Source organism: Homo sapiens, chromosome 15 (assembly GCF_000001405.40).
Source record: "Homo sapiens chromosome 15, GRCh38.p14 Primary Assembly".
NCBI lineage: Eukaryota > Metazoa > Chordata > Mammalia > Primates > Hominidae > Homo > Homo sapiens.
This window is the reverse complement of record NC_000015.10, coordinates 34,972,091-36,104,093: the sequence shown is the minus strand read 5'-3', so window position 1 is coordinate 36,104,093 and position 1,132,003 is coordinate 34,972,091. Positions and strand designations below refer to the sequence as shown.

At 37.4% G+C, this 1,132,003-nt stretch overlaps 3 protein-coding genes, 7 long non-coding RNA genes, 2 other non-coding genes and 6 pseudogenes across 28 annotated transcripts, besides 28 other annotated features; 9 read left to right on the top strand and 9 right to left on the bottom strand.

Moving 5' to 3' along the window:
• Nucleotides 1-54,564: 54,564 nt before the first annotated feature.
• On the bottom strand, nucleotides 54,565-58,065 carry LINC02853 (long intergenic non-protein coding RNA 2853). Its single transcript, NR_184053.1, has 2 exons — nucleotides 57,809-58,065; nucleotides 54,565-54,992 (listed from the first exon to the last, which is right to left on the bottom strand). It is a non-coding gene; the product is annotated as a long intergenic non-protein coding RNA 2853 (long non-coding RNA).
• A 69,858-nt stretch (nucleotides 58,066-127,923) lies between these two features.
• LOC105370766 (uncharacterized) lies at nucleotides 127,924-184,199 on the bottom strand. Of its 2 annotated transcripts, none has more exons than XR_001751478.1 (3): nucleotides 184,061-184,199; nucleotides 166,270-166,375; nucleotides 127,924-128,172 (listed from the first exon to the last, which is right to left on the bottom strand). It is a non-coding gene; the product is annotated as an uncharacterized LOC105370766 (long non-coding RNA). The 2 variants fall into 2 exon arrangements; XR_932104.3 differs by lacking the exon at nucleotides 127,924-128,172 and adding an exon at nucleotides 163,167-163,286.
• Nucleotides 173,715-173,774: an enhancer, noted in NCBI's record as "active region_9192". NCBI's record gives its function as "activates an Ori minimal core promoter by ATAC-STARR-seq in GM12878 lymphoblastoid cells {active_cell/tissue: GM12878}" and the evidence as "EXISTENCE:reporter gene assay evidence [ECO:0000049][PMID:35858748]".
• On the bottom strand, nucleotides 177,171-177,238 carry MIR4510 (microRNA 4510). The gene has a single exon (NR_039735.1). It is a non-coding gene; the product is annotated as a microRNA 4510 (primary transcript).
• Nucleotides 229,216-230,415: an enhancer, noted in NCBI's record as "MED14-independent group 3 enhancer chr15:36165880-36167079 (GRCh37/hg19 assembly coordinates)". NCBI's record gives its function as "activates an origin of replication core promoter dependent on BRD2, BRD4, P300/CBP and CDK7 cofactors, and independent of MED14, by STARR-seq in HCT116 cells {active_cell/tissue: HCT116}" and the evidence as "EXISTENCE:reporter gene assay evidence [ECO:0000049][PMID:35650434]".
• Nucleotides 245,093-557,899, bottom strand: DPH6-DT (DPH6 divergent transcript). The gene is made up of 3 exons (NR_038251.1): nucleotides 557,621-557,899; nucleotides 392,205-392,387; nucleotides 245,093-246,107 (listed from the first exon to the last, which is right to left on the bottom strand). It is a non-coding gene; the product is annotated as a DPH6 divergent transcript (long non-coding RNA).
• Nucleotides 500,484-500,633: an enhancer, noted in NCBI's record as "active region_9191". NCBI's record gives its function as "activates an Ori minimal core promoter by ATAC-STARR-seq in GM12878 lymphoblastoid cells {active_cell/tissue: GM12878}" and the evidence as "EXISTENCE:reporter gene assay evidence [ECO:0000049][PMID:35858748]".
• Nucleotides 555,187-555,943: an enhancer, noted in NCBI's record as "OCT4-NANOG-H3K27ac hESC enhancer chr15:35840352-35841108 (GRCh37/hg19 assembly coordinates)". NCBI's record gives its function as "activates a minimal SCP1, AML or CMV promoter by ChIP-STARR-seq in naive and primed H9 embryonic stem cells {active_cell/tissue: H9 hESC(naive and primed)}" and the evidence as "EXISTENCE:reporter gene assay evidence [ECO:0000049][PMID:30033119]".
• Nucleotides 555,187-556,006: a biological region, named in NCBI's record as "Sharpr-MPRA regulatory region 8232".
• Nucleotides 555,712-556,006: an enhancer, noted in NCBI's record as "tiled region #8232; HepG2 Activating non-DNase unmatched - State 24:Quies, and K562 Activating non-DNase unmatched - State 1:Tss". NCBI's record gives its function as "activates a minimal TATA promoter and a strong SV40 promoter by Sharpr-MPRA in HepG2 and K562 cells {active_cell/tissue: HepG2 | K562}" and the evidence as "EXISTENCE:reporter gene assay evidence [ECO:0000049][PMID:27701403]".
• Nucleotides 557,457-557,506: a silencer, noted in NCBI's record as "silent region_6293". NCBI's record gives its function as "represses an Ori minimal core promoter by ATAC-STARR-seq in GM12878 lymphoblastoid cells {active_cell/tissue: GM12878}" and the evidence as "EXISTENCE:reporter gene assay evidence [ECO:0000049][PMID:35858748]".
• Nucleotides 557,807-557,946: a silencer, noted in NCBI's record as "silent region_6292". NCBI's record gives its function as "represses an Ori minimal core promoter by ATAC-STARR-seq in GM12878 lymphoblastoid cells {active_cell/tissue: GM12878}" and the evidence as "EXISTENCE:reporter gene assay evidence [ECO:0000049][PMID:35858748]".
• Nucleotides 557,929-959,117, top strand: DPH6 (diphthamine biosynthesis 6). Of its 12 annotated transcripts, XR_007064493.1 has the most exons (11): nucleotides 557,929-557,975; nucleotides 561,587-561,681; nucleotides 565,627-565,820; nucleotides 649,274-649,347; nucleotides 653,291-653,409; nucleotides 693,198-693,259; nucleotides 722,178-722,272; nucleotides 730,486-730,573; nucleotides 799,152-799,201; nucleotides 846,633-846,708; nucleotides 847,312-848,268. XR_007064493.1 is itself a non-coding variant. In XM_047433263.1 (10 exons), exons 1-9 carry the CDS (start codon nucleotides 557,953-557,955, stop codon nucleotides 799,164-799,166), a joined length of 765 nt encoding a protein of 254 aa, XP_047289219.1. In that variant the 5' UTR covers nucleotides 557,929-557,952; the 3' UTR covers nucleotides 799,167-799,201; nucleotides 958,956-959,117. The 12 variants fall into 12 exon arrangements, 8 of the variants coding, with proteins under 8 accessions (XP_047289219.1, XP_047289220.1, XP_047289221.1 ...); XM_047433263.1 differs by lacking the exons at nucleotides 846,633-846,708; nucleotides 847,312-848,268 and adding an exon at nucleotides 958,956-959,117; XM_047433264.1 differs by having other exon boundaries at nucleotides 846,633-848,268.
• Nucleotides 557,994-558,928: an enhancer, noted in NCBI's record as "NANOG-H3K27ac-H3K4me1 hESC enhancer chr15:35837367-35838301 (GRCh37/hg19 assembly coordinates)". NCBI's record gives its function as "activates a minimal SCP1, AML or CMV promoter by ChIP-STARR-seq in naive H9 embryonic stem cells {active_cell/tissue: H9 hESC(naive)}" and the evidence as "EXISTENCE:reporter gene assay evidence [ECO:0000049][PMID:30033119]".
• LOC124903464 (uncharacterized) lies at nucleotides 667,844-687,339 on the top strand. The gene is made up of 2 exons (XR_007064580.1): nucleotides 667,844-673,773; nucleotides 674,127-687,339. It is a non-coding gene; the product is annotated as an uncharacterized LOC124903464 (long non-coding RNA).
• HNRNPA1P45 (heterogeneous nuclear ribonucleoprotein A1 pseudogene 45) lies at nucleotides 702,228-703,464 on the bottom strand (annotated as a pseudogene).
• Nucleotides 731,730-731,838, top strand: MIR3942 (microRNA 3942). The gene has a single exon (NR_037507.1). It is a non-coding gene; the product is annotated as a microRNA 3942 (primary transcript).
• Nucleotides 795,032-795,326: a silencer, noted in NCBI's record as "tiled region #14069; K562 Repressive non-DNase unmatched - State 7:EnhWF". NCBI's record gives its function as "represses a minimal TATA promoter and a strong SV40 promoter by Sharpr-MPRA in K562 cells {active_cell/tissue: K562}" and the evidence as "EXISTENCE:reporter gene assay evidence [ECO:0000049][PMID:27701403]".
• On the top strand, nucleotides 804,501-806,047 carry RBM17P4 (RNA binding motif protein 17 pseudogene 4; annotated as a pseudogene).
• Nucleotides 821,109-821,579, bottom strand: NUTF2P6 (nuclear transport factor 2 pseudogene 6; annotated as a pseudogene).
• Nucleotides 839,933-840,432: an enhancer, noted in NCBI's record as "H3K27ac hESC enhancer chr15:35555863-35556362 (GRCh37/hg19 assembly coordinates)". NCBI's record gives its function as "activates a minimal SCP1, AML or CMV promoter by ChIP-STARR-seq in primed H9 embryonic stem cells {active_cell/tissue: H9 hESC(primed)}" and the evidence as "EXISTENCE:reporter gene assay evidence [ECO:0000049][PMID:30033119]".
• Nucleotides 846,762-847,961: an enhancer, noted in NCBI's record as "MED14-independent group 3 enhancer chr15:35548334-35549533 (GRCh37/hg19 assembly coordinates)". NCBI's record gives its function as "activates an origin of replication core promoter dependent on BRD2, BRD4, P300/CBP and CDK7 cofactors, and independent of MED14, by STARR-seq in HCT116 cells {active_cell/tissue: HCT116}" and the evidence as "EXISTENCE:reporter gene assay evidence [ECO:0000049][PMID:35650434]".
• Nucleotides 849,305-849,824: an enhancer, noted in NCBI's record as "NANOG-H3K27ac hESC enhancer chr15:35546471-35546990 (GRCh37/hg19 assembly coordinates)". NCBI's record gives its function as "activates a minimal SCP1, AML or CMV promoter by ChIP-STARR-seq in primed H9 embryonic stem cells {active_cell/tissue: H9 hESC(primed)}" and the evidence as "EXISTENCE:reporter gene assay evidence [ECO:0000049][PMID:30033119]".
• Nucleotides 849,825-850,343: an enhancer, noted in NCBI's record as "NANOG-H3K27ac hESC enhancer chr15:35545952-35546470 (GRCh37/hg19 assembly coordinates)". NCBI's record gives its function as "activates a minimal SCP1, AML or CMV promoter by ChIP-STARR-seq in primed H9 embryonic stem cells {active_cell/tissue: H9 hESC(primed)}" and the evidence as "EXISTENCE:reporter gene assay evidence [ECO:0000049][PMID:30033119]".
• Nucleotides 851,553-852,052: an enhancer, noted in NCBI's record as "H3K27ac hESC enhancer chr15:35544243-35544742 (GRCh37/hg19 assembly coordinates)". NCBI's record gives its function as "activates a minimal SCP1, AML or CMV promoter by ChIP-STARR-seq in naive H9 embryonic stem cells {active_cell/tissue: H9 hESC(naive)}" and the evidence as "EXISTENCE:reporter gene assay evidence [ECO:0000049][PMID:30033119]".
• Nucleotides 858,626-859,179: an enhancer, noted in NCBI's record as "H3K4me1 hESC enhancer chr15:35537116-35537669 (GRCh37/hg19 assembly coordinates)". NCBI's record gives its function as "activates a minimal SCP1, AML or CMV promoter by ChIP-STARR-seq in naive H9 embryonic stem cells {active_cell/tissue: H9 hESC(naive)}" and the evidence as "EXISTENCE:reporter gene assay evidence [ECO:0000049][PMID:30033119]".
• ANP32AP1 (acidic nuclear phosphoprotein 32 family member A pseudogene 1) lies at nucleotides 865,897-866,944 on the bottom strand (annotated as a pseudogene). The gene has a single exon (NR_003144.2). The product of NR_003144.2 is annotated as an acidic nuclear phosphoprotein 32 family member A pseudogene 1 (transcript).
• Nucleotides 920,291-921,271: an enhancer, noted in NCBI's record as "OCT4-NANOG hESC enhancer chr15:35475024-35476004 (GRCh37/hg19 assembly coordinates)". NCBI's record gives its function as "activates a minimal SCP1, AML or CMV promoter by ChIP-STARR-seq in naive and primed H9 embryonic stem cells {active_cell/tissue: H9 hESC(naive and primed)}" and the evidence as "EXISTENCE:reporter gene assay evidence [ECO:0000049][PMID:30033119]".
• Nucleotides 967,117-967,216: an enhancer, noted in NCBI's record as "active region_9190". NCBI's record gives its function as "activates an Ori minimal core promoter by ATAC-STARR-seq in GM12878 lymphoblastoid cells {active_cell/tissue: GM12878}" and the evidence as "EXISTENCE:reporter gene assay evidence [ECO:0000049][PMID:35858748]".
• On the top strand, nucleotides 981,846-982,868 carry PRELID1P4 (PRELID1 pseudogene 4; annotated as a pseudogene).
• A 4,869-nt stretch (nucleotides 982,869-987,737) lies between these two features.
• LOC105370765 (uncharacterized) lies at nucleotides 987,738-1,024,283 on the top strand. Its single transcript, XR_932103.4, has 2 exons — nucleotides 987,738-1,007,568; nucleotides 1,022,899-1,024,283. It is a non-coding gene; the product is annotated as an uncharacterized LOC105370765 (long non-coding RNA).
• On the bottom strand, nucleotides 1,010,729-1,011,653 carry LOC441722 (U2 small nuclear RNA auxiliary factor 1-like 4 pseudogene; annotated as a pseudogene).
• Nucleotides 1,018,799-1,020,684, top strand: NANOGP8 (Nanog homeobox retrogene P8). The gene has a single exon (NM_001355281.2). It carries the CDS (start codon nucleotides 1,018,984-1,018,986, stop codon nucleotides 1,019,899-1,019,901), a length of 918 nt encoding a protein of 305 aa, NP_001342210.1. The 5' UTR covers nucleotides 1,018,799-1,018,983; the 3' UTR covers nucleotides 1,019,902-1,020,684.
• Nucleotides 1,050,795-1,051,027: a silencer, noted in NCBI's record as "fragment chr15:35345268-35345500 (GRCh37/hg19 assembly coordinates)". NCBI's record gives its function as "represses an EF-1alpha promoter that drives an FKBP-Casp9 reporter gene in an ReSE screen in K562 erythroleukemia cells {active_cell/tissue: K562}" and the evidence as "EXISTENCE:reporter gene assay evidence [ECO:0000049][PMID:32094911]".
• Nucleotides 1,083,272-1,083,964: an enhancer, noted in NCBI's record as "OCT4-NANOG-H3K27ac hESC enhancer chr15:35312331-35313023 (GRCh37/hg19 assembly coordinates)". NCBI's record gives its function as "activates a minimal SCP1, AML or CMV promoter by ChIP-STARR-seq in naive H9 embryonic stem cells {active_cell/tissue: H9 hESC(naive)}" and the evidence as "EXISTENCE:reporter gene assay evidence [ECO:0000049][PMID:30033119]".
• Nucleotides 1,087,304-1,100,743, top strand: LOC105370763 (uncharacterized). The gene is made up of 3 exons (XR_932098.3): nucleotides 1,087,304-1,088,883; nucleotides 1,093,552-1,093,636; nucleotides 1,099,863-1,100,743. It is a non-coding gene; the product is annotated as an uncharacterized LOC105370763 (long non-coding RNA).
• LOC105370764 (uncharacterized) lies at nucleotides 1,092,907-1,115,736 on the bottom strand. Of its 3 annotated transcripts, NR_188212.1 has the most exons (5): nucleotides 1,115,610-1,115,736; nucleotides 1,114,284-1,114,409; nucleotides 1,100,742-1,100,968; nucleotides 1,095,596-1,095,686; nucleotides 1,092,907-1,093,349 (listed from the first exon to the last, which is right to left on the bottom strand). It is a non-coding gene; the product is annotated as an uncharacterized LOC105370764 (long non-coding RNA). The 3 variants fall into 3 exon arrangements; NR_188213.1 differs by lacking the exons at nucleotides 1,114,284-1,114,409; nucleotides 1,115,610-1,115,736 and adding an exon at nucleotides 1,109,858-1,110,448; NR_188214.1 differs by lacking the exons at nucleotides 1,114,284-1,114,409; nucleotides 1,115,610-1,115,736 and adding an exon at nucleotides 1,101,748-1,101,979.
• Nucleotides 1,108,574-1,109,245: an enhancer, noted in NCBI's record as "OCT4-NANOG-H3K27ac-H3K4me1 hESC enhancer chr15:35287050-35287721 (GRCh37/hg19 assembly coordinates)". NCBI's record gives its function as "activates a minimal SCP1, AML or CMV promoter by ChIP-STARR-seq in naive H9 embryonic stem cells {active_cell/tissue: H9 hESC(naive)}" and the evidence as "EXISTENCE:reporter gene assay evidence [ECO:0000049][PMID:30033119]".
• Nucleotides 1,109,677-1,110,876: an enhancer, noted in NCBI's record as "P300/CBP strongly-dependent group 1 enhancer chr15:35285419-35286618 (GRCh37/hg19 assembly coordinates)". NCBI's record gives its function as "activates an origin of replication core promoter dependent on BRD2, BRD4, P300/CBP, MED14 and CDK7 cofactors, with strong dependence on P300/CBP, by STARR-seq in HCT116 cells {active_cell/tissue: HCT116}" and the evidence as "EXISTENCE:reporter gene assay evidence [ECO:0000049][PMID:35650434]".
• Nucleotides 1,109,699-1,109,748: an enhancer, noted in NCBI's record as "active region_9189". NCBI's record gives its function as "activates an Ori minimal core promoter by ATAC-STARR-seq in GM12878 lymphoblastoid cells {active_cell/tissue: GM12878}" and the evidence as "EXISTENCE:reporter gene assay evidence [ECO:0000049][PMID:35858748]".
• Nucleotides 1,110,353-1,110,402: an enhancer, noted in NCBI's record as "active region_9188". NCBI's record gives its function as "activates an Ori minimal core promoter by ATAC-STARR-seq in GM12878 lymphoblastoid cells {active_cell/tissue: GM12878}" and the evidence as "EXISTENCE:reporter gene assay evidence [ECO:0000049][PMID:35858748]".
• Nucleotides 1,115,623-1,115,712: an enhancer, noted in NCBI's record as "active region_9187". NCBI's record gives its function as "activates an Ori minimal core promoter by ATAC-STARR-seq in GM12878 lymphoblastoid cells {active_cell/tissue: GM12878}" and the evidence as "EXISTENCE:reporter gene assay evidence [ECO:0000049][PMID:35858748]".
• On the top strand, nucleotides 1,115,807-1,125,753 carry ZNF770 (zinc finger protein 770). 2 transcript variants are annotated; one of them, NM_014106.4, is made up of 3 exons: nucleotides 1,115,807-1,115,978; nucleotides 1,116,421-1,116,537; nucleotides 1,120,604-1,125,753. In NM_014106.4, exon 3 carries the CDS (start codon nucleotides 1,120,660-1,120,662, stop codon nucleotides 1,122,733-1,122,735), a length of 2,076 nt encoding a protein of 691 aa, NP_054825.2. In that variant the 5' UTR covers nucleotides 1,115,807-1,115,978; nucleotides 1,116,421-1,116,537; nucleotides 1,120,604-1,120,659; the 3' UTR covers nucleotides 1,122,736-1,125,753. The 2 variants fall into 2 exon arrangements, with proteins under 2 accessions (NP_054825.2, XP_011520046.1); XM_011521744.4 differs by lacking the exon at nucleotides 1,116,421-1,116,537.
• Nucleotides 1,117,119-1,117,168: an enhancer, noted in NCBI's record as "active region_9186". NCBI's record gives its function as "activates an Ori minimal core promoter by ATAC-STARR-seq in GM12878 lymphoblastoid cells {active_cell/tissue: GM12878}" and the evidence as "EXISTENCE:reporter gene assay evidence [ECO:0000049][PMID:35858748]".
• Nucleotides 1,117,249-1,117,308: an enhancer, noted in NCBI's record as "active region_9185". NCBI's record gives its function as "activates an Ori minimal core promoter by ATAC-STARR-seq in GM12878 lymphoblastoid cells {active_cell/tissue: GM12878}" and the evidence as "EXISTENCE:reporter gene assay evidence [ECO:0000049][PMID:35858748]".
• Nucleotides 1,118,292-1,118,944: an enhancer, noted in NCBI's record as "NANOG-H3K4me1 hESC enhancer chr15:35277351-35278003 (GRCh37/hg19 assembly coordinates)". NCBI's record gives its function as "activates a minimal SCP1, AML or CMV promoter by ChIP-STARR-seq in primed H9 embryonic stem cells {active_cell/tissue: H9 hESC(primed)}" and the evidence as "EXISTENCE:reporter gene assay evidence [ECO:0000049][PMID:30033119]".
• Nucleotides 1,125,754-1,132,003: the final 6,250 nt, after the last annotated feature.

The window sequence follows — 1,132,003 nt, the reverse complement described above, 5'->3', positions numbered from 1 at the left end:
CATTTTTTCTCAAAAGAATGAATTTTCTTCTTACTGCTTTATTGAAGCATTTCCCAAAGTATGTTCCATAGAATCCAAGTGCTTGGGATGCTACTGGGTATTATACATTCTCTTAAATCCATTACTAAATAAGTCTGGGAACAGTTCACTTAAGCGTGATGTTTTAAGACTGCTGTATTACTAGACCCTAGAAGCTTTACTATGACAAGTGGGCATTGGGATCTTCTAGAATGGGACCCAGTACCTGAACTTTTAACACACACCCTTACACCAGTGACCCAAATTGCCCTCCCTTCTCCAGATGATGATGGCCATCAAAAGTGGATCTTCTTTCTCTACGGAATAGTTTCCTCTTGGATGTTCCCCACATCGGAAGCACAGGAACATATTTAGAATCAAGAGCTTAATCAGTGCCAGGCCACAGAGTCTGTCCATCCCAGCAGCATTTTCTGCCCATCCCACTGTTCCTCAGGCCTCATTTTATCTGCCTGGAGCAACTGGTGACAAAGTACAACTAGAGAGTTAGCTTTTTATTTTCTCTTTTTAACTTTTCTTTGATAGGATTATATTATTTTTATAATAAAATTTCAAAGTATTTTTAAACTTAATCTTATTTTAGTATTAAGAACTGTCTGTCCAAATAAACCTCTACATAAAATTTCAAAAAAAAAAAAGAAATTCTAAGAGTCTAAAGGAGTCAACCTCATACTTAGTATTATTCAGCATCTCACCTAAAATGCCACTTCTTTGAGCACTATGGATATTTTACAAGTTTTACATAGTCATATAAACTGGCACATGTAACTGCTTTTTAATGCTTGATATAATGAATGTGTAATCAAGAGGTAAGTGGTAGATTTCAAGACAAATAGCTAGAAAAGAGGATTATTGAATTGCATTTACAAAGTGGAAAAGATATATCAAAGGAAAAAATAATGAAAATCATCCCAGGTGAGAAAAAGCAAGAAATTAAGAGTGAAAAATAAGCTATAAATATACTTAAAATAACATGTGGAAGAATAAGTTACACACAAACCATCCAAATGTCCCAAGTGGACAACGAAAGAAGTGGAAGTCATGAGGAAGTTCTATTAATGTGCTGTGGTCCACTTAGGCATCATAAGTGGACATTACATATACATACATACTATATATATATATCATATATACACATATACGTTATATATATATATGTATATAATGCCACTTAGGCATTATTTATCTATTCATGTTTTGGAACTCAGATCTTTAAGCCTCTCTAGTACGTCCTAGTGCTTTTGCGGGATTTAGTTATACATTTACTTAACTCTTCTGCTATGAGGAAAAGTTGGTAGGAGGTTGAGTTTGTGTTACATTTGTCTGTGTATTGCCAGCATGTGGCACAAAGCCCAGAACACCAACAGCAAGATTAAAAATACAGTTAAATAAATGAAGAAATAAGTGGATGAATAAATGAATGAATTAAAAAACATCTTGTCAAGAAATTGGAAAACTCGGAGTAGAGGTTAGTAGCTGATTACTAGCAATCTACTAGTTGGCCTTGAAATTTTCCTGTACATCTGTAAGTTGGTTGACCTTAACATACCATCCGTGACCTAAACTAATTTTAACTTGCCTCTTTGTTAACTAGCACACAATCTTTGCCCTCAATAAAGACAATTAGTAAGATATCAGGTCCAGAATTTAGGAGAAAAACATTTTTAAAAGCTATGTAAAGAGTAAGTCCTCTCTCTAAAACTGCTTTAAGTCTGCACAAGAGAACTCATAACAAATTAAAAATAGCATCTCAACAAAATTAAATATACACTATGATTTTAGTTACTATCCAACATAAAATTTACATGGATAGGAAAATAGAAGAGAATGCAATACATTAAACTAGTAACACTAATTGCTTTGAGGTGGTGAAATTATGGGCAATTTCTATAGTTTTTACAATAATCCACGTTTTTCTTGATCAGTTAAAAAGTTAATTTTAAGAATACTTTAAAAACGCAAAATTTCATTAAGCTCTAAATAGCAAAATACTAGTGACTATGTGAAGAGTGACTTCCAAAGTAAAAGGAATGATCAAAATGATATTAGGTGAATGAGAGACTTCATAGTGGAAGTCAGTTCATGCATTTGTGGGGAGGGCAAGCGGGGAGCTCAGGATGCACTCAGGGTTTCTGGATAGAGTCACTCCCCTGGCCTATGGTCATACAGACACATTTATTTGGACTGCACAACATGGATTAATTCGAGCAAAACTTGTTTCTTTGAATTTGGTCTGACATTTAAAGCTTGTGAAATGCCACACACAAAATAAGAACCATATTTCTGGTTTCTCTTGAAAATTGAATCTATGGCAATGCCTAATTCACATTTTTGCATGGCTGCAATGATCTAGAGCTCATAAGTACCAGAGTTGGTCACATTTTCTTCACTTTGGTTTCCCCCTTCACCTAGCGCACCACACCTGTTTATTTTCCCTGCCTGCATCTCAGGAGGCCTTTGATATCCTGACTCCATTTTAGTTCTTGTTTCTTCAAATCAGGAAACAGAAACTTGGGAGAAATAGAGATTCTTTTTTATTTTTCTCTCTTGTTGTATGTGCTCTTCTGAGTTTTGTGTGAAGAGCTGGGGTGAGAGCAGAAGGACTTGACCTGTAATATTTAACCAAAAGAAACGATGACCCAAATAGCCACCGGTGAGTGAATGGATACACACAATATGTGATATGGTTTGGCTGTGTCCCCACCCAAATCTCATGTTAAATTGTAGTTTCCATAATCCCCACATGTGGGAAGGACCCAGTGGAAGGTAATTTAATCATGCGGGTTGTGAACCTCATGCTGTTCTCATGATAGTGAGTTCCCACAAGATCTGATGGTTTTATAAGGGGTTTTCCCCCTTTTGCTCATTCTTCTCCTTCCTGCCGCCATGTGAAAAAGGACGTGTTTGCTTCTCCTTCTGCCATTATTGCAAATTTCCTGAGGCCTCCCCAGCCCTGTGGAACTGTGAGCCAATTAAACCCCTTTTCTTTATAAATTACCCAGTCTTGGGTATGTCTTTATTAGCAGTATGAGAACAGAGTGATACAATATGTTATAGACATACAGTGGAATATTATTCGACCTTAAGAAAGTAGGAAATGCAGACACATGCTACAACATGGATAAGTCTTTACGACATTATGCTTAGTGAAATAAGCCAGACATGAAAAGACAAATATTATATGACTCCACTTATATAAGGTACTTAGAGTAGTCAAAATCATAGAGACAGAGAGCCGAATGGTGGTTGCCAGGGGCTGGGGGGTGAGCGTAGTGGGGAGTTACTGTATAATGGGTAGAGAGTTTTAGTTTTATGAGGTGAAAAGAGTTATGGAGATAGATGGTGATGGTTGTACAACATTATGAACAGTACACTTAAAATGATGAAGATGGTAAGTTTTATATTATTTTGCCACAATAAAAAATTAATAACATTTAAGAACACAGTTTAGAACAGAAATGGTGAGATACATTATTGTTTCCTTTGAGTGGAATGTATACAAGAATTTAAGATTTCATGTCAGCCCAGAAGGGTAGGATATAGAATCTGTAGACTTTGCAAATGGCTGAAATTTTCATAAAGAGGTAATTTTTCTGAAACTAATCCACTTCTAGAGTTTTGAAAATTAATGTTTCTAAGGCAAAAGTGACAAATTTGAGAGATGATTTATGAAATGGCTATGAGTATTTAGAGGTTTGTTTTGACCAGGATGAATTAAATATAACTATTAAAGACATATATTTAAATTATGCCAGATTAGAAATTATAGAGCCCTTCCCAATGGCAAAGATGCATTTACCAGGGAGCAGTTTGAACCTTCCCTGGGCACTCTCAAGAATAACGCTCTTGCCTGGGGAGTGAAGGGACAGGAGAAGGAGACTGAGAAAGCAGGACAAAATTAATGACCTCTGGAACTTCCAGATGTGCATAACTTAATTTTCTGTAATATTTGGAGAAGGACAAATACAGGTGAGATCAAAATAGCCAACGTGTGTGTCTCTTCTATCTGGAGGTGTTCGTCCCTCATGACTCCCTGAAGGTGTTGGCTTTGTCACACATGCAGCTGAAGCTGCTGACTAAACTGCAGTGAGAATATAGCAATAACCTCATGAGGGGTGTTTCTTGTCAAAAGCAAGGTAGCCATGTTCTCACTGGCCTCTGTCCTCAAGTACAAGGAAGGAGAAAAGTAAAATCTCTTTATTTTTATCCTCTTGGTATGTTCAAAGGGTTTTTCTTATCATTTTCCAATTATAGTTAAATTGCATCTATTATTATTTTTCATCTCTTTAGTCTGTGTCATAATCACTAGGTCTCCTCCATGTATAAATCTGGCACATCAGACCACAATGTGCACTGTCAGCTCCTATGAGTGAAATCTATGGCACTTGCGGAGCTGTCCCACTTTTGCCTTTGTAGCAACTTTTAGACCACAATAATCATCATCAGTTTAAAGCAAGCAGATCCATTACATTTCCTCCGTTCCTACGGCCCCACATGAAGCTAATATTATCTATTTCCCAAGTGAAAAGAGTCCTTCCAGTCCTATCAATTATTAATTCCTTGCTTGCAGCTAATGTTTTCTTTGAATTATTTAAATGCATCTTCATTTATCAATAAACATAAAATGTTAAACAAAGAATACTGATGAAGGGCATTATTTAAGCTATAACATTTTATGAGGTTATTTCAAGCGCCTTTTCTGATTTATTAACACAATATATTCTATAATTATTTTTCCCTTTCTAAAAAAAGTTATTCTGGGTATCATGTAGAAGTTTGCAGATTTTGTGAGTGCTGTCTTCAACTTCTATTGTGATTTTGATCAGTTTCTTTTAACATATTCTTAAATTCTTATGAATACATCTGTATGTACCTCTCTCTCTCTCTCCCTCTCTCCCATTCTCTTTCTCTCTGTATATATGTATACACACACATACATTTACACACAAATGTGCATATATAAATGTACATGAGTGTTTTTATTTACTAATACACGAGTTCATTATCCCTCATCTGATTCTTAAGAAATTAAAGACACAATTAAGTTTAAATTTTCTACTGTGAATTCTACAATATTGTATTCATCAAAGCATATTTGTATGGATTTACAAACATGTATACAAACATGAATTAGGCAAGTAGACAAAGAATAGTACTTTTTATTGTTTAAAGATACAGTTTTAATACTGAGGCAAATAAACAACAAAACTGCCTACCATTTATTATAATTTTTTAAGACTTAGCAATAGCACCCACATGTGTACATGTGCACAAACACTTATACGAATAAATCCTACTTGCCTATATTCTCTTTCATTTTTCTGTTTTGTAACCCAAAATAAAATATGGCCTACTGAGAAGTCCAGGTACAACATGAGTACATTTTTATCCTATCACCTTCTAAAATAGAATGAAACTGAGTATTCTAAGTAAATATTCCATGTATACCAAATCAGAAAAATGAAATCTTTGTGCACACTGATAAAATAAAAACTTTAAGGTAATAATTAATGATCCAACTCATGCCCCTTTCACTGACATTTATTTTAGAGTGATGGTATTCTTTAAATGTTATACAATTAGTTCTAATCAGTTCTTTCTACAAATTTGAAAACTCTGAATTCTCTGCTGATACAAATTATCCAATAAAAATCTCTATACATGTACAATCATGGTGTTATGTTAAGACATACATACATGCTAACAATAGTTATATAATTATTTTAAATATTCAACAACATGCTTTGAAATATCAAAGATTGTTTACTTGATAGCACTCAAAAAATTCAAATAATTATATACTATTTCAGCAATACAATTTTGAAGCAGACAGTGATCTTGGAAGTCATGTGATCCAGACCTTACTGTATAAAAACTAAAAAACTTGTATCTAGGAATGTTATTGACTTGGCCATGGTCATAAAGCTAGTAACACTCACTACTAAAGTTCATAGATAAATGTAAGTTTTTGCTGCATTTGCTTTGAGGAAAGAAAACTGTACATTTCAAATGGCATATATGGTTTATCAATATTTGCTTTAGGTTGAAATTCATTAATTTTTAAAAAGTCAATGGAAACAGAGTTACCTCTCAATATAGTAAGGCTGTGATTGTATAAATGAAGTTTTGCAAACAAAAATGTAGCAAAATTCAGGCAATGGTAAGAAATCATAATGTCCATTGTGAGCATCTGTAAGATTTTAAATTGTATGACATAAGGTTCTATAAATTATTTTGTGACATCAAGTCAGGATAAGCCCTAAGCAAAATGTGAACTAAGGGAAATAGTTCTTTTATGTGCTACTCTCTTCCTTTTAGGTAGTGAATAATCTCTAAGGCAACAGCTAATAATTGCTTACCTCCAGTTTAAGGCATTTCATACACAAGGTGACAGGCACTATCCTAGCCACTTTAAATAAAATGTTTTATTGTTTCTAACAACAACTGTTTTGGCCAAACTTTATTGTCCCTGTTCGATGGAGGAATCCACACTTAACAGAGGTGAAGTGATTTTCCTGAAGTAATTAAGTGGATAGGAAAATCTTAAAGCCCATGCTTTTCCATTAAAAACATGCAACTTTATCACATGAAAGCTATGAAGAGCTATCAAGGGGGTTTTGTTTGTTTGTTTGTTTTTTAAACAGCTTTATTAAAGTAAAATTAACATACAAAAAAACTCACATATTTGAAGTATACAATTTGATAAATTTTGACATATGTGCATACTTATAAAATAAGCACCCTGGTAAAAATAGTGAATATAATCATCCTCCAAAAATCTATGGATCAATTTGGGGATAACTGACACCTCAATGTTGCTGAATCTTCCTATCCTTGAATAAGGTATATTTCTCTAATTATTTAGGTCATCTTTAATTTGTCTCTGCAGTGTTTTGTAATTTTCAAACTACAAGTCATACATGTCTTTTGTCAGTTATTCCGAAAATTCAGAAATATTTCATATTCTCAATGTTACTGTAAATAACATCAATATTTTTGAATTATGGTATTTTAAAAATTCAAACATTCAATTTTAGTTGCAAAGATGTGGAATACATGTGATTTTTGCATATTAATCTTGTAAATAGTAACTTCACTAAATCCATTTTTAGTTATAGCTTTTTAATAGATTTCATTGGATTGTCTACATAGTCATGTCATCTGTGAATAGAGACAATTTTACATCTAGCTTTCCACTCTTGATGCTTTTTATTTCTTTTTCTTGCCTAATGTTTAATAGAAGTGGTAGGGACATCCCTGTCTTGTTCTTGAACTTGGGAGGAAAGCATGTAGCTTCTCACCATTAAGTATGACATTAGCTGTAGGTTTTTGTAGATGTCCTTTATCAGTTTGAGAAAGATCCTTTCTCCTCCTAGTTTGATGAGAGTTTTTTTTTTTATTATTTATGAATGAGTGTTAGATTTTATCAAATGCTTTTTCTGTCTAATGAGGTTACCATCTTGTTTTTAATTTTTAGTCTGTGTTATGCTCTGAATGTTCATTTCCCCCACAAAACTTGTATGTTAAAAATCCTAATCCCCAAGATGATAGTACTAGGAAGTGGGCTCTGTGGGAGGTTATTACAAATGGAATTTATATCCTTATAAAATAGACCCCCAGAAAGCTAGCTAGTTATTTCCAACATGTGAAGACACAGCAAGAGGGGCTATTTATGAGTAGGCCCTCATGTGGCCAAAGCTGCTGTCACCCTGATCTGGAACTTTACAGCCTTCAGAACTGTGAGAAATCAATTTCTAGTTTATGGTGTTTTGTTATAGCATCGCAAATGGACTAAGACAGTCAATTTGCTAATATGGTGAATTATACTGATTTTTTAAATTTTGTTTTGTTTTTTGAGACAAGATCTTGCTCTGTCACCCAGGCCTGAACCTCCTGGGCTCAAGTGATCTTCCCACCTCAGCCTCTTGAGTAGCTGGGACGACAGGCATGTGCTACCCCACTCAACTAGTTTTTATTGTTATGATTATTATTATTTTGTAGAGGTGGGGTCTTGCTACATTGCCAAGGCCAATCTTGAACTCCTCGGCTGAAGCCATCCTCCTGCTTTGGCCTCCTAAAGTGCTGGGATTTTAGGTGTGAACCACTGCACTCAGTCTTGATTTTTTATTGTTAAATTACTCCTACATTCCTGAACTAAGTCATACTAGATATTTTGAATTATCTTCTTTATATACTGTTGGATTCAAGTTATTAAAAGAGTGTACAGAACATTTTAATATGTATGTATAGTTTAAATCTATGTGATTCTAAACACGTTCTATAAATGTGAAATATTGGTATCTGGAGTTTTTTTCGTATAATGTCTTTTTCTGGTTTTGATATTAGGGCAGTGCTGGAGTCATGGAATAAGTTGAAAAGTATTCAATGTCCTTCAATTTTCTGGAAGAGTTTGTATAAAAATGGTATTTTCTCTTTCTTAAATACTTGGTAGAATTCACCAGTGAAGCCATTTGGACACAGTGTTTTCTTGAGGGAAGGGTTCTCTTTAAGAGAAAATATAATTTCTTTACAGGTATATAGCTATTCAGGTTATCTATTTTTTCTTGTATGAGCTTTGATCATTTGTGTTTCTCAAAAAATTTGTCTATTTCCTTTAAGTTGTCAAATTTTTGGCATAGAATTGTTCATGATATCTTTTTATCCTTTTAATATCTGTCAAATCTGTAATGAAGACACCTCTCTCACACTTGATACTGGTAATTTTTTCTTCTCTTTTTTGTTCTTGATGTGTCTAACTCAAGGTTTATCAATTTTATTGATCCTACAGTTAGAGATTTTGGTTTTATTAATTTTCTCTATTGTTATTTTCTATTTGACTTCTTATTTAGCCTTTATGATTTCTTTTTTCTTCTTACTTCAGCTTAATTTTCTTTCTTTTTCCCTGTTTTCTTATAGTATATGTAGTCATTGACTTGAGCTCTTTCTTCTTTTAGAACGTAGGCATTTAGTGCTATACATTCCCCTTCCCAATGCTGCTTAAATGACACCTACAAATTTTGATAAAATCATGCTTTCATTTTTATTCCATTTAAAATACTTTCTAATTTGAAGCAATTCTTGTGCTACTTTTTTTTGTCCAGACTTAGCTAATAAGGTCTGGACCAGCAAGGAGTGAGGATATTCCGGGTGTGTTGGTTCATGTCCACAATCCCAGCATTTTGGGAGGCTAAGCAGGTGAATCACTTGAGGTCAGGAGTTCGAGACCAGCCTGGCCAACATGGTGATACACCATCTCTACGAAAACTACAAAAATTAGCTGGGCATGGTGGTGAGTGGTGAGTAATCCCAGTTACTTGGGAAGCTGAGGCAGGAGAATTGCTGGAACCCAGGAGGCAGAGATTGCAGTGAGCCGAGATCACACCACTGCACTCCAGACTGGGCAACAGAGCAAGACTCTGTCTCAAAAAAAAAAAAAAAAGAAAGAAAAAGAAAGAACACAGGACCCAGCATTAGTCTCTCTGCCTCAGCAAAGATCACGTTGACACAAACCGTAGAACCATCTGACCATGAGGGCATGTAGGTTGGATAATAGAAAAGTATAGGGTGAACATAGTGGAGTTAAAACCCAGGCCCTTACCCTGGTTGCCATTTTTTGAGCATCACATAAGTTTCCCAGATTTGAGATCTCCCAACATTAAATTTACCATCAGCTCAGTAGGATGGAAATTTGGAGTAATTTGCTTAAAAATTTGATTTAAAATGATGATGAGTAAAACGTGTATTTTACACCTGAATTTTCTAAGAAAGTATATACCTAATACCCTCATTCTAGAAATACATTAATTCAATCTCTTAACAAGTATGTTTAAAACTCCTATTATGTGCCAGAAATTATATAAAGTGCTGGGATTACAAATATGTGTAAAATACTCGCTTTGCCATTTGAAGGCTTCACAGTTTGGTAATTATGATTGCAATTAGATGCAATAAGCAATAGAGGCTAATGTGTGAAGCATTAAGACAGAAAAGGAGATAGAACAAATTTCATAGAAGAAATTGTATCAAATTTGGGCAACAAAAACCAAGCAGAAAAAATTACCAGGTGGAATAGATTAGAGGAGACAAGAGTGTTTCAGAAAGAAAAAAACTCCCCTTGAAAGAGCACATAGTGTGAATAAACAGCACTTTTGAGAAACACCATAAGATCTTTGAAGCAGATAGATCTCAGTTTGAATGCCTATTCTACCATTAGGCATGGAACACCTTTGGACCAAGCTTTACTGTTTTTGTTATTCTCTTTTTGAAACAGGGGTACTTACAACCTCCTCATGGAGTTCTTGTGAGGGTGAAAGGAGATGACATACATAAAATCCCAGCCTAACCATTGGCCTTTTACAGGTATTTTTCCCTACCTTCCCAGGCCATCATCAGTATAAATGTACTCTGTTCTAACCTTGTGTGTGACCAGAGGAAAGAGAACATGTTTCCAACACAGGAAATGAAGATGGAAGTGTCTTTAGGGGACAGATTAGAAAAGGCCTTATGTTCCAGCCTAAGAACTACAAACTTAGTCCTATAAAGAATAAAGTATCATTTAAGGCTGTTGAGCAGGGGGTTTATATGATTAAATACTTGTTTTAGAACAGGGAGGACAGGACATACTGGAGGGAGGAGAGCCTGGAAGGCAGGAGGCCAGTTGGAGCTTCCGCACAAGCTGAACACAAGATGATAAGGGCCTACGAGAGAGGCCCTAGAGGTGCGAAAGAAGGGGAATGCTGAAGAGGTATTTGGAGGTAGAAGTGACGGCACTAGGTGACTGACCAAATAAGGGACTGAAAGGAAGCCATCACTGATGACCACATGGTTTCTAGCCTTTAGCCACTGAGAGTGCTAGTATGATTGACTTACAAAGGGAAAGGGAGAAATATGTTTGAAGATTTCCAGTTTTGTTTAGACATATCAAATTTGAGGAGCTTGAAGAAGATCCATGAAAAATAAGTTGTGGTAAGTCAGATGCATATATACTTGGAAATTAGAAGAGCACTGACCCAGAGGAGAAACGTATTTTATCCCTATCTTCACTCCAAGGTATATCAAAATCTGTATGAGACATAAAAAATGAAGAGGCCTGACATTTATTAGCACAGCTTTATGAAAACATCTTCTACCTATCATGTCATTTCAAATCCCAAGATGTAGACCTAATTATTATTAGCTTTTCAGTTTTAGAGATGGAGAAATCATGGATTATGACAGTAAGCTACAACAGCAGAGTTTTTCTTTCAAATATATGCAAACATAATCAACAGAAGAAATACTTTTTTGGGAAAGATAAAATTAATGGTAGTATATCCTTAGACTGGGCAGCAGAGAATTGACTGAATCATAAAATGACAACATTGGTGATTAACAAGGAAAAAAAAGGATGAATACATTGTAAAACAGCCAAGAAATTATATAAGTATACTAAGAAAAATTAAGTAGGCACTACTGATAAGCTTACTAAAACCAAAGAGAATTTAAAATAAGGCCTACATTCAAATATGCTGCTAGGATATTTGTTCATGTGTTCGGTTTTTTATATATTTAACATTTTTTCATTCTCTAATATGTGGCTGGTATTCAACTAAGTGCTGAGGATACAAAGATGAAATAGAAATATTATTAAGTGCTGAGAAATTCATGGTTTGGTGGGAGAAAGACAAAATGGTCATTTGAACTGTGTGGGAACCATTTCAATAGATATGTGTCCAGAAACTTCAGAGCGTACAGAAATGAATGATAGGAAGGGCTTCCTGAAAGAAGTGATGCTTGACTTAAACTTTAAAGCACAAGAGGAAAGCTGGTCTAAGGGTGCAGAGGAAGGAGATGCTAGCAGAGAAGTTGACATAAACAAGGCAGGGAAATGGGAAACACAGTGGTTCTCAAGAGGAATTCTGAATTCTGAGCTGCTTGGTTTGACATGAACAGCAAGAGTTGAGTTGACAGTATACATGAAGGGAAAATCATGAGGAACTTGTTGGCTTCTGTAGCCTCAAGCACTTGCCAGATTACCCAGCTGTTGGGTTGTTGCAGCAAGATGGTGTCCTGAACTAGGGCCACAGCAGCAGGAATGGACACTGAGCACTTTTCCCTTGATAGTTGAAGCACTGGATCTGTTGAATTGAGATGGCTTTTGCCTCAAAGCCTTCAGAAGTGAGTCCTCATTACATTTGAAAAGATTAGATTAAGGCCATTTCAGAAAAATTCTCAAATTCAAGATCAGTAGTCAGGCTTTATGGATTGACTTGTTCGTCTATCTCCCTCAAATTTCTTTTAAGAAATGACAGACACCATTAGAGATTCCCTTCCCAGAAACCTCTGCCTCTGCTGCCACCCCTGTCCCAGCAGCCTCAGGGATACGTATTTCCTGGAAGAACACTTTGCCATCAGAAGTGCTGACTGTCTCTCAGACAACCCTTGGGCCAAACAGGAAATTTACAAGTAAGCCCTCAATATAATTCCCTTTGGTTCCATACCCACGTGTAAAGCATGTAAAATGTTCCCTTCTTCCCTTAAAATCTTTAATAAGCACTTGTTGGGTAACTAAGATAGAAAACAAAATCTATACCATGTTTCTATTCTAGAGTGAAATTCTTATTGAAGCCTACATTATAGTCACATTAATGTCACATTGGTCCTCATGATTAATAATAGTGCAGTGAATGAATTAATAATGATTGGCTACTTCACTAAGGTTTTCCCTCCCCCAACCTTGACATGAAGAGGATCCAGGGCATTGATTATCACAAATATAATGGATTGATTCATCATTTATGGGAAAAGAGTTTCTCTTCCCATAAAGCTTATTTTTCCTCCCCCTCTACTCCCGGAGATATATTATCTTTGGCAGCAACTCAAAACCATCCACAGATTATTCATTGCAGCCAACAATTATAATTAAGGATGGTGATTTGAATACTAGCCTTAAGTGAATGAGTATGTCTCACACAAACTATGTTTCATATAGAAGCTGTACCCAGAAGGATCTTTTCCTCTCTAGTCTCCCCTTGAATGATAACAATTGGATAACATGGTTGCCTTTTGAATAGGATGATCAGTTATGCTGCTGGCTTAAATTGTAGAGGACATATTATCTACTGTATTACCTACTGGAAACCTCAAAACCCATTTAGGAGGTGATATCTTTATACACTTCATCTTACCTTATGGCTACTCATCTTTTCAGCATGTGTGCATTAACTGAATTAACTGTCCAATTCATTCCTTGGGTTTCTTCTATGGCTTTATAGTAAACATCCCTGTTGAGAAGAGTTACACTTTTATCTTGCTAATTGAGAAACAGCCCTTCACCACAATCTATTGTAATTGAAAGCACAGCCCTCAGGATTGCCCTCACATTAGGCCCTATCCTTTGATAGGCTAATATTGGGCTGAAACTTTCACATTTATCTAGCATTAGCTTGCTGTAGCAATTTAACATAATTATGTTTTAATTGCATTTTTAAAAATATTGGCACATTTCCTGCCCATTGACATTTGATCCATATGCAATAAAAGGAATCCAGTGTTAACCTCAAAAATTCTACACTTAAGCTATGCATTAAGAAAATGATGTCTGTTTATTGCCACACTTCACATTGTGTTTTGTATTTTAAGTGTCCTTCATCTACTAACAAGCTCTTGTGGTTTCATAATGAAAAGGTCAATATTTCTTCTCTAGAAAATGTGCTTAAATGGGCTATAAAAGTGGCTATGTTTTACACATGCATACGTGTGATACAGCAAAAATTCAATGTGAGTTCCCACTAGTTCATTTCAACCAGCATTAATAGAGGGCCTACTATGTGCTAGGCTCTGCATTGTTCAAGGCATAGAGGTATATGAAGATGAAAGAAAATGCCTTTGTTTTTGAGGGAAAATAGTAGAAAAATCATTTCAATGGATACATACGATAATAAACATTTTTATAAATATTAATATAGTTCCAAGGTAGGCAAAATAAAGAAGAATTCACAGAGAAAACAAAGCTGGGGAAGGCTTAAACCAGGAGATACTCTGTGATGATTCTCTTTGTCTTTCCACTATGGAAATAAAGATACGGTGATAGAAATTAAACTGCTGCCAAGTACCAACAGGCTTTAGTTGTTTATTTGTTTATCTAGTGTTGTGTGCTTTGTGTAAAGGTTTTAGGTATTCATGGTTTATTAAAGTTCTTTTAGTTCATATGTAGCTTTAACCCCAAAATTCATGTGATATTATGACATCATAAATTTATCCATGAGCTGCCTGTGAGCTCTCCATAACCCTGAACTTGAAAAATTAAAATAGTAAATGACAAGAGAAAGTATTGTGAAAGACACCCTATCTATGTTGATTGTCTCCAAACTAAAGATGCCATGTGATGAGAATTGAAATAGAACACATCTTGTTTAGGATTTTTGTAATTCAAAGGTAACCTACTCATTACAAAATTAAAACCAATGGCAACAAAAGCCAAAATTGACAAATGGGATCTAATCAAACTAAAGAGCTTCTGCACAGCAAAAGAAACTATCATCAGAGTGGACAGACAACCTACAGAATGGGGAAAAATTTTTGCAATCTATCCATCTGTCAAAGGGCTAATATCCAGAATCTACAAGGAACTTAAACAAATTTACAAGAAAAAAACAAACAACCCCATCAAAAAGTGGATGAAGGATATGAACAGATGAACAGACGCTTCTCAAAAGAAGACATTTATGTGGCCAACAAACATGAAAAAAAGCTCATCATCACTGGTCGTTAGAGAAATGCAAATCAAAACCACAATGAGACACCATCTCATGCCAGTTAGAATGGTGATCATTAAAAAGTCAGGAAACAACAGATGCTGGAGAGGATGTGGAGAAATAGGAATGCTTTTATACTGTTGGTGGGAGTGTAAATTAGTTCAACCATTGTGGAAGACAGTGGCGATTTCTCAAGGATCTAGAACCAGAAATACCATTTGACCCAGCAATCACATTACTGGGTATATACCCAAAGGATTATAAATCATTCTATTATAAAGACACATGCACATGTATGTTTACTGTGGCACTGTTCACAATAGCAAAGACTTGGAACCAACCCAAATGTCCATCAATGATAGACTGGATAAAGAAAATGTGGCACATATACACCATGGAATACTACGTAGCCATAAAAAAGGATGAGTTCATGTCCTTTGCAGGGACATGGATGAAGCTGGAAACCATCATTCTCAGCAAACTAACACAGGAACCGAAAACCAAACACCGCATGTTCTCACTCATAAGTGGGAGTTGAACAGTGAGAACACATGGACACAGGGAGGGGAACATCACACACTGGGGCCTGTCATGGGGTGGGGGGCTAGTGGAGGGATAGGATTAGGAGAAATACCTAATGTAGATGATGAGTCAATGGGTGCAGCAAACCACCATGGCACGTGTATACCTATGTTACAAACCTGCACGACTGCACATGTATCCCAGAACTTTAAGTATAATTTTAAAAAAATTTAAACAAAGCATATAAATTTGCTTTGAAGAGCCAGCTTATGATCAAATCCAGGGAGAGTTTGTTTGTAATTACATGGTATGCTACCAGAGAATTACTACTTATGTCATCTGGCTTTTATAACCTGGGGTTGGTTACATAATTCTGATTTTTTTTTTTTACCAACTTATTTTTAGATTCACCCGTATATAATGATACATTGTTTCACATAATACTTTTAAAGAGCTGATGGAAAAATTTATCCCACAGTATTTGGAACATGCAAAACATGATGGCTATATATATACCACTTTTAATATAAAAACCCTCTGTTAATAAGAAATTAAAAAACTAATAAAAACATAAAAAGGTTATTTGGCAGAAATATTGAAAGTAAACAGAGTGATAGGGACTATTACTATCACTCCTGTACTAGAGAAAGAATGTTTCATTTCTGATGCAGAGCTAAACGTTTATCAAAATTAAAAGGAAGAGGGAAAGAAACAGAGACAGAAGAAGAGAGGAAGATGATTTGAAGGACAAGCATGTACATAAGTTTGCTGTTCTGTTGTTTGACTTGCTTGCTTGCTATTTATTTGAAGATTTAAAAATGCAGCTAATATATAACTGCTGTAAAATTTCTAGCTATATTTTATCTCTTAAATTTATCACCTTCTATTTACACCCTACAACTCCTTAGTTTATATCTTCTATTTTTTTTTTTGTAAAAATCTCTTTCCTTAGAACAGCCTCTTTCATTCTCCTGTCTGAATAATCCTTCTAAAACTTAGATCTAAATTTATAATTCCCTGCCTCAAAAACCTTTCAAGGATCCCAGGGAATTTCACCCCAAAATATGGCACAATTGTGTGTTTATTCTTTATTTTATCTTTTTAAAATTGATGCATAATAATTGTATGTATTTATGGAGTACATAGTGTTTCCATGCACAGTGATCACATCAGGGAAATTAGCAAATCCATCATCTCAAACATTTATCATTTCTTTGCCTTGGAAACATTCAATATCCTCCTTCTAGCTATTTGGAACTGTATAGTATATTAACTACAGCCATCCTACAGTACTTCAGAACCCTAGAACTTAGTCTTTCAATCTTAGTGTAACTTCATATCTTTCCACAATTCTCTTTCTATCCTTCCTTTCCCCATACCTTTCCCAGCTGCCAGTAGCCTCTGTTCATTTTAATACTACAAGATCAACTTATTTTTTTGCTTCCACATATGAATGACAACATGTAGTGTTCAGCTTTCTGTTCCTGGCTTATTCCACTTAACATAATGTCCTCCATTTCCATCCATGTTGCCATGAATAACAGGATTTCATTCCTCTTTATGGCTGAACGGTAATCCATTGTGTATAACACATTTTCTTTATCCATTTGTCTGTTGTTGGACACCTAGGTTGATTCCATATCTTGGCTATTGTGAATAGTGTTGCAATAAACCTGGGAGTGCAGATGTCTGTTCAATATACTGATTTTTCTTTCCTTTGGATAAATGCCCAGTGGTGGGATTGCTGGATCATACGGTAGTTCTATTTGTAATTTTTTGAGGGATTACCATGCAATTCTCCACAGTGGTTGTGCTAGTTTATATACCCATCAGTAGCATATAAAAATTCTCTTTTCTCTGCAGCCTAAACAGCATTTGTTATTGTTTTGTTACCAGAGGCAAATTTGTACAGGTCTGCAGCAACTCCATCCTTGCCTCCTCGGAGGAAAGAATTCCACTGAGGGGCAGAAGAAAGTTTAAGGCAGAAGGAGAGACCAAGGCAAGTTGTAGAGCCGGAGTGAAAGTATATTTAGAAGTTTTAGAGTAGGAAAGAAAGGAAGCAAAGTACACTTGGAAGAGGGCCAAACGTGCGACTTGAGAGATCCCAGTGCCCCTTCCAGCCCTTGACTTGGGGTTTTATACATTGGTATGGTTCCAGAGTTTGCATTTCATCTCCCTTGATTCTTCCCTTGGAGCAGGTTGTCTGTATGTGCGGTGGCCTGCCAGCACTTGGAAGGGGCTGCATGTGCAGTGTTTACTGAAGTGCATGTGCTCATTTGAGGCATTTTTCCCTTACCTGTCAAGCGTTCCTAGAGGAAAGTCTTATACTGGTTAAATGCCACCATTTTGCCTTTTAGTGTGTATGCTTGAGCCCTGTCACCCAAATCCTGAGATTTTATGGGGAAACTGTTTATCACCAGCTCCAGGTATTTTGTATCTATTGGGACACTGTCTTCTCTGGTGCTGGCTGTGACAAGTTGTCACTTTAGAGAGACAGTTTACAACCTGACCATCACCTGATGATCACCTGACATTCCTGGGTGGGTGGTGTGGCAGGTGTGGAGGAGGGGGTGTTTCTTCCTGCCCTGCTCAGGTCTGCCTAACTGCTTAGTCTAACAGTTTGTCTTTTTTATAGTAGCCATAATAACTGGGATGAGATACCTCATTGTACTTTGGTTTGCAATTCCCTGATGATTAGTGATGTTGAACACATTTTTTTCATATATTTGTTGGGTATTTGGATGTCTTCTTTTCAGGAATATCTGCTAAGATAATTGTCCATTTAAAAAAATTGAATCATTTCCTTTTTTGCTGTTATTTGAGTTCCTTGTAAATTCTAGATATTAATCCCCCATCAGGTGAACAGTTTGAAAATATTTTCTCCCATTCTTTAGGTCAGCTTTTCACTCTGCTGATTGTTTCCTTTGCTGTGCAGAAGCTTTATCATTTGATTCCATTAGTTTATTTTTGCTTTTGTTGCCTATGCTTTTCAGGTATTATTCATAAAATATTTTCCCAGGCCACTGTCCTGAAGTGTTTCCTCTATGTTTTCTTCTAGTAATTTTATAGTTTCAGGTCTTATATTTAGGTCTTTGATCCATTTTGAATTGATTTTTTAATAGGATAAGAGGTAGAAGTCTAGTTTAATTCTTCTGCATACAGATACCCAGTTTTCCCAGCACCATTTATTAAAAAGACTGTCCTTTATCCAAAGACTGTTCTTGGCATCTTTGTAACAATTTGTTGACTTTAGAAACATGGATAATTAAACTCTGTTTCATTGGTCTGTATGTCTGTTTTTATGCCAATATTATGCTGTTTTGGTTACTACCGCTTTGTAGTATATTTCAAAGTCTGATAGTGTGATGCCTCCAGCTTTGCTTCTTTTCCCCAGGACTGCCTTGGCTCTTTGGGATCTTTTGTGGTTCCAAATAAATTTTAGGACTTTTTTTTTTCTATTTCTGTGTAGAAAGTCCTTGGTATTTCGAAAGGGATTGCACTGAATCTGTAAATTATTTTGGGTACCATGGTCATTTTAATAACATCCATTCTTCCAATTCATTAGTGTGGGATGTCTTTCCTTTTGTTTGTATCCTCTTCAATATATTTCATCAGTGTTTTGTAATTTTCCTTGTAGAGGTCTTGCACCTACTTGGTTAAATTTATTCCTAGGAATTTTATTTTTGGTAGTTACTGTAAATGGAATTGCCTTCTTAATTTCTTTTTTAGCTAATTTGTTGTTCTTTATAAAAGTGCTACTGATTTTTATATATTGATTTTGTATCCTGCAAACTTGCTGAACTTATCAGTTCTAAGAGTTTTTTGGTAGACTCTTCAGGTTTTTCTATATGTGAGATTATGGCATCTGCAAACAGGAACAATTTGACTTCCTTCTTTCCAATTTTGATGCTCTTCATTTCTTTCTCTTGCCTAATTGCTCTGGCTAGGACTTCTAGTGCTATGCTTAGTAAGAGTGCAGAGGGTAAGCATCCTTGTCTTGTTCCAGTTCTTAAAACATTTTTGGCTTTTCCACATTTAGACCACTGTTAGCTGTGGGTTTGTCATATCTGTCCTTTATTATTTTATATACAGAAGAGAAGTATTGAGACTCTTCTATATATAATTTCTTGAGAATTTTTATCATGAAGGGATACTGAATTTTATCAAATGCTGCTTCTGTACCTCTTGAGATGATTATATGTTTTTTGTCCTTCATTCTATTGATATGACATATGTAATGTATTGATTTGCATATATTGAAACATTCTTGTATTTCTGTGATAAATCAGAGTTAATCATGGTGTGTTATCTTTTTGATGTATTGTTGAATTTGGTTTGCCAGTATTTTTTTTTTTTTTGAAGATTTGTACAACTGTTCATCAGGGACACTGGCCTATAGTTTTCTTGTGCGTGTTTGCGCATTCATGGGTGTGCCTGTGTGTGTGTGTGTGTGTGTCCTTGTTTGATTTGATATCAGGGTTCTACTGGTCTTACAGAATGAGTTAGGAAGAATTCCCTTTGTTCCTATTTTTTGAATAGTTTGAGAAGAATTTATATGAATTCATCTTTAAAGGTTCAGTAGAATTTGGAAGTGAAGCAATCTGGTCCTGTAATTTCTTTTCTGGGAGACGGTATTACTGATTCAATCTTATTACTACTTACTGGTTTGTTCAGGTTTTCTATTTCTTCTTGGTTCAATGTTGGTAAGTTGTACTTGTCCAGGCACTTACTGATTTCTTCTAGGTTTTTGAATTTATTGGTGTGCAGTTGTTTATAGTAGCCTCTAATAATCCTTTGTACTTTGTATTTTTGTGGTATACATTGTCACATTCTGGTTTTATTTAGTTAGGTCTTTCTTTATTTCTCAGTTAATCTACCTAATGGTGTGCCGATTTTATCTTCGTAAAAAATCCTTTTTGTTTCTTTTTTTTTTTTTCAGACAGTTGCACTTTGTTGCCCTGGCTGGAGTGCAGTGGCACAATCACAGCTCACTGCAACCTCGACATCCTTGGGTCAAGTGATCCTCCCACCTCAGCATCACAAGTAGGTGGGACTACAAGCACACACTGCCATGCCTAGCTAATTTTTTTATTTTGTAATTTTTTTGTAGAGACAAAGTCTCCCTATGTTGGCCACGCTGGTCTCAAACTCCTGGGCTCAAGCTATTCTCTTGCCTCGGCCTCCTAAAGTTTTGGAATTACAGGCATGACGCACTGCACCCAGCCTCATTTATCTTTTGTATTGGTATTTTAGTCGAAATGTTCTTTATTTCTGCTCAGTTTTTCATTAATTCCTTCCTCTTACTAATTTTGGGTTGTTTTGTTCTTGTTTTTCTGATTCCTTGAGATGCATCATTAGGTTATATGGAATCCTTCTAGTTTTCTAGTTTTCTGTTATAGGCTTTTGTTTGTATAAACTTGCCTCTTAATACTGCTTTTGCTGTGTTCTATAGGTTTTGGTATGTTGTGTTTCCATTTTCATTTGTTACAGGCATTTTCTAGATTTTATTATTAGTTTATTTCTTCAGTTGTTGGTCATTCAGGAACATGTTGTTTAATTACTATGTATTTGAATATTTTTGATTGTTTTTCTTGTTATTAATGTTTAGTTTTTTTTTCCTTATGGTCAGATGAGATACTTGATATAATTTCAAATTGTAAAAAAATTTTTGAGATTTGTTTTGTGTCCTAACATATGGTTAATACTGAAGAATGTTCCATTTGCTGATGAGAAGACTGTTTATTCTGTGGCTGTTGGGTAAAATGTTCTGTAAATGTATGTTAGGTCTATTTGGTTATAGTGCAGTTTAAATCTGATGTCTCTTGCTTGATTGTCTATCTAGATGATCTGCCCAATGCTGGGAATGGTATGTTGAAGTCTCCAAGTATTACTGTATTGAAGTCTATCTCTCCCAAACAACATTTGCTTTATATAACTGGATGCTCTTGTGCTGGGTGCATATATATTTACATTTGTGATATTATCTTGCTGAATTGGTTTTATTGTATAAGCCCTTCTTTGTCTCTTTTTACATAGTTTTAACTTGAAGTCTGTTTTGTCTGATACCTTTCTAGCTGATACTGTTCACTTTTGGTTTCTGTTTGCATAAAATATCTTTTTTCATCCCTTCACTTTCAGTATATGTGTATCTTTACTTGAAGTGAGTTCTTGTAGACAGCATATAGTTGGGTCTTGTTTTGTAATCCATTCAGCCAGTCTATATCTTTAAATGGAGAATGTTTACATTCAAGGTTATTATTGGTAGGTGAGGATTTACTCCTGTCATTTTATTGACAATTTTTTGTTTGTTTTATATATCCTTTATTCCTTACTTCCTCTCTTATTGTTTAATTTTATTGTTGGGTGGTTTTCTCTAGTGATGAGGTTTTATTCCTCTCTTTCTCCTTCAGGTCTCCTTCTTTCTCCATCAGGTCTACTGGTGAGTTTTATAGTTTTGAATGTTTTAAAGTTGGTGGTGATCATCATTTCACTTTTAGACATAAGAATCCCTTGAGCATTTCTTGTAAGGTGGTCTAGTAGTGACAAATTCCCTTAGTTTTTGCTGGTAAAAGATTTTATTTCTCTTTCATTTGCTGGGTAAAATACTCTTGGCTGCCAGTAGTTTTTCTTTCAGTACTTCAAATACATTAAACTGTTTACTTCTGGTCTATGAGGTTTCTGCTGATAAATCCTCTATTAGTCTAATGGGGATTCCCTTATATATGATTTGATGTTTTCTCTTGCTGCTTTTAGAATTCTTTGTCATTTACTTTTGACAATTTGACTATAGTTTACCTTGAGAGGACTTGTTTGGGTTGAATCTATTTGGAATTCTTTTAAATTCCTGGACTTGGATGTTCATCTCTCTCCCAAAATTTGTGAAGTTTTCAGCTGTTATTTCATTAAATATGTTTTGTACACCTTTTCTCTTCTCCTTCTAGACACTCATAATATGAATATTCATTCTTTTAATGGTGTCCCATAAATCCTGAGGGTTTTCTTCATTCTTATTCTTTCTTTTTCTTTTCTTTTATATTTATTATTTATTTATTGTCTGCCTGTGTTATTTCAAAAGACTTATCTTCAAGTTCTCAAATTCTTTCTTCTGCTTGGTCTAGTCTGTTGTGAAAACCCTCAATTGTATTTTTTATTTGATTCATTGAATTCTTCAGGCCTAGGATTTCTGTTTGGTTCTTTTTTATAATATCTATTTCTTTGTTCAATTTCTCACTCAAATCATGAATTATTTTCCTGATTTCATTGGATTGTCTATCTGGATTCTCTTGTATCTCACTGAGTTTCCTGAAGACTATTTTTTGTATCCTTTTTCTGACATTTCATATATATTGTGATTGGGGTCTGTTATGAGAAAATTATTGTTTTCCTTTGAAGGTGTCATGTTTCCTTCCTTTTCAATGTTTAATATGTCTCTACTTTAATTTCTATGCAACTGGTGGAAAGGCTACCTCTTTCAATTTCATAGAATAGGTTTCATAGGGAAAGCCTTATTCACATGAATGGGTCTTGGAATATCAATATGTTGGGATGTGTTGGCCTTTGTTCTACTTGGATGTAGTAGTATAGTTTCTTCAGCTGTAATTCACAATAGTGACATTTGCAAGTGTCTCAGTGGCCAAGCTGAGAATTTGCAGTGGTGGTAGCATAGCTTTGCTGGGCTGTTTCTCAAGTCAGGAGTGCATTCATGCACACAGTGGGTTGGCTGACTTGGTGTGTGGCTTGCTGGGGTTGGGCCCATGACACTGTTACTCTGGCCAAGTACACAAACACATAGTTGCTTGGATACCCTGGACGTGCCTGCCAGGAGTGGCCAACAGGGCTGTTTCTCAGGCCCAGGGAATGTGTACGAGCTGCTCGGCCAGTCTAGGGGCATGTTTGCCAGAGGTAGCCTATGAGGCTATTTCTCAGGTCCAGGATGCAGATACAATGCTGCTCCTCTGGCCTGGTGGCATGCCTAAAGAGTAGCCTATGGGGCTGCTTCTAAGCCCGGAGAAGCAGGTGGAGGTTGCTTGGCTGGCCTGGAGGTGAGTCTGCTGGGGATGGTCCATGGGGCATTTCCCAGGCCCAGTATATGGGCACAAGGCTGCTTGTTTGGCCTGAGCACTGGCCTGAGCCAGTGCTGAGCCATTATTCTTCTTCTGATTGTTTTAAATTAAAGGCCCTTGAGGTTCAGAAGGAACTGGAAGAGATTGTAGTCTGATATTCCCTTATCTATCTTAAGACTAGAAATGCCAAAAAGAACACAATTGCCTTTTATTCCCTCCTTGAAACTTCATTATCTAGAGAGGAAAAGAAGACTGAAGAATGCAGACAAATAGACTTTTTAACAGGACAATGTCTGCTTCTTGGACTCAATTAAACTCCAAAGAGAATCATTTACATGTTACTTTCTTTCATGTCCATTCATTTTCTCTAATAATCATATATTACTCCTCAAAAGAATTGCTTACAGTTTCCATCTCCCTGCTCCCCTATGAAGAAGGGTGTATAAGCATCTAAACCTTGTTGGGTTACTGGGATATCAGTCTTCTGTAATTCTCCCATGCTAATGCACTTTAATTAAATTGCATGCTTTTTTTCCCTGCTAATTTGTCTATTTTCAATTCATTTCAACAGACTTAGACTAAAACCTTCAGAGGGAAAATTTGAGTTTTTCTACACCTTCAATAATTCTCCATGGCTTACCAAATTAAACGCAGGTTCTTCATGCAGGCCTTCAGAATCCTCAGCTTTACATCCTCGACCAGACTAACTTCCCACTGTTTTTTTCAGCTCGTAACTGACATTCCTTCCTTACTGCATGATCCATTTTTCCACTGAACATGCTCTACAGTTTTGGTCCTGAACTTTGTGTTTATACTATTTTCTCCACATGGAATATCCTCCCCACCTTCCAGTTTCTCCTGGTTGAAAATCCACCCGTTTTCAAGCTTATCTTCACATGCCATTACAAATCATCTAACCGGTTTCTTAATAAACGTTTTTCTCTCTCTCATTTGAACTCTCAGGGTATGTAGCACCTCTGTTATGGCATTTGTTTTCATGCATGTGCTGATTTTTGTCTTTACAACAAGGACTTGTGTCCAACAATAAGGAAATAGAGGTAAGTCACAGATTCTGACTTAACTTGCTCATAACTTCCCAGTAGAAGTGGATAAGCACACAGGTGCCCATCACATAGTGTGATAAGTATTGTGGTAAGTCCAAATTCCTTGCGGGGGGTGGGGAATGAGAAAGGATGAACAGCAAATTCTCAGACTCAGTGATTTGAGAAAGACTTCCTGAAGCAAATGGCATAAGTTGGAGCTTAAAATCTGTGTAGAATTTAGCAGGGTCAGAAGAAAAATGTCGCTTTAAAATAGGTTAAATGCCAAGGCCATAGTGGTGGAACACTGGGCTGCTGAACTGGGTTGTGTTGCTTTACAGGAAAGGATCATGAAAGAAATATTCAAGAATTTTAAGATCCAGTTGTTAAGACTGTTGATAACTTGAAACCAACCATGCTGGGAGAATTTACACCACGGACATTGGCGAATACTATAAATCAGGGCTGTTTCGTTTATTTTCAGAGAGCCAGTGAACCAGGACATCACTGGCTGTAAAAGTGCATGAGAGGTTCAGAGAATTACAAGTGGCTTAATGTTCTACTCTAGTTAGCAAATTATATACCAAAGTTAACCCTTTGACTAGATTGTTAGCCTTCTAAAGGAAAGACTGATTCCTTATCCATTCTGAATTTCTCTGGCTACACCTCCAACAAAAGCAGGTAGGTACTTAACTTAGGCCATCAATTAATATAGATTAGAGAAGAATCACTTCAGACATAAAAATATGCTTCTTAAAATTTTGGTTAAATGTATTTGCATTTCAATGCTTGTGTTTACTTTATCTCTCATAATGAAAATAAACATATCTTGAAATAGTGTAGTTTAGAAACAGTTATCTACTCAGAAGGGGGCTAAGGGATTATTTTAAAGTGGTATTTATACAATAGGTTTAGTTTTTACTTAGAACTATTTATCATATTTTTCTAATAATTTTTCTTTTATTTCTACATTTTAGCTAAGATTGAGAAAAGATCAGTTGCCAAAATTAAGAAACGGTATGCCATTAAGAAGGAGGCTTTAGAAAAGATAATTTCAAGGAGAATCAAAAGTTCTCTTATACTTGACTCAAGTTCTCTGTTTATTCCACTGTGCACATCCTACTCCCAACCACTGGCCTGGTTGACTACAGAACCCATTTGTAATATTTGGTGAAAGGAGAAATAAATTATGAATAATAACCACCATTTATTAAGCATTTGCTTGGTGCTAGGTACTACTCTAAATCTTTGTATAACTACTTTATTTAATGTTCATAAGTACATTATAATCCTTTATTTACAAGAGGAAACTGAGACTAACAGGTTAGGCAACTCTCAAAGAGCTTTGTAATAAGAAATGGCCAAATGACTGATAGAAATAAATAAATAAAATCCCTTTCATACTTGTTTGAATATAAGCTAACTTCTTCATGATATATTTTATAAACAGACAATCAAGTTGATTAGAAATCAGGAAACGAAGTAGTTTACTGAATTTTCTGATTAACTGTTAAAAACAATTCTTAATTTAAATTTTGGTTTCAAATTTTCTAAAACAGAGCCATACTTAATTTCCTTTGCAAAAATAATAAGAGATTCAACATGTGATTTTTTTCATCTTTGGGGAATTTTTTTAGCACCTCTAGGTCACCATCTAGTTCAGTGTAGGTAGAAGAGATTTAGGTGAAACTATAGTAAACTAAGAAAATATGCCAGCCATTTCAACATATTTGTTTTATTATTTTTTTGTTTATTTTTTCCCTGAAATTTGGAGTAAAATGTAATGGTTTATTTGATGTATCAACTCAGATTCTAAGTAGTTAGGTTTTGATTATATATTTTAATATCTTAATATTATCCTAACCTACTGGGTAGAGTTTGTATCACTAGGCAGTATGACTAGATTAAGTCAGTAGCCTGGCTTGGTGACTGAAACTTACCTGATGTCTCTTCCATGCGTCTCCAGTTCCAGAGCCACCATTTGAATGGCATATTTTCAAGAGCAAGAACAATTTATTTGTTGATTCCTTAGGTGTTTTCTTTCTTTTACAACATGAAGAACAAAAGTTGTTCATGGTATCTTTATTGTTTTTTTACCCAACCCATATATACCCCCAACTAAAATACTTAGTAGATTATGTCCAATAAACAATTCTATTTATCTTTAGTGTATGTAAGAGTCATCTGTCTTAGAAGTTTCTCTGACTAATTGTTAAGAAAGTCAAGATTATCCTTTCTTGATCCCATCCAACATTTCCACCTCTGGTAGATTGCATTATTATCCCCAAACCTTCTCTATACTTCCTGTGAAAATAGTATCCATCTTGTTCATTTCCAAGTAATCCACAGTGCCTATTGCAGGGGATAGGGAGTTGGGTAGCGTATTTCTCACCAGATATCAGGATTGGCCATATGACTTACCTAGACAATGACGTGTCAGCAGAAACCTTAAGAGCCAATGCATGGTTCTGGTAGTCCTCTAGCAAAAGAAGGCATTTTGCAGAGAGAAGGTGCTCCTTCAGCAGGACTGGGAAAGAAAATAAACCTCTAAGCAGAACAGTTCAGCTGAAATAGTCAGCTGTCTTTCCAGCCAATATTCAACTTAAGCAATTGTTAAACTGTTGTTGTTGTAAGCCTCTGAGATTTGAAGATTTTTTTTACCTCAGTGTAACCTAGAAAGCTGACTTGTACACCATGTAACATGCCAAGAAAACCTACATAAAATTAATCAAAGAGAGTAGGTCCATCTCTTCTCTCTCATCATTGTTACCTTCCAGAGATATATGGCCACACTGAACTCTAATTAAAGTTTATTTTTCTTTTCCTATGTGAATGAATGGAAACTTAGGCATTAGAAGATGGTAATCTCATAAACATGGGGAATCAGCATTAAACATTGTATCTGTAACTCTTTTGTAAATTCTTTGCAAGTAGTTTCTCTTACAAGTTTTCCAATGACAGTAGAAACATTTTCCACATTCTTAGGAATACTTGGGATAGTTATAAAGTCCTGAGGACATAAGCTTCCTCAAGAGACCTTCACTTTCTCTTCTGGGAGACTTTATGCACACCACCCAGGAACACAGAGGTTCTTCATTTTGTTTCTCATCTTCAGAAGAGGGTCCTTTCGTAATATATTGGCTTTAATTTCATGAGTATAGACTTCTTGCTTCTACTGACTCTAGATCTAGTTACTGTATCTAGTTGCTGAGATGTTTGCCCCTTAAGACTATTCTCCTGCTTGGAAATTATAGCTATAAACTGATTAAGGAAGCCACCCTCTCTTCTCTTAAAGATAGGCTTAGTTATTACTTCAGAAACAATGTGATTACACAAGATTAGCTAGATTAATCAATGCTTTACAAGGTTAGTGAGCTCTCCTAAATTAGATAGTGCCTTAGCTACTTCCTCATTTTGAGCACTGCCAAACTAATTCAACTATTGTTGCTTTTTTTTTCCCTAAAAATCCAATTCTTATTACTAAATGTGACTCCCACCCCCACCAATCCACCTTCATTTGTGATTTGGGAAGGTTGATATTTTTTCTGCTCCGTCCTGAAAGAACTGACAATGTAGTTATTCTGTTAAAAGAATGGACCCTAGTCCTCAGACCTCTGGGCTTTCCTTTGGTCTTCCCCCACCCCGTACCCCGCCACCAGACTCTCAGTCACAGTCCACCCTATAGCATGTTAATGGTACTCCATCTGTTGAACCATAACAGGGCAAATGTTGATCACCCTTGAACTTTAAAAATATCAGACACTGCTAGTATAATAACAAACAAAATGAGATACAATTTCAGCTTTGGTTCTCAACTCCCCTCACCCTTAAACATTTGATCTAGGAATTACTTTTTCCTGAAAGAGTTTTCTGTCACGTTTTTCTTTGAATATAGGTTGTACTATCCCTATAATTGTGATCTCTTTCAAGGAGCCACTCGAAAACAATTGCTCTAACATGTTATATATACCAAGATATATATTTTTTTCATAAAGGATTGCTTAATTTTTAAGATGAGGTTTCTTTTTTTAAGTCACTTATCTTTGATTTTATTTATTCTAAAAACCTGGCAACTTATTTTGGGAAATACCAGCAAAGCTGGATTTTGGAATCATATTCCTTCACATATGGTACTAATATATCTCTGTCTTTGCCTTCATGCAACACAGCAACAGATGTCTAACATTTCTGGTTTTTAATAGGCCTCTGATCTCAGGAAGGTCCTTTTTTGGAATAGGCAATGGTATGTTTTTAAAGCTACAGCTCATTTGCAAGATTGTGTTTTACAAGATTTGTTTTTACTAATGATGTAAATTTCACCCTTATTCTGAGATTTTCTTAACACATAAGCTAGCAGTAAATTTGCCTGGTGTAGAGATAGGCACTTGCATCATTAAAAGGAAAGCCTTTTAACATTAATAGACTTAACAGGAAAGATCAGCTTTAACTCTACCTGTAAGTAAAATATTGTGACCTGTGGTCATGAGTTTTTAATTGATACAGCCTATTTTAACTTTTCACAGATGTCCTATTGGAACAGCACTTTAAGATACATTCTGACAACTTCAGTTAAGTAGTTTTGGTTCAGGATCTGTAAAGGAGAGAGTAAAGGGGTAAAGAGTTCTTGTTCAGTGAACTTATTTAGTGGAAAGTTGGATTTGATTTTCACCATGGGGAGTCACAATGAAAATTGCTACTGAAATAGTCCTTTATTATAGCATTTCAGACCTAGTTGAAAGGAGATGAATCACACAGGGAAACTTTAGTTCACATGTGGTCTGAAGGGATAGACTGCAAGGGACAATACCATGATTTGTATTAGTGGATGTTAAAAGGAGCTTTGATTATAGCCTGTTAATAATTTTATGGTGATCTACTATGCAGTCAAGATTTACATAATTATATCACATTAAAAATGATGATGAAAAATAACTGTATCAGAAAACTTTCTGCTTAACAAACACAATATTTAAAAATGAGATAATTCTCTAAATACATTCAAAAGGTTTAGGCTACAGAGACCAAAGGACTATGCCTACTTGAGCATCATCATAGTGGTTTATATGTTTAGCAGTATTGGTTATTGTGAAATAAGAATGGAATGGGAAAATTCTTTAAATAAAAAAATTAATAATTTAATCAAAAGCTTCATTTTGAAAATATTTTAGAGCAAACACAAGCTTTGTGGAAAGATGCTTTTCCAGACAATTATTTTGTGTTTCTTAGTTTTCCAGTTTTTAATTAAGTAAGATAAACACTTAAATCCAACTGTTTTGTGCTTAATATTTCAATGGCTACTTTAAACAATTCAAATGACTAGTTCAATAGGAATGATGACTTTTGGACATTGAGGAAAGAAGTCCATGTGGGTGTGCACCTGCAGGTGCACGTGTGTGTGTATTCATGTATGTGTGTGTCTGTGTATTGTGTAGCATTCATTTAAAAATAGAAACATTCTGGAGAAATCAATTTTTTTTTAGTGTGCAAAATCATGGGAGTGGGGAGTACAAGGTATTTGGAAATCTTTCAGGAAACAAACCTGTTTAATCAAAGATCAAGCAGCTTCGAGCTAAAAGAATAGCGACATTCAATCTGTTCTAATTTTCAGATCTCCCATCATCAACCGAGATTTTTTAAAATGAATTAAATAAGAATATAAGGGAGGTAATTATATCAGTCTACTTTACTTTGGTGCAAAAAGCAATAAAATAACCTCGTCAAGTTTATACGTTGGTTTGTAAAATTCTATTTGCCTTTATTAACCAGTGCTTAGGGCTAATTTCTCAGGCAAGATCATAATTTTATCCATTCCTCATGCTGTGCTTTCATCAGGGGCTACATTGAGAGGCTAAGAAATGTCATACTTAAGAAGGCTATGAGGAGGCTGCTGTTTTGATTGTTTTTGATGTGCCTTAATTGTCACCCCCAAAAAGTATATTTTAATAACCTTTGTCATTACTGAACAAAAGGGATTTAAATTCTACCATAAAGAGCTTTCTTCAATGTCAAACATCTGTTCTAAAACTTATCATAGCAATATACTCACTTAACTGCATGAACAAATTTGATTAGCATCAACTTCTGGGAATGGTTTCTAGCTGATTGACCTGGGGACCTTATCTTTAAATATTGGCATTGTATGGATTAGCCAAAATCCAGGAGAATGTCAGATATTAAGGCACATAATTGCAGGTTAATTGGAAGATAAGGATACTTTAATCTAATGTGAACAGGGGGAAATATTGATGGTATTAACTTATTAGCTTGGCTGAGGGAAATAATCTTATTATCGTAAAGAGGACTAAGGTAGTGCTGTCTTTTTGTAAATGATTCTTTCCTGAGAAGTTTCTGTAATAAACACTTTGAATCTCTGACTGTAAATTTTTTTTAGGTTGTTTCTTTTTTTTTTCTGGTGCTCCCAGCCACATAGTAATGACCTATATAAATTAAGGAGGTCTCAGAAAAATCAGAATTTCTTAGGTTTCAGGGAAATACAAATAGTGGTGCTTATGTAATGTAATAACCCCCTTTTTTGTCCATACTCAAGGAACATAGTACATATTACAATTTATAACAGTAATACTTTGGGCATATTCATGTATTTGTTGGCTTTCAAATGCCAAAAAGATTCTGGTTTAGGGAAATGGTAAGAGACATGGAGACAAAACAGAAACTTTTGAAATCTGGAGGAGATGTTCAGTATTTTAAATTTTATGCTAAGTTCTTGATGCTTTAGTTTTAGACACTCTTCAAAACACCACTCTTCAAAACTCACATTTACATAAAGTTACTGGAGTAGGGTAGTGGAAAGTAAAGAGAAAATTCACTTTTTTTCTAAGCACCTACTAAATGTTAGTCACTTTATGACTTCGAAGGGGGGAGATGGGTGTTATTAAACATCCTTTCAGACCATGGAAGTGGGCTTAAGGGAAGTCAAATAACTGCTCAAGGGCTCGCAACTATAAAGGGGAAAGTGGCCTGTTTCTCAGGGTTTCCCATATTATGAATTTATGTGTGAGATAAAAGTTATGTGCCCAAGACACAGTCATCTCCAAATTCCTTTCTCTATCAGCTCATTCTCATCTCCTTCTTCACCCTTGGTAGCTTTCTCTATTGGGATATGAGTGACAAAACAAAAGAAGAAGTGTTGTTAGCAGTGGTGACCTAGTAAGTCTCAGGGTAATAGCTTCAAGCGAGGGAAGCAATACTTTCTCACTTTCTGCAGATTTTCCTGATGATTATGGCTCTGACATGGATTAGTGATGTAAATTTAGACAGCTATAGTAACTTACTTAAATCTCATTTCCTATGAAATGTATATGTGCATGTGTGTAGGGGGAAGGTGGGCAATGAGAGTTGTTGCCATTAGTGAAGAATGCTAGGAATTTCAAGGATGGGATCTGTATGAAAACCAACCAACCAACCAACCAATTCCCCAGATTCTGAGGCATCAGTAATTTTGTATATGAGTTTGGAAGGATGGTTTCCTAGCTTATCTCCGCCAATGCTAAAATCATAATTCTGGTTTTCAAAATTTGGGTAATGAAACTATTTCTACTGGGTTAATCACATCAGTTCTTCTGCCAATCTCAGACCCATGGCAATACCCCACTGTTAAGAGGTGGAAGGAATTACAATGGGAATATTCTGGATTTATGATACTTCAAAATCTGAAATTTTTATAGCTAAACCATTTTTAAAATGCTGAAAACTTAATGCGTCTCAACTGTGACACATATATGCTTTTCTGATTTGTCTCCACCATTTTTGAGCACTTCCTTATTCTACAACACAAGATATTTCACACTCATTTTGTAATTGCTCAGCTTTGGAATCAGCCATTTTCCCAAGGAGAACCTCTTCCTTAAATGGAAGATGATACTTAGAAACCAAAATCTGGGCATGGAATATGCTTATTGGTACTGATTGCTGCTGTGTATGTCTCAGTGAACAGAGCTAGGAATATATGTATGTATACACATACACACATACATACACAAATATATATCCATCTATACACCTCTCTATATGTGTCCCACACATATCTATATCTATGTCTATATCAATCTACATGTGTAATAGATCAATTGATCAATAAACGGATAGAATATACATAGATTGATAGAGAAATACAGATGTGTGTTGGTGGATATATATGGACAAGTGTTTATACACGCATATATTGAATAGACATGTATATGTATATACATGTATATTAACACATACACATACATACATATATATACATATAAGTGTAATCATGAGTTCATTCTGATAACTCCAATTCCAATCCAGTTCCACAGGGCTTATTCTAGTCTTCCTGCTTTCCAAATCTGTAAATTTCTTTTGGACAATGGGAAATCTGTTTCTTATTATGCACAACATATATACTTATTTTACTAAATCCTAGATTACACAGAAAGTAATTTCAAAATTGCTTACTGTTACCTTTGTGGGGGAAAAGAAAACTACAATCAGAATTCAACATTTGTTTACAATTCTTTTTGTCTTTAGCTTGAGCATATTTAATCCAAATGCCATTGCAAAAATAACGTGTTAGTCCACTCCCTCCTGTTCACTGTAGTTATGCTATTCAAATGAAATCAAGTTTGTTTCATTTGGTTCTATTTATATTTTATTTTAGGGAATTTCCCCCATTCTTTTTGATGATTTTTAATGAGATATTTTTCATGTGGTTCCACAAGTTAGAACTATTTCATTAAGCATATTCAGAGAGGGGCCTGTCAACTTTCTCATTTTTTTCCATGCCAATACTGCTCATTTCCATCTGCCCATAGAAGTACACCATATCATTAATTTTTAACTTGCTGTTACTTTTGCGTATTATTTTATTTCACTTTTTTTCTTGCATTCCTTTTTGGTTGGTTTTTAAATTTGCTTATCATAATATAATAAGATAAAATAATATAGCTATTACTCATTCTTTGATACAGTTACATAGAGTATTCCATGGAAATGCTGCAATTATTTATTCAGCTACTATCCTATGTATAGCATTCACATTGTTTATAAATATTTTCAAACTACAAACAATATTCAATAAGTAGTCTGTGTATATGTGTTTATATATATGTAGAGGTATATCTTTTGGCTAAATTTCTAGAAGTGGCATTGCTGGATCAGATATAGTAAGTTTTGATAGCTATTGCCATATTCCTCTTCATAATGGATATTAATATCCCCACCAGAAAATTTTAAGAGTGTCTGTTTTCCCCATAGCCTGTCTAATGGAATGTGTTGTTATACTTTTTAATTTTTATTCCTCTGATAAATGGAAAATGGTGTCTCTATGATTTTAATTGCTTTCTCTTATGAGTGTGATTGACTATCTTTCAATATACTTAAAGGCTATTTAAATACATACTTTTAAAATTGTCTCTTTATATTTTTGCTTATTTGTCTATTAAGTTTTTTATCTTTTTCCTCAATTTTTAAAATTTATACTTCTAATAGCAGTATATAGAAATTTTCATTAACCACATTAGAGCCAACATTTTTATTGTTAAGCTAATTTTTGTCAGTCTAGAGAGTGTGCTTTTAACTTATATTTTTCTAGTTACTTATGAAGTGTGTTGGCTTTCTGTTTTCTTTGTTGTTGTTTAGGGAAGTGTCTATTCAGGTCTTTTGTACATTTTTTATTTGATTGTCTTTCTCATAATGATGCTAATGAATTTATAATGAATTAGAATTCTTTAAATATTCTGGATTCTATTCATTTGATTTTTACCATGCCGCAAATATTTTCTCCAAGTCTTTTTACTGGCATACACTGATGACCCAGAAGTTTCTGTTTTCATATGGTTGAAAATGTCATTTTCCCTTTTATTTAGCAGTTTTTACATCTTGCTTAAGAAATCTTTCTTTACCCTGAGGACAGAAATATATTCTCCCTTATTGTCCTCTAAAATTTTCATAGTTTTGCCTTCAAAATTTAACGTTTAATTCACCTGGTGTTGATTTTCAGCTATCTGATAATATGGAGATCAAATTTCTTTTTTTCAACATGGATAACCAGTTGTCTCAATGCCATTTACTGAAAAGTCTGTACGTCCCCCACTCTCCTGCAATACTAACTGGACCATAAATGAAATGATTACATCTCTATTTCATTTTAAGATTTTCTACTCTGTTAAATTGATATGTCCCTGCATAAGTAGTACATTGTTTAAAGAGTACAATATTAGTTTAAGGTTGGATATCTGCTAAGACTACTTCCTCTATCAAGTCTTTTTCTTCAGGAGGAATGTGCTATTTTTGTTCCTTTGTTCGTCCTCATAAACTTTAGATCAGTTTTTAAGTATCTCCAAGTCTCTTTCTCTTGCGTTCTCTCTCGGCATTCTCTCTTTCTCACGCACACGCGTGCGCACACACAAACACATACACATACACACACCCACAAACACACCCTGTTGGCGTTTTGACTGGGATTAAATTGAATCCATAGATCAATTTGGAGAGAATCGACATCTTCACAATATTGAGTGTTGTGATCTCAGAACATGATATCTCTCTTCATCTTACCTTCTTTCAATAAAGTTTATATTTTTCTCCATAGGGGGCTTACAAAGGCTTTGTATATTTATTCTTAAGTAATTTACATTGTTATGCTACTGTAAGTACTGTTTTGTCAATTTCATTTTTTTTTTAATTCTTTGCAACTTATGTACAGAAATGAAATTTATTTGGTATTTAGGAAATGTACTATAGACAAATTTAAATGCTAATAAATCCTACATTACTTTGAGACTTATATGCTAACAATCATTATCTGTGAATGCTGGCATTCAATCAGGCTGGTGGGAAAAATATTAGAGATAGTTATAGAAATAGACACAAATCTTGGAAGGCTGAGAAGTTTTCATAGCTTCAGTAATTAAATGTATAGGGCATATGATGAAGAAAATAATGTGCTAGAGACATTTTCTTCTTGCTAATCAGACTTTTAAAATGCACTTGCAATAATACTTAAGATAATTCTTAGAGCTTTTAGTTTATGAAAGCTAAAAATGCAAACATCACCTGTGAAAATAACGGCTAGGGACTCAAAACTAATTTTAGTTGCTAAAAATACAAGGGTCTTTTTTTTTTAGATTTATCCAAGTTTGAGTCCCAAATACAAATTTTCTAATAGAAAATATTTTATGAAAACCTTTTTCTTTTATTATATTCAGCCAGCCATAAAGAGGCTAGTGACGTTATTAAATATACCAGTTGAAAGGAGTATATTTGGTATCACAACTTTACATTACATAGCTATAGGAGAAACAGCAGCTGACACTGAAAAGATTACTGTTCTTGCAAAATTATGTCAAATTTATATAATTTGCCAAAATTTTTAAAAATATAATTGCTATTTTAAACAAATATTTTAAATAAATTTTATGTTTAATGTTGTATCCCAAAATTCATTCTGTGACAATTTTATCTGGCTTTGACTGAATACTTATCTTAATATTTGGCAACTTAGCATTAGGAGAAAATGAGCTTCGGAAAATGCACTCTCGGGTGCCCAGGAAGCCCTCTTGCCCCTGCAGGCTTGAAAGTGCCTGCTCCCGCTGCCTGGCCTCTCCCTACTCCCGGTGCCTGCTCCAGAGCAAAGCAAAGTTGTGGCCAAGCCTGGGTGCTGTCACAACCCAGCTGGGTATGTGCGTGCTCAGAGTAGCACTGACACGCCAGCCCCCTGCCTTCTTAACGCCCTCCAGACTTTGGGCGCAGATGAGCACGGGAGGAAGGCCAACGTGGGGCTGAGGGTGGCTCGGGGCGGGCCTGCAGTTGCCCCTTGGCACAAACAGCCTGGGTCCCATGGACAACATGTCGATGGCAGCAGGAGGCAGACAGGCTTCTGGGTGGAAAGGGGCAGGCCCGGGGTGAAGCCCCACTTTCAAGCCAGGGATGGTCTGAAGCCTGGGCCCAAGGCTGTCAGTTCTGGGTGGAGTCTGCAGCCTGCAGTGATGACTTACGTTACTTTTTCTGGGTGGGCCCATGGCCACCCATGGACCAATCAGCACGCACTTCGTCTCTGCTGAGCCATAACCCCCCCCCCGCCACCCCCCACGCCAGCCGACTCACACACAGATATGGGGACTATTAGCTGCTGAAAGGTGCTACTGCTCACTCCTGGTCTCCTCTTCACTGAGAGCTGAACACTCATCAGGATGACCTGCCTGCAGAAAGAAGCTACCCACTTCGGTCTCTGAGAGCTATTCTGTCACTCAGTAGAGCTCTTCTCTGCCTTGCTTTTGCTCCGGTTGTACCTCGTTCTTCCTGGATGTGAGACAAGAACTCGGTGCTGGCCAAACGGCAGGACTGAAGGAGTTGTAACACAAACAGGGCTAAACACCTCCTCACCCCTTACACCATTACAGGCAAAGAGAAGGAGAAAAGAGCTGTGGCCCTTCAGGGAGCCCAGACCTAGGGACTCCCTGAGCCAGGGCTTTGACACCCTCTTTGGGGCTCTGCAGTTAATGGCATCTCCAAGCTTCTGGGCACCACAGTGTTCCCCTCCTCTAGACAAGAGTATCCACAGCAGAAACTACTTGTGATGCATCTTATCCAGCCACAGGCTTGCATGGAGCCAGCACTTGTGCCGGCCCTTGGAGCTGCCTGACCCAGCGCAGCAGCCGGCATGCCTGGCTGTGCACAGTGGCTGGACCTTGTGCTTGCTTGCTCACACACCCCTTGCTGTTCTGAGCCTGGATCATGCTTGGCAGGCATGGGATCTGGGCAGATAGTGCAAGCTGAGCACATCCTGCCAGGTTGGGTGGATGTAATGAGCCCAGCAAGCCCAAACAAAACTCAGGCAAAGGCCTCACCAGCCACAAAGGGTTCCAGCTGGAAAAGCCACACCCTAAGGGTCCTGAGACAATAGTATCATTCAGTTCTAGATGTTTTTAACTTCCACTGTGATATCTTTTTAACCTGTGAAGTATTGAGAAATATGCTTCTTAATTTCCAAATGTTTGGTGTGGATTTGATTGGATTTTGTTTCATTAGTAACATTTTCTTATGTGTTTCAATTTTCTTGTGTATAGTCAAATAAATATGTTAAGCCTTTCTTTATGTCTGTATTTGTCATCAGTTTGTAAATGTTTTACATATGCTTGGAAGGAATATTTACTCACTACTGGAGTGACGAAAAATTCTTTATATATGTATTAAATCAAATTGGTTTGGTTTGTTCAAATCTTCTATATTTATATCTGATTTTTTTGTGATCTACTTTATCTACTAATTACTGAGAAATGTGTGTTAAAAAATATGTTACTCTGATGGTAGATTTATCAGATTCTCTCTATAGTTCTGACAAATTTTGCATTACATATTTTTCTTTTTGTTACCCCATTCATAAAGTTTAAATTGTTATATATTTCTGCTAAATTCAACTTTTATCATTTATACTGCTTTTGCCTTAAAAGCTGTGTTTTGTCTGACTAGCATAGTTACAAAAGCTTTCTCTGGATTATTACATGCCTTCCGTATTTTTTGATGCTTTCATATTAAACATTTATATCCTTATATTTTAGATTTACTTTTGGTAAATAATATATAGCTTTTTATTATTTTAGTCCAGTTTGAAAATCAATGAATTTAAATAAATTAAATGTTATCACATTTTATAGTAATTATAATAGTTTTCATTCATTTGGGTTTTCTATTGCATTTCTCTTTTTTTCTTTTTTTTCTTCGTGTCTTCTTTTGGATTGATTATTTTTTACTATTCCACTTTTCTTTTGGATTCTTTTTTTTATTATTCCACTTTTTTGACCCCCAATTTTAGGAAACTGATTTATGCAATCAATTTTCTACAATTTTAGAATGCATAAGTTAAAATTTACCCATTTCCCAGATAATGCAGGAACCTTAAAACACTTTATCTATATTTATCATTTCCCAGTTTATTATCAGCACTACAATTCTCTCTATATATTTTTTTAACTAAGGAAATTATTATTTTTAAAAAAATCAATGTTCATTTGGATTTACCCACGTATTTACCACGTATTTTTAGCCATTTATTTTTTTCTCACTTTAATGGCTGATGTGATTAATACTGATTATCAAGGGAAAATAGGTTGGTTGTAACAACAGGGGCATAATGAGTGTTTTTGCAACCCAGGGGATACCCTGTGGCCACTCACAATACTATCCCATCAAGTGACAAAAGTTATCAAAACGGCAATGGCCCAATACGGGCAAGACTACCAAGGGCTCTGACCCAAGAGAAATAAAAGTTTGTGTTACCTCAGTAGGTAAAGAATCATGTTCAACTACAATCCTTAAAGAGGAAAAATGAAACAGGAAATGAGCAATGGAAGAAGGTATCAAAAATTTTAGTCTCAAAATAATTGCAAGTCCGAATGCATTTTTCCTTGCTTTGCTAGATATATTTGTGAGCATGTGTGTTGTGAGCAAGCTAGTCAATTTTTTAAAATTCTCAACCTTTCATTCCCTTATGTTTTATAGAAGTGCTTTTAGAAACTAAATTATAAATTTGTCTGTAAGATAAAGGATAAAACGATGGAATAATTACTAAACTGGAAAAGGCAAACACATTCCCCAAGGTGGACCCAGCAACTTGGGACTTTTTTTTTGACATGGAGTCTTCCTCAATTGCCCAGCCTGGAGGGCAGTGACGCGATCTCGGCTCACTGCAAGCTCCGCCTCCCGGGTTCACGTCATTCTCCTGCCTCAGCCTCCCGAGTAGCTGGTACTACGGGCGCCCGCCACCACGCCGGGCTAATTTTTCTTTGTATTTTTAGTAGAGACGGGGTTTCACCATGTTAGCCAGGATGGTCTCGATCTTCTGACCTTGTGATCCACCTGCCTCGGCCGAACCTCTGCTTTTTTAGAATAGGGTTAAAGGGATTTCTATGATACAAGATCTAGTTTCATAACATAGATAGCATGTTGTTTTTCACTATCATTTGGAAGTTAAATAAAGGTAAAAGTTTGAGCATGGTTTCCGAGTAGCTAAAAGGTTAGCACTTAGCATCCATTCCCAACTTTTTAATGATTTGTCTCCACGTGGTGATGGGTTAAAGTAGTTTATTTCCTATTATCTTTTACATTGAAAATGTAGCCCTTCATGGTCTCAGATCTATATGTGTGGGATGTCTCCTATAATACTTTTCATCTGAGACAAGTTTTGTTTCCTATTTTTCAGGAACCAAAAGGACATTGGAAACTGAAGCTCATGATATCCCAGGGTTAATAATCCCTCAGAGTAAAGGTGGGCTCCTGGGCTTTGCCTACCTCTGTGAGTACATATTGTACTTACTTGTGGCCTCTAAGGATTCTCACCAGCTTCAGTGCATTTAAAAGACTAATACAATTATCAGTATGTTTAGATGAGTGAATATCAGGAGGAGAGTAAATCAGGGTGTTTGGCTTGACATGCTGCAGTGGGGATATTAGTCATGGCAACTTTCTTAGTCTCTATATTTTTCAAAGATCTTTTCATTTTTTTAGGGGACACAAATAATGGATTACATGTATGGCTTTAGCGGCTCTTTCCATTTCCCCTTGTGCTGCTTTGCAATGAGTTAACTTAGCAGAGCTGACACAACAGAGCAAGAAGACAGGGTCTGAATAAAATGCAAATGACCCTCTCTTACAAGGCTTTTCCCAAGAAGGAAGTGCCTATTTTTACAGAGTTGACTGGATATTTCTTGCCATACTTCCTATCTCCAACTTCCTAAGAAATGTGCAAAAGTTAAGAGACAGGACCTTGCTTCATGGTGCTTCTTAGGTCAGACAATTTATGGAATAATGGGCTTTGGGGAGAAAATATTTACTTACGACTCTTGGCTTATAAATATTTTCCTGTAAACTATGCCTATACCATTTCTGGTTAGTGTTTTGCACTCATGGACTTTGCAGGACTTTTATCTTTTACTGTCTTTAATGATACTTAGCACTCTCAGCATTTTGATATCTCTCCATTATCATCTGGCATCTATTATTTCTGATGAGAAGTTTGCTATCAGACCAAATACCTTTTTTTGTATGGGTTACTCATCCTTTCTATTAGCTTCTAAAATAATTTCTTTTACATAGTCTCATAGTTTAACTTAGCTGTATCTAAATTTATTTTTGTTTTTATTCCTATTTTCTTATTCGCTGTCCTTGATGCTTTGAGTCCACTTTTGATCTTAGGATACTTGGAAAGTTCAGATTTCTTCAAATATTTATTCTGCACCATTTCCTCTATTCTGTTCTTTAGGAACTATCACATGATAAAAGGTAGTTCTGCAGAGCCCACAGTCTATTTTCCATTGCTTCATTATATCCCCTTCTCTCACTTTTTTTTTTTTTAAATCTTGCATGCTATATTCCAGGTCAATCCCTCTTTTATGTCACTGACTTATTCTTCAACTTTGTCCACTACCAAGTAAACTACATTTTCTTGAGTGTTTGAATTTCAAAGACTGTGTATGTCCTTTCCAAGATTTCTAATTGGATTTGTTTCATATCTTCCTGGTCTTGCTTCATTTCTGCCTATTTTTGTTCCATTAGTCCTTGCTTTTCTTTAATAGAACTTATTCTTCATTTTTATTTGGGCACTAAATACATTTATATTAAAGATTTGTCAGACTGTTTCATCCCGTTAATTTCTCCCTGAGAAAATTTGTGTTCCATCTGCGGATTTTCTTGTCTGTCTTTCTCAGTATTACATTGGTCTCTTTATTAAGCAGATCCTGGGTAAAGAATCTGAGTTCAGGTAGTTTATTTGGAAGGCAACAAAAGCACCAGTAGGAGAATGGAGAGGGGAGACAAGGAAGGAAAGCGGCCAATAAAAGGTGGATCACCAGGCCAGTTACTCTTGTGTAAAACTAGAGGTGAAACTCACAAGGAAAACTCTGGGAGCCTGTGTAGAGCAGATCTCTCAGACTCATCCCACCCAAGGGTCAAGGGAATCTTTATGTACCAATTTCCTTTAGTCAGTTTGAGGCTGCTTCCAAAGGGCATTAATTCTCCATCACTTTTAGCATGCCAGACCAGTGGACAAAGCAGGCTTCAGTGGCCATAGGAAAACAAAGACAAAGAAAGCCAGTAGTTAGAAGTCAAACCAATGTCATGCACTGAAGTGCTGAGTGCAAGGAGATAAGGACAGTATTTGTTACAGCATTAGCTGCTTCCATGTTTTGGCTGGCTTGTAATAGGAATTTCACTTGTTTCTTTGTTATCTCGTTTTATGTATGATTTAGATGTTTTAGCATAGTGTTTATCCAGCCTTAAGGTCCCGAATCCCAAACCAAGAGCATACAATGACCTTCCCGGGCCGCTGTCCCTTGACAGTGCTGGGGGTAATATTGATCCAGTCAGTGCACTGCTAGGTTACTTTGACCACTTCTTTGTTGCAAGAATATGTCCATATTTGACTCCCAGCCTACAACTTGTTAAAAGCCATAGCCTTTGGCAATATTTAGCAACTTGTTTTCAGCGTTATTTTGTAATCTAGAAAGCATTGGTTTAAGCAGTCTTGTTTACCAGGTAGCAGAATGTTACTTGTGTTCACTGTCAACCTGCTTCTTAACTTGGAGGACAACAAAATTGTGAGTTAAGACTCTTTCACTACTTTGCATTTATTTTAATTTTCACTTTGAAAAGTTATTTCTTTTTTTTTTTTTTTTAAGCTTGGCTGTTTTTTGGTCTTCTATTTGTATATTTTACCTATCATTGATGTGTTTGGGCAGAGGGAATATTACAAATTGTGATTTTACCATGCCATGTTGTCTGGAAACTTTTTACCTTTCTATTTTAAATAGAAAAATATAATTAATTTTTTCCATATGTGACGGCAAGTTGGGCGGAGAGGAAGATCTGCCTTTTTGTAGCCGTTTACAAACACTAAGTTGCACTAAGAGCTTCTCAATGTGAATTTTTAAAATTTCATTTAGAGAAAACTGTATCTGTAACCTTTCTGTGGTCTAAATATGACATTTAAAAATAAATCAAAGGTCTTGATTCACTGTTAACTAAGATGTTCTAAAAATAACTTGTCCAATTTTTGAGATATAATAGATCACTTAGAAATTATCCCCAAAGAGTAAATGAGATTATTAAAAAGTTGAAAATGAAATATCCAAGGATAGAGAATTAAGAACTACAGAGAATAATTCTAAGGACTTTACCCTTTTCCACAAGTATGCCAACAGCTATAGTAAAAACAAAGGAAATCTACCCCATGTCCTCTTTCTAACCTTGCCCACACCCCTCTGCTTTCAATTCAAAACCATTCAAAGTTTGGGAAGCCCGCAGACTTATGTGGAATGAGAGTTCATCAGGACCTCTATGTCTAAAAGCTATAGATTAAGCACAAAGAGAGGCTGTACAGACTTCCCAGGATTGAATTTAATAGCTGTAAGAACAAAGGAGCAAAATATCCTGGACAAAGCCAATTCTGGTCATAAGGTAATCTCATAGTAGGACCTAAGTAAATATTAAAATATATTTCCTCCTACCTTCTCCATATGTTACTCACATGCAGCAAGGTCACTAGAATAAATAGATATTCTGATGCATAGTAAGCCTGTATCTCTTTATACATGTCAAGTAAGAGAAAATAAACACTGACTCATCTAACATAGAACAACTGTTTCTTTCATATCATGAATATTTTTACTTTGCATAGAATGAAACTTTATTTTATAAAATTAATTAAACACTATTAGAAGCCACTACAAGTGAGTAATTACCAAGTCCTCATCCTCAGAAAATTTTTGAAAAATAATATTGAGCCTCACAGTCTTACTGAAGACCAAGATGGAGCAACACTTTTAAACTCCCACCGTGCGGCAGACAATGTGTTAGGGTCTTATGTATATACACTCTAAGTATCATTTATAGCCTACCAGCCAAATACAGTGTTATCTTATAGGTAAAGACACTGGGAATCAGAAAATCAGAGTAGCTGAGCCAGGATTCAAACCATTTTTTTCTTTCTTTAAAATTTGTGCTTTTTGTACCATAGCATGGTGGTATGCTCTTTGTAGGATTGGTGTGAGGGCTGGAAATGATACATGTGTATCTCCTGGCACACAGGATGAAATCAGTGTTTATTCTGTATTGTGCAATTATTACTGTTACTTCACACTGTGTCCAGGTGGATTAGCATAGGTCCTATGCTACCTGTATAGAAGTTATTTTGTAGAATGTCTGCTTTCCAATTTCAGTTCACCTTGTGGCCACTTACTACCAGTAGCCAAAATAAAAATGAGACAAGCTAGCTTACTGGGGCTGTCACAGAAACTTACCTCTCTGTACAATCGAAAGCCCCTGGCTTATTTCTCAAACAGGTATGCAATGAGGCTTATCAGCTGTGGATGCGTTCCCAGATCTGACTTTTGATGTAGATCTTGACCATTCTGCTGTACAAGTTTATTGAACATTGGGGTAGCACCAGGGAGAAGTAAGGGTGGAAAGACTCATTTAGCTATTTCGGAGAATAAAATGCCAATAAATCACCATGGTATAGCCTAGTATTTGCTTAGAACCCCCTGAGATTTCCTGGGTAAATAGCCAAGAGAGGGCAGAAAAGTAAACTTGTTTTTTTCTCTGCCTCAAAGTGCTTAGAAAGGAGCCTGGAGGCATTGGGAGGACATAGGTAGCCTTTTTCTTCTCTGTTAGCATTCTCCATCCTGTGTCTTGGGCCACTCTGGCAGCCTATCACTCACTTCAGAGTATTTTGTCCCTTTCACTTTAACTTTGTAAGTTTTTATAGATCATTTTTATTATTTTACAGAAAACCAGAGGCCCTACTTGCATAGTAGACCCAATGAAATAGCTACATTTTAATTAAATTTACGCTGCTTTTATTACACTAGTGGGTAGCCTTCACTACTACCCGAAGAAACCCCAGAGCCATCAGATGTACTTCACATGTAATTAATCTCTAATGCTCGATTTTGTAAGATATGTAATAATGCTGCCTGGATAGAAATGAGAGCTTCAGAGAAGAGTCATATTAAAGATGAAGAGAGAAGCTTTAGGAAGAATTGGTTTTCAAGAGAGCAACTAAGTGTGAACTTTATTAAAAGGAAAAGAAATAATGGGAATAGCTTGCATTAAGTAAAAATGCTTCACATCTTCAATTTTTCAGTTTCTTTTATTTTGCCCCAGACAATTGTTTCAGGGTTTGTTTTTATAATGCATACCATGTGTAATGTTACATTTATAGCCTCATAGATTTAATATTTGGGCAAGGGCAAGATTTGTTGTGTTCAGGAATTGAAAAATAAAAAAGGAGAGATAAAGAAAACCCCCACTGTAACTAAACCTCTTAGAATTTAAATCCTTTCCTTGAATATATTTTAGGATATTATTTTCAAAGCAAGAATTTTTAATTATCAAACTAACCAATGACATATTAAAATGCTACCCAAATCACTCATGCTGCACTTTGCATTTTTCGCTATGCCTAAAAATGCATCATCTCACTTGACCCTCACACACATTGGGAGGAAGAGAAACACTGTTGCCCTGTGTTTTACAAAGTATGAAATGAAGAGCTAAACAGTCAAGTTGTTTATGGACAGTCAACCAGGTAGCTAATGTAACCTATGACTTCTGATTTATAATGTAATGGCTTTTTCACTCTACCATCCTGATCCTATTGCCACTTCTGGACCTTTTCAAAACTTCATGTATATCTCCATATACACCTCATCTGATATTAATAACATTCTAATGATTGCAGATTAAGTTTTGGAGAAAAATTTATCTAGAAGAGGTCATTCCATTACTCTCTAAAAAATTCTTGGTTATCACCATGTAGCTTTTGTGACACAAGATCGTTTTATGATACCCCTTTTCTGGCTTCACCCTTCTCTTGGATTCTCCACATTAGATAACAGTATCTCCATCTACTCCGCAGGACACGTTAGAAACTTTAGCACTATTCTTGACTCTTTTCCCCCATTCATCATATGCAATTACCAAGTTTCTTATTCTACCTTCAGAATGCCTTGGATAGTCAATATCGCCCATTCTGTTCATTCCCACTGTCACTGCTCAGATTTAAACCCCTATGTCTTTGCTGAAATCTACCCATAAACCATAAATCTAATTTCTCCTCACTCTATACTCAATGTGACAAATTATTGGAACTATTGTTGGAAAACTTTGATTCAATCATGATTCTTCTCCACTCAAAAAACTGTATTTCCTTCCCTCTGCTTGCAATAGAACATCCAAGCATGTGAACATGTTAACCATGTCTTTCCACACTTGAACCCAGTATTCTCTTCCTTTCGTTCTACCCTGTACTCACAGCAGACAACTCACCAACTCCTTGTGTGCGCTGTGTATGTCCAACCTCTGTGCCCTTGCTTGTGGGCAACTTCTTTCCATTTACATGGCCAGATCCATCTGCAAATGTCCTAATCATTCACTCCGTTGAAATGATATTTTCCCTGATTCCCCCTTGCCCTCCAAAGAATCTCTCGGCTTCTCTATTTTTCATCATATTAAATATAATTTTATTATAGCCCTTTCATATTGTGTCTTCTTCATTTTACATCTGATATGTGGAGAGCAGAGTCACATGAGCTGTGTGAGAAGGTTAGGTCCCTGCAAATTAACACTAAATTTTTTTATTAGATGTAACTGGGATGAAAGACTCACAGTCTGTCCAAGAACTAGTAACATTTAGACTTTTTTTTTCTATCTTTTAAAAAATATTTTCCAAGCCACCAGGAGAGAGAGTGAGAAACCATGATTTAAGTAAAAAGGGCAAGAGGAATAATACTACTTAGCACTAGTTCTAATTATGTTAAGCATAGCTTAGCTACTAGAGTCTCCTTTATATGGTCACTCAAGTGGACACAAGCAGAGAAACAAAAGGTTAACCTGCCTGGAAGAATCCATGTGGTTTGGTGGGCCTTTCCAAACTCCACCTGCTCTACAAGTATTTTAAGGACATGTGTGTGTGTGTGTTGGTATGTGTGTATTTGAGTATATGCATGTATTTTATGTTCTTGAGGTTAGTCCAGCTATACTACATTTTTTAATTAGCAGTCTGAAATATAAATATTCACTCCAACACTTAACAATACTTGCATGCACAGCCACTGCTGTGGTGACCAACTCTGAGGGGGATCCAACTGAGTTCCCTCCAGAAGCAATCCCAGATATTGTCCTGTGGTCGGAAAACATGCTCTGTATAATTCTGATTCTTTGAAATTATTGAAGACACCAGGCGCCGTGGCTCATGCCTGTAATCCCAACACTTTGGGAGGCCGCAGCTGTGGATCACCTGAGGTCAGGAGTTTGAGACCAGCCTGGCCAACATGGTAAAACCCTGTCTCTACTAAAAATACAAAAATTAGCCAGGCATGGTGGTGCAGGCCTGTAGTCTCAGCTACTTGTGAGGCTGAGGCAGGAGAATTGCTTGAACCCGGGAGGTGGAGGTCGCAGTGAGCTGAGATTGCGCCACTGCACTCCATCCTGGGAGACAAAGCAAGACTCCATCTCAAAAAAGAAAAAGAAAAGAAAAAGAAATTGTTGGAGACCTGTTTTATGGCCCAGTATATGGTCAGTTTTGCAGTTTTGGTAGATAATCCATGTGCACTTGAAAATAATATATATTTTGCCATTCTTCAGGACCATGTCCTATGTATATCAATAAGGTAAATTTTGTTTGTTTTGTTGTTTCATATGGATTCTTTGCTTATTTTATCAATTACTGATCATCTTCCAGTGTGACTGCAGGTTTTTCTATTTCTTCCTTTTAATTATATGTATTTTGAAACTATGTTATTAGATACATAAACATTCAGAATTGCTTTCTAGTCCTCATAGACTGACCTTTTAATTATTATGGAATATTCCTTTTTTAAATTTTAGTGATGTATCTTGTCTATGGTCTACTTAGCCTTCACCAGCTTCTTTTATTTAGTGTTTTCATGGTATTTCCGTTTTTAACTTTCTATTTTTATCCTTGTATTTAAGGTGTGTCTCTTGCATATATATATATGCTATATATTATTAGTTGTTTCTTTTAATCCACTTCAGCAATTATTGTCCAGTTACACTGAAAACAATTAGTGATATTTTATCTATCATATTAATTTTCTGTGTGCCTCACTTTATGTATAAATTTGTATTTTTTTGACAATTTTTTCAGGCAATGCCAGAGCTTTACAATACTTTAGCTTCTGTTCTTTTTGGTGTCAGTCCTTTAATTCTAAATAGATTTTAAATTCCATAAGGCATCATGATTGTTTTGTACAGCCATTATACCACATATTTACACTTTCTGATGGTTTTTATTTCTTCCTGCATTTTTGGATTTCAATTTAGGATCATTTTCTTTTGACCTAAATACTCTCTTTAGTATTTACTTAGAAGTGGCCATACTGGTATCAAAATATCTCTGTATTTCTTTTTTTTACCTAGAAATGTCTTTTTGCTTTATGTTTGGAGTTTATTATTATCTGATAGAAAATTCTAAATTTAAAGTTTTTATGTTTTCCAGTAATTTTTAGAAACCATTCTGTTGTCTTCTGGAAGTTTTCATCATGTCTGTTGAGAAATCGACTGTGTCTTAATATTGCTCTTTTGAAAGCAATGTGCTTCCCCCCAACCCCCCTTTAACTGCTTTTAAGTCTTTGTCTTTGCTTTTCACTAGTTCTACTAAGACATTGATAGGAATGTTTTCCTATGTATTTTATCCTTCTCGGGGTTATATCTCTTCTTGAATCTTTAGCTTAATGGAATTGTGCTTAATGGAATTAGCTTAATGTCTTTTGTTAATTTTGAAAAATACTTAGCCATTATCTCTTCAAAAAATTGCTTCTGCCCATTCCCTTTCTCCTACCATTCTAGGACTATAATTTCATATATGTTAGACCTTTTTTGAACATCCCAATAGTCTATATTGTTATTTTCTGCACCTTCTCTTTTTTATTATTTATGCTTCAATTAATAGTTTATCTCAACTCTTTTTCTTTGCCCAATCTGATATTAAACTCAAATACTAAGTTTTTAGTTTCAGTAATTGCATTTTTCACTTTCAAAATGTTCACTAAATTCTTTTTATATCTTTTATTTGTCTGGTGAAATTCATTATCATTTCATGCATTTTTTTGGATGTATTCATCAACGTTATTTTAAATTGGTGTCTTGGTCAGCTGTGGGCCTGTTTCTATTGTCTAGTTTTCCTTTGACTCATCTTCCTTTTATATTGAATAATATTTGTTAAATGCCAGACTTTCACAAATTAGAAATTATAGGCAATGGGAGGTTGTGATCTCTTTTCACCAAAGGTTCACCTTTTTTCCTGGTAAGCTACTAAAGGAGAAGTAGACACCTAAATCCAATGAGGAATCGATTTGATTTCATACTGGGTTTCACAGCTCATTACATTATTCCTAACCCTATTTCACCTCAGCTCCTAGGGTAGAGACTCCAGGGTATCCAAATGAGAGCCTAGGATGTTTACGTGGGCCTTTTTTTTTTTTCCCTAGGTCCTGAATTCACATTTTTGTCATTAAAGCGCACTCCATTAAGCTTTTCACCTGCCTCTTATATCATAAAGCTTAGGAACTGGCAAATTATTCAAAAGAAAAAGGAATGTGTAGTATCAGGCTTGCATCTCTGTAACTGTTCTTCTCTCCAGAACCTTGGTCTCTCAAATCCTAGTTATCTCAGAAGACCTAAACTCTAATTTTTGTCTCCTTAGTTCTATGAGATCACCAAAAGTTTGCTTATATTTCTTCTCCTAGCAGCTACTGTTTCCTGGCTTCTCAGCCCTTTGCCTGCCCTGCTTAAGAAACTGGCATATGTCTTAAGGAGAGAAATAGCAAGTAGAATGTTGGGATCACCTCCGAGAATTTCTCCCTCTGCAGGATTTTGGTCCCTCAAAGTTATGAACTTCTCAGAAACTCTCTGATGACTACAAGCAGATGTTTTTCATATTTTACCCAGACTTTGTAGTTACTAGCCAGAGTAGAACTACATTAACTTTAGCAATCACAGATTTTTGTGTTGTTTCTTTCTACTACAAAACGAGGCTTTCTCTAGTAAGAAAGCCTATGGTGTTGAAAGAAAAAATATAAGCATGTTGACTGATTTTGTAAAACAAGTTTACAGGGTACCACATTAGTGTCCCAGTGCAGTACTGAACACTAAATATGTAAAGAGTAACAGCACTATCTTTGTCCTTAAAGACTTCCCAGGCCATTTGAGTGGTAAGCAAATAAACATATGATGTGCACAGTGTATTAAATGCTATCATAGACATGTGAATAGGATTCTCCAACAAGCAGAGGAAAAGGAGATCTATTTAGTGAGGCAGTTGGGAAGGGAAACAAAACAAATCCTGTCATTACGGCACATTCTGATTTTCTCCATTTAAAAGGTCTCTACTGCTCTACAGGGTCAAAGGGCACATCTCCCCAGGTATCACAGAGATAGGTCAAAGTACTTTCAGCTCTTTATTGTCCACTACATATTAGTTACAAAAACACTGTAGAAAAGAATTGAATGTAACCTATATATCAGCTGGGACCTTCTTGCCCTTTGGATTTCAGGGTATAATTGGCCCAGACTCTAGACAATTCCACAGCCTATGATAGCTGCTAATTTTTGAAATTTACAATCTCAGCATCCCCAGGACTTCTGCCTCCTACAACCTTGTACTGCCTTTAGTTTTACTCCAAGTATGATGTGTCAGTTTGGAATCTTTATGCTTTAAGGAATAAAAATTCTGACTCAGACAATAAGGGGATTAAACATTAAAGGGGCTTTACTGACTTACCTAACTGGAAAATGAAATCGTAGGGTAAGGATTGGTTAATTCAAGTTTACATCATTGCTATCTCTGAGTTCTACTGTTCACACTGTAAGCTTCATCTAAGGTTGGCTCACTTGTGGCCACAGGATGCAACCAAGGCTGCATTTGTCTTCATTCAAGTCTATATGAGAGAAGGTTTTCCTTTCAAATTTCCAGCAAAATTTCTAAATTGGATCTTTATACAGGTAAAGTTATGCCCACCACTGAAACTATGGCTTTGGACAGGAAAACAACTTACTAGGTGGGTGGGGCTATCTTTCCTCAAGTGCAAGAACTGTGATTGAAGGCGCAGACTTCCACATGAAAATCTGGGTATCATTAAGAAAGGAGAACAAGACATAAATGCTTTGTACATAACCCAAAATATCCACTACATCCACCTAGACGTAAAAGTTGCTTCCCATTGGAGTTCCTTCCAAACAATTTATCCACACACAGAGCTCTAATGAAAATTGTAGGTGTTACCAAAGTTTATCTAAGCAACACAGAGGTATTGGTGTAATATGCATATTACAATGCATATTTTATAATAAAATTCCATCTCAGTTATGATTGCCTCCCTATCCCAATAATTTTATCAACCCTCCCTTATCTAGTATTATGTCACTCAAACTTCCTAAAGAAAATATCTAGGCCTTCTGACTCCTTTTACTTTGTGGGAAGCCTCAATACTAGGTAGCAAAGAACTTAAGGTGAGGGGTGGGGAGTGTGCAGAAACTTCTACCTTAACACTTATTTATACACCTCTCAAAGGTAATGGCGTCCTCAAAAGGAATTAGTGGAGAATAAATATGTCTCCATCTCATTACATTAGACGGTACCTCTTTTTAAAAAGTGAATATTTTCACACAATAACTTATGATATAGTTTGGATTTGTGTCCCCACACAAATCTCATGTCAAATTGGAGGAGGGGCCTTCTGGGAGGTGATTGGATCATGGGGGTGGATTTCCCCCTTGCTGTTCTCATGATAGTGAATTCTTTCTCATGAGATCTGATGGTTTCAAAGTGTATGGCACTTCTCCCTTTGCTGTCTCTCTCCTGCCACCACGTGGAGAAGCTTCTTGCTTCCCCTTTACCTTCTGCCATGATTGTAAGTTTCCTGAGGCCTCCCAGTCATGCTTCCTGTACAGCCTGTGGAACTGTGAGTCAATTAAACCTCTTTTCATCATAAATTAACCAGTCTCAGGTAGTTCTGTATAGCAAGTGAAAATGGACTAATACAACTTGTATGCAAATATATAGCATTCATCATAACTAAGAAGTGAAAACATTTCAAATGTTTATCTACTGGTGAAAGAAAAAACAAAATGTGATATATCAGTGCAATGGAATACTACTTAGCAATAAACAGAAACAACTACTGATATGTGCTGCAACGTGAATGAATCTCAAAGACATCAAGCTAAGTGAAAGAAGCCAGATGAAAAACTCCATATGCTTTATTATTCTATTTATCCTAAATGCCCAGAAAAAGCGAAGCAAACCTTATAGAGACAGAATGCAAATTACTGGTTGCCTTGGTCTGGGATGGGAAGTGGACATGCGGTATCTTTTGGGGGTGATAAAATGCTCTAAAATTGGGTTAAAATGATAGTTGCACAATTCTATAAACTTACTAAAATTATTCCATTCTTAAAATGTGTACATAATGATACATCAATAAGGGTTTTAGGAAAAAAATAGTAGATATGAACATGCTTTGATAACTGAAAAGTGTGTGAAGTGAACATGCGTCTCTTACAGGTGAAAACATTAATAGTCATGCTGTGAGTCATTTTCTCTTTTCCCTGACTCAGTGGTCATGGGAGTAAGTATAACATCAGTACTTCCATCAGTCTGGGTGTCTTTGTGACTACAACGAGCAGAACCACCACACGGACCTGCACTGAACACGTGACATGGTCATGAAACAAACTGTTGTTGGATAAAGCCATTGGAGAAAACAATATAAATGAAAAAAATACACATGTGCAATTCATGTGAGAGGTATTCATGAAATGACAGTGCTTTTCATTATAACCCAGATTTTTTTGTATCCCCAAACAGCCTAATATTGAACATGGACTGGCTTTAGATTACTCATCTTATGTCACCAAATAATTAAGGCTTTGGCAATTTTATGGATAGAAAAAAAAGAATATTTTGCCTCATAGATACCACACAACCATGATATGAGAGAGTACATTTCACCTGCTTCCTTGATTTTTCCAACCTCATAGTCTTGTCACAATGAGAGAAAAAAAGCCAAGAGATATTTCGAGCTTCTAAAAATAATTAAAAAGTCAAACGAGGTGCAAATCAAAGGTATCTGTGTTTTATTCTAAAGTCAAAATTATTGATGCGACTTATTATTTAATGACTAATGCTTTGACATCCTCATTGCATAGCTGCAACTGAAAGTATTAGCATATTGTGATATATTGGAGGCAAGCATTTTGGTTTTTATATTTTGCATTTAATTCATAAAACGTTCTTTTCACTTACTGCTCCCTCTCTCCCCTGGCAAGGATAAACTCATGCACTGAACTTAGATCAGCTGTCAGAATCTGTGAGCTCTGAAAGGACCCTAAATTTGGCAGAATACCTTCCCCCTCACAAGAAATATTCCAAATGAACAAGCTGGAGTCTGGGCTTTCCACCCCTCACAACCCAAATTTTTCAAATCTTTAAACTCCTTCCTTCTCCCTTCAGCTCTCAAGGGGAATTACACTGATAAGGTTTCTGTTCATCAAAAGAATGGAATGGCAGTGGCTCTGCTATTCCCAGGACACCTCCTGCTGGAAAAGGGCGGCTTCTCCCCTGAGAAGCTATTATAAAGAACAGTTCTCCAGCTCCCATCAGGAATATATCACTCCACTTCAGTTATTGTTCCTGTGGATTCCTTTTCCTCCTCTCTCTCCCCCACCCTCAAGCAGTTTTTAAAATCCATTACCTAGGGAGTTTCAAATTGTATCTGACCTATTGATTCCAAGAGATGGCCGTGCTCAATGGGCATGCAATACAATATACAACCTGGAGCCCAGAAAAAGGCAACTTGCTGATGAAGGGAGGAGGACAGAACAGTAAACAACAATCTGGAATTTTTAGGGAAATGAAAGAAATATTTATTAAGTGTTCTGACTTGGGGTGAGAAAAGGAGAAAATGAGAAAATGAGATGGGGTATATGAAGAACCTTTGTAAAGCATAAAGCATTATGCAGATATAAGATAGTGTTTTCATTAATAATTTCAAATGTAATCTCAATTAGTTCAGGGCTACATCTCATGCCTATATTTCATCCAAATATCTATTCTGGATTTTAAGATGCTCTGTTGCTGGCTTATATCTATAATCAGAGGATATTTGAAAAGGAAGAGGGTATTATACCAAAAGCTGTTAGGTCTCACACTTTTGCAGTGCCTGGAAAAGGCTTTGTGGAAGGTAGCAGGAACACCTCAGAAGCAAACACTACTTAAACCACCCTGTGATGCAGAGCATCTATCAAAGAGAAGTCTGCAGGAAAGCTGCATCTTTTGCACTTTACACTGGATATAAGTGTGTGGTCTAAAATAACTGCTATGCCATGGTCCAAAGTATTGGATAATATAATTCTGTGTAATTCAACCAAATCTTTATTTCATGCTAATCTGTGACCCAATCGCTATGTTAGTGTGTCTGGGGATATTAAAAATATGTAAGACATATTTCACAACCTCAAGGAGTTAAGCATATAATTGAAGGAACTTACAATTAATTGAATTGGTTAAAAGGTGGGGTGGGGAGTGTTACAAATTTACCAGATTTATTTTTCCTTTTATTTCCTTTAATGTATTAGCTTGGACAATCAACAATTGTCATAGTTTGGAGGAAATGTGAATATGTACAAATACAATGGAGACACCAGCTTTTATACTGTGCCTCAAGCAACAAAGCCTTTTTCTCTGTTCTGCAGAATAAGTGTCGAGACATACAGGATTAGACATATAATGTGTGGCCACTCTCCAGTAACCACTATTGAACTTCAAAATGAGTTTAGTCATTAGCTTTGACAAATGAGGGGCCTGTTATTGATTTTTACACATGTCTATCATGGGATCTATTTAAAAAGAACAGTCAATTCTAAGAAAGATTATGTTAATCTTATTGGTTTGATTTAATAATCGGAGGAAGCAGAGCAGGGAGTGAAAAAGAGAGGCCCAGCAATTGGCAATATCTGTATCATTTTCTTAAATCAATTCAAAAAACAATTTGGAAAAAATCAAGTCTATCTGTGTTTCCTAAGAAAGCTAAGAATATATTGATAAATCATTCCAGACAATGTTAACCAACACCTTGAGAAGTTCACGAAAAAGGACATTGACAGGAGGGATACAATTACTAATTTATTTGTCTTTTTATGGTTCAGTTAAGAGTATCTTAGGTAGTCTAGCACATGGCAGCCCGTCAAACTTCACAGGGTAGCTGTCAGAATTTTGACTGATGTACAAGAGCTCCTTGCTCATGTTTGCCCTTCCTTTCAGTGGAGTGCACACAGGTAAGACAGCTTGTTGGTAATTTTTATTTAATGCTCCCAGGATCTGTGGCTACACTTTTATTGAAAGTTCTGACAATAAAATTTCACTCCCTGAAATTTCCAAGGTTTCTGCTGTGAGCACATCCCCACTTAAGATCTTCCTCTGGGATTAGACAACTCTTGAGGGTCTTTTCTGATGCCTTCTGATCTTGGAGACAGCTGTTTAGTATTTTGGATATGGTTTTATTTTGTTTTGTTTTTTGTTAGCTTTACTGGAAAGGCATCTAAAAGAAAAACAAAACAGAAGGAATTAGCAGTGCAAAGGCACATCAGGGCTTCAGGGAGGCCTTCATAATTCCGAATTGGCAAATGCCAACTTGAACCCAGTTTAAGAATTTTTAACCTTTTCTCCACTCCCTCTCTGTTCCTCAGCTTCAATCCAATCCACTCATTAAATGAAACTGCTCATTCCATACTAGTCCTGGATGTCAGTTCTAGAAATTTACTTTATTTTTCTAAACATTGAAAAAGGTTTTAGACTAGAAGACTCAAACAGGCTTGAGTCCTGGACTATTCGGTGTTGGATCAGAAGCCTTTAAATTATACGGGAACTACAGACCAGTGTTCACACCATTTTAAATGCTTGAGCAGATGTTTGAAAAAAGTAAATTGCAATATGGCCATAAAACACCTTAATGTACTAAGGGCAGCTGCCTAGTATACTTCGTCTTTACTCCATCATACAATGCGATATTCAGAGATGTATTATTGTATTTCAAAGTTCATGATCAAAGCTATCACAATTTGGTTACCAATGTGAAACCCAAAACTTGACCTGTATTTTCACACAAAGTTGGAATTGCTAGGGAATAAGGCTTGATTGGTAAATCTTTTGAAGGCACATTTTAACAGTTATTAGAGATAATTATTTTCTCCTAAGGCGCTAGTCATGTGGTACACTCTCATTGTAATCATATAACCTCTTATATTTGTGTAATTCCAACATTTTGGAATACTATCCCCAACAGCGTAATTATTATTTCAAAATAGGATACTTTATCACAACATTAAAATGTAGGAAGTATATAAACTCAGAGTAAGTGTAGTCCTTTAAATTGAATGTTTAGCTTTATCAAATCACTAATTTCATTGTTGTATCGGTCAAGATAAACTTGATTATTCTACAGAAAAAAATACCCTAAAACCTCAGGGCTTATAAAACAACAAAATGCATTCTTTGTTCAAGCCACACGTATACTGACTTTTTTGGTTTTCCTGTTTGTTTTTTGAGGGATTGATATGTTCTCCCCCAAGGATGAGAAGCCTGAAAAAGTAAAAACAGTAAGGCAGCCCACACATTGTAACTTAACATTTCTCAATGGAAGGAACACATATTGGGTCCAGAATTGGTGGGTTCTTGGTCTCACTGACTTCAAGAATGAAGCCGCGGACCGTCGCGGTGAGTGTTACAGCTCTTAAGGTGGCACGTCTGGAGTTTGTCCCCTCTGCTGTTGAGATGTGTTCATTGTTTTGTCCTTCTGGTGGATTCATGGTCTCGCTAGCTCAGAAGTGAAACTGCAGAGCTTCCTGGTGAGTGTTACAGCTCTTAAGGCAACGCGTCTGGAGTTGTTTGTTTTTCCCGTTGGGCTCGTGGTCTTGGTGGCTTCAGGAGTGAAGCTACAGATCTTCCCAATGAGTGTTACAGCTCATAAAAGCAATGTTGACCCAAAGAGTGAGCAGTAGCAAGATTTTTTGCAAAGAGCGAAAGAACAAAGCTTCCACAGCCTGGAAAGAGACCCGAGCGGGTTGCTACTGCTGGCTGGGGGCAGCCTGCTTTTATTGTCTTGTCTGGCCCCACCCACATCCTGCTGATTGGTAGAGCGAAGTGGTCTGTTTTGACAGGGTGCTGATTGGTGCGTTTACAATCCCTGAGCTGGATATAAAGACTCTCCATGTCCCCACCAGACTCAGGAGCCCAGCTGGCTTCACCCAGTGGATCCCGCACCGGGGCTGCAGGTGGAGCTGCCTGCCAGTCCGTGCCATGCGCTCGTACTCCTCAGCTCTTGGGCAGTGGATGGGACTGGGGGCCGTGGAGCAGGGGGCGGCATTCGTCGGGGAGGCTCAGGCTGCACAGGAACCCATGGAGGCGGGGGAAGGCTCAGGCATGGCGGGCTGCAGTCCGGAGGCCTGCCCCGCGGGAAGGCAGCTAAGGCCCGGCGAGAAATCGAGCGCAGCACCGGTGGAATGGCACTGCTGGGGGACCCAGTACACCCTCCGCAGCGGCTGGCCCGGGTGCTAAGCCCCTCACTGCCCGGGGCCGTCAGGGCCGGCCGGCCGCTCCGAGTGCGGGGCCCGCCAAGCCCACGCCCACCCGGAACTCCAGCTGGCCCGCAAGGGACTGCACGCAGCCCCAGTTCCCGCTCGCGCCTCTCCCTCCACACCTCCCTGCAAGCTGAGGGAGTGGGCTCCAGCCTTGGCCAGCCCAGAAAGGGGCTCCCACAGTGCAGTGGTGGGCTGAAGGGCTCCTCAAATGCCGCCAAAGTGGGAGCCCAGGCAGAGGAGGTGCGGAGAGCAAGCGAGGGCTCTGAGGACTGCCAGCACACTGTCACCTCTCAATATCACCTCCACCCATGTTTATAGTCCAAAGCGAACCACATGACTCAGCTCTAGTTCCACAGGGCAGGAGTTTATAAAACTCTTGCATTGAGTGACTGGATATTAGTGGACATTACCTAGACACATTTTTCGTTGTAAAAATGAAGAAGCCCCAGTGATTTTTCCATCTCTGCCTCCTAAGTGGCTATTACACCAATGGGCCTATAGTAGAAGTTACTACTTGAATTAGGTTTCAAACCCACATTTTCTGACTTCCAATTCATGTTCCTTCCCATAGCAAAACCTATCTCCCTAGTGCTGTGATTCTTTTAAACGTGTACAAAGATAAAGATAAAAAGTATATTTATAAAGAAGTCAGAATGCAAGGAGTGCTCCTACATCTTTATCTTTTTGTTTCAGTACCATCCCCTAAGGTAATTATGTCAGGTGTTTTACCCTGACTTTGGATTTAAGGAAACTAAGTTTTAGCAAGAAAGTAGCTTACCTAAGATCCTATAATAATTGGTAGAGCAAGACTCCTGTCTGAATCCCTGAATCCTGTTGTGTTCGGAGTCCTGGTGTTTGCCAGCCATCTGGGTGGCAGCAGGCCCTGGAGTGAGCAACGCACCCTTAAGATCTACTACCCTGCATCTGTTTCAGGTTTGCTTGTGTTCAAACTTTTTTGTTGTGAACTTCTTTTCAATCCTTTGCCCTGACTTTTCTCGCACTGTAGTGGGGAGATACTAAAGCTCATATCAAACTAGAGATGCGCAACACGTTTTCCTTATGATGTGAGCTTGTGACGTCACTATAGGCCAAGGCAAAGCAAATTCAGAAGCTGCTTACAGAAGCAATGTCCCACATCGTTTGATTTCAAGCTTTTTGTGAAACTTACTAAAATTAGGGTCTAAAATATTATTTCTGACAATTACATTGACTTTTCATGTTTTTAAAATTCCTTGATTTTTTTTTTTTTTATCGGTGGAGTTTTTTTTACATTTCACTCTAAGTTCTGGGATACATGTGCTGAACGTGCAGGTTTGTTACATAGGTGCAGCAAACCACCATGGCACATGTATACCTATCAACCTGTCATCTAGGTTTTAAGCCCAGCAGGCATTATTCGTCCTAATGCTCTCCCTCCCTTTCCGCCCCCCAGCCCCCGATAGGCCTCGGTGTGTTTCCTTCCTTGTGTTGATTTTTTAATCATAATCATACAGGCTCCTCACCCTCCTTGTTTCTGTCTTACATTAATATGTTTATTGGCTGAGTAACATTCAAACTTATCCCACTTTTACTGAGAGGTACTAGGATACTGATTGTAAAGCATAGGCAAAAATAATTCAGTTCTCCTTTCTAAATTTCCACTGATATTCAGCTGTCTACATGATACCAAAATGTTGTCTCTTTTGTCAGCCCACCAAATGCTCCCTGAGATTCTGCTACAGCATAAAAACAAGTTTTTGGATCTTCAGAGAGAATGTTTGCCTGACCTTGCCCCAAAAGTATACAAAGATCAGATAGACATATTAGAAATAAGCCTACATATTTTTATATTTTAGTTGTAGATACAAAAGTATCTAACATTTTCTTAGAAATTAGAAATTTCTAAGTTATTTTACCCTGATAGGAATGTGGTTGTTTTAGGTCTTGAAGGATTATTGGTTACCCTGTGGTTTCTGTGAAGTCCAGATGTTTTCAAGATGGTGTTATGTGTGAAAATCATATATTTAGAAAGATTCGAGCTCTTAGACATTCCCTGGAGGTAAATAAGTTTAACACTTTGAGGTTCAAATGAGAATACAGATATTTACATAAGATTTTGCAAAATATATCATTTTAGTTATGTTTATAATCTCTATATAGTTATTTTAATATTTTAATAGTGCACAAATTAAAATGTAATTAAGTAATGTGATAATCAAAATGTTAATTTATTCAATGAAAATTGAAATGATTTCAGTCAAAGTTGATTTCATTTTTGAGAATATTTTGAAGTCATCAGTGTTTTGGAAAATAGAAAATTCACCTTAATGTGAGTTAAAATTACTGTTTCTTTCTTAACTGTAAAATGGTATGACAGTATCTCTCAAACCAACATGAAGATTAGGTACACTGTAGTTAACACAGTGGTAATTCTGCTGACATTAGTTTAGAAATTCTTATAGATTAATATTCAGCTGTCATTAATATTCAACAAATCCAGTAACACTTTCTCACTTATTGAACTTGACTTTTCTAGCATGTCTGACACAGTTTACCATCCATTTCTTCTTGAACGTTTCTCTTTCTTCTTTTATATATATATATATATATATATATATATATATATATATATATATATATATATATATTTTTTTTTTTTTTTTTTTTTTGAGACAGAGTCTTACTCTGTCACCCAGCCTGGAGTGCAGTGGCGCAATCTCGGCTCACTGCAACCTCCTTCTCCGGGGTTCAAGTGATTCTCCTGCCTCAGCCTCTTAAGTAGCTAGGACTACAGGCATATGCCACTATGCCTGGCTAATTTTTTTGTATTTTTAGTAGAGACAGGGTTTCACCATGTTGGCCAGACTGGTCTCGAACTCCTGACCTCAGGTGATCCGCCCGTCTCGGCCTCCCAAAGTGCTGGGATTACAGGCGTGAGCCACCAGGCATGGATGAACATTTCTCTTACACAAACTTCACGAAACTGAACTAGCCTACTTTTGCTCTTACAACTCGCATCCCTGATTGCTCTTTATTTTCTCCTCAGATTTCTCTTCCTCTCGTATAACATACACATAATGGATTTTTCAAGTCTTGATTTTCTTTCTACAATGTCTTTGTTTTTTCAAACTTTAAGTCCAGGGGTACATGTGCAGGATGTGCAAGTTTGTTACATAGGTAAATGTATGCCAGGGTGGGTTGCCTCACAGATCATCCTATTACCCAGGTATTAAACCCAGCATCTGGTAACTATTCTTCCTGATGTTCTTCCTTCTCCCACCCTCCCCCGACCTTCTGACAGGTTCCAGTGTGTGTTGTTCCCTCAATGTGTCCATGTGTTCTCATCATTCAGCTCCCAATTATATGTGAGAACACACAGCATTTGGTTTTCTGTTCCTGTGTTAGTTTGCTGAGGATGATGGCTTCCAGCTTCATCTATGTCCCTGCAAAGGACATGATCTATTCCTTTTTATGGCTGCATAGTATTCCATGGTGTATATGCACCACATTTTCTTTATCCAGTTTATCATTGATGGGCATTTGGGTTGGTTCCATGTCTTTGCTATTGTGAATAGTGCTGCAATAAACATATGTGTGCATGTATCTTTTTAATAGAATAATTTATCTTCTTTGGGTATATACCCAGCAATGGGATTGCTGGGTTGAATGGTATTTCAGCCTCTAGGTCTTTGAGGAATTGCCACACTGTCTTCCACAATGGCTAAACTAATTTACACTCCCACCAACAGTGTAAAAGCATTCCTTTTTCTCTACAACCTCACCAGCATCTGTTATTTTCTGACTTTTTAGTAATAGTCACTTTGACTGGTGTGAATGGAATCTAATTAAACTAAAGAGCTCCTGCACAGCCAAAGAAACTATCAATAGAGTAAACAGACAACCTACAGAATGGAAGAAAATTTTTGCAATCTATCCATCTGACAAAGGTCTAATATCCAGCATCTATAAGGAACTTAAACAAATTTACAAGAAAAAAAACAAACAATCCCACTAAAAAGTGGGCAAAGGACATCAACAGACACTTCTCAAAAGAAGACATACATGCTGCCAACAAACATATGGAAAAAAGCTCAACATCACTGATCATTAGAGAAATGCAAATCTTCAACATCTTAGTATTTAGTTACTCTATGGAAGTGATTATCTTCAGTTCCAAATTTGCTGTTTCTGCTGGACATTCTTGTAAAAGTTGTCTGAACTTTAAATGTGACATTCCAAATATAATTTTTATTGTCTCTCCCACTACCAAATTTAAAAGCAGAAGCTCTCACAGACATTCACGTTTCCGCCAATGCTATTGCTAGTCACCTAGTTATCTAGGCTGGAAGTCTTAGCCCTCAATTTTACAAACCTCTCACTATGAAAGTATTCTCACTCTAAGTTGTTAAATTTAGTGTTCTAACTCTAAACTATCACTTGAATTTATTTTCTTCTCCTACTTTTTCTGCAAATTCATTTTCTTCACCTTAACTTGGACTGCTGAATAGACCCCTAACCAATCTCCCTACTTCTAGTCTTTCACTTTGCTAGTCCATCCATCATACCACATCTACACCAACCATCTCATCATTCCATCCTTCTGCTTGGGAAAACCAAACAAGAAAAATATGCTCCCTACTACCTGGACAACAAAGCCCCAAATTCCTAACCTCATTTTATTGATCCACCTTTTCTCTCATCTTCACCTATTCCTTCTTTCTCTAACCTATTTTTTTAATCTATATCTGCTACTATTCTTATGCATATAATCTGTTTTTATCAATAAAAATTACCCCATATTTTCTGACTGTAACTTGCAATTCCCTACCTTACACCTTTGACAAGTTTTTGTGCCAGAAATAGCACAGAGTAGGGGCAGATTGGACCACTTTCTTATCCTTGCCTGCTGGCCAGTTTGCCCCCTAAATACATAAAACCCAGGTGAAAACGGGAGGACTGTTGGGAGGCTGAGGCGGGCAGATCACGAGGTCAGGAGATCGAGACCATCCTGGCTAACATGGTGAAACCCCATCTCTACTAAAAATAACAAAAATTAACCAGGTGTGGCGGCGGGCACCTGTAGTCCCAGCTACTCGGGAGGCTGAGGCAGGAGAATGGCGTGAACCCTGGAGGCGGAGCTTGCAGTGAGCCGAGATTGCACCACTGCACTCCAGCCTGGGTGACAGAGAGCCAGACTCCGTCTCAAAAAACAACCAACCAACCAAACCAACAAAAAACGGAGGACCAGTATTGAAAATACAACTTCAAGGAAAGGCTCTATCTTTGAAGCCCCTGACAGTAACATTGTCATAGGTAAGTCTGCCTCATATGGATATATTTAAAGCAACCACTCTTTTGATACCTTCCTGTGCTATTCAGTCTGAACTCAAATTCTAACACACCCATTTAACTTTCTTTTATTCTTTAAATTGAAAGAATTTCTCCAAGCACTTCTATTGCATTTTATTAACTTCTCTAAGGAGCTATTTTCCATTATAGTATTATATTGTTTTATGTACCGACCTTACCCTTCATTTCTAGTTTATAAACAAGGTGAAGAGAATCTTTATAACAATCATTTCTGTATATTCCATATAACCTAACAAAGGCATTCAAATATATGAACTATTTGCATCCGCTTAACTAAATTTTTTATAGTAGTAGGAGTCAAGCTAGATTCTCTCCATTTTTAATCTGGTCCATTTTATTTGGTTTTTGTCCTGACATTATAAACCAGTAATTATTTATATTTTCATTTCACAAAGACATTGCATTGTGTCTATTATTTGACCTCTTCTCTACTGATCAAATTTATTTTGTTTTAAAGTTATTATATACTTCCTTAATATGTACTGCATCTTTATGGAGAAATGTATATACATACATACATATCCATACACACACACTTAAATAAACATATGTATATCTCTATATATGTCTATGTTCTGACTACTAGGATTTTGTGAGATGAAACATTTCTTGGAATCCATGACAATGATTTGTGTGTTTAACTTTTTGTGTCCTGTCAGTACATTACTCAATGCTGGATGCATAGTCAGTGCTTTATGTTTAGTATCCATTTTCAGTAAATTATTATATTTTTTGAAAACTCAAAATGTGGAGCACTGATCAGTCTTGTATATGTGTACATGAATTACAGCAATTTTTAATATCTGTATGTGGGAACTAAAAGCGGGATTGCTTTCCACTTCTCAGTTACACATGATCTCCAAGTCACACATAAAGCAGGAAAAATATTTAAATAACATTTGGGGAAGGCAATTTCCCCCCCAAAATCACACTGAGGAATCTGCACAATGCCTTGCACAGCTATGAACTTAGAGTTATCCTAAAGCTGTCAAACATCTGCATCTTTCACATCTGGGGCAGCATCTGTTCTGTGTTGTTAGAAGAAAACAACAAAATTGGGGTAAATGCCACAGCACAATATGAAATTCTACAAATCTAACAAATGTATTTATTTATCGTCGATCAAGTGGCCAAAAAGCGGTGTGAGGCCCATACTAAGATGCTTGATAATTGCATTTCTCAATTCCCTTTAGAAAACGCTATACTCCAGGCCTGGGAATAACAAGCTTTTGCATAACAACACTGGGGCCTATAAATAAGAAACTCATTAAGCTACCTGTAGCAGGCCTCTACCCCAGCCCTGCACTGGCTTGGGGAGCTTAATGAGGTGATAATGAGGAGAAAATGGTTTAGCTCCTTTTTGGCCTGGTTTGTGATGGGTAGCGAAATCCCAGTCTTCAGTGAAACAGCCACCATAGAGCCCAATTCATCATTCAGGGTGGGTCTATACCAGAGAAATAATTTGCTTCTAGGCCCCGAAGTTATTTGGCTCTCCTGTCTATGGAAACAAAGCAAGCTATTCATTCACATTTGAAGGGACTGTCCGAATAACACCAATAACGGGTGTTAAACTAGCTGGTCATTAGCATTTGAAGGGAATGGTCAAATAACACCAACAAAGGGTGTTAAACCAATCCACATTATAGGTAGTGGGGTGGGAGCACTGTGCAATTCTAAGTGGATTAATGCCAGCATTATATTCTCACTATAAGCCTGGCCTCCTCACTAAGGTTTTATATTCATTGAAGGCTGGACCAAACCTTGGCCAAGCTCTCCCCTTCCTTTTCCCTACAAATACAAGACAAAACAAAACAAAACAAAAAAAACCCAAAAAACTAAAGCAGTGAGCTGGGGTTAAGATTATAATGTTTAGATTAGAGAACAGAAGAGATCAGATCACCAATCTGTTGGGCATCCAAGCCACAGTGCCAAATTCAGTAGGATGTTCTATGGCGGTCCCCAAGAGGGGGTCGGGAGAATAGATTGGTAACCAGTTTTATTTGAATTGAGGTTTCTCAGTTACACTAACTGACACTGCTGCTAACCCTCTCCAAGTGAAGGAAAAAACGAAAGGAAAAGGTGAAATCAGAATTTCAAGAGGAAAATGCTTCAATGATCACTCAGTCCAGTGTTTCAACCCAAATGGAAATCCTTCGATAATGACCGTCAGGGAAGGACCTTCATCCTCTAGCTGAAAGCCACCTAGGAAAGTCAGAAAAAGCATACTTCTGGGCTACAGTCAAGGATCCAGTCCCTACTGTGGGCATTAATACTATTCTACCAGGGGAGGAGAGCTACATGGTGCCCATGTGCAGCACAACCCAGAATTCTACTTTCTTTCTTTCTTGCTTTCTCTCTCTCTCTCTTTCTTTTGAGACAGGGTCTTGCTCTGTCACCCAGGCTTGAGTGCAGTGGCACAATCTTGGCTCACTGCAACCTCTGCCTCCTGGGTTCAAGCCATTCTCCTGCCTTAGCCTCCCGAGTAGCTGGGATTACAGGTGCCTGCCAACGCACCCGGCTAATTTTTGTAGTATTAGTAGAGATGGGGTTTCACCATGTTGGTCAGGCTGGTCTCCAACTCCTCCTGACCTCAAGTGATCTGCCCACCTTGGCCTCCGAAAGTGCTGGGATTACAGGTGTGAGCCACTGCCTGGTCTCTACTTAACATTATTTCATTCTTCAAACACTTTTGTGGGGTACACAATAAAAAGCCTCGTTTTGTAGATAGGAAAATGGCAGTGAAGAGATTCAATTGCTTATCCCACCCAATGCAGCTAGGAAGTGCTGGAGCCGAAATTCACACACAGAGAATACGGCTTTCTATAACACACAGATTGGGACTCAGGGAACCAATATATTCAGCTGAGAGGAGATGCTGAAAATTTAAAGGTAACTTTCTGGTAGACATTCCAAGTAAATCATGGTCTATTGGACATACGAATTTATCTTTACCCCACACCAAATCAACCACAGAGAATAAAAACCATCGCAAGCTCATAAGGACAAAGACAATGGGAGAGAGAAAGACAGCAGTTGAGAAAGGTGTACATTACACTTAGCAATCCAAATAAACTTACAAATTAAAGTTGAACTCTTACTATCCACAAGGGATGGGGGAAAGCAAGGCCAATAAAAAGCAAGTCAGTTTATCCCGCAGAAAGTGGCACAAGATAGGGGGTATGGAGTCGGGGGCACAGCTGTAATCTCTGAACCAGAAGGCAGGATGAAGACTGGTTCAACTTCTGTTCAGCTCCAGGAACCCCTCCACCAGTTCACCAGGCCAGGCAAATGTTTCCTCCCACACCCTTCATCACCGCAACCAATTTGCTGTTGGTTGGTCAGATTGATGCATATTCTGCCATAATCTTGAAGCTCAGCAGGTCTGAAAACTTCATTTCCCCTTTAAATGTAATCTTCCCGCTGAACTTACTCATTTTGGTGAATTTTACTGAATTATCCCAATCATCCAGGCATGAAGTCTTCTTCAGTTTTAAATGCTTTTATTATTCAATATGTTTAATACAGATATGAGAATACATGTATGTTTTGAGAGACAATAGTAATATGAATACCTTTAAATCCGCCACATTTATGATCTAGAGTATAAACCACAGGTTTGCATTTACTGCAACATTCCTTTCCTGCTCCATCTTTTGCTTCCTCCCAGAGGAAAACACTATTCTGAATTTTGTGTTTTTCATTTTCTCACCTTCAGATGTTTTGTCACATGTGTATGCATCCCTAAAGAAAATGCTGCTTATATTCACTTCCTTTTAAGCTGTGAAATATTATCATACTGTATGTAGTCGCTTTTCAAGTCAATGCCATGTTTCCAAAATTTATCCACGTCAGCCGGCGCAGTGGCTCATGCCTGTAATCCCAGCACTTTGGGAGGCTGACGGGGGGCGGATCACTCAAGGCCAGGAGTTTGAGATCAGCCTGGCCAACACAGTGAAACCCCATCTCTACTAAAAACGCAAAAATTAGCCAGGTGTAGTGGCAGGTGCCTGTAATCCCAGCTACTCGGGAGGCTGAGGCACGAGAATCACTTGAATCCGGGAGGAGGCAGAGGTTGCAGTGAGCTGAGATGCACTCCAGCCTGGGTGACAGAGCAAGACTCCATCTCAAAATAAATAAATAAATAAATAAAAATAAAAGTTAAAAACAAATTAATCCATGTTATAGTATTTGCAGTGTTGTTACTTTGTGATATTCTGTGTATGAATACACCTCAATTTATTGTCATTTTCTTCACTTATGGTCATAGTTCTAGTTTTTTGCATTTATAAATTATGCTGCTATGTACATTGTGTGCATACCTCTTGCATATGTATATGCAGTAGTTTGTTGTTGTTGTTCTTATTATTGTTTTTGTTTTTATTAAATACCTAGGAATAGAGTTGCTGGTCATAGGATGTAGGGTATTTAAATTTACAAAATAATGCCAAATTATTTTCTACAGTGATTGTATTAGTTTGCACTCTCAACAGTACAATATGAGTTTTCATTTGTCTCTCATCTCACTAGGTTATCCCTGATTACCAAAAAGATTGAGAGTTTTTCATATTTAGAGAATGTTTCCTATTCTCTAAAATGCATATATACATATGCATATATACGTATGTGTGTATATAGAATATACACACATACATATTAGATATACACATATTATATATGCATACATGCATATTATGTATGTATGCATACTATATATGTAATAATGTGTATATCTACATATTGTGTGTGTGTGTATACATATATGCATTTTTAAAATATACTGTATCTTTTTTTGAGACAGAATCTCACTCTGCTGCCCAGTACAGTGATGTGATCTTGGCTCACCACAACCTTGGCCTCCTAGGCTCAAACAATCCTCCCACCTCAGCCTCCCAAAGAGCTGGGATTACAGGCGTGCGCCATCACACTAATTTTTTTTGGTATTTCTTTTTGTAGAGATGGGGTTTCACCATGTTGCCCAGGTAGTCTCAAACTCCTGGGCTCAAGCAATCTGCCTACCTCAGCCTCCCAAAGTGCTAGGATTTACAGAAAAATTGAGAAGAGAGTGCAGAGATTTCCATATATCCTGCAGTTTCCCCTAGTTTAGCATCTTTTTTAAAATGTGGTACATTTGTTACAATTGGACCAATTTTGACACATTATTATTAAATAAAATCTCCATTTTGTTTAGATTTCCTTAGCATTAGTCTAATGTTCTTTTTTCATTCTAGGATCCCATCTAAGCTGCCATATTATGTATGGCCCTCATGTCTCCTTAGGGTCCTCTTGGCTGTGACATTTTCTCAAATTTCCTTGTTTTTGATGACCTTGGCACGTTTTGTTTTGGTTTTTTGAGACAGTCTTGCAGCAGTAAGCTGTGATCACACCACTGCACTCCAGCTTCGACTCTGCGGGCTCAAGTGATCCTCCCACCTCAGCCTCCCAAGTAGCTGGGATCAGAGGCATGTGCCACCACACCCAGCTATTTTTTTTTCTTCTGATTTTTAGTAGAGATAAGGTCTCACTATGTTGCCCAGGCTGGTCTCGAACTCCTGTGCTCAAGGAATATTTCTGCATCTGCCTCCCAAAGTGCTGGGATTACAGGTGTGAGCCACTATGGCTGGCCGACCTTGGCAGTTTTGTGTATTGGTCAGGTATTTTGTACTAAGCTCCTCTATTGTTCTTTGTCTAGGGTTTTTCTCATAATTTGACAGGGGTTATGGGTTTTAGCAATCTAAAACATAATATTTTCTATCAGGTTCTTTTTTTAATTTGTAGTAGCTGTTTTGATATTCTGTTATTAATGCTTGCTGATTACATATTCTTCAAGTTTGTTATCTTCTTTCGCCTCTTCATATAAAACAAATTTAAAATTACAAAATAATATTTCTCAACATTTATTCTTCTTTGATTAATGTATGTGCATGTGTGTGTCTTGCCAAAGAAAATCTTTCCAATTCTGAGTTCTTAAAGACATTCTCCTAAATTGTAATCTAAAAGTTTTAAAATCTTGACTTACACATTTAATTATAATCTATTTAAGTTTATTTTCTTGTATTGTATAATGTAAGGTTCTAAGTGATTTTTCTATATGGATTAACAATTGTTTCAGCAGCATTTAATCTGTATCATGATATTTTTCCACGGACTATACACCACCTTTGTCATATATCAAATTTCCAGAGATGCCTGTATCTGTTTATAGCTGTTCTTTTCCATTCCATTGAGCTCTGTGTCCATCCCTGCACCGGCACCATACTGTCTTAAACCACAGCTGCGTGATGAGTTTTGATATCTGGCAGAGTAAGCTCCCCATTTTATTATTCTTTAGGAGTGGCTTAATTTTTCTTATGCCTTATGTCTTTTCTATACATTTCAGAGTCTGTTTGTTAAGTTCCTTTAAAAGTTTCCATTGGGGTTTGGATCGAAATTGCGTTGAAACTTTTCAGTGATTCGGGGTGTTTTTTTAATCCATGAATATAGTATTGCTTTTTGAGATTTTCTTTATTGTTTTTCTGTGTGTATTTTTTATAAAAGTCTTGCATGTTTTTCTTAGATTTTTAGGAATCATCTATTTGTTGTTATTGTACATTGTTACTTTAATTTTTCAAATCATTTATTGCTATTGTTTACAAATATAACGGTTTGTATCATCTTATATGTCTAGTAACCTTACTTATCGATCTAATTTTCCAAATATTGTTCCATAACATTCTTTGTGATTGTCTATATTGAGAAATATTTTATCAACAAATACGAGTTACGTTTCTTCCTTTCCAAATCATGTAAATGTTTTGTTCCTTTTATTGTAGGGGCTAGAAACTTTAGAAGAATGTTGGCAACAATTAGTTTTAGTGTACCTCCTTCCTGATATTAATAGCTATGATTCTAATGTTTTACCATTAAGAATGTTGTTTGCTGTAGGTGTTTGGGCAGACACTTAAAAAAAACCTTTCATTTTAGGTTCAGAAGTACACGTGCAGGTTTGTTCTATAGGTAAATTCGTGTCACGGGGCTTTGTTTTACAGATTATTTTATCACCCAGGTACTAAGCCTAGTACCCATTAGTTATTTTTTTTCTGCTCTTCTCTCTCCTCCCATCCTCCACCCTCAGGTAGACCCCAGTGTGTGTTGTTCCCCTCTTTGTGTCTATGCCTTCTCATCATTTAGCTCCCACTTACAAGTGAGAATATGTGGTATTTGGTTTTCTGTTCCTGCATTAGTTTGTGAAGGATAATGGCCCTCAGTTCCATCCATGTTCCAGCAAAAGACGTAATCTAATTCTCTTTTATGGCTGCATAGTATTCCACGGTATATATTCACCACATTTTCTTTATCCAGTCTACCGCTGATGTGCATTTATGTTGATTCCATGTCATTGCTGTTGTGAATGGGGCTGCAAAGAACATAGGTGTTTATGTGTCTTCATGGCAGAATGATTTATATTTATTTGGGTATATATCCAGTAATGGGATTTCTGGGTCTAGTGGTAGTTTTGTTTTTAGCTCTTTGAGGAATTGCCACACTGTTTTCCAAAATGGTTGAACTAATTTGCATTCCTGCCAACAGCTTATAAATGTTCCCTTTTCTCTGCAACCTTGCCAGCATCTGTTATTTTTTTACCTTGATAATAGCTATTCTGACTGGTGTGAGATGGTATGTCACTGTGGCTTTGATCCGAATTTTTCTCTAATGATCAGTGATACTTTGTTTCACATGCTTGTTGGCTGCACGTACGTCTTCTTTTGAAATGTGTCTGTTCGTTTCCTTTGCCCACTTTTTAATGGGTTTTTTTTCTTATAAATTTGTTTAGGTTCCTTATAAATGGGGTTATTAGACCTTTGTCAGATGCATAGTTTGCAAATATTTCCTTCCATTCTTCAGGCTATTTGTTGATTCTCTTGATAGTTTCTTTTGCTGTGCAGAAGCTCTTTAGTTTAATTAGATCCCATTTGTCAGTTTTTGCTTTTGTTGCAATTGCCTTTGGTGTCTTCATCATGAACTCTTTGCCCATTCCTATGTCCAAAATGGTATTGCCTAGGTTGTCTCCCAGAGTTTTTATAGTTTTGAGTTTTGAATTTAAGTCTTTAATCCATCTTGAGTTGATTTTTGTATATGGCGTAAGGAAGGGGTCTAGTATCAATCTTCAGCGTATGGCTAGCCAGTTATCCCAGCACTACTTATTAAATAGAGAGTCCTTTCCTCCTTGTTTTTTGTGAGCTTTGTCCAACGTCAAATGGTTGTATATGTGTGGCCTTATTTCTGGGCTCTGTAGTCTGTTCCATTGGTCTATACCAGTGTTGGGTAGATTATCAGTTAAAGAATACTCCCTTCAAGACCTAGTATGCTATAAGAGATTTGTGTTTGTTTTATACAAATATATTAGTGGATATTCAGTTTTATCAAATGATTTTTCTGTATCTGTTGAGAAAATAATTTGAGTTTTCTTCTTTAATCTGCAGATTTGGTGAATCACAGTTATGTTTCCTGGCATTAAATCACCCTTGAATATTTCTATAATAAATGTAAGTTGATATTTGTTACTTTTTTTCTAAAATTGGATGTGTTTTGAGAAATTTTTGCATATAAAATCATGCATGAAATGGACTTGGAGTTTTCTTACCTTGTATACCCTTTTTCTGGTTTTGATTTCAGAGTTATACTAGTCTCATAGTATGACTTGTAGTGCCCCCTATTTTTATGTCCTCTGGCAGAATTTATGTAAGATTGAAATGGTGTGCTCCTTGAAAGGTTTTAGACTTCGCTGGTAAAACCATCTGGTCCTGGTTTTCAAATACTCTAATACCTATATAATATATACATTTTCAATGCCTTTTCAAGGCATTTATAAGAAGTTATATTTTTCCATAAATGTGGCTATTGCTTTAGGTTATCTACAATATTTAAGTATTCATTGTTCCTTTTATAATTTCTTATATTAGGTGCTTAAGTTATCATTTTAAAATTTTTTTCTAATATAGTTTGAGGCTGTAAATATCCCTTAAATGTGTCACTTTTGCAGCATTGTACAAAGTTTGTTTTACAGTATCTTAATTATCATTCAATTGTGTTTTTTCTCCAAATTCCATTGTTTTCTTATCTATACCATGTTACTTTAAACTGTATTTTTTAGTTTCCAAAGTATTTAAAACATTTTGTTATGAATTTCTCCACAACTTGGATTGCCATAACCAAAAAAAAAAAAAAAAAAAAAAAAAAAAAAAAAAAAAAAAAAAAAAAAAGCATGGGCCTAAGGCATAGTTTTCCTGTCCCAGGACTAGCATTCCCATTTACCCCAAGAGCAGCATTTTCTTTCCTATTTACTCACATCTTGCCACTCTTACTCTGCTTTCAGGTCACTGTTCCTTTTTATTTCTTTATGTATGTATTCGTTCTGAGAAAATTTCCCTTTTTTTCATGTGATTTCAGCAATGCATTAAATCGTATTTGTGCAAGCGTATCCAGGATCTAGATGTTTTCTAGTAGTGGTGCTCTTCGTAGTATCTGCTTGATATCTAGTGAATTCTAACAGGGTTCTCCAACTACATTTAGAAATTTATTCAAGTCAAATGAAAATACAGGGCATTCAAAAGTTTGAAATGCTGCACAATATTTTCACCTATTCAGGCTATTCTACTCTGTATTGTTCCCCAATTGCATACTAAGAAAGGATTGAATAATACATAGCATTAGTCTAAAAAAGTTTACTTTAGCTAAGTTTGCTTAATTTCAGACTCACACCATCTCTGGTGTAGATAATTATGTGTATTGATTTAAAGGATCTTCCTTTTCAGCTCTTACCTAAAGATAAATAAATAGATGGTGTTCTCAAATTTTCTTGATTATATAAAGAGGTGATTGGAATAGATGAGCTCTAAGATGCCTTTCAGTTCTAAGAAAATATACTCGTGTCTAAAAACAAGAAAATAGTGTTTCCCATGAATTACCTGCCAGAGAATAATTGAGACTTCAGTAAACATTGCATTTTTCCTGTTAGTGGAGTAGCAACTTCTAAAGTACTTTTTTTTTTACCCTTTAGTTCTTAATAACAACCTAATGCTGCCCACAAGTCACTAATAATTGTTGCTGTATCTACCTGCCGTTTATAGATTGAGATTTAGTGCAGTCTCTGTTAGTAAATGCAGATGGATACTCTATTCCTAAAATCAAAGTTCAAGAATGTACCCTTGGAACAGGACTCCTGGGATAGAAGAACAGCTCGTCTTGCAGCCCATAACCAGACAGTTCAGAAAGACCAGTTTATTGAATTGAAGCAAATTTGAACCAAGGATATTTATGAAGGCAGAATCCAGGAAAAGGAAACTAAGTTTGTAAGGTTAAGAAAATACAAAGAGTGGCCTTGAGAGTAATAGTCATGGTCTGTGAAAACAAGCACTGAAGTACTATTTATGAAAAATACAGGTGGTATTTGGGTGCAAGTTGCAGGAAAATTCTGAGCTTTATAATTTAGGACTTACAAAAGAATAGATTTCTTGAGCCATCGAAATGACTTGTGAAATATTTTATATATATTAATATATATAAATATAAATATATAATTTTTCACAAGCCATTTTGATGAGAATATAGAAAAATGAGAATATACATGTGCACTCTCTATATATACACACAGTATATGCACTCTATATAGAGAGACACCTACACACATACATATACACATGTATTATGTGTATGTATATAGGTGTGTGTCTCTCTAGATATATGTATAAAATGAACTTCAATAATATATCATTTTTTCATAAAAGTCTTGAAAAACTAGATTTTATTTTTGCTTGAAATAATTTAATTGAAGTAATGAAATACTAGAAAGTCCTTAATGATCTTTGCAGGGACTTAACTATACTTAAAGATCTACAAATACAACATTAGAAAATAAACTTGAATATCTTCATTTTTGAGATCAGATTCATAGGAAATCTGTACTTATAATCACAATTGGCTTTGTTATATAATAATATAAGATAAAAATAATAAATATTACTATGCAGAATTGAGATAATTATGTAGGCAATAATTCCACTCCATAAAAATTAGTAAAATGATTTGAGATTGAAGAACTTGTTTAAATCACATTACTGTAAGGTACAAAATTTAATACATATTTTTCAACTTGAAAGGTCGACAGGGGAAATATATGTAGAGGAGTGACTAAGCAGCATACAAATATTCTTTTAAAATTAGATAACAATAAATCAAAATCAATTTCTGTCACTAACTTTTTGGAAGCAAATGAAGTTACTGTCTTTACTTTTTCAGGCTTGAAATTTCTGCTCATTCTTTAGTTTTCAATTATAAATGAAAAATCTTATCGTAAAAGAGAGAAAAAATGTCTGGGTAATTTATCTTATAACATTAGTGGGTAAGACAGAGACCTCTATATAGTTCTTTGAAGAAGCAGCTCATTCAAAGATGGACTGGAATTGTCACATATCACTCTTACAAGTTTTTTCTTGTACATCAATTTTCTTCTGGGAAGTGAATCTACAGTAATAGCAGCATTGTTTGTCAATGTCCTCCTGTGATTGTTAGCAATGCATCCTTGCACGTATTGTTTCAGACAAAAAATTAGTATTTTGCATTACAAGAGGATAATTAGGCAATAAGATACAAAAGCGAGTGTGGTTATCATGAGATAAACACACACATGGGGTGTTATGAAGCACAGCCAAGTGTCTGTAATCCCTCTAGGGTACGATTATCTCATGATAACCACATACCCTGGAGTTGCCTTATTGCTATTATAAAATATCTTTATTATAGGAAGAAATGTGCATTTTTGTGCAGAAAGGCGACAGAGCTGGCAATTTAGAATGCCGAACAGCAGTTTCAGCTGAGCTATGTGGTTTACATAGATTAATCTATCCCATTGGAATGTTTCCCCAGCCAAAAAAATGTTCCCTAAATCCAAGCAGTCATAATCTGTAGTGATGTGCAGCTATTTGGAGCATTTGAGAAATTCCCTGCCTGCTTCTTAGGCTGCTGGTTTGATGGTTGCATGGGGTGAATGCTGAGATGCACAATGATGAAAGGATATATGTACACAGTGTTCTGGAAACTTGGTGTTCTGGGAACCCAAATTGTGATTCATGCAAATGTCAAATTTCTACGCTACAATTTTATCTTGATCAGAATACATGTGTTAAAAAGTAGTTAAAAAGACTACTAAGGTAGAAACATAAACATTGGGATGAAACTCAAAAAGGTAAGGGGAGAGTTCATGAATGTCCTATGTAAGAGATTACAAACTTACTGCCAATGGACTGAAGGGGACTGAGGGCTTTAAACCCGAAGAAATGAGAGCCAAAGGAAAGTATGAAAAACATCCATTAATATCTGAACTATAATCATGAGTGGATTTATTCTCTATGGCCCCAGAGAAAATTAATTTAAGTGGAAATCATGGGGAAGGGGATTTCATTTTATCATGAGAATTCACCTTTAAAGTTTGAGTGGTTATAAAATATAATGGTGTTTCCTGAAAAAGAAAAACAATGTTTAAGCAAAGACGAGTGATAAATTAGGAGAGATTTCTTCATTAGAGAAGTTTCCTCATATCTCTAAAACTGATTCTAGAATAAAAATTAAAGTTAAGGACACACAATATCTGAGAAGAAAATCAACATTACTAAATGTCTGAGGACTGAAAAGAGATTGTGAATCCAAAGCATATCCCAGATACTTTCTATTGGGAGTAGAAATCAGTAGTTCTTGTATGCATCATGAGTTTTTAAGTATTCTAAATGCACTAAAATAAAACTTCATTGTATTGGGACATCTTTGCTGGTTAAGTCTAAAGGATTGGTTATATGAATATTATTAGATTTAAAAATCACAGTTCTCTTTTCTATGAATCTGATATATTACTAGCCTGATATTCTAAAAGTGATGAAATCAGGGCACGGACTGTAGACATTTTAGCTCAGTAAGTTTCCACTGTTATTAAACAAATGTGGGGTAAACTCACCAACAGACCAGTCTATAAATTGTGTATAAAATGAAATCAATATTTATATTCATGTGTGGGCAGCCAAATCTTCAAGGGGAAAAAAAGTCCATAAATTTTAGCCAAGCTTTGGTACTTTTGTTAATGGTCATCAAAATGTGTCAAATCTAAAGTAAGACTGTAGTTTAATATGGAATATGAAATCAATGCAATCAATTTGATTGAATAAAAAAAACTTCTAAGAATATATGCCATGCCTTTTAAATGCAGAAAAGCCAGTAACTGGTTTAAATGTAAACATAAATTGCATCAACAGATCTCCTACCCAGCCATGGTGATGCTTCATTGGTTTCTGCATTTCACTAACTGATAAGCTTTCATGTAAAATCAGTACCTCAAAGTCTAATATATTTTGCATTGTTATGTTGTGGGTTCTGTAAGCCAAAATATATTTTTGATGTATAACTCTAGATCTTTACTTTACAATAAAACTTGCCATGGGGAAAATTTAAAGGGGCACCATTTGTTTTCTAAATATGCAACAGTATCTTTCACGTAATTGACAATTGTTTCAACGGAATGCTATCATTTCTAGTTTAAATCCCCATCTTTTAATTTAGCCCTAGGCCATACCTTTTAAAGAAAATGCCATCCATGAAATATCAGATGATTCAACAGGGCCAGACTTGTGTACCTCCCTAGTAGAGCTGTGTGAAAAATTTCACACCTACACTGAAACTGCCAAAATATGCTTCTTCACTCTTTTCAGTACCAAGGGGAAAACATATACTTTTTCCCTTTGGGCAGTTTTGACAGTTTTAATACAAGTGAAAAGCAGGTTTTGCCAGCAAAAAAAAAAAAAAAAAAAGGAAAGAGAAAGAAATCTTGAATTATAATGTGACAACCTCATAGTCAAGGGAGAGGTGGAAGGGAGAGTCTCATCCAGGGATGACCACATGATCAGCAGCATTCATTTGCTTGTGGAGAAGATCAGGGCAAGTGAAGGAGGCCAGATGTTTTAAAGGAAAAGCTAATACTAAATAAAAATAATAAAACATGGCAATAAAAATTTGAGCTTCCTACAGCGTTTTCCCTTAGAGTTAAATCATAAGTAAGGCCAATTACTTCTAACAATCTATCCCACATTGACAACATTACTCCCTCCCCTCCTACCCACCCCATGTTCTGTCAACATTTAGTAATCTTCCATGGCATGAAGAGAGAGATATAAAAATATAAAAGTCAACTAACATATCCCTGAGACATCTCATTGCCCTGAAGAAAATTACCCTTTCTTCACTTTCTTCTTCTTGAAATTTTTAAGGAATTCTCCACCTTTATGAGAGAGGAAAAAAAAAAAAACCTTATTTGCAGAAAGGTTTTTAAATAGAAAATTGTTATTTATGATGACCACTTTTCTCAAACACTGCAATTCCCAAACACTCGAAAGGTTTGGAAAAAAAAAAAATAGGTCCAGAAAATACAAATAGATGTAGCATAGGGAATTCAGCGGAGCAGAGAATTCTTCTGGACCCATGAATTTCTATAGTATTTTACACTCTTTAGTCATGCTTTAAAACAATTGAACACCCAACATAAACATCAAGTCAATGGAAAATCAAATGTGCTGAACTGTTCTGCATCCACCCAAACTCATCTGGTAGAATACTATACTTTCAGAACACGTGGAATGAATTTTAACTTGACTCTTATGTAAAGTCTGCACTACATGCAGTTCAAAGCATTTACACAAAGATGCTTCTTTTGTCACTTTGAAGATAGGGTTACTGTGTATTGAGAGACAAAAATCGATGGACCTTTTATACAAAGAGGGAAGTCGCTTTTATATTGTTTGGCTTTTCTAATGATCTTAGAAGAGGACAATTTTGAGTTCTATATTTGTTAATTTAGAGAAAAACTGCTGATGAATGTATTTTAGGATTTGCCGTTTGGATTATCTTATACTCGCTCATTAAATAATGTAAATAGTCATTTCAGTAAATGCTGTTTTATTTCAACTTTTCTGTACCTAATCACCGTAGACTACTGAATCTACAAAACTAATGTCTGGGCATAAGATAAGCAGACACTATGCCACATGTCAACATTTTTAGTGGGGAGAGAAACAGAAAGGGAAATTTGTTTTACTGTTTGTATAGTTTTCAAAAATGAACTTTTCCAATGACATCACATAACTTTGTAGTCTCATTTAGAGTTGAGGTCAACTTTCCCTCCTGAGGACCCCTTCCAAACAACCATCTTCTGACACTATGGCTCTGGGGATTGGGGCAGGGCTTACAGTGTCTTCTCACTGTCAATGCCTTTCATTATCTCCTACTCCTCTCATCCACTGAAGTTGGTCCTCCAGCCTGCTTGTGTGTCCTCACGTCTGCTAATGCCAGCTCTAACCCAATACTGGTCCTAATGCTATTTACACTGTCCTGGCACCATTCAGATAGTTACCATTGGAACTGCTTCCACAATACTGCCTCTTCTAGAGATGCTAAAAGGTTGTACTCACTACTCTGCATAGCTCTTTCCCCATCATATCCCAGAGCCTTTGGGTGAAAAAGTGTTTGTTGAAAAATGTCTCCTTTCTCTTTCCCAGTGACTCACATTCATGTGCATAGGGGCTGAGATAGAAAAGTGGCCAATTCCACGTTATCCTCACACTGTTCCTTCCCTTTGACTACGGAGTAAAGGCTACAAGAGTAAAGTTTTGCCCTTGGCTTCCTCTCAGGACAATTTCTTTTCGTCACCTCCTCCGCTCATCCCACTTCCCCATCATGGACCCATACACCCAGGATACAGATACGGTTTTGTCTAGTTGTGGCAGACACTGATGATTTTTTTCCATTGTGTGTTTGCTCCTTTACTTTAGTAACAGAAACTCTCCACCAATTTACCCCTAAATCTCGCAAGACATGGTAAATCAGCTAGATACTATATTCCCCAGCCTCCCTTCTGGTGAGAGGTGACTTGGTTACTAAATTCTTGTACGGTGATGAACAAGAAGTGACCATTTAAGGTTGACTTATATACAATCCACTCTCTCTCATTACCCCTTCAGGGAATGACAAGAGCTGGCTCAGCTGCCTTGGGCCCAGAGATGGGAGCCACATGTCGGGGATGGCAGAGAGGACCAGGGTCTGGGCTCTACCTTCCTTCCATGGAGGAAGCAGAGCCACCAGCTTTGGACTGCCCATCTCTGAATTGTTACCTGAGAGGAAAATAGGCTTCTAGTGTTTTTGCCCCACTCTATTTTTGAATATCTTTATGACAGCATTTTGACCTGTACTCCAAATAAAATACTACGGTTGAAAAGAGAGGAGACATTCAGTATGTATTTTATTATGTACCAGAAAAAGTAGTAATCAATGAACTCAATCAATTTTCTTCTATATTTTGGCAGGAGATGTTTGGAAGGAAATGCTTTCACAATTACATCACTGAAATAACAACAAAAGGTGACTGGACACCTTTAGCATTAGGGCTAATACAGCTTGCAAATAAACTGAACCAATATCTCAAGACAAAAAAAATGAGGTTGAATGTGGAAATAGCCTGTACATATAAGAATTTTGTGTACCACAGAGTGTTAGTTATATCATCATTTGACTGACATAATGTAATAATTATTGTTTTAGCCTGCTCAGAGACTTGAAATAACATGTCTGCTAATATTTTAAATATACTTTAATAATCAGACAACAGGATGTTTAAATGCTGCATTTATTCATTCAACATATATTTGTGATCAATATGCAGAAAGCTCTGGCAGAGGATGTATCGCAGGTCAATGTAACAGTGATCCTGCAAAAACTGATTCAAATTGTATTAATATATGTGTTCAAATTCAGATGAATATTCACACAAGGCACTGAAATGTACATATCACTAAAGGGAAAATTTCTCAGTTGCACATTTCTTGATCTGTGTTTGTATATAGAGAACATATGAATATAGAAAAATGTAGAGAACAAATGAGGACATAGCTTAGGAGAAGGCTAATGGGATGTGTTTTAGCAAAAAGGCCGTAAGAAAATAAGAAAAGGAATGACTGGTTTAAAGAGCAACTGAGTGACAGGAGAAAGGTAGTTCCACGGGGTTGCATTAGGTAGGAAACTCGCATTTTTTTCTGACTTGGAATCTGTGGGAAGCATTTTTAATGTTATGTACCTCTTTGTATGTGTGGCTACATTACTGCCTTGTCTTTTCATGAAGGTAACTGGCTCAGCCTGTGAAATGTTCATTGATCTAAGTGGATGGGTCTGAGGGGAAGGGCTTGTCAGCTGGGACAGCTTATCAGAAGGGAGTTGTTCTTCCCACCCACTTCTTTCTATTTCTTCCTAAACCAGGGAAAATTCCCCTGGGAGCATCGAGGCCTCAGAGGGAACATTGCAGAGACTCAGGAGATGAGAAACGGTTTGTAAATGAGCATTTAAAACATGAAAACACTCTTGTTTTTAAAGCCAATGAGTATAAAGTACCAGTAGGAGACGTGAGTTGACAGCTGGGACTCTTCATCCGTCTGGCCGAGGGATTCTGAGTCAATCGCTGACGGATGAGAAGTAGGACTGGGAGAGCTTGGGCCTGTCAGAATCTGCTCAAAATTCCTGGGCTTGACATTTCAAACCAAATTCAAACCTTCCAGAGCTTGAGATTAAAGAGAATGTTTACAGAAAAATAAAAGAGGCTTGAAAATGCTTATTAAGAGGCATCTTAGAAATCTTTATAAAGCGTCATCTGTGATTATTTATATGCAAATGAATCTGAATGTGCTTGGCATACATTATGGGGGGTTTTCAGATTTTATCAAATCATGCTGATCATGAAAAAAGAAATCCACACCCATAGAGCCACTAGAGAGTTTGAAGCAAGGGCAGCTTGTCCATTCCCGGTTTGAAGCAGAACCGGGTAATGAAGGATACATGAGTGCTTTTCATTCAGTCACTGCAGGACAGCTTTTGCTCCTAGGGCTACATTATGAGCCCACAGACAGCTCCAGAGGTTCCTGGGAGCATGAGATGTGCTCAGAGCTTCAGATTTGTATTAGAGAAGCCTTGAGCAGGAATTTACCCTTTGCCCAGAAGAAGATTCTAGGGCCCGTAATCTCATTCCAGTGTGTTTTGGAGTAATCTGTACTGCTTCCATCAGGAGTTTCTATACTTCCCAGATGGTCTGGGAAGTACAAGTGGCCTCTCTCAGTAGCAAGACTGGAACCAGTATCCTGAGCCTTTGCTAATCATAGTCTGAATTGCTGAATAGGTTTCTCAAGTGCAGAAAGTAGCCAGAGAGTGGGAAACATAGACAAGCATTAAATAAAGACAAAAAACTGCCACCAGGTCCTCAAGCTGTATGACTAGGAAAGCCATGACTAGGTTATACAACAAGCTGAAACAGGGCACTTTGGAAAATTTATAGAACTATTGAGTCCCTACCTAATGATAAGTTACTAATCGTCAGGACAAGAAAGATGCATCCCAGAAATCACAATGGTGTAAGGGAGTTGGGCTGTGTGCTGCGTTGTCAAATAGTCAGGATCTTCAGCTTTGTGAATAACCAAGCAATGCATCCCCAGAGAGACAGGTGGTCACGAGCCCATCACTCCAGCCACAGATGCCCAGGGCTGACAACCACAGGCTCATGGGTGTTTCTGCTTTTCCCTCTTACAGTCTCTTCTAAAATCAGCAGCACAAGCTCAGGGCCAAAGCTGGCACTGAAGGAAAATCTGAAATAGGCAAAAGTTTGCCTTGAATGCCTGCTCCTGCTCTTCCCCCCGGCCCTCCATGCTCTTGTCCAGATCTGTTCTTCTTGACAGCAGTCATGTTGGCCAACTCTCATTTTAGGTGTAAGGTATATCAGCCTCCTTCAGTCTCAGGTGCAGTCCTTATACCTAAAATTGAGGGCTGGCCAAGATGACTGCCTAAGGTGTTTGTCTTGAAAAAAATAGTATTGTTATGTTTAACAATAAATAAATAAGCATTTATTCGATGATAATTTGGTTTCTTTTCTAGAACTCTTTAGATTATCTGTCGCTGTTTCATTGTGTAAGTCTGATTCACAATACAAAACAGAATTTTCCATAGATCGTTCAAAAGGAAGAGACTTTTATGAAAGGATGTGTGGGCAGCATTTAAGGAACAATTAAAGAATGGTGAGGAGTTTAGAAACCAGCAACAGAAGAAACCATTAACACCCCTGAGGCTAAAGGAGAAAGTGAGAAAATGGGATCACTGAAGCTCAGAGAGAGAGCAGGAGACAGGGAAGAAGTTGGCTATCTCTAGAGGAGACAAAGCAGAGAGGGAGCAGAGAAGAAATACCCCAAACACAGTCTCCTCCCGCCAGTATCTCCCATGGGTTGAACCCAGACAGAAGAAGTCCAAGAGCAGTCTTTAGGCATCAGCCAACTGGTCACAGAGCGAGACAGAGGAGGATACACACTGGATTCATGAACGGGATGGGATGTAGAAGAAAAGTCAACACAGGAATCTAATTCTTATCTTTTTTCTCTAGCTTGATTAGAGTGTTCCTTTCTAACATGCTAAATGTCTACATTGTTCTTAAGTCACTCCAAGTTCTGGTTGTAAGAATTCAAAGAAGTTCAGTTTCAAATCCCTTATCCATAGCTATTCCAATAACTGCCTAATTGTGTTTTTTCCCCCTTTCCCTCCTATTTATCTTATACTTTACAATCTAATCTTAAAAAAAAAAACATAATTCAGTTATTCTTATTCCAATATTCAGCTCAGATGCCTCCATTCCATGCTTGTCCTAAAAAGTGAGTCCCAGGCAGAGATGGGGCCTCTGGTGTTTGAGTTCTTATTTTGTCTTAGCCAATTGTGCAGTACTTATCACATGCCTCCTAGTACCCCAGGAAATTACCTGTTTTCCTTCATTAGATAAAATCTTGAAAGTGGAATGGTTTCATGTACATGTTTACAATTCTCTCTAGTTACTGAATTCATTTACTTTCTACATTACAATCACCTTAAACATTTACTGAGGAATCAGCTTACGGATGAATATCCACTCCATTTCTCCCCTTCCTTGACAAATCCAATTTGATCTATTATGATCAGTTTCAATATCACAGCCTCCAGGAAACCTTTGACCCTGTCTCCTCCCAAGGATATGTTGGGTACTCTTCCTGGGTACCCTGTGCCTTGGTTGTCACAGCATTTATTACAGACATACAGTTTGTAAATGGTAGAGCTATGGTTCAAACTGAGTCATATATAATTCCAGAGATCATGTTTGTTATGACATATTTCTTCTCAAGAAGAACGTAGAAGGGAAAAATTACATTTAGGCAGTAAGAAAAAACTTCATGAGAAAGGTGGTAAATGAGATAAATTCCTGAAGTAGAATGGATTTTGGCAGATAGCTGTGACTAACACAGGCACTATATACAGAGAGAAAAGAACGTGTAGAGGCATAGAACTGGCATATCGTAGAGGACGTGTGGAGTTTGTGGGAAGTGAGGCTGCTTATGTTGGTGCCATATTGTGGACAGTCTTCATCTGAGGAGCCTGTTGCTGCAATCTGTGAACACACTGGGAAACACAGCAGAGTAGGGAAGGGAGGATGGGTCAATCTAGAAGTAAAAAGAATGTAACTGGCTAAGATATTTTTGGATGTGGAGAGATTAACTTGTTATTCTTGTTGCTTCTTAAGAAGGGCCTTCAGAAACAGTGCTTTAACTCACCAGTGAGTTAGTTTGATAGTGAATGTTTAAAGTACCCTGAGAGGAAAGGGATATTTGTTGGACCTTTGAAATCACATCCTGGATACAACCTTTACACACGTGGGTCCAGATATAGGTAGTGGTGAGCGTGGATTGCCATGGGTCACTCGAGCAGAAATGGCCTGAACAGTTCTCAAAAGCAGCAACGGACTTCAGGAAGGAAGTTCTGGCATGGGAAGGGATAATATCGTTTAGCAGTCCATAGAGAGTTAATCTCCTGCAGTGTGCTCTATTGCTTTGTTCACACATAGATACAGACCGATGTCAATGTTTATAAAAAATAATTATCAAAAAATAATTTTTTTTAATGTCTCAGCTATTATTTCTTCAAATATTGTTCACACCCTATTCTCTTATTTTTCTGGGGCTCCAATTTGTAGTGTATCATGTTATTTTTCACTGTGTCCTACAGGTCTCTCATGCTCTTTTATTATTTTTCATTATTGCTTCTCTTTGTGCTTCAGCTTGGATATTTCCTATTTATCTATCTACCAAGTCTCTAATGTCGACTTCTGCTGTGTTGAATCTGCTGTTAAATCCATCTATTTAGTACTTAGTTTCAGTTGTATTTTTCAATCCTTGAATTTCCATTTAATTCTATTCCATAGTTCAATTTTCTGGTGAAATCCTCCATTTTATATCTATTTCATCCATCTTTTTCTCTATTTTTTGAATATATCATTAATAGTTGATTTTAAAGTCTTTGCTAACTCAAATACCTGGATCACCTGGTTGTTTTGCCTTTTGCTGCTGTTGTTGTATGCCCCTCTTCTTTGGCATGACTAATTACTTTTGACTGAATGGTAGATATTGTATATCTAAAAAGTCCTAGGGACTCCAGCTGATAGTATCTTCTTTCAGAGAGGGTACTTTCTTCTACTAGGCAAACAGAGTAGAGTCTTTTCACCATAATCCCAATCAAATATTGAACTGAGCCAAGACAAGACTGCAGGTTTAGTAAAGCTCAGGCCACCCCTCTAGTTTTACTCGTTTTTAGGGTATAGATCTACATGTTTTTCATTTTAGAATGTGGTATGTTCATCAGAACACCCTCTGAGGGACTCCTATACTCAACACTGTCTCTTCGGTAAGGTGAGACTGAAAAAAACAAAACAAAACAAAACAAAACAAAAAACCCTAAAATCCCCCTCTGAGTTTTAAAAGTGTTCTGCTTAGTTTCATATGCTCCTTTCCCCTGTAGCTTCAGAATGCAGCAAATATCCTGAGGGGGAAACCAGCTGTATATCAGGCCCCATTTCTTATCTTTTTCCTCCCATTGTGATCTTCAACTCTCCAGTTTCCAATTTTGTCTCAGTTGAGCTTATTTCTCTGTGCCCCATCAATGGCTCTCAATCCACACAAAATCTAGATTCTCAACTTTTTACCCTGTGCCCTAGAATAAACAAATGCCCCCAAAGGAAAATGGTTACCGAAGGTAAGCTCATCTTTTCACAGTTCCTCTGCTCTGTAAAGATTTTTCCTTATTGCCCTTGTTGCTTCAGCAGCACTCTGATGCTTTTAAAGTGGTGTTTTTTTTTAATGTATGACTTTTCTAATGGTGCTCAATGAGAAGGTTGGTGTGCTACATGCTATTCTATCCTACTTCTAAGCAGTTGTCTTAAATATCATATTAAAAGGAAAGAAGCAGATATTAAATCATTGAAGTAGTGTGTTCAATTTGATAGGTGTTAACTGGGAACTAGGGCACCTGTGCTGTATCTCTGGCTCTGAAATTAACTGACTGTATAGCACTGGTCAAGTTACTTTGCCTTCCTGGATACTACTTTTCTTACCTGTAAAATAAAAAGATGAGGCTAGATGAGCTCTAAGATATTTTATTTGATTTCTATGAGATTGTATTATCATGATTTGAACAATTTGATTAGCTTATAAGTGTACTTCAGGACCGTCATAGAGCATGTTATGTAATCATAATAGTAACATCAACAAATAATAATAATAAGCAATTAGATCACAGAGATGCTTAGAAAAGGATTACACTTTAAGGCTCCATTTTCATTGCAGCTTAATCAGCACAACAAAAAAGTTTTTAAATAACCAAGCTAACACAAGTTTCTACAAAGATATTCTTATTGATCATTATAATACAGACGACCAAATGTCCTTGTTTGCCCGCAACATTCCCATTTTATGTTTATTATCCCCAAATAACTATTAATAATTTTTCACTCAAAAATATTTTAGTTTGGTTGACAAATAATGTGGTCATTCTAATTATAATGCAAAAAAAAAGGAAGCTCTAGGTTACTCATATGCATAATCATTTCTTGAGGCTGCTCTGAGAGAATATCGACATGCCAATAAGCAAAAATGACTAGTGGTAGAAACTGCATCACTTCAATTTCCATTCAGACATAATATTGATATGATCTAGAATATTCAGGCATTGTTTGAATCCCTAGACTACTTGACAGTTTTCCAAATGTGTTCTTGTTTCTCACAGAAGAGTGAGAATCAGCTGGACAAGGTGTTATTCACAACAGGCCAACAAAAGTGTCATCTGGTAAGGAGCAGAGCTTTTAACAGGCATAGATAACTGAAGAAAAAATATCATGAGCACAAAAGTCATTGATGGAGAATATTTGTAAGGGAACATCATACCTCTATACCTATGATCTCTACAATCCATCTAACCTAGTGTTTACAGAACGCATAGAACAGTTGTGAGGCTGAAATGACTTCAATTGAAACATTATTTCAGTCGGTCACTGGGTGATATATACATATACTTATTTTACTACTTGCCTGACTTGCAGGCAAAAATGTGTGAGTGATGTATTTTGAAAATATCCTGGAAAATATTTTTTAAAGTGTCTTTAAATAATTCATCATCGTATTATTACTGTTGATTGCCTTTCTCTTTGTCCATTATGGAGTATATTAAAGCTTCTTAATTAATGTTTTAAAAATTCTACATCAACAATGACAATTAGTTCTAAAATTGTATTAGAGTCTGAAGAAATGTGATGTATTTGACTATCCTATCTTTTTGTGCAAATTTTATTTTGGTAGTTGTCCCCAACTGTAATGCAGCAAATTAGTGCTTATTTTCTCTAATTCTACAGACAGAAGAAGGGCCTAGAAAAAATAATAGTGTATCACATATGACCACAATCCATTTATCCACTTATTCATTCATTTACTTAAGAAATATCTACAGAGACACTAGTTTTGATGCTGGTTTGTATTGTTATATATTTTAATATTACAAAATCATAGTATTTCCAATCTATTACCTAGTATTCAAACTCAGAGTAATGAATATATATCAAGTCCATATATACCAGCTTTTTAAATCATTTTCCTATTGTTGGCAATTGATGCTATTTCTAGAGTTTTTCACAGCCGTACATCTGTAATAAACATCGGCATGTAAATAAATTTGCATGTTGAAATTATTTTCTTAGAATGCTCAAGGATTGGTTCCATTAGAATTCCAGAGTCAAGGAGAATTAACATTGTTAAGGCCCGTGATATATTGCCAAATTGCTTTACCAACTACCCATATCAAAATACATTATTAACAGAAAGATAGCTTTATAAATAAAAATTTATAAATGAAAATTGCTACTTTCATTATTGACAGGACAAATAAAAGTGGAAAATACCAATAAAATCTGAGTACAGAGCATTATAGATGAACTTTTATTCTAGAAAATTTAAAACACATTCTTTTCAAGATAAAAATAATTATCCTCTTAGTCTTCCAGATGACAATTTTTTGTGTTTTATCTTGAATTTACAAAAGAAAAAGAAAAAAAATCAATCTAATAAATATGTAACAAAGAATTGAAATATCTGTCAAACAGAATACATGACTTTAGGCAAAGAATTGTAGCTATACGTTAAACTGTAGAAAATACGGGAAAAATAATATTTTATGTGATGCTCTCCTTCCTTAATAGCTTGTGCCCTAACGTTTCCAAATCTATTTTTGAGAATAGTAGAAGATTGACATTTGCCAGCTAATAAATTCAGAAGCATGTATCTGGGCTTGCCCTCATAATTATATAACTTATATTTAGGTACATATATCCACCCTTAATTCAACCTGACTAGAAATAAGTTTTATTTCAGCCTACGTTTAGACTATTTTCAATACTGAAGACAGTGATACTCATTAACTTTCCCATACTTGCTTTCATTGAAGTAGCAATTCCAGTTAATGTACTGTATTTTACAATGGGTGTTTATTTAGTAGGCTGAATAATAATCTGACATCTCCTGGTTTCCTGATAGGGTCTTTGATGTTCTCAAATGAAGTTTGAACCCATTTACAACTGTATTACTATTTATGGAACATACACATCAAAACCTTTAACACAAAACAACATTCTTTGAAAAAAGACTGGGAAAAGAATCTGAACTGTTTATTTTCAAGACCTTTTTGCCAATAAGAGAAATCCTAACATATTCCATTTTATGATCTAGCACACATATACTCACATCTCACTTTCACATACACAAATTGTAGTCAAAATTGCTTTAGCGAAAGCTGAAATATGAGGTATTCTAAATAATTACCACAGCAGAAAAAATTATCCAAGTTATATACCTCATATTTATAATAATTATATTAATAGTCCTCAGATTATAACATATCAAAATTGTTAATTCATTTAGAAAAAGCAAATGTATTAACTTAGCAGAATCCAAGATAATCTGATTACTGCTACAGGCTTTGCAATGTAAAATCCATATTGAATATTGTGATAACAGATTTATCAGCTAAGTAATTATTGGGTGGGCCTCTTTTATGTGTATGCAACATATTTAGTAAATATTATTATTGTATTTAGTTTAGGAAACAGAACAGAGTCTTCAGAAACGGAACTTACATTTATAGTCTGTTGTTTGGAAACCAACGATTTTTTCTTCTGGCCATTTGACATTGTATTCAACTCCTGACATCATTGATATATTATGCTCCTGACCTTAATTCTCGACTGCTATTCTCTGATTACTTTTTGCCATGAGAGTTGATAACTCCTCTAACATATTTATGGAATTGCTTCTCTTTTTTGCTTTAGGGAAATCATCTACTCAGAAGAAACATTTTACCAGTTTTATTTTGTCTTCTCTCAGCCTTAATATCCTCGCGTGGTTAGGAAGCTTCAGTTTTCTACTGAAAAGTTCACTTAGATTAACTATAAAAACCTAAAGGTGGACAGACAAATCAGAAACTAAAGTTGGCAATTTTTCTACTCTACAACTTGGTGCTTTTTTCTTAATTTTCCATTTTTTTTTTCAAGTCATTAGCAACTTTGTTCGCTCTGGGACCCATGCAGTTATTTTCTATTGTCTCATCCTTAACATCATCTGTGCACTACACATTACAAAAAGACCCACACCTTCTTTCCATCTCCAGACTGGCCACCATAAGTTAGGCCCCAACCATTACCATTATACTTCTGTGTCCGGAGTTGGTTCTCTCCGGCGGGTTTGTGGTCTCGCTGACTTCAGGAAAGGAGCCACGGACCTTCGCAGTGAGTGTTACAGCTCTTAAAGGTGGCACGGACACAAAGAGTAAGCAGCAGCAAAACTTACTCTGAAGAGTGAAAGAACAAACCTTCCATACGGTAGAAGGTGACCCAAGTGGGTTGCGGGGGGCTGGCTGGGGTGGCCAACTTTTATCCCTTTATTTGTCCCCGCCCATGTCCTGCTGATTGGCCCATTTTACAGAGTGCTGATTGGTCCATTTTACAGGGTGCTGATTGGTCCATTTTACAGAGCACTGATTGGTGCATTTTACAAACCTCTAGCTAGCTACAAAGCACTGATTGGTGCATTTTACAATGCTAGCTACAGAGTGCTGATTGGTGCATCTTACAATCCTCTTGTAAGACAGAAAAGTTCTCCAAGTCCTCACTTAACCCAGGAAGTCCAGCTGGCTTCACCTCTTGCTTCCAAACATAGAGAATCATACAGCTTTTAACTTTAGAAAAGCTTCCTTAAATGCCTTATTCCATGGACTTCTTGGTGGTTGTAATATCAAATATAAATTACTTAGTTTGGCCTTGCCAAATTGTTGTTTCACTCTCTTTCAGGTTAAGTTTTGTTGCCCAATTCATACAGTTTGTGTGCTTCTTTTGCAAATGAAATTCTCTTCTTTTTTTCCAAATATGTGCCTTCTATTCTCAAATCCAATCTACTTAACCCCGTTTCACACTTGCTTTGGACTTCTTTAAGTGACATTCAGCTTTATGTGACTTTGTAAACGGAAACTTCCTAACTGGACTGTTAACTCCCATAGATCTCTCTCACAAACATGGAATGGAGCTTTATGAATAAGATTCACCTGCTCTTTATTCAATCAAAACTATTGTTGACAAAATCATGCCGTGCCCTGTTATTTTAAAGGGAGAAAGGGAGGTTTTGAAAAATGCCACAGATAACATCAGAAAAATATTAAAAGCTACAGTGGGCTCCACTTCCCCCGTAAGAACATGGAGACCTGAGAGTGAAATGAGAAAAAATTCAAATGTTTATGGCAGCTCTCTGCAGACAATCACCTCAGAACTGTGATATGTGACTGAGAAACCTTAAGAATGCCCAAGCCTGATCGAGATAATGGAGAGTCCAATCTCAACTTTAGCTCAGAAATAGAATGACTTTGGAAACCAGTAAGGAGTCACTCAGGTAAAAATGTGTCTAAAGAAACACATTCTGTTAGCAGAAATGAGTTGGCTTGTACCAAGTCATAAAGGATGAGTTAGGCTAGGCATAGTGGCTCATCCCTGTAATCCCAGGAGTTTGGGAGGTCAAAGTGGGCGAATTGTTTGAGGCCAGGAGTTCAAGACCTGGCCTCAAGCCAAAGCAATACACCAAGACCCCATCTCTACAAAAAATAAAAAAAAAAAATAGTTGGGCATAGTAGCAGCATGTGCCTGTAGTCCTAGCTTACACAGGAGGCAGAGACAGAAGGATCCCTTGAGCCCAGGAGTTTGAGGCTGCAGCATGCTATAATTATGCCACTGCACTCTAACCTGGGTGAGAGAGTGAGACCCTATCTCAAATAATAACAATAAGAATAATAAATAAAAAGACGAGTTGGAGAATATGAACTTTTGTCAGCACTGTCAAAGGGAGAGGGATTCTGAATTTAGGAGGATAGGAGCCTTCTGAGGAAGGAATCATCTCTTCATTCTTCCATAGCATTGATAAAACATTGCTTAGGATTTCCACGGGCTCTGACTCTATGGGCTAAATAGTTTCTATTCGCCCGTCCAGAGCTACTCTCCACCCTTCTCTGCCTTGCTCTGTGCCCTAGGAGGCTGCCCTCCTCAGACTATATGTTAGCGCTCCCTTAACTAAAGCTTTTACTTGCTCTTGGCCAGTGTGGTAGAGGTTGGAATGCCTTAGCAGAAGGTTGGAGGGCAGAAGGAGAAGTCAGGCTGATTTCCTCTACCTACAACTGCAGCTGCTGTCAGGTGGCCTCTTTTCTAGGACTACAGCTCTCATCAGGTTCCAGTCAACAGTTCTCTCCCCTTGGCCTTTCAGGCCAAGCACTGGGAATACTTGCCTTTATGCTATTGTGCTGAAATTTCTTGGATGCTTCTTTATTCCATCATCATCCCTAAATCCTGATCCTAACTGTCTAAACAGACTTATAACCACCATGCTCTTTGATTTCTACTTTCTATGTGCCATCTCCCTCTTCCTGGGACCCTGACTGATACACACTGTAATCACTTATTGATTGTTTTTAGCTTCTTCTGATATATGATCCTGAAATGGGGGATAAAAAGAACATTCTGGTTAATAGTTGTGTGTGTGTGTGTGTGTGTGTGTGTGTGCATAATGTGCATGTGTATGTGTTTGTCTTCCTCATTATTAAAGGCTTTGGTGGGGCACAGTGGCTCACGCTTGTAATTCTAGTACTTCGGGAGGCAGAGGCAGGCGGATCATCTGAGGTCAGGGGTTCGAGACCAACCTGGCCAACATGGTGGCACCCTGTCTTTACCAAAAATACAAAAATTAGCCAGGTATGGTGGTGCACGCCTGTAGTCTCAACTACTTGGGAGGCTGAGGCAGGACAATCGTTTGAACCCAGGAGGCAGAGTTTGCAGTGAGCCAAGATCACGCCACTGCGCTCCAGCCTGGGCAACAGAGCGAGACTCTATCTCAAAAAAAAAAAAAAAAAGGCTTTAATTTTAACTTAAAAATCAGTCTGTAAATGGCTTGGCTTATGCAAATCATCTTTGATTGTATCTTACTTTAGGTGCACTGACAAACCTGAATATGAGTACAGTGGGCCTCATGGAGCCTCAGGCTAAGTCAGAACTAGGCACAGGAATCTTATGTAATTTAAGAATTTTCTAAGAAAATGTCTAAGTCTAAGCCTTGGAAGCCAGAAGCCAGTTTAGGTTTTAATCTAATAGTGGAAGTTTATGATGTATTGGATGAAATCTGGTCTCTATTCTGGAAAATAATTACTGGAATATTATATTGAAATATGATTTTTATTTCAGATTATCTCAGCATACTCTTAACACTATTGAATCACTTTTAGATCTGTTATGGGAATACTGTCCTTCAAATAATGGCCAAAAATGTGCATTTTGATGGCCTGTCTAGACCTGATAAAAACAATTCTCTAATCTGACTGATAATTCAGAAGATCTGATAACACCATACCCTCCATACCCTCAACACAGAAAGTAATAGTTATCCTGAGCTGGAGAATAGTTGTTTCCTCAAGATGATACATGCTCTCTCTAATTCACTACAGAACCTACTAGGTCTCCTCATGAATGTTACTATTAGGTCTCTAGGTTCTCAATCCCCATTTTAAGAGGTACTGTCATCAACTCTGATGAGTGGACGAACAGGTCTGGTGTGCTCTCACCAGAAAGTGAATTATTCATTCATGTATTCATTTAATCAGTCAGACCGCAATTTATAAATGTTTCCTCTATGTCAGACACTGCTCCATGTACTGAGGATATAGCACTAAACAAAACAGAGACGTTCATGAAGATTATGTACAGTGCAATGGAAAAGTAATACTTAATTCCAGCAATATATTGGTGCCATTTTCCAACAGCATGTACTCACTTCATGTTTGAGTCACATTTTGATAATTCTCACAATATTTCAAACTTTTTGATTATTATCATATCTGTTATGGTGGTATGTGATCAGTGATCATTGATATTACTATTGTAATTGTTTTGGGGTGTACAAAACATGCTCAAATAAAACAGCAAACTTAATAAATGTTGTGTATGTTCTGACTGCTCCACTGACTGGCCAATGTCCCCATCTCTCTCCCTCTCCTTAGGCATCCCTATTTGCTAAGACAGAACAGTATTAAAGTTAGGCTAATTAATAAGCCTACAATAGCCTCTCAGTATTCAAATGAAAAGAAGAGTCACATGTCTCTCACTTTAAATCAAAAACCTAGAAATGATTAGGCTTAGTGAGGAAAATATGTTGAAAGCTGAGATAGGCTTCTTGTGCCAAATAGTTAGCCAGGTTTTGAAGGCAAAGAAAAAGTTCTTGAAGGAAATTAAAAGTGTTAGTCTAGTAAATACACAAATAAGAAAGTACATAGCCTTATTGCTTGTATTGGAGAAAATTTTAGTATTCTGGATAGAAGATCAAACTAGCCACAATATTCCATTCAGCCAAAGCCTAATCCACAGCAAGGCCTCTTTTCAAGTCTATGGAGGCTGAGAGAGGGAAGTTTCAGAGGAAAAGTTTGAAGTTAGAAAAGGTTGGTTTATGAGGTTTAGGGCAAAAAGCCATCTCTGTAACACAGAAGTGCAAGATGGATGCAGCAAGTGCTGATGTAGAAGCTACAGCAAATTATCTGGAAGATCCAGCTAAGATAATTAATGAAAGTGGCTACATTAGACAACATATTTTCAGTGTAGGTGAAACAGCCTTCTATTGGAAGAAGACGTCATCTCAAGCTTTCATAGCTAGCAAGGGGAAGTCAATGCCTGGCTTCAAAGATTCAAAGGACAGGCTGACTCTCTTATTAGGGACTAATGCAGCTGGTGACTTTAAGTTAAAGCCAATGTTGTTTACCATTCTGAAAATCCTAGGGCCCTTAAGAATTATGCAAAATCTATGTTGCCTGTGCTCCCTAAATGAAACAACAAAGCATGGATGACAGCACATCTGTTTACAGCATGGTTTACTGAATATTATAAGCCCACTGCTGAGACCTACTGTTTAGAAAAAGAGATTCCTTTCAAAATATTACCGTTTACTGACAATGCACCTGGTCACCCAAGAGCTCTGATGGAGATGTACAAGAAGATTAATGTTGTTTTCATGCTGGCTAACACAATATCCATTCTGCAGCCCATGGATAAAGCAGTAATTTCTACTTTGAAGTCTTATTATTTAAGAAATACATTTAATAAGCCTGTAGCTGCCATTCATAGTGATTTTTCTGATGGAAATGGGCAAAGTAAACTGAAAACCTTCTGGAAAGGATTCACCATTCTAGATGTCATTAAGAAAGTTATAATTGGCTAGGCACAGAGGCTCATGCCTGTAGTCCCAGCGCTTTGAGAGGCCAAGGCAGGTAGATCACCTGAGGTCAGGAGTTCGAGACCAGCCTAGCCAATATGGTGAAACCCCATCTCTACTAAAAATACAAAAATTAGCTAGGTGTGGTGGCAGGCACCTGTAATTCCCAGCTACTCAGGAGGCTGAGGCAGGAGAATTGCTTGAACCTGGGAGGTGGAGGTTGCAGTGAGCCAAGATTGCACCATTGCACTCCAGCTTGGGTGACAAGAGTGAAACTCCATCTCAAAAAAAAAAAAATTATGATTTACAGGGGGAGGTCAAAATATCAACATTGACAGGAGTTTAGGAGAAGTTGATTACAACCTTCATGGATGACTTTGAGGACTTCAAGAATTCAGTGGAGGAAGTAATCGAAGATGATAGAAATAGCAGGAGAACTAGAATTAAAATAGAGCCTGAGGATTTAACAGAACTGCTACAATCTTATAATAAAAGTTGAATGGATCAGGAATTGCTTCTTATGGATGAACAAAGAAAGTAATTTCTTCAGTGGAATCTATTCCTAGTGAAGATGGTATGAATTCTTTGTTGTCATTATTGAAATGACAATGAAGTATTTACAACATTACATAAACTTAGTTGATAAAGCAGTGGCAGGGTTTGAGAGGATCGGCTCTGATTTTGAAAAAAGTTCTACTATGGCTAAAATGCTATCAAACAGCATCTCATGAAATCTTCCATGAAAGGAAGAGTCAACTGATGCAGCAACATCATTGTCTTATTTTAAGAAATTGCCACGGCCACCCCAACCTTCAGCAACCACCATCCTGGTTAGTGATTAGTCAGCAGCCATCAACATTGAGGCAAGACCCTCAACCAGCAAAAAATTATAACTAGCTGAAATCTCAGCTGATTGCTAGCATTTTTTAACAATAAAGTATTTTAAAATTAAGTATACATATTGTTTTGTAGATATACTTCTATTGTACACTTGATTGACTATAGTAGAGTGTAAGCATAATTTCACGTGCACCAGAAAACCAAAAAATTTGCGCAACTCACTTTATTATACTTGCTTCACTGCAGTGGTCTGAAACCAAACCTGCAGTATATTTGAGATATGCCTGTATAGAGAAACTTTACTCCAACATATCTGTGCTCTACCCTCATGTTGTTACCATAATAAATTACATTTTTACACACTATGAACCCATTAATGTAGCTTCATAATTATTGTTTTATTCATTTATCTTTTAAGTCACATAGAAATAAAAAGAGGTATTACAAATCCAAAATATAATAATAATGGCTTTTATATTTACCTATGTATACTTTTACTGTTGTTATTTACTTCTTCATATGATATTGGGCCACTGTCTAGTGTCCTTTCATTTCAGTCTGAGGAACTTCCTTTAGCATTTCTCATTAGCAAGGACTAATAGCAATGAACTCCTTCAGCTTTTGTTACCTGGGAATGTCTTAATCTCTTTCATTTTTGAGGGGTAATTTTCCTAGATATAGGAGTCTTGGTTTACATTTTAATATAGCCTCCCACTGCTTTCTAGCTTTCATATTTCCTGATGAGAAATTGGCTGTTAATCTTATTGTGGTGTCCTTGTACATGACAAATTGTTTTTTCCTGTTTCTGCTTTCAAGAGTTTTTTTTTTTTTTTTTGGCTTTTGAAAATTTGGCTCAATATGGATTTCCCTCAGTTTATCCCATATTGCACTTCCTGGTATCAGCAACCTATAGTAGCAATGCAATCTGCCATCTTCAAGGCAGAGCTAGGAAGTACAGGATGGTAGCAAGCCTAGTAAAATAAAACAGAGCTCTTTTACTGAAATCAAACTGTTATTTATTTATTAGGCATTTCTCTGGTTGTGGTAACTTTTTGATTGAATTCCAGAGACCTAAAAAAATTGATGTTGACAGTTTTTGCTAGCTTAGTCATTGCTTTGTGAAAGAAAATAGTTTGGAGTTCAATACCCCTATCATTTTTGCTAATCTCAAATATAAATTGATTCATATTTTCTATTTTCTATTTATATTTTCATATAATTGATTTATATTTTCTAAGTCCTGTAGAATTGGAAAGGCATAGCTAGAATTTTAACAGGAAAATGAGAAAAGAGTGATTAGAACATGTGCCAGGGATCCCCAAGACCACACCTAGGTTCCATGATTTACTAGGAGGATTCATAAGACTCAGCAAACAGTTGTGCTCACAGCTATGATTTTTTGTGGTTAATAGATACAAAGCAAAATCAGCAAAAAATAAAGGTGCATGGGGACAAGTCTGGAGGAAACCAGGTATAAGCTTTCAGGAGTTTTCTCTGAGTGGAGTCACATAGATTGCACTCAAGTCCTCCAGCAACAAATTGTGATAATATGTGCAATATGTTATTTACCAGGGAAGCTCATTCAGTGTCCAGGGATTTTACTGGTAGCTTGTTACATAGGCACCCTCTTCCTGGCACATAACAAAATTCTAGACTCCCAGAGGGAAAGCAGGTGTTCAATGTAAACCTCATGGTTTATGCAAACAGTTTAGGCACAGTTAGCAATTCTTATCAATTACGGTGGTGAGAACTCTGTTGAAATCCAAGGTTACAGATATCAGTCAACCTTGCATGCAGGCCTTTATAAGGATAGCAGTCTCAGGCCTGCTATGTTAACTCTTTTCTGGACAGGGCACTTGTCACACTATATTGAACTCTGGGACACAGGTGAATAAAATAGATTCTTATGAAGTTTTTTTGTACATTTTGTGATGCAATTTTCCTTTGTTTTCATTTCTTTATCAGGAAATTTCAATAAGACTTACAATATTTTTCTACACTTTGGATTGGTATTTTGCTTAGTTGCAACACTAAGCTAAGATGGATCTTCAGTTGGAAAATTCCAGTTTTATTCAGATTTTGGAAGCATACTTCAAGGGAAAGGTGGGGTATAATAAAAAAATACAAATAAAAACTGCTATCTTCAGAGTATCTCAAACAAATAAATTGAGAGCACTAGGAAGCCTCACTGTAGGCTGGTACAAAGTGTAGCCCACAAGTTAGAAGATTTTTTTTTTTTTCATATCAGCTGAGTGACCGCTAAAGAAACAGCCCAGGTCATCACAGTAGCCTCCAAAGTTTGGGATTCAAATAGACAATGTGGGGACACCAGAGGACAAGACAGGAGTAGTAGCTGCTATAAAATGTCCACACAAATGCATACTAGCCATACCTTGGGACTATGACAATAAAGAATCATGTATAGGCTAAAGGAGGAAAACATGGTCATTTGTGAGTGCATGGGAGTTATCCATGGGACCCCTCTTGTCCTAGCCTGCTAGAGTTGCCATTACAAATACCACAGACTGGGTGGCTTATATAACAGAAGTTTATTTTCTTACAGTTCTGATGCTAGAAGTCTAAGATGAAAGTATTGGCAGGTTTGGTTTCTCTTGAGGCCTCTCTTCTCGACTTGCAGATGGCCATCTTCTCACTGTGTGCTCTCATGGCCTTTCCTCTGTTTGCCTACATGCTGGGTATTTGTTTATCTTCTTCTAGGGACAACAGCACTACTGAATTGAGGCCCTGCTTTTATATCCTCATTTAATCTTAACTACCTCCTTAAAGGCCCTATCTTCAAATATAGTTACATTCTGGGTTAGGGATTCAACATATTAATGTGGGAGGTTGGAACAATTCAGCTCATAACATGACCCCACACCCAGAATTGTCATTTTGCACCCAGGCCAAATTCAAAGAACCAGGTTGAATAAAGTCAGCATTTTTAGAACCAAAATTATATATATGATCATAGCATTCGTTTCATTCACACCTCCGGGGTCCTCAGGAGGCTGGAATTCTAGTGGCTAGCCGGATTAACTGTATTGTTATTCTTCATCTTATCATATTACACTTTCTCCCTAATAGCTACTCCTTAAGCTGCTCTTATGATTAATTTAGATATTTGAAAGTGATCAAATGCACCACATAAACTTTTCAACATACTCAGAAAGGAAGCAATTCCATACAGAATCTTACTACATATTTTAATTAGAATTGTCATTTCCACCCAGGCCAAGTTCAAAGAACTAGGTTGAATAAAATCGCCATTTTTAGAACCAAAATTATATATATGATCATCCCATTATAATAGTATCACTAAACCACTTCAGGTTTAATGAATTATTTTATAAATAAATGCATAACTACATAATGTTTCTCTCTTCCTTACAATGAACCCTTAATGCAGCCATTCTCATGGGGGAAAATAAGAAAAGAGTGAGAAGTTTAAGTGAAATGTCTATCTCCAATGTAGCAATTAGCATTTTCAGGTAGTTTTAGGCAAAAGTCAGTGTGAGCTCTTAAGAGTCTCTGATGCCTTCCAGATGAGAGAAGACATTTTAGGCTGTACAGTGGTGTCAGGCCTCAGTGTCATGCCTGTGCTCTCTCAGGACATGCCCAGGCAGGTGCTATTTTCATTACAGAATAGTTAATTTAACACCCTAAACAATTTTAACTGGCTTTGTTCGCCTCATTTAATTTTCTCTCTGCGTTCAGCTCCACAAATATTTCAGAAGTGAAATAAACTGGGTTTCTGGGATTGCTCTGCTCAATAGGGCACCATTCATGTGGCAGCACATATGCATCTTAGCTTCTGGAGTTGAGCAGTGCACACTGCACAGCTGCACCCACAAGCCCTGGGTGTGAATGCCCTGACAGTCACTGGGACTTAGCCAGGCTAAGCATGTCCAGACTTCCTCTCCAGGAACTCTAGATTGAGACAGTTCTGTTTTTTCTCCAAACTTAATGAATACTGTAGGGAACCCAATATTATTCTACCCTCTGATATTATCTGTCTCTCCCAAAGCTGAGCAATACTTTGGTGATAGCATCGAGGGCAGTGAGTTTTGGCGTTATCCTGTCTAATTATCTGTGATTTGGAAATTTTTAGAGATAGCATTCTTAAACTGGATTGGCCTAGGCCCACTTAATTAACTATAGCTTCAGCCTAGGGGTAATAAATAAGATTAATATAGTATTTAAGGTAAGTGGCACTGGGAAGCCTCTCCATTGATTACAGAATGTGTTAAGATTTTGTCTTTCATGTCCACATGAGAGGAAAGAAAGGAAAGCTGGAAGGAAAGTGATTCATTAAATGTCCTTTGTCTAAAAACCTTGGGATGTTTGACATCCTATTTTTCCTGACCTCTGAGTGATCACTACCACAGCCAGGGATAATGTTTTTAATGTCACAGTTTGAACAGGGCCCAATATTTTAAATTAAATCCACAGATTAAGCCTTATAAATTTCCTGGTTCCGCTGCCTTACATTATTGGATATATTTCTGTTTCCTTTGCTTTCATAGACCTAAATAATGAAAACCCTTTATAGTCCATCCAAAGCTCACCGACTCTGACATGTGCTATTCACATTTTATGAGTAATTTCCAGGGTACTTCCTATTTTCTACTGAGCTGTATGCCAAGATAACTTCTGGACAGTATAACAGCATGGGTAATTGGCAGTTATCCAGGTTTGTTTTGGATATGTTATGGAGGTGTTTCTACAAATTAAGGACCCATGCAAACAGGTAAATTTTATTATCTAAGAATAATTCTCATTGGGGAATATCCCCTTACTTTAACTCCCTTTTCATATATTTATATAAAATTGCCTCAAATGCTGCTTTCTATTCCTTTGAAGGATACCATTAATAGATATCCAAAGGCAGCCATAATTAGGTAACCCGGCCAATTAAATAAGGAAACACAATATCTTGTTAGCAATTGGCATCAACTGCTGGGTGACATTTTGACAAACTGCTTCAATATAATGTATAGGATTTTGGTGACTTTTCACTTCTTAAAAGGTTATAGTCTCTGAAAAGTAACATTGAAAAAGCTGATATTTAAAGGGTATAGGAAAATTCAAATAAATAGCTTGTTCTACTTTTAGGTATCTCTTCTCTTCTCACAGTAAAATCCCTGATAGTCTACTTGGTCTTTTTATTCTACTCGTTGAAGTTTCTAGTATTGTAAGGGGAAGACGATATATCTTTTCCTTCCTAAACCAGATTTGCTATCACTCGAAGCCTCATTCTGCATTTTCAATAAGAAATTTAACAGTTGACTCATTGGGAAGATCTGTATGGCTTCTTTCCTAAGAGAGGTCTAGAGATTTCTATCCCAGTAGTTATAAATGAGCCTTTTAGGAGATTTCTTCAAACCACTAAGGAGTACACACCACATTGCTCATGGGTGGAAGTTAAGGTCTACTCCACCACAACTCTAGGATCATGTTTTTCACATGATTTGCAAACTACCTATCTTAAAACAGCAATTGACGTGCTTCTTAAAAAATGCAGATACCTGAGTCAAAGTCCACATCAACTGATTCAGAACCTTTGAAGATGGAGCCAAGAACTCCTCATTTTTACAGGCTCTCTGGGTAATTTTTGAGCATACCTTTGAAAACTACTGATCTAGGCCATGAAGAATTATTTTGATTATCTGGGGAACTTTGAGCCAGATCCTGCCTTGCTTCTTCCACACATATTAAACTTGCCATATTCTCTTTCAGCAGGAAAGTCACTTCTATTGCTTACACTTTAAGACAAAAAAAAAAAAGTTGCCTTCTTCCAAAATGACCCATCCTCAACTTTTTGTCCAGCCTGTTGCAAATGATCTGCTCTTGTACATTGTATCCTGCTCATGGACATTTTGGGGATGGGCATAATATCATCATTTCATTATGAGTGGATAATTATTTCTTTCAGTTGCCCTATGCAGCTTATGAAGTGCCACATAAACTTCTTTTACAGCCTCATTAGAGAAGCTGGAGAGCTGGAGAAAATGCATGGCTCTGTATGTGAGCAGAGCAAGAGCAGGGCATTTCTGAGCACTAATTGGTTGAACCAGCCAGTGGTCCCATTGTTCAGTCAGTGGCTACAATCACAGGAGTGCAGGTGACATAATTGTCCTTTCAAAGAAGGCTGTATCTATTTCATACTTTACCTGGTACATAATCAGTTTTATTGATTCTAAATAAATACCCGACATTTTGTTGCACAAATTTTGCAATAAAGGTTCCAGAAAGCAATCTCCCCACAACACAATAGCTGAAAATAGATTGTAGGTCAAGCAAATTGCAGAAGGTTAATGAGGCTGGAATATGTTCATATCAAGTCTCCTCATTTCCATGCACCTGCCTTGGAGGTTGATGGAGAGGCCAAGGCTCAAGCCAATAAGAACCTTGTACATGTAAGGCTCAAGTGGTGGTCACCTCACACATCTCATGCAAGAGCCCTTACCCAGCTTTGAGAAAGGCAGTGAGGCACATCTCTCTATCCTCAGATAACACTTAGCAGCCTGTATAATTTATTTAAAAGGAAGAAGTGTTTATTGAGCTTCAGCCATAACTTATGGTCCTACTGCTCAGAATCTATTTTTTGAAGGGTGCTACATTTGACTGCCCCTCCTTCCCCATTCTCCACTATCTCTGCAACACAGGATATCCTATCAACCTACATTGGGAGAACTTATCTTTTCTTTGACTGCTCCTTCAGGCCCTGGGTCTTATACCAACTTATTGGTTTGTACCAATTCATGTGTTTTGTTTTCCCTCATTTGCTTTGGAACCTGATGTGGCCTGTGCTTTCTGCTGGCCCATTTCAGTGCCACTGAAAGCTGGACTCAGTACTCAGCTGCAGCTACTGGCCCTGTCCACTCTTACATGTCCGTACTCCTTTTCTTCTTGAGTACCTGCCACAAGATAAACACCATTTGCGAGGTTCCCCTAATCAAACGACTTCTGTATCTGGTCATTCCAGATCTATCTGGCCAGTGCCTACCACAACTTAGTACTGACAGCAAAGATAAAGAATATTGATTGCATGTGACTATAAACTCTGTTCCCAACGCCCTTTAATGGTTCTTCATTGAATTCTGTAAAGCACATGAGGAGTGAAGAGATCAGTATTTTATATTACAGGTGGGGTGGTGAAAGTAATATGTATTGAGTACCTGCTGAGGAATAGACATTTTATCTTTCTTATAGCCAGAAAATGCTTCTTGGGGATGAGAGAAGAAAAATTGAGCATATACAACAGTAAAAACTAGATATGATAAAAATTACTTTAAGTACAAAGTATGAGAGCATATCATCATTTTAAGAAAGCACTGGGCACAAGAATGTGAAATATGAAAATAGTCAAGGGACGTATAAAGAGTAATTCAATATTAAAAAATAGTGCTGCAGAGGAAAGTTTAGAAATCTCAGATTCAGAGACTGGAAAGTTCACCCTTTAACACAATGAAGACAATGATCATGTCTATTGTGTTTATTGCTCTGTCCTCCGTTCGACTTGGTTTTTTAGGACATGGTAGAAACCCAAAATACTCTTTAAATGAATGCACAAATGAATGAATGAAATAATTTCTTGGATAGCAAACTAAACTGCATTATATAGCTGAAATACGTACAGTGACATTGGTGCATCAGCTAATTTTGTCCAAAAAAAAAAATACCTGTGTGCCTGCATCCAAAATAAATGCGGTTTTAGAAAGTAATACATTTTATTTTGCTACTTGATATTATCCCAATAAAGATTAAAGATCTTAGTCGTCTATCCACCTGTTTTCTTTTTAAAAATATAAGAAATGTTACCACTTCTGTAGTGCATTAATTTACCATACAATTTCTTAGCATGGTTATTTTTTACATTATTTAGAGAAAATGTGTCTTCCTGCTAGAAATATTTGCATCGTATGTATAGAGTTACTTATTGCTTGGATAATGCCCTATTAATTTCAATGGATTCCTTTTGACATAAAAATGGATTTGCACTGAAGGGCAAACAGTACGTCCATATGTATCCAGGCTGCATTACAATTGAATTCATCACATTATACATTTATAGGTGTCTACCCCTGTTAGACTGCTGAAATGGTCTGCCATAAAAAATGGCCATGTGAAAGCTGGTTTAAATTTCATGCATTTTTACTTGCAGAGTATCTGGTTAGATGAACAGAAGCCTCCAAGATGAAATCCTTTCCAACATGAATATGCTAACGTGACTCTCAGGAAGCAACACCTCAGCACTTCATCCAGTGCCTTTTCTTGAGATTCCAATGACAGATTTGTTTTAGGGTCAGCATGTTGGAAAGCGCGAAGAATTTATTTTTTCAAGCTCACAGTGGCACATCAAGAGAGGAAAATGTAATCTCTTTCTTGTTTGCTTTGGCACCATTGATGTTAGTAAGTGAAAGCCCCTATGTGATCTTCAAAAGCCCAATTTAGCATTTAGGACCTATTAGGTTATATCTTTAGAAATACTTGTTTCGTATATCTATTAAATTTTTTAGACAATTAAAATGTCTTTCTTTTCCTTAGCCTGAAAAAAAAAACGCCTATGAAGCTGACTTCAGGTTTGGAGGCCAAACATGTTCCTCAGGGACAAACATGGAAACCAGACTTAAGAATAATAGAAATCTTTCCGTTCAGGGTGCTTCTTTAGGAGAACACTAATTTTGTGTGATTTTTATCAAGTTTCCTTGTTTTTCTATGAGTTAGAAATCTCAAATGGAGGTAAGTGTGTTATGGAAAATAACAGTATACTAGTAGGAGAAAAAAAAAATCAGTAGATCTCTTCTATGACTTCGGCAAACTAAAGGGAAAAGTGTTAGTGCATTAGTGTAAGTGTTAGTATTTTGGGATTTTACTTCTGTCATAATAAAAACAAAATAGAACAGAAACTGATAAGATTAACACCAGATTTAAATCAAAACCTATAGGTTACGTTTCAGTTCTGTCCTTCCTAATTGCATGACCTCAAAAAAGCCATTGGCTTCCGCGGTGTCAGTTGTTTCACATGTATAATGGGGATAAAAGTACCACTTTGCATCTCTATACAGGGTGGATATTCCCTAATCTAAAAATCCCAAATCCAAAATGCTCCAGTGAGCATTTCCTTTGAGCATCATGTCATTGCTCAGAAAGTTTTGGATTTTGGAGCATTTCAGATTTCAAATTAGGAATGTTCAACCAATAAGTATACAATGCAAATATTCCAAATAAAAAAAATATGAAATCTAAAACACTTCTGGTCCCAAGAATTTTGGGACCGATTAAATAAGATATTGTATGTTATAAGCTTTGGAAATTTTAAATTAATGGTATTTGTTGTTATTTATTAAACTCACATTATACTTGCTTTTACTGGCTCATCTTGTCCCTTTTAATTCTCTTAGGTTTGGGGGTTTTTTTGTACTTTTGATTTCAGGAATTTAAATATTTCAGTATTTAATTTTTCATGCCTTAAAGACTACAGGTTTTTTAGGCATGGCCTATGAATTCTGAGTCATATCTTTTTATGGTTAAATTAATACAAGGTGGCTTTATTTATCATGATGTATTAATGGAATATGAATGAGGCACAGTGTATAAGGGTATCAGCTCCCTTATGTGAATACATGTGGGTCTGTTATATATAGGGGACATAGTGAATTGTGAGATGCTGAAGGTGTGGATGTTCCATTTCTTTTTCTCATTTCTTCCCTTCTATCAAAAAAATTTATTAAATACACAAGATATAGAAGTAATACGTATTAATGCGGATCAAACTGGCTTGTTGTAAATTTTAAAATATAGGGCCCATACTATTCTTTTGTCCTCCAATATGTTAAAAACACATATTTAGTAAAACTGTATTATAACACTCAAATTAGTCCTTTTTTTAAAAAAAAGCCTTTTCAGAGAAGTTAGTGGGTCAAAGATAAGGTGGAAAATTAACAGTACCTTGAGTTACAAAGGACTTGAATTCTTTCTGTAGCTGGGAGTTTGAAAACTATTAATCATGTTCTAACTTAAAAAGATATAAACGTGTACCAAGCAGAAAGAATTCTGTTCAGGTCTGCTGGCTCAAATACAATGGGCTGAATAGCAAAGTCCTGAGATTTCTTAGATGCGTAATGTTCTTACAAATGGTCCATGCTATGCTAATAAAACTATTGTGACTGGGAGCTTTTGCAGTAGAAACTGACAGATGAGGCAGAGTTAAGTACTTTTTCAGACAAGCTACTACAGTAAATCATCAAGGCACACAAACAATCATCCTTCATCAGTGTGCAATTTGTTTCATAGCAATTGCAAATCGAAAACAATGTAAACAAACAAATCGACAACTAATGAACATCCCCCACCGCTTACTGTAAATAGATCTACAACTTTGGAAGAACACTTTATCCAACACATTGTCAACTCATTGTAAACACATCTACAACTCATAAACAACTCATTACCCAGTATGTTGTCACCTCATTGCAATTAAAGTTGAATGCTAACTGTACTGTATGTTCCTGCTCTGAATCAGATTATACCCAAGGAAGAAAATGCTAAGGAGAGCCAGTTCAGGAATGAGAAGCCTTTTATTTTACTTCTTCCTCACATCAGTTTGACTTCTTAAATTATTCGCCAAGGTTTACATAGAAATTAAACTGCATTTTTACCCTTTCCTCAGGTAGCCCACATTTTCCATTTGCATAGAGAAGGCAGTGGTTTCTCAGCACAAGTTTCTTTCATAGAGGAAAAGTAAATGTGTAAAGTATTCCCCGAGCAGTAGTAAAACTCACAGCTTTTACTATAATTGCTTTGTGTGAACTGCATTTGGCATCCTTACCTGGTATACAATCTTTTGGTTAGGGCCAGTGTTTTTTACAGTCTACAGGATGATTATTTTTCGAAAGCAAACATGAACTTATGAATGTCACCACAATTTTCCCTCAATGTTAACTACCTAAGGATTTAAGTGGGCTTATTCACCATTCTGATTTACATAATCCTTACATCACATAGGAAGTATTGCCAGATTATATGGGTACGCCTATGTATAACATACGTGCAAATACATATACAACACATAAATAGATTTGCCAGCAATTTGACACATTAGAAGGGTAGATTTATGAGATGAGGGTATACTTTTATAGTTTTTTAGTTTAGTTTTTTTTTTTTTCCTTCTGATTCAGACCAAGCTTCAACTTACTTGGTTAATCTGTAAGAGAAAAGGATTTGAACTGGAATTCTATTAAATAAAAATGATTTACAAGCTCAATATGTAATCCTATGTAAACAATTATATATATGATTTAACATGTTTATAAGCATTACATTCATACCAGTCAACAGAAAAGGACTCTGAGGGAGTAGAACAACCTGTGATTCAGACATTTGAGTTCTCTGTCTGGCTTTGCTTCTAAGAAAGAAGATAGTTTTTAAAGTTATATTCTAAAATATCAGTCTTAGATTCCCCCCTGGAAGATTAGAAAGATTACCTCTAAAGTTTTGTCCAACTCTAAGTTTTATTCTGAGTATTTTTAAATATCTGTAGCAGAGGTCCCCAACTCCTGCGCCTCGGACTGGTACTGGTCCACAGCCTGTTAGGAACCGGGCTGCACAGCAGAAGGTGAGAGCCGGGAGAGCATTATCGCCTAAGCTCCGCCTCCTGTCAGATTAACTCGGCATTTAGATTCCCATAAGAGCACGAACCCTATTATGAACTGCACATGCGAGGGATCTAGGTTGCGTGTGTTTGAAATGCTTGTTCCCTAGTGCCGTAAAGAAATAGCACTTGAACATAAATTTAATTTTTTTAGCAAGGCTATTTTTAATTTTTTGTAGAAAGGGTATACTTGTCAACAGTTTTGTTATGAGAGTATACTGAACAAAGGAGACTATTTATTTATAACCTGACGTAGCTACCCTACTGCTGTGTCCAGTTTTTATTGGCTGGAACAAGACTTTATGTTTTCTATGTGTCTAGATTGGCTAGTAACTTAGAACTTTTTTAAGAGAGGCAAAGGCAGAGGAGAACAAAGGAAGGAGGAAGTAACTTGTGGAATGTTGAGAAAGGTAAAAATACCTCTAAATAAGGAAGGGGAACAGGCTATGACTTAATGTTTGTTTGGACTAGTATAAGTATGTTAGGGCAAATATTTAGGCTAAATTGTGGGAGTTAAGAACATAAAGTATATTAATTTTTTTATTATGGCTAGTAGATATTTAAGAATGTTGGCCAGGTGCGGTGGCTCACGCCTGTAATCCAGCACTTTGGGAGGCCGTGGTGGGCAGATCACCTGAGGTTAGGAGTTTGACACCAGTGTGGCCAACGTGGGGAAACCCTGCCTCTACTAAAAATATAAAAATTAGCCGGGTGTGGTGGTGGGTGCCTGTAGTACCAGCTACTTGGGAGGCTGAGGCAGGAGAATTGCTTCAACCCAGGAGGCAGAGGTTGCAGTGAGCTGAGATCACGCCATTGCACTCCAGCCTGGGTAACAAGAGCAAAACTCCGTCTTAGAACAAAAAAAAGAATGTTAGCACAGGTCTTTGAATAAATTTTGTTTTTAAGAGAAGTTACTATTTATTCCTAATTAGACAGGAAGGAAAGTCTCTTTGAAGAGGAACCTCTAATTTACTTTTCACAAGTGCTCTTTGTGAGAATCTAATGCCTGATGATCTGAGTTTGAGGTGGACCAGTTTCATCCCCCAACCATCGACCCCCTCCCCAATTCACGGAAAAATTGTCTTCCATGAAACTTGTCCCTGGTGCCCAAAAAGGTTGGGGACCGCTAATTTATAATATAGCTAGCACTGGGGTGCTTTGGAGAATATATAAGATGAAATGTTTTTTATCTTATGAAATCATGGGATGCATCAAGTCTTTAGAGCCAAATAATTAAATCTGAATACATTTCTGTCACTTGCTAGCTGTGTAACATGTCCTCTCTGACCCTTGGTTTCTGAGATTGTAGGATTATTGTGAGGATTAAAGATTAAAACACCTGTTAAGTATCTAGTGCAATGCCCAGTGATGAACAAGTATTCAAAAAATAGTAGTGATTATAATGATAATGATGATGACAGATGACAATGGTAATGATGGTGATAGCCAAACTAACTTACTGTCTTAGAGGGAAAACCTAGACCAATAATTCATTCATTCATTCAATCCTATATCCTCTTCCATATCCTCTTGGCCATTATAGACAGGTCATGATATTATACATCGTTTACATTAATGTTTTCTTAGGAAAATACTTTTTGGGTGAGCCATGGATTTTCTAGTTTATTCTTCTGTGACATTTTCTAGGATGAAAGTACTCTAAGTAGTGGTGCAATATTGAAGTAGGGCCTCCAAATTTAAACAATATTAAAAATAAAGATAGTATTTTTTACTGCAAAAGAGACTTTTGAAAATTTTCTTATATATACCACTCTCATAATAAGTCAATACACTAAATTATTAAAAAGAGTGACAGCTTATTATAGCATAAAGCTCAAAGAATACCGCTCTATTTCTTTTAAGGTATAGGGAAATTGTTTCTCTCTTCTACTCCAAAAAGGATCTCATTTACTTCCCCCTCTTGTCTTCATCTAATATCAGAAATGGAATCTTTGACATTTTTCAGAGATTTAGCCTTTTATTTCCATTGGCTGAAAAATCTAAATATTATTTATAAAAAGGACTATGTTAGAATTAAGACAATTAGGGCAGCCATTTGTGAGACAGAGTTGTAGGGAATGAGGTCAAGGACGTAGGGGAGTTGGGTCATGTAGGATCTTTCAGGTTAATGTCAAGACTTTGTGCTTTGACTGAGATGAGATTCTTCCAGTGCTCTGCGCTGAATAGACTGTAGTGGTGGTTGGGGTGGCAGGGGAGGACAGTTGGCGGCAGTGCTGGGGCAATAGTAGAAGCAGAGAGAGCAGCCAAAAGCTTCTTGTAATAATCCAAGCAAGAGATGGTGGGGGCTTAGACCAGTGTAGTGGTGGTGGGGTGGTGAAAGGTGGTTAGGTTTGTGATTTTTTAAGATCCAGGACTCCGAACATGATGATGGGTTGGATGGTGTGGGAAACGAAAGATGAAAACAGAAAATTCAGTGTCCTACTGAACCAGACTTACTTGACCAGTTAGGCAGTCAGTTCATCTCTCCCACCCTCAGTTAGTTCTCATAGAGTTTTTATGAAGATTAAATGAGATAGATGGCACATAATTACCCCTCAACAAATATTAGCTTTTATCTGTTCATCTGTCTTTTGCGGTATCAAACATTCTAGAAATAGTATTCTGTTCTCTGAGATTGTGACACAGATCATTTTATTTTATTATTGCTCTCAGTCAATGATAGACAAGATGCCACAAAATAAATTCTAGGACAGATAAAGAAAATGATCATATTATGTCATAAAAAACTGTAATGTATTAGATATTCCAAAGCAGATACATTTAAAATCCACTTTTCTTAATCAAAATTGGTGGACTGCTGGCAGTAACGGTTAGTCTTACAGGCCTGAGCCAGTAAAGAGGCTTCCCAGTGCAGCCAGTCATGTGCTCATGGCAGCAACTTCCCTGAGACCTGGAGCCATCTGGAAAAATTGGGCCTGGCTTCAAAATGGCTGCCAGCTTCCTCTGAAGCCATATGCAAGACAAATGTCTTACTTCCTTGGGACATTCTGACCTAATCAAGTGCTCAATTGTTTGTTTGTTTTCAAAGGTTCTATCCAATTTCAAATATTTCTATCCAACTACCTTTGGGTAATGCAAACTAGCTTGAGATATTTATTCTCAGGTTGTCTGGTGCTCAGCTCAATCATGAAGAGAAAGTGCTCACTGAAATGTGCTTTCTAGGAGGGTCAAACTCTTGTGATCACAGATTGCATTTCTAGCTCTCATGAATGATATGTTCATAAAAGTAAACAGGAGAGAGAATGGAAAACACAATAACATGATAATAGCCAGTGTTTACTGAGCATTCTCTATGTATCCTTCACTGTTCCAAGTATTTTACATTTAATAGCTCACGTGCACAATACCCTTGTTAAATATGTACTATCCTGATGATGTCCATTTTCGTAAGTTAAACTAAGGCATACACAGGCTAATTTTTTTTGTCCAAGCACAGCTAAGTGGTCAAGCCAGGATTTGAACCCAGGTGTCTAGCCCGAGGCTGTACTTTAAAGCATTACTCAATTCTGCTCCTATCATCATGTTCAGAAAAATAAATCAAGGAACATATCAACTCATACCGAGCCATTAAAAACATTTCTCTGCATTAGGAGTGGCATCTCATTAATACTAATATAAAGAGTGTAGGTGAGCTGAAAGGCAAATGAAGGTCTGAAAGCTTATTTACACTCCAGGCCTCTGGGTGGTAATCTCTACCATTTAAATGACCTAAATCCCTCATGCTGTAGTATAAACTATGTTGTTTTAGAGTTCTCTGAGACCATCTTTAAATCAGCTGTTCTCTCCATTGCCAGTCAGGTTAGAGCTTCTGGGTGGCCTTCCAAGAAAAATTCAACTAGAATAGACTGAAGAGTTTATGAAATAAAAAGACAAGATGACAAGATCTCAGCAGGAAAATAATATTATACCCTCCATGTGAAAATTCCTGGAAAAAAAATATGTTCATTCTTACCTCTCAACTCTTTCTCCCTTCCTCTATCCATTCTGTCTTTGTCTTATACACCTAGATTCCTCTTGAAGCCTATTGAATTTCCAGATGAAAATATGTGCTCCAAATGTGCTAATATCTTTCATGTGTGTAAAACAGATATAAGCACATTATGCTATAGGCAATAGGCATTTAAGACAAATAGTTGCTGAGATTTGAATCCTATGAACTTTATTCAACCAGGATGCTGTATAAAATGTTGCACAATGTCATATCTGCTCTAAAGTAAAGGAAGGATTATAATGATTTAGACCCTTAAAGGAAGCAAAACTCGTGATCCTCTATAATAATGAACATAAATGATTTTTAAAAAGGTTCTATTTTTTCTTTATTGTTTACTTTTTATTTTAAGATTGAAGCTTCTTAGTAATATGCATTCTTTCAGTGAATTACATTACTTATAAAAATCTACAGCTTACCTATGGTTTGAAGTTTACAACATTATTGGTATTTAATCTCATATTCATTTCTGGAATCAATAGAAAAGGAAACTTCATAAATGCAAGCAAACATTGCATTGGCAATATGGAGCTCACCAAAGCCAATGAAAGTTCAGGCTATACATTGTACTTAAAACAAATGAATTCTGCCAACCTCCACACCATCTGGTTATTTTTTTTCACTTTTCCATAACTCATCCTGTTCTCTCCTTCTGTACTTTTCTTATCCTTCTGCTTCTTTTAAGTCTCATCCTAATTTGCCCATTTTGTCACCCAGCTGAGACAATCTCAGACCTTTTCTCTAAGTCTTGGCTGACTTTATGTTAATTCCAGATAACTAGCTATGGCTGAAACATGAAGATAGATAAATTTTATATGAAAATCTGTTGAACAAATGGAGATGCTTTTAACAAGCACCTAATCTTTGCTTAAATAGATTCTGTTTTCTTTTGTCTTCCTACATAAATAAGATCATACCTATTGGCCTCCTTCTATCCCTTATCCCCCACGCTGAAAAATCCCTCAAATTACTAAGCAAAGAAACATTCATTGCTGGGCACTATGCTTTAATACCTACCCACAGTGTTTTGTCTGCTCTGCAGAAAATTTCAAAAATGCAAAAAATGGCTGGGCAAGTTTCGTCACATCTGTAATCCTAGCACTTTGGGAGGCTAAGGTGGGAAGATTTTAAGAGTTTGGGACCATCCTGGGCAACAGAGTGAGACCCTGTCTCTACAAAAATAGATATATAAAAATTTTAAAAATGCAAAAAACATAGAAGAAAAAAAGTCATTGATATGAAATTTCCATTGAAAACACAAAATGTTCCAATTGTTGGACATTTAGACTATTTTCTATAAACATTAATGAAAATTCTTAAACATAAGTAGTTGTTGATTGTGACTAAAACATATATTTTCAACTATTTCTCATCAAATTTCTGTAACCCAGGAATTTATCAGGAGGTAGCTTAACAAACGTTCAGATCTCTTAGACTTTATCTCTTCTCTTAGAGTCTTCCTACCTACAACATCTAAAGAAGCTACATTTTAAAACAACATATTACAGCAAGTTCTATATTATAAAATATGTTTATTAAAATAATGGTTTTATTAACTTTTCAAATCTATTTATTAAATTTACACAAAAGGGACTACTGATGGAGCATTTTGTAAATAAATGCCTTATGAACTTCGGTCTCAGATGTCTGCGAGATTTCTCATAGGAAAATGCTAGCAGTTATTATATTCTACTTTAGTTACCATAAATGTTGAAAATGCATATCCAACATGTATAACTTACCTTATAAAAATAAATACGTGTTAATTTGGTTTGTCCTTTTTAATACATCATTTCTCAAGTCAACATACAAAAGAAATTACACCTTAACAAAAATTTCTAAACCATGAAAGAATCAAAACTCTGAGTGAGATGTTTCAGCTGTCAGATTTGTGACCCATGTTTGCAAAGAGTGATGGATTACGAATGAAAGGGTTAAGCTGTGCATGCTGGTAGATGATAGTGAGGAAGTAGGTTCAGGACTCCAGGGTTCACGTAGGTCAAGGCCTAGTGGAGTCAAAGTTCAGGGATACCAAGAGTACAGAAAGCAGGGGACCTGGAGAAACATGCCCTGGAGAATTTCAAGGAAGTGAGGTCTAAGAACGCTGTTTGGAGCTAGGGGCTAGGCTATTGTACCAGCCCTCACCCAGAACAGAGACTAACATCATAACCCTGAATCAGCCTCTTGGATGGTGCTTACTATTATTGAAAAGGTTGAAACTGGCCATAAGATAAAAGGTGAAGGGCTGTTTCCTAGAACTTCCATGACCTAGTTAATCCGAGCCACCAGGGCACAAGATTCAGAAGGTTTTAATAGAACATTAAAGCAAATGGAACAATCCAGGACAGGCTTATCAGGAGGGCTTGGAAACAGATTAGACTAGAGGTAAGCGAGCTCACTAGGCCTTGGCCTGCCTGAACCTTGGCCTCCTGGTTGTGGCCCATTAGCACACACACACCATAAAACAATTAACAACAGAGTGTATCAGAATTGGGCCCTTAAACCAAATAAAGATGTGTGAGAGATGTGTGAGAGTCATAGAAAAACACAGACTCTGAGGCAGAGCAGCCAGACTCCAGTCTTACCCGTGCATGGATTAAATGTGGCATTCATTCATTGATCAACCTCTTTGAACCTGATTTTCTCTCATATAAAATAGTAATAATCAGTAAGAGTACTAATTCCTTATAGGTTCTATCATGTATGAGAGACAATCTAAAAAAAGGTAAGACATATCAAATATGAATAATAAGTAGAAGGCATTATTACATAATTATTATAACTATTACTTAAAATTCTAGGCTAGAAATAGAAAGTAAAGAGAAGAAGGCTTGAGTTTCTTAAATAAACACCAAAATCCAGTGATATTTCTCTCTCCACTACACTTCAGTGTGTCCATCCAACCAGCTGTCCCCAAAAGCCTGATACTTGTTATTCAATTCTGAAGCTCTTAAAACCCTGGTGATGTTAGGATTCTTTTTGTTGTCTAAGGTCAAAGTTATTAAAATTGCATAGGTGAAATCTAGTAGTAATCAAGATACCATTTACTGAGAACCTGCTTAATTACCATCATTGTGTTAGGTGAACCTCACATACTATTTCTCATTTTATCGTCACAAAACTCTATGAAGTAGATATTATTTATTTTTTACAAATAAGCAACTGAAGTTGAATATGATAATGGGAATTTTGTTCAATAATATGTCCCCCAGCATTAAAACAATGCCAGGCATATAATAAACATTCAACAAATACTGTTGGATAAATACATGAAGACCTTTATCCATGATCACCTAACTGGCAAGAGATGGCATAGGGAACTGACAGGCTATGGAATATGCATATTAAGTGTTCATTTGAGTGCTTGCTTAATCACAACTAAACATTTACATATATACTTTGCCTTTCTCTTTTTCAGATGTATGGATTCTCTTTTGATTCTGAGTTTTCAGAAAAAGCACTTGTTTCTGAAATTTCTGGGCAGATTCAGGAGAAATTCACTGATTTTTCACTAGTCAGTCATTGGTTCTTTATTCTGTGCCTACGTTTATCAAGAGCTCACCAACTTGAGGTGTCTGTGGGTCCTTCTTATGGTGTTATGAAATAGGCTGACTATGATATGAATATGGATTAGAGATCAGAAAAGAGGTCAGGAATAAAGTTGCATATATGGAGTTCATTAACACATACAGAATGTTCAGCAAATATATTTGTGGAATCAACTGGTTCACTAAGCCACTGAACTGGATCTGTTCATTGAAGAATGACTTGTAGAGTGAGAAGAGAAGAAGAAATAAACATGGATGGAGCAGCCTATAAAAGGCAAGCAGAGAAGTAGTTCACAAGACACATGGAGAAGTAGCTGGAAATGTGGGAGAAGAGCTGGGAAAAAGTGGCAACATGGCCACGAAAGCCAATGGAAGTACAGTCTTCAGGAAGAACTGAGTGATTAATTTTATCTAATTCAATTACAATCCGACGAGATACTTGAAAAGTCTCCATTGTATTTATCGGGTGGCAAGGCAGTGATTTTTTTTTTGATTACTGGTATGAGAAATCATAGTGTAATGTGTTTCAGGAAAAATTAGGTGGTAAGTTAGGAGCAGTGATAGACACCATTCTTTCAAATACGTTAACTGTGAAGATAGTGGAGTGGTTGTGCAGCAGGTAGATTTTTAAAGTTTGAAAGACATAAAGACATCAATATGGGGAAGAGGTTGAAGCTGAAGATAAATCCAATCTGGACTCTGATAGAAGTCTTTGAGGGAACTGAGGAGGAGGGTAGGGCTAGGCTTGGAATGTGCAGGGTAGTTAGCCATCTGTGCCTTGAGTAAGAGGATGCAGTCTTCTTACATCAAGTTAAAAGAGGTGAAAGGAACAGGATGTCTGTAAATTTGGCGGAATGTTTTCACATATTTTTTGCAAAGAGAGGTTGTGGAGTATAGGCTTGAAGAAAGTAGTGGAAACTTGAGATAGTTATAAAGAAAAAAGAAGATTGAGCTGGCAGGCAGTGTTGAGAACCTAATAAAGTTGATTTCCCAATTTTTTTTTAATTTCTTTTTCTATTTGGAAACAATTTCAAAATATTCCATCACAGATTAATTTCTTGTAGCTGTAAGATGACCAACCATAGCAGAAGATCAAATGTCCTATAATGGAGTGTTTTGTTGGAAGGAAGACTTAGCGTCTAGTTAATTTTTCAGCTAACTCCTGTACAACATTGGGTGAAATGCAGTTCTTTGATAAATGGGAGTGAAATATTTGTTTTGATCAGGGGCAATTGCAATAGTAGTGAAATTCCAGAATACCACAAGTAAAATGCTCACAATATTTTTCCAAATTGCAGCAAATATATTGGATAAGAATATTTTATAAACTGTATTTTAAATATATATACATGGATATTGTAAATACTCTCAAAACCTTTAGTCTCTTAGGAAAAAAAAAGTCAAAATCAGGTTATTTAACCCTGTTAAAGCTCTATATACCACTTCAAAAATCAGACCCCAAATTAGTGATTTTTTTTGGTGGGGGACCAGTTTTAATTAGAGATCAGCTGGAAGTTTTTGGCTATGGCAGATGTCATGAATAAACTATTAATTCGGGCTAGGGAAAACTTGATATATTTCAGACTTGATATATTCTAAACATTACTGATATAGTTTAGATTTCACAGCACCTATTCAACTTATCAAAGTTCTCTATTCAGCAGATCCTGGAGAGTTCTCACCTGGCCATTAACATTCCCAGGTGGGTCCCTATTTCACAGCAGAGATTTACTTTCAAGAGGATGAAATCTTTTCAGTTATTTAATAATGCCTTATGTGACGTATTTTTAAAAAAACATTAAAAATGTCACTCAGAATCCTTCCTTATTCTTAATTCCACTTGGAGGGAAAAAGAAACTTTTTAAAGAAGTGTTATTCAGAATTATTCCTAATGCCACTTGACGGGAAAGGGGAATTAAGTGAAGCCATAGTGGAAGAGCTGATAAGAAATGTCTTAACACAGTATTCTCACATTTAGTGTCAAGCATTCTGTTTAATATTGTTACCTATCAACCAGCCATTCATCACTCACCAAGTCATAAAACATTTATTTTGAGTAAGACACAGTACAGGGTTCTGTACTCAGATAGTTTCTAACCTCAAAGTGTTCACAGTTAAGAAGAGTAAAACAACAGCAGCAAAATGACGACTAACCATTAGTGCAAACATGGATGCATGCATCAAGCACAGAAATAGCACCAAGGAGGGAAAGATTTTCTCCACTGGAGGGTCAGAAAGGCATTTCAGAGAAGATAACATCTGAATTGGCACTGGAAGTGTGAATTTTAGTTCACTGTATAAAATTAAATGAGAGGCCTTCCTATTTTACAGACAATTACCATAGCAGAGAATGGAGATCACTAGGATATAATGCCTAAATAAAAAATCTCACATTCTCCAAGTTCCCCCAACTCACTCTTTTGATCATTCTTGTATTTTATGCTTCTATTGTACTCAAATATAGGGGCTTATTTGTACGTCCATTTTTAATTGTCCTCAAATTGCTTTCAGTTTTTCTTGCTAAAATAGAATTTCTTATTCTGACTCCATCTCAAACTAAGGCCTATTTTGTGCACAATGACCTTAAATGCTATTTGAATGAAATTCCATTCATAATAACCTGTATGTATCATTTTGTCACTGAAATGAAAAATGGCACATGGATGAGATTCAAACATGGTGGCTTAGTGGAGCCAAAATTCTGTTGTACATGTTTTCTACATGAAAAGATCCAGAACAAAAGGACTCATTATCAGATTACAGTCTCAAATAGAAACAGTTGGGAAATTTAAAGCACTAAAATAAGACAATAAAGAGGAAAGCCTACATGTTGGACTGCACAGATTTCTTGGAACAGATAATATGTTTAAAGTTATTTAATTGACTTATTTTGATATTTAAAATATTTACAGTACTTATTTATGCCTTTAAATAATCTCCTCTTTATCAAAAAAGATCTATTTTAGATGTTAGTCCATTTTCCGGCCCTAACCTTTGCTTTAACTATTTTTTTTTTTTTATTTAAAGCACGCATTGCTGTCTTAGTGCACAGTTATCCCAGACACTTTTTGAATAAAAATTCTTCAAGAGGAAATCCTGGCTTCATTACAATTCTCTTTTTAATCTGTTAAAATCCATCCAAATTTGCTTTCTCTAATTGCATAGGAGATTTAGAGAAACGTCCAAGAATCTCCAGGACTTGTAACCTTTTTTTTCCTTCACTTGTTTCCAAACTGTGTCTGTGTTGTCAGACAAAATATTGATATAGCTTGCTTAGCTAGATTTAGTAGAATCTAGGACAGTGATTTATAGAGTAGAGGCAAATCCATGCTAAACCTCAAGGTCTGGAAGTTTAAGGTTTATGTTGATATCTATTTGGAATGGTATTTCCTCTACTTGCTTATAAAAGTAAAATGATGTGTGAATAGGTAACCAAGAAACACAAAGCATAATGTTTAACATTACTATGCTTGCCACTTGCATATTAGAAGGTGTGTTAGTACTTTAAGGATTCTCAAAGTGAAAACATGTCAATGCAATAAAGAAGGGCAGAGTAGTGCTGAGAGTACACTGAAGATTGAACAACATCTTTTTAGACTGAGAGGGACAGAAAGCAGGCTGCAGGCAGATGAATTTCACATTAGACTAAAAAAGGAAGTTTATAGCACATCTGGAATCTGAGCACATGTATATGTATGTATACACACACACAGATGGAGCTGACAGCATATATGGCACAGACGTGTGTATATGTATATACATGCACACAACATAAGCACATGTGTAGAGTATGTGTGTTTCTAAATATAAACACATAGACTATTATCATTGTCCTCGGGGTATCAGCTTGTCAATCCAACTACTGAGAAACAGGCCAGATTGGCCTTTTGCCTCTAGCAGGATGTCCCGAGGTAGGCTTTTGCGTGTGGCAGGCAGCCAGTACAATACATCACCACAGCTGGATTAGGAGGATAACGCCAACAAGGCCAGACCAGGAATAGGAATAAATCCTGATGGTAGAATTATGTAGGGGATTTTAGAGATTGCTTATCTTTTTTTAAAATCCCAAACCACTATTTCCACAGCCAAAACGGAAGGAAACAGTTGTCATTCAGAAAAGGGTGAAGAAAAGGACAGTGGGGCGCTGGAACTAGGACATGACCTTCTATGAAGTTGAGAGTCCAGCCAGCAATTACAGACTTGGGAATATTGCAAGACAGAGTTCAAAGGTGTCCAAGAAAGGCCTTTAGTGTTTGGATCCTGGATTCAAGTTTCCTGGCCCTATTTACTGAGCTTTTCCCCAGGAAGTTAGGGATTTAAAAATAGCTCCACTGTGGGGTCCAGGTTTACACAGTGTGTTGATATCTTCACATATAAGCTAATAGCATCTACCTTAAATGAATAGAACTTGTTCCATCCTGTAGATCCTGACATTTAATCTTTGGGTTTTAAACTGATTCTCAAGAATCTGCTTAAATCAGATTATTTTCTTCAGGAAGAATTGGAGTTTAGTTTGCCAATATCTACTTTGGTTACTATTTTAACACTTTAAAAATCTCAGAATGATTTTTAAATAATAAGCTCATAACAATACAAGAACATTTTGCTTATTAGCATAACCTTTTACCAACCACATCTACTCCTCTTATAAAAATATAAGAATTCAGAATTTGCACTTGGTGGCCATCTGTTTTCTCTCTGAACATTACTTTTAAGTCCCTTTCTTTGGGTTGTTATTAAGATATTTTAAATCATGATGTTCTTGCATAGCATGTCAGATAGAAATAATGATAATAAAATAAGTGTGTAGAGCAATTTACTTAGAAACAGGAGAGAGCAAAAGAAAATTAGCGAATGTTTAATTCTAGGCAGAAGGCCAAACTATCCCAAACCCCCTCCTCCATCTGCCCTTGCCATATTTTTAAAAACCCACCTTCAAGAAGTATAAATTTCTTTGTCTACAGCAGCAAAGTTTCCACAGAGTAATGTGTAATGCGGGGGTTAAGTTCAAGGCCCTAGAACCAAACTGACTGAATTCAACCCCCAGCTCTGCCACTTCATGGCTGAGTGACTTTTGGAAGAGTACTTAACTCCTCTGTGCCTTGGATTCTCCATCTGCAAAATGGGGGTGATGTTAGTCTAATGGATGGGTTTGTTGTGAGGCTTACCTTAGTTAATGTGGGGAATGCATTCAGAACTGTGTTTGGAAAGCACTTAGACAGCACATTGTAAGCCTCAAACTGCTGGCTATGATGGCTTTTGAAGAATGCCAACAATCATAGTCATCTGGTTCATTAGTCTGCCTTTAGTCAAGGCTGCACATGAATGTAGTCTTTAAGACCTTCATAGGTGACCACTTCCAGGTGTATTTGTATTCACGAACATGCTATTTCCTAATACATCTGGAAAAAATGTAGCTGCTCATCCTTAACTCCTTATTCAACTCTTCTTAATAGGAGCAAAGGGGATTTCTGTGGAGTCAGCACAGTATCATGTCCCTGGTTCCCCCTGGTTAGTGTATATTTGGACTGTGGCCAAATCCCCACTAAATTGTATATTAATCATGTTCATTGGATTCTGCTGGAAAAGAATGATAAAAGAACGAGGGAGGGAAGCATTTTTATTAGAGCTCAATGTGTATTTTGTTTTCTAAACAATGAGCATTTGGGAACTGAGCTTCTGTGTTAGGAATATTTGTATCTTAATGTAAAATAATTGCATCAGGAAGCATTTTGGTTTTAGTCCAACTTCAGTGCCTTTTAGAATGTGCTAGTATATAGCTATCCAGGTGTATTTTTTTTGCACATTCTCATAGCAGGAGGTGCGTGGCAGATGCTTTTACAAGCACAGTTAGGTGCAGAGCTGACCAAAGCTAGAAAACCTCACTTATTGGACAGACGAAGATGATTCAAAGCTTCACAACTGTTTATTCCCCATTACAGTATTTAAATGTTCAACCTTTTTGTTCTCCTAATCCCTAAAATAATTATGAAAATCTACTTTTAAGTTAGATAAAATGTTCCTTAGTGAGTTAAATTATATAATTTCAGACTTGCTGTGACTATTGACATTTGAAAAACAGATTTTCTAAATATTATTGGGATTTCAATTTAGCACAATCTACTTGAAAAACACATAAAAGAGATTATCTTCAACAATTGAGACTGTTACAGCTTTCCCTTTTATCCTCAAATTGTATGTTTATTCCAATTTTTCTACTAAATTTTGTTTTAATACATATGTTAGTATCCTTAAAGGTCTTTTATTGATTACCATGTTACTTCTCTGTAGTAAAAATGTGTGTAAATTAAAATCTTATTTATTTTTATTTGGTATTAGGCTCTACAGTAAAAATATTTTGGATTTGGTTACCATTATTAATTTTATTGGTAAACAAATTATGAAAACAGCAGAAATAAGTTATTAACCTCAATAACAAAAATTATGTACAATAAATTTCATTATTTCATTGGACATGTATTTCTTAATGACATGGATGTGTCTGGCTTCATTTTTAATTAATTTGTGTGTTTACAGATGAACTTTATTGCCAGAATGAAACAGTTCCATATCAATTATATTTATTTTCTCATTTATTGTTATTAGAACTGAAAAAATTTGTTCACACAAATAGAGAGATGGAAATTAAGGTTTCCTAACAGCATGCCATCTCAATTCTTGGTAGTCCTGTGAGCTATATGCCAAAATATCACATCCTAATATATCATCAAAAATTATTTTTAGTGCTCTACATCTAACAACTTGAATAGATACTCCTTCAGTTTTACCGAAAGAAAAGAAATATATACAACCTCTCTTGCAAAAGTCTTTGTCACCCAGTCATTACAGTCATTCACTGCCTTGATTTCTGGGAAGTATACCAACTAGGCTTTACCAAGACCTATCAGATAGCCATTCATTGTTCTTGCTACTCATTCGTTTTGAAGCATTTTATTTAGCCCTGATTCACTCAAAAGAGGGTTGGAAAAATAAAAATATTGTTAGTTTCAATACACCTGTGAATATATTTTAAAATAAAAATCCTTTCATCTTATCACATACTTTGAACATATTTTGTCAAAACTTGGAGCTGAAAATTCAGTTCATTCCATTTTGGGAAAATATTCACCATTTAACATACATGGTAATGTCAGTTCTCATTGTCTAAAACCAATCAATCAAATCAAACTAAATTTTTGATATTAAAAAAAGTCTGATGTTATTTTTCAGTTCACAAATATGTTATTACATGCCCCTGTGACAGCATCTTACTTATGAGTTCTAGTTCTAAGATACATTATGTAGATAAGTCAGCAGTAAGTAGGTAGCTAGTTATAAAGATAGATCAGGCATGGAGATTTGCCTTAAATTTGTCACCTTGAAGAAATTAGGCTACCTGACCCTTCCTATTTCTGCAGGCTCTCTCTTTGCTTTGCTTTCAAGGGGCTCCCCAGTGGGAACCATTCACTGCTTGACAATATTTGGCAGAGGAAAAGGGCAAGATTCTTGTAAGAATCCCATTCTTCCTTCTTAACAGACATATGCTTAAGAAAGAGAATGACCTTAAAATTTATAGTGCTTTGATTACAAGTGGTTTAACAGATAACAATATTAAACATTATTCCTTCTTTTGGCATGCTGGAGCGTTTTATACCATAGGGCCAGATGAGTGAATGGGAAAACTTTCTTTTGAAAAGCAGGAGAAGAAGGACAATTATTAAAGAGGAGGCAGAAGAGGAGAACGAGCATTGTGTCTCAGCCACAGGCCTATTACCAGACAAAAGTTCACGTGGATGTTGGAAACCAGCAAATTGATTTCCTTACAACTATTGCTGCCACAAAGACCTTAGAATGGCATACAGCCCAAGTACATGTATCCCATGTGAAGACTGCTAGATTATAGGACTCTAAGTACCTCTGCATGTGATCTTAGCAATGGAACTAGTGCATATCTCATGCTTAGGTAGGAAAAGGGACTACCTACTTGATATGATTTTAAGGGCTTGAGGAGCTTCTCTGTAAACCCCACTGCCCCAGGTTTTGATGCCTGTAATTCCACTACTAAAGATTCATTTTACCTTTATCACCTATAAAAGTGCTTTTTCAATCCCTGGGGAAAAAGTCTTTGAATCATGTATCCTTATAACTTTGCACCTTACACTTGTACTTTACAAGTGTGAATGAGATTTTGATCCTTGTCTGAAAACATGAGAGTGGGACAAGTATAAAGATTGAAGGAGGTAGAAGGAGATAATGGCATAAAAAGGGATTACCGGACCCAGACTGCTTCATTTTGTTTAAGGATCATTATGTGCTGTGGCTTCTAGGTCCAAGGGACTCTTGACATCTATCTGTGAGTTTCTATGATCCATAAATGCAGATGAGCTTAACTGCATGAATAATCATATCCACAGTTTATTGTGGGCTAACATACAGCAACACACAGCAATTGTGTGTTACAGAGTCCCAACATCAGTCTAGGTTGTATAGATATTTTATTACTACGTTAAACCTTGAAAGGATTCCATGTGTTAGGTATTATCATCCTGTTTTAGGAAACAGAAGTGTTCTCTGTTACACAGCTAGTATGTTTGCCTGGTTTCAATGTCTGTAGTCTTTATACTATATACAAATTGTCTTAATCTGTAAGACTAGGCCATGTTACACAAATACCAGATATCTTTCCATTCTCATTGTTTTGCTTCCACACACAATTATTAGTGAGGACTATATTAAAGTGAAGATGATTTAGGGAGATGCAAGAGAGTTAGCATCACACATTCTACAGCTATCAACCTCAGGCATGGCTCTTGTTCTTAGTCTCTTTTTGGCCTGAGGTGGAACAGTCTCTTCTTCCCATGTGTTCTAGTTCTGTTGGCTCTTTTTCTTCTCTTCCTGGACATCATGATTTCCAACCTCAAATGCCTCTCTCCTCTAGTAAAGAAACTCATTAAGGTCAAAATTCTGTCCCCAAACTGCATACCTTTTATTCATTCAAATCAAAGCTATAACAAAGTCGGACCCTACTATTACTCTTCAAAACCATTTAGAAGCTACTTATTGTGTCTTTAGCATGCTCTTTAAGGGTCTCATGCTCATTTCAAGGAGCTCCTCATGGAAATGTTCCAACAAATGTGGGCTTCCCACTTCAAGGAATTGTTAGGCCTACTGCTAAGATGATCAAATATTATTTATGTTGTTTGCATTATAATTCCATGTTAAGTAGGTAATACGAGTAAGCAATGAGGCAGGAGATGGTCACTTTTTAGTACTCTTCATTGCTATATAGAATCAGAAGATGATAACTTCTCTGTATTTTTCCTTTGTGAGTATAACACCTTCCCTATCAAGTTCACAAAGTTGTTGTGAGGATCAAAATACATTACTTAATAAATTACTTATGTTTTCCTTGAAAACTATTTGTTCTGAAAGGTATGAAGTACTATGCAAATGGAAATGACATTTATCATCATTATTCTAACAAGTTCTTCTTTAAAGAAATTAGGATGTTAGGCAGATGAGTCATATGAAAATAAACTCTCTGGGTCTAGAAAAAGATCTGTGTGTAATCATTTACTGAACAAAGACAAGTAAGTCACATGTGCATCCAGGCTTACAACCTCTGGCTTATAGGAAAAAATTATAAATAAGATAAATCTAAACTTCTTATCAGCATAGAAGGACCTTCAGAGTTTGGCCTCTCCTTCCTTTTCAATCTCACCTTCTCTCTCTCTTCACACCCTATACTAACCCTCCTGAAAGCTTTATACCTTCTTACATCTATGTCTTTGTACATGCTGTCTCCCAAGCCTGGGATTTCCTTTCGGGTTTGTTGGATGAACTGCCACTCAACCTTTAAGACACAAATCTGACTTCCCTAGGCAAAGTGAATTGTATGGTTCTCTCTACTGCATACTCCTGCAGGGTTTGGCATGCAGGCCTACTGTACCTTTTTTTTGGAGATGGAGTCTCGCTCTGTCGCCCTGGCTGGAGTGCAGTGGTGCGATCTCAGCTCTCTGCAACCTCCACCTCCCGGGTTCAAGCAATTCTCCTGCCTCAGCCTCCCAAGTAGCTGGGAATACAGGCACATGCTGCCACCCCCGGCTAATTTTTTGTATTTTAGTAGAGATGGGTTTTCACCGTGTTCCCCAGGCTGGTCTTGAACTCCTGAGCTCAGGCAATCTGCCAGCCTCAGCCTCCCAAAGTTCCAGGATTACAGGCATGAGCCACCGCGCCTGGCTGCATGCCTACCGTTCTAATTATTCCTGCTAAAAATTATACGCCTTGGCTGTCTGCTTTTTGCTAAGCAATTTATTAAGCCCTTTACATTGAATATCTCAAATGTTAGTGATTAAGGTGTAATCATTTATTAATCTGTTCATTCAAGTTCATAACAGCTAGCTTTGTTGGCTGCATGAAAATAGAACCTTTCCAGGAAATGTCAAAAAATAATTTTGAACAAATTAACATACTGAAAACCCAGTTTGTGGCAAGCACAGTACTTGGCACTGGGATAAGGTAAATGGGAGAATTTCTGTCTTTAGGGAGGTCACAACCTAGTGGGGAAGCAGGCATTTAAACCAACAGTTGCAGTTTAAAAAGACTTAACATAGAACAGGAGAAACCTGACACTGCCTAAGAGTGGCCATGCATCCGCTACCAGATGATAAAGAGAAACAGGACAGGGGAAAAGCTTAATGAAGCAGGAAGTTATTCCCGGTGCTACAAGAAAGTGGAATACAAAGTTTTGCCTATACAGACAAAACTTTGGGGCACATTGTAAACTTGGGGTTGCTTTGTAAAGTGATAACAAATGTCATGAGGTCATAGGGTAGTTCACAAAATATTGATCAAAACCAATGATTTTTATCAGCAGCTTCTCTAAAGCCTAGAGCTCAACTAGGAAAAGTTGCCATCTTGCGCCGAGCATTCCATCTACCTTCAAAATGGAAAATATAAACATGAACAACACATTTGGGGTGACTGTGACCACCTGACCTCCCTCCTACCTTAGGAGACATTTTTCTCATTCCTCAGCTGGAACTCTTGCAGATTTTGACCTAGGGATTATCAATAGCAGAGACATTTCTCTCTTTCTCATTCTGTTTCCAACTACAGAAGAGGTCATTGATAAAAATGAACACTATTATGGTTTGTTTGTGTCCTCCACCACTTCATATTCCTATGTTAAAACCTAATCCCTAATACAACAATATTAAGAGGTGGAGAATTTGGGAGGTGATTAGGTCATGAAGGCATAGCCCTCATGACTGGAATTAGTGTCCTTATAAAAGGGGCCCTAAGAAGCTTGTTACCCTTCCACCACAACTCAGCTAGAAAGTGCCATTTATGAAGCAGAGACCGAACCCTCACCAAACATGGAATCTGCAAATGTTACAGGAAAGGGGTCCCAATCTAGACCCCAAGAGAAAGTTCTTGGATCTCACACAAGAAAGAATTCAGGACGAGTCCGCAGTGCAAAGCAAAAGCAAGTTTATTAAGAAAGTAAAGTGGTGAAAGCACAGCTACTCCACAGACAGAGCAGGGTAATCCTGAAAGTACGAGGAAGAATGTGTCCACCCTACGTACAATACTTGTTTATATTCTGGATAAAAAAAGATCATGAAGCGATGTGCTCTGCTCCAAGGGTTTGTAATAAAGGATTAATTTTCTTAGTTACTATATTTGGCAAGAATCATTATTATTACCTTTAAAGCAAAATTAGAAATGCCTTTGTTCTCAAGATATTGGGATATTAGGCCATTCCCAAGTCTGGGTCTGTTTAGTAAACATTATCAATCTGTTTCCTTAACTGTAAACATCTGGAGGCTAGGAATACCTTTCTGGGAGTGCAGCCTAGCAAGTCCCAGCCTCATTTTCCTAGCCCTCACTCAAGATGGAGTCACTCTGGTTTGAACGCCTCTAACACTGGTGCCTTGATCTTGGACTTCCTAGCCTGTAGAACTGTAAGAAATAAACTTATGTTGCTTATAAGTCATTCAGTTTATAGTATTTTGTTAGAGCAGCTCAAACAGACTAAGACAAACACTGAGAATGAAAAGTAGCCTCAACATAATCTCCAACCAAATCATAACCTACTACCATCCATAGACTCCGAATTAATGGACTTTTACAATAAGACATGTTAACATTGTTAGAAATGAAGAAATTATTTATTTATTTATTTTTTCGTGGAGACAGGGTCTTGCTATATTGCCCAGGCTGGATTCAAACTCCTAGACTCAAGCGATCCTCCTGCCTCGGTCTCCCAAGTTGCTGGGATTACAGGCATGAACCACCATGCCTGGCCTAGATATAAAGAAATTATATAAAAATGCATAATACAAAATATGGCAACATTTTAATTAGATTTAACAGAGCTTCACATAAATTAATACAGGACGCATCTGAAATATGAGAAAAACTGTAGTGTAGAAAGTTGTAACAGAGATTAAAAATATAAACATCTGTTTAGATGTTAAACTCATGGAGGCAAGTGTTTGTCTTAGCTATTTTGTTCTGCTTTCTTTTATTTTGTTCAACTGGCTCATGGGTAAGAGGAAGAGAAAAAAATAATGGCAAAAATATAAAAATCAATTTTAGTATATGCTGTATTTAATATATATTAAGATTTTAATACATGCTAAAGTTAAAAATGTAATACATATTGATTTGTTCAAAATTTGTGTTTGACATTTGTTGGAAAGTTTCTATTTTAATACAACTAACAAACTTAGTTGTTATTAATTTGAATTAACAAATTAGCAAGTGATTACACCTTAATAACAAGAATTTGAAATATTTAATGTAAAGGGCCTAATAAATTGCTAGAAAAAGCAGATAGCCAATGTATCTGGGTCTTAAAGGATGAGTGGCAGTTCATCCAACAGACCAGAAAGGAGATCCCAGGCTTGGGAGAAAGCATATGCAAAGACAAGGACATAAGAAAGTGTAAAATGCATAGCAGGTAGTTTAGGGTGTGGAGAGAAAGAGAAGGTGAGATTGAAAAGGGGGCAGAGGCCAAACTCTGAAGGTCCTTTTTTGCCATGATAAGGAGTTTAGAGTCTATGTCATTTATCATTTTTCCTACAATCAGTGGTTTCAACTCTAGATGTACACATGAGTTACCTGGGGAGATTTAGAAAATACTCATGATCATCTCCCTGCAACACGTACCAACACATAGACAGATTTTGCAAATGCAAATATAGGACACACAGTTAAATTTGAATTTTAGATAAACAATTATTTTAGTCAAGTATGCCCAGTGCAATATTTGGGACATACTTACAATACAAAGTATTTATCATTTCTTTGAAATCCAAATTTAACTGGATATCCTGTATTTTTTTCTGGCCACCCTATTCCATCAGAACAAGGGAATAGAATCTCTGAGGTGTGGCCTGGCCACCTGTGTTTTGGAAAGCTCTCCAGGTGTTTTTCATGGGCAGGCAGGGTTAAGAAGCCGTGGTCTAAGTCATGGACAATCATCCAAGTATTTCAAACAAGGGGGTGGCGTGTTTAGAAAGACCACTGTGTAGAGACTGGAAGAGGGAGAGGCTGGTGGCAGAAAGATCTGTGAAAAGATATTGCAGGCATCTCGCTTAGAGATGGAGTTGGCTTAAACCAAAGCAGTGGTAGTGAACATGGAGAACAAAGAAGATCCTTGACGACTGGCATGGTGACTAATAACTTGTGGGAAGAAAGGGGCACACTAGGAGCAGAGGATGGCCACTCACCATCCTTAGCTCTACTCCTTTCCTCCCTCCTATAGCTTGGGTTTGAGCACGGCTGCTAGGCAACCATGGACAGGATACTTATCCTGTATAAGACTCAATAATTCTTTTATAAAATGGGGAGGGGGTAATATTTACCTATTTTGGAAAACTGTTGTAAGGATTAACAGAAAAAGATACATTGAAAACCCTCATTATTTAATAAGGCATGCTAAGCACCCAATATATTCTGGCTGTTGTTACTATGTTGTTGGGATTATAAATTTAAGCAGATTCTAACACTTTCTCTTCGCCCTCACATCCTCTCTCCAGTTCTTTGCTGTTTCTGGTTTCTTAATCCTGTTTCTCTCCCCTTTTCTTCTCCCTCCCTCAAAAATGGCTTTTTGAATTCTACAGTGTCAGGAGATACCTGTTCAAGAACCTATTTGCTGAGGCCAGTTTAGACTCACTTCAGCAGCAGGAAGATAGAATCAGGCTGAATGCGATAGCCATTACTAATTCCAAGACTAAGTAACTGTAGAATGGCTTAGAAAATCACAGAACTATTCCACGATTCCATTCTTTAGATAGCTGAAGTAAAAGAATAACAGGCTCCAAGAATGTCACAATGAAAAGAGGTTTAGCATGTATAGACCTTCTACAGTGTTATGTAAATCAATATAATACCTTCACATAGGCGCAAGGTTTTTACTTAACTTTTTTAACCCGTGAAGATCTCCTTTTACATCCAGTATTCTGGAGAGGCTACAGGTAGAAGAGTCAAGTGGGCAGGCTCTTTCCTGGATGGATCCTGAATCAAAAATAAATTAATAAAACTTATGAACGTCATTTTGGGAGCCACCTGGGAAATTTGCATATGGACTGTATCTTAGATGACCACATGAATGAATGCTTATTTTTATAGTATGGTATGGCAATGGATTGTGGTTAAATGTGAGAATCCTCTTATTTTTAGGGGTATATCATTATAAAGGCTATAACTTACTTTTAGATGGCTTAGCGAAAATAATTTGAAAAATAAATACACATACAGACACACATAGGTGAATACATATCTCATATATGTATATATGAACATGTGTATGTGTATGTGTGTGTGTAGAGAAACAGAAAGGAAAACACAACAAAATTGATGAATCTAGCTGAAGGGTATATATGCGTTTGTTGCGCTACTTTTAAAAAGAAAATAAATTTAAATTTAGAATAAAGAAGAAGCAAGAAAAGTACGCTGAAAAATAATTAACACAGAATATTGTGGTAATGACTATTATTGTCAAAAAAAAGGTGGAGGAGCAGGTTCCAGAATCAGACAGAATTTGGTTCTAATCTAAGTTGGATCACCTGTTTATTAGCTAGGGAACATTGGGCAAATTAGAGAATCTCTCTAAGCCTCAGTTTTCTCATCTATAGAAACAGGGTAATAATAACAATAACAAGAATAGCTAGGTGTTATTTAACTGTCATTGTTGTAATGATTAAATAATAAAGGTAACATATTTAGCCCCAGTGACTGGCACATGCTAAGAGCCCGGAGCTCTCTTTGACCATTGTAATATCAGAGGACCTGAGAGTAAATTCAGGAAACAGCTAGCTGTATGTTCACTCTATGATTTCCGCTGGGTTACTTTTTTCTTTAGGATTTTTAAAATTTGTCTGCAAGAAACTGGGACATCAGTAAAAAGCTGGACCACGCTTTTGCAGGATAAATAAGAAGAAACAGAAAGCCTCTTTCTGTAGAGTAGGTAGCATAAAGGTGGCATTCCCTCTCAGTGTCATCTCTAAAGCCAGCAATAAACAAATCATAAAAAATGTGCTTGGAAATTTCAGCTCTACAGCAATAGCTGAAACAAAAGCAGAAAATTGTAGCTCTCTGTGTAATAACTAAGCCTCTCGTTATGTGCTGCTGTATTAAATATAAAACATTTTCATTTCCTTTGTATAGGAAATTCAATAGGGCCTGAAAAGGGGGTCAACCAAGTACTGCGACTTTCACAATAAAATGTGAGTAGTGCTAATATTCCTTTTCCAACTCTCGAGTGACTGCAAATAACCAAACAGATAAAATGTAGCTTTCATAAAACTGGAGGTTTGGTGGAGAATTAGCATGAGACTTGTGCTCTCCACTTGTTAGGGGAAGTTTGGCCAAGAGCTCAGATTTATGCCATGAAATTTAAATGGTTTTCTCCTGAGATTTTCTTGACAATATCATTGTATGTGGCTGAGTTAGTTTATTGGCACCTTTGTATGGGGATTGTTTTTGGAAGAGTGGGGAGAGTGTCGGGTAGGGGTGAGGGTAACCTATTGCTTTAAGAAACCCAGAACTTATGAGGCTCTAGGGAAGTTTAAACCCCAGAATTTGGAAGAGTAACACATGCAAGAGACTCCAAATGGTGAGGCAGAATCAACAACATTTACAAAACTACGTTGGGAAAAAAAAATAACATGATAAGATCACAGTTCTTTTGTTGGGGTGTTTATAACATAACACATGGCTTCATCTCGCCAGGCTTCTGAAATGAGAATCATATTGCTAGAAGATTTTTATGGATCAGGCTTTAAATTCACATGCAAGTTTGCAGGGAATTTTGTACAAAGATGAAACTCAAATAGAATTAAAACCCAGGTATTTTAGCATCCAGGAAAGGTTATTCATGGTGTGCATGATACAATTTTACTAACTTAGAAAGAGGAGATCACAGATTGAAGTTAAGGAGGGAGGTTAGGCCTATAAGCATTTCAAGCAGAATTTAATTACAAAAAGGGTGGCAGAATAATGGTGCACATAGCTAAAGGCAGCAATAGATGCAGGAATTGTAAATCAGCTCAAGCAAGCTGAGAGAAAAAGGAGATCAAAAGGAAAACAAATCAACTTTCTTAAAAATATCCTAGGGTTAACTGGAGCCAGCCTCAGTGGATCAGAGAGTCAAGGCTTTGTCCTTTCAACGTCCCTGTGCTTTGAAAAAGACACAGAAACAGCAGTTCACTGATTTCCACAAAGGCCGAAGACCTATGTCATCCACCCAATTGAATTATTTTGTGCTCTACATGTGCTCACCCTATATTGTCCGTCCCCTTACAATTTTATCTCCCCATGTATACATTTCTCACACCCTGGGTAGGACACAATTATTTCATTCTTGCCAACATTCACTATATAATCACCTTGGGAACTGACATTTCATTCTTGCCCTTGCAATACACAAGAGGAATTAAAGGTCCATGTCCTCTGTCTTTAATGTCCTATTCCTTCCATGCATTTCAAGGATAGTAGCTAAATATCAATGCAAGAAAGAATTCATCTCAAGCTGAAACTTAAAAAAAACACACACATCCAATAATAATTATACTGTTTTTTAAATAACTATATTTCTGGACAAGGAAATAAAAAGAAGCAAGGCCAACATAAAAATGCCAAAATAGCTGAGAATGCTTGGGAGATGGAGCTCACAATGGGACTGCCAGAAAGCTTGAGCTAACATTAGAAACATGTGAAAGCTGGCAACTCAGGCTCACGTGGAGCTAGAGAAACAGTGTTTTTGTATATTCCAGTTCCTGTTGGTTCTGATCCCTTGAATGTTGCTTGGGGTATTACACTCCCAATTCCAAACAAATTTCAGCTAAACCTCAAAATATTTTCAATGATAAGAAATCAAACATGATTTCTACTAAGCCTAAGTCAGCTCAAATTTCAATAAATCTTCAAGAGTCTATGTAGAATAGAGAGATGTTAACAAAACTCTCCTAGGAAAGCACTAACCATTCTTATATCTAATTTTCAATGGTTTTTAGTTTTGTCTTTTTTGGCTTTATATTCTTGGTGAATTCACTCCTTCTCCGTTGCACCTCTCAACCCAGCTTCTAATACTTCTGAATCAGGCTCTTTATTTTTTTAAAAGTAAACCAATTGACATTTATTGGGCAGGTGGTAGCCAGGCGTCTTCTCTGTAGGAAGAGAAAATTATTTTAGAAGTTTCCCCCACTCTCCTGCCTTTCCGACTAAGTGAATTTCAGCACCTGATCCAAATCACAAAGGTCATCCATTAGCAGAAAGCAGAAACTAATTTGTCTTTCCCTGGCACCTTTTATACTCCGCGATCATCTAATAGTTTGCATAGAGTTAAGTGGGAGCCTTAGACAAGAATGGTTTGTATCCAGGTGGCACATTAGAATGTCACCAAGTTCTTCCAGCCGATTTATAACATATTTTAGATATAAGGACCTACCGAGAGAGTGGCTGTTAATTTATTGACTAGTACACTTTGCATTTAATTGTCTTTTTTTGCTAGATCCCAAATAATAATTTCTGTTCTTAATTAATAAAATAGTAGCAACACAAATAGATTTATGTTAGATTTTTCTCTTTTGTCATGCTGTCTTCTCTCCTCTGCCATTCGTTCAACAGACTATTATTTCAAAAGAGTAGACCTAGAAAATACATTTGACAGGTTTAAACCAATATTTAATTGGCATCATGGTTACTGTGACATCCTAGATAGAGATGGAACGTATGGGTAGATTTACCCTCTGCCTCCCATTGGCTTCTTCTATAGAAAACAAGAGAACAGATTGATCAAGAAAACACAGAAGAATAAATAAAGGTGAAGAATCTGCTGAGGCAGCCCCACATGAAGAATTGCATTAGTTATTTTTAGATTTATGCTTAGAAGACAAAAAAATCTATATGAGCCCTTGCCTGCCTGTATCTTCCCACCAAGCTTTTAAATATATATATTTTTTTCTTCAATTTAATCACTTTGCCATTATTCCAGAGAAATACTTTTTCATTCTCTCCTATTGATTTATAACTTCTGACTTTTCTTACCCTTGTCAAAACTTCTCACATATGACCCAAGAGCTAGGGAACCAAAATCAGTACTGACCTGTTTTGAGTGTCATTATGTGGTGATCTTAAATGACCCCTAAACACTTTTGTCAATATTTATTGATGGGATCCACAGGCACTCTGAGTGATCCCACTCTGGAGAGGCATAAACCAATGGCAAGTTGAGCAGGGAGAGGAGGTGGTCCTGCTGTAGGCCAGGCTTGGTGAGGCAACATTGAGATGCTCAGGGGCCATCGATAAAATGTCAAACATTTCAAATTTCTGACTAGCTCTCTGGCTAATGCCATGATAAGCAGAACATGACTATTTCCTCCAAGGAACAAACGGACACACAAACATACAGAAATAAACACAGACTCTTTCTCTTTTCCCCCTCTGTCTCACACATGCACATACACACACACACACACACACACACACACACACACACACAAATAGTCTACAGGGAAATTAAGCAGCGCCAACAAAACACTGTACTGAGAAAGTTCTTGGATAAATTAACAATGCAATTACATTACATGACATGCCACAAGATGGATGAGGAAAACTTGGCTGGTATTATGTTCTGTTTTCAAATTGCAATTTATTTGAGGGTTTTAATGGATGCCTTATTAAAACATCTCGGCCCTGGTCAGGTTTCAGCATATGTCACAGTGGCCTGTGATTGATGACACCCACTGCTGCTTCTCTTGCACATTTGCAGGGAATTTAAGCAAAGAGGGAATGAGCTGAGGCCCAGCTTTGTATTGATCGTGAGGAGGTGTGCTGCCTGGGAGCACAGTCTAATAACATTCTCTTAGCTGAACTGCTTCACATGAAGGCATTTATTATGAGAACTAAAACGTTATACTGCTCAGAATAAAAGAATATTGTACAAACAAAAGAGTTAGCAGTGAGCGGGGAGAAAAAGAGAGGTTATGGCATGCTACGGACCATGCCTCGTTATCTTTCAGAAGCCACATTTCCAAGTGTTGATGGGAAAAATGAATAAAACTGTGCTTTTAAAAAAGGAAAAAGAAATAAAAGGAAAATGATGTGAGCTTTTTTTTTTCTGCTTACTTCGACCAGTTGTATGTAACAACTGAGTTTCGTGATGGACAGAATGCTAGAAGAGGATTGAGAAAAGAGCAGCCCAAAAGCCACCTGGAAAATAACCAAATATCAAAATTCACTGTAGGACATTCCTCATGGGGCCATCTGAAATCCTTCTTATTTTAATATATGTTGTAGTTACATTTTTTATAGTTCCCACCTATCAAATTTGTGAGAGCTATTCATACCTGAAGAGCATTTGTTCTTCGATCCACACTATCAAAATTTCATGGATTTCTGTCACATTTTAATTATAAAAAGGATTACTCTTGAAATCTTACTACTTGAATTGTTGTAAATCCTTATTTTCATTGTCAAGAAATTTGCATTTCATATTATTTATTCAGAAAAGCATGATTCCAGTTGTATAAATGTCATATACATGTATATATCTAGTCATTAAGAAAAAGACTGGAAGGATAGAAAACAAAAGGGTAGCAGTGTTATCACAAGGAAAATAAATAATGGATGAGAAAAAATTTTGTCTTATTTGGGCTTTTCTGTAGTTTCCTAATTTTCTACAATAAATATTTAATATTACTTTTAAAATCAGAAGAAAAAAGTATATCAAAGAAATTTGTGATGACTTGGTTTATAAAAGAGTAATCAGAAATGGATATATTTTTGAAAGTCTAGAATGAATATAATCTCAAAGACAAGGATTCATTTTGCAATAATATGTGAGTATTTCATAGTAAGCAGAATCTGTGCATTGAAAATTTTTAAAAATCAGCAACAGGTGAGACAGAATGCAAATATCCCCATGCAATACAGAAAAGCAAGCAAGAAAGCCAAAAACAAGAGAGAGAAAAAGAAAATGTGATGCATTTCCAAGCTCTGATAACGTTAGAGTTTGTCAATCCCAGTCCAAAGGATTTTTTTTTTTGCTTGACCTGCTATGATTGCCATTATTTGAACTGCCACATTTATTATTTTCTTAGCCTTTGAGGGCCTATAAACATCTCACCTAATTATATTGAATCACCTAACATCACAGCCAAAGCCAAAGAGGGTGAGAAAATGGCCACAGTCTTCCTTGAAATGGAAGGAAAAAATAGTTAAAGAATGAACAAACAGCAGAAACCAAGAACACTCGGGAAAGACAACTTTATGAGTCTCCCAGGAAATGGATACTGAAAACATTTTTTAAAAGTTGACAGAAATTGTTAAGTTGTAAAAATGGATTTCCTAGTATTGTCAGTTGAATGTACCTTCTAATGTACAAAATACCAAATTTACACTCTTGGAATAGATTGTGATAGCTTTGGTGGAGTGATGCTGGGGAAAAAAAGGGAAATGTTACTTAACCTCCAAGGCCCCTTTTTCTATTGGACTTTAGATTTCATATCCCACTTCTATGTCATCTCATGGCCCCTCATCTCTTGTGACTGAAAGTCTGTTTATCAAAAGGGAAATTCACTCTTTTTCTTTTACTACAGAAGTGGTTATATGCTATCACAAACTGTAGGTTTCTTTGCTCCAGAATGAAGAGCAATTCTCCAATCTTGGAGAATTACTTTAACTTCAAGTCAATGAACATTGACTGAACATCCCCTGTGTCATGATTACCTCTTTGTGGCAATAGATGTCTTTGAGAGCCATGATCTTCTCATTATGAAATACATACACCCACGCATGCCACAGGTTGGCAGCCCAGCAACACCAGGTTATAACTAAAGATTTGAAGCAGTGGCCAGGCGCGGTGGCTCACGCCTGTAATCCCAGCACTTTGGGAGGCCGAGGCGGGCGGATCACAAGGTCAGGAGATCGAGACCATCCTGGCTAACACGGTGAAACCCCGTCTCTACTAAAAATGCAAAAAATTAGCCGGGCGTGGTGGCGGGCGACTGTAGTCCCAGCTACTCGGGAGGCTGAGGCAGGAGAATGGCGTGAACCCGGGAGGCGGAGCTTGCAGTGAGCCGAGATTGCGCCACTGCACTCCAGCCTGGGCGACAAAGCAAGACTTTGTTTCAAAAAAAAAAAAAAAAAAAAAAAAATTGAAGAGTGCAGTGATAAGATATGGCCTCTGAACTTCAAGTGGTGAAAACAGAAACATTTACCAATAATTATTGTGCAGTTCAGCCTGTGAAAAGAGCTATGGCTGAAATAAAAAGCACAATATCTTTTAGGGTAATTCACACATTGTATCAGTGATGAGTTAATACTAATAAAAACGCTGTGACTCTGGGGTTGGGTACTTGGATAACCTCAAACTCTGAGTTTTGGTTTCATTTGGGTGATTCTTTAAATCTAAGTTACCAGAACTATTTTGAAGTGAAGGGTTGTCTCGCTAGTATTTTGCCTGAAAAGAAGCCCTTGCTCTTGCTGGAAGGAGAATAAACAGAGCCTTCACCAGGACAAATCCATCAGTAAAAAAAGTGGAGGGTATGTGGCACTTAGGGGAAATTTTCTTTTCTTTTTCTTCTTTGTCTTTTTTTTTTTTAGATGCAGTCTCGCTCTGTCACCCAGGCTGGAGTGCAGTAGCGTGATCTCGGCTCACTGCAACGTCTGCCTCCCGGGTTCAAGCGATTCTTCTGCCTCAGTCTCCCGAGTACCTGGGACTACAGGCACCCGCCACCACGCCCGGCTTTTTTGTATTATTAGTAGAGACAGGGTTTCACCATATTGGCCAGGCTGGTCTCGAACTCCTGACCTCATGGTCCACCTGCCTCGGCCTTCCAAAGTGCTGGCATTACAGGCATGAGCCACCGCGCTCGGCCTAGGGGAAATTTTCAATAGCGCAAAGCAGGTGATGAGCTCAGAGGTGTGAGAAGAAAGCAACAGCATTCAGAAACCTTAGAGACAACGTTGGGAGGCACTTGGGATGTTGCAATTTTCAGGAGCAGAATCTCATGACACTGTGGGGCACAGAAGGTAGAAACATGGGGGTGAGAGGAAAAAATGAACACAAAAAAAGGACAAGAGAACACAGAAGTAAAAGGAGAATGCTGCACAGTACACGAAGTCTTTAATTGAGGACACTGCTCTTTGCATAACTTCTAGATTGAGCTTCATGAAATACATATAAGTCGATGAGAGATAGAAACTCAGATCCCTACCCAGTGGTCGCTAAGTTGATATCACCCTCTGGCTCATAACGTTCCATCAATCACTCCATGGCAAAGGATATTTGATAACCAAACTAAATCAATCTTCATATAATCCACTCATGATTTGACTTCCCCCTTGTGTAAGCATGTTCATGGTGGTTTGTGTTATTCTTAAGTAATTCCTTTGCATTTTCAATTTAGGAATCTATATTATTTAGGGTTCTTGCTTGCATAAGAGACCAATTCTACCTAAATTAGTAAAAGGCTATTTCTTGAAAAACTGTCAAGAAGCTGGGAGAGTTGATGAGAGGTTAGATAACGGGAAATGGAGACCAGTAGATCAGCAGAGGACTGACTAGGGCTGGATGGCCTCATTCCCATGTCTGATGATTAGATATACAGGAAAGCCACTGGGTTATGGATCTCTCATCATGCCTCACGGCCTAGGTATTTTCACATGGTTAGCTGGGTTCTAAAAGCAGCCAGCAACAGAGGGCACCCCCAATGTGCAAGCTCTTTTCAAGCCTCTGCTCACATCATGTTTGCTTATGTCCCGTCAGCCAAAACAAGTCACACAGTCAAGCCCAGAGTCAATGTACAGGGGAGCCACAACAGCATGGTTACAGAAGCCATGATTCACTGGGGGTCATTATATTTAAACACTCAGCTTCTAGCTTCCATAACAAAGGGGAAGTGCCTGGAATTTTTCTCCCCTAAAACCTATTCAAAATGAATGAATGGAATAAAAGAGAATAAGGTGATATTTGGAAGAATAATGGATAATGGGTGGCCAAATAAATGACAAATAGCCACCATGGAACCGTAATTAGATTTCTGAAATGGGATTAACTGAAACCAGAGAGACCCTATTTTTATTCCTTGGAAAATTCTAGAGTGCAGACAGGTATCATCTGTAAGGGATTTGTGTCTTTCCTAAATGACCAGTGTCTCATTACAATGCATGTGAACTTTCCAAACAAGCCAAGAAAACTATGAATTATAATCTTGGTCTATTTTTTTAAAGCAGCCATAATAAATATTCCTCAACTGATTTAGGTTACATCTGTTCACATTTCAATTCTTATGTCTAAATGAAAAATAATAGAAGCCAAATATGAAATGTATATTTTAGAAGAATCTCACTGCTCTAGAAACTTGTTATGTGGACACACTGTTTCTTTCCCTTTGCTTTGTAAATAACAGTTACTGTACAAAACCACACTACTCAAAGTGCATAGATAAATGAAAATAAGTAGATATTTTCTGGCAGTGTAGTGCACAAATATAACCTCTCAACCTGCAGCATCCAAAGGTTAAATCGCAAAACCAAGTCCATTAACCTTTCTAAATGGTTGTGATATTAAAAACTGACTCTTAATAGCTAAGGGTCATCATCTAATGCAATAACCATCAGCAATAAAGAATTATGGATTAAGAACATTATCTATCTATAAAATGGTCATTTATGACACTTGTGCAGACACCATCTCTAAAATGCACAGATACCCATGGCCAAGAGTTCAGACCTAGTAATATACATTATGCTTTTATTAGTTGTAGTTATATTAGTGAGCTTTTAAGAGAAAATCATAACATTTTTAAAAGGTTCAGGGTGTTTACTTCAAACATGAAACTAACAGAAAATTTTCAGAATTCCCTTTCATTTAGCTATAATTCAGCCAGGTGGGGCTAATTAACTCAAAATGTCAAATACAAAAGAAAAGAAACATGCTTTTCCATTGTCTAGTTCCTGCGTTACAGAACAGATTTGGACTCATCTACGTAATTGAGGAACAGCCACTTACATAAAAGCTTATATTTCCTTTATCAAGTAGACAATTCTTTATTTGGATTGAGCTTTGTTTTTTTGTTTTTATTATGACTTAATTAATTCAATATACACGAATGAGATAATTACTATAGACCATCCGCAGGTATATCCTATGTTTGAATCCCATTCATTTCATATGAATGAAATATTGATTTCCTCATAAAGACTCATCTTCAATCAATATTCTTAAAGACCAGAAATTACCACAAAATACAATCTCCTTAAAAAGTAGAACTATAAAATAATTAACCAAAATCAGCTATATTTGCTAAACATACCGTATTAATCTATGTTTATAACCTACAAAAACAAGAGGAAATGTACTCAGGGTTTAAATCACACTGGACCTTGTTCTAAGGAAATGGAGAAAGGCAAAGAGAAAAAATAAAACAGAGACAGATTATTTGGAGGCGCTTTTTATTTTACTATTTTCTTTAAACTTTTGTTGATAACACTTTTGTGTTTTTCTGTGCGTTATTTGAAATTTGTTTACGTAGATTTCCCCCTTCTGAATATAGTTAATAATTTTTCTCATCACTAGAACTATACAATGTTCAGGGTTCAGAATTAATGCCCCATACCTATATCATTTGTATTTGATATTCCAAACTAATATTGAAGAAAATGCCATTGTTCAAAAACGCTGAATAGATGCATTACTAGGGATCTGCTATTTATGTCAGATTTTCTAACCTGTTTAAAAATGCATTTACAAGCAACTTGTGAATATGCATTCTCTCATCTCAAAGAGCTATAAAGAAGTCATCTTCAATAACTCTTTTAATTCTTTTTAAGGGTTGCTTGTTTTTTCCCTCTGCTTCTAGGAATCAAAGCTCTCATGAGTTCATAACCTGAGCCAAAGAAAAAGGTAGGTGATACCCTCCTGGACAATAGGATCCATAGCTACATGGTCTAATTCAGATCATCTGGGTGCACATTTTCACCCAAGAATCCTTCAAAATACCTATCACCAATATCTCATGATTCACTGGTTAGCATGACTAACATTCCTGATTTAGTACTAGTACCTAATGGATAAGGCTAAAAAAAAAATGTCAAATTGAATTGCTTAAAAAATATCCCTTAGGCCGCCTGTAATCCCAGCACTTTGGGAGGCCAACACAGGCGGGTCATGAAGCCAGGAGATCGAGACCATCCTGGCTAAGATGGTGAAACCCCGTCTCTACTAAAAATACAAAAAATTAGCTGGGTGCAGTGGCACATGCCTGTAGTCCCAGCTGCTCGGGAGGCTGAGGTAGGAGAATCACTTGAACCTGGGAGGCGGAGGTTGCAGTGAGCCGAGATTGTGCCACTGCACTCCAGCCTGGGTGACAGAGTGAGACTCCATCTCAAAAAAAAAAAAAAAAAAAATCGCTTTTGCATTGTGACTCTTTCCCATATCCACCCCCAACTTCTTGTTACCCCAGTCTTAGTTGAGACTATGTTATAACCAGTGCCAAAAAAACTCAAGAAATTCTATGGGCTTGAGTTAGTAAGTCATATTAGTAAATCACATATTGGTAAGTTATAAGCCGTAGTCAAAATTTTAAATTAAAAGAAGAATAATCTCCAAGACCCACTGACTATCTAATAATCATAGAAACATAGCTTTTGATTTTTTTCCCCTTTTATGGAAACCTAAATATTTATTTGACATACCAGAATATAAGATCCTTGGAAGTAGGTTTTATATCTTATTCATCTTTGCATTATTCAGTATATCTAACCTAGTAATCAGCTCCATAATGATATTTAAAATTAATAATAAGTATTAAGCATCATTTAGTTGAATGTTCAGTGCATTTCAACGATATTAACACATGATAAGCTCTTGAAGTGTTTCCACTCATGTTCTCAATAGGACCACTGTCATGGTCTGAATATTTGTACCCACCTAACACCCCCTACTAAATTTTATATGTTAGAATTCTATCCCCAAGGTGATGGTAGCAGGAGGTGGGGCCTTTGCAGGCAATTAGGCTGTGAGGATGGAGCCCTCATGAATGGACTAGTGCCTTCATAAAAGAAGCCTGAGACAGACCCCTGGTCTCTTCTGTTTGGTGACAGTACAGCGAGATACACCATTTATTAACCAGAATGTGGACTCTCACTAGACATTTACTGTGCTGGTGCCTGGATCTTAGACTTCTCAGCCTCTAGAACTGTGAGAAATGAATTTCTGGTGTTTATAAGCCATGCTGTTCATGGTATTCTGTTACAGCAGCCCAACCAGACTAAGACAGCCACCAGGTAGAAATGAGTAGAGAGTAGACAGCTTTCTTTCTTTTGGTAAATTTCCCTTAGGACCTGTCCTTTAGTGTGGCAACTTTGCCAGATTGATTTCACCACAGGATGTTAAAACAACATAATCATCAACCAAACTGTGTTAACCAGAATCCCCAAAGGCATATATTTTATGAAGTAAGTAGAAGCAATGCAATTTCCCAATGAGTACGATGTCATTCTAAATCCTATTGTCAGCAGTTCCAGTTCAAGGGTGCCTACTGCATTATCTATTCATATCGATATCTTATCTCTTCATACTGATATCTAGACTTTTCTTCTGTAGTTATCTTCATAACTTTTATAGTGACCTGTTGAGATTTCCAAAATAATATATGTTCCTTTTCATTTTTTTCTGCTTCTGCTTCTTCGTCTTCATCTCTTTTACTCCTCTCCCCATTTTTCTCCCGTTCTCTCTTCGCACTTTCCTTTTGATTTTTGTGAACTGCAAATGGCAGCAGGGTAGATTTTGTGTTTCTCCAGATTTCCTCAAATTGCTGAGCATCCAAGTTTTATTCTAACCACTGTCTACTGGATCATTAAGCAGGTACTGATATAGAGGGAAATGAATTCTTTTATATGAGATATCATTCTAACGTGTAAATCAAGTCAATCACTTTTTAAGTAATTATACAGAGGAGTATTTAAAATGATCCTGCAAGGAGGCATTCTTCTTATTCCAACAATACAGTTACTACTCAAAAAAAAAATTGGGAAATTCTCTGAAGTCTTCAGGGCCTCTGAAAATATTTTTTCAGTACTCATTTGGATATATAAATTTGGGTGTTTTATATTTTTAAATGGTTCAGAGAATTGATAGGATAAACAGTAGCTTTACTGGTCCTCATCAGAAGTCAGAAGTTTATTACATGGAAATATTTTTAACATTAAGTCTTTCAGATATAAATATGACTCTGCTCAGAAAATCTAGCAGGATTTGCCTTCCTTCCATGATTGAGTTTCCATATGACTGATAACAGTCGTAGGCACCTAAAAAGGGAACTGTCTCTGCAATCCTTTTATGGATTGAAGATCTTCTAAGAAAGGGTAGAAAGTAAAAATGATGGGGGCCTTTTCCCCCTAGGCAGCTCCTCCCTAATGACATTCAGTTATGGACCCTGGAATGTTAGCAGACAACATGAATCCCTTTCCTCTATTTCCAGTTGGATCTCCTAAAAAAAGTCATGTATATTAGTGCATTACAGTTCACTGATCTTGGGAGAGCCTTCCTGACTTGTCCAGGACAAAGACCTACAAGTTTATGTAGAATCTTATTCATTTTCATGACTTGTTTACTGCTATTCTTTCCTCACTCTCATTCCTACGCCCACCACAGCTCATGACATATGAAAGCACCTGATAAATATTTGCTAAGTAGATGAATGAAGGAATAGATGGCAGACCCTAGCTTATTGTCCACTCTTCCTATCTCCACAGATGCACTACAAGGGAATAAGAGTTGGGATACTCCTCAGGATATAGACTCTCAAAGGAAATACCCAGAATGCGATGATATTCCCTCTTTTCCTTTCTCCAATTTATTTTTCAAGCAATTTTTCTAGGGAAAATAATTCCTCCGCCCTTGCCTCATTTTCTCATCTAATATTCTTTTTTTCTAAATAAAAACTATCTAAATGTATCTAAATACCATAGTGGCTTGTAATCTATTTCTTCGAGTTCAAAAAATTGCTATTGCTCTCAGTACCCGCAACATAACATCTGAAATAAATTCTCTGGTTAAATTTTTGTATGTTAGGCTTTCTTTTCATAGAGCCTTCTTGGATGCTTATGTTGTCAGCATCTCAGAAGGTTCTTACTAAAGAGTTAGGATTTGACAGGCAAGCCAGCCGTGCCAATTATCAACTTATTGCCTTTCATCTCCGAAGCCAGCCTTCATTGCCTGCTTGTGATCCTGGAACATTCCTTCCTTGCCAGTGGGCATGAGGTTAATCTTTGTTAGTAGAGGATGCTGGAGGGACACTGGAAAAGGAAAGGAGCTCTGCTCCTGCCTCCCATGTGCTTTGTTTCTTCCTGTTTCTGCAGCACTGGGATGGTGTGTGGGACACCAAGTGGAGCTCATTCCCTGTGAGTACCGTGATAGCAGAGATGTGGTTTTGTTATGGGGCCTACCCAGCCAATCAGACTCTGGTAAATCATCATTAATGTGTCTAAGTTCATCATTATTTTTCAAGCAATTTTTCTAGGGAAAATAATGTCTCTGCCCTTGCCTCATTTTCCCATTCCCCTTACCAGTGGTTGGTCTCAGGATGAACATGTGATCAAGTTTGGGATGACAATATATGATATGTGAGGAGAAATATTCTAGAGACAATTACTTCTAGGAAAGATTTTTTTATTTAGCAAAAATACACAAGATAAAAGCAGTTGCAGTTTCTGTCTCTAGTGTTGGCATATGGAGATGTGATACCTGGAGCTGAGTGGCCTTTTCAAGACCAACAACAATAATAGTTGTCATGTTGAGAATGGCAGAACAGGAAAAGGAATAGAATTTAGACCTTAGGCGATGCAGTTGAAATACGGCATTATTCAACCCTGAGATACTGACCTTCAAACTTCTTATTATGTGACACACAAAAAAATTAAAACAACACATACTGTTTGAGATATTTGTAGTCTTCTAATTAATTGCAACCTAAAACATCCTAACATTTCTCAAAACAAATTTAACAAGCACTTCCTGCTCCACACCTGTGAACCCAGGAATCTGGTTTGATTCTGCAAAAGGCCGATACCAATCTTAGGCCCTGAAAAGGTACTCCTAGGACTGCTTGACAGGAAGGCTACTTTGTTACATCTACTATAACAAAGATGAGATCTAGAGATTTTTATTTTAAGACATGGAAACAAATCCCTCTCCTGACTTTAGTTCTCTTTATGCTTTCCATTTTGGTCACTTTAATTTCTTAAACCATGGAAATGGTTTTTCTTTGTAGCATATAAAAAGGCAAAATGGCAAAGTAGTTTAAAGCATAGGCTCTGAAGTCAAAAGGTTTTTGTTCAAATCATATCTCCTCTATATTGAACCCATTATATAACATACATAAAATAGGGCCTCTGTTTCTCAGCTTTAAATGGATATAATAGGATCTGCCTCATAAGATTGTGCTTGGAGCATAGCCATGATTGTGGTGACCTTATTTTGCATTCATAAAAACCTCAATTAATTTTACCTTGACAAGCAGACCACCAATAGACAGACTCTGGGAATGATCAGGACAATTCAGACGAAATCTTAGAGGCTTGGAAAGAATAATTGTACATGAAAATATACCTATTTATTTGGGGCCTCATCAAGAATTCTGAGCAGAATCTCACATCTTTTGAAGGAAAACTGGATTCTTAGGTTATAGGACAAACTTGCCCTCCATGCAAATTCAGGTACTGATGAAGGGCTTCTTCACTTTTGTAATAGAAAGGACAACACTGATGAACCTGAATAGCTGAGAGAGAGAGGAGCTGGTTGAATATCATCCAGCATCTCCACTACATGGTGTGTGTTTAATGTGATGTCTGCGAAGAAGAATGGAGATAGAACATTTCTCATGCTTTGAGAAGCAACAACAACAACAAAAAACATTGAAAGCTCTGCCTTTTCATCTGTTTCCCCTTACCTTTGATTTTTTTTTCCAGGTCAAATGGTAACAGCACTGAAAATCTGACTATAAAATAGGCAAACAAATCACAAAAGCCATTTTCTCTCAAAATATACACAGGCACCTCATATAGTGGTGGAGCTTACAAAAATTAAGTAAATAAATAATGGGTGAACACTGCCATACATTTCAATGCCTCACTCATATCTTGGGACATTTGCAAGTGTGTATTTGCAAATATGTGTTCCCGGGCTTTCACATATCCAAATTCCAATTCTGTGAAATTTAAATTGCAAATATTATATAGTTAATGTGAAGTTTACGCAGAGACTCCAAAAATGTATCTTTAGGGCACCGACACTAAACACAGTGATTTTTTTTCTTGGTAATAATATGAAAACTTGAATTTTTAAATTGTTTCCTTTAATAATAATTGCCAGATTTAGCACTGCAAATGGTTTGACAAGGCAATAAAGCTTTGTGACTTTATAGCCCTGTGCTTAAACTGTTACGCCATGACATTTGGTGACCATTAGGCACATTTAATCTGATAGATTCCCCCACACACCCCCACTCACATTCCACACCTATAAACAGCAAAAAGACTCTCAGAACGTTGGGACAAATTTTGAAAAACATCCCATGGTTCCCTGTGTCCTCATCTCATTATTAAGTATTCAATCGTGCATTCCTGGAAGAAGCAAAGGAAGCAATCATGTTTGAGGGTTAATTCCAGGAGTATTAGGCAATCATGACTGGAGAAGGAGCCACAGAAAAGCTAATAGCACCTTTTAACTCTCTTAGAGTAACTCTTGAGATTTATGCTGCACTAATAATTACTTGGCATACAAGATCATCTGCACTCTTGTTTTTTATTAAATTCTCTCTGTCACTGGAAAGGACACAGTTACATGGTTTGATATCTGCCTGTACTATAACGTAGCATTTGAGGAGTGCTGTGTTAAATACAAGCATGAATCAGGAGGAAATGTATTTTCTGACCTTATGGGAATTTGATATCTAACTAAGCATGGACATGCATTAAATCAAATTCTTGTCCAAATCTCTTGAACTAAGAAACTGCTTCAGGAAGTGTTTTTTTTTTTTTTTTTTTTTACACTTTGTCTACATGTGAAACAAACCTCAGACAAAACGCTGGGGTCTTGCTCAGGGGAAAATTGTTAAAATACAGCACAGCAGAAACACTAGGGAAACATAGTATTTGCCTAACAGATTTCACATGATAGTCTGCAATGCAGAACTGGTAGACCTGTCAACTTTGTACCTGAACACTTACCCTTCTCTATGATTTGATTTGGATATATGTGGGCTGTCTAGGATTTTTATGTGTCCCTTTATTTTTCTGATCATCTCTAAGCTGTGCCCTTAAAAATAATAGCCTTTTAGAATCACTAGAAAACTAAAATTTATCTTTCTTACCTTATGTTCATTTTTGTCCAAAACACACATATCTTGTTTTCAACATAAAACAAAATGTAATCAGCCACTTACAAAATAAATCCAGTTTACCCTAATAGAGTTATTTTTACAAAAAGAAGCTTATATGCAAGTATGTAGATGGCTAATAAAGGAATGTCTATGAGATATTTTCCCTGTCCAAGAATGCCAAGACCTCCAATATTTTTTTTCTAAATTCCCTGTTAAACTAATTCTGTGTGATAGGCAAATATGTCCTCCACATGCTGCTGAATTAAAATTCAGCTTTCAGTGAATAAGATTAATTGCCTCTTCAGACAAAGCTGGATTTGCGCTCCTATTAGAGAAAGGGGAGGGGGAGAAGCAAGGGGCAGGGTGCCAGCTAGACTGCAGTATTCAGTTACACGTGAAATGATTTGTAATTCTGAGTAATCACTTAGGACAAGCCCTTGCACCATTTTATCTATACATGACTCTAGGCCAAAGTCAATACTCATAGTAAAATAATGAGATGAAGCTAACTGAGCCCTTTTATTAATGCTCCAAGGAGCAAATCTGATGCTTGAGTCGCTCCCACTGAAAGTATCTACTTCTTCCTAAAAAAATGAACAAGTGGGTCAGGATGCCCAGTAGCAGCCAGGGTACCTGTTTCAACAAAATCATAAATAACAGACCCTTCCTGCCACCCCCTTTTCTGTTTGTGCACCAGGCTTTACCCAGCTGCAGGTGAAAGCACATGAATTTTGCATTACCTCTAGGCTCATTAAAGAAATCTGGCTGTCTCCTAATAGTTTCCCCCGACTTAGGGGACACACACACACACACACACACACACACACACACACACACACACACAGCATGATGAACCTTAAGAAAAACAATGCATAGTACTTCTGCTTTCTTTTCATCAGTCTTATGAAGAAAAGCGACTGTTCTAGCAAATGCACAGCTTGGTGACAGAGTCAGCATGCAACTGTTAGGGAAATGAGATGGATAACCAGCTGTCCCAGTTTCCTGGAAGTGGGGCATGGGAAAAGAGTGGGTAGTGGAAAGGAGGGGGAAGCAAGGGTTTAGGGAAATCCTTGCTTTTAACCCCCAGATTTTGTTTTCCCCTTGTATCACCATTGGTCAGGGGACCCATCTGACAAATAGATATTAGCATTAAATAACTCCCCCACTAAGTGGTAGGCGATGTATTACTCTTCTCTGTGCTATTGAAGGCCTAAAGGATCACTAGGAAGATTTAAAAACACATTTTCCTTAATGTTGTTTTCTAAAACTCGGATAGTGAGAGAAACAAACTAATTTATGCAGTGGGTAACATTGTCTTTTATTGGAAAAACGCAATAAAATGTTTCTACTCTTCACAGAAAAAGAAATGTCTGAAGTGACTTTTGCTTATAAAGACAAAAATCTCCATACATATGTACTCCAAAATCAGACAACATAGGTATAATAGATGAAAGGATATAAAGACACCTACATTGAAATTTCAGATTTGTCACCTATTAGCTGGATGACTTTCCCCAGTCTCTTGGGTATCTGTGAGTACAGTTCTCTTGTCTATAAAGGGAGGATTATTATAAATTTACAAACAAATTTGTTGTGAAGGGTAATGCTTAGTTCAACATCTAACATGTAGACGTGACTACGTGCATCTCTCCCTTCCCTACATAAAACAGACCATATAGAGACTTCAATTTAATTACTCCTTCTAACATTTATCTGATTAGAGCTTACAGTAGGTGACCAAAATAGCTTTTTGGAATGTCATTTCCATTGTGTGCTCATTGGTAGAGATGCCAGCAAATGTAAAATTGCCCACTGAAAGGCTTATATGAAGTGTTAACCAAATAATCACTCATGAGCCACAGAGACATTACTGAAGGGATTCTAGGACCTCCACACGAAATACATGCTAAGTTCACATTCATTACATTTTTCTCAGGCATCCCTTGGTTTTGCACACATCCTGAACTAGGAGTAGTATTTTTTTAATGGTGATATCCCATGACTATGTAGCTAGCACTGTCCTGGGAGAAATTTTCAGTTTACTGAGGACTCAAAGTATGCAACACACATATTCACATAAACAACTCAGCAACTTGCTAGATGATATAGAGTAAGGGCATCCAGGTAAAAGACGAAACACATGCAAAGTCTCCGACACTTAAGAAAGCTTGGTATTAGGGACATCTGCAAAAATTTGGTGTGATTGGAAAGCAGAGTGTAGTTGGGGGAGTGGAAAAAAGCGGGGAAGGAGGGAGATAAGCCAGAGCCAGTCAGATGGTGCTTATCAGCAATTCTGAAGTGTTTGCACTTAATCTGGAGACCAGAAGCTCTCAAATTTTAGTGTGAAAAAGAATCACATAGGGAGCTTGTTAACAATACAGAGTCTAGGTCCTGCTACCACTAATTCTAATTAAGAATTTCTGGTGTGGTTCCTTAGCATCTGCTAACAAGCTTTCTAGGTGATTTTGATGGGAGGTGCTACACAAAACTCACTTTGAGAAAGACTGCTGCAGGATATGGGAAGTCAGTCATTAGGGATTTATCAGAGGAGGGATATAATCAGATATATGGTATAAGAAGATGAATAGCTGCTGGAGGATAAATTGGAAGGTACCAAGATGAGAAGGAGATGCATAATCAAACTGAGAAGCTTTTTCAATGGGACAGGAGAGAAATTATGGGGCCACTGAACTAAGGAAATAGTCATGGGACAAGAATAAAAGGGAAGAGATATAACAAGCAGGACTTGGTGATTTACTGCTTAGAGAAGGGAAGAATCTTAGATGACTTCAAGTTTTTTGTTTTGGGTTTTGCTGTAGATAATTATATATTTGTTGAAACAGATTATATAGGAAGATGAATAATTTGGGGGATAGGAATTACATTTTGGACACGTAACGTTTAGTAAACTGGCTTAAAGCATGGCCTTTGGGTCAGATATGCTGAGTTTAAAGCCTAACTCTGCCACTTAATTTCTGTGTGACATAGGCAAGTTGCTTCCCCACTCAAATATAAAATAGGGGGAATCGGAAATTTTGGTGAGTAGAGAAGTTAAAAACTCAGCATAGTGCTTGAAAGGAGGTGCTTTAAAAATGTTAATAATATTCATGATTGCTATTAATTTTAACATCATCGTCATTAGCTAGCTGGAGGTATTCCAAAGACAGATGAAAATATCATGTAGATGAATGTTAAAACTTTATTACAGATAAGGTCATCCAGAGAGAGAGAGAAACATTTGAAGAAACCAGGACTGATAGAATCCAGGGAAATGCAAATGCTTCCACTGATAGATGAACTCAGTGAAGCTGAGGAGCGGTCAGAAAGAAAGAAAAGCCGAAGTACTGTAGGTCAAGTGTGTAGAATAGCTTAAGAATGGGAAAGTTGTTAACAGTGTCATATGCTTTAGAAAGGTGAGGTAAAATAAAAGCCAAAAAATGTCTATTGTGTTTGAAAAATGGAAAGACTGTGGTGACGTTAACCAGCATGGCTTCAACGATTTTGGAAGAAGACTCTTCTCAGGAGGTAAAAGTAAATGGGAACTTGGGGGATAACTAAAATAACTCTGTAATGGCAGAAACTATATGACAAGCAAGAAGAGTCAGCAGGTGGAAAAATATTGGGTTTTCTCTTTTAATAAGAAAGGGCCATAAGCACGTATTCAAACTTGAAGAAATGATCCAGTGGAGAAGAGAAAGACAAAAAGACAAAATCATTGATGCAGGACAATCTGAGAGGAGAAGGAAAAAATGTATTAGAAAATAATACCACGGGCCAGGCCGGTGGCTCAAGCCTGTAATCCCCACACTTTGGGAGGCTGAGGTAGGTGGATCACTTGAGGTCAGGAGTCTGAGACCAGCCTCACCAATGTGGCAAAACCCCATCTCTACTAAAAATAGAAAAAAGTAGCCAGGCGTACATCTGTAATCCCAGCTACCCAGAAGGCTGAGACAGGAGAATTGCTTGAACCTGGGAAGTGGAGGTTGCAGGGAGCCAAGATTGTGCCACTGCACTCCAGCCTGGGCAACAGAGCGAGACTCCATCTCAAAAGAGAAGAAAGAAAAGAATACCATGGATTGGTCCTGACCTGTCAGTGAAGGGAACTACTTCTTTGGCTCTGAAGGGAAAAACATCAAAGATTGGTCCAATTTCATTAGCCTGCCATGGTAGAACATAAAGCTGAGTGTATTCCTGCCAGAGAATATCAAGTTCCTCTCCAAAATTGGAGTAAAATCTCTGGTGAAGGTGAAGGGGATGTACTGGGAGGCGAGGCAGGTACTGGAGGAGAGAATTAAGAATTTGGAATAAGTAATAAGGGACAAGGGAGTTGGCCAACAACTTGTAAAAGTCACCAGGCAGCAATGAGACACATAATAGTCTGTATGCTTACTTGACTTTCCCTAGCTTTCTCTAAAGCTTGAGTGGTTGTAAGATCAGAGATGGATAATGGGTTTAATTTAGTTACATTTTCTAGAGCAGACGTGGTAGAAGGACAAGGCAATAAAAGACAGGATGATGTTAGAGAGAATGAAGTTAAAATAATAAACCAAGATTTAGAAGAGAAGAAAGTGAAGGTAGAGAAAAGCTGATAGACAGAAAATTCAGGGATCCAGGGAGTATGGAGCTCAATAAGGCAGAAGAACAAGAAGATTTAAAAAATAAGAAAAACAGTAGACAGAATTGAGGGATTAGAGTATAAATTAGGGGCATATAATTTCCAACATGAAGTGGTCTCACACGTCAATAAAATATTGTGTGTCAGTGGACAGGGCTGACATTAAAACATTTAATGGGTAGTGTAGATGGCTCAAACACTGCTGCCCCAGGACTGAAGCCATGCCTTGGTGCTCCTCTACACAGGACCGGGAGTCAACCCTATCGTTGCTGGAGTATGGAGAATGCTGGAGGGGTTCCCAGGGAGCAAAGGTTCATGCAGGGGGAGGGAGCACCCAGGTGTAAGTGTTTAGTAACCAGCACAAACATACTTTACTATTTGCACAGGCAGTATATACTGGTTGAACACCACTTCTAACCATAAACTGAGTGAATGAAGAGGAGGGAAGCTGAAGAGCATTGGAGTAGAAGAAGTTAAGGAGGGTGTTAGATGTGTTATCCACAAGAATGTGGAAAACATTCAGGATGATTAATATAATTAATATAAAAAATCTAGGAGATGTCTTAATTCTTCAGTGAGTGAAGGTCAGTGCCTTGGTGACTGAAGCAGCAACGATGAAGCAAAGAAAACAGTGTAATCTAATGGCATGGCAGTCACAGAAGGACAGGAATTTCCACATATATGGAGAAAAATCAGTGCTCAGGGAGTGACAACTTGAAATTAGGAAGTTGACTATTTAATTCTCTAGAATAGAACAAACTATTCTTTTTGGAAATGTAGGCATCAGGAGAGACTATTCAAGGTATTTGGTTTTGCTTTTATTTTCCTTTCTCCTCCAATGCATAGACCAAAATCTGAGGTTTACTTTCTGCCTCTCAGCCTGGAATACTTGGCTAATGTTCACGTCAGCTCCCATCTCATGTAACTCCTGGGTTCTGTCTATATAGATAGATACTGTCGTTCTTCGGTGACATGCAAGATAAACAGATTCTGAATGTGCTCATTTTATGGTCAGTAGGAGATGTTCTATTTGCCTTCCATCTAAAATGGGGCCATGTGAACAGGGGCCATGCTGGTTGTGGATGTGATGGTTAGAACCCTAGAAATTCCAACTCTGTACAGATTTTTCCCTTGTACTCTTCCTTCTTTTTTCTTCCCCCAACATACATTTCTCATGTCCTTTTGTCTTTCTCTTTTATTTCCTCTCTTGTTCCCTATTTAAACCTAACCTTTGTTTTAATATTCTGAAACCACACAGATGCCCCATTCCTTTATATCCAAACCTAGTATCTTCTCAAAAACAAAAACACATAAATAAAAATTGACTTATTTGGGCACTAGGGAACCCAAATCTGTATCATCAATTTTGTATATGTTCTCATTAATTTGTATCATTAATTTGCCTTTGTGTCTTATAAAACCAAATTTAGTTACTTACTTTGCAAGTTTTGTCAAGGGCCTCTGATTATTCAAACTGGCTCCCTCAGTTTCCATATGTGGGAAAATATCCATCACTTACCCCATCATTCTCCTGAGTCTGTTAACAGATTTAATAGTTTAAGCTACTATGTTACCAAGGAAATACATTTTTAAAGTCAAAATAAAGTTGGTATTACTATAATAGTGGCATTATTGAAAACATCTTATGCAAGTATCTACAATGTATGCTAAACCTAAGTGGTTAAAATGATTTAAAATGAGTTTTTATTGTAAATTATGAATAAGAACATATAAACATTTAAACCCTGCCTTTGAGTGAAAATTGACTCTTTGAGGAATTTTGTCATTTAGCAAATATCTTATTTTATACAACATAAAGGGTGAAAAGAAGTGTTTCTACTTAAGCTTGAATAAAACCAAAAATATATTGATTTAATGTATATAAATATGTGAAGTAAAAAGTGAGCCTTTTCTATATCAAATAAAATAAAATCACTAATAACTCTTGTTGTTCCATTTAAATTGTTATCAGAAAAAGAGTACTTCAAAACCCTGTGTGTTTTTTTTTTTTCTTCCTTCCTTTGAATACTTTGGATAGAAAATCTTAACATTTTATTTGATTATTTAAGAGTTCTCTTTGGAGTGGCAGTAGATAGAGCTTGATATCATTATGTATAAATAAATAATTGGAAGGTTTCCATGTCCAGATAAAATTCTAAAATCAGATAAGTGGTTTCATTTCATCTCTTATTATTTAGTGGTGGGAGGCCTAGTTTTCCCCTCCCCTCAATGGCCTGCAGTTCTCCCAAGATTTCTCCCCTGGGCTCCCCTGTGGCCTGAAGGATGTTTTCAGGATCTCATCAACCCTTTTAATCTGATTGCCATTCTGCATTTTAATCTCTGCTCCTAGGTCCCCTCATAAATTGGGAAGTACTACATTGCCTCCCCTTTCTCTCCAACTCCTAAGCCACATGCAATCCACAACAGTTCAGGAGTTACAAAAGCCAGATTATAGATCTACTTCATTATAAAAATGTGTTTGGTGGCACTTTTTTTCTGATAGCCAATAACGTAAGATTCAGTAAACAAACTTATAATTGCTTATGCCATTTAATAGCATGATGGTTGCTACTGATTGGTGCATGATTTATTAAAAGGTAAATAGAATTCATTCATTCCTATCTTAATTTTTTAAACAAATATTTGCTTAACACTTAAAATATGCCAGCAATTGGGCTGGCATTAAGAATACAAAGATGAACAAACATGTTCTCTGGCTTCAAAAAAACACAGTCAAGTAAAGAGACAGTCATGCAAATAATTATAATAGAGTAAAACAAAAAATAAAGTATACAATTTCATTTGGGCCCAGAGGATGGATGAACTGACAGGACTGAAAAGAAGGTCAGAAATGGTCAAGTTAGATATCACATAGAAGATGATGTTTGAACACTCTTTGAAGGAAGAATATGAGATAATATAAGAATGTTACATCAGTCACAGGTGTATACAAAGGCTCAGAAGGGAAAAAAAAAGCCCACAGGAGATAGTTACATACCCGTCAATACTTTTGGTATATAGAGAATGTAAGATGCCTGTTTATGTATCACTAAAATTGACATCGTAAATTCCTGTGAGGCAGTAAAGACTTTTTTTTCAGGATCAGGATTTCTTCAACTTAGTATGTCCTTGAAGCCCCATGGTAATGCAGAAGGGGGCAGGTAGGGCTGCCAGAATCGTAGAACACTACATTGGATTCTCAATGCCTTCCAAAATCAAGTAATGTGGCAACTCAAGCCCATTTAAAAGGGATACCATTGACAAACAGGAAAAAGGTAGAGGCACAAAATGCATGTTATCCCTTCATAGCCCTATCACACCATAGAATTGAATTTGTAGAAATTTAGAGAACTGAAATACCAGCAGAGTTCACCACCAAAAACTACACCACAAGCAAATTCATTCTTTCAAAGATCCTACTTTCTTATCACCTTTGCATCCTTCTGGAGCACTCTCACTGTAACAATCCTTTGACCTCACAGAGGAGTGCAATCTGTTATCCTTATCACTTCATTTCTATCTACCAAGCCCCTCAGGAATTCACTTCTCCTTTCAATAGATCATGTTCCACAGCCCCTATTTATAATGAATCTTTTGTATATGCCCTCAATTCCCTGGGCCCTTTCTTCTTCCATTACATTCACCTTGCAAATTCCAATGATGCATCCAACAAAAGCGTTGTCTCTGGGCCAGCGTTGGTGAAACTGAGATCTGCTGGACGAAAATTTCCTAACAGAGCAGATTGAGATCATAGGTAATTAATGGTCACCAGCCTCAAACAATTATTTAACACCTAGAGACCAAAGTGATCTCTCACTCACCATCACAGTGACTGTCTACTGCTTTCTTCCTGTACCTCCAACCATCCACCTCCTTTTTTTCCCAGCTGATAACCTGATCTTCTCTTTAGTGGATCATTACCATCAGCATTCATATATGCTCTAATATATCACACTTTTTTTTTTTTTTTTTGAGATGGAGTCTTGCTCTGTCACCCAGGCTGGAGTGAAGCGGCGCGATCTCGGCTCACTGCAAGCTCCGCCTCCTGGGTTCACCCCATTCTCCTGCCTCCCCTCCCAAGTACCTAGGACTACAGGCACCTGCCACCATGCCTGGCTAATTTTTTGTATTTTTAGTACAGACGGGATTTCACCTTGTTAGCCAGGATGGTCTCAATCTCCTGACCTTGTGATCCTTGTGTCATGGTGGTTTGCTGCACCCATCAACCCATCATCTACATTAGGTATTTCTCCAAATGCTATCCCTCCGCTAGCCCCCCACCCCCATGACAGGCCCCAGTGTGTGATGTTCCCCTTCCTGTGTCCATGCGTTCTCATTATTCAACTCCCACTTATGAGTGAGAACGTGCAGTGTTTGGTTTTCCATTACACTGTTGGTGGGAGTGTAAATTAGTTCGACTGTTGTGGAAGACAGTGTAGAGATTCCTCAAGGATCTAGAACCAGAAATACCATTTGACCCAGCAATCTCATTACTGGGTATATACCCAAAGGATTAAAAATCATTCTACTATAAAGACACATGCATACTTATGTTTATTGCGGCACTGTTCACAATAGCAAAGTCTTGGAACCAACCCAAATGACCATCAATGATAGACTGCATAAAGAAAATGTGGCACACATACACCATGGAATATTATGCAGCCATAACAAAGGATGAGTTCATGTCCTTTGCAGGGACATGGATGAAGCAGGAAACCATCATTCTCAGCAAACACACTCACTATTCTAATGGGTATTGCCAATGATTTCTACATCACCAAACCAGTTCTTGTCTTAACCTCTCAGCAGCATTCAAAAGTTTTTTTCCCACTCCTTCCTTCTGGACATAACCTCTTTACTTCTGCAATAACACACTCTCCTGGTCGTATTTCTATTCCCTTGTTTCTTCTCTCTCAGGCCCAAAGTAGAGCCTGAGATGAAGATTTGTGTGCAAGTAGTTGATGTAAGAGGTGACTCAAGGGGACAGGTGTTAGGGACTTCAGAGAGTGAGATAGGCAAGGAGGATGAAGGAATAAAAGTGTGTTATGAAGGTCAACATGTTAGTCAAGAGGAATAAAGAGATTAGTTCCTTTGTGGCCTTCTGAGAAGTATATAGAATTCTTCCCTATAATGGCCCAAAAGACTTTGCCGTTTCTTCCTTTTTAACCCATCAGTTAATTTTTGTGCTCCTTAAGACTCAGACCTGGGCCAACTTTTAAAAAATCACTTTAATATTCCTTCTCAGTAATTTCAGACATTTTCTTGATTTAAATGGCATATAAATGTTTACAACCTTTAAACTTTTATCAACCACAGAGATTGCTATTCAAGATGAAACTTAGCTTTCTTCATGACATCTCCATTTGGAAGCTTGTCAGGCATCTCATATTTAGGATCCCCAAACTAATCTCTTGGCCTTTCACCAATCCTGCCCCAAACCTGTTTCTTTAATTTTCCAAATATTAATAAATGGCATGTCCATTCAGGCAGTTCTACAAATAGAAACCTGGGAATCATTTTGAAAATCATTTCTTCTTCCTACCTCCATCCAATCCATCACCAAGTTCTAGCAATTCTACATCTAAACTGAATTTCAAATCTGCCTCTTTTTTTTGTTTTTCATCTTATTCCTCATCTAGACCCGGGCAAGCGTCTGTTTCCATTGTTGTTCTCTTATAAACCACTCTGCACACAGTACTTGGTGTAATATTTCAAAACCATTAATCGAATTTTATGACTCTCCTTATTCAAGGATTTAATTATCTTCAGATATGATTTAAGTAGGTAACAATTTGTACTGGTTTTCTTCGGGCAAGTCCTGGTTTACACCTATTGCTGCAGCTTAATTATCACCAACGTCCACTTTAGTTCTCCAAAGTGTCCTGTTTTTGACAATAAATTACATGGTCATGCTACCCTTAAAATAAAATACAAGATTTCTATAAGAACCACTCCCAACTCGTCTCACGTTATTACACTCTAGCCACTTTGAAAGTACCAACAATTTACAGGTTCAAGGTCTTTGTACTTTCTGCCCCCCCGAGTACAATACACCCTCTGTGAGCCCTCCTCCTGGCCAACTCCTATTCTTTCTTCAAAAATTTGCTTAAGGCCACCTTCTAAAATAGGCGTTTCTCAGTTCTGTTACATACATCATTTCCATTGGGACATTGTTTAGTATCGTCTTTTCATTCTTAATGCACTGATAAATATATTTGTGCGTTCATTTGTTAATACGCATTTTCCCCTCTATATAGTAGGCTCCATGAGGACAAAAAACGTATCCTCCATTTAGTAATATATATTACTGCTAAAACAGTGCTGAGTCACATTATGTGTGTTCTCTAGTATTCTTGAAACAGTAGAGAAGAGACGATAGAGAAATACAAGTCAAGGCCTTTTAATACGCTCATTTTATAAATCTGGATAAACAGAAAACCTCTTATTACTCTGACCTACTGAAGTGCAATGAAGATGTTCATAGAAAACGTGAACACAGAAGACATACATGAAATTTTCTAGAACTTTATGAAAATGAACAAAGTTATCTAAATTTAATGGAAAAAGAAACAAATCCCAGAGACAATATTTTTAAACGCTTTGGTAAAAAAGGAGGCTTTACTAGCGGTTTTAAAACAGTAAATTAAATAGATACAATACTTAATGAAAACAATAGCTTAGAACAAAAAAGCATATAGAAATATATATCAAATTATTCTCTGATTAAGGATGATAGATGGATAAAATTTTAGAGCCAGAAGGACCCTGGCTGTATGCTAGTTCAGTTCTATAATCTTACAGAGAAGGAGGCTGAGGCCCAGGGAGCTGAGGTAAAGTTATAAAGTCAACAGTAAGAAAAGATCTCCTGCTTTTGCATAATCAGACAGGTCTATGGCAAAAATATTTGTTACTTTACTAGTAACTCATACAAAATGTAGCAAACAGGTACAACTTTAGAAATAAAAATAAACACACAAGGTCTATAAGAAGTTAGCCTTTAAATAATCTCTTATACTAAGAACTGTCTCCTATACCCCATCAGTCTCATAACTGAAAGAGATTAAAATGTTGTGATTAAAAAATACACATTTATATCTATAGCATCCATTCGCAAAGGTAAATTATTCAATTATACTTCAAGAGTTTTGCTCTTGCTGCCCAGGCTGGAGTGCAGTAACACCATCTTGGCTCACTGCAACCTCCACCTCCTGGGTTCAAGTGATTCTTCTGCCTCAGGCTCTCGAGTAGCTGGAATTACAGGTGCCTGCCACCATGTCCAGCTAATTTTTTGTATTTTTAGTAGAGATGGGGTTTCATCATGTTGGCCAGGCTGGTCTTGAACTCCTGACCTCAGGTGATCCACCCTCCTTGGCCTCCCAAAGTTCAGGGATTACAGGTGTGAGCCACCATGCCCGGCCAAAATAAAGTAGCTTTTTCAATGAAATAAAATAACAACTATATTGTCATATAGTTAACAAAATACCTTATTTTCTTTAACAAAAATTGTTCTTTATTGGGTTTCTTCCTTTTAATGAATTTTATTTTTCACTTTATGACATGTCTTTATGTAAGTTATTCTAACAGTGAACTCACAGTCCCTTACTAAATTTTAAGTCTTCAAAAACACATATTTCACAGAGGGGTAGTTACTTTAAAGAGTTTAATTCTAGCATCATATACCGGATGCTTTCTTTGCATGTTAAAATCACATATTCCTTTATAGAAAGCTCACACCATTTGTTTTTCAAAACAAAACACGTCACCTATCCATCTCTCTACCCCAAATAGGAAAGTCATATTACAATAAGAAGAATGCCCCCCATGGAGGACCCATCACTGCCATACAGCAGCAAGAAAGGCGAGATGAGCACAATGGTGTATGTAACACTGCTCTACGCCGACAGATGTCCCATTGCAACTCCTGAGACTTGGAGGCCAAATGTTTTCTCTACCGACATTCTATGCCCTCAGGAATTCCTCCACAAATCCAGATCTTACACACAGCATATTATTTGTCTGACTCCAGAATGTGAATATGGTCTGCTAATTTTTATGCTGTACCCTGCTTTTAATAAATGTTTACATTACATATTTAAATATGAATATTAAAGAATGAAAGTGCTTTTAGTACATATTAAAGGGAACATAATTTCTTTACAATAAAAATACTAGTCAAAGAGCCTCGGTAATACAACAATTGACTAAAATGGAGAGATATATATGGAAGAAATTATTTCTCCATCAAGGCTCTCCAATGTAGGACGTTTTTTCAAACTGGAAAACTTGCCACGCAGAATATTCTCCACCCCAGAAATATAAGCCAGTATTTAGCAATTATAAGAAAAACAACTTTGAAGGCTGGTAAGATCTCTGTGTGAGGTTTTCACGGCAAAGACCTTATTTCAGATACGTCATGTCTAACTCGGAAATTGTAATTACTTTGATAGAAGTTCAGGGCTCGACTTCTTTTCTTGAGTATTTCAGCTTCCCTTCTTTGAGGTGGGAAAAGTGACTAATGATAGCCTGGAAATGATTAACTTAAAAAGAAACAGCTAAGAGTATTTGATCTTCTTTTGATGAAGTGTGAACACTTGATCCTTTCCCCCAAAGTGGAACTGGACTAAGCCAGCTCTGAGAGAATGAAAAGAGTGTGAGTAGAGGAGTGAGAGGAATGCATTTGTTCTTGTTCCTTTATCTCAGTGAAGCTACTTTAACTGGTGGAAACTGCTGATAGTCAATCTCATATTTTCACTTGGCGTTTGACATCAATGTTGTCAATAGAGACATAATTGTCTCTGTCAAAAGCATCATTCATTTCCAAATTGCAGAGTTATTTACAGTCGTGTCTTCACTCAATGTAACACTACCACTCAACACTCAGCTGTTCCTTCTCTGTTTTAACTAAACATTCGGGCAGACTTTTAAAGAAGCTCTATTTTAGATTAGGCTAACAACCCGAAAATGAACCCAAAGAGAAAAACTTCTCTTGTCCAAATACCATGTCGAAAATGGATAGAATTTTTCACAAAAACTGGCATTTCAAAATGAGCTCTGTTTGGTAAGGGACATGGTGCTGAAAAGCGACACTTATAATGACAGCAATGTGGATCCCCAATAAAGAAGACTGGGTTGTATTGTGCTCTAATTATAACCATTTTAAGTTTTAAGTGTGTGTGTGTGTGTGTGTGTGTGTGTGTTTAGTCTGGAAATCAATTATAATAATATTGCTTCCAGTTAAGCATCTACTATAAATCTCTGTTTATAGAAACATGGTTGATATGGGTCTTTGATTATAGTTAAATAGGAAATATTGTGAGGAAAACTTAGTCTTCTGTTTCTAAGGACCCAAATGAGTAACTACTTACTTCATAGTTTCTATGCACCCAGCATGGTGCTAGAAGCTGTCTAGCATATAAAAGAATGGTGGTGATATAAACGAAATAAAAACTCATGGAAATCACGCAATGTTTTTTTGAAAAAACTTGCTGTAATTTGGTTGTCTCACCATCTTCTCTTTCAGAGAACAAATTTACCGTATCAAAAAGAAAAAAAGGAAGGAAAAAAACCTCTGTATTTCCCAGAGGCAACTACTTATGTCTTGTTACTAGCAGAAGACATGATAATGGTAAAGAGGCAGTGCATGAAATTTGGAAAATTGGAGGCAGGTTTCAAGCTAATTTGATAGATTTTGATAAACAGAATTTTGATAGTGCTTTTCCTAAGAAAAGTATTACTATAAATCCACGTGGGATCCCTTACCCTTGATGAAAATGTACTGAGTAGATAAACTAAAATACACATACATATATATCAAGCACTCCAAATATGTTTTTGTCATCTGGACAAATTGGAACTTGGATTATTTTGAAACCAGTGCATTTTTAAGTAACAACAGCTACTACTTACTGTAAGCCTATTGTGTGCCAGGTATCTTGCATACATGATCTCATTCAAGCCTACACTCCAGACCATAAATGTATGATCATTACTTGCATTTCATAGATTAGGTAAGTAAGGTGTGCAGAGATTCAAGGATTTTCTTAAATCTTTGTAGTTAATATTAATAGTGGTGTAGCTAGCATTACCACCAATGTAAGTAATAGGATTTTTACATGGATTTTTCTCTTTTACATCTCACAACAACACCGAGGTAGGAACTATTAATATCCTCATTTTTACAGATAAAGAAACCAATAAAAATGTTAGCCTTTTAACAACTCATGTTGTAAAGGACCTTACTTAGCTCATATGTGATTGGGCTGGGATTTAAACATGGTTTTTTGGGGTGGTTTTTTTTTTCACTCCAAAACCAAAGCTTTTTTCAACTAGCCATACCAATCACTCCAAGATCAAAATTGAAGTTTGAATTCATATATTTTGTTCTCAGTAAGGTCACAAATTCCATCTTACCTTACTGTCCTGATAGAAGTTTAAGAATATCAAAAAGTTGCCATGATCTCTATCTTGTCATGTGGTTCCCTTTTCTCTCTGTCTTCCTCAGCCCATTCTTACCCAAGCCTACCCAAGACTCGTCAACACTCTATTTTATAAGAAGCCCTCATTTTTTGTTTTGTTTTTTTTTTTTTGAGTATCAGAAAGTTTTAGGGGACAATGCTAATGTTCGCTTTTCATTTTATTTTGTTCTCCCATCTTTGCCCAGCTTTTCCTATAGTACCTACAGCACTAGGAGACCAGGCTTCTAAGAATGTAGACCGTCCTTCCTGCTGATAAACTGCATTATAATTTTCTCCAGTTCATTCTGCATCTTGGTATATTGACTGGTGCCAAACCACAGTACTCCTATATTTTCTGCATCTGGTTATTTTGTAAGGGCCTTGGTTTTATATTCTCTTTCACTACCCAACTAGGTTGCATTAACTATAGCCCCTTCTCCTTTAATCTCAACCTCTTGCCTTCCCTGCCCCAACGCCACTATTTTCCATACATTTTTCCATATATTTCATTCACTATATTTCCCTATATTTCATTAACATTTCTATTTTCACATGTGCATTGCCCCATGGCAGTCCATTTTGCTCAATCCTCATCTTCAGATCTCCATATGCCCCCCCTCACTATTTTCTCACCCATAAGCACGAAAAAGACTTTGGATCCCACTTTTTGTTATATACACACAGTTAAGATAACCAGAAGCAATATCTCTAACCATAGGGAAATTCATGCATAATAATTGTGGGATGTTTTCAACGAATACATCTTTTACCATAATTGTTGTTGTCTTTGTACACATGTCTATAATTATATGTCTTAGGCTGGTTCACCTTCCTCCTCATGTTCTTGATTAAAATTAAAAAAACAAAAAGTCCAGTTTATAAGCATTAGTTATTGAATTGTCACCTTCTCACTCTGCTTATTGACAATAATTTGGAAATAGCAAACATTGTGTCTGATTTATTAGGCCATCCATTTACCATGGCCTGGGGCCACTTCTAAGTGATTAATGGTGTGTGAGGTTGTTGCAATATTAAAAAGATCAACCTGAACCTTAACTCTAGGCACAACAAACTCTTCAGAGGCTTACAATAATTTTGCTTATTTTTTTATTTCTAGATGTCAACGATGAAATAAACAAATCTTTATTACTCCTTAACCTTGAAATATTAATAACAGGCTTAAGTAATTTATCTAAAATTCAATACCTATAGTCATTGTGGAAATCTGTATGTCTTGTGAGATTTGTTAGCCAGTGATGAGCAGCCTGGGATACACACACACGCATGTGCTTGTATAATTCCAGCTGAGAATAAAAGAATCCTTTTTGGGGACATTTTATTTTCATGTATTATAATTCTGTGTTCTATGGGATATTTCAGAATCCTTCCTTAGTTGTATCTTTCAAATAGCAATTTATAGTCTACAACGTATTTTTAAAATTATTATATTTCACTTATTTTCTTCAAGGTAGCTAGGGCAAGTAATGTTAGAAATGGAATGAAACTGGGGAATATTAAATGATTTTCAAGGTCATCTACTGATTGGGGCCTTGAACCCAGATCCAATTCCTAGCTCATGGTTCTCTCTACCATGCTCACCTAAATATTAGACCAGACATGTAATACCTACAGTGAAAATTAAGCTTTAATCCTTTAAACAGAAACAAAATTTAATATATTCTATCATACTCTATTTGATCTGGCGTGAAGAGAGAAAGGAATATTCTGATTAATTTTACTTTCTGGTTTCCAATTTCTAAGAATTTAAAACTGGAAAAACTACATTCAACATCACGAGAGAATTTAAACTTTAATCCAAAGGGCACTTCAAAATCTTATAGTACTTTAGAGTTGTAATTTTTCCATTAATTTTTACTGTTTCACAGAGATAGTGTGAGCCAAGAGATTTGCAATGGAACAGTACATCAAAGCACCTTCTTTTCTACATGGCATGACCTCTGGCTGCATCCATGTGAATAAACCACAAAGTAGTAAGATAATTTTTTCAGAGCAGAAACGTTAGTTTTTAAAGCTTGAGACAAGATCTCCCTCTGTTGCCCAGGCTGGAGTACAGTGGTATAATCTCAGCTCACTACAGCCTCAACCACCCAGCCTCAAGTGATCCTCCCACCTCAGCCTCCTAAGTAGCTGGGACCACAAGCATACATCACCACACCTGGTTAAATTTTTTTAGTTTTGCTTTTTAATGTTTTTAAAACCATTTTTTTGTTTTGCTTTTTAATTTTTTTTGTTTGTTTTGTTTTGTTTTTTAGAGATGGGGTTTCACTGTGTTGCCCAGGCTGGTATGAAACTCGTGGCCTCAAGCAGTCCTCCTGTCTCAACCTCCCAAAGTGCTGGAATTACAAGTGTGAGCTTCCATGCCTGACCCAGAAACATTTTAAATGCTTGCACTTTTTGACGTAAAGAGTTTTTCATCGTATGAAAGGACTTCAGTTTTTCTAAGGGCTTCTCTCTCATTAAAGTAATGGTTGCAAATATTTTGAAAATACACTTTAATATACTTGAAGATGAAATGTTTATTTTAGATACCTGCAGTAATCTTCAGCTCCACTTTAAACACCAAGGCCATAAATATATTGTGCTTATCTTTGATTCTGAATGATCTTAGGTGTTCAGTGAGGAAGGTGAGAAAGATGAGGAAGATCGAAGCTAAAATGAATCATAAGAGGAATAAAGTTAACCCCCTAAAAAGTAGTTTTTATGGAGTACTGGTTTCTGATTGAGGCTGTACCTAATTACCACAGACTTGGCTTGAAACAGCATAAATATATTACCTTGCAACTTAGGAGGTCAAAGTCTGCAATGGGTCTTATGGAGGAGCTAAAATCAAGGTGTTGGAATAGCTGTGTTTCTTTGGAGGCTCTGAGGAAGAATCCCTGCCCCCACCTAGGCTAGCTTCTAGAGGCCACCTACATTCTTTGGTTCATGGCCAATCACTCCAGCCTTTTCTTCCACTATCGCATCCTTTTATCTGACTCTAAACCCCCCGACTATAATTTATAAGGACACTTGTGATTATAATGGGTCCATGCATAATCCAGGATAATCCTCCTTCCTCAAGATCCTTAACTAATTAAATCCACAAAGTCCCTTTTGCCATGTAGATCTTGGGGGTTAGAACGTGAACATCCTTGGGAGGTCATTCTGCCCACTACTGTATGCATAAAATATTGTAACTTTTAAATAAACATTGAGATAATGACATTTTTTAAAACAATAGTCTTATGTAGAATTGATTTCTTTATACGAATATTGTGATCTGTGTAGGAAGGGTATGACATGATAATACTACCTGGAAGTTGTTTTTAAAATATACTGTATATTTGATTAGTAAATCAAATATACAGTATATTTCAGCTGAAAGCAGCTCTCCAATGTGGGAGTGTGTGTTTTCCCTTACGGAGCAGCATACGGAAATTTAAATTGTGAAAAAGTGTTTTAGGCTGAATGTGCACTGCGGAATATGTTCGAAACAAAGTTTTCCATTAAAATTGGCATTTATGAGTCTCTTGCTAACAGTTACTACAATGATCAGCTGTGACCTCATTAGTAACATGAGCAGTAAGGAAGTAAACCAGTATTGTTAAACTGGTTTCCACTCTAATGGTGTTCCAGTGAATAAAGAGTTAAGGAAATGTCGTGCTATCCATATTAATTGAGATAAGGCACAGGATGATTTTGGCCTCTTGTTCCAGCACTGTCTCATACCATGTTTTTAAAGTTATTTTCTTTTTTTTTTAGATGGAGTCTCGCTCTGTCGCCCAAGCTGGAGTGCAGTGGCGCGATCTCGGCTCACTGCAAGCTCCGCCTCCCGGGTTCACGCCATTCTCCTGCCTCAGCCTCCCGAGTAGCTGGGACTACAGAGGCCCACCACCACGCCCGGCTAATTTTTTTGGATTTTTAGTAGAGACGGTGTTTCACTGTGTTAGCCAGGATGGTCTCGATCTCCTGACCTCGAGATCTACCCGCCTCGGCCTTCCAAAGTGCTGGGATTACAGGCGTGAGCCACCGCGCCCAGCCTTTAAAGTTATTTTCAATAACACCTAGCAATTAGGAAGCTTAAAATTACATGTTTTTAAGACTTGGAATCAAATAACTTCACTCTCTAAAGACTTAAGGCAATGAAAATTTTTTCGTTTTAAGTTTCACTTTCGTTCTTAATTATGACACTCTAGGAATTTCTGTATTTGTCTTTTAAGGTAATTCTACTCTTGGGTATTATAAAATGTTTGTCTTGTCTTTATGTTTGTTTCTCTTGGTTCTATAAATTGCATCCTCGAGTCCAGAAAATGCTGTGTATAAATATATATTATTTCAGTGGCGTGCTAGGGGCTGGCTTGTACCAGCTCCTGAGACTTCATTTTGTGTTCCTTTCCTCCTAGCTCTGAGTTCATTGACAATGTTGGTAGATTGAAATGGGCCGTGGTGGGAGTATTTACACCACAAAATTGGCAAGCACTCCAAATAAGGGCTTTTTCTTTCCCCGAGAGCTGATTATTAAACATTTACTAGCATTTTTCTGCATACACACGCACACACACGCGCACACACACACACACACACACACACACGAGTGCTAATTCAGTTAAGGATTTAGGCATATTCTAATTAATCATGGCTAGTCAGTAGCCAATGTGATTTCTACTAAATGATATAATATGACATATTTCGAACTGTTTAATCTTTCTCAGATCTTAATGCTGTATTATAGTTTGTTCATATCACACAATTAAAAGACAAAGATAATATAGGAAAATAAATTTCTGCTTTGCAATACATATCAATTAATATACCCAATATAATGATAGATGCATTAAGAAGGACACATCACTGATGAAATAGTCTTGCCAAACGTGTATAACTTTAGTCGAATCATGAGACGATATCAGACAAACCCAAACTGAACGTCATAGTTTAGAAAATGGGTGAAGTTTTAAGGACAAGTTACAAAACAAATCATCAGTACTCCTTAAAAAAAATCAAGGTATTGAAAGACAAGAAGGTTGAGGAAGTGTCACATACGAGGGGAGATTAAGGAAATGTGACACTAAATGCAATGTAAAAACCTGAATTAATGATCTAGAAAAGGGATATTAGTGTGAAAATGGGCAACATTTAAATAAGGCCTGTAGATTAATAAACAGTTTTGCATGAAGGTTACTTTTGTTTCAATAATTGTTCTATGTTTATGTGAAATAATAACTTTAGGAGAAGCTGGGAAAATGATGTACAAAATTTCTATACTCTTTGTAATTTTTCATCTGAAACCATCTAATACCATGACTGTGTATTGTTTAAAATGTTTTTTAAAAAGAATATGTTTTGGAAGTAGGAAACTCTGGCTTTGAATCCTGATTGTATAAAACTTGAGATTTCAAACAAAATGTTTACATTACTTTGTATTTAAATTTAAATTTACTTTTCTCATCTATGGAAGAGGTGATAATTGTGTTCATTTCACAAAACCGTAGCAATCAAATGAAATAATGTTTTCTAAACCTCCTAACACAATGCCTGACATATAGTATACGCTGAATAAATCATTGTTAAAGAAGCTTTATGATTTTGATGTTGGAGAAAACATAAAACAATTAAAATGTATTGACAGTTAGAAGGTTCTGAATGTCCTTACATTGATCGTCTGTGTCCTCAAACAGACGTGATTATGAAGAATCAAAACTAGTTTCCAAAAGAGGCAATTAAAAGCTTCCACGGGCATAAGGGCCACATTCTTGGGTCTAAAAGAAAGAGAAGAGTATGAGGAGTTATAGAGCTAGATTAAACTGGCCCAATGTAGTATAAGCTGTACTTTAGGATCTGATCCTGTAAACACAGTGTCATGGCCTGGCCATTAAACCCTGGAGGCATAGATTTCATGATTTCTGCATTGGATAATAACACAGTTGCCTGCCAACTCCTGTGCAATCTCCCAGCATTGTACAAGCATATCTTCCTGCATAAATGCCCAATATATGGCAGCTTAATTTTAATCATGTATATTTAGAAGTGTGTTGTGCTTCTAGATTTACCAGAAATTTTCCTTGGTGACAAATACATACTTCCTAATAAGTTTTGACCCTGTGGGCTAAAGGCAAAATGTTCAAAGTAATGCTACCCCAAGACCTGTGCTCCCACTTGCTTTATCTGTATGTATGTACATATATGTGTACATATGCACATAGAAAACATTTATACATACATGTATTTTATATAGAATACTTCTTAGTTTGGTTCAAACATAAGCAGCCAGAGTCACTTTAAATGCTAATGAACACCATCATCAATGCATATGTCAAAACTATGTCATAAGTAATAAAAATTAATTTAAATAATTAAGAAAGGTAACCTTTGCTTTGTTATGCTAAGCTCTCAGTATTCATTTTTCCTTATTTGGATTGATCACAACTTCCAAATATTACGACCAATGAACTTGAAGAGGTACATTGCTCTTGAAATGTGTGTAAATTATTTTAATAAAAATTTCACCTGCAGACAAAACCATCTACTTCCATTCTCTGCAACCTCATTCTTAAAGCAAAATTTATATCACTTAGATACTAATCTAATGACAGGACAATAACCAAATGGCCCAACAACATCAGTAATATGAAAATTTAAAATCATGAATAATCTTTTCATAATTGCCAGGAGGAACTCAATGAATTGTCTTAATTGTATCAGAAAGCCTCATGCATGTGGTTAGATCTAAAAACACAGGTTTCTGAATATCAGTTGAAAATATTTTTACCAGGCCATTTGCTACCCAGGCTTGTAGAAAGCATTCTGTAATGGGAGCAACCGCAGATTCTAAGAACAGTTTCCAGCTAGAGTCCAGTCGGCTATTCATCTTTGTGGCTAGGAAGGAAAGAAAATTCTCAAGTACCTTCAGGGGTTTTATAGATACTCTTGCTTCAACTCAGTATTTCTGGTCTTCATAAAACAAGAGTGCCAAGGATGACATAGTGAAGCAGTCAGTTTATTCCAAATGCTGAAGTGCTTACTCTACCTTGCATTTTACAAGTTTACAATTTTGGAGCCATTTGAACCACTCATTGGCTCAGTGGTGCAATATTTTTTTAAAGTTATTTCTGACCATAACAGACACTTTAGACCTGCAGTGATGAGCAAGCCCCAGAGGCAAAATACAATAAAGATTTAAGGGCTGTTCAGTGAAGCACTGTGGCTTCTTTGTGAAGGAGTTGAATGGAAGTGGGAGGGCTGGCCTGCTATGTGATTATTTCTGACAATGCTGTTTGTTTTATTTTCATTTTATTGCAGTACTTTGGGGCATTGGTAGGTATGATCCAAAAGAAAAATAAGCTTTCATCTAAGATGTTAAAGTTTTTTGGGGGAAGGACGGGTGGTGAGGGGGGGCGCTGTTCTTTTTTGATCTAATAAATGCTGTTTGAAGCAGATGAGATATTCAGAAATGAAACTCAAATTACCTCCACCATGCTTCATACCAGTCGCTTGTGATTGACTTTCTGTCCATATGAAAAAAGATGAGACACACTTAATTCTAGATTTTAATTATTTTAGCTAAATAAAGCCCAGTATATTCCATTCTTTATTTTATGTGATAAACTGTAATCTATTTCTTATCATAAAATCTGAATTTACTACAATGTTATTAGAGGTATGTTTGCTGTCTCTGAAGACGTCCATAATAGGAAGCTAGTGCTACCTGTGTTGGTATTACACTTCACTAAATATATAAACTGAATTATTAACAATTCAGATTAGCTTTCATTTGAGAACCATAGAGTTTTAGTGGGTCTCAGGCTTAGCCAGATATTATTTTATGGATATGTTTCACAGATCCCTTTCCTAGCGAAAACAATCAGTGTGAATGTTCTTATACTCTTCACTCAAGAGTAATAGTTGCGAAAAAGAAAATAAATAATATTTTTATATTATACATACATATGCTATAATATATAGCTTTTTGTAAACATAAATACATTATATATGCACACATACATACTGGATGATGTATTTATTCAAATGTGTATAGATACATATACATATACCCTTTCATCACATTTATTGACGAGCACATGGACCGTGACACCATGACAATTGTCTGTCCATATCAGAATCCTGAAGAATTTGCTAACGTGACAACTCACTGGCAAAGAACTGAAGGAGCTCTAAAATCACTCAGGAACCTTTGTCCATCACTTTCCTCTAATGCTTCAACCTTCCCTTATCTCCTAGCTTCTTCCTCTTGTTAGCCCAGAGGAATACTCAAGTCTAGCCTGCCTGTCTTTGAAAAAAGAAATGTATTTTCTTCTTGACACATTGGTGTCCTACTAATCTCAAGGATTTCTCAAATATTTTTATTTGCCTTATAATCAAGCTTCTGGAAAGAATAGTCTACATCTGCTAATTTCTTGCCACCTTTTCACTCAATTCCCTATAAACTGATTTCTGCTTCTACCAATCATTTGAAACTATCTAATTTTCAGGCTAATTTTCAAACTGGCTTCTGGCATCACTCATCTACTAATGACTCCCAAAGGACCTCACTTGATAAATCCACAGGTCAATAATTTTTCATCTTTCTTAACCTATCAGCATTTGACAAAGAACCACTTCCTCTTTCTTGGAATACTTCCCTCTGTTTTGGGAGGTTATACTCTCCTGGGTTTCCTCCCACTGCTTTAGTTGTTTCTTCTCAGCCTCCTTTCCAGGTCCTTTTTCACCTCCCAGCTTTCTTAACTGTTAAGCGTCTGAGGGCTCACTCAGTGAACTTTGTCTCTTTCATATCAACTCTACTTTTGGGGATCTCGTTCTATAACAATGATTAAGTATCACCTAAACACTGTTATCTGAACTCTAGACTCATATGCCAACTATTACAGATATTGGACTCCACTTGAGTCCAATATTGATCTCAGTCTCACATTTTCAAAACAAGTTTCTTTTCTGTTGTTGTTGACAATTTTTTTTTAAATTTCAACAGTTTTTTGGAAACAGGTGGTTTTTGGTTACATAGGTAAGTTCTTTAGTGGTGATTTCTGAGATTTTGGTGCACCTGTCACCCGAGCAGTGTAACCTGTACCCAATGTGTAGTCTTTTATCACTCACCCCCTCACACCCTTCTCCCTGAGTCCCCAAAGTCCATTATATCATTCCTATGCTTTGGGGCCCTCATAGCTTAGGTCCCATTTATGAGAACACATGATGTCAAAACCAAGTTTCTTATCTTCTTAAACCCCTCACTCCATCTCAGTTAGTAAAAACTCTAGCTTTCCATTTGCTCCATGCCAAAAACCTTGGAGTCATTGTCACCTCTTTCATTGTGGTCGCATGCCACATCTAATTCATTAGCAAATTTTGTCGGTTCTTCTTCAAATACATCTTGAATCTAATCGCTTCTTCCTTCTTCTACCTGTACTACCTTGTTCAACCACCATCATCTCTCTCCAGGATTATCAGGATGGCCTCCCCACTGATTTTTCTACTTCTGTCCTTTCCTCATTCAGTCTATTCCAACATGGCCTACAACATGATCCAGCAAAAATATAAGAGATCATATTATACCTCTGCTCAAAACTCTATAATGGTTTCCCATCTCAGTCAGAATCAAAGCCAAAGCATTCACAATAGCCAACAAGGCCCTGGATGATCTGGCTCACTCTTCACGTCCTGCTAATTTCTTCCTCATTCTGCTCTAACCTCACTGCTCTTCTTCCCTTTCTCAAACGTGCCAGGCATTTTCCAGCTTCAGGGCCTTTTCACATGCTGTTCATTCCTTCTACCACACTTTTCCTTAGATATTCACATGACTCACTTTATCTTCTTTATACAAGTGTCGTCTCATTAAGGCCTTTACAGGCCACCAATTCAAAACTGTAGTGCCACCATCCCTGTCATCTGCTTCAGTTTCTCAATAACACTGACAACCATTCATACTTTTAATATTTTAAATGATCACCTGTTTAATATATTCTACCCCGCCTTACACTATCACCACTGGAATACAAACTCCGTGAGCACAAGGATTTGGATCTGTGTTCTGTGTCTACTGATGCAACCTCTAGAACAGTTTGAGTGCCTGGAAAATAAATGAATAAGCAAATAAGGAATTAAATCTACATTTCTCAGACACATAATTTTAACTAGACATTTGATATCTCATATGGCTGCCCACTGCTGTCTGAGAGAGAGATCCACAGCCAAACTCACCATTTCACTCACAAGCTCAAACCCCAGTTCTACAAATTATCTGTTAAGAAAGTGCACTGGGTCCTTGCTATCTTTTCCTATGAAATAGGGATAAAATTCCCTACTCTCAACATTTGTTCTTTCCCTGACTTCAATCTCTGCTTTGCTTTTTATTCCACCTACATAAGTACTCATTTGCAGTCTCTTGCTGGATGGTATTCCTCTTCTGAATGTCCATTATATGACAATATTTCCTGCTTATCCTTGTAAGCTGTGTTCAGACCTCTCCTCCATAGTCCTTCACTGCTGACTCCCCTTACCCTACTGCTCCACTCCCACATATCTTGCTACAGACTGAATGTTTCTGTCTCCCCAAAATTCATGTTAAAACCTTAATTCCCAGTGTGATGGTATTTGGAAATGGAGCCTGTGGGAGGTAATTAGAATCAGATAAGGTCATGATGGTGGAGCCCCGGTGATGGAATTAGATCCCTGATAAGGCAGTGCGAGGAACAGAGCTCTTTCTCTCTGCTGTGTGTTGATTCAGAGAGCAGACAGCCATCTGTGAACCAGGAGGAGGGCCCTAACCAAGAACTCAATCATGCTGACATGCTCATCGCAGACTTCAGCCTCCAGAACTGTGAGAAATAAATGTCTCTTGTTCAAGCCATCCTGTCTATGGTATTCTGTTACAGTAACTCAAACTGACTAAGGCATATCCGCACACGCCAGCTCAGCACCCTGGCCAGGCACTAACATTGTACTTACCACATTGTATTAAGAACATCTTTTACTGCTCAATTTCCCCTATAGAATATAAAATGCCCAAGGACAGGAGGCACATCTTTTAATCTTAATCTTTGGAGTCCCAGGGTCCTGGCAGAGGAACAGACCCATGTTAGGTGCTCAACAAATTATTACTGAACGATGAATGAATGCATGAATGGATGAATGAATAAACGAAGTAATATCACAAAGAATATTGGAAGTAATGACAATGTTTTCTTACATACTTTGAGTTTTGCATATTTTTACTGGAGCACTTAATAATATAGCTTACAGATGAAAAGTCACAGATTTGTGATCACTTAAAACATGTCTCCACTACTAAGCTAGTGAGAAAGCAAATAAACTAACTTAGTTTGACCTGAAATTATCCAGTGAAACTCTTATGTCAATATTTTGCAACTTTTTGGATAAAGTGGCCTCATGACTGTCACAGAAAATTGATAGTGAATGTAAAAATATAATGCAGGAAAAATTGTCGTCTCTTGTGTTTCTGCTGTAAAGAGAGTTTAAGGAGGTCTTGGACCCTGGCCAATGGCTGTAGAATTATTTACTTTCCCCCATTTGCTTTTCTTCCCTCTATATTTCACTTGACAAAGCCCAATGTTTAATCACATTACCTTCATTAACTGTATTTTCATTAAAATGACAGAGTTGAAAAGAGATAATAGTCTTAGAAATATGCTGCTCTTCCATAATCCATATTGCCACCTGTGGAAATCTTACAGGAAAGCTATTAAGAATGGAGTCTGATGCTGTGGCAGTAAAACTCACGGTATGTACTTATTAGGTTTGTTCTTTATGTTGCCTTCGAAAACTATATTCTGTTCTTTGAATATTACCATTAACTTTCATAATGTGCAGCCTTCATGTATATATGGTTTTAAAGAGTAACATAAAAATATAGATGTATAAATCAAGGACAAAAAAGTTAATTGGAATTCCATTATTAAAAAAGAAGATAAAAAGATAGCTCCCCCATTATTTTATATAAATAGCATACCAATATGATTTAGGGAAAGCTTACATTTATTGACCATGCTTATCACTGTATTAATAAGTATACTGTGATTATACATTTCTCCCTCCATGGTGTTAGATGCAGAGGTTTTGCCTTGACTTCATTCATTGGCTTTGGGTTTTTTGTTTAGTTGAATTTAAGAGACTCCTTTGAGGAAGAACGCTTAAACAACAAATTTGATGTTTATGTATTGCTTTGAAATATTGAGATTAAGTTGCCTTAAGAATCTGAAGATGTCCTCTAACTTTTGTCTGTATCATGTAAAAAATGAGTTGGATGAAAAATAAAGAAACTATAATGTGCCATTTATATAATGATAAGAATTATTTCCAAAGATGATTCTTCTAATTTTTGAGTGGCATTAGCTGTCTAGGCAAGGCCAAGGGCATTAATTATAGAGAAGATGCTAGGGTGGAATACTTATGTACCTTTCATTGTTATAGAACTTCATTTGGGAGTTAATATCAGTGCTGTCTCCAATACCATTCATCTGACACTTGGTAAATGAGTTGTCAGTAAAGAAGAAAATATATTAATAGTTCAGATCAGTTGAAATGGGTGCTCTTATGTGTTTTACCAGAAAATTCCCCCTTCAGTTAACTCAATATCTTTTCTGACACATTTTTGTTGCACTAAAGTGTCTTTTATGGTGTGTCAGAGTTATGAATACTGATAGACCTTCTCTTAAAGTGCCCCTCAAGTTCACTGCCATTTGCTCATTAGGTTTGCTTTTTATTGCATGTCAGAATGTGCCTCCTTTTACGCACCTACTAATAAATGGGAATTGATGAGAACTGTGTCTCCAGAGCAGGCGGTAAATTCAAAGGTCTTAAATGAGGAAGTCTGTGAAGCATCCAAGACCGGGGCATGTGCCTGTGGATCTTGATCTGGCATATGGGGCATAGCTTATTTGATGTTAAGATTGAAGAGGCACACTTTCCTAAGCAGTACTTGAAGTTCAGAAATGGAAACAGTCCATTTCCCCATTGATCAAAGGACAGAAAAAGCTATCTTTTTAGAGATGTCTCCAGACTCATTTTCAATTGAAATTTATTTATGTAAGTCACACAAATAGTAGCTTTGCAGGAAGTGTTAGTATACTATTTAGAACTCTACCATAAAATTTGTAAGGTGAAGGGGTCAGAGGTAGATGAAGATGTAGCAACAAAGAAAACGATGGTGGTTACTACCTAGCAGTGGAGTCAGGGGACTGGTATGTATAATCACTGGGTCATTTGCAGAATGTGAAGATGAAACTATAGCTGAGGAGGCAAAGGGATGGGAGAAGAGAGCAATGCCTCTGTGTCAGGTAGAGTTCTCTGTTTGGCTGAGCACAGTCTGGAAACCCAACCCTGTGCTGCCAAGCTCTGGGAATCATCTGACCACCATCAGCATCTTCAGAAGGCAGCTCTTTAGTTCATGGAGATTTGCTGAAATGGCCTTGGTAAGCACCTATGATCATGGGAAAATATGTGAATTAGGTTTGCTGATGAAATGAGATATAGAAAGACACGTGTTATATGAGTTTCAACTGTGGCAAGGAATAGCTTGCTGACTCAAAAAGAAGGCAGAAAATCAATCAGCCAGAAAGTCGCAACTACCCAACAACGATCCACTAGAAAGAGAAGGGAACCCAGAACCCTTTCAGAAATTTCAAATTAGTGTTTCTCAATTATTTGTCTATTACTTTTATGGTTTGGTTCATATCCACAAAGTATTATTAATTTAACATTTTTATTTAAATTAGCCTTACCCTGTATAACAATATATGTGATATACTAGTTTTATATTTTCTAATATATACTAAAATAAACACATAACTATGAAAATTAAAAATTTAGTAACCCCTGGTCTACCTTAAATCTTCTCATGTTCTGCCACTGGGACAACTTCTGTGCTTTGGGGACGCTACGCTAAATGAAAAGAGCAAAATGTCTCTCACATATTTTGGAGAGGACCAGACCAGCAGGTTCTGGGGAAGGGATTTAATATTATTTGTTTGTAGTTTAGACCCTGCCTGCTTCCAAGAAGATTTAGAAATTATCACATGTATACAATAAGGCTGTTAAAGTAAAAAATGTATAAATATCAGAACCCTGCAGAAGAGGAAGCAAATATAATGTCCCTCCAGGCTGAAATAGTTACCAGGTTGAGTATTAAATTTAGCTCTGTGCTTTCTGGAAAGGTCAACATTATATCTAACTTGCTCTTGGGCTTTATGACCTCTGTTGAGCCTTGTTACCTAAGGGAGATACCCATATGGAAAAACACAGCATTCTTTTTCTATGTTAAGAAGTGTTGAAGTTTCCTAGAATTTCTGTTGAAAATTCCACATACCCAGACATCAGTTTCAAACCTGACAGGTTTTGCTAATAGGAAGAGTGGGAGAGCTGGATCTGTCAAGGTAAGCAGTACGTATGAGAGTCAGTGAGGCTTGAAGTAGAGGCTTGCTTGGCAGAGGTGAGAGTGCATCTGAGGCTCGATGTCATGAATCTGTGGGCAGTCACAACTGCTAACTCCTGTCTAGTGCTGTGTTCCAGTTGTCTACTGCTGTCTAACAAACCACCTTAAAACTTCAGGCAATTAAGACAAAACTTATTTAATATTTCTTAAGGCCAGGGGGTTGATTGTGCCCAACTGGTTGGTTTTCACCTGAGGTCTCTCAAGCACTTACAGGCAGCTGTCATCTAGGCCTGCAGTCACCCAAAAGCTCAGCTGGGCTAGAAGTTCAATATGGTACGCTTACATGTCTGGTAGTTGATACTAGCTGTCAGTTTTTGAAAGCTTAGCTAGGCTGGAGCAGCTAATCACGGCTTTGTTGTATGGTTCCTGCTTCTCACTGCAGAGACTGGGTTCTTGGAAGAAATGTCCTATGAGCAAATATTCCAAAATGTAGGGATCAGGAGTTGCTGGGCTACTTAAGGGCCATATGCAGAACCTCAGTTGTATATTATTGAATAGAGCAATCACATGGCCTACTCAGATTCAAAGTGGTTGGAAAAATAAACTTCTAATGGTGTAAGGACAAAATCACAATGAAGAAGAGTGTGTAAAGTAGCAAATTATATTGTGACCATCTTTGGAAAATATGATCTATCACATCCTCCAAGAGCTCTCTGTACTCTGGAATCAAAGCAGATATAAAGAATACAAATAAGTATTTTGGGAATATTATTTAAGGCATGGTATAAAGTTATGTAAGCACTGAACTGTAAGATGTAGTGACTTTGACATGTAAAGAAATTGATTATTTAATTGTGAGGACAGGAAAGAGCTCTAGACCAAAATTCTCCTTCTGGCTGTATATTTTATTAGCTATGTAGCCTTGGGATAGTAACTGGGCCTTCTAACTGTGTCTATATAACAAGAGGTCTGGATTGGATAATCTGTAAGAGACATTATCATTCTTAATAACTAGGAAACCATGGGCTTGATGCCTATTTGCTTACTGCGGGTCAGGGAGAATAATATGGTGAATGAATTGCTTATAAATCAAAATAACACATTTTGAACAGGGTTTGCTTTTCTGGGAATCAATAATTGACATTAAATACTGTAGAGAAAGTTATTGATGACATTGATTGTTAGATTAGTCCTTTGGCTCTAGAGTCAAAGGAAGGCATTTCCTAATGATCTTCTATAATATACAAACTTTAAGTTTCTTTTCTATGTATTTCACTCTAATGTGAACTCAAATAATCTCTGACCTGCTAACAGATGTGGAAGCTGACAAATTTATTTGTAAGCAGAATAATTACCTCTTAATATTGATTTGTAAATCCATGTTGCCATTCATTGAATTTCTCCAAGTAGAAACAAGATATATCCAGGTCTACGACTGTGGATGGCTACATGTGGATCCCTACTTAATATTGAATGAGACAATGCATATCTGTCACAAGGTAATATATGATAGCTGTATCTAATTGCATATAAAAGAGGACCAAGCCAATTGACATCTCTCTGCTCTCAAGAAAACAATGTGAGCAGGACATAGATGTGTCTTGTGTTCCACACAGGGGGATTTTGGAGTTGTGGTAAATGAGATGGATTCTCTCCAGCGAACAAACCAAGAAAGGGTTGGAAAACAATATAAAATGGTCAGACATCTTCTGGATAGAGATTGTAGCGGAGTTTAGCATAGGATATGAGCCTTGCTAGGTTTTTCTATAATGACAAGTTTAAACAGGACCAATTTGCATTTTTATAAACAGCAATCACTTCCTAGAATTCTAGGGTTTCCCAAATCAAACTCCTGAATGTCAGTCTCTCCCACTTCAGTCATGGGTAACTGCCCTCTCTCTGAGCATTACCCCTCATTTATCTTAAGGAAAATGATAGACCAGTTTGTAGCATATCCTAAATTCTCTACTTAAATTGTGCTGCAATAGACACACAATGAGACACCATCAACTAAGCAACCACTGAATGACTATTACATACAAGACACTGTATTGGAGGCTATCAAAGGGTATATTCATTCATTCATTCTTCTTCTTTTTTTTTTTTTTTGCTTATTCCATGAACATTTCTGAGTGCCTACTTAATGACAGGCTCTGTCTGTTGTGAGAAAAGATTGTAGTTGTCTATCTAACAACCATACATCCTACTCCCTCACATACACACTATTCCACAGAGGCAACCTGGTATTCATCTTAAAGGCAACAACTCTGGGGCCAGATCACCTGAGTTACAACCCTGCTGTCACTACTGAATAACAGTGTGACCTTAATTAATTAATTAATTAATTAATTAATTAATTTATTTATTTAATACAAGGTTATCTTGCTGTCTCACCAAGGGTGAAGTGCTTTGGCATGTCCATAGCTCACTGCACCCTCAAACTCTTGGGTTCGAAGGATCCTCCAGGTTCAGCCTCTTGAGTAGCTAGAACTACAGGTCCACACAATCACACCTGGTTAATTTTTAATTTTTTTTGTAGATATGGGGTTTCACTATGTTGCCCAGGATGGACTCAAACTCCTGGCCTCAACCCATCTTCCCACCACTGCCTCCCAAAGTACTGGGATTATAGGCATGAGCCGCTGTGCCTGGCCCTTAAGTTACTTAATATCTTGATAAGTTATAGATAATAACCACCTCATATAATTTTTGTATTAAATGATTTAATACACATTTCTATATCTCTTTATGTATGTTTAATAACTCTTAGAATAGTGCCTCCCTTGTTGTAAGTGCTGTGTAAGAGTTGATTTTGTTCAAGTCTTGGTAGGCCATATCCTTCAAAGGAGACTAAGTCCCTTCTCAGCTGAAGGTGCATATCAACTCTGGTTGAAATGACTCATGTAAATTCCATTCTCTTGTCCATGATGTAATGTCATTCTGTCCAGTAAAATGTGAGGGGAAGTCTGGGGTGGATTTCTAGTACAGTTTTTCTGACTTTTATGAAAGAACATAAGGAAGAGATGGTCTATCTTCTCACCTCTGGAAGTTATTGTTGAGGATATAAGGTTGGAGTAACTTGGGGATGTGAGGGGCCACGTAAGGACAAACACGAACATTCCAAAGATGGCAGAACAAAATGTGGAAATGAAATGGATCCCTGAGCCATTCATTGAGCCCTTGAAGTCAGTGATCTTGGAACATACAACAGGACTTGTCAGACAATAAAGATAACAAAGCCCTCATTGTATGAGTCATTTTGCTTGTTTTCTGTTACTTGCTGGTGAGGTCATCAGGTGAACTGACACATCGTTCTTCCCTGATCATGAGGATTCATGGTATCATTAAAATTTCTTTTTTATTTAAACAAATATGAGAAACGAAACACGCTCAGACTTTCTAGTAAGGAAAAACAAAAGCCCACCTCAGAGGACGAATAAGCAAGCCATTTACCCTAATTCAGGTGTGTGGTATTTATTTTAATATGTATAAAAATTACAATAGATACAAGTGTAAAATGGTGTGAGATTGATTTCATCAGTCTTGTCACATAAGAAGAATAAACCTCTGGGTCACTCTCCGCTGCACGATGGCATAATAAATAAGGAAAACATGGTCATGACTCCTTCTCTATGAGAGATGCGATAGTTGATTAAGTGCAATCTATTAGTAGCTGCCAGTAACAAGAAAGGTTAATTTAAACCAGATAGTCTCAGGTTTCAACCTCTTCTATGGCTGCAAATCTGGATAGGTGTCCTTTGCTTACTGGTTCAAGCTACTGACAGGCAGACCTGAAATGGTTTTGGCTTCTGTCTGTGGCCCCAGAGCCAGGCAATCCAATAACAGTCTTTTCCCTTTAACTCTCAAACATAGGGATGATAGTGGCTTTTTGCTACTGTAATGTCTGGGTTGCCTTATTATCATTTGTTTGGCTTCTCAGCACCTCCCTCTATTAAAATTCCTCCTATCTGGAGTGACTATTGTTGTCCTGATTGATACGCTATCCTTGGTTTTATTCTGAACTATGGAAATCATAGACATTAGTTGTAACATCCAAGACTCAACCTTGACTTCTCCCAGTGATCCTACCTTTCCAATCATTGGTGATCATACCATCTTCAGTTGTATTTCAGAGGGGACTTACATGCCCCTGATTGCATGTATTCCCCAGACAAGGTCAACCTGGTTGAAACACAGCCTCAGTCTAGTATATCAATGTGTAATTAGTTCATTGTTTCATTTGACCTATGAATAACTATGACCAAGAGGGTATCAGAATTTATACAAAGCCATGTTATTATGGAATTCTAATATAGTTTGCTTTGCTATATATGATGGTGTTTTCATGAGGAGACTTTCATATATAAATAATAGAGAAAACTTGTAACATGGACTGTCCCACATAAGCAAAGCCACAACAAAAAACACATGAAAAGAACTATTGAAGGGCGAATGGTGGGTAATAAAGTAATGGAAATTATGCAATAAGACACTAGAGAGCCAGATAAATCTAAATCTCTAACAAGTCATGCAGGGTCTTAAGGTTGCAGCCCATGGCAGTGGAGAATTTTTGGGTGGACCTCACTCTGCTGTGCCTGCAGAGGGGTTGCCCTGGCTTTCTATCTTCCTTACTGAGAAGAATTTTCAGCAGTTCAATAGAAAACATTTACTGGGGAAAGGTGATATTTTACATAATGATTTTCCTGCCTTTGATTCCGCACATGTTGTTTTGTCTTTGAAATGTGCTAAAAGATGTATGTAAGCTGTCTGGCACTTTGTGCTTTTACAACCTGTGTTGTTTCAAATCCACAGCAAGGCAATTTTAAGTATTTGGGGTAGCACTTTCTTATGTCTGTTCTTTCTTTCTCCAGGCAGATGAGCTCATCAGACACTATTAGCCCTAGCTATAGAAGTTTAGAGGTAAACCACTGTCTGAACTGAACTAGTAAAACTGCTCTAAGCTGCAGTTTCCCTGAAAGTAAAGTATTAACTATCTATCATGTACTATGATGGATGAAGCCCATTAGATAAAGAAAAAGTCTGTTTTATTGGTTGAAAAATAATTAATCTTTACGAAGGTGATAAGCCTCATTTTACTCTTCATATTTGGAAGGATCTCGTGTCTTGAGCTTTGGCATGAGCATGCTGAGATGGCTGAGTGCAAGAACCACAGATGCTTAAGAGGATATGATGGAAACTTCTAGGTTTGTTACTAAACCAATTCTCTAACTTTTAAAGTGACACAATAAGAATAACGGGGTTAAGATGTGTTCTGAATTTTCTGTAGGAACATGTACACAAAATCAGATTCTGCTCTACAATGTAACAATTTTAGCAACTTCTTGAAATACCTCTATTTGTACCATTATGGTTTGGTACCCAAGTTAAAAGTCTCTGCATATCAGAAGGATGTCACTTATGGGAAAGAAGAAAGAAAAGTTTACTTTCTAGAGTATATTATTTTGGAAACACAATGTATTGTTTACGTGTAATAAAAATATAATGGTAACATTCAAACATGTTCATATCACCTCGTTGTATTTTTAAACTATAATTTTTGGCAATCATCAAGGAAGAAGAGACAATAGGGTGCATTTTAATTACAAAACAAACAAAACAATTCTCCCAGGCATTTCTGATGCAAAAGAGTTTGAGGATGTATGTCTTGGCAGGTCCAAAAATCAAAATGCAATTATTCTTTATATTTGGTTTTGTATTTTACCAGTGATAATGTAACAATTTTACCCACATATAGAACATAAGTAAATTATGCTACAGGTCTTGCAAAGCAGTACATTATTTTGCATCCACAGAGCTAGGTTCACACAACTTCTGCTTACTAGTTGTGTGACTTCTAATAAATATTTAATCTCTATGACTACCTTTTCATCTGAACAATGGAGATAATACCTATCTCGTAAGATTGTTTGAGTAGTCAAATGAGATAATGTAAGGAAAATGATAACTCACAGTTAATGCTTACTTACAATTCTCATCTAGATGTAATTTCCCTTTTTTTATCTTAATACAGAAATCTGAACACTATGGTTTAAACAATGTTCTCTGAAACATATAATTGCAAAAAGTAAAATCAAGGGTACCACCAGCCTAGAAATTAAGGATTTGGTAATTATTCCTTCTCCTGCCCTAATCATTCAGTTATTGCATTACACAAAACTTCCCAAATGTCCTACATGTCCATGATTACAACTTCCTTAGGACTTTTATTAACAAAGGTAGTGCACAGAACAATGCTAATTTTAATGTTCAACCAAGGCAGTAACCAAAAAACAGAATTCCTATTCCTTTGTTTCCTGGACATTATGTCCTGTAGTAACATAAAATGTCATCATATAGGTAATTGCCTATCCAGCTCTGCATAAGACTGGCTTTGAACCTGTGTAAGTGTATACAACTAAATTTGTCTAATCCTTCCTGATCTTGCTCTGATAGGCTGAAACCAGGTTGACCGTGCATGTGTGAATGGCTATACCGTATTGTGCCTTAGGGCACTGTGGTGGAGGTTGCTTGTACATAAAGAAAGGAATTACCTGAAATAGTGCAAATGGATTGTGAAAAATATTGGAATCACAAGATTTCAAACCCTTACTCATTTATTTACACAGCCAAAATCATAGATATTTGTTATTTCTAAAATAAGTAATGAGCAGACAGATGAAGAGAGGGGACTTCTAGAATATTTCTATACTTTTCTGAGCTTACTAATACAAATATCCTGGCCTTCTCATCTATAAATACCATCTTGCAGAAGTTCCATCTCTCTCCTGAGCTATAACTAAAAATTATAAAAGTTGTCATTGAGGCTTCCAACTTTGCCTGTCACCCTTTGGTTTCGTTATTCTTTTTGCTGTCTTAAGTTTCACGGGTAAAATAGAAAGATGCATCTCTAGAGCTTTTGATCTTAAAATTCCAAGGAAATACTAGTAAATTGCTTTATCATTTTGGGGGAATAGTAATACCACTGATGTAGTAACCATGAATAGAATAATTTATGACAAATATTGTCGATAATAAGAAATTTTAAGTTTACTCCTCCACAATATCTCATCCTGATGTGGTATCTTCATGATGACAATATTAATAATACATAAACATTTTTACTTTGTTTTGCTGATATATTTATATATAAATGTATGTATGTATGTAGTTATGCTTTACTAAGGAGAGGGGCAGGGGATATATGAGAAGAGAATCTGCTAATCAAAGGGCTCTACGTGATACCAAGTTAACAGTCTACCTGGTCTTCCCTATCTACTCCCCATACTCCAACTTAACTAGTTGCCATGACATTGGTAGACAAAACTCAAGATAATCATAGGCTCCCTACTGGTCTGCCACTATGATGTGTTTAGAATTCAAGTCTTCCCAGATCCTGTTTAGCAGCCCAAATAAAACAGCAACAATAATAAAGGAAGTTCTACTGCTTTAAAAAAAAATACAGTGAAATGTAAATAAATTGTTAAAATAACTATTTTTCTAACAGAAACCTATAATAGAGAAGAGTCTGAGTCAGGGCAGCTGCATTAACATTAACACAATTAAGAGCCAAGCAATTACACACACATGGCCTACCAGCCTACCTGCTGTTTGCTGACCCTGCATAGGAGACACATATGTGTCACAACTGTAGCCAGATCAGAGTTGAAGGCAGAGCCCTGAAATTCACATTTTGTTAAAAAGGGGTGTTTTCTGAAGCATATTTACATCTCAGGCTTACATCATGTCTTTACATTTTATAAGGCATAATTTGAAATTTTCTGGCCCACTCAGATGGGAGCCAGAAGACAATGGAAGTATTCATTACTTTTGGCATGATTCTGTCTGTTCCTAGAAGAATCTTAAACTGTCATTGACCTCAATACATTTTTCAGCTTAAACCCCCATACATCTATGTAAGTCAATGTGTTCTTTTTGTATTTTTGCATTCTACTCCAAACTCAGCCACAAAAGTAAACTTTTGGCAAAAATGATTTAGGTTCAGTAAAATACCAAATAGGATTTGCCAAAAGTTAATGTCTCTTATATTTTAAGCCTCTGCCTATTCTGGGCAAAAGGCAACCCACATGTCTCTAATTCATTTATACTAAATGAGGTGAAATATTTTGTCAGTAGTCCGCTGTCTAAAGACGTTTTTGAGGTTATTGAATTAAGTTTCTTTTCCCCTTGTCTTCATGTCCCCATTGATCTGAATCCAAATACTTACTTTATAACTAGTGAAGCTCAAATAGTAAGTGATTCTTTTCAGCTTAAAGCCTAGTAACATGTGTACTCTTGTTTCTCACTCTTTATCAAAGTATTTATGACCTGATTATTTATTTGAATATAGTCTTCAAATACTTAACAAAATCTTACTAAATTATACAGTTTTCTTTGATGCTAAAACAGAAAAAAGAAACCTGAATATAAAAAAGCATGTCCCAGCTTGTATCAGAATAAAGATTAAATAATCATCTTCTTGTTCTTTTCACTATTTGACTCTACTTTAAATAAATTAATGTAGATTAACAGTCTCTTTTTCTGTTAGCAGCATCCAAAACCATGATGTGTCTTTTCCCATATTAAATATTAATACATAGATTTAATATGGAAAAGTTGGCTTTTTCTGACCACTCCTTCAACCACAATCATACATATCCAGTCCCTACTTACAATTTATGATTTTTCTTTGAAAATAATTGAACACTTCTGTTGCAATCCTGTTCCAGTATTGCAAAAAATAAAAATTTAAAAATGTAAATTCCACTGAAGGTCAGATATGCTGATAACAGTCTGCAGCCTGATACACTTGAAAATACTGCGCGACATGCAAAGGAAATTTCATGAAATGATAACCCATAAAAGAGTTATGTGAAGAACAGCCATGGACGTATAGAGTCAGGGCACTAAAGCATGGTGACAGAGACTGTTTTCCAAAGAAATAGTTTTCCTAACCTCAATCTTTATGTCAAATTGACTGAACCCATGTCAGAAAAAACTTTTCTCTAAACTGAATTGCTCATATTGTTGCTTAAATCTATTTTACCTCATCAAGTCATCTGTAAACATTCAGTCAGCTGGATCCCAAGCTCTCCTATAGTAACATGTTATGTTCCTGAAAATTATCAATGGGCTTGGGAAGGGTATGAAGAAATGAGACACTGATAACTGCGCTTCATGATGGAACTGACTAGAGAACGGAGCACAGTTTATTGGGCAGTTACATGGATATTGAAGCCAGGGGGCTGCGGTTTAAAACCTCACTCTGCTATCTACCCACATATTCTCTTTGGATACGTAACCTAACCTCTCTGTGCCTTCGTTTACTCAAATAAAAGAAAGGCTACAATGGAAGTTATTTTATATAACTATCATAGAATTAAATAAGCTAACACTCGTAAAGCAAATGTAGCCCACTCCCCCCCCCCCCCCACTGCCACCTTACAAATAGCTCATTCATTCCTTTTTTTTTTTTTTTTTTTTTTTTTGAGATGGAGTCTCGCTCTGTCGCCCAGGCTGGAGTGCAGTGGCGCCATCTTGGCTCACTGCAAGCTCCACCTCCCGGGTTCACACCATTTTCCTGCCTCAGCCTCCCCAGTAGCTGGGAATACAGGCGCCCGCCACCACGCCTGGCTAATTTTTTGTGTTTTTAATAGAGACGGGGTTTCACATTCATTTCTATCTCTTTGTCTTTCTAGAGCCCACTGCCTGTGTCTTTGTCAAAACCTGCCCAACTAAAGCATTAAAACCAGGCTACCTATCTACCTCCTCCTGGAAGAGCTCCAAGATTAATTCTATTTAATGCCAATTTCAATCTTACCTCAGGACTTGAGTAATGATTAAAGTATTTTTACAGAGATTTATTGTTTTGAAATCATATCATTTTATATATCTGATGTCTATCTCCCCAATTAGAAAACCAGCTCGAGAGCAGAAATATATTTCTCTTTTGTTTCTTGCCTACTCTATTTCCTTATCTTTACGACACACACACATACTTTAAAGTTCAAAACAATTTCCTTAGTTCATTCATTTAAGAAGTCAATGTCACTAAAAGAGACATTTAACCTAATATTTTTTAAAATTTTTATCAATACAAAATAGTTGTACAAATGTATATGTGATATTTTGATATAAGTATATAATGTATAATGATCCAATCTGAGTAAAACCTCTTTATTATTTGTGTTGAGAAAATTCCAAATCTTCTAGCTATTTCAAAATATACCATAAAACATTGTTAGCTATGGTCACATTAGTGTGCTATTAAACACTAGACCTTACTCCTTCTAACTGTATTTTTATACCTATTAACCATTCTCTCTTCATACCGTCTCCCCACTGCCCTCCCCAGCCTCCAATAACCACCATTCTATTCACTACCTCCATGAGATCAATTTTTTTTTAGCTCCCTCGTATGAGTGAGAGTATGTAACATTTCTCTTTCTGGATACAAATAACATAAAATTTACCATTTTAGCCATTTTTCAGTGTACAGTTCAGTAGTGTTAAGTATATTCACTTTGTTGTGCTACTATCTCCAGAACTCTTCTATTTTGCAAAACTGAAACTCCGTACCCATTAAAAGCTCCCCCTTCTTCCTTCCCCCAATCCCTGGTAATTCCTATTTTACTGTTTCCTTGAGCTTGACTACTGTAGATGCCTCATAAGTGGAATCATGCAGTATTTGTCATTTTGTGACTGGCTTATTTCACTTAGCATAATATCCTAAAGCTTTATCCATATTGTAGCATGTGTTGGAAAACCCTTCCTTTTCAAGACTGAATAATATTCCATTGTAGGATAAACATTTTGCTTATCCATTCGTCCATTGATAGACACTTAGGTTGCTTTCACCTTTCAGCTATTGTGAATAATGCTGCCATGAACATCAGCATTTGCCATGTGCTGTATATATCTGAGACCTTGCTTTCAATTTGAGGGGATATATACCTAGAAGTGAAATGGCTGCAAAAGAGTTTGATATCTAATAGTTATAGATATTTTCACACTATTAAAGAAATCACTGATGCTCTATTAATATTATAGTCAGTTATTGAATGTTCAGACCTGACACTAGACACTGGGAATGTAAAGATCAATAGGATGTGGTCCCTACTTTTAGAAAGCTCACTCACAAGATTTCAACTTCATGATGTATAAACATTCATTGAGTGCATGTGAGTCCTAAGAAAGAAGAGAAAGGCTTCATAGGGGAGGTTACTTTTGAGCTGATTCTCAAGTTATAAGTAGAAATTTACTAGGTAGAGGATCAAGGAAAGGCATCCTAAGGGAAAGAAATAACAGGTACAAAGACACAAGAGGTGGAATAGCACAGTAGACTGAGGGAATCATGAGGTCAGTGTGGCTGTAACGTAGGCTGCGAGGCAGGAACCGGAGAATGAAGAACTAGGGTGAGGCCAGATTGAAGTCTGATTGTGAAGGACACTGGATGACAAAGTAATAGTTAAATTTAACTTGTAGGCAAAGACATTTTCAGAAGGGTCCATCAGGAAAGTGCTGATGTGAATTGCTTCTGAGAATAAGAGAGGGTGGTAGGGAAGATTGGTGCCAGAGATAATAGATAAAAAGCCATTGAAAAAGCATAGGCAAAAGATAATGAGGGCCATCTTTTTGTTTGGTTATTTCTGGTAAAAGTGACTGCTGAAAAGGGTGTGGGGAGACAGAATACCAGAGACTAAACCTTGCTATTCCCTTATTAGCTGTCACTTAACCTCTCTGAGTTGTGGGATCCCATCGATAAAATATGAACAATAATACCCAGAGGATTATGAAGATTGAGCAAAGTGATGCTTATGAATGTGCTTTCTAAACTGCCACATTATGTGCAAATGTAAAGTGATCTCAATATTATTGTTATATACTCATCAATCTGATAATTTATTCAGAGAAGTGCATTATTTTAAATGTATTTTCCAGCTAACAAGTTATTCTATTTTCACTAATAACACAAGGTTGAATAAATCAAACCTCATTAAATAGAAGTCAATTCTTTCCAGTCCCTTGCATTTCAAATTAATGATGTAAAATGGTGTGGTAGGAAAGAAAATGGAGCTGACTAATCATTTCTGATCTACATGGATCCATTTTTGCCCATGTTTTCTCCAAGTTACATGACCTTTACTATCAGTGAGGACTACAACTTTTGGACATGCATAAAACCCAAAAAAGTTCTTCTTGTGTAACCCTTCAGTTTTTCTGAGCCATACACACACAGAAAAGATAGAAATATGGAATATTTGTCAAGATGATATCATATCCTGCAGATGGGCATTATATAAATGCAGATGCTGTTGGGTTATTTAAAGTGCTGTGGATGCAAAGGAGGACATTTTAGTTTTGAACTGACATAGACTCTAGACACAATGATGATAATAGGAGTTAGCAAGACTGTCCATTTATTCCATGCATTAGCAGCCCTGAGTTGTACATTTCCCAGCTACATCATGAGAGGAAGGCATGGCAGCCCTTGAAGGTGTGTGTGTTTTTTTTTCTCCCTGAGAAGAGACAGAACGAAAATAGCAATTATTTTTTTGAATCTAGAATAAATTGCTAAAAATTTGACTTGGAAAAGTAATCATGGAATTGTGAATACTTTTCCTTTCACGTGTGAGGAGTCAGAAGCATAATCGTTAAAATGATTTCGAGGGAAATTTTTAACTAAGCAAAAGAGTTAACATGTCAGTCAGAAAGTAATAGGTTGTTTGCATTGACTGGGCCATGTGTCAATGTTTTTGGCATATATAGTTTGAGTAGGATAGTAATCCTTGATATACAGGGTAAATTGCTTAGCATTTCAAATATCCCTTCAGTTTTGGGGAATAGGTGGTGATGAAGTTCAAAGTGTGGCATGTTGTACCCCGTCTTCAGATACGGCTGCAAGTGTGTACTTATCTGTCTAGCATTAGAATCCTGGGCGGATTTCTTTTACTGGCTCTGTCTCTGGTTTAGGAGAGCTGCCACCTAGGATGCCATCTACTTCCAAATCAAAAATTATCCTTCCTCTTGGTTTTTCTTGCCACAGCAGTATCATTTTTTCTTTCAAATACCGTTTGAATTGTTACTTTTTGCCTCCAAATAATAGTTGGTATTTTATTGACATTTTTTTGCCTTCATTGTTTCCAGAATGAACGTGAATCAGAATTACAGTAACATTTTAGTACATATCTTAGTAAATATTTTCACATATTCTGTCTGTTTGCTTTCTCTCCCAATATCTTTATCTATGAAGATTTTTTCTTTTTATCTCTTGTGGTCCAACCCTTTTGCCATGTCAAGTTGGTTCCCACAGTTAGAGAAATGATTTGGAGGGAAATTTTTAACTAAACAAAAGACTTAACATCAGTCAGAAAATAAGTAATAATACCGGATGTCTTTAACTCCCAATATGTCTAACTATCTATGAGGATATTTTCCTCTTATCTCCTATTGTGTAGACCTTTGGCCATGTCAGGTTGGTCTCCATAGTTAGAGGAAACTAACAACAGTGATGTGAATACCTTCTCTATCAAAGGACACTATTTGGTGAAATAAATCCCAGTGAGATAATTCGGACATTTCCCGCAAAATTACAAATTAAAAATTAAGTAGACCATTACAAGCCAGTAGAGGTAGGTTAGTCAAACTCATTCAAAACCTAGAACTTAGGCACAGCCAGTAGGTAAGAGGGTGATAACTAAGCGACTGCATAAAAGCTGCTGCTACAGTCAGCAGGACATCTTAAACAACAACTGTATCCTAAAACACACCAAAACAGATAGGTAGGTAGGGAGGTAGATAGCTAGCCAGATAGATAGACAGACAGACATATGATATCAGTCACTGAGAAGTCAATGTGTAGAAGAGAAAAAAAATATTCTTTAGGCCATGTCATATTCCTAACAATTTCAAATACCTTAATCGGTTTATCATTTTCCATAGCAGATAAAATAATTTAGATAATATATAAAAAGAGAGAAACAATCTTCATGGATATATTTTGCTTTCCTTTAAAAGGGCCTGTAATTCACCATAACAGTATTCCCCTATAAGCTTCTGTGAAGCAGGTTCCCTGTGCACTGGGTACTAACTTGTCTGAGTCCAGCAGGACAGATCACACATATATACAACAAACAGCACAAAGTGAGTTTATTACTTACAGATAGACATCAAGAGACAACAGAAGCTTAGGATTCAGGGTGAGTCGGTCACCCAAGACTCAGGAAAACACTATCCAGAACAGATTTCTTGTCTGCAGGTGCCCCACTTGCACAGCAGCTGAAGGACCACAGAATGCAGCCCACTCTGGGTTTTATACCCTGGGTCCATGTGATTCACTGGGCTAAAGTATTGTAAAGGACATTCTGTTTCTTAGAGGAGAGGGGACTAGAACAGAGTCCAGGCTATCTGGCCGGTCTCTTCCTATCTCATGACATTGCATTCTCACAACATTCTAGAGTTATTCTGAGAACTATAAGCAAAAAAGAGGAAAAATTGGATCAGTCCAAGGCTGCCCACAGAACTGCTCTTTAGCAACATGTTCCAAGCTGTCAGAAAAAAAAAATACCACATTATATTTATTTGGAGACCTTCTTAAGAATCTTCCAAGGTAATTCTGTTAACGGGTTGTACATCAACCTTGGAACTTGATCCCCTACTTAGGTGGCTCTGCTCTGGTAGCATCCACCATTTGGAGAGGCAGTGCAGTGTAAAGCAGGAGTTAAATGCTGTCATTCTGGAGCCAAATTGATTGGCTTCAATATTTTTGCCCGAGGATTCATTAACTGTGACTGGGTATGTTGCTTACCCCACCATGTCTCAGCTTTCGCATCTGCAAAATAATAGTTTCTCCTCTCTAAGGAGGGACTCCACATTACAGAGTGTTAAAACCACTTACAAAACTTGGTACAGATTAAATAAAAAAAAAAATGGACAGAATTACTTTCCTTCCCTTTTCTATTTTTCAAAGCCAAAGTCCTGCAATATCTAGGGTACCTGACTAATGTTGCTGCATCAAAATTCAAGCAATGCTGGAAAAAACATCAGCCTTCCCTTCACATTGGCTACCACTATGGTTGAAAGCAGTGCCACAGTTGCGAGATTTCACATGTGGGCTAAAGAATCCAGCCACGTCTTTGAGTTACCCAATTATCTTAATGGGAACAATGAGTTGTGTTAAAACTGAAAGCCCTTCCCTGACCACTAGTTGAAATTGGGTCCTCTAGTCACATACTCTCAAATCATCCTGTACTTCTCCTTCATCATACATACCACGATTTTATTTAAATAATTATGTAGTGTCCACCACCCCTCTGTTCCTGCCATTACCCAGCCCTCATGCCCCAGCATGTAAACTCAATGAGGATTGATCCAGTCTTCCAGTGTTTAACATAACACTTTGGGCGAAGCAGGTACTCAATAAATATTTACTGAATGAATAAATGGTAGATGGCAATTATATACGTGTATAGATTTAGATATTTTCTACTTTTAAGTGTAAGCTATGAGTCAGGAATGAGACCAACATCCATTTCTATATTGTCAGTTTCAAAGTCAGCTATATGCGTCACCATGTAAGTGTTCACTCAGTTCATCTGAATTTAACAAACACTTCTTGAGTACTACCATGTGCTACAGTACTCAGAATATAGAGATGCTTTCAACAAGTTCACCCTCCCCACATACCCTTTTCCCATCCAAACACACCAGTGGGGAAACTTTATATTATGATTTCATGAAACAAGCATTTGTTGAGTGATTACTGTGTACTCTGTTAAACATCTCTAGCCTGTGTTTCTTCCTTGGGTCTTCTTTTAATGGTACACACAGGAACACTTGCTCTCTTTGTTATGTATTGTGTGACTTTGCCTGTGAATAATCATTGCAGAGGAATAAATGGGTTCTTCTGGGTGAGCCACCTGTATTTGCAGCAATGCTATGTATTTGTTGTACATAGACCGGGAAGTGTTGCAGTTAAACATTTAACTTAGTTTTTCTTTTTTTTAAATTTTTTTTCATTATACTTTAAGTTCTAGGGTACATGTGCACAATGTGCAGGTTTGTTACATATGTATACATGTGCCATGTTGGTGTGCTGCACCCATTTTTACCCTCCTAAGTTCCTTGCAAATCTGATGGCTTGCCACAGCAGCATGCTTTCCAGTCAGGGAGTCTATCATTTCCATCTTAAGACTCTGCTGTCTCAACATTTAACTTGCAAGGTTGCTATGGCAGGGGACACAAACCATGGAAATCTCACTGTTCTTCTCTTTGGCCCAGACTGACATTACACTTATTGTCCATTGATCAGAGAGAGTCACACGACCCTACCTAACTGCAATGGATCCAGGAAGGAGCAGAGAACCAGACATGTCTAAGTGCTAAAAGTCTTTACCACACTGTTATATTATCCTTTTGTCAGGAGCAACTTGAATCAGTGGAGAGAACTGTGAGATAATCACAGACCACTAAAGCTGGACTTGATTAGAGAACATCTTCCATTCTCTGATTTTGCACCAGAAGGGACTGAGGCGAAAAGGTCACCCACAATTTCAGAACTAGTTAGAGGCAATACAGTAACTAGAAATTAGGTATCCAGAATCCCTAGCTGGTGAGAATAATGACGGCATGAACCATGCTTCTCATGGCACAGTCCCCTGTCTTTCCACATGGGCTCCTCATCAGTAGGAGGCAGCAGAATCAAATAAAAACAGAGCCTTTATGGAGTCACCCAGAGCCAAGCATTTCATATCAGTTGATTAAATGGAGTAGGAGCCTTCTATCTAATTTCAGTAGAAATTCCAGTTCCTTGAGCTTTCTATTTTCATGCAGTATATTATTTGCAATGAGAAATTCAGTAGGCAGGAACTGAATTTTGTTGAGCCCTGAGGCCTGGATTTTAAATTTTTATTAAGTATATATGTTGCCCTCCCACATCAAGCACAGATAGTTAAATTCTGGTTTGGAAAATTTGCTGGCATTTGTTGGGCACATATGAACTGCATTGTATCCTCTAGCACAGATAGCTTAGTTTGTATAGGTTATTCTCCCCTATTTATAATTTTTAGTGATGTTGAGAATAGATTTAGAATTTAGCAGTTTAATTTCCCACATTAGCTGAAAACACATTTGGTAGAAGAGAAGTTTTTAAAGAGAATATTCTTAAAATTGCCTTACTTGGGGTTCAGTTCATAGGATGCCAAAATACACTGAATTGTCTGTCTCTCTTCTTCCTTCACAGTCCCCTCTTTTCATGTATCTAGACCAAACATGCTTCTCTACTCAAGGGCCCTTTGTGCACTGACATGAGGGGTGACAAAAGAAGGTGGTAGTGGTAAACAACTTATTCGCAGGAGATGGAATCCCTCAGCCTTGACATCAGCTAAACCCCAAAGTGCCCTCTGATGCGTGTATACACTCAGATGATCTTACAGAGCCTTCTGGAGGCACAGCAGGCAGGAGCACAATTCAGTCCATTTCAAGTGCCACTGCACAACCACTTCTGGACTTTTCCCAGGAAACTTCCTTCCATCTTTAGAAGCTCCCTCAGCACAGCCTCTCCCACCCTGCCCAGCAGTCTGAATATTCTAATACCATTCCATTTTCTCAAAGTCACCCAATATTAAAAAAAAAGATGAAAAAAAATTAAGATTAGGTCTCAGCTTTCTCCTCCTTTTCAAATTCTGCTTCTTTAGCCCAGTACCCTCCAGCTGTGCATGGATATCAGTGACTTTTCAGATCCAATGCCAACTTCAGTCTGGAAATTGGCTGGCAAGCATTGCCAAGAGACCAGGCAATTGGCCAGTGCCCTCTGATAAATGTATACTTCCCCCTCCCTTCTCTGTAAACCAATTAGCTTCTTGTGCTGGCATGACTCTCCCCAGTCTGAGCCAATGCCCAAAATGGGAATTCTAGCATGCAACTCAATATGCTCCTCCTTAGCAAAAGGACAGCTAAAGAGAGACTTTAATCACAATGTTATACAAATTAATTGAGAATAGAACAGGTAAGATTTGTCAGAGTAACTAGATCACACTCAAGACAATACCCCTTTGCTTAGAGCCCACAGGTGCATGTGGCATTTGTCTGTGAGACACCATATATATCCTTGATAACCTTTATTTATTACCTTGCACTAAATTACTGGGACCTTGGTCAATTCATTGAACCTCCCTGGGCTCCACCCCTCTGAGCTGCAGAGTGGGGATCTCATATTCTTGTTGTTCTTTCTCACACTGTATAAAAGTGAGATGTGGTTATTAAAATGCTTTTAACAATTATAAAATAATATACAATAATTACAAAGTCATTTATTTTTTGCTGGGGTATTAAAAGGTATAACCATTTGAAAACTAATTTGTAGTATTACTGCATCAATTAGAATTACACCTGGCTGTCTGTGACAGAAAATCCAAAACAGGTGCTTCCATATAAAATATGTTCATATTTCTCCAATAAAGTGTCAAGAAATGAAGTTTGTTGCTGGTAAGGTAGCTCCAAGAAGGTACCCAAATTTCTTCTAGTCTGACATCCCCACATTGGCATCTCTATTCTCACAGTCCAAGATGGCCCCTAGACCTCCAGTCCTCATATCTATATTGCCGATACCAGTAAAGAAGAAAAGAACAAAGAGAAAGAAGGGACAATGGATATATGCAAGCTTGCATTTAAGAAAATATTCTGAAAACTGCCACGCATACACTTCCACTTAAATATCATTAGCCAGACTTTAGTTAAATAGTCACACTTAGAAGCAAGGGAGGATAAGAAATGTCTCTTCCAGATATCCATGTGTCCAATTTGAAAAATCAAGTGAGAATGGGTTTTAGGGTTGGCAACCAGCAGTTTCTGCTCCACCTAATAAAATTGAACATATATATACCCTATGACCCATCAAGGCCATATGTAATTATATGCTTTATAGAAACTGTCTCATATGGCTAGACAGAAAAACACACAGGGGTTTTCACTGTGGCAGTTTTTCAAAGAATAACATTGTCTGAAGGAAAGGAATGAGTAAATAAATTGGTTTATTCTTACTACAAATCATACATCAACATACATGAGTTAATTACTTTCATTTACATAAATCAACCTAGATATATCTCAAACAATTTTGAGTGGGAAATAGCAAGCTAAAAAACGTATATGAAGTATGACACTATTTATGCAAATTTTAAAAGTACATGGAACAATACTATTTATTCTTTATGAATACAATTATATAGAGAGAAAATGTTTAAAATATATCTGGATGATAGACCACATATACAACGGTGGTCCCATAAGATTAATATATGGTATTTTTTACTGTACCTTTTTATGTTTAGATATGTTTAGATACACAAATTCTTACCATTGTGTTACAATTGCTTACTGTATTCAGTACAGTAACCTGCTGTACAGGTTTATAGTCTAGGAACAATAGGCTACACCATATAGCCTAGGTGTGTCATAGGCTACACTATCTAGGTTTGTGTAAGTACACTCTATAATGTTGAAAATGCCTAATGACACATTTCTCAGAACATGTCTCCCTCACTAAGCGACACATGATTGTAATTATAGAATTCTAGGCAAAATACTTATTGGCTGTAGTTGCTATCTCTTATTGCATTACCTTTGGAGTCATAAGGTAGGTGCCAGCTAAATACGTAGAAAGTCAGTAGAGACCTATTCACCCCAAAGAATGGAATATGTGTACTGACTTCCAAAAATCGCCTAGTGGTTAACCAAAGGTTCTGCACATACCTCTATTTCAGGTGACAGGTTAGAGACTATTACCTATAAGCAAGGTACAGTTTATTTTATATCTTTTGTATTATCTTAAAAGTTTCTTATTCTACTGCTAGAGATTCTTTCCTTCGGCAATTCTGTGCCATGCCTTTCCATGCTTGAGAAAGGGAGGGGCATTCAGGGAAAAAATATAGTTAAAGTGAATTTTCACTAGGAGGACACACACTAAAGTTAGAACTAGTTCCTGTAGAAACTTCACCTACAACTAAAGAAAAGTCTACTGCTCATTTTTATTGGGTATTAGTGAAATACATACGTCATTTATTGACATAAAGGTCTATATGTAAAGAAACAAATTGATTTCTTTTAAAGTCTTAAAAATCAACTATCCTCTGACTAAACAGAAAAGTTTTGTTAAGCAGAAAACCTTTCCACTGATTATTAGCCTGCCTATAAATTTCAGCTTTCAAATGCCATAGGACTATATTCTTGGTCTTTGGAGAATTTCTCCCAACAGATTCCTATATGTACAAAAAGATTCATACAAATGTGGGGGTTCCATTACAGATTCCAAAAGAAGATCTCTTTCCCTTCTGCTTTTTTCTTGGTTTTATGTACAGCAAGGAAGAGATCGCAAAGGAAATTCCATTCCTACTCTAAAAATTGAAATGGCAGCTTATATTTTAGGTGGTCTTAGCATTAGTTATTTTCCAAGGAGAAAGAAACCAGTGTTATTTTTCTAAATGAAAAGAAGCTAGTGAAAAAAATTATAAATATTGCTTGGTTTCCAATTCTTAAGGGAGTGGTGTCCAGAGAGAAACAAAATGCCTTGTTTTGATGTCATTTGAATGTCCAAAGTTGATACCTTTCACAAATGGAGTAGATACCTCTGTGGCTTGCCTGGAGAACTTTCAGAATAGCCTCCAAACTAAAACTATTTTATTCACCAGCTTGCCTCCATACCTGAAATCCCTACTAGTTACATTCTTTTTCTGTGCCTCTGCATTCCTTATAAGAATTCTACTACTTCCTTAGGCCAGGTGCAGTGGCACACACCTGTAATCCCAGCACTTTGGGAGGCCGAGGCAGGCGGATCACCTGAAGTCAGGAGTTCGAGACCAGCCTGACCAACAGGGAGAAACCCTGTCTACTAAAAATGCAAAATTAGCTGGGTGTGGTGGCGAATGCCTGTAATCCCAGCTACTCAGGAGGCTGAGGCAGGAGAATGACTTGAACCCGGGAAGCAGAGGTTGCAGTGAGCCAAGATTGCACCACTGCACTCCAGTCTGGGCAACAAGAGCGAAACTCCATCTCAAAAAAATAAATAAATAAAAATTTTAAAAAAAGAATTCTACTACTTCCTGCTGCCAACAATGCAGCAAAGTTGACAACATAATATTTGGTAAAATAATATACGTGATTACTAATAGTTTGTTCTTTTATTTTTGAGTAGCTTCTCACTGTGTGTGTGTTCCAAATGTTATACATCCATTCACCACTTGATGACTATTTGGGTTTTTCCACTTTGTACTATTATGAATAAACCTGGTATGGACATTCACATTTAAGTCTTTTCACGAACACATGGACATTCACATTTAAGTCTTTTCACGAACACATGCTTTCATTTTTCCTGGATAAATGCCAAGAAATGACATTGCTGGGTCAAACGGTAAGTGTATGTTTGACTTTACAGGAAATATCCAAACTGTTTTCCAAAGTGAATTTATCATTGTACATTCCCACCAGTACTGTAGAGGGTTTTAGTTGGCCTATGTCCTCAAAGTAACTTCTGAAAGGAAGATAGAAAACAATAACAAGAGGAGACAGAGAGTTTAGTATAATATAAACCCCTTTACAGGATCTTCCAGTGTTGAAAACTACCTCCTAGTAGCTGCCCTTCTCTCTCATCTACCTCACTTGTTTCTGCCTACAGATGTTCAAAGATGGGTACTACCCTAAAAAGAGTAGCATCCATCTCCTTGGCTAAGGCAAAGGTCTGCCTTAGATTATCAAAGTGTTTGGAGGCTGTTTACCGGTTTTCTTTCTCCTGCTTTTTCAGATTTATCAGCTTTCCTGATTCCTGTTTGCCTACATTTAAGACCTTTTTACACCTCCTTTAATCTCTGAGTTGTGCCTTCCTTGCTTGTCATCTGCCTGATGAACTTGTTTTTATGTTTCTTTTTCATTAGTGCATGGACTCTGACTTCCCTACTTTGTTCATACTGAAGGTTTTATTTTGACTCTTCTTGAAAAGTGGCCTAAGCTGGCCGGGCACGGTGGCTCATGCCTGTAATCCCAGCACTTTGGGAGGCCGAGGCGGGTGGATCACGAGGTCAGGAGATCGAGACCATCCTGACTAACACGAAGAAACTCCGTCTCTACTAAAAATACAAAAATTATCCGGGCGTGGTGGTGGGTGCCTGTAGTCCCAGCTACTCGGGAGGCTGAGGCAGGAGAATTGCTTGAACCTGGGAGGCGGAGCTTGCAGTGAGCCAAGATCACGCCACCGCACTGCAGCTTGGGCGACAAGGCGAGACTCCGTCTCAAAAAAAAAGAGAGGAAAGAAAAATGACCTCAGCCAATTTGGTCACACCAATTATGACCTTTTTGGTAGATAATTATAGCCACTATATAGAATTACAGCCATAGCCTCTCCAACATGAGCAAGTTTCTACATTCTCCAAGATATGGTGACATTTATGAAACTCATTTTTAATAGCAAACAGGCACAGAACAGTTTATACAACTTGTTTTGTAAGTTCAATGAAACCCTAGTTCTCTGTCCTTTTAAAGATGCCTACCTTATCTTGCATAGGAGATTCACTAGAGGCAGATGAATCAATATCAGAAGCAGAATTTCATGTCCCTGATAACCTACACTGGCATGAATGGCTAGATACAGGATAGAGCCACAGGCACCATCCTTGAGGGTACAGGCTACAGAAGGTCTGCTAGATTCGTAATTTCTATTTACGAAAGGGTAGGGAATGTTTTTAAAATACTCTATCCATTCCATATACCACAAATACCACTCATTTCACCAGTAAAAGCCTACTTTTAAAGTTTATTATGCCAACTAATGAACTACAAATTTCACCAATGAAAACTCCTTTTTGGCTTTCACTCTAACGTCTGGTGCTAATCAAAGATAATATAACCAAAAGCACTTATAATAATAGGCACATTTAGGGCATGGACCTTCTGAAAACATCTTATCTGGCCACCTCTGAAAACCAAATTTCTGATTAGAACAGTATATAGCATGTTACTTAAACTAAGCAGTACCCACATATACACACACTACTTAATTTTTTTGAAAAAGTATTTTAAAGTATATTGTAGATACCATAACAACCCTGGAATCCTGCCTTGGAAATAACATTTATTGAACACCCACTATATGCCAGGCAGTCTGCTAGGTGTTTTATAATTATACTTAACATACCTCATCTAGAAAATTATAACTCGAGAAGTAGGTATCATTACGCACACTTATTTTAAAAAGAATTTTAATTTGCCCAAGGTCATTTGAGGCAGTAGAGCTGGTGTTAAAATCAAAGTCTACTGATCCTCACAGTGATATTTTAGCGAATTTTCAGTTTAAGTGATATAAACACATTTTTTTCTAGGATCTACTCAAAGATATAACTAAGTCACTGTTTTTAAATCTTTTGTTTGTTTTTTAATCCTTCTTACACTTTTTTGGTTAGTAAATAGCTTGAAGAATCTAATTAAAGTACTTGTCTTTCTTCCTATTGGAATGGACAAACATGCCCAATTTTGCCAATAACTTCAAAAGGGTTGTGAAAACTTCCTTTTTCCTCCCAAGTCCCTGAATGAATCTTAGATTAAGAATGCTTGCAACAGGGAATGTTAAATGTTTCTTTACTATAGGATTGTAATCTACACTATTTGCTCTGGCTTTTTTGTTTGCACTTCTGAATGTGTTACTTTTTTCTAAGATACAACAGCTGTTTACCTTCTCTCTAATTGTGCTTCTTCATTTTGTAATGTCTCCGGACATAATTGATTTGTGAAGACCAGCAGCAGGAACCCCTTTTTGGTGACTACACTTGCAAGGTGTGTGTTATACCATTTTCCCTGTATTCATATCTCAGAAACTGTATCTGATGACTGTCCAAAGCCACTATGGAAATACAGTCTCCAAACCAAAGGCCCATCCAAGATTCAACTGGCCATGAAGTGGCCTCACTTTGATCACCTGAGCACAACATCACACCTGTCTTTCTGTGTCCCTCCAGGTTCTTTAATGCTATTGACATTATATGAACTTTCCTAGACTTGGTATGGTGGCAGTTCTCTGTGTCATGTGACCAAAGTCCTTCTCTAAAGCCAGTCTGTAAGCCATTGTTAGCGTAATTTAAACATTAATTATGAAAACTGTCCCCCAAATGCCATGAAAATAAATAAACTACTGAGCCACTACTGAGCAAACTACCTTACTGCTGAGGCTTAGACAAACAGTAGAATGATTAGTAAAAATGCATTACTAGGCTCAGTTATATTTCACACAGTATTTGACAATCCATAGGGCCCACTTCTCTTTCCCCCATAAATAAGATATACAATTTAATGGTTCTCTTTTATCTCACACATCATAGAGAATCTGCAAGAATGTCACTTAACCTCTTCAATTCATCTTTCACTGGCTATATACTTACAGATATGAATGAACAGAAATAGTAGCAGTTTTTATTTTTTGCTATGAATATGTACTTTTATATTGCCTCTGATAAAGTGAAAATATATATTCCATTATGGAAAAATTGCCAATGCCATACATTAAGAATGATTCTGAAGCTTACTAAAATACAACTAGCTACGCAATTTGGCATTTTTGGTCCATGTTGAATCCATTCCAAAGTATTTCATTACATAAAAATTACTAAAAGAACCTCCTCTCAATTGAGTTTTTTCAATAATTCAATCTTCAGGCATATGTAGAAACATTAGCATGAAAATGAAACGATAATGCAAGGTAACCATATAGGAGTTTATTCTAGGCAGAAATTAATGAAAAATGATCTAGTATTAAAACTATGCTCTGCTAAAAAGGAACTTCTTTTTTGTTTGTTTGTTTGAGGCAGAGTCTTGCTCTGTCGCCCAGGCTGGAGTGCAGTGGCCCAATCTCGGCTCATCGCAAGCTCCCCCTCCCGGGTTCACGCCATTCTCCTGCCTCAGCCTCCCGAGTAGCTGGGACTACAGGCGCCCGCCACCACGCCCGGCTAATTTTTTGTATTTTTAGTAGAGACGGGGTTTCACTGTGTTAGCCAGGATGGTCTCAATCTCCTGACCTCATGATCTGCCCGCCTCGGCCTCCCAAAGTGCTGGGATTACAGGTGAGAGCCACCGTGCCGGCCAGGAACTTCTTTTTTAATCCATTCAATGATGATTCTTAAAAGAGGCCATCCACTATAAGGTGATGATCAAGCACGTTTTGGCAACACCAGATACAGGCAACATTTTGAGAAGTTGCATTTTCCTTAAAAATATCTTTGTTTTCCCTGTAACATTTCAAAGCACTTTGATCTTAGTTTTTATCTCATTCTTACTAAACCTTACTAAATTTAAGATTCGATGGGTCAATCAGTTTTTTTCTCATATATAAAATAGGGGCAGTAACAGTAACTACTTAATTTTCTTGTTATGCAAATTAAATCAAATAAAAAGCCTGGCATAGAAGACTTCTGGTTTCAGCTCCAACATAGAAAAAGCTTGTAAATTGTCAACCCTGCCCTTACAACAGAAAAGCCTGGGCAAACTACAACCAAAACACTTTTTTGGACCCATTATTAAAACTGAGGTCATAAGGCAAATAAGCACTCCACAATCTAGAGAAACAGACACAACTAGAGAGACACAGCCAAGATCTGCCTACCTGGAACATACACAGCTAGAAACGTAAGTGATAGGAACACTTATATGATAATTTTGGTGAACTGCTGAAGGCAAAGCATGGACAGCATGAGAGTGAGGAAATTCTGAGAGTTTCAATGTTAGGAGGGTCCCCATATTTTCATGGGTTTTACTTCCAGAAATCCCACAAGGTTCTTACGATAAAGATCAGAGAAAGATTTCCCTCTTACATCTCTGGCTCTGGCAAGGGATGGGGAAATGCAGTCATCAATATGAAACAAGCCTAGAGCTTAATTCTTTATAACAAAGACCTATTCTCCAAGAGAGAAAACTTTGCCAAAGAATACTCTGTTTACCTCAGTTCCTATCACTCAATACAACATAACTGGTTTCAGCAAAAATTACAAGGCTAATAGGAATGGAAAAGCTACGTAACTTTGGAAGAAAGCATGGCAGAGTCTTATCTCAGCTAGCTCCTCCCACACCACCAGCCCACATACCTCTAGCATCAGCCCTCTCCTCCTCTCTGCAGCCTTCCTGTCTCATCTAAGGTTAAAAAGTCAATAGAGTAAGTATTAATCCATTCTCATGCTGCTAATAAAGACATACCCTAGACTGGGTAATTTATAAAGGAAAGAGGATTAATTGACTCACAGATTCACATGGCTGGGGAGGCCTCACAATCATGGTGGAAGGCAAAGGAGGAGCAAAGTCACATCTTACATGGCAGGAGGCAAAGACAGCTTGTACAGGGGAACTCCCGTTTATAAAACCATCAAATCTCATGACACTTATTCACTACCATGAGAACAGTATGGGGGAAACTGTCCCTATGATTCAATTATCTCCACCTGGCTCCACCCTTGACACATGGGGATTATTATAATTCAAGGTGAAATTTGGGTGGAGACACAGCCAAACCATATCAGTAAGGGATTCAGAAAAATAGATTGGACATTCTGAAGTCATGGTGAGGGGTGAGGATAGGAGTGAGAAAGTTATGCCATGGAGAAATAAAAACTTGGGAAGGTCCAGAGACACAGGCCCATGGAAAGACAGAGATTTAATCATAAGACAATAGAATGTCTCCCTTCCCCATACCTGATCACAACACCAATGTAACTTCCACTGGTGTATGATGATAGCAGATTACAGCTAAAGAGCTGCAAGATGCAGACTTCCTCTGGGGAGTATCTTGGGAAGCCCAAAATTAAGAAAGGAGACAAAAGCTTTAACACTAGAGAAATTTGAAGTCTCTGGCACCTACAGCTACAGCATACATTAAACACAGTCCAACCACTAGACTGACTTAATCCTCACACTGAAGTCCCATTTATCTCCATTTCTACCACCCAATGCAACACAAAAGTGAACCTTCCTTAACATATAAATTTTTTAAAAATTATTTAGGAGCCTGGGGGTTTCCAGGATGTAATGGGGAATGTGACAAAATAATCTCACTGTATTATAAATATATAAAACAATCTCACTGGAGGAGGTGAGGGGAAACAGTGCTTACTAGTGCAACTTTGAAAATGAGAGGAGCTTGCAAAACTAAAGACAACAGAAACTGTACATAATACTGTGCTCAATTGATTAAGTTGTTTCCCGTGAGGGTATGAGTTAACAATTCTGCTACCACGATACGTGTATACTGGAATTTAAAAAATAAATAGATGGCTGATGTTGGGAGCCAGGTTTCTTACTTTGGAGGGGAAGTTACAAATAGGCAAGAGATTGAGGCTAGAATGATCCATGATACAGTGGATTAGAATAGGGGACATCAGTATTAATTTGTGTATACCCTAATAAAGATACTGATGGTTACATATAGAAATATGTATAAATACATTTATATACACAGGTTAGTATACACACTCATTTCCTTGCTTTGTCAACTGAAAGGACCAAAAGTTGTAGCACTTGGTTACAATGAGCATGCCCAGTATCCAGATCTTGGTTTCCAATCCTCCAATAAAGGGAATCAGGGATCTTAGAGAAGTGGTTGAGTCGTAGACTAGAGCAGAAGATGTACAAGATAAGCGTGAAGCATCTTACAGTATCAAATAGTATGTGGACAGCATGAGAGTGAATTCTCTCTCTCTCTCTCTCTCTCTCACACACACACACACACACACACACACACACACACACACCCTATAACAGGGCATGGTCAAGGGACATAGGAGCCAACTGAAACAGCTCCCAGTGGTCAAAGCTGGAATAATTTGAACCAGAAAGTAAAGTATTATTATATTGTAATGTAAATAAATAAATTAGGGAGAATAAACAAATGCCCCATGTAGGAGAATTCTAAGTAATTTATGTAGATATACCATCCTCAAGAGGGCAGAACATAACTCACTACTTCTTATAGTGGGGTATATATAGTGACTTCCTTCCAAAGAGTACAGTATAGAAAGGGAAGGGGGACTAGTAACTTTTATAGCTGAGAGAACTGACACACATCACCTTAGCCAGGATATCAAGGTTAACACATCAACAGTGATGTCATTTTGATAGTATGTACCCTTGATATGATGTGATGAGAATGACACTTTACCTCTGTTTTCTTCCTCCCCAAAAATCTATAATACCAGTCTAATCATGAGAAAAACATCAGAAGAATACCAATAGAGGAACATTCTGCAATATATACCAGACTCCGTAAGACTGTCAAGATCATCAAAAAACAAGAAAAGGCTGAGAAACTATCACAACCAAGAGAAGCCTAAGACAACATCATGACTAAATGTAATGTATTCAGGATAGGATCCTGGAATAGAAAAAGGACACTAGGTAAAACCTAAAAAAAAAAAAATCAATAAATTATGGATTTTAGTTAATAATGTATCAATATTAATTGTGCAAATGTACCATAATAATGTACCTATAATAAGTATTTCAGTCAGGGTCTCACTCTGTCACCCAGGCTAAAGTGCAGTGTTGCAATCAGGACTTACTGCAGCCTTGACCTCCTGGGCTCAAGCAATTCCCCAACTTCAGCCTCCCAAGTAGCTGGGACCACAGGCTTGCACCACCATGCCCAGCTAATTTTTGTATTTTTTTGTAGAGACAAGGTTTTGCCATGTTGCTCAGGCTGGTATTGAATTTCTGAGCTCAAACAAGCTGCCTGCTTCAGCCTCCCAAAGGGCTGGGATTACAGGTGTGAGCTACTGCGCCTGGCTTTAATTAAAAGTATTTGAAACTGAGTGCCAGGTATAGGGGAACCCTGTACTATCTTAATCTTTCTATATCAAACTGTTCTAAAATTAAAAGTCTACTTTTTAAAAAGTAGGTAGCATGATCTCTACCTCATGGAATGTACTTAATAAATGTCAACTGTTATTATCTTCTACCTGACAAATACTAAGTCACCAGGGATTTCTATGGTCAAAGAGAAGTCAGATAATTATTGGATGCTTAAATAGAATATTGACCTGTAATTAACCTGAATAATTCTAGATCTAAAAAGAAATGACTAAAGCATAGATTAGCCAGATTACCAGTCTCTCATTTTGCTTCAAGAGCCAACCATAGAATAATATGAGAGTCAGAATATAAGGTAGAAAAAATACAAATCCTAAGTGATTTTCTCTCTTAACCTATAAGCGAAAATGAACAATATTGCCTACTACCAAAAGCCTTGTATTGCTTTCAAGGTGATGTCATCTAGTCCACTTTTGAAAGCTTACTGCATAGTCCTCACAAGGTCATTTATATTTCAATAGTAAAGACCCTTAAGGTATAAAAGCATGCATGCAATATTACTAAGGCTCAGAGAGGCCGTTTAAAAATATTGGAGGAGATAAGAGATGTGAATAGAAATAATCGAATATTTCATTGGATAATTGTCTGCTTTTTAAAAATTACTAACATTCCTTGGCATTCATCCCTTTTCTCATCTTTCAAATATATCCTTTTGAGAAATTTTAAGTTGCTGAAATATTGCCAACTAACCATTCATTTACAATCAGGGCCATGCGGGATGTGGGGGGAAATGTTGCAAAGCTTTATTTCAAGACTATTTTTCACTTTACAAAATGAAGAAACTCCTATAATTTCCCATAGCTTTGGAAGAACCACATAAATATAATCTCACCTCTGAATTTACTATACCTCACCCAACCTTCCCATGTTTTGTCTTCTAGATAGGTTGCAGTTACCAAGATTTGCCTCCATCATTTCTGATTTCTTTGTACAAATAAATTCATAGACTCATGACAAGCCTTGGATTTAAAGGTTTCATTGTGCTGTTAATGGAAAAACTAGCACACAACCTTGCTTCTGCCATTGCCCACCAAGGTGCATCTTTTTAAAAAAATTTATGGCTTAATCAAAGCCATTGCCTATATTTATATTTTAATACTAAATTTTCCTATCAAAGATGATATGTAAAATATTGAATTATATACAGGATACAAAATAATCTAGTTTTTAATACTCCAAAAATATCTGCCCATCAAAAAGTCCCTCTGCATCCCCTTCTCATTAGGATGCATAAACAATAGTACGTATACAATGGCTACACTGGCCAGTTTAAGAGTTTTTCCCAGCATGAGTTATAAAGCTGGTCAAGTTAGTCATGAGAAGGCTTTGTTTTCTAGCACACAGTTTTTATTCTCAGAACCACCTGCTTTAAGCATGATGTCAACACATCCCTAAGTGTACATTTATACTAAAGTATATTCCTCCCCTTTCAGGAGTATTTCCATTTTAATAACAATGCCTAAAGACTTTCTAAAAATCCCATGAAGTTAAAAGGTGCAACTCTCTAATGGTGGAATTTTATACTCAGATAATGGAGGGAATGGAAAGTGGAAATGCTCAAAGCTGCTTGAATCACACCCAGACCGGCAGCCTCATATTCTACTGTTTTTCATTTATTTTTTGTACATAGCCTCTTGCTATGTGAAATCACTTCACTTTGTCTAAATTATATTTCTTTCATAAAAACAGAGTTTAAACAGCATTAAATGGCATTTCAATAAAATCCATATGTAATTCCATCTCAAGCACAGATTTTGCAAACATTTTTACATTGCTAGATTTTATTTTAATTGTTGCAAACCGTAAATTTAGTTTCTTTGCATTCCACTTCCTAATGTGTTCGTTCATTTAAAAAATACTTAAGTACCTACTATGTGCCAGGTACTGTTCTAAGTGTTGGAAATATATCTTTGAACAAACAGATAAAATTCCTGAGTTCATGGAGCTTACATTCTATTGAAGGGCAGAAATATGTACACAATAAATATAATACCTAAGAAAATGGTATATGCTATTTTTTAAAATAATAAAGCAGGGTAAGAGAGCTTAAGTGTGAAGACTGGGAAGAAAGATAAAATGTAAGATAATGTAGCTGGGGTAGCTATACTTGCATGGTGACATTTGAGCAAACACTTGCAAGAGATTAGTTAGACATGTGGGCATCTGGGAAAAGATACTTCTAGAAAGAGCAAATAGTCAGTGCAAGTTGCGAAGTATCTTCCATGTCTGAGAAGCAACAGAGTGGCCCGTATGGCTAGGGCAGAGGGAATAACAAAGAGGGTAGAAAAAGATGATGTCAGAGAGGTAATAAAGGCCAAAAAACGTAGGGCCTTGTAAGCCATTTTAAGGACTTTGGCTTAATTATTATGCAATTTTTCGGCAAGTGGTTAACCATTTTAAGGCTTACTTTATTTAATATGTAAAAAGAGGAGCAACCAACTAAAAAAGAGGTACTGCTAATAAACCAATATGAAGTTGAAATGAAATAATAAATATTAATTGATCCAAAATAAGATAAAAAACAAACACATAAAAAGAGGGAAAAAAAGGAACATAAAAGATGGAGATAGCAAATTAAACCCAACCAAAAGACAACAATCATTTCATTAAATGTAAATGGTCTAAATATAAAGAGCATATTGTCAAATAAATAAAAAACTAAAATCTAACTATATGCTGTCTATAGGAAACATGCCTTGAATATAAAGCACAGGAAGGTTAAAAGTAAAAGAATGGAAAAAGATATGTCATACTACATCTAATCAAAAATAAAGTTGGGGTAGCCATATTAGTATCAAACAAAGTAGATTTCAAAGTAAAAACTCTTATGAGGACAAACATCACAATAAAAAAGAAGACAATATACCAATAAAACATAACAAATCTAAATGTATCTGTACCTAATAACAGAATTTCAAAATATAACCAAAAGTTTATAGAACTGAAAAGAGAAATGGACAAATTCATAAGTATACTTGGAAATACCAAAATTCCCTTCTCTATAATTAACAGAATAAGTAGACTAGAAATAACTAAGAAGACTTGAACACCACCACATGCTAGACCTCACCAACATTTGTAGAACACTACACCCCAAAATGGCAAAACACACATTAGAAAATGGGCATTGAATATTTACCAAGCTAGCCCATGTAAAAAATATTAATAAATACAAAGAGACTGAAATTGTAAGATGCATATTCTCTGACCACAACACAATCATAGCAGAAAACAATAATTAAAAGATATCTGGAAAATCTCCAAAAATTTGGAAATTATGCAGAACATTTCTATATCATGGGTCAAAAAGAATCACAAGGGAAATTATAAAGTACTTTGTACTGAGTGAAAATGAAAATACAACATATGAAATGTGCAGAATGTAGTCAAACATGCCTTAGAGGGAGATATGCAGCATAAATTACTTGTAATCAAAAACACGAAAAATTTCAAATCAAGTCTCAACTTACACTTTAGGAAACTTGAAAAAGAAAAATTAAAACCAAGCCAAAGAACCAAAAAAGGAAGTAAAAATAAGAGTAAACATTAATAAATAAAAAGATATATCAATGAAAGCAATGAAAATAAAAGGAGAGATACATCAATGAAAGCAAAAGCTGTCCTTTGATAAAACTCTAGCAAATGTAAATTGGAAAAATGCAAAGAGAAAATAATTACCAAGCTCTAGAATGATAGGTGGTTCATGATTAAAGATACTACATGCAATAATATGATAAAATATTTTGAACAACTTTATGCTAATAAATTTAAGAGCTTAGGTAAAATAACAAAGTTGCTAAAGAACACAAACTTCCAAAGTTCACTCAAGAAGAAAAAGAAAACCTGAATAATCCTGTTTTAAATAAATTGAATTTATAGTTTAAAACCTTCTCACAAAGAATACTCAAAGCTCTAATAGCTTCACTAGTGAATTCTATCAGATGCTTAAGGAGTAAATACCAACTTTACACAAACTCTTCCAAAAAATAGAAGAGAACACATCAATTTTATTCTATAAGGCTAGAATTGACCTGATACCAAAACTAGACAAAGACATTAGGAAGTAAATGGAAGGGAAAAAAATGAGAAAAAAAAAAACTAGAGACCATTATCCCTCATGAACACAGGCACAGTAAGTGCTAATTTTTTAGCAGATTGAATCTGACAATACAGGCATATGTTGTTTTATTATACTTTAATGTGCTTCACATATACTGTGTTTTTTACATTGAAGATTTGCGGCAACCCTGCACCAAGAAAGTCTATAGTTACCATTTTTCTAACATGTGCTAACTTAATGTCTCTGTGTCACATTTTGGTAATTCTCACAATTTTTCAAATTTTTCCATTGTTATTACATTTGTTACAGTTATCAGTGAGCAATGATCTCTGATGTTACTGTTGTAATTGTTTTGGGGTACCATGACCTCCACCCATATGAAACTATGAACTCAACTGGTAAATGTTGTGTGTGTTCTGACTGTTCCACCACCTGGCCCCCATCTCTCTCCCTTTCCTAGGGCCTCCCTGTTCCCTGAGACACAATATTAAAAGTAAGCCAATTAATTACCCTACAATGGCTACTAAGTGTTGAAGTGAAAGGACGAGTCACATGTCTCTCAGTTTAAATCAAAATCTAGAAATGATTAGTCTTCATGAGGAAGGCATGGAGAAAGATGGCATATAGGCTCAAAGCTAGGGCTTTTGCACCAAACAGACAAGTTGTGAATCCAAGGAACAAGTTTTTGAAGAAAGTTATAAGTGCTACTCCAGTAAACTCCCAAATGGTAAGAAAGTGAAAGAGCCTTATTGCTGCACGAGGAAAGTTTTAGTGGTCTGCATAGAAAATCAAACCCACCACAACATTCCCTTAAGCCAGAACCTAATCCAGAGCAAGGCCCTAACTCTCTTTGATTTTATGATGCTGAAAGAGTTGAGGAAGAAAAGCTGGAAGCTAGCAGGGTTTGGTTTATGAGAGATAGGGAAAGAAGCCATCTCCATAACACAAAAGTGTGAGTGAAACACCAAGTGCTGATGTAAAAGCTGTAGAAAGTGACCCAGAAGACCTAGTTAAGATCATTGATGAAGGTGGCTACACTAACAGATTTTCAATATAGATGAAACAGCTTTCTATTGGAAAAGATGCCCTCTAGGACTTTCATAGCTACAGAGGGTAAGTCAATGCCTGATATCAAAGCTTCAAAGGACAGTCTGACTTTCTTGTTAGGGGTAATGCAGCTGATGACTTTAAGTTAAAGCCAATGTTCATTTGCCATTCTGAAAATCCCAGGGGCCTTAAGAATTATGCTAAATCTATTCTGCCAGTGCTCTCTAAATGAAACAGCAAAGCCTGGATGTCAGCACATCTGTTTACAGCATGGTTTGCTCAGTATTTTAAGCCCACTGTTAAGACTTACTGCTCAGAAAAAAAAGATTTCTTTCAAAATATTACTGCTTATTGACCATGCACCTAGTCACCTAGGAGCTCTGATGGAGGCTCTGATGGTGATGTACAAGAAGATGAATGTTGTTTTCATGTCTGCTAACACAACACCCATTCTGCAGCCCATGGATCAAGAGTAATTTCTACTTTCAAGTCTTATTATTTAAGAAATATATTTTGTGGCCAAGGGTGGTGGTTCACACCTATAATCTCAGCACTTTGGGAAATTGAGGCAGAAGGATAGCTTGAGGCCAGGAGTTCAAGACCAGTGTAGGCAACATAGTGAGACCCCTATCTCTAAAAAAATAAATAAATAATAAAATAAAAATAAAGTAATGCATTTTGTAAGGTTATAGCTGCCGTAGATTGTGATTCGTCTGATGGATCTGGGTAAAGTAAATTGAAAACCTGCAGAAAGGACTCACCATTTATGATGTCATTAATGAATTCATGATTCATGGAAAGAGGTCAAAATGTTAGCACTAACAGGAATTTGGAAGAAGCCAATTCCAAACCTTATGAGTGACTGATTTTCATGGGTTCAAGATGTCAATGGAGGAAGTAACTTCAGATATGGTGCAAGTTAGAAGAAAACTGGAATTCAAAGTGGAACCTGAAGATGGAACTGAATTGCTGCAATCTTACGATAAAACATAAGGATAAGGATAATGTTTTTTATGAATGAACAAAGAAAGTGATTTCTTGAGATGTAATTGATTTCTAGTAAAGATGCTGTGAACACTGTTGAAATGACAACAAAGGATTTAGAGTATTACATAAACATTGTAGATAAAGCAGTGACAAGGTTTAAGAGGATTGGCTCCAATTTTCACAGATGTTCTACTGTGGGTTAAATGCTGTCAAATAGCACTGCATGCTACAGAGAAATCCTTTGTGAAAGGAAGAGACAATCAACATCGCAAAATTTGTTGTCCTATTTTAAGAAATTGCCACAGACACCCCAACCTTCAGCAATCACTACCCTTATCAGTAAGCAGCTATCAATACTGATGCAAGACCTTCTACCAGCAAGAAGATTATCACTCGCTGAAGGCTCAGATGATCATTCACATTTTTTTAGCAATAAAGTATTTTTAACTAAGGAATCTACTTGATTTTTTTAACATAATACTATTGGACACTTAATAGATGACAATATAATGTAAATACAACTTTTGTATGCACTGGGAAATCAAAAAAATTATGTGACTGACTTTATTGCAATATTTGCTTTATTCCAGTTGTCTAGCACCAAGCCTGCGATATCTCTATCGCAGAACCTGTCTATAGAACCTGCCTATAAAAAGATAATGCATCATAATCAAATAGGGTTTATCCCAGCAGTACAATGTTGGTTAAACAATTGAAAAGCAATCAATGTAATTCACCCTATTAACATACTAAAACGAAAATTTTAGGACAATCTTAATAGATGCATTAATAAATGTGACAAAATACTAATTCTTGAGAAGAATGACTATGAAATTAAGAATAGAAAAGAACTTCCTCAATTTGCGAAAGGGCATATTTGAAAAACTTGCAGCTTGCATTTACTTATTGGTGAAAGACCTTGTATGATCAAGAACAAGGAAAGGATTCCCTCTTCCACCACTTCTATTCAACATTATACTGACTGTCCTTGCCAATAAGAAACAAAGTAAGAAATAAATGGCAGACAGGCTAGAAATAAATAAAACTTTATTTGCAAGCAACATGATCATCTGTGTAGAACATCCTAGTAAGTCTGTAAAAAAGATACTACAATTAATAAATGAATTTAGTAAGATCAGCCGTTAGAAGGTTAATATAAATAATTGTATTTACATATACTGACCATTAGAAATTTTAGCTTAAAACTATGATATCATAAAAATGTGAAATACTTATAGATAAATTTGATAAAAGATATATGAGACTTGTACACTGATAACTATAAAATATTGTTGAGAGAAATCAAAGATGATTAATACAGGTACAGATATGTCATCACCATTGATTGGAAAACTCACTAGTGTTAGTATGTTAATCACCTACTAAATTATGTATAGCTTCAACACAATTTAAATCAAAATTCCAATAGAAATTTTCATGTATTACTGGTAGAAATACAAAATAGTATAGCCTCTTTGGAAGTTTGTTACAATGTTAAATATAGATTCACTCTACGACTCAGCAATTGCAATCCTAGGTATTTACCCAACTGAACTGAAAAATTACATTTACACGAAATCCTAAAGCAGCTTTATTTATAATTGCCAAATGGTGGAAGTAGCCAACTCAATAAGACAAATAATTCAATAAAAAATAGGCACAAATATAAATAGAATTTGACTAAACAACACATAGGGATTCCAAATTAGCACATGCAAAAATACTCAATATTGTTAGTCATTAGGGAAATGCAAACTAAAGCCACAAGGAGATGCTACTACACACCTCAGTAGAAGAGCTAAAATTACAAATAATGACACCACTTAGTGTTGGCAACAAACTCATACACATGGCTGGTGGAAATGCAAAATGATTAAGCCACTGTGGAAAACAGTGGCATTTAGTATTTGTTACAACTATTTGTATAGACATGTATTTTCATTTCTCTTGCATAAATTCATAGGAGTGGAATGGACCAGGGGGCTTTCCTAAATAGTGGATGATGAATTACATGGTAACAATGTAAAGAAATAAGTACCTTCCCAGAGTTAGAAAATAAGGGAGCCAAACAATGAAAAGCAGGAAAGTGAACAGTGATGCCTGCAAAACAGGAATGGTGAGGGAATTGGTGTGGAATACTGGAAAAAGAACAGATCCAGTGTTGGGTAAAATAAATGATTCTATTTTCTAAGATAAACTAGAGGGGTATGGCCCTTGAAAGGGACTGAGGAGAAGAGCTGACGCTCAGTTAACTTGTAACTGCACAGCCTTTCCAAATTGGTCCTGAGCCAATAAGCAATCCCAGAAATATAATAAAAAATCAAACACCTGCAAAAGGCATGAGATGTTACCTTCCAGGAGGTCAGGATGTAGTCCACTCCTGATTCACAAAACCCGACGTGGTTTCAGGAGCTCTTGCTGCCACGAGGAAGTCTTTCTAGGCTGAGCCAGTCCTATGGGTCCACAGACACACAGCGTGGTGGGTTGTGGGATAGGACTGGGCACATGCAGGAATCAGTCATTTTATTGGCTGAAGCATAAGGTGTATAAAGGGGAAAATTAGACTGAATAGGTAAATTGAGGTCCAACTAAGAAGGACCCTGAGTGCCCTCTCTCTGATTTCTATTTTATATTTGGTGCTTAATACCAAGATTTCCCAGTTGGAAGAGTAGAGAGAGACATTATATTAATAAATGTGTAACTGCATGGCCAAAACATTCTATAGTGAAATGTAGCTGTGTCTAATTATTTTTGGGCTACACATTGCTGTTGGCATTCATTGCAAGCTACAAGTGCCATAACTAGGCTTTACTATAGGAATCTAAGTGTGTGGATCTATCTATCTAATGCAGGAGTATCTGTGTTACTGTGAAGGAATGACTTAGAAGACAGAACCCAGTCCCCTTCATGCCTTTGCTCACAGAATTTTTGTTTGTTTGTTTGTTATTTGTTTTTTGTTGTTGTTGTTGTTGTTGTTTTTCTTTTGAGATGAAGTTTGCTTCTTGTTGCCCAGGCTGGAGTGCAATGGCGCGATCTCGGCTCACTGCAACCTCTGCCTCCCAGGTTCAAGTAATTCCCCTGCCTCAGCCTTCCGAGTAGCTGGGATTACAGGCATGCGCCACCACACCCAGCTACATTTTTGTGTTTTTAGTAGTGATGGGGTTTCACCATGTTGGCCAGGCTGGTCTCGAACTCCTGATCTCAGGTGATCCACCAGCCTCAGCCACCCAAAGTGCAGGGATTACAGGTGTGAGCCACCAGGCCCGGCCATCATACAGTTTTCTTTGCCCAGAATATCCACTCCCTGAGTCCCTTCATACCTACATCTTATGGTTTAGTGGTTAAGCAAAGGGCCTGTGGAGTAGGGGAAGGTCTGTTCACATAAGAGCTCAATACATGTTAGCTATTGCTATTAATACTCATCCTTCCAGCTCAAATGCCAATCCCTTGATAATCTCCCTTTCATATTCCCCACATCTCTCCCTCCCAAGCTAAAAATCCATCTCTCCTTCCCTTCTAAGAATCCATATCAATTTGTCAATGTCTACTTTTAATTTGGCACTCCAATAATCTATGTAAGTTCATTATCCCCCTTGCTAGATGGTGAGCTTCTTGAAAGCAAGGTCCATATCTCCTCCTTCATGCCCCTCATTTTGGCTGAGATGCCTTACAGTAGGTGTCATAGTGAATGTTTGTGGATCATGAAGCCACAAAAAGGCACTACTTATCTTTTAACGATATTTCTTGCTCTTGGTACGGAAGCTGAGAATTGACAGTATGTGAAAGTTAATGACCATTATAAAAGTGTTTTCCAATGTACCAGGGTACTCATATTTGAAAGTAAGTTGCCCTCTCCATATTGCAAAATCAAAAAACAACAATACATAGAGAAATCTGCACATTCATACAATGTGTGATAGCTACCCTGATTTTGCAGAGATGTCAAGGAAAAGCCACCTCATTTTTTTTTGGCTGAGGAAACATATGCTATTCATCAGCGTAATTTTTATGAGAGATAACTTTAAGAACCCCACATTCTTAAAGAAAACCCTAGTAATTGTTTTTTATTTATTCTAAATTACAAGAGGCAAAATTTATTACTAATTCCTCAATTATTTCATTATGCAGCACTAATAAAAAAGTCTTGACATCTCAATTATGTTTAGCAAAGAATCATATAATTTAATAAATAATTTTTGACTGAAGCAGTTATTTACTTAAAACATAGAATATGCAGGAGGAAACTTAAATCATTTTTCCTGTGCCATATAATAAAATAATTGTGCAATTAGTAATAAACAGTGTGCAAGAATGACAAACGTTTTATTTAAAACTTGGGGAACAAAAGCACATCACTTGTGCTTTTTTCCAAGCGAAAAAAATCCTATGGTATATTAATCAAGGGGGCTTTTATATGCCTCTGGCAGCAGTGTTTTAAAGTAAACCTTTAATATCAGATCCCAATCCCCAGTTTCAATTTGCTTCCAATGGAAAGGACATTAGAGTTTATAAAATACTCCTTGATTACTTTTTTGAAGGCCTGAAATCTTGACATGTCCGTGACTTGCTCACACTGCATCAATATACAGTGGTTGAAAGAGCAATACCCATCGTGAACATTGCCACATTGACTTATAGAATCATGCCCTTGAGAAAAAGCCTGAGAGTAAAAAGGAGCACCAGGCAGTGACAAAAATGAAATAGAACTGTCATCTGGCAGTTCTTCATAGTCCGTCAAGGAAACTATTAAAGATGTACAAAGAGCCAGAGAGTGCTTGGGCAAAGGCTGTTAAACCACCACTTCAAGGGCAGGTCACTGCAGGCTGCTCAAGACTTAGTGAGGAGACCAGCCAGTGCTCACTAAGGACTGTGGCGCCTGCCGTTTGTGCCTGTCCCTTGCTGGCAGAGGAAATGGAGCTTTTTCTCATCCCCTGGTAATTCAAACTGAGGACTTTAAAATAAACTGTAAGTCAATTCTCAAGTAGATCCTTTTTTTTAGTAACAGAATGGAGATTAATTTTTGGACTGGTTCAGGAATTATATTAAAAACCTGTCTGGTGTTATTTAAGCCAAGTTCAAATATCGGTTTGGCCCATTGCCAATTTGTAGCACCTTAGCCAAATTATTTAGCTTCTCCAAGCCTCATTTTCTCCTTTTTCACACACAGGATGTATGAAATCTGAACTTTTTATTTTGTTTTTCTCTCATTTCCATCTGCTATGTTTTTCTTATGGAACTCTTCTGTTACCCCTTCTGTGTCCCCCTCATTTGAGAGTTTCCTAAATCCTAAATCCCTTAGGTCACATGTGCTTTGCTGTTCGACAGCTAGTTGTTCTGAAAGTAGCAGGACATTATGGAGATTGGGGAGCTTTTAAGTAAACTTCTCCCTTTAATCAGCACCCTACACACACACACACACACACACACACACACACACACACACACACACACACGAGGTGTTCATGTGTTTTTCCCTGGAATCATGCATACCTGTTTTCTAGAGAGACTATCATTATTCCTGAGGCCTCTGTTTATCCCTCAAATTATTCTAATAGCCAGAATTTCACCTAGGAAAGGAGGAGCAAATGCCACATCCAGGCATTTAAGAGAGCAAATACCGCATCCAGGCATTTATTTGGGAAAAGTAAAGCCTTTTCTTTCTGTTTATATCGCCCAGTATAGATCCTTATTACACAAAGTAGAATTGGGGAAATTATCTAAAAATAGAATGCATTTAAATGTCATGCTAATGGCACATGTATACATATGTAACAAACCTGCACGTTGTGCACATGTACCCTAGAACTTAAAGTATAATAAAACTATATAAATAAATAAATAAATAAATGTAATGCTAAGTAATATATAGCTGAGAAACACACGTTCACCCTACATTTCCTTATAATCTAGAATTCAAAATAAAAAAGGAAGTAAATTATAAAGAATTACTATCAATTGAAAGTAAATAAGACATCTTGAATATGGAAGACAATACAAAATTATAATTCAGTTTAAAGAAATTAAAAGATTGGATTCAGTCACATGTAGTAATTAAATCCCTAATGTGAGTATAGGAATATTGGAAGTTGAAATTGTATTGTGTTTTTTGCTGTAACAACAATCAAAATTCTTGTGGCCGTTTTAAGCTCAAATCCCTTTATTTTGGGTAAGGGAGCAATGCTGTTCACAGACCTCTCTAGAAGACATTTTGCTTCTAAATGCAATTTAGAGTGTTCATATAATCTGAGGCAAAGCAGGAAGTTTTTAAAGTCATTTTTGGGTAGGAGAAGAGTTTATTCCCATCTCCTTTTCTATCCATTTTAACCATTTCTAACTCTTAATTATAACCTGCTCTTAGTTATCCCAAAGACTTTTTTTTATATAAAGAGTACCATGTCTAGAATAACTGTTGACTTTCATTCTAATGGAGTTTTCAGCTTCTACTACACTAGCTATAGTTTAGGGAGTTATTTTAGAGGTATTTCTCTTATTATTCTCATATCAAAAAAGTATACTATAGACTTATATTAACGTAAGGATACTATAGATTTACAGCAATAAGCTTTCTTACAGTTTCACTAATTTCTCATGCAGACAGGCCTTTTTTTTTCTTGTTTTGAGATGGAGTCTTGCTCTATTGCCCAGGCTGGAGTGTAGTGGCATGATCTCAGGTCACTGCAACCTCCACCTCCCAGGTTCAAGTGATTCTCCTGCCTCAGCCTCCTGAGTATCTGGAATTACAGGCTTTCACCACCATGCCTGGCTAATTTTTGTATGTTCAGTTGAGATGGGTTTTCACCATGATGGCCAGGCTGGTCTTGAACTTCTTGACCTCAGGTGATCTGCCTGCCTTGGCCTCCAAAAGTGCTGGGATTATAGACGTGAGCCACTGTGCTTGGCCAGGATGACTTTTTTTCTTAATACTATGATTCCCCTATATTCTGGCAAGACCAAACTACACCATTTTAACCCAAAATGTTCTATTTCTCCTAACATTAGGAGATATATGATAGAATTCAATTTACAAACTTGGCTACATACATAACTACAACAAATAATATAATACCAAAAACATCAGTTACAAAAGCATAATATGAGTCATTTCCTGCTGAATGGAAGGTTTGGAAATCTGCCATATAATCTAATTTTTCTTGAACAGATCATCTGGGGGCTATCATCATGATTGTCACTAAATACTTTTACCAGAGACCCAAAGCTTATGCATTTAACAGAATGGTCTCTTCCAGAAGAACTGATTCTGCCTTTTATAAATTTACTTTCCAAAATGGATGAGAGAATAGGCACAAATACCATTTAATTCACAAATTATAATTTTGGGGTTTTTTTTCCAGAGCGTTGCTTTAAAAAATGTTTCTTTTTTTTTCATTTCCCAGTTTATATAATCAATAAGTTCTTTCTCTTTTAAAACAATACAATGTACATTGTTCCCGACTGCACATCATGACCAAAAAGAGAGTGAGATACATATAAAAATTTAGCAAAGCTATAGAAGCCATTGTTCATTTCAGTGATCACTTAATACTGAAGTTTCGTATTGGCTGATAGGCCGCCAAATTCTAGAAATTGTATGCAGGTAATGATGATAATAATGAGAAAGAGGAGAAGAAGGAGAATGAATGCACTTTGTATGAGTAGTTCACATATGTAATCATATTTAATATTTATACAAACTTTTTGAGGCAGATATTTTCTTCTTTTTACAAATGAGGAAACTGAGGCACAGCAAGTAACCTGTGTGAGGTCCCATAGTGAGTAGGTCCCATAGCCAGTCAGTAGCAGAACCAAGATCCTGAATCCTGGACTGTTTAATTCTAGACCTTTCATTCTCAATTTCTGCACTTATAAATTGAAGATATAAGAAATGCGCACATAGAAAAGTTCATGAACATGGCAGTAGAGTACTGTGGATCCATTAAAATACCAACTTCTAGAATAGAGAGATTACCCCAGGTCATGTTTTTTTTATGCCAATTGTGTAATGTGGGTATAACTGTAAAGGTGATTTATGAAAGATGAGAGTACAGTGAGCTGGCACTGTTACAACAGAATGTTTAAAGAAGGTGGAACTTGAGAATGAGCAAAATCTTTATCAGCTGAGATTGGAGTATAGGAGTTGGAGATGGTACACCAGAAATACACTGATTATGCACATGGGTAAAAATTGCACATATATATCTTTGGTGAAGGGATAGCTGTGAAACCATTTCAAATAGCATCCTAATCACTATTACATTATAATTTAATCCCAAATATTGCATGGGACATACTTGTATTAAGAAATATTTTTTATCGGAAATTGAAATTGGGGCATGTGCTACTTTTCTTTGCCAAATCTGGCAATCCTATATACACATTTACCTGATTTTTATTAACATCTAGCTGCTTCAGCCCTGCCCCCCACCCCACCACATACTGGAATATATATTCCATCAGCTCAGGAACCTCATCTATCTATCTTGTTCCCCCACCATATCCTCCATATGTAGAACAGTGCCTGGCCTTGGTATAATAGGTGCTCAATGGATGTTGTGAATGAAAAGGAAAAAGGTTTTGTATTAAGTATTTATTTGTTTAATTAAATTTCACAGTTACCATGTTTGATAGCAGAGGGACAGAAAAAGAAATTTAAGGTTGAATTGGATAATGAAGGATGGGGTGCAGGGAGGCAGTAGGTATGAAAATATAAACCTAGGTAAACTGGAAAGTAGAAAATGTAACAGCATAAACAGAGGGGCTTTTGAGAGATGGGTAAGGAAGAGGGGGCTAAGCCCTTACCTGGGAGGAGTGGGAGGGAAGAAAATAGAGTTTTATTAATGGAGATAGGAAAAAATGAGGGAAACAACACTGTTTTGTTGGTAATTTTAATGAAATAAGTAATGCAAACTCCTTAGAATTTTGGTTAAGGACTATAATTTTTAAAAGATATAGAGAGAGGCCCTTCTAACCTATTATGGATCTTGATGTGCATGAAAAATGACATGAGTAGCAACAGATGTTCTCCTTATAACTTTTTTTCCCCACAATACCAAGATGGATTAGAAATGTGCAAAACAAAAGATTCAAACTCACCCAAATTCTTCTAATTCTCTAACTGCAGTAACAGGGCTGTAACCAATTTTCCTTTTAAGTTTAAAAAGGGGGAAATAATTTTATCCAGATTAGTACTGCCATCTTTCAGCCCATGCAATATAATACTATAGAGTTACTCTTAAACTAAAAAGTCAAATTTAAGTTGCGGACACAATTAGGCTATTTAAACCATGGTTCTGATAGATGTATTTAGAAGTTTCACAACCAAGATAGAATAATGCAAATTTTCCCATATTCATTAATTTGAAAAGTCATATTTATTTAAACTATTGCTCTCGTGGTTTTTTCTTGTACATTTGGCATCTGCCACTCTTCGTCTATGGGAGAATCTAGCATAAGATGGCATCTGATTTAGCACAAAATGGTACATTACATAATTTTAAGCTTTATATGTCAACAATTTATGATGTTCGGTAAATGCCATCATGATTTCCAGATGCTTCACCACCTGAATCAGATTTAAATCATGGCAAAATCTTTGATACAGATGCTTGAGAAATAGAGAGGAGTACATATGTTCAAATATGTCATCTCAGCTCAAGCTCAAAGAATACCTTCTCTCCAGCCAGGCTGCCAGTTTGGAAATGCATTAGTTGTCACTTGTATGAGAGCTAAAAAAAAGTTGATCTCATGGAGGTAGAGAGTGAAGTGATAAGTTACCAGAGGCTGCGAAAGGTGTGTGGGTTGAAGGAGAGATGAAGAGAGGTTGGCCAATGGGTACAAACATACAGTTAAATAAAAGTTATAAGTTCTAATGTTCCATAGCAGAGTATGGTAACTATGGTTAGCCACAATATATTGTATATTTCAAAGTGTGTAGAAGAGAGAACTTGAAATGTTCCCAACACACAGAAATGATAAATACTTACACATTCTATGCATGTAACAAGATATCACATGTACTGCATGAGTATGTAAAAGATTATGTATCAATAAAAACATAGATCCTCCCCAGTGGGAACTGAATCCTACTCTCTGTGTTAGTGCAGCAACATTTACCTGTGTTAGTGCAGCAACATTTACCTGAGGGCCACCAAAGGGAATAGTTATCTTCATTGTCATAAGAAATACTAGTAGACAGAAATTAACAACTTAATCAAGTCAAATTACCAAAGAACTACCAAACAACTGGTTTGTGCAAGGTAAGGTGTCCTGAAGGTTACAAAGAAGTGAAAAATACAATGCCTGCCCCCAACGAGCCCAGAGCCCAGTTGGCAAAATGCCATGTAAAGATAACCAGGTTAACAGTACAATACTTAATGAGATATCAATTTAAGAGATGGTGAGAAGATACACATATATGCACTTTGACAATATATCACCACACAAATTTGAAATGAGAAAAGATAATGGTCAAAGGAGAAATGCAAGAAATGAAAAGAGAAGAGAAGAAAGATGAGAAATGGAGAAATATTTCCAGCTTCTGCCTACCCATGTGTTATAGAGTTCAGTGACTGCCCCATTACAAATTTCATTATCTTTACTATTTGATTTATAAATTTAAATTCATTTCTTGGTTTTATCATTGCTTGTGGTCAGTACTACCTACTAAGAACTAGTCTATCTACTAAAAATAAATTATAAAGAGTATCAAGACCATGTTGGATCTACCTCCTCAACCCAGCAGAGAGTTGGAAATACAGTAGGGGCTCAGTAAATGGTGAATTAGTTAGTTAACCAAATGGTGAAATACTATTTCTGGTCAGGCACAAAGCTGTGATCCACATATGTATACATTAGGTAGAATTTACCAGAGCACATTTTATAAAATATTCAGTTAGATGTACCATAGAGGGACAACTTCTGAGTTGAAATATATTTGGAAAACATACAATCTCCCTCATAGATATTCACCATGCATGTTAACATTAAGGGTTTAAATTGTGGTTTTATTCTAGTTCCAGAAAGGAAAAAGTTGCCAGGCAGCTAAGACACTTGAAATTAAAAAATATTTACTACCTTTGTTATGAATAAAATCGAGAAGGGAGAATTTCATAAAACATAAATCTGATTTACATATAATTATTTGGTACATATTTTATTGGTAATATGGTCATTCTATGGCATTCAAGGAATACATAAATCATAGAGTTTAGTAGCCTTTTTTGGCTTTAAAACATTCTATTTAATGCCTAAAATAAATTTCTGAGTTAGTAAAATCTTTAAAACAGTAATAAAATCTGGAAGGGAAATGTCAAAGGGGAGTTTCATGTACTATAGTTATATACACACTACACATATATGTGGGAGAGACCGAGTATGTGACAAGAGGTCAAGTCATCTTTGCACACCTGGATTAGTTGGGCAATCACATGAAATACAAATTCATCATCTAGCACAAATGTATGTGGGGCCATAATCAACATCATATAAACTTAAATAATTATGTTCTGCAAAGCAGGTACAGAATAGTCCCAATCATAGCGGTAAACATCAAGAAAGTCACTTCTTCTTCTCTCTTATAAATTTCATGAAGGAAGTCTTGCATTTAAGCTCTGTTGTTGCAATTAAGTGTGCTATCTGGATATCTTCAATTATCTTCTTTATTTCTGAAAACTGAATACATTGTTGACAATGACACAAGCATTTCCACAAATTACAAATTATTAGATAAATGTTCAATGGTGAGTGACTGAGGGTCTTGGGGCTAATACTTCAATGAATGAGATATAAAAGCAGACTCTTTCAGTTTCCTGACTAGCTGGTGAGAGATATTTTTATTTTTGAAATCCCTATTCCCCAGCTTAGTTCTTGTTATTAATTGTTTTGAGTGCTTTTTCAGAAAGTGTGACTCACTTAATTTTTAAAATAAACAAACCATGTCTGTTTTAGTTTTGTATTCCCAGTCCCTAGATCAAAGCTAGATATTATCCTAGGTGCTCAATATCTAGTCATATTCAACAATGAATGTCAATGGACCAAAGAGCAACTAACTTCTGGCTACCCATTCCATAATATTTGGGAGGAGTAGTAAAAGTTCTCTGTGATTGATAATATTCTCAGAAATGCACACAGCATCTTCCTGAGTTAATTAGGAAACTAGGGAGATCCTGTGTACAAGTTGCTTATCAGATATATTTTAGGGTTATGGTAAATGTTAGTGGAAGTTCCATAAAAACCATCTACAAATCTCTACTTCTGCTTAACTATTTAGATGGTGTAAAGCACGACAGGACATAGTACCCCAGTACCTCAAGACAGTGTTTACCACCATTATCACTAATGGAACATCATGATTGCTAAATCCCCAAAATCCTGGAGTATCTTATGACTGCACTTGCAGTCCATATGGCCTCAGTGGATTGCCATGGCACTGCCTGCTTTCACTTAACTTAAGCATGATTTTCCATTAAATGCATTGAGTTTGACAAAGTTTTATTTAATAAGTATTTTCTATGGGCCAAAATATCTGCTAGTTACTATACCTGACCAAGCATTTCTTCTTGAGAACTTATAATCTGGAATAGACAAAGTTTTAAAATGCATATATGTCATAAAGGAATATAACAGCTATATTTTTTCATAATAATGCAGCATAACAAAGCATGCCTGTACTGAGTGCCTTAAAAATATAAGCATTTATTTCCTCCATGAGTCTGTGGGTCATTTATTTAGGGCTTGGCTGTCCAGCTCTTCTGATCTCGGCTGAATTTGCTCATATAGCCAAAAGTCAGCTGGCTACTGCTGATCTAGGATGCATAGGCTGGGATGGCTGGGGTGATTTAGTCCTGCTCTGTGACTCTCATCCTCCAGCATATTTTCATGGAAATTGCAGAAGAGTAACAGTCAAACAAAAGTAAGCACAGGCTCTCAAGCCTGTGCATGTGTTGCATCTGCCAACATCCCATTGACCAACCAAGTTCACATGGCCGAGCTTGTCATGGGAGTCGGGAGATTACAAATCACATAGCATAGAGTGTGGGTACAGGATGGGATGACTAATCGGATCCATTACTTCAATCTACCACTGGGCATAACTACTATGGAGAAACACCAAGCAGGGGAAAGGGATAGAAAGTGAAGGCATCAGGTAGCATGATGCCTCCAGCTTTGTTCTTTTTGCTTAGGATTGTCTTGGCTATGCAGGCTCTTTTATGGTTCCACATTAAATTTAAAGTAGGTTTTTCTAATTCTGTGAAGAAAGTCAATGGTAGCTTGATGGGGATAGCATTGAATCTATAAATTACTTTAGGCAGTATGGTCATTTTCACAATATTGATTCTTCCTATCCATGAGCATGGAATATTTTTCCATTTGTTTGTGTCCTCTCTTATTTCCTTGAGCAGTGGTTTGTAGTTGTCCTTGAAGAGGTCCTTCACATCCCTTGTAAGTTGTATTCCTAGGTATTTTATTCTCTTTGTAGCAATTGTGAATGGGAGTTCACTCAAGATTTGGCTGTTTGTTATTGGTGTATAGGAATGCTTGTGATTTTTGCACATTGATTTTGTATCCTGAGGCTTTGCTGAAGTTGCTTATCAGCTTAAGGAGATTTTGGGCCGAGACGATGGGGTTTTCTAAATATACAATCATATCATCTGCAAACAGAGACAATTTGACTTCCTCTCTTCCTATTTGAATACTCTTTATTTCTTTCTCTTGCCTGATTGCCCTGGCCAGAACTTCCATTACTATGTTGAATAGGAGTGGTAAGAGAGGGCATCCTTGTCTTGTGCTGGTTTTCAAAGGGAATACTTCCAGTTTTTGCCCATTCGGCATTATATTGGCTGTGGGTTTATCATAAATGGCTATTATTTTGAGATACATTCCATCAATGCCTAGTTTATTGAGAGTTTTTAGCATGAAGGGGTGTTGAATTTTATTGAAGGCCTTTTCTGCATCTATTGAGATAATCATGTGATTTTTGTCATTGGTTCTGTTCGTGTGATGGATTACATTTATTGATTTGCATATATTGAACCAGCCTTGCATCCCAGGGATGAAGCCAACTTGATCATGGTAGATAAGCTTTTTGATGTGCTGCTGGATTCGGTTTGCCAGTATTTTATTGAGGATTTTCACATCGATGTTCATCAGGGATATTGGCCTGAAATTTTTTTTGTTGTTGTGTTTCTGCCAGGTATTGGTATCAGGATGATACTGGGCTACAGTAACCAAAATAGCATGGTACTGGTACCAAAATAGATATATAGATCAATGGAACAGAACAGAGCCCTCAGAAATAATGCCACACATCTACAGACATTTGATCTTCGACAAACCTGAGAAAAACAATGGGGAAAGGATTCCCTGTTTAATAAAAGGTTTTGGGAAAACTGGATAGCCATATGCAGAAAACTGAAACTGGACCCGTTCCTTAAATATAATACAAAAACTAACTCAAGATGGATTAGACTTAAACATAAGACCTAAAACCATAAAAACCCTAGAAGAAAACCTAGGCAGTATCATTCAGGACATAGGCATGGGCAAACACTTCATAACTAAAACAACAAAAGCAATGGCAACAGTAGCCAAAATTGACAAATAGGATATAATTAACTAAAGAGCTTCTGCCCAACAAAAGAAACCATCATCAGAGTGAACAGGCAACCTGCAGAATGGGAAAAATATTTTTGCAATCTACCTATCTGACAAAGGGTTAATATCCAGAATCTACAAACAACTTAAACAAATGTACAAGAAAAAAACAAACGACCCCATCAAAAAGTGGCCAAAGGATACGAACACACTTCTCAAAAGAGGAAATTTATGTGGCCAACAAACATATGAAAAAAAGCTCATCATCACTGGTAATTAGAGAAATGCAAATCAAAACCATAATGAGATACCATCTCATGCCAGTTAGAATGGCGATCGTTAAAAAGTCAGGAAACAACAGATGCTAGAGAGGATGTGGAGAAATAGGAATGCTTTTACATTGTTGGTGGGAGTGTCAATTAGTTCAACCATTGTGGAAGACAGTGTGGCGATTCCTTAAGGATCTAGAACCAGAAATACCATTTGACCCAGCAATCCGATTACTGGGTATATACCCAAAGGATTATGAATCATTCTACTCTAAGGACACATGCACACGTATGTTTGTTGCAGCACTGTTCACAATAGCAAAGACTTCGAACCAACGCACATGCTCATCAATAATAGACTGGATAAAGAAAATGTGGCACATATATACCATAGAATATTATGCAGCCATAAAAAAGGATGAGTTCATGTCCTTTGCAGGGACATGGATGAAGCTGAAAACCATCATTCTCAGCAAACTAACAAAGGAACAGAAAACAAAACACCACATGTTCTCACTCATAAGTGGGAGCTGAACAATGAGAACACATGGACACAGGGAAGGGAATATCACACACTGGGGCCAGTCAGGGGATGGGGGTCTAGGGGAGGGATAGCATTAGGAGAAATACCTAATGTAGATGATGGGTTGATGGGTGCAACAAACCACCATGGCACATGTATACCTGTGTAACAAACCTGCATATTCTGTACATGTATCCCATAAAATTTTTTAAAAAAGAAAGAAAGTGAAGGCATCAGGGAAGGAGCCAAATCAGGTGACATTTGAGCAGAGATTTGAATCAAGTGAGGTAGAGAGCTATGTGCATAGTTGGGAAAGAGAATTCCAGATGGGGGCAGTGAAGAAAAGTGACTCCAAATGCCATGAAGCCATCTTGTATTTGGTGTGATTAAGAGACAGTAAGGAAGGTAGAGCAGGGAGAGAGGAAGAGTGTGGCAGGAGATGAGAAAGGGAGCAGGAGGTCAAATGAACATCCAAGGAAAGACCAGGCAGGGCTTGTGGACCCTGGCAGGGACATTGGCTTTAATGATGAGTGAGACAGAACACCACTGGAGGGATCGTGAACAGAGGAATGACTCCATCTTAACTTTGTTTTTTAAACCTTCTCATTTCTGTAAGGAAGACCAATTTTAGGGAAGCAATGGTAGAAGCACAGAGGTCAGTTAGGAGACCATGTTCCTAATTTATCAGCAACATGATGGTTGATGAGTTACGAGTATAGTGTAAAGATGGTGAGTTGGTATGATATTTGGATACCTTTAAAGTAGTGATAAGAGGATTTACTAAAACTTGAGGCTGATGTGCTAGTTGAGATTACACATGAACATATACACATATTTTCAACTACTCATTAAGATATGTGCATAGTTAAAACAAAAAAATGATCATCCTTGTAGCACCTAAAATCATCCAGTTCCTCTAGAAGGTGGTACGTAAGGACTGCACCTTGGAAAATACTGTCTCTACACATTTAGATGGATCATCCAGGTTAAAACTCCAAAATGAATTAGATGGTCAACAATTCTTGGATTAAAAGTTCACAGACTATTAAATTCTATTGATGACTGAAAATATAAACTCAAATGACAAATTTGTTGTACTAGAACCTGGCAAATGGAAAATTTTCTTCCTTTGTTATTAAAAAAGCAAATGCTTTCTAAGTCTTTATGATTTCCCCATTATCACGGAAATTTGACATTGGTTTCTCACATCAGGGAATTTTTCTCAAAGTGTTTAATAACCTAGGCTTTATTTCCTTGATTTATTATGTTTATAACTTGGAAAGCTCCCAAGGTTTCTCCCTTGTAGGAACAGAAGTACACACAAATCTCAAAATAATAAGCACTTCCTACTGTAAGGAAAGGTGCTATGGAAATGTAAAGAGAACAGGGTACCACCACTTCCCAAGATTGTAAGACTCTCAATATATTTTATTCTTGCTGTCACTTTATTTTATGAAAATGAAAGGTACTTTTTACAGGTATTAAATTTTCATTTTGCCCCAGAAACAGTGAAATTCTCTATAAAAATTATAAGTTTCCACAGCAGCAACTTCATAAAAATGTATGATCTTGCCCCTCAGGGTGCCTCCTCACTTGTTTGAAATGAAAAGCTGTTTGTACTCATGGTTGGAAATACACACATCAGGAAAAATTAATCATGCAAATATTTGCAAAGCAGGAACAGTAATTGTTTGGAGCCTCAGCAGTGAGCTGCTGCACACCACCGCAGATAGGAATGTTGGAGGAGAACTCCAAACGACAACTCCTTTGGCCGAAGACAGCCAGGACAGAACGCCAATCTTACAGACTGGTAACTATCAAAAGCATCCTGGGTATGTTCCCTTAGGAATTGAGTTTTGACAGTCATATTGCCAAGTATTATTAGAGTTGAAATAATTTTTCTTAAACATCTGCAAGTGGCACTGTGGTAGACAGGATTTAAAAATTAGAACTGGCACTTTGGTATCAGGTGGCTATTTGCTCTGGCAATGTTCTTCCCTGCTGTATTTAAGGCATGCTTTTATGAGGCTTCTGATTTATTTTGTTTTATAGTTTAAGGAAGAAGAGGCACTATCCTTTATTTTTTGTAAGATATTTAACATACTAAAAGAAAGTCTAACTTAAAATGAGATGTAATTATTGTTACATTAAAGGATGAGGAAGTTGACTGGTCCTATTGGAAGAATTTTTTTTTTTTTAATTTTTTTTGAGACAGAGTCTCGCTCTGTCACACAGGCTGGAGTACAGTGGTGTGATCTCGGCTCAGTGCCACCTCCGCCCCCCAGGTTCAAGTGATTCTCCTGTCTCAGCCTCCCGAGTAGCTGGGATGACAGGGATGTGCCACGACATCCGGCTAATTTTTGTATTTTTAGTAGACATTGGTTTTACCACGTTGGTCTGGCTGGTCTTGACCTCCTGACCTCAGGTGATCCACGAGCCTTGGCCTTCCAGAGTGCAGGGATTACAGGCGTGAGCCACCATGCCCGGCTGGAAGATTCTTACCAACAGCATTGGGGAGGGCTTAATGGCCCTATGTAGGTGACTGGAATATGATGCTGTGTTTATCTGGGTGCTGGACATAAGACCGTGCCATGAGACATACCTAAGAGGCAAACAACTCCTCATCTATGTGTCCACCTACAAATCTCTACCATAAGAGACAGAAGTAGGAATAGAGAGAGTTAATGTGATAGCAAATCAGAGGTTCCTGACAGGACTGACTACACAGTGTGTGGGGCGCTTTACAAAATAAAAGTGTGGGACACTTTGCTCAGAAGTTTAAGAATTTCAAGGTGGCAGCAGCAGAGATTAAGCAAACACATGGCCCTGTGTGACTGTACAGGTGACATTTTATCAATGAAGCTGGCCCTGATTCTTGATATAAGGAGTGTAGGCCTCAAATAATTCTGTGGCATCTTTTTTGGTATTTGGGCAAAACAGCTACAGGACATCTTGTATCTGGAAAGAGGGGACTGAGAGACTACTCATTTTGGTGAATTCAAGAAATGTATCTAGCAGTGCTTTCTGAATTGAGTATTTTGAAAACTATAGAATCTTTGTGTATTATTATTCAGTTTCCTATTTAAAATAGTCACCTTGGAGTAGGATTAAAGATAGGCTTAAATTTATTTAAGTGTGAGAAGTCTCCTGTATCCTATTTCTTAGAACTTTGAAGGCCAGGAGCAACTGCTAAGTCATCCAACAGCTTCAACTGCACCTGTGGTCATAATAACAATAAATACCATGCCTAAGAGAATGGTACTAAGACCCCTCCCTTGCTTCCCCTGATCCCAGATTTTCTCAGCTTGAAAAATTCTATGTAAATATATATTACTCATTTATGGTAGACGTTCCAAAGAAAGCATGAGAAATTACCAGAAACAATATAATAAACAACTCTTCAAAATAAAATAACACGAGAAAAAAGAAACAGTATTTTTAGGTATGAACTTTTTGTTTTTACTAAGTAAAACCTTCATTTACTTTCTGGTTTTCTTTTAGTGATGATACATGATTATTTCTTGAACATTCAAACCACTGAACACTGTCATACAATATATTCCCATAATTATAGTGATCGCTGTTTACAATGATCAAACTTCCTTGATGTGACAATGTCTGCCAATTTTTGAAGACAGAAAGGTATTTTGCTCTTTCATGTTGAGTCAATAATAAAAAATAAAACACAATTTCTCAATCAGGCTCCCCTTCACAAATCCAATCAGCTCAGGAATACTCTCACCTAAAAAACCAAGATTAACCAGAAATCCTTGAGATGACCCCCTCATCTTCCTACTGGGTCACTCAGTGTGTCTTCAAGGCTGACCATGATGACCAAGTTGTGCTGTTTTCACCCACATAAAGTGTTCCTGAAGGAGGGGGAGGAGATAGTGAGATGTTGCCTTGGTACCCACCTCTGGCAACACTCTGATCATGGTGTCAAACAGATTTTGAACAGTCAGCTCTCCATTATCTGCACTGTCAATCTTCTGCTATAAATCTTGTTTTCAAGTTCTGCTGGGATAATTGAGCTTGATATATGTGGGTACAGCTAACTATCTTTTGTTTATTTTTGCCTTCCCATGCAGCCTGCCACCCAGCAGGAGGCCCTTCAAAACTCAGTCAACTACCTTCACCAACCCAGGAAATGTGTGACAACTAAATATAGTCAAATCAAGGCAGCAGCAGTGAGTTCTATTTTGGCTGATTCATCATGTGAACCTATTATCCTTGGGATAGAGTCAGGTGGAGGGAGTGACTCAGCATTTAAGGAGTACAGTAGAGAGGTTGCACAACTTTCAGCTTCTCTGACTGACATCAGTGCATCATCAAATGGCTTCCTGATGGAGTTTGTTGTTCAGGCTTGGCTCCTGCCAAGAACACACTGCTCACTTCAGAAGCAACAGAAAGCAAGAAGGAAGTCACAATATCTAAGATTCTACTAGTTTCACAAGCATTATTATCAGAAACTTCCAAGACACATATACAATTTTTTTGCACGTGATTTTCACTTGTATTAAGCTCGTAGATGACCTCTTTTTACTGAAGATCACTTATTTCAGCCATTGTAATTCTTCATAGGATACTGGTCTGAGTGGGAAAAGCTAAAGAGCTAAAGAGAATCAGAAGGAAAGAAGGAGTCTCAGCCAGAGGCCTCAATGTCCATTTCCCATATGTGGAAATACCAGGCAAGTAGCCCCTGCTGTTTAAACCACTGATGCCATAGGGTTTTGGCCCTTTCTGCAATGACCGCTTAGAAGTTAAGAACTTAACTTGCTAAAAGTGCTACAAATTCACAGAACATACATTGTGAAGCCACATGATACTGGATTATCCTTGGTGCTGCTCCCTTCCAATTAGCCAGGTAATCCAACAAAGACAAAAATACATGCTGCCTGGCAAAGGATCTCGTCCAGGAAGAAAACTAACACTAGCACCATAATAAAGACTTGACTTTATCCTGACTAATTCACCTGAAATCCATTTACATTTTGATATCTTATACTGAATTCATTTTGATATCTGAAGGCTTTTATGTCTCTAGGGAATGTCAAATTAGCCCTGAGGAAGGGAAGTTCAAATCACAGAAGACAGTGTCTTTAGTCCAAAATGTTATGTGCAATGTCTTGTGCCTCCCACTCACCATTATTTATGAGACAATACACTTTAAACTTGCTAAAAATGGGCCCGGCATGGTGGCTCATGCCTGTAATCTCAGCACTTTGGGAGATCAAGGCGGGTGGATCACGAGGTCAGGAGATTGAGACCATCCTGGCTAACACAGTGAAACCCCGTCTCTACTAAAAATACAAAAAATTAGCCCGCGCGGTGGCAGGCGCCTGTAGTCCCAGCTACTCGGGAGGCTGAGGCAGGAGAATGGCATGAACCCGGGAGGCGGAGCTTGCAGTGAGCCGAGATCAGGCCACTGAATTCCAGTCTGGGCGACAGAGCACGACTCCGTCTCAAAATAAATAAATAAATGAATAAACTTGCTAAAAATGAGGAGACAACGCTAATCATCCAAACTAGACCTTTCTACTGCAGAGCAGAACTTTCCTATAGGCAATGCTGCAGACTTCTGAAAAGTTCAGGGACCCCTCAAATTAATAACATCAAAGGAAAATAGAGGCTTTAATCCTTTATTTTGCCAATCCAAAAGCATCAGATGGTATAGCCATAACTCTTGGCATCAACAAGGACTGTACACTTACCTACTCTATCTTGTTAGGACTTTTTTGGTCTTTCATATGACAATGACTTGCAATAGGTAATCACTGTCTTCTGGCAGGGAGTGAGACAGAAAAAAGGGGAAACAAGCCCCAGCAATTACTGTGCAGTACTCAAATCTGCCTGCCAACAGGAGAATAGTGATTTGTGAGACATATCAAGAGGTGCTGGCAAGATCAATCTGTGGAGATCCCTCTGATAGAGGAATAATGAGTTGACAAAGACCAGTGTTCAGTTGGGTCCAAGCCCAATAAGATTACTGTTCAGCATCATCAATATTGTCTCTGTTTGGAACTGACACAATCAGACTGGAATCAACTGTATTTTCCACAACACTGTCACACATGATTTTAAACTTTGGCTCACAACTCTAGAGGAGCTTGTAGATGTTGGCAGATTTTTGCCAACTTAAGGGATGTCATTATTAAGTAGGAGTTTCACCCCACAGTAATTTGTGGTTCTGTGTTTCTCTGAGGTCTACGTACTGAAAAGAGAAGACAAGGAGGAAGAGATGGAGGAGATAAGGGATTAAGAGATTTTTTTTTTGCTTAACCCCTCCCCCTTTTTTGTTTTTTTTAGTGTAATGACCAAATACAACATGTAAATGTGTAGGCTATTTCTTAGCGTCAGCTTAATTTAAGTTGGGGATCAAAGATTTTTCCTGAAACATAGAATCATGAAAATTTTTCAGCTCTGAAGCAATATAACAATAAAATTGTTATGTTTCATCATCAAAAGGCAGAAGGGATAAGTAGATGGCTCTGTCTAGAAAATATTAGAAGTTGTTCAAGGAGTTGGAAAATCTAATAAGCAATTTGATTCTTAAACAATTCCTGCAGTCCCCTCCAATGTGTTTTATAAGCCATTACTCCCACTACAGAAAGCTATCAACTTCATGTTTCCTGAGATCCATTTATTCAGCCCTGCCCATATGGCCATCCCAGACCTCTGATACTAGCCGAGTGATATAGCCATCCAGAAGCACCATGCGATACATGGCCACAGAATTAAATCCTGTGTAATTTAATAAGAGACAGGGCATGGATTTCTCTTTTGCTACAGGCGTACAGAACAATGACTGCTGGATCTTTCCCACTCTCCATCTAAATGTAAACTCTGTGAGCAGCAAGTGCTATAGAAAGACAACCAAATTTGCAGTGCCAGACTCCCCAGATCAATAGGTTTACACTTTACTCAACAAACTCAGGTCTTCAGACCATATTAAAACTGTCAGTAGTCCTGTCCCACCAAACTAATCACAGTCACTATAGGGTCTCTCACCCCACTTCAGGATGACATCAGTATTCTGTGATTTCATGCAAAGCAGACATTTACAGCGGTCTTTCTGGTCTGTGATTACCACCACTGACTATCTTCAAGCCCATGTGGTCCCTGAGAGGCAGGCTTGTGTCTATCTTCTTCAGCAGTATATCTTTGTGGAATTTGGTACCTTGGTAGCTGTAGCCCAGCCTTCTTAGGTGAATCACACCTAAGTCATTTCCCTTTGAAATCCTGTCTTCCCACCCTTAGGCCCTGTGCAGAAGGGGAAGCACCCACCCCAAGGTACCCTAACCACTGCTGCTTTGCCTCATGGGGAAATCACCCTTTCCTTTTCCTCCAAGGCTCTCACTTCTCTCCATTTCCTTGGGATAATCCCCTCAAAGAGTTCAGGTTAGAAAACAAAGCAGAAAAGGAACCTGTCCTTGGGTTATTTTTATTTTAACTCCATCACAAAGGGTCCCAGAACAAAAAGGTGAGGTTACCACCTCAAGGTGGGGTTGGAAAAATGAGAACAAAACACAAGTTAAAATCTCAACAAAATATTCTGTCAACCTCCAGCTAGGTGGCCTTGGAAAAGTCCCAGTAAAAAAAAAAAAAAAGTGCCAGTACCTCTAAGCCTCATCAAAATTTTAGATCTAAAAAAAAAAAAAAAAAAAAAAGAAAAGAAAAAAATATTTCTGGGGATCAAAAGAGGGCAGGCATGTGAAAATTTTTTTTGATGCTAAATATTAGTGGTAGCAGTTATTCTTGATTTTGTAATTTTGTAATGCCCCTTGCATAGCAGATACCAATTTGCAGCTGGGAGATGAAAGAGAGTCCAGTCTTCCATACACTATTTCTTACGTAGTTTGGATCTGGTCTGAGCAGACTGCTATACTGAGTTCCATGCTAACTAAAATCCCTGGAGACTTTGTAAAGGCATCACTTTCAGCACTCCTCTGGCTGACTAAGAAATGCCAGTGGCTCCATTAGGCAAACTCCCATAGGAACATCTCCATTCTCTGGGGTTCTCCCGACATCAGCTTGGCCTTAAAGATTATGAGCATCTAGGGAAGGAGTGGGGAAATGTCAGTGCGTGTGTTTGATTTGAATCTGTGTGTGCAGTATTGAAGACTTGAGTGTCCCTAAATGGTATTTAAATAAATGCCAATGTTCAGGGCTGGCTTTATATATAAGTGGGTTAGGCCTCTACCTATTTGACTTAAACACACCAAAGCATCCTCGGCTGGAAATGGAACTCCTATCAGGTAGTACTCCAGCCCTAGAAGTACTTTCTTTAAAAATGTTGAATTTGACTTGGTTAAGATATTGCTTCATACTTTCTTAGATAGACAGCAGCAAGAGTTGGCTTATCAGACCATCACACACCAGGATTTGGGGTTTTAAGAGTCAAGGAAAGAGGAGTAGTACATTATCATATGAAGGGAAGAGAAAGTCAAAGCACAGATGGGGGAGGGTTTCTGGTAGGTGCTGAGTAAAACAGGTAGAATATCAAAGCAGAAGGCCTTGTGCATCTAGAAGACAGGTAGTGGTCCTGGGAACTAGGTAGGAGAGCAACAAAGAGAAAGTGCCAACCAAAGACAAAAAGGAAAAACACAAATTATTTGTCTGTGCCACAATTGCTTGGCAAGGTCTTTCCCCCATTCACATTTGATTCCACTGAAATTGATATCACAGACATTTATTTTTTACTCATAAAAATATGACAAACATGACCTGAAAGGCTCCTCTAACACTAGGAACCACCTACTTGGTTTGTAGACCTTGTTGGTAGTTCAGATCCACCATTTATTAGCTATAGGCTCACATCATTTACACTCTCTGAGCCTCAGTTTCTTCACCTGGAAACTGATGATAGTAGTATCTGTAGGGATAGGCAGAACAGATCTAAGTACAGATCTCAGAGGTCCAACCATTTACTTTTTAAATAGTATCATAGGAGAAGCAGCAACAGATCCCTTTCCACAATTTTCCGGCAATAACAGAAGATAAATTATGTTAACCTGTAAGTTAACTTGTGACAAAGGTGGCATCCATCCTAAAGCAGGCCAGGCTCATTATTCTAGGTCTGTCTCCTGCTTAGAGGATCCAAAGTGAAAACCACATTTTAGAGGTTCCAGTTGCCTGTCTAATGTGTTCCCATGGGCGTCACATGTTTTTTTCTACAAATTCAATTGATGGGCAATTGTGATGAGAACCCCAAGGAAGATACAACCCCTACAACATGAACTGACATTTACAAATGTTCCTTTACTTTCCACCCTTTTCTGCTTTTTCCGATTCTACTCAGAATTGATTCCACACTAAGAATTGAAATCAGGGCTATTCAGTGAATCACTCTGTTCTTTGCTAGAATGGTGGCCTGACCCTCTGTAGAGTCATTCTTAAATTACAAGGTTTATAGGAAGCAACTGGAGGAAAAACAATTTAACACAGATGATTCCTGAGGTCTTTCAATATGTCCAGTCATTTTTCCTGTGAGCTTTCCAGAAAATACTCTAGACTTAAAGATTAAGAACTACATATTTCCTCTTCATCCTTGTATGTTGCAATTCAATTTTATCATTTTCTACTCAATATGCCAAATCTCATGACCTGAATAGATAGGATTTGGTGTTGTTTTCTGAAGGTAAATGGCAAGATATCATTAAAGAAACTTTTTCAGAATTATTATATCCTTAATAATACTCTAGAACCTCAGTTTTACCAAATTGTGCAAGCATTATAATAAAACATGTCTATATGTTATATACAAGGAGTCAAAATTTTATGGAAAATGTGTATTATGAAAAAACTATGCATGGATTTCAAAATTTTTTACATCAAAATAAACTCATATTAACTTGTTAAAACATGTCTGAACAAGATCTAGCTTGAGGCATTGAGAAGGCTAAGACATCAGTTTGAAAAGAGTCCCTATCAGAAAAACATGAATTCTGCTAAAATCGAAGCAATGTTACCAGAAAGGGGTCCCCCCGATCCATACCCCAAGAGAGGGTTCTTAAATCTTCCCCAAGAAAGAATTCAGGGTGAGTCCACAGAGTAAAGTGAAAGCAAGTTTATTAAGAAAGCAAAGGAATAAATAACGGCTACTCCATAGATGGAGCAGCCTTGAGGGCTGCTGTTTGCCCATTTTTATGGTTATTTCTTGATTATATGCTAAACAAGGTTTGGATTATTTATGCCTCCCCTTTATAGACCATATAGGGTAACTTCCTGACATTGGCATGGCATCTTTAAACAGTCATGGTGCTGGTAGGAGTACATGTCTCACAGGAATTCTGTAGGACTAAGTGAATTAATGCATGTGAAGCACATGGAACAATGTTTGGGACATGGACGGCAACAATTAATGTTAGTTATTTTATGAGAAAATATAGATGCTGTGTTAAGAAATTAAATACTTTATATATGGTGAAACTTCATTATGGATATTAAATGTTATTATTTATTAAAACCCTAAATTAGGTTTTAAAATTAAAGCTGCTAACAAATTACATTTAAATAATTTAAAGCCTAATAATATGGAAAAAGATTTCTAGGAGGGGTGTATTCACAACTTTTGAAAGACTATTGAGTTATTTCAGTTAATTGGGACAGAACAAAAGACATTAGTAAGAGGATAAAGCAAACTAGGAACCACAAAATGAAGGGAATGAATTGCAGACTTTGAGACAATACACATCTGGTGAAGGGAAATTCAATAAATGAGCATTTAAACAGGCATTCAGGAGTCTTACATAACCTAATGCAGAATACAGGATGATGGTTCAAGACCTATAATCAACGAGATAAGACAATCTAGGTAATGGTGATGTATTTATCATCTTAGCTAGATAAGCACTGGGAGAGATCTATGAGCAGGTAATAGGGAAAAGGGGCCCAGCCTAGAGGTAAGATACAAAATCAAACTCCTGACATTGGAGAGAAAGTCTGAGGAGAACGAAGCGTATAAATATTTTTACAATATCACCACAGGAACTCAGGTCTAGGGAATAATGGAGATCTAGTCATAAGAAGTGGAGCATAAATTGGTGGCTAGTTCCTAAGCTAGTGGTATGCTCCAGGGGAAAGATCCGATTTTCAGGGTCTGTGAGTTTCCGCAGTATAAATGCTCTCAACGTGGCTGACTGTAAGCTACTTATGTGACATCATCTAGCTGGAATTCCTGAGAAATTAACAATTGGCTCTCATGAGCTGGTATAAGTCAACTCCGTTATACCTGGAAGCCTGGTTTTCAAAATGTAGTCAAAAGGTTCAGACAGGCAAGGAGTTAGAATTTCAATGCTGAATCCCCAAGTGCTAAGCTAGAGCTTCTTCATTCCTCCTGCCAAAAGTCAAGTTTGATCTTAAAAAACTAGACAAGGCTGAGCTTTTAAAATGGGCAATCAGGTAGTCCCACTAAAACTAAATGAGCAAGCCTGAGAAAATCTGGGCTGACTCCCCTACAGCTGCCCCCATACCTGCATAGTTTGGATCAGAAAAAGTGAATCCGTGTAATCCTTAGCCACCAACACTAGCTGACTAGCCAGTTCAGGCTCAACACAGAATATCTTGATTAGCAGCATGGACTACTGATTCCATGACAGAAACTGAATTGATAAATGCTTTTTTAGGAAAGAAAACGCTATTTCATTTTTACTCTGATAAATGATCCCACTCTTCCAGAATAAAGTTGAAGAACAACCAGTGACAATAACGTTAATAGTTAGCATTACTTGAGAAAATGCTGCACAACTGGCACAGTTCTAGGCTCTTTACTTTTATGGTCCACACTAACCCCTATTGAAGTGGCTTCAATCACTATTCCCTGGAGCCCAGAGCCTCTTAGAGATGCCTGGGGTGGGGTGGGGGGTCACTGAGGAGGGAAGAGAAAACCAAGGTGCTGGGGCTTTGCATTCTCACTTTCACTTAAGCAGAGTGGCTCCACTTTCATCTGTTTATGTACTGAAGTTTCATGGAAGATTTCTTTCCAAAAAGGACCTCTACTGATTTTTTTAAATTGAGAACACTAAAAACCTCAAAGTAATCCTATAATTTCACTATTTCTTGCTATAAAAAATTTTAAAAATCTAAGATAAAAGACACATAACATTTCCTATACACAGCTGTACCTCCCTAAGGTTATTTACCTTCCAGAAGCTTTGAGTTGTTTTTATTATGTCCACTTATTAAGGTAGATTTTACCTTCTATATTTAACATCTGAGGAAATTTATACTTGCCCAGAGTATAAACAGATGAGCAGGGATCCTAACTGAGGTTTTTCTCTTATGTTCGTATGGACAAAAATAGGCAGTTACCTCTTATTCCTTCATACAAAGACCATATAAATTGGTCCCTTTGTCTTTCTGTGAAATCCAGTGGTACAGCTAATGATGACATTCACCTCTGCCTAGTCTACCACTTATGTCTAAGTCAACTGTCCCCCAGAGGAGGAAGCCCCACACTAAATTCCATAATACACAATACATACTCATGGGAAGGGAATAGACCAGATAGGTGGTTGATGCTCTGGCCCCATGGGTTCATATAGTTCTTAAATGTTATCTCCTCCTTAGGCCAGGCTTTTATCATTAAGCATTAATACTACTTAAAAAGGATAAAAGATTGTCATAAACTTTGAAAGATTTCCAGAGCAAATAAATGCTAGCTTATCAATTTCAGAGTCAAAGAATATTAAAATTAAATTTAAAATATACAATTAACCTAATACATTTTGAATTTGGACTAATTGTTTGAAATTCAAAAGGACCCCAGGATATTTTTCACTTGAAACACAGAAATAAAAAATTTATACTAAACAGGCAGAGTTTGCCCTCAAGGTTGAAAACATTAATCATCATGCATCTAACTGTTAACTGTAAAAAATCATTTTTCTTCTGATTTAAAGGGAATTATTTAGTGAGTGTTTTTAACTTCTCTGCTTTCTCAAGCACAGGCAGTAACATGGGGTCAGGTTCCGGGCTCCTGTGCCCCTTCACGTCCCCTTTCTCTACAAGGAGCTGCCTTTGATATACAAGGGAGCTTCTGGCCGAAAGAATGCACAAAGCCCAGGAAGAAATGAGGCTGCTAGGAATGTAATTGAGATTTAGTTATTAAATTCAGGAAATAATTGGAGTTGAACAGTCTTTCTAAGAAGAAGGTATATTTTAGCCCCACATAAAAATGAACTTGAGGCAACAGTCAGTAGGGAAAGGTCTTCACAGGACTCTCTGAAGCTTTCCACAATATTCAGAAGACCATAAAGCTGGACACAGCTTTTTTTTTTTTTCCTTTAAAAAAAAAAAAGAAAAAGAAAAAAAAAAGTTTTCTTAGGTTGGGTGAGAATATTGAGTACCAGGAAGGAAATAGGATAAACCAATATACATTATAGTCTATTTATGTAGGTTTCCCATGGAGCCAAACCACCACAACTACCTGACTGGCCTGTAATGTTATTGTTGGGCTCTTCAGTATTGAAATTTCCTTAGGTGGGATCCAAGATAGCTTTCCTGATACAAAACTATATTCCACAAGTAATATTAAAATAAGACTCAAAAGGATTCATTATCTCTGATTCTTGGTTACAGATTTATTTCATCTGAGACAAGGAAATTTCAGATTATTTTTTAAACTCTCTGGTTCTGGACAACATACCTGCCCGATTTTGCTTTGGGAAACACCCTTTCCTTTTATAGATATGGATTTTAGAAAAATGTCCATTATTAATTGAGTTTTTGGTTGCTGTTTTTTTAACATTAGTCAAAACTTTGGGCAGGGGCTATCTACTAGAATTAATCCTCCTCATATCTTTGACTAGTGAAGCAGGTCATTTTTATACTTCTAAAATGGTTACTATTTGCAGTGTAGTGAATGCAGAGATTGTAGCAACATGTTCACTTTCTAGTCAAATTCTAGGATGTTTACTTTGGAAATATGGCTAGAACAGATATTAATTTGTAGCTAATTTCAGTGCTTTTTCATACATTTTTCAAAAATGAAATATATTGAGTAATTTACTACATGCTAAGCCCTGTGCTATTTAGGAACACATACTTTACAGGTACTGTAGTATTATGACTTTCATAATTTTGAAAAATGCTAAATTTCATTAGATGTCAGCAAAAACATATTTTTTTCTTCCCATTGAAGTTCCTGGATACCCTGAATTGTATCCATGAACGTTGATCAAGGCAGGGTCATATAGATTGTAACAGACACAGTCATTTGTCTGCCTATATCCCGTCGGGTTTCTCATGAAGTATACTAGTTCCCAGTGTGCTTGTATTGCAAATACCCAGCCTCTGCATCTACAAATGGATGGCAGGGAGTAGGGGGCTTTATGTTACTTTGGGGGCATCCCTTAAACAATGACTAGCCAGTACAGGGGTCTAAATAATCTTAACTTCTTTTGCCACTGATTGGAATACCTCTAAGTTGTGACCCACGTGGTCCTCAGAGCACCTTTGTGTGGCGGAGCCAAAGTTACCATTCTTAGATCTTGTATCCTTCTCTTCTAAGTCCCTACCAGTTTTTCCCAGGAACACTTCCTAAATAAATCACTTTCACAAGAATCCTCATCAGAGAATCTGCCTCTGAGGAACCCAACCTAAGACACAGGTCATGGTAAGACTTAGATCAACAAGATGTAAAATAACTTACATGCTCCAGCTTACTTTATATAAATAACTACTGTAATCAACAAAATACTCAAATTCATGTTAGACTGGGAAAGATTTAGGACAAATGTATGGAAAGTACTTTCACTTTTGATTATAGTTAATAATATGCATTACTAACTCTCCCCCGAGAATGTCTCCGATAGAAGACTAGAAATTTAAAAAAGAGTGAAAACCAACAAACTGTGTAAACATTAGAGTAAATATTAACCAATATTGACTGCACAAAAGTAATAATTGTTTTATGAATGTATGTGTATGTGTGTGTGCATGCATGTCTGTTCTAAAAGGAAGGTAGGGATAAATGAAATAAAATTATTGTAAGGTCTTTGCATTCTACAAGAGGATAAGAGTACTAATTAGTATTAAACATATGTAAGTCAAGAATGCATGCTGTTAGCTCTAGTATAATCAAAAGGACAGTAAATGAACATATAATTTCCAACCTAACAGAATAAGTAAAATTATGAAAAATAATTACTCTAATAGAAAACAAGCAAGGTTTAAAAAAAAGAACAAAGAGTAAATGGAAGAAACCAGGTGAACAGATAGTAGACTTAAGCCAAATGTATCAATCAATAAATTAAACATAAATAGAATGCTTCAATTAAAGACAAAAAGATTGCCAGACAATTATAAATAATAAAACCCAAGTAAATATTGCTTCAGATATCTATCTAAAATACAAGGATTCAAAAGTTTTAGAAATAAACAACAAAAGCTCATTTTAATATTATTCACAGTAGAATTTAAAGCTAAAAGGATTGCTAGAGGTAAAAGGAACACTTAATAATGATGAGATATAATTCACCAGGAAGATATAATTCTAAATGTATTGCATTTAACATACCCTCAAATATACATAAAGTAAAAATTGACAGAACTAAAGAATTAGACAAATGAACAATTTCAATAAAGAGTTAACACATCTTTTTTAGTAAGTGATAAAACATATAAAAACTTGGAAGCTACATAGAAAAATTTAATGATATGATCAAAAAGAAATGTAATTGAAATATATGAAACAAAGTGGCCACCAATTTCAGAATATACATTCTTAAGGATATATTACATTTTTTCCAAATTGACCATATATTGGGCAATAAAACAATTTCATAAAATTTCAAAATAATATATAATATGACTTCATATTATATGATTTTCAGTTCTCAATGGAAATAAGATAGAAATCAGTAAAACTATAACTGGTAAATCCCCATATTTTTGAAAATTAGGCAATATACTTTTAAATGCAAGGATCAAAGAAAAATTTAAATAGTTTTAGATAACATGTGAAACTAAATAATAATGGAAATATGACCTATTAAAACTTGTGGAATGCTGCTAAAATTATTTGTCAAGGGGGTTATAGCTTTAAATGTATGTATTCAACAAAGAAGGAAGACTAAAACTCAAAGCTTGCATCTTTAAAAATTAGAAAAAGAATAGATATTTAAGACAGAGGATAGATGGAAATACATAAAGAAATTTAAAAATAAGTATTCAATAGATAACATCAACAAAATCAAACTAATTTAAATTTATAAAGATTAACAAAGTTAAATTCCTGATAAAACTGACAAAATTTTTAAAAAATTCGTTAGTAACCAATATCAATGTGAAAAAGAAACATCACTCTAGATCCTGCAGATGTTAATGTTACACCAATAAATTTAAAAATCTAGATTAAAATTTCTAGAAAAATTCAACTTAAAACTAAGCAAACAATAAAATTTTGAATAAATCATCTGTTCATCACAATACACTGATAAGAGGGTTAAAATACAAACCACACAGTGGAATATCTGAAACATATGTAACTCATAAAGGACTCCTTCACATGGACATTTTAAAAATGTAAAACTTTGACAAATCAATAAGAAAAAGATAGCTACTTATTAAAGATAGGCAGTAAACATATGAAAGGGTGTTCAAGTCCATTAGTAATAAGGGAAAAGAAAATTAAAGCCACAGTGAAGAGTCAACTGATCTTTGATGCAGGGTCAAAGGCAATACTATGGAGAAAAGACAGTCTTTTCAATAAATGTTGCTGGAACTGAACATCTGTATGCAGATGCAAAAAAAAAAAAAGTGGGGGGTTACCAAAGAGATTACAGACCTAAATGTAAAATACAAATTTATAAAATTCCTAGTAAAAATTCCCAGAAAGTAACATAGGATAAAATCTAGATGACCTTGGGACTGGTGATGACTTTTTAGATATGATACCAAAGGTACAATCTATAAAATAATTGATAAACTGGACTTCATTAAAATTAAAAATTTTTGGACACTGTCAAAGAATAAAAACACAAGCCACAGACTAAGAGAAAATATTTGCAAAAGACCTATCTGATAAAGGACTATTAATCCAAATTATACAAAGGTTTCTTAAAACTCAACGACAAGAAAACAAACAGCCTGATTAACAAATGAGCCAAAGAATTTGACACCTCACCAGAGAAGACATCCAGATGGCAAATAAGCATATGAAAAGATGCTCCACATCGTATGTCATCATAGAAGTGTAAACTAAAACAATAAGATACCACTACACACCTATTAGAATGGCCAAAATCTGGAACACTGATAACACCAAATGCTAGTGAGGACGTGGAACAATACAGTTGCTGGTGGAAATGCAAAATGGTGTAGACACTTTGGAAGACAGTTTGGCAGTTTTTTGGAAAACTAAACACAATTTTACCATATGATCCAACAATAGTGCTCCTTGGTATTTACCCAGATGGTTGAAGATATAGGTCCACAAAAACCTGCACACAAACGTTGATAGCAACGTTATTCATAATCGCCCAAACTTGGAAGCAACCAACATGCCCTTCAGTAGGTGAATGGATGACCTGTGGTACATCTAGACAATGGAATATTATTCGGCACTAAAATATGAGCTATCAAGCCTTGAAAATACATGGAGAAACTTTAAATGCATATTACTGAGTAAAAGAAGCCAATCTGAAAAGCCCACATACTATATAATTCAAACTATATGATATTCTGGAAAAGGCAAATCTATGGAGCCAGGGGTGTCAAAGATCAGGAGATGTCAGGAATGAGGGAAGGAGGAGAGATATAGGCAGAGCACAGAGTATTTTTAAGGCAGTGAAAATACTCTGTATGATACTATAATGGTGGATACAAGTCAGTATACATTTGTCACACTCTTAGAATGCACGACACTGACAGTGAACCCTAATGTAAACTATGAACTCCAAGTGATAATAATGTGTCAATTTAGGTCCATCAACTGTAACAAATATACTATTCTGGTAGGAAATAATAGTAACTGGGGAGGCTATGCATGTGTGGGGCCAGGGGTAAATGGGAAATATCTGTACCGTCCTCTCAGGTTTACTGTGAAGCTAAAACTGCTCTAAAGTCTATTATGAGACACAACCATAATGATTACTGTAAAACATTAAAAATAACTAATGATGTTGAAAAGGTAGAGGCATGAAGACTAATACTCAGATACGAAAGAATGCACACTGCATGATTCTATCTATGTAAGTTGAAAAAGCAGATAAATGAAATTTCACGTTTAGGTTGTAAAACTATAAAGAAGAGCGAGAAAGCAAAGATGGTGGTTACTTTAGTGGAAAAGAAAGAGTGGGCCGTGACTGGAAAAAATATTCTAAGATGCTGGCAAGTGGTGGCCACTTGGGTGATTCTTTTTCATGGGAAGTTATTGAACTACACATTTTTGCTTCATGAATTATTCCATATATACGTTATGTTTTAAATTAAAATAATTATTTGATTTTAATCTTTTAAGAGCAAGGAAATAAAATTAATGTTTACCAATTTAGGGAATACTAATGTTATATAGTTTTGGTTTTGTTGCTTTATTGTTTGAATGATCATATTCCATTCCGTAAATTCAGAACATTATAATATTTTGGCAACTCACAAACAACTGGTAATTGGCATTTCTCAATACAAGTCTTCAAAAATTCTAATAAAATGCTGCTTAATTTAAATTTAGCCTGTTCTCTGCTAGATATGAAGTAGGGCATTTGAGTTAATCAACTACTCTGAATAATAGAGTTACTATCTATATCATACATACAATGGGTTACACATTTTTAAGATGTTAGAATCCATTTTTAAAATGTTAGAATCCATTTTTAAAAATCATTTTGTACAAACAATACTGAGCATAATTAAACTGTTAGTGATTCAACAAACACAAAATTACCTCATTTGAGTACCTTTAAATTCATAATGAGCATCAATTGTCAATGTACTATTAGTGTACAGAAGGGCTGGGGAAGCTAAGTTTTGGTGGACAGGATTTCACCTAAGAGCATTTCTAGTTAGTGTCCCAAAGGGCAAGGGTAGTGTCAGCTTACCTGGGAAATTGGAGTTTCATTTAAACAATGTTCAAAACACATTTTGTATTGAGTCTCAGTGATAAGAGGATTGCCTTTATTTTCACCTCTTTCCTCCTCCACGACAACCTATCCCAATCTAATTTGTAAAGCCTTATTAGTGTATGCACACATGCATGTACACAAAGAGTGTTTGGCTTATATTTATACAGATTTTTAGAGTCTACACCTGTTTTCTTTCTCTTCCAAGACCTTTCAAGCTTTTCTTTTTAGAAGTCATAGTAGCCATTCACAGAAATATCATGACTAGCATGGTATATAAAACACATTCTATATAATAGATATTATGGTACTGTGAATGCAAAGATAATGCTACTACGTGTTACTGTCCTGATATTAAAGCGGTAATATAAATTATTCTACAGATGAAACTGCCTATTATAACTTTTCACTGCTAGTTTTACACAAACTCTGAAAGCAATTTTTAATTTCTGTGCATAAGTTGAAATGCAAAAGTGTTTGTTTTTCATTACAGCTGATTTCAAAAGTAAGGGCCTTAAAAAGTTAATACAGTTAAATTTTAATTTAACCTAGAATTATGGAACTGTACTCTCAGCATATAACCCACCCCCCACCTTGCCATATACACGCCCCCACACATACTGTATCACAAAAGAGAGAAAGAAAAACACCTACGCTGAACTTAACTTACCACATTTTTATTATCATGGTTAAGGTTTACCCAGGACTTTCAACCATCTTGCAAATTCCAATGACAGTCAAAAGTAAGTAAAGTAGTTCAAAAGCAGAGCAAGCTGACTCATAAAGAGCCCTGCTTCCGAGAACAATAGCAAAGGGTGTCCTTCTAAGCTCAGAAATGAAGAAAAAGAAGTTTGAGCTAAATCCAGATGATTTAACTTTTGCTCATGAAAAGTGAATTTCCTCTACCTGTACTATATTCTGTTCTTATAAGTTTGACATGGATCTGGTTTAAATACAATAGAAACAAAGAGAGGAAGTTATGTTTGGTATCCTTTACATTTACATCTTCAAGGTTGTTTGGAAATCTTTTAGGCAGTCTTCCTTTCCCCAAATATTCCCTTCCGCTGTTTCTTTAACTGGAAGAGGTTTTTCATTTTATACACTGTACATTTCCAAAGTATATATGGTTCTAGGCATGGTATTTGCTTTCCTTAGAGATATGAATCGCTTTTGTTCATTTACCTTCTTTGAAATTCATTTCTAGTAGCTGCAGAGCTGCTGCTATGGAGTGTTAATAGGCTTCTAACATAGCTGTCATTTCAAGTAATAGGTGCCAAGCTTTCAGCAGCTTATTAACACATTATAACAGCAACCCCTATACTAAACAAACAAATTGCACAGAGGAGGACACAAGCAAAATTAGTGTGTACAAATATATATATTCATATGTATACATACATACAGTATATACTTAGGACTCATCAACATATTTGGTTCCATACATGATTAGACCAGAATTGGCACTTTGTTTTTTATGAATATTCACAGGGAGAAAGAGTGGATCGGATTTGTATTTGGTCCCAAATGTGAGACGAATACAAACTGGTATAATTACTGAAAGATTTCCATCCTCTCAGCCCAGCGACACTCTCAAGACCGAAAAATTGCAGACTTGTGGTATTTCACATCATGGAACTGTGCTATCGTGATCTTTCAGCGCCACTTCATGGGGGATGCTGCAGAGGAAGAAAAAGTGGAAATAAGCAAAGAAATACACCAACTGGCAAAACTACTGAGAAAGGAAGAGATACAAATATGAAAATATGCTTCTAAGAGTCAAAATTTGCATTTGGATATGAACACTGGACCAACTCTCTACAAACACAAATATATTCTTCCAGATGCAGGGGCAGACATATGTACAGATAAATATGAGAATGTATATTCACACATGCTTTATGTAAATATGAATACACACACATATACACATATATACATATGTATATATATATAGATACACTGTCCTTTACAAGTGTTTATATATTTAATGGTTGCATAAAACTTCCTCACAGCTTTCTGGAAGACATATTTCAATAAGGGCTCTAAATTTTACATTGTAGTACAAGCTGACCTTTTTTGAGTATAAAAAAATCCCAGAGCAGTTTATAATCATGTTGTAATATATTTGGAGGTTGTAAATATATTAAATCCAACTTGTAAATCAGCTGGATAATTTTATAAAATTTACTAAAATTTGTAGTATTAAGGAGGATGACTTGATGGCCTCTGGTTATCTTGCAAGATTTAATGTGTGCTACTTTTTATTGTTACTAATAGACAGGTGGCATTATTAATTGTTGAGTAAGTACCAGTGCTGAGCTAGTAACGTTATAAACTGCATATACTACTCTGAATATTTCTAGTATCTGTAAACAACTTTCAAATCTGGGAAAGTAAGAGAAATTCAAAACAAAAAGCCAAGTTTAGTGATAGAATTAGTTAATTGAATAATGACTGACTTGCGATGGAAATTATTTCTTCACAATACTACTCTTGCTGGACTAGATATAACTTGACATAGAAGAGCAATTATTTTGAAGCCTGTAATAAAAGATAATAATCTATTTTAAGAAACTCCATTACAAAAAAAAAAAATGCCCTGGTTATATATAGCTCAAACCCAAGAATGACTATAAGAAACTTTTAATTCTTACTTGCCATTAGGGCACACTTTACAGAAATAATTAATGACTTTTAATTCAGCAAACAGCATTTTCTTTTCAAGGTAGATACAGTAACATATAGGTAATTAAGTCCCAAATTTTGAGGTCTATTCTATGGTTCTCCCAACTATATCTCTTGAGTTGGCTCTCATCTTACCCTTGTCTAGCAAGGAGTTTGTAATACCATCTTCAATGTACTTCTCTTGTTTTTAATAATTCAAGTTGTTTTTCCTACCTAAAGAGCCTTTGGAAATTAAAGCATTCATTTTATTTTATACTCTGGAAACCACTTAGTGAATTATAACCTCACTACTGCCCTCATTTTTAGATGTCTCAGATCACACTATTATGCATGCATGCTACTCATAGCATTATATAATAAGCTATTTAAAAGACTATGTCTTCAGCCAGGCACGAAGACTCATGCCTATAATCCCAGCAATTTGGGAGGCCAAGGTGGGAGAATTACCTGAGCCCAGGAGTTCGAAACCAGCTTAGGCAACATAGGGAAACATCATCTCTACAAAAAAAGAATTTTTTTTTTTAATTAGCTAGGCATGGTGGGGTGTTCCCGTAGTCCCAGGTACTCAGGATGCTGAGGCAGGAGGAGCCCTAGAGCCCAGGAGTTTGAGGATGCAGTGAGCCATGATGGCACCACTGCTCTCCAGCCTGGGCAAGAGTGAGACCTCATCTTTTTTAATAAAAATAAAGCAAAGACCATGTCTTCTAGACTGCAAGCTCCTTGGGAGAGGCCTGTATCTTATTTATCTTTGTTTCCCTAATATCAAGTACAGTACCTGATGCATGGCAGCTGTTCCATAAATGTTGAATTGATGAACAAATTAATGAATAAAGATCAGGTCCTCTCTATATTTTCAAATCTGTCTTAGCTCTCACTGCTTAGTCAAATCCAATTTCATTTTCCCATAAATATCTACTTCTAGTTCTAACAATGATCTACACCTTAAGTTATAGCCAGAAAAAGAAAAGTGTCTGCAAGTCAGGACCTCATCCCTTTCTAAGAACTTCTCCTGTTTCTTTTCCTGAGTAAACTGATGCCTACAAAAAATAAATATGCAGTAGGGTCAGGACCGAGGGTCCTTTGGTGTGATTTTAGTAAAAACATTTTTTATAGAAAAGTATCTGCAATAGCCTCCCAAGAGTTTGGTCAACTCACCCCACAATTTGGTTTCCAGTGACAGTTATATGATATATGTGTGAAAATAATGGGTAGGGGTTTCAGGTTATGAATGTTATTTTGGTTGACATTCCCAGCAACTACCATGATTTTAAAAACAGAAAAACAAAAGTAAAAAAAAAATAAGTAAATAAGAGAAAGAAGAAGAAAACTAAAACAAAAGAACCAAAACTTCCAGCTACATATTTTATAGAAACTACTCAAGCCAGTTTGGAAAGGCTGAATGCCACATGACCCATAAAATATGAACTTTCAGTTTTCAATCAAATGAGGAGGGGAAGTGGCTCTGTGTTCTCACCAGAGTGTTTTAAATAATCTCCTCTATAAATATATATATGATTGGACTCTATAACACTATATATAATAAAGGTGGGTAGCAAAACCTGTTTTCTACCTCAACATTGTTTATGCTATTTTAATAAGTTGAATAAACTTGGGAAACTAAGAAAATGTCACTTTTCCAACTCTGCCAGGAAGGAATCTGACAACTGCTACATAATCACTGAAATGCTGCAATTTGTTAAAATGCTCCTAATAATTTTTTCTGACTTTTATCCAAAGGCTAAAGTACGACAGAGAGAGAGCAAGAGAATCGGGCTAATGATGATTAACATATTACAGAGAAGGAAGGCTACCATGATTAATTTCAAAGTCAAAGTGCTAGGGAGTTGGCACCTTCACAGAATCTCTGATCAGGGGAGAGAGCAGGAGTTTGAAAAGAGTGCAAAAAAAAACCACAGCCTTTAAAATAATGAACAGCTTTCCCAAGTCTTGCCATACTGCAAAAACACCCATACACCACGCATGCATACAATTCCCAGGGGCTCATAAATTAATTTAGTGACAAAAGATTGTACCCAAGTGATAAAGGTCCAGTACTACGATTATCTTTATGGATAATTGGGGCCATAAAATAGTTCCAAAGCACCTTTTATTTGTCATTTGTTGACAATTCAACCAATTCTCCTGTCTGCCATCCTCCATATTTAATAGGTCCCTATCGAAGTATGCAACACACTCGTTCGTATGGGAAGAATGTCTTCATATTGTTATGCCATTGCATATCCTTTACTTCCTTACGTTGTTCATCAGTCTACCTCCTGCTCTCTTTTTTTTTCTATGACACCTCTGAGATGGTACCCATAGCAACACCCCTGAGAAGAAGGTGAAAGTGAAGATGCTGCAGTCATCCCCAGCGCACAGTGCTGACAATGCCAGTCATTAATGCAGCAGCTTCTGCCTGCTCAGATCTCCCTCGCTCCTCTCTGGTCTTGTTTCCCTCCAGTAGCAGCCACAGAGCTCACTCACAGAGATCCAGAGACTTGCTGTTAATGATTTGTCACTTGTTTAGAACACCTCAGGATGGCAGGTCTGTATAATCTGCCCTCAATGGCACTGCCAGCTTGCATTAGGAAACAATTACTTAGTTTATGACTAGTAAAGTAGGCACCAGAATTTCCAATTAAACTCGCATGTTTCCAAAGGAGCCTGGGTGACCCTGTTTTTCAGGAAAGGAACAGATGCCCCCATTAGGAACAGTTCTACTCACTCCTGCTTCAGAGTAAGCCACGTGTAAATTAGTACCCTCTAGATTCATAAACTGGGGGCGACAGAATATGGAGAATGATTATGTGAATTCTTCAGTCATTGCCATTTAGGATCTCACTATTTGTTAAGATCTGGGTAAAATGAAACACTAGACACTTGCCTAAAGGCTTTTATAGTATAGAAGAAACAAAAGACACTAGCATGTAGCATTATTACTTTAATCACTACCCGCTTTCTTTGTGTGTCTGTGAGCACATGAATTGGAGAAGAAAAAAAAAACAATGATTATGGATTTATTCCTCTTCTTTTATGTTCTGAATAAATATTAGAATCCATAGATTATTTAATCAAAATTAAGAGGTTGCACTATAAAAAACATTATTAAATATTTAACATCAAATATAAACATAAGCTTGTATAAACTGGCTAATTTAAAATGTTTTACATTGAGTAGATCTTGACCTAAATATATTCCATGAATTTGAAATCACTATATTTATTGAAACACAAGTTTTTTTCATAGCTAAGAAAGGTGAAATGTTATTGAACCTCAACTCCAAAAAGTTACAGCCTGGAGTTTCCATGTAATAGCTCTCGTAATATCATATGATGATTATAATAATACAAACTTAGAATCTTATTCAAAATTCCAGGAAGAGTATATAGATATTTAACCAAAAGTCTGCATGCATGAATATCACATATTTCTAAATCCCTTTTCCGCTCCCTCCAAAAAGAGGAGGAAAACTATCCATTTATCAGTAGCAGTGTGAAAGGAGAAGATTTATCATTTTAAATTTTTCATTGCAGATGGTTTTCATTTTAAAAGGCGGGGAAGTGATTTTTTTGAAATCATTTTTTTTCTTAATGCAATTGAGCCAGACGTTTCTCGTAAATCTTGTTGCTTTAGTAGACAATACTCAATTCTCTAAACTTTATATGCAATATCCAGCTTTTTTTTTTTAAAGATGCTCCCGGGCATGAAAATGAAAGCCATCTGAGAGGTGGCATCATATTCAAAATATGCCATCCTGGCTACTCCCCTTCTCCTTAGCTCACACTTCATCTAAGATGTTCCTCTTTGCGCTCAAACAAAATGGGGAGTCTCAATGAGTTTTTAAAAGATTTCTTTCTTCCTTTTTTTTGGGGGGGGGGTAAATAAATGAGCCTGCCAGTCAATATATCTTTCAAGTTGGATAGCAAACTGTACCCAGTGATTCACTGAGGTCATTGAGTCAGAGAGACAAAATAAAAAGCAGACCACAGAGGAGAAAGCAGAGAGGGGATGCTTCCTTTGTAATTAAAAAAGAATTATTTGATACTTGATTTGAATTTCCTGCATGATGTCACTCTCTTTAAGGAAGAACAATTTAACATTTGTGGTACAGCATTGGATATTTCCATTGAGCAAACATGATGGTACTGTACTTTAGATTGTTATTATTAAAGTACATTCACTGTCCATTTTTGAGGCATCAGGATCCCTAAAATAAAGATGTACCTTAAAATGCCATCAATCAAAAATTGCCAAATTTACATGACAAGTTTGTTCTAAGGTGCATTGTATATGTCATAGATATCATAATTTTAAATATGTATCATATATAATATTTGTATATCATATATATCTTTCTTTTTATCTCTCTATGTATCTTCTAATGGGAGATTCCTTGTTATTTGACCAGATTAAAAGGATTGCTTTCTCAGATTCTGGGTTTGAGTCTCTTATGAACTTTTATGCCTAGCTTTAAAGATATAAGGAATTGCATAAAATGCAATCACTGGTTGGCATGTATTTTGTAAGCTCCAAGTAGGCAATTCTAATGATGGATTCCACTTAAGATTTTATTAAATCAATATGTATTCATATTTGCAAATACTTCAAAGAGATGCAACTGAAAATTCAATAAAGATTTACAGAAAGTTCTTTCTTTTGCAGACAACAAGGAAGTTCTGGCAGATGAATGGAAGCTAAGCTCTCCTGGATGGAGAGTGTTAGAAGAGACACTGGAAACTCAGTCCCAAGATGCTCAGTTTAGTGTTCCTATTGTTACAACCTGTGACTTCACACAGAATGAGTGAACAATGAACATCTCAGCAATTGATAAAATGATCCTTCACCAGCCAGGACCTTTTAAAAGAATTGTCTTATAACTTCATCTTAAAGAGCATCTTCTGACATTTGTTTGCTGAAACATACATTACACTTCTGCTATCTCATTCCTTTTCCACATATGCTTCCTAAGCCTGGCTTTATATTAAAATATGAAAGTTACTGGGAAAAATAATTCCACTTTCAAGCTGTAGGCCTTTTCCTACAGCTCAAAATTATCACATTTATTTGAAAGACGTTTCTTTAAAACATCTGGAAGATACACCAAAGTGATAAGCTGGAGAGAAGAAATCCTTTGCTCCAGGAATACATTCTTAAATATAATGCTGAAGAACATAATACAAACAGGAAAATGAAAATCACCCATAATCCCATCACTGTGAAACTGTATTTCCTGCATGATATATATTTATTTTTCTAAATCAAACCACATTTGGCATAGGACCCAACCCCCTAGGAAATCCAACTTAAGTCATTTTTTTATTTCCTCTCCTTTATGATCTTAAGTTCTATGGTTCCTTTAAGAACCATAGAACTTACACAATCCAAAAAACTTTGGAAGAAGGATCTTCCAAATTGTCCTTCAGTCAAGTGTAGTCTCCATTACAATGATCATGGTCAACTCAAACGCATGTTCCTGTTGTCCCTTCAGTCATGTAGACCCATTGCTGTTGCTCAAGGCCAGTTTAAATCATCTTTGAAAGCATACTTTTTATATGTGTATAATGTTCCATCCAATGGTTATGTCATAATTTCTTTATTCCTCTAATTTGACATTTAGATTCTTTCAAGAATTTTTGTTATTACTTGTAAGCTATAAAACACTACAGATACACACAAATCTTTGGCCACATCTCTATTTTATAAGGATAAGTTTTTAGCAATGAGATTCCTGTATTAAGTACAGATAGCTTTAAGGATCTTTATTCTAACTTAAAAATTACTTTTCAAAAATGTTAATGTATTAATAACTTAGTTTTTACAAATATTTGTTGCAGATTTTCTTGTCTGTTTCATGTTTATTGAAATGAATAGCTTTAATTTTTATGCAGTCAAATTTATGCATATTTTTCTTTGTAGTTTTTTTCCTCTGTTTTATGGTTAGAAGTCCCTTCTGTATCTGGAAATCTAATATTATTTTAATTTTTTAACACATTAATCAAACAAAAATGCATTTGCTACAAAGAATGAGCTTAGAACCTCTTTCCCCCCCCACCACCCCAAATAGTTAATCAATTCCCATCACCATTTCCTTTGCCCAGTAACGTATACTTTTTTATATGGTGGAGCCCAAATATCCCTATGTGAAGATGAGCATTTGGGTCAAATGAGTAAGGAACTTCCCTCTGGGAAAAATTTAAAGGGGGCACAAAAAAAACCTTCAGTAATCAACATAAATAATATTACAATACAATATTTGAAAAATCAAAACTAATGCAAAAATTTCAGATAAGCAATACATTAAAATTTTAAGAAAATTCAGAATCAAGTCCTGTAGCCTTCTGGTGTCATTCTTTAAAATCAAATCTGTACAAAGTAACATGAGTGCTAGCAGTCTCCCTAATATTTCCAGGGATACCTGTAGGACTTACGTTCCTCAGAGTACTTACATCTCATGCCAAACCCTTGCTCAACTGTCAAACACTTGTGACCATCACATCACCACTCTGAACAGCTTCATTCTTAGCAGGGACACAGTCCCTTTGTCTTTATTTCCCAAGGCACTGCTAACGCAAGGCTGTTAACACTTAAATTTTTACTGAAAGTTTGGAGGTAATTGAGGGAGAGTACAACACAGACAGGGAAACACCCCAAGATTCATTGTGAAACATCACTGCATCTAAGATTCTTCACTGGTCAACCCCCAGATCATGGTCACAGTGATTCCTCCTTAGATTGGCCAGATGCTAGGCTGATTTCTTCATACTGATTTGTCTTCCCCATCACGTCTTTCCTGAGCTCAACAATTGTCAGCCTTCCTTCCCCGTCCTTTCTTTTTTCAGTTCAGGTTATCACAGAAACACCAAAAATCCTTATTTCTTTACTGTGTAAAGTAAGCTCCTAGAGTATTGGCCTTTGTGTCAGATAGCGCTAGTTTTTTCTTCATCTCTTTCCCCTGGCCCTTAGCACTTCAGAGCTTGCCGGTCTGACTTCCAACTAACAGCACCTCCATTTACTTACCTGAGGCTTTATCTGGCCACCAAATTTTGTTTTATCTACAGGAGCAGCAGGTTTGAAGTGCTTAGAGAGTAACACCTATCCTTCTCCGCAATCCAGCACCCCTAGACCAGTAACTGAGAGAATGTGCTGTGTAAATACGCGAGTGGTCTCATCTTCGGTTAGAGTGGATGAGTCTAAGTGTGTGTTTTACACCAGTGCTCACATTTCCCCAGCAAGATCAGGCTCCACTTGCCTACAGTGGTAAGGTGCTTGCTAAAAACTATCTGGGCCGCCTTCCCTCCCTGTCTTACTTCTCTGCTCCCCTGCCAATATTTCCCGGGATCACCAATCAACTGCTTGTGGAAAAATATTTATCTCAGGGCCTGCTTTCTAAGATAGCATTCATGGCTAAAAGGGCAGTCTAGCCCTCTAAGTCTAACTTTACAAAGAACAGACAACTTTGGCATCACATTTTTTCCTGTATAATGTTTCAAATTTGGTGGATTAAGTCCCTTGGTTGAATTAATTCAGCCCTCTCCCCCATCAAAACAGCCTCTATAAGCAGGAAGGGATTAGATGTTTGGCAAGGTCTGAAAGAGATATAATAATATATCTTCGCTACCCATAGCAAACTCCAGAGGATGTAGCTTTTAAAAATCTTTCCATTTCATTTAAATTCTAGTACATATATGTTAGAGTCTTTTTTCCCCTAGCTTCCATTTTTATTTTCATTGATCCATATGTCAGTACCATAGATTTTATTATTATAGCTTTTACTATGTTTAAAATTCTACATCAATTTGTCTTCAGTTTCTGCTCCCCTCCCTTTTATTTTCTTATCTGGTCTTATCCTTTTTTTAAGATCAATTTTAAAACAGTTGTAAAATTTAAGAAAAAAAGTCTGTTAATTTGGAATAAAACTAAATTAAACCTAGAAATTAGGAAGAAGCTAGTTTTTGAAAAATTTTTTCTCCATATTGGAACATGATATCTCCCCATTAATATCAGTTTTCTTTTATACATCTCAGAAAAACAGGGGTTATTGTTTCAAATAATAAAACACATCTTTCTTATTGTTACAAATATGAAATTCATTTGGCTGCAAATATGAAGCACATATTTCTTAAAGTGAAATTAGAACAAAAGCTAAAAATAAAGGTTTTTTTTTTTCCCCCATGGTGAATTCAACCACAATGTGGTACAATGAAATGGATATTTGCTGCAAGTATAGTGGTCTGTTTTGGTTTATAGATAAAAATTCAAAAAGTTTTAATTAAGAAATGGCTTGCTTATAGCTCACAGGCAGACTTAATAGTATTAAAGATACAGAGCTTTTGTTTTCAGAGACAATCAACAGGGTAGACAATGTAACAAAGTTATGACTCCTATTTTTTATGTTTGAAATTTCACATTTGCTCATACTCCTTTCCAGAAATAATTTTAAATACCTTAAAATGAAAGATATGTATGATAAGGTTAATTAAGAACCAAGAAAATGAGAAAGAAGCATTTTTCCTTTCCCCAAATACGTTTATTTAAATCCAACTTTCTTTCATTTAGATACTTTTAAGTTCTGGGGCTAGTACCAAGTGATCTGACTCTTTTAAGCATAACACTACGTATTACCTGAGATATCGCAAATCTTAGAAAAAGTATAGACCCTAAGAGACAGGGTGCAATGCAATTAACTCAAGAGAACTTCAAGTAGCCAGTTTTGCTTTCAGGTACTTAGGAGAATGGACTTCAAAACCTGTCTTTGCCTTTAACTTACTATGAAATAATGGCCAAATCATTCAGCCTATCTGGGACTCTAGTTTTTGTGATTAGAAAAGTTATAGATTCTAGCTCTCAATCTTTGGTCTAAAATGACACTTACTCTGAATAGTTAAATCTGGGTGAATTTCCAAACCATTCATAGTTACTTAGGTAGCCGGCCGTTATTCAGGAAATGTACTTTTTTAAAAAACCACTTATTGAGATGTAATTTAAATACCATAAAATTCATCCATTTAGAGTACAATTCAATGATATTTTAGTCAAAATTCTCAATTTAGGTAAGTTGAAAGGGTTATTTAGACCATAAATTCTCCTTACTAAATGGTAAAAAAATTGATAAGGCCACTTAAGTCATATTTTCTCAATGTGTGTTGTTTTATTTGGAATACTTCAAATTCCCATGATATCAGACACCATGCTTAAATATAAGTCTAAAAAGATTTCAGAAGCAAAATTTATGTGAGGGATATTCAGGGTCCTGCTTCAGACATTAGAATAGGTAAACCAGTTTTAGGTAGTAGACTCACAATACAGATGGTATAGCTCAACATGCTAACAAGAGAAGAAAAGGACAGGTATCTAACCCTATATGCCCTCTGCTCTGCTATGTGAGCCTTGGCCAGTTCTCTCTACCTTCATTGTCTCATGTTGGATAAAAGCGTGATCAGTTATAACACAGCCTTTATTATTGTAAATATTATAGACATTTTTATTAGTTACATATCAATATGAAATTTATATTAACTGTTCTCCAAAATTAGATATTGGTCCTTAGATAACACAAAATGTATGTGTTTTGATGGGAACCAATGGAGAGACATATAGAAAAATATCTACCTGGTAAAATTGCAATCAAAAGATTCATATTATTAATTTGAGAGTAATACATGTACAAATGCTTCCAATTACTTCTGTGGAAATTTTTTACTGGGTTTATTTGAACTCCCCTGTGCAGAAGGTTCTGATATGACTCATTGTATTCAGCAGAAGTCAAATTCAATTTCATGGTTGATCTGTATAATCTGCTAAATTCAGTGTTTGAAGGCTTTCTACTTATGATACAAAATACTGACGTAACATGATTTTGGCTGGTGTGATTCCTGCTTTCCACACTGGATTCATTGGTCTGAATTGAGATGGATAGATATGTCAGAGGAGATGGGTGGCGGTGATCATGTGGACGCTGAGCTGCTCACTGAAAGAAGAAATTCACGTTTTCACTGCACATAGATGTGTTTCAAACCCACATGTTCTGAATAGTACATACCTCCTCACATTAATGATCAGTAAAATAAATACTTATTGAACACCTATTATAGGCAAAACCCTGTGCCAAGTGCTGTGGCAAGTGCAAAGATGTATGACAGGAATCTTTGACTTATAGTAGGGTGAGAAGTATGCATAAATAACCTTCATTGAAGGCTGACTAGAAAGGGCATTGCAAGAGAATGGGGGAAACTAACTGGATGAGGGTTCATGGAGACTTTTTGAAAGAGTGGAGATTTGAGCCAGGCTTTAAAGGTAGAGCTTAATTACTGACTTTAATCCGAATTAAGTCACCATGACTAAATAAATTTTAATTAAAGGCATTAATTATCAGTAAAAGATTTGCCAAATCCTCTATATGTATACAAAGTAAATATTAAGCCACATGCTGTGCACATTGTATTTGTGGAACGCTCTTTAATATGATTGTGACAAAAATTATAAATTATAGCACAACAGTGAAAATATTTAAAACCAGAAAAGTCACTGCCTCACGTATGTATAAGATAGAATCTTCAAGTTACAATATCTTAAGGCTTCCAGCAAATACAGTATGTAATATTTTTTTTTTAAACAATAGCTGTTTAATGAACTCCTCAAGTGAAAATCACAAGTGCAAAATCAAGATTAGGAAGTTATAACCTGGAATTTAACGCACTGGAAATAGTTGGGTCTCCATGTGCTATCATCTGCCCCTGAGTATTAAGCTTTCATGGCACCATCTCTGGTTCCAGGTCACTGAGCACACCACCCTCTAGACCACTGCCATACCGTCACTTTCCCAGGATGCTATTGACATATGACGCTAAATTATCACGTAATGAAGAACCAAATTCTCAGCCTTTTCTAATTTTCACAGAAAATGAACTTTAATTCAAAACTACCACTGGCTAGTTAAACTTTCCTGTGATCAATTTGCTCTAATTATTTCCTTAAATTGAGATGTAACAAGGGTTATATAAAATTATGCTAACAGAAGATCGGATTTTACTCTGAGTTTTAAGCTACAATGGGAGTTTCTAAATTGTTGCAGCCTGTTGCTGGATGTGGACACCAGTCTACAAAAATCAGAATTGGGCAAAATAAGCTTTTTCTTCCTCTTTGAAATCTTAAAGTTTTACTCTCTGAAAATACTAAAAACTGAGGTTATACTGAACAAACAATTTTGATATAGATCCAGTGGAAAACTCATCTAAATTCAATACATTGATCATAAAATACTAACTATAAGCCAAATTAGCTCTTCTTGAAGACTGTAAAATCCAATTATGTGCTGTATTAGAAAGTATTCAGATTCTCTGTCAAATTGTATTTTCATATCTCTGTGGCACTAGGATGGTAACTTTTTAAAAAATGTCCCATGTTTCTTTTTTGTAGGAGGGAAGGAAAGGAGAGAGCAACAACCTCTGGAAGAAATGGAAGTGGTTATCACTAATGCAAACATATTACATTGAATGAAAGAATCTTCTTTCACAGCTTTGCAGCAAACACACAGAAGACATGAAGAAAATAAGTCCACAGCCCAAATTATCACAACGAGTTTGGAACTTAGGATATCCTTCATTTTGGCTAATCAGATCCCTTCCTAGTTATGATGGGGCAAACTTCGTAATAACACACAGCCTGGACTCCACCAATGGGAATAATTACCATCTGTAGAAGTATTATGAAACTGCCTTATAAAAGTTTTTTTATTAAATATATAAAATTAAACTCATCTATATTTTTAATGTACCTCATTGTAGTTCATTATGTAACAGCCCCCATATGTTCTGTATCATTAGTGAAACATTCTCAGTGGTGTAATGATGTAGTACCTACACATGGGGTAAAGTAATGCATTTTTTCATTTCTTCTGCACATTTCATTACAAAGTAGAGATGCTGCAATTTTTCACTCAAGATTCCATTTTGGTGTGGGAAAGAAGAAACAGACCTAGAGCCAAAGCTGCATCCAATTTCTCTAATTTTATGATTCAGCAATTGATAATTTGCTGAGGATAACTTTTCTTAACAGTCTTCTTCCTTATCAGTGCTCAGGAAAGGAGAGAAGGACACTGTAGATCCTAGTACTTCTTTCTAAGCCAACCAGGCATGTATGATTTCTGAGGAATATGAATGATAATTGTACCAATGATAAATTGTGGCTCATGCCCCAGTTCCTTAAAGGGAAACTGCAGTTTGTGGCAGATAAGAAATGTAGGATCCCATGTTTTCCAAATTTAGTTCTCTTTAGTATTTGCTGTAGAGATGGATCCATTTTCTTTGGCTTGATTGGTATAACTAGAGCTTTCTAACGACTTCATCAAAAAGAAAGCTGTTCCAGAGTAGCCTCTGTCTTTGGGTGATAGGAAAGGCTGCTTCACAGCTCATAAGATACCTGTGCACTGTTCTCATGGAATTTTTTAATGAAAAGTTACAAACCACCACACAGAAATACAAAAGACATTTTAAGTATTTCCATGAGATGTTTCAGGGCCCCCACTGTTTATACAGTTGTTGCTTCTCCACTTTGCCTAGCTTTTTATTCTCTCCTTTGTTGTTTACTGACAGTAATAAAGGGCAGCTGGCTTCTTATAGTTTGACTACCACACTGGCTGTGAAATGTCCTTCCCCCGTCTCCCAGGCTCTTCTCAGCTTGGCTCAGTTAGGATATACATTTGCAACAGGAGTCCCGAGCTCTGCCCTCCTTACACCCCTGTCCCTAACCTGAAGATACGTCCTTTTCAAGAAGGAAGTCTCGTTATTACACATTATTTTACTACAGAACTACTGTTGGGTGGAGAGGACCAACTAGGCTCAATTAAGCATTTCTTGGGAGTATGTGTGGCTGTCTACTGTGGGTTGATAGCAGAAAACATGCTTTATTTTTCTGTGGGTCTACTCAGCAACATGTACTTTTCCCAGTTACCATTTGCAAATATCCGATCTCATTTTCTGTTCCTTCTCTTTAGGAGAACTGTAAAAATTACTATTTTTTTTTTCCTATGTTAGGATTAAAGAACTGGGTCGGGGAGGGAGGTAAAGGAAAAGGAAGGGGCAGAAGAGACCCCCATGAGTTATTGGGAAGAAAAGTTAAAACCAAGAAGCCAGCAAGTCCCAATTGTCTACTAAGTGTCTCTAAATAATAAGGCAGGGAGATAATAACATTGAGCAGTTGCTGTTTTCTGTTCAGCATCACCTCCTTGTTTGACATTAAGCTTGATGTCTACCAAGGCCACAGCAGACTGGTTCCTCCTGCACTCCTCAAGCTGGAATCTTTGCAGGACATCCAGCACACAGATGATGCCTCAGCAGTAGTACTTTGTTCCAACGAAAGCTAATGAAGAGCAATCTCCCTGATAAGCGAGTGAACTGGCTTCCCTCAAACCCAATCCACTATTCTGTTTCTCTACAGGAAATTTTATACTCTTCAGTGAGGCACAGCACTCATAGATAAATTATAATAAGGGCTGAGCTGGAACACAAGTGTATGTTTGCTGCTTTCCCTAACAGATTTCAATTCATCCGAAGGACGCTGCATCTAGCGATATTCTGTTCACAGACAAATAATGCCCTATACACAGCTGTGCACATTGTTACACAGATTTTGGAACGAGACTATAGTTGATACAGTTCATGTGCAGAAAGAAAAAGAACAGTCTATTGGTGCTAATTCTCTTCTTTCTTAAACAGGTTCACTATTTGACCCAGACCCTCCACTTGGTTTATCTGTAAAATATGCTAGATACAGTCTCTTCTTGATGTTCTCTTGATTCAGAAAGGAGTTAATAGAGCCAAAGGTTTTGGCCTTTAGCTGACACCTCCGATTCCAGACTTCAAACACGAATGCTCTCACTTTCCCCAGTCTCCGAAACTACATTCTCTGGGGACTGGGAAGTTAAAGCTGAAATTAGATAGCTACAAGTGCTAACACCTGCTACAAAAGTTCATGTATTTTTGCTGGCTTTACAGCTGTGTTGGCATTTCAGCAGTTTACTCAGTGAAAGATGGAGAAGGGCGCCATGGCCCTGTCGTGGTGTGCTATCCTTTTTCTCAGTGGCTTTTCTCATTTTGCTGCCTTACGAGCCTGCTGCTTCTCTACTGTGACCCAGAGCAGCTGCTCTCTGGCTTCTGCCTTATGACCTGCAGGAGTGAGACCAAGGGAGGTGGCCACAAATGCCTTACTCATCTGAGGGAGCCAGAGGCACTTGCAGGTGACTTCAGAGAGTTTTCTTTTTCATTAGCTGGGGGGTGGTGAGGGAGAAGGCCTACTATCCTAGTCTCAGGGAGATAAAAATCCCCAATTTGAGGTTTTAGGCTGATGCAGAAAATGAGAAACGTAAGAAGTGGCTTAAGAATCACTCCCCAAACAGAGAGAAAAGCAAGGGAATGGATCTCAGCTGGGAATCCCTATGCTTAAGAGGTTAGGAGAGGTGGGAGAAGAGAGAAAATTGGCAAGAATGAGAGGTTCTGAGCTCAAACCTATTGATGTTACCTCATAGTTTGCTTTTTCATTTTGAAATGCCATTGAGGAAGTGAGGTACCCAGCCCAAAATGTTCTACTGTCCCCCTACAGCTGCTCCTCCTGAACAGGGGCAAGCTCCACAGTCAGCACAGCAGTATGAGAGTATCGTCGTTGGAAGGTGGCATCCAGTTCCTGCTCTACTCACATCTAGTGGTACAGCTGGAATCAGGTTACGAAGCTCTACTTTTGCAAAAACTCTCAACATTAAATGGTTTCTTCTATGTGTTCTAAGCTGCTTCTCCTTTCATCTCTTTCCCTTCCTCCTACTTGCCAACTCTTCCTCTTCCACTCCACCATTTAGAAAACTGCTATCCTTTGGCCCTTCTGTTTTCTGGAAGCATAGGTCTTGTCCTACTCTGCTACTTAGTAGTCTGCCCTAAGTTGCTATTTATAACTCATTTCTTGAGCCACGTCTAGTGGTATGGGAGGGACCTGACCTAGTGAGTTCGTTTTTCCTCTCTCCTTTTTCACATCTAGAAAATTGCTTTCTCATCCCAGCAAGGTTTGACTCCATCTCTTTCTGTCTAGTTTTGCAGCACAAAAACAACTAATTCTCAATAAATTACTGGATGCCGGTGGGGAGGGTCTGTAATAAAAACTATTCCTAATACACATATGCATTCAAAGGTAATTTCTTTGTCCTCTCTATAAAAGTCCTATCGTCCCACTTAGAGCAACCAGAGATCTTAAAAAGGAATTTCTTTCAGCTTCATTTTTCTGGAATGAAATCTGAGATTCAGAAAGATATATTATGTCCAACTTCCTGCCTTTCTCTTAAAACATTTTTAAAAGATCTGCCTTAAAATGAAAATCTCTCAGCTCTAGGTTTCTGAGAAAAAGCATGTAGCTGGAGAAAACGAAGTAGCTCTTCCCCCCACCTTTTAAGTTCGTGCTAAATTGCCTTGAGACTGTCCTCACCTGGAGGCTGAAGCTCTGATGGGCAACTCCATCCATCTGTGCCAGAGGCTAGTTGAAAATACAATCTCATTTGCACCTGCCATGATTTTGGGAGCCCTGCATCATGGAGACAGAACACAGGGCTTTGTACATAGAGGGCTGACTTCAAAATGCAGCTGCAGATGGAAGCACAGCAAGGGCTTGTGGGCAGCCAGGATTTTCTCATCACCAGTGAGACAATGAGAACACCACAGGGTTGAGGATGACTTCCAAACAGATACCCTATTAGGGTGGTCTAGGAAACACAGTGGGTGATTAACGTTTCATCTCTGGGTTCTGAGCCTGACTTACTTCCACTAAAACGGCATTGAGTGGCAGCACGAGGCTTCCCCTTCCTCCTAATGCCCATCAGGTGTGATCAACGCCAACCCAGAGCAAGCTCAGTGGGAATGCAGCCCATGACGACAGAAGCATAAGGGAAGGTGCCTGACACTGCCCTGTCTGCCTTTTAAGCCACTAACATTAGCCTTTTCACATGCAGATAAAATTCACCCAAACTATTAAAGCAAAGAAAAAAAATTCTCATCACTATTACATGGATGTTCTGTCAACAGCAGTAACAGTAGCAGTTACAGAATAACTACAGATAATTACAATCATTTAATTCAAAGTACCAAGTCACTTCATGCAGAACATGACTCATTTATCATTATTGACCTTAGAAGAAGCAAATTTACCCAAATCAATAAAGGTTCCAAATATCCATTAGAGCAGACAGAGATTGGTTACAAGTGTTAGGAGCTTCTATATACCTGGATTAATAGGGGGAAGTAGATCTGGATGCTTTTGATAAATGAAGAGATTTTTTTCCTTTTGAGACAGTTATTTGAAACAGAATTGATCTTAATTTCTCCTTTAATTCATGTTATGGAAAGGCAGTTGTTTTTGTTAAGAAGTTTCATTCCCATTAGTTGCTGAAACATAGTGTAATTACGAAGAGAAGTAATCTATAAACAGGTAGAGTTCAACTTTGTTTTTAATGGACTCTTCAGGGCTCCCCTGAATATTCATGTGGCAGAGATCAGTCTGGTAGGAATGGACTAGACATCATTGTGTTTGTCTTTTAAACTACTGTTGTGAGCTTCTTCACACTCAGATAAAATTCACCCAAATTATGAAAGAGAAGAAGAAAAAAAATCCCATTACAATTAAGTGGATGTTCTGTCAACAGCACTAACAGAAGCAGTTTCAGAGTAACTACAGATAATTACAATCTCCCTGTTGCAGAAATGAGAAGGTTTAGGCTGCTTTTGAGAGTCTGGTATTCAAAAATAAGGCTGTGGATGGAAATTGAGATAATAAGTCAGTTCTGTCACCTGAGCATCAAATAGTTCCAGTTAATTCCCAGGTGTGTTACAAACATTACCTCATTTAATCCTAACGCTGAGGACTGAGAGGTTAGAGAGGGGGGAGGTGAGAATTGAAGGAGAAATTCTCTGATCTCCACTATATACACAGTTTAAAACATGCCCCACCCAGCAGCTCAGTCCAAGGTCCTAGGATAGAGAATTCGGACTCCTGTCAAAAATGAAATAGATCATGAACTGAGTTAGCATGAAATTAGTTGTGTGAAAACAAATTATAAGTCTGTTCTGCTGCTGTCAAAATCGCGAGACTTCATGACAGAAACTAAGAAGTATGAAAAACTACAAATGTCATCTCATAGGAAGACCCATCACAACAATGGCCAATTGTTCTCTCACCCCTTTTCCACCCATCTGGGGCCTGTATCCCCATCTACTGGGAGAGAAACTGAGGCAGGCTCTCCCAACTTCACACAGCCAGCAAAGATGGGGCTGGCATTTAAGTCCACATGTGTCTGGCTGCAAAGGCCATCCCCTTCCCACTGTATTGTGCTGTCTTCAAGGGTGTTTAGGGGATCCCTACTAGGCCAAGCATTCCACAAAGATCATCTGGAAGAACTAAATCAACATTCTGAAATGGGTTTTGAATGTTCCCTACCCCCAAGAAGAATAAATGATCTTTCCCCCTCCTGCGGGGGTTTCTCAGGATCAGGTGCAGCATAGCCCACACTTTACATTGATTAGTTCTTGTAAAGAAGCCAAATTCCACAGACCTCTCATTGAATATGGAGTTTAAAATCCCTACTTGAAGAACTGAGAAAATTTTCCCCAGCTAAAAGTCCAGCACCACAGGAAATCCAGGTACTGGCAGGGAGGGAATCAGCTGGAACCACTAAAGAAGCAATTGCTTCCTTAACACCATCTGGGGAAGAAAAACTAGAGAATGGAGGCTGAGAACATGGAAGGAAGCTCTAAAGGAAAAGGGAAAAATGCACAAGAAGCCTAAGTCCCTGGGACTGAAAATTTGTTCCATTTGCGTTTCTCTGCAGGAAGAAATAAAGAAATGCTGACAAGGCGTGCCAGGCTGAATCCCCTGAGCAGTTGGCCTGTTTGACTTTGTGTGATGGTGGGCCAACCTGTGTGCCTGCCGGCTCACACCACTGTAGCTCTTCAAACACATTCTATAGATCCCGCTAATAAATTCCGTTTGGCTGCAACCCTTTCCCAGTTCCAGGCAGTCGCCTCTGAAGTGTAAGTGCAGCCTGTCTTTAAGCCAGGCTACTGCCACTTACTGGTGATCTGTACCTCTTTGGAAAACTAATCTATGCTGCATTTAAAGGCAGGAAGCAGAGTTTGAATGAAAATGCAGTCCCATGGCTAGGGGACACAGCTCTCACACCTTCTGCAGCTCCAGAATAAGTGCTATGTTTTAAAAATATATATGTATGTGTTGGCAACATTGAAAAGGGGGCTAAAAAAACATCCCCCACAGAAGTGAGAGCAGCAGCAAAAGAAACGTTAGCGCCCTGCTGACGGGAACAATAGAGCATATGGACATCACACTGCACTTGCCAAGCAGACGAGGGCAGGATGATCAAAATGGAGTCAATCTGCTTCTCTAATAGCAGAAGAATCGCCTGTGTGAACACTGTCTCCAAGCGTGCAATGAAGCTCTTTAATTGCCTAAAAAAGGAGAGGGTTTGGTTCACATTTTAGCTAAACGTACTCCTTCCACTGGATGTCTTTATCTCAGAGCACTTCCTAGGGTGAGTCTCAGGCTAGTCTAAGTCCAACCATCTTGGACTTTAGTGCAAAGTCTTAGGTGGAGCCACACACCTAAGACTTTGCACTAAAGCAGAATATCACCTAGGAAGAGGTCTCACTCAGGAACCATTCTTGGCTGGCATGGAGGTGGAGCTGACTCAATCACTGCATAGACCAAGTCCTGCAAAGTTCAGCTCAGGCTTCCCACCAAGTGGCTTCCTGATTCCTACCTCCTTCCTTCAGTATCCAATCCCATTTCCCTTCTCATTATGGCTTCCCTTAGAGCAAAGAGCAGAGAGGAGGTTAAAAATGAGATTACGTGATCCAATCACTCTAAAGGTGCCTTTATGTCTACATTAGTAGAAATTGCTTTTGATAGTAGTGTTATTGGATATTGAGCAGACTTACTGAGGTCAGCAGATACAGGACATTGAGATGGCTAAAGACTGAGTTGAGTGAAGTGGGCCTGACACCTTCTCATAGAGGGAAGTTCTACAAGCATCAAAATCAGATGGTAGGATGGACCAGACAGGAGAAGTTCTGGACTAGTTGCCAGGTGGAGGACATAGGCCGCTGCACAAAAGCACAAAGGCATGGAAATGAGTCTAGCATTCTAAAATCATACCAGTTCAAGAAGAACAGAAAGGGGGGGTCGCAAACACATTGCCAGAAGGTAACTGGAGTCCAGGATTCAATCTGTCTCTTCAATGAGTGCAGGACAGGAGGTGATTAGACTACTAGGGAATGGATGGAGAAACCCCATATTCATTCATTCTACGAACACTAGAAGACCTGATATATGCCAAGACCTGTGCAGATAAAGTCTAGGAGGTCTGAAAGTAGATTTTAAACACTTACTTAGGACTAGACTTTAGGAGGGTGGAAATCCTGCTACTGGGGACCTAGGAGGTCACTTGAGCAATCTAGCCTCTGAAAAACTAGGGATAAAAATTCAGGAATCTGATTATGACTAATAGAGAGTGCCAGAAGGGTAGCAGTTTTTTTATTCTTGTACACTGATATATTCTAGTGCTTAGAATAAGGTCTGGCAAATAGTAGCTCTAGTAAATGTCTGTTGAAAGAAAGAGAAAGAAAAAACAAAACATGAGACTAAGATATAGAACTGAGAGAAGGTGGTTGCAATGTAAAATTCATTCATGTGGTCTGCAATATTAGTTACTTGGGTGTGTTCATTTGAGGAAAGTTCCTTGAACTGTATACTTGGGATTTGTGTACTTTTCTACGTAGATTTTTGTACTTTCAATGAAGACTTCAAAAACATAAAAATAAACTCAAAAAATCAGTCACTGACAAGCTGAGATATAAAGATAAACCAAAATGATTATCATAGAACAATCCTTAGTTCATATAGGTTTGTCCAAAAGTTAGTCTTAAAAACTTAACTCTCAGAATTACTTAAGTAATCTGGAGATTAAAATATTAAGGTTCCTGGGGTAGAGGAAGGAAAGCCAGGCAATCTACCAGCATGAATGTTTAAACCTCAAGGTCAACTCTTCTTTTGTAAAGTTTTTCATTTTTAGTTACAATGGCAATTGAAAGGGGAAAAAATGGCTTGATGGAGCCCATCTCCTTTTCTGAGAATCAGCTTGAAATATATTTCACATTGCTGTGGATTGATTAGTAAACTGTTCACCTTATAACCATGTTCGATTGGTACTCTAGCTCCCTGTTTCTTGCTCTAAGATTTTTTTTTCTCTTTAATTCAAAAGGCACAGTGAGACTAAGTAGAGGCCTTTGGTCTTTTACTCTGGTCCATGGCTTAAATACTATACACTGACACAACTTCCAAATATATATTTAAAGCACAGACTGCTCCTCTGAGCTTCAGACTTATGTATCTATTTAACTGCCAGTTCCACGTCTCAGCTTAGATGTCACACAGGCATTTAAAATTATCCCACAAATACATTCATGTTTCTTAATGCCCACTCCCTCCTCTCCAGTCCAAACTGCTATCATGTTGCACCTAAACAGATGTGAAACTCTCCTTCCTGATCATCCTTCCAACCCTGTGCTTCTACCATCTATTTTCCAGACAAAAGCTAGCATATTTTTAAAACATTAATTGAATGACTTTACTTTCCTATTTAAAATGTTACAATGACTTCTCATTGCACTTCCATTATAAGTGAAACTTTTTCTCATGAGATTGGAATCCCTGAACAACTGCATCTATCCTCTAATTTCATCTTTTATGTGCAGTTCTCTTCATCATCCATAGAGCTGTAGTCACAGTGGTCTCCTTCCAATTCTTCAAACCTGCAAAATAGTTTCCTGCCTCAGTGTTACTGCACAACCTGGAATGCTCTTCCCCTATCCTTTCCATGGTTGAGTTTTCTTCTTTTCTTGGTTCACAATGGAAACATCACCCTCTCACAACCTGCTATGATAAGATTTGTAAGAGGGGTTCTCTGTAGTCCATTGTTATTATTGTCCATTCCAGGACCCTATTCATTTCATTCCTAGTAGTCATCATGATCTCCTACTATAAATCTGTGTTTTTTTCCTTGCTGTTTTCTTGTTTATCATCTGTCTCCCACACCAGACCAAAACCTGAGAGGAGCTCAGAGCCAAGGCTGTTTCATTTACCACTATCAACTCAGTACCGAGCAAATGTCTGACATATAATAGGAACACAGCAAATACTACTTAAATGAGTTAATGTGTCAAATTTTAAAAGGGAGTAGAATGTGTTTTAAAAGGAGGAAACAAAGGAGGAAAGAATAAAAGGAGACAGCAAATGGGCATCAGTAGTAGCTTAGATGAGGTGAGGCAGAATCAGAAAATGTTGAGATATTATGAACCAGCTGTAGAAGAAAAAAAAAAAACCCAAATCAAAAACTGTAATTTCCCATCAGACATAATTTGACCTGCCATAATAGCATGTTGTTCTAATTAAAAAACATTTAGTGTAAACAATGGCTTTAAAGAAAATTAATGTAGTCATAATGGTATAGTTAAGGCAATGCTAACAATTTCAATAGTTAAACCTCCCTAGTTCAGTGGCTTAACATTGCAAAAGCTTTTTTCTTGTTCTCGTAACAGTCCAATATGGGAGTTTCTAGTTGGATAGATCTCCTTGAAGAGATTAATCAGATGCTCCACTATCTTGAACATGTGACTCCCACTATTCCCCTGCGAGTTGACTCCCTCCCAGGTAACTGGAAGGGGAAAATAACACGAAGGGTAATAAGTGGAGAAGATTTTATAGATGAAGCCCAGAAGTGGGCTATGTCATTTCTGATCACATTCCATTGGCTAGAACTCAGTTTCACAGCCTCATCTAGCTGCAAAGGAGGCTGGGAAATGGAGTTTGGCTTTGTGTCCAGGAAGTGGAGGAAATGGGTAGGAAATGAGAGGGTAGTCTGTGTTACAATATTCTTTGTCTTTGAAAAATGCCTTTCAAATGTTTTATTCAAGTTGTCAGTTAAGTGAAAAGAAATAATGTTTACAGCATGTGAATGGCAACTCTAAAAATAGAAGGGCCATTTAGTACATACTTTATGACAAAAATTTCCTCAGGTGCCCTAGGTCAGCTTCCTAGAGGTCCTAGTCAATCTCCCTCATTCATCAGTGAGCTGTAGGAGACAGTGAAACGTGCTCTCGGCTGGAGTCCCTAAAGTGTTAATGTGCAAGGTCTGTGTGCAGAAGGCAAGCTGCCATAGATCTCACTGACTTTGGCAGCAACTCAAGGGTTATATTTTTCTCAGGGATGAAATATTCTTGGATAATTGTTCCAACATGTGAGACCCAAAAATGTTTTTTGTAGAAAAGATCTCAGGAAATAGAGACAGACAAAAATACCTACTAAGTTATCTAGTCCACCTCTTGGGAATCCAAGCGGATTTATATACTTCAAGATATTTCACAGGATAATCCAGCTGCATGTGGAGCAGCTAGCTGTGGACCTCCCTGTCAGCCTGCCTTTATGGTGCATGATACAAACATGCACATGCACAATCATCATCCCTCTCAAACACAGGCTGAGTCGGCTTTATGGGTGTGCATAGACTGAACAGATGCCTATGTAATATGGCATGAGAGATGCTGGAAAAAAGACTCCATGTCAAAAATATCTCCCCACCTAGTGTGTAACACTTTCCTAAGATGCTGCTGTAAATGAATACCTTAATATGAACCTCTCACCTTTGTGTGAAATTAGGTTACCAGGTCCTTCTTCTCTAGCACAATTTGCCAAGATCAGGACATTAATATTTTAAAGACAAAATAGGATATAAAAAGATAATTATGGAATATATGACCCTGTCCAGGAAAAGGAAGACTGGGAAGCAGCTCTGGGCACCTGTGCATGAGAACTAACTGTGCAGGAAAGATATTTATGTCATTATAATATGCTTATGTAGATAATCAGTCTCTTTCACTTATATTAAATACAATTGTGGCAATCAGTTATGCAAGATCAGTGATAAACTATACTTGATTCCACTTTAACATCAGAATAGATTCCTGTAATCTATTCACGTATTCTATTTCAACTATATTTGTAGGTCAGGCCTACAACTATTTCTTGGGAGTCTCTTCCAGTTCCCCCATTACACAGATGACAAACTGAGGTCTGAAGATATGAGGATTTCACAATGACAGAGCCACAACTATAACTCAAGTCTCCAGATTTCTCATTTGTGGTTTTTTATAGTGTGTGATGGCATTTAGTATTTATTATTATACTAAGTGCTGAGTAAATTAGGTTATACAAAGAAAAAATACAGTAAGTGCCTGCTTTCAAACATCTTTCTATTAAGAGGGAGAAACTAGGCCTACACATATCATAAGAAAAATTAATTAATGGGAAATATTTGCCCCATTCTTCATGTTTCCTTTTTATGATAAAAATTCCAAAAACAAAGTAACCCCAGTCTTTACTCTGCCCCTGGGAAGGTAGAGTTTAGTTTGGAAAAAGTAACTGGGCATGTGTAGTTCTGTTCTGTTCTCCTTATGAGCACTCATAACTAAAGAAAGCTCAAGTTCTCTGCACCTACATGCCCTAAGTCTTACTGCTTAAGATAAAGTAAATAATCCTGTCTGATTTGGAGCACCAGTTACAAAGCACAATTTATTTTGATACTAAGCCAGTTCTTTCAACGTAGTCTTTCTTCTTTGTCTTATTCCTCAAATTCTTTAGTTCCACACTGGGAGAGAAAAGTGCTGTTTATTGGTGACCCCCCTTGGACAATATTCTCTAATGGTTTGGGACTCAAAATAAGGGTGAGTTCCTGTAGAATATAGGCCTTATGACATCACTTTAAAGGCACAGAATGGGAGAAGAGATGTCACAGGTCTGGAAAACTACAATAGATCTTAAGACACCAGACTGTGCAGATAGAGAGGAGAATTTGAGGAAGTGAAGTTTTAAGCCTTGCAATTAGATATTCCAAACCAGAGTTTGCAAATCAAAGGTCTTCAAAGTCCAGGCAGGTAAAAACATAAATATGTGCAGCAAATAATTATAGGACAATAAAATAATAAAACATAAATAAGCTTTTTCTTTAATTCTTGATGGTAATCAATGGGTCAATCAAACAAAAAAAATACCTCTATGAGAATATTTAACTGCTCCAATCTAAACTATTCCTGACAAGTATATGTCCAACCTATGCTTGAATACCCCAAGTGTCACTGCCTCTTGAGGTGAACCATGCCGCCTACGTACTACTTTGATGATCAGAAACTATTCTTCTATGAAAGCAAAATCTGCTTCCTTGAAGCTCACACATGTCCTTGCTAATTTCATCCTTGAAGCCATTTAGAACTAAGCTAATTCCACTCAGATCTTAGAAATTTCAAGGGAATCCGATTTTAGGCGTCATCAATAGGAGTCAATAAGATGTGTCGAATAACGGAGGGGATAGTCCTATGTTCCCCTGCACTGGTGTGAAAATACCTATAATATTGTATCCTATAAAATGTGCGAACCACATTTTAAAATAAAACCAGATGGAATGGAACATGTTTTCAAAGGTGAACTACAATACAAGGATAGTGAGGGAATTAAAAAAAAAAAAAAAAGCACATGTTTCAAGAGGACACTCAGAACGATATCATCAAACTCAGTGTTCTTGTCTACCTCTGAATGCCCTCCTAGGGCTTTCTTTTCTTTTTTTTTTTTTCTTTTTTTTTTTTTTTTTTTGAGATGGAGTCTCGCTCTGTTGCCCAGGCTGGAGTGCAGTGACGCGATCTCGGCTCACTGCAAGCTCTGCCTCCCGGGTTCACGCCATTCTCCTGCCTCAGCCTCCCAAGTAGCGGCGACTAGAGGCACTCTCCACGATTCCCGGCTAATTTTTTGTGTTTTTTTTTTAGTAGAGACAGGGTTTCACCGTAGCCAGGATGGTCTTGATCTCCTGACCTCGTGATCCACCCGCCTCGGCCTCCCAAAGTGCTGGGATTATAGGTGTGAGCCACCGCGCCCAGCCTCATAGGGCTTTCTTTTAAGGTTCTCTCACCATGCTTGTAGTTCAGCTCTGAAAAAAATGTAACGTTCCATTCTGTGTGGATTCCTTCTAAAATGCGGTTCTCAACATTTTATAGGATACAATATTGCAAGTATTTCCAAACTAGTGCAGAAGGACACAGAATTATCACATTCCATATGTTACATACCTTATTTGCTCCTATTTGTGCCACCTAAAATTATATTACTTCAGAGTGGTTACTTTGAACTAAACCATCCAGATCACCTTTATTTATATGGCTGGTAAGCTACATAGCCTACTCTATGCTTGAATCATTGAACACAAAATATTTTTTATGTTCAGTTTCACCTAGTTAGGGCTGGCCCCTTACTCCAATTAACAAAATGCAACAAACCTTGGAGTTAAGATGCACCCATTGGGTGCACCTCCTCCCTCTGGGTGCTAAGAATTTACAGATAAAGTACCCTGCCATCAGACAGCTCACACAAACTTCAAGGACACAAAGAAATAAAAGAAACCACAAAATGATATACACTCTGATGGAATGTTTATGAAAAAATGCCTTTGGAACAAAGAGGAAGACATATTTTTACACTGGTTGGAGGATCGGGGGCATTGAGGAACGCTACAGAGAGAATATGTCATTCAAGCTAGGCCTTGAAAGATGGGTAGTAATTTTTTTGGAATCAAGAAGACATGGAGGAGGAGGTTATTTCCAGGTGATGGAGCCCCTTGAGGAAAGTTTTAAGCTGTGAAAAGGCAGGACACATGAAGAAATTGTTGGACAGCACAGAGTGCATGGAACATAATGGCGAGAAACAAAGACTGCTGCTCCGGGCTGAGAAACATGGACTCTAGGCTGAAGGCAATGGAGAACCATCAACAGGTTACAAAGCAAGGGTATGGGGAGTCTGTGTTTTGTGGTTCCTGATTCTATCAAGCAAATTATTTATTACTCTTTTCAGACTTCTTTTCTCTAACTTCTATTTGATAGTGACTCTTACGTTTTGTCTAAGTTGTTGATTGAAATGTTGAAGAGGACACCTCAGCCAGCTCCCTCATGTTTACATCATTCCACTCATCTGGTGACAATGGAGATGGTGAGGATAAGATGAAGAAAGGAGCTTAAAGAAAAATGTGCCATGCTCTGCACATGAAAGCATGTTAGAACCCAGTGACACTCCAGTTATGTATGGAGTTTGATGTAAAGGCAGAATCAAAGATCATTTCAAGGTCTTTAGCCTGAGTTAATGCAGAAAATGTGATTCCAGAAACAGAGTGTGATTTTTGAAAAAAGGAGAGAGATGAGTGGAAATGTGTTGATTCTTGCTTGGGGGCTATTGAATATCAGGAGTTGGCAGGACCATAAGTTATAAAGGTCTCAAAGCCTATTGTAAATTCAAGATGAAAGTTTGGGTGAGAGATCAGAGCTGAAAATGGAGATTTGGAAGTCATCCACTTGGATGTGTATCTGAAACCCTGAGAGCGGACAAGGTTTTGGAAGTGATGAAAGATGAAGTTAAAAATAATTAACTCAACATGATTTGTTTTGCTTACATCTCTCATACTACTGGATCGTAGGTGGAGAATGCAAACATATTACTTTTTAAATTTCTCTTATCCATCTTAATGATCAGGAAACATTTAAGAATAATACCAGAGGAATTGAGGAGAAGTTGAAACATTCAGGGATTGCCACCCATAGGCTGATTCTTGCCTGCATAATGAGGAGTCAGAGAAACATAACTGAATCCAGATTATACCGTATGCTCTGAGTTTAAAACGATGTCTGCTAGAGTTTGGTTTGTTTGACCCTCCAAATCTCATGTTGAAATTGGATCATCGGTGTTAGAGGTGAAAGTGTTTTGGTCATGGATGCAGATCTCTCATGAATAGATTGATGCCTCCCTGGAGGAGGGAAGGTTGGTAAGTTCTTAATCTATTAGTTCCTGCAAGAGGTTGCCCTAGAGCTGGTTGTTATAAGGACCCTGGCGCCTCCCCTCTCTCTCTTGCTTCTTCTCTTGCCATATGATCTGTGCAGCTGCGGGCTCTGCTTCACTTTCCACCAAGAGTGGAAGCACCCTGAAGCCCTCGCCAGATACAGATGTTTGTGCCATGCTTCTTGTACAGTCTGCAAAACTGTAAGCCAAATAAATCTCTTTCTTTATAAATTACCCAACCTTGGGCATTCCTTTATAGCAAGAGTCAATAAACTAAGACAATGTCCATCGACAAAATGAATCACCTTCCTTCCCTTAAATATTTTCCCATCACAGATTTTTTTAAATGGTGGTAATAAAAACACAACCAGAAAAAACTTATGCCAGTGATGCCATTTTTATTTAATAAAATATGCTTTAACATTTACCCTTGAGCCACAGAAACACTAAGGTTCTATTTATTATTTTGTCATTGACTTTGATTAGTGTGTCTTGAACTCAGCTTTAACTCTGTGAGAGTGTGTATACACACAAACACACAGTGTACTTTGTTTTGTTTTACAAATAGCTTCTCTCCACCAAAAAAGTCTGATTTCAAAGGTTTGTTTATAGTAGGAAATAACTACCTGAAGCTCAATTTCTTCACTTTTTCCAACTCTCTGTTAGAAAACTCATCTCTAAGTCACTGTGAAGTACTAGGAAAAGCTGGATTTGGATATTGTTTTCTATCCATTTTTTTCTACAATTAAAATTCTGGTACAAAATCATTTTTCAATTTAATATTTCTTTGCTCCCAGCATCCTCCAACGTGTGCATAGATATTCACTGTCCCACTGCATTTGAGATTATTAATTTGACGGGGGAGGGCTCCCATTAATATTGTTCTTCTTTAGCAGAGGTCAACTCTCCTCAGAATCTCCTTCATCGTAGCTTGACCAGGGACGAAATTTATGAATTTTGAAAGTATTGTCAGTCAGCATTGAATGCATTTACCCATTTAAAATGAGTTTTGTTTCTACGCACTTTGCTGTCATCCATGGTAATTGGAAAGTCAGTTTGAGATATCTTCTAATGTGCTTTTTAAAATTGACCAAGGCTGCAGAAGCAGCTTCTTAAACTAAATATAATTAATTTCTAACTGTCCAACCTGATCACTGTAGGCTGACAGTCCCTCAGTATTCCTTATTTTTAATGTCTGTTTTTTTTTTCAATAGAGTACACTGTCCTTTCATCTCCCTCTCTCCTCCTGCAAATTGGCACTTTCTGTCTTCTAGGAGGCTCATTACCATCCAGTGATTTTTCTCCACTTCACAGTAAAAGGCACTAAACTGGGGCATCCACAGGAAAACACACCCACCTAACTATATAGCACATTCTCTTTTCTTTCCCCAAATCTTCCTCCATGTGATCTTTATGGTTTCGATAGCCCTCAAGTGTCAACAGAGACCTGAAACTCTTCAACCGTTGGCTGCCTACCTCATTCACCCTCCATTCCTCCCAGGCAGCAGCCTAAGTAGAATGGAATGTCGAAGCACCTGATTGGCTCAGGGATGGAGCATCCATTCTCCAGGAATGCCCTGTAGATACCAATTGAAACTGCATCATCCATAAAAGTAATCCATAGACCCATTTGCTTTTCATTTTTTGGCTTATGATAGCAATAATGACTATAACACAGGGCCCAGGAATTGATGACCAGCTGGGGTTAATGGCCCTTGGCTGCACTGTGGGCTATCAACTCCCCCAGCTGGTCATTAATCCCCAGGAAATGCCCCATACCTTGATCGTTATTACTTAATTAATGCCTCTTTCATTTTCAGCCTAAGTGGTCAGAGCACAGTAACCCTAACAGCAGCTTGCAGTTGGAACTGTGTATTTCCTCTCAAATACTGGAATTCCCTATGGCTGCATACATATTTTAAATTTTTCCTAGAATAGTTGAGTATGTTTGCCTCGGGCTTTTTTTTTTTTTCCTTATAAAAGGTTGGGGGTTGGTAGTTGTGAGGGTTTATTTTTCAAGTGACAATTTGCTACTTGCATATCAGAACTACAAGGTCAAAAGGAAACGAGAATGTGCTCATCTTGCCTTTTGTTTTTAGGTTGTCTGAATTGCTTTTTCTTCAAGAGATCTAAATGCAGAAATAAACAGGAAAAACGAAGGGGGGGCTCCCCTTCTGCTGTTACTTAGAACGGACTTCACAGTCCTTGAAATGGCATAATAACAGAATTTATTTGGCTGTTGTAAAACTTCAAGTGCTTTCATAACTAGTTAAATAACACCCAGGATAAATATTCTCATAGTATTAGCATTATTATGTATCATATTTTCAGAGATTACTATAAACTATCATCAAAGAATAAGTTACCACTCTGTCAAAGGAGATAGATTTTGTTCAGTTTAGTGGTGACTAGCAAATGTGAGTAAAGGAAAAATATGGGAAGTTTTGTCTTAACACACAATTACTACAAGGAACAAGCCATATGCTGCTTTGGGTCAGTTGGGTTTATACACAAAGAACTGCCTGTTTATGAGCCAGGTATCAACCCCAAGTGATCTTAACTTCTTCTGTCTCAAGGAAATGTCTACATTTTTTCTCAGCAGAAGCATAAAAGAAATGCAATCCTCTCCTCTTTGTATTCTGAGAGGAACTGATGTTATCTGGAGAAATATGTTTCTAAGAGATTAGCAGTGATTCATGACCATCAGAGGCTCAAGCGTGTAGAACAACTTAGAGGAGATCATTTGGGAAGATCCAAACTGTAATGCTTTATCTTAAAGTTTACTTTCAGAATCACACATCTCCAGGATGGATGTTTTAAGTAGGAATGGACTCTCACCAATGGAATCATTGAATCTTAGGGCTGGACAAAGCAGTTTGCAGCAGTCATTTAGCTCCCTGACTTAACTTCATACAGGATTAAGCATACGGATCTAACCCCAGTAGATAAAAATCTATCGTGAATTTAGTTGTATGACCACTTCCCTAAATGTATCCTAAAGATAAGCAGTTGTAACTGATGGATAATTTTTCCATGTAGACAAGCTTGAGTTCATTGTCTCTTCTGTTTTCAGGGCAGATGGAAATTCCTTGCCTAGCCTAGATTTTTATAAAATTGTCCTCTCCTCTAGACTTCTAAAGAAACAAAGTACCAACTTCTTTATCTTTTCTTCTGAAGTCTTTTATAAATTATAGATTCAAGGGAAGGGGTATATGTGCAGGTTTGTTACATGGGTATAATGCATAATGCTAGGGCTTGAGCTTCTAGAGAGCCCATCACCCACATAGTGAACATAGAACTCAGTAGGTAGTTTTCCCACCCTCTTGCCCTCCCCACTTCTGGAGTAGCCCTCCCCTACTGTCTGTTGTCTCCATCTTTATGTCCATGTATAGTCAGTGTTTGGCTCCCGCTTATAAGTAAGAATGTGCAGTATTTGATTTTCTGTTTCTGAGTTATTTCACTTAGGATAATGGCCTCCAGCTGTATCCATGTAGCTGCTAATGACATAATTTCATTCTTTTTATGGACATGTAGTATTCCGTGGTGTATGTAGATACACACACACACACACACACACACACACACCACATTCTCTTTATCCAACCCACTGTTGAGGAACACAGGCTGATTCCATGACTTTGCTATTGTGAACAGTGCTGTGATAAACATGTGAGTATATGAGTACGGGTGTCTTTTTGATAAAATGATTTCTTTTCCTTCGGGTAGATAGATACCAAGTAGTTGGAGTCCTGCATTGAATGGCAGTTCTATTTTTAATTCCTTGAGGAATCTCCATACAGTTTTCCTAAAGTCTTATTTTCCTACAATTTTTCATCTTTGTGTCACTAGTTTCTTACAGTTTCCTAAGATCTGCTTTTGGTTGTGTGTTTGCAGATTGTGTGTAGATCAAGCTTTAGGATCTGAATAATGCAAGATGTTAATTGAGAATTGCCTCATGGCCCATGGTGTCTGTACTGAATCAGAAAATATTAGAGTCTAGGTCCTTCTCTGTTGAAAACCTGTCATATGCTTGAATGGCTCCAAGATGGGTTCCCTGTGTCATTTTTTCCGGCCTCTCTATTCTACAAGCACAAAGAGTGTTTACTGTAACTGCACATTGTACCACACATGGAGCATACAGAGCTTCAAACAAAAAAAGGCGGAGTCTATGCCAGCAAGGAATTCACAAATTAGTTTAGAAGACACACAGATAAACAGACCCGAACAGATAGTTCAGATCAACAGAGCTGTTGCTCTAATAGATAGGAAGTTCAGAGGATCATAGAGAGGCATTGGAGGGGCACCTAGCTCAACTGGGAGATTTAGGAACCATTCCCCAAAGAGGTAATATCAGAACTGAATTGTAAAGAGAGAAAGAGAGTTCATGAAAAGGGAAAAGAAGTGTGTTCCAGGTAGAAGGAGCAGCATTTATAAGGGCACAGAAATATGAAAACAGGTAGTCCTGGAAAATGGTCCACAGGTTGACATTTCTATTGCTTCTATGTCGTCTGCTACTCACTTAAAAAACTTCTAAGTTATTTCTTGCTGAGTCTCCCCAACCCTGATCCTCTTCCTCTCTCTGGATACTATTTTCCACCTGCCACGCTATGCATCCTCCCACTTCTGCAAGTTCCTTGGGCAGGTCTGGTTTCCAGGGCCACCTCTGTACCTATCTGATCAGCATGATAAACTCTGCACTTCTGTTCAGAAACCTCTTCTCCCTCACCCTGGACATGTTAGGCGATGTTAGTTCAACAGTTACACATCCCACACTTGCAGCTTATTGTAAGCTATTTTGTATCGTTGATTTGAGGTCAAATTATTCTGTCCCGTATGCAGTCATACACAAAGGGTACTTTTTAAAAACATCTAATAAACTTTATCTTAGAATAATTTGGAACTACAGAAAAAAGCAAGCATGTTATAGAGCTTCCATATACTTCATACCCAAATTATTATAGAACTTTGGCACAACTAATATGAATAGTAATACATTATTAATAACTAAAGTCTATTCTTCATTTAGACATCCTTGCTTTTTCCAAATGTTCTCTTATGGCTCTAGAATCCCATCCAGGACACCACCTTACATTTAGTTATAAAGCCTTCTTAGGCTCCTCTAGATTGTCACAGTTTCCCCAACTTCTCTTGTGTTTTGATAACCTTGGCATTTTGAGGGGTGCAGGTCAAACATTCTGTACAATGTCCTTTAATTTAGGTTTGTCTGATGTTTTTCTCACAGCTAGACAAGGGTTTGGAGAGATTTGGGGAGGAAGAGCACAGAGGTAAATTGCTATTTTCATCACACGATATCAAGGATATAAGCTATAAATGTGATCACTGATGACTCATCAACAGGACTCATCACACTTGATCACCTGCCTGAAGTAGTATGTCTCAGTTTTCTCTACTGTATAGTTACTGTCGTATATCATAAAAACAATACACATAAGCCAATATAAATCTTCCTTTTTTAAGCTGTTTTTCCCTGGTCCCATAAGTAAAAATGTTTTATATTTTAAGACTTAAAAATAGATGGAGAGAGTAAATATATTTACTCATGAAACATAAAACTCTATACTACATTCAGGTGTAAGTGAGATGCTTTTCCATACTGTCCTCTTTAGAACAGAGTCCCTATGAGCAGCCCACACTTACAGTGGGGAGTTTATGTTCTACATTCTTGAGGAAGGAATATACACATAAATTAGTTGAAATTCTTCAACAAATACTTTTTTTAGTGTACAAAATTCATTTAGTAATAACGTAATATATAAAATCTGTGACTATATGTATTTCTGAAAAAAGATAGTGATAGATACAGATGTAAATGTAGATATATAAAAGTCTATGTTATGAATATGGAAGGGTGTATAAGAAACTAAGAACACTGGTTGTGGTTGCCTTTGGGAAGAAGAACTAAGGGTGGGAGGCACCTCATGTACAACTCAATACAATATACAATTTTATGTTTCTTGAATTATTTACTCTGTCCATCCATTTTTAAGTCTCTAAAATGTAAAACATTATTATTGACGGAACTAAGTAAAAACAATGAAGAAGACAAAGGAATGGTCACATTAGCTTATGAATATTGCTTTTATCATATAGGATAATGCCAGATCAGTGATCTCTATGACCACTCTTGGCACCTGAAAATAGATCGCAGAGTGTTTCAGAGTATACAGGGAAACATCAATGTTAGTGGCTAGTTTTGATAATAAATAGTATATGCCAGAGTTGTATGACTGTGTTTGGTGGTAGCAGCAATTGGGCAAGATAATCAATAGTCTGATTAAAAAAAGAAAGCCCAAGAGTCTTCTAAACCTAAAAAGTTGATTTGCTATTTTAGTACATGTAATTGAATGTACAAACTACCCTAGTCATCAGATTTACTAGGAGAATTACCCTCCATGTAGGCTTCAATGAAGATTAATATTGCCCATTGATAAGGAGAAATGCCTATGGTAGGTTATTCTCTTGAAAGGTGCTTTTCTCTATATTGTATAACCAGTGGTTCTCAAGGGATAAATAATTTGAATTGCGTCTCATAGAGGCATTACAGAATTAGTGTTTGTTTGTTTTGCTTTTGTATTGAAGTAAGATTTCACTATTCCACATAAGAGATAACTTAACTACTCTATATATGAGACGAGGGTTATGTTGCTCAACAGTTCATTAAAGAGAATAAACTAAAGCACTTAAATTGTTTAAAATAACCTTCTAAATTTGGGAGCAAAATATTGTGGCAAGAGTTAATACAGACGTAATAAGAAAAAAAATTGAAAAAGAAGGCTAAATGAAAGGATCCAAATGAAATAAAAGCAAGAAAAGTAGGGTACTTTAAAAATAAAGATCAAAATTGACCATTGATCTCTGGTTAGAAGGGAGAAATAGACAATGGGAAGTAAACAGAGGTGTTAGCTCCTTCAGAGCAGGGACTTCTTCAGATTTTACACGCCTTTCGACACAGAGCTTTGCATAGATTAAGGACTGATTTAATATTAATATTGATTGTTTTATTTTGATGCATAGTCAAAGATAAAAAGAAGAAATAAGGCTGACCAAAGAAAGTAGGTCAGAGAAACAAACAAACAGGTTTTCAGAAAACAGGGCCACTGAGAGCACTTTTTAGACTTTTCAGTTGTCTCAAGAAGTCATAGCTTCTCTTCAGCTTAATGCATATGATCCTAAACATCTTTTTAGAATTATATCCACCACTTTTATTTGGACAAAGCCACACTATACAAAATCGCATGCCAAGTTTCGACTAGTATCACATTAACTCTCTACTTTCTCTGCCATAACATACTATAATAAATGGAGAGTTTGTTAACTGGGAGGGGATTGTAACTTAGTGCTTATATCAGACCACTATAAAATTTTATCAGTGCTGCTCCAGTAGGGATAAATACAAAAGTAATATTATCTTCTCCTAATATGTTATTTCAAGTCAGTGTCAAATTTACAAATGGAAGTAAAAAGTCTGTTAAGATGAAACACTTACTCTACAAATTTACCAATAATTGCAACAAATTTAGAATTTATATCATGGTGAAGTCTAACAAATTAGACAACATTTGAATAAATGTATTATATATCCCTGAAATCTAAAGTGGATAACACATGTGGAGAGAGAATGACTTATCTGATTAAAAGAATGATGTCATTTTAATTTCTAATCAATGTGTTGGTTACTAGGATGTATAGTAACTAGTATATAAAGAATCTTAGTCATATTATAAAATACAAAATAAGTATTTTTATTGCAATTGTACTATCAAATGGTCATATGGACCTTGGTCTAAAAAGAGATTGTATTCTATCTAGTGTTTCACTATTTCTAGTAGATAAGGCTGTGTCATTAGGAACTACATATTGATTTTAATTAGAACAGGCACTACACCATTAATATGAGTTGTGATGCCACTAAGGCAGTTGTCAAGGGGGGATTAATTAATTAATTGTAAATTAATTAATTGAAAATGAATCAAATCAACCTAGGAAAATGAATATAGAACTTGGGAAGGGGAAATTAAACTCACAAAACAGATTGAAAACCCAAGGCAATCTAAATTGTTAATCAAGACGGGAGAAAATTAAGCAACTCATTAAAAGAGAGTACGTGTTGTTTTTCAGAAAGCAAGGTAATAACAATAAAAGCCATGAATTAAATTCAAACATTTTCCTTAAAATAGTATATAAAATTCCAAAAAAATGCTAAGATTTTGCCAGTTTATGCTACAGACCTGGAAAGATGATTTGTAGTATTTAACACTCTTAACACTCATCACAAATTAGTCACTTTATTTTCTGTTCATAGCTAAAGAGGAAACACTCTCAAATGCTTGAAAGGAAATGAATACATTAAATTGAAGTAAAGTTCTGTTATATAGAGAGAGTTGTGCCCTGCTTTTTTTATGGGTTTCTCTCTAGTTACTGGAATCCATTGTTTATGAAACTCAATGCTTCCAAACTGAGCAAAATGGATAGTTGACTAACAAGAAAAGGTTATGTTTGGAAAAAAAATTAAACTTTACAAATTCAACTATGAAAAATAAAGATATAGGTGGGAAAATCTGATAAAAACATATATTTCTGCTATGGGGTGATGTTTTTACTGAAAATATCTTTAATATTCCTATGTCTATAAAAAAGAGAAAATCATTAGGAGACAATGGACAAAGAAAGATGATGTGTCAATTATTAGGATTGAGATAAAATATCACAAAGTGAAAATTAAAGTCATATGTGCATGAGACTCTGCTTTCTAACAAATACATGTTCCAGATAGTCCTCACTTTTCACAATGCTTTTCCAGAAGCAAGGCATTGAAAATGAGTGCTAAAAAGAAAAGTCCTGTTTACCCTGGCCGTATTTTGTCTGTAAACAGACTGTTGCCTCTGCTAAAACGTAAGTTGAAACCAATTGTAATAAGCAGTGCTACACTTTATTAGGTCTTTGTTAGAGAATTAATTAACAGAGTGCCGAAATTTGAGGTGGTGAGAAGAGGGCATGCTTGTATGTGCACTTCACACTTTTAGGGACTATTTGGTCAAATGAGTATGGTGCATTACAGCACAGACTTCTCTGACTTAACCTTTAAGGCAGACTATGATATGGCCCTGCCTAGATAGAGTACCTGCCTCTACTCACACAAAGTCAGCTGCAATCTGTCCTATAACAGTTCACACTAAGCCTATAGTAGCCACAAAAAGACACTAGAAATTCTTACATTTGAATTAAGTTTCTTAATTTAACGACTACTTATTGTGCACATACTATGACTTGTGCGCTATTCTGGAAGCCTGGGATATGTTGATAAACAAAATAGACAAATATTTCTGACCTTGTAGAATTTATATTCTAGTTGGCTGACACAGAAAACAAAAAATAAAAGTAAAAATAATAAGTAATGTTTCATATTAGAAATAAATTCTGTGGAAATAAAAAGGAAAAGGAAATCAGACTATGGGGATTAGGAGAAAAGGTACAATATTAAATAGGGCAGTCAGGGTAGGCCTCATGGAGAATGTCACATTTAGAATGTTCTTATTCCAGAGAGAAGAGATGGAGAAAAGCCTTAAAATGGACACCCGACTTGCATATTCAAGGACCAGCAAAGAGGCTGAGGAAACGAACAGCCAGGATATGTGGAGCCTTGTAGACCACTGTCAAGACTGACTTTTCCTTGAGTGAAATTGAGAATGATTAAATGTTTTTGAATAGAAAATTGATGTGGTGTTATATTATTACATGATGTTACTTATGTCTCAAAAGGATTGCCATGGTTACTCTACTGATCATAAGGGAAAAGGGTAGAAGCAGAAAGACCAATTAGAAGGGTACTGTGATAATCCAAAAGAAAAATGATGGAGGCTCAAGCCTGGGTAGTAGCAAAGGCAATAATAATTCATCTAGTGATCCAATTCTAGTTATATTTATATGGTAGAGCCAACAGGATTTGCTAATATAGTGGATATTGAATATGAAAGAGGGAGGAAGAGAGAGAGACAACCAAGGATGATACCAAGGGTTTTGGCCTCAGTACTTGGGAGGATGGTATTGCCTTCAACTGATGGGGAAAACTGAGAGCAAGTTTAGGAAGAAAGATAATGCTATTAAGATTTAGATACTTAGAGTCTGAGATGCCTAATAGATATCCAAGTAGAAATATAGGGTAGACTCTTGATTTTATGTATCTGGAGGTTAGAAAAGAGATCTGGGCTAGATATAGAAATTTATAGTCTGGATGTAAAATTATTTTTGATGCCATGGCACTGGATGAGATCACCAAGGCAGGGAGCATTGAAAGAGAGTAAAGAGGACCAAGGTCTAAGCACTGGGACACACCTATATTCTACCCCTTGGGGGAAAGAGGAAGAATCAATAAAAGAGACAGAAGGATTGACCAGTGAGGTAGGAAGAAACCAAAGAGAAGGTGGGGTCCTGAAAGCCAAGTGAAGAAAGAAACTCAAGAAAAGCCAGGAACAGCGGCTTATGCCTGTAATCCCAGCACTTTGGGGGACTGAGGCAGAAGGATCGCTTGAGCCCAGGAGTTCGAGACCAGCCTGGACAACATGGTGAAACCCTGTCTCTACCAAAAAAAAAAATACATACATATATATATATATATATATATGTACAATATATATATATATATGTACAATATATATATATATATGTACAATATATATATATATGTACACACACACACACACACACATACACACACACACACACACACACACACACACACACAAATTAGCCAGGCATGGTGACACATGCCTATAGTTCCAGTTACTTGGGGGACTGAGGTGGGAGGATCATCTGAGCCTGGAGACATTGAGGCTGCAGTGAGTTATGATTGCACCACTGCACTCCAGCCTGGGAGACAGAGTGAGATCCTGCCACACACACACACACACACACAAAAATCTCAGGAAGATGTTATCCACTATGTTGACATGTTGCTGGAGGTTAATGGAGTAAATTTACAGAATGCAGAACCCACTCATTAGGATTATGGCAGTAATTAACTAAAGATTCTTTATCGACATAGTTTCATATGATCCTAATCTCTAGAGTTAGATAGGGACTCAAATCCCAACATCACCACTCATCATCTTCAGCTAGTTACTTCATGGTATCTGAACCTACTTTCCTAGATGTCACTCTCACAGATCTTCTGTGAAAATTCAGTGAAATGATTTATGTAGAATCACCTATGAAATGCTTGTGAAGGAATAGGTACTTATCACTTTAAATATACTAATACAAATAATATAAATATTAACATAAATGCAAATAATTTCACAATTATTAGATATTATATTAATTTTATATTATTCACCATATTATATATTATGACTTCTGCTAATTATATTACTCAAAATTCATTTGCTCATTTGTTCTGTCTTATTTCAATTATGTATCCAATATTCTTTAGCATTTACTGTTTGCCAGCCACTAGCACCCAAGAAAACAAAGAGAGACAAAACATAGAACTTATCATTCCTACAATTTAAAGCACACCAGACCCTGCAATAAATATTCTACAGAGTTTATTTTTCCACTTCCTGTGGGGAATTTGAGCAGTGGCTCAATCCCCTACCAGGTAGGTGACCTTAAATAAGTTACACAAACACTCTGATCTTCAGAAAAATGGGACATACTTTCTCTATTTGCAAGGTGGCAGTGAAGATTAGCAAACATATATTAAATCTTCTAGCATCTGTTACTAAGTAGACATTCACAGAAGTATAAGTCTTACTATTAGTGCTATGAATTCTTTACCTTCTCTCAAAGAGACTACAGACTAGCTAGAAATGAATCATTCATGGTTTCTACTTTTATTGGTAGTTGACAAGTTTGTATGCCAATATAACTGATACTTTGACAAACAATACTTTGTTTATAATTACTTATATCCTGTTTCTTTTCACAAAGGATTTGAGACAGCTTAAATGGAGATTTTATAAAGTGGTAGTAATAAACATAGAAAATCGAGAATGCATATATGTAGAACATATATGCTATCATAACCTATTTTTCTATTTGGTCATTTCGTATTTAATTCAGAGTGCCCTGGTATCCAAAACTAAAGAGAAATATAATCAGTAAAAAACAATTCTCATTATCAATAAAGAAGAAGATTCTGGTTGCTCACCAAAAGCAAAGTTTGTTTAACATTGAACTCTAAAAGATATATCTTAGTAGAGGCTTCATAGAATATATAGAGAGTGATGCAGACTATAACTTCAATATTTTTGCAAAAAATTTAGATATGAATATCATACAAATGTTTTCTTGCATGACCTTTCATGTGAAAATGGAATCCTAATGTAAAAACTAATTGAATAGTGATAATTCTATGGCAAACATAACTAACACAAATAGGTAATAATAATGTTGCTTGAAAATCCAAAAATGCTCACCAATTTTTGTGTGCATTTTTATATCTTTTATCCTTGTTTATTTATACATTATATATGTACATATATACACATATATGGTACTATATTTATACCATTTTAGAATTCCTAGAGCAATGAATGGGTTTTAAATCATCTACAGTAAGTATGGCTTCTCTTCTCAGATTTTCAATGGGAGCTGAATGGCAGACAAAGGCTAAGAAATGGTGTTCTGTACTGTTGGATGAGAGCAGAAGAATATTTTTTAGAAACCAAACTAATGAGGTTAGGGTGACATTCTATTAGAAAATGTGTGACCTCTCCAGGATTTTCACTTAGATGGACATCCAGGTAGGTACACTCACCAAGATGGCTTGCAGACCCAGAATTTTTCTCAGAATTTTTAAAATATTTGCATGGCACTTTATTTATTATTTTTATGTTTATAGATTTAGGGGATACAAGTGCAGATTTTCTACATGCATATACTGCATAGTGGTGAAGTCTGGGCTTTTAATGTTCACCTGAATAGTGAACATTAGACCCAGTAGTCAATTTTTCAACCCTCACTTCCCGTCCCACCCTCCCTGCCACCTTTTGTAATCTTCAGCAGGAAGTTTGGATCAACGATCACATAAACAAATGCTCCTTTGAAGTCCCAATGACAAATCCATTGGAAATGTGTCTTCAAGAGTATAACACTAGAATTTTCTTTACATAAACCCATATACTCACAAAGATCTCCGGGGCCTGGTTCACATGTGAAAGAGAACATCCAAATCTTGCTGTTCTCGATTTTCATATTAATTTCTAACATTCTGGCTTGCAAAGATTTTTTTTGTTGTGTCTTTTATTTGTGGTTGTTGCTGCTGTTATTAATTCCGCCTCCATTTTAAAAGTTACTGGCCAATCCTGATTTTCCTTTAAAAAGATACTCTAGATGTTATTGGGGAACTGTCAGAAATAATGAAGAAAAATCCTAATGTGCTGTCCAACTGAAGTCCATCTTTTGAGATGAAAAACACTCATAATGAAAATGAGTTGACAGCTTACTTGATGATATTTACAGCTGGATATGACGTCAATCGGAAGGATAGTACAGATCAATTTTAATGGCAAGCAGCTAAGCACGCTTATTGATCTGGCGGCTTGCTACTCTACAAATGGCAAAGACCATTAATATGCTAGCACCTGGGACATGGAAGAAGCATAAAACAACAAGTGACTTTGAGGCTTAAAGAAGATAATTTAAGAGTGCTGATTTGAGGATCACAAGGGAAAGTGTGAATTCATGATTTAACCTCCATTCACTACCTCTCAACTAAAAATTGATCGCCATCCTAGGAGTCATATTTCATTTGAGATAAATTTAATATATTTCATAATTTCCTCTCTAAGTCCTTTGCTTTAAGGGATGCCATTTGCTGTCCAGCTAATCCTAAAGTAGTTTTCTTTTTCTTCTGGAAGAACAGGATCACTTCTGCTAAAGAAGTGACCATGTAGATAAAAGATGAATCAAAAGCATATAAGAAAAGCATGTATCCCCCTTGTCTGCTTCCATATTTCCTTTCTACCCTATAAGGACAATAACATTAGTCCCTCCCCGGAATATAAAAATGGATAAGATCATGTCTATTACATGCTGCTAGAAGACATTTATTTTAGAAACCAGTAAAAGCTGTCAGTAGTACCCACATGGTAGTCAATATTACAAATATATATCACTTGAATGTGGCCGCTGCTATTGAAACTAAACTTTTCCTACTCTGGAGGACATGTGAATACCCCACGGCTCACCAAATACACTTTTCATTCAGACATCTTGCATTGTATTTTAATATACCTAATGGAGTCTTACCAAATGGATGTTAGGTGGGCTGTCTGTAATAATGAACTTCCTAACCTCCAGAGATGCAGTACATCTGCTCAGATCAAAATGTGTTGTTTATGAAGCTCCCACACTCTGGAGACATATGTACAGTACCAATGTGAAAATAACAAGTTTCAAACTCTTCAAATGGTTCCTAGTCAGCCAGGAAGGAAGCATTAACCCTCACAATGTGGAATAAATTCTTCTGCAAATTTACAAAAGGTTTACATTCTTATTAACAGTATCTGATGTACAAAGACATCTAATATACATGGTCATCATTGATAGGGAAAACTGATAAATTTCAGTCTCAAGAGCTTTGTACCTTCCTGTATAAATCCAAATAGCCAATTAAAGTGAGAATAGAGAACTAAGTCAGGAATTCATAACGATTTACAATCTCTTATAATCAATATTTTCCCTTCTTAATGCTGACTGTTAGATTGAATGTGATTCTGATTTGTTCTTTTAAGAAATAAATAAACAACCACTCACTTCACCAATATGCATATTCTCCATACCTGTTGGTTAGTACCCAGTGATGACCCTCATAAGACATTTGAAGCTACTGAGCCATTTATAAATCTCGGTATTAATCTCCAAATGTAAAAAGGAAGCTCCAGATACTATAATACTATCACTAATCTATTATTTTCTAAATGCCAATTCTACTTTGTCCTGAATATTTTTCCTATTACTTTATTTATTAGGATTGTTACTTTACTCTCTAGCAAAGTTTGGATAAATCAAAATAATTTCTTTTCTTGAAAGCACATATCTTATTAATAATTTTGAAGTCAATGGATATTGGGAAAGAATCCCTAAAATATTATAGATATGTACCTTATTTCTCGCATCCTTTTCTATAAGGTAACACAACATTAGAATGTATTAATACTCATATGGTGTAACAGCACTCCAAACTCCAACACTTATGAAAAATAGTTTATTGAATAAATGAGTTAGAGCTAACAAAGTATTAGAATATGAAATGTCATATTTCATACATTAAATGTGAAAGACTTTAAAATTATCAGAGATGTTAAAAATATTTGTTTAATTTTAAATTGAACATTTTAAATTTAGAATTAAAAAAAATTAGTTCCCCGTGTAGAGATCTTTCACTTCCCTAGTTAGCTATATTCCTAGGTATTTATTCTTTTTACGGCAGTTGTGAATGGGAGTTCATTCCTGATTTGGCTCTAGGCTTGATTGTTGTTGGTGTAGAGGAATGCTAGTGATTAAAGATGTTAACAGTGAAAAATCTCAAATAAGCTGAATGCCATTGGTGCCTTGACCACAGACTGGGTCGGTGTGAGTTGTCATGAATGTTGGAGGATTAACCTTGACATTCCCAGCCACCTTACCGGGAAAATCTTACATACACATGTGTGTGCGCACACACATACACACACACAAGACACAAGGTGGAATGAGCAGCTTACAGCCAATAACTGACTCAAATACTTAGGTAAGGCCAAGTACTTACCTAATTATAAGAGGCTCTATCTATGGTATTTGCTCCAGTATTCCCTGTGGAATCAGGTTGAAACCAGAAACATCCTTGTTTAGATCCTTTTCCTACCATATCCTAATTCCCCTCTACCTTTCTCTGATGACTATTCACTTAATAAACAATATACACCCAAATTCTTATCTCAGGCTCTGCTTCTAAAGAATCTGAACAAAATATCAAGCAAGTGCTGGAACTGTCAAACACAAGAAAAAGATATACTTCTCATGCTCTTTTGTAACAAAGAATATGTTAGCATTAATTTTATTTTGTTTTTGTTTTAGTAGGCAGTTTTCGAAAAATGTTAGTATAATAAAATGAAACCATGGCAATCAATGGAATAATTTCATACATAAGAATTCATATTTCCAGCTCTAGAAATTTTAACCTGCTGTGAGTTCTAGCCTTGATATCTGGCCTCTTGCCACCCGCTAAGGCCAAAGTTCCAGCAGTGGCTTTGCTGAAGTTTATTTCCAAACTCAGCCCATACTGATCACTCAACTTCCCCCTTCACTCAGCCTCTATCCTGCTCTATTCACTATTTTATATTATTATATCTATCACTTCCAGGGCAAGGACTTGAGCAGTACCTTAGACCATAGAACTTATTAAATATCTGTCCAATCTATTCATTTCACTACATGAGCTAATAACTGAGGTATAAAAGAGAAAGCAGGAAAAGAGATGTCCACTCAGTAACTACACAGCTAGAGAGAAAAGAATGGGAAGTCAGACATTTCCATATAAGTTCTACGGGAAGAGACAGAGACCTGTTCCTAATCATTGTCACTGGCTCCAGAGAGAGCTAGAGAGGAGGGGGGATGCCAATATTAAATTACTCATGACTCCTCTTGACCTCAAAAAAGAATATTTATTTCCCTTCGGTTCACATATGCTTCCCAGAACTGAGCTTCCTGGAATTTCTATTAAGAATCTAGATTACATAGCAATAATTTTCAGGTGCCACAATCTCTACTAATAGTAAGCTGCAAAAGAAGTGGTACCCTGTGGACAGCAGAAAGGAGACAAGTCATAGAACAGTCCAGAGCTGCAGAGATTTGGAGACAATTTGAATGGATATGAATGAAGGATAGAATTTACAACAGGTAGAAATCACAGTCCAAAAATTCCAGGTATAAGAAATAGACATTTTCTTATTTTTCCATAAGCCAACTTCATTTCTCTTTCAAGCTTTATCCTTGATTCTGCCTAGTTAGCAGAAGATTTAATCTTCCTATTTGGGGAGGCTTCCCCTCTTCTTCCTCAAGGTTAGTTAGTGTTCGAGGAGATCTGCATAGGGCGGGGTATTTTGAAAAGACCTTGTGAGTAGGAAGAGAGCCATGGCTGGTAGTCACAGTTTGTGGGTGACTCGTCTCTTGTTCCTGTCCACCCAGCTCCTTGGACCAGCAGCCTGCTTGCAAGGCCTTTCCTGTGCATTTCTATGGGGCTGCCTAGATGCATGTTTCAGCCATTCCCTCTCTGGGGTCATGCCAACTGTGCAGGCTGTAGCGCCCCTTTCTCAAGAGCTTACTGCCCTCTCCACTGTCATCACTAATCTGTATCTCTTCTCCTTCTCCTGGTCCAGGGGAATGTTTTCTAGTTTCAGGAAAAAATCTTTCCCTTTTTTCTTAATGCTTGCCACAAAAGCACTCCCTTTATCTTGTAGTTTCAGGTGTCTGTAGGGTCTCAAGCTTGTTGGGGGTCTCAAATTTTGTCTGCCATCCAGTGGCAGATTTTCATAGGGGAATAAGTGTATATTTTGCTCTTGGGCTCTATCTTTATTTCTTTTCTAAGAATCACGTGCTGTGGTCTGAATGTTAGTGTCTTCCCAAAATTCATATGTTGAAATCATAGCCCTTGATGTTATGGTATTAGGAGGCTGGGCCTTTGCAAGGTGATTAGGTCATGGCCAAGTCCTTATGAATGGGATGAGTGGCCTGTAAGTGAAACCTCAGAGAGACCCTCACTCCTTACTGTGACAGCACAGTAAGAAGGTGCATCTATAAGAAATGGGCCATCACAGAACATTTAATCTACTGACATCTTCTTCTTGAACTTCCCAGCCTCCAGGACTATGGTTAACAAATTTCTGTTGTATATAAGCCACCCAGTTTATGATATTTTATTATAGCAACCTGAATTTACTAAGACATAAGTAATATGTCTTCTAATATCTCCAATTAAAAAAGCTCTTACAAATCAGTATTTCTCAGAGGTGGTGAGTTCGTGTCATCTCCAATTTTAAAAAGTTGATGGTCCAGCTTGAAATTATAGAAGTGTGTTCCTATTTAACTGTTCTTACTCATAAGGTGATTGACTGTTCCCAGAAAGGCCCGCGAAATACTCCCTTTGAATGTTTACGATCATGATTCCTGTACATTGAAAAGTCTGTTAATAGTATATTTGTGTGTCTTTCTACCTTTCCCATTAGAAAGTGCCTGCCAAGTAAATCTTCAATATTTCCGACATAAAAAAATGAGAATGGAAGAGGACATTCCTGGCAAAGATAAGAGGCAAAGAACATGGGCAGCATTTTCAAGAGATGCTGGTTTAGCCTTCAGACAGAACCAACAAGGGCAAGTCTAGAGCCACCTTTAAAACAGTTTTAACAGTTACCCATGTCAGAAATTCCAAAAGCTGTGCATTATGAGAAAAGTTATTTTACTATGCAGGAAACGAGTTTTCATCCATGGAATTAAAGAGTTAAAATATTTTCTTTCTCTAACTCGCAACCAGTAAAATTTCTTAGAAATCCTAAGAGATGAAATGGAACCAAGTCAAAAGTCAGTCCCTTTTCTTTTTCATTTATTTCAATCTCTTTTCACAGAGACAACCATTGAGACAAGTATTTTTTTATGTCAACTCACTGAGGACTGACTGCAGTCGTCGGAAAGACACAATAATTGATTTCAATAATTAATTCTTGCTTGCTGAAGTAATGTTGCTTATGCACTTCTCCTCAGGCCCCAGTTAAAAGGAATTCAGAGGCAGGAGTGCATAAACAGCTACATTACTTTGGGGAGCTAAAGTCCCCTAACATACTGTAGATTTGGGAAGAGCTTTTAGGCCTGGGGCTATTTGAAGTTAATTCCTATAAGGTCTCCTGTTACCTCATGTTGTCCATGATTTCCTAACCACTTCAGAGAAGTAGAAAGCTGAGTGGAAAGCGAGACACTTTTGCAACAATTGATCTCACCTCACTCAGAAAATATATGTTTGGACTAGACCAAAAGCTCTCTCAAAAACAAGAGAGAGAAAGGGCTCTGGAAGGGAGGGCATCAGGGAGGAGGAGAGCTGGAAGAGGAAAAATAGTTGGAGATGAATGTCAAGAGAAAAAGTGGAGAATGCTATTTGGGAAACCAAATGACTGGCCTCTTTTCATTGAAAGGATTTCTAAAACCCAAACTACTTCCAACTGTAGTCAAAAATGTTAAAGTAGAGTCAGTTTATGGCCCTTTCCTAAAGGATTAAATAGTCTATGCTATCTTGCATGCCCAATCCAAACTAAAACTAAACTGACTCCATATGACAATATTTTATTATTTCCTCTAAGCTATTTCCATACATCTTTTAAAATAATGCTTTGTACACTTTCATACAACCATATAAAGGTAAAACTGAACTAAAATACTATGCTGTAGAATATTTATTATTAAAAAAAAAGGCTGTTAAATACCCAGATCTTTGCAAATTTAACAGTGAAAAATAACTTTAAACCTGCCCACAGATATACCCAGCTCCCCTTGTCCCAAAATGTGTCACAACATAGACTTTTCACTAATTGGGGAATTTACAACCCCAAGCTGATTGTGATGTCAATGCTTTATTGTAAATTAAGGCAGATAAAGGACTGGAAAGCATAAATGGAAAGCAGGCCCTTATTAGGCATTGGCCCACGCATAGTCATGCCCAGGTACAAGAACCAACCTCTTGTTACTACTGGTCCCAGGGCGATAAAGTTCCTGATGTAAAGAACAGATTAAAAGTAAAACTAGACCAGATGTTTTTCCTATTAGATGGATTAAGTCAGACCAAACCTAAAATTAGGAAAACAGGCAGGGCTGATTTACTGCTGTGCTGGGATGGGTGGCTGCGCTGGGAGCCGTAGCCGGTGGCTGCAGAGCAAGATCTCTGTTTATTAATGGGACTGTGGGAGCAGGAAGGCCTCGCCCCTGACTGCTCCAAAACTGCTGAATGAGAACTCCAGCCTGGTGATGAAAGCTGCTCTCTGAAGGTAGACCCTCAGTAAAAACATTAAAATCTACTTCAAACACAGCTGATGGTATAAGGGGTAGAGAAAAAGTCCAAGTTTACTATCTTCCTTAATAAAAATATCTCAGGAATAAAAGTACCAAATTAGCCCAGCTCAAAGGATTATTTTTCTTAAACTCTTGTTATGACTGAGAAAGTCAACTTCATTGAGACTTATGTAGGCCAGACTCAGACAATTCAACTCCAAAGTGTTTCTTTGCATGCTGAGCTCTGAGAGTATTCAGTGGAATATTGATACCTTAAGAGTGAGCCAATTTTACCTCACTGGATAGAAGCGGTGAGACCAGTTTCAAAAAAATAAAAAGTCCCGCTGTTGTTGTAACCACTAGTCCTTTGACGAATGCAGCAGCAGCTGAGTGTAGCTTCTTGCCCGGAACTTGACACAAGAAGAAAGAATTATTTGAATAGCAGCCTGTTATCTTGAAATACAGGAAAACCTAAAACATGCTTTCACAGACAGTGAAATAAGTGTAATATCAAACAGTCTTTTTGACAGGTGCATCTTTGGAATAGTCTTCCTCAAAAAGTACTAAATTGTTCATATCTTAGGCACTTTTCAGTATCTGTAAGTTAGTTTTGTTGTTATTGTTTGTTTTGTTTAAGCTTTTGTTGTGCATCCTCAGAACCAGCTTTAATGTAATGGAAAAGATATGTGGATACAAACCCAGACCTGGGTTGGAACTCATGAGCTGTCACTTAATAACTATGACTTTAGATATGTCACACAAACTCTATGAGCCTGTTTCCTTATTAGCAAGAATAACCTGAAATGTACGTCCCAGGATGGTTATATGGGTGAGATAAGATGATGCCTGTAAAGAGCACAGGGCCAGAGAATAGAAATATATTATCAGTAGGTTTGCACCAACTATATGCTTGCCCACCTCCTTTATATTTGCAATATCAGGCCAGTTGTCATGAGAAAAGTGTGCTGAAGATCACATCAACCACAAGGCTTGCAAGAAAGCAAACCTTCAGTGTTCTCCCAACCATACCCACAGTCATGGGGGCTCCTGGGAAGACTATGTTTTTCTTGCTTTTTCAGAGAGAGTATGCTAATGATTTTTCAAACTTTTACATTTTTTCATCCTTCAAAAGTCTTTATAGGATTAAATGACTGTCACCTTTTGCTGATCAGGACTGAGTTATGGTAGACTCCATGGATATATGGCTATGCCTAGAGTCAGAACTGTCCTCAGGCAATCAAGGAGGTCCAACTCACATGTTGGTAGGAGAGAAGGGGATATAGACAAGCCCCAATATAAGACCAATAACCAGCAAAGGTTGTGTACATGGCTGAAAGCTGAATGCCTAAGCTGGACGCAAGAGACAGGAAGGCAAGTGAAGGGAAGTCACGGCTTCCAGGGAGTTAAGAAGCAAGCCAGGGAAAAGAATTAAAGATAAATGGACACAAAAAAGAAGAAAACTAGTTCTCTCTGTCTCTTGTCCTCTCTGTCTCCCTCTCTCTCTCGCTCTCTCTCTAGCATATACACACACATACACACACACGCGCGCTGATAGGACGGTACCTCCAGTTTTGCCTTTCTTGCTGCAACAGGAAACTTCAGAGAACAATCTTTATAGGTGAGGTAAAATGACACAACAAATACTGTACTGAAATTTTTAAACAGGCATTTGGGAAATCTGTTGTTTGTATTCATAAGCTGTTTGTCAGCAGATGGAAAAATATTACTTTTTAAGGAACAAATGATTACCACCTAATTTATGGCATATATTAACTCAGAAATATAGCTTCCCTATTACTTGGGGTGGTGGACACACATCAGAAATTACCGTATAGCAATGTAAGTATTTGTTGTACCTGGACATGTTAGTTTGGACCTCATCTGTGTTGCACCAATGATCAGGCACACCACTTTGAAGTGTTGGACCTTATAAATTATTTTCACTTGTAGAATGCCAGAAATGTGACCTATATCTAATATGACAGACTTTATTCCAAAATAGACATAGTCAATGCATGGTTAGAATATGTAGTAAAACAGCTACATATTGTAAAATAGCTACAATAATGTGCTGGTGGTGGTGTCATTTAATGAAACTTGAAATTTGTCATTTCAGTTGGGTTCTTGATATTTAATAAGATTGCTCAGGCTTTGGAGAAGGATATTTAGTCTCCCCAAAAGAATCTGTCACTAGACATTCCATGTTAAAATAAACATATACTAAAAGCATCATTATTTGTGATCTTCCTTGTACTTAATATTTCCTTCTTAAGTCTAAAATTCTTGCAGCCTTTTCTAGCTAATCGAGTTAAGTGCAAATTTATGTCACTGTCACAATACTTAATCTAGCTTTGCACTATGGTATACACAAATGTACTTGTGAGTATGAGGAGGCAATGGAGTTAGAGGAGAGGGTCATGTATTTATGTGCTGGTGAAGGATCTCTGTAAGACTGTCATCACTCAAAAGCCACAGTCTCCTTCAGAACAAGTTACCCCATCGCTAACCACATTTTTTTTAGTGAAAAGTGCTGATTAGTTCATAACACCCACACTAGGTAACACAGACATCTCTCTAATTTTTTCACATAGTAATGAATATTCTAGATTTTAAAGAACTATTGTGGAAACTCAGCAGTTAATGGATCATATTCTGATTATACACTATTTTCATTAACACTTAGTGTAGTCCTATATTGACCTTTAAAAGTAAATCATTTAAGTAGATGAAACATGTTTGATATCCATCTTTATCAAAATTCCAAATTATATATCAAGGCTTATAAAAGGCATAGCTTCTGTGTTCTTTTTATAACTGTTGCTACAGTAATCACAAGGCTGAATATGATCTTGAGAACTACCTGCACATCCTCCTGTCTAGAGATAAGACTATACTTAACCCAGAAAGATAGCTGTTCATCCTGTTTTTTAAAACCTCAGAGGAAGCATATAGTCCTTAGATTATCATGGTAACTATGCAATATCTGTGAGTAATAATACAACTGCCTTTTTTATGGCTACTGCATTAAGAGTATTTCTGCTCATTCCATTTTAAATTCTGTTCATATGTAAGTGTGAATTCACTGTTAAACAGATGTATAACCTATGAAACTCAAAGAAGAATAGAATTTCAAAGAATGAAAATTGTTCTACATGAAAATCTTGTTCTATTACTTTGGCAGTATTAGACCGCTAAATTAATAAAGATGTTCGGGTGTAATTCTCCTTACACAGTGAAATACTGAAAATGCCTATAAAGTGAATCATATTGAAAGCTGTTTAAAGGATCCATGTAGGAAATACTTTAATAAAATAAATATTTTTATGAATTCAAGCATATATTTGCCTAAAGTGATACTCACCTGTATTCAAGTTTATTTTCATATTCAAATTAACTGTCACACCAAATTGTATCGATCCCTTTTCTACTGGGCCATGAGGAAGTCAAATTTGGACCTACAAAAGGGATACTAGAGATACCTGTGCACAGCACAAATTTTCAGCCTGATTTTTTTATTACAGGATTGTTTTTAAAGTTATTTACGGCCGGATGCGGTGGCTCACGCCTGTAATCCCAGCACTTTGGGAGGCTGAGGCGGGCGGATCATCTGAGGTCGTGAGTTTGAGACCAGCCTGACCAACATGGAGAAACCCTGTCTGTGATAAAAATACAAAAAAAAAAAAATTAGCCGGGCGTGTAATCCCAGCTATTTGGGAGGCTGAGGCAGGAGAATCGCTTGAACCTGGGAGGTGGAGGTTGTGGCAGCCGAGATCATGTCATTGCACTCCAGCCTAGGCAACAAGAGCGAAACTCTGTCTCAGAAAAATAAAAAATAACAAAATAAAGTTATTTATTTTTTACAAAGTAAACATTGTATAATACAAAATTCAAAAAGGACAAATGAGAATAGAGTGAAAATTAAGTCATTCTTTGTTACAGGCTGGATTTTGTCCCTTCCAAAATTTATATGTTGAAGGCCAAACCCCCAGTACCTCAGAACATGACTATTTGGAGGTAGTAAATTGAAATGAGGGCTTTAGGGTGGATCCTAATCCAATCTTACTGGTGTTCTTATAAAAAGAGGAAATTTGAACCTACAAAAGAGATACTAGAAACACCTGTGCACAGAGGAATGACCATGTGAAGACCCAGCGAGAAGGTGGCCATCTATAAGCCAAGGAGAGACCTCAGAAGAAACCAAACCTTGTTGACAACTTGATCTTGGACTTCCAGCATCCAGAACTTGTGAGAAAATAAATATATGTTGTTTAAGCCATATCTGTTGTACTTTGTTGTGGCAGCCCTGGAAAACTAATACATCATTTCACCACCATTCCTCAGCCACGTAATTGGCTGGAGGCAACAACTTTTATGACTTTAAGTATTATTCCAAGGAGATTTTATGCAATATACAGGCAAATATAAGACACATGCATATGTAATACTATACATTCTGTTCTGTGTCTCCCATTTTCACCTAGTAATCTATTTGTATGATCATTTCATATCAAAAGGTATTATTTCATGGATACATAATGTTCCTTTGTATTAATGTACTATCATTTATTTAACTACTTCTCTATTAACGGATATTTAGATTGATTCCAATATGTTGTTATTATAACACAGAGTACAGTGGATATTGCACATGTGGTCACATTTGTATGAATATATTTGTAGAAGATATTTCTAGAAGTAGAATTGCAGAGCAAAAGATATGTGTATTTAAAATTTATAACAAATTGCCAAATGCCTACCATAGAAATTACAGTAATTTAGACTCACACAAAAACAATATGTGAGAGTGGCTATTTCCTCACATTCTCATCAACACTGGGATGTATAAAACTTTATATATGGTATCTTATTATAAGTTTAAGAGTATTTCTATCATTATGAATAAGATTAAGCTTTTTAAAAATCTTTTAAGCACTATTTGGATTATCTTTTCCGTAAGCCATTTGTTCATATTCCATTCACTTTGTACTATTGGATTAATTTGATAAATTTCTTACATATTAAGGACATTAGCCTTTGTTCTATAATATATGTTTACCAATTATTTTTTCAGAGTTTATTTATTTTTTGTGTATGTTTATGATGCTTTTCTCATGTACACTTTATGGCAAATTTTTCAAGTTTTTTAGATTTCTAAGTTATCTCACATTTAAAAAGCCATTCCCCACTCTGAGATTTTTTAAGTCTCTATTTTCTTCTAGTAACTTAATGCCTTCAACTTTTTCATTTAAATGTTTGATCTATCTAAAATATATTTTGTTGAAAGAAAGGAGGTAAGTAGAGCATGGATAATTTTTAAAGATGTTTAATTTCATTGTCCCAATACCTCTTATTGAATAACCCACATTTTCCTCATGGATATGGAATTTCACATTTATTAAATATCTGTTTTATTTCTATCCATTCCTGAACATTGGTTCTGTTTCATTTCTCTGTGTGTATGCTCATTTCAATGCCTAAGAGTTTTAGTTATTGTAGCATTATAAGTTTCAATATCTAGGAAAGCACAAATCTCCTGATGACTTTTCTACTTTTGAATTTCCCTGACTTATTTATGTATATTTATTCTTCAAAAATGTCTTTTACATCAGCTTGTCTAGTTGCCAAGAAACCATTTGGATGCCATTAAATGTATCGATTATTTTAGTAACAATTGATACCTGCAGTACTGAGTCTATGTAATATTGAAAAATTCCTTTCTAGTTATAGCATCTTAGCATTTCCACTTAGTAACATGTCGTTTCCTTTATATCAATCTTACATATTTATTGTTTTATTTACTGCTAGGTATCTTACCATTTTGTTGCCTTTTTAAATTGAAAAGTTTTGAAATGTTCATTAAAAATACTGAAACTGACATATAAATACAGAAATCACATTTTGAGACAGAAAAGAGATTACAAATAAACAACACTTAATCACACAAACAAAAATCAGACTTCTCATTTGCAACGTCTGAAGTTACAAAATGCTAGAAGTCAAAAAGAGATTACTGATGGAAAAAAATAGTCATATATCAGGAAGGAAAATCATTTTAGACTAAAAAAAAACCAGAGAGGAATCACAGAGTCACTCTGTGTCAAAAATAAATAAATAAATAAGGACTAACCGAATATAAATGAGCCAAAAATCAGACTTCATAATGATGAACGATGAAGAGGAGAAGGGAGCATGACATACATGTCAAATGATAGATAGATAGACATAGACACTGAAAGATAACAGAAATATGTTATATGAATGTTTTTATGTCATTTAAAACTGAAAACAGAACAAAAAAATACAGTCCAGAACCAAAAAACCCACTAAAGTATCTAATTGAAACTTAGAAATTGGGTTAAGTAAGAAGTAAGAAGAAGACATAAATGTTCTAAAACTTGATTGGGGCTGCAGGTGTGGGGCTGTGGGGAGGATGACAGAAGTAAAATTATCCCAACAGTTTCACTATTTGGAGAGGTGAGAAATTAAAGGAAAATATGGTATCTTGCTGAATGAAATGGTATCTTGTTTTCAAACAACAGTAGAAGAATATGTGCCTGAACATGAGAGCTGGGAAGGTGACCATAAATTACACGGAAAATCAGAAGAATTTCAAAATTAACCATGATGAGCAAAGAGAATAAATAACAACTTAACTGAATCGATGAAAATAAGATAGAAGAAAATGAGGGGGAAAACAAGTTAAATTAATACATAAAGCAAAATGAAAGGCATAAAATAAATCAAATTGGTCATTACACTAAATAGACAAAATCACCAACTAAAAGATAAAAACTACCAAATTGGATCTACAAAACAAAATCGGTTCTACGTAGTTAATAAGAAATATACTTAAATTTAAAAAGAAAAATTGAAAAGAGACATGAGGCAAGTGCAAACCAAAAAATAAATAGTGCTGTAGTTTAAATATGTCCCCTCCAAAAGTCAAGTGTTGCCAATGTGATGGTATTAAGAGGCAGGACCTTTAGGAGGTAATTAGGCCATAAGGGCTCCTCCTTCATTAATGGGATTAAGGCTCTTATAAAACAGGCTCCATGCAGCGTTTGGCTAGCTTGTCCTTCCACCTTCTGCTATGTGAGGACACAGGATTCCTACCCTCTGGAGGATGCAACCCTCACTAGGCAACTGAACCTGCCAGCACTTTTATCTTGGACTTCCCAGCCTCCAGAATTGTAAGAAAATAGATTTCCTTCTTATAAATTACCCAGTCTCAGATATTCTATTATAGCAGCACAAATGAATTACAACAAGTAGTAATGGCAATATTATTATGAGATATGCTGGAATTTAAGTACTTGAATAGTTGTAATACACTTAGCTTTTGTTCACATTAGTATGGGAATGGGCTAACTAAAGTTAAGCATATTTTAGGTTCAAGATGTCTGTCTCGGAACCTAGCCAAAGTACCTGGTTTATATACCTGGGAATGTATAATTTAGCATTTCCCAAAATTATTTGATTACTTTTGTGGAGCAAAGGCAAGTGAACTGTGGAATTTCCTGATTTGGGGGATGAGGAGTGACAATTGCCCAATGCAGTCCTCTAAGTATGAAACTGCAATGTCCGTGGTAGTGCTCAGGTTGTTTTCTTTTGATCAATTTCTTGGATCTTTTAAGAATTTCTTCTTTTAAGAACTACCACAAGACCACTTTTGAGTTTTAAATTTTGTTGCTCTTTTTTAGGCCTGGTAAAAATGACCTGGAAAGGTATGGGAAGTGTTTAGTACTCCATATTTGATTTTTTTGCTGGGATGGTCTGAAAGGAAATATGGGAATAGGTGTGAGCAAACACACAATTTAAAAATCAATATGGGCTGGGTGTGGTGGCTCACGCCTGTAATCCCAACACTTTGGGAGACTGAGACGGGTAGAATACCAGAGGTCAGGAGTTTGAGACCAGCCTGGACAACACGGTGAAACCCCGTCTCTACTAAAAATACAACAAAAAAATCAGCCACGCATGGTGGCAGACACCTGTAATCCCAGCTACTCGGGAGGCTGAGGCAGGAAAATTGCTTGAACCCGGGAGGTGGAGATTGCAGTGAGCTGAGATCGCGCCATTGCACTTCAACCTGGGTGACAGAACAAGATTCTGTCTCCAAAAAAAAAGAGAAGAAGAAGAAGAAAGAAGAAGCGGAAGAAGAAGAAGAAGGAGAAGGAGAAGAAGGAAGAAGAAGAAGGAGAAGGAGAAGAAGGAAGAAGAAGAAGAAGAAGGAGAAGAAGAAGAAGAAGAAGAAGAAGAAGAAGAAGAAGAAGAAGAAGAAGAAGAAGAAGAAGAAGAAGAAGAAAAGAAAGAAGAGGAAGAGGAAGAAGAAGAAGGAGATCAATATGGACATGTACATTGAATAAAAGTGGAAGCAATTCAGCACCAAAAACAAGGAAATCCAAATCCCCATGCTACCTGCCACCAAGTAAAAATGGAGCTGTTTTAGTCTGGTATTTTCCCCCCAGTGCTTGGAACATTGGACAGAGTTATCTTAGAGCAGCATCTCTAAAAACTCTGGCTGGAAGAAGCACAAGAGCATGATCAACCAAGCAGCAAAGACTCAAGGATATACGTGAAGGTAGGGGGAGAAAAACAAATAAAAGACAAATGGCTCATATAAAATAGTAGATTATTTCTTAATAACCAGACAGTTTAAGGCAGGTCTATTTCTTCTTAGCTCGTGGCTCCCTACCACGTGATAATTCAGGAAAAATGGTGCCTTCCACTTTGCGGCTCCACAATCTTCTAAATCTTTCTGGTTATTTGCATTTAGCCAGCAGAAAGGGGAAGGAGGGCATGAAGAATACATGCCTGCTTCTCAAAAGCCTTGGCCCAAAAATGGCACAGATTATTTCAACTAACTTTTCACTTACTAGAACCCAGACAAATGGTTTCACCTAACTGCAAAGGAAGATACAAAATGTATTCTGCTTATGTGACTGAAAGAAGAAAAACACATCGATTTGGTAAGCAGCTAGCAGTCTTTGCCAAAAAAGGCAATGAATCTTCTATCAAGCAAGACATCAAAGTTCTGCACTGTAACTTGCAAGATGTAACTGAAATAGCACAAAATAGTGCCTGGAGAATGGTAAAATGGAGATCTAAAGAGAAACAACAAGTGTACTTTCTTTTGTTTTATTTTTCCTACAAATTAGTTCCCCAGACAAAAATCTCATTTGTTTCTTCTTTATTTATTTTAATTGACAAATTAAAATTGTATATATTTATGATGTATAACATGATGTTTTTGAAATATGTATACATTGTGGGTGACTAACTTAAGTCAATTAAATATGCATTACTTCACTATACTTACCATTTATTTGTCTTGAGAACACTTAAAATCTACTCTGTTATCAATTTTCAAGTATATAATACATTGTTATTAACTGTAGTGTTCATGTTGTACAGTAGATCTCTTGAACTTATACATCCTATCTAACTGAAATTTTGTATCTTTTAACCAACATCTCCTGACCCACCTCCGCAGCCCTGGTAAGTACCATTCTACCCTCTGCTGCTATGTGTTCAACTTTTCAGATCCACTTTCCATGACCAAATAAACCAATAGGAGCAACTCTACCATGAACAATAAGTAAACCATCCAGATTCCACTGTGCAGGTGAGGATAGTTACCACCAACACCTCCAAAGAAACCATAAATCAGCTCCAGAAGACACTTAAGCTCTAAAAAGAACTGCCTCTGTGTTGCATTGAGGTTCAAATTTTATATTAATAACATAATGAAAGACCCTGGTTACTGTCTATAAGATCAGTTAAGACAAGAGCCAAGGAAAAGGATATACACAGATGTTTAGTACCATTAGTTTTATGTCCACATTTTAAACAAATATATCAATGTGAGATATATTTCCTTAGCAACAGTTGATACAAAGAAGATCAAGGACAACTGAAGCAGTCATTGTCCAACTTTCTTAAAGGTTAAAAAAAAATTCACCCTTTCAAAAAGTTCCTGGTGAAACTTCTAAAGTTTAAGGAGAATTTGGATCTCAGAATCTGGCCCAAGGTCCAAAAATATGGGACCAATGGATCTGGAAAATATACTCATCTGGTATCACTGTAAAAATCAGGTATGGATAGGTTGTTCTCCTGACAGAAGAAACCATCAAGAACTACAGAAATGGATCAGCATGACTATGCACCCCATAACAGTCTATTTTCACCAGGATATGGTGGGGATCTCTGAAGAAAGCCCAGAACTTAAATAGAAACTTGGGGTTTTGCTGGCACTTTTAGGTGAAGAGGAACCCAAAAATCTTTGCAATATACCAAAGAAGGAGAGACAAAATATCTCGGTTTGTACTCACGGTCAAGACAGGGTGTTGCCTGCTCTTTTGACCAGTTCAACGCCCTCCAATCCTTTCCTAACAATGTGACCAATCCTTGATAATGCTGGTAGGCCTCTATCTCCACCAGATAAGCCAGGCAATGGTTCTTGTCTCCTTTACCAGCCTGCATCACTGACACTACCTTTTGGAATCTGTAGTAGGCTAGCTTGATTCCACCCAAACCCTCATGGTATTCTTCTCTACATTTTCTGCTCTCAATATTGTGTATAATAAAAAGAAGTGGGGTGAAGGCAAGAAGTTAAAAGAAGTAGGCAATTAAAAAGAGCTCATACAGCACCCAACTCATTGACTGTAGGGACTAAAGACTCTATCCATATATTGTATATTTGCCCCATACTCCAGTTCTGAGTAAATGCACAATATTGTTTGACTAACTGGATATGAACTACCAAATCAAAGAAAGAGTCTAGTCTATCAAAAAAACAGCTTGACTCTTTTGGATTGATTCAATCATTCAAAATCATTTGATGCATGTAAATAGCATTTCAAAAACACATAAGGCTTCCAGTTTTAAATCAGGGATGTAGAAAGCTGGAAAGAGAGTTATTTCCAACTTTACAACATGATAAAAGCTGGAAAAAAAAAAAAAGGCCAGGTGTGGTGGCTAACGCCTGTAATTCCAACACTTTGGGAGGCCAAGGAGGGCAGATCACCTGAGGTCAGGAGTTCAAGACCAGCCTGGCCAACATGGTGAAACCCTGTCTCTACTAAAATACAAAAATTAGCTGGGCATGGTGGCATGTGCCTGTAATCCCAACTACTCGGGAGGCTGAGGCAAAAGAATTGCTTGAACCTGGAAGGCGGAGGTGCAATGAGCCAAGTTCGTACCAGATCACCTGAGGTCAGGAGTTCAAGACCAGCCTGGCCAACATAGTGAAACCCTGTCTCTACTAAAATACAAAAATTAGCTGGGCATGGTGGCATGTGCCTGTAATCCCAGCTACTCGGAAGACTGAGGCAAGAGAATTGCTTGAACCTGGAAGGCGGAGGTGCAGTGAGCCAAGTTTGTACCACTGAACTCCAGCCTGGGCAACAAAGTAAGACTCTGTCTCAAAAAAGAAAAAAAAAAAAAAAAGAAGTGAAAAAAATGACTTTTATTGAACTCATCATAGCACTCAGGTTGACAGACAAAGGACTGACTACAAATCTAGAGAGAGATATGTGCTTACAGGAAGAAACAGGAACAGAGTCTTGTTTACCTGGGAAAGACATTCCCAAACACTATATAAGCTGGTAAACAGATTAGGCTAGAACATTTCTAACAAATGCTGAGGGCTTAGTGTGACCTAGTGTGTGAGTGCAAAATCCCAAAAATGATCACCAACATAAAGGAGCTTGTACCTTCTTGCAAATTTTTTCTCTAGCAAACTCATAAGGAAAGTTAAGAAAAGTTCTGAGAAATCTTGTCCTATGGTGCTGGTTGTGGGAGAAGAACAGAAACCATATTAAACCTTCCCCAAACCATCACCCCTAAGGAAGATAAGCCTCAATATGCAATAGGAAGGCCATCAAAATTGTAACATAAAGACAATGATAGAAATCTACTACAACTGAAGTAGAAGAAGGAGCAGAGGAAAAATTCTCTTCTTGAGGAATGTGTATGAAGATATGCTAGGCCTAGCATTACATCTAGGCCTCCCTAATACTGAAGTTTAATCGAAACATCAGAGAATATCCCTCCATACCACCCACCACCACATATTGAATAAAAATAACAATGAAATATAACTGAGAGAGCTGCAAGAAACAGACTGTCCCTGACAAGCAGCATACAGGGAAGTTCCAAAGCCAAAGGGATAAGCAAGAAATCACACAGGGAAATTTGATGCACTGAGGATAACCACAGCCATAACAAACTTCATATCCAATCTAAATCTTGACTAGATTAACACAAACACCCACACTAAAGTCCTAGCGAAAGGAAAGCCATGTTTATCTCTATATTAAAAAGATTACCTAAGTATTATTGCCCTATTCAACATGTTTAGTTTTCAACAAAAAATTATAAAACATAAAAAATTTAAAAGACAAGGAAAAACAAAAGAGACATTGCAATCATCAGAACCAGACTTAAATATGACCAAATATTGGACAAGGAATATAAAATATCGATAACTAATATGTTAACAGCTCTAATGGAAAAGATGGATGACATACAAAATTGGATAGGTAATTGCAGCACAAAGATGAAAACTATTAGAAAAATTCCAGTGCTAAAAACACTCTAGAAATCAAATACATGGTCATAGAAATGAAGAATTTCTTTGATGGCTTCATAAGTAGACTTGACACAGCCAATGAAAGAATGAGTGAGCTTGAAGATATGTCAGTAGAAATTACCCGAACAGAAACACAAACAGAAAAAAAGAACAGGGAACAAACAAAACTGTGAATCCAAGGTCTATTGGATAATTTCAAATGGTCTAACATATGCATATTTAGAATCCAGAAGGAAGAAGTAGCAAGGGCATTAATGGGACAATGAAAAAAATATAAAGATATAATGGCCAAGAATGGTCCAAATTTAACAAGTGATGTCAAACTCACCGGTTTAAAAAGCTCACAGGATATCGAGCAGGATAAAAAAAATTTAAATGAAAACATACCTGTCATGTCATATTTAATGAAAGACAAAGAGAAAATCTTAAGAGCAGTCATAGGGAGAAAGAACATTAGCCATAAAGTAACAAGATAATTATTACAATAAACATCAGAAAATAAGAAAGGAGACAATGAAGTTTTACACTTAAAATAACTGTCAAGCCATTATTTTATAGTCAGTAAAAATATCTTTTAAAAAACTAAGAGTAACTAAAGAATTTCTCAGAAAACAAAGCAAAACACTGAGGAAACCATTTGCATCAGACATTCTACAGAAATTATAAAGGAAATAGTTTAGGCAGAAAGAATACATCACTGCAGCATGATAAGGAAAGTTTTTAATAAAAAAGTTGTAAAAGAATATCATATAGGACAGAAACTTAGATATACACAAATAAATTTTTATTTTTAATTTAATTTAATTTTATTTTTTTTGAGACGGAGTCTCGTTCTTTCACCCAGGCTGTAGTGCAGTGGCGCGATCTCGGCTCACAGCAGGCTCCGCCCCCCGGTGTTCACGCCTTCTCCTGCCTCAGCCTCCTGCGTAGCTGGGACTACAGGCGCCCGCCACCTCGCCTGGCTAATTTTTTGTATTTTTAGTAGAGACGGGGTTTCACCGTGTTAGCCAGGATGGTCTTGATCTCCTGACCTCGTGATCTGCCCGCCTCGGCCTCCCAAAGTTGCTGGGATTACAGGCGTGAGCTACCGCTCTCGGCCATAAATAAATTTTTAAAACATCAGTAATAAAATAGTTTTTAAAATTTCTTCTAGTTGCTATAAAAGTTAAATAACTAATAGTGACAATGTTTATGTATTTGTATCATATGTAAGAGTAAAGTGTATGACAACAATGGCATAAGGGGTGGGAAGGAGGAATTGGGAAAACACTGGCATGAGGTTCTAGCAAAAAACATGAAGGAGTATAGTATTATTTGAAGATGGACTTATCTAAATTAAAACTTCATATTAGTCCATTCTCACGCTGCTATGAAGAAATACCTGAGACTGGGTAATTTATAAAGAAAAGAGGTATAATTGACTCACAGTTCCACATGGCTGAGGATGCCTTAGGAAACTTACAATCATGGTGGAAGACACCTCTTCACAGGGCAGTGGGAGAGAGAATGAATGCAAGCAGCGGAAATGCCAGACGCTTATAAAACCATCAGATCTAGTGAGACTCACTCATTATGACAAGAACAGCATGGGGGAAACTGCCCCCATGATTCAGTTACTTCCACCTGGTCCTGCCCTTGACACGTGGGGATTATGGAAATTACAATTCAAGGTGAGATTTAGGTGGGGACACAGAGCCAAACCATATCAAACTTACATTACAAACCCTATTAAAACAACTAAAAAGTTTTTGTTTGTTTGTTTGTTTGTTTGTTTGTTTGTTTTGAGACGGAGTCTTGCTCTGTTTGTTGCCCAGGCTGGATGGCACGATCTCGGCTCACTGCAAGCTCCGCCTCCCGGGTTCACGCCATTCTCCTGCCTCAGCCTCCCTAGTAGCTGGGACTACAGGCGTCCGCCACCACGCCTGGCTAATTTTTTTTTTTTTTTTTAGTAGAAACGGGGTTTCACCATGTTAGCCAGGATGGTCTCAATCTCCTGACCTCGTGATCTGCCCGCCTCGGCCTCCCAAAGTGCTGGGATTACAGGCGTGAGCCACCGCGCCAGGCCAAGTTTTTTAAAGAAGTATAAATAGTAAATAAACAGAGGACATAAAGTGAAATCATAAAAAAAAATTTAATTAAACCCTGGAATACAAAAAAGAGGAGAAGAAAGCAAAGAATTAATAAAACAAAATAGGAAAAAGCTAGCAAGTTGGTAGATTTTAATCCAGCTATATCAATAATCACTTTAAATCTGAATGATCTAAACACACCTATGGCTGTCAGAATGAACAAAAAATGCAACACAAAGCAATATGCTATCTCAAAGCAACATACTTTAAATGTAAAGACACAGATTAGATAAAGTAAAAGGATGGTAAAAATTATAGCATGCAACCACTAACTAAAAGTGACCCGGAATGACTATATTAATTTCAGATAAACTTCACAACAAGGGATATTATTAAGGATAAGGAGGGACACTGGATAATAATGAAATCAATTCTACAAGGGGCACAAATTGTAAATGTGTATTAACAATAGAACTTCAAAGTACATGAGGCAAGTACTAAGAAATGGGGAAAAAAGTAAATAGACAATAGATGAACTCACAACTAGAGTTAGGAACTTCAACATTTTTCTTTCAGTAATTAACAGAATAAGTAGGCAGAAAATCAGTAAGGAAATTGGAGACTTAACCAACACCATCAGCCAACTTAACCTAACAGATATTTATAAAATATGCCACCCAACAACAGCAGAATACACATTCTTCCCAAGTGCATGTGAAACAGTCACCAAGATAGATTTTGCTTTTTGTTTTTGGGTCGGGAGTGGGGGCATGAAACAAGAAAATAAACTTGAAGGAATAGAAACTGTACAAAATGTGGTCTCAGACTATAATTGATTAAACAAAAAATAAATAATGGAAAGATACCTGGAAATGACCAAATATTTGGAAATTAAACAGCATGCTTTAAAATAATCTGTGAGACACAGAAGGCTCAAAACAATTAAAAATATTGTGAACTAGGCCAAGCATGGTGGCTCACGCCTGTAATCCCAGCACTTTGGGAGGCCGAGGCAGGTGGATCACCTGAGGTCAAGAGTTCAAGACCAGCCTGGCCAACATGGTGAAACCTCATCTCTACTAAAAACACAAAATTTAGCCAGGCTTGGTGGCATGCACCTGTAATCTTAGCTTCTCGGGAGGCTGAGACACAAGAATTGCTTGAACCCAGGAGGCAGAGGTGCAGTGAGCTGAGACTGTGCCATTGCACTCCAGCCTGGGCAACAGAATGAGAGCCCATCTAAAAAAAAGTGTGTGAACTAAAAGAAAATAAAAATACAAGTCAAAGTTTGTGGATGCAGCTAACACAGCATTTAGAGGAAAATTTATAGAAATAAATGCTCATATAAGAAAAGATTTAAAGTGAGTAACTGATAATATTAATGCAAGCAGAAGGCAGAAAAATATAGAATTGCGCACCATTTTACTAAAATGCTTTTTAAAAACTCAACTAGGATGTTGAGGGATTCAGGATGGAATGCAGACTGTAAAAAATTAGTCTAATTGTATCACACATGTCTATGATATAAACTCACTAAGGTGCAGGGTTGGGGGATTGGGGCAGGAGGTGGGGAGCTGACCTAAGCAACTGTGGAAATGGTAATTTTACTTGATATGGCAAAGCTAAAGATAAAAAGAACTGAACACAGCCATTGTTCTCTAACCATTTTTCACACCGGGACTGGGTTAGCAATTCTAAAATTATACATATGTCATATACCTTGCTTATTTGAATTTATTCACTTATATGAACAAATAAATAATTTATAGATAATGGGAGCCAGGTTTCTCATTATAGCAGGAAGAGATTACAAATAAACAAAGCAGAGGGGGAGATCTGAGTGAACCATGTTATGCTGCATTAGAATTACAAATAGTATAAATTCATGTTTCTTTTAACGTATCACTAGAAAGATACACAAATGTAAATGTGTATGTTAGTATGCATAAAATATTCCCTAGCACTATTCACTGAGAGGGTCTAGACACAGTGAACCCCCGTTATAATGAGCATACCTAGCACCTAGATTTTGATTTCTAAATATAATTCTTCAATAAGAAAATCCAGGGCTCTGTAGAGAAACGGGTGATTTTACAATTGGAACAAGAAAAATACAGGATGAACCTGGAGCATCTTGTAGTGTCAAAAAGGAAGTAAGTATTCAAAAACCTAAAAATAAGAGAGGATAGAGACATGTCAAAAAAAGTATAGGAGCTAACGTACACCTGAACACTCCTCCTGAAGGCCTGAGGATGGGCCCACTCAACCTGCTGCTGCCATCACAGCTGGCACCCACCCCAACATGCCACCTGCAGGAGACTGGCTTACCCAGCTCATCACAGCCACTGCCAATACCAGCACAGGCAGCTTGTAATCTAAAAGGTTTTCCTGCCACTGCTACTGCCATAGCCCACGCCACACCCACTGCCCAGGGGTCCGAGGACCTGCTCATTTACCTGGCCCACTGCTGCCACTGCCAGCACTTGAGCAAGATGCCTGAAGACCTAACAATCAATCTGCCTGAATCCGCTAACATTGTCCTTATCATATGTCATCCTGTGACCCAAGAAAGACAGGCTCAGATCATTGCTACCACCACTGGAGCCCAAGGACTGGCCCACCTGGCATCCTTATCATCAGCAAAAATTCACCGTAGCCTCCACTAACAAACACACCGTAAGCCACTGAGAAAATTATAGACAACACTGACACTGTTTACAGCCAAAGATCATACAGAGAAAACACTACTGCACATACCCAGAGTCAAAGCCAAAGTACCCTACCCAACCAACACCATTGATACATCTTTAGAAAAAATCCTCCCCTATGAAAGCAAACTTAAAAAATTGGAAGAAGCAACTGTTACAACAGATGTGTGGATGTCAATGTAAGGACACAGGAAATATGAAAAAGCAGGGAAATATGACACTTCCAAAGGAAAAAAAATAATTTCCTATCAATAGATTCCAATGAAACAAAAATTTATAAAATCCCCCCAAAAGAATTCAAAATAATAATATTAAAGAATCTCAATGAGATGCAAGATAAAGCAGGTAAATAATACAAAAAAATCAGAAAACCAATTGAGGATATGAATGAGAAGTTACCAACGACATAGATGTCATTTAAAAAAAAGTAACCAAACAAAAATTCTGGAAACCAATAATTTATTGAATGAAATAAAAAATACATTTAAAAGCTTAAGCAATAGACTAGATCAAACAGAAAGAAGAATTTTAGAACTTGAAAACAACTCTTTTGAAATAATCCAGTCAGACAAAAGTTTTTTTTAAAAAAGAATGAATTTTAAAAGCCTATATGACATATGGAACATCATAAAGTAACCAAATATTTAAATCTCAGGTGTGTCAGAAGGCAAACAGAAAACAAAAAGAATAGAAAACTTACTTAACAAAATAATAACTGAAAACTTCTGAAGTCTAGCAAGAGATTTAGATATCCAGATAAAGGAAGCTCAGCAATCCCCAAATAAATGCAATTTGAAAAGATCTTCTCCATTTGCACATTATAGTGAAACTGCCAAAAGTCAAAGACAAAGAGAGAATTCTAAAAATAGCAAGAGAAAAGCATCTACTCATTTATAAGCAAACCACCTTCAGATTAATAGTGGGTTTCCTAGTAGAAACCTTACAGGCCAGATGTTATCCATGCTATCTAACTATATTTTTGTACCCATTAACCAACTCCACTCCCCCAACCCTACTATCCTTTCCAGCCTCTGTTACCCATTTTTCTACTCTAGCTCCATGAGTTCAATTGTTTTAATTTTTAGATCTCACAAATAAGTGAGAAAATGCAAAGTTTGTCTTCTTAGGCCTGGCTTATTTCACTTAACATAATGACTCCCAGCTCTATCTATGTTGTTTCAAATGACAGGATCTCATTCTTTTCCATGGCTGAATAGTACTCCATTGTGTATATGTATCATAATCAACAATAATTTGTTGTACATTTAAAAATAACTAAAAGTATAATTGGATTGTTTGTAACACAAAAAAGGATAAATGTTGAGGTAATAGTATCCCTTGATGTGATAATTATGCATTGTATGCCAGTATCAAAATATCAAATGGACCTTATAAATATATATATGTGCTATGTATGCACAAAAATTAAAAATTAAAAAGAAGAAACCTTAAAGACCAAAAGAAAATGGGATGATATATTCAAAGGGTTGGAAAAAAATTGCTAGCTAAGAACATTATATCCTGGAAGGTTATCCTTCATAAATGAAAGAGAAATAAAGTCTCTCCCAGACAAGCAAAAGCTGAGGAAATTCATCACCATTGGACTCATCCTATAAGAAATGTTTAAGGGAGTCTTAAACCTGGAAGCAAAGGGACAAAATCTATTATCATGAAAACCCATTAAAATATAAACCCACTGGTAGAGTAAACACACAAATAAAGAAAAGAAAGGACTCAAATGTTACCACTACAGAAAACCACCAAACCACAATGTTAACTGAACAGTAAGAGAGAAAGGAATAAAGGGTATACAAAATAACCAGAAATTAATTGAGAAAATAACACAAATAAGCCTTCAAATGTCAATAATAACCTTAAATATAAATGAATTAAACTTTTCTCTTAAAAGATATAGACTACCTGAATGGATCAAAAAACATGACCCAACCATATGCTCCCTCCAATAAATGCAATTTACCTGTAAAGACACATATTAACTGAAAGTAAAGGAATGGAAAGATATTCCATACAAACGGAAACCAAAAGTGAACAGGTATAGCTATACTCATATCAGATTAAACAAATTAAGTAAAAAAACAGCAAAAAAGATCATTACATAATGATAAAGGGCTCAATTTAGTAAAAGGATATAATACTTCTAAGCATATATGCACTCAACACCACAGCACCCAGATATATAAAGCAAATGTTAGATCTAAAGGGAGAGATAGGCTCCAATACTATAATACTTGGGGACTTCAATACTCCACCCTCAGAATTAAACACATCATCTAGGCAGAAAATTAACATAGAAACAGTGGATTAAGCTGCACTTTATACCAAATGGACCTTACAGACATTTACAGAACATTTCATTAAACAGCCACAGCATACACATTCTTCTCATCAGCACTTAGAACATTTTCCAGTTTAGACAATACGTTGGGACACAAAACATGTCTCAACAAATTTTTAAAAATCAAAATCATATCAAGTATTTTCTCAGGCCACAATGTAAAACTAGAAATCAATAACAAGAAGAACTTTGGAAACTGTATAAATGCATGAAAAATTAAACAGAATGTTCCTAAATGATCAATGGGCCAAGAAAGAAATTTAGAAAGAAATCAAAATATTTCTGAAACAAATAAAAATGGAAACACAACATATCAAAATCTATGCAATACAGCAAAAGCAGTGCTAAGAGGGAAGTTTATAGCAATAAATGCCTATGTCAAGAAAGTAGAAAGATTTCAAATAAACAATCTAACAATGCATCTCAAGGAACTAGAAAGGCAAAAACAAACCAAACCTGAAGTTAGTACATGGAAAGAAAGAAATAATAAAGACCTGAGCAGAACTAAATAAAAATAGAAACTAAAAAAAATACAAAGAATCAACTAAACAAAACAATTGGTTTTTTGAAAAGATAAACAAAATCAATAAGCTGCTAGCTAGACTAACCAAGGGAAAAGAAAGAGAACATCCAAATAAGCAATCAGAATTAATACCACAGGAATACAAGAGATTATTGGAGACTATTATAAACAACCATACACTAAAAAACTTGAAAACCTAGAGGAAATGGATAAAATTCTGGACACATATAACCTACCAAGATAGAATCAGAAAAAAATAGAAAATCTGAACAGACAAATAACAAGTAATGAAATTGAATCAGTAATACAAAGTCTCTCAACAAAGAAAATTCCAAGACCAGACGGCTTTACTGCTGAATTCTACCAAACTTACAAAGAAGAACTAACACCAATTCTCCTTAAGGTGTTTCAAAAAATTGAAGAGGAGATAATTCTTCCTAACTTATTCCACAATAACAGCATTACTCTGATTCCAGAGTAATTCCAACCAGACAAGGGTGGAACAAAAAAGAAAACTAAAGGCAAATATCCCTGATGAACACAGACACAAAAATCCTCAACAAAATATTAGCAAACTGAATCCAACAGTGCATTAAAAATATTATACACCATGATCAAATGGGATTTATCCCATGGATGTAAGGATCATTCCACATATGCAAATCAATGAACATGACATATCACGTAACAGAATAAAGGACAAAAATCAAATTATCATCTCAGTAGACACAGTAAAAGCATTTGAAAAACTTCAACATCCCTTCATGATAAAAACTCTCAACAAACTAGGCACAGAAAGAACATGCCGCAACGTAATAAAGGTCATATATATCACACACCCACAGCTAACATCATACCGAATGGGGAAAAGCAGAAAGCCTTTTCTTGAAAAACTGGTTGAAGACAAGGATGCACACTTTCACTACACCTATTCAATATAATACTGGAAGTCTTAGACAAAGAAATCAGGCAGGAGAGAGAAATAAATAGCATCCGAGGTGGAAAGAAGAAGTTAAATTGTCCCCCTTTGCAGATGACATGATCTTATATCTAGAAAGACCTAAAGACTGAGCCAAAAAATTTCATATATCTGACAAATTCAGTAAAATTGCAGGATACAAAATCAACATACAAAAATAGTGTTTCTATATACCAAAAAAGAACTAGCAGAGAAAGAAATCAATAAAGCAATCCCATTTACAATAGCTAAAAAAACTAAGAATAAATTTAACCAAGGAAGTGAAAGACTTTTATGAGGAAAACTACAAAATACTGAAAAGATAAATTGAGGAGGATACAAACACATAAAATGACATCTCATGCTTATGGATTGAGAGAATTAAAATCATTAAAATGACCATATTACTCAATGCAATTTACAGACTTCATGCAATCTCTATCAAATATCAATACCATTTTTCACAGAAATATTTTAAAAATCCTAAAATGTATATGGAACCAAATTAGTACCCAAATAGCCAAAGCAATCCTAAGCAAAAAGAATAAAGCTCAAGGCATCACATTACCTGACTTCCAAATATATTACAAGGCTATAGCAACCAAAAAAGCATAGTATTGGTATAAAAACAGACACATGAAACAATAAAGCAGAATAAAGAACCCAGGAAAATCCACGTATTTACAGGCAACTGATTTTCAACGAAGATGCCAAGAGCATACATTGGGGAAAGGATACCCTCTTCAATAAATGGTGCTAGGAAAATTGGATATCCATGTGCAGAAGAATGAAACTGGACCCCTATCCTTACCCCCACAAAACCCAACTCAATGTGGATTAAAGACTTAAACATAAGACCCAAAATTATAAAACAACTAGAAGAAAACATAGGGGAAAAGGACATAAGTCTATGCAAAGATTTTTATGGTTAAGACTTCAAAAGCACAGGCAACCAAAACAAAAAGAGACAAATGGGACTGTTTTAAACTAAAAATCTTCTACACAGCAAAGGAAACAATCAACAGAATAAAGATACAGCCTGTTAAATGGGAGAAAATATTTGCAAACTATTCATCTGGCAAGAAACTAATACCCAAAAAATATAATGAACTCTTGGCATGAATGTAAATTAGTACAGCCACTATGGAAAACAGCATGCAGATTTTTCAAAAAGCTAAAAAATAGAACCACCATACTATCAAGCAATCCCACCACTGGGTATTGATTCAAAGGAAAGGAAATCAGTATATCAAAGGGATACTTGCACCCTCATATTTATTATAGCACTATTCACAATAGCAAAGAAGTGGAATCAATCTTAGTGTCCATCAATGACAAATGAATGAAGCAGCTGTGGCATATATACACAATTGAGTACTATTTGGCCATAAAAAAGAAGGAAATCATGTTATGCGTGGCAACCATAAATGGAACTGGAGGTCATTGTGTTAAGTGAAATAAGCCAGGCACAGAAAGACAAATATTCCATGTTCTCCTTCATATGTGGAAGCTAAAAAAGTCGATCTCATGGAGGTGGAGGGGAGAATGAAAAATACCCGAGGCTGGAAAGGGTGAGTAGGTGGGCAGGGGAAATAAAAAGAGGTTGGTTAATGGGTACAAACACACAGATTAAAAAAAGGTAAGTCCTAATGTTCTATAGCAGAATAGAGTGACTAGTTAACAACAATGTATTATACATTTCAAAATAGCTAAAAGAGATGACTTGAAATGCTTCTAAAACATAGAAATGATAAACATTCGAGGTGATGGATCCCTAAATATCTTGACTTGATCATTACACATTCTATGCATGTAACAAATTTCACAGTACCCCATAAATATGTACAACTATTATGTATCACTAAATAAAGGATATAGGAGCCAACCTAAAAAAGCTCCCACTGGTCAAAGCTGTTGTTTGAGTATCAAAATTAACAAAAATAGTATTGTGTTATAACCAAAAGAGTGAAATAAATACTCTTGGGTCAATACTGATATAAAGACATGAACTAATCAATTAATTAAGAAATGACAAATCTTTACAGAAGAGATTCAAATAATATCTGTAGATATTCCTCCCTCCAAGAGACAGAGTTTAATTTCCTTCCCCTTGACAATAAATTGGACTCAGTGACTAATTGCCAATGATTAGTGTAGGAAAAAATATTAGTACTTTTACAATGGAGAAATTGAGCAGACATCACCTTAACTAAGTGATTAGGGTTAACATCAATATTGGTAAGTGATGTTGGTCTCATATACTTCCTTATGTGATAAGAAGGGTATTTCACCTCTGTGGTATTCTTCCAAAAACCCATAAACCCAGCCTAATCATGAGAAAATAATCAGACAAATCCAAATTGAAGAATATTCAAAAAAATTCCTGACCAGTACTCCCAATGACTGTCAATGTGGTTAAAAAAAAAAAAAAAGAGTAGGTGGGGAGGGAATTGCCATAGGGATTAAATAGACAAAGATTAAATATATTGTGGTACACTGGATTTGATGATAAGATAGGAAAAGGACATGCTGAATTCTGAAAAAAGTCTATTAATTATATTGTTCCTATGTAAATTTCTTAATTTTCACACATGTACCATGCTTATGTAAGGTGTCAGCACTAGGGGAAATTAAATGGAGAGTACACAGGAATTCTATGTACTATCTTTGCAATTTTCTATAAATCTAAAATTATTGCAAAATTAAAAGATTTTAAAAATATCTGCCAAGCATGACTCTATAATGTCTGAGTGGGATTTTATATAATAAAAATGCTAATACTTTATTAAATCATATGAACATATACACACACTGGAATTGCACAGAAAGAAATGTTATTTTTTGGAACAGGATGCTTATACTCTAAAGTTACTTTTACACTTATAGAAATGTTCAATGCAGTGTATTGTTTAAAACTAACATGTGTGTTTGTTGTTGCGCTGATATGCTCCTTAAAGTCTACATAATGAGATACAATTCTCGTGTTTTTTTTTAAACCTTGCTGGGATTGCATGCAGTGATAGAGATGCCTTTAAGAATGTTTCACAGATGCTTCAAATCATTCATTTCTCATAAACATATGGGGTCTATTCTTCCGTCACTGTGCATAATTCCTATTGACACTAATGGGAAGTGTGCATGCATTTCACTATAATTTGTCCCCAAACAAACTGAAAATCATCACTGTTGAGATGAGAAGCAAGGCAGCAACCAGAGGAACTGACTCCCTAAAACTCAGATTCTAGAATCTTTTCTCTCAAAATTCCAGTTACAGAAAGTTAATCTGTCATGATTTCACATAATAAACTATAATAAGTCAAAATATAATACTTATAGATATTTTATTTGTAGGGCATGGTATCTTCCTAAATTAATTACCTTTATTCAACTACAGTAGAAATAGCTCAATATTTTGGAGTACAACCGAAGAAAAATGTCAGTGCTACAAAAATAGCTATAAGGTACTAGTTGGTAAGAGTGTTATATATTTTGAAGACCTCTATTTATATCTCTATAAATTAACTGCTCATTTTTTCAAATGTCTTTTTACAAAATCGTGTCCCCATTTTTAAACACTAAATTAAATGTAGATTTTTTTTCTATTTAAAATTTAAGATTATAACATGTATCCACCAAGAAGGAGAATCTTAAATTAAGGAGATTTGTTCACTGTTCAACAGTCCCATTTCCACATCAGAAAACATAACAAAGTTCCTACTTGTGTATCTCAGCAGTGTCATTTTGGCCAGGTTCCAAGATGTAGGGGGTTGCTTCAGATCTCAGTGGGAGGCAGCCATTATGTGTTTGGGGGAAGCCATTTGAAGCTGGCAGGTGAGCCAATTCTATCACCGAGGAGAAAGTACTGCTAGTAAAGTCACCTTGTGACAAGTGTCTCCCTGCTGTGGGTTAACTTCCAGAAAGAAGGTTTAGAGAACACATAACAGTTCACAACAAGGAAATCAAACAAAATAAATTGGGCATAATTTGACACTGTTAAAATAAGAAGTGTCACTAGCGCTGCTATGAAGTGGGAGTTATGAAGAGCTTCTGCAGAGATTAAACATTTAGTTAGACAATAAAATAGCTTGCTGGTCAAGCCAAAGACATTATTCTTAATGCTTAAACTGATGGAAACTAGTGAATAAGTCTTTTTGACAAGCAGGGCTGCCAGAGAGTAATAACTGGGTCTTAAGAAGCATGCATGTGTTTATGTAATTGATAAGTCCCAAGCAGAGAGAAATGCAACATTATAAAAGATAAAAAAATAGAAGATGGTGTTTTAAAAAAATTTTCCAACAAATTGCAGAGAACTGGCCAGAAAAATTATTGTACAGAAACATGATTTTCTTTTCCAAATCCACCTGAATCTTGGTAGACTAAAGAGAAATATTTCCACATTATAGTTTTTCTCATACCAAAACACGGTCACTCAATTTTCAAACAAATACTTCCTCAGCATGTTCTGAAATGGTTTAAGCTGTATGTAAGGAATGCCTAGTGGAAAGAGGATGGAACTAATATGAAATAGTTCAAACAGAAATGTTGGCAGAAATTAGCAAAAAGTAATAGCCATAAAATATAGTGAAAGCATATTCAGTGGTTTTTTTTTTCCACCTCTGCCCATCCCTCTCCCATTTACTAACAAAAAATATTCCGTATATGCTTTTGTTTACAGGTGCCCAGTGTTCGCATTCAGGTTTTTACTCCACCAGTGCACACCTACTTGGGACAAAACCTTATACCTCACCTTTTAACTTTATTTATTAAATTCTAGTTTACCTGAAATTACTATTAGAAAAGAAGCCATTAAATTAAATGAATTCACACTAATATATGAATCACTACCCTTGTAAATTGTTTGCTATCTAAAACAGTGTTTCTCAAAGTATGGTCTCTGGATCCATGTACCATGCTAAACACTCACAATCTGGACCCACTGGATCAATCAGAAATGCTACCTATCAAACCATTTCCCCTAGGTGATTGCTATGGCACAAAATTTGGAAAATCAATGACATAAGGAATCATTGTCAAAGAAAACACTGATAACTCAAAAGGCTGGCCTCTAGAATTTCAAGAGTAATTGGGGGGAGGTATTTTGTGAAAGAGATCTTTGGCACTTCTCAGATCATACCAGAAGTCACTATCTTGAGTATGTATGGCCTTGGGTCTGGGTGAGATACACAATGTTATTAATAAACTATGGCTAGTATGACTCCTTCAGCACAGATTGTGAATGGTCCTTGAAATCAAGGAAGAAGAGTAAAACAAGATTTACATTTGTCCTGATCACTTAGCTTGTAGATTTGTAACACTGATTTTCAAACACATATTGAATAAATAAAATCATAGCCTTTGGCCACATAGTGATGACATAAGATATCATAAAAATTACTCATATTTGACTTTCTTTGACATGCAAAGGAAATGTGAACAAGAGTAAAGTATGCTCTATAAATATAACTTCAATGATCAAAATAAGAACTCTTAGATTATGATTTGGCCAGCTGAGATGATGTTTTCCCAAATGCATTTTTCCAGGCATTTGTCCATGCTTTCTCCTCTACCTCACTAAATCCTGCCTATCAAGAATCCAGCTTGAATGCCTTTTCCCTGTCTTGAACCTTCAGCTTAGATTCATCCTCCAAATTCTCATAGCATTTGATCATGACTATAAAGATATGTGGTACTTTCTAAGTTGTATTAACATTATATGTGTGTATGTATACATGAATATACACGTGTGTAATATACTTATGCACATATACACACACTACATATGTGTATTACTCCATTTTTATACTGTTATAAGGAAATACTCTGGACTGGGTAATTTATGAAGAAAAGAGGTTTAATTGACTCAGTTCTGCACAGCTGAGGAGGCCTCAGGAAACTTACAATCATATCAGAAGGGGAAGAAGCATGTCTTACACAGGAGCTGGCAAGAGAGAGCAAGCAAAAGCAGGTAAAAAAAAAAAACTGTCTTACAAAACCACCATATCTCTTGAGAACTCACTATCACGAGAACAGCATGGGGGAAACTACCCTCATGATCCAATCACCTCCCACCTGGTCCCTCCCTCGACATGTGGGGATTACGGAGATTACAATTCAAGATGAGATTTGGGTGGGGACACAGAGCCAAACCATATTAATATGTAAATACAAATATTAGTATAAATATATTTTTTAAAGCTTCCATACTTGAACATGAGCTGCTGAAGTGGAGGATTCTGCTATGCTAGATGAATTAGATACACTAAAATGAAGCACATCCAAACTATGCCTAAGGAAGGAAATGAGGGGAATAGGGATAGAGGGAGGAAAATAAGAAAGGAAGGAGAATTCTCACCAGAGAGGCTGCAAGGAATTCTGAAACTTTGTTAGTGCAACCTTTGCTTTTAAGCCAACTACCCATTAAATGAGGAAGGTGGGCTTCTATGCATTTCTTCCCTTCTCACTTTTTAGGAATTTGGCTATACTGCCTGTATTCATCTCTCTGAATGCAGTAACTTACTCTATGTAGAATACTTTTTTATTCCAAACTAGGTCTTTCTTTCTAATTTCCTGTTTCCATATACACAACTAAACATCTCTACCTGATTATCCCAAGAAAATGAGAAATGTATATTTAATTCATCCAACTTTTACTGGACACCTACTATATGCTAACTCGTCTTCTGAGCATTAGAGATACAGCAGTGAATAAAACAGAATGAGCTGTTGCATCACAGAGCTTACATATCTATATGATAAAAGTCACATAGTAAAATATGTAAAGAATTAATTCAGAAACAGAGTAGAGGCTGCTTGAGGAAGAGGGTTTACTAATTTTGCTAATGCAGGGAGGTGACTTTTCAGCTGAGACTTGAATAGAGGAAACAAGGCAAGTGGGCTAGAGGAGGAAAGTCCATTTCAGACAGAGAACAGTAAGTGCAAAGGTCCTAAGGTATAAGGAGACAGCTGTAAAGACAGTGTAGCTGGAGAGGATGAGTGAGGAGGAGAGTTAGAGAGGTATCCAGGGAGACCATGTGGAAGTTTAAAAGCCATGCTCAGGACTTTGGATTTTATTCCTTAATAGGAAGCCACTGGAGGGTGTGAGCCAGGGTGTGACATGATGTGGCTTATGATTCAAAAGAAGCATTCTGCCCGCTGCAGGTGCAGGGCATGTGGAGAAGCAGGGAGACTCTTTTGTCATCTCTTGCAATGATCCTGAGGAGAGATGACTTGGGCAGAGCAGTAGCAGCAAATAGTAAGAAGCAGCATATAATTTGAAGGTAAAGCCAATAAAATGTACTGATGGATTGGATATAGGGAGCAAGAGAGAAATCTAAGAGCTAGATAAATAGCAGTGCGATTTTATAACAGGGAACACTAGAAAAAGATCAAATTGGTGGGCAAGCACTTTTTAAAGTTTTCTGTTTTAAATATATAAAATGTGATATTAAATACCTAGTTGCAATATTAGATAGGCAGTTAGATATGATTCTAGAATTCAGGGGAAATGTCAGAGCTAAATAAATGTGGTAAGCACATTAATATAAATGGAATTGACAGCCATGTAACTATGGAAGAAGACTTAGGAAGTGAGAATACCTAGAAAAAAGAAAAGAACCAAAGAAGGAGCCAGAAACTCATAATTTTTACAGACAACCCTCTCCTTCTGTATTTCCCATTTATCCTTCAAGTCTCAAATAGCAGCTTTTCTAGGAAGACTTCTCTACTCTCTGTTCTCCCATAGCATCCTGTACAGACTTTTGCAATAGTGCAAATGACACATATGGGTGGCTTTTTTAGCATGTTAGCAGACTGGAAACTTCTTGACCTTAGGACTGTCTTAATTATTATTATATCCCCATTAAGTCCTTTGTTAGCCAAAATGAATGAATGAGCATTCGTTACCCCCATTAATTAAATATGTGTGTATATGTAATTTAAAGATTCACCAGTGTGAAGCAGAATCCTTAATTTTCTTTTAGCTTTGTTCAAAAACCAGTGAAGAATTTCTCGTAGTATAAACTCATAGATTAATAACATTCCAATGAGGTACATATAATTTTTTAAATAGAGCACAAAGCCCCTAAAGGAAGAATTAAAAATAAATCTACTGTAAAGATGTCCTAGTACCCAACAGTTATTTTTCCTGATCCTCTCCCTTCTCCCACCCTCCACCCTCAGGAAGGCCCCTGTGTCTGTTGATCCCCTGTATGTGTCCACGTGTTCTTATTATTTGGCTCCCACTTATAAGTGAGAACATGCAGTATTTGGTTTTCTGTTCCTATGTTAGCTTGCTTTAAAAAAAAGAAAGAAAGAAAGAAAGAAAGAAAGAAAGAAAGAAAGAAAGAAAGAAAGAAAGAAAGAAAAAGATGTCCCATCAGAAATCCAAAACAAATTTGGCTAAATTTTTTGGCAAGAATTCTAAGCACAATGAGTGGTTAAAGTTATAGGCAATGAGAGCAAAAAATCATATAGACCACACCTTGAAACACTTTAAAAAATTGATAACAATTTGATCTATATTTTCCCTTCTTTTTCTCTGATCAAAATAGTCTGCTTTACTTTTCCACTATTATGGAAACAAAGTAAGTGTATAGAATTGTCCATTTTTTAGGAGAAACTATAAATATAATAATTTACACAAAGCCTTCTCTAAAATCAATACATTTTATCCTAGGACTATTTTAAATCTAAAATTGATATTGTTAGGCACTGATTTATATAATGCTTGAAATCTGCTGTTAACAGACATATAAGAGAAGAAGTGAATATCCTGGCGTACAACAGCAGATTGAAGGAAAATGGCAGAATAGTGTCTTACTTCTCCCATGTTCGGTAGGAGATTGAAAGCCTTATTTGAAGTCTTGGGGAAGTTGTTAAGACTATAAGGACAAGTAATGAAATGTCTTTAGACAATGTGGTGATGAAATTTTAAGAGGCAAACATAAACAGATAGTGGTAACTTTCCAAATAAACATTAATCCATTAGGATAATTGTTACTCAATTATTGCCAAATATTACAAAAACAAAAATAGATGAACAGCTCTCTTGCCTTTTCTTCCACCACTGGCCTTCTTCTAGTCATCCTCTGACACATCAAAGCTACAGCCCTTCCCATTCCAAGCCCCACCGCCCACATTAAATTTGAATAACTTCAGAGTGGTGAGAGGAGCAAGTCATAAGCACCTGCCTTGGACTGTGTGATTCTCACAAGGTCAATGCTTCATAATCTGTTTATCTCAAAACACTAATATATTTTCAAATGTTTGTAGGTGTTCTTGAAAAGATAGTTCCATAGGCAAAGGGTAAAAAATACTGAAGTGAGCAAAGTTAAACAGGTTGGTTTATTTATTACATGATAAGATAATAATTCTTATTGTATCTAAGATATTTTGAGCATTTCCTGTGCACCTGGAACTATGCTAAATGCTTTACATAAAATATTTTCTTTAATCTTCATGACAACCTAGGGAAGTAGATACTACTATTCTCCCTATTTTATAGTTGAGGAAACCAAGGGTAGAACTGTCTTAATTATTAGTTTGATTGGTTAAGTAGCTTGCTTAGTTTTGGGCAGGGCTAGAGTTCAAACTAGGATTATTTAACTCCAAAGCCAAGCAATATATTTAACCAGTTTGATATATAGTCTTCCTGCAGGATCTTATCAGAGCATTTAATAGGCTAGTGTGATTGTGAATTTCCAAGAGGGGGATGCAATAAACAGCATTTCCCACTTATTGGATTCTAACCTGCCTTTTTTCTACAGAATCCTGAGCCACCTACAGAACACTGTTCCTATTCTACCCCTAAGGTGAGGATAGAATTTCCCTTTTCCTCTCTCACCCTTTTTTGTTGTTCTTTTTTCAAGAATAGTCCTATAGTTGTGCATTTTATACTCCTTTAGGAGCTAATTCCCAATTAAAGAAAGACTTCTCCCTGCCTCCAAAGCCAAAATATTCATATTTCTTAATATCTTTGTCTTGGGATAATATATCTTGTGCCTCTGACTCCTTCTTGGAGTAGTGGAAGCTTCTCATGAAGTTTTTATTATTTTTCCATGGCCCGAGGGCCCAAGAGAAGTCAGGAACTTCACCTTTTATCATTAGTTAACACTTCCTGTGTCTATGTCAAGTCTTCTGTGGGGACAGATACTGTCTTTTAGTACATTTCATAATGTTTACCAGTGCACTGCACACAGTAGGCATTCAAGGGTAATGAGGGATATGGCCTCTCAGGTCCTTTCCAGAACTAGGAAATCTAAGTTCATATTTGAAATATAATTTATTTTTCATGCATCCTATCTCAAATGCATTTCATTTTGAATGCACACCAAATACATCAGTATTTAGTTATGCTTTAATTGGCCAGCTTTCCAAATACCCAAAGAAAGCAGTAGAAAGCTCTCCAGTAGCTAACTGTGATCACATTAAACTCCAGAAGTAGAAGTTTTACTAAAATTTGCTATTTCATTTCCTCTTGTTTCCTACAGTTTATTGAAACTGACACATATGGGTATTCATGTTCTTCTTACACAAATTTTAGTGCAAATAAGTACAGTGTGTTTTCTACATTTGTCACCCCTTTAAACTCAATCTTCTGAAAATCCATTAATGAAAAGCTGGCTAGACAGAAACTTAACAGGGTTCCTTTTCTTATCCCACTACACACGTGCCTCTTAAAATAGATCTTTATGTCGGCCTAATTGGTAATGCACATGCAGATGCATAGTTAGTTGCCCAATTGCCCAAGCAACCAGGTCGCAATGGGTGTAGATGTATTTTTCTTAGGATATCTGCTGGCAAATAGCTTCAGTGATTTAGCCTGTGGAAAACGAGCTGTGTTTTGCTTAATGTTTTAGGTTAGGGAGTGGCTGGCAGCATTCTGTGAAAAAGTGACACTTTCAACACTGTAAGTGATTTACTGACTTTATTTAACAATATCTAAACCATTTTAACCAACAGTATCATATAGCTTGGCACATTATACCACTACAGATCTTCCGGAAAGGATGAAATGGCCAAATATTTACATGCATTCCGTTTTCTTTACATATTTGTATTTCTACCATTTTGAAAATTAGAATATAAACATTCTGTTTAAAAATCTGTTCTCCCCCACATACTGCATATTCAAAGAGCAAACACACTTTTTCCCTTTGATGTGTGTGTGTGTGTGTGTATACATATATATGTAGGTATATCTGGGTTTCCATACTTTAATATCTATGTCCACCTAACAGCTCCAACTCTTTGTTTTATGATGTGGAGCAAAATTATAAAATCTGCTGTCCCTGTAATTACATTGCCCTTTGTCGTCTCTTAAAAAAAAAAAGAAAGAAAAAAAAAGGTTGTGTTCAAATTTTCCCCCTGTTTTATTTGCACCCTATTAACAACTGTTACTGGAGCTTTAATTATGCCCCGGTGATTGCGGAGTTGTGGCTGACTTGTGTCATTTTCCTCCCAGGGGATGCTTTATAATTACCAGCATCCATCGTGGCTGCCTGTAAGCTGATGCTTTTTTATTACCAGTTCAATAATCACTGCATCCTTGCGAACATCTGCTCTGCAAGCCATGCATCGGGGGTCCCAGCGCCTGTCACTTGATGTTCCCTCACCACCGTGACCTTGGTGCCCTCGCCTTCGGTTTATATCTAATTTGTTTACCAGAGGCTCTGTCCAGAAAGTCTCCCAGGAATGCAATTAATACACTAGATTTGCAAACAAAAGAAAATTTTGCCCTTTCTCTCCTTTCTCTTTTTCCAGATTATTGTCTTACTCTTAGATTCCATAATTCCTATTCCTAGGAGAATGAATACGTTTAAGACTTGCCAAAACAGAGAGAATGAGACATGAGTTTATTTGGGAGCTATCCTCCTACTTGTATTGAAAGTAAGTAGACATTTTAATGGTAATTTTACCCCTGAAAATATAGGATGGTGACTAGTGAGTTACAACAGGAAATTTTATATTGTATATTTTATATTTATATTGAAGTATATTTTATACTTCGTTCATGTGAAGGAAAGGACAACTCGTTTGTCCCCATTCTGATTTTATTTTCTTCCTAACCCCTGTCTCATCATTTACTTTCTTATCTTAAACAAGCCTTGCTGCTCTTTGTTTTGTGGAATAATTCCTTTCTCTGCAACCATTCTCCTTCTTTTGGGCCTTTTGGGTTCCTTCTTCTGTCTTTTCCTTCTTGCTTGTCTCCTTACTTTATCAAAATAATATAAGTCAAAGATAAAAATGGGTAAAAACAACACATCTCAGGCATAGCTTCTGGTTGTCCTGATGGTGCTTCTCCCTTCTGACTCACTATTTATTGCTAATACAGCTAATCTGGGCACTGCTTACTAATCCTGGCTAGGTCTGATTTTTTTAAATAAAAACTAAAGTTTCAAAGTTTCAGTTATTTTCATAAGTATATCAAAAACTGTGCTGCTATATTTGGAGCAGACAACAGAACATTGACCAGATCTATGCAGTCATTTGACATGCACACATGGCCTTACCCTTTCATGTTTGTAGGTAAGTGACACTGCAGACCTGGTGAGACTGTTTCATGTATGTCCAATATAATGCATGTATTTGCTGAACCACCTAAACCATAGTAATTCCTAAAATCTCAAAAGTAGAAACAGCATAGGTTAAACCTGCAGCAAAGTCAGGGAGAAGGAAGGTTGTCTATGCTGCCGCTGCCACTGCCCTAGACGAGCATTGAAGAGAAGGCTCAACCTCATTCTCTGTACCCATAGGACCTAGTATTCTACTTAGTCCATAGTGTTCACTGACTAAATGTTCCTTCAGTGATTGGATTACTTACTTGTAGATGAAATTCTATTGTAGAGTCATTAACAAAATATACCACTTAATCCCAACCTGGGATGAAAAATATCCACATGTGCACGCACACGCGTGCACACACACACACACACATACACACACACACACAAAGACTATTACATAAGACCTTGAGACTACTGGTCAAGACCATCATTCAAATCCATGTTTGAGGCACCCCTCAGACACAGAGTTTAGTTTAACTTCTATAGAGAAACAGAAACTAATTGCATTCCCAGGAGATGAAAACAAGGCTGACTGCACAAGAACAAGTACTAAGTAGGACTCTCTTCTTCTCTTACCTCCCACATGGCCGAATCTCCACTCAAGAGTCTGAATAATGCTCCTATTGACTGCAACCAAGGGCTACATTTTACAGGGAGTGAGAGAGAGCAGACAGAGTCATGCTGCCTAAACCTGGCCCTACTCACCTACTAGCTTGGTGGCGAGATCTAATATCTAATCTAGCATCTAATGGAGCTGTGGAATATCTGCCCTGAGTTGCTAGTGTAAGACCTGGATTTGAACTTCAGGACCTAGGAGATAAAGTGGAGACAACCATAAGGCAAGTAAAAAAGAGAATGAGCATAGAGAAAGAAGAAAGGAATAAAGGGAGGAAGCAAGAGAAGGAAAGAGTAAGAAAGGAAGGAAGGCGGGTGGGCCAGACACAGCCAACAAAATTCATAGCTGGAAGATTAATTCACTACAGATAAAATGAAAATAGTAGCATAATCTACAAATTTCTTTTTCAAAAAAGATTATGGTTAGGACTCAAAGAATTTTTGAAAAACTAACCCCAATCCTAAATGTTTAAAAAGAAAAGATATCATAAAAGAAAACAGAAGTAAACAATGTTAAGTGGATGTGAAAAAGAAACAATTAGAAATCCAGAAAATGGAAAACTATAAAAAATAATTGAAATTTTAAATCTCACAAATTAAACTTAAACTTCATATTGTTAAATATAGAATGGGTAAGTTGGAGGGCAGGCTGCTCCCGGCGTGGGAGCCAGCCTGAGCTCGCTTCTCCAACACCACCTGGAGCTTGGCATAGATGGCATTCAGCTTCAGGCCACCCTTGCGATTGGCCACCATGGCGGGCTTGCCTGCAGGTGGGTCTGTGCGCCGGGTGCCCTCAGCTGCAGGGATGGAGGAGGGCATGGAGGTCAGAGGCATGCAAGCCCAAGCACAACCCACCCTCCTGAACAGCCCTGCATCCCCCAAGCTGCAGGCCTCCCCCATCAACTACAGTGCCATCAAACTGCCCTGAGACTGCCTGGCCCGTGTCTGACTGAGAAATTGCTCCAGAATGCAGCACCAAAAGATTAATAAATTAAATAATATGAAATAGTAGTTTAGACAACAAAATTAACTTATGAGGACCCAATGTACATTTAATATAAATTCCAGCAAAAGAAATTGGTGGAATGGCAGAGAAATGAAATTTAAAAAGGCAATGCTGGAGAATATTCCAGGTTTGAAGACAGACAGGTGCAGTACAGTTAAAAACATCAAGGGTTGGAAAACTAAACTGTGTATAGTACTATATTTTTCAAAATTAGCATTATTTTGAAGAGTTTTAAAATGTTCCAACTATAGAAAAGTCACGAATAATAAATGAGAAATTGCTTATGTAATCCTTCTAGCCCATCACTGAATATACTTTACATGTGTTCAATTTTATTTTTTCCTTTTTTAAAATTTTTTCTATTTAATTTGTTGAATTGTCTTTATGACCACCACTTTTTAAAGAGAACATGAAAGTCATTTGAAAGTAGAGACCCATTTTAGATACTTATCCCAATTTTCAATGTATTTAGCATAGAACTTTGTTGATGTTGCAAACTTTAAATCCCAGAGAGTCTATAACACACACTGACATTTAAGACAACAAAATACAAGGTAAAACTAATTTTCACAGCTACAGTCTATGAGGGAGATAGGATAGAAAATTGATCGCTCTTACTGCCAAATAATATTATTTGCTAAAGCTCTTAAGATGCTTCCAATGTTTGTGCAACATCCTCACAAAATTTTTATGGAGAGAAAACTAGCTAGCAGGGATTAATATTTGTATCTATTTTTTAATAAGTTCATAAAACTCAGTTAATACAAGTATAAACCATAAATCAACATACGTGGGTTGAGGGAATCCTAAATTATAGAAAGTGATTAGTTCCTCAGCAATTAGCAGTTTATTTCAGCGCAGTTGAGGGTCTAGGGATTTGACGTGATGTTGCTGCCTACCCATGAAGGCAGATGAGCAGCATAATTACCTTCTGCCCCAGGACATGGAGTAAGGGAAGATGGACAGGAAGAAGGACAGGACAAGCCAGCAGCATCTATTCTGGTGTCAGTATGTGAATGTGTAGCTGAAACAGGTGATGGACTTGTCCTGTACCTTAAAGTTAGGATATGAAGCCATATCAACAGCTGACATCACCATAAGTGGGATCCAATATTCCCTCACTTCAGCCCTTAATGGCTTCCCCCAGCCTTCCCTACTATACTACTGCTACTACTACTACTACTATAGATTATTGACTGCTTCTGATTGCCATAGCACTGTCTGCTTCCTTCCTTTGTTCTCCAATTTAGTGTTCTGCCTTCCTTTGCAGGACTGCTGGATGTACATCGCAGTCCTCAGGACCCCCTGCCTCTGAGTAAACCCATGAGGAGTGCTGCCATCTGGTTTGTCAAGCCCAATGCTGAAAGAGGGCTCAATTTTCTCAAGTGAAACTAAGGTCAGAGCAGAAAGGGACCACAAAATGCCTCAACTGCTGTGTGATAGAGAAAGCTATTCACAGGGAGGCGTACTGGGAAAGTTGTTGGACACTGGTTGCTGCTGACCACAGTACCCTGTTGGAAGCAGGTGCTGGAGAAGCAGCCCATGTCACAGAGCATGGCATTGGAGAAGCTGCCTTGAGATAAAGGCAGAACGGACTAGATAATTGCAGGGCCTAGTACAAGACAGCAACAGCAGAGCACTAAGCAATCATAGGGCCTTGAGTGACTGCACAGGCTGCATGCCCATGAAGGTGGTCCTGGGTGTAGAAACTGGGCACTGGAGAAGACACTTGTGCTATAGGAGCCAGATGCTTGAGATGCCATCTCTGCCATAGGGGTCTGCCAATAGAAGCGAACAGGAACCAGGAAGGAAAAGTCCTTCCTCCTGCAGTGTCTTCCCAGTGCCCTCAATAAACATAGCTTATCATGGTGCAAGCAAGAAAAGGAAAAATATTTAAAACGCTCACCTATATTTTGCAGATCAGTCAGTAATAAGTGAATTTGGAGCTGAGGGACAATTCATTGATAACTGGCACAAGTAGCTAAGGCCAGTGGCACCGAGATGTGGTAAAATCCTTGGCTCATATCAAACTCAAATCCACAAATCTGACCTCACAGACATTTCTCTATTTACTTTTTGCTGAGAAGGAAAAAAATACATTTAAAAATATTAGTTGGTTCATTCTGGTTTCCATCTAGGCTTAATCAAAATATTACTAAGGCTCTTAACACACAATTTTCTTGACCAGAACAAATACAGCCTTAGGCCCAATTGTCTAATCCTTCAATTAGTCTAAATAAGCATACCTAGACTATGAAGTTCTGCCAATTTAATGTCCTGCCCTTTATTCACCAGAGTGCATTTCTGTCTCTAATAGTTTTCTGTTTTTAAAATAAGAGAAAAAAGTTGAGTCACTCATTCTGTAGTTGTTAGTTGGCTCAAAACATTTCACTGAAACACAGGATTAGGATGCATTTGACAGACAAACCCATTAGGTCTTTGCCTGCGTTGGGCAGATTCTTGGCTTCTGGTTCTGTTAACCTGATTGGCAAGTGATTGAAACTGATTGACGGATGTGGCAGTGAAAACCCAGTGCGTTAAACCCAGAATGTGTGGTTTTACAAAATGCATCACTTAGACTAAGCGAAGGGATTCACCACAGGCTGACTGTGATCAGTCAGAAAGGGTGCTGCCCTCACTGCTAGCACAATGGTTCCCTGCATCATGACACTTGGAATGTACAGCCTGTAAAGGAGAGGCTGGCAGTAAAGCTGGTGAGGCCTTAGCCTGGTGTATGCTACCAAGGCACAGGGAGGGGGCCACAGCCATGCAGCTTCTGCCAGGGAACCTTCCTCATGCTGCATTATTTACAATGATGATGACGGTCTGGGGAGAACAGGGAGATGAACAAAGTTCTGGAAACTCTTTCCTCTTAATCTTCATCCCTGAGAGCGGTACATGGCAGGGGTGCCCTAAACCTGTTCCCTTTCTTCTTCCTCTCCTTTTATACTTCACAGTGCACTTTAAATTCCATAAAGGCAGAGGGCAGAGACGCACTATTTTGCTTTCTCGGTGTGTTTTCAGATGCTGAAACAGCATTTTGCACTGTGATACGGTGCTATACATAGCACTTTTTAAACCTTGGACCTTAAAATGCTACTTCCATGAGGACAGGAATTTTCATCTGTTTTGTTTGCTGCTATATTCCCAGCACCTAGGAGGACTGACACTCCTGTGAACTTTAGTAATCCCCTTTCCCTGTCCCCCTTTCTTAAGAACACTTTACTTTGGACGTGATAGTAGGGGATTGCCTGCCCGGTCCCCTCCCTTTTACTTCCCATTGGATCTACACTGGTACCTCTAATCCCTCAATATCTTTATGGTGAGCTCATGAGCCCATTCCATGACAATGGTGGTTTCGTTCAGGAGTAGCCAATCAGAGTCGTCCTCTGAGATATTTCAGTCTGTTACTGAAAGATAGATTTAATCCATTCTGGTGGTAGAAGCAATGAAGAGATAAAATTTAGGATTTGTCTGTAGCCATGTTGCCTCACAAGAAAAAAGTAGTACCACCTGGATTGAGAAAATAAAGTCTATACAGAAGAGGTGGAATAAAAAGATTGAGTGACAGAGTCCTCATAGTATCCAGGACTCTGGTTTACAGTTGTACCTGAAACCAGCCACATCTCTGGTCTTTCTGTGGGTTCAATCTTCAATTCTTTCTGGGTTTCCATTAATAAGTAGATCCTCTTTCACCCTAGCCAGCTCAAAGTTTAACTACAAGAGTCAGACACTCTTGCCCTCCAAGATCTATTTCCACATAGCAGGCAGGGTGGCATTTTTTAAACATCTCTCTGCTTTATTAGAATTCTCTGATGGTTTTCTACTGCATCTGAAATAAAATCCAAACTCCTTAAGATGGCTAACAAAGCCTCTGCCTTCTTCTTTAACCCCACCCTGCTCCACTCTCCCTTTTCCCCCTGTCCTCTTTAAATTCCTTAGTTATGGTCTTTGCACAAGCTGGCCTTTTTTCTGGGAATACCCTTTCCTCCCTCTTCATTTGCCTCGGTCTTTCTTTTCACTCAAAGCTCAGCTCAAGTGCTGCTCCCTCAGAAAGACCTTTCCCGATCACCTGACATAAATGGTCACTCAACCACCCAGTATTTCCACACATTCTTTCATTTTTGATAACAGAGAATTATCTTCCAGGTGGCATTTTTCTTATTTACTCATTCTTTATTATCTATCCTTTCCAACCCCAGTATCCACAAGAACAGGGTCTTCATGTGTCTTGTTCACCTGCATGTCCCCAATGCCTAGAACTGTGCCTAGCACATAGTTAGTGTTCAATAATTCTGTCCTGGATGAATACATTGATAACACACCTTGTCATCCCAATACCAGCTGTCCACCAGGCTTCAGATGAAGAGGAGTGTAGCTCCTCATAAATAACAAAAGGTTTGGGGACCTGTTCATGCTACTAAAGTGCCTTTCATAAAAATACTTCACCTTAAAACCACAGTACATAGGACACTCTATTTGGCATTTCATCCAGTAGAAGGATGCAGGGTAATTATATTATAACTACAAACATGACTGCATACCTTAGTTGGTTGGGAATTAGATATTAGAGATGTGGACATGAAAAAGACATCATCCTACTTATTCCAAAGGACTGCTCAATTAAGACTGACATGAAGAGGTATGTAAAATAAAATAGGTTATTTTTTCTAAGTCCTTACTACATGCCAGGCACAAGGGTTGACATGTGTTAACTTGTTTAAGCCTCATGAAACCCTATGACGTAGGTACTGGCCAAGGTCTCAGGCCCAGTTAGTAGGAGCTCCAGGCTACAAATACAGGCAGTCTACTCCATGCTCTTGACATTATTCCACACCATCTATATATGCTCTGAGTACACCAGAGCCATCAATGAATTTGGGCAACACGAAAAGAGCTATTATTTAATTATTTGATTTGGTAATTCCATGTAGCCCACAGCTGCATACGTAAGGGCTAGCTGAGATCTTAAATATGATCAATAAGTAGTGAAAGTCCTTGGAATAAGGGTACTTTTCTTTTCAAAAACTATAAATATTAATGATACCATGCAGCCAGACATGCGGCATTGGGGGAATAAGGGTACTTCTTCATTCCCATTCTCATTATTCCATTTCAGCTCATGAATAACTGGATGGAGTTTGTGGTCTTCTTTCCAAATCAATGAAGTGATTTTCAAGTTAGAAGAGTAATTCAAATTTACTGTCCATATATCCATGTCATTTCTACCCCTCCTCTAAACCTGATATATATGATTATTTAGGAATGCTTCAAGTTTAAAGCCAGTGTCTACATGATGAATATGCAGGTACTCAATCAAACACTCTGATTAATGATAATGTGATCATTTGTCAATGTTAAGTTATCAACATTCACAGAAGGCCAAGCATGCTGCTCTCCACCCACAACCCCAATCAAAGCTGGCTGGGTCTCCACCCACAAGAAAAACATCAGCCCTTTAACACAGCATGTCAAATCACCTGCTGATGAGTCAAAGGAGTAAGAAAAATAGTATGTGTGTTTGTGCTTAAGTGCTGCCTTATTAAAAGTGGTTTCCATCGTTTCTATGTATTGAGGGAACACTCACTTATGGAGAGCAGTTCAATGTATTGATAAGAAACTAATTTTTAAAAATCCTATTGTTGTTCATTTCTCCTTTAACAAACTGATATTTTTGTCCAATAATCTACTTTTGAGCTTCAGTAGCTCAATAAAAAGGAGTCCTTCCTTTTCCATCTATAGCAAGAATCTAGAGAAAAAGAAAAATACAGACCATAGTTTTTCTGTATGCACCAGTAATTAGGCCATTGTAAAGGCAAAGTTGGTCAAATATATCTCTTTGGTGGAGAATGTAATTTTACCATATCACCACTGACTATCCTAAGTAATTTTCTGAGAACAATTATAATTCATTTTACTTTACTTGACCTCAGTAAATACTGCTTTGAAATTAAAAACTACTGCCAGGCATGGTGGTTCACGCCTGTAATCCCAGCACTTTGGGAGGCTAAGGCGGGCAGACCACAAGGTCAGTAGATGGAGACCATCCTGGCCAACTTGGTGAAACCCCACCTCTACTAAAAATACAAAAATTAGCTGGGTATGGTGGTGTGCACCTGTAGTCTCAGCTACTTGGGAGGCTGAGGCAGGAGAATCGCTTGAACCTGGGAGGCAGAGGTTGCAGTGAGCCGAGATCACGCCATTGCACTCCAGCCTGGTGACAGAGCAAGACTCTGTCAAAAAAAAAAAAACAAAAACCTGCATATCACTATAATGACTTCATTACACATCTCTGAAATATCTGAGGACAATAAATTCAACAGTGTTGCTCAAGTACAAAGATGGAAGGCAAATGATACAGGTTTGATGCATAAATGGCCACTCAACCACCCTGTGTTTCCATACATTCTTTGGACAAGTTAGTTTCTTTATTGAGCCTCAGTTTCCTCACCTGTAAAATGATTTGGATACTTAACACATGTGGTCTTTGTAAGTTGTACATAAACATTTATGTAAATCACAGACCATAGTTAAGACTAGCAGATACCCCATAAACATTACAGTAACTATTATTCTTATCATTAATAATCATTCATACTATTATTCTATATTATAATAATTTATATTCCTTGTGAGAAACTGAAGGATTGTATCACAGGCAACAAAGATTATTTAAAGTTGAACTTCATTGTGGTCTTTGATAATTAGGCATTTTTCTCAGCAACAGTCTCATCTATTCTTATTCTTAAACATATTAAATATTCAAATTGCACTGCCCAGTTGTAAATATATTCTTACTACTGAAACACGTACGTAAATGTAAGCAGAATTAATGCTTAGTTGATGTATTATGGAAGAGAAGAGGGCTACTAAGTAAATATCACTTAAGCAAACTTACACAACTTTTATTGCTTTCCATGACTTTTCTATAGGAAAAAAGTCTCACAAGTAATTAAGTGGAAACACTGAGATGAGGAATGGTGTTTTCATACTTAGCAGTATCTTCTTGGCTACGGCACCCCCTCCTTATTTACTTGCCTTTCTCTCCTATCTTCCTTATCTTGATTTTTTCCAGGCCATAAGAATGTCTGCAATTAATAGTGACCTTCTAATATGTATCTAAAATGTCTAGAATTTACTTTTCTAACCTTCCCTTGGTCTAACTTTCTACAAATTAGCAGAATTGGGACGTGTTCATACCTGGTTTTGGTTACTCATGTCTTCTAATAATCTTAGCCTAATGGCTGGGAAACTGGGCTTCAAGGCTATACTGTCTGGGTTCAAATCCCAGCTCTGCCACTTACTGTTTATCCTTAGACAAGAGACTTCATACTGTAGGCCAAGGGTATCTCATCTCTAAGTGAAAATTATAACATTAATCCCTATCCAAAAATATTGTTATGAAGACTAAAGGAGTTAATCTGTCTGCTTAGTGACTGCCACATAAGAATTACTCAATGAGTGTTTGCCATTATTATAACAGTTCCTACATTTTTTAGCTTAAGATATTTTTCAGGCACAACAAAATGGTTTTATGACCTTAATTAGTGCTCCCCTTCTTTCCCAACTTAATGGCTGTAAATTTCTATAAAACATCTACTTAAAATATAGTCTTAAAAGTCTATGGTATTTGCTATGACCAATATTTTTCAACTAGTGAATATCCAACATCAACTTAGCAGACTAATTCTACTTTGGCAGTTTTTTTAAACGATGTTTTATTTAACTAATCAATATTATTTATTATGTTTTATTAGCCCATCAAATGCATGATTCTTAACCTTAGTAAGGAGAAAAATGATATGCTTATAATTTACTTTGTCCTACATAGTTAACTGTTAGCAGCAGAAATACCTTTAAGCTGACTTAATTGGAGAGAAGTAAGCCACAAATGAAAGAGAAATATTTACAATCTAGAATGTTGCCCTTGTCATTTCTTCAATTACTTCCACCTTTAGAAATGCATCATGGAAATAGAAATTTTAAATTACCTATGAGGGCCGTCAAAATAAGTTCTGTTAGTTTATCGAGTTTTAAAAAGTCTTTGTAACCATAAAAAAAGATTTGAAGCATTTTTATGAGGTCTGAGATGCAATGTTTAGAGCTAACAAACTAGACACTTGGGTAAAGTCTAACCATCCAAAACTTCTGCGAGACTTATGAAATCTGCATAACATAGGAAGACCATCTGCATTCCTGTCATGAAAGTTCCCACTGAGTGTCGTTCAAACACCAGTAAGAGTTTCTTACGATTCCCAAATGGTTTATAAAGTATCATCACATGCAGTTTCTTTCGTATCAGGAGACAAACTTTGCCTGTCTTACCTTTCATCCTAGCATAAACCAGGTCTCTTACAAATCATTATTTGAGAGGGTTATCTATCAGCCTTGAAGTCTTTCTTCCAGCTTGGGTGGCCACTCTAGTTAGGGTTTGTGCCTTTCATTGGCATGGTACTTTACTGACTACTTTCGTACATAAGAAGATATCTAGATTCTATTAAATTCTCATGGTTTACTAATTAACTTCTGCTCATTCCTGTTGCATTCTTTTTTTGGGTTGTATAAATAATTTCTATTATTTTTATTCATCACCACAAAATGACATGACCTGCTTCTTTCTACAGGCCTGCTGTGTTTCTCAAAATAGAAGATGAATCTATAAAGGAGATATGCTTCTCCCTATTAATGCCAGCTTTTTACTTAAGCACCAAATTCTCAGAGGAAACAGAACATGTGTTCCCCCAAACAAAACAAAACAAATCTCATTAATAAAGAATATTTTTATCTATGAAAAAGAAAGGCAGAGGTTTCAGAAGATCAGTAACTTCTGACATTAAAAATCACAGTATCACAAAGACAAAAGCAATGCCATCATTTTCATTTCAATAATGTGTTTCTTTCCCAAGTAAAAAGAGGCAATTGAAAATGCAACTTTTGTTTATTCGCAATGCATTAAGGAATGAAAGTTTACTCAAAATCGGTAATTTTATTTATTTTCATGAGCAGAGAGGAGCAGATTTTTCACCAATACACTTTTTTTATTATCAGGTTAAAAGCATACTTCCTTGAAATCTTAGTATCATTAACCCTTTACAACAAGTTGTCCATTTTTTAAAGTCTAGGGAGGATTTTGCTTTGTAGCAGGAATATTAGGTAAGTAAAAAAACATATTTGCTAATGAGAAAAAGTTATAATCAGCATTCCTGCTGCTCTCACATGCTTTCCCACTTGTTCTTTCTTCACTCAAAATCAATGTTATTTACAGTGGACTTTGGTTTGAAATTCATGCAAATAATGCCGTGTTTCCACTGTTTGTCAAAGGTAAATAGGCAAACTGCTCCTGAGTCACAAGACTGGTTTTTGCCAAATTTATTAAAATACTTTATGTTCAATTTTATAAGAGATTGTCAGTACTTCTTATTCACAGCAATTTCCTTTCCCAGAGACCAGTCTCGAAAATACTTTCAAACCAAGTCTGTACCTAACATCATTGGTGACTGATCTACGACAGACCCACAATGTGTTCTGTGCTTGAGGATCATCATGAAAGACAATTCAGACTAGGACTAATTTTGCCTTTACTCTGGTTCATAACTGAACCAGCAAGGAAGTACTATAAAGGATATATAAACTAAGAAGATGAGCAAATGTACACAGCTCCCCAGTGCCTCTCTAACTCCTCACAGAGATGTCCCTAAAGTTCAGTGATCAATAGGGACCACAGACAGTGAGAAACTGCCAAAAATGAGAAACCGATGCCCAGGGACTCAATTCCCTTTTGTACAAGTGGTCACGTCCACACATAGTAAAGTGACCACAGTCTACTTGACCTCTATGTAAGGACTTCTTGCCATAATTGCATCCTCCTTATTCTATTACACCTGGGTTGGCAGGCCTATTTTTTTTTCTATATCTGGCTTAATAAAGACAGATATACATCCACTTCTGCATTCAACCTATTATAAGTTGTTTTGGTTGCAGTACATGAAGAAAATCTAGCATCACACAGATATGTAAATGGAAAAGGAAAGAAAAATATAGTAATATTTTCAGATAATTATTCTTCTTTGACAATACATCAACAATTGGTAGTTTCTTAAAAGCTGGTGGTGTGGAATCTGAAACATATCAATAAGCTTTTCATATTCTGTTACATTAAAACCCACTGATCTATCTCACATTTACATGAATCTTTTATCCATGCATAATTTTGTAATATTACAAACTGGTCATTTAGAAAATATTGCTTTACCAAATAATACAGATCTTTAAAATGTTGATATATTTTTTGTACAATATCAAAAATCATATTTGACTATGTAACCACCAATCTCGTAAGACAGTATGTATGTATGTACATACTAGAAAGCAGTTAAGCTCATTGTGGAGAAAACGAATTTCCCCAAATCACACAAGAGGTTTTCCTCAAGATAGCCATTGTACTTTGATATACAGCAGTGTTTTATGCATATTTTCCATAAATTACTAAAAAAGTACTCAAGGATTAAGATTTAATAAAACTAATCATTTTTGCTTCACAAAAGACATTATTAAATGAAACTTATTTATTTTACTGTGAGTGCATGGTGGTGATAAATATAATGACCACTAGTACAATTTGGTGCCACATTCCTACAAGGCACTAGCAGTTTTATCCAACAATGTTTTGGTGCCATAACTGCAAATAACAAGAAAAGAAAATATTGACCAGGACAAACCATCAGATTCAAAACAATGATTCAATACTTGAGTAACTCCAATGCTTTGAATATTTCAACCACTTGTTTGTTTGACAAACATTCACAAAAAAAACAATTATCTTTGGGTGATTAGTTGGTGGTAAGACCTCCTGGTATCATAAGCAAAACATAAAGCAAACATAAGCAAAACAGCAAGTCCATCCATGGCTGTAGAGCCCCCCTTTTGAGAGACAAAAGTACAACACTGCCCATGAAATATTAACTCAGCCTTCCAGTTTATAGCTAAATCTTTAATAAAATGAGTCAGTTGGCACTGTCATTTTTTTCTTTTTTACTGATTTTTAATCCAGCAGGCATACAGCAATGTCTACTGTACAAGCTATTGTATGAGCTTCTCCAGCCAAGGCAGTGTAATAACTTACCCTGCAAAATGATTCATTTTTCATTTCTAGTTTGAAAAATTGTAATAAACTTTTTTGCTTTTTAATGAGCTTATCATGTCTACATGAATGTCTCAATGATGCTGCAACGTAGCTGATACCCTAATAATATTCAAAAATATTCTAGTGCATAAGATACAATGACATGATTTCTGGTATGTATAAAGCCAAGGATAAGATAGCTTTCATCATATTTTCCTCCCTCTTTTACATTTTTTTGCAATTTATTTAGTGTAAATTATTCTTCCATGAGATTTCATCTTTTTCAGAAATTTTAGACAAAACACACAACTACTTGGGAAGACAAGCCTTCTAATCTCCTTTCTGTAAACCAATAATCAAACTTTAAATGCAAAAATATATTACTTATTTTTTTAATTTCCAGGCTTTCTTGAGATATAACTAGCAAAAATCATATACGTTTAAAGTATACATGTTTTGATATATGTGTACATTGTGAAATCATTACCACTATCAAGGTAATTAACATAATTACCTTTTTTTAGGATAAGAACATGTAAGATTTTCTCTATCAGCAAATCTCAAGTATACAATACAATATTATTAACTATAGTCACCTTGCTGTATTTTAGATGTCCAGAACTTACTCATCGCACATAACTGAAACTCTACCCTTGGACTAATATCTCAAATTGATCAATTTTTTTTTAATTTTAGAAGAAATATCTCTAAATACTAAATACAGTTAAAATAAATTTTAACATTTATAAAATATTTAAAAATCTTTTTCTTAATATTATTGCAAGAGAAGACACAAACTATACCTCTTGTATCCCTGTATAGGTGCAGAGAAAGTTTCATCACTTAAAAATAAAAAATTTATTGAACAATAATGAGTTGCAGAGATTACAGATGGCATAATCACAAATAACTCATGTAAACACCATAGAAGTGATTGAAAACCAACAGTTCATATCTAAAATCACACATATATTTATACCCTCAAACCACTCTTTTAGAAAATGTCATTGAACACAAGAATTCACCACCTACAACAACAAAAAAATCTACTGGTTGTCAGATCACTAACACCAGCACAAGTTATGTGGCATCTGGAAAGCTTTACTGTACACTCATGACAGAATGGAGGAGAAAACGCAAATATTGAATTATTATTATGTATTATTATGAAAATAGCTTTCTTTTTGCAACATCCTAAAAGGATCTCAAAGAACCTTTGGAGGCCCTGAGCCACATCTTGAGAATCATTGCATATATATTATTACAGACAGAACTATTTTATCATTTGTTTATGAGTTACAAATTTTGAACAGTGAAGTAGCTTGAACTCTAGCTCAGCCAACTAAGTCCTGGCATGACGAAAAACAAGATTAGAGGTGAAAAACCTAATTAATTTCACCTGGAGGATGGGACTCTTACAAACATATTATACTGTCAATCATCTAGCAGTTTTGTAAGCTCATGAGATAAGTGAGCATGAATAAGATTGTGACTTCCCAAAGTTTTCAAGTCTGACACATTTTTTTGAAGATCAAAAATATTTGCAAATATCCCACATGATAGCAAATGTACTGTTTTTAAGTTTCCATTCATTGAAAAAGGAAAAGGCAATTGTACAGACTATACGGGATAATACATGTAAACTGCTTAGCATATGCCAGGCCTATAGTAAGAGCTAATTAACAATCTAGTCCTCCTCCCTCCAAGAATGTCTTTCCTCAACCTAATAAATAATAGAAAATTTACCAAAAATTCTAGGCAAGAATTCAAACTCTGAATCAGTGCAACAAAAGGTCTCCAGTGCAAAATTTAAAGAAATATATATTTATTGTAGCAAGAGATTGCAAACTGTTGAGAAAGATTCAAGCTGGTTCCAGATGAGGCAGAGACAACCTTGGATTGGCAGCAAACTTCAGGATTATGTGTATGTAGCTAAGTAAAGAACATCAAAAGTCCCATTTGTAAAAGCCATTGAGGTCTTAGTACTTCAGTATTTTCAGTATTATAGAACCTCTAAGTCTATGGGTAGTTATCTCTTCCATCCATGAAAACTCCAGTGTATAGACTATTTGCTTCTATAGATAGATGTCATTCTGGCATGTAAATGACACGAGTAAAGCAAGACATTCTTTCAGCTATTTTCCAAAGGGCAGTAACAAACCAAATACACTCTGAATTTATTAATTTTCTATTTGTATCTCTCAATGAACCCATCCCCACTGCCCTTAGGCAGACTTAAAAAAAAAGAAATTCTTAACACAATTAAATCAAAACATGCCACGAAAGTGATCAGCAAGACAAACAAACAATAAAACAAACATCAACTCATTCTCAAAACTAATGTCACCTTTTAAAACAAACTTCCCTGTTTCAGCATTGACTTCCCTGTAGCATATGTGCCAGCAAATTGATGGGTCTTGGCTATGAAATTAAAATGCCCAGAATCTGTTAAACAGGGGAAACTGGTTCTATAAAGAACTATCTTCTATTTCAAATGGAATGTGTATTCTACACTTCAGATTTTAAATCCATGACAAGCAAGACTTGTAGTCTAATGGATGGCTTCAGAGTCAGAAAACCTGGGTTTATGGTTTGGCCCTATCACTAGTAGTTGGTTCTTAATAAATATTTATTAAATGAATAAAAAGTCACTGTGATACACTCATAAAAGTCCATGAAATAGTTAAATGACAAGCAATTTAAACCAAAACAACAGCACAGGGGAAAAAGAAGGAAACTTATACTGTGGTAAATATGATCTAAAGGGCTTTTAACTAAAGAGTTCTTTCTGGAGAGTTTCTGCTTTCTGCAGGAGGCAGAAATATATATCAATCCCTTCCCATGAGAGCAGCACACAGAGAGGATAAAGTATTTAAGGACAATATTGGTAGGTATATTTACAGAAATTAGAGAATTTTAACAACTCTTGGAGTTGCAATATCTGCAAGAATTTGTGCGACAGCAAATTCAAACTTAAAGTAACTAACCTATGGAAATAAATGCAAACCCTGAAGTTATTTTGCTGTAAACTGTGAACTCCAAACAACTACAAAGATGGAGAATTCCATGCAATTGGTACACCACTGCAAGCACAAAAAAAAGTCATAGGTGTGACATGGAACAACACAGGTAGTGATGGAGAGTGGCTTAACAGGTAAGAGTCCACAAGCGATTTGGAGGTAGGAGACCACAGAGGAGCAGAACTCAGATCAGGAGCAAGACGTAGTCACCTCTTGCTACAACTACTAGTTAAGATTTTCACATGCATCTTCCAAGAGGATCAGCCTATTATATAAGAATATTACACACAGCCGGGTGCAGTGGCTCACACGTGTAATCCCAGAACTTTGGGAGGCCAAGGTGGGTGGATCGCCTGAGGTCAGGAGTTCGTGATCAGCCTGGCCAACATGGTGAAACCCTATCTCTACTAAAAATGCAAAAATTAGCCAGGTGTGGTGGTACACGCCTGTAGTACCAGCTACTTGGGAGGCTGAGGAAGGAGAATCGTTTGAACCTGGGAGGCAGAGGTTGCAGTGAGCCGAGATCACACCACTGCACTCCAGCCTGGACAACAGAGTGAGACTCTGTCTCAAAAATAAAAAACACAAAAGAATATTACACACCTTAGTTTTAATAAGCCTTAACAATAGAACTGTGATCTAACTATTCTGAGATCCAAAACACATCAGTATATCTTTGTGTGATATGTCCAGTTATTTCAGTTGAATTTATCTTTTTAGCATGTCCTGCTTTATGTGACATTTCTCTCCTTTGCAAACTTTATCCTCTTCAGGCAAAAAGATGATTCATAGAGATAACTCATATCAAAATCTTTATACATTTGAGTGCTATTACTTTGGAGAGTTTTTTGCTTACTTTGTTTTATTTTTTTGTCTTAAGCATTACACTTAAGTTTTCTTTTGTTCAGTAAATTTATAGATTCTTCAGATTGCTACTGTTTCTTGTTTTCTTGATTTCTAGCAATTTCACACTTTTTAAACTCGCCATGAAGAATTAAAGTAGGCAAAAGAGTATAAATCACAGACTTCTCTATATGGCTTGCTTATTGGCAGTTTGGTAAGTATATTAAAAGATTAAGATCATTAATTAACCCAGATTTTTGGTATTTTGTGTATTTTCATTATTAATCTTCTTTTTATTTTCTTTCCCTCCTACAACTAAAGGTTGGCCCTTTAAATAATTACCTTTGTCTCCTGTCTGCACAACCTTGATTAGCTGTGGATCTTTTTTCTGGTTTGTTGATGTCTTCTGCAAATGTTTCAGCTCTCACCAGTGAAAGCTGAAACTGAAGCAACTTAAGAGGTACTTTTTTCTTAACCTCTCCAGTGAATTTTCATCATGTCTTTTGACACACTTAAAAAACCCGATTACCAGTCCTGGGCTGCAACAGAACAGAAGGGTTTGCAACATTCTAGAAAACAACAGCTGGATCTTGGACTTCCATACTTTGTTTCCATTAAGACATTTGTCCTGCCTCTACACCAACAATTTTTGCGCAAGCAATCTTCATTTTTTGAAAGTCTGTGCTCCTGATTTTGAATTCAAGAAAAAAACTCCACTGGTCTTTTTAAACTAGAGCTCAGACTCCCAGACATTAGTCTACCCCTTCATGAAGTGGAACAAGGTGGGGAAGTGAGGTGGAAGGCAGGCAAGCTGAGAAAGTGTTAGACTTTCTAGGCCCTGGTGAGTAGAGACAGGGTGAGTGCTTTCAGTTCTCTCATGAGTACAATGCGCTTAAATCCAAATATAAATGAATATTAAAATGCCCTTCCAGAGACAAATACAAATGCTTAGGGGATTGTCTCCCTTCTATTAGTGCAGGTCTGGAGAAGTTTACAGTATCTTACTAGCCAGAGATATCTACTCTTGTACTCCTTACCCTCTCAGAAAATAGCTAGACCAGAAATGCCAGGCTCTGCTCTAAAAGCACTAAAGACTTCACTAAGCAAATAAAAGTCATTTCCTAAAATCACTGTCTTCGTGAGATTTCTAAATCTAAACAAAACAATGTATTAAGTTGGTGCAAAAGTAATTGTGGCTTTTACGGTTTTTGTTGTTGTTTGTTTTTCTACTCTTTGCAGATTGAAGCATTTCTGGGTTGTTGTTGTTTTTTTCTCCTCTCTAAACACAGATCTTCAACTAAGTCATAAAAACAAAGTATGTTCACCTTTTACAAGAGAGTTAGTCATTGGTCTCTTACAGAAAATGTCCCTATCTTCAGCTTCCTTCTACTCTTTTAAATATATTTTCTATGGAGACAGTGGCTACATTTAATCTGATTCAGAAACCTATCCCTAGTAACCAGCAAAGGAAAATGTTACAGCTGGGCCAGATGACATGGTGCTCACTTTGGGCATCGTGTATTTTTGTGTGTTTGTGTGTATGTGTATTTGTTCATTTATGTGTAATGAGCACCTGTGGAGAGACATCGTAAGTAAGTCAATATTTATTCTCCCATGTGCTTTTAAGAACATTTGGCAGGTTATTTGTTAAGGGGCAGGAGCAAAGGAGATGGAAGAGCATGCCCAAAGCTTTTTAGCATGTCCTGCCATTTTTATACAGAAAGCATTGAACAGATGGCTGTGGCTTCACAAAATTCTAGTTTCAAAGTTGATCGCTCTTAAAGGAGCTTGGATAACTCTTACAAACTCTGCTGATTTAAACCAAACTTTTTTTTTCTCCCCTGTACAGAGTAAATCCAGTTCCCAGTATGCTTTTGTCATTAACAAAAACTCTGAGGGTGGTTTCACAGGGATTTTTATGCATTGTTCTATGTTCTTTGTTTGATTTATAAACTGCTGAGGGGAAATGGGGTTGTAAACCTAATCCAGGTTTATGATATAAAAGGGCAGCACATTTTAGAAACACCTTGTGGTCTTACAAATAGAGTTAACTTTAAGCAATTTATTTAGTTAAGTAACTGACTCAACTATGTATTAAATTGCTGCCAGTTGGAAATAATGGAGCTTGGCAGTTTTACTGTCAAATATAGTGAGTACAGGAAAATAGGTGGAGACGGGAGACTTGCAAAAGAACGAGCTGTTGCAGCATTTAGTGATGGAAAAATCCAGTAATTCACCTTGACTACACTCAAAGGGAAAAAATTGAAAAGCAAGCTTCCACTATTAAACAGTTAATTATAGTGTGTTTATGTGTACAGGGCTTGATTGTTAATTGCTTAAACTAAGTTGCTCTATAAAGACAAGTGCTTGTTGCCTGGATTCCTATGGGCTTAGAGGTTGATCTGAGTGTTGAGCTGGTCTGTTTTCCAGGGTGTAAATTGATTGACATAAATTTAAAGTCTGGATGTTAGAAAAGAGGTTTTATAGAATGTCTTAAGCAAAAGATAAACTATAAGGGAAACCCACAACTTCAACAGCAAAAGTAAAAATCTACATGATCTGTTTTACTATGACTTTTGAAGGAGCATTTCTTCGTCTCTTTATTCAAACCAGTAAGAAAAGGAGAAGAAATAAAGTAAAATAAAATAATATTTGCATAACTTATTCTGGATTATAAGATTTTACATCTTCAGAGACTTTGTGACCAGTTATAGAAAATAAGATCCCTGGGAAAAGATCCAAGAACGTGTAATAATTTGGGCTGGAGCAAGGAAGGCTGAGGCATAATATAACAAGGTCTTCAGGCCTGTGAAAATTATTATGCAACAGAGACAACCGGCTCTTCTATTTGCACATGAACATGGAGCTTAAATTGGCAGAAGTTGCAACAGAAATAATTTGGGATGAAAATTGTAAGAATCAATAAGTTTCTGTTCTTAAGGTTTTTAAAAATTAGATGCTAGGATTCTACAAATGTCATAGCAGTATTTCATATGGAACATAGACACATACTTAAATTTTGTATTAACAATTTATGTAAACTTTGGCAATCAAGACTTTGAATTTGATCAGAAGTATAACCTTCAGGAAAACTATCACTATGAGCTATAATTGCTTAAATTGTGTTAACCACAGCATGTAGTTAGGTAAGCTGTTGGTTTATAAATAACCAGAAGATAAAAAAATAATGGCAAAAAGTAAATCCTGTGTCAAGTAAGGTCATTCTGTCCTTTACATTTAGCTAAAATTAGCTCAAGTTCCCTTCTCTGTGTTTTTTGGAAGGTCCATGACCTCCAATATTTCCAAGAATTTCCCAAGCTGAGGGCCCTGTGGCTTCAAGTTACTTTGAACTTGAAATTCTTTGTCTCACACTTGGGTCTCACATTGCAGTTTAAAAATAATAATAGTATTAATGAAATACAGTGTTACAAGGCATTGTATGAACAGTAGACTTTTACATCAAACCAAATTTTCATTCTTTTTAGAACAGCTTTGTAGGCACACTGGTGTTGTCAGACATAACGTTCTGTTAAGCCAGTGAGCCTTGACTATACTGAGTAGGGATGGTCTACAGAAAAGTGTAGCCAGTTTCTGTAATAAATCCTGGAAAAGTATATCAAGTCAATTCATAAAGCATGTCACCAACATAAAACCAAGAGCAAGTTTCCCCATGTCTTTCTTCTGTTGCAGACTGTCCAAATTGCAGAAAAAGGGACATCTGATAGAATTCAGAGGGAGAGTAATTAACTGAAGAACAGCATGCAGTTTTGAAGTAAATTGTGTCTGGTTCAAATCATAGTAGAGAACAGAGCTTTTTGTTCTTTCCTTCTGTGAACTTCAAGCTCAATGGTGTAAAAACTGTTCAAAAATGAAGTAGCTCAGTTGATGAATTAAGCTAAGAGATAAGTATGATCTTAAAATGATATACTACCTCAAGAAAGTCATTTTATCTTTCCCATTAGTAATGACAGTAAACAAAGAGCATTCCAACATTTCTTATTTGTAATAGTGTCTGTTTATTTTATTTTATCAAACGTAGGGCTTTTCTCCATTAGTCTTACTTAGCTTTCTTTGAGTTAAAAGTATAGCCCTATAAAAACGGATGAAATCATCTGCTCATTGACTTTCTACTCAGCAAACATTTTTTTATTTTCTTCAACTACAACTCTCATAATTTTCCTAGTCACCATTCTTCTCATCTATTTTTACATTCCTTAGTTAGCATGTCAGCCCAAAATGCCTCAACCCATCAGTTAAATTAGTTCTGTTTCTACAACAGCTCACAAAAGGGTTTACTGGTGAAACTCTTCCTCTAATCTAGCTTTTCTTGCTGCATGTACTATTCCTTTATTGACCTTAGTTTGGAGAGCTTTAAAATAATACGTATCAGCAAGGGTTGTATGCTTTCTAATCATATGTTTTCTCCTGCTAATCATTCAGTTACCTGATTAGAAACAGATGCAACCTATTTGAAATGTGAACTTCAGTGAACTGCTAGTAATGGTTGCATATTTTTTAGATACTCTATGTATACGTTATGAAATGCCCTAGAAGGTTTTCAATAATAAGCATTTGGATTATATTTTATAGCTGCAATGTTTTTCCTGCCAAATGAGCCATTCCAACCAAAACAAACTGACAAACAAAACAAAAAATAAGCAACAGCAACAAAGATTCAACCAGTATTGAAAGCCACAACACTTATAAGTAATCTGCAAACAAGAGTACTAGAACTGCAGTAATACAAATTTTAAAACAGACAAAGCCTCTGCTCTCGGTTTATGATATATTGAAAGAAGTAAACACATCAACCACTATTTATAACTTGAAGCAGAATATGATAATCACTTTCATTAAAGTACTTACAAAGTGTCATGTAAAAAAAGAAGAGAAAAAAATACTTTTGTCTAGGGAGAATCAGAGAGGGCTTGATGGGAAGTGTAGCGTTTGTGTTGGATCTTGAAGAAGGAGTAGGATTCCAATGGGCAGAGATGGAGAGAAATTCTAGGTTCCAGCCACAAGAGCATCAGCATCTACCTCTAAAAAATCCTCACGGTCCCTGCCAATTTGATCACCCCTAATTTTACCGACAAGAGGTTAAATTACTGATTTGAAAGAGGTTGATATTTTGTTGAAGTGATCCATATCAATCGCACAGTACAAATCAAAGGAACTTGAACTGAGCCATATTACAAACTACTTTTGTACAACTCCCAATATAAATATACTCAAATATTTGTTTAATCAGACTGCCAACGAACTAAAATTTTCTTAAAAGAAAAAAAAAATGTCCAGTGACCCTCTTCAAATCAGAACTGAATCTATGTGGGGTTTTTCTTTAACTTCTATAATTACAACAAAAAATCAAAGCAACCAGTATGTTCTCCAAATCAAATCTGAGCTAAACCAATATTGATTACATCTGGTTCATATCTGCGGTTATCAATAAAACACCAATTACATGACCAAAATTTGGAAACCAAATGCTAAATCTTACTAAACTGAGGTTTTTGCAACACCGATTTGACAATTTGGAGAGTTTTTAATTTAGAAAAATTCTCATCAAGGGCAAAACAAAGTACAAAGAGTTCCTGAGCTTAAATTCCTGATTCAATCTTTAAACTGTATTTTCCTTTGTTGCCAAATGATTCATTCGGACATTGCAAAGTAAATATGAAAACATCTGGGGGGATATTTTTGCTGGGGGTTACTTACTAATAAGAACAACCAGGTACCTCAAAATGTGCGGCTTCTTAATGAATAAATGCTTGTCAAGTGACTGCTGAGTTCATCTTAACACATGCTCTTTATACACACTGGCTCTCTCAGTACCATGAGAAGCAGAGAGGCAGGGATCTGATGACTAAATAGACCTTTTTATTCATTGCTTTGATCTACCACCAATTCTATTTAGTCATCTCTGCTCTGAAAACCAAATTCCTTTATAACTCTGAGGGCACATGATGGCTTGTTTTGGCACTAACTCTGCACAGCTAAAACTCTGGGCTACAGAAGCCAAAAGATTTAAGAGCCTCTCACCTCACAAACTTGAGTTTCAGGTCAGGGCAGTGACAACCTGTCAGAATCTCGTTTGTGGCACCCAAGCAAGCCAAGCGCATGGACAGCGGAAATGGCTAGAAAAATCCTCAGACCCTGTTCCTCTTGGCCATTAATTCCATTGATTATTTTGGTGTTTAAATACTGAGACAGGCCCTGGTGCCAGCCCAAATACAACTAGTCAACTTACATTTCCGTTGGCCTTTTAGAACATGCAGATGTACCAAAATCCTAAAACACAGCTGAGTTAAAAATTAAAAAAAAAAAAAAGAAGAAGAAGAAGAAAAAGAAGAAAGAAAAAAGAAAGCAGCAAGGGGGAAAAGTGTTCCAAACAAACGAAATGTTGATCTGCCTTTTATTAATTTCATTTTTTATCTTCTTGTGTACAGATTTTTGACAGCTGTGACATTCATGGGCAATGCATTTGAAAAAGAAGACATAAATATTCAGAGACATATTAGAATGCTGTTCAATGTAAGCACCTGTCTACTTAGTGTTGACAGAAAATCATTTACTTTGCTTTATGCATGTTCCCTCCAGAGACCACAGAGGTCCTATTTTATTTAAAGAGCTGGTCCTAACATCAGTGCTTGCTCTTGAAACTGCAGTATATGCAGCTAATTATATTTATTGAGGAAACAATTTTGTTTTATATTTTCAATAATACTTAAACAATTTTGTCAATCTTGACCTCAGAAATGATTTTCCCCAAGGATTCAGTTAACCAAAGACTTCATACAAGGCCTGAAACCAGTGTCCTTACACTACACTGTTGCCATTATCACCTAGGGAAGTTTTTGAAGCACAACTTTCAGAGAGAAGTGTGCGAGGTAAGACTGCAAGATCTCTGTGGGTCTAAGGAAAACATCACAGTCAATAAAATCCATGCTAGCATCCACATATATGCATTTATTATGTATTATAGTGATATAATCTGAGAAATTCATATTGCATAAAACAATACATCATTAAAAGCTACATGAATCATGAATTGTAAATTAAATGTATCAAATTTGGTGAAGTTTTTATTTCTTTTCTACTTGGTAAACCTTCGTTTCTTTTCCACCCTTGCCAAATCAGAAAGGTAATCTCAGGTCTTGAGTGAAAGGTGACCGCACATGGAGAAAAGGAAAGGAAAAGAGGGAGGGAGGGAGGGAGGGAAGGAAGGAAAGAAGGAAGGAAGGGAGGAAGGGAGGGAGGGAGAAGGAGAGGGAGAAAGGAAAGCAGAAAGGAAGAAAAAGAGGGAGCGAGGGAGGGAGAAAAGGAGGGAGGAAGAGAGGGAAGCCAACCTTTATAGGGACACTGAGATTACTGTGAGGTGACCTCGTTAGGTGATTTCTATATGGCCCCACGAAGCCGTCTAACTTGTTCCCAAGTGATTAAAATAGGCATGGCTAAGTTAAATAATTATTCCCCCAGAATAATTTCCTTTCTTTACTTGGTAAAACGCCTATCTTGAAAAAGTATGGTTTGCCATGGGTTGACGCCTGACTACTGAGAAAAATCCTTTAGCTGAATCTCAGGTCAGAATTAGAAATGTACCGTGTCATCAGAAATATAATGAAACACAAACGGGAGTGAACAAAGCCTAATTTTTTGACTACGACATTTCTCTCCATTTTAGTTTTACCTGACATGAGCGTATAGTGATGTTAGCTCCCCTGATGTGGCACGGGTGGATGAGGCTTGGGGGAAAGGCAAGCAGAGACCTGGGAGCTCACGACTTCCAAAACCTTACAATGCTGCCACCTACAGGCCGAAACTTCTAAAGCGGATTCCATCAATACTGTGTTTTCCTTCCCTTAACAATGAAAAAACACACAAGATTGTGGTAGAAGACCAAAGCCCCAAACCCAGAGTCCTGTAAAGAGTTAAGTCACCAGGTGATGTGAAAGAACAGGCCCTTTAGCTTAGCTAGTTCAGTGCCGTTACATAATTTAATTAGGATCATCACACGGCAACCGAAGCTGTCTAGAGGAATTATGAACCACAAGTTCAGATCACATGTGAATCCCTTTGCTCAATTAAAGCTAAGCAATTTTTAAGGTTTTTTTTCCCTCTTTGCAGTATATGCAAAGAGCAGTGAAGCGTGGCCTGCATATTTTTCACATTAAAATTATTACATAAAGCCTGTAGCATTTGAAATACTTATGGAAATCAAAACGTTACACTCTGACCTTGGGCATTTAAACTTCGTCATTTTTAAAGCTATTGTTGCCATGCTCTCCTTTGTTCTAAGAAAATTACTGTGGTTAGTTATAATAGCTGAATGAATAATTACTGGGGGAAGAAAAGAAATATGTAATAGTGTCGAAATGATTCTTGAGCCTACATTCTCCTAAACAGAGTTTTAATTCTGTTTTGAAGTCCCAGCATTGTGACTAAAGGCATTATCCTACTTCTCTCTTCTCTACTGTAACGGCCAGAAAAAGTGATCGCTTTCTTTCTCACTAGACTATTCAGTCTACTTACCTTTATGTCAGAAGAAACTCTGCTAAGAACTGGATGATGGAAAGAATTTCTGGAAGAGTCTGATTCTAGGTTGATCTATTTTTTACGCTGTAAGTACATGTAGCACCAAGCATATTAGGCAAATGTTCATTGTCAAGTTTTTTCTACACTTTTAAACTTCCCTTGGGCTTTTAGCTTTTTTTCTTATTAATTATATCAGAAAACAAGAAAAACGGCAATATTTTCTATTTTTAACTCTGTTTTTAAACTTATATAATCGGATACAGAATAATAATTTCAGTATTTTAAAATTATAGCATGGGATCATATTTGTTAATCATATGTATTAAAATTACATTTTCAAATCAAGCTACCAGAAATTTTTCAAACTAGTGGAAGCTTAGAGTTAATTTTTAAATGTTTAGTTGGAGGAATAAGTATTACCCTTAATAAAAGAGCATCCTAATAAAAATTGCAGTACAAAGATGCAAATAAATAAATGTCAGTGCTAGAAAATACATTACATTTAGTTGAGGATCTCTACAACTTGGAGTAGACTGATTGATTGATTATAAAATCCCCGGTATTTCCATATGTATTAAGACAATTGAAATTAGAATGGACAATGGAACTTCCAATAAATACTGTGGGAAATTCTTCACTAACTTATAGATGAAAGATAACAGGCAAAACTCATTTTACAGTATTATAGTCTACTTATTATTTGCAACAGAAAAAAAAATTCTGAATTTTAAGGGCACACACAAACATTATATTGGAGTCACATGTTACTTATTAGTTTCTTAGATGAGAGTTACACACAATGCAAAAATGATGCAATCTTTACTTTTTTAAAAATTTGAAAAAGTTAAATCTTCCTACTTTTGCAACCAGATATTTGCAGGATTAACAACTCCTTTAAACAATAGTTGGATTTAACCATAATCAGAATATAAATACAATAAGACATTCCTAAGGGGAATGCAATTTTTTTTAATTTCCATATTTGCTACAATAAATGTTATGCCTAGAAATTTTATAGCTAACAGAAACACAGAAAATACTATACCCAGAGCTAGAAAACTGTTCCAGTACAAAGCAAGTCTGATATATTACCTTCCAAATACACAGCATATCCCTGGTAAAGTTGTAAATTATGGTTGCAAATGAGGCCACAAACAAAATTTTGCTCAAGGCATGAATCATAAATTCAAACAATAATCATCTCCTACATGAGGCACAACTACTTTGTTTACTTCTTAGACACTGTTTCCTAAACATGAAGATGAAACTAGGTCAAGGAAATTTAGCATCTTTTTCTCATGAAGCATGCTATGATATTGGGTGGCACTGCCTTATTTAAAATCGCACAAACCTTTTAAATATTAAAAATCTATTTTAGAGTACTGAGTCCTTAAGCATTTTTACATTTTACCTCATGATGAGACGATATCATTAGAACTATAGCCATTAAATGAGGAAAAATAAATTATTTACATTAGTTACCACTGGAATTCTACTGTTTTTTATATCGAAAATAAAAGGATATTTAGCTAATGTTAAATGGTACTTTTAATCTATTCAGTTGATCTGATGGTTTGCTGTTGCTTGCACATATCTGGGGAGTCAAATGTTTTTCTCTTTCATATTTTTAGAATTTCTAAAAGCCTAATTCTACTAAGACTTTTTTAAGCGCTAAGCTTAAGAAGAATGGCCTTTAATTAAATCATTCAAATCATAGAAAGAATCATGATGTTAAATCACTGAAATGCAAGTTCTGAGAATTACCTCAGAAGAACATACAATTGTAAAATATTGTTTGGAATAAAAATTTGAACAATAACTTAGCAATTTTTATTTGTGGACAATAAGAATGAATAGCAGTATGTTCACTCATCTGTAAGGTCCTTTGGTGTCAAAAACATTCTGTTCTTTCAGCAATTAATATCAATAATAATAACAATCATGATGGTCACGTTGATTAAATGCTTACAATATACTAGGAACTGTGCTATGTATTTTATATGGATTAACGCATTTAATTTCACAATAACTCTTTAAAGCAGAGATCATATTTATATCAGTCTTACAGACTATGAAACTGAGGCTTGGAAAGAAAAGTGCCTTCTCAATGGTCACTCTGAGCCAGGCCCTGAGCAATCAGAGGTGGGCTGAAGGGCTATTTACTGAAGAAACCAATAATCTATTCATTAAAACTTTCTATCAGTATATAAACCAAGGGGGACAAATAAAATTTGATTTGTTACAAGCCTATTCAATTGAAATTAAACAATGTATGGGTACGCGTATGGAACTAATAAACTGGCACAGTGATCTACAAATGCAATCATTCAAAAAGTGTTTATTGATACTTAAGTACCACTCTCTGCTAGATGGTGTGAATTCAGTGCTTGGCAAAATGAAGGTATCTTTGCCCTCAATGAGCTTTTACAGTAGTGGGGAAAACCAAACAATTTTTAAAGTCTACAAATAAAATAATTAAAAAATCAAACTGAATAGAGAATAATGTAATTTGGGCAAGTGGTCTGAAGATGTTTCTGAATAGGTGACACTTAAACTAGGACCTTAAGGAATTGCCATCCTAGGACACAGTAATACCAGAGTTATTAAGAAATATTTTTAGGCAGCTAGATAGGGTAAAAGTTCTTGGCGGAAACCAACAGAAAGGCGGCTTAAAGAGCCAGGCTGGCAAGCTTTGATATGCAAATGCTGGCAATTAGAAACAGAGTCTACCCAATATGGCCATTCCCGCCTTCTCCTTGTCACCAGGTGTGCCAAGTGTCATGGCCACTTCCAGATAACACCATGTGCTCAGAACATCATGGCAACCTGCATTTGCATATTAAGGGGGTAAGGTAGGAGGGCCAGGTTTTTCACGGGCTACGTGAATGACACACCTGGTCAAACCAATCCCCTGGGCCCTGTGCACACATGGCATTCCTCTCTGTTCCAAGCCCTCCTCCCCCCTGCCTCTGTACAGAGGAGCTGTTTTCTTTTTTCTTTCTTCCTTCTTTCTTGCCCATTAAACTTTTCACTCCTTAAAACCACTTCATGTGTGTCCGTGTCATTAATCCCATCAGCGCGAGACCAAGGACCCTGGTGTTCCTCCAGTCATCGGAGTTGTATCAATAGGACGAGTATTCTAGTCTAAAGGAAACGCCATGTGCAAATGCCTTGAGGCTGGAGAAACCAAAGTGTAGCATTTACCAGAAACGTACATGGTAAGTTAATGGGTGCAAAATGCAGGCTCTTTGTTTTCACACCCACTCCCCATTTTTCCTTCACAGTCTATTACCTTCATCAATTTCTCTTGGCCTTCACACCAACATTCAGTCAATAACAGGTTTTAGTTCGGACATGTTATCCTGAATCTGTCCACTCGTTTCTATTCACCATCCTAGTCCAACTTATTACAATGTTTTGCCCGGACTACAGCTCTAGCTCCCTAACTGGACTGCCCGCTTCCAAATGGGCTTCTTCAATTCTCCTCACAGCAGCCAGAGTCATCTTTTGACAATGTGAAACAGTTCACAAAACTACCCTATATAAAGCCCTCTAATAGTTTATCTGTACTTCTTTCTGGTATCTGCAGGATGGGTTCCATCTTGTCTTTTGGATTTTCACTTAAATGCCACCTTCTAAATGAGTCCTTCCCTCATGGCTTAATCCCCAAGTGAAATCTACTCACTATAGCACATCATATACACTCCTTTTAACTCTCTGTGTATGGCATATCTGCATCTCCTGGACATAAGCTTTTTGAGGAGGAATCCACACTGTCTTAGTCACTGTGTCTCCATCACTTAGAACAGTGCCTAGCACATAGCAGACATTCAATTAAGCTGAAAGGATTGGAGTAGTACACAGAGGTCAAATCGTCTATGGATTTTTTGACCACTGTAAAAAGCTGGGAGCTTTATTCAAAATTTAATAGAAAACTTCTGGAAAATTCTGAGCAGGATCAGAAGATCATGCTGGTTATTGCTGTTTGAAGAGTGGATTGAAGAATAGCAAGAGCAGAAGCAAGACAGATTAGAAGACCAATTCAGAAATCCAAGTAAGAAACGGTTTTGGCTTGGAGTAGGGTGGCAGTATTGGCAATAGAGGAGAAACTGATGGACTTGTAATATAATTTCAATTTGCTGATGAATTAAATGTGAAAAGGAAGAAAAGTGAGAAATTAAGAATTATTTCTAGATTTTTTTTTTATTTATTTTTTTTTTGCCCGAGATGGTGGGGAGGGAGGAGTTAGTAGACCTGGAGGTAGGACAACAAATTCAAATTGGATGCATTTAATTACCCTGAGCCAGACCCTAAGTTTCTGGTAACACATTTAGGTCTGTTTCAGGTCTAGTATTTCTCCACTGAGGGGCAATTTAAATAAAGGTTGACCTGTGAACAGAAACAAATACCACTTTAGCAGATATCCTGCCTAGATTAGAAGGCACCACTATGAGATGCAAATAACAGCCCATGAATGAGGATGAACATTTAATTCTTCCTTTTCTTATTCTGGTTTTCTAAAGAAGCCAAAAACAATTTTGTTAGGAATTTCCAGCCCTAAATGTAAGAAAGAACTCATGGATTGATAAGGCTTTCACTGCATTTAATTAAAAGAAGATTATGCTGCAGCTTTTTACTCTTCCATTTCTACTTCACAGTTCCTGTGCACCAGGGGTATGTGGGACAGAGAGGAGGAGTAGAGCTCAGCTGATGTCACTAGCAGCTGTGTGTTAGTCACTGTTGCTGAGGAGGACCTGAGGGTATGAACCATGGTACTGGAGCTGGAGGAGGAAGCCTGTGTGGGAGTGGGAGAATGACAGTGATTGTGGAAAAACTGTGGTTAGAAGAACAAAGCAGGAGAATGGAAAGCACCTTGGGAGTCTCTTGGCTCTAAGATGAAATGAAATGATGCCACAGTTGACTTGAAGATTGATCCTCTACTAGATATCAAATTATTTGAAAATTAAAATCACTTTTCAGTGGTATTTTATCTTTATGACAAAGGTAGCCATTATATTCATCTTCATTCTTCTGCTAATATTGTTTACGAAACAAGAATCTATCAGCTCTAATTCTAAATTTGTTAATGTCTAGTAAGCAAAGATTTAGAATACCTAGCAAAGATTAAGAATGCAACTAAATGACAACAAAGACATTACTTTGGATGTAAATCGTTCTTAACATTCTTGCATAAAAAATAAAATAACCATTTGTTGATAATTTCTCAGGTAAAATAGAATACCATAGTCAATGTTATACTTGACATAGATGATTATGAGAATTGAATGATTAATGTTTCCAATTATAATATAATGTTGTAAAAAAAGGAGAGACCGCCAACATTAATGTAATTGTTGTGAACATAACTGAATTTCAATAGTAACTTTAATACATAGCCAAATGAAACACGGACAAAGGAAAAGCACACATTAATGTAAAAATCAACAAAATAAACTAGAAATTTCATTTACAACATTTCTATATTTTTTAATTAAGAAATGTGACCAAGGATGTCCACTTCCTGCTCACTCCAGATGGTTTAAAGTACCTGAGTCCAGGTGTAAAGCACAGGGACAGGAGCTTCTCTTCTTCCACACTACTGGGCCCACTGGGCCCATTAGGGATTCTAAGTCTCCTGGGACACAAACAAGTGTATTCCTCAAGGGTCCAAAGATATGGCAAGCATAGATTCAGCCCCTAAATGGTACTCATTCCCTCTTTGTAATGACTGTGCAGTAATGCTAGTAGGACAAATCCTCTCTGGCCTCCATTTTGGGGCAGATTCTGGTTCTCTGGTCTACACAGCTCCTGAGTACTTGAGTGTTTAGCCTCATATCAGTTCTTCTCCCAGGTTACTAGCCACAGTGCCTTTTGACCATAGGCTGCCTGGTGAATAATGTTCAGGAATGGAGGACTCATGTCCAAACCTCCTGCCCCCACTCTCCCTGTTCCTTCTCAAGTTTCCTCTCTTTATTTCCACCTTCTCTACCCTTTGTCTTTCATCCAGAAAAGCCTTCCTCCTACTTATTTTCTCCCCATGGAACTTAATATCCCATCTGTAAGAGACTGTCAGCAAGGACCCCAGCATTCAGCAACATGTAACGTATTTGCCCTCTCTGCAGTAGTGAGCCAAATCCCCAATCTGCGACCACCTTTCCCTGGAGAGAGAGGAAAGGTTTTTATTCCTACTGCTGTCTCAGTCATTTTTAGAATGAATGAAGATGGCTTGTGAAAAGATGACATTAAACAAGTAAACATATACACAGAGGGACATATGTTCTCATACCTGATTATGAACACTGGCATTTAAACAATTCCTTTTGGTCAAGTGACTTCTTAAATCTTTAGATCTTATTTCTTCTCTCTCCTGTAAAATGGCAAAGAGTGACTCCCTTGATAGCAATGCCTTCAAGCATCAGGAGATTCTCAGAAAAGTGTCTCATTAACCTGGAGAAAGGTGTGATTTTCACCCTAAACCAAAGAAAATAAAAAATAGGCTCTACCAATATTAACCTGACTCATTTTTCACATAGCAAAAATAGTATATAGAGTGTTCTAGGATTCCTAGTGTCCTTCAACCCCTTCAAGAAAGGAGACATGATTTCTAATGATGTATTCTCTCTTAAAACACAATAAAATGAAGTGGTTCCTGTTCTGCACCTCAGGTAAATATATGTGTTTATTTATAATGAAGCCATTTAGGCATAGATAAAGCTGAAGAATGGAGATATACCTGAATAACTGAATATAACTCCACATGGTTGTAAAGTCCACCAGACCCTCCTAATAGAAGAAATGCTATCTGCCACCTACCCATTTGAATATATTTGAAGAGATCTTGCCATAACTTGTTAATGTTAAAGCACGTTATGTTGAACTAGATTTTAATGTAATTTAGATATCATTTATATTAAATACAGCTCTCTCTTGCTTTTGAAAATGTATACTAAACTCATACTTCAAAACTGACTGAGACCTCATCTGCTGAGTTTCAGCCTGGATCAAATTTTTTATAAGCTAATTGTAAACCCCTAAATGTGGAGAGTAGTGATGAAAAGTGTCAGCCAAAAAAAAATGATAATAATATATTCAATAAATCTTTTTTCTAGTTTTACCCAAACTACACATGAAAAACGTAAGCATATAAATTCATACCATGTGTAAATATAATGGCAGAGTAAAATCCAGTAGGAAATACACATCAGAAGCTGTGGCCTGAAGTACACAGGTATGGTAAGCATATAAAGTGCTATTCCTCTGCCTCTCATAATTTCATTGATGTGTGCCATCCAGTCTTGCTAATATTTGGCACTCTTTTTTTAGTAGGCTATGAAACAGTCCTGTGAGCTGTGTTAGTACTATTCCTATTTTACAAAGGAGACACTGAGGGAAAGGATGGCCCCACAGCTAGTCAAAGTAAGTAAGAGAGTCCGTACTCTTGATTTCACTGCTCTGCACATCAAGAGTCAGAAAACCATGGAGTTCACAGTCACAAAGGAGCCAAAAGCCATCAAGCTACCCAAAAGATTGGCTTCTGGACTCAAGAGAAAATGCTGACATAGATAAAATATGATTCTAGCAGGCTCTTTTTTTTTTTTAGAAAAATCCATCAATAACAAGTTCATGTGGTTTTCCTCCCCTTATGTTTGTTCCCTTTCTCTCCTGCACTGTATTGAAGGACCATGGCCACAAGTATGAACTGGTTGGCAAGGCTACATATATATCTGAATTAGATGTGTGTATAACTTACAATGCCTATGAAAACAATCCTTTGTATCCTTAGGCCAGTTTCAAGATAACAGTCTCATGCACCAGAAGTCAATTGATTTGTGATTAAAAAATAAACAAAGAATGTGACAGTCATCGAATAAATGAGTACTGATTGACTAAAAAGAAAGAAGTAGTGAAGGAATGGAGGAAATAGAAGAGCTAGCACAGCCTCCTAAAAAGTTTGGCTAAACTCTTAGAGACAACATACCGTTTTTTATAAGTCAGACTTACAGGAAAGGTGGAACATATACACCATTAAATACCATGCAGCCATAAAAAGAATGAGATCATGTTCTTATAGAAAATGTGGAACATATACACCGTGGAATACTACGCAGCCATAAAAAAGAATGAGATCATGTTCTTGCAGAAAATATGGAACATATACACCACGGAATACTAGGCAGCCATAAAAAAGAATGAGATCATGTTCTTTGCAGGAACATGGATGGAGCTGCAGGCTATTATCCTTGTCAAACTAATGCAGGAACAGAAAACTAAATACCACATGTTCTCACTTACAAGTTGGAGCTAAATTATGAGAACACATGGACACATAGAGGGGAACAACAGACACTGGGACCTACTGGAGGGCAGAGGGCGAGTGGAGAGGATCAAGAAAAATAACTAATGGCTGCTAGGCTTAATACCTGGATAGCAAAATAATCTGTACAACAAACCCCCATGACACAAGTTTACCTATATAACAAACCTGCAAATGTATGCTGAACTTAAAATAGAAGTTAAAAAAAAAGAAGTATAAAGCATTACTCTTATTCAGAAGAGGCATACAATGACATCAACAGAAAAAAATACAAAAACCCCTGCTGTTGGTGACAAAATAAACTCAAAATGTTCCAAAGCAATAAAATCAAGAATGAAAGAAAAAAGGTAAATAGTGAATTCTCATAATGTGATAGCAAAATTGAAAAAGCAAGGATTTGGAGTCATATGATCAGGGCTAAATCACTCAGTGGCCAAATGAGCTCAAGAAAGTTCTAAAATTCATAAATTCTTACTTTTTTCATAGGCAAAATAACACACCAGCAATCTTTGCCACAGATGTCATTTATGTGGATTAAGTTAGTTATTATAATCCAAAATGAGGTCCAGTGGAAACCTCATCAGGAAAGCCTTGTGACTAAAGTGTTAAGTCTAAATGCTAATAGTTTATCTTAAAGATGTTTCCTTATCTATATCCTGTCACCACAGAACCCAGGAAATTTGAGATGGTGACTGGACAGAAAGATCTCAAGCCATGTTGAAATAGGATTGAGTAACTGAAATAATTTACAAAGTCAAGGAAATTAAAGAAGAAAACAACTAGTTACTTACCTAGACTTTTAAAATACCTCTAAATGTACAGAAGTATTGCAAGCAAGAATTCATTCTAATTCTTGTCAACCCACAGTAACAGCAAGGCCTTTATGTGGAGTAGTACTAAGGCAAAGCTTGACAGTTTATCTTGTCATTCCAACAATCAGCAATGTTCATTGAACATCTGTATGCCTTCCCAATGCCATGATACTACAAAGTGCTCTAAAATTTTTTCACTTAACACATATCACATTTTTTCTCCTTACCCTCCTCCAATTTAACTGATCTCTTTGCCCCCTAACAGTCTGAGGTGTGGAGGCCTGGCTCATATAAGAGCTCACAACTGCTGGTTCTGTAATCTCCAGGGTTGCTGCAGTAGCAACGTTTACATTTTCATTACTGACACTTCCCAATGAGATAATATCACTTCATACACTGTAGACCCTCTGAGTCTTCCAGATGCTTGGCATCTGATCCACATAGGCCTGTTATCATTATACAGTTTCCCTTCACTCTTCTTGCACTGAGTAGCTTGCCAGGCCAAAGATTCACCTTACTTTGACTTGTGACCCACTTCTTTAGCATTTCCCTTTGGCAGCAAGATTTCAGAGGGAGTCTCAATATTAGAACGCCTGGGTGCTTTCAGTTCCATCTGTTTTATTCTTTATGAAACCATTAGAATTTGGCTGAGAGGACTGACAGCAGGTAAGCACTGAGTTTCTACAAGAGTAGCTCAGCATGACACTTTTTCCTAAAGTGCAATGGAGTGCATCCTGTAACAGAAAACTTAGCCACCATCAACGATCTTTTAGTTTTATAATTTGGTGTTCCCACATTATCTCTTCTAGGATTTCTCCCTCTAGTCTTGACACTTCCTTCAGACAAACTCTAAAAATTGAATGGGAGGATCTTGGGTAGGAAGAGCTGGGGAGAAAGTGTCAAGAACCCTATACAAGGAAATGAAAATAAAAAAGCATCTGCAGTCTGTATTGGATACAGATGTATGCAATGCAGAGACTCTGTCCTGTAAAATTGCCAAGAATGCACCAGCTGCATATGGCTTCCTAGTAGGATGGAGAATAGAGATGAGATCATCTAATAAGCACTCTTTTACTATTGGAAACAGAGTTATAAATTGAGATATTGTCCTGGATCTATCTGACACCTCAAAAATTAATGAGCAACCACCATGGGAAGGGGATTGGGCTAGGGTTTGGGACCATGTTTCTTCTACCTGCCCCTCTTTTCCTACCCATGCTCACAATCATGGATCATTAATTCTCAGCTGGATTCTCAAGATAGTTTTCTAATAGATCTCTCCTCTTCCAAAGCAGCTTTTATACTACTGTGGGATTGATTTTTCTAAAATATAACTTTGATCATTTCATTCATCTGATCAAAAGCCTTCAGTGGTTCTCCGCTGTATACTCAATTCAGTCCAGTGGTCTCAGGCTAGCAGTTAAGACCCTTTACAAAATGGCCCTTTTCTACCTGTCTTTCCCCTCTGGGCACTCTGGTCTAGCCTCTGATTGTAGCCCACAAAGTCAGCAATTTTATGGAATCTTCAAGGTAAGCAAGGGCGAAGCAGCCAAGTGTGGTAAGGCATCCTGGGAGTTTCCTCCATGCTTGGGAACTGATGGGATACAGGAGTATCCCTGTTGGAAGGGAAGCTGGTGATAGCCAGTAAAGTATGCAAGAATTATGAAGCTAGGAAAGAGCTTCCAACCTACAGACAGTGGAAATATTACATATTTCATACACATCACTCAACCAGATAGTTCTCACAAGATGCTACTCTCAAAAGAATAGAGCTCACACCCATGTAAAGCTAGTGATCCCTCATGTTTGTATAGGAGGACCTTGTGGTAACAGCAATTGGGCCCAGCTTTTCTTCTCTCCCTCCCTTCCGCTGACCTATGGACTGACTGCTTGAGCCATCACTTTCTCCTCCCTAATTGGAAAGTATTCTTTTGTTTTTTAAATAACAGCTCCATGCTACATGAGAAGACAACCTACTGCTTTAAATATCATCACCCCACTCTGACTAGCTGATATGGTTTGGCTGTGTTCCCACCCAAATCTCATCTTGAATTGTAGCTCCCATAATTGCTTCATGTTGTGGGAGGGACCCAGTGGGAGATAATTGTATCATGGGGGTGGTTTCCTTCATGCTTTTCTAGTGGTAGTGAATAAGTCTCACAAGATCAGATGGTTTTATAAGGGGAAACCTCTTTCACTTGGCTCTCACTCTTGTCTACCACCATGTGAGAAGTGTCTTTTGCCTTCTGCCATGATTGCGAGGCCTTTCCAGCCACACGGTACTGTAAATCCATTCCATTAAACCTCTTTCTTTTGTAAATTGCCCAGTCTCAGGCATGTCTTTATCAGCACCATGAAAATTGACTAATACACTAGCATTCTGTGTGACTGTGTGCCTTAGAAGTGCATGAAAGGGGCCAGGCGCGGTGGCTCACGCCTGTAATACCAGCACTTTGGCAGGCCGAGGCTGGTGGATCACGAGGTCAGGAGATCGAGGGAGATCATCCTGGCTAACATGGTGAAACCCCGTCTCTATTAAAAATACAAAAAATTAGCCGGGCGTGGTGGCAGGCGCCTGTAGTCCCAGCTACTCGGGAGGCTGAGGCAGGATAATGGTGTGAACCCGGGAGGCAGAGCTTGCAGTGAGCCGAAATCGCGCCACTGCACTCCAGCCTGGGCAACAGAGCGAGACTCCGCCGCAAAAAAAAAAAAAAAAAAAAAAGAGAGAGAGAAAAAGAGAAAAAAGAAAAAGAAGAAAAAAAAAGTGCATGAAAGGGGAACACTGAGAGCACTCGGTCCCCACCTCCCTTGTTTAGACTTCCCCACTCCATTTCCCGTGAAATGCGGCACAAGGCAATTAGGTCTGCAACTCTCACTTCTAGTCAATACTATATTGGAGGTCTAAGACAGTGAAAACAGGAAAGAACAAACAACCAAAAAGTTTATAAAAATTGAAAGAAATAAAGCTCTTTATTTGTTGATGAAATGACTTTGGTTAAATAATCTACATACACTCCTAGAATTAAAATCTTAGCCAAGTCACAAGATACAAGGGCAATGTACAAAATTAATTATATATCAGCAAAAACAATTAAAAATAAAAATGTTTAAAACCATGTAAAATATCATCAGAAACATTTAATACCAAGGAATAAATGTAACAAAATGTTGTGTGAGCTGTCTACACAGAAAATTATAAAATAATACTGAGACCTCAACAATGGAGGAATATATAATGGTTGTGAATTGGAAGACTCAATGCTCTAAAGATCTTTTTTCTTTCTTTTTCTTACTTTTTTTTCGTTGTTGTTGTTGTTGAGACAGGGCCTTTTTTTGTCACCCAGGCTGGAATGCGGTAGCACAATCATGACTCATTGCAGCCTCAAACTCCCTGACTCAAGCAATCTTTCCACCTCCGCCTCCTGAGTAGCTGGGCCCACAGATGCACACCACCATGCCTGGCTAATTATTTTATTTTACTTTTGTAGAGATGGTGCCTCCTTACATTGCCCAAGCTGGTCTCAAGCAATCCTACTTCCTCAGCCTTCCAAAGTGCTGGGTTTTCAGGTGTGATCCACTGTGCCCAGCTCTCTAAAGATCTTAATTCTTCTCAAATTGATTTATAGGGTCAATCAGAATCACATCAGATGAGGTATTCTTGGTGGTGGTGGTGATGGTGGTGTTTTGCAGAGGAGAATGGTGTATGTGTGTTAACAAAATAACAAACTAATTCTAAAAATGTGTATGAACATGCAAGGGGTCAAAAATATCCAAGAAAGTCTTAAAGAACTAAGCTGAAGGATTTATACTATGAGATATGTAAATTTATCATAAAGCTATCGCATTAAGACAGTGTTATTGGCACAATAACCAAAAACACCAATGGACAAAAGCAACCAGAAACAGATCCATGCATATATAGACATCTGCTTTATGACAAAGGTGGCACTGAAGTGTGGTGAGAAAAAAAAGTGGTCTCAGAGTCTAATGGAAATCCATTCAGAAAAAAAAAAAAGCTAATCTTGATCTCATATTATACACTAAAATCAATTGAAGGTGGATTGTAGCTCTAAATCTAAAAGAAAAACCAATTAAGCCTCTAGAAGATAGCACAGGAAATAACATCATGAGATTGGAGGAGGATAAACATTTCTTAAACAGGACACAAAGAGCACTATCATAAAGGAAATGATTGATGACTTGGAAGACATTACAATTAGAAACTTCTTTTCATTAAAGACACCATTTAAGGAGAGAAAAGGCAAGCCACAGAGTGGGAGTAAATAATTCATAATATGCATACCCAATAAATGACTCATATCCAAAATATATAAAGAATTCCTATAAATCAATTTTTTAAAACCAAGATAACTCAGTAGTAAAAATAGAAAGAGATTTGAATAGGCTCTTCACAAGAGGATATCCAAAATACAAAATGACCATATGAAAAGGTGTTCATCCTCATTAGTAATCAGGGAGAGGCAAAGTCGAATCACAATATACCACGACATACCCACCCAAAATTGCTGAAATTAGAAACCCTGACAATGCCAAGAATTGACAAGGATATGGAGCAACTGGAGCTTTCCTATGCTTTTACTGGGATGTAAATTGGTACAATTGCTTCAGAAAACTAGCAGGATCTACTAAAGCTAGACATATACAAATCCTAAGACCTAGACATTCCACCTAAAAAACAATTATATATGTGTGTATCACAAGATATATACATGGCAGATCCTTAAAAATCTAAACATAGAATTACCGTACGACCTAGCAATTCCACTCCAAGAGAAATGAAAACATATATGTCCACATAGAAATTTGTTCGCAATGTTTATGTCAGCATTATACAAAAGGTAGGAACAGCCAAAAGGTGGAAAAAACCCAAATGCCCATAGATGAATGAAAGAACAAATTAAGGTATATCTATACAATAGTATATTATTCAGTCATTTAAAATAAATGAAATACACATACTACAACTTGGGGGAACCTTGAATCCATTATGCTCAGTGAAAGAAACCAGACACAAAGGTCACATATTGTATGATTCATTTTATACGCTGTGTTCAGAATAGGCAAATCCATACAGACAAAAAACAAATTGATGGTTACCATGGGGCAGGGGCAGGGGAAATGAGGAATGATTACTTCATGGGTATGGGGTACTTTTCTGGGGTTATGAAAAAGTTCTGAAAGTAGAGACAGGTGGTGGTTTCACAACATCGTGGATATAGTCAGTGCCACTGAATTGGTATACTTTAAAATAGTTAATTTAATGTTATATGAATTTCACTTCAAGTAATTAAAAAAGGAGAACTAAAAAATGGCCCTTTTCTCTCTTTAATTTCGTCTTCTCCAGAAAAGGTATCCCTGTTTTATATGGGGAGTCCTTACTGTGCATGATACTGGCACAAACTTCAGTTACCACAGTTAAGTCAGATTACACCAGTCCTCCCCAAAATGGCTCAATTTTAGTTATCACAGTGTATTAACTGTGAATAACTGTGTAAAGAACAAGCTTCACAACTAGTGCGTTAGTCCACAAATCACTATGTAAATAACAGATATGCATCGTAATCAGTGACCAATTGCATCACTTCTGAAAGTCTGCCAGTGACTGGTCACTGTACTTCTGTTATTCAGTTCCTGCCCAGACAGTGAATATAGGTGGGTTGCCTTACAGTCTCCCAGTGATAAATCTATATGATGTTTTATAAAACTGGAACACTGAAAGAAAGAATTGGCCAATAAAGATGAAAATAAGGAAATGAAAAGTGATAACATCAAAGTGAAATTCTGATCTAATGTAAATGGAGTTATGAAAGAAATAGTTGACCATGAGATTGTTAGCACAGTGTCTTAATCAGATGGGGCTACTATAACAGAATACCATAGACTGGATGGCTTCGAAACAACAGAAATTTATTTCTCACAGTTCTGGAGGCTGAAAGTCTTAGATCAGGGTGCAAGCATGGTCAGGTTCTGATGAGAGTCCTCTTCCAGGCTGCAGATGGCTGACTTCTCATGTCCTCATTGGCAGAAAGAGGGTGAGGGAGCTCTCTAGGGTGCCTTTCATACGGGAACTAATCCCATTCATGAGGACTACACCCTCAGGACCTAATTACTTTCCAGAGGCCCCACCTCTTAATACCATCACACTTGGGGCCAGGATGTCAAGATCTGAATTTGGGGGTTGCAGGTGACACAAACAATATGGCTCCCTTTTGAGAGACTCAGGATAAACCACCAGAAGAACTTAGTGAAGATGAAGTTATCAGCATAGATGAAGAAGCAGTTTTGATGAAAAAGGATGACGATATTCCAGAGGCAGTGATGCCAGCAAACAACTTCACATTAAAGAAACTCTCAGAGATATTTTATGACATTGAAAGCTCAAAGGATAAAATGTCGGAAGCTGATTAAAACTTAGAAAGCAGTATGACAATATGCCAATGCATAGAAAAAATGCTCACTTCCCCATGTAAATTATACAACAAACACTGTTAGAACTACTCTTGTAAGTTTTTACCAAAAAAAAAAAAAAATTGTTGTGCAGTTGACCCTTGAACATTTGTGGATTAAAAGTGGTAACCCCCTAAAATTCCCATATAACTTTTGACTCCCCCAAAACTTAATTGCTAATAGCCTACTGCTGACTAGAAGCCTAATTGATAATATAAACAGTCAATGAACACATATTTTGTATGTTATATATAATTATATACTATATTCTTACAATAAAGTAAGCTAGAGAAAAAATGTTATGAAGAAAATTGTAAGAAAGATATATAATATATATGCTGAGGAGGAGAAGGAAGAGGAAGGACTGGTTTTGCTGTCTCAAGCCTGGCAGAGGTAGGAAAAAATCCACATGTAAGTGGACTCACGCAGATCAAACCTATGTTGTTCAAGGGTCAGCTGTACTTTAATTCTTAATGTTTCTCATGTATACTAAATTATTTTTTTCATTTACTTATATATTTATAATTGACAGTAAGACAGTTGTTATCCTTCTGACAAAAGAATTTAAAGTCACCGGGCCGGGCGCGGTGGCTCACGCCTGTAATCCCAGCACTCTGGGAGGCCGAGACGGGCGGATCAGAGGTCAGGAGATGGAGACCATCCTGGCTAACACGGTGAAACCCCATCTCTACTAAAAATACAAAAAATTAGCCGGGCGTGGTGGCGGGCGCCTGTAGTTCCAGCTACTCAGGAGGCTGAGGCAGGAGAATGGCGTGAACCCGGGAGGCGGAGCTTGCAGTGAGCCGAGATCGCGCCACTGCACTCCAGCCTGGGCGACAGAGCGAGACTCCGTCTCAAAAAAGAAAGAAAGAAAGAAAGAAAGAAGTTTAAAGTCACCGAACAATTATGATTTTTCCCATTGATTATTAAGCCCACTTTGCATGGTTTCAATGCCAATTCTGTGATCCCACCTCTCTATCCAAAGCTACAACAGCCTGTACTCTATTTTCTATAGTCCATATTTCAGTCTAAATACTCACTATACCACCAATTTAAAATATTTGTATATCTCTTAGCAATATTTCTGACATATACTATTAGCTAACTTTTTTCCACCATTCCTTCCTGGCTTAGTGACTTTGATCATGATATTTTTATACTCCGTAACTTCTTCTCCTTACAATTTAAATGTACGCTCCTTCATTAAGACATTTCCTGATTTTCTGCTCACTAAATTAAAGTGATCGCTTTCTCCCTCCTTTGAAACCTCTCCCTACTATAGTAAAAAATACTATCTGATTAGCAACGATCACCTCTTACCATACTGCTAAACACATACATATAACAAAAAGGACAAAATGGACTAAGAGAGAAAAAACGAGAACTTCTCTTCTGTTTTTCATAAATATAAAAATCCTAAAGCAGAACTTATCTATTAAACAGATTAAAGCTTTTCATTTAGGTATTTATAGAACACTGAATACTTCTAAAACGTCTATGTTAAGAACAAAGTCCATATGAGTTTTATTCCTCAAGGATGTGAGAAAAAGACAACATTGTACATGTAAGTATTTTAGCAGTCACTCCGACAACCTCCCAATTGCTGTGTTCAATTGCACTTTTATACACTGCCCTTGAATAAATAGTTGCTTGGCTCTGAAATTTCTTGAACTGACAGCTCTTTGTTGAAGACCTCACAAGGCTTTAATAAAGATAGCTAAAAAGCAATTGATTTTCCCCTGGTTGAACTATGTATTCAAAAGATTCGTAAACAATATCTACCATGCTCTCCCTTAAGAATGCAACCTTTGATTTGTTCTTTGAAGAAAAAAAAAATACACATAAGTCAATATTTGTTTTCTTTTTATAATAACCATATACAGTGTTTCCTGGGACAGTAGTACAATATTGCTACTGTTGTTTGGGAGTAGGAAAAATAGTTTTCTGCTCACATTCTCCTTCTATGTGATTTACATGAAATTAGTTCTAGCTAATATCAACTTCTGTCCACCTCACATACAACATACTACGTTACATTGCCAGGTGCCCTACATCTAATGACACCCCATCTATGGTGGTGGACATTGCAGCAGCCACTGTATTTATAACCCCATACTCTTGGCCATAGTTGATAATTAGACCAGGAGTGTGCACCTTCCTCAATCTCAAACAAACAAAATCCCTTCTCTTGGAAATTGGATTTTGAACTGAAAGGTAGTCCTTTTTGGGGTGTCTGGATCTGTGAGATGTAGGCTTAGAAATATGGAAAGGAAATTTCCCTTTGTCATGCAGGGGAAAAAAATCAGTTTTCAGAGAGAGAGAAAAAAGTAGCTTTCCTGGTTTCAAATCCTTTCTAAGCCCAAGTTTCTTCATATTACTGGGTTCCTATTAGACATCCCTTTATTCTTATAATGAATTCCCCTTGCCTACTTAAGCTTATTAGAGTTGTGTTCTGTTACCTGCTACTATGACAGCAAAAACAAGGAATATTCTAATGCAGCTGTTTAGAGAGTTCATCTCTGAAATAAGAATAATGATGACATTATTATTACAAATCTCAACAGCAGACAAACAGAAAAATGAATACCCTTTTTTTTTTTTTTGAGATGGAGTCTCGCTGTATTGCCCAGGCGGGAGTGTAGTGGCGCGATCTTGGTTCACTGTAATCTCCGCCTCCCGGGTTCACGCCATTCTCCTGTCTCAGCCTCCCGAGTAGCTGGAACTACAGGCGCCCGCCACCGCGCCCGGCTAATTTTTTTGTATTTTTAGTAGAGACAGGGTTTCACTGTGTTAGCCAGGATGGTCTTGATCTCCTGACCTCGTGATCCGCCCGCCTCAGCCTCCCAGAGTGCTGGGATTACAGGCGTGAGCCACCACTCCCAGCCTGAGTACCTTTTTAAAGTTAGAATAAACTGTTAATTATTTGTACATAAAAAATGTGCAAGCTCTTCCCAAAAAGGCTTTGTCACCTGTCCTAAGCTTGCTATGTAGGTCTATACCGCTAATTTGCTACAGGCAAATTGATCTGCAACTCTCTAAAAGCGCATCAGCCTTTCATATAACAATCAAGCCTTTTAGACCTGCAAGTAACTATCTAAGGAGGGTATGTGGTCTCAAACACTCTAGTACATCTTTTATCTGAGACACTCTCGTAAATGCATAACAATTGCAACATCTTAACAGAGTCTGTATTGGTTTCCCTGGTGCCACAAAGTCCTTACTAGAGACTATGTCTCTAATCTGACCACTGACCATAATGGTGCTTGTTTGCTTCCTGTCTAATATTATTTACCTTTAGAAATGTTCTGTTATTGATGTTTTTGAAAGTTCAGATTTTCTAAAATGGACTTGGTATTCTCTCCCAGAGGATTTTTTTCTCCATTCAATTTCTTGTGGGTTTTTAACCTCATTCTCATCACTAAACAGCATACAGGAACAGAGCAACAAAACTAACTATAAATTTGAGGAGCTGGGTAAATGGAACCAAAATACAGGGATAGCAGGGAGCCAGTTTCCTAAGTTTAGCAGACAATCCAGCCAATTCTTAAATGTGCCCTCAGCCCATTCTTAATTTATTAAAAATAACATGATTATACAATCAAGACTCAGAATAAAGAGTAATTTCTCCTTTTCTAGAAACACACATAGTAAGGTTTTTTTTCCCAGTATTTGTACTTATTCCTGAAAAAATTTTTGGATATTATCAGATGTTGTAAGAGATATTTAGCCTACAAATTTTTACTGGTCCCAACAACATAGTTCAATCTAACACTTTAAATAATCAATCAATTAGCTAATCATTTCTTAATGGCCTAGAAAACAATTAGCAAAGTAATTAATTTACTATTCTACTGCCAAAGTTAATAATTGCTTGCTTTTAATTATGATGTATTCTGTTTTGTTCTAAAGGCTCTGTCTCTACTGTAGATTAAAATGTATTTGATTTTTATAAATATGTTTAAATGAAATAGAACATTTCACAGCAGGAATATGGGCTCAGGTAATCTTTTCAAAACTGACATTTGATTTCAAAAAAACAGTATTATTTAAATAAAAAATTACAAAACAAAGCAAAAAGAATGAGAATAAATGTTTTTAAAGTAATTTTCTTACTAATAGTTATTAATACACAATTTATAATGTTGACTGTCATTTCTAATTCTACTTATCAATTACCAGTGTAATTATATTTTGAGTTTAGCTTTGATACTAACTGCAACAGCATGGTAAAAATTTTGAATAAGAAAAAGTTGAATGAATACAAGCATGGGCACATAAGCTAAACTAAATTCAACTTCATCATCCCATATAGAAAATGTAGCTTTAATAAAAGAATATTTAGTATATAACACTTAAAGTTATAAGAAAACATGTTGAATATGAATTACTAATTAACAAGTTATAAAAACATATATTTTAGCTGCTGTGTAATGCAGCGTGAAAGCTCCTCAAAAAGTTAAACATAGAGTTACCACATGATTATACTTCTAGGTGTAATTAAACTTCAAGGTACATACCCAAGAGAATTGATAACTGGCATTCAAACAAACACTTGTACATGAATGTTCATAGCAGTATTATTCACAGTAGCCGAAAAGTGGGAAAAACCCAAATGTCCATCAACTGACGAATGAATAAATCCAGTGTGATGTACCCATACAATGGAATATTATTTAGCCATAAAAAGAATGAAATACTGATACATGCTACAGCATGGATGAACCTTTAAAATGTTATGTTAAACGAAAGAAGCTGGACACAAAAGGCCACATTTACTATGATTCCATTTACATGAATTGTCCAGAATAGGCAAATCCATAGAGACAGGAAATAGACTAGTGTTTGCCAGGGGCTGGGAAGAGGGGACAATAGGGATTGACTGTTAATGGGTATAGCGTTTTTTAGAGAGATAATGAATATGTTTTAGAATTCGGTAGTGATAATGGTTACATACCTGTGTGAATATCCTAAAAACAACTGAACTGTACACTTCTAAAGCGGGAATTTTATGGTCTGTGAATTATATCTCAACTTAAAAATCATATGAGAATAAAGTTTTTTCAGACAAGGAAAATTTGGATAGAACATCACCAATGCACATGATAATAGATAACTTGATTCTGTGCATCATATTTTATCAAAAAATGGCCTGAATGCAATGAATAATCTGTGCATATAGAAGCATCCCCTCACAGATATTCACCATGCATAAATAATACTTCCAGGGAAAAGTGGGAGCCACATTTTAAAGCACTGGGAGGAATCCAGAGAAAGAGAATGCCACACTGGGCTTCAAGTAGGCACAGAAAAAAATAGTATTTTACTTTGGAAACATTTTTGGGGCTTTGAATCTGTAATCACCAGAAGACAGCTAAAGTAGAAGTAGGAACTTAGAACAGCTTGTGGAAATGAACTGAAGTATCCATACAAATTTTGATACTAGTTTAGTGCTAACCACTCAGCTGAGTCCCAGTAGCCATGACATTTGTGTGACCTATTTGTGTCCCTTGTGTTAGTTCTAACGCCAGCCTTTCCCCAAAATTTTCTGTACCACAAAATATTCAAGAGAAAAAAGAAAATGAATTTTCAACCAATGATGCAAGTGAACGCTGTTGGGATTTTTCCAGTAGCTGCTAGAACATTGCACCTTTTCAGTACAGTGTCTTGATAATGCCAATACTCATTTTGTGCCTTCTCTAGTCAGAGCCTTCTATCTCCAAGACTGCCTCAGAGAATGAGATCCCAATTCCTTAGAGTAGGCGTGTGATTTGTTGAAATTTATCTGTAGTCCCAGGCAATGTCAGTATACCAAAATGGATGCATTTAGTGTTGAGTACCTTACTATCAATTTCCCTTTCGAGCACTGGAATGTGATAAAGCATTAGAGCTTTACTCTTTGGAGTGAAATGTAATGCTGCATGGGCTGCAAAAAATAGATTGGAGAGAGCTTCTTGCAGCCATTTGTCCCAGTAATTGACCAATAGAGAACAATAAAGCAGTATTCCTCAATACCAATATCCTATTGGAAGCATCTTGCCCTTCCTCTTACACATCTTATAAATTGGAATGCTAGTAGGACAAGCACACTTCTCCATTAAATGGATAAATTTGACCCCTTCGACATGAACAACAGCAGCACAGCACCTACAAACAACAATGAAGAGATCCATTTCCATTGCTTCCCAGAACTTGTGGGCCTCTTTAAGGGCAAAAGTAATCTTTTCACGTTCTATCTTGAGGCAGTGACCAGATTGGCTCTGAAGCTGGTGCCTACATTCGTCACATTCTGGCAGTAGACATCTCCAGCTAACTTTCTTTCCAAGTAACTCCTAAACTTTATAAAATTAAATAATCTGATGAAAAACGTCAGAAGGTATAACCACAGAAAGAATATCATGGCCAACAGAGAAGTGACAATTTCGCCAAAAATTGCTCCTTGCATGTTAAAAATGCATCACGCACATCTGCAATAAGAAGGGATCCTGTTCCCCTGAAAAGCGTAATCTCATAACACATCATTTAATGTGAAAGATCACCTAACAGCCTACTCATTTTTGACCTAACCTAGTGCTCTGTTGGAATAGTTATATGGAAGAAAAAAAGCATGCTTTTTCCAGGTAACAGTCTAGTAGGTTTTCCCGGCTCAATTCCTCTTTTTCTCTGCTATCTCTGGCCCCAGCATGTGATTTTTTTTTTTAAAGCATTGCAAAATGTCAATACACAAACAAAGGAGACCAGAAGCAACCCCCTGCTTATCACAGAATCTTGTTTTATAAACTGAGAAACACTGACATGTAATGAAACCTTATTCCTTTTTTTCCCCTCCTCTTTGTAAATGATTTGCTTCCCCCTCCTTCTTCATGTATAAATAAACAGAAAAGTGTCTGTATATTTGGTGTTTTTTCTCCTTTGGTCTTCATAATCAAGGGCTATTACAGCAATAGATCTTATCTGTGGAATGGCAGTCCCTCTGCACCTTCGGTTCAGGTTTTTGTTTATGCTTGGCTGCCATTGTGGCTGTTCCTGATAGTTTTAGGTCAGCCATGACAGACTATGGGTGACACTAAATAAACAAGCTGGGAGTCTGGGACCAGCCAGGAAGGAGTGGTACTAGGGCTCACAGTTTGATTTTCCTTGATTAATCACCCCTTTTATTTAGAAGAACTTATTGTGTACAGTACCTGCTTGTCTGGCTAAGCAAATTACACCATCAACCAGCAGGGACTTAGAAATCCTCATAAACAAAGAGAAACAAGGAAGACAGGTACAGCTTACTCAACTGCAAAGTGAAGCTGCAGCATGATCAGGGCTGTTTATTTATTTTCAAATAGTGTATAGCTCTTTCTTCTGCTGCTTGTTATCCTGCTCTGACCTAAGTAACCTTGTCAAGCCACCTCCCAGGTTGCCCAGATCGCCACAACCAGCAGACTAATCATTCTGAATGATAAGAAGGAGCATGAGTTTTTTAGTGATCAGTGTGTCAGTATCTATCTTGGCTCCCCAGAATCACTCTTCGTGTGTGTATGTGTGTGTGTGTGTGTGTGTGTGTGCGCGCGCGTGTTACAGCTACTAGGTTTAGAGAGGAGGCTGCCGAATGGCGCCATGCTTTATTGTATTTTCTGCTCTGCAACTCAGTTCAGAATCATCCCCTGTGTTTCTACTGTAGAGCAAGCACTACAGCACTCACTGTAAAATCATCATTATCCATTAATTTCCTCAAATTGGGCTCATGAATTAAGCAAAGATTTGTGACTTGCATAGCCGGCTATAACCACCTGGGAAGAAAACAATTTACTCCTCAAACTATGCATAGTGTAAAGACATGACTGTCAGGAATATTGAGAATCTTCGATTCACATTCAGCAGGTTAACTAACACAACGTCCTGAGAGTTGTCCACATTGCAATAACAAAGGTAAGTATAATAATAAAATTCAGAAAAGTCCCAAATAATTCAATTAGAAAAACAACTACTACCAAAAGCTATGAACAGAGAGTTCATGGACAAATATGAATATAGACCTTTACCAGTCATTAAAGAGGAATAAATATCAACATTATCAAAATATAATTTTTCACCTATCAAAAATGCAGCATTTAAAAATCACGGGTGTTACTCTGTACTGGTGAAATTATGGTGATTTGGGTTTTCTTATACTCTCCTGCTGCCAATGAGAAAATACATTGACATGATCTTTCTGGAAAGTTAAAATTCCTGTGGCCACCGTCATATTCTAAGGCAGTTCTTAAACTTTAATGTGTATTAGAATCACCTGGGGATCTTTTTAGAAACTCATGTTCTGATTGAATAAGTAAGTCCAGGTGGGGACTGAGTCTTTATTTCCAACAAGCTTAAAGGCAGTGGGAATGCTGCAGGTTCAGAAACCACATTTAAATTAAAAGTACTAGGAGGCTCCCCAGCAGTTTCCCCAAAAGGGCTTGTACTATGGAAGTGGATGTGGAAGGCAGGCAACAGCACACAAGTGGCGACCAGGGTATAAGACAGTGAGAGAAAAGGATGACCCAAAGTACAGCCGATGCTTTAAGCCTAGAGCTTTCTTAAGAAGTTGGTGAGTTCTATTTTGGATGTGATATTTGGAAGAAACCAGTGGTGTAATCTTAAGGATATTTGTAAAAGGCAGGGGGACATGCACGTATAGAGCATCAAAGAATGTTTAGAGTAGAGGCATATTAGGTTGAACCATATGAAACTGCCAAGAGTCAACCACTTTTAACCTACAAAGATGGCCATTTCATATGGTTCAACCTGTTAAATTTGAAGATTGGTTTAATGGAGATGATAATTGGACATACGAAGGTACATGAGACTAGCAAAGCTAAGCATGAAGACTGAGGTTGGGAAATGTCCACTTTTAGGGAATAAGCAGAGAAGGTGAAATAAAGGAGTCTGTGTTGGTTTGTTAGGATTGCCGTAATGAAGTACCGCAGACTGGGTAGATTATAATAAAAATCTATTTCTCACAGTTCTGGAGGCTGCAAGTCGGAGATCAAGGTGTCAGCAGAGACAGTTTCTTCTGAGGCCTCTGTCCTTGGCATGTAGATGGCTGTCTTCTCCCTGTGTCTTCATGTGGTCTTCCTTCTCTACATGTCTATGCCCTAATTTCCCCTTCTTATAATGACACCAGCAATATTGCATTAGGGCCCACTCTGATAACCTCATTTTAATTGAATTCCTCTTTAAAGACCTGATCTCCAAATGTAATCACATTCTGAAGTACTGTGGGTTAGGACTTCAATATATGATTTTGTGGGGGCAACACAATTCAGCCCATAACAGAGACCAATAGGGAATTTTTAAAAAGATAGGAAGAGCCAGCATTGCATTCTCAGAGTCTGGAAGAAACAGTCTCAGCAGTGAGCCCCATAAACAAGAATGCAATGTGAAGGTGATAGATGAGTTGTTGGAAGGGGCCAATGGACTCAAGATTTGAAGGTCTTTGCTGACATTTGGAAAAGCAGTTTGAGCGATAAAATTGGCTGTGGACTCAGTCAGAATAGGAAGGGAAAAGCAGTTTGAGTGATAAAATTGGCTGTGGACTCAGAATAGGAAGGGAAAGAGGTGAAGACATCATAAGAATATTAAAGAGGCCAATTGGACCAAATAAAACAAACATAAATGTATGGCAGTCCTGGGTCCAGCCCCAGTACGAACTGAGAAACTTCATTTCTCTTCCATTGAGTGACTTCTTCACTTCCCTAGAAAGAAGCCCAAATTTCATTACCTTAAACAATGTGTAGTCCTATTTCCTGTCGCCACGTCTATACTACCGTTCCTGGTGCCTTTAGGATAGAGTATACATTGTGAGTATACACAGTGAATCATTGACAATTCACCCCTCTCTGGTAGATGGAGTTTACTAAGAACTAACTTCAGAGAGAGGAAGGAAAATGGCTCTCTTTTATCTCAAAACATATCTGGGAATGAAAGTTAGCAGTGAGTCATTCAAATAAGTTATGATTATATGACTGTCCTAATCTGTTTGCATGGCCATAACAAAATACCATAGATGGGGTGACTTAAACAACAGACATTTATTTCTCACAGTTCTGGAAGTCTGTAATCAGGATGCTGGCATAGCTAAGTTCTTGTTAAAGATACTCTTTCTGGGCCGGTGCGGTGGCTCACGCCTGTAATCCCAGCACTTTGGGAGGCCAAGTCGGGTGGATCACAAGGTCAGGAAATCAAGACCATCCCGGCTAACACGGTAAAACCCCATCTCTACTAAAAATACAAAAAATTAGCCGGGTGTGGTGGTGGGCGCCTGTAGTCCCAGCTGCTCGGGAGGCTGAGGCAGGAGAATGGCGTGAACCTGGGAGGTGGAGCTTGCAGTGAGCCCAGATGGCACCACTGCACTCCAGCCTGGGCGACAGAGTGAGACTCTGTCTAAAAAAAAAAAAAAAAAAAAAAAAGAAGATACTCTTTCTGATTTGCAGGTGGCCATTTTCTCCTTGTGGCCTCACATGGCAGAGAACAGAAAAGGAAGCAAGCTCTCTAGTGTCTCTTCTTATAAGGTAACTAATCCCATTCATGAGGGTTCCACCCTCATGACCTAATAACCTCCTAAAGGCCTCACCTCCTGATGCCACCACACTGGGGGGTTAGGTCTTAACATATGAATTTTAGGGAGACACAAACATTCATTCTACAGCAGTGACATCATTTACATAACAGCACATGCCACACCCCACTCTGGCAGAGAAGATGCAGTTTTTATTTTTTATAGAAGTTTTATCTGTCCTCATGATCTTCATACCAGTAGATATCATGGAAAAGGAAGTAAACTTAATCCAAATAAAAATATTTTAGTTTAAACATTCAGCTCACTGATAATTCACTCTCCATCAGGATTGTCTTAAGTATTCTCTTTTGGAAATTTAGCCACTTGCAGATTTTGATACCCTTTCCCTTCTCTTATCAAAATGATATTTGGGTGTATGTTGGAGGCAGGGGCTTATCAGGTCTTTGTGGCAGGGGATGGAAGGAGCCCTCAGACCTGACAGTGACTCTAGCTTCTCTGATCTCTGCTATCATGTCTCCTTCTCACCTGGTTGCTACTTTCTCTGAAGGCATTTAGGTCTGAAGTCAGTAGCTGGTGTATGGCTCATTGATGAGTTAATGTATGGCTCATTCCCACTTGACTGTGGCCTGGAGGTGACCCCGATTCACCTTGACCCTTAATGTTGACTTGACACAGGTGTCCCGCACTTAACCGCTGCTTTGGTTTACTTCACCACAGCAGACAGCACGGTAGGCCCACTGGATCTCAACCATCTCAACTAGAATATGAATTCAGCAAAGGCAGAATTTTACCAGTAGATTTTACTCACTGCTATATTCCCAGTGCCTACAACAGTCTCTAATGCATAGCTGGCATGCAATAAATATTTGTGGGTAAATGAATGTGCTAGGATTGGCTCTTGCCATGCTAACAAAGGAAAATTCTTTCGCTCTCTTTCTCGCTCTCTTCTTCTCACCTAGTTCAAGTTTATTTGTCATGACTGCAAAAATCTTTACTTGAATATCAGAATCTGGATGTTAATTCTTTTTTTCACCATGTATCACTTTTCTAATTAGAGTCTTAATGCTTCCTCTTTCCACCCTTACCCAGAGGCAGATAGTTTCCTCAGCCTACAGAGCCTTTCATTTCACCAGCAGGGCTGAAGGCATAAGGAGCAAATGAAGTTACTTTTCACATTAGAAAATTTGATGGGACTCTGCCTCTCCTCTTACTTCTAGGGAGCAGGCCGGCCTGCCATAGGCCCATTCACCACAAGTCACAGTTGCTTGTGACTAATGACTAAGCCCACTGGGTCCTGGGAGTCAGCTCCACCAGCCCATTCAAATAAAGTACTCGGGAATATATTGTTTGCATTTTATCAGTAGTAAAGACGATCTTTCAGGACTCCATTAGCTCACTGCTGATGTATTTCTTGATTACTTCGGAATCTGGGCATGAAAGAGAAGAGTTATTTATTGTTCTGCCTCAGAAACCCCCAAAACTTGAATTGCCTCCTCAACCTCGATATATAAATGCATACTTCATCATTAGATAATGAAAAATCCAAAGTGTGAGTAATACAGATGAAATAAATGCCTAGGTTGAACCACTTAGCATGTTGCAAAGTATAGGCAATAACAGGGCTCCAGCATCCCACTGCTGTCCAGCCTCATCCATTTGTGTCCTTCTTGGCCAGGGCCACTTACAGCTTGTCCAGATTTTGTAAAGAAACAAATTTCAAGAACTTTTTTGTTAAACAGTTGTATTTTTTTTTTAAAGATCAGCATTATAAAGTTCTTCTTTGGCTAGTATAATGCCATGAAAGTTGGGAAACAGAGAAGCTCACTTAGTTCATATCCTAGGCATTTCTCTGTGCTCCATTGCCATAGCTGCAAATGGAACAAGTGGACTAGACGAGCTCTAACATGCCATTCTATAATTTTTCTAGACAGTTTGTCCTTTTTATCTCTTAAAATAAGAAAATAGTCTCAGCTAGAGGGCAAAAACTTTCATAAAGTCACCTCTACATTAAACGCACTTCTAAACATTATTTTTCTAAACTAAGTAAAATTACCATCGCATTCCTTCAGAGATGTTATTTGCAAACCAGTTCTGAGTGGTAACTTTTTGCTTTCAGAATGCATTTTAAACAGTGACGCTTTTTAAAAAGGGGTTTTTGGCCAGAGTAGTTGATGCCAGGATAGTTTAATTAGTTACGCATTTGCCTCCTATCCAGGTCCAATAAATATGCATTCATCAGCACAGCTGCATCTCAGCATGCACATTTAAATTAAAGAGGCTTCCTCAGAGGCTGGGGCAATCCTGGCATCTCTTCCCTTTGCCAGAACCCACATCACATCCTGAATCACTTGTCTCCTTAGAATAATTTCATAGGTGTCTTCTTGTGACAGTCACAAACATGTTGCCAGTTTTGATTTTCATATTGTTGCCTAACAACCTAGGGATTATTTTATAACTACAATAACAGCACCTAGTTTTTTAAACCATTTTGGATTTTTTCTCTCCATCTTAAATGATATACCTCAATGGAATTTGGTAAAAGAGATTCAAGAACAATTGCCCCATGTTTTTATGTTCACTACTGCTTTTCTAGAAGGAAACATCATTAATTGAAAGTGAAATTAAGCCCCAAAGATACTTTTTTGTACATTAAGATTCAAATGTAAGTTATCTCAGCTAATAGACATCAGAAGAACAGATATTTAAAATATGATGCTATTTCTGGAGTGTTAACATTTTTAATGATGTAGATATTATTTTGTTCCCAATCAGAAATTCCTAGCTAACAGGGAAAAGAACTATTGTTATGTCAGTTCTGACCAAGGCTGTGTCAGTCTCTGAACATTCATCCACAACTTGGACGTGACATAAGCAATGACGGATGAGCCAACTTGCTGTTTGCTCTCCCCTGCAGAGAGGGTGGGCTTCTTTCTTTTCCAGAGAGCCAGGGAGACAAGGATGGCAAGGAGATGGATGAGCACTCATAAGGCACCTGCAGGGGCACTGTATGTGTCACAAGCATCAGTGGCACCTGCCACCACATGGAACCAGGCCAGGAGGCATTAGGACCAGCACCAACTCCTCCTAGACTGGACTCCTCAGGGTGGAACCAGAGCAGAAAAGACCTCTCTTAACCACGTGCCAGTCCCCTCCCATGGCATTAAGGTGGCAGCAAGTTACACCTGCCGCCATCCCCCAACAGTGTTTGCAGTGTGAGTAGGGCAGTCCCCACATCTCAAAGACAGCCATAGGATGAACGAAACAGGAGGGAATGGCACAGGGGAGAGATGAAGAAGTGAAGCGAGAGATAGAGAAGAAGATCTTAGTTTTTTCTCCTACTATTCACTCCTTTAAATAATGAGAAGGTTAATGGTTTCTGCGGTTCTAAAATACACCTATGCCTGCCAGGTTCCTGAAGGTTAATCGCTGCTGCTGGGGGAGCTGCCCTATATTGCACTGCCTTTTAATGACTTTCCTGTAGGCAAACACCAGAAGAGGCCTGCCTGCAGGTGTGCTGCATGCCTGAGAGACCCACAGCCCCTCCCAGGAAAATAATCAAAATGATCCTGAGTTATTGGAAAAGTTTATTAGTGATTGACAGTGATTGATATTCAGGGGCAAATGTTGCTAGACGATTTCACATTTTTATCTGTCTTATAGGCTTTTTTAGTGAAATTTTCAATTATACAGCAACTGTTCTTTCCCTGTCACCTTGAAGTTTCTGTACTATCCGCAATGTGTTCATACAATTCATGCCTTTGAGAGGTTGACAAGGAAAGTGAATGACATAAAGCAACCAAGTCCTGGGCCACAGACACACTGTTTCCCTTTCCCCTGGTGACAGAGACTCCATGTTCAAATTCAGAAATTGAGATACACTGACACCTGTCTGAAACAGGAAATTCCAGGACAGAGAATTACCATAATTTTTTACAACAAACTATCTCCTAGTGACTCCAGAATTAAACTGACCTACATTCAGTCAGATTTCTAACCTGAAAAGTAGTTGTTAAAAATGTATGCCTTGACATTCTTTGGATGTAAAAGGTAGAAACTGTTACCAGGCATAGGAGTTAGTTTAGCCACTCATTTTTCTAGTAACATCAGAGTAATTACTTGCTTTCCTTTAAAACAGTTCTCACCTACATGGCCCTCTCTCATATATTTAGTCAATTAACAATGAGACTCACACTCATACACCGGTGTTCCCCTACTCAGAGTACTCATGGAAGGAGGTGGAAAAGCAGGCAGCCACCCCTGTGATATGTACAAGGACAGGGACAAGACCTCCCTCCACTAGTCATAATATGCTAGAGGGGCTGTCCTGGTTATCATTACAGCTTCATTTCTTTAGTTCTGGAGGGAATTTCTATCTTCTTTGCTTCCACTTTTATAAGACGATAAAATGAATAGCGGCCACATGTCTTCTTTGTTAACTGTGTAAGTGCAGTGTGGCAAAATACACACAGAAACACAGCAACAGGTTTAGTGTGGAAAGATACGTTGTTTTATTCCCAGCTCTATCAGTGTGAATTTGGGTCAGGCACATTGTTTCCTTCTGCTCCAGTTTAGTCATCTATATAAAATGGAATTAATACACTCTGCCCCACCCGTGTTCCTGGATGGTTGTGAAGGTCAAAGGAGATCATTTATAGAGGAATGCTGTGTAAACTATAGAGGCTCTGTCCATTCAATGTGTTATCATTTTCAGTTAATATCTTGGTGATGATTAAGTAATAGCTTAGTTACATCAACTCTGAGACCTAGAAAAAAATGCCTGGAATGAGGTGAGCAGTTCTAAGGTGAAGAATGCTGAGCATGATGAGGAGAAAAGACTATGAATACGGGGTAAGGCATCTAGGGTAGTCCCTCATTAGTAGTATTCATCAAATATGTATAGTATGCCTTTTCCAGGCACATGGAGGGATTTCATTTCCCTGCCCAATTTAATGATAGTGTGGCCATATTATTTACTTTGCAACAAAATGTAAGCTGAAGTACTGTTAATCAACAGGATACCTCCACCAACTTGGGTCTTTGACAGGTTATGATGTACAGAAAATCTTTGCTAACTCACATTAGACATGGAGCATCAGTAACAAATAACCTTTGTTGTGTTAAGTCACTGAGATACTAAGATCATTTGCTAGCTTTATTCTGCTGGTATAGATCAAAAAATAAACTCTGTGCACTAAACATCTGCTTAGATTCACCCCTGTCTCTGCTACACTTTTTATGTCCTGCTTTTTGATGGGAGAAACGTTGGTAATGATTTTCCTGTGAATAATTTACATTTATAACAATGATTCACGATTGGTCTAATCAGTAAGTTTTCTTTGGTTTATTTTACCAAAAAGTCAAGAGTAGATGCATTGTGGCTCAATTTTTAATTGGCTGAACATTTGGCAGCTTATCCTGATGCAAAACTGAGCGAACTTCTCTGTGCAGGAAAAGGCAACTTTGGGGTCTGGCAAATAACAAATAAATGCTAAACAAATTCTGGAGGAATGTTAATGGAGAAAGTCAAACCATGTTAGTTTTCAAGAAAAAGTTTGAAGCTTAAAGAAATGTCATAAAGGATGAAAAGGGTAGATTTAGTAGAAAGAAGAAGGAAGAAATTTTAGGAAGACTAAAGAGCAAATTTATAGCCACAAAAGGGCCCACCCTGGTCTTGACCATAGGTGGGAAAACCACCTATGGATATTTGAGGCCAGTGCCATCAGACACCTTTGATTGTAATTAATAAAAGCCAACTCTAATTTAAACAGAAAACAAAGTTTATTTGAAGGATAGTGAATAGCTGACAACATTGTAAGAAATCTAAAGGAATAGTCTCAACAAGGATGAATCAAAGCAAAATTGGAAGTCCAGAGTGCAGGGAAAGATGGACAACCTCCTCAGGGATAAGTGAGTTTCTGCCTCTTTCTTGTTGCCACTTTCAGGCTTCCTGTCACTCTGCACTTGTCAAATTCCAGAGAAAAGGACTGAATCATAGACTTCAGCATAGGCTATAGCAAGGGCAAGATACCTTGGTAGACAGTCCCAGTAGATCATGCAATAGAACAAGCAGATTCCCCTGTACCCAAATTGAGATGATGTCACCCAGAGAAACGAATGTTGAGTAGTAAAAAAAAAAAGAAAGAAAGAAAAGGTACACCAAAACCAAGCAACAGAAATGTAGTCCTGCAGGGCATTTAGATTTGGCTTACAAAATAGCTAGAAGATGTAGTAGGTAGAAAGCACATAGAATTGGCATTCCCTAAATAATGTTTATAGAAGATTAAACTTACTCTTATATATAGGTTATAAAACATTTAAAAAAGATAAAAGCAGTAGATAACTACACTACTAGGCACCCATGTGACACAGTTATGGCCTATAAAGTGCTGGTTTTTCAAGAGAAGAAGAAATTAACTTGAACCCTCTGAAAAATTGTTGTAGGTATCTTTGGACTTGGATTTGGGGGATTGAAAGAAAATGGAACTTAAGATGACTCATGCTGCAGCAAGACAATCAAATTATGTAGAAAAGTTTAACACTGAGCAGATAGTGACAATTAGAAATGATTCTCATTTAACAACTTTGAAGGCAACATATGAATTTCAAGATTCCTGCAAGTGATTAATCTTTTCTCTACATGATAAATTGAATTGAATTTCTATGTTTGGACTCAGTGAATGCTGATGGGCCCAAAAGTCTCCTTTTAAATCCATTTTTAAAAAATTTGTTGCCTCTCTTCCTTCTATTCATAACTATAAGAAATGTTCTTCAGATTGTGGAGAGTTCTAAATGGATTGATTGCTTGTTTTAAATAGCTCTTTCATTTCCTTTGGGGAAGGAATTGTACTTTTAAGAAGGCCTGCTCTGAGCCATAATGCACGATCATGATTCAGGGCTCCTCTTACATTTTCAAGCAGGAATATGAAAATGAGACACCTACAGCACCTGAAGAGAGTTAGAATTTTTCTCAGAAGACAATAGACTTTGTTGTTTTATCTGAATTGGGCGTGTGAATGTGGGGTATGCGAATTCACATCCGGGAACCCTCAAAGAAAGCATAGGAAGAGCAATGTAGGGAATGTTGAGAAGCATGAGAAATTAAGCTCTAAAGGAGCAGAACATATCCTTCTAAGGAAAGAGGCTGTAACAGAGAGGAGGGGAGATTTAGGCTGACAGACAAGGAAGTGGGAGGATAGAAGTTTTCAAAGGTTAACAACTTAATGAATGTTAAATTTCCAAAAATAGAAAAAATAAGATGTATGTTCTCATTTAAGAACTCCACACTCAGAGTTAAGAATGTTATTTTACTTCAATAATACAACTCCTAACAGAGAAAAGAGCCTGGAATCTAAGTATCAGGGTTGAAATATACCTTCCCTTAGGAATCACAAGTTCAAAGTCCAGCTGGCTCCGCAGATCTCCCTCCAGCCCCACAGATCTCCCTCCAGCCCCACAGAGGGACTAATTGAAGAATGGGCTGTGAGGAGAGATCTTTATTGGGGTCTTTCAGAAGAAGATCTTCAGAACCAAAATACATTGTAGTTTGAATGGACTTAAAATGAGTCTCTGAGGCTCAAGACTCCAAAGAAATTCTAACTCTTGGGGAAGGTTTGGAAGGCTTTTTATTTATAATGTTCACAAATAAAAAATGGTAGCCAGCTGTTCTCCTGATCTGGTCTTTGCCAAAACCAGAAGAAGAAAGGATCTTAAATCACAAAAACAGGATTGTTTAAACATAAGGAAAGACTTGCTACTTTGATTCAGTAGAAACAAACATTGTACTATGGGGTTCAGGAAACACAGATTCTAAGGCAGAGCTTTGCCACTATCAGATTAAAGAGGACAAATTATGAAAAGTGTATGAGCCTCAGTTTCCTCTTCTTTAGAAGAATGGTGTACTAGATTCTTATTCATGTCACTTATATAGTTAGTGGCAGAGCTGTGTCTGGAATCCATGCTTCTCAGTATCATCCACTCCCTTAATCCATTATCCATCTCCAACCTGTGCAATAAAAGGCTTGATACAAACTGAGGAAAGAGAGATGAGAATTTGTTTGGAAAAGGATGGTTAGAGCTGAGCATTTGAAGGGATGGGGTGCTTCCTTACTATCATGCCACATTGGGAAAATGATTCAATAAAACCTTAGGAATGCTGAAACTGGTACCTGACTTTCACCTAGAAAAGTTTAATGATGAGTGAGTGGCTTGAGTTCCCTCTATGAACACAGTGAGAAGAAGCACAATGGATACAAGCCACCCTTTGATCAACAACAGGTAAGGGTACTTATTTCCCATAGATGGAATACAGCAGCAGGTCTTCAGTATTTGAAAACTTCCCACCCAATAGACAGAATAGACTAAAAGCCTCTGTAAAGGCAGGAGAAGCAGACCAGAAACAGGAGGCAGGTGTGGTTATTCAGAGGTGCATCACCTGTAACAAGGCATGATGTGGCATGAGGTCTCTGCCATGAATCTGAAAAGAACCCACAAGGTCTTTCATGAAACACAGAACCAGTACCTTTCCCTGGGCCACACATAGGACCCCAATGACATTAGAACTTGCTCTTCCCAACCTCTTCAAGGAGAACTACAAACCACTGCTCAAGGAAATAAGAGAGGACACAAAGAAATGGAAAACATTCCATCCTCATGAATAGGAAGAATCAGTATCATGAAAATGGCCATACTGCCCAAAGTAATTTATAGATTCAATGCTATTCCCATCAAACTGCCATTGACATTCTTCACAGAATTAGAAAAAACTACTTTAAATTTCAAATGGAACCTAAAAAAGAGCACTTATAGCCAAGACTATCCTAAGCAAAAAGAACAAGGCTGGAGGCATCACACTACCTAACTTCAAACTATACTATAAGCCTACAGTAACCAAAACAGCATGGTACTGGTACCAAAACAGGCATATAGATCAATGGAACAGAACAGAGGCCTCAGAAATAACACCACACATCTACAACCATCTGATCTTTGACAAACCTGACAGAAACAAGCGATGGGGAAAAGATTCCCTATTTAATAAATGGTGTTGGGAAAACTGGCTAGCCATATGCAGAAAACTGAAACTGGACCCCTTCCTTATACCTTATACAAAAATTAACTCACGATGGATTAAAGACTTAAATGTAAAACCCAAAACCATAAATATCCTAGAAGACAACCTAGGCAATACCATTCAGGACATAGGCATGGGCAAAGACTTCTTGACGAAAGCACCAAAAGCAATTGCAACAAAAGCCAAAAATGACAAGTGGGATCTAATTAAACTAAAGAGCTTCTGCACAGCAAAAGAAACTAGCATCAGAGTGAACAGACAACCCACTGAATGGGAGAAAATTTTTGCAATCTACCCATCTGACAAAGGTCCAATATCCAGAACCTACAAGGAACTTAAACAAATTTACAAGAAAAAAACAACCCCATCAAAAAGTGGGCAAAGGATATGGACAGACACTTCTTGGAAGAAAACATTTATGCGGCCAAGAAACATATGAAAAAGAGGTCATCATCACTGATCATTAGAGAAATGCAAATCAAAACCACAATGAGATACCATCTCACACCAGTCAGAATGGTGATTATTAAAAAGTCAAGAAAAATAGATGCTGGTGAGGCTGTGAAGAAATAGAAATGCTTTTGCACTGTTGATGGGAATGTAGATTGGTTCAACCATTGTGGAGGACAGTGTGGTGATTCCTCAGGGATCTAGAATCAGAAATACCATTTGATCCAGCAATCCCATTACTGAGTATATACCCAAAGGAATATAAATCATTCTACTATAAAGACACATGTATGTTTATTGCAGCACTATTTACGATAGCAAAGACATGGAACCAACCCAGACCATCAATGATAGACTGAGAAAAAGAAAATGTGGTACATATACACCATGGAATACTATGCAGCCATAAAAAAGAATGAGATCATGTCCTTTGCAGGAACATGGATGAAGCTGGACGCCATCATCCTCAGCAAACTAACATAGGAACAGAAAACCAAACACCACATGTTGTCACTCATAAGTGGGAGTTGAACAATGAGAACACATGGACACAGGGAGGGGAACAACACACACTGGGGCCTGTCAGGGGGTGGGGAGCAAGGGGAGGGATAGCATTAGGACAATTACCTAATGCATGCAGGGCTTAAAACCTAGACGACGAGTTGATAGGTAAAGCAAACCACCATGGCATGTGTATACCTATGTAACATACCTGCATGTTCTGCACATGTATCCCAGAACTTAAAGTAAAATTTTTTTGAAAAGTAGCATTTAAAAAAAAAAGAAATATTTCTTTCCCTTCTCATTATACCTCTTTCTTGTACCCAACTTTTAAAAAGTGAAATCTTAATAGTATCTGAAAGTTAGAAAGTAGGTAAAGTGAAGGAATAAAAACAAGGGGGGAAGGAAAGGAGGGAGGGAGGGAGAGAAGGAAAGAAACTTAGCATAGTCCCTTTCACTACCATAAACTTCTTTTTTTTTTCCTTTCTTTTTTTTTTAGACAGAGTATTGCTCTGTTGCCCAGGCTGGAGTGCAGTGGCTGTAATCTCTGCCCATTGCAACCCCTGCCTCCCTGGTTCAAGTGATTCTCCTGCCTCAGCTTCCTGAGTAGCTGGGACTACAGGTGCGCACCACCACACCAGTTAATTTTTGTATTTTTAGTAGAGACAGGGTTTTGCCATGTTGGCCAGGCTGGTCTTGAAGTCCTGACCTCAGGTGAGCCACCCACTTCAGCTTCCCAAAGTGCTGGGATTACAGGCATGAACCACCACACCCGGCACCTACCATAAATTTCTAAATATGGGTCAAGCCTGAACTGCTGAGCCACAGTGGGGAAGGGAGAAATCTGAGATTGGATGAGAGATTAAAATTTTGATCTTAGGCTCAAGTGGATTTAAAATATCTTTTAAAGAGGCGGGTAGACTATTGTTCAGCAATGACTCACTCCCCTTTAACTCTGGAGGAGTATGCTGCCCTGCTTATTTAAGCATTGGGTTGGAGGTGAGTATGTGAACATTCCAAGCCCAGGCCTGCAGTTGAAAGCATGAGTGTTTTCTGACACCCTCCGGGAATTCCTGACTTCACTAAGAGAAGAACATGCCCCAGAAAGTCTGCCTCTCTAGCTGGGACCTCATAATGAGACAAATGGAGTAGAGCTATATCTTAGTCAGTTTGGGCTGCAATAACAAAATATCTTAGACTGGGTGGTTTATAAACAATGGAAATTTATTTCTCACTTTTCTAGAGGATTGAAATCTGGGATCAGGGTGCCCTTATAATCAAGGCCCTCTTCCAGGTGGCAAACTGTCATCTTCTCATTGTATCCTCACATGGGCAAAAGAGGGTGAGCTCTCTAGGGTCCCCTTTACTCATTCATGAAGGCGCCACCTTCATGACCTACTTGCCTCCCAAAGGCCTCACCTCTTAATAGCACCACATTGAAGGTTAGGCTTTCAACATATGAATGGGGGAGGGGTGACACATTCAGTCCCTTGCAAACTACTACAGGCAACTGAACAACTGCAGCCTGATGCAGAGCCACTCAGCTGAACCACTTGCCCATGAGCATGAGAAACAAAGCTTATTGCCTGAGTGTGAGGATGGATGTTGTACATCATTATTGTAGCAATAGCTGACTGAAATCAATAGTAATACATTCACATAGATTAAAAGTCAAGGAGACTGAAAAGATATTCAGTGAAAAGTTTCCCTCCCTCTACAGTTATTCGAGCCAACAACTCCTTCCCATCAGCAAATATTTGTATTACTTCCTTGGTGATATTCCAAGTGATATTTAATGCACACATAATTAAATATGAATATATACGCTTTCCCTTTTATTACATATAGTTTATGGTATTCACTCTCCTGCTCTTTTTCCCCCTTAACATTTTGTGTCAATATATAAAGAACATCATTTCTTGTCACAACATGGTGTCCATTATATTAATGTATGGATGTTAGTTTCTAATACAGTACCTGAAAAGGATCAAAACAAGTTAGGAGATCTGTCCAATATATTGTCCAGAGGTAGTCATGGAGAAATGATGGGATGTGATTGAAAAGCTATATCAGCAGAGGATAAAATTGTTTCCTGCCTTGAACCCTACTGAGCCTAGACCATTCAATAAGCCGATTGTTGGGATTGAAAGTTAATACATATAAGTCACTTAGAAAAGTGTCTGGCATATAGTAAGTGCTCGGTATATATTTAGTATTATAATTACCATTTTCATAATCTGCACCCTTCCTTCTCAGATTCACCCCAATCAATATATTGAAACCTCTGAGGTGGCATAATTTGCCTCCTTGGATCCCCCCACCGACTCAATTTTTTTTATAGTTCTTATTCCCCTTGACTTCTCTGCAACATTGAAAATGATTTTCCCCTCTTTCCCCTCTGTCCAGCTTTGGCTGAACTGACCTTGCACTATCAAAGTTTCAAGGGCTCTTCTTCCACCCCCTCTGAGAACTGCTATGCTGTGTCCTCATCCCTTCTCATTGTCTATGTTTCACATTGGAACAGCACCATATAGATTTTGGAGTCAGAGAGACTGGTTCAAATCTGAGTGATATGTTAATTCTTATGCAGTCTGGGACCTTGCTGAGCATCATTTTTTTCTAATACATAAAATGGAAGGAATTACACATAGTCCACAAGATTTTTGTGAGGTTTAAATGACATAACATAGATAATGTGCGTAGCACATAGTAGCTTCACAATAAATGTTCTCTCGCTTAACTGCAATTTTTTTAATCCTCCCTTTCCTTACTGAGTTTTTGTCATTTCCATGGTTTCACAAGCTATCTCTAAGTAAGCGATCCCGACATCTCTATGTATCACCTCATCCCTATTTTACAGACAAGTAAACAAAGTCTCACCTTTTCCTGTGTCCACGGACCTGTTAGACATCACAAATAAATGTCATTGGCCTCTCCATTGCAACAGATCCAAACCAGTCTTTCTTCGCCACTGATTCCCAATTTTTCTGACCCCTTGTCCCTCTCATTTCTGTGAATGATGCTACTTACCCATTCTTCAAACCTCACAGCCCTCTTCAATTCTTTCCTCTCCCATTGCTCATCTTTCCATTCATTTGCCAAGCCCATACCTTCACAATGATTCTTACAAAATAAAAGGTCTTCAGAGCTGGGAGAAATTTTCATGATCACATAGGAAACCATCTCCATTCCAGAGATGAAGCAAACTGAGACCTGTAGGAATAAGGGGAGGTTTAATTGGAAGAGTGTTTGGACCAACATCTAAGTCGTCTGACATGCAGGACAGTGGTCTTTCTGTGACACCTCACTGATAGACTTATTTCTCAACATTTCTGCTGCCTCCACTGTGGTGCAAGCCATCACTATGCCTGTTCCTTTATGACAGCAGCCTTCTACCTCTCCTCCTGGCCTCCATTCATCTACCCTTCCTGACTAATCTCACGACAGCACAGCTCTTCCGCCATTAGGCAGGAGTATGGTGTCTGCTCTGGTGCCCACAGTGTAGACCTACAGGACTATTTTTCATGCTTGGCCTTTTATGTAATCACCTTCATGGCTTCAGTCATATTCATATTCACATACATTTTAACATTTATGTAATAGTTTTCTCAACTGAGCTTCACACGGACTCATTTTTTTTCTACTTCATTCTTAGCAATCATCATCTGTGAAATCATGAGTTGGGTTCACTAGTGTATTTGTGAATGTATGTTGAAATATATATTACCATTAAAATTAAAAGATACCTTCCTGTTTGTCACCTAAAAGCATGTCAAAGACCACATTACGGAGACACTAAATCAGCAAATAAGTGAATATTCAAGGATGACAGTATTTGGGGTGAAGAAAATTTTCAAACAATTAGAATATTCTGAAAATGAGGTACTACGTTTCACTAGAGATACGCAAACCAAGATTGGTCAATAAGGGATGTTGTAGAGGAAACATATCCAATAGAAACTTAGCTTATCTTGAAGGTTTTGACTAACCCTCAGAGTCCAGTAGTTTTTAGTTTGCTACTATCAGATTAATGTTTTGTAGAATCCATTTTAACTCACCTTTCTTCCATGAAAAAAGCTGTAGTTGCTTCCTATTGTCTTCTAAATAAAGTATGTTATGAAATGAGTGACTCACTTCTTCCTTTTAACTTACTAAAGTTTCTAGTAAATAAAACCTGCTTGTTTATTTCATCGACTTCTTTTAACTTTCACTCCTCCAGGCATTAATTTTAGTTTCCCTCCAGAAAAAAGACACTTTCAACCCCAAGTCTAAGGTTATTCCCTAAGTGGGAACTCCATTGGAACTAATAGAAGGCATGAGTGTTTTAATTCTTTTGGAGTTATGAACATTTACCTCATACTAGATCACAGAATAAAGCCTGGGGTACTCTCATTCTTTAATTTCTATTCTGTTTTTGCTTCCCATTTCTTTTAAAAATAACAACTTCAACATTCTCAAAAAAGTGAGAAGACTCTAGACTACTAATCTCTCTCTCTTTCTGAAGAAGAGAATTTATAGCTTTTAATGGTTGTGAAAACCAGGAAATAATAGAGAAATCATGCATTCTGCAGGAATTCTCCTGAGTGTATTAAATTAAACTGACAGCGTTGATATCGCTATTCATGTTGAAATAATTAGCAATTCTAAGGCTATTAATGGTGTATTGTATCACTGTTTTAGAATTGGTAGGATGAATGCAAAAACCTTTTGGTGACTTTTGCTCCTACTAAAATTTAATTAGCCTTAGTTACTGACCTCATGTTTTATGTAACAGTACACTCCAAAATGATCTCATAAAGAATTGAAGTTTTGGAAGAAAGTCATTCTTGCTTTAAAAACTAGCATCACATAAAAGTTCTCTGAGTGTTTTTTAACTACTTTTGCAAAGTATTCTTATAATTGCTAACATTACCTATGGGACTGACTGACTTTGAATTTAATTGAAGTAAAAATGCGTCTCTTTGACAAGGTCACTTTTTAAAGTAGAGCTGCACTACTTTGCATTACGGTTCTGATTTTTTTCATTCTAAATTAACTATGATGTATAAAATTATCGATAAAGAATAATACCTTGGCCATCAAATATTAATAATGATTACAAGAGAGGAAAACTACCTTTAATGCACATAAAATTTATGGTTGGTAATGATCTCTACTAAATCTGCAAGACTGGGTCTGTACAGTGAAGAGCAGGCAATGTAATAGGGCTCAATGGAAGGATCTAATTCAGATCTTGCTCCATAAGAGATTTGAGACTATGAAGTCTACCCTAGCTGAAATTAAACCAACCCTTAAAAACAAAACAAAACATGAAGTACCACAAATGGTATGGTAGTGGTGGTGTCATTGAGGGTAGATGAGAAGTTAGCCCACCAAGAATTCTATGTGGCTTATTTGGAGTTTTTTAAAAATACCTTATGATTGCATGTTGCTCTGAAAGCACATTATGGTAATGACTATTTTGTATTACTAGCTAATCATTTTGACAATTTCATAGATATTGGACTTTCTGCTCCTTCAGAAAGTTGCTACAAAATGTACCCTCCCAATTCCAAGAAAAAGGAAAAGTATGTTCTAATCTTCCTTCTGGTAGGTCAGTTGGTCCAGAAGCTTAGACTAAACTTCCTTCTGATTCATACTGGGCAAATGATGCACAAGAGCTCAATATGTTCAGAGTGCAATGTTTGAGCTACATGTGGTTCTTTAAGACTTATTTCAGGATACAAGTTTATTAAGCTAGGAGATGCAGGGCATATAGTAGTGGTGGGGCTCTCTTTGTTCACAGTATTTGCAAAAATCAATTAAGGCAGGGATGGTATTCCAAGATGATTCACAAACTGTGACCATTGCAGCATTAGCTTTAAGGAATGAAGGAAGCAGCCTGGTAGGTTAGAAAGAGCATCAGACCAAGAGGTAAAAGAAAAAAACAAACAAAATACTGGTTTTGAGATTCAGCAAAGTGCAAGATGCAAACAAGAACAAATCAGCAAATTCCTATGAGCTTTAGTTTCCTCAGTCATAACATGAAGTTAATATATATTGACTCCCAAATCAAGTGAGTTAATAGGTATAAAATATATTTGAAATCCCAGGAGCTATACATATATAAGTTGCTGTTATTACTAAAGGTAACTCAATTTTACCATGTAAGACCATGTTCATCATGTAGGACTCCCTGAACCAGGACATGTGGCCTACACAGACATACCATTCTGGTTCTATCCCATCTCCACACAGAAGACAGAGTTGTAAGAATTCTCTATGTAGCCAAGTAATTTATTGTGCCCATGATTTATATCATATTACAATCAATCAACAAACTAATGTTGACTACCTGCTCTGTGTGGAATGGCATGTTAAGCCTTGTGGAATTTCAAAAAAATTAATGAAAAAAGATATATCATTGAATTAAAAGTACTGAGCAGACACACGAACAAGATAAAGAATGCTTAGAAAAAATATCAAGTCAAAGGAAGCTATCTAGGTGTTCGTAGATTACTAAACCGTATCAATAAAGGAGGTGTTGTTGAGGAAGAAACTTGTTAAAAGGTCCTAGACCTAGAGTAGCAGAGTACAAGGGGTAAAGATATTTTCAGGGAAAAATAATGGTATGGTACAGCAAGAACCTATTTCATGGCTTCCTTCACTGGCCTGTTTAGTCTTGCAGTCATATATTCTCCCCTTGCTTCTCCTCCAGACATCTGTTCAATAAATAACTATAGCTTTAGTACTGCAGAGATCAAATATATATATATATATATGTGTGTGTGTGTGTGTGTGTGTGTGTGTGTGTATATATATATGTGTGTGTGTGTATATATATATATATATATATATATATCTGCTTTCTAGAAGCATAAGTCCTAAAATAAAATTAAAGCAAAAATGGACTCTTATTAGAAAGATTTTAGAATCTTCCACATATGCACATCCAATAAGAGAGGGCTTCCTGGAAAAGATGGATTTTTATGTAGAGAGTTTAAAAGGACACATATGTGCATTCCTAGCTGTTCCTTTTTCTTTGCAGAGGTAGAGCAAGGTTTTCTTTTTTCTTTTTATTATAGATACAACAGTACAGCACTAGAGTCTGAGAATGTGAGTGTTACATGCAGTGAGACTTGCTGAGTGACCTTAGGCAAGTCACTTACCGAGCCAAGTCTCAGTTCTTCCACTCAAAATAAGAATTTCATATGTTCTTCATATAGCACATTGAATTCTCGTGAGGGAAAAAAGATGAATTCATAAAGATGAATTATTTGCTGCTGTTAAGATTCTCTTTAAAAAATTCAAAATATTTGTAAGAAAACTTTTCACCCTTTGAGTACAAAATTTTCACAACACTTACTCTTTTCTATATTAACTGGAACTGAGCCATGAGAAAGTCCACTATGGATGGTGACAGGCTGAAAATGAGACTCAGCCCTTGAGAAACAGAAGACTCTGTCCCTGAGACATGCAATGCAATCCAACGAAGGAGAGGAGGATTACTCCACCTCATCGTGGAGGACTGCTCTTCAGCTTTTATTGAAAATTTTCTACATCCTCTACTAATTATTCCTAAATGTACATATAAATTAGCCACTCAACAAGAATATTTAAAATTGCCTTCCAGGCTGGTCATGGTGGTTCAGCCTGTAATCTGCACACTTTGGGAGGCTGAGGCGGGCGGATCACTTGAGGCCGGGAGTTCGAGACCAGCCTGGCCAATATGGCAAAATTCCGACTTCACTAAAAGTACAAAAATTGGCCAGGCATGGTGGCACATGCCTGTAATCCCAGCTACTCAGGAAGCTGAGGCAGGAGAATTGCTTGCACCCAGGAGGCAGAGGTTGCAGTGAGCGGATATCGTGTCACTGCATTCCAGCCTGGGTGACAGGGTAAGACAGCCTAAAAAGTAAATAAATAAAAATAAATAAAATAAAATTGCCTTCCAATTATATTTCTGGACTTTAGCCTCTCAAACTGTTCAAGAAGAACAAATAGAATTCCTTCAAAGAAAAACTAACTTCTCTGAGGTCTTTCCCATAGACTGATCAGGAAAGGTGACTTCTTTAATGAAAGTATAATGTCATACAGTGTAGCCCAAGAAAATGTGGAAGAAGTTATCTGATCTGGAGGCCTACTTTTTTAAAAAGTAACATGTGACTAGAAAATCATGAAGACTCAATATCCTCAACAATTCTACATGAGTTTTCAAAAATCAAAATTTACCTGTCATCAATGTGATAGAATGGAAGAAATGCTATTTTTTATTTTCTCACATGAATTTTAGATAACAACTTGAAAATGGATTCTTGAATTGACAGTGCCAGTAGTCAAATCCCATCTTCTAACCTCATCCCCAAACAAGGTCAGGGAAAGCTCTTGAAAGTGGCTTATTTTACATCATAGCCTCAGGTTAAGCCAAAATAATCCAGGAGGAGGAAAACAACAACCATAACAACAAAAAAATTCCCACAGTGAGCTACACACCCCAGATGCCCAGACTTTCCGTGGGATCTTAAATGAGGGTCAGAGGTCAGTGCTAAGGAGCCTGGTGAAACAGTGAGAACCAAGATCCTGTTTCCATTTTAATGCCCTTATGTTTATGTTTTGCGTTCTGCAGGGGAAAGGCCCAGACATTTCCACTTCCAGAGAGGCCAGAGAAAACTGCACTCGATATAGTAGTTTGACAGAAAAACAGGGATGTTTCATGGGGCTAAGGGTAATCTCAGTTCAAAAAATACAGAACTACCAAAAAGCACAGTTAGCTGAAAGTTCACATCCAATGCTGGCCTAAAATTAAAGTACCTTATGAAAATAAAGGCCATTGTTTTCAATCTGCTCCTTCACCTCTCCACCCACACACCTCCAGAGAAGGCTGCTTGTGTTTAAATTTAGCAGCAATGTGAGTTACATAATTGTCATGCGCCAGCTCAGTGTCCCAGTCTCCCAATTTGTCATGCCTGACCTTCCTATCACACTCTGATAAACTTCATGCTATTACAGCTGCTTATTTTGTTTATGTTAGAGACTGAAATGATAGTTTATCATTCATTTAACTTTACCTACTTTCTTGGCCACTTACTTCAGTAAAAACTTGTTTTTCTTTCTACAGAAAAATTTTCTTCCGTGGGTAAAATGCTGGACCCTCTCCCACTAACCCTTAAAGTGCCATCTCTTTCTCAGCTTCTGAACCTTTGGTGACCTTGGAAACTAGATTCAAATCAATGCTTCATGTAGTTCCTGAGCTTATCACTTTTAGATAACTTTAACTTCTGGTTTCCAGGCCAGGCCTCACTGGAAATCCTGAAACAACATAAGCATGTTCATTCTGGAGGGAAGTCCAGAGGGGATCAGAAATGCCACAGTCTCTTCTATCCTGACCTTACCAAAGGTCTAATTGGTACTGGCTGGAATTCAGGAGGAGTGAGCTTCCCTAACCATCTTGTGGCTGAACAGATGAGAGAAAATGACAGGACAGCCTCTCCCAAAAGAGACAAGGAATGTGGTTATTTGGTCTAGGTCTACTACTAAAAATGAAAGAAGTCACAGGCCCTAATGGTTAACAATTGCTCATAAAGTTTACTTTTACTGTGTGCCAAGTCCACACAAGCCCTAAGATGGGCCCTTTATGTGGATCAGCTCCTTGAACCCCTCCACCAGTTCTATAAGGACTAGTTATTACTGTTGTTAGCTACTGTTATTCTCCCCATTTTATGGATGAGAAAACTGAGCCTTAGGGTGATTAATCTTAAAGTTAAAAAACCAGAAATGGCTAGAGGCAGGTTTCAAACCCAGTCTGACTTCAAAGCCAGCCGTCTTTGAAGTTCTCCTCACTATGACATTCTCTGTCACAATATGACCAGGTGCCAGAATCACTTGAGGAATGCTGATCCCCATTTCCTCCACCTTCTCTACCACTTCCCAACAAGATTCTATTTCCGAAGGCAGGTTGGGTTGCAAGCATCTACACATTAAAAAACAAGTAGCCTGCCCAGGTGGTTCCAATACAAATCAGAGTTGGAACAACTGACTACTATAGATAATAATGTAGGTCAATAGATTTTGTGAACTCTGAAGCACTCTATGAATGCTTTTACAATCAATAGGTTCCTTGTGGCAGAGACTTCATGTTACAGATCTTTGCATTATTTTTTCCCCACTCACTCATTGAACAAATATATTCCAGGAACAGCAAAGGCCTTTCGTAAACATCAGAAAAGGTCTCTGGAGGCAACAGATCTGAAAGACAAGCTCTGTGATTGCATATGATAATGTGCACACAGTGGGCATTCAAGCAGCAACTACTGAATTGTTGAAGAATGGTAGGATATGAGGGATATAACAAATGGAATATTTGTATGTATTGCTTTGCTTTAACCTTTTAATTGTTGTTTGGGTCAGACATGATCTTTGAGAATCACCCTTTTGGTGAGCTGCTACACAAAAAGACCTTCTACTCTGCATTGACTCTGTCAGCACTATTACCCCAACCTCCTTTCTTTTAAATACTAAACACCTATTTTCTATTGGTTTGGTGCACAAACATAATGCTTCCTGCTCTTCAGTGAGGAAGATACGTTCAATTTTCTTTTATCGTACTGGTGATGAGTTTATACTCTTCACCCATACTTTTTGTGGGCCATTAAAATTCATGAAAAGTGATATTTCAGTTGGCTGTGTCCCTAAGTTCTCAAATTCCAGTTTGGTTTACCTCTAGTTTCCTGGTAGCCATACATCAAGCATTTCTGTTATAGTAGCCAAAAAAGCAAACAAAGAAACAAGATGTGTGTTTGTAATCCTAAAGGCATGGTTTGTACACTTAGAAATTTTTTACAAATTTTGTAAAATTTTTCTCTTTTTCTATGTTTGGTCTTTGTTTCTATGCCTGATAAACAGGAAGTGCCCCAGCAGCAGTCAGCAGTTATAAATTAATTCAGACTTTCAGACATGTAAACTGTTTCTACCAAAAATAAAAGTATATCCTATAAATTAACATATCTCAGAGTATATACTTGAGGTGATCCAAAATATATTCTTTCATCAGACAAAATCTCAATTTAGTGATCAGCTCTATTAACTCATTTTCATACCATCCTAGATTCATTTTTTTCCTAAAATGATTTTAAATATATACACATAATAATTATCTTCTTAAAATGAAACAAACAAGATTCCAATCTTCTTCCCAACCCCCCAACTCCACCCTACAAGTTGCTTCTCTTTTAAAATATAACTGATTTCAGGAATTTGCCATGATTTTTTACATGAGTAAGAAAAATAAGCAGGTATAATATTTGAAAGTAATCATTCGAAAGTAACAAACATATTTAATATTAAACATTATCTCTAAAATTTAAGTCCTTCTTTGAGTGTCTAAAATAGGGGATACCCACTGGAATCTGATCTAGGATCTTTTGTTTAATTGGGAACATGGCCATGAATTTGAGAAAAGAGATCAGCCCAAGGTTTATTTACCCAGATCCTGCTCCTGTTCTAACGGCCCTTGCAGTCCATGGATCAAGGGAAATGCATTGTTATCAAAGGAAATGGAGAGGAAAGGAGGCCCAAATCATCTGGATAGTGAGCCTCCTCTCAAGAGCCTAAACTTGCCTCTTGAGGGGCAAACTGGAAACCAAGTGAGGCTCAGCACTGTCTCTGGACCAGAGAACTAGAAATTGGGCCTAGAGTTTTCTCACTTTGTTTTGCAGTCAGACTATAAACAAAGATATTTTTATTACCTTCTGAACAATTTCCCTTTCTAAACACCATTTGTCAATCAAGTTTGGGCATGCAGAGGATGCCTGCAGGGCCAGGAAAGAAAACTTCCCGATAGATAATTGTGTAGCATCCAACCCCGAATCCATGGCCTATTTTTGAGTATCTTCTGCATACCAAACACTGGGAATTTAATGGAAAATAAGAAAGGCAGGTTGATGAAAGATAGCATCAAAAGACCTAAGATGAGGCAGAAACTATGTCTCAAATAATAGAATAACATTGACTCAACCAAACTATTCTACTAACTGCAATTATATCAGAATTTCTACTTTCTGGCTTCACTGGAATTGAAGATTAAATTTTAACAAAATAAAAAGAAACAGAAAATCTACAAATCTATTTTACATTTGAATTTCCATTTACTGTATTTTGTCTTTTTGTTGTTTTTTTTTTTTTAAGAGAGGGCCAGAATGGATAGCTTCTAGAGGAAGTAGCCACTAAAATCAAACTTTCATTACCCTTATTCATGGCCCCACTGGAGCCAGATGTCATAGAGATCTTTACAACCTACAGATGAGCACTTTACCATGAGATAAGTTTGTAAGAATAAATTTTTGGGTATGGAACAAACTCTTTAAAAATAAGGCAGTCCCACCTTAAGCAAATACATGTTTTGAATAAACACCTCTGTTCTCTGGAGCCATGAGGAGCCTTTACACCATAATCATTTGAGGTATCTTAGAGCTTGAGACAGTTTCATCCTCATTGTCAAAGTGATCCAAAGTGATTATCTATCAAAACCATCTCTTTTCCAATCTTGTCTAAAAAGAATGGGTATTTCTTTTTATTTTTTAAAGTCATCTTAATGAAAAGAGAATTAAATTTGTCTTTTTTCCTAAGAAATATATTTGCTACATGCTTACCCCCCTTAGCCCATTAGAAAGTTACTACATTTTTACAAAAAGAAAAAAAAATAATAACGTTGAATCTGAGGTCCCATGGGAACTGACCAGATATAAATACAGAAAACAGGATTTGACTCCTTTGGGGCAGTTTTAATACCAAATGTTCCTATTTGTGTTTGATTAATTGCTCTCAAGGTGGTTTTCAACTCTAGAAAATGCAGGCTTTATAAACTTCATCCCCAAGGATGCAAAGTTACTTGTTTCCGGAGTGTATGTAAAGATTCATCTTATTATTATATCAATTGGGTCAAATTATAGCACTTCGGAAAGCATACGTATGCTTTTCAAAGAGGGTAAGAAAAGAGGGCTCCTGAAAGTCTCTCAGACAGATAGCACAGTGGGAGGGAAACAGAACACCCTTCTGTTTTCCATTAAAGTTATGTTCTGCACCAAGTTTGATTGCTAAACATCTGGCAGCCTTTTCTCTGATAACATAGTTCAATAGGGTGGACAGTGCTAAGCCTTTGAAGCTCCCCTTCTAACTCTTAAGTGGTAGGTGAACAAGACAGGAAGATAAGAACTCTAGATTTTTCCCTTCTATCAAAAGTGGCAAAAGAGGTTTATGGTCTTTCCTTATTATTTTTATTCTTGGAGATTCCACTGTTCCCTTTTCCTTGAATAGGATATAGGAGAAACTATGCGGAAACTACTAAAATGCTTTGCCCACCTCCACTGGCCAGGAACTAAGCCTTCTGCCTTTTCATTCACTGCTTGGAAGGAACCAATATTCATGATCATGTCTTTAAATGCTTATATTGGCCGAAAGTATTTGAGGTAATTTATAGTGAAAGAAAAAGTAGAAATATCCAAAGTGAGGAGGTCTGAAAGATTCTTCTACATCCTTTGGCTCTGATAATGAGATTATGCATCATTTGTTTTCTGACAACTCTTCCCTTCATTAAACCAGGCTATCATTTCCAACAACAACAAAAACTTATTTATGAAGCTGGAAGAAATTGTAAAGGTCACAGACCTAACTTTACATTTTACAGATGAAGGAACTCTGTCTCAAAGAGGCAAAGGGACTCATTCAATGAGACACAGTTACATAAGAGTATTTGAGGGGATTCACAAGATGCATATAGCACAGCATTTTTACAAATAAGGAAATAGTTGTTTATGAAAGGAAGGAGAAACAAAAGCCTGTGATATTATCCCAAATGCACTAGAGTCCTGTATAGATAACTAGAGATATGTTGGCTACAAGTTTACCTCTGAGATTCCTAGCAGCCAAGGCAAAGAAAGAAAAATGATTTGTTACATATTCACTATCCATTGATAAAAACGAATCAGTTTTTATCTGGATTCTCAGTAAGAAGTTCCTGCATTACCATGTGACTTATCCCTAGGTAAATGTATGTCTATAATAGTGAATATCATTGGGATCATGCTCCTCGAAGAAGTCTTATGGCATAATCTATAGTAAGCTTCCTAGATACCAAAAGGATTCCATTTAGGTGCATTGCTTTGAAGTTTGGATTATTCAGAGAGGAAATCTGCATGAAGAAATGAAAGGTGTAGAGCTCTTTCAACATACATTTATCAAGTATTTACTTTTTGCCAGACTGTATTCTCAATGCTTCATGTGCATGAACAAAATTCATCCTTAAGGCAACACTATGAGATACATACTATGTCTCCCCATTTTACAAATGGGGAAAATAGGTACATGACTTGCCCAGGTGCGTGCAGCTATTGAGGGCTAGCTCCGAAGTCTGAGCTCTAAGCCACTATATGCCACTGGCCAGTACTGTCAGAGGTGTTTGAACCAGAGCACCAGAGCAGCTCCATCTTGAATAGGGGCTGGAGAAAATGAGGCTGAAACCTACGGGGCTGCATTCCTAGATGATTAGGCATTCTAAGTCACAGGATGAGATAGGAGGTCAGCACAAGGTACAGGTCATAAAGACCTTGCTGATAAAACAGGTTGCAGTAAAGACACTGGCTAAAACCTACCATAACCAAGATGGCAATGAGAGTGACCTCTGGTCGTCCTCACTGCTACACTCCCAACAGCACCATGACAGTTTACAAATGCCATGGCAACATCAGGAATTTACCCTATATGGTATAACAAGCGGAGGAACCCTCAGTTCCAGGAATTGCCATCCCCTTCCCAGAAAACTCATGAAAAATGCACCCCTTGTTTAGCATATAATCAAGAAATAACCAAAAAAAAAAAGGCAATCAGCAGCCCATGCTACTGTTCTGCCTATGGAGTAGCCATTCTTTCATTCCTTTACTTTCTTAACAAACTTGCTTTCACTTTATGGACTCACCCCAAATTCTTTCTTGTGCAAGATCCAAGAACCCTCTCTTGGGGTCTAGATCTAGAGCCCTTTCTGATAACAGTACCAGTACTGCTTGACTCCCTAGTAGGGCATCTCTCTCTCTTATGTGTATTATGTTCTTCCAACAGTTCTCTACCTCAAGATCTACTAATCAGCAATTATTGATACTAAAAAATATCTTTTTGGCGAATAGCGTTGTTTCTCCAACTTGTACACCAAACACAGCTGAAAGCTAACATTTTTAAGCCCTGGATCTACAATGAAGAGAAACCAATTCTCCAAACCAATTGTTACCAAAACCAATCAACCCTTAGAAATGCTGAAAAGGGCAGTTTTCTTCTGAACTCTGTAGGAAAATAGAACAAGAAATGCAAGTCAAGTTCCAGGGCTCCCAGTGAAATAATTCACCATAGAAAAGGCTCCTGACACCACAGGGAAAAGCACTTCTGCTAACACTTCAAAATGTCCCTTAACCATGCTCTTCTACTTTGTAATGATTGCATGTTTTCCCTTTGGGCCTACTAAAGTATTTAATTGCAATTACACTCATTTACATAGCAGATGAGGCTAATTGCTGGTATTAGTTACCAAATGTATGCTTGTATTGTGAGGGTGAAAAAAATGCCCTACAGAAAAGAAAACGACTGTGCCTCTAATTAAGGAGTTATGAAGTCAGAATGAGCTGGTTCCAAGATGTAAATATGAAATTGAGGGCTTTCAGAACTCTATAATGGTTTTTTATTACTCCATCTCACTTCCTTGATTACACACAATGTTTAGGGACTAAAGATAAATACAGTGCAATGTTCATAGTGCTGACCTGATTGCTAGGCATGTTCTCTCACATGTAGAGTGAAATAAACGCAGTTGTCTTGCAAACCCATGATAAATGGTGGGTTTTGAGTACCTGGTCTTCATTTACTTGGCTATTCAATTGCTAATTCTGGTTCCACTTATTGCAAAAGCAATGCTGGCATCCTGAAATACACACAATTTGGTATCCAAAGCTTGTTTTGTACATGCAGTGTAGAATAAACAAAGAAATCATAAAATGTACACGTTTTCGGGGGAGGGGGAAGACTAAAAGTTAGAAACCTCTAGGTTGTTTTGGTCTTCCTTGATTAATTTCTGTGTAGGTACCATAATGCCTAAAATATGGAATTCTGTGGTGACTTGCCTTGAGGAAGCTTCCAATTTCATTGGGGAGACAATTTATACACTTGAAGCCATCTCCGTATATATAGTTCCCTATACATTTCATGCATGGAAGAATTTAAGGCAGAATGGTAGCCAACAATAAAAGATGGCAATATTTAGTGTTAACTGTAACCAGTTCAGGGGGTCAGAGAGGCGAGCTGTCAGAAAGGACAAGAGGCCTTTGAGTAGGCATCATAAGAGAATGTTTGCTTAACAAAAATCTGCAGTGAACCAGTAGTCCAACTCTCACAGCACTCCAGCTGCCGAGACTAACAAACTCTGGTGTTTAAGAGTTTTTGTCTCCCATGATGATTTTTCACCTGCAAATTTTATTTTCCAGTTTCCCATTCCTTTTTCTTCTTTGTTCTGGATCCTCGCCACCACATCCTACACCTCCTCATAAATGAAATTATTTCATTAAAAAAAGAAAAAATAAACTTTTCAGGCTTTAAAATAGACTTGCTTAATTTTCTTTATACTGAATGCTTAGTATATGGTGTAGCGTTCAGTTACCTACACAGGTCACTTCATGAAATGAGTCTGGCTCTCAGCCAAGCTTCTGCCTCTCCCTTTTCTCTATGTTAAAAAAAAAAAAAAAGATGGGTGTTGGGGAAGAAAAAATAAGGGGAAGAAAAAGAGAAAGGATGAAGAAAATCCTCCTAGCCACCAAAAAAAAAAAAAAAATGCATTCCGTGGATACCACGGCCTCACCCTCCTTAGTAAGCATTCTTTTGAAACACAGGCCTTTGGTAAACTAATCCCAGGTGGTATGATGACAGGGTCAGCAGAGTGTTATTTTTTAAACTTGTGTGAAAATTTATTTTGAGTTTTATCTCATTCTCTGGGCACTCAGGCAGTGCAATCACTAAGCTCTGGTGCCAAATGTAAACAGGACATCCTTTCAGATATCGAGGTCCAGCTGGCGAGAACACACACCCTCTGCTTTTTGCCCTGTTCGGGAAACCAACCCCAGTCCTTTCACAGAGAGGTGCTGGAGCAGGGGAAACCTGCTCCTGCCTGTGGGATGTAAACAGAATCCTTAAAAACATCTTTTTTATCGCTATTGTTTGATGGGTTCCTTACCATCTCCTAATTCTTCTTACACCACAGCAACACCTGCAGGCTAAAAATTGTCACAAACTCCCCGTGGTTGTGATTTGTCACAAAGTTTTACATTTACTTGGGATAGGTTATATCTTAGACCATGGGATCAGAGACTGTTCGGGCTAGAAGGCATTTGAGAGCTCATCCAGCACAATTTTCTAATTTTGCAAATAATAATAGATGCTGAAGAGTGAAAAAGAGGCATATATAGCCTTTGAGTAGCCCAATCTTCAGATGAATTGCTGCCCCATATACTCTTGGAAGCAGGTGGGCTATAAAGTAAAAAAAAACATGAAGCCTAAGCTGAAAGAGCTATATGTATATGCATATTTTTATCATTTATCTGTATAACACAACACCAGAAAAAGTAAAGCTAGTATACTAGCAAGAGCTCAGTGAGGTACAAGTTTCAAGTAACGTAGAGGTTTATAGTTTAAGGGCATCAGTGAGAAACAACTAGTCAGGAAATGCCTTAGGGAGGAGGTGAAATTCCCATAGTGCGCCCTCTTCCACGCCGGCAAAGGGGAGGAAATAAATACTCGTGCCCAGGAGTTTAAGAGTGGCTGACTCCAATTCTTGTTGATACAAAATTTTATCAATTTTTATCTCTGCTGCCATTTTCATTTTTATTTTTAACTTGTCTTCTCGTTGTTTCCTACTCTGTTGCACCAACTCTGGGAGCCCCATTTCAAACTCTATAGGACTACTCTCAGATGTCTGCTCAACTCACTGACTCATCTCTCTGGAATTGCTCATAGGAGTAGCTCCCCAGCTGGCTGATATATCATTACCTCACTTCTCCACTCACCCTACCCAACTCCACTGCAAAGAGGTGATTAGATCAAGGATGAAAAGCTGATCCACTTTAAGGTCATCCACTTCTCCTAGGAATTTGAAATTCAATGATAAGAGAGTTCCATTAGTTTTTACATTCAGTTGGAAGTATGGGGCTGGGTGCAGTGGCTCACACCTCTAATCCTAGCACTTTGGGAGGCCAAGGCAGGAGGAAACTTATAGCTCAGGGGTTTGAGACGAGACCAGCCTGGGCAACATAGTAAGCCCTCACCTCTACAATCAAAAAATCCGCCAGACACGGTGGATAACTGTAGTCTCAGCTACTCGGGAGGCAGGGGCAGGAGGATCACTTGAACCCAGGAGTTTCAGGTTGCAGTGAGCTATGATTGCACCACTGCACTCCAGCCTGGGTAGTAGAGTGAGACTCTGTCTCAAAAAATAAAATAAAATAAAATAAATGGAAGTATATCAAGTGCCTCAGAGACCTGAATGCCAGCCATATGTACCAGAAGCAGAAAGAGTTAGAGAAAGAGTACTTTCTGGCTTTCCTGACTTTCCTAGGACTATTTCAATCTTTTCTAAGGGCTAGCTACACTCCTGCCCTCAGGTACCCATCAATATCTCTATATTCCTATAATAAATTCTCAATATTTACTTAAGTAGCTTGAGTTGTTTTCTGTTACTGAAAACCAAAGCTTTTCAATTAAAACTCACATCCTGGGCTTGAATATTTTCCCATTAATTCCATCTGGCCATCTGTCTAATTCTAGAACCACCCAAACCCAAGCATTAAGAGCAAGTTCAAACTAGTCCATTATTCTTTTCACCCCACAGATCTGTCAAAGGACTAGCAGGCCAAGTTCAAACCAGATTTAAGAACAGTTAACTAAAATCAGATTACTCTTAGCAGCTTTTCAAACATGCACTAATTGAATATAAAGAAGTAATCATCGGGGTCTCCAATACAGCCTAGCTCCTAGTGTATTGACTTATCAGAGCAATCTCACTTTAAATATAACTTGAAATAATATTGTTATTCCATGCCTTTACACTCTTACATTTGTATATTTAATACGGTAGTTTGCTTAAAAAATCAGTTAAACAATTATTGCTTATACAATAGTATGGTGCTATGATTTAAAATAAAACATTTACAAAAGAAGTTTGGCTTTATAATGAGATTCCTAAGTAAATCTGATTGGAGAATGGACTGGCTATGGTTAGAATTGATTTTGCTAATGTCATGTTCAGGTTTGAAAAGAGGAGCACATCTATTTGAAGACTGAAAATTTCCACTGGTCAGTCAACACACACTGTCCGTAGTCAGGTGAACATGTCAAGAATAACACTTTTAGAGACTTTGGTTCTTGCAAACAGATTATTTTCTGAAGAATCACTAATTTCCTGTTTCTTCAAGAAGGTCACAGAGACTCTGAAGCATCACATTCCCCCTCCCATACCTGGGTACCAGTCCTCCCATCAATCCTCCATCATTATCATAACACTGCCCAGGACCGAATCTAGGCTACATTGTGAAGCCGAGCTCTGTTTCAGTGTCCTCTCCAAAGGTAGGTTCTCAGAATCCCCATGCTACCTCTTCAGACCAGGAATCCTCCCTTTCATCCCCCCCATCTCCACCCTCAGCACTTTTTTCCTGGACAGTGCCCAGTGCTTTTGACTTCACCATTTTCCACCACCATTATTTATCTTTCCAAGTCCTTTTACCTTAGGACCTTGGTGTCTGCTGATAAAATGGTAAGTATTTAGACAGTTCTGATACATTAATTCACTACCTCCTTTGGCTAATTAGGTTTACATTTGAAGACAGCTTCTGGAGACAATGTTTATTAAATTTCAGAAGGCCCAGAGTATGTTTTAACCCTTTTTTGCATATCCTATAAAATGCAATGGGGTACAGATCTTGTAGTAGCTGCCAAATATAAATCTGGATTGAATTCCTGAAGATAATTAAATTAGATTAGTTATTCTAGGTTTTTCTCAATGTCTTTCACCTATCTCTCCTCTTCTTTCCCGCATATCCATATGGACATGCCAGATGAGGCTACATTAGTCAAACTATATGTGGCTCTAGGTAAAAATCATGTAATACATCTAGAATTTATTAGTTTCTTTCTGTATTATGGCCCTGTTGAAATCATCTGGACATACTGTATCTCAATTTCCTCCCCCGTTAAATGGGGTTACTATTGATCTATTATTCATAGAGTTTTTGGTAACATTCTGTTTTGTTAAAATACTTTGAGAGCCTTCTAGGAAAACTGTCAGAGAAAACTTAATATGTACTATTAAGGTTTTTTTAAAAAAATGTACGGAGCACCTATTGTACACAAAGCACTGCATCAGTTATAAAAGACACAAATATAACTAGTATTTTCTAAATTTAAAAAACTACACTCTAATGTGGAATTTTATAATAGATTATTCTACTAATGATAAAACCACAATATGAGCAACAATATTTCTTTAACTGCTATGGAAAAGAGACAAATATGCTTTTTACTTGTCTTTCAGAAATTTTCCCACAAATAAATGAGAAAAAGTTATGAAGAACCTCACGAATTACTTACAAGTTGTGGCCTAAAGAACATAAGCAAGGATCTGAATAATTTCCTATGCTTGATTAGGTGGCTGAGCAGAAACTGACCTTCTATCTACAGAACTGTCCTTTGAATGCCATTTGTCTCTGTGGACTCGAGGAATTTACTGTGGAGTGCCTTGCCAACAGAGTGTTCACCTTGTTAATATTAACCATGAACTTCAGGTCCTGCTGTATGTACTCAAAAGGCAATATAACATAGAACATCAAAGCCCAAGAGACAGCTGAAGAGAAATGAAGATAACAGTTAAGCTAGGGAAAACTGGAAAACTTCGAGTGGCTCTAAACAGAGTTCCCCCTACCCTCGCCACACAACACACTGACCCTGTCACATAGTTTGGTTGCTAGGTTGAATTTAACTTATTCCAAGAACTTCCACCTCTGGAGAACATATTCAACTGGAAATGACAAGTGTTACGGGGAAATGCTAAAATTTTAACATATAGTCCCCTTCGATCAATATTATCTTACAGAAAATCCCAGAAATTTTAAGGTCAAATACGCTAGGGATATTCTGAGCATTCATCAAAGATGCTGTTGTTAACTTGTCTCTTAGAATAAGGTAAAACATTGTTTTTCTTCCTAATTTCTGTTCATATGGAGGGAATGCATTTCTGAAAAGAATGTACTTTAAATGTTCACTCCAAAAACATGCAAAGAAATTTAAGAGTGAATCATATTCTCCCATTCTGCAGTTGGAGGCTGACCTGCCAGCATCTTACTCAACACTCCAAAGAAAAAGACTTTTCTTGTCTAAGAGCGCAGATAAAAGCTCTCACTTCAAAACTTTCCTCTCTTTGTAAGTCATAGTTCTTTGAGTCAGGACATGAACCTAACATTAAATGCAGCTGTCCAAGAAGTAGGTGTGCACAGGAAATGGGAAGGTGATAGGGAACAGCAAAAGGGCATTTTTATCTGGTCTCCGGGAAGGCTTGTGGAAAATTTTCCAGATATTTTATGGAATGACAAGAGAGGTAAAAAATTCAACCTTGGAGAAATATGGCAAAATTATTAAGGCACAGAATTTTTATAACTTTAGGCATATAAAAGTTAATGGGGTGTGTGTGTATGTGTTCACACAGGCACAAATATATGTGTCTATGTGCTTTAATTGGTGAGTGCTAAAAATAATTCAAATCTTAAACAGTTATGTTTTTTCCTTTTTTATCCAAATATTTTTATCCAAATTTAAGTTATGGGTTCAGTTAATTTTATCTGTTACTTCTGTGTGACCTTACTACAGAGTAAGGATCTATCACTCAATCAATAAGGAATTTCTCTACTTTCCTGCTTCCATATATTTTCTATGATAATTTTTCCTGACCACCACTCCCTACCCTTTTTTGTGTGTCTACTTTGTGAATTCAGCACACCAAGTAACAGAATTGGGTTCTGAATATCAAACATGCATTGAATTCTTGCAAAGAAAGTGAATATGATTTATTAAAAAATATATTCACCTTAAGACATACAATTCAAAAGTTGGAGTAAAGTGATGAATCTTGGACATCACTGTAACTCTGCAGGCTACGCTTTTTCATATTGACCCTTGACCTGGTCTGCTGACAAATTTACAGTTTCAGAGAAGCCTGGAGTGTAACAAAAAAGCTGATATTCTCCCTTTGTATGTGCTCCTTATCCCTTTGTATCATTTTGTGTTAAAATAGCCAGCTTGTCAAGTGCTTTGGCCTTTCAGAGATGAGCACTAGAAATACAGGAATACATAGATGTCTTTTTATATAGGCTTTTTCCACCAAATTTAGCTGCAGGGGGATATAAAAGACAAATGTGTTGACAAATGACAAGATGTTACTCACTGTAAAAATATTATTGCATGCACACAATTTCCTGTTATGGTGCATATATTGACTGCAACTTTGTTCAAAATGAACTGTATATTAAGAGAAACATCTTGCCTTGTGATCTGTTCTAGCTTGATTTTGAATTCTCTGAAAGCAGCTGTTTTAAAAAAAAAACCTTGCCCTAAACCTAATAATCACAAATAGACATGAATTTTCCCATGAGAGGCCACAAATTAAAAAAAGATTTTATTTGGATCAAAAGCGGTTTTGTCCAGAAATAGATAAAAATATTTCAGATAAAGTATGTGAAGGATGTGGCTCTGGAGACACATTAAGGAGTGTAACTGCCAACCTCTGTTGAAATGAGTGTTCTTCAATAATGATGTACAGATAGGCATATGGCTATTGAATTTATTATCTATATTTCACTTAAGTCAAAGTCTTTAAAGACAAATTGGGCATCAGAAATAGCATTCATGTTTGTAAGGGCCTCAAGACCCTCTTACCTCATAAGTGTTAATGTATAATTGATTCTAATGCATTGATTACCCAAAGAATATGTATTGTAGTTCCAATGTCTATGAGCAGTAATAAAAGGATCATGTAGTCCAATTTCTTATTTAGCTGAATTGAATCATCTTTAGTATATCAGCTATTAAAATGATATAATTATGAATTCATGTATAATAGTTTTTATTCTTCATCAAACATTGGCATTCTGAAATCTAGGTTAATATCACATCACAAAATCATAATGGATGAATCAAATTGGAGCCAGTATCTGGAACAATTATACATAAACAGAACAAACCTGAACACTTTCTACTTACGCAATCTGGTGCTCTTGAACATATAACTCATTTGGTTTTTAAAAAGTTATGTCACAGAGGGCATCAGACCTCTGCTAGGGTTATGAAACTAGATGTCTTATTCTAGTGACCTCAAACAGTTGAGGCAAAATAGCTCTAGCTGAAGGTTATTCAGTATTCTACATGTTAATTACAGTTGTCCCAGTGGTGTATGTTATGTCTGGAAATAGCACGACAAGCAAGCCCATTCTGGATTAGACAAGGCACCCGGTAGACACAACACTGAACTCAAGGTCTGTATTTGGGCATTGGCATGAGCAAATCCTAACTGTGTTTGGCAGAAATGCAGGTCTAATGATCCTTTCCAAGACTAATCCAAACACAAATGAATGACTGGACTTGGTAAAGTCTTTGGCATACCGCATTTCAGGCAAGAAATAGGTCCACTACTTTTTCCATTCTTTTATTTAAAGTCAGTATTTGATTCTAAATATTTCCTACTCCCTGTGCTAGTCTACATATCTTACAGGGCTACCACACAAAGAGGCAAATATTTTTCTGTGGGGTGGGGATTCTATTGAGGTCAGTGTTTCAGAGCTTGGTACAGGATGTCCCTTCAGCATTCTGAATCCTGGCTCAGTGAAATCACTGATAAGCCAAGCTTTTACTCTTGATTTCCCACAGAGTTGAAAAAAGTATAGCCGAAGTGACTCAGGAGAAATGGGGAAAATGTGTTTTCCCAGCCCAGCAAGCTCCTCCTGTACTCCTCCACCAACCAACATACTCCCACACACTCTCTCTGGCTCTTTTTTATTTTTTTCTTCCTCTTTGGCTTATGCTGTTCTTTTTTGGTCCCTGGCCCTAGTTATGACAGCTGATTGACATTGCTGGCAGTTCCCCTGGTGTCTGGTTAGGCAGAATTCCCCCTGCAAAACTAGGATACAAAACAAAGAGCAGACAACAGTGCAGAAAGGAAGGCTGAACAAAACAGAACCAGGAGAGATGCAATATTGTTTGCTGAAAATATTTTTAAATTTTTCAAAAAGAGGGAGCAAACCTTTAAAAGATTGTTTTAATCATCTGTGTTGCTTTTTTCTTCCCTCCTCTCTTTCTGGCCATCCCTTCCCCCGACCCTCTACATACCATTTTTGGCTTCCATTTCTCCATCTGCGTTCTTCCTTGTATTTTTTTTTTCCTGAGTCATAAACATTTTATCAGTCAGAGTTTTTGCTATTTCTGACCTACCTCAGAGCCAAACATTTGTTTTATCTTATTTATTTTTCCACCTGAAGAGTTAAATCATGATTGTATCAAGTAGAATTATGAGCAATTATTGCCCTACCTCCTCCCATTTCAGACCTATCTTTCACTGTCCTGAAGAAAACTAGATTTTTTGCTGCTTTCAACACTCCCACTATGAAGAGTCCAACACTCCCATCCAAAGATAATCTTTTCTAAAATTTTTTCACATGATAAATGGACCTCTCTATTTTCCCTCTACTTAACCATCTATTAAGTGGATCATTTCCCTGAGAAGTTCCTCTCAGTTCTCTATCATATTTCAAAAGATCACAAACAATTATGTTCATTGAGGTGTTGGTAAGTTAATATATCATCCTTTTGCTAGTACATGCCTTTCAATAAATACTATTAAGGCAAAGAAATAAATATCAACTGATGGAAACTCAGGCTTCAGCAACAGGACTTTTGAGTTATTTTCTGATTTTATAATAATGGCAAACACCTATAATTTTAGGACAGAGGTTTGTCAGGTGTATTAGGCAGAGTTCTAGCAGCTCCTTAATCTTCTTTTTCTTTCAGCAACTTCATATAAAATGTGAATTTAACTTTTATGTTACTCATGTTAATATACTTCCATAGTTTCTCTACCTCCACAGAACATTCTCTTATATTATTTTTGTGTATGGTAAAAATATATGATAAAAGACTTGCATCAGGAATTTTAATGAACTCCTAAAACTCCACACTAAGAAAGAACAAGGGCTAGGCACAGTGGCTCACACCTATAATCCCAGAAATCTGGGAGGCGGAGGTAGGCAGATTGCTTGAGCTCACAAGTTTGAGACCAGCCTGGGCAACATGGCAAAACCCTGTCTCGATAGATAGATAGATAGATAGATAGATAGATAGATAGATAGATAGATAGATAGATAGATATTCAACAATTAGCCAGGCGTGGTGGTGTGTTGCTGTGGTCCCAACTACTCACGAGGCTGAGGTGGGAGAATTGCTTGAGTTGCCTGAGCCTGGGAGGCAGAGGTTCCAGTGATCCAAGATCGCACCACTGAACTCCATGCTGTCTGGGCGATACAGCCAGACTTTGTCTCAAAGAACAAAAAAAAAAAAGAAACAGAAAAGAAAAAACAAGCAACCCAAATTTAAAATGTCAAAGGACTGAACAGATACTTCACCAAAGAAAGTACTGATGGTAAAGTAGCATATGAAAGGATGCTCAATAGCATTAGTCATTAGAGAAATACAAACTGGAGCCATAAGATACCACGACAACCTATTAGAATGGCTAAAATTAAATGACTATGCCAAGTGTTGCTAAAGATGTGTAGGAACTGGAACTCTCATACACTGCTGGTGGAAATGCAAAATGGTACAAGCACTTTGGAAAACAGTTTGACATTTTATTTAAAATTTAAACATACACCTACCTAATGATCTAGCCATTTTACTCCTTGATATTTACTCAAGAGACATGAAAGCATATAGTCATACAAAGACTTATACACAAATGTTCATAGCAGCTCTATTTGTAATAGCCCCAAACTGGGAACAACATAAATGTCCATCAACAGGTGAATAGATAAACAAATTGTGACATTTCTGCACAATGGAATTACACATCATTAAAAAAGAGCAAATTGATAATATGCACATGCAACAACAGACAAATCTTAAAACAATTACACTGAATTTTTTTAAAAGTCAGGAAAAAAGCATACAAAATTGATGTCTTAATTTAGATAAAACTCTAGAAAACTGCAAATGAATCTGCAGTCACAGAAAGCAGACAATAATTGCTGGAAAAGGAGCAGAGATGGGCAGGAGAGAGGGTTCACAAAGAGGCACAAAGAAGCTTTATAGGGTGATGGACACATTCACCCTCTTGAGAGTGATCTTGGTTTCACATGTCAAAATGTGTCAAATTCTACACATTAAATGTGTATAATATAGTGTATGTTATTTATACCTCAATAACACTATTCAAAATCAGTATGGTGGCTTGCCTTCTAAAACTTCTTTGCTCTGTTTTTCACCCCTTCCATTTAACTGTCCTCTTTTTCTGTTAAATTTTAATCTTATTTCCAGCAATCTTTCCTTGTTGTAGAGGGGCCCTGTCCTAGAAAGGAGCATCAGTTTTGAGAGCTTATGGGAGCTAAACAAGAACCATGAAACCCTTGAACTTTTCTGTTCTTAGAGTGAGCAAACTCCCACATTTTAGTCACTGCTATGAAACTGGCCTTCCACATTTCCAGGGAATACCTGTTGACTATCTGGGGGCTCTACTCTTCTCACCCCATTGCTTCTCCCTACTTTCTCCCTCACTGATATCAATAGCATGCAGCTCTTGTGTCTGTAAATGGTTTTTCCTCATTCACTTGTCTTTTTTTTCTTTCCTGAGATGGAGTGTCACTCTGTTGCCCAGGCTGGAGTGCACTGGCATCATCTTGGCTCACTGCAACCTCCACCTCCCGGATTCAAGTGATTCTCCTGACTCAGCCTCCCAGGTAGCTGGGATTACAGGTGCCTGTCACCTTGCTCAGCTAATTTTTGTATTTTCAATAGAGACGGGGTTTCACTATGTTGGTCAGGCTGATAAACTCCTGATCTCAAGTGATCTGCCTGCCTTGGCCTCCCAAAGTGCTGGGATTATAGGCATGAGCCTCTGCACTCGGCCTTGTCTTTTGAAGTTCGTGGAGATATCTTATCACCCAGTTTTACGTAAAATGTTGTCTATGGGTTGTTGATTTTGCTATTCTTTGTCTGTTTTCATACAGACTTGGAAAGTTCCAAAAACTATGCTGCCACTGCTGCCCCTATCTTCTCAAAATCCCTAGTTGAGATTTTTCTGAGATTTTTTTGAGTTTTTGAAATTATTTTTGTCAGGCATACACTGATTGCTCTGTTGGCAAAAATCAAATACTGTGCTTTAGTAAGGCCATACATCCTAAAACTTGTCATGTATTAAGTAATATGTATTGAGCATCTACTACATGCCAGATTGGTTTCAGATTTGGGGGCTATAGCGGTGAACAAGGTAGATATGGTCCCTGCTCTCATGGAGTTTAAATTTAGAAGAAGAGACAGACTGACAAATACAATAAATAAACATACTAACACGTTATTTCAGGTTTGAAAATTATCAGCATGCAAGTAGTAATTGAAGCTTTGGCAATAGATGATGTGACTTGGGGAGAGCATGTTGAATTAGAAGAAGCAAAATTCCCAGATAATTTTAAGATTTTAGGTGCAGAATTAGAAGAGGATGAAGAAAGAAAAGCAACAGGGGTGGAAGTAGGCCAGGAGAGATCAGAGTTATGAATGAAAATGGAGAAGAGTTTGGAAGAGGGAGACGTAAAATGATTATTTCATATAGCTTGTCCAGTAAGAAAGGAGATAGGACAATAGCAGAAAAAATATGCAAACTCCCAACAGTGTGTTTTGTTATTAAGAGAGAAATTTGGTGGTTTTGGCTTTGATGAGGAAGCAACTGGGAGGGAGAGAATGCAAAGACAGTGATTTTGTACCACTAAATCCATGTATAAAGCACTCTCAAAATTTCCTAGCATGCTTTGTTAAAAGTAGGCTCAGGCACTGGCTATACAAAAATGTAAGACTCCATCCAGTCCTGCCCCATAAGATACTCATAGTCTAGTAAAGAGGGTAGGCAAGTAGACTCAATTTATTAATTACATTAACCATCTTAAATTGGCTGCATCAGCACTGAGTGCTAGATTGTAAACTAGTTGGTGGAATTTTATTCCTGGAAGGGACCTTAGCAAGTATCTACTTTCTTTTTTATGTGATTAAACTGAGTCATAAAATGTTTAAATAGCTTGTCTAAGGCACAGCTCATTAATAGAAGATTCCCGATTAGGAAGGAACACTGTCCAGACTCCCAGGGTCTGGACAGTTTTTTTAACTTAAACAGTGTAATATCTTACTAAAGGCATGCACATTTATGTTATTTTTAAATACCCTATGCATGTTTAAAATATTTAAAAATCTATATGGTCAATTCCAGAAAAAAAGCAGACATAGATAAAGCTGAAACTATCCTGCTATCAACATCTAGAAATAATAATCTAAAAACACAACAAAATTTTTAATGCATATCTAAGTTTGAAAGAAAAAAAGGAAATCCCAGGTAGGCAGAAACAAAGGAACTGAAAGCCCTAATTGTAAGCACATGAGCTGACTCTGCAGCAGCCTTCGGGTAGGGTCCTCAAATTTGGCAACAGCCAGGGGCTTAGGATTGCAAAGCATATTCAAGAACAGGAAATAAGAACTTGGGCCTTATATGATGCAAAGATTTAGAATTAAAACTGAGCACAAAGTCAGGACCTTCAAAGCCACACCTTCAGAGAAAAGGAGAATAGGAAGAAAATAGACCACCACACAAGGGATATGTCAAGGAAGCTCGTCTATCAGCTCCAGGGAAAAGAAAATGATTAATTAAAATCCCAAGCCTGTAACATGCACAGACTTAAGACTAGATGGAATTTATATAACCTTCATTGTTCAGGGTTCCTCAAATGACAAACTAATAAAAAAAAATTGGCCTTAGGGACACAAGGCAGAAGTAAAAGTAAAACCACTATGGAGAGATACTTAAGTACAGAAAGCAGATAATTTACACACACACACATACACACACATTCCCATGCACACACACACACCACCTCTAAAGATATTCTCATAGTTAAAAGTTACAAAACACACATAAGCAAGAGCCAGTAACAAAATCAGTGGGAGGATTAACTTCTTGTAGCAAATATTCATTACCCTCCTAGCATGCCTTGGACCTTGGAGTATACCATTTCATGTTTCTTGTCAACTTTCACCTGTAGGTATCTGTACATCTTTACCGAGGACTGCCTCTAAAGCAGCAGCATAAGCCTCGCATACAGCTGGCTACATGTTCCAAGGAGTTAACACTCAACCAATGACTAAGATATAAACACCCCAGCTCCCTTACTCCTAGGTAGAAGAGGGACATGCGATTAACTCTGAAGCAGGTGTTCTATGCTATTTCCCACATGCTTCCTTCACCTCCCAAATAAACCACTTGCACTTGAATCTTCTGAAGGTTGACTTCTGTAGACATTAGAAATAATAAAATAATAGAATAATAATTTGAATAAGAATATAAAATATTTAATATTTAAAAGTGTTAAAGACATGAAAGAAGGAATAAAAACATAGGTAAAGAACAAAACCTGTGCCAAAAGAAGAGGCAGATTTAGAAGAGAAATGAAAAAAACTTAGAGAATAAACAACTGCAATCACTGAAACTTCAGTAAATGGGTTAAACAGAAGATGAGATACAGATACTGAGAGTCAATTAATGAACAAAGGCATAAATCTTGGAAAACTACCAAAGAATACAGCACAGGGAATACAAATTAAAAGAGACAAAAAAAAAAAAAAACCATGAAAATGAGAATAAGAGCTATAGGGGACAGACAAAAAAGGGCAAATATATCTCTAAAAGATGATTTTAAAGAATTGGAATAGAGAAAATGATATGGTTTGGTCTGTGTGCCCACACAAATCGCATGTTGAATTGTAATCTCCAGTGTTGGAGGTGGGGTCTGGAGGGAGGTGGCTGGATCACGGGGTGTATTTCTCATGAATGGTTTAGCACCATCCCCTCAGTACTGTTCTCACGATGGTGAGTGAGTTCTCAGTGAGTGGTTGTTTAAAAGTGTGTAGCACTCCCCACCCCTCTCTTGCTCCTGCTTTTGCCATTTGAACTGCCTGCTCCCGCCTTGCCTTCTGCCTTAAGTAAAAGCACTCTGAGGCATCCCCAGAAGCAGACTCTTCCATGATTCCTGTACAGCCTGCAGAACCATGAGCCAATTAAACCTCTTTTCTTATAAATTACAATCTTATAAATTAGCAAGAACTTACTAATACAGACAATATTCAAAGATAGAAATGGCTTAGCATTGCCTAACTTAAGGGAATGCCTATATAAGGCAAATCATTTCAAGCACAGCAGACTTCTCTCAATAGTACCAATAGATACTAAATAATATCTTCAAAGTGTTAAGAGAAAATAATCGCCAACCCTGAATTCTATGCGCAGCTAAACTATTACTCAAGGCAAACTAAAAATATTCCTCAGATGAACAAAAACTGAGAGAATCTCCATTTACAGACTATTCTTAAAAGAACTATCAAAAATTGGACTTTATAAAGAAGAAAATTACGGAAGAAATAAATGGAATGTAGGAAGCAACAATGATCAAAGTAACAGATTAAATATGTAAAAAAAAAACCCTGAAGAAACATTGACTATAAAAAGTAATGGTCACTTATCTAGAAGGAGGAACTAAAACCAAGGTTGTTCTAAAATCCTAGATAATACTAGCATGTAAATAGAGATGGTAATACAAGTTAAAATACTCTAATGATCTTGATCTTGTATTGCTCGAGGGGAAGATAAATATAATGATCATTTTAAACATTGTTGAGAAAAGTATGCATATTAAAAATGTCAGGATAACTACTAACAAAAATGGAAAGTATTTCTACTAAACCAGTAAAGAGAAAATAGGAAAATAAAGAAAACTTTATCAACCCAATGTAAAGCAGAGAAATAGAAACAATGAACAACAACAAAAGGCAAACAAAAAAAAATCACAAAAGGGGCTGTGCACATACATACACATCAGTACTTACCGTGATAATAAATGGACCAAGAAACTTTCAGACTGGATTTTTGGAAACTAGCCATATGATATTTTATTTTATTTATTTTGCAACTTTGGCATTTTTTTTTTCTATTTTAGATTCAAGGGATACATGTACAGGTTTGCTACATGGGTACACTGCATGATGCTGAGGTTTGGGCTTCTGATGATCCCATTGCCCAAGTAGTAGACATAGTACCCAATAGGTGGTTTTTCAACCCTTGCTCCCCTCTCTCCTAGTTATATGATATTTTAAAAAGACTCAAAAATATAGCATAGATAAGAAAAATAGTAAAATGGCATGTTTTAAAATGAATATTATCAGTAATTTAAAAATGAAAGAAACCATTGAACAGTTACACAAATTCATATTGTTTAGCCATTGCTATTCAACAATTAGCTATTGCTATACAACAAACCACCCCAGAGTTCAGTGGGTTAAAAACATAACTTTTATAATTTCACATGAGTCAGGTCAACTGGGAACTAGTGGGGGATATGGGCCAGGATCAGCTAAATTTGACTGGGCTCATTTGCATCTGCAGACAACTAGGGGGTTGGCAGGACTGCTAGTCCAGGATGGCTTCATTTGGATGCTAGCTCCTGACTGAGGCAAGGAAGAGGACTGTCAGTGGGTTGCATGTCTCTCATCCAATCGGCTAGCGTGAGCAGTGACAGGATTCTAAGACAGAGGAGAAACACAAAAGGCCCCTCGAAGTCTAAGCTTCTAAGAGGCACACTGGTATTTCTACTTTACTCTATAGGCCAAAGCAAGTCACAAGACAAATTCATTTTCAAGAAATGGTAAAAGTGACTTCATCTCTTTATGAGAGGTGCTACCAAGTGACAGCCAAGAGCATAGATGTCTGTGGAGGACATTAATTGGGATGATCAATACAATCAAAATACCACACTCAGAAAATACTAACAAAAATAAAGTTAATATCATTATAATATCAGATTAAATAGATTTTAAGGTTAAGAGCAACAATACAACAGTCAATATATATTATGAAAAATGAACACATCATCAGGAAGCTATAATAATATCAAACCTATATCTACCTAACAAAAAACCCTAAATAATTTGACTGAATTAAAGTGAAAAAATTTACAAGTTTACAATTATACTGAGAGATATTAAGGAACCACACAAGTTAATAAAAAAATAAAAATTTATAATTAATGAGGATATACAAGATGTAAATAGCAATATAATCACAATCTAAGGAAACTATATAGAACTCTGCATCTAAAATTTAATATATGCACAGTACTTTTATGCTTATATTGGAACATTTACAAAACTGACCATGTATTTGGCCCAAAACAAAGTCTTAATGAGTACCAAAAACTTTGTATCATGCCAACCATATTATATCTCTCACCACACGTCACAAAAAGAGAAAAGTCACAAATATATATGAAAAATATAGCTAGTACCTCAATGAAAAAGGTGGTACCCACTCCCATCCCCCCATAAAAGACCCTTCAGTTTGGAAATATAAAATTCACAGGATAATAGATAAAATTGAAACTGTCATGGGAATTAGCAAAATATTTAGATGTGAAGAACAACGAATATGCTACACATCAACATTTAAGGGTATTGATAAAGCAGTACTTTAAATATCTGTTAAATATGGGGAAATGGAATTGAGAAGAACAGGGTGAAAAGAGTTGTTCAATTTTTAGACCACGTATTCACTGTTTGAATATTTTAACATTGTAAATGTATGCATAAATTACTTATGTACTTAAAAATAAACAATTCAGAGGAAAGGGGGAAATGATAAATTAGAATGTGATTTTGGAAAATAATTCTAATAGGAAAACTTCAAATATAAATGTACATGCATCCATATATATGCATTCGAGAGCAGTCTAGTTGTTGAAACTTGTACTCAGGAGAAACAATACAAGGCATGTTTCTGTACTACATACAGATCCTTCCAATACATCCCTTGGAGTGATTCTAATGACTCCAGGTTTGTATTATTTTCATATTGAAATAGCCCTCAATAAGAGCTAACAAAGACTTCATTATATAAAGATTCACTTCATTTATTTAACATGTTAATTGTGTGCCAATCACTCTGCTAGATTCTTGGATATAACAATGAATATGATCATAGTAATTTCCTAACGAAATTTGGAATTAGTGGACCTTGATGGGTGTCTGTGCTCTATATTCAATACTAGAGATATCAGGAAGTCAGTGGTAATACATTGTTTCTGGAAAAGAAGAGAAGTCAAAACTGATTAAAAATGCAATAAATTAGTAGACATCAGAAAAATCCAAAGCAAAATTAGCAAAGATAAACACAGAGAAAACAATGGTGGGGGTGGACTGGGTGGAGACATGGTTTTTTCCCCCTGAAATAGCCTGCATGCATGGACTTTTAGACTATGAAAATGTCCTTTTTCCACCCCCACCACACAATTACAACCACCTGTAAAATCTCTGTTTTGTAATATATGTCCTACCCTCACTCATGTCCCCCAAACAGCAGCAGCACATGCATTCCAGAGGTATGATGTATTTCCCTCCATCAAAACAGTTCTCAAAATCAGAAGCATTTCAACTGTTCTGAACTTGTTATTATCATACTTTCTTGCTGCGTTTGAATTTAATCTTCCCAATTTCACTGACAATTACAGAGCATGCAGGCAAATTTTCTAAGTAGTTATGCCTAGGGGGTTCCATAAAAGTAATGCTCTTACAGACCATCAGAGCATTGGATTGACTAAATGGTTTCTGAGAAAAAGGTCAACAACAGCTGAGCAAGCCAAATTAGACTGAAATCCTAAGTATTTAACCCACTGAGGTATAGAAGAATAACATGTGGACCACCAGAAAGAAGCCACAAAGGTAGTTGTCTTTATTACATTTCTAAAAACATACACAATCTGTTGGGCAAATAACTGTACTAGAAGAAATAATCTGAAAGATTAAGACAAACACTTGAAATACAATATTTTAGAAGGTGAAATGTGGGACTTCAACCGAAGTGCTTTCAGAGTATTCATATTTAAAAAGGATTTCCATTTTCATTTTCCAAAGAGACTTTTGGAATAGCAAAGGAAATACAAAAATATTCCACATTAGATAGGAAAACAGAGATCCAAAAAAGTAAAGTGACTTAACTAGGGTCATACATTAGAATTTAATGTCTCTGTTATTGGCAAAAAAGAACAACAAACCTGTTCCTTCTAGTCATCTTTGACCTGAGGACCATTGTATTACAAATTTAACTCCATCCTTTAGAATTCTCCCCAAGTCCTGAATTTTGATTGCTGAATTTACAAAGTATAAGATACACCTGAAACTAGGTCTCTTCTTAGATTTCTGAAGTCTGAGGCAAAGAAAAAAAGGAAACTGGTTATCTGTGTTGGATATTTGTGTATTCTCTGATAATTATTGATTTTGGTTCCTTAGTAACAGAGGCACATGTGGCTGGAGACAAAATAACCTACTGTCTGATCAGAAGATGTTACAATGATGCTACTCAGTTGAGAATTTCTTTAATTTAGCTCCAGATAAGAGATAAATACTTACATGCTGAAGGGATAAAAGAGAATAAGTGTCAATGCATTGACTTGAATCTTTGGCAATAAATCACATTCTTTGGGCCAGTTAGTTGTGAATAGCTAATCACTTCAATACTCTCTTTTACTGCATAGAGAAGATGAGCCCCTGCTAAATATTTATAAATGGCAATTGTCTATACAAACTATGCCATTTTCTGATGTGAGGGAATGCAAATGAGACTGAGCAAAGAACTAAAAACACCAGCTTGCTTTTCCTAGGAAAGTATATCCTGGGATCCTTGGCACCTTTCTATTTGCTATTTCTATATTAAGCTAACCTTGAGCTAAAGTACAGTGGGACAATGAAAATAAATGAAGAGCAAAAAGCATGTGGAATGGTTAAGGAGGGCCAAGATCATCAGTCAAGTAGGTGTGGGAGGAACAAAGAGAGAGAAATCACAGTTTCTCATCTAGTCTGAGAGGGAACATCTACACATTTGGAATGATTTGTCAGGTATGACAAATGACTGGCAAATGTAAACTACTAAGCAAAACGTCGATTAACCAGCACCATTAAGTGATTAGCATGAGTTGCAATTAATTTTACTTTTTCAATTCATATGTGTTTAGCTTGCTGGAAGAGGAGATGGAGAAGCAACACACACTTTTATTGTTTAAAAACTTTCTAAAATATGTTTTTGGACCTTTGTTATTCTAGTAAGCGTAGTTATAGTAACCATGGATATTCAATTTTCTGGGACAGCTCCCATTTCAAATATTTGGCCTCACTACTTCTGTAAGTATATTTGCACAAGACATGACATGTTTCCAGATTTGAGGTAGATGATCTCCATTGAATCTTTCATTCAGGATTTTGTAAAGACTTGAGGCTGTCAGGCTGAGCATCAGCAATCTCATATACAGAGGCAGATTATGAAGTGACAACAGATTGCCATAAATGCATGCTACACATGATTTAGTTTCTTTTGTGAAAAAGAAATCTATGAATTTATTTTATTAACAGTTTTTCTTTAAAAATAAAAAAGGCATATCAAAAAGATTACAGTTTGTTCAAGAGTTCAGTTCATCGATCTAACAAAGAAGTCACAAACATAAAGGAAACCTTGTAGAGATTTTATCAGAATTAATGCAGTTATTTCAGACATTCGACTTGAGTTATGGCTATGAAAATATAAACTGTCATTTTTGATTCATCACAGTATTAATTATAATATGAGACAATACAGTGTAGGTTAGTCCACTCAAAATTTATTCCCAAAAAGTTTCTTCCTTTCCTCCCTCTACTCTAAAAATTGGTAAGTTAAATATTCAATTTCCTGGCCCCTATTATAACTAAGATGGTCATGTGGCACAGTTCTTCATACTAAGAGATAGGATGAATTCTGCTGAAAAGTCTTCCCTTCCAGAATAAAAAGGCAAAGCATTACAAGATAATAGCTTCCCCTTTTCTTGCTTGGAAGACATACAGAATGGATGAAAGCTTAATAGTCTTCTTACACTAATGAATCAACACAGCAAGTAAAACATGACAACCCCAGAGAGGTGGGCCCTGATATTGTTAAGCTGCAATGTCATTGCCAAAAACAACCCATTTCTGGCCTCTTTTGTATGCAATAACAAAAAAACCAATAAGCATCTTTTTTCAGATATTGTTTATTCTGATTTTTACAACTGAACACACCCCTAACTACTATTAATAAAAATGTCAACCGGGCGCTGTGGCTCACGCCTGTAATCCCAGCACTTTGGGAGGCCAAGGCGGGCGGATCATGAGGTCAGGAGATCGAGACCATCCTGGCTAACACGCTGAAACCCCGCCTCTACTAAAAATACAAAAAATTAGCCGGGCACGGTGGTAGGCGCCTGTAGTCCCAGCTACTCGGGAGGCTGAGGCAGAAGAATGGGTGAACCCGGGAGGCAGAGCTTGCAGCGAGCCGAGATTGCACCACTGCAGTATGGCCTGGGCGAAAGAGCAAGACTCCATCTCAAAAAAAAAAAAAAAAAAAAAAAGAGTATTCTTTTTTTTACTAAGTTTAACAAGGGCACTTTCCCATGAACTGTTCTCATTGTTTCTAACCACTAACCCGTGCAGTTTATACTATGCTATACTATACTATACTATACTAATACTGAAGTATTAGTCATAGCAGTAGTGTCAGTAATAACAAGTATAGTAATAATACAGCAGCTTAGATTTATAGCATTTGCCATGTACTGCTAGTATACTAAGGGTTTTGTAAGTATTATCTCATCAAAGCCCTAGTCTTTTAAAATCATCCTCAAGATTTTTCTAAACGATACGTTTCGAAAGCACATGTAAATTATTCTTATATAGTTACCAAATTCAAATTTAAAGTACAAATAATTCTCAGACATTTTTTAAAGTCAAATTTTTTTCCAAGAGACATCAGTAAGAGGCATTGTAGCCACATTTGAAAAAGAGGGCATTCTTTCTTTCACCCAGCCCATCAAGTAGGGTTTAGTACCACTCCTTTGCTCCCATAATGCCGTTTGGATATCTCCACCAGACGTTTTGCCACATTCTATTGCAGTTAGAATCTGCCTATCTCCCCCACAGGATTTTCTTTTTTTTTTTTTTTTGAGATGGAGTCTTGCACTGTCGCCCAGGCTGGAGTGCAGTGGCGAGAGCTCGGCTCACCGCAAGCTCCGCCTCCCAGGTTCCCATCATTCTCCTGCCTCAGCCTCCCGAGTAGCTGGGACTACAGGCGCCCGCCACCAAGCCCGGCTAATTTTTCTGTACTTTTAGTATAGACGGGGTTTCACCGTGTTAGCCAGGATGGTCTTGATCTCCTGACCTCATGATCCGCCCGCCTCGGCCTCCCAAAGTGCTGGGATTACAGGCGTGAGCCACTGTGCCCGGCCCCACACAGGATTTTCTTACGCACCTTTGTTTGGGTGCACCTAGCATACTTCATATAACATTGCAACTACTCAATACGTATTTGTCCAGTAAACAAATAAAACTTTTAAATATCATCTTTAACTTTTTTCCTGTAATAACTCTGCTCTTTGCCTTCAGTTGTTTCATTAAGTTATATTGTCCTCTATATTTTTGCCTCTAGCAAAATTTCTGAAAAATATGCAAAGGGCTTAGAGCAATTTGACTTTGTGATTATGAGGACTGGTGCACTACCAGGATGTTAGCCTATTTTGTTTAATTTATAAGGATGATGAGCCTCTGACTTTCCTTCACCTCATTAAACAAAAAGGAGTCAAAATAGTAAATTTGATGTTGAGTCAAACTACTTGTTTCACTTAAGGAATTGCCAGTTCAAACAAAACAGTGATTGAAGCACAGTCTATGTCCAGATTATATGTTTGAAATGTGAAAAATAATTCCCCATAGGCTAAGACCTCTCTATACCATTTGGTGTTTTTCCAACATCAAAATAATGGCAGAAGACTGGGCTCAGTGGCTCCTGCCTGTAATCCAGGCACTTTGGGAGGCCGAGGGGGGCAGATCACTTGAGGCCAGGAGCTTGAGACCAGCCTGGCCAACATGGCGAAATCTGTCTCTACTAAAAATACAAAAATTTGCCAGGTGTGGTGGTGCACGCCTGTAATCCCAGCTACTCAGGAGGCTGAGGCAGAAGAATTGGTTGAACCCAGGAGGCAGAGGTTGCAGTGAGCTGAGATCGTGCCACTGGACTCCAGCCTGGGCAACAGAGCAAAACTCTGTCTCAAATCATAATAATAATAATAATGGCAGAGGTTTTTATAAGGTTAAACAATATATAAACATAAACCCCCCTCACATACACATATACACATTTACACTCACACGCGTATTTCTATGAAAATGTTTGGCTCACTACACCTGTGCCAGAATCGATAATACTGTTAAATTTCAACTTCAGGACCCCTTAAAAATAGTAACAAGGCCAATAAAACCCCAAAGTTGATGGGAAAAAAAAACATGTTTTGTCTCTGAATCCTTTAAATAAATGATTCACATATACAAGATCAGCCAAATTTGGCTTTTATATTTACTATCCTAGTGTGCTTTGTATATTGAGAAAGCAACAAAATTTTTCAAATTTCAAGGAATTGCATTTGTGTCATTAATAACTATATTCTTGGAAATAAACTCATTATTCTCTCTGTCATAAGGTTTTACACAAAGGGTTATGTAAATATTATTGGTCTATGTCTTGTTTTGACCATTATTAGTTGCAAATTTATGCTTTTTAGAATGCATTGAGTCATTAGATCAATAAACATAAAAGGAACTAAGGAAAGAAAACTGTTATTGCTGTAATTGTTTCATAGGTCTGAAAAGCTATCTATGAATAAATTTTTTCAACGAAAAAACTCAGTTATAAGATTTTGGTTGCTTGTCGTTAAATTGCACATGTTTGGGATTATATTATATAAGGCAACAAAATTGTGAGCATCATCTTTCCTTTCTTCCTTCTGAGCAAGCAAGATCCCCAAAGTAGCTTTGAGGATACTTTATTTATGGGCCTGCTAGTTCAGGAGCCACACACCAATTCATCATGCTCCTGCTCTGTGCCATCTGTTATAAATAAATATCCCTGCCTGCAACTTTCTGTCGGGGCATGTGTTTACTGTTATGCAGATGAATGCAATATGGGAAGACATTAAAGTTAAAAAAGAGAAAAATTGCTTATGAAAATGTCTATCGAATGTATATATTCCTACTACTTGTGTACAAAGGCTCAGATCACATGCAGGCCTCTAGCCTGAGCAAGCACTAACTCAGAGCTCCTCGTTTACCTTGCAACTAGCTGGGGAATTGCTGAAAACAAGCTAGGCCAACACAGCCAGGTTAACAAAGACGTGCACCACAAGCGCCTTTTTCCCTGAATCCTTTTAGCCATTTCATACAACATATTGTTGTGACTTTGGGGAAACAAGGACAGATAGGTAATGTGGGAACAGTGTTAGAGAGTTTTGAAGGCGGCAGTCAGCATGCAAGCTGAAGAGTGAGGAGAAGCCTCCAGGGGCCTGTGAGAAGCAGAAAGACATGGTCAGAGCTTTCAGGAAGCAAAATAATTCTGAGAAGTGTGCAGAAAATGTTTGAAGTGGAGAGCGCCTGGGAGACTGGGAATCAAGCCAAACAAAAAAATGATGACAGTGACTCTGAGCTTGAGAAACCCTAAACAACCTCTGAAACTAGTTACTGAATGCTCACAAACCTAGGCCAGTAGAAGCCTTTTTTCTCCCAGAGCATTTTATGCTTCTTCTAAAGCATCTTTAGCCAATAAAATTAGGATGAGGAATCTGAAGACATTCATCTGACTTTTGGTTGCTTCAAATGATTGTTTATATATTAAGTTTACATACTGTTTATTAATACATTTATCACTGATTAAGAGTATATATAAATATAATAATGTTGAGATTACTTTTTATACCAGTAGTACATGTAAAAAAAAAAAATCATTGTTTTCAGTGGTGAAATACAGTGCTACTTAATACAGGTAATTTTACCTTAAAAATCTATTTACAGTCATGATTTACTCTTCATGCTTTTTTTTTCATAGTTTTTTAAAAAAAACCTATATAACTTAGCTGTGAGTTTTTTGTAGATATGTATAGCACAGGTAGAATATTTACTTGGTGAATCTATATGAGGAAACGGTACCTCCAAATTAACGTAAGAGAATAAATGATTTTCTGACTTCAAGAGGAACTACAATCCTCATCCACAGTGTGTCATTAAAGACTTGATATATTTTTCAGTCTCTTGATCCATTTTTAAAAGTCTCTTCTACCAACATTTTAGTATGCTGCAATGTTTTCTGTTAGTCATTTTATTATTTCCTTTCAGGATTTAATTCAATACTTTTTGATATGCTTCTCCGAAGATTAATTGTTCCTATTACTTATCTTTAGAATAAGATGACTCCTTGAGAATAAGCCCTGATCCTTTCCTTTTTGATTGAACTTAAATATTTCTGGTTGGGAAGCAGGGAGTTTGCAGATGAATTTAAATTAAAAAAAATTCATTTTATTGAATATGGATATCATTACTTTAACCATTTTTTTTTTGCTCATAGTATTTTCCAAAATTTTGAAACCTTCCAGAATGCTAAACTGCTTATTAGAAGAAGTAAGTTGCTAATAAGAAAGCACCTACAATTACTCATTATTTACCAAATTGCTTGATTCTGGATTGTAGTCATTGCTAAAAGTAGTAAATACTGAAGAATTGTAGAAAAATATTAATTAATGCCCAATTACACTTCTCAATCACAATCTAAATAGATTCACAGGTCAGGAGTGTAGACACTACCTGTGTATTTCTCCAACTGGAAAAGCTAGAAATTAAGAAACAACTTTCACACCTGGAACCTTTAAAGTGGCAGAGTGAATTGTACTTTTCACTCTCACATTCATTTAAGCTATTGCACCAGCAGTTATTGGAAATGGGCTTTGCACTAAACAAAATTCACATTTGAGTAAAGCTGAGTGTGCAGCATGATTATGTATGGCTAGACCTTAGACGGTTGGGGTGGGCTGGGGATGGTTGCAAGTTTCAGGACATGATATCTTCTACTTTGCCAATCAGGCTGAATGTTTCTTATTTCCTTTCCACCTGAACTGTTTGCCAGATAGGAGATGGCAAATAATGAAACTGATAGTAACTTTCCAGTGAGTAAGAACAGTCCCTTCTATCTGAGAGGAAGAATGTCGGGTCTGCAAAAGCCAAGTGATCCACAGCACCCAAGAGGAAAAACGCCCCAAGTGACTCCAGCACCTTGGGGCTCCTCCCCAAACAAGTCCTGTGCTGCTATCAGTTTTGATAAGCAGGCTTTCCTCACCCATGAGGCTATAACATGATAATGTCATTCAATAACCCTCACACCCTTTCCTGCTATTTGTCCGGCACAGGAAACTAAGGATTTTCTTGTCGTGTGGACACAGCGGAAATATCTAGCTAGCAAATACTGACCCTCGCATGCAAACAGACCCATATCCTCTTTCCGCCTGACAACTTCCTTCCTGCATGCTAAGAACAATCTACCCTTCTTTTTTTTTTCCGGACTTTATACTAACTACTCTGAAAGCCCTTGGGGAGAAGACCAAAGTAAACTTCCACTCAACAGCTGAATTTTCAGACAAATAGGCTGACATTAACATGGGTGAAGGTATTGAAGATGCCCTCTAAATATGGTGACATTGTATTGGTAACTGTATCTATACACCACAAGGAACCCCTGTGCTTTGCAATTACCTGAAGAATTTGGCCTCTAAGGACAACTGCACTAGATGTTTCAGATCCAAATCTAAAGTATTTAAAATTATGTCATAGGTCAGAAAGGTCTCTTCTCTAGCTATACTGCAGAACTTGACCTGTTATTATACTATTGTCTTCCAACCTAGGAATTTAAAGATATAGAAGTTTACACCTAAAGAGGCAGAGGATCTTACTGTTGCACATCCAAATAACCAGCTAAATCTACTTTGCTCATCCAAGCAGCTTCTTACTAGAGATTTTCAAAATCACTATTCATTTTTGAACTAGGTGGTAAGACCTGGAAAGGTAAGTTGTTTTACTAGCTAATCACATCTCACACCTCAAGCAAAGGCAGTGTGGCTTTTCAAATTTCTTTCTGAAATACTGAAAGCTTAAGCCTCATGGTCAAACAACCTTGTGAGTGTGGGCTACATTTTCTCATAAGAATAACTTACGGATATTCAACAAACACAAAACTAAGCTCTGAAAGCCTAACCCAAATCTGAAAAAAAATATTTCTAAGCAGGTTTTGCATCCTTCCATGGAATTAGTTTCTTAGAATTTGGTGGTTTATAATGGGCAAAGTTAAAAAGCTCATTGAATACTGTTGTCAATAATTCCATTTGGTTTAAAACATTTTACTTCCTGGGCAAACCTAGTATCAGGATATGCCACTGCAGCTAAGTCTCAGAGGTGTATAACAGGCACGAGAAGGCTATTAGTTGAAAGCAGTGCTGCCAAGCATGAAGTTTATCCTTAGCTGCCTCTTGCCTCATATGTCCTCAAATGCTCTCCCAAACTCAAAACTTCCACATATAAAATGATACCTAACAATGGCAGACAAGAATAAACACTGGCATTCCTTTATGGCAGTTGCAGAACTGGTGAATAGTATTCATGGCCAAATGATTACCTTTTATCAATTTATCCAACTGATGAGTTTTTACATATCTAAACCACACATAAAAATTTATTTTAAAAAATATAAAATAGTAAAGGAAGGTAAAAAGTATTTTGGGTGTTGTCACCAGAATTCTAGTGAGGGAGGAACTAAAACTCAGTCTTCCAACCCCCAACCAATGATTCAGTTGATTAGATATTTCATCATCATGATCAAATAGAATAATCATAAAAATAATATTAAAAATATCCCAAACACTTGTTAAGTGTTTATTTTGTGCCAGGAAATGTTCTAAGAGTCTACATGAATTATCTTATTGAAACCTCTCTAAACTCTAAAAGGCAGATATTATTATTTTGAGGTATTATGTTAATATCTGATACTTACTGCATGTTTACCATGTAAAGGGCACTATTCTAAAAGAACTAATTAAATAATCCTAACAGAAACCCTGAGATGGAAGTGTATCACCATTTTCACAGATGAAGAAGCTGAGACAACAAGACTAAGTAACTTGGTCACAGTCATAGAACTAGTAAATGGTGAGGCTGGGCCTATAGGAATCAGGGAACCTGAATTTCATCACTCTAAAATGTAGTCAGGACCTTGAGTGAGTCACTGAGTCACAGGTTCCTCCTCTCTAACATGGGTCTAAAATTAATTTACCCTCCCCCTTGACAGGGCAATTATCTGGGCCAAATGAGAAAAGGTGTGTGAGTAATTAACAAGAAATTTCTCTTACTCTTTACAAACACAATTTAAAAACACTAGAGCTAAAAGACAGGCTGTATGCCAATTAAACATAAAATCCACATTGCTTGTCTTGTGGCTTTTTGTTTCTTCACTTTCTTTAATGATTTCTGAAATTTTCATAAGCTGGTTCAAAAGAAAGCAAGCCGTGCCATTTTGAGAGCAAAGAGCAATTTACTTTCTAATTGATTGGATAAAATGTCAAGAAAACGAAGAAAGGGGAAATGGTATTGGCTGCAGCCATAAAAACAACCCAGTATAACTTGTATGAAAGTTCTCAAAAAGCACTTTTAAAAGAATAGAAACTTAAACATCTATTCTACAGTTATATGCCTAAAGATGCTGCTACATCAGCTCTAATATTTATCCTTGGAAGCAAAGAAGCGCTGGGGTCAATTTTAGTTCAGTGCTTCCTAAGGGCGCCCTGATCTCAGAGTGAAGGTGCAGGGTACGGGAATAGGGATACTCAGCAGCTCCATCACCAGACCTTAGTCTTAGGGATGCTCCTGCACGCACACACACACACATACACATGCACACACACACACAAACACATGGCCCCAATTCCACAAATACATCTCATTAGAGTACTGACCCTCTTGGGAGTAATGGGTGGCACATATGAATGAACACATACTTCTGAGTGGATTGTCAGTTTGAGTTGGGAAGATGAGATTCCAGAGCTCGAGAGAAGAGTCGTTTTAATAATTTTTCATATTATCTTTATCTTTTCTTCCTTCCATAAGGATGGCTGGAGGGTGGTAATAACTAATGCTTATTGAATACGTTCCTTAGGTAGGTGCTTTGCTGAGCGAGCCACATTATCTCTCCTAATACCACATTCCTCACTGTAGATGTTGTTATGATTCCCATCTTAAGCATAAAGAATTTGAGGAACAGAGAGGTTAAGAGTGTACCACTTGTAGGTGACGGAGCTGTGATACACGAACTTACAGTTTGGCTCCAGCTTCCATGTGCCAAATATTAAGGGATAACTTCTGACAAAAAGAGAATAACAATTAGAAGAATAGAAACCAGTGAATTTATTTTAATAAATCGACAGATAGTTGTGCCAATGGTAGGTATAGAGTGTGAACGAGGTAGCTGTGTCTTATTTTTGTCAACATGGAGCTCACTGTCTAACAGAGAATATAGATAATATGTAATTTTAAGCGTGTCCAATCTTCTTTAGAGTTAAGTACACGTGCTAACAGCATCTCTCAAGAACCCTTAACCTAGTCTATGGGATATCTGAGGAAGCAGCATTTACACAGAAAGGAGAAGGATAAATAAGTATTATGTAGATAAAAGGTGTATGAAGTACCCTGCAGAGATAGACAGCAGTGTGGGTGCGAAGACAGGAAGGAGTATTTATTTTAGAGATGGGATCTGGCTACGTTGCCCAGGCTGGAGTGCAGTGTTTATTCACAGGCACAATCATCATAGCAGCACTATAGCCTCAAACGCCTGGTCTCCCACCTCAGCCTCTTGGGTAGCTGGGATTACAGGCACGCACCAGGATACCTGGTCAGAAGGAGCATTTCAGTATAAACCAATTCCATACATCTCTACCCACAGGCTACTCATATGCAAAGGATGATGCAAGTGTTCTGAGTCAACAAAGATGAGTAAGGTAAAGCCACCCCATTCAGGAACTCTCAATTCAGTGGGAGAAGCAAACCCATACATAAATGCAAGAAAAATGGGAGTAGCTGACATAAGAAGAGTCAAACAAGAAGATGTAAGAGGATAAAAAGAGAAATTAACATTGACGTTGAGAGAATCTTTCAACTGGCCCTTGAGGGATGTGCATAACCTTCAAAATGTGGTGAATTCTCCACTCCTGAATGGAGAACAAATGAGACAGCAGAGGTTAGCCTAGCAAGTGATGAAAGCGCTATAACTCCCCCCACCAGCCCACCAAAAAATATGAGTGAGATCCTGAACCAAGGGAATCAGAAGCAGCTAATGAAAATCAAGGCATGGCCATGACAGCAGCAGGGAGAGCAATAGGAAAGGGCTGTGCTGAGCAAATTCTTGGCATTGTTTACAATTCGTTGTTACCTTCCCAGGAAGTGTGATACTGGGAGGGCAAGCTGAGTTAAAAGGCAGAGACAAGAAGGGGTAGATATCTGCAGCAATGTGAAAAGAACCAAAAAGGTAAAAAGAGAGTGAGAAAAGACATTATCTTGCCTCAGGGGACAACAGCGAAAAACATAGTCCAGAGACCTTTTTATAGTTGTGACCACACAGCCCCTGAAACATAATAGCTGGCCATTGTGTAAGTATAAAGAGAATATGAAAGCCCCTGAAATATATACGTGATCTGCACAGAAGCAAAAACATGAACACAGTCAAGTGAAGGAAGAAGCTGAAGAACTGACCTGTGACTAATAAACAATTGTCAACTCCCTAGTACAACATGCCATAATAAATAATAAAAAGTAGAAATACACCTGTACAATACACCTGCAAGAAATAATAATACATAACAAACATTTGTACAATAATTTATAGTGCCTGAAGCATATATTTTGACATATATTATTCCAACTGATCTTGTAAACCACCTGTGAGATAAATGTAAATCATGTCAAAATGGAATGCCAGTAGATATGTATCTATTGAGAGATAAATGACCAAGAATAAGATTCTAAATACCTGAATCTGGTCCTAGACCAGTCAATCCTCTACAAGTTCCCTGAATTAAAAAACAAAAAAAAAAGTTCAAGGGAGCGAAAAACTATTTCTTACTGCAGTAATTGGGGCTTTGACCCCAACACTGACATAAGACTCTAAAATTCTGGTATGAGCCGTGTGGAAGATTTCCTTCACCCTAACAAAGTAGACTCAAGTAGAGGAAAGTGAAAGCAGTTCTCAGGGCTTATATTGCCTCCTACCACCACAATCCAAAACTGAATATCAGATCTAGCCATTCTAATGAAAGAAAAAGCCAAAGCAGAATGCATATGCCAGTGGGAAGTAGGAGAAATTGAAAAAGCAAGGGAGTAGCTGCCCTAGATTTCAGCCTGGCCACTGATGACCTCTTCCAAGTCACTCTCACTTCACCAGTCATATGTTAGCAAGAGAGATGGCCTATTACCCCTAAAAGGACTTATCTAAGCTCATGGAGTGGGGGTGGGGGAGCAATTTAAAAGGGCCACATTCGTATGTGAGCCAGCCTTTAACCTGTCACAGCCCTTGGCACTGTGACAACAGCATGAACCCAAACAATTGATAGCAGCATTCCTCTGGAAAAGAAGCCCTCAATTTCTCCTACAGAGAAGTATTAATATCCCTAGGGGATGGTTAGTGGGTATAAAATATTAGTTAGAAAGAATAAATAAGACCTTAGTATTTGATAGCATAACAGGGTGACTATAGTCAACATAATTTAATTGCACATTTTAAAATAATTAAAAGATTATAACTGGGTTGTTTGTAAGACAAAGGATAAATGCTTGAGGTGATGGATATCCCATTTACCCTAATGTGGTTATTATGCATTGCATGCCTGTATCAAAATACCTCATGTACCCCATAAATATTATATATACCTACTATGTATCCATAAATTTTATATATATATATACACACAAAGTTTTTAAAAAAGAAGTATTAGTATCCCTGTTTCATAGCTGTCAAATGACTTGGCTCAGAACATGCAATAATAGAAAGTGAAACCAAAAATGGAATCTAGATCTCCTACTATTTTAATGCCCTACTCTTGGTTAAAATGAAAATTTGGGGGGTTTATTAAATTAAATCTTCATTATGTGATTTGTATATTCTGAAATAACACCTTTGTTTCCAAAGTCCCACTTAAAAACTCATTTTTGTGGTACAAATGCCTTAAGCAAGGTAAAATAAAACATCAATCTTGTCACCATGCTGATGTCTTCTTAGAAACACATATGTGACCAAGAAGGGTCTTTGAGGACCACAATCCAAGGCTCATACTGCTCTAGTTGCTGAATGTGAGGAGGGCACAGAGCAGCTGCAGACCTGAGACCACAAATATTTGGTGATCTTGAAGCAGGGGCCCTAGCTGTTGTGTTTCTCAATATCTTTGCAAACACAGAGGAAAGCATCAGTAGTTGTAAATCTTGTTCTAAGAATCAAGGTTCTGTACTCAGATGCTATTATGACCTGTCAAGAAGTTGGTGGGTATGCTTTGGAAGCCATTTTAATCTAATATTTTGCCTATGAGAACTTGTTTGGTTTTAATAAAAGTCCTCAATAAAGATGCATTCTTCAGTACATCATTTCTCTTGCTTCTAATTTTAGAACTTGGTACATAAAAGCTAAGAGAGTGTGAAGGAAATAGATGGCGACCTTATGACATTTGGCATGATTTCTGAGGCAGGTGTCAGATAGGTTCATAGGTACTATCTTGCCAAATCTTATCAAAACCTAAAAGACAAAAAGAGACAAAAAAAAATACACACTTTATAATTGACATCAAAAAGGAAGTCATTTTATTTTTAGTACATTTGCTTTGGAGGGACAGCCAACTAATTGGAAAGAGTCCATAATTTAACCAACATCAGATCTCCTCATTACATTTCCCATTGAAACTTAATAAATGTTAGTTTCCAGATTTACTGACTTTACAGTTTTCTCCAGTTAATGATCAGCAAGTACTTTTTATTAACGTAAATGAAAACAAAATGAAGACCTGAAATCCTGTGATCAAGAATTTATTTTTGGCAGACAAGCAAAATTGTTTGGTCTATTTTTATGGTTGATATAATTGTATTCAAAACCCATAAACAATGTACATCCACGTCAATACTTTTTCGGCTGATCTTTGGTCATAAACTCTAATTAAAACAAAACATCCCTTAGGTAAATCAAAGGAAGTGCCATTGAAATAATATAAACACCCGAGGAAACCTTGGGCTGTTTCCACACTCAAGTCTGATTAGATGAAAAAGCACTAAGCACTTGTGTCAGTAGACTAACCAATAGAGTTTATGATTATGAGAACTGCCTCTAGTATTAAAGATCTTTGGCATAGTTTCTGGGAAAAGTTGTGCCAAATTTCTCTATTCCAAGAGAGAGTTTTCCACTTGGAAGCTGTTGTATCTATAAAGGCTATCTTTCATGAGCAGGGTGTCCTCTATTTAGCTGTCAGAAGGCCTATCGCAGGATTCAGACTGTCTGTCCCATTTGGCTGATGTCATAAACTTGCGCTAGAGTTATGGCAGAGAAAACATGTTTTCCATTACGCCCGCGCCAAAGTGTTGATTAAGGTGGCACATGTCAGACCTGGGAGTAGCCAGCATTCGAAAACTGTTTAGACCTTTTACAGATGCTGAAATTGTTTCCAGAAAATTCAGAGTCCAACTTGTCTTATTGTTCCTTTTCTTTTATTAAGAGAGAAAAGAACCTAGGGCCTTTTGTGCTTATTTTTAAGCTAGTACTTTAATTTTGAATTTTTATTTTTTACCACACTTGGATCTTTGTTTTGTGTTTGTGGTCAAATAATCTTTGGATATTTAACAAATGGATTCTATACAAGGCAAAGGTTTCAAATTTTACTTGAGATTTAGTGTTCTCTGTAAAGGGACTTTAAGAAAATTACTCCTAACCTTTCTAGAAAGCTGACTTCTTTAAAAAATCTATTATACATTTTAAAAGTATTATATATTCTTTCTTAGAAAACAATTGTGTGGGATCACAAACCTTACCCGGCACACTTAGAGTTCCAAGGGCTTCAGGTTAATGACTGTCATCTAAATGAAGACCGAAATAATCATATAGCTAGCAGAGGATATTTTTATTTGTAAGTTGGAATATAGTCCCTCCACAAAACAGAAATACCAATGAGCTATGTATTTTAGCAGCTGCTGGGGTTTGGTTGATTCTTGTTGTTCGAGGAAGTAGGAAAAAGCAGAGATTATTCCAGAGGCCCGCAAGCCCTTATGTATAAGTCCTCTACAAAAGACCAACACCTTGGAGAGTATATTGGTTGCTAAGGACCATCAGTCAAAACTGCATCACTTTCCTTTTGGGAAATATACAGACCACAGCTTTAAGGTGACAATGACTACTGCGGATATACAGATCCTGTGGATATACAACATATACTGTGGATATACAAAAAAGGCACAACTAGTTTTTGCCTTCAAGATAAGTACATTCCAGTGGAAGAGACAAAATTGTACAGATAGTAATAGAAGTTGATTGGCACTAGGACACAATAACACAAAGTGGAGTGGCTCCAGAAGTATGTAGGGTGTATGTAGGGCAGGAGGGGTTTTCTTGTGCTTAGATGAGATTCCTACTGAAATGAGTTTTAAGTTGAATAAGCATTACCCATCAAGCAGGGACAGTAGAGTTCTAGACAGAAGGAACACCATGTGAAAACACGTGGCAATATAAAAAAGTGTGACACTTTAAAGAAAGTTCAGTAGTCCAGTATATGGCTGAGACACGTGATCCTATGGAAGGAATTATGAGGTTGTGCAGATAGGAAGGACCATGTTAAAGATTTGAATTCTACCATGAAAGCAATGGAGAGTCTGAAGCATTTTATGTAAAGTGATGACATGATCAGATTTGTATTTTGAAAAAGGGTATGAAAAAATAGTTTGTAGGTGAAAAGGTCTAGAACAGGGAGCTGCTCATAGGCGATTGCAGGAATCTCTGTGGAAATGATGGAAGGTGTTTCCTAAGTCAGTGGCAACAGTGATGCAAGAAAAGAATACAAGAGATATTTAGAAACAGTTTTGATTACTTGGTGATGGATTAGATGTGGAAAGTAAGGAGAGGCATATCTGATTATAGCTCCCAAACTTCCCTGATTCCCATTATTTACACCGGTAGATTTCAACTGGGGGTTATTTTGCCCCCCAGGGAATATGGTAATCAGGAGACATTTTTCATTGTCAGAAGAGGAGGGGATAAGGAAGGCAGAAATGCCACTAAGCCAGGGATGATGCACCAGACAGCCCCTCACAACAAGGAATTATCTGATTTGAAATATCCACAGTGCCAAGGTTGAGGAGCCTTGTTATACAGCATGAAGTAGATCTCTTGCCCTAAAATTGAAAGCACTTTACAATATTACCCAACTTCCTTTTCAGACTAAATTCCTATCTCCCTACAACTGCTCTTGTAGCAACCAAGCAAAAATGACCTATTTTGATGTCCCAAACATGCCTCTCGCTTCCTATCTTACCAGTCTTGGTTTTACTCTTATTTTCTCATCCAGAAACATTCTCCTTGGACCCATAACTTTCTGTCAAAATGCCACTGCTATCTCCTCCACAACGTCTTTCATAATCTGCCCTCCTGGATATACTCCCTCCCTCCTCTGCACCTCTTTTAGGCACTTATTACATATACCTTGTACATGTAATGCTAGCTGATTGACATTGTCTTATCCTACTGCCTGAAGAAAGAACCTGATAGAGCAGCATAGTGCCTTCAACAAAGTAAGCATGCAATAAGTACTTGTTGAAATTAAGTATGATATTCTAAATATCAGTTGTCTGAAATTGTCAATGCTTTGGCTTCCTTTTATGCATGTGGGCAATTTGGAGCTGACAGGTTCTCATTTATAAATGCTAAATAATATGCAGTGCCAATAAACTGCAACCAATGCTTAGTTCTATAAATGTTGTATTTTATTAAGAAATCAAATATACTTATCTGCACAGCCCATGAACTACCTCAGAGTTTCATCCTTAAGTTCTTCCAGTCCAGGTTTTGGATTTGCTTGGTAAAGCAGATGTTTAAGATTCCTTCCACATCTTTACACACTGATTTACCTGTCTACCAGGTGTTCTACATTGCCCTCCAACTGCTCATTTGAAGCTATTTAATTCTGCAATACATGTTTCATTGCTGATATCCTTAGAACATTTTTCTGCCTGGTAAAATCAAACCTATTCTTTGTCAGCCTAATAGATGCCACTAAACTACTTCATAGAAATACTGGGAAATATGAATGGCATGGATGACCAAGACTTTGCTTCTGGATTTTTACCTTATTGCCTTTTGACTTTTATAAGACTTACTTAAGGACAAGGATTGAATATTGCTTAGTCCTCTGAGGGCCGTGCATTCATGACAGGCATATCCTTCACCAAGGCACTAACTTATTTCTCACCACCTGTGAAACAATTTTTTTCAAACCTTGTAAGATCTATGAAATTGAAAGAAACCTGTTAATCACCTATTACTGTATATGGTGAGGGTAAGCTTGGCAGTCTGGTTGCTACCGCTGTGTTTGGCCTTGGGCTATGTGCAACACCCTCAATATCAGGGCACAGGCAAATTTTCAGCAGACAAAGTGGCTTAAAAACCAAACTATCCTCCAAGCTATAGAGATCTTCTCTCTGTCTGATATAGCTGGTTTAAAAAAAACATATGGGCAAAGTATGCTTTTTCCCAAAACAGACTTTTGCGAATTATCTGCACCAAGGTGGCTGTTATATTCAGGTCAAAAGGCTATGGCCCATCAACTTTCTCCCAAACAGTTGAGCCTTTGTGGCAATTGGCTTTTAGGGATGAAGGCCATTTTGTGATTCAAAGGGTAAATGATAGGCTCTGATTTTATTCTTCTGTTTTAGTCTATACTTAGTGCCAATTAATATTCTAGGAGATAGATAGATAGATATATAGAGATATTAGATAGAGAGAGAAAGAGATGTAAAATAAAGTCTTAGGAGGTCAGTTCTTCCTAGGAAGATTAAAAGTTGGAGGAGAAAAAGTCAAAATGCTTTGATGTTTCCTTGACCTCATTATTCTAGTCAGAATTATAAGCCATTACTTCCATCCTCCTTCCTCTAAGTTGATCTGGGTAAAGGCATTTTTCTTATCTGTGCCTAACCGAAGGTGAACATATTTCACTATAATATAAGCCCCTGAAGACCATGGGGCTTATATGTCTTTTTAAGTTTTATTCATCTTTATTTGTCTTCATGCCAACTGGCCCAGAGCTTTGCATGTTTTAGGTGTCCAGTAATTGTTATTGACTTTATGTTTTGTCAGCCTGTGGTATGGAAACAGGTGTGGTACGAAATGGCTCTGACAAACCTCTCTAACTACAAGTTCTCTCTGTCTAAGTGTTGAGACTTCAGTTTTCAGATGAAATTCTCAACTAACATTTATCATACTGATTTAAGAACTCATTTGTGTTTTGCAAAATCTGAAAAAAGTTAATTTTATTTAGAGATAAAATGAAGAGAAAAGGAGAAAATTATTACTATTAGAAAAGCAAGAGACAGATATTAACTGTCAAAATGACCCAAAAATGTAATGCCATTAAATGCTGTTAATTATATATTTTATTCAAGTGTTTAGATTGTCCAAATGTGTATTTTGATGCATTGTTTCAGTACAGTAATAACATTGAAATGAAACATAGTAAAGTGCAAATAATAGATATTTCACTGGGACTTTTATTCCCAAACCAATACCTCTAACAACATCCTTCCAAAAATGTTCAAATAACATTCAAGGTCTACTTGAGCACAAATTCAGCCAATATAAAATGAAGTACTTATTTGTCCATTATATGTTAAATATTAACAACTTGTATAAGAATGATTCTATATAAAAGTCATAAAACACTTTTTATATCTTCCAAGAACCTCTACAGACTGCTTTGATTCTCATAATCTTGAGGTGAACAGAAAAAGCATTGTTTGTCCAAGTTTACAGGTAAGAAAACAGTGGCACATGATTTTAAATAACTTGCCTGAATACATCTTTTTTTTAGTAAGGGGCAGAGAGAGGAATGTCACACATCAAATTTAATGGCAGACTGTGCTTGACTCCTCTATTTGTATCACCAGGACATACATCACAGAGTGTGAGGACATGCTAAACACTCAAACATTTGAATCATTCATGTATTCAAAAGTGATTTATCAAATACTCATAATGAAGGAAGGAAGGAATAAAAATAATCTGACTCTAAATGAGGGTTTTATCCAAGCTGTACAGATAGTAAATTTAGAATCAAGGTGGAAGATGCTGTCATATACCTCCAGATTACGCTTCAGGACTCAGGGATTCCTTCTCTCAACACAGATTCTTTCTCTCAACACAGATTACAGCTGTGTCTCTCTCCAGAAATTGCCCTTGGTCAACAAAAACTGCCTAAGTTTCTGTTTTCTTTGGGGGACAGCTTGTATCCAGTGACTGGTCAATGCAAGGTCACCAAGCCCTTTCCCACAATTTAGGATATCTCTAAAGGATAACCCTAGCTTCAATACTCCCTGTGGGATCATCAGAAGCTGCTACTACAACCACATTGTAGTTCAACATCTTCAGCTGCCGAATCACGTGGCCCTTGCTTCCTCACGGGTGTTGATCCTGAGAGGGCACCTCCATAAAACTCCTGCATTCAAATCTCTACGTCTCAGTAAAGTCTGTTCCCCCAAGACCCTGAACTGTGACACTTGGTACCAGAGTCATATGGGGCAGAATCTAAAATGGGATTTTGACTCTTGGGACCCACTGAGCGACCCATTAAACTTTAAGTTTCAGGTGCCTCTTGGTCACTTTGTGCTCCTCAGACCAGCAGGTAAGGAGAAAAGTCACCATCCTAACAGAGACAATTTACCTTGAAAATTAGGAGGAAGCTCATCCGTTTTTACACACACAGGTCAAGGGGCTAGGCAGAGTGATGAATACCTGTAATCTCAGTCCTTTTGGAAGCTGAGATGGGAGCAACACTGAAGCCTAGGAGTTTGAGGCTACAGTGAGCTATGATCGCACCACTGCACTCCAGCCTGGGTAATACAGTCAGACCTAGCCTCAAAAAAGATGATGAAGAAGAAGAAGGAGAAGAAGAAGAAGAAAAAGAAGAAGAAGAAGAGGTAGTTGTTGTTGTTGTTTGGTGCCTAGGTGATCCACTGGGGCATATCTTGGCACTCCAGTTGCCAATTTTAATAATAAACGGACAAGTACCTAAGCCATGGCCTGAGAATATCAGTGACCTTGAGATCATAGTTGAGAGTTTGGTGACCCTTCCAAGTAAGTTGCCTGGCCCAGCAGAGTTAATCAACGATGGTGAGGGGAAGTCTGGAATGCATACCTGAGCAGAGCATTGATGAGTATCAGGTACAAGCTGTACTGCCTAGGGCTGTTGTACCTCTAACCTTTTTCTTTAGGGTTTCCCCAAGAAAAGAAAGCAAGTACAGAGAGTATGTCTTCCCAGATAGGGTGAATTTACTGCATGAAAAAAATGAATTCAAGTGGCAGAAGGAGTGCGCTGTACTAGATGCTGTGGAGTGCCTCCACATCTCCCTCAGGGCCAAGCTATTTATCTCTTCAACTCTGATCCTCCCCAAGAATTACCCTTGGCCAAAGGAACCTGCTTGACCAAGTTTATGTTCCCTCTCTAGGGAAAGATCACATCCAATGACTGAGCAATGTAAGAGGACAAAAATTTAAACCCCTTGCCTCCATTTGGGATATCTCTAAAGGAATATCCCATACTCCGTGCGAATTGCTTGAAACTACTGTTGGGGCTGCATCACAGTTTAGTTTTCTCTTTGCCCATCCTGCTTTCCATTGCTACTCAATAAACTGCCTGCAACCAAATAGCCAAATTGAGCCTGTTTTCCAGATTCTGACAACCCCACCTTTGATAACCAAGAATCCAACTGGATATTATTTCATACTTTATATTATACATCCTTAAAAGACCCAAAATTTGTTGTTTTCTTCCTTTAGGTTAAAATTTACCATTCTGGTGACAGAAGCAAAAGCAAACATCAAAATGACTACTTCGTTTTTCCTCTAATGATTCTGGCTCTTGGGTTGTGATCACCTTGCTTATCAAATAACTGACTATAACACTATTGAGCTTTAATTTCATCTTATGCAGCAGCTTTTTTAAAACAGCAAATATTTTATAAGGCTTGTCTGCCTGCTGACTCAGAACCCATGTGGTAGCAGGTCTGACAAAATAGATTGTCATGATCTATTAAATCAATAATCCATGCACTAAAGAAAATTTACACTATAAGTCCCACTCTAGTCTCCAAAATGCATCACTACAAAGCTTGGGGAAAATGCTGGCTGCTATAACCAGTGCATAAAGTGGTAATTTCTAGGGCTTTTTTTTTCATAAGTAATACTGAAATAAATGAGTAGAATTTAGTCTTAAGGCATTCTAGTCAATCATTCCAAAATTTAGCATCACATAACCAGAGAGTCATCGAATTGAATGGGACCTCAAGAGATCATGTCATGTAACCTTACTCAAAAAAGTTGCCTAAATTAATTCAAATACATTCTTCTCTAAGATTATCTTACAGTTTTCCAAAGAAGTCACCCATTCCAGGACTCCAAAATCCTCGTTGGTAGTAAATTCTTTCACATGTAATAATAGGATTTTTTAAATTTGCTGTGTATTGGAAAAATAAAGCAGCTTTATTTTTCCAAAATAAAGATGACCAACATCTTCCTAGTCATCTTTTCTATGCTTGGAGAAGAGAAAAGACTCAACTTTTCTTTAATAAGCTTCTTTTAATCTGTCATTAGATTGTAGTTTCTAAGCTTTCATGCATGTTTTAAATCTTTCTGTTAAATATTAGAGGAGTTAGAGTGAAAATTTAACTAATCGAATAAAAATTAGTAGAGTCTTCACCAGTGACATTTCATCTTATTCATGCTAAATAAAATTGATTAATTTGTGGCTGACACAGTTAATTGACTAAAACCACCATTCCCAACCATGAGGTCACAAGCAAGTAAACAAAAAGTCAGCACAGTAAAGACAGTAGACAAGAAAAACAGCTTGGGTTCTAAATAGCATCTTTGAATAACTAAATCAACAGCAGCAATAGCACATCTCCAAAATTCTTGTTATATGGGGAGAATGAAACCCTGATGAAGTCACTACTTGTTGGGTTTTCTGTTACTTGAAGCCCAATCAATCTTAAGTGATACCACAATCATGATGAAGAAATATTCACTGTGTCATTTCTACAAAAGATGTGCATTCCGGCACCAGTCTTCCCTTCTTAATGCAAATGTTCAGTCAGCAGTGCAGTGTTATCCATTTATGTTCATTTAATTAATGCAGAGTCTTTCTCAAACTATGTGTTCTTTTTCCTCCTTAACTGCACCACTCTATTCTGTTTGAAAGAGGGCAGGAAATGATAAATGCAGTGATGGCAAGACAGAAGTCATAGAGTAACTAATAGAGTGTTGGTTTTAACATTACCACATGTTACTCATAGAGATTTGGGAGAAAATTATGTCATGCTGGCTTTGGGTGGGTGGGTGGAGAGGGATGCAGGCAGGGAGAAGAATCTTTAGACATCTCAGGATCCAGTGGCATCTAAATTGTTTTTTCCGTGGGTATCTTATTTTCATTCTTTGCCACATGAAAAGTAATGAAGCAAATACTGAAACCTCATTCAAGATATTTTTTTCAAGTAATTTCTGGCAAAGGCGGTTTATTTCCCAACCAAGAAGGATTAGTTTTCAGTACCAACCGTCTTTTTAATAAGATTAGTCATCCCTTGGGTGGCCCTACAGCTTCAGTTCCAGTGACAGCATCATGAGATTCCAGTTTTTGCTTTTGTGGCCATAGGAGGAAGGCATTCACAAATATCTTATACGTGCCAATGTTATCAGGAGGCTCAGAATACTACCCTTCTTAACACCACCACTACCTTTTTTTTTTTTTTTTTTTTTTTTTAAATTTATTTTTTTATTGATAATTCTTGGGTGTTTCTCACAGAGGGGGATTTGGCAGGGTCATGGGACAATAGTGGAGGGAAGGTCAGCAGATAAACAAGTGAACAAAGGTCTCTGGTTTTCCTAGGCAGAGGACCCTGCGGCCTTCCGCAGTGTTTGTGTCCCTGATTACTTGAGATTAGGGATTGGTGATGACTCTTAAAGAGCATGCTGCCTTCAAGCATCTGTTTAACAAAGCACATCTTGCACCGCCCTTAATTCATTTAACCCTGAGTGGACACAGCACATGTTTCAGAGAGCACAGGGTTGGGGGTAAGGTCACAGATCAACAGGATCCCAAGGCAGAGGAATTTTTCTTAGTGCAGAACAAAATGAAAAGTCTCCCATGTCTACTTCCTTCTACACAGACACGCAACCATCCGATTTCTCAATCTTTTCCCCACCTTTCCCGCCTTTCTATTCCACAAAGCCGCCATTGTCATCCTGGCCCCTTCTCAATGAGCTGTTGGGCACACCTCCCAGACAGGGTGGTGGCCGGGCAGAGGGGCTCCTCACTTCCCAGTAGGGGCGGCCGGGCAGAGGCGCCCCTCACCTCCCGGACGGGGTGGCTGGCCGGGCAGGGGGGCTGACCCCCCCCCCCGCCTCCCTCCCAGATGGGGCGGCTGGCCGGGCGGGGGGCTGACCCCCCAACCTCCCTCCCGGACGGGGCGGCTGGCCGGGCAGAGGGTCTCCTCACTTCCCAGTAGGGGCGGCCGGGCAGAGGCGCCCCTCACCTCCCGGACGGGGCGGCTGGCCGGGCGGGGGGCCGACCCCCCCACCTCCCTCCCGGACGGGGCGGCTGGCCGGGCGGGGGGCCGACCCCCCCACCTCCCTCCCAGACGTAGCGGCTGGCCGGGCAGAGGGGCTCCTCACTTCCCAGTAGGGGCGGCCGGGCAGAGGCGCCCCTCACCTCCCAGACGGGGCGGCTGGCCGGGCGGAGGGCTGACCCCCCCACCTCCCTCCCGGACAGGGCAGCTGGCCGGGCGGGGGGCTGACCCCCCCACCTCCCTCCCGGACGGGGCGGCTGGCCGGGCAGAGGGGCTCCTCACTTCCCAGTAGGGGCGGCTGGGCAGAGGCGCCCCTCACCTCCCAGACGGGGCGGCTGGCCGGGCGGAGGGCTGACCCCCCCACCTCCCTCCCGGACGGGGCGGCTGGCCGGGTGGGGGGCCTGACCCCCCCATCTCCCTCCCGGACGGGGTGGCTGGCCGGGCTGAGGGGCTCCTCACTTCCCAGTAGGGGCGGCCGGGCAGAGGCGCCCCTCACCTCCCAGACGGGGCGGCTGGCCGGGCGGGGGGCTGACCCCCCCACCTCCCTCCCGGATGGCACGGCTGGCCGGGCGGGGGGGCTGACCCCCCACCTCCCTCCCGGATGGGGCGGCTGGCCGGGCGGGGGGCTGACCCCCCCCCACCTCCCTCCCGGACGGGGTGGCTGCCGGGCGGAGACGCTCCTCACTTCCCAGATGGGGTGGCTGCCGGGCGGAGAGGCTCCTCACTTCTCAGACGGGGCGGCTGCCTGGCGGAGGGGCTCCTCACTTCTCAGACGGGGTGGTTGCCAGGCAGAGGGTCTCCTCACTTCTCAGACGGGGCGGCCGGGCAGAGACGCTCCTCACCTCCCAGACGGGGCCTCGGCCGGGCAGAGGCGCTCCTCACATCCCAGATGGGGCGGCGGGGCAGAGGCGCTCCCCACATCTCAGATGATGGGCGGCCGGGCAGAGACGCTCCTCACTTCCTAGATGTGATGGCGGCTGGGAAGAGGCGCTCCTCACTTCCTAGATGGGATGGCGGCCGGGGGGAGACGCTCCTCACTTTCCAGACTGGGCAGCCAGGCAGAGGGGCTCCTCACATCCCAGACGATGGGCGGCCAGGCAGAGACACTCCTCACTTCCCAGACGGGGTGGCGGCCGGGCAGAGGCTGCAATCTCGGCACTTTGGGAGGCCAAGGCAGGCGGCTGCTCCTTGCCCTCGGGCCCGCGGGGCCCGTCCGCTCCTCCAGCCGCTCAACACCACCACTACCTTAACACAGCCACCACCAATTGCGGTAGTAATAATTTTCTTTGGTGGACGTTATTTATTTCTTGGGTTTCCAGAAACAAATTTACTTTATAAATGTGAAAATATATAGCTAATAGAAAAACATGATTTTCCATGCTAATATTTTCAGATATTTGTACAATTCAAAAAATTACAGAGAGAGAAAAATAGAGAACAGGGAATAATTACGTACAGTGTAAAATGTTAGGTTATTTTCATTTTCATTGAAGACTTTTCTTACTCCTGAGCTTATGAAAGTAGTGACCATGAGCATTGAGTTTTAAATAATTGTTTTTAGGGTTGATAGTTGAAGAAATGAGAACTCAGTAATAATCTTTAGACTGTGATATGGCTTTGCTAACTAAGGTGAACCCACTCATTGGAAAATAAGACAGCCCTGGCTTCACTATAAGAGTACACTGAACAATATTAAATTAAAACATCCTATTCCTTCATACACTGTTTATAAGCAGATTACTATAAAATAACATTAGAGGTCATAATGGAAATATAAATAACATTTTGAAGTTTATCCCTCATTCTTTTCATCATTCAAAGAGGAATGTATAAGGTCACTTGTAAGTAGAGTGTCATACATCTACCTGCCTTCATTGGCCCTTAGATGGTCAGAACTATTCTCTGCTTTAAATGGGAATTTGTTGAGTCTATTGAAAACTGTAGGATAAGCCAGTTTCCCTATGAATCCTTTGTAAAAATATCAAAATAAGTGAACAAAAGATGCCAAACTCTATCAAGATGTATTGGCAATTTGCTACAATCAGACCAACTGAAGCACAAGTTTGTACCTTGCCCAATTCCATCTAGAGACTACATAATGAAAAACCTTTTGACAAGTTGATGAATAATCCTGAGCCGTTAAAGTTCAGCTGAGTGAGCAATTAAACATTCCAAACAGCAGTGAACCTTCAGAAGGTAATTTATGATAATTTTATGCACAAGAGCTCAGTGGCTTTTTAATTTGATAGAATGTTAGTAGCACAAATTTCTAACAAGGGAGTGTCAGGATTCCATACATCACTGAGATTGCTTAAACATTTCAAACGTGGCTGATGAATGAAGTTTCTTGAGATGTGGGGAGATACAGAAGGTGTCGGAAGGTTGAGATTATTCATCATATCAATTATTGAAAGTGGATGCACTGACATCACACTCCCTGATCATATTTTATGTCCACAGTAAAGATAAGTCAAGCTTGAAATAACAGACTTTCCTAACTACAGTATCTGCAGGTGATTCACCTCCCTTTTTTTCCCTCCTCTATTTCTCTACACTTTCCTTCAAACTCATTGTCACATCTTTCATTCCTACCCAGATTTTTAAATATCCAGACCCCTTACTTGAAAAATCAGAGAAATAATAAGAATAAGGGCAAGAAGGGGAGAGCAAAAGGGAAAGAAAGAGAAGTGAGAATGAGTACAAAGCTAGAATCATAGACTCACAGGGTCAGAAAGAACTGACGGAATACTTTGGTTTAGTTGCCCCATTTTTACCAATACACATATCTGCACACACAAATACACACACTTCCATGCATGCACATACACACATACAAATACACACCTCAAATAGGGATATCTCCTCTACCACATCCCCAGCAAAGCAATGGCCATCCAGCCCCCACTCTTTTAGTACCTCCATCCTTGAATTAACACAGCACATATCTGGCAGCCTTTTTTTTTTCAGAGCACTAAAAAAAATGACACGATCTGTTTTAAGCAGAAGTAAATTCCTTCTTGCTGCAATTTCTACCCTAGAATCATTGAATTTTAAAACTAGAAAAGACCCCAGAGATCATTTAGACTATAGTTCTCACCTTTTAGCTCATGGAGCCTCATAATCATTTTACCCTTACATTATTTTTTTTCTCTCTTTTTTTTATTTAAATGAATTGCTCACTTTGAACACTGAGCTACTTTGCACAAAATCAGGATTTCTACCTTAAAAAACTGAAAAATTAGAAGCTCTGGAAACATGTTCCTCCATAACTCTCATAGCAACATTTGGCTGCTGCTTGGCAGCAGCTGCCCATTTAAAGGAGGCATGCTCTCTCCATTTAATCACAAGTCCTACCACCCTCTACAGCCTTACCCCCAGGCAGATTTACTCATGTATGACACCAGCCAGGGCCACATAGAAATTTGAGTTTGTGATCCTTGACTTATATTAACTTGTTTTTTATAATCAAAGAAATGAAGCCAATGGTAATAAAATGACCTTAACCAAGGTCACCTAGCTAGTTAGGGGCAGAACCCAGATCTATTAACTCCTTACCCAGTGCTCATTTCATTATACTATAGATTTAGTTCAGTTCATCTTTCTCATCACTAGAAATGTTTTTCTTTTAATGTAAAAAAAAGGGAAAATAGATTAATCTCAAAATACAAGTTATGCCTCTATATCAATTTCCATTCAGGCTAAATTTAATCCATAAGCAATTAAATATTCTTGACATGGGTATGTTTTGTTGTCTACTCACTTCTCTCCATTTTTGATAGAGATTTCTGCTCTAAAATCAAAGTAGCACATTAGAAATTGCATCACTGGAGTAATAGGTATGGACTTTCTTTATACCTATTTCTGTTTTCTTCTATAAATGTTATATATTTACATAGCAGATACCAAATGCTGACACAAAGTCAGTTTTATTTCTCTGCTACAAACACAAAGATTGAGTGCATGATCATGGTGACTATTTTCTAATGCTTTTATTTCATCAATGAATTGGTAAAACAAAACCAAACAAATAAACACAAGCTCAATTAGCTATCATCTCTGCAGATGTCATTTCTTGGTAATGTGCTATTATAATTCATGTCAGGTAAACAGTCTTGCAGATGAAGTCAGAATTATTCAGGCAAGTTTCTTCATACCACCCTGTAAAGCTGTTTCCCTCACATGGGGAACTTCCACAAAGACTACTTGTTTACAGAGACCATGTGCATCGCGATCCTCTTTTGTGTTTCTCCCTCCTTGGTACCAAGCATATGTTTTTAATGTTAACACTCCCTCATCTATAGAGACCATCTGCTTATTAAAAAGAGTGTTCTCTTCCCTTCTAAGCCAGCTTTTTTCATGAAGCGTCCTCTGCTAGTTTCACATATTTAGGGGAAAGAGAAAAGGCTATGATCTTCAAGTCCAAATAAGGTTTGGGGATCTAGTGGGGCTTTGTAGAAGGAGTGGAAGGTGCTTGTGTGAATCCTGAGAAAGAGAGATGTCACATACCCAAATGCCTGAAGCTGTGCTTTTTCTGCCCCCATAGTCAAGGGATAAAGCTTAATGGTCCTGTCTCCACTATATCACCACCACCTAATCCAATAGATCCAGGTGCTTTATTTTCCTTCTTTGCTCCTGCGCCCAATCTCGGCAATGCAGATGTTATGATAATGAGATGTAGATTTCACTGAAAACAATGCACTTAACCTTGAAAGTTGAATAGCCATTGGTCAGGCAGATGAAGGTTACTGGGCTACAAGCTGAAAGAACTCCATGTGCAAAGGCCTAACGTAAGAGCATGTGATCTACAGTAGTACGAATTGCTCGGTATTTTTAAAGCTTAGGGAATCTATAAAGGAAAAGCATGAAACAAACAAAAGAGAACTGGAGGAAGATGAAGTCTTGAGCATAAAAAAAATGTCACCCCTATTTAAGACTGATTTGGCTGGTAAATCCTGAGTTTAAATTTTGATACCTCTGGTTTGAGGGGGCAAGATCTCAAGAGACTAAGAAAGGGCAATAATAGTTGTTGCACCTGCCTTGCTTTAGAGATTCAAGGAGAATAATCTTGGCACAAAGTCCATGTTTGAGGTTGTGTGTCCAAGAGCACAGGAGTCCTGAAAAACCTCAGCTATCATCAGTTTTGTGGAGGTTTCTCCACCTAAACCACAGCTGCTGTCCACAAACTCTCTCTGTATCTCCTAGAAAAGGATGGGTTGAGAAAGAAAGTTTCCTAGGTTAGAGTAGTGAGCTTTTCCCCAGGGAAGCAGGTGCCAACTGATATTTGAAAGAAACTTTGTAACTTAATAGGGAGTTACTATAGTAACAGGGAGTGAGCAATGGTGAGGAGCATCAGTTAGCAGGAGAGGGAAACACACCTCTTGTGGACTGAACCACCAACATCCCACTCTGCAAAGAGCGAAGTGGCCAGAAAATGGCAGGAAAAGCAAACTGCTTGTATGCAACAGTTCTCTTCCCTATGCCAAGGACATTATAAAGCCAGGAGAAGAACTGGAGAAATGTAGTTAGTTAATATGTCCAGATACTGATATGTTTTTGAGAGTAAAAGGAGACACAATTAACAATTGTAGGATGGCTGGGTGTGGTGGCTCACGCCTGTAATCCCAACACTTTGGGAGGCTGAGACAGGCAGATCACGAGGTCGGGAGATCAAGACCACCCTGGCCAACATCGTGAAACCCCATCTCTACTAAAAACACAAAAATTAGCTGGGTGTGGTGGCATGTGTTTGTAATCCCAGCTACTCAGGAGGCTGAGGCAGGAGAATCGCTTGAAACTGGGAGGCGAAGATTGCAGTGAGTGGAGATCGCGCCACTGCACTCCAGCCTGGAGACAGAGCAAGACCTATCACAACAACAACAAAAAATATTGTAGGACAACAGCCATAAATTAGACAGTTCAGCACACACTTGGACAAATGATCACTCTACTTAAGACAACTAGATTTAAACTTCCTCTCCTATCTGATCACTCTTATCTAATCTCTCTTCTTGCCTGTCTTCTCCCTTCCCAACCCCTCCTTGACTTAGAGGTCAGTATCACCACCCACCAAGTGTCTAAAGCCAGAAACTAGATTCCTACCTTTCTCTCAGCCCCTAATGTTACACCCTTGTGGTACCCTCCTCAAGGTTTCAATGCATGCCCACAGCACTTAGAAAAAAATCCAGACCTCTGATCATGGCCTACAAAGGCTTATGTAATCTGGCCCTTGACTATTTCTTGAATCTTATCTCATGCCATTTTCCCTTTTTCTCTATCCCTCTGAACTTCTTTCAGTTTCTAGAGCCAGCTAAGCACTGTTCTGCCTTGTGGTCTTTGCACAGCCATTCCTTATGTCCATTATGCACTTGCCCTAGTTCGTCATACACCTGTCTTCTCTTCCTTCTTTTTAACCCAAACTTCCTCTCTTGGAATAGACTTTCTTGACCCCCATCTAAAGAAGTGCTCTCTCTCCTTACCCGTGCATATCAGAACAGCCTCCTTGTTTATCAATTTGCTCACTTGCATATTGTCTGTCTCTCCCACTAGTAAGGAGAAAACAACACTGTTCTGTCCATGCTAAATTGCTAATGACCTAGCTTAGCAACAAGCTTTTGGTAGACACATACTTACTCTTTTTAAAAAAAAAAAAAAAAAAAAAAAGCAAATGTTGACTCATTGAACAGTGTCTACGGCACTTTCCACCATTAGAATCTACCATCCTTAATCAAGATGAAGAGGAGGAAAGGGAAGATAAGAAGCCTCCAGCGCCACCTACTACAAAATAAAACTAGACCAAACATCAGAGAACAAAGTTTCATATTCTTAGTCTCTCCCTTGGGCATCCTTCAGGACTTTCAACTCTCTTCTGAAGAAACCTCATGCTAAACAATTATGGAGACCTGTATGGGGTCCATTTAAGGCCGCCCCTTCTAACTCCCAGAACTACGCTACTGCTGTCTCTGGTGTTTCATAGACATCAGCTTGATATACTTTGAACATGGCTAAGAACCAAAACTGGGCCTGCTGGTGGATTTCTCACGGCCCCAGGCTAAACATCTTTAGTTATCTGACAATCAATATGCACGAATGTAATTATTTGTTTTCCAGGAGTTAGATGAACAAGATCATTCTAAATTCTCATGTTATTAATACATGGTAATGAAAGTGAAATATTAATGACTTAGTCAAGTGTATTAAGAATTTGAAGTGCTGTGCAAACTGAAAACTTGCATCTTAGAGGGGGGAAAAAGCACAAATGCACCAGATGGCTTGGTGACAGCCATTTTATTTAGTGCAGTCTCAGCAGATATGTTTGATAGCCGTCAGGAAAGGCCATCAACTATGCAAGGGAGGGTGCTGTACCTGATTGTCTGAGAGGGCTGTGCCCAAAGAAATCAAATGGATGGAGTCGAGCCGTGCTTCTTTGTGTCTCAAGTGTGCTTGGCCCTGAATGAGATATTAGGGCATCTCAAGCTATCGGTGAACTCAGTGGCAAAGTCTGCTGCTTCCCCCGCCCCTCCCCTGCACTGAGCTGTCATATCAATGCCTGGCTTTAGAGTAACAATCGTTATACCTCTTAAAATGTGATAGAGTTGAAAGAGCCCCAGACTAAGAGTCAGCAGAACTGAGCTCCAGCCAGCCTGACCACAGAGGAGATGAGGGGCGCTGAGCAAGCAATATCATACCTTTGGGGTGAAGTTTCCTCACCTGTAACCTAAAGACAATAAAATCCACCTCTCTGTCTCACTGAGGTTGCTGAAAAAGTTAAAACAAATAACATTTTGTAGTAAATCGACTATGCAAATAGCAGAGGATGAAATTGTTTTGAGGCTGGATTTGCTTTCTCACCTCTGATACATTTTTGTGTCTGGTTTATTCATACTTATACAAGAAGTATATCTCTCAATAATAAATTCCTCTTGTAGTCAATTTTTACTCAAAGATTTTCTGTCTTTAATTTTCTGGATGATCTATGTATATACTAGGACATTATAAATGCCTATATAGACATTATATATGCCTATTCTGTTATGTCACTGTACTATCCTTAATTATTCTGCCTGATAATATCAAGATTAATTAAGAGCACAAAGGCAAAGACAGGAGGTTTCTGTCTAAATCTACATAGATTTAGAAACCTCCTCTCATTTTTACCTTCTTAAAATGAAACCAGTTAATTTATGTATTCATATATTCCCCAGTCTGGTGCCATAGCTGGATATTCAGCCACAATTTCCAACCTCCACCCAGGATCTGGAATCCCGGTTTACCCTAGAGCAAACAAAAAGAATTGGCCCATGTCACATGACAGACTATGGAAGGCAATAATAATTAGGATAATAATAAACCAAGTATAAGTAAGGGAAGCATTCTCCCTATTGAAAAAGTAGAGATTATTTTTCTATCAATTCTATGGAGAAGATTCCCTTAGAGCCAGGAAATATCAGCCAGACGGGAGTTTCCCAATGAGCTTTGACTGAGAAGCTGAAACTCCTGTTCATTCTTCAATGGACAGTTCAGAGAGTAACTACTGAGGTGTTTAAAGGACTTACAGAATTTTCTTATTAGCCCACACCTATCTCCTGATCTTAATAAATCACAGAAGTCAGTTTACTCATAAGGGAACCTGAAATGTAGAAACTCTGCTGGCTCAATAGACATTTACATTTGTTAAACCTTAATCTCTTTCTCATTGCTAAATTCTGTTTCTGACTCCAGATTTGTATCTTAAGATTCTTTTGGATTTTGTCACATGTTATTTCCTCTGGTTGTACCCTAATGATTTCTTCTTTTAGCTAACCCTAGTTTGTTAACTTATCCATTCAACAAATATCTGCTGAGAGCCTACTATAATCCTAGCACTGGCCTGGACACTGAGAAGGCTATACATGAATGCAAAGTCTCTACTCTCAAGGATCTGATAATTGAGTCAGAGTTCACATCATTCGAACATCTTTAATGATCTCATCAACATACACAAATAAAATCATTACTCTGTAATAATCATGATGGAATAAGCTATGCATCAGTAACAAATAAACCCCCAAATCTCAGAGCCTTGACACAGTGAAGCTGTATTTCTCACTCATGTCACAATCTGATGCAGGTATCTTGGCCTCTCTGTGCTGGCCTCTCCAAGTGAGGACCCCAGAGACTCAGGCTTCTTCCAGCTTAAAACTCTGTCAACCCAAAGCTTTTCATTTCCAGCCATATAGAGATTTAATGTCTCTCTTACTCTCTCCTGCCTCCACCCAAAGTGATGCAGTATTTCTGCTCATATTCTATTAGTGAGAATTAGTCACACCCCACCCAGATGCATGGGATCTGTGAAATATTGAGGAGTGCATGAATTTTTCTGGCATACTAATATTCTCTGACACAGTCTTCTAGGAAAAATAAGAACAAACCCCAGACTGTCATATCACTTCATATTTCACAATATATGTAAAATACTAATGTCCACCTGCAAACTAATTTCTAGCACAATATCTGATACATAGCAGGCACTCAATAAGTTTTTGTGGAATATAGCAAACAATAAATGATGTAGTGGGGCTAATGATTTATACAAATACCAACATATGTAGAAGTTAACAGTCACTTAAAATACAAGAAAGACACACACTATACCATTTCACATTGCCCTTAACTGGCAAGTTGTACAGATAATAGGTACTTAAGAGATGGGAGCAACCACCTTAGACTGCAAAGTAAAAATGTTTTTTTTTTTTTTATGGTGCTGGAAGTTGGCAGAGAAACAGTAAATATTTGAACACAGAGAAAGGTGATACATAGTAGAGAACTTTGCGATCAAAGACATATAAGCAGGTAAAGGCAAAGTGTATGTGAGAATCAGTAGGTCAAATGACTTGCTTAGATAAGAACACAGTTGTAAGAAAGTTATTATAAGAGAAATTTGGAGAAAAAGAGTCAATAATTTAAGCTTAAATGGTTATCTGCTCCATATAAAAATTTTGAACAGAGGAGTAACAACATAGAGGTTGCAGAGGTAATGTTGATTCCTATTGCTATTGTCAAGCCAGCCTGTTCTAGATGGTTAGGCTAAGTCCTGCATCAAAATAAAACAGGATAAGTACAAAGAAAGTGTAGTCTTGTACTAAACCAGTGTAAAATAACTGCCCAACATTATGGGAATTAAAAATCTATATGGACTAAGGGGTATAAACCATAAAATTGATATAGCAAATTTTGGCCACTTTTGAGAGTTATTTGTCTATGTCTATGAAGGATGAATAACTCAAAGGTGAAATAAAGATACAACTAAGTTGGGTGCATTAGTCAAACAGTATATATTGTCTAATTATTTAAGGAAATAATTTATATATCTGTATAATTTATGATTATGTTAAAAACATTTCTTTTTTAATTGTATTTAATTTTTTAAACTTTTATTTTAGGTTCGGGGTACATGAGCAGGTTTATTATATAGGTAAATTGCATGATATGGGGGTTTGGCATACAGATTATTTTGTCACCCAGGTAATAAGCATAGTACCTAATAGGTAGTTTTTCAGTTCTCATCCTTCTCCTACTTTCTGTCCTCAAGTAGGCCCGGTGTCTGTTCCCTTCTTTGTGTTCACGTGTATTCAATGTTTAGCTCCCACTTGTAAGCGAGAACATTCAGTATTTCATTTTTTGTTCCTGTATTTAGTTCACATAGGATAATGGCCTCCAGCTCCAACCATGTTGCTGCAAAGAACATAATCTTGTTTTTTTATGACTGTGTAGTATTCCATTATGTATATGTACCCCGTTTTCTTTATCAAGTCTACCATTGATGGGCATTTAGGTTGATTCCATGTCTTTGCTATTGTGAGTAGTGCTGCATTGAACATATGCATGCATGTGTCTTCGTGGTAGAATGACTTATATTCCTTTGGATATATGCTCAATAATGGGATTGTTGGGTCAAATAGTAATTTTGTTATAAATTCTTTGAGAAATTGCCTGACTGCTTTCCACAATGGCTGAACTACCAGCAGTGTGTAAGCATTCCATTTCCCAGCAAGCCCACCACTACCTGTTTTTATTTTTTTTCTCTCTTTTTATAATTAGTCAAGCTAGTGGTCTATCTTACCTATTCTTTCAAAACACCAACTCCTAGATTTGTTTATCTTTTGTATGGCTTTTCACCTCTCAATTTCCTTCAGTTCAACTCTTGTTTTGGTATTTCTTGTCTTCTACTGGCTTTGGGATTGGTTTGTTCTTGTTCTAGTTCCTCAAGGTGTGATGTTAGGTTGTTAATTTGAATATTTCTAACTTTTTGATGTGGGCGTTTAGCTCTATAAACTTCCCTTCTAAAACTGCTTTAGCTGTGTCCCAGAGATTCTGATACATTGTATCTTTGTTATCATTAGCTTCAAAGAATTTATTGATTTCTGCCTTACTTTTATTGTTTACACAAAAGTCACTCAGGTTGCTTAATTTCCACGTAATTTTATGGTTTTGAGTGATTTTCTTAGTATTGATTTCATTTTTATTGTTCTGTGGTCTGAGAGTGTGGTTGGTATGATTTTCATTTTTTGAATTTGCTTAGAATTATTCTGTGGCCAGTTGGGTGGTGGATTTGAGTGTGTGTCATGTGCATAGCAGAAAATGTGTATTTTGTTGTTTTTTAGTGGAGAGTTGCATATATGTCTGTTACGTCCATTTGGTCAAGAGTTCAGGTCCCAAATATCTTTTCAGTTTTCAGTTTTCTGCCTCAATGATTTGACTAATATTATTAATAAGGTGTTGAAGTCTCTCATTATTAATATGTGGTTATCTAAGTCTCTTTTAATGTCTCTAAGAACTTGTTTTATGGATTTGGGTACTCCTGTGTTGTGTATACATACACACACACATACATATATATAATAGTTAGATATTCTTGTTGACTTGAACTCTTTAACATTATGTAATGTCCATCTTTGTCTTTTTTGATCACTGTTGGTTTAAAGCCTGTTTTGTCTGAAATTAGAATAGCAACCCCTGCATTTTTCTCTTTTCCATTTCCTTGGTAGATTTTTCTCCATCCCTTTACTTTGAGACTATCGGTGTCATTGCATGTGAGATGTGTGTCTTGAGGGCAGCATACAGTTGGGTCTTGCAGCTTTATCCAACTTGCCACTCTGTGCCTTTTATTGGAGAGGAAATGGGCATATATAATTGGATGCATGTAGATGTTTTTTTGTTTCTGTTTAGAAAGCTTGTTTTTTAAAAACTGAATAAACACACAAAAATTGAATCATTGAAGTAGTTGTTCAATTCATAAGCATATTCAGTAATGGTTTCCTTTATATATTTTTTCTTGGTGCATTTAAATATGGTCCTCTGTTTAAATATTTCAATCTGAGACTCTTAAAAGTGATTTGAAAAGCACTTGGTTGCAAAGTTTATCCCTGGCAACATTATTCTACTTTATGTTCAATTAATTCCCAAAGTAGGTAAGTACTTTACTGGGAGTTGAGAGATTTAGCTTACATATTTGTGATCAAGGATGATGACATTGAGTCTCATGAAGCTACTTATTTTTTATTCAAGAAAAAAAACACTAACAATTATTTTCAATAATTTGAAGAATATGGCCAAATGTATTGGAGTAACAAATGAATGACTGACAGGACTAAATTCGTTTAGTCAATGTCCTATCCATAAGGCAGAGCAGTGGTTTTCAAATAGTATGATACCACCCAGTTGGTGAGCCATGACATCAAGTTAGTGGGTAACAGACTGTGTTTTTTAGAAAAAGAATAGAATAGAATAATTCAAGTATTAAAGGCAGATATTTATGGAAATTTTGTTTTTATTATGTGTGTATATGTATAGAGATGCAATATAAAATTATTTTTTACTATAGGTCAGGGCCAAGAAGTTTGAAAATCACTGATCTAGAGACATAGTAAAGAATATGCATACTTTCAATAGTCATATCAAAATAAGAAAATGGTTAATACTATTCTATGTAAATTACACTATCAAATCACATCCACGAATACACATTTCTTCTTTCTTCTTTTTTTAACTTTTATTTTAAATTGAGGAGTACATGTGAAAGTTCGTTGTATAGGTAAACTTTTGTCTTGGGGGTTTGTTGTTCAGATTATTTCATCACCCAGGTATTAAGCCTAGTACTCATTAGTTATTTTACCTGATCCTCTCTATCCTCCCACGCTCCACCATCTAATAGGCCCCAGTGTATGTTGTTCTCCTCTATGTATCCATGTATTCTAATGATTTAGCTCCCACTTATAAGCAAGAAAATGTGGTATTTAGTTTTCTGTTCCTGTGTTAGTTTGCTCAGGATAATGGCCTCCAGCTTCATCCATTTTCCTGCAAAGGACATGATCTTGTTCTATTTTATGGCTGCATAGTATTCCATGGTGTATCTATACCACATTTTTTTTTATTCAGTCTACCATTGATGGGCACTTAGGTTGATTCCATGTCTTTGCTATTGTGAATAGTGCTGCAATGACCATATGTGTGTATGTGTCTTTATGATAAAATGATTTATATTCCTTTGGGTATATGCCCAGTAATAGGAATGCTGGGTCAAATGGTATTTCTGTCTTTAGGTCTTTGAAGAATCACCACACTGTTTTTCACAATAATTTAACTAATGTATACTCCCACCTACAGTGTATAAGTGTTAATTTTTCCTCACAACCTCTCCAGCACCTGCCATTTTTTGACCTTTTAATAGTAGCCATTCTGACTGGTGTGAGATGGTATCTCATTGTGGTTTTGATTTGCATTTCTCTAATGACAATAATGTTGAGCTTTTTCTCATATGCTTTTTGGCTGCATGTATGTCTTCTTTTGAAAAGTGCCTGTTCATGTCCTTTGCCCACTTTTTAATGGGTTTTTTTTTCTCTTGTAACTTTGTTTAAGTTCCTTATAGATGCTAGATAGCAGATCTTTGTCAGAGGCATGGTTTGCAAATATTTTATCCCATTCTGTAGGTTGTCTGTTTACTCTGCTTCTTGTGCTGTGCAGATGCTCTTTAATTTAATTAGGTCCCATTCATCCATTTTTGTTGTTGATGCAATTGCTTTTGGTGTCTTCATCATCAAATCTTTGCCCACTCCTATCTTCAGAATGCTGTTGCCTATGTTGTCTTCCAGGGTTTTTATAGTTTTGGAGTTTACATTTAAGTCTTTAATCTATCTTGAGTTGATTTTTGTGTATGTTATAAGGAAGGAGTCCAGTTTCAGTCTTCTGCATACTGCTAGCCAGTTATCCCAGCACCATTTATTGAATAAGGAGTCCTTTCTCCATTACTTATTTTTGTCATCTTGGTTGAAGATCAGATGGTTGTAGGTGTATAGCTTCATTTCTGGGCTGTCTATTCTCTTCCATTGATCTATATGTCTATTTTTGTACCAGTACCATGCTGTTAGTATAGTTGGAAGTAGGTAGCGTGATGCCTCCAGCTTTGTTCTTTTTGCTTAGGATTGTCTTGGCTATTTGGGCTCTCTTTTGGTTGCACATGAATTTTAAAATAGTTTTTTCTAATTCTGTGAGGAATGTCATTGGTAATTTGATAGGAATAGTACTGAATCTATAAATTGCTTTGGGCAGTATGGCCATTTTAACAATATTGATTCTTCCTATCTATGAGCATGGAATGTTTTTCCATTTGTTTGTGTCATCTCTGATTTCTTTGAGTGGCATTTTACAATTCTTGTTGTAAATATCTTTCATCTCCCTGGTTAGCTGTATTCTAGGTATTTTATTCTTTTTCTGGCTATTGTGAATAAAATTGTATACCTGATTTGGCTCTCAGCTTAACAATTGTTGGTCTATAGGAATGCTAGTGAATTTTGAACATTGATTATGTACAGTGAGATTTTACGGAAGTTGTTTATCAGCTTAAAGAGCTTTTGGGCCTAGACTATGGGCCTTTTAGATATAGGATTATCTCATCTGCAAATAGGGTAGTTTGATTTCTTCTCTTCCTATTTTTCATACCTTTATTTTTTTCTGTTGCCTTATCACTCTGGTGGGACTTCCAATGTTATGTTGAATAGGAGTGGTGAGAGAGGGCATCTTTGTCTTGTGCCAGTTTTCAAGGGAAATACTTCCTGCTTTTGCCCATTCAGTATGATGTTGGCTGTGGGTTTGTCATAGATGGCTTTTATTATTTTGAGGTATGTTTCTTCAATACCTAGTTTATTGAGAATTTTTAACATGAAGGGATGTTGAATTTTATTAAAGGTCTTTTCTGCATCTATTGAGATAATCATGTGTTTTTTGTCTTTATTTCTGTTATGTGATGAATTGCATTTATTGATTTGCATGTGTTGAACTAACCTTGCATCCTAGGAACAAAGCCTACTTGATTATGGTGGATAAGCTTTGTGATGTACTATTGGATTCGGTTTGCCAGTATTTTGTTGAGAATTTTTGTATCGAAGTTCATCAAAGATGTTGGCCTGAAGTTTTCTTTTTTTGTTGTGTCTCTGCCAGGTTTTGGTATCCGGATGATGCTGACCTCATAGAATGAGTTAGGGATGAGTCCACCTCCTCAATTTTTTTGGAATAGTTTCAGTAGGAATTGTACCAGCTCTTTTTTGTACGTCTGGTAGAACTGGGTTATTAATCCATCTGGTTCTGGGCTTTTAGTGGTCGGTAGGCTGTTTATTACTGATTCAATTTCAGAGCTTATTTTTAGTCTGTTCAGGGATTCAATTTCCTCCTGGTTCAGTCTTGGGAGAGTGTATTTGTCCAGGATTTTATCCACTTCTTCTGGGTTTTCTAGTTTGTATCCATAAAGGTGTTCATAACATTCTCTGATGATTATTTGTAGTTTTGTGGAATCAGTGATAATATCCCTTTTGTAATTACAATTGTGTTTATTTGGATCTTCTCTTTTTTTCTTTATTAGTCTAACTAGTGATCTATTTAATAATTTTTTTCAAAAAACCAACTCCTGGATTTGTTGATCTTTTGAATGTTTTTCATGTCTCAATCTCCTTCAGCTCAGCTCTGATTTTGGTTATTTGTTGTCTTCTGCTAGCTTTGGTGTTTGTTTGTTTTGATTCTCTAGTTTTTTAGTTGTGATGCTAGGTTGTTACATTGAGATCTTTCTAATTTTTTGATGTGGACATTTAGTGCTGTCTGTTTCCCTCTTAATACTGCCCTAGCTGTGTCCCAGATATTCTGGTATGTTGTATCTTTATTCTCACTAGTTTCACAAAACTTCTTGATTTCTGCCTTAATTTCATTACTTACCCAAAAGTCATTCAGAAGCAAATTATTCAATTTCCATGTAATTGTATAGTTTTAAGTGATTTTCTTAGTCTTGACCTCTAATTTTATTCTACTGTAGTCCAAGAGAGTGATTATTATGATTTCATCTATTTTGCATTTGCATAGGAGTGTTTTGTGCCCAATAATGTGGTTGATTTTAGAGTATGTGACATGTGGCAATGAGAAGAATGTATATTCTGTTGTTTTGGGGTGGAGAGTTCTGTAGATGACTATCAGGTCCATTTGATCCAGTGATGAGTTCGGGTCTTGAATATCTTTGTTAACTTTCTGCCTTGATGATCTGTCTAATACTGTCAGTGGAGTTTTGAAGTCTCCCACCATCATTGTGTGAGAGTCTAAGTCTCTGAAAGTTTCTAAGAACTTGCTTTATGAATCTGGGTGCTCCTGTGTTGGGTGTGTATATATTTAGAATAGTTAGGTCTTCTTGTTGAATTGAACCCTTTACCATTATGTAATGCCCTTCTTTGTTTTGTTTTGTTTTTTTATCTTTGTTAGCTTAAAGTCTGTTTTGTCTGAAATTAGGAATATATTGTCGGCTTTTTGTCTGTTTTCCATTTGCTTGGTAGGTTTGCCTCGATCCCTTTATTTTGAGCTTATGGGTGTCATTGTCACTGCAGTGAGATGAGTCTCTTGAAGACAGCATACCAATCTATCCTGGTTCTTTAAGCAGCTTGCCACTTTGTGCCTTTTAATTGGGGAATTTAGCCTATTTACATTCAAGTTTCATACTGATAGGTGTAGATTTGATCCATGTTAGCTGGTTATTATGCAGATTTGTTTGTGTGGTTGCTTTATAGTGTCACTGGTCAGTGTATTTAAAGTTGTTTTTGTAGTGGCTGGTATTTATCTTTCCTTTGCATATTTAGTGCTTCCTTCAGGAACTCTTGTAAGGCAAGTCTCCAGGTAACAAATCCCCTCAGCATTTGCTTGTCTTAAAAGGATTTTATTTCTCCTTCACTAATGAAGCTTAGTTTGGCCAGATATGAAATCTTGGTTGGAATTTCTTTTCTTTAAGAATGGTTAATATTGGCCCCCAATCTCTTCTAGCTTTCTGCTGAGACATCTGCTGTAAGTCTGATGGGCTTCCCTTTGCAGGTGACCTGTCCTTTCTATCTAGCTGCCTTTAACAGTTTTTTCTTTCATTTTGACCTTGGAGAATCAGATGATTATACACATCTCTTCTTAAGGATGCTGGGTAGATTTTGAGAGCATATGAGTATTACCTAACAATTTTTACAGACAAATTTCTCTCTTGACTCTGCTAGGCCTATTTCTTCTTCTTATTCTTTTTCTTCCTCCTCCTCCTCCTCCTCCTTCTTCTTCTTCCTTTTATGGAGACGGAGTCTTGCTCTGTCACCCAGGCTGGAGTGCAGTGTCATGATCTCGGTTCACTGCAACCTCTGCTTCCCAGGTTCAAGCAATTCTGCTACCTCAGCCTCCCAGGTAGCTGGCACTACAGGCACATGCCACCACGCCTGGCTAATTTTTTGTATTTTAGTAGAGATGGGGTTTCACCATGTTGCTCAGTCTGGTCTTGAACTCCTGAGCTCAGGCAATCCACCCACCTTGGCCTCCCAAAGTGCTAGGATTACAGGCGTGAGCCACTGTGCCTGGCTAGCCTTTTTCTTCTTAATGAGAAGAAATAAATTGGGATTAAGTAGTTCTGCTTTATCTGTTATTCTTACTCCATTTGCTCCTAGCAGAAGGCCAGTGCTTTCTTGTTTTTCTTATACAAAGCATAACTGAAACCAAGCTCCTTTTGGTCACCCACATTCACATCTGACTCTACTCCCTCTACCTTTGGTATCCAGATCCCACTCAAATTAATTTACCCCACTCTCTATATCAATCCTGGATCATGTACCTTTTCTTTTATTTTTGGCTAATTTTCATTGAAAAGATTAATTCACTTGATATCTATACGTCAACAGTAAATTACTTAGCTGTCTCCCCTCTTCCTCTCTGTTATTAGCAATTTCATACCAGCAGATGGTTTTGCAATAGTTAACCATCTCTTTTGGGGTCCTTTGGTGAGCAGCCTTGAATTCAACTTCCCCAACCTTTCACCTTTTCTTGCCTTATATTCCTACCTATGTTGCTAGAACAAATCTCTTCCTGTACCATTACTATTTTATTTTTCACTGACATCTGGTCTAATTCATTTTTTAAATGCCTGTTCCCTCTTAGTTCTCAGAGATACTCTTGGCCTTTTGGTAAATCCTTCATTTTCTCCTGCCTCACTTGACCTTTTTCCTTGGCATCCATGCATGATTCTTTATTCTTCAATTCAGTTTGAGCATTAAAGCCCTGTAGCTATTCCCTGCTTAACAGTCCCTTCAGATTTCAGTATAGAGTATACAGTTTTTCTCTTGACATTATTCTCTACCAACCTCTTTGCTGCCAAAAAATGGTGACCTAGTTTAAGTAGGTTTTTATGATGACAGCTTTCCTCATTTCTTGAAATATTAGATACTTTCCCAGTAGTTATTTCACTTTTTAAGAAATAATAAGTTATTACTGTGTAATAAATGTAGGTTCTGTCACCATGATAATAAATTGTATAATTCTTTTTTTTATCCTTTACAAAAAGCAAAAAAGTGCTAACAATCTTGAAGTTCTGTTCTCCCTTTCCTGTCCTTATATAGGGGGGTGTTGTTCCCTTTACAATGCCTCACTGAAACATCCCTCACAGCACTTCACTTGCCTACCTGTAAAGAGGGTCAATGATATTTTAACACAGAATCACCATAAGCGTAGCAAAAGCAACCAAAAGCATATTTTTTCAAGCTGTTGACTTGTTTGACTCCTACTTACCTCCTCTCTGAATGAGCACAACTTTCCCTTTGTCTGTGTGCCATTCCCTCAAACCCAATGCTATCACATACTCAAGATCACTCTTAACATGGCAAAAGATAAATCTGTTAGCTGATGTTTACTCATATGCTAATAACTTACAGTGATACCGCTCACAAGAGAACCTGATAGAAGAAGGTAATATTTAATTCAAATATATTACTTTCACTGGGAAATCCAGGCTCTGTGACATGTTTCAGGAAATAAATTGAAAGCAGAGGTAACTTGCAAATTGTACCACATAGGTGACTGATTTCTGCATCCTCATGTAAGTCTGACCAAGAGCCCAATTTAAACAAGTCCTTGTTTCACTTTCTCTATAGACACATCCATATTCTAGGAAGCTTGCATCTCCTATCAGGCAAAGGCAGCTCATTTCCTATTTCTCATTACCTCTCTACTGAAATAAAAACAGAGCCTAGTGACACTTATCATACACCTTGGGATTTTTGGAATGCAGACAATAATCAACTATGAAGAATTGGCTAACATAGCTCCTAATTATTAACTCTGCCACATTTTGATTGTTCAATAAATTTAAGAACATAAACTAAAATGGAAAGGATATGAATTCCAGGTAGAATACAATACAAATTTATAGAGTTTTGCAAAACCCTTGCCCCTTGCAAATAAATTTACATGCCCTTCAGCCTGAGACATAGTGGCATCTGAACAGTCTCAGGGATTAACAGTTTTAAATTCTGGTTGGACTCCAGGTGCCAGCTGTACAATACCACCATCCTTCTTTAATAGAAAGTTATAAGTATCCAGAATTCACAGGAGTCTGGCTGGCTTCTATCCAGGACAAGAATGTAGAGGAGAGGTAATCAATATGCCCCAGCCTGTCCTGCAAGGTTTATTTTTAAGATTACTTTCAGTTATGGTAGGGTCTTTGTGAAATAGATCATCCTTACAGAGTAAAGCAGATCCATGGAGGTGTCCTGGATGGGTCTTCAGGGAACCAGAGCAAAATGTCAAGAAGCCCTCGAAGTCTCTGTTTTTATTTTATGAGGAGTAGAGGGTCGATAGTAGTGATTGGTAGAGCCCATTTGATGAAAAGGTCCATAACATGGGAGGATGCTTCCAGCAGTGATTGGCAGAGGGACCAGGTTGCAGCTTAGAGGCAAGAATTAAAGTTGCATAAGCAACACAAGCTGAGCCCAAACACTGGGTAATCTAGAAATAGCCTTGTCAGAAAAGCCATGCTGGAGAGAATTACAGAAATCAATTTTGGTTGCAAGCAAAGCCTTGTTTAAAATTTCAGCTTGCTAGATACTAACAACTATGAGAGATTCTTCGATTCAAGAAAATTGGAGGCAAATGCTTTGGGATACTACTGTGTGATTGACATGGTTGAGTTCCAGGAGAGAAATGTGGTGTCTTTGTAATGAGGTTGAGAAAAATCTTCCCATACTGCTACACCATAGTTTCTACTATCACTGTAAATATTACTAGTAGGTGAAATTAAAATGTTTATGAAAGTACTTTATAAACTTTAAAGCATTTACATTTGTAAATAGTTGCTATCCGTTTACTACAACATTAATTTAGTCTCTAAGAATTAGTAGAATTAGTGGAATCTTTTTTTAAGTCAATAACAGCTTGTGGTAGGTTAGAGTCTATTTTGTGACAACTGAAAAACTTAAGTAATAGAGAACAATTATAATAGGACAGCTTTTTGTGGTGACGAGAAATACAGATAGAAACTATTGGAAGTTTATTTAACTCTTGATCCTGACCAGATAGAATATGCACAAAGGCTAATTTGACTAAAGTACCTCCTCATAAACTCTGGATCATATGGGAAATTTCTTGTTTCCATTGTTTTTAGTTACTACAGCTCATCTCTACCTTCAATGCTTATGTTTATCTGTCAGCTTGTGAACCCACTCACTTCATCCTGCAATTCCTTCTATGTTTGGAGCCAATTTACAACCAAGTCTGCTTTGATTTCACCTTCATCTTCAGTATAACTTTTAACCCATTTGCAATCTGGCCTTTATCCCCATAATTACACTGCAATCAAATATCTCCAAACTTACCAGTTGTTTCTTCTGCATCACATTCTTTTCCACTCTGGATGACATTAAATGTTTTGATCTCCTGCCTCCCTTTTAAGAACTGGTTCTTATCTAACCTCTACAATTGTTTCCTCTCTTCCTTATTTAAATCTTCTAGAGGTCTTTTTCCCTCCTACCCACCTGCTGTCATTCATGCTTTAGTTTTTGACCCTACTCTAACTGCCCTCTGTCTTTTCTCCTTCAAAAAATTTATCTACTCTTGAGGGTGCAATCACCATCTTTATCTTCCAAATATTATATGGCAGTTAACAAATCTTGTACATCTCTGCCTATTAATCTTCAAAAACCACTGCTTTGTTCATGTTGTTCTCCATTTTTAAGAGATAACACATATGCCTGGATTCATTTCTTCTAATCACATTGTTCTCATTTCCTTAATTACATGTTATTATCATTCTCTGCTCCTGAAATATTATCCCTGTTTTTGCCATTAATACAAATTATGGACTTCTCTGAGACCCATCCTCCACAGTTGACCTCTTCCATGAAGCATGTCTTGATAAATCCTAGTCCAACAATGATATGGCCTCATTAAACGTTTCTACCACTTTTCTATGCCACACAATCATTACCTTTTATTATCTAGTTTATCTAGATCATCAGTCTCAAAATATAACACATTGCATGATCCCATTCATATGATAGTTTCACAAAAACAAAGCTACAGTGATAAAGAACAGATCAGTGGCTGCCAAGGGTTGGGGGGAGACTATGACTATGAAGGGATAGCACAAGGGGCTTTTAGGGGTGATAGAACTGTTCTGAATCCTGATTGTGGAGGTCATTACACAAATCTATTCATGTGTTAAAATTCATAGAACTTTACATCTAAAAAGTCAACTTTACTGTGTGATCATTTGAAAAATAAAATTTTAAAAGGAGTTAGGGCTCTGGATAATGTTTTCATCTCTTTTTTTCATTTTGAAAACTTTGGAATAATAAAGGAGGCTCGTTAAAGACTAGAGCTGGTCTGTGGATAAAGTTTTTAAATGTCGGACTTATCTTCTGGGTTCTGTATGGCTCCACAATGAGGGTGTGGGCACATGTATATAGGCCATAACTGTGAAAAAAAAAGCATGAAGTAAATTAGAGTTTTACAATAAGTGCCACTCGGCCAATTTAGCAAATAGGCAAAAGCAATCCTCCCAAAATATCCTCTCATAGATTGTAGCTATGAGTGACCATGACTGTAAAAAGAAAGCTAAAAGTTAAGAGAAAGGCACCCAGTATCAACTCTGAAGGTGATAGAACTTAGGAGGCATCTCAGGTCACAATTCTTCCTCTTAACCCTAGGTCATTAATAATTGGTAGAGTCTGATTTCACCAAGATTCTATAGCCTATCTGTGTTTTGGGGTTGGGTGGTAGGGGGGGTTCTTGTTTGTTTGTTTTTGTTTCTGTTTTGAGACAGGGTCTCACTTTGTCACACAGGCTGGAGTGCAGTCCCAATTTTGGTTCACTGCAGCCTCCAACCTCCTGTGCTCAAGAGATCCTCCCACCTCAGCCCCCAAAATAGCTAGGACTATAGGCACATGCCACCACGCCTGGCTAATTTTTTCTATTTTTTGTAGAGACGGAGTTTTGCCATATTGCCCAGGCTGTTCTCAAACTCCTGAGCCCAAGCAATCCACTTGCATTGGCCTCCCAAAGCGCCAGGATTACAGGCATGAGCCACCACACCTGGCCTGTGACTTTATTTCTTATCTTGATAGAAGCAATTATATTTTTATACTGCCACAGAACAAATAAAACAGTGACTTGTTTCACAATTTATGCAGCTGACTTCATGTACTTTTTGACAACATGGTCATGTCTCTGAATTACAAATTTTTCTCCTTCTGCAGTTTGGGGTCTGGTGGGGGATGAGAGGAATATGTTATCTGTAATTCCCCCTCTGATGTTAGATTAATGGTTAAGTGCCTGACCTGGGGTGAGCTTTACCAAAAACATTCAGTCTTCAGTCTTCAGTCTTTTACAAGTCTCCTATAATCTTCTTCAATCAAAAGTTACCACCTCAGGGACATTGCCTTCTTTGCAGGCAGCTAGAACTTCCACAACTTTTTGTTAGGCAGAACTTTTCTAACCCAAGGCATGATCAATATATTTTAAAACTAGAGGCAGTCCCCTTTGCTAAGGTTATCTGCAACCATTTCTTTTATTGCCACTCACAGTTGGAGATTTTCTTATTGAAATGTAATCAGCACCATGATAGCCTTGCCACTCTCGAAGCTCCCAGTGATCTCTTCAGAACCTTGAAGTTCTCCTCCTTGAGGAAGGCCGGATCAAGCAATGGCCCCAGGCTCTCTGTGGGACACCTCAGATATTATGTGATGGGCACTTGCCCCTCTTGAAGCATCTCATCCAGGCTTGCTATTCAAGGTTCAAATGCTTCCTTCCCAGGAACAAAAAAAGGCCTGAATATAGTCTCTTTTACAGACACTGGGTTCAATCAGAGGAGAGCTTTTTTGCCTGTAGAATGCCTCGTTTCAAGGCTTTGGGCTTGACAACCATCATGTCAAGGAGCCACTCAAAGGCCCAGCATATCAATACTAACTCTCACCTCTACCTCAAGCAGTATTTCCGCATTCATATGGGCACTGTCCCAAAACCATTTTCTCAAAAAGCTCTGAGGAAGTTGAGGAAGGTTTATTTAACTACCTCCAGGAGTTTACTCTTGGTAGTTTTCTTAACTACCCATTAGGTATTAAAGCTGGCTCTGTTACCATTGGCAGGCTATATAACCCTATTAGAGAATTGTCATAAAGCAAAAAAGCTAAGCCAGAGAGTACCAGGCTTTGCACAACTTTGAGATTATTCTTAATGCCCCACTGCTCATGGCAAAGTACACCCCTAAATTGCCAGGTAGCACCTCCCTAGCCTCCCTGTTGGAGAATTAGCACAATAGCAATGGAAGAGAAACAATATCGAAGAGACAAAATTAGAGTAAACATATTGCTCAGCATCCCAAGAGGGATCTCCAACTAACGAGGGATGATTCCTTACCCTTTAGAGGGAAAATTCTGAAGCATATTTTATACAGTCTCCCAGAGGTGCCATGACAAGACTGAGCCTCCATTGCCCACAGAGGAAACCCACACATTAATATATGATTCACTGGCTTTCCCTTCCATCCCTCACTTCCTCACTCCCTCACAATGCTTCCTGAAGTAACCTTCAAAATAAATTCCTTGTGTCTAATTTATCAGAGTATTTGTTTGGAGCAAAATAATTTAACACAGTGTCTGCGTCTCATACACAAATTCTTTGTGATTTCAACTTTCCAGGCTTCCTGCTGATTGGATGTGATTTATTTTTATTCAAAGAATATTTATAGACAGCAGCAATTTTACATTATGCATGCCCCTGCATCTTTGGAATTCTTAGATTACAAAGAGAAATAGGAGCTGAAAATTAAATACACACACACACGTATTAGAATGTGTAAAATAGGAGTAATAAAAAAGTTGTAAACGTGAGAGGCACAAAGAAGGAGCTCAGAGGACCAGGATAGAAGGACTAAAGGAGCTGACAGTGGAGCAGGACCTTAAAGTGTAGCAGGAATGCAACATCCGAAAGTCCAAAAGAAGTTCCAGGCAGAGGAAAGGATGAGTGAAGACACTAAGTCAGGAAAGCACAAGGTGTGTGTAGGAAACAATGAGTAGTTCCGCTCATTCCAAGTACAATATATGTACAAGTAGTGAAAGATTAAAATGGGAAGGTAGGGTATTGTCAGTTCATGGATTCCCAATCTATGCAGGGTATTGGGAAAGCAATAGCTTACCATTAAAAATATTGGAAAAAAATAATAGAAATATCATATCTTTCATGTCTCAGTTTATCAGTTGAGGTATATTTACCTTTACCCCTTTACATCACTGACCCTACTTCTCACTCTATCAAGGCTTCCTGCTTTTTTTCCCTTCATAGCATTATTATAATATGATGTTGTTTTTTATTAATTTCTATCTTATTTCTCTCCCTCAGTGACATGTAAGTTCTCAAATGACCTATTTAATACTATGCATTTAGTGAATTTTATAGCATCTTCCAAATAGTAGGTGCTCAATTTAAATATGTTGAATATATGAATGAATGAGTGGTCATGTTTTCTAATGGTTCTGACACTTTATCTGATATTTCTCTGACAAAAGACTAAGCACACTTTACTTTCTCCTCCTCTCATACAGTGTATTCAAACTCAGATCAAACCTACAATGTCCCAGGCTTCCAGACTCACACAGATTTAACTTTAATTATGGTTATATGTGATTTGAGAATGTGCCAAGAGACTCACCTGACAGCCTCTACTATTCTATTTAATCAAACTTGAACAAAGGACGTGGCTATTTACTCTCTTGGTGCACGTGAAGTTCCAGGCTGGAAGGTTTTTGTTGAGAGCCTGGCTGCCTGATGTGCAGAACTGGTCCTTCCACCAGGTAGGGATTTCCTGCCACTTAATAGGTTAACCTAGATGAGTAAAGGAAGGCAATGTGGCATGCTTTTTTTCTGTTTGTTACAAGTTTTCTATTGTTCTAGCCAGGCGTATGTCTCTATAATCCATACACCCTTGGTTAGAACACAAGTCTTTGTATTTTTGATATTGACTCTTAACATTAGACACTGAGTGTGCTATAGGAACCTGAGTCTCTCATTTCCAAAATAAAGAAAGGATTCATGTCAACCCAGAGGAACAACTTCCCAAGGCTTACTACAAAAGAATGAAACTCGAGCAGACAGACGGCATCTGTGACTACCTGGCCTGAGCATAGGTCATTCCTCCAACAGCACAAGAATGACCTCAACACATTATTGCAACCCTCTTAGGCAAGAGAATGTGTCAAAACTGGCAGCTCCACCAACTCGGCTAGAAAGGCAACACATCAAAAAATAATTGGTGCAGCTAAAGAGGAAGAGGGTGCTTCTCTCTAAGCAGAACCCAGAGTGACATGCACAGGAACTCAAAGAAAATCAGGGTAGTTAATCACTAGCCATCTTTAACAATAGCAGTGATCAAAACAGAGAGAAAAATAGAAAAAGGATATCTCAAGTTAAATGTAAACAACAAAAAAAATGGCTAGATAAAAGGGAAGAGGGATGAGAATAATCTTGATTTCATTCTGAAAATGCAGCCTTTCCAGCTTCCATTGTTCATGGCCTCATGTTTCAACAGTCCTACCAGTGTCTCCTGTTTTCAATTTTCCAGCCCAGACTCCCAAATGCTTCCCTGTTAATCCATCCTCCTTCTTTTTTTACTTCTCTTTTTCTGTATCCTCTTTCCCTTCTTTTCCCTTTCTCCTCCCTGTCACCCCATACTTGTTAAAATCGTTATTTGCATATACTATTCATAATAACTTCATTTTGTAGCAAAGTGACTTACATGGGGGGGGGCACTTTTGATAAATATTCATTTAAGATTACTTTTCTCCCTCTTTTGCCACAGCTCCCCGCCCCACTAACCCATGGAGCCACCATTCTTTTTGTAGTTCACAAAACGAATGAAGTGCAAGGATTTCACTTCAGTAAGAAACAGGAATCAGGACTTTTGTCACTGACTTTCATGAACTGGGCTTCCAACTTTTAAATGTGGTGCATAATTGACACTTTGATACTTTTAGGCTATGGTGTATTCTCACACTCTCGTGGGGAAAAAATACTTGCTGACACAATCAGGAAACAGATGGTGACAAAGATCTTATACTTTGGTGCCAATCAATATGTTTTACTTGCCACTACTAAAATCTCATTTGTAGGACCCAGGAATTTAAAGGAATTTTTCTGTTCTTTTTTTCTATCCTTTAAAGACTATTTTTAAGATTCTTCAGGGCTTAAAAGTTTTATTTCATTTTTCCTTTTCAGTTTTATTAATGCAATTCTAGAAGGGTTTTAGCTTGTATCTGCCAAAAAAAAAAAAATAGTGAATTTAAAGTGTTTTCTTCTTTATTGTCAGTGACAGAATAATTCTCTTAACCCTTTCCCCTAACATTCAAACACCTCCCCTTGAGTATAACTACACTAGCCTTGAATAAATAATGTTTTGGAGAATGATGAATTCTGCAATTGTGCAATGAGATAGCAACAAAAATGCTTATTCCCATCCCTTCATAACTGTTCGTTTACAAAACAGTGACTACCTATCAACCAATCAAGTGAACAAAAGGAGTATTTCTAGAAGGGGTAGACAATAATATTTTAATCAGAATACAAAAAAATGAGTTGGAACTTTATGAGGAAAAATAATCAGATATCATATCTGATTGGGAACTCCTCCAACAAACCAAGTTTCTGAAAGGCAGGGATAATGTTTTATGCTACTTCAGGGCCCACACAGCCATATTTAACAAATATTTGCTAAGTTGAATCTGTAGCAGTCTGTGAACTGGCTAGATAGATGTACACCAAAAGAACACCCCCTTGTTTATGGAACCCTAATATCCTTGATTTGCATTGTGACTTTGAGAGTTTGGAATGCCTAGAAATGTATAGGTAAGTTCATCTTTATGCAGCGTCAGCCTAGGCAACTATTGGAGCCAGATTTAATTAGGTATCTTTTCTTTCATTGTACTTTTCTCCTCCATGTTCAAATTGGTTATTAATATCTTGCAAATAATTTAAAAATATTTGTTGTGCATGAACTTTATGGAGGATACAGAGGAAGAAAATTGCAATGTGTTTATCATACACTTCATGACAACCGCACATGAACTATATAACTTAACCCTCAAAACAACTGTGCAAGGGAACTGTTATCATTATTCCCATTTCAAAATGAGGGAACAAAGACTCAGAAATATTAATTAGCTAGCCTAACCCTATACAGATTGTGACATAGCTGGAATATAATCCTAAATCTATCTGGCTACAATGTCTATTGCACAGGCAGACTAATTTTACTTTAATTTCCTTGAGTCTACACCAGCCGTATGCTCCTATTTCTAAGATCACAAACAAGTCATTACTTCTAAACTCTCAGTTACTTCTCTAGTAGCTTACCCAGCAAGGTTTTTGGCTCTGACATCCTAAAAGAGCTCTTCTGATACAGGTTTGGTTTTCATCCTTATTCCCAGTCCTTCGCAGAAGTTCATAAAAAGTCTGAAAGTGTCCCAATCTAACTCTATAAATCAGACTTCCTAAAAAATTCTGTAAACCCTAAACTGATTACAATCTTTCATAGAAACAAATGCATGACACAAACATCATGTAATTCTTCTGCTCAAAACCTTCCAATAAATCACCATTTTCTTCAAAGCAAAAAAGCTTTGGCTTTCCAACGGCCTATAAGGCATTGTAGTATCTGGGCCCTCCTCCATTACTTTTCTGATGGTCCCTCCTACTATTTTCTCCCTGGCTCATGGTTCTCTGGCCACGCTTCCTTCCATGAGTTTCAGTCTTGCTCCCACATCAGGGCCTTTGCATTGACTCTTCCTCCTACATGCTGCATTCTTCACCAACTACACAGATAGCTCACTCCCTTTTCTCCTTCAAGTCTTTCTTTGAAAGTCACCTCCTCAGTGATATCTGCCCTCATCCTCCCATTTAAAATTGTAACCAAACATAAGCAAGAGTTCTTAATCTCCTTTACCCTGTTAGGCTTTTTTTGGTAATATTTATCAATTTCTAACATACTTTATATTTTAATTATCTCTTAGGCTCACTATTCATTATCTGTATCCTGCACTGGAAGTAAGTTGCGCAAGGGCAGGAATTGTTTTAAATTTTGCACGTGAACATATCTGAAGCATATAAAACAATGTAAATAATAGGTACTCCATAAATGAATAGCTACACATGTAAACACATATATATTTGTGTGCTCTCAAACATCTGAATTTCTCAGGAGGAGGAGCACAAAACAATAATAAGAATTATAATTATCTGGTTTATGAATTTAGATTCTATCCACATGACTTCATATTTCTTTTGCATGAAAAAATCCAACAAGAATAGTCAAAGATCCAGCTGCACACGTCTTCAAAAGGCCGTTAGATATCATATGCATTTTATTTTATAATAAATTGACTTATTTGAATTAGAAACCTCAAAGTTCATGTATCAGGGGGAAAATCTCTCACATAAACTGAAAAGTATATAGAGATCAACATAAAAAGGCCATCCAGACTCTACTTTGTTTTTTCATCTGTCTGTTCATTATTGAGTTTCCTGCTGCCTCTTTAAGTCTGTGCTATTCTCTTAGGTGTAGCGCTTTATTTCTCCCAACTCAAGAGGAAAACAGTCTCCCATCAAACATGGTCTGTGGCTCAGACTTCCTTAAGCACTGCACCAGATTTATTGCTAGCTTCATCACTTATCAATAAAACCAGCTTACACACCTTGCTCTATCTCGACAGCCGTTTCTCCAGACATCAGGAACCAAGGTTTACAAAGACTCTCTCGACTTTATCTGGGCTCTGTGATGTACAATATCATGGCAACGAGGCATTTTCTCTTTGTTCTGGGGAAACTTGAGCCATAATGTGCCAGACTGGTGTTCATGCTGATTGTGATAAAGAGCCACACACTCGAGCATTTTCTCTCACTCTCCTCTCTTCTTTTTTCTCTCCTCTCTCTCTCTTTTAAAGAAACAGGTGTTGGCATGGATTAGAGAAAAATTACATCATCTCAAAGAGAAGAGGAGGAATGGAAAGGAGAAAAAAATAGGGGAAAAAGTGGCAACCAGACCCAAATACATTTGCACATATAAAGCTGTTCTAATGAGAGCCAAATTGATTTGACATTCAGTGGCAGTTTGAAGCCAAGAAAAGCAAAGCAGCCTACAAAAGGCCTAGCTCATTGTTTATGGAGTGTCATACTCTATCATCTGTGAGACCAATAACAGGGATGGGAAGACCTTTAAAGGCAGGGTGTGTGCTGGGAAGGGCTGCGTAGATACCACCAATGTCAGATCTGATAGACGGATTGTACATGGCTTCCTGAGCTGAGATGATGTTTGTCAGATAAGGCAGATATCCTCTGCAGATTACACATTAGCTAGCAAATTTGTAAAGTGTTAGCATTCTTTGAGGATGTGTGCTATGCTCAGGGAGGCACATTTTGTGTGGGTCTAGGGGAAAACATTCTCATAAAGCTATTAACCAACAGAAGAAGGTAATGAATTACATGTCTTTCAAATGGAACCATATGCATGATATTGTAAAAGCATCATAACCATCACAAATAAGGATGGTCCCTTCACAGCCAGTAATATACATTGCAGGTATGCATATGTATACAGTTCACAGCATGAAGAAAGTCATATTAAAATAGAAATTATTTCCATTAACCTTATTTTTCAAAAAAGAAGCTATATAAATGTTTGGTCATTTCAATACTGTTAACTGGCCAGGGATTTGGTATTCTGCAGCTCATTGTTTAAAATACCTATAGAGGAATGAGGTGTTTATTAAATGTCAGCACATGACAAGGTGGATTAAATAAGTCTTCCTAGAAATATGTGAAATGCTAGAGTGTTACAGTCTGTGTAAAAATAAGAGTTTTCTTTCTCCCTATCCTCAAGCCTCAAGCCCAGCCTAACTATTACTCTGATATTAGATTCTGTATATGATTCAGACATTAGTGTTTACTTTTGGACTTCACAAAGGAAAGCTGATTTCATTGCAGAGTATTGATGAGTGATCTCAAGTCAAAAATTTCTGCCTCTTTTATCTCAATTTTCTAAACACTCATAGGGCTAAGAATAGAATTTGACCTTAAGTAATTTAGACTTCACAGTGTCTCTCCAGTGTGAATTTTATAGCAGTATAAAATAGTGCATATATAAGACAAGGAGAAAATACCAAAATGGTGTTGCAGGGAGCATATTAATATATCATGAATAACCAGAACTCCTATGAATTTAAACTTATACATCTTTAATATAAATTCAAAAAGATAAAATGAAAAGAATTATTGTTGAAAGGAAAAATAATAGCACAAATTGAGATTTTATTATTCACATTTATCTTGTACAGCCGTAAGATGCTTACTTGATATTCTTTGGGACTCAATATGGCTTGATGTTCCTTTGCCCCATATGATGCTGAGGGTCATGGGTGGGAGAAAGTTGAATAATTACATGTAAAAAACAATTGGAAGAGTTTACCAAGACCTCTGACCCAAGTTACTTGCATTCAGATAGTGAGTTACAGATATTTTATAGCACCCTTTTGGAGCATAAACACCTTATTCTGAGCAAAACCAGAATCCCTTAGCCTGTACCCTGTGCAGTATATAAGAATTAAAGCTAGGGCCACGGCCAGGCTGAGACACAATGTTTGACGCTCAGCTTCTCTTCCTTCTTGTCACCACCACACCAATGGAATCAACATAAGGAATTCAATTCTACAGACATTTACTGTGCCCACATTGGCTTGATGCTGGGGATACATAGTTAAATAAGACCTTATTCCTTACACTTACAAAGCTTTATCAAAATGTGCAGAGTATTAGGCAAGAATCCCTCTTGCTCCCTTGAGATCTCAGGCCCTCTCACCACCATCTGAGCGCATGCCATCTGGTTGCATAACTATATGCCTCACTGAACAGAAAGATAAACATTTCTTAATAGGGATCTGATGGAGCCGGAGACTCAGAGAGTCTAAGTGAACAAGTATGAAAACCTTAAATTAAAACTCAGCCACCTTCGCATATGGATCATGTGGCCAAGGAAAATAGGGGTTCAAAATAATAACTTCTAACTAATTGTATAGTGCTCGTTTTCAAAATGACTTCACATAAGTGATTTTCTTAGATAATGTGAAACAATTTGGTAACTTGATGGGACGATTAGGATGTGCATGTGAGGGAAGATGTATGAATGATAGTTATATTCAATCTAAGAGAAAGACCTGGCTTGTGTGGACCCCATAGAGAATTCATCCAAAAGACAAAGATTCTTCAGGAAGTACCCTGGCTCTCTAGGTAAGATTTGGGCCCCATGTTTATTTTGGGATATAATTTCTATGAATAGCAATAACCATATAAAAATGATTTATATTCTTCTATATGTAGGTATTTCATGGCTTTGAGAAACATTTTAAGCATAACTTGGGTTAAGTTGATTAAGACAGTCTATGTGTTCTATAAAGCAGAGCAATTAACATGATTATCACTTCTGAGTCTTTGTCATATAAACTGATTCCCGCTAATTTTTTAAGCTAACGTAGCTGTCAGAATAATTCTGCCCTCTTTGGATTAATAATTAATAGTAACAAGCCTGGGTTGAAGTATTGTTTCTGCCTCTTACTAGCTAGAAAACCTTAAACAATTTAATTATCCCTTCTGTATCTTAATTTCTGCATCTGTAAAATGGGGATAATAAAAGAGGAACTATGAGCAATGGAAAGGGTGAATCTAAATGAATATTAGCTTATAAAACAATAATAATGTTTTGATTACAAGGTAGAAAAATTACAGGCATGAGCCGGGTGTGGTGGCTCAAGCCTGTAATCCTAGCACTTTGGGAGGCCGAGGTGGGTGGATCACCCGAGGTCAGGAGTTCAAGACCAGTTTTACCAGAATTTTTTTCCCCTAGACCCACACAAAATGTGCCTCCCTGAGCATAGCACACATCCTCAAAGAATGCTAACACTTTACAAATTTGCTAGAGACACCATCTCTACAAAAAAATACAAAAATTAGGCAGGCATGATGGCGGGTGCCTATAACCCCAGCTACTCAGGAGGCTGAGGCAGGAGAATCACTTGAACCCAAGAGGCAGAGGTTGCAGTAAGCAGAGATTGAGCCACTGAACTCCAGCCTGGGAGACAGAGCAAGACTCTGTCTCAAAAAAAATAAAAAATAAATAAATAATTAAAAATAACAGAGAAACTATAAAGATTAAACCAAAAAAAATTGGTAGAAGCCACACAGCACATATTAAACTAATAATGCCAACAACGATAAGTTTTAATTTCAGAAATAATCCTAATAATGTATTTTTTAAAATTCAATAACTGTTCCACTGAATTTGTAGTGAAAATTTTCCTTTTCAATTTTGGAACCCCTGTTTATTTAGTGTTGATGGTAACATTAGGGAAAGATGAAGAATGGTGGAAGAAAGTTTCTGATCATCTCTCCTCATCGAATCAAATGACATTCCTTTAAAAAATTCTGGATTGTATCTTTTTTTTTTTTTTTGAAATACATTCGTGTTCTGTTGCCCGGGCTGGAGTGCAGTGGTGCGATCTCAGCTCACTGCAACCTCTGCTTCCCTACTTCAAGGGATTCTCCTGCCTCAGCCTCCCCAGTAGCTGGAACTATAGGCACACACTGCCACGCCTGGCTAAAAAGTGTTGGATTGTTTCCACATACATCATATTCTTCTACCTACATGTGTATTTGTTGGCACATGAATATGTGGTTTTCCATATTGGCCTTATCATAGCCTGTTTTTTGGTGTAAAATGTTATCACATCACCTCTTTGTGGGTTTCTCATTACGTATGTTGTCACTGCCTTTCTTCACAGGCCATGGCATGTCTTTCTGTAAAGTTGGTCACCCCATCATTGGTTGAATCATTCCAAAACTTAATAGCAAATATTACAAATATGCTGCTCTGTGACAGAAGCAAAAACTATAGAGAAATATATATATTCATTTCCTCAATTTTGTTTAGAAGCCCTCTACTGAGCCTAAACACAATGACAGTAGTTACTCTAACCAGGTGCCAAGAAGTAGGTATTAATACCATCTCTATGCGGGAGTTAAGTAGGAAGGGGTGTAGAACAGAAGAGATGAATCATATAGCTATTACGGGGCCACGCCAAGATTAGCTCCAGTCTCTCATGCCCTTAACCCCAGCGGCACATCCTCTTGGGATTATGTCTATACTGTTACCTCACATGGATAATAGCCTTGTGTAGTTGAGCTATAATGGACATCTCCCAGAGGCAACAAACTGGCTGCCCTTTCAGATCCAACAATTAGTGATTGCAAATCTGTGGCATGTGCAGCTCCACAACCTGAAGTTTTACAGAGAGAAAGTAGACCATTGATACATTCTTTGCACACATTTCCATTTATATGGATTAGTGGAACTTGTTGTATTTTTTGGTAATGATAAAGTTTAGATAAAATACCTTTATGCTCACTAAACATAAAATTAATGATAAAAAACATAATGATATATATAAAAAACATTCATTGATGTGCACGAACCTCACCAGAAATCTCACATTCTACTTTTAAATTTACCAATACATAATTAATTGGGGCCTTTCAAGTAGTTCACATGACTATGCTGAACAGAAGCTACTGTCTAAATAAGTTTATAATGTGACATTACTAAGCACTTGGCAGAGCTCTTTTGCCACTATTTCTTTCCCCATCTCCCTCTCAATTACTTTGCACACAATGCCATGTTGAGAAATGGCATGTGAAATAACAGAAGACACCTGATTTTAAACTGATACAAGAGTTTGGCACTCTAAAAGAGATAGTTTACTGTTGGATCTCAATTAGCTAAAAGAAAAAAAAAGCCTTATGTTCCTTCCCAAACCAAAGGGATGTATTTCTATTATTTGGCAAGCTAGAGCAGGTTCGTCATTTCTGACTCGGTCACAGGACATTTATCACATTGAAGTCTCATATATTTGAAACTTTGGTTCTCTGGCAAGCACAAGTAGATCATAGCTCATAACATTGAAACAGCAACAAAAAAATGGCTGTGATTAAAGAAAATGTCACAAAATTCATCATCATAACTTATGCATAGGGGTTGAACTCTCAGAACATATTTATACTTGATTTTTCTCTAGTCCAAAAGAATCTGTTTTTACAATTTCCAGTCCCACAGCAGATTAGATGCAACAAATTAATTAGTTATTTGTTATTTGTGGGTGCACTGAGAGCACTACAATGTGCTGGTTGGTGGTCTGATAGCAAGAGGAAACGTGGAGAGATGTAAAAACAGACAAAACTCTAACTATACTCCCACCTGGGGCCATTCAGCATTGGAGCAAGCAGCCACTCACAAATCAAACCACACAATATTACGTGGATCATTAATATATTACGGAAAACTATAATTTACATCCACAATGATTACCTTGTGTAAATAGGATGCCACAAAAATTTTGTTGAGTATATTCTTATTCTGTATAAGAAGGTAAAACAAGTTTCTAATATTAAAAAAATTCCCACATGAAATGCTTCAAATATCATCTTAGTTTTCATATTTAAAGGATAAACACTAAAATAACCAGAATACCCGAACACACAAAAAAGTACGCATTCCCTGTGGGCTCTAGACTATTGTGATTTTATTAAACATAATTGTTTTTGAAGAATAATACTGGTATGTCTGAACTGGCTGGCGCCCTTAACAGCTCCCTTTCTACCCACAAACAAAGCCAAGGGCTTTCTATAACCACAGTTCTAATACATGTTCCAGAAAATATCTCTAAGCTCCATTTCCTACCCACCCTTCAAAAACCACTAGCTCTAGCTTGGTGTCCCAGTCAGTACCCTGTTGCTTTGTACCCACTTTATGTGTCAATGTTCTGCTTAGTTCCTAACTCTGGCTTCAGCCCTAAATATAATTAGCAATCCCATAGCTTCATGCTTTCAAGTAGTACTGTCTAATAGAAATAAAATGTGAGCCACATATGTAATTTCATAGTGGCCACACTCAAAAAATGAAAAGAAACAGAGACAATAAAATTTGTGATATATTGTCTTTAACTCAATATACTGAAAACAATCATTATAAAAATCTTAATGAGATATTTTACATTCTTTTTTACACTAAGTCTGAAATTTGCTATATATTGAACACTTACAGCATGTCTCATCTTGGACAAGCTACATTTCAAGTGTCCCACAGCTACATGTGGCTAGTGGCTACCATATTGGACAGTGTAGCTCAATAGCCCTTGGACCATGATCACCCTCAACTCCCAGAGCGCCTACCATGGCTGGAGCATCAGATTCCCTGGTGGTCTCTGAGGGTAGTTTGTGCAGTATACCACAAAATTATTCACTAGACTCTCTGTGTATGTATTGGTATGTACCTAATAAACTTATCATTTTAAAACAACTTTGCCATCTATATGTTTTCTGCAAACAGTTTTAAATCCTGTTTTTTTCCAGTTGGCTCTTACATCAACTATATGAGGTAGATAAAGGAGGCATCAATTTCCCCATTTTATAAATAAGAAAATCGAGACTCAGAAAAATTCAGCGGTTTATTCAAGGTGGTTTATTCAATGGGAACTTTGTGATTTCTTTATGGCTCTTTCTGTGCTTTCTTATTATCCTTTAAATCAATCAGAGGACGGGCTGGGTGTGGTGCCTCATGTCTGTAATCCCAGCATTTTGGGAGGCCAAGGCAGGAAGACTCCTTAAGCTCAGGAATTCCAGGACAGACTGGAATTCTGTTCCAGCGCAACATAGTGAGACCCTGTCTCTAAAAAATTTTTTTTTAACTAGCTGGACACGGTGGTGCATGCCTGTGGTCCCAGCTACTTGGGAGGTGGAGGTGGAGGTGGGAGGATCACTTTAGCCCAGGAGGTCAAGGTGGCAGTGAGCTGTGATCACACCACTGCACATCAATCTGGGTGACAGAGCAAGACTCTGCCATACATGCAGCCAACAATCATATGAAAAAAAAAGCTCAACATCACTGATCATTAGAGAAATGCAAATCAAAACCACAATGAGATACCATCTCACACCAGTCAGAATGGCTACTATTAAAAAGTCAAAAAATAACAGATGCTGGCAAGGTTGTGGAGAAAAAGGAACGCTTATACACTGTTGGTAGGAATATAAATCATTTCAGCTATTGTGGAAGACAGTCCTCAAAGACTTAAGGACAGAAATACCACTCAACCCTGAAATCCCATTTCTGGGCATAATAAAGACACATGCATGTGTATGTTCATTGAAGCACTATTCACAATAGCAAATACATGGAAACAAGCTAAATGCCTATCAATGATAGACTAGATAAAGAAAATGTGGTGTATATATACACCATGGAATAGTATGCAACCATAAAAAAAGAACAAGTTCATGTCCTTTGCAAGGACATGGATGGAGCTGGAGGCCATTATCCTTAGCAAAGTAACAAGGAACAGAAAACCATGTTCTCACTTATAAGTGAGAGCTAAATGATGAGAACACATGGACACATAGAGGGGAATAACACACACTGGGGCCTATTGGAGGGTGGAGGGTAAGAGGAGGGAAAAGATCAGGAAAAAAAACTAAGAAATACTAGGCTTAATACCTGGGTGATGAAATAATCTTCACAAAAAAACTTCCATGACACAAGTTTACCTATATAACAAACCTGCACATGTACCCCTGAACTTAAAATAAAAGTTAAAAATAAAAGAAAAAAATGTGGATGGACCTATTTTTTTATTCTTGGATGCAAATTCCCAAAGAATGCAGACATCTAATCAGCAGTATTCATATTCACTCTTTTGAACAATGATATCAACTATGTATTGAAACATGCACAATCAACCCATAGATATCAAGAATTATAAAAGAAAGTCCACATGAAATATGTGGGAAAGAAGTTTTCTCTTCACATATAAGCAGAACTAACAGTTGGGCAATAATTAAATCACATTGAGAAACCTCAAGGACACATAAAAAGGGAAATTCTTTGGGAGGTTTGCTTCTTGTTTATTTTTTAGAAATGAAGTGATCTAAAAAGAGAGGACAAGCTCATTCAGTTATAGCTTTCATCTAATTACCACAAACTCTAATGCAAATTAGACTGTAGGTCTGCTCAATGTACATTTCTGTGCTTGCCAAATTGTGTTTGGCAATGTGGTCAAGCAACAGCAGATGCACACTGGACTGAGTTTTCTTGGGCTGTTCAATAATTAGGAGGACCATGTATTATAATAAACCACATCCCCTTGGCTAAGACTTGGATGCAAATTGCACACTAATTCACTTCCAAGTTTTTTGGAAGCTTTCCAAGAGAGATGAAAATCAGGGAAATATACTGTTTACTTCAGGAAATTTGTTTAAAACTAAATATGGCTCATTTATAAGAGGCGTTGAGGAACTCCATAAGAAATGTAACAATAGCTTTTTTCAAGTTCCACTCAGCAGGAATAAGGATGTGTTAACATGTTCCCTTTGAAGAGCCTTCCTGTGGTACATGCCAGTTCTAACTATCTCCTTATAAATGCATTGGGAGAGTCTAAGTGGAGAATAAACAGCAGTTTTCTATATCTGTAAAATATCAAGTTGCTCAAATGGAGGGTGAAATCAGTTTAGCTAGTGAGACTTAGTCAACATTTTCTGCAACTGACGGATAGGTAGCAGTCTGCCCCCTTAGATCAGAAAGTGAACAAGTTGAAACTTCTGCAAAGCCAAAACATCCATTCTAATAATAAAAACCTGTGCATCATTGCAGCTGGCATTAATCCAGTGATTAAAAACATTATCTAAAATGGAATATAAATAAATTTTAAAGGGCAATTTCTAATAGACCAAATCATATGCCAATTCACTGCATATCTTCATCAACTTGCAGTGAGACGCCATTGTCTCCCAGCAGCAGTCCTATTAACAGGTACTTCCAAGTGTGTTGTTAAGGAGACCTGCACACCTGTCCCCAGCCTCTGTCTCCAGACTCCATTTTTTAAATTATTTGCTTGAGTCCAATACTAACTCAGTCACTGTCTTGGGTCTATGTATGCCAACACAGAGATGCACTGCTGCGATCTTCCTTTCAGGCAGGACTTGCTGCACAACTGTATGGAATCCAGTTAGGAGACGGCCTTCAGCTGTCCTCTTTTTCAAGATCCACCTTAGCTAAAGAGACATACTTTACCTGAGGTCATGTCACTGGGTAACCGAGTAAGGCCACTGAAGACAGTTCAGGGTGACTCTAAGAAGGAATATTTTCTCCAGAGCTCTATTATGCTCAGTTCTTCACCTTTCTTTCATAAATGTCGATCTCCAATAAACACCACAAATTCCATTCATAGTTTGCTTCCAGAAAACCCAGTCTACACCCAAGTTTCTGTCAGTGCCCTTCTGCCCACCCTGGACCTATGACATGAAAGCTAGCATTTGACCATGTCTCCCAATTGGACCAGACACTCCAGTCTCTGATCTTGGTATCCCCTTCAGGATTCACAGTAAATCACTCTTTTTAGGAGAGTCTCCAACTCTTTCAGACCTGATCCAATCAGCCACTTAATATCACTCTTCAGATAAGTGTCTATAGAAATGATGAATACAGACTTCGGCGGTGAATTCATAATTGCAGTAAGTAATCATTTTCTAAATTTTTATTTTGAGACAATCATAGATTCACATGCAGTTGCAAGAAATAATATAGAGAGAACCCATATATCTGTTTACTCAGTTTTCTCCAATGGCAACATCTTGTGTAACTATAACACAGCATCACAACCAGGAAACTGACATAAATATAACCCACTGATATTATTCAAATCTCACTAGTATTATATGCACTCAATTGTGTTTCTGTTTGTATGTAACTCCAGGCAATTGTATCACATGTGTAGGTTCTCATGACCACCACAACAGTCAAGATACAGAACAGTTCCATTATGAGAATTCTTGATGCTACTTTTTGTAGCCACAGCAACCTCCCTCCAAACTCCTCTATCCCTTTAAAATCATTTATCTGTTCTCCATTTCTATAATGTTATCATTTCAAGAATGTTATATGAATGAAATCATGCAGCATATAACCTTTTGAGAGTGGCTTTCCTCACTCAGTAGAAATCCCTTGAGATCCATATCTAAGTTATTGCCTGTATCAATAGTAGTGTTCCATGGAAAGGATGTACCACAGTTTGTTTAAACATTCATTCACTGAAAGACATTTGGGCTACTTTCAGTTTCAGGATAAGTTAAAGCTATGCTGAATATTCTCATACAGGTTTTTGTGTGGACATACATTTTTGTGTCTGGAATAAATGTGTTTGCTGGATCATATGGTAAGCACATGTTCAGCTTTGCAAGAAATTGTCACTTTTTACCAGACTAGCTGTGCCATTTTACATTTCCACAGCAATGAACAGTAATCCAGTTTCTCTGCACAATCGCCAGGGTTTGGTGTGATCACTATTTTTTATTTTAGCCATTCTGTTAGGGATGTGTGATATCTTATTGTTTTAATTTGCCCTTTCCTAAAAGCTAATAATGTTGAGCATCTTTTCATGTGCATCTTTGCCATTTGTATGTATCCTTTTCAGTGAAATGTGTATTCATGTTTTTGCCCATTTTCTAATTGGATCATTTGTTTTTTTACAGCTGGGTTTTGAGATTTATTTCCAGATTCTAATACAAGTTTTCTGTCAAATATATAGTTTGAAAATATTTTTTCTCAGTTTGTAGCTTGTGTTTTCATCTTCTTAATAGAGTCTTTGACAGAGCAAAAGTTTAACATTTTGATAAGGTCCTCTTGATAAGAATTACGTTTTATGTCTTAGAAAGAAATACATGCATATAGCAAAAATAAAATTCAAAAGTCTAAAACTCAAATAATCTATTGATTATAAAATAAATACTATGTGTTTTCAGAGGACAACTGCAAATAATTTTTAAAATCAAGCAGCAGCAAGCTTCACTTTGCAAACTAAGAAAAGTTAGGAACGACAACTAGGATGTATAATAGTAAATATAATTAAGTATTTTATTGAAGAATATTTGCAAATCACCTATTTCCTCCCAATTCAATGTGATTCACGGTTATTTTATAAATGGGGATAGCTTACATTGCATATTTTAAATGAATATTTATTCATTTATTTGTTTAACCAATATTTTGAACATCTCTCACTCCCTTTATTTATTTTTTATTATACTTTAAGTTCCGGGGTACATGTGCAGAACGTGCAGGTTTGTTGGATAGGAACTACAGAAAGTGCCATGGTGGTTTGCTGCACCCATCAACCCGTCATCTACATCAGATATTTCTCCTAAAGCTATCCCTCCCCTAGCCCCCCACGCCCCCAACAGGCCCCAGTGTGTGATGCCCCACCCACCATGTCCATGAGTTATCATTGTTCAACTCCCACTTATGAGCTCTCACTCACTTTCATTCAAAAATCCTAATGATGCAAGTTTACACTGACTCTTCAACCAGTGATGTGATCATTCTTCTATATCATACTACGGTCTTCAAAAGATGTAAAATTATAAACTTCCAATTTTTCTTCCAAATCAGTTCTCAATTTGTTAAAAATTAAGGAATATCATCTAGTTTTATGGTGGAAAAATGTCAGTAGTAGGTGTCAAATGATGTAGTAATTTACAACTGATCAAATGTAAAAATTATTGACAGCACCAAACAATTTAGTTGAGATGAAGTTGAGAAGAATTATGGCTTCCAGAATAGCCTTAAGAATGCTAGATAATATAAGTGGACAATGGAATAAAACATAAAATTGAGTGCAGATGAATGTAAAGTAATATACAATGCCAGGAAATTTTTAAATAATTTGTAGAGGCATTTTAAAATAAAGTATCACTTTTAAAAACAGTTTTTATAGTTATGTTGGCCTACTCATAATAATATTTCTGTTTAGAATTCTGTTTAGAATTCTAAGTTATTTTAAATCACTCAAGAACAAACAAAAATATTATGAGTAGGCCAACATAACTATAAAAAAATGTTTTTAAAAGTGAATGATGCTTTCTACTATGCAAGAATAAAATAACAATGTGGAAAATACTGGAATATTTTTATATTCATTTTTATATTAAGTATATTGCATGGTAAATACTAAAATCAAGCTGGTATTCTTACCTACTAAGGACTAATTTCATCAAGATTATTTTATTTTATTTATTTTATTTTATTTTTTAAGACAAAGTCTTACTCTGTCACCCAGGTTGGAGCACAGTGGTGCAATCATAGCTCAATGCAAGCTCAAACTCCTGGGCTCAAGTGATCCTCCCATCTCAGCCTCCCAAGTAGTTGGAACTACGGGTGCATGCCACCACACTTGGCTAATTTTTAAATTTTTTCAAATAGAGATGAGGTCTCGCTTTGTTGCCCAGGCTGGTCTCAAACTCTGGGGCTTAATCAGTTCTCCACCTCAGCATCCCAACGTGATAAGATTACAGGAATGAACCATTCTGCCTGGCCTTCCTCAAGATTTAATAGCAATAAGCATATTATTAAAAATAACTAAAAGAATGTCATTAAAATAATGTATTGTCTGATAGTCTCGAACTTTGCAAATAGATACCTCCAAAAAGGAGTTTCTGTAAGTGATTGCAACAATAATATGTAAACCTGGTAGATGTGGAGTAGGCACATTTAACTATGCAGACTGGAGAAACAGAGTAAGTCATTCCACAGATATTGACAAACAGATGCAGAGATTAGAAACAGATGCAGAGGAAAACGAAGTATTGCCTGGGTGGCCAATGAATATAAACTCCTTATTCCTAAAGTTTGGTTGTATTCCTGCCCTTGAGTGTTACGTTACGTCCTTATTTATTTATTTATTTACTTATTTTGGCACTTAAAGTATGTTATATCCCGTCATGATAAAGTGATAGGTAATTGGATTTACTCTACTTTTTTAGACAATTAGAAAACCAGACAAAGGAAATTAAATGGAGTGGACATCAGACAATGGAAAAGACTGGTCAGTAATCCCTGAGACAATGGGAATAAATGTTTTGAACTCTATAAGTTCTTGAGCTCACTAATTGAAGAGATTTTTCAGGCCATAGCACAGGGAAGGAATTCAAAACAAAGACTGTAGTCTTGCAGAGTTTAAGGGACAGAATTCAGAGTTTTGAGAAGCCAAAGTGCCTAAAATTTTAAAAGCAAAGTACCCGAGAGGAGAGGAGGTTGCTTACAAGAGAAAGAATAGAGAAAGCTGGGAAGCTACAGAAAGATTCCCCCTTGAGTTCTTGGCTGAATACTGATCTGCACATGAGGGTGAGGCCAGAAAAGGAGCCATTAGAGAAGAGAAAGATCAATCCTGGAAGGCCACATTAGCCGATAATAGGTTCTAATCTCACCAATCAATGTAGAAAGACATCCTAATACATGGGCATGGGGTGTTGCCTTTATAAAGAAAGCACATTAGCCTAGACTAAAGAATGTCTGAACCCTTGCTACCAAAGCTTGAAAAGAAATCCTAAAGGATAAAATTGAGTCCAAGTAATTTAATTGTATCTGAGAACCAAGATCTCAAATATTTAAAGAACTACCTCCCCTGCCAAATCCAGAAAACTATAACATAAAATTCATATGTGCTAGCATCCAATCAAAAATTACCAAGCATGCAAACAAACAGAAAAATATAACCTATGAGAAACAACAATTATTAGAAACATATTAAAAATATACGTATAATAGAATTAGTTCAAAGTAATACTAAAATAGCTAAAATGAATATACTCTATATGTTAAAGAAGGCAGAGGAAAGTATGAACATGTTGGGAGAGAATGGAAGACAAAAAAGGAAAAAAATTCTAAAGGTGAAAAATAAAATATATAAAATAAAAATTATACCAAAGACTATTAAGAGCCTTACAGAAAAGAATAAGCCTTTCAGAAAAAAGATTAGTGGACTTGAAAACAAAGCAATATAAACTATACAAAATGAAACACACAGAGAAAATGGTAAAATAAAAATCAATAGAACATCAGTGGGTTGTGGGAAAATATTAACAAGTCTAACATAAGAAAAATTGAAGTCTTATAAAGGTGGTAGGGAGGGCACGGGTGGGACAGAAAAAAATATTTAAAATAACATGAAAAGATTTCAATTTCATAAATACTAATAAGCCAAAAATCTAAGAAACTCAAGAAAACTCAAGCAGAAGAAAAATTTTAAAAAACTATACAAAGGGATGTGATAATAAAATTAATGTAAACTAGGGGAGAAATCTTAAAAGCAGACAGAGAAGTCAGATTCATAATGCATAAATTGAAAAAAGAATGCAGCATGCTTTTCTTAAGAAACAATGCAAGCCACAAGGAAATAAAAAACATCTTTAAAGTACAAAAACATATATCTGCCAACCTAGAATATCATACCCATAAAGTATATATATATATATATATTTATTTTTAAATGAGGATTAAATAAAGACTTACTCTGATTTAGTAAAGCTGAGAGAATTCATCACCAGCAGACAGGAACTACAGTAAAGATTAAAGGAAGTCCTTTAGGCAGAAGAAAAATAAAACTAGATGGAAATATGCATCTACTCAAAGAAATGAAGATTATAGGCAAGATAAGTATGTGACAAAATATGAAAGACATTTTTTCATCTTTTATCTCTTTAAACCAAAAGTAATAATCATAGATTATGGGGCTTGTAAATGTGGAAGTGAAATTTATTATAAAAATAGCACAAAGACTGAGAGGAGAAAAATAGAAATACAAGATTGCAAATGTCTTATGTCATATGTAAAATGATATAATATTATTTTAAGATAGGCTATGATAAACTAAAAGTACATAATGTAAACCCTATAACAATCATATTAAAATAAAGTGAAGTATAACATGCTAATCATGGGGATAAAACATAATTATTTTTTAAAAGTAATCTGATAAGAAAAAGTAAAAGAGAAAAAAGAAACAAAGAACAAATAAAGTCCAAATAGCAAGATGATAGATTCACATATCAATAATTATCCAACGATTTAAACCCATACAATACTATCATTCAGTGATGGAAATGGTCAGTATTGTGATTGTGGTAATGATTTCATCACTGTGTATATGAGTCAAAACTGATCAGATTGTATACATTAAATATGTACAGTTTGTGTTTCAATTATGTCTTAATGAGTTTGTAAAGTAACCAAAGATAGAAAAGAAAATTCAATTTAAAATGGCCACAAAATATGTATTATTTCTAAATAGCCCAAGTAAAAGGCATGTATCATTAAGATACTTGAAAAAATAAACAATGCCAAACTCTTTAGAGCCACATAGTCTAAAAGAAACTCACTAGACATATAAAGATAGAGATATATTAAAAGATAAAGGATACAGAAAAGATACACCATGAAAACATTAATCAAAAGAAAGCAGAAGTAGTTATACTTATATTAGACAATGTAAACTTCAGAACAATGAATACTACCAGGGATAGAGAGGGTCAATTTCTAATGATTGTGGGGTCAATTTATCATGAAGTATTATCAATTCTATATGTGTACTTATATTTATTGCTGAACTTAATAACAGAGATTCAAAGTATATGACCAAAACCTGATAAAACTAAAAGCAAAAATAGACAAATCCATAATTAGAGATTTCAATATCCCACTCTCAATAACTGATAAACAAATTTGAGAAGCTATCAGTATGGCCATAGAAGACTTGAACAACATTACTAATCAATTTAATCAAGTATATATTTATAGAACACTCTACCAAGCAGTAGCAAAATACATATTCTTTTCAAGTGCACATGAAATGCTTAGGAAGATAGACCATTTTGTGCCATAAAACAAGACACAATAAAATTTTAAAGATTGAAAACATACAAAGTGTGTTCTTCAACCACACTGATTTTAATTAGAAATCAATTTTTTTAATGATACTTGGAAAATCATTGAATACTTGAAGTTAAATGACACATAACTAAGTAAATCCTAGGTCACAGAACAAAATCACAAAGTAAATGAGAAAATATTTTTAGCTGCACAAAAATAGAAATGCAACAAAAATATTGTGAAATGCAGATAAAGCAGTGCTTAGAGAAAAATCTGTGACATTAAATATGTATATTAGGTAGAAAAGGAGGGAAGAAAATCAGTCATCTAGGCTTCTACCTTAAGAAATTAGAAAAATGAGCAAACTAAACTGAAGTAAGAAGAAATAATATCATCAAATTTATAGCACAAGTAAAACTTGAGAGGAAAAGCAAGAAAAATCACAAGAGAAAATCAAGGAACAGAAAACAACAGACAGTATCAAAAGCTGCTTCTTCTAAAAGAACCATAAAACTCCTAACACTCTAACCAGACTGATAAGGTAAAAAAGAGAAAACACAAATTACCAATGTCATAAGTAAGAGAACAAACATCACTACAGGTTCCATAGGCATCAAAAGACTAATAAAGTATTTTAATAAACAACTAGATGCCAACAAATTTGATAACTAAGATAAAATGGAAAATTTATTTGAACGATACAATCTACCAAAACCCACTCAAGTGGAATTAGATAAGCTGAATATTCCTGTATCTGTTAGAGAAATTGAATTTGTAGTTTAAAAACTTCCTATAAAGAAAATCTCAGGCCCAGGTGGCTTCACTAATAAATTCTACCAAACATGTAAGAAGGAAATACAACCAATTCTATACAATCTCTTCCCAAAGGTAGAAAAGAGTTCTTTCCAATTCAATGATACAAAAACCAGAAAAAGAAATTACAAGAATGTCTACCTTTACTACTTTAATGCAATATTGCAGTAGAGATTCTACCCAGAGCAATAGAGCAAGAAAAAGAAATAAAAGGCATACAAATTGAAAACGAAGTAAAGCTGTCTACATTTGCAGATAGTATGGCTACTTTTATTGAAAGCCCTAATGAATCTACAAAGAAGCTATGGAGTTAGTAAGCAAATTTAGCAAAGTCACAAGATACAAAGCAATATGCAATTGTATTTCTCTATACTAGCATTGAATAATCAGAAACTAAAATCACAAAAATACAGTGGGCAATTTCTTAAAAAGTTAAAGATTCACATGCCATTCCATTTACAGGTATTTACTCAAGAGAAACAAAACACAGCCATTCCATTTACAGGTATTTACTCAAGAGAAACAAAAGTATATTTCCACACAAAGACTTGTACACAAATGTTCATAAGAGCTTTATTTGTAATAGTCATAAATGAGAAACAACCCAATGTCTATCAATGGGTGAAAGGAGAGAAAATCCTGGTGTATCCATGCAATAAAATACTACTCAGGGATAAAATTAAATGAATTATTCATAACTCAACAACATGGATAAATTTTGAAATCATTATGTTTTGTGAAAAAAGCCTGAAATAAGGATAATATTGGATTATACAGTCTCCATAAAATTCTAGAGCATACAAACTAATATATAATAATGGAAAGTAGGTTAACAGGTATTTGGAGCTAGATGTGGAGAAAGTGATCAACTGCAAAAGGCATGAGGAAATTTTGAAGTTTGATGTAAATATTCTTTTTCTCGACTGTGATGATGGTTGTATAAATAAATAAAAACCTATCAAAATACATATTACATATGTAGTTTATTATACTGCAATAATAGTTCAATAAATGTATGAAATAAGTAACTGTGGGATATAGAACAATAAAGAAAATAATTCAATTAAAAGTTGCATTAAAATATGAAATAGTCATAAATTTAACAAAATATGTATAAGACCTTTACACTGAAAACTACAAAACAGTATTAAAAGAAATTAGAGGTGCTTTAAATAAATACTTATGTTCCATGCTCATGTATCAAAAGAATACATATTGTTAAGATGTCAGTTCCCCACCAAACTAATCTATCGAGTCAGTGCAATCACATTCAAAATTCAACAGGCTTTTTTCAGAAATCGACAAATCAATTCTAAAATATATATGGAAATTCAAAGGGCCTGGAATGTTCAAAACAATTTTGAAAACAAAGAAAAAAGTTGAAGAACTTACACTACCTGATTGTAAGACTTACTATAAAGCTATAATCACTAAGATGTTAGCATAAAAAATAGATTAATGGAACAGAAGTTCAGAAATAGAGCCAAACGTATATGATCAATGATATTTGGTAAAAGTGCCAAGTCAATCCAGTGTGAAAAGTTAAATTCCAATGTGTTGGAACAACTGGGAATTAAATATTCACACACACACACACATACACACACACACACACACACACACACACACAGAGAGAGAGAGAAAGACTACAACCCGGGACCCTTACTTTTTATATACAAAGATTTAACTTGAAATGGATTATAGACTCAAATTTAAAATTTGCTAAAGCTATAAAATTTCTAGAAGAAAATATAAGAGAATCTTTTAGTCACCTTAGATCAAGCAAAATTTACTAAATAGTACTCAAATTTCATAGACTATAAAAAATTGATAAATCATACTTTGTTAAAATCTTAAGATTTTTCTTCTTCAAAAAACACTGTTGAGAAAATATAAGGGAAAGCTTGGGTCTCACTCTAGACCTACAAAATCAGTATCTCCAGGAATGGGGTTCCACATGTCATTTTGAACCATAACTGTTAAGAATTATTGCCTCGGTTCTCAAATTAAAATTTGAGAATTTCAATATATAGTACCATATTGATGGCCTCCGCATAGGACCAAAGAAGACTCACAGGGAGAAATAGAAGACAGATATTCTCTACGGTAAATGAGAAAATTAGATCTAGAGAAGAAAAAAAACTAAGAGATTGATAAATACTGGCTTGCAAATACATGAATAATCACTGTGCAGTGACCTTGGCACAGAGTCACTGCATAGTGACTAAAAAAAAAATAGTTCTTGATATTAGGTTTCAAATGAGATACTGGAATCTTCTCAAATATTCATTAAGGTAAGTTATTCCTCGTTAAAAGACATGATCTTAACCACAAGAAGGTAATCTGCAGAACTGAAGTTTCTCTCCTAGATAATTACTTGAGAAGTCATTCTGTATCAAAGTCCATTTGCCAAGAAGAGCCAATTCACAAGTTGGGCATCAAGAAAATCCCTCCATAAACACAATCTATATCCTTCTGTCCCCTTGCAAAGTTTTACTGTGTTAATGTAAAATTGAAAAACTGCACTGCTATAGTTTCCCTTTTCTCAGTCTACTTATTAGCAAACAGTAGTAGGTAAGAGGAAGACGTGGAAGAGTTTTAAAACTGTTTGAATTTATGTGTATCAGACACAAGGTCCCAAGAGATGTTCCATGTCTGTCTGCTCGGTGTCTGAATAATAGTTTTTAGACATAAGGTAAATATCTAAATAATAATCAACCCCAGAAATCAGCATTGTAGAAAGAATGAACTAGCTGAAATTTTATTTATATTATCTACCCTAATTTCCCCCAACTGAATGTTGAAAGTCAGGATGTACATATCTGAAAGAATATCACAAAGCAGGCACTTTACAAATATTAACTATTTTACTATGATAAAAGTGATGCATACTCATTTTAGAAAATACAGCTAAACACACACATAAAAAATTATTTATAGTTTTGCCACCCAAAGATAATTACAACTGATACTTATGTATCAACCATCTGTGCACTGACACATCCGTAACACCAAAATGGAAGCATCCAGTATATATTGTTTGTGATCCTGAAAGGTGCATTCTTCTGTTAATATGCAGCTATCTCTAATTTTCCAGCTATTATGTAGAATAAGATTCAGCAAACCTTAGTGAAACTTATGGTCACAAAGAAATATAAGAGTAGATTCCTGACCAGGGTTCACATCCACCAATTCTCTATATTGAGAGTTTGGTAATTTGATTTACCTAATTGCAACATTGATTATTTAATTGTGTTTCATCTTGCTTCTCATTTTGTAATCTAAACATCATTTTCAATGGATCTGCCTTCCCTTTTCTTTATCCTGAATTCTCTCCATTAGAAACTACATTTTATTTCATTGCAAAATGGATATTAATTAGCAGCAGAGATCAAAGAATCGTGTTACAATCCCTTATGGAAATTATTAAGATTCCACTTCTACTTTTTCATGAGTCTTTGTCCCAAAACTGAAGCAATAACTTGGTCACATTAAAAAAAATCTATACAAAAAGGAATTATTATTGTTGCTTATTCTTGCTGTCCTTTTTCCATGACCACAGGGAGCCAAATACTAATTCTTTATTGGATTCGTTATTGAAAGTGTTGCCAACACGGAATTGGGAAAAGAAAACAATTGAGCTTCCTAAGTAGACCACAGAGCACAAATCTTCAAATTAGCTCCAATAATTAAGGCATCTTGTGAAGGGCTTCAATGACAGGATACACTCATCTGTCCCTAGCACAAGACCCATATCAATTACCCTGGGTATGAGGAGGCTGGTACACAACAAAGGAAATAAAAATACAGAGGCTGACAGTCTAGACAAAGCCTGACTCTGGTCGAAAGCAGCCTCTCCAAGTGTTATCTTTAAGCCAAGTGGTTTTAAATAAGTTTAAATACCAACAGGGGGTTAATTTGAAATCAGTTTGATTCTATTTTTGAATTAATGCCTTTAAAAATCTGCTTTTATAATTTCTGCTTATCAAGGATTGCCCTTCTGGTATAAAAACCGAGCCAAGACTCAGTTATCAAATACTATGAAGGGTTCTGTTAATTAGATAGTTTATCTGTGATGAGTTGTTGACACTGAGATGATGTGTGTTAAATAATTTTAAAATATTCTGTGGGGCACTAACTTGGTGGTTCAAAGCATTATTCTTCAATTTTTCAGGCCCTGCTTTAAGTCAAACTAGAATCTCTTAGTATAAATTAATGTGAATCATTTCTTAAATATAGAATCATTCATATCTCAAAATTATATGTATGAGAGAATAAATCTTCTGGCGCTCTTTATTAGGCTGCTGTAGACCATTCTAACTAATCCAGCCTCTCTCACATGATGGTTGGTCTTTAACTGCTTGGTACTGACTGCCAGGAAATTCATCATTGCTGTTATTAAACACAATTCTCAGGATTTGCTCTTTTTATAATGTTTCTTGTAAAAGCTTTTTGTGTGATTTTTCCTCTGGCTTCTTGTTCTACTTCCATATAGGGCAACCCAGGAGAAATCTCAGACACTGAAATATTTTTACTCATGTAGGTAAATTAAAGCTCCAGCTGTTAAGGGTTTTTCTTTCTGTCTGTCAATTTTCTTTTTCAAGTTATGGTCTGTGAAGGCAGAGGCCAAGAACAGTCCACGGGGAATGGCTTGGAGCCTTAGAACAAGCTGGTATCCTTGTATTTTCCAGAGGAAAAAATATCGGACACCAAAGTTTAACATCAGGAAAGCTGCTAATTAATTAGCCCATAAATTGTTAAAAGCACGAATCATTCATCTCTGGGATTTCATTTAAGCTCCCCTTTAAATATTGATTTTATTTATCACTTTGTTTCTTTAAATTTTTGCTCTTTTCTTTTCTCACACATTCTCTAAGAGACATGATATTCTGTGTCTCATAGAATCTGAAGTCCTGAGGTTTTTGTTTAATTAATAGTCATAATGTGTTTAACTGGTATGTACATGACTTAGAAAAAGAGATGGTTCTTTCAAGGTAGTGAAGTTCTCTGCAAAAAAAAAAAAAAAATCACTAAATTCACAGGAATCCTTAGTTCATATTCTAATGTTACCATTATCTGTGGCCTCAGGCAAGTTGACTGCCTAGGTCTTGGTTTTCGTATTTGTTAAATAAGGAGATTAGAATCCATGAATATCCTTTCCATGTCTAATAGTCTATGATTCTCTTTATCAAAAGAACTTAGTGAAAGAATAAAAATGGAGTTCACGTGAGGAAATAGTTGGCAAGCAGCCATTTGAAACTGTTTTTGTTCATTTGCTTCAAAGAAGATTTTGAAGAAAATTATCAACAAAGAAAGGAGAATACTGGCAATCAGGTAAGAGGAAAGAACTCTGGACAAGGAGTGGGGATCCAGTTCTAGTCACAGTTGCACCACTGACAACTTAATGATCATGAAAAAGTTACGAAATTGAAGATTCTGAGGCCAAAGATTGGACTCAAAACTGAAAAAGTTTGATTTTATTATGATAGTCCCTTTGACTCCCAAACTGCTATGATTCTATAAAATGGCCCCAAAGTCAGGGAAGAGGATAACTGGAAATGTCCTCGCAGTTATTGTCAATGAATTCTATCCTTTCATTTCTGATTAGGGAACATTGTTCAAAAACATCACATCCTAGACCATCAACTCAGAAGTAAAACATACCCTTGGGGACCCTGAACAAATGCTATAACCAACAGTAACTTTCTGAATCTGTAATATTTTAGTTTTAATGATGGCAATCTCCATGTACTCACCCTGAGAGTTAAGGATTATAAAGAAAGTTGTTCCATATATTTATTGTTCCTCCTCTAAATTTCTTCTGTTCATTTTTTGACCCAGAATAAAACTGAAATAGCTAACAAAAATCAAGCCACTACTAAAAATATAAATCCGAGTGGTAAATCTCAAGACGATTAGGACATGTGAAGTATTTGTACCCTTTCTGCAAAATTTCCTAGACTGTCTAGGCACCCTCCATCATACTGAATTTTTGCAAAATAGCCGTATTACCTGCAAACTGACAATACTCATGCATTCCAGCCTTTTGACAGAAGAAATATTTTCATTAATATTTTTAAGCTCTGTATCAGTGTAAAAACTCAATCAAGACTCAAAGGGAAAAACCTAGCCAAAAAAATGTATTACAGAGGATAGTTTCCAGATTTTAATGATTTACCAAGTGAAAAATATAAAAAGTGATAGATTTTTTTTTCCTCCTAAAACATCAAGTACTGGACACTGCCCAAGGTAAGACTGCAAAAGCAGATGGTGTAATCATCCATTCCAGATAGTTCTGCTTCTTTTCTGCTTGTCTCCCTGGAACCCAGTCAGAAGCTTCTCCTTTTTCTTCAGGACATTGATGCTTCCCCTATGCTGGGACCCTCATTTTTTCATAAGTCCTACTTTGGAGAAGCAGCACATTCCAACAGCCCTTGCTTTGAACCATAGTATAAAAGATGTAGGCTCTGTTCTCAATTTCTTCATGGTCCTGGTATGCAACCTGGTCCAAATACTTTTGGCCAACCCCTCTTAATCCCATGCTTTGAGTTTTCTTTGATTGGTAAAAGAATAATTAGCAACATTTGAATTCACTGAATGCATATTTAATGCATTAATAATCAGGATCCATTATACCAGGACATAGAACTCACAACTAAAGCTGTTTAACGATTAAATAAGAAATCTGTACTTTAAATTTTCACCCATAGAGTTTTTGGATCATAGCAACCAACTAACTTCCATTAGCCTCCTACACAACCATTTTGAAATAGGAAACCAGAATAGAGGTTAAGGGAATTTCCTTAGGCCGCAGTCCAGATTTAGGTAATAACCTCTTTCCTCAACATGAGTCATTTACTTTAAAACTCCCCAAACCAAAAGGTTTTCAATGTCAGTCTCTAAAATACACACAGTACCCACTAAGCACAGCAAAAAAAATCTCCAAATACTCATGATTTTAAAATAAATCATAACCTAAACTATGTTTTAATGCCCAAAAGGCCCAGTAACTTTAAAATTGTTCCCTCAAAATAGGCTCTCAAATTGTTTTCACGTTGTACCTCCAGTGCTTGAAACACAACAGAGATTAAAAATGTATATTGAATGGATGATGAGTTGTTGACAGTAGTCTGAAATAAGGTAGCACGAAGAAAATGAGAAACTGAGTGAAGTGGATTGTCTGTAGGAATATTATAAAAATAAAAATACAAATAGTTTGTAATAAGGTGTGGAAAATACGTTGAAGAAGAGGGAACCTAAAGGGGTTTCCCAGCTTCTGACTTAAGAGACCAGATGATGCCATTCAATGAGATAGGAAATATGAAAGAGAGGGAGGTAGGTGGGTGCATGGTCGATGAGATCAAGATTATATGTGCTAAATCAAAAACTATCATGGAACATGGAGGGAGAATTATTTGATAAGAAATTGGATATACATATTTGAGTTGAATAGAGACATTTGTGACTTGGAAGTCATCATCATGTGTATCATAATTGAAGTTATGTCAATGAATGAGATTACCAATGTGATGGTTAATTTTAGGTGTCAACTTGGTTAAGGGATACTCACATAGCTGCTAAAGTAAAATCTCTGGATATGTCTGTGGAGGTGTTTCCAGAAGAGTTCAGCACTTGAATCTGCAGATTAAGTAAGGAAGATCTACCTTCACCAATTTCATCCAATCTGTTGAGGACCCAGATAGAACAAAAAAGCAGAGGACAGGTGAATTCACTTTCTCCTCTGGGACTGGAACATCCTTCTTCTATTGCCCCTGGATGTCAGAACACCAGGTGTTCAGGCTTTTGACTTTGGACTGAGAGTTATACCATTGGCTCCCATGGTTCTCATGACTTTGGACTTAGATTGAATTATACCACCAGCTTCCCTGATTATCCAGCTTGCAGATGATGCTATATCATGGAACTTCTTTCTACTTTTTTTAAATACACACACACACACACACACACACACAATTTTATTTATTTATTTATTTATTTTATTTTTTGAGATGGAGTTTCACTCTTGTAGCCTAGGCTGGAGTGCAATGGCACAATCTCGGCTCACCGCAACCTCTGCCTCCCAGGTTCAAGCGATTCTCCCGCCTCAGCCTCCCGAGTAGCTGGGATTACAGGCATGCACCACCACACCTAGCTAATTTTGTATTTTTAGTATAGATGTGGTTTCATCATGTTGGTCAGGCTGGTCTCAAACTCTTGACCTCAGGTGATCCACCCACCTGGGCCTCCCAAAGTGCTGGGATTACAGGTGTGAGCCACTGCATCCGGCCGACACACACATATAGTTTAGAGACAGGATTTCATTTTGTCACCCGTGCTGGAGTGCAGAGGTGCAATCACGGCTCACTGTAACCTCAAACCCCTGGACTCAAGCAATCCTCTTACCACAGCCTCCTATATAGGTGGGACTACAGGTGCACAACACCATGCCTGGTTAATTTTTTATTTTATTTTATTTGTTTTTTGTAGAGACAGGTTCTCATTATGTTGCCCAAGCTGGTCTTGAGCTCCTGGACTCAAGTGATCCTCCTATCTCAGCCTCTCAAAGTGGTTGGATTACAGATGTCAGCCACTACGCCTGGCCTCATGGGACTTCTCAGCCTCCATAACTACATGAGCCAATTCCCATAATAAATCCCCTTTTATATATATATAAATATGTATATATGTCCTTATTAGGTCTATTCCTTTGAGGAACCCTGACTATGATACCAAGGGAATAAGTATAGAACAGGATATCAATATAATTTGAAATTAGTGTGAAGCCTCCAACTTTGTTTTTCTTTCTCAAGGTTGTTTGTCTATTCAGGGTCTACTGTAGTCCCATATAAATTTTAGAATTATTATTTTTTTCTATTTCTGTGAAAAGTGCCATGGAAATTTTGATAGGGATTTGCACTGAATCTGCACATCACTTTAGGTATTAAGGATATTTTGACACTACTAATTCTTCCACTCCACAAATATAATATATCTTTTTATTTATTTGTATCTTCTTTCTTTCATCAGTGTTTTTTGATTTTCAGTGTACAGATCTTTCATTTCCTTGATTAAATGGTTATTTTATTCATGTTGATGCTATCATAACTGGGATTGTTTTCCTGATTTCTGTTTCAGATACATCATTGTTGGTATAAAGAAATGCAACCAATTTTTGTATATTGATTTTTTTTAATCCTGCTAGTTTACTGACTTTATTAGTTTTAACAGGTTTTTTGGGAGAAGTCTTTAAGGTTTGCTACATCTAGGATCATGTCATCTGCAAATGGGGATAATTTTACTTTTCCTTTACAATTTAGATGCCTTTTATTTCTTTTCCTTGTCTAATTGCTCTAGCTAGTACTTCCAGAACTATATTGAATAGAAGTGCTCACCACTTCTATTCAGAAGAGTGGGCATCCTTGTCTTATACCAGATCTTAGAGGAAACGTTTTTTCTCATTGATTATAATATTAGCTGTGGGCATTTGTAAATGGCAGTTATCATATTGAGGAAGTTTCCTTCTATACCTATTTTGTTGACATCTTTTATCATGAAAGGATGTAGAAATTTGTCAAATGCTTTTTCTGCATCAGTTGACATGGTCATATGCTTTTATCCTTCATTCTGGAAATGCTGTACATTACACTGCTTGACTGGTACATTCTTAAATGATTGTGAGCGTTGCTAAATTTTTAATTTGTTAAGGACATTAAAAGTCTATATAAGTAGCCTTTACTATTATTACTGTTTCATAGAAGTAGAAGACAGATATTTCGACACAAAAAAAGTATTGATAACACAATCCTAAAACGAAGGACAGTCCTCCCAATTAACCAATTAACGTAGATAAAAGACTCATTACACTGACCTTCATTGAAAAAATGGCTATCATGAAATGACACTATTTGAGGACAAGCATTTGGGAAGAACTAGTACCAGTGTAAACAGATTTCCAAGGACAAACATCCAGGGAATGCTCATCTTTAAGTGCTCATCTTTAAGTGCTCATCAGAGAAGAAGAGTCTACCAAAGAGACTGAAAAGCAGTAAATGGAGAAGTAGAAAGTAAATCTAGGGAAGTATGACATCCTAAAGCCAGAAAAATGTTTCAATAAACATGCAGTCAACAATTCAGATGTCACTGAAAGCCAACGGACATATTAACAGAGAGTCTGCTGATATCCTAAGTAAGAATAGTTTTATACTAAAATAATATGATGTGAAGACTTCACTTCTGGGCTGACTCAGGCAATACAACAAATTTTGTTGAGACTTCTAAATTCAGATCAATAAGTATTTGCTGAGCACTTAGTGTGCCCTGAACTATTTAACAAAGCCCCTGAGCGATTCAAAGATTAGTGACATATTTCCTGTCCTCAAGAAACTTGTAGTCTCAGGAGAGAGATAAGAAAGTAACTCCATGAGCTTGTCCTTAAGGTACTTCATATAAATGAAATCACACAATGTTTGCCCTTTTGAAATTGATTCATAATAGATATGCATATTTTGGGGTACATGTGATATTTTGATACATTTATATTAATGTGTAATAATCAAATCAAGGTAATTGGTATATCCATCACTTCAAATATTTATCTTTTCTTTATGCTAGAAACATTCAAATTATTGTCTACTAGCTGCTTTGTAATAACAACAGATTGCTGTTTACTATAGTCACTCTACTGATTTAATGAAGACTAGGTCTTATTTCATCTCTCTACCTGTATTTTTGTACCCACTAATCAACTTGTCTTCATCGCCTCCAACCCCTACCCTTCCCAGCCTCTGATAACCACCAAACTGGTATACAGAAAGCATTCAGCACACACTAACTGAATACCCACTGTGCAACATCTACATTGATCCATCACCAGTGGTTATGTTTTCTATCTTATTTTCTGATTTTAACCATTTTACTTCTAACAAATATGTCAAATGTATAAAGAGGAAAAACAAGAAGGAATTTCTACCAGGGCAGGGAAAGCTTCATGATGGGCACAAATTCACAGGGGGAAAAAATCGTGTAATTAGATGTTAGCAACTTTCAACCCCACCCGCCCATCAAGGACAGAAAAGGGAATAAAGTTTGAGTTGATCAACAATGATCAATAATTTAATCAAGTGTATCTATGTAATGAGGCCTCCAGAAAAACCTAAAAGAACCTGATTTGATGAGCTCCTGGATTGGGCTGATGAACATCCACTGCTGGGAGGGAAGTGTACCTCAACTCCATGTGGACAGAAACCCTTACGCTTAGGACCCTTCCAAATCTTGTTCTATGGATCTCTCCATCTGCTTCTTCATTTTTATACCTTAACATATTCTTTGTTATACAGTGATAATAGTAAGTAAGGAGTTTCCTTGAATTCTGTGAGCCACTCTAGCTAATTAATATATGCCAAGGAGTGGTGTCAAGGAAACCCCTAACTTATTGTTAGTTGGCCAGAAGTACAGGTCACAACTTGGGACTTGTGATTGGCATGTGAAGTGGAGGGCAGTCTTGTGGGACTAAGGCCGAAAGCTGTAGGATCTGATGTTAACTCCAGGTAGAGACTGTGAGAATTGATTTAAATTGAAGCATACCTAGCAGTTTCTGCTGAGTACTTGTTGTTGGTGGGGAGAAATCTCCACACATTTTGGTGATCATAAGTGTTCTGTGTTGAGGGAGTTTGTGAGAGTAGGAAAAACAGTTTGTTTTTTCCTATTCAATTTAGTTTTGGCCAAATGAGGGTAGATCAAAAATAGTATGGAATATGACAACACACTTTAGTTTGATGAGGTGATGTTTGAGGATAGAGCTGAAAGTTGAGAAACTTTCTACTTAAAGTGAATGAGAGAGTGATTAAGAATCCCAGGAAGAGGGAATAGCATGGGAAAAAAATATTTCCTTCCATTTGTGGTTTCCTTTCAACATTACCAATCTATAAATGTCTGCTCTTTGGATTATTCTTTGAATTGATTATCAACATCTTTCCAGTTTCCTAATTAATAATAATTTAAATAAAAATTTAATTTGTGTATTAAAAAAAGAAATCAACATAAAAATCTATGGATTATCACCAAAGAAGATATGCAACAGCCAACAAACATATAAAAAGATAGTCAACATCATTAGTCATCCAGGAAATGCAATTCAAAACCACAAGATACCACTTCATACCCATTAAGATGGCTAGAATTAAAACAGGCATACATACACACATACACACACACACACACACACAGAAAATAACAAGATACTTTGTTGGTGGGAATATAAAATGAGGCAGCTGCTCTGGAAAACAGTATGGCAGTTTCTCAAAATGTTAAACATAGAGCTACCATGTGACCCAGCAATTACATTTCTAGGTGTATACTCAACAGAATGGAACACAGGTGTTCAAAAAAAAACTTCTACATAAATGTTCACAGTAGCATTATTCATAAAAACTAAGAAGTGCAAAAAGTGGAAACAACCCAAATGTCTATCAACTTATAAATGGATGAACAAAATGTGTTATATCTGCATAATGAAATATTATTCAGCCATAAAAATTATTAATATATACTACATCATGGATAAATCTTGAAAACACTACACTAAGTGAAGGAAACCATATATATAAAGCCACATATTGTATTATTTATTTCAAATATCCAGAATAGGCAAATTCATCGGAGACACAAAGCATACTAGTGGTTGCCAGGATTGGAAGAAATGAGGATTGACAGCTTAATGGGTACAGGGTGTTTTGTGTGTGTGGTAGGGGAGAGGGGGAGAGGTGGTAGAAGTGCTTGGGAATAAGATAGTAAAATAGGGGTGACAGTTACATAATATCATGAATGTACTAAAAGCCATTGAATTTTGCACTTTATAGTGGTCAATTTTATGCTATATGAATTTAAAAAAAAAATCTATGGAATACAATGTGGCCACAAGAGCCATAGGAGGGTTGCCAGGCACTATGAGAATATAAAGGATGATAGAGCAATCAGAAAACTAAAAAGTGTGGTAGTTTTTGAGCTAAAATTTTAAATGCAGAGACAAATACAAAAGAAGATTTGAAATGCAGAAATAGATACAAAAGGACAAATAGCAACAGAAGCAGAGAGAACATTTTCAGCAGGGTAAGAAATGGCAGGAAAATGTAGCTCATGTTCAAAGAGCATTTGATGGTCCTGTTTGGCAGTCACAGAATACGTGAAAGGTAGCAGTAGTGAAAGAAAAATTAAGGCCATGTAATTTGGAAATTCAAGTGCTCTCTTTTTCTATAGGTGTAATTTCTTCTTGGCAGTTAGTAGTGACAGCACATTGTTTGAAGTAGGTCTTAAATGCAGATCTTTGAAATGATTCCCACAGAAAATGTCTAAATTGGGAGTTTTTTCTATGCCCTTCCTCCTCACATTTTTTTTACTTTTAGTAAGTTTAGGGTAAACAAGACAATAATAAAAAGCTCTTGATACAGTGGGAAAAGGGGGTCTGTTCTCCCACACAAGTCCTTTGCTGGTTATAAAATTCTTCAACATTGGCAAGCAACATCAGTGTTCTTATTGTAGATTTGTTATTTTCAAAACCCAAAGCAGCCTCAAGTTACTAGTGTAGTATTCTCCTTTCCATGATTTCAGAAAATGTAAGTAGTTTAGCCACTTCCTATATGTCTAAATCACAGCAGAAGACATGGAAAACATAGGTACCTAAAACACTGTTGAAGGAATAAGAACTCTCCAAGCTTATGAGATGCATAGGATGGAAATTAGGCTCCTAGTTAGAAAGCATTTCATCAGCATACATGACATATGTCAAGTTAAATAATGCCAGAGCAGACCTCTCATCTTCAGCTACTCTTTCTTACTTAGAGCCCTTAGACAAATCACTAACATCTGATTCTGATTCTGCATTTCCATGATCTTCATTATCATTTGAGTCATCACCAGCACACAGTCATGAAGAATCTATGTGCATATAAACTGATTTTACTTTGAATTTATATAAAAAGCATTATATCTACCTCTGTGGCAGACACACGCTAAGGTGGCCAGCCTGGTCCCTACCTTCTGGTATTCACATCTTTATGTAATCCCTCCCATAGCGTGTAGGAAGGCCCTGTGACTTGTTCCCAACCAGTAGAAAATGGCAAAGGTGAAGGGATGTAAGTGATTACATACATGCAATACATACTATTATAGCACCCAAAGTGCTGGAGTTTCTTTCTTTCTGTTGTTGGCTTTGAAGAAACAAGCTGCCATGCATCCTAAAGATGCTAGGAAATGAATCTGCTAATAACCTAAGAAATGTGGAAGCAGATCCTTCCCTGGTCTAGCCTCTGGTGAGAACCCAGCCCTATCCAACACCTTGGTTGCAGTCTCATGAGAACATATTTTGAGGAACCAGTTAAGCAACATTTAGGCTCTTGTCCCATGCAACTGAGAAAAATAATAAATGTGTGTTCTTCTAAGCCATTAAGTTTGTGGTAATTTGTTATGCAGTCTTAGAAAAAAAATTACAACTTCCAGGAAGCACACTGTTTAAAACAGATAAGGAAAGAAACACTGTTACGCAAACAAAAACATTAACCAAGTATATATAGCTCCAGGGTTTTTTGTTCTCTCTGTAGGGAAAAAGAAATAGCATAAAATTTATTATTTTATTAGCAATTAGAGAGCTTAAGCATGGGAATATCTATAAATTCTCAATGTTATGGAGCCAAGTAAGAGGATGGTATGTCACGACATCCTAGCAGGCAATTTAAGTATAGTTAGGAAAGTTCTTATGCCCCCAGTTCTCCTCAACCCAAAACCAGAAATAAGCCCTTTATCATTGTGGCCTAAGACTGAATTCTGGGTGTATGCACATATTCCTAAGAAGGAAGACATCTTAAACTATTACCAATGATTTTTACATATTGAGAATTAAATTGTATATGAGAAGTGGGGAAGACCATGCAAACTCTGCTGGTCAGGCCAGCTCTATCTTTATAAGTATGACTTTAACCCAGGAAAGCTTTCTAAATACACAGAAAACCAATACCTCCAAGAATATACTAGGTTTTCAGACCTGAATATTGAACCATTCATTTCAACAGCTAGGGTGTTTCCTTGTCCTCATTGTGTTTCCTGGTTATGTCTCTGCCTTATCCTTTTAGTTGACGCATTGACTGACTACTTTCCAATTTCCCACCTAGAAGCATGGCTTTATTGCTTTTATCTGTCCTACCACTGATTCTGATACTTCAGTGATGAGTGTCTAGATAACATTCTCCCCTGGTAATAGTGAAGTCTCTTAGCCAGCAACTCCCTTGAGCAACATTCATCCCTGCAAATAAGATCTAGATATAGGCACCTGAGGAGAGAGGAAAATGGTGTTCAAGAATGAGAAGGAAAGTCCATGAACTCAACTTTACTTAATTTTGCATGATTTAGCATAAATTCTGTGTAGTTTTTATTAAGTTATCTATACAAGCTAATATTTAAACCCACTTGAACTTGGACTATCTGATTTCTCTCCAATGTCCAGGACTCAACAGTGTTATCTGTGGGAAATAATGAGAAGAAAAAAATTCTTACTTTCTCCTAATTCATTTCAACGTTTATTAAATAACTGTTATATGCAAGGCACTTTGCAAAGTACTATCACAGTCTCAAAATGAATATATCATATCCCTTCTACCAGGTTGCAGGAGAGAAGATAATTTAAATAAGCAGAAAAATAGTGCTACGATAGAGGCACAGAGTGATAGAAGGAAAAGATTACGTAAGGCTGGAGTAATCATAAGTGTCGGCAGGGAAAGGAGTTAAAGAAATTGATCTGTGATCCATTTCTTCCTGAAGATGGTTCTAGAAAAAGAAGACAATGCTTCAGTCTAATATCCTTGCAAATATAAAAACTGGACTTCTGGGCAAATTGAATAATGATGCAGGATGTCTCTGGTTTAGGATTGCTTAGGGTAAACAAGCCTACAATGTATGGATTTATGATGCATGGCTCCCTAGAGAATGTGACATAAGCTATACAACTCTCCGGAGCATGAAGTGGAGATGTTTCCTAACTTCAATGCTGTCCACTGTGTGAGGTGACCTGCAGCCCTCATTAGAGACCTCATCTATTATTCTGGGTTGGAGAGTACACGTCCACAACAACAAGGATGTGGGAAGCCCTGTGGAATGACCCAGCCTTTTCTCTGCTTGCCTGTGTCTTGAATGCTTGTATCCTTGGAATTAGCTGTGAAGCTTGATACTGAGAAAGGTCTCTCATTTGTGTGAGTGATTTGACAACCTGATCCTTGGTGTTAGCTCAATCTTCACAGAGGAGGTAGACTTGAAATGAGCTTCAAGAGGTGTGCAGGATTTTAAAAGGCAGAGATAAAGAAGCTGGCATTCCAAGGAGAGGAAAAAAAATAGGAACAGGGATAAGAAAGTAGAAAACCAGAGTTTGTTCAGACCATAATACACCTCCTAGTTTGGCTGGAGTATACAACATGTCTAAGGGAAGTGTAATAGATGATAAAGCTCAAAAAGTAAGCTAAGGACTTTGAATTTCAGGATGCAAATTTTATACTTAAATCTGTAGGAAATGGGGAGCCATGGAAGATTGTTTTAATGAAAAGAATTACAGAATCACAGCAGAGCTTTAGGTAGATTTCTCTAGCAGTTACATGCCGGTTGTTTCAGAGCACAGAAAATTTATCCATATTGAAGCATAAAAGGCTTAGTTCAAGTATTCTCAAATGAGCTCCATGAACTCAGAGGGGGTGAATATATTGGCACAATTTAAAGTTCTCCTTGAAGATTCTGTTGATGTTGTTTGCTTGTTTTGTTTTAACATTTAGAAAATGTTTTGTATTCATTTGGTGATATTTTTAAAATGCATATTTAGGATCAGCTAGATAACCATATTATAATTGGATATTACCACAAATTTCAGTGCTCTAGCCTTCCTTCTGTTTTATCATTGTATTGATATCAATTACAATTTAAATTGTAATGGACTAATAAGGAAAAATAAAAGAGACTTTAAATGTAAATTTGTATTCATACCTAGGGAAGAGCAAACATTTTTATACTTATTTTAATTTTTTTTAAGTTGTGGGAGAATCGTGTCATCACAGAGTACCTTGTAGCACATATTGAATGAATGAATACTGAATGAACTTGAATGAATGTTTTCCCTTACCTCTCCAGACTACTTCCTCTATCCTACTCTTTTTATTATGTGCCCATGATCTTCATCAAGAGGCTTTCTCATACTCTGTTTTGTTTTTCTTTTTTGGTTAGGTTCAGTAAATGGGGATCTATAGCAGGAGGCTGAAGAGTGACAATAGTGAGGTCAGGGCATTTATTTTGCTGGTTTCCTCTTGGGTGTGTTCCTATAAGTTAATTATGCCCCTTTTACAAAAATCATAGATTTTCTAAGTTTTTCCTCTATCCCTGCAGCCACACTCTCTCTGTTCTGATCATTGTTTCTTCATTTGCTTCTACAGCCTTACAGATCATAATGGCTCTTCACTGTTGCTGTTTCTCAACCCTCTTTAGTTTCTTCTAAGCCAGTCTGTACCTTTGTACATATTTCCTTTTTTAAATCCTCTTTAAGTACTGAAATGCCATTCATTTTCTGCCATGATCTATCTAATACAATGAACCTCAATAGTCATTAATATGTTTATATTTCAAGTATCAATTTGGTTCTAGCAAAGCAGTATCATCTGTCACATTAAAATAAATGTGTTACTGTGAATCATATTAGTTTTATAGTTTTATTTGTATTTAATATATAAATTTGTTTTGGCTTTATAGTTGTATCTGAGGTCTAATCATAAGATGCTAGTTTTATGTTTGTACATATTTAAGTAAATTAATGATAATAATAAAAATAATTTAAATCAACATTAAGCATTCTTGACATTTTTCCACCAGGCCATATATCAGTCAAGTTTGATAATCACTAGCTGATATGGTTTTGCTGTCTTCCCACCCAAATCTCATCTTGAATTGTAACTTCCACAATTCCCACGTGTTGTGGAAGGAACCCAGTGGGAGGTAATTGAACTATGTGAGTGGGTCTTTCCTGCACTGTTCTCGTGATAGTGAATGAGTCTAACAAGATCTGATGGTTTTAAAACAGGAGTTCCCTACACAAGCTCTCTCTTTACCTGCTGCCATCCCTGTAAGACATGACTTGCTCCTCCTTGCCTTTCACCTTCCACCATGATTGTGAGGCCTTCCCAGCCACATGGAACTGTAAGTCCAATAAACCTCTTTCTTTTGTAAATTGCCTAGTCTTGGGTATGTCTTTATTGGCAGTGTGAAAATGGACTAATACACTAGCCTAGCTTATTGTTTCCAACAGAGGTTCCAAAACATCTCTAAAAAGCATCATAAAAGTTGTCAGAGTGTGAAATGGACAACTGATAGTAAATACATATCGAAAGCCAAGAACTTCATAAAGCCCATTTATAAATGATTTCAGAAGTAATGACCAGCAACAATTGCATATTCTTCCACCCCCACAGATATCTGAGAAGGCGTACATGAACCACCATAGTTTTTCATGAATACCAATCTCCAAACTCCACATTGGAGCATTGCACTTAGAATGTCTTCAAATCAAGCTAGTGAAGTAAATTCATGATTTGGCATACCCCTCTACTCTAAATGCATAGCAAGTATAAAAAGAAAAAAAAATACTTAGCTATATATTTTTTTAAATAAGCATCTATGTAGACCAAAAATTCATAGTGGTAAGTAGAGCTGAAGCCCCTGGCTTGCTGGGCATCAGGTCCAGAAGCACACTGGCAGCAGGCAGTTCCATTTCAGAAGCCTAAAGTACTCCAGATGAAGGGCAAGCTTCACAACTTGTAGGCAAAGGTTAAGGGAATTTCTGCTGATTGGTGCTTGGAATTTAAAAAGGCATTAGGCCCAGGGAATTGGGATGACATCAGCCTTATAGTAACTGAAAAACTTGCCTTTTGGCTTAGTGAATGAATCTTCAGTATCCCAAATATCATTAAGGTATAACTTTGAATCATCATTTTATAACTCAGTTCCGCATGGGGATGGTGAACCAAGTTATAATATGATACTTAGTTATATAAGTTGGTACTGCCACTTACCCTGATACACTCCCATTAGATGAGGTGGCAGGTAGTATACTAGTTAGGGCAAGTGACAGTACCAAATCAACCCAAAATATCAACAGATTTACACAACAAAGTTTTATTCGACATTCACAGCACACTCTAATGCAGGTCAGATGATTCTCCTTGGCAACTGTCATCCAGCAGTGACTTGGGAGTCTGAGATGATTTGATATAGTACCTCTGCCAATTCAGTGCTCCTTTTTTTTTTTTGAGCAACAAGGCTGTTTATTTCACCTAGGTGCAGGCGGGCTGAGATTCAGCGAAGGGAGATAGGGGTGGGGCCGTTTTATAAGATTTGGGTAGGTAAAGGAAAATTATAGTCAAAGGGGGTTGTTCTCTGGCGGGCAGGAGTGGGGGTCACAAGGTACTCAGTAGGGGATCTTTTGAGCCAGGATGAGCCAGGAGAAGGAATTTCACACGATAATGTCATCAGTTAAGGCAGTGTTCTTTATGTTCATTGATGAGATAGAAAACATGGCTATCTTATATCATCTCACACCAGTTAGAATGGCTATTATTCAGAAGTCAAAAAAATAGATGTTGGCGAGGTTGCAGAAAAAAAGGTTGGTAGGAATGCAAATTAGTTTAGCCTCTGTGGAAAACAGTTTGGAGATTTCTCAAAGAACTAAAAATGGAATTACCATTCCACCCAACAATCTCATTACTAGATATATATTCAAAAGGAAAGAAATCATTCCACCAAAAAGAAACCAGCACATGTATGTTTATCACAGCACTATTCACAATAACAAAGATATGGAATCAACTCTGGTGGCCATCAACAGTGGACTCGACAAAGAAAATGTAGTATGTATACACCATAAAATACTATGCAGCTATAAAAATAACAAAATCATGTCCTTTGCAGCAGCATGAATGCAGCTAGAGGCCATTATCCTAAGTGAATTAATGTGGAAACGAAAAACAAAATACTACATGTTCTCACTTAAAAGCAGGAGCTAAACATTAGGTACACAGGGATACAAAGATAGGAGAAATAAAAACTGGGAATTCTGAAAGGGAGGGGGAGGGGAATATTGAAAAAACTACCCATTGGGTTCTATGTTCACTACTTGGGCTACATGATCAAGAAAATCCCAAACCTCCGCATCATGCAATATATTCATCTAACAAACCTGCACATGTACCCCCTTATTCTAAAATAAATGAATAAACAATATTTAAAAAGAAAAGAAAACATGACTATCTCACATAAACACTTAACTGTTTTTTGGACTCAGAGTGATACATGTTACTTCCACTCATAGCCTTTTAGCTAGAACTAGTCACATAATCCTAAAATAAATACAAGAGTGGAAAACATAAGAAAGTACATGAATATTTGCTAAGCAGGATCCCGGTGGATGAGTCTTCAAATTTTCTAGAGAAGTGAATAAGTCCAGAGTGAGAGAGAAAACAACCACCTTCTTGTGCAAAATAAGCTGCAAACCAATGTTTCAAAACATAAGAAGTAATGTACCAATAAGAAAGAAATCATAAACAACAATTAGACCATCCTGGCTAACATGGTGAAACCCCGTCTCTACTAAAAATACAAAAAAAAAAAAAAAATTAGCCGGGCGTGGTGGCAGGCGCCTGTAGTCCCAGCTACTTGGGAGGCTGAGGCAGGAGAATGGTGGGAACCCAGGAGGCGGAGCTTGCAGTGAGCCGAGATGGCACCACTGCACTCCAGCCTGGGCGACAGAGCGAAACTCCGTCACAAAAAAAAAAAAAAAAAAAAAAAAATTAGAACATGAATTGCTTTGTATGAAATTAATCTCACAGAAAAGATTGCCAGACTTTAAAATAAGTGTATTTTGCATCTTCATAGACATAACTGAATTAATAACTTCTACTTGGAAATTAAAAAACAGAAGAAATAAAAATTTATATCAAAATGGATCAATTAGAAATATAGCTATTGAAATAAAAAATGCAATGGGTAGATGAAACTAAATTAGACGTAATTGAAAACAGAATTACTGGACAGTAGGAAAAGGAGTAAGAAAAAAAAATGCACCCAATAAGCCAGAGACAATGAGGCTTTTAAAATAGGACGAGCAATTTTGAAATGTAAGACAAAATGAGGAATTTACACATTCTTCTAATAAAACTCTGAGAAGAATAAAACAGAGGAAATGGATGAGAAGCATTATTTGAAGAGATCATTGTTAATAATTTTTTTAAATGGAAGAAAGACATGAAATAGAGAATGCATTCCTAATTACTGGATAATAAAAATAAGTCCTCACCAAAACTCATGCTAAACTGCAAAATACCGAGGATTTTTAACAAGCCATCTTAAAACCTACCTTGGAAAATATTTTAACTGCAAAGGAATAAAAATAGATTCACAAAGATTTCACATCTAAAGCAATAAAATCCAGAAAACAATACAACAATATCTTGAAAGCACTGAGGAAAAAAGATGTCAACTTAGAATTTTATATCTGCTTAAACTATTACTTCAGAATGAGGCAAAATCTGCATATTATTGGATCTACCAAGACTTAGAGTTTACCACACACAGACCCTCCCCGTAAAATTAAAGGATGTACTTTATCAAAGAGGAAAGTGAACCCAAAGGAATATATGTGCCACAAAATGTGTGAGAACAAAAGCCCATAAAATTCTAGTAAAGAAAAATAACTATTGGCCATAGAAAACTAATGATAACTAATAATTGATGTTCAACAGGCAAAATAAAAATTTGAAATCCATAACAAATGAGACAGAACGATCAAGGGTCCTTAAAGAATGTGAAGTCCCCTATCATGTTGCTTTCCATTGCTTAGGATTTCAGTATTAGAAAATATTAGAAGATGGTGCCAGCCACAGGGGCTCAGACCTGTAATCCCAGCACTTTGGGAAGCTGAGGTAAGCAGATCACTTGAGGCCAGGAGTTCGACACGAGCTTGGCCAACAAGAGGAAACCCCATCTCTACTAAAAATACAAAAATTAGTCAGCATGGTGGCACATGCCTGTAATTCCAGCTACTCAGGAGGCTGAGGCACAAGAATTGCTTGAACCCGGGAGGCAGAGGTTGCAGTCAGCTGAGATCATGCCACTGCACTGTAGCCTGGGTGACAGATCTAGACTCCATCTCAAAAAAAAGGAAAATATTAGAAGTAGGGGAAAAGGCTCAGGAGTGATAGCATCATGCTGAGCTCCAAGTAGGTGGTTGTGCTTGACCTTGATAGAATATGAATTTTTCTGTGTGCCTTGGTGTTTTTCCAATCTCATTTATTTTCCAAAATTTGAAAGAGAATAGGGACTGACCTAGTTTCCAATTTTGGAGTCTTTTAAAATATTTTCTATTAATCCAGGTAAGCGATTGTATTTTGAATATTTATAGAAAGTATGACTGTTTTTAAGATTACAAAGAGGTGTTATGCTTCTGACTTCTGGTGGGGAGAAGAACAGTGACAGTATCTTTGGGTACACAGTGACACAAAGATAGGAACAATAAAAACCCATGCATCATAAAATCGCACACACACACACACATGCTCACAATCATTATGGGCTTTCACCTATGTTACCAGGTTGCTATAGTTCAAAAGTATAACAAACTGCATGAGGCATCACAATTGCTTCATAAGGGAGTCTTACTTAAAATTCAGTTTGCCATCAGCAAGTGGTAAAGATGAAAAGAATCTTATAGGATTCATACTTTGAATTAGCTTGTGAGGAAAAGAAGGTTTTCTGCCAGGAAAAGTGGAAGATGTTGCGTAGTATCTGCCATTTTTAGTTTTAGTTACTGTAATTGTTCGGGGTCAGTGAAATCAAACTTTAGGTATTTGAGTCTTTTTTCTGGCTGAACTTTTTTTGGTAATTAAAGAGCAAAAACTTTAGGAGAGTTTATTTGTAACTGTTGTTGGATGGTGGGATGAAACAATTATAATGAATTCATCTGTATCTCATTATTGCAAGCAGCAAATAAGTCTGTTGCTTAGTGATAGTGATTATAAGAGAGAAACAAGTAGAATTTCATTGCAGAAAAATATTCATTATATAAAATTTGATAAAAAGGTCATTATTTTACAGAGAAGCTCATTGAATTTAATAAGCTTTGTTACATAGAATACCTTTTTTAATATAAGATACCATGACAACTTTTACTCTTTTCCTTTATCATATTTTAAGCCCAAGTCACGTGAAATGCAATGGTCAGTTTCTTATAGCTCTGTGGTCTGTGTCATAAGAAAAATGCAAAAAGTAATAAATTATTGAGGACATCAAAGTAACAGAATTCATGCAATGACAATGTGAAACATAAGGGAAATGTGGTTTCAAAGAAGACCATGACTTACAAAAGTTTGGGATTTCTGGACTGATTTCTTGAAGCAGAAAAAAAAATAATTTCAGCAGACTTTAATTCCTCATTGCTGCAAAATAACATTTCTTTTTTAATATAGATTGGAAATGGATTTTCAAGGACCTATATAATTGTTCTCAGAGCCATAGCTGTGGCTTCCATTTGTTCTTACTATTTAAATTCAACACCTGCTGAGAACCAAAATTTCTAACCATGTAGGAGGAAGGAAAATATTAGATTTCATTTTACCATGGATGAACTCAAATCAATTTGACAAAACTGAGCTAATTTTAGCTTCCTGCCTACTGACTCCCAGTAAAAAGAGCATGAGTGAGACTATCAGTCTTTATCCCTATTAAATAAGCTACTAATTTGTTACTTGTTACTCCAAGTCATGGGGTGAACAATTGAACTAAAGCTAGGAAAGAAGTCATGTCTAAGTGCCACAAGTTCAGCAAAGTTGTAATGAGACATCATAAGTTTACAGAAGGAGAAAAGTGTCCAAGACGACATGGAATTCAAGGTAAGACACAAATAAACAGAACACCACCAGAAGAGACTGACCTTGTGGCTTAGGAGGCGTACCTTGCATTACTCTTTAAATTCCTTTTGTGATGCAAAATGATCACTGTAGAAATTGAAAAGAAATATAATGGAAAAGAAAAGCTTTATGTATGTTTAAACTTAAATAGAAAACAAGGCAGTTGGCAGTTAAATGCAAAATTAATGGTGATTAAACAGATAACTGAGCCTATATCATTTTCAAGAAAAGTCAAATGCTTGTTCACTTGGCCCATTTGAAGCTTATGTTTCATTATGCTGTTTGGCTATTATTTCTGGAGGTAGGCATTGTGCACATATCAAAATTTACAGTCAACAGACCCTTTAGCTCTTGTCCTTCCAGTGTCAATTTACTCTAGATTTTTGTATTTGCTATAGATTTCTGCAGCTACTATAGATTTGTCTAGCATGTATTTTTTCATGTTTTACTGAATCTACTGAATCCAATTATATATTATTTTAAAGACAGTCTAGTAAAACGAACACATAGCTCTAAATAAAGAATCATCATTAGTGGCTTTCATTTCAGAATGTAAGAACAATGGAAAGGCAGGTTGATAATACACAATTTCACCTGTGAGACATGATTTTCTGTTTACACATGATCAAAAGAAAAACAAGCTTACTGACTTTAATATAGGCCATTTTTCTAACTCAGCCTTAAGTGATTTCAACCTCAAGCTTCCTATTTTCAAAGACATTGAGTCTTAAGGGACAGGCTGTATTTTAAGCTAATATGTCAAATTGATCGACTTAAAAACATATCTACCTGTGATGTACGTCTCAAACAAAATCCATAAGAAAAAATTGACAGTGTTTGTTGGAATCTAGATAAATAACCCCAATAGAATAACATTTTGAGTTAAAATAAAAAGATTTAGGTGAAATATTTCTAACTTTTAGAAGTTCATAAACAGGAACAACAAAAGAAAATCTCTCTCTCTCTTTCTGGCACTCTCTCTCTCCTTCATCGGCTTTTACTCTAACAAGTACTTCCATTTTTAGCTGTGAAGAATTGATTGATTTGAAGTTGTGCCATTGTCTTCTAATTAGTGGTAAAGATTAAAAATAGTAGTCTCTATATTATTTAGTGTTAGGCAATAACGGCATTTACTGAAAATACGGAGAATTTGTGCCCACTGGCCCTTTAATTGCCTGTGAGTTAATAAGTACTCATTAATCAATTTGAAAAGGAAACAAAATTCCTACTGATTATCATGTGAGCAATATTGCTGGGCCCTGGTAAAATGTGAAGTAAGTAAAGTTTTTTTTTGGATGCCCTGTCTTCCCAACTACTCCATTATTCTTGTTCTCTTCCTCTTCTCTTCCAACCTCCCTCCCCAACCCATAATAGTGACAATTTTAGCCCAAGTAGAAGAGGATATATGCAAGGCAGTTGTTTTGGAGAGAGGGAGGATTTTCAGCAGATGGACTTAATGACGGTAACTCTGAAAATAAATCATATGTGTGACTAGGTTAAGATGCTTTCTACAATTTTCAGTTATTGTTTTGGGGTATTTTTCAAAAAACACTTAATCAACCAGACAACAAATATTGATGATGTTTAGTATATTTTGTAGTAAGAGTGCACCTTGTTTATTCCCCTGGTCCTATAAACTAAACACACTTAAACTATCTTTTAATGATAATTCTGTTTTTACATGGTAAGGTGAGAACTAGAACTGGCATCTAAATACTTGATGTTCTAAGTTCAAAGAGACACCAGTAATTAGAGCCAGTATATTCCTTCTAGGACTTACAGAGAGACACTCTTCTAATGTAACCATAAAGACCACCAACACAACCACCTTAATCAATACAAAAGAAAGACTTGATATGGGAAAGTTGAAAATGAAGGCAATTGCTTTCCCATGGAGTAGGGCTGATGGCATACTTCTTCTTGCCAAAGTAGAGGAAGGGCCCAGTAGAATTATTCTCAATGATTGCTGGAATAGTCCTGCCTGCCGCTAAGTTGTCAACTGCTGATAATTTATTTAAAAGTTTCCAGGCTACTTTCCAGGCTACTCAGCTGATGCTGAGTGTGAAGAAAGGGCAAGAGGAATGTGGTGTATGAGAAAAGGCAGTGAGACAGCCTGTAATTCACTGTTAAATATGGACCATGATCCATGATTTTCTATGTAGACCATGAGTTAAATGGCTGGGCTTGACCTCTCTTGCCAGTATCAACTCTCTAAGCCTGTTGTACAAACCAAGGGGACCCCACCAGTAAGAAACTATACAGTATGTGGCTGTGAGAGGGAAAAAGATTAACACCAACCTGAAGCTCTCATTCCAGGAGATTATGGAGAGGGCATTACCAGGCCCTCCAAGAAAGCAGAGAAGAATGATGGCCAGTAAGCATAAATAGAGAACAGCCTCTTGAAGGGAAACAGGTAAGAAAGGAAGCTATGTCCACCAGAGAAGTGCAGGAAAGAGGGAAGGAAAATGAGCCATAAATATAACTGAATATAGAGGGAAAGGGGAAGGTTTTGAATTGAATGTAAAATGAAATCTGCAAAACACACAACACTGAGTTTAAAAAACCAGAGAGACTGTTCTGACAAGTGATTGGAAAGTCATGGAATTGAAGGTAGCACCTCAGCAAAAATCAGAGAGGTCAGCATTGCACAAAGTTATCAGAAAAATAAATCTATTCCATGTTTATCCCTCAACAAGTTAAGGCTCCTCAGTGAACTCATTACAGATCTTTAAACATTTTATCATATTAAAATACATTTTAGAATGAAATAACTCCCTGAAAATCATACCACACTAACACATTGATATCATTTTCATAAATTTCTTTTTAGGGTTTGCACATATGTATAGTTATATATTTTACATAGTTATATCCATACCGTAATTTAAATTTTGTCATATTTTCTGTATCATATTCTAGCTAGCATATTATGACCATCCATTGTAAAAGACAAATTACATTTCATTGTTTTATAATTCATAATTTGTAACTATTATCCTATTTTTAAATATTTGTTTCTAAACTTTGCAGCTATAGATAATACAACAATTATTCTCAGTTCATGTGGTTTTTATTATTTTATTGAGTTATTTCTTAGGATTACTGGTTGAAAACATTTCTCAAGGGTTTTGCTATAATATAATTATCAAATTTATTTCCAAAAGTTTTACAATGCAGCCAGCAATAGATAATGGCTTCCCCACAATCTCATCAGTATCATTGTATCACACTATCATTGTTTAAAGTTTTGTTTACTTTAAAAGACATGAAATGGGCCCTTGTTGTTGTTTAAATCTGAACATCTTGGATTCCTTATAAGAGTGAATATTTTCCTTGTCTACTGGTTTTATTTTCTCCTGGATAAGTTGCCTTTTCATATCCTTTGTTCATTTGTCTATCTAAGATTTTCAGGTCATTCTGTGTATTTAAATGAGCTTTATATAGATTGCAAATATTAACTCTATTCCACTTTAAAGCTAGTTACACTTCTCTAGTTCTAGCCTTCCTTATAGCATGTATGTTCATGAGTGCAGCACAAACATCTCCTTACTGTCAGGATGGTCCTCTTGTATTTAATTGTTCTCGCCTCCTAAATTATTCAAAGGCTCATGCCATTTGGGAGGAGAGGTTCATCATTTAGTACATGATTCCCACTCAAGTAATTACATTCTGCTAATTGGGGATATTCCTGTGGCATTCCTGAGGGATAGGATTCTCTGGGACTAAGAGGATTATTTTGGACAGTCAGGGACAACGTGCTCCATGTGTGGGCAAATAAATCCTTCTCTGACATTCCTTGTCCCTTGACAATTATTGAAAAAGACCTATTTACATTCATCCAATACATCCTCTTTCCCCACTCCCATCCCAGGGCAGAAAGTCTGGGACTGTTATGCAGTTCAATAGCGAGAAAGGCTTCACACAGCCTTAGAATGGGACTTGCATGGAAGATAATAGGATGGGGACAAGTGAGTGTTCTAGACCAAGTAACAATAGAGACAATGCTCCTTCAGATACCTCCTGTCTAGATATGCCTAGAGCCTAGGCTCTAATTCTGTAAAAGTAATATCTTCCAACAACACAAGTAAAGGGAGTATTCTATGCATTTCTGTGAAATATTAGAATGAGAGTTTCTGCTCATATATTGAGGTATAAGGGTCCCTTAGAGCCCTTCTGGTAAAATCAAGGAAGTTGTTCTGGCATCCTTAGCCTGACTACTATGCAGAAATAACATTGCTACAAGAAGAAGTCAATGAATATTTCCCATAAGCTTTCTGTTTTGCCAAGAATGTTAAGCCTGCAGGCAGAGAAGCAAAATTATAGGAGAAAGTAGGGTGGTGAGCAGTAAATACATGATAAGGCTGTGTGGTTTGCAGGTGAAGACAAATTGTTTTAAAGATTATAAAGACTTTCTGGGTGTACATACAACACTCACGAACACCTGACAACAGGTCTCCATTGTTTCATTCAGAAACAACTTATTTCATCCTCCTTTGCTAGTTTCTTAAATTTATAACAGATCAGTTTAAATTATACCTTTCTGCCAAATATCTCCTTACATTATATTAATAAAAGGTTTGTCAAAATGAAGAACCAATGAATTCAAGAAACAGCCAGAAACTTATTGAAGATTTGAACATCTCCAAATCCTGACCATTATTGACTTATATTTCTATGAACATAAAACCACGGAATCACATAATTCATATAGCTCATCTGCTAAAACAGTTATTGTTCCATCAGCACATTGTCAAGTATTAAGGAAAAATTATTATTACTTTTATGCCACTCTTGGTAAACAAAAACAAGGTCCTACACTTAGATAAGAAAGAGAGCTGTGCACATGAGTGACTAAATAACTGAGGTTAAGAGTCCTCGACTCAAAAATATCTCTTTTAATCACTCTTTCAGTAACTGCTGAAAGCAGAGATTGACTTTTTGGCAATTATCCCATTAAACTGTAAATAGTCCCCAAATAGGACAACATAGAAAAATATTGTCAACCATTCACATTTTGATACAAATTTCATTGTGATACTTCTCAGGGAACTATTTATAGAAAATGCTCTTCAAAAGAGAAATAAATTAAAAATTTATCCAGAGAATAGAAGATACTAAGTTCAGGGCAGTATGAAGGCAATAACTTTTTTTTCCCCTAAGCCAAAAATGCAAGATGAGAATCTATCAAGGAATCTTCACCTATTTGTCAAATTGTGAAAACTGCAAGGTCTGAATTAACTCAACCATGACAAAAATGTCCATTTATATTGTTACCCCATAGAACTACTCTGATTCTGAATTTATATTTCAGAAGGGTGAAATCGAAAGAGCCCTGCTCAGATTTTATGTCCTGGTAATTAAACTAATTTCCTCTCTTCAGTCCTAGAGCAAACACAGCTAGTTGCCTATCCAATATCTTTCCTAACTTTTGTTTTTCAATAGGACCCTGACTTTTTGGAGAGGCAGCAATCTGTCCAGCTAAAAATACTTGTTTTCCCAGACTCCCTTGCATCCTAATCAGGTGGCACAGTCCTGCTCTAAGAAATGTAAGCAGACATCTGCTGGGATTGATGAGAAAGCTGTTGCTTTCCTGATATAGTCACCATCCATTCCCGCCTCCCTCTTCACTCCTTTATCTTTCATTTTTGTTTGCTAAAATATTAGCATAAGACATGGCGGGCAAGCATCTTTCTTGCAATCACAAGATGCCAAGATTGAGGGCAAAAGCCTACAAACTACGTCTGGCAGAACAGAAACATGGAAGAATTTAGGTTCCTGGTGGCATGATTGAGCTGCCACACCTAGTCTGTACAACCTACTCCCAAACTTCTTGCTACAGGAACCAAAGCCCTACCTGTTAGGGTCACTGGGGCAGTTTTCTGTTAGTTGCAGCCAAAAGCAACCCTAACAGGTTCCCTTTGATCCTGTTCTGACCCTACACAAATATCACATAAAAACAGATATTAGGATGGAATTTATTAAAATTTGCTTCAAGTCTTATCCTGTGAATTTCTGAGCATACACACATAAAGAAATAAACTCTACTGTGATAAACTCATCACCTGTTCAGACCTGTGTTCTCTCTCTGACATGCCACGAAACATTGATTTCTATCTCCCATTTAACAGATATTTATTCAGTGCCTACTACATTCCAGCCACAAAATATATAGAATTCTTCCATTATTAGAGCTTATCTCTAACTTTCAAAAAAATCTTGTATTCTAAGAAATATGCCCATTGATTGTGGTGATGTTGACTGAATATTTCTTTTCAACTGTTTAGCCTGTTACCATATGGAATATAAAGCATCTGTTCTACATAGATTGAAGAATAGAATTTCTAAAGTGAAAAATATCACTAAAGGTGCATTGAAATTTAAAAGCAGGAGGTCCATGAATGAATGCTGCAATACCCAATTAAAAAAAAATCTTATCTGAGTAATGAAGTTTTTAGACATCTACAGTTTTACTGTTTCCCTTTGCATTCTTTTATTTATCTGAATAAAGTCAAGTGATGGATAGAAGACAGCCCTTCCTGATGCTCAATAAAAGGCATGTTTGTGTATTAGACACTGTGGGAAGTATTCTAAGAAGCGACAAGCTTGCAAAAGATGTAACCATCTAAGCTCCCCAGCTTCATGACAGCTTAAATCATCTATTCCAAACTGCCAGTCACATACTTTTTGACTCTTCTTGGTGGGATTTTAGGAGTGTCTAACGTTTAGGGACGAGCATTCTTTGTGAATTTAGGTAGAGACTGATTTTAACTTGCTTTTTCCCCTATGGACACAGCATTCTTGGACTGGTCCTGAGTGTTCCCCTGGGTCCATAATGGATGGGCCTCTTATGGAAATAGTCAATTTGGGAAGGGGCACAACATATAATACAATAATCCTGTGTAAATTGTAAGAAACTGGAGTGGAACCCAAGTATACAGTAAGTCATTTATGAATACAACTCACAATGCATAAGGCTGGAGGCACTATATTTTTCTACCAGCTCGGCTCCCTGCTATGATTTAGATCTAATAGGATACACATGCTGTTTGTTTGTCTTTGTATTGGCAATATGCTTATAATAAATTGTATGGTTTCCATGAGCATACTAAGGATTGAGTGAATTAATTTTCTTGTTTGGTGACACTAGCTTGTCCTACTCCAATACAAAGCATAGATGGTGTCAGAATTGTACTTGAGCATCAAATATGAATATGTGCACTTACATTTGAATATAGACCTATGGGCTCTTTCTCATTAGACTATTAAACATGCATGTACACACACATACATGCACACCTAAATATATATGTATATATGTGTTTGTGTGTGTGTGTGTATATATGTGTATATATATATTTTATAGTTTGTTCTTAGGATGGTCTATATTCTGAAGATTAATGTAGTCTATATATGCCTCTACTTTACCAGAAGAGTACATATTGTTTCTAAAGGAAATTAATTTAGAAATAAAATGTTCCTTCTCTAAAACTCCTCCTCTGAACGTCTAGAAGTAAAAACTCTACCCTGCATGACTTGACCAGGAAGCCACACTTGAAAACTATGCCTGTCCTATTCTTGAGGTAACATTAGGTCATAAATATCATTTAGACGGTAATGCTTTAATATCAAAACAACCTTGAAAAAATGTCTTTTTAATTATGTTGATAATATGATTAAAACATAATATTGTGTCCTTTAAAGGACTTTGTAGTAACTCTAAAGGCAGGAGAGATGTTAGGGGTGTGTGTGCCACTTTTCCCACCTTCACACATGCACACCTGGAGATCCACTTTTACTGATGAGTTATCTTTAAAAATTACAGGCATATGAGGATAGATGAAGGTCTAAAAATACTTTTCAAAATAAAAATATAAAAATAGTTAAAGAAAGCAGTTAAAACATTTTTAATTCAATTACACTTACAACAACTTCATTAAATGTATAGTCTTTAATTGGCTTAAAAGAGAAAAATACTACCTTTTGCTTCATGACAAGTGTTTGGTCAAAATATACATGATTATACTTGTTATCTTTCCTTTTAATACTACCAAACACATAAACACACACAGACACACACACACTCTCCAGATAAACCTGAAGAAGACTGGTGGATGCAGCCATGGTTTTTTTGTTTTGTTTTGTTTTTGATACAGAGTTTCACTCTTGTCACCCAGGCTGCAGTGCAATGATGCAAACTCAGCTCACTGCAACCTCCTCCTCCCAGGTTCAAGCGATTCTCCTGTCTCAGCCTCCCGAGTAGCTAGGATTACAAGCGCCCACCACCACATCTGGCTAATTTTTGTATTTTTAGTAGAGATGGGGTTTCACCATGTTAGCCAGGCTGGTCTCGAACTCCTGACCTAAGGTGATCTGCCTGTCATGGCCTCTTAAAGTGCTGGAATTACAGGTGTGTGCCACAGCACCTGGCCACATCCATGGTGTTCTAATGTAACTCTTAATCACTTCGATGTAGTTTATCCAGTCACAAATGATGCAGAAAAATGGGAAAAAGGTGAGACTTGTTCCTATCTTCTCTAACAAATAAACTCATTAAATTGAATTATTAATAACTAGAATCACAACATAAGCAGTTAATAATTCTCAACTCAGAAGAAGAGGTAAAAGGGTGGGTGGGATATTTTTCCTGAGCAGAAAAATATCAAATCCTAACTGAGGATCAGATAATGCCTCGTGTTGGAGAATGTTTCTCTAGGGGATATGCATTTTATTATATTATCATTGCTATTGTTGAGGCTAGTATTGCAACCATCCCTGTCCTTAGATGACATGAGTTGGTTTTGCATGTTCCCTCATATATGAATCTATGCCTAGATGAAGTAAGTATCTAGACTACCGATGGGGTCTGATATAGATTCAGCAAACCAAATTTCTAAGTATATACCCTTGTTCTGATAGCAGATTAATACCTTGAGGTCGAAGAGTCGGTGCCTAGGTCCTCTTTGTTTCCCTTTACTTTCTGTGTTGATATGTCTGAACAATAGGTCTAAGATAACTCACCATAACACTCAAGGTTCACATATATGAATAAAGATTATTTTTCACATTAGATTTCCCAGAGAGCAAATTATAAGAATACATAAAATATTGTTGATAAATAAGACAAATGGTAACAACCATAGCAGTTTTTAACACTTAACAAATGATTTCTAAATTTGCAATTTCATGACTGAGTTCTTTTTTAAAATTTTTTTATTTTAATTTTTGTGGGTACATAGTAGGTGTATTTATAGGGCACATGAGCTGTTTTGATATAGACACGTAATACATAATAATCATGATTGAGTTCTTAAATCACAAAATGCCTCCAGTCATTATAAAGTTTGTATATTAATTGACAATATAAATGTCTTCAAAAGTTAGTCAAAAGGTTATCAAAACCAAGCCTTTACTGTGGAATTAAAATCTGCCCTATGCATGGACTTTTACATTTTATTGGGTTATTCACCCTCAGTTTTTCTAATATATCTGTTAAAATTTTGTTTCCTCCAAATCTGGCTATGTTATTCTGCTGAGGGCTTGGCAATTCAAGTAGCAGCTCTAAAATTAAAACTGTTGTTGATGTTTTATCCTCTTTGTATCATTTATCCCAAACAGGCCTGGTAGCTATATGCCTGGAGCTAGGTCAGGGCAGAGAAGGCTTCTAAGCCAGCTCACTGCGGCTTAGAATGCTGCAAGCCCATTCCAACCTTCCTTCTCCAGCATTAAGTGGTGGGCTTCCTCTGTGCCATTTCCACACTTGTAAATATTTTAGTCAGCAGGATCCCACAGGAGCAGGGAAAAAAAATCTGACTCTTGCCCTTCTTTTGTTTCACATCTTTTTTTCTCCTTAGAGGGAGAAAAAGGATTTTTAAAAAAAATTTTTAAGGCTTTGATCCTGAGAAAAACCAGTTAAACTCTAAGACTTGGTATTTTTCAACAAAAAAATCAGATATTCCTCTTCAGAAAGTTTAGTCTCAATATTGTTATGCTATAAATCAGTGATTTCTAAACTTTCAAATTTTATGAACCTGAATATTAATCAACAATGTAAAAAATTAGGAAATTGACAGAGTTGCCAACTTTTTATATTCCCTCTTTTCATTTTCTCACATGATAATTTTAATACATAATCACTACATTTTATCACTTTAGTATCATGAAAAGACAATTTGACAATGAAGTAGTAGGAAGAATCACTGAATAAAATGCAGTATCTTATTAAATTGAATAAATTTGACTTAATACAATTCCCAATACTTTGTCTTTCTTGTTTTTGCCAGCCCAGTGGAAATATCTTCACTGGTTAGCACCAACTGATACACATTAAAAGCATATTCCGAATGAGCAGAGAGACTTTTTTCAGTTACTGGTGAGTTTCCCATTATTCTTTGCAAAATTGTATTAGAGTTTTCAGGACTAGAAAATATTTGATTAGAATGATGCACCAGTATCTTGCTTCTCAGAAATAGAGATCATTAGAATTTCAGTGACCTTCCAAATCCACTGGGTAGATGCTCTCATTTTGTAGATAAGAAAATCAAGGCCCACTGGAACCCAATTTCTAAATACCAAACAACTTCCCTTAACTACAGGTGTCAGCCTCCATCTGTTTATAGCCATAAGATAGCCTTTCAAGTTTGTAGTCAACATTTGGTGTTTAATAGGTATCAGATACATTCATGTGTTATTTCAGTTAATGCTAATTACAACATTATGCTGTGAGAGTTAGCAGGCCCATTATACAGATCAAGAAAATAAAATTCAATATGTAACTAACTTAAGCTCATACTTCTAGGAAGTGGTAGAGTGCCCATTTAATGGGACTTTCTCCAACTTAATTTTTATGTTTTATAATTCAACTAACAAGCATTTATTGAGTGGCTTCCATAGACCCAGCACCCTGATTAGTGCTACAGGGAAAACAGAAAAAGTGTAAAACATGGTCCTATCCACATGAAATAAAGAAAAATATTGTTAAAGATAGCCAGATAAATATTAACAGGTGGGATATATCCACCTTTTTGCCTCTCCATTTTCTATGGAAACCTCTGTCTTTGCCAGCCCAGTTCCCAAGCGTGTGATACAGAATTGAGAAAACAGGGAGAAAAAGACAGGCTTGGTCAGCGGAGAGAAGTGGGTTGGACACAAAGCACAGAAAGTAGGGAGAACTGAGATTTTCAGAAAAGTTTTTTGGAGAGAGTTGGTGGTGAGAGCTCCAATTCAGCTTTGAGGTGTAAGACCATCAGGGAGAAAGAAAAGACCTTTAGTGAAGTGTGGCTATGGGTTAAAAATTTCATATCTTTAGTGTTCTTCATAAATAGACATAAAGTTTGGAATTCCTTTTTAGTAATTTTTGGTACCTGATATGTTTATTGTACCTCAATCTATTATTATCTCATATCTATATCTATATCTATATATGAGAGCACAGAGTTTGGGGCACAAATACTCCTGAGGGGCATATGGGTTACATAGTAATTATATTCTTACATTTCATTAGCATATTCATCTTTTGGGAAAATATAGATACACATTATCTTGTACAGTCCACTCAAAAACTCATCGAAATATGTGGAAGCTGTGGCTTACTAAAGGGATTTTCCCCAAAATTATACAATTAACAAAGTAACAGGATTGAGATTATAACCTCAGTTTCCAGACTCTATATCCAACGCTTTTATCTACCACATAGGCCACGTAAAACAATTAATAAATAATATAAGAAAGGATATAATTTAGTGCATATAGATCCATGCTTGGCACAGACCAGGCTCTCCACAAATATTTGTTAAATGGTTGAATAAATAAGTGCTAAAATGTGGGGTACACTCAATGCACTGCCAAAGTTCATATAGGGAAGGCAGAGACCTCCTGGGCAGGAGCTGTCAGACAAGAGACAGAGGCATCCCAAGCAAGGCACAGCGGCGAACTGCGGGGGATATTTTTACAAAAGAGCGAGGAGGCTACTCAAAGAGACAGGTGATGTTTGGGACAGGATGGGAAACAAAATGGTAGGAGATTATTACAAAGAATTTGCCAGCTAGGTTGAGGATCTTAGAGCCGACAGGAGAAGAAAAAGGGATCCCTTCAACTTCCCCTGCCCTCATTTATTCATTAGGAGAAGAGAGAGTGGAAAAACTGTATTTTAGTAAGAGTAACCCAGTGTGGTACATGTCTAGGAACCCAGGGTGAGTTAGACGGATGCCCCTCCAGACTGGCACACTGGCTTGATTCCAGGCCATAATGATAGCTCCCTCCCGCAAACTTTCCATCATTTCCTGTACATGGTTAAATTTTTTTTATGTTATCTACTGCATTGTTGGATGAAACTGGAATTTATTTTATGTCACTATGTTTTCATATGCTTAGGCAAAACACCCCAGTGCCAGCCTTTTTTAAGTCCCATTTCCCCTTGAAGACAAAGATAAAAAATTGTGTTTTTTATGGCACAGTCTTTTGGAGACTCAGAAATCATTTACTAATTGCTCTTTTAAAAAAATTAACTTCCACATATGTAGAAGGTACACTCCAGATTCTTACGTGCATGTATTGCATACTGGTGAAGCCTGGGCTTTTAGCGCACCATCGTTGAAACAGTGAACATTGTATACAATAGGTAATTTTTCTTTTCATTTTTTTGGAGACAGAGTTTTGCACTGTCATCCAGGCTGGAGTGCAATGGCGCAATCTCAGCTCACTGCAACCTCCACCTCCTGGGTTCAAGTGATTCTCCGGCCTCAGCCTCCTGAATAGCTGGGATTACAGGCACCCGTCACCATGCCCGGCTAATTTTTGTATTTTTAGTAAAGACGGGGTTTCACCACGTTGGCCAGGGTGGTCTCAAACTCCTGACCTCAGGTGATGCGCCCGCCTCGGCCTCTCAAAGTGCTGGGATTACAGACATGAGCCACCGCACCTGGCCCCAATAGGTAATTTTTCAGTCCTCACCGCAGTTCTACCCTCCTACATTTTGTAGTCTCCAGTGTCCATTTTTCTACTCTGTATGTCCATGAGTACCCATTGTTTAGCTCTCACTTATAAGTGAGAACATTAAGTATTTGACTTTCTGTTTCTGCTATTTCACTTAGGACAATGGTCTCCAATTCCATCCACATTATTTAAAAAGACATGATTTCATTCTTTATTATGGCTAAGTGGTAGTCTATGAGATTGATACACACACACACACACACACACACACACACACACACACACACACCATATATATAACCCATTAATAGGTTGACAGGATTAGGTTGTAAGTGGGGATATTTGGAGACACAGACTTGAACTCACTCAACTTTTAGTGAATGTTTAAGTATGCATTGTAGTTCTGAACTTTTTTTTACCATTAAGTAAAGCTTTTATAGTTCATTATATTCCATAGCACCCATTTTGGAAATATTTTGCTTATCAAACAAACTCATTTAAAGCAGTATTAAGCTTCCTGTTTTATTACACATACACATCTGTTAATTAAAACCTCCATTCATTATGAAGAACTAGTATGTAATCTTGCTGAACTGGTAGAATTATAGCCAACAGTCAAGAGACCTGTTTAAACAGTCTATGCAGCCTTATCATTGTGATGGATAATTTCCTTTAAAGTTTAGGAATGTTGACTGTAAAACTCATGGATTCCCCAACATTATCATCACAGCCGTGGTAGTCCAGCAAGCCTGGGCTGAGAATCACGGATTAAATACCTACAAGGCACTGATCTTGGTGCTAAGTGCTGAAAATGTGAAAATAAATAAGCCATGGATCCTTCCTTAGTATGCTCAGAGTTTAATTTCTGATATGACTAGCCTTGCCTTTTGAGTGCACAATAATACCTGACTGGATTTCTCACTGAACCACCCCAAATTTATTCTGTTTATTTTCTTGACCACCTAGGGTTCTCCCAAGGGCAGACCACTTAAGAACTTTTATATTTTCTTATGGCATAATGTAGGCATTTCTCATCTGCCAGGGAATCTGGGAGCTGCCTGAGAGCAGTCTCTCCCAGGTTTACACTAAACAAGAAGGCAACACTTTATTAAATTAAAATCACTCAACATAAATTGGACTGGTCTTTGGATTTAAATCCTAGCTCTTCCACTTTTGAGCTAAGGGACTTAGGGCAAGTTTCTAACCTTCTCAATGCCTCAATGTTCTTATCTGAAAAGCTGCAATAATAATAGTACTTGCCTCCTAAAGTTTTATGAAGATTAAATGATATTATGTATATAAAGCATGTATTATAATATTGGCAATAGTGAGTTCTTAATAAATTTCATCTATTATTGTAATTATTAAAGAGGAAAAAAAGAGGAATGGAAATATATGGATCTTTAGCCAGAAAAGTATCAGGTTTGAGGAGAATTAAGCAAAGGATAGGTGGAGATAGATGGACAAGAGCAAAGACAGAGTGAGGAAGGTGAAGCAACAGGGCAGAAAAGTTTGAAGGATGTACTACAGGACTTGGTGTCTCTCTTTTCTGGGTAATTTTTGGTAACTGTTTATAATTTTAAATATCTTAGTATGTTTAAAATAGAATAAAAATATATATTGCTTGCTTTAGGGAAAAGATGTCTTTAGGAATTATAGAAAGATATGTAGACAGATTTTTCCTTGTGATAGTTCAAATAAAGATGAAATTAATAGTGAATCTAAATAAGGCCAACACTTTTAACTTCCAACTCTTCGAAAATTATTTTTCTAAATTCTAGTTGGATTAACAAGAAATCAAAATTCATTCTGTAACCTTGGAATTTGAAAGCTATTAGTTCCCTGTTGCTGCTGTAACAAATTACCACAGGTAATGGCTTCAAACAACATGCATTTATTATCCTACTGTTCTGGAGGTCAGAAGTTGGAAATGATTCTCACTGCGCTAAAAATTAAGGTGTTTTCAGGGCTGTATTATTTTCTGGAGGACCCAGGAAATAATCCATTTTCTTGCCTTTTCCAGCATCTAGAGACTATATACATTCCTTGGCTCATGGTTTGTTTCCATTGTCAAGACCAGCAACGTCCAGTCAAGTCTTTCTCATATTGTATTTATTTGACACTGAGTCGTCTGCATCCAATTTCGACATTTAAGGATCCTTATGATTACACTGGACCCACTGGCATAATCCAGCATAAGCTCTCCCCAGCTCAAGGTCACCTAATTAGCAATCTTAATTCCATTTGCAACCTTAATGAGTTTGTAACCTAAAGTCATGTAACCTAATATTCGGGGGTTCCAGGATTAGAATATGGTCATTTTGGGAGGGCCATTATTTTGCCTACCATAAGAATGTACAGTACCAATTTCATTTTTCTTTAGCTTTTCATGCTTACAGAACTCAAAAATAAGAGATCCAAATTTTGCATTGTCATAAATACGGGTAATTAATTAATGTCATGAATGAAGATTACTTCTAAAGTCCAATTAGAAAACAGTTCCTCCCACTTACTAATAATTTGGGAAAATTGATTAAACTTTCTGTGTAATAATTTCCTCATTTTAATTGAGAATCATAATATCTACTTCATATTGTTGTCAGAATTAAATAAATTATGTATGTAAAAAATTTAGGAAGGCATCCAAATTGGAAAAGAAGTAAAATGTCTCTGTTCACAGATGACATGCTCTTACATGTAGAAAGTCCTAAATATCCCACACAAAAACTACTGTTAGAAATAAATCCAGTAAAGTTGCAGGATACAAAATCAACATTCAAAAATCAGTTGTGTTTCTATACACTAACAATGAGTAATCCAAAAAGGAAATTAAAACAATCAAGTTACAATAGTATTTAAGAGAATAAAATACTTAGGAATCCACTTAACCAAGGAGTAAACTTGTACACAGAAAACAAGAAAACATTACTGAAAGAAATTAAAGAAGATGCAAATAAAAGGAAAAACATTCCATGTTCATGGATTGGAAGATTTAATATTGTTAAAATGTCCATATTACCCAAAATAATGTATAGATTCAATGCAATCTCTATTAAAATCCCCATGGCATTTTTTACAGAAATAGAAAAAACAATCCTAAAGTTCACATAGAACCGCAAAGGACCCCAAAGAGCAAAAACAATCTTGAGAAAGAAAAACAAAGTGGAAAGTCTACACTTCCTAATTTCAAAACATTTAACAAAATTACAGTAGCCAAAACAATATGATACTAGAATAAAGATTGGCACATAAACCAATGGAAGAGAAGAAAGAGCCCAGAAACAAACCTACACATATATAGGCAAATAACCTTTGATAAGAGCACCAAGACTACACAGTGGAAAAAGAACAGTCTCTTCAATAAGTAGAGTTGGGAAAACTAGATGTCTACAGGCTAAAGAATAAAACTGAACTCTTACATACGCAAAAATTAGTTCAAAGTGAATGAAAGACATAAATGTAATACCTACAATTATAAAACTCTTAGAAAAAAACATGAAGGACATTTTTAAAAGCTACATAACATTGGTCTTTGCAATGATTTCTCAGATATGACACCAAAAACACAGGGAACAAAAGCAAAAATGGACAAGTTGGGACTACATCCAACTAAAAACTTTCTGTACAACAAGAAAGCAATAAACAGAATGAAAAGGGAAACTACAGAATGGAAGACAATATTTGCAAACCATATATCTGATCAGGAGTTAACATCCAAAATAAAAGAGAAACACCTACAACACACCAGCAAATAATAACAATAACCTGATTTTTGAAATGGGCTTAGGATTTGAAAAGACGTTTCTTCAAAGAAGATACACAAATGACCAACAAGTATATGAAAAGATTCTCAGCATCACTAATCATTAAGAAAATGCAAATCAGAACCTCAATAAGGTATCATCTTACACCTGTTAGGATGGTTATTATACACACACACACACACACACACACACACACACACACACACAGAGAGAGAGAGAGAGAAAAAGAGAGAGAAAGAGAGAGAGGGAGAGAAAATGAGAAGTGTTGACAAGGATGTAGACAAGTTGGAACCCTTATGCACTCAGAGTGGGAATGTAAAATGGGTTAATGGCTATGAAAAACAGTAAAAACCGTCCTCAAAAAGAATTAAAATAGAATTCACATATGACCCAATAATCCCACTTCTGGGTATTTATCCAAAAGTAGTTAAATCATTATCTAGAAGATATATTTGCATTCTAACATTCACTGCAACATTATGCACAATAGCCTAGAAATAGAAATAATCCAAATGTCCATTAAGAAATGAATGGATAGAAAAAATGTGATATATACATATAATGAAATATTATTCAGCCATAAAAAGAAATTCTGCCATATGCTATAACATGAATGTACCCTGAAGACATTATGCTTAATTGAAATAAGCCAATCAAAGAAGGACAACTACCGCATTATTGTGCTTACACGAGGTATCTAAAGTAGTTAAACTCATGAAAACAGGAAGTAGAATGGTGATTGCCAGAGGCTGGAAGAAGGGGGAAATGGGGAGTTGCTATTCAACAGGTATACAGTGTCAGTCATACAAGATAAAAAAGTTCTAGAGATCTGTTTCACAACATTGCACTTGTAGTAACAATTCTGTACTCTACACTTATAATCTGTTTAGAGAATAGATCTTATTTTTACCACAATAATAAAAAATTGGACAACATATGAGTTGTGAATATATTTTAGTTGCTATAATTAGTCAACTTTATGATCTATACAGTTTCTTGTTTATATGTGGTTTTATAAATTCATCAGTCTTTACCAATTCATCTATTAATTCAGTCCATCCACTTATTCACCAGCATTTTTGGAGCATCTATTGCACAATGAACAGCACACTACAATAATAGGAATAACAAAAATGTCTTATAATTGTGTAGCACCATTTGCATTTCCATAACTTTATCTTGCCTGATCCTACTTAGATGAAATAGTTCCTGCTATTAGGTCTTAGAGTCTCCTTGAAGAAAACAAATTACGTACAAATTCAAACACCATAGACATGGTATTGAAATTTTGTAATATTGTGGATGGGCACTCACTCAGGCTTAATTCATTAAGTATGAGTCTCTGGAATTAGGAGCACCAAAGCAGGGAATGATAAAGTGTCTGCCATCTCAGCCTAGATTGAGTTCTTCTTTCATATAGGGTTGCGAAGACTAGACTCAAGAGGTTAATGAGACCCCAACAGTTCAAACAATAACAACAACAAAAGTGGGTAAAGGGGGAAAGGAACTATGGTGGCTGTAATACTTCCATAAGTTCCTCCATCAAGCAGGGAAATCTACCGTAGATATTTCTGGGTCTATGCTTCCAAATAAGGAGTGGTGAAAAAAACCCAGAAACAAAATTATTTGTACAAAATTTGTCAGGTTGAGACCTGAGAAATTTTATAAGGCAAACACTGTGCCTCCTTCCCCACGACTGGTATTTTGATATATCCATTCACTTTCTCATAGGTTAATTATTGATTTTATAGTCACTTCACACCTTAGAGGATGGGGTAGGAGGAGTTTGAGTGGTATCCCCAAGATAAAGAAAAGACCAATATAACACAGATGGAATACGGAACCCAAAAAAGAAACAACAAATAAAGGCATAAGATAAGAATTTCAGCTTGAACATTCCATTCCTTGCACTAATCTCTTGAGTTTGACTGCCCATCGGGAGCTTTGCTCTCAGGTGGATTTCTGAGAAGAGAAAGCCACCATTTGCTTGCTATACCCTGGGGCCAACCAGCTGCCAAGTGCCAGCTGAACAGAGGTGTATCAAGAGGCCTGCAGTCAAAAGGCAGCAGGATGGCCAATTGCCATCAATTTCTGCAGCAAGTCTGGCATCATGGCATCTTGGCATCTTGCTGCTCTCCCCCTCCCCCAGGTTAATTGCTAAGAACCTCAGCCTTGAAAGCTTACCCTACCAACTTCAGCTACTTTCTCCTTTCCCTGTACCACTCTAATAGCTTATCTTCTTACACCCTGGTAGTAAAATGAAATCTCATATACCTGGTTCTATTTGGGGGACCACCTAAGCTCTAATGTAAATGTTTCTCTCCCCCCTTGCAACATACTCATGGGTAAAGGCAGAATTGCCACGTCCCCCTTGGACCTGATTGCTAGGCAACACTCAGCCATGTGAATTTGTCACTTCTGTTTGGCGCAAATTTCAATTTCACCTCCAACTGTAACAACACTGCTTGATATATTTTAGATGCCACTGTGGTTGGATGGCATCCCAGGAAAGATGTGAAGTGCTACTGCCAGGAATGAATGATTGGCATTGGGTAAAGCAATTCTCTGAACTCAGCCTTGGCATACCATTAATTGTTAAGTCTGTTCTGCTACCACCAACCTCTTGTCAGAATCATGTCTATTGTAAGCCTTTGCGACAAGAGTCCAAATGGTAGAGTTCTCTCCCTCTGTAAGATCCGAATTATGTCGATAATGAAGCAGTGGATTTCTCGGCTCACAATATATTACTTTCTACTTTCATCTATCGGCTGCACTTTCTTGTGAAAAGAAAAATAGCTGCACGTCTGAATATTACTAAGCTAAGAGCTACTGTGTGCCAATCGAGGTTCTATCCCTGAATAGGAAACTTACCTTCCCTTTGGTTCTTTCATCACAATCTGCTTTTATTTGTGGTAACAATTAAATGCTACGATGAAGAAACAAGTTATTAACAGCAGATAAAATTAATGCTAAACATACTCTGCTAAAAATAAGCATAATATTCTATATGTAAAATTTACATACTGCCATTAGATCCGAAAATATGTAACATGTAAATGATCATAATTTTTGAATAAACACATGCCATTACTGGCAAAATATAATGCTATAATTCCCAAAGTCTCCATATAATGTTTATATATATGTACCTACATATTGAATATTATTTGTCCTTAAAAACATTCAATTGCCTATCCACCTACTTTGAGTATCCTTAAATACTCCACAATTACACATTTGACCCTAAAGATGCTACTCTGTGGAATGATTTCCTTTCTGTGTTCTGTGCTAAGTAATGGTGAAAATAGTAAATCTGTTTTGAGTCCCCTTCAGCCCTTATGTCCACCAACTTTTCAGTCAATTTGTTATTTTTTTTTCCTCAAATTAAAACATCTTCAGAAAGCTTGAAGGTATTTTCCTAGAATGAATCTAATTAAATAGGAGTCAGTCGGCTATGAGTAAAAATAGTATTTCAGAGTTTACGTGCATTATCTGATTCATTGGAAACAAAAGGAGTTTCTGTAACGGTGTGAATGAACCATGAAGTGTGCATGTTCTTTTAAGAAAGGCCAAGGGTGCAGTTCTATTTTCTTAGCTCTGCTTTCATATTTATGTGTCTCATTTCCAGCTCATTGCTGATGCCTCAGTTGTGCTATCCATCACCACTTTTATCCTCCTTGTTCCTCAAAAAGAACATAAAATCCTTTTTTATGTGGTGGTAATATTATTGCAAATAAAAGCAAATACCAAAATCTTTATTAGTCTGCCAAAATAATAAACTATTTAATAAAAGCATGCTGTAAAAATAAGGTCATTTGCATCACTCAAGGTTCTTGCAGGAAATACAGAGAATTATTGGTCAAAAAAGTACAAACTGACAGCAATTATTTCTGTTGTTCATCTGACGCACTGTGCAATAGGGTTAAAATTTTGTTGATATCTTGTATATTTTGAGTTTAAATGCCTTTAATATTGCTTAAAACCGGTTGAACACTGGAAAATGAAAAAAAGTTCAATCCTCACAATATACTGATTCCCTCGTTATAAAAATAATTTTGGTAAGGGAGAAGAACTAACTACGCTGATTTCTTTTTGGTACCTTTTTCACAAATGTGGAAATTGACCTTCTGATAACCTTGATATCCCAAGATTTATTGCCTAAATATTTACCATCTTAATATCCAATATTAATTTTATTTGCTGTGGATTTGTGTCTGTGCTTCAGTCGTATAATTTTTCCCCTCTTTGTATTCACCTTTTGTCATTTCTGCATGCACACCAATATAAGATGTTTTATTTGAGGTTAGTTTAATAGTGAAAGTTAACAATAAATGTGCTATTTCTAAATAAATGTCTAATGTTTGATCTTTTAGCCTATTGCAATATAAACGTACCAATTCTTTTTGCCTTGCAAATTTATTCTCAGATGGCAGATTTGCAAATATATTATTGATATGTTTGTAACATAGCAAAATCAGTAGCCATGGTGAGGACTAAAATATCATTTGTATAGTTTTTGCATTCTCAAGAACAACCTGTATACCAGTTCTTCTGCATAAAAAGCAAACATGGCAATTAAATAAACATTATAAATCTTTTCAAAAATCAGATATGATTTACATTATTTGTTCCATGATGACATTTACAATCAAGAAAAGCGCTTCAAACTCCAGTTATCACTATTTTAACTTTATAAAGCCTTTTGTCTATGGTTGTTTCTTTAGGCCACAAACTGACCATTGCCAGTTTTACTGACATCAGGTTAACCTAAGAAAATGAAGAGCTATTTCTGTATCAGGTAATAAACCCATGAGATAACTCAACTATGAAAATGTGGACAGAAGGCTGGTTGTGGTGGCTCACGCCTGTAATCCCAGCACTTTGGGAGGCCGAGGCGGGTGGATCATGAGGTCAGGAGATCGGGACCATTCTGGCTAACACGGTGAAACCCCGTCTCTACTAAAAATATAAAAAATTAGCCAGGCATGGTGGCGGGCGCCTGTGGTCCCGGCTACTTGGGAGGCTGAGGCAGGAGAATGGTGTGAACCCAGGAGGCGGAGCTTGCAGTGAGCCGAGATCACACCCCTGTACTCCATCCAGCCTGGGTGACAGAACAAAAAAAAAAAAAAAAAAAGAAAAGAAAATGTGGACAGAAGAGATAATACTTTGGGATGTAAATAAAGGCAATTAAATTAAGATACTGTATTTTATGGCTAAATTGTGTCCCCCCAAAATTCACATTTTTAAGCCCTAATCTCTAATATCTCAGAATGTGACTATATTTGGAGATAAGGCCTTTAAAGAAGTCATTCAGCTAAAATGAATTCATATGAATGGGCCCTAATCCTATCTGACTGACATCTTTATAAGAAGAGAAAATGTGGATACACAAAGAGACCCTGGGATTGTGAAGCACAGAGAGATGACCACATTGAGAGACAGCAAGAGGGTAGCCGTCTGCAAGCCAAGGAGAAAGGACTTAGAGGAAATCAACCCTACTAGCACCTTGATCTTGAATTTCTAGCCTCTGGAACTGGAATAGAATTTCTGTTGTTTAAGCCTCCCAGCCTGTGGTATTTTGTTATGACAGCTCTAGAAAATTAATATATTATGCAATATAAATACGGATTTAAAAAAAAACTATTTGTGACACCAAATCAAAGACAGTATTTATTTTGGCCAAATCTACTACCCAAGTGGATTGAAGATACACAATCCAACTGACTGTATGTAACTCATTCTCATGGTAAAACAAACATCCAGTATGAACCCTTATCTGTATTGTCACACAGATACAGTCTGAAAATCTTGCTCCATATTTAAAGTTCTTTGTATCTCAGGAGTTCTTAATATAGAGTCCATAGACCTTTTGGTATTTATTGTATGTCACATTTTGTGGGCTTTGCATATATTCATTGTAATGAGAAGTGTGTCATCCCAAAAGTTAAGAACCACTTAAAGTTCAGGTGACTGTTTCTATTTGACCAGTTAGTAGGCAATAGAGATTGTTCCCTGATGGAAATAAAATCTAATGCTATATGTTTTAACTAGTAGATTTAAATGGACAATGAGATATTATTAATGAATGAACTGGCTGTTCCACAGTAAGATGTCTGACTCAGTGAAAAAAGTCATGAGACTTGAAATTTTTGTCAGAAAACCAGATAAATCATTCTGTTCTGGTAAGCAAATGTTGCTAAGACAGCTTAAAGGCCTGTCGCCTCCAGATCCATGAGAATCACAAATTCTGAAGAATTTGCAATATAGTAGGTCTTAAGGAAAACATCTACAAATCTGGTGAATCATATTCTACGCTAAGAAGAGTCTGAGAGTAGATATCAAACTGGGGCCAAGTACTGTGTTTTAGTGGGTGACACTGTGGGTAGTTCCCAGGAGGTCACAGTTCTTTCATAATATCATCTGCAAAAGATTGAGAAGCTCTCCTGATAGAGCTGATATCTCCTTCTCAACTAACACTTGATGGCTTTGTCAACTGTTAATTTATCTAAATTCTGGATTACCATCCTTCTGGATTCATTCAATTCAGTACTGGGGATTATGCCCAGGGAAAAATAACCAAAGGTGGAAGAATCAAAAGAGCTGAAATGTAAAATCTCTGTAATGCTGCTTTGGGTTCCAGCTACCTGCTATAGGACATATCCTGGGTACTGCAACATAGAAGGAAGGACATCTTCCAATCTCTACCCACTCACCTGAAGAATCCATTCTTACTATAAGGGAAATGTCTGGTAAAAAGACTAGAATTCCTACTACTAAAAGGAATGTGTGTTTGGAGCATTGTAACCTGGTTATAAACGAGGATTGAGTTTTATGACATATGGGACTTTTTATAAATTCCTATTTTACCCAGGAGGAAATTACAACTCAAAGATGATAAAGGTCTCAAAGTTCATAGTAGCCTAGTATTCAAACCTGGATTTAGCTGGCTCCAAAGCCAGTACTTTTTCCACAATATCAGGTGTTTCTCTGCCTGACTCATTCACTTCTTGTTTTCTAAAATTTGGCAGGTTTCTATGCCTATATTTAAGATTGCCATCTAAAGAGTAATATTATCAGACCTCAGATAAATAAAGAGTACATGTTTGAGGTGGTAAATGAAGCATAGGCAGAAAATTAAAGAGCCTTCCACTAAAAGCCCATAGCTCTGTCTAAACAGTTGAAATAAAATATTTGTGGAGATGGGGAAAACCAAATCAATTTGTAAAATCCAAGAAAATAGATCAGTATTTTGACTGTGTAAACTAGATAATCACAACTTCCCACACCCATTTCATTCCATAGCATATGCTTAGTATATATATTTAATTAGGTAACTATTAGGTAAATAATTAGTCAAGTAACTAATTAATTTGGTAACTAAAGAAAAGATACAACATTGTATTAGTTTTCTATGGTTGCTGTAACAAATAACCACAAATCTACTGGCATAAAACAACAGAAATTCATTGTCTTATAGTTCTAGAGGGCAGATGTCCAAACTCAAGTCTAACTGGGCAAAATTCAAGGTGTCAGCAGGACTTCCTCTTTGGAGGGTCTAGTGGAGAATGTGTCTGTTTCCTTGCCCTTTCCAGCTTCTAGAGCTGAATTCCTTGTATTCGAGACTTGTGGCCCTTTCCTCCATCTTCCAAGGCAGCAACAAAGCATCATCTTGCTTCAGTCATCACCTTGCCTTCTATTCTGTTCTGCAGTCAAATCTCCCTCTGCTGCTCTCTCATAAGGACACTTGTGATTGCATGTAAGGCCCACCTAGATAATTCAGGATAATCTCTCCATTTCAAGATCCTCAATTTAATCACATCTGCAAAGTTCCTTCTGCCATATAAAGTAATATTCACAGGTTCCAGGGGTTAGGACCTACCTGGATATATTTGAAAGACATTATTCAGCTTGTTCCAGGCATTCATAAAGAGTCTATCTGTATTAGTATATACTGGACAATTGAAGCAGTTATCCAGATATTTTAAGCAAATGTCTGGATATTTTTAAGGGCATGGTAATAATGTTTATTGTTTACTCTGTGACAGGCACAACTCTAACTGTTTCACATACATTGTACAGGTGAATAGCGACAAAACAAATTATGAGATAGGTTCATTGTTATTCCCATTTTATGGATGGGGAAACTGAGGCACACAAAGTGAGATTACTAATTTATCCAAGGTCACAACTACTTCTCTAAATTAGCCAGATTAAACATTTGCATAAATTACCAAACTTATTTCTTCTTCTTGAATAAAAAAAAATTTTTAAATGTCATTTCATATTGTCCATGAGATTATTTCAGTACAGTATGTAGTTTATGGACTTACAGCAGCAACATGTTCTTTGTATCAAAGTTATTTTCAGACAAAATTTACTTTCCTTGCTTTGGTATCCTTACTTGGGATGGTTTCTAAACAATAAACCCACTAGTGTCTCATTCCTCTACCAGTAATGATAGTCCTAATTTTACTTCCTGAGCACCTTTCTTTCCTCCAAAGGCTGCAAAGTTCAGGATAGAGTTACATAGTAATAGAAAGCAATTTCTCTTACAAAAGAGGCATGAGAGAGATAGCAGGCCTTGGCATATGCTCCGTTTCTGCTGTTACCCAATAATTGCTTGCTTTCATTTGGTCTTCTCTGAATGTGCTCCTCATAACTTTTAAAACTTCTTTTCATACTCTTGTTTTCAATGGTCCCATAAAGGCTTACCAATGGAAACCTGTTTCCTTTATCCGTATATGTCATCTATGTCCTCATTTTTCTTTGTCCCAGAGACAGGAGAGTGAACAAAAACAGCTCTGTTGTTTAAGATCTTTTACACACATTCCTTAATCTTTGGAGCTTTCTCTAAATCTGTTATATGATGGTGTATGGGGAAAGAGAAGATCCTTTTATTAAAAAAAATTATTCCGGAGTTCTGAAGAAGACATTTTAAATCATAGGAAAGTTGTAGAATTTGAAGATGCAACAAAAAGTTAAGTTTGGTCCCAAATCCATTGGCAGAGATTATGGGTTTTATATTGTTTATGGATAGATTTCAAATTCCCTCAAGCATGCACAATTTGTTGTATCACTGAATTATTTCCTTCTAACATTATCAGGTTATATCAAGTTATAGAATTGTTCTGGGCCCTTGAACTTAACTAAATGGAAGGACCCTACTAGGGAGAGTTTCATATGCTTTACAAAAGAAGGGTTATCAGCAGACTCTGGCCTTTCGACCCATGATACTGTTAGTGGTTTATTACATTTCTCTCAGTCTCAAAGACATAAATATATCATGGTAATGTTATGCATACAGGAGATAGCCAAGAAATAACACCTTAATAAAATGGTAACTAGTTGGCTGTGGTGATTGGTCAAGTCATGTTCAAATGAAACCTATAGGAAAAGGTTGATTTAATTTTTTTTAACTATGAACAACACTGAAAGCAGATGATATTGAGAGCCAGTAAAGTCAACAGATCCATGAAGTTTAGAGATGAATTAATACAATGGTAGAAATCCATGAGATAATTAGAGAACCAAGACACATTATACTTTAGGCTTATTTCAGCTTGCAGGAAGGCACTTATTTTAATAGAGCTGGAGAATTACAGATTATATAAACACACACAAAAGAGAGAAAAAAACTGAGAGCATTATTCTTATTTTCTAAGTTTAGGGTGATCTGTAAAGCTTTTTAATTAAAAAGTTAATGAAGAAGAAACATCTGAAACAGAACAGGAAGCAGGTTCCTCAAGTGACATAGCAGTTTTCAGTAGCATCAACTGTTGCAGTGAAAACAAAGATTTCTAATCTTAGAACTTGGCAGGTGAGTAAGTAACAGATTTCCCAATATAATGTTTTGATTTTCGAGAAATAAATGGATTTGTGATTTTTTCTCTTTTGCTTGTTTCACATTCTTTCACATATTTTAGTAATCACTGGGATATCGATTACAAATATTTTTAATTAAAATAATTATTGGTTCTCTATTAACTGAACAGTTTCCTAGATCTTTTGCCTCTTTGAGGATCTGTAAGGTAGTTTAAGTCTGCGAAAGCATGTTTGTCCTTTAAATACATTGATATGAAGATGTACATAAGCCTGTGCATGTTTATGTTTAAAATGGAAGAGAGGACCTAATTAAGAGGTCAAGGTTTTTAGTAGTAGAGTTTCTTTTTGAATGTTATTGGCTGGTCAACTTATTAATTTCTCTCTCAAATTTTTGATTTTACTGATTGTGAATGTTGGGAAGAAGGTGCAGAGTTGTTTGAGCTATTTTTATGCACTGCAGCATATCATCTTAGGTTTCTTTCAGAGCAATGAATGTTATATTAATGAGGGCTGTTGTCAATGCAATCCCAATAAAACTGCCAATTAAAACAAGAAAAGGTATTTCTAGAGAATTTTTAAACATAAATTAGACAAGTAATTGGCCTATATAAAAATACATTAAAAATAAATTCCTCATTAATAAAATGCTTTTGAACAGACTGGATTCCATGTAAACATTTTGTTCTTCCTTATAGTCTCTACACAAGCCTTACAAATATTTCCGTAATCACTTGTCACTGCAAGGAACCATGTGGGCATCAGGAATAATAACAACTATAAATTTACTGTCCAAATATATACATCCTGAGGTGAGGGCAGGTAGGGAAAATACTGAGCAATTCAATTTTTGAAAATTATTTGCAAGACTGCTATAACACACTTTGCAGAATGAAAACAGATGGTCTTTAGGATTTGCATTATATTGACAGGGAAATTATAACCCAGAACACTAAGGGTATTTTTTACTATGATGGCAGAGGGACCCAAGCCAGCATCTCAGAGAATATGGTACTTTCCCCCGACAAAGTAAATTGTGAAAATGCCAGATTTCCACGATATTACATCTTGCAGGATAGAATCATCTAACTTAGTAAATGCTTTTAGTTGTCTTTCTTCAGTGGGTCAGAGCCCGTTACTTACTGTACATTATTTTAAAAATAACAGCATAGTTTGTTGTGAAGTATTTTATGCCTGAAACTCTTAAATACTTTCAAACATCAGTTTATTTGCTCTTAATGATTAACATAGATTTTTAAATCACTGGTAAAAGTTTTTCATGACACATTTGGTTGAGATTATCTTAATTTTTAGGAATAATATAAAAATAACCACACCTCTGGTTATGATTAATATTAAGCCAGTTTGGTATGCATAAACTTGGTAATCCTCTAAAAACTCTTAAACTCCTATAGACTCGGTATCTTGATTTAAGCAAGACTATTTTTTCCTTCTCTTTAGAAGAAAAAATATTACTTCTCTAAAACTACCACTTTTCCTTAGAGATCACTTAAGTCTTTTATCCATTCTTGTTCAGACAAAACATAAGTGCTCCTACCTTAGCACGTATACTATTTTTTTATTTTTATTTATTTATTTGTTTTTGAGACAGATTTTCCCGTCACCCAACCTGGAGTACAGTGGTATAATCACGGCTCACTGCTGCCTCAACCTCCTGGGCTCAAGCAATCCTCCCACGTCAGCATCTCGAGTAGCTGGGACCACAGATGCCACCATACCTGGCTATTTTTTTATATTTTTATGTTTTTGTAGAGATGGGAGTCTTGCTATGTTGCCTAGGCTGGTCTCAAACTCATGGGCTCAAGCCGTCATCCCATCTCGGCCTCCCCAGATGCTGGGATAACAGGTGTGAGACACCATGGCCAGCCAATCTGTATCCTAATTGTGGACCCTACGTTAAGAAGTCTTGCTTAAAATATTCATTAAAACTTTCTGATAGTCTCTCCATGCTTTGTTTTAAGAGTACCAAGCTTATCTTTTTTTAAATAAGTTTTACAACACAGAGATGGTCAGCCCACCTCACAATCTTTGTCATCATCATCGCCATCGTAATCAATACCATAGCCACATGATCTCCTACTGTTTTGCCCCAGCTGACACTCCACCCAATACCTATGCCAGTGATAAGCTGAGTCATCGTGTTGTAACTGCATGTCATGAATTACAATTTGTGACTCATCTTCTTCACTTATCTACCCAACAAACATGTTCAAATGAGCCACCTCATTTTTTCTTTCATACCAATATGATCTCTCTCACAATTGCATCCCCAATTACTATACTTCTTAGTGTTCTTCACAGGAATTCAAAATGTGGTTTCTGAAACATTTAATATAAATAGCTAAAAGACTCTCACAATCATATTCAGCAACAAGACAAGTTGTTGAAGTAAAATAATTTCCTAAAAGAATAAGAAATGCAGCCTAATCTTGCTTACATTAATTACATTTAATGTCTATGCTATTCATTCTTATACCCAACAAATATCTTTAAACATTTTCTATGTACCAGGTAAACAAACAAGAACTGGCCATATAGTAATAAGGAGGTGTGTAGGTTATTCTGTTTGCCCTCCCAAGACCCATCCTTCATCCTCTGCCTTGTTCTCTGCCCCAAGGGCTGATCTCTGTAAACTGCATTAAAAAGCTCCCTTACCGTCTAACTTTGTGTGGGATTCAGCCAGCGGGACGCACTGGCAGGAGATGGCAGTGTGGATGAAGAAGAGATGAGTCTACTTCTTCACTCGTGATTTCCCTTTCTTGGTGCACTATTGTGGTGGTGGCTGTATTCCCCCTATTACTAGAGCTCCTATTGACTGACCCCATTTTCTATTACCCCAGCCTCTGAAAAGATCTAATGATACCATTTTCTCTCCCTGCTTATTCAGACCTATTGATGCTATTGCTTTCCTATGTTGCTAGTTTGTGGAAATTTCAACATTCCTGATAATTCCTTAGTTTCCCACAGCACTATGAAAAGTCCCTTCATTCAATATCTTTCAAATCTGTCTCCTGCCACTAGACTGACTGGTACAATAGAACTGGACATTCTTTGCTTTCATGAAACTGACAATATACTCAAGAATACAGACATTTAATAAATTATAACCACAAAGTGTAACGTGCTATGGCACCAGATAAAAGGGTATCTTACCCAGCCTGAGATAACTGAAGAAAGTTTGTTGTGTGAGATATTAATGATCATACATCTGAAAGTAGAGAGGCAAGTATGTGTTTATTTATGTTTTGGCAAATAGGGTCCTCTGTGTCTTTGCATCAAGAAGTCTGTGAACTAAAACATTAAAAAGAAAAAATGTGCGATGTATTTTATCTGTGAGGATAAGGTAAATTTTGCCTAATTCAATTTTACAGTTAATTCTCCTTTACAGTTTGCCTAATTCAATTTCACAGTTAATTCTCTCCTAACACCCTTAGAAGCCACTTCTACACATGCTTGCTAGGTTGCTGCCCATACAAACTGGCAAGACTCTTTAGTCCCTGAGATAACTCAGCGACCTCTAAAGTCTCAGTGGTTTGCAACAAAAAAGGTTTACTTTTGTATAACTGCTAAACACAATAAAATTTTAATCTATCTGGTTCCACCAAAAAGGCAAAGCCAATGAATAGAAATTTTACTGATGAAATGAAAGCTCAAAGTGATTGTAATTAAAATGTTTAATCAAATTCTAACATATTACTATAATTGCAATAAAATTTTCAAAGTTTAAATTCTCTTTTTATAGGCTGGTTTTTTAAGTTCTTCTTGCAAATTGCTCTACTTCAGAGGAAAATGGGTTTTCCACTTAAATAAAGTAATTTATTCAACTATTCCTGTTGCCATTGAGTTGCCACTTAGAATTTAGTTTGTTGGACTTTTGAATACATCTAATTACTCAGAAATAGCAGCTGAGTAGAGAAGGCTAAAGAGAGAATGAATAGAGAAGGCTATTCATGAGCTTTTACCAGAGCCATGAGATATTGCTATGAATGATTGCAGGCTATATATGTTCTATGATGAAAAAAAATGACAGATGGGCATGATGTTCATGATGCTTCCAATATTTTCAAAGCTGTAGCCGACCAGTTTCAAATGATTGATTTAGAGTCCAGAACATTTATATGTTTGGACAATATTTGAGGAATAAAAATAGGTGTAACATTGGGCCTGATGTCATCATATTTTAAGCTCATTTTACAGAGAAGTTCTTGATGAAGAGAAATCAGTGGTTGAATATGTATGTATGTATTCCCTACTTTTCTTGCAAAATGTTCTTTTCCAACGAGATTCTCAAAGGAAGGCTTTTTTTTTCTTTTTTAATGGATTATTATTACAGTGCTAGAAATTCAGAATGTGAGAGCATATGCCATTTCTTTTTAAAAATTGCAGGGTAGACAGTTTTATGATCCTGAAATTTATAATCCAGCTTGAATGTCAGGAAACCTGGGTTCTAGTCCCAGTGCTGCCACTAACATCCTGTGTAGCCAAGCACTAATTAACTGATATATCTGTGTTTCTGTTCTTTCATTTGTAAATTGAAAAGAAAATATTTTCTTCAATCTACTTCACAGGAATATTAGGAAAAACAAAACAAAACTTGTTAAAGCACTGGTAGCTTTTCAAAAAAAAGATGATCTGTAAATCCAACTTACAATTACACAACACTATATATCCCACCAGACCTCAGACATCTTCTTAAATCAGATGAACAGTGAGTTAAATTATTTAAAAAGACTCTAGAAAAAAACTTTTCAGGTAGGAATACTAAAAATATCAATTTATCATTTTTAAATACTCTAAAGTTATTCTACGATGCAATACTATAGAAAAGATATCTGGCAATGGAAACTGGAATTGGATGCAGAAAGTCTTATATTCAATACACTAAGTGACAATGAAATTCAAAAAGATCTTCACCATCCATCTCCAAACTACTGAGACACCTTAACAGTAGAATGTATAGGACTCTGGCTACTAATTGGGGGAAGAAAGTGAACGAAGGAAAGTTAACAATTACTTTAGAGACCAGATTGGTGGAGGGTGATGTCCTTAAAAAACAAGAAATTGGTGGAAGAATGAATTGGGGTGACAAGGGCAGGAAGGTGGCGTGATGAGATATTGACCTCAGTTTTGAATGCACTGGACAGGCATGTGTCCAGTGTTCTTTAAGTTATATTACAGTCATATTTTGGAGGTGCTTTACCATGTTAGCTAGAATTTAGAGACCCTAATATGTTTAATAAAGACTTCAAAAAATCTATATTCTTCACTATACAATAGTTAAACTGAATGAGATAAATCTATACGGAGTGGTACTACAGAATAATGTCCTAGATATATGTGGAAAAACAAAGTACAGAACAGTGAATATAGTATGCTCCCCTCAGTAGAAAATAAAAGTGATATATGCTTATATATTCATAAACTCATCCTGGAAAGATACAGAAAAATGGGTAATGTGCTGCCTCACAGGAAGAGACCTGGGGGACTGAAGTTCTAAGGCGGGAAAAGACTAATTTTATTCCTTGCTCTGAAATCTACATTGTCTGATATGCATATAGCCACTCTAGCTTTCTTTTGAGTAGTATTTGCATAGTATTTATCTTTTTTTCTATCCTTTTACTTTTAATCTGCCTGTGTCTTGATATTTAAAGTGAGTTTCTTATAGACAGGGTATGGTTGGAACTTCCTTTCTTGTTCAGTGTTTCAATATGAATTTTAAGTGTTAAGATATTTACATTTAATGTGATTATTGATGTTGGGTTTAAATCTATCATCTTGGTATTTGTTTTTTGTCTCGGTTTTTCTTCCTCTTTTTTTCTGACTTCTTTTAGGCTATTTTTATATGATTCCATATAAATCGCCTTTTTGATTTTGATATAGTTACATATAAATGTCCTTTTTGAGTATTTTCATTTTCATTTATTTATTTCTGAGACAGGGTCTTGCTCTGTCACCCAGGCTGGAGTTCAGTGGCACGATCTTGGCTCACTGCAACCTGGGTTCAAGCAGTTCTTTCTGCCTCAGCCTCCTGAGTAGCTGGGTTTACAGGCACATGCCACCATGCCTGGCTAATTTTTGTATTTTCAGTAGAGACGGGGTTTACCCATGTTGGCCAGGCTGATCTTGAACCCATGACTTCAGGTGATCCACCCACTTTGGCCTCCCAAAGTACTGGGATTACAGGCATGAGCCACCATGCCTGGCCCTTTTTGAGTATTTTTATACGATTCCATATAATCTTTCCTTTATTTCCTTTATGACTTATTAATGATAACTCATTGTTTTTTAATTTTTTGTTTGCTTCAGAATTTGCATATGACAGCTGCTATGATCAGTGTATTTATATATATTTAATCCTCATCTAATTAGGAGGTATAAGTAACCCTATTGTACAGATGAAGAAAAAACATCTTGCTGAAATTACAAGTTAATGTCTCAGAAACAGAATTCAAACTCAGATTTGTCTGACTCCAAAACGTACTTTGTAGTACTAGGGATATACTGGAAAAGCCCTTCAGCCTTTTATATAGTCAATTGTCTGTAAAAAGGACACAGTCCAAACAATGAACTGTTAACATATTTTACATTATTGAATATATACATGGAGACTGTAAAGAGGTAAAAGCTCTAAAAATAATGGATTCACAGAACTTGAAAATAAAGTCAAGACTGTGGTCTCTCTCTGAAACTGAATAGAGTAAAACAGACGATGAAGAAATGAGCTATTTGCAGAGGTAATAACTTACCCTTAAGGTAAAATTTCAAATATCTTTTTTTTTTTTTTTTTTGAGACAGAGTCTTGCTTTGTCACCCAGGCTGGAGTGCTGTGGCACAACCATAGCTCACTGCAGCCTTGACCTCCTGAACTCAAGCAATCTTCCCACTTCACCCTCCCAAGTAGCTGGAACTACAGGCACATGCCACCACATGTCGCTAATGTTTTTTTTTTTTTGGTAGAGACAGGGTCTCACTGTGTTGCCCAGGCAGGTCTCAAACTCCTAGGCTCAAGCAATCCTCCCACCTTGGCCTCCCAAAGTGCTGGGATTATAGGCATAAGCCACCATTCCTGGCCTTAAAATATCTGATAACATTGGATCCACATTTGCACAGAGCAGCTGGAGCCAAGTGACGAGTGAGTAGTGGTTTGCCACAGTTCTCGCCATTTCAAATTGTCTTATACCAAGCCATCTCCCTCACTTATGTTATCTGCCTACTTCCTAAAGCTTTTGAATTTGTCATTATCCATTATGGAATAAAGAAAAAGATTTCTAAAAGAGATAGAATGACTCTCAGGTCTATAATGTTTAGCAATTATCCCATATATCGATTCATGTAATACAACACAACAATTTGAGTCTTTCACAAAAAAAGAGTTGATCAGCTTGGAAGTACAGAAAAAGGAGATTTAAGAGGTCAGTGATGGTAATTCCCTTCCAAACATATCTTAGGATATTTAGTCAAAATAACCAGCTGTCCATTTCAATGGAAGATATAGTATAGCGGTTAAGAGCTAGACTGCCTAGGTTTGAATACTGGTACTGGCACTTACTAGCTTTAGGATTTTTGGCAGTCCATTTAACGTCTTTGTGCACAGTTTCCTCATGTGCAAATGAGGATAATAATATATCCTACTTCATAAATTTGCTGTGGCATTTAAAAGAGTGACTGGCCCATGGTAAGCTGTAATTATTAATATAAATACATCAGATACTCATAACCTGATGCCCTAAAATTTATGACCCAAATAACCACTTAATTCCTTTTTTCTTAAATCCTTACCAGGCAACTTCTGATGGCTTCCTGTATGGCATGACTTTAAGCAGAATGAATTTAAATCCTTTCAAGGTTTCTGAGGAGTAACCACCTGTAGCATTCTTGATTTGATTATCTGAGTCTTTATCAATCAGTATATCGAGATGTGCTGCCAAGAAAGCAGAATTCAGTGACAGCTTGCAGCTTTTATTACCAGCAACAGTGTTTGGCTATGGAGAGTTTTCCTTAAGTAAATTGGCAAAGGATGGAGGTTTTTTGAGGCTGATTTTCTGTTCACCTATTTTGCTGGCCCTACAAGCTAATCCATAGTTACTCATATGTAACAGTCTCAGACTGTAGGAAGTAAGCTCACAATGCCTTTGAAAAGTGAATCTTGAGCAAGTCATTTTAATATATTGCAAAAAGAATTACTTTAGACTGCACTAATCAAAAGAAAAAAGTCTTTTAATTTATTGACATTTACTGGGCTGAAGTTGCCTTTACACTATCCATGTGGAAAATTATGAATGTAGGGGTCTTGGTAAATGAACTGTCCTTAAAATTTGAGCAAATTACATGTAGGCAAATAAATACTACTAGTTAAAAATGTTTCCTCTATTAACTTATAGTAAAACCCTTAGCCAGGATTCAATATCAGTATGTTAGTATGCTCAAGATTAGAATATTTGTTTGGAAGTAAATTAAGGCATTTCCTTAAAAACAGTATTGTTTATAATTTAGACTTTCACAAATTTAGGTAGGTTCTCCTTCAAGTACTATTCTAAGTTTGAATAACTCTTTATTCTACATTTCTTACTCCAGCAGGGCGCTGCAAATGTTCCCGCTCCTCATATGATTTTGTGAGAGTCACTGTCTTGCTCTGGCAGCCTTACAAGTGTTCCACTCAGATCTCTCCTCAAAAGCACCTGCTGTGGAGAGCGCAGCTGACTGACAGCCTTCAGCTGCCACACCTTTGGATCCACTGTGGAGTTCGTGATAAGCCACGCTTCCCCTGGCTGCTTCCAGGCTTTGATTGAGCAGGTACTAGAACCTGGCCTTTCCTGTCTGCAAAGATTTAGCTGGCACCACTAGCAGAATGCCTCTCTAGTCACAGAATCCCACCTAGCAGAGCATCCACAAGAAAACTTACTTTATAGAAAAGGAGGTACAGGAATAGGCCATGTCCATGAGGTCTAATTGTTTTATCATATACTGCACTATTTAGGTGAAGTTGGCCTCATAGAGTACTGGAAAAGCCTACTTAAGTCACAGCGAAATCAGCAGCTCAGAGACAATAATCTGCAAGGATGGCATGACATCTCTCAGTATTTAGTATAGGCACTAATCAGAGATTTCTACATGGCACTGTGTCTCTAGTACGGCAAATACATGGATCTAGGAACCAAAAGGTGAAATCACAAATGGCTTTATTTAAAATCACTCCTAATAACCCACTGGAGAACTCTGTGCTTCACTTTCCCCAACTCTGGGTTGAGTAGAATTACAGGTTTTCTCTCTTGCAAAGGGGTAGAGCGGGAATCCATTGAACTATAAGCTATGTATAGCACGACACTTTTGGCTCTTTGCAGCCAGGGGCCAGCAAGCAAGGATAATTGATTAGTATGAGGAGGTGGGGCCACCTTTACACCTTGGGGACAGGGAGAAATACACATGTGAAACTCAGATGATCCACTTGGGTGCCTCTTGGTATGCCCTTACCTAGTTCTAACTGTGAATGGACACAAACTGCAGTCACGGACTGAGAAGAGTATGATGACAAAAGCCCAAGACCACTTAGGAGTGAATGTTTAGGTCATGCCACCAAGTAAGTCAACAAGATCTGCTGAAGTGAGAGCTGAGAGTGATGGGAATATAGAGTGGATAGTGTAGGACAGGGTAAGTACTAGTGTGGTCCCAGACCACCTGTGATGATAGTTTGTCCTATTAACTTCCCTTTCCTAAGTTTTTAGAGAGGTTTACAGAAATCATGAAGCGACACCATGAATGTTATTATGAATTGATTTACAGTCTCCGCCTACTGCACTTTTGGATTCACCACTGAGTTTGCACCGGACTAAGTTTTTCCTGCACTGCTCTCAGACAGTTACTGAGCACAGCAGATCCTGACCAATTTGGAATTCCTCTAATGAACAACTTTGGCTTAGGACTCCCCATTGACCTGGCTGAGTCTCTCAGAATGACATTACAAACAGGTTCTTTCAACCTATTCTTCCTTCCCATTCTGCTTTTTCAGATTTCGACTCCCCTGCATTCCAATCGGAGTCTCCCTGCCTTCTCTTGCTGGTCTCCCTTTGTCCTTCACAGGCATTTTCTCTTATCTCCTGCACATGTAATCCCGTCTTGGCATCTGCTTCTCAGAAACCTGTAATTGACAAACTGGGTGTTGCTTTTAAATTTCGGCAAAAGAAAATGACACCCACAAAGGTGACTACAATGAATTAAGAAAGATTCTCAATGGGAAAAGTTAGAGCATGGCCTAATCTCTAGTTTTTAACAAGTTTTTCAGGGGTCAATAATTAATCTGGTTTTGTTCAGTTAGCTATAAAAAAAAAGAACTTCAAAAATATGTATGACTCTAAGAATAACTTTGATGGCTGGGTCAAGACCAATCTGACATATATTAATTTCGGAAATACCAATATGTCTATTGAACCAAAATGAATTGAACCTACCATTTTTATGGTGGCCTTGATAGGACATTCAAGCACAGAGCCTTGTGTGGTAATGCTGAGAGAAAGGCACTAATGTGAGGAAATATAAAAATTTTTAAGAAAATACACGTTGCAGTGTTACATTAGGCAACCAGAAACATTCATTAATTTAAATAATTCTGGTAGAAAGTTTTAAAAGGAGGGAATAGGTGCTGAGAGAAATTTTGTTCAAGGGGTCAAAAGGACCTGGAGGAGAGATACCACAGGTGCTAGAAAGAATCGAGTGGGGAAAGCAACACCATCAAGCTAAAAACTGGGTGACCTTGGAGAACGGCCTCAACATATTTCCTAACATACAGTTTAATGCCAGGATATACACACTGTAATAAACCTGTTTGTTGAGGATGTCTTAAAATGAAGCCTACAGAGCGCAAAGAGAAACAAAAAAATAATCCTAAAGATGTAGTTTTAGGAAGGTAGCCTTAGAATCTTCTCTCTTTATCCCTCCTGGGAAGTGGCAAGGAAAAGATATCCCTTGGTGGAAAAGATAATCCATTGGCATCTTTGGGAGTGCCTATTTTATCAAAATCATTCATCATGTTCATTACTGCTATTTCACACAATCTCCTGAAAAATGATGTCAAGTAGCCACAGTAACCTGCCTTATTTTGAAATTCCTCATTTTGGTTTTCCATGACCCTGGATAAACTGGCCTCATCCTATTTATTCAACTTATTTTTTCTTCTTTCCCATATACCTTCCAAATTAGTCAAGCTAGTCTACCCCCTGTTGTTCAACACACCACGCTCATTCTTGCCTTGCTTTGTTTGGAAGTTCCGCCCATTCCTGTTCAATTCTACTCATCTTTCAAGTCCCATCCTCATTCCAGCCATTACCCTGTGAGTTTGACTCATGGGACTCTTGCCATACACATTACATAACTTGTTACTTTCAAAATGTGTTATCTTGGATTACTGTTATAGGATTTATTAAAAAAATAATTTTAGGCAGATAGGAAAAGGGGTCCTTGGAAAGTTTTTGTCTCTTTTAAAGCAGCTCCAGAAATGTTTCTTGTCTAGCAGGAAAGCCCCTGCTCTTAGAGCCCGGCTGGCGACCTTTGATATGCAAATGCAGGCCATTAGAAACTGGGTCCACACAAACATGGCGATAGCCACCGCTGTCCTCTTGCCCTTGCCCCTGTATGTGTCTGGCAACATGGCCATCCCCACATATCGCCACACGTGTAGAACATCAAGGCGACCTGCATTTGCATATTAAAAGGCTAGGGTGGGAGAGCCAGGTTTTTCGTGGGCTATGTGAATGACATGCCTGGTCAAACCAATCCCCTGAGCCCTATGCAAATCTGACACCGCCTCTTCCAGTCTCCTCATATAACTGCCTGTTAACCCCAGCACTGGGGGTTTCCTCTCTAGGCTTTGGAGCCCACTTCCATGTGTCTCTACAGGGGAGCTTCTTCCTTTCTTCACCCTTCTTTCTTGCCTATTAAATTCTCCACCCCTTAAAACCACTCCATGTGTGTCTGTGTCATTTTACCCAATTCGGCATGAGACGAGAGCCCTGGTGCTTCTTCCACTCATTGGAGCTGTATCATTTTAAGTGTGTTTCACGTATTTATCTCCTCCAATTAGACTGCAAACTTCTTAAATACTTGACTCATTTGGTAAATATTCATAACTGCAAAATCTTAAAGCTGTATGATTCTAGACGCTAAAACTGATATGTAGACTGTCACTGCTCTAGTCACCCCTACTATTAGAGTTGAGAATGTCAAAATAAAATTGAATGCTTACTATGTACCTGGCATAATTTTAAGTTCCCTACATATATTAACTTACTTAATTCATGCCTTTGGCATCATCCCTCATGACTTTCTTTCTCTTGTATCCCATATCGAATTTGATTCTATTGGCTCTATCTTCAAAATAGAGCTGGAATCCTCTTACTTCTCACCAAATTCACCATGTTGATTCTAGGCTCCGCCATCTCTCTACTGGAACACTGTAACAGCTTCCTAATAGGTGGATTCTCAACACTGCAATCCTTTTAAAATTTTAAGTCACACCCTTCAAAAGTCTGCAATTACCTACAAGACCCTATATAATCCTTCCCCTCCATCACCTTAACCTGCTCTCCACTACTCTCTGCTTTGCTCAATCTGCTCCAGCAACACGGATCTGCCTTAATCTTCCACAAACACACAACGCACCTAGAGCCTTCGATTTTTTTTTCTTGTCTGGAGCACACCCCAATCATACACATAGCGAACTCTCCTTATTTAAATTGGCTCAACTCTCATCTTACCAATAAGGCCTACATAGACACGATTTAATTCTGCAATTTGCCTCTCCACCTCTCTCCTGACTCTCCCCCACCGCACCCCGCCCCTTTCCAATAGCACTTTTCACTCTTCAACAGACTATTTACCTTTAAGATATGTATTGTCTGTTCTCTCCATCCCCATTTAAGCTCTATGCCCGGAATGCCGGGTTTTTGTTTTATTTACGGTTGTATCCACAGAGTCTAAAACAGTGCCTGGTACACGAAAGGCACTCAATACATACTTGGCAAATAAACTTAGAAGCTAGATTTTCTTTCTGCAAGGCCATTGCTCTTTGGTGAAGAGCCTGGCCTGGCCTTGTCAAATACACAAGCTTGACCAAGAGCCAAAGCCACAGAGGGCCTAGAGGTGGGGGGGGCTAGCCCCAGATTTAAAAATTACCACAGCCCCTGGGGATCTGAGTTTCACATCTGGACACACAGGTTTGGAGGACAGAGGAGATGTAAGTTAAAAAGCAGAAGTGTACAGTTGTTTCTGTTCTGTGGGGTGAGGAAGGACAAATTTCTTCTGCGCTTGCACGTCCGCAACTGTGTCAATTTGCAGCAATTGGGACGCTAAATCCCCTCTTACCAAAACAAATCCTGCGCCACTGGGCTTGGGCTCTGCAACGCGGACCTTGCCCTTCCCCCGGCAGCTTCAGTGCCCTCACTTAGGTGGTTAGGCCGTGCCTAAACCTCATTCTTTCCTGGGCCGAGATGTCCCTGCCACAGGGTCAAGGTGCCAAGGTGCCGCACCCTCCGCGCTCAGGTGTCCCGCAGGCAGCCGCGGGGCTCGCAGCGCCGATCCGCGGACAGGCGGCGGAGCGAACACCCGGGCGAGGCCCCGCGGTGCGTCACGCGAGCTGCGGCGCGACCTCCTGGCTCCCGCCCGCGCTCGCCGCACGCACGCGCACTGCGCCCAGCATGAGGGTCGCGGCTCTGATCAGGTAATGCGGTCCTGGAGCCGCCTCCTTCCTCCTAGGCCAGGCTCTCGTCCCTTCCAGCCGCCGCTAGCGCCGAAAGAGTGGGTGTCTCCGTCTGAGTCGCGCGTTGGGGGTTCCGCGGCTCCTCCGAGCCACAGGAAGAGGCGGAGCCTTCGCTGTTGCCGGCCCGCATGTGCCTCGGCCCCTGGCTGGCGCGCCTCCTCCCTGTCTGTCGCTCTCTGGTCTTCTAGCCCTTAAACTTGGATTCCCATTGGATTCAAGTGGGAAATTAAAAAAAGTACCGACGCCTGGGCCCCACCGCCAGAGGGATTGGTTTAATTACTTCTGTGCGACCCGGCGTCTGATTTTTTTTTTTCAAGCTCTAATGAGCCGTGAAGTTTGGAGCCACTACCTTATTCCATCAACTCAGTTAATAACCCTCGCCCTTTCCCCCTCGCTTTCTTCGTCCTCTTCTGTAGTTCCTTTGGTCAGCTGGGTCCGCCGCAGCCTGGCTTCCTCCCTAGTTGTAAGTGTTTCCGCCCATCCCAAGAAGTCCACCCCTCCCTCATCTTCACAGATGTGGATTGCTTATGGCATGTGTGTGTTTCTGCCTTTGGGCACTCAAGTACAGAGATCTCTCTTCGTGGTAGAGACCGAATTGTACTAGTCTTATGCTAGATCCAGTTGCTGTTGCTTCGGACTCTCATCATTGCTTTAGAGTGACCTTACCCTATACTCCGTATTCCAAAAGGAGTTTGATGTCTGTAGTAACCAAATCATAAATTTAAGTGTCTAAATAAGTCCTGTGACTGACAAACCAAAAACAAACCTGCTTAAATATTTCCATACTCAATCTATAAACTGAGGCAGAAGGGAACACACTAGCAACATTAAAAAGTTAGACTACTTAAATACTTGTTTCATGAGATTTTGCCCTGTAGAGTGTCTTAGATACAGTGCAACGATGTGCTTGCTTTTGTAATCCAATTGAAGATTTCATAAACGTTTTCGTTAAGTCCCTTAGGTAATTGATACTGGCTGTAAGTTTTGACCTATTAAGGACTTGATATGAGATTTCAGACCTACTGTAGTGTCTGGAATATTCCGGTTCCCTTTCCTTCAATGTCATTTTTAGGAGACTAGACCATAATGTCACAATAATTATTGTTGTTCAGTAAATGTCCTCTGTAACATAAATGATTAAGCTTTAACCATTGTGTCTTATTTTAAGAATTAAAAGTACCCCAGGAAGTGAATAATTCAAATTTACATCGCTTGCCAAAAGTTTAACGATTAAAGTAAAGCACAACAAACAAAGACTTAGAAGTATTGGAGGGGAGGAGAGAAGATTGGTAGAGTCAGTTACACTAAATAACCTGTAATGTGCATATGTTGCTTTATAATAAAAAAAGTTTGCTAAAAAAGCAATGTTGGAAAATTCTTGCTGAAGCGTAAGAGCTGTAAGGACATATGCTGTAAGTATGAATACGTAAGCATTTACCTGTATGCTTATGATACAGATGCCTATGTATTCTATATATATGCATTATATATAATTATGTATTATAAGTGAATAAGTGAAACTGGGATTCTTACATATCTTTCTAAGAAGATTATTTTCCTTTTTTAAATTTTTTTTTTATTATACTTTAAGTTCTGGGTTACATGTGCAGAACGTGCAGTTTTTTTACATAGGTATACATGTGCCACGGTGGTTTGCTGCACCCATCAACCCATCACCTACATTAGGTATTTCTCCTAATGTTATCCCTCCCCTAACCCCCAAACCCCCACAGGCCCCAGTGTGTGATGTGCCCCTCCCTGTGTCCATATGCTCTCATAGAACATTATTTTTCTAATAAATAAATGAGTCTTTGAATTTTATAGTTGAATGTTATTTTGAGGATTATCCAGGCAGACCATTCATTAATTTGCAATGAAGTATGCAAACCTAAGCACATTGAATAACTTAGCTTAGTATCCCAGAGTTGGAAACTAAAATAGAGCTGTGAGACCTCTCACCTAACATACATGTGTACTTAATGGAGTTCTAAGAGGACAGTAAGGTACTCTGCATTTCCCAAGCTTGTCTGATATTCAAAACCTTTTGTTAGAGTAATTGGTTAGTATTTTGTTGGACACCAGTGTTCCACAGAACACAGTTTGGTAAATACTGCTTAAAACCATATTTGAAATGTTGGCATATTTCAAAATAAATTGTCAGACTCAGTTCTGATTCTGGATGCACACCCTTCAGTCTTTAATATCTGAAACAATTAGTCATATCTTTTTATCCTGGGGAATCAGAGCAGTAAGGTTCGATATGGGAAGTTGTGGAAGACCTACTTATGGGGATACCGAACCTGAAGAGAGGAAGAATGGACTTTTTAAAACTTCACTTTGGCCCTTGTGCTCTCCTTCCACTTGAGAAGTTTTGGAATGAGAGTTGTTATTGATGGGAGGGTGGAAGAGGCAGAAATGTTGAAAACTAAGATAAAAGGCAACAAGGCCAGTTTCTGAGGTGCTCAGTTTCTTGAGCTATGAAGAGGTCTAAACATTGCCTGGGGATTTGCAGGCCTTAAGCAAATATTGGAAAGAAGGGAAACAGGAGGAAAAAGAAATGTAAAAGGGAGAGAGGCAATGATAAATGATAGTGGGAATTAGGAGAATATTAAATTACAATAGCATATAGATTGCCATTCAGCCATATTATAGATGAGCTACTGCTTGTCTTTACTAAGTGATATGCGTCTGCCTTAGGTAGATTTAGAACCAGAATTTAGAAGTTCCTTTCAATGTGTTACTACATTTATAGCTCAAGCCTAGTTCTGCTGCCATCATATATATATATATATATATATATATATATATATATATATATATTATGTGTATGTGTGTACTATATGTATGTGTAGAGATGGCTGAAGTGCTGATAGTGCTGATGTTTCACGTCATCAGTGTAAGTCAGCATCTTGTTTTTTATCTCTGCAGAATTTGAACCCACCAAGTGTGTCAAACTTTGTCATTAGCTAGGTACTCAAATCTTTAATTTGATCCTTTAATTGCTGATGGTAGCCATTTGTTAGATTTCTTATGGTGGAGCAGAATTTGTTTTTTTTTTTACTTTCTCATAGAGAATAGTTTTTTTTTTCCCAATAATTTCTATGAAATTATTTTATATATATATATATATATATTCCTTAAGTGGAATAATATATATTATATATATTCCTTAAGTGGAATAATATATATTATTATATATATTCCTTAGGTAGAATATATATATTTCATATATAATTATATAATAAATGTTTAGCTGGGATGTAAATTGAAATCATTTTCTATTTGCAAATCACTTCAAATATATTTGCTATCACAAAGCAAAAAGTTACCATATTTTGTTTAGAATATTCTTATATATATATAGTTTCTTAAGCTCCTGTGAGTAGCAGCCCTAGACATTCAGATTCGGTTGCTCAGTTTGTTTATGATTTAGAAATTAATGGGTTTTTTTTGCATTGTAATATATTCTGAAGAGTCAAGTAAATGATATGTTCTGTTTTGATATCTAGTGATTTTATGTTGAATAATGGTCAGTAGCATGATATTTGTCCCTCTCTTGATTTATTGTTTAGTGGTGGGAAGGACAGCTGCTATAATATGATGCAGTGCATTGCTGCTGGGCATCAGATCGTTGCTTTAGCAAATCTAAGACCAGCTGAAAACCAAGGTAAGTACATGCCTTTATTGGGAAGTTGCCTAAATGAATGAAATTCCAACTTCATAATTACATTGTACAGGTATACCGTACAAAGATGAAAAAAAAAGAACCAATAAATATTAAGCACCCATTAGATGCTAGTTTCCACCTAGAACTTAGCATTAAGTGTTTTCACTTACTTTTTAATTCTCATAACCAACTTCTATAGAGATGCACTATTAATCTTAATAGACAGGGATCCTGAAGCTTAGAGTTTGTCTGAAGTAAACTAGCACAAACTTGTAGAGTTAAGACTTGAACCTTCTTACTTCAAAGTACACTACCATTTTACCCCACCACATTCCCAAGTACTGTAGGCAGCATAGAGGTAGATAAGATACAGTCTCAGGCCTCAAGGAGCTTGAGAAGTAAGACACATATTGATAAATGATATATTAATTTTATTATTAAAAGGATACAGTTTACCTATTTTAGATGTAAGCCAGAAATGTGAGACTTGAGAGAAGCATAAAGCAATGCATTCCCACTTTTCATTTGTCTGTAGTAACAAGGGCATCCACATATAATTCACAGACCTCATATTGACTACTTTTTTCATTCTTTTCTCCAATGAAATATCCCCAATTATAGCTTTTGAAAAAAGAAATATATTCACCAATTTGCTTTTTAATGCTATTGTGTTATACCTATGAAACTACAGATATTAACTGCTAAAATGTAAGAGGGAAAAAAGATTAGCACTTTTGTGACTTTTGTATTACTGCTTCTCACAGGACTTTTCTAGTAAGATCTTTTTATTCTCTCTTTTACTTCTTTCCAGGCTCCATGTTTTTGCACTGTTATTTTAAGATTAATTAAATGAGTGGTGTATGTGAGAACATCAGTCGTAGTTCCTGTCATGAAGTAGGCATTCTGTAAATTTAGCTGAATTGGAATCTAGCTAAATACTTGTTTTATATCTTTAAATGGATTGATTATAAGCTTCTTGAGAAGAGAGATCATATCTTCTATCTTCCTTTTATTGCTCCTCATCACTTGGGCCGGCTCTATGCCTCTGGTAGGAGTTCACGCAAGGTTGATTGGTGGACAGGTGTATAATGAACTAATTTGGATTAGCCCTGGAATAGTGAGCAGTTATTTCAGTCAGATATTTGAATCTTCTTTCCTTCTGTGATTAAGATGTAAGTAATGCTGGATGTCGTGTGGAAAGACAGAGTTTAGAAATATTTTATAGGAAGAAATGGAAAGGTCCCACAGAGAGTCAGAGGTAAATGCACATGTTTGGATTTTGTGCTGCAATTGATGAGTAACAGATGGTTTTTTAGAAGTGATGTTTTTTGAAAGAGTTCCAACTTTAAGAAAGAGAAAATTCTTTGAGGATGAATAGGAACTGCACTCTAACTTCTGTATTATAAAAGAAGAAGCAGAATCTCCTGTTAGGTTTACCAAAAGAGAGAAACTCCCTTATCCCTTGTGGCCAGGGGGAGGCAACTGGGACTTTCAAGCTATCTTGTGAAGTTAAAAAGCAGATGTTTATATAGTATATAATACATACATGGTATATTATAATTTCATCACTGGAGTTTCTATCTTGTTTTCAGCTTTCACATGAATTATTTTACTTACCTAGTACAGAACCATTAATATATAATCTTCCTTGTGTTCATGGTTCACCAGCAGGGTGGTAAAATGACAAGCAAAGTATATTTTTAAATTATACCTCTCAGTAGAATAGAGACACTTATTTAGAATATTGTTAGTGAGAAAAAATTTGATAGTAAATAGAATTAGAATATTCTGAAGTAAAAAGCCTGGAAAAGGCAGTCGAAACAATAGTAATTGTTGTAGAAGAAAACAGATGGCTGTGGGTTGGTAGATGGAGATGGTTTAGCTCATCTTGATGAAAATCAGCAGGACATTGGGAATTATTGAACAATTCACTGAATGACTTATTTTCCTATGAGTGTTATGAAAGAAACCTTAGTGAGGAATGACTGGTAGAGATGACTCCAATGTCCAGCAAAGTTACGGGTTTTCAATGGGTGGTGTGAAAAGGAATTTATTCCCATCAATGAGGATAATGCGAACTTGTCATAAAATTCACAAAACCATCTCTTTAGATTTGTAGTAGGAACTTTTGTGGCATGTTAATTGAGTTGCTTCAGGCAACAGGGGAGCCTTTGGTTTTATTTGATCTCACACTATTGTTGCTCTGTAGCTTCCATTAATCAAAGTTACAATGTGGTTAGGACTAAATAGAGCCTTAAAGAAAATTATCTTCTAGGTTTTTGAAGCCAGTGAGATGTTTTACTTATTATGCTAACATCAGAATGTTTCTTGCCAAGAAGCCCAAATTTCTTTGAGTAAATTGGTTTGATTGTATCAATATCCTTTAAAATGAATGTATTTAAAGATCCAGTCTAATTTTGAGACGAGAGAAGGCCGAAAGGTTTTTAGGTAACTTTGGCTATGTTCTCTACTTCCTACTGGGACCAGGAGTGGAAACATTTATAGTAACAATGTGAGTAATATTCTGAAGGAAGCCAATCTAACAATGTGTGAGTTCAGAAACCTGTCAGCCAAAATGGGGTAGCAGATTTTGATGATTTTGATTGTTGAAGGGGCCCTTGCACTATCACTTTTCATTCCTTTTGATAGGAAGTTTTCACATTTAATGGAAAGCCTGGACCTGTTTGGCTTATATTCATACATACACACATAGGTATATGTCAAAATAACTACTTTGTAATTTTTTTAATAGCATTTTGTGAACATTTTCCATGTCATTAAATATTATTCTACGATAGCATTTCCCATATGTCTTTAGAACACAAATACCCCCATTAAATTTACGTGTTCTGTGGGTAGATAAATTTGAGAGATAGTTCATATTCTCTGCTCTTATTGGAGTACCTGAAAGCATATTAGCTTAGGAAGATTTACACCACAGACATCCATTTAACACTTTTTATCCCCATCTTTTATAGACTTCTTTAACCTTAAATCTTTTTATCATCCGATACCTATTAATGTCTTATGGGATTTGTATTCCGCAGAACATACTTTAGAAAATGTTCTTCAACATTATATTAATGGCTGCATAGTACTTTATTATATGAATATACTATAATTTCTAGTCTATTATAAATAATGTGATAAGTATCTTTGCAAATAATCTTTGTATATATTCATGATTCTTTTTCTAAAAAGTAAGGTTACGAGATCTAAAGGTCTATTCCAGTATATTTCTAAGTTCATTTATATCACCCAGAGCTCTGATGTGACTCATCTGTTTTGTATATTTTACCCATATTGATATTTGTGGAATCTTGTGACAACCACTGATTATATTATTGATTAGCTTAAGATATCATATTTCTATGCACATTTGTAACTGCTCTAATGCTCTAACAATATTGAATATATATCTATCTACATGTTTTATTATAAGGTCCTGAATATCTGAATATAAAATATACCAAAATGATCTGAAATTTTTCTTACCACTATTTGTCTCTTATTAACTAGGTAGATCTTTAATTAAGAAAGGTTTTTTTTTCTACAAGTCTAGATGACTTCATGAATAACCTTGAATGATTTGTAAAAACATTTATGTAATAAAAATATTTAACTGAATAAACTAATCAAAATTTATTGGATACATTACTCTTCTCTTTAAATGTTTACCATATATGGTACAACAAATTTATGTATTAATACATTTGTATTTGTAATTAGTAGTAGAGATTATTAGGGGTGATATGAACTAGATGCAACTACAGACAAATGTGCAATTCTTATGTTTTTATTTTACTACATAAATGCAGAGAAACATAGTATAGCAAGCTTTCAAGTTCTGTGTCGACTATTCAAGCAGTAAAACCTGGATGGGCTTTCAAATCCGCTTTCTTTTTCACTCTCTTTTGCTAATTATTTCCATTTTAATTGTTGCAGTGGGGTCTGATGAACTGGATAGCTACATGTATCAGACAGTGGGGCACCATGCCATTGACTTGTATGCAGAAGCAATGGCTCTTCCCCTCTATCGCCGAACCATAAGAGGAAGGAGCTTGGATACAAGACAAGTGTACACCAAATGTGAAGGTGATGAGGTTGAAGATCTCTATGAGCTTTTGAAACTTGTTAAGGTATGCAGAGTAACCAATTAAGTATATTGGATTTAGTGTGTAATTTAACAAATTACATTTGCCGAATTATTTAGTAATCCGTAATTTGCAATTGTTAGTAGCCCAACTATTCTTTAAAAGGATTTTGTCTTTTTTTGGTTAGAAAAAAACTGCAAATGATTAGTATGCCTTTATATTAAATGATATTTAAAAATAAGACGTTTTGTATAGTTTGGCATCCAGGATTATCAAATGATATTAAAATAAGTTTTCTGTTCCTAAGGAAAAGAAAGATTAGAGCTGATGGCCATTTAATCTCTTTATTAACAAATATTTTTTGAATGCCTACTATATGCCTGGCATATAGTGCTAGACACTGGGGATAGAATGGTGGACGCATACGTTAAAGGCTTATTCTAATGGAGCTCACTTTCTAGTGGAAGAGGACAGACAATAAACAATAAATAACATGCTTGATAGTGAAGAGTAATATGAGGAAAAATGAAGCAGAATCAGATTGCACATGATGGCAGGGCATAGCTGTGGAGGTGGTGCTACGTATGGTTGTCAAGCAAGACATTTCTGATAAGGTAACAAGTAGATGTAAAGAAAATGAGAGACTGAGCCTTGCTTAAATCTGTTGGAACAGGTATGAATTTAATGCATAAGTCACAGAATGTAAGAGTTTGGCAGCCATTTTGCACTGATTAATTTCTAGGAGCGTATATTTGGGCTCATTTATCTAATAGTTACTATACTCAGTAAATGGTAATTAATAAGGATGATTTTATATTAAGCAACTATCTTTTCATTTTTATTGATAGCCAACTATTTGAATACAGTTCAGTTATTCTTCTAAGTATGAATTTTTATTCAGTCCGTTACAATCGATTCATATAAGGCAGATTTGATGAAGTAGGGAATTCAAGCCAGTATTTCTTGATGTCTTGCCATTTTTCACAAGGGGAAGGAAAGAAGATTCCTGTCCCTTCCTCTACAAAGGTACATTGCATTTCACTTTCTCACTCTTCAGAGAAGTTCAGTTTTTTCAGAAGTTACCTCATGAACTTCTGTCATGAAAATTTTCTAGTTTCAAGTAGCTACTTAAATGACATACTTTGAGTTTCATACAAATCAAAAGTTAATTAAGGATTTTGATTTGAAAAATATATGAAGCACTGAAATTCTTTTAAAATTTGTTTGACTAAAATAGTTCTTATTTTGTATGTCAGAACATTTTATTTTATTCTAAAAAGAAACTGATAAGAAAAACCCTTAGAGTAGTTCCAAAATTTTCTGCTTAGTTATAGATAGCATAAGAAGTAGACACTTTTGAAAGGAAATCACAAGGACCTGCTTTCTTCCCTCTGGGAAGATACATGCTAATAAACATTTTGATTATCAAACAAGGTAGAAGGCTTAAAAGAATCCTACTTTTAGTGGTCATATCTCCAAAAGGGTGCAATTATGATCTTGACAGTTTTCACTTTGAAGTGTGAACTACTGAGTGTAAATCCTGCATTTTCAAAATTTCTTTCTCATGGTACAAAGAATTTGGGCATTAAGTTTTTATATAAACCAATATTATAAAATGATGAGACTCACACTAAAGTAATTGGGTTGCTTAAAAATCACAAACTTGATCACTTTGGAAGAACTCCATGATAATAACAGCCCTCCAAGAAAGAGAGATAATAAATTACAATTAATAATAAATTTAATTAAAAATGGGCAGATTAGCAATAATTAAGAAGAAATTTTCTTTTCCATCCATGCTGTCTTTGGAGAAATGGATGCTTTGCCATTATTATCTTTATGCTAACCATCAGTTATGACATAAATTAATGCTAATGTTAAATTCTTGACAACTTATGCTTTGGAAGTTTGTACATGATAATTATAGTTGAAAGATATGTTATCAAGTTGTCTGGGACTAAATAGTTCCTTCTTTTCCTGTGTAGAAATATTAATTTTACTATAGGATATTTTAAGGACATAAATATCAGAAATATATTGCTTTTATGGAAGTGATTGTATAACTAGGCTTTTATAGTTAAATTCATTTATGAAACACTGGTGCAAAGATTCCAGTGGAGGTCTTACATATTCTAATGAATAACTGAGTAATTATGAAAAAAAATGAATCTAGAAAAGCTATAATTTTTCAAGTTTGTCTTTACTTGTTCTAAGAAAAAGAAAGAACTGCATTTTTTAATCCTTTGAGTATTAATGGAGTATGGAAAGCATTTAGATTTATTTTCACTATAAACATTTATTTATAACAGGTTACAGCTTTGCAACTTTCACACATAAGTCTTGTTTTTGTAACATTTTCCCCACAAATATTAAAACTCATTTTTGAATAGATGTTCCTTTTTGCAAAGAGTTTAATTTACTAATTTCTGAAAAGAAGTAGGAAAGACTTGGAGGAACTTGTAGAGTTATGTTTCATAACTATTTTGTAGAAATTATGACACCTAATAGAAATGTAATAAGCCTTTGTCTCATAAATTAGCAGGTGACTCTGACAGCTAGAGGTATGTATCTCAAGCTGTTTGCGAAAGATTTTTCATGTGGCTAATCTTTTATTCTTTAGAATTTCTTTACTGTTAAAATGTAACTTCTGTTCTTATCTAGTTTAGTTTAATGGATAACTGTATTATTTCCTGAAAATACAGTAATTTCCAATTGTTTGTTTTCTTTTTAAGTCACGTGAGCAGTGTAATAGTTACAGAAAGATACATATAAGCACTATATCTCTATAGGAAATATATGTAGGGATTATATTCTTTCTGTTCTGCTGGGTTGGAACTACTTTCTGGATCTGATGTCTTCCTTTTTCTTGGTTTATTCCTTAGTTTCAGTATAATCTATATTTAATAAACTGCCTTAGGGGACTTTGGAATCTTTCCATTTTGAAAATGTTCCTATTCTGCTCTCATATTTTATTGATTTGGTTGAATTTAGGACTTTAAATTGAAAGTCATTTTTCCTCAGATCATTGACAGCATTGTTCCATGGTTCTCTAGCCTTTTGCTGATACTGGTGTGATTGTTGTTCCTTTTTAGGTGGCCTGTTTTTGTTCTCTGTTAACTTTTATGATGTGTCTTTATGCTTGGTGTACTGAAATGTCACAGTAATGCTGTATTGAGTGTTGTTTCTCCTGCATCGCTTCCCTAAATTCCTATTGAGTAGTGACACATCCCTTGTCCTCTTTCTCTGATTGATGGTTTGGGGATAGGCATGTAATCCAGGTGATAGCCAGTCAGAACATGGCATTCTTCTGGCCATAGTGATTGGATCAGAGATGGTTTTGTTAACCTATGTTTGTCCTAATAGAATGAAGCCTAGAATGTTGGGTAGTTGGCAGAAGATAAGCTCTTCTCCTTCTGTGCAGAGAGATGTGTGGATGTGAGACCTAAAACTGCCATAGCCATTTTTATTCTTTTGACGGGAGAAAACTTGATGTCAAATCTGATACACAAAATATTGCAAAGCCAATAGAATTGCAGTGTAAGGATGGTTCTTCCACTAGTTGTTTGATAATTTGTTCCTTTTGATTTTCTCTGTTCCCTTTTGCTGACACTCTCACTAGTCACATATGAAACCTTCTAGACTGAATCTTCATGTATCTTTATTTTTAAATGTATTTTCTATCTCAGTGTCTTTTTGTTGTATGTTCTGTGAGATTTCCTTTTAAAATTTCCCTACTTTCTTGTTAAATTTTTCTAAATTTTAACCATCATATTTTCAGTAGTCAAGAACTTTTCTTGTTTGTCCATTGTTTTTTAATAACAACTTATTTTTCTTTCTATAGATGTAACATCCCTATATCCTCTTAAAATACAGAGATTTTAAACATTGTCTTTCGTTTCCTGAAATACTGGTGTTTTCTTTTCTTTTTTTTTTTTTTTTTTGAGACAGAGTTACGCTCTTGTTGCCCAGGCTGGAGAGCAATGGCACAATCTTGGCTCACCACAACCTCTGCCTCCAGGGTTCAAGCAATTCTCCTGCCTCAGCCTCCTGAGTAGCTGGGATTACAGGCATGCACCACCATGCCCGGCTAATTTTGTATTTTTAGTTGAGACGGGGTTTCTCCATGTTGGTCAGGCTGGTCTCAAACTCCCGACCTCAGGTGCTCTGTCCACCTCGGCCTCCCTAAGTGTTGGGATTACAGGCATGAGCCACCGCTCCTGGCCAATATTGGTGTTTTCTTTGAGATGTTTTTTTTTCTTAGTTTTCTTCTCTTTCATGTTATAGGCTTTTCTCTGATGTTTTGGTTGCCTTTTCATATCCAAGAATAATACAAGAGGAAAGCTGACTGTGAATGCTTTTGACTCTAGAATTTTCCCAACCTCACATCTCACACTTGTTATTCCTGGAGTTCAGGATAGTGTGGCCTAGTTTGGTTCCTTTCTTGGCTCTGTTCTCTTCCATGCAAACAGTAGATTATGGCTGTCTGTGCTGACTGATCAGTCATGATTCCTTCTTTATCTGCTTTCTAACTTAATAAATTAATTGAAATCCTTTTTTCATTGGTTCTTTCCTTCTGTTTATTATTATTGACAGTAATAATTGAGGGATTAAAATTTTAATAATAAATATTAAATACATAAATAATAAATTTAATAATAAAAATAACAACAATTATTTTTTATTATTGACAGCAATCTAAAGATAACTAGATTCAAGATAACTAGATATAGGACCCAAATTTTATAATCAAAGTCAAGATTTTTTTGTTTTGTTTTGTTTTCTGTTTCTCTCTTACCTCTACTTTCTGTAGAGGTAAGACCTCAGTCAGGACCTTGTAATTAGGGGATGGCTCCCAGTTGTATTCTTCTTGGTTAAAATGCAGTAGGAAAAGCTCCAGTTTTCATTTTAATAGCTTAAAGGGGAAACTTAATTGATCTGACGTGTAACATATTCATGAGTCAGTTGTGGTTGGGAGAAGATGACTTTGATTTGGTAGGCCTAGATTGTGTGTCATCCTAAACTAAGAGATGGAATCATGACTACTGGGAATATGTTTACTAGGAGTAAAGGAAGGGTGAATCTCCAAATATAAATCAGGCTGTTGCTGGTAGAAGGGTGAACTGTGGCAGTGGGGACAAAGAGTAACATGTTTTCTAAAAATGTGTGGGTTTCAACTTGGAAACCATCCTAGATGATTCTTTTTTTTTTTTCGAGACTGAGTGTCGCTCTTGTCACCCAGGCTGGAGCACAATGGCACGATCTCAGCTCACTGCAACCTCCGCCTCCTAGGTTCAAGCAATTCTCCTGCTTCAGCCTCCTGAGTAGCTGGGATTACAGTTGCCCGCAATCACACCTGGCTAATTTTTTTTGTCTTTTTAGTAGAGACGGGGTTTTGCCATGTTGACCAGGCTGTTCTCAAACTCCTGACTTCAGGTGATCTGCCTGCCTCAGCCTCCCAAAGTGCTGAGACTACAAGTGTGAGCCACCGTGCCCAGCCAATTCTTCTTTTTTAATCTCTTCTCTCTTCCCTCCCTCCCTTCTTCCCTTTTTTCCTTCCTCCTCCTCTTTAAAAAACAGTTGGACATTGGGGCTAAAGCAGTGAGCTTATAGTTAAGGACCTGTATATTCAGTTGCTCATGATATTTCCACCTTAATATTCCACTGGCATGGTAAACTAAACAAATTCAAAACTTGTTTGTTATCTTCCTACACAAACTTGTTCCATATTCTGTATTTCCTTAATTAAAAGCATCATCATTTACCTCATCATCTAAGTCAAAACCTAGGCCCTACTGTGAGACTTCCATTTTTTCTCAGTCCCTTTCTCCACTCCATCCCCCTCAACCATCACCATTATAGCTCCAGCACCTATTGATAATGCTGGTATGACTTCTAAAATCTGACCCCTTGACTTCATTCTCACCACTACTGGTTTTTCATCTGTACTATGCGAGAGCCTCCTAATCAACTTGCCTTCAGTATTGCCCTATGCTCCATCCACCTCGTCTACCAAGTTGTTGGCAGCTGATCTGTATAAATGCTTAAATGACCCATGATTAAGATATAGTCCAAACACATTAGGCTAACACAGAAGGCTCTTTAAGAAGAGGGCCTGGCAGTCCTACTAGTCTGATCCTGCTATTCTCACACAAGCACCTCTGGGATCAAGTTATAATGAACTAATTAGTTTCTAGGAGATTGCTTTTCATGTCTGAGTCTTCGGCTGTGCTTTTCTTTATGCTTATCTCTTTGTCCTCCTGAAGAACCCCTTCTCACCTCATATTCTTTTGTGAAACCTGCCCTAATTTACCTTCCTCCTTTCTGTTCCATGGCAGCTTGTCTATAACTCTACTGTGGGTCTCATTGCATCATTAGGCTTGTTTTTGTGGCTGTCGCTTTTGCTAGATTGTGAGACCTCAAAAACATGATAGTGCTGTTCATTTTTGTATCTGTCCTAGCAGAGTTCCTGACATATGGAGGCTCTTAAAAGAATATTGAATATTAAAAGAATAAGTTTAGTAAAAAAATGTATCAAATTATTCCAACTTAGGCTGGGCACAGTGGCTCCTGCCTTGTAATATCAGCACTTTAGGAGGCCGAGGCGGGCAGACCACTTTCAGGAGTTCAAGACCAGCCTGGCCAACATATTGAAACCTCGTCTGTACTAAAATACAAAAATTAGCTGGGCGTGGTGGTGCGTGCCTGTAATCCCAGCTATTCAGGAGGCTGAGGCGAGAGAATTGTTTGAACTTGGGAGGCAGAGGTTGCAGTGAGCTGAGATCACACCACTGTACTCCACAGCCTGGGCGACAGAGTGAGACTCTGCCTCAAAAAAAATTTTTTTAATGTAATTATCGGATACAGGGGAGCCATGTTACTATGATATGTGATATAAAACCATTGGCAAATTCATTTTGTCTTTTGTTTTCCTATTTAGAAGCTTAAATGGAATGGGCATCATAGTGGAAGTTTTCAAAATAAGGCATCCTATCAGTGTAACCACTAACTGTACCAAGAATAGTTTCCTTCTGCACACTACTTTATGAAAATGCTGAGCAGAAACTCTTTCTAATTAGTTTTAGTATATGCATCTTAGAAAACCTGATTATGGTGGAAAATTACTTTGTGAATCTCTTTTCACTTCACTTCATGAGGGAAAAACCTGAGATTGTTGGGTGGCTCTGAGGCAAATCTGAAGGATTTGGAATGGGAGAAACATATAAGATGGACTTAAGATTTTCAGGGAGGACGCAGACATAGCATTAGTTAAACAGGCACACAGCCCTGTACAAATTGCTCCTGGCTCCTCAGAACTGCACAGCTTGCCTCAAGCCCTTTCAGTTCCCAGGATTTTGGATATTAAACCTGGTCCCTTGGCATAAGAAATGCTTTTCTAGTATTGACTCTGGACTCTAAACAGGAAGAATTGGCATTGGAACAGACCAGTGTCATTTTCACTCCCAGGTGCAGCTTTATTGAGGCTGTGCCACATCTGGTCCTTTCAGATGATAAAGTCAAGCGTGCATGAGGAAGTACATGAAGGAAGATCTGTCTGGAAATAAAATGTTGTACCATATTTGTCAATTACTATAGTTCCTAAACTTATCACAGGTTCAAAGCCTTCATCTATAAATTCCCCCTAAAGCCTAGAAAATGTGACTCCCTCATTTTGGCAAAATCATCATTCTGTCTCTTCAACCTTGAACTTTTCTCCACTTGGTATCAGTGATTGTGTGTATATATTGCACATGCACATGTATACCCTTTGTATTTATCTTTTCCCAGAGTCAGTGCCTCTCTATAAATTTATCAACTGACTTATTTTTATATCCTATATTCCTTTCTTCTACAAACTATGGATTTCTTCCTATCTTATCATCTACTCTATATATCTTACATTGTGTTGAGTATTTTTGACTTTTCTTTCAAATATCTTTCTTTATATTTTCAATCTCTAGTGTCTGTATCCTGTTGACTGGTTGGGTTTTTTTGTTTGTTTGTTTTTGTTTTGTTTTTCCTATGCTACCATTTATTTTTAAAGAAACCTTTTGTAGATGTCTCCTTCTGGAGTTGTGTTGTCTGGGATGCTAGGTGTAAGTCTCTGTCCTATAGTCTTCTACTTCATTTCTAGGCCTGTAGTTTATCTTGTCTTTGCCATATTCTTATTAAATGACTGAGAATACATTATCCAGATTGATAAGCATAAATTGCTTTATTTCTTTGTTGTTGTATATTTTTGAAGCACATGACTTTATTTGTGGTCACACAATAATAGATCCTGAACTGATTTTTTTATAACAACTTTACCTTTTAAATTGGGAACATCTTCAGTCAGCATATTTGTCGTGCCTAAATCATTAAATCGTCAAAAAAAATGATATTATTGATAAATACTTAGTGTTTTTTTTTATTTTTTATTTTTGGTTAGAAATGGTTTAATAGGAGCTTGTTCTGTGATGTGCTGATGTGGGAAAATATTGAGTGAATAAAGAGGAGTTGAATAAATGTCTTAGTTGACCTTGACATTCCTGTTGATTTTAATGTATGCTACTACTATTTTTCTTAATCCTCTTATTCTTTCATTTGTCAAACATTAATTCAATGCTTATAATGTACCAGTATTGGAAAGTAAAAACATGTATGAGGCATAGTCTTTGCCCTCACAGACCCTGAAAGGATAAGACACTTATACAGAGAAATTAATACAAGGTACAGTTGCCATTAGAGCATGCAACTAAAGGGTTATGGGAGTTCAGAGGGTGAAAAAATCCCATTTGGGGGATCAGAAGGGCGTTATGGGCAAGTTACATTTGATATCTGATAGGGTTTGGCTCTGTGTCCCCACCCATATCTCATGTCAAGTTGTGATTCCCAGTGTTGGAGTAGGGGCCTGGTGAGAGGTGATCAAATCATGGGGTGGGCTTCCCCCTTGCTGTTCTCATGATAGAGTTCTCCTGAGATCTTGTTGTTTGAAAGTGTTTAGCACCTCACTCTTCACTCTCTCCTGCTGGCCATGTGAAGATGTGCTTGCTTTTCTTTCGACTTCTGCCATGATTGTAAGTTTCCTGAGGCCTCCCTAGAAGCAGAAGCCTGTACAGCCTGCAAACCTGAGCTGATTAAACCTCTTTTCTTTAAAAACTACCCAGCCTCAGGTAGCAGTGCGAGAACAGACTAATACAATATCCTTGAAGATTATTTGGATTTTGACAGATGACAGACATTGGAGGATGGCTAAGAGAATGTTAAAAATTACCGGAAGTTCTTAGCCAAAGTCTTGTAAGCAGGAAATTATGAAATGTATTAGGGAAATAGAGTGGTTCAATTTGATTTAGGGTTTAAAGTTTGAGGAGTGGTGGAAAATAAGTCTGTAAAGGTTGATTAATACCAAAAAAGAGAGTGTCTTAAATTTTAGGTCAAGGATTGTTCAGATGGTGGAAAGCCCCTGAGATGGTATTTTCTAAACTCAATTTAATGAGTGACAACTATTTTTATAAAAAATGCAAGAGCCTAGAATATAATAGATAATATCAATATGCATTGTAATAGGTTAATTATTGTTTTGTGTAACGTAATAGATATGTACAGGCACATATGCGTATGCTAGGCTATTACATTGTATATTTCTTACTGTTCAACAAATTCTTGTGGTCATCAGGGTGAACTACTAATATAATACAAGAAATGGATTAGAGATAGGCAACTCTGTAGGTGAGTTCAAATTAAAAACTAAGATACTAGGTATCTGAAAGGTTTGAGAGCCTGAACATGGGGAATGCCAAGGGGAAAGGTGAAAAGGGGACATTCTAGAGAGATTGATTGGACTTGATGATGGTATTTAAATAAATAGTGACAAAAAGTCTATATAAGGTACCTTGTAAACTGACAATTCCACAGCTAATTTATATAGTTTTACTGAGCGATATTGGTAATCAAAATGAATTATGATAGCTATATATTATAAATATTATGATCCTATATTTTATAGCATCCTGTCATTGTCATCTCTTTAATCTGGTAAAGGATTGAATAGAAGATGCTTCATATCAATATGGGTTCATTTAATCAGAATCAGTTCTTAATACATTTTGGTCTTGGTTGTATCAACTGAAATAGTTTATCCTTATTTCTTAAAAGCACCTAGTGTGGATTCACAGAAGTAAGCAAAACTATGATATTAGTATCTTTTCAAATAATTTATATAGATGAAATTCAAATTATTGCATTATTTTTGATATGCAATTACACATTTGCCGGTAAATCAAGCAAAATATAGTCTTAATAGATTCTGTAGCCTTTTGGGCATCATAACAGATTGAACCTGGCTTTAGACCTATAAATTAATTGACCCCTTAAAGTTTACTTCTGGTCTTTCTCCAGTCTCTCATCCCCTATAATTTATCCTTTAAACTCCTGTGAGAGAGGAATCTTTCTAAAGTGTAGATTTAATCACATTTCTCTTTCCATCAGACATTCATTGCTTAGCATCGTTCTGCTAGGTGCACTGCAATATGACTTCAGTTTATTTTTTGTCTTTTCTCAGATTCTCCTACATGTAAGCTACGTGCCATCTAAACTAGACTATTGTCGGAACTCATTCTTCCCCATACGGTCCATGCCTTTCCTGAATAGTGCTGCGTTTTAGTCAGAAATAACTTCTCCTTTCCAACTCCTTCTTTTGCATGATATCTCTTTCCTGATGTCCTCCTCAGTTCACCCCACTGAATATAATATCTTCCTTCCTTAAACCCTCATGTCACATTTTAACTCTCTTGTAGTACTTAGTCTAGTTTAATACACAAAGCTAAGATTTTAAGAAAATCTATCTTGTGGGTTTTGTTTTGTTTAAAGATTATAAGTAACTTGAGGAATAGGGATTATATTTCATTATTTTTATTTCCTATGAGACTCCATACAGCTCCTAGACTATAATAGGCATTGTGTTAAACTCTACTCCTCTGGAATTCAGTTGCTCCATCTATAAAATGTGGGTATCTCTTTCTTCTTTTCTTATTTATCTGTTTTGAAAACAAATGAGAATATATTTGAGAGCCTGTCATCCTCATTTTAGCCTCAGGTCTTCTCCTTCATTCTCTAGCTTCCAGAATAATCTAGTAAAGTCATTTTTTTTCATTGCATACAGCATTCCATTAGTATATTAATATTAAGTGGTAGTTACAAGTGGGCATTGAGATGAGTGTAATTTTCTTGACTTTATTAGTAAGTTAATGCAGAGAAGAAAACGAATGATAAACGTTCAGTTGTGAAAGAGGTTTTAGTGGGGGTAAATTTATATTATAGATTGGATTGAATTGATCCTTCTACATTTGGTGCCTATAATTTTGGGCCATCCTTAGCCTGTTTTAGACTTCTTCAGTCAGATAATTCAGCCTTCCAAGAGACATGTAGAATTAATGCTTTCTAGTTTCCTATGTGAGTTAACTGAGGCATGGGCCATTTCAAAAGGAGATAAAGAGGGTTAACCTAAAGATATCAGTGGTTCTAATAGGTGATTTTTTTCCATTAAAATTTATTTTGGCATGTTCTTTTAGAATTTAACTCCATGCTTGTCTTTAAAATCTAAGCAGTATATTTTGTATGAACTCATTTGTAGAAAGCCTCAAGCAAGGACTTAAGTGTGAAAGTTAGGTGAACCAAGTTTAGAAAATTCAGACTTTTTGGAGTATATGAATTAAAAGATTTAAAAAACAGTTCTTTCTTCAGAGGCAGTAGAATGGGGCCATCATTTGTGCTCCTGTATGTAAAAGCAATTAACTCTCAACACCAGCAGAATTATGCCATACTTATTTGTATACAGTGCTGAGCCACGTGGTCACTTTGTGTACTCGTACACAGTGGGTGCTCGATGAGCAATTGTTAAACTTACCAAAATTAAGCCTATCTAACTTTGACAAAATTATGCTAATATTGATCCCCATAGATATCTTTCAAAAGACATTGACAATCAGAAAAGGCAGAAACTATCAGACATTTATTTGTCTTTCTTGTGCAGAATTTGCTGATTCTTCTGTACTCCCTACTATAAGATTGGTTTTGGAGCCATTGAAATGCCCCATGGTCTATTTTAAGACCAGTTCTCTTACGGATTCTTTCCTAGGTAGTAATTTTGCAGGGAGGTGGGAAGGGAGGGAGAACAATGATCATTTGATAAATAACCCATGATCTTCCCTTTGAGCCTTTCATGATTTATCTCTTTAAAACATTTTTATTGGCCTGATAGCCATTTCTTGTGACATCTTTAACCCTTATCCAAGTTCTTCTGATTTTCAGTGGTCATATATCCTGGACGTAATTACAGAAAGCATTATAATAAGGATCAGACTAGTAGATTTCATCTAGGATAATGCACTACTTTAAGATAGGATTTATTAATCTGGAAGGGAGAGGTATTCTTGAACTATGAAATTTTATGCAAATGTTTTGTAGGTGTAAATTTTTCTGGGAGAGGAAAAATGTTTTTTGAGATAGGGTCTTATTCTGTCACCCAGGCTGGGGTGCAGTGGAGCTATCGTGGCTCACTGCACCCTTGAACTCCCAGGCTCAGTTCATCTTCCTGCCTCAGCGTCCTGCATATCTGGGACTACAGGTGCATGCAACCATGGCCGGCTAATTTTTGTATTTTTTTTGTAGAGGTGAGGTTTCATCATGTTGCCCAGGGTGGCCAATTTTTGTCATAGTCTTACTATGTTCTTTTCAAAAGTTTAACAGCTACTATTTTAACCATCACTTTCAGAAAGCCTTGTAGCCTGGGAGTATTCATGAATACTCAATAATTAGTTGTCCCCTGAGCTTGTAACACATGCTATGCTATGTGCTATGAGATCAGATGGGTCTTCTGGGGCTTCCAAAGAGTGAAGAGTCACATGAGGTAGATCCTGAGAGCAGACGAGTATGCTGTGCATTTCTCAAGGAAGACATTAAGATCTAAAAGAGAAGGGAGTATAAAGCATCTTAAATTTCAGGTAAGAAGTGATGGGGGCCAGGGATGGGACAATAGGCTTGGGGACATGGCTTGTTCTAAATAGCCTTTGGATTTTATGTTGAAGGAGAGAAGAATAGGGATGTAATCAAGGCATTGCTCTTGATTTCCTCAAGTGTAGCTTTTGTTTTTAAAAATTTCTATTGCATTATTTACTTTTGTGGGTACTTATTATGACTTGTTTTATGTAATTATTTGCATTTGTAATATATTCTCCCTGTTAGTTTATAACCTCATGAGGGTAGGAACTGAATGTTTTTCAAATTTGAATACTCTTCAGTGCTCATCATGGTGCCCTGTCCATAAGAAGTATTCAAATTTTTTTGTTGTGTATTTCCTCCAGAGATGATGTGAAGGATTTTTATATCAAATAGTCAACTTTATGGTAATCCAAGGGAGAAATTTCTCTCAGGACTTAGTATTTGTAATAGTTTAGCCTTAACATAACTATTTGATAGTTTTTATTGCATGAACGCTGTAAATCATGCAACTTAAAGTTTCCTCTTTATATTGATTGCTGGAAAACCCAGAGCCATGTGATTTTCTTTCAGTTTTCTGTGACTTATTGTAATTATAATTGCAATTTATGTAGCACTATCTTCTAGATAACTGCTATAAGCTCTATACACATATATTCTAATTTTATCCTTACATCAACCCTTTGCAGATAAGTAAACTGAGATACAGAGAGGTTAAGTAACTCATCCAAGGTTACACAGCTAAAAAGTGGTAGAACATGTACTTTTAATCACTATGTTCTGCTGCCTCCCAGAATTGCATTTGTGTTAATTCATGCAGATATTACTATATTACAGTACATATATAGTGCATACATAAACCAATAAGGTATGTGTAAATTGACAATGAGGCGGAGGGGAAGGCATATGGTTTGATAAGGGGTTAGGGTTATTAAGTCAGGGATCAAAGTGATCTGTCTGTGTCTGATCTTGTTTCAGAGCTCTCAGAATAATTTTAAATAATTACTACTCAAAGTGTGGTCTAGGGATTAGCCTGGTGCTAGTCCATGAAGTGTTTTGTTCAAGACAAGATATATAGAGAAATTCAAAATAAGCATTTAGAAACTTTTATAGTAATATGAAAGAGTAATTTTGTTTCTTTTGAATCTAATAATAAAAATTTGACCTTGTATTTTGTATCTTTTAAAAATGTTAATCTTTTAATTCATTTTGTTGTATTTTACAAGTTTCTATCTTTGAAGGGTTGGAAATGTAAAAAAAAAAAGTGGTTTATAACACAGTTTGAGAAGCACTGTTTTAGGTAATAGCTTTGCAAGTTTTTAAACTGGTTTGTTTGAAAAAGAAAAAAAAAACCACGATCTGTGGTTTGAAATTGCATTTTAATCTAAGCCTGTTTCTGAAGATGTATTAGGAATTAGTAATTTGGGTATTGGCAACTTTCATGGTTCTGTGAGAAGAGGCCCTAAATTGAATTGATTTGGATGGGTGGAGGGGGACATTTTTCATTTTTGTCTTACACTTAGTGCTTTTCTCAAAAGTGACACATTTTAATTAAATTCTTGATTCAAGATAATAGCATGAGGAACTTGTCTGTCATCCATAGTTACAGTCTCCTTTCTTGACTTATCATAGTAGCTAATAAAGCAATTCCAATTTTAGTATGCTTATAATTGTTCCTTGGAATAACAGAACAGTAAAAAGAACAACAGAACATTGCTGATGATGCCAGCTTAGTATCATAAGTTTTTCCATTTATGGAAAGCAAAGGTAGCTTCAGAGATATATTTGCAATCCCAGTTCAGTTTTTAATTTTTCTTTTTCTTTTTGGATAAGTTGGGAAGTCTTGTTCTATAATATAATGTTATAAAATAGGTTCATGTAAAGCTACCAACCTTAATAGGATCTTTTAATGTTCATACAGTTAACATCTCTTCTTTAAAATAATCTCTTATTGGTGGGATTAGTATTCAATGGGGAATTCCTCACTAATTTTTGGATATTATTATAAAAAGCATGTCTCCAAATAGAGATAATGGGCTAAGGATATGAACAGGCATTTCACAGAGAAGTACATTCAAATGACCAAAAAAAAAAAAAAAAAAAGAATGTGTAACTTCACTAACTCAAAAATGCAGCTACACTTTGACAGAAATAAGAAATAATAATGGTTTTGAAGAAACAGATACCCTTATGTACTGCTAGCAGCCCTGTAAATTGGTTCAATATTTCTGGACGGTAATTTGGCAAAACTCATCAAACACAAAAAAATACACTCCTGTAATAAGCAATTCCACTTTGGGGAATTTATAACTAAGGAAATAATTTAAAATATACTTGAAAATTTAGAAATCATTGGCAATGTAAATTATGACATATCTATACAGTGGGATGCTGTATAGCATTAAAAATGAACTTGCAGAAATACATCTGTATATATTTTTAAGAGAAGGAAACAGATTAGGGAATGCTCTGTATGGTATAATAACATTTTTCTACAATGCATTTGTGTAAGTACATGCATAGAAAAATTATCTGTAGGATATATTTTAAGTCTGTGGGCAGAATTAAGAGTATAATTTTTGCACATTTAATTTTTCGGTGTTTTTCTCTAATGAGGATATATTGCTTTTGAAGCTTCCTTGTTGAAGATTTGGCATCTACTTAAAAATGCACTGAATGGTATTGGGGGAAAGGAAATCTTTCCTATTGATTATCAAATCAACAGGATGTCAGCCATTCCCCAGGTCCTTTTTGAAGGTTCATGAGGAGCCTGTTTTTCTTTCAGGGTTGGTTCTTGAAAGCTTGTATGTGAGAGATTTTATTATTTTATTTTATTTTACTTAATTTTTTTGCTGTGACAAATGTCTGTTGTTTTCTAAACAAGAAAGCCAGTGTCCCAGTTAGGTGCATTGAGTTATTTTCATTCACTTGCAGTCCTGTTGTATTAATACTGAATAAGCAGAGACAGCCTGACTGGTGGTGAAAGATGGTAATCCAGCCTCAGGGCTTTTTCTGGTCAATCCTAAACCTCTGATTGCCACGTTTTCCTAATTTCCCATTTCCAGGGCATCACTAGAATGACCTTGCTTGCTGAATATGATGCTCTGAATCTCCAAGATTTTCACATGCATTTGAAAGTGGGCAGCCAGGCGATTGTTTACAGGACTCCAAATGAACTGTGCACTCACAGCAAGTTTGATAAACACACATTTCCTCCTTTTATCAGTGAGATTGCAAAATGTGAAGTATGAGTTTCCAGTTTTACTGATTCCCCTCAACCCTTTTCCTGTTTAAAAACTTAGACATACTAATTGGATGCTGATCTGTCCCTGTTTTTCATTCTGCTTGCTGGTAGTTGACGGCTTAGTTTAGTACTTACCTAGGCAAGATTTGGCAAACCTTCAAAAATGAACTTTCCATGTATTCAACTTAAAGGAGATTCATCCCAAGGAATGTAATGTGAACACTAATTAACATTAATGACTGCTAATCACTTTGCTTTTTATACTCCTTTAGGAGCACTGCTATTATCCAATGTAGTTAAGTAAAATGCTTGTATATGAATCAACAATGTTGCATCCTTTTAGCAGCTATTGCTCACAATCAAGCTTTGCATAAATTAAAGTTGACTAAAATTGATTTTAATATGCTGCTCTTCTTCAATAGTAAACTAAAATATCTAGTTAAATATCCTGCATATTAAAAATACATTGCCTGATTTTTTTTGTAGTCATCCTGTGGTAGATGAAAAGCAATATTGCAAATACATTTTCTCACAGTTCATGACACTTTCTCTTAGATTTCTTCAAAATTGAACACAACTCTTCATAGTCCTATCAGCACTTTGATTCTGTTGTAAGCATTAATTTTGTTAGATCAATGAAAAGCAATCAGCCTATGTTTAATTTTTCTGAATTTGTTCATTTACTTCCTAGAGGATCTTACAGATTCTTTAGATGATATAGTCTATTTATATAAAGTTGGTTCATAGGATTGTACATTCAACATTCATTAAAAAAGGTTGTTTATTATGTTTAGTGAATTACAGGACCATTATAAAAGCTTTCTGTTTATTTACATGCATTCAATGTACCTGTGACTAGAACTGCCTTGCCTTAGGAGGAAACTAAGCAAAACCCATAAATTAATAATTTAAGGGAGCAATACTCAAGTAGCATTTCAGTTAAAAAGTAAAGCCTCAGAGTCAGTACTAGCCACTTTAGCATTGCTTTACTTTTTGACTTTTATTGGCTGAAAATAACTTGTTAAACTGGAGCTTTTGTAATAAAATGAAATCTACATACCATCTAAAGCCCCTTCCCCTCCTTTTGATTTATGAGTAGGTTGACATATTACTGGAGAATTTGTAACACTTTCACAGTTCTGCACTTTGATTTCAGAGAAGGTGCTAATCTCTCTGGAATTTTGAGAGTGACAAAATGAGTTGTATACTGTTTTTCCAGGGAATTTGGGTTCCTTTATTAGAGGCCTTAGTTTTATTATGGTACCTGTATTAATGTGGATTTATCCAATATGTGATATGGTGGTATGATTAGATATACATTAATGGAGGATTTTTTTTTCATTGTACATATTCTACTTGGTTTGATCATATTATAATTCTCACAGCTAATGTCCATGTTTCTACAGAGGTTCAGCAATTCAGGATATTATTTTCAAATTACCAAAATGAGATAATTTAACTCCCTTTTACTTTTGCATTATTTTTAGTGGAAAAAAATTAAATGGTAGTATTATAAGAAGCTTTATGCTGTGTATGCTAGTCTTATTGTATATATGTACTGAAAGTACCTTTGACACTGTACTTAATTGGATTTAATTTCAAAGAATTGTAACAGGAATTATGTGAGAGAATAGAAAATATATGGAACTTAATTAAGTGCTGTCCATATGTAAAGGTAAGATTCATGACTATTGTTTGATGTAACTTATTTATTTTACATCCTGATACTGTTGTATAATAGCACAAAATGCATGTCTATGAGGAAAAACTTGCTTTTTCTATTTTACTTTGAGTTTTTATGTGTAATAAAATTATGCTTAAAATAGGCGAGGATTTCAGTTTTGATTCTTCTTCTTTTGTTTTTTTTTTGTTTTTTTTTGTAGCATGTTTACTTTCACGTGAGAGTGATTGATCTGTAGCTGTCATTTTATCCAAGAAGGGACAAATGGAATTGGTCTTTTAGACAAAAGTATGCAAACAGACTGCATTCTTTCTGTTGATAGAATTATGGAAGAATTGCATGAGGTGCCACATTCAGTTGCCTATTGATTGTAAAGAGGATTCTGCAGTGGGGTGCTGTTTCCAATGGATAAGGAGGTGCTATGATTACTTACCTTTCTCATGAAAGCACTACAAAGGGAAATGCAAAATGTGTGCAGTGCAGTCTTCTCTATTTGACAGTTGTTTTTGTTAAGTTTTTTCCCCCATTGAAGTCCAGCCTGTTTTAGAAAAACATACATTTTAGTTCTTTCCCCTTTATATCAGGCTTAGTAGATTTCCATGCATTTGACCCTTTAGAGAAATTACATGTTATAGACAGTTTTCTTTTTCTCAGCCTCTATTGTAAAGCTTCAAAGCTGATGCAACAGTGCCCTCTATAGTCTTTTAGTGAACATTAGACAGATGTAGATGATTTCAAATGTTCAGGTAAGAAACAGGACATTTAAATTTAATTTTTGTTCAAACAAGAGACCCCTTTTTCCTAAGTAGACATTCTTGTTTTTCACTAGTGGCTTTACTTTAAACAAAGAGAACAAAAGACCATTCTGAGTTTTCATTTAGAATTATTGGCTGCTTCTTCTTTTTATCCCTTGGTAAATCTCAAGTTTTATCAGACGTTCATCAGAGTAATTTGAGAAAGATGGAATCTTACAGGCTGTACTGTCTGTTCATGAAATATCTTTTTGAAGTTGAACTCTGATAGGAGTATTTTTTAAAAATAATTTAGTTCCTTTGTACTTGTTTTTTCTATTTAATTAGAATCTGAGTGGGCTGCCTAAAATTTGACTTCTATTTATTCCTGAATTGTGAAACCCAGTCGTTATACATGACATTATTTAAATTCAAACCAAGGGAGTTACACAATGACTAAAGTGTTTGTCATTCATTAGCATTGATTTAAATTTTAGATTTCCTTTTTCTCTTTTTGGTTACCTTTTTGATTGTATATATTGATAGCTAAGTTTTTCATTGTAAAATGCAACTAGATGTGAAGTTATGGATAATAAAAGCAGGAATCATATTTAGATATGATTAGAAGAGAAAAATGTTATGGATTAAGTTTATTTTGCTTCTGAAAGTGTTTTAATAAAAAGATCACGGGCCCAAGTCCTGGTTTCTTCATGTATTCACTATGTAATATTGAACACGTCTTAACCCCTGCAGCTGCTTTCTCTTCTATAAAATGGGAGTAAAAACACCTTATCCTTTGATGTTTTTGTGAGGTATTAGAGATAATATATTTAAGTTGGCCAGGTCATTAGAGATGCTCAAATGGTAACTTTATTTCCAAAACCACAGTGGGAAAGTAAATGGCTTTTATCTGAGGAAGTTTTTAATATAGAATCTAGAACACATTTAATGCACTTTGGATTTTAAAAGTCCTATCTGGCAATTTCTGGATTTATGTGAATCTGAAAGTTGGGATAGCATTTCTTGGTAATGTGAACTAACATAATGAGATGTGCATTCAGTCTCAACTCCCTACACACCTCATTCCCAAACTTTTAAAATAAGCTGTCTTTGGAATCTTTATTTTAGTAGAAATTTACCCACAAACCAGTATTTAGCAATGTGTGAAAACTGATGATAAAACTCAAAAAAACAAAACAAAACAGGAGTTTAAAATTTTTCCCCTTTAGTGTATCTGAAAATACTTAGGATACTTTTTCAATTATCTGGGTTCTTAGTAATAATAGTCTAGAGCCCTTATTTGTGTTTTCTAGCTATACAGCTTTTGTTTTCTCCACCAGCTACGAAGAAGACTGGTGTGTAAAATAGATGAAAATGGAGCTTTTTTGGTTGAAATGGAGATGGGGACCTAGAGTCCCTCTCTTTCAAAGCAACAGAGTTTAAAAGCCACTTGGTCCTTACAGTTTATGTACGTGTGTGTACATACACTCCTTTTGTGTAAGGGCTTTGTCTTACTTTGGTTTGAATTCATAGTGCCTAATTCTGTACCTGGCACATAAAAGATGTTCAGTTAATGTGTGCTGAATACAGAATTCTTTGAACACCAGGCCTTCCCTTACTGATTTCAAACACCTCATGCATAAAAGTGCAACTTTATGAAGCCATCTAATAGTAAAGTAATTGTTTCTCTGTGAACCAATTAAAACAAACATACTTCTGGCATAATTCATCAATTTAATTTTTTTAAAGTAAAACATTGTTTTAATTACAAATAATTATAGGAAATGAATAAGAAGTATTCGGAATGTGTCTTCAGTATAATTAAAAGCTGTTATATACCACAATGATTGGTTTAGATTCAGACACTTCAAATGACCTGATGATAAAAAATAATCTTACACAATGAACTTTGGAATTGAATGTTCTCAATATTCAGTAAATTGTTGTTTTTCTTGTAAAGTTCTTATTTATGTTTTGTATTGCTTTTGAGTAATCTTGAATGTAATATTATAATAAACCACCTATTGTTTTTTGTATATCACTTGGGTTAAAACTGAGAACTGTGAAAGTATCTTTTTATCACTATAAAGAAGGAACCAATGTTTTAAGCTGATAAAATGAAAAGGTACAAATTCTCAATAACCAAATATGGTAGTTCCTCTTAAAATAATGACCAGTTACAGTAAGAAATATGTTTAAAATTACATTCTGGCTTACAAGACTGACAAGATGCTGTCTACCAAAGAAAAAAATTGAATAAGGTATTTTTTCTTTGCAATGAGAGTACCAAACTAAGAATCCACTTAATTAAAATAGTGATAAATGTAGATTACATTACCGAAGACAGTGAAATACAGCTGCTCTATCTACTGAGAGCCTGCATAATTTACCAAGACTGTACAAAGAAGCAAGGGAGCAGCCACTGCAGACTGTTCAGGAAGCATCCTGTTTATTCTACATACATTTCTTTTTTTAATTAAAATGTCAATGATAATTTTATTAGCAGTCCTCCAAAAAAAATTCTTCTTTAAATTTTTCCAAGGTGGTAGAATATGAGATGAGATCATTACTGCTGCTGAATGAAACAGATTAAACCTGAAAAAAATAGCAAGCTATTATATTTTATTAATTCTGTTTTCTTTATTATGAGTTGATATTGAAGTATGTGATGATGTATGTATATTTTTTCATGTGAGTCTTGCATGAAAGAAATGTGTGGCAAAATCCTTGAATAATATACATTAAAAAAAATCTTTTGGAACCACAAGCAAAATTTGGGAGGAGTCAGTAGTAGTACTGCTTACAAATAAAGGTGTAGGTATGTATGCTCTGGAATTCTTAAAGTGAGGCAGACACCTCCTAGGAGTATATTAGAATCAGCTCCATGCTATTTCCTCTTCATCTCCATCACTGAGTTGTGATTAGGGTTACTATGTGGCATGTGAGTGAGTGAGACCAAAAAAATGATTGCCTGGAGACCAAAAAAGTGGTTGAAAATCTGTTACACTGTATGTTTTTATCCTTTAATGATGATCAATGATATGTTCATAATTAAATAGAGTTTAGAAAACCAATATTGTGTTTACCAAGAAATGTTGGTGGGTTTTTTGCCTTTGAGGGATAAGTGGGGACTCTAGGGTTTGACTCCGCTTTGTTCTAGGTTCCACTGCATGGTATGATCTTAGTTTAGTTAACTTCTCTATACCTTGGCTTTCATATTTGTAAAGTAAGACTAGTAGTAGTACGTACAACATAGGGTCATTATGAGCATTTAATGGGATAATCCATGTAGAATAGATCATATAGGAAGCATCAATAAATATTAACTATTACATACTTACTTGTCACTAGAAAAACACTTTCTCTTTCATTGGGGCCATAGAGCATTGCTCATATTTAACTAACTTCATAAGATAATTGTTATCTGTCATGGTTTCTCTGTTGATCTGGTTCTTAGAGAATTTAGCTGTGCTCTTCTGTCTCTTTAGGGGTATTGTGTGGTGGAAATTCTACTACTCCTTGTTTTGTCTTTAATTGTGTTTCTTTTTAGTACTTAATGTATCAGCTGCTTTGGCAGTGATGAATATGATCTCAAAGTTTGTGCATTTCAGTATGTCTGCTTTGGGCTTTGCTTTCGCTTGATACGAGGTAAGAATTAATTAAATATTTTCCAGGGCTTAATTTTTCTAAAGGGTCTTTTGAGTGACCACCTATTAAAAACTTCTTAACTAGGAAAGTTTTGTGGGCACAAAACGGACGTATCACCAAGAATTTAAAAAGTTTGTATGAGAAAACAAGGTCTCACTTTGTTGTCCAGGCTGGAGTGCAGTGCTACAAGCATAATTCACTGCAGCCTCAAAATTCTGAGCTCAAACAATCTTCCGCCTTCAGCTTCTTGAGTAGCTGGAACTACAGGTGAGTGCCACCACAACCTGGCTAATTTTTTTTTTTTTTTTTTTTTTTTTCTGAGACGGAGTCTCGCTCTGACGCCCAGGCCAGAGTGTAGTGGCACGATCTTGGCTCACTGCAAGCTCTGCCTTCTGGGTTCACGCCATTCTCCCGCCTCAGCCTCCTGAGTAGCTGGGACTACAGGCGCCCGCCACCGTGCCCGGCTAATTTTTTATATTTTTAGTAGAGACGGGGTTTCACCATGTTAGCCATGATGGTCTTGATCTCCTGACCTTGTGATCCACCCACCTCGGCCTCCCAAAGTGCTGGGATTACAGGTGTGAGCCACCGCACCCGGCCTTAATTTTTGTAAAGATGGGCATCTTGTTGTGTTACCCAGGCTGGTCACGAACCTCTGGCCTCAAGGAGTCCTCCCACCCCAGCCACCCAAAGTTCTGGGATATAGGTATGACCCGCCATACCCAGCCCCTATGAACTTTTTCAGATGATTTTGTTCTATATGCTTTTTCCTTTGAGCGTCAGTAAAATGATGAATGAAAGAGAGGAAAAGAAGTCACATGCTATAATATATAACTATTATTTATAATGTTTACACATGCTGTGTAAGTTGTAGAATGTTAAGATACATTAGCTTTTTTTTTTTTTTAACCTTAGTGTGTTTCAGGCATTTTTCTAAGTGCTAAAGATGTAGCTGATTAAGGCAACAGATGTAGGTGATTAAAGCACAGTGTCTGTCTTAAAGACTTAACACTGAGTTTTAGGGCAGGAAGTTACTGCTATGTATTAGTCATAATTATTTTTGATGAATTCTTTGCTTTTCTAAAAATATTCCACATTCCCTATATTTTTCTTACTTGTTCATGACTTGGCATCTGCCCTTCTTTGTCTGGCCAGTATTACTAAGTTTCTCCAAAAAATGCTGTCTTTTTGAAGGCTCAGTATTGCTCTATCTGGGCCTGTTGGGGACTTATAATTCTTCACTTAGCTTATAATTTTGATTAATATCTTGAAATAATTTATCAGTTTATCAGTTCAGGGTTAGAATTTATAGGATTTTTTCAGAGATAAGTTTCTCTCCCCTGGTCTTCCCCAATAGAGGGCAGATAATTACATATAAACATAGTTTTTTTAGTGCTTCCACCACAAGTAACACTATATGGTATTTGCCATAGTGAAGTCGTATGATTCAGAACTAAAATTAAATCAAACTTCCAATTCAATGTATCCTGAGATCATGGATCAGAAACTATTTCCTCTTTTAAATTAATTGCTTTGGAAAGTGAGACATCCCTCCTTATTTAAGGAAGCATCATCTTATTTATCAGATATTCTTTAGGGCTATCATTGACTAGGTTCTGTCAAAGATTAGGTAACATTCCGTAAATTTTAATTTTAGGCTAATATCAAGGGACTTGTTTTCAGATGTTCTTGAGCATTTATACTTATGTAGAAATTTTGTCTTTAGCTTTAAATGGCTCCTTTATGCTATTTTGCGTAATACATCTTCTCAAACTGTTACTTGCAAATATTTTAAATAAAACAATGTTATATAATAGGTAAAACTAACTTTGTGAGGATTCTACATAGTTGTAAGATTTTATTTACATAGTTATAAGGTGCCAAATTTATATCGATGCTTTCTTCTTTATGGTTAATTGAGAATTACTGAGTCCCTACTATGTATGCAAATCACAGCTATTAGCTGGATTCCTGGTTTTATATAACAAATTTAGTGTGACTATAAAGTTTCCAACCCTTTACTCCATGTTGTTATTGACTTAGAATCAATTGATCAGTCAAGCAGTCTGAAATGGAAATGATTATGAAGCATTAGCAACCAAGAAAAAGACTTTTATGAAAATTTAAGGGAAAAATGTAAGTTATAAGTTACTTATTAACATAATAGCTAAAATATTGCTTTATAAAAAGATTTTTAGCTTGTCAATTATATATATATTCGAGTGTTATAATGTTCATTATCTGGACATCTTAAAGATATGCTTTAATTATGTTTGGGAAGAGAAAATAGTAGTCTCTGTATCTGTCAACTTTGTAGAAAACAAAGTTAGGATCTATAAAGTTTGTTTTGTTATGATTTGATAAAGTAACCAGTTTCTTTCCTTATAGTTAAGATTTGTAATAAGCCTCCTAAGACTAAGTGGTGTTGTAATTTATTTTCTTAAATTATTTACCGCAGTTATTTGATACTTTTGCATAGTAAAAATAACATTGGCATTAGATGATATCCTTTTTGCTTTCTAGTTACTATAATAGAGCTGACTTCTCTACATTATTTTATTTTAATTTTTGATGTTCATCTGTCTTCTACCTCTTAGAGAGTTGGCTCTTTCTTCTGGAACTGGGTTTTTAGTACTTCTCTTATAGGTGCACATGCTTCCTTTATTCAGTGGAATTGTATCTTTGTAACCTTACAGCGTACTCACCCATGTTCTTCCTGCCTTGTTTTTTATAGTCTAAATTCTTTGTTAATTTTCTTTGATACTTAGAAAAATTATGTTTTAAATTTAAAAAATACACGAAAGTATAAAAATATGAAGATGTTGCTCAAAATTCAACCATTTCAAGTTAACATTTTGATGTATTTTTATACATGCACATATATTTAATACACACATAGATGCACACACCTGTGTGTGGTATTGCTGTACTTTGTACATTGCTTTTTTTAAACTTAAAGTTATCAGAAACATTTTTCTATGCCGTGAAAATCTCTTCAGTAAGATAATTTAATGATTACTTAATATTCTATCATGTGCCTGTATAATAATTTTTTTAATGATTCTCTAATTTTGTAAATTAGGTAGAACCTAATTTTAACTGTAAATAATAGCACTTTGATGTGATCCATAAATTATTGTCTACATTTTAAAAAGTTAATTCCTTAGGATGCATTTCCAGATGCAGAATTAATGGATCAAAGTATATGATTATTTTTAAGGCCATTGAAACATATTGGCTAGTTGATTTCTATAAATAATACACCTGCTTCTGAATTCATTATTTATATTTTAAAATTCAAAGTCTTTTTTTAATGTATCTGAAACCTTGACTTGGAATTGTTTTTATAATTCCTGGCATTTCGTGAACTCAAGGTGGGAACAGCATTCTGCCCATCTTTTGACTGCATATTCTTCTTGGAACAAAACCAAAGAAATATATGTTAGGGCAATTCAGTCATGTAATACAAGGCATAAGGTGACTTTTTCCCCTTATTGTGAGAAGTCAGTTTCCAGGGATTTAAGGGGGCTAAAGTAGATCGATGACCAGTGGCCTCGTGTGCTAGATTTTAGTATACTTTATACTAAAAATGTGCCATGTGGATGAACACAGATATAGGTATAGACATTCATAGATGTTATTTTTTAAACAGTTACAGATGTAATGCTAATTTTAACTTTTTTTTTCTACTAGGTTCTGTTTTCCAACTAGCCACACTCTTCTGCTCCTGGCTATTAACTGACTTATTTTCTATTGGCATCATTAAGTTTGGCAACATTTAAAAATGATTTCTGATTTTCTGTGAGTAAATCAATGGTGGTAGAATATTGGCTTAGTAAAAGTAGTTTAATCATTTTGGGCATATTTTTTATATGAAACGTAAGATTTTAGGTATATTTCACTTTATGAAAATTATTACTGCAGGTTTAAACCACTACTTTATCCCATTAATATCCCATAGAAAATACTTTATGTTCACTAAATATCCCATAGAAAATACTTTATGCTTCCCCTTTTTTATGAACTTTTATTATTAATGTTGACAGTTTCTATTATGGCATTAAAAACAAAACAAAACTATAGTGCTACTATTTTAAACCTAGTTACTGGATTAAATATTATAATAGCTCATTTGTAAGAATAAAATAATGTTTATTTTGTGGTAATTATTACTAAATCATTATTTAGACTTTGCAAAATAATATATCACCATCTTGGAATTATGATACCTTTCTCTTTTGGTCATTTTAGTTTCTTAGACCTAATTCTCTCTATTTTTGTTTGTACTTTTGATGCAGTTAGGGAATATTTCCTTCTGTGACACTTTTTTTTTTAAATGATAATCTCTTGGTAGTTTCTTGTCAGTGATATGAAAACGCTGCTATTACACCGACTTGAGCATGGGGATAAGTAGGAGTGTGTGCAAGTGTTGTTGAGAGGAGTATCGCTGCTCTTTTCCAAGCTGCTGGGTTACTTTGTTTCTTCTACTTTTCAGCTATAAACACATGTACATATTCACACTATGTACAGTTTCATGGTTCCATTCTCCCCCTATTCTTTTTCCTCTCATTCGCATTCTACTTTTTTCCTCTCCTTTTTCTCTTTCATCTCACATGTGTGTATGTATGCACATACACATGTAAATGAATTTTCAGGTGTTAAAAACAAAGATTGCAGACAGAGATCTAGATCCAATTTAAACGCTTAAGTTAAATTTTCTCTTTTTTTCCCTCCTTCATTAGATTATGGTCATCTGTAATATTTATGTCTTTTTATGAGCACTGGTTGTTCTGTCCCTTCACTGTTTTATGTCTCTTGGTGAAGAATAAGCTGTGAAACCAGATAAACTCTTAGATTAGAAAGTCTTAAACTTGAATATGCAAACAGATCATTTGGGGATCTTATTAAAAATTCAGGTTCTGATATAGTTGGTCTGGATGGAGCCTGAGATTTTTCTAACAAGTACACAGGTGATGCTGAGGCCGCTGGTCTGAGGTTGCATTTTGAGTAGTCAGGTTTTAGACTCTGGTTTCTTGCAAAAGAGTATCATTTATTTAGAACAGGAATATTTGGGATTCAAAGTCAGTTTCTTCATACATTAGCTCTGAGTCCAGTATCCACAAGGATGGGACATATATTTTCTTTTAAAACCTAATTTGTCATGTTTCCTCACTTTTCTTTGATTTAGGCAATTTTAAGGCATAAGAGTTTAAAAGATTTGTGAGTTTGGGATCTTCTGTGATGGTCTCACATATAGCTTCCCTAATTTAGTTTGCTACTTAGTGTAGACTAATGATGACATGTATCAGGGTTTTTGGTGATTTAATTTCATGGTATATTATCTCCAAATGATGGTTGAAAAAATTTTCTGCTGGGAATTTTGGAGTTCAAGGTGAAGAGTGGGGAGTTGGGAGCAGGGATGGAGTACCCAGGATAAATCTGAGAAACAGGTTACTGCATCGAAATGCTTTTATCCTTCCTCATCCCTATGGTTACCACTAGAAGAATCATGGACAACTGAATTAAAATGAATTACTTATTCAATGTAGGAAAATTACCTGATACATATGCAGGAGTTGTTCCAGTTATGCTTTTAAATAAGATGTCTTTTATGTCTTTTAAATAAAGAAATCCATAATTTCCTATACAAAAATGGACAGAGCTTCCAGCAATAAAGATGTATGTCAGAACCTGCATAGTGATTAGAAGGTGGGCTGGTTTCAGAAAGGAGATGATACGACAAAGTTCTGCAGGCTGGCCCATTATTTGTAATACAATAGTCAAATGTGACCATCATCAAAACACCTGTTTTTTGTTTTTGTTTTTAGAGTCAGGATTTCCTTCTGTTACCTAGGCTGGAGTGTGGTGGCACCATCACAGTTCACTGCAGCCTCAACCTACTGAGCTCAGATCCTCCCACCACAGCATCCTGAGTAGCTGGTACTACAGGAACACGTAACCATTCCTAGCTAATTTTTTAATTTTTTGTAGAGACAGGGTCGTGCTATGTTGCTCAGGCTGGTCTCAAACTTGTGGCCTCAAGCAGTCCCCCTGCCTTGGCATCCCAAAGTGCTGGGACAATAGGGATGAGCCTCCATGCCCAGCTACCTGAATCTTTAAAGCTGGTAGTTGTAAAGTTTCTTGGTTTACAACATTGTTGAGGAAAAATGATTAAATTACCTAATGTGGCTGGTTCCTGAGGTAGCAAAAGAAGTCACATACTCCAAAGAAAGATAAGTAAGAAGGCTTTCCCCTTGCTTAAGCACTATGCTTGAAAATTAATTGTATTTTAATTTAGGACAAAAAAATATTAAGCATAGATTTTGTTTTTTCAAACCTTTTCAAACATTATTTTAAATCTAGGTACAACATTTAAGTTATATTTCCAATCTTATTTGTCTGTGTACTTTCAATAAATACAGATTGCCCTTTCTTTAGTCAGCCTACATTTAAAAAGCTTATGTTTTGCCATAATACAGTAGAATTATTTGTGATAATGTTACAAGTCTCTAAACTGCATGAACATTATCCTGCTGTTTTATTGTTTTATAATGTAAAAGTAAATGCAAGCATTAAGAAATGTGCAGTGCTGTCAGGCTCCTTCAGGATTTAAGAAAATTGCTCTAACTATTGAAGAACTGAAAATAATCTTTCAGGTCGCAAAGAGCAGTAGTTATAATATTGCCGAGCATTTTGCTTTCTTTTTTCTCTAACCATAGTGGTGATTTGAGTCAATGCTGAAGAAATTTAGGTTTTATTTTATTTCAACAAACTGCTCTTGCCTTGTAAGAATTACATATAAAACAGGATGGTTAAAAATGGGAAGAAAATAGAGGACTCATTCTTAACTCTTCCTAAGCCTAAATCATAAATCTGTTTCTTGTAATAGTAAAAATTGTATAGCACAGCTTTTTTATCTGACTTGTGAATTTGATATAATAGGCACAAATACTATGTGTTAATCACAAAACTGTGAAATTACATTGTGTAGCAAGCTCTTCATAAAAATGAAACAAACATACAAACAAAATCTGAAAGCCAAAGCCTTCCCTAAAAGTTCTAACATGGGGTTTTGAATTTTTAAAATGAAAGGAAGTAGATATTCCTTATGGTTTTTAGCCTTTTGTCCTATATGTTTAAAAATATTTCCATTTAAATGCAGATTTTGATTTTCCATCTGGGACTAGGTAGAAGCCATTCTGTTACACTACTAAAAGAATAATCTACTTTAACACAATATTTCTCCCTAAAGGGATGGTCTTTTCTAGTCATAAGGTATTATTTTTCTCAGAATGATATTAACATTCATGATTTAGCGATTTTATCTTGATTTGAAAGATGTTTTGTTCGGCAGTAAAAGGGATTAGGAGAATGTCATGTGTATCCTATTGCTAAAAAATAGCCCTACCTTGCTCAAGATTAGGTATTAGTAATTTTTAAAGTGTTTTGGGGTAGGCATATGATTTGTATTTTTATGATATAAAAAAAACTTTAAGCCCAGTGAAATGGAAATTGCCAGAGTCATTAAACATCAGGTTGTACAAATATGGTTTTTTGAATAGATGAAGTAGCATGTTGGAGAATTTCTGAACATGTTGTAACATGTTTTACATTCATTTTCTTTATGCCTCGTAAAGAAGCCTTTTGGATATATAAGAAAATCGTTAGAGCAACTAGTTACTGCATTCAGGGGCATAGATATGTTTATTATGCCTCTGCATCAAAATTTATTAAAACTTTAAGATAAAAAGGGATTACATTAATTAAATGGAATGTCTCAGGCAGAAGAAGGAAGGCTCTGAAGGCCTTTTTGCTATTTGTTGGGCAAAGTCTTGGTGTGCAGAATGTAGCTATCCAAGGCTTAAAGCATATTGGGACCTGGTGTGAGATGCCAGCACCATGCCCCTAGGCACACTGTCATTCAGCCGGCAGATTAATTAACCAGGGGCTGCACAGTCCTCCTGCCGAGCCTCTTACTTTCAGTCAGCGCATTCTTGAGGCAGAAAATACGAGGGTTTAAAAGCCTGGAACATTCAAAAAAGTTTTTTCTCTTAACAAAATCGGAGTGTATACTGACAATTTTCTAGGAATAGTCTTGCTCACACACATACCTATGTCTATACATATACATGTATATGTATATATAGGTGTATATATATGGGTTATATATATGTTTGTATGAATATATATGTATATAATTTTTATCTTTGCATGAGTGAGTGATTTTAACAGATTAAAGAGTTGAAAACCCAACCAGAGTATGACAGTCTAACCTCCAGAGAGAATTTTTCTAGTATCATTGTGCATTCTTTAATATTTCTAATTAATGATTTACTAAATCACACTGGATAGCGAGTTCTTAATTATGATTTAATAGTAGCAAATTAATTTAGGCAGTTCAGAATTGTACTGTATTAACAGATAAATGTTTTAATTTAGTTCTTTTTACTTTGAAATTTTAATGAAAAATTGTTTTGCTTATGGGGTAAAATTTTAATGTTAATTTTTATTTCACTGTTATTGGAAATATTCACATACACTGTTAAAATTCAAACCTGCACTTATAAATATACGAGGTTTCAACAGTCAACTAGAAAAGATACATTTATATATCTGACTAATCACAACTATGCTCATTCAAATTTTCATTAAAATTACTGTTTATTTTCAGCAAGGACATTTCTATTCATACATACATAGAAATTATTGTGAGAGAAATAAAATTTTTATATTATAGTATTTTGCTTAAAAAATACTTTTAACATCTCTTGTATATTCATCTTTAGAATGAATGCATTAAATTTGTGTGTTTTCTTTTTTCAGTTTAGCTTGTTTTATTATATTTGACATCGTTAATAGCTTATAGATCAAATATTAGTGTCTGATTATTTTCTAAATATAGATATTACTGTCTGATTATTTTCTAAATATAGATCAAAGTCTGTGTTCATAAGAAAGTATTTTGTTTGTACTTTAAAATTAAGAAAAACAAGAAGATGACTAAGTGCAAAAAAGGTATGTTTTCATTTAAATTATTTTAGCAGTGTAGGATACAAGTTTCTCCCACCCCAACCTTTTTTTTTCTCTGACACTGTCATATTTTTTAACACTGTCACTAGAATTTATTTTGTTGTAGTAAATAAAAGACAAGTCATTGTTAAACAGATTTTGCTGTTAATTCAATGTATGATTACCCTTTGCCATAGGTACTTTTAAGGGCTTTTATCCAAAATAAAATTCGTTAAAAATGCAATTTAAAAAATCTATTGTTAATGACTGCTTGAGTGACTGGCTCATAATTGGTTCATTACAATAAAAAAGCAACTGTTTAAAAATCATGACAATGAGCTACAGTACAGAGTGAACACTTCATTGTAAGGCCCTATGTGATTATAGGATCCTGAAGGTGAAGCAGAGAAGCGTGTAAATTGGAGATTCCAGCACAACTTTCTCTTTTATACCAGTACAGTGAGTTCAGGTCGTGACCTAGCGTGGGCTGTAGAAGTAGGAACCCCTCTTATTTACACTGTCCCATGCCGAAGAGTAAACTCAGGTAATGTAGTCCACTTAAATGCTGGCACTCAGACTCTTCTTTGTTTCCCTTCCCCAGAAATCTTTACAGTTGACTTAAATTACAAAGTTGTAATCAGGAAATCTTTAGTTCTGTTGGGGCAAAACTAACAAAGACAATATTGTCATACAAGCCATCATTATTACTGCCCTCTTGTTAATGCAGGAAAGCATGTAAATAGCTCTTTTTCAAGCTCCAGAGTTTTTTTTAAAAAAACATTCCTAGAGATTTGCTTTTGTTTATCTATTTTGGTGATTTAATATTTGTGTTATTTTTAATTAATTAGTTTTAATTCATTTTAGTTTTAGGCCATGGTTCCTAAATAAGATAAAGATATAAACTTGATGATGCAGGAAGAAAAGTAAACTTTACATGATAAGTTTTTTCCTTAACAAATCAAAGTTTCATTTCTCTTTTTGTGTCTTGGGCTTGCCAGTGATTTGACATACTGTGTGTGAACTTTGCAGTGTCAAACTTTGCAATGTCAGATGTCAGCTGTTCTCTTTAGAGTATAAAATTTTAAAATACTGACAAGTGTAAATAAAAATGGTCATTAAATCTCTCTGCTTAGAGTTCCACCTATAAGGCAAAAAATCTTGATTTTCAACAGTAGTTTAAAGGGCTTCTTTAATGAGCCCTATATTTCCAAAATGCTTTTCCTGTTTGAGGCTAGAAAAACAGTAAAAGTTTTAAAGACTGATGACTCCTGCTTTTGTTTAGTCTACAACAGCAATATTAATGTTGCTTTTGTGTTCTGGTGACTGACTTAGGTGTAATTTTTCATTACACGTATTAAAAGTTGAATTATTTTCAACCCTGAACTTTAGACCAGCCCATGTGTGAACTTAGAGTATAAGCAAGACGGTAACTTCAGGATCAGAATCACTCAAGGCCACTCATATTATTAAATGCAACCAGAGAATGTTGATATGAGGAGTTTAATATAAATTAGAAAAAAAACTTTCAATGAGACATTCAACAGTTTTTAAAGAAATAAGACAAATTTAATTGACCTTATTGTAGCTTAAGTAACCAAACTGCTGGGGTATTTCATCATTACTCTCTTCTGTGCTGCTTTGCATTCCTCTCATCATCTTATTTTGTAAAGTGTGTATTTTTTTTTTCTCAATAGAGTTAAGAGGAAGTGCCTGCAAAGGAAACAACCATTTAAAGCATAGTAGAAATCACACTGCTTTCTGGTTGCATTTTTCTTTAAAGATCTAGTTAATCCAGTTTATCTTTACACTTACAAGCAAAACTGAGCAATGCACTTCCCACACTTGAAGCTGAAACAGCTTCAATCTACCTAACACTTATACGCAGTTGAACATGCAAGCTGATGCCTTTGTGATTTGTAAATGTAATTTGATAAACCATTTGGTAAATGGCTATGTCATACCAGTGCCAAATATTTTATACATGTAGGAATTAATGTAGCTGGGGAAACTATTCAGGTTGACACTTCACTGTTTGGTTCATGTGGATACCTGGTAATATTTATAATTTGATGGCTATTCATGCTTAAGTCTTGTGGCTTGGTAGTAGGCCTAATATTTCGGACCTTTTTTTACTTTGATATGTTTTATTATTTCCTCAAAGATTGCTTGTGTAGGCTAGAGTTCTTTGTTCACTGGCACTTCAAGAAAGAGGATCTATACTTGTACTAATATTTAAACAGAAATATCTTTGTATATTGCTAAGTGTTGAGGCATTTCATAGGCAAACAGTGATTAATTAAGATTATGATGTCTCCTGTGATGCATTAATTTATCTTTCCATTTCCAGGGCATATTGATTTTGAATATTAAAGAAGAGCTGCATCCATTCATTCATCAAATGTGTTCTGAGTCAGTGCCCTGTTCTGGGTATGGGATATAACTATCAATAAAAGAATGACCCAGATTTATTAGAGCTCATAGTCTAGATTATGAGTAACAGTACAATATTATATTGTTATGATAGAGGTTTTTTTTTTTTTAAACAAATGTTGTGAAAATACAGAAGAAGAGAAAGAGATCAGTTTTACCTGGGGATGGAGCAGGATGGGCAGTTGTAGAAACAGATGAATGATGATTCATCAAGAGTGAGAAGATGACTTTCCAAACTGAGAGAACATTCTATATGGAATATATTGATGGGACAAAACATGGCACATACCTCTCATAATTTGGTGTGACTAGATGATATATATAAGTAGTGGCAGGAGGTAGGAGTGAGAAGGTAATTTGGGGGCAGGTTGTGAAGAGCCTTGTGTGCCTTGCTGAGGAGTTTGGAGACCCCATTCTGTAAGTAATGGGGAGTTTTTGAAGGTTTGAAAGTAAAGAAGCAAAATGGATAGATTTGTATTTTGTAGTACTGTGTAGGAGGTACAGAGAGAGGAGAGATAGGGGCTAGGTCTTTTGAGATCTTGAAATTAAGTTATCTCAGAATAGAAGATAGTGACACTAAAAAGGGTTAAATCAAGACTGGATAAATTGATGGTAGAGATCATCAGCATATAATTAATAATCAAAGTCATGTGAAAAGCTTTCCTGGGGATTAAGTATTTCGTAGCGGAAAATAACTTGCTTTCTGGCACCTGGTTCCCCAGCTGCCACTTACTAGCTTTGTAACTTTGGACAAGTTACTTTACCTCTCTGTGCCTTTGTTTCCTCTTCTATAAAATGGAGATTAAAATAGCCTACCTCGTAGAATTGCTGTGAGATTGAATGAGTCAATTTAGTATTCTTGTCATATAGTGTTTCAAGATGAGAGACATTTAGATATGTGTATAAATTAAGAAATAGAAAAAGTTATTGAAGATACAGGTTAGAAAAGGAACAATCAATTGAACAAGATCCAGGAAGATTTGGAAATGATGGGATGAAGAGCACAGTGGGTCAGCTCTGAATAGAAGAATAAGGGTATGTTTAAAAATGAGAAATGGAATGATAAAGGACTGTTAATCTTACAGCTGCTGTTTTTCTCCATGGTCTTGGAGGCAAGATCATTTGCCTCATATGTTTGGAGGTGAGGGAAGTAATGAAGTGCTTTGAGGAGAATTTTAAATATTCAGACTGATCTTTTAAGAGCAACGAAAAGGGGACTGAGGGTTGTCAAACTGCCCTGAGTCCAGGTGTGGTTAGAAATCAGAAATGTGAAAAGGGGATGGTCTTTTTAAAATTTAACTTCAGTTAAATTGAAATGTAAAGTAATTATGTTTGGTAGGTGAGATCACTTTTTAGGAAGCAGATTACTTATTTACTTATAACAAAGGTATGTAACAGTATATTTTATTATGGAATATATAAATAAAGCATTCTAGGAATCATAGCAGGCAACAGTTGCTAAATTAAATTTCTATAAGAACTAACCTTCCATATTTCAGAGGGGAGGATACAAAATTAATATGAATTTAAATAAATACAGCTGTTCAAGGACTTTTTTCTGGACAAGAAATAACAAATGATGCAGTCACTTTATGATGGTCACTTAAATATATCAGTGAGGCCAGGCACACTGGTGTGTGTGTATGTGTGTGTGTATATATATATTTATATATATAATTATATATAAATATATATAATCAGTGATGAAAAAATACCATGCCAGAAAACAATACATAGAATCCAATAGTCCTCCCACTCTAGTATTAATAATTGTGCTAAGTAGAAGTAAGCATCTAGGTTCCTACTTAAATGAATTGAAAACAAAGTGAGATCTTAACAAATAAGTTAAATAACTGTGTAACATATTGTTGCAATTTTTCTTTATTGCATATAAGTTGCTTCAAGAATTACTCCAGTTAGCTTTTTTAGATTTTTCAGATATTCCTCTTTAAATGTTTTTCTGTATGTAATTTAAAAAGCTATTTTCTGTTTTAATTATTAAGAATAATCTTTAAAATACTACCACTTGGTTCATGTTAATATATATTACAAAGCATTAATAAATGCTCCAGTGTTAACTACTTACTATTCTTTAATTGATGAGAAGTGGAATGCTTATAGTTTAGATTCATCAATATAAAACAAACAGAACTCTGAATGGGAGATTATTTGTCAATGGGGCAACAGTGGTTGGCAGTAGTAATGTAGTGATTCTTGTGGTATTTTGTTTTGTTTTATCTCACTTTGCTTATTTTTTCTTTCTTTCTTTTTTCTTTTTTTAGCCTTTGAGAAAATTTTAACACTTATAAAAGGAGAATAGAATAGCATTATGAATCCTCAGTAGCCATCTCCCAACTTCAAAAATTTTCAACTCAGAGTACTTCATTTACAATGTACATATTCCTGTGATGTCTGGGTGCCGATGTAATAATGGCCACATCTTAATTATAAATATAGAGAAGTCCAGAATAGCAGTAAAAATTAAGGATCAACTTGTATAAACAGATGTTGAAGAAATAAGTTTTATTTTTCCCCATATTCTGAGCATTTTTAAGCCATCAATTTTATTGTTTTCCAGTTAGAAAAACTAAAGCATCATAATTCTAGGTCATTTATCACAGAGATTTAAGTCAAGTTGCTAACATCTACTACCTAGGTGATAAAAATTGAACTTCCCTTGGGAATGGTATGTGCTAAACTTAAATTGGATGAGTTAAGTTCAGGGTTGAGAACTGCTCTGATCCATTAAGTAGTCCTTTTTACCCTGCTTAGAAAAACTGTGGGAACCATTTTAAAATATAGCAACACTTAAAAGTACATGAACAAAATGAAAATCAGAATGACCTTCTACATTTTCTCTAGAAAGGTAATAATTATTAAATATCATATTTTAAGTTTCTGAAGTTTCTTAATGAACAAAAATATGACCAGATTTTTGTTTTATGGTTAACTTTTTAGTAACATATTTGCCCTACTTATTAAAAAACAAAGAAACAAATAACTGTACTGACTTTCCAATACTCAAATAAACTCAATGACTCCTAAAATTTTTCTTTAAGTTCTTTGTATAACAGAGACCAAGCCTTTATTACCAGGAAGTTGAAGAAAAGTTGTAATATGCAATTAGTTTTTCTGTGGTTTTCATCTTTTATGGAAACATAATGAAGATTCCTAGAAAAAGTTATACTTGTCAGAAGTTGATCCCATGTCGGCAGTCTGGGGAACTACTTGAATGTCTGACTAAGCTAAACTCATCTAACAAGAGGACTGCTCTGGTATTCATGAGCATCACTTTGCTAAAGAGGAAAGAAACAAGATATTAATAAGAGAGATTATTTTTAATAGAAAGTGCTATAAATGTGAAAGTAAGTCTCTAATGTTTTTCTGTATCTTATTATTACTGATTGTCATTATGATATTAGGGGAAATATATTGTGAAAAGAGAAATTTCGATGAGATGGGAAAAAGGGAAGAAGTAAATGAACAATCTTCTGAAATGAGAAATTCATAAAATATATAATCAAATAGTTCCATTCTTTTAATGTTAAAAATTAATTATTGGCCGGGCACGGTGGCTCACGCCTGTAGTCCCAGCACTTTGGGAGGCTGAGGTGGGTAGATCATCTGAGGTCAGGAATTCAAGACCAGCCTAGCCAACATGGTGAAACCCCATCTCTACTAAAAATACAAAAATTAGCTGGGCGTGGTGGCAGGTGCCTGTAATCCCAGCTACTCAGGAGGGAGAACCTGGGAGGCAGAGGTTGCAGTGAGCCAAGATTATGCCACTGCGACAGAGTGAGACTCTATCTCAAAAACAACAACAACAACAACAAAACAGAATAATTATCACAAAAAGGGAACACATACTAAAATCTGCTGACTTGTAGTGTGTTTCTAATAGAAACAAAATTATGGAAGATATCACGTGAGTGGCCATGTTGTCTTGCCCATATTTGGGTAGCCCTGTTATTTGTCAAATGAATAAATAAATGCCAGTGAACAAAAAAGTAGTTTAGCTTTCATGTCAACAAGTATATGGTAAAATAACCCATACTGCTTGTAGAAAAATAGGTTGTGTTATTATTCAAATCACAAAAAGGATTCTTGAGTCAATGTATACTTGTTTTTAAAAATAGCCCTAGTGCTCTCATTCTCCTTGATCACCAGGCAGATGCAGTTCTGAGAAAAGGTAGTGAATGTCAAATTAAATTGACTTGGATCATATTGAGCTCCTTGTTAGTCTGCTGAAAACATTTGCAAGGCGAGAGTATAGTCATCAACAACCCATTCATTGACTGTATCAGCGTGATTCCGCTTGTGAAAAGTATAAGGTTCAAGACTTAGAACAGGAAGCTTCTGATCAAAGGAGAGCCCATCACTATTTCCCTGAAGTGAGATCCTATCAATATTATATAGAGTGATTATGATACTGATTATATTGTAGCATGGACTGATATATTTATTATCTTGGATAAATGGAGGGCTTACTTAAAGGTTTGGACCAAAATATTCCTCATTCATGATAGGAGTAAACTTAGAAAAATATGACACCTCCTTTAAGATCATAAGCTGCACCTCTTACCTCATCAACTTCTTGACCTCTTTGCACTGTGGAAAACCACATCAACACAGTCTGTGTCGACACCTGGAAGACTGGATGATTTCTTTAGCAAACTGGTTGTTACGGGAATGGTACTGCCAGGAACCTCATTCTTGCTTCTACTGGCCTGGCTGCGCTATTAGCAAGTTACTTCCTGAGTTAAATGGGAAGCTTGCCAGCATGATACCTCTACCTATTCCCAACTGGCAGGCCTGCCAAACACAGTGGCCAGAAAGCGATAAAGTAAGTGTCTGATAGATCCATGAATCTTATTTCTCTTAGCTGCTGGAACTAGTATTTCCCTTAATACTTAAGTTTATTTGTTGGTGTCCTAATGATTTTGGTTATAACAAGCATGCTGTTGACATTAGGGGCTTGGACCCTCTATAGCAATAGCTAGGGAACCATCTTTTTTAATTCTTCCCTCATTATCTTCCTCCTTTCCCCAAAACACAGTGGAAAAATTCCTATTTCATGCCTAAACCTTTCCCCAGATTTCCATAGGAGTGGGATAGGGAATGGAGATATTTCTGTATTCTGTGTAATGAATAAAATTCGTACTTGCCCCAAATTTGGTAGACTAGGACAGAGGAGATACAAATACCAGCCCAATAATGCATTTGTAACCAAAAGATTAATTAACTCTCATAATCATCAGAAAAAGAACCTGGGGGGAAAGAAGGAAGGAAGAATCCCTCCTTTCTGAAGTTCTGAAAGTCCTGACCTTAGAATAATTTATTTGGTTCTAGTCATAACTTCTCAAGTGAAACTTTGTCAAGAGCAAAGGGAAGTGGAAAGAAATATAAGTAGTAGGGACAAGTTTATTTAATATCTGGTGTTCTAGACCAGTCAAGAGACAAATTTAGAAAAATGGAAAAGTATAGACTGGCTTTCTCAAGGAGTAACAGCTACTGGAACTCACTACTCTAGGAGGTTGCAGTATGGTGGGAATGGCTAATTATCCCATTAAAAGGAATCTTGTGGAGTCTTAAGTACATTCTAAGGCCTATATATTAACATATATAACGGGATACTTTTTTTTTTTTTTTTTTTTTTTAAGAGATGAGGCCTTGCTGTGTTGCTCAGGCTGTTCTCAAAGTCCTGGCATCAAGTAATTCTCCTACCTCAGCCTCCCAAGTAGCTGGGATTACCGACTTGAGCAGCTGCACCCGGTTTAAGATACAAAATTATATATACACTTTGACGGCATCTACGTAAAAAAAGCTATATGAATAGAGACTAAAAGGAAATACTTATAACTTGGGCTGCATTATTTGGATTGGTAAAATGTAATTAGACTTGGCATTGTGAAGAAGTTACAATATATAAGGTCGTGACTGTTGTTTAGAATTATATTTGAATCAGTAAGGATTATATGTCTATTCCCATTCCCATCAACAAGGACGCATGTACACTTCTCACTGGTGGCCATTTCTTAACTTTCTGGGAAGTGGGGGAGGTGTGTGGGATGGGGTGAGGGGAAGAAGTGGAAGAATCCTGGATATCCTTAACTTTATGCTTTGATAACCACGTGATGATCTGTGCAAAAATCTGTTTTTTATGGTAATAAAGGAACAAGAGAATTCTTTATTTTTCTGTCCCAAGAAGTGATTTAATTTTTAAAACTGACAGTAAGGAGGAAACAGTGAAGGAGAGATAGGGGAGTAAGAACTAGTACCAGTATAAGCTGATGACTTGTTATAAACAAGGGACCTGAAATATTATACTGTTGTTGTTTTTAAGCATTTTATCATTCTAGATCTGTTTCACAGCAAGCCTTTCTGAGGGCTGGCACTCAGGGACATGGTGAGAAACATTTGAGATAGTATTAAGGTTGTGGGTTTTTTAATTTCAGAACTGAGGGAAGTCTCTATACTCAATGGAGAGAAGGTGCCAACTATTAAAATATGAACTTGCATAGTGCTGTGCATAATAGTCTGCTCAACCTATTGAAAGTAAAGGGGATGGCTTGCAGATTAACTAATATTGCATAGTCTTCCTTCTAGTATTGAAAAAAGAAGAGTGTAGCTCAATAAGAGTCAACAATAACCGACTATTTTAACAGATGGAATCTTTCGGTTTGTTATCATCAATTCATGTATTTGGTGTTTCTAAACTTTTGTACTTACGTTATTTTTACACTATTGGATAATGTTAGTAGAATATTGTCTTTTAAGTATCTGTTGCTTTTAGGAGATGGTTTTGGAATGACATTGGATAATAACTAAACAAATTTGAATTAGATTATTTTTGTGTCTTGGTTTTATTACTTTTAGCTATGATTTTGGACCATCCTCTTTTCTCTCCATTTTCCTGAGGGTTGTTTGACATTTTTATCGATTCACAGAGTAAGTGGTCTTTTTCTTTTCCTTTTCTTCCCCAATAATACAGAGACTGATTAAAAGAGGGTATATTTTTACTTGTCGTGAATCAACCATGTTATAGAACTCTTGCTTTCTCAACTTCCGACTATGGATATGGCTATTTTTAAAAACTTATGGTTAACCCTTTTAGGGCAAGGAAACTTGTTGTATGAAAAAGGAACACATTTTAGAGAACAGAGCCAATTCTAACTCTGCTGTATAACTTTATATGTTGGTGTTAAAGCTAGTTTCCAGAATGGGTAACTAGTTAGGAATTTATTCTTGAGCAATATGACAAATAAAAATTTCACTTTAAAAATAAGTTCACTAATACCCATTTCTCATATTAATTTATTTAACAAATATTTGTTGACTACTTATTGTTTGACAGGCCCAATGACCATTTCTAAGAATGTAATGGGGAGCAAAAAGAGATGCACTGTTTGTGAGCATCTGCTTGGAGCGTAGTAATTAGTCTGATAATTACTAATTAATTATATAATTAGCTATTAGTATCTACAGACATTAATCAAATAAACTATCTAAAACATAAAATTGCAGCTATGAAATATGCTCTAAAGGAAAAGTACAGGAGGCTATGACAATGAATTTAAACTGATTAAAGTTTAGGAAAGCCTTTCTTAAAGAGGGGCTTCAGTGTAAGAGGTTTCTCCAAACAGGCAGCATCTGAATAAGTTCCAGAAAGAGTTTCAGTCTGAGAGACAGTCATAAGCAAAGACCTCTGGCAGGTGGGAGAGCAGCTTGGTGGGTAGTATTAGGCTGAGAGAAAGCCAGTGTTGCTGCAGTGCCCAGAGTAAAAGTTGAGAGTGATTATGTGAATGGCTGGAGAAGTAGGAAGTAAGTCCTTCTGGTGTTATGTACTGTTATGCATTGTGGTTTTAATTTGCATTTCTCTGATGAGATTGAAAATTTTTTTCACATGTTTACTGACCATTTTCATATTTTTTCTGAGTCATCCCTGGTCAAGTCTGTTGCTCATTTTTCTATTTGGTTCTCTTTATCTCTCTCATATTCATTGGTAGAGGATATATATATATATATATATATATTTTTTTTTTTTTGAGATGGAACTTTCGTCTTGTTGCCTAGGCCGGAGTGCAATAGCCCAATTTCAGCTCACTGCAACCTCCGCCTCCCGGGTTCTAGCGATTCTCCTGCCTCAACCTCCCAAGTAGCTGGGATTGCAGGTGCCCGCCACCATGCCTGGCTAATTTTTTCTATTTTTAGTAGAAACAGGTTCCACCATGTTGGTCAAACTGTCCTCAAACTCCTGACCTCAGGTGATTCACCCGCCTCGGCCTCCCAAAGTGCTGGGATTATAGGCGTTAGTCACTGTGCCTGGCCAGATTTTTATATTTTTAATACAAGTCCTTTTTCAGATACGTGTATTGTAAATATCTTTTATTTTGGTTAGAAAAATAAATTCAAGTTATCAATTTTTTCTAAGTAATTAGATAAGGCATTTTATACTGTGTTTAAGGAATCTTTCTGTATCACAAAGTCATGAAGATACTCTCCTGTACTATCTTTTAGAAGCTATTGTTTACTTACACATTTGATATATACTTGAAATTGATTTGTGTATGATGTGAGCTAAGAGTAAGGATTCATTTTTTTCCCCATAGGGATATCCATTTGTCTCAGTATCATATATTGAAGAGATTCCACTATACCATGTTCTCATCTTTGTCATAAATCAAGTTACTATATATGTGTGGATCTGTTTCTGAACTCTTTATTCTATTCCATAAGTTAATTTGTTTCTTCTTAGGCCATTAGAAAACTTTTTAAATTAGTGCAGCTTTATAATAAATCTTGCTGTCTGGTAGTGTAATTTCTCCAATGTAATTCCTTTTTAAGAGTGCCATAACTATTAGGATCAAGTTGCCAGTTTCTACAAAAATAATCTGCTGGGATTTTGAGCGGGATTATACTGAATCTATAGATTCATTTGAGAATTGACATCATCAGAATATTGAGTCTTCTGTCTGTGGATCTAGTACATTCCTCCATTTATTTGGGCCTTCTTTATTTCCTTTGTATAATATTTTGGCATTTCCTGTGTAGAAGTCATGCACATGTGTCTTTAAAATTATGTCTGAGTGTTTTTTGATGCTAGTGCCGGTATGTATTATTTGCTAGGGCTACCATAACAAAGTACCACAAACTGAGTGGCTCAGATAACAAATTTATTTCCTCACACTTCTGGAGCGTCCAAGATCAAGTTTTCTGTAGGATTGGTTTCATTCTGAGGCCTCTCTTCTTAACTTGTAGATAACCCTCTTCTCCCTAAGTCTTTAAACAGTGTTCCTTTGTATCTGCGAACAATGTCTGTGTTATAATCTCCTCTTCATAATTATAAGGATACCGGACATATTGGATAAGAGCCCACACATGTGACTTAATTTTACATAAATACCACTTTAAAGGTCTTATCTCCAAATACAGTCACCATCTGAGGTACTGGAGTTTAGAACTTCAACATATGAATTTTGAGGGGACACAGTAGAACCTGTAACATAATACTATCAAATTATATTGGTGACATATAGGAATACAATTTGAATTTTGAATCTTGACCTTGTATACAGTGGCCTTGCTACTTCACTTATTACTTTTAAAAGTGTATCTATTAATTGTTTTGGCTTTTCTACACACATGATCACATCACCAGTGAATAATGACATTTTTTTCCTGATTTTAGGGTGAAAGCCTGTAATATTTTACCAATAAGTATGGTACTTGCTGTAGGCTTTTTATAAACCCTTTTTCCAAATTGAGGTAACTCATTTATTGTTCATTTGTTAAGCAAGTTTTTTTTTAAAAAAAAAATCATGAGTGGACTTTGAAATTCACACACAGTTTAAGTGTTAACCATGGAGAAAAGTTGATAGGATGTATTGATTGATAGTTTTGATATAGTAAATAGTGGAAAATAAAAATTTTGTTCATATTGAACAATTGTTCAATTGAAGTTTTGTGTTGTTTCTTAGTTTCTATGAAATTTGAAAGGAATGATTTAGAGAAAACTGGGAAAATTACTTTGAAGGGTGAATTTCATTGAAAAAGTAAAAAATTCAGCCACCTAATATTCTAAAGATCCAGGTGTTTATAGTCATCAGCACTTGAGTAATTTTAATGTAATCTTTATTTCTTTAATTTTTGCCAAGTAGGCAGGTTATTGTTGTCTAATTTGTTTTCAGTTAATAATAGAAATGACTCCTCTAGATACTTTGCTTTGATATTTTGAAGTTTGATACTTGAAAACAGTGAGTATGTACAAAAAGTTAAACTGTGGATTATACAAAGTGTTATTTGGAGCTATTCAGAATCATTAGAAAGTATGTCTCAGATGATAGATGGTTAGGACTAGTCATATGGTAGTATTAATGGCAGTAATATTAAATAGTAATAATAACTAAAGGCAATTTTTTAAGCAATTAAAATATTGTAGGTGCTATTGCAAGTGATTTACATGTGTTAACACAGCCCTTAAAATAATTCTCATAATACTATTTTATCCCACTCTTTTACAGATAAGGAGACTAAGTAAGATACAGAAAGATAACTAGGAAGATAAAGGCCACATAGCTAATAAATGGTGGAATCATGATTTGAATCTGGGCAGTTGGTTCCAGAGTCTGCTCTGGAAGGCTATATTGTACGTGCTGGGATATAAGTCTTTAATTTTAAAATAGAAGATTAAATGAAGAATAGTACATTTTTATCCCAGACTCAAAAAATACAGCAGGAGCAACAAAAATTAGTTTTCCACAATATGACTTTGTTATTTGCCCGTTTATATGCTAGGTGCATAGTCGCTCTCCCTGCTGTCATTCCTAAACCATTATTCTAACCCCCATCCCAACAACCCTCTTCCTACACCAAACCAGTTCACATGCTCTTGATAGCAACACATTGTTTGGAAGTGAAATTAGATATAATGAAGAATCATGACCCTCAGTTTCCATATTAATAAACAGAGGTGAATTCTTTAATCTCTAAAATTACAGAATGGTTGAACCTAATCTTCAAGATTCTTAAAAATGCCTGAAATGACCATTCTGGTATCTCTGAATGTCCCATTCTACTTCCTCATCTTTCTCCTGTTAAACCTCTTTTTCTTCAAGTATTATGTATTTGAGATAAAAGCTTTTTCTGCTCATTTTAAATGCAATTATTTTTGTTATTGTTGTTTCATTACTAAGATTTTAACTACTGCTTTCTGCTCTTTTTCATTACAAGCATATGTAAAGGTTCTCACTAGCTCAGTAGTTAGCCTACGGAATCTAACCATCAATTATAATAGATTTGTGAAGTATAATTCTTTTGTGGGTGGATGTTTGCTTACACACTTCATACAATACACTCATTTAATATTTGTGGCAGTTTAACTTATTTAGAAACAATAAATGATCCAATTAGCTTTTGTTTGTGACTATAAATTCAATTTCTGACCAAGGAGAACCATCTCAAATGTGCTTTATTTTGATTGCAAATGAGAGAATGTTGGTGGATTAGCATGAATGTACTACCCTTGGACAAATAGTTTAAAGGTAGTGGCCTTTTTATGGTAGGAAATGGCACTATCTTTTTTAAATGTAAAAGATAGCAATAAAAATCAAATCAAAGTAATTTGTACATTTGGCTGTATATTTGTAACATTCTGTCTTGTGTCTAGTAAACCAAAATACTGGAACTTATTTTTCTTTTTTTTCTATACCTTTGCTCTGATGTTTTAGTGTAGCAGTTACAAGCCCAGACTCTGGAGCTAACCTGCCAGAGTTCTGACCCTGGTGCCATATGGCACTTAGTAGTTCTGTGTTCTTGAACAAGTTATTTAATCTCTCTGTACTCAAGATTTCTTATTTGTAAAATCAAAAATCAAAATAGGAATAAAAAATAGAAAAGCATACCTTATGAAGTTAAAGTGAAGATTAAATAAGGTAAACATGTTAAATACCTGGCAGAGAGCATGCATTTATTTAACAGCTCAATCATGGTTATAATGCTTCCAAACTTGAAAATCTCAGTCCGTGGTGGCCAGTGAAAATAATCCTTTGGGAAAGGAAAATGTTTCTGAATATTAGACACTCTTATTACTATAGATTATTATTACCAATTACCAGTGAAGCTTTATGGATTACCTTCTAGCACTTATATGATATATAGTTTTCATTTGTTAGCTGGTAGATATTCTCATGGCTGAATGAAAAACATGAATCACATAACAGGTAAATGAATAATCTTCCTTTATTGTCCTCTGTGATAGTGAATTTCATGCCCATATATCTAGTTAAACATTATTTCTGGGTGTGTCCGTGAGAGTGTTTCCAGAAGAGATTAGCATTTGAATTTGTAAACGGAGTAAAGCACATTGCCCTCCCCGCAATGTGTTGGAGGCCTTAATAGAACAAAAATGTGAAAGCAGAATTCCTCCTCTCTGCCTGTCTGCTGGAGCTGGAACATAAATCTTCTCCTGCCCTCAGCACTCCTAATTCTCAGGCATTGAGACTTGGACTGGAATCTACACCACTGGCTCTCTGGCTCTTAAGCCTTCAAACTAATCCACTTGCTTTCTTGGGTCTCCAGCTTGCAGACAGCAGATTATGGGACTTCTCAGCTTTCATAATTACATGAGCCAATACCTTATAATAAATCTCTTCCTCTCTCTCTCTGTCTCTTTTTAGAGCTATAGTTCTATAGATACATATAAGAGATATATATATGTACGTGTATATATATACACACACATATACATATAGATTTATAGTAATATATAAGATATATAGATACATATATCTTTATACACACATAAATATATATAAAAATATGTCTATACATATATTTATATGTGTATACATACATGTAAATTAATATATCTAGATATATACATCTACATATATAAAGATATTTATATGTGTGTATATACATACACATAAATCTCTTTTTAGATCTATAGTTCTATATATGAGATCTATATAGACATAAATCTATATATCGATATATATATCGAGAGAGAGAATCTGTGTGTGTGTGTGTGTGTGTGTGTGTGTGTGTGTGTGTGTACACCTATTGGTTCTGATTCTCTGGAGAACCTGAATAATATAACCTTATATTTGTGTTAACCATGGCAGGTCAGATGATTAACCGACAGTGCCACTAAGGAAGTATTCATGAGAATAACTTAACAGAATTTGGTTTATGACAGTGATTTCACTAACAGTCTCCATTGTAGAAAATTTTTCCTTATATACAAATCCAGTTGTTTTATTGTTGGGCAAGCCAGGTTGCCAGCTAACCTGATGGTGCTCGTGTTTACTCTGTGCCAGGTACTTTATGTAGGCGTTCATTAACTTTTTTGTCCTTATTGTATAATTTTTTACTTGTCTTTATCCTTCCATCCATTATTTAACATTATTTATGTTATATGTGTGTGTGTGTATTTCTCTTTAAATTTCTGCTAGTGTTTGAATGTCCTCTCCAAAACTCATGTTGAAGTTTAATTGCCAATGTAATGATATTGGGAGGTGAGGCCTTTAAGAGGTGATTATATTGTGAGGGCTCTGCCCTCAAGAATGGATTAATGCTATTATCATGGGAATAGACTTGTGATAAAAGGGTAAGTTTAGTCCCCATTTTCTCTCTGTTTCTCATGTATTTCCTTGCCACATGGTGTCTTCTGCCATGAGATGACCCTCACCAGATTCCAACACCATGCTCTTGGACTTCTCAGCCTCCAGAACCTTGAGCTGAATAAACTTCTGTTCTTTATAAATCACCCAGTCTGTGATATTCTCTTATAGCAGCAGAAAACGGACTAAGACAATTCCCAAAGCAAGCTGAGATGGCACAATGTGTTTAAGCAATGTGGCTTTCGTCAGACATCACATTCTTCCAGATATAATTTTCCAAACGGAAAGATGGCTCAACATTTTCTATTATTATTTTAGATGAAATGTTCTGCAATATGTTGTTGATATTGTAGTGAAGTAAATACTGTATGCTCAAGTCTCTCAGGGACCCTCATGAAAATGAGATGCATGTCCCAGGAGGCTATCTCAGAAAAGAGAAATTCTAAGTAAAATAGCATGAATGAATCGCACACATGAATTTACTGCAAGAAAATATTCTTTTGTATAATCATGGACCTAAAGAAATTTGGCACAGCAGATTGCTGTCATTATATGGCTTTATGTGGTCACACACATATGGCTTAAAAACATAGCAATTCATAACTGTTCATTTTTTGGTCAAATAGACTGAAGGTATTATGTTTTATATTGGTGGAGTATAGTTCATGTATTAGTTACTCACATTCATTTGGTCTACTACAAACCTCTCTTTATGACTGACAATTCAGCCTGTCTTCTTATTTGTTTTTCTTTTTTTCTTTCCTTCCTTCCTTTCTTCCTTTAGGAAGAGTAAGAAAGAGCCACAGGAATCTCAGACTTTACTGTGTAAGTGAAGTACAAATTAACCCAATGATTGAAGTGCAGTTGAAAAAGAGCTGGTGAGCCTGGAAGAGATTTAGGCCAAGTAAGAAGATAATTGCTCAAATAGTCTTGTAGCCTTGGGGTGTTTTCTTTACATTTGGGTGCCTCTTCTACATAAAGGGTTTTCTTCTGGGCTTATGCATATTAAATAGTTTTGTTTAGCTGTTTGTTAAAAATAGTTTCTTTTTGATACTTTTAAAAAGTAATCATTATAGATTTTTAGTACAGAAAAATGTATAAAACATTAAAAAATGTATAATCCAGGTAACTCTTATTAATATTCCTTTTAAAAGTACATTATTAGACAAATAAAACGGCACATGAAGGTAGAGAATTTTGTTCTCTATCCTCCTAAGGCAAAATACTTTATAGTTTCTGTATACTGTTCCAGAAAAAATGGTTTAATATCTAACCTTTTATTATTAGACAAAAGAGATCTTATTCTGTATACACTGTTGTATGCCTTAGGGTATTTTTTTACTTAACATTATGTTGCAGAGAACTTTCTAAATATTTGCTCTTGGGTAGGTATTTTTTATGATTATTCAGAAAAATTTAAACATGAGAAAGATATAGACTCATCCCTGCAAAAGATTATGAAAATAAGTTCTGGCTATAATTCTAGTTCATATTTATTATATGCCTAATATGCCTTTGAGTAATATATTAATTGAGTCTTGGGCTACAAATGACAGAAACAAAGTTAAGCTAGTTTAAGATTCAAAAAGTTTCAAGGACAGAAAAAAATTTAATGAAACTGGGACCAGGGATTGGAGCACTTTCAAAAAATTCTTATTTCTCATCACTGCTTCTCTTTGCTTATCCTTTCCATTTTCTTTGAATAGACAGGTTTTCCCAGATCCCCAGATCACATGGTAAAAAATATGGCTGCTCTGTGGTTTCCAAGATTATATCTCTCTGTTGAAGTGTCCATTTTAGCTTGAAATTGAAATCCTTTAGTTCCAATTTCAAATTTCTGAGAAACAGAATACCCACTATTGAACCAGCTTGGGGCACCCAGTATTGAACCAATTAGTTATTGACAGAGGGACATCATCTTACAAAAAAGTCTGTGGGTGCCACATAGATAGTGAGTGGTAAATAGATAAGGAGTTATCTGTTCAGCATTTTTTTTTTTCCTGGCAAAAATGTATTTACTACATTCATTGACTGAAAGTGAAAGCTTCTAGGTGACTTTATGGTTTGCTGTGCACAAACTTGCAGTATTAATTGTGTATTTTGGGGGAACTTAGTAAAATACAAGTCTCTTTATCTCTGAATTACAGTGTCTTTATCTCTCAGTCATATTTCATAATTCTGTTTTACTGATTATAATTTCCTTTCCTCATCATTTTCGTCTCTTTTATAGCCTCATAGAACCTTATTTTACATAATGTACAATTCCTGTTTTCTTTTTCAAAATTATGTTTAACTACTGATATGGTTTGTCTCTGTCCCCACCCAAATCTCATCTCAAATTGTAATCCCCATGTGTCAGAGGAGGGACCTGGTGGGAGGTGTTTGGATCATGGGGGTGATTTCCCCCATGCTGTTCTTGTAACACTGAGTGAGTTCTCATGAGATCTGATGGTTTAAAAGTTTGGCACTTCTTGCTCACTCGCTCTCCTGCTGCCATGTAAGACATGTCTTGCTTCTCCTTTGCCTTCCACTGTGATTCTAAGTTTTGAGACCTCCCAGCCAAATGGAAATGTGAGTCAGTTAAACCTTTTTTCTTCATAAATTACCATGTCTTATGTAGTTTTTCATAACAGTGTGAAAACAGACAAATAGAGAAAATTGGTACCAGGAGTTTGGGGCACTGCTAGAAAGATAACTGAAAATGTGGAAGTAGCTTGGAACTGGGTAATGGGCAGAGGTTGGAACAATTTGGAGAGCTCAGAAGAAGACAGGAAGATGTGGGAAAATTTGGAACTTTCTAGAGACATGTTGAATGGTTTTGATCAAAATGCTTATATGATCAAAAATAGTGATATGGACAATGAAGTCTGGGCTGAGGTGGTCTCAGGTGGAGATGAGGACCTTACTGGGAACTGGAGCAAAGGTCATTCTTTCTATGCTTTACAAAGAGACCGGCAGCATTTTGCCCCTGCCCTAGAAATCTGTGGAACATTGAACTTGAGAGAGATGATTGAGGGTATCTGGCAGAAGAAATTTCTAAGCAACAAAGCATTCAAGATGTGACCTGGCTGTTTCTAAAATTGTATGCTCATATGTGTTCACAGAGATAGTCTGAAATTGAAACTTATGTTTAAAAGGGAAGCGGAGTGTAAAGGTTGGGAAAATTTGCAGTCTCACCATGTGATAGAAAATAAAAACCCACTTTCTGGGGAGAAATTCAAGCTGCCAGCTGCAGAAATTTGCATGAGTAAGGAGAAGCTGAATGTTAATGCCAAAACAATGGGGAAAATGTTTCCAGGGCATGTCAGAGATCTTCACAGCAGCCCCTCCCATCACAGGCCTGGAGGCCGAGGAGGGAAAAATGGTTTTGTGGGCCAGGCCTACTGCCCCACTGCTCTGCACAGCCTCACAACATGGCATCCTGCATCCCAGCTGCTTCAGCTCCAGCCATGGCTAAAAGGGGCCAAGGTACAGCTCAGGCCATTGCTTCAGAGGGTACGAGCCCCAAGCCTTGGTGGCTTCCACATGGTGTTGGGCCTGCAGGTGCAAAGAAGACAAGAGTTGAGCTTTGGGAACCTCCACCTAGATTTCAAAGGATGTATGGAAATGCCTCGATGTCCAGGCAGAAGTCTGCTGCAGGGGCAGAGCCCTCATGAAGAACCTCTGCTAGGGCAATGCAGAGGGGAAATGTGGGGTTGAAACCCCCACCCAGAGTTCCCACTGGGGCACTGCCTAGTGGAGCTGTGAGAAGAGGGCCACTGTTCTCGAAACCCCAGAATGGTAGATCCCCTGGGAGCTTGCACTGTGTGCCTGGAAAAGCCACAGGCACTCAACACCAGCCCATGAAAGCAGCTGCAGGAGCTTTAACCCTACAGATCCACAGGGGTAGAGCTGCCCAAGGCCTTGGGAGACCATGTCTTGCATCAGCGTGCCCTGGATGTGAGACATGGAGTCAAAGGAGATTTTGGAGTTTCAAGATTTAATGGCTGCCCTGCCGGGTTTCAGACTTGCATGGGGCTTGTAGGCCCTTGGTTTGAGCCAATTTCTCCCATTCCGAATGGGAGCATTTACCCAATGCCTGTACCCCCGTTGTATCTTGTAAGTAACTAATTTGTATTTTATTTTACAGGCTCATAGGCAGAAGGGACTTGCTTTGTCTCAGATGAGACTTTGGACTTGGACTTTTGGGTTAATTCTGGTTTAATTTTGGGTTAATTAGTTAAGACTTTGGGGAACTGTTGGAAATGCATGATTGGTTTTGAAATGTGAGAAGGACATGAGATTTGGGAGGGTCAGGGGCAGAATGATATTGTTTGGCTCTGTGTCCCCACCCAAATCTCATCTGGAATTATAATCCCCATGTGTCAGGAGAGGGACTTGGTGGGAGGTAATTGGATCATGGGGGCAATTTCTACCCATGCTGTTCTCATGATAGTACATGAGTTCTCTTGAGATCTGATGATTTAAAAGTGTGGCACTTCCCTTCTTGCTTTCTCTCTGCTGCCATGTAAGACATGCCTTGCTTCCCCTTTGCCTTCTGCCATGATTGTAAGTTTTCTGAGGCCTACCCAGCCATGCAGACCTGTGAATCAGTTAAACCTTTTTTCTTCATAAATCACCCAGTGATATGGGTTGGCTGTGTCGCCACCCAAAATCTCACCTTGATTTGTAATCTCCATAATCCCCATGTGTCAAGGGTGGGACCAGGTGGAGATAATTGGATCATGGGAGAGGTTTCCCCCATGCTGTTCTTGTGATAGCGAGTCTCATGAGATCTGATGGTTTTATAAGCATCTGGCATTTCCCCTGCTTGCACTCATTCCATCCTGCCTGCTTCTCCTTTGCCTTCTGCCATAATTGTAAGTTTCCTGAGGCTTTCCCAACAAAGTGGAACTGTGAGTCAATTAAACCTCTTTCCTTTATAAATTACCAAGTCTCAGGTGTTTCTTTATAGCAGCATGAGAATGGACTAATACACCCAATCTCAGGTAGTTCTTTATAGCAGTGTGAAAATGGACTAATACAACTACTTAAGCTAGTTAGTAATTTCTGGCATTCTAAAGTCCAGAACCCATTTGGAGGAAGATAGTGGGTACAGGGAAGGAAGAGTCCTGGCTTAAGAAGCAGAAGTTTGGGTGTGAGCTTTGAGTTTACCGCATACTCATCATATCACCATAATCCAAATATCGCATACAATGGTAAACTGTCAAGCTTGTCACAGGCTCATTGTGGGAAGGAGCAAATGAGGTAATGTATGTGAGAATATAAACTCAAAGTATTATATCCAAACAAGTTATTTTTCAGCATTTGACTTTGACACAGGGAAAATAAAGCATGGGCAAGGAAGTTTTACCTTGCCAACTGATCAGTGACTAATGAAGGCATGTGATTTGGTGGAAGAACAATGGATAATTGAAACAAACAGCTGGCTACATTTATGATATATATCAATGAGAAAATTAGATTAGCTGTTAAAGATTGCTCATATCAGAAGATAATCCATGCTGATGTTTTGAGCAAGGGGTGAACCGTAGAATAAACTTGACTTTCTAATGACCCTATCTTGGCAAAGGAAAGTGAGTCAATTTAGTTGTTTTGACATGATAACATATCCTCACATACAATTTGTGTAGTAATGATTTAAACATTAATAAAACAACACATGGCAACACAAAAGATCTCAATCACCTTCACAAAGGTTTTCTCATTCTAAATTTCTGATGTATTCCCCATGTGCCTTCTAACTCTCACTTCTCTCTCTACCACCCATGGAACTTTTTGGCTCTGCTATTTACTAGCTGTGTGATCCTGGACAATTTTACCTATCCATGCCTCAGTTTTCTCATTTTTAAAATTAGGATAATCGTGGTATCTACCACAGAGAATTGTTGGAAGAATTAAATTACATTAATTAAACATGTTAAATGTTTAGAACAGTATCTGGGATGTGGTAAGTAGTCAATAAATGTTAATTTTTTTTTCATTTAGTGACATTTTTATTATTTTGCTACTTTCTAAAAAACTTGCTAAATTTTGTTAAATGTAAGAAATGCTTTCTTGCTTTTAGTTTCTGCAAATAGAATAGTATTTTCTCTTTCTATTTAAACGTTTTATTATGAAAGGTTTCAAATATACACAAAAGTGGAAGGAATAATATAACTAATCCAATTGTGATAGGTGGCTTCTAAGTTGGTCCCCAGTGATCTCTGCTTCCTGGTATTCATGCCCTTTTGTAATTTCCCTTTGCATGTGGGCTAGACCCGAGACTTACAGAAGATGTGATGAAATTCCACTCTGAGATTAGGTTACAAAAAAGTGTTTCTTTGTCTTGTATGCATTCTCTCCTGCTCTCTTGCCCACTCACCTTGAGGGAAATAGCTGCCATATTGTAAGCTTCCCGATGGAGGGGTCCACATGGCAAGAAACTGAGGGAGGCCTCTGGCTAACTGCCACTGAGCATCCTCATTCCAACAGACCACAAGGAACTGAATTCTGCCAACGGCCATATAAATGACATTAGAAGTGCATCTTATCCCAGTTGAATCTTCAGATGAGATCATTGCCCTGGCTGACAGCATGACTGCAACTTCATGAGAGTCTTGCACCAGAGATATCCAGCTACACTGCACTTGGATTCCTAAAGCACAGAATCTGTGAATTAATAAGTATTTGTTTTAAGCTAACACATTTTAGCGTAGTTTCTTGTGCAGCAATAGGTTGCTAATATACTCAGATGTAAAAATTATCAATATATTGCTAAACTTGTTCCATCACTATTTCCCTACCTCTTATTCATTGTTATTTATTTGTATAGATTCACTGAGGCATACTTTGAAGCATGCTCTAAAATTCACCTATTATAAGTGTACAATTCAATAATTTAGTTTTTAGAGTTGTGCCATCATGTCCACAATTACCATCACATTGCCAATTTGCAGTCACTCTTGCTCACATATCTCAATGCCAGCCAGCCACTAATCTGCTTTCTATAAGTCTGTAGATTTGCTTCTTTTGAACATTTCATGTAAATGAAATCATCCAATATGTAGTCTGTTTAGCTGGCTGCATTCATTTAACATGTTTTTGAGGTTCATTCACGTTGTACACATCAGTACTTCATTTCTTTTTATTGCTGAATAGTATTCTATTATACCAATATGTTGTATTTTGCTTATTCACAAATTAATCGAAAATTGAATTGTTTCCATTTTTGGCTAGTATGTGTAATGCTGCTGTGAATGTTCACATATAAGTTATGTGGACATGTGTTTTCATTTCTCATGAGTAGATATCAGAAATGAAGTTGCTGGGTTGTATGTTAAATTTGTACTTTCAAACTACCAAGCTGTTTTCAAACATGACTGTACCATATTAAATTTCCACCTGCAATGGATAAATGTTTCCTCCCATTATCTTCACTATTCGTTATTGTCTACCTTTTTGATTATACACATTCTAGTGAGTTTATATTGGTATCTCATTATGGTTTTTTTGGTTTTTTTTTTTTGGTTTTTTTTTGAGACAGAGTCTCGCTCTGTTGCCCAGGCTGGAATGCAATGGTGCGATCTCAGCTCACTGCAACCTCTGCCTCCTGGGTTTAAGCAATTCTCCTGCCTCAGCCTCTTGAGTAGCTGGGATTACAGGTGCACACCACCACACTTGGCTAATTTTTGTATTTTTAGTAGAGACGGGGTTTCACCATGTTGGTTAGGCTGGTCTTGAACTCCTGACCTCATGATCCACCCGCCTCAGCACTCCAAAGTGCTGGGATTACAGGCATGAACCACCGCACCCAAGCCTCATTGTGGTTTTAATTTCCATTTCCTGATTACTAAAGATGCTGAGTATCTTTTTATATACTTATTGGCCATTCATCTGTATTTTTTGGTGGAGCGTCTAGTGAAATCTTTTGCTCATTTTTAGTGATTTATATTCTTATTCGGTTGTTAGAAATTTGAATATACAATTTAATAGGTAATTTTATAATTTTAAAATTTTAAATACTTAATATTTAATTTTTATTATATCCTGTGTAAAAAAGCATTTTATCAGATGTATGATTTGCAAACTGTTTCAGTTCATGGCTTATCTTTTCATTTTCTTGATGATGTTTTTTAAAGCACAAAATTTTAAAATTTTGATGAAGTCTAATTTGTCCGTTTTTTTCTTTTATGGTTCGTGCTTTTGGTGTTTCTAAGCTGGGACTACTAACAGTGTGTTCTAAATATTTTGTAGTTTTAGCTCTTACCTTTACGTCTACAATTTTTTAGTTATTTTTTGTATGTGGTGTGAGGTAAGGGCTTAAATTTATCATTTTGCATCTGAATACTCAGTTGTATCTATACTTTTGTTGAAAAACTATCCTTTCCCCATTGAATTGCCTTGGAACCTTTGTCAAAATCAATTGGCCATAAATGTAAATACTTTATTTCTAGATTTATTTCTAGACTTTAAATTCTGTCTTATTGACTTATATGCCTAGTCTTACTTCAGTACTACTATTTTTATTATTGTGGTTTTATAGTAAATTTATAATGTTTATTAATCAAGTAGTATAAGTTTTCCCACTTTACTCTCTTGTGTCTTCTCTGCACAGCCTCAGGTCAGGGAGGATTTGAGGCTAGCTTGACCTTTCTGGTGACTCCAACATAATGTATGTGGTGGTTATCAACTTATTTTATGCTATCTCATTTTTCAGCCTACCTGTTAAATTCTTGTATAGTCTGAACATATATCGCTTCACCCAGCTAGTACTGCAGCCTCAGGCTAGATGAGTCACTGGTTTTTTCAGTTCGTTTGCCAGGAGATCACAGTTGTTACAGACAATGCTGCTGGGTGTGGGGATTTTTCTGGTCCCACTTCAAATCTAGTCAACCCTCTCTGGCAGTAAAACTGCTATTTTTCACAGCTTGCCCCACCTTGTTATGGGAGTGGCTCCAGGCAAGGATGCCACAGACTCTCAAAGCTCAGTCATTTTTCATTAATAACTTCTTAATTTGGTTTATACCTTTGGTCAGTTTCCAGATCCTTGAGATAGTTGTTTATCCAGGTTTATCATTGCTTTAGGGAATTTAGGATTTGCCAAATAATAAATCTACCATATTGAAATCCTACCTTATTTTCTTTTATAGCCTTTTATTATTTGATTTTAATATTTTAAAAAGTTATAAACACTTTTAAAAGAAGGTTAATAAAATAGCCCCCAGGTACTTATTAGCCAGCTACAATTAAGTTATAACCCATCTTGTTTCATTTATATATCCATTTACTTCCCTCCTTCTATTATTCTTTCGAAGCAAATCCCAGGTCTTATATTTCATTTGCAAATATTTCAGCATCTATCTCTAAGTGATAAGATTTCCTTTTTTAACATAATAATTACACCATAATCATGCATTAAAACAATTTACAGTAATCTCTTCATTACATATCCAGTCAATATTCAAATTTTAAATTGTTTTACAGATATCTCACATTGTTTTGTTTGTTTTTGTTTTTACAATTTTTTTGTTTGAATCAAGATCCAAAGAAGTTTCATGTATTGCAATTGGTTAATATGTCTTTCAAGTCTTTTGTAATCTATAATCTTCTGTAATCTTTTCTCTTCCTCTTTCCTTCTTCTAAAATCCTTTTTCAATAAAACAGGTTACTTGTCCAGTAGAGTTTTTGACAGACTGTTGAAATCCCCACAGTGCAGGGCAATGTGTTGCTTTGTTCTTTATGATTTCCTGTAACTTGGTAGTTGGGTCTAAAGCTCTGCTGTAGAATGCGGTATACCACATACTGGTATATAAATTTAAATTCTAATTTGTTAAAATTAAATAACATTTAAAAATTAGTTCCTCAGTCTAACTAGCCACATTTCAAATGTTCAGTAGTCACATGTGGGTAGTAGTTATCTTGTTACATAACACAGATAGAGCATTTCCATCATTACAAAAAGTTCTGTTGGACAACACAGATCTGGAAGTTTGATCAAATTCAGGTTTGATTTTTTTTTTTTAAAGAATACCCCACATATGGTTGTATGTTCTTCCATCAGGAAACATATACTATTTATATTTCTGATTATCTTTTTTGTAAATGGTGATATTACAATTCTATCATTCCTGTTTCATTTATTAGCTGAAATATTCCATAAAAAGAGATGCTCTTCCTATTATCTGGTTACTCAGTGGTTACCCAAAATAAGTTTATATGAGAAAGACAGGATAAATTCTTAATTCTTTTCTTACTTAAAAATTATATTTTAAAGACTATATATCCAACCTTAATTATAAGATGATTTAATTTCTGCTACTAAATTATGTTAGTGGAATTATTAAATTAAATATTAGTATGCTTTATGTAAAATATTATTGAGCTTGTTTAAAATAGCAAACATTTTATTCATGGATAAAAATGTTAAACTACTATGTTTTAAAGGCCATTCTGTGTAAAAGCCCACAAATCTATTTCCTATTTATATAGCTGGTATGGGATAGAAACCTACATAGCCTTAAGATTTAATTGTGGATGTTTATACTTCATCACTGCATGAGAGCTAACATTAGTTTATTAAATATTGGAAAGCTTGTTTTGGTGAAATTCAGTTTTAAAAATCATCATCAGGTCTCTGATGAAGGTCATCCTTACATAGGATTTTCTTAAAGAATTGTCTGTAGGCAACTGTTTTATAAATATTTGAGCTTGTAAAGTGCTTATATATTTGGCTGCAAATAATCATCTACCTAATGTTAGAATTTTTATTTAACTGTTGTGGTTATAAAGTTTTCTTGTGTCTCAAACCCATCCCAGGGGAAAAATTAGATTAGTACTATAAAATCAGAAAGTTTTTCAATATAAATTTTTATTTTGTTTTTTTTCAAAGTTTAATATTGACTTACTTCAGTTAATGCATGCCAAAATAAATTGTATTATTATAGTACTTTTTTAAACAAAGCATAATGTTTTCACTACTCAGAAAGATACACTTGAAAATATAGTAAATTGTAATTGTAATTCAATAATAAATATATTTTTAAACAAATAACTTACATTCTTGTTTTCTTTTTAGTTAACCTAGAGAATGGGTCCTAGTATTGTAATTATATTGTCTAATCGAAATGCTTTTGATAATGTTCTTTTCAATTAGAATTTTTAATATGTGTAAATCGTGCTTTTTATTTAAATAATCTGTTAACAGTCTTGCATAGATTTGAAGTTGTAAAGAGTTAAGAGAGAGAGTGTAGTGATCATTAACATGAGACCTGTAGGGGTCAAAGGGAGCAGGCATTAACAATTAAACCCTGTGATGTGAGAGGAGACCAGAAAGCCCTGGGGATCGCAAGAGGCAGCTAGATTAAGTCACCTCTTGGTGACCAGTTTGAATTTCATCCTGTAACCCTATGATATTTTGTAGTTGCTCTTTGGTGAACTCTGAAATTTGTAGAAGTCTTGGAGGAGGAGTCTTAACCTAACTTTAACCAGGGTTAGTGCTTGATGGATTCTTATCATCAAAAGCATTTCCTAAAAGGTACATGTTGCTGCTTGTAGCAAGCTGGAAAAGCAAAACCACTTCTCTGCACTTCAGATTAATTCTTGACTAAAAATAGTTATTTCAGAGGGTCTACAATACACTTTTCAATGTGTCGAGAATCAAAACTTTAAGATTCAGTGGGATGATCCTATACTCATAGGTAGACAGTAAATTTTAAATTGTTGGACTCCTTTAATTTATATGGGTCTGTGATATTTAGCTTATATTTGTATAGAATTGGCCCAGTTTTCCTCTGGTCACACAGGTCTACTTATTGAAAAGTTGCACTCAGTGAAAAAGAATGAGAATCTTGTTACAGTTGAATACATTATCTGGTCACAGTAGAAGAGAAGAATATAAAGATGATGGAGTGTTAATTTGAAATTTTCTTTGTCAGAAGGTTTGAGACTCCTGTTCTGCTTTATAAATGGATTTTTCATAGCTACTGCCCATTATGTCTTTCAAAGATAATTTTCTGTTCTTTTCAGATTTAGTTTCTTTCTTGCAGTTGTTACTAATATATCAGTTTATAAAATAGCCTTCTTCTGTAGTTAAAGCAATCTTAATTAGGAATCTGAGAATGCTTTGAAAATCATAATATGCTCTTAAAGTTTAAGGGGTTGCCAGCCTATCTATCTAATAATTGTAGGAGCTTCTAAATCCTCTTATTAAAATAATCAGGCACTTGATAATATGTATTATTTTAACTGGTAATATTGCAAATGACTATTGGTGCTCATTGTTGCAGGTTAAAAATGATCTCCTTTCTTAATTAATTTAGTATCTTGTTATAGTTTTAGACCACCCCAGATTTGGTTTTAACGGATGAAATTGCATTGAGTTCCTCTGAGGCCCTAGGTAGAACTGTGCAGATTAATGATATTGAATTCATACATACCTTCTCTTAACCATTAAATATATGGTTTACTTTGTATAATTGTTGAAATATTCTATTAGAAATAGTGTTGATAGTATTAAGTTCTTTTCAGTAAAACCTCACTGAGAATATAGCTTTAAGAATTCCATTTCCCAAATCCACTGCATATTTTTACAATCTTTGTGTGTGTGTGTGTGTGTGTGTGTGTGTGTGTGTGTGTATGTGTGGGTATGTGTGTATGGGTAAAGTATTCCTAGTGTTTTCTTTACATTTTTTTCTTTAAAATTTTAAAGATAATTTGAATGTTGAATATAGCATTTCTTCCTAAACATTGTTACAGTGGTAAGCAGTTGTATTTAGTTATAGGCTTATCAGTAACCTTTACACATAATGTGATACTGTCTGAATGTCTTATTTTGTTCAGCTTTCTGTGGCACTGATGAAGCCTAAGGCTGCTGTTTCTTTGAGTTACTGATAATTTTTTATCTGATTAACTGACACATTTAGTTGAAATCAGACACAGCCCTTAGGCTGGGCATGGATTTAATTTTAAAAGTATCAGAGGTTTGCTCTGTGTGCTATTTAATCATCATGTTTATCAGGCAAAGAAAAATTACCGGAAGGACCATAGGGAGAGGGTTATCTTAAGGAGCAGTAGCTTGGGAAATTGATAATAGCTACAGGGTAATTTACTGCTAACTTTTACATTCATTAAAATAACATTTCCCGCTAATAATTACAGTGCATGTAATATACTAATTAAATTGAAAGCATTATCACTAATTTTCTTTTTGCTGAACCCTACGATGGCTGGATAAGAAGTGAGAATGTGAAATTGAAGAAAATCCATGTAGTCACACCAATTTAAACAATTGGTTAGTTGGCCAGTGAAAACATTTTAGAGATAGAAAATGAATCACTATGCATGTTTAGAAGAACTAATTTTAGGCTGTGACAAGGAAATGAAATCTGTAAATGAATGAAATCACTGGGTACTGTAGGTTTTTAAAATATTACACTGGTCTGACCTATAAAAGTAATACATCTACCAGGAACCAATGCATCATACTATCCATGTGTATGATGGCACCACTCTAATGAATGAATATGCTGTGTTGATGGAGTACACTGATACCATGCAGCCTTTGCAGTACCTATGTTTGTAGTATACCTCTTAACACTTTGTATTATAATTCATTTTTTTACTTCAAAAAATATTTCGTGTTGTATAACAAAGTGCAACAACTCCAAGTTAATATTTAAGAGAAAATCCACTCCCCTCAAATATTCATTAAGAAAACAACAGCAAAAAAATCTAAAAAATGATTTATTTGAAATTTTATGTAATTCAGATAATGTTATACTTTGATATATAGTTATTGTATTAATTGTACATTTTAATCTAGCAGTAAACCTCTAGGGTTTTTTCCCTCCACTTTCATTAATGATATGCATAGGGTATAGTAAAAACTAAAATAATCATTTCAGTTTGTATGAAGAATAAAACCCATAATTAAGAAGTCTTGTCTTTGTACATATAATAAAGTATGCTACTGCTAAATGTCTATTGTCATAATTTGCAAATGTATTTGTTTTTGTTTTGTTTTTGAAAGTCTCATGTTGTGTTCATTTTTAGAGCAGAAAATGTTAGTGGTTTCCATGGAAAGAAAATATTATAAAAATGAAAAGAAAAGCCAGTGTTTTACTGCCTATTTTTCATAGATTATTTTTCTTAACATTTACTATTCTATAACTTTGTATTTGATGAATGTTTGACAACTGAATAAATGCATTGTTACTTATAATACACTTTGTTACTGGCAAGTGGAATTCAATCTCAAGTCACTTTGTCTTGCACCTAATTAATCATAGGACCTTGTTTTAAGGAAGTTTCACCTCTAACTAATGTCAGAATAGATCTTGATGAGTTTGTAATCATGAAGTTTCAGTGTAATTTTTTTTCTTCTGTACATTGACTATAATGTAGCAGCAACAAACTAAAATGGTCAAGAAGAAAAAAATAGAATCTTTGTGCTTTTGTGTGGATTTTTTAAAAACTTTAGATTATGTTTAAATGATAGTTTTCTAATTTTCTGGTATTTCAGAATTAAAGGTCATTTCTAGCTTTTATTTATAGTGATTTCTTTAATAACCTACTTTATAAAAAGTGAGACCATATTTCATTTATTTAACACAGCAGGATGGAGTCAAACTGAACCTTCTCAGTTCTTCTGTTTTTCCATTATCCTAACTTTAGGCACAACCACATTCCAAGAGCTCAGTTTTGGAAAAATAGGCATGCAAAGAAGTCTCAGTCTCTTATTTACTAATGAGGGAACTGAGATCCAGAGAAATTAGGAATCTTGTTTAAAATCCCACAGCTAGTCATTGTTAGAAATACATGCCTAGTAAGATGCATTTTTTATGATGAGATCTCGATCAGCTAGGAATATTTCTTACTTGTATAGATCAACAAATGGTTTTTATAATTTGAAATGGCCATATATTTTTTAAAATTTTTATAAATTAGCCTTCTCTTTCCAAAATATTTTCTTTTCTTCTGTACTGTTTGTAGAGCTACTCAGAGTGATGTCTTAATGTTTTGTTCTGTAAAAATATTTTTGTTCTTTTCATTTACTGTTTTGTATTATTAATTCTCTATTCATGTATCTTTTCTCCAGCTATATATAAGCTTCTTGAGGGCAGAGACTGTGGCTTATATCACTTTTTAATATTCTTCTCAGTTTAATTTTTTGTTTATATTTACTATTATTATCTTTGCTCGGCCACTCTTACCTCTTTGCTTGACTGCTTTTTTTTAATTCATTCTTTTTAACATTACTTTCTGGTCCCTCTGGTGCTTTAAATTGGGAAATTAAGGATATTAAACTATTAATGTAATACAACTATCAGAATAGGAAATATTTCAGAGTAACATCATAATTTTCAATTTCTTTAGCAACAACATCAGAAAAGTCTACTTTTCTGTAATTGACCATAAAATATTAAATCCATGACCAAAGAAATATATAATTCATTTTAACCAATGTTTCCACAATAGCATAGCAGTTTCTTTAATGGTCACCGGATAGTTGGTCGGTCATCTTATTCCATGCTTCATCTGAAAAGACTTTAGCAAATTTGGAATCCTGGCTCTGATTAGGTTCTCAATTTTATGATTTCAGATTTTGATTGTAGAGATAGTTCAGAGAAGCTAAATAAACATTGATGTCTACAGATTTCAAAACCACTTCTGGTGTTTGCATTTATTTCTAGATCTGCCTTACAGTTGATATGTGACTATTAAACTAGAAAATCACATCAGCAATCTCTTGGATATACATGCAGTTTAATACATGGAAATAAGTAAGACCTATAAAAGACCATCTCCATGTATTGTTTAACTCTTACTCTCCTTCCTCTCTCTATTTAAGAAAATATTTAATGTTTATCAGCTGGAACCAGGAAAGCTGTGTATTTCAATTAAATATACTTTACTAGGTCTGCGGTGGTTCAGTGCTTCATTATTCAGATGCAGGGGTGAAGTCTGAGGAGGATCAAATCAAGAATAGTGGTAGTTGTTTAAGCTTTTTTTTCCAGCTGTTTTTTCTTTTTCTTTTTTTCTTAATCCCAAATGTGATTGTATCCAAGTTTTTTATTATTGATTTCTTTAATTAATGACTTTTAAAATTATCTCCCAGATGTGATACTTTGCAGGTAGCACGAGGTACGGTATTCTAACTATTTCCTTCCTAGGACTGGCTTTTATATCCCAACTCTTAATATTAAAGATCTTCTGAATGTACACATTTCATGTATTTACTACTTTTCAGAGCAGTTGTGGGGCTGATACTTACTAAGTAATGCTGACTTATTGATGACTAATAAACATTTTAAAAATTCTTCATTTTAATTTTTTACATTTACGTAGTGTTTAAATATACTTTGAAAGACATGCTGTTGGTCAGCAATTTCTTTTTCTCATGGTTCCTAAAATGAATAGCCAAAAGATGATCTATGAAGAAAAACTGGCAAATAGATCTGTTTTTTAACTTAATTAACCTAACCATGTGCAGGTTACCCTTAAAAGAATTCTGGAAACTAGAGTCTGCCTTTAAACTTGCTGTTATGGCTATTGGTGTTTTTTATTTAAGTTTATCAAGGGCAAAAAAGAGTGAAGAATGTAACTGGTCCTCAGTATTTGTTTCTCTTTTGTGTAATTCCATATGTTTATGTGGCAGTATTTTGCTAGTTTTGAAACCTCGTGACTCTAGTTATAACAGCACTTCAGGCAGTAATATGTAGATCAGAGCTAATTAGAATTTTTCTCTTGTATTTTTCCTCTCTCTTAAAGAGGGGAAAAATTTAACTTGGTTTAGAAAGCAGTTTCCTGCCAAACTTGCTAAGGGCAAAGATTTAGAGGATTTTGCCATTGTTGATGTTGATGTTAATTTTTGTTTATTGAATGGGCAACACAGTCACTTGGTTCAAAATTCACAATGTTCATAGGTATATCCTCTTCCTATCCTACTCAGTTTCCTTCCCCCTCCAACCCAACCAATATTGTCAATTTCTTATGTATCCTTCTAGAAATACTTTATGTCTACAAAAGCTCACGCGCGCGCGCGCACACACACACACACACACACACACACACACACACACACACACACTGTGCACAGTGTTCTATCGCTTGCCTTTTTTGTATAATGTATCCTGAAGGTCATTTCATTTTTAGTAAAGAGCTTTCTCATTTTTAATTGTTGTGTAGTAGTCCATTATATGTATATATTATTTATTTAACCACTGCCCTACTGAGGAGCATTTAGGTTGTACCCAATCTTTTGCTATTACCATGAATGTCCTGGTACATATTTTGTTTCATGTGTGTGAATATATCTATAAGTTTTTAGGTGGAATTTATGGGCCTAAGAGAGTAGCGTTTGCAATTTTAATAAATAATTGTGATAACCCTAGTCCAGGTACACATATTGGTATATGCGTACCAATATATATACCTTTCTACTCTCCTTAATGCTCTGTGAAAAAGACAGTCTGATTTTTCATGAAATTAATGAATTTTTTAAAATTATTGAGATAATTGGGCAGTTTTTTGAAGAGGAGAATGAAGCTGGATAGGTTTTAACATAGTTATGTTATTTCTGATCTAGGCTTTTACTTTCATTCCCTTAATGAAAGGAACACATAATTGAATGATGTGGATTGGAGTCCTTTTCCTAATAATGATGCCTCTGATTTATTTGGTAAATGAATGCAAATAACAGTACTTGCTTCATCTTTAAAGCTGGTACCAGAACTTTTTTTCTTTCCTGTGATTGTTGTGGGCTTTATATAAAAATGAGACAATTCCTATTTATTGAATAATATCCATAGCATTTGTTAATTAGGTTTATATAAACTTGGATTCTGTTGTTACCCCTGGCTCCTAGCAAAGTGTTTCATAGTTTGAAACCGAGCATCTTAGAGATTGCTCCCACTAAGTTTTCATATTGAGTATAGGCATTGAAGTTGCTTCTATTACTTTCCAGATTTATTCCTAAGAGAATCAAAAGAAACTTTTAAGTTGAGGTGGTAGCCCTCAATTACTAACCCTGCATGTGGTGATACTGGATACCACTGAATTTTATGATGTATTTACTACATCTTTTTTTTTTTTTTTTTAACTACATCTTGTTAAGGATTATGTATTCTGGAACGTCTTTGCTAGGTGTTAAGCTCCATGAAGGTAGGGATGATGTCTCCTATGTTTTGCTCTATCTGGAATGCAGAGTATATAGGAACTCAAATATTTGTTGAATAATTTGCTGAGTGAAAAAATAGTCTGTTGGGACTTGTCTCTTGCTGATTTTTAGACATTTTACCTTGGCTAATTTTGTCTATTTTATTTTATCTTTCAATTTTCCTTAAATGATTACATACTGTTAAAGTTTTTATGCTCATCTTGGGCCTTTTTGCCACCTTTTTGCCTTCATACTCATTGTTAGCCCCTTGCAGGTACTGTTTGGTGTCCAGGAGGGCTTAGTCAGCTTAAATGTCTGTACTGTCATTAGCTGGCTATGGATTTGGCCAGTTGGAGGTACTGGGGAGATTGGAGGGCACAAGGAAGGGAAAACTGGTTCTTCCCTCTCTCTCTGCCTGGGTAGAGTCATTGCTGTTGCTGACCTGCCACTTTCTCCAGCTCCTATTGGACAGGTCCACTGAGCTTCCTTCTACAATGGTACCTGGTTCCTGGGTTCCAGTAAACTCTTTGTCCCAGCAGGCAAAGGATAGTAACTGCTTCTGCTATTATTAATCCGTGTGTTCCTTCACTGTCCCTCTTTGGTTTCTCAGTTCTGTCACCTGTGTAATCAATTCCCTGTCCTTTAAGAAAATATTTAGAGTATTTTATTTTTCTGTTGGACCCTGATTGATATAGTCATTGAAGTCCTAATCTTATAAAGTTCAACTTTATTTTTTTGTTGTTTATCTATTTTTTAGAGATAAGGACTCGCTATGTTGCCCAGGCTGGAGTGCAGTGGCTATTCACGGGCACGATTGTAGCACAACGCAGCTAAAGCACAACGTTATTTTCACAAAATGATAAATTAAAATAAATGGTCATGCTTTACATTTATTGTAGGGCCCACACAAATAGCTGAATTCTTCTCATGCACTTTTTTTGATTGAAGATAAGGCATTATACTGCACACTATGTGGATGCTAACAGAATCTAATAGAACTAAGAACATGTATAGAAAATAACATGTGTAAAGTATATCAAGAAATGTACAGAGTAAGAGATACAAAGGATTTAAATGAGAGAGAGCTTACTTCTGATCAGTAAGATCAAATATGGTTTCATAGGTTGTGAAGAATGAGTAGGATTACAGTAGGTGGAAATTGGTTGCAGAGGATGGATAGAAAATTCCAAATGGAGAGAAGAGTAAGAACAAAGGGTTGAACGAAGAGTAAGAACAAAGTAAGAAATTAATGTGTTCAGCCAAATAGTAGATGGTAATGAAAAGGATTTAATAAAAATAAAGGTAGATTAGAGAGAAAAATTTATTTGGTAGGTAGGGAGGTGTGGAGGGATTGATTTTGAGAAGGTAAATCTAATAGTTGTATCAATTGGAGGGAGAAGTAATTAGAAGTGGAGAAAGCAGTGATGGCTTCATTGACATTATTCTAGGGAGAGCTGAGAGGATCTGATTTAGGAGCACTGCAGTGAAAATGCTTGATTTTTAGTACTTTGTGACAGGATTTGGGGAATCTGTAGTTCCAACATCTCTCTGGCATCAGATAAGCACCCAGAGAGAGTGGAGAGAGTCTTATGTTACCTGTACCTCTTAAGCCTGGGTGATGCTAGTGGCAGAAATAGAGAAATGAGGAAGCACAGAAGGGTAAGGGAGAAATAAATAGTATTTGTATTGCTCTTTATGATTGAGCACCTTCACATGTTACATTAGTTGCCTCACACAACCCTATGAACTAGATATTATCTGTATTTTATGAAGGAACTGAGTTGATGAGAGTTAAGAAATTTGTACAAGATTTTGTTAATGTGTATGTTGTAAAGCTGAGCTTTTTAACTCAGGTCTTCTATTTCTCTATTTTTTTTTCTAATAATTCACTTTAAGTTATGTATTCTTGTGACCACAAATTACATCTCCTATACTAATTAAGATACATTTAATTTTGGAGGTATTTTTGAAGACAAGTTATACAGTTTTTAAAAAGTTTTTCTTTAAAAAGTACAGTTAGTATGTATAATTAAAGATAGGAGTTTTTGTTTTGTTTTGTTCTAAGTTCACTCCGTACTTTTAAAGACTGTGAAGCCAGATACATTTTCTCATGGCTTTGTTATTCTTGAAGTGGATAATGTTTCTGTTTGTTAGCAGAAGTAAGACTGGATTGGGAAATGGCCTATCAAATTCTGTCTGTAGTGGTGCTGCCAACGCGTTTTGTGAACCTGTGTAAGTCACGCTACTTTTGACTTAGGAGCAAACGTGTTACCTTTCTCCTTGATCCCACGTTCTTTTCTAGCAATTGCACCATCTCTTCACAAGTCTTTTTGAAATATTTATTTTCTTTCTCATCTCCCCTTTTCTTATCCTGTTTCAGTTCAGTTCCCGTCAACAGCAATTTATTAAAACTTCTCTTGTCAAGGTCAGTAATGACCAAATCCAGTGAACTTTTTTATTTTTTTTAAATCCCCATTTTTTTCATTCCTCGACCTCTTTGTGATACTTGGCACTATAGACTCTGCGCTTTAAAACCTCTTTGACCTTGGCGTCTGTGATAGCCCTTTCTTTTGGCTTTTCTGTCTATCCCTCTGTTCTTAGTTTTTATTTATTTGTTTGTCATTTATTTACCTATTTAGTCTTTTTTGAGACACAGTCTTGCTCTCTCACCCAGGCTGGAAGTGTAGTGGTGCGATCTCGGCTCACTGCAACCTCTGCCTCCCGGGTTCAAGCAATTCTCCTGCCTCAGCCTCCTGAGTAGCGGGGATTACAGGCACACACCACCATGCCCGGCTAATTTTTGTATTTTTAGTAGAGACAGGGTTTCGCCATGTTGGCCAGGCTGGTCTCAAACTCCTGACCTCAGGTGATCTGCCCTCCTCAGCCTCCCAAAGTGCTGTGATTACAGGTGTGAGCCTAGTTTTATGCCTGGCCTAGTTTTCTTTTAAGACTCTTCTTTCCCTGCCCACTTTGTAAATGTATGTTCTCGGGGCTTCATTCTTCACCCTCTTCTTTCAGTTTATATGTTTTCACTGTTTTATCGTATCTCTTCACATGGCTTCAGCTACCACTGGTATACACATTTATGTTACCTGATTATTCCTGTTTTTTGAACTCCATAACCAACTGTCTACTGGATACCTTGCATTGAATGACCTAAAGGCACATAAGATTCAGTGTCCAATTGGCACTCAACATCTTCCCCATGTCTGTGCATTTCCTATCAGTCAGTGTGATTGCTCTCTATCAAGTGACCAAGCCAAACACTTGGGAGCATTCTGGGTTCCTTTCTCGGCCATATAACACCAGAATCTATTACTCATTCCTTATAAACTTATGAATCTGCCCTCTTCTTGTCATAACTACTGCCTTAGTTTAGACCTTTATCATTTCTTACTTAGATTTCTTTAGGGTTCCTTGCTTTTAACTTTTAACTTGCTTTTAACTTTTAACTTTTCTGATCACTACTCCTATACAACCTTTTAAAAATGTGAGTTCAGCTATACAACAATGTCAATATACTTAATGCCACTGAACTTTACACTTAAAAATGGTTAAAATTGTAAATATTATGTTATATATATTTTACCAATAAGAAAAGTAAATCCAATATTTATGTTATCATGCTTGTCTCAGTAAATCTTCCTTTCCTTCCCTGTCAGAATGTAATCTAAATTCTTTACCATGGCCTACAAAGTGTGGTACATAATGCTGTTCATGCTGTGGTTTCTGCCTGGCCTGTTGTTGTTGTTGTTGTTGTTGTTGTTGTTGTTTTGAAGCAGAGTTTTGCTCTTGTTGCCCAGGCTGGAGTGCAATGGTGTTGGGTCTTGGCTCACTGCAACCTCCGCCTCCCGGATTCAAGCGATTCTCCTGACTCTGCCTCCCAAGTAACTGGGATTACAGGCACCTGCCATCATGCCCAGCTAATTTTCGTACTTTTAGTAGAGACAGGGTTTCACCATGTTGGCCAGGTTTGTCTTGAACTCCGAACACCTGTTGATCCACCTGCCTCAGCCTCCCAAAGTGCTGGGATTACTGGCATGAGCCACCGCGCCCAGCCTCTGCCTGGCCTTTTAGTCTCATCTCCTGCTAACTGTCCCCTTTTCGCCACCCTTAAACTTCCCATCATTCTTACCAGGTTTTTTTCCCCTTCTTGTTTTTTCTGTTACGTGCCCCATAACCTCTGATAATCCTGTCCATTGGGGTTACAGATTTGGTCCCTTAAGTCTCTTTGTTTATGACTATGTTCATGTTTAGCTCCTTAGTCTTGACCCCCACCCCAGAGATTTCCCTTGCTCCTACCGTGAAAGGGAGAATGGTAGATGAGGATAGAGAGATAATGGGGTATCTGTCTTATTTTGAGTGAGATATGACTTAGAGGGTTTTGAGCAGGCAAGACAGTTAGCTTAAGAACATGGAAGAAGCACTATGAGGCAGAGGCTGGGACGGTCTGTGACTCACCTGGAGTGGATAGGCAGCTCAGTGATTGTTCCCTGCACAGATATTCACCTGGTGTTTAATTCTACATCTCATTTATTATTGAGAAATCTGGGGCAAGTTATGCAGCTATTCTTGACCTCTTTCTCTTCTGTAAAATGAAATTAATAAAAGCTCTCTTGAAGGATCGTTACCATGATAAAATGAGATAATGCATAGAGTAAAGAGATAAGCACAATGCTTTGCAGATAGTTTCTTGGTAAATTCAGTTTGGGTGACTGAATGTTGAAGCAGATTGAAATTTGAGAAATAGCCTTACTTGTATCCAATGAAATATTTTTCAAGAAATTCAGTTTTATGAACTATGAAATTTATTTGATATTTATTTAGACAGCCTGTGCCACTTAACAATGTTTTGGTTAACAAAGGACCATGTATACGGTGTTTCCGTAAGATTATAATGGAACTGAAAAATTCCAATCTCCTATTGACATCACAGCCATCTTAATGTCATAGCACAACATTTTACTCATGTGTTTGTGGTGATACTGGTGTAAACAAATCTGCTACAATGACTGTTTATTGTTATATTTGAGTGTACTCCTACTTATAAAAAAAGATTAAGTGTAAAACAGCCTCAGGCCGGTCCCTCCAAGGTATTCCGCAAGAAGGCCTTGTTGTTATAGGAATGACAGCTCCATGCCAGTCATTACTCCTGAAGACCTTCCGGTGGGATGATATGTAGAGGAGGAAGACAGTGTTACTGATAACCTTGACACTGTTAGGCTAATGCATGTGCTTGTGTCTTAGTTTTTTTTGTTTGTTTTGTTTCTTTGTTTGTTCGAGATGGAGTCTCACCCTGTTGCCAAGGCTGGAGTGCCGTGGTGCGATCTCAGCTCACTGCAACCTCCGCCTCCCAGGTTCAGGCGATTCTCCTGCCTCAACCTCCTGTGTAGCTGGGATTACAGGTGCGCACCACCATGCCCAGCTAATTTTTGTATTTTTAGTAGAGATGGGGGTTTCACCATGTTGGCCAGGCTGGTCTCAAACTCCTGACCTCAAGTGATCTGCCTGCCTTGGCCTCCCAAAGTGCTGGGATTACGGGCATGAGCCACCACATCCAGTCTTGGGTCTTAGTTTTTAACAAAAAAGCTTAAAGAGTAAAAAATAAAATGTTTTAAAAATAGAAAAAAGTTTACAGAATAAGGACATAAAGAAAATATTTTGTACAATTTATTTATGTTTTAATCCAAGTGTTATTACAAAGAGTAAAAAACAGATTAAAAAGTTAATTAGTAATAAAGTAAAAAAGTTACAGTAAGCTAAGTTTAATTTATTATTTAAGGAAGATTTTTTTTTTATAAATTTAGTGCAGCTAAAACATACCATGTTTATAATCTACATTAGTGTACAGTAATGTCCTAGGCCTTTGTATTCACTCAACATTCACTCACTGATTCACCCAAAACAATTTCCAGTCCTGTAAGCTCCAACCATGCTAAGTGCACTTTAAAGGTGTATCATTTGTATCTTTTTAATTGTATTTTTACTGTACTTTTTCTATGGTTAGATATGTTTAGATACCCAAATATTTACCATTGTTACAATTCCCTACAGTATTCAGTATAGTAATATGCTGTACAGGTTTATAGCCTAGGAGCAATAGGCTATACCATATAGCTGAGGTGTGTAGTAGGCTATTACCATCTACATTTATATAAATACACTCTATGATGTTCATACGATGAAACTGCATAATGACTCATTCCTTAGAATGTATGCCCATTGTTAAATATCTTACAACTGTATACATTTCAATATGGTCCTATTACTGCAAATGAAATTTTACATAAACGATTTTTTTCTTGGTAGTAGTGGTTTAAGTATAGATTTTAGAATGTTATACTCCTGTTTATGTAAGTTTCATTTTAGTTATCTCAAACTAATCAAAGGACAGCTTAGAGAATGAGTTCAGAAAGCAGCTTCTGAACAGGTTAAACCCTACCAAACTGAGGTGCTTAGAAATGAATACTTCTTGAATGTGTTACTTTATTCTCCCAATAAGCAATTAGGAGAATAAAGGATTGAACCATATACTTTTTTCCTTATTTATTTTTGTTGCTTGCTGTTGTTTAGGCATTTCACAGAAGTCCTCAAAATATCACCTTATCTTTTATGTATTTAATTATTTTTAATTAATTTTAATTTTTTTGAGACAGAACCTTGTTCTGTTGCCCAGGTTGGAGGTCCAGTGGCAGGATCACTGAACAGCCTCAGTCTCCCAGGCTCAGGCAGTCCTACCACCACAGCCTCCAGAGTAGCTGGGTGTGAAGGTGTGAGCCACCATGCCTGGCCCCACCTTATCTTTTTAGCAAAAAGATTGCTTCAGAAACTCAAGGAAAATAAACAACTGTAGTGCTAGACTTCCATTTAGTTTCACATGTAGGTTGAATTTGATCTGGGATGACTTCATACTGTTGCAACTAAGATGGAGACTTAGAAGTAAAATAACATTGTTTTAAATGGATATAACTGACAAATTATTATGCTCTTCTGCAATTTCTTTGTCATTTTACTTTCAGCCTTAACAACTTTTTCCCCTATTTAATGAAAGCCCACAATGGGAGATAATAATACTACAAATTAGTGACCTAATATTCTGTCATGAGCTCACTGTTTAATGGGGGAGCTCCAGATGGTGATCATTTTCCATTTTAGAAATTTTTTTATATTGATGATTTTAAGAAAAAAACAAAAGATTTTTTAACTAGTCCAGCAATATTTTAATTAGATTCCTGAATATATTACTTGGAATTCTAAGTGTCACTTTCAGAATCATTTTATTTAAGATAATATTCATTTCTTTGGTTATTTTTATTAGCCTAGACTTGTGTAATTCTACCAAAGTGAAAAATTTGAAGTTTAAGGAAAAAGCATCTAATGCTATACTTGCCATATAAATTTCTCGCTTAGTTATCCAGGCCCTAGAACGTCGTTGGCATTCACAAATGTTTATTTAATAATGTTGTGTTACCAGAAGTCCAAATATTGCCACTCAGAGCTATAATGCAAGTGTGCTTCTTTAATGAATGGTTCGTATTAAAAATGTTAGAATGCCTTTCAGATGAAAAACACTTTGAATTCAGAAGATCATTTTTTTTCTCAACAGGCAGGAACTCATTAACAGAATAAAACTGGTAACTGAGGCATTTTTCAAAGAAAATTATATCCCCGATAAATGCAAGCTGCATATCTTCTTATCTTTGTAATAAGTAGGCTGAGTTTTCATTTATAAGAAAGGACCACTTGTTTTCAATTTACCTTGTTGGCTCTGTGAGCCAACATTTCAGTATTGAGACAAGTGGATATTGAGTCAACAGTCTAATTTGTGTCTAGATTTCTACCTTTAATTCCTTCTGCTAAACTTGTGATCATCACTATGACCATATGGCTGAATGTCTTCCTCATCTCAAACTCTGTATTGGTTGCCTTTTAGCTGCATGTAATATAGTAGAAATTTGCATATGAATAACACAACATGGGGTACATTTTATAGTAGAAGTCCATTTCCATCCTCATGTGTGTATGTTCTTGACACTTTAGTGCACTGGTTTTGAGAGTAGTCATTAACAAATCTTTAGGACTAGGTTATAAACTCTTACAGACAGGTTTACATTTTGGTGATTAGAATAGGACTATGACATATTAGGTCCTTATTGATGGGTTGTTTAATAGAAGATTCAAGCACACAGTCAGCTACCAAATGGAGACCAACAGTTAGGATTGTGAGGATTTGTTGACAGATAAATTATTTATATATCTTTTTAGAACCAGATTTGTTTCTTTGAAAAAAATATTTGTCAGATTTTATACATAAATGCTATTTTAGGGAAGATGTTGGAAGACATCAGTAGGAGCTGTTATCTGCTATGAATCTATTTTCTTATCATCTAGAAGGACAAAGAATCAGCATTTCTGACTGTTTAGTATCTGGAATATAATTTTTTAAAAAAGTATTTCCTAATGTTATCCTATAGGTGAGAATTGTCTCCCTTGTGGTCTGTTATAATGTATATAGACTTATGTCACATATTTGCCTTATTTTTTTTTTTTTTTGAGACAAAGTCTTGCCCTATTGCCAGGCTGGAGTACTGTAGCACGATCTCGGCTCACTGCAACCTCTGACTCCCTGGTTCAAGTGATTCTCCTGCCTCAGCCTCCCAAGTAGCTGGGATTACAGGCGCGTGCCACCACGCCCAGATAATTTTTGTATTTTTAGTAGAGACAGGGTTTTACTATGTTGGCCAGGATGGTCTCGAACTCCTGACCTTGTGATCCGCCTGCCTTGGCCTCCCAAAGTGCTGAGATTACATGTGTGAGCCACCACGCCCAGCCATTTGACTTATTTCTTTATGTGTCCATTCCTCTGCATTTCTTATCACTAGATTTTAATTTTTTAAGAACATCGACTGTGCTGTTTTCTAATGTGTTTTAACTTTCCTAGTATAGGACCTGTCACAAAGTGGGACTTTTAAAATTACTGTTTGATAAATATATGAATGATTGTGTCTGACAGCTTACCAGCACATGGGATAAGAGATGAATGTGTATATATATATATCCATAGGTATATTTTTAATATCATTTCCCTCTAATTAAGAAAGTAATACATGGGTTGTAAAAATACTTAAAATATAAAGTTGGAAATAAAATAGCAAAAATGAAATACTACTCAAAAATAAGAATTATTACACTTTGGTCTATTTCTGGTCCTCTTTCTACACTTAGGGCTATTTCAAAAAATACATATTTTAGTATGTACTTTATGAACATTTGCTTCGCTTAGCCTTATATCATTAGTAGTTCCTTGTATTTCATGTCCTTTGAAAATATGTCTTTTAATGACTGCTTTGTTTTCCCTCTTCCAAATGTACCACAGTTCATTGAATCATCCTTTTGTTTAGGATTTTAGGGTTTTCTAATTTGTATTTCACTTACATGTAGAATATAAATATGATAAATATTTATATAACTTGTGCACATTTACAATTATTTTTATAGACTGCATTTCTGGATATAAATTTGAAATTTCTGGGACTATGAGAATAAACATCATGAAGGTTCATGATACATACTACAAAATTATTTTTCAGAAAGGATGCACTGATAACAGCCCCATTGGTGGCATATGAGATTATGCAATTCCCCATACACTCATCAACTTTTAATCTGAGTATTTATCAAATTTTACACACACACACGCACATACTCGTATATATCTGTTTGACAAAAAGTATCTAATTTTAGCTTATATTTTCTTTGTTTTTTAAGAGGTTGAAATTAGTTATTTGTATTCTCTTAAAAATTACCTATTAATATCCTTTCCTCATTTTTACTACTGGTGTGTTAATTCATCCCATATTGATTTGAAAGACAAAGATACCCTTTGTTATGTATATTACCAAATGGTAATTTTATTTCTATTTATTGCCTTTGTTTTAGGTCATTGTTTAAGTACAGAAATACTGTAATTTTATGTAGTCCACATCATTCAGTTATAAATATTTATTTAATATTGTACCAGGTACTTTTCTAGAGCTGAGATTACAGTGGGAACGGGACCAAGTACCATCATGGAGCTGAGACAGACATTTTAAACATAAATATTTAATTTTTAAAAAATGATATAATTTTAGGTAGTACTGTGAAGAAAATAAAGCCAGGGCAAGGACATAGAAAGTGATGGTGAAAGGTTAGGAGGGATATTTTAGAAAGAGAAGTCCTCTCTGAGATATTTTCACAGAGACCTGGAAGAAGTGAGGGAATAAGCCACATAAATTCTAGGGAAGGTGTTTTACAGGCACAGGCAAAGGTAAGCCCAGAGACCTTGAGGTGGAAACAAGCATAGGTGTTTGAGGAGCAGTAAGGACTGCAGTGTGCATCAGTGGAGTATACTTGGGAGTGCAGTAGTTGGTGGTGATGTCAGAGAGGTTGGCAGAGTCCAGGCATAAATACCTTTAAGGCTATCTGCAAGGAGCTTGGATTTTATTCTTAAATAGAATGGGAAGTCACTGAAGGATTTTGAATTGGGGAAGCTTCATGCCATGGCTTGTGTTTAGAAAGATCACTCTGTTTGTGGAGATAGACTGTAGGGAGGAAGAGTGGACTTAGGGAGGCCAGTTAGGAAGCTATGGTAATAGTCAAATTAAGGGGTGGTGGTCATTAGGACTAGAGTGGTAGTAGTGGAGGTGATGAGAAGTGGTTGGAATCTGGGATATTTTTGGAAGGTGAAGCTCACAGAACTACTGATTGATAGGATGCACGTCATAAAGAAAAGAGAAATCATGAGTGAATCTAAAGTTTTTGGCCTGAATAACAATATACATGTTGTGCCATTTCCTAAAATGAGGAGCAATAGGGAGGATTTCTGTGTGGGATGGATATATGTGCTGGATCAAGAGCTTTGTTGAATCTGCAGCCTAACTCAGAATTCAAAAGTGTTTTACCTAGGATATCCAAATGCTGGAATTTTAGGGGGAAAATATAGCTTTCCTTCTATATAGAAGAGAGTAAGTGGTTCTTTGAAAAACATTACCCTGTTTTTTCTTTTTCAACCTAAATTTTTATAGCTTCCTTTGACATATTCTTGGTTTAAAGAAATGTTTAAGAAATACAAGAATATATAAAGTAAAAAGTGGAAGTCCGTACCCCCTTCCTTCATTCTCCACCCATTCCCACTCTCCAGGGTATCATCATTATTAGCAGTGTGCCATGTATACTTCCAAAAGAAGACTTGGTCCTTCTTTCCTTAAAAAAAAAAAAAAGATCACAACTAAGAATTTCTTTCATTGTATTTAAAAGACCAAAGGCTGCACTTGACTGATACATATACAGCATGTATGTGCATGTGCATGCATACTCCCATGCACTCCCAGTTGCAAAAATCAACTGTTTACTACATAGTGCTTCCCAGCCTCAGTGGAGGAACTTGAAGATTGCTGTGGCTTTTCTTTGTACATTAACAAAAATGTATTCTGGCTGGGTACAGTAGCTCATGCCTGTAATCCCAGCACTTTGGGAGGCCAAGGCAGGAGGATCACAAGGTCTGGAGTTTGAGGCCAGCATGGTGAAACCCCATCTCTACTAAAAGTACAAAAAAATTAAGGGTATGGTGGCACGCGCCTGTAGTCCCAGCTATTCGAAGGCTGAGGCGGGAGAATTGCTTGAACCCGGCAGGCGGAGGTTGCAGTGAGCCAAGATCACGCCACTGCATTCCAGCCTGGGCGACAGAGCGAGACTCCATCTCAAATAAATAAATAAATGAATAAATAAATAAGTATTCTGAGAACCATGGTTGATCATCTAGATTCAGCTCTTGGATTCTTAAACATTGTATTGATATATTTATTGGCTCTTTCTGAATAAATTCTTGGTATAACTGTTCTTTTGCCTACAGATAGGTGTGGAAATAGTTCTAGTAATGAACCTTTTTTTTTTTTTTTTTTACCAGTTTGTGAGTATCTCTTTGCTTTAGGAAGTGCCGTCTCTATTGTTAAAATTGTCGACATAGGTCAGACAGCTGCCTGGACTAGCTTCCCAGCAATCCTGCAGGTGTGATTCATATTGACAGAGATTGGAGAAGAAAAGTATTCTAAGCAACAAATGGGCCTGTGATGCCTGCTTGTCTAATTTGGTCATAGTTAACTTTGTAAGAATCTGTTAATGTCCGATATTTACAAAGTGAGGAAGATAATGATAATCCACCTCAGAGCGTTGTTGAGAGCAGTAACTAATACTAATATAAATGTTTAATGACATTATGCACTGCTATTTCTAATACTCAGTGATGCTACTGCTGACTTTATTTCCTGAGATGAACTTATATATCATCATTTATAGTGATAATGGCCTAAGCAGAATAGTCTCACTTGTGTCGGAGAGCCCCTGTGGTTTAGCAATGTGCCAGCCTATTTAGGGTCCAGTCTTTGTCTCTAAGTTCTCAGTTACTAGCATTATTATCTTTAATTTCTATTTTCTTCCCGTTTGGTCTCTACTACTTGATTAGCTTTTGGTTATCTTCATGACAAGAATGTAATTTAATATGAATTAAAATCTCCAAATTCTATTAAATTTAGTAATAAATATTCATTCACTGATTAATTATACTTTTTTTTCCTCTGAGGATCTGAAATTCATTCTTTGAAGAACTGGCAGTGTATGTGTCTTTCCTTCAGATGTTTATTCTTTTTTCTGTTAATCATGACTGCAGCTTTCTCCTAAATGGTCATAATCAACCCCCTAATGGTAAAATACAATGGTTTTGTTGAAGTTTCTATAGCATATGGTACTATGTCAGTAAGAAAGAGCACAGCTGTGGTTGGTAGATGGTCCTTAATTTAAAGGCTTGGTGTTTTATTTACCAGCTTTGTTAACTTGAATGGGTTAATCACCTTGGTTTTTTCACATATGAAATCAGTTTAATAGTATTTTGGATTGTTATGAGGAATAACTGAAATAAGATAAACAAAGTACCTAACATAAATCTTAGTGCATACTGGGTACTTGGTAATGTTGTTACTTTGTCCTTGCCTTTTCATCAAAATTTTCTGTATATTTGTGCACACAGTTACTTTATCCTGATTATATCTTCTGTCATTATGACCACTCTTTTCGAACGTCTTCACTGGGTTTTCCTTCCCTTACCTCTCCTTACATGTTGGTGTACCCCCGGTGTCTTCCACTCAGCCCTCTTCTCACCCTATATCCTATTTCTTGAGGTTCTTGTTTGCTCCCGTGGCTTCAAGTATATACTGACAACACCCACATATATTCCTATACTGTCTTGAGCACCAGAGTTGTATTCAGTGTACCTAATAGTCTTATCTATTTGGATAGTGCTATAAACTAATTATGCCCCCCAACCCAAATTCATATGTTGAAGCCCTAGCCTCACATGTGATGGTATTTGGAGATGTATTTGGATGGTATTTGGATCTCCTTTGGGAGATAATTAGGTTTAGATGAGGTTATGAAAGTGAGGCCCTCATGATAGAATTAGTATCCTTGTAAGAAAAGACACCAGAAAGGAGTTTGCACTTTCTCCCTGCCACCCCTGGAACCATGTGAAGACACAGCAAGATGACGATCATCTACAAGGCAGGAAGAGAAGCCTTAAGAGAGTCCCAGAGAATTCATGCTGGCATCTTGAGCTTAGACTTCTGGCCTCCATAACTGTGAGAAAGTAAATTTCTGTTGTTTAAGCAACCCAGTCTACATGGTATTTTGTTGTGACAGTATGAGCCACACAAAGATACCTAGCAAACAAATTGAATACAACATATGCAAAACTAAATAAACAGAGTATTTTCTTTTAAAACATGTATATATTTTCTTTCTCAGTTAATAGTCATTTAAGGTAGAAACATTGGTCCCATTCTTTAGGTTCTCTCCTTATCTCTCTCCAGGTTTGAAGGGAGAATTGGGCTGCAAGGGGCACGGGAACTGTTTGGGAATAACTGAAATGATGTCTATCTTGATTACAGTACCAGTTTCACTGGTTTTGATCCAAAAGGATTGCATTATGTATTTTAACTGTATGCAGTTGATTGTACATGATTATACCTCAGTTGAGTTGGTTTAAAAAATTTGTAGGGATAGGGTCCCAGAGTCTATATTACTAATTTCCTGTAGCATACTTGGTTTTATTTCAGCTATGACACAAGGTGATTCATTTGGCTGTCTTTATGCTGTCTCAGTACATCTTTTATGGTAGTAGCCATTCTCTTTTTTTCTCTGCTGACACTTCCATTGCTATTGTTTATTTACTGACTTTTTCTCCCAAATGATATGGGTCAGGGATCAGGACCCGAACCTAGCTATGTCTTTTCTAAGGCGTAGATTGACTATGTGGTAGATCTTTATCTTTTAAATATCTATTTTGCCCTTTATTTGTAGTTGCGTTCAAAATGATTAAGGAATCAGCAGAAGTCATTCTTATCCCTGGATTATTCAGGTCTCACTGTGCTGGAAAACTGTGTTGCAACTCTACCTAGAGTTGCGTGTCAAGGGTTAGTAGGCTAGTCTTGAGAAGTCATAATGAGAAAGAGTGTTAAAACCCATGAGTGAAGGGCTTTGTCCATCAAAATGAAAGAGTTAGGTTTTTATCCAGTAGTAGCAGTACGGTCAGCCCTCTGTATCCACGGATTCACATCCACGGATTCAACCCACTGTAGATAAAAAATATTATGAGGAAGAACCAATAAAAAATAAGAATACAAAAATAAAAATACAAATTTTAAAAATACAGTATGGCAGCTATTTACATAGCATTTACCTTGTATTTGGGTATTATAAGTAATCTGGAGACTAAAGTTTATGCAAGGATATGCATTGGTTATATGCAAATACTATACTATCTTATATTAATGGACTTGAGAATCTGTGGATTTTGATTTGAGGGGGATTTCTGGAAACAATCCCCCACTGATAATGAGAGATGACTGTAGTAGTAGTCAGTAGTAGTAATAGTAGAAGTAGTAACACAGGTAGTTATAGAAGTAATAGGAATAGTAAAGATCATAATAATGAAAGAAGAAAATATTTGCTGAATGCTTACCAGGTGCTGGATACTGTGTTATTTGCCTGAATTATTTTATTCAATCTCCATAGTAACCTTGGAAAATAGGAATTGATATTTTTTGTCTTCACTTTATAGGTGAGGAAACAGACACAGAGAAATTCAGTAACATTCAAAATCACAGAGCTAGTAACAGGGCTGGATTTCTACCAGGCAGTAGTAATTACAGTTATTGGGCCAGGTGTGGTGGCTCACACCTGTAATCCCAGCAATTTGGGAGGCCAAGGCAGGCAAATCACTTAAGGTCAGGAGTTCAAGACCAGCCTGGGCAACATGGCAAAATCTTGTCTCTACTAAAATACAAAAATTAGCTGGGCTTCCTGACACAACACATGCCTGTAATCCCAGCTCCTCAGGAGGCTGAGGCACAAGAATCACTTGAACCCAGGAGGCCTCAAAAAAAAATTATTGAACAAATACAACTGATGGTCTGTATATAGGCTCAGTGTTGAAGAATAGTCAGAGTTTACTTAGTGCTGATTAGTTAAGTGTTATCAAACAAAAAATAAAATAAATGGGGCCAGGCACGATGGCTCAAGCTTGTCATCCCAGCACTTTGGGAGGCCAAGGCGGGCAGATCAGTTGAGTCCAGGAGTTCGAGACCAGCCTGGGCAACACAGTGAAACCCCATCTCTACTAAAAATAGAAAAAAATAGCTGGGCATGGTGGTACACGTCTGTAGTCCCAGTTACTCTGGAGGCTGAGGCAGAAGAATCGCTTGAACCCTGGAGCTGAGATCACCCCACTGCACTCCAGCCTGGGCAGCAGAGGGAGTGAGACTCTGTCTCTAAATAAGTAAATAAATAAAAATTAAAAATACATGAAATAAAATGAAATAGATGGGAGTAGAAGATAATTCCAGAGAATGCATGTATACAAAGAAGAAATTGTTTTAGGGTTGTGATGAGCATTAACTAAAAATCATAGCACACTAGTGAATGGCAAATGGATAATAAATTCCAATTATTATTTTAATAGTAATTTGACAGCCAGGCACAGTGGCTCACGCCTGTAATCCCAGCACTTTGGGAGGCCGAGGCAGGTGGATCACCAGGTCAGGAGTTCGAGACCAGCCTGGCCAATATGGTGAAACCCCGTCTCTACTAAAAATACAAAACTTAGCTGGGCGTGGTGGCACACACCTGTAGTCCCAGCTAGTCGGGAGGCTGAGGCAGAAGAATCGCTTGAACCCTGGAGGCGGAGGTTGCAGTGAGCTGAGATCGTGCCACTGCACTCCAGCCTGGGTGGCAGAGCAAGACTCCATCTCAAAAAAAAAATAATAATAAATAAATAAATAAATATATATATATATATAGTAATTTGACTTAGTTAAGGAAGAAAACAACAGTGGCTTTTGTCTTTGTTTCCATGATCTCTAGAGAAATACACACACTCCTATACATCTATAATATTTAGTACTTCATTATTTTTATAGCAGAACTTCAGATAAACATCTATATGATATAGGAATATAACTAAAATTTTGATAACATTATTCAGCAACTCTGATCTATACTGTATTTACATTTAATAAGGAACTCTATGTCATGACTTTTTCTAATGAATACAAAGACTTTCATGAAAACAAAAATGGCTAGGAAGGTTAGGGAAAGGTTATAAGCAAATGTTCTCACAAAGTTGCTGAAATAGGAAAGTAAAGGAAATAGCTCTTTTCCTGACACCTTATCTGATAAAAATAATCGTTTTATTTTGGGGTGATTTGGGCAGGTATTTCTCCATCATTTTGGAGGGCAAATTTTAAATCGACTTTAAAGACATAAAAAATTCCTTTTTTGCATTTTTGTTTATTTATTATGGCATCCTTTTAGGTACACAGGGTTATTTCAGTATGACTTGAAATATTAACTTTTGTTTGATGTGAAACACTTTTGTTTTTCTTTCTAGTTGTCCAAGTTTGGTAAGACCAGAGTATTCATGATGAAGCGATCTCTCTGAAGTAGTTTCTTTTGTACATCCACAGGCTAGGATGGATTTCTTTTACACCTATTCAGAGAATTTCTATTCAGTTTGTTATTAGTAATCACCCCCTAGTCACTTTCTTCATATCTGTTTTCTAGATAACAGTTCCCTAGTTTACACCCATATTGTGTATTATTCTTCCCTAAGTGTATTATCTTATACTCTTTACATTAAATCTCACCTTGGACCTGTCATTTCAAATCCCCATGTTGTCCATAATCCATCCATGTACTTGATTGATCTTGTTTTGTTTTCTTTTTAATCCATTCTAGCTTTGTATCCTCTGCAAACTTGATCATACTTGAATTTACATTCTCCTCCAGCTCATTAATGAGTATGCTAGACAGGATAGTTGTCATTCCTGTGGGACCATGCTGTATATACTGCTGGATGCTCTCAGTTGCAACTATGTTGATAATAATTCATTGCTTCCTTCCCATGACAGAATTCTTTATCTACAGTGCTATACTGTTATCCAGGCAATGCCTCTACCATCTCTGCTTTCTGGATACTCCTATTTCAATCATTTTTTTTCTAAGATTTACAGAAAAATTATTGTGCTCCCTTATCTATTTATGCCATTGCTTAATTTTTAAAAGAAGTTACTCAATCTGGGAAAATACTGTCCTTAAATAGAAATTTCTCAAAAGTTTCCATCGAACATCAGTGAGTCTTTAAAAATACGTTAAGTGTGAAACATTTTGGAAGTGCTGCCTAAGTCTTTGCTTTCTCCATGGAAAGGGATCTCAGTTATTTAAATTTTAAGTAAAACCATAATTATTTTTCTCACAGCTGAGAGAATGATTTAAATATATGCAAATTTTTTCTGAATGTCGATTATATTTTCAGTAAATTACTCTGGTTTGAGGTAGTTTTCTAGATGAGACACAGTTCATTTATAATTTTCAGAGCATGATGTGGAGCCATTTGTTACTTTATTTTTAAAGTTATGGTTTTTTTCTTTATTTTCAGGAAAAAGAAGAAGTAGAGGGGATATCAGTAGGTGCTATACTTTCTGACTATCAGCGTATTCGAGTGGAAAATGTGTAAGAAAACATTAATTTGTTAGTTTTAAAAGTGTATGTGTTTTAAGAATGTGAATAAGTGAAAAATAATAATCATATTCAAATTATAAATAGGTATGGTAGTCTACGTGCTCCATGGAACTAAATGTGTGTATTTACCTAAGTAACAAAAGTCATGCTTTTCCTTTTTTCTATCCTTATATCTCACATGAGGAAACTTAACTTATTTAGTGTAAGGAAAAATAATCTATAATAGAATTGAGACAGATTTTTTAGTGAGAAGTATTCTCTTCACTTTTTTCTTATTTGATTTAGTATATCCTGTTAATCTCTTTTAACTCATCATTTGTAATAAAAATCAAGAGATAATAAAAGGAATACAGTAATATTTTAAAGAAAAAATGTTTACTAAGGAGTCCTCTCCTCTTTGGTTCATATAATTCAGTTCTTGTCTAAAAATATTTATATGATTGAAATGCTTACATATAAAGCCATTCAACTTTCAGGGAATTTTTAGGATGTTCCTCCCCTCGTCCTAGCCCGTCTCTACTCCCCTAAGGGAGGGAGCACTAGTGAAGCATTTAGTCTGTAACTGCACATACCAAAACGGTCAATTCTATTGATCTATTCAAAAATCATGAGGTTAAATGATAATATTGGTTATTTAATGTTGGCCTGGCAAGACACCACCTGAATGAATTTACTTTTCATTTTTAATTTATCTAGATAAATATAATATTTTATAGAGATTCTGGGCATAATTATATTAACAAAAAAAATTGGACTGCATTATTTTTCTTAAGCACAATTTGACCTACAAATAAGTGATTTTGCTAGTCAAAAGGATAAATAGAATAAGATAATGGCTGTATTTATATAATATTTTTATATTCTTGATAAAGAAACATTCCTATTTACTATCTCATTTAAAACCTACATATTAATAGATTTGAACACTTGTTTCATTTTTATTTTATTTATTTTCTCTCTAATTCCATGGTGGATTTAGGGCAGTTAAAAAAAATACAGAATTTTAAGAGTGAATGAAGGGAAAACAAGGTAAAGCATAGTTAAGTGAAGAGAAATATGATCTTACATTTTAGAGGTGTATCAGAATCTCTGGACGATGGATGATGATGATGGAGTGGGGAAGGAGGTCATGTGTATTTTGAGAAACTTTTCCTTACATTCTACCTAGATGTAGATCTACCGTTGAGAACAACTGATCTGCAGATGGAGATGAATTGCATATCCCTTAAGCCAGACATTAGAAATAATAGTATTGTCATCAAGTTTTAGATCATATTCTCTGAGAATTATTTAGTTTAAAAATTAGTGTTTTTTAAGAAGTTCAAACCCACAGGCTTTAATGGGTAGCCAAACTGGAGATAGGGATGACATCTATTTATGAAAGTTAAAAAGCCAAATAAAAATGTGCTCCTGATTAGGAGGCTGCCCATTACATATATGTGTATATATATATGGAAGAAGGGCACATGTCATGCCCATGGGTAGAGACTTTCTCAAAACACAATCACTGGTACACTTCAACACACGGTTGAACAGATGAACAGACGTTATATTATAAAGCATATCTGCAATTATTTTATCCTTGAAACTTCAAAAGTAATGTTACTGGGAGTCCATTGGTCCACAAACTCAATTTTGAATTAGCCTATGCCCAAATTTTAGTTTGTGTTGTATTATTACTAGTTCTTGCTGTCCTCTCACCCAGTGTTTAATGCCTACTAATCAAAACAGCCTCTCTACCTTTTTAAACTAAGATTTATTTTTTTATGGACAAAAAGTTTTTTCTTCCTGTCCTTATCGTAAAATTCGTGGTTGTTGCTTTGAAATTCCTCAAAATCTCTTGACTATAGACTTAAGTAAAATTTTTTAACCTATTTAAGTTCTTTAACAGTTCAAAATATCATGGCTCAAATAAACTTACTCTGTAAATCACTGCTGAATTTGAACTTGTGACATCTATTAAACACTTTACATTCTGCAATTATGTTTGTATTACATGGGTAGTTCACATTTTATTCTTTTTGTATTTATTAACTGCTTCAGCATTGCTTTAGATGTTCTGAGACATTTTAAAAGGGAAAATTACACGCAACAATCTCTGCAATGAGGAAGGTTTTGGTTTTTTGAAAGTCAGGGTATATGTAAATGAAAAAAATAGTGATATTTTTAAGGCCATGTATGAATAAATGACCAAACATGGTACATTTAATAAGTATTGGGATCTCTGAGAGAGAGAGAGAGAGAGAGAGAGATCAATATAGGCCAGAGAAGTCGGCCAAGCAGCCTTACAGATGCTAGGGACGCTGGGTTTTACTTATAAACCTTATAGACACTGGGTTTTAGAGCTATATTCTTGGTTTGAAATCTGATCTCAGCCAGTTAGTGTATGACTTGGGCAAGTCACTTGGCTTTGACTATCATTTATTGAATACCTGTTTTATCCAGGCATTGTACTACATTATCTATATTACCTTTAATTCATTAAACAATTATAGTCCTCTCTGAGAAAGTGACATTTAAGCAAAGGCACGAAACTAGTGTAATAGGCAAGAATGAGCAGGCAGCAGTGAGTGGTAGGATGGAGTGAGAAGAGAATAAGTAGTAGGAAATAAAGTGCAGGAACTAAACAGGGTGAGATCCATGGAGTGATGGGGAGCCACTGGAGGGTTTTGAGCAGAGGAATCCTATGATCTATTTTATGTCTTCTTTTTTTGTTTGTTTGTTTTTTGAGACAGAGTCTCGCTCTGTCGCCCAGGCTGGAGTGCAGCGGCGCAATCTCGGCTTACGGCAAGCTCCGCCTCCCAGGTTCACGCCATTCTCCTGCCTCAGCCTCCCGAGTAGCTGGGACCACAGGCGCCCGCCACCATGCCTGGCTAATTTTTTGTATTTTTAGTAGAGACGGGGTTTCACCGTGTTAGCCAGGATGGTCTCGATTTCCTGACCTCGTGATCCACCCGCCTTGGCCTCCCAAAGTGCTGGCATTACAGTCGTGAGTCACCGCGCCTGTCCTATTTTATGTCTTAAAAGGATCACATTGGCTGCTGTGTTGAAAATGGATTTTAAAAGGGTGAGGGTGGAAGCAGGGAAGGAAATTAGGATGTTGACATGAGAGAGAATGGTGGCTCAAACGAGGTTGTTAGCAGTGGTGTTAGTGAGGAATGATCACATTCTGCATTGTGGTAGATTGGATGTGGAATGCGAAGAAAAGGAAAGGATGATTTCATTTCACATTTTTTAATCCTCTTAAGAACTTTGAAAGGAACTATTTTTGCCCCTATTTATGAACTAGGAAACTAAGCACAAGGACTTAGATTTTACTTGACTTCAAAAGCCATGCAGCTAGAGTACAAAATGAGGTTTTAAATTCAGATGTGTCTTCACTCCAAAACCTATATTTTTTCTACTTTACCAATAATGGAAAATATCTAGTACAGTGCCTGCAGCATTGTACTTTTTTTCTTACTATTTTCTTTTTATTCAAATTCTTAAAAAAAAATTCAAAGTTAGTAGATAAGAATAGTTCACATAACTGTAGCTATTGTTAATTTAATAAATATGTGGCTATTTTATTAGGATAAATTATTGGCCCACTTTACATATGCTTCAAAATTTTGATACCCATGAAAGTTTTAAAAATGAGAGTATACTGGCATTTGTAAATTCTTTTACATAGATTTCTAAACTAAGAGTCTTACTAAAATTAATATTTCTAGTGTGCCTGGAAATTTCATTTTTATCAGTTTATGCATAACCCATGGAAATTAAATATGTTTATGTTGTATATATAAACATTATGCAAAATATGTTTTTAAAAGCATTTTCAATGCTAAAATCCTTGAACGAAGCATTATGTTTCAAATCAAAGTAATTGCTGTGGATCCAAGTATAAAACATTAAGAGATCATCTGACTTTCTTTTTCTTTTTCTTTTGTAGGTGTAAAAGGCTTAATCTCCAGCCTTTAGCTTATCTTTGGCAGAGAAACCAGGAAGATTTGCTCAGAGAGATGATATCATCTAACATTCAAGCAATGATCATCAAAGTAGCAGCTTTGGGTATGCAGCCAAACTATCAAGGGAGCTGTTTGTTGCCACATAGATGATCTCAGTTCACTAATAAGTAGTTAAAATGAACAAAGAAAACTGATTTAGAATATAAAAATGTGGAGTCACAGCTGAAGAAATTGAGTAAGCACCTTCCTTGCATAAAGAAAAGGAAGTTTTAAAGTGGTCTTTTGACCATTTGCCGAAGTGATTACTAGTAAGGCTTTTTTTTTTTTTTTTAACATATAACAGGTTCTAAAACTGATATTGTATTATAGTCCTTCATTTTAAGTTCTTTTTTTTTTAGGGTTTGGAATTTAGGCTTGTAGGAAACAGGAAATACAAGGGTTATTTTTGTTTTGTTTTGAGGTTTTTTGGAAGCTTTTTATAATATGTATTTGACACAAAACATTTTCCTTGTATTTTTTAGCATATTTTGAATAATGCTAAAATAGAATGATGGTTTTGTTTTTGTTATAAAAAATAAATAGGGTACTGGTTTTTGTTGGGGATGGTGAGAAAATCATGTTTGAGAAAAAGTTATCTGATTAGTTAGCATAGACACAGCAGGCAGGTGGTAATCTGATTCAAGTATGGACATTACATATGAGCACATTTAATTTATTTGGAATTTCTATAATTATATTCATTTTTGAGAAACCGTAGGGTTTGAGCCCAGTCTGTTCATTTCGTGAACCTGTTATAGAAAATGCCCTGAAACCTGAGAGTTCCCAAAGCCTAAATCATGTACCTCATTTGAAAGTGTTTACCTTGCAGATCTCTGAAATAACAAGGTCTCAAGCTGTAGAAGATTTTACAGATACATTCAGTTTTTAAATAAAATTAAGAGAAATAGTACAGACCCCATAATATTTCTCCATGGTAAATACCAAGCTACTGTATTCTTGCTGAAGTTGAGGTGTTGTCTTCAGTTGAAGCCTTTATTTAGTGAATCTGTAGTTGATCTCCTTAGCTGTTAAAACAAGAAAGATTGAGTGATATTATGTTTTTATTTCTGAGAAAAGGTTGCTGAGCAGCTCTCATGATTAACGTTATTATATTTGTCATATGAATTTCTATGTGACTCTGTACAGAGTATTCCCTCTTGCTTTTTCTTTGTCTCTCACTCTCTCTTTGAATTTTCTAAGATTACATAATTCCATAATGAAGTTCACGTGACGTCTCACTGAAAGGTACACATACTATTCCTTTTACTGCCCGATAGATAAAAGACTGGATTAGGACCCAGAGAGACCTCCCTTATTGAAAAGATAGTCAAAGAATTTGACCTTATTGCCATCTTTTAATAGTATATAACCGATATTGTGTGTTCTTTCATTTCTATCTGTGCCTCTCTGTAGGGATTAGAGATGGGGAATTAGCTTTATCAAGCCTTTGGGTAAAATGTAAAAACTGAGCTGATTTGTCTTTGGCATCTCAGTAACAAAAATATAGATCTGATTTTAACATTTACAGCACTGCCTGTGTGCTGACTGCCTATAGGTGTGCAAAGATGAAAGTTATTCTTTAGAATAATATTAAAGAAAGGTTTATTAAATGGCACAGTACTTCTGAAGACATAGAAACATATAAATGATGCAATATAGGTTGCTAAGCCTTTTTCCTCCCATTTAAAATTATCAGAACAATTTTAAATGGATTTAAGCCAAAAAAAAGGGACTTTTTTTGGATTTAAGCAAAAAAAAAAAAAATGAGACAATAAGACCTTTCTGTGGGGGAGAGGGATCAGTAAAATTTTGTGGACCATTTTTCTATGAAATGGTCTTATAATAGAAAAAGGTCAGTTCTACATGAATGCATACAAATATATTTTTTATAATTATGGTATGTAACCTTTATGTCTTATAGGCATCAATGAACTCATAAAATTTCTGGCTTCTTTGTTTCATTATAATGTTTTAAGGGACTCATCCATATTATTGACTGAAGCAATAGTGTGTTTATTTTTATTGTAGTATAGTGTTCCCTTGTGGGAGACTGTAATTTAATTAAATTTAATTAACACCACAATTTAATTGTCCATTCTATTATTGATGACATATAGGTAGTATCCAGTTTGGCACTGTGATAAACAGTGCTGCCACGAAGTGGTCATCTTACACATTTTCTATCCCAGACCTAGAACATCCTTTTTTTCAGGAAGCCCTGATTTCTTTGAATGTGAAATGATATATGTCTGTATGTGTATATCTAATGACTCATGAGTTCATGATATTTCACAATCAAATTCAAGACAACATAAGGATTATCATAATTCTGTATTCCATCACTGCACTCTTTCTTCCACAGTGAATCTTGATTATCAAGGTCACAAGAGATATTATTTATTAGAAAATCCCATAATTTTTGGGAACAAAAAGACCAAATAGCAGATCTATTATCCATTCTTTCCAGTAACTGGGGTAGGCTTCCTGGAAAGAAAGAAGAAAGAACTTCTATAATCTTTCTATAAACATATAATTATAGACCTCATGGCAAAAAACAAACAAAGAAACAAAAAATCACTAATGGTATTTACTAGAGGGGAAGAGTATCTTTGGACTGCTTTTAGCAGGATATATCTAGTTGCTAAAAAAGAGAGAGAAATGATAAAGGAAAAACGTGAGACCACTTTTACCTATTACTGGAAAACCTCCTGTTTCTTGAAAGATATATTTGTTTGCAAAGTAACTAAATTGATCACTAGAAAAACTATACTGGTTTAAGGGTTAGTTTGTTCAGTTAAATGATGGTGTAGTAACATTGACTATGAAAGGAAATAATGCTAGGACTCTACTTATAAGCTTTCTAGGATTGCGATATAGGAATGAGATGATGGGGGAGGAGGCAAGTACACAACTATATATCTTTCCCATTTCGTAGATTTTTTTTTTGTTAGTTTTGCCTGATCCAATGGTCCTAGGCTCGAGTTTAAAGTTGCACATACCAAAGGAAAGTGTTGTCAATGCACAAAACACAATATCAATACATTACATTGACAGTGCATATTCTTAAAGGCCTTTAGGGGTATGGATAACTTCACTCTGTGTAGGCAAATTAAGGCCTATCCATAAACACAAGCCAAGTGTCTTGTGATTCTTATCTGTCAAATCCTGTAATATCTGCCAAGGAGAAGTGCTAACAAGGCTGCTGTTTTACTGTCCCTGTGGGTTTATAATACAACCGTTGAGCCAGTTAGCCCAATCATGGGGAAAAGGGTGTGGGTCAAAACAGGTAATAGATGGAAATGGCGGGGGGGGACGTATAAGAGATAGAAAGGCATTATAAGTGAATTCAAGTTCTGTGGAGAGCTGTAACCATGTGACCTTCCATGGCAGAGCCTCAGAGCTAGAAAATAATAAGGTATTTGGTATCTCTCCGTGGTAAATACCAAGCTACTCCATTCTTGCTAAAGTTGAGTTGTTGTCTTGGATATCTCTCTCAAATTTGATGCTCACCTAACTGATGTTGAGAGAACACTCTGGATGTGTTTTCTGGAGAGAAGGGAAATTGGTGATGTATAGCTCTACTTAAAGATTCCACCTATGGCCTGTAATCCCAGCACTTTGGGAGGCCGAGGCGGGCGGATCACGAGGTCAGGAGATCGAGACCATTGTGTCTAACACGGTGAAACCCCATCTCTACTGAAAATACAAAAAAATTAGCCATGCGTGGTGGTGGACGCCTGTAGTCCTAGCTACTCAGGAGGCTGAGGCAGGAGAATGGCATGAACCCAGGAGGCAGAGGTTGCAATGAGCCGAGATCACGCCACTGCACTCCAGCCTGGGCGACAGAGCAAGACTCCGTCTCAGGAAAAAAAAAAAAAGATTCCACCTATGTAATCTAGAGGAATAAAATGGCAGAGTGCCCCTTGATGACTCAATGTAGGAGCAGTTCACTACAGTTACAACTCATTTCTTGGTTTATAGGCTATCCAGTTGTCCCTTGAACTACAAGGTGGTTAGGAGCACCAACCCCCTGCACAGTTAAAAAGCCACGTAAAACTTTTGACACCCCAAAAATTTAACTACTAATAGCCTGCTGTTGACCAGAAGCCTTACCAAAAACATAACAGTCCATTAACACATTTTGCATGTTGTATGTATTACATACTATATTCTTACAATAAAATAAGCTGGAGAAAAGAAAATGTTACTAAGACAATTATAAGGAAGAGAGGCCAGGTACAGTGGCTCATGCCTGTATTCCCAGGACTTTAGGAGCCCAAGATCGCTTGAATCAGGAGTGAGACCAGCCTGGGCAACATAGGGAGACCTATGCCTATAAAAAGTTTAAAAATTAGCTGGGCATGGTGGTGTGTGCCTGTAATCCCAGCTACTTGGGAGGCTGAGGCGGGAAAATCACTTGAGCCTGGGAAGTCAAGGCCTCAGTGAGCTGTCTTTGCACCTCTGCACTCCAACCTGGGTGAAGAGCAAGACCCTGTCTCAGAAAAAAAAAAAAAAAAAAGGAAAAAAAAAAAAAGGGAAAATACACTTATAGTACTGTACTGTATTTATCAATACTGTAAATTTATGTCATCTGTTTACAAAATGAATCATTGTCTGAAATTGCAGGCAACCACAGCTGCAGATCTTGATCTACAGAACATCAACTTTTTCTTATAATGTCATGACTTTTCTCTGCGTCTTGAGAACACATCCAGCATCACTAGTGGCAGTTCGTATGGGTCCCATGTTGTTACTCGAGGTTTACAGTATTTACGCTAAACACAATGAAATATATGCAAGAACCACTAGAGATCACTTTTTACTGTGATACACAATTTACTGGAGACAGAAACTGCTCTGCTCATGCAGAGATGATTAGCATCACATAGTATTTTAAGCAGACACTAGCAACACTTGAGCTCACCGCAGTGGCAATGTAAGTTGGCTACAAAATTAATACAGTAGTAACAATAGATAATAATAGTGAATTTTATGCAGTTATGATTTAATGCTGCATCTTTGTTTACCTTTCTCTCACCTGTGAATGATATGTGCGTGTTTTGATAAATTTCAACCTTTTATAATAGATTTGTATATATTTTATGGTAGTAAATGATAAAATACATGAACAGCTACATGTATTTCATGCATGCATGACATACCTTTCTCTTAATTTTTTCAGTATTTCTAGGCTACATGGTTCATATGTTGAGTTTTTTCAAATTGTCACACATCTCTCCAAATATACGTATTGAAAAAAAAATCCATATATAAGTGGATCCAGGCAGTTCATATTCATGATGTTCAAGGGTCAACTATTTACCATTCAGATCTCTTTTTTTTTTTTTTTTTTGATGATGATGATTTGACTATTACTAATTAAAGTACACAGATGGAGGATTCGGAACAGTAGGACTTTTGCACTCCTTGTGGACATAAATCAAGACAATATGTTGCTAAGACATCTACCTAGGTATAATGGAGAGCAGATTTCTACTGCCTGTTACAGCTTGATTTCCTTCTAATGTAGAATATGTGAATGTGAATGGAATTCATTTAAGGGAATTGGAAGACCACCTTGAGGGAGATGGATTTGGATGTAATGTAATGAATAAATGTTACTAACAACTCCTCTCTGGAGTTATGCAGAGTATGTTTGTGAAAAGCCTATGACACACCCAGAGAGAGCTGTATTTGATACATAATATACCAAATGACAATCTCATGATACTTTTTTGTATGTGTGCAAACTATTTTTCTAAATTGTACAAATTTTACTAATGTACCACAGTAATAACCCATGTTGTTGCTTGATGAGTATTGTCTCTGCTGTCTTGATATTCTGAAGGCATTTTTAGTAATGGTCTTGAGGACCATTACTAATATCATACCAAATCAGACCAAAATAATGTTCCTGAAAGCTCGTGATGAAAAGGATTTGCTAATCCAAATAGAGACACTAGAGGGAGCTCTCTTCCAGGAGACTGGCTGCATCTGGAAATGGCCCTAGAGGGACAAGAAAGCTTTAAATGACTGGACTCATAGAGTATTTAATGGAACATCATATTGGTCAACAGTGCAAGAAGAGGGCTTATACTCTTATGTAGGAAAGACTTTTAAATATTCCAATTGCTATGGAAGTTGTTGTTTTTAAAGATTCATTGCCAGCAGTTCTAGTAGCCAAGCTAATATTGAAGAAAGACTCTTGAATATTCCAATTGCTATGGAAGTTGTTGTTTTTAAAGATCAATGACCAGCAGTTCTAGTAGCCAAGCTAAGGATGCCCACTTATGGAAACACTATGGTTAGCCTAAATTATGGGACATTGCTGAACAGTGTGGCCTTTATATTTGTTCTCCAATGGCCGAAGTATCACAGATAAAAAGGGAATTTGTCTTTCTCATGCTACACTGATTAGAATTGGAAGGATAAAGGAATGACATTATGTTATCCTGAAGGGAGCTTGTTGCATAATGACATCTGGAAGCCAATAACTTTTAAAACCTATACTATGCTATGTATAATTATATCCTCAAGCCAAATGGAATCCCGAATTTATTGAACAATAATCTCTAGTCACTAACCTAGTCACTGTGACTATGAATGTGCATTTAAAAAGGTTGTTTTTGTTGGGAAGAAACAGAGAATGGTATTGTGATTCTAGTTGACCTCATGTGCCAATCTGGGCCAGAGTATAGCAGTGAAGGACCTGGAGAGCTGTTCTGATGGTCTTGGAACTCTACCTTATTTGTTAGGCTGCCTGATTACTTCTCTTCTTGAAATTATCAGAAAAGGTTGAAACTGGGTAAGGTGTCCAATTTGTTTGAGTCTGATTTGACAAGCTGTTATCTTGGTTTAACTCAACTTCATATTTATTTTGTATTACACTATAAAATAAATATCACATTGTATGTGGGGCTGTAGAGAACATATCCTTATGTTTCTGCACAGTTAGGACCTTCTGAGCAAATTTTACAGAAACTTGGGACCTAGGCTAAAAGATGAGCTTTAGAACTTAATTTATGACTGAACAGTTAAGTGAAAACTCCAGAGAGACTTACCTTTCTAGAGGTATCTGTTTACATTTCAAAGGAAGGGTTGAGACCAGGACCTTGGAGACATTTCTTGGGTAGTAAAGCTGGAGACACTAGTTTTTCCCCTCAGGAAGATTTATTTACATTCCAAAGTGTGAAAGCACATATCCTTCCCTTTACTTTTCCAAGGAAACTCTCAGAAGGGAAGGGACAACAGCTGCCTCTTTTTTCCTAAATCAGTACTCAGATTTATTTTTCCAGACCCCTTGCCTGTGGTAGATGAAATTACTTGCAAGATTATATCTCTTTCTCATCACCTTGCTCCTGGAGTAAGAGCTGGGGCAGAGAAAAGTCAGAACAGTATTATTTACTTATTCTTTGTAAGTAATAAAAATAATAATGTGTTCTGCTCCAGAGAACTCTTGTTGGGACTCAGCATACCAATAGATATAGATATTATATTAAAATGGTAACAATATATGAGACAATTTCAGAATAACAATGCTAATGCCACTACTGATGATATAATTTCTGAGAACAGTTAAAAAGAATTTTTTGTATGTGCTTTTATGAATTTCCCCTCTCATTTTTAAGAGATCTTTTTATCTGTATTGTCTGAGCATATAGCTACTATGACTACACATTCCTTATGTTTTAAGTTTTATGGAAATGTAATTAATACACTATGCATGTCACCCACTTAAAATGTACAATTCAATTTTTTTAGTGTATTCACAGGTTGTGCAATCATCACCACAGTCTAGTTTTAGAATTTGTGTTCCCCAAAAAGGAATCTCATGCTCGTTAGTAATCATTCTCAAGTTGCCTCCAACCCCTGCCCCACTGCTCCCAGCTTTAAGCACCATGAGGACTTTGTGTCTTCATATCTTTATAGATTTGCCTATTCTGGATATCTCATATAATTGGAATCCTACAATATGTGGTCACTGTGACTGGCTTCTTTCACTTAGAATAATGTTTTCAAGAATCATCCAAATTATAGCATATATAATTGAGTTCTTTTTGTTGCCATATAATATTCTGTTACAAAGATACGTTTATTTAGCCATTCATCAGTCCATGGACATTTGAGTCATTTCCATTTTTTCTTTATTATGAATAATGCTCCTATGAACATTTGTGTACAAGTTTTTCTTTGGACCTATATATTCATTTCTCTTGGGTATATACCTAGGAGTGGAATTTCTGTGTCATATGATAATTCTATGTTTAACGTTTTGAGCAACCACCAAACTGATTTCTAAAGTGGCTGTACCACTTTACATTCCCACTAGCAATGAATGAGGGTTCCAGGTTTTCACATCCTAGCCAACAGTTAATTATTTTCTGTCTTTCTTATAGCTATCATGGTGAATGTAAAGTCTTATCTCATTGTGGTTTTATTTTGCATTTCTCTAATGGCTAATGATGTTGACCATCTTCTCATGCATTTATTGGCCCTTTGTATATCTTCTTTAGAGAAATGTCAATTAAAATCCTTTGCCTATATTTTAATTATTTGTCTTTAGTGCATTGTAGGTTTTCTTTAATATATATTCTGAGTATAAGTCTCTTATCAAATGTGTGATTTTAAATATTTTCTCCCATTTTGTGGGTTTTCTCTTTACTTCTGGGTGGTGTCCTTTGAAGCATAAACATTTTTAGTTTTGACGTAGTCCAATTTATCATTTTTTTGTTTTGATTACATGTTCTTTTGATGTTATTTCTAAGAAATCATTGCCTAACTTGATGTCACGAGATTTACTCCTATGTTTTCTTCTAAGAGTTTTATACTTTTAGCTCTTACATTTAGATATGTGATTTCCTGGTTCTGTCCTTCTCCCACTGTGTTTGTATATATATGTATACACACACACATACATATATGAGCTCATCATTTTTTTTATTATACTTTAAGTTCTGGGATACACGTGCAGAACATGCAGGTTTATTAAATAGGTATACATGTACCATGGTGGTTTGCTGCACCCATCAACCCATCATCTACATTAGATATTTCTCCTAATGCTATCCCTCCCCTAACCCCCCACCCGCCAGCAGGGCCTGGTGTGTGATGTTCCCCTCCCTGTATCCAAGTGTTCTCATTGTTCAACTCCCACTTACGAGTGAGAACATGTGGTATTTGATTTTCTGTTGCTGTGTTAGTTTGCTGAGAATGATGGTTTCCAGCTTCATCCATGTCCCTGCAAAGGCGACGAACTCATCCTTTTTTATGGCTGCATAGTACTCCATGCTGTATATGTGCCACATTTTCTTTATCCAGTCTATCTTTGATGGACATTAGGATTGATTCCAAGTCTTTGTTACTGTGAATAGTGCTGCAGTAAACATACATGTGCATGTGTCTTTATAGTAGAATGATTTATAAGCCTTTGGGTATATACCTAGTAATGGGATTGCTGGGTCAAATGGTATTTCTGGTTCTAGATCCTTGAGGAATTGCCACATTGTCTTCCACCATGGTTGAACTAATTTACACTCCCACCAACAGTGTAAAAGCATTCTTATTTCTCCACATCCTCTCCAGCAACTGTTGATTGCTGACTTTTTAAAGATCACCATTCTAACTGGCATGAGATGGTATCTCATTGTGGTTTTGATTTGCATTTCTCTAATGACCAGTGATGATGAGCTTTTTTTCATATATATGTTTGTTGGCTGCATAAATGTCTTCTTTTGAGAAGTGTCTGTTCATATCCTTCACCCACTTTTTGATTGGGTTGTTTGTTTTTTCTTGTAAATTTGTTTAAGTTCCTTGTAGATTCTGGATATTTGTCCTTTGTCAGATGGATAGATTGCAAAAATTTTCTCCCAGTCTGTAGGTTGCCTGTTCACTCTCATGATAGTTTCTTTTGCTGTGCAGAAGCTCTTTAGTTTAATTAGATCCCATTTGTCAATGTTGGCTTTTGTTGCCATTGCTTTTGGTGCATAAGGCACATATTCCTGGTGGCTCCTCCCCATTCTCCCAGTGATCATGCAGACCCCCAGTCTGTTGCAGGCATGCCCAGGCAAGACCCTGTGCGGGTTCCCTTATCTGCCTCCTGCCTCTATCATTCCCCCTTCTAAAGAAGGACATATAACTGCCATTAGGATAAGGATAGGGATAAGGATAAAGACTGATCTTTACTGCATACTGCTGACAGAGGGGGTACTGTTTTGGGAAGACAGAATCAGATCTCCCTCAGAGGCCTATTTAAGGTTCCCCGCTTAAAGGGGGCCATTGTTTGAGGCTCCAGTTGCATGACTGTTTGGAGTTCGATGGCCTGAAGGCAAGAGGAGACAAACCTGGTTATTAGAAAACATGTCAAAACGAAACAAAAAGGGGTGGGTAAGGACAGTTTTTAAATCCCAAGGCTGTTGACATGCCTAGATAACTGGTGACTATAGTCAGGGTTGCTAAGATTTGGGTGCATGGGGCTTGGCTTTGGTTAGCCCTCTTTGTCTTATTTTCCCAAAAAGGAAACCTCCAGGTTATGGGCACCTTATTTACTCCCATCACCTGGCAGGATTTTCAGGATAATTGCTCAGAATTAAAATATTGAACCAGATTTTTACATTACCCATCCCTTTTGTTCCTTCTGAGCTGCAGCCAGAGATTGCTGGTTGGTTCACAGGAATAAGCAGTGTAAGCCTAAAATGTAGGCAAGAACTTAAAAAACAACTAATCAGTCTGGAATTTAATGATAAATATGTAAGTTTTGAAACATAATTTCTCTCCAGTCCTCATTTTTGTTAAAAACAAAGCATAATAGGATTGAGTTGTTTGCAAAATAACTTTAGTCTCATACTTGGCTTGATTATTTGCGTAATGTGGAGCAAAGAATAATTATTTCTACATGGGCTTTTTAAATTGGATTTGATGGAACTCTATTCTACAAGGAATCTCAGATAGGACTTTTTTTTTTTTCCTTTTTTAAAGCCAAGCCCTGCCATGGGTTTGTACACTTTAATGACTATGAGTTGGGTGAACTCCTCTCTTCTTGAGGTCCCAAGAACATGGGCTCCTGGACCTGTTAGCAAGTGACATTCTTTACTCACCACAGGTTAGGAACTTTGTACAGGGACTATGTAGACAGGGTATCTACTATAGACAGTTTTCCCAAGCGGTTTTTATTGGATCTGCAAGTTGAGCTTGATTCCTTAAAAGGAAGCATACCCTTCCAGTCAAAGCCTTGATAAAACAACCAGTTTCTCCGATTGCATCCTGTTGCAAGAGAAAATGGATTCTTATTGCACTGATGCAAATAACCATATTGTCATAAGTTAAGAATGCTGACAGTGTCCAAATACTAGAGAAGCCAGGCAGAGAGAAACAAATATGCTCCAAATTTTGTTCACAGGAGTATACCCCACTCTATTAAAGGCTATAAATAGCTCAAAATAAGTTGCCTTGACTCTGAAAACAAAATAAGTATCAGCAGTGTTTTAAAGAAAAGTTTAAAAAGCTTACTCAGTTTTTCATTAGTTCGGTCCATTCCATTAACTCGTGTTCTGTTTGATATTCATCAACATTTCAGCTATTAATATCAACCCTAATTTTCTAATGAAATCTTAAAGACAATTCTATCCAGTCTTAACCAGTTTGACCGTGAGGTGAGATCGTCATAAACCTTTTATAACTCTTTATAAATTTTGCTAAAAAGCAGATTAGTACCTTAGGAAAACTTTGTTGTGCTTTTATTTCAATGCTCAATTTACAGAAAAACCATATAATACCCTTTTGAATCTAGTCAGTGTTCACACACAGAATTTCTTTTGCAAGATTAATTTTTAGAAACCTTCCACAACTTGTTTAAACCTTTGGCTTTATTTTACCTAATTTAAAATAATCCTATAAACCCAGGTAAAAAATTACATTTTGATGGCATTTGCATTTTACCAGTAATCTCCAAGGCTGTTTCCGTTTCTCAAAGACTAAAGTCACATGAACTAAAAGGGGCACCACACTTTTTATCTTCCCTTTAAAAGATATTTGATCTAGGTGCTTATTTTCCTTTAGGCCAATTAATAAGAGCTCTCTTTTTGTAGACATCACACACAACATATATATAACCACACAGACAAACAGAAGCAGATCCAATAGTTATAGGATATTCTGTTTGCCAATCTCCTAACTGGGCTATTGGCCTCCAAATGGGGCCCTTTAAGAGTAGGGCTAGGAAAGCATGCAGTTTCTAGGACCTAATAAACAGGTAAAGCTGGAAGACAAAAACAAATTTTGAGAAAGATTCATCCGCCTCTAATTCCTGGGGCTCCACGAGGAAAACGGAGGCTTCTCCCAAAATGGAATCCTTGGCACCTTTTCTGTTTTTCCCAAGTAATCACAGGCCATCGCTTGAACCAGGGACATGGAGGTTGCAGTAAGCTGAGATCGCACCACTGCACTCCAGCCTGGACGAAAGAGAGAGACTCCATCTCAAAAAAAGAAAGAAAAGAAATGATCTTAGGGCCTCTCATGTGTGTATTAAGGGTGGCAAGACAAAATGGAGAAAAGAATTTAGTCAACTGAGAAAAAAACTTTTTCCAGAAAAACGAGATACAAGAAGAGAAAAATATAAAGGTCTTTAAATATACCTATGACTTGGGTATCCATTTTTAATTTAGCTCAGCGCTGTTTATGAAAATCCATTTAAATCCCTTATTATCCAACTTTAACCATGCCAAGTGGCCAGTATTTTGGCTTTCAAATTTTACCAAGGTAACCTCCCAGGGACTCAGAGGAAGGAAAATTCAAGGTGATTTGTGGAGGGGAAGAGAATCAACAAATGGTAAAGGTCATGCAAATATCAAACCAGAAAGAACTCATTCCCTAAGCCAGGACTGAACCTAGGCTGCCATTGTAAAATGGCAGAGGCTAGAACAAAGCACTGCCACATGGTTACAGGTCATGCTTCCAAGGACATAAAACAAGATAGAGGCCTGCAGCAAAGTTTGCCACTGACTGGTTTGCTGGCCTGGGTTGAACAACAGGCCTGTGGAGTACTAGGCCTGTATCTCATCCTAAGGTACCCCTCTTTCTGACAGAACCATGCAGAGTGACATGCAGAGCACACCAGTTTGGCTATAGCTTAAGACCAGCCTCACAAATCCTTTTTCATAATTAAAACTTTACAGAAAATATAAACAGTGATCCTTACCATTCCCTTTACCGGTTTGCACCAGGAGAGGGAGGCCAAAAGCCCAACTGGTAAGAAAAAAGTTTACTCTTTTGCCTGCATGTCAGGCTCCGGGGTTCCCTTCCTCCAAGCTCAGTCCCAAGCCAACCAGTTTAAGGTTTGGGAAATTAACTTCTCCCAGTTTGGAGCATACATCCAAGAGGACTGTCCTGTAGGGGGACCCAATTACTCATCTGTGAAGAAAGGACAGAGGAGGAAAAAGGAAAAAGAAGACATTTTTTTCAAAGGAGCCCCAGGACTCAGGGTGCATTCAAAAGAGGTTCACAATGAAGATGAATGGCTACTCATCTAGAAAGAGGGGAGCGAGGCGTTCCTGGTTCCATTTTCTTCCTAGTGAATACCGTGGATATGTGAGGGAGAGAAAGTGAGGCATCCCTCTTTCTTTCGTCTGAGTATCCCTGAGGCCCAGCAACTGTGACAGGGTGCCACCATGGGCGTCAAAGTGGCTTTCACCCATGTAAACATGGGTGCCTAGGGAGTGGGATTATCTGCTGTTACCCACGTACACCCTGTCTCCCCTGCTGTTAGTAGCCTTCGAGCTCCAAAACTTGGAATTGAGTTTGGGACAAAAATGTGTCTCGGGGGTTGCATGGACTCCTTATCATAAGCCAAATGCTAAGGAGAAGCTGTGGAATTGAGTCCTCCAACAAGGGAGAGAAAAGGGTGTCCTGGCCTAGTAAAATGTCCTCTAAAAGGGGGAGAAAAAAAAGCCTCTTGCATAAAACTTAACTCCTGACCTGGTGGAGAAAAGAAAAAAAAAAAAACTTAAAGGCAGGGCTGTCTTAACTGAGACAGGATGGAGAAAAACAAAAAAAACTTAAATGCAAAGCTGTATTCACTGCTGACAGGGTGGAGGAAAGAAAAAGGTGCCTGAGCAAGAAACCTCTTATTCTTATGCAAATGGATTTCTCCAACAGGAGAGAAACTTTTTCTTTTATGAGATGGAGTCTCTTTCTGTCACCCAGGCTGGAGTGCAGTGACGAACAGGGAGAGAACCTTTTTTGTTTTGTTTTGTTTTGTTTTGTTTTGTTTTGTTTTTGTTTGTTTTGTTTGAGACGGAGTCTCACTCTGTCTCCCAGGCTGGAGCGCAGTGGCGCCATCTCGGCTCATTGCAAGCTCCGCCTCCCTGGTTCACGCCATTCTCCTGCCTCAGCCTCCCGAGTAGCTGGGAGTACAGGCGCCCACCACCACGCCCAGCTAATTTTTTGTATTTTTAGTAGAGACGGGGTTTCACCATGTTAGCCAAGATGGTCTTGATCTCCTGACCTCGTGATCCGCCTGCCTTGGCCTCCCAAAGTGCTGGGATTACAGGCATGAGCCACCGCGCCCAGCAGGAAAGAAGCTTTCAATTGCTGTCGGACTGAGCTAGACCCCTCGGCCAGGGAATGAGGGGACTCCATGGAGGTGTCGCGAGGTATGCTGCTCAGCTGGACGTGCAGGGCCTCTGGCCCCTGAGACTGCCCTGGGGCCAGGGCAGCAGCTATGGCCATATGTGCACCTACAGCCATTGGGGTGGAGGTGGATGACTGCTATAGTAAAAGAAAAGATAGGTGCCATTACGGTCCCAAAAAAAAGAAGGAAAATGCCATAGAAAAGGCTGGTTTGGACCAAGGCTGACATTCCCAAACCCCGAGAGCGAAGAAGGGACCACAGTTTCCTCTACCCTCAGAAGAAGTCCAAGGACAAGAAGGCTCAGAAACAAAAGGAAAAGAGATTTTTTGGTCCACATTTTACTCACCCCTCCTCATATGCCCGTATGGACCACCAAAATGATGCAAGATTTTTTGCTCCTTCAGCTAAAAATCTGGGTTCTTGTCTCACAACCAAGAAAAATTAGGCATACAGACACATGGAAGGGTGAGGAGGACAGATTTATTAGGCAAAAAGAATGCTCTCAGAAAAGAAAGAGGGGGTCCTGCCAACATGCACCCACATCACAGATTGAATACCAGGCCACCACACATGAGCTGAAGAGGCCTGACTCCTCCCCCTGCATAAGGCATGAATTCCTGGTGGCTTTACCCCATTCTCCCAGTGCTCATGCAGACCCCCAGTCTGTTGCAGGCATGCCCAGGCAAAACCCTGTGCAGGTTCCCTTTTCTGCCTCCTGCATCTATCAATTACTGCTCAATGTTTGCCTTTTTTGAAGCCATTCGAACAGTTGTCTACATTTGATTGTCCAAAACTCAGTAATTGTCACGTGTAGGCTATGGTGTGTTTACACCTCTACTTGTTGTATTTCACGATGTACAGAGATACCTTTAGGTCAAACTTAAAATATGTAAGGAGGCAGCTTTAGACTAAACTTGATTTAATGTTATGCAGCACCCAGGTGTATTTTTGTGGAAGGGTCGTGTAGATAATCGACCATTCTACTGGGGAAGGAAGTTTTTTACTTTATTTCTAACAATACAGTATTACTTAACTCACCAAAACTCATTAGTGACCAGGCATAGTGGCTCACACCTGTAATTCCAGTTCTTTGGGAGGCTCAGGTGGGCAAATGGCTTGAGCTTAGGAATTCAAGATCAGCTTGGGCAACATGGTGAAACCCTGTCTGTACAAAAAAAAAAAAAAATAGCTGGGCATGGTGGCATATACCTGTAGTCCCAGCTATCTGGGAGGCTGCAGTTGGAGGATCACTTGAGCCTGGGAGCCGGAGGTTGCAGTGAGCTGAGGTCATGCCACTGCACTCCAGCCTGGGCGACAAGAGTGAGACTCTGTCTCAAAAAGAAAACAAAACAAACAAACAAAAAAAGCCTTAGTAGTAATTTATGTTTCTTAATTATATATTTTTTCATCTTTATTGCTTTGAATTTTGTTTTGATGTTAATGATAGGACCACTGCAACCTTTCTTTACATTTGCCTGATACATTGTTGCCTGTTCTTTCATTTTCACTTTTCTATGTGTGTGTGCGTGCATATACTTTTAGATGCATTTTATAATTGGCGTAACATTGGATTTTATTATTGACCCAATCTTTGTCTTAAAAAGTTTAACTGTTTTTACTGATATAATCAATTAATTATTTCTTAATTTTTCTACTTATTTTATTCATTTTATGTCATCAATTTTTTGTTTTACTGCTTTTCCCTTTATTTTCTACCTTTTGCTATATGGAATATTTTAGTGCCCTCTGTTGTTTTGGCAGTAATGCATTCTATTAATAATTAGCTTTAATCTTTTCAAAGGTGTTCTTTAAATTATGATTTTTAAAATATCAACATCAAAGTTGTAATAGTCCCTTTTTATCACTTCCTAATCAATATAAGGAATTGAAGAGACTAGGCCTATAAGTGGACCAGAGACCTAGTCGTATTAGGTATCCTTACCTCCCAGAGATAGAAACGACTGACCTTTGACTCAAACTGGCCTGCTGTATTTTTTTCAGAAATGTATCTGCTGTTTTGAGTCTGATTTGTACTAGTTTATAAGCTGATAGTAGAGATGGATATAAACATTTTCACGGCAAGATGCTTTGGTACCCTGACAGTTGATTTATATATTGTAGAGGGCAGCCTTGTACAGTACATTTGGGAATGTCACAACCACATAAAGATATCTCTACCTCCCTTCTCTTTTCTCTTCCACAGACACATATATTAAGGGCCCAAATCAAGTTCTTAGAACAATGGTTTTCAACTGTGGCTGCACATCATTGTAGCCTGTTGAGCTTTTAAACATCCCAGTGACCAAACTGCACTCCAGACTAATTAAATTAGAATATCTGGGGATGGGACCCAGATACATGCAGTTTTTTAGAGCTTCAATATTAATTGATTTTAATATGAATCCAAGGAAGAGAACTACTGATCTAGTGCAGAAGTCATTAAACTAGGGTGAAATCTGATTCACTGCCTATATATGGAAATAGAGTTTTATAGGAACACAACATGTATATTTATTATTGTCTATGGCTGTTTTCATGCTACAATGGAAGAATTTAGTAATTGTGAAAGAACCAATTTTGCCTACAAAACCTAAAATATTTACCTTTTATGGAACATACTTGCCAACCCCAGTGTAGAGAGACTCAACGGGATTTTTACTATAACTCTGCAGTTTCATTATTAGCCAGATGTCTTCAAGGGAATTTTAAGGCCTGGAGTCTTGGCTTTCTGCTAAGAGAATGCCACTACTTCTCCTGCTTTGAAAAGCTATCTTCATAAAGTTAAGTTTTTGTTTATTCTAACAAACGAAAGCAAGTTTGTATCCTTGCCTATACTTGTTGGTGTGTATATCAATTGCTATCATCCTTTAATTTTTCCAATCCATTTTTCTACCTTTTCTGATTTGTGAAGTTTGAACCCATATTATTACTGACTTTACAGTTAAATACTATTAGTTATATATATTGCTTCTCTTTAAACAATGAATTTGACATTTGTATTTAATACTTTGATTTGCAAAACTTCTTTGACACAATTATATATGTGACTGGGTTTTGGCATTTACCACTATGTCACAACTTCCCTATTCTTTTTTTTCAACTTTTATTTTAGGTTTAGTGGGTACATGTGCAGGTTTGTTACATGGGTAAATTTCATGTCACTTGGGTTTGGTGTTTAAATGATTTAGTCATTAGTCATTTACGCCCAGATAGTGAGCTCAGTACCTGACAGTTTTTTGACCCTCACCGTCCTCCTAACCTCCACCCTCAAGTAGGCCTCAGTTTCTATTGTTCCCCTCTTTGTGTCCATGTGTACTCAATATGACTTTCCTATTGAACCCTTTATTTTCTTCTTAATTCATTCAGGTGGAATATGTCTTCAGTACCTTTCTCAAGAATTGTATATATTTTCATTTCTTCCTCTCAGCCCCAATTATCTTTCTTTTGTGTTAACATAAGAAAGCTAACACATTGATGGATAATTTGAGTTTTCCCCTTTTGTAAGTAATTTGCCTGAAAACTTCTTTGTTTGTCTTATGTGTGTATTTTTTTGTTGTTGATAATTCTGTTTTCTATGAATATACCTGTTTCTGCCCTCCCTGGGATGTAGGAAATGCTTTCAGTTTGATATTTCTGTCATCCCAACTGCCATAATAAAGCTCTTCTTTCTTTTTCTGGTTGTGCTCATTGGGTTAATTTCTGGTAGGAACTGTGCATGGCTAAGAACTCTATTACAGATGTGAATCTAAAAAACGTATCCAGGAGGATAGTGAATGATGACAGAAAACCCACTGCAGCAAACACTACCAAAGAGGAAGACTAGCACCTCTTTCAGGAGTGTAAAGCAATAATGTACTCTTCCATGAAATAGTTCACATTTTTACCCATTTTAAACATCATATAGATTTTTTTCTTCTTTTATATTCCTCTAATTTCATATACCTCTACGCTTTATGTTTATCTGGAAGACTCTTATCCATATTTTCTTCATCCACCTTTATAGCATTACATCAGTGGTTCTCTACCATGGCTGCACATTAGAATCTCCTGAGGAGCCTTTGAATACATATTTATTATATGCAGCCCCAATCCCACATAGTTGGACTTGGTTATTCTGGGATGAGTCATAGTAAGTATTGATTGGTATTTGTCAAAAGTTTGCCAAGTGAAATTAGCTGGGTGTTGTGGCCGGCGCCTGTAGTCCCCGCTACTCCAGAGGCTGAGGCAGGAGAATGGTGTGAACCTGGGATGCGGAGCTTGCAGTGAGCCGAGATTGCGCCACTGCACTCCAGCCTGGGCGACAGAGCGAGACTCCATCTCCAAAAAAAAAAACTTTGCCAAGTGATTGGTTCTAAGGGGAGCCAAGATTTAGGACTACTCTCTGCTTTTTATGATAATTAACTGTCATTTCTCCTTAGACTTTTCAATTTATGTCTAACATCAACATGCTTGTCCCCATTATATTTCTTTCTTATGGATTCCTTTCTTATGGATTTTTTTCTCTAATTCTTGTAACAAAATTGTTGTTCCAGGAAAGTATACCTAGTTAATTTGGGTCTTTATAGCCTCTGGCACCCTGCTGTTTATGTGCCTTAGCTTAAGGAGCACTTCTTTATTTGATTATGGCTTAACTTGATTTTCAGGAAAGAGTACTGGACTCAAAGTCAAAATCTGTACATTTTTTTTCCTGATTTAATCACTCGTTAACCTTGCAACCTGGAGAATTCACTTCACCCCAGAGCCTCCATTTTCATAACCTCCCTTTTATCAGTAAAACCATTGTTTTACTACTTATCCTAAAGATTTACTACTAAAATGGGGCCATAGGTACAAAAGTTTCTTGAACAGTTTAACATATTACACACATTATTACTGCTAGATAGGTATAGGGGTAATTATGAATGACTTTTGACGTATGTGAACAAGTGAATTCATTGGTTAAGCTTTTTTCATATCCTTCGTTTGCCGCTTTTTCTGTTTGACAAAGAAGAATCTTGGGTGTTATATAACTGTGCTGCAACATAAATTCAGTTACCTCTCTTTCTTTTCTCCACCTTTAAAAATTATTGAGAGTTTTTCACACAACAGATGGAATATAGGCAAGAAAAATAAAGTCTATGGTTTTCAATGGAACTGGAAGTAGGAGGTTTTGTTTTTGTTTTTGTTTTTGACAGGCTCATAAAAGCCACTGTCTAAACTGGGTAAATCTTGGGTCTTTTGGCTTCCTATACTGTACTTGTAATTTCACATTTTTATTTGCATTGTCACATTAAAGATATTTCAGATAAGATACAGCTATGGGTTTTAGGAAACTGGAGCAGTGTCACAATTTCTAAATAATAATTTTTTTAACTGACCTTAAAACATTTAACTTGAAAATTACAGGAAATGCATTTATAGTTGACATTGATGATGACTTACACTAATTTTTCTGGAAAGAAATGTTTGTATTAAGCAGTTGAAAACATAATTATAATGGTTATTGCACAAAGCCCAGCTTTATAGGGTCTTAAAGAACAAATACCACAAATAGTTTTAGATCATGATTAGATTAAAAATCACTGGTTTTATTTCATTTTTTTTTTTTGGCTACAGGATAAAGAAAAGATCTTATCAGAATAAATTTCTCACCTGCCTTGGGCAGGAGTCATTAGATGTAAGCAAATTTAATGGAGCCTGTGTGCTCTGGGGCCATTCAGCTGTGCTTCAATAATTGCATTTTTTTTTTTTTTCAGTATGAAGGTTGTTTAACATATCAAGTGGCAAAAAAAAAGTTAAAGTACAAGTTGCCTATTTATCTTTCAGGTAAATAACCATAGGTACTTTATAAACTGAGTAGCAATGAATGCATTAACAAATAATAAACTCCAGTCAGGAAAAGAAAATGCTGCTGATAGTGTGCAATTATTATTTCTGTGTCCCTCCTTCATTAGCATTCACATGACTTCAAACTGCTTCTGTCCTTTTTCCCCTTCATTCAATTTACTTTCACTGGAAAACTTTAAGGTTCACTTAACATATATTTGAACAGGTCAATATCATTTTTGATGATTTCTTTTTAAATTCAGCCTTTACAAACAAATTAGCAAGGTTAACTTACTGCAAGATCCAGATCCACATTAACAAATGAATTTTTTTCTTGTTCTTTTCCCCCACAGACTGGATTTCGGTCTTCTATCCACAATCTTCTAGGATCCAGCTTCTGTTCAATCAGTGTTTTGATTTTGCAACTCTAACTCGTAAATATTACACACCAAAGTAACAGCTAAGATAAAACAGCGTTAACAAAATATTATTCATATTAGGAACAGATTTTTTCATTACAGATATCCTTTCAATATTGAATTCTGTTTGATATTTAAAATGTAATTTAATTCCCTTATATAGTTTTTCAGAGACACATCTCTTTAGGAAAGATACCATATTCTGTATATCTATAAAAATGTGTGTATGTAAGGGTGGTAAGATAAAACAAATGACTTAATAATTAACCCATAATTACTTAAACAAATGGACCTAATATGAAGTTGATAGTAGGTCAGTATCAACATGGGAAAAGGACCCTACTGACGTATTATATCATTATTTCTTTATTCAACACTTTTCACTCTTTTAAACAGCTATTTGAATGAGCACTTGAAGGGCATGCTGATGAAATTTGCAAGTGACACAGTTGTTATTGAAATAGCTAATACTTTGAATAATAGAATCAGAATTCAGATTCATATTAAATGATTGGAATTAGGGACTAAAAATGACGAGGTAAAACAAAATAGAGGTAAATATAAACAGTTCTGAATTTCAGTCCCTAAAACCAACATTGTAAAATCAAATGGGAGAGATATTGCTAAACAATAGCACTGAAGAGAAAAGTCATAGAGGTTTTATGACAGTATGCTTAATATGTGTCTGTGGTACATTGTGGCTGCCAAAGCAGCTAAGGAGATCTAAGGGGTTCTATTAACAGAGTTAATGTGGAACATTGTGTTTTGTTATAGGTACCTTTATTTAAGAAGGTTGTGGCTGTAGTAATTTAAGGAAAAGGCAGTATTCTGTAAACAATTGGATCTCAATTCTGTGCAAAAGTCATTCATAGAAAAAATCCTGAAAACTAAAATGATAATGTATTAGCAACATATCTTCAGAAATTTTATAATATGAAAAACTTAAATTTTCTTTTTTATGTTTTTCTATATTTCCTACAATTAACAGAAATTGCTTTTTGTAAAAGGGAAAGATTGCATAAAAGTGGGACACAGAAACAAATGTAATTCGGTGAGTAGAGAGTGACCAGAACAATGAAAGGACAAGCAAGTGGTACCATATGAGGGCTATTTAAAGGAGCTATATATTTAGCCTGAAGTAAAGGCAGCAGGTTACTGGGCCAACGAGAATGAGGATTTTTATAGCAATTCACAATGTTTGAAAGTCCACTGGTACTTTCTTTGGCTTCAGAGGACAATTCAAAGAGCAAGTGGAAGTTATACAGTGAAACAGGTCTTAGCGTGTGTGGCATAGAAACTTTCTAACATTTGGAGCTCCCAAATTGTGACCCAGGAGATTGCCCCAGGCCCATGGGTAGATTTCTTCAAGATTCTACTGCATGTCCCTTGTTTTTTTCCTGTATAATACTGCTTCTTTGACAGAAGAGTTAATTGGAGTGTGTAGAACTGTTTTAGCTGTAGACTAAGTTTGCTTTTTGGAGAGAAATTCCATTCTTCCTTGATGGCTTCTGGCTCCACCCTTAAAGGATGAAGATTTGCCTCCATTAGATAATTTCAAAACAATATGCAACTGGCTCTGAAGACAGTTTTATAGAAAAATTTTTAGAAGTAGTTTGATCCAGGGCATCAAACTATTGGATAAGCTATATACTATTGGATAAGCATATAGTATTCAAAGGTGACAACTTCAAAGGAGACAGCCCTCATTTAAATACATAAAAAAACTGTCTTATTACTTTATCACTTGTTAGTTTTCATTAAAATTTGATGCTTACACAGACACAGTGATGAGAAAATTAAACTCGTGTGGCTTTCCGATTCTATTTGATACATAAAAATCTTGCTGCATGCTTATTATGCCATTGCCTCCTGGTCTACTTTCCTTCTTGGTTTGGGAGCTCATCTTCCCTTCCATATTCTTAGGCTGCCTCTTGTCTGCAGTGAAATTCCTTTTTTGTGTATTTTTTCTTTTTTTTAATTTGAAGGTGATCTATGCTTCTGGAAGAGGTAACCCCATTGTAGGGAAGAAAAGAAAGAGAAATTGTCCCTGAAACTTTGTTTTCATTACTTAGCAAGTTTTACAGTTAATGACAGAAGTTTCTCCTGTGGCCTTTCCTTCCAAAGACTGTGCTTATTTATTTTCCCCAATACTCTCATGTGACCTTGTTTAAAGCTTCATGTAATTCCCAAATAAATTACATTTACTGGTTTACTTCTATCTAGTATTTTATTGACATTTCCAGATAAGTTTAATAGGATGGAGAGAAACAGTGTTCTCTTTATAGACTCAGTGGGCAATTTGACCTTAGCAGGTTAACCTTATCCTGATGTTGAAGGAAGCTATTCTTAATTAGACTCTATCAGTTTCTCCATTATCACCAAGAGAGCCTCTGGTCTGTAATTCCATAAAATCTTAATTCGATTATTTTTCTTTCTGAAAGAAAAGCTTCATATTAGCAAAATCGCAATATTTGGAAATACTTGCTTGTTTTCCAAATACATTGCATATCCTCATCTGTAGCTCAGCCATTTCACACTTTATTTCCTTCAGAAACTCTCAGTTGAATACCATCTGGCCATGGTGATTTATTGCTGTGGAATTTCTCAAGTTGCTCTATTATTTCCTCCTAGGAGATTGCTCTCTACTACTACCCCACTGTTTTTCTCAGAAAGTGCCCTTGGAATAGTCGTTTCCTCACTCTCCTGTACAGCAGAGGTCAATGCAAAATAAAACTAAACTAAACTTCTCTGCTTCTTACATCCTCTAAACCTCACATCCTCTTTACTTGCTGTCCTCATTACCAGAGGAGAAACTCAGCCGTTAGTCCTACCACTCATGGTGTCTATTTAGTCCTTGTGTTTCCTTTTGTCTTTTTTTTTATCTTTTTTTTTTTTTAGATTCTTTCTTCCCCTGACAGTACATTTTTGGTATTTAATTCAGGGGGAAAAATGTCATGTTATAAGATGTTTTAGATATTTTCAACGTGTTCATAAATGTCTCTATGGAATTGTTTCAAGGTTGTTTTTTTTTTTTTAAACCATCCACAAATTTCTCTTTTGACCTTTCAGATAATGTCACAGTATATATATCTCTCATGGCCAGTGTCCTTATATGTCTTCCTAGAAACCTGGATGGTTCTTTAAACTTTTTACTTTTCTCTCAGAGGGCTGCTAACCAGATTTTTTCTTCAGATTTTTAACATATACTTTTTGAAGTCTCACCTTTTGGGTTAACATTAAGAGATGCCCATACCAATTAGAACATGAGCTTGAATTGTGCAGCCTTCCCAATTTCTGAGTTCTACTCCTACACATACTAACCTGTGGTAATTCCTATATTTTACATTAATCTTATTCCTCTTTCATACCTGCCCCAATAAGCCAAGATAAGGTATGTTAATTAATGCTTCTACACATCGTGTTCTTCTGTCATTTATTTGGCTAATAATGGACATAATTAAAATCATTCATTGCAATAACCTTCTTAGAAAAGAATGCTGAACAGTAAAGGTTAAAAGCAATTTGTATTATTCTTTTATATTCTATAGTTAACATTTTTACACCTGAACTTTGTTCAAATAATTATTTTGTTTAAAAAAGGTTACTTAATGTGCTTTCAAGTAGAGTTAATTGTGATTTGAATATATTTCTACCTTTATGCAAAGTACCTTAGCAGAGAATTTTTGAATTTTATAACTGAAGTATTGAAACATCGAAAGTTGAAACTTTCAAAACTCCCAACATGTGTTGTAAATTATCTACCATTTTCAACTTAAGAAAAAAAAAGAGTTAAATACAAATTTCGAGTACTGTATGTGTGATACAGTCTTTCCTTAAGTTTCAAATACAAATACCAGTAGTCACACAGCCACCTGAAGAGAGTCTCTATTTGCTCAGTTTATAAAGGGGAGTAACAGATTATAACAGCAGGGGAAGGAAATGCTGGTTTTGCTTATTTTATTGCTAGCATATCATTTTCTTCACTGGGTAAGGCAGGCTGTCCTAAAAGTAACTTAGGCATATAACTTTTTGGTGCTGGTTATATGGATAGGATATATATGGATATATGAGATATATATATATATATATATGTCATGTCATATATATATATATGATATACATGGAAAGGATGTCTTTCTTGAATTTTGGAATAGATTGAGTCTATCCATCCCAAAGCTACTTTGTACACACACCCATACACACACACACCCATACACACACACACATACACACACACTTCCATATATATCTTATATATGGATATGTATGTACATTAGATATGTATATAGGTATGTTTTATACATATATATTACCTGCCAAGAAATATGCACTATATCGTAATTCTAAAATTTGTCTTTCTACCTGTATCTCAACCAATGGCTCCAATTTCTTCTGATCTTTAAAAAATATGTTAATTGTAATATTTACAAATAAATAGGAAAAGATTCTATTTTAATGAATGCTAGTATGAAAGTTAACCCTCTGTAGTAAAACATATGGCTCTGTCAGGCAACTTACACTATAATAGCTTTCATGATAATATGTAACAGTTAATTAAAAACTCCTTCTGAAAAGGTAAACCAGCAAGTGTTTTTCTGTTTCTCTATGTAGTAGTCAGATTATTTAATGGCTGTACTGTCCAGGAGGATATTTGTACCTTAATACAAATACCATTTCTTACTTGGCATGATTGGAAAGTGAGACATACTATCTTAGCTGAGAGCCCAACATTTATGTATTAAAACTTCTTGGAGCAAGGGTATGTTATAACATTTGCAGGGCTTGTCCTCCAGTGAATTGTCTTATAGAAAATACTACTTGTATTGGTTGCTGTCTCAACTATATGTGAGTACATTTGCAGAAATGTACGTAGGTCACATTCAGTTTAATTTTACATGAGAACCAGATAAGGAATTCTATCTCACAACACAGGGTCTGAAGGAGGCTGTAATCAGGGTTCTCCAAAGTTTCCTGTACTTTCTTTTCTAGCAAGTTATTCTTGTACTGGAGAAGTCAAAGGACAGCTTTTTCTATTAATTTGATTCCATCTTCACTCAAGCAGGATTAAGTTCAAGTCCTAGGTATATTCATAGTATTCTTTCCCAGTTTTTCAGTCCTGATATATTCTTCTCCTTTATTCAGTAATCTTTTCAGTGGTGTTTTCAATTGGGAAGAGAAGAAAAGGAAAGAATTAGATGCCAGTGCTTATATAACCATCTTGCCCAGAAGTATTATTGAAGGATTTTGAAATAGAAAATTATCAGATTACAGTACAAGGCAAGGATGCCCACTCTTGCCACTTATATTAAACATTGTACTAGAAATCCTAGCCAGAGAAATTAAGCAAGAAAAAGAAATAAAAGACATTCAAATTAGAAAGAAGAAAGCAAAATTATTTCTACTTACAGATAATATCATACATATTGAAAAGACTTGACAAAAAAAAAAATCCTGTTAGAACTAATACATAAATTCAGTAAAGTTGCAGAATATAAAATCAGCATACAACAATCAGTAGCATTTCTATATGCAAATAACAAACTATCTGAAAAGGAAATCAAGAAAACAGTCACATTCACAATAGCGACAAGAAGAATAAAATAATTAGGAATAATCTTAACCAAGAAGTGAAAGTCTTGCACACTGAAAATTGTAAAATATTGCTGAAGGAAATTTAAAAAGTCAAACATTAATGGAAATACAGCCATATTCTTGGATTGAAATAATTAATATGTTAAAATGTTCATATTACCCCAAGTGATCTACAGATTCAATGTAATCCTTATCAAATTCTCAATGGCATTCTTTATAAAAATAGAAAAAAAAATCCCAAAATTCATATGGAACCACAAAAGACCACAAGTAGCCAAATTAATCTTTAGGAAGAAGAACAAAGGAATCAGTTTCTGATTTCTAAACATATTATAAAGCTAGGGTAATGAAAACAGAATGGCACTGGCATAAAAACAAGTATAGAGACCAATGGAATAGAATAGAGAGCCTAGAAATAAATGTACACATCTATGGTCAACTGATCTTCCACAGGGGTGCCAAAACATACAATGGGAATGGATAGTCTTTTCAATAAATGGTGCCAGGAAAATTATCCATATCTACATGTGGAAGAAGTGGACCCTTATCTCACACCATATACAACTCAAAATAGATTTAAAACCCTTATCTCACACCATATTCAACTCAAAATGGATTTAAAACTTTAATGCAAGACCCAAAAATGTAAAACTCCTTGAAGAAAACAAAGGAAAAAATCTTGTCATTGGACTGGACAATGATTTTTTTTTATATGACACCAAAAACACAGGCAAGAAAAGCTAAAATAGACATATAGGATTGCATCAAACTAAAAAGCTTCTGCACAGCAAAGGAAAGAGCAGAGTGAAAAGGCAACCTGGGGAGTGAAAAACAATATTTACAAATCCTATATATGTTAAGGAGTTAACATTTAAAATATATAAGGAACTCATGCAACTTCATAGCAAAAAGACAAATAACTTTGTTTTAAAAAGGGCAAAGGACTTGAATGGACATTTCTCCAAATGAGACATACAAATGACAAACAGGTATAAGAAAAAGTACTAAATTTCACTAATCATCAGGGAAATGCCAATCAAAACCACAATGAGGTATCACGTCACACCTGTTAGAATGAGTATCAGAAAAGTGAAAGATAAGTGTTGGAGAAAAGGGAACCCTTGTATACTGTTGGTGGGAATGTAAATTGGTACAGCCATTATGGAAAACAGTATGGAGATTCCTCAAAATTTTTAAAATGTAACTACTGTATGATCCGGCAATCACACTTCTGAGTATATACCCAAAGGAAATTAAATCAATATCTCCAAGAGATATCTGCACTCACATGTTTATTTTAGCATTATTCACAATCACTAAGATATGAAAACAGCCTAAGTGTATATCAATAGATGAATGTCTAAAGAAAATGTGGTATATTTATACAATGAAGTATTATTCAACCTTTAAAAAGGAAATCTAACCATTTTCAACAACACGGATGAACCTGGAGGACCTTATACTATGTAAAATAAACCAGATACAGAAAGACAAATACTGCATCGTATCACTTATATGTGTGATCTAAAAATGTCAAACTTAAGAAATAAAGAATAGAATGGTAGTTACCAGAGGATGGAGAGGAGGATTTGGGAAGATGTTGATTAAGGGGTACAGAGTTAGTTATGCAAGATAAACAAGTTCTGGAGATCTAATGTACAACAGTGTGTCTATAGTTAACAACACTGTGTTGTATACTTGAAATTTGCTAAGAGGATAGATCTTAAGTGTTCTCACAACACACACACAAATGGTAACTGTGTGAGGAGATGGGTATGTTAATTTGCTTGATTGTGGTGAATATTTTACAGTGTTTGCATATATAAAGTCATCAAGTTATACACCTTAAATATGTACAATTTTTAATTCTCAACTATATCTCAATAAAGCTAATGGGGAAAGAAAATGACCAGACCAGATTTGCATTTTGAACATTTCATTATTACTATGAGTTCATTAGAATCTGGTATTCCTCAAGGTTTTTTCCTGTATCTTCTCTTCTCATTTCATCTATTCTTCTTGAGATTTCACTTCATGGCTTCTGTTTCTATATACCAAAATCTAATTAGATAACTCTTCTCTGATGATTCATGGGAAACTTAAATACATGTCAATTTTAACACAATTAATATTGAATTCACCCTTTATTGTCCTTCCCAAACCTTCATCTATTTGGTTTATATATATATATATTTGAAGGAATAACACTTGGTGCCACCATCTTTTAATTTGCTCAAAGCCAAAAACCTGAGACTCATTATTCCCTTTTCTGTCTCCTGTATTCCCCACATCCAATTCACCGGTATTATATATCTTACCTACCATATGCTGCTCTAAAATCTGTTCTCTTCTATACTAATGCTTTGTCTATTACATCCTCTCTCATCTAGTCTATTGCAGCACCTTGTTTATTTGCCTTCTTACCTTCAGTCTTATTTTCTACCAAGGAACTTGACTGAAGCTGGAATGATCTTTTCAGAAGTCAAATTGGATCATATCATTGTTTTGTTTGAATTTCTCAGTGTTCTTTGTGACCTTACTTTCAAGCATAAACTCCTTAAAATGAAACAGAAGGCTATATAGGACCTGGCTTTTGTCTACATTTTTAGCTTCAACTCTTCCACCTTCAGACACTCTCTACTCGAGCTTCTTTCAGTTTCCAGTACTCATCATCTTGAAAACTGATAAGAAAGATTAGGAAAATGTTTCAGGAATAAATATTTCAAATCCCTTCTTTTAAAAAAATTCTCTGTGTTCCACACATCTTTCACTTATTATTTGTTCTGTACACCCCAAAAACTTTACAGTAATTTTTAATGTACAAAAAAGGGGTATTTGAGCTATCACCAGCAGTTATTATCATTAACTGCATAACTATACTTAATATTTTTTATTGATCATTTATTTCATGTATGCCATTGATCTTAAAAGTGAATCTATAAAATATCTAAGTCTACTTTGTGTTACACAGAAGTAAAATATCAGCTCATAGATTTTAGAATATTTCTGGCCTTGTAAAATTAGTTTAGAAGTATTCCCTCTTCTTCAATGTTAGTTTTCTTGAAAGAGTTTGAGAAACATTGCTATTAGCTCTTTAAATTTTTGGTAGAATTCAGCCATGAAGTTATCTGATCCTGGGCATTTGTTTGATGGGAGACTTTTAATGACTGATTCAATCTCAATAGTTATTCTTGGTCTGTTCAGATTTCCAGCTTCTTTGTGATTCAGTCTTGGTAGGTTATAGGTTTCTAGGAATGTATCCATTTTGTCTAGATTGCCCAATTTGTTGTTAAATACAGTTTAACTGTATTTAACTGTTGTTAATAATACAGTTGTTTATAAGTAGTGTCTTATGATCCTTTGTATTTCCGTGTTACCGGTTATAATGTCTCCCCTTCCATTTCTGATTTTATTTATTTGAGTCCTGCCCCTGTTTTTCTTAGTCTAGCTAAGGGTTTGTCCCTTTTATTTAGCTTTTCAAAACAGCTCAGTTTTAGGCCAGGCACAGTGGCTCACGCTGTAATCCCAGCACTTTGGGAGGCTGAGGCTGGCAGATCACAAGGTTAGGAGTTCGCGACCAGCCTGGCCAATACGGTGAAACCCCGTCTCTATTAAAAAATACAAAAATTAGCCAGGCATGGTGACACATGCCTGTAGTCCTGGCTACTCAGGATGCTGAGGCAGGAGAATGCTTGATCCCAGGAGGCGGAGGTTGCAGTGGGCTGAGGTCGTGCCACTGCACTCCAGCCCGGGCAACAGAGCGAGACTGTCTAAAAAATAAAATAATTAAAATAAAATAAAATAAAACTCTGTTTTATTGATTTTTGCATTGTTTTGCCAGGCTCAATTTTATTTATTTATGCCCTAATCTTTGTTATGTCCTTTATTCTGCTATCTTTGGGCTTGTCTTCTTTTTCTAATCCTTTGAGCTATAATGTTAGGTTGTTTATTTGAGATCCTTCTTCCTTTTTGATGTAGGCATTTATTGCTACAAACTTCCCTCTTAGAACTGCTTTTGCTGCATCCCATAAATTTTGGGATATTGTGTTCGCATTTTTTTTGTCTCAAGATGTTTTTTAATTTCTCCTTTAATTTCTTCTTTGACCCAGTAAGATAGGGTCATATGCTCCTTCAGGAGCATATTGTTTAATTTTCACACACTTCTCAATTTTCCATGATTCTTCCTTTTATTGATACCTAGTTTCATAGCATTGTGGTTGAAAAAGATACTTGACATGATTTTAACCTTAAATGTGTTAAGACTTTTTTGTGGCCAAACATATGATCTCTCCTGGAGAATGTTTCATGTGCACTTGAGAAGAATTTCTCTTCTGTTGCTGTCGAAAGGAATGTTCTGTAAATATCTATTAGGTTCCTTTGGCCTAAAGTAGTTCAAGCCCAATGTTTCCTTATTGATTTTCTGTCTGGAAGTTTTATCCAATGTTGATAGTGGGGTATTGAATTTCCTGCTATTATTGTGTTGCAGTCTATGCCTCTTCAGACTTGTTTGCTTTATGTATTTATGTGCTGCAATGTTGGGTGCATATATATTTACCATTGTTTTATCCTCTTGATGAATTGGATTCTTAATCACTATATTATAACCTTTATTGTCCTTTTTACAGTTTTCGACCTAAAACCTATTCTGTCTAAGGTTAGTATAGCTATCTTTGCTCTTTTTGTTTCTATTTGCATGGAATATCTTTTTTATTATTATTATTCCTTTAGTCTATAAGGGTGTTTTAAGGTGAACTGAGTCTCTTGTAGGCAGCATATAGTTTGGTGCTCACTTTTTCATCCATTCTGCCTCTCTATATTTTTGATTGGAGAATTTAAAACATTTACATTCAAAGCAAAGAAGTCACGTGTTGAGATAACTCATAACACAACCTCTAAGAGCTGTAAGCATTTAAGTCTAACTGTAGAAATGGAAAATCTGAAAACTTGAAATAAGGTCCTTCCTGAGATAGTCACTTTCATATATGTAAGCTCATTTTTTTAGAGATTATATGACCAGTCTTCTTATCTGTTCTTTTAAATAAAAATTCTGTCATTTTATTTCTAAAAATAATTATAGAATAATGGTGTGTTCAGTGGGAGTCTGGGAACAAATAAAAATCATATTTACCCACAAAACAATTCGAGTTTTAAAAATGGTATCTACTTGTTCTGTTAGCCAGTAAGCCTGGTAGAGATAGGAAGAGATTTCAAGAGTGTGTGTGTGTGTGTGTGTGTGTGTGTATGTGTGTGTGTTTTAGTTTGAAAGGTACATGAGGTATTCAGTTCTTGTATCCAGTGGATTTATCAAGAATTATAGACAGACTAGAAATTGCTTCTCAGAGTGATTATACCTTTTCTAATATCACCTACTGATTTTACAGTAAAACTCTAGGCTACAAAGGTTGAGATGAGAACACAATTCACTTTACTTGACTCTTAAAAATAGCATTGTTAACCATTTTGTGATGTCTCTCTCTTCATGTATTGGGCTGTACTGAAGAGATAAACCTCCACTTGCTTTCATGACATAGATAATAAATTGATATAATTCAGCTGAGAAGTTGAAAAATGCATTGAAAATAATGGAGCATAACATTGTAGGGTTAACATTTATTCATAGATGATGCAATTAAATAAAACAGGCATTAACTTCAAGGTCAGTAAGTAAAGTAATAAAATTGAATATTTTAATTGAATTGTAATTGCTTCCCATTGATACATGCAAGTAAAGTAAAATAGATGTCAGCTCTGCAAATTATGGTTCTTCCTCCTAATTAATTTCTTAATTCTGCATGGAGTTATCAGTGCCTAGGTCTTGTGAGTTTATTCATCCACCCAGCTTCCATCAAGGAATGTCTGTATGACATGATGAAATGGCTAGGTGTCAGAGTTTACAGTAAATTTTTTCTGCACTTTGGCAAAAATATTGTTAGTAACTCAAAGTAATATATTCATGTATTAGAGTTAAAATGTACTTTAACATCATCATGGATCCTATGGATTATAATCTTCATTAATATTGATATTTCTTGATATTGATATTTATGTCAACATTAACTAATGTAATTGTCTCAGTGATTATAAAGGTTTTTGTAGGGAGATATATACATAAAGACTCACATTCCATAATTAACTGGCTCAAGCGGTAAATTGTACTGACCGCTGGGATTTTGGTGAAGCACAGTTTGTGTCTGTTCACGACCCAAGCTTTACTAGAAAAGAGACACCTAAATTGAATAAATTTAAAAAAGAAAAATCTTTTCCAAGGACTGAGGTAAATCGAAGCTTTTAGATAAAGTTGAATTGCATTGAAAAAGCCCATGAGCTGTTGTGGCTTTTTCAGAGGCTTTTAATAGCTCCTCCAAAGGTTTTAATGTAATGCAGTTTTATGTAAAATAAAATGAGAATGATGATATTACAAAGATTAAGAGAGATTTTTAAAGCATACTGAAATTGTATTGGGTCTAGATACTAGGGTTTATTTAAAGAAAAAGAAAATTGTGCCTTTTGGACCAGCTGCATTTACCAGTTAAATGGCTACTGCTTAGAAATTGAAAATGGAATGGATATGTAAGATGGATTTTAAATTTACTGAGATATTATTATATATTCATATACTTTAAAATGATTTTATAGGATAGAATTATTTCAGTGCAAATATATTGGTATATTAGCATCATTCTTCAGTTGTGCTTAGAAACGTAAGTGGGTTCTTCTTGTTGGTAAAGTAAATAGAGATGTTGTGATGTCTAGCTTTTGTGTTAAAATTTAACTCAGACATTGACTTTTTTTAAAATGTTTCTCTCTGAACCATTTAAAACAAAAATCTAAAGTAAGTCTATTGAGAAATATATTTTATTGATGCTAATATGACCCTGACCTTCCATTCTCAATTAAGAAGGATCATTCAGAAATCTTTGTGTGTTATCATCTAGTTAGAAAATACTAAAACCAAAATACATAAAATAAAAAACTAAAATCTTAGAGCTTCATAATTATAGATAAGCTAACAATTTTTCACACTAAAAAGATCTGTTTTTTCAGATCTTTGTTTTAAAAGTATTTTAATAATTACCTTATTCCATTTAGGGAAATGAAAGTAAATATTATAAGCGCTGTACATACAATGCTTAGATGTTAGTAAATGAGGAAACTTGTGGAATATGTGGAAGTGCAAGAAAATTAAGTATTCAATCTTTATACTTATAAAAACAATTACTATGAGTTTTGTTTTCATGTATTAATAGTTTGATATTTATGGAATCATTGGTATGCTAAGCATTAAAGAATTTCTTGAGGAAACTTCTATATCTGAATATATTCTGGAGTAGGATGAATAATCTTCCTACAACATCCCTAACATCCCTAATATCACCCGGTGCATAATAGTTTCAGATGATTTAGAAGAGATCTCAAAGATCAGGGTGGCTTCAGGCCGTTGCTTTTGCAAGGACGGTAGCTGGAATTGCTAGGAATCTCTGGATTTTATCCAAGAAAATATATTCTATGAACAGTCTGCAGTACATGGCATATGGACAGTGATCATGAGGTCCCCAATGACTTGTCACTTTCTAATGAACAGAAAAATTGAAGCAAAGGCAGACTGTGCTCAGATAAAGTATTCAGATATTCAGATAAAGTAACCAGCAAGGCATCAGGAGATAAAGACATATGTAGTTATTATAATCAAGTACAGTGGAACATGTTAGCCTGATAGAAGTAAATATTATATGCTGTGTTGAATTAAAGTATAAAAATCCATTCAGAAGAGTCTGCAGGCTATTATATTGAATTTAAACAAGTAGTTTCATTACTAAAACCTGGACATTTTATGGAAAAGAATTATAGTCTGTTTAAATAGTATCACCTCATGATATAGGAACACCTAAATCATTGTTCATGCCAAAAAAACCTACCTAAATCACCTGACGTAACCTCTGAAAAATATGTTTTAAAATTGTTTATTTCTTACATTCTGCTAGTTCCTTGGTTTTAGATGTCCTTTGAAACCATCTTTCATGTATGTGAAATGTTGATTCTATTGTTCTGCCCTGTGTGAAATGTCTAAAACAAGCTTATTCAACCTGCGACCCAGGACGGCTTTGAATGCGGCCCAACGCAAATTTGTAAACTCTCTAACACTATGAGATTTTTTTGATTTTTTTCCAGCTAATCAGCTATCGTTAGTGTGAGTATATTTCATATGTGGCCCAAGACAATTCTTCTTCCAGTGTGGCCCAGGGGAGCCAAAAGATTGGATACCCATGGTCTAAAACATCAGGCCCATGAATCATAGCAGCATATACACCCTCACTAAACTTTACACAGACCCCATTACCAAACCTATAGGTACACATGAAGTTTATTTTATTATTAACTCTGAGAGAAAAGAAATTTGGCTCTTAAATATTTTAGGTATTTTCTAGTTTTACAATAATCTCCTTTTGTAGTGAAATGATCTCTAATATGTCTCAGGAAAATGGTTGAAAATTTTTCTCTAATGTTTTAAATGTTATTTACTTCAATGATTTTAGCTTCATAGAATTTTTAGTGCTTAGCCCAAGAATAACTAAATTGAAAATACTTTCATGAATACAGAAAAGTGTTTAAATGGCCAACTAATTTTTACCAAGGTATACCTGTGTGAAGATCACAGGTTCATGTGGAAAGTGTGCCCAGTGTGTTTTATATTTACATTATTTACTGACTCATATTTAAAGGCAACCCAAATAACTTTATCCACTGTGGAATACAGCCATCTCTGAAATGAGATGTAACTGCTATTTCTATATTTTAACAATTCTGAACTGGGGCTTGATACTCTGCAACGAATTAAAAGACTGCAAGAAAAATGAGATCTTATGGTGCCTACCTGTGTAAAGCTCTATGCTCTTAAATTCCCTTTCATGCCTTATAGGCATATATTTGCATATATTTACTTCCAGACTCGTACATAGAATGCAAAACACAAATTCTCAAATTCAATCATGGGAGACTTTTTAAATGATGCCCTAATGCTGACTGTGTTATATGTATGTGTTGTTACACACACACACACACAGTTAGAGGGAAGGCTAAAAAGTGACTTCCAGCCATGCTGACCTTGTATATTCATGCTTTGGATTTTAACATATTTCCCAAACCCATGGCAGTCATAGATGAATATAAGAAGGAAAAATGTGAAAAACGTAATTGTACTGGAAAACATTGTAAACATCTCTGTTAGCTAGAAATGAAAAGACAAAAAGTAGTGAACAGGACTGAAGTTGTGTGCTGTAATGTAGGGATCCAGGAAGCAGGCAAAAGCAGTTGGAAGATCATGTCCTGTTGGGAAACAGAAATGGGAAGTGCCCTACAAGAGGGAGAACCTCAAAGAGATCAAGAAAAATATAAAATCTATTTGTTTAAAAAAGTGATTATTAGAAAAATAAATTGCCTGGAATGAAACAGTAACAGAGTGATGTGAAAACCAATTAGAAATTTTAGAAATGAAACATAGTCATGAAAAAAAACTTCAGTGGGCAGAATAAATGCTAGTCACGTCAAAGAGAGAATGAGTGCAGCAGAAAAAAAAGAGAAAAAGTAATTCACCAAGAAGGCATAGAGAGAGGAAAAAAATAGAAAAAGCCACAGACAGAGGAAAAAAATAGAAAATGCAATTAAAACATGGAGGCTAGATTGGGAAATTGAAATATTTGTGTAATAGGTGTTTCAAGGAAAAAATAGAAGGCAGAAAAGCAGATGTAATAGCTGAAAATGCTCTAGATTTGAAGAAAGACATGAGTTTTTGGATTAAAAGTACGCATTAGGTGCTGTCCAGTACTAATTAAAATAAACATGTGCCTAGACATATTGAATTAAGATTGCAAAATGTACTAAGTATGTTGAAAATTGTGTCATAGGTACATTGAAAATTGTACAATCTAGCATATAGAAAATAAAGATTCCTTATATGGGAGCCACTATCATACTGACATCATAATTTTCATTAGGAACAACAAATGCCAAAAGTAATATATTGCAACTAAACTATTGTGAGAGTAACATAGAGACATTATGAGACCTATAAAAACTGGGAGAGTATACCACTCACAGATCATCAGTGAAAGAATAAAGAACAAATTTCAGTTAGAAATAGATTGATTCAAGGAGAAATGAATGAGAAACAATAGTGAGCATAAACATTGTAAATATGTTGATAACCTTAATTTTTCTTGCTAAAAATAATGGAACAAAAATTCAACACAATAATAATAGTAATGATGAAGCCTGTTTAGTGCCTAGTTAAAACATACTAAGTTCTGGTCTAAAGGATGCTAAAGATACTTAATACATTAAGACTTTAAAAATATGGTTTTGAATGTATGTAAAAAATCACAGATGATTATCCGAAAAGTAGAAATTCACTCTATAGCATTCTGATCAGCAGAGTAAAACATTAAAATAATTTTCAATTCAGTATGAGGCAGAAAAAAATAAAAGAAAAATATATAAAGCTTAATGTACAGAAAATTTATACTCAGATGGTAGAAACAGGTCCAGCCATATAATATAAAATGATTAAACTCAATTCTTTGGAGTCATATTTATAAGATTGGGTGGAACAAAAGAAATCCAATTATATGTGGGCATCTAAAACAAAAACAATACAAAAAATTTGAGAACAAATAATGGAAAATATATATAAGAAAGATATTAGCAAAAGAAAGCTGGTGTCACAGTGTTCATAGAAGACATATAGATTACAAGATAAAAATCTGATGGAGATGAAATAGTCACTACTTCTTGATAAGCAGAATAATTCCATCAAGAAGTTTTAGAAATTATGAGTTTGTGCACATATAACAACATAGCTTTCAAATATATTAAGGAAAAATGACAGAATTGTAAGAAGAGATTATTAAAACCAAAATCATAATGGGTGTTTTTTTAATCTTATTATTAGAAACTGATGGTTCATGGAGATCAAAAATTTTTAAGGCCATAAAAGATGTGAACAACAAAATTAACAAGTATGATCATGATTTTATGTGTTTAGGTACATAATCTTGCTTTCAACAGATAGAAAACATACTTTCATTCGAGCAGAAATGGAGCATTTATGAAATTTGATTATGCTCTAGACCACAAGGAAACTTTACCAAATTTTTTTATTTTATTTTGTTAAAGCAGTTGTAGGTTCACAGCAAATTAAGAGAAATGTACAGAGATTTTCCATTTACCCTGACCCCATACCGCATGACCTCCCCCATTATCAACCTCCCCTGCTAGAGTTGTACATTTGTTAAAATTGTTGAACTTACAATGACACATCATAATCACCCAAAGTTCATAGTTTACATTAAGGTTCACTGCTGGTGATGTACATTCTACAGGCTTCGACAGATGTATAATAACATGTATTCATCATTATAGTATCGTGCAGAGTATTTTTCTACCCTACAAATCATCTGTGTTCTGCCTATTTAACCTTGTCTGCCCCCTACCCAAAACCCCTGGCAATCACTGGCCTTTCTACTATCTTCATAGTTTTATCTTTTCCAGAATGTCATATAGTTGGAATCATACCATATGTAGCGTTTTCAAATTGGCTTTTTTCACTTAGTAATATACATTTACATTTCCTCCATGTATTTTCATGGCTTGATAGCTGCTTTCTTTTTAGCACTGAATAATATTTCATTGTCTGGATATACACAATTTACTTAGTCGTTCACCTACTGAAATACATTTTGGTGCTCCAGATTTTGACAATTATGAATAAAACTGCTATAAATATCCATGTGCAGGTTTTTGTGCAGAAAAGGGTTTTTAATACCTTGGGTAAACACCAAGGAACACCACAGTTGGATCGTATAGTAAGAATATGTTCAGTTTTGTAAGAACCTCCCAACTGTCTTACAAAGTGACTGTACCATTTTGCATTCCAATCAGCAATAGTATTGCTCTACATCCTTGCCAGCTTTTGGTGTTGTAAGTTCTCCAGATTTTGGCCACTATAATAGGTGTGTAGTGGTTTCTTCTTCTTGTTTTATTTGCATTTCTCTGGTGACATATGATGTGGAGGATCTTTTCATATGCTTATATATATCTTTAGCGAGGTGTCTGTTAAGGTCTTTTGCCCATTTTTAAATTGGATTGTTGTTTGCTTATTGTTGAGTTTTAAGAGTTCTTTGTATATATTAGATAATAGTCCTTTATCAGATGTTCTTTGCACATATTTTCTCCCAGTCTGTGGCTTTTATTCTTACTCTCTTTACATTATCTTTCACAGAGCAGAGGTTTTTTAATTTTAATGAAGTCAGCTTATTAATTGTTTCCTTAATGGATCGTGCTTTTGGTGAGGTATCTTAGAAGTCATCACCATACCCAAGACCATCTAGATTTTTTTCCTGTTATAGGAGTTTTATAATTTTGCATTTTGCCTTTATGTCTACAATCTGTTTTAAGTTAATTTTGTGAAGAGTGTAAAGTCTGTGTCTAGATCCATTTTTTTGCATGTGGATATCCAGTTATTTCACACCATTTGTTGACAAAACTGTCTTTGCTCTATAGTATTGCCTTTCATTACATTAACTTTTGTAAATGAAACTATGCCAATATATGTAAATATGAATGTAAATATCCAAAATGAATTCATTTATTTCATAGCCCACTTGTGACATGGGATTTTTTTTCCTAGCTGGTTAGTCTTGGTGTATGGAAAGCATTCATATTGCTCACACTTGTCTCCCACACCCCATTACCTATATAAACTCTACTGTTATGTCAGTTGAATCTTTATTAAAGGTTACGCACACGCTATTGGCACAGTAATGATTTTTCAGAGTTGTCTCTATCTTTACTTGAAAAATACAGTGTTGCGAAGGAGTCATTGAAATGAAATGTCATTTAATTTAATAATGCAATTATTTGTGCCCATATGCCACTGTTAAGTGAATTAATTACATAAGCATAACAGTCTACTGCTATTTTCTACTCTTATTGTCTAAGAAGTTTGAAGTTTAAATAAAACAGGGATAAATCAGAAAATTAATGCTGTTGTCCATCAGTAAAATAAATCATAACCATTAAAATATAAAGAATTAAAATTTCATGTAATTGAAATGATACTCTTTTTTTCTATCTAATTACTGCTCCTCAAAATGGATAAAGGAATTGAAACAATGCGTCTGGTAGTTGACACAGTGCAATTGAAATAAGTGGAAACTTACTTTTCAGAAGCAATAAAACCAGTTACCCAAGGGGAATAGAAAAGTAAATACTAGCAAAGTACATTTTACTTTATGATCAAAGCAATTCAAAATATATACACACTGCTTTTCTAGGTGAGGAGGGGCCAAGGGAAGGGGAATGTGTCTTTAAAGTTCCTATCTGATAGTTATCTTTAAAAAATGTAACCTTTCTTGGCAGGTTTAGATCCTGATAAGCATCTTGGGAAAACCCTGGATCAAATGGAGCCTTATCTCATAGAGGTAAGAATTTATACTAGATCTCAAAATGTAGCCATCTAAAGGAGAAAACAAAATAATGCTGTGATACAATGATTAAAAAATTTACTTTATTTTAGTAAAAATCAAATACATTCATAATATATTTATGAAAAAATTAAACTTCAAATGGAAATGAAAATGTTTAAAATTATAAAAATTAATTACCAACTTGTTAACCCAGATATGACACAGTTATACCTAAGAAGAAATTAGTCTGTCAGAAAGTCTATTTTTATTAAAATGAGCACCGTATTCTATATAAAATGTGCTATACTATTAAAGTATCTGATAGTTTCTGTGATCACATGCTTTTTCATCAGAAACAGGAGTAGAAACTTTCTTTAGAGATTAATGTAACCCCTTCTCTTTTACCAATTAGGAAATTAACTTGCAGCATAGTAAAAAAAGTTATCCCAAGATTTCAAATTACTCTACTTAACTTCTCATTGTGAAACCCTAAACATGTTCTAAACATTAAATATTCAGTTGTTTTCATTTACTCTTTCTATTAAATGTACTATATTTTATTAGAGTTTTAGAACAAATGTTATGTTTAGTCTGGCAATGCATCATTAACTAGAATGTTTAATTATTACACTATGTGGAGTATTTATATTCTACCATGATGATGGAAAAAAGAAAATCTCCTATGAAAGAACCTATCTCTTTTAACAAGTCATCATTTTCTTGTCCCATGCTCTTAATTCATCAGTATTGTCTCTAGGCTTTGTTAATACCACTGCTGTGATATGAACTCTTAGCAGTTACACTTTTCAATAACTTCATGGGTTTTACCTTTTTTGGGGAGTTATTTGTAATTGATTATTTTATGGTTTATGAATCAATATGTACCAAATGCCTAGAAATCTCCGAAATGTTATTTTTTTCATAGTGTTAATTCCTTAATAATTATTATTAAGCATCTAGTATATTCCAGGCAGATAGTAAAGATTAAAAGAAAAATGAAATGATTATGTAATTGTGATAAATTATATTTGGTTTCTAGATAATTTGATGTCATTTATTTAAGTCAATTTATGGAACATGGTTGCTTTCTATGCTTATGTGATAGGACTTTTCTCACAGTGATTTGTTCTGTAGCTCCATTATATCATGTTTACATCTGTTCACTGCCATCAGACTAAATTTAGCTTCTACCAAAATGTTGTATAAATTTATGGAAATGAAAGAGAAATTCAGAAGTGAGAGACTGTGGCATTAGCCAAAGTTATTGGCCAAAAGAGCTATTTCCGAAATTTGAAGTCATAAGTTTAGATTTTAAGTGTGTTGCTATTCTTTGTAGAAAAGGCAAGTAAGGTTTTGAGAAGCACCACGATGTTGATTATGAGTTAACCTGGGTATTATCATAGGATGTTTAAACACAAAATGCAGAAATCATTTTATTCAATGATTCTTCAGCAAGTTCCTCAACTTGGTCTGGCAATCTTGTATTTCCCTAGAATTATTTTCCTCCCATTCTCCATAATGGTAATTTTATTCCTTCTCCATTCTCCTCAAATTTAAAATCCCTTCACCTTCCCCCTTACTTTAAGTGGATGATGCATCTTCCTTCACAGAGGAAATAGAAGCCATGATATAGGAAATCACCCTGCCTCCCTCCCAACCCCAGCACCACCCCTACTAATTTCCCTCTACCTACACCTATCCTTGCTTACTGTAACTGGGAGAAGTGTTCTTTCCTATTTATATGGCTGAGGCCCTACCTGTGCTTGGATCCCATTCACACCTGTCTTCTCAGAGATCTTGCAGTCAACCCACCCCCTCGACTGTCTTTATTCTCGCTCTCTTTGTCTCCTTCATATCAATATCAAAACATAATACAGATTGTCCCATCCTAAAGACCCCCTTTCTCCACCCTAGTTCTTCTCTGACTACCTCTCTTTCTTCTTTGCTTCAAAACCAAAATATTTAGAAGTGTTATCTGTATTCATTGTCAGTACTACTTCATGTCTGAGATGCCTCAAGTACCTGGAATCTGTCTTCTCATTCTGCCTCTAAACGGATACAGTGCTGACCAAAATCACTCACGATACCCATTTTACCAAACACAATAGATACTTCTTAGTCCTTATTTACCAGTTACAAACACATCTTCTTGAAATGTTTCTACTTACATTCATGGAACCACACTCTCCTAGTTTTTCTCCTTTCATTCTGGATAGTCCTACTCTTTTTCTGACTCCTAGTTTAGGCTCCATTTTCCGTCTAGAAACTTTCTCTAGGTAATCTCAGTTGCTCACTTGACTTTAACTATTAGCTGTATTCTGATGACTCCCAAGTCTTTCTGGTCCATATTTATCAGCTAAGCTTCAGTGCCCACAGATACCACAAATTCAATCTCTACTTACTCGATGGTAGCCTTGATATCCATCATTTTTTGCCATTCTCTTTGTCATCACCTTAATTCAGATGTGTGTTACTTCAGGCCTAGAATATTACTGACACCTCCAGATTTGCCTCTACCTTCTATTTTATTTCCCAAAGAATTCCTGTTGCTTCTTGCCTCAAGATAATTGTGCTAATATATTCTACTGTATTTGTGTCACTCAGTCAAAACTTTAAGTGAGTCCTCATTGCCTACAGGCAAAAATCCAAATTCTTTAGACTCCTCTTTCCCTCACCTGCTATATCTAACTCATTAACATGATCTTGTCTGCTGTATTTCCGAATATATTCTATTATAAATCCAAGCACTTCTCACTGTCTCTACTACTACCACCATACCATAATCACCTCTTGTCTGGAATACTACCTCAACCCCTAACTGGTCTGCTTACTTCCACCATTGCCCTGCCATGATCCGTTATTTATATAGATGTCAGAATGGTATTTTTAAAGTGTAAATCATATCATACCCCTACTTTGTTTAAAATGTAAGTGGGTTCTTGTTGCAATTAGAATAACATCCAAACAGCTATGAGGTCACAACTTGTGAGACCCTGTACGATCAGCATCCTATCCACCTTTTCAGGCTCATCTTCTACCGTTCTCCTATTCTCTGTCTCATTCCCTTAGCTGTAGCCACGTAGGTCTCTTTATTACTTAAACACACTTTATTCTCCCTTTTTCTCATTAGGACCTTCCCCTGCCTGAAATGTTTTGTCCACAGTCTATCACTGGTTAATACCTTCTCATTATTTAAATGATAACTCAAATGCTACCTCCTCAAAGAAGCTTTCCCTGACTACCCTAGCTAAAGCAGATCTCTGCAAATTATTTTATTTGTTCATCTGTTTACATGTGTATTACCTACCCTGTACCATTACAATGTAAGCTCCAATAATCTTGCCAAGATTTTGGCAGATGTTAGTTCTTTGGTTCTTTCATTCAGTAGCTTTTCATCTCTCCATCTATTCATTCATCTCATTTTTAAATTATTGAATATTTGTTGAGGGTCTATTATGTGACAGATGCTATGGTGAACACTAAGTATACATGATGAGTTAAACAAACAAGGTACTTGTTCTTGAAGAGTTTACAATTTGCTATAGTTGTTTTCAGACCTGAGGGTGTAATTCACTGGAAACCTTCTTTAAAAAAAAATGCATAAATTCTTTTTCCATCCCCACAAATTTCCGCTCCGAGGGACCAGAAATCTGACCTTTAAACAAGCACGAGGTAATTCTGTCACATTAATATAGTATGTAATCTTCTAGTTTCTCAATACCACTGACACATTTCAGCTCCTGTCTTTCTGGATTTCTCTGAAAGAGTGTGTTGCTTCTTGAAACTGTCATCCATTGGCTTCTGTGAGGCTACTCACTCCTGAAATCTTTCTGAGTACTTCCTTAGCTTTCCTTTGGGGCTTTCCACGTATACTCCACCTTTTATATATTGTGGTTCCCTCCATAGCCTTCCTCCTGTGGTGATCTGAAATAGTCCCATGACTTCAACTACCAGTTTTATTCTTGTAACAACTAAGTCTATTTCTCCAACATTTTCCTGTGTTTCAGACATGTATATGTATTCAGCTGTACCTCCACACTGTCATCTATTAAATGTCCCCAAGCCCCTCAACCTCAACAGCAGAACTAAGCATTTCTTTCTTAACTTATCTATGCCATTTTTATGTTTCCTGACACTGAAGGGCTGGCCCCATTGTCTGCTCAGTTGTTCAAGCCAAAAAAATGAATTGTAATAAATAATTTCATATACTCCTTTGTTCCTAAGAACCTAAGTCCTTTTAATTCTACCTTCTTAATATCTTACTATTTCCTCCTTTTTATCCTCACAGTCACCACATTAGCATCTGCTGTAGATTATTGCAGCAGTCATCTAGCACAAGTATCTCCTCCCTGTCTTGCCCCTTGTCAGTCAATTGTCCACAGTCCCATCATGATATATATGAAATGCAAAGCTAATCATATCATATTACACTTTCCTTGTGAACTTTGGAGTTGCTCCCCATGCTTCAAAATAAAATTTAAACTGCTTACCCTGACACAATCTGTCCTTGGGGGAAAATGAGGCTTATAAGATAGGTAGTCAATGGAATACTCCCTATGCTTCATCGATTTTGAACTATCGATGGTTTCCCAGAGTGAATATCTCCTCCTACCTCCATGTTATCCTTCCCTCTCTGCATGCATTATCCCTTTGTCACTCAGCTAAATCTCTCTTTAAAATCTCAATTCAAAGCTCACTACTGTAAGGTTTTCTTGCTTAAATAAGCTTTCTTTGAGCTGCCATTTTTCTCTTGCCTCATGGCATATAATATTTATCATACTATTTTTTCTTTTAAATAGTGTGTATTAAATATAAAATTAAAACATGCGATACGTGCGTGAAAAATAAATTCAACACAATAAAATAATGAAAAGTCTTCCAGTGACACCAAGCCCCTAGTATAGAAAGAACATACCTCAACATTTGATAAACTTCAACATCCCTTCATGATAAAAACCCTCAAAAAACTGGGTATAGAAAGAACATACCTCAACATAATAAAAGCCTTATATGACAGATCCACAGCGAGTATCATACTGAATGGGGAAAAACTGAAAGCTTTTCCTCTTAGATCTGGAACATGACAAAGATGCCCATTTCACCACTGTTATTCAACATAGTACTGGAAGTCTTAGCTAGAGCAATCAGACAAGAGAAAGATATAGAGCATCCAAATTGGAAAAGAAGTCAAATTATCCTTGCTTGCTTAGGATATGATTGTATATTTCAAAAAACCTAAAGAGACCAACAAAAAACTATTAGAACTGATAAACAAGTTCAGTAAAGTTGTGGGACAGAAAATCAACAAACAAAAATCAATAGCATGTCTATATGCCAACAGTGAACAATCTGAAAAAGAAATCAAAAAAGTAATCCCATTTACAATAGCCACAAATAAAATTAAATACCCAGGAATTGACCAAAGAAATGAAAGATGTCTACAAAGAAAACTATAAAACACTGATGAAAAAATTGAAGTGGACATTAAAAAATGAAGACATTCTATGTTCATGGATTGGAAGAATCAATGTTATTAAAATGTCCATACTACCTAAAGCAATCTGCAGATTCACTGCAATTTCTATCAAAATACCAATGACATTTTTCACAACAATAGTAAAAAAAAAATCCTAAAATTTATATGGAATCCCAAAAGACCCAGAATAGCAAAAAGAACAAAACTGGAGGGATTGCATTACCTGACTTCAAACTCTGCTACAGAGCTATAGTAACCAAAATAGCATGGTACTGGCCTAAAAACAGACACACAGACCAATGGAACAGGATAGAGAACCCAGAAACAAATCTACACACCTGTAACAAATTCATTTTTGACAAAGATGCCAAGAACATACATTGGGGAAAAACAATCTCTTCAATAAATTATGTAGGGAAAACTAGACATCTATATGCAGAAAAATAAAACTTGATCCCTCTCTCTCACCTTATACAACAGTCAAATCAAAATGGATTAAAGACTTAAATCTAACACCTCAAATTATGAAACTCCTACAAGAACACATTGGGGAACTTCTCCAGGACACGGGTCTGGGCAAAGACTTCTTGAGTAATACCACCCCCCAACCAGGCAACCAAAGCAATAGTGGACAGATGGGATTGCATCAAGTTAAAAAGCTGCACAGCGAAGGAAACAATCAACAAAGTGCAGAGACAACCCACAGAATGGGACAAAATATTTGCAGACTACACATCTGATAAAAGATTTATAGCTAGAATATAGAAGGAGCTTATACAACTCTATAGGAAAAAAATCTAATGATCCAATTCAAAAATGGACAAAAGAATTGAATGGACAGTTCTCAAAAGAAGACACACAAGTGTCAAACAGACATAGGAAAAGGTGTTCAACATCATTGATCACCAGAGAAATGCAAATCAAAACTACAATGAGATATCTCTCACACCAGTTAAAATGGCTTTTATCCAAAAGATAGGCAATAAATATTGATGAGGATGTGGAGAAAAGGGAACCCTCATATGCTGTCTATGGGAATGTAAATTAGTACAACTACTCTGGAGAAGTGTTTGGAGGCTCCTCAAAAAACTAAAAAATAGAGCTACTATATGATCCAGCAATCTCACTGCTAGATATATACCCAAAAGAAAGGAAATCAGTGTATCAAAGGTATATCTGCACTCCCATGTTTGTTGCAACACTGTTCACAATAGCCAAGATTTGGAAGCAACCCAAGTGTCCATCAACATATGAATGGATAAAGAAAATGTGCTGCTTACACACTATGGAGTACTGTTCAGCCATTAAAAAGAATGAGATTCTGTCATTTGCAGCAACATGGATGGAACTGGAGGTGATTATGTTAAGTGAAATAAGCCAGGCACAGAAATACAAACATCACACATTGTCACTTATTTGTGGGATCTAAAAATCAAAACAATTGAATTCATGGAAATAGAAACTAAAAGGATGGTTACCAGAGGCTGGAAATGGTAGTGGGGGACCACCAGGGAGTTGGAGATGGTTAATGGGTACAAAAAAAAAAAAAAAGGAATGAATGAATAAGCTGAGCAGGATGGCTTATGCCTTTAATGTCAGCACTTTTGAGAGGCCAAGGTGAGTGAATCACTTCAGTCCAGGAGTTCAAGACCAGCCTGGGCAATGTGGCAAACTGTCGACTACAAAAAATATGAAAAAACTAGCCAAGCATGGTGGCACATGCCTATCCCAGCTACTTAGGAGGCTGAGGTGTGAGGATCACCTGAGTCCAGGAAGTCGAGGCTGCCATGAGCCATGATTGTGTCACCATACTCCACCCTGGGTGACAGAGTAAGACCCTGTCTCAAAAAAATAAAAATAAAGAAAGGATGAATAAGACCTAGTGTTTGATAGCACAACAGGGGGCCTATAGTCAATAATAATTTAATTTTACATTTTTAAATAACTAAAAAAGTGTAATTGGACTGATTCTAACATAAAGAATAAATACTTGAGCAGATGGATACTGATACTCCATATATATATATATACCTACTATGTACCCATAAAATTAAACAATTTTTAATGCAAAATTTAAAAACAAAACAGCAGAAAAATAAAAATAGCTATTGCTGAAAATTCAAAATATAATCAAGTGAAAGAAAGCAAGTAAAAACCATACCTTTCTTGCCCCATGGTGTACATGATCCACATATTGGTATATTCCCTCATGATTTATTTCCTGAGAATTTGTTTTATATACAAGGTTATGTAGTTAAACACTTGTGTATATTTTATTTACATAATGGGATTCAACTATACATACAATTTTGCCTCCTTTTTCTTCTAACATGCCATGTTCATTTTCCTACATAATTAAGTATACTTTGAAAAGACATTAATTAATGGCTGGGTAGATTTTAATCATATTTGTATTTTACATATGAAGGTATCATTATTTACTTATGATATATGCATAATGAAATAATTATATAAGATATTATAAGTTATCTGTTGTTGGAAAGATTGGTTTTTCTAAATCATTAAAAATAACATTATGATTGTCATCTTTTCTAATAAATCTTCATGCACATTTCTGGTTATTTTCTTAAGTTCCTAGGAATATAATTTCTGGGTTAAAGAATACAAAACTTTAAGGCTTATACACTAACTACTCCATGAAATAATTTTAGCCATTGTTTCTTAAACTTCTGTAGAATTTTTAAATTATAATCTTATAAGCAAATAATGGATTATATAATGGTTTTATGTTTTGTGGGGCTTTATGTCCTAAGACCATTTTCTCATTTTCCAAAGAGAAGGTAAATTTTAATACAAATTGCACTATTAAAGGTTTAGAACTATTCTTTGAACAGCTTCCTTGTTTATTAATAGTATTCTAATTGTGTAAATTTTTTCAAGAGAATTAGTTTATTGATTATACATGATAATGGATGATATACAAGCTTCAGTCCCATCTATAATTTTATCTGGTACCATTATTCAATTTAGGTATATTGCATAGGATGTGCCAACAATCATTTTTATAACCAATAATTCCACGATTTTGCTTGGGTAATCCCTTTTCATGGTGAACTTCAGGTCACAACAGTAACTATCAGTTGAACTGCACAGAGGTTTCTGAAGACAATGGCTTCTCCACACAAGCAGGTTGTATATAAATTCCAAATAGAACCTGGCATCACCCTGAAGGAATTCTAACTTCACACTGTTGGGGAAATTTACCAAGATGGCTTCAGAGTAGACTAACTACACAACACGTTTTTTAAAAAGACACATTTATTCAGCGTGACAATTAGACTATTACATTTAGCAATCAACAGCATGGGCACAAAAAAACATCTACATTGATACCCTTTGTTGGAATGCTTTACACTTTCCACAGAAGAGAAACTAAAATGACCTGTTATAAAACTCATCACAAATACAGTCCTTGAGTCTTTTGCCCATACACATGAGTATTTGTCTAAAGCATGTCTTCTTTGTAGCAGCTAGGCCCTGCCACCACTGTGCTTGACTGAGTTCACAAATCTGTTATAACCTGTAGTTTCGCTGTCAACTTCTCTGGCTCTCCTCTCCTGTTAAGCTTTGTTTCCTGGCAGTAATTAAAATCTTCTGCCACTGTCGTAGCTACCGCTGCTACTGGAACCACCATAGCCACCTTGGTGTCGTGGTTTGGCAAAGTATTGGCCTCCAACACCATAGGAGCCAGAGTTTCTGCCTCCAAAGTTTCCTACCTTCATGGTTCCAAAATTCGAAGATGATTGTTGTAATTGCCAAAATCATTGTAGCTTCCACCACCTCCAAAATTGCTTCCACTACCACCACCAAAGCCACCTCTGCCTCCATTGTTATAGCTGTCATAGCTGTCACTCCTGCCATAGCCACTGCCCTGGTTTCCATAACCCTGTCCACCACTTCCATAGCCCCTGCTTCCTCCAGAATAACCAGGGCCGCTTCCTCCATAACCACCATCATTACCAAAATCATTATAGCCATTCCCACTGCCGCCATACCCATCAGCACCACAGCTGCCACCAAAGCCACCATGATCACTGAAGTTTCCTCCACTACCAAAGTTGTCATTCCCACCGAAACTGTCTCCACAACCACCACCAAAGTTTCCAGAACCACTTTGTCCTCTTTGGCTGGATGAAGCACTAGCCATCTCTTGGTTTGACAGGGCTTTCCTAACTTCACAGTTGTGGCCATTCACAGTATGGTGTTTCTGAATGACAGTCTTATCCACAAAGTCATGGTCATCAAAGGTTACAAAGGCAAAGCCCCTTTTCTTCAATTTTTCTGTACTGTTGAAAATAATCTCTTAGGTGATGTTCTTCTGTGTCTTCTTTAATGCCAGCAACAAATGTCTTTTTCACAGTTGAGTGGGCACCTGGTCTTTGAGAATCTTCTTAGACAGCTCTCTTTGGTTCCACAACTCTTCATCCACCTTGTGTGGCCTTGCATTCATGGCTGCATCCACCTCCTCCACAGTGGCATATGAGACAAACCCAAAGCCCCTGGAATGTTTGGTGTTTGGATCTCTCATTATCACACAGTCCGTGAGCATTCCCCATTGCTCAGAATGGATCCTCGGGCTCTCATCGGTTGTTTCCAAGCTCAACCCTCCAATAAGAGCTTCCTCAGCTGTTCAGGCCCTTTTGGAGACTCTGACTTAGACATGATGGCAGGGGGAAGAGAGACTTTAATGATGCTTCCTCGGTGGCATCCACTGGCAGAAAGGCTAATTTTGTAATATTTTAAAATGTTAGTCAAGGTTTATATTCTCAAATGGTTCTTCAGTGTTTGACACAGAAACAGCCTTCCATGTTGTTTTTGATATTTACCTCTATGTCTCTGATTGTATGTTTGCATTACTACTTCATGATTCACTGCTACCACCACTAATATTTGTATTATTTATTGACTTTCCACTCTGGAATATGCAGATTTCACTGTGTTTACTCCCTTTCCCTCCATTACATATATGTTCTCTTTCCCTCCTTCCATCTTCCTATATTGTTACATTGCAATTCTGATTGGATCAATATCCAGTGTTTATATTATAATAACTGTAAAAGCCCAATACACAGCTAAGTCAGGTAATAAACTCTGGTAATAAACCTTTCTTTTCCTGTACAACTTTTATTTTTTCTCTTGAGTGAATAATTGTCTTGTTTCATTTATTTAGTAGTCTCTGTACTTATCACAAATTCAGCGCTACACTCATTGCCAGTTTTCTAATCTGTTAACCAGATGTTCAGACCTAAGAAGTATTTTGTCAGTTTCCTCCTGAAGAATCTTTTCCAGAGCCTTCTGACTTGATCTAATCTGAACCAGGTTCTCGCTATGCCTATTATAACGCTAACATTGGAGCATGTGCTCATAATACTGGGGTTCCCTTTACCTTCTTTCTGTGTTGGGAGTCCTTGTTGCCTGGATCCAGTGTTTTCCTTTGTTAACTCTTATTTTTGTGAAGCACATTCTCCAAGAGATTTCTAAGAAAGAACCCATGGGCGTAAATTTTTGAAGACTGCATACCTGAAAATGTCTTCAATCTTTCCTCACATTTGATGGATTCTGTAACTGGTCATAGAATTCTGTTTTGGGAATGATTTTCCTTCTGGATGTTGATAGTATTGCTTCATTGCCTTGTAGCTTGGTGTACTGTTGAAAAGCCCAAAGCCATTCTGATTCCTGACTAAATGTATGTGATGACTTTCTCCATATGTCTCCATTTCTTCTTTGGAAGTGTATAGGATATTCTTTTTGCCCCTAGAATTGTGACTCTTAGGTGTATCTTGGGTGTGTATGTTTTTATCCACTGTGCTGGAACAGGAATAATACTCAGTTTGGAAATTTGAGTTGTGGGAAGTTGCCTTGAATTATTTCATTAGTGTACCTCCCCTCTGACTTTGCTTTTAGAATTTCTGTTACTCTATAAATTCTTCTTTATTTCTGTTATTTAAATGTTCCTTAACTTTTAACTTTTGTCTCCTCATTTTGATCTAATTCATTTTGTTCTTTCTAGAATTTCTCAATTTTGCTTCTAATCTTGTTTTTATGTCATTTTTAATGTTTAAAAGCTTATTTTTTTGTTCTTTAAATGTTGTTTTTATTTAAAGCTATAATACCCCATCCTTAATGTAATATATTCTCTAATCTCCCTAAGAATATTGATAGCTTTTGTTTGTTTTGATTTTCTTCTCCCATGCATAGTCTATTTTCCTCACTGTTTGTTTTGGTCTCTAACTTTCATTTTAGAAATGTTCCTCAGATTTCTTGTAATCTGTGTTATTATGCTAATATTTAAGAGCAGGGAGCCTAAGAATTTGATTGTAAGCACTAGGTATGTGGATGGGGCTTTTTGACCCTGAGTTTTACTATAGGGGAATCTGAAGAAAAAATAAACTATTTATTTTTTTCTCTATGCTTGCACACCACTAAACACAACACTTGTGACACCAGATGTGTGAGGTTTTTCCCACACACCAAGCAATTCCTCAGCAGACACCAACTGTCTGTCTTACTATTCAATTTAATTCTGATACCACAGATTAAAGGTTCAGTGCTACAAGACTGCCACCACTTCAGATGCCAACCACAAGTAGTAGGTTGTTACCTATACTTCTGACTAACTGGCCATAAATCAAGCATTCCCACGACCTTTTTCTTGCGTTCTGTTAATTTGCTAGAACAGCTCACAGACTCTGGGAAACACTTTACTTACATTTACTGGTTTATTCATAAAGGATATAGTTTAGGATACAGATGAACAGCCAGATGCAGAGATGCATAGGGCAATGTATGTAGGAAGGCGGCACAGAGCTTCCAGGCTGTCTCTCAGCGCACCATCCTCCAGGCAGCTCCATGTGATCAGCGATCTGGAAGCTCTCTGAACCCTGTCCGTTCGGGTTTTCATGGAGGCTTCATTATGTAGGTGTGATTGATTATGTCATTGGCCATTGGTGAGCAACTAAACTTTCAGCACTTTTCCATTTCCAGGTAGCTAGGGGATAGGGCTATAAGTTCCAACCCTCTAATCACAAGGTTGGTTTCCCTGGCAACCATTGCCCATCCCAAGGCTATCCAGGAGCCCACCAAGGGTCACCTCATTAGAACAAAAGATGTTTCTGTCACTCAGGAAATTACAAAGGTCTTAGGAGCTCTGTCTCTGGAACTGGGGTCAAAGACCAAATGTTAGAACAAAAGATTCTCCTGGCACTCCTATCTACAAGAGTATTGGGAGCTCCATCTTGGGAACCAGGGGCAGAGAACAGATATTTATTTCTTACTATTTCACAGTATCACAGAAAGTATAGCAAGACTACTTAATCTGAGCTGTTCATATTCCAAAGCAAAGGATTCTCCATTCTCCTGTCTTGAAGGAGATAGCATGCTCTAATTTGCTTTTTTCTAGGAGTTGATTGGGAAAAATAGCTAGAGGTCTCAGAATCTTGTGTGTGTGTGTGTGTGTGTGTGTGTGTGTGTGTGTGTGTGTGTGTATATATATAAATTGATTCCATCTATTTTTATTATATACCTGTGTCCTTAACTATGTCTCATTTCTCCCAGGCCAGTTCCTCTGTTTATCTGCTGTAGGGAATAAACCTCCAGCATTCTGCCAGGGTAGAAGAGAAGCAGTAGCTAGCCTAGAGAGGGACCTAAGAATCTGACTGCTTGTTAATTAGTGCCCTTTTTCTTTCCCTCTCACTTCCAGAGGTACCTGGTGTCACTAGCTCCTTACCCTTTTGGTTATTCTATTGTGTAAATCAGATTGGTCCTCAGCATTCCCCATTGCTGGCCACAGGCTCAGTGTTCTTGGTCCTGATAAATTGGTTAATGCTGTCACCTCCTCTCCTGTGTTCTCCATCTCTGTGGGTTTATGCCATTTTATGAAATATTTTCCAGTAACATTTTAAAAGGGAGTGGAAGTAGATGCATAGGTTCAATCTACCATCTTTATCAGTAGCAGTTATTCTTTGAGATTTCTTATGATCATCTAAGTAAAAGTCATGTGCTAGATGGAAGAGCAAAATTATATTTTTAAAAATTGTGAGTGTGTAGGTTTAGTTGCTCTTTCTAAGCCAGCTGTCAAAGAATTGGGAAATCTGGCCTCCAGCCTTGAGTCAAAGGTAAACAGAAATGTATTGACTACTTAAGAAGCATACCACTCTGCTGGGTGCTGTAAGAGCTAAACCTGGATAAATGCAACTTAGATTTCAAGCTTAAAGGTTGTTAGGGCATGTATTCATTTTTAACAAGAAAGACACATATTTAAAAATACAGACTTCCTTTCCTAAATTATTCCCTACCTCATAAAAGATTAGATCCAGTTCTTGTTAATTGACAAATTTTCTTCTCACTTTTCTACAGAAGTTAACTTGTCTTCCTTATAGGTTTGACAAAAGCACAACTTGCAGTCCCAGTTACCTATTACTTAAAAAACAAAATGGAAAGAAAAGTTCACGAAAATTGATTTGATGTTGTGGGTGAGAAAGACAGAATTTTAAGACTTGTTCCCTGCAGAGTGACTTTATGGAAAAAAATGCCTTTAACTGACCTTGGAAGTCAAAAGGGTTTGGAACATCTTTGAAAGAAGATTTTGAATTTTGAACATAACAAAGTTTGAAGGATATATAGAACTTTGTATAACTTTATGATTGAGACATCCAATGGCTATTATAAATAAAAATTATAAGATATATTAAAATGTACTTTAAGAGAGTAAAAATCATGTATCACAGAATTTCAAGGAAAAAAATTACATGTTGTGAGAAAATTCAGAGCAACTTCAGAGATAAATTGATAGTCCTAATGAGCTTGAAGGATAGATAGGATTTTTGACTGGCTGGATTGTTATAGGTAAGAGAACAGTTTGTATCAACACATGGGGAAGGGGAAACACAATGTATTTTCAGAAGTTAGTCTCACTTATTTAGAATATATTTTGAGTATTGAAGGGCAAATGGGCCTGCAGCATATTCAGCGTTAAAGCCCAAGACTAACTGCTTCCCTTTCTGTTAGGTCGAATGGGGCTTGGTTAGTTTCTGCCAGCGTGGAGATAAATCATATTATGGCCAGAGGTCATGATGGTAGGAGCGGCCAGAGGAATTCTTGCATTGTGATAAGTATATATAAATTGATAAAGCTGACAAAGGAATTTGCAGCCATATTGTGAGAGATTTTGAAGACTGGAGGAGGATTCAATTATGTAAACAATGAGGAGTAAATGAAGGTTTTAAAGGAAGAGAGTGGGATTCTCAAAGGTGTGTTTTAAGTAGCGTAACTGGCAGTAGTATCTACTGAGATTTTTAGTGGTATTTGACAAAAAGAGGTGTGGGTCCTCGGCAGTTAGTGGCTATTCCAATATGACCCTCACATTTCTCTGAAAGCATGTTGTAGATGAACTGTTAGTTGATAATGTCATGTGGTACTGATAGAATTGAATGATAAGTATGTGTAAGAACTTCTATACCCAGTTCTATGCTAACTGCTATGTGTAAGGACTTCTGTGTCCAGTTCTATGCTAACTGCTATAAGAACTACAAAATAAATCAAAGACTTGGCATTTTCCATGGAATGTAGAGTATAGAACGTGAGGGGGGTAAATCCCTAATAAATTTAACTAGGTAAAGTCAAACTGATACTTACTATAAAAGCACTTGGGAGCTAAAAGATGGAAGATGCCCACATGACCTGGAGTAGCTGAGGAAAGGGTTAGAACTGATTTGAAGGATGGGTGAAATCTACATGGGTCGTGGCAACAAAGTGAATCAATATGAATGAAGACTTTGGCAAGAAGGCATTCAAGGACAACAAAGAAATTTGGTCTAAATGAAACTAAGAGCTGGTGTTGGTAGATCAGTAAGAATACGTTATGTGGGAATGTAAGGCCCATTCATGAAGAGGCTTGAGAGATAGGCCAAGTGATTTGGGGTAAGAAATAAAATTCAGAATTCTCTCCAACCAAAATTTATATTACTGAAAGAAATCTCAGGAGATTTAATCTGGCAGCAGTATTCATGGATTAGGAGTAGAAGATGGAAATGAAAAGGAGTGTAAGATGCTGTTATGGGAAACAGGTGTGAGAGCTCACGGTATTTAACCATTGACAGTAGGGATGGAGAGGTGGAACAAAGCTGAAAGAAAGATTTTTATGGAAGATTGAAAAAGAAATTAGCACCAAATTGCCAGGAGCTAGAAAAGAAAAAATTGAAGATTAATCCACACATAATGATTGGGAGAACTGGAAGCATTTATTTCTGCAGAGAACAAGGTTGAGAAAGAACATGATAAGCTTGACCTTACACATATTTAATTTCAGATTATAACATATAAACCAAAGGCACATGTCTTTTAACCTATCAGATGGAGCACAATTGACATGTTCAGGCTAAAGACTAAGGTTTGTTATCTATCAGGATATTACGAAGAGTCAAACATAACTTTATGTCCTGGTTTTGTTTGGTTCTAAGCTGATAACTTTTGCAAATCAAGCTAGTTTTTACCTCTGGAAAAGAGTAAAAAATAAAATTAGCAGCCCCTTTATTGAGTATATGTTATGTGCTAGACGGCACTTTTGGCATTCCATTCATGTGGTTTTATTCCTGAAAGCAGTTATACTATGAGGTTGGTACTATTGTCATCTCCATTTTACAGATCACAAGTTCAAGGCTCAGAGAAAGCGCTTACATAACCTAAGATCATGTAGCTAGAAAGTGACAGCCAGGATTTGAATGAACCAAGAACTGTCTGTCTCCAAAGCCAGTGCTTTTAACTGATGATGCAATGCTGCTTTCACTGTGCCTCATTACAACATGCACTGTACCCACTCTTAGAATTAAGTTGTGTTTTTATTAAGTGCTTACTAAGTGCTGTACACTGTGCTAAGTGCTTTTTATGCATTATTTTATTTAATCATCTATGAGATCAGTACTATTATTTACAATGAGGAATCACTCATGGGGTGAGTATTTCCATTGCCCAGCTGGGAAGTAGCAAAACTGGAATTTATGGTTAAGTTTATCTGATTTCAAGCCTGTGCTCTTTTTTATTTTTAAAAGTCATTTTGAGTATTAAATAAGATGATAATATAATTATCTTAACCTTAAGTCATAAACCAAATAGTCTTTAATTAGTAGTGATAGTATTAGCAGCAGCAGAATAGCATAAAGGTGATGTTTGAAGCCATGGAGTGCATGGTGCTGTTATAGGGAATGCATTAAGAGAGAAGAACATATTCTAGATAAAACAGTGAGGGATATTTATAACTTAGGAACAGCAGGAAGGAAAGGAGTCAGAGAAGCGTAACAATAACTTAGAAAATATAGTAATGTGGAAGCCTGAGGAAGATAATCAAAAGATTTGAGACATAAGTGGTATTATATGCCACATAAATTGGAAAAGGATAAGGCCTCTGGACTCTCCCAGAAAACTACTACTCATACTAAGTTCTCTATATCAGTAAACAGAACTACCATCTATCCACTTTCCAAATGCAGAAAGCTGAGAATTTTCCTAAATTTCTTTTTTAACTTTCCTCAATCCTCCATTCAATTAATTGTTAATTTTGATGGAGTTCAGGACACTACCCCAAACTATGCCACCTTGACATTCGAGAAAACAGCAGAAGCAGGAAGGTCACTTTCTGACCTCCCTCCATTCTTTTTATGGCCCTGAAGTGGGCCATAAAAGAATCCTTTGACTTTCCCCTAAAGTCATAAGACCTTCATTCCGGAGCCATCCTCTCTACACCCAGAGGAAAGGAATGTTACACAAGGATACAGAAAAGAATCTGAACTAATTGGCCTTGCTGAGTTCCACCCCAGTTTATTGCCATTAGATCATACCCTTTTGTCCTCCATTCATACTTCTGCACAACTCTAAAAACAAACAAACAAAAAAACCATTTCCTGTTTCTTTGGATCTTCATTCCATTATGAAGTCTTCTCATGTCATATAAAACTTATTAAATAAATTTGTATGCTTTTCTGCTTTTCTTTTCTAATTCATCGTTTGTCATAAGTTCCTCAACCATGAACCTTATGATGGAAGAGGAAGAGATACTACATTTTCTCTCCTACAGTTTCAGCCTCTAAAGAAAATCTCTCAAAATATCTACTCTCTCCTCTCCATCCCCATTGCTACTTGCCAGCTTGGGAAACCTTCACCTCCTGCCTAGATTCCTCCAGCTGCTCAGTTCTTTTTGCTTCTAGACTTACATCCAGGCCCCTTCTCCATCATTCATCCAAAATGATGTTTCTAAAATGCAGATGCAATCAGGTCAGTTTTTTGCTTAAAACCTCTCCGTGGGTTCTCTCTGACCTTAGGATAATGACTTAGCATGGCTTATGAAGCCGTGTAAGACCTGTCTTCTGTCTAGACTTTCAGCCTTGTCTCACTGCCATTACTCATCCAGTTATGCTCCAGCTATGCCAAACTCATTTGAATTTCTAGTACCTATCATGTGCTCTGGGATTTAACACATGCAGTTTCTTCTAGAATACTCGTTCCTTCTCTCTTACCTTCTCTCTTCCCCCTTCCATCTTTCAGGGTTAACTTAATCCTTTAGAACTCAGCTTAAGTTTTATTTACTTTGAGAAGACTTTTAGCTTCCTTTTAGATTGGTACCCTGCTTTATACTGTCACAGCATTTCATGCATCTGCCAAAATAATCACTACCCTATATTGTAATTGCTTATTTAAATTTTGGTCTATACAAGACAATAAGCTGTTTTATGCAGGATACATGGCTGCTCCCATTTTTATCCCTAGTACCTAAAACAATACTAAACCTAGAGTAGATATTCAGTAAATACATCCTTAATAAGTGTTATGAATGAATTATCTTCTATGTTAAGAATACCGTTTATAAAATGAAATTGCGATTTTTGTAAACCTCATTGTTTCCTCTAGGTGGAGGTGAAAGGTGAAGAAGTATGAGTTTGGCTTTTTTTTTTTTTCCATTTTAAAATGACTAACAGATAAGTGAGACTGATTTAAAAGAAGAAAAAGTTTGATTTAATAAGAAATTCAACAATTATGATTATTACAATCTTAGGGAAATCATGACGCCCTTAGCCATTCAGTTCAATAATCAGCAGTATTCCAATGGAGCTACCATGAATATGAATATTTATCTATATAAATAAGTGTGCCAGAAAGAAAATAGATTCATGTAAGTAATTTCTTTTTAATTTACTAGGAATTCATTTTTAAAATGCTGAAACCCCAAGGCATTCTTACAAACCATGAAATCACCCAAGTTAGCCACATCTGTTCAAATGTTTTCAAAAGCTTAACCTAACATTAATTAGATGGCAACCCAATTTTCACCTTCTCTAAAAGAGAACACAGCACACTTTAGCTATATGTGAGATTGCAGTTGGGATCAAGATGGCTGAATAGGAACAGCTCCAGCCTACAGCTCCCAGCATCAGCGACGCAGAAGACGGGTGATTTCTGCATTTCCAAATGAGGTACCGGGTTCCTCTCACTGAGGAGTGCCGGACAGCGGGTGCAGGACAGTGGGTGCAGTGCACCATGCATGAGCCAAAGCAGGGCGAGGCATCACCTCACCTGGGAAGCGCAAGGGGTCAGGGAATTCCCTTTCCTACTCAAAGAAAAGGGTGACAGACGGCACCTGGAAAATCGGGTCACTCCCACCCTAATACTGCGCTTTTCCAACGGGCTTAACAAACTGCACACCAGGAGATTATATCCCACACCTGGTTCGGAGGGTCCTACGCCCACGGAGCCTCGCTTACTGCTAGCACAGCAGTCTGAGATCAAACTGCAAGGTGGCAGCAAGGCTGGGGGAGGGGCGCCCACCATTGCTCAGGCTTGAGTAGGTAAACAAAGTGGCTAGGAAGCTCGAACTGAGTGGAGCCCACCACAGCTCCAGGAGGCCTGCCTGCCTCTGTAGGCTCCACCTCTGGGGGCAGGGCACAGACAAACAAAAGACAGCAATAACCTCTGCAGACTTAAATGTCCCTGTCTGACAGATTTGAAGAGAGTAGTGGTTCTCCCAGCATGCAGCTTGGGATCTGAGAATGGACAGACTGCCTCCTCAAGTGGGTCCCTGACCCCCAAGTAGCCTAACTGGGAGGCACCCCCCAGTAGGGGCGGACTGACACCTCGCACAGCCAGGTACTCCTCTGAGAAAAAACTTCCAGAGGACCGATCAGGCAGCAGCATTTGTGGCTCTCCAATATCCACTGTTCTGCAGCCTCCGCTGCTGATACCCAGGCAAATAGGGTCTGGAGTGGACCTCCAGTAAAGTCCAACAGACCTGCAGCTGAGGGTCCTGACTGTTAGAAGGAAAACTAACAAAAAGACAGGACATCCACACCAAAAACCCATCTGTACGTCACCATCATCAAAGACCAAAGGTAGACAAAACCACAAAGATGGGGAGAAAACAGAGCAGAAAAACCAGAAACTCTAAAAATCAGAGTGCCTCTCCTCCTCCAAAGGAATGCAGCTCCTCACCAGCAATGGAGCAAAGCTGGACGGAGAATCACTTTGACGAGTTGAGAGAGGAAGGCTTCAGAAGATCAAACTACTCCGAGCTAAAGGAGGAAGTTCGAACCAATGGCAAAGAAGTTAAAAACTTTGAAAAAAAATTAGACAAATCGATAACTAGAATAACCAATGCAGAGAAGTCCTTAAAGGACCTGATGGAGCTGAAAACCATGGCATGAGAACTACGTGACAAATGCACAAGCCTCAGTAACCGATGTGATCAACTGGAAGAAAAGGTATCAGCGATGGAAGACAAAATGAATGAAATGAAGTGAGAAGAGAAGTTTAGAGAAAAAAGAATAAAAAGAAATGAACAAAGCCTCCAAGAAATATGGGACTATGTGAAAAGACCAAATCTACGTCTAATTGGTGTACCTGAAAGTGATGGGGAGAATGGAACCAAATTGGAAAACACTCTGCAGGATATTATCCAGGAGAACTTCCCCAATCTAGCAAGGCAGGCCAACATTCAAATTAAGGAAATACAGAGAACACCACAAAGATACTCCTCGAGAAGAGCAACTCCAAGACACATAATTGTCAGATTCACCAAAGTTGAAATGAAGGAAAAAATGTCAAGGGCAGCCAGAGAGAAAGGTCGGGTTACCCACAAAGGGAAGCCCATCAGACTAACAGCTGATATCTCGACAGAATTCTACAAGCCAGAAGAGAGTGGGGACCAATATTCAACATTCTTAAAGAAAAGAATTTTCAACCCAGAATTTCATATCCAGCCAAACTAAGCTTCATAAGAGAAGGAGAAATAAAATCCTTTACAGACAACCAAATGCTGAGAGATTTTTGTCACCACCAGGCCTGCCCTAAAAGAGCTCCTGAAGGAAGCACTAAATATGGAAAGGAACAAGCAGTATTAGCCACTGCAAAAACATGACAAATTGTAAAGACCATCGAGGATAGGAAGAAACTGCATCAAATAATGAGCAAAATAACCAGCTAACATCATAATGACAGGATCAAATTCACACATAACAACACTAATCTTAAATGTAAATGGGCTAAATGCTCCAATTAAAAGGCACAGACTGGCAAATTGGATAAAGAGTCAAGACCCATCAGTGTGCTGTATTCAGGAAACCAATCTCACGTGCAGAGACACACACAGGCTCAAAATAAAGGGATGGAGGAAGATCTACCAAGCAAATCGAAAACAAAAAAAGGCAGGGATTGCAATCCTAGTCTCTGATAAAACAGACTTTAAACCAACAAAGATCGAAAGAGACAAAGAAGGCCATTACAGAATGGTAAACAGATCAATTCAACAAGAAGAGCTAACTATCCTAAATATATATGCACCCAATACAGGAGCACCCAGATTCATAAAGCAAGTCCTTAGTGACCTACAAAGAAACTTAGACTCCCACACAGTAATAATGGGAGACTTTAACACCCCACTGTCAACATTAGACAGATCAATGAGACAGAAAGTTAACAAGGATATCCTGGAATTGAACTCAGCTCTGCACCAAGCAGACCTAATAGACATCTACAGAACTCTGCACCCCAAATCAACAGAATATACATTCTTTTCAGCACCACACCACACCTATTCCAAAATTGACCACATAGTTGGAAGTAAAGCACTCCTCAGCAAATGTAAAAGAACAGAAATTATAACAAACTGTCTCTCAGACCACAGTGCAATCAAACTAGAACTCAGGATTGAGAAACTCACTCAAAACCGCTCAACTACATGGAAACTGAACAACCTGCTCCTGAATGTCTACTGGGTACATAACGAAATGAAGGCAGAAATAAAGATTTCTTTGAAACCAACGAGAACAAAGACACAACATACCAGAATCTCTGGGACACATTCAAAGCAGTGTGTAGAGGGAAATTTATAGCACTAAATGCCCGCAAGAGAAAGCAGGAAAGATCTAAACTTGACACCCTAACATCACAATTAAAAGAACTAGAGAAGCAAGAGGAAACACATTCAAAAGCTAGCAGAAGGCAAGAAATAACTAAGATCAGAGCAGAACTGAAGGAAATAGAGACACAAAAAACCCTTCAAAAAATCAGTGAATCCAGGAGCTGGTTTTTTGAAAAGATCAACAAAATTGATAGACTGCTAGCAAGATGAATAAAGAAGAAAAGAGAGAAGAATCAAATAGATGCAATAAAAAATGACAAAGGGGATATCACCACCAATCCCACAGAAATACAAACTACCATCAGAGAATACTATAAACACCTCTATGCAAATAAACTAGAAAATCTAGAAGAAATGGATAAATTCCTGGACACATACACTCTTCCAAGACTAAACCAGGAAGAACTTGAATCTCTGAATAGACCAATAACAGGCTCTGAAATTGAGGCAATAATTAATAGCTTACCAATAAAAACAGTCCAGGACCAGATGGATTCACAGCTGAATTCTACCAGAGATACAAGGAGGAGCTGGTACCATTCCTTCTGAAACTATTCCAATCAATAGAAAAAGAGGAAATCCTCTGTAACTCATTTTATGAGGCCACCATCATCCTGATACCAAAGCCTGGCAGAGACACCACAAAAAAAGAGAATTTTAGACCAATATCCCTGATGAACATTGATGCAAAAATCCTCAATAAAATACTGGCAAACCGAATCCAGCAGCACATCAAAAAGCTTATTCACCATGATCAAGTGGGCTTCATCCCTGGGATGCAAGGCTGGTTCAACATATGAAAATCAATAAATGTAATCCAGCATATAAACAGAACCAAAGACAATAAGCACATGATTATTTCAATAGATGCAGAAAAGGCCTTTGACAAAATTCAACAACCTTCATGCTAAAAACTCTCAATAAATTAGATATTGATGGGACATATCTCAAAATAATAAGAGCTATCTATGACAAACCCACAGCCAATATCATACTGAATGGACAAAAACTGGAAGCATTCCCTTTGAAAACTGGCACAAGACAGGGATGCCCTCTCTCACCACTCCTATTCAACATAATGTTGGAAGTTCTGGCCAGGGCAATCAGGCAGGAGACGGAAATAAAGGGCATTCAATTAGGAAAAGAACAAGTCAAATTGTCCCTGTTTGCAGATGACATGATTGTATATCTAGAAAACCCCATCGTCTCAGCCCAAAATCTCCTTAAGCTGATAAGCAACTTCAGCAAAGTCTCAGGATACAAAATCAATGTGCAAAAGTCACAAGCATTCTTATACACCAATAACAGACAAACAGAGAGCCAAATCATGAGTGAACTGCCATTCACAATTGCTTCAAACAGAAGAAAATACCTAGGAATCCAACTTACAAGGGATGTGAAGGACCTCTTCAAGGAGAACTACAAACTACTGCTCAATGAAATAAAAGAGGATACAAACAAATGGAAGAATATTCCATGCTCCTGGGTAGGAAGAATCAATATCGTGAAAATGGCCATACTGCCCAAGGTAATTTATAGATTCAATGCCATCCCCATCAAGCTACCAGTGACTTTCTTCACAGAATTGGAAAAAACTACTTTAAAGTTTATATGGAACCAAAAAAGAGCCCGCATTGCCAAGTCAATCCTAAGCCAATAGAACAAAGCTGGAGACATCATGCTGCCTGACTTCAAACTATACTACAAGGCTACAGTAACCAAAACAGCATGCTACTGGTACCAAAACAGAGATATAGACCAATGGAACAGAACAGAGACCTCAGATATAATGCCGCATGTCTACAACTATCCGATCTTTGACAAACCTGACAAAAACAAGCAATGGGGAAAGGATTCCCTATTTAATAAATGGTGCTGGGAAAACTGGCTAGCTACATGTAGAAAGCTGAAACTGGATCCCTTCCTTACACCTTATACAAAAATTAATTCAAGATGGATTAAAGACTTACATGTTAGACCTAAAATCATAAAAACCCTAGAAGAAAACCTAGGCATTACCATTCAGGACATAGGCATGGGCAAGGACTTCATGTCTAAAACACCGAAAGCAATGGCAACAAAAGCCAAAATTGACAAATGGGATCTAATTAAACTAAAGAGCTTCTGCACAGCAAAAGAAACCACCATCAGTGTGAACAGGCAACCTACAAAATGGGAGAAAATTTTTGCAACCTACTCATCTGACAAAGGGCTAATATCCAGAATCTACAATGAACCCAAACAAATTTACAAGAAAAAAACAACTCCATCAAAAAATTGGCAAAGAATATAAACAGACACTTCTCAAAAGAAGACATTTATGCAGTCAAAAAACACATGAAAAAATGCTCATCATCACTGGCCATCAGAGAAATGCAAATCAAAACCACAATGAGATACCATCTCACACCAGTTAGAATGGCGATCATTAAAAAGTCAGGAAACAACAGGTGCTGGAGAGGATGTGGAGAAATAGGAACACTTTTAAACTGTTGGGACTGTAAACTAGTTCAACCATTGTGGAAGTTGGTGTGGCGACTCCTCAGGGATCTAGAACTAGAAATACCATTTGACCCAGCCATCCCATTACTGGGTATATACCCAAAAGATTATAAATCATGCTGCTATAAAGACACATGCACACATATGTTTATTGCAGCACTATTCACAATAGCAAAGACTTGGAACCAACCCAGATTTCCAACAATGGTAGACTGGATTAAGAAAATGTGGCACATATACACCATGGAATACTATGCAGCCATAAAAAATGATGAGTTCATGTCCTTTGTAGGGACATGGATGAAGCTGGAAACCATCATTCTCAGCAAACTATCACAAGGACAAAAAACCAAACACCATATGTTCTCACCCCATAGGTGGGAATTGAACAAAGAGAACACATGGACACAGGAAGGGGAACCTCACACACCGGGGCCTGTTGTGGGGTGGGGGTAGCAGGGAGGGATAGCATTAGGAGATATACCTAATGCTAAATGAAGAGTTAATGGGTGCAGCACACCAACATGGCACATGTATACATATGTAACAAACCTGCACGTTGTGCACATGTACCCTAAAACTTAAAGTATAATAATAAAAAAAAATGTGAAACAATAAACACACTTTTATACAAATGAAAATTATAAAATAAGTTTTTGAGGAAATCATATTGCCTTTTTTTATTATTATTATACTTTAAGTTCTGGGATACATGTGCAGAATGTGCAGGTTTGTTACATAGGTATACACATGCCATGGTGGTTTGCTGCAACCATCAACCTGTTATCTACATTAGGTATTTCTCCTAATGCTATCCCTCCCCTAGCCCCTGACCCCCTGACAGGCTCTGGTGTGTGATGTTCCCCTCCCTGTATCCATGTGTTCTCATTGTTCAACTCCCACTTATGAGTGAGAACATGCAGTGTTTGGTTTTCTGTTCCTGTGTTAGTTTTCTGAGAATGGTTTCCAGCTTCATCCATGTCCCTGCAAAGGCCATGAAATCATCCTTTTTTATGGCTACATAGTACTCCATGCTGTATATGTGCCACATTTTCTTTATCCAGTCTATTATTGATGGGCATTTGGGTTGGTTCCAAGTCTTTGCTATTGTGACCGTGCTGCAGTAAACATACGTGTGCATGTGTCTTTATAGTAGAATGATTTATAATCCTTTGGGTATATATCTGGTAATGGGATGGCTGGGTCAAATGGTATTTCTAATTCTAGATCCTTGAGGAATCGCCACACTGTCTTCCACAATGGTTGAACTAATTTATACTCCCACCAACAGTGTAAAAGTGTTCCTATTTTTCCACATCCTCTCCAGCATCTGTTGTTTCCTGACTTGTTAATGATCGCCAATCTAACTGGCATGAGATGGTATCTCATTGTGGTTTTGATTTGCATTTCTCTAATGACCAGTGATGATGAGCTTTTTTTCATATGTTTGTTGGCCGCATAAATGTCTTCTTTTGAGAAGTGTCTGTTCATATCCTTCACCTACTTTTTGATGGGGTTGTTTTTTTTCTTGTAAATTTGTTTAAGTTCCTTGTAGATTCTGGATATTAGCCCTTTGCCAGATGGGTAACTTGCAAAAATTTTCTCCCATTCTGTAGGTTGCCTGTTCACTCTGATGATAGTTTCTTTTGCTGTGCAGAAGCTCCCTAGTTTAATTAGATCCCATTTGTAGCTGTTCCTTCTCCTCATCCCTGCATGCATAGGGGTGGTAACAACTATGCCAGTGGTTCTCAATGAGGGGTGATTTTTTATTTTTATTTTTATTTTTTTGAGACAGAGTTTCACTCTTGACCCTCAGGCTGGAGTGCAATGGTGCGATCTCGGCTCACTGCAACCTCCGCCTCCTGGGTTCAAGCGATTCTCCTGCCTCAGCCTCCTGAGTAGCTGGGATTTTTTTTTCCACAAATGACACCTGGCAATATCTGCAGACATTTTTGATTGTCATGACTTTGAAGGCTATTAGCATCTAGTTCCTGGCCTCGGCCTTGAAGTTCTCTCTATACTTCTCTTAATGAACTTATCAAATGTCATAGCTTTAAATACATCTGTATAAGAATAACTTAGTGAAAGAATAGATGGCATGAAAACTATGTGTTTTTCAATGTAGTTTGTTATTTTTGTTTACTTAAATTATGAAAAGAATCATGAAAATTCATTGAGAAATTAAACTTTTCAAAAATCTGTTAATGATTTAGTATTTTTCATTACAATGATACTGATAGAGAAGCTTATCAAAGAGAATGGCAAAAATTGCATTTGGAATGATTAAGTGCTAGGATACAATAATCCCAATTTTGAGTCGAAGCCAGAGACAGACCTGAGATGGGTTAGGAATAAAGTTGCTGTTTTCTATGAACAGTGTAAATATTAGTACTACTAACTTTTAGAAAGGTAAATAGAAAGGTTGTACACCATAAATAAGTGTCTAGAATGTGCACATCTGGATGCTTCACATACCTAAACTGACCTATCACATGCATACGTCATGCTTTTGTGCTACAAAGATTCTGCTTTTTAATAAGGTGCTGTGTCTTAGAAGATTCATTAAAGAAAGTGGCTGGCATAGGCTTTACTTCTTGAGGAGGTTCTCTCAAGACATCAAAGGGCCTTTGAGCTGGCTAAAAGTAATCCAGCAAAGCTGAATTTTTCTCTCAGTACTTGTGTCTATTAGAGCTTGAAGCTTGTAGAATTTAGAGAGGCCACAGAAGATATTGTAAGGATTTAGTCATACTATTTCCTGGTTCCTCAGCCATAGAAACCACTGGGTTCTTTATCCCAATTTCTTGACTTGGAACCTATGTGTCAATACTGGTGAATCAGTAATAGAAAGGGAGAAGACATTGTGCCTATTCATTTATAGAGGCAATATCGCTGTTGCGTCATTAGTGTGTGATGTTAAAATACAGAGTACAGTATATTTGGTAAGCTTCAAGAGACCAAGAAGGTTGTCTCGTTATCTTGTTTACTTTTGAAACTTCATCATCTAGCAAGGCCTGGCTAATAACTATTTTTCAAAAAGTGTTTGTCGAAGAACTGACTGAATGAATGAATGTGATAGAAATATTTTATGTGAATTGAAAATATCACTGGGTACATCCAGATTTTAAAGTCTCCTCTTGAATATATGAGTCTTTTATAATGGTAATATTTTGGTTTAACATAGCAGCTTACATTATTTTACTAGGGACTAAGAGAACCACTTCTATAGGATAATAACCATACCAAATTTAATTTAAAAATGTAGTTATTCTTTGGTGGTGGATTACAGAAATTACACAGAACTTCAGTAAAACATTTTCTAATAAAAGAATGCTAATAAATGATAAGGTATACTCCCCACATAAAGAGAGTGGTCATAAGTTATAAAGGTGTAATTAGAAAGTTCATTTGGTGGAAAGTTGTTAGAAAGGGTGAATAGCATAGAGTAGAAAGGAGAGTGCTCCCCAGCACTGATGCCAGACATATGCCAACCAGATAGGAGATTTTTTTACTCTCAATATCAAGACTATTTAAATGGTATGGCTTATATTTAATGCAAATCATAGGTTTTTTTGTGTTTTGCTGCTTGGTTTTTTTTTTCTTTTTTTTAATTTCAGGTTTGATTAGACAAATTTGTAAGTTACCCAACCTTTCTTGAAGTTGGACCTTCTTAAGGCTTGTCTGCAGCTTTGGAACTTTACTAGTTCTCAGTGCCCTTGGAACTTTCCTAATAACAACTGCAAGCATAATAAACATGTATGTGACTTCTTTTTGTTCATGCCTAAGGAAAGGCCTTATATTGCTTTTTCTGTATCCTTGAGAAATTCACTAAACACAGCGTTTTCATTCCCTTCCACTTAAAGGCAAAGAGTTGGGGGAGCCCAATTTGGCTGCATATATTTTTGTTTATTACATTGTGACTGAATCTAGCTTTGAATCTGAGGCTACTGTCATTCCCCAAATTTACAATAATCTTAATTTTGTGTGTGTGTGTGTGTGTGTGTTTTGTTTTTCGTTTTTATTTTTGACGGAGTCTCCCTCTGTCGCCCAGGCTGATCTCGGCTCACTGCAAACTCGGCTGAGCTCCGTCTCCCGGGTTTACGCCATTCTCCCGCCTCGGCCTCCCGAGTAGCTGGGACTGCAGGCGCCCACCACCATGCCCGGCTAATTTTTTTGTATTTTTAGTAGAGACGGTGTTTCACCATGTTAGCCAGGATGGTCTCGATCTCCTGACCTTGTGATCCGCCCGCCTCGGCCTCCCAAAGTGCTGGGATTACAGGCGTGAGCCAACGCGCCTGGCCTCTTAATGTTATTTTTTTTTAAGAGTTTTGGCATTCTTGGGGATCCTATGCCTTATGATAACATTTTTGAAATGGCTTTAAACAGGTTTTAAGCAGAAATATAATTAATTTTCCTTACCTTGCAAACTATTTTGGAATTAAAGTTTTTTGTATGGATTTTTTAGTACCAGATAAGAGAGCATTTATGCTGTCTAATTTTAAACTTCTTTCTTGTTTTTTGTGTTTTCCTATTTTCAGCTTTCTAAGAAGTATGGAGTACATGTTTGTGGAGAAGGTGGAGAGTATGAAACTTTCACTTTGGATTGCCCTCTATTTAAGAAGAAAATAATTGTGTAAGATATCATTTCAGCATTTTCTTTTTTTCCCATAAATTTAAGTGATGGAAGCAACTGAACATTAAGCTTGAGGCAACTTTTGTTGGGAAAAATAGAACATGTCTTCTAAGTTCACAAACACTCAATTTGTTTAATACCAGTGAAGTTATCTGAATATCTAAATCAATACCTGACAAGACGAGGCCTTCATAGAAGGCTATAAACTTTTTAGACATTGCACTTTCGTTTACTTGCTGATTATGGCCTGCAGTAAAACTGGTACCTACACACCGACACTTTTATCCTTTCATGAAGTGTGAATTGCCTGTATTATTTATCTTTCATTACAGCTACATTTGATAAACTGCCACATCAGTAGCCTGTGGGTTCCATTAACTCCTTCCTCTTTTTTCTTTTTCTTGGCTTTAACAACTCAGAATGGTAATGTAAACATTTCTCTTCAGTTATTTGGGGTTATTTTTACACATAAACTTTGTTTTTAAATGAATTTAGTTGATGGTGAGTAGTGTGATTTCTTTGCCATAAATTGTTAAAATTAGTGTAGTGAAAAACAGAAACTTTCTTCAGTTTGTTACCTTATCATCCATGCTCTAATTTATGTTGCTCTCTTTATATGCTAAGAGAACACTATCTGCTTTTCTTAAGCCTGTATGCATCATGGAAAAGATTGTCAGAGTTATGCTTGATTGAATGGAAGGCTTCAGTATTTCTAACACTAAGACTTAACCTCTTTGTGCATATTAATAATGAGGGAAGGAGTGATCTAAGAAAATTAAGACAACAACTCTAGGTGGATTTTCTTAAAAAATGCAATTTGTAAAATATGACAAGACATTTTCATTACCATATGCAATATTCATGCACTCTTGCTTTCATATTCTTCTAATTTCTTTTCCATTAATAATCAACATAATCATTATTTATTTGACAAATACTCATCAAGTACCTATTACATCCAAAGTGTTCTCCTGGGCACCACTGATGTTCAAATAGTTTCTGCCTTCAAAGGGGTAGAAAAAGACATCTGTGTGTAATTACGATAAAAGGTGGTAAAAAATAAGTCATAAGTTTATTTATGGGAGAGGACATATTTATTTTGCCCATGATGATCCCAAAACAATTAATGAGTCAACTATTGATAAGTTATTACTTCTATGAAATAATACGTTATATTATTCAAGAAAAACATTTGCAAGCTAGTGTGAAATTATAGTAGAAAATTTAGGATATATTTACTTGTTAATATAGGACTAACCAAATCAGAAAAAAAAAGCACAGCAATAAGTGGAAAACATGCCAAAGAATAATACTTTCTCTATTTGCCAGAAAAATTGAGGTCCCAGAGCACCTGGAAGTCTTTATGGACAACATGGAATTACAAGACATGTACTGCTTTACTCTACATAACCAGAAGATATGTTTATCACAGTATTTTAGACCTAGAATATGAATCCTTTTCAACCTCCTCATTTTGTAGGCAAGGAAACCTAAGCCTGACAGAGACAGTGGCATGAAGGGAATTACTCATGCTGTTAAAGAGAAGATGTCAGGGAAGGTGGTTAGAACCCTCTAGTGCTAAAATGAGCTGTTCAGTGCAAAGTGTGAGTAGAACTCTGCAAGTTGCTGCCCTGCTCTGTAGGAGTTCTTCCTGTAACCAAAGAGATGGACAGGCAAATCAACAATAACTGATAGGTGCTACCACGCAGGTATGTACCTTGTAAACACAAAGGAAGCCCTGTCTTTTCATTGTTACTCATTTATGAGTTAATCACCAATCTAATTCTGATGCTTAAGCATATTCTTTGCTTTTTTTTTTCTTCATAGGCTATGCCTCACTTCAGCTTCATACTTTTCTTTTGTGATACCTTTTCTCTAGATTGCCTTCTCATTTCTGACCACTTTGCTAAATCCTTTCATTTTTATATGCTTTGGCTGCCATTGCCTCCAGTGCTTGTTCTCATACTTATCAGAGCATACATTAGGCTATTTGCTAAATACTGTTGGACTAATTTGTAATTTGTTGTTGTTTATTTTTGTTTATATATGGTATTTCACATACTTTTATGTATTTATTTGTTAGGTTATAACTTGAAGTTATAGGTTGGGAAATATCCTCATTTGGCAGAAAAAGGATATCACTTAATATAAACAAAATCTCCCCTCCTCTTTAAAATTGAAATGTCCTAAGCATACCTGCCTGATATACAATAAATGCGAAGATGTGAGTGAACATGTTTTGTGCATTCTAAAACTGTATGTAAATGAAAGTTATATTATTTAGATATAATCTTCCATATAATACAATTAAAAGATGAGCTTAGTTCCTGTAACTGTTTTTTAACAATTGAGTATTAATAATTCTGGATCCAATCATTTAGAATTCATTTTGGGGACAGATTTTATAACTTCTGTTATATTTGATGTAATAATTGTCTGCCACTATTAGCACGCAACTAATCATTTATTAGGAATCCTACTTCAAACGTCTGATTCAAATGACATTTTATTTTTTACAAAAAAAGAAGACTACCTCTAAGGCGAGAAAAAATAAATTTTACATGCAGACTTATTTGATTATAATTAGATATCTTTTTTGAGGTGAGGGAGGGGCCATGTGGGCCAATGTAATCATGAGGATCCTTAGAAGAAAGAGGCAGAAGGGTCCGAGTCAGAGAACGGGATGTAACAACGGAAGTAGACTCAAGTGACATGGAGCCATGAGCCAAGAAATGTGGGAAGCTTCTACAAGCTAGAAAAAGCAAGGAACAGATTCTCCTCTAAAGTCCCAAGAGAGAATGCAGTTGTACCAATACCTCGGGGGTTTGTTTGTTTGTTTGTTTGTAAATTATACTTTTAAGTTCTAGGGTACATGTGAAGAATGTGTAGGTTTGTTACGTAGGTATACACGTGCCATGGTGGTTTGCTGCAACCATCAACCCATAACCTACATTAGGTATTTCTCCTAATGTTATGCTTCCCCCAGCCCCCCACCCCTGACAGGCCCTGGTGCATGATGTTCCCCTCCCTGTGTCCATGTGTTCTCATTGTTCAACTCCCACTTGTGAGTGAGAACATGCAGTGTTTGGTTTTCTGTTTTTGTGATAGTTTGCTGAGAATGATGGTTTTCAGCTTCATCCTTGTCCCTGAAAGGACATGAACTCATCCTTTTTTCTGGCTGCATAGTATTCCATGATGTATATGTGCCACATTTTCTTTATCCAGTCTATTGTTGATGGACATTTAGGTTGGTTCCAAGTCTTTGCTATGTGAATGGTGCCACAATAAACATACATGTGCATGTGTCTTTATAGTAGAATGATTTATAATCCTTTGGGTATATACTTAGTAATGGGATTGCTGCGTCAAATGGTATTTCTAGGTCTAGATCCTTGAGGAATCGCCACACTGTCTTCCATAATGGTTGAACTAATTTACACTCCCACCAACAGTGTAAAATTGTTCCTGTTTCTCCACATCCTCTCCAGCATGTGTTGTTTCCTGACTTTTTAATGATCGCCAGTCTAACTGGCGTGAGATGGTATCTCATTGTGGTTTTGATTTGCATTTCTCTAATGACAGGTGATGATGAGCATTTTTTCATTTGTCTGTTGGCTGCATAAATGTCTTCTTTTGAGAAGTGTATGTTTATATCCTTTGCCCACTTTTTGATGGGGTTGTTTTTTTCTTGTAAATTTTGTTTAAGTTCTTTGTAGATTCCACGATTGAATCTTTTTTGTATAATGAAGTAATTTAGAGAGATCAGTGTGGTTCTAGAAGTTTATTATGCCAGGTGCAGTGGCTCACGCCTGTAATCACAACACTTTGGGAGGGCAGGGCAAGAAGATCACTTGAGGCCAGGAGTTCGAGACTGCAGTCATCTATAATTGCACCACAGAACTCCAACCTGGGCAACATTGCAAGACCCTGTCTCTAAAAAAAAAAACAATATGAATAACAATAATAAAAAATGATAAATAAGTAGAAGTTTATTATGAGATACCTTTTGCCCAAATTCCAATTAACATTTTAAAATGTTTTTAGGAAAGACTAGTATAACAGGCTTTGTCTGGAAATAATTTTTTATATTTCTACCTAGAACAGTTTACAATTCACTTTTCGTGTCTATTGACAGATGAAGTCATTCACCTCTAGATAGAAATTTTGAGATGAGAAAATGAGTTTTTTCCCTGAGAAGCCCTCCTGAGAAGAATTATAGCCTAGCTTTTAAGAGAAAAGGATAATTGTAGGTCCTCAAATTAGAAACCTGCTCTCTTATTACTTATTTTACATATATATGTATATTCATAACTAAAATCTTAAGGTAGTGTTAATGAAAGTAGTCATTTTCTTCTCTCTCTTCATGTATACATTTTTATGTCAGTATTTGAGACAATTCTATAGTTCTGTTTTAATCATCAGTATCACTGTATTACTGCTACAAAGTTGCCACATATGGGATGGATAGATGATGGATGGATGGATGGATGGATGGATGGGTGGACGGAAGAATAAGAATGAAAAAAGAAGAAAGGAAGAACCAAATCCTATGGTTAAAACACTTTATCCTCATTTTCATCCCCACCTACTCATATTTTCTGCCCACTCAAGGCATAACTCAATACAGAACACCGTAATGCCGTGTTTCAAAATGAGTATAAAGCAAATACTTTATTTGCCTTCTTACATTGATTCTGTATCATCTGAGAATTTATTTAAATTTATGAGCTATTTTCCTTATATTTAAATTTTCAGACCTACTAATCTTTATTTTTATTATGGTAGAGATATCATATACTGTTATTGGTGTATATATATGTGCATATATGAATATGTTTATATATGCAGTATGCATGTATGAGAAAGTGTGTACAGTCATGAGTCACTTAATGTGGAAACATTCTGAGAAATGCATTGTTAGGCAATTTTGTCATTTTGCAAGCACCAGAGTATACTTATACAAATATAGATGGTATAGCCTACTACATACCTAGGCTGTATGCTCCTAGGCTATAAACCTGGACACCATATTACTGTACTGGAGACTGAATAACTGTAACACAGTGGTAAATATTCATATATCTAAATGTATCTAAGCATAGAAAAGGTACAGTAAAAATATGATATAAAAAATTTTTTAAATGGTACACCTGTACAGGGCACTTAACATGAATGAAGCTTACAGGACTGAAAGTTGCTCTGGGTGAGTCAGTGAGTGAGTGGTGAGTGAATGGAAGGCCTAGGACATTACTGTACACTACTGTAGACTTTAAAAGCACTGTACACTTAGGCTACACTAAATTCATTTTTAAAATAAAATTGTGCTACAACATTATGACAGCTATGATGTCACTAGGTGATAGGAATTTTTCAGCTCCATTATGATCTTATGGCACCACCGTAATACCCAGTCAGCCTTTAACCAAAAATAGCATTATGTGGCACGTGACTGTATTCACATGAAGATAGGTAATTGAAAAATCACTGTGAGTTTCTAATAGTTTCACTAATTAGTGTGTAATTGTGAGGATACTTAACAAAGTTTAACTGTACATTCATTTATTCAACAAATATCTAATGAATATTAGGCAATGTACTTTATACAGAGCTCAGGGTGGGGTAGAACAGGGACAGGCAGACAAAGATGAACAAAACTGGTTCCTCTCCCCGAAGAAAGGCACACAAACACATAATTATAATGTAGTGGATGTGTTATGAAAGGGCTATAAATGCAATACTGAAGCACATAACGGAGAAAACTAGTACTGTCTGAGGGTGTCAGGGAAGGCTTCATGGAAATAACATTTGAGATGTCTGTGAGGATAAGTGTGAGTCTGTGGGGAATATCTGTATACCTTTTAGTGAATACAGAAACCGTATGTTTGAGCAAGAGAGGTAAACAGTGGTTCAGTCCCAGCTTAGCGTAGTTGTCCTTTTAGAGGAGAGGTGGGGACAAAGACCATGGCTGAGTCTCAAGAGGGAATACCATTTTTTTTTTTGAGGTGAGAGGTAGAGCCTGACCCCAACACCTCAGGAGGCTGGTATCAAGGAAGAGAGGCCCAAACCAAACCCAGCTGCCCATTTGATGTTGTTAAGTAGGGGTGAGCCTAGTGTAGTAATGAAAGAGAACATGGGCATGCTCTTGGCTGTGGAAAAGACCTAGCTATATGACAGGTGGTAACTGCTACACTGATTAATGGAGAAAGGAAAGGAGGACAGCCAGCTGGGGAGCATTTTTGCTGTGGCACAATTGTCTTAGTTTTCTGGATTAATCTGAGGATATTCTGACAGATTCTGCTTTCAGGATTCAGAGAAATCCATGAAGCAGAGACCAGAGTTCCTTGAAATTTGAGTATCACTGTGATAGTATATGAGAGAGAAGAGCAATAGTGAGTGGTATTATTCTGCTTGAAACTGAAAGCTGTTCATTTGAAATCTGGTCTCTCCCAGTTGACTCTTCCTTTGTATAAGTGAATGAAATTATGTTAGTCAATTAGAAATTATGAATTTAATAGAGTTTATAAAAACTGGAGTCTTCTTCATTTAGTGCTCAGAATGTCATATATTCTCTCTGGGTAATAATCTTGATTCAGATCATTTAAGCTATTTGCTGTCATCCCTCTGTTTCTAGTGGTGATAACTGACATGAGAAGGGAGGACCTAAAACCCTTTCTACTGAGATAGTATTAGTTCAGGTTAATTATAGTTTTGGCGCACCCCATTGTCAAGAATATCAAAACCAAGCTGCCTGAATTAGACATAGTTAAGGCTCAGGGTCAGTGTCCAAGGCTAAAGTCTGGAACAGATATATTGACATTTAATGTAAGAGTAAGATTGTATAATAGGAATTGAGGTTTGATTAAAGAGCCAAGATAGGACCAGAGCAGGCAACTGTGGAGGAAATGGAAAAACAGTAAGATTAGGGCTAACAAACCAAGTTGGGGTCAAGCCAGAGGGACAGGTGGTAGCAAGCAGGAGGGCCTCCTCTGTACTTTCTCTTTCTGCTGCTGCTCCTCATCATACCTGGTGGCATCTTTGGTTGATGTAGACTGTGAAGGCAAATTATATGTTTCCATCAGGATGCTGAATCTTGAATGATTCTATGTCTGTTATAAGTTGCTTTCCTTTTAATGTCATGGAAGCCTTTTTAATGTTATTTTTTCTAAGCATTAGAAAGATACATATTTGATACTAAAGGTTCATGAATGATAATTGGGGTTTTTAATCATCAAACGTACTTTTTTCTTGATCTTTCAAGTGGGAAGTAAACATTTTGCTTATGAAAGTTTAATAATTTGGAGCCAAATATTTTGAGATTTCTTCTATTGCCACCGAGTAACTTTGCATGATACAAGTCGATTCAAAAATATTTTTACATTAGCGACAAAATGTCAATGTCAGGATTTATTTTACTGTACTACAATGGTCAAAATGCTAACTATTAATATAAACAATAGAAGTACTTCCCAAGGCACTAAAGTGATATGAGGAATTTCTATTTTTAAATTTTCAGTTGAAATTCAAAACATTATTACTCTCTTAATAAACAATAAAAAATAATTCATTATTAGAACTTTACACATAATCTTAGTTATTCAAATGTGCTTTACAGGGTATCTTTGATAAAAGTTGAGTTAATTTACATGTATCCATATGGTGCCAGCATGCAGTTCATACCATTTTACCTGAATGTGGTCATTACTATGTCAGACAATCAATTTTAATAGCAATGATACTGCAGTGTGAAGAGTTCATCTAGAGCTTAAAATCATCACCAGTACTGCTTTTGTGAAGGATAATTGAGATTTTGTGTGAAACATTGAATGAATTACCTCTTGAAAATGAAAAGAATAATGAAGATAAAGCACTAATGTTTAATGCTTAGCCTATACCAAGCAAATACGTGAAAATGAAATTGAACAGGAATTTAAGTCTTAAAATTGTTCAGAGAGCTTTGAGTGAACCTGAAAGTTGAACTCTTATGTTCTTATGAAGATAGAAAGCCTCATTGTTTTTTCTTAAAAGCTTAGTATACTTGAACCTTTTCCCAATTAAATACTGGGTTATTAAAAATATTTATTAATCACTACATGTTGTATACCAATGGAGATAAATATAAAACAAGAATGTTTAGTCTCTTCTAGTCAGTAGGAGGAATGATTTGTCACAATTTTTGTAGCATATAAATGTATTGTAAAATTTTTGTATTTCAGGGATTCATCAGAAGTAGTCATACATTCAGCTGATGCATTTGCACCTGTGGCTTATCTACGCTTTTTAGAATTGCACTTGGAGGACAAGGCAAGTAAATCTAAGATTCACAGTGATTTCAATAGAAATTTGAGATATATACATTGGCTTTGCATATATAATTCTGTAACAACAGATGACAGGAAAAAGAAAATTGATTTTTATCATTAGTGGTTTTTTTTCAGCTCCTCAGTCAATAACTAAGAATTTTACAAATGCTTATAGTTTTGAGTTATATATGATACAAAAGATACTACATTTATGAAAAGTTTGCAGGTCAGTTAAAAAGGGAATAGTATATACATTAAACAATGGGAGGACAATATAAAATCAAATATTAAATCATCTAGCAGGATCACATTTAAGTTACTGTACATAAGCATTAAGGGAAGGGTTTGAGGATAAATTGGATTGTCATTATTCAAAGCTTAAGAGAGGAAAAGGAGAAATAAAACCTTTACAAAAATATCCAGGAAAAGAGAAGTAAAAATGGAAGATGGAAAGTGAAGCAAAATTACAATAAAGAGTTTTATTTTAAATACACTGTCAAGATACAGTAAAATTTTAATTTAAAGATATCTTGTGGAATAAAGTTCTGGATTAGATTCCTTGATTGAGAGGTCTCATCCTTCAGATGTTGCTTTATATTAGTTACCATAAAAATGATAGCTGAAATTATGTGAAGAAATGAGTGTAGTGACAGAAAAGGATTAGAAAATGTCTTCTGTATATTTAGTGTTCTTTCCCCCAAGTCTTGAGGCACACCCACAGTTACATATTTTACATCATAGGAAATCTGAAGGAGTAAGAGGATTAACAAGAATTCGGCAAAAGTAGGAAAAGAGTGGTAATGCCAAAAATCTCAAGATGAGAGGGTTTCTACAGGTGAGGATAATTATAGGTGCCAGTTCTCCAGAAGAATGACAATGGGCAGGATTAAAAATAGGTTGTGGAATTGGGCTGGATGATGACTATTGGTGACCTTTTATCAAAAAGCTGGTAACCCCCACAAGAATTAAGTTACACTATCCAAATGTTTTTCAGATTTACTTGAACCCCTAACTTGTAGTTTTCTGCTACTTTTGCTACCATGTACGCACACACAAAGTCAAAAGCACTGAATTCATGTGTAGGCATTCCAGCCATTCTATGTTCAGCTCTACCCGAATAGCTCACTGTTCACCTCGTTGTTTTGGTATTTGATTGGTCTTCAGTATGACACCTCAAAGAAGCAATACTGTTACCTGAAATAGGCTGCGAAGATAACAGTATTTCAGATAACAGTATTACATCTTTGAAGTGTCATATTCACTGACACTGAATAAATATGGTGCATTTTCCTTCCCTTTCCTTCCCTTTTTTTTTTAGGTGTCCTCAGTGCCTGACAACTACAGAACATCTAATTATATATATAATTTTTGAAAAGTGTTTTGGAACATTGTTCATTAAACCACCATTTCTATACAAAAAAATTGCATAGTATTTTCTCAGTTACTATGACTAGTTTATTTTTTTCTCATGACTCTTATTTTTTTAGAGAAACATACTTTCACTAGAAGAGGTTAGTGGAACCATTTATTAATTGGGAAAATGTCGACGGCATGTTCATTAATAGTGCCAACTTTCTTGGAATTCACTCTTTCTCTTTCGTTAACACATCTTCCCTATGACCTTTTTTTTCTTTTATTTCATCTATAAACCCCATTTCTGTAGCATTTCTTTTTTTATCACACTAGTTTCTTTTCCTCCTTCTCTCTTTCTTGCTCCAATCCCTACCAATAATGTCATGATGCAGAGGCATTTGAAAATGAAGATGAAAAGATGGTCACTTTATTTAGCCAGTCAAGCTTATTCTACTGGGTGTCGCCAAAGCGATTTATCATTTTTATTTTAAATATATTCATGGTTGAAGTGTTTCAACGTTATTGGACAATTAGGAAGAATGTCCTTAACTCTTACAAGTTATTTTATAACTGATTTTTAAAATGCTGTTTTTCAGTATTAACTATGTTGACCTTAGAAAACTTTTACAAAAAATAGACTTTATGTTTTAGAACAGTTTTAGGTTCACAGCAAAAATGGAGCAGAAAATGCAGAGATTTCCCATATACCCTCTACCTCCACACATTCACAGCCTCCCCTACCGTCAATGTCTTATAATAGAGTGGTACATTTGTTACAACTGATGAACCTACATTGACACATTATTATCACCCAAAGTCCATAGTTTACGTGAGGGTTCACTCTTGGTGTTGTACATAATATGGGTTTTGACAAATGTGTAATGACATTTGTCAACCGTTATAGTATTATACAGAATAATTTCACTGCCTTAAAAAATCCTCTGTGTTTTACTTATTCATCCCTCCCTCTCCTTTAACCCTTAGCAACTGATCTTTTCACTGTGTACATAGTTTTGCTTTTACCAGAATGTAATGTAGTTGAAATCATACAGTATATAGCTTTTCATGCAGTATATAGCTTTTCAGATTGGCTTCTTTCATGTATTAATATGCATTTAGGTTTCTCTGTATCTTGTCATGTATATGTAGCTCATTTTTTTTTTAGTGTAGAATAAAATTTTATTGTCTGGTTCTACCACATTTCATTTGTCCATGCACCTATTGAAGAACATCTCAGTTGCTTCCATGTTTTGGCGATTATGAATAAAGCGACTATAAACATCCATGAACAGGTTTTTGTGTGAAGATAAGTTTTTTTCAGGTGTATAAATACCAAGGAGCACAATTACTGGATCATATGGTAAGATTATGTTTAGCTTTGTAAAAAAAACTGCCACACTGTTTTCCAAAGTAGTTGTACTATTTTGTATTCCCACCAACAATGAATGAGAGTTTCTGTTGTTCCACCTCCTGACCAGCATTGAGCATTGTAGGAATTTTGGACTTTTGCCATTCTGGTAGGTCTGAAGTGTTCTCTCATTGTTGTTTTAGTTTGCAACTACCTAAAGATATGTGATGTTGAACATCTTTTCATGTTTGTTTGCCATCTGTGTATCTCCTTTGGTGAGATGTCTCTTCAGATCTTTTGACTATTTTTAATTGGGGTTTTTGTCTTATTATTGAGTTTTAAGAGTTCTTTGCATATTTTGGATAACAGTTCTTTATCAAATATGTATTTGCAAATATGTTCTACCATTCTATGTTTTGTCTTTTCATTCTCTTAACAGTGTCTTTTACAAAGCACAAGTTTTTAATTTTAAGGAACTCCAGCTTATCAATTCTTTTTTTCTAGTATTATGCTTTTAATGTTATATCTATCTGTAAAATCATTGCAAAATCCAAGGTCATCTGGATTATCTTGTCGAAGCTTGATAGCTTTGTGCTTTATGTTTATGTTTGTGATACATTCTGAATTCATTTTTGTAAAGGACATAACATCTATATATGGATTCGTTTTTTAAAAATGTAGTTATTCAGTTGTTCCAGCACCATTTCTTGAAAAGACTATCTTTTCTCCATCATATTGCCTTGTTCTTTTGTATATTTGTGTGGTCTATTTCTGGGCTCCCCAGTCTGTTCCACTGATGGATTTGTCTCTTTTGCAAATACCACAGTCTTGATTACTATAGCTTTGCAGTAAATATTCAAGTCAGATAGTGTTTGTCTTCCAACTTTTTTCTTCTTCCGTATTGTATTGACCATTTTGGGTTTTTTGTCTCTTGATAAAAACCTTACAATCAGTTTTTCCGTATCCACAAAAAAACTTGCTTGGATTTTGACTGGGATTGAAGATCAATTTGGGAAGAATTGACATCATGACGATATTGAGTCTTTTTATCCATGAACATGCAATATCTCTTTGTTTAGTTCTTTGATTTCATTCATTGGAATTTTGTTTAGACACCTTTTTTCTCTTCATTGTTATAGCTTAATATGTTACATGTTGGCTCAATTAGGACTATTTGGGATTTTTCTTTTTTTTTTTTTCATATAACAGGCTTTAAGGTGGTATTCTTGGTGTGAATTCAGAGTTAGTTGATATGCCTCTCAGTCACAGGGTCCAGGGCTAAACTTTCACATGTTGCCAGCTTTACTCCTAAACTAACCCACATGGTAGAGAAGGAATTCTTTAGACAGAAAATGAAGTATGATTACCAAAAGAAAGATGAATAAATGCTGGATAACAAAAATGTCAGGTACTCTTCTACATATTTTATCAAAATCACATTGTATTTCAGATGCATCTTAACGAATTAACATTCCACCCCAAATATTAGTAATATCTAGAATGTAGTACCCTGAATACCACTCTTAAAATCAATCTGTTTTCTAAATTCCATCAGTTTTCATTTGCTTTATAACACATTTGCAATCTAGCTTGACCTTAATTACTTTGATGAACTGCTGTTGGCCTTTTTTCATTCTTCATAATCCTTAATGCCTTTCCTTGATAATACTGGCCACCATCTCTTTGAAAATTTCCCCTATAATGGTCATATGCCTCTGTACTAGTCTGACTTTTCTGCCTTTCTTTAGATTTCTCCTATCTTCTTCAGTAGCTTCTCTTCTTTTTACCTTCAACATGCACATATGCTGCAAGTTCTTTTTATAGGTCCATTCTTTTCTTTTTCAATATTTTCTTTTTCTGGAATTATGTATTTTCTGCAAGTTTACTTTTCACCTCTTTATCCAGATGATTCTAAAGTCACTCTCTTTCTAGTCTTTTACTAACATCTACTTTCTCCTTAACTCTAGGTTCTTATTTCTGACTGGCTGCTGCACATGGCTACCAATACATGTCATTCTCATTATGTACAAAACTTGAACTCATTTTCCCCTCAAAGTGTCTTTATTCCCTATTTTTGTTATTTAACACAACTGTTCTCCTCATAGTAACTCAACCACAGAATGTTGGAATCATCTCTTAAGCTATCCTCTCATTTACTATGAAAATTCAATTGATTATCTAATCTTTTATATTCTAGTCCTAATATGCACATATTTCCATCCCCATGCTTATCTCTCATTAAATTTATATCTTACCCAACTCTTGGACAAGATACAACTAATTCGAATCCTTGCTTTCATATTCTCTATAGTCAGTTTCACTGCCATATAGATTTTCTTTCTAGTGTATGACTCCCTGCACAAAATTCCACAATAGTACTTCATTATTTTCTAAGTGAATAAAATTATTAGCCATGAATGGAAGGCTATCTGACATATGGCCATAGCATCCTTTTTCAGTCTTGCTCCTAGGATTCCCCTGCCTGTCCACTTTGCTCTAGTGATACTGAACCAATGGCCACTCCCTGATTATGCCTCCTGCTTCTCTCCTTCGTTGCCTTATTCTGTCTTACCGGCTTTCCTTTCTTCTTCTCTTTTTAACTACTTAATCCTACAGACTATGCAAGATTGAACTAAAATACTCTTATACCTTTAGGCACAAGAGATGAACTGCCCTGTCAATTTGTTTCTCTTCCTTTCTTGTTGCAAATAACCTTATTTATTCTGCTTTATGTTTAGTTGTTTAAGGACTTATTCTTTCTACTAGGTTACATACAGATGTCTTGACTACTGTTCCATTTTCATCTTCATAAATTCTGTAACAGCTATTAGTTCTAATAAGAACTTTTTAATTTAATTGGTTGTTATTTTCATATTTTATTTTTTATTCATAAAGAATCTTACAGGTGTGTCTCCATTTCACATTATATGCCATTTAATGAGTTCTATTTTTTTTTCCATTTATCTTGTTAGAGAAAAATGCTTTAAGCAACTAGAATGTAAAATAAAACATTTAAAAATATTGTTAGTGTAAATTTTGATTTATCATTTAGACTTTCACTTTACATATGATGACCCTTAAACTTTTCTATTAAATAATTAATCTACTTAAATTTTACCTTTAAGTTAAAATTTTAAATTATTTATATGAATGTAAAAATGATATCAACTAAACATGGGATTCTAAACAAAATAACCAAATAATAGAAAGCTGTGAGATAAAAACGGAGAAATATATTAAAATTTCTTTGGGGCCCCAACTTTATTGCTTATGGCAAATTTGATAGTAAAATATACCATGCATCACTGCAGTGACAGGCTTGAGAAAATGAAAAATCCAAAGCTTTACATAAATCAATCAGAAAATCATATTAAAATGTATAACCTTTAACAGAAAAATCAGACTTTTACTTGCAACTACTCAGAAGGCTCTTTCTTCCTTATGAGGTTGTTTTAGATTTTCTAACAGCTTTATGGAAAATAGTATTTTAAATTAATTATTAGCAAAGCAATTGTATTTATAGAAAGACAAAGTTCACAGGAATTTAACCTCAATTTTATTAATGTTCCCTACTTTCACTTAGTATTTAATCGTGCTCTTGTTGAAATAATTTCCTAAGTACTAATGTATCCTATAATCAGCACTTAAGTTTATTTTTTGTTGAAATAATTTCCTGGGACAATTATATATTTTATATAATAATAAAAGCACACACTTTTAAAAGTTGTCACTTTTAAAAACATCATCAGTCTTACAGCCCATTCTTGGCTCTTTCATTTTATTTTGCTTTATTTGAGATATATCATCAAATGCCTTGAAAAACTTTATAATGTTTAGCCATCTCTGTGTTTTTATTTTTCTCTTCAATCCAGCATGTATCTTGAATACCTACTCTGTTTAAAAAACTACTAGGTCTACATGGAATCTACTATAAATGTAGGTAAATTACAGAGTAATTCTAGTCTTAATGCTAAAATGAAGGTACCACTGTAATCATTATTCCCAATGTTATGATTACATTGACAGATAACTCCAGTTTTGCTAACCTGAACTGATGTTATGGCCATAATATGTTGTTGATTCATGGCAAATGGTGATGTGTGAGTTATGATCCTGTTTTTCTCAAAATGGTGGTGGAGGCCGGGAGCTTATATGTTTATTTATGTATGAATGAGGATAGTAAGAGATGGCATATAATCACCAGACTGATCATATTGGATTCTTTGGGGAAGGGAGCAGGAAGGGAGTAAACAGAGAAGCTTAATTCTTTATATATCTGTAATCTGTGGCTTCTTAACAATGAGCATGTATTTTTAATTTTTTTAAATATCTGATTAAGAAAATTAAGAGAGAGCAGTATAGTGAGTTTCAGTGCTAAATAAACACTTAAATGTTATTCTTCAACATTTCACTAGTCTTGGTAGAAAGAGACAATAGGGCCCTTTAAAACTTTCCATTGAACTCAGGTGAAAACATTACTCACAATGGGGGATTGAAATCTAGTTGATCCTATAGTTAAGTCTATAAAAAGACCCCTTCAGAAAATTTTATATGTATACACACACACACACACACACACACACACACACACAAGATGACTAAAAGTGTTGGGATGGTAGGCCTCTTGAGTATGTTGTGCATGGGAATTTGCTGTCATCACTCATAGCAACGTGTATAAACTCAAGGATCCCATCCATGGAGGTATGCTGCCACTGCCTCTATACAACCTACAAAATATTTCCTTACAAATAGGACAAAGAAAGTAAGAAGATAAATGATGACTTTTATTTGCCAACATTTGGTTCAGCACAACTTTCCTACCCTGTCTCTCCCCACCTTTGCCCTTAGGCTAAGGAGCAGAAAAGTGATTTGTCAAGATGGAGCAAGGTATTTACCAGTCTAAAACCTAATGCTGTAAAACTAAATGAGACAACTTGGGGCTTGAATGGGTGCTGGGCTGTAGGTACTGCTGGGTCACTGTTGCTATAAATGGTCACTGGAGCAGATTAATAAATCAAGGATCAGTTTCACCCACATTTAAAGGACTACTTGACTCATTTCTGTCTCGAGTAAATGGACTTTGGTAGTAGCAACGCCATACCGTGATGATATCATTTGTGTTGGGAATCAAACTGGGCAATGCAAGAGTGTTTTTGAAGCCTAAATCTATGTAAGACTTATCAGTTTGGGAGAGGATAATAATAAAAGTAACAATCAATGCTTCCAAACTCCAATTGACTGTCTTTTTTAGCTTTTATATTTACCTAGTTGTTATGCTAACCAATTCAGCTTTTTACTGTTGCTGTTGTTGTTGTTTTAAGAAATAAAATTTCTGATTGCTGTTTTCATAAAGTTCCAGTTTGGTGATTTGTAATAAAAGATAATCCTCATACGATTTATTCATTCAGAACACATTTATTGACTGCTTATTCTTATATGCATGGCACTGTTTAGACATTGGGTGTACAATAGTGAACTGAACAGTTAAAAAATATTGCTTTCATGGAGCTTGTATTCTATGGAGTGAGACAGATAGAAAAGTAAATAAAAATACATTAGATGTGTTCATGAGAAAGTTGCCTCACTGACCATGGATTTGGTGATTGGGTTTTAGGGAATAAGCGTGATCTAGGAATCCTGAAGTACTTATAATGATAGATTTAAGCCCAGGTTGAGGGTCATATTACCAGTCCTTTTGGTCACATTGGCAGATGTTAGTTGTGAGTTGTGTTTGAGTTGTGTTTGAGAAAAGGGGTTAAGGTCTTTCCAATATCTTGTAGATATAGCCAGAGAGCAATTCAGTGAACTGGAAAAGAGGTCAGAAGAAAATATTCAGAATGAAACATGAAGAGAAACAAAGATAGAAAATACACATAAAAGAATTAAGAGGCATGGAAATAGTGAGAAGCTCAAAAATACATGTAATTAGAGTGTCAGAAAGACTAGAGGGAGAATGGGGAAGATGCAATGTTTAAAAGCATAGTAGCTAAGAGCCTCCCAAAATTAACAAAACACACCAAAGTATAGATTCAAGAAGTCTTATGAACCCCAAACAAAATAAAAGTAGATATTCAGGCACATGATGGTAAAACTGCTGGAAACAAAAGAAAAAGGAAAAAAAAAATTGAAAACAAAGTGGGTTAAAAACAGGCTACTTTCAAAGAAGCAACAATTAGAATGGAAATATTGAAGACAGTAGTCAATGAAATCAAATTTTTATAGTGCTAAATGAAAATGCCATCCTAGAATTCTGTACCCAGCAATAATATCCTTCAAGAATAAAAGTGGAGGAATTTCCAGGATGACAGTAATCTGTTTGTCAAAATTTATTTAATAGTTCAGTTGTGGTTTATTCATTTTGCTGTGTGTAATTTTTTTTTGAAGATATAAATACTTAACTCTAGTTAATAACATGCATGACACAGTCTAAATAAAGAGTAATGTCTGCAACTTACTGGGAAATGCATTAAAAATATGAAATGGATTGATGGCGAATGATAGGTATGTGATAAATAGAACAAAGTGCTAATTGTAGAGTGTAGGTAGTGGATATATAGGTGGTCATTGTAAAATCCTTTAGGCTTTTCCACATATATATAAATTTTTTCCTCAAAATATGTTGGGAAAAAACATGAAACTAAAGATTTTTCAAACAAAAACTAAGAAAATTTGTTTCCAGAAAATATCCACACCAAAGGATAGTAAAGGATATTAAGGCAGAAGGAAATTATTCCAGATAGAATATCAGAGATGCAGGAAAGAGATCAACGAGAAATGAAAAGAGTAAACATGAGAAAATATAAGCAGATATTAACTATATGTAAGAATAACATGATGTCTCCGAGTTTAAAATCTACATAGAATTAAATAAAAAGCAGTGCACATAACTAAGGGTGTTAGAGAAGTGGAGTTAAATGGTTAAAGTTTTTGCATTGTATATAAAAAAAGGCAAATGTTGAGATTCATAGTAACCCTCATAGATGTAGATAACATGTCATAAATTCTAGGATAACCACTAAAATAATATAAATGAGTATAATATAATCTAATGAAGTACGAAAAAATAGAATAATGAAAAATAATTTTTAAAAGGCAATAGAAAAAGAAAAAAGGCAAAACAGTAAGCTAAAATAAACATAGAGCAACTAGCAGAAGCAAATCATGGGGTAAGATTATATATTTAAGTGCAAATATATCAATAATTACATTAAATATAATTGTACCACTGTTTCACTTAAAGACAAAAAATATTAGATTGACTAGAAGGCAAACCCAAAGTCTATGCTCTTTGAAAGAGACACCACTAAAAATAAGGGCACAGAAAGAATGAAAGTAAGAGTGTGAAAACATGTGCCATGCAAAAGCTAGGCAAAAGAGAGTTTATGTAGATGTCTTTTAATAGAAGACAAAATAAATGAAAAGCATTATTGTAAAGTACACTGCAATATGTTAAAATGCTCAATTCTTCAGGAAGATATAACAATTCTTAATTTGTATATATATAATTACCATCTTAAAATATGTAACAGAAATTGACAGTAGGGGATTTCCTTATGACAAATTTGTAGTCATAATTCAAGATTTTTGCACGCTTCTTTCAAGTATTGATTTTAAAAACAGACAAAATCATCAAGGATATAGAAAATTAAAATAACACAATTAGCAAACGTGACCCTACAAACATAGAAACACAATGCCCAACAAGTGCAGTACACATATTATTTTCAAGGAAACTAGAAATTATACAAAAGTTAGTTATACCCAGGGCCATAATACAAGTCTACAAATGTCATAGGAATGAAAGTATGCAGGGAATGTTATATTACAATAAGATTATGCTAAAAATCAGTAATAAAAAAGATGGCTAGAAAGAAATATACTAGTAAGATCGCAGAGTGGGAAGTGACCAACCCTATTTCCCCATGGGGACAACAGTATATCCTTCAAAGAGCCTTTATGAGAACTCTAGAAACCAGTAAAGTCACACTACCCCAGACAAGCTCAGAGTCAAAAACAACCACATTGGGTAAGAAAAGCCATCTGTGTCAACTGTGATGCCCCCTCCCCAAAAACAGCACAACTTGGTGTGATCAGAAAGATCATGGCTTCTCCCTTGGGAGGAGAAAAGAATAGTGGAATGTTAAAGGTACATTCCAACTCTTTGGGGCAATGACTAAAGGGACTGGTTTGTATCTCATCAGACTTGGAGTGCAGACAGGGTCCTGACATACTTTGGATGCCTACAAGTTACAAAGAAAAATAGAAAGTTTAGAAGCTTATTACAATGCCTGAAAACTGGCAATAATAAAGATGGAGGCCAGCAGAGCTTGCCACATTTGGGTTAAAGTGACCAACTCAGTTTCTCCCACAGGAGGGTAAGAGAAGGGCAGAACATGTGTCCAGTATTCCAGATTTTCAGATGGCTACCCAAGTGTCTGGTTACTGTCTCTCCTGACTTGGAGTGCTGACAGAACTGACATGTTTTGGATTCCTGAGGGCCACAGAGAACAGAAAAGAAAGCTGCAAAGAGAGCTCAGTGGCTTGTAATGGTTCCAGAGAACCTGTAGCACTGCAGACAGACACTCTACAGAGTAAGAGATCACAAGCTTCTGAAAAGGAAACTGGAAAACTTCTCTCCTTGTGAAATTACATGCACAAACCCAGGAAAGAGGCATCCCCAGAAAAGCTTTAAGAGGACCCAAAATTTCTAACTGGGTTGACTGGTGAAGGTCTTCCCCTGTGTGAAGCCACTTTATAAAGATTGGAAGAGACATTTGCTTTTTCAAATGCAAAAAATGTAACAAATAAGACACATAAAGAAACAGGGAAACATGACCCAATCGGAGGCCCAAAATAGATCTTCAGAAACTGGCTCTGAAAAAATGAAAATCTATTAATATGAATTACTTGACAAAGAATTCAAAGTAATCATTACAAAGCTCAATGTGCTGTAAGAAAACATTAAAATAAACAACTAAATGAAATCAGGAAAATGATGCATAAACAAAATGAGAAAACCAACAAAGGAATAGAAAGTATGAAAAGGAAATAGAAAATCTGGAACCAAAGAATATAAAAACTGAACCAAAAAATTCACTGGAGAGGTTCAACAGCAGATTTTATCAAGCAGAAGAAGGAATCAGGAAACTTGAAGTCAGGTCATTTGAATTTTTTGAGTCAGAGTATAAAAAAGGGAGAAAAAAAGAAAGAAGAGTGAAGAAAGCCTAAAGAACTTATGGGACATGATCAAGCAGACCAATCTATACAGTATGAGAGTACAAGAAGGATAAGAGAGGGAAAAAAAAAAAGAGAGGTTATTTAAAGAATGGCTGAAAATTTCCCAAATCTGAGAAATGATGTAGATATCCAAATTCAAGATCAAAGGACTAAAAATAAGACAAACCTAAAAAGGCCTGCACTTAGATACATTACAATCAAACTGTTGAAAGTTAGAGAGTGACATAGGCAAGATGGTGGAAAATGAGGTTCCCCAGCTCATATCCCTCAATATTAACAATAACTTGGCAAACATTCACAGACGAAAATGCCCTTGTGGGAGTATTGAGATCCAGGTAGGAGGATGCAGAACCTCACTGATGCCCAAGACTTTGGAGGGCCACTTTGAGAAGACTAGCCTATGCCCCAGTGGCAGGCTAGCTGACAGTGGCCTCAGCTGCATGTCAGTAACAGCCCTATTCTCCCGTAGTCTCAGTTCCGGACACGCTTGGTCTCTGTCCTGCCCATGATCCCATTTGTCAGGGCACATGGGAGGAATCAGGTTGGCTTATACCTTCATTAGAAGGCCAACAAACTTAGTCCCGGCTGTGGATCCTGAGACCTGTGACTCAGCTACAGCCCTGCTTTGCTGTAGGGAGAAGTCCTGCCTACCCAAGGACCTGGTAGGAGATATGCCTGTTCATTCCTCCAGTGGCAGGCCTGCTGACCTCACACCCAATTGTGTACACTAAAGTGGCCCTTAACTGGGCTCTAGCCCCAATCTACCATAGCCCAGAGACAGTCCTGCCAACCCAGGGACCTCTGGGAGACACACCCATCTATGCCCCCAATCTACCATAGCCCAGAGACAGTCCTGCCATCCCAGGGACCCTCTGGGAGATACACCCATCTATGCCCCCAATAGCAGGCACACCATTAAGGTATCTGGCTATAGACCTTGAACTGGTCCTGTGACTTAATTCCATTTCCACTCTGCTATGGCCTGGGGGCAGTGCTACCCACATATGTTACCTTCAAAAGACACATCTATCCATAGCCCTGGTAACAGGCCTGCTGAACTCACCCTACCTCAGTGCTGAAGCAGCCCTATGACTTGACTCTATCCCCCATCTATTGTGGTTAATGGGTGTCTAGTAGGAGCCATGCCTATTAAGACCCTGCTAATGGGCCTGCCATCTGCAGACCCAGAAGTCCTCTTGTGACCCACCTCCAACCTTGCTTGACCATGGTTCCAGAGGTAGTCCCATCTGATTGGTACCAGGCAGGAATTGTGCCCACCTGTGCCCGCAGTAACAGGCCCTTCAACTGTGTACCTGACTACAGACCCAGCAGCATCCATGTGAGACAGCTCTAGCCCCAGTTAATCGTGATCTTGGAGGCAGCCCTATCAATCTGGGGACCCAGCAGGAGAAGTTTTTTACCTGCAAAAATCAGTCTGTTAAAGACTGGAAAAGGTGTTTGCTCTTTCAGATGCATAGAACAACAATGCAAGGCTAAATGGTGCAAAAAATCAAGCAAACATAACCAAAGGAAATGAATAAAGCTCCAATAACCAGCGCTAAAGAAATGGAAATGCATGAACTGCTTGACAAAGAATTCAGAATAACCATTTTAAAGAAGTTTAATAAGCTATAAGAGGACAAAGATAGACAACTACTGAAGCCAGGAAGACAATACATGAATAAAATGGGAAGTTTAATTTTGAAAAAAATATAGAAACCTTAAAAAAACAACCAGATGGAAATCCTGGAACTGAAGAATACAATGACTGAACTGAAAAACTTAGAAGATGACTCCAAAAACAGACACAATGAGACCCTCTGAAGGAAGTGGACTGCTCCTGCAGGACCCAGGAGTCCCCCCGCCCAAAACTGTGAGTGCCCCAACTGCAGAAGTGGCAAAGGGAGACCTTTCTCTCCCAAACATGCACCCACTGGCTAAACTGAAGGTCTGTTTATGGGAGAAGTTTCCGACTTTAGCTGGAGCTGAGTCAATTTGGAGAGCCAAGCAAAATACAGGGGTGGAGGAAGCAGCAGAAAGGCCCTGGGAGCTCACTGGGTCCTCTAGCAGGCCATTCCTGCCTGGCACCACAGGGATCCAATGGGAGAGAAGCAGGGAGTAAAACTACACAGAGAGAAGCAAATCTCTAGCTGAACTTTGTAACAATTTGAACAGAGTGAGAAGCCTTCTGTCCAGAACTTGGGGAAGGGCGCGAATCTGGTGTGCAGACTCCACAGGCAGGGGAAGAACCAAGCCCTTTTCTTTCACAGGTTGGGGTCAGACAGCCTGCAGTAGATTTTCAAGCCTGTATTGCTCTCTGCCTAGAAACAGTCTGGGGGGTGTTGAGGGGACATGGTGGGAGTGAGACCGGCCCTTGGGTTTGCTGGGAGCTGGGTGAGGCCTGTGACTGCCAGCTTTCCCCCACCTGTCTGACAACCTGCATGACTCAGCAGAGGCAGCGATAATCCTCCTAGGTACACAACTCCAGTGACCTGAGAATCTCACCCCCATCCCCAACAGCAGCCACAGCAAGACACGCCCACGGAGAGTCTGAGCTCACACACACCTAGCCCCACCCTCACCTAATGGTCCTTCCCTACCCAACCTGGTAGCGGAAGACAAAGGGTATATAATCTTGGGAGTTCTAGGGCCCTACCCACCACTAGTTCCTCCTCATAATACCACAGCTGATGCTCTCTGGAAAGTGCCACCTCCTGGCAGGAGGCCAACCAACACAAAAATTGAACATTAAACCACCAAAGCTAAGAATCCTCATGGTGTCTATTGCATCCCCCGCCACCTCCACCAGAACAGGTGTTGGTATCTCTGGCTGAGAGATCCATAGATGGTTCACATCACAGGACTCAGTGCAGACAACCCCCAATACCAGCCCAGAGCCAGGTAGACTTGCTGTGTGGCTAGACCCAGAAGAGAGACAACAATCACTGCAGTTTGGATCACAGGAAGCTACATCCATAGGAAAAAGGGGAGAGTACTACATCAAAGGAACACCCCATGGGACAAAAGAATCTGAACAACAGCCTTCAGCCCTAGAACTTCCCTCTGACAGAGGCTACCCAAATGAGAAGCAACCAGAAAACCAACCCTGGTAATATGACAAAACAAGGCTCTTCAATGCCTCCAAAAAAATCATACTAGTTTAACCAGCAATGGCTCCAAATGAAGAAGAAATCCCTGATTTACCTGAAAAAGAATTCAGGAGGTTAGTTACTAAACTAATCAGAGAGGGACCAGAGAAAGGCAAAGCCTAATGCAAGGAAATCCAGAATATGGTACAAGAAATGAAGGGAGAAATATTCAAGGAAATAGATAACTTAAAGAAAAAAAAATCAAAAATTCAGAAAACTTTAGACACACTGTTAGAAATGTGAAATACTCTGGAAAGTCTCAGCAATAGAATTGAACAAGTAGAAGAAAGAAATTCAGAGCACAAAGACAAAGTATTCAACCAATCCAACAAAGACACAGAAAAAAGAATAAGAAAATATGAACAAAGCCTCCAAGAAGCCTGGGATTACATTAAACAACCAAACCTAAGAATAATTCGTGTTCCTGAGGAAGAAGAGAATTCTAAAAGCTTGGAAAACATATTTGGGGGAACAGTCAAGGAAAGCTTCCTCAGCCTTGCTAGAGACCCAGACATCCAAATACAAGAAGCACAAAGAACACCTGGGAAATTCATCACAAAGAGATCTTCACCTATGCACATTGTCATCAGGTCATCCAAAGTTAAGACAAAGGAAAGAATCTTAAGAGCTGTGAGACAGAAGCACCAGGTAACATATAAACCTATAAACCTATCAGATTAACAGCAGATTTCTCAGCAGAAACTCTACAAGCGAGAAGTGATTGGGGCCATATCTTCGGTCTCCTCAAACAAAACAGTTATCAGCCAAGAATTTTGTATCCAGTGAAACTAAGCATCATATATGAAGGAAAGATACAGTCATTTTCAGACAAACAAATGCTGACAGAATTCACCATTACCAAGCCACCACTACAAGAACTAAAAGGAGCTTTCAATCTTGAAATAAATCCTGAAAACACAACAAGACAGAACCTCTTTAATGCTAAATCACACAGAACCTATAAACAAAATACAAGTTAAAAAGCAAAAACAAAAATAAAATACACAGAGGGAGCCAAGATGGCCAAATAGGAATAGCTCCAGTCTACAGCTCACAGTGTGAGCAACGCAGAAGATGGGTGATTTCTGCATTTCCAACTGAGATACCGGGTTCATCTCACTGGGGAGTGTCGGACAGTGGTGCAAGACAGTGGGTGCAGCACACCGAGTGTGAGCTGAAGCAGGGCGAGGCATCGCCTCACCTGGGAAGCACAAGGGGTCAGGGAATTCCCTTTGCTAGTCAAAGAAAGCGGTGATAGACGGGACCTAGAAAATTGGGTCATTCCCACGCTAATACTGCGCTTCTCCAACAGTCTTAGCAAACGGCACAACAGGAGATTATATCCCGCACATGGCTAGGAGAGTCCTACGCCCACGGAGCCTCGCTCATTGCTAGCACAGCAGTCTGAGATCAAACTGCAAGGCGGCAGAGAGGCTGGGGGAGAGGCACCCGCCACTGCCGAGGCTTGAGTAGGTAAACAAAGTGGCCAGGAAGCTCGAACTGAGTGGAGCCCACTGCAGCTCAAGGAGGCCTGCCTGGCTCTGTAGACTCCACCTCTGGGGGCAGGGCATAGCCAAACAAAAGACAGCAGAAACCTCTGCAGTTTTAAATGTCCCTGTCTGACAGATTTGAAGAGAGTAGTGGTTCTCCCAGCATGCAGCTTGAGATCTGAGAATGGACAGACTGCCTCCTCAAGTGGGTCCCTGACCCCCGAGTAGCCTAACTGGGAGGCACCTCACAGTAGGGGCAGACTGACACCTCACATGGCCAGGTACTCCTCTGAGACAAAACTTGCAGAGGAATGATCAGGCAGCAACATTTGCTGTTCACCAATATCCGCTGCTCTGCAGGCTCCACTGCTGATACCCAGGCAAACAGGGTCTGGAGTGGACCTCCAGCAAACTCCAACAGACCTGCAGCTGAGGGTCCTGACTGTTAAAATGAAAACTAACAAAAAGAAAGGACATCCACACCAAAAACCCATCTGTACGTCACCATCATCAAAGACCAAAGGTAGATAAAACTACAAAGTTGGGGAAAAACCAGAGGAGAAAAACTGGAAACTCTAAAAATCAAAGCACCTCTCCTCCTTCAAAGGAATGCAGCTCCTCACCAGCAACAGAACAAAGCTGGACAGAGAATGACTTTGACGAGTTGAGAGAAGAAGTCTTCAGATGATCAAACTACTCTGAGCTAAGGGAGGAAGTTCAAACCCATGGCAAAGAGGTTAAAAACCTTGAGAAAAGATTACATGACTGACTAACTAGAATAACCAATGCAGAGACATCCTTAAATGACCTGATGGAGCTGAAAACTACGGCACGAGAACTATGTGACGAATACACAAGCTTCAATACCGATTCGATCAACTGGAAGAAAGGGTATCAATGATGGAAGATCAAATGAATGAAATGAAGTGAGAACAGAAGTTTAGAGAAAAAAGAATAAAAAGAAATGAACAAAGCCTCCAAGAAATATGGGACTATGTGAAAAGACCAAATCTACATCTGGTTGGTGTACCTGAAAGTGACGGGGAGAATGGAACCAAGTTGGAAAACACTCTGCAGGATATTATCCAGGAGAACTTCCCCAATCTAGCAAGGCAGGCCAACATTCAAATTCAGGAAATACAGAGAATGCCACAAAGACACTCCTTGAGAAGAGCAACTCCAAGACACATAATCGTCAGACTCACCAAAGTTGAAATGAAGGAAAAAATATTAAGAGCAGCCAGAGAGAAAGGTTGGGTTACCCACAAGGGGAAGTGCATCAGACTAACAGCTGATCTCTCGGCAGAAACTACAAGCCAGAAGAGAGTGGGGGCCAATATTCAACATTCTTAAAGAAAAGAATTTTCAACCCAGAATTTCATATCCAGCTAAACTAAACTTCATAAGTGGAGGAGAAATAAAATCCTTTACAGACAAGCAAAGGCTGAGAGATTTTGTCACCACCAGGTCTGCCCTAAAAGAGCTCCTGAAGGAAGCACTAAACATGGAAAGGAACAAGCGGTATCAGCCACTGCAAAAACATGCCAAATTGTAAAGACCATCGAGGCTAGCAAGAAACTGCATCAAATAACGAGCAAAATTACTACCTAACATCATAATGACAGGATCAAATTCACACATAACAATATTAACCTTAAATGTAAATGGGCTAAATGCTCCAATTAGAAGACACAGACTGGCAAATTGGATAAAGAGTCAAGACCCATCAGTGTGCTGTATTCAGGAAACCCATCTCACATGCAGAGACACACATAGGCTCAAAGTAAACGGATGGAGGAAGATCTCCCAAGCAAATGGAAAACAAAAAAAGGCAAGGGTTGCAATCCTAGTCTATGATAAAACAGACTTTAAACCAACAAATATCAAAAGAGACAAAGAAGGCCATTACGTAATGGTAAAGGGATCAATTCAACAAGAAGAACTAACTATCCTAAATATGTATGCACCCAATACAGGAGCACCCAGATTCATAAAGCAAGTCCTTAGAGACCTACGAAGAGACTTAGATTCCCACACAATAATAATGGGAGACTTTAACACCTCACTGTCAATATTAGACAGATCAACAAGAGAGAAAGTTAACAAGGATATCCAGGAATAAGTTAGGAAATCCTCCCTAACTTATTTTATGAGGCCAGCATCATCCTGATAGCAAAGCCTGCAGAGACACAACAAAAAAAAGAGAATTTTAGACCAATATCCCTGATGAACATCAATGCAAAAATTCTCAATAAAATACTGGCAAACCGAATTCAGCAGCACATCAAAAAGCTTATCCACCATGATCAAGTGGGCTTCATCCCTGGGATGCAAGGCTAGTTCAACATAGGCAAATCAATAAACATAATCCAGCATATAAACAGAACCAAAGACAAAAACCACATGATTATCTCAATAGATGCAGAAAAAGCCTTTGACAAAATTCAACAACGCTTCATGCTAAAAACTCTCTATAAATTTCATATTGATGGGACATATCTCAAAATAATAAGAGCTATCTATGACAAACCCACAGCCAATATCATACTGAATGGGCAAAAACTGGAAGCATTCCCTTTGAAAACTGGCACAAGACAGGGATGCTCTCTCTCACCACTCCTATTCAACATAGTGTTGGAAGTTCTGGCCAGGGCAATCAGGCAGGAGAAGGAAATAAAGGGTATCCAATTAGGAAAAGAGGAAGTCAAATTGTCCCTGTTTGCAGATGACAAGATTGTATCTCTAGGAAGCCCCATCGTGTCAGCCCAAAATCTCCTTAAGCTGATAGGCAACTTCAGCAAAGTCTCAGGATACAAAATCAATGTGCAAAAATCACAAGCATTCTTATACACCAATAATAGACAAACAGAGAGCCAAATCATGAGTGAACTCCCATTCACAATTGCTTCAAACAGAATAAAATACCTAGGAATCCAACTTATAAGGGATGTGAAGGACCTCTTCAAGGAGAACTACAAACCACTCCTCAACAAAATAAAAGAGGACACAAATAAATGGAAGAACATTCCATGCTTATGGATAGGAAGAATCAATATCGTGAAAATGGCTATACTGCCCAAGGTAATTTATAGATTCAATGCCATCCCCATCAAGCTACCAATGACTTTCTTCACAGAATTGGAAGAAACTACTTTAAAGTTCATATGGAACCAAAAAAGAGCCTGCATCACCAAGTCAATCCTAAGCCAAAAGAACAAAGTTGGAGGCATCACGCTACCTGACTTCAAACTATACTACAAGGCTACAGTAACCAAAACAGCATGCTACTGGTACCAAAACAGAGATATAGACCAATGGAACAGAACAGATCCCTCAGAAATAACGCCACATATCTACAACTATCTGATCTTTGACAAATCTGACAAAAACAAGAAATGGGGAAAGGATTCCCTATTTAACAAATGGTGCTGGGAAAACTGGCTAGCCATATGTAGAAAGCTGAAACTGGATCCCTTCCTTACACCTTATACAAAAATTAATTCAAGATGGATTAAAGACTTACATGTTAGACTTAAAACCATAAAAACCCTAGAAGAAAACCTAGGCAATACCATTCAGCACATAGGCATGGGCAAGGACTTCATGTCTAAAACACCAAAAGCAATGGCAACAAAAGCCAAAATTGACAAATGGGATCTAATTAAACTAAAGAGCTTCTGCACAGCAAAAGAAACTACCATCAGAGTGAACAGGCAGCCTACAGAATGGGAGAAAATTTTTGCAATCTACTCATCTGACAAAGGGCTAATATCTAGAATCTACAGTGAACTCAAACAAATTTACAAGAAAAAAACAAACAACCCCATCAAAAAGTGGGCGAAGGACATGAACAGACACTTCTCAAAAGAAGACATTTATGCAGCCAAAAGACATGAGAAATTTCTCATCATCACTGGCCATCAGAGAAATGCAAATCAAAACCACAATGAGATACCATCTCACACCAGTTTGAATGGCGATCATTGAAAAGTCAGGAAACAACAGGTGCTGGAGAGGATGTGGAGAAATAGGAACACTTTTACACTGTTGGTGGGACTGTAAACTAGTTCAACCATTGTGGAAGTCGGTGTGGCGATTCCTCAGGAATCTAGAACTAGAAATATCATTTGACCCAGCCATCCCATTACTGGGTATATACCCAAAGGATTATAAATCATGCTGCTCTAAAGACACATGCACACGTATGTTTATTGTGGCACTATTCACAATAGCAAAGACTTGGAACCAAGCCAAATGTCCAACAATGATAGACTGGATTAAGAAAATGTGGCACATATACACCATGGAATACTATGCAGCCATAAAAAATGATGAGTTCATGTCCTTTGTAGGGACACGGATGAAGCTGGAAACCATCATTCTCAGCAAACTATCGCAAGGACAAAAAACCAAATATCACATGTTCTCACTCATAGGTGGGAATTGAACAAAGAGAACACATGGACACAGGAAGGGGAACATCACACACCGGGGCCTGTTGTGGGGTGGGGGTAGCGGGGAGGGATAGCATTAGGAGATATACCTAATGTTAAAGGTCGAGTTAATGGGTGCAGCACACCAACATGGCACATGTATACATATGTAACAAACCTGCACGTTGTGCACATGTACCCTAAAACTTAAAGTATAATAAAAAAAATTGAAGGAGTTCATTATCACTAGGACTGCTTTACAAGAGTTTTAAAGTTGAAACAAAAAAAAAGCTAAGCAATAATACAAATGCATATGAAAATATAAATTGTAGTATGAAAGCTAAACATAAAGACAAACTCAGAAAATTGTAATACTGTAATCATGCACCTTAACATTTAATACTTACATAAATTAGAAAACAGAAGTAGTCAGAATAACTGTATCCACAAATATTTTTCAATTTAAACATAATATAGAAAGAAGCAATATCTGGCTGTGTGAGGTGACTCACAGCTATAATGCCAGCACTTTGGGAGGCCGAGATGGGAGGACTGCTTGAGCCCAGGAGTTTGAGACCAGTATGGGCAACATAGGGAGAGCTCATCTCTATTAATTTTTTTAATTAGCCAAGTGTGCTGGTGAGCACCAGTGGTCCTAGCTACTCAGGAAGCTAAGTAGAGAGGATCCCTTGATCCCAAGAGTTCAGTGCTGCAGTGAGCCATAATTGCACCACTGCACTCCAACCTGAGTGACAGAGTGACACCTTGTCTCTCAAAAAAAAAAAAAAAAAGAAGTCTGACATCAATTACATAAAATGTGTGTTGGGGAGGAGTAAAGTATAGAGTAACTTCTGTAATCTAAGATCAGTGGTTGTGAGCTTAAAACAGACTGATGTAACCATAAAATATTTTATGTGATCTCCATGGTAACCACAAAAATAATGTAAAGTGGATACACAAAAGATAGAAAATAATAAAAGCACATCACCATGAAAAATCATCAAATCACAAGTCAACATGAGAAGAAGAGAGGAGCAAGAGAACAAAACAGAAAGAAAAAATTAACCAAATGGCAAGAGTAAGTCCTAACCTATCAATAATTACTTTAAATATAACTGTACTAATTTCCCAAGTCAAAATATATACAGTGGCTAAATGGAAAAATAAAAAAACAACACAATCCAACTATATGCTATCTATGAGAGACTCACTTTAAATTTAACAACACACATAGACTGAAAGTGAAAGGATGAGAAATAAATGTCATACTAATGGTAACCAAATGACAGCAGGGGTTGATATACCAGTCAAAATAAACTTTAAGTCAAAAATTGTCACAAGAGGCAAAGAAGAACATATAAGGATTTAAAAAGTCAGTTCCCAGAAAGATGTAATTTTATATATATTAGGTGAATATATACAGCAAGCATGAAGAATTGAAAGAATTGCAGGGATAATTAGATAGTAACACAATAATGATAGAGATTTTAATATTCCAATTTCAATAACGTATAGATCAGCCAGAGAAAAGTAAAGAAACAGAAGACTTGAACAACACTCTAGACAAATTGGTCTTTATAGATAAATGCAGAGCATTCCACCCAACAACAGCAGAATACACATTCTTCTAAAATGCCCACAGAATGTTTCTAAAGATGACATGTTAGGCCACAAAACAGGTCTTAACAAATTTAAGAAAATTGAAATCATACCATCTATCTTCTCTAACCACAGTGGAATTAAACTAGAAATCAATAGCAAAAGGAACACTTGAAAATTCCTAAATATGTGGAAATTAATACACTCTTGAATGATGAATGAATCAAAGAAGAAATCACAAGAGAAATGCGAAAATATCTTAGGTCAAGTGAAAATGAAAACAGAACATAGCCAAACTTATTGGATGCAGCAAAAGCAGCTCTAAGAGGGAAATTTGGAGTAGTAAATGCCTACCTTTAAAAAGAGAAAAGATGTCAAATAAAAATTCTAACATTATATCTCAAAGAACTACAAAAGTAAGAACAAACTAAACTCAAAGTTAATAGAAGGAAGAAACTAACAAATGTTAGAGCAGAAAGTAATGAAGCAGAGAATAAAAACAATTTTAAAAATTAACAAAACTAAATTGGTTTTTTGAAAAGATCAATAAAAGCAACAAACCCTTAGCTAGACTAAGAAAAAAAAAAAAACAGACTCCAGTAATAAAAATCAGAAATGAAAGAAGACATTGCAACTGATGATACAGAAATACAAATGATCACAAGAGATTTCTAGAAACAACTATATAATAATAAAATTTGACAACTTCAAAGCAATGGATAAATTCCTAGGAATTTACCAAGCCTGACTCATGAAGAAATAAAAATTCTTTGTAGACCAATAACGAGTAAGGAGACGTAATCTGTAATCAAACAGGTCCCAACAAGGAAAAGCTTAGGACCAGTGACTTCACTGAAGAATTCTTGCAGCCATTTAAAGAACTAACAAAAATCCTTCTCAAACTCTTGCAAAAAATTTAGAACAAACCTCCAAATTCATTTCAGAAGTCCAGCATTACCCTGATACCAAAATCAGGCAGATACTTTAAGAAACGAAAACTACAAACCAATATCCCTGATGAATGTCGATGCAAAAATCTTCAGCAAAACACTAGCATGCTTAATTCAACAACACATTAAGAGTTACACCAATTACTTTTAGAATGCAAGAAGATGGTTCAATATATGAAAATCAAATTAAGACATCACATTAACAAAATAATGGACAAAAACCACATAGGCCAGGGGCAGTGGCTCATGCCTGTAATTCCAGTACTTTGGGAGCCCGAGGTGGGCAGATCACTTGAGGTCAGGAGTTCAAGACCAGCTTGGCCAACATGGTGAAACCCTATCTCTACTAAAAATAACAAAAATTAGCCAGGTGTGGTGGCACACGCCAGTAATAGCTACTCCAGTGGCTGAGGCACAAGAATTGCTTGAACCCAGAAGGCAGAGGTTGCAGTAAGCCGAAATCACTCCACTGCACTCCAGCCTGGGTGACAGAGGGGGAGACCTTGTCTCAAAAAAACAAAACAAAACAAAAAAACAAACAATGCACGTAGTCAACTGGATGCCAAGGAAGGCATTTGACAAAATGTAATACCTTTTCATGATGAAACTACTAAACAAACTAGAAATAGTAGGAAATTACCTCAATATGGTAAAGGCCATATATGAAAAGCTTATAGCTATTATTTTTCTCAGTAACAAGTGAAAAACTGTAAGCTTTTCCTCTTAAGATTGGTAACAAGGGAAGGATGCCCTCTCTCACCACTTCTATTCAACGTAGTGTTGGAATTCCAGATTAATTAGGCAAGAAAAAGAAATAAAAGAGATCTAAATCAGAAAGGAAGAAGTAAAATTAACTCTGTTCACAAATGACATAATCTTATATATAGAAAACCCTAGAGATGTAATACACAAAACCCAAAAACTGTTAAAACTAGTAAATGAATTCGTAAATTTCAGGATACAAAATTGACACACAAAAATTAGTTGCATTTCTGTACATTATCAGCAAAATACCTGACAAGGAAATTATTAAGAAAACAAATATAATTTACAATGATATCAAAAAGAATAGCATACTTATAGATATAGTTGCTCCAGGAGGAAAAAAACGTATACACTGAGAATTCTAAAACATTGCTGAAAAAAATTAAACAAGACACAAATAAAGGGGAAGACATCCCGTGATCATGGGTTGAAAGACTTAATAGTGTTAAAATATTTGTACTGTAATCTACAGATTCCTTGAAATCTCTATTAAAATTCCAAAGGCTTTTTTTCAGAAGTAAAAAAGACTATCCTAAAGTTCATGTGGTATCTCAAAAGACCATGACTAGCCAAAAAATCTCAACTTCCTATTTCAATAACGAAAACAAAGCTGTAGTTATCACACTTGCTGATTTCAAAACATATTACAAATATACAGTAGTCAAAACGGTATGATACTAACATAAAAATAGACCTATAGACCCATGTAACAGAACAAAGAGCCCAGAGAAATCTTTATGTATATGGTCAAATGATTTTCAGCAAAGATGTCAAAACTACACAATGGAAAATAGTCTCTTCAACAAAAGATGTTGGGAAAGCTGGATATCCACATGCAAAACAATGAAGTTGGACCCACTCTTACACCATATACAAAAAGTAATTAAAAATGGATTAAATATCTAAATGTAATACTTTAAACTACAAAACTTCTGGTAGAAAACATAGAAGGAAATGTTCATGACATTGGATTTGGCTGTGTTTTACTGGACATGACAACAAAGGCACAGACAACAAAAGTAAACATAGATGAATGGGACTACATCCAACTTTAAAACTTTGGTGCAGCAAATGAAATAATCAACAGAATGAAAAGTTTGGGAAACCAAATACAGAAAGTATTTGCAAACTATATGTTGGTAAAGGGGTTAATATTCCAGAATATATCAAGAATTTCTATAACTCAATACCCAAGAAAATAATAATAATCTAATTTTAAAATGGTCAAAGGACTTGAATAGACATTTTTCCAAAGATGAAATACAACAGCCTACAAACATATAAAAAGATGCTCAACATCACTATCAGGGAAATGCAAATCAAAACAACAATGATATTACCTCATATCTATTGGGATGGTAATCAACAAAAACACAGAAAACTAACAAGTGTTCTTGAAGATGAGGAGAAATTGGAACCCTCATGCACTTTGGTGAGAATGTAAAATGTATTTTACATTCTCACCAATATGGAATACAGCCAATATGGAAAATAGTATGGCGGTTCCTCAACAAATTACAGCTACCATATTATACCACAATCCCACTTCTGGGTATGTATCCAAAAGAATTGAAATAAGATATTGAAGAGATATTTGGACTCCAAGTTTATTGCAGTATTTTTCACAATAGCCAAGATGTGGAAGCAACCTAAATGTCTATCAACAGATGAATGGTTAAAGAAAGTATAGTATATCCATACAGTGGAGTGTTATTCAGTCTTCATAAAAAAAAAAAAAAAGGAGGAGGCTGGGTGTGGTGGCTCACACTTACAATTCCAGCACTTTGGGAGGCCTAGGCAGGAGGATCACTTAAACCCGGGAGTTTGAGCCAGCCTGAGCAACAAAGTGACGCCCCATCTCTACAAACAAACAAACAGGCAATTCTGTCATATATGACAACATGAATAAACCTTGAGGACATTATGCTAAGTGAAAAGCCAGTTACAAAAAGACAAATATGGAATGATTCCAAGTATATGTGGTAGCTATAGTAGTCAAAATCTTAGAACTATATAGTAGAATAGTGTTTGTCAGGGGCTGTGTGGAAGGGGAAAAGGAGAGTTCAATGGGTTTAGAGTTTCAGTTTTGCAAAAGGAAGTTTTAAAGATTTGTTGCACAACAAGATGCCTATAATTAATAATACTGTACTGTACACTTAAAAATACTCAAGATTGTAAATTTTATGCTATAACCAGATACCTGAGAGGGGAGGGTAACAAAAAAAATTTTTTTAAAGGGTAAATTTTATTGTGCATTTTTTACCACAATAAAAAAGCTAGCTAGAAAATCTTAAAATATGTGAGAATTAAAAGCAATAAATATCTAAATATATGGAACAAGGAATAAATATAAAGAGAAATTAATAATTTTTGAACCATAAGCTAATGAAAAAATTCACATATCAAAATTGTGAAGTAATATTAAAGCACTAGACATTTGTAGCCTCAAATGTATACACTGGATAAACGGAAAGGCTGAAAATCAATGACCTAAGCATTCCTCTTAAGAAGGTAGGTAAACAACAACAATTTAACAATAAGAAACAGATAAGGAAATAAAAAGGTTAAAATAAGAAATTAAGTCGAATATAAACACACAATAGAGAAGTCATGGAAGTCCACATTCAGTACCTGAAAATACCTAAACTTCCTCAATCTCTGGCAATACTGATTGAGATATAAAGAGAGGAGGTAAAAATAATCAGCACAAGAAATATTAAAGACATCAAGTAATTCCTTCTGATGGTAGTACTGCCAACTACTCTCTGCCAATAAACTTGAAAACTTAGGTGAAATGGAAAAATTTCTAAAATACTGCAATATCAAAAAATATGGTAAATCTGAATAGTCCTATATTTATTAAAGAAGTTAAATCTATTACTAAGTACCTTCACACACTTCCAAGAGTAGATGACTTCACTTACACATTTTACCAAGCATTTTAGGGGCAAATTGCTGGTTTTGTAGACATTTTTCCCAGAAAACAGAAGGGGGAGTCAATGAGGTCCCTATATAATCTAGATTCTGTTAAGTATAACCAGCATTTCTGTTGGAAATGTTTTGGAAAAGATGACTGCATGTCCTTTTAATGTTATTCTACAGTATTGTTGAACAGGGCCACTCAAGGAATATTTAATTCTCTAGGAGATGCACTTTCGTTTCACTTACTATTTACTGATTATAGCCTACACTCTGTGAAGTTACTTATGAATATATAGATTTTGTCAAGTAAGGATGTAAATATTTTATGTCAAGTAGAAAAGATAACCCCAAAAGTTATAATTTTATCACCCTGTAGGGCATTAATTCATCAATCTTATTCTAGAGTTATTTCATTACATATATATCTTCTCTCACATTGTCTTGGACCAGCTTTACTCAGTGGGTGAGATCAGTCTTTACTGATGTTGAATATATGTTCAATCTATATTTGCATTAGAGTCATGTTTCTAAGTTTTAAAAATATACTTGGAAATAATAAAACCTGATCATGCCAGGAAGAAATAGGAACATTATAAATCAGTCTCATTCATGAACATAGATTTAAAAATCTTAAAAAATTATCGAGTAGTATCTGGTGATATATAACATGAATAATATATCCAAATTAGGTTATTCTAGGGATGCAAGATTAACTTAACACATGAAAATTAGTCAATTACCTTACCATATTAACAGAATAATACAGACAACCACGCATAATCATGTGCAATAGATAACAACAAACATTATGCTTCGGTGGAAAATGATGGTAAAGCTTTTCATTTGAGTTTAGAGACAAGATAAAGATGATGGAAATGACTGCTTGTATTCAACCAGTGGAATGGGCAAGAAAAATAAATAAATGTATAAATTAGGGAAAGGAAGAAATAAAACTATCATTATTTGCGGTTATGACTCTATAAATAGTGCAAAACAAATCTACAGAGATGTTCTTAGAATTAATACTGAGATCGATAAGGTTTCTGGATACGAGGTTAATTTACAAATTAATTTTATCTGTGTATAGCAAGAAATAGAAAGTGAATGAGGCTGCCTTCCACTTTCATGTCAAGTGACTTTGGGCATATCTTCTAACTTCTATTGTCTTAGTTCACTCATCTATAAAATATGGATGATAATACTATATTCTACTGATTTTATTTTTTCCATATTTTAACATCTTTGATTAATTGTATTCTGTATTTTAACATATATGCCATATTTTTTCCTAGTCAACCATAAAAAACATTTTCCTCCCCAAAATGGCTGTCTTCTCTAATAGTTTCCCAAAGGCAAAGAGGATTAAAGTCATTTTAGAAATATGATTCCCACTGTTTTAAAAGTAATTCCCCAGGATTAGGTCCAAAGGTAGTTCAAATTCAGTTTAAGATAAGAACTAGTATTTGCTTATATTTTTGCACATTCTTTAACTGTGGCCTAATATATAAATAAAGAATTTTCTACCTTCATTGTAGCTGAATAAAGTTATTCAGTTAGACAGAGTATGGAGTCCAGTTACCTACTTTTTATTTTGTTTATAATTTAAACCGTGGTCCACAAACATGGAAATACAATGTATTATATCATATGCTATTTTACTCTTTTTTTATTCAATTTTATATCTGTCATTTGGTCATTTAACTGAAGATCTAATGAGAGAATATAAAATCCTTTTGGAATCTAGCATTTTTTGTAACATCCTTTTAAGTCTCTCCTGAATGGTTTCCTAAAAGAACAGGGGATGGTAATTGAGTCTTTCCTGAGAGCTTTTTAAACACAGCTTGCACTTAACTGGAGACATTCCTTATTCAGGTCATATACTTATGTATATTTTGAATTTTTTGGTTAAGACTTTTGACCCAAGCCTAATTATAAACTAAGGGTCAGTTCTATTGTGTATAATGAGGCTTTCAGCTTGGAACAAATATTTTTCTAAAGGCAGAGAACATTTTTAAATGGATTTAGGATCAGCAATTCACATTTCCTCTTTGAACTTAATGTATGTCCTGCCAATCCTTTTTCTTTCTAGTCTGGCTTCTCTTTATCATCAGTGGTAATCATAAACTTCTGAAAAAGAAAGACATTTTTTAATAAAACATAGACTTGATGTTTCAAACTTATCTTAATTGACTACTTCAGGTTTAATTACAAGTTGTTTAACTTGCCTTAAAAACACATAACTGTTATTAAACATGAAGGGTAATGAATGCTTATCCAGAGAAAACCTAGATCAATCAGTTTAGTCCCACTGATGTTAGTTGAGTGGCCTCCTTTGTGCAAAGCTTCCTGCCTTCCTCATTTTTTTCCTAGTAACATCATATTTTCACATGTGAAACAAATGTTAGATAGTGCTTTAAATATCATATTTCCTTATTTTTAATTAGATTTACTTGGGCCTTGTTTGGCATATTTTTACAGTTTTTCTACAAGACTACATTATAAAGTTAATGAGAGATTATTTTTCTCTTATTGACTGCTAACAGTACAGTGTATACAATGTCACCAAATCCAACGTTTAGTAGGCACTCAATAAATATTTGTTAAGTTAGCCTTTAAACTTGTTAAAGGATAAATTATTTATCTAAGAATCATCTTCTAAAGTAGTCTATTCATTGCCACATTTATAAAGTAGTTACGGAATCATGAGGCAATATATAATAGGAAATAAGACAATGATGTACCTAGAAAGACATCATGGACTTTTGTGTGGTATTCATAGAAGCAACATCATCTCTTTTTACTTTGTGTGTATATGTAACTATGCACCCTAACTATACATTAGGGTGATTATTTAAGAATAAAGTGAACATACTAGAGATAACTCATTGGTGAATGTGGAATCATAAAGTCAAAATCATTCTGAATTGCTTAGTAGGGATTTTAAATAAAATAATATTGGATATTTAAGGACTTTACCTGGTAATAATTTAAATGAAAACAATATTCAATTCATTACAAAAATGTATTTTAAGAATTAAGGCACAAATACAGATAAGATATGAGTTTTGCCTTGGCAATGTATTATTTGTTAAGATATCTTACATTTTGTTGTATTTCATCTAATATTGATGTGAACATTGACTAGATAGTTGATAATATTAAGGAATTATTATTTTTAAGTGTGACAATGGTATTCTAGGTATATTCAAAAAGAAATAGAGTTCCCTAGCTTTACTTACTGAAATATATATGGATGACATGCTATGAAATCTGGAATTTGCTTCAATACAATCACAGTGAGGGTAAGAAGAAGTGGGTGAAAGTATAGATGAGAAAGAATAGCTTTGAACTGATCGTTATTAAAGCCAGTTTCAGGACTACTACAGAGAGCTGAGTTCTCATTTGATATCTTAAAGAATAAAATAAGATAACCCATGAATTAATGAACCTCCTCTTAAAATTATAAAGAAAAACAGACCTGATGAAGATGAATTAATTACCTTAGTTTTCTAAATTCTCTAAATTATTGGCTAGTTTTACAGGAAAATATTGAACATTTTTTCTAATCTTCTTATTATGAAAACCCATCTAATAACAACACTATGTTTTGATATGAAAATCCAGTTTAAAACCCACTTAGAAACCACTTTGGAGGGGCCAACATGGCCAATTAGAAGCAGCTGCAGTCCATGGCACCATCAGAGAGGAATGAAAGCTTTGAGTGAATTTAGCACCTTCAACTGAAATATCCAGGTTCTTGCATTGGGACTGACTAAGAAAACAACTCAACCTACGGAGAAAGAAGAAAAGCAGGGTGGAACAACAGCCCACCCGGGAGCAGCATGGAGCCAAAGGAACTGCCACCCCTAGCCAAGGGAAGCAGTGAGTGATTGTGTGGCCCTGCCTAGGAAACCACACTTATCTCATGGATCTTTGCAACCCATAGATCAGGAGATCTCCTTGTGAGCCCACACTACCAGAGACTTGCGTCTGATACACAGAACTGTGTGAAGTCTTGGCAGAGCAGCCACTCACGCACATACAGAGAACCAGGAATTATACATATTCTGGTCCCGGGATCTCCAGCAAAGCAAGAGATCCATCCATACATATCCCTAGGAAGAGGGTGAACCCAGGGAGCCAAGCAGCATCATTCTGAGGGCCCCACTTCCACAGCACCTCACAAGTTAAGACTCACTGGCTTGCAATTCCAGCCAGTCAATGGCAACAGGCTGGAGTCTGCCTGAGATGGGACCGAGTTCCTGTGGTGAGGGGCAGCTACCATCTCTGCAGTTTGGTCCAGTCAGCCATTCCAGCCTGCTGGCTTTGGAGAATACAAATGGTCCAGATGAGGAAGGGTGCCCCCCAGTGCAGCACACCTGCTCTGCCAAAAAGCAGCCAGGCTGCTTCTTTAAGCAGGTCCCTGATCCTGTTCCTACTGACTGGGTGAGACCTCCCAAAAGGGATCTCCAGCCACCTCCTACAAGCGTGTTTGGAACAGCGACAGGTCAGTACCCCCCTGGGACAGAGCTTTCAGAGGAAGGAGCAGGCTGACAGCTTTACTGTTTCTCAGCCTTCACTGGTGATGCCTCCAGGCACAAGAAAAATGAGGCAACTAGAGTCTGGAGTGGACCCCCAGCAAACCACAGCAGCTCTGTGGAAGAGTAGCCTGACTGTTAAAAGAAAAACAAACAGAAAAAACAACATCAACAAAAAAGACCCAATAAAAACACCATTCAAACATCAGCAACCTCAAAGATCAAAGGAAAATAAGCCCACAAAGATGAGAAAGAATCAATGCAAAAACACTGAAAACTAAAAATGCCAGAGGACCTCTTCTCCAAATGACTGCAACACCACTCCAGCAAGGGCACAGAACTGGGCTGAGGCTGAGATAGCTGAATTAATAGAAGTAGGCTTCAGAAGGTGGGTAATAATGAACTTAACTGAGCTAAAAGAGCATGAAATATTCTTTCATTTCTAAGAATAATGAAAAAACAGTACAGGAGCTGATAGCCAGAATAGCCATTCTGGAGAGGAACATAACCAACTTGATGGAGCTGAAAAACAACATGAGAACTACACAATGCAATCACAAGTATCAATAGCAGAATAGACTGAGCGGAGGAAAGAATCTCAGAGTTTGAAGACGATCTTCCTGAAATCACACAGGCAGATAAGAATAGAGAAAAAAGAATAAAAAGGAATGAACAAAACCTCCAAGAATTATGGAATTATGTTAAGAGACCAAACTATTGATCAGGGTACCCATAAAAGACAGGGAGAATGGAACCAAGGTGGAAAATATACTTCAGAATATCCTCCAGGAGAACTTCCCCAACCTAGTAAGACAGGCCAACATTCAAATTCAGGAAATGCAGAGAACCACAGTAAGATACTCCATGAGAAGATCAATCCCCAGACACATAATCATCAGATTCTTGAAGTTCAAAATGAAAGAAAAAATGTCAAGGGCAGCCAGAGAGAAAGGCCAGGTCACCTACAAAGGGAAGCCCATCAAACTAACAGCAGACCTCTCAGTAGAAACCCCACAAGCCAGAAGAGATTGGGGCGAATATTCAACATTCTTAAAGAAAAGAATTTCCAACCCAGAATTTTATATCCAGCCAAACTAAGCTTCATAAGCAAAAGAGAAATAAGATTCTTTTCAGACAAACACATGCTGAGGGAGTTTGTCACTACCAGGTTTGCCTTGCAAGAGCTCCTGAAGGATGTATTAAATACAGAAAGAAAAAACTGTTACCAGCCACTACAAAAACACAATGAAGTACACAGACTAGTGACACTATGAAGCAACCACATAAACAAGCCTGCAAAATAACCAGCTAGCTTCATGATGACAGGATCAAATTCATACATAACAATACTAACTTTAAATGTAAATGGGCTAAATACCCTAATTTAAAGACACAGAATGGCAAGTTGGACAAACAGCCAAGACCCATCAATGTGCTGTCTTCAAGAGATCCATCTCGCCTACAGAAACACAAATAGGCTCAAAATAAAGGAATGGAGGAAAATTTACCAAGTAAATGGAAAACCAAAAAACTCAGGGGTTGCAATCCTAGTTTCTAACAAAACAGACTTTAAACCAACAAAGATCAAAAAACACAAAGAAGGGCATTACATAATGGTAAAGGGTTTGATTCAACAAGAAAATCTAACTGTGCTAAACATATATGCACCCAACAAAGGGGCATCCAGATTCATAAAGCAATTTATTAGAGACCTCAGAGGGACAGACTCCCACACAATAATAGTGGGAGACTTTAACACCCCACTGACAATATTACACAGATCATTGAGACAGAAAATTAACAATGATAGCCAGGACCTGAACTCAGCTGTGGACTAAGTGGACTTGATAGATATCTACAAAACTCTTCACCTAAAAACAACAGAATGTACATCTTATGACCACACAACACTTACTCTAAAGTTGATCACATAATCGGAAGTAAAACACCCCTCAGCAAATTCAAAAGAACTAAAGTCATAAAAAACAGTCTCTCCAACCACAGCACAATCAAATTAGAATTTGGGATTAAGAAATTTACTCAAAACCACACAAAACTACATGGATATTGTACAACCTGCTCCTGAATGACTCTTGGATAAGTAATGAAATTAGGCTGGACATGGTGACTCACACCTGTAATCCTAGCAATTTGGGAGGTCAAGGCAGGCAGATGACCTGAAGTTAGGAGTTCGAGACGAGCCTGGCCAACATGATGAAACTCCATTTCTACTAAAAACACAAAAATTAGCCAGGTGTGGTGGCACATGCCTATAATCCCAGCTACTAGGGAGGCTGAAGCAGGAGAATTGCTGGAATCCAGGAGGCAGAGGTTGCAGTGAGTCGAGATCACGCCACTGCACTCCGGCCTGGGTGACAGAGCGAAACTCCATCTCAAATAATAATAATAATAATAATAATAATGAAATTAAGGCAGAAATGAAGAAGTTCTTTGAAACTAATGAGAACAAAGAGACAATGTATCAGAATCTCTGGGATGCAGCTAAAACAGTGTTAAGAGGGAAATTTATATATTTATTTATATATATATTTTTTATTATACTTTAAGTTCTAGGGTACATATGCACAACGTGCAGGTTTGTTACATATGTATGCATGTGCCATGTTGCTGTGCTGCACCCATTAACTCGTCATTTACATTAGGTGTATCTCCTAATGCTATCCCCCACCCGCTACCCCCACCCCACAACAGGCCCCAGTGTGTGATGTTCCCCTTCCTGTGTCCAAGTGTTCTCATTGTTCAATTCCCACCTATGACTGAGAACATGCAGTGTTTGGTTTTTTGTCCTTGTGATAGTTTGCTGAGAATGATGGTTTCCAATTTCATCCATGTCCCTACAAAGGACATGAACTCATCATTTTTTATGGCTGCATAGTATTCCATGGTGTATATGTGCCACATTTTCTTAATCCAGTCTATCATTGTCAGACATTTGAGTTGGTTCCAAGTCTTTGCTATTGTGAATAGTGCCGCAATAAACATACGTGTGCATGTGTCTTTATGGCAGCATGATTTATAATCCTTTGGGTATATACCCAGTAATGGGATGGCTGGGTCAAATGGTATTTCTAGTTCTAGATCCCTGAGGAATCGCCACACTGACTTCCACAATGGTTGAACTAGTTTACAGTCCCACCAATAGTGTAAAAGTGTTCCTATTTCTCCACATCCTCTCCAGCACCTGTTGTTTCCTGACTTTTTAATGATTGCCATTCTAACTGGTGTGAGATGGTATCTCATTGTGGTTTCGATTTGTATTACTCTGATGGCCAGTGATGGTGAGCATTCTTTCATCTGTTTTTTGGCTGCATAAATGTCTTCTTTTGAGAAGTGTCTGTTCATGTCCTTCGCCCACTTTTTGATGGGGTTGTTTGTTTTTTTCTTGTAAATTTGTTTGAGTTCATTGTAGATTCTAGATATTAGCCCTTTGTCAGATGAGTAGGTTGCGAAAATTTTCTCCCATTTTGTAGGTTGCCTGTTCACTCTGATGGTAGTTTCTTTTGCTGTGCAGAAGCTCTTTAGTTTAATTAGATCCCATTTGTCAGTTTTGGCTTTTGTTGCCATTGCTTTTGGTGTTTTAGATGTGAAGTCCTTGCCCATGCCTATGTCCTGAATGGTAATGCCTAGGTTTTCTTCTAGGGTTTTTATGGTTTTAGGTCTAATGTTTAAGTCTTTAATCCATCTTGAATTAATTTTTGTATAAGGTGTAAGGAAGGGATCCGGTTTCAGCTTTCTACAATGGCTAGCCAGTTTTCCCAGCACCATTTATTAAATAGGGAATCCTTTCCCCATTGCTTGTTTTTCTCAGGTTTGTCAAAGATCAGATAGTTGTAGATATGTGGCATTATTTCTGAGGGCTCTGTTCTGTTCCATTGGTCTATATCTCTGTTTTGGTACCAGTAGCATGCTGTTTTGGTTACTGTAGCCTTGTAGTATAGTTTGAAGTCAGGTAGTGTGATACCTCCAGCTTTGTTCTTTTGGCTTCGGATTGACTTGGCGATGCAGGCTCTTTTTTGGTTCCACATGAACTTTAAAGTAGTTTTTTCCAATTCTGTGAAGAAAGTCATTGGTAGCTTGATGGGGATGGCATTGAATCTATAAATTACCTTGGGCAGTATAGCCATTTTCATGATATTGATTCCTCCTACCCATGAGCATGGAATATTCTTCCATTTGTTTGTATCCTGTTTTATTTCATTGAGCAGAGGTTTGTAGTTCTCCTTGAAGAGGTCCTTCACGTCCCTTGTAAGTTGGATTCCTAGGTATTTTATTCTCTTTGAAGCCATTGTGAATGGGAGTTCACTCATGATTTGGCTCTCTGTTTGTCTGTTATTGGTGTATAAGAATGATAGACCGCTAGCAAGACTAATAAAGAAAAAAAGAGAGAAGAATCAAATAGATGCAATAAAAAATGATAAAGGGGGTATCACCACCATTCCCACAGAAATACAAACTACCATCAGAGAATACTACAAACACCTCTATGCAAATAAACTAGAAAATCGAAAAGAAATGGATAAATTCCTGGACACATACACTCTCCCAAGACTAAACCAGGAAGAAGTTGAATCTCTGAATAGACCAATAACAGGATCTGAAATTGTGGCATTAATCAATAGCTTACCAACCAAAAAGAGTCCAGGACCAGATGGATTCACAGCCGAATTCTGCCAGAGGTACAAGGAGGAACTGGTACCATTCCTTCTGAAACTATTCCAATCAATAGAAAAAGAGGGAATCCTCCCTAACTCATTTTATGAGGCCAGCATCATCCTGATACCAAAGCCAGGCAGAGACACAACCAAAAAAGAGAATTTTAGACCAATATCCTTGATGAACATTGATGCAAAAATCCTCAATAAAATACTGGCAAACCAAATCCAGCAGCACATCAAAAAGCTTATCCACCATGATCAAGTGGGCTTCATCCCTGGGATGCAAGGCTGTTTCAATATACGCAAATCAATAAATGTAATCCAGCATATAAACAGAACCAAAGACAAAAGCCACATGATTATCTCAATGGATGCAGAAAAGGCCTTTGACAAAATTCAACAACTCTTCATGCTAAAAACACTCAATAAATTAGGTATTGATGGGACATATCTCAAAATAATAAGAGCTATCTATGACAAACCCACAGCCAGTATCATACTGAATGGGCAAAAACTGGAAGCATTCCCTTTGAAAACTGGCACACAGCTGAAAACCATGGCACAAGAACTACGTGATGAATGCACAACCTTCAGTAGCCGATTTGATCAACTGGAAGAAAGGGTATCAGTGACGGAAGATCAAATGAATGAAATGAAGTGAAAAGAGAAGTTTAGAGAAAAAAGAATGAAAAGAAATGAACAAAGCCTCCAAGAAATATGGGACTATGTGACAAGACCAAATCTTCGTCTGATTGGTGTACCTGAAAGTGATGGGGAGAATGGAACCAAGTTGGAAAACACTCTGCAGGATATTATCCAGGAGAACTTCCCCAATCTAGCAGTGTGCAAAAATTGCTGACATTCCTATACACCAACAACAGGCAAGCAGAGAGCTAAATCTTGAATGAACTCCCATTCACAATTGCTACAAAAAGAATAAAATACCTAGAAATACAGCTAGCAAGGGAAGTGAAGAATCTCTTCAAGAAGAACTAGAAACTACTGCTCAAAGAAATCAGAGGACACAAATGGATAAAGATTCAGTGCTCATGGATAGGAAGAATCAATATCATGAACTGGTCATACTACCCAAAGTAATTTATAGATTCAATGCTATTCCCATTAAACTACCATTGACATTCTTCACAGAATTAGAAGAAACTATTTAAAAATTCATATGGAACCAAAACACAGGCCAAAGAGCCAAGACAATCATAAGCAAAAAGAACAAAGCTGGAGGCATTGTGCTATACAACTTCCAACTATACTACAAGACCACAGTAACCAAAACATCATGGGACTGGTACAAGAACAGACACATAGACCAATGGAATCGAACAGAGAACTCAGAAATAAGTCTGCACACATACAATCATCTGATCTTTGACAAAAACAAGCAATGGGGAAAGCATTCCCTATTTAATAAATGATCCTGGGAGAACTGGCTAGCCATATGCAGAAAATTGAAACTGGACCCCTTCCTTATACCGTGTACAAAAACTAACTCAAGATGGATTAATGACTTAAATGCAAAACCCAAAACTATAAAAACCCTTGAAGAAACCTAGGCGTATCATTCAGGACATAGGCATGGGCAAAGATTTTATGACAAAGATAACAAAAGCAAAAATTGACAAATGGGATCTAATTAAACTAAAGAGCATAGCAGAAAAATAAAATAAAATAAAAAATAAAAAAACTATCAACAAAGTAAACAGACAACCTACAGAATGGGAGGAAATTTTTGCAATCTTTTCATCTGGCAAAGGCCTAATATACAGAGTCTACAAGGAACTTAAATTTACAGGAAATAACCCCATTAAAAAGTGGGCAAAGGACATGAACAGACCCATACCAAAAGAAGGCATACATGCAGCCAACAAACATATGTAAAAAAGCTCAACATCATTGATCATTAGAGAAATGCAAATCAAAACCACAGTGAAATACCATCTCATGCCATTCAGAATGGTTATTATTAAAAAGTCAAAAAACAAGAGATACTGGCAAGGTTGTGGAGAAAAAGGAATGCTTTTACACTGTTGGTGAGAGTGTAAATTAGTTCAACCATTGTTGAATACGGTGTGGCAATTTCTCAAAGACCTAGAGGCAGAAATACCATTTGACCCAGCAATACCATTACTGAGTATATACCCAAAGGAATATAAATTATTATAAAGATACATGCACACATAGGTTCATTGCAGCACAATTCACAATAGCAAAGACATGGAATCAGCTTAAATGCCCATCAGTGAAAGACTGGATAAAGAAAATCTGGTACATATACACCGTGGAATACTGTGCAGCCATAAAAAAAGAACAAAATCTTGTCCTTTGCAGGGACATGGATGATGTTGGAAGCCATTATCCTCAGCAAACTAACATAGGAACAGAAAAACCAAACACTGCATGTTCTTATTTGTAAGTGGGAGCTGAATGATGAGAACACATGGACACGTGGTGGGGAACAACACACACAGGGGCCTATTGGGGGCATGGGGTAGGGGTAGGGAAAGCATTAGGAAGAATACCTAATGGATGCTGCACTTAATACCTAGGTGATGGGATGATCTGTGCAGCAAACCACCATGGCACACATTTACCTATGTTACAAACCTGCACATCCTGCACATTTACCCCTGAACTTAAAATAAAAGTAGAAGAAAAGAAAAAAAGAAATGACTTTGAAAAACTGGAAGAAAATATACTTTATTTTGCTATCATAATATACAAGTTTATCTTCAAGCTATATTTTTGTGTATGTACCTATTTTAAACCGAACTTAATTAGAAATTCAAGGGTATTAGAATTAATTGATGCAAGTTGATCTTTAAGGTATCTTTAGATCATTTTTACCTTTTTTTAAAAAATGTTTCTTTTTGACCTGAAATTGGCAGAATCTTATGTAAGTATCCTTCCCTCTTCCATTTTTAAATACAAATTTAGAGGACTTTGAAAAATTAAAAATGGACATCCGTGGCCTGTTTGGTGCCCATTAGATCCTTAAGAGTATTTAGATCCGTGTTTGGTTTTCTGTTCCTATGTTAGTTTGCTGGATAATGGCTTCCAATTCCATCCATGTCCCTGCAAAGGACAAGATCTTGTTCTTCTTTATGGCTGCATAGTACTCCATGGTGTATATGTACCACATTTTCTTTATCCAGTCTATCACTAATGGGCATTTAGGTTGATTCCATGTCTTTGCTATTGTGAATAGTGCTGCAGTGAACCTATGGGTGCATGTATCTTTATAATAGAATAATTTATATTCCTTCACATATATACTCAGTAATGAGACTGCTGGGTCAAATAGTATTTCTGCCTCTAGGTCTTTAAGGAATCACCACACTGTCTTCCACAATGGTTGACCTAATTTACACTCCCACCCAGAGTGTAATATGCAATAACAAATTTAACCCAGAATGAATATAAGTTTAATTTCTTACAGGTACGCTCAGTGCTTTAAGTTTCATCATGTATATTACTTTGGCCAGTTTTGGACAAGGTTATTAATTTATGTATTAACTAATTTATGTAATTGGAATCATTTATTAATTGTGCTAGCCTATTACTTTCTAATCATGGCCTGACGTTGCATGATCAACCCTTTTTCCTACTGGAGTATTTTAATTGATGCTTTTTTACTTTGTCTTTTCTTCCTATAATAGCTATATGATATTTTTCCCTTTTCTTTGAGCAATTCGTAGCCTAACTCTATGCCTTTTGTAGTATAATACTTTTGCTCCTTTGCATGATTGCAAGATACCAAGTATTCGTATCATTGCTGTGTGACTTCTGTTATTTTACGTGGTCATTGGCCACATTGCATCACCAATATCAATCTGTTTGCCATTCTCAGATATTGGTCTTTTTCATCAATAGATAAACTGCTCACTTTTTTAAGTTTTAGTTTCACTAAATTTAAATTGCACTTAACTTATTCAATTTCAGCTTTTTTTTTTTTTAGCTTCCTGATTCTCCATTTCTTATTCTGCTCACTAATCTTTTTCCTTCTTATTTGACATCCTCACACAAGCTGTGTATGGATAACTGCTCATTTGAAGTGAACTGTATGAGGATAACATCCTTTCTTTAACAAAGGAAGAGGACTGAAATGAAACTTCACCCCCCATCTGGAAATCTTTGACTCCCCTTCTACAAAACAGTGTATATTTGAATCAGTTATATTTTCTTTTTCTCCTTTATTGCTTTGTAGTGTAATTGTATGTGCATGCACATACAATTACAAACTTGTTATGACTCCTTACTTCGTAATTTAACAATAACATTAACTAATTATCGTCACTAACAGTACTGAGCATCTACTTTGAGATAGACACTCTTTTGAGGGCTCCATATGTTTTATATAATTTAATTCTAAATTACTAATTATTGAATATTACTAAGTACTGTCCTTGTCACCATTTTGCACACCTGGTAAGTTGCAGAGTGGGAATTCAAACATAGGCATCTGACCCCAAGGCCTGAGCTATTTTAACTGCAATAATATATGGCCTTTTAAAAAGTACAATTAAGACAATGTGTTCATGATGCTAAAACAACCAGTTGAAAAATGTGAAACTAATCCAAGCCAGATTGTTCTTTATTGAGATAAAAAGGAATAAAACTGATCAAATTATATTACTTTCCATTTAATTCATTCTGTAGTGCAGATGCAATGTGAAAATTGGTTGTCATAAATATTTTTTCTTTCTCTCTTTTAGCATCATTGGCTCCTTTTTTAACTTTCAAATTTATCCTTTTGCCTAATTTTTTCATTAATTTCTTCTGAAAACCCACTTACACTCACACACCAAAAATATGATAATTGGAAATGATATTGGTTATGTGAACATGTGAATTATTTTTATAAATTATTTTCTGATATTTTAAAATTTAGGAATAGAATACAAAAACTTTATGTTTATGAAGAGTCTTATCAATTTCCATCCTAGAAGCTGATTCGAAGCAATGTAAGGAGTTTTTGTAGCTGACTTGGCATCTGGAGCACAGGATTTTTGTCCTCCCATTGTGTGCTGTTGTCCTATCTATGGCTGCAGCTACAGTGGTGCCAAACAGTTTTGGACAGAATGACAATGCTCTACCAAAAGCTCTGGGCATACATTTCTCCATTCTTCTGCCTCAGAGCTTTCTCTGAAGCCAAAGGCGCTCCCTCAGCTCTTGTGTCAGGGAAGACTGGAAGGGTGAGGGACTTGCCACCACCTGCAGGAACCCTCAATAATGGAGACAGGACAGGATATTGAGAATAAAGGCACCAACCTGACATCCTTCGGATGAACAATTTTAGGGCACATTCTACAGAGTTCCTCAGAAAATCCCCAGTAGAATTGATCCTTGGCTGCCCAGATCATTAAACAACTCAATAGCATTATTGACTTTTCCTTCCCTGTCTCATTCTCCTCACTCTGCTTTCTGGGATTCATCTTTCAAAAAAATTACCAACATCCAAGTTCAAATGTTAGACTCTCTTTTGGGACAACCCAAACAAAGATAGGAATTTAAAATTAAATCTTCCAATAACTTATAGCACCCAGTGTTCTTTTGAATCCTGCATTTTAGTTTCAAATTTTCAATGGTACTCTAAAAATCTTTTTAGCCCTATGTACATGTTATGTGGTAGCATGATTTATCTGTTTCGGGAAGATGATAGATTTATGTATACCTGAAATGTACATTTAAATGCTTCAAGTCTATATTTTAATGTAAAAACTCTTGAACTTTGAGATCATTTAAACAGCATTTGTTACTGTATGTTTACCTTCTCTAACTATGCATAATTCACTTATTAAAACCCAGTGATAAAGGAAGGGACGTATTTCCTTAACTTGACATTTCATTCTACAGGATGTTATTTTTTCCAGGAATTCTGTTTTATGGGACTATATTAGGAAAGTGTTTATTTGACATCTGTCATTATAGGTCTCATTTACTGTTTTCTTTATTTTATCTTACTCTTCAAGGTCAAAAACCAATATATTCAAGGAAACCTCCCACCGCTTACCAGTGGACTAGCAGCATCTGAGCCACGTTTCTCTCATTCAGTGGAGAAAGCATGTTACATGCAGCTGCTTAAGCCTTTTCTTTTCTCCAAGGTGCTAATTTAGTTAGTATTTAGTGAGTAAGAAAATTGCTTTTTAAAACAGAAAATAAATTAACAGGTTTATTTATTTTTCTTTACTTTTATTCTTCCCAAAACCTGAATCTATAAATGTCTGGTATTAAATGATGTTTAATGATTAGCATTGACTGTCTGGTAATATGTATTTATTTAGAAATTCAAAAACATCAAGGTTGTAAAGAGAAAAAGTAAAACCTGAGGATTTGAAGTGTGTCAGAAACGTATTCTAAAGCTTTATGCAAATAACCAAGGCTCCTTTCTATAGTCAGGTCTCAGGTGCATATGTGTATGTATGCCGGGTAGGTTGTCTGCTTCCTAAAGTGCTTTTGTTAACACCATAATTTTAAATTAAGTTTTTCAGAAAGCTGTTCCTGCTGTACATTTTGGCATCTAAGATTAGGTCAGTGGCCATAAATCTCATTTATGTACTTAATGCAAAGGAGATATTGCTGTCTTGGGAATCACGTGAGCCAGATTCCTTACTTTGCCCCTCTTACAAGATATTGACATATAAAACAAAATGCTTCCATTTTGTTTTGCATCTTTCTTCATTTAAAACTTTAAATAAAGAATGTTTATTCAGGGTTCTTTTTCATTCATAAAAATGGAAATCACCCTTAGCGTCTGCATGAGTAGGCTTGTATTCTTGTTCACGTATTCGCATGATAGATTGGCCCATAAAATCTTCACATTTGGCTTGTGCAGCTGAGTTCATGGCTGAATACGGAATGATAAAGAAGCTTTAGCATTTTGTAGAAAGCAAAGAAATCATGCCTTCTAGATGGCCCTTAAGCTAGCTTTTAACTGCCTGGAAATCAAGTAGAAATATATAATGAAACTTGTCATTAAAACATAGTGTTTAGTGTAAATCTTTGGGGCATAATCTGTAAATTAATGCAAAAATTCTCTAGTATTTGTTTGGTTGTCATTATATTTGCATGGAAATCTGCCAATCCAAACATATTTTTTTTTAACCTTTCTATCCATCAGAAGTTAAAATAGAAATGATGGATTGTGTCACTGACCAGTCCAGCAGCCTATTTCTTTCAACACATTACTGTGTATTTACTGTTTTAGCTGTATTGTTTTCAATTTCTGGCACATAGTCAGTTTTTGATCCTGGGTAGAAAATGTCAGTGCTCACATTTCCTATGGGGTTTTGGCCTTTTTGTGAAAAGGTAGGGGAGAGCTAAGTGAATTACGATGCTGTCATCTGAAGAAACCACAATGTATTTCTTTCCCAAATTTTAGCAAGAACAGAACTGATCATCTGCTTGTACAAGCCTTTCCTTGAACTCTACCAGCAGTTCACTCAGGCTTCTCTGCCTGTTCTCTTTCATGCTGTGAGAATGTAGCATACAGAAGTCCTTTTAACCTTCCCTTTGCAAGGTTAATTGATTTAGTTAACCACAAGGAAGATAAATTTTGTCAAGGAATTTAGAAATCTAAATTTAGAAATTCAGGTATTTAGAATTTCACAACTAAGCTTAAATAATATTAAAATTAAAATAAGTTGCCTCAATGCAAATAGTTTATGGAGAATGCTTGTCTTTCATTAATTTATTGAAAACTGGCACCTCTCTCATCCACAGCTCTATTTCCCTGCATTCTATATACACACAAATGCTATCTGCTACTACCAGATACATTTGTGTATAATAATCTTAGAAATCAATACATTCTGAGTGTTAATAATAGCTAATACACATTGTAATTACCTGGTATTATAGATTATCATGCTTAAGTGTACCTCAATCACCATGAGTCTGTATCTTCTAATATCTTTTACTGACTGATATGGTTTGGTTCTGTGTCTCCACCCAAATCTCATCTTGAATTGTACTTCCATAATTCCCATGTGGGAGGGACCCAGTGGGAGATAATTGAATCATGGGGGCAGTTTCCCGCGTACTGTTCTTGCAGTAGTGAATAAGTCTTATGACATCTGATGATTTTATCAGGGGTTTCCGCTTTTGCATCTTCCTCATTCTCTCTCTGCCTGCTGCCATCCATGTAAGATGGGAGTTGCTCCTCCTTGCCTTCCACCATGATTGTGAGGCTTCCCCAGCCACGTGGAACTGTAAGTCCAATTAAACCTCTTTCTTTTGTAAACTGCCCAGTCTCTGGCAACTTATCAGCAGCATGAATGGACTAATACACTGACCCATAAGGAAGTGTCTTTGTTTGGACTAATGACATTATTTTCCTACCTATTTGGAACAATTCATTTAAAACTTCTCAATATTAAGAATTGTGACAAGGATTCTTCTTTAGTTTTACATAATTTCACATTATCTTTTTGGATAAATAATTTGAGTCTTTATTTCCTCGTAGTACCTTGTTCTCTTATCACCTTTTCTTCTTTTGGTCAGCCATATCCAGTCTTTCCATAACATTATTTAGCAATACTTTTAAAGCACCTACTCTGTGTCAAGTACTATGCTAGTTGCTGGATTTATTACAGAGAATAAAATAGACATTTTCTGTACTCACAACGTTTAGAGTCTAGCAGGGAAAATACATGTAATTATACAAAGTAGAGGAGAGAGAGAGAGAGACAAAAAGGGAAAGAGAAAGAAATACACCTAACTCAGATTTTTGCATTCCAGGTGTCAAAGGGGTTACCAGGTTAAGATGGCAGAAAGAAGGAGAAAAACGGGGCCTGTCAGGGATAATTAATAGCATTTTAAAGCCTAGGAGCAAGAGAAAGTATGATGACACAGAGGACCTGAAAATAGTGGTAGAGGCTATGATAGACTCTACCTTTTCACAATGAGGAAATATGGAGCTCATTAATTTATATATATATATAGGTTTGCCTGACTTCGTCCAAGTACATGGAAGTTTTGATGGTTCATGTTGCAGTGAAGATGAGTGAACTAAACAGAGAAGCTCTTACGTTGTAGAGGAGTTTAAATAAACAAGGTACAGTCATAGCATTATGCTGTTATAGCTGGAGGGTTTGCAATGTATTTGATCAGGAGTTAAGCAAATAACTAAAGAGTCAAGTGGTCATGGTATAAGTTGGTAAGTTTTGATATGGTGAGGTAGAGAGTCAAACTAGAGAGGGGCTGCTCACTCTAAAGTTACTCAAAATACTCTATTTATCTAACAAAGCATGGGCTTAAAACCTCTGAATCAACCCAACTGTCTTATTTCCTAGCTGAGGAAACCAAGGCCTAGAGAAGTTAGAGACCAAAGTCTCACAACAAGTGAGCAGCAAAGATGGGACTGGAACACGTCTCCTGACTTTCACTTCGCTCACTTGCTATTGTTTAAAGAACCTTTTCTAGAGGCCAGGCACGGTGGCACTTGGGGAGGCCGAGGTGGGCAGATCACGAGGTCAGCAGATAGAGACCATCCTGGCTAACATGGTGAAACCCCGTCTCTACTAAAAATACAAAAAATTAGCCAGGCATGGCAGCAGGCACCTGTGGTCCCAACTACTCAGGAGGCTGAGGCAGGAGAATGGTGTGAACCCAGGAGGCGGAGGTTGCAGTGAGCCAAGATTGCGTCACTGCACTCCAGCCTGGGGGACAGAATGAGACATGAGACTCCCTCTCAAAAAAAAAAAAAAAAAAAAGGAACCTTTTCTAGAAATTTTAGTCAGTACTTTTGGAGCAGAAAAATTATATTTGATTTCAGAAAGTCGATTTTAGGAAGCATTTACAAACTAGACTACAACTGCTAAGCAAGAACTAAAATGTTTAATATGCTGCAAAAGCTTGCAACATTACACATAATGTAACCAGTGTAGATTGCAGAATACAAGATTTGAATGATTAAGGCAGCTTCCTTATATGGAAATTTGGACATTTTATAGGGCCTTTGCACTTGTAGTTCTTCTCCCAAATGCTAGCATGGCTCACTTCTTCATGCCTCTTACATGTCACCTTCTCAGCAAGGTCTTTCCTGGCTACTCTATGAATGCCACACTCCCACTCTAATATTTCCTCTGCTGGTTCCTTGCCTTAAATGTCTGTTTAACACTCATCCCTGTCTAACATGGGATATATTTTACTTCTTTAGTTTTTCTTACTGTCTGTGATCCTCAGCTAGAATGCAGGTTCTTAGTGAGGTAGGGATGGGGAGGTAAAAATTCTGACATCCTGAAGGAACTTAGTAAGTATTTATTGAATACTACATAAAACACAAGTACTTTGTCACTTATAAGACTACTTACATGCCAGGCATGGTGGCTCATGCCTGTAATCACAGAACTTTGGGCAGCTGAGGTGGGAGGGTTGCTTGAACCCAGGAGTTTGAGACCAGCCTGGGCAATATAGCAAGACCCTATCTCTACAAAAAATTTTTTTAAAAATTAGCTGGGCACGGTGGTGCATGTCTGTAGTCCCTACTACTCAGGATGCTGAGGTAGGAGGATCGCTTGAACCTAGGAGGTTGAGGCTGCAGTAAATCACATTTGCACCACTGCACCCAGCCCAGGCAACAGAAAGACCCTGTCTCTTAAAAAAAAAATTCTTTTTAAATTTTAAAAGATTATTTGGCTAATTTTAAAAGAAACTAAAAGTAAAAACTGATTTATTAATTATGTATGTAACTTAGTATTTCCATATACAAAATTTGCAAAGACAATTGAGCTTTAATAGGTGGTTATATTTTGTATTTGACAAATAGAAATCAGTTTTGACAGTTTTCAAGAAAAATGATAATATGTTTATGCTGTTTTTATGTGTGGATATGAAAAAGTTCAATGTTAGAGGAGAGAATATAATAAAAAAGTAAAGGTAGACAGTAAGTTTACACATGTTCAAGTTCAGAAAACACTGACAATTTTCTAAACTCATAGTGCCAATTTCTACTTCCATCAGCAATGTATTGTTTTTGTTCCATATCTTTGTCAACAGTTGGTACTGTCGGGTTTTTAAAATTTTTTCTATTCTGATTGGTATATTGTGGTATCTTGTGTTGGTATTAGTTTGCATTTCCCTAATTACTACTGAGATTGAACTTCTTTCTGTATATTTATCTGCCGTTTTGTGTCTTGTCTATTTTTCTATTGTGTTATCTATCCTTTTTATTGATGTACATTATTTCTTTATATATTCTAGATATGAGAACTTTGTCAAATATTTTTGTTGGAGATATCTTTTCCCATTCTGTTGTTTGACTTTTCACTGTTTTAGTGGTATATTTTATGAGCAGAATTTGTCAATTTAGTGCAGTACAGTTTATTATTTTTCCCTTATGGTTAGTGTTTTCAATGTCCTCTTTAAGAAAACATTTACAAGTTCAAGGCCATGAAGAAATGTTATGATATCTTCTAGAAAGTTTATTGTTTACCTTCCAGATTTAGATCTACACTATCCTCCCTCCTCCACCCCCAGCTGATTTTTATGGATGGAGTGAGGTTAGGTTTAGCTTTTATGTTTTCCGCATGTACATACAATGGAATCAGCACTGTGGATGTAAAGGATAATTCTTTCTCCCGGGTTCTGCAGTGTTACCTTTCTCATAAATTAAGTATTCATACAACTGTGTCCCTTTCTCCAAACTCTTTTATCTGTTCCCTTGGTCTAATTGTCTATTTTTGTTCTAGTAACACAGTGTCTGAATTATAGTAGCTTTTAAGTAAGTCTTGATATTTAATAGAATAAGTTCTCCAGCTTTGTTCATTAGAATTATCTTGGTATTTTTTAACCCTTTGCATTTCCATGAATATTTTAGATTCAGTTTGTCAATTTGAATAAAAAAAAACCAGCTGGAATTCAGATTAGAAATGTATTAAACATATAAAGTAATTAGGGGAAAATGTCAAACTTCAAACTCTGAACAGTAAATACTTAATCACATGTGATGCTAAGGAACCTTCAAATCCAAAAAAGAGAAATCAAGGGCACCAAATGTAACAAACTCCTGTACTTTTTCCATCTTATTGTGATTTTTTGCACTGGGCTATGTAAAAATTCTTCAGCTCAATCTTCCAGCTCAATAAGCTGATGATTATATCTGTTCCTTCTGCTATTATCCCAAGTACTAAGATTCTGTTTTATTTAAACTTATAATTGTTTCACTTTCATAGCAGCCAGTTTTGTTAAGACAGACACATCTTCCCTAATTTATCTGATACTAATTATAATAATTTTATTTTGTTTCCCATATTAATTCAGTTTCCTAAAAGGTAAAATTCTTTTGTTTGTTGAGTTCAATGCCTCATGCCTCTTTTTTGTGCTTGTTTTGGTTTTCCTTCAATTTTGGTAATTATTGACTATCGGTTTATATTTATGGATAAGCATCTTGATTCCTGATTACTGCTATCTGCAATGTATGTTCTCACTTTCAGTGACAATCTTTTATGTCCTGGTCCTGAGTGCAGGCTCCAAATATAAGAGCTGTCTTTCGAAGATAGGGGAGAGGAAATGTTAGAAGTCGTAAGCGAACTGCTAGAAAGGACTGAGAACAACTTAAGTAACAATGTTATAAGACACAGTGGAAGGAAGGAGTGGTTTTGTATCTAAGTAACTGATGCACTTATCTGTATTATATTCTTCATCTTATTTTTGTTGAGTTTAAGAAAAATAGAGTTTATCTTTCCCTCCCATTCCTCCTGCTTCTCCAGTTAGCAATTTCTATTTGTAATTCTTTTGAAAGATGCCTTATAACTTTATGCAATACACTTATATCTCTACTAATATAGCATCTTCAGACACTCTCTATTGCTCTATTGTCCCCTAATATAAAGGGTGAGGAATTAGCTAAATTTTATTTGATGTCTACCATATGCTGGGCACTGTATTAACTCATTTATCCTCACAACAACCCTGAATTATGTACTATTATTATCCCCATTTTGCAGATGATGAAGCTGAGGCATCTAGAAGTTAACAAGGTCAAATTTACATAGCAAGCCAGTGGTGGGATACGCTCAAGCACACTGGCTTTGATGCCTCTGCTTTACCCTCTTTGCAATATGGCTTCTCTATAGGTCAGCAAAATACCTATATTATAACTCTATTATTGAAGGATTATATAAGAATATTAGGTACTTTTCTCAAGCTATTTAGCTATGAAATTTTAAATGAGAAATTTAAGTGTAGAAATTTGTCATATGTTATAAAATTATTTCCGGCAGAATTCTGATAGCAATGGTTCCTCAGTACTGATGCTTAGCAAATATGTATTGGATGAATTCTTGTGCTGCATTTAGTTATTTTATTAGTAATTGTGAAAAGAATTCCCCTGTACTGTTAAAGCAATTTGATGGCAGAATAACTTTAGAACATTAATCCTTACTTTTAAATGAATTCTCCTTGGGCAAACAATACATAAAGATGAAATGATCCAGCATAAAGTGAACAATAGGCTTTTATTAAAATGTCTAAATGTGGCAGTAACTAAAGAGGTCGGCTGGCAACTGCACTGTTTTGGAAAGCTACTGACTTTGGGAGCAAAGTGATGTTGACAAAGTCACCTCTACTGTTCAGATTTTGAAGTTTGATGACATCCTGTGTTCACTCTGTAAATAAAAATACCTTAAGAAAAAAAAAGGAAACAAAATGTTTTCCCCTCCTTCCCCAAATGGCACACTCTCTTGGCTGTAGTCCCATAAATATGTTCATTGAAACAAAACCAAAAATGTGTAAAGCCAGACATAAAACCAAAATTCTCTATAAGAAAGCTGACTTGAAGACATTCATAGAAAAGTGACATGTCTAAAGCCTCTTATACCTTAATAACATCATCCTTAAATAGATTTTTTAATGCCCTGTTCAGAATTTGACCTTAAGTTTTTAAAAATCCAATTTAATTACTTTATGTCTCCACTATATAAGATTTGAGAAGGATTAAAATCCATCTCAAAGTCATTCATGAGCATCGTCTTCATTTTTTCTTTTATTCTTTTATTTGTTGTTTAAGTAACATAATATTTGAATGAAAATGTTAAAAATTCTGTTCAAAGGCGTTGTTAAATTCCTTCTGAAAACTGAAGAGAGTTTTCCTTTTTTTTTATTCCTTCAATCAAGTAGGTATAACCTGAGATAAACATGATGTTCAGAGGCATATAATAGAGTTCAGAATATAAGAACAAGCTGATGATCAAGTAGTTTCCTACCAATCCAGGAAATGTCCCACAATACAGAACAGTTTGGAAAATATGGGAGAAAAATTAAGAGATATAGAGGAGAATTTAAGGAGGTCACACTTTCAAATAAATAGGAATAAATAGGTGGTGGTAGAAAAATAATTTTTGAAAATAGAAGAAAATTGTCCCTAGTTTTAAAAATATATGATTATTCAGATTAAAGCTCCCACCCAAAACTTGTTAGATGCTGTCAGGGTTATACTCTCCAACTCCAAAGAAAAAAGAGAAATGTAGTGATACAGAAAAGACAAGGAAAGGAAATTTTAAATAATATAGATATGACATGACCAAAAATTATTAGAAAATGGTCGTGAAACTGCCTTTGCAAAATTATGATAGTAAAAGAAATCTGACATAGTTGACTCCATTTTGCTTCTAACCTCCAAGCCATCCTTGGTCATTCCTAGGCGAAGGCCAAGCTAACCTTGGGAGGAATTTAGTTTATAGTTTAAAGCAATTATAACAATAGTCCCTCCCTAATCTAACCCTCCCCTTGCTTAGAGTCCAAAAACCTCCTTTGTAAGAATAGGATTATGGGAAGGGCTTCAGTGTGGCTAAAATGTAGGGATAGTGTCTATAATCCCTTACTGCTCAAGATATCATGTGGCCAGAGGTCACAAGATTTGTGACTTTTCCAATTATTCCTATAAATAACATCACTATGTAGAAGCTAAGATTGGTTTTTAAGATATTTTTCAGTCTGAGCCCACGTGGACCCATGACTTATGACTCAGCTGGTCCTGCAGCCCCACCGGAGGTAGACTCAGTGCATGAGGGCTATTTTCTACACCCTTGTGATTTCTTCCCCAGCCAATCAGCAACACCCATTTCCTGGCCCCCTGACCACTAAATTCTCCATAAAAACCCTAACCCCTGAGTCTTTGGAGAGACATATTTGAGTGATAACTTCAGTTCTCCTGTGTGGGCGAGGTTCCCGTCAGTTAAACTCTTTCTCTACTACAATGCCAGAATCTCAGTGAATTAATTTTGTCTGTGAAGTGGTTAGAAAGAACCCATCATGAAATTACAGTGGCAATACAAATTGAGAAGTGGGAAGAAACATGTCTATTCAGAGTCACCTCTAGATGAATGAAATAATATTAGGAGGACCTCTTTTAGAAAAATCCATAAAACTGCCCTTTTTCTTACCTTCTTATTGAAGTATTCCCACAGAGAAAAGAGCACAAATCAAGAATACAGCTTAATGAATGTTTACAAAGTGATCACACCTGTGTGACTATTACCAGAGTCAAGAAATAAACATTATCAAAACCACAGAAGTTCTCCCTTCTTTGTGCCCTTCACAGTCACTATTGCTCCCCTCTTACCAGAAGGTAACCACAGTTCTCACAATTAATACATAGATTATTAGTTTTGCTTGTTTTTGAACTATATCTAGATGAAAATATTTGGTATTTACTCCTATGTATTCTATTGTGCCTGGCCTCTTTTGAAACCACCTTTGCAAAATTATGACAGTAAGAGAAATATGACATAGTTGACTCCATCTTGCTTCTAGCCTTACAAGCTGGCTGTCTTCACTCTGTCCTTGGCATAGGCCAAGCTAACCATGGGAGGAATTTAGTTCATAGTTTAACCTTAAAGCAAGGGTGATGATAGCTCTCTCCAAAGCTAAACTGCCTTTGTAAACCTATTGAAAGACCACAAGATTAGGAAGGAAACTGAACTCTGCTAAAATGTAGGCATAGTTTCTATAATCCCTTACTGCCCAGAGGTCATCATGGGACCAGAGGTCACAAGATTTGTGACTTCCCCAGTTGCTCCTGTAGATAACATCACAATTGAAGAACCTAAGATTGGCCTTTTGAGGGTTTTCTTCAGACTTTTCCATTTCTGATGACCAGCTGACTCCACTCATACCCATGGAATTTAGGGAGACCCTTCAGAGAGAAGGTCAGGGTTCAGAAAACTGACTGAATATTTTGAGAGCTTTTATTTTTTTCTCCCTGCCAAAATTCCATTGAAATGACAGAAGAAATATAAAATAATAATAAATCTATAGCAACTTTAGAAAGCAGGGAAGAGTGCCATCAGCAGTGTGAGTTTTTGGAACGTATAAAAGAAATAGGATAAGGTGGATGGCCAATTACAACAAAGTTGACCCTGCAACTCCACGAAGAAGGAAAAGATTCTGCAAAACGAAAGGAACCATGAAAATAAGCCAAAGATTAACAACTGCAGGGAACTAGAAGGAATAGGCTGTGTCTGGGAAGCCAGCTATTTAATTATAGGGTAGTAAAACAATTGCACCAGCACTCTCCTTGCAAAGCAGTTGGCTTTCTTACATACGGGATAAAGCCACAAATATAGAAATCTAAATCTGATGTGGGAGATTCCCAAAGGAGCCTTTGATTGCGTAGAGTCTCCCCTGACTTATGGGCCCCAAAAGAGAAGGAAGTGTATACACTCAAAAGATATCCAACCATATAAGCCAGCTGACAGTGTGTCCAGAGCCCATGTAATCATCTACACCCTTGGAGCCAGGTGAACATTTTCACTTGAAATATATTCCAGCTAACAATATAAGAACCAGAGAGAGAGGCATCAAACTTAGCAAACAAAATAATATATCCTTTGGGAAAACAAAATTAAGTTGGGAAATAAATGAAATTTCAGAATTATTTTACTTAATATTTTTAGTGACATTCAAGCAGATAATATATCTGAAAAAAAAAGCCATGAAAATGAAATGATTCGTGATTTTTTAAAAATCAGTAGTTGGGCTGAAAAGTAGAAAGAACAAACTAAAGATCAGTTTAATGAACTGAAAGGCTGGACAGACTAATTTTCACATAGCTCCATGTAAAATGGCAAACAGGAAAAGAGTATAAGAATTTGTTATGCTTAACATCATTTCTTTTCCTTTTTGGGTTTTGCAAATTCTCTTGTAATTCTTTTGTCAGTCTTTCTTTCCCAATCTTGCTTTACATTTTCCAGAAATTTCTTACTGTTCTTGTATGTTGGTAGCATGCCTCTAACTTTGCAGAATTTCTAAAAATATGTTTTATTATATATTATTATAAATAAATATATGTAAGAAATACATATATTTCTTGAGATGGAATCTCACTCTGTCACCCAGGCTGGAGTGCAGTGGCTGATCTTGGCTCACTACAACATCCACCTTCCATGTTCAAGCAACTGTTGTGCCTCAGCCTTCTGAGTAGCTGGGATTATAGGCACGCACCAACACGCCTGGCTAATTTTTGTATTTTTAGTGGAGACGGGGTTTCTCCACGTTGGCCAGCCTGGTCTTGAACTCCAGGCCTCAGGCGATCCGTCTGCCTCGGCCTCCAGAAGTGCTGGGATTACAGGCATGACTCACCACGCTCAGCCTCTAAGAATATATTTTTAGATTTACCTTTCTACTGTCACTTCAGGACAATTTGGAAAGGGATGAGACATAAATACTTAAGTTCAATTGATCACCTTGAACCACAACAATATAATCTTAAGATTTTTTTTAATGCTTTTTTTTCAGCATCTACATTAAGGATACATATCATCTTAAGATTTGAGGGAAGAACCTTTCACATTCATTACCTTGGGGTTTTTTAATTTTCTTTTACATTTGGTTTATTTTTCAGAATGTGCATAGAAACCATGTTGCCAGAAGTACTTTCCTCAGTAGATTGCCTTGTCCACCAGAGTGACCTGAAGATTGGTGATGGTCTCTCTCCACTTAGAACAATCCTGCACATTCAGAGTATTTCTCACTAGGCACCTGCTAGCACTGGACAGTATAGTTAGTCTATGAAGGTTAGTAGACTTGCTTAAGGTTTCTTTGTTTTTGTGGCAACCAAGTAGGTGAAGTAAGTTGACCAGCTGGCTCTTTTTCAATAACAAAGTTTATAAATAAAAATGCATTCGTGATCTTGTGTGTATATTGACAGCTTTAAAATGCAAGACCTTGATTACAATCCTATGTAAAAATCCCATAAAATATATTTATATATGATTTCATCTAGAAAAAACTATTCCAAATACATTATACACATTTTTTAAAATAAATAAAAAATTTATTTTACAGTTTTTAACTGTGAAAATGATTCCTGGATCAGTTTCTGCAGTAGAAGACTTCTAGTGGTTCTTAGGTGTTGTAGTCTTAGTTTAGGCTATGAAGCAAAGATATTTGTTGTTTTTAGTTCTTGATTTCTAGCTTAATTAAATAGTGGTCAAAGAATGTACTTCATATGATTTTAGTTTCTTTAAATTCATTGAGGCTTGCTTTATGGCCTAGCACACAATCAATTTTGGAAACTGATTTATATGCACTTGTAAAGAATATGTATTCTCTTATCAATGTGTGCACTGTTATATATATGCCAATTAAGTAAAGTTTACTAAAAGTTTTCTTTAGATCTTCTATATCTTTGCTAATTTTTTCTTTATCAGTAACTGAGAGAGGTGGTTGTATGGATTTGTTTTCTCATTTAAGTTCTGTCAGATTTTGCTTTAGTTATTTGAAGATATGTGAAATCAAATTTAGAATTATTTTCTTTTCCTGGTGGATTTTCTTTTGCTACATGTTCCACTTCAATAATAAAATAACTATACCAACTTTCTTTTGCTTAATATTTCCATAGTATATCTTTTTCCACCTTTTTTATTTCTAACCTTTCTCTATCCTTGTATTTAAGGGATATGCCTTTTAAGCAACATCTGGTTGTACTTTTAATCCAGTTTGGAAATATTTGGGTTTTAATTGGAGCAATTGCTTTTAATATACTTACTGATATATTTGTGTTTATACTTATCCTCTATTTTCTGCCTCTCTCCTGTTATATGCTCCTTTTTTTTTCTTCTTTACAATATTTAAGTTAATTAGGCATTCTTCATTATTCTGTTCCCCCCTTTATTGGTTTATTAATTATACATTCATTTACTGTGTTTTACTGCATATGCTAAGGAATACAATATATTGCCTGGACTTATTACAACGTAATATAACTTTTCAGATATTTACATTTCTTGGACAATGCTAGGTCTGTAAAATATTTTAACTTTATTTATTACCATCCTTTGTGTTATTAATCATTTTAGTCCTATATATGTTTTAGCTCCCAGAAGACATAATAATTACTGTTTTTTACAATCAATAACCATTTATATTCACCCACATTTTTATTCTTTCTGTCATATTTCATTCCTTTCTGAATTTCTATGTATCCATTTGGAATCTTCTTTTTTTCTTTTTTTTTTTTGTCCAGCAGAACTCATGTTAGTATATATTTTAGTGAGAATATGCTGGTGAAAATTTTACATGCTTTTGTTAGTCTGGAAATGTCTTTATTTTGCCTTCTTGTTTGGAGAGTATCTTTCTTTCTTTCTTTCTTTCCTTCTTTTTCTCTCTCTCTTTCTTCCTCCCTCCCTCCTCTTTCTTTCTTTCTTTTTCTTTCCTTTTCTTTCTTTTTCTTTCCTTTTCTTTCTTTCTTTCTCTCTTTCTTTTTCTTTCCTTCTTTCTTTCTTTTTTCCTTCCTTCTTTCTCTCTTTCCTTCTTTCTTTCTCTCTCTCTCTCTTTCTTTCTTTCTTTTTTTCAGAGTCTCTCTCTGTCACCCAGGCTGGAGTGGTGCAGTGGCACAATCTCAGAACACTGCAACCTCCGCCTTCCAGGCTCAAGCAATCCTCCTGTCTCAGCCTCCCAAGTAGCTGGGACTACAGGCACATGCCACCACGCCTGGCTAATTTTTTGTATTTTTTGTAGAGATAGGGTTTCACCATGTTGCCCAGGCTTGTCTCAAACTCCTTGGCTCAAGCAATCTGCCTGCCTCAGCCTTACAAACAGCTGGGATTACAGGGTTGAGCCATTGTGCCCAGCCCTAGAGAGTTTTTTGCTGGGTATAAAATTCTAGAAAGACAGTTCTCTTTTGGCATCTTGAAGATATATTTCCATTGTCTGTCTTTTATTATTTCCATTAAGAAGTCAACCATAATTCTTACTGCTATACCTTTGAAGATAATGTATAGTTTTGCCATTTATCTGTTTTCTGGTTTTTTTCTTTGTCCTTTGTCTTTGGTTTTCATCAGTTTTACTGTGCTATACCTAGGTGCTGTTTTCTTTGCCCGCATGTCTTTCACTTCAGAAATTCTTTGCCTTTATTACTTACATTGTTCTGTCTTATTTTTTTCTCTTCTGCTCCCTCTGGGACTCTAATTAGATACACCTTTTTACCAGGCCTATATAGCTATAATCTTTTCAGTATTTCCATTCTTTTTACTCACCAAGTTTCAGCTTAAATACTTTCTGGCATTTCTTCTAAATCACTAAGCCTCTCTTCAGCTTCCAGTATTCTATTTAACCTATTTATTAAGTCCTTAGTTTCAGTGATTACATTTTTTTAAGTTTCAGGTTGCTTTTCAGTTCTTTTTTATACATTCCAGCCAGCTCTCTGGAATCTATAAATTATTCATCCTATCATCTATTTTTGACATATTAATCACATGTCTTTTTTAAAACAATTTTTTCTTGATGCATAACAGATGTCCATAGTTTTGGGGTACATGTAAATAATTTAATACATTCATATAATTTGTAGAGATCAAATCAGTATACTTGGAATATCTATCACCTTAACTTTTTTTAAGATTCTAGAAACACTTGAATTATTCTCTACTAACTATTTTGAAATGTACAATAAATTATTGTAAACTGTAGCCACCCTAATGATTTATCAAATACTAGGTCTTATTTCTTCTATTAAACCATGTATTTGTACCTATTAATCAATTTATCTTCATAGTTCCCTTCCCCCTACCCTTCCTGGCATCTAGTAACCACCAATCTACTCTATATCTTCTCAAGATCAACTTTTTTAGTTCCTACATTGAGTATGAACATGCATTACTTGTCTTTCTGGGCTTGGCTTATTTCACTTAATGTAGTGACTTCCAGTTCCATCCATGTTGCTGCAAATGACAGGATTTGGGCCTTTTTTGCAGCTGAATAATATTTCATTGTGTATCTATACCACATTTTCTTTATCCGTTCATCTGTTCATACACACTTAGGTTGATTCCATATTTTGACTATTGTGAATAATGCTGCAATAAACATGGGAGTGCAGATAGCTCTTTAACATATTGATTTCCTTTCTTTTGGATATATACCCAGTAGTGGAATTACTGGATCATATGGTAGTTCTATTTTTAGTTTTTTGAGAAACCTCTATACTGTTCTCCATAGTCACTCTGCTAATTTACATTCCCACCAACAGTGTATGAGGGTTCCCCTTTTCCACATCCTCACCAGCATCTGCTACTGCCTGTCTTTTTGACATAAACCATTTGGACCGGGGAGAGATAATATGTCACTGTTGCAAAGTAACTGCAGTTGCGGACTATGAATTTTAACCATTATAACTATGCTCAAACACATCTTTATTAATTAAAATAGGAACCATTACAATCAACACATTTTTGCCAATAAGAAATAAGTTTGTTTATTCCTATGGTGTAAAAGTTTGTGCTTTAGGATTCAACAAACTCTTGGAAAGCATTTTCTGCATTCTGCTGGTTGTGGAAGCATTTTCCCTGCAAAAGGTTGTCAAGATGTTTAAAGAAGTGGGAGCTGGTTGGTGAGAGGTCAGGTGAATACGGCGGTTGAGGCAAAACTTTGTAGCCCAATTCATTCAACTTTTGAAGTGTTGGTTGTGCGACATGAGGTCAGGTGTTGTCGTGAAGAACTGGGCCCTTTCTGTTGACCAATGCCAGCTTCAGGCATTGCAGTTTTTGGTTCATCTCATCAAGTTGCTGAGCATACGTCTCAGATGTAATCATTTCGCCAGGATTCAGAAAGCTGTAGTGGATCAGACCAGCAGCAGACCACCAAACAATGACCGTGACCTTTTTTTGGTGCAAGTTTGGCTGTAGGAAGTGGCTTTGGAGCTACTTCTCGGTTCAGACACTGAGCTGATCATCACCAGTTGTGGTATAAAATCCACTTTTCATCGCATGTCACAATCCCATCAAGAAATGGTTCATTGTTGCACAGAAAAAGAGAAGACGACACTTCAATACAATGATTTTTTTTATTTTTGCTAAGCTCTTAAGGCACCCACTTATCTAGCTTTTTCACCTTTCCAATTTGCTTCAAATACCAAATGACCATAGAATGGTTGACACTGAGTTCTTTGGCAACTTCTCGTGTAGTTGTTAGAAGATCAGCTTCAATGATTGCTCTCTGTTGTTGTCAACTTCCGACGGCTGGCCACTGTGCTCCTCATCTTCAAGGCTCTTGTCTCCTTTGTGAAACTTCTCGAACCACCACTGCACTGGACATTTGTTAGCAGTTCCCAGACCAAATGCGTTGTTGATGTTGCAAGTTGTCTCCGCTGCTTTATGACCGATTTTGAAGTCAAATAAGAAAATCACTCGAATTTGCTTTTTGTTTAACATCATTTCCATAGCCTAAAATAAACATAAAATATATATCAAGTAATAAGTCATTAGCAAAAAAAATGAGAAATATGCATTAAAATGATGTATGACATAACCACATGTATTTAAAAACGTATTCCAATATCAAATGGCAAATTTCAACAATGCTAAAACCACAATTACTTTTGCACCAACTTACATTTCTCTGATTACTGATATTGAGTATTTTTTCATATTTGTTGACCATTTGTATGTCCTCTTTTGAGAAATGTCTATTCAGAGCTCTTGACCATTTTTTTAATTTTCTTTTTTTTTTTTTGCTATTGAGTTGTTTGAGCTCCTTATATATTCTGGCTATTAATCCCTTGTATGATGGATAGGTTGCAATATTTTCTCCCATTCTGTGGGATGTCTCTTCACTCTATTGATTGTTGTCTTTGCTGTGCAGAAGCTTTTTAGCTTGACATGATCCCATTGGTCCATTTTTGCTTTGGTTGCCTGTGCTTTTGGTGTCTTACACAAAATAAATACTTGCCCAGACAAATGCCCTGGAGTCATTCTCCAATGTTTTCTTCTAGTAGTTTCATAGTTTCAGGTCTTAGATTTAAGTCTTAAGTCAATTTCGATTCAATTTTTGTGTATGAATAGCCCTGTGCACACACAACATGATTTTTTTTAGAAAAACCTAAAGATGCCACCAAAATAATGTTAGAACTGATAAATGAATTCAATAATTGCAGGATACAAAAATCAGTAGTGTTTATATACACCAACAACAAACAATCTGAGAAGAAAATCAAGGAAACAGTCTCATTTGCAATAGATACGAATAATATATAATACCTAGGAATCAATTTAACCAAAGAACTGAAAGATCTGTACAATAAAAAGTATAAAACACTGATGAAAGAAATTGAAGAGAAAACAAAAAGAAAAGATATTCCATGCTCATGGATTGGAAGAATTAATATTGTTAAAATGACAGTACTCCCCAAAGCAATTTACAGATTCGATGTAGTCCCTATCCAAATACCAAGGATGTTCTTCACAGAAATAGAAAAAAAAAAATCCTGAAATGTATATAAAACCATGAAAGACTCCAAGTGGCCGAAGCAATCCTGAGCCAAAAGAACAAAGCTAGAGACATTACACTACCTGATTTAAAAAAAAAAAAAAAATTTTTTTTTAAACTGAGTCTCACTCTGTAGCCCATACTGGAGTGTAGTGGTGTGATCTCACCTCACTGTAGCCTCTGCCTCCTAGGTTCAAGCCATTCTCCTGCCTCAGCCTTCCAAGTAGCTGGGATTACAGGCACCTGCCACCATACCCAGATAATTTTTTTTTTGTATTTTTAGTAGAGATGGGGTTTCACCATGTTGTCCAGGCTGATCTCAAACTCCTGACCTCAAGTGATCCACCCGCCTTAGCCTCCCAAAGTGCTGGGATTACAGGCATGAGCCATTGCGCCCAGCCTGACTTCAAAATTTACTACGAAGCTGTAGTAACCAAATCTACATGGTAGTGGTATAAAAACAAACACATAGACCAATGGAATAAGCTAGAGAACCCAGATATGAATCCCTACACTTAGAGCCAACTTATCTTTGACAAAGGCACCAAGAGCATACAATGAGGAAAGGACAGTCTCTCCAATGAATGATGCTGGGAAAACCAGATAACTATATGCAAAAGAAGGAAATAGAGTTCTTTTTAATTTTAGCAAATAATTTCAATAAATGAGTCACCTGTGGATCTGGGTTTTTTCCCCTCCTGTCCTGTTTTGTGTCATGTCTGTTATTCCTTTCTTTATTAATGCTGAATATTGTATTTGTTAAACTGTAGTGATTCTGGATAATGTTACTTCTCTCCATGAATCTGTTTGGCCAGCAGAGTGTTGGCAGATTATCTTAATTCTGGGACTCAATTACAGATTTCGTAATACTCAGCCTGCCTCTTGTTTATCTCTGCTTTTCCAGTTTGTGGACACCTGGATTCCCAGTTGAGATCCTGGGGTTTTTAATCAGAATCCCTCTCCCTTGGAGGTTTCTAAAATCTAGCTTTTGTCTCCATAGGACTGTGAGACTGTGGAAAAACCTTGCTCAGTCCTTCACTGGCTTTCTGCCTACCTTATTATACCCTTCTGTAATTCAATAATTGTACAAATCATTCAGCAAATAATTTCTTATTCTTCAGCTCATTTATCTTTTGGAAATGCATGCTTTATTGTTTGTACTAGGTTTTATAAAATAATTGCATGCGTCATAAAATGTATGCTTTTAAAATATAGTAGCTTTCCTTATCTCAGCATTTAAAAAAAGATGAAACTTCTTCATATAGTCTGTTTTCCCTGGTACCCAAGTAAAGTTTGTTTGTTTTTCCTGTTCTATTTTTTTTTTTTTTTTTTTTTTCATTTTCTTAACCAGGCTTCAGACTCTGTATCATTAAAGTAGTTATTCGTGTTTGGATAGTCATAAGATTATAAAATTTAGCGTTGGAAGGAACCTAAGACATCATCTACTGTTGGCTAACCTCCCACACAGTGCAGAAATGTTTTCTGCAGCATCCTTGGCATATGCTCATCCGGTCTCAATTTGGATATCTTCAGCAAAGGAGCTCATCATTTCCTGAAACAATCCATTCTGTTGGACAACTCTATTTTAAAAATCCTTATGTTGAGCTAAAATATGCCTCTTTGTAACTTATACTCATTTAATCATTGTTTCAAGTTTTCCTTCTGGAATAAGTCAAAACAAGAGAACATTTCAGATAACTGTACTTAAAGCAGATCTTAATGCCATTCCTGTCTCTCTCGCTCTCTGTGTGTATGTCTTTTTTTCTTTCTTGTCCCAAAGCATTGAACGTAAATTTCTAAACTTGGATTAATAGTCATAAGGAGGGCATCTATTTGGTAATAATTTTTAAATTAGCTTTATTGTAGACAAATTCCTCTGATATTTGAAGACAGAAATTTTTTTGTAATTATCTTGAATTATATTTTTGTATAGAAAAAAGAGTAAGAAGACTGCCATTTATTTTCAAAGATGGTACTGTATAACCACTTGTGGAGATGTAGAGGAAAAAAAGCAGTCTTCAGTTGCCAAGATGTGATTGAAATCTGAGGGGGTGCATTTTTGTTTTCAGTACTTGTAAATTGCCTTTAAAACCTGTTGTTTTTAAATTAATAATTACCATAATCATATGGCACCTAATGTTTATTGAGTACTACGTATAATTCATGTATCTTATCTCTCCTTTTAGACTGAATTCTCCGCTCAATAATAATTCTCCAATCTCTTTTAGTATAACTTATGATCTGGTTTTTTTGGGTTTTTTTTTTTGTTGTTGTTGTTGTTGTTTTTGAGGTGGCGTTTCACTCTTGTTGCCCAGGCTGGAGTGCAATGGAGTGATCTCGGCTCACTGCAACCTCCTCCTCCCGGGTTCAAGCGATTCTCCTGCCTCAGCCTTCTGAGTAGCTGGGATTACAGGCATGTGCCACCATGCCTGGATAATTTTTTTTTTTTTTGTATTTTTAGTAGAGATGGGGTTTCTCCATGTTGGTCAGGCTGGTCTCAAACTCCCGACCTCAGGTGATCCACCAACCTCGACCTCCCAAAGTGCTGGGATTACAGGCGTGAGCCACCACACTCGGCCAATTTATGATCTAAACAGAACAGTGAGCATTAAAGAAGGTACTATTAGTAATCAGAAGGTAGTATTAGTAATAGTCATTCTTTTTAAAGCTGAACTTCAGGTTATTCTATCAGCTAGTACTATTACACAGAAATTTATATATATGTGACATATTGTTTTGAGTAGTTCTAAAAGGCATTCATATAAGGTTATTATGTCCTGTCCTGTTTATGATTTAAGCTTCCACCTACATCCTAACCCCTTCTTCACGTTCATAATTGCAATGTAGTTTTGTAGGCAAAAATTGCTACTTTTTTTGTGACCTGCCAAAAGTGAAAAAAGATCCTCTTTTCTCGCCCCACTGTTCCTCAGGTAAAATGAGAGAAGCCACAGAGCATGCAAGGCTGGACTGCCTACCCTAGAACAGTCCCTTACTGGCCCTTTTTAAGATGTGCAAAAAGATGGAGTTTGAAGAGTTAAAGCTGTTGTAATTATAACCCTTAAATTTCCGGAGCCTGGTTAGAGGACAGCATGGGGAATGCCTAGTGCTTCAATTATTTTGCAAAAATGCCATTTTTGTGAAATGAATCCCACTGTCCCTAAAGAATATCCATTCTCGTTCTACGTGGTGTTCTCAATCTGGGCTACAAAATTAAGTGGTGCTGATGGATGAGTTTCATTCTGATTTAATTGGTCTGGAATGGGTTCTGGGTTTCCAAGTGATTCAAATGTTCACCTAAGTTTGAGTCACTGCTCTAAAACTACTGTGACACAGGGGGAAAAAAAAGTTTTCTTCTAGGCCCAAAAGTTGTGATTTCAAGAGCTGGCATAAGAAAAGTGCTACTGACAGCCAAAAAATGCACACAGGAGGATCCCACTGATTATAGATATTCACATTTCAAGATCACATCACTCTGAAACATCTGATTAATTCTAAAGGTAACTTTCAGAAATGTGCCAGGCACTTAAAAGTCAAAGGGATTTTATTTTTACCAAAAAATATGTCTTTTTAACCTCAACCTGTGAGGAATCACTTTTAAGATCACTGTTCAGAAAATAAACAACTTAATGAATTAGTTCCATTTTGCAACATTTCATACTCTAGAAATTTCATCAAAGAAATGATTGGCAAACTTTGAGGAAAATTGGTTCATCTAACTTCCTTTTGTTAGTAGAGGAGAAAAACAGCATGAAATACTTATTTCCCCCTATGCCTTTTCGCTCTTTAAAATGGGTTTAAGGCAGTTACTATGAATTCTGTCTCTAAGAAGGAAAGTTTCACACAACTAATTTTCATTAGGAGTGATATGAGATAATTATCATACAAACATGCTTCCTCTTTTTATGCTGTCTTTTCTAATTTATGCATTGCCACAATCAGTCATTCTACCTGTGCTAGCTCTAGGATGGGTTGAGGAAAATATTTTTTTCACTTGAATATTAAATATTCTCTTTCTTAATGACCTACTTCATCATGTCCTTTGCTCTGTTTTCTTTTCCTGATATCATTTTCTTTTCTGAGAAAATTATGTCTAAAAACGGTAACTGCCAAATTATGTTTGACCCATTGGTTAGGCATTTCTGATTCTAGCTGCTAGAATGGAATGAATCTTTTAGGAGCCAGCAGCTTAGCTCTCACACCAGACACTGGTCCAGAACACTGCCAGAAGGCTGCACTGCAATCAGACTTCAGTTGTGAGAGTTCTTAGTTTCCTCACGCTCCTCCCTCTGTGAAGTATATTTAGCTGAGCTTGTGCATATGACTTCAGTTCATAAAAAGTTTACAAGTGCAGCTGGAATGCTTAGCATCTGATTGTTACATAAATAAGCATTTGAGAATGTATGTAAACTTGACAGTGTTAGTACCAGATGTTCCAGTAACACAATAATGTACTTTGAATGTCCGTTCTCACTCTCAGCTTGTTTATTTTGGCAGTACTTCCTTATCTGCTAACTTTCAGATAAGCATATATTTGCTATCTCCATAGTGTTGATCCTCTTATTGTTACATTCAAATTACATTTATTATATTTAGTGTGTAGAAGTACAAATAACAGAAGCACTAAGACCTAAAATCATTTTTACATATGTCTCCTTAAAATACAAACTATCTCAGCTCCTAAATGTTTATGGCATATAAAGAAGAAAGAATCTTCTCTGGGTATAGGTATAAACTCATTTCGGTAGGAATTGTCTTTCCAATTATGGGTTATCCAAGTACTTTTTTTTTTCTTTTTGGCCACCAGGCACTTAAATTAAGAGATTTCTGTTACTGTAAAAATTCCCCTGCCTTCCTCAGGTCTTCCCCACCCCTCACCATACCTGACAATTGTTTTGTTTTGCTTGTTTTGGGAGGGTTACTTTATTTTATTTTTGGTTGGAAATAAAAATTGTATACATTTATGAGATACAATGTGATATTTTGCTATACATTTACATTGTGGAATGATTAAATCAAGCCAATTAACATATCCATCACCTCACATACTTTTTTGTGGTAAATCATAGAAGCTTTTGACATTCTAGAGGTTTTATTTATTTATTTATTTATTTATGCAGTGACAGGATCATAGCTGACTGCAGCCTCAACCTCCTGGGCTCAGGTGATTCTCCCACCTCACCTTCCTGAGTAGCAGGGACTACAGGCGCACGCCACCACATCCAGCTAATTTTTATATTTTTTGTAGAGAGGTTTCACCATGTTGCCCAGTCTGGTTTTGAACTCCTGGCCTCAAGCAATCCTCCCACCTCAGCCTCCCAAATTGCTGGGATTACAGGTGTGAGCCACCATGGCTGACCAGAAGTTTTTATTTCCTCAGAGGTTAATTGTGCAGTTATTTCAGACATGCGGAAAAGTAGCATGAATAAGAATGATACTAGAATGTTCACATATCTATATATTTTGTACCATCATTCACCTGTTGCTGACATTTGCTCCATCTGCATTACCAGATAACTGTGCTCACTCATTCTCTTTTATCTCTCTGAATATATGTGTGTGTGTGTTTGTATATATGCATATATATACACACACATAAGATATGCATATATGTATATGTGTATACACATGCACAACACATTTTTTCTGAACCTTTTGAAAAGTAGTAGCATGGTCCTTTACTCCTATATACTACAATACCTAAAAATAAAAATTTCCTAAAAATAAAAATATTGTTTTATATACAAGTAAAGTTAAAATTGATGCATTTTTCTAATCCTTCATCTGTATTTCAATTTTGTTAGTTAACCCAACGATATCCTTTATACTGTTGTTTTTCCTCAGGAAAAACAGGGTCGGGACTGTTTTTAGGACTCAACCTAGGATCAGGTATTACATTTAGTCTCTTCAGTCACCTTTAATCTGGAGCATTTCTATAAAGCTTTGTTTTGCTTTTATAGCATTCAAATTTTTGAAAACTGTAATTCCATCTTTAATAATAGAGAATTCTTTGTTTTGGTTTTACATGATGTTTCTTTGTGGGTAGATTGAGGTGACATGTTCTGTGCCCAATACAGAGTGAGAGATGATGTGCTCTTCTCAGGGTGTCACATCAGGAGGCACACTATATCCATCTGCCCTCAACGGGGATGTTAATTTTGATGACCTAGTCAGAGTAGTGCCCAGTTTCTCTACTGTGTGGTTATCAGTTTTTCTCTTGCCACTAATAAGGAAACAATTTAATGTAAATATACTAGATTACAGCTTTTTAAATGACTTGAACTAAACATATTTTTGTGATTGTACTGTGCACAGTCATACTATAAAAGCCCTAAAGTTGCCCAGACTTTCCTATCTACTTTTCTTTATCCCTGAAATGCTCTCTTTCCTCTCGGCCACCTCGCTCTGAAACTGCCTTTGTTCTTAAGGGCCACGTGACAACATCCACCCAGTCTTTTTGCTTCCTGACTTTTCTCAGTCTGAGCCTGACTTCTGGAATCAGACTGAACATGTTGGGTGTGTTCTCTGCAGAGAGCTCTGCTGAGGTAATTACAGGTTCTGGAAACCATAGTGACCTGAACTTTACTGAGGGAGGTAACCTATTTGGAGATAAAGTCCAAATATGGTCAAGAATGAAAGCAAAAGTTTGAAGCCAGAAAGTCAATTCTTAGCCTCAGAATGGGAGGTTATGTAAGGCCCCAAAAGGGCAATCAATCATGAAATTCAAAGCCAAAATCAACAGGTTGAGAGACGTGGTACAATTTGTGTTAAGGCAATAGGTTTAGAATTAATGCCCTGAGGTTGATAGAGGTCTGTCTTTATGTGAAAACAGCTCTGCAGCAAAGACACAAGCCTGATAGCCTAACAGAGCCTGACTCTGCCCTGCTTTGGCTTTGAATGATAGAACACCATGACTCAATAAGGGGCATGACCTCAGAGAGGGTAGAGCAGGCTCCCAATAAGAGTAAGCATAGTGAGGATGCATGGTGCAGTTCTAGAAAGAAAAGAGCCAATTGAGTGCATCACTTGAATTATTTCCCTTGGTGGGAAATGTATTTTATTTCTATGTAATATTATAAAAAACAGTTTAGAAACACACTGTATTATAAACTTTAAGCTCACTTCCAAAGATACAGGAGAACAAGAAAAACATGCATGAAGTTAGTAAAAGTGATCTAATTAGCATTCTTATAGAATGAGCTGTAGATTTACTGGAGTCTTACTAAAGGGAAAAATACCAGAGCACCAGACTAGCACATCAATCATTTGAGATTGTCTGACAGTCTTGAAGAGGATATCCTGGCTGCAGAAAGCACACTGCTGTCTTAAGGCTAGGGGCCCAGGTCAGAACATAGGAAGAACAAAAGATGAGCAGTTTTGAAAGGAACCAGCTGGCTTAAGGTGATCCAAAGTGCACAGATGTTAAAACCTTAGTGTTCCAGCAATACAATTACCCAAAACAAGAATAACAGAATAACCACTACAAAATTATAAGACTCGATTTAGCTTTTTGACCCTTGAGGTCTGAGTATTTATGTCATGCTAATTTTTTACTACTTTAATGTAATTATATTTTGTGTCTTCTGGTTGATGGCTATAAAAAAACAAAATTTCTTACAAAAGTTGAATACTAAATTGTAACTGATCTTTATTAGAGATATGTATAGAATTCTGTCTATGTGAGATCTTAAAGATCTTTCGTGCTTTTTAAATGGTCTAAGCACAATAACCAATACTTCATAATTTCCTGTGTAATTATCTCAAACTTCCTCATACTTAATACAGGTGGTTTTATGGCAAGTCAAGAGATGGTAGATCTCAAGTCAATTATGAACTTCCTAAATTGGTAATTGAATGTAAAACAGAATAATCTAAAACTGAAAACTAAAGTGGTTTGAATCACAGGAATAATCAGGAACTAAAAACATACGAGATTTGGAAAATGTTAATTTTGTTGTTTCACAGTGTGAGTATGTGGTTAAAGTCATGAAAAATAGCTCAACATTCTTTAAGACCTTAGTCATTGTTTTCTATTTAATGATGTTGAACACTTTGTGAGTGTAAGGGGTGTTATTAATAATTATTTGGAGGCAAAACACACCCTAGAAAAGAGTTACTGTGTGCCCTTTAAAGATATTTAAAATGAAGCATCATCTATAGTAGAACCAACAGCGTACTACCTGACTTGAGACAACAAGTTTACTTACTCAACAGACATTATCAAACACTTCAAACCTTTATGGATATCTCAGTACCTTTAATGAGTATATGAGTTGGTCATGTAAAAATTCCATGTTGTATTCACCATACCATACAAGGAGATCTCCCTTGCTGTCATGTGAAGATGTGAAAACAATAATATTAAAAGTGTCCCTCTGTGACTAGTTGTCTATATTTTCAATTCTAGGGCAGAACAGCATAAAATAAGCAGAATTACAAGTTTGATTATCAAACTCTGTAAGTATATCACGTTCGTTTGTTATTTGTATTCAGAGAATGTGAGGGTGAGACTATGTAATTTAGCTGCAGCTTGCTGAGTTTTGTTTTTTTTTTTTTACCATCCAAATAGCTTCATAGAGATGAGCTTTGAAGAATGGCTTAAACATACTGTTTTTTTATTTCTTCTCAGGTTAGTGTCACTTCAAAAATAAAAATAAAAATAGGCACTCTTACTGGAACATCAGGAGTAATGCTGGGTATAAACAGGATTAGAATATACTTAACTGTGGTAATCCTTCCCGACACACATAGAGATGAATTGATAACTGGATTTGGCATTTCAAATATTTTTTACCAAGGCAAAGGCTTTAGGGTGTTTTCTCGGAATTAGAGAGTTTAGAGATGAAAAAGGTACCATTTATTATTTTCTCTTTCTGTCAGCTTAGGACTTCTCTTTGCAATCATGTTTATAATACTGGGCCTGTCTGTTCTTAAATGTTTCACCTGTTGAAGGATGTTCCATCAGAGGGTGTGCTAAAATCTTAGATTGTATGTGCCAGAGGTTTTGACTGAATAATATTCTGATAAAATCAAGGAAGGTAATGTATTGGAAAGGAACTTGGGCTTACAATCAGCAGTAGTGAGTTCTAGTCAGGAATCTGTAATATAATCTGTACATGATCTTGAGCAAATCACTTAGTGTCTCTCAATTTTCTGTTTCCTCATGTGAGATGTGAAAGGTTTTGGCTAGCCTATATTATTCAGTTTGTTAGATAATCAGATAAATATATCATTTAATCAAATTAACCACATCAGTGTATCAGTTCAGCCAAAATATTTGTCATTTATATAAGAAAGACTATAAGAAATCAGAAAACTAGATTTTTATTTTCTTAACAATAGTACTACTTTGCCAAGTAATGGCAACTTAAAAGAGCTTTCTCTCAAACCTGGCAGTATTACACCATTTTTGCTACAATATTATTTTCAGGAATATAATCACGGCTTACCTATTACCAGGGCCTTAGAGTATAAATGAAAAAAAAATGATTAGCTTTTGCAATCCTACTTTATCCTGGGACTCAATAAAGAAAATTAGTATCCTTCTTTAAAAAAAAAGGGGAAAAAAGATGACTATATTCCCATTCCTCCAAAATATAGAATATCAAATGAAGAGTAAATAGACACTAACCTCTCCTCCCCCTTTTTTTTTTTTAACTCCAGAGCTAACTGATCTGAATAATTTTCTCTTCACCAAAACTGGTAGAATATTTTACTTTATCATCAGGTTATTTTTGATTGCAAAGCTGTAACGTCACAGTATACTTATACTGAAAAATGCATAGGATTTGGAATCAGGAGATCTAGCTTCAAGAATCTGTTCTATTACCTCATATATATATAATTTGAGTAATTTCTTTAAAGGTTTAAGGAAACCTTTGAATCTTGGTTTCCTAATTACTAACAAGGCAGTAGCAGTAATATTTGTCATTGGAACGTCTATTGGTAAGAAATTAAATAATGAATGTGAATCATAAAGACTAGTATGCCTTCTTATTAGCGCTATTATAAAAATATTTTAAAATATTTTATATTTAATAAATTGTATTACTTTCATCTGACTACATATAGATAACATCGCACCTTTATAGACAGTATTATTAAGTTCAAATATTAAAGATGGAAGGAAGGAAGAGGAATGGAACTAATATTTCTGGAGCACCCTGCCACAGCATCATGATGGAAAAGTCAGGGAGTGCTTTATTTTCTAACTCCAATGTAATGTACTTTCTAACTGCTGTGTAAGAGACAATGCACCACCACATTGTCACCTGTGTAAGAGAAGGAAACTCAACCCTTTGGGGTTCTTAAATTGTAGAACAAAGAAGACTTGCCCCAATATGGAGAAACTCTAGTTTTTCTTGACCACTTCCTTTCTGCACCATTTCTCCAAATTTTATTTTTTAATATAGAAACCATTATAAGTATATAGCTTACAAATCTAATCAATATGTTTCCACACAAATCTGCAAACTGATTTGTATATAAGAAGACCCTATTCAAGTTTGAATTCAGGTGGTTATTTAGCTGAAATGCCATGAGAAAAAAAAAAAAGAAAAATCGTCTTCATTGTGAATTTGAGATAATTACTTTCAAAAATCACTGCAGCCCCAATCCAAGAAGGGACCACAGGGTTTAATTGTGGGTGTGCTATTTACAGATTAATTAGGACATTTAACTTCATTTTTTATACCACAGAATTAATCCCATAAAAATTAGTGATCTCGAAGGAGTCAGTTGTCAAACTCTGACAGGATCTCTTTGCCATAATCTATTAAAATGCTGCTTTTATCTTGTCTTGCCTGTGTCATATTTTATGGATTTTTTCATAAACACTGCCTATACTTCATAAATGTCTCAATTTTCTAGTCTATTAACATTACTTCAAAAGCAATTGATAAAAGAGTAGGGCATGCATGAAATAATACACCAATAATGTGAAGTGCTGGAGGCAAGAACAGTGGGTAGGATCTGCACAGCTTGTGAGCTGAAACAATGAAAGGATGTTTTATCTACTACAATAAAGAAACAAATGATCATTTTTGATAGTAGAAAAGAGATTGCTAGTAATTGGGCAGATGAAAAATGGGTTATACAGAAAATACAGCATAGTTTGAAAATGATAACTGAAATGAGAAAATAAATGTCCCCAAGTATATATTTACATTAGTGGAAACCTTTTCCCTTTTGTTACCAAAGATTTGGTATTCAGTTTGATTTGTCTTAGTTCTAGATATGATGGTTTTATTCTATATATAAATATTTCCTTTGTATGCATATATTTTTACCAAACCTATATATGTATTTTATGTATTGACTACAATAAATGTTGGAATTTGGTTTTTAAATCTTTTTAATTATTATTATTATTATTTTGAGATGGAGTCTCACTCTGCCGCCCAGGCTCGAGTGCAGTGGCACTATCTTAGCTCACTGCAACCTCCGCCTCCCAGGTTCAAGCAGTTATCCTGCCTCAGCCTCCCAAGTGGCTGGGATTACAGGCACATGCCACCACACCCAGCTAATTTTTTATATTTTTGGTAGAGATGGGGTTTTACCATGTTAGCCAGGCCGGTCTCAAACTCCTGACCTCAAGTGATTCACCCACCTTGGCCTCCGAAAGTGCTGGGATTACAGAGGCATGAGCCACCACGCCCGGCCTAATTTTTTTATTCTAGTTTTTGAAGTTATTTTAATTTTTCTTTTAATGTATAGATGATATGTCTATAGCATCCTCTTTAGATTTCTTAAGCCCTAATATAAGACCTAATATAATTAAATAAGAATCTTAATTTGGATTTGTACCACAAATTTAATTGAATAAACTGACTTTTCAAAAACTTATTTGGTAATTATGTATTTAAATCAACTAAATGAAAAACAAAGAGGAGAAAAGTCACTGAGCAAGATGCAGAATTCCTAATTTTTCTTTCATGTTATTCTTCGTATTTTACCACCTGACTTAGCTAAATAAAGCCAGATATTGTCTGAGCTTTCATTCTTAAGGCATCATGTTATAAACAGAGTGACCTTAGAGCTCAGTATGTCTGCACAGTCCTGGTGTTTTCCTGTAATTATCAATAGCTCCTCCTTTCACTTTCATAAGTGTCCTGGCTTGGATGACAAAGTCATGGTTACCTATTAAAATATGTGATCAAGTAAATATTGGAAGAAATGTTTGAGTAATACATACGGTTTTAAATTTCTCAAAACCTACATAGTACTATGTAAAATAATTAGTGTGATTTAGTGTTAAGGTCTTTGGTTCTTGATTCATATAATTCCTTTTTTAACTTGGAAATGAGACCATTTTCTTGTTGCTCAGATCAAGAAATAATCTCAGATAACTCAAGTGTGATCATTCAATTCTAATACTTGAAAAGAAGATGATTTTTCTCATGCCTTGATAGATGGTGATAGAATACATTGCTGAATTGTCCTAGTGGCACTCTATAAAACAGGTAATGTAGTGGGGTGAAGTACAGGACTCATCATAATGATGATGCCATGTGTGCCTGTAAGCTTACAGGGGCACAGAAGATCATGACCAAGGGGGATTCTTTAGTTCTCAAATGTTGCAAAGAATATTTGAAACTCCCTGTCCTTGGTACATAACTTATGGAAACAGTCAACAAAATTATGTGGAAAATATCCAGACTTACCATATGGGGTGAAAGATAATACCCAACGTAATAGTTTATTAACTTGACTTAATTCCCACTTCTCTCCCATTTGTCTTTTCCCACGTCAGGAAACAGCATAAATACTCACCCAGTTGCTCAAGCCAAAAACATAGGCATTTTTCATGTTCTCTTTTGTCCATTACATCCGTAAACAAATGCTGCCACTTTAGTCCCGGAACGATTCAGAATCTACCTGCTGCTTTTCATCTCCGTTCTTACAATCATAACCCGAGCTACCTTCATTCTTCTCTACGGTTTTACAATTGCCATGTTACCTGCTCTGCCTGCTTCTACTCTGGCTGCCTCCTCCATGATTTATTCTCAATGTAGTACTCAAAATGATCTTTTAAGAATGTAAGTCTGATTACACAATTCAATAGCTTCCGTTACATTTAAAACAAAACCCAAGCTTCTCACTGTGGCCTATGAGTACTACATGATTATACCCTTGTCTGCCCCATCTCCTACCATTTTTTCATTTTTCACTGTGCTCCATCTTCCATTTTTGTTCATTCAGCATGCCAAGCTTGTTCTCATTTGCTGTTGCCCCTGCATGGGTGGCCTAAAACAAATGATTTTCTTCCCAAGTGTTTGTGAAATCCATTCACTTCTCACCACTTCTGTGCTCACAGTCCTAGTACAAGCGCCCATCGTCACTCATCCAAACTGCCCTAGCAACTTCCTCACTGGTCTCCGCGTGTTAAATCGGCTATCCAGCCAGGGTGATATTTTGATAAGTGCATGTTTGATTGTGTTGAGCCCTAGAACTATATTCTAGGAGCTGAACATGCAGCCCTGGCCTGATAGAGTTTATATTTTATTGGAGAAGCAGATACCAAGCACGCACAAAAAAGAATACTTTCAGATTCTGCTAAATACTATGAAGAAAATAAGTCGAGACTTAGTGATAGAGAATAATTGAGGCGAGATCCATTTTTAGATTAGGGAGTCAGGGAAGTCTTTCCCTAAGGTGTATCTATGTGAACAGCTGGGGAGAGGCAGGAAGGAGTTAGGAATGGGGAAACATAGTGAGTGAGAAAGAACATGTTAGAGATGGGGCGCGCTCTCCCAGCAGCCCGCGCTACCTGACCCCGCGCCGCCCAGCGCCCCGCGGACTCAGCGGAGGGTGGTGCCGCCGTTGGCTCCTGCCTCCCCGGCTCCGCGCTGCCGCCACCGCGGCCCATGGGCAGAGTCGGCGGGCGGGCCGGCATTAAACCGAAGAAAAGATGTCCCTGTACGATCAGAGGAAACCAGTGACTCAAAAACAGAAGGCTGGTCCAAAAACTTCAAACTTCTACAGTCTCAGCTTCAGGTGAAGAAGGCAGCTCTCACTCAGGCAAAGAGCCAAAGGACGAAACAAGGTACAGTTCTTGCCCCAGTCATTGACCTACAACGAGGTGGCTCCTCAGATGACCGGGCAAATTGTGGACACACCACCGCATGTGCCAGCTGGGCTGAAGGATCCTGTTCCCAGTGGGTTTTCTGCAGGGGAAGTTCTGATTCCCTTAGCTGACGAATATGATCCTATGTTTCCTAACGATTGTAAGAAAGTAGTGAAACGCCAGAGAGGAAGGACAAAGACAGCGGGAGCTGGAAAGACAGAAGAAATAGAAGAAAGAGAAGAAAGGCATAAATACAGACATGATGCACGTGAGTTTTCAAGGAGTTCAGATCCGGATTCTGATGAAGATGAAGATTAGGAGCGAGAGAAGAGGAAAACAAGTATGGGCGGAGCTGCCATTGCCTCACCCACTTCTCTGGCAGTAAAAGACAGTTACCCCGAGATTTTCCTTATGAAGAGGACTCAAGACCTCGATCACAGTCTTCCAAAACTGCCATTCCTCCCCCAGTGTACGAGGAACAAGACAGACCGAGATCTCCAACCCGGCCCAGCGCAACTCCTTCCTCGCTAACTTGGGGGGCACGGTGGCGCACAAGATCATACAGAAGTACGGCTTCCGGGAGGGCCAGGGTCTGGGGAAGCATGAGCAGGGGCTGAGCACCGCCTTTTCGGTGGAGAAGACCAGCAAGCTTGGTGGCAAGATCATCGTGGGTGACGCCACGGAGAAAGATGCATCCAAGAAGTCAGATTCAAATCCACTGACTGAAATACTTAAGTGTCTTAATAAAGTGGTCCTACTAAGGAACATGGTTGGTGCGGGAAAGGTGGATGAAGACTTGGAAGTTAAAACCAAGGAAGAACGTGAAAAATATCTCAAAGTTGGGGAAAGTGTGTTGTTTGAAATTCTGGTGCCCCTGATGATGAAGCAGTACGGATATTTTTAGAATTTGAGAGAGTTAAATCAGCAATTCAAGCGGTTATTGACTCGAATGGGAGGTATTTTGGTGGACAGGTGGCAAATGCATGTTTCTACAATTTGGAAAAATTCAGTATCTTGGATTTGGCAGAACAAGTTTGATTTTAAGAACTAGAGCACAAGTCATCTCCGGTGATCCTTAAATGAACTGCAGGCCGAGAAAAGAAGGAAAAAGGTCACAGCCTCCATGACTGTTGCATACTGAGACTCTTGGAGGGACTTGTAAGATATATGTTGGTTGATCCCTTTTTTATTTTGTGGCTTTTTAATATAGTATAAAAATCCGTTTACAAAAAAAACAAAAAGAAAATGTTAGAGATAAGATTGGAGAGATGGGAGGCAATAATAAGATAAAGAGCAGTGGATTTGGCACATAATCTGGAGGTAGAATTAACAGAGGTTGCTGATGATTGGTGATGGAAGGGTAGAAATTAAGGATGAAACCTAGGTTTTTGCCTTGGCCACCAAATAAATGGTAGTCTTATAAATTGAGATGGAGAAGTGTAGGGAAGGAGAGGGTTTGTTAGTGGAGAGAAAGTTTTTTTGACAGGGGTGGCTGGAGCAGGTTAAATTGACTGTATCTAGTAGACCACTAAGTGGCTGTATCAAGCAGGTAGATGATTGTGAATCTAGAACTCAAAGTCAGAGCTATAGATATAAAATGGAAAAATCACAGCATATAGATAGAGATTAAAGTCTAGGAACTGAGTAAAGTCACCTATAGAGAAAAGATAGAGAAGTGAAGAGGAGAGAGATCAAGTCCTATAGCACTTTTAATAAGATCAGGCAATCTCCTTACCAAAAAAAAATGTGGTCTCTCAGAAGAAGAAATGAGAGACTGGGGGAAAAAAATAAAGAATTAGGTCAAGGGACAAATGCTGCTCTGAATACAATAAGAAAAGGACAGGAACTGGCCTCAGGATTTGTCAAAATGAAAATTGTTGAGAACTTAGACAAGACCAGATTCAACAGATCAGTGGAGATGAAAACCTAATAGGTTTAAAAAAAAAAAAAAACTGAGGGAGGGAAAAGAGTGGATATAGATTTCACTTTCAAGGGGCTTTGCTGTAAAGGGGAACAGAAAAAAGGCAGTTGACAGAAAGTTGAGGACAAGGGGCTAAAAAATACTGGTTTCAAGTTTGGAGTCATTATAGCACTTTTTTTATGTTAATGGGTATAATTCATGAAAAAGGATAAAACTGAAGACACGGGACAGTGAAATCATAATTCCAGAATCTAAATCTGTGTGTTGGCAAGATAGGTTGGAACTTGAAGTGGAGTGATTAGTCTTAGATAGGAGCAGGGATAATTCTATTGTGATCCTAGGGAAGGTGCAGCATATGGGCTCATCAGGCTATGGACTTGGTATTGGGAATGTGGAATAAGAAGCCAGGCCATCAGCTGTAGTCCCAGCTACTCGGGAGGCTGAGGCAGGAGAATGGCGTGAACCCGGGAAGCGGAGCTTGCAGTGAGCCGAGATTGCGCCACTGCAGTCCGCAGTCCGGCCTGGGCGACAGAGCGAGACTCCGTCTCAAAAAAAAAAAGAAGCCAGGCCATCAGGTTAGAGAATATGAGATAAAAAATGGTTGTCAGGAGAAAGAGAAAGTTAAAGTACTAGGAAAATATAGTAAGATTGGGCAGCATTAAATACCTGCTTGAAATTTATCATCATAAATGTAATGTGAAATCTGTCTCCAGTTATGTGTTTTTCTCTAGTAACATTCAGGAGCTTGAATAGTGGCACAAAGTAGCTGGAGAGTTGGGTGTAGCTTTAGAGATTTTGACAAGAAAATACAATAGAGTAGCAAGGAGCAAAGGAATTATGTGTATGATTAAAGTGATAGAGCCTAGAATCTGAGCCAGATAAAGAAGGACGTGAGCATATTGGGAGTGAGAGTGGTATAGTAAAAAGTGGTAGGGTCAATAAATTGGAGGTCTGAAAGAGATATAAAAATTTTAGACGAAGGGAGCTAGAATAAGTAGGCTTTAAAATTAGAAGATGGTAGTTAGCAAATCTGCACTTAAAAATCAAAATTTTAGAAGTAATGTGGTTATTGGTGATGACAAGGCCAACCAGTGTTTCAAAAACTTTTTAAAATGGACATAGTAAGGCCAGGCGTGGTGGCTCACACCTGTAATCCTGGCACTTTGGGAGGCCAAGGCAGGTGGATCAAGAGGTCAGGGGATCGAGACCATCCTGGCTAACACGGTGAAACCCCATCTCTACTAAAAATACAAAAAATTAGCCGGACATGGTAGCGGGCGCCTATAGTCCCAGCTACTTGGGAGGCTGAGGCAAGAGAATGGCGTGAACCCAGGAGGCAGAGTTTGCAGTGAACAGAGATCGCGCCACTGCACTCCAGCCTGCCTGGAGTGCTTTATTTTTGAGATAGAGCGAGACTCTATCTCAAAAATAAAATAAAATAAAATAAAATAGACATAGTAAGTAATATGATGTTCAAGGCAACTCAATATGCACAATGCATACATAATATGTAATTGAAAAAATTATGAAACAATATTTACCTGACTTCATTCAATAAAGTCCAATATTTTAAAATCTATTCTATGTTACTTAAAAGGAAAAAAACGGGTTATAACTCATTAAATTGATTTTTATGATTACTAATGGATCAGACTTTGCATCCTGAAAACAGCTCTTGTGACCATGGGAATGAGTGATTGGTGTGGGGTGGAGGAAAGGATTGTTGGTATTGTAGAATTCAGACACCTGAGAGTCCACAGTGTCAGATGGATTATCTACCTAGATGTGGAAGCCATCAAGGATGATGACAGGAGTAATGGCATGGAGGAAGACAATGAAAGTGGTGGTGTAGTCTGGTAGTGGTTTGTACTTCTAAGAGACTGGAGATTTTAAAGAGCTAGAGAAGACACATTACCTCCAGGTCCTAGAACGTGGGTGGGAAAGATAAAGCAACTTTCATTTTGAAGTACTCAGGAAAAGATGCAGACTTAGAGTCCTGTCTTCACTGTGAGCAAAAAGGTGAAGAAAAAGTCAACAGAAATAACTGTGGACTTGGGGGGATTTTGTTACTGAGAGATTCTGATTTCCATAGGGTCCAAGGAAAGGCTTTGGGAGGTCAGAGATGGGTAGCAGATGGGTTTAATGAAAATGACTTGGGAGGCTTGGACTGAAATTAAATGTGGGCCTGGTTAGTTTTGATGGTAACACAATGAAAAGTGGGTAGTGGCCCATATTAGCCTTCTTCACAGGCTTGGTTTCTTAGCTAGTTCGTAGAGGTGAGATCGTTGTGTGTTAGTTAAGGAAGAGCAGCCTCCCTGCGAGCAGGGTGGTTCCAGCAACTGCCCTTCAACTCTGAATGCTGACATGGCACTAGGAGGGAGGATTGGGACTGTGAGGAAAGGCAATGTCACTGAGCCCCGTGAACTCACCATGCAACAGGACCTTTGCACATATCTCATCCTGTTCCCGACTAACTAGCTGTTTGTCTTCTCTTTGATTTCTGTACAAGTCTCATAGCTTTAGGAAAACCTTCCCTCACTCCAGTGGCCTCCCTGATCCAGTTCTTATAGCTCTTTGCACCTCACCTTTATCTCATATGTCACAGCTGCAGTTTTATATCTATCTGTGGGATTGTTTTATTAAGTTTGACTCCTTTGCTAGACTAGGCTCTGTGTAAAAGGGACTATACCTGTTTTGGTTCACTGTTGTATCTCAAGCACAGTATATAGTGTGTAGTAGGTGCACACAAAGATAAATTTAATGAATTAATACAATCAGAGTTAGCAGACATTGAAGACAAAAAAAACGGCAAAGGAGACTAAAGAGAACCAACAGGAGGTACTGTTGAAGTTGAAGTTGCAAGGAGGATTTCTTGTTGCAACTAGTAGTGTCTACAGCTCAATCCTCATGGACATGAACCAACTGATCTTGAAAGGACAATACTACAAACCTACTGTCTGAAAGCAAAGAACTATTTAAAGACTATATTAATAGCAACAGTAATCGCCAGAGGGATATGAGATGGAAATTTAGGGGAACAGCAAGTCTAAGGCAGCTTCAAAGGCAACTCCCTCAAGAATCTAGTCCTAACTAAGGAAACAATTGTTATAGTTCTTCAAGGACTGAGGGAGTAGGATAGATTCAGGAAACAAGAGGGGCATTTGGGTTGGGGATGGAGTAGGAGGAAAGGGGGATAGGAGTGGCATTACAGCATTTTCGAAGCAGGGAAACAACTGGCTATATACGGAGTCAATTCAGGAACTAGGGCACTTTGAGGAGTGTGGTCGTGCCAAAGCCAGTTCACTGAGAAAGGGCTGAGTTAGTCAAAGTTGGAGCAAACAACTGGACTGGCTGAGATGTGAAGCTCTCTCCCTACTGAGTAGGACTTAGAGGCTAGAGGTTGGATTGCCAATGGTTTTATGGTAACTGTGCCCCTTATGCTAACAAGTGTCACCCAAGATAAATAAGACAATGATGCAGAATTAGCTAATCTTGGACAAAAGTCCTAACAAAGTTGAAGAATCACCACTAGGGAAGATTTCATTCTGTTTCCATTTTAATTCTGCACCAGTCAGGGACACCATTACATTCCTTTCACATCCACCACCTCTGTGCGTTTACAGTGCATCCTCTTCCTTTGTCTTATGAAGACCTGCATTTCAGAAGCAATTTTTCCCCCTTGCTAGATCATCATTCAGTAGCAGAATAGGACACCCCTGAGCAATCACTGAGTTTCATCTTTCTGTCACAAAGGAATTCAATGACTCACCTCTTGCAACTACACTAACTCTTTCAGGCCAAGAGGGCACTGGTCAGCGTTTTGGAGGAAGTAATTTACTAAATGGTGCCCTTGTGGCCAGAAAGACTCAACACACATAAAAGGAGAAACCACAGACTCCACTTCTCCTGCTCAGAGTGTTGGAAACAATTAGGATTAATTATGTGTTTTTGTGTGGAAGTGATGATATGAATTTCAATGGCATACAGGAAAAGGAGATAAGCCTATTTTTTTAAAGAAAATAGTTCCGGTTTAGGTCCATTATAGCTGCACAATGTCATTATGAGATATGAGAAAGAGATAACTAAATTATTCATATTACAATTTTATTTGTGCTCTATTCTTTATTTTTCCTGGAAAAAGTCCCTATTTGTTATTAAAACTAGCATGTTTTATAAAGAGATATATGTTAATTACACAGAAAGCTGCCTTAGTCAGAATAGCAAATTCTATAGTGAATTTCAGAGTTTTTAAAATGTGTGCTCTCTATGCTGTAGAATATTTCTTGCTAATGGTTCATGCCATCTATATATCTAGTGATCTTTGAACCTTATGTTCATTATTATGGTTATAGCTGTACCCAAATGGCAGCATATTATTAAAATATGAGATAATGATTGAAGAAACTAAATATAATTATGCTTGTAAAGGAAAACAAACCTAGGAGTAAGTTTTTAGGAGGCAAAATAATACCTTTAAAATGTTATATTCAAAGTAAACATATTACGACAGATGAGAAATGCCAGATTTTCAGGCAAAGGGTGAGAAACTGAACTGAGTTTCAAAAGCCATCTCAAAAAAGTTGTTCACTTTTAAAAAAAAGTACATTTTCTAAAAAGTAGCAAGTTTCCCAGCATTTCTTTTTTAAAAATATGCATTTTCTGTTGTTCAAATGAATAAATATAAAATTATTTTCATTTTGGCACTTTCTAAAATCCTGATCCTACCAGTGGGTAAAATCATCACTAACTTTGCAGTATTGACTTTTAGCTCTGTAGTCCTACTTCCATGTCATGAAGGCCAGCAGCCGAAAAAAATAATGAAGACTTATCCCAGTCACCAGTTGAACAAATTCTGTTATCATATTAGTCCTGAACATTTAGCAGGGAAAATAATATCAAATATTCTCATATCAAGGTACAGAAGTATCAGTCTCATGGCAGACCCAGATTTGGAGGGCTAATGTTAAGCTAGATATCTTTCAGAGTAACCAAGAGTAGATCATTGATCTACTGAATCCTCTCTTTAGAATGAGATATATTTATTATTGGTTAGGACCAGGTAGACAATTTACATTTGTGGTATGTGGTTAATGTAACAATAAGTTAATAACACTATCAGGTGTCTGGAGCGTGTTTACTTTGGATACAACTATAAAGAATACATTTTTAGCATGGCAATTTTTTCCCAAATTTTCATCAAAAAATAAATGATTTATGAGAATGCTTTTTGAGATTACATGAACATTTAGATATTTGTATTGATAATTTTTTTACACTACTTCTCCTTTTAGGGCTCAGTTTTGAAAGCTCTCCTGAGAAAGGAGGAAAAAGCATTTATATGAGGAAGCAAGAAGACTGGAAATGAATTAAGTATTAGAGGAGTAGAGTGGCAGTGACTAAGGTCAGAAAAAAACTAAGTGAGCAAAGAGAACTGAACAAAATAGCAAAAGAAGAGAACAGTGGTGTATGAAATAGGAAATAAAGTGAGGACTATCTCAGAAAAGAAGAAAAATAAGACCCAGAAAAAAATATATATCTCTCAAGAAAATACCTACCTGACAATATAATTTCCATTAATCTCTATCCACATACCCTTCTTCATATCTGTCTAGTCATTCATAGGCAGACAAGGCTGAGCTATCACCTTAAGCCTAAGATATCACATCATCTTTTGTAGCTGAGATTCTGGAAGTAAATCCTGGAAAATTGGGAGGAGGTGAGAACATTAAGAGATTATAAGAAAATTTAAGCCATTTTTCTTCTGACTTAATTTTCATCTTCATAAGAATATCTTATCCAAATGAGCATAAAATATGAAAGAAGAGCCAAAAATTAACAAATAACAGGCCTCCATAAAGACAAGAGTGTGATGCTGTGGAGTTTTGTCATAACATAAAAATCTGTAGAAGGTTAGGATGTTTGTCACTTTTGGTTTATGTGATGCTTATTTTTTGTCAGCATGTATAATCCCAAGTAATTTATTATAATAGATTTTAGAAGGTAAAATAAATAATTTAACCTATCCCATTCTCATGTAGTTTCTAAGGATTCCCAACGTAAGTCAAATGTGTCTAAAAGAAACAATGTCCACCATGTAAGTTACTCACAGACAATAAAGGAAGTTGATTACCTAGGCTCCAAAACCATTAGCCATCCCTTGGTGTAATTTACCTGGATTACTAACCAATGTTTAATATATTTTTCCTACTTATTGTTGATTTTCAGCTTGTAGGCATGTAGGTTTTTATTTTAAATCACTGTCAAATTGTGAAACTTAACAAAAAATGGCAGTGGGTGATTTTTCTGTAATGCTCCTGCATTCACTTCTTTGAATGTTAGGTTAGTTTTTGGCTAATGGTTTTGGAGCCTAGGTAAGCAACTTCACTTATTGTCTGTAAGTTACATGGTGGATATTGTTTCTTTTAGACATATTTTACTTGTGTTGGAAATTGTTAATAACTACACGAGAATGTGATAGGTTTAATTAATTATTTTGCCTTCTAAAATATATTATAATTAGTTACTTGGGATTATATGTGCTGACAAAAAAAAAAAGTATCACACAAACCAAAAGTGATAAACATCCTAACCTTCTGGCAACAAACAACTATGGCATGCACAAAGGGCGGATGCTTTAAGTGGCAGAAAGGGGGACGGAAGTGGGTAATTATTTGTAGCAATGCTTTTACTGTTGTTCGAAATGAGACAGACTAACAGTGGCAGCAGTCATTTTGCTGAATCAAAGTCCATGTTAGTCACATTATACACTGCCACAAAAGGTTGTTAAGGCTGGTATTAGCATGTACCACTGAGGACATTGGAAGGACTCGATCTGTCACACTAAATCGCCTTCTTGCCCTCAACCATTGAAGTCTCCAGCTCCTCTGACATGTTCTTTCATTAATGGCCTGGCCTTGACAACTGATCCTAATTGCCTCTGAACTGCACTTCATGTATTATTGGTGTCTGCCTGCCCTGGTTCATGTCAACAAGCTACAGCATGTGCAGGGTGTGCCCAGTGCCTTTGCAGAAATGATGTTCACATCGTCATATTCCTCTGAGGGGATTGGGTCTCGCTGGAAGTAAAGTAGAAAGCTAAAGATCTTCCTGTCTCTTCTTTGTAATACCTTAATGTTGATTTGTGCTGTGTACCTACTAAGCTCATCTAAAGGACTCACTAAAACATTAAACCAATTATGCAACATTCCATTAAGGCACAGATGTAAATGCTGGCTTCAATTTGCCCTTGTTTTAGTAAGTGGTAAAATGTGTGTTCATTGCAAAACCTTTCCAACTTTAGTTAATATGGCTTACATTTCTTTTCAACTTTAGTGTGGTTTACTTTTATTTTGAGTATGCATAACAATTTCAATTTAATGTATGATAATGGCCAAAAGAGCCTACAATATAGTTTCCAGGTAGCAGTACGCATTAGACCAGAACTCCCAAAAGTAAATTATTGAAGGTTTGAATAGGGTATTTTAGTCTTAACATTTATCAGCAGATTTATATTTACTACATTTTCTAAAAGTAGCTAAAATAATCAATTTTAGTGCATTACATGTATTTAAAACCTTTATTTTGTTCTGACATTTCAGGAAACATTCATAAAGGACAAAACAGTTTAGATACATTTTAATTTATAAGATGAGTTATTTGCTTTCAGCAAAATAGTTTAGAATCTAAAACATAACATTAGAAATGTTCAAGATATTTACCTCTTTTTCTGAAAATGTCTCTGAGATTTAAAATTTGCCTCATTCCTATGACAATTTTTTACAATCACATCTCTGAACAATAATATGAGATTCTTTCAATCTTTTCATCCTTTTTTATTTATTGAAGGCAGTTTTCTGGTGAGCCTTTTAAGCATGCAAGTTCTACCCATGATCATAAAAAATAAATCACAGAAGCTCTTCGGTGCTAGGTATCATTTAGCCTAATCTAGACAGTGACATTTGGGCCACTAACAGCATAATCATGGTTATTGCTACAAATTGCTCCATGTTTGAGTTTTAATGTTATAAGTAAATTATGCCAGGGGATAAAATATATGTTTCTTTGGGAATTAAACATGTTTATTTCAGCAATGTGGCCATGGAATAGCACGGAAACCTTAAGCTTGTTTCATGTAGTAATACTGCCACCTTCTGAAGCCCAGAGGAATTGTCCTCAAGGTTAGCTGTTTTAAGAGCCATCTCATTTGTAGTGATCCAGCAGCCAGAAACTTCTAAGTCTAGAAACCATCTGGCTTTTATCATAGAAATGATAAGTTTGATTTTAATCTTCATTTAAAATAAGTAGAAATGAATACAGGTATCCAACAGTCGGTAAAAATACAAGTTCCTCTTTTCATTTTACCCCCAAAAGCCTTTTATTTTCTGGACTTTAGAACTATCTTTTTTTGGTGATGTGTAGTTTCCTGTTAAAAAGCTCAGCTGATGTAAAGCTAATTCTGATATGGAAGTTACACAGCAAGAGCAGTTGCCTGGCAGAAGTGGGGCAGTGGTGGCCACAGCTGGGATTGTGAGAAGGGGATGGCAAATGTTTTCCTATCATTCAATCAGACAGTATGCCCTTCAGCAGAACAACAAGCTCTCCTGATTCTTTAGAATTAGTGAGATTAGCATGAAGCACATAATGCAGGATGATGGGATTTGTCATAATTTGCATTGTCCTGGAAAAATGCGGGTTGATAGAGCGATGCATCTTGGAGCATGTCATGTCCCACGGGCAGGTCACAGAGGAAGCTTGGCAGAAATAATTTTGTGATATGTGCATCAGTTGCAAATGCTTCATAAGTAATTTGTCAAAATAAAATAAATAGGAAGCGGTTAGGAAGGTAGAGAAAGTAGGGTCATTGTAAACGTACCTCAAAAAAAATTAGATATGTCATCCTCAAATATCACATTTTTAGTGATTAAATGAAAATACATACAATGAATGACTAGACTTATTCTCCTTTTGGTTTTAAATTTCCAAAACCTTACTGGTAAGTCTTTCCTTTTTCCTAAAAGTAAAATCTTCCCTAAAAGTAAAATCTTACTGGTAAACCTTTCCTTTTTCCTAAAGGTAAAATCTTGGAAAATACGTGTGTGTTTCTGCAAAGTTTATTTATGAAAGCCCCTTATAGAAATTATGAAATATAGCTACATTAGGGAAGGTTTTCTGAGAATTTGCATCTGACCTTGATAATGTTCCCAAACTACAGATAGGAAAGGATAATCAGTATGTAGTTGACAAAATGAACATGACACTGTAACTTATCTGCAGCAGCATTTCTGGAAATGGGCATATAGAATTCAGACAGGCAAGGGGAGCATGCTTATTCAGCATAGCATTGCAAGAATGAAAGGTCCAGTGTCAGGTATTGTCCGTGGTTTATTTATGGAGTACCTGACAGTGATGCCACTGTCTTTGATATTTAGAAATTTCTTCTATCCAAGAACATTATAGCTAGTGTTTACAGGTTATGTTATTTATCATTTCAATATCTGCTTCTACTGCACAAAGACATTTTGCAATGTCTCCTTTATTTGTCTTTATACATTTCAAACAAAAGATTAATGCCGGCAGTTCAGTAACACTGATCTTTTATGACAGTTGAACATTTGTGGGTTGAGGGTCTAATAAGAAAAAAAAATTTAAGTAAGGAGTTTAAGGAAAATGAAAAAAATAATCACTTGTGAAAATCAGGCTTATAATAAAAATGTATCTTCTTACTACACTGTTCGTAGGAAGAATATTCATTTTCTCAGATGGTTATAATTGTAGAATTAGGTTTTATGAAAACTAAAATTACCCTGGGGCACAGCTCAACATGAATAAATCTTTCAACACTCAGATCTGGAAACATGATACACACGAAACTAATAATGCCCTACAATTACAAGTAGATCAAGAAGAACTGTGCGAAGTTTTTAAAAAACATTATTTATTGAGTTCTGTAACATGAAAGTAACTGCAAATAATGTTAGTTCAGACTATTTTAAATCATTTGTTGTTTGTAAAATAATAGCCCTCTGTATAAACCTCATATGTTTTTAAACTTGCCCTCCTGTCTGTAATCTTCAAAACTGACTGCTTTCAAACAAACTGTTTTACTAATCAGAGATAATAAGTGCTTTGTGGTGCCAGTTGTTAAAAACTAGATTTTTTGTGAACATTATTTTTCTAATATATCATCTCTTGACTCATAAAAAGATTTTTTTAAACAAAGCCTGTTTACTGAGTTGTAACATTTCAGCCCAATTTCAGCATTGTGGATATGCTGTACGATATTTATTTCATTAAGAGTTGGTATTGTAGACTTCAGTCTTGTGTCACATTTTAACAACTTTTTTCTATTGTCTTCTTTTTGCTGTATACTACTGCGTCAAAAAAAGAAAAGGCACCTGTTGCTTCTCCCATGAAATTCCTTTCCTCAGAGGAAAAGTGCTTACAGTGACAGATAATTTGCCTTGGTCAGAAGTTTTCTAGCATTTTCCCCTAAATAGCAAAGCCATAATACTCTTAGATAATCTTCAGGGGAGAACAAAAATACCTCTTAGTTCTCTTAGCAGAAAATTATGATAGATAATTTAAAAAAGAAAAACTTTTTCAAATAAGTATACATCTCACCAGTCCCCTCCCAAAAATTTTAATAAACTAAGGATTTAAATTTACCTTTTCAGACAAAGTTTTCTAAATTGAATAAACAAGATAATGTACTGGATAGATCAATATTTTTATTGTCTTTAGACTTTACAATTCTTTTACTCTAGATAATGTCCACTAACCTAGCAATGCTAGTTTAACTCTCAATGTCTTATGAACTATTTATTCAGTCATTTGTTCATTTAGTCACTATATGCTCCTACTGCTTATGTTGCCTATTCTGTGTCCTTTGAAGGATGCTGTGCAAGAGTTTATTTCCCATAGGGATGGAGAGTGAAGTGAGCAGAGAAGGCCCAATCAATGATTTAATCAAGAGGTATTCATTGGGCGAAGCACCTCATCCAGAGTTAATGGCATTGCCACTCTGCGAATGAGTCTCAGAAAATGAAGAGGTAGCTAAAGGAATTAGCTTATTAATGTGCTATCATCACATCTGGACTGGATCCAGTTCTTGGTGTTTGTCTGGAAAATTCACTGCTGCTACAGTATTGTAATACCTGGCAATTCTCATGTTAATGGAAGGGTTAGTAGTTTGTGTTTTTTAATCTACCTAGTCTGTGATGAAACTCAAATATTTATTTGACAATAAAGTGATGTTTTTTACCCAGGACAGGTGAATTCATGAAGCAAACTATATTTGTTTTCCATTCTGCTTTCACTAGCTTGTCTTTAATAAGTTCATTGCCTCAAAGATTATTAATAGCATTTGGATGATTTTTCCATTTTGCCCCAGCTTTAATAGCTGCCTCTATGAGCTCTTATTATCATTTCAGAGTTATTTCTTTAGGATTCTTTATAGTGAACAAGTGGTCTCAGGTAAAAAAAAAAAAAAAAACTCAAAGATAAAATGATAATTGAGTCAGTCCAGAATCTCATCAGGAAGAATGTGCCAGAGAAATCTAGTCTAGATATTTCTGGACATACAGGTAACTTCCTCAAGTAAACAAGAATGTTAGCTAAACAAATTTCCACTTAATTCGATACTATTTATTTGTAAATATAAAAGAAATAGATTAAGTAATTACTTAATTTTCATTGAAAATTTTAATTTGAAAAGTACTTCTTTAGAGAAAAATGGTGTGTTATTCCATTTTCACACTGCTCATAAAGACATACTCAAGACTGGGCAATTTACAAAAGAAAGAAACTAATTTACTTACAGTTACACATAACTGGGGAGGCCTCACAATCATGGCGGAAGGCAGGGAGGAGCAAGTCACATCTTATGTGGATGGCAGCAGGCAAAGAGAGAGAGCTTATGCAAAGGAACTCCTCTTTATAAAACCATCAGATCTCGTGAGACTTATTCCCTATCATGGGAATAGCATGAGAAAGACCCGCCCCCATGTTTCAATTACCTCCCACTAGGTCCCTCCCACGACACGTGGGAATTGTGGGAGCAACAATTCAAGATGAGATTTGGGTGGGGACACAGCCAAACCATATCAAATGACTACTGTAAGTTCTTTGAAAAGTTATTGGTACTGGAAAATAGGAAGAAATCAAGGGTAGGAATAAAACATACTTATTTTAGATACAATTTTTTTTATCCCGACCAGGGAGATATCTCAAATGCATCCCAATGTATATACATTTTAGGCCAGGCATGGTGGCTCACACCTGTAATCCTAACAGTTTGAGGGATGAAAGTGGGAGGATCACTTGAGCCCAGAAGTTGGAGACCACCCTGCGTAACATAGCAAGACCTCATCTCTACAAAAAATGAAAAAATTAGCTGAGCATGGTGTGCACCTATAGTCCTAGCTACTTGGAAGGCTGAGGCAGGAGGATTGCTTGAGCCCAGGAGTTCAAGGCTGCAGTGAGCTGTGATTGCACCACTGCATTCCAGCCTGGAGGACAGAATGAAGCCTTGTCTCAAAAAAAAAAAAAAAAAAAAAAAAAAAAATTTGGAGACTTCACCCATGAATTTTCCTTTTATATCTGTCATAGGTTTGCTTTTTTTTTTAATACAGAAGTCATCATACTTGTTTCTGGCTCAAACTTGCCATGCAACCCCTGAAGTCCTTTTACTAGGACTGTAGGGAAAGGAAGTATTTCTTCTTTCATTCATTTTTCCAAGCTCACCACTCCCCCAAAATATAGGTCTACTGGCTGTTACAAAATAATTTTTATTATATATATAATTTATATTGTAAAATATTTCTGAAGTTATAAGGTAAATAAATAAAACAGTAAGTGCTCTCACTTTTTTCTTTTCATTAATATTTAAATCACCATTTTTATTGTCCAGAAAATTTTTGCAATCTATTAGTCCGTAATGTAGACACGTCTCCTTGGACTATTTCAGGATAAAAATTTAGCCAAATAACACATTTTACCTTAGGGGGAAAAAAAGCAGCACTTAATTTCCTCTACACACAGGTTAAGTTTATTCCTCATGGATGATTTAGAAGGGTTTCTTGTTGTATATATTATATGGAAAAGACATTATTTGTAAATATGTGATAAGATTATATTGTATGCTTATTAGGTTGGGATGTCATCAAGCTCTCAAAGTTTCTGAAAGTATGGGGCAGCTGATGAGTGAGGATAGATGACAAAAGAGAAAAGTCAATAGTTTGACTGTGGAAGATGATCAGATCACACTTGAAATGGAAAGCTTCCCTGTTACCAGAAGAGAACTATGTCCTGAAAAGAAATAGTGTTCTGTCCTGTTGGCCCCTCCGAACTGGATTAAAAGTAATGGATTTTAAAATTTATGCTTAATGAAAGAATAAAACATCTCAAATTACTACAGCAAAGATAAAGATAAAGAGACCCAGAAGAATCACTAGTGTAATTTTTGGAGAACCATTTCTCCCCACCATCAATTTATATTGTTATGGCTTTTATCTTACATATTGGATGTCGAAAGTCATTTTCCAGGGCATTCAGAAGTTGTCTAAGACTCCGTGTGTGTGTGTGTGTGTGTGTGTGTGTGTGTGTGTGTACTATCTGTGCCCAATGAAAAAAGTAAACCATCTTTCTTGCTAGAAATGGTGGCCATTGTTTTTACTTTAGGTTGAACATATTTTGGTGTTGGTGATAGGATTCTAGAGGACCCTTCCCTGGGTTTGATGGGGTGGGAAGAACCATATAAGAAGTTATTCAGGGGCCGGGTGTGGTAGCTCATGCCTGTGGTCCCAGCACTTTGGGAGGCCAAAGCGGCGGATCATGAGGACGGGAGTTTGAGACCAGCCTGGCCAATATGGTGAAACCCCATCTCTGCTAAAAATACAAAAAGTTAGCTGGGCATGGTGGTGGGCGCCTGTGGTCCCAGCTGCTCGGGAACCTGAGGCAGGAGAATTGCTTGAACCTGGGAGATGGAGTTTGCAGTGAGCCGGAATTGCACTCCAGCCTGGGTGACAGAGTGAGACTCTGACTCAAAAGAAAGAAGAATAAGAGGAGGAGGAGGAGGAAGAAGAAGAGGAAGAGGAAGAAAGAAGAAGAAGAGGAGTAGGAGGAGGAAGAGGAAGAAAGAAGAAAGAAGAGGAAGAGGAAGAAAGAAGAAGAAGAGAAGAAAAAGAAGAGGAAGAGGGGGAGGGGGAGGGAAAAGAGGAAGAGGAAGAAGAAGAGAAGAGGAGAAGGAGAAGAAGAAGAAGGGAGAAGAAGAAGAAAGAAGGAAGAAGAAGAAGAGGAAGAAGAAGAAGGAAGAAGAAGGAAGAAGAAGAAGAAGAAGGAAGAAGAGGAAGAGGAAGAAGAAGAAGATGATGATGATATTCAGGAGATCAGCTCAAGATGTGCAGGCCAAGCCTGAACATGTCATTGGTGCAAACCCAAGTATTGTTGATGTTCTTCAACAGGAACATCTATATGGTGGAACCCCCCGATGGGGTCTTCATCCACCTTAAGCTGGCCCACAACCAGGCTGATGATGCAGCTGGCGTGGGCTGATGGTCCTGTGCTGTGATGCTGTGCTGGATTTTTTGGAAGGGATGACTAGACAACTTCTCCACAATGGCAGCTTTCCCCTGGAACTGCTGTCCTTCCCACGTAAGGCATGGCACATCAATGTAAATTGCACCTAGTTGGGTTTTATCATTATGAAATAACTGGTAGTAATGCTGAATGAAGCTGGATCCAATCTGCTCCCAGATTGGCTCATCTCCCATTCTGGAGCATCACCCAGCCTCATTGAGATCTGAAGGGTTGGCACAGTGGCAGTGGCAGCATGACAACCCAGCACAGTCTGCCAAGACTGAGCTTCTTCAAAAACTATTTGTGAAAACTGCTGGGTGTGGTGGCTCACACCTGTAATCCCAGTGCTTTGAGAGGCCAAGGTGGGAGGATCGCTTGAGGCCAGGAGTTCAAGACCAGCCTGGGCAGCATAGTGAGACCTTGTCTCTACAGAAAAGTAAAAATAAAAAAATTAGCCAGTTGTAGCAGCACATAACTGTAGTCCCACCTGCTTGGGAGGCTGAGGCAGGAGGATTGCTTGGGCCCAGGAGTTCCAGGCTGTAGTGAGCTATGATTGCACTGCTGCACTTCAGCCTGAGTGACAGAGCAAGATCCAGGCTCATTTAAAAACAAAAAGAAAAACTATTTGCAGAAGCTGAATCATGTAGAAGGAGTAGCAAAAACAAACAACGAACTAGAAAATTAGTTTTATATAAAAAGAGAATGGAAGAGTTGGGGATATGCTTGGAGAAGCAATAGCTGATAAAATGAGTTGAATAATATTATATTCTTGAATACTATGTTGTCTAAATTCTATGAAGCATCTTGGTGAGAATAATGCTGTAGTTGTTCTATTACTAACTGAAGACAATATACAAGAAATTGATTTAAGTGAAAATAAGCAAACAAACAAAAAAATCAAACAATTTGTTGCAGGGGAAGATGTCTTGACCAGGGGACAATGAAAGGCTAGTGTAGGCTACCTGAGGTATCTACGGTAGATATCTCTATTAGAATGTGTCACTCCAAACATATTCTTCCTTAAGCTGTATTGGCCCTCAGAGATTCATTGCCTGACTCATACATGATAGTCAATAAATATTTTAGGAATGAATGTATGACTGGAGCCTTTTTCTCCCCAGCCTGGGAATTCATGAATGTCTTGCTAAAAGAGATGATAGCTGAAGAGTAGACCAATGTTTTGGATGGAATAATGGATTTTAAGAAGTCATGACTTTGTTAAAAGCTATAAAAAAGAAAATGAGTTGTCTGGCTTCCAGCCTCCTGCTTAGGTCAAAAGTCATGTCTCCTTTTGGTCATTTTCTTCATGAAAAAAAATTATTATTAGCATATGTTTTCTCAATTTAAAAAAATTATTTTGGGTCAAAATATGTCAATATGTATTTAAATAACAATGTTTTAAAGTTTTCAGGCAGTGTTTCTCTTGGGTCTTTAATTTTGTGAGCTATTTGGGTGATATACCATAATTATTTTTAGAATGGTTTCATTATGTTTATAGTTTTAAAAGGAAGCAGTCATAAAATTTGCCTTTGAGGTCTCCTAAAAATAAGAGTTTGCTTGAGGGAGCAAGACTTACATGACCTTTTGATTTTTACAGGACAGTTCACTCAGAATTGTGTGTGAAGTGGTAGTAAAGGACAGATAGACAATTATTTGCCTATTTTAATATCATATTTGTGGGGGGAGGGGGGAGAGATAGCATTAGGAGATATACCTAATGCTAAATGACAAGTTAATGGGTGCAGCACACCAGCATGGCACATGTATACATATGTAACTAACCTGCACATTGTGCACATGTACCCTAAAACTTAAAGTATAATAATTTTAAAAAGTCACAAAAAATATATATATCATATTTGAAGCATTCACCAGTAGAAAGCATAGAAAAGTAAGTCAATTGTCTGTCCAACAATGATCTAGATGAGCTAATGCACTTGCTGTAATATCTGAGAAAACTTGAACTTTTGAAAACTGATTCTTTGTTATGAGAACTAGGAATAAAATTGAGAGACTTCATAAGATTTTTATCCTCAATGAACATAAAAGAGAAAATTTTTTTTACCTTACCTACTTAATAATGCATTAGGTTTTAGTAACGCTTCTAGAAATTTAAGTTTGAAATTTGCACCTTTAATATGTTTAAGATAAATGGATAAATAGTTCTCTGTAGCTATGAAAACCTAATATGGAGTAATCCAAATTTCACATTTGCATTATTATCATTAAGGCTGATGTGTACTGTTGGCATGTGCACAATATGAATAATTCTATGCTATTGTCTCAGTTATCAGTATATTCTCTCTCTCTACTTTTTAAAAGGCTAACCATTTTATAAATTCTAGCTTAAATCACTTCTCTTCCATGATACTTTCATCCCAGTCATGAGCTACAAGTGATTTTTCTTTACCCTAACCTCCAATATTATTTATTGCTTAAGACTCTCTGGTTATCATTTGAAGAAGCCTACTAATGTTGTTTAAGTCAACAGTAGGAAATGTATTATTGTGATGCTGTGCTATCTTTCAGAACATCAAAGTAGAAACTGTCTAGCCCTCAGAAGGCTACTATGAATTGGAACTAGACCCAGGAACCAAAATCAGAATAATAATGATAGGAAAGATTTATGTTATTGTATTAGTCTGCTTGGGCTGCCATTACAAAATACTATAGACTGGGTGACTCAAAGGACAGAAATTTATTTCTCACAGTTCTGGAGGCTGGGAAGTCTAAGATCAAGGTGCCAGCCAATTTGGTTTCTGATGAGGGCTCTGTCTTCTCACTGTGTCCTCATATGGCCTTTCCCTGGTACATGTGTGTGGGGAAAGAGATTACTCCCTCATTCTCTTCATATAAGGTCATCAGTCCTATTGGATTAGCTTTATGACTTCATTTAACCTTAATTTCTTTCTAAAAGCTGACTCCAAATACAGTCACGTTGAGGGTTAGGGCTTCAACATATGAATTTGGGGGGTGGGGAGTTAGTTCTTGCAACACTATGAAGAAGTAACTGAAGCTGGGTAATTTATAAAGAAAAGAGGTTTGATTGGCTCACAGTTCTGCAGGCTGCACAGGAAGCACGGTGCTGGCATCTGCTTGGCTTCTGGTAAGGCCTCAGAAAGCTTACAATCATGGTGAAAGGCAAAGGGGAGCAGGTGCATCCTATGGTGAGAGAGGAAGCAAGGGGTGGAGGAGGTGCCACACTCTTTTAAACCAGGTCTTGCATTAACTCAGAGTGGGAGCCCACTTATGGGGAGGACAGCACCAAGCTATTAATGAGGTATCTGACCTCATGACCCAAACACCTCCCACCAGGCCCCTCCTGTAACACTGGAGATTACATTTCAACCTGACATTTGGAGGGAGCAAACTTCCCAAACCATATCCTTCTGCCCCTGGTTCCTCAAATCTCATGTCCTTACATGCAGAATACAATCATCCCATCTCAATAGTCCCCCAAAGCCTTAACTTATTCCAGCATTAACCAAAAGTCCCAAGTCCAAAGTCTCGTCTGGAGATTAGTTCTTTCCTATGAGCCTGTAAGATTAAAAAAAGTTATTTACTCCCAAGATACAATGGTGGTGCACTTATTGGGTAGACATTCCCATTCCAAAATGGAGAAATCACCCCAAAAAAAGGGGCAATAGGCCCCACACAAGTCTGAAACTCAGTAGGGCAGTCATTAAATCTTAAAGCTCCAAAATTATATATATATATATATTTTTTTTTTTTTTTTTTTTTGAGACAGAGTCTCACTCTGTCACTGAGGCTGGATTGCAGTGGCGTGATCTCAGTTCACTGCAACCTCCGCCTCCTGGGTTCAAGCAATTCTCCTGCCTCAGCCTCCTGAGTAGCTGGGACTACAGGCATGTGCCACCACGCCCACGTAATTTTTTGTATTTTTAGTAGAGACTGGGTTTCACCACGTTAGTCAGGATGGTCTCAATTTTCTGATCTCATGATCCGCCTGCCTTGGCCTCCCAAAGTGCTGGGATTATGGGCTTGAGCCACTGCTCCTGGCCCAAAATAATCTCCTTTGACTTAATGTCCTGCATTCAGGGGTGGACTCCTAAGGCCTTAGGCAGCTCAACTCTATAGCTTTGCTGGATGCAGCCCACAGGGCTGCTCTGATGGGTTAGAGTCCAGTGCCTGTGGCTTCTCCAGACTGAGGATGCAAGCTGCTGCTGCCTCTACCATTCTTTGGCCTGGAAGGCAGTGGCCCCCTTCTTACTGCTCCACTAGGCAGTGCCCTGGTGGGGACTCTGTATAGGGTCTCCAACCTCACACGTCCCCTTGGTGCTGCCCTACTAGTAGAGCCTCTCTGCGGGGGCTCTACCCCTGCATCAGGCTTCTGCCCAGGCACCTAGGCTTTCCCATACATTATCTGAAATCTAGACAGAAGCTGCCAAGTCTCCTTCACCCTTGCATTCTGTGCAGCCACAGGCTTACTGCCACATGAAAGCTGCCAAGGATTACGGCCTCACTCTCCAAAGTGGCAGCCAGAGCTGTACCTGGGGCCTTTGAGCCACATCTGGAGCTGGAGCAGCCTGGTTGCAGGGAGTAGCCTCCCAAGGCTGAGCAGGGCAGCAGTGTCCTTGGCGTGGTCCCTGAAATCATTCTTTCATCCGAGGCTTCTGGGCCTGTGATATGAGGGGCTGCCTCAGAGATTTCTGAAATGCCTTCAAGACCTCTTTTCCCATTGTCTCGGATATTAGCATTTGGTTCCCTTTTAGTCATGCTAGTCTCTTTAGCAAGTGGTTCCTCCACAATCTGCTTGTATTCCTTTTCTACCATGTACCAGGATGCAAATTTGTCAAACTTTTATGCTCTGTTTCCCTTTTAAATATGAATTCCAACTTTAAGTCATTTATTTGCTCCTGTATCTGATGATAGGCTCTTAGAAGCAGCCAGGCCACATCTTGAACACTTTGCTGCTTAGAAATTTCTTCTGCCAGATACCCTAGGTCATCACTCTTAAGTTCAAACTTCCACAGATTCCTAGGACATGAACACAATGCAGCCAAGTTCTTTGCAACAGCATAATGGATAACCTTTACTCGCGTTCCCAGTAACTTATTTATTTCCATCTGAGAGCTCTTCAGCTTGGACTTCACTGTCCATGTCTCTATCAACATTCTGGTCATAACCATTTAACTAGCTTCTAAGAAGTTGGAAACTTTCCTTCATCTTTCTGTCTTCTTCTCAGACCTCCAGACTCTTCCAACTTCTGCCTGTTACCCAGTTCCAAAACCACTTCCACATTTTCAGGTATCTTTATAATAATACCCCACTCCTGGTACCAATTTTCAGTATTAGTTCTTGCTTTACTCTAAAGAAATACCTGAGGCTGGAGAGCAGTCAGACAAGAGGGGGAAATAAAAGGCATCCAAATCAGTAAAGAGGAAGTCAAACTGCTACTGTTTGCTGATGATATGATTGTATACCTAGAAAACCCTAAAGACTCCTCCAAAAAGCTCCTAGAACTGATAGAAGAATTCAGCAAAGTTTCCACATACAAAATTAATGTACACAATTCAGTACCTCCCCTATACACCAACAGGAACCAAGCTGAGAATCAAATCAAGAATTCAACCCCTTTTACAATAACTGAAAAAGAAATACTTAGGAATATACATAATCAAGGAGGTGAAAGACCTCTGCAAGGAAAACTACAAAACACTGCTGAAAGAAATCATAGATGACACAAACAAATAGAAACACGTTCCATGCTCATGGATGGGTAGAATCAATATTGTGAAAATGGCCATACTGCCAAAAGCAATCTACAAATTCAGTGTAATCCCTATCAAAATATCATCATCTTTCTTCACAGAATCAGAAAAAAAATCCTAAAATTCATATGGAACCAAAAAAGAGCCCACATATCCAAAGCAAGACTAAACAAAAAGAACAAATCTGGAGGCATCACATTACCTGATTTCAAACTACACTATAAGGCCATACTCACCAAAACAGCATGGTACTGTATAAAAATAGGCACATAGACCAATGGAACAGAATAGAGAACCCAGAAATAAATCCAAGTACAGCCAAATGATCTTTCACAAAGCAAACAGAAACATAAAGTGGGGAAAAGACACCCTATTCAACAAATTGTGCTGGGATAATTGACTAGCCACATGTAGAATAATGAAACTGGATCCTCATCTTTCACCTTATACAAAAATCAACACAATATGGATCAAGGACTTAAATCTAAGACTTGAAACTATAAAAATTCTAGAAGACAATATCAGAAAAACCCTTCTAGACATTGGCTTAGGCAAGGATTTTTTGACCAAGTACCCAAAAGCAAATGCAATAAAAACAAAGATGAATAGCTGGGACTTAAATAAACTAAAGATCTTTTGCATGGCAAAAGGAACAGTCAGCAGAGTAAACAGACAACCCACAGAGTGGGAGAAAATCTTCACAATCTATACATCTGACAAAGGACTAATATCCAGAATCTACAATGAACTCAAACAAATTAATAAGAAAAAACAAACAATCCCATCAAAAGTAGGCTAAGGACATGAATAGACAGTTCTCAAAAGAAGATATACAAATGGCCAACAAACATACGAAAAAATGCTCAACATCACTAATGATCTGGGAGATGCAAATCAAAACCACCTTAGTCCTACAAGAATGGACATACTTAAAAATAGAAAAATAATAGATGCTGGCATGGATGTGGTGAACAGGAAACACTTCTACATTGCTGATAGGAATGTAAACTAGTAAAACCACTATGGAAAACAGTGTGGAGATTCCTTAAAGAACTAAAAGTAGAACTACCATTTGATCCAGCAGTCCCACTACTGTGTATCTACCCAGAGGAAAAGAAGCCATTATTCAAAAAAGATACTTGTACACGCAAGTTTACAGCAGCACAATTCACAATTGCAAAAATGTGAAACTAATCCAATGGCCATCAATCAACAAGTGGATAAAGAAACTGTGGTATATATCTATGATGGAATACAACTCAACCATAAAAAGAAATGAAGTAATGACATTTGCAGTCACCTGGATGAGATTGAAGACTAATATTATTATTTTTTTTTTTTTTTACTTTAAGGTCTGAGATACATGTGCAGAATGTGCAAGTTTGTTACATAGGTATACATGTTCCATGGTGGTTTGCTGCATCTATCAACCCATCATCTAGGTTTTAAGTCCTGCATGCATTAGGTATTTGTCCTAATGGTCTCCCTCTCCTTGCTCCCCACCCCCTGACAGGCCCCAGTGTGTGATATTCTCCTCCCTGTGTCCATGTGTTCTCATTGCTCAGCTCCCACTTATGTGTGAAAAAACGTGGTGTATGGTTTTCTGTTCCTGTGTTAGTTTGCTGAGAATTATGGCTTCCAGTGTCATCCATGTTCCTGCAAAGGACATGAGCTTATTCTTTTTTATGGCTGCATAGTATTCCATGGTGTATATGTGCCACATTTTCTTTATCCAGTCTACCATTGATGGGCATTTGGGTTGGTTCCAAGTCTTTGCTATTGTAAATAGTGCTGCAATAAACATACATGTGCATGTGTCTTTATAGTAGAATGATTTATAATCAGCCAGGCGCGGTGGCTCAAGCCTGTAATCCCAGCACTTTGGGAGGCTGGGGTGGGCAGATCATGAGGTCAGGAGTTCGAGACCATCCTGGCCAACATGGCGAAACCCTGTCTCTACTAAAAATACAAAAAAATTAGCCAGGCGTGGTGGCGGGCACCTGTAGTCCCAGCTACTCAGGAGGCTGAGGCAGGAGAATGGCGTGAACCCGGGAGGCAGAGCTTGCAGTGAGCCGAGATTGCGCCACTGCACTCCAGACTGGGGGACAGAGCCAGACTCCGTCTCAAAAAAAAAAAAGAATGATTTATAGTTCTTTGGGTATATACCCAATAATGGGATTGCTGGGTCAAATGGTATTTCTGGTTCTAGATCCTTGAGGAATCGCCGCACTGTCATCCACAACGGTTTAAATAATTTACACTCCCACCAACAGTGTAAAAGCATTCCTATTTCTCCACAGCCTCGCCAGTATCTGTTGTTTCCTGACTTGTTAATAATCACCATTCTAACTGGCGTGAGATGGTATCTCATTGTGGTTTTGATTTGCATTTCTCTGATGACCAATGATGATGAGCTTTCTTTCATATGTTTGTTGGCTGCATAAATGTCTTCTTTTGAGAAGTGTCTGTTCATATCCTGTGCCCACTTTTTGATTGGGTTTTTTTTTTCTTGTAAATTTGTTTAAGTTCCTTGTAGTTTCTGGATATTAGCCCTTTGTCAGATGGATAGATTGCAAAAATTTTCTGCCATTCTTTAGGTTGCCTGTTCACTCTGATGATAGTTTCTTTTGCTGTGCAGAAGCGCTTTAGTTTGATTAGATCCCATTTGTCAATTTTGGTTTTTGTTGCAATTGCTTTTTAGTTATGAAGTCTTTGCCCGTGCCTATGTCCTGAATGGTATTGGCTAGGTTTTCTTCCAGGGTTTTATGGTTTTGGGTTTTACACTTAAGTCTTTAATCCATCTTGAGTTAATTTTTGTATAAGGTATAAGGAAGGGGTCCAGTTTCTGTTTTCTGCATCTGGCTAGCCAGTTTTCCCAGCACCATTCATTAAATAGGAAATCCTTTCTCCATTGCTTGTTTTTGTCAGGTTAGTTGAAGATCAGATGGTTGTAGACATGTGGTGTTATTTCTGAGGTCTCTATTCGGTTCCATTGGTCTATATATCTGTTTTGGTACCAGTACTGTGCTGTTTTGGTTACTGAAGCCTTATAGTATAGTTTGAAGTCAGGTAGGATCCCTCCAGCTTTGTTCTTTTTGCTTAGGATTGTCTTGGCTATACGGACTCTTTTTTGGTTCCATATGAAATTTAAAGTAGTTTTTTTCTACTTCTGCAAAGAAAGTCACTGGTAGCTTGATGGGAGTAGCACTGAATCTATAAATTACTTTAGGCAGTAAGGCCATTTTCATGATATTGATTCTTCCTATCCATGAGCATGGAATGTTTTTCCATTTGTTTGTGTCCTCTCTTATTTCCTTGAGCAGTGGTTTGTAGTTATCCTTGAAGAGGTCCTTCACATCCCTTGTAAGTTGTATTCCTGGGTATTTCATTCTCTTTGTAGCAATTGTGAATGGGAGTTCACTCAGGATTTGGCTCTCTGTCTGTTGTTGGTGTATAGGAATGCTTGTGATTTTTGCACATTGATTTTGTATCCTGAGACTTTGCTGAAGTTGCTTATCAGCTTCTTATCAACTGCACTGAGTTTGGGGGCTGAGATAATTGGGTTTTCTAATATATACAACCATGTAGTCCGCAAACAGACAATTTGACTTTATTCTAAGTGAAGTAACTCAGGAATGGAAAACCAAACATCGTATTTTCTCACTGATAAGTGGAAGCTAAGCTATGAGGATGCAAAGGCGTAAGAATGATACAATGGACTTTTGGGGAAAGGGTGAGGGACTCAGGAAAGCGTGAGAAGGGGGTGAAGGATAAAAGACTACAAATTGGGTGCTGTATATACTGGTCGGGTGATGGGTGCACAAAAATCTCACAAATCACCACAAAAGAACTTACTCATGTAACCAGACACCACCTGTTCCCCAGTAACCTATGGAAATTAAATTTTTTTTTTTTAATTTTAAAGAAATACCTTAGGCTGTGTAATTTATGAAGAAAAGAGGTTTAATTGGCTCTTGGTTCTGCAGACTGTACAGGAAGCATGGTGCTGACATCTGCTCAGCTTGTGATAGTCCTCAGGAAGCTTACAGTCATGGTGAAAAGGCAAAGGGGGGCTGGTATATCACATGGGAGCAAGAGAGGGAGCCATGAGGGTGGGGTGTCACATTCTTTTTGGTTTGTTTTTTTTTTTTTAGATGGGGTCTCGCTCTGTTGCCCAGGCTGGAGTGCAGTGGTGCGATCTCGGCTCACTGCAACCTCTGCCTCCCGGGTTCAAGCGATTCTCCTGCCTCAGCCTCCAGAGTAGCTGGAATTAAGGCATGCGCCACCATGCTCAGCTAATTTTTCTATTTTTGGTAGAGATGGGTTTCACCATGTTGGCCAGGCTGGTCTTGAACTCCTAACCTCAGGTGATCCACCTGCCTCGGCCTCCCAAAGTGCTAGGATTACAGGTGTGAGCCACCATGCCTGGCCCCACATTCTTTTAAACAATCAGATCTCACAGGAACTCAGAGCAAGAAGTTACTTATTATTGTGAGGTTCCAAGCTATTCATGAGGGATCCACCCCCATGACCCAAACACCATGGGTGTTTGGCCCTACCTGGAACACTGGGGATTACATTTCAACATGAGATTTCAAGGCACAAACATCCAAACAATATCAGCAAGGACATAATTCAGTCCATAACATCATGCTTCCTAGATGTTAGCCCTTATTATAAGCACTTTGGATATAAAGTCTTTCCTTAGTTTCCATGGGGGAAAACTTACAGGACCCCTATGGACACCAATATTCACAGATACTCAAGTGCCTTATATTAAATGGCCATAGTGTCTGCACATAACCTATATACATCCTCTTGTATACTTTAAATCATCTCTAGATTAATTATAATATCTAATACAGTGTAAATGCTATATAAATATTTGTTATACTCTATTGGTTTTTTGTGTTTTTTTATTGTATTGTTATTTTTATTGATTTTTTAAAATATTTTTGATCTGTGGTTGGTTGAATCCACAGAAGCAGAATCCATGGATACAGAAGGTGAACTGCATTGTCTTTAATGTTCACAAACACCCTATAAAATAGATAGTATTTTACCACCATTTCATAAATAAGGAAAACAAAGAAAACATGAAGTAAGTAACTTGTCTGAGGTTACATAGTTTATAAATGATGAAGCCAAGTTTAAACACAGCTGTGTGGTTATAGAGTTCATGCCCTTGAACACTGAGCTAAACTGCCCTGCTGAAGCCAACAGGACTCCCTTCTGTCATCTCTGTTTCTATCTAGGTGTTTGCTCTACCTCGCAGCGTAGCTTTCTCTGATTCTTAAGTCCATGGGAGAAACATCCCCAGCCCTCAGCCCCAGAGATTCCATGTTTCAATTCTCAATCCCCATCCTGTATGTCTGGGACAGAGAATTCTACCACCATCGTGGGTCAGCTTTGCCCTGCATAGTGCCTGACAATATTGATTGAAGAAGTGAATACTTGAGTGGTCACTATGTATTACTCCAACTGCCTCTACTCTATATGTGTAACTGTAACTGGCAAAATGGATGAGTCATGCTCTATTGGTGCTTACTGGTCTTGTTATCCTGTTATTCTCCCCTGAGATGGCACCTCGATTCAGATGCTTTCCTTTGAAACAACTTTAATTGATATGGGTGTTTTTTATCAAATGTTTTTTTCTTCTTCTTGCCCTGAGGAAATGTTTGCAAAGAATATATTTTCATATCCCTTTTCTTCAAGTTATGAAATGAAAGCTACCCAATTGGGGGTAGGGGGTGGGGTTGATGAAAGCCAGAAAGGGTGAATAATGCCTGTTTGTGTGTTTGTTTGTTTGTTTAACTCCATTGACCTTTTATTTAACCCTTCTTTTCCTATGGGAACTGTCAGAGGTTTGGGCAGCATGGCAGCTTTTTGGGATAAGTGTTAGTTACACACTGTGAAAGAAGTTTGGCTGAACTAATCCTTTTGTAGGGAAGCCTTATGTTTGGCTGTCAGTGGTTTCCTGGACGTATTTATACCCTACCTCAATTCTAAATCCTCTCTATCTGATTAGACCAATAACTAAAAACATGCAGTTTGTAGGTAGATGGTCTTCGCTTCAGCTCCCATTTCTATCAGTTTACAAGCTTTGTGACCTTTGGCAAGTTACTGAACTTCTCTGTGTCTGTGTACTGAGCTATAAAATGAAAAGGATCAAAGGATCTTTACATCGTAAAACTGCTATGAGATTTAAATAAAAATGTATTTAAGTATCTTGTCTGTGTTAGAAGCTCAACAATTGGCTTTCTTCTCATTTCCTTATTAGGAGAATGTAACCGTAATAAAAATATGTAGTGGACTAGATCCTTCTAGGAAGTTGTCATTCCCTACAAACACAAGAGCATTTCAAAGGAATATTTAGTATTTCAAGATATTAGAGTGTATTAGGGAAATAACTTAGGTTTTTTCTAGGTGCCCTTAAAGAAGTAAACTAGACACAGCCTCCACTATTGTGGACCAAATGCATTAACCAAGTCCAAAAACTGTAGAAATAACTACGGAAAAATCACTGTAACTGCATTATCAGATTACTACTTGAGGCACAATTCATGAAGGCTAGAAAAAATGTATAACCTTAGATCCTACCTACTTCTATTCAAAATTTGAGAACCAAAGCCCAGATGGTTCTATTTACCATCAAAATTATCTCACCTTTAACTTACAATACAGATAACAAAATAGCTGACAAGATCAGCAGAACCGATGCACTCCATTCATAATATTGTTTCTCTGAAAATGATTTTCCACTTCAATGCAACATGGACTAAAGACTATAGCAAGTAATCTTTTATTTCCTTTCTTTCTTCTTCTTTTTTATTTCTTATTTTCCTAATTGGTGCCAATAGATACCATTCTTTTGGTTGCTAACAGACAATAGTTCAACTCAGTGGATTGCATCTTACATTTCAGTTAATGTTCAGAGTTTAGAAACACACCCTTAACAAGGCCGGGCGCGGTGGCTCACGCCTGTAATCCCAGCACTTTGGGAGGCCGAGGCGGGCGGATCACGAGGTCAGGAGATCGGAGATCGAGACCATCCTGGCTAACATGGTGAAACCCCATCTCTACTAGAAATACAAAAAAGATTAGCTGGGCGTGGTGGCAGGTGCCTGTAGTCCCAGCTACTCGGGAGGCTGAGGCAGGAGAATGGCGTGAACCCAGGAGGTGGAGCTTGCAGTGAGCCAAGATTGTGCCACTGCACTCCAGCCTGGGTGACAGAGCAAGACTCCGTCTCAAAAAAAAAAAAAAAAAAGAAACACACCCTTAACAATGTGAAAGAAATAAAGAATACATAAAATGAAGTCCTGGCCGGGCGCGGTGGCTGCGCCTGTAATCCCAGCACTTTGGGAGGCCGAGGCGGGCGGATCACGAGGTCAGGAGATCGAGACCATCCTGGCTAACATGGTGAAACCCCGTCTCTACTAAAAGTACAAAAAAAATTAGCCGGGCGTGTTGGCGGGCGCCTGTAGTCCCAGCTACTCGGGAGGCTGAGGCAGGAGAATGGCGTGACCCCGGGAGGCAGAGCTTCCAGCCTGGGTGACTCCGTCTCAAAAAAAATAAAAATAAAAAAATTAAAAATAAAATGAAGTCCTAAAATTCACGGAAATAGGTTTATCCTTACTGACTAAAAGCCCTAAATAAGTCTAAACATCTCATTTTGTTCAAGGATTTCTGGGGTTGCATTGAGTTCTCCTTACTCTTAGAGAGATTTAATCAGACCATATAATCAGATAGTTTGTCCTAAGAGCAAGCAATAACTACTAAATTTAGGAATGTTCATAAGAAAACAGTGAAGAAGAAAAAAAGGAATATACATTTTACATTTTAAGGAATTGGAATGATTTAACTTAGGAAGGAATAACTTTGAGAAGAACTAATAGTCTTCCAACATATGAAATAATTTATTTAGGTAGTCCTCATAATATGTTTTCTATTTTTATAGGATATCAGGGGATAAGTCTGAATAGCAGCAGAAGACTTGGGGATTGATATTGGGGAGTTATTGTAAATGAGCTGTCAATCAATATAATTATTTTCTCAGAGACTTACATAATTAAAAAGGTGATTTTCATGTTGGAAACATTCATCTTGGCATTATTTTACATGAAAGCTATTTAATATTCTTTATTTTAATTATATTTGATTCTCCTCTGCCTAATGGTCTTTCCTGCCCTCTTCCTACCTTGCCAGCCTTGTTTTTCCTATCTGATTTTCCTCCTCATGTGCCCTCACAGTAGTTAATTCTACAAAGCCCAATTCCTGGTCCTTTGTTCTTTTTATACCTTTTTTTTTTTTCCATTTTTTATACCTTCAATTAATTGGCCCATCTGTCCCTAAGGTTCTGTAACATGACTTCATGTTTAACTTCCTTTTAATCTTATGTTTTCAAAAATATATAGTATTAGAAGATATACTGTAACCACCTCACCCTCACTAAGTTTTTTCTGCTTTCCCCTAAAAAAATTTTTTTAAAGCAGCAGAAGAAAAAGACTCCTCTTTCCCATTGTTTTTTTTTTTAGAGCTGCAAACTCACAAATCTTACAGGCTCCCAAAATAGGAGACCTCAAGTCACTTTTGAATATTTTGTCATCATCTCTGCATTGAATATGTCACCCATTCTTTCCTTAATAATATCTCTCAGACCTGTATTTTCACCTTCATTCCTACCATTGCTATTCTTACCACATTATATCTGCACTACTGCAGTTGCCTGTCTGTTCTATCTAGCTTCAATCTTCCACCTTCCTACTTCTTGCTGCAAATATGGCTACACCATTTTATTTTATTAATGATACACTCTTGCTCAAACTCCTTCAGTTTTCTTTTATTTATTTATTTATTTATTTATTTATTTATTTATTTATTTATTTTTTGAGACAGAGTCTCGCTCTGTCGCCCAGGCTGGAGTGCAGTGGCACAATCTCGGCTCACTGCAAGCTCTGCCTCCCAGGTTCACACCATTCTCCTGCCTCAGCCTCCCGAGTAGCAGGGACTACAGGCGCCTGCCACCACGCCCGGCTAATATTTTGTATTTTTAGTAGAGACAGGGTTTCACCATGTTAGCCAGGATGGTCTTGATCTCCTGACCTCATGATCTGCCGGCCTCGGCCTCCCAAAGTGCTGGGATTACAGACGTGAGCCACCGCGCCTGGCCTAGTTTTCTTTTGTATACTACACACCAAATTCAAACAGTTTTGCTTTGCTTCCATTAGGTTATATTGGTAGCACTAGGATCCTATTTGAGCACTGGACTAAGAAACCCAAGAGTCCTCATACCTTCCTCTACTATAAATCTCATGAGGCTCCAAAGGGAGATAAATACACAAAAAGGGATGGCAAATGAATAAAGATGAGTTGTATGTAACATTAACAAGGTGTCTGAAACCATCAGGCTATTCTCGAAAACTGATGAACAATTAGAAGTTTAGGCCTAAACATAGCTTCTCCATCTCCAAAAGCCAGATATTGCCACAAACAAATCATCAAGCATGAGATAATTAGAATTCCCCGGAAGCTAAGAGCTCTTAGGATTGGGGAAGATAGAGAGACCAAGAGACAGGCAGTAAGGAAGTAGGAATAAGGGCCTGCCTTGAAAAAAGTGTATCCCTTTGCCTGATAGGTGAAAAAATAGCATCAGCAGCAGAGGAGAGCTAGCTGAACCAAGAAGGCCTCAGTCCTGCTGCAGATCTAGTTTCAGTGGTAGAAGAGAAGAAGCAAAGAGCATTCATCCTTGTGTGTGACCTTTTGGCACACATAAGTAAAAATGGTCCAGTACAGATCAAGGCATCTCACCCAATCTGATCAGCAGCTCCTCCCTGCCCACTCACAACAGTTTACAAGGCTCTTTGGAAGCAAGCCCTTGGCAGCCTTATTTTTCATTGCTCTCAGTTTTGTTTTTTTTACTGCACTTTATACTGTCCATGCACATTTCCACTTCTTGGATTATATATTTTATTTATCCTATCCTTCATATATCCAGATCCTTGTATCCTTTCAAGACCAGTTTATGACTGGCCTCCTCATTGAACTCTACTATTGCTGCCCACAGTGATTATAAATGCCTCCAAATTTCTATGAATTTTATTATTATTTTACTCAGTTTTGCACTTAGTTGTCCACTAATCATTTTATTTCTGTATTAATGTTATGTATTATAGTATATATGTATGTAAACTCCTTGAATGCATGAACCATGTCTTTCTTTTCTTTCAAGTAAAGCTCCTAGCATAGTACCTATTGTATTGTAGAAACACAGAGCTACAAAGACAATAGAAAACAATTATTACTGATTATTGGTTGATTAAATAATTACCTTTTGATTCTTAAGTTATGTCTATGTGGTACTGTTAAAATAAAATCATAATGGAAGTATATAGCCTGTTCTACCTCCTTTAGACATTTGATACCAACCAGGAGTAATATTCAAAATACTTAACAGGCATTATCGAACTAGCACTGGCCAATCAGAACAGATTCTGACTGCTACAATATTAAATTTATGTTAGTTGCTTGACAGTGCAAACTCTAACTAGTTCAGAACTAAAATAAATTGAAAGTTTAGTCCCTGATTTGCCAGAGATTAACAATCTGTAGCCATATATTATATATCTTAGCTGACTTTTTATTAGCCTACCTACAAAGCCAATAAAAGCCAATTAAGCTAATTGAATACTTAACCTGATCATGCTTTCCTTTCCCCTCCTGCTATAATAGCCCTCCTGTTTATATATACCATATATGATTGCCTCTTTCATACGCTGTCTACTTCAAACTTTGATAGACTGATAAGCATCATATTTGGAATGTCATGGTTCACAGTACATGATAAGCATCTCCACTGGCTACTCCTGTAAGTTTGCTGTTACAATACGAAGCATTACTGAATAGCAGCCTGTGCCCTGGGAATGATATAATTAAGTCCCTTCTGATTACTTCTTAGGTAGAAATTACTTTTGGCCTATATGTTTTTAGATTACACATACTTTTACAAAAACATATTTTTGTAAAAGAACATTTTGTAAAGGACACATGTAAGAACATGTGTCCTGGAGAACTTGTATTCAGATTCAACCAGTTAAAACTAAACTAAATTGTTTGTAGAAGTAGCCCTCTACAAACTTCAATATCAACAAAGCAATTTAGGTGTTTTGTTACATTGAATCAGTGACACTATAATGTTACTTCACAATACTGCTACGCCATGACTATCATATGACAGCGATATAAAAGAAAGACTTTTTTTAACTTGTCAATTTACTTTTTAAAACATGTTTTTTGCATTGGTTTCATATTTTACCTGTCAAGTGGTGAAAATTTGTATTTCTAAACTAAACTGTAAAATATTATGGGGATTAGTGACTGTGTTTTTAAACACAATAGATTAGTTTCAAATCCCAAAATAAAAGCTACGGAATTTTTTTTAAAGGCAGAGAAATGTCTTGCTGGGTGCTAACACCTTCAGAAGCTATTATTACAGTGTAGCAGAGGAGGACTCTTGCAGATGGAGAGAGCAGTGTTAAGATTCACACCAGACCTTGTCCTTCTATGCCTTTTCCCCCTGTGCAAAGGAATCTGTCAAATCTTATTCCTTTCTTTGAAGAAATGCCTAAAGAATGTCAGTTCAGTCTGGCTACACTTAGACATCATGTGGAATATTGTGGATGCCTTCAAGAGAAAAAGACATTCTGAAAAATGTAATTTAGGGGTTATCAAAAGGAAGTATTTTGGCTTTTTGTGGCCGGGCTGAAAGTTTACTTCTTTTTCATAATAATGGTTTCTTACACTTATACTGTCCTTTTTTTTCCTTTCAAAGCATTTTAAGATTGAATATCTTTTTTAATTCTTATTATATTCTAGATTTGATTTGAAGTTATTTTACTATGTTTATAGTAAAACCACAGTACTGTTATTTTGTGTTTTCTGACCGCTAGCTTGTGTGGTTATTTTTCTAGATGGATTATTTTTCACTGTATGGACTATAGACAGCATGGCCCAATCTAGAATGACATAACTGTTTCTCTCAGTAATAATTATGAACATCGGAGTGTAATGTACTTTCAGTCAGTTCCTTCTGAATGTTCGACAAGACTCTCCAAACCCTGCTTTTCATGTTATGCTCATAATCTGCCTATGGAGGCCAAATGTCTCATCAGTAAAGTCTTCCTTGACCCCCAAAAGAGTTAGGCACTCTACCTTTCTTCTCTCAGAACATCTTGCACACAATATTGACATTGGGAATTCAATTATAGTTCTATGTCATATTTATCTCTGTATTCTCAGTACCTAGCTCAGTAAATGTTTGTTGAATGAATGAATGAATGAATGTACAAATGAACATGCGTGGTATGCTTTGTTGTGCCAAACTGGTACTTTATTTAAAGGCCATTCCACCTGACTGCTGCTGGGCTCCCACCCACTGAATCTCAAATTCACCAACATGATTGGGAGATACAAGAGCTACTTAAGGAATTTCCTTACTAACTTCAATTAAAATTAAAAATAGTAAGCCTTTTGTTTTTCAAAGAGTGCTTGTAGACCAGTATTTTCAGAAGAGAGGTCTAAGAATCAGAGAAAGTCCATTACGCTTTATGCAGGGCTATGGGATAATATAGAAGAGATATTAAAGTGTTGGGTAAATCAGCGTAGAGACTATAAATGCTGTTCTGAGAAAAGCTTTGAAAATAATGAAGAGGAAGAGTAGCATTGCCTCTTGTTATTACCTCAAGTAGAAAAAAGAAAAATTTAGGTGAAATAAATGTCAGATGGAATCTAATTCCTAATAAGCAGATAGTACTAAAGAAAACAAATAAAACTTTATTATTTGTTTTAATAAAGCATCCAAGATAGATTGTGCTCCTTCCTCCTTGCTCTAGAGTGGAGGCAACTAAGAAGTACTTTTTAAAATACTTGTGTCCTTTTTTTTTAATCTTTGAATTAAAAAAAAAAACAAGGCTTAAATCCATATGAGTGAATTTTCTGTGTGAAAAGTCAGCATGGACTAGAAAAAAGGCCCTTTAAAAATTATAAACTATGTTGGGCGCGGTGGCTCACGCCTGTAATCCTAGCACTTTGTGAGGCCGAGGTGGGCAGATCACGAGGTCAGGAGATCGAGACCATCCTGGCTAACACGGTGAAACCCCGTCTCTACTAAAAATACAAAAAAAATTAGCCAGGCGTGGTGGTGGGCGCCTGTAGTCCCAGCTACTCAGGAGGCTGAGGCAGGAGAATGGCATGAACCCGGGAGGCTGAGCTTGGAGTGAGCAGAGATCGCTCCACTGCACTCCAGCCTGAGTGACAGAGCGAGACTCTGTCTCAAAAAAAAAAGAAATTATAAACTGTGAGGCCAGGCAAAATGGCTCATGTCTGTAATCCCAACAATTTGGGAGGCCTAGGTCGGAGGATCACTTGAGCCCAGTTTGAGATCATCTTTGGCAATATAGTGAGACTGTCTCTACAAAAAATAAAAATAAAAAGTTAGACAAGTGACGTGGTGGATGCCTGTAGCCCCAGCTGCTTGGGAGGCTGAGGCAGGAGGATCGCTTGAGTCCAGGGCTAGACTGCAGTGAGCTATGATCATGCCACTGCACTCTAGCCTAGGCGAGAGAGTGAGACCCTGTCTCTAAAAAAAAAAAAAAAAAAAAAAAAGATTAATTATGTTAAAATGTTTTCTTGTTATATTCCATGTAAAGTATTTTTTGGCATTATCCTTCTTATGAGTTCAGAGGAACTATGGAAGAATCTTCTAGAGTTAATTTAATACCTGTTTATTTCTCCATATAAAGTCTCACTGGAGGGTTGTGAAGATTAATGAGATGTTTATAAAATGTCTGAGACCTCTGGAAGAAAGGTGATATGTAAATAGAGTATTAGTAGTAGTAGCTCTATGATAAACTAATGATTAAAATATCTTCCTTAGTTATCAGAAGTAATAAGTTAAAATCCATTGAGAGGTTTCTCTTCATTAGAAACTTTTCACGTATTTTTTTCTTCATGGTGTCAAATAGAGATCTTACTTTCAGCATGTAATTATCCACATCAAATTATAATTCCTTCAGACTTAAATATTTTATAGGCATATTCATTATTTGAGTTTAATTTTCTAATTATTTGTAAGGGCAAAATTCTGCATGATTCTCTCACTTTAGTTTTCTACTTTAAGACATGTAAGCATGAGAGTAATGTAGCAGCTGACTCCTAGAAGGTACTTTGGTAAAGATCTCTCCCAGAGTCTGGCAAGAAATAAAGAGATGTTCATAAAATTGGGAACTAAAGAAAATCTTACCTAAATGGCTATTCATTAAGATATCTTTTTTTTTTTTTTTTTTTTTTTTTTTTTTTGAGACGGAGTCTTGCTCTGTTTCGCAGGCTGGAGTGCAGTGGCACCATCTCTGCTCACTGCAAGCTCCGCCTCCCGGGTTCACGCCATTCTCCTGCCTCAGCCTCTCCAGTAGCTGGGACTACAGGCGCCCGCCACCACGCCCAGCTAATTTTTTGTATTTTTAGTAGAGACGGGGTTTCACCGTGTTAGCCAGGATGGTCTTCATCTCCTGACCTGGTGATCCCCCTGCCTCGGCCTCCCAAAGTGCTGGGATTACAGGCGTGAGCCACTGCACCCAGCCAAGGTATCTTTTTAAAAAAAATCACTTAGAAAACATTTTTTAAAGACTTATGGCAAATTAGTAAATATGAATTAAATGTATTCTGAGTCATTATTAGAATTAATTAGAAATTTTTATGAAGTGTGTTTATCTTATTTTTTAAGCTCATTGGAGATTTCCTGAAAAATTGTGATACCACTTTTTAAATGGGAAATCTGGAAGGGCTCTAGAGGCCACCATGTAATAAATTTAATTTAAATCCTTAATGAAATAGGAAAAAAAGTATAACTATATATAAAGTAATAGACTCATAGAATCTTGAATTATGAGTAGTCTTTCTAACACATTCATTGGTTGTATTGCACAGAACTCCCGAAGTAGTAAACACGGAGAAAAGTACAAGGACCATACACAGTAGTTGTCATGAGGACCCTTTTTTGTATGTCTCCACCCCTGTCACCTTTGAAATATAGATGCTATATATGTAGTAGTTACTTCTCTTTACTACTGTAGCTTCAGGTGAAACTATTTTAATCTATGTTTTGGACCACTCTAACTTAAAATTTCCATTCTTTTTTGTAATTCATAGGAAGAGTTTCATTTTTTTTTTTTTAAGAGAGGGTCTTGCTCTGTTGCCCAGGCTGGAGTGCAGTGGTGAGATCAGGGCTTACTGAAGCCTCGACCTCCTGGGCTCAAGCCATCCTTCCACCTTCGCCTCTCAAGTAGCTGAGACTACAAGCATACGCCACCACACCCAAATAACTTTTTAATTTTTGGTAGAGATGAGGTCCCACTATATTGCCCAGGCTGGTCTCAAACTCCTGAGCTCAAGCGATCTTCCCGCCTCTGCCTCCCAAAGTGTTGGGATTACAGGCACGAGCCACATGTGCAGCCTTTTTTTTTAAACTAACTTTATAGATTTACATTCCTACTCCATCATGAGACATCAACATTGGTTAACCTAAGCACTTCTACCATATATGTAAAGTTTATGCCAAATAATTTTGAGAAGTCAAGAGTTAAATTCAACCTGAACTAAAAAACACAGAAAAAAGATCTTCAAGAGAAGGAAGAAGGAAGTAACAATAACAAAAACAAAAACCCTTAATGCTAACAAAGCTGGGTAATACTGGACTTCAGATCAGCTGAACGTTTCCAGTTCTGCATGACAGCAAAGAGAATGGTGTGATTATGGCACCGTGCTCAGAGGCACGCTGTATTGCTGTACTGCATCAGGAAGGATAAACTGTCTATAAAAAGCTGGTGAAACTGCATAAGGAATGTGTTTGGGGCATCTCATTAAAGAACGAAGTTAATCATCTGGGAAAGAAATGGGGCAAGAAGGACTGAGGTATGCAGAAATAAATTCCAACAGGAACTGATATAATAGATTGTGGGTTTTGACTTCCGGGAATTTCCTTATGTAAATCAATAGTCAAGACATGAATAACTATAAGAATGGGTAGGTGTTAAAATGTGATGAAGAATACATAAAATAAATGGAAAGACTTAGAGTTCTTCAAGAAAAATTAATGAATATCACTAAGTGACAATTTTTCCAGAATCCTAGACAGATCATATTGATGTCCTTAGGCCCAGTACATCTGGAAACAAAGAAAAGGATACTTTGAAGGAATTGAGAGGCTTTCTGAAATGGATTGCCTGAGGTCAGAGGCTAAAACATAAGACCAGAAGATAACACAATTGTAAAGGAACTTTCCCCTTGAGATAGGGAAGGAGGTAAAAAAAAGAAGTAGGTAAAATAAATGAAAATTTGTATCTGAATTTTAATAGTGCTGAAATGAGGTGGAATCACTGCATAGAATCACTTCATTTATCCTAAATTTACAGGAAAAACATTTTTTTATAAATGAAGTCTTCAGATTACTTAAGTTTAATATTATCTAATAATATTAAACTTCATATTACTTAATTTATTATTAAATAATAAATTATTTAATTTAACATTATTTAAATATTTTAAATAAAATTCTTCTAAAGTATATTTCACTTTATCCTGAATTTTAAAAAGAATCTCCTGGCTGGGCGCGGTGGCTCACGCCTGTAATCCGAACACTTTGGGAGGCCGAGGTGGGTGGATCACGAGGTCAGGAGTTCAAGACCAGCCTGGCCAACATGGTGAAACCCTGTCTCTACTAAAAATACAAAAATTAGCTGGGCGTGATGGCAGGTGCCTGTAATCCCAGCTACTCGGGAGCCTGAGGCAGAGAATTGCTTGAACCCAGGAGGCGGAGGTTGCAATGAGCTGAGATTGTGCCACTGCATTCCAGCCTGGGCGACAGAGCAAGACTCTGTCTCAAAAAATAAAATAAAATAAAAGAATCTCCTGAAGATTTTATTTGTTCTTAAAGATGCATGGTGGCATGAACATTGATTATTTACTCTAAAATAGTAATTATCCCAAAGATTATTGGGGTTAATTGGACTATTTTTTCCAGCTTGGATTTCTGAGCATTTGCACTTGCTTTATGTAGGTCTTATGTCTCCTCCCTGGCTACCATTTGACTTGCTTTCACTTCTTGGTATCATTTATGAGCTGAGTCTAGTGACTCCCTCTCTGCTTCTTTCCAATTTGTCGTGTTCAACATATTACGGGCAGAAAATCCAGACAAGAAGCTTTGTGTGACCATAACTAAAGTAAAATAAGTTTTCAGGAAAGCAACTGAGAAACTGAGATTGTATGAGCTCAAGCATGCAGTTCTTTTAGGACTTATATTGGCTGCTCAGTAGCTTTATTTTGGAGAGGAAGGTGGGGAGGAGCTTACTTCCAGGTCCTTGACTGCATTCTGTGTAGTAAACATTGTGACATCACATATTTCTATATCTCAGTTAACTTGTTTGAAATTTTCAGTGTCGTCACTATTTCAAATATAAAAACGAAATGTAGAACATGTTCTAGAGCTAATGCTGTGAAGCTGTGCTTTATAATTGAAATCTTATTATCTATTTTATATTACTTGCAATAAATACTGTTAGTAATTACAGGAATGCATACTTTTTTATATGATTAGGTTTGCGTGAAAGCAGCTGCTCCCAGGAGGAAGTATAGTGTACATGCATAGTCATACTTGTAGCAAAATCTCCACTTTGAATAATTCATAATTAAGCCATTTCTTCTCTTCTTTAAGTTACCCCACAAGGTTTCAAGAAAAGTGTGGTAAGGAGTATTGGCTTATGCTTGCCTTTCCAGATATATGATTAGAACACCCCTTACAGAATTCGAGAAGGGAAAGCAAGGAAGGGATGATCACCTAGTAGGAATCTTTTTTTTTTTTTTTTTGAGACGGAGTCTTGCTGTGTCCCCCAGGCTGGAGTGTAGTGGTGCGATCTCGGCCCACTGCAACCTCCACCTCCTGGGTTCAAGCGATTCTCTGCCTCAGCCTCCCCAGTAGCGGGATTACAGGTGCACACCACCACGCACAGCTAATTTTTGTATTTTAAGTAGAGATGCAGTTTCACCATGTTGGCCAGGCTGGTCTTGAACTCCTGGCCTCATGATCTGCCCATCTTGGCCGCCCAAAGTGCTGGGGTTACAGGTGTGAGCCACCGTGCCCGGCCCATAGTAGGAATCTTAAGGAGAAGATGCATATGGAGTTCTAGGGGCAGTAAAGTAAATATATAAGGGAGGGAGAAAGGATTGAGGAAATGAAAGAAAGCATGTTTCCAACTAGTGAAAACAATGGAGTCCTTAGGAAACTTTATAAAGGATAAATGTTCAAGTATTGGCCCAAAAAAAGTGAGCATGTTTCAAAGAAAATAGAGTTTCTATTTTGATAAAGGTTTATTGCTACCTTAACTCATCCCTAAGCTTGCTGAGACAGCTTATAGAACAAAGGACATTAAGCTCTAAGCCTAGCTCTGTTACTAAAGAGCTTTCTAACCTGTAGCTAGTATTTAACCCAGACTTTAGTTCCCTCACTTATGAAATATTTAGATGAGATTATTTCTAATATCCTTTCCAACTCTAAAATTGTATGATTTTCTGAGGAGCAAATTTTAAAGCATTGGTTTAGAATTTGTAAGCCAACTAATGTCACAGTGAAAGTGTCCTCCTTTAATGTCTTACATTACTTTTGACTATCCTAGAGGCTTGCATGTTCATTTTTTCTCTTCCAAGAGAAACTGTCCCATCCTTCTCCTTTTAGTGAAAACAGTTCTAGGCTATTCCTTGTGCTGTAATATGACCCCAATCCTACCTCTCACACCATTAGTGGTCTTTTGCCCGAGTAAGGCAAAAAGACAATCTTTTCATTAATAATTCAATGGCTTTATCAAGTGTCTTGGCACAAATTAAAAACAAGAATAACACCTTGCCCAAAAATATAAGGGTTGGTCCAGTATTGGGCTGCTATGGTAAAAAGAATGGATAGAAGATATCATAAAATAAGAAGGACCATGATGTTCTACAGGAAAGCTAAAGTCTGTGAGAAACCAGACTCAAACAGGTTGAGAAGTTCTATGGAATGGTGGATTAAGTAGCCGCTTGATAACGTTCCCTTTATTGCTTACATTTATGTTCTAAGGATAATACTATTCAAATTGTTTAAGAGTACCACCACTCAATCAAGGTAAAGTTTTCCTGCTAATTACTTACTATGCATTGTAATGATAAAAGAAGTAAGAAAATGCACACACACACACACACACACACAAAGCTGAGACCAAGAAAATAATACTGTTTTGAGTGCTAGCATGGAATTCTTGAACAACTGCTGCTGAGTTTCTTTTAATTGCCTTCAATCCAGAATAAGACTGTAGTTCCAGTACTCATGAGGCATTTCTAAGATTTTATCTCCTACAGTGCACTTTGTACCTCCACAAAAAATCCCCATTTCTCGAATCTGAGTTACATGTAACCCTTCAAGTCTACTTAAGAGGTTGTTATACTTTCCAAGTCACTACCACCTCTACCAAATCCCTCAACAACATATTATTATTTTTTATTTTTATACTTTTTGATTAGCATTGCTGTCACTCCAATCAACAACCTTTTGAAGAAGTGCGGATCTCTCATTCATGAGTATGGAAACTCAGAGAATGTAAGTGACTTCCTTTTGTCTCTAACCTGTGTTCAAGCCTATAGGTAAGCAACTGCCAGATGTGGTATTTCTCTAACTAGACTTTTTACCCTCCCTGAGAACACTCCAGCCCCATAAATTTTTCCCAGAGATGTTACATGTTCCTAAGAAGTGACTTACATAAACACAAAAAACTAGTACCCTTACCTATTTATTATTTTTCTCCTCCTTTCCTGGTATGCTATGCTAATGTCATCTTTTCATGGTGATGCCTGCCCATGTCACTACTGACACTTATAATGCCCAGTATTGATGGCACTATATTTTATGCTAATGATGCCATTCTTTTCCCCAGTCACCAGCACTCCCCTGTCACTATCAAATCACCCCCATTCTTATCAGTCCTCAAATAGCTGTCATCAATGCATCTAATGTTTACCAACAGACTCTTTTTAGTCTTCTTTATGTTCTCTTTGCATATTTCTTGCACTAAAATTCAGAAATGATAAAGTCAAAACCATTACAAACCCCAGTATTCCTCCTACACACACACTTACACACATACCAGATATGCTTGCTCATTGACCCCGAACTAAACTAGTAAACATCTCTCTTTCCCTTTAGGTCAGGATGTATGTTCTTCCATTTCCACCTCCTGGCTCTTGACCTCATCTCTTGTAAATGGATCCCTCGTGGACCCACCCTACAGTCCTGCAGACATGCCCAGACATGGCTAAATCCCAGAGTGAACACAGATCTTGACATCTACTACACTACTAATTAGCAATGAAGTACTTTCCATTATATACACACAGCCTCTTTTGCAGATTGTTGCTGATGATTTACATAACTTGCCCTTTATTTCTAAAAAGAAAAAAAATTATATTTTAGTACATTGAATACATTGAGAACATTCAAAGATAAAAATATATCACTTATGTGGATGGCACTTTGTGGTCTTCCTTCCAAAAATCCATAACTGTGGTTTAACCATGAGAAAAACATTAGAAAACCCAAATCAAAGAACAATCTAGAAAAGTATCTGACTAGTACTACAAAACTGTCAAGGTCATCAAAACCAGGAAACTCAGAAACAGTCACCGTCAAAGGAGCCTAAGGAGATATGACTATAAATAATATGGTAACTGGCCAGGATCGTGCAACAGAAAAAGAGCATTAAGTAAAAATGAAGGAAATCTGAATTAAATATGTGCTTTAGATAATAATAAAATTTGTAAATATTGCCTTATTAGTTATGACAAGTATACCATGGTAATATAAGATGTTAACAATTAGAGAAACTGGATTCAGGTTATACAGGAACTTTGTACTATCCTTGCAAATTTTCTGTAAATCTGTAAGTTTATTAAAGATTTATATATGTTATATAGGTGTGTATATATATTCAAACAAATATGTATATTATATACTGTATATTTATTTATAAGTCAATTTTATATATGCATAAATCATGTATATGTGTGCACATATGATGTGTGTGTTATTCACCATTATGGAGTATATATCACTGCTTAGTTGGACAAAGATGAAAATAAAACTAATCCTAATGGATAGAATGAATAATCTTCTAAGGATCATATTCATTATTTAGGAGTAACTGCTCCCCTCCAACTAATAAACTCATTTTGTTATTTAACAGTGTGCAGTCATTTGCAAAGTCAAAAAAAATTTCAAGACGACCTTTACTAAAGGCTCTATGAGTAAACTGGTGCATCCAAAATTGTGGCAACACGTTAGAATATTCCAGAATTAATCCACAAAGTTTGAGCAACTTCTAGTGGCTGGAGGGGTGATACCTAGCTAATGATCAAAGAAAAACATCTGAAACTAAAGTAACATTTATCTCAGGGGGGAAACAGCTTTTTGAAGAAAAAAAAACCCTCTGTGTTCATTCTTGAAGAAGTCATAGAACTATTTGAAAGGAATATCTCCATGCTGATAACTATTGAATTTTAGACCATTTATCATGAGACTTTGGTTAGAAATAGTCTTCAGCCCTCATTTATCTTCTCTTTTACTCTATTGATTCTCAAACCAATGGATGGTTGAAGATTTTAAAGTCTAATTTCAGAACAGCAGGTCTATTTGAGGGGATTTAAGAAGGCTCCAGTGCAGGATTACTTTATAACCTTCTTTTCATTATGTTAATGATTATTTGCTAAATATGTCGTCATAATGGTTCTTCGGCTGTCACCTGAGGAAGTGTGATACTGCCTTGTTTCATAGTTCTCCGTTTTCAAAAACCCCAAGTAAGGCAAGCTCACTTTTTTACCTTTTACCAAGTGTCAGGCCTCTGAGCCCAGGCCATCGCATCCCCTGTGGCTTGCACGTATACATCCAGATGGCCTAAAGTAACTGAAGATCCACAAAAGAAGTAAAAACAGCCTTAACTGATGACATTCCACCATTGTGATTTGTTCCTGCCCCACCCTAACTGATCAATGTACTTTGTAGTCTCCCCCACCCTTAAGAAGGTTCTTTGTAATTCTCCCCACCCTTGAGAATGTACTTTGTGAGATCCACCCCTGCCCACCAGAGAACAACCCCCTTTGACTGTAATTTTCCATTACCTTCCCAAATCCTATAAAACGGCCCCACCCCTATCTCCCTTCGCTGACTCTCTTTTCGGACTCAGCCCACCTGCACCCAGGTGAAATAAACAGCTTTATTGCTCACACGAAGCCTGTTTGGTGGTCTCTTCACACGGACGCGCATGAAACCAAGCACTACCTTTTTTACCTCATATTTTCTGGACCAGTGATGCTTCCAAAGTGCAACTGTAAACCACAGCTGCAAATTGAGTTGCAAACACATTTTGCTTAAGGTACAAACCACAAATTAAAGTAATGATCACTTCAAGATGAAACTTTTTTTTGTATTTTAAAACCAGAATGAAAGTAGGTCAATGAAATTTCAGATATTTTAGAGTATGTACAGTATTGTATTGTTTGCCAGTACCTAATTTACAATTACAGAGCTCCATGAATATTGAAATGATTCAGCTTCCCATTATAAATGTATGTGGCAGTTTGGTTGTTGATCAGTTTATGAAGTTAATGCAAATGGAACTGTCTTCCTGTCAGCATTTGAAATCTATAATGCAGTCATGTTGTATATTCAGGGACAGGCCATTGACAGTCAATTAACAAGTTTGATTGGTATGTCAACTCATTCTTTTGAATTGTTAATAGTATGTTAATAGCATTCGTTTCTTTGTGCAGTCCCATTTGCAGCTTCACAGTTACAGCTATTTTTTATAATTCTGAGTAACCTAAAATAGTGCCTTAATAATAGATTATTAAACACCTGTCTAGTGTAGCTTAGGGAGGTTTTTCTAGACTGGGAGTTTGCAGTGGATCCCTTTGATATTCAAATCAACAAATGATAGCCTTTTTATTCAAAACGTAAATTCTTTTGATGGTTAGCTTGTTAAGAAATATTCAGCTCTAGTCTGACCTGATCTGGTTTCCCATGGAAAAGATCTGATGCCGTTTGAAGGTTCATAAATGGAATGCCAATGACAATTTGTTGTTGACGTTCTGCCGCCTCAGCCCTCAGATGCTGCTGGTTGATGTGCCGCTTTAGCTTCACCAAATAATCCTTGCAGGTAAATGATCTATGGATTGATCAGATAGTTTCAAAGCAAAGAGGGCTTTTCTGTGGTCTGGATTTTTAGGCTTGAAGGGGTACTTAAAAAGATGCGTCAAAATTGACAGATGAATCTTAAGGCATAGAGTGATGGGAGAAAGCAGAAATGTGGGAATATTTTTAAGTGACTAGCGTATTACTTAGAGTTTTGAAACCATCAAATGTCGATCAAATCTGTTCCCCATAGCAGAATTATTTCTACCTTGGTTTTTGTTATGGTTGTTTTGTCTGTATGCACAGGTTTACTCTCACTTTTCTGGGGAAGTTGATGAGACATTAAATGTATTATTCCCGAATGGTGCTTTGGAATAAGGTTGTGAGTTCATTTGCACAGGCATGTTTTATTCATATAGTTCCTGTGCACCAGAATATAAGAATCTGCCATTGCTTTAGCCGAAAAAAATGGTCTATACCAAGGAAGCAGTAAAAATTTTATTCCTTCCCTGCATTCTTCACTTCACTTGATGATGCTTTCCACAACCTACTGTTTATATTTAATTTCATTGGCAGAAGTTTCTTTATAATAATGGGGAAAAAATCTCACCAATGTAGTTTAGATATTTAATTAATATTTTTCTGTTCTATGCTTCAATGAATCTGGAAGAGCAATTTGCATGTTTTTGAATTTTAAAATTAGATGGTACTTCAGAGATTAACATTCAGATGCCTTCAATATGCAGATAAAGAAACTGAGGCAAATAGTGAGACGTCAGAGATAGTTGGTGCAGACCCAAGTCTATTTATTACTAACCCTGTTCACATCCTGCTTGCTGTCCTTAAAAACACATAGAAGCTCATTTGAAGGTTGATACAACTCTAATGTATATTTCTCAACTGGATAAAGAAAGTTGCTGAAGTTTTCTAACTATAACATCAAAACCTTTATATTACAGTTTAAGAACTATACTTAATACCAGTAAAAAATTATAGAGTATGTATTTTTAATGTGTAACCAAAATATCTATAAATCAGGAGGAGAGACAAGAGAAAGAAAATTAACTACTGTCTTAGACAGTTTATTTGTTCGCTGTCTGCCCTTAGGCAAGACCATAGACCTTATGACCTATTTCCGGATGGGGAGAGGAGAGGAAAAGAAGGAGGCACACAAGCATTAATTGATAACAGGTTTTACTGTGTCACGTTATATAACCCTCCAGCAGTGCTTCTCAAGGTATGTTTCACAGATCACTAGTCCCACAAGATGCTTGGCCACCAAAATCCTCTGTAGCTAGAGAATCAGGGCAAATGTGCCCTTAATGGCAGTTCACATTGTCACAATGCTTGTTTAATGACTCTGAGAAAGTCCTGCAGTAATGAAACTTGTTTAGCTCTGCTCAACCCAGGATTTCCAAAACTAATTTGAACACAAAATCTTTGTTTCTTTCTTTTTTTGTTTATAGGCTTGTTTCTCTTAAAACCAGCTACTATCTTTCATGGAAATTTAGGGGATTTCTCTGTGCTTCAATTTTTTCATCTATAAGTGGGTGTAATAATAGTACCTATTGACATGAGGCTTAAACAGGCTGATATAGGTAAAGCACTTAAATCATGTCTATCATATTGTATTACGGAAGTATTTGCTATTGTTATTATTGGTTGATTGATTGATTGATTTTGAGATGGACTCTGGCTCTTGTTGCCCAGGCTGGAGTGCAATGGCGTGAGCTTGGCTCACTGCAACCTCTACCTCCTGCCTTAGCCTCTCCAGTAGCTGGGATTACAGGCCCCCCACTACCACGCCTAGCTAATTTTTATATTTTTAGTAGAGATGGGGTTTCACCATGTTGGCCAGGCTGGTCTTGAACCCCTGACCTCAGGTGATAAACCTGCCACAGCCTCCCAAAGTACTGGGATTACAGGCATGAGCCACCACACCGACCTGTTATTATTTATGCATAGTAACATGGTTAGTGTTGTTATCATTGAATGAGCGAGGCCAGTGCTGTTGTTTCATTCACTTTGCGTTTACTGAATGTACAGTGTGGTAAACTGTACGCAAGGCATTAGGTTAGAGTTTGAGATTTTATGAGTCAATACAACAGGACATAAGAGGGGAAGCAGACATGTCAGCTAATAAGTTACAAAGCAAAGTGGTGAGAGACTAGCGTATCTGTGATATGAAGCTAAGTGTAGGATCTTGGATGTGGCAAGGGGATGTGGTACACAGGTGTGGTGGATTGGAGCCAAAGTGTGAAGGACCTTATGTCCAAGCTCTGAAGTTTGAGTTTTATCCTGTAGACCACAAAGCGAGCAGAGAATTGTTGTGCATGAGAATGACATGATCAGCCCTGTTTTTTAGGAAAAAAGCTTGACAGCTGGGGTTGGAGAAATGAGAGAAAAGGAAGCAGGAAAACAGTGGGATTATGAACTGAGGCAGTGGCATTGGGAATGGAGCGGGCATATATTAAGAGACATTTCTGATGTAGAATTGATGAGAATCCATAGCCAGTTAGTTGCAGGAGGGGTAACAGAAAATATACTCGTGTAACAAACCTGCACTTGTATCCCCTGAATCTAAAATAAAAATTGAAATTACTTAAAAATTTTAAGAAAGAAAGAAAGAAAAATGGAGAAACCAAGGACAGGACTGGCATGTCAAGTTTGGGAGATTGTATAAACAGTATTCAACTTAGTTTTATAAATAGAGACACTGCATTTTTCAAAAAGAAACTGATCCATGTGTCTACAGCCTGCCAGCAGTTTTATAACAATGACCTTCTTCTCAAGGGAGACTAATTGAACATATGTGTAGATTGCTTGGCACGACTTATGAAAACTATTGGTAACACAAATCAAAAGTGACTAACTCAGTAAGTAACTTATTGGAAGTATATGGGAATATACATTTAAAAAATAAATGTAAATGCCATATACAGTGTTAGAATGATAGTGAAAATTTGCTTCCTTTCTGCCTACTCACAAAGCTTTATACGTGGCTCTGCTAAAGCACTTCTAATATTCTTATTATATTTATTATTTTATATGTCTTCCTTCTCCTTTTCTCCTTTCCCATTTTGAACTTTTTAGTCCTAGATCTTGTTTGTCTTCATATTTTCAGATCCACCCAGAATGGATGCATAGTAGGTACTTAATTAATGGTTTGGGTATATAATACTTGAAAAAAACATTTCTCTGATTTTATTCTGATAATAGAAATTCAAAATATTCAGCAATATTAGTTATAAAATATCATGTAAGAACCTTTTGCATGTTTCCTTTATCTTCAAAATCTTGAGCTGTATTGGCCTGCAACATATATTTGAACTGCCATGTTACATGAATATTAATGGAAAAATAAACCCAAACTCTTGGTTTGATGTTTATTAAATGCCAGTTTCTCTGACTTATACAGTGCCACACGTTGTGGCAGGGACATTTTAAATCATCTTTTAAATATCAGCCTCTCTTCTCTGTTGTGGGACTCCTTATTGTCATGGCCTTCTCTTTGAAGACACAGGAAGCTCTAGTCACCTGGAAATGTTAAGCCATTAGGGTATATCTTATATAATTTTATTTTTTTTATTTTTTTGTTTTTTGTTTTTTGTTTTTTTGGTTTTTTTGAGACAGAATCTCGCTGTGTCACCCAGGCTGGAGTGCAGTGGCGCGATCTCGGCTCACTGCAAGCTCTGCCTCCCGGGTTCACTCCATTCTCCTGCCTCAGCCTCCTGAGTAGCTGAGACTACAGGTGCCCACCACCCTGTAGCCCACCACGCCCGGCTAATTTTTTTTTATATTTTTAGTAGAGATGGTGTTTCGCCGTGTTAGCCAGGATGGTTTCGATCTCCTGACCTCGTGATCCGCCTGCCTCGGCCTCCCAAAGTGCTGGGATTACAGGCGTGAGCCACCGCGCCCGGCCGTATTTTATATAATTTTATCAGAAGTTGGTTAACTGTTCTTCCTGCTACTTTATGCTGTGCTTATAAGTATTTTAATTTACCTTTATGTTCTGCCAGTTTTCCATTCTCTAACATATCACACAAACTTAAGTAATAACAAAAAAGACATTATCAGCTTCAAATTCAGAACTAATATGCTATTTTTAAAGTTCTTCGACTCCAAAATTGGAGTGGCATATTATTTTCTACTATCTACTCTGTTTAAGCAATACCCAGATTATAAATCTCACCTGCAGAGAGACATCCTTGTCTCTCAATATAAAGACTGTGGAAGGTCTTAAAAGTTGTAATAATCATTCATTCCACCATAAAGAATTCGACATAGAATAATATATTCATGCCTGTGTTACCCCCAGGAACATAGATTTATACCATCTATCTCCTTAAATATCTGTAATATTTCTTTTTATTTTTAGAAAAGGACTTTATGCTTTGAAAAGAAAATGTAACCATATTCTCTGCATCCCAAACTTGTTTTTATTTAAATATGTAGCTTTTTCAATCTAAATATTTTTGTCTAATCTCAAGCCTTTCCTGTTTTTCTGGTATATGACAGGATTTCTTCAGGTGTTAGAGAAATTTTATCTACAGGAATAGAGGAGGTTCACAAGAGGATGCTTTCTCCAGGGCCATGTCAGGAACTTTCATCCCTGAAAGTATGTAGCCATCTTGTTGTTCAGTAAAGGGAATGCTTTCCTAATGTGTCCAGCCGCTATATTAACATTTGTCTTTGTATGGACTACTTTTTCTTCAGGTAATTATAAAACATTCCGAAGGTCTGGAAATCTGTAATATAATTCTGCGGTTTCCTCTAGTCCTGCAATCTCTCCATGTTTATTCATTGTTATGCTGATACTTTAAACATATTTTTATTAGAGATGTTATTATAGCAAGCAAGAAAAACTGTAATGCATGAAACTTTAATTATTACTTGCCCTTTAATTATATAACCATTACTGGGAATGATTTCCATAGCTCCTCTAGATTGGGTAAAATTCTAATCTCATTGGCATATATTATTTATTTTATAAAACTCTTACCATTTAAATATGTCAGATTGTTTGTCAAGTTTGTTATAGTGTGGGGACAGAGAGATGGTGATACCTGTCCTCTCCGTCATAAAGGTCATGGCTGACACCCCTACAATAAAGACAGACTGACAAAAGCATAACATTTATTTAATCAAAGTTTTACATGACATGGGAGCCTTCAGATTGAGTGACCCATAGATAGAGGGAAAGCAGTCTGATTTTATGCATGGGTGCTTTAGATCTGATGAAGCAAGAAGAGCGTGTAGAGATGTGATTGGACAAAAATGGTACGATCTAATAGTAATAGACTGAGGTTGTGGAGAATGGGACCCAGCAAGGCCTGTGTGTTCAGATTCTTCTTGTCCTCTCTGAGCATGCATTCCTTCTGAGTATGGGGCAGGACCCACACTGGAATGGAGATCTTATAACCTACAATCAAACAAAGTGGTCAAATAATTGCTTTACGGCCAGTTCTTAGAAAGGTGGGGGAAAGTTAGAGTAGTAATTTTAGGTTTATGGATGGCTTTGAGAAAAGGGGTTCTGGTTTCCATGACCCAGCTTGGAGAAAAGGGATTCTAGTTTCCATGGCTTGCCTCAGGGGAGAATGAGAGGTAAGAGACAGGAGGGCAAGAGAAGGACAGAAACCACTTCTTAGGCTGCTTCTGAGGCTTTCACTTTAGAGTGTCATTTTCTGAGCCTCAACAAAAGCGTATACTTTTAGTTAGTTACACATGGACTTCCAATTTTTTTAGTACATAAAGATTGCATCACTTACAAACTGACATTGTTAATGCCCTTTGCACTATTTACCATTGATTTTATACTGTTATCCACACATTTCCCCCTTTTAAATCAGTAAAATTTAATTGTTAGACAGTTAATCAGGGTTCCAGGCTTGGCTCTGTAATATATGACAGCAGAAGCAAAATGGTGTATTTAGCAACAAAACCTAGTTGCTTTGACCTTTTACCTGATTTTTCTTTCTTATTTTGACGGTGCATAGTTTTTAATTTATTATCACTATTTTTAAAATCAGCACAATGAAACTAGTTGAAAGAACCAAAAACAGTATTTCAAGGGGGCAAAGAGATACAATAAAGATTTATAAATTGTATGCATGTTACTTTATCTTTGAGTATAGGGGTAACTGCAAACTAAAGAAATAGTAAAACATCTCCATTGAAGTGTTTCCCCTCCTTCTCCCAACTGAAAGCAGGTCTTCTCTAGTCTTGAAGTTCCTATTAATTACCTGGGGCTAAAGACATTCACTTTCAGTAAGTAAAGAAATCTAGATTTATCTTGTGACTTGGTTGAGGTTACTTGGTAGCAAGAAAGTGAGTTCCAGTAATGAAAGCTGGCAGGCCAGGATTTGTGCTCCACTCTGTTGGCATATGAAATTACAGCACATCATTCAAACAAAATCAATAATCCAACTTTTATGTCCTTTGCTAGGTACAGTGAAATTTTATTATCCTGTGATCATTTTATTCTTCCTGGATTATGTCATGTGCTGTGGCAGTAAGAGAAGCAGCTCAAGTAGATAGAGTATATAAGATCAAAACTTGTGTTTTTACCAATGTGCCATAATGATCATATGATATTCAAAGAAAGATGCTATAAAAGTCAGACTCTTATTTCTTTAAATCATCACTGTAATATCCTGAATGATATTAGGAGGTTCAATTTACCTTGAGAAAGAATTTTGCTCCTTGGTGTGGAATGAGCTTTATCAGCTGTGGTATTCCTTAATTGAGGCAAATGGAATCAGCAAGAGATAGTTTGTTTTAACATAAAAATTGCTCTACATGAACAAGGAGAGAAAAACTACATGATCATATTCTCGCTCCTTTTCTATGGAACTAGAGTACTTTTGTAGAAAAGATGAATTGTTCTTACGGAAGATCTACACAGCCATAAAATCTAGGTAATAAATTACTTTAAAGCATCAGCTCCTAAAGTATGTTTCCATAGTAAAGTATGGACCAGGCCAAAATCCAGGCTTAAACATTTTCTCCTTGTTATCACCTCGTTAAGCTTCCCACGTCTGAGCCATGCCTCCTACAGTCACAGGTATGGTGCCACTAATTAAGAAGAAGGGGCTCATTACCAATTCTCATTAACATCAATTGGAGTTTTAAAGCCAAATCCCTGGACTGAAAATTTACCCCCTTAATGTTCAACACAGGTGAACGAATAAAATCATTTAAATGCCTGTATCATGGGGTAGTGCAAATGTGCTCTCCAAGGATGAACAAATTGCTTACTGCAGTCTGGCGCTAATCCCATTGCTCACTAAAAGGCAGGCAGAGCTTTGAAGAAAAATACTATTTGAAGGGAGACACTAATGGGGAAAGGAAATGGGGAGATGGGGACTAACTAAATATCCAAATTATCATTTGGATGTGTCATCCTCCGTAAGAATATGTGGAAAAACAAAATTAACAAAAGATTGTTTGAAGCAGTGTCTGACAATTAAGTGCTCAACAAGTATTATTTGAATGAATGAATGAAGAAATAACTGTTCACCAGTTTAACTTGCCAATGAAACTTACTTTCACGTGCGTCCCTGTGAAGAGCCCACCAAACACGCTTTGTGTGAGCAGTAAAGCTTTTTAATCACCTGGGTGCAGGTGGGCTGAGTCCGAAAAGAGAGTCAGCAAAGGGAGATAGGGGTGGGGCCGTTTTATAGGATTTGGGTAGGTAAAGGAAAATTACAGTCAAAGGGGTTGTTCTCTGGCTGGCAGGGGCAGGGGTCACAAGGTGCTCAGTGGGGGAGCTTCTGAGCCAGGAGAAGGAATTTCACAAGGTAATGTCATCAGTTAAGGCAGGAACCGGCCATTTTCACTTCTTTTGTCATTCTTCAGTTACTTCAGGCCATCTGGATGTATACGTGCAGGCTTGGGCCCAGAGGCCTGACACTTACCTGTCAGACTCAACATTTGCTTGAGAACATCCTGTATTATATTCCTTAAGCCTTCTTCTCTAATTTTCATGTCCTATAGGTAACACTGTAAATTATTTTGTTGTGGGATGCTCTTGAGTTAAGAGATTTTCAAATGCTTAATTTTGTGAAAAGTTAAAATGTGTTGATTTGTTTGATTTGAGAGAGCTGTTCTGCAGTTCATTGAAGTGATACGTCAGAGGGAAATAAGTCTTCTTGGAAAATGAAATCAACCTTCCCTTGTCTTAGATAATGCTTTCCCTCTTTTGTAAACCCTGAAGCTAACCAATATAAACTAAATTTCTACTTTTTCTCGCAATTTAAACAATGACCCGCCAGCGTGGTGGCTCACGCCTGTAATCCCAGCACTTTGGGAGGCCGAGGCAGGTGGATCACAAGGTCAGGAGATCGAGACCATCCTGGCTAACACAGTGAAACCCCATCTCTACTAAAAATACAAAAAATTATCCGGGCATGGTGGCGGGCGCCTGTAGTCCCAGCTACTGGGGAGGCTGAGGCAGGAGAATGGCGTGAACCCGGGAGGCGGAGCTTGCAGTGAGCCGAGATGGCACCACTGCACTCCAGCCTGGGCGAGAGTGCAAGACTCCATCTCAAAAAAAAAAAAAAAAAAAAAAAAGCAAGAACAATGACCCAGAAATATTTATAAATGTTTGCCCCTAAACTACATACGTATTAGAGAATTGTTTCTGATTTCATAGAATCATGAATGATTGATAGATTCTTGTATAAATTGTTCATTTTTTTTTCCTGAGTGGGCATGTGGTTCATATTTAAATCACACTAACAATATGTAGCATGAATAGCCTCCCCCTAAAAGTGTAATGACTTTCGTCTACATTTTTCATGAGTGTCAGATTCTTTCGTGATGTTTCTACCTATCAGTGGTAGTTACATGATCATAAAACATTGTAGCTGGAAGGAGCCTTCAAAGCCATCTAGTTAAATCCCCACATTTTACAAATAAGAAAATCAAATTCCAAAAAGTTTAATTGACTTACCAAGCTCGTAGGCTCATAGGCCCTTACCTAGAATTTTGTCTCCTTATCCCCAGTTCAGCCCTGGTATTATTAATAATGTGTAACTCAGCACAGCTCTCTCTAGCTTCACTCACCCATCCTAAGTTTTCTTCTTTCACAATCCAAAGTTGTTTTAAAATTGTAATTAATCAGAGTAAAAGAAACTCTTGAAAAAATACTCTTCTGGATATATGGGATAATCACTGCTTTTACTTAAGATAGGCTTGCCTTACCACCTTATAAGCATTAACTTTTCATCTTTTCACCTGCTTAAAAATTGAAAGACAGTGATAATGGATGCATAAATGCATCATGGGATGAATAAATTGTGTGTTAGAAAAGAGAAAATGAATGTGTTCGTGAAAGAGCGAGCACATCAATCAGTGGTTGCATGGTGTTTGCACCAGAGTGTCCAGGGGACACCACACCAATCAATCATTCAGGAAGCTCCCTCCAGTTTTCAGAAGGAGAAAAAGATTTTATACTAACGTGCTATAGAGAAAGCCTAGCATTTAAAGAGGTCATTCAAGGAACTCTTCCAGTTCCCAGAGGGGAGGAAAAAGTGGAAAGGGGGCAAAATGCCATAGTAAGAACTAGTTTGGAATTTAAAAAATTCTGATTATGTTATGAATTATTCTCATTTTAGATTGACTCAAAGGCATTAATTAAATATCTTTTGGTACATCCCACCCTTACCTGAGCATAAAAAATTGACATTTGTATATAGCTTCTGCCTTCAAGGAGCTTAAAAACTAAAAATGTTTATTCTTCAGAGCTTTTATTACTATACTGAATTAAAATCCAATACTGCCATTTTCCTTGAGCATTAAACATACAAATATTTACTGAAAATATTTGCTTTATGAATCATCCATCCAGTGATTATTGGTCATTTGCAAGATACTACATTAGCTGCTGCCTTGAAGTAGCTTATACACTGGTAAGGCAAATAAAATTTGTGTATAAATAATTATAATGCAAAATAGAAAGGAATTTTTCATGCGCGTCCGTGGGAAGAGACCACCAAACAGGCTTTGTGTGAGCAACATGGCTGTTTATTTCACCTGGGTGCAGGCGGGCTGAGTCCGAAAAGAGAGTCAGCAAAGGGAGATAAGGGTGGGGCCGTTTTATAGGATTTGGGAAGGTAATGGAAAATTACAGTCAAAGAGGGTTGTTCTCTGGTGGGCAGGGGCAGGGGTCACAAGGTGCTCAGTAGGGGAGCTTCTGAGCCAGGAGAAGGAAATTCACAGGGTTAATCACTCAGTTAAAGTGGGGCAGGAACACATCACAATGGTGGAATGTCATCAGTTAAGGCGGGGCAGGACCTTTTCACTTCTTTTGTGATTCTTCAGTTACTTCAGGCCATCTGGGCATATACGTGCAAGTCACAGGGGATGCAATGGCTTGGCTTGGGCTCAGAGGCCTGACATTCCTGCCTTCTTATATTAATAAGAAAAATAAAACAAAATAGTGTTGAAGTGTTGGGGCGGCGAAAATTTTTGGGGGGTGGTATGGAGAGAGAATGGGCGATGTTTCTCAGGGCTGCTTCAAGCGGTATTAGGGGCGGCGTGGGAACCTAGAGTGGGAGAGATTAAGCTGAAGGGAGATCTTGTGGTAAGGGGTGATATTGTGGGGATGTTAGAAGAAACATTTGTCATGTAGAATTATTGGTGATGGCCTGGATACGGTTTTGTATGAATTGAAAAACTAAATGGAATAAGAGAAGGAGAAAAACAGGTATAAAAGGACTAAGAATTGGGAGGACCTAGGACATCTAATTAGAGAGTGCCTACGGAGGTTCAGCATAGTCCTGCCAGCAAAGATTATTTATTTACTTCAAGAGTTAAGAGTGGCAGTTTGAGGATAGCACGAGGAGATATCAGCTGTGACGGCTTGGAAAAACAGTGTAAACCGGCAGTGTAAACAAGAGCAGGGCATGTATGAGTAGTTGAGAACGGTGAATAGGAGTATGACTAGACAGAAGATAGTAGGGATGACAAGTTATTTGGGGGCACAGTCGAAGTTGGTCTGGTGTCTGGAATGAGACTGGGGCCTAATAAAAAGGAGCGTCTATACAGGAGCTCAAATGGGCTGTACCTTGTAGCATTCTGAGGACAGGTCTGACTACTGAGAAGGGAAAGTGGTAAAAGTATTGTCCAGTCCTTTTTAAGTTGGTGGCTGAGCTTGGTGAGGTGTGTTTTTAATAGACCATTAGTCTGTCACTGAATACTAAGAGCCTGAAAAAATGCTTGGCTGATTTGACTAATAAAAGCTGGTCTGTTATCAGACTGTATAGAGGTGGGAAGGCTAAACTGAGGAATTATGTCTGACAGAAGGGAAGAACTGACTGCCGTGGCCTTCTCAGACCTTGTAGGAAAGGCCTCTAAAAGTATTAAAGCAGCGGCAGCCGCTGCAGGCAGACATGAGGGCTAGGCTAAAACAGTAAGGTCAAGTTGTTTGGACAGAAAGGCTATAGGGTGCGGTCCTGGCTCTTGTGTAAGAATTCTGACCGCACTAACCATGCCTAGGAAGGAAAGGAGTTGTTGTTTTGTAAGGGATTGAGGTTTGGGAGATCAGCTGGACACGATCAGCAGGGAGAGCACGTGTGTTTTTACGAGAATTATGCCAAGATAGGTAACAGATGAGGATGAAATTTGGGCTTGACTGAAGTAATGGGGGCTGTCTGTGAAGCTTTGCGGCGGTACAGCCCAGGTAATTTGCTGAGCCTGATGGGTGTCAGGGTCAGTCCAAGTGAAAGCGAAGAGAGGCTGGGATGACGGGTGCAAAGGAATAGTAAAGAAAGCACGTTTGAGATCCAGAACAGAATAATGGATTGTGGAGGGAGGTATTGAGGATAGGAGAGTATATGGGTTTGGCACCATGGGGTGGATAGGCAAAACAATTTGGTTGATAAGGCATAGATCCTGGACTAACTTGTAAGGCTTGTCTGGTTTTAAGACAGGTAAAATGGGGGAATTGTAAGGAGAATTTATAGGCTTTAAAAGGCCATGCTGTAGCAGGCGAGTGATAACAGGCTTTAATCTTTTCAAAGCATGCTGTGGGATGAGATATTGGCATTCAGAGGGGTAAGGGTGATTAGGTTTTAATGAGATGGTAAGGGGTGCATGATCGGTCGACAAGGAGGGAGTAGAGGTATCTTATACTTGTGGGTTAAGGTGGGGGAATACAAGAGGAGGACGCAAAGGAGGCTTTGGATTGGGAAGAAGGGCAGCAATGAGATGTGGCTATAATCCAGGAATAGTCAGGGAAGCAGATAATTTGGTTAAAATATCTCGGCCTAATAAGGGAACTGGGCAGGTGGAGATAACTAAAAAAGAGTGCATAAAAGAGTGTTGTCTAAGTTGGCACCAGAGTTGGGAAGTTTTAAGAGGTTTAGAAGCCTGGCTGTCAATACCCACAACAGTTATGGAGGCAAGGGAAACAGGCCTTGAAAAGAAGGTAATGTGGAGTGGGTAGCCTCCGTATTGATTAAGAACGGGACGGACTTAACCTTCCACTGTGAGAGTTACCCAAAGCTCGGCGTCCGTGATGGTCTAGGGGGCTTCCGAGGCGATCGGGCAGTGTCAGTCTTCAGCTGCTAAGCCGAGAAGATCTGGGAAGGAGTCAGTCAGAGAGCCTTGGGCCAGAGTTCCAGGGGCTCTGGGAGTGGCTGCCAGGTGAGTTGGACAGTGCGATTTCCAGTGGGGTCCCGCACAGATGGGACACGGCTTAGGAGGAATCCTGGGCTGCGGGCATTCCTTGGCCTGGTGGTCAGATTTCCGGCACGTGTAGCAAGCTCCTGTGGGAGGAGGTTCTGGAGGAACACCTGGCCGCTGCGGTTCAGGCGTTTGGAAGTTCTTGTGTGCTGGAGATGTGGCTGGGGTTTGTCTCACAGTGGAGGCAAGGAATTGCAACTTTTTTCTATTATTGTACACCTTGAAGGCGAGGTTAATTAAATCCTGTTGTGGGGTTTGAGGGCCGGAATTTAATTTTTGGAGTTTTATTTAATGTCGGGAGCAGATTGGGTAATAAAATGTATATTGAGAATAAGACGGCCTTTTGACCTTTTAGGGTCTAGGGCTGTAAAGCGTCTCAGGGCTGCTGCCGAACGAGCCATGAACTGGGCTGGGTTTTTATATTTGATGAAGAAGAGCCTAAACGCTAACTGATTTGGGATAAAGAAAAATGAGCATTAACCCTGACTATGCCTTTGGCTCCAGCCACCTTTTTAAGAGTAAATTGCTGGGCAGGTGGGGGAGGGCTAGTCACAGAATGAAACTGTAAGCCAGACCAGGTGTGAGGAGGGGAGGCGATAAAAAGATTACAGGGTGGAGGAGCGGAGGCTGAGGAAGAATTGGGACCTAGCTTGGGCTGGCAAGGAGGGGAGAGATCAGATGGGTCTGTAGAAAAGGAAGATTAGAAAGACTCAGTGATGCTTGGGGTTGGGACTGAGGGGACAGGAGGGAGGGAAAGAAGGAAGATTTGGGACGAGTTGCACTGGGCACAGAGACTAGGAAGGGACTGATGTGTAAAAGAATGCCTGGACGTCAGGCACCTCAGACCATTTGCCCATTTTAGGACAAGAATTATTTAGATCTTGTAGGATGGAAAAATTGAAAGTGCCGTTTTCTGGCTATTTGGAACTACTGTTGAGTTTGTATTGGGGTCAAGCGGCATTGCAGAAGAAAATAAGGCATTTAGGTTTTAGGTCAGGTGTGAGTTGAAGAGGTTTTAAGTTTTTGAGAACACAGGCTAAGGGAGAAGAAGGAGGAATGGAAGGTGGAAGCTTACCCATAGTGAAGGAGGCAAGCCCAGAGAAAAGAGTAGAGACACGGAGAAGGGGTGGGGGGTTCTTGCCCTCCAGAAAAGCAGAGAAGGGGTTAGGGCACGGAAATAAGGGATTGGGGCACAGAGATAAGAGGTTAGGGCGCGGAAATAAGGGATTGGGGCACAGAGATAAGAGGTCAGGGTGCAGAAATAAGGGATTGGGGCACAGAGATAAGAGGTTGGGGTGTGGAAATAAGCGATTGGGGGGTTCTTGCCCCCTAGGAAAGCGGGACTTGCTGCTAAGGGTGAAGGAGAAGGGGTTGAGGGGTACTTGCCCCTGCCCCAGGAAAGCAGGACTTGCCACTAAGGGTGAAGGAGAAGGGGTTGAGGGGTACTTGCCCCTGCCCCAGGAAAGCGGGACTTGCCGCTAAGGTTGAAGGAGAAGGGGTTGAGGGGTACTTGCCCCCGCCCCAGGAAAGGCAGAGAAGGGGTAGAGACAAGGAGAGAAGGGGTTGGGGTACTTGCTCCTTCCCCAGAAAAGCGGGACTTGCCGCTAAGGGTGAAGGACCAAGGCAGGCGTCCCTGCATGGTCTGACACCCTTGAAACGTGGGTGTATAATCAGAGAGGCATCCCTGCAATGATTAAACACCAAGGGAAGGCTGCCTTCCCAGTCCGTGACCGGCGCCGGAGTTTGGGGTCCACAGATAAAACGTGTCTCTTTTGTCTCTACCAGAAAATGAAAGGAATTGAAATTAAGAGAAGGGAGTGATTGAAGTGTAGCGCCAAGATTGAAAGGAGAAAGAGGTTGAGGGATAGTGAGGGAAGTTGGAGAAGAGAGTAAAAAGAGGCCGCTTACCGGATTTGAAATTGGTGAGATGTTTCTTGGGCTGGTAGGTCTGAGGACCTGAGGTCGTAGGTGGATCTTTCTCACGGAGCAAAGAGCAGGAGGACGGGGGATTGATCTCCCAAGGGAGGTCCCCCGATCCATGTCACAGCACCAAATTTCATGCACGTCCGTGTGAAGAGACCACCAAACAGGCTTTGTGTGAGCAACATGGCTGTTTATTTCACCTGGGTGCAGGCGGGCTGAGTCCGAAAAGAGAGTCAGCAAAGGGAGATAAGGGTGGGGCCGTTTTATAGGATTTGGGAAGGTAATGGAAAATTACAGTCAAAGAGGGTTGTTCTCTGGTGGGCAGGGGCAGGGGTCACAAGGTGCTCAGTAGGGGAGCTTCTGAGCCAGGAGAAGGAAATTCACAGGGTTAATCACTCAGTTAAAGTGGGGCAGGAACACATCACAATGGTGGAATGTCATCAGTTAAGGCGGGGCAGGGCCTTTTCACTTCTTTTGTGATTCTTCAGTTACTTCAGGCCATCTGGGTGTGTATGTGCAAATCACAGGGGATGCGATGGCTTGGCTTGGGCTAAGAGGCCTGACAGTATTAAGTGACGGAATTGCATAGGCAACATAGTCTTTTCCCAAATTTCCAAGAAGAGAAAGAGAACCACAGAAACATGAAAGCTTTGCCCAAAATAATCTCATTACTAAATTGTAGATGTGGGAATTGGCTCCCCAAGTGTGGCTGGGTTCTCAGTAGCATTTGCTCCTGAAGGTGGTGTACTATTTGCATAGCTAATTAAAGCAGGATGCATATTGAAATGCCTTAATAAAACATTGCCCAGTAGTGAGGAAGACAACTACTCCCGATAAAGTGATTTTGTAAGCAGGAAATAGTTCTTGCCATACTGTTCCTGACAGCAAGACTTCATTTACTGCTTAATGGTCATTTTTTTTTTTTTGGCAGTAAAAATAGTATTTTATTCCACCCCCACCCGCCCTCCCTCTCCCTGCAACCCCCAGTACACCTTTCCCCTCTCGTTCCCACAGCAACGTTACAATCAGAAAAAAAAATAAGTTTCAGGGGGCAGGATTGGAGCGGGGGAGGGGATATGGGTAAAAACAGTCAAATCACAATAGGAATTTTTCAAAATAGGTTATTCCACTTAGTCATCATCTTCTCCCTCATCTTCAGGTTCTCCTTTTCGCTTCTGACCCCTTTCTTCTTCACGGAGCTCTTCTTCATCTTCCTCATCATCAACCTCTCCATCGTTATAACCTTTTTCATCCTCCTCCTCCTCTCCACTCACGTCCTCCTCTTCACCTTCCTCCTCCTCCTCGTCCTCCACTACCTGAGCATCTTCGTCATACTCCTCCTCATCCTCATCCTCCTCCTCCTCCTCCAGGCCCTCCACGTAGCCCTCAGCATCCAAGTTAGGGGCCTCCTTGTCGTCCCGGTCATAGCCGTCAAGATATGTGAGTTGCAGGAGGAGCTTGAACACATTTTCTCGGTAGTCGTTCAGGTTGGTTACCTCGCAATTGAAAAGGTCTAAGCTCTTGAGGTTTTCTAAGTTTTTCAGTGGCTCTGTTGTGCTGAGGTCTTTAATTTTGTTGCCACATAAATTTAGATGCGTGAGGTTCGGACACTTTTCTGCCAATGCTTCCACGCCCCCCGAGACTCTGTTATCGCTTAGTTCAAGCTTCTTAAGTTTGTTTAACTTCGGTAAGTTTGCAGTTGAGGTGAGGCCTACGTTGGTTGCACTGAAGAATTCCAGTTATTCAGATTCATCTGTGAGGCCTTCGAGTTTGCCTTCATTCGACCGACTGTTGTCCAGGACAAGTTCTTTCACATCAGAGGGCGTCCTGTTCCGCAGCTCTAAATGAATCCGTCTGCCCATCTTCATCTCTCGCGTTCTCTGCAGAGGCTCCCGCGCCGCTGGAATTCAATCAATAACACGGCCGCGCGTTTTAGCACTTTCAAGGCTCAACCAGCTCCGCTCAGTTCTCGAGCCCCCAGCACCCCCGGCACACGCTAACCTCAATGGTCATTCTTTTAATGCTGAATTTTTAAATAAGGAAACTGGGAGAGGTTTTTGTAAAGATTACCATCAAGTAAAATTGTAGAGGAAAACCCAATACCTAAGCAAAACAATGCCTATGTGCATGCATTCCAACCCAAGAAAAACAGTCATGATGTACAGTATAAAACTTCCTTCAACAACTCACCAGATTATGTAATGGAGATGAGCCACTTATCTATCGACTTTATCAACTAGGAACAAAAATATCTATCGACTAGGAACAAAAATAGTGTTTATTAACAGAATACATTAAAAGTGTCATAGAAAGCAGTATGTAAGAGCCCCAGTCTTAAGAATATTGAGTAACTAAATAACTTCCAGATTACAGATTGAATTAAAGCAATTATTCTTACTGGTGATGATCTAAACTAATCAGATCATACTGGTTTACAGGTCCACAAAAAGGATATCAAAATCATGGTCAGATTACCATTAGGATACATATAAATAGTAGATACCTGATTACCAATAACACTTGAAGTTTTCTTTTTTTCTTTTTTTTTTTTTTGAGATGGAGTCTCTGTCTCTGTCGCCCAGGCTGGAGTGCAGTGGCGCGATCTGGGCTCACTGCAAGCTCCACCTCCCAGGTTCACACCATTCTCCTGCCTCAGCCTCCCGAGTAGCTGGGACTACAGGCGCCCGCCAACACGCCCGGCTAATTTTTTTGTATTTTTAGTAGAGACGGGGTTTCACCGTGTTAGCCCGGATGGTCTCGATCTCCTGACCTCGTGATCTGCCTGCCTCAGCCTCCCAAAGTGCTGGGATTACAGGCGTGAGCCACCGCGCCCAGCCAACACTTGAGGTTTTCTAACATGTGATTACAATAAGGCAAATTCCTTTAAGGGGTTTCATGGCCTATACTTGTTACTTTTTAACTATACTAAATTATTCCTATCTGAAAAACTTCACCAAAATTCAGTTTGATGCTTCTTACTTTTTGACTACTTATATGGACCTAGATATCAACTTTACAAAATGAAATAATTATTTTTCCATGAGTATATAATGCTGACTTAATATGGCAGATATCTGGTACCTCATATTTATGCATATGAGAGTAAGAACATAAAATTTAATGCCAGAAACATGCATGGTTCTATCTAAATACTTGATTAGAAAGCTCTTTGTTCTTCAATTCCATCTTATCACACATTAAACTAAACATGTGGTGGCATTATTTCAATATATTATTAGTCCATGTTCTCTTTTGTTTCTTTTTTAACTAAGAAAATACTCATAACACAAATTAAACTTTGAAAGCACAATGAGTAGTTTCTAAGTTGAATATTCTCCAACTGCAGTACACTTTCTTGCATCTCAGATAGCAAATCTACCACAGTATATATAGCACACTGTGAGAAAGAATAATATTGTAAGCAGAGACCTTGATATATAGGAATTCAAGTATTTGAGAAAGAACCCTCCATTTTCAAAAGCTAAAATCTGGAAGACTATAAGTTTTTATGAATTTGAAATTTTAAAACAGTGTATATTTTGGGAAACACACACTCAAAACTGAATTTTTGGTAGGAAGAGCCTGAAACTGCAGTGCAATCAGGCTCTCTCTATTCTCTCTGGATTACATTGAATACTTTCATAATTGCATTTTTTGAAAGTACAATATCCACTAGTGAAATTCAGAGGTGAATAGAGCATTTATTCTCTGAGTTCTAATATTTTTATTGGATTTTTTTGCCAAGTAATCGACCTGTGCACACACATTGAGGAGACTGTCTTAAGCTAGGAGATGAAGACTTGTATGCAAGTGTTTATAAACGAAGGTCAGGACAGGAAAGAGAAGGAAGCCTGGCACAGTGCAGCCTCAGACAAAAGTTGTCTTGCATGGGAACTCTGGAATATACTTTATACCACAAGGTTGTCCAAACCAAGGAAAGGGAACTGGACTTTCCTACCCCTGGACTAGACAGTCATTGGAAAACTCCCAGGCTCTCTTTCACTTGTGGCCCAAGTGGCTCCAGTAGCTAAAGGGAGTGTGGCTGTTATACCAAAGGGAAGTGAATGCCCGGAAATGGTAAAAGGGCTTCTGGACAGAGCACTGACAACATCTCCTAAAGGTTGTTTCCCAGATACCAGAGATAGAAGTAGAGCCTGACTGAAGACCTATGTTTTCCTTGATATCAGTTAAGAATATTTTGATTTCAGCATACAGAAATGGAATGATCTCTTTTCAGATGTAGCTTGATCCAGTGTTCACACATTTTATCTCTCAATTCTACTTCCTCTGGATTTACTCCATCCTGATAGGACATTCCAGTAGCTCCAGTTTCTCTCCTCATTGCCATAAGCTGTTCCAAGCTTCATATACCCATACCACCAAGCACCAAGCCAGTACAAAATAGAGAATCCATATCCAATTTTCCCAACAAAAATACTGAATTACTTGCATTGATACAGTTTAGATCACATGCCCAATCCTATTTTAGTTGACAAGGCCAAGAAATGCAATGTTTTCATTGGCTTAAGCCAGCTGTTACATGCCCATTCCTAAATTTGGCTTAAGTCTATGAGTGGAGTCAATATTATTCAAATGTCATAGTTTGGGTGTTGTTAATATTAAATAGGAAAAAGAAAGTACAATTATAAGAAATTAACAAATAGCCACTGATCTCTTGTTCTTATTGTAAATTTTGATTTGTTGTATTCTGAATCTAATTTATTTCAAGCTGTAGACATGGTAATGTTTGAGCTAAATTGTGAACCCAGTTGGAACTAGCAGAGTTGGTTTGAGTGGAAGGAGAAACAAAGAATGCTCAGAAGTTAGGTTGTGGTATGTGAAGCATGGGATATACCACCACCACCACCTTATCACCCCACACCTGCACACAAACAAAAGAGGCCTTACTATCATGCTTACCTTGTTGGAACAGAAGTTTGCCATTAAATGCAGTTTTTTAAATTAGATGTCTCAGGAATTTGCTACAGGCTCAATCTGGGGCAAGCCAGAAGAATCAGCCTTAGTTACTTAGATGTATGACTACTTCCTAGCCATTTCTTCATGCATTCACTCAACAAATAGTAAGTACCCCATATATACCAGGTACTTTTCTAAATATTGGAAGTACAATGGTGAACTAAACATAGCAGGTTCCTCCTGTGGGGGGTTGGGGGCCATACACGATAACAAACAGGCAAACAAATAAACAGAGTATCTTTTGAGAGTGATAAATACTATAAAATAAATAAAACAATGAATTTAAAGTCAGGGAAGCAGAGCATTTATCTGAAAGGTGATGTTTGAGTGGAGATTTGATTGACAAGAAGCCAGCCATGCAAAGATCTGCATTAAAGACAATGAAAATATTAAGTACGACTGCAAGAAGTAGGAATAAACTCAGTACATTAGAGAATAGAGGAAAAAGGCTAGTGGCTGGAGTGTGGAGAGTGATGAGGGGTGAGGTGGGTGCAGTCAGAGAGGACATAGTGCCAGACCCATGTCCAAGACCTTTGTGCTTGTCTATAAGGGAAGTTATAGTGTTTGGCTTGAGGTGAACTTCAAATTCCTGCTGTCTTTATTCTTCAGCTGTTCCCAGGGAAGAAACCAGGGTTCTTTAGGCCACTGGAGCATTCCACAAAGCCCTGAGAAAGTCTTAATGATTCCTTTTGCACAACTAATTTTCTTTTATTGATTTTGTAACAGTGTACCTTAATTTTTTCTTATTCTAGAACCTGTACAAGCTTATAAAATCCAAGATTTTTAATTTTTATAACAACAAAAAGAATTTGTGCCATTTTGTCTTTTGTCCCACACTTAATAAAATACAATGGAGATTGTTTTATGTCTGTACATGTAGTACCCCTTCATTTATTTATTTACTTTTGATACAGAGTTTTGCTCTTGTTGCCTAGGCTGGAGTGCAATGGGGCGATCTTGGCTCACTGAAATCTCCATATCCCATGTTCAAGTGATTCTACTGCCTCAGATTCCCGAGTAGCTGGGATTACAGGTGCCCGCCACCACACCTTTCTAATTTTTTTTATTTTTAGTAGAGACGGGGTTTCACCACATTGGCCAGGCTGGTCTCAAACTGCTGACCTCAAGTGATCCCCCCACCGCAGCCTCCCAAAATGCTGAGATTACAGGCATGAGCCACCACGGCCAGTCCCTTCATTCTTTTTCATGGTTGCATGGTTTTTCATTGATGGGTGTATACTTTATTTTGCTAATTGTCTGTTGATGAATATCTAGATTCTTTTTAGTATTTTACTATTGTAAGCATTTCTGCAGTTGAACATTATTGTACAAATGTCTTTGCATTCTCTTGCAACTATTTTTGTAGGATAAGTTTTCCATAATGGAATTGCTGAGTATGAGAATTAAGATAAATATTGCTAGGCTGCCTGTGAAAATGTTATACCATACTCCTCCCATGCTTGGCAAATACTAGAACCTATCAATCTTTTTTATTTTTGCAAATGTGATAGAAAAAAGTGTTGCAGAAGTTCTTATTTTAGTTACCTATAGAATCTTGGAGTGTTTCCCTTCATGCCTTGGATATATATATATTGTTGTTGTTTGTTTGTTTGTTTTTGTTTTTGTTTTTGTTTTTGACACGGAGTATTGCTCTGTCACCTGGGCTAGAGTGCAGTGGTGCGGTCTCAGCTCACTGCAACCTCTGCCTCCCGGGTTCAAATGATTTTCCTGCCTCAGCCTCCTGAGTAGCTGAGATTACAGGCACCCACCATCACACCCGGCTTATATTTTGTATTTTTAGTGGAGACAGGGTTTCACCATGTTGGCCAGGATGGTCTTGAACTCCTGACCTCATGATCCACCCGCCTTGGCCTCCCAAAGTGTTGAGATTACAGGCATGAGCCACCGCGCCTGGCCTTGCCTTGAATATTTTAACTCCAGGTTCTGTGTCAATTATTAGTGATCACAATATCCTTCCAAGGTAGACAAGGCTGTCTTTCCAACACTTGACCTACTCTTTTTCATCCAAAGACACTAAATCTCTTGGTCATATACTGAGCCAATACATTGAGCCTTGTCATTACGAATAACAGCAAGCCCTCCATAATCTCATTTTGAGCACCTCACTCCCTGATTGCTACCTCCTGTCTTTCCAGTTCACTCCCAGTAATACTGATACAGTTTGGATGTTTGTTCCCCAAAATTTCAAGTTGAAAAGTGATCCCCAATCTTTGAAGTACAGCTTAGTGGAGAGTATTTGAGTCATGGGGGCAGATCGCTCATGAATAGCTTGGTGCCTACCCGTGGTAATGAGTGAGTTCTTACTCTGTTTGCTCCTGCGAGATCATGAGATTGAATTGTTTCAAAGACCCTGGCACCTCCTCCCCTCACTCTTGCTCCCTCTCTCACCATGTGACATGCTGGCTCCTCTTCCCTGCCACCATAAGTAAAAACTTCCTGAGGCCTCACCAGAAGCCGAGCCGATGCTGGCACCATGCTTCCTGTACAGCTTGCAGAACTAAGCCAAGTAAATCTCTTATTCATAAATTACCCTGCCTCAAGTATTCCTTAATAGCAACACAAAACAGACTAATACAAGTGCTGTGATTACAGAGATGGGTGGAGCAAGATGGCAGAAAAGAAAGCTCCACTGATTGTCCACCCGCAACAAGGACACCAATTTAACAACTTTCTACACACAAAAAAAGCACCTTTGTATGAACCAAAAATCAGATGAGAACTCACAGTACCTGGTTTTAACTCTATATCACTGGAAGAGGCACTGAAGAGGTAGAAGAAATAGTCTTGGATGGCCCATGCCACCCCCCTTCCATTTCCCGGAAGCAGCAGCATGGTGCAGAGAATATTTCTGTGCCCTGAGGAGAGGGAGAGCCAGCAATTGTAAGGCATTGAACTCAGTGCTGCCATTATTATAGCAAAAAGCAAAACCAGACCAAACTCAGTTGACACCCACCCAAGGAGGGAGCATTTAAACGAGCCCTATTTAGAGGGGAATTGCAGATCCCACTGATGGGAACTCCAATTCCTGCAAGCCTCATCACCACAGTCTACAGTGCTCTGGGGCTCCAAATAAACTTGAAAGGCAGTCTAGGCCACTAGGACTGCAACACCTAGGTGAGTCCTAGTGCCGAAATGAGCCCACAGACAGTAGACTGGAGGGGACATGTGACCTACTGAGATACCAGCTGGGACAGCTAAGGGAGTACGGGCATCACCCCGCCCCTAAACCCAGGCTGCACAGCTCACAGATCCAATAGAGACCTCTTCTTTCAACTTGAGGAGAGGAGATGGAAAAGTGGGGAGGACATTATTTTGTATCTTGGATACCAGCTCAGCCACAGCAGGATAGGACACCATTCAGAGTCTTGAACTCCCTTTGCAGGCCCTAGCTTCAGGACATTTCTAGACACACCTTGGGACATAAGGAAATCTGCTGCTTTAAAGGGAAGGGCTCAGTCCTGGCAGGATTCATCACCTGCTAACTGAAGATCCCTTGAGCCCTGAATAACCAGCAGCAATACCCAGGTACTATGTTGAGGGCCTTGGGTGAGATTCTGAGACTTGCTGGTTTCATGGGAGACTCAGCACATTCCCAGTTGTGACTACAGGGCAAGACTTCTTCTCTTTGATAAAAGTGGGACTTTGTCTTGCACCTTGGATCCCGGCTCAGCCACAGTTGGGTAGAGCATCAAGCAGACTCTTGGGGCTCCCAGGACTCCAGGACTTCGCTTTTGGATGGCATTTTTGGACCTGCCCTGGGCCAGAAGGGGAGCCCACTCCCCTGAGAGGTGAGTCCTAGGGCAGGCAGCATTCACCACAAGCTAACTGAAGAGCCCTTGGGCCTTAAGGGAACATTGGTGGTAGTCTGGCACTATACCTTGTGGGTCTGAGGTAGTGATGGCCACAAGGTGAGGCTCCTCTGCCTTTGGAAAGGGGAAGGAAGAGTGGAAAGGGTTGTGTCTTGTGATTTGAGTGCCAGCTCAGCTGCAGTATAGTAGAACACCAGGTGGGCTTCTAAGGTTTTTGACAGTAGTCCCTGGCTCCCAGATGACGCCTCTGGACCTGCCTGGGGCCTAGGGGAACTCGCCACCCTGAAGAAAAGGACACAGTCCTGATTGTAGAGCCCCAGGGCTTCGAGTGACCATAGGTGGTAGCCAGGGAGTGGTTGCAGCAGGCCTGGGTGAGACTCAGTGCTGTGTTGGCTTCAGGTCTGACCCAGTACAGTCCCAGGGGTAGTGACCACAAGGATTCCTGTGTCACTCCATCCCCAGCTCCAGGTGGCTCAAAACAGAGAGGAAGAGACTCCATTTGTTTGAGAGAAAGTAAGGGAAGAGAACAAAGAGTTTTTATCTGGTAATCCAGAGAATTCTCCTGGATCTTGTCCAGTCAAGGCAGTATACCTCTACAAGTCTGCAAGAACCACAGTTTACCGAGCTTTGGGTGCCAAAAAGCAGATACAGGTTAGATCACAACACCCAAGTCCTTTCAAATATCCGGAAAGCCTTCTAAAGAACTATGGATACAAACAAGCCTGGACTATGAAGACTATAATAAATACCTAATTCTTCAATGCCCAGACACAGACAAACATCTATAAATATCAAGATGATCCAGGAAAACATGACCTCACCAAATGAGCTAAATAAAACACCAGGAATCAACACTAGAGAAACAGAGATATGTGACCTTTCAGACAGAAAATTCAAAATAGCTGTTTTTAGGAAACTCAAAGAAATTCAAGATATCACAGAGAAGGAATTTGGAATTCTATCAGCTAAATTTAACAAATAGATTGAAATAATTTAAAAGAATCAAGCAGAAATTCTAGAGTTGAAAATGCAATTGGCATACTGAAGAATACATCCGAGTCTTTTAATAGCAGAATTGATCAAGCAGAAGAAAGAATTAGTGAACTTGAAGACAGTCTATTTGAAAATACATAGAAAAGAAAAAAGAAAACAAAACAATGAAGCAAACCTACAAGATCGAGAAAATAGCCTCAAAACAGCAAATTTAAGAGTAATTGGCCTTAAAGAGGAGGTAGGGAAATCGATAGGGATAGAATATTCAAAGCAATAATAACAGAGAATTTTTCAAACATAGGGGAAGATATCAATATCCAAGTACAAGAAAGTTATAGAACACCCAGAAGATTTAACCCAAGGAAGACTACCTCAGGGCATTTAATAATCAAACTTTCAAAGGTCAAGGATAAAGAAAAGGCCCTAAAAGCAGCAAGAGAAAAGAACCAAATAACATACTATGGAGCTCCACTATGCCTGGAGCAGACTTTCAGGGAAACCTTACAGGCCAGGAGAGAGTGGCATGACATATTTAAAGTGCTAAAAACTTTTACCCTGGAATAATATATCCAACAAAATTATCCTTCCAACATGAAGGAAAGATAAAGACTTTTCCAGGCAAACAAAAGATGAGGAATTTCATCAACACAAGACCTGTTCTACAAGAAATGCTAAAGGGAGTATTTCAATCAGAAAGAAAAGGGCGTTAATGAGCAATAAGAAATTATCTGATGGTATAAAACTCACTGGTTCAGCCTGGGCAACATGCTGAAACCCCGTCTCTACAAAAATACAAAAATTAGCCAGGCATAGTGGCACGTGTCTGTGGTCCCAGCTACTTGGTGGCTGAGGTGGGACAATTCCTTGAGCCCAGAGGGTCAAGGCTATGGTGAGCTGAAATTGTGCCACTGCACTCCAGCCTAGGTGACAGAAAACACACTGTCTCCAAACAAAACAAAACAAAAACCACCTCACTGGTAATAGTAAGTACACAGAAAAACACAGAATATTATAACACTGTAACTGTAGTGTATAAACTACTCGTATCCTACGTAGAAAGACTAAACAATGAACCAATCTAAAATAATGACTACAACAACTTTTCAAGACATGGGCAGTACAATAACATATAAACAGTAATAATAAAAAGTTTAAAAGTTGGGGGACACTTTTTAACTTTTAAGGTGCAGGGTCTTTATTATTTCTTTTTGTTTGTTTGTTTATGCAAACAATGTTGGTCTACACTATAGACCAAATGGATCTAACAGATATTTACAGAACATTTCATTGAATGACTGCAGAATACACATTATTTTCTTTAGAACATGAATCTTTCTAAAGGAAAAACCATATATTAGGTCATAAAATAAGTCTTAAAACATTCAAAAAATTGAAAAAATAGCAAGCATCTTCTGTGACCACAATGGAATAAAACTAGAAGTCAATAATGAGAAATTTTGGAAACTATACAAATACATGAAAATTAAACAATATGCTCACAAATGATCAATGGGTCAATAAGGAAATTAAGAAGAAAATTGAAAAATTTTTTGAAACAAATGGTAATGGAAATACATCATACCAAAACGTATGAGATACAGCAAAAATGGTACTAAGAGAGAAGTTTATATCTATAAATGCCTACATCAAAAAAAAGATGAAAAACCAAATAAACATCCTAACAATGTATCTTAAAAACTAGAAAAGCCAGAGCAAACCAAAACCAAACTTAGTAGAAGAAAAAAAAAATCAGAACAGAAATACATGATTTTGAAATGAAGAAAATAATACAAAAGATCAATAAAACAAAAAGTTGGTTTTTGGAAAAATAAAATTGACAAACCTTTAGCCAGACTAAGGAAAAAAAATGAGAAGAGCCAAATAAAATCAGAGATGAAAAAGAAGATGTTAGGCCAGGCACGGTGGCTCACACCTGTAATCCCAGCACTTTGGGAGGCCGAGATGGGTGGATCATGAGGTCAGGAGGTTGAGACCATCCTGGCTAACACGGTGAAACCCTATCTCTACTAAAAATACAAAAAATTAGCCGGGTGTGGTGGCGGGCGCCTGTAGTCCCAGCTACTGGGGAGACTGAGGCAGGAGAATGGCATGAACCCGGGAGGCGGAGCTTGCAGTGAGCCGAGATCGCGCCTCTGCACTCCAGCCTGGGTGACAGAGCAAGACTCCATCTCAAAAAAAAAAAAAAAAAAAAAAAAAAAGAAGATGTTATAACTGATATTGCAGAAATTGAAAGGTTCATTAGTGGCTACTATGAGCAACTACATGCCAATAAATTGGAAAATCTAAAAGAAACGGACAAATTTCCAGCACATACAACCTACCAAGATTGAAACAGGAAGAAATCCAAAACCTGAGCAGACCTATAACAAGTGACAAGATGAAAACCATAATGAAAAGTCTCCCAGTAAAGAAAAGCCCAGACAGAACCTAATGGCTTCACTGCTGATTTCTACCAAACATTTAAAGAGCTGATACCAATCCTACTTAAAGTATTCCAAAAAATAGATGAGGAGGGAATACTTCCAAACTCATTCTATGAGCCAGTATTACCCTGATACCAAAACCAGACAAAACTGGTATTTTGATCAGTATTGCGTTCAACCTGTAGATTGCTTTGGGTAGTCTGAACATTTTAACTGTATTCATTCTTCCAATCCATGAACATGGAATATCTTTCCATTTTTTGTGACCTTTTCAAGTTTTTTCATCAGTGTTTTGTAGTTTTCATTGCAGAGGTCTTTCACCTCTTCAGTTAATTCCTAGGTATTTAATTTTATTTGTAGCTATTGTAAATGTATCCCAGGTTTCTTCAGTCCAAGGATAGCTTTTTCCACTAAACATGAGACCATTTTGATGATGATATGCCATTTTGACTTGTACCAATAAGGCTTTCCATACAACTATAGTTGTGCTGCACTTTTCTTTACCTATTTTTTTTAAATGTATGTGGAAACTTTCCTCTATTACCACTCCCAAATAACAGCTAACTAGTGAATTAATTTATTTTTGTTACCTTACGTATGTAAAGACTGAGTAAAGGTATTTATTAGTATAAGGGGAAAAGCAGTTCGGAGAACTATACAGAGACAAAGTATTTTAGCTGAAAAAATAAAGCTATCACCATACTACACTAATATGCCTGTTCCAGATTGCAGAAAACCGAATAGATACATGAACATTTACAGCTATTCCTGATGGTTCTGTTATTTCTATAATAATATTTTTATTTTTATTTATTTATTTATTTTTTGTGATGAGATATTACTGTGTTGCCCAGGCTGGAGTGCAGTGACTATTCACAGGCATTGTCATCGCACACTATGGCTTCAGAAGCCTGGACTCAAGCAGTCTTCCTGCCTTAGCCTCCCAAGTAGCTGCTACTATAGGCACATGCCACCATGCCCAGCAATAAATCATTTTTAATATAGGTACAAATGAGACAGGTTAAAATCACAAATAAAAAATATTTTTGACAATCGTATGATTTTTCTAAGCCATTAGGTAGAACAATTCAAGATACTTTGCTGAAGTAACTCCTCTCAGGTATTTAAATTTAAGAAAAGTCAAATTTTCAAATTATACCTCCTCATGTTATAATCTTAGTTCAAAGATAAGTAAATCATTGTGGTAACACACCAGTGACAGCAAGCACACCTAGTACCTGGATCTTTGTTTCAAAATACGATAGCTTAATAGAAAAAATCTGGACTTTTTGAAGAAATGGCTGATTCTGTATCTGGGGCAGAGAAGATACAATATGAGCCTGAAGTATGTTATAGTGTCTGAAAGTAAGGAAGTACTCAAAAAAATAAAAGGCTAGAGACATCAAGTAGACAGAAAGCCATCCTGAACACGTCTCCAATGGCCAAAGCTATAACAATTTTAGCAACAAAATTTAAAGTATAAAAACCATATACATAACTTTATTATACTGATATAAATAATCCCCTACCATCAAGTGTTGATTGGACTTAGTGACTTCCTTACAAATAATAGAGCATGAAAGGAGAGGAATAACATCTTTATAGTAAACAAATCTGATAAACAGCACCTTAATCAAATGATCAAGATTAACATCACCAGTAATAGGTTATTTTTATTGCACATACCCCATTATAGGATGTGATGAGAAGGACATTTCACCTCTGTGGTATTCTTACCCAAATCCTGTAATTCTGATCTAATCCTGAGTATCAGATAAACTCAGATTGAGAGACAAAATGCCTTACCAGTGCACCTTAAAACTGTCAAGGTAATGGAAAATGAAGAAAGACTGAGAAACTGTCATAGACCAGAGGAAACTAAGGAGACATATGGCTGAATGCAATGTGTTATCCTGGATGGGATCCTGAAACAAAAGGGAGACATTAATAGAAATACTAATGAAATATGAATAAAATCTGGAGTTTAGTGACTGACAGTGTATCAACGTTGGTATCTTAGTCTTGACAAGTATACCACGGTAATTTAAGATGTTAACATTGGGGAGATTGGTTGAGTGGTACACAGGAATTCTCTGTATTACCTGTGTGACTTTTCTGTAAATATAAATTTACTTCAAAGTACAAAGTGTCCTTAAAAATCTATTAAATCCACTACACACCTATTAGAACAGCAAAATTCAAAACACTGACAATACCACATGCTGGTGAGAATATGGAACAAGAGGAACTCTCATTCATTGCTGGTGGAAATACAAAATGGCACAGCCACTCTAGAAGACAGTTTAGCAGTTTTATACAAAACTGAATATATTCTTAACATAAGATCCAGCGACTGTGCTCCTTGGTATTTACCCAAATAAGTTGAAACTTACATTTATTAAAAAACCAATACATGAATGTTCGTAGCAGCTTTATTCATAATTGCTAAACATTTGAAGCAACCAAGATGTCCTTCATTAGATGAGTGGATGAACAAACTTTAGTACATCCATCCAACGGAATATTATTCAAAGCTAAAATCAGGCCAGGCGTGGTGGCTCATGCCTGTAATCCCAGCACTTTGGGAGGCCGTGGCAGGCGGATCACTTGAGGTCAGGAGTCTGAGACTAGCCTGGCCAACATGATGAAACCCCGTCTCTACTAAAAATACAAAAATTAGCTGGGCATGGTGGTGGGTGCCTGTGATCCTAGCTACTCTGGAGACTGAGGCAGGAGAATCGCTTTAACCCAGGAGGTGGAGGTTGCAGTGAGCTGAGATCACACCACTGCACTCTAGCCTGGGTGACAGAGCAACACTTGGTCTCAAAAAAAAAAAAAAAAAAAAAAAACTAAAATCATGCCACAGAAAGACTGGATGAGCCTTAAGTGCATATTGCTAATTAAAAGAAGATTATCTGAAAAGGCTACATGCTATATGGTTCTATGACATTCTGAAAAGAGACAAAACTATGGAGACAGTAAAGAGATAAGTGGTTGCCAGGATTTCCAGAAGAGGGAATGAGGGATGAATAGGTGGAGCGTGGGGGATTTTTAAGGCAGTTACGTTATTCTGTAAGAAACTGTAATAGTGGGTACATTTCATTATGCATTAGTTAAAACTCACAGAAAGTTCAACACAAAGGGTGAAACTATAATATAAACTATATACTTTAATTAATAATAATTTATTAATATTGGTTCATTGCTATAGTGTAAATGTTTGTCCCCTCCAAAATTATGACAAATTTGATTGCTTTTTTTTTTGAGACGGAGTTTTGCTCTGTCGCCCAGGCTGGAGTGCAGTGGCGCGATCTCCGCTCACTGCAAGCTCCGCCTCCCAGGTTCACGCCATTCTCCTGCCTCAGCCTCCCGAGTAGCTGGGACTACAGGCGTCCACCACCGTGCCTGGTTAATTTTTTGTATTTTTAGTAGAGACGGGGTTTCACCTTCTTAGCCAGGGTGGTCTCCATCTCCTGACCTCGTGATCCACCAGCCTTGGCCTCCCAAAGTGCAGGGATTACAGGCGTAAGCTAGGGCACCCGGCCTTCATTGCTATTATAATGTCATTGGGAGGTGGGAGTTTTAAGAGATGATGAGTCCATTAGAGCTCCACCCTCATCAATGGACAAATGCTGTTTTCCTGAGAGTGAGTTCACTATCAGGAGAGTAGATTTGCCTTTCTTGCTCGTTTTCTTGCCCTCTTTTTGCTCTTCTACCATGTGATGCCTTCCATCATAGCATGATGCAGCAAGAAGGCCTTTGCAAGATTCTGGCCTTTTAATCTTAGACTTCCCAGCCTCCAAAACTGTAAACTAATACATTTCCATTCATTATAAATTACCCAGTCAAGTACCCTGTTATAGCAGCACAAAGCAAACTAAGAAAAGTGGTACTAGAGAGTGGAGAGTTGTTATAACTTGTTACAACTGTGAAATGGAATAAGTCTTTGGACGCCAAAATCGCCAAGCCAGAGGGAAGAGTCAAGCTGGGAACTGCCTCAGGCAAACTTGCCTCCCATTTGATTCCTAAATAAGATAGCTACGAAGATTAAAAAGCTACTTACCTGCCTCACAATTTGCCCACAAGGAAATTCCTTGTGGGCCTCAAGATCTTTACCCTGAAACAGTTGAATTTCACCCTGGCAATGTAAATTGATAGTTTATCTTCACAGGTACAGGACAAAAGAGAGAACTCAAAGTCATCCCTCTGCTCACCTGAGACAAATGCGTATCTGATTGCTTCCTCTTCCCTATTGTTTATGTAAAAATGCAGATTCACTGAGCCAGACTAAGACATAAGTGACTTTTTCTGTACCCCAGTTCATATGTGAATTGTGTATTCAGTGAAAGGCTAGTCAAAGACTCAAAAGAATGCAACCATTTCTCATCTACCGATGACCTGAAACCCCCCCCTTCAAGTTGTCCTACCCTTCCAGACCAAACCACTGTACATTTTACATGTATTGGTTGATGTCTCATGTCTCCCTAAAATGTATAAAACCAAGCTGTACCCTGATCATCTTGTTTGGGCACATGTCATCAGGACCTCATGAGACTGTGCCAAGGGCATGTTCTTAACCCTGACAAAATAAATGTTCTAAATTGATTGAAACCTGTCTCAAATACTTTTGGTTCACATAACAAATTATGGAAGTGACTTTGGAACTGAGTAATGGGTAGCAGGTAGAACAGTTTTGAAATTAATGCTGGAAAAAGCCTATATTGTCATGAATTGAGCATTGTGGGTAATTCTGCTGAATTGTTTCTACATGGCTCAGAAGAAGAGAGCTGTGGGGAAAGTCTGAAACTTCTTAGAGATTATGTAAGTGTTCATGATCAGAATATTGATAGAAATGTTAACAGTAAAAGCAATTCTAATGAACTCTCAGAAATGAGAAACAAGGTATTGGAAACTAGAGTTAAGGCCATCCTTATTATAAGTGGCAAAGAACTTGGCTGAATTGTGTCCATGGCCCAGGGCTTTATGGAAGGCAGAATTTAAGAGCCATGAACCAGGATATCTGACAGAAGAAATTTCTAAGCAAAATATTGAGGGTGCTGCATGGCTTCTTTCAACTGCACATAGTAAAATGTCAGAAAAGAGAAGTGATTTAAAGATGGAATTTATAATTAATTAAAAAGAAAGCAGAATGTAACCACTTGGAAAAATTGACACCTGGCCATATAAAGAATTAAAAAGCTTGCTTGGGAGAGAATACCAACGGGGTAGCCAAGCTACCCTTTGATAATGGGATTAGTATGGATAGAAGGAAGCCAAGTGCTATTCATCAAGACAATGGGAGAACAACCCAAAGGCATTTAGGAGATCTTCCAGGATGTCTTTCCCATCTAGGACCTTAAGGGCAAAACCAGTGGTCCTGCTACCTCTCTCAGGAACATACAGACCCATAATGGTCCACATGGTGATAACTCTGCAGACACAGAGTGCATGAGCTTGGTACTATGGTGGCCTTCACCTAGGATACCTCAGAGACCCTTGAGACCCAGGCTGAGAATTGTCACAGGAGTGGAGCCACTGCAGAGAGTTCCCACCAGGGCAGTACTTAGTGGAGCCATGGGGGTGCGGCCTCTGCAGAAAGTCCCTGTCAGGGAAGTTCTTAGTGGAGCCATGGGAATAGGGCCACCCCTAAGACCCCAGAACTATAGAACCACCAACAGGTAGCCCCAGCAATTCAACCTGTGATAGCTGCTGCATGAGCAGAGCCCAGCAAAGCCATAGGGGTGGGACTGCCTGAGGCCTAGGGGGCCCAACGCCTACCCTAGTGTGTTCAGGAGGCAGGACATGGAGTCAAGAAAGATTACTCTGGAGTCTTATGATTTAATGTTGTTTACTCTTTTCCCCCTTTTGGAATATGAATGTTCATCTTTTGCCTGTTCCGCCTTGGTGTTTTGGAAGCTTGTAGCATGTTTTGATTTCACAGGCTCACAGCTGGAGAGGAATTTGCCTTATGATGAATTGTGCCTTTAATCTCACCCACAGATGATTTAGATGAGACTTTGGACTTAGACTTTTGAGTTGATGCTGGAATGAGTTAAGACTTTGAGAGCTGTTGGGTTGAAACGAATGTATAAGTTTTGGGAGGCTAGAGGTGGAATACTTCAAAAAAATTTTTTTTTCAATACTGCCCCTTGTGTTGGTGGTAGAATACTATGTTTTGAATGGTTGTCCTTTCCAGAGTCATGTTGAAATTTAATTACCATTGCAACAGTTTTGGGAGATAGGATCTGTAATAATTAATTAGACCAGGATGAGTCCACCCTTATGAATGAACTAATGCTATTATTGCAGAAGTGGCTTTACCCCACTCTTGTTCACTCCTGTCTCCTGCCTCTTTGCCCTTTCACAGTGTGATGCCTACCAACATGTTATGATGCAGCAAGAAGGCTCTCACCAGATGGTGGCATCTTTATAGTGGACTTTTCAGCCTCCAGAACTGTGAGTTCATTCATGAGGGTGGAGTCATCATGGTCTAATTAATTATTACAGATCCTACTATGAGCCAATTCATTTCTGTTCTTAATAAATTACTCAGTCTGTAGTATTCTGTTACAGCAGCATAAAACAGGCTAAGACACTCATCAGTTGTAACAAATCTACTACACTAATCCAAAATATTAATAGAGGAAACTGTGGGGAGAGGTTGGGAGGTGATGTGGGACCTCTTGGTATTTCCCACTCAACTTTTCTGTAAACGTAAAACTGCCCTCCCAAAATAGTCTATTTTTAAAAAATAAAAGTAGTCAAAAATCTAAAAGAAAAAAATTATAGTAGACAGAGATATATGATATCACAAGTATAGTAAAATGTTAATAGTGGTAGTGTATGTGGATGTTCCTTATTATACTCTGCTTTGTGTTTGACATTTTTCATAATAAATGTGTAACAAAGTCATTGTGGGTAATATTAAAAGAAAGCTTAGCATAGTAAGGTTCAGTTGAACCTGTGGGACTTAATTCTAATTCCATTATGGATTTCTCATATGATTCTACTAAAAAATGTAACTTGATTTAACTACTTGAATTACTTATCTAAATTATGAAACCCAGTTGGCCCTGTCTTCAGAAACTAGAATCCAGATAAAATTACCTATTGTTTGTGATGTTAACATGTATTATCCCATCAGCAGAAGAATCTGAGCAGTGCATTGTAGTTTTTTTAAACAATATTGATGATATGGTAGTAGAAACTGAACAGCTACTCCCTGGACTTTGTCAATGTACTTGTTATGACTTAGCACTGTTTTATTTACCATCCAAAAACATATTTTTTATTACTCACTGCAACATGACAATAATTCCAGTTTTGAGTGGTGTATATTTCTCATTATGAATCTAAATACACAGAACGTTTGCTCTGTTTTCAGTCACTAGGCTGCGTGAAAATGGTGTATTAAAAATAGTCTGACATATTTGCATATTTATCTGTATTAAAAGCGTCATGAAACAGTTATTGCAGATACACAGCTGTTGCTTTTCAACTATTTTTTAAAGGAACCATATCTGCTCTCCTATATAAAATACATACATTTTCAAAAGTATCGTCTGAGCCAAATGAATTTCAAAGCCTTAAAGAGGAAAGCTTATCTCAGAGAATTATAAATTTTTAGTCACTGTGTCTAAATGATAAATTTTTAACCTAAAATGATAAACTTGTTCCTTTGCCAAGTCAGATATTATGCATTGTAAACAGAAAGTAATTCTGGAAGCTCCTACAAATTATGGCTGCATTTCAGCATAGAGGCTGTTTACCTACTCTACAGAGCACATAAAAGGATGCTGCTTTATATCAACCACATTACGGAAGAGAAGACTACACTTTGTGACTTAAAATGACAGTTGCTCTTGTAATGTAAAGAAATTTTTATTTTAAGAGCATTTTTAAAATATCTTCATGAAAGACAATAGTATCATCTTTCTTTTCAATTAAAAAGAAAACTGTATGCCTCTGGAATCCTAGCTACTATCATCTTAGTAGTTGCCAGAAAAGGACCCTGATTTAAAAACAATTCTAGTGACTTTCATTATTTTTTAAGGATTTCAATATGGACTCTCTTGGTGTAAGAAAACATACATTTTTTTTCAATTCTGTGATCATATCAGGTTCAGTTGATTGTCATATAATTCAAATAAACACCAGACGTTCTCATTTTAGTATCTTAATTACACTGCTTGTTTTGTTTTAATTAAAAAAAAAAGCTTTAAGCATAGTTGAACAAAAGATCTCACGTTTCATAATTCAGTTTCACCATGTTAGCTAAATAAGAGAGTCCAAAGAAGAGAGGATTATCATATGTTAAATAAAAAGTTGGCCACTTTGTAGCATTAATCCTATTAGAAAAAGATAATTTCTGTCTAACTTAATCAGTAAGAAGTCTTTATTGCCCTGAGTATTAATTGATTAGGTTCTCATTAAGGTCAAAAGTACACTTGACTGACCACAGGCAGCCAATTAGCAAATTGTCAGCCATGCTTACTTATATTGACTGAACATAATGGTAGTTATTTGACTGTCAAGTCAGAAGGTCACTGAATCTTTTGTGCACTTTGCCCTCTGAAAGGGCAACAGTCATTCAGACCCCAGAATGCATTCATAACAAAGATTTAGCTTATTACTTATTGACTTAAATCACCCTTAGAAAAAGGTGTTTCGTTCTCTTTGAACAAATACTATGTTATTTCTTTGTAAAATACTTGAAGTTTGGTTGAAATCCTGTGGTTGATTGTGTCTGAGGATTTTTGTTCAGCAAGCAGCTTGCACTTGAAACTCTAAATAGCTTTTTAAAGAGCAGATCGATCCAATGACTACAGTTGGCCCTCTGTATCTGTGGGTTCTGCATCTGTGGATTCAACCGAGGACTGAAAATATTTGAAAAAAAATGTTGTGTCTGTACCAAGCACGTACAGACTTTATTCTTGTGATTACTCAGTAAAAAAAATACAGTATAACAACTATTTACATAGCATTTACTTTGCATTAAGTATTATAAGTCATCGAGAGATGACTTAAAACATACAGGGAGGATGTGTGTATGCCATTTTATATCAGGGACATGAGCATTCTCAGATTTTGGTATTCAAGAGAGACTCTGGAACCATTCCCCCACTGACACCAAGAAAGAACTGTATATCCCTTTGCAATATAAACTTTTCTCCTGCTATGTGGCTTTGCTCTAATTGTAGAAAGTTGGGCACACAGTTGCTGAAATGGCTCTGGGACACCAGTCTCAAAGTTAACGGTTAGAACCATATTTGAGGCTCACATTAATAAGGACATTGGTGGCCGGGTGCAGTGGCTCACACCTGTAATCCCAGCACTTTGGGAGGCCAAGGCGGGTGGATCGCCTGAGGTCAGGAGTTCAAGACCAGCCTGGCCAACATAGTGAAACCCCATCTCTACTAAAAATACAAAAATTAGCCGGGCGTGGTGGCAGGTGTCTGTAATCCCAGCTACTTGGGAGGCTGAGGCAGGAGAATCGCTTGAACCCGGGAGGCAGAGGTTGCAATGAGCCGAGATCCGCCATTGCACTCCAGCCTGGGCAACAAGAGCAAAACTCCGTCTCAAAAAAATAAAAAATAAATAAAAAATAAGGACATTGGTATGCCTTCTAAATATCCACTGCTGACATAGGAGATTGGATATTTGCTGCCAATCACAGGAGAAATGAAAATGCAAGGTTATCTAATCTAAACCTAAATTTTTGCTTATACTTCAAGTGATTTTTCTCATCATAAAGCATTGCACCTAATTTATATGGTGGTGATGTAACTAGTTACATTTGTTAGCATTTTATTTTTAAAAATTTTTTCTATTTGTCCTCCTCTACTTAACATTATTATCACTTACATTTGCTATTATTGATTCAAATATCACTGATGATTCCATGAGTTAGATTTTAAGGAGAAAATACTTTTGTTTAGCACACCAGTTTTACAAGTTGTGTCTCTAGATCAAATAGAAACCCATGAGTCAGCCTAGGTCCTTTCCTTTACATTCTGTCCTCCCCAAATATACATCTCATCTAGAATCACATGCCATCAGTTCTACTTACTGAATATTGCCAGTAGATATAAGGGCCCTCTATGTCAACCCACTGCCATTGCCCCAGTTCAGCAACTTGTTTTTTGATTGATCAATTGTGGTACCTTTTTACTGGTTTTTCCAAGTGATTCAATGGCCCTCTTGGCATGACTGTCTTCCCACTAGACTATTTATTCAGAGTAGGAATGGTGTATTTTCATATTAAATATCTAGCAAAGAGTTCAGTGCTCAGCACATATAGGCACTTGGTAAAAATTTACTGATTAAATAAGTAAATGACCATAATTAGTTTTATGCTACATGTAACTGTAACCTGTGATAGAATAATTTGTTATAATTTAAGAACTCATTAATCTCTTTACTAGTATTAAATTATTCATTAGTAATTTATCAGACTATTGTAAGAAGCAATAAGTTTTAATTCAGTCATGTGACTAAACCAATAGCATTGAATATGAAAATAAAGTGAGAGTCAGAGTTGAAGAAAAAATTACTGTTATAATTCATGAATAATTAAGCTACCAAGTATATAAAGAAAACAAATCTATATACTATCAAAACATCTGCTTTGTTTGTGAGATCGTATGGTTTTCAAATGATTCAACATTAGAGATTAACAGTGACTATTGGTATATTGTCTGCAAAATACTAAGCATTCTATATACAGACAGCATAATTGTCATTTCACAGATAAGAAAACTGGTTTCACAGGGTAACCTGTCCAAAGGCCCACAACCCAGGTCTTGCTGGCTCTAAAATTCAAGCTCTATCTACCATGCTAATCTGACTCTAACTTTGCATTATTCTTTAGAATTTTGGAAAAGCTATTTAACTCTCTGAAACTGTACTAACTTTGCTGAAACTGTACTAAATGTACAGAAACTTTCATATCCAATGTTGGATCAAGTACTAGAGCCAAAGATAAGAAAGATGCCTATGGAAATTAAAAGTAATATGACTTAGTAGTTAAGACTGCACAGGCACTGCCATCAAACATCCTTATAATTGTGTCCCAGGTTTGCCGTGTCCCACCTGTGAAACCTTGAGTGATTTACTTGACTTCTCCAAGTTCCAGTGCACTTGTCGTTAAAATAGGTATAATAATAGTGCCGACAGTGGCTTTGTGAGAATCAAATGAAATTATGCAGGTAAAATGCCTAGCGCATTAAATGGCATATGATAATGGCTCAGTAAATGGTAGCTGTTGTTAAAGATTTTCAGCTGGGTGTAGTGGCTAGCACCTGTAATCCAAGGCAGGAAGATTACTTGAAGCCAGGAGTTTAAGACCAGCCTGGCCAACAAATCAAGACTCCATCTCTACAAAAAAAAATTTTTTTTAATTAGCTGGGTGTGGTTGTGCACGCCTGTGTTCCCAGCTACTTGGGAGGCTGAGACGGGAGTAAGAGCCCAAGAGTTTGATGCTGCAGTGAGCAGTGATCACACCACTGTACCCCAGCCTGGGCAACTGAGTGACACCCTGTCTCTAAAAAAAAGATTTTCCACCAAAATAAATAGTTTAGGTTATATGTACTTCCTTATTCTATGTTAAATCTGTGTGTTCTGGTATTGCATACTTTTATGAGTCATATATTACTCTGACATCTAGACAATCATCTGTTCATAAATTCAAGTTAAAGATAAGTTATATAAATATTTGTTAGGGACTCTTGACTCTGACATTCTCTACCAAGTGGGCAAGTGGCACAGAGAGTATCTTGTGCATTTGCCCACTTGGTAGGTAAGTCAACTGTTCCTCTTCCCTCATGATGCTTCTTAAACATGCCATAAAAGGCACTAATGGTAAACTATTTGGTGAATTATTGCACAAGATGGTGTTATGATAATTCACATACTCAATTCACAGGTGGAGCAGAGGGCTGGCCTAATCTGACTTTCATGTTACAAGGATCACTCAGGTACTGGGTTGAGCATAGATTCTTGCGAGAGTAGAAGCAGATGGACCGATTAAGAAGTTGTATCCAGGGCCAAGCGTGGTGGCTCACACCTGTAATCCTAGCACTTTGGGAGGCTGAGGCAGCTGGATCACCTGAGGTCAGGAGTTCGAGACAAGCCTGGCCAACATGGTGAAACCCCATCTCTACTAAAAATACAAAAAATTAGCCGGATGTGGTGGTGATGCCTGTAATCCCAGCTACTCGGTAGTCTGAGGCAGGAGAATCACTTGAACCCGTGAGGCGGAGGTTGCAGTGAGCTGAGATCGTGCCGCTGCACTCCAGCTTGGGTAAGAAGAGTGAAACTCTGCCTCAAAAAAAAAAGTTTTATCCGTGATTCAGATGAAAAATGATAGTGGCTTGGATCATAGTGGTAACATTGAACATGATGAGAAGTGGTTGGATTCTGGATATATGTTGAAAGTAGAACAGTATATCCTGGCAGATAGAAAGTGGGGAGTAATAGAAAGAAAGGATTAGAGGAAGATTCCAAGGTTTTGGGCCTGAGCAACATAAAAACATGAGAAGGAGGAAAATCCTTCCTTACGTACTTTGTGCTTCTAATGATTCTGTATATCATCTCTGTTTCAGCTTTCATTCTACTCTCCAAACTGGTGAAGACTCAACCAGTTCTAGTGGCATTGTGAATGCTCTTAGTAAATTCAGAGTAGCCCTATGAAAATCACTTTACTAGCTGTCACTTTTGAGGACACCACCGCCTGTAGTACTGAATGAGCAATGTAACATCAACATGAGGATACTTGGGACACCCAGAAGAATTAGAAGACATAGCCTCTCTCTTCTTTAAGCCTTTTTTTTTTTTTTTTGAGACGGAGTCTCGCTCTGTCGCCCAGGCTGGAGTGCAGTGGCGCAATCTCAGCTCACTGCAAGCTCTGTCTCGCGGGTTCACGCCATTCTCCTGCCTCAGCCTCGCGAGTAGCTGGGACTACAGGCGCCCGCCACCACGTCTGGCTAATTTTTTGTATTTTTAATAGAGACGGGGTTTCACCGTGTTAGCCAGGATGGTCTCGATCTCCTGACCTTGTGATCCACCCGCCTCGGCCTCCCAAAGTGCTGGGATTACAGGCGTGAGCCACCGCGCCCGGCCTCTTCTTTAAGCTTTATTGTGTATTTCACCACGTAGGATAGGTAAGCACTGCGTGGGTTTGGACCTTAGGCACAGGGCCTGGGGGTGGCAGTTGGTGCTTTCAGTTGACTTTGGATCTTTGTGTGATGTAATTGGGGTCCAGGTGAGATGGCTTTGGGGAAGCAAGGCCAAGAAATATTAAGTCTCAAGAGTTCAGCCAATCAGGAGGAAAAGACCTGTCCCAGGATATTGTGTATATTTTTCCAGTTAACTGAGAAGATATTCTTAGACCTTTTTTTCTAAATATTTAAGAAAAGCCTGCTATGGCCTTAAAGTACTAACATCAGGTCTAGTGGGGAGGTGGGGGAAAGATTAATATGTATGAAGAGAAATACAAATAAGTGTAAACAAGCATAAAAACGTGTGTTATAACAAAAGTTCATATCTACAATGAATTATCTTTATTATGCTTTTTCCTTCTTTATTTATGGACTTAATTTGCTGTCATCTTAGGCAACTACTGTTAACGGTATCTCATTTGATAATTTGATGTTGACATCTCTCTTTTTTCTAAATTTAGTTGAATGCAAAGAGAAGCTTTGAAATGCAAATAGGAGATCATTTCCCCTGCCCTTAAGAAAGGTTGGAACATGACAAACCTTGAATCAGTCTTGGAAAGAATCATGTAATTACAGGAAAGTGTGAGAATTCCAGGCCTTACCTCAGACAGATAAGGACTAGCTATACATGAAACGCAGACTGTGGCTAACTTTAATTCTTTCCCAAATCAGATTTTCATGAGACATTTTCAGTTCTTTCAGTGAGGCAAATGAATTTCTTTAATATTTTACATATCCATTGTTAAAATTCAATGCAAAAACAACTCTAATGTCAAATATAAATTATTTTGTTGTTAAGTTTAATTTTGAATAATCTTCTTCTCTTTTCTTTGGCATTAGAACAAATTGCAATTACTGAAGTCCAAAGAATTATAAAGCACTATTTAAGCATTTACATTAGATATCAAAATTGAAGAATACAAAGACTAGTTTATTAATGGAGTAAAGTTTCTGAGATAAGACGGAGCCAGTTTTAAAGGTTTTAGGAAGGAAGTACAATACTCAGTTTTAGAAGGAAAGGAGACAACACGATTTGGCAATGACTTAGACTCATCATAAAAAGTACTATTTCAGTTGTCTTTATAATTCAACCTAATAATATGCTTTGCTCTTTAATGAAAAGTATATTTCCTATATCTCTATGGGTGCACTTCTCTGAGACTAAGCAAACTATTTGTAAAGGGTGATTGAATTGAAGAGGAATCATATTTTTTTAAACGATCTTTCCCCTGCCCTTTGTATCACAGAGGCTGAATCGGTCCTGGGCACTCAGCATTCTCAGCATTGGATCAGCCCTAACCTGCTTGTATTTCTTTTGCTGCAGAGCATAGACCCATAATCCTGGATCAAACATGTTGAAGTCTCACTCTTCCATCTACTCAGGTTGACCTCTAACAAAATTCTGTTTTTCTCTCCATTTGTCTGTGAAAAGAGTTTTCATTCTAAACTCTTCCAATTTAACAAAGGGAAAAGGTTAACAAGAAAGTAAATCCCCCCTCCAAAAAAAAAAGTGGTCCACAGTTTCCCACTGAATTGGAGCCAAAAACTCTGCCAGTTTTGCTCTCATATCTCCAAGCTGTACCCTGACCCTTCATATGACCAGTGGGGCTTGTGGCACAAGATGTATCTGGGCGCCTTTCTAAAAGTGCTATCTTCGTCCATATTTCAAAACACTCACAGATATTTTATCATTAATTAGTATTCATATTATGTCTCAAACAATCTGTTCAAGAATAGGGGAAGTGAACTAGTTGAACAGCTCTTCTGTTTGTCTGGTAATTAACATGGGTGATGTATGTAGAGCCGAAGGCCTTATAAGGGGAGGAGGTGGTCAAGTGTTGGGCAGGTAATCCCTGGAACATTTAAATGCTTACCTATTTTGGATGCTGGGCTACTCCAAAAAAAATTGTACTTGGCAAACAGGGTGGGGAGACACAGGCCTTTTTAAAAATAGAGCCATGCCTCTTTGATTCACAGCATCCTGGATTTGCTTTTCATCATGTTAACATGCCACTTGGGAGCTGGCTGGACTCCCTTGTTCAGTGACATATATTTCATAGTGTTTTTTTAAAAACCATTTGTTCTTTCAACCACAACATGCTTTGAATTTCTCTTTCAAATTTGAGGATGTATATATAGATTGATCAAAACAATATTTTTAACATTCCAAACAATTTAGAAAGATAGTGGATGGGTGTCAGTTAATGTATTATGCTCCTCTCTTCCTCCTCCCCCTCTTCAGCTGCTAATCTTAGAACTTGTGTGCCAAATTGTGTAAGATATTCTTCCAATAGCTACATGTGTGACTCTTTTGTGAGCTCTACAGACAGTTATGAGGACAGATTTGGAGTTGCATATGGGACTGTCACATGGTTTGATTTCCTTGTCTTCAGGCACTGAGATTTCTTTTCACTGAGCTTTAATACTGAGGAATTTTTAGTTGTGGTAAAAGTTTAGCAAAGTCTCTATTAAATAATTTACACATTCTGGGAATAGGGAAAGGAAAAAGTTTTTATTCACCACCACTCTGTATTCGGGATCTATATATACTAAATAGTTCATGTGTTTACTCTTTCCAATAGTGAAAAAACAGGGTTTTATCACAGAATTTTTATGAAAACCAGAAAAGAGTAAAGAGCCTTTATTATCTCCTTGCTCTTTTGGAGCAAGATCTAGTAAACGTCTCAACAGAAAAAGTAGCAGATGCTTTGTAAAAAGGTCTCATATCACTTATGTCCAATTATAGAGGCTGATTTGCAAAAAAAAAAAAAAAAAAAAAAAAAAAAGTGATCTATCTATGTCCTTAGAAGCCAAAAATTCCATGGCATTAGTCTGTGAAATGATAAGATGCAAATTCATTTTCAACTTTAAAGACACATATTTGAAATCTTGCTTTCATGACCTGAAACCCACAGCCCCTATCCCATAAACACAGTGCCACCCTTGAGGAACACACAGACTTGAAGGAAGATCTTTCTCCTAGTCCTATTTTAAATGTTCCTCAAGGATAAATAATATCCTAGTAAGATCTGTGTCCAATTAATTGGGGCATATATTATGATATTATAAAAGTATTAATCACATATACTCAGAACTAATTCTTTTAAGGCCCAGCATGTGACTGGGTTTTAAAATAGTGCATGACTGTTTATACACTATTTAAAATAGTGTATGACATATGAAGTAGTGTATGACTGTTCATCCTTGTATTAATTTTGCCCTCTAAAACAAATACAGTGGTTAATTATTCCCGCTGTACCTTTATTGGTCCATGAGTAAACTCAGTCAACTTCGTTGCACTGGGGGCAAAGTCTTAATTCAGAAATAATAATGATGGCTAATAACAATATAATAATAAATTGCTACATTTCTTGATTCCCTGCTCTGGCTCTAAACTCTATATAATAGATATTTTATATACATCTAATCCCCAGAATAACCTACCAAAGTAGATATTATCACCATTTGTCCAGTTAAGTAAGAACTCGGGTAATAGCTTGAATGAAGAGAGTAGTGTTTTCTTATTTTAGTCCTTAATTTCCCTTTCCTGTATCAGGTTGGAGAAGTCCTGTATCTTACTGGGCAAATTGCCCTGGTACCTTGCACAATGAAATTTGTTCGTGGTGGAATACAAACAAAAGCTACTCTGTCCTTAAGCCATACCCTGAAAATCCTGGAAGCTACACATGGAAGCACCAGACTTCAGCACACTTTCATGGCTCACTGTTATGAAATGTTATGTTAATGAACAGCCAGCTCACTGCCACTGCTCTGGATACCTGGCAGAACTTAAAGACCCATTAAAAGGTACCTATAGTATCTATTTTATTTCTAGCCTACCAAAGAGCAATTTATGAAAAGGTTTTATTCAGACAATATCAAGTCTCAGTGCACTTCATAAGGGTTTGAACTAAATCTGGAATAATAAGGTTTGATTGAGCTGTTGTGTTCTGCCTCGTAATTGGCTGTGCACAATTGAGAAAGAAAATTACTTGATAGAAACTTATAGTCATCACTAATTTTATCTTAATTCCCCAATGCAATAAGTTAAGAGTTCTGTACAAGAAGCTTAAAGTTTTTAGAAACTGTTGAAATATACTATTTAAAAATATTTCTGCCCATGTATCACATTATACTTTCTGGTGAGGGAGGCAATTTTTCTGATATTTTATTCACTTGTGCTAAGATTCATCTTATTTCTCCAAGAACATTTAAAAAGGACCACATTTTTTCCATTCTTCTAAAATAGTAACTGAGTTTTTGTTTTCTAACATGATATCTGTGCCCTGGTGTGGGGTTGGAACTTTTAGTTATCCCACAGGTATCAAAAGTAGTTTCTGAAATATATTGACTTTAGATTATGCCATAATTTATACTATCACATCATCAGAAAGTAAGACTTTTAAGTTAAACAATTGAGTGAGCTGATGATTAGAATATAGAAGGAACAAGAATCTGTTCTTTGTTGAGGTTAAGAACTACATTAGCAATACCATCATTATTTGCAGATAATATTATCTACCTAGTAAACCCATGAGACATGAACTATGAGAAAAATTAATATGAGTTAAATAAGATTGCTAAGTAAAAAGGAAATATAACAAAAATCTTTTATCTTCTAACTATCAGCAGTAACCAACTTAAAAAATATAATGGGGGAAAAAGACCACGTGCACAGTAGCATGAAAACTATTAAGAAATTTCAGGACTGCTCTAAAGAAAACCATAAATCTTTCTGGGAGGATGACACATTTAAAAAGTGAAAAGATATACCTTGTTTCTGATTTAAAATAATTTAAAGATACCTGCTTTCTACAATTTTATTTTTAAAATAAATTTAATTTTATTAGAATCAAGTCTCCCATGGAATACACTTAACAAAATGGTTCTGAAGTGGATATAAAAAAGAATAAAGCTGGCAAAAACAGCCTGAAAGTTTTTGCCAAAAGAAGAAATAAGAGGGGTATGGGGAAAGAGAGGAGGAAGAATAAGAAAGTCTTACACCGCCAGATATTAAAATATATTGTAAAGATACAATTAAAATCATGTAGCACTGGCATAGTAACAGATAAGAATCAGTGGCTCAAACACGACATTTCTCTAAATTATGTGCTTTCACATTTGTGGAAGTGCTAGTGTCTCTTTTGATCAGAAGGGAAGATGAGGTCATGCTGCCTCTTGCAGATTTGGCAAACCTTTTTTGGAGTTAGTACCCTGGTTTTCCTGAATGAGCCTTCTAGATGCTGCACCTGGTAACAGGTGGCGTTTGCAAGCAGTCAGCTCTAGCTGCCTCTTAATTTGATTATGACACTTGTGGTTTTAATGAATCTGATTGTGTCTGAGGCTTGCTTGCATATCTGAGAGTCTTTTCCCATAACTCCTGGGGTCTATGGAATTCTTGTAAATGTTGCTTTCTTCGATTGATAGAGAAAATACTTTCTGAATTTGTGCTTTATTTTAATTTATTTTTGCTGCGGCTGACACATTTGAAATTGAGTTATTTCACAGAATCTCCCCCGCCACCACCTCCAGGGACTTCGTTTGGTATTCAATGTAAGCTAAAAATAAAATGATATAAAATTTCAAATTATTTAAGCTAAACTTAAGTTTTACTATAGAGTAAACATATTTATTCATAATGTATTTCTTCTTACTTATCCACAGATGTGGATCCCAATTTAATATGAGTTTCACCAGTAAACAGTTTGTAGAATATTTTCAGTGAGGCTAGTAGGCAAAACAAGTTCTGGTCATCGTAATAGAGCTTGAAAAATAAAGGTAATTTCTAGGCATGCCAACTATACTCATCTTATAACTAAATGTATTGCAAATTCCCACATCAAAAAGAAAATTTGAGAATTCCGGTTAGTGGTATTTAATTTCCAGTTTAGTTAATGTCAAGTTAGGCACTACTTACAGTAATTTGCTACAGAATCATCATCTGTCATTATTTTAAGAAAATACATTTATAGCTAAGAAGAAAATTAGTTTGGGAAAGATCATTTTGCTCAGTTGAAATCTATAGACTGTATTGCAAGGTATAAAGAATGTATCTAATTTTGCTTTAAAAACAACTTGCTATTAGAAGTTAAATTATCATTTTATAATTTTCTATGAAGTGAAAGAAAAGTGTTTTTAATTTAGTTACCCCTGCCTAAAGGATATTCTCATGGGGATGATTATTATAGTAATAATGGAGTGTATTCTTATTGGAATGATTATTATAGTAACCAAAACATATCATAATAAGCCATTATACTCTTTCCAGGAATCTTTTGGTTCTTTGGTTTTCTTTGGAGGTGCTAAGTGAGTACAGGACTGACACAATATTATTCAACATGCAGATACTTTTTAGGATCATAATGTTGGTTGTTTTTACTAATTCAGGCTGGGTTTGATGGCTTATGCCTTTAATTCCAGCACTTTGGGAGGCCAGGTGGGAGGATCCCTTGAGCCCAGGAGTTCGGGACCAGCCCTGGCAAAATAGCAAGACCCTGTCTCTACAAAAAAACCAAAAAATTAGCTGGGCATGGTGGCACACACCTGTAGGCCCTTCTACTTAGGAGGCTGAGGTGGGAGGATCACTTGAGCCTAGGAGGTCACAGCTGCAATGAGCTATGATCGCACCTCTGCATTCTAGCCTGGGCAACAAAGTGAGATTCTATCTTAAAAAAAAAAAAAAAAAAAAAAAAAAGCTTTACTAAATTGATTTGACAGTTTCAAATTAAGTATTATCTTGTGTTTCTCCTTTTTCCATATCTTTTTAATGGCAGTGTGATATGATATGATGGTTTTATGAGTTGTTATACCTCATTCATCAGAGTAATCAACGGGGAAAGGAGGCTTATGGGTTGTAGTCCATTTGTATTGGATAGGACAGATGGCATTATTGATAAATGGAAATATTCCAAATATTTATTGTATAATAATATTACAAGGACTCTGAGTTCTGAATTTTAATACCTTTAGTTTCTAAAGTAATTGGCAAATAAAGTAATTTATTTAGTTACCATGTATCCATTTAATCATATCAGTGTGTGAATTTAGCATTAATTATCTTTCAGTTAATATGTGGTGGGTATTTCTCTTTCAAGGCTTTGTGCTTACTTATCTGAATTCTGACTAAGCTATCACTTTGGTCTTGAGTATTTTAAAGTTAAAAACAATATTTGGAGCAGGCACTTACTAAGTTCAGGATAGGATCTCAGAAGTGACAGAAGCAAAGATTCCACAGCATTTCCCCTGCATTATCACCTTTGTCCTGTAGGAGGCAGAGAGGGAAAGAGCAGTCTTAGGTCTCTTTACATTTGCCTCTTGCATAAATTTCTACTCTCAATAGATTTCCTAAAATTATGTTCTAATATAACTGTGGACATAAGGACATAATGATGTGATTCAGGTTCCAATTAAATTTTATTTTCTCAATTTGGAATTCAGTCATTTGAAGAAGGGTTAACGCTGGTGTAGTATCCTTAATGTACCAGCCTCCAAAATGTTTGGCATCATTCCAAAATCATATTCACACTGGTAAAAATAAACAAAATCCAGAGGACTTCACTTTTTATCATATATATTTTTGTATTGTTTAAATGCATACTAGAAGCATATAGCCATGCCTTATTTTCGCAATCACAAAGTTACAAATGATAGTTTTAGTCATTCTAAAACTTCTACTACCATTGCTTTATTTCTTAAATACTACCAAATCTGTTACTGAAGTCTGGCACGTGTTTAAAGACTGCTAGGAGCTCTCTGATAGTACCTCAAGGTGGCTTGCTATTTTATTTAGAAAGCAATATAAGTTATTTAATGGTAGTGACCACTTTTTCCAAACTAAGAATCAATACATATTGCCCGACAGTGGGATTATTTTTTAAATTGTGGATTTGTTATTGTGAAAATATTACAAAGGTTAAAAACTAAAGGTTTTTACATGTAGTTATAAATTTGTTATTACCTTCATTAATGACTGACACCACTCAATTCTCAGTATTTATTCTAGCACACTGTCTTGCAGATAGCAAAAACTCAATGTTGATTGCTATATTGAGAAATAAAACAGAATGGTGTACATCCAAAAAGACAATTGGAAATATAAAAATTTAGTTATATGCTTTCAAAATAGTAGTGTAATCCCACTAATCAAATAGAAACTCTATACTAAATTTTGATAAGATCAATCTTTTTAAAGGATTCTTATAAAAATAGGCTATGTAAATTATATTGAAAGAATAAGTTGGCCAAGTTTTATTTAATTTAAAATATCTTATCGTGTTCAATGGGCCAAGAGGATAAAGTAAGTTAGACCTATGTAAACATATCCCATTCAAGGTAGACTCTGCTGTATGAGTTAGGTCAAAATAACAGCAGTTGTGTTTCTACTGCCCTGGCAAGTACAAATGGACAAAATACACCCTGATAACTCCAGATACCTTCAAAACTCTAGGATACTTCAATGATTAAAATGGCATAGAGAATATTCTGATAGAACTCTCAGGACCAATAATAAACCAACAAAGAGACCAGCATTCATTGAATTGGTATGGAATTTGAAATATTCTACATGTATTTTGTTTTTTAAAAAAATCAAACTCTAAGTAATATAAAAGACGTGTATTTTGTGGTTAATAAAGCCTTTTATGTCCTTTATTTATGGAATCACATATGTGAGTGCTTTCCAATAGAATTCAGGAAGAATTTTTACTCTGAACTTTGTATCTACACTTGCAGCCCTTAACCTTCCCTGATCTTTTCTCAGTTTCTCACTATCTGTGTTTCTCTCTCTTCCTTTGTCTCTCTTCCTTCTGTATTCACTTATACATTGAGAGACAGCAAAATGCAGACAGACACAAACACAGCTATTACTTTGAATAACCAAACAATAAAACTTCCTCGCAGGCAACTCTTCAATGTGGTTATGTTGTGGTTGTTTTAGGAAGATTTCATTTCTCCCCTATTATTTTAAATTTTGTATGTTGGGAGAGACTATGTTATATCACTTCTTTGAAGGAGAAAAGAAAAAGTCTAGAATGGAGGAGTTTGATTACATTTATAGTGATTCAATTACTCCTTTTACTGTATTTTGCTAGAGGTTTTTCTCATGAAAGTTCTTATCCAGAGTTTTGGGCATAACCCATCTTGTCCCCTCAAAAAAGATCATACGTTCCTAAAAATAAGACATGAAAACTACATCTCAGCATTTAATTTGTGTTCTTAGAATTATATATGGCCTCCAACATTTTTTTAGACAAACTAAGAATATTAAAATTGCATTTCAGATAACCAAGTCCTGGATGAAAGCAAATTTTCTTTATATTTTAAGGGCACTAGAATATGTATCCAACTAATCTTCTTTAAAGATGTCATATGCTTACAGGGGAAATAATAAGAGGACGCCCAATAACAAATTTCTAAATTTAGCCCTGAGTTATTTGGACTTTGCTTTAATCAAATTTATCTGAAACAAATTTTTTTTCCAAGCCTTAATTTCTGAAGACAGGATGATAGTAATTGATCATGCTGCTGAATACAAAATAAATTTTGGCATATTAAGGCAGTGTATAAGCTGACATTCTTTAACAAAAGCAGCCTGTCAACTATGGTGCACTTAAGTACAGGAAAGATTGATGTTTGCCAAATGTAAAATCAGAGAGAAGAAAAAATGTTTTCAAGTTTAGAGGATTGCTAACAATGAAAGAGAAAAATAAATAAAAGTGTAGATGTACAATATTGTTATACCTTGTCAAGGAACTGTTAATTGAAAACAGGCCTCCTTTTTAAAAACATAATATAAGATCTCCACCAAAAGACTACTGAAGAGCCTGACAATTAATGAAAAAGTAGAATTTTAAAGGTATAAAGTGATGGCTGACATTAACAAAAATTGTGCTGTTACATTATCAAAATGCTATGCCCTAGATTGCATTGTCAGTGCTTTCCTACAGATTAATTAACATAATTGGTTATGTTATTAACAGAAAGCTGAGTTTTGAAAAATATCAGTATGAAATCATGTGATTCATAAATTTAATCATAAATTTAATAGCTAAAATACTCCATCATAATTTTAATAGCTAAAATACACAGGTTGCTATTTATTTATTCTGCATATCAGGTTTATGACATTTATTTGGTAGCTATATATTGTTTTGAATTTGCAATAATTTGAGTTATTAAAATGCAGTTTACTTGTGATCCATGTTGAGAACATACGGTACATTCATATGACTAGGTAGCATTGGATCTTTCATCTCAGAGTGATATGTTTCATTTGTAGTGATTGTAATGAGAATATTTAACGTGGGTCAAATGGGGAATAGTGGCACCCTGGAAGTGCTTATAAATAAATTTCTTTTTTTTAAATATATCATTCCACAGTGGAATTGAAAAAGATTACCACTCCTTGTTTAAAGATGTTATATTGTTTTATTTTTGTGAATCCAATGAAATGTCTGGCAGAAAAGAACACAAATTGCTCAAATGAATTTTAGAAAATAAGACATCTGAATCAAGCAGTAAGACATTTTAAATACATGAGATACTATCAACAATGTTTACCTACAGAAAATAAGATATTTATATCTATATCTATATAACTTTTAAAAACTAGTAATGTTTCCTTTTTATTCCCATGATGGAAAGTGAACAAAAATTATATTTATTTGCCCACAGACATGGGAAAGAAATACCTGGCAGAGCTATGTACCACAACAGATTTTTTTAGACTTCTTTTTCCCTGAAGCAATCTTTTTATTTGAGCACTGTAAGTGATTTTCCATCTTTCTCACTGAAGTGCTCAGGTATATTAGCGCCTCTCTCCTTTTCAGGACATTGACTCTGTTAAAAGCAAGAGAAAATACGTTATTTCTGTGTGCTGGTTGTGTCTCCTCTCATGTTTAAAAAATAATAATAATTGCTGAACAAGATCAGCCTGCATACAAAAACTGACCTGTCACTGAATGACCAGATACTGAAAACGCATTTAAAAATTATATTTGATTGAATGGTATCACCTGATCTTAGAGAACGATGCTGTACAAAAGAATGCTAGTGTCAATAAAATTCATTGAGCTCTAAATGATATTCTGAAACTGCTTTAGAGCTAAAACATATCCAGTGACTGCTCAGGGCTCGTTTACACTGTCTTGGAAGAATATGATAAGTTGGGTCAATGTTACAGGTGTAATAGGCTAAAATAATACATTTTCTAATACAGTTGCAGGCTTCTCCCCTAAGTGGAAATTTATTTATGTTGAGCACATTCTAGATTGGAAGCTTGTTTTGAACATTCCAATAAATAGAGCAGTTACTTCAGGAAACACAGAACTTGTTGCTTCCTCTAAGAATTATTAAAGAAGGTGAGGCCTTCCATTTGGTAAACTCTCTGTGGTAACATGAAAGTTCTGCTGTATAGCCACCATCCTTGATCTTCTCAATACCATTAGGAGTGAATTAATACAGTTACTATTTATTGTTTATGCATGATGAAGGCCTTTCAAACGTGCCTAGGAAACAGCCACTATATTGTAAATAGCAGAGACAGTCTACATCAATATCTGGAATGAGGCAAGAATGCACAGAATTCTATATTTTAAGATTATATATAGATAGATTATATCTGTAATTTAAGATTATGCTGGAAGTTCTAGACAATTCAATACTGCAATGAACTTATAAAAGATGTGCTACAAAAAAGGAAAACAAATTCTCATTTTCAGGAAATATATAATCAGGGCTTATTCACCCTATTTCAGAAGAATATGCTAAGTTGAGATAATGGGAATGGACTGACATAACAGACTTTTTCTAGTACAGTTTCAGCCTCCTACCTTACATAAATGTATAGTGACGTTGAACACATTTCAACATAGAAAAACCCAAATGGATCAACTAAAAAAACCACTGGTACTGAAAAGAATTAATTAAAATGGCAGGATAGAAAATATATAATATATTTTAAATTTTAAAATTCATCACTATCTTGATTTGGGGGTGGGAAAGAAGAAAAATAAATTTGTGGTAATAATCTCAATTATAAAATATCCGGTAATATCCTGAATAAGAATTGCACGAGACTCTTGTCTGGAAAGAATTATAAAACTTTATTGAGCAACATGCAAAAAGACAAATAAATGTCAAGAATTATGCCTCTAAATGGGAATATTGTAAAGATAGCAATTAATGTACAGGTATGCCTTTAGTATATCAGGCAAAATCCTAGTGGTATTATTTTAAAAACGTGAAATAACTTTTTAAATGGTTAGCATTCAGAATAGCAAAAGATAATTTTTAAAACATTATAAAGGGGAATAGAATTGATTAAATATGAAAATGTGTTCTTGCACTACAATATTTAGAGTGGTATGGTACTACTGCACCTAGAATCCATACAAAGATCAATCGAATGGAACAGATAAACATAAAACTAACCCCAGTATTTCTATGAACCAAATATGACTAAAGAATATTCCAATAATAGATAGGGTAGATTATCTGGTGAAGGATAATATAAGATTTTGCTAGAATTTGGGGAGAAAAAAAGAATGATACAATGAAATTCAGACATCAAGTATAATTTTTGCAGAATTTTAAATTAAATATAAATACTCATAAAATAGAAAAAATATGAAAATATTTATACAGTATGAGCCTAGTCAGGTAAAATATGTGTGTATACATATGCACATGGAAAATCAACTGGTAAGTATTATACCAAAATGATAGAAATGGTAAAAAAAAAAAAAAAAAAAGGGAAATTATTGGTATAATTGCAGGTGATTTTAGTTTTCTTTTTTATATATTTTTATAATTTACAACTTTGTTCTTTAATTATAATATATTCTACAATTAGAAAAATAAGTTATTCTCTTTGGTCCTTAAAGCAATCATCATGTTATCCAAGTACATACCAAATATTAAGTATTTTTTACATAAAACAATTTCAGACTTGCTTCAAGATGATACAATTTTGTCATTTTTATTTTTATTATTTTTTTCTTTTTTTAATCCATGAACAGATGCATGGATGTTGTTGTTTTTAATCTCCAAAATAGGAAGACTTTCCTTTTCTTCCTCCTTTATGGTATATAATTAGAATGAGAACTGGAAGCAGGGAGCACACAGCAATACTCACCATTGTCTTTCCAGCACCTAGCACAATGCCTAACACATAGTAGGCATGCAGTAAATATTTGACTAAAGAAATAACTAATTAATTAATATAAAACTAGCCAATTTTCAAAGAATATTGATGAAATTATTCTTTCAAATAATCTTTTTTAATGTCAGTCTTTTTTTAGGATACAGTCCAACAAAGGAGTTTCAATGCTAGTATCTAATGTAGACCAATTCAAAATGTTCCTGCTTTTATTTGTAGACCACTTCTCTAGACACAGTATGCAAAAAGCAAGATTTGAAAAGACCAAAGAAACATCTCACCACCTTCCATTTTGCCAGAATTCCATTTTGCCCCAGAATTCTGTAATCTTCCTGGGAAATTTTTGTTTGGAAGACAAATCTCCCTTAAATTATAACACCACGTATTGTTCCAAACTCTCTCTCATCATCTTTCTTTCTCTGTTTTCCCTAGAATCTCTGGGCATTTGGCTTGCAGATGGAGAACCCAAGCCAATTTCTTTTGAGGAGGTTTATTTCTTATTATTATTTCTTATTTATTTCTTATTTTTTTGGAGGAAGCCACAGTGACTTCCTCCATGGGAAAAGAGAGAGACCACTATACTGTACCTCTACCTTGGAGAGCTCAACTTTTAATTCTTAGAGAGCCATTTTGCATTAATAGAAACTCCCTGGGATCTGCACTGTAATGACATCACAATTTTGGATGCTCTCTAAGCCCTGGTGGCCTCATCTTGAGAGAGGTATTTTTTTTTTTCTTTCTTCCATTACATATGCACTCTCCTATTTCCAGGACAACAGTATTGCCCTGTTCTGTTCAGAGAGGTACTTTTCCCACCAAAAGCCATTTTGTCTTGTGTTGTAGTCAAATATCCCCATTCTTTTTTTTTTTCTGACATAAGCAATCTCTAGATAAAAACTTGATAATCTGTCATCTTTGATTTACATTTTAAAATAGCATGATATGAAAAAGAATCATTCTAGAAGTCAAGAAATTTGGATTCTTGTCCTTACTGTTTTTCTCTCAGCCAGATGTTAAAATGCATAGCAGTTAAATGAACTGTAGTCTCAATTTTTCTTAAGAAATATCTAAATATCTTCTACCTCTAACAATCTTTGATTATTTCATTAATTTTTTGCTCAATGAATGGCATTTACTGAATTCTTAATTTCCTAGTATTATGTAAGGTATTTATTTGGGATACACAAATGACTGAGATTCTCTTCCATTATACAAGATTCATTGCTTTCTTCATGAAACTGTGAGGGAGACAATTATTTTATAACTGAAATGTTTAATCTTGATTTCTGACTGAGCTTCTTAGGGACTTTTTAAACTAGAGCATTAAGTTTCATGACATCATTCTGTCAAGAAGACAACAAATTCGCTGGGCGTGGTGGCTCACGCCTGTAATCCCAGCACTTCGGGAGGCTGAAGTGGGTGGATCACCTGAGGTCAGAAGTTAGCCTAGCCAACATGGTAAAACCCCATCTCTCCTAAAAATACAAAAATTAGCTGGGCATTGTGGCGGGCGCCTGTAGTCCCAGCTACTCGGGAGGCTAAGGCAGGAGAATTGCTTCAACCTGGGAGGTGGAGGTTGGAGTGAGCTGAGATTGCGCCATTGCACTCCAGCCTGGGCAACAAAAGTGAATGAAACTCCATCTCTAAAAAAAAAAAGAAGAAGACAACAAATTATTTTTTAAATGATTCCTGTACTTAAAAGTATTTGAAGTGTTACTATTTATAGGAATGCATTTATACTTTTATAATCACATCCTGGCTGTACTTATAGTAAGACGCTACCTATATTCATCTTGTAAGAATCACTTTTGATCAAGCAACTTTCTTGCATGATGATTTTTCAGATAAAGACTTTTGGGCCTGTTACACTATTACTTTCAAAACATATGAAGATACACCTTTGGTGTCTTTTAAGAAAAACTTAGTACATTTCATATTTGTTCACCAGTTGAAATTGCTTTTAAAGGAAAGAATAGCCAGATTGCTTTCCAAGATGAATAGTACTGTCTTACACTTGACTCGAAGAGTAGAATAAATGAATAATTTTGTATGCAAGTTTCTTGGTTTACTTACAACTTTCTGCTAAGACTCCAGAGACCTTTAAGCAAGGATTCCACCAATTACATTTGTTGTCTGTATGTGTATATATTTTTTCCAGAAAGCATATGTTAGTAGGGCTATTAAGCAATTAGCTTCATGCATATAGATAGTTCATTTTGCACCAAACCATATGATGTGATTGGAATTTATAGAAAACCATCTTTCTTGCCAGAAATTGAGGCAAGTTAATTCTCTAGTTTGGAGAAGTATGGTCTTATGACTGCAATCTGTAGCCTTAAAAATTAGAAGCCTAGTATTCTTTATTTGATAGCTTAGAAAAAAAATGAATAAAATATAAAAGTTTTGTTTTTATTAAATGGAAAAATTAGAAAAAAAAAACAACTAGAGTACCTGGATCATATTGCATACTCACTAAATGTTTGTTAAATTGCAATAAAATAAAGCCAGCAGGGCTTGAGATTAGTTTTGCTTGTTGTTTTTCTTTTTTTTATATAAAATATGTGCCATGAGGTCTTATGTCCTAGTCACATTTGGCTCTGAGCATTCTAGTCGTCTATGCAAAAAGGGAAATGCAACCAGTGACAAAATCTGTAATGTCCATGAGATAAAAACAAACTGGCTGCTCAGTAGAAGCCCAGCTATTCCTAGGGACTTAATAACTGTTTCCAGAATGAAAGTATGGTGCTGAAATCTCAGAAAAAAATTCCCCTGTTTGCATTTTAAGGAGGGCACTTGACTCTTCACTCAGAGCATTATGTGGCTATTTCTCAGACCAATGCCCAAGAGTAGTTCAGGAAAACTGCTTTTATGGGGGTGAAACAAAACAACTGCCTGATGATGTGACTTAATTCAAAAAACTTTCTGAAATACCTAGAAACCCTAAAGCAATAGATAGAGTGTATTTCAGGCATGTATACATATTCCATGTGTAAAATAAGATTCATTGCCACCCTTTGAAGCTCTAGTTGCACTTTACAAAAGAAGTGTGTTACTGTCTTGTCTCATTTTTATAGCACTCATATCCCTGGCCACAGCCATTAATCAGATTTTTTTTTCTCTTTTGGGGAGGCAGGGGATTATACTAAAAAGCCATGGAATGTCTACTACAAGATGTAAAATTCTACATGATTGGCCTTTTGTAAATATTAAGCAAAACTAGTAAATCAAGATGATCATATTAACATATTTTAACAGAAATATCCATATGAAAGGCAATGTTGACATTCTTTATGAAAGCTGCTTTTTCCCTTTACTGCTGCCATTTTTATTGTAGATTTCCCTGTTCAGCACTTAGTTCCAATTTTTTAAATGATCCATTTCAACAGTAGACAGCAATATTCTTCCAGTCATACGAGTTTTTGGTTTCATTTTATTACATTAAAGATTACAAAGCTCTACTGTGAATTTGTGTGCTAACATACCTTGTATTTTACAGGACTGTGTTCAAAGAATTATTATGATTGGGTCTAGAATTCTTTGTTTGGGTCTTTGAAGTGAAAGTCCAATGCAATTTAACCCTCAGTAGTAACTAAGCTATAAGTTCATTGCATATTTCAAAAAAATTAAAAGCATGAAAATAATATATAATTTATTCAAGAATCCCAAAAATTGTTGGATTTAAAAAGGTATCCATTTAAACATGGTAATAGTTTTGAGTAACAATCACTTTACTTGAATATAGTTTCCCAGAACTCTGCTTATAACTTGGTTGCTTGGAGTTATAAATTAAAGTCCATTCAGTGGATACTTATGTGCCAATGCTATCCCCACCCTGAAGGAACTTTCTTGCTGGTGGTGTGGAAAAAAAGACAAGGACACAAATAACTTGGCAAACCTCTTTTCAACACATTGTCAAGTGCCTTATAAAGCAAGCTCAAATGTGGCAGAAAGCCACCATCAAATTTCAGAATCAAAGAATTCATAAATTGTTACAAGTTTATTCTGTGGATCAACTACCCAGAATTTGCTAAGTTTGCACTCGTACCTTACGCTCAAGCCTTTGTCATCTCTTCTCCCAGCATACTTACCACACAGCCCGCCTCCTCCCACAAAACAGCTGAGGCAGGAAGCAGAGTTCCAGCTAGTGGGTAGTCCGAACTCTACTGGCTTTAACGTCTGTATCCTCATCATTAAGCTTAGCATCTCTATCAAGGATTTCCTAGTTCTTAAATAAATGATTATTATTGATTTAAAAAATGACAAGTTGCCAAAGTTTTAGGGATTTTTTATCTCTTCACTAAAAGTGGCAGATTTTCTGCCACAACCTATTTTCACTAGTGATCATTTTATCTTATATTCTAATTAGCATAGCACAATGTTATCATTAATACCTGAGAACTGTTTTCTACTATTTTACGTTAAATTTCATGTTTGCGTTTGGAGAGCAGTTTGCCTTTTTCCAGTGGATCCCATTATAAACATGACTGAGTACCCTATTTTACTAAATGAGGAATACCTCATTTTATCAAGACTTGCATTTCTCTTCTGGTCTCACAGTTTAAATATATACCATCTACTACAGTACCCTATCTGTGACCCTCCAACCAGCCCACACTTGTAAGTTCTTTTGTCTCTCCCTGGCTCTCTCAGAGCCAAATTCCCATGGAAGCTGAAATTCCCGTAGATAGCTACAGAAGGGACAAGGATCAACCAGTAGGTGGGGATCTCTGTGGGAGCCACTGGCAGCACCCAGGAGGTAGGGCTTTAGGGGGATGACTACCTTCGGCATCAACCAGTCAGAGCAGAGCAGGGTCCTGGAAACTCATTATTAACCTTTTAGTTGCTACACGGATGGGTCTTGGGTGTGAAGGCAGCATGGCCAGGGCACTTTTACCAACCTGGAGGATAGTTTTTAAATACTTTAATTGTCTGTGGAGCCTTACCTGTAAATACTAGCTGAGTATCAGACCTGCTCACAACCCCTCCTAAGAAGCTGGATCTATAGACTTAAGGCAGTGTATGAAGGTAAATCGGCATTTTAACCTGCCATCTATGAGTTCTCTGGTCTCCCAGGCTTGAATCTGACCTGCTTTAAATATGGATTCAATGCTTGCAAGACCTCTGGTATCTTTTCACCCAAAGTTTTGACTTTTTCCTTCTAAGCCTCAGTTTCCTCTTTTATAAAATGGTTATATTAATCACTAGTAAGTGCTTCTTATTTGCAATAGCCAAAATAGGGAATCAACCTCAGTGTCCATCAGTGGATGAATGAATAAAGAAAATGTGCTATATGTACACAATGGACTATTATTTGGCTATAAAAAAATGAAATCCTGTCATTCGTAGCCACATGGATGGAACTGAAGGTCATTGTGTTAAGTAAAAAAAGCCAGGCACAGAAAGACAAATATTGCATGTTCTCACTCATATGCCAGAACTAAAAAAATGGATTCCCTGAGGATAGACAGTAGATTGGTGGTTACCAGAGGCCAGGAAGGGTGTGGAGAAAGGGGTGGATAAAGAGAGGTTAATTAATGGGTACAAATAAACACTTAGATAGAATGAAACCTGGTGTTCAATAGGTCAATAGGGTGACTATAGTTAACAATAACTAATTGTACAATTCAAAATAGCTAAAAGAAAATAATTCAAATGCTCCTAGCATAAAGAAAATATTTAAGGTAATTTATATCCCAATTATTCTGATTTGTCTATATGAATGTATTAAATTATCACATTTCCCTGAAAATGTATACATCTAATATGAATCAATAAAAAGTTGTTTTAAGTAATGCTTCAACATACTGTTGCTGTGAGATTTAAATGAGATAATATAAGTGAAACCCATAGTACAATGCCTTTGATGTAGTTAGTACTAGCCATTACTCACTTTTCGTGGGATCTGCAATCAATAGATTTTAAAATCCTGTATGTAGTTACATAGCTGATTTGAAATATTCGACTACAGAAGCACATGCTGTGCATTGTGTTAAAACAAAAAGATGACCAGAAAAATAGGTTATTATTAAGTATGAGACATTTTCTTGCTTTCAGACACTGTAGAGCTATTGTGTGCTCTGATGACTCAAAGAAGCCTGGGGTTTCAAGGGCTGATGTCAGCTAGTGGCTTCTGGGCTTTTACTTCTAATGAGGAAGGGGTATTCTCTCTCTCTCTCTCTATCTCTCTCTCTCTCTCTCTCTCTCTCTGGAAAAAGGAAGACTCTCTGTCAAGCTTCAGGTCTCCCTGTATTCATATATTATCTTTTCCTTTGACTTTTGCTCAAAACTGTGGAATAGAGCATATCTTTAAAGCACCGATGTCAGGAAACCCCAGGCTCTTTCCTTTCTGGGCAACATAAATGAGAAAACGGTCACAAAAGATATGGAACCTTAGGAGGAAATAAATAAAAATGAATCCTAGAGGGCAGCATTAAAAAGTGTATAGAAAAACTCTGTTAACAAGTAAATGAGTATTTTTAACAAGGTTTTCTTGTCATCTTCTTTGACTGGCATCAGAGTTTTCATTTGAATCATGTTATATTAGGTGCTCTGAGCAAAAGTCAATTATAATTTAGATTACTGATGAAAGCTAAACATCAGAATAAGAGTTAGAAGGAAGCACTGTGGCATACCATTTTCTGAGAGCTTGTTTGAACCATGTCTATTTGTTTCCTTTTCCCCCTTGGTGGGTATCATTTTCACAATATGCTTTATTGTGTTCTGTCTTCCCTTCTTGAAAGTCCTGTTCACAAATGGTTGTCATTGTCTCAGTCACATATTGGTTTAGTATTGACTAATTATTTAACCTTTCTTGATATTTTCTTCATCATCCATGACATGGAATAAATTCTCCTGATACATTTCAAAGCCCCTGTGCTAATTCTCTAGCTGTGATTTCCGAACCAAGACTGTTTGTAGTAATCTAAGTCTAAAATATCTTCATCTGAGAAATACATATATAATTGTGGTCCTTCTTGAAAGGGACCTTATTGAAAACACTTTCTCCCTGTTCTTTCTATGCAACTACCTTTATCGCTGCCAGTGAACAACTGCCATGAGCATCTAGATTAATAAGTGACAGTCAAAAATAAGATGGAGAGAAAAATGTGAGGCTGAATTTATATATGAGAAATTATTAAATAATAATTATAGAAGTTAATCTAAATATTATCTACATATTATTAATTTATCGAAATATTATTAATTCATCTTTAAGTTTGGATGTCTGTTGATAAGATTTTCTTTGCTAAATGAAAAACTCCCATTCTTTTTTGTAAAGTTGACAATCAAATCCAGATTTAGTTAATGTCCCTCTCTCTCTGCCTTTGCATTGTTCTTAAAAGGGGGAAATCTGAAAAAAAAAATTAATTTTGATGTTGTTATTTCCCATACACATTTCAGTATTCAGATATTAATTTTAGAGATTATAAGCATATTTTCTCAACACACATTATATTTACTCTTAGTATTCATATTAATTTTGAGATGGAAAATAAGAATTTAGTATTATAAATGTGTGAGGCATTCTCTTTGATCTATTAGAACTTTGAATATAATTCATTGTAGCACATATCATTCTGAGTTACAAGCATTAGTTTATATCTCTGTCTCCTCCTCACTTCCACATCTTTCCTTTCCTTCCCTTCCAAGATTGGCAGTTTCTAGAAAGCAACAACCTTGTCTGCCTTATGTTCATTCCTTATCATCACATAGGTTCTTGGCATGATGCCCTGGCAAATAGTGAGGGCTCAATAAATGTAGTAGAAATAAATAAATGAATGTTGTTGATGTTATAGATGCATACAAATTGTATGGTGTTACTATAAATTTTCAAATTCAATATTCTCACCAAATAATATTGATTCATTACCTATATCTTATTTTACACCGTGAAGTAACAAAGAATCCTATAAAGATCAGTGCTCAAGCTTAATCCCAAATTATTGATTCCAAATAACTTGGATTAATACTCAAGCTTAATCCCAAATTATATGGCTCCATCCTGTGAAGCAAGAAGGATGTGGTTACTGAAGGCCTTTCCTAAAGCTTAGAGCATTGTTCACACATGAAGGAAATGATGAGTAAACATTAATGTAACTTTAAATGGGGGAAAAATAGAGCTATTCTGCCTTCAAGCTGGACTACCACCTACAAAAAGGCAAGTTAGGGTCAAAGGATAAGGTAGAATAAAGGAAGAACTAATATTTGTGCTCTCTACTTTGTACCAGCTACAGTGCCAGGAACTTTACGTGTTGCTTTCTATCGTTTTCATAACAGCACTAGGAGTTAGGTACTATTATTCCCTTCTATTACTGAGAAAACAGGTTTCTCAGAGCTGTCAAGTAGGAGTCCTAGGATTTAAAGTGAAACTATACAAACCCATTATTTTGCACTACAATAAAAAACATGATCATGTTTAACCCTGTCTTAAATACTTTCTGGAATAAGTCAGGGCATACATCAATTATGTAAATGATTCCTACCAGCTTTATCAGAGATCACAACCATCGTGTTACTGAAATGCCAAGGGTTTGGTCTAGGTCCTGTTGCTTGCTGCACAGAAAGCCAATCACTGAGACAACAAGTATTGCCAGGGAAGAAGGCTTTATTCAGGTGCTGCAGTTGAGGAGCACAGGAGTTAAGTCTCAAATCTGACTCTCAACCGAATAAAATTGGGAGGTTTATGTAGTAGGAGTAGAGACATAGCTACATGTAGGAAGGAATTAGGGAGAGGTAAGGAAGCAATCATGATAAATGAGGACTCTGGTATCTCATTACTGAGATTGTCTGAATGTGGTGATCTGGTGAGTTTCAGTCAATTGTCTGAGGGTTGTTTTTCTCAGGAAGGAACTCAGACAAGACAAATATAAGTTTCAAGTTTTAGGATTGGGAGAGTCAACTTCTATGTCTATTCAAAAAACAGTAACTATCATTTTTATTGGACAATTGCATTGGTTTTAATCTCAGCAGTGGGGAGAGTGTCAGGAAGGGCTTCATAGGGGAAAGGTGCAGACTTTGACTTGAGATAAACTTTGGTTCGTATCCCTGTTCTGCCTCTTAGTCATCCTGAGCAAGTTACTTAAGCATGCTAGTCTTTGATTATATCATTTGTGAAATGGAGATGTTCATAGGCTTTTCAAATGACAAGCATGATATCTGAAACAGAGAAGGTCTCCAAAAATGATGGTTGCTTGAATCACCATTTGAGTAGAATGATGCTTCATTCTTCTTTCCGAAGATGCTACTTAAAGGACATGGTCATGAAAGCAGAACAGATAAGAACAGAAAGATAAGACTATTGTCTCAGGGAGGGCTTAGTTGATTTTATGACAAGAGGGATATACCTCGAAGTATGTGTCAGTTTGATGTAAAATGCCTTTGACACACAATGAAATGTGGCATGTTACATTGAATCTATATTTCTGTTTGTTGTTTGCTTCATTAAACAATGATTGATGGTACATCTTGAAATTCATCAAAATTTAGAACAAACTATTAAAAGAAAGATTGTTGGGGTTTAGAAAATGATACCCTAAAGGTATGGCAATTTGGCATGCTGAGCACTTCCTTAAATAGGAAGGCCTCAGAAGCTACCTCAGAATCAAAACCTTTCTGACCTGTCTTGTCTCTCCCCACACCCCACTGCAAGGTGAAATTTTAGTCTGATTGAAAACACCTTTGCAAAAATGATAACCAAGAAAATAATTACAGTGAAAGAGATCTGACCTAACTGACTCCATCTTGTTTCTATCCTCCAAGTTGTCCTTGTTCATTCCAGGGCAAAAGCCGAACTAACTTTGGGAGGAATTTAGTTTACAGTTTAACTTTGAAACTAAGATGATAACTGTCTTTGCCCAAAATAAACCCCCTTCTTGCCTGGGGATCAGTCTGCCTTTGTAGTAGCAACAATTTAGCTACAAGACTGGAAGTTATGGTTAAGGAGTCATGCAGCCAGAGGCTGCAAGATTCTGAAACACCCTAAACTGCTCTTGGGGATAACATCACTGTTGTAGAACTTAAGATCACTTTGAAGACCCTGCGTTCCAATGCACCAGCAGACACCACCTGGACCAGCAATCTGCCTCAGCCAGTTCGGCAATCCCACTTAGTAACAGGAGTCATCAAGAATAACCCACTTCAGCTCCCTATGATCTCATCTCTGACCCAACCAATCAACACTCCCCACTTTCAGACCCCTACCCACCAACTTATCCTTAAAAACCCCTGGGGAGACTGATTTGAGTAATAATAAAACTCCGGTCTTCCGAAGAGCTGGCTCTGCGTGAATTAAACTCCTTTGCTATTGCAAGTCCTCTGTCTTGATAAATCGGCTCTGTCTAGGCAGCGGGCAAGGAGAACCCACTGGACAGTTACATAATCTTCCCTTATCTGCCTTAAGACCAGAACTGCCAAAGGGAGCACAGTTGCCTTCCATATCCCCCCTGAAATTTTATTCCAGTACTGCCAAAGGAAACACAATTGCCTTCCATATCCTCCCTGAAATTTTATTCCAGCACTGCCAAAGGGAACATAATTGCCTTCCGTATCTTCCCTGAAATTTTATTATCTATTACAGAAAAGAAGACAGAAATGTAACCACACCTGGACAAACTTTGTTACAAGATGTTGTCTGTCTCTTGGGTTTCTTCAAATTCCAGAGAATCATTTACAAGACAATGTCTGCTTCCTAAGTCCATTCATTTCCCCTGGAAATCATTTACTACTCCTACTCCTCTAAAATTGCCTGCAGCCCCCGGTAAAAAGGATATTTAAGTCTCAACCATCCGCCCCTTCTTTTTTTATATTTTGTATGGCTCCTGCAAAACATGAATAAATTTGTCGTGGCTTTTCTTTCATTAATCTGTCTATAGCCAATTTATTTCAGAAGACTTAGACTCTAACATTCAGAGGGAAAGTTTGAACTTCCCTACAATTACAAAGGTGCCTTCAAAGAATTTGCAAACATAATGTAGTGTAAATTATAACCAATGCCTAATAAATGCAATGGAGAAGTGAAAACAGGGAGAGAGAATTTCAGGTTTAGATGATAATTCCAGGTTTGGATTTTCCAGGGTCTTAAATCATATAATGGATTTTACAAGGCAAAAATAAAAGGTGAAGGTGGATTATATTTGAGGAGGACTCTCTGGTATGGAGTTTGCATTGGAAAAATGTAGCAGGAGAAAGGGTAGAGAGATTGAGGCAAGGCAGAAAGCATGTAATGGAAGCCTAAGAACTTAAAAGCAAATAATCTGACAAGTTACCTATTTGGTTTGCTTTAAATTGGATAATTTTATCTTCCAGAAGCTAAAGGAATGTGAGAAAAATAGGGTAAAGGACACCAAGAGACATACCTTTGTGGTACAAACATGAGAATGGTGATAGAAAAACTCACTTGTAGCATAAAGCTATTTAATAATGTCAAGTCATTAAATGCAACTTTTGAAGTAAGAATTAGAACAAAGAAGTGATCATCTCGTTGCTTAGGAAACATACTCTGAAGTTAAAAGAAAGAGCATCACCGTTCACTTCCTATTCAGCTTCTATCTTTTACAGCCATGATGATGGTCTTCAAACTCGAAATAATGACACTAATAACAATAGTACTTTGCTATTTTCATCAGGCTTTTAATGCTTCAAATACCAGGGCAATAGTTCTTCTAAAATCAGGGTGAACAGAAATCATGAATTTTTTTTTTTTTGAGGCACTCTATCACCCAGGCTGGAGTGTAGTGGCCAGTCACAGCTCACTGCAATCTCTATCTCCTGGGCTCAAGTGATCCTCCCACCTCAGCCTCCTGAGTAGCTGGGACTTCACGTTTGAACCACTGTTAGCAGTGGAATGTATCTGAGTCATGTGTCACCAAAGTATTTTAGCAGTGGTGGATCCATACAGGTCTGCAGCAACCTCAATTCTTGCCTCCTCAGGAGAAAGAATTCGACTGAGGGACAGAAGGCAGAAGGAGAGACCAAGGCAAGTTTTAGAGCATGAGTGAAAGTTTATTAAAAAGCTGTAGAGCAGGAATGAAAGGAAGTCAAGTACATTTGGAAGAGGGCCACACTGACAACTTGAGAGATCAAGTGTACTGTTTGACCTCTGACTTGGGGTTTTATATGTCAGCATACTTCCAGGGTCTTGCATTCCTTCTGTCTTGATTCTTCCCTTGGGGTGGCCTGTCTGCATGCACAGTGGCCTACTAGCACTTGAGAAGTGAGCATGCACAGTGGGTTTACTGGAGTTGTACACATGCTCACTTGAGGCATTTTTCCCTTACCCGTCCAATGTTCCTAGAGGAAGCTCATCCACCATTTTGCCTCTTAGTGTGCATAGGTGAGCCCACTCAGCCAACTCCCGAGATCTTATGAGGAAGCTGATAATCACTAGTTTCAGATATTTCTCTCTATTGGGAGAGTGCCTTTCCCTGGCACTGTCTGTGACCAATTATTATTTTAGAGAGACAGTTAACAGCTGCCTGACCATCACCTGATGGTCATCTGACATTCCTAGTGCAGGGGGGATGCCCTCTCCTGCCCTGCTCATGTCTGACTAGCTACCTACTGTAGCAGCACCACATCTGGCCAATTTTTGTATTTTTTGTAGAGACAGAGTTTCATCATGTTGCCCAGGCTGGTCTTGAACTCCTGGACTCAAGTGATCTGCCTGCCTTAGCCTCCCAAAGTGCTGGGATTACAGGCATGAGCCACCTCACCTGGCCTGAGATGTTTGTGGGGGTTTTGCTTTTGTTTTTGTAAATTAGAAACAGGGTCTCTCTATGTTGGCAAGGCTGGTCTTGAACTTCTGGGCTCAATCAATCCTCCCACCTCAGCCTCCCGAAGTGTTGGGATTACAGGCATGAGCCATTGCAGCCAGCCTGAATTCTAATTCTAATTGGTAAAAATTAGGACTGTGCCCTTGCCATTCCCTTCTTTTAAACTTGTAATTCAATTACTTGGCATGACTGGTCCTTATATTATAAAATATACTAAATCAAAAATCATCATAATAAAAGCAGCTCCTTGAGCAACTGGACAAAAAAAGCAGCTGGGCATAAACACTAGTAAAGTTTAAACAATTGTATTTGGCAAGTATTCCCCAACGTATAAACAATTACCACTAAAAAAAATCTGTTCAGTTCATTTTGAGTAGTTATATTAATCCATTCAGCTATTACTGGTACATTTGCAACTCAACCTGGCTAAATCATTCAGAATAGAATCCTACTAAAAATTATACCATCATGAGATAGTATCCTGTAGTGGAAAGAGCACAGGCTTTAGACTAGGTTTATGTATCAGTTCCCAAATTATTAGGTATATGATTATAAAATGAGGATAATCATGCCCACTTGTCAGTTGTCATGATGATTCAATGTGATTATATATTCTGGGAAACTGATATTTATTGAGCACCTACCATGGGTCAGGTAGCCTAGTATTAAATCTTCTAGGCAACTTAATGAGGTAGATATTAAAAGCAGAGCCAGACTTTGAGCCCAGGTCTTACTTCAAATTTCATGTTCCTTCCACATTATGTAATAAGATGCCTGTCATGGTGCCTAACACAAAGCAGGCCCAAAGAAATACTTATTGAACTGAATGAACAGCTTGATTGTAATAGAAGTGATTAAATCATCATACTATTCTTTACATTTTTAAGCCAAAATTATCTTTTATTTCTATTTTTAATTTTTTGAGGAATCTTCATATTGTTTTCTATAGGGCTGCACCATTTTGCATTTCCACCAAAGGAAAAGGGGCCCCAGTTTCTCCACATCCTTGCCAACATGGTCAGAATGTTTTTAAAAACAATTCACTTTTGTAAAGCCTGTCCAAAATACTGAACTTGGATTTTACAGAAACAAATTGATTTTGTTTCACATTCATATTCCATAGGCTTGTGTAATACTTAATAGAAAATACATAACAACTGCAGCTAGCATATTCATGTTTGGAATAAAGACAATGGTGATCTGTAAATTCATAACTCAGCTGGTAGAAGCAGGGTGGTGGAAATTCCAGAGAAGAGCTAGCAGCCTAAATCATTCATCCTGCTGTGAGTATCAGTGAACGTGTTTACAGAGAGAGCAGGAGCTGAGGGGTACTTATGTGGAAATGAGTTAAGAGCCCTCTTACACCTTAAAACAAAAGGGTTGAAGGAGATGACCTCTGAATTCCCTTCAAGTTCACAGTAGGTTTTTGTGCTGGACTAAAAATCATAGAACTGGATTAGAAATTTAAAGATATCATCAGGATCCTATATTTAATAATCACTTAAAGGTTTTGAGTTCATAGATTTCACACCTTATGTACTGCCCCCTCCCCAGGTTTTCTTTGAAGATATAAAGGAGTTGCTACAGGCTTTCTTCCAATTTAGGAGGTTGCAACTGTATTTTAAAGATGATGCTCCTAAAATATGTTATAGTAGGGTATATGGCTAGGAAAGATCCAGAGACATGGTTCAAAGGCAAACTCTGCTTCCGACTGGTGAGCAAGATACACATTTCTGAAACTTTGTTTCCTTTGTATAAAATGAGTGGACTGGGGGCCGGGCGCAGTGGCTCACACCTGTAATCCCAGCATTTTGGGAGGCCGAGGCAAGCGGATCACGAGGTCAGGAGATCGAGACCATCCTGGCTAACACGGTGAAGCCCCATCTCTACTAAAAACACAAAAAAAATTAGCCGGGCGTGGTGGCGGGCGCCCGTAGTCCCAGCTACTTGGGAGGCTGAGGCAGGAGAATGGCGTGAACCCGGGAGGCAGAGCTTGCAGTGAGCCGATGAGCTGAGATCACGCCACTGTACTCCAGCCTGGGAGACAGACTCCGTATCAAAAAAAAAAAAAAAAAAAAAAAAGAGTGGATTGGACAGATGATGTTTATGACTTTGTCCAGTCTATAATTCTATGATTTCTAATACCTTCTACGCTCGAAAATTTTCGTGTGAAAATTGTCATTTATTTGGTAGCAGCTACTATCTGAAAGGTCCACTGCTATTTGCAACTCTACCTTCCAGACAGTAATCAGCCTGAAATTACTGAAAAACAACAACTCTGTTCCTTGTAGCTACATACCAGGCTGTTCTGTCACTTAATGTCATAGTCATCTACAGTTAATTCTATATTGCTGTAGGGTCTGCTTCAATAGTAATCTAAAGCACTTCTCTGTCCTCCCTATTTGGAAATGTCACATTTCAGAACACTATACTCCAGCTTGTTGAGTATCCTGCTATTGTCTCTTCCTCATACCTGATCAGTTAGCAAAATTGTGTTTTGATGACTACCCCTTCAATCCTGGTGGTCTGGCTGTTTTCAAGGACTTTGTAGTTATTACTCTTTTCTTGTCACTTGATACGCAGTTGGGATGGCAGGCAACCCAGATGAAATTATTCCAAAAGGTAGATATAATGTCAGTGGTTGTCCATGTTTTATGTACCTATAAAATACTAGAGAGCACTATTTTTTTAAGTCATTTGTTGTGGATTGAGTTTTTTTTTTCCCACATTGGAGCTGTATTTTTTGTCAATTTTTCTACATATATATCTTCACTTTCAATTCAAGTCTATTCTTCCTAGTCAATTTCTAATTAAACCTAAAAGCAGAATTCACAGGAAGTTTTCAGTGCCATAGTTCCAATGGAAAACTTTGGGAAAATCTTTAAAACCTCTGCTAGAGGTTGCTAAGGAAGTTCAGTTGTCTTTAGAACCATTGAAATTGCGTGGTAAAATGCTGACCCTACAAAATGACCCACTGACTTGTGTATACTTAAGGACACACAACAAGTCCTAGGTGATTATTACCATGACTTCCAATGTAACATATAACCTACTGAGTTTGAAAAATTAACCCAGGCTTCTAAGGGCATGCTCTAATTAGTATAAACCCTTGGAACCTAGTTGCATCTGAAGATAAACAAAAATGTTTGCTTCAGAGGAGACATGTCAGGAAACCCAGTTTTCCTCTTTTTACAATGGAAAATGGATCAAGGAATTCAAAGCAATCAATCAACCTTAGTATATAGGCCAACTTTTTTTTTTTAGGTCAACGTCTTCACTGTATAATGATCCTTTTGACCTTGCCATTTGAATTTTCATGAAATGGGAGAGTTAACCCCTACTTGGAGGTTTAGCTCTGCTACAGGCTTTGAGGCCAATCCTATTACTTTTCAGTGGGAGGATTATGAGTTTATTTTAGAAGCTCAGAATGCTCAGAATATGCATTCCCAGTCTCCCAGTAATTGCACTTCTAAGGAGTTTCTTTTTCTTTCTTTGAAGGATTTAGAGTAGCTTTCTTGGAACACTGTTAATGTCATTCTTCTAAAAGCATCCTGTCTATCAGACTTGGCTGAATGAAACCATCGCAAAACTGAATCTACAGAAACACAGTAAACAAACATATAGCATCAGCTTTGAAAGTAATTTACAGAGTTTTAAGAATAAGCAGATAAATTTATTGATTGTTACATTTACATCTGTTGCAGTCTGATTTGTTGGAAACTCCATGAATTGGATTTTATAGTCCATGTTCATTTTTCTGAATAAATTATGTCCTAGAAATCTGTCGTGGACATACGGTCTAGCAGGTGAATTCATACTGATGATCATCTCTCTAACAGTGTTTTCTAACATCTAAGTACTACTTTTAGCCCTAGAAAAGGATTTTAATGTTTAGAAAAGAACATTTTAATAAAGCCTTGCTAATATTGACATATATAGGCATCTTAACTTGATTGAAATTCTGTCTTCCCAAAGATGGTTCTATTTTAACATTGTATATGAAGGAAGAAATCCTAGCCTAATAATTTGAAATTATGTTTTTTATAACAGAATTCATTTGCTTTTATTTTAACATCATAATAAGTGTATCACTTTGATCCTTACACAGTATCTTTTATCTGTTGTGTAACAATCATGCTACTGAATGTTAGATATTACATGACATATGAAGGAAGTTTAACTTGAGCAGTTACTGAGTTCATCCAGACTTGAAGCCTCTGTTTGTCAAGAAGTTAATATTTTTAAAGATACACTGACTTTATAATCTGTAATTATTTTCTTATCAATTACATTTTTATAGTTTTCTGATTAGCTGGCACTTGGAGCTTAGTGTTACCGTTTAGCTCTGCAGGGTCCTTTTAGACACTATTATTGTAAAGAAACATCAAAAATCAAAGTGAATTCTTAGTATTATACTTGAAGCAGTAGAGGCGCAATTGCTGAAACAGCAGCCAAGCATTGTGCTGTAGAACTAACTCACAGCTTGGTGCCCAGTCCCTGCTGAGAAGGAAATGTAGGGGAACTGGCAGAGTTTTACTACATCTGCTCCCTGCTGCTAATGAGCTTTAACCTGTTTCATTCTTACTATGCTTACTGTTTAGATACTTTGCTTGCAAAATTAATTTTTTAGCTGAGAGAACACATGAAAGAGGATATGATTTGTAAAGTAGAGCTGTTTAAAAATTAAAAGGTATCAGCAAGGGAGATTAAAGGCTATGAGTGATATGGTTACTTAATATCAATTCAAGGGCAGAAGCTCAGGTGGTAAAGCTAGAGTTCTCAGTTTCAGTTCTTTCTGTAATGTGGGCTACAGCTCCAGGAGTTGTAGTCTTTGTTTTGCATTGTGCCATCTATACCAATATGCTTTATATTTATCAAAGAAGGGAAATAGTATTTTTTGCTTTGAAGGCTTCATTGATCCTCTGAATGGTGCCAAAGTTCTAGTGATATGCAGCCTCTAAAAACAAGCATGTTTCAGCAACATTATATTATTATAGCCAAGAAATAATGAGCTTCCTATACCCAATTTCTTGTAACCTATACCTGATCACCTACACAAAAACAAAACTGAAAGAGCAGATGAGATTATTTATTATCTGAGATTATTCACAATGAAATAATATCATTTGTATAGCCATAGAAGTTTGCTCTTTAACAATTGTCATACATTCCTTTGTTCCTCACTTCAACTTTCTAAAATAATCAGATAAGTATTGTTCATTTTGTAATGAAAATTTGCAAAGGCATGTTATATATCATAGCTGGATGAAAATTTTGTCGGTGGGTAAGTATGAAAAGTGTACATGCTATCGATGGGGAGTAGGAACATCACCTTTAGATTTGCAGAATAATCCTCACCATTATCATCATCACCCTTGTCAATAATAATTAAGCTCACAAACCTATCCCAGTTCTTCAATAGAAACTAAACGTATTAAATTTTCAGCCAGAATTGCACATTACTTTTGGTAATAATATAGTCTGAAACACTCTGCAAAGAAAGCAGTTTACTCTAGTATAGCATTTCTCAGGGTTTTTGGCCTTAAAAGTAAAAAAAAAAAAAAAAAAAAAAAAAAAAAAAAAAAATTCTTAGAGTTGTCCAGTTTTGATCAGCATTATTTTCTTATGTTATTATACTTATACATGTAAAACTGTAAAATTAGCCATGAATTCCTTTATCTATAGGTTTTATACAACTATACAACCAAAACAAATGTAAAGACTAAATAAAAACAAACCTACAAAACCAATACAACTATAATTAAAAGTATTACTTTATTGTGACACATGCTGTAATTATTTTTAGTAATTACATACATCTTTATTTAGAAAGACAATCATTTTACTAATCTTCTTTACAACATTGATTAATAAAGAAATATCATTAAACAAAGGTATATTATACATTTACTTCTACACACTGCTAATGAGCTACTGCTAATTAATACTTACAAAAATAGGTCTCATGATAATTCTCCTTACCAAGTAAGTGCTGACTCCTATAGTGTGACTTCTTTTCTGGTTGGTATAGCTAAGCTACAATATGTCATGAAATGACTCATTTCTTCCACTATTTCTCTCTATGTGAACTATTGTAAAACCTTTTGCTCAGCATGTCATCTTAACATTTGGCCTGTACTTGGGACAAGGGCATTGTTTATGTATTAAGTACACCTAAGCTCTATTTCTGATCATGTAAGACAGTTAAAGTAGTACATTACTCACTGCAATATTATTTCCTGATGTCAATCATAATCTCAATTGATTAAGTCAGGGAACTAAAGTCACATTCTATTAAACTATTAAAAGATAATTTTTTTTTTTTTACTAAAAAGCAGAGTTTTTTTTTATAACTGACAAGAGAATCTGAGGGCAAGAATAGTGAACACAGGGAGGATGGCTGCTATATTTAGTGCCTGCGTTTACATATGTTGGCACCAAATGAATACCTTAACTAAAACAAAGTGAAAAGTTTGCTGAAGCTTCCAGAGGGAGGCAAAGGAGAAAGAATGTTTAGGTGCTTGCTGGCACTAACACAAATGTAAACACAGGCATGAGTAATGTGACAATGCCCAAATATAAGGCAATCATCGAGACACATCTGTAAATACTACAAAATGTTATTATTATTTTAACTCTGAGATGGGAAATAGTCCTATCCCCATTTTACAAATGAGAAAATTGAAAAGTTAAGTGACTGCCCTAAGAGCTCAAAGCCAATTGGTGGTGGAACCATATTTTAAGCCTCAGTTGTCTGGCTAGTATCAGTGCCCTTAATCAGTGGGAGTAGTAACTGAGAGAACACTAATGTCAACACAGCTACATTCATTATTTGCTTAAATGCATATTTTTGTATTTTTATATTGCCTTTTTTAATGGAAAATAGATAAAAACAGAATTTTAAAAATTACTTTCAATGCCTATTTCACTTTGGCCATAAGAAATATATATTAAAATTGTTTACTAAAGTATTGATTTAAAAGGACAAGATATCACATTTTTTTCAAGAAAGTAAAGTAGGGCAGGCATGGTGGCTTATGCCTATAATCCCAGCACTTTGGGAGGCTGAGATGGGAGGATCTCTTGAGTCCAGGAGTTCAAGATCAGTCCACAGCCTGGGCAACATGATAAGATCCCTGTCTCTACAAAAGAAAGAAAGAAAAAAGAAAGTTAAAAAACTTATCTGGGCATGGTGGCACACACTTGTAGTTCCAGCCACTTGGGAGGCTGACGTGGGAGGATCGCTTGGGCCTAGGAGGTCAAGGCTGCAGTGAGCCATGATCGTGTGCCAGCCTGGGCAAGTAAGCAAAGTAGGCAAATACATCTTTTAATTAATTAGGCATTGTGGAACCCACTGGGCAAGTGTGTGTGTGTGTGTGTGTGTGTGTGTGTGTGTGTGTGTGTGTGTGTGTGTTTTAAAACCAACTGTCTTATTTCAAGGAGCAACCAAAACTGAAGGAAGGCTCTGATTTTCTTACATTTAGTGTAAATTAGTGCAATTACTATGTGAGGATATACATTGTTTTTCTCTACAATGCCATTTTTAATTAATTAATGAGTTTATTCACTTATTCATTTGACATCAATTTATTTTTTTAATCACTTTTTTTCAGAGTATAGTAATGTATATTCATGGCAGAAATTTGGAAAAATCTATTACAGTACAAACAGAGAAATGACAGTCACCTTCTCTCTCTATTTAAGCTAATGAATGTTTAATATTTTCATGCATATTCTTTCGTTAGATCATTAGATGGGATTGGGTCCCAGAGAGAGCCTTGCTTTTTGCCCCTGAATGCAAGTCAGCTCACCCCTCCTCAAAACAAATCTATCTTTACAAGTACAAGAGAAAAATGAAAATTTTGCTGACGTTTTCAGAAGGAGACAAAGGAGAAGAAATACAATACATACTACACAGCAAAACCGTAGAAAATCTCTATTAGACTTCTGTTCTTTGCCATGCATCTACTTCCTATTAAACACCAACTGCATCAACTCCTTAGTTTTGCAGCATAGAGCTGGTCTTGTCTCCCATCCTCTCATCTCATTCTCACAAGTATCACCCCATTCAGTAAACAAAGGGCCATCCTAGCATCCCCTGTCTTTACAAGCCAGCAGGGGCTTGCAAGAAACATATGTATTTTCTTCACAACAGGTAATATTTCCTGTCTCATTTCTATCTGTATGCACATATATGTGAATATAAGTGCACACATGTATTATGTATGTATTTAAAGGCTTCTAGTCTTTGAACCGCCTTTTCTCCCACATAATGTTTTATTTTTCCTTACAAGTAAATGTTCTTTAAATGAAAACATAGATTTTTATAGTTGAACAGTATTTTATTATGGAATATACTGTAATGTATTTGACTCTTTTTGGATATTTTCATTATTAACAATTTTTGCTATTATCTACATAAACATCCTATATATTTCCAATTATTTTCTTGTGGACATTTCCAATTATTTTCTTCTAATAAATTTCTAAACTTGAATTTTGGGGGATGAATTGAATAAGCATTTTAAAATTTGATGTAAATTGTCCTCCAGAAAAATGTTAACATAACATTTTTTTTCTTTTTTTTTTTTTTTTTTTTTTTGACAGAGTTGTGCTCTTGTTGCACAGGCTGGGGTGCAATGGCGCAATCTTGGCTCACCACAAACTCCACCTCCTGGGTTCAAACCGTTCTCCTGCCTCAGCCTCCTGAGTAGCTGGGATTACAGGCATGTGCCACCATGCCTGGCTAATTTTGTATTTTTAGTAGAGATGGGATTTCTCCATGTTGGTCAGGCTGGTCTCGAACTCCCAACCTCAGGTGATCCACCTGCTTTGGCCTTCCAAAGTGCTGAGATTACAAGTGTGAGCCACCGCATCCGGCCAGCATAACACATTTATTGAGCACTTATTGGGTACTAGGTACTATACTAGCTGGTTGGGGTACAAAAATATGTTGGATGTATTCTCTGTTATTCAAAAGCTTACAGTTGAGTATTTACTCTAATTAAATGGTAGGCCCCTGATACCTCTAAAAGGTATATTTGAATTTGCACTTAATGACAGTTGAGAAGCTTCTGGCTCTGACCATATATTTAATTTTTAATTACACATATCACACACAAAAATACTTTCTAATTCTTGAAGCCAACAAAAAAACTTCTGTATACAATATTTGCCAGGATATTAAACTGTTGGTATATTATATGGTTTGGCTGTGTCCTCTCCTAAATCTCATCTTGAATTGTTGCTCCCATAATTCCCATGTGTCATGGAGGGACCTGGTGGGAGGTAATTGAATCATGGGGGCGGGTCTTTCCCATGCTGTTCTTGTGACAGTGAATAAGTCTCACAAGATCTGATGGTTTTGTAAAGGAGAGTTCCTCTGAACATGCCCTCTCTTGCCTGCTGCCATGTAAGACATGACTTTGCTTCTCATTGCCTTCTGCCATGATTTTGAGGTGGATTGTGATAGATTCCCAGCTATGTGGAACTGTGAGTCAATTAAACCTCTTTCCTTTATAAATTACCCACTCTCAGGTATATCTTTGTTAGCAGTGTGAGAACAGACTAATACAGTATATGAAACCCAAAAAGTTATTTTTTGAAGAATTATTTGTGGAATAAAAGTTGTTTCAATTTAGTCTTGAAAAGGAAATATCTGTTTTGTTCACATAGATGTTATATAACAAAAATATTATTTTAAAACTTGTTTATGCCACAAAGAAATGATAAATGCATGAGGTGATGGTCCTGCTAAATACCCTGATCTGATCTTCATACAACATATATATGTATTGAAACATCAAATTATATCCCATAAATAGGTACAATTACAAAGTATCACATTATTATTATTTTTTTTTTGAGGCAGAGTTTTGCTCTTGTTGTCCAGGCTGGAGTGCAATGGCATCATCTCAGCTCACCACAACCTCTGCCTCCCAGGTTCAAGCAATTCTCCTGCCTCAGCCTCCCGAGTAGCTGGGATTACAGGCATGTGCCACCATGTCCAGCTAATTTTTTGTATTTTTAGTAGAGATGGGGGTTTCTCCATGTTGGTCAAGCTGGTCTCGAACTCCTGACCTCAGGTGATCTGCCCACCTTGGCCTCCCAAAGTGCTGGGATTAAAGGCTTGAGCCACCACACCCGGCCACAAAGTATCAGTTTTAAAAAATTGATGATGATGATGATGATGATGATGATGATGATTTTTTTTTTTTTTTTTTTTTGGAGATGGGATCTTTGTCATCCAGGGTGGAGTGCAAGTGCAATCATAGGTCACTGTAGCCTGAAACTCCTGAGTTTGAGCAATCCTCCCACCTCAGCCTCCTCAGTAGCTGGGACTACAAGTGGACACCATCATGCTCAGCTAATTTTTATTATTATTATTATTTTTGTAGAGAGGTGGGGTCTCACTGTGTTGCCCAGGCTGATCTCGAGCTCCTGGCCTCAAGTCATCCCCCTACCTCAGCCTCCCAAAGTGCTGAGATTACAGGCTGGAGCCACCGTGCATGGCCCAAATAAATTAGTTTTTTTTAAAACTTGGTTACAGTCAACATCTGCTAAATCCATGACTTTGAAGTCTCGGTAGAAATGTACTTAACACCTCTTTTCTCCATAAGTCTAGCCATAGTAAGCATTTACAGGCCATTTTCAGATTACCAGAATGCAAGGGATATGAGGAGAGGTTGGTGGAAATGGATTAACCTTGTGGGAAAGGCTGAATGACAGTTATTTATTTCCTAGTTTAGTGGAATAGTAGCATTCATTGGCAAATACAAATACAATCAATTCTATGAGTACAACTTTAAGCTAAGCAGTCTTCACCAACATCTTTAGATAGAATCAGATGCCGTACGCTGCTATTTCTAATCATATGTCTTAGAAATGCAGAGAATCATTAGTCTTTTTGATATTTCACATGTCACCTGAAAAACATTTTAGTCTGACTGTTATTATGGTAGTTAAAATAGACAGTTTTGTGCAATTAAGACTATTAAATAATCCAAATGACAATAGATTCATTAAAAGACCTTACAGGCCAGGCACGGTGGCTCACGCCTGTAATCCCAGCACTTTGGGAGGCCAAGGCGGGCGGATCACCTGAGGTTGGGAGTTCGAGACCAGCCTGACCAACATGGAGAAACCCCATCTCTACTAAAAATACAAAATTAGCCAGGCGTGGTGGCACATGCCTGTCATCCCAGCTACTAGGGAGGCTGAGGCAGGAGAATCACTTGAAACCTGGAGGCGGAGGTTGTGGTGAGCTGAGATCACGCCATTGCACTCCAGCCTGGGCAACAAGAGTGAAACTCCATCTTAAAAAAAAAAAAAAGACCTTACAACTGTCGAATGATGGCAAGATAAAAACCCTGACAAGGTGGGAATGAAGATAAAAGATAAAAGTTAGGCCTGGCAATAGCCAACCTCTTGGATGCCCCTTTTCTTCCTTTTCTTCCATTATAGAATAAATAGCCCTCATATTGTTAAGTGGGGCAGCACTTTTCTTAGCCTTAAATTGGAGATAGTTATTTTATGAGTACCTAAAAGACGTAGTGATAAGAGTAAGGATAAACAAAGATTTAATTTCAGCAGCTCCATCACAACACTATACATAATACCTTACATTTTAAAAGTGCTTAGCATCCTACAAAAAAATTAAAATGTGTGGGTATTGTATATACAGTGATTCACACACAATGTTCATCATTTGAAGTCTGGAAATAAACTCCATCTTAACCTTAAATTGTTATTATCTCTTCACAGTTGAAATGCCAGTTGAAGGCATGCAGAAATTTAAAGTAACTGATTTAACAACCTCAGACAAAGAGAACATGTCTGAAAGTTTTTCTCCACGTTTGACTTGACCTGAGAGAGTTTCTCTCAGACTTATTTTCTAAACAGTACCCTAGTACCCTGGGCCAACGAAATGGCCTTTAAGCTTGAATGAACAAGGAATTTATTTTTTGTGTGCAAAGCTTCACTATTTCATCTTTTCAAGCTCTTTTACTGCGTTCAGTGTGGAATTATATTGACAAGGGTAGAATTTATCTCCTAGAGGAGAATGCAATGCTTCTGTTAAGTGCTAATATAACATTTATGTGTTGGTACCTTAATAACAGCCCCAGCTTACCTAATGAAAGTTGAAAAAGTGCTAATATAACATTTATGTGTTGGTACCTTCATAACAGCCCCAGCTTACCTAATGAAAGTTGAAAGCAAACAGTACTCTCTGAGATTTTATTATGACTGAAGCAACTGCAATTTGAGGCAAATTATCCCTACTTTTGTTCCCATATCAAAAACAGAGATGCTAAGGCAATTGCTACATGTTTGGTATGGAATTAGGTTCCACTCTCATTAATCTACAAGGAAGAGCATTTTTCATGTAAACAGCTCACGAGGGTCACAGAGAAGAGCTGTTGCTGTGAAAAATGCTTGTCAATAACTTTGTGAGTGAATTTTGAAATAAAGTGCCTGTAACCTGTCATTATTCCTTCCTCTCAAAGTCGAGAGTGAGTGGATGAAAATTGAGCATGTGAATTGAAAACAGGGTGAGTGTTATGGCCTTATCGACTTCAGGTAAAATGACTGTTTTAACTTGTTATTATTTTTCCATTCAGAGGTCAGGCAATGTACAGTATTACCAGCATAAACTGCAGTGTAAGCAAATTGGTATACAAAAAGGCTATTACCTACACTCACAAAGCAGAGGAAAGTATAAGTCACTAATATCAAGTGGACTTGTGATCTCTACAAAAACGAAACAGCCAACAGTGCTTTGAAAAAGAATAGCATAGATATGTAAGTATGAAGTATCTAAGAGGATGAAAACATAAATACAGATGTTTAAATAAATATGTGTATGTTTAGAAGGCAGGTAAGAGATACACATATTTTTTAAATTACATATAAATCATACTTGTTTTGCAAAGGAATTGTGGAATCATGATGATATTAGACACCCCACCTCTACATGTCACCTTAATTTTTCCTGAGATCATCTTGAAAGTAATTAGCTCCTAAATTTTCAAGTCCATCTGATGTATTCTTTTGAATACCAGAATATTACTGTGGTCTCCCTTCTCCCTAGAGAAAAAGGAACTCAAGGAGCTTTGAAAATATTAAAAACCCTTTCCGTGTCTTCTAGATTTTTACTTTGAATTCTGAAACACAGTTTAGGAATTCAGTATGACTGTTAGGTTTGCAAGAAAAACATTTCTCTCAAAGTAACCTCAAGCCTATAGAAACTGTATATTCAATCCTAGTGTTCAATTTATTTTTGTTTCAGAGGACCATCTAGTTTTTCTGTTTCTGAATCTGATTTTTCCATCACTGATACTGATTTTTCTATTATAGACTCAGGTGGTCAGAAATGGGCAGATTGGCCTAGAAATTAAAAGAGGTTATAAAAGGACTCAATGATTGAAAGCAAATTCAGAGAGAGAAAGGCTTACATATAATTTTGAAGACATGTTCATATGTCTACTCATCAAATTCCCAACTAAAATAAAAGGCTTAAATTCTTTTACTTCTAAGCAAGTTTTCCGTGGCTTCAAAAAAAATTATAATGATCTAATATAAAAGAAAGATAATATGTTGGCATTTCTTTGCTTCCCATTTTCTCAATTTATTCATTCCCTGAGTGAATATTTACTGGTTGGACATTGTACCAATCATGATAATACAATAATCTCAGGAGAGTAACTGCCTTTATCTAGGGAGGAAGAGAGAATAAGGACAGTAGTGAGATAAATTGTCACGATAACACTGGAAGAATGCAAGCTCCATGGAGGCAAGGATTTTCATGGTTCTGTTCAGTTACATATCATAAACACCTAAACCAGCACCTGGCATAGGGAAGACACATGATATATTTGTTGAATGCTGAATAGGTGTGACGGGGCATACCAGTGCAATTCAGAGACCAAGGGATGGTCAGCAAAGACTTCCCCAGTAAAAGATAAGTCTAACCTCTGGGAATATTGACATGATTGACCCAAGTAGAGTTAGAGCAGGACCTTCGGTATCAATGGAACAGAGAATTCCAAAATTGAGGTTAGAGAGAAGAGAGAGCTGAAAGAATTGCTGTTAATTCGACATGGCTGCAGCAATGAGTGAGGGGTGGGGCATGCAGAGCTGGTTGAAGTAGATACAGGACAGACTCTGTAAGGCCTGATGAGTCATGCTAAGAAGTTTGGACATTAGACCAGAATCCATTGAATAATTTTAAGCATGCAGGAGCTTGAAAAAAAAAGGCAGATACATTTTAGGAAAAGATTACTCTAGCTGAAGTGTGGCAGATGGATTGAAGAAGAAGGTTGGAGTTGAGGAGACCAGTTAGGAGGCTTTGCAGACATCAAAGCAGCATACAAATGACAGTGGCCTATATTTAGAAAAAAGTAAAACAACAGAGAGAAATAGGCATATTTAAGTGGTTTTAAGGTGTTAGAAATGACAAGATTTGTTGGCTGCCTGGAATGAGGTGAAAAGAAGGAGCTAAGTAAGACAAAAGAGACAAAGGTAAGACCCAGTTCTACAGCTTTGGACAACTGAGTTGATAGTTGACATTTCCCAAGGTGAAAAAGATATGTTTGGTAAGGAAGGTAACAAGTTCACATTTGGACATGCTAGATTGTTTAAAGTATCTTGTTGAAATAGCCCTAGTTTCTGTACTGATCCCAGAAATCTGGGACAGATTTAGACCCAGACTAAGTCCATTACAACTAATGGATGAAACAAATCTAAATACCTATCATAGCACTTAGAAGCAATAGTTTTCATACATTCAAAACAAATTGCATTTATAATATAAAAGTATTTTTTTTATAAAAGTCTTTATGAAATGCAAAAGTAGCGGGACATGGTGGCTAACACCTATAGTCCCAGCTACTCGGAAGGCTGAGGCAGGAGGATCACTTTTATTATAAAAATCTTTATGAAATGCAAGGGTAGAAGGGCATGGTGGTTCATGCCTGTAGACCCAACTACTTGGGAGGCTGAGGCAGGAGGATCGCTTGAGCCCAGGAGTTCAAGACTACAGTGCACTATGATTGTGCCTGTGAATAGCCACTGTGCTCCAGCCTGGGCAACATAATGAGACCCCATCTCAAAATTTTTTAAAGAAATGCAAAGGTTTACAAAGAGCAAACTGTTTCTGAGAGTTAAGTTATTGTAATTATCCTGAATTGTGACTAATCAATGAAAAGAATGGCGCCACAGACTAAGTTACCACAAATGATGCTCTGTATGCTTTAGGAATTAATTATATCTGTACAGGTGAGACACTTAAATATTTTTGCACTTATAGCTACATGACATGCAAGCACTAAAATAACATTGAATTGAACATACAGATTGAGCATCCCTAATTTAAAATCCGACATGCTCTGAAATTCAAAACTTTTTGAGCACCAACATGACGGTACAAGTTACCCTAAACACCTTGTTTTAACAGTAAATAAGTGTAAGAAAATGATTGCTTGTCGGTAGCGTATAAATTCAGAGTCAGAAATGATAGTGGTGTCAAATAACCAGAGATTGTCCACATAGGTGGCTGAGATAGTGACAGCTTTGCTTTTTGGTGGTTCAATGTACACAAACCGTTTCATGCACAAAATTATTAAAAATATTGTAAAATATTAGGCTGGGCGTGGTGGCTCATGCCTGTAATCCCAGCACTTTGGGAGGCCAAGGCAGGTGGATCACGAGGTCAGGAGTTCAAGACCAGCCTGGCCAACATGGTGAAACCCTGTCTCTACTAAAAATACAAAAATTAGCCAGGTGTGGTGGCATGTGCCTGTAGTCCCAGCTACTTGGGAGGCTGAGGAAGGAGAATTGCTTGAATCTGGGAGCCAGAGGTTGCAGTGAGCCAAGACTGCGCCATTGCACTCCAGCCTGAGCAACAGAGTGAAACTCCCTCTCGAAAAAATAAAAATAAAAATAAAGAATATATATATATTATAAAATACTATTTTCAGGCTATGTGTGTAATGTGTATACAAAGCATAAATGAATTTTGTGTTTATATTTAAGTCCCATCCCAAGTATTCCAGAGTATGCTAAGTATTCCCAAGTATTTCAAAATCCAGAAAAATCCAACGTCTGCAGCACTTCTGTTCCCCAGCATTACTGATAGGGAATACTCAACTTATATATACCCACATATATTTTTAAACATATATAATTTCTTATATTTTATCTTGCTTGGTTCTACAAAAGATATTAGAATAAAGATAGAAGAACTATTCAAAATGCAAACATCTATAACCCCTAGTTTATATTGGCAATTACGGACAACAATTATTAATTAAGAGCTAATTAACTGAACTACTTTATGTGTTTCAACCTATTTTCATTTATTACATAATTTTTAATTTACTAAATATGTACTTAGTGTGTATATGTAAACCTAATAATGTTTCTGGAATACTAGCAGATCCATTCTGACATCAACATCCAGATTGTTGCCTTTTATTGCTAGGAAAACCACACAAGTGTGATGCAGTGGCACAGGTCGTATCCTGATGGTGGTGGTAATTCCTAGTCTTCCCAGAGATGCTGCAACCAAGTGGCATGTCACTGCAGTGGCAGACGAACCATTTAAAAGGAAGCATTTTGCTTTGAAGAAGAAAGCTAAGGGTTTTCAAATGGAATGTGAAGCTGTGGCATCCAGTTCTGCTTCCAGTGCATCAACCCTCATCTCTTTACAATGAATGTCACCTTCTAACTCCCTATCTGATGTACATAGGACTCTAGAGGACCTGATAACTGTATTTGTACAAGAAAGGGGAAGAATGTAAAATTCACCAAGCTCCACCATTGTGTTTTAGAATATTCTATTTAAAAATACAACATTATAATGCTGAATTTCTGCAAGCAGGTAAGAAGACCATTAGAAAGGCGAAAAGAAAGTGCAGATTGTGGAGCAACATCATTTGTGCTCATCAGAGAGAGAGAATAACATAAGCAGCATGGGAGACTTTTGCCCCCTATCCAGTCAATGAGAGTGTAGGATGAGACATAGGAATCCACTGTTTCCACTGTTGTTCTCAGCTCTTTTATATCTTCTGTGTGAACCTCTTACTACTCTATGAGTGATTGCAGAGTTTAAAGCAGTGCATTTTTCCTACTCAACAACCTTCTTTATTATATTCCAAACCATGTTTAATGTATAATGATGCACACATTATACATTCATACATGCATATTAGTGAATAGGTTTGTACCTATTTGTAGTGAATAGGTACTTAGTACCACGAATACTATTCTTTAGAGATGACTTACAGAATTTAAACCAACCCCAATGTAAATCTGGCTTCATGCTCCAAACACATAAGTAAAAACCAAAATGTCATCCCCCACACCAGCTCTGACTCAGAGGGAAGCTCCACCGTTTATTTTCCAAGAGCATTTTACAGAAAGGGCTTTGATTCATGGTGCTAAGAGACAGAAACACTCCAGTGTGCACTTGGCATATTTCGCTGTGTAGCTAGCTACCAAAGCAAGGGTTCTGAACCAAGAGACACATTTCATTCTCATCATGGAAGTCAAGCTCAAGAATGAGACCATTTTGCTGACCAACTGGTTAATTTCCAATTTAAGCAGCAGTGGGAAGTTCTCACTCTTTCCAAGCCAAAGATAGTTTTGGTTTTTATTTGACCAACTTCATGTAAATGACACTGACCGACAGTTGATTCAGAACAATCAAGTCCAATTTGATGTACTATTCCTTTATCAAATTAGCCTAAATTGCATGCAAAGCCCCTCAGTGGGTTTTAAAATGCAGTTGTATGTCAGACCTTGCTATAGGTGCATTTGAATTCAATATTTGCCAATTAAATTGTACTTTGAACATTTTATGGAAGTCAGCTTTTAAAATGCATTTCCTACATCAGATATTTCTAAAGTAAAGTGAATAACTACCTGCTCATTTATCTTTTTGTTTAAATACAGATTTTAATATACTTCATTTGTTTAAAGCAAAAGCCTTTCTAGAGCTAACATTTAATCTTTAGGACTTTTGGGGATTGATTGTTTCTTTGCAGGCTGAACAACATAATAACAGTTATGTCCCACCAACATTGTGGTATTATTATCTTTACATTGCAACAAAGAGAGGAAGGCACAGTTGCTTCTGGTCATGATTCCGAGATCAGTCACCTGCCTCCTTCATGGATAGTAAGGTAGAGGATCGTTGTTATATGAGTTCTGGTTCAGTGTCCTTTTCACTGCTCTACTGTCTACTGCAAGAAAGAGAAAATAGGTGTATGAAAAATAGAGAAGTGGCTGCTTACCATGTAAGTCATGAGAAAGCCTATCAGTGACTTTGAAATCGGCTCATAAAGGGAAAAACAGAGACTATACTAATAAATTCAGTGCCTAATTAGCATAAATCTTTTTACAGCCTTGGGATTTTTCCATGGTTTAATCCTTTGTGAAATAAAATGCTCCATAATGGTTTATAACACACCATCCTGTGGCAGCTTTAGTTTTGGGGAAATGATACATATGTCTTCATAAAACAAATAATTCAGAGCATATCTCTTTACACCTGTATGCTCGTTTTTAAGGGCAGGGTCTACACATTCACATTTTCATGAATATGATATGAATATGATATTGATTAATCTGTATTAATTTAACTAATATAAAAGATGGTTATGGAAGTTAGCTTTTAAAATGCATTTCCTACATCAGATATTTCTAAAGTAAAATGAATAACTGCCTGCTCATTTATCTTTTTGTTTAAATACAGATTTTAATATACTTAATTTGTTTAAAGCAAAAACCTTTCTAGAGCTAACATTTAATCTAAGATCCCAGCATTTATTTTTCCTGCACTTAGCCTGAAACAATACTACAAGGAAATTCAACTGGACATTCTCTAATAGATTTAAAACATAAAATAAAGAAAGCAATGAAAATGTGACAGAAACAAACTCCTCTCATTCAGGAAGGAAAGAATGAAACAGAGCCTGACAGAATCTGATTGTTGTTCTACTAGGAGTAGTTTTAGAGAAAATATCAGCCTAGTAAAATGTATTTCCTTTTTGCATCTTGCCTACTTAGCTGCTGACATTCCACGGTCTCATATTATTCTCTGAATAAATTATACTCATTTTGTTTAAAAAAATTTTAACATATATTTAAATAGTGCAGTTTTCGGGGGAAGAGGAACTGTGCTGAGCTGTGCGTTATACTAATGGCATTCGGTGCAGAATGAGTCATCATGGTTTTTATTTATTCATTCATCCTTGGATCCTTTTAAAAGTCTCCAAGGCCCTAATGACCATCATCATTATCATCAGTAAAAACTGCTTTCTGGTGAAAAGGCAATAGGCATTAAATTTAGAGGCAGCATTAAATTATCGGTAAAGAGGACTTGAAATAGTACTACATGCATATTCCTGGACACAATATACTGAAAGTTCATATAGCAGCACTCAAGCAATCTCTTTTATAAAGTTTATGATTAAGATATTCTCTTCTCTTTTCAAGGCAATACATTTAGCTCAGAAGAAAATAAAATATAGGCCAGTTTCTATGTTCCAGGTGTAAACACTGGAAGTCAAAGGTTTCAGCCATAACAAGGTTCTTAATTATAAATAAAACTTTTAAAAATTGTCAGTATTAAAATTTTATTTCAAGCATTTCCCCTACCTATGGCAGTTCCTTACATTGTCTAGTGAGTGAGTGAAAAAGCAGTGAGAAGAGTTTTAATAAACTTTGTTAAGTCTTTTTTGTCTCAGACATACTTTAAATATCCCAGTGTCATTCAATAAGCTAATGGAGGTCTTACTTCTCATGTAATCTCCAGCAACAGAATTAGACTAGATCCGCAGGGCCAAAATCCACTCATTCAGGCATGAACTTGTGTGGCATTGAAAGTATGGGAAAATTAGTACCTTGTGATAAATCAAGAGCATCATTACACTTGGCAGTCCTCATAACTTTCCCTTATCCACAATCCCATCATAATTTGGGTAGGTGATGACATTCAGAAAGATATCAGGAAGAGAAAGGACGAGAAAGTTGACTTCTTAGGTTTGTGGAAACATTGTAGGTTAATTCAAAGTGTTCTGAATTTGAAGCAAGGCTGCATTACAGATCATTATCTGCTATATATAAATGGTTCATTCTATTAAACTATCTGTCTAACCTTAGGCATTGCGAGATGTCTGATATTGAAGCAGGTGGTCAGGTATTTCAACTTTCTGCCTTTTTTTTTTTTTTTTAAAAAAAAGACATAAAATCTCTGTATGGAACAGAATACCATATAATTTGCAATGTAGCTTCTGTTACAGGCTACGGTCAATGAATTTTCTAGCTCTATGAATGCGGTTCTTTTTTAATTTTGTCATTTTTTTTTTAATTGAAAGTTAGAGTGACATATCTTTTTGAAAACAACTGATAATCTCTTCAAAGCCTCAATGTCCTTTTCTATAAAGTGGAAATGCTAGCTAGCCTTGTTCACATTTAGAGTGGCAGTAGTAATCAACTGAGATAATCTATGTGAAAGTGTTTTTGTTCATTGTTAGGAATTGTACCAATGCAAGTTGTTGCTGTTGCTCTTTTTGTTATTCTTCTGAGTCTTCCAGTGGTTTTAAAAAAGATAAAATTGTGTTTTCACTCTTTATCACATTCTTTAATAAGCAGGCTTTTGTTTGCCCCCAAGTTTTAAAGCATAATTTAAAGCCATGTCTAGTTTTATTGTTGATTGTTGTAAATAGATTTCCCTAATCTGGGTATATAGTGAGGCAGAGGTTGTCGAAGAGAATTCGCTTCCATTGACACTCTAAACTCTTCCGGCTCTTCAGTACTTCTACAAAGTGGAAAATGACTTCTTCTTTAATCAGAGCCTTCCTGTTGCCTCTTGCAAAGTCATGTCTTATCTCTCTTAAGCTCCTTTTCCCTGCTGCTTGAGAATGATAGCATTTTCTCCCTCCAGCTTGCCCCACCTCCCTTACCAGAGCAGATTGACCAATGCCTCATCTCAGTAGCAGGCTGATGATGGGATCTCCTTTGGAAAGAATTCTGCATTTGACATTTTTTTCATCATCCTTTTTGTTTTAATCCTAAACATTACAATTACTCACTTTTTAAAAGAACTCTGAATGAAATGTATGTAGTTTATTTTGCATTCTTACTACACTAATAGCATCTTTATTATCTTTTAACTGCCTATAAAACATTAATGGAGGTCAAAACAGGATCTTATACTTCTATGGTTCATGTTTTTGAGCTGGAAAATCATTCTTAACTCTTAGTATTGTGGGAGAGGAAAAACATCTTTTTCTGTCTACCCTTCTAAGTTCTTGACTGGGCCTCCTTTAGCAGAAGACAGATTAATAGGAAAAAGGCATACAAATTTATTTAATGTAAGTTTTTTGTGACACAGGAGCCTTCATAAGGAAGTGAAGACCCAAAGAAATGGTTATATCTGACCATTGTTATGCTAGGTTTGATGAAAACTAGAAAGTCATGGAAAAATGGGTTAGGACAAAGAGTGTAAAATAAGTGTTATAAACAGAGGGGAAGCCTAGGAAGGCCTGTTAGTTCTGATTCCCCTCAGTGTCCCATATTCAGAGGTAAGAATGCTCCTTTCCTCAGGGTAGAAGGAGGGCACCTCCCACATGAGAGGCTTATAACCTGCTTCAGGGGAGAAGGACAGAAAAGGCCAGGGAGAACTTTCTGTCGTTTCTCAAATTCCTTCAGCTTAAAATATTCAATATGCCAAGGTGCCATATTTTGGTGTAGCACATCAGTTTCAAAAGTGAAATAATGCTCTGCACTGTCACCAGGTTTAGCATGTGTGTTAGGCAGTTTAATCTTTTTTGTTACTGTAAGAAACCTGCCCCCAAATTAACTGATATGAGGTATAACAGTTAAAACTTCATAGACATTTTGAATTGTATTGATAGCTGAGAATTTCTAGACAATTCAAAACTTTCTAAATCTTGTATACTCTATAGACTTCTGAAGTCAAATTGCCGTCGTGAAATTTCGGTTGTTCAGAATTATATACTAAGATTAGCTGGCGAAGTAGACTTCGGTCTTCTAATTACTGATCACAATGACTTAAGAAAACATGTTTAAACTAATTAAAGGTTTAAGCAGTGTTTGCAGTTGAAATAACTTTTGGGCTCAGCATTTGCCCAATTCACCACACTAAGAACAAAATATTCTAATCCTTCAAATAGATTAAATTGAGTGCTGAAAAATTCAATTTCACACAGTATCTACAAGTATATTTATATAGGACTGAAATTAATTATGTAGAACAATTTGAGTTTCAACACCTATAGTTATGGAATTTGGAAATGTAAAAAACAGAGAGCTTTTATTGTTATTGATATATTTGAAAGCTTCACCACCAAACCTTCTCTTCAGCAAATTTTTATATGGCTTTTAAAAAATTTCTTTAAAATGAATTTTAGTTCTCTATAAGTAAATCAAAGAGTGTTCCACCAAAGTGAACCATATAATAAGATGAGGCATTGTTTCAGCTGTACAAAACTGAGAATTCAATCTGACAAATATTTATTGGGGCACATAGATTAATAAGGCAAAATCCCTGCCTACTTACAATTTAAGTCTTAGAATAAATAGAGGGTGTGTAATAAAGTTGTCAGACTGAGAGCTCAACTCAGTTCATGTGGTGGCTACTGTATTTGGGTGATCCTAATAGTCCTAAATATTAATCTAGAAGAAGGCCAGTAGAGCAATTCTTAACATCCAATCTTTTACCCATGGTTGAGATAAGCCTCACTTTGGAGAAAATGTTATATATGTAAGTTTACAAAACAGGTAAGCTTAAGGGGAAAAGTGAATTTATTATTCTATTACAAAATAGGGGGGATGGTCTCTTTCCTAAAAGATTCATAGTTAAGGTCATTTAACTAGCAAACACCTATAGTGGCATTAACATAGAATCAATTTTGCAAAAAAATCAATTTACATTTAATTTTCCAAAAGTGACAGCCCATAAGGCCAATGCCTAGAAAGGTGATGATTATAGAGTGAACATTTTATAAGATGAGGACATCTTTCAAAAGTTGACATATTTGGTTGGCATTCACTGTTAAACTGATAGAATACCTGATCATTCCCACTAAGCCAAAGGCATAGGGTAAAAATACGGCAAGAGACCCTTCTAAAATGTGGCTTCTTTTTCCACCCACAGAAACGCTATATTATTATAATTCAAAACAGAATATGGTCAATAAAATATTTTTATACTAAACTTTTAATTTAGAATGAATACATTAAAAAATAAACAGTTGCTGACTGCGTAAAGGAGAAAAATTCACTGCTGATACTTACAGTTTTTTTTTTAAGAAAGCAGCGATTTTGCCAAGTTTCATAGTTCAGGCATTAGAACTCTGCCACTGCTCCAAAAAATAAAAATAAATAATAACTAGTTAAATTAGTGTTTGGGGAAATAGATTAGATTGTAATGTATGCAAGCAATTAAGCAACACTGACTTGATTCACTGTGATGTCTAAAATGGCATTTTAAAAAATGAAAGTAGCTAAATTTGGCCCTGATAAAATATATAGCAGCAATGGGTTAGGAATTTTGCAGTTTTGCCCAAAGAGTCCAATCAAACAACCCATATATTAGGTGGCCGTTAACATGCTGGTAGCTGAATTTTTTACATCAGTTTCCAAGGTTGCACAGTAATTACATCTACTGTGAGTCATTTTTGCAGCATATTTTATAAAACTTTTACAGGTTTGCTGGGAAGTGATTATTCAAAGTCACCTTTTATAGATTCTACCATGAATATTAGACAATTCTTTGAAAATGTTAGTGTTTACCACTCACATTGCTTCTGGTTTAGGTGTAGCTGGCATTTGAGCGTTTAGTATAGTATATTATAGTATATGAGTAGAACTTCCTTTTCTCTGTAGACCCTCTGTTCCCTAGCATTACCAGTTTATGTTCCCACTGAGCTACTGCCAGAACAAAATAAATCCAGTTGCCTTTTGCTGTTCAAGGCCAACCAAGCAACCATGGAAAGAATTTGTTGCTCTGAGCATTTGTCCTAGCATGTCATTACAAGGTAGTGATGTGCAATCTCATGACCAGTGCAGTCCACAAAGGGGTTGCTCATTTAAAGTGCTGACGAATTTAGATGTAATATTTTTGTGCTTGCCCTTTTATTCTTATTACCAATTATATCCAGTCAGTGCCCAGAGATGTATTTGAGGCTGTGATTGGATAAACCACTTAGCATAACTTTTCGATTCACTGCTTATTAAATCAAATATGCATTAGCTTATTCTATTTGCATTAGTACATTTTTACAGCGGAATGAAAAGTCCTGTTCGTTTCTTCAGATTAATATTTTAAACATATCTTACTGTTTTGTTTCAGGGATGGCATCATATTAATTTTAGGCTATAAAGGCCAGGTAAGAAAAATAACAGGTTGCATTTTAGGGAATGTTGCATGATTTCACTTCGGTCAATATCAGTGTTGGAATTGGGGAATCAGTATTGGAATTCAGGAGGGGGAAAGATAAATGGCAGTAAAACTTGGGCTCTATGGAAGGTTAAAAACGAAAAGGGAAGAGAACAAACTATTCTTGTTTTCTGGGGTCAGTAGCAGCCTCAGCACAATCTTCAGCAAAGCCCAAATAATATGTGATATCTCTAGCTCAAAAGCTGTGGGGGTCAGAAGATGATGGTTGGCATAGTAGAACCAACGTCTTTCACCTTTCTGCTCACCGAGGATCCAGAAAGCAAATGCAGTTTTGTTTTCTCCATTTTCCTCACTCTTTTGCCATGGTAGCAAGCATGTTTGTAAGCTTTGCTGATTCCTCTGCCTTTGCCACCTTGAAATCTTCTGTTTACATGGTCTGCGTGTTGTGACCAATTTGCTTATGGGGTTCCCTCACTTCTCCTCATTTAAAGGAGAACACATTTTTGAAATCAGATTTTAGACCTTAAAATTTATAAGTAGCAATTTCTACAGTTTTGGAAAAACCTTTGAAAACTGCTTATTCATCTAACACGTATCTAGAGAGGGTCTGCTCTTGAGTGGAGGCTCTTCTTAGCAGTGTGGGTTCAGTGGTAAAGACAAACATCTTGTCTTCATGGAGTTTACATTCTGATGGAAGAGAGTTGATTAAAAAAATTATTATAAGTGCTGTGAAGAGAAAAAAGCAGGGTAAGGGAGAGAGAAAAACAAGTTAGTCACTATTTTAGATAAAATGTTCAAGAAAGGCCTTTGTGAGGAAGTGGCATTTGTACAGACCTAGATGAAGTGAGGGAATGAGTCCTGCCACGCTCTGAGAGTAGAGTATTTCAGAAGGACTAAGTAGCTCCTGCAGAGGCTTTGAGGCAAGAACACAATTAACATGCTTAGAAGCAGCAAATGCAGCTAGAACAGAGAAAATAAACAAAACATTGGAAAGATGGAGATATAAACAGTGGCCAGATGATGGAGAACATTTGAGATCCCTCTTAGGCAGCTGGATTTTATTCTGAATGTCCTGGGATGCCATGAACGATTTCAGGCAGGGAAAGTAGCATTTTCTGACTCACCTTTCTAAAATATATCTTGGCTGCTGTGTGGAGAATATTATGAAGGAACTAGGCTTGGGCATGTGAAAGACTGGAAGCAAGGGGATCCATTAGAAGACTGTACTGTAGTTTATGCTAACAATGTACATGTCTTGGGCTACATTAGTAGCAGTTGAGGTGGCAAGAAATAATCAAGATGCAGGGTATATATTGAAGACTTGATAGGATGTTGGTGAATTTGGATGAGGAATGCAGGAAAGAAAGTCAAGGATGGGCTCTGGCCCTTTAGCCTGAGCAAGTGCATAAATACTGCTGCCACTTATCAAAATGGGGTAACCTGAGGAGAAGCAGTCTGGAAGGCAAAGAGGAGTGTATTAGTCAGTTTGGGCTGCTATAACAAAATACCAACAACTGGATGCTTAAACAACAGAAATTTATTTCTCACAGTTCTAGAGGCTGAGAAGTCCAAAATCAAGATGCTAGTTGATTTGCTTCCTGTTGAGGTCTCTCTTGCTGGCATCTTTCTGTGTTTTCACATGGCAGAGAGAGAAAGAGTGAGAATGAGAGAGAGAGAGAGAGAGCGAGCACACTAGCAAGCTAGCTCTTGGTGTCTCTTCTAAAAAGATACTGATCCCATCAAACCAGAACCTCACTCTCATGACCTTGTCTAACCTTAATTACTTCCCAAAAGCTCCATCTCCAAATACCATCACATTGGAGATTAGCGTTTCAACATATGAACTTGGGGGAGACACAAACATTCAGTCCATAACAGGGAGATATGGTTGTGGTCATTTTTCTGCTTTTCTTAACTGCAGATGCAGACTTGTTTATCAGTCACTCAAGTAAATATGAATACTTAACTACAGGAGTGTGGAGCTCAGGGAGAGTTTGAGGTGGGAGGTATAAATCTGGAAGGCTTCTCATAAAGATTTAAAACCACAAAAGGGATGTGAACACCTAGGAAGTTGAAGGAGGAGGAAAAATGCCAAGGACTAAAAGAGTTGGCGGATTCAGTAAGGAGACTAAGAAGTTCCTGAGGCAACAAGAATACTAGCAGAGTATTGTGTCTCAGAAACCAAAGAAAGAATAGTGTTTTTGTTGTTGTTGTTTTGTTTTGTGTTTTTTTTATTATTATTATACTTTAAGTTTTAGGTTGCATGTGCACAACGTGCAGGTTTGTTACATATGTATACATGTGCCATGTTGGTGTGCTGCACCCATTAACTCGTCATTTAGCATTAGGTATATCTCCTAATGCTATCCCTCCCCACTCCCTCCACCCCACAACAGTCCCTGGTGTGTGATGTTCCCCTTCCTGTATCCATGTGTTCTCATTGTTCATTTCCCACCTATGAGTGAGAACATGCGGTGTTTGGTTTTTTGTCCTTGCAATAGTTTGCTGAGAATGATGGTTTCCAGCTTCATCCATGTAGAATAGTGTGTTTTAAGAGAGAGAGAGGGAGAGACAGAGCTTAATTGCATCAAATGCCATTGATGGGTCAAATAAGATAAGTACTAAGAACTGGCCTCTGATCCTAAGCAAAGTAACACAGGAACAGAAAACCAAATACCACAGGTTCTCACTTGTAAGTGGAAGCTAAACATTGAGTACACATGAACACAAAGATGGGAAGAATAGACCCGGGGGCCTACTTGAGGGAGTGTGAGAGGAGACTGAGGGTCAAAAAACTACCTATTGGATACTATAGGTAGCGATTTTGTCACTACCTGGATGACAAAATCATTTGTACACCAAACCCCAGCAACATGCAATTTACCCATGTAACAAACCCACAAATGTACCCCTAAACCTAAAATAAAAGTTGAGAAAAGAAAAAATAAAGAACCAACTATTGGATATAGCTAGAAGGAGAATGCTGGGGATCCTGACAAGAATGGTTTCTGTGGAAAAATGGAGAAGACAGCCTGAATGGAGTGGGCTAGAAAGAGAAGTCAGTGAAGAGGTGAATATGGAAAGCCTACACATGGAAGCCTTTTGAAGGTTTTATTTTGCTGCAAGGTAGAGAGAAGAAATGGGACAATAATTAGGATGTGTGGTCTAGAAAAGAATTTTTTTTTCAACTTTTAGTTTAGATGCAGGGGATGCATGTGCATATTTGCTGCAAAGGTATATTGCATGATGTTGAGTACGATTGAACCCATCACCCAGGTAGTGAGCATAGTACCCGATAGGTAGCTTTTCAATCCTTCCCCCACTTCTTCTCCCTTCTTGTATTCTCCAGTCTATTGTTTCCATCTTTGTGTCCGTGTATACTCAATGTTTAGCTCCTTATAAGTGAGAACATGCAGTATTTGGTTTTCTGTTTCTACATTAGTTTGCTTAGGATAATGGCCTCCAGCTCCATCCATGTTGCTGCAAAAGATGTGACTTTCTTTTTTATGGCTGTATGGTATTCCATGGTGTTTATATACCACATTTTCTCTATCCAGTCCACCATTGATGGGCACCAGGTTGAATCTATGTTTTTTCTTATTGTGAATAGTGCTGGATGAGCATACAGATGCATGTGACTTTTTGGTGACGATTTATTTTCCTTTGGATATATATGCAGTAATGGGATTGCTGAGTCGAATGGTAGTTCTCAGTTCTTTGAGAAACCTCCAAACTGCTTTTCACAGTGGCTGAACAAATTTACATCCCCTGCAACAGTGTATACGTGTTTCCTTTTCTCTGCAGTTCTGCCAACACCTGTTATTTTTTTTTAATTTTTTAATAGAAGCTATTCTGACTGCTGTGAGATGGTATCTCTTTGTGGTTTTGATGTGCATTACTCTGATGGTTAGTGATAATGAGCATTTTTTCATGTTTCTTGGCCACTTGTATGTCTTAGAGAAGAGTATTTTTTAAATGAGAGATACTGCAGCCTGCATTTATGCTGATTCAGTAGAAAAGTAGAAACTGAAGATACAAGAGAAAGAATAGCTGTAGAAGTGAATGGTCAAGAAGGAATGAGATGCATTGCACAAGCAGAGGAGTTGGTCTTACATGGGAACATGGTTCCCGTTGTAAAGAAAGAAAACGCAGAGTACATGGAGGTAGATTCCATAGTGAGAAGATAAAGTAATTCTTTTCTGATTTCTCAGTCTTGTATTGAAATAAGAGGCAAGCTCATTAGCTGAGAGTGAGGAGTAGAGAGAAATGTCGGAATTTGGGGAAAAAGGAAAGGGTATGGGTGTGAAACACCAGCTTAGAAAAGTAGAAGTATACATCGACTATATAAATATAGTGGGATGCTGAAGGCCCATTTAAAATCAGTAAATATAAATTTAAGATGAGACCAGTGAGTGTCTCTCTATTTAAAATGAGCTTAGCCTGTGTGTTTTCCTAGCCAACTTTGCTACCTGGTGCAGGCAGATAGTAGGTGGAGAGTTGGATTTTTAAAGAAGATTAGGGTTGTTCTAGGTGAGTAAAGTCAGAGGTGGTCAGAAGTAGAGAGACGGAAGAGTTCTTTTGTTTTTTTCTTTTTATCATTTCCAGTAATCTTTTGCTAAAACCAATTTCCCTAACTAAAACCCATTGTGTATGCTGGTATGTAGGCGTTCAATTTTTTCTTAGTCATGCCATAACTAAAAAATTCAAAAGCTGAAAAATAGCTTTCCCAACATAAGTACTATAATTTGTTCTATCTCCCACTTATTTAATTCAAGTTGAGAACTCTTTTTAAACTCCTTTTTACCAGTTTTTCTAGTTTTTCTTATATAATATATAACAGCATAAGCTGTAGAGAAATAATTATGGATGTTATTAACATTGGCACTTTTGAGTTTCAAAACAACTTGCTGTAAGAATGTTTAGAAAAATACCTTATTCATGAAAGGGGGTTTGTTTAAAATGAATCATATTACATTTGGTGAGTGCATATAATTCCCTAATTCCATGAAAACCATTAGCAAATGTAATTTTGTTGATGAAGACAGCAATGCAAATACTGATACCTTCTCCCCCAAATGCTTATATAGCCAATCAAGATATAAAAAACAAAAATCTTAGTTCATTCAAGTGGTAGCCTTTTAATCTCACACTTTTTTCCCCTCATTTCTGCCCTTCCACTTCCTTGAGAGAGGGACCATGATGCAAAATAGGGGCATACAATAAAGAATTGGCCACTACAGAAACGTGGAAGACAGGAAGGCATCACAACTGGAGCCTAGGCAATGGCAGATGTCTTCTTCCATTCTCCTCCTTTGTTGGAATATGGTAGTATTTAAGTATTACCCAGGGATTCTAAGACTGAAAATGAAAGTATTTTTAATAGAAAAAGAAACAAGATTATAAATCTAGAAGATCTGATAAGGATTTTTTTTTTTTGGCTGGGTTGTTTTAGAATCCTTCTTAGTAAATGCCTTTGACATTTGATTGCTACAGCTCCCCCATTCAGCCTAAAATTTAAAAGCTAGGCTTTCTTTCTCTAGGCTCTTAGTTTAAGAAGGAGAGTGACGAAGAACATTTTTAATTCCTTTCTTCATTGTCCAATTTGTTCACAGAACAGGAATGGTCACTAAGATTCAGGGTCAATTTGATATTCATAATTAAAGAGTAGGAATGCAGTAGGAGCATCCATTCTGTGTGTCTCTTGTTATTAACTTGATTGTACATGCATAGGAGCAGAAGAGCAAGAGGGAGCCTCAACACCAGGCATGTGGGCAGGATTGAAAGAAGGTGCCGGAAATGAGGGGACAGAGTACCACAACCCGGTCTCTAAGACCTTCTGTTTTAATAGTCTCATGTAAATTTGTCTGCTTATTTATTATAGGGGTCCTTAATTTCTGGGGGATAGAGGTGCTCATGGACTCCTTTAAGAATCTAATAAAATCTATAATACCCCCCAAGATTTTAAACATACACATTAATTTTGAAAATAATGCCTAACATTCATGAAGCCAACATTAGAGATAACTGTGTTACATTATCTTAAAAATGCAAGCAAACCAGTAAGTTATTTATGAAGTTCTGAATTTGATATGGAGTACAGTGATGTCTTGAGTATATTTTTGGGAAACAACTTGATTTTCTTCATTAATTTGAAAGGTTTATATGAAGAAACAGAAAAATTAGAGCAACTCCTACCTAAAAAGTTTATAGTATTGTAAAAGAAGATGATCGGAATCATTCCCAAATATTTTTAAGGCCTAACAATCTGCATTCACCCTTCTCAGCCTTAGTCCCATCCCATGCTATAGAAACCACTTTTCTGAAACAGATTGTGTAATGATTCTTGTTAATCAAGGTTCAATTTACAAATCCAAAATTATAGTGGTGTCTGTCAAATACTTCAGAAGATAATGTTGTAAAATCTCCAAAATTAGTTCAAAGAAGCATTTCCTCCAGGAAAATCTACACATTCAGGTCCTGTAAACTGGATATAATGTCTAAGCTGTGGTGCTCAGAAAGTTCTAACTCAGTGATAGACAACTCCCATAAATGTGTAGGTCGACACCTAGTTTCCATAAACACAGAGCACCTGTAACTGTATTTCTCTATTTGTGGCCCACTGGGTCTTTCCTGTGCATGAGATGTCAAATAGCAATTGTTGGGGCAAAGGGAAAAGAGAATAATCAGATCAAGACAGATAATCTGTGTCATCAAATTGAATCAAAGACAAAAACGGAGTCTTTCTCAGACAGCCAGAATGAATTTGCATTCTCTAGTCGTTAGGTCCACCTTGGGATTCCCCTCAAATAAGTGTGCCCCATCCCATTCCATATCCTTTCCATCCTCTACCCCCTTTACCCCCGCCACTCCCACACACAGAGCTTGAAAGGTGTTTGGAGAACATTTTAAAGTGTTGAAAGTGTTGAAGGTTCAGTAGTGGCATTTTCACCTTAAACTGCAAAAGAAGATATTTATTATTAAACTCTTTTTTTATATCATACTATTTCTAATAAGAGACTTTAAATGTAATATTCCAGATGTTTAGAAAAGAAACATTTAGTTTATGCTTTGAAATGTTTATTATCTTCTTAAAAATAGCTTCCAAAATCTTATTCAATTTGTTCATTCATATGTTCTGCTTTCTTTTGTACAACATATGCCAAAAACAAATATAAAACTTCAGTCTCACAAACCAATTTTTGTACATTATAATTGTAACTACATATATCATATATTTCATATTTAATATGAGAAAAATGTATTATGGTTTTCCTTAAGTCTGGGCTGGGTTTTTACAAAAAGGAAGACCATCAGATATTCAGGATTCCCTTAATTTCTCAAATGTGAATTTCATCAGAGGTGAAAGAATATAAAATGTTTCAGTGTAGTCTGCAGAGGGTACCTTGGTCAGAAACCTGGTTTGCTCCATATCACTAAAAAAGATGACACTGTAATAGATAAATTTTATTTCAGATATTTCAAACTATGCCTAGAAAATATAAACATTTAAAAAATAGTGGTCTACTTTATAAGAAATACAATGTGATTTCTACATATAAGAAATATAATGTGATTCAAAGTAATAATAGTAATGTCTCAAAATCGTGCCTTTCTCATGAAAGAACACAATTCAAATAAGATTGAACTGTATCTGTGGTTATCTTTTTCATGAATGTGACCCAGTCTCCCTCAAGCTGAGTGTCACTTTTACATACACATTCAAACATGATAAATGTCATCTTAGCATGTGTTTCACATAAGGACAGCCAAGCCTGTGGCTAGCACAATGCAAGGCCTGGAGATGCGTAGTCTCCCTTTGCCCTTCACCCTGGGGTTCATGGACCAGGGCAGTCTGATGAGGTAGAAAGAGCAGTGGACAAAGAGCTGAAAGACCTAGTCCCATCTCTGGTACTTTCTAATCATTTCAAATTGGATGAAACCCTTAATCTCTAAGGATTTCAATGTGCTTCTCTATAAAATGGAGAACAATTATGCCAGCCTGCTTCATAGAGTTGTTATGAGAATCAAATGAGATAATGTAATTGAACATGCTTCAAAAACCGTCCTACACACACATACAAGGTAAAAGAAAATCTGGATTCAAACTTTTATAGTTCTCTGGCTCTTGTTTCAGTTATAAGGAGTTTATAAATCCAGTCCTTTTTTATGGTTAGCTCTAATACTTTATAATGATGCAAAAAAGATCGGGCAATGTGCACTGTAGTTGTGCAGGAGAAGATCTGCTACTTTTTCTTTTCCATCTCAACCTCTGCTGAAGGTCATAGACAGGCCAGAGATAAAGGTCCATTTTCCTTTCTGAATTTGTCCTACCTTCAAATGTGGAAGGAAGAAGCAGCCAGTTGTAAAACGTTACATTTTCCAAAATGTTCTGAGGGAAAAAGAACATTTTCCTCATGTGGCTCCCTTATTCACATTTTTTCTAAAATGAATAGATATTTTTTGCTATCCTCTTTGCCTCTTTGTCTCAATCAAACTTAGGAGTGTTTGATTACAATCATCTACAGGCTGTGATATTTCTGCATGATATCTTATGGCGGTGTAGGGCCAATGAGTCTCCAGGGCCTCAGAGGTTTGATAGTGTTAAGGCTACTATGAGTAAAAGGAACCTGCCACTGTAATAATCCCAATTTCATAACAGTTTAGGCAACTTGTCTTATTAGTGTTCCTTTCAGTCATAGTCAAAATGTAAAACTACAGCACTATTTAAAAGGTACCCATGGTTTCATACTGGGTTCACATTTGTCATGGAGAGAACATTTTTTTATTTCATATGCAACAAATGCTACTTGAGCACCTACTATGTGCCTGACAGTCTGCTTAAAATTATGAAACAAAAGTAATGGGAACAATAATTACCACCAGTTGAGGCCCTATTACATGCCAGATACAGGGCTACATGCATAATGAATTTAATCCTCACAGCGACGAGAAGTAGATTTTCTTGTCCCCATTTGCTGGAAGAGGAAATGAGACATTACAAAGTTAAGTAACTTGTGCCAGTTCACCATTCAACAAATATTTATTTATTTATTTTATTTTTAATTAACACATTGTAATTGTATGTATTTATGGCCTAAAATTTGATGTTTAGACACATGTATATGTTGTGTAATGGTCAAATCAGGGTTTAGCATATCCATCATCACCGCATGCATTTATCATTTCTTTATGGTGAAAACATTAAAAACCCTCTTCCAGCTGTTTTGTAATATACCTTACTGTTAACCATCTTCACCCTACTGTGCAATAGAGCCCCCCAAATTATTCCTCCTAATTGTAACTTTCGACAAATATTTATTGATTATGTAAGTCAGATATCAGATGCTACCTTCCTCTCTCTGGAGATCTAGGTAAGATGAACCACTCAAGTATGAACTACTCAATTATGCAGCTTCTGAAATCCTTGTGCCTTCCCCAATTTTTCTACTAATTTCCTTGGTTTTCTTTATCTCTTGGGTTTGAGCTATTACTCACCCCAAATGTTAAACTCCACCCTTTCCAGATTTTCACAACAAAATCCCCTACCTCAAGCATTCATGTCATTTGCAGACTTTTGGAATGTTTTGAGGGGCTCTCTTGAAGGGGCTTATGTTATGTTACCTATGATCTTCCATTTGTTCATTTCTTCTCTCTCTCTCTGTCTTTCTCTCTTTCTCTTCCTTTAGGACTCTGCAGATTTTTGTCCCTTTCTTTTACAGAGCTCTTCTGCTCTTCACAGTTCCAAGGGTCAAACTTACATACTAAATTCATTATGATGTTCTGCAGAACCAGAGATCTTCCATTTCACAAGCTCCATGCTTCTTAGAAGGATGGCCTAATTATACAAACAATGTAGAGGCCTAAGTTCCTAAAGTCCTAATTGAGTGTTAAGCCTTGAGAAATACTTAAATACAAATACCATCTAACCACCTATGCATTTTTTCTTTAGTTCGACACCCTCACTAAACAAAATATAGGGCCTAATACTGAATCTTAGGCAATAAACTATAATTTTTAAAAATAAGAGGAGGGGAAAAATAAAATATAAAATACCATATATTTTAATCTTTGTAAATTTATGTTTTTATGTCCATTGTTGCAGAAGTTGGCAGGTTTTTTTCTGTATGCCAGATAGTAAATACTTTTGACTTTGTGATCCATACATTCTCAGCAACTGCTCACCTCTTTTTTGTACAGTGACAGCAGCCGTATACAATACATAAATAAATGGGTGGGGCTGTGTTTCAATAAATCTTTAAACACTGAAATTTAATTTTACATAATTTTCACATCATAAAATATTAATCTTTTGATGTTTTTCAACCATTAAAAAATATAAAAGCCTTTCTTTGCTTCATACAAAAACTGACCACAAGGGCTGTAGTTTGCCAACCCCTGTATCATGATATTTTTTGTAGTTGTGGCAGAAACACCACTGTTGTCACATTCTGCTGCCCTGCCCTAGCTAAATCTCAGAGAGTTCATTTACCTTCTAGAATAAAATTATATTCCTCCCACTAAGTACAACAAAGCCCGTTATTTCTAACTTCTTCCTCTCATCTCAAAAATGCAATGTAATCTGGCTGGGCTGAGTGGCTCACACCTGTAATCCCGGCACTTTGGGAGGCCAAGGTGGGTGGATCACCTGAGGTCAGGAGTTCGAGAAGAGCCTGGGCAACATGGTGAAACCTCGTCTCTACTAAAAATACAAAATTAGCCAGGTGTGGTGGCACATGCCTGTAGTCCTAGCTACTTGGGAGGCTGAGGCAGGAGTATTGCTTGAACCTGGGAGGTGGAGGTTGCAGTGAACGGAGATCGCACTATTGCACTCCAGCCTGGGCAACAAGAGCAGAACTCCATCTCAAAAAAATAAAAAACAAAAAACAAACAAACAAATGCAATATAATCGTTTTTCTGAGGAAATCGATTTTGGAGTAATGGTCTAATTAGGATGTACTCTTCTTTGGGCCAGTGTCTCAAACCTTAAAATTTTCAGAGTTTTTTTTAATATGCTGATGTCAACTGTGACTCTTCAAGAGGATGACACAATATGCAGTGGTTCCTAACTTACTAATACTAGGCACAGAACTCTCCAGGCATCTCAAGGAACTAATACAGTAAGTCCTCACTTAACATTGTCACTAGGCTCCTGGAAACTGCAACTTTATGTGAAATGATGTATAAGAAAACTAATTTTACCATAGGCTAATTGATATAAACAAGAGTTAAGTTCCTAGGCATATTTCTGGTCACAAAAACGTTACTAAACTTCTAAATAAAGATTAAAAACACATCTAATCTTAAACGTTGAAATTAATGTGAGCTATATGTACACTTAAGAAGGATGAATAAAAACAAGTAAGATAATTATTTACCCAATTTTTTATGACTCAGTGAGTGACAGCAGTTGTAGTCATGGTGAGTTAAATCAAGGAATAAATTTCTTCAAAGTGAAAATTGTAAGGAGCACTTCCGAGCACCACACATTCAAAAACAAACAATAACAAACGTAGTGGACTTGCTGAGCATTTCGTTCTGCGTCGCTTATTATCATTTGTATGATTAGCATAGACTTCACGCATTTTTATTTTATAATAATTTGTATTCATTCACTTATTCCTTTTCCAGCTTTCTTATTCTAGTTCAGGGTCAAGGGTGGCCCAGAACACAACCCAGTAGCTCAGGGCACAAGGCAGGCACCACACTGGACAGGTGCACACTTAAACTCACAGCCACACTCAGTCAGACTGAGACCATTTACACATGCCAGTTCACCTACAGTGCACGTCGCTGGGATGTGGGAGGAAATGGAGTATCCAGAGAAAACCCATGCAGACATGAGGAGAACATGCAAATGCCACACAGATGGTGGCCCCAGCCTGGGATTGATTTGTTTATTTCTCATCAGTGTTAAACAAAACTACATTATTTGAGGATCTGCTATATTCTCAAATCCAGATGCCTGCTACTCAAAGTGTGGTCCATGGACCAGAGACATCAATGTCACCTGAGAATTCGTTAAAAATAAAGACTCTCAGTCCACAGGATAGACCCACTGAGTCAGAATCTTCATTCTAATATGATCCCCAGGTGTTTTGAATGCACGTTACATTTTAAAAACAATACTGTAGACCACAGTTTTACAAACAATGCTGTAATTTAAGCTAAAAGAAAAACATAGATCCAGAAGCTAAAATTAATCCTAACATGAATTACTAGAAATTTTGGTTACTATGAAAGTCAAACCCACTTCCCCGGGTTAAAGTTGAGTAACTCAATCGAGTTACCTACATGTTTTACTTCTTCCTGTCTCATTACCTTTAGATGTTTGCTTTTATTTATCTTTTGTTTTCGCGGGGTTGGTGAAGCAGGAGAGAGATGAGATAATTGAAAAATAAACTTATGAAAGATATAGCCATTGAATTTGTGTTCTGAATGTCTCCAAAACCTCATAGAAACATCATCATTTGGAGCCAGAAATGTAAACCAGAAAAAAACCCTTTGTTTTTATTTCGATTATTAACGGAAATTCGAATTTTTGGCATCATCATCTTTTAATATCTCTATGATTCTTTCGAGTAGCATCTAAATCTTAGTTATTGTTTACATGGCTATGTGGCAGGAAAACACTGGGGCCTGAATCTTTGTGATTGTTTTTATTACTTTGCATGAATATGATGATCTCCCATGTAAAGGCTGTAGCATGTGTTCTTCGCCACAAGTTTGCACATTGAGGTAGGAGTAATGGCTACATTTGCTGTTTACTGAAGTAGATTTCTAAGGGCCTTGCATAAAATTTACAACACGAGCTCTGCCTTCCAGACGTATATTTGTTTAAAACTCCCATGATCCATGGCCAAATAGTTTTCTTATATTTGTAAGCATTTATTATGAATAACAGCTGTGGAGTTGTTCTGTACATCACTATTGGCAGATACTGTTTGGAAACCAAATGAGATTCTTAAATGGGTTCATATAAATTCTTACTGTCTACTGCCAGTTCAAATGGCTAAGGAACTTCTCTATAATTATTCTCAAGCCCCTCCTTTGTTGTTACTTTTATTAAATTGCACCATCTGATAAGAAATATGTTCCTTATTTTCTAGTTATAACTCTGATCTGTCATTCTCTCTCTCTGTCACCTCCGAAAGAGTAATCTAGTTTTAAAAGGTGGACATGAGGCTCAATTGAAAATAACATTTACATTGTCTCTATTTGCAAAAATCTTTCCAACTTCCAATTTGCTGGTCCCTTATGTAAAACAGTTGAGGACATAAAATTAAAAAGTCGTAAGACTCCCAGTGGACCAGATCCTCATTCTCCTCAGAGAAAGCTGGTGCAGGTATTCTACATTCAAGAGATGTGTGGGCCATGGAGCAGAACAAGCATCGGGATCGCATATGTAGTTAACATGAATGGATACACATAATAAAAATATTTCTGCACTCACTGTCCACTCACTGGCAGTGAGAAGACCCTAGCTTTAGAGATAATTCTTTTATGCACCTCTAGTGCAATCATAGCCTGTGAACAGTTGAATCTAATTGTAGTCTATTGCAGAATACTAAGTGAGGCTTGTTCTTTAGCACAATGCCTGGCCCATAGAAATAACTGATTAATTGTTCATTAAATAAATGAATGGTCAGTTGTGTCAAATTCTATAAAAGGCTCAGCAAAATCATAGAAAAGTGTACATTGGCTTTGCAAAACAAAGATGATGGTAGGCATGGTGATAGCCAGGCCAGAAGTGACTGTGGGTTGAGGAGTGCATGGCAGTCAGGCAGTGAGGAAGGCCCGTGTGGTGGTCAGGTCTGTAAGTAGCTTGACTAAAGAAGACTTAGTGGGCCAGGCACAGTGGCTCACGCCTGTAATCCCAGCACTTTGGGAGGCCGAGGCAGGCGAATCACGAGGTCAGGAGTTTAAGACCAGCCTGGCCAACATGGTGAAACCCCGTCTCTACTAAAAATACAAAAAATTAGCTGGGCGTAGTAGTGGGTGCCTGTAATCCCAGCTACTCGGGAGGCTGAGGCAGGAGAATCGCTTGAACCTGGGAGGCAGAGGTTGCAGTGAGCCGAGATGGGGCCACTGAACTCCAGCCCTGGTAACAGAGAGAGACTCCATCTCAAAAAACAAACAAACAAACAAAGACTAGTGACAGTTGTGTGGTGAGGGGAGGTGACAAGGAAATGCTTTCAGTTTAGTTTAGTTTTGGGGTTTTTGTGTGTGTTTGCTTTTCTTTGTTTCTTAAGTTGGAAGAAATATAAGGATAGTTATAGGCTGAAGGGAAAGAGCAAGGGAGGAGAGAAGGGGGATGGAGATGTTAGATACTGTGGGGAGGGAAGTATTCCCTGAGCAGGATTCAGGAGGGGGCAAAAGCAGTTAAGATCCACAGCACAGGTGGAGACATTGACCAGGGGGACATTCAGCAAAACATTCTTTAATGAAGCATAAGAATGATAAATTCAGAGTCAAGTGTCATAGGTAATGCTAATAGTGTTTTATGCACATTAATACTCATTGGTATTTCTGTGCCCTTTTTTAATGTTTGCAGGGAGCTTGCATTTATTATTTTTTACTCTGTAGTTACTTATTGAGAAAGGACAGATTTGAGTTAAAAAGAAAGTCCCTACTCTGAAAGTATCATAGATCGAATAAAGGGCTGAATGAGGAATCAAAAGACCTGGGTTCTAATTTCAGCAGGAATATATATGCCTCCGGGTCTATGGAAATAATTTGCCTTTATGAATTATACACATTTATAAAATATTTAAGAAGTATGATCAAGAACACGTGTTGACTAAGTATGAGTAGAAAAGGAAAGGAAAGAACCAAAAATGACCCTTAGGTTTCTAATTGTGAATAACTGAGTGGATGGTAGGAATACTAGAGAGAAAATAATTATACCGGATTATTAGAATCCATTGAAATATTGAATATATTTCAATCTATTGAACCAATATTCAACCTATATTCAGTCTATATGTAAGCTGAACACATTCTACAAAAGACATTAATGTTAAGAAACTGATACATAATGTTCCCTGTAAATATGGAATTTATAGAATAAACTATAATTAGCTAAAATGGGGAGCCAAACTATAGTACAGTCTTGTAGCTTGTGAGTTAAATGGAAGAAAAATGAAATAACTTTACTGTTAACTTAAAAGAGGTGGCAGAAATAGATATACAGGATTTTTAACAATTAAATTTTCCTGTATTCTTATTTATCCTGAGGTGCCATTGGTCTTGTTATTTAACTTACCCATTATTTCTTCTGAAACAATTGCATTACAGTAATTGTAGATAAATATAACCCTGGAGTACTATAGATCACTGAAATGTTGGTTGCTTTAAGCAAAAAGAAGTATCAAATCAAGTCAGTTTCTAGATTGCTGTTCTCCTGGGCACTGATTCATCGTTCAGAGCTGTCAAATGGTCTTGTCACTCCCAAGCTTCTGACATGCAGGACTAATTGTTTGCAGCCCAAGGCGTTGCATGTCCCACTTTTAAAGGCATCAAGGCAAGCATTTTCTGAATTATCTGATCACTCTAGTTCTTCTATATTAATGGCATAATAATTGTGTTTTAAATTCCATTGTTTTATATTAGTAATTCTCACTCACCTGCTGGGGTTTAATCAAGTACTCACTCTACCCACAGATAATTCAGATTATTTCAGACCATCTGTCTTAGTGAGTTTGAGTACATTTTTAAGTTACCTGTATTTCTGATTACTTTTTTTAAAGATCTTAAAGAGCATCTTGATCCTTGGTCCAAATCTTTCACAAGTCTGGATATATGAAGCCTTTCCAAATTTCCCATGCTATCACCGACCAGGCCACCTTAAAAATCCTAGAAAACTCATCTGAATGACTCCTTTGTCACTGCTTCTGCTGCCTAGTATTGTTTACAATTTTATATTGTTTACTCTTTCTAACTAGATTGAAGAACCCTGAAGGCAGAAACTCTTTTATATTTTTTTACATTCCCTGTGCATGGATAATGCTCTGTATATTAAAAAAATAAATGATGAAATATATACTGATAATAAAGTATGATAGCATTGTGATTGAGAAAGGCGTCGGAAGGTAAGCTGTCTGGCTTTAAATCTTAGTTTTGCTGCTTAAGAGCTACAAGACTTTGGGCAATTTCTATAACCTCCCTGCTCCTCAATTTCCTCATCTGTTAAACAGGAATAATACTGTACCTATTCATAGGATTGTTAGAGGAATAAATGAGTTAATATACATCAAGCATTTAGATCAAATGCTTGCCATATAGAAAGCACCATGTAAGTGCTTGCTTGATGGCAATAATGAGCTCTATTTGGCACTTTAGAGCTTAATTTATTCAATAAATGTGACACTGTTATATGTAATGTATATTAACCAGTGTTTCCTCCAGAAAAAGAGATCAGGAGTGTTGTCCCCACTTTGATTTTTCTAGAATCAATTACGATTTTCCCAAGACATTTATGAATAGACTAACCTTGATAGTAGGACATCAGGACAGCCTGATTAGCTGCTTGGTGACATGTTGGGTGATAAGGTCATGGTAGATATTCACCAAATGAATACCATTTTAAATAAAGAAGCCTAAAGACTTTTAGAGGTTCCATATATGAATAATGTACAGGCTAAGTCAATGCCCAGACACAATGATAATAAATGTTGTAAAATTTTTCAAATTCACCTTTAGTAGTACCATTACTGCTACTTCTGCAATACGGCAGATCAACATGATTATTCTAGGAAAGAGAGGAAAATGGAGAGAGAAGGAAAGGACAGAAAATATATAGGGCAAAAATGTTTAAAAGAACTATATGAGATCATGTTGAAATAATGCAAAGGTAAAAACATATCAATTTTCTTCTCCCTCTCATCATAACATCCAAAGTAAAAGATAATGTTTAGATGTATGACTATGCTAGTATTTATAAGAAGGAGAGAACAGGAGGAAATAAGGAGATGAGAAAATGAAATATTAAAACAAAACATGGAGTGCAATACCCATAACATTCAGCAAAGAAATAGTCTTGACAGTTTTAGGTTTTGATATTACATTTTTAAAATACATTCTGTGGTCAAATATACTTTTAAGAACCGCAATTGAAAGATTATTGCAGTGAGAACTTTTAAAATTCTTCCTTATAAGCTTACTTTGTTTTATCTATCATAAAAGTAACGTTACTTTCAACTAATATGTTATTGAAGTAATATATATTCAATGAGTAAAACTTTGAATAAAGTGCTCATGCATGTATGTATACACACACACACACACACACACACACACACACACACACACACAGAAACTATAAGCCCATTACATTTATCTAACCTTTATATACCATTTTGGTGGTTGCCTTTTGGCATTTTGGGCTTTTGTTTATTTGGGTATGCAACTATGAAATATTACACAAATGCTATTGCAGAGGGGATTTAAATGTTTCATATACTATTTGTTTTTAAAACATTATTTTTAAAAATGAAGCTATTTAAGAGAAGCATTTTTTGTGCCTCAAAACAATGTAGATAGATAGATGGAGAGAGAAGTGGATGGATATACAGATAGAAATATCTCCAGCCATCCTTTTCACAGTGCATAAATAAAATAATTCTTTGATGGCTGGCTAAGGTTACTACCCCAGAACTTGAAGCTGTTTTCATCTCTGTGTGTTCCAGTGAAGTCAATAATTGTCCACTGCATGTCCAGGACTGGATTCCAGCAAAGGGAGAAATGGCAGAAGAATTTTGACAAACTGAAGGGATCTACCCCTCATAGACAGGAACAGGGAACATTTGTTTTCTGCGCAAGTGTATTGTTAGCCTTCTAGAATAGCCTGCCAGCTTAAAGAATGCAGCTGGAGCTAGCTCCCTAGAATGTTCATACTGTTTGTATCAGCTAACCAGCTCCCAAGCAGTACTTTCATATTGTAACTCCTCTAATGAAGAATAATTGTCAGTCATTGGTCTTCCCAAATTCTAGGACAGTTGCTTCACATGTAAAGGAATTTCAGTTAAAGGACACTAGGAAAGTAAAAAATGAAACTCTCTGTTAAGTGCCAACATGAAAGATAGCACATCTATGTTATGAAATCCAAAATAAGTAACTTGGAAATGTATATATGCACACAAAAGACTAGAAAGAAATTCATCGTAATGTAAAAAGAGGTTCTCTCTAGATGGTGGGATTATAAATGACTTTGGTTTTCTTCTTTATACATTTCTGTTTGTTGCAGAAAGAACATATTGCAGAAAAACAGAATACTTATTTTAATCAATAATCTAGAGAAGAAAAGAAATGAAGATGTAATTAATCATAAGGTTAGTGTTATTTACCTACACTTAGAAATCAACTAAAATCTTTGCCTCAGAATCCTAAAATTCAAAGTTCATACCAAGAAAAAAATGGAAGAGACAAACCAAAATTGACTTAAAAACAGCATACTGTGATTTTAGAAAAGGCTTTTTTTAGTACTTTAAAAAAATGTAAACCATTTTAGTCAGGTCTTAGCTAAGCCAGTAACTCAATTCCTGAAGCTCTTGGTTTATTAGTATTGTACACCTCGGCCAGATTAACACTTGTGAAAATTTTCAATTTATTGCCACTTATTTGAAATAAGTTGCCTTGGATTTTTGAGAGATGAGAGACAGAGAGAAAACACCTCCCAAGGGTAAAAAGTTATCTAACAAAAGACAGCTTTTCCATAAAATACTATGCATTTACTGGAAGTAACAGAAAGTAATGCTTTTTGGAAAATGGTCCCCAAAATAAGAAAAAATTAAACATTAAAATAAAGAATCCTAAAATAATCCTAAAAAAGTTCTAACTGGAAAAATCATTAGGAAATTAACAGTTTAATAAAATCAAACTGTTAATATTTCTGTGTATCCGTTTCTCTCTATCTGCATTGTTTTGAGGCACAAAAAATGCTTCTCCTAAATAGCTTTATTTTTTAAAATAAAGAAAGCTTTATAAACAAATATATCGGTGGCTGGGCGCAGTGGCTCACGCCTGTAATCCCAGCACTTTGAGAGGCCGAGGCGGGCGGATCACAAGGTCAGGAGATCAAGACCATCCTGGCTAACACGGTGAAACCCCGTCTGTACTAAAAATACAAAAAATTAGCTGGGTGTGGTGGCGGGCACCTGTAGTCCCAGCTACTCGGGAGGCTGAGGCAGGAAAATGGCGTGAACCCGGGAGGCAGAGTTTGCAGTGAGCCGAGATGGTGCCACTGCACTCCAGCCTGGGCGACAGAGCAAGACTCTGTCTCAAAGAAAAAAATATATCATTAATATAATAGATTTCAGTCTTTCTGAATAGTTTATGCTTTTTTAAACAGAATCTTGTAAACTGCATACAGTAAGTAATTTTCAACTGCATTAATTCTCCTAGAGTTATCAGTGTCTGGCAGCTTTTCTTTTTTATATTGTTTCATTGTCGCTATTGTCTTTAGTTTTCTTGATCCAATCTATATCAAATTTAAGTTAAATTTGTTCTTCAGTTGTTCTCAAAATGAGCCTTCTTCAGGGAAGAATGAAGGTAAAACCAGATCAGATTCTTCTTGTATTGCTGTGATCAGATTTATCTTCTGACCCAATATATTTTAAGTCTAATTATTTAAAGTTCAATTTAGATGGTTTAGCAAGCCATGAATTAACCCTGAATGCCTCGAGTTTGAATTTTCATTTGCACCCTTCATTTTGCCTGTGAAATATCTTAGCAAGAAAAAAAGCCAAAGGCTCACCCCAGCAAGGGGAAGACAGCTAGGTTAGAAGATTCAATTTGGAAGTCTTAGCCCAAGGGGTAGGTAAGGTCCCCAAAGGCAATACAGGAGATGGTAAAAATGTTCTACTGTTGGACAGAAGAGTCTGCCCAGCCTCTGCTCTCCTCACACTCAGAAATCAGAATTTCCTGCACTTTTTTTTGAGACAGGGTCTCACTTTGTCCCTTAGGCTGGAATGCAGTGAAGCAATCACAGCTGACTGCAGCCTCCAACTCCCAGGCTCAAGCAATTCTCCCACCTCAGCCTCCCAAGAAGCTGGGACTACAGGGTGAGCCACCATGCCCAGCTAATTGTTTTATTTTTGTAGAGCTGGGCTCTTGTTATGTTGCCCAGGCTTTTGTTGAACTCCTGGGCTCAGGCAATTTCCCCACCTCAGCCTCCCAAAGGGCTGGGATTATGAGTGTGAGCCACTGAACCTGGCCTCCTGTACTCTTTGAGGGATTTTCATAACATATATTACGGCAGGAATTAAAGATGGTATCTACAAGCTGTTGTTCCACTAATTCTCACAAGGAGCACATTTTCTTTGAGAAACCAAGGAAAACTGGATGATCATAAAGTTGCTATGAAAGGCTGACTGGAGTCCGTCCTGAGGGCTATGCAGCATTTGCTTCATGTCCACCCCAACAGTGCTTTCATGTGTGCTTAGTTCTCTGCATTCATGCCTGGAGTCCAGCTTCCACATCCGTAAGAGATTGTCAGCTCTAAAGATCTGAGGACATAATGGAGGCAAGCTGCATAGATATGTACCTCACACTGAGCCAGGGCACTTCAGTCCCGACCTCTCCTGTGGAGGGATGGCCAGCTGGAAAGTGGTCACATCTACCAAGCACTACATGGCTCATCTGTCCTGCTTTCCCTCCTGATTACAAACAGATTTTGGGCATCTCTGTGTGGGTCCTAGTCTCTCTAAACCCACACTAGCACTTCAGTAAAACTGTTGTATCTTTATAACGCTTTTTAAAGGCAGAGTTTTCAGGGATTTTTTTTTTTCTTTGAGTAGTGCATGTATTGAAATAGCCGTTTAGCTTTGCCCAGTAATAAATAACTCTGTAAAAAAGAAACACTTAAGATGGATATTCTGTAAACTTCAGAATTATTGTGAAATTGCATTTTTATCTCCTATTTTTAGAGCCCATTTGATTTATCCCAGCTTGGCATATTAGAATAGACATGGGGTACACAAACAGCCTGATAGTTAAAATTTTGTCTGCATGTGAATCTCCTCTGGCTTCCTTCTCTGCCAGGAAAATTTTTCCTGTTGTCAGTCAACTGATCCTAATATCTTCTTGGAACAGAGCAAACATTTTAAAGTGCAGAGTAAAAGTCCTCCCCCAGCCCTAGGGAGAAAACTTTTTTTTTCCTTGAGCTGTTGATGTCTTTAAGAGAAATGACTTTAGTTGGTTCAGTCAGATGATAGAGGACACAGTTAACTCCATATAAGGAAAATGTTTGAATGCCAGTACCATTGATTTCAAGTAAGGTTTATGTGGGTAACATTGTTTAAGAAGATAATCTGAGTCATAAATTGCATAAGGGGTAACTCCCTCTTAAGCAACAGCAAAAGAGTAGTTTTGTAGTTTTGAACTTTGTTTTGAAAAAATCCTATATTAATAAACATTTTGAAATATGCTGTCTACTTAGGTAGGAATGTGGACCTCCTGACCATGGACTATATGGCTTTTAATTAACTGCTGTTTCCAATTCTTTTTAGAGTTTCAGTCAGAATTAGTTATTCTGAGCCTAAAAAATAAAATGAAGACACAAATTTCTCTTAAACCCTATTAAAGGGTCTTCTTTTAAGGCAGACAAAACAAGTCTTCTTAAGACAGCCTTATGGTAATTGATCCAGAGTCATTTAGTTTATTTCAACAATTATTCCAGCACACATTTTTTTTAACTATTGGCTAAACATAAATTGTTAACATGATAGAAAACAGTCACCAAGGGGAGTACTTACAAACCAGAACACAGTAGTGATGGTCACAGAAAGAGACTTTTTTAAAAATCAAAATTAAGAATGTCTCTAAAACTCTTCATTGATCTTATAATTTAGAAAAAATGAAGTATATGTGAGAGATGACTCATGGGCTGGATAGGAAAGTTGTGGACACTGGGCAGAGGTAGGGAAACAATCTCAGGGAAGAGGAATATTGGGTAGAAAAAATAAAATCCCTTTTAACTTTTTAAAAGTTATTATCAATTAGGGTTAAAATGAACAAAATATTTTGGATCAATTTACATAAAGGCATTGAAAGGTCTCCACAATGAGACTATAGAATTACCTTATTTCGGAAGTAATCAAGGTAATATTTTATTTGAAAAGTGTTTGGGCAATAATAGCTTTTATTAGTCAGGGTTCTCCTGAGAAACAGAACCAATGGGATATGTAGATAGAGATATAAATATATTTATACATACATACAGAGAGAGAGAGAGACAGACAGACAGACAGCTCATATGATTTTGGAGGCTAGAAAGTCTGAAATGCCAAGAGGCTGGAAATTCAGGTAAAAGTTGATATTGCAGTCTTGAGTCTAAAATCTGCTGTGCAGGCCAGCTGGTGGGAAACTCAGGCAGAGTTTCCATGCTGCAGTTTCAAGGCAGAGCTGGAGTTTCAAGCAAGGCATGCTGCAGTTTCAAGGCAGAGTTGCTCCTTCCTCAGGAAACGTCATTCTTTAATCTGAAGGCCAACTAATTGGGTGAGGCCCTCTTACATTATAGAGGGTAATCTGCTCTACTCAAAGTCTACTGATTATAATCGCTAATCATATCTAAAAGCATCGATACAATCAACACGTCACATTAACATCTAGACTTGTATTTGACCAAACAACTGAGCACTGTAGCCTAGCCAAGTTGATACGTAATATTAACTATCACACGTAAAATTAACCACCATAATACCTTTAGAGACTATCCTCACTTTTGTACCTTTTCGTTTTTCATAGTGTCTGGAAGGAATAAGTTTCTGAAAATAAGTGTATTAAGTAGAATGTCAAATCTTATATGTATTCCTGAGATTTTGTCACTTAGTGTGTGCCTGTGTGCTAAAGTTTGTGCCATATGCTCAATATTATTGATATGTGTTTTTAAATTACACTTCTAAGGCACGTATATGCTGCCACAACATTTTTCCTGCAACTTTCCAAAGAAATATAATCTGCACATTTCAAACACTATAGTTGAATCTGCCTCGAATGATAACATTTAATAAAACTTCACTCCAGATTCTGAATCATATAGCTGGTATCTAAGAGGAGGAAGGCCTGAAACATAAAAGAAATGAATGATCTATTAGTATATGTGACTTCAGTAATATAGTCATTGATCTTTTGCCCTTTGTTTTAACACTATCAAGATTCAAAAATAAATATGAAAAATTCCATCCAAGTCATTTGCATTGATTTTCAAAAATGACTGCTTATAAATTTTAATTGCTTTGTTTTTGTTTCTTTTTTTTTTTTTAGGCAGGATCTAGCTCTCTTCACCAAGGCTGGCATGCAGTGGTATAATCATGACTCACTGCAGCCTCAAACTCCGAGGCCCACACAATCCTCCCACTTCAGCCTCTCTAGTAGCTGGGACTAACGGCATGTGCCGCCACACTAATTTTTTTTTATATTTTGCAGAGACGAGTGTCTTACTATGTTGCCAGGGCTGGTCTTGAACTCCTAGGCTCAAGCGATCTCCTGAAGGTGTGAGCCACTGCACCTGGCCTTCGTTTTATTTTTTGTTTTCACTTATGGATATGTTTCCAAAGTGAGTCATTCCATTGGTTGAGTGATTGGTTGCTTGATTTTTCAACTCAAATTAAATACTTTATGTATCAAGACAAGAAAAAAAAAACCTGTAAATATAAATGGGAATTTAAAGAATGATTTTGAAAAATGATTCTAGACTTTAATTGGTTTTATTGAAAGTACCATATCTTAATAAGTATAAACAATTTCACTAGCTTTTATAAAATAATATGATTTTCCCTCTCCAATATTTGCCTTTTGGTTGAAACTGGATGATAAATAGCATATGAAGAAAAGTCATCAAGAGCAATCATAATATAGACATTTAAATAAGCCAGACTATCTAATTTGTAATTTAAGAAATGGAGATAAGTAGTTTAATAAAAATGGTACCACAAGATCAGAATAATAAGTTTAAATCATTTAAATAATTAATAAAATTAATAATAGCAGCAATTTAAATGTCTATTTAACTTTTGTTAACATATATTAAAACCTCATTTATAGGTATTCACTCTTATATCTCTATTGTACTCAAAGCCCTACAAATAACAGCATTCTCTTTCTTTGCTAAGTTTGTAAATACTTGTTTTACTTGAAAACATACACAAAGAAATTTCTACCTATATCCTTAAGGATTATTTCATTTTCTTCGTACTTTGACATTCTTTTTTCTTTTTTAGCAATTTGGTTTCTATGACTGCTATACAAAATTGTGAAAACTAAATAGCTTAAAACAACAAAAATTTATTATAATTCTATGGGTCAGAAGTCTGAAATGAGTCTCACTAAGCTAAAATCAAGGTGTTGGCTGGCAGGCCTACATGCCTCCAGGAGGTTCTAGACAAGAATCCAAATTCCTGCCTTTTCAAGCTTAAAAGCCACCCACATTCCTTGGCTCAGGGTCCCATTCCTCCATCTTCAGCTAGCAACATCAGGCCAAGTCCTTCTCACATTGCTATCCTTCTGGTCTTTCTCTTCTGCCTCCCTCCTGTACTTATAAGGACTCGTGTGATTAGATTGGTCTGACCTGGACAATCAAGATAATCTCCCCATCCCAAGGCCAATTGATTAGCAACCTTAATTCCTATTTGCCATGTGACCTAATATAGTAACACGTTCCAGGGTTTAGGACATGGACATCTTTGTTGGGGGTCATTATTCTGCCTTTTAAATTAATAATTCTGCCCTAGAAATTAATTATTCTTGAAGCTAGGTGATAGGTAGATAAGCGTTCCTTGTACTAGTCTATCAACTTTTATAAATTTTAACTCTTCCAAAATAAAAAGGTAAAACATAAATAAATTTAGGGTTCTATATAACCCAAGGAGTTATGTCTAAAAGAAAAAATGTAATATTCCAACTTCATTTATGACCTTATTAGTATTCAACATCTTAGGAAATTTTCACATTTATTTCTAGTAAGCTCTCTGAAAAGTGATAAATAATACAACAATTTTAAAACTTAGAAGTGTGAAACATAAGCATACATTTTGCCTCCAACAAAAAGTCCTTCCTCAGATGTTATCATGTAGCTGATAACCCCACAAAGTGGTTTAAAACAATTTTTTTAAACACTTGTTCTTAGAACTTTTATGTTCAGAGAGCTCCATATCATGTGATCCAAGTACTCTCTACACATGACTTTCCTGCCAAATGATATCCACACTCTTACTGAACTTCTCTTGGAGTGGGGAATAGGGGTCAAGCCTTCTAAGGTAATTTCAACTTTGCATAGCTCTATGACTGTTAAGATGTTATTCCACCTATATGGCTTTGATGAATGAGTGTAGTACTACATCTGCATAACAGCCTACAAAATATTTGGAAATAGCTCATATGTCACCCTGAAGCTGAATAGTCCCTCTAAACATTGGTGGCAACCTGAAATTCATGAAAAATGAAGACTGTGTCTCCAATAGAATGACTATGGAATGTTCTCTTAGAGATAAATTTGTCAAATCAAGAGAAAACTCCTCAACATGTTCATTTATCTGATAAATTGAATCACAGTACATTGAGGAAATCTAGAAATGTTACCCATGTTTCTCCAGAATCCAGCCCCACAGATTTTTCTGGGATTCTCATCATCCATAGAAAGGATATTTTAAATGGGTGATGAGCGAGTGCTTTTGTCCTGGGTTAATCCTAGATATAACTCTACATGTGTGAGTTATGAGCATAGACAACTGGACTAGGAGTTTGAGGGGAGCTCAAAGTAGCACAGCTGACTGAGTGGCTTTCTACATTCACTGATGGCCAACTGAATCTCTTTCAATTCACTGAGAACCAGATGAATCTCTGCTTCTGGAACTTGAAACTAAAGTTAATCCCTTTCCACAGATCAGCAGAATTTACCATCAATTTTACTTAAAAAATTTATTTAAATTTAAAACACATTTCAAAACAAATGCAGGTCCCACTTTTCACTTTTCTAATACCTAGTTTGACCAGATTTGCTGAGTAGCTAAAAAAAAAAAAAAAAAAAAAACCTGAAAGGAGGGAGACTATGGCCATATAAAATTTAAAGCTTATTTAACACATTTTATTATCTCAGAAAAAAACCCTGGTTCCAAAAAGACCTATAGAGCCAGAGCCATGTCACATGCCATTAGGTTTCCTTAGACAATAAGCATGGATTCTAGACAAGGTTAACATAGGTATGAAATGAGTGGGGGAAAAGTTGTGGGGACCCCACTGATAGGTAGGGAGACTCAGTTCTCGTCACCTTAAGACATAGCTAACTGCCTCAACTTCCACCAGTCAGGGCCTCATTCTGTTCAGCTGATTGAAAACGTAAACCAATAAAGTCCCTGGTTAAGACATTTTGCTCTCAGAGCTATTCAGTGATTTTTCTGAATTGAGATCCCTCCTCTTTAATGGCGTGTTGTAAACTTTTACTGACTCGGGGCACAGTACCTCCTGGTAGATTGTCATTTATTCCATTTTCAGAGAGGCTCACCTTCTGTGCCCCCAAATCATAGACTTACTAGGACACTTGACAGTTTACTTGAATCACACACAACCCACATGCCTGACCAATTATTAGTTTCTGTTCCTCAGGACAGTTTTCTCATAAGGAATTGGTGGCCTTTAGAGCTAGCTGTCGTGCTGCAGCCTCTCACCACACTATGGTACTTTTTACCACTTCATGCAAATATCTACCAGGAGCATTTTCAGATTATGTGCAGCTTCTATTAATTTCTGCTTCTGTGCACAGGAATTGGTTATTGGCCAAGAAACAAGCTCAATATAGACCTCTCTGGTCATACTATCCCTATTAATGTTTATACAAAAATAGAGTCAGATTACTGACACTAGAGTTGGCACTGCTTGAGACGATCTTTTAACAGAGCAGTTAACTTTTCCATAGTTTGTGTTCTGGCTCTATTCCTCTCTTCTTTTGAACTGGCTTCTAAATAATCTTATAAGTATGTCTGGATATATTCAATTAAGATCCCTTATAATAGAGACTATTTGGCTGATGTAATTTAAGTCCTGTAAACCCTTTTTTCTTTTTCTTTTTTTTTTTTTTTTTGAGACAGAGTCTCACTCTGTTGCCCAGGCTGGAGTGCAGTGGCGTGATTTCGGCTCACTGCAACCTCCACCTCCCAGGTTCAAGTGATTCTCCTGCCTGAGCCTCCCGAGTAGCTGGAATTATAGGCATGTGCCATCATGCCCGACTAATTTTTGTATTTTTAGTAGAGACAGAGTTTCACCATGTTGGCCAGGCTGGTCTCGAACTCCTGACCTCAAGTGATCCACCCACCTCGGCCTCCCAAAGTGCTGGGATTACAGACGTGAACCACTGCGCCCAACCTAAATCCTATAAACTTAAGAGCAGCCTGAATAATCAACTTCCCCCTCTAGCTAATCTACCAAAAGGAAGGGCTATACATCAAACATTCCCAAAACCAAAGTTAGCATATTTGTTAGGTGTCTGAATATTTTAATGGGTTTAAAAATAATGAGCCAACCAGCAAGTTCGCTTATTTAGTTAAACTGGTATAAATGCCACAGGTTATTTTGGCAGATATTCAAGCAGTAGAATTATTAAAGATAGACATTCCATGAGTGCCTTATTAAGATTGTGTTTTGGTTAAGGTGGGTATCTGGTTTTATCTCCTTTTTTTTTTTTTTTTTGTTGAGACAGAGTCTCATTCTGTCACCCAGGCTGGAGTGCAGTGGTGGGATCTCAGCTCACTGCAACCTCCACCTCAGCCTCCTGAGTAGCTGGGATTACAGGCATGGACCACCACACCCAGCTAATTTTGTATTTTTAGTAGAGACGTGGTTTCACCATGTTGGCCAGGCTGGTCTCGAACTCCTGGGCTCAAGCGATCCACCCGCCTTGGCCTTCCAAAGTGCTAGGATCACAGGCATGGGCCACCGTGCCTGACCTAGTGGCCTGGCCTTTATAATTTTTTTCAAGCTAAAATCATATCAAATGTGCTATGAGAAATAAGACGTTAGGACTTCTATTTTGCATCTATTCACTATTCATCTGATTAAATGACTTCGGAAATCATTATTGCAGAAAATCCTGGCCTTTCCAGTGGGTGCAGTTTCAGCTCACTCAGTGGGTAGGTTGGTCTTCTCTCCTGGTTTGGTTCAACTTCCACAGAAAGATGTAAAACAACACCAGTGTCTGCCGAGTTTCACTATGTCTACTCAGCTGGCCTTATTCCTAACTCCATTACATTTTCTTGTCTTTTCTCTTCTTTCACCCTCATTTTTATTCATTTTATGTAGGATTTTTGTCATTTTATGTAGGATTTTTGTGTCCTCCTTAAAGTCCTTTATGTAACAGATATTCAAAAACTGAGTGGATGGAGACAGAGATAGAAAAATGTGTCCTGTTTAAGAGTGAGCCTAAACCCTACCCAATAATGTACTTTAGTATTTCTTAAACTTCTGGTGGTCTTTCCAGCCTCATCTCTAGACATTTTCCACCATACCCTTCACACACCAACCTACCAAAGTGGTCACAACTTCCTAAGCAACCCCCTAAAGTTTTTCTTTGGGACAAGTTTCTTAACCATTTGGGGACTCAGTTTCTTATAAAAAAAAATGGGAATAATACCTACCTTATAGAGTGGTTGTAATGATTAAATACATTCATTTATGAGAAGTACCTAACATGGTGCCTGACGTAAAGTAAGTACATGGTATTGCAGTTGTTGTGGTAGTGGTGATCATATTTTTTCACAAGAGCATGGCTTTGCACATATATTTTCTTCAGCCTAAAATACTGCCTTCTCCACTTACCAAATTTGTATTTCCTTATCTCAGTGAGGCCCTTCCTAATCCCCACAGGGCAAGTTAGAGTCTTATCTGCACTTTAAAACATTTTATAGACCTTTATTATTGTACTTAGTACACTGTGCTCTATTGATGTCTGATGTCTTCATGTATTTATTTTCCCACTAGATTGTTAACACTGCAGTATATGGTCTCCTTAAGGTTATCCCTGACACTTAGCACAGAAAAGATCATGAATATATGTTAAGGAAGGAAGAGAAAGAGGAAGGGAAGAAGCAGAAGAAAGAAAAAGAAAGAAGGAGCAAGCAAATGAATGAATCTAATCTTCTGGCAGTTTCCTGTCTTCCATCATTCCTGGAAGATCCCCAACAGTGATGCATTGATCTCATTGACAAATTCTGTCAGTGCGCTGATTAACAGTTCCCAAGCTTATCACTCAGGGTATAAGTAACTGTGATTCTTCAAGATATTAATTCATTCACAGTGAATAATTTGCCTCTTATTTGATGATAATACCAACTATTGACAAAGCCAAAATTACTCAACTTGCCAAACAAAAAAACAAAATCACTTATTTAGAAAATGGCTCATCTAGGAAAGAAGCAGCTACTTTTGAAATTGACACACATGAGCCAAAATTTGCTTCTTTAGGAAAAAAAATATGCATTTCAATGGTTCACTTGGCTTCAGTGCCCAAGTTTTTATGTAGACAAAAGAAGTGGAAAATGAAGGATAAGTGAACACAGAGTAGGTAAGCACATTGATTTTCTTCATCACTTGCATTCTCTCTGATGATTTTCCCTGTCTCTATTTCCTAAATTATAAATGGAGCGTTCTTATTAATCAGGCTTGTGGAATTGGAAAAGGAATTCAGTCCAAAAAATAAAATTAATTGTAAACTGGAAACATTTTCTCACAAAAAGCAACAGTTTTTCTTCCTCGTCACAGCAAAGATCCTCTTTACAGACATCCTGTTTTTGAGATACTGCCCATTGGCAATAGAACTCGTAACTGAGTAAAATTTCCCCATTTTTATAAACCAGTATTTCAAGCTCTGAAAATGCTACAATATATAATTTTTGTCAGATATCCTGTTAGATAATCTTAATAGTAATAGGGGCCGCCACTATTTTTTTCTTCTTGAAAGCCTTTTACAGTCTGACTCCAGCAGCTATATATTCAGCCACATCACCCACCATTTAGACTTTTGATTTTACCCTCTCACCCCAATCTGCACCTTCTCCAGTCTTCCCTAGATCAGTGAAGGATATGACCACCCAGTCAATTACTCAAGTGAAAAATTTCAGAATTACCTTTGAGTCCTCTCTTTGACCCACTACATCCCATCCATCACCAAGCCCCTTGACACTGCTTCCATAACATCTGCCTAGTCTATCCATTTCAATCCATTCATACTACCACCTACCCACACCACTGTTGTCATTCAGCTGGGCTGCCACAGAAATTTCTATTTGGTTTCTTCTTGCTTGTCTATAGTTTCCACACAGAAACCAAAGACAAGAGCTTTGTTAAAACATAAATCAGATCACATCACTCCCCTGCTTAAAAACCTCCAGTGACCTTTTATTCCACTTAGAATAAAATCCATACTCTTGCCCCTGTGTCATCTGGCCTACGTGGAGTTCTTTGATCCTAGCCTTTACTGCCTTATCATCTCTCACTGTGCACCAGCCATACTGGCTTTCTTCATATTCTTCTTACAAACATTTTCATCTGAAAGTCTTAGTGCTAGCTATTCCTTCTGCCTATAATACTCTTCCCCTGAAATTTGCATGGCCACCATTTTTTTAAAATGTATTTTGTATTTTGCCCTTTAATTTTAATAAATAATTTAAAATATTTTAGAAGAAAATATTGAAAACATGCAAATTCCTTTTTTACATTTATTTACATTTACATTACAATTTTTATCTTTTATTATTGTGGATCCATATTAGTTGTACATATTTATGGGATACATGTGATATTTTGATACAATCATACAATGTCTAATAATCAGATCAGAGTAATTGGGATAGCCATCACCTCAAGCATTTATTTGTCTGTGTGTGTGTATGTGTGTGTGTGTGTGTGTGTGTAAGAACATTCCAATTCCACTCTTCTAGTTATTTTGAAAGATACAATAAATTATTGTTAACTATAGTTGCCTTATTTTGGTACCAAACACTACATCCTTTTATCTCACTATATTTTTGTACCCATTAGCGATCCCCTTTCTATCTCCCTGTCCCTACTACTCTCTTAGCTTCTGGTAACCACCATTCTATTCTCTGTCTCCATTAGTTCAACTTTTTTTTTTTTAGCTCCCACACATGAGTGAGAACATGCAATATTCGTTTTTCTGTGCCTGGCTTATTTCACTTAACATAATGGCCTCTAGTTCCAGTCATATTGTTGTAAATGACAGAATTCCATTATTTTTCATGGCTGAATAATATTCCATTGTATATCCATATCACCATTTTCTTTGTCTGTTCATCCATTGATGGACACTTAGATTGATTCCACCTTGGCTATTGTGAATAGTGCTGTAATAAAAATGGGAGTGCAGATATATTTTCGATATGGTGATTTTCTTTCTTTTTGGATTTTCTTTCTTTCAACAGGTGGGGTTGCTGGATCATATGATAGTTCTATTTTTAGCTTCCTACTGTTCTCCCTAATGACTGTGCTAAATTATATTCTCACCAACAGCATATGAGGGTTACCCTTCCTTGACATTCTCACCAGCATCCATTCTTGGCACAGCCACTATCTTTGTCATTCAGCTCTCAGCCTCAATGTATTCCCTAACTACCCTATATGAAGTAGCTTCTGGGTCACTGTCACTGTCACACCCTATATTGCATTTATCTGATATTTCTGGGAGTTTTTTTTTTGTATAGTTGTTTTCTGTCTTGTTTGCTGCTGAATTTCCTTATATCTAGAATAGTGTTTGGCTCACAATAAATATGTATGTAATTGAATAAATGAATCTTGCTTTCTCAACTTTATTCCCTGTCCACAATACTGAACAATATTTCTGTGGAGAATAATAAGACCAAAGACCAGAGGTAGATTGACTTTGTATGGAGACAGAAAGGCTAAAAAACAGTAAGAGAAAATGACCCGACTAGAGAGGAACATCCTTGTTGAAAGATAGTAAGAGACAAGTTAGTAAAATCTTAACATCAGACTCAGAACGTGGATCAAATCTGATAAGTTATAGAAGCCTCTTCCTAAACCTGGGGAAACACAGACTATAAACTCTATGATATCAGGGATGTTTGTTTTGGTCACTGTTATGAATCCAATACATAGGAGAGTACTGAAACACAGAAGGTGTTCAACAAATAGTTGAAGGCATAAATTAGTGAATAAGCATGATATAATCTGTAGGATGCTTTGTTTGGAAATAGTTTGAAAGATACAACAGAGATAGGAAGACTGTAGAATAGACTTTTCAAAATCTAGACCACAGATTATATTTAAGTGACTTATTAAAATTCAGTTTCCTGTGCCTTTCCTAAGACCTACTAAATAATCTAAGACTGGGGCCAAGAATCTGTATGTCATGAGTTTCCCAGGTCCTTATCTGCAAACTAAAGTTTGAGAATGACTGCCCTACAGGAGGAAAAATGATGGAAGTACTAAAGTGGGATCTATATTTGCGGGACTCAAGAGAACTTGCCAGAATTTTATGACGTACAGAAAAGAGTCAAAATGACTAAGTTTTCAATCTGGCAGGCAGAGAGAATAATGCCACCATTGGTAGAACATAGGAAACTCGTGCATTAGTATGAAAAGGTCTTCTCATTTTAAAAACTTATAAGGTAATAGATTTTCATCTTTTGGAAAACAGTGCGAAGGCATATGTAAAGGTGAAGTGTGAGACTAAGCTAGAAAAATTATGTGCTTCCAAAACCATGGAAGGTGCTGCACTATAATAAATAGCAAAGATATGGCCACTGTATTCTAGAGCATGAGGGTGCAAAGACAAATTAGTCTCATTTCTTATTGTCAAAATCTATATTAAAGGCATGTTACTCCTGTTTATTTTGTAGTGAACACATTCCATATGTCTCAGTAAATAGTTCTTTGTGCAATAGATCCTTGAAATTGGCTTCCTCCCAGCCATGAAACAGATATGGCATTGGAGCAATGCTAGAAAGCAAGAAAGGAATGCCAGAGATCTAATTTGAGGAAAGATCTGAATGCACATGTCTCTGGTAAACATCTTAGAAAGTTGTTCAGTTTTCCATGGTTCGGATTTTATTTATAATTCTTAGTCTTTAGAATATAGAATCCATACTTAGCAGATTTTTTTTAATGTAAAGATGAGCTGAGGCCAGTATATGCTACTCATGAGAAGAATTCTTTAAACGTGGCACTACTTTTGGCACATGTTAGCCTCTGCCTTTGTGTTATGGGAAACCTAACGTTTAGAATACCTCGTGAGTTGAATACCCAAAAGTAAACTATCCCTTCCCACCATGAAGCATAGATCTTTAATATATACTTACAGAATTTTCAACATAAAACCCCAAATTCTTCTTGTCAGTTTTCAGTTAACCACTGTCATATGAGAAAAGAAGTCAAAGGAGAGAGGCCCGCTGGTAGAAGTGAGTACTAGAACATGCCTACAACTACACTCGGGAGACTGCTTGCTTCCCTACAACCATTTTGGAAGCTCTGATTTTTTTATTTGAGTTCAGTGCAAAGTTAAAGGGACTGTATTAGAAGATTCTTTGTGAATTGTTCTGCAGACTGGGCCTTTCTGTTTTCTCCGCACTTGAACAAGAAGTCATGTTGACCCCAATTTTTTAAAAGAGCAGAAAAAATGAAACTACTCATCGAAAACTTATGCCACAAAATTTGGGTCACACATTAGTTAAGTGGGAGGTACAATACCAATTACTTCATTGTTCCTGTCAAGGAAGCCATGAGTCTATCCTGCAAAAATAAAAAAAATTTAAAAAGCGAAGTAAGGCAGCATTCTTGACAGGAACAATTCCCTCACCATTACCCCCGCCCCCGCAAAAAAAATGTCTGGTGAGATCAAAACATTAAGGAAGAGAACATATTTAAACATAAAAGAGGACCAGAATGTTCCTCATAGATGACTGTTCTAGGCCATCTTCCTTGTAGGAATTCTAGGTCAGGAAACTGATACCTGATGAGGAAAACAGTTTGAACTTTCTAAAGCATGCTAATAATTAGTATTGAACAAATCCCAATTCAAATATTAAAATAAGGATCTTGAAGTTCCTTATGCTTTCAGCCAAAAAGTAGTTGTGTACAACTTTGTATCTGCATAAGATAATCACGTTTCAGTGTCAACTACCAGAACTATGATAAGCTTGAACCCGCAATAAGAAGGGAGTAAACTGACTTCTCTCAAAGACGCTTAGATTCTCTCAGGTCTCAGCGCACTAATTAGCATACTACCAGTGCCTTCTTTTGCTTGGTCCCCTCAGTGCCCAAGCTGTTTAGGGACTGTCCAATTCAGAGGAAGAGGAAAGAAGACATCCCTACCAGGAGGATCAGAGCATTGGATATAAACATTGACTCAAATACTCCAAAAGACAAGAGCTTTTCTGTGTCCTTGACTTGTATGAGATGGCTAACTTTAGAAATATGAAGACCCTCTCTCTTCATCTTAATACTGTAATACTGCTATCATTTTTATTGCTTTCTCCCACATGGATAAAGATCTAGTCATGCATTAAAAGAAAAAAAAGTTTCCTTTCTGAAAAGAGATATATTTTCCTGGTTTTTCTACGTGTCAGGAACAACTGAACTCAGAAGGAATAATTTAGATTTATTTACAGTCTGAATTCATACAAGACTAAATTGTGACATTTTGTTTCAATCAAGTTTGGCCTTACAATTATGCCACTTTGTCCTGAAGGTGTGTTTTTATTTTTGTAGATATATGATATACAGACCCTTCGTTAGTGATAGATAATTATTAAGTTTATACATGTTAATCATTTAGCAAACGGCTAATAACCGATTGCATTTAATGAATGAATCCTTTTTTAAAAACTTCAAAATTCAACTCTCTTTAAATTTGCTGTATTATTATTTACTTTATTCATCAGGGTGATTGTGCTGTGATTACCTGGAAATAAATAGCCCCTAACTAACTTTGCTACATATCTAGACTTCCTTTCAACAATAGCTAATCCAATATGTTTAAAAAGCAAAAATTAAATTTCATTTTTTATAATCAACAACCACAAAATGATTTTTTTGCAGATAATTATAATGCTTTTCATAAGGTCTTAAAAAGTAGAGTACCAGAGACATAAATATGAGAGAAAATAGCCACTTTCAATAATTTAGTTTAAAAACAATTAACCCTGGGTCATTTCTCAAAGTTAATCTTCTATGTCAGGAAAACTGAGAGTAATTTAGAGAAGCATAATACCTTTTACTAAATATTTCAAATCCTGCACCTTCATCTATATTGTAAGTAGGTAAAGAGAGAATTATTTAATAACAGTTCAGGCATTCCAAAGCTATGAACACCCATCTTGCAAACATCAAAAACTTGTAAGTAAAGAGATGCACACTCTCTTCACCCAACTGCAAAAACCTAAATTGGTGCCAGTTATGGAAACTTTCTAGCTGTCATCTCTTCTCTAGTCCTGCCATTCTCTATCTTGAGAAGAAGGCTAAGCACAAACCAGGCACAGCAACGTAATAGTTTTCTCAGAGGGAGATTTCCTCCCCATTGTTGGATCCTTTTCATTATCAAGGCTCTCAGTGTATTAAAAATTAAAGACATATTAAAACAAGGTTACAACATTTTTAGCATATTTTAAATGTTCCATCCCAACAATGAATTCTAATGACAGTAGACAACCTCAGTAGAAGATAACGTCAAGAATCTAAATTTGAGGCTCTTCACGAAGATGAATACAGACCAAATGGCTCTCCTGGTTCTCTCTATAATTAACTCTGCTATTTACTCCCAGTTTTCATTCCCTTGAAGTTTTTTAACAGGTTTCTCTGCTACCAGTATTTCACACCTACCATCCATCCTCCATAATGCTATCAGAGTGACCTTTCTAAAATGTCCACTTGGTCATGTTATTTCCATGCTTAAAACCCCCTAAGTTTCCAGGGGTCTGTAGACTTAAGACAGGCTGCTTCCCATGGGGACCACAGAACCCTTTCTTGCTCCAGCCCTGGCCTGCCCCTCCATTCCCGTGTCCCAGTGCATCACCTCCCTTCCATTCGGCCTCTGCACTTCGCACACTTTCCTCGGCTCACCCTGTTCCCTGAGCCTGAATTGCTCTCACTCTATCTGCCGGCAAAGAAACTCCTCCTCTTTTAAGATTCACAAGCCTGGTTCACCAACGGTCTCAAGAGGCTCTGGCCACCTTCTTGTTGGCCCTATTGTATCCCAGTTACCTCTTTTGTAGTTTCTATAATGACTATTACACTTAGTTTTTTTATGAGTTTGACTTCCCTTACTATGCTTGAAGTTTCTTGAGGGCAGGGACTGTTTTCATCCACTTTTGTATCTATCCTCAGTGTCTGGAGCACAGGGAGTACTAGATTAATACGTTTTATAATATTTTCATCTTTGTTGTTGGTTTACTTGATTTTTCTTCACTTGTTTCTTTTCCCTTCTCACCATTCCACTTTTGAGTTTTAAAAAATCATTTTAATCTTGACTGATAAGCATTAAAATAGTATTATCAAAGACTTTTATCATGAATAAGTAGGGTTATGTTTTGAAGGGAAATTCTACATAATTTTTAAGAGCCATCAGCTTCTAAAATTCCTTAAGAAAATAAGCCTCTCCATGACAATTTCTATACATCTCTTCATCTTCTTATACTTAAATCTACTTCTCTCCAAGCACAGAGAGACAAGAAAAATTTAACTTTTTATTCAATTTTATGATTTCTCTCTTTGGTTTTATTGCTGCAGTATTATTTTCCTGCTACTTGTTCATTTCAAATATGTAATGTTTCTGCTGCATTGTGGGTTAAATGACTTTCATGTGCTGATTTTCCAACCCCGGCACCATCCATGATATCATTTTCTGTGGAGACATGTATTTTAAGTTGCAATCTGCCTCAAAATCCTTTTGGAATTTAGCACATTTGTAGGTTGTGGATTCTCCACTGAGATTAGGAAAACTGTCATGTGCTAATTTAAATTATTCATTCAGCAAGAATTTATTGAGTAATAACATTTGTCAGAATCAACTTTAGGCTCTGAGGATAAGGCATGGAGTTAATTAGGCCCCTGCCTTCAAGGTGTTTACAATCTAATGCATAAATTTTGCTAAATATTGGCATGTTTCTCTTTCTGCCTCTCCAATACTGCCCCTTGTGAAAACAAATTCTATTTATGATCTTAATCGCATGGAAATAGTTATTATGAGAATAACAAATTAGCTTTAATCTTTCTGAGAATCACCTCATAAATATAAGAAATAGTTTGTCATGTTTATTTCCTTAAATACCCATTTGAGATCTATTCTTTCTGTTTTTCTTTTTAATGAGCTTCCCTCCATCTCAAAGAGATCTGTAATACTTTGTTACTTCATAACATCTACATTGATCCTCGAACACCCTTCTGGAAGGATTTCTCAAGCAATATGCTTATTTTTTAGACCTTTTTTCCTCCAGTCTAGACAAGAGAAGATCCATCCACTATTTGAGGTCTCATTTTTTGTCTTCTATCAAGTAAAAAAAAAAAAAACTGGGTCTGGAGATATAAGTCTTTAACAATGTACAGTACTAAGCATTTAATGTGTGAATTTGTCTTAAATGGTTATACTTTAATCGGATCACAATTATTCCTGGCAACTAATGGATGTATCTGTAAAATGGAATTTGTCCATTAATGATAGAAGGGTTCCTAAAGATCTTTTAACATGAGATAAATAAAGCAGTAGATCAACAGAAGACAGGTATATTTTATAATAATCACCCTGAAAGAGCTATTTCAAGTAACAATTACCCACTCAGGGATGATGGGGGAATTTCTAATGGCTATAGCATAAGAATCACTTACCATGTGGCAAGAAAAACCTGCTATTCCCCCAAGCTTAAAATGGAAACATTCTTTAATGGGAAAATAATGCCTTAATTCACTCTCTTAAAATGTTTAAATTAAATATATATAATACAATGTTTTCATCTCTACAGTCTTACTCATTATTTTTCTAAGCATAATTTTTAAATCTATCCTTTATGCAGAAAAAGCTGGTAAAACAGTAGATTCATTTTTTGTTTCCATGGAAGCCTTCCTTCTATAAAACATGTCTTACCTTTTCTAATTATTTTTTTAATGCCATCATTTCAACTCTTGGTGTTTTCTTCCCCTAAGTCTCCAGTTTAAATCAGTTTTTATTTTGTGGCTTGTCTGACTCTGGAGCTTTCCTCTATGAAACTGGTCATTCCACTCAGAAAAAAACTTAGATTTTTGGTGCCAGTCCGAAAGGAACAAATAGGTCAGCTCCTACTTACTATTTTTGGTGAATAAAGGAAAGAGAAATGTCAGTCTGTTCATATATTGATATATTCATTCAACTAGTATTTACCGAGCATGTATTCTAGACAGATACTAGCTCAGGGACCTGAAGTAAAGCTGGGGAATGTTGACACACACACAAAAATTACTATACATTGCAGAATGAAACACTGAAATTTTCTATCTGGTGTTCTAGGAGAATAGAGAAATATTACTAAATCCTCATACTATTGTTGCAATTTCAATTAAATAGGGTAAGCCCACTGAGTAAATTCTACTCTTCCTAAGTGCTCATGGCTTCTTTTACCAGGGAACTTCTTAATTATATGGGTTCATCAAAAGATAGAGCTGACTTCAGAAACTCCTGTGGAAGGCTTTTAAAAACTCCTTATATCATATTTTAGAGCATCTGTAAATCCGTGGCCACTTTCTCACTGTTATTCTATCCGTATTTTTATTGGAAAAATGCAAAGATCCTCAGCAATCATAAATTAAATGTTAATGATTTTTACATTTTTGAGACACTTTGCTTATAAGAAACACACTGCATTTCAAACATGTTCATATGCTTAAGACATCCATCGAATGAACCTAGGTCCACTGAATCTTATGCAACTCACCCAGACTTACTTGAAACCAGTTTTCTCAGTATGGGTGCCATGGAACCTGAATATATTAATCATAAGAAGAGTTAACAGTCCACCTTATGGATCAGTCAGAAACGTGAACTCAAAATCTTTCCCTGTTTGTTATACTCTCTTTTTTTGCCCTACATCTAGCCTTTCAGTTCCTGGTTGGGACCCTCTAACTTGCATCTCAGTGATGAAGCTCCTCCATGTCTGTCCAGCAATAAACTCAGCTTTGGTATTTTTTAGGTCTGATGATCTTTGTATATTGATTCTGATTTGCTAAAGACCCCTAACATGTATTTTGTATTTAAAATTATATATTTACTATGTGTCAGATACTGTTCTTAGAACTTTGCAAATATGAACCTGTATTAGTACTGATTTGTAATTTTCCTGAAGCAAGAGTTAGAATCACAGATACTTTCAAGAAGCATCATTTAACCAGCCAATGAACCTAGCTGACTGTCCAGTATTCATATCTTATCATCTAGCACTTTCATTACTATTCATCTTTGTTTTTTACTTGTTTCTCATAGTAACTGTCATGATGATTTATGGGCAAAAATTGGCTCAAAGAAGAAAGCCAACTGCTAGAGCTCTTGATAGAAATAAAGAGGAAGGAAAGTAATTCAGAGAAAAAATCTGTTTTAGCCTGAAAATAGAAATTTCCAATAGATTAAATAGTAGCATGTTGAATTTGATGGCAGATCAGATATGTAACATGAAAGAATTCACAGAACTTTCTAGGCAAAGCAAAAGAAAACCATTTCAGGGAGAAATTCTCATGTCCCTAACAATGCAATAAATGCATACTATGGAAAAAAAAAGTCAATGGACATTGAATTTGTTTTTTGTGTGTTGGGAGGATATGTATGAGAAAGAACTATCAAGGGAGAGAAAGCTGGAAGTTAGAATAAAGTCAGAACACTTTCATACTTATAAAATTAGGGATTCACAAAGATCTCCAAATCCTTGTAAATTTCAGAGTTCTACCACACTGTTTAAAAAGCTTCAATATTAAATAATTTTTGTTACCCAATATGAATGTTTTTTGTGATTTTTCACTGTGGTAGAATATAATAAAATGTATAACTTTAATCTTTTGTTGTTGTTCAGATGGAGTCTTTCTCTGTCGCTCAGGTTGGAGTGCAGTGGCGCAATCTCGGTTCACTGCAACCTTTGCCTCCCAGGTTCAAATGATTCTCCTACCTCAGCCTCCCGAGTAGCTGGGACTACAGGCGCCTGCCACCACGCCCGGCTAATTTTTCGTATTTTTAGTAGAGACGGGGTTTCACTGTGTTAGCCAGGATGGTTTCGATCTCCTGACCTCATGATCTGCCCACCTCGGCCTCCCAAAGTGCTGGGATTACAGACGTGAGCCACCACACCCCGCCAACTTTAGTCTTTTTTTTTTTTTTCTTTTGAGACGGAGTTTTGCTCTTATTGCCCAGGCTGGAGTGCAGTGGCATGATCTCAGCTCACTGCAACCTCTGCCTTCCAGTTTCAAGCGATTCTTCTGCCTCAGCCTCCCGAGTAGCTGGGATTACAGGCACCCGCCACCACGCCTGGCTAATTTTTTTTGTATTTGTAGTAGAGACGGGGTTTCACCATGTTGGCCAGGCTGGTCTCTAAACTCCTGACCTCGTGATCCGCCCACCTCGGCCTCCAAAAGTGCTGGGATTACAGGTGTGAGCCACCGCACCCGGCCAACTGTAGTCATTTTTAAGTGTATAATTCACTGGCATTAAGTGCACTCATGTTGTTGTGCAGCCATCACTGCTATCCATCTCCAGAACTTTTTCATCATCCCAAACTGAAACTCTGTACCCACTAAACAATAACTCCAAGTCCTCCCCTCCCCTCAGCTCCTGATAACCACTATTCCACACGCTGTCTCTATGAATTTGGCAACTCTACATACCTCATATAAGTGGAATCATACAATATTCCTCATTTTGTGTGGCGTATATTTTATTTAGCATAATGTCTTTAAGGTTATTATTGCATGAATTAGAATTTTATTCCTTTTTAAGGCTGAATGATATTCCATTGTGTGTATGTACCACATTTTGATTATCCATTCATCTGCCAATGAACATTTGGGTCACTTCTATCTTTTGGCCATTGTGAATAATCTTACTATTGATGCACAAATATCTGTTCATTTGAATCCAGTCTCCTGACCAGAAAAAAAAAATAAATATCTGAACTCATGGCGGCGGCAGCGGCAGCTGTTTGGGCGCGGTGCGGTGGTGACTGAGCTACGAGCCTGGCGGCGGGTGCGCGCCGAGCCCCGGCCCGGCCCCCGCGTGCCTCCCAGGCTCCACACCCCTGATGCTGAGCGGGTGCTGAGCCCGCTCCGGCCGGGACGATGGTGAAGTATTTACTGGGCCAGGGCGTGCTCCGCAGTTCCTGGGACCAAGTGTTCGCCGCCTTTTGGCAGCGGTACCCGAATCCCTGTGGCAAACGTATCTTGACGGAAGACATAGTACACCGGGAGGTGACCCCTGACCAGAAACTGCTGTCCCGGCGACTCATGACCAAGACCGACAGGATGCCCCGCTGGGCCGAGCGACTGTTTCCTGCCAATGTGGCTCACTCGGTGTACATACATATTGGAGGACTCTGTTGTGGACCCACAGAATCAGACCATGACCACCTTCACCTGGAACATCAACCACGCCCGGCCGATGGTGGTGGAGGAACGATGTGTTTACTGTGTGAACTCTGACAACAGTGGCTGGACCGAAATCCGCCGGGAAGCGTGGGTCTCCTCTAGCTTATGCGGTGTCTCCAGAGCTGTCTGGGAATTTGGTCTTGCCCAGTTCAAAAGCAACGTGACCAAGACTTTGAAGGGTTTTGAATATATCTTGGCGAAGCTGCAAGGCGAGGCTGCTTCCAAAACACTTATTAAGACAGCCAGGGAAGCCAAGGAGAAGGCAAAGGAGACGGCCCTGGCAGCTACAGAGAAGGCCAAGGACCTCGCCAGCAAGGCGGCCACCAAGAAGCAGCAGCAGTAGCAGCAGTTTGTGTAGCCAGCCCATCACCACCACAGCTCCCCAGACAGTTGGCTTAGCCCCTCTGCCCTCCCTCCATTGTACTTTATCATTAAAAATCAACTTCCAGCCCTATCTACTGTCTGGGCGGTGGGTTGTGGGGAATCCAGTTTGACATCTGCAGTACACCAGGCACGTGATCCACGTTTGAGCCACGTCTGCTTATTCTCCCATTGGGCAGCTGCAGACCGAGGAACAGAGGGGCAGTGACTTGACCCGGGCTCCAGGTAGCCTGCAGGTAAACTGGCACTAAGTGCTAGACTGTAAACCCCACAAGGGCAGGGCTCTTGGTTTTGTTCTCTGATGTGTCTCAATATCTAGCACATAATAGGCACTCAATAAATACTTGTTGATTTCAAAAAAATAAATAAATAAATATCTGTTGAAGTCTCTACTTTCAGTTATTTTTGTTTATATACTCAGAAGTCGGACTGCTAGATCATATGATAATTCTGTTTAATTTTTTATGGAACCACCATACTTCAACATGAATATTTTTACAGGATTAATGCAGCAAAGCTTAAATGCAAGTAATCATTATCCTCACTGCTGGTTTTAGTAAAATAATTAAAACAATTCACACACACTGTTTAATAACTTATTCGCAGCCAGGCATGGTGGCTCACGCCTATAAAATCCTAGCACTTTGAGAGGCTGAGGTGGGTGGATTGCCTGAGCTCAGGAGTTCAAGACCACCCTAGGCAACATGGTGAAACCCCGTCTCTACTAAAATACAAAAAAAAAAAAAAATTAACCGGGCATGGCAGCTTGCGCCTGCAATACCAGCTACTTGGGAGGCTGAGACAGGAGAATCACTTGAACCCAGGAGGCAGAGGTTGCAATGAGCCGAGATCGCGCCATTGCACTCCAGCCTAGGTGACAGAGCAAGAGACTCCGTCTCAAAAACTAAATAAATAAATAATAAATTTAAAAAATAACTTATTTGGTGGAGTAAATATCTTGCAAAAGTTCCGTTGTTTCCAGTCCTGGATATCTGTAGCCATATGTGCTCTTCTCTTTCTCTCTGGAAGCTGTCCATTGATTTTTCTTGGTGATTTATGCCCTCTGATTCTTAATTATTAACTATATTTTGATGGCAAAAATCCAAAAGCAGAAGAATTATCTACTGTGAAATTTGTTCATCAAAATTTGGGTTCGCATTTTCCTTTGCCTGTACTTTTTACTTATTTCCTCATACAAGTCAGAAATAAATGACAGTTATGATCATGGTCTGTTAACTTTTGATTTTGGTAGTTTATTTTGCAGTATTTTTCCATCTACATTTGTAAGGAAACAACTTACTTAAATGGTTGGAGGTCTTTTTTCCTCCTTTGATTATAGTACTGTCAATTGTGTTTTCATTTGGTTTTATGAGTCTTTTAATATAAAAATACAAACATTGTCCATTATAAAAAAGATTTTTCAAAATCCTTCCAGATCAAAAGCCTAGCCCAAGTATTCAATGTCCATTACAGTTATGCATTAGTGAGAAATAACTTTTGACCTCAAAGTTTTTATAGGAATCAAATGCCAGACAAGCTGTTTTGTATGTCTCATTAATAGCAAAACTGTGGTTTGCTTTATAATGTCAGTGGGATTTATAATGTCAGAGAGATGAGGTGACAAAGGATTAAAATAAAATTCAGTGAAACTTTTTCCCTAACATTTTATTTATGCATAAAACTGAAACCCAGTAATGACCCATATTTCTGTATTTACCTAATTCTGAAAATATAGCATTGCATGTTGTGAAAGTATAATCAAATTAGGAATAATATTCTTATCTGGGGCCATGACGGTATATTCCTCCAAATTTGAAATCTGCTTAAGTTTCTCAGCTGCGTAGCCTTAAATCAACTCAGATCTTTAATTGTGTGAGTTCATTTATTCTGAACCAAATGTAATTTCCCTTTTAGGGAGGGATTGCCTTTAAAAGGTTCATTAATAAAATCCTAATGAGGTATCTTGGATGTTGTAGAATACTGGTGTCATTTTTATGAGTTTAGAACAAAAGGATACAAAATATACAGATAAGATTACCTATCAAATACATGAAGGCAAAATGTTCCTGACAAAGTCAGAACATTATAAAATAGTTGAAAATGTTTCCAGTGCCTTCAAAAAACACCAAAGCAATTATTGCTGATACCTTATGAATCAAAGGTCTTGTTTTTTCATCATGAACTGAATTCAGCCGGCACACTTTTGGACAAAGAAATTGGCACTCCTTGTTGGATTGAGAACCTAGATGACCTTATGCCTCTAACGTAGAGGATATAAATGGTCTATTTGTGCAACTATGCAAATATGCAAATACAATGAATGCCAATTTATAAAATGAAAGGGCTAGTTGAATAAATGTAAATATAAAAACAGTAACAGGGACTCAAGGTCTGTAATAAATTAAGGCTGAGACTAAAATAGAAATCAGATTGTGGATAAATAATCATTGTAATAATAGCAGAACTTGAGCCCAACAACAGTAAAATTTTACATAAGGCTATTAGTTGGCATCAAATGGAGGATCAGTGATAATGGGAAGCATAAGAAGGGTATACAAATTTTAGAGGCTGTTAAAATTGTCAAAGGTCAAAATAGTTTTTTAAATGTAGTGACAAATCCATTCCCTAGCTAGGCTCACACATCGTCTTGTGCCCATTGCACAGTTTCAAATTAGCATTTTACTATGCTCTGACATCTGAAATACTAATAGACAAAAATTAGAATAATTGATCTGCAAAGAATCTCAAGAAATTATACCTGGTCTGCCCCCCAAACAGGAGGACACCTAAGCCATTTAAGATAAAATATGAATTCTCTAATTTGTAAATCTTCAGGAAAATTGCTGCTGCTTTTCTTTCTGCTGGTACATTTATCTGTCTGGCTTTGTGACCTCTGAGTTCAGAACATAAAGTATAACCTTGTTTAAATTAAATCTTCCTCTTTTCTTTATTGGGTCCTCAAAACTGCTGAGTTGATTTTAATATTAAAACAAATAAACAAAAATCCTACACCTAGCTTGTAACTCTGCATGACAAATTCCAGCCCAGGTGTTTTATGATCCAGTGAGAAGTTCTTGAAAAATGAGAAGAAAGAGAGGTTGAATTGTAACATGGATACATTTTGGACTGGATGCCAGCCACTTGAATAAGGTATGAGCGTTTAAGCCTAAAAACTGACTGTATTTTCCTTTTCTTATTTGAACATGCAAAACCTTTTATTTTCATAATCAAGGCCAAATGTATTTCATACTTTGGACTTAAACCAAAACTCAAAAGGAGGATGAAAGAGCATTACCCATGCAAGCAATAGATTTGAGGCCAGTTTTAATTGAAAAGAAAAATCCCACCATCTAGTCATTTTTAGAGCATGAGTTGCATTCACCACACAAATCCTTCATTATTCATACATGGCAGTATGTATTTAATGATTAAGTCTCTAAGGATTTATTTGATAGAATAATCTCCTAAATTTCTTTTTTTAAAGGGCAAATGAAATGTGGTTTTTAATTCTTTAAAGAACAAGTTACAAAGCGTGTAAAAATAAAACACAGGCTCTTAGTTTTTAAAACTATATCTACAATTTGCCTACCCATTGGTTTGTTTATCTGGCTATCAGTAACATACAGACTTGATCTACTAATGGCTAATTATGCAATTGTTTATCAGCTCATTTGAAACATTTTGAGATTCAGTCTAGCTCAGCAAATTACTGTGCTTAAGGCAGTTCTACATTCTAGAAAATTATAATATCCCCAGAAGGCAAAGAATTAATAATAAAAATCCTCTTTTGTAAAAGATTATCATTGCAGAGCAAATGGAGCAGATCTTCCCTATCCTACTGCATTTAATATTCTCATTTTTCCCCTGAAACTTTGATGGAGAGGCAATGAGAATATCTCTGTTTTATTAACTTATTAAGAGGCACATTTATAGAACTCGTGCACTGTATTGATTCCTAAAGCTGCACTGCTGCTAAGAGCCAATAATCACAGCAGAGCAGGATGATTCCATTTGTTATCCCAGAATGTTTCTGATACTCAGTAGAGCCCAAATTTTCACCCAATTCAGAAAGCCCAGTTTTTTCACTTCTCTCAGCCTCAATTTATTCATATGTAAAATAGGCGTAATAAAACAAAAGGCGGCCTCTGGATGTTGTGAGAATGAGATAATGCAGTCAATACACCTAATACAACGCCTGTAGATATTAAATACTGTTAGTTTTTGTCATTATTATGGTTATCATCATCATTACCTCTTGTGGTTCAGGAATCAAATAAAGATGCATGCATTTAAGTAGCCATTTGCCTATGTAGTTATGTAACTTCTCAGTATAAATGTTTTCATGTCAGCTGAAAGTTTAAAATGAACTTACTGTAAGCCCCAGCACTATTTAGCCCAAAACTGCCTTTCCAAGCTAATATCAAATCAGCCAGAATAGGTGGGCTACTAGTATGCAACTGGGATAAATTGCCTAGACCCTGGTTTGGAATTATCCAACCTCATAGCAGCTGGGCTTGATAACATGATATTTTAAAGGCACTTGGTGCCTCTTCTACTGAACTGTGTCAAAGAGTTTTGAACTTTTTCTTCATGACTCAGATTTTGTAGTGGATTTTACCACCTTCATTAGCACTACATTGGATCATCATATTTTAAGAAGAAAAAAAGTCTTTAAAAACTACCCAGATGCCTTACCTAGAACATATGAGACTATTTGCTTTATGGCATTATTTGCATAGAGTATATGTATCATTTCATTTATCTGTCAACCAGGACTACTTTTTCACTTCCTAGTAAGATTTGGTGTGCTACCATTAGCTTATAAATATGGCCGGGTGTGGTGGCTCACGCCTGTAATCCCAGCACTTTGGGAGGCTGAGGTGGGTGGATCATTTGAAGTCAGGAGTTCGAGACCAGCCTGGCCAAAATGGTGTAACCCCATCTCTACTAAAAATACAAAAATTATCTGGAGGTGCTCGCTTGAACGCAGGAGGCACAGGTTGCAGTGAGCCGAGATCGTGACACCTGGGCGGCAGAGCGAGACTGTGTCTCAAATAAATAAATACATAAATACGGCTGAAGCCCTGTGTTTTTATTTTAAACATACTGCATCTTCTGTATATTCAAGGAGTGCGGTTAGTAAGTGCTACTTAGAAGCCAGCCCTAGCGCTAAACTTTGGGGGTAATGGTGGCCCAACTTCCCCTTGCAATTCGTGGCTTCTAAATATCTCTGCCTCTCTTGATTCAGTAAAACAACTAATGTTGCAAGGCATTTCAACTTGGTGAGCAACAAAAGGCTATGATGTTTTCTTTGCCCCCAAAATGTGAAAAGCAAACTATCTAATCAGTAGGGACTAACTCTATCAGTTAGTTTCTTTATTGCACTTCATACCCATTGCCTGACTTTTTCCTATTTCAAAATTTGCCATCAGTTTTTCCTGAATTTGAAAACTCCTAAGAATAGGCTCTTCTTTATTGTTCTCCAAATTTTCCTAGGGCAAATAAAATCCATTACAGGGGGTTACATATGTAGAAGAGTAAAATGGGATCAGAAAAATTAAAATTTCATGTAAGGCTCAGAAGCCAACAGCTGTACAAGTTGAGACCTGCTGGAAAGCAGTGACTCTGAAATAAATTCTTACTCTGTAGACGAATAGGACTTCAGCATGCTACAGGATAATGTTTTGAGCTCCTTCCAACACTAGAAACTGTTTGAATGGGTTATTTTTACTCTACTTATTATAGAGGTGGTTTAGAAAAAGCTAACCTGCAAGGGGCAAAGTGTCTTTCACCAAAGGTTGCCAGAATCTCAATCAAACCCATTACCATGGGCCGTGAAAGCACCACCTTTTCATCACTACCATCACAGCTGTGGTCGTGCTGTTGTTATTGTTGAATCTCTCTGTTCAGCTTTTTATAATTATCATAATTCACCCTAATGTTATGTGATTAGCAGCCTCTGTTGTGGTGAGAATTACACACCACTCACATAGCGTCTGTGACCTTTCACCCCTTGTGGAGTCGGCCAGGGCTGCATTGGCTGGGAGACAAAGTGCAGAAACCCACAGAGCACCACCTGCACTCTCTCAGGCTGGGGGATAAATGGAAAATTTTACCTTCCAACTGTATGTGTTGCTCTCCAGGCAGCCATATTATGAAAGTTCGATTCCTCCACCTCCCTATAAAAACTAATTTATTCTCATCCTAGGAAGATTTTTAAAGGATTTTGTAAAGTATTGCTTTACAGCATTGATACAGAAGGCAAAGTGACTCTGTTAATACAAAGATAAGAGTTCTTTAATTTTATTTGCAACATCATTAGATTAATTGTATGTTGGACATTCAAAGAAGAGATTTGGGGAATTTGATGCCTCTTTGTTTTAGACTGAAGTCAGTACACATGTGATGAGACCACTGAGTGAGAACAGTTGGCAAGAATGTACAAATAACTAGCCATCCTCTTTATCTAATGAAATACGTTTTCTTCCATGCTAGTGTCCTAAGCTTTGTGGAACATTGTTAATCATAAACACTATCGGAATCTGTTATTTAATTTCACAGACCTTTCAGATCATAGCAGCAATTGGTCAGAATTAGAAAATAATTTTCATGCAACTAATGTAAGATGAAAAGTAGTAAAGAGGGGATTTAAAAAATATATGATAAAATAGGCATTTATAGAATATTGCTATGTACCACTTCTATACTTTCGACAAGATTGACAGTATGTAGCATGATGAGTTAAATTTTCTTTAGCACAGTACAAAATCTCTGCATTTTTTCTAATTACCACTTCCTACAAGTCAGCGCAAAGAGGAATAGGCTCACTTGGTTCAGCTCAATTTCCACAGCTTGACAGGCATTGATATCAAAATTAATTCTAAGATGAAACTTCATAAAAGAAAATCCTATTTGACAAAAAGAACTATTGGGCTTGAATCACAGTTGCATTTGCATTGTGAAATCCCTTTTTTATTGTATAGGAAATAATGCCTAAGGAGAGATTGAATATCCAGAGAGAGTTCATTTGAGGCATCCTGATAGTATCTGCCATATGCAAGTAAAGCAGAAGACGTTTTTATGACATCTTCAGAACTTGAAGATTGAATTACAGTTTTAGTAATCATCAGTTCCCCTTCTCCACTGTCACTTTTTGGTAATATATTGCATAGAAAAGACTTATAGTACCGGTTTTATAAGCTTGCAATAAAAATATAACAACTGTTGTATTAAATTATTTAAGTTGTAAACCATTGTGAAAAAGGAGAAAAAGTTTTATCGACATGGAGGCTGAAAAACTGATTATGATGGAGAGCAAAATGTATTGTACTGATTACTCCCAAGTTTTTCCCTGGTTTAGCATATTGTAAATCTTCAGGGTATCTTTCAAATCAAGGTCTGGGTATGAGAAGTTCTTTTATTTATTGATAATTTAGAACTGGCCGGTGGCAAGAAAAAAAATGGTACCTGTGTGTTTCCAGGTTACCAATTTATTTTAGAAGAGTTATAAATGCAAATAAACTAAGTAAAAAAGAGGTAATATAGACTCAAGTAAATGTTTCTTTTTGATGAAAAGAAACCTAGTAAATATGAAATAACTACATTTACCCAGGGAAATTTAGACTCTAGAGATCGTCTAATGTTTCTAGAAATATTTTTTTCTTACCTTATATTGGTTTTATGGGCACTTATTACCTCTACTATTTAGCAGACTACCATTCTGCTACTGTGTGCAAAGATTCTAGGCTAAGATGTTTTCTCCTCTCCAGGCGTCCTCCATATTCACTCCATTGGAAAGTCTACCCTTCCAATGTCAGACTTCTTCAAGAACTTTCTGTTAATCAGTGCCTCCTTTCCCTTGTGTTTCTAGCCCACACTGGGAATCTAGGTGCATTCTCTGGCTTGCTCAGAATGTCAGCATCCCATATTTATGCACTCACACTCTTCCTCAGTGCCCCCAGGATTGCTGGACACTGAAACATGGTTCATATCAGGCTCTACCCACCTCCCTCCTACACACACACACCTTGGCCACCCAGAAGAAAGAAGGAATTTCCTTGACTAAATAATCAGATTTTATTTCTCTAAAGGAAATTAGAATAGGGAAGACACGTATTTCTACGTGGTAAATCGAATCACCCAGGGGATGCACAATAACTGGGGGTTAGTCCATTCTTTAGCATGATCCAAGACAATAAATCAGGCACTCTTACTTGATGCTGTAAATGATTTCTCCCTCTCACCGAGGCTCAACAGCAGCAAGCTGGACATATTCTCACTTTGATGGCAGTGATATTACTAATAATGTAACTTATAGGTGTCAAGAACTGTATGTTATTTAATCCTCGCAACATCCAAATAAAATAAGCATTATTCTGATTTTACAGATGAAGAGATTTAATTCTTGTTCAAAATCACATAACTAAAAAGTATTAAAAATCAGAATTCAAATTAAGCACAGGGCACTTGAGGGCTTACCAACTCTACTACACTGATAATGTAATGATTCCATCTCTAAGTCACCATCACCAAAAGGAAAGAATAGGATAAGAAAGAAGTATGGAACATGTCATGTTCCTCTCTGGATTCTCCCATGCATTCATTTGTCACACATTTCTTGAGTGCAGGTAATATATCAGATTCTATCCTTGTTCTGTAAAGATAAATAATTTATAGTCACTGCCTTTATTATTCATTGGGAAGGAAAACCGGTGAATGATTGAAGTTCACTATGATGATGTAATTGAAATGTATACAAGGTGCTATGAGGACACTGGAAAAATTTAAATTCCAAAGAATTCAGTGTTTTTACTTAGTGATGGCCTTCTCTAGGACAACAGTAAATCCCCTAAGGGTGAATCCAGCAGCTCTTTGTCCTCAGCTAAGACATTCTATGAATGTAACTGTCTGCCTCCCGCTCCCTGGACTGAGAAGGAAGCCACTTAGCTAGGTCAACTCCACTCATTTACCTGAAACCAAAGGAGCTTCCTCCTTCTTCCCACACCTCTAGCTTTATGGCCAGGAGCACTCAAGTCAGTTTGGAGCAATTTGGGTCAACAATTTGGAATTGGAAGATAATTATCTTGGGCTACTTCCCTGACATCTGGAATCCAGGAAGGCAAATTTCTTGGTTTAATTAGATCCCCCACACCTTCCTTTCTGATCCCACAGCAAAGATACTTGAAATTAAGTAGCCACAGATGTATGGATAACTAGTACCAAAGCCACCAATTCCTGTGGGCATGACCTCTATCACTGAGACATTCTGCCAAGCTGGCTTCATTGTATGGACATGGCCCAGTAGTCAAGAACTATACTGTCTTCTACACAACATCCAAAGATCACCATGACCCCCCACTGAGAATAGATCAGAAAACACTACATGCTTTTCATTCTTTTTCTTGAGATAGAGCCTCACTCTGTCACCCAGGCTGGATTGTAGTGGTGTGATCTCAACTCACTGCAGCCTCTGCATCCTGGGTTCAAGTGATTATCCTGCCTCAGCCTCCAGGGTAGCTGGGATTGCAGGTGCCCCCCAGAATGCCTGGCTAATTTTTGTAGATTTTTAGTAGAGTCAGGGTTTCTCCATGTTGGCCAGGCTGATCTTGAACTCCTGACCTCAACTGATCTGCCCACCTTGGCCTCCCAAAGTTCTGGGATTACAGGCATAAGCCACTGTGCCCGGCCCCCATTCTCTCTTTTTTTTTTTTGAGACGGAGTCTCTCTGTCACCCAGGCTGGAGTGTAATGGCACGATCTCGGCTCACTGCAACCTCCACCTCCCGGGTTCAAGCGATTCTGCTGCCTCAGCCTCCCAAGTAGCTGGGACTACAGGCACCCGCCACCACGCCCAGCTAATTTTTGAATTTTTAGTAGAGATGGCATTTCACCATGTTGGCCAGGATGGTCTCAATCTCTTGACCTCATGATCTGCCCGCCTCGGCCTTTCATGCTTTGTATGAATAAGAATCATGAACTTGCATTCACAGTACAACAGTCACTATAGGCACAAGTCACTAAGTTGAGCTTCCTAGATGTACAGTTTCATAGAAGAACCATATGTTTAAAATACCTTAGTAAAGAAAACGTAGCAAAACTTTTTTTTTTTGAGTCGGAGTTTTGCTCTTGTTGCCCAGGCTGGAGTGCAATGGCGTGATCTCGGCACACCACAACCTCCGCCTCCTGGGTTCAAGTGATTCTCCTGCGTCAGCCTCCTGAGTAGCTGGGATTACAGGCATGTGCCACCATGCCCGGCTAATTTTGTATTTTTAGTAGAGACGGGGTTTCTCCATGTTGGTCAGGCTGGTCATGAACTCCCAACCTCAGGTGATCCGCCCACCTCGGCCTCCCAAAGTGCTGGGATTACAGGCGTGAGCCACCGCACCCAGCCAAGGTAGCAAAACTTAATACATGATCCAACATGGCTAGAACCTCCTTTCTTTAATTCAGGGTAACCGGGTTTTTTTTCTTTCCTAACTAGGAGAATGGCTAATATCATTATAGTAAAAGCCTATTCATTATTCTACAAAGACAGGAAAAGAACAGGTTGTTTGGTCCTTGACAACAAAAATCTATGGGGCTGGAACTAGAAAACTCTTGAAAACCAGGTTGCCTGACTCACCTTGAATAAACAAGGCTACTAAGGGCTTTTACAGGTTGAAGGCTGAAGGGAAGAGAATCTTCAGAGGGTTTCTTTGACCTAGAGTGATGAAATATGTGGCCACAGAGCAGGGCATATGTACTACCCTGATCTGCCCCATAGATCTACCCAATAGATCATTATGGATGCCCAGGTGGGGTTAAAAGCCTCCTAAAGACTGAGCAAGTGAAGGACAATCATCTAACCCAGGAACTGCCAGGGACAGTATTTTCTTTAGGGAAGCCTGGCAAAGACCTGGGCCTGAAGTTTTTATGTAGTGATAAAAGATTAGAACCTTATAACCTACACTTTAGGGAAGACCTGAAAGGCAAACAAAGAAAGGAGTTGCACACACATATATTGTCTAGAAAATAAATATTTCTACAGTTTATTCTAGAAAAGAAAGAATATACAATAGCTTGGTCTATCAGAGATCAGCTGGTTTCAACTGCAGGAAAATGTCATGCAGAGATAAATATTTTATAACTAGATACGGCAGGCCTTGAAGATAGCAACTGCTATTGCTTACCATAGGAGATTATAAATATGGGCATAGCTATGAATAATAAGATTGGTGACAATGCAATAATTTTTCACCTTACATATACCCTCAGACAGTAGGTGCTAATGTCTTTTAATATAAGGGACAATGAATCTATGCAGGAGACTTAGTTGAAAGTGCTGGTTGGTTTCACACCAGCTGTCAAATAGGCCTTTCAAAACTCCTTTATGCATTGGAAACAGTGACCTGGGGGTGAGAGGCTCCTAGCCCAGAAACTGATCCCTTGAGCCATAGAGATCTCAATCCCGGACGATTGTGATTAATCCATGCTGACAAACCAGATTTGGATCAATAGAAATTATCTGTAACAAGAAACTAATTGTGTATTTAGTAAATTCATGGAAATTTTTGGTGACTTTAAATTTATACGGAAAAGACCCTATTGACTTTTGAAATCAAAATTCATACCACTTTAGGGTAATATTGCCTTGGGTTATAATAAATTATGGTCGTCCACCTTCTCTCTTGGGTAATATATGGTCTGAAGGCATCTAATCTGTTTCCTCTTAAACTATGAATATTCTTTAATTATTATTTAGAGAGACTTTAAATCTCTATTTACATAATATAGAAAAGCACAGAACATGTACCTCTTATACTATTTTCATACGCCATTCCTGTTTAAATGAAGCAGCAAATACAGCCAATTTCAAACCATGTTACAATCTCAGTTCAAATTATGCAGTGGCTTAGAATAGTAAAAAGATGTCCCTAAAGTTGCATCCTCTTCAGGGTATCAGAGACCTCAGGTGTTAGAGAGCTGCTGAGAGGAGAAGTGGATGAACCAATGAACCAGTGTTGAATTTATATTGTACTTTTCACACAGGAAGATTCTCTAGGCCTTCAGTACACCTACATGTGAATCCATGTGTGACGACGTCTAACTCTTTTCACTTAATTTCCTTATGGACCATTTTTCTGGAATGGAAGATGGAAAATTTCAGCCAGCCACAAATGGACTGAGACTCACCAATCTCATTTCACATTGAGCAGGTGTCCCAGACAGGGTTTGAAACCAAGCTACAAAGATTTTTTTTAAAAAAAAAGAAAAAGAAAGAAAATACTATTAGAACTAAACAGATGGCCCTGCATAGGAGCTTATGTAGTCAGCTTCAACTGGGTTTGTCTTAGTATCCAGGAGTAAGCCCTGCCTCATAATTCTTTGCAATTTAGTATTATTAAAATCCTCTTTTTTGCAGAAACTGCTAACATATCTAATAGAAGGACCTCACTAATCATTTCACTCTCAAGGAGGGAAAAAGTCTAAAGGCCAGGGCTTGAGGTCACAGGTCTATGAGGGAATGCTACAACGCCTGTATTTTATCAAATACAGGAACTATAAGAAGCCTTCACCTCTGAACCAGGTTGCTCTTTTTCTGGCTCCAAACAGAACTGTTCAAGCCATTCTCTGCCTTAAATGGGTAAAAACCCCTTTCAATATTCACTAGAATCCTCTAGCATGCCTGCATTACTTGTATTTAAGATTTTAAGCAGACTATTAGTGTTTGTTCTGAATAGTTGTACCACTGTGCCAAGCACATGTAGGGCAATAGGTGAAAGGGTAAAGAGCCCTTGTTTGATAGAATTTACATGCTGTGTGAGTCTAAATTGTTTAGCTGCCTGATAGAAGTTTTATAAAGCCTAAATATCCATAAGCTTAACAGATATGCAGGAGAACTAAAAAACTGCTTGTTTTATTTCTTCAAAGGTCATGCTTTTTTCCCATGACATAACAGTAAATAGCATGACAAAATGCCTTCAATATATCATAAATTTATGGAAAATAACCATTGACTTCTCAGGATAGTTTAGGATATAAATACTTTGGGATTGATATTGTAGATGCTCTTCAAGTATGAGCAAGAAATATTGCCAAACTCATAATTGTTCAAATAAATCATGAATGTGATATAAATTAAAAATTAGAATGGTATTAGCCACACACAGGGAAAAAAATAGTTCTAGAACAGTGCACTTTACTCATAAAATATATTGGGTTGAAATTGTACAAATCTGAAAACCATTGAGAGCAGACCTAGATGTAACTGAAAGTCTGTTTAATGTTGTTCTCTGATTGTCTCCATGTTATAAGTTCCCTGGCTCAGTGGAACCATCTTATAGATTAAAGTAATTCCTGAGCCCGCTAGTGTGTTTACTAACTATCCTAATGTCACTTAAAAGAAACAACAAAGCAGAAGCAACCTTAAAAAGATATAACACCAATGTTGTAGTCCCTCTTCCAGAATATTTAGCTATTCTTCAATCTATACTACAGCCCTGACACGTCACAAAGCTCCATTCCTGTGTGTTATCTAGATGTAACATATCTCCAGTTGAATTTTCCTCCCTACTTCAAACCTTATAAACCAGAGGTCAGCAATGTATGTCCCACAGCCAATGCTAGTCAGCCACCTGTTTTTGTAAATAAGGTTTTACTGAAACTCAGCTACACATATTCATTTACATATTGTCTGTGGCTTCTTTTGCCTTACGACAGAGTCGAGTAGTAGCAACAAAGATATGTTGGCTCACAAAGTCAAAAATATTTGCTACGTGACCATCTTCAGAAAAAAAAAATTGTCGACCCATTATAAACAAAAAAACTCAGGATCTCTTCCAAAAAATGTGCCTCTTCTCCATTCCTACTACAACTTTAATTTGGGGGATTTATCATGATATGTTCATATTACTGCGTGGCCTCCACTCTAGTTATATGCTGCCGCATAATAGAATACCCCAAAACTTAGTGAATTTAAACAACAACCGTTGTATTATAACTCATCATTTTTTGGATGAGAAATTTGGGCAAGGCTCAGCTGAATGATTCATTAACAACAGTCAGTCATTGGAATTCATCTGGTAGCTGGGCCTGTCTTGAGGGTTTAAGGCAGCTTTACTCACATGTCTGGTGCCTTGGTGAGCAACAGCTGGACAACTGGATTCACCTGAGCCCTTTTGCCTGCCCCATATTCTCTGGGCTTCTCCAGATGATCTTTTTCTGCAGGATGGTTAGACTTCTCATATGGCAATTCAGGACTCCAAGATACCAAAATGGAATCTCCCAGTCCTCTTAAAGCCTGCTGGCACAGTGTCACTTCTTCCATGGACCATCTGAGATTCATGGGGAAAGGAAATACACCCCACCTTTCAAGGGGAGGAATTTCAAGGAGCTTGTGGCCATCTTTAATCTGTTACTACCTCCTAACTGGTCACCCTGCCTCAAATCTTTTTTCATACTCTGGCCATATATTCCCAAAATCTCAATTTCATTCTATCTTCCCCCTTCTCAAAAACCTAAGATGGCTTCCTCTAGCCTATTTGGTTTAAATTCCTCTCCCTGACATTCATAACTCATTATATAAAAGGGTCCTACTATAATAATCTTACCTAATTTTGCATTAGTCTCTGTTTGTTAATCATTAGTCTGTTTGTCTTACATAGTCCTCGCCTTCCCCTACTCTGTTCTGTATCACAGGGAAGCTGACCCCTGCAGGATGTTTTTCCTAGGCTCCTTGTCAACTTCAGACTGGGCCTGGCAAATAGGAGACATTGGTGGGAGATTAGGGGGTGGCAGAAGTCAAGTTATTTCTCCTTCTCTCTGCTTCATGCAGATCTCTGGAAATGATTGCATTTTTATACCTCCTGTGCTCCAGATCCAACTGGTTAAGCCTTCTCTAGTTCCATCATCCTCTGAGTGACCCTGGTTTCTGAGCTCCAGAAACTCTGTATTCTCCCTTGTCATTCCAACCAAAGCATTGCTGACAGCTTCCTGAAGTTGCTCATCTCTAAATTGCTATACTGTCTCCTGTTCATCATCCCAGGCTTTGATCACCTTTAAAGTAAATTCCCTGTATTAAATTCCTTCTATTTAAACTAAACTCAAGTAGTTTCTGTTCTGATTAGATCCCAGCTGTTCTCAACACAAAGTATCCACTCCAGGCTGGGCAATTTTGTACCTGGCCCTTCAGCCCCTATGTGCCTGTTATGGTATTTCTGGCCTGGACCTCTGGCCTCATTCTTCAAAGCCCAGCTCAAGCTTCATCTTCCTCAAAATGCCTTTCAGCATCACTCCAGTTTTTACTCACCTGACCCTATCATTCCTTGGTGACTTTCAATGTGTCTGTTTTCCCAGTTTGTAAGTTCATTGAGGAAGCTTGTACTTGAATCCTATTCCCCACAGTTCCCACCACAGTGCCAATGCACACAAAGCACTCAATAAATATTGCTTATTTGCTTCAATATAATATCTTTTAGGTCTGACTAATTTCTATGAGACATCAGGGCTAAAATCATCTGTACTCCTGAATGGAGTGAATTTAGGGATGCTTTTTTGGGTTAGTGATACTCTTAAGTTTTTCCCATCCTGGATGAACATGTTATAATAGACAGGGAGAGACTATTTTTGTTTTGCGGTGGCAGGTAGTGGCTGTTAGGCACACAGTATAATTCAATGTCCTATATGAAGTAGATATCAAATATGAAATGAAAAGAAAAAGCCTACACCATAACTGATGGATTTGTGTGGAAAAGCCAATGAAAAAAATATTTAAATATGACAGTCTTTTTGATACTTTTATAAAGTACCATTAATTCTGGAATTAAAGAACAAATATGATCTACATATATTTAAATAAGATCATAATAAAGGAAAATGCCACAGAAAATAAATATAAATTAATAAATCTAAAATCCAGTCTTTCATGTCTCACATTTCTTATGCCCTAGATCCATATTTTATTCTTTTTCCCCTGATAACAAGTGCTGGAAACATCAGAGATTCAATAAACATTTTAATTGTTTGAAAATATCTAACAGATGATGTTCCTGCCATCTAGTCGCAAAATTGTCTTAAGGGATTATTTTATGCAAAATTGTTCAATTTGGGGGTTTTGTTTTGCAAAATAAAATACTAATAAGAAAGTTTGCTACAGTATTTACTGTTTTCAAGCCAAAAAAACATGTTTATTTGGGACCAGAACATGGTCCAGTTTGAGTTCTTAAGATCTGCTATAACTAACTAACTCAGCTTCTAGTATTTCAAGATGACATCAGAAGAAGCTCTGCCTTTTTTTGCAAAAAAAAAAAAAAATGTAAAATGGCTGGCTAATTTTGAAAATGAATTTCTTCTCTGCTGCTCTTCTCAACCACAGAGACAGTCATTTGAATGCTTTACAGAAAAGGCCTCAAGCCTCCTCAGATGTCACCTTTTCATTGCACTGCTGATCATTTAGAGGGCAGACGTGTTCCAGACAGCTTTAATTAAACTGTACTGAGGATGCAGATAGATGTCAATGGAAATGATCCGTAACATGTATTTAACAGTGTTCCATCCAGTTCAATCACCTTCTAGCATTTCAGTGGATTTACATTCATGTAGCAAAGACTGAATGTGTATATGTATTTTTTAAAAATCTATCTCATTAGTGGCCATATGCTTCAGCTTCAATGGATACAAGAACTGTCTGCAATCTGCCAGGGATTTAGCAGCATCAATAATTTGTGAATAGTCATGTTGGTACTGGTCGAAGGGTTAAGTGCTCTGCACTCCAGGGGCATCTCTTTTGGGATTTGAACCCTTAGTTGACTGTTAGGAACCTTATCCCCTGTGAGGTTTCCTACTACATGCTGCTTGTCAGATGCATCCAGCTGTAGCTGGGAAGCATTATTAGGTCTGGGATTTAAAGATCCGTGTTAAGTACTGATAGAATGGTGTCTTTGACTTAAAAAGCAGGGAGAGTATACTGTGGCAAACTCAAGGAGGTTTTCATGTTCCATGTTAAGTATGCGTCCTTTCCTTTTGCCTATTCTTTCATACACTCCTTGTGAAAAGATTCCACAGCATCCTTTTGAGAAACAGTTTATATTTAACATTTCTTCCTAGAACTTCCTAGTAAATTAGATTGCATCAGCCAAAGTTCAAACATAAACGTCACCTTAAAATAAGAGAAGGTGCCGGGTGCAGTGGCTCACGCCTGTAATCCTAGTACTTTGGGAGGCCAGGGCAGGCAGATGACTTGAGGTCAGTGGTTTGAGACCAGCCTGGCCAACATGGTGAAACCCCATCTCTACTAAAAATACAAAAAAATTAGCCAGGCCTGGTGGCGGACATCTGTAATCCCAGCTACTTGGGAGGCTGAGGCAGGAGAACCGCTTGACCTTGGGAGGCAGAGGTTGCAGTGAGCCGAGATCGTGCCATTGCACTCCAGCCTGGGTGACAGAGCAAGGCTCCATCTCAAAAAATAAAAATGAAAAATAATAAGAGAAGTTTTGATATGAAAAGCATTGCTTCTCATTCCCCTACCCAGAGAGTGAAGAACAGGTAACATGAATGATTTTTGAAGTTTAACTTATGATACTAGTCTTGAATTAAGATTTCTCAAATGTAGTTGTTTTAATACCAACAGCAACAAAGGTCATATAAAAGCTTTTACAGCATGTGCTAGCCTGTTACTTCATGTACGCATAACCCTTGTCTGTCTTGTTCACTCTTAGAGGCTTTGCACTTGTCACAGTGCCTGGCAGATAGTACTTAATGAATGTTGGATGGATGGGTGGATGGCAGAAAGAGACAAAGGGAAAAAGAGAAAGAATGAAGGAAAGAAAGAAGAAAACACTTGGAAAAAACAGTTTAGTTGATCTGATCTGCATGCAAGTATTTGCTCTCAGTAATATTTTCTAGAAGCTGTTCTAAGAGGATCTGGGGGTGGATGTTTAGCATAAAACATGTTTCAACAGTTTTAATGGATATAGATTTCTGAGACAACTTACATTATTATGACCTGTTAGTAGTAGTAGCACTTAGTTCACTTGTTGAGTAAAGGATGGGAACAATTATGTTGTGATGACAGATTTCCATTAGGTTTTTTTTTTTCTGCCACATATCTAGACGTGACTTAGTTTTAATGTACCTGAATACTCCCATAGTAAAGTGTATTGTGATTTCATCAAGGAGGGCAATAATTATTAAGCAGAGGAATCTTTAGTCTTTCTCTCTTTGAATATCTAACTGATCTTAAAAATAAAGTGGCTTGTCTATTTGCAGTTGATTTTCTACATGTGTTTGTTTCCAGTAATTCCCGCCTTCTTACCCCGGAGTAGTTTAACCCATCTCTTAATTGTCCCTAGCTGATGTCTAGAAGGTCTTTTTAAACTTCTTAACTGCACAATGAGCCCTCAGTGGACACCTTGATTGTGTTTGTTTGGGAAAATGCCAAGCACTAATGAGTATTTTGTTTAATGTAATGGAAACTGAAAGTACATGGCTTCTTCCCTGACTGATCAATGCCCACTTCTGTTGTTTGAATGTATCTATACATTCTAAATTCAAAAAAGAAGTGTCACAAGAGGGCAGAGCACTTAGTGTCTGCCCAAGGAAGGACTTGAAGATTCAGAAGTTTTGTTTATTTGGGCCCGGTATAGACAGACAGTACTGGAGTTAGTACTCTAGGGCCTCCTCCTCTGTGCTCAGATATGCAATTTTTATTAAACCCAAAGTCCATAATCTTAAACTTTTTCATGTTAATTTAACAAAATAATAAGGGAATGAATTATGTTGTTGAATTCTAAGCCAGGCAGTATCTACTTCTAAGAAGTTACCCATTTTTATTTCATCATTATTTTTTATAAAATATTTGGTATATATTATATTTACCTTATTGTTTGCTTTTTCTGAAGTTCAAATCACAATGTGTCCAACATAAAATTTTCAGTAAATAATTAAAGCATTATTTCTTAGTTAAATAAACAGTAGTATTTGCAGAAAAATGAAATCTTAAGCAACTGAGTAGGCAAGCATGATCAAGTATGTTTGAGTGAAGAGTAACGATCTCCATATGGTGCTAACATTCTACACAGGGACTAAGTGGAAAGTGTAGAAGATGTTTCATTGAACCATATCTAGCTGAATTGATACAGAGCTCCTTTCGGTAGTATTTATAATTTATAGACTTCTTTTTTTTATTTTTTTTGAGACAGAGTTTCACTCTTGTTGCCCAGGCTGGAGTGCAATGGCGCGATCTCAGCTCACTGCAACCTTTACCTCCTGGGTTCAAGACATTCTCCTGCCTCAGCTTCCTGAGTAGCTGGAATTACAGGCATCCACCACAATGCCTGGCTATTTTTTGTATTTTTAGTAGAGACAGGGTTTCACCATGTTGGCCAGGCTGGTCTCGAACTCCTGACCTCAGGTGATCCACCCACCTCGGCCTCCCAGAGTGCTGGGATTACAGGCGTGAGCCACCATGCCTGGCCTATAGACTTCTTGTATGTGCTAGATAATTTTCACAAGAAAAGATTTCCAACCATTTAAAATTTTAAATGAGATTTACCTTTCATCCAAAATTTCCTGGGTTTGGTGATTTCATTAAAGATCTACGGAGATGGTAAGAAAAGAAAGGTTTTGAATCTAAAAAATGGAAATAATTTAATTCCTCAAATTCAAATTTAATGACTCGCTTTCTCTTTATTTCCAAGCCACCATCTTGCTTGATCACACAATCACTTTCCTTTGGAGACTGGAAATATGCAAGCCTCCCCAAATTACAGTTTATAATGGAAAGCTCCCCTGACCCTTAATAATTGTTACTTTGCTGAAACACTGTAATACCTAAACTAAGTTGCTTATTACACCAAACATGAAGTCCTTTGACCCTTAGAGTTCAATATTGATTAGCCCCACTTTTGTCAATATCACCTCTAATGTCAACAGTTCAATGTGAAATAAATTCAGTAAAGGATAGTCTTCTTAATCCACACACATTAAAAATGTTTAATTCCTATTCATTACAAATTTCACCCAGTTCAAGAATTGTTTCTTCCATATTCTTAGTTAATAATTGGAGACTGGGCAACATTGTGAGTATGTGGTTAAATGTCATTACAATAAGAGGTTAGCTGTAAGTTAACCTATACCAAGGACCGGATTCATGAAAAGTCATCTCTGATAAAATTACTCCAAAGGAAACTTGAAGCAAATGTATTACAAATTCATCAAACGTGGCTGAGATATTTTTTAATCCTGAGATCATGGAGGGAAATGCTTTTAAAAAGAATATTCAAGTGCTTGCTTTGCCCTTGGATAATGCAATAGAAGCTTGTGGTATTTTTCAGATTGTCAAATGTGTATCAAAGAGTTATTCTCTTGGCAAATTCCATGAATTTCAGTTCCATTTCTTGACAATTTAAAATTTGATTATCCAATTATAACTAAAGATCATTAGTCTAATGTGGCAACTTCATGACAGTTTTAGTTACAAGAGAAGTTCTCAGTTTAGAGAGGAAACTGCCATATGAGAAATTTTTATTGAACTTGTAAGTTGAACAGTATTGTGGAAAGAATTTTGTTTTCTTCTTGTGGTTTTATTATTTATTAATAAAAAATATATACTTTTTCCCCTGCCCCATGTTTATAAGGTGCCATATCATATGCCTCACCTCTCTGATTGACATCATCAAATTAACAGCAAGTGCCCTCTGATATTGCTGATTTTTGTCATCATTAGATTTTGTCTTAAATGTTTATTTAGAGTTCCATTTCTTTGTTTTATTTTTAATAACCATAACCTGAATATCATTTTCAGAACTAGAGAAAGGCATTTTCATTTCAATCATATTATAAGTAGAATTTCTGCTAAAATGAAAAACCAGAAAAATTGAGGACATGGCAAATATTTTAACATTAGTTTTATTTGATGTGATAATGGAAAATTCCTCAAGCAAAACATACCACAGGACCAGACAAAATGGGTGCTGAGTGTCAGAAAGATAGGAGAATCTTTATCCACATCTCACCCCCAAAGAAATCAACTTTGCAGTGGTAGATGAGTTTGTGGAACAGCTGTTGATTGTGTACCTGCTCTGTTCAAGATCAACAGTGAAAACTTATTGTTTTTCGATTTTGGAATCTTAAGAGTTGCAGACACTGCTGGAAGCACAGATGGACAAGATGGCATCTGCGCTGCTTCTGGTATCTGTGACCCATTTACCCAGAGGAGAAATTATCCATGCAGCATGCTGGTTTAACATTTCGATCAACAAACAACAACTCCACCACCCAGCTTGAGGAGTGAGATCTTCACTCTAACTGTTCTCAGCACAGTCTCCTGGTGCAAAGCTGGACTAAGAATTTTAACATTACACTTTGCACCTCTTTTATTCAATGGTAAGACCCAAAATAAACCTTTCTGCCTAGGTATGAACATCTCTTTTGCTTCAAAGGTTCGAAAGTATTCTCTGTCAACACAAACTCCCTGACCTCCATGCTTAGAGCTGCGTAAAAGTTAACTTCTTCTGAGCCACTTGTTGAAACTTGTAAATGAACTGACTTTTCTGCAGTTGTGACTTATCAATTACATCAGCATTATCATTTCTTGCCCACTGGCAGAGGAGTTATAGTTGTAGATGGGAGTCTTATCGGGCATTCGGTATGACTTCCTTGTCAACTCACTTCATTCCATGTGGAAAGAGACAGGTGTACACTAGAGCTTTCAAAATCTATTTAGAGACCCAGCATCTAGCAGAAAATAATTTTTTTCTATACAGCACTTTGTTGTTTTTACCCACTATTGTGCTATGCATGCATTGTAGCGCATTACCTTACTTAATCTTCTTGGTAATTCTCTAAGGTACAAGGAGATTAAAACTGACTTGGGCAAGGACATTACAAACTGGAGAGCCAGGACTTGAACCTCGGTAATCTGACACCAAAGTTCTTATTCCTAACCACTTCATTTATACTGATACTCTAAGAATTTCCTTTCTATAACTAAAATTATGTATTAAATTTTTTACATTTATTAGAAGAATAAATTCTAAAAATATAAAAACTAACTCTTGGCCAATATGGAAGCATTTTATTAGTGTACTGAAGATAGAATTTGAGATCAGAGGCGGGGTACATTTACTTCTAATTTACGAGTTGGTACATGGGAGCAGAAAATGTGGTAATAAGAGTTTTTCTGCCTTTTTAGACATTCAGCCCATTTTTTCACCAGATTATTGGTGAGATGCATGTTCTGTAGTGTTACAGCTTACCCACCATAGTCAAAATGTTCTGTAGAGCTATTTAAGTAGATGTGATGAGGGTTTGTTTTAAGTAAAGGGTGAATGTGACTTTCATTATTCTCTGTGATATATAAACATGAATTAATAAAGGTTTCTCTTGAAACTTGTTCAAGAATTGGCATGCATTTCCAATTAATCTCATAACTTATATTTAACTGTTTGGCTGTGCTCCATAATTGATGGATGTTATTTTAATTCAGATACAGAGAGGGAGAGAATGCCCAGACTAGACAACAGGGTATATGTCAACTTTTAGACACATTTTACTCTCCCAATTAATCTATGTTTTGGGCCCATCACACTTTGGCTCACAAGACCTCTGTAAATGACCATTATTGTCAGTTCTTAACAAATTGCTAAAATGACTTTTCCTAAAAGATCCATCATATTGGTGACAAACCTTGCACAGGGTAGGACATCCAGGTTACTGATTAGCTTTCAAGAATGGACTCAATGGAAAATCAGTTAAATCTTCAGAAAAGATGGACTTAAAGGAGCATTTGGCTGATGGAACCCAGTAGGCTGGGAGAGACAGCACTTGAAGTCTGGGTAAAGGTATGAAGATGAAAGTGAGAAAAACAGATAAAATCAGAAAGTAAAGAACTATTGAGAGAATAAAACATATATATACTTTTCTTCTTCATTGTCTATAAGGTAAAGTCCAGGTCCCTTCACACAGCATTCGAGGCCCTTCACAAATTGATGCCGACCATTTCTCAACCTTATCCCCTAGCACTGTCCCCTCTGTTTCATGTCCTGCTGGCACAGTGTGTGCTCTTCCCAGGAACACGGCACACTCATGTAATAGTGCCGCTGAACTTGCTTTCTCCTCTGCCTTCACTTGATTGACTTAGAAAAGTCTTCATTTCTGAACCTTAAATGTTACTTTCTTTTTATGAAAACTTTGCAAACTCCTTCTTCCCCACCTCCACTCATCACACCCAACAAGAAGTAATTGCCTTTCCCCCACTCCCCAAGCTTCTTTCAGCATCTTCCTTATCATGTTGACATTTGCTAGGGGTCAAAATGCATACTTTACTCTTCTTGGTACTACCAAGCACCTAGCATTCAATCTGTTTTTACTCAACTACGTTCCTTTTTAACATCCAGGTCACTTTCCACTCCCTAGCTCCTTCATGATATGTCTTCCTCCCTCACTCTTATTTTTAGAATAATAACATTATTCCAGTGCAACACAATCACATAATAATAAAGATAACTAACATTTGTATAATAATACTTTATAAATTACCAATATTTTCAAATCTGTATTAGTTTTCTAGGGCTGCCACGACAAAATACCACAAATGGGGTGCCTTAAACAATAGAAATTTATTTTCCCACAGTTCTGGAGGGTGGACGTCCAAGATCAAGGTGCTGGCAGGTTTGGTTTCTTCTGAGGCCTCTCTCCTTGGCTTGTAGATGGTTTCCTCTCATTGTGTCCTCACATGGTCACTCCTCAGTGTGTGGACTGTGTCCTGATCTCCTCTTCTTATAAGGATATCAATCATATTGTATTAAGGTCTACTCATATGACCTTATTTTATCTTAGTTACCTCTTTAAAGGTGCTATCTCCAAGTACAGTCACATTCTGAGGTACTGAGAGTCAGGACTTCAGCATGTGCATTTGGGACAGGGGTTGTGGGGAAAAGACACAATTCAGCCCGTGAGTATCCATTATCTCATTTATCCTCATAAGCAATAACTGCAGCCACTCTGTGCCCGTGCACTATTTTCATGGTGAACTTCTTCAAAAGACGGCTCTTCTGCACCTAACTTTACTTCTTCAGGCCTTCATGATCTAGACCTCAAGTCTATTTATTTTGGAAAGGGGCTTTGTTCCTTAATGAGTGAATACAACAGTGCATCAAAATTCTAGAGTTTCTTACAGAGTTTAAATTGTCAAGAGCTGAGCCTCATTGTCAGTAGAAGAAGAAGAAGAAAGTGCTCCTTCCCTAGCACTGAGAAAACAGGAAAACTAAATTCGTAAGCAAAACTTGTTTTTTGCAGTCATTCAAAGCCTAAGTAAGGCATTTAAAGGTGCATATGTTGGGCATTTCAACTGGAAAAATGCTAGCCTAGTTAAGAATGGAAACGGGTACCTACTGCCTTGTACGTCTGCCTATTTTCTGACCCCAGGGCCCGCAAAGCACCCATTGATGTGAATGGCTCCTTTCATATGAAAAAAACAGTGAGGCTGGTCTCGAACTCCCAACCTCAGATGAACTGCCTGCCTTGGCCTCCCAAAGTGCTAGGATTACAGGCATGAGCAACCGCGCCTGGCCTTTCAAAAGGATCTTAATCCCAGGCCAATGTGGGGAGCACTGTATATACTACAGTATGACTGAGAGTTGTTTTAGAGCCCTGCAAAGTTCCCTTGTTAGCATTTTAGTCAGGGGTATGAAGACACTGTGCACTGCAAGACTCAACCCATTTCTGATCCCTTTCTCATGAATCACTCTGATACTATACCCAGAAAAAGCCATCACATGCCATCTAATGCATTTCAGGACTGCATCTGAGCTGCAAGCGGAAGACACAGTAGATGTGACATTGACTGTGAACTGCACATGAAGCAAGTGCAACCTCAGGCCTGCCTTGCTTCAGAAGGTGGGTAGCTATGTCTTGCCCTCTTTACAAGTTGAAAAGTGGGGAAACAATGCAATGGCTTGATCATAAGGTCACTTTCTCTCCAATCGAGAATTATTTCCCTTCCTTTTATAAAGTGGGAAAATGTAAAATCCTCCTGATGGGTAGAGTGATTTTTGAAATGTTTTTGGAAGGTAGAGGCTGCTGATTCTGTGCTTCCCTTTTTTCTCTAGGAATCTCCCTCTTCTCCTTTTCACTTCCTTCGACTTTTGATAGAAACAGTTTATATTAATATGGTGATGCCACTTATGTGTATAAATAAATGCAAACAGCTATTAAATGTTCAGAAAGTAGCATCAACATCTTTTTACACAACTTGTGCTAGTGAGTGTTTTTTCGTCATAATTTCCAAGTCCTGCTGCCAAAGAGCATTTCCCAGAGATCTTTGTAGTAGTGTATGCATCCAGCACATGATTGCGAGAAACCCACAACTGAGGAAGAGATCTTTAAGATTTGAAATTTGAAGAATTTTTGCCACTAAGTGACAGACCCTCACATCAATATTTAACTAACAAGGTTTTCTCTTAGCGTACACAAATATATATTTGATTTCGGTTCTAAACATTATATATATATATATGTGTGTGTATATATATTTATGTATGTATACACACACACATATATATATGAATCCATTTTATTCTGTTTTTTTTTAACTTTTATTAACCATGCCCTCTTGCCAGAAGAGTTTAGAGATCATCAGCATCAAAATTAGTGTATGTTGATGACTATCCCAGCATCCAAAACACAAAAATATGTAAGACCCTATCAGTGCACAAAGTTGTAGGCAGCTATGGGAAAGTGAGCATTTTTTTTTTTTTTTTTTGAGATGGAGTCTCACTCTGTCGCCCAGGCTGGAGTGTAGTGGTATGATCTCCACTCACTGCAACCTCCATCTCCCGGGTTCAAGCAATTCTCTGCCTCAGCCTCCCGAGTAGCTGGGATTGCAGGCACCCACCACCATGCCTGGCTAATTTTTGTCTTTTTAGTAGAGACAGGGTTTCACCATCTTGGCTAGGCTGGTCTTGAATTCCTGACCTCATGATCCACCCACCTCAGCCTCCCAAAGTGCTGGGATTACAGGCATGAGCCACCGTGCCCAGCCCAGAAAGTGAGCATTTTCTTAAATGAGCCTTGATTTCCCTCTTGCATACCAATGTAAAAATACCAATTAGCATCTTTTTTCTGGATCTGTGTTGTGTTTGTGCATATCTGCCTAGTAGCCCTCGTATTCTTTCTCCTCCCTCTCCTAAGAGCGCTTCCTGCTCTTTCCCTAATTGTTGGGCAGTAAGAGAGATGGGCAGATCAATCTAAGTGAGTAAAGCTTGCAGAGAGCAGAAATAGATTTGCTAACTTTGATGATGGCTTCTAGTGACTCCTTACCATACACGTGGCTGGGTCGCCATAAAGCCACCTGAGCCAATCACCTTAAATAAGTTAAAAGATGACATCGAGAGATTTTAAGCAGAGGTGATTTCATTTTTTTCCTCTCACTAGTTATATGGTTAGCTCCTTCATGTGCTGATTTGTTATACCACATAGGGCTGGCTCACAGTCCTTGCCAGCCTTCTGAAATCTTGATAGTTTCAGAAATGCACTGTCTCCTGGGAATGTATAAGAAAGGAGCTGTGAGCTCCTCTCCTTCAAGGACACTCTCTTCAATCCATTATCTCCTGCCTGTGTGCGATAGTCTAGTCTATCAAAACACAGTGATTGAATAAAACTTTTATTTCAGATAATGAATGCATTGATTTAATAAAGGATTTGTACTACATAGTATTATAGTTCCCTAAATGAACACTGAAATCCTAAAATGGGAAAACTTACCATTGGTCCAAGTTAAATCATAGGCACTTCTTTTACTGGAAACCCTAATAAGATAACAACCCATTTGATACTTAAAACAAAAAAATGTGTTATATAAGTACTTAACATTTTCTAGCTATTTTTAAGCCGCCTGTTTTTCCTATCATAAGTACATCTGGCATCAGGCAAACAGATTACAGCCATGGACATCTGACTAATTTATAATATTTTTATATTTTCATATTTTTGGCAGACTAATCCATTAACCTAGCTTTCAAAGATGAATCTTGAAATCTTGCACTCTTGCAACCTTTTTACCTTTTTCTCTTCCAAACCCTAGAATATTTTTGGCAAGTCCTAAAACTTAATTGAAAAACAGAGTCAGGGAGACAGAAATGAACCCTTATGTTCTGTCCATCTAGTGCCCCTTCCAGAGCTAACTTCTAAAAGGAATTATGAATCTGTTGTACACAATGTTGATTTTGAAAGATCTTTGTACTTTCAATCATTCTTCCTTCCTTCAGTTTACTAGGCACATTGGCACTTGTGTTAGCATCCTATTTTGAGAATTGCATTTTGTCTAAATGTAATGGGAGTTTAATAACTTAAGCCTGGCAGGAGAAGAATCAGTTGCTTGCCTTTGCAAAAGACATTTGAAGGTTTGAGCCATAAGGAATGGAAGCAAGACTGTGGTAGCTCTGTTTCCGCATCTTGAGTTAGAGAGGTCAAGTCTACTTATCTCCTCAGAGCTTTTTTTAAATTCTAGATTTAGTGGGTATAAAGACAGTTTTGTTACATGGATATATTGCATAGTGATGAGGTCTGGGCTTTTAGCATAGCCATCATCCGAATAGTGTACCTTGTACATACTAAGCAATTTCTGGTCCCTCACTCTCCTCCCACCCTCCCACCACTCAGAGCATCTTTTTGATCTGGCATCAAAAGGTGAGCCATCCCTCCACTATTTATGGAGGGTTGTTGTTGTTTTTTGTTTTTTGTTTTTTTTTGAGACAGAGTCTCTCTTTGTCGCCCAGGCTGGAGTGCAGTGGTGTGATCTTGGCTCACTGCAACCTCCGCCTCCCAGGTTCAAGCGATTCTCCTGCCTCAGCCTCTTGAGTAGCTGGGACTACAGGCGTGTGCCACCACGCCCAGCTAATTTTTTGTATTTTTAGTAGAGACGGGGTTTCACCGTGTTAGCCAGAATAGTCTCCATCTCCTGACCTTGTGATCCGCCCGCCTCGGCCTCCCAAAGTGCTGGGATTACAGGCGTGAGGCACCGCGCCCGACCTATTTATGGAGAATCTTTTTTTTTTTAACTGTTATCACTACAAATTTTGTTCAGAAACCGATCTTTGTGTTTTTGTTGTTGTTGTTGTTGTTGTTGTTGTTTAAAAAAATCCCCTTATGAACTGGTTTGGTCAATCAACTACAACACTTTCTAGCAGACGTAAGGTAAAAATGGCATGGCTCAGAATCGCCCAGATCTTTCACGATCTCTCAACCGCCTCCTGTCACGCTCCCGTCCGCCGCCGCCGCCTGGGCCACCGCCACCGCCACCGCCACCGCCATCGCCATGACCACGGTCTCCAGACCGAGAATGACGCTCCCGGGATCGGGATCTTGATCTATGCTTCTTGCGACGCTGCCCACACAGCTCCCGCCGCAGCTCTCTGGAAATGGGCTTCAAATGCATGAAGTTGCAGAAGCCGCCTCGTGTGCATTCTCCCATCTCATACTGACGGCAGCAGGCTCCCCTGAAGTCCGTCACAGGTGACAGCTCGGCGTGGATCGGCTGTCCGTTAAACCAACGGTTGTTCAAGTCAATCACAGCCTTTTCCGCATCTTCCTCACGGGGAAGCTTGAAGTACACGTTCCCCACCAGGTGGTCTCCCAGGTTGTCACAGACATTCATCTCCTCAACTTCCCCATACTTCTCCCCCAGTTCTATAAAAACCTCCTCAAAAAATTCATCAGAGTGTTCCTGCACCTCAACATCGCTCAGGGCACAGCGCAAACCGTCGGCCGACTGGGAAGCGTTTTGAGGGTTACAGTAAATGTTCAAGAGGGCAATGGTCTGGCTAAACGTCGGTTTATGGTGCAACCAAGAGCACCTGTCTCCATGAAGACATGCTCCAATTTTGAAATCAAATGAACAGTTGACTTTCTCGGTGCCAAAGATGGAGGCTGGACACTCCGCCATTTCCCACCCGCCGCCGCCCCTGCTGACGCCCGCGGGAGACCTGTGGAGAATCTTAACTGCTGGATTGAATATGTCATATTCTTCCTTTAAAAATCCACCAAAGGCCCCGAAGTAATGGACGTGTTTTTAATCAATCTAATACATAAATCATGCATCAGATATACTTCAAAACAGAGCAGCTAGCAGAACACCTTGAAAGATTCATTAGAATATTTTTTTTTTTTTTACAGACATGCAACTAAGTTAAATAAATGTGTGTCAACTCAAAACTGAGATGAGAAACGGCAGGGTGCTTCATAGATTGAGACTCAAGAACATGGGAATTCTAATCTTGTCTCTGTTACTGACTGGTTTAATGACTTTAGTAATGTTTATGACATATTTCTAACTACTCTTCCTTTGGCCAAAACCCAGAACAACGTGTAATAGAGCATTTTGAGCTTCTAAGAAAATGGCCCTATTTCAGTTGACAGCAGTAAAGCATTGTATTTATAAATGTGGAGTTAGCTTGGATTCAAATCCTGGTCCCACCACAGCTTGCTACTTAACCTCGGGTTAATCCCCTACTGAAGAGCATTAGGTGGTCTTTTGCTATTGTATATAATACTACAATGGGCAACTTTTTACATATACATATATTTATGCATTTAAATAATTTTAAATATGTATATATACACACACACACACACACACACACATATATATATATATATACACACACACACATACCCAAAAGTAGACTTCTTCAATCTAAGATTAGGTAAATTTTATTTTATGTTATTTTATTTTATTTATGTTTATTTCGAGATAGAGTCTCGCTCTGTTGCCCAGGCTGGAGTGCAGCGGCACGAGCTCAGCTCACTGCAACTCCACCTCCAGGGTTCAAGCAATTCTCCCTGCCTCAGCCTTCCGAGTAGCTGGGATTACAGGCACCTGTCACCACGCCTAGCTGATTTTTGTATTTTTTAGTAGAGATGGGCTTTCACCATGTTGGCCAGGATGGTCTTGAACTCCTTACCTCAGGTGATCCACCCACCTAGGCCTCTCAAAATGCTGGGATTACAAGCGTGCACCACCACACCTGGCCAGATTAGGTGAATTTTAAATTTTCATATATATTGCTAAATAGCCCTCCAAAGTCATTATACCAGATTTGTACTCCCACCAGCTGTGTATATAGGTTCCTAGTTCCCTATACCTTTCCCCACACTGTTAACTGGCAATTTTAATGTTTAAAATTTTTCATCAGTCTCAGAGTGGAAAGACAGAATCTCATTTTTTATTTTCTCACCTTTAATTTTAAGTAAAGATTGGCATCTTTCCATATTTTAGTAGCTATTTATTAAGTATAAAGATCCCATTCCCAATTTTCTGTTAGGTATTTTGTCTTTTGCTTATTGGTTTGCAAAGCTCTCAGTTATTAAGATCTTTGTGAAACAGAAGATTTGGAAAGCAATTTTGATTAACTTCAATCATGAAGGATAGTTTATAAATTTGAAAACTTTATTGCACTTGGCATTACTGCCTGAGAAAGAGCAAAACCTCCCCAGACATGAACAGTGAAAATCCTTAGCTATGTATTACCAGAGTTATTACCATAATAATCATTGAAATAATTTATATTATATGTAAAGAAAAATGCAAAGAGGGGCCAGGCACAGTGGCTCACGCCTGTAATCCAAGCACTTTGGGAAGCAGAGGCAGGTGGAGTGCTTCAGTCCAGGAGTTTGAGACCAGCCTGGGCCACATGTTGAAAACCCATCTCTACCAAAAATACAGAAAAATTAGCTGGGCATGGTGGCACACATCTGTAGTCCCAGCTACTCAGGAGGCTGAGTTGGGAGGATCACCTGAGCCCAGGGAGGTTGAGGCTGCAGTGAGCCATGATTGCACCATTGCACTCCAGCCTGGGCAACAGAGTGAGACTCCATCTCAAAAGAAAAGTAAGAAAGAAAAATATCAGTAAATCTAAGATGTGATCCCTGCCTTTAAAAAGTTTATAGTAAAAGACATAGAACACATTCACATGAAATGCTGAGACAACACAAGGAACTAGTGATGCAGGTCATAAACGCTACAGCCTACCTCCAGTTGGAGTGATTAAAGAATGTTACTTAAAAGAAAACACATGTTTGAATAGGCAGAAAGGTTCAGAAGAACAAAGGTATGAATCAAGTGAGAGAGACAGTAAATAGACAAAGGTAAATGGATTAGAGGCTTGTATGGGGGACAGGGGAAAAGTTCAGCCATGGAAAGGTAGATTGGGGTCAAATTACTGAAGGCCTTGGCTGTCTGATTTAGCTTGCATTTTATGGTGAAGGAGCAACAATGTTTTCAAGACTATTGACCTAATAAAATGAGCTTTTAATGATAATTTTGCCATGTGAATAATAAAGGATGAATAAAAAATATTGTGCTGGGAAAGGGAATAACTAATATATTCATACTTTCTATGGGAGAAAATCAACTAGTTTAAAGGAAAAGGAGCATGTATTTTCTTCAATTTATAGTACATAAAGCTTCTATAGAACTGATGCTGTATAATGATGCCAAGAAAATAAGACTGATTCAAACCCAGATTTTTTTTTTGTATATAGTGAACATTTCAATACAGTGCCTTTTTATAAACCTGTGATTCAACTTTCATATTCCTCCACTCACTCATTCTGAAGATCGTAAGCCTTTCCTTGTTGGATCTGGAATTCATACCAATTTTCTTACAGACCTGGAAATTCCAAACATACTATTGTCGTTACACCTCATCTGTCATCCTAGGGAATGCCTTAATTTATTCTTGTAATTTGGAGAAATGAGGTGATGGTAGAAAGAGCTCAGAATAATGGAAAGAAGGTGTTGGCTTCACAGAACTAGCAATTCCTTTCTTAGTTCCTTAGTTCATTTCCTTTACATGTTGGTAAGGGTTAGTTATTAATGGAAGCCCCCTATACTACAACATGCAGCATTCACTCAACAAGTATTTACTGAGCATATACAATGTGCCATATACTGAGCCAAGCACTAAGGACAGTGTTTAAAAAATAGAGCTAGTCCTTGCTCTTATGAAGCCTACAACCTGATGGGACAAATATAAACAAGTCCACATCCTACTGCTGCTTCTCACATGTGACAAGAAGCTGGGCTTTTCACTTGAAAGTTACCTACATGAACAATATAACTTTGTTTGCCCCATCTTCGGTTTACTTCATGTACTCCTATGCTTACATGTCTTTGCATACTGAAGTATTTAATCCACTTCTGATGGATATAAGAGGATAGAAGGAATTAAAATAATAAATACTGGCAAGCTTGCTGTAAAATGCCAGATGTGCAAACGGTTATGGAAATCACCAAACAGTAAAACACGGAGTCAATCTGTAGCACTGAAGAGATGCCATAGCTGCATTGGCAAAGATATACTTTCTAAAGTGAATAATAAGTACTAGATTGATGGCCCAGAGGGTAGGTACTATAGGAACTTAGAAAAGGAAGCATTACTTCCTGAAGGTGTGGGCTTTGTACAGTGCCTCAAAGGATGGGTTGCATATGAATGGGTAGAGGAGATAGATTGTGTCATAGGGGAGGCTGAGTTAGTGACAGCCAAGGAGAGAAACCCAACGCAAACTGACTTGTGCAGAAAGAGTGGTCCTAGGGCTTCAGGCATGGCTAGAGCCATGGGGTCCTAAAATTTCAGTTGATTCCTCTTTCTCCCTTCATCACCTGGCTCTGCTTTCCTCTACACTGGTTTCAGTCTCAGCCTGACTGCACACAGGTAGCCCCTTGCATCTTCTGGCTTACATCCTACTCCCTAACTACCCCAACACAAAAGATAAGCTCTCTTTCTCAACAGTTCTAAAAACACTCCTGTGATCCCCTGATTGGACCAATTTATATCACTTTCCTATCCCTGAGGCAATCACTGTAGCTGGGAGGACAGAATTCATTGATTGGCCAGGTCTGGGCTATGTGCCCACCCGTAGAACAGAGGCAGGTGAGGTCAGCTCCATCTAAGCCATGTCAGAACAAGATCAGCTCCCCAGAGAAAAAAACTGTAATGAGGTCACCAGAAAAATAACAACTACAACAATCATCATCATTGCAAACACTCTAAAATAAAGAACTCACTATGTACCAGGTACTATTCTAAATAACTTTTACATATTACTTATTTGCTCTTAATACCTCTGTGAGGTAGATAATCGTATTATCCCCATTTTCAACTGAGACATGGACCAGTAAATGGCAGACCAGAGAGTTAATCCAGGCCATCCCACTGCCAAGTCCATGGTCTTATCCACTGTGTTTACACTAAAATTGACTTCTCTACACTCGGAAAAGAACTAGCTAACTAGTTCAAACTAACTAGCACTCAGACTCAGAAATGAGCAAAGTATATTTGGAGAACAATGAGAAGGCCAGCAATTCAGAAAGATGGAAATTTTAGTCTCTTCTGATGGCCAGGAAAACCATATCCAGAAAGCTGGTAGACAGCTAGTGCTTATCTTCACCAGGTGGTGAAGTTTTGATCAGACCCAGGAAACCACCAGCTGAACTTCCAGGGAGAACAAAACAGTCACCGCAGAAACCTGAATCATTCCCCAAAGGCCACCCCAGTCCAATCCTCTTGACAGCTTATGGTTTGCACTTTTACACAATTTACCAGGAACTGATTTTATAGCGATGCCTGATCCTCTTTTTCTCTCCTGCTTTGAAACATCATTCATGGAACATATATAAATCTTAGTTAAAACTAACAATGCATTTAAAAACACACACACAATCAAACGATTGCCGGTTTGGCATTGAGAAGCAGCAGACCCAGGCTTGAGCCTGTTTACTGTGCATTTCCTGATACAGAGAAAAGCAAGTACAGTTGAGAAAACACCACAAAGCATTATATAGCAACAGCTCGTGTGCTTCAGAAGAGAAATGGATACATTAGGAAAAGTTTTTTTCCCTTTGATGTAGAATATGCTATCTTTTTAAATGGGAGTTAACTTAACATAAATAAAATTCAGCCCGTAGGCTTCAGAAAACTAATGTTGTATTTGACAGTGTCATTTCTGTGATCCTGAAAGCATTTGGGGAGTTAACTTGGGCCTTCATCATGACTTTCCTTCATGGCATGGAAAGCACATTATTTTTTTAAACTCTGTTTTATTGATTTCCCCTTACTTTCTCCCACATGTTCCCTTTGCCAGCGGTTATCTCTGCCCCTTCTGCTCTCCCACATGCTGTGAGGGCAGGTGGGGTTTCTCCTGTGTCTTTGCCTGCAGGTGGTCCAAGCGCCGCTGCCCTCTTGCTCCATCCTTGTTTGAAAACCTCTTCCTGTATGGTCTTTGAAAAGAAGATAAGCCAAAGGCCCTGGACCTACCTTCAAGAAGAGATCAGAAAAAGCCTTCTGTTCCTACGCTGAACCATTTGCAGAATGTGCAATTTGCAGTTAGCATTTTTTTTTTTTAGAGACGGGTCTTGCTATGTTGCCCAGGCTGGTCTCGAACTCCTGAGCTCAAGCAATCTGCCCTCCTCAGCCTCCCAAAGGGCTAGGATTACAGGTGTGGGCCACCACGCCCAGCTTGCAGTTAATACATTTTTAGTTGAACTTGGAGATGTTCCCCCTCCTTTCAGGACACAGAGTGTATGAGCCTGGTAGATGGACAAAACTGTTTTGTTTGCTTTTGTGCTTTTTATTTCCATAAAAGAGCCCTGAATAGTCAAATACCAGGTGATTTGACACCCCCACCACCCAACCGCCATCCAAGATTTGGAAGTCTTTTTTCTTTAAACAAAATTAATAGGCCGGGTGTGGTGGCTCACACCTGTAATCCCAGCACTTTGGGAGGCCGAAGTGGGTGGACCACCTGAAGTCAGGAGTTCGAGACCAGCTTGGCCAACATGGCAAAACCCCATCTCTACTAAAAATACAAAAAATTAGCCGCTTGTGGTGGTGGACGCCTGTAATACCAGCTACTCGGGAGCGTGAGGCAGGAGAATCACTTGAACCCAGGAGGCAGAGGTTGCAGTGAGCTGAGGTCGCGTCATTGCACTCCAGCATGCGCAACAAGAGCAAAACTCCATCTCAAAAAAAAATAATTTTATGTAAATGCATATGTAGAAACTTGAAATACAGTGTGCTTTGCAACGTGGGACGAAACATTGGTAACAAGTATTTTTTACCATAAGTGTCCATTTTGACCATTTTTAGTGTTTTAGGAATTGCTTTTGAAACTGATTATATTTGAAACATATAAGACTACAATTGGAGAATCCTTGATATTAAAAAGTTGCCATGATTAAAAAGTCTTTCAGAATTTCTTGGTTAGTAAGATTTGGAAGCTTATAGCTTCTAGAGTTTGTTTTTAGAACAAGAGGTATGTTTGTGTGAAAGTGAGATGGGAACTCATGAAATGAATGCAAAATTGTGTGCACATATGCATATGGTTGTGTTCTGGAGAAAGCCTTGGTAGCTTTTAATCAATTCTCAAGAGGGTTCATGACACAAAGAATTCCCAATTTGCCTGTCTCGCTTTCCTTCCCACACCCACCCTCCCTTATCAGTAGTAACTAGCTTGCTCTCTCTTGCCAGCTGCCTATTTATCCCTTCCCAGATGAATTGTCCTTCTTGTTTTCTGACCAAGCAAAGCTGAGCAAGGAGAACTCAGGAGCTGGTGCCCAGGTGGGGGCGTCAGGTAGATGGCAAGACTGCTGGGAGCGCCGCAGTGAGTGCCCTCTGGGTGAGCTGTTAGGAAGGCAGACAGCTTCCCCTGCCCAACACTGACCAGGAAACGTGGGCAGTCCAAGATGCCACTCTGCAGTCAAACTTCTATTACATTGAGGATAAGTTGAAAGAGAGTGTCAAGGGGAAAATGGAATTGGGTAGTGGCTTTCCACCGTTACCTGTTTTTGTCCAGTTATATTTTCTTTTTTTTTTTTTTTTAGTATTTATTGATCATTCTTGGGTGTTTCTCAGAGAGGGGGATGTGGCAGGGTCATAGAATAATAGTGGAGAGAAGGTCAGTAGATAAACACGTGAACAAAGGTCTCTGGCTTTCCTAGGCAGAGGTCCCTGCGGCCTTCAGCAGTGTTTGTGTCCCTGGGTACTTGAGATTAGGGAGTGGTGATGACTCTTAACCAGCATGCTGCCTTCAAGCATCTGTTTAACAAAGCACATCTTGCCAGGATTTTAACGTTCTGCTGGACTGAGCTGGTTGCCTCATGTTATTATGCAGGCAACTCACTTTATCCCAATTTCTTGATACTTTTCCTTCTGGAGGTCCTATTTCTCTAACATCTTCCAGAAAAGTCTTAAAGCTGCCTTAACCTTTTTTCCAGTCCACCTCTTAAATTTTTTCCTCCTCTTCCTCTATACTAACATGAGTGTGGATCCAGCTTGTCCCCAAAGCTTGCCTTGCTTTGAAGAATCCGACTGTAAAGAATCTTCACCTATGCCTGTGATTTGTGGGCCTGAAGAAAACTATCCATCCTTGCAAATGTCTTCTGCTGAGATGCCTCACACAGAGACTGTCTCTCCTCTTCCTTCCTCCATGGATCTGCTTATTCAGGACAGCCCTGATTCTTCCACCAGTCCCAAAGGCAAACAACCCACTTCTGCAGAGAATAGTGTCGCAAAAAAGGAAGACAAGGTCCCGGTCAAGAAACAGAAGACCAGAACTGTGTTCTCTTCCACCCAGCTGTGTGTACTCAATGATAGATTTCAGAGACAGAAATACCTCAGCCTCCAGCAGATGCAAGAACTCTCCAACATCCTGAACCTCAGCTACAAACAGGTGAAGACCTGGTTCCAGAACCAGAGAATGAAATCTAAGAGGTGGCAGAAAAACAACTGGCCGAAGAATAGCAATGGTGTGACGCAGAAGGCCTCAGCACCTACCTACCCCAGCCTCTACTCTTCCTACCACCAGGGATGCCTGGTGAACCCGACTGGGAACCTTCCAATGTGGAGCAACCAGACCTGGAACAATTCAACCTGGAGCAACCAGACCCAGAACATCCAGTCCTGGAGCAACCACTCCTGGAACACTCAGACCTGGTGCACCCAATCCTGGAACAATCAGGCCTGGAACAGTCCCTTCTATAACTGTGGAGAGGAATCTCTGCAGTCCTGCATGCACTTCCAGCCAAATTCTCCTGCCAGTGACTTGGAGGCTGCCTTGGAAGCTGCTGGGGAAGGCCTTAATGTAATACAGCAGACCACTAGGTATTTTAGTACTCCACAAACCATGGATTTATTCCTAAACTACTCCATGAACATGCAACCTGAAGACGTGTGAAGATGAGTGAAACTGATATTACTCAATTTCAGTCTGGACACTGGCTGAATCCTTCCTCTCCCCTCCTCCCATCCTTCATAGGATTTTTCTTGTTTGGAAACCACGTGTTCTGGTTTCCATGATGCCCATCCAGTCAATCTCATGGAGGGTGGAGTATGGTTGGAGCCTAATCAGCGAGGTTTCTTTTTTTTTTTTTTTTTCCTATTGGATCTTCCTGGAGAAAATACTTTTTTTTTTTTTTTTTTTTGAGACGGAGTCTTGCTCTGTCGCCCAGGCTGGAGTGCAGTGGCGCGGTCTTGGCTCACTGCAAGCTCCGTCTGCCGGGTTCACGCCATTCTCCTGCCTCAGCCTCCCGAGCAGCTGGGACTACAGGCGCCCGCCACCTCGCCCGGCTAATATTTTGTATTTTTAGTAGAGACGGGGTTTCACTGTGTTAGCCAGGATGGTCTCGATCTCCTGACCTTGTGATCCGCCCGCCTCGGCCTCCCTAACAGCTGGGATTTACAGGCGTGAGCCACCGCGCCCTGCCTAGAAAAGACATTTTAATAACCTTGGCTGCCGTCTCTGGCTATAGATAAGTAGATCTAATACGAGTTTGGATATCTTTAGGGTTTAGAATCTAACCTCAAGAATAAGAAATACAAGTACAAATTGGTGATGAAGATGTATTCGTATTGTTTGGGATTGGGAGGCTTTGCTTATTTTTTAAAAACTATTGAGGTAAAGGGTTAAGCTGTAACATACTTAATTGATTTCTTACCGTTTTTGGCTCTGTTTTGCTATATCCCCTAATTTGTTGGTTGTGCTAATCTTTGTAGAAAGAGGTCTCGTATTTGCTGCATCGTAATGACATGAGTACTACTTTAGTTGGTTTAAGTTCAAATGAATGAAACAACTATTTTTCCTTTAGTTGATTTTACCCTGATTTCACCGAGTGTTTCAATGAGTAAATATACAGCTTAAACATAAAAAAAAAAAAAAAAAAAAAAAAAACAAAGCACATCTTGCACCGGCCTTAATCCATTTAACCCTGAGTTGACACAGCACATGTTTCAGAGAGCATGGGGTTGGGGGTAAGGTTAAAGATTAACAGCATCCCAAGGCAGAAGAATTTTTCTTAGTACAGAACAAAATGGTGTCTCCTATGTCAACTTCTTTCTACACAGACACAGTAACAATCTGATCTTTCTTTTCCCATTTCCCCCTTTTCTTTCCGACAAAACTGCCATCGTCATCATGGCCCGTTCTTGATGGTCACTGTCTCTTCAGAGCTGTTGGGTACACTTCCCAGACAGGGCGGCCTGGCAGAGGCGCTCCTCACTTCCCAGACGGAGGGGCCGGGCACAGGTGCACCTCCCTTCCCAGATGGGGTAGCGTCTGGGCAGAGGCGCTCCTCACCTCCCACACGAGGTGGCGGCCGGGCAGAGGTGCTCCTCAAATCCCAGATGATGGGCAGCCGGGCAGAGGCGCCCCCCACCTCCCAGACGGGGCGGCCGGGCAGAGGCGACCCCCACTTCCCAGACGGGGTGGCCAGGCAGAGGCGCTCCTCCCCTCCCAGACGATGGGTGGCTGGGCAGAGGCGCTCCCCACCTCCCAGACGGGGCGGCCGGGCAGAGGCGCTCCTCACCTCCCAGACAGGGTGGCCAGGCAGAGACGCCCCTCACCTCCAAGATGGGGCAGCCAGGCAGAGGCGCCCACTTCCCAGACGGGGCGGCCGGGCAGAGGCACTCCCCACCTCCCAAACGAAGGACAGCCAGGCAGAGGCGCTCCTCACTTCCCAGGTGGGGTGGCTGGGCAGAGACGCCCCTCACCTCCCAGATGGGGTGGCCGGGCAGAGGCGCCCACTTCCCAGATGGGACAGCCGGACAGAGGCGCTCCCCACCTCCCAGACGAAGGGCGGCCGGGCAGAGGCGCTCCTCACCTCCCAGAAGGGGCGGCCTGGCAGAGGCGCAACTCACTTCCCAGACGGGGTGGCAGCCGGGCAGAGGCGCTCCTCACCTCCCAGATGGGGTGGCGGCCGGGCAGAGGTGCTCCTCACATCCAAGACGATGGGCGGCCGGGCAGAGGCGCTCCCCACCTCCCAGACAGGGTGGCTGGGCAGAGATGCCCCTCACCTCCAAGATGGGGCGGCCGGGCAGAGGCGCTCCCGTCCTCCCAGACGAAGGGCAGCCGAGCAGAGGCGCTCTTCACTTCCCAGGCGGGGCAGCCGGGCAGAGACACCCCTTACCTCCCAGATGGGGTGGCCGGGCAGAGGTGCCCACTTCCCAGACAGGGCGGCCAGGCAGAGGCACTCCCCACCTCCCAGACGAAGGGCAGCCGGGCAGAGGCGCTCCTCACCTCCCAGGTGGGGCAGCCGGGCAGAGGCGCTCCTCACTTCCCAGACGGGGTGGCGGCCGGACAGAGATGCCCCTCACATCCCAGATGGGGCGGCTGGGCAGAGGCGCTCCTCACATCCCAGATGGGGCAGCCAGGCAGAGGCACTCCTCACATCCCAGACGATGGGCGGCCGGGCAGAGACACTCCTCACTTCCCAGACGGGGTGGCAGCCGGGCAGAGGCACTCCTCACTTCCTAGACGGGGTGGCCGGGCAGAGGGGCTCCCCACATCCCAGACGATGGGCGGCCAGGCAGAGACGCTCCCCACTTCCCAGACGGGGTGCCAGCCGGGCAGAGGCTGTAATCTTAGCACTTTGGGAGGCCAAGGGAGGCAGCGAACAATTTCCTAATGAAGTACTGGAAAAGACAACCTTTTTCTCCATTACTATTTGGAATTGTAGATCACATACATCACCTGTTCCAACACCACGAGTCGAATAAATAATGAATCTTTTTATAAAGAGTATCCGTCTTGGAGGGATAGTCCCGTTGTAGAGATGTTTCACTTGTGCAAAATATCCAACATATCTATTCTGACAAGGAGTTTCTACTCCCTGAAATTTATTGCTGTGGGTTTTATCTGTTCGCCTTTCTCCAAAATAATACAGGCTTTCCTCTGCAGTTAAAAATATTTCGGAGGCAATAAGGAGCGCACAAACCATAGTTCCGGTTCTTCCTTTCCACTGGAGATCCACGCAACCCGGGCAGAGGAAGAGATTGTTTCTCCCAAGCCTTGGAGCTCATTCGAGGAGAGACTTGGAGACTTTGTGAGGGAAAGACACAGGGAAACGCTGCCGGCATTTTCCCAAACCTGGACTGGGAGCAGGACAACACTGGGGGATCTTCCCTATCTGGTTCAACCCATCTTGTGCCCCCAATCCCCCTACCCCTACATTTTCTATTTGATGTTTTGGGGGAATTTTTTTATTTTTGCCGCTTTCCTTAGTTTCTGTCTCCATTACAACATCCTAACACTCTAATTGGCTTTGTATGGGACAAACAGGAAGTATTGCTTCTGGCAGGATGGGATTTTCTGTCCTGTTGATTGATGGATTAATTTTTATTGAGCACGGTGTGCTACCAGCGGAACCAAAAATCCAAGATACAATTCCAGCTCTAGGAGTCTATGTTCTAATAAAAGTAAGAACAACATATTCAAACATCCCTGTTTCTTTTTCTCGTCAGTTTCCCTTCTACTGAGACAACTACACAGATAATTTAGGACCCCAAAACATGCTATTAAAAAAGGACCTGACTGGACCAGACAGCTGGGTGGGGGCAGTGGTTTCATCTGAAGAGCTTCAGTCATCATATTGGCTGAGTGGCTGCTCGGTGCTGGACTTTAAAAGAGTTAAACATTTTTCCAGATTTTTTTGGTTACATTCTTATGTCAAGTTAGATTAAACAAAGTTACAGTCTTGAACTATGCAGTAGTTTAAACCCATACAGAAATCTCTTCACTAAAATACAACACAATACTATATGGCTCAATTTCATGAAGGGCTAACGATTTTATATAGTCATATTAAGAATGTTTCATTGTCTCTTCATGTCTGTGATATAAGGATCCAGATCATTTTTTTCATAAATTAGCATCCCCCCAAAGAAGTCTCCTTTCCCTAACTATTCTCTCTTAATCAAGCACCGAAAGCCAGGAAACCCAGGTAATAGATATTTTCCTATTTCCTCAGAGCAAATTTTCGTGCTCAAATGAAAAAACTGTTTCATCTTTGGATCAGTTACAATATTTCTGAACCACTATTTCCTCATCTATAAGATAAAGAATATTGGAGATGATCATTTTGTTTCCTTCCAGCTCTGAACCACCCCAACAGACACAAACTTTCTTGTGTGATTTCTGATTTCATTTGCAACCTTACTCAATTCCAGTAGAAGCTGCATAGGAGCAGGGTCTATGTCCATCTTGTTCAGGTATAGGCCTAGCTCCTAGCACATGAAAGTAGGGCAGTTAATATAATTTGAATGAATAAATTATGTTCCAAGCGATGTGTGTTTTTGATGTGTATTTTTGCTGTAGCATGCCTCAAATCTTTCTATGGAAGAAAGCAGGGTCCATATTATAAATTCCTACCTCTTTTGGAATATATTCTTACACCATATTTGAAATTCTTTCATTTGCTCTGCCTGTGTGGCTATGGCTAAAATTCTGTCATCCCTTTCTCCTCCTTTTTCTCTTGGTGAACCCATTATCTTGCATACTGTTTCATAAAAGGCCCCAACACATAGAACACAAGACTTCCACTCAGGAAGCGGGAGCTTGGGCTGCTGAGGAAGAAGGAAGCAAGGTCCTGGCGTCCACTGAGGCCAGGTCGGGCAGAGTAGGTCTCTGCTGGCCACCAACCTACCAGCAGACAGTCGATCTAACAACACATGGAAGGAACAACACTCCTTGCTCTCTAGGCTAAAAATGTGAACCCGTTCCCCCAAATAAGGGGTCTAATTCTAAAGAACTGGGAAAAAGGAACCCACTACTGCTCCAAAGGCTACCTAGACCCGGGGTTGTTGGCCACTGAGAGTCTCCAGCTGAGGGAAGGGTCAAAATACTTCCAACATGGTTAAATGTGCTGATTTTATTCTTAGCTAAAAAAAATCACAGATTTAGGCCGGGCGCGGTGCCTCACGCCTCTAATCCCAACACTTTGGGAGGCCAAGGCGGGTGGATCACGAGGTCAAAAGATCGAGACCATCCTGGCCAATATGGTGAAACCTCGTCTCTACTAAAAACACAAAACTTAGTTGGGCTTGGTGGCGCGCACCTGTAGTCCCAGCTACTCGGGAGGCTGAGGCAGGAGAATCGCTTGAACCCGGGAGGCAGAGGTTGCAATGAGCTGAGATTTCGCCACTGCACTCCAGCCTGGCAACAGAGCGAGACTCCGGAAACAAAAACAAAAACAAAAAAACAGAGATTTTTCTCTAAACCTAAGGCTTATCCAGAACACTGAGATTATGTGTGTGATAGGTAAACAGTAGGGAGTTAAGGGGTGGAATTATGGGGAGGGTAGGGGAGGAGCGGGAAATCAAGATGAGAGAAGAGATTTACCTGTGGCACCGATTTTCTCCCTCTAAATGTCAGCCTGCAGCGTGGGCCTTGTGGTGCATTTGATAGGCAATACTGCTCTCTAGTGGCCAAGCAGGATGAGCGCAAGCTTCAATTAAATCCCCTTAAAATTTAGGGCCATTTTTGTTATTTTGGATTGCACCTCCAGTTTTAAGAGTGCCTTCTTTTAAATATTAAGAAGAAAACAAAATAGTCATTTTACCCAAGTGCATAACTTCTTATAAAAGCATGCATGTGACTCTTCTCTCCCCTTCCTCACTGATTTTTCCTTGATGTCCCCTTGTACACAGGCACACTCTTTTGGGCCTTCCTAATAAACCACCCGGCCATGGGTCTTGGAGTCACCTGGGGAAGCTTAGAACTTGCTTTACACCTCAGGCTGTGGCTACTTGAGGACCCAGTAGGAAAGGCACAAGATGAAAAGTTGCCCTCACTGTTCCCTCGATGGGAAGACCCTTCCCTCACTCCCTCAGGAGGCTGGTTCCTCCCCAGGTTGCTCAGCCCAGAGGCCACCTGGCTAGAGCAGTCCCACTCCACTGACACCCTCCCTGAGTATCCACATCCAGCACATTATCATTCTATCGGCTTCATGCAGCTCATCACGCCTCAAAATTATCTTTTTGCTTATTTACTCATTTAATGTCTCTCTCTCCCCACACCCCATCACAATACAAGCTTTGTAACAGCAGAGACCTTGTCTATTTTTTTCACTTATATGTCTCCAAACACTAGAAATTTGGCATGTTCTTGGCACACAGTAGGCTCTAAATAAATTTTTTGAATAAATGATAGAGAATATTTAACTTCTAAGCTTTCTCTTCCAATAGCAATCTTTTTGTCTAACACCTTACCATCTCCAGCGTTAGAAAGGTGGGACATGACACTATGGGAAGCATTCCACTAGGGAACTATAAGGCGTGAAATCTCTGCCCATGCATCAGTAGAGGCAGCAGACTGGCATTGTAAATTCCCAGTACTGGGTTTAATTTAATTTTTAAAAGTCTAATTAGGCCCTGGCCCAGTGGCTCACGCCTGTCATCCCAGCACTTTGGGAGGCTGAAGTGAGAGGATCACCTGAAGTCGGGAGTTTGAGACCAGACTGACCAACATGGAGAAACCCCGTCTCTACTAAAAATACAAAATTAGCTGGGCGTGGTGGTGCATGCCTGTAATCCTAACTACTTGGGAGGCTGAGGCAGGAGAATCACTTAAACCTGGGAGGTGGAGTTTGCGGTAAGCCGAGATCATGCCATTGCATCCCAGCCTGGGGAACAAGAATGAAACTCTGTCTCAAAAAAAAAAAAAAAAAAAATCTGATTATATATGTTTCTCCTTGTCTACTCAGAAAAAAATCCTAGTGTATGTAGGTACAATCTTCTAAAACAATAGGAATATACAGAAGAGAAATAGAAAGGCACAGGATGATAAAAAAATTATCACAGTGTTGTGCATAATAAAATGCCAATTGGTAGTTTCATTTAACTTAATTGATTTAATAAACGACATAAACTTATGAGTACATATCGTTGTACCAGGAAAGTTTTACTGTACATTTTTTGGGTAATATCAGTATACGCTATGTCATAGTGACCACAATATCTGCCTCCATTTCTCAGTGTTTTTGACTTAGTCGCAGAACCATTTTAGAAGACCTGGTTTGATAGCCTACTTAGATCAGGGCTTCATTTTCTTTTTGTCTCCTTTATCATTCCTTTTTTTCCCATATGAAATATAAAATGGCATTCTAGTGGATAAAACAAAACAATTTTGAGCTCTTCTGGTTAAAGCCATGTTAGGGACCCGAAAACCTGCCCAGTGGGCTTCCTTTACCATTCTCCTCTCCCCTTCTACCCCCCTCTCATCATGAGAACCCCCAAGTTCCCTCTGTCAAGCCACAGGACTTCTGAACACAGATAGAAACCAACTGGCTGACTGTCCTATTCTACTGTCCTATTAAAATCCCAATATTTGAAATACTCTGCTATTCTATTATTCTGGTGACAGAGCAGAAATTAGCTTATTAAACAAGCTAATGTGTGACTTCTGTACCTGTGCTCAGTCAATAGACATTTGTGGAGTGTGTTCTCACTACGTGTCAGGCTCTGCTAAGTACAAGGAATACCTGTGAAATGGACAGGGCCTTTGCCTTCACGGAGGTCAGTGTAGTAAGAGATACTGATAGTACAATGTACCAAATATGACGATAGGGTGAACACAGAGGGGAACATAGAATATGTCCTGATCCACCCAGCAGGAGCGTGGTGGATCAGGGAAGGTTTGCTTGTTGGAGGTGGTGATATAGATATAGACCTGTGGAGAGCTTGGAGAGGAGTTTTCTAGCTAAGAGGATAACGTGTACCCACAGGCCCCGTGGTTCATCTGAGGGACTGGAAGGAGCTCTGTTTCAGTGGAACATGAAATGTATGGTGTCAGAACAGTGAGAGGAGAGAAAGATGAAGCTACAGAGGTGAGCAGAGTCCGCATCACAAAGAGTCTTGTAAGTCATTGCCAAGAGTCTGAAATTTAGCTGGAGGGCAATGTAAAGCTGTTGCAAGATTGTAATCAGGGAAATGATATGATAATTCAGCTGTAGTGTGAAAATGGCAGCAAGACTGATCAATGAGATCAATGTGGAGAATGTTGTAGTCATCGAGATGAGAGACGATTGTGGTCTGAATCAGAAAATGGCCATTGAGATGGAGAAGATGGATGGATTCAAGAGATATGTAAAAGCTGGAATCAGCAAGACTTCCTTGATTGAATATGGAGCATGAGGGTAGGGGAAAGGAAAGGATAATGCCCAAGTTTCTGGCTTGAGCCACTGAGTGGATGGTGATTCCTTCACCAATATAAGGGCATTAATATGGGTAGAAAGATAATGAGTTTTATTTTGGACATGTGGTGGGACATGTCTATAAGACAATTAAGTGGAAATAGAGTGCAGTTGTGTATAAGGATATGAAGATCAGAAAAACTATCGGCTAAAGATAAAGATTGAGGAGGCATTAGCATACATGGTAGGTGGTACTTGAAGACATGAAAATATATAAGATATCCAGAAGATTTTGTAGAGAAATAGAGGATCTAGAATAGAACCCTATAGGACAACCACATATGTAAGGGGTAAACAGAAGACAGGCCCCAAAGGAAACAGAGCAAAAAAGAAGAACAGAGGTAGAAAATAAATTCTTGGAAGCCAAAGGAAAAGGGTGTTTCAAGGAGATAGTTGTTGACTATGTTGAATTTTGCTGAGCAACAATGGAGAACTGTTCTTTGGATTTAGGAAGAAGGCAGTCATTAGTGACCTTGGTGAAAATAGTCTCAGTGGAAGTAATAAGAGTAGAAATCACATTGCTATAGGGTCAAAGGAAAGGGGGAACGTAGACACAATACTGCCAACAGTTCTTAGGAAGCTTGCTCTGAAAGGAAAGCAAGAGAGATGGTTGGCTGGGTACAGTGGCTCACGCTTATAATCCCAGTACTTTGGGAGGCTGAGGTGGGTGCATCACCTGAGGTCAGGAGTTTGAGACCAGCCTGGCCAACATGGCGAAACCCCGTCTCTACTAAAAATACACAAATTAGCTGGATGTGATGGCAGGTGCCTATAATCCCAGCTACTTGGGAGGCTGAAGCAGGAGGATTGCTTGAACCCTGGGGCGGGGTGAGCGGGGAGGTTGCAGTGAGCCAAGATCACGCCACTTCACTCCAGCCTGGGCGAAAGAGCGAGACTGTCTCAAAAAAAAAAAAGAGAGAGGTGTTGATAAAAGAACAGAAACGTGAGGTCAAAATAGGGTTTTTTGTTCTTTGTTTTTTTAATTCAAGAGACTTGAGTGTGTAGAAATATTTATGGAAAAGAGAGTGTTGTCATATTAATTTTACAGAACCTCAAAGAGGTTAAGCAGCTTCCCCTAAAGTCACACAACCAGCAGAGTTAGGATGCAAACCCAGGTCTGTCTGACTAAAGTAAATACAAACATAAAGAGTGTACAACTTGGCTCTAAGTACTGGCTTCTCAATAGAATTCACTAGATCAGAATCATATTCCAATTAGCACTAGTAGAAAAAATATATATATCATGTTTTCAGCCCTATTAAGAGACCAAGAAACTGAAGCTAAAAGTAAGCATCTGGCTTAAGCTTACACAGCTCACTATTGGCAAATCAGGTCCGGGGCGTTCACTGCTCTTAGTCTTCTTATATTCTACCTTTCATAGCATTTCCGCTTGGTTAAGGAGCCAATTTGGAGTTGGAGAACAAAGCATAAAGTATCTTAGTATAACAACTGATCGGATTAAGCTATTTAGATTTGCCATATACACGTCTGTATCACAGCAAGGGAAACTGCCAACAGAGTAAACAGACAACCTACAGAATGAGAGAAAATAGTTGCAAACTATGCAGCCAACAAAGGTTTAGTATGCAGAATCTATAAGGAACTTAAACAACTCAACAAGCAAAAACCACGTAACACCATTAAAAAGTGGGCAAAAGACATAAACAGAAACTTTTCAAAAGACATCCAAGAAGCCAACAAACATATGAAAAAACATTCAACATCACTAATCATCAGAGAAATGCAAATCAAAACCACAATGAGATATCATCTCAGCTGGGCACGGTGGCTCCCGCCTGTAATCCCAGCACTTTGGGAGGCCACAGCAGACAGATCATGAGGTCAGGAGTTTGAGACCAGCTTGGCCAACATGGTGAAACCCTGTCTCTACTAAAAATACAAAAAATTATCTGGGTGTGGTGACTCGCATCTGTAGTCCCAGCTTCTTGGGAGGCTGAGGCGGAAGAATCACTTGTACCCGGGAGGCGGAGGTTGCAGTGAGCAGAGATCGTGCCACTGCACTCCAACTTGGGCAACCGAGTGAGGGTTCCTCTCAAAAAAAAAAAAAGATATATCATCTGACCCATGACAGAATGGCTTGTAAAAGCCAGAAAATAACAGATGCTGGCGAGGCTGGAGAGAAAAAGAAGCACTTACATGCTATTGGTGGGAATGTAAAAGAGTTCAGCCACTGTGGAAAGCAGTTTTATTTCTCAAAGAACTTAAAACAGAACCACTACTCAACCCAGCAATGAGATTATATGCTCAAAGAAAAAAAAATCATTCTATGAAGAAGACACATGCACTCATACATTAATCATAGCACTATTCAGAACAGAAAAGACATGGAATCAACTAGGTACCCATCAACAATGGATTGGATAAAGAAAATGTGGTACATATACACCATGGAATACTATGCAGCCATAAAAAGAACAAAACCATGTCCTTTACAGCAACATGGATGTAGCTACAGGCCATTATGCTAAGCAAATTAGCAAAGGAACAGGAAACCAAATACTGCATCATGTTCTCACTTACAAGCAGGAACTAAACATTGGATACACAGGGACATAAAGATGAGAACAACAGGGCTGGGTGCAGTGGCTCATGCCTGTAATCCCAGCACTTTGGGAGGCCAGGGCAGACAGGTCACGTGAGGTCAGGAGTTCGAGACCAGCCTTGCCAACATGGGGAAACCCCCGTCTCTACTAAAAGTACAAAAATTAGTCTGGTGTGGTGGCACATGCCTGTAATCCCAGCTACTTGGGAGGCTGAGCTAGGAGAATGCTTGAACCCAGGAGGCAGAGATTGCAGTGAGCTAAGATCATGCCATTGAACTCCAGCCTGGGCAACAAGAGCGAAACTCCGTGTCAAAAAAAAGAAGAGAGAGAAAAACAGACACTGGGGACTACTAGAAGCAGGAGAGAGGAAGGAGGACAGGGGCTGAAACACTACCTATTGGGTACTATGCTCAGTACCCAATAGGCAGTGGAAGTAATAAGAGTAGAAGTTAAAGATCCTGGGTGATGGGGTCTTTCATACCTCAAACCTCAGTGTCATGTAATAAACTCATGTAACAAACCTGCACACATACCCCTTAAATCTAAAATAAAAGTTGATATTATATTTTTAAAAAGTTTTTAATCTACACATGGGATAAAATTTTATGATATTTCTCACACATACTCCCACACTTACAGTACATGTAAACACTAATGAAAATATGCAACTAAAATCTAACCCAGCAATTGCACTCCTGGACATTTATGCCAGAGAAAAGAAAACACAGTCACACAAAAACATGAATGCTCCTAGTGGCTGTATTTGTAACAGCAAAAAAAGTAATCAGCATCAATGTCCTTCAACAGGTGAATGGTTAAATAAACTGTGGCGCATACATACCATGAAATACTACTCTGTAATCAAAAGGAGGAAACAATTGATACACACAAGTTGGATGTATGTCCAGGGAATTTTGCTGGGTGAAAAAGAAAGCCCATTCCAAAAGATTACAGGCTATAGATTCCATTTACATAAAATGACAAACTTACAGAGATACACAGCAGATTAGTGGTTGCCACGGGTCGTATTGGGATGGGGGATCCGGAGGAAAGTAGGTGTGGTTATAAAAGGGCAAGAACTGTTCAATATCTTGATCGTATTGGTTGATACACGAATCTACATGGGTGATAAAATTGTGTAGAGCTTAATACAAACACAAACGAATAAAAGTAAAATTGTTGAAATACAAATAATGTCAGTGGATTGTATTGATGTCAATATCTTAGTTGCAATATACCATAGTTTAGCAAAATGGTAGCATTGGAGGATACTGGGCAAAGTGTACAAGGGACCTTTTTGTATTGTTTCTTACAACTGCATATCAAAATTATCTCAATAAAAATTGTAATAAAGGCCGGGCGCGGTGGCTCACACGCCTGTAATCCCAGCACTTTGGGAGGCCGAGGCGGGCGGATCACGAGGTCAGGTGATCAGGACCATCCTGGCTAACACCGTGAAACTCCGTCTCTACTAAAAAAAAACGTACAAAAAATTAGCTGGTCGTGGTGGCGGGCGCCTGTATCCCAGCTACTCGGGAGGCTGAGGCAGGAGAATGGCGTGAACCCAGGAGGTGGAGCTTGCAATGAGCCGAGATCGCGCCACTGCACTCCAGCCTAGACGACAGAGCAAGACTATGTCTCAAAAAAAAAAAATTGTAATAAAAAGAGAAAAAAAAATCCATGTCACTCTTTGTGAGCCCAAAGTGGTCTAAAAACTGCTCAGCATGCTAACATGTAAATTCTACTTATTTAAAGTAGAATTGTGACGGTATATACTAAGCCTATGTTATAGTTCTAGTAAAAAATAACAAAATCGGCAGTTTTTCAACTCAGTGTCTTTGACTTGGTTAAACAAATGTGTAATTATTGTCAAAATTTTCCTCAGGGAAATGAATATATCATTTTTGCACTTCTTGTATGGTTTACCAAAAAGTTGAGTAACTGCAGATTGCATAATTGAAGGAAGTTTTGAAAATGAAAGCTGTAGGTAGGTGAAGTGGCTCACGCCTGTAATCCCCGCACTTTGGGAGGCCGAGGCCGGCGGATGACCTGAGGTCAGGAGTTTGAGACCAGTCTGGCCAACAAGGCGAAACCCTGTAAATTAGCCAGGCATGGTGCCGTGCGCCTGTAATCCCAGCTACCCGGGAGGCTGAGGCCTGAGACTCGCTTGAACCCAGGGGGCGGAGCTTGGAGTAAGCCGAGATCGCACCCCTGCACTCCAGCCTGGGCAACAGAGCGACACTCCGTCTCAAAAAAAAAAAAAAAAAGAAATATAGAAATAATGTCTCCCTCCAGAGCAAAGGGCAGTCTGCTTACTGCCCATTATAAAAGATTCAGGTTTTTTAAGCTTAGAGTTCTTCTCCTAGAGCACAATCCACCATTTGCTGGCACCCCTTGAAACTTCAGGCCAGGGGAGCTGTACAAATGTACTCATGCTCATGCTGCTGGCTGAGCCATGAGTAATAATGTCCTTTGCCTCTGACCCAGAAGTCTACTGTCTTCTGCCAGCATCCAGAAGCTTGGAAATAGAGCAAAATCTCAGATCTATTACAGGTCTTCAAACCTTATACGATTTAAAGATTAAATGAGTTTGTTTGTTTGTTTGTTTGTTTATTGAGATGGAGTCTCACTCTGTCGCCCAGGCTGGAGTGCAGTGGCGTGATCTGGGCTCACTGCAACCTCCGCCTCCCAGGTTCAAGCGATTCTCCTGTCTCACCCTCCAGGATAACTGAGATTACAGGCACCCACCACCACACCCAGCTAAGTTTTTTTATTTTAGTAGAGACGGGGTTTCACCGTGTTGCCCAGGCTGGTCATGAACTCCTGAGCTCAGGCAATCCACCCGCCTCAGCCTCCCAAAGTGCTAGGATTACAGGTGTGAGCCACCAAGCCCGGCCACGAGTTTCTTCATTTAAAATGCTTAGCACAGCCAGGCGCAGTGGCTCATGCCTGTAATCCCAATACTTTGGGAGGCCAAGGCAGGTGGATCACGAAGTCAGGAGGTGGAGACCATCCTGGCCAACATGGTGAAACCCCATCTCTACTAAAAATACAAAATTAGCCAGGCGTGGTGGTGCATGCCTGTAGTCCCAGCTACACAGGAGGCTGAGGCCAGAGAATTGCTTGAACCTGGGAGGCAGAGGCTGCAGTGAGCTGAGATCACACTACTGCACTCCAGCTTGGGCAACAGGCAGGACTCTGTCTCAAAAAAAAAAAAAAAAAAAAAGTGCTTAGCACAATTCTTGGTACTTGGTAAACATTCAATAAATGCTCGCTCTACTTACATTATAACCATCAAAATACAGGTATGCCACTGGGAGAGCCACGTAAATAAATGTGTGTGTGTATGCTTGAAATCCCCCGAGCAGGAATTTAGTCCTGTGGGTTAAGGCTTTATATTTCAAAGTGTATGCTTTTATATATTCCAGGTACAAGGGCCCATAGGGAGATTACTTTCATAGCTGTTCTTTGCTATGGACACCTCATAATCTATCCACATCCCCTGGTAATCAATGTTCATTTCTCATAGCAGAGCCTGGCAAGGGAAATCTTAGGAGGTGTTCATTTTACGTGATTGGAAGAGAGATTTTGAACATGAGTTGTTGTCTAGGTAAACAAATTTGAGTAGGACCCAAGAATCTCATCATGAGAACATGGTATGTATTTGTCTTGCTCACAACTTTATTCCCAACATCTAGCACAAGGTCTAGCACACAGCAGAAGCTTAGAAAATATTTGTTGAGTGAGTGAATTTCTATGACAGAAAGAAATTCAGGGGAGTCTTTCTTTTCCTTGGCCATCCAGAAATAGATGTCTGAGTTATTGAAGTGCCCCGTCCTCAAATTATCCCTGCCAAACTTGGCAACCATTTCACCTACTGAAAAGAAACTCCATCAAAAATCTAAGATAAAAAGAAATGATAAAATAACAAAACAAACTTTTGACCCACTTTGTTGTGCATTGGAAGGCACGCTTTGGCAGACAAAAAGGCTCAATGCTGTGTAATTGTCGTCAGTGTTTCACTTAATATTTTAATGAGCTGAGCAACTGACATTTTGACTGAACACATGCCTTTGGTGGCTCTTGTTGCTAAGCAAAAGAGTGTATAAAAAGCTTGTTGTCCTTTTTTTTAAAAAAAAAATAATTTCTTAAAACGCAAATACATCCCAACTGCCACTTGGATTTCTACAGAGACAATTCCTGTCATCCTTCCTCCTTCCTGCCCAAGCCAGCTCTTCTCATCATTTCCTCTGCTCCCGCAGAGTTGCTGAGTTGGGTTCCACGCTCCTCTGCTAGTTCCTGGATTCACAGCAGATCCTTCTGAGCCAGGACATGTCTGCCAGGACAGGCAGTGCCATTTTTAGCTATTTCTCTCCTCTCTTCTCCTCAACCTTCCACAGAACAACATTTGTACATTTATTTTAATATTCCTTCTTCTTTCAATTCAGCTGGCTGTCTTAACGTTTTCTCTACATCTGACACTTCTACCCATTTGCTCCATGATTTTCCCTTTTTTCTCCTCTCTTTTTTCTCCTTTCATTTTCCTCTCTCTGGTAGGGGTGGTTGGTTGGAATTCCCACGATGATCAAAAGGCGATTTTTGAGAAACAGGGGAAATGGGTGATGTGCAAAATCGGGAGGGAATCACAGCAAATGGAATACTCTTTAAGCAATTAGATATTTGTATTCTTTCTTTGCCAGCCCTTGAAAATAAGCATTGTAATTATCCCGTCATACAGATGGAATAACTAAGAACTAAGAGGTTAAACAACCATCCAGCTGGGCACTGTGGCTCACGCCTATAATCCCAGCACTTTGGGAGGCCGAGGTGGGCGGATGATGAGGTCAGGAGATTGAGACCATCCTGGCCAACATTGTGAAACCCCGTCTCTACTAAAAATACAAAAATTAGCTGGGCACGGTGGCACACGCCTGTAGTCCCAGCTACTAGGGAGGCTGAGGCAGGAGAATCACTTGAACCCGGGAGGCAGAGGTTGCAGTGAGCCGAGATCACGCCACTGCACTGCAGGCTGGGCGACAGAGCTAGACTCCATCTCAAAAAAAAAAAAACAAACCGTTCAAGGTCTGACAGAGAGTAAATGGCAGGACCAAGATTTAGACTCAGGCAGTGTGACTCCAGATCCCACTCTTACCACTGTCTTCCACTATCTTGTGTGAGCTGAGATGTGAATAGGGATGAATATAAGTGACAGTAAACACATAGAGGAGAGGGCAAGTTTGGGGAACCGTAACATCCACAGAGAAGTAACCAGGAAACAAAAATCTAGCAAACTTAAGAGGCTCATTTGTGACATCGTTTGGGAGTAGAAAAACATGTAAGGTTCATATTTGGGAGATTTGGGTTGAAATGACACTTTCATTCCTTGTTAGCGTGTTATTTAACCTCTCTAAGCCTCTATTTCCTCATCTCTAAACGGAGATAGCACACATTTCACAGTTTAATGGCAAGGATTTTTAAAAGATAACATGTGAAAAGGCTTTGTAAACTGTGGAGTTCTATGCAAATATCTTTCTTCCTCTTGGCTTCTTCCCGTCTGTAACAGAAAGTAGATTTCAGAATAGGGACTCAAGAAGCAAATGCAGAATAAAGGACGCTCCAGGAAGCTGGGGCAATTCTTGCAGGCAGTCTGTAGTCTAGGAGTTACTCTTCTCTAGCCTGAACTCTGGGAGATTTATGAGACCCATCCTATCTCAGCAGCACAGAGAAAAAACAGTTTTGCCAAAGGCATTAAACATTTTCCTACTGGAGGAAAGTTGCACTTTTAACCTCCAGCATTTTTTGAATTGTATGAAATACAATGAGAACAGAAATGGCCAAAACAAAGGAATACCAAACACTACACTTAAAAAACTGAACTTTTAGAAAATATGGAAAAACTCCGGAGTTTGTATATCAGCTCTCATCAAATGAGATGGGGAAAGATGCAAGGTGGCCATGGGACATGGTCTGGAATAACAGCAGAGGCTGATCAGTAGATGAGCAAGTGGTCCTTGACAGGTGAAGATCTCAAGCCCAACACAAGAGCCACCTCCCCCAGCCACCAGTGGGTTTTAATACAGGGAACAATTTGGAGCCATTGGCAAGTCAGACAATACTAGCTGGCAGAAAATTCAATCTATCGCATTTTGAGGACTTCTCCCCGTTCCTAAAGCTCTGGTCTAAGTGCTAAAGACATAGCAATAAGGACAGGAAGCTCACTACCCTCAAGGAGCTTACATTCTAGGACCCAGCTGGGTGGGGGTAAGAAGTCTAAATGAAGCAGATAATGTCAGAGAAAGTGCTAAGGAACACATAGGAGATGCTCAGTAATATTTCTTAAATGGATGGATGGATAAGTGAGGCTTAGGATTCTCTAAAGACCATCTTTGTACAATGAGGCATTCAAGCCACCTGTCTTAATTGAGAATGCCATTTAATACATTCATTCAAATTCATTTAATCATTCAGACAACCGTTCTTTTTTTTTTTTTTTTTTTTTTTTTTGAGACGGAGTCTAGCTCTGTTGCCCAGGCTGGAGTGCAGTGGCAAAATCTCAGCTCACTGCAACCTCCACCTCCTGGGTTCAAGCGATTCTCCTGCCTCAGCCTCCCAAGTAGCTGGGACTACAGGCACCCACCACCACGCCCAGCTAATTTTTGTATTTTTAGTAGAGACGGGGTTTCACTGTGTTGGCCAGGCTGGTCTCGAACTCCTGACCTCATGATCTGCCCACCTCGGCCTCCCAAAGTGCTGGGATTATAAGCGTGAGCCACCGCGCCCAGCCCAGACAACAGTTCTTAAGTATCTATTACATGCAGGCACTATGCTAGGTCCTAGGGATATGAAGAGAAAATACACTCCAGAGACCCAATAACCCTTTCATTAAAAATCAGCTTCTACCGACTCTATTTGTTCTATCTTCTGCCAATTTTGCCCACTTTCAGATTCAGCCTGAATGTATCTCCTGCCGGGAGAGCCATAAAAGGCTCTGTGCCAAAAGGCTTGCAGAGCCTGGATGGCCCAGAATTCCAATCTAGGCTCAGTAATATGTGACATTTTCACAAGGCAGGTGGCTCCATGCTGGAGTTTCCCATCACCCTAGAATCTCACGCTGAACTAGTAATGAACAGGAGTTCATCATAAGGTAGTGTAGTGACCGATTCTCTCCCAGTCATGAGCACACTTAACCATACTGTTTCATCTGTGGCTGGGTGACCCAACAACAGAATATTCTAGAAGTCTAAGTCTGACCTCTGTAAAGAGGAGTAGGAAATTGTCATAGAGGAAGAGTCCTACTTGCTGCAATTTCCACAGGGTAGGAAAAAATCCTGTCACTGCCATATAGGGCCCCTTACCACTGGCTGTCTCTGGACTTGCAACCATGCATAGATACACACACATAATTAGAATAGCCTTAGCCATCTTATTATCAATATTAAAAAAAATTGGCCAGTACTTTTATTTTATTTATTTATTTATTTTTTCCTGAGAGAGAGTCTCACTCTGTCACCCAGGCTGGAGTGCAGTGGTGCAATCTCAGCTCACTGCAACCTCTGCCTCCCGGGTTCAAGCGATTCTCCTGCCTTAGCCTCCTGAGTAGCTGGGATTACAGGCGTGCACCACCACGCCTGGCTAATTTTTGTATTTTTTTAGTAGAGATGGAGTTTCACAATGTTGGTCAGGCTGATCTCCAACTCCTGACTTCATGATGCGCCCACCTCGGCCTCCCAAAGTGTTGGGATTACAGGCGTGAGCCACCGAAAAATTGGCCAGTTCTGTAGTGTCTTTTCCTTTCCGAATTTCATGATACTGTTGAGAAAAGCCTGATCTTTCTTGCCAAGATACAGCACTGTCTTCCCAGTGCCTGTTAATCCTCTTTTATTTTATTTTATTATTTAAGTGAAGAAAGCTTACTGAGCTGAAAAAAACATTTAGATTGTGACTTCAAAATTGTGACCAGAGAAGGCTGAATTTGCGAGTTGTTTAAAGAAATGAAAAGCAGCCCAGATGAAAAGCTGGAAAGGCTCAGGAAGAAACACAGGTGATGGGAAAGGAAAATAATCTACCCCCAGGCTGAGTAGGGAGCAAACCGAAAAAGACAATACGGAATAAGACCACATTATGTCTAACTGAAAATTGTTGTCAATCTTTCCTCTCCAAAAAAAAAAAAAAAGATGTTCTAATATGTAAGAATAAATGCATGTGTCAAATGGGGTTGTTTGCAAACACTCAATTATTATTGCACAGCAGGAGCACACGGCTCTCTTACTCTCTCTTTTGAGCTGGGTGACAACGACAGGAAGAAGACATCTAAAACATGTTTACATTTTAGCAGAGAGGCCTTCTGGAGGAAAGTCAATCCATAAATCTAAGACATAAATAAACAAGCCACCATCTTAGGCAATGTTCTTGAAAAAAGGACAGGAGACAAATCCGCCTTAAGTTGATAGGTTGACGTTGGAAAAGCGGACCTGGATTCTGTTTGCTTCAATAGAGGACCATAATTGCTGTTCTCTGTAACCTCAGGTCCTCCCCTCCTGGCACACACACCCATGGACCCTTCCCAGAGATCAACATGACTACCTCTGCAGCATGTTGAGTTATGTCGTTGGCCTCTTTGGCTCAGCATTAGTTGTGGAGCCTAGGAATTCGTACGTTGGATTTTCTGGATATGCCTTGGTTTGATTTGTTACTATTCCTTTGCTTTAAGTGGTAGAATCTGTTTTTCTTTTTTTTTTAATTTACATATATCATAATAAGCCATAAGTAAGAGCAGTAATGTGACTAATACAAATTTTACATTCTATAATATTATTAGTATGAACTTTGGTAACCCTATGGGGTGATTTTAATTTTGTTTTGACTGTTAAGAGAACTGATTATGACTTAAACTCTTCTTCAAGATAAAAAATTCTATTATGAACCCTAGATTCAGTACTTCAAACAGGAAAACCTTAGCTTTATTTTGGATACTCAGTGAAGTGATATATTCCTGGACAAATGAGGGGAGAGAAGAGGGCGGCAGGGAGGGGGAAGGGTCTTGAACGCAACTATTCCTCTAGATCAGCATCTCTATATCAGTTCTTAAGTAACAGACCAAACTCAGTCGTAAATGGTTTGTTCTGAAAAATGCAACTGAGTATTTTCTTAAGGAATGAAGCCTGGGAACAATCAAATAGACCAGAAGGGTGAGAACTATTTTCTCTTCAGTGGTTAATTCAGTGCCTGGCATAGAAAAAGTATTGTATAAATTATATATATATATTTAATTTAACTTAATTTTATTTTTTGAGACAGAGTCTCGCTCTGTCGCCCAGGCTGGAGTGCAGTGCGGCGATCTTGGCTCACTGCAACCTCTGCCTCCCAGGTTCAGCAATTCTCCTGCCTCAGCCTCCTGAGTAGCTGGGATTACAGGCATGAGCCACCGCGCCCGGCCTAAATAATATTTTTAATGAATGGATGTGCCATTATCCTCCATTAGTATATTTATCAAGCATCTAACAAAACACCAAAAATTGATTGAGATCAATCACCACTGTATTTAAAGTTTTCAACTTGCCCTACTAACAATACTTTGTCAGCATTCCAGGTGGATGGCAGAATGAACTGACTTACCCTTCATGGCCTGGCCTCTTTATCTTTAAAAGCTGAAAGATGGCCAGGTGCGGTGGCTCACGCCTGTAATCCCAGAACTTTGGGAGACTGAGGCGGGTGGATCACGAGGTCAGGAGTTCCAGACCAGCCTGACCAACCTGGTGAAAGCTCATCTCTACTAAATACAAAAAATTAGCCAGGCGTGGTGGTGCATGCCTGTAATCCCAACCACTTGGGAGGCTGAGGCAGGAGAATTGCTTGAACCCAGGAGGTGGAGATTGCAGTGAGCCTAGATTGCGCCATTGCACTCCGGCCTGGACAACAAGAGAGAAACTCCATCTCAAAAAAAAAATTAATTAAAAAAAAAAAGCTGAAGGATCAGTGGGGCACGGTGGCTCACGTCTGTAATCCTAGCACTTTGGGAGGCTAAGGCGGGTGGATCACCTGAGGTCAGGAGTTCGAGACCAACCTGACCAACATGGTGAAACCCTGTCTCTAATAAAAATACAAAAAATTAGCCAGGCTGCGGTCCCAGCTACTCGGGAGGCTGAGGCAGGAGAATCACTTGAACCCAGCAGACAGAGGTCGCGGTGGGCAGAGATCACGCCATTGCACTCCAGCCTGGGCAACGAGAGAGAAACTCCGTCACACACATACACACACACAAAAAAAAGCTGAAGGATCCCTCACCTATAAGACCAATGGGAGTAGAGGAGGGCTGTCTTATACTAGTCTAGGAATCCTTTTTTCTTCCATTGCTTGTCACTACATCTCCACTTTCTGCAGAAGGGCAGTGACATATCTCAAGTCCAGAGAAACAAAGGTCTGGGAAATTTACAAACCACGCATTCATCCCTTGAATCATATAATGTCTAAGACAAAGTATGAGTCAAAGAGAAAGGGTAATCTTCTGTTGATGTTGGCTTTGCTGTGTTTTATTTTATTTCATTTTATTTAGAATGCCTTGTTTAGAATGTGAGTGCTATACTTGTATGCCACCAAGAAAAAACCTTCTGTACCTCAAAAGATTTTTTTATTTGATAGAAGCAATAAAACATACAAGACTGCTAATACATTCACTTGTGAGCTTCTGAAACTTCTCTGCCCTTTGCTTCTTTGCAGCTGTAAAATATGTTTTGCCCCAGTACCACCAAGACCATGAGCACACTCTGCCCTCCACAGCCACTTTGAGGCCAAACATGATACTTCACTCCATTTAAAAAAAAAAAAAAAAAGAAAGAAAGAAATCAAATTTCCAAAGTGTTAATGATTAGTCTAGATTTCTGAGGCATATTCTAGAAAGACAGATGTTATATGGCACAGCAGTTTCACTAGAAAACACCAACCACCAAGTCCTCCTCTCTGCTTACCACTGGTTCTCAAAAATACCCAGGTGGGGCCCATCCAGACTAATAGAATCTGAATTGCTGAAAGTGAAACTCAGGTTTCCTAGTTTTAAAAACTCCCCAGGAGATTCTAATGGGAAATTAAGGTTGAAAACCCCTCTAGCCTTTCTCCTCCCCCATATCTCTTTTCTAATGCAAAACAATTTAGTTCTCTCCTTGCTCCAAAATTATATCCTCCTTCCCTTTACCTCACTCAGCAAAACAAGGTTTCTCATTAAGGCACATCCTCCTTAGAAGGTTATAGGTAAGTAGAAAAGTTTCGCCATCAAAATAATTTTCTTCTGGTGATGTGTGGAATTAGTATCTTTTAGAATAACCCATGTATATGTCTCCTTTTATCAGAGCCAGGAGGCCGAATATGCACATACTGCAAGGAACTTCGTATGGCATTTAACAAATAAGGTAACTGCCCAACAGGTTCACCTTGCCCGCTGCTGAGACAGAGCCAATTTATCAAGACAGGGGAATTGCAATAAAGAAAGAGTTTAATTCACGCAGAGCCGGCTGTATGGGAGACTGGAATTTTATTAGTACTCAAATCAGTCTCCCTGAAAACTCGGGAATCAGGGTTTTTAAGGATAATTTGGTGGGTAGGGGGTTGGAGAGTGGGGAGCTGCTGATTGGTCAGGTCAGAGATGAAATCACAGCGAGTTGAAACTGTCCTCCTGCGCTGAGTCAGTTCCTGGGTGGGGGCCACAAGACAGGATGAGCCAGTTTATCCGTCTGGGTGGTGCCAGCTGATCCGTCAAGTGTAGGGTCTGCAAAGTATGTTAAGCACTGATCTTAGGTTTTACAATAGTGATGTTATCCCCAGGAACAATTTGAGGAGGTTCAGAATCTCCAGCTGCGTGACTCCTAAACCATAATTTCTAATCCTGTAGCTAATTTGCTAGTTCTAAAAAAGCAGTCTCGTCCCCAGGCAGGAAGGGGGTTTGTTTTGCGAAAGGTCTGTTATTGTCTTTGTTTGAAAGCTAAACTGTAAACTAAATTTCTTCCAAAGTTAGTTGGGCCCACGCCCAGGAATGAACAAAGACAGCTTGGAGGTTAGAAGCAAGATGGAGTCAGTTAGATCAGTCATAATTTTCTCATTTATAATTTTTGCAAAGGCGGTTTCAGTAACATCCTTGGACTGGGACTTGAAAGACACACTCGGCCGGGTGCGGTGGCTCATGCCTGTAATCGCAGCGCTTTGGGAGGCCAAGGTGGGCAGATCATGAGGTCAAGAGTTCGAGGCCAGCCTGGCCAACATGGTGAAACCCCGTCTCTACTAAGAATACAAAAATTAGCCAGGCGTGGTGACATGTGCCTGTAGTCTCAGCTACTCGGGAGGCTGAGGCAGGAGAATCGCTTGAACCCGGGGGCAGAGGTTGCAGTGAGTCGAGATCATGCCACTGCACTCCAACCTGGGTGACAGAACAAGACTCCGTCTGGAGAAAAAAAAAAAAAAAACAGAAAGACACACTCATTGATTTTCAGGCAGAAGCATTGGCACTGGAATCATTCTGGTAGGTGGCTACATGTCCTCTTTGCAAATATTCAAGAAATGAGATTCCACATTCTTTCAGCAAACTCTGACAATGTTAAACAAAAATAACCACAAAAGTGGTCATTAGCTGAGCTGAGAGGACGCTTCTAGCCATCAGATTCCTTCTTTTTGTATTCTCCTTCTTTTTGTTACCTTTTTCCTGAATTAATCACTGCATTTCTATGCTTAGATAAGGGCAATGAGGTGTAGTAGAAAGGACAAGGTGTCTGGGGAAGGTCAAAGTCATTTTAAGATTTCAAGGAACAGAATCTACTCAAGCCAGATCAGTGTTCTCAGCTGTGGTCTGAGTTCCTGGTGATTTCCATCCGGTGGGCCTGGGAGAGGGTCCAGGCATCATCTGTAGCTTTTTTTTTTTTTTAATTTTTTAATTTTTTTGAGACAGGGTGTCCCTCTGTGCCCCAGGCAGGAGTGCAGTGGTGTGATCTTGGCTCACTGCAGCATCCACCTCCCTGGCTCAAGCAATCCTCCCGCTTCAGCCTCCCAAGTAACTGGATGTACAAGGATACACCACCACACCCAGCTAATTTTTGTATTTTTTGTAGAGACAGGGTTTGGCCATGTTGCCTAGGCTGGTCTCTGACTCCTGAGCTCAAGCAATCTGCCTGCCTTGGCCTCCCAGAGTGCTGGGATTATAGGCGTGAGCCACTGCACCTGGCCTATCTGTAGCTTTAAATGTTGCACACACACCTGTCCCTCAGTGGCTCCTGGTCTCTCCTTCTCTCTGCCTGTGCTTCATTCCTGCCATAGAGAGCTGATTCCTTGGCTACTATACCATCATGCCTGTGGCTCTGGTTTGTCAGGGCACCAATTCTGGGCCCCAGTCTGCAGAACATTTCAGAACTGCCTCTCAGTTCAAATTTCAGAGCAAATATGCCTGCTCACAGCACAGCAAATACATTGCTTCTTCTCTGATCTTTGTTCAAATATTGGCCCACCCCCATTTAGAATACATGACTTTGACCATGATACTTGAACTCTGAGTTCTTGTGTAAAACAGAAATACAAGCCGGGCGCGGTGGCTCACGCCTGTAATCCCAGCACTTTGGGAGGCCAAGGCGGGCGGATCATGAGGTCAGGAGATTGAGACCATCCTGGCTAACAAGGTGAAACTACTAAAATACAAAAAATACCATCTCTACTAAAAATACAAAAAATTAGCCAGGCGTGGTGGCGGGCGCCTGTAGTCCCAGCTACTCGGGAGGCTAAGGCAGGAGAATGGCGTGAACCTGGGAGGCGGAGCTTGCAGTGAGCCAAGATCATGCCACCGCACTCCAGCCTGGGGGACAGAGTGAGACTCCGTCTCAAAAAACAAACAAACAAAAACAAACAGAAATACAAATTTCCACTTCACTGGGCTACTGAAGGATTAAATGCAAATATATATATATATATAAAATAACTATCACAATGCCTGGCACCTACCAGTCAGTTTCTATAGCCTTTCAAACAAAGTGGCAAGGCTAAGAGCCCTATGTGCTGTTCGTCTCTTGCACTGACAACCCCACCTCTGAAAAGTCTGCACAGACAGCCTCAGTGCAGTCAAATAAGGCTTGTTGCTTTTCCTTTTCCTCATATTTGCCAAGAGCCATTTTCATAACTCTTTAGTACAGAAATAAGAAGGAAAACTGCTGAAACTCGAAGTGGTTTGACTTACTTTTGTTAGTCTCTAGTTGAGAAGAGAATAAGACTAAAGACCAAAATGAAATTTTTGCTTTGGGCGTGTGGGCTTAATTCATCTGTGCTATCACTCTCGTGGCCCTGAGAAATAGGGGCTGCTCTAAGTAGGCACATGGTAACCACCTACTGATCTGTTTTTGTTAAAGTGTGTTCTGTATTTTCATTTGTACTTGTTTTAAATTTTGTGAGTCTTCTGGGAGTAGACAAAGATTAAACATGGGTAGCAGGTTTTCTTTCTTTCCCTTCTGTCTTCTGACGTGTTTCCTATTTCTTTGTTGGGTAGAATTAGCGTGTTTCCTTTGTTTTTAATAGTTCCTTAAACTTTCAGTCCTACTCAGCCCTATTTTAAGCTACTTTGTCTTTTTGTTTTTCGCTTTTGGTCAGTGGAGGGACTCTATAGTTTGTCAGGATGTGCCTCTGTACGATGAAAACTAGAGAGAAAATTCTGACAAGTAGAGTTTTTTCTTTGATTAGCTTTCTCATGTGGAGTCAAGTCCTCTGCTTGCCTCACCAGGACAGGTGGTGAAGAAGCTTTTCAGATCTTTTTTTCTTCTAGGAAAGCTTGCACATCTGGAGCACAGCCCTCCTTTCTTATTTTTTGCTATGTTGTTCAAAGCTTTTTAAGAAAAAAAAACATAAACAGCAAAGAAAAAAATTGGTTTTTCATACCAAGTTGGCTTTTATTGGATGCCCTCAACTGCAGAGACATATTTAAAGGGCAGCTGGCCACCTTCTTTTGAGGTCAGACAGCTGACTCTTAATCATATTGACAATTTCTGGCTGGGAAGAAACATCTAAAAAACGTATTATGAAACATAAAAGTGGAGGCAGCTCTTTACCTTGCCACTTCCCCCTCCAGTCTCTACAGGAGTTCCTCCAAACAAAGCTCACGTTCCAAGAGTGGCAGGCCCACTTCTTCTATCTCATTCTCCTTCGCAGCCTTTGAACGACCTCTCTCATCCTCCCATCTCTCACAGCCTCACCTCTCTAGGTATTTGGAACCTTACGCTTTGCAGATGAGGAAAATTTAATGCCTCAATGATAACTTCAAATGGCATTTTAGCCCCTACAGAAATGAATAAATCATCAGATTCACTTTTCATTTGGGAACTGAAAGGGATTATAGCCCACAAGAACTTCAGGATCCTCATTTGGAACCCTGCTTTAGGAAGGCTTTTTTTCTTTTTTTTTTTTTTTTTTTTTGAGACGGAGTTTCTCTCTTGTTGCCCAGGCTGGAGTGCAATGGCACGATCTCGGCTCACTGCAACCTCTGCCTCCCAAGTTCAAGCAATTCTCCTGCCTCAGCCTCCCGAGTAGCTGGGATTACAGGCACCTACCACCATGCCCAGCTAATTTTTGTATTTTTAGTAAAGATGGGGTTTCACCATGCTGGCCAGGCTGGTCTTGAACTCCTTACCTCAGGTGATCTGCCCACCTCGGCCTCCCAAAGTGCTGGGATTACAGACGTGAGCCACCACACCTAGTCAGGAAGGCGTTTTATACAGACATGCCCTGCCCTTGCCCGTGACCTGCCCTTGCCCATGACCTTGAGGACATAGGGCTCTATTTCCACTAGTCAGAAGCCCCTAAGGCGAAGGCTTTCTGAGACAAGAAAAAGTAATTTATGGAACCAGTAATATTTAAGTGATAATAATAGGGGCTTGATTGAACATTTACTCTGTACCAGGTGCTGTATTACATGCTTTTATAAGCATTACCTCATTTAATCATCTCACCGATCTTATGATTTTTTCCCCTTGTGATTTCTTCATTGGCAGAGAAGAAAACAAATAAATGCAGTATATCGGAAACAAGTATGTATATGCATGATTTGTAGTGGCCAAACATTGGTAACAACCTGTTAACAGAGGAATACTTAAATACATTTTTTAGTAAAAAAAGCAATTTACAAGGCTGGGCGCAGTAGCTCATGCCTGTAATCCCAGCACTTTGGGAGGCCGAGGCAGGTGGATCACTTGAGGTCAGGAGTTGGAGACCAGACTGGCCAACATGGTGAAACCCCATCTCCACTAAAAAATACAAAAAAATTAGCCAGGTGAAGTGGCATGCGCCTGTAATCTCAGCTACTCAGGAGGCTGAGGCAGGAGAATCGCTTGAACCTAGGAGACAGAGGTTGCAGTGAGCCCTGACTGATTTCAGGTGTCTCTGCCCCAACAGACTCCCTGAGGTTAATAGCCTCCACTCGTGTCTCCAAGGGAAAGAGATCGTCCTCCGCCAAGGATAATAGAACACACAGACACTGTCTCAGTCTCATCCTTGATAAACTGCTGCATGATCACTGCTGTCTGCCGAAGACCAGCAGCAGGGCAGAACAAAACAGATGTACGGGAACTCCATGCAGAGAAGCAGACTTGATCACCATCTACTCAGGGATGCTCAAGGAGACTGGGCAGTCTAAGCTCCAGTGGACTGAAGAAAAGACAAAAAGAGGCAGAGGAAATCCAAAAAGTAGAATGTCAGACTATATTCCACTCAAATTGTCTCAGTCATTTGTTAGGAAGAAAGTACAGAGCCCTGACCCCAAAATAAAGCAAATCCTCATTTTGTCCTCTTCAAAATGAAATGGACTGCTGGCTGGGTGCGGTGGCTCATGCTTGTAATCCCAGCACTTTGGGAGGACGAGGTGGCCAGATCACTTGAGGTCAGAAGTTCGAGACCAGCCTGGCCAACATGGTGAAACCCTGTCTCTACTAAGATTACAAAAGTGCCGGGCACAGTGGCTCATGCCTGTAATCCCAGCACTTTGGGAGGCCGAGGCGGGCTGATCGCCTGAGGTCAGGAGTTCAAGACCAGCCTGGCCAACATGGCGAAACCCCATCTCTACTAAAAATACAAAAATTAGCTGGGCATGGTGGCGGGTGCCTGTAGTCCCAGCTACTCGGGAGGCTGAGATAGGAGAATGGCTTGAACCCAGGAAGCAGAGGTTGCAGTCAGCCAAGATAGCGCTACTGCACTCCAGCCTGGGTGACAAAAGCGAAACTCTCTTAAAGAAAAAACAAAAACAAAAAAGAAACAAACAAAACCCCACAATTTATTAAATTCATTTCCCTCACCTATTCAATGTCCATTTATTCTGCTTTCAGCTGTTGGGGTCAGTTGAAACAAATGCTCACTATTTTGTCCCAATGCAAGATTTGGTAGAAACCTTCCCTTACTCAGCTAATTCTTACCCAGATCAGTCATGCAAGTCAAATCATGTCTCCTGGAAAAAAACCAGCTTCCCATGGAAAATGCGCCACAGGACAGCTCCAAACAGGTGTTTGCCCTGGGCTACCATCCTGGCTGAGCCCTCAGGGGTATCAGAAAGACCCTGCAGACTTGGATGCTCCACCTGCAGAGTCCCCTGCGCTGGGGTTATATCCCCACTCTAAGGCCAAGAGTAGATGCAGTCTAAAGGGCCCAAACGAGGAAAATCTTTCCTCCTCCTGTGGTGGGGGATGGAGATGGCTACATGGATGGGCAGAGTGAATTGAGCTCTCTTCTCACGCACAGACTCTTTTATGACTAATCATTAACACCAATGGCTGAGCTGTTTTCTGTAACTTTAGCCATAACTGGATACAGAGGAAGATTCGCAAAGACATCTACAGGTCACAGTTGAAACTGGCATAAAAGAAAAAATGGTGTCTTCTTAATGTGCCAATGCTTTAATTTGGATTATCCCACCAAATACCTTAGTCAATTTATTGAAAGTTAATTGGGCCGGGCGCGGTGGCTAAGCCTGTAATCTCAGCACTTTGGGAGGCCGAGGCGGGCGGATCACAAGGTAAGGAGATCGAGACCATCCTGGCTAACACAGTGAAACCCCGTCTCTACTAAAAAATACAAAAAAAAAATTAGCTGGGCGTGGTGGCGGGCACCTGTAGTCCCAGCTACTCGGGAGGCTGAGGCAGGAGAATGGCGTGGACCCAGGAGGCGGAGCTTGCAGTGAGCCGAGATCGCGCCACTGTACTCCAGCTTGGGCAACAGAGCGTGACTCCATTTAAAAAAAAAAAAAAAAGAAAGTTAATTGGACTAAGTTAACTAAGAAGCAATTTGTCATTTGTTTATTGATGTACAAGTTATCTAGAGCGGGAAGAAAAGAAAAGTGACATTTGTTGAGCATTTACTGCGGGACAAGTCCTGAACTGGGCACTCTACACTCAGATAGTTTTATTATTTTTTTTTTTTGAGACAGGGTCTCTCTCTGTTGCCCAGGCTGGAGTGCAGTAGGGCAATCTGGGCTCACTGCAACCTCTGCCTCCCAAGTTCAAGAGATTATTGTGCCTCAGCCACCTGAGTAGCTGGGACTACAGGCCTGTACTGGCACACCAGGCTAATTTTTGTATTTTTAGCGGAGACAGGGTTTCGCCATGTTGCCCAGACTGGTCTCAAAACTCCTGGGCTCAAGTGATCCGCCCGCCTTGGTCTGCCAAAGTGCTGGGATTATAGGCGGGAGCCACTGTGCCCAGCCAAGAATACCTTTTAATTTCAGGACAGCCCTCTGAGATGAGCCTTGTTAAATCCATTTACAGACAACCATGACTCAGAGGTGTTAGGTAACTTGCCCAAGTTCCTACAGGGAAGAAATAGAGTAGAAGAGATGGGTTCAAGCCTAGGTCTATCTGAGGCGAGTGCCTACCCTCTTTCCCCTATACCAGAATAGCCAGGAGCTTTAAATATCTGAGCTAATTACACCCAGAGGTAAAATGTACACAATTATGTGCATATTATGTAGTTGCAATTTACTCTTATCAGATGGATAAAAATGAAAAATTGGTATTTTTACACAAATAGGACAAATATCCTTGTGGGCACCTAACCACTAAGTAAGTAGCAAGGAGAAAAATAACTAAAGGTCCAATCTGGTTTAAACCTTTGTCTAATGTTACCATTTAGGATCCCTTTGTTTAATGCTCCATTTCTCTAGATAAAAGTGTTTGGTGATTTATTGGTCTTCTACCGGCTCCTCTCTAAGATGGCATTAGACTACATGAATGCATGTAGAATTGGGTTGTTTGTCCAGAAACTTTGCAATTTCATGATGGATGGGGTCAGAGACCTCAAGCATGATGTCCTCTAGCCCCCTGATCTGCACGTTCTTGTCATTTGTCCACCCGGGTACTGCTGCCCTGCTAAGGTCTGCTGCTTCTGTTGTTTGTGCCTTGTCCTCTGATTTCTTTAGACTTGGCCAGAGCTGGGTGGTGCCTCCCGGCTACTTAGCAGCCTCACTTCCCTCTTGTTCAGGTTCTTGCTGGAGTCTCTGAGGAGGTCTTCCTACAAATCTCATTTGGGCTGCAGACCAGCACTGCCATCAGCTAAAGTACGATTTTTCTTCTTTGCTCATCCTGCCTCCCCTAGACACATACACTGACACCACAGACACACATGGGCACAGATCTCAGTTAGCCCTCGGGCAAGCTTTCCCATCAACACCCTCAGCATGGTCAGTGTTCCTCCTGGATACCTTCAGGGCATCGTGGAAGCTGGGCAAGACCCCTGGAGGCCCGAACTCTGCCTACCATGTTGTGCCACTCCTTCTCCAACATTAGCATAGAGTATCAATCAATTTTTTGGTCTTATGCACCCACTTTTAGGTTTAGTCAGCAACACAACTATGCCTAGAAAATGTGGGCCTCAATATTTTTACACAAGACAAAAATGAACATCAAGAAAAACCTTAGAAGGTAATTTGGGGAGTGAGAGTGAGAACAGCCTCAAATGTGCAATCTGTGGACTGAAAGATTACTGGAAGGGGAGAGAGACGGGCCTGCTGATCTCACCTTGACCATGGGGAGATTCGCAAAAGCGGCTGGAGGCAGGGCACGGACGTGCATTATTTCTACTTACGCATTAGAGCTGCTTTTCCTTCCTAATTAGGTTTTTGTCTTTTTTTTTTTTTTTTTTTTTTTTTGAGCCGGAATCTCGCTCTGTCGCCCAGGCTGGAGTGCAGTGGCGGGATCTCGGCTCACTGCAAGCTCCGCCTCCCGGGTTCACGCCATTCTCCTGCCTCAGCCTCCCGAGTAGCTGGGACTACAGGCGCCTGCCACTACGCCCGGCTAATTTTTTGTATTTTTAGTAGAGACGGGGTTTCACCGTTTTAGCCGGGATGGTCTCGATCTCCTGACCTCGTGATCCGCCCGCCTCGGCCTCCCAAAGTGCTGGGATTACAGGCGTGAGCCACCGCGCCCGGCCAGGTTTTTGTCTTTTACTTAGTGCCAGCTAACATAGCCACTTCCTTCTATGAGTCCTGCTATAGTCTGGTCACTGCAGGCCAACTGGGCCAACCTAGAAATGAGCCTTATTCCAGGGATGACCTGATCCTCCCACCAGTCTCCTCTACCTTCCTCACCAGCATCTCCTCACCTGCTCCATCCGCTCTCAGAGCCCCCAAAGAAGTCGCCAATGTACAGGGCAAGCACCCACACTTGCTACTCCCACCCTCACTCTCAAAGCTTCAACACTGGAGTTTGTATTTTCTGTTGGGCAGATCTGGAATAGAGTATTGATTGTCTCTGCCCTGTTTAAGCTGGCTACGAGGGTTGCCAGATGTCTAATTTCAAACATTTAAACCTTTTTCTGAGAAAGAAAAAAACACCAGATGTATAAATGTCCAGAATTAGAAAATATGTCTTTTCTCAAAATGTAACTTTAAATTTCTTTTTTTTTTTGAGACGGAGTCTCGCTCTGTCGCCCAGGCTGGAGTGCGGTGGCACGATCTCGGCTCACTGCAATCTCCGCTTCCCGGGTTCAAGAGATTCTCCTGCCTCAACCTCCTGAGTAGCTGGGATTACAGGCATGTGCCACCACACCCAGCTAATTTTTGTATTTTTAGTAGAAGCAGGGTTTCTCCATGTTGCGCAGGCTGGTCTTGAACTCCTGACCTTGTGATCCGCCTGCCTTGGCCTCCCAAAGTGCTGGGATTGCAGACGTGAGCCACCATGCCCAGCCACTTTAAATTCTTTTAAAGTAACCAAATATTCCCAAGTATTTCCAATCTTCTATGACTGCCCTTGTTTTAATACTCAAATAAAATGGCTGGGCCCAGTGGCTCATGCCTATAATCCCAGCACTTTGGGAGGCCAAGATGGGTGGATCACCTGAGGTCAGGAGTTCGAGACCAGCCTGGCCAACATGATGAAACCCTGTCTCTACTAAAAATACAAGAATTAGCTAGGTGTGGTATCACATGCCTGTAGTCCCAGCTACTCAGGAGGCTGAGGCTGAGGCAGGAGGTGGAGGTTGCAGTGAGTGGAGATCACGCCACTACACTCCAGCCTGGGCAAACTCTTGTCTCAGGAAAAAAAAAAAAAAAAAACTCAAATAAAATGACTCAGGCTATGGAAGAAAGGTCCAAAAATTTCCCTGAGGCTTCCCAGAGGCTCAACTTCCATACCCTCACTCAAACTGTCCATTTCCACTAAACTCTTGGTATCATTAGCTTACCATCTCTTTGCTTGAAGTGAGTACATCGCCCCTGCACTCAGCTTTGCTTCATTCACCCAAAGCACTACTCACCCAAGGTTTTACTAATTTGGGGCATTCATTCAGTCATTGAACAAATATTTATTGAGCAGCTAGTATAGACTAGGCCCTGTTTAGGCCTTCGGGATTCAGCAGCAAACAAAAGAGACAAAACTCTCTGCCTTCATTGAGCTTACATTCCAGGGGAAACTCTCGGCCAATAAATACAACAAATGACATGCTATATACTGTGTCTGGTAGTAATATGTACATAGAGAAAAACAAAGTAGACGGGATGCAGAGTGCTGGGAGGAGAGTGTGATTATTTTCGTTTTTTTTTCTTTTTTCTTTTGGGTTTTACTATCTACATAGGAGTTTAATTGTTTAAACAGAGGAGTCAAAAAGGCTTCACTGAGGAGACTTAACATTAGATAAAGTAGGCTGGGCACAGTGGCTCACGCCTGTAATCCCAGCACTTTGGGAGGCCGAGGCGGGCGGATCACGAGGTCAGGAGAGCAAGACCATCCTGGCCAACACGGTGAAACCCCGTCTCTATTAAAAATACAAAAAAAATTAGCCGGGCGTGGTGGCGGGCGCCTGTAGTCCCAGCTACTCGGGAGGCTGAGGCAGGAGAATGGCATGAACCTGGGGGGCGGAGCTTGCAGTGAGCGGAGATCGTACCACTGCACTCCAACCTGGGCGACAGAGCGAGAATCTGTCTCAAAAAAAAAAAAAAAGTTAGATAAAGTCATGAAGGCAGCACTGGAGACAGCCATACCTAGGTCTGGGGGAAGGACGACCCAGGTAGAGGGAGCAGCAGGTGCAGTCCCTAGGGACAACATCAGGAAGCCAGTGTGGCCACAGTGGGAACGAGCGAGGGCAGAGCCAAGATGTGATCATAGGGGTAACAGGCCAGGGGTAGGTGGGAAGTGGATTGCATGGGCCAGTAGGCCAGTGTGACCATTAGCTTTTACATGACTATTGCAGGCTCTGGAGTAGAGGGGTGATACAATCTAAGTTACATTTTAGAAGGATCATCTGGCTCCTACATTGAGAAGAGAATGAAACAGGCAAAGGTGGAAGCTGAAAGATGACTTTGGTAGCCATTACAGTAACCCAGGCTAGAGCTGGCTGCTGGAACCAGTGTTTAGGCGATGGCACTGGGAGGAGTGGTTGGGTTATGATACATATTGAAGGTCTGCCAACAGGACTTGCAGATGTGAAAGAATGAGAGGAAGCGAGGATGAAACTTAGGTTTTTAGACTAGGTTTCAGCCTAGGGATGGTGTTGTCATCTACTAAGATGGGAGAGAAAAGGAGTAATAACAACACAGATCAGGAAAGAACATTCAACACAGGTCAAGTTGAATGTCAGGCACAGCAGTTTCTCTGGGCTGTGTCCCTGCAGAGTCCTAACCTCTGGTCTTTTTTCTTTCTTTCTTTCTTTTTTTGAGACAGGGTCTTGCTCTGTTGCCCAGGCTGGAGTGCAGTGGCACAATCTCAGCTCACTACAACCTCCGCCTCCTGGGTTCAAGTGATGCTCCTGCCTCAGGACCCTGCAAAGCCCTACTAATTTTTGTATTTTTAGTAAAGACAGGGTTCCACCATGTTGGCCAGACTGGTCTCAAACTCCTGACCTCAGATGATCCGCCCACCTCGGGCTCCCAAAGTGCTGGGATTACAGGCGTGAGCCACTGCGCCCAGACCCCAACCTCTGGTCTTATTGCTGGCCTCCTGTCTCTCCACATTCTTTTTTCTCTGCCACCTCTTCCAGGCTTCTAACCACCTTCCTTGAGCTACTAAACTAGAAACTCCAAGATTTTTATTATTTATTATGTTCCAATGAATAATCTATGTGATGAAAAAAACTGAAGAAAGCAAGTTCTCAGACAAACTGATTACAAGAAATGTCAAGAGTCTCATTTCAAGTTTGCTGCCAGGACAGAGCCCTCTGAGCAAGTTATACACAAGTAATTCTCTCTTGAGAGAAACATCTATGAAGAAGAAGAAAAGGAAAAAAGAAGACAAGAGGAAAAATAGAATGCAAAAGAGAAAGAAAGAGGAGGTGTTACAAGAAAGAAGACAAGGAAGATGAATAAATAGAGGATGGATGAAGACTATGTCCAACCAACTTTCCAGAAGAGGTCCTCTTCACAGTGACATCTATCAAGCCTTTGATTAGGAATGCTAATTACTTCCCAGAAGAGGCCCAGTACCTTTTAAACTATGGAAGAACAGTTCTGCCCCTTGCCAGACTTGGGACCATATTCTTTCTCATTGTTTCCCTCCTCTCTATCCACAACAAATAAACCCTACCAAGTTTTATATTTTCCAAAGAGAGATGAGTACTACCCCTTCACTACAGTGCTTCAAAGTAATAGCCATTTCTTTGTGTCTAGCCAGGATTTTTTTTGCCCATAATGTTATGCTCTAAAGGAAAGGTTTCCCTTAAGTCATATTGTGGTCTGACTTCTGCACATGTGCTGTAATTGGTGTTTTTTGTTTACAGGGCTCCACTGGTGGTAGGCTCTAGAATAGGAGTTTGGCCAGGACAGTAACAAAAGCACCAACAGCTCAAAGGACCAATCTTGCCAACATCATTTTACTTAAACTCTCTATTAAAGAGAGTTTCTAACATATGCAAAAAATAGGCAGACTTGTACAAAAAACTTCCTAACACCCATCACTCAACTTCAACCGTTATCAATACAGCTAGTTGTATTTAGTCTGTATCCACACCCTCTTCTCTTTCTCTTGCATTATTTTGAAGCAAATTCTAGACTTCATATCATTTCATCTGCAGATTTTCACTGTGTTATCTCTAAAGAATAAGGTCGGCTGGGCATGGTGGCTCAAGCCTGTAATCCCAGCACTTCGGGAGGCCGAGGCGGGTGGATCACCAGGTCAGGAGATTGAGACCATCCTGACTAACATGGTGAAACCCCATCTCTACTAAAAATACAAAAAATTAGCCGGGCGTGGTGGCAGGCACCTGTAGTCCCAGCTGCTCGGGAGGCTGAGGCAGGAGAATGGCATGAACCCGGGAGGCAGAGCTTCCAGTGAGCCCAGATCACACCACTGCACTCCAGCCTGGGCAGCAGAGCGAGACTCCGTCTCAAAAAAAAAAAAAAAAGAATAAGGTGGATTTTTTAACATATAAACTCAATACCATTAAATCAACAATAATTCATTAATATTAAATATTCAGTAAGAGACTTCAAATTCTCAACTGCTTCAAGAATGGCATAATTTTATTTTATAATGTGTTTGTTTCACTAGGGATACAAATGAAGTCCACATGTAATTGATTGGTAAGTCTTTTATGTATTTTATATAGGTTCCCCCACCCCTTCCTTGCAATTTGTTTGTTGAGGAAACCAGGTTTTGGGTCCTGTAGAATTTCCCATAGTCTAGATACTCCTCACTGCCCATCTGTGATGTAATTTATCATGTATTTCCTATAAATCAGTAGACAAATCCAGACACTGCTGGCTTGTTTTAAAATCACATTTGCCACTTACTTTATTACTATTTCCATTATGTCATCTTACAATTTCTCAGAAGTGTTACATTTGTCTAAATATCAATGTCTCAAATCTTGCAACATTCTTTTAAGGTAAGAAACATTTCATAGGTTTATTCCAAAAGGGCTAGCCACCTTAAATCAAATATTAGAGAAAAAGTATTATTTTAGAACCAAAAATTCAATGATAGCTTTTTGGCACAAAAGTTTTATTCACATTGAGAACAAAGATTGTCCTAAACATTGTCTGGAGGCAGAACTTTTTTATGTGATATAATTCACAACCTCCTCTGGGAAGTAATTGGCATTGCTGTTAAAATGCTTGAGCACTTTTCTGATAGACCTGAATGAGATTAAGGACTTCTGGGAAGCCAGGGTTACCCACCCAGCTGACTGGCTAGCCTAATAATCTTTAACCAGACATTATTTTTTCTTGTATCCAGTTTAACAATGATTAACCATTCACTTTTCCTATACGATTCCTAAAGGGAATCTTAAATTGGCACATTTAAAGGTTTCATCCCTTGTGCCTAGCTAGAAATAAAGCTCTGACCCAGGTTTATAATCCATTTGTCTAAGAAGTTGTTTTAACAACACTTAGGAAGAAATACTGTATGTTTTTACTACTTCATGTGGCTAAAACTGATCATTGAAAGGTATTAAATATATGTGCAGGAGCCCTTAAATGTATGGAAAATTGGTTTATTTGAATTCTCTCAGCACTTTTATTTGACTAATGGAAATAAATTTTTCTTCTTTGGGTAATGTAATTCATACTTAGCCACTATCATGGAGTAAAAGATCTTCCTTCAGATTCTTTCTTTTTCTTATTCTTATTCTTTTTTTTTTTTTTTTTTTTTTTTTTTTTTTTTGAGATGGAGTTTTGTTCTTGTTGCCCAGGCTGGAGTGCAATGGCATGATCTCGGCTCACCACAACCTCTACCTCCCGGGTTCAAGTGATTCTCTTGCCTCAGCCTCCCGAACAACTGGGATTACAGGCATGCGTCACCACACCCGGCTAATTTTGTATTTTTAGTAGAAATGGAGTTTCTCCATGTTGGTCAGGCTGGTCTCAAACTCCCGAACTCAGGTGATCCCCCTGCCTCAGCCTCCCAAAGTGCTGGGATTACAGGTGTGAGCCATGGCGCCCAGCCCCTTCGGATTCTTTCTATAAGCAAATTGTGCCTTGGACATAGGCTTTGAATGCTTTGAGAGAACCTCTCTTCATAAGTGGAAATAAAATCATGATTTAATTGTATCAAACGCATTATGGATAATCTATGGGATTTAATGAATCAATAGGTGAGGCTGAGTTGGTAAGAAGTGAACGTTACTTCTGCATTTAAAAAAATACATTTAACTCAATAGGAAGTAACAGATGAGTAATTGGAAAACATTTTAAACTTGATCATAAAGAAATAAAAATTGGCCATGTGCAGTGGCTCATGTCTGTAATCCCAGCACTTTGGGAGGTAAGGCGGGCAGATCATTTGAGTTTAGAAGTTCAAGACCAGCCTGGGCAACATGGCGAAACCCAACCTATACAAAAAAATACCAAAAAATTCGCTGGGCATGGGGGCACGCATCTGTAGTCCTAGCTACCCAGGAGGATGAGATAGAAATGGATGGCTTGAGCCCAGGAGGCAGAGGTTGCAGTGAGCCGAGATCGCGCCACTGCACTCCAGCCTGGGTGACAGAGCAAGACCCTGTCTCAAAAAAAAAAAAAAAAAAAAAAAAAAAAAACAGTTTCCAGCCTTGACCACATAATTTTGAAGCCCCTCACTCTATCTCAAATGGTTAGCCAGCTAAAAATCTTCACACAGAATTTATGTTGATATGCAAAACAGCAGGCCCATTCTAGAAAGCCAGAGCCCAGGTAATTCATACTGGCTCATCTGTTTTCATCAGTCTATACCAAAAGAAAACAGGACTCTCAAATTAAGAAAATGGAATCTAGGGGTAACTGGGAATAATATGATCTCACAGCCTTTTTCAAAGGATTAAAAGTGATAGATATATAAAGCACAAAGCACAGTGTTCATTGTATACATAAGGTACTTATTTTAATATAGTGTTATTATTTAATATACTACTTATAGATAATATATAATATGTTATTTATATATTGTGATATGTTAATTTTTTTTTAGATGGAGTCTTGCTCTGTCTCCCAGGGTGGAGTGCAATGGTGCCATCTCGGCTCACTGCAACCTCCACCTCCCGGGTTCAAGTGATTCTCCTGCCTCAGCCTCCTGAGTAGCTGGGACTACAGGTGCGCGCCACCAAGTCTGGCTAATTTTTGTATTTTTAGTAGAGATAGGGTTTCACCATGTTGGCCAGGCTGGTCTTGAACTCCTCACCTCAAGTGATCTGCCTGCCTCGGCCTCCCAAAGTGTTGGGATTACAGGCGTGAGCCACCGCGCACAGCCAAGACGTATTAAATTAATAATATTTATAAGCTCCTTCTTTTTCCCAAAGTCAGAAGTTCCACACATGCTCAAGGTCAGGGGTTGTTAATGAAGAAAACCTAAGGTAACCGAAGTAATGATGTTTGTGTAGTGCTTAATAATCTACAAAAATTTGTGGGTTTTTTTTTTTTTTTTTTTTTTTTGAGATGGAGTCTCGCTCTGTCACCCAGGCTGGAGTGCAGTGGCACGAGCTCAGCTCACTGCAACCTCCGCCTCCTGGGTTCAAGCGATTCTCCTGCCTCAGCCTCCCCAGTACCTGGGATTACAGGCACACACCACCATGCCTGGTTAATTTTTGTATTTTTTTAGTAGAGACGGGGTTTCACCATGTTGGCCAGGCTAATCTTGAACTCCTGACCTTGTGATTTGCCCGCCTCTGCCTCCCAAAGTGCTGGGATTACAGGCGTCCACCACCACAACCGGCTAATTTTTTGTATTTTTAGTAGAGACAGAGTTTCACCATGTTGGCCCGGCTGGTCTTGAGCTCCTGACCTCACGTGATCCACCCACCTCAGCCTCCGAAAGTGCTGGGATTACAGGCGTGAGCCACCACGCCTGGCCCTACAAAAAGAGAACCGTGGAACCCAGCGACTAGTGTTCAGCTCAGTTAGGACGAACCCAGGCACTTAGCCATGCAGGAACAATGGCAAGACTTTAGCGCAATCAGAGCGGCAATGGGCGCATCGCTGGATCAGGAGCACAGTGGACACCCTGCTGGATCCGGAGGCCAAAGCTCAGCTCCAGCCGTAACAATCATGGACCAGAAGAGTGTGCAGTTGCAAGATTTAATAGAGTGAAAACAGAACTCCCATACAAAGGGAGGGGACCCAAAGAGGGTAGCCGTTGCTGGCTCCAATGCCTGGGTTTATATCCCGATCATTGTCCCTCCCCCTGTGCTCTCAGCCCATAGATGATTGGCTATTTCTTTATCTTCTGTTTTTGCATAATTAGCATTTTAATGAACTCTCTTTACTACCTGATTGGTAGTAAATTGGTAGTGTGAGCTAAGTTGCAAGCCCCGTGTTTATGTGGTCACCTTCCCAGCTAGGCTTAGGGATTCTTAGTCAGCCTGGGAAATCCAGCTAGTCCTATCTCTCAATAATACATTGTTCTGTCTGGAATTATTACATTTCCGCATAGTCTCTACTCCAGTCTCCCGAGGAAGGAACTATGCAATGTTTTCATCTGAACCACAAGGCCCGCCACAGTCCATGGCAAGTGTCTGGTGTTTTAATGAGGACTAAATAGATAATGCTGTAAAAACTCTCTAAAAATTATAAAATGTGGGCCAGGCGCCATGGCTCACGCCTCTAATCTCAGCACTTTGGGAGGCCAGGGTGGGCGGATCACAAGGTGAGGAGTTCAAGACCATCCTGGCCAACATGGTGAAACCCCATCTCTACTAGGTACAAAAATTAGCTGGGCATGGGGGCGCGCACCTGTAGTCCCAGCTACTCTGGAGGCTGAGGCAGGAGAATTGCTTGAACCCAGGAGGTGGAGGTTGCAGTGAGCCGAGATCATGCCACTGCACTCCAGCCTGGCGACAGAGCGAGACTCTGTCTCAAAAAAAAAAAAAAATTATAAAATGTGACACAAATACAGGCAGCTGTCATTGTTTATTCAATAAAGTTTAAAATGAAGAAATCTATTTAAAAATAAACACTTTAAAAGATAAAAGAGTGCTGACTCTTTAAAAAAAAAAAAAAAGTAACAGCACTGAGAAGAAGGTAAGTAGTATACTGACATGTGCAGGCAAAATGAATCACCAAAGTTCCCTGGAGACCTGATGGTCAGACTTTAAATGAACACTTTATTTGAATCTCTAACTCATTCACAGGGAAATTGGGAAATTTTCATTATTCTAATAATTGTGTTATGATTTTAAAAATCTAAAGAAATTGCCACATTCTAGCTTGCTTAATATTTCCACAGTGGAAATAAATGATAATACAGGTTTTACTGAGATTTTCCATTTGGTGAACACAGCAGGCAAGGAGGTGGCAGCTGAGCTCTGTCAATGAGAAATCAATTTGGGTTAGACTGATATGAAAATTAAACTACTGTACTGTATCAGAATATGGCAAAGCACTTTTAAATCTTAGCCTTCGTGATTTATTGAAAAGAAGGAAGTGACTTATTGGAAAGGAGGAAGTAAAGAAGAGAGTAGCAAAAGGAGTTAATGATGACGAAAGATGGAAGAAATGAGCATGAAAGCAGCCAATTCCTTCAGTTTTTGCACCTGTGTTTTATTACATTTAAAGGGAAAGCATCAAAGTTGAATTGATTTTATTTTTTCTCTTTTTTAGGCATAGGGAAAAAATTAAGGGATAAAAGAAAGAACTGTGATAAAGTAGAAATGAGAAGGAAGAGTTGTGAGTAACAATAAAATAGTTGGTATGAAAGAGCAAAGGAAAGACATGGAAACCCAAGAAAAAATAGGAGGAAGAGCGGGCAGCGTTGGTCCCTTTGTATAAAGTGTTTTTGTCACTCAAAATTATAAAACAAGTATCTTGATAATGGTTTAATATTTATTTTCTTCTGCTGCCGCAGCTTTAGGCTCATCACCCTACTTCTTATTCTAAAATGGTAAACATTGATGACAAGTAGCCCCTCTTTCTCACTCTACCCTTAAGTTTTTTTTGTTTTGTTTTGTTTTGTTTTGTTTGAGACTGAGTCTCGCTCTGTCGCCCAGGAGTGCAGTGGCACGATCTCGGCTCACTGCAAGCTCCGCCTCCCAGGTTCAAGCAATTCTTCTGCCTCAGCCTCCCAAGTAGCTGGGACTATAGGCGCCCACCACCACGCCTGGCTAAGTTTTTTTGTATTTTAGTAGAGACTGGGTTTCACCGTATTGCCCAGGCTGCTCGCGAACTCCTGAACTCAGGCAATCCGACCTCCTCGGCCACCCAGAGTGCTAGGATTACAGACATGAGCCACCACGCCCGGCCTATCCTTCAGTATTTTAACAGTTTTTCTTTAGGCCAGAATTTCAAGATCCATATATCTTGAAGTTTGGAGCAACTGCATTGAGATTATTTTTTCCAGAACAATAAAAACAAATTCTCAGTGGTTAGATAGATCATCAAAACATTAATAGTGGCCCAAACTGCTGGACTCCAAGCCATTCTAAAACTTTAGAAATGAAAACGAAATGGCTGTATTGGTTTTTGTTTGTTTGTTTGTTTTGAGACAGAGTTTCGCTCTTGTTGCCCAGGCTGGAGTGCAATGGCACAATCTCGGCTCACTGCAACCTCCGCCTCCCGGATTCAAGCGGTTCTCCTGCCTCAACCTCCCGAGTAGATGGGATTACAGGCATGCGCCACCATGCCCAGCTAATTTTGTATTTTTAGTAAAGATGGGGTTTCTCCATGTTGGTCAGGCTGGTCTCGAACTCCCGACTTCAGGTGACCCGCCTGCCTCGGCCTCCCAAAGTGGTGAGATTACAGGCATGAGCCACCCTACCCGACCAAAATGGCTGTATTGTAAACTTCATCTCTAAGATTGGTATAACTATATCTATAGGTTACAGAGTCTTTGTAAGAAGGAAATGAGTTCATGTATATAAAGCAACAAGAGTGAGGCACATAGCAAGAGCTCTATAGTTGGATTTTGAATGAAGATTCAGATTTAAATAAATATTTGTGCTTGAATTGTTTTAATAACTAAAGCATAAAAAACTTAAACATGCTATTTTTAATATCCTCTTTTTTTTTTCTTTTTTTGAGATGGAGTCTCACTCTGTCACCCAGGCTGGAATGCACCATCTCGACTCACAGCAACCTCAGCCTCCCAAGTTCAAGCGATTCTTCTGCCTCAGCCTCCCGAGTAGCTGGGACTACAGGAGTGGGTCACCACGCTGGGCTGATTTTTTTGTATTTTTAGTAGAGAGAGGGTTTCACCATGTTGGCTAGGCTGGTCTCGAACTCCTGACCTCAAGTGATCCTCCCATCTCGGCCTCCCAAAGTGCTGGGATTACAGGCCTGAGCCACCTAGCCTGGCCCTTATTCTTATTCTTTTTTTTTTTTTTTTTTTTTTTTGAAACAGAGTCTTGCTCTGTCGCCCAGGCTGGAGTGCAGTAGCACAATCTTGGCTCACTGCAACCTCTGCCTCCCTGGGTTCAAGCAATTCTCCTGCCTCAGCCTCCTGAGTAGCTGGGACTACAGGTGCGTGCCACCATGCCCGGCTAATTTTTGTATTTTTAGTAGAGACTGGGTTTCACCATATTGGCCTGGCTGGTCTCAAACTCCTGACCTTGTGATCCGCCCGCCTCGAATAAAAGCCGCTTCAATAGAGGTGCTCAAAGAAGGAATGACAGGAACTTCCCTTCTAATGAAAATCTAGCATAAGATGTCCTCCTTTTTCAAAGGAAAACTGGTCCTTGCACTCCTTTTCTGGCATTATGACCTTACAGTCTTTCCTGTCAGGAAAAGATTTCCAACCTGATACCTGGTACCATTCATATAAACAGTACAAGCCATGACAGCATCGCTCCAGCTTCCTCATCTCATTCAGCTTTTCCCTTTTCAGTTTTCCTACAAGGGGCTAGAATGGAGATAGCATAGGTAGATTCTTATACATCTAGCTGTCTTGCTAAAGTAGTGCTGTAAAAACAAATTCATGATGGCAATTTCCTCAAAGGAAAGGGTCAAAAGTGGGCCAAGTAATTTAATTTTGAAAGTGATTTTAGGACAGGAAATCAGGGATTGTTTGTGGGTAACTCAGGGAGGGCTGAGGATTGTGATGAAGGCACAGATCCTACACCACTTCAGACTTCGTGGGGTCGACCCCTACGAAGCAAAGCTTGTAAGCCCTTTGTAGAAGAGTATCTTACTTTCAGGCCTCTGACTGTCAGTCCTCTGCTCTGGTTAATATCATCAAGGGAATCCTTGCCTGACAGAATGTAATTTGGGATCTATTAAATATGATTACTTGCCCTTGAAAATGATGGATATTGGACAGAATTATAGAATCACTTCACAAAAGAAAAGTCTCTTTTACATCCTTTCTTGTGGAGCCTAAAATGAAGCCTGGGGAAATCCCTCAGAGGGTTGTGGCATTTATAGGTTAGGTTTATGAAAAAGGGAATTGATATTCATATTAAAAACTGTAAAAATTGAGCAAGGTGGAGATAGTGAGCATGCAGACAGCTGTGACGTGTGTCTGAAGGGTGAGTGGCATGTTGGCCAACCGATTTATTTGCTTTAATTATATTAGTAATGCGAAAGCTGACATGATTCGAAACAAGCTCTTTGGGTTTTTCATTCCAATACTAGCCCCAAGTGACTATTTTTTATGGTCCTCCCAATTTCCAATTACTTAAGTGTTCATAGCAGAAATGCTTCAGAGTTCATTGCTGGGTTTGCTTTGGAGGTGGCCTGTGCTTGAGTTTTTACTTAATTAAATTTTGGTCCTGATTATAAAAGTAATATACGGCCATTGAAAAAAATGCAAAACATAAAAAATTGCAAAGAAGAAATTAAAACTCACTAATAATTCTGCTACCCAGAGATTGCCACTAACATTTTCCTGTATACCTTCTAGCCTTTTCATATATATGTATATATACAATACGCACACATATATATACATACATACATACATACAGGTATAGTTCTTTTATTTTTATTATTTAATTGGGCATAATTATCAATTAAGTAATATCAAAAAAGTAATACCAAAACAGTAATATGTACTGTTTTGTAATTTTTTTAACCTTAATACTATAGCAGACCATATTCCCATATATTTAGGTATTATTCTATAATGAGATATTTAGTGGTTATATATTATTCATTGTGTGTATGTAACATCAATTTTTAAAATAATCTGCAGTTGTGGCCAGGCGCGGTGGCTCACGCCTGTAATCCCAGCACTTTGGGAGGCCTTGGCAGGTGGATCACGAGGTCAGGAGTTCAAGACCAGCCTGGCCAAGATGCTGAAACCCCGTCTCTACTAAAAATACAAAAAATTAGCCAGGCGTGGTGGCACACGCCTGTAATCCTAGCTACTCCGGAGGCTGAGGCAGAGAATTGCTTAAACCTGGAGGGGCGGAGCTTGCAGTGAGCCGAGATCGCGCCACTGCACTCCAGCCTGGGCGACAGAGGGAGACTCCATCTCAAATAATAATAATAATAATAATAATAATAATCTGCAGTTTATGGGAATTTAGGAGACCTAGTTACATTTTTTAAAGCCATTATCAGATAACTCTTTGTAAACATCCCTAGCTATTTAGGATATTTTCCAGACGAGTCACAGTGCCTCAAAGTTTGCAAAATAATCAGGCTTTTACATGTAGCTGAATTGCACATTTCTCTTATGCAATTTCTACATTACAGTACTTCTTCACTATATCTTCTGTTTATCTTGCCAAGACCAAAAACAACGGAAGTAGCAGATGGAATTGAGATTACCACTATTACATTTCTGTTTGGCCGTGAATTTTGTGTAACAGATAAGGTGAGAGCAGCATTCAAATTCTAAATTACCTCAAAATAAAAGGAATTAGAGAGGAGGAAATGGGGAGTTACTGTTTAATGGGTGTAAAGTTTTCGTTTTGCAAGATGAAAGGAGTCCTGGAGATGGATGGTGGTGATGGTTGCCCAATAATATGAATGTACTTAATACCAATGAATTGTATACTTAAAAATGGTTAAGATAGTAAATTTTATGTTACGTATATTTCACAATAAAAACATGGGGAACTGGAAAAACGAGAAAGCAAATGGAAAAAGTCTTCACTATTTGTGTTGCAGAGGAGCACATTTAGAAATAAGAAATTGTTTTTATCCCTCAGGCAAAAAAGAAAAAAAAGGATAGGCTTGCCATATTCCATGATGTTGCAATGCTATAGTGGGTGAAGCCATAATCATAATTAACATTTATATGGCATGAGTTACAGTTTACAAGTGCTTTTGTACACATAATATCATTGGCATAATAACCTTGTGAAATAGTTGAAATAGTTAATTATCTTCACTTTGTGTATGAGAACTCTGAGACTAAGGTCAAATAACTTCCCAAGGTGATATAGCTGGCAAAGAGCAGAAGCAAAACATCATTCCAGGGCCCTAATTCTTGCCACAACCATCTTCTATGAAATATACTCCCATGTCGGCAGCGAAACTCTTATGCTGGCAAAACCATCAGATGTTTTCACTTGAAAAGTCAAATATTTCGTATATAAACTGACAAGGACAAATATATTTAAATTGTGTTCAAAGAAAATCTTTAACTTAGAAAACCTACTTCTGGCCAGGCGCAGTGGCTCACGCCTGTAATCGCAGCACTTTGGGAGGCCGAGGTGGGCTGATCACCTGAGGTCAGGAGTTCAAGACCAGCCCGGCCAACATGGTGAAACCCTGTCTCTACTAAAAATTAAAAAAAAAGAAAAAGAAATACAAAAATTAGCCGGGCATGGTGGCAGGTGCCTGTGATCCCAGCTACTCGGGAGGCTGAGGCAGGAGAATTGCTTGAACCTGGGAGATGGAGATTGCAGTGAGATGAGATCGCACCACCATACTCTAGCCTAGGCGACAGAGTGAGACTCTCTCAAAAAAAAAAAAAAAAAGAAAAGAAAAGAAAACCTAGTTCTTTTGGTAGTAGCTTTAAATAGTTTAATAAAATATTAATTTTATTAATATTAAAAACACCCCACTTTTTTGCATCCTTATTTTGTGTTTTTTACACTTGCAGATACTAGTTTAAATTTTTAAAATCTCCTTCGATAACACATTTACCATCCTAAAGGGGGATATATGTGACGTTATCAGCACAGCCAGGCAAGGTGTAGGGTGAGGAACTGAGGAAACTTCTAACAATTTAGAATTGTCAGTCTCTAAACATTAAAAATCCTTTACACAATCACTTATCCCATTAAGATACAAAAAGAAGGCCGGGAGCGGTGGTTTATGCCTGTAATCCCAGCACTTTGGGAGGCCAAGGCGGGGAGATCACCTGAGGTCAGGAGTTCGAGACCAGCCTGACCAACATGGAGAAACCCCGTCTCTACTAAAAATACAAAATTAGCCATGCGTGGTGGCGCATGCCTGTAATCCCAGGTACTTGGGAGGCTGAGGCAGGAGAATCACTTGAACCTGGGAGGTGGAGGTTGCAGTGAACTGAGGTCGCGCCATTTTACTCCAGCCTGGGCAATAAGAGTGAAACTCTGTCTCAAAATAAAAAAAAAAAAAAAAAAAAGATACAAAAAGAAAAGCTACGCATTTTCAAATTAAATATTAGAATAAAACTGGAAGTTTTAAATGTAGATTTTCTCTTTGCAAAGTTTTCTTTGCCTAATTATTTTTGGACACATTTGATCAAAGATTAAGAAGTTGGTATTGGCTATAATTTTTATTAAATATCTTGAATTGCAATAGATGATTTCTGAACTTTTTAAGATCTCTTAGAGTTTTGTCTTTGGATGATATGCAAATGATTTGATCTGACAAGCAGGTGGTTTTGGTAAACAGAAATCTGGTCTGTGAGATTTGTTTTGCCTGTCAGCCAATTTATCTTTGGAATTACAAGCATCATAGACATGAACATTTCTTATTCTCATATATTGACTAACCACATGCACTCAATACACATTTATTATAGGCCTGCTACATGCCAAGTACTATAAAAATTAGACATGCTCCTAAGGAATTCTCATCATATTAATAAGCAGAGAAATTAACACATATACAAATTTTTAGAATGCAATGGGATGAATACAATGCTAGAAGTCTATGTACATAATCTGGGGTCACAGAAGCCATCTTTCTCTCAATAAATAAAAGATAGCTTTGGCTGGGCATGGTGGCTCACGCCTGTAATCCCAGCACTTTGGGAGGCCGAGGCAGGCAGATCACTAGGTCAAGAGATCAAGACCATCTTGGCCAACATGGTGAAAACCCATCTCTACTAAAAATACAAAAATTAGCTGGGCATGGTGGCATGTGCCTGTAGTCCCAGCTACTGGAAAGGCTAAGGCAGGGGAATTGCTTGAACCCAGGAGGCAGAGGTTGCAGTGAGCCAAGATTGCGCCACTGCACTCCAGCCTGGCGACAGAGTGAGACACTGTCTCAAAAAAAAAAAAAAAAAAAAAAAAAATAAGATAGCTTCACAGAGGAAGAATCATCTGACTTCAGACTTAAACGATGAAAACACTTCACAAGGAAAGGGATGGGAAGGTGTATGCACATTTTTTACTCCGTCACTTGCTTTAAGATTATTTTTCTTCAGTTAATAGTAGGGAGCCATGTAATATCAGATGCTCTGAATGTAACATTGAAAACCTCTTTAGATTTCATAGTCAGTTCATCATCCTTTCATAGAGTCTACATTCTCTTTTTTTTTTTTTTTTTTTTTTTTTGAGACGGAGTCTTGCTCTGTCGCCCAGGCTGGAGGGCAGTGGCACGATCTCCGCTCGCTGCAACCTCCGCCTCCCAGGTTCACACCATTCTCCTGCCTCAGCCTCCCGAGTAGCTGGTACTACAGGCGCCCACCACCACGCCCGGCTAGTTTTTTCTATTTTTAGTAGAGACGGGGTTTCACCGTGTTAGCCAGGGTGGTCTCGATCTCCTGACCTCGTGATCCACCCGCCTTGGCCTCCCAAAGTGCTGGGATTACAGGCGTGTTCCACCGCGCCCGGCTACAATTCTCTTAAATTGGCCAAATTGTCTAATTCCACTCTACCTGCCATTAAGTGGATTGGTAACAATGCACTGTTGATCAATAAACATTAAGCTTCATTAATAAGCTCCTTGATTAATTTACCCCTGCATTAGTAGTGTCAGGAAGCTCAGCTGCATGGTGAGCCACTCTCATGGAACCATCCATGTGGACTCTAGGCAGTCTTATGCAAATCTGTTTGATTTGAGGCATTTATCTCCAACTCTGTTGTAAACTGTTCTATTATAACTACTGCATTTTCCTTTCTGGTTGAACTACAGTTCAAGAAGTATAGTTGAATTTTGGTCGAATTTTAAGAAAAAAAAGTACTGCCTGTTATCTACACTGATGCTGGCTACTTTCCCAGTTAATTTGTTTAAATGGAATTTATAAAATGGTAGTAATGACTTTCTAAGATACTGTATCATCACCCTGTCTTCCTCTCTTATTGGTGTTGATGTAACATGGATCACTGAACAACGTAATCTCCATTTTATAGTTGAGAGTGATGGTTTCTAGTCAACTGATACATGCGATTTATTCAGAAATCATATCAACTGAGAGGTTCCCAATCAACTATGTTGTGTGCTCTCTTTTAAACATTAATTGAGTTTTGAAAAGGAATTTTATATTACTATAACTTATTTCTGATGGTCAAGCAAATCATAAATGGCCTATTGTCTAGAATCCTGAATGGCATCTACCTTGCTTATTTTTTGCTAATAAATGTTTCAGGTTATTTTAAGCTATGCTTGCATTTTCTTACATATTTGAATCAAATAAATAATAGACCAAGCTGAGTGTGGCGGTGCATGCCAGTAGTCCCAACTAAGCAGGAGGATGAGGTGATCACTTGAGACCAGTGGTTGGAGGTTGCAATGAGCTATGATTGTGCCATTGCACTCTATCCTGGACAACAGAGCAAAACCTTGTCTCAATAAGAATAATAATAATAATAAACGGACCAATACTTAGATGGTTTTTCTGTATAGCCTTATTTCCTTTCACAAAGTTTTATTCTGGATCTTCTCTATATCAGGAGGCTCCTTTAACTTTGATGTGTCTGCCTGGCAAGGGCTTAACGCTGTCATTGTCCCTGATTTAGACTTTTGTCCATCAAAGGCTGTGAACTTTTTCTAAGAAAAGGAAACCTTGTGAACAGAGTAGTTTAAATATTTGATATTCACTTGTAAAAATGAATTCTGTTGGACTTTCCAGTTCTAGGATTCTATTTGTGTAATGGCAGGGTGGAAACAACAGATTGTAGTTGCATGAATGTCATCTGGATTATGTCAGGCAAAGAAACATCAAATTTATCCTGAATTAGATCAAATAGAAAACTCCAAAGATTTTAATCGATGTGAAAAAGTCAATTAATAGAATTGGGAATTACAATTTTCAGTGTTTAGATAGTAGTATATATTGAAATAAAATTTTCTAAAAAATATTGATTAAAATTCTTCTGAGGGCTTTTGGATTCCATCACATGTATTTTATTTCTTGGACTCTTTTGCATCATCAGTGCTGGAGCATCTCTGCAGGCATGTATAATCACACTATGATGCTTCTGTGTGCGGTCCCTGACACAGTGATCTGTTCCCTGCAGAAACAGGAGGTCATGACAACTAAGAAAGCAGAGATTCTACTGTTAGTACAGACAGAGGAAAACAAATTATTTTTTGTCAGTGGATCTGCCTCTTTCCAATTTTTGCAGGAGAATTTCTTTGCAGGTTATTCAGGAACAAATTAGGTATTTGGTCAATGCAAAACTGAATCTTTTTCTTTTTTTTTTTTTTTTTTTTTTTGAGACAGAGTCTTGCTCTGTTGCCCAGGCTGGAGTGTGCAGTGGCACGATCTCAGCTCACTGCAAGCTCTGCCTCTCGGGTTCACACCATTCTCCTGCCTCAGCCTCCCAAGTAGCTGAGACTACATGTGCCCACCACCACACCTGGCTAATTTTTTGTGTTTTTAGTAGAGACGGGGTTTCACCATGTTAGCCAGGATGGTCTCCATCTCCTGACCTTGTGATCCACCCACCTTGGCCTCCCAAAGTGCTGGGATTACAGGCGTGAGCCACCGCGCCCAGCCCAAAACTGTATCTGTCCGTGAATTATACATATATATATTTTAAAGAATGAGTCAGTAAGGGAGTGGCTTTTTTCTGCACCCAGGAAAATGTGTCCATCTTCTTGTGATTAACATGCGGCCGAGTGGAATTGCCTAGAGTGTTTCATTAGCAACACATACAGTAATGTTTCAACACCACAGGGCTAATTGCCTGTCTAATTCAACTGCTTCAGGGAAATCTTGTTTTCTTCCTAAGCAAACCTGAAGATGAATAATAAAAATATTAATATTAATTTCTAAAATTAAAAATATCTATTTATTGACATTAGGGTAATGATTGTCTGATAGCCATAACTTCTTCCATACCTCTCAGTAAATGCCAAATCTTACCTCAGTAGCCTGTTTTTTTCAAATGTTCCTCTAATAAGGAATAGACTCACACTAAATCTTTTTTTTTTTTTTTTTTTTTTGCGATGGAATTTCGCTCTTGTTGCCCAGGCTGGAGTGCAATGGCAAGATCTTGGCTTGCTGCAACCTCTGCCTCCTGGGTTCAAACGATTCTCCTGCCTCAGCCTCCCAAGTAACTGGGATTACAGGCATGCACCACCATGCCTGGCTAATTTTGTATTTTTAGTAGAGACAGGACTTCTCCATGTTGGTCAGGTTGGTCTCCAACTCCTGACCTCAAGTGATCTGCCCGCCTCCGCCTCCCAAAGTGCTGGGATTACAGAGGTCAGCCACCATGCCTGGCCTAAATCTCTTATCTAATAATAATAAAACCTAACTTTTGTTGAGCAATTAATATGTACTTTCCCAAACACATGTGTATAGTATCTCATCTAATCCTCACTACAACTCTGTGAGGTAGGTACTGTCAATAATTCATTCTACAGATGAGTAGATTGAGACACAAAGTGGCTAAATGACAGCTTGAGGTTACGTAACCAATAAAAAAATGGAGATGGAGAATATATTAAAAGCCAGATAGAGAGATGACTGTCACTTTGCAAGGAAGAAAAGCTTAGTCTTATAAAGCAAACAGAAAATGAAAGAGCTTCCTTTCTGCCATATGAAGACTATAATGAATTTTTTCCTGAAAAATTATTTTAGAAAGCAGGAGTTGCACCAAAACATTATATGTACTAAATTTGGAGAGGAGGGGAATTCCTTCAGGCAGTGACCTTTATTACTAAGGCTTGATTTGGAAGCCAACTTTTATAACTCAGTTAAAAACTGCTAAACCCAAGCACTTATATAAAAGAAATGCTGACATGACCTTAATTCCAGAGGTGCAAAGGGTATAATTGAATTTAAGAACAATGCATCTTACACATTAAGTCATTAAATAGATTGTAATAACCTGACACATTTGGTAAGTACTACATGAAAGTGATTTACAATGATATGCAAGTAAAATGAGCTTGCACTATTAGCTACTGTATTTTAGGTTGTGTTTGCCAAATATAACATTAAATTATAATACAGTCATTTAGAAAATGTTATGGTAGTATATCTAAAATGTTCCTGGACATGACGCCAACATAGAGAGAGGGGCTGTTAGAATCTACAGAATATTGCCAAATGCTTATGTATTCAGATAGCTTATATTTACAGTTTTAAGAATTAAACCTAATCAGAAATACACATCTTTTTGACCCAAATTTCTGGAGTTCCTCAGGTGACATGGTACGTCCGGTTGAAGAGTGTATATAAGGATGCCAAGTAAATGCCAAAACTGGAACATTCTTCCACACAGTTATATACTTGGCACTAGAGAAAAAACATCCAGATGTTTGGCATTATACAACTAAATGCCTAAATCCAAGTGAAATCATGAGTTAAACACACAGTCATGGAATTTAATCAATGTAGTCATCCAGTTGGGTTTAATTCTAGCTCAAACAAAATAAAACAAAGCCAAAATTCTTCTCTTCATTTCCTTTTTTTTTTTTTTTTTTTTTTTTTTTTTTGAGACAGAGTCTCACTTTTTCGCCCAGGCCGGAGTGCAGTGGCTCTATCTCGGCTCACTGAAAGCTCTGCCTCCCGGGTTCATGCCATTCTCCTGCCTCAGCCTCCCAAGTAGCTGGGATTACAGGCGCCTGCCACCGTGCCCGGCTAATTTTTTGTATTTTTAGTAGAGACGGGGTTTCACCACATTAGCCAGGATGGTCTTGATCTCCTGAACTCGTTCTTTTCATTTTCAAGGGCAGGGCTGAAGACCTGGATTTTCTATTTATATTGTCTCTGTATTTAATCTGACTGCTTATAGGATCAGTAGTGAAGTGAAATGCACTAATCATTTCAGTGCAACAGAAAATCCACTAGTGGAAAATGCGTTAGCCCTCAGAATTCCAACACTTATTTTGACTGGACCTCCTGCTTGTTTTATTTCCCTATGTAAATGCTAATATAGCAAATGCGAGTTAATACATAAATAAGAATACATCTAACAGCTTTTCCAGGTAAGAGCTGGTCACAATAATTGCAAATATATTCAAATGTTTTATTTTAGGTTTATGTGTAATCAGTGAGCTATGGATGTGAATATGTGCATATATGTTAAAACATAGATAACTCAGTGACCTAAAAATTGCAAATTTCAAAAAAATCACTGCATAGTAAAATAGATTTTTAAAAATCAAGGGCTTAAATTGAATATGTGACTCAATTAGTGTAGTAGATCATGGCAAAATGGCTCCTCTTTTTCCTACTCCTTACAATGTGTATATGCAGCTCTTCCCATCAAGATGTGAAATTCATTAGTCCTCATGTCCACCCCTTGAATCAGGCTGTCTTGTAGATTGCTTTGGTCACTACAATGTGGGGGACATGATGGGATCCCATTCATAGCCAAGGCCTCAAGAGGTGTTATACGCACTCTCTCACTTCCTTCTCTTCCTTTGCCATGAGAACAGCTCTGGGCTACCTGCTAAAGAATGAGAGACCACATGAAAGAGGGCCAAATCATCCCAGCTGGGGCCATCCTAGACCAGCCAGCACCAGCCCACCCCCCGAGCTGATCACAGAAACATAAGCAAGACCAACTAAGTATATCTGAGCCTGATGCAGACCAGTGAACTCATCTGGCTGACTTGTAGGCTTATAAGAGAGAAATAATAAATGGTTGCTTTAAGTCAATAAGTTTAGAGGGTAGTTTCTTATGCCACAGTAGATTACTGATACAATTAGTGTCAGACAATATTTTTATAGCAAAATAATGAAAATATCACAGTTATCTCTAAATATTAATGATCCTTGAATTTACATACATTTAATATTTTGTAATGTACTGTCACAGACTTGGCCTGTAGGCAAGACAGATGTGATTATCCTCATTTTAAAGATGAGATAGGCCGGGCGCAGTGGCTCACGCCTGTAATCCCAGCACTTTGGGAGGTCGAGGCGGGTGGATCACGAGGTCAAGAGATCGAGACCATCCTGGCCAACATGGTGAAACCCCGTCTCTATTAAAAATACAAAAATTAGCTTGGCGTGGTGCCGCGCACCTGTAGTCCCAGCTACTCCGGAGGCTGAGGCAGGAGAATCGCTTGAATCCTGGAGGTGGAGCTTGCAGTGAGCTGAGATCGCGCCACTGCACTCCAGCCTGGCAACAGAGCAAGACTCCGTCTCAAAAAAAAAAAAAGAAAGAAAAGAAAAAAAATCTGCATCCTGGCCGGACGCAGTGGCTCACGCCTGTGATCCCAGCACTTTGGGAGGCTGAGGCGGGCGGATTACGAGATCAGGAGTTCAAGACCAGCCTGGCCAACATGGTGAAACCCCATCTCTCCTAAAAACACAAAAATTAGCCAGGCATGGTGGCGGGTGCCTGTAATCCAAGCTACCTGGGAGACTGAGGCAGTCTCCTGCCTCAATCACTTGAATCCAGGAGGCGGAGGTTTCAGTGAGCCAAGATTGTGCCAGTGCACTCCCGCCTGGCTGACAGAGCAAGATTCCGTCTCAAAAACAAACACAAAAAAATCTGCATCCTGGTACTGAGACAGCTAATAAAGCAAGCTCTATCCCCACCATTAGGAAAACTAGGGTATCGCTCCTCCAATAAACCCCCTAAAATCAAAAAAGAGAAAATCTCCCGAAATCCTACACATAATTTAATATTAATTGTTGTTGTTTTGTTGTTGCTGTTTTTGCTGTTGACTATCTTAGGCTTCCAAGGAAGGTGTTTACTTTCATTGAGAAGATAAGAGAGCCGGGGAAAAATTCACCTGTCTTCCTTTGGTGCCAACCTTTAGGCTACTTAATAAACCAACTAAATTAAAGATTTAGAATGTACAAATCTTTACACTGAGATAACTACTGAGCAATCAATGATAATTAAAAAAATCAATTGGTCTTCTGTAGTAATTAAATTTGTCCTCTTAGATATAATTGATATTGTTTGCAACTAATTATCCAAGAAAGGTCTCTGAGGGACTTTTTAAAGACTAAAGGAATTGAGCCAAAGAATCTTCCTAATTTGAAATTGGACTGAATGCCATGTTTTCTCAAAAACTGATTAAGTCTTCCCTAGAAACACAGTATTGAACAAACTCAAATACAGTCAGGAAATCAGTATTTCATTAGAGACAGTTGAGCATAGTAGCTAGTACTCTGTGTGACCATGGGTGATCACTTAATGTCTGTGTTTCAGTTCTCTCATCCATAAAATGGAGATAATAACTATATCTACTTCACAAGTTGTTGTAAGCACTAAGTTAATATTAGTAAAACATTTAGGACAGTGACTGCCTTGTAATAAGCCTCATGTTAATATCATTATTATTAGTGGTCTCTTGGCACTACTTTTAGGAAGAAGGATAAGATAGTCACCAATTACAAGTTCATTTTATTGTTTTATTCTCACTTGTACCTAATTCCTATAGGCATTTTATATTCAAGGGTGACTATACCACCCTTTCCCACATTATGAGATTCTACTGTTCTTGGGAAGAAAGAGGGCTAAAATAAGGACATGGAAGTTCACATCGCTGCATGGAATATCTGGTTACAAGTTATTAAGCCATACCCCTTTCCGTCTCATAAGCAATTCATTTCTCAGCACCGGAGGGGAAAAGTAATAATACAATAAAACACAGGATCATCTTATCACTGATGCTCAGCATTTGTATATTCACTTAAAAATGTGGCAGAGCAATTTACTGCAGCCCTCAGGCAGCCTAAATGACATGTTAGCAAGTTATATGGATATGCTATTACCTATTTATTCTGATATTCAATGCAAAAATGTCAGGGAGATTCCTACTTAAATACACTAAATTACTGACTCCTGGGGCTGGAAAGTACACTAAGAAGCTATTAGCTATTGAACCCATCCCTCGATAAGAATCTATGGCCCGAATAAAGGCAAACCTTTCCAAATTCTGAAGAAATCTATTAAACTATCTTCTGCATTACGCTCCTCAGTCTTCCAGGAAATTCTTTTTAAGGTATTCTGGCTTCAGCTTAAGTACATGTGCATTTGTTCTGTCATTTGATGAAATGAAAACAGCTGGTGAACCTTCTGCCCTATGCAGCATTCCTTGAATTATCATCTTAGTCCCAGACCTGTATTTCCCAGTTCTAACCAGACAGCTTTATTTGAAAGTCATCCACTTATTCCATAACCTGTTTTCCCATATGAGATTAAAGTAAGAATATCCTGACTGGGTGTGGTGGCTCATGCCTGTAATCCCAGCACTTTGTGAGGCTGAGACGGGCGGATCACGAGGTCGGGAGATGGAGACCATCCCAGCTAACACGGTGAAACCCCGTCTCTACTAAAAATACAAAAAATTAGACGGGCGTGGTGGCCAACACCTGTAGTCCCAGCTACTCGGGAGGCTGAGGCAGGAGAATCGCTTGAACGCAGGAGGCGGAGGTTGCAGTGAGCCGAGATCGCACCACTGCACTCCAGCCTGCGCGACAGAACGAGACTCTGTCACAAAAAAAAAAAAGAAGAAGAAAGGAAAAGAATACCCTATGCCTTCTCAGAAAATACAGAAATAATCAGTTGAGCTTTGCAGTCCAGATATGCCTTCTCCAGCCTTCTAAAATACCCATCAGTCAAATAACGGTTAAGGAAAAAGAATAGCCCCAAAGTTAGACACTTCTCTATTGTTACTGCCAATGGTAGGTTAGGCTATTTAGCCAAGACTAAGAATATGAGCCAGAAGACCACCAACAAATCATAGTACAGTTCATGACATATTGTAGATCCTAACAAACATAGAATTAAAAACTGTTTTAAAAAAATAATAACAAATAAGCGTACAAATTACGCTCAAATACAAGTGCTGGTTTTTACTTTTTATTTTTTTATTTCATTTTTTATTTTATTTATTTATTTATTTTTTTTTTCTTGAGATGGAGTCTCGCTCTGTCGCCCAGGCCCGAGTGCAGTGGCGCAATCTCGGCTCACTGCAAGCTCCGCCTCCCGGGCTCACGCCATTCTCCTGCCTTAGCCTCCTGAGTAGCTGGGACTACAGGTGCCAGCCAGCAGGCCCGACTAATTTTTTGTATTTTTAGTAAAGACGGGGTTTCACCGTGTTAGCCAGGATGATCTCGATCACCTGACCTCGTGATCCGCCCGCCTCGGCCTCCCAAAGTGCTAAGATTACAGGCGTGAGCCACCGCGCCTGGCCTTTTTTTTTTTTTTTTTTTTTTTTTTTCTTGAGTTGGAGTCTCGCTCTGTCACCAGGCTGGAGTGCAGTGGCACGATCTTGGCTCACTGCAACCTCTGCCTCCTGGGTTCAAGCAATTCTCCTGCCTTAGCCTCCGGAGTAGCTGGGATTACAGGCACCCGCCACCACGCCCGGCTGATTTTTGTATTTTTAATAGAGGCAGATTTCACCATGTTGGCCAGGATAGTCTCGATCTCTTGATCTCGTGATCTGCCCACCTCAGCCTCCCAAAGTGCTGGAGTCAGGCCTGGGATTACAGGCCTGAGCCACCGTGTCCAGCCTACTTTTTATTTTTTTATTTTATTTTTTATTTTTCTTGAGACAAAGTCTCACTCTATTGCCCAGGCTGGATTGCAGTGGAGCGATCATGGCTCACTGTAACCTTCCGGGTTCAAGCGATTCTCCTGCCTCAGCCTCCCAAGTAGCTGGGATTACAGGTGCACACCATCATGCCTGGCTGGGTTTTTTTGTTTTTGTTTTTGTATTTTTAGTAGAGACAGGGTTTCACCACGTTAGCCAGGTTGGTCTCAAACTCCTGAACTCAAGTGATCCACCTGCCTCAGCCTCCCAAAGTTCTGGGATTACAGGCATGAGCCATTGTGCCTAGCCGAGCTCTGATATTTGTAAATCTACTTCTTAACTAAGGACTTCCAGTATAAAACAGTTGTGAACACCTGATGTCTTTTTTTTTTTTTTTCAGACGGAGTCTCACTCTGTCACCCAGGCTGGAGTGCAATGGTGTGATCTTTGCTCACTGCAACCTCCACCTCCTGGGTTCAAGCGATTCTCCTGCCTCAGCCTCCTGAGTAGCTGGGATTACAGGCACACACCACCACACCCGGATAATTTTTGTGTTTTTAGTCGAGACAGGGTTTCACCACTTTGGTCAGACTGGTCTCGAACTCCTGACCTTGTGATGCGCCCACCTCAGCCTCCCAAAGTTCTGGGATTACAGGTGTGAGCCACCTTGCCCGGTCACCCTGATGTCTTATATAAGAAATTAGATTTTGGCCAGGTGTAGTGGCTCATTCCTGTAATCCTAGCACTTTGGGAGGCTGTGATGAGAGGATTGCTTGAGAGCAGGAGTTCAAGACCAGCCTGGTCAACAGAGCAAGACCCAATCTCTGAAAAAAAAAATTTTTTTTTAGAAGAAATTAGATCTTTATTTTTGACATTAAGGGCTGGGCGTGATGGCTCATGTCTGTAATCCCAGGACTTTGAGAGGCCAAGGCAGATAGATCACCTGAGGTCAGGAGTGTAAGACCAGCCTGGCCAACATGGTGAAACCACCAGCCGTGGTGGCTCGCGCCTGTAATCCCAGCTACTTGGGAGGCTGAGGCAATCTGCTTGAACCTGGGAGGCAGAGGTTGCAGTGAGCCGAGAGCACGCCACCGCACTCCAGCCTGGGCGACAGAGTGAGACCTCGTCTCAAAAAAAAAGACATTAGGAAGCATCCATTTTGAAATGACAGACTAAGCACAGTACCACCACCACCACCATTTTTATCCCAATGTCACTAAAATTCCTATTTATTAATATACATTGTGCTAAAAAACAAGAAAAATGAACTAGTAACTGACCAGAAAGTTGAAAGAAATATTAGAGAAAAAAGGATAAGACTAATGGAGACTAATGGAGAAAACAGAAAAATCTATAGCCCAAATCACCAAAAGGTAAGGAAAGAACTTTCCTAGCAAGCTCTGGAGAAGACCTAATTTGGACATCAAAATGGAGCTTTCAGACACTAATCAAGGCCATTAATTAAAAAAATTTTTTCAGAAAAATAAGGCAGGTTGGATCTCTTTTCCCACTTCATAAAAGCAAGATATGTAAGACTAGCATCTGGTTTTTGTCCCAATAAAAAAATCCCACAACTTTCAAGATATCACTCTAGCTTTCTAAAGTAGAAAGGCAATTCAGGCAACAAAAAATATTTTTTAAAAATCTAGGCCTGGCATGGTGGCTCACACCTGTAATCCCAGCACTTAGGCAGGCCGAGGTGGGTGGATCACGAGGTCAGGAGTTCAAGACCAGTCTGGCAAACATAGCGAAACCCCATCTCTATTAAAAATACAAAAAATCAGCTGGGCGTGGTGGCACGCACCTGTAATCCCAGCTACTCGGGAGGCTGAGGCAGGAGAATCACGTGAACCTGGAAGGCAGAGGTTGCAGTGAGCCGAGATCATGCCACTGCACTCCAGCCTGGGCAACAGAGCAAGACTCCGACTCAAAAAAAAAAAAAAAAAAAGATGTTATTTGATGTTAATATATTAATGTTTTACATGCATATGAGAGTCTCATGGAAAAGGAAGTAAAAACCCAAAGAAGCAGTGAGGCCTGAGAGCTTATATGCCATTTTAACAATGAACAACAAATTTGTGGAGAAGTGACAAGACAAAGAAAAAGAGCTCGGGTTTCTAGGGGTGATAAATATATGCAGGAAAGTAAGTGGAAGATAACAGCTATTTTAGTGAGGTTTGATTATGCAGATTCAAGCTAGTGCCATCTCTAGCGATAAGAGTCATCTCTTTCTGGTGTGGGAGAGGGGTTGGGGGAAACCTTCACAAAGAGAAAATTTATTCCCTGCTTTTAGACAGAAAAGAGAAGGGTAGAGAGCTTTTCCTGTATGTGCTGTTTCTCAATTGCCTTCAGCTCAGAATCATCCTCACACCAAAGTGGCATATTTTGAGCTAGCATGTTCTGATCCCCTTCAGAAACAACTCATCAACTCAACTCATGATTCTTTTTGTTTTTTTTTTTTTTTTTTTTTTTGAGATGGAGTTTCGCTCTTGTTGCCCATGCTGGAGTGCAATGGCGTGATCTCAGCTCACCGAAACCCCTGCCTCCTGGGTTCAAGCACTTCTCCTGTCTCAGCCTCCTGAGTAGCTGGGATTACAGGCATGCACCACTGCGCTTGGCTAATTTTGCATTTTTAGTAGAGATGGGGTTTTTCCACTTTAGTCAGGCTGGTCTCAAACTCCCAACCTCAGGTGATCCGCCCGCCTCGGCCTCCCAAAGTGCTGGGATTACAGGCATGAGCCACCGTGCCTAGCCCATGATTCTTGAATCTGGTAAATAAAGAGAAGGAATCAACCATTTAACTTGTCCTTTTGTATTTGATACTTAAGTGCACCACTCAGATAGGCCCCTTCACAACTGAGATGCTCGTTCAGTCCCCAGGAGCCTCCACTGCTAAAGTTCCTCAGCTGAGCCACTCCCAGGAATTGTTATTGGGTAAGGGGAGCTGTCTTACTCAAGATTACATCCTCAACCCAAGGTCAGCCCACAGTGATTAGTCAATGCATGGGCGGGGTGGAGGGTATAAAGGCACAGCCTTAACTTTGAGGAGCTATGCCGGCTTTAAAGCTCACTGTAGGATTGTCTGGGTTCTTTAAAATTCCATCACAGTTCAACTTCTTTCTCACTCTGTCCAGCACTTTCCTCACTTTCTTACAGGTGTTGTTCCCTAGGGCTTCCTGCTTTAAACCTGTGACATGCAATTTTCATCTCAGAGTCTGTTCTCCTAGAAACTGAGCTATGATACTTTCCCACATGAAATACACCTCAGGGTAACAAAATAGTTGATGAGGGAAGGTTCTCTCAAGAATAAATAGAGACTACTCTGGGCACACTGCCTATGGGTTATCCCTGCTCCACAAGGAGCAATACCAAAAAGGAAAATAATAATTAAAAAATAAATTTGTAATGAAAAAAGAATCAATAATGGCAGGGCACGGTGGCTCATGCCTGTAATCCCAGCACTTTGGAGGCCAAGGCGGGCGGCTCAGTTGAGGCCAGGAGTTCAAGACCAGCCTGGCAACATAGCAAAACCCTGTCTCTACTAAACACACACACACACACACACGAAGGAAAAAGAATAAATAGAGAAACAACGATATAAGAATAACACCACTGGCCGGGTGCGGTGGCTGGCTCACACCTGTAATCCCAGCACTTTTGGAGGCCGAGGTGGGTGGATCATGAGGTCAGGAGATCAAGACCATACTGGCTAACACAGTGAAACCCCGTCTCTACTAAAACTATAAAAAATTGGCTAGCAGTGGTGACATGCACCTGTAGTCCCAGCTACTCAGGAGGCTGAGGCAGGAGAATCATTTGAACCCAGGAGGCAGAGGTTGCAGTGAGCCGAGATCATGCCACTGCATTCCAGCCTGGGCGACAGAGAGAGACTCCGTGTCAAAAAAAAAAAAAAAGAATAAGACCACTTTGCAAATTTCTAATTACATACTCTAGGCAATGATCATCAGTGGCTGCTAATATCACAAAAAGAGAGACCACTAGATATTATATGCCTCCTGATGGAAGTACACACCACCACCTGAAGGTATTCTTGCAAAAAATTTTAAACTGAATCAGACTAAATCTCTAAATCCAGCTAACAGTTTATAAGAGATACAAATACGCAGAGGATACAATCAGAAAAATCCAGAATGTAAGAGACTCAACTGGACAACCGAATTTCTTCAACATATAGCTTGCAAGGGAAAAGAGAGAGAGAGGAAGGAAGGAGAAACTTATGAACAAATTACAAACAAAGGGACTTTATTTGGTTTGTGATTTTTTTAAAAAGCAAAAACTTTTAAAATTTTTTTAGACAATCAGAAACTTGAACCCTCATTAGGTATTTGATAACATTAAAGAAATACCAGCCACACACGGTTCAAGCGATTCTCCTGCCTCAGCCTCCCAAGTAGCTGGGATTACAGGGGCCTGCCACCACATCCGGCTAATTTTGTATTTTTAGTAGAGATGGGGTTTCACCATGTTGGCCAGGCTGGTGTTGAACTCCTGGCCTCAGGTGATCCGCCTGCCTTGGCCTCCCAAAGTGCTGAGATTACAGGCGTGAGCCACCGTGCCTGGCCAACAATTAATACTTTTTTAGTGCAATTATTTCTCAAATATTTTTACTTGCTAAATCTGGCAACCCTACTTCAAATTCTTTTTCTTGCTTTTGCAGTTAATCATTTTTTGTTTTTTTTTTTTTGTCACAATTTGACTGCCTGTCCTAAAATGTTATCCATATGGTACTTCATTAAGGCAGCTAATATTTAAAACCTCTCATGTTAAGAAGCCGAGGGAGATTTCTAGTATTGTCACCTTAGAGATGGCAGTTCTGGCACAGGTATTTAATTTTGAGATCTCAAAATACCAGCAGAAAAATTGTCCCCTAGAGAATGAGGAATCTGGAAAGTGTTTTTGACAGATCTACCACATTCTTATACCACAAATGCTGCCACGTTGTTCTCTCTCCTCCTCCCCTTTCCTTTGCAATAACACAAACTGTATTAATCAGCCAGATAATGGCAGTGGTGAGTGGCGTTGATGAGAGCCTCCACTGTACTGACTGTGCTTACCCTCCCAGAGGTATGGCTTGAGGTGGGAAAAATGGAAACCAGAAAGTGGTCCCTTTAAAGATGACACATCTCTTCTATGTCTCCACAAAAGGAGACTCATATTTGTATTGTTTCAAAGCACTGTACTTTCCTACAGTTTGCTACTCAGAAAAGCTGGGAGTGGTTGAAGAGGTTAAACAACTGGCAAAAGGTTACACAACTTCGCTGGATCTTATATTTCTGATTTGCATCCCAGGATTCTTGGCACCATAATCTGGATAAGGTTGAGCTTTGGTAAAGTTAGAGAATCTATACACTGGAGTTCCTATGAACTGATCACAGTTCCAGTCCCAACTTTTAATCCTTCTAAGTAAGGGGCTCACTATGTACATAGCCTCAGACTCTCGGCTCATTCAATCACTCAGTACAGATTTCATGAACGTTGGACTAGCTATGAAGAAACAGTGATGGACAAAACAACAAAAGTCCTGTCTTCAGAGAGCTCACAGTTTAGGGGGAAACAGATAATTAAATATGTAATGACGATGAAATCTGATGAGTGTGGTGATAGGTGTCAGAACATACACTAAGAGTCTCTAACCTCTATGTTGAGGAAGGCTCCCAGAGAAAGCAATGTTTAAGCCTAGACCTAAAAGATGAATAAGAATGAGATAGATAGGTGTAGAGAGAGCGAGCAGGCAGAAGAGTGTTCCAGGTGGTGGGAATGGTGTGCAAAGGCCTGGAGGAGAACAGAGGTAATGCGGGGATGGGATGAGACAGAGCAGAACTAAAATGCAGGGATGCATGAGACAGGTCAGTAATTTTGTGCCTCTTCAAACTAATCTTTTTGACATATCTTTTTTTTTTTTTTTTGAGATGGAGTCTCGCTCTAACACCCAGGCTGGAGAGCAGAGGCACGATCTCCGCTCACTGCAAGCTCTGCCTCCCGCCTCCCAGGTTCAAGCCATTCTCCTGCCTCAGCCTCCCGAGTAGCTGGGACTACAGGCACCCGCCACCACGCCTGGCTAATTTTTTGTATTTTTTTAGTAGAGACGGGGTTTCACCGTATTAGCCAGGATGGTCTCGATCTCCTGACCTTGTGATCCACCCGCCTCAGCCTCCCAAAGTGCTGGGATTACAGGTGTGAGCCACCGCGCCCGGCTCTTTTTGACATATCTTAAAAATATTTATTTAAAGGAAAGGTTTATTAAGTCTGGAGAAGATGTGAAATGTAGTGGAGAGAATGCTGGTGGCTCCCCAGTGACTCCTTTGTGATCCTAAACAGGGACATTTGCATGCCTTGGACCCAAATCTGCAAAGCAAATCAGCCAAACAAAAGGCCTGCACCTAAGACCTGACCTCCTTAGACGCAGTTAAATGACCATTGATTGTGACTGAAGCAACTCCATGGGGTGCTTGTCCCCTCCTCCCAGTCACCACCCTAAGAAGCTTCTTCTTCTTTTTTTTTTTTTCTGAGACGGAGTCTCACACTGTCACCCGGGCTGGAGTGCAGTGGCGCAATCTCGGCTCACTGCAACCTCTGCCTCCCAGGTTCAAGTGATTCTCCTTGCCTTAACCTCCCAAGTAGCTGAGATTACAGGCACCCGCTACCACCCCTGGCTAATTTTTTTGTATTTTTAGTAGAGATGGGGTTTCACTATGTTGGCCAGGCTGGTCTTGAACCCCTGACCTCGTGATCTGCCCACTTCGGCTTCCCAAAGTGTTGGGATTACAGGTGTGAGCCACCTCACCTTGTCGAAGCTTCATTATTTCTATCTCATTGTATTTATATTTTTTGTTTTAGCACTCTTCCTGACTGGCTGGCTTTCCCAAATTCTGACTTGGTGGGAGGGAGATATGAGGCTGAGGAACTGGCAGGGGCCAAGAGTGTGAAGTTCACACATAGCTCACTCACTGGGCTGAGTCTTCAGGCCCATGCACAAGAGCACATCTTGACTAATTGCTGATGTGGGAGCAGCAATGTGGAAGAGAGCTGCAGTCCTCGAACCTCCTTAACGCCTTACAGATTCCTTGGTCCCATTCCTGACATAATTAAAATCAGAATTTCTAGGGATGGAATTTTGGAATTTGTATTTTCAAATTTCTTTCTGGGTGAATCTGGTATTAAACAACTCTGGGGCTCACCAGACTCTGTTGTAAAAAGTACACATTTCAGAGCCACTAAAACCTCAATTCAAACTCTGGCTCCAGCATTTACCTGTGTGATCTTGGCAAGTGGTTTTTTGTTTCATTTTGTTTTGTTTTGCCTGAGCTTCAGTTACTCCAGTTGGAGGAGGAGGAGGAGGAGCAGGAGGAGGAGCAGGAGGAGGAGCAGGAGAAGAAGGAGGAGGAGAAGGAGGAGGAGGAGAAGAAGGAGGAGGAGGAGGGAGGGGGAGGAGGAGGAGGGAGGGGGAGGAGGAGGAAGGGGAGGAAGAAATAACCTGGCAAATGGTTTTTTGTTTCATTTTGTTTTGTTTTACCTGAGCTTCAGTTACTCCAGTTGGAGGAGGAGCGGGGGGGGGGGGGGGGGGCGGGGCGGGGGCGGGGAGGAAGATATAACACGGCTAACTTCATATTATTAAAGGGTTAAATGAGATCATTAATAGCTAGTACTTGACCCAGTAGTCTATAATAGTAGTAGTCCCTATCTTACCTGACCTCACCTTCCCAGGATGCCAAGCTCAATTCTGGTACTAGCTCCCCCTGCAGCCCTACTTGCCCTCTGCTTTTATTTCCCAAGAACTTGTATTTTAACCTTTTTTCATCTTATAAGCAGCTTCTGTGGGGAATGACAGAGACAGTGGTCACTCCCTGCTGAGAAGAGGGACTGAAATTGAAGCCATGGGAAAAGGAGTCTGTTTAAACATTTCCCACCCCTGTCTGAGGCCCCACCTCAGGCACAAAAATCTTCCCAAGGAGCTGGTCATCCCTCCTAGTGAATGGATAAAGTTGCTGTAGGCTGATGAGGGTCAATTTGACTTTTTCTTGAACACCAGGCTCAGCACACAGAAATAGTTCTAAGGTAGTGGTGGCACATACACTGTGTTCCCCTAATGATTGGGGGGATCACTTCCAAGCACATCCATTCTTTTATTTATTTATTTTTTTATTTTTTATTTTGAGACGGAGTCTCGCTCTGTCGCCCAGGCTGGAGTGCAGTGGCGCGATCTCGGCTCACTGCAAGCTCCGCCTCCCAGGTTCATTCCATTCTCCTGCCTCAGCCTCCCGAGTAGCTGGGACTACAGGCGCCGACCACCACGCCCGGCTAATTTTTTTGTACTTTTAGTAGAGACGGGGTTTCACCGTGTTAACCAGGATGGTCTCCATCTCCTGACCTCGGGATCCGCCCACCTCTGCTTTCCAAAGAGCTGGGATTACAGGCGTGAGCTACCGCACCGTGCCTACATCCATTCCTTACTAAGAAAAAAACTGTCTATGGAAACAAACATCAGAATTCCCTTTAAACGCTGGGTGCAGTGGCTCACGCCTGTAATCCCAGCATTTTGGTAGGCTGAGGCGGGTGGATTGCCTGAGCTCAGGAGTTCATGACCAGCCTGGACAACGTGGTGAAACCCCGTCTCTACTAAAAATACAAAAATTAGCTGGGCATGGTGGTGCATGCCTGTAATCCCAGCTACTTGGGAGCCTGAGGCAGGAGAATCACTTGAACCTGGGAGGCAGAGGTTGCAGTGAGCCGAGATCATGCCCCTGCACTCTAGCCTGGGCGACAGAGTGAGACTCCATCTCAAAAAAAAAAAAAATTAAAAATTAAAAAAAAAAATTCCCTTTAACATAAGTACTGGGATTGCTTAGCACATTTTTGTCAGAATCGAGAGTATTCAAACTTGTTTCCATTTTCCTCTAAATATCCTTATAAACTAAGCTAAAGCACATTGTTTTATTAAAAACAACATCTTTTCTGATGGTAAAATTGGTATATGTTCATTAAACACAATTCAGAAAATAACAAATATACTATGTAAAGAAGAAAAGTTAAACCATCTCTAATCACCACCATGAAATAATAAAATTAACATTTTGATTTATTTCTTTCAAGTATTTTATATGCTTGAAAGAATATTTAGTAAAATTTGCATAATTCAATAGACTGTTTCTAAATCATGTTTTTTCACAATATTATATTGTGAATCTTTAGTATATTGCTAACAATTTTCAAAACTAAATTTTTATTGTTAACAATACTCTAGCATATAAATATTCTATAATTTATTTCCCTGTTGTTGGACTTTTGAGGTTTTTTTTTTTTCATTTTTTCTGCCATAAATATTAAGAGCTAAGTTTCTTGTTTACACTTTATCTTTGGGAAAACTGACTTAAAGAGGTTAAAGGGCTTGCTGCAGGGCTGGAACTGGAATACAAATTCTATACTACAGTCTAATTCCCTTTTTCATAGACCACAAATATTAATTTGTTGTAACACTATTAATCAATGCTTAGAGCATATTTGCCACTTCAATACATTTTATTTCCTGGCCTTTATTTTATTTATTTATTTATTTATTTATTCATTTTTTTGAGATGGAGTCTCGCTCTGTCACCCAGGCAGGAGTGCAGTGGCATGATCTCGATTCACTGCAACCTCCGCCTCCTGGGTTCAAGCAATTCTCCTGTCTCAGCCTCCCACATAGCTGGGATTACAGGCTGCACCACCATCCGCAGCTAATTTTTGTATTTTTAGTAGAGATGGGGTTTCACCATGTTGGCCAGTCTGGTCTCAAACTCCTGATCTCAGGTGATCCGCCCACCTCAGCCTCCCAAAGTGCTGGGATTACAGTCATGAGCCACCGCACCTGGCCCTGGCCTTTATTTTAAAAGTAAGCATTGGCTGGGTGCAGTGGCTCATGCCTGTAATCCCAACACTTTGGGAGGCAGAGGCAGGTGGGTCACCTGAGGTCAGGCATTTGAGACTAGCCTGACCAACATGGTGAAACCCCATCTCTACTAAAAAAAAAAAAAAAAAACACTACAAAAATAAGGCAGGCATAGTGGCATGTACCTGTAATCTCAGCTACCTGGGAGGCTGAGGCAGGAAAATCGCTTGAACCTGGGAGGCAGAGGTTGCAGTGAGCTGAGACTGCACCACTGCACTCCAGCCTGGGCAACAAGAGTGAAACTCTGTCTCAAATAAATAAATAAATAATAAAAGCAAGCATTACCAACAATGTGGGAGAATATGAGTGGAGTATGTATGTGGTCCCAAAGTTGGGGTAAGTGGGAGTGAGGAACCCCTGTAACTCCCATCTTCATTTCTGCCTCTTCTCATTGCACCAACTTCCCCAACTGAAACACCTTATACTGATAATATCCCTTCCTGGTTTGATTCATAAAACAAAATAAAGTTTCTCCAGTGCTTGGCATATTCATCAAGACATCAGCCCCAGCATTTACATTTTAGTGCTTCCCTTTCTTTACTTGATTTCCAGTCTCTCTCTCTCCCTCTGTCTCTCTCTCTCTCTCTCTCTCTCTCTCTCTCTCTCTGTCTGTCTGTCTCTCTCTCACACACACACACGCAGGCTGATTGGTCTTTGATTTTCAGTAGAAATTGTTGGTATTTGTAGCTGTGCTTGATCACATAGGTGAAAAGATATACTTACAGAATAAGAACTACCCTATGACCGTCCTTCTTTCATGTTGCTTAAAGCTATACTTCAAAGGAATACAGCACCACTTTAAGGAAAGACTCAGGCCTGAGGACCTAGAAGCCCAAGTTCCAAGTTTTGGGGCTGAGCTCTGTTACTAACTTCAGTCTGACCTTGGACAAGTTTCTTGTCTCTGTGATCACATTCCATCTTTATTAGAGGATTTTGAGGATTCCTTCTATTTCTGACATGAAATAATTTTAAACAGACTTGTTCCTTAGATGCTCTTTTAGAACATCTCTGAACCTTCCCAATTTAAAAAAATAACTTGTTTGAGGTGGCTTCTCTCTGTTCATCAAACATCTTTGCTTCCATTCCTTATATAGGTCCAACCCAAGAGACAACACCTGTAGGAGGGCCTCGTCCCACAGTTTTCTTGTCACCAGCACTGCTTTTGATCCAGTCAACTTGACTGAGATTTCTTTCCTGGGTTCTGTGCTTCAGAGGACCCTACTCTGGATCCCCTCTGGTACCCACTCTCCCCACAGAGTAATAGGTCTGTATGGCCAAGGGGATTGTTCCACCTGGAACCTCCTTCCCTCTTCTAAATAAAGTTCCCCTTACTCAGGAAACCCATAGTTCCCTTGCTGTGAAGTCTGAACCTGCTTCCAGGGGTTGCTTGAGCTTCTGCCCTTCTCTTGTCTTTTTAGGGGTGGATTATACTGCCCAAAATGTGGTCAAGGGGCAGCTGTGTATGGTGTTTGGAGTTGTGGATAGAGCTTGGATATGTGGGGTAGAGTCTGAGCACTTACAAGTCTCTGTGAGGTCAGTATGGACAGAAGGGTGGGTGTTCCATTGGAGCAGGGTGAGAAATATCCATTGGCACATTCCCATTAAGCTCACAAATGTTGAGAATGAGCCTACTTGTGAGATACACAATTTTGCAAAGAGAGATATAGAGCAGTCAAGAAAAGTGGCTCTTCAAAGGTTCTATGAGTTACCTGTGGCCACATAGGAGGACCCCTCTGTCTGAAGCGAGTGCGCAGTAAAAAGAGGATGACTCATCTTTGGCTCTAGCTAGATTAAAATTCTGGACACAAAGGTAACTTATAATTTCTTATCTGGACTTCATACTGCCAAGCTAGAGTCATGATGTTATGCACACAAAGTATGATATTATATTAACAGTAATAATAATGACAGTAGATTATTGAGCCTAACCTCATTCCCATGCTGACATTATGTCTCTCTGTTTGTGTTGGTCCATTTTCTTTCAACTGCCCCTGCCCTCCACCATAGAAGTCATTAGGTAAAGCAAAGCAATCTCTTTAGGTTGATTTAGCCAACCTTCAATTAACTAGTAAATCTGAGACCAGAGTTTTAATACATGGCCTATTAAAAAGCATGTAAATAACGAACCTCATTTAGCCATTTCTTACATCACAGTGTTTTTCAGGATTAAAAGTGGTGATTTTATAAATTTGGTTCTGTAAATTATATTATTATATTTCAAAAGGATCAAGATGTAAAAGTATGTGCTCTTTAAAATGGTTTCAGTTGTAGTTCTATTCAAGTCAAAAAATTAGCTTGGGAAAATACTACCCAGTCTACAAATTAGCTGGATGACTCTGAACAAGTTATTTACCCTCTTGAGAACTCAATTTCTTTAACTGTAAAATGAGGGGGTAGGATTAGATGGTCTCCAAGGTTCCTTCCAAATCTAAGGTTTTATGATTGTCTATGATTTTATAAGCAGTAATGCCTAGAGCTATTTAGCAGAGAAAATTGCAGAATGTAAAAACCTTTAGGTCTTAGCAAAGAAATGAAAAGACCATTCATCAGGAAATGGGGTCAAGTTAGAGAGCAAAGAGTGTAGTTGCCTGAGCAACTCAAGTTTGAAAAGAAATTATTACAGAGCTAAACACAGGCCTTTGCAGGCCAAGGAGAAAGAAAAGAAACAAGAGCTTCATATTTTCCTGATGCTGTCCTGGAAGAGAAATAATAAGATAGCTTTGCTTCACATTCTGGAACAAGGTGAGAAATAAAAGAAACAAACAAATACATAAAATACCCAACTGTAAGTTGGCTACAGTTGTATCTGCTGTAGTGTCTTTTCTTAGTATATTAATCATAGTCTAAAAGTTTGAAAGCTAACTGTCCATGGGTTCATCAGTGGCTAGCCACAGCATTCTAATTTTCCCTCCCTCTTTCAGCATCGAAATTCCCCATCTTAGCTGGTTTGGGCTGCTGTAATAAAATACCATAAACTGGGTGGCTTATAAACAAAAGAAATGTATTTCTCACAATTCTAAAGGCAGTGAAGTCCAAGATCAACATACCAGCAGGTGCTGTTTCTGGTGAGCACCTGCTTTCTTGTTCATAGAAGGTGCCATCTGGCTAAGTCTTCACATGGTAGAAGACGCAAGGACTTGTCTCTCTTGGGCCTCTTTTATAAGGACACTAAACTCTGCCCTCATGTCCTAATAGCTTCCCAAACGCTCCACTTCCCAACACCATCACCTTGAAGGTTGGGATTTCAACATATGAATGGAGAAGGGGGTAACACAAACATTTAGACCATAATATACTCCCTAACTCCTACAATTTGGATTCTGTGCTGAAGCTGAGGTTGAAAGCCAGTGTCAACCCCTCAAATCTTTTTAGTGATAGTATGAGGAAATGAGACATGCAAGATTCTTGTGAAATTAAATCATGATGTACAGCCAACCAAACCACGTGTTTAACTCAAGGCTATAGTCAAAATACTCCAGAGAATGGGGATGCCCCCCAGATGGAGTGACCCATTAGTCCTCCTTTAGAGGAAGTCAGGAACCATACGGTTTGCCTTAGAAGTCTAACCATATTTAGAGAAAAAAATTTCACACCTGACTCCACGTGCTTTGTAATTGATAAAAATACAGGAGATTGCGGGGATGGTGTAGGAAGAAAATAGTAATAAAAGATATGTAAGGCCGGGTGCGGTGGCTCACGCCTGTAATCCCAGCACTTTGGGAGACCAAGGCAGGTGGATCACAAGGTCAGGAGTTTGAGACCAGCCTGACCAACATTGTGAAACACTGTCTCTACTAAAAATACAACAATTAGCCTGGTGTGGTGGCCGGCAACTATAATCCCTGCTACTCGGCAGGTTGAGGCAGAAGAATCTCTTGAACCCAAGAGACAGAGGTTGCAGTGAGCCGAGATCGTGCCACTGCACTCCAGCCTGGGTGATAGAGTGAGACTCCGTCTCAAAAAAAAAAAAAAAATGTAAAATCTCAGCCGGGCGCAGTGGCTCATGCCTGTAATCCCAGCGCTTTGGGAGGATGAGGCGGGCAGATCACGAGGTCACAAGATCAAGACCATCCTGGCCAACATGGTGAAACCCCATCTCTACTAAAAATTCAAAAATTAGCTGGGCGTGGTGGCACGCACCTGTAATCCCAGCTACTCAGGAGTCTGAGGCAGGAGAATCGCTTGAACCCAGGAGGCAGAGGTTGCAGTGAGCTGAGATTGTGCCACTGCACTCCAGACTGGCAACAGAGCGAGATTCCGTATCAAATAAAAATAAAAAGAAAAAAGAAAAAAAAGATATGTAAAATCTCAGATCTGGATAATCAGCTCTTCAATAAATAAAATGTGGCATTATTTCTGACAGTTATAATATTAACATTTGAAAATATAGGATATAAATATATACTGTCAATGAATTTTCTCTTATTTTCTATTCCTAAAATTTTCTCTTATGTTCAGCAAATCAAACATTTCCTGAGAATCCAGATAATTTTCTTTTTTTTTTTTTGAGATGGAGCCTTGCTCTGTCACCCAGGCTGAAGTGCAATGGTGTGATCTTGGCTCACTGCAACTTCTGCCTCCCGGGTTCAAGCGATTCTTGGGTCTCAGCCTCCCATATTACAGGCACCTGCCACCACACCTGGCTAATTTTTGTATTTTTAGTAGAGACGGGGTTTTGCCATGTTGCCCAGCCTGGTCTTGAGCTCCTGACCTCAGGTGACCCACCCACCTTGGCCTCCCAAAGTGCTGGGATTACAGGCATGAGCCACATGTCCGGCCAAAATCCCGATAATTTTCATTGCACTTGTGTTTCCTAATCAATTTCTTTCTTTCTTTCTTCTTTTTGACAGAGTTTCTCTCTTGATGCCCAGACTGGAGTGCAGTGGTGCAATCTTGCCTCATTGCAACCTCCGCCTCCTAGGTTCAAGTGATTCTCCTGCCTCAGCCTCCCAAGTAGCTGGGATTACAGGCATTCACTACCATGCCCGGCTAATTTTGTATTTTTAGTAGAGATGGGGTTTCACCATGTTGGTCAGGCTGGTCTCCTGACCTCAAGTGATCCACTCACCTCGGCCTCCCAAAGTGCTGGGATTACAGGTGCGGGCCACCGTGCCCAGCCAGAATCCAGATAATTTTCACTGTACTTATGTTTGTTAATCAATTTCTTCTATGTGTTTTTACAAATCTTCTCTTCTTATTAGAATGTTTTGTTGAACACAAAGAATGTGCTAACAACTGTCTGGGAATCAGACACCTAGTATCTGTCCATTTTTTTTTAACGTAAATAAAATATCACCTCTTCTTTATCTTTTTTTTGTTTGCTTTTTTGAGACAGTTTTGCTCTGGCTCTGTTGCCCAGGCTGGAGTGCAATGGTGCGATCTTGGCTCATTGCAACCTCTGCCTTCAGGATTCAAGCGATTCTTCTGCCTCAGCCTCCCAAATAGCTGGGATTACAGGCATGTGCCACCACTCCTGTCTGTTTTTTTTGTATTTAGTAGAGACGGAGTTTCACCATCTTGGTCAGACTGGTCTCTAACTCCTGACCTCAAATGATCCACCTGCCTCGGCTTCCCAAAGTGCTAAGATTACAGGCGTGAGCCACTGCACCGGGCCCCATAAAATATCACTTCTTATGAGAAGTTTAGACATCCAGAACAGACCACTGAAATATAGGGCTTCTGTGAGCACAAAGAAGCCTCTACAGTGGAGGGGCTGGTGAAGAGGAGGGATTTTCACATGATATTTTGAGCAACTTCAGCTATATTTGAGTTTGGGAAGGTTTCAGAAACAACTGCTTCTTTAGGAGACTAGGAAGAACAACCACAATGCCTATGTCATTGTATATTATTTTATTTAACAAACACCCACACAGCACTTATTATGTGCCAGACCCTGTAAGTGATTTACAAATATTAATTCTTGATTTTTCATAACAATCCTACACAGCAGGTGATATCATCTTCATTATCATTATCTTCATTTGAACAGATGGAGCAACTGAGGCACAGAGAGGTTAAGTTCTTAGCTTAAGGCCCACAGCTAACAAGCAACAGATCCCAGGATTTCTGGCTGCCGAGTCCACACTCCTAACCACCACGCTGTACTCCTCTAAGAGCAGGTCATATGTAAGGAGGGATTGGGGGTTAGGAAATGTCTAGATGCCAGGTTCCTTTAGCATGTCACTTCTCCATTGTGGAGACATTGCTTTTAACTTCTGCCAACTTCTACCTCTTCAGCCTGGGGATTCTTTCTCAGGTCTGTGCCTCTCAGATGTTCTTAGGAGAAAAGATATGATCCAATGAAGATCAAAGAAATTTAAAAGTAATCACCAGAATGACCTAGCTTAAGACATTGAGACTGGTGAGCTAAAGGTGAAAATAGCAAGATATTTATGGTTTTGATTGGGTCTGAACCCCCTTGGTTACTTTCATAATTTGCATAAAAATTAATAAGATGCTTTTGTTGCTGTATTTATAGGTTAACATGAATGACTTCTTTTTGGTTTAAGTGAAAAAAGATATTCGTTCCTGCAAAATGTAACCTTAGCCAAGGACCTTAGAGAGTAAGTTTCTGTAAGTACTAATAGAAAGTAGCACAAGAGCTGGGCACGGTGGCTCACGCCTGTAATCCCAGCACTTTGGGAGGCCGAGGCGGGTGGATCACAAGGTCAGGAGATCGAGATCATCCTGGCTAACACAGTGAAACCCCATCTCTACTAAAAATACAAAAAATTAGCTGGGCATGGTGGTGGGCGCCTGTAGTCCCAGCTGCTCGGGAGGGTGAGGCAGGAGAATGGCATTAACCCGGGAGGCGGAGGTTGCAGTGAGCCAAGATGGCGCCACTGCACTCCAGCCTGGGTGACAAAGCAAGACTCCGTCTCAAAAAAAAAAAAAAAAAAAAGAAAGTAGCACAAGAATGTTAATTTGAATGATCATTTGCCATTTAAAAAAAAACGTAAAAGGAATCTATTTACCCATCAGTAAAGGAATGGCTAAAATTAAAGAACATCCATGCAATCAATGGAACCCAATCATTAAAACAAATAAGGGCTGAGCACAGCATCTCACATCTGTAATCCTAGTGCTTGGGAGGCCAAGGCGGAAGGACCCAGGAGTTTGAGGTTACAGTGAGCTATGACTGTGTCACCAGACTCTGAGTTGGGTGACAGAGCAAGACCCTGTCTCTAAAAAATAAAAAATAAAAATAAATAAGGTCAATCTATACATACTTCCCTGAAAAATATGTAAAAGTGTGTATGTAACATATTATTATATGTAATACATACATACATATTAAAATTGTATACATACATACATACACATTAAAATATGTATGTAACATACCCGAAAAATATATATGTAACATATTATTAAGTGAAAAAGAACATTCTCCTTAAATTTAGAAAATTAATAACTGATGGCTTAAATTTTTAAAAATTAAAAAATTAAAAAAAAAAACCGGGCTGGGTGCAGTGGCTCACGCCTGTAATCCCAGCACTTTGGGAGGCTGAGGTGGGTGGATCACGAGGTCAGGAGTTCAAGACCAGCTTGGCCAAGATGGTGAAACCCCATCTCTACTAAAAATACAAAAAATTAGCCGGGCACGGTGGCAGGCGCCTGTAGTCCCAGCTACTCAGGAGGCTGAGGAAGGAGAATCATTTGAACCCGGAGGGTGGAGGTTGCAGTGAGCTGAGATGGTGCCACTGCACTCCAGCCTGGGTGACAGAGTGAAACTCCATCGCAAAAAAAAAAAAAAAAAAACAAGGCCAGGTACGGTGGCTCACACCTGTAATCCCAGCACTTTGGGAGGCCAAGGCGGGCATATCATCTGAGGTCGGGAGTTCAAGACCAGCCTGACCAACATGGTGAAACCCCATCTCTACTAAAAATACAAAATTAGCAGGGCATGGTGGTGCACGCCTGTAATCCCAGCTACTTGGGATGCTGAGACAGGAGAATCGCTTGAACCCAGGAGGCAGAGGTTGCAGTGAGCCAAGATCTCACCATTGCACTCCAGCCTGGGCAACAACTCCGTCTCAAAAATAAATAAATAAATAAAAATAAAAAAGAAAGGCCAGGCATGGTGGCTCACGCCTGTAATTTCAGCACTTTGGGAGGCCGAGGTGAGCGGATCACTTGAAGTCAGGAGTTGGAGAACAGCCTGGCCAACATGGTGAAACCCTGTCTCAACTAAAAATACAAAAATTAACCAGGTGTGGTGGTGGGTGCCTGTAATTCCAGCTACTCGGGAGGCTGAGGCAGGAGAATCACTTGAACCTGGGAGGCAGAGGTTGCAGTGAGCCTAGGTTGTGCCACTGCACTCCAGCCTGGGCCACAGAGTGAGACTCTATCTTTAAAAAAAAAAAAAAAAATTATCATAGCATTACACCATTTTTATAGAAAAAGCACGCAATAACATTTGTTTTTGAAGGTCTATAACATACAGGCATGTGGATATAAATAGAAAAAGTCTAAAAGAGTACATACAAACCTCTTAAGAGTAGTTATCTCTGGAGAATTACCTGAACAAGGCTGGTCATGGTGAAAAGGAAATAAATTTTCACTTTCCAGACTTCTGTTTGTGGTAGGTAAGATTCACCAAGTGCATACAAGCTAAAGCACAAGCAAGCATATGGGAACCATTAAACAATTGGAGGGAGATTAAGAAATAATTAATTATAAATAAGCTGTGTATAAAATTTGACCAACTAACTCATGAGACAGATCATATAACCACTTAATGCACCAGTTATTTTATAATTATGCATAAATTATTCTGCTCGCTTTACCAGACTTCTATTCCATGATGCTATGAATTTTAGGGTTTTATTTTTATTAAAACTTGAAGAAGGGAGAAAAATGCCTTCCAAGGACTGTTAAGTCAATACTTACTGCATTGGTCTTTTATTCCTCTATATTCTTTTTAGGAACTGACACAGATATTTATATGAACTATCACCATATTTCACACCATTAAAAAAAACAACAACAACAACTTTAGTCCAGGCATGGTGGTTCACACCTGTAATCCCAGCACTTTGGGAGGCTGAAGCAGGCAGATCACTTGAGGCCAGGAGTTCAAGACCAGCTTGGGCAGCATGGTGAAACCCTATCTCTACTAAAAATACAAACATTAGCCAGGCGTGGTGGTGTAGGCACCTGTAATCCCAGCTACTCGGGAGGCTGAGGAAGGAGAATCACCTGAACCCGGGAGGGAGGCAGAGGTTGCAGTGAGCCAAGATCACACCATTGTACTCCAGCCTGGCAACAGAGTGAGACTCTGTCTCAAACAAAAAAAAAAGGAGACAAATTAAATTTAGCAGAGTTTATTTGAGCAAAGCAGTGTGAGCAACAAGTTTTTATAGGCCAAACATAGAAGCAAAGTAGAAAAATCACCTGATTGGCTACAGTTAAGTGGCTGCCTTATTTGGGGATGGTCTGATCACTTGGCTGCCTGTCATTGGCTGAAGCTTGGCTGTTACAAAATATACTCCTAAGTTAGGCTTTCCATTTGTTTTGCACCAAGTTAGGTTACAGTTTGTTAAGTATATAGGAACTCAAAGTACGGAGACAGCCTCAAGCTAGTGGTTCCTGCTCATTTAATTTAACATCACTGATCGAATGGCAGTGTGGTATGATGAAAACAACATGACATAGAGTTAGGGGACCAATCCAGATTCTTTTGCTGAGTCTCTGGATAACTCCTGCTGCTTAATATCTGCAGGTTAAATAGGATTAAGATTTAATCCTATTTAATCTTAAAAATAAAATCTATGATTCAAGAAGCAAGAGAACGGTATCTCTTGGTGGACATGCATCTCAGATGCTGGCAAAAGCTTTGTTAATCAGCTTACTAAGCAGAGCTGAAGATGACATCTGAAAGAGTGTCCTCTCCCTGCCTTTAGTATGTGTTGCCTCTGCTTCCTCCATGATCCATTCAAGTGTCACATTGTGCAGTCATGGGAATCACTAGGGCCAGTCTCTCATACCTCTCCACCTCCCCTTCTCTTTCTCCACGCTCAGGAATGACAGAAATCCCAAACCCAGGACTTCCTGTGCTCTGTTGCCCAGGAGAGTCCAACCTGCGCATTACAGCCAGCATGGTCTTCCTAAAACATGTGTCTAATCATGTCATCCCAGTTTAAAATCCCTTGTTACAATTCCTCACCATTTACAGCCAAGTCCATCCTCTTTGCTTGGCATAAAAACCTTAATGCTGTGGCTCCAGTGCACCTTTTCACCTCCTTTCTTGCCTTCGATATTGTACTGCTGCCAACTCCCCACCCCATTCCCCACGTGCAAAATCTTTGAGACATATAAAAATGTCTCCAGTTTACTATATGCAGGCCCATATTCTCTTAGCAAAGCTCCCAGAGGCCAGAGGTATTTCCAAATTCATAATTTTTTTCAGGTTTTTGACAAGTAACCCCATGCTTGTATCATATAGTACACAACACCTAGCAGGGTCTAAGACATCAATTCATCATTACAAACATAAACATCTCTGCCAGAAACCTAAATATTCACATTAAGTATGAATACATTTGCAAATGACCTTAGGTCAGTTCAGGTCTGGTTTTCCACTTAGCAAGGGCCACTTCCTTTGGCCCCTCTAGATCTATTTTCTATCCTTTTCCACCTGCTCTGTGCCACGGGAAACTGACCTATCTGGACTTCAGCTTCGCACTCTGTTGCCCTCAGGCTACTGATGGGGTATAACCAACGGGGAGCCCATCAAGCTCCCCAGGAAGGTTGGGGTATTTCCCTTGCCTGAAGAACATTCTGAGACTCACTGTTGCTCTTAGGCAGTCATCTTCCCATGACTCTTTCCTTCTGAGTTCTAAGAAGCACTCCCTCTTCTCATCTCTTTGCATCTAGGAGTCATAACAGTTCTGTTCTTTCTAGTGCTAGGGTACTGTCTCACTTTCACACCACTATCCCTTGTGCCAACACTATCCCCTGTGGTTTTTTGTTTGTTTGTTTTCTTTTTTGAGACAGAGTCTTGCGCTGTCTGTCATCCAAGCTGGAGTACAGTGGCGCAATCTCCGCTCACTGCGACCTCTGCCTCCCTGGTTCAAGCGATTCTCCTGCCTCAGCCTCCCATGTAGCTAAGGCCCCTGTCATCATGCCTGACTAATTTTTGTATTTTTAGTAGGGACGGGGTCTCACCATATTGGCCAGGCTATTCTTGAACTCCTGATCTCGAGTGATCCGCCCACCTCGGCCTCCCAGAGTGCTGGGATTACAGGTGTGAGTGCCCGCCCCGCTTCCCATGGTTTTTCTGCACCTCACCCACACCTGTATACAAAATCTCTTTATTAAATCTTCTTCAAGTGATCCCAATTTGAGAATGCCACTGTGTCCTGATGGGTCCCCGACAAATGCAGCACACCCATGAGTTCAAATTGAGTTGGGTCTGGTTTTCCTGACAAATAGGTTAAGAAAAGCTTTGAGCTTTTTGAACTTTTGGGATTTCAGAATGAAAGATAAGATTTTGTGAATCCATACACTATACTGTCTTTTTCTTCTGTTTACACACACTGTTCTCTCCACTTAGAATGTCCTTCCTTTTCTTGTCCACCTGGCTAACTTTTATTTAGCCTTTAAACATCATCTGTCCAATGAACATCAAGGGTAAATTACCATGGACCAATCCTCTGTAGACAACCCACCATCCAACAGTCCTGGGCATGTGTAAATGCAACAGCCTTGGAGAACTTGTGTGAGAATGGGGCTTGGAGCCTCCACCTCTTCGTTCAAGTGATTCTCCTGCCTCAGCCTCCCAAGTAGCTGGGATTTACAGTCATGCACCACCACACCATGTCCCGCTAATTTTTTTTTTTTTTTTTTTTGAGACAGAGTCTGACTCTGTCACCCAGGCTGGAGTGCAGTGGTGCGATCTCAGCTCATTGCAACCTCTGTCTCCCGGATTCAAGCAATTCTCCTGCCTCAGCCTCCAGAGTAGCTGGGATTACAGGCATGTGCCACTACGACCGGCTAATTTTTTTTTTGCATTTTCTTATTAGTAGAGATGGGGTTTCACCATATTGGCCAGGCTGGTCTCAAACTCCTGACCTTGTGATCCACCTGCCTCGACCTCCCAAAGTGCTGGGATTACAGGCGTGAGCCACCGCACTCGGCTCATTCTTGTATTTTTAGTGGAGACAGGGTTTCACCATGTTGGCCAGGCTGGTCTCAAACTTTTGACCTCAAGAGATCTGCCCACCTCAGCCTCCCAAAGTGCTGGCATTACAGGCATGAGCCACTGCACCAGGCCCACATCACTTTTTAAGAATATTGCCTGGGTGCGGTGGCTCACGCCTGTAATCCCAGCACTTTGGGAGGCCGAGGCGGGTGGATCACGAGGTCAGGAGTTCGAGACCAATCTGGCCAACATGGTGAAATCCCATCTCTACTAAAAGTACAAAAATTAGCTGGGCGTGGTGGCATGCACTTGTAATCCCAGCTACTCGGGGACTGAGACAGGAGAATCACTTAGACCCGGGAGGTGAGGTGGAAGTTGCAGTGAGCCGAGATTGTGCCACTGCAGTCCAGCCTGGGCGACAGACTGAGACTCTGTTTCAAAAAAAAAAAAAAAAAATATTATAATCACACCCCAGAAATGGGTTACCATGCACAGTGCGGAATACATAAAACTAAACAAGATTTATTGACAAACGCTTTCAAACTTTGTTGAACAATGAACCAAATTGTTAACTAAAATTTTAAATGCAGCTTCATTAGTTTTTTGCCATTTCCACTTTTCTTACTGGTTCTTCCCATTTTCAGTGGCTTGCTCTCCTGAGCAGGGACAGGAATTCCTGTCCTAAAGTTGGATGACATCTGGCTGGAACCATAAGATGTGTGCTGTGACAGAAACCAGAGCAGCTGGCAATCTGGGAACTGGAACTGTCTTCGTCGATTTTGAATATTTGGTCACCTTATCTGAGATTACCCATAAACTCACTTTTTTTAAGTCTCTCTGAAGGCAGCTTTTATTGTGTAATTTAAAAAGAATTTTTTTATGTTTTTTAATGATCTGGGTTAATTTTAAACAAGGATTTATGAAATGTGAGCTGGTGCCAGGAAAACGTGGATCAATTGTTGCTTCCCTAGAGGAAATAGTGGTCTTTTAATAATAGATCTTAATAAAGTGTCTATATTTCTTTTAGGACTTAAAAAATAGACAAAGCAAAATATGGGTTAAGTAAGGTTTTGTGGTTTGCTTGAAAACTAAATTGTACATGGCCTGAATAAGAAAAAAAAAAGTTCTAATTAGACTCTTGGTTCTAGCAAGTAGATACTCATTTAGATGTCCTTAAGAAAAGGTGTTAATTATATGAGTATCATATCACTTAGGATTAACATTGGCTATATGTGACAGACATCCAAAACAGTGGTGGCTTAAATTAGATAGTACTTATCTTTCTTGTAAAACTCCAGAGATAGGCAGTCCGGAACTGGCCTGGCTCCACGTCAATGGACCAGCATACTTTTCTGCTGCAGACTACTAGGATTTCGGTCAATACATAGAAAATCTAGCCAACCGAAAGGAAAGGGGAGGATAAATGGAATTTCCCCTTCCTTTAAAGATGTGTCTAGGAAATTGCATACCCCACTTCCTCTGACAGCACATTAAACAGAATATAATCAAATGGCAGAGCTTACCTGATTGGAAGTTTGAGCAGTGTAGTTCTCATACCAGAAAGCTATGTCCCCAGCTAAAAAGTGAAAGGTTCCTTAGATAGGAAGATGGCAAAGACAGATGTTGGGGAAAATGAGTAGTTCTTTTAAACTTAAAGAATTATCCATCCCATCTGATAAGCCGTTAGGCTCAATTTCTGCAGCCTCTGCCTTTCCTTCTTAAATAGCCAGCCATCTCCTTGTTCTTTAATCTAGGGGTAAAGAGAATTACAAAAAGAATTAGTCTTCTATGTTTACTTGACACTTTGCCCCTGTAGGGCAGAGCCTGCCATGTCAGGACAGTTTGTGGGTGGCTGGAGCTGGAACCAATCAAACCCTAACCATGAGCCTGGAAAACAAGGTCTAGTTAGGAATCACGAAGAGAAAAACGAATGCTGCGGAAGCCATCAACAAATACCACAATGTCTAAGAGGCAGCTCTTAGTTAACATGTTCAAATCAGAATTCTTCATTTCTCTTCCAAATTGTACCTCAAAGTGCCCTACCACCCACCCAGTTGTTTAAGCCAAAAATTGAAGTGTAATAACTTTAGCCTCTTTTCCTTCACTCCTTACATCCAGTCTGGACCAGTTACATAATTTGCAGGTCCAGTGAAAAATGAAAACACAGAGCTCCTTGTTAAAAAATTATTAAGAATTTCAAGACAGCAATAGCAGAGCATTAAACCAACTGTGGGGTCCTTCTAAGTGTGAGGCCCAGTGTGACTACATAGGAAGGCAGCCCTGCATCCAATATATATCTATATGTTTTGCAAGTTCTACCTCTGTGATGGTAAATTTTGTGTGTCCACTTGACTGGGCCATGGTGTGCCTAGACTTTTGATCAAATACCATTCTGGATGTGTCTGTGAAGGTGGTTCTGGATGAGATTAACATGGGAATAGGTAGAGACAAAGTAAAGCAAATTGTCTTCCCTAACGTGTGTCAGTCCCATCCGATCATTTGAAGGCCTGAATAGAACAAAAGGCTGACCTTCCTGGGAAATAGAAGGAACTCCTTCTGCCTGACTGAGCTGGGTCATTAGTCTTTTCCTACTTGCAGACTTAAACTGAAATATCAGCTCTTTTTGAGTCTTGAGCCAGGCAGCATTCAGACTGGGACTTTCACCGTCTGTTCTCTTGGTTCTCAGGGCTTCAGACTCAGGCTAGAACTGCACCATCAGCTATCCTGGGTCTTCAGCTTGCCAACTGCAGCTCTTGAGCCTTCTTAGCCTCCATAATTGCATGAACCAATTCCTTATAATACTTTCTCTCTCTCCTTCCTTCCTCCTTCCTTCCTTCCTTCCTTCATGCATTCCTTTTCTTCTTCTTTTTTTTTTGAGACGGAGTTTCAAAGCAAAACTCCAGGCTGGAGTGCAATGTTGCAATCTCGGCTCACCGCAACCTCTGCCTCCCGGGTTCAAGCAATTCTCCTGCCTCAGCCTCCCGAGTAGCTGGGACTACAGGCATCTGCCACCACGCCTGGCTACTTTTGTATTTTTAATAGAGACGGGGTTTCTCCATGTTGGTCAGGTTGGTCTCGAACTCCCGACCTAAGGTGATCCACCCGACTCGGCCTCCCAAAGTGCTGGGATTACAGGCATGAACCACCGCGGCAGGCCCTTCCTTCCTTCCTTTCTTTCTTTGTTTCCTCTTTCTTTCTCTCTCTTTGCATATACCTATATATAGATATAAATATATATAGATAGATCAAATACATCCATTTTATACATATATATATATATAACATCCTATTGGTTTATTTCTCTGGAAAACTCTAATACAACCTCCAAAACATTTCTTAAATCGGTACACTTCTCCCCATCTCCATGACAATGTCTCTGGATCTCTGGGTCTGGACTAAGTTCCCAGTACCTGCTTTCACGTTTGCCTCTTCTTCAATGATGTTCAATGAGAGAAGAAAACCACAGGGATAAGCCAGGCGCAGTGGCTCACACCTGTAATCCCAGCACTTTGGGAGGCCGAGGCGGGTGGATTACCTGAGGTCAGGAGTTCGAGATCAGCCTGGGCAACACAGTGAAACCCCGACTCTACTAAAAATACAAAATTAGCCGGGCATGGTGACACGTGTCTGTAATCCCAGCTACTCTGGAGGCTGAAGCAGGAGAAACATATACATACATATGTAACAAAACAAATATATAAAAATCACATGTTTTATGCATAAAAATGTAAATATATAATATATAACATTTTATAGAAAATCTACGTATATAAATATATTTAAAATATAAATATTGATAAAAATTTTAACTGTAAATTATATATAAATACACTTATATAAAATATAAATAAATTGATATATATATATATATATATATACACTTATTGTAGGACTTTCACCTTAGAAAACTGTGGGAGCTGATTAAACACTATATGTGCCTGGTGCCAGAGGTTGGGGCTGGTACTTAGAAGGGAGGATGAATGCAAACTGAAGACATAAGGATCAACTAGCATCTGGAAAGAGAAACATGAACCTACAAGGACAGACCTCTCAGTAACTCCAAGCTTCCACAGATAGTCTAATGTTCTGCCCTTAGTCATGGAGCTAAACATGTTTCTGGCCCGGGACTTGGAGAAGCTAAAGGAGAACATCTGGCAGGAGTTGAAGGAACTGTGGGCTGGATGTTGCCCAAGGCCAGCAAGGTGAGTCAGCAGATTACAAAAACATGGGTGAGCTGGGATGGGTGCCTGTGCCCTGCACAGACCTTCCAAGTGTAAAAACAAGCTACTGCTTCCTTCTCACCTTTCAAATACCATGCAAAATGCCTCCCATGAGGCTTGCTAATCCTGAGTCAGGTAGCAAAGGAAATTCTTGAAAAAAAATAAAAGGCCGGGCGCCGTGGCTCATGCCTGCAATTCCAGCACTTTGGGAGGCCGAGGCGGGTGGATCGCGAGGTCAAGAGATCGAGACCATCCTGGCCAACATGGTGAAACCCCGTCTCTACTAAAAATACAAAAATTAGCTGGGCATGGTGGTGGGCGCCTGTAGTCCCAGCTACTCAGGAGGCTGAGGCAGGAGAATCGCTTGAACCAGGGAGGCGGAGGTTGCAGTGAGCCGAGATCACACCACTGCATTCCAGCCTGGTGACAGAGCAAGACTCCATCTCAAAAAAAAAAAACACAAAACAAAACAAAACAAAACAAAAAATTTCGGTTTAGCCAAGCTGATACAATACAACCCCACACTCCTTCAACTAACTCCAACATGGCAGCAGTAGGGTTCATTTAAAAATACGAATCAGGCTGGGCACGATGACTCAAGCCTGTAATCCCACAGCTCTGGGAGGCCAAGGAGGCAGGATCACTTGAGGCCAGGAGTTCAAGACCAGCCTGTGCCACATAGCGAAACCCCATCTCTACAAAAAAATTTAAAAACTGGCCATGTGTGGTGGGTGACATGTGCCTATAGTCTTAGAAACTCGGAGGCTGAGGCAGGAGGATCACTCGAGCTCAGAAGTTGGAGGCTGCAGTGAGCTATAATCACACCACTGTACTCCACCCTGAACAACATAGCAAGATCTTGTTTCTAGAAAAAAATATATATATAATATATATAATATATATATTATATTATATATACCCACACACATAAATCAGACCACTTTTCTTTCCTAAAGTCTTCCAAATGTTTCCCATTGCATTTAGAATAAAATCTAAACTCTTTACTGTAGTTTACAACACTGCATAGGATCTGACCCCTACCACTTCTCAGAGCTCCTTGCATTTTGTACCACTTTCTCCTTGCTCACCATTGCTGAGCCACTGGCCTTCTTTTTTTTTTTTTTTTTTTTTTTTTTTTTGGAGACGGAGTCTTACTCTGTTGCTCAGGCTGGAGTGCAATAGCACGATCTTGGCTCACTGCAACCTCTGCCTCCCGGGTTCAAGTGATTCTACTGCCTCAGCCTCCCAAGTAACTGGGATTACAGGCACCTGCCATCATGCCCAGCTAATTTTTTTTTGTTTTGTATTTTTGTAGAGACCAAGCTGGTCTTGAACTCCTGACCTCAGGTGATTGCACGCCTTGGCCTCCCAAAGTGCTGGGATTACAGGCTTGAGCCACCACGCCTGGCCACCATTGGCCTTCTACCTATTCTTCAGTCACTGAGGTGATTCCTGCCTAAGAGCCTTTGCACCAGCTGTAACATCTGCCTGCAACATTCTTCCCATTGATTGATCTTCCGGTCACCAGCTCTTTCTTTTTATTCAGATTTCAGCTTAAACATCATCTCCTCAGAGACCTTCCTCCCTGACCACTTAATCTAAAGAAGCCCACCATACCTCAATATTCTCTGTCACATCACTCTGTCTTAATAGTCGTTTTCACCATTAGAAATTATCTTATTTATTGTTTGCTTGTTTATTTTCTCTTTCCCACCACCATCACTATCAGAATATAGGCTCTGTAAGAACAAGGATTTTCTTGTTTCTCTGCTTGGCACATGATAGTGCTCAATAAATGTTTGTGGAGGCAACTGTAAACCAAAAACAAAATTCTAAGCCCCCCAACCGACTGGATCCTTCATCTTAGCCAAGGGCGTTCCAAAGTTAACCTCCAAACTAGTTAAGGCCACGATAGGAAGGGGGAGTTGGACGTGCCTCATCATACTCTTCTCCCGCTGGAATTCAGGCACAGCTGACCAGCATTGACATTAAAACAGAGACTTTAAGACTGACAAAACAGACTGTAGCAATAAGATACCAACATGACAGATGGTAGGCCCTGAAAAAAATAGAAGTATTTTACCCCCAAATATATTTCTTTGATGTATTTTGAAATGGCCCTACAAAGTTGTCTCTTGTGGGGGAAATCTACATTCTGTAGAGAATCTACTTCCTTTTCTAGGTCTTTTCCCTGATCCAGGAGACAATTAACTAAGAGCGTGACAGCTTTCTAAGTCTGATAAGGAACATCTACAACAAGCTTGTTCAATCCACGCACCAAAACAGCTATGAATGTGGTCCAACACAAATTTGTAAACTTTCTTAAAACATTATGAGATTTCTTTGCAATTTTTATTTTTTTTAGGAAGGAGTCTGGCTCTGTTGCCTAGGCTAGGGTGCAGTGGTGCGATCTCGGCTCACTGCAACCTCCGCCTCCCTGGTTCAAGTGATTCTTCTGCCTCAGCCTCCTGAGTAGCTAGGACTACAGGCATGCACCACCACGCCCGGCTAATTTTGTATTTTTAGTAGAGACGAGGTTTCACTGTGTCAACCAGGCTGGTCTTGAACTCCTGACCTCAAGCAATCCGCCCATCTCGGCCTCCCAAAGTGCTGAGATTACAGGCGTGAGCCACTGTGCTGGGCCTTGCAATTTTTTTTTTAGTATATTCTATGTGTGACCCAAGGCAATTCTTCTTCTTCCAGTGTGGCCTAGGGAACCCAAAAGATTGAACACCCCTGATCTACAATGTATTCTCTCTAAAGCCTGCTACCTGGAGGCTTCATCCACATGGTAAGAACCTTGGTCTCCACAATCCCTAATTCTAACCAAAATACTCCCTTCTATTAATTCCAGGTCTTTAGATAATAGCTTAACTCTTTCAACCAACTGCCAATCAGAAAATATTTGAATTCACCTATAACCTGGAAACCCCCACTCCGAGTTGTCCCACCTTTCCAGACAGAACCAGAACAATGAGCATCTGACATGTATTGCTTGATGTCTTATGTCTCCCTAAAATGTATAAAACATTCTAGGCATGGTGGCTCACACCTGTAATCCCAGCACTTTGGGAGGCCGAGATGGGCGGATCACCTGAGGTCAGGAGTTCAAGACCAGCCTGGCTAACACAGAGAAACCTCTTCTCTACTAAAAATACAAAAAATTAGCCGGGTGTGGTGGCGGGCGCCTGTAGTCCCAGCTACTCGGGAGGCTGAGGCAGGAGAATTGCTTGAACCTGGGAGGCGGAGGTTGCAGTGAGCCGAGATGGTGCCACTGCACTCCAGCCTGGGCGACAGAGCGAGACTCTGTCTCAAAAACAAACAAACAAAAACCAAGCTGTAGCCTGACCATCTTGAGCACATGTTCTTAGGACCTCTTAAGACTGTATCTCGGGTCATTGTCAGTTATATTTGGGCTCAAGATGAATCTCTTCAAATATTTTACAGAGTTTGACTCTTTTCACTGGCAGAATGAAAAAAAAATTGGATTGATATGAGTTTATAGGTCTGCCATAACAAAGTACCATAAAATGGGTGGTTTAAAATAACAGAAATTGGGCCGGGCATGGTGGCTCATGCCTGTAATCTCAGCACTTTGGGAGGCTGAGGTGGGCAGATCACTTGAGGCCAGGAGTTCAAGACCAGCCTGGCCAACGTGGTGAAACCCCATCTCTACTAAAACAAACAAACAAAAAAAATTAGCCAGGTGTGGTGGCTCATGCTAGTAATACCAGCTACTCAGTAGGCTGAGGTAGGAGAACTGCTTGAACCTGGGAGGCAGAGGTTGTAGTGAGCCGAGACTGCACCACTGCACTCCAGCCTGAGGGACAGAGCAAGACTCTGTCTCAAAAAAAAAATAAAATAGGGCCAGGCGCAGTGGCTCACGCCTGTAATCCCAGCACTTTGGGAGGCCGAGTTGGGTGGATCACGAGGTCAGGAGATCGAGACCATTCTGGCTAACATGGAGAAACCTCGTCTCTACTAAAAATACAAAAAATTAGCCGGGCATGGTGGCGGGCACCTGTAGTCCCAGCTACTTGGGAGGCCGAGGCAGGAGAATGGCGTGAACCCGGGAGGCGGAGCTTGCAGTGAGCCGAGATCGCGCCACTGCACTCCAGCCTGGGCAACAGAGCGAGACTCCGTCTCAAAAAAAAAAAAAAATAAATAAATAAATAAAATAAAATAACAGAAATTGGCAAGGTGCAGTGGCTCACACCTGTAATCTTGGTACTTTGGGGGCCGAGGCAGGCGGATCACCTGAGGTCGGGAGTTCGGGACCAGCCTGACCAACATGGAGAAACCCCATCTTTACTAAAACTACAAAATTAGCCAGGCATGGTGGCACATGTCTGTAATCCCAGCTACTCCGGAGGCTGAGGCAAGAGAATCGTTTGAACCGGGGATGCTGAGGTTGCGGTGAGCCGAGATCGCACCATTGCACTCCAGCCTGGACAACAAGAGCAAATCTCGTTAAAAAAAAAAAAAAATCCACATCTACCATCTTCAAGTCATTCATGCGACCTCATTCCTCCTGGATGTCAGACAAGAATTTGGGTGCCATGAGTGCAGGTGCAAAAGGCTGTCACACTGACCCTCCACTGCTGTCCACAGACTGCAAAGCTAAAAGGGCACTGAAACACTCCTTCTGCAGCTTCATAGGTCACAGACAACCCCCCAGCCACTGCAGTGGGGGCTGCATGGAGTTTTGCTCCTGCTGGTGCCCAAAAATGCTCACGCCAGCTCCTGAACCTATTCATCTGTACTTCACCTCCAGCAAGGGGTAGATCCCGGAGGGACCAAGTTAATTGAGTCTGCCCCTGCCGGCACCAAAGTGGCCAGCTAGTTCTAGTCCCTGTGTACTCCAGTTTCTGCCCATGAAGGGGTCAGGGAAATATCCTGCTTTTCATAAGGACACCAGTCATTGGATTTACGGTTCATTCTAAAACCTAGATGATTTCACACTGAAAATCCTTAATTACATCTGCAAAGTCTCTTATCCAAATAAAGCCACATTCAAAGCTACTCAGGGTTAGGACTGGAATATATCTTTTTAAGGGACACAGGACAGATTTCAACTCATTACAGGGCTGATTAAAGGTTTCTATCATGCTTGCTTCTTCAACTGAGACAGAGTCCCTTATACTATCAGGCTTATAGATTAGACTCTAAACTTGAAACTGCCTATTAGGACTACTAGTGAATGCTTTATGCCACAAGAAATACAGACATTTTTAGGTAATGAAGAAAGGAAGATTTTTATGTTCCCCTAAAATATTAATATTACAGGGGTGTCAGTGGGGGTGTGAACAATAATTAATAATTAATTGAATTAATTCCAGAATTAGGAATTTATTTGATTGCAAATCTGTCAATGCACCTCTCAGGGTACGCTGAGTACCTGAATGCTTAACAATACTTGGCAATGTGATAAATTGCCTGGATTTGTAAGTAGAGTTTCTGACAATGTAACAGCTGGAAGGAGAAATGACCTTTGTTTTGCAATTGTGTTAACACTTAAGAGGCTTTAGAAACAAACCATTCTACTTTGCTGTTGGGAAGCCATTTGGAAAAATCAGGCTTGTTGGAACAAGTTGCTATGGGAGGAACTTAAAGCAAAGCATTGCTGGATAAGCTCAAAACTTCCTGTGAAAACTTGAGATATCCTCCCCACCTCTTGTTCTTCAAGAAGTCATTAAAGGGGAGGGAGAGAGAAGACTGAGTATTAAGAGAACTGTTCAGGCTGGGCGCAGTGGCTCACGCCTGTAATCCCAGCACTTTGGGAGGCCGAGGCAGGTGGATCACGAGGTCAAGAGTTGGAGACCAGCCTGGCCAACATGATGAAACCCCGTTTCTACTGAAAACACAAAAATTAGCCAGGCATGGTGGCGTGTGCCTGTAATCCCAGCTACTCGGGAGGCTGAGGCAGGAGAATTGGTGGAACCCGGGAGGCAGAGGTTGCAGTGAGCTGAGATTGCACCATTGCACTCCAGCCTGGGGGACAGAGCGAGACTGTCTCAAAACAAAACAAAACAAAAAAAAACTGTTTAGTGTTAGAAACAGAGGCACCATTCCAGCCATACAGAGCTGTCAATGAGGAAGATTACCTTTAGCCACCTGAGTTCAGATTTCTAACTACTAAAACCGTTGATCATAAGGTAAGTAAGTTCTTACTTTGGGTCAGAGAACACAACAAAAAAGCCCGGGACCTTAAATAAAAATCATGCTTACTAAGTATTTACCTAATTGGGAAGCCAGAAGAGATCAGTAACATCTCATATATTTACCCCTAGAATCTGGCAGACACCGGAGACAGACTTAAAGCCCACAACACTACTTGCAGATGGGGACTGAGAAAGGAAATGCTTAGTCTGTTCTGGCTTTTGTGAAGAAGGGCATTTTTTTTTTTTGGTAGACTCTACCTGTGAGAACTCTTATCACCGGCCTCCAGAAAGTAAGATCCAGAAACAGGAGAAAGTCACAATGTCAAGCTCACTTGACTCCATAAGCAAAAACTATCGTTCCTCCCACCCTCCTTGGTTGGCTCAGACCCTTGTCCTAAGAGTCAGAGTGAAACCGCCTTTGCAAAAATTACAACTGAGAAAATTGTGGTTGACCTAATCGACTCCATCTTACTTTCAAACCTTCAAGTTGTGCTTGTTCATTCTTGGGTGTGGGCCCAATGAACTTTGGGAGGAACTTAGTTTATAGTTTAGCTTTGAAACAAAGACAATAACAGCTCTTTCCCAAAATAAACACCCTTCCTGCCTGGGGGGCTAGACTGCTTTTTTTTTAAAGGACTAACAAATTAGCTACAGGATTAGAAATTATGGTTTAGGAGTCATGCAGCTGGAAGTGGCAAGATTCTGAACCTCCTCAAATTGTTCCTGGGAATAACATAACTATTGTAGAACCTAAGATCAGTGCTTGACGTATTTTGTAGACCCTACACTTCATGGATCGGCTAGCACCACCCAGATCAATAAACTGGCTCATCTGGTCTTGTGGCCTCCACCAAGGAAATGACTCAGTATAAGAGGACAGTTTCAACTCTCTATGATTTCATCTGTGAGTCAACCAATCAGCACTCCCGATTCACTGCCCCTGCCCCAACCAAATTATCCTTAAAAACTCTGATTCCCGAATTCTCGAGGAGGCTGATTTGAGTAATAATAAAACTCCAGTCTCCTGTACAACCAGTTCTGTGTGAATTAAACTCTTCGCTACTGCAATTCCCCTGTCTTGATAAATTAGCTCTGTCTAGGCAGTGGGCAAGGTGGACCCTTTGAGTGGTTACAAGGGGTGCATTCAGTGGTGTCGAGAGGTTGGTCTTGACTCTAAGGATGAACAAGTACGGTCAAAACCCTATGGGGGATTTCTGCCTGCTTCCAGGTAACTCTGGAACCTCAATACTACCGAATTTGAACCAACACATGGGAAGTGAGGAAGTGGGGCAGGAGTCGGGGTGTGGAACAGTGCAATACCTAACCAGACCCAGAAATCCAATAGGTATTATCACTAATGGAGCTTTAGAGATTTCCAGCAATCCTTTAGGAGACTGGGGCTAGCCTGTGAGCTGTAGACAGTCCAACTGTCCTAAGTAAAATACAGTACAGCCGTATTGTGCTTCATCTTCTGATCTCAACTTATCCTCCACCCTCTCCCTGCTCCCAGCTGCCCCACTCCTACACCACAATGCTCTCAGAAGTTGTGTAGCACAATGTACAAGAAGTTGCAAGTATTATTCTCAAGGAAGTACAGTATATGATGGGAAGGAGAGGGTTCTATTCACCAAAAATCATCTTAAGAAATAAGGATTTCTACTTTGGGAGGCCAAGGTGGGCAGATAACCTCAGGTCCGGAATTCGAGACCAGCCTGACCAACATGGTGAAACCCCGTCTCTATTAAAAATACAAAATTAGCTGGGCACGGTGGCGCATGCCTGTAATCCCAGCTAATCGGGAGGCTGAGGGAGGAGAATCACTTGAACCCGGGAGGCGGAGGTTGCGGTGAGTCAAGATCACGCCATTGCATTCCAGCCTGGGCAACAAGAGCAAAACTCCATCTCCCCTCCCCCCAAAAAAAAAAAGAAAGAAAGAAGGATTTCTTTGTTGAAAAAATTCTTTGACAGTTGCTTGGGGGTAGAAACTAACACCTGAGGGGTACAGATTTGGGTGGACTATCTGCAGAAGGCAAGCAGATGACTTTGTATGTTGTTCCACAGAGGGAATGGGAAGAGGAGAAAGGAAAGATAAGAGAGACGGGATGGAACCAGGAGATGTGAGCTCCTTGCCAGCCTGTCACTTAGGGCAGAAGGCAGCTTTAACACCATTAAAAGTCAATTTCAAAAAGTGTCTGTTTTTTAGCCGGGTATGGTGGCTCATGCCTGTAATCCCAGCACTTTGGGAGGCCAAGGTGGGCGGATCACCTGAGGTCAGGAGTTTGAGACCAGCCTGGCTAACATGGTGAAACTCCGTTTCTACAAAAAAAAAAAAAAAAAAAAAAAAAAAAAAAAAAAAAAATTAGCCAGGCGTGGAGGCGCGTGCCTATAATCCCAGTTACTCGGGAGGCTGAGGCAGGAGAATCGCTTGAACCTAGGAGCCGGAGGGTGTAGTAAGCCGAGATCGTGCCATTGCACTCCAGGTTGGGCAACAAGAGCAGAACTCCATCTCAAAAAAAAGTTAAAAAAAAACTCTGTTTTTAAAATATTCCAAAAAACATACAAAATATCCTAAAATTATGGACTCCTTTGAAGTACAATTATTTTGGTAAAAGATGAAAGATTTATAGGATCTGAAGAGAAACTAGAGAATCAAGTACAATTATTTGGATAAAAGATAGAAAAAGAAGAAGAAAATTTTTAAAAAGAAAACATTTGCATATAACAACTTTCTGAGCTTCTTGTTAAGAACCTGGTGAGCAGTAGGTGCTCCAAATTATTTCCTGCGTGAGTGACTCTCCTGCCACTCCCCACTTTCCCAACCTGTACTTCACACTCCAGCAACTACTTGTATTTCCTGTTTGCCATGCCTTTTCTCACTGTGTGTCTGTTGTGGTTGGAATATTCTCTGCCTATCTTTCCTTTCCCCACCCTCCTCCAAAAACACACTCTCTTGCCCACTAAGCAAGTTACTACTCATTTTTATCCCTGCCTCCTACTGTCTCCCATGGGAAAGGCAGTCTCTCATTTCCACCAGGTTTCAACTCAACAATCACAGAACTAGGCTGAGTGCAGTGGCTCATGCCTGTAATCCCAGCACTTTGGGAGGCCGAGGCAGATGAATCACCTGAGATCAGGAGTTCAAGACCAGCCTGGCCAACATGGTGCTAAAAATGCGAAATACTAAAAATGCGAAAATTAGCCGGGCATGGTGGCAGGCACCTACAGTCCCAGCTACTTGGGAGGCTGAGGCAGGAGCATCACTTGAACCTGGGAGGCAGAGGTTGCAGTGAGCTGAGATCGTGCCAATGCACTGCAGCCTGAGTGACAGAGCAAGACTCTGTATTAAAAAAAAAAAAAATCACAGAACTTCTCATTAAGGCCATCTCTGGCCATCTACTAAAATGCCAGCATCCCCACCCACACCCTCAAATCTTCACAGCCCTCTTCTGTGCTTTTCTCCTCAGTTCTTACTAATATTTAACATATTATATATTTTAACTTATTTGATCTGTTGTCTGTCTCCTTCAGTAGAATATAAAATCTATGAAGACATGGATTTTTGACTTTTTGTCTGCTACTCTGTCCCCCTTGCCTAGAACAGGACTTGATACACAGCGAGTGCTTAATATATGCAGAACGGATGGATGGATAGATGGCTGATTGAAGCTGCAGCTCAGGGACCATCTGTACCTGGAACCTCCAAGCAGATTTAGATGTTCTTTCCTCCTATATATATCTGCTCTTATCATATTGTATTAATACTTGTTTGTATGTTATTTTCCCCTCTGGGCTAGAAACTAATTTAAGGTTCAGGGCCTAACTGCTTCATCTTTATATAATTGGAAGTGAATATTTAGAGCTTGGTACCTGATATGTCTTTTCTTCTTTTTCTTTTTTTGAAACAGAGTCTCGCTCTGTCGCCCAGGCTAGAGTGCAGTGGCACATCTTTTCTATTTTTATTATTATTTATTTAAGACAGAGTCTTGCTCTGTCATCCAGGCTGGAGTGCAGTGGCATGAACACGGCTCACTACAGCCTTTAACTCCTGGGCTAGAGCAATCCTCCCACCTCAGCCTCCTGAGTAGCTGGGACTACAGGCACGTGCCACCACGCCCGGCTAATTTTTGTATTTTTAGTAGAGACAGGGTTTCACAATGTTGGCCAGGCTGGTCTCGAACTCCTGACCCATGATCTACCCGCCTCGGCCTCCCTAAGTGCTGGGATTACAGGTGTGAGCCACCGCGCCCAGCCTAGGTTAAATAACTTCTAAGGACACAACTAGTAAGCTGCAGCATTAAGATACTAATTCAAACGTATGTCATGCACCCCCTTTATTTTTCATTCTCATACTATCTTTTCTTCACCCTGCCACCTCTGCCCTACCATGTTCTGTCCTGCCCCCACATTTTTTATTTATTCATAGTCTACCCACTACTGCTAGTTCAAATTTCACATATTCAATGAAATCTTCCTTGATTACTCTTATTCATGTTAATTTCTCTTTTTTTTCCAGAAGGCTCCTGAGATAGCTCTCACGGTAAATGGGGGAGGTTATGACATGGGGCATGTGGCCTTGGAGAATAGCCTATTCAAGTCCTAACTGCTTTCACACTCAATATATATTCAGACTCTCCATGCAAAGGCCAATTTGTTTTGCAGGTAATGGATAAAGAACGAATCTCACCCTCCAGTGGTCCCCAATTTCAGGTAGTGTTTTCTCATGATATGGATGTATCTCCTAAGGCTGATGTGGCTGATGATGGATGCAATTGTTTGCATTATTTGGCTGAGTTAAGTTTCCCAGGAGTAGCTGCAGAATGGAGCAGATTTACAAGGGTTATCCGGACAAACAGCATCCCCACTTTGGGACTAGCATTTAGGACACCAGAAGTCTTTCCTTTCCCTTCTCCACCCCTGCTTCTGTTGGAAGCAGACTTCAACCCCTCCCAAATCTGACTCCTTCAGGGTTCCTACATGAGAAGCAAAAGCTCATTTCCTATTCGCCATTTCCTCATGCTAACACATCCAAAACAGAGAATTTTTGTTGGCTCAGCTGCTTTAATTTTTTTGGTAGAGGAAAATATATCAACATTAGAAACCATTGATTTTTGTTGCTGATGGTCCTTAGAAAGTAATGCAAAAAGTTGCTTAGAGTTAAAAAAGTATGCCTGATAATCTGCTTTCATTTCCTCCTTTCTCAAGGTGATACAATTACAATCAGAACCTGCAAAAAATCCACAGTAAATTCTTCTCTAATGCCTTTTGCACTTAAAATCTTTAGTAGATACCTTAGCATCTTATTCAGTAATAACATGCCAACTTAGTCTGTAACTAAATATTTGGTCTTCAATTGTGACTACATAAAATGCTGAAATATCTATAACTTGGGAAGCAGCAGTTATAAATGCAGGTCTGGTATTAGACAACCTGTGTTCAAATCGCACCTCTATCGTTTATTAACTGTGTGACATTAAGTTCCTTAACGTCTCTGATAGCCTCATTTTCCTCATCTTAAAATGGGATCCTATCATTTCATAAAGTTGTATTCTATATGAGTAATTAATAATGATAATAGTTCTTTGAAGGCCTACTACACTAGGAATTATGTTGAGCACTTCACACTCATTTTATCTAATTGTGAGAACAGGGCTTCGTACACTGTAGACAACCAAAACATACTGAATGATTGAGGCGGGGCTAATGAGGTCCGCAGCTGGCACGCCATTAGAGGAGTCGCGAGTGGAGCTCAGTCATGTCTGCCCACAAAGCGCCTGCGCTTGACCTCTACGTTATATTTACTTTGGCAATGTACAAAGTGGTGAGGACAGTCCTAGCCCGGAGGGCCCCTAACACATTGTCGTCTTCTTATCCTCGGCCCTCTGCGTTAGAGAGGGCTGCCCCGAATCGGCTTTGAACGCTGACTCGCCCTTTTCCAGTCGGCCCTTGAGCCCACTAGTCAGGGCTACAGCGTTTTCCTAACCGAGGTTCAGAGGTGAGATGGAAAATGTACCCGTCTTTATTCTGTTCTCTCCCCTGCAATGACAGGGTGAATGGCGGTGGGGTTGGGGGCACGTCTCCAGAGTCCCAGTCCGCTCGGGACCCGCGGACCGCCCGGAGGCGACAACGGCCCTGAAATTGGGGGGAGCTTGTTTCCAGCCGGACTGTGTCCCTGGGCGCGCCAGAGCGCCGCGCCTGCGCGCTCAGCCCGTTGCCGCGCCGGCCCTGCGGACGTGCGCGCGCTGCCTTCGCGGCACCTGGGCCTGAGGTGCGTGCCTCCCGGGCCCTCGCCAGCTCCAGATGCGTGAGGAGGACTTCAGAAACCCGACTGAGAAGTGGAGCGACCCCCAGGGAGGGTCGGACCTGCCTCAATACCGCCAAGGTGCCTGGGGACCCAAGAACGGGGGCTCCACAACCTCAGTTCCTGAGCTCCTTTTGCTTTCTCACTTCCCCACCTATTGAGTGCGTCTCACGCGGAGCAGAAATTTGAGAGGAAGGCGTAGAGGGATTTTTTTTTGTTGTTGCTGTGGGTTGTATCACATGTGGCGTTTTCATCCTGGCTGCAGCCAAAGCAGTTTTTACCCTTACCCTTCCTTTCCTGGCGTGGGATTTTGTGGTTTCTGGACTCGGCTCGACCATTACGTGCTTATTATTGGTTGTGGGCCTTTAGAACGAGGACTGTGTGTCAGTGTCCTTTGTCCAGTGTAGTCCACTGGGAGGGAGAGGTGAGGGTTCAAGGCCAAGAGAATGGGCCCGGGGCGAGTGGGGCAGAAGCAGCCGCCGGAGATTATTCCCCAACTGAAAGTTGTGTGTGTTTCTCTTAGGTCTTTCATTTCTTGTTCGCTTACTTTCGTGAAATCCTCACATCGTTTTAATGGTACTAGTCAAGACAAGAAAATCAACAGGCTTTCAGCCTTGAGGCAACATTGGATATTATTGAGGTCAGTTTTTACAGTTTTTACAGTCTTCACGTAGAGTATCTTGTTCTTGTCAGGATAAATTCTGGATTGAACCACTGAGCAGATCTACTATTCTTTTATTTCAGTTTAAGATAAGAAAAATTACAGTCTTTTTTATTTTTATGTTATCAACAAAAATCGGTTGAAATGGGATTTGGAGCTCCATGAGTGCGTGAGGTGAGGATCCCTAACCTGACTCTCATAAACAGGAGATAGGATCACCACTTGCCACTAATGGTTCTAACAATCTAGGGCTCCCAGTAAGTGCTTTTCCACGTGGTGGGAGGCAAGTGACAACAGTTATCCAATCTTAGTGCTAACAATGGATGATTAACCGTAGCTCCTTTTTGGTACAGGAGCTGTAGGTAGCCAATCCCTGTTTTAATCAGAGGTAGTTGTGGTGTGTGATTTTTTTCTTTTAGGCGTGTTCCACGAAAGCATTTATTAAAGGGAAGAAGAAACATACAAAAGGAATTGAATCTGGCTTTATACCAAAATCCTGTGTGATCATTCAGTCCTGACATTGGACAATTACCAGGCTTTGCCTGACTGGCCTCAAGGGCCAAGCTGTCCTCCCACACCATACTCGATATGGGCCGGTGCATTGCAGTTTTCTGGAGGGGGTTGCAGTCAAGGACTTGCCCTGCCCCTCCTGCTAGATATGCAAATCCCATAACTTCTTTCCTAGCCTGGGTACCTCCATTTGGAGGCCCTCCTAGGAAGGACCGTGGCTAAGACACTTTTCTCCATTTTTGACCCAGCTTCTTTCACTCCTAGACCTTCCCCTCCCTTTCCTATTCTGAAGTTCCATAAGAGGCAGGAGATTTTTGTTAGGGGCTCCTTTCAGTGAGAGGATTACCTCATATGCACTGCATCAACTGACCCTCACCCAGTGTCCTTGTATTTAGTAGACCACTGGGGAGCCAGTGCCTCTTTTTACCACTTGCTTGCACTGTCACAGTAAGTGAATAAAGGCTTGATTACTTTTGGTTTGACTCATTGTCCTGATTGACTACCTTGGCACCTAATTGCTGCCAAGTTCTTTGCAGTTCACTGGATTCATGACTTAATTTTAATTATCATGACTGTTGCTCTGTATCGGCATGTTTAGAGACTTTGGAGCTTGTTCACCTCTAATTTCTCTAATTCAAGCTACTGAAAATGCATATTCATAGCACCAAGAGTTGATTGTTGGTTAACATTGATATCTGGGTTATATGATATATTTTACTACTATACTGGCTTACAGTCAGATTGTTTTATTTTGCGTGGATTTATGTGGCATTTTCCATTTGGCCTGTAATTAGATGATTTTTATTTAAAATAAATATTTTGGAATAATATGGGTCAAGTGAAGAAAACCAGACACTTGCTTTCTTTAGTAATCTTGTCTCATACTATGGGCCCCTATCTTTCTCACCTTAATAGATCACTTGGCCACTTTGAATAAAGTGGTCGATTTGTTGTAGGTTCCTTTGTCTAGTATGAAGAGGCATGTTAAGAACAGCTTTCATAAACTTTTTTACTTCTTCCTACAGAAGTTTCACAAAACAATATTTATCCTTGCTATATAGTATGCAGTCTGATACTTTCTACTATTATTTATCCCCTATTTTTATTTATGTATTTATTTTTAAATTTTTTTTGAGAGTCTTGCTCTGTCTCCCAGGCTGGAGTGTGGTGGTGCAATCTTGGCGGCTCACTGCAACCTCCGTCTCCTGGGTTCAAGCAATTCTCCTGACTCAGCCTCCCAAGTAGCTGAAATTACAGGCATGTACCACCACACTCAGCTAATTTTTGTATTTTTAGTAGAGACAGGGTTTCACCATGTTGGCCAGGCTAGCCTCGAACTCCTGACCTCAGGTGATCCCCTGCCTCGGCCTCACAAAGTGCTGGGATTACAGGCATGAGCCACTATGCCAGCCTCCGCTCTTATTTTAAATAACAAAGTGCTGATCATGATCTGCTAAGTTGAATTCACAATCCATTAATGAGTAATATCCTGCAGTTTGAAAAACACTGTGATAAAGTAACTAAAGATATTTGTTCAGTAATTTTTTTTTTCTGTTTCTGATTCACATTGCTAAAGAACCACAGTGGGTATGTTTGTGATTTGGGGTTGAAGGTATCTTCTAGGAGAAAATAGTAACACCGTGTTTGTTGGATGTTTGCCAGATCAGCTGACAAAAGAACTCCAGACTTAGAACTCTCTGATCTAGAAGATACATTATATTGAAAGAGCTAGCACAGCTTTTAATTTTTTTTTGAAAAAATCTCTGACTCCTTTATTTAAGGGCAGTGCCATAGTAAAGTAATAATGAAAAGAAAATTGGCTTCTCTGATAGAAGATAGAGTATAAGATAGTTATGAAAGTGCTTGCTAAACTTTTTTTTTTTTTTTTTTTTGAGACAGTCTCTCGCTCTGTTGCCCAAGCTGGAGTGCAGTGGTGCAATCTTGGCTCAGTGCAACCTCCGCCTCCCCAGTTCAAGCAATTATCGTGCTGCAGCCTCCCAAGTAGCTGGAATTAACATATGTGCACTACCACGCCTGGCTAATTTTTGTATTTTTAGTCGAGACGGGGTTTTGCCACGTTGTTCAGGCAGGTCTTAAACTCCTGGCCTCATGTGATCTCCCTGCCTTGGCCTCCCAAAGTGCTGGGATTACAGGTGTGAGCCACTGCACTGGGCCAGTTTTTTAAATCTTTATATTAACGCTTAAGACCAAAATGACCCTTTTACTATATTGCCTGATGGGCAAAGCACACTCAAGTTTCAATTACTTAGTCATAGATAGCTATATAAGTAACCAATTTGTCGATCTTATTACCTCTATGCTTGTCTTTTGGGAATTTCACAACAAAGTGAAAAGGAGAATTTTTTTTTTTTTTTTGAGATGGATTCTCACCCAGGCTGGATTGCAATGGCACGATCTCGGCTCACTGTAACCTTTGCCTCCTGGGTTCAAGTGATTCTCCTGCCTCAGCCTCCTGAGTAGCTGGGATTACAGGTGTGCACTACCACACCCGGCTAATTTTTGTATTATTACTAGAGGCGGGGTTTCACCATGTTGGCCAGGCTGGTCTCAAAATTCCTGACCTCAGGTGATCCACCAGCCTCAGCCTCCCAAAGTGCGGGATTACAGGCGTGAGCCACGGCGCCAGGTGAGAAATTTTTAAAACCTGTAAATTTAGTCAGTGGGTTTATCTCTTATTGAGAAACGCTTAAAAATGTTACTAAGACGATAAGGATAACATTTTAAAATTTGATTAGTGTTGAGCTAAATAGTTCCTTAGATTTATGTATTGCTTCACTGTTTTTTAGCACATTCATATACATTATCTCCATTGATTTTTGACAACAGCTTGTGGTGGTAGACAATCCAGGAGACCTTTTCCCCATTTTACAGATGAGAACTCTGTATTTCCTTCTTCCTACCACCAAGATCGTATAGTGGCAAATCCAGGACTAGAACCCAGGTCTTCTGTGAATTTTCTCCTAGTCCACACTGTCCTTGTTGGTCTAAAGAAGTAATTGAGAATAACTCATGTTAAATTTGTGGCTAAGAAATCCACCTATGATAAGTGAAATGTTCTATTCTAAGAGCATATTTACAATGTGCTATAATTGAATGCAAGTATATCTTATTTTTAGTATTATGTTTTGATTTGTTACCTTTCTAGCCCATTTTTTAAAATGATGGCAACTAAATACTGGCAAATCTACCTAATAATGAAATAGGAAAATTGGAATTAAAATATCTATTTCATGTTAAGAAATTCAGCCTAGTCCTCATTTAATGTAGCATCTCAATTAGAAAAATAGCTTAAAATTGTATTGATTTTTAGATATTTCTTTTAAAGACTCATATCTCTGTATGTATAAAATTAGTATTATTATTCTAAAGTATTACTTAAAATGATTATTAACTTGTAAACACTAAGTCCAGATTCTCCTTTGCCTTTAATATCTTCAGCCAAAGAACAACTTAAGTTACTTTTCATATGAATAAATAATTTTAAAATTAATACTTTTTTTCCTTTAATTTTTAGACATCTGTGGAATTTAAGAACAGTATGGAGCTCATCAGAGTATATCATTGAAGAATATGATGGCTGAAAACAATTTAAAAATGCTAAAGATTCAACAGTGTGTGGTAGCCAACAAACTACCTAGAAACAGGCCATATGTTTGCAATATTTGTTTTAAGCACTTTGAAACACCATCAAAATTAGCTAGGCACTATCTCATTCATACTGGTCAAAAGCCATTTGAATGTGATGTGTGTCATAAAACCTTTAGACAACTAGTTCATCTGGAGAGGCATCAACTAACTCATAGTCTGCCTTTTAAATGTAGTATTTGTCAGCGTCACTTTAAAAATCTGAAGACATTTGTGAAGCACCAACAACTTCACAATGAAACCTATCAGAATAATGTTAAACAGGTCAGAAGATTGCTGGAGGCCAAGCAAGAAAAGTCAATGTATGGAGTGTATAATACTTTTACCACAGAGGAAAGATGGGCATTACACCCGTGCTCTAAGTCTGATCCCATGTATAGCATGAAAAGAAGAAAGAATATTCATGCATGTACAATCTGTGGCAAGATGTTTCCATCACAGTCAAAACTTGATAGGCATGTACTTATTCATACTGGTCAGAGGCCTTTTAAATGTGTCTTGTGTACTAAATCTTTTCGACAGTCAACTCACTTAAAAATCCACCAACTTACACATTCAGAAGAAAGACCTTTTCAATGTTGTTTTTGTCAAAAAGGATTTAAGATTCAAAGCAAACTTCTGAAGCATAAACAAATCCATACTAGGAATAAGGCTTTTCGGGCTCTTTTATTAAAGAAGAGGCGTACAGAATCTCGCCCCCTGCCTAATAAGTTAAATGCAAATCAGGGTGGTTTTGAAAATGGTGAGATTGGTGAATCTGAGGAGAATAATCCACTTGATGTCCACTCAATTTATATTGTCCCTTTTCAATGTCCAAAGTGTGAAAAGTGTTTTGAATCAGAGCAGATTCTCAATGAACACAGCTGTTTTGCTGCTAGAAGTGGCAAAATTCCAAGCAGGTTCAAAAGAAGCTACAACTATAAAACCATTGTTAAAAAAATCTTGGCCAAGCTTAAGCGTGCTAGGAGTAAAAAATTAGATAACTTTCAATCTGAGAAAAAAGTATTTAAAAAGAGTTTCTTGAGAAATTGTGATCTTATTTCTGGTGAGCAGAGCTCTGAACAAACCCAGAGAACATTTGTGGGTTCTCTTGGCAAACATGGAACATATAAAACAATTGGCAATAGAAAGAAGAAAACATTGACTTTGCCATTTTCTTGGCAAAATATGGGAAAAAATTTGAAAGGCATCCTTACGACAGAAAACATATTAAGCATTGATAATTCAGTGAATAAGAAAGACTTGTCAATCTGTGGTTCATCAGGTGAGGAATTCTTTAATAACTGTGAGGTACTTCAGTGTGGTTTTTCAGTTCCAAGGGAAAACATACGTACTAGACATAAGATATGTCCTTGTGACAAATGTGAGAAGGTATTTCCTTCTATATCCAAACTAAAAAGACACTATTTAATTCATACTGGACAGAGGCCCTTTGGCTGTAATATTTGTGGGAAATCTTTTAGACAGTCAGCTCACTTAAAAAGACATGAACAGACTCATAATGAAAAGAGTCCTTATGCATCTCTTTGCCAAGTAGAATTTGGAAACTTCAACAATCTTTCTAATCATTCAGGTAATAATGTTAACTATAATGCTTCCCAACAATGTCAGGCTCCTGGTGTTCAAAAATACGAGGTCTCAGAGTCAGATCAAATGTCAGGAGTTAAGGCAGAGTCACAGGATTTTATTCCTGGTAGCACCGGGCAACCCTGTCTTCCTAATGTACTTTTGGAATCAGAGCAAAGCAATCCTTTTTGCAGTTATTCAGAGCATCAGGAGAAAAATGATGTCTTCCTGTACCGATGCAGTGTTTGTGCTAAAAGTTTCCGATCTCCATCTAAACTGGAAAGACACTACCTAATTCATGCAGGGCAGAAACCATTTGAATGCTCAGTTTGTGGCAAAACATTCAGACAGGCTCCTCACTGGAAGAGACATCAGCTTACTCACTTTAAAGAACGACCACAAGGGAAAGTGGTTGCCTTAGATTCGGTTATGTAAATTGTCGCAACCACTAACAATTGTGGTCTCTGGTGATCTTATTTTTAAAGCCTGTATTATTTAAAATGCATTTTTATTGAAAGGCCTGCATTAAACTGAATGGTTTCACAGGCATTTGCTTGTCCTGCATAGTAAGGAGGTAGAATACATAGAAAATTAATACAATGTTTTAGAAACAGCCAAGTTAATTTTAGAGGCAAGAACATGATTTGATGCTATAAAGTAGGCATTTTAATATTGTAAACATATACTTTGGCTGTATTGAAAAATATAAATCCATGATGGCTGTACAAATAATTTAGCCTCATTCATTTTTTAAAGGAATTATTCCTTAAGACATGCCATCTCTTTTTAGATATACTCAAAAGACTGAGAGGCAAAACTTGGCTTTTAGCTGCAGCACATAGCCCTGTTATATTTGATTTATTTTACATTTCATATGAAAGCATAATTTTGTCCACATGTGACTCAAATTGCATTGGTAATTTTTTTTTTTTTTTTGTAAGTTAAAAAAACTACAGAGACACTAAAGGTGAAAATGGATGAGACAATTATAGTATTATTTTCATTGGTCTTTTTTTTTGAGATGGAGTCTCACTCTTTCGCCAGGCTAGAGTGCAGTGGCGCCATCTAGGCTCACTGCAACCTCCGCATCCCAGATTCCAGCGATTCTCCTGCCTCAGCCTCCTGAGTAGCTGGGATTACAGGTGCCTGCCATCACGCCTGGCTAATTTTTGTATTTTTAGTAGAGACGGGGGTTCACCAAGTTGGCCAGGATGGTCTCGATCTCTTGACCTTGTGACTCACCCGCATCGGCCTCCCAAAGTGCTGGGATTACAGGCATGAGCCACCGCACCCGACGGTCTTTTCAAAGCTATTTATTTTTAGGACTATGTGGTAATTTCACCTTCAGGTGATAAGGATTTTTTTTTTCTCCCAGCTAGTGCTATCTTTCTCAAAATAATTTAAAAGTAGGCGAGAGGCTAGGATGTACCTATATTTACCATGTTTACTTACCAGGAATATTTTCTAAGTGCCATAGTCTTTTTCATAATACGTATGAGTTTTACCTTTTCAGAGGAATAATTTCAAGTCATTTATTTGCTCATTAATGATAGCAGTAGTCATAGACTTAAGACTATTCTAGAGATCTTCATCTCCATAAGACTTTTACATTTATTTTAGTAAACTTTTCTTTCTATGCCTCTTTAATGGAGTGGTTCTGTTATTTAAGCCTGTTCTAAGTTTGATCAAATGGCAATGACTAGGTCTAGTTTTAGTTTTTATTTTTGCAGGAGTCTATTGCTAAAGAATTTTATTTTGATGCTTGTTAAATTTTTATTTTAATTAATAAGGTAGTCATTCCTGTAGAGGGATAAGATGCTTGTAGAGTTGTGGGTATCATTCCAAATAGAACTGTTATGATTTGGGAAATATTCTTTACTACAAAGGACTTATTTCATAATTACAAATTTTCCTTCATATTTGCCTTTGTTTATAAAATCTTCAGGAATGACATTCTCTAGCAATAAAAGGAATGAACCGTTATGTTTCTAAGCTGAAAAGAGGAACAGGTGGGTAATTATCCTGCCATACTTAAATATAGTGGAAAATCCTCTATTGAGAATGTGGATAAATGAACAATTGTAAGTTTTGCATCATAAACTGAGAACTTTCTTTTGACAGGGGGGAGGCGGGAGGGATAGTAGGTGGGGGTGATCTGCTTGCTTCTTTTACCACAGGTGATTTTTAAGTAACTTGGGTTTAATTTACAGAGATGAAACATGACAGTCTGAGTAAAATACCCAGTGATGTAGAAGTGTGCCTGTTTATTATGTAGATACAGACATCCAGCAAAAACAGGAGAATCACATGCTTTAAAGAACACTTTCTCTTAGGTTTCCTTGAGATATGTTCCTCCAGTGCAAGCAAGATAATGGTTTACAGAATTTGCTTTACACAAAACTTGTCAAGAACTCATCTGTTAAAAGCAAGGAATAACTAGTTTATATTTTCCAATAATGTTCAAGGTTTTCTCCTTAATATGTTTGAAATTATTGATTTTGGCATTTTTCTAAGCAATTTATGTAATTTTATTTGAAGAAAATGTTTTGTATAATGTTTTTCCCAGCCTAAACAGGGAGAGTCCTAACAGTGTTGTGCTTGTATGATTCTGAGACTTTATTTGCGTAAGTGATACTACTATACTTTATTTTTGACCCATGCCTTTTTAAGCTGTTTCATATTGAAAGGTGGAATATTGTAAAAATTTTGTCAAAGATGTACTGTAGTGCTATTTGAAGTACCTGTAACAAAACAGTTGGCCCTCTGTATCCATGTACTCTGCATCTGTGGATTAAACCAATTGCAGATCAAAAATATTAGAAAAAATAAAAATAATACAAATAAAAATACAGTATAACAGTTATTTAAATAGCATTTACATTGCATTAGGTATTAGTCTAGGGATAAAGTATACAGGCGGATGTGCGTTGGTTATATACAAATATGTCATTTTATGTAAGGGACTTGAGTATACTTGGATTTTTGGTATCTGTGGGTTGGGGGGACGGTCCAGGAACCAATACCCCATGGATACCAAGGGACAACTGTACTTATTTACCTTTATTGTCATTGCAAGCTTCTTATGGAAACTTTATAGGAATGAAAATATACATGTTAAGAAGATTAAACATTAGATAGTAGATGGTTTGTTGCATGCTAGAACTGTTAGTATTGTTGAATCAATTACTTTGGTTTCATGAAAAAATAAACGATAAATATCTTTAAAGAGAACTAGAAGAATTTTTTGTTTGAGTGATTCCAGGCTGTAGTATGATCATTTACTGAAGTAGTTTGATTGGCTGGCTAACTTAGAATTATTGTTTCTTGTTTTGTACTGCAATAGGGGTTATAATTGTAAGATAAAAATGTGTGTGTGTTTAAGGGAAGTAGGTGGTGGTTAAAATTCTTGGAAAATTTTCAGAATACTTTAAAAATAAAGTTCCAAGTTACACAGTTTGGCCTTTTTTTTGGGGGGCGGGGCGGGAATTACAAAATATTGGAGCCAAGGTACTGATTGTCGGATACTTTTATAGGTCCACTCCAATCTACCTTCTACACCAAATTTACATGGATATTTGATCATTTACGCTCTTGTTCATGTTACATTTCCATGCTGTTCCCTTCTGTGGGAAAAAAAAATCCTTTGACATCTTCCTATCACCTACAAAAGAATATGTTAACTCCATTGTATGTTGTATGGTCTATGTATTTATCTGTTTATCCTCCTTTTTGGCCTTTCTCTTCAGATTTGTACTAAAGAAATACAGAATTAGGGGCCGGGCACAGTGGCTCAAGCCTGTAATCACAGCACTTTGGAAGGCCGAGGTAGGAGGATTGCTTGAAGCCAGGAGTTTGAGATAGTCAACAAAGCAAGACCACCGTCATTTAAAAAAAAATTTTTTTTTAAGCCACGTGAGGTGGTGACACACACCTGTGGTCTCAGCTGCTCTCAGAACACAGAGGCGGGAGGATCGCTTGAGCCCAAGAATTGGAAGTTGAAGTGAGCTATGATCATGTCCCTGCACTCCAGCCTTCCATGCCTGGGTGACAGAGCAAGATCATCTCTTTAAAAAACAGTATATAGAATTGGTTTCTCCAATACATACTAGTATTGTTATTCTTTTTGCTTTCCATCGTGTCTATCTTGTGTCAAATTAGAAACAGACAATCTGTTCAAAGTTTAGCTGAGTCAAGTTTCTTTTTTTTCATGATTATGGGGGAAAACAAAAGTGCTTAAAACTGACTTGCACAGAACACGGATTTCAATGTACATGTTATATAACACAACCAATTAGAATTATATTTTTAGGATGCAGCAACAGTCTTTGAAATCTTTTACAAGAATCTTTGTTAGAAATAACATTTGCCAAGTACTGTTTTATGATGCAGAATGGTGTCTGCTTTTTTGAAGCTACAGGGAAGGAACATTTAATCCCTAGCTTGTTGAGATTTCTCCTTATTGCCAGTTAGAAGGGCTTAGAATTTAAGGGCTAATTCTATTAAGGGAATTCTATTAGCAGTAAGAGAAAAAAAAGGAAAGGTAACTGAAAAGTAATATAATGGTATTACATGAAATATAGAACATGTAATATTTTGCATCTAAATTGGCAATCTATTTGTTCTTTGAAGTTTGAGCTTAAATACTACCTCCGGGAGCCTCTCTGATTTACCCAAGTTCTCCATCCCCTGTATTCCCCTTAATTTTTGTTTATAACTCTGTTGATCTTCCACTAGAAACTAGTGGTTTTCAAACTTTAGTGTGAATTGGGCTTGTTAAAAGCATGGATTGCTGGCCTGCGTCCTCAGAGTTCGTGATTCAGTGTCTCTTAGGACCCCAAAATTTGCATTTAGTGACTAAGGTTAGCTGTTGTGAGACTACACTCTGAGATCCACTGAACTACATGCTTCTGGAAAGCAACAGAATGAATCTATATCATTTATAGGGAAGGCTTAATACTGTGGCAAACATTAGGTTCTCAAATATATGTTGAATGTATGAAGGAAGAAATTAATGAATGGAGCAATTATTACCAATCTTTTATGTTTTCCTTAAATCCACAATTTCACTTAGATCCTTTCAGAGGATGAATTTGCCTTCTACTGTGTTGTGATCAAAGCTTGTCCAACATGCCCTCTCTAAACTTGTCTTCACTCAAAACTTTATCTTTTCTCTGTTTCTCTTCATCTGTCTCAGAATAATGTTCCTTCATGTTTCTGAAGCTAGCTTTTTTTCTTGCCCACTTCTGGGAACTTAATAGTCCCTTTTTCTGGTATCTAGTTTTTCTCTCTCCAATTGTTCTTTCCCCTCCACCTAAAAACAATTTCATGTGTTCCCTATTCAGTAATGGTGCTTTTGGCTGCAAGTGACAGAATACCTGACTCAAACTGCTTTAGCAATAAGGATCTTAATGGGCTTACGTGACTTGAAAGTCTAGTGAATAAATAAGCTTCAGAGTTGTTGAATCACATTGTTGAACTGATTGTGCGTGCTTCTGTCTGCTCTACCTTTCACAATGGCATGGCTATTTTCCTGTGGTTTTAGGATGCTTTGTAATCAATACCTCATGCTCCCTTCACAGGGGGTAGGGCATGGCAGATAGTGAGTGAGAGAGCTAGAAACTCACACAAGACCAAGGGACAACTTTCCCAAAAGCCTATAGCAAAACTCTCTTCTCATCTGCCAGAATTGCTTCACAAAACACATTTTTCTTTGTTTGTTGTTTTGTTTTTTTGTTTTTATGATGGAGTCTGTGTTTCGCAGGCTGGAGTGCAGTGGTGCGATCTCGGCTCACTGCAACCTCTGCCTCCCGGGTTCAAGCTATTCTCCTGCCTCAGCCTCCCTGAGTAGCTGGGATTACAGGTGCGTGCCAGCACACCCAGCTAATTTTAGTATTTTTAGTAGAGATGGGGTTTCATCACATTGGCCAGGCTGGTCTTGAACTCCTGACCTCAAGTGATCCACCGGCCTCAGCCTTCTAAAGTGCTGGGATTACAGGTGTGAGCCACCGTACAGGTGTGAGCCACCATGCCCGGCCCACATTTCTGAACCAATCACTGACAAGGATAACCTGGAACCGGGGCTGGAATTCAACTTCCTTTTAAGCACATGGTTTCCAGGGAGTGATACGTATTACTGGTCAAATTTGAAGTTGTGTTTAGAAAGAGAAATGAATGGATAAGCAATCTATGTTGTTCTCTGTACCTAACTTAAAAAGGTGTGTTTGTGGGGACAAACAACTTTAGTTTTGTTATTCTGGATACTGTCACAATTGACTTTTTTTCTTTTATGGTAAGAACTATTGCAAATTTATCTTCCATCTACTTCCTTCATGGCCTTTTCACTCACTAACTTCTTAGCCCTTTATTATTGAATACATGTTTTCTTCACCATCCTTTGGGAGTTGCTCTCTCAGTGGCTATTGTAGTGGTCATTGTTGGTTGTAACCACATCTCCTTCTCCCTTCACTGTATATCAGCCAAGTAGTCAGGGTTAGACTGACCTAGTTGCAGCTCAGCCATGGGTCGTGATCAGTCTAAGGCTGTCAGAATACTCACATCTCTCTTGCCATGATGACTGTTCAGAAATAGGTAACCCAGGTCTAAGCCAGGGTAATTGGCTTGGGGGTGAGCACTGACCTAAGTTAATTCTATCAGAGCAAAACCACGTACTTGCTGTAGTGATTCAGGAAGGATTAGTGGGTGTACAGAAGAAGCTCCCTCCATTTTGGTACCATGAGGGACACTCATCTGGTGAAGTCAAAACACAGAGGGAATGGGGTAGGGGGGCAAAGAAAAGAATCACAGAGTAATGGAGCTGGAAACCTGATTCAACTGCCTGAAGCCTAACTTATCACCCCTATAGATTTTATTACCCCTATAGATTTTACTTACTGTTAACCAATTTAGAAGTAGATTTTCTTACAACATATCCCAATTAATAATGGTCACCAATGGTCTCCTAATTGCCAAGCTCATGGTCTTTTTGAAATTCTTGTCCTTTCAGATTTCTTTGAAGCATTTGACACTAGTGACAATCTTGTCATTTGAAACCCTATCTTGACTCCCTGGTTCCTTTGCTTTCTGTCTACAAAACACATTGTAGAAAGCTTGTAAAGAGGAAACCATAAAATATACATAATTTTAGAATGTCCGAAACCATCAGTCAGAAACTTAGTTAAGAGAAGTTGGTAAGAAAAGTAGATAGAGATGAGAGCAAGAGGGAGGGGAGATATTATGATACTACGTTTTGTCATAAATCTGCTAGGTATTATAAATTAGAACCATTTACATGTTAGATCAGTAGAAAGCTACATGTGATCTGTAGCTTATTGGTTTAATTTTTTTTTTTTTTTTGGAGATGGAGTCTCGTTCTGTCACCCAGGCTAGGGTGCAGTGGTGCGATCTTGGCTCACTGCAATCTCTGCCTCCCAGGTTCAAGTGATTCCCGTGCCTCAGCCTCCCTAATAGCTGGGATTACAGGTGTGTGCCACCACGCCCAGCTAATTTTTGTATTTTTAGTAGAGACGGGGTTTCACCATGTTGGTCAGGCTGGTCTCGAACTTCTGACCTCAGGTGCGCCATCCACCTTGATCTCCCAAAGTGCTGGGATTACAGGCGTGAGCCACCACACCCGGCCCCTAATATTCTCTTGGCCACAAAATCATGAGATACATTATGAATTTAATAAACATGTAAATTGGAAAATAAACTTTATCATCACCTGGCTGTCTCCCTGCTACCTCAGACTCTCCATATAAAGGAATCATTTTTCCTTTTAAAACCTACTCTACCCTCTATCTTCTCTATTGTGCTTTATGGTTCCACTATTCTTGCAACTACTAAAGATTATTTCTCTTTTTCTGTCTTTCCAGTGTCTTCCACATTTATTCCTTCCTTTTCATTTTGACTGTCAGAACCCACATTTAGTCCTTTTTATTTTAGCTTTAGATTTGCGGTAGTCTCCTAGCTGATATTCCCATCCCCATAGTACCTGCACCAACCCATTTGACATACTACTCAGAAGTCATCTTCCAAAAATAGATTTACAATCAGTGGTTTCCCATTGTCTTCCACAATTGTTATTGTGGAAGAGAGCTTCCTCTCCCTAGCTTTCAAGGCTTTCAACACATCAAGCCTTATTGTTGACTCCTGACATAGCCCTGCATGACCTGCTTCGGTGGCTTTATCTGTGCTGTAACTATAGCATAGTATAGAAATACAGTCCCTGTGGTTTTTGCTAGTCAAAATGTTATATGTCAAGATTCATCATAAAAGCCATCAGAATCTTATTTTTCCTGTTTTATAGTGTGTTTGTAAGTAAAATGTCAATAGATATTATACATGCAAAATCTGTTACATTTAAAATTGTGATGATGCAAATTTTAATCACTAGCACTCTAAACTTTACACAATAACATAGGGGGAAAAAGGACTTCACATTTAATCTCCATTCCTACAGGCTTTTGCTTTCACGTTCACACTGTCTATTTTTGTTTTTATTTTTGTTGTTGTTGTTGTTGTTGTTGTTGTTTTGAGATGGAGTTTCACTCTTGTTGCCCAGGCTGGAGTGCAATGGTGCAATCTCTGCTCACTGCAACCTCCGCCTTCTGGGTTCAAGTGATTCTCCTGCCTCAGCCTCCCGAGTAGCTGGGATTACAGGTGCACACCACCATGCCCAGCAAGTTTTTGTATTTTTAGTAGAGATGGGGTTTCACCATGTTGGCCAGGCTGGTCTTGAACTCCTGACCTCAAGATGATCCACCTGCCTCGGCCTCCCAAAGTGCTGGGATTACAGGCGTGAGCCACTGCGCCTGGCCCACACTGTTTATTTTTTTACTGTTTTTTTAAATTTTTATTTTTTTGAGATGGAGTCTTGCTCTGTTGCCCAGGCTGGAGTGCAGTGGCCTGATCTCAGCTCACCGCAACCTCCGCCTCCCCAGTTCGAGTGATTCTCCCGCCTCAGACTTCCGAGCAGCTGGGACTACAGGCGCCCGCCACCACACCCGCCTAATTTTTTGTATTTTTAGTAGAGACAGGATTGTTAGCCAGGATGGTCTCAGTCTCCTGACCTTGTGATCTGCCCGCCTTGGCCTCCCAAAGTGCTGGGATTACAGGCGTGAGCCACTGCACCCGGCCTACACTGTTTATTTTTGAACATGTCATACATATTACAAAATTCTAAAGTTACAAAAAGGTATAAAATATGAAATAACTTTTCTCCCCTTCCTGTTGTCCCCTCCCCACAGTTCCTTCTTCTTGGAAACAATAGTGTTATCAGTTTCTTGCATGTGTTCATCCAGGGAGAGTTTAACTAGAGACACATGTTTAATTTACGTATGGATTTGGGAATGGTAGGGGTGTGCATTGAAACTCAGTAGTAAGAAACCAAGTTATTCAATTTAAAAAAGGGCAAAAAATATGAATAGAGGCTTCCCCAAAGAAGATATATGAATAGCAAATAAGCACATGAAGAGATGCTCAATTAGTCATTAGGGAAATGTAAATGAAAGTCACAACGAAATATATCACACACCTATTAAAATGACTAAAATTAGGGGCTGGGCGCCCCCGGTGGCTCACGCCTGTAATCCCAGCACTTTGGGAGGCCGAGGCAGGTGGATCACTTGAGGTCAGGAGTTCGAGACCAGCCTGGCCAACATTGCGAAACCCCGTCTCTACTAAAAATACAAAAATTAGCTGGGTG

What these genes read in the sequence shown, in the direction of transcription:
- DPH6 (XM_017022708.3), top strand. Translation starts at nt 557,953, where the DNA reads ATGAGGGTCGCGGCTCTGATCAG. An exon ending in AAGACCAGCTGAAAACCAAG is followed by an intron (nt 561,682 to 565,626) that starts GTAAGTACATGC and finishes TAATTGTTGCAG; the next exon opens with TGGGGTCTGATGAACTGGAT. An exon ending in AGCTTTTGAAACTTGTTAAG is followed by an intron (nt 565,821 to 649,273) that starts GTATGCAGAGTA and finishes CTTTATTTTCAG; the next exon opens with GAAAAAGAAGAAGTAGAGGG.
- NANOGP8 (NM_001355281.2), top strand. Translation starts at nt 1,018,984, where the DNA reads ATGAGTGTGGATCCAGCTTGTCCCCAAAGCTTGCCTTGCTTTGAAGAA.
- ZNF770 (XM_011521744.4), top strand. Translation starts at nt 1,120,660, where the DNA reads ATGATGGCTGAAAACAATTTAAAAATGCTAAAGATTCAACAGTGTGTG.